This window comes from Hemitrygon akajei, chromosome 2 (genome assembly GCF_048418815.1).
Source record: "Hemitrygon akajei chromosome 2, sHemAka1.3, whole genome shotgun sequence".
Classification (NCBI taxonomy): Eukaryota; Metazoa; Chordata; class Chondrichthyes; order Myliobatiformes; family Dasyatidae; genus Hemitrygon; species Hemitrygon akajei.
The window spans coordinates 22,997,498-23,979,874 of NC_133125.1; the positions used below are offsets into that span (position 1 = coordinate 22,997,498).

A 982,377-nucleotide genomic window follows, 5' to 3' on the forward strand; every position below is an offset into this window, starting at 1 on the left:
TGGGAGATTAACCTGCCCTGCGACCGTCGCTGTCCCCACGACACCAGATGGTGAACCGCAGGGAATGTCTCTCGCCTGCCCCTGCCAACTTGCATTCTGCTGGACCTCACCTCCCACTTCTCTCAATGGCTTCAAACACCGAGGCGACCCACATCCCGCGGCGGTCCCGGAGCTCAGTCGGCGGCCGAACGACGTCTCCCCGGCGCTTTCCCCCACTCTTCACATGCTTCAGTTGTTCCGTTCCTCTCCCAGTCCCCTGCTCTCCTGCGCCCACACCGCGTCTCCGCTTGACCCCGGCGCGGCTCCAGTAACCGAGGAGACGCCGCCACCCTTCACCTTTCACCCGCAGCAACGGAGCGCGAGCCCGGCACCGGCGCGCGCGCACCCGCGCTGCTTGGCAGCTTGGCAGCTTGCAGTCTTTGTTAGACAAAGGCTACTGCTTGTCACCAGTAATCAATTACCCCTAGGTTGTTTATTGCATACAAAAGATACTGTTGGTTGATAATGACAGCAAACTTTGCAAACGTGACAACTGCACGACAGCCTTTCGCAAGGGAAAGATGATCGTGCTTCAGACCTGTAAACGTTTCTTTCAATCTTCATGGTTCTCCCACTAAACAATAATTAACCTCTGCTTGATGTGAAACGGCATTTTTTAAATATTTAAACTTTGCCACCATCATACTTTTCAATCCAGAAAAAAAAATTCGCACAACTTAGCCAACTGCGTCAAAAACATTGACAGCCGAAGGACAACTCTGATAGTAAACCATGGTCATTCAAAACACAATTCTCAGGCTTTGTGATGAACTTGCCAACTATTCGATGCCCAGATTTCCTTCATTAATATTGATGAGAATCAAACATTTGAAGGAGAAAATCTAGTCATTGGAAACAAAACAAAAATGAAGAAGCACTTATTTGCAGGTAGGAACTGAAGTGTTTACTTAGCGGCAATAGTGTTCAGCTGATAATAAACTAGCCTGATTAAGAAAACAGTGCCTGAAAAAACTCTGATGGATGTCAAGGTATTAGAGAACGAAATCACGCGGGACATGTGTAAAGTGTTTGAAATGCTGATAGCGAGGTGGAGACGACATTGTATTTGTAAACAGTTTGTTTAAACTGATGGCAATCACATCCTGTTACCTGACAGTTTTACCATTCAAAAGCAGAAGGCGGTTCACGTGAGTATTCGCGTTAAAATCAGACAGGTTAAACAAGGTTTGCTAAAGAATGGACTACAATGCCACCGGGATCTAAGTTACGTTGGATGAGAACCGGGTCCAATAGCAACGTTTTGGATGGATTTATGAAAGGGAAGAGACTGAATAAGAGAGCTTTGGGATCTTCATAACTGAAGACGAAATAATATGAATGAAAGTTTCAAAGGCATGTGGGCAATATTACTTAAGTAGAATTTAGAACAGTACAACATAGGAAAGACGCCCTTTTACCCGAGGTCGTGCTGACTACCATTCCAATCCACACTAATTCCAACCACCTACACAGTGTCTATATTCCTCCAGCCCCTGCCTATTCACGTAACTATTTAAATATCACTGACATATCTGCTTCCCTTGACAGCACACTTCAGTCACCTACTATTCCTTAAGTTTTAAAAAAACTTGCCTCATCTGTAACATTTCTTCTCCACCCCCCCCCCCCCAGCCCTCTCACCCTGCCCGACACCACCAAGAAAAATGCTAGTTGTTTACATATCCACCCTGGGGAAAAGAATCACTACCTCCCATCGCTTTGTCCACTTCTCAACCACTGACACTCCAGATAAAACAAGCCAAGACTGTCCAGCCTCTGCTTATAGTTAACCCAAGCAACTTAGTGGTGAACCTTTTCTGCCTCTCATCCTCCCCATCCTTCCTTTGGTGTGGCAACACCTCAAATAGCCCGATTCATCCAAAAGCAGGGTGATGAAATCCACAATGAGGGTATCGAGGTTGTGACTAAAAGATGATGGCTTTCATCTTCCCTGTGTTTACAGTATATGAAAGGAATTTTAGCTCCTCTGAAAGAGATTGAAAGAAGTACTGAAGAGTGTGATAATTCGTTCCACTGCCATATACTGCACAATATGTAGAATCTGAAGCCATGAATTCAGATCGAATTGTTACAGGATAGCATGTAGTTGAGAAAAAGAAAAGGGCTGAGAATAGATGTTTTGCAATAGGAAAGGAAATCTTAGTTGCAGTTTATCATGTTACGAACCCCGTAACTGGGTCACTTACCAGCAAAGATAGAGAGGTCCGTTGAAGTCTGATGGTACTATTTTTAACAGTATTTATTGATAAAAATACACAAAAATAATATCAATGCAAACATACAGATAATATATGTCGTCAATACTAAATCTAAAAGTGCGGGTATAATAATAATCAATAAGAAATAGCTCTATCGTTGTCTAGGGGATAATGTATTGTCCGATGGAAATATAAAAGTCACTCAAGTTCATTCAGGCTGCAGCTTTTGGCTGGAGAGAGAGACGGAGTTTAGAACTTGCCCGTTTTCCTTTCTATGACGTCGATCCTTCGAAATGTCATCGATGTCCTTTTCCTTTTAGCTAAGCTGTCTTCCGTGGTCAGTCCCACCAATTCCGAGGCAAATGGAAAAGGACGCACATGGGCTTTCCACCGGCTGTCGCTATTACGCTGTCACGGGACTTCTAGCGTTTCTCCTGGTGCGTCTAAGGGGGTTGGTCTCCAGACCTTCTTTTATCCTTACTCACGGGGTCTCAGATGTCAATCAGGTTGGGGAGGATGCCATCCCCCCAACCAGCCCACGTTGCTCATTCCTTGAGGGCATCGATGAATAGCACAGTGCTCAATACACAATTCCGTCTCCAAGAGACAATGGCCGGTTCCCGTGGCTTTGAAATCGCTGAGGGCCAGGACATTCCAAACCCCCTGTGGATTCTGCATCTCTCTCATTTCCTGGGTCTCCTGACCTGAATTAATAGCGATCTTGCGATTCTCAAAAAGGAGGGGGCTACTTTGGACCCTTCGGCCCCTCAGAGTTGGGGCACAGGCGTAACAATCATATTAACCCCTCCTTTCATTGTCATACCACTGGCAACCCCATATTAGCTACAAATTTTCAACCAAGTTCATTGCAAACCTTAAGAATGACCCTTAGCAGATGAACTAAATTTTGGTGTCAGAAGCTATCTGTCACTTGTATTATCATTAATTATTCATTCTTTTATTTCATCCATGCTTTATTTTGTCTTACCGTAAGACATAGGACAGAATTAGGCCATTTGGCCCATTGAGTCTGCTTCGCCATATGATTGTGGCTGATTTATTATCCCTCTCAACCCCACCTGGGACCATCTGTTGCAAGCCATTCAAGACATTTATTTCTGTGAAATTGGATTTTAAGTTAGGTAAGCTTTTCTTTCAATTTATCTAGAATGCTTGATTATCTTTGTGCTTTCAGCTCAGTTGAAAGGCAATGCTTGAAATACTGAATTGTTTTATTCTGTCTTCAGCTACTGAAAGATTTTCAGCATTTTCTATTTCTTTATTTTCAAGCTTTTTAAAAAATCAATGTTAACATTCATTTCAATATAGTCAGTAATAATCTATTTTTAATCTACTGCTATACTGCATGTACAAAATAGAGTACAGCATGTAACAAGAAGACAAATATAATATGACTTTATTACAGTTCAGGTAACTGAATGAGTACTCATCTTTAAATCATGTAGCACAATGGCAGGCCCTATCCCAATATTTGCTTTAAATAAGAAAAAATTATTGTCACATTACTTTGTGACATCCACTACTGGAATAAGATTTAAAAAAAAGAAAGTGTTTCCATTTATTCAGTTCCTCACAAGTCATGAAAAAAAACCTCAAATATTTCACCTTTAATTAAAAAGATCAAGTGTACTCACTGTTATTTTTAGAACATGGTAGCAAAATCCCAATGGCAAATGTGATTATTTCACCACTTGCCCCTTTAAGAAGGGGAATTGCTAGCCAGAATAGTGGAAGTATTCTGACTTTTCTCAACTTATGCCCTGGGATCTTTTATGTATGTCTGAATGGATAGGCAGGCCTTCTGTTTAACATCCAGGCTGATAAATGGCATCTCCAACAAATCACTGCTCTCTTAGCAATATACTTGAGTGTCCACCTAGTTTATGTGCTTGAACCTCTGAGTGGAGCTTGACCCCGGACTTTCTGTGTAAAAGTAAAAAAAATCTCCCTGGAAATAGGTTGTAAATTGATTTTTTTCACATGGATTAAAGTGGATCTCAAACCTACCATTATACTTAAAAGGCAGAAATGTCACTTTGTTGTTTTATTATATTTTTACCCTACAGTATATTAGCCATGTTGTCATGTTTAGTGTTTCAGCATGTTTTATCACTAAACTGCCTCCAGAGCAGTTTAATTAGATTTCATATGTTTCTATTTCGGAGTTAAAACAAATGCTGAAATGTCATTAATTATATTAGGAGATATTTTCAGATTTTATATACCTGAACACTCAAAAACCCTTGTCAATTAATTTTATTTTTAATTGAGTGTATTTTTAACCTTTTTCCTAATCTGCGTCTGTCTTTCAAAGTAAGAATTAGGAAATTCCCAAATTTATCATAGATTAATTTCACTGAAGATGGGATCTTCACCTGCCTTATTTCGATATGTGCCACTATTCAAAACATTGATTGTGTGCTTTGTCACATTGTTCAGGGATCAACATTGTTGTCTATGGTGTATTCAAGTGTCCTCTGAAGGAGCATTTGTTTTGGAGTTGGCTTCTGTCAGACTTAGTACAGCATCCTGTGTGCTAACAGAAAAGTCATGTTAATGTGATAACGTCAAAATAATTGGAAGTTACTTTAATCTTTTGCCTTTACATAAATTGCATTTACAGTTCAGTTCAGCATGCCCATCCTGCTAAAAGGTCGTGGTTTGTCCAAAACAGAAAAGGGGGCAGTAAGGAAAGAGGCGATTTACACTTGGAGATTCAAATCAATTCATTTCACAGCTGCCTCTCCACATCCATCAATAAAAGAGAAATTCAGTTCCCAATGGACAATTTAATTGTAGATCATCAATAAATTCTGTCCAATTGGTAATTTGCAGCTGCGGTTTGAATGAAGTATTGATGAATGGCATTCATCCAAATAAAAGTGTGATCCAGTTTCATGAACAGTTTTAAACTGCATGATCTTTTAATGTGCTCGAAAATGTGTGGGAAGTTTTACTTTCTGTGCAGTGGATGAAAAAAATCTTTAAGCATTCATTAATAATGAATGTGTAATAGAAATTGCTTGCAACAAAATTCCATGTTAGAGTTTTATTACACAGTACTTTAGTTTTACATTGACCTTTGAGACAGAATTCAATTCAACCTCTGGACCTCTCTGACCTTCCCACTGGCAACTACCCAAGCATCGTTTCTCTGTGAGCGACATATTTTGTTAAATCGCCTGGTGTCCATGGCAAGCCTTTGAGAGGTTGCATTTTACTTGTAAATGTCCCTGATCCCTAGGCACAAAATTCTGACAAAGCTGCAGCCTTAACAATCACACTGCATCATTTTGACCTGTCAAGCTGAGAGCTCTGCTTTAATGGCTCAAATGCTTTTCAAGGTGGTTATTACAACACAAACCCTGGCAACCATCTAAAAGCATTTCTCTCCCTCAATACACAGATGATATCATTGACTGTACTTAGTAACAAACCTTTCTAAATGAGGAACCACTGCGATAAATCACGAGTTCATAATTTCAACATTCCAATGTTTAAATTATATGCAGATGCACATCGAAACTTTGAATTAATTTGATGTCTGGATTTTAAAAATAGTCATTTAAAGACCTATTCATATGCATTTGAAAAGGTTATATAACATATATTCCAAATTTGGTTTTTAAAAATCTGAAAATATAGCTTGTAACGGCAGGTCATTCACATTTTTATCTGTAGGAAATATGCTTAGAATTGAAAAACATCTAGAGTTACTAATGTTCAACAATGAAAAGTCTCAGATATTGAAAACAGACACATAGACAATCAGAGAGACAGACCTATTCAGCATTCTTGGCTAATACTGTGGCATAAGTTTGTTCACTTAAAACAGTGCCTTTTGAATGATACACACCTGCTACTACTGCCACTGTATTATCAATGACTTTGAATCTAATGAGCAGAGACCCTATTCCATACTTTTCCCCAGCTGACAATTCCTCATCTATATATTTTCGCTATCCAGCTGAGGAAAGCATTGCCAAATTGTCCACAAAGGTGTTCAAGCGAACAGTTTCAGTCACTGTATAGTTTACAGGAGTGGGTCCTTGGGTGTATTACTTCTTTCCGACCGTTTTCCTGATCTTGGTAGTCTTAGAGACGGAAGTTGTAACTCTGAGTCACTGGGACTCAGACTGTTATTTTATGTAATTTGTAATTCCCTGCAAGGAAAGTTCCTTTAAGATCCAACTATCAAACCAGAAGTTTGAAATAAGAATGACCGGCTGACAGAACAACTTACAGCGCTGAGTTATTGATTCATACAAACCTGGAGAGACATGCTTAACTATTGGTTGGAAAGTCACTATAGCCCATAATTTCCACAGATCAGGAGGACTGGTGAGTGTTCCTATTTGCATGTGTATGCATGCAAAATGAGCACTTCTGTGGGGCTCCTTCTAACTCAGCTCCTTTTGGGGATAGGGTGGAGTGGTGGTGCCAAACAAAGCACATAGACAATGGACAATAGACATTAGGTGCAGAAGTAGACCATTTGGCCCTTTGAGCCTGCACCGCCATTCTGAGATCATGGCTGATCATCTACTATCAATACCCGGTTCCTGCCTTGTCCCATATCCCTCGATTCCCCTATCCATAAGATACCTATCTAGCTCCTTCTTGAAAGCATCCAGAGAATTGGCCTCCACTGCCTTCCGAGGCAGTGCATTCCAGACCCCCACAACTCTCTGGGAGAAGAAATTTTTCCTTAACTCTGTCCTAAATGATCTACCCCTTATTCTCAAACCATGCCCTCTGGTACTGGACTCTCCCAGCATCTGGAACATATTTCCTGCCTCTATCTTGTCCAATCCCTTAATAATCTTATTTGTTGCAATCAGATCCCCTCTCAATCTCCTTAATTCCAGCGTGTACAAGCCCAGTCTCTCTAACCTCTCTACATAAGACAGACCGGACATCCCAGGAATTAACCTCGTGAATCTACGCTGCACTTCCTCTACAGCCAGGATGTCCTTCCTTAACCCTGGAGACCAAAACTGTACACAGTACTCCAGGTGTGGTCTCACCAGGGCCCTGTACAAATGCAAAAGGATTTCCTTGCTCTTGTATTCAATTCCCTTTGTAATAAAGGCCAACATTCCATTAGCCTTCTTCACTGCCTGCTGCACTTGCTCATTCACCTTCAGTGACTGATGAATGAGTACTCTTAGATCTCTTTGTATTTCTCCCTTACCTAACTCTACACCGTTCAGATAATAATCTGCCTTCCTGTTCTTACTCCCAAAGTGGATAACCTCACACTTATTCACATTAAACGTCATCTGCCAAGTATCTGCCCACTCACTCAGCCTATCCAAGTCACCCTGAATTCTCCTAACATCCTCATCACATGTCACACTGCCACCCAGCTTAGTATTATCAGCAAACTTGCTGATGTTATTCTCAATGCCTTCATCTAAATCGTTGATGTAAATCGTAAACAGCTGTGGTCCCAAAACCGAGCCCTGTGGCACCCCACTAGTCACCACCTGCCATTCCGAGAAACACCCATTCACCGTTACCCTTTGCTTTCTATCTGCCAACCAGTTTTCTATCCATGTCAATATCTTCCCCCCCCCCCCCCCCCCAATGCCATGAGCTCTGATTTTACCCACCAATCTCCTATGTGGGACCTTATCAAATGCCTTCTGAAAATCGAGGTACACTACATCCACTGGATCTCCCTTGTCTAACTTCCTGGTTACATCCTCGAAAAACTCCAACAGATTAGTCAAGCATGATTTGCCCCTGGTAAATCCATGCTGGCTCAGCCCAATCCTATCACTGCTTTCCAGATATGCCACTGTTTCATCTTTAGTAATGGACTCTAGCATCTTCCCCACTGATGTTAGGCTGACAGGATGATAGTTCTCTGTTTTCTCCCTCCCTCCTTTCTTAAAAAGTGGGATAACATTAGCCATTCTCCAATCCTCAGGAATGATCCTGAATCTAAGGAACATCGGAAAATGATTACCAATGCATCCGCAATTTCCAGGGCCACCTCCTTTAGTACCCTAGGATGCAGACCATCTGGACCTGGGGATTTGTCAGCCTTCAGTCCCATCAGTCTACTCATCACCGTTTCCTTCCTAATGTCAATCTGTTTCATTTCCTCTGTTACCCTATGTCCTTGGCCCATCCATACATCTGGGAGATTGCTTGTGTCTTCCCTAGTGAAGACAGATGTAAAGTACTTAATAAATTCTTCTGCCATTTCTCTGTTTCCCATAACAATTTCACCCAATTCATTCTTCAAGGGCCCAAGATTGTTCTTAACTATCTTCTTTCTCTTCACATACCTAAAAAAAGCTTTTGCTATCCTCCTTTATATTCCTGGCTAGCTTGCGTTCTTACCTCATTTTTTCTCCCCGTATTGTCTTTTTAGTTTAGTTCTGTTGTTCCTTAAAAATTTCCCAATCATCTGTCCTCCCATTCACCTTAGTTCTGTCATACTTCCTTTTTTTTAATGCTATGCAATCTCTGACTTCCTTTGTCAACCACTGTGGCCCCTTTCCCCCCCTTTGAATCCTTCCTTCTCCGGGGGATGAACTGATTTTGCACCTTGTGCATTATTCCCAAGAATACCTGCCATTGCTGTTCCACTGTCTGTTCTGCTAGGATATCCGTCCAGTTAACTTTGGCCAGCTCCTCCCTCATGGCTCCATAGTCTCCTTTGTTCAACTGCAACACTGACACCTCCGATCTGCCCTTATCCTTCTCAAATTGCAGATAAAAACTTATCATATTATGGTCACTACCTCCTGATGGCTCCTTTACTTCAAGATCGCTTATCAAATCCTATTCATTGCATAACACTAAATCCAGAATAGCCTTGTCCCTGGTCGGCTCTCGTACAAGTTGTTCCAAGAATGCATCCCGTAGGCACTCTACAAACTCCCTATCCTCGGGTCCAGCACCAACCTGATGCTCCCAGTTCACCTGCATGTTGAAATCCCACATACGGTAACTACTGCGACATTACCTTTGCCACATGCCAATGTTAACTCCCTATTCAACTTGCACCCAATATCCATGCTACTGTTTGGTGGCCTGTAGACAACACCCATTAGGGTCTTTTTGCCCTTACTGTTCCTCAGTTCTATCCACACACACACTACTTCTCCTGATCCTATGTCCCCCCTTGCAAAGGACTGAATCTGATTCCTCACCAACAGGGCCACCCCACCCCCTCTGCCCACATTTCTGTCCCTACGATAGCATGTATACCCTTGTACATTCATTTCCCAGGTCTGATCTCCCTGCAGTCATGTCTCCATTATCCAAACAATATCATAGTTACCCATTCGCGCCTGAGCTTCAAGCTCATCCACCTTATTTCTGACCGTGCATTCAGATATAGAATTTTTAGCCCATTTCTCCTCTCTCTGTTTAAATCGCTGCCTATTGTGCTTAACCCAGCTCTCCAAACTCCCATCGGGCTATACATATTGAAAGGAAATTAGATTTGGCATCCCAAACAGAAAGATCAATTAAGAATGGAATGTTAGGAAGGATTACCTTAACTATATCAGATGCATCTGTATGAATGCCAGGAGCATTTGTAACACGATGACCAAGCTTGAGCTTGTTAAAGCAATTGGAAACTCTAAGGTAATAAAAATTTCAGCAACTTTGTTAACCCTTAATGATGGAGGTAATTACAGTATGCAAAATTTAAATTGCTCTTGAAGAGTAGAGCCAAGAAATTTATGAGGTAAGCTTCTTTCATCTTTCAGAAATAGATGGTTTGGTACAATAAGTAACTCCACTGCACAAGGTGAGCACCTAAAAGGTCTGGTAATGCAAAGTAAGCAAAGAGAAGAAATAGAAGAGGCTTTGAAAAGATTTATAGAAAATAGGAGCAGAAGTATGATCTATTATTCCATCATTCATTTAGATCATAGCTGATCTTACATCTTTTTCAACACACACAAAGTGCTGGAGGAACACAAGAAGTCAGGCAACGTATATGAAAATGAATAAACAGTTAACGTTTTGGGCTGAGGCCCTTCATCAGGCCTGAAAAGTCTTTCCCATATTTTTAATATCTTAAAATTCCATAAACCAATTGATTTCAACAGCTTTCTGAGGTAGAGAATTCAGATTTATAAACATTTTAACAGTGATATTTCTCCTTATCTTGGTCTCAAATGGCTGGCTTCTCATTCTGAATCTTTGCTCCCCCCAAACAGCATCCACTTGGTAAATCCTCTCAGAATTTGCATTTCACAGTCTTCTGAATACCAGTGAGTCCAGGAACTTATTCAACCAATCATCATCCCCTCTCCATGAATTAATCTTCTGCAACAAAAGAAGAGTTACCAGATAACTGGATGGCAGTGCTCCAGTCAAGATGGTGTCGTCTCCATTGAGGTCGTGGCTCAGACTTAGTTGATTTTTAGGGTTTGTAGGGATGGTAGTGGGGGCAGAGGGTGGAATTTGGGGTCAGGTTAGGATTCACGGATGAGGATGTGTGGGATTTGGAGGTCAGGTCAGAGACTAGGCCTTTGTTCTGTACTCGAGGGCCAACAACATGAACATGTGATGAAAGACTTTTATGGTCAGATGTCAGGCCGGCAGACCAGCAAGGTCAAGAGCTAGTGCCACACTCCCCCACCCCAACCCCCACAAGTCAGGGAGTTGTCAGTGGGATCAGAGTTCCATGCAGGCAGCAGACACAAGGGTCCCTAGATACACGAGTCAATGAGTCCAGAGTTTGAGGCCTAGTATTTGGAGACCCGTCTTTAGAGAGTCTGGAGTTTGAGGCCTTCATCTAGGGTCCTCCTTTGTTATCATTGGTAAGTTCAGACTCAGACCTTAACTGAAGGAGATCCTTTAGAATTTATTACTGGTTCCTTTTCTTTTAAAGGTTTTCATACATGCACTGATCATAACCTGCTCTAGCTCATCTCCATGTCAGGTGACATTTCTACAGAATCTGTGCTGTCATCTTGCTTTCTCAATAAATATATACTTGAAAGAACTGAAGTTTTTATTATTCTTCCGAAATCCAAAGTAAATTTATTATCAACGTACATATACATCACCATATACAACGCTGAGATTTGTTTTTTTGCGTGCGTATTCAGTAAATCCAAGAATCAATTCACCGCTGCATACAACAGGGCGACAAGCATCCAAAGTGCAAAAGACAACAAAACGTGCAAATACAAAAGAGAAAAAAATAAAAATGATAATAAATAAGTCAGCATTAAATATCAAGTACATGAGATGAAGAATCCGTTAAAGTGAGTCAATAGGTTGTGAGAACAATTCAGTGATGTGGCAGAAGTTATCCCCACTGGTTCAAGAGCCTGATGACTGAAAGGTAATAACTGTTCCTGAACCTGGTAGTGTGAGTCCTGAGGCTCCTGTACCTCCTTCCTGATGGCAGCAGTGAGAAGGGAGCATTGCTGGAAGACTGAAACAATTGCCACTGGAACGTGGCACAAACTGCAGCTTTACCGTTAATTTCATTCCTCCAGTAACAATCTCAGAATGATTGTGGCCATTTACACCTGCAACACCCTGAATAAAGGCAGGCTAATCCTCTAACTCCATATCTTCTGCATAATATAAAAACCCTTAATATTATTCAACACCAAACTTATCTCCTACACAGACAGGACCCAGGCTGTAAAGACAGGGGACAAGCTCTCCTCTACAATCACTCTGAGCACCGGTGCCCCACAAGTCTGTGTACTCAGCTCCCTGCTGTACTCACTGTACACCCATGATTGTGTTGCCAAGTTTCCATCGAACTCAATATGAGTACAGAGAGGAAATCAAGAACCTGGTGGCATGGTGCGAAGACAATAACCTATCCCTCAACGTCAGCAAGACGAAGGAATTGGTTGTTGACTTCAGAAGGAGTAGCGGTCCACATGACCCCATCTACATAGGTGGTGCACAGGTGGAACAGGTCAAAAGCTTTCAGTTCCTCAGGGTGAATATCACAATTGACCTGACTTGGTCTAACCAAGCAGAGTCCACTGCCAAAAAGGCCCACCAGCGCCTTTATTTCCTGAGAAAGCTAAAGAAATTTGGCCTGTCCCCTAAAACCCTCACTCATTTTTATAGGTGCACCATAGAAAGCATTCTTCTAGGGTGCATCACAACCTGGTATGGAAGTTGTCCTGTCCAAGACCAGAAGAAGCTGCAGAAGATCATGAACCTAGCCCAGCACATCACACAAACCAATCTTCCATCCTTGGACTCACTTTACACCACACGCTGTCGGAGCAGTGCTGCCAGGATAATCAAGGATAAGTCCCACCCAGGCAACACACTTTTTGTCCCATTTCCCTCCGGGAGAAGGTTCAGGAGCATGAAGATACGTATGGCCAGATTTGAGAACAGCTTCTTTCCAACTGTGATAAGACTGCTGAACAGATCCTGACCCAGATCTGGGCCGTAACTTCCAAATATCTGGAACTGACTTGCACTACCATACTTTCCCTTTTCGATTTTCTAATTATGATTTATAATTTAAATTCTTATTATATTTACTTTGATTTGTACCTCAGGGAGCGTGAAGCGCAGAAACAAATATCACTGTGATGATTGTACACACTAGTATCAATTGTTTGGTGACAATAAAGTATTTGTATTTGTACCCCAATCCTCCACCATTTCTCCTTTGAAATTCAGTCTCTGTGTGGTCTTCCATAATTTCTCTCTCCCTCTCTCTTTCTCTTTCTCTCTCTCTTTCTGTCATTACAAACTTCTAAATTATCTTACCAATAAGGCCCAAGTCCATTCATTTGAATCTCCTGATAATATTTTTCTTTGAGCTCCTGACCAAGAACTTTTTCTTTCTGCCCTCAGTACAAACAATAGTTCCCTTGCCCATGGTACTATCAACTTCTCTTCCAATGCTTCTTAAAAACCCATCCATTCAGGGACACCCATGGCTCTCTGCTCACACCAAACAACTGTCCATCCAGAACTTCCCTTTTTTAAGGTCCCCAAGTACATCATTAGCTCCTAAATCAGTGTTGATTTTTTTCCCTCAGAATCCTTATTTTAATCTCTTCAATCTGGTGTTAAGAAACTAACCCCTCACAGCATCAAAGTAGTTTCAACTATTGTGTCAGATATCCTCAATGCCCATAAATCATACATATCATTCAATACATCCAGTCCTTTCTCAAAGGTAGATATTTCATGCTACCTGTTTACACAGCCAGAACCTCTCTTTCTGTTCTCATATTTTCACCTCCAGTGTTCCCCAAGGGTCTGTATTTAATTTCTCCAGTCTCTGATTGACTTATTGTGTCTTTATAGCATGACGTACATGAGGATCTAGTTTGACATGAACGCCAATGAAACCAGTTCTACTTCTTTAACATCTCTGACAATCCTTTGACAGTCTCATTGATACTTGAGCACTTGTCTGACATCAAATATTGTTAACACTGAATTTCCTCCAGCTCCTGACTGGGAATACTGAGCCCATTGTACTCAGGCCTCACCTTAACTTTCTTCTGCTCTTTTTTTTGCCCAGTGGAAATCTTCAAATTTATATGCTTGGCAGAGATCCAAAATTACATATCCATTAATTTTCAATTCTGTAAGTTAACAATGGCTTCCGTCCAACAGCAAATGAAACTCGCAACCACTGACTTTGACTTTGAAATGACAGCTTGAAACTGTTTAGGGCAGAGTTGGAAGAGGCACGAAAAAGAAGACGCAAGAATTAACATGCCCAGTCATTGAAAAGTTGTGTTCGGTTTTGCAATGCTTAAAGAGAAACACTTATTGGAAAAACAAGATTTTTATCGGTATTTACAGATGTGACAATATGTTAATAAGATGCTTAAAAATGTAACCAGGGCAAATACATGCTTGATAGAGCTCTTTAGAAAAGCATATAATTCAGATCATGGTAGTTGAATCATTTCAAGCATGTATAAGGGGTTGTCAAATCTTAAAACACATTTGACTTCATACATTAAAACAAAATGGGAGAAGGAAGGAGGGATAATTATATCTGAGGAAGAATGGACAACAATATGGAGATATCAATGGAAGTGTACCAATTCATAGAAATGGAGGGAGTTTGGATGGAAAAACTTGATAAGATATTTTATTACACCCTCTCAGAAATCCCATTATGATAGTAACCTCCCTGTTTGCTGGAGAAATTGTGGAAATCAAAATGCAAATCATTATTATATTTTTTGGAACTGCCCTGTTATTAAAAACGATTGGAGGGGGATACACAATGCCCTACAAGACATACTTAAATGTGAAATACCCTTGGAGAGTAAGACCATATATTTTGGATATATACCTCAAGAATGGTTGAAAAAAGATAAATATTTAATGAATATACTGTTGGTGGCTGGTAAAAAGACTCTTACTAGGAAATGGTTATCACAGGAGAGCCCAACTTTAAATACATGGATGGAAATTACAATGGACATTTACAAAATGGAGAAGATAACTGCATCTGTTAATCATAAGCTGGAACAATTTGATTCATACTGGGAAAAATGGTTTAACTACATAATGGCTCATAGGCCTGATTTTATTCTCACAAATCAATGAATCTGTTGTAAAAAAAAGATCACTCCCTACTTGTACATAGTTCTTTCCTTTTGCTTGTTTTTTTTTCCACACTTTTCTATAAGTGTATACCCCAGATAAATACTTTGTGGAGATTTTGTGATGTATATGATTATATGATATATATGTACAATCTCTGAAATACATCTTATGGAAATGTTTGTATGATGAACTTCAATAAAAAAATAAATTACAAAAAAAAGAAAAGTTGTCATTGATATCATGAACTAGATTATGAAATTTATATTGCTACTGGAAAGAGAACTTGTAAAATAATGAAACCGTATTCTGCATTGGTTATCTATTGTTGGATCCTATACCTAAGCCATAAAGAAATCACTGAAGAACAGACAATAAAAAAAGAACAGCCATGAGCCTGTTTCATCATTCAATAGAACAGGCCTAAACTCTCCTCTCCTGCCTAATCCATATCATAATTCATTTCACCAAGTCCAAAGCACAATCTATATCATTTGAATGTGTTTAATGAATTTGCATCCATAATACTCTACCTGAAGGAGGGTATCTTTATGATTTACAATTCTCAGAAGCAAGATGAAAGGTATGGAGAGTGAAACAGGGTCCTGTTCCATGGAATACTGCTTCTGCAGAGAACACAATTCAGATTTTGATCAGACTATGAGACCATAAGATAAAGGAGCAGAATTTGTCCATTTGGTCCATCGAGTCTGCTCCACCATTTCATCAGGGCTGATCCAATTTTCCTCTCAGCCCCAGTCTCCTGTCTTCTCCATGTATCCCTGATGCACCATCAATAACTCACTCTGAGACGTAAGAAGCGAGATATCGGCTTTTATTGACTGGAAGAATGAACAACACTACATCCTGGAGAATGAGGCCGGGCTCAGGCCTCAATCGCCTTTATACAGGGGTCTGTGGGAGGAGCCACAGGAGCAGTCCAGACAGGTATATGTAGTTCACCACAATCCCTTCATGCCCCGAACAATCAAAAATGTATCAACATCTGCCTTAAATATACATAAAGACTTGGCTTCCACAGCTGTCTGTGGCAAAGAATTCCACAGATTCACCACTTGCTGGCTAAAGAAATTCTTCCTCATGTCTGTTCTGAAAGGACGCCCCTCTATTCTGAGACTGTATCCTTTGGTTTTAGACTCTCCCACATTGGAAAAGGCCCCTCCAAATCTACTCCATCAAGGCCTTTCACCATTGATAGTTTTCAATGAGGTCATCCCTCATTCAACTGAATTCTAGTGAATACAGGCCCAGAGCCATCAGATGCTTTTCATCTGACAAGCTGTTCAATCCTGGAATCATTTTCATGAACCTCCTTTGAACCCTCTCCAGTTTCAGCACATCCTTTCTAAGATAAGGCACCCAAACCTGCTCAAAATACTCCAAGTGAGTCCTCACCAGTGCTTTACAAAGTTTCAACATCACATCCTTGCAACTTGCTCTCTAGTCACACAAAATGGAGGAGGAACTCGGCAGATCAGGCAGCATCTATGAAGAGGAATAAACAGTTCACATTTCAGGCTGAGACCCTTCACCGGAACATCAACTTGACTGTTTATTCCTCTCCACAGATGCTGTCTGACTTGCTGAGTTCCTCATGCATTTTGTGTGTGTTACTCTGGATTTCCAGCATCCGCATAATCTTATATCTACGATTTGCTTTCTAGTCAGAACACACTTCTGAATATTGATAGGGGAGAGATCTCTTTTGGGATTAGCAGCCAGATTTCTGGCCACAATACCATAAAAGGTACAACTGGGCAGAGGAAAAGGGTCAAGAGAGCAATAGTTACAGTGATTTCTGAAGAGATGATGCGGGTGGAAGAGTATTAGATTCTGAGGACATTGGGATCAGTATGGAACAATACAGATCAGATAACTTGCAGGAGAACAGGGCTATTAAATCCTGTTAGATTTGCTGGTGCTGCTATGAAAGTTTAAAGAAGCTTGGCCAGGGAATTTGAAGCTTGTGGTAAACGATGTATACCTGTCTGGACACGCCCCTCTGCTGACTGCTCCTGTGGCTCCTCCCACAGACCCCTGTATAAAGGAGATTGGAGGCACTGCTCCTCCCTCAGTCTCCGAGATGCCGTGCTCCCTTTTGCTGCTAATAAAAGCCTATCGTTCACCTCCTGTCTCCAAGAGTTATTGATGGTGCATCAATTTTATTAGCAGCAATTTTAAAACATGGAGAGCATTTTACGACCTGACAGATTGGATCTTGACCCACAATCTCAGGAAGCTGGTGACACTTTCGATCTCTGGCTAGCATGCTTTGAATCGTACCTGGAGGAGATTCATGTGACCGATCCTGCCATGATGCACAGGGTTCTCCTCTCCAGGGTCAGTCCAAGGGTCTACTCCATGATCAGGGACCAAACAGACTACCAGGGTGCGATGGACGCCCTCAAAAGACAATACCTGTGGCCGGTGAACACCGTCTACGCAAGACATCGTTTAGCAACACGGCAGCAGCGGGCCGGAGAGTCAAGTGCTGAGTTTGTCTGAGCCCTACAGACACTCGTGCGGGCCTGTGATTGCAGGGGACTGACGGCGGAACAGCATGCGGAACTGCTAGTAAGAGACACCTTTGTTACGGGGATCAGGTCAGTGTATGTGTGCCAGCGGCTGCTGGAACGCGCCAATCTTACCTTACATTCAGCAATCGAGCTGGCCAACATGCTGGAGGCCGCTCTGCGCGATGCTGACGCTGTCCAGGTGCGTTATCTCCCGCCAGCCTCATGGACGCTGCAGACCCCGCAACCCGCCGGCGGATCGACCTCGGCTGCTGCCAGTCGCGAGTCCGTGAAGTCCCCGCAACCCGCCGGCGAGTTGACCACGGCTACTGCCAGTCGCAAGTCCGTGCAGTGTTACTTCTGCGGACTCGAACAGCACCCCCGAAAATGCTGCCCGGCCCGAGAAGCTACCTGCTCCAGCTGCGGAAAGAAGGGCCACCTCACCCCGTCTCTGACCCATGGGTGCTTACCGGGCACCAAGACGGCGATTCAACTCTGGCCTCCGTGACCCTCGACCAAAGCGCTCCACACCAGCTTGCAAGGTCAATGATGGACATCCTGGTGGAGGGGCACAGGACTAGCTGCCTGTTTGACACGGGCAGCACTGAGAGTTTTATTCACCCGGACACGGTGCAACACTGCAGACTCATGACACGGCCGGTAAGCCAGAGGGTCACCATGGCTTCTGGATTGCATTCCACAGACATCCGGTGGGGGGGGGAGGGGTTGTGTAGCGACATTGGTGGTGCAGGGCACAGAATATCGGGACTTTGCGTTACTGGTCATGCCTCAACTGTGTGCCCCTGTGCTATTGGGACTGGACTTCCAGAGCCACCTGAAAAGTGTGACAATGGAGTATGACGGGTCCCTCCCACCAATCACTGTCAGAAATCCTCAGTTCTGTGGGACTTCGTCACATACCCCGCTACTGACCCACACATCCCACCCAGCACCATGCCAACAGCTGCGCTACTGACACCACTTGCAGCTTCTCCACCCTCAAGATCCCTCCCCCACCGCTGTTCACCAACCTGACTCCCGACTGTAAACCGGTGGCAACTAAAAGCAGGAGGTACAGCGCGGGGGACAGGGCCTTCATTCAGTCAGAGGTGCAGCGGCTGCTCAGGGAGGGGATCATTGAGCCAAGCACAAGTCCTTGGAGGGCCCAGGTGGTCATTGTTCGGACCGGGCAAAAAAATAGGATGGTCGTGGACTATAGCCAGACCATCAATAGGTTCACGCAGCTTGACGTGTACCACCTACCCTGCATCACGGATATGGTCAATTAGATAGCTCAGTACAAGGTGTACTCGACCATAGACCTGAAATCCGCTTACCATCAGCTCCCCATCCGCCCGAAGGACCGCCCCATACCGCCTTCGAGGCGGGCGGCAGGCTCTATTTGGTGTCACGAATGGTGTCTCTGTCTTCCAGAGGGAAATGGACTGGATGGTAGACCAGTGCCAACTGAAGGCCACGTTCCTATATCTGGATAACATCACCATCTGCGGTCACGACTGGCAGGATCACGACACCAACCTCCAACAATTTTTCCAAGCAGCCAAAGCTCTTAACCTTACCTATAACAGGGACAAGTGTGTGTTCGGAACCACCCGACTTGCTATCCTTGGGTATGTTGTGGAGAACGGGGTCATTGGCCCTGACCCCGACCGTATGCGCCCCCTGTTGGAACTCCCTCTTCCCACCACCCTCAGAGCCCTCAAATGGTGCCTGGGCTACTTTTCTCATTACGCCCAATGGGTCCCTCACTATGCAGACAAGGCCCGCCCCCTGGTCAAGTCCACCGCATTTCCCCTCTCAGTCGAGGCCCGCGCGGCCTTCAGCCGCATTAAAGGGGACATTGCCAAAGCAACGATGCATGCGGTGGACGAGACCATTCCCTTCCAAGTAGAGAGTGACACCTCCAACTTTGCGCTGGCTGCTACCCTCAATCAGGCAGGAAGGACGGTAGAATTCTTCTCTTGTACCCTTCAATTCGGCACACCATGGTGGAGAAAGAAGCCCAGGCCATAGTGGAAGCTATTAGGCACTGGAGGCACTATCTCACTGGCAAAAGGTTCACCTTGCTGACCGACCAGCGCTCAGTTGCGTTCATGTTTAGCAACCAACAGTGGGGCAAAATCAAAAATGATAAAATTTTGCGGTGGAGAATAGAACTCTCCACCTACAACTATGATATCCTGTACCGGCCTGGAAGGCTCAATGAGCCCCCTGATGCCCTATCCCGGGGAGCGTGTGCAAGCACACAGCTCGACCGGCTATACGCCCTCCATGCAGATCTTTGCCACCCAGGGGTCACCTGACTTTACCATTTCGTGAAAGCCCGGAACCTGCCTTACTCCCTTGAGGAAATCAGGACAATGACCAGGGACTGCCAAGTCTGCGCTGAGTGCAAACCGCATTTCTACCGTCCTGAAAAGGCACAACTTATCAAGGCCACCCGCCCCTTTGAGTGACTGAGTGTCGACTTTAAGGGCCCCCTTCCCTCCACTGACCACAATGTCTACTTTCTCAATATAATCGACGAGTACTCGCGGTTCCCCTATGCCATCCCCTGCCCCGATACCACTGCCACGTCCGTCATAAAAGCCCTGCACCAGCTCTTCACTCTGTTCGGATATCCCTGCTATATCCACAGTGATAGAGGGTCCTCCTTTATGAGTGACGAGCTGCACCAGTACCTGCTGGCTAGGGGCATTGCTACTAGTAGGACCACAAGCTATAATCCCCGGGGGAATGGACAGGTGGAGAGGGAGAATGCCACTGTGTGGAAGGCCACACTCTTAGCCCTTAGGTCAAAGGGATTGCCGGTCTCTCACTGGCAGGAGGTCCTCCCTGAGGCACTCCACTCTATCCGCTCCCTGTTATGCACGTCCACCAATGCCACCCCTCATGAGTGACTCTTCTTTTCCCAGGAAGTCTGCCACTGGGACCACCCTACTGGCTTGGCTGACATCCCCAGGGCCAGTGCTGCTCCGGAAACATGCAAGGAGAAATAAATACTCCCCGCTGGTCGAGAGGGTTCACCTACTTCATGCGAACCCCCAGTATGCCTACGTGGTCTTACCTGATGGGCAGGAGGACACGGTCTCTGTCCGCGACCTGGTGCCCGCAGGAGCACCAGACCCCTACCCCGAACACTCCACAGTGACTATGAACCCTGTACCCACCGATGTATATACCCACGAGACACCGCGCACACAAAGCCCTACACAGATTCCTCACGACACTCCCATACTGGGCGCCACGCACATGCATGAAGGATTACTGATGCCTAACGGACTGGCACCTCAAGTCAGGCCGGAGCCAGCACAACCACCGTCACTGGTACAATCACCACCGGTGCTACGTAGATCGCAGCAACAGACTCGACCGCCTGATAGACTTAACCTGTAAATATACTTGTAAGAAACTTCACCCTGTGGGGACTCTCTTTTAAAACAAAGGGGGGATGAATGTGGTGAACTACATATACCTGTCTGGACACGCCCCCTGATGACTGCTCCTGTGGCCCCTCCCACAGACCCCTGTATAAAGGCGATTGGAGGCACTGCTCCTCCCTCAGTCTCCGAGATGCCGTGCTCCGTTTCGCTGCTAATAAAAGCCTATCGTTCACCTCCCGTCTCCGAGAGCTATTGATGGTGCATCAAAGCTGAACACTTGTCTCTAGGGGGGGAAAGCAGTTTGGTAATGCAGTTTTAAAAATGAGAGAGAAAGCCTGGGAGGCAGCGCAGGAATATTTTAAAAATTCTCAAAGAAGGTGCCTGACTGTGCTCAGTGGTATATATCTAAACGCTGGGAATTTTGTGAACAGAGCCGGTTGGCAGAGAGCACATACACACTTCAAAATGTAATATTTTAGCTGTTTTGAAACAGAAGTTCAAAAGGAGGACTGACAAGTATTGACTTAACATTCCAGTTACCCAGTTTTCGGGCAAAGGGGTTAGTAGCAACATTGGTTCATTTGCAACCATATTGGAGGTGGTCTCCTAGAAGTATCATTAAATGAGGCATTGTTGGTTGAACCAAAGAACAACAATGGGACAAGCACACTGTTGGGTGTATACTATGAGCCTCCCAACAGTCTGAGTCAACTAGTAAAACAAATTGAAAATAATTGGAAAAGGACTATGGTAGTAATTATGATGGATTTCAATTACTCTGTATTAGTTGGGATATAGTCAGTCTGAAAGATATAGAGGGCATGGGATTCCTATGCTGTATTCAGGAGCACATGTTCAGTAAATGTTTAATTTTGTTGCATCCTTGATGTTTATAACTATAGAAGTCAAATATATATTTAAGATGTAATGAAAGAACTTGATATGACCAGCATATTTGCTTTGCAAAATTTAACATCTCCTGGATTATTCCTTAAAGTATTGGCCATGCTTTTTAGCATATTTAATGATATTGTAATGAAGTCCAAGAAGATTATCCCTTGGTACTTGGCAGCCTTTGCAATATTTTCATCAAAGTACAGTTATTTTAAACAATTGTTTCCTCACCGTCAAACATTGGCAAGGTCAAGAATTTACATAATATAAAGTAGAAAAGTGACATTCTCTAAGATATAGTCAGACGAGGACCGTAATACTATAAGACATAGGAGTAGAACTTGGCCTTTTGGCTCATCAGGCAAATCTGCCTTCTATCACGACTGACTTATTATCCTTCTCAACACCATTTTCCTGCTTTCTCCCTGTAACCTTTGTGGCCCTGAATAATCAAGAACCCGTCAACCTCCACTTCAAGTATACCCAACGATTTGGCCTCCACAGCCGTCTGTGTCAAGTCAAGTCAAGTTTATTGTCATTTTGACCACAAACTGCCGGTACAGTACACAGTAAAAATGAAACAACGTTCCTCCAGGACCCTGGTGCTACATGAAACAACACAAAACTATACTAGACTATGTGAGACAGCACAGGGTTACACTAGACTATGTAAAACAACATAAAAAGTGCACTAGACTACAGACCTGCACAGGACTACATAATGTGCACAAAACAGTGCAGGGCAGTACAATAATTAATAAACAAGACAATAGGCACAGTAGAGGACAAATTACAATATAATAATAAATGATGTAGATGTCGGACTAGTATTGAGGAGTCTGATGGCTTGGGGGAAGAAACTGTTACACAGTCTGGTCGTGAGAGCCCGAATGCTTTGGTACCTTTTGCCAGATGGCAGGAGGGAAAAGAGTTTGTGTGAGGGGTGCGTGGGGTCCCTCACAATACTGTTTGCTTTGTGGGTGCCGCGTCTGGTGTAAATATCTGCAATAGCGGGAAGAGAGACCCCGATGATCTTCTCAGCTGACCTCACTATCCGCTGCAGGGTCTTGCCATCCGAGATGGTGCAATTTCTGAACCAGACAGTGATGCAGCTGCTCAGGATATTCTCAATACAACCGCTGTAGAATGTGGTGAGGATGGGGAGTGGGAGATGGACTTTCCTCAGCCTTCGCAGAAAGTAGAGACGTTGCTGGGCTTTCTTTGCTATGGAGCTGGTGTTGAGGGACCAGGTGAGATTCTCCACCAGGTGAACACCAAGAAATTTGGTGCTCTTAAGTCTATGAACAGCATTCGAACGTATGTGTCTTTTTTGTCCAGGTGGGTGAGGGCCAGGTGGAGGGTGGTGGTGATGACGTTGTCAGTTGAGCGGTTGGGACGATACACGAACTTCAGGAGGTCCAGTGAGGGGGGCAGCAGTGTCTTTATGTGCCTCATGATGAGCCTCTCGAAACACTTCATGATGATGGATGTGAGTGCAACGGGATGGTAGTCATTGAGGCAGGACGCTGAAGACTTCTTCGGCACGGGGACAATGGTGGTGGCCTTGAAGCACGTTGGAATGACGGCGCTGCTCAGGGAGATGTTGAAGATGTCAGTGAGAACATCTGCCAGCAGGTCTGCACATCCTCTGAGCACTCTGCCAGGAACATTGTCTTGTCCAGCAGCCTTCCGTGCGTTGACCCTGCATAGAGTTTTCCTCACATCGGCCATGGTAAGACACAGCATCTGACATGGTGTCTTCCTCGCCACCATGTCATTTTGCACCTCAAAACGGGCGTAGAAGTTGTTCAATGCATCTGGGAGGGAGGCATCACCAGCACAGGCAGGTGATGTTGTCCTGTAGTTGGTGATGTCCTGAATGCCCTTCCACATGTGCCGCGTGTGAAATGAATTCCACACGTTCACTGCCCTCTGAATTAAGAAATTCCTCCACATCTCTGAATGAAAGGGACTTCTCTGTTCTGAAGCCATGCCCTCTGTAACTAGACTCACCCACTGTAGGAAACATCCTTTTCACATCCCTCTATCTGGGCCTTTCAATATTCGATAGGTTTCAATGAGATACACCCTCATACTTCTAAACTCCAGTGAGTACAGGCCCAGAGGCATCAAATGCTCCTCATACATTAACCCTTTCATTCCAGGAATCATTCTTGTGAAACTCCTTGTGCCCTCTCCAACGCCAGCATATCGCTTTAGATAAGTGGCCCAAAACTGCTCACAATACTCACAAGTATTGATCAATGTCGTATAAAGCCTCAGCATTACCATATAACCATATAACAATTACAGCACGGAAACAGGCCATCTCGGCCCTTCTAGTCCGTGCCGACGCTTACACTCACCTAGTCCCACTGGCTTGCACTCAGCCCATAACCCTCCATTCCTTTCCTGTCCATATACCTATCCAATTTTACTTTAAATGACAATACCGAACCTGCCTCTACCACTTCTACTGGAAGCTCATTCCACACAGCTACCACTCTCTGAGTAAAGAAGTTCCCCCTCATGTTACCCTTTTGCCTCCTAACTCTCAAATCATGTCCTCTTGTTTGAATCTCCCCTGCTCTCAATGGAAAAAGCCTATCCACGTCAACTCAATCTATCCCCCTCATGATTTTAAATATCTCTATCAAGTCCCCCCTCAACCTTCTACGCTCCAAAGAATAAGGACCTAATTTGTTCAGCCTTTCCCTGTAACTTAGGTGCTGAAACCCAGGTAACATTCTAGTAAATCTTCTCTGTACTCTCTCTATTTTGTTGATATCTTTCCTATAATTCGGTGACCAGAATTGTACACAATACTCCAAATTTGGCCTTACCAATGCCTTGTACAATTTTAACATTACATCCCAACTCCTATACTCAATGCTCTGATTTATGAAGGCCAGCATACCAAAAGTTTTTTTCACCACCCTATCCACATGAGATTCCATCTTCAGGGAACTATGCACCATTACTCCTAGATCACTCTGTTCTACTGCATTCTTCAATGCCCTACCATTTACCATGTATGTCCTATTTGGATTATTCCTACCAAAATGTAGCACCTCACACTTATCAGCATTAAACTCCATCTGCCATCATTCAGCCCACTCTTCTAACTGGCCTAAATCTCTCTGCAAGCTTTGAAAACCTACTTCATTATCCACAACACCACCTACCTTAGTATCATCTGCATACTTACTAATCCAATTTACCACCCCATCATCCAGATCATTAATGTATATGACAAACAACATTGGACCCAATACAGATCCCTGAGGCACACCACTAGTCACCAGCCTCCAACCTGACAAACAGTTATCCACCACTACTCTCTGGCATCTCCCATCTAGCCACTGTTGAATCCATTTTACTACTTCAATATTAATACCTAACGATTGAACCTTCCTAACTAACCTTCCATGCGGAACCTTGTCAAAGGCCTTTCTGAAGTTCATATAGACAACATCCACTGCTTTACCCTCGTCAACTTTCCTCGTAACCTCTTCAAAAAATTCAATAAGATTTGTCAAACATGACCTTCCATGTTCAAATCCATGCTGACTATTCCTAATCAGACCCTGTCTATCCGGATAATTATATATACCATCTCTAAGAATATTTTTCATTAATTTACCCACCACTGACATCAAACTGACAGGCCTATAATTGCTAGGTTTACTCTTAGAACCCTTTTTAAACAATGGAACCACATGAGCAATACGCCTATCTTCTGGCACCATCCCCGTTTCTAACGACATTTGGAATATTTCTGTCAGAGCCCCTGCTATTTCTGTTTGCATCTTTCTTTTTATATTCTAGACCTTTCAAAATGAATTCTAACATTTCCTTTGCCTTCCTTACCCATGACTCAACCTGTAAGTTAACCTTTAGGGAATCCTGCACAAGGACTCCCAAGTCCTTTTGCACCTCTGATTTCTGAATTTTCTCTCCTTTTAGAAAATAGTCTATGCCTTTATTCCTTCCACCAAAGTGCATTACCCTATATATTACCCTACACTGTATTCCACTTGCCTCTTCTTTGCCCATTCTCCTAATCTGTCTGTCTTTCTGTAGCCTCTCTGATTCCTCAACACTTCCTGCCCCTCCACTCATTTTTGATTCGTCCACAAACTTTGCCACAAGGTAATTAATTCTGCCATCTAAATTATTGACATACAACATGAAAAGAAGTGATCCCAACACTGACCCCTGCAGAACACCGTTAGTCACCAGCAATTAACAAGGAAAGACCCCCTTTATTTTCACTCTTTGCCTTCTGCCATTCAGCCAATCTTCTATCCATACCAGTATTTTTCCTGTAATACCACGTGCTCTTATTTTGTTAAGCATGTGTGACACTTCTGAAAATCCAAGTAAGCAACATTCACTGACTCTCCTTTCTCTATCCTGCCTGTTATTTCCTCAAAGAATTATAGCAGATTTGTCAGGCAAGATTTCCCCTTAAGGAAACCATGTTGACTTTGGCCTATTTTATCATATGCCTCCAAGTACCGGTACTCCGAAACCTTATCCTTAATAATGGACTCCAACATCTTCCCAACCACTGAAGTCAGGCTAAGGGCCTATAATTTCCTTTCTTATGCCTTCCTCCCTTAAAGAGTGGAATGACATTTGCAATTTTCCAGTCTTCTGGAACCATTCCAGAATCTAGTGATTCTTGAAAAATCATTATTAATGCCTCCACCATCTCCTCAGCTACCTCTTTCAGAACCCCGGAGTGTAATCCATCTGGTCCAGGTGACAGATCTACTTTCAGATCTTTCAGCTTCCCAAACACCTTCTCCTTGACAATAGAAACTATGCTCACTTCTGCCCTCTGACACACTAAGTGATGGGAGGTGAGCCAGAGAAAAACGGTTAGACAAGGTGGTATGCTGTAAGGGTCACCTTACAGGACAGTGGTGAAAATTTCAGAACATCTTGTTTAGATGGCTAAATGCAAGGATAAGAATTTTTAAAATGGAGGTGTTGGGGGATTAATAGATCCTTCAGAATGATATATTTTCAGGGCAAGATGTTCTGTGATTCAGAAAAACTTTCAAACATCAGCAATCCTCTGCACATGCTGCCATTTTTCTTCTGTGTGACTCGGATCAAGATTTTGTGATGTACTCAGGAAGAGTTGTCGTATCAGTTTTGGAGGTTGTACCCTTTGAGGGTATTGCATTTAGAATCTACCACCAGAGTGTATAAATTCATCCAGGAAATGTGAATATCTATTGAGGAAAAAGTAATCTTTATCCACAAGTGGAGGTATTAATTGCTGATATTTCCAGTTCCATCCAACTCAATTGAGTAAAATATCGAAAAGTACAAATGGCGGCCAATACTTAAATATTTGTTTAGCCAGATGTTAAAGTAATAATTTTTCATTTAATATTATTGATTAATTTAGAAATATATTTTGTGCTCTGTATTTGTAAAACAAAAAATTACAAAATACGTCAAGTATAAAAAGTATTAATGAGATGAAAAAATAATCCCATTTTAGCAATGAAAACTCTGCAGCATTCATATCCTCCAAGTTCCTCCAGCAAGGTTTCTTTAGTGGCTTAAGTATAGGCAGAAATATCTTCCAAAAATCACAGTTCCAAACGTTTCTGCTGTTTATTTCCAGTTACAACTAGTTCCAGCAAAGTTTAGGATCAAATTCTGGAACATGATATTTAGATGTCTAAAAACATTTGCCGATAGTAAGCTGAAAGGAGGCAGTGATCTGCAAGATATTAAAGTCAGATGAGCAAGGAGAGTTTGGGGACTGGAAGTAATAATGGAAGGCCAATGAAGTTGCAAATGCAAAGATAGGAATTTTAAATTGGAGGTGCAGGGTGGTTGTTCCCCATGTGTATTCAAAATAGCAGGTGCAAAACATAATAATTTTAAACTCCAGCTGGAGGTTACAAGAGCATTGTTTACTTTTAAAAGATGGAGGAAATCCTGTGCTACAAATACTGAAAATCTGCAGGTTAACACATTGCAGTTTAGGGGCTCAGAGGGGCCCATTGTGTGCCTCTGGTATGACTATTTCAAGAGCCAAGAAACAATTCTGAGAGAGGTTTGAGACGACATCGGATGCATGTCAACTCTGGCAGAGTTTGCAGGTCAATACTTCCTACAAAGCCAAACCTCACATCATGAATGGCAGCAATGCTTCTCTACCAGCTCAACGCCTTTTATGTTCACTTTGAAAGGGAGAATAAAAGCACAGCCAAATGGATCCCTGCAGCAACCGGTGATCCTATAATCTCTGTCTCGGAGGAAGACATCAGGTTGTCTTTCAAGAGAGTGATCCCTTGCAAGGTGGCAGGGCAGGGCCCAATGGAGTAAGGCTCTGAAAATCTGTGCCAACCAACTGGCAGGGGTATTCAAAGACATTTTCAACCTCTCACTGCTACATTCAGAAGTCCCCACCTGCTTCAAAAGGGCAACAATTATATCAGTGCCAAGAAGAGCAGCTTGAGCTGCCTTAAGAACTACCATCCAGTGGCACTCGCATCTGTGGTGATAAAATGCTTTGAGAGGTTGGTCATGGCTAATATCAAAACCTGTCTCAGGAAGCGCCTAGACCCACTGCAATTTGCCAATTGCCACAATAGGTCTACAGCAGATACAAACTTAATGGCTCTCCACGCAGCTTTGGATCACCTGGATAATGCAAATACCTATGTCATGATGCTGTTTATTGACTATAGCTCAGCATTTAACACCATCATTCCCACAGTCCTGATTGGTAGGCTACAGAACCCAGGCCTCTGTATCTCCCTCTGCAAATAGATCCTCGGCTCCCTAACTGGAAGACCACAATTGGAAATACCATCTCCACCTCGCTGACAATCAACACTGGCACACCTCAGGGATGTGTGTTAGCCCACTGCTCTACTCTCTCTGTACCCGTGACTGTGTGACTAGCTATAGCTCAAATGCCATCCAGGAATTTGATGATGATTGTGGACTTCAGAAAGGGTAAGACGAGGGAACACAAACCAATCCTCATAGAGGGATCAGAAGTGGAGAGAGTGAGCAGTTTCAGGTTCCTGGGTATCGATATCTCTGAGGATCTAACTTGGATGCGACATATTGATGCAGCTATAAAGAAGGCAAGACAGCAGTTACATTTCATTGGGAATTTGAGGCGATTTGGTATTTCACCTAAAACACCCAAAAAACTTCTACAAATGTACTGTGAAGAGCATTCTGTCTGGCTGCAAGGCCAGAGTATGTTGCAGAAACTTGTCAAGTTCGTCAGCTCCATCATGGGTACTAGCCTCCGTAGTATTCAAGACATCTTCAAGGAGCGGTGCCTTAGGAAGGCAGCGTCCATCGTTAAGGACCCCCACCACCCAGGACATGCCCTCATTGTCACCATCGGGAAGGAGGTACAGAAGCTTGAAGGCACACACTCAGTGATTCGAGAATAGCTTCTTTCCCTCTGCCATCTGATTTCTAAATGGACCCATGAACACTACATCACTACTTTTTTATTTTTGTTTTATTGTGCTCTACTTATTTTAACTTATCTATTTGGTAGGCATATATAGGCTTAATGCAATACAGGTTTTTTTTCCCCTCTGTATTTATTTATCATGTATTTCATTGTGCTGCTGCTATAAAGTTATCAAATTTCATGACATTTGCCGGTGATGATAGACCTTTTTCTGATTCCCCTTGTGATTGATTTTGGTCAGTGGAAGTCTACAGATTTCGTGATTTCTACAGATGCATACTTTTAAGACCATAAGATATAGGAACAGAGTTAAACCATTTGGCCCATCAAGTCAGCTCCGCCATTTCATCATGACTGATCCAATTTTCCTCTCAGCCCCAATCTCCTGCCTTCTCCCTGCATCCCTTCATGCCCTGAACAATCAAGAATCTATCAACCTCTGCCTTAAATATACATAAAGACTTAGCCTCCGCAGCTGCCTGTGGCAAAGAATTCCACAGATTCGCCACTCTCTGGCTAAAGAAATTCCTCCTTAATACAAACTCTGGAAATTGTTCAGCTATGCTGCAAAGTCCTCAGTCGTGTCCACCAGAATCCAGAGATTTAAAATCATGAGAAAATCTGTAGATGCTAAAAATCTAAAGCAACACACCACAAAATGCGGGAGGAGCTCAGCAGGCCAGGAAGCATCTATGGAAAAGAGTCAACAGTTGACGTTTCATACCAACACCCTTCATTGGGTCTCAGCCCAAAACGCCAACTGTTTACTCTTTTTCATAGATGCTGCCTGGCCTGCTGAGCTCCTTTATGTACTTTTAATGACTTATTTGTGATATATCAACTTTTATCTTAACTATTTGCATATTCTATCCTTTTTAGTACTTTAATATCTTTAAAAGGTTAACTAAAATTGTACACATTCTCTTCTAGCTTTCTGGCAGTGAGAATCCTTTTTTTTAAAAAAATTTTTATTAGTTTTTCAAAACATTTTACAAAATTAAAAACCCCAAATCCCAATGAGGAGCATTAATACAGAGCAAGGTTAAGCATACAATAACAATATGCTACAGAGGAAGAGAATTTAACAAAAAAGCACTTAAATTAAAGACAAGTGGGCTTAGTGTCCTCCCCAAACCCTACAACACAAGAAAAAAAAACAACAATTCCAGACCAACCACCACACAATATAGAGTATAAGTCCGGACAGTCAAACTCCCAGACTGTGAATACACTTAGCAACAGAGGATAATACTGCCTACTACCAGAAAAAAAAGGGAGCTGAAAGCAAGGGACCGAAAAGAAAAAAAAACCCTAGTCAAGAGGAAGGTTATGAAAATACTCGATAAAAGGCCCCCAGATCTTATGGAACTTTAAATCCGAATTGAGAACTGAATAATGAATTTTTTCGAGGTCCAAGCAGGCCATAATGTCGTTAAGCCATTGCGCATGAGTGGGCGGGGCAACATCTCTCCATCTAAGGAGGATCAAGTGTCTCGCCCGGAGAGAGGCAAAGGATAGTATTCGGCATTTGGTCGGACCCAGACATAAATCTGTCTCGCCCCAAAAACCGAACAGAGCAATCAAGGGGTTAGGTTCTAGGTGCTGATTCAGAATACCCGATAGTGTAGTGAAGACATCTTTCCAGAATTTCTCCAAGCTAGGACAGAGCCAGTACATATGGATGAGAGAGGCCACGCCCCTCTTGCATTTATCACAGAGCGGACTAATGCCAGGGTAGAATCGAGATAGTTTAGATTTAGACATATGGGCTCTATGAACAATCTTAAACTGTAAGAGACAATGGCGAGCACAAAGAGAGGTTGAGTTAACCGATTTGAGAACTGAGTCCCAGCTCTCCTCGGATAAGGAGATATTTAAATCCTGCTCCCAGGCCATTTTAATTTTATCCACAGGGGTCCGTCGTAAGGCTGCTAGTTTATCTTGGATAATTGAAATTAAACCTTTACCTAGTGGATTAATGGAGAGAAATAGGTCCATAGCATTTTTCGCAGGCATTTCAGGAAAGTTAGGAATTAAAGGAGCAGTAAAGTGTAGGATTTGGAGATATCTGAAAAAGTGAGCGTTAGGCAGGTTGAACTTAACAGAGAGCTGTTGAAAAGAAGCGAAGCGGTTATCAATGAAGAGATCTTCAAAATGTCTAATGCCCTTCCTGTACCAAACATGGAATGCTGAATCGAACGTGGTAGGTAAAAAAAAGGTGATTATGTGCGACAGGGCTAGAAATGGAAAACCCCTGGAAACCATAGCATTTCCTGAACTGAGCCCATATACGCAAAGTGTGTCTAACCAGAGGATTAGCTATTGATCTGGGCAGACTGCTAGGGAGTGCAGAGCCAAGAAGTGCAGATATAGATAATTCTTTAGTGGAGCTCAACTCCATTGCCACCCAGTTAGGGCACTCAGGTTGACCGTGGAAAAAAGACCAGAAGGCAGCACAACGTATATTAACTGCCCAGTAATATAAGTGAAAGTTAGGTAAAGCCATGCCACCCTCTTTTTTAGATTTTTGGAGGTGGATTTTATTAATTCTAGAGCGCTTATTCTGCCACAGATATGACAAAATAATAGAGTCTAAGGAATCAAAAAAGATTTAGGAATAAAAATTGGGATAGATTGAAATAAGTATAAGAATTTGGGGAGAACATACATTTTGACAACATTGATACGACCTACCAAGGACATAGATAGAGGTGACCATTGTACCAGACTCTGTTTTGTGGCATATGAAAGATTGACAAAGTTTTCACGAAAGAGATCTTTAAACTTCCTTGTGACTGTAATTCCAAGATAAGTAAATTGATTATGGACTACTTTAAAAGGGAGATCACGAAATATTAGTTCTTGTGCTTCTTTATTAATTGGGAAAAGTTCACTCTTATGTAAGTTGAGTTTATAGCCAGAGATCTGGCTAAACTGGTCAAGAAGTGAAAACATTAGAGGTAAGGATGTAGACGGATATGAGAGAAAGAGTAGTAGGTCATCAGCATAGAGAGAGCCTTTATGCTCAACACCCCCTCTCCAAATCCCGGTCAGTTCAGGACATTTTCGAAATGCTATCGCCAGAGGTTCTATAGCCAAATCAAAGAGAAAGGGACTTAAGGGGCATCCCTGACGGGTGCCACGTTTGAGATTGAATACTTGGGATTTCTGAAAGTTAGTTAGAACAGAAGCAGTAGGACACAGGTACAGCAATTGGATCCAAGAGATGAAACTTTGGCCGAGGTCAAATTTTTCTAAGACTGCAAAAAGGTAGTTCCACTCTATACGATCAAATGCTTTCTCCGCATCAAGGGAGATAACACATTCAGGAGTCCCAGTTGGAACTGAGTATAAAATATTAAATAGACGCCGAATGTTAAAAAAAGGGAGACGGTTTTTAATAAAGCCCGTTTGGTCATCAGAGATAATGGAGGGAATAACGGTTTCTAATCTATGAGCCAACACTTTAGCTAAGATCTTTACATCAACATTGAGCAGCGAGATCGGCCTGTACGAGGAACACTCTGTTGGGTCTTTGCCCTTTTTTAAAAGAAGAATAATAGATGCCTCATTGAAAGAGGGTGGCAATTTGCCGTAGTTAAACGAGTCAGATAATACTGAAAGGAAGTGAGGAGAATGATTTATAAAATTCCACAGGGAACCCATCAGGTCCAGGAGATTTCCCTGAGGACAGTGCAGAAATTGCAAAAGATATTTCTTCTAGTGATATAGGCGCATTAAGTTTGGCTTTGAAATCAGATGAAAGTGAGGGGATATTCAGATTCTGTAAAAATTGATCCACAGAGGTATTGTCATTCAGGGATTCAGAGGAATAAAGCCGAGAATAAAAATTTTTAAATGCGTCATTAATTTCTAAATGATCCGATGTAAAGACTCCATTCTCCTTCCGGATCTTTGTAATATGTTGTTTGGCTTTAGAACGCCTCAGCTGATTGGCTAGGAATTTACCAGACTTATCCCCATGAATGTAAAAACGGCTCTTGCTTTCGAGAAGTTGGCGTTCGACAGGTTGAGTGGACAGAAGGTTAAATTTAGTTTGGAGTTCAACACGCTTCTTGTATAATTCAGGGTTCTTAGTTTGGGCATATAATTGATCCACATCTTTAATCTGGTTAATGAGGTCTGCTCGATCTGCACGGGATCTTCTATTGAGATTTGCTGTGTAAGAGATTATTTGACCCCTCAGATATGCTTTCATGGCATCCCAGACAATCTGGGATGGCACTTCAGGTGATGTATTAGTGTTAAAATAGAAGGTTATCTGGTCTTTAATAAATTTTACGAAATCATCGTCCAATAATAAAGTTGAGTCGAACCGCCAGTGTTTGTTCTTCTGAGGGAGACCGGGAAAGTTCAGAGAGAGGGTAATTGGGGCATGGTCAGAAATCAATATACTCTGATAATCACAAGTGTGGGCAAATGGGATAAGTTGGTTATCGAGTAGGAAATAGTCAATTCTAGTGAAGGTATGGTGAACATGTGAGAAAAAGGAATAATCTCTCTCCGTAGGATGGAGGAAACGTCATATATCAGAGATACCAAAATTAGAGAGAAACGACTGAATAGCTAAGGCAGATTTGGTAGGTGATCTGGTAACAGAGGACGATCGGTCCAGTTTAGGATCCAACCAACAGTTAAAGTCACCACCCAATATAAGAGAGTATGAGTTTAAGTCTGGTAGTGAGGAAAAAAACAGTTCAAAAAAGTTAACATCATCAAAGTTGGGGGCATACAGGTTTGCTAGTGCAACTTTAGTGTTATATAGTTTACCAGAAACAATAATAAAACGGCCATTTGTGTCTGATATTTTGTTATGGAGTTGAGAATCCTTTAATACAATTGGCTTCTCACTCAGTTCGATCACTGCACAAACAAGAAATGCTAGGAACTGTCAGCAGGTCAGACAACATTCATGGAAAATGAAACAGAGTTAATGCTTTAGGTGAAAGATCTATTGTTAGATAATAACCTACACTGATAATATAGATACTCAGCATCTGGAAACCCCTCCTGTCAGAACCGTGTAAATTCTCAGTGGTGTTTGATGTCAATATAATATCAAACAACACTGTTTTATCACATACTCTAAGTTTAGGAGCAAATTTTTTTTTAGAGAAATTACATAAATCTTTGAGGGATAAGTAATTGATTCTGTCAGGCACATTCTGCGTTCCTGACACTTGTTTATTGGCTTTCCAGATCTACTTGCTTGTCTGGTGTGACAGGTTCCAAAGAAAGTCTGGAAAATGGAAGCTGTTACATTGCACCTTTGACTTTGCAGAAAACGAATGGTGGCCTGGTCCTCCTGGAAGTTGCACTGTTGGGTTAGGAACAAGCTAAAGCTATTACAATCTAATTTCCGTGCACTTTGCCGTATTCCAGATGCTATCAGAGTGGAAGTATGTCAAGAAGTCGTGAATATTGGAGGCCCTAGTGTTGAACATGGAAGAAACATACACAGTGAAATGACTGTGAAATGAAGGTAGTCTGCTGTAACAATGCAGCACCATGGAGCAAATGAACGGAGAATAGAAGAAGCAAGCAGTATGCTCTCGATGTGGTGTGAGAACCAAAAGCCATGAGAATTGATATCCTTCTCAACAGTCGTGAGATGGAATGTGAAATGTACACCCCCTGCCTAGAATCAGACATAATCTTTTATTTTAGTTTATTTGCTCGTGGAGTGAAGTCACCATTATCACTTTCAGCTTGCCCTTGATTGCTACCAAACTGGGTTATTCAGAAGGCAGTTTGAACTCAGCTATATTATACAGAGTTACTTGTAAGCCAGACAAGGTAATGATTGTGAATTTCCTTCTGAGAAGGACTTGGGTGACCCAGGTGGGTTTTTAAACAATTTTGATGTTTACTGGTGATATTTGCTTCTTATTCATGATTTGTTTACTTACTTTAATTTCAAGTAGCTAGCTGCCTGTTGGAATTTGAACTCATGTTACAATCTGGATATGAGTCCAGTAATTTAGCCACTATACTATTTACGTAAATTTATCTTGATTCTTTCTGTTTTTCCTTCAATTCATTGTCTTCATTCTCTATAACTCATATTTCTTCAGGAAATATGGTGGATTCCTGTTAATTGGGCCATTGGTTAATTGGGACAGCTGCTTATTTGGGGCAACTCTTAAAGAACAGAAAACTGATCGAGAATATAGCTGGGATTCCCTTTGTTTATTTGAGACACTACGCCACTTAATTCAGGCTGAAGACTGTTGCCGAACAGTTTCTAACTAGAGTCAGTCATGCACACTTGTGTGGCTGTTGGACACTACATTGTGCTTAGAGTGAACAGTTTTTAAATAGCATCAGTTGTAGGTGTTTGTGTTCAAAATGCCGTGATCTTTATCACTGACAGTTGGTGGAAAAATAAGCAATAAGACAATTCCAAACTGTTTTGTTCAGTGCAGTTTCAAGCATTCAAGCTTAGAGATGCCAGAAATGGCCAAGAGTGAAAATTAAATTACAGTATTTCACTACTTCAACATGTTAGGAAATGTGAGTAATTTAAAGGCATCAACAATCATCTGGAATATTACAATGAAAATGAATATTAGGGGGAAGCATCAAAAGCATTATACGAAGGCAATCCATTACTCGCACTGGGTGTCTGTGCTAATTTTGTTCTTTTGCAGTCAATCAAAAGAACACAGAATCGTACACTGGATGAATTCCTCCATCGGTAACTATTCAGAACTAATACACAGGTTATAGTACTATCGGTAGTGTTCTAATTTGTTGTGTATTTCTTTAAATATATAATTTGTTACTCAGTTAGTTAGTCTTTTTTATATTCGTTTTAAACTATTTCCCTGAAACTTCAGCTAATTGGAGCAGCCACTGAATTGGAAAATATGCTGGTCCCGATAAGTCCCAATTAACCGGAATCCACTGTATATTGATTGTCCTAAATCACAAGACAGTAATTGCCATTGATAAATTTATTATCTATGTACATGTACTGTATGTCACCATATACAAGCCTGAGATTTGTTTACTTGTGTACAGAGTAAATCCAATAACTGTAATAGAATCAGTGAAAGGCCACACCCAACAGAACAGACAACCAGTTTATCAAAGACAACAAACTGTGCAAATGCAAAAGAAAAAAATAATCATAAATAAGCAATAAATATCAAGAACATGAACAAGATGGAGACGAGAACAATTAAATGGATTTGATCCAGGTATCAGCCATTTATATCAAGGTAAGAATTTTTTACTGTGGAGGTCACAATACATCATTGATATTATAGATTATCTATGACAAAGAATGGAGGAATAAATTGGGGTACTGTATTTTCAATTTTTTTTAAAACTGGCTTTGAATCTAGAGCTGTAATCTCCTTTTCTGTCAGCAGATGTCACTGCAGTCAGTTTTGCAACCTTGTTGAACCAAATAAAAGATATTTTCACAAGATGGCATTTTGTTTTTACAAACTGCCCTTATTTTTGATATATTTTTTAATAAGTGAAGAAGAACCTGAATGGGAGAATCAGTTAACAAACAAGTAAAAGAGCAAACTAATGTTTAAAGAAAATAACATTCTAATTTTTGTTTTTTAAAAAAAGGGCTTTGAACCCTACTGACAGTATTATTTGGAAGAAAAGCACAGCAATTACACTCAGTGGCAACTTTATTAAGTACCTCCTGTACCTAATAAAGTGGCTGCTGAGTGTATGTTTATGGTCTTGTTCTGCTGTAGACCATCCATTTCAAGGTTCAATGTGCTGTGCGTCAGAGACGCTCTTCTGCACATTACTGTTATGACACTGTCATGGTTACTTGAGTTCCTGTCAGCTTGAACCTGCCTGTCCATTCTCCTCTGACCTCTCCCATTAACAAGGCACTTTCACACTCAGAACTGACATTCACTGGATGTTTTATGTTTCTCGTATCATTCTCTGTAAACCCTAGAGACTGTTGTGCATGAAAATCCCAGGAGATCAGCAGTTTCTGAAATACCCAAACCATCCCATCTGGTACCATTCCACATTCAGATCACATTTCTTTCACCATTCTGATGTTAGGTCTGAACAACAACTGAATCTCTTGTCCATGTCTGCATGCTTTTATACATTGAGGTGATGCCACATGATTGGCTGATTAGATAATTGTATGAACGTGTTGGTGTGCTGGTGTACCTAATAAAGTGACCTCTGAATTTAAGCTGAGCATGCAAAATCTACTAAGTAACAATTAAAACAAATGGCATGAAAATGAAGTTGAAAGTACACTGAGAGAAATATTCATGGAGCATCAATTAAAAGATAGTGAAATAAAATTGACATCTTGTAAAGTTACGTATTTTTATACGAATGCATACTCTATCCAGATGAGAGTTTCCAACCCTCTCTGGGTAATTCCTGGTATTAGGATTCCTATCCTGGCAGTGCTGAGTAGACACTAATAATGGCATGGCAACAGCTGTAGAATGAGCTCAAATGCACTCATTTTAAACAGAATCATGTTCCAGCTTTTTCAACAGAGCTCTGTGCCAGCACTTGGAGAGGAATCAGAAAGGGTTTAGTGCAATGGCAAGAAAGGTTGTCAAGGTAATCTCCTGTATCGGAGGAGGGCACTAGAATTTGGGGTGGAGATGTAGAACTGGCAATGAGATATACAGCAGATGTACCACAACTTATTGTATCAGATGTTGAATAAAGGAAATTCTGATCTTACCTTAATATTTGTTACTCTTCTTTGCAACAATGCCTTGAAAAGAACTTTTGGAGATTTGGTTGACAACAAAGAGAAGATGATAGCCGAACGTGAAAAACAGAGGACACTATGCTCACAGTAGGCAGTGCAGGTGGTTGCCAGTGGACATTGTGGATATGCTGGCAAACTCAAGAAATGTGAGTTCACTGAACTCACTGACACTTCTCATGCTCTTGATCTCACTAACTTCCAATTCCCTGGCCTTGTCTGCTTAATTTTCACCACGGATCTCCAGAACCTGTACATTCCTTTCTCTTATCCAGAAGGCCTTAACGCTCTCTGCTTCTTTCTCAATAAAAGAACCAACCAGTTTCCCCACACCCACACCCTTCTCCATTTGGCAGAACTGGTCCTCACCCCTCAACAATTTTTACTTCGCCTCCTCTCACATTCTCCAGACTCGAGGGGTAGCCATGGAAAGCCACATGGGCCTCAGCTATACCTGCCTTTTTGTAGGCTACATAGAGCAGTTCATGATCCAGGCTTTCCCCGGTAATGCTCCACAACTCTTCCTCTGCTACATTGATGACTGTATTTGAGCTGCTTCATGCACCGATGCTGAGCTCGTCAATTTCATCAACTTTGCCTCCAAATTCCACTCTGCCTTTCAATTCATTTGGTCCATTTCTTTCTTTGTTTTAAACTTTATTTTTATTGTTTTGCCAATAACAGAACAAACAGGATAAAAACAAACAGACACATTTGATCCATTTCTGACACTTCCAACCTCTTCCTCGATCTCTCTGAATCCATCTCTGGAGACAAACTGTTGACCAACATCTTTTCTAAACCTACTAATTCCCACGGTTATTTTGACTATACCTCTTCTCACACTGTCTCCAGTTAAAATATTCTCTTTAATTAGTTCCTTCATCTCCATTGCATCTGTTCCCAGGATGTGGTTTTCCTTTCCAGAACATTGGAGATGTCCTCCTTCTTTAAAGGTCTGGGTTTCCCTTCCTCCACCATTGATGCTGCCTTCAGCTGCGTCTCCTCCATTTCTTGAATATCTGTCCTACCCCATCCTCCCACTTCCTTAATAGTGATAGAGTTCCACTTGTCCTCACCTACCACCCCATGAGCCTTCCATCACATCATTCTTCACAACTTCTGCCATCTCCAAAGGGATCCTACCATCAAACAATTCCCCACACCCTCTGCTTCTGTGATTCCCTTGCCCTTAGCGGCTAGAGTGCTACAGCTGCCCATTCACCTCCTCCATCACCTTTATTCTGGGCCCCCAACAGTCCTTCCAGGTGAGGCAACACTTCACCTGTGAATCTGTTGAGGTCATCTATTATGCCTGTCGCTCCCAATTGGTGAGACAATTCCTCTACATTGGTGAGACTCATCGTAAATTGGGGGGCTATTTCATTGAGCACCTCTGCTCCATCCACCAAAAGCGAACCTTCCCCGTGCTCAAACATTTTAATTCCAATTCCCATTCCCGTTCCAACATGTTGGTCCATGGCCTCTTCTCTGTAGAGGAGCAATGCCTTGTATTCCATCTGGAATCCAACCCAATCACATGAATATTAATTTCTCCTTGCAGTGAAAAAATTTTTCCGTTCCCTTCCCCTCTTTTTCTATTCCCCATTCTGGTCTCTTACCTCTTCTCACCTCCCGCTCCTCCTTCCCTTTCTCTTATGGTCCATTCTCCTCTCCTGTCAGATTCTTTCCTCTCCAGTCCTTTACCATTCCCAACCACCTGGTTTCACCTATCACCTTCTAGTTATCCTCCTTCCCCTCCCCTATCTGGCATCTTCCCTCTTCCTTTCCAGTCCTGAAGAAGGGTCTCAGCCCAAAACGTCAACTGTTCATTGATTTCCAAAGCTGCTGCCTGACCTTCTGAGTCCTTCCAATTTTTTTGTGTGTGTTGCTTTGGATTTCCAGAATCTGCAGAATCACTCATGTTAATGATTCACTTAACCTTTTATCATTTATAATTCAATAAGTGGAAATATTCTTGGGCACAAGCAATATTACCAAGGTCAAAGTGAATAATTTTCTCAGCAATATTTAGAACATTATAGCATAGTATAGGCCCTTTGGCCCACCCTGTGGTGCCAACCTTCTAACCTGCTCTAAGGAGTCGGTTACTAATACAGTACTGTAAGAAGCCTTTATGTCTCTCTGGTGGAATGTATAGGTTTTCTCTGGGTGCTCCAGTTTCCTCCCGCAGTCCAAACACATACCAGTTAGTAGATTAATTGGTCATTGTTAACTGTCCTGTGTTTAGGTTCAGGCAAATAAAAATAAGGTGGAACGGCCACTGTTGGAATGGACCAGTGTTAGAGTGGGGAGGCTTTGACTCATCAGTCTTGGGCAAGTTAAGTATCTTGTAAGCTTCTTCTTCTTCTTCATTATTCATTCTTTGTCTGTTAGTATAGAGTTAGAGCAATGAGGATAGCTCCAGGGGCTGTGTTGTATTCTTAAAAGGTTCAAAAGTTTATTTTATTATCAAAGTATGCATGCAGCTCTGAGATTTGTCTTCTCTAGATAGTTGAGATGTGGGAATTCTAGGAGACCTCAAGCCTCCCGTATAACAATACTGAGCTGCAGCTCCTCAGAGAACATGTTAAGGAACTGGAGCAGCAGCTTGATGACCTTCAGCTCATACAGGAAACTGAGGAGATGATAGATAGGAGCTATGGGAAGATGATCACACCTACGTTGCAGGAGGCAGGAAAATGGTTGGCTGTCAGGAGAGGGAAGAGAAGTATGGAGCCAATGCAAAGTACCCCTGTGGCTATTCCCCTCAATAATAAGTGTACCACTTTGAATACCATTGAAGGAGATGACCTACTGGAGGGGAGCCGCATCGACCAAGTCTCGAGCACTGAGTCTGGTGCTGTAGCTCAGAAGGGAAGTAGGGGAAAAGAGGACTGCAGCAGTGATAGAGGACTCCATAGTTAGAGGAGCAAACACAAGATTCTATGGATGCGATACAAACACCCCGATGGTATGTTGCTTCTCGGATGCCAGGGTCAGGGATATCTCAGACTGAGTCCAAGACATTGTAAAGGTGGGGGGGGGGGGCTAAGCAGTCAGAAGTCTTGGTACATATTGGCACCAGTGACATAGAAAAAGGGAGGAGGTCCTGAAGGGAGAATTCAAGGAGCTAAGTAGAAAGCAGAAAAGTAGGACCTACAGAATAGCAATCTCTGGATTGCTGCTTGTGCCACGTGCCAGTGATGGTAAGAATAGGATGACTTGGCAGATGAATGGAACGCTGAGAAACTGGTGCAGGGGATAGGGTTTCAGATTTCTGAATCATTGCGATCTCTTCTGGGGAAAATATGACCTGTACAAAAGGGATGGGTTACACTTGAACCTGTGCGGAAGAAATATTAAGCTTGAGGACTAAGGGTTAATAGAATCATGGGGATAAACATGATAAGAAGCAGAATGGGTCTATCTTACTTGTACTAACAATAGATCATGTCCTTAATGTGGAACTGTTGTCCCCTCATCTGAGAGGCAACATGATTAATGGCTTGTTTGTGCTCTGATTAATGAGGTACCATTGTGTAGATGCTAATTTTGTGTAAATTGCAGAAACCGTGTCTTGAGACCTGCTGACCTAGTGTGATTAGATTTGCTGTATAAATGTGAGCTGTAACCTTGCATTGGTGGAGTCATTGTCCACGAAGTAAAGGCAGTAACTAGTTTCAAGGTCTTTGTGTTTGATCAGTACTAAATTCTCCAACAACCTGAGAGGGACCAATATCCTTGTGGGCAGGCTTGCTGGAGATGTTCAAGAGGGTTTAAACTAACTTGGCAGGGAGATGAGAACCAGAGTGATAGGGCTATTGGTTTACAAGCAGAGGCAGTGTGTAGTGAGATTGTAAGGAAGGACAGGAAGATGATAGAGCAAAATAGCAGTCAGTGGGATGAATTGTAGTGTAAAACGGGGAACAAAACTGAAAAGGGTGTTTGATACAGGAATGAAGGTTTTGCATTTGAATGTACGCAGTGTACGAAACAAAGTAGATGATCTTGTAGCACAGTTAGAGATTTGCAGGTATGACATTGTGGGCATCACAGAGTCGTGGTTGAAAAAAAGATAGTAGTTAGGAGCGTAACATCCAAGGATACACATTGTATCAAAAGGAGAGGCAGGTAGGCAGTGGGAGTGGTGTGGATCTGTTGGTAAAACATGAAAGCATATCCTGAGAAAGAGGTGACAGAGCATCAGAAGATGTAAAATCCTTGTGGGTAGAGTTAAGAAACTACAATGATGAAAAGACCATGTTATGAATTATATACAGGCCTCTGAAAAGCAGCCAGGATATCGGCTACAAGTGACAACGGCAGATATAAAAGGCTTGTCAACATAGAACATAGAATAGTACAGCACATTAAAGGCCCTTCGGCCCACAATATTGTGCCGACCCTCAAACCCTGTCTCCCATATAACCCCCCCACCTTAAATTCCTCCATATACCTGTCTAGTAGTCTCTTAAACTTCACTAGTGTATCTGCCTCCACCACTAACTCAGGCAGTGCATTCCACGCACCAACCACTCTCTGAGTGAAAAACCTTCCTCTAATATCCCCCTTGAACTTCCCTCCCCTTACCTTAAAGCCATGTCCTCTTGTACTGAGCAGTGGTGCCCTGGGGAAGAGGCGCTGGCTGTCCACTCTGTCTTTTCCTCTTAATATCTTGTACACCTCTATCATGTCTCCTCTCATCCTCCTCCTCTCCAAAGAGTAAAGCCCTAGCTCCCTTAATCTCTGATCATAATGCCTACTCTCTAAACCAGGCAGCATCCCGGTAAATCTCCTCTATACTCTTTCCAATGCTTCCACATCCTTCCTATAGTGAGGTGACCAGAACTGGACACAGTTCTCCAAGTGTGGCCTAACTCGAGTTTTATAGAGCTGCATCATTACATCATGTCTCTTAAACTCTATCCCTCGACTTATGAAAGCTAACACCCCATAAGCTTTCTTAACTACCCTATCTACCTGTGAGGCAACTTTCAAGGATCTGTGGACATGTACCCCCAGATCCCTTTGCTCTTCCACACTACCAAGTATCCTGCCATTTACTTTGTACTCTGCCTTGGAGTTTGTCCTTCCAAAGTGTACCACCTCACACTTCTCCGGGTTGAACTCCATCTGCCACTTCTCAGCCCACTTCTGCATCCTATCAATGTCTCTCTGCAATCTTTGACAATCCTCTACACTATGTACAACACCACCAACCTTTGTGTTGTCTGCAAACTTGCCAAACCACCCTTCTAACCCCACATCCAGGTTGTTAATAAAAATCACAAAAAATAGAGGTCCCAGAACAGATCCTTGTGGGACACCACTAGTCACAACCCTCCAATCTGAATGTACTCCCTCCACCACGACCCTCTGCCTTCTGCAGGCAAGCCAACTCTGAATTCACCTGGCCAAACATCCTTGGATCCCATGCCTTCTGACTTTCTGAATAAGCCTACCATGTGGAACCTTGTCAAATGCCTTACTAAAATCCATGTAGATCACATTCACTGCACTACCCTCATCTATATGCCTGGTCACCTCCTCGAAGAACTCTATCAGGCTTGTTAGGCACGATCTGCCCTTCACAAAGCCATGCTGACTGTCCCTGATCAGACCATGATTCTCTAAATGCCCATGGATCCTGTCTCTAAGAATCTTTTCCAACAGCTTTCCCACCACAGACATAAGGCTCACTGGTCTATAATTACCTGGACTATCCCTACTACCTTTTTTGAACAAGGGGTCAACATTCGCCTCCCTCCAATCCTCCGGTACCATTCCCGTGGACAATGAGGACATAAAGATCCTAGCCAGAGGTTCAGCAATCTAAATTCAGCAAAAGGGCAATGTTGGTCATGGGGGATTTCAATATACAGGTAGATTGGGAAAATCAAGTTGGTGCTGGATCCAAAAAAAAAGAATTTGTAGAATGCCTACAAGATGACTTCTTATGGTAGCTTGTGGTTGATCCCACTAAGGGAAAGGCAATTCTGGATTGGGTGTTGTGTAATGAACTAGATTTGATTAGGGAGCTTAAGGTAAAGGAACACTTAAGAGGCAATGATCATAATATGATAGAATTTACCCTGCAAATTGGGAGAACCTAAAGTCAGATGTATCAGTACTACAGAGGCATGAGAGAGGAGCTGGCCAAAGTTGATTAGAAGGGGGCACTAGCAGGAATTACAGCAGAGCAATAAAGACTGGAGTTCTGGGGGCAATTCGGAAGGCGCAGGATAGATATTTACATCCCAAAGAAGAAATACTGTAAAGGCAGATTGATGCAACCGTGGCTGACAAGGGAAGTCAAGGCCAACATAAAAGAGAGGGTATATAGTAGAGCAAACATTAGTGGAAAAGTAGAGGATTGGGAAACTTTCAAAACCAACAAAAGGCAACTAAAAAGCCATTAGGGTGGAAAAGATGAAATATGAAGATAAGCTAGCCAACATTATCAAAGAGGAACCAGAGTTTTTTTTAGATATATGAAGAGGAAAAGAGAGATGAGAGTAGATATCTGACCGCTGGAAAACAATGCTGGAGAGTAAGTAATGGGGAATAAAGAAATGACTGACTAAGCATTTTGCATTAGTATCACAGTGGAAGATATTAGCAGTATGCTGGAAGTTCAAGTTTTGGGGGTAGAAGTGAATGCAGTTGCTATTACTAGGGAGAAGATGCTTGGGAAACAGAAAGGCCTGAAGTTAGATGAGTCACTTGGACCAGATGAGTTACACCTCAGGGGTCTGAAAGAGATAGCTGAAGAGACCGTGGAGGCATTGATAATCATCCTTCAAGAATCATTAGATTCTGGAATGGTTCTAGAGAACTGGAAGATTGCAAATGACACTCTACTCTTCAAGAAGGGAAGAAGGTAGAAGGAAGGAAATGATAGACCAGTTAGCCTGACTTCAGTGGTTGAAAAGATGTTGGAATCGATTGTTAAGGGTTGATTTCAGGATTCTTGGAGGCACATCATAAAATAGGTCAAAGTCAGCATGGTTTCCTTCAGGGAAAATTTTGCCTGACAAATTTGTTAGAATTCTTTGAAGAAATAACAAGCAACATAGAGAAAGGAGAGTTGGTAGATGTGTATTTGGATTTTCAGAAGGCCTTTGACAAGGGGCTGCACATGAGGCTGCTTAACAAGTTAAGAGCCCATGGTATTACAGAGGAGATACTAGCATGGATAGAACATTGGCTGATTGGTAGGAGACCAGAATATGAAAGCAAGGATGTAATGTTGAGGCTTGATAAAGCACTGGTGAGGCCTCACGTAGAGTATTGTGAGTGGTTTTGGGCCCCTTATGTTAGAAAGCTTGTGCTGACATTGGAGAGGGTTCAGAGGGGCTTCACAGGAATGATTCCGGGAATGAAAGGCTTATCATATAGGGAGCGTTTAATGGCTCTGAGCCTTTACTCAGTGGACTTTAGAAGAATGGGGGGGGGGGGGGGATCTCATGATCTCATTGAAACCTATTGAATGGTGAAAGGCCTGGATAGAGTGGATGTGGAGAGGATGTTTCCTATGGTACAAAAGCCTAGGACTAGAGGGCACAACCTCAGAATTGAGGGGCATCCATTTAGAACAGGTATGAGGAGGAATTTCTTTGGTTAGAGGATGGTGAATCTGCTGAAGGTGGCTGTGGAGGCCAGGTCATTGGGTGTATTTAAGGGGGAGGTTGATAGGCTCTTGATTAGTCAGGGCGTGAAATGTTATGGGGAGAAGCCAGGAAATTGGGGTTGAGAGGGAAATACATTAGCCATGATGACATGGCAGAACAAACTCAATGGGCCCCTTCTGCTCACCATACCCCAAGTGAGGCCTCACCAGTGCTTAAAAAGTCTCAACTTTACATCCTGGCTTTTAAATTCTAGTCCTCTTGAAATGAATGCCCTATCACCACGGCATGCCCCTTCTCCCCTCTTCCCTTCTGAGTCACAGAGGCAGATTCAGAGCCAGAGACCCCACCACTGTGACTTTCCTCTGTTAGGTCATCCCCACCCTGACAGTTTCCAAAATGGTATAGCTATTGTCGAGGGGGATGGCCACAGGGGTACTCTGCACTGGCTCCATAACCCCTTTCCCCTCCTGACTGTCACCCAGTTTCCTGTGTCTTGCACCTTGGCTGTAACTACCTCTCTATATGTCCTGTCTGTCACCCTCTCAGTCTCCCGAAAGATCCTCAGTTCAACCATTTCCAGCTCCAACTCGTTAGCGCGGTACATTAGAAGCTGCAGCTGCAACTTCTCGTTGGTGTAGTCATCAGGGAGACTGGAAGTCTCCCAGCCTTCCCACATCCCACAAGAGGAGCATTCCACTCTCCTGTCTGGCATCTCTACTGCCCTAGCTGAGCAGATATAAAGAAGGGAAGAGAAAAAAAACTTGAGCTTTTCTTTTCTTTTGTGTTCTCTGACTGAAGCCTCTCTTTGCTGAAGCTTGAGGAGCTAAAGCCTCAAGATCATACTCTAACTCCATCCACTCAGGCAACGTCCACTGTGCCTGCCCCTGCCTTCTTTTAATTTGCTCTTGCTAATCAATCCCAAACACCAATTGGCCGCTGGTCAACACTTTTCTTTGCCGTAGCAACCCACTGCTGCCTTTTGTACTCAGGCATTCGATCTGATTGAAAATCCTCTCCTTTTAAACTTCTGATGTCCGGATTGGCCCCCAGTCAAAGCTCATCTTTTCCTCTTCATAGTAATTTTTTTGGTCACTCGTTATTCTCAGGTATCCTGTTCTTTTACAAAGTCGAAGTAAGATAGTCAAAGTGAAATTTACTTCAAAGTACACGTATGGCATCATATACTACCTTGAGATTCAATTTTTTATGGGCATTTACAGAAAAATAAAGAAAGGACATGACAAACAACCAAAGTACAAAAGAAGACAAATTGTGCAAATGGAAAAATTAATACTGCGAATATGAGTTGTAGTGTTCTTGAAAGTGAGTGTAGGTTGTCGAATTAGTTCAGATTTCAGCAGCATGGTAAGCCATTTCCTTTGATATAATACAATCAACTTCTCTTTACCATCACAAACAAGGACAAATATAGCAAAAGTTAGTGGGAAGTTAGAAGATTGGAATGCTATTAAAAACCAATAGAAAGACACTGAACAGCACAAGGAGAGAAAAGCTGAAATATGAAGGTGAGATAGCCAATGATGTAAAGGAGCTTACCAAAAGATTTTCAGATATATAATGAGTAAAAGATAGGCAAGAGTTGATATCCTACTGCTGGAAAATAGCACTGAAGAGGTCGTAATGGGGGATAAAGAAATTATGGACGGTTTCCGGTGACGTCGTCGTCGTCGTCACTAGCTCCTCCAGAAAAACGCATGTTAAGCCCCGTTAACCCATCAAATAAAGTATTTTTCGAAAAATATTTGAACTGAAAAGAGGGGCAAGAAAGGGGAAAAAGAATGGAAATTTAAAAAGCGACACTGCGGATCCTGTGGCCGAGAGGAGTGCGGCGAGCTGCTCTCCGACCCGACCACATGCTAGCGAGGCGGACGCTGGGCCTTGTTCAGGTGAAGCAGCGAATATGTTCGAAATTCTGAAAGAGATAAGGGAGTTCCAGAAAGATATAAATCAGCAGCTACATGATATTAAGTCAGAGCTCGCCAACGTCAATCAAAAAATAGTGGTAGCAGAGACACGAATTGAGAAGGTGGAAGATCGCGTTCAAAACGTGGAATGAATACTGAGTAAGATGATAAAAATATTAAATCTCCAAGAAGGTAAACTGCTTGACCTGGAGGGAAGATCCTGGCGGAAAAATATTAGAATATACAACGTTCCCGAAGGAGCGGAGGGCTTGTCTATGATGGAGTTTGTTGGAAAGTTGCTGCCGGACGTGCTGGAGCTTCCCTTTACTATGGAGCTGGAAATCGAGGGAGCGCGTCGCGCGCTAGTCCCGAAGTCTACCTGAGATAAGCCACACTCAATAATAATTAAATTCCTTCGGTACAGTACCAAGACGGAGATTCTACGAAGGGCCTGGGGTAAGAAGAGGGTGTTTTTAGACGATAAATTAATATATCTCGACCAAGATTACCCCCCCCCCCCCCCGCGTTCCTGCAGAAACGTAAAGAATACTCTGAAGTAAAGCGAGGACTAAAGCAAAAAAGGATTAGATTTCAAACTCCGAACCCTGCTAAACTTCGAGTGTTTTATGAAGATGGGACACGGTTGTACCAGACAATGGAAGAGGTGACTACAGACATGAAGGCCAGAGGGTTGCCCGTCAGCATGATCAAACCAAGGGAAAGCCTGGCTGAGGAATTATCCTGCTCTGCTTGGGAAATAGTGCGAGAATCGAGAAGGCAGGAGACGGGAGGAGACCGAGAGAAGTATATCAGAAAGAGACCAGGAGTTTTCCAAAGACAGTCCTCACCCCCTCCAGAAGAGCCATAAGGTTTGGCTAACTTTAAAAATGTTGAGAAGCTAAACGGAAGCAAAAGTAGATGGTGATATACCTATCTCAAGAAATACTTATTATAATGTGGATTTTATATTACTTAGTTGTTACTCTTTATTCGCTTACTTACTCCTTTTTCCCCACCAAAATGAGAATATATATATATATGTGTGCATATATGTGTATGTATGTAATATATATGTGTATGTGTGTGTGTATATCTATATATATATATATATATATATATACACGAGCAGTACACAGGGAAATCTTTTCTGTGTAATGGATTTGTTCACTGACTTTTATGAATACTGCAATGGGGGCCCTCAACTCACAAGTAGGAGGGGTTATCCCCCACAGCTAGGCATTTCCTCTAGCTCAACGCAGGGTCATCTACTAGAGACCTCAGCCTTGGAATCACACGTTCGTTGCCATTTTTGTTATTATTTGCATTTCTTGGTTCTTATTTGTTCAGGGAGTAGATCGATTAAGTTTTATTCTGCTAATTTCAATGATACATTGACAGATAAATACAGATGGCTAAGGACAAAGTAAAATTCATTTCTTTTAATGTCAATGGGCTATTAAATCCCATCAAATGTAATAGAATTTTATCCAAAATGAAAAAAGAACAAGCCCATGTAGTATGTTTACAGGAAACTTATTTAAGTGATAATGAGCATAGAAAACTAAAGAGAATGGGCTTCACTAATTTGTTTTTCTCCTCATATAAATCAGGACATAGGAGAGGAGTTGCTATTCTTATCTTAAGTAAGCTAAAGTATTCAAAATGGGAGATAAAGAGGGCAAATATATTCTGGTAAGGGGGAATATAGATGGAAATTCAGTTACTCTATTGAATATATACGCACCCCTGGGAAGTGATATTGGTTTCTTTCAGGAAATTACTGATATTATGGTAGCGGAAACAGAAGGTCTCCTGATATGTGGGGGAGACTTAAATTTACAATTACAACCAAACGTAGACTCTTCCAATAGAAAAACCTATGAAACAAAATCTTTACATAAGGTCAATACACTTTTTGAGGATATTGGTTTAATTGATATATGGAGGGACATTTTCCCGACAGAAGGGATTACACTCATTATTCTGCTCCCCATTCTGTATATACAAGAATAGACTATTTCATAACATTTGGAAAAGACAAAGACAAAATAAACACCTGTGGAATTGGGACAATAGATGTAAGTAGCCGTGCACCTATATATTTATCTGTTGATTTTGACCTACAACCAAAGAATACTATTTGGAAACTAAATTCAAGTCTACTCAATGATCTGTACTTTAAGGAACAAATTAAAAAAGAAATTGGTCTCTACTTAGAATTTAATGATAATGGAGAGGTTTCACCTCCCATTTTATGGGATACTCTGAAGGCGGTCTTAAGGGGGTAAATTATAGTGATATCTTCATATAAGAAAAAAATAAGGAATAAAGCATTAGAGGAATTACAAAATAGGCTGAAAGAACTAGAGAAAAAACACAAATTTAATTTGGCACGGGATACATTAGGGGAAATTAAAAGAATTAGGAATGAAATTAATAGTTTGGCTACACAAGAAATCAGGAAAAATTTAATTTTTTCTGAAACAGAGATATTATGAAAGTGGATTGAAATCTATGAAAATACTGGTGTGGAAACTGAAAAAAAAAAGCAGAAAATACAATTCATAGAATTAGGGACCCAAGAACGAAAATGATAAAAAATAAGCTAAGTGAAATTCAAGAAGCTTTTGAAGTGTTTTACAAAACTCTATATTCCAAAGTTCTGGGGAAAGCATAACCCAAATTGACACCTTCTTGAATTCTCGAGAGTTACCCACTTTAAGCGAAGAACAAAATAGAACGATGACTGCTGACATAACTGAAGTTGAATTAAAAGCTGCAATTAGTAGGCTTAAATTAAGCAAGTCCCCAAGATCAGATCAGGTATACGGCAGAGTAAAACAAAGAATTTAAAAATGAATTAATTCCTGTTTTACTCCCCACACTGAACTGGGCTCTAAAAAAGGCACAAATGCCACCCAGTTGGAAGGAAGCGATAATCTCAGCTATACCGAAAGAAGGCAAGGATAAAATGGAATGCGGGTCATTTAGACCAATATCTGTTCTTAATGTAGATTATAGATTATTTACCTCCATCATAGCCAAACAATTAGAGGAATTTCTACCCATACTGACGCGTAACGATCAGATAGGTTTTATACGACAACGCCAGACACAAGACAATATACGAAGGACACTTCACATTATGGATCATATACAAAAAATAAAATTGAAGCAATAGTGATAAGCGTGGACGCTGAAAAGGCATTTGATTCGGTTAATTGGAATTTTCTTTACAGAGTTTTACATAGATAAAACCTACTGCTAGGATTAAAATCAATGGATATTTATCAAATAGTCTTACCCTAGAAAGGGGCACGAGATAGGGTTGTGCATGGTCACCACTACTCTTATCTGGAACCATTAGCTCAATACATCGGACAAAATGAAGATATCAGGGGAATTACTATTAAAGGAACAGAGCATATATTGGCTTGTTACGCAGATGACATTTTGATCTATCTAGGGCAACCAACATACCCTTTACCTAAAATGATGCAATCCTTTGAACAATATGGTCAATTATCAGGATACAAGATCAACATAGATAAAACTCAATTACTTTCATATTACTATAGCCCACCAAGAGAAATTGAAAGTAGATATCCCTGGGCATGGCAAACAGAGTTTTTCAAAGATTTGGCAAAATTATCAGAATGCAATTATCAGCCTTTATATAAAAAAAATTAAGGAAGATATGGCAAGATGGAACCTGATTCCTTTTTTCAGTCTCAGTTCAAGGATTGAGTCTATTAAAATGAATATACTGCCCAGACTGTTATATCTCTTTCAGACCCTACCAACAGAGATTAATCAAAATCAATTCAGTGAATGGAACAAGCTGTTATCAAGGTATATTTGGCAGGGTAAAAGGCCTAGAGTTCGTCTCAAAACTTTGTAATTAGCAAAGGAAAAGGGGGAAATGGGGCCTACCTTTTCTTAGATATTATTATTTTGCAGCACAGTTGAGAGCTGTGATATGTTGGTGCAACCCATCATATGACGCTCAATGGAAAAACATTGAGGAGCGGGTACTTCCCATCCCCATACAAGCAATTTTGGCTTATAACAACCTGCAAAGGTACATAAATACTATTGATAACCCATGGGTGAAATTGACTCTTAAAATATGGAAAACTACTATAAAAGAATATAATCTAGAGGGAGATTTTGCAATTCTTAAATGGTGTGCATATGACTTGGATTTTACACCAAATAAATTGGATGCTAGATTTAACGACTGGACAGCTAAAGGATTAACAGTTTTTTTCAACATACTGAAAGAAGAAACACTGTTCAATTTTGAAATACTTAAAGAGAAACACTTAATAGAAAATCAAGATTTTTATAGGTATTTACAGATGTGACAATATGTTAATAAGACGCTTAAAAATGTAACCAAGGCAAGTTCCTACATGATAGAGCTAGTTAGAAAAGCATATAATTCAGATAATGGTAGTAGAATCATTTCAAGCATGTATAAGGGGTTGTCAAATCTTAAAACACATTTGACTTCATACATTAAAACAAAATGGGAGAAGGAAGGAGGAATAATTATATCTGAGGAAGAATGGACAACAATATGGAGGTATCAATGGAACTGTACCAGTTCACAGAAATGGAGGGAGTTTGGATGGAAAAACTTGACAAAATATTTTATTACAACCTCTCAGAAATCCCATTATGATAGTAACCTCCCTGTTTGCTGGAGAAATTGTGGAAATCAAAATGCAAATCATTATTATATTTTTTGGGACTGCCCTGTTATCAAAAACTATTGGAGGGGGATACACAATGCCTTACAAGACATCATTAAATGTGAAATACCCTTAGAGAGTAAGACCATATATTTTGGATATATACCTCAAGAATGGTTGAAAAGAGATAAATATTTAATGAATATACCATTGGTGGCTGGTAAAAAGACTCTTACTAGGAAATGGTTATCACAGGAGAGCCCAACTTTAAATACATGGATGGAAATTACAATGGACATTTACAAAATGGAGAAGATAACTGCATCTGTTAATCATAAGCTGGAACAATTTGATTCATACTGGGAAAAATGGTTTAATTACATAATGCCTCATAGGCCTGATTTTATTCTCACAAATCAATGAATCTGTTGTAAAAAAAATCACTCCCTACTTGTACATAGTTCTTTCCTTTTGCTTGTTTTTTCTTTCCGCTCTTTTCTATAAGTGTATACCTCAGATAAATACTTTGTGGAGATTTGTGATATATATGATTAAATGATATATATGTACAATGTCTGAAATACATCTTATGGAAATATTTGTTTGATGATGAACTTCAATAAAAAAATAAATTACAAAAAAAAGAAATGATGGACAAATTTAGGTATTTTGTGTCCATTTTCATTATGGAAGACACTAGCAATATGCCGGATATTTGAGTGTCAAGGGGCAGCAGGACCAGATGACTCACACCCCCAGAGTTCTGAAAGTGGTAGTTGAAGAAATTCTGGAGGCATCAGCAATGATCTTTTAAGAATCATTAGATTCTAGAAATCCTTGCTTTTATATTATAGAATTTATCTTTTTGAATATAAAAGCAATCCTTGCTTTTATGTCAAAACACAAAATGCTGGCAGAACTCAGCAGGCCAGACAACATCTATGGGAGGAGGTAGTAAACTGTCTGGCCTGCTGAGTTCTGCCAGCATTTTGTGTTTTTATTTATTTCCAGCATCTGCAGATTCACTCGTGTTGCCTTGCTTTTATGTTCTGGTCTAATCAAACCGAATGTTAACATTGCATTTACCTTCCTTAACACCAACTCAACCTGCAAGTTAACTTTAGAAAATCCTACATGTGGACTCCCAATTCCTGTTGCACCATTCATTTTTGAATTTTCTCCATGTTTGGAATATAGTCTATGCCTTTATTCTGTCTAACCAGAGGTACGACAATACACTTCCCTATGGTATATTCCATCTACCATTTCTTTGCCCATTCTCCCAATCTATCTAAGTTCGTCTGCCGACTCCCTGCTTCCTCAACACTACCTGCCCCTCCATCTATCTTCTTATCATCCATAAACTTGGCCACAAAGCCATCAATTCCATGATCCAAATCTCTGAAATACAAAGTATAATGTGAAAAGAAGCGGTCCCAATACCAACCACTCCAGAGCACCACTAGTCACAGACAACAAATCAGAAAAGGTCCCTTTTATTCCCAATCTTTTCCTCCTGCCGATCAGCCAATCTTCAATCCATGCTAGTATCATTCCTGTTATATCATGGGCTCTTACCTTGTTAAGCAGCCTCATGTGTGGCACCTTGTCAAAGGCCATCTGAAGATCAAAGGAAACAACAGCCACTGACTTTCCTTTGTTTATCCTGCCTATTATTTCCTCAAAGAATTTTAACAGATTTGTCAGGCAAGATTTTCCCTGACTTTGGTCCATGTTATCATGTGCCTCCAAGTGTACCAAAACCCCATCCATAATAACAGACTTCAACATCTTGCCAACTACTGAAGTCAGGCTAACTAGTCTATAATTTCCTTTCTTTTGCCTCCCTTCCTTCTTAAAGAATAGAGTGACATTTGCAATTTTATAGTGCTCCAGAATGGTGGAGCAGACCTAACGGGCTGAATAGCCTAATTCTGCTTCTAGATCATAGAAACCTACAGCATATTACAGGCCATTCAGCCCACAATGTTGTGCCTACCATGTAGCCTACTCTAGAAACTGCCTAGAATTTCCCTACCACATAGCCCTCTATTTTTCTAAGCTCCATGTACCTATCTAAGAGTCTCTTGAAAGACCCTGTTGTATCTGCTTCCACCACGTACCACTCTCTGTGTGAAAACTTACCTCTGTCATCCCCCTTGTACCTATTTCCAAGCACCATAAAACTGTGCCCCTTCGTGTTAGCCATTTCACCTCAGGGAAAAAGCCTCTGGCTATCCACACAATCAATGCCTCTCATCATCTTATACACTTATGGTCCATTTGGTCTAAAACCTTGTACAATATCTCAAACAAAACATTTTGATTCAAAGCTGTCAAGAGATTTTTTTAAAGCAATGAATTCAGTAACTAGGGAGCAGAAAGAATGGTTGGTGAACATATGATCAAGCTGAAGACAGTAATAAAAAGCTGTATAGTCCAGTCATTTTATGGATGAAGGATAGGACATATTGCATGGCATGCAAGTTCCTGAAGAAAGTCATCCAAAAGCAAAATGGATGCTGAAAATCTGAAATTACCACTGGAAATAATCAGCCAGTCGAGCAGCATCTGTAGACAGAGAAACAGAGATAATGCTTTCAACAGAACTGGGAAATGTGTTTCCATTTTAATCCCTGAAGAATTTGTGGTCCTTGTTTGCCTCAGATACAAAAGAGGAAAGGTATGCAAGAATTCTGTTGGAAAACCATGTGATTAGCAGAATTGGATAATGAGGGGCTGGAAATAGGACTGTGGAATCGTATATACACATATCTCAACAAATGTAATGAGGTTCAAGAGCACTTTATTGACAGGGAAATCAACAATAATTATGTGTCAGAAATAGCTCAAATATTTTCCAGAGAAATAGAGCAATATATTTTAAGTGGACAATTTGAGTCAAGATCTTGTTTCAGGTGAGTACTGGTGAATCTCACCCAATATGTTGTCTGACTCCTTTTGGATCTACAGATGCTGTTTGATCCATTCGGCTCTTTCAACTGTTTTGTTTGATGTTCAACATTCCAGTGTCTGCGGCCTCTTTTGTCTTCAGAGCAAAATGTTGTTGGGCACACATTCAAGTGAGTGGTGGAGAGGTCACACGCTATGTGACAGATGAAAAGTTTGTTTGCCAACAAAAGCAGGAGGATTCAATTGCCTATCACAGTGAAGAGCCCTAAGCACACCTCACCCACTATGGGCATGGACTGGGCTGTTTCATTTGGATTCAAGGATTGTGTTTTTGAAAGGATCATTGCATAAATCTACAAAGAAATTCAACAGTTATTCATTCCTTCGGATGCACTGGCTCCACCTGGACCATTGCTGAACAGAATTTGGGACAGGTACAGAAGTTTCTAGTTTGGGATATGTTACAAGCTATATCAACATTTCTGATCTCTCCTGCAACCTCCTTTCTGAAGGTAGGTGATGTAGAGAGATATAGAGAGAAAGAGAGATAGAGATAGATAGATAGAGAGAGAGAGAGAGAGAGAGAAAGATAAATAGAGAGAGGGAAGGAGGGAGAGAGAAATTAAGCCTTGGTTGGAAAGCTGTAATCCTCTGATGATGCAGAGAGGATTAATATGTGTGGAACATGCTGCCATATGAAGCAGTGTAATTAGATATAATCATTATGTTTAACAGCATTTAGACAAACATTTGACTAGTCAAGGCATGCACATGTGTGGATCTAATGTGGGCAAATGGGATTAAATGGGACACACAGTGGGCCAATAAACTCATGTCTGTGCAATACATACTTATGATTCTAATGGCCCAGCTTGTGAAGTTAAACCAGGTTCTCTCAATCAAGATGTGTGCCGGCAATTTTGGAGACTAGTCACGTGGAACGTGCATCATGTGACATGATTCAATTCATTTATACTTCTCTAATTTATAAAGAGTGAAAGACAAACATAAAAAACATATTGTCAAGGGGTTACATTCAACACAACAATGCAATTTAAAAGCCTTCATGATCATTCAATGGTTAGTCCTGCAGTCTGCTACCGAGCGCACTGGAGGCAGCTGGTTAATTCGGGAGACCCACTTCTATTTATCTCAACAACTATTATTCATTATAAGGACTTCTGTGGTTCCACTGGTTTTGTTATATGTGTTGGTGCTTTAGGATAGACACAGGCAGTACAGCTGGCTTACCTGGTAATTCCTGTGATAAAGATCACAGAGATACTATACTCTGAGAGACTTCATAGACACACTCCCATCTTCAACTGTCAATATAACATTGTTTCTGGAGACTTAGGTCTTTTAGCAGCTGTCATGATGAGATCTGTAACTTCCAGAGTTAGAGTTACATACCTGTCTGGACAACTATGACCATAAAGGTCTGGCTGATTGTCAATGTTCTCTCCAAGGTGTGCTGCGTGTGTGCGGGCGCACATCTTTTGCTACTAGCGCATAAAAGGTTGTCACCCTCTACCTTGTTGGCATGTTAAATATATTTCACGATCATACACTGTCACATTTTCATTTCCAGATTCCGATGAGGATGGTGTTGACAACGTGGAGTTTGCAATGATTTAAGACCGTAAGATATAGGAGCAGAATTAGGCCATTTGGCCCATCGAGTCTGCTCTGCCATTTCATCATGGCTGATCCAATTTTCCTCTCAGCCCCAATTTCCTGCCTGCTCCCCATGCAGATTTATCTGCAGATTTTAGAACTGGATTATTTATACTATTTTTATGGAAGAAATTATTGATTCACTATGTTGAATTCCAAAGAAGCAAAGGGCCTAAAGCACTAAAGAACTGCTAGTTCATTTAAGGCAGAATGGCTTAATGAAACAGTAGAAACTGCTACACTGAAAGCTCATGAGGTCAGGAACATGCAGCAACAAGGAATACAGAACCTGGTGTTACCTGCGTGTATTGTCATGATGCAAAGGTTGTTGGAGACTTTGCAGGTGGGAAGAAATGGAGTGATATTTGGAAACTTGGCTTTTTAAGTCATCATTTAGCAAGCAAACCACATATGTATGGTGTACAAATGCTCCAGCGAGAAAATCCTTCATTACCCGCTACAGGCCTGTGACGTTTGTTTTGTGAGAGTGCAGATGAATGAGAGCAAAAACGATCAAACCCAGAGGAGATCAATGGTCTTCTTGACAGTGTTTTGCCAGCTGTTAAAATGAATACCTCTATATATGAAATTCAGTTCACACACGTTGTTGTCACTGGGCAAAGAATTGCACAGCACAGGACTTTTGCGCGCACTGGTCATTACAAATTAGAGGGAACATTGCTATAGTCATCCTGAACTTCCCAGTCTTTGGTCCATGATGGATGTCCTGGCTAACTTACTTAGAATTTCACAATTTTCTGAGCAGTTTTTGAACTGAAACTCATCCTGGAGCTTGATAACTGGAAAAATTATGACGTCTGCTGAAGGAACTCAATGGGTTGAGCAGTATCTGTATGTGGGGAGGGGGGAGGGAGAGCTGAGATATTGGGGGGGGGGATGTCTCTTATTAACTATAGTTTATACAACAAGGGTTTCTCACAAGCATCTCAAATCTAAGTGTCCTTCAGTTCCATCAAAAAAATTATTGATAGCAATAGAGGATTACAGTTAATGGGACATCAGTTAATTGGGGCAGCCACTTATTTGAGACAACTCTCAAAGAATTAAACTGATCGATAAAATTGGCAGGATTTCCTTCATTTATTTGGGATACTTAATCGCTTAATTGGGGCAGAAGTCTTGCTGAACAGCCGCATGCATTTGTGTGGCCATCAGATACTGCACCATACTTGGAATGAACAGTTTTTAAATAGCGTCAGTAGCATCTGTTTGTATTCAAAAAATCAGTGATTTTTGTCACAGTTAGTTGGTAAAAAAATTAGCAATGAGACAATACAGAATGATTTGCTCACTGTGGTTTCAAGCATTCAGGCCTGGAGATACCAGAAACGGCCTGGAGTGAAAATGAAACCATTTCACAACTTGGACAAGCTGTGAACTATGAAGAGTTGGAAGGTCTCAACAATTATGTTGATGTTACAATAAAGATAAAGATTTGGAGGATGCAATCATCGAAGGCATTGCATGAAGGCAGTCCATTATCTGCACAAGGTGTCTGCACTGATTTTATTTAATTACAGTCAATCAAAAGAATACAACAGCGTACACTGGATGAATTTCTATGTCGATAACTATTAGGAACTAATCCACAGTTTTATAGTACCGTTGTAGTATTGGTAGTGTTCTAATTAGTTCTGTATTTCATTTAAATACTTAAATTGTTACTCAATTTGTCTTTTTTTATACCTTTTTAAGATTGTGCATGAAACTTCAGCTAATGGGGGCAGTCGCTTAATTGGGCCAAAGTGTGCTGGTCCTGATGTGTCTCAATTAACAGGAATCCACTACTTCACAGAATGGCTGGAATTCTGCCTTGCATAATTATTTGGCTAAATTCAAACAACGTTCGTCATTGTTTTCTAACTTATGATTTTTGGAGTATCATATGAAGCCAGTACAACTCCTCCAAGAGTTTCTGTGAGCCACAGAGCTAGGCTCGAGGGATTTACTTTACCTTGCACTTGGCCTTCATGCCATAATCATGTTGTTTAATGTATGAAACATAGTTCACTTGTAGCTCCTTTGTGAGAAAACGATACACCATATAAAATGTCGATTTATTTCCCAAAAATGATTTCAAATAAACCTATGCCTACATAAATTACATATTTATTAAGGACCAGAATTTTAATGAGAATTCAGTGCTTACATTTACCGTGCTTTTATCATACTATATATTTCACAGTTACAATTTTTGTCCATTTGTATTTATCCTTCATTCCTTTTCTCCTTACTCGCACAAATATTTAATCAAATAGTACAGCAAAGTTCTGATGAAAACTCAGTTAAATGTGAACTCCACTTTGCTCTTCATAGATGCTGTCTGATTGCTGAATACGTCCTGCATTTTCTGCTTTGTTTTGCCTTACATTAAATAGGAAGCTGTTTCAAGGCATAAAGAATGAAGTTCACAAGGCAATGTATGGATCTCCTTTTGAATACAGCTGTCTGCTACAACTTTGAACCCGGGCCCATTTGTTCTGCTATTGATGGAGACAGATTTTCAATGGTGCATATCTTACAGTCTTTCCTGAGTGCAAGCAGGGCAGTTCATAATATTTTGTGCAGTCACACAAATTAACCACATATGGCTTTGGGAATTGTTCACATTGTGAACAAACCTGCATTCTGTGGGCTCAGGCGCTTATAAGAGCCCTGTTCAACCACAACTGCTGCTGTGTGTCAGTGGGGTGAATAGTGTGTGAGCGATGCTTTCACAAAGGAGGGCAGCCAGTGCCTGGAATTTGTCCCTCTGCAAGGAGATCAGCTGCATAGAACAGGAAGAGGAAAAAACAGAGAGAAGTGGTTCAGGAGGTATCCAGACTTCCCTGTGGTCAAAGCTGCAGCTTTGGAAGCTCACCATTTATTTCCTGCCTTTGCCAGTAAAGAAACATTATCATAAATATTTATCTTCGTTTCTCCACAAACAAAATGCTGGAGGAACTCAGCAAGTCAGGCAGCATCTATGGAGGGTAATAAACAGTGGGCATTCCAGGCTGATCAGGAATGGAAAGGAAGGGGGACAGAGCCAGAGAAAGAAGGTGGGGGAGGGGAATGAGTACAAGCTGGGAGGTGACAGGCGAGACCTGATGAGAGGGAAGGTAACTGGGTGAAGGTGGATGAAGCAAGAAACTGGAAGATGATTGGTGGAAGAGGTAAAAGGCTGAAGAAGAAATCTGATTGGAAGGACAGTGGAACATGGAAGATAAAGAAGGTAGAGGGAAACCAAAGGGAGATGATGAGCAGATGAGAAGAAGTGATGAGAGGGGAACCTTCATTGCTCATTCCTGAAACCCATTCTAAGTTGGACCCCTTAAGCTAATAACTGTTCTCAAATAAAGATTTCCAATCATCATAGTGGCTCGAAGTTGCCACTAATGGTTGGTGCCAAATGAAGGCTGCTTCATTTAAGCATTAGAAGACACCCAGCTTACTGAATTGAATGCTGCCTCCCTGGTACGTGGGTCAGAAATATCACTGAATGGCTGCACAACATCTTGAAAAGTGAGGATAAACAGTCTGAGGTTGGGGGCCTCAACAATACCAATGACAAGAGAGATAAAGAGAGAAGGCCTCCTGCAGGCAGAGTGTGAAACAGGTTAAAAAGCAGGACGTCAAGGGCTGTATTCCACATATTACTACTAGAGTCATAGAGCACTGCATGCCCTAGAGCCGGAGGAACATGCCCTTTGGCCCATCGAGTCTGCACCAGCCTGATTTTCTGCCTGGTCCTATCTATCCGCAGCTGGACCATGCTTCTCATCCATGTACTTATCCAAACTTCTCCTAAATGTTGCAATTGAATTCACATGCTCCACTTCCATGGCAACTTGTTCCACACTCGCACTAACCTCTGAGTGAAGAAGCTTAATTGTTTTATTTTGTTTTACCCTAAATCTATAAGCTCTAGTTTTAGTCTTACTCAGCCTCAGGAGAAAAAAGCTTGCATTCACTCTCCCCATTTGTACGCCTCATCATATTGTATACCTCTATAAGATCTCTCCCCATTCTGCCATGCTTTTGGGAGTAAAGTCTTAACCCTATTCAACCTTTACTTATCACTGTGTATGGTGGCAGTTTAATCATAATAAACAGAAACAGCACGCTCTCAGGATATTGTACACTTGTTTTCAATATGATGCCACCCTAAACACATCATCCCCACTCTTTCTTCAGCATTTAGAAGGAGCTATTCCCCCTGTAGGAATTTTTCACTCTTCTATTTCCATAAAGAACAACTCCTCCCTCCCCCCCGTGGCATCTTCTCATCCTTCCTGCCAAAACAGTCATTTACTTTCAGTTCAAAGTTGGGGCTTACCATGTGATTTCCTCTTCAGTGGAAAAATCAAGAAATGACTTATTTGCTGAGTTTGTAAAAGTGACAAACTTCTTTTTCTTTTGTAAAAATCTTTTTTCTTTGAATCTTTCTCATGTTTAGTTACTAAGGGATTGGGAGGCTTAGATTATACGTGTTATTCGGAGTCTGTTTCTGTATACGTTAACCGTTTTTAATGTAATCCCAATCTCTTTGTATCATTATCATGTTTATCTATTTGAAACTCAATGGAAAAAGATTGATAAAGAAAGAAAAGTGACCTTGAGCTTCCAGTTGCATGTAGCTTTGATTCCCCACCCCACTCTGACCTACCTACATTGCTTCAAAAAATCTAATAAAGAACTGGAACACCTTGGCACGTTTAGAGTCTTCAGTTGAATTGAATTTAGGAATTTCAGTTAACCAACTGTACTGTGTAAATTATAAAAAATAATGTGAAGTCTGAACTCAAAACAATAGAAAATCAAAAATACTAAAACCATACGGAATCTGTAGAAAGAAAACAAGGAACAGCTTTAGGTCAAGCAGTCTTCATCAGAACTGGGTCAAAGAGAGGAAGATAGCAATTCTATTCTTCTATCATGTATTTCCGGTGATCAGTTTTTCTTTAAATCTGTGTCCTTTTCTTGCATTTAACATTTAATTCACTTCCTCCTGTTTGCACTTCCTTCAGACACTCACTTTTAGCTTCCACCATTATTTTCAGATTTCATGTATCTTTAATTCTCCACTCTGGCCTATCTGTTTGTTGGCTCCTACACTGTTCCTGCGTGGTACCGAACAACAGTATCATTTCTTATTTCTGGGAATATTACAGCCTTTGGGACTCAATATCAAATTCAACCATTTCAGGGAACTTCTTTTTCCTGTTTGCAGCAGAACTGGCCAATTCTGCTACAAGGTTCTTCATATGCAAAATTAATTTGGTTTCTGTCCCTCCGCTGATGCTTTCTACCTTTGTGCTAGTCATTGTCTAAATTCTCCTTTTGGTTTTAGTTCTCAGCAATAGCTCTGACCTGCATTTCATAACATTTATATGCAGTTTTAGTTTTTTTTAAAAATCTATCTGACTGTCCTTGTTAAACCACAAACCATTGATCAGGCTTCACAAACTGCATACATTGCCATCTTGGCTTCACTCTCTCACAGATTTATTCTTCCTCCTATCAACCCCATCCCTACTCTCACTCAATTTTCTTGTGTTCTCAATTTTCCAATCCTGCTGAAGGATCTCTGACCTGAGGCATTTTCCATGGTGCCACCTAACTTGCAGGTGATTCAACAGTTTTGGTTTATTCTAGCAGTTGCGGTTCTTTTTGAATTTTCAATTCCCGCATCAGCCGAGTTTTCTTTTCCTTAGAATCTTTGTACATAAATTATTCATTTGGTTCTCACTCCTTTACTTCTTCGACTACCTTCATTTACAAACCAAACAGAGGGCTTCCAAACAACTTATCATCATAGATATCCTGGCCTCAAGCAGATATATTGAGTTGAGAGTTAAGGGGCAAAGGTTTAGGGTAACATGAGGGAGAACTTCTTTACTCAGAGAGTGGTAGCTGTGAGGAACGAGCTTCCAGTAGAAGTGGTAGAGGCAGGTTCGATTTTGTCATTAAAAAAATTGGATACGTATATGGACAGAAAAGGAATGGAGGGTTATGGGCTGAGTGCAGGTACGTGGGACTAGGTGAGAGTAAGCGTTCGGCACGGACTAGAAGGGCCGAGATGGCCTGTTTCCTTGCTGTAATTGTTATATGGTTATATTCTTCATCCTATCCATCCCTTCCCAATTCTCTCTGCAATTTAAAACTGATTTACTTTCTCTTTTCCTTTTCTCAATTCCCTAGTCATTTGAAGGGTCTCTGACCTGAGATACCAACTCTTTCGCTTTCCTTACCTCACCTGTCAGAGTTTCAGCCGTTTTGATGCACAGTATTTGGTGGTTTTTTTTGGATTTTCAATTCCCGCAGTAGCTCAGTTTCATTTCTGTTGAACGTTTGCACATAAATGATTCATTGTTGATCTCGTTCATATAGTATGGATCTATTTGACGACCTATATGCCTGGTTAAACTCATCGCGCTCCGGCTTTGTCAACCTTCTCAGCTGTTTCAGTGACATCCACATCCCGGCGTTCCGGGCAGCGGGGCGCCACCACGCATGCGCACCGTGCGCCCCCTGCCGGTGGCCGCGCGAAACGACCTGGACCAACATGGCGTTGGAAGGTACGGAGTGAGAGCAGCGGAGAAGAAAGGGACGGCGGGAGAGAGAGGCGGCGGGGAATGTTTTTCCGCGTGGAGGATGCATATTCGGTGCTTGAGGAACTTTTGAGCGTTGGTCGGTACCGCAGTGGAAGGTGTGTCCATGTGTGAAGGTGGGGCCCGGGCCTTGCGCGGTGGGGCTCCCGGTGAATGCAGCGGCTGGGTGATCATTGTGAGCCGCACAGGGGAGGGATTGAACTGGCAGCGGGACTGGGAGAGAGGGGAGAGTGGCTGCGAGCTCCTCCACAAGCTGCCGCCTTTGTAAACACTTACAATGGGATCCTGTCGTTGGGTTGAAATCCAGTAAAGGATTATTTGGGAATTTATTTATTCCCAAATGGCCTTTTAAATCAGATGCAGCGATTGTGTTAAACTTTTTGAAAATACACAGCCTCTTTTCCTCTCTCTTTTGACTCGAGTGTGCCATGAATTTTAAAATCGCAGAGAAAATGGGCAAGAGGTCGTAGGAATATGTAATGCGGCTCTCTTTGAGTTTAAGAAACTGGTGTCATTTGGTGAGGGTGTGTAAGGTTACACATTGGCTTCACAGGTGGCGAAGTTAATTATTTCATGATCCTTTTGTTGATGGGTGAAAGATTATTTTGAAACCATGATAACGTCGTTAATGATTTCCTATTGCCAGGTATTTTCAAATCCAACGTCAACGTAAAAACTTCATCCCTCTGACTTTTAACTACTGCCCTATCTCAAATCCTTTACCCGAACACTTGAATGTGCTGCATTTAAATTCATACTTGCCTTTCAGAAACTCCTCAAATGAATTCTGACAGTGTTTTCCCTTCCCATCACAGAATCAAAGTGGTGTTTTCCCATCACTGAGCTCTTTTTGTGCAAAACTAGCGTATCGAATTTGTCGGTGGATGGAACTGTCATCTCATTAGAGTATTACTCCCCCAGTTGTATGCAATTAGAGAATTATCTGCAGTGAAAAAATATTCTTTCTTGCATCTGCACTGATCTTTTCCAACATTTGGCCATGATTGTTTTTTTTTTGGTTTCTTGTATACCTTATGCCCCTTGATAGCAACATCAGGGAACAACACCTTTTACTTATACCCTGATCAACCTGCACCATCACCTCACAACATTGCAGGCTAAGCAGAAAATTCCTGCAGTTAAACACTGGGAAAGTTACTGCTCCTGGACTGATGATTCCAGTAATGTTTCTTAAAGGTTTGAATGCATTTCATTTCTGGCTGCTTAGTTTGCATCAGGTATGCAGCCCCATTCATTTGGAGAATTAAGTTTAGGTAAGATTTTTTTGGGTCACAGTGTAGTTGTGGTTTAAATTAACGGCTTTAATTTTGTCGCTAAATAAATTTTGCCAAATCTTTTATTTTGGGGATTTTTTTTTGACTGTTTCTCTCTATCATCAACCACATTTGGGAATAGTGAAAAGGCCTGACGGTGCATGCTAACAGAAAGCCATCGGAACAGTCCAAGATCATAGCCATAGTTACCTCTTTCTATGGCTTAGTACTGCCTAGAGCTTGCTGTGCTTCAGCCTGACATCGTTAGCAGCGATGGATTCTGAGGGATTCTGAGGGATCCAGTTAGGAGGGATTCTGAGCGATGGGATCTACTGACATTTCGATGGACAACATCTGATTAGGAAATCTCAGCCGGGCTTTCTGCGTGGAAAGTTATGCATGGTTTAGTTTTCAGAAGAGGTACTCAAAAGGGTAAATGAGGGCAGGGCACTGGATGGTGAGGAAGAAGAATGGGGTTGAGAGGGATAATAAATAAGCCATGATGGAATGGTGGAGCAGACTCAGTAGGCTGAATGGCTTACTGCTGCTCCTGGTCTTGTGGTCTTACGTTGTCTATTTGGACTTTAGAAAGACCACAGGACACAGGAACAGCATTAGGACCCTCTGGTGGGCTGATCTGGAAGTTTGTTTGATGGAATCCAGGAAGAGTTAGTTAGATGGATTCAACATTGGATTGGAGGTTGAAAGTTGTACCTTGGAATGGAGACAGGTCACTCATGTGCCTAGGTTGGTGATTTTCTTGGAAAAACACAAAACTTGATCAGCAAACTTGCAGATTTCATGAAATTAGGAGTTACTGATAATGAAGTAGGTTGTTGCGGATTAAAGGGGTATGTTGAACAGTTAGGGAAGGGGGTTGTGGAGTGGCAAATAGATTTCATTGCAAATAATTGTGAGTTGTAAAGTCAAAATGCTACGATTTATAGGACATATACTGTGGATGATCAGGCACTGGGAGTGTAATGGAATAGAGGGACCAAGGATACCAGTGCATATTTCATTGAAAGACAGAGTGATATAAAGGACATTTAGCATGGTGGCCTTCAGTCAGGACATTGAGTATTGGAGTTGGTATATTATGTTGCATTGTCTAAGTTGTTGGTGAGGTCACATTTGGAGCACCATGTATAATTGTGATCACCCTATTAGAGTCATAGACCCATGTATCTAGTTTCTGTCTGTCTGAAATTGTATTTTGTGTTGCATGTTTATTATGGGTAATTTGTCATGTGGGTTGGGGCATGGAGCAGGAGAAAGTGAGTATAGTTACATATTCATAGTTTGTCTTAGTTGGGTTTAGTTAGTTGAGAGAGGCAACTGGGGAATTTTTTTTGATGATCGATAATTATGCTCTTTTGCGATGTTCGCTAACTATGCTTAGTTATGCTAATTTGAATGCTAATACTGCTTATTTTAGCTATATCACTAATTTAGTTTCTTTAGTTTTTATCGCTATAAGATCATTTGTCTTTGCTAGCTTCATAATAAAGGGTCGAATGTACTTTTTTTGACTTGGAACTCAGTTATTTTGAAGCACATCATGCTGTGTCAAACCCCATACTCAAGGGGTTTTGGTTTGTTTGCAAATAAAAGCTATGCTGGTCTTCAGTCAGGTCATTGAGTATTGAAGTTGACATATTATGTTGCATTGTATAAATATTGGTGAGGTCACATTTGAGCCCTGACGAAGGGTCTCGGCCCGAAACGTTGACTGCTCATTTCAACGGAGGCTGCCCGACCTGCTGAGTTGATCCAGCTTGTTTGTACGTCACATTTGGAGTACTGTGTATAGTTTTGATCACCCTGTTAGAGTCACAGAGCACTACACAGGCCCTTCCACCTATCTCATCTGTGTCAAACTGTTATTCTACCTAGTCCCATCAATTCACAGCTGAACCATAGCCCTCCACATCCCTCCCATCCACATACTTATCCAAATTTCCCTTGAATGTTGAAATCAAACCTGTGTTTACCTCTTCCACTGGCAGCTCATTCTACATTCTCACCACCCTCTGAGTGAAAAAATTCACGCTCAGGTTCCCCTTAAATATTTCACCTTTCACCCTTATGACCTCTAGTTTTCAACTAACCCGACATCAGTGGAAAAAGCCTGCTTGCATTAATGCTATAGGCCTCATAATTTTGTATATCTCTATAAAATCTCCCCTCATTCTCCAACACTCCAGTCTGTGAAGTCCTAACCTATCCAACCTTTTCCTATAACTCAGGTCCTCAAATTCCTACAACATCCTTGTAAATTTTCTCTGTACTATTTCAATCTTATTGGTGTCTTTACATCAATGGCACAGCAGTAGAAACTGCTAGCAGTTTCAAACTCCTGGGAATGTACATCTCGCTCAAATTCTCATGGTCTCAGAATGCATCCTACACAATTAAGAAAGTTCACCAATACCTCTACTTTCTGCAGAAGCTGAAGAGAGCTGGACTATGCACGTTGATACCCGTGACCTTCTGCAGATGCGCAGCAGAGAACATCATAACCTGCTGCGTCACTGCAGGGTATGGAAACTGCACTGCAGTAGACAAGAAGGTGCTACAGCGGGTAGTCAGAACTGCCCTATGCATCACCAGCACCAGCCTACCTGCCATCAAAGACAACATATATAGAAAGGTGCCAGAGAAAAGCGAGCAACATCATGGAGGATTCCACCTACCCTGCTCATGGATGGTTTGTCCCACTCCCATCAGGGAGGCGACTACATAGCATTCATGCCAGGACCACCAGACTCACAAACAGTTGCTTTTCCTAAGCAGCAAAGCTGTTCAACACCTGAACCCACTAACCCCCCGCCCCACCACTACTTTATCATTTCAAAGTTCAAAGTCAATTTTATTATCGAAGTACATATACCCACCATTTCCAACCCTGAGATTTATTTCCTTATTGGCATACTCAGCAAATCTATAGAATGGTAACTATAACAGAATCAGTCAACGATCAACCAGAGTGAAGAAGGCAACCAACTGTGCAAATGCTAATATAAATAAATAGCAATAAATAACAAGAACATGAGATAAGAAGATAAAGAGTCCATAAAAGTGAGTTGCAACACACAAAGGCAGGCCAGGCAGCATCTATGGAAAAGAGTAGACAGTTGACAGTTTGGGCCGAGACCCTTCATCAGGACTGGAGAAAAAAGATGAAGTCAGATTAAGAAGTTGGGAGAGAGGGGATGTCAGGGTAAGAAGGTGTGGTGAGATCATTGGATGAAGGAACATTTCAATGATGGGTCAAGTGAGTATAGTTATCTCATTTTATTCAAGAATCTGATGGTTGAGGGGTAGTAACCGTTCTTGAACCCGGTAGAGTGAGTCCTGAGGCTCTTGAGAGTCACTTTATGTGTTTAGCCTCAATTCATGGACATACAATCAATCTATGTATATAAGCCATATATACAATTGTCTTCTTTGTCTTATAGTGTTTTTCTGTGCTGCATCAGGTTGTAGTAACCATTATTTTGTTCTGCTTTACACTTGTGTACTGGAAATTGGATGAAATAATCTTGTACATAGGTAACCAGAACTGTCCACAGTACTCCTAATTAGGCCTTAATAACATTCTATAGAAGTACAACATAACATTTTAATTCCTGTGCTCAATACTCTGATTTATGGAGGCCAATTTCCTTAAAGTTCTCTTTACGACCCCCTCTACCTGTGATGCCACTTTCAGGGAACAATGGATCTGTATTCACTGATCCCTCTGTTCTACTGCACCCTTAGTACCCTACCATTCACTGTGTAAGCCTTACCCAGTTCTCTCAAAATGTAACACCTCACATTATATTCCATCTGCCATTTTTCATCCCATTTTTCCAGCTAGTTCATATCCCTTTGCAAACTTTGAAAGCTCTTCTTGCTGTCCACGACACCCCCAATCTTGGTGTCATCTGCAAATTGAAGACGAAGGGAGGTGGTGTCTGCCTACTGATCAACATTGCGTGGTGCTCGGACACAATGGCACTCACAAGCTCCTGCAGTCTGGACCTGGAGCATCTGTCGGTGAAGTGTCGTCCCTATTATCTGCCACGGGACTTCACCTCAGTCATACTGACAGCGGTCTACATTCCCCCCCCCAGGCGGACGTGGAGTGTGCTGTGAATACACTGTATGCCAACATCAGTGAACTTGAGACCGGGTATCCAGAGGCTTTGCTCATTACAGCCGGGGACTTTAACCAGGCCAACCTCAGAAAAGCGCTGCCAAAGTTATACCAACATGTCTCCTGCTCCACTAGAGGCCTGAATATACTTGACCACTACTACACAGCAGTCAAGGATGCCTACCGTTCTGTCCCACGACCTCACTTCGGAAAATCGAACCATCAGGCCGTACTCCTCCTCCCGGCTTACAAACAGAAACTGAAGCGGGAGGTCACTGTGTCAAAAGTGGTGTCGCGTTGCTCAGAGGAAACGGATGAGGTCCTCCGTGACTGCTTTGAATCGGTGGACTGGTTAGTATTCAAGGACTCGGCAGCTAACTTCGATGAGTATGCCTCAGCTGTCACAGACTTTATCTGAAAATGCACAGAGGACTGTGTGTCTCGCAAGACGATCCGGGTATTCCCTAACCGGAAACCTTGGATGAATTATGAGGTCCAGTCCCTTCTGAAGGCTAGAGCTGTGGCTTTTAGGTCCGGGGATACCAGTTGCTACAGGGAATCCAGGCATGAACTCTGGAAAGCCATTAAGGGTGCCAGGAGGCAATATCGAACCAAGTTGGAAGCCCAGGCTAACCGGAGGATGCCAGCAGACTATGGCAGGGTCTAAATGAGATCACTGGGCACAAAGGGAAGGCTGGTAATATCAATAACTGTAGCGCTTCTCTTCCTGACGAACTTAATGTGTTCTATGCAAGATTCGAACAGAAGAGGAGCGTCCCGCCCCCTCCGGATGAACCAGACCTGGTGGCATCGAGATTCATCGTCACCAAGGAAGACGTTAGAAGAGCCTTCCTGAAGATAAATCCAAGGAAGGCGACGGGCCCAGATGGTGTCCCAGGACGGGTTCTCCGGGCCTGTGCAAGTGAGCTAGCTGGAATGTTTGCTGACATCTTCAACTGCTCCCTGCTTCAGTCTAAGATCCCCTCGTGTTTTAAGAAGGCAACGATAATCCCGGTGCCAAAGAAAAGCAAGGTGGCATGCCTGAATGACTGTCAACCTGTGGCTCTGACATCAATTGCTATGAAGTGCTTTGAGCGATTGGTTATGGCGCACATCAACCATAACCTGCCGGTCAACCTCGACGCTTTGCAATTCGCCTACCGGAGCAACAGGTCAACGGCAGATGCATCTCTCTGGCACTACATTCTTCCTTGGAACACCTGGAGAATAAAGACGCATATGTAAGTCTCCTTTTCATTGACTACAGCTCTGCCTTTTAATACCATCATTCCAAATAAACTGATTCCTAAGCTCCGGAACCTGGGTCTTAGCAGTCAGATCTGCAGCTGGATCTTCAACTTCCTCACAGACAGGACCCAGGCTGTAAAAATAGGGGACAAGCTGTCCTCTACAATCACTCTGAGCATCGGTGCCCCACAAGGCTGTGTACTCAGCCCCCTGCTGTACTCACTGTGCACCCATGATTGTGTAGCCAAGTTTCCATCGAACTCAGTATATAAGTTTGCTGATGACACCACAATTGTAGGCCGTATCTTGGGTAATGTTGAGTCTGAGTACAGAGAGGAAGTTAAGAACCTGGTGGCATGGTGCGAAGACAATAACCTATCCCTCAATGTCAGCAAGACGAAGGAATTGGTTGTTGACTTCAGAAGGAGTTGGAGACGCACAACCCCATCTACATTGGTGGTGCGCAGGTGGAACAGGTCAAAAGCTTTAAGTTCCTCGGGGTGAATATCAGAAATGACCTGACTTGGTCTAACCAAGCAGAGTCCACTGCCAAGAAGGCTCAGCAGTGCTTTTACTTCCTGAGAAAGCTGAAGGAATTTGGCCTGTTCCCTAAAACCCTCACTAATTTTTATAAATGCACCGTAGAAAGCATTCTTCAAGGGTGCATCACAACCTGGTATGGAAGTTGTCCTGTCCAAGACCGGAAGAAGCTGAAGAAGATCGTGAACCTAGCCCAGCACATCCCACAAACCAATCTTCCATCCTTGGACTCACTTTACATGCACGCTGTCGGAGCAGTGCTGCCAGGATAATCAAGGACACAACCCACCCAGCCAACACACTTTTTGTCCCTCTTCCCTCCGGGAGAAGGTTCAGGAGCTTGAAGACTCGTACGGCCAGATTTGGGAACAGCTTTTTTCCAACTATGATAAGACTGCTGAACAGATCCTGACCCGGATCTGGGCTGTACCTTCCAAATATCCGGACCTGACTTGCACTACCTTACTTCCCCTTTTCTATTTTCTAATTATGATTTATAATTTAAGTTTTTATTATATTTACTTCAATTTGTACTTCAGGGAGCGCGAAGCGCAGAATCAAATATCGCTGTGATGACTGTATGCTTTAGTATCAATTGTTTGGTGACAATAAAGTAAAATAAATTTACAGATCCATTTTACCACATTATCATTAATATAGATGACAAAGAACAATGGACCCAGCACCGGTCCCTGTGGCACACCATTGACACAGGTCACCAGTCAGAGAGCCTCTCTGGCTTCTTTCACGAAGGCAGTGTCAAATCCAATTTTCTACCTCACTCTGAATTGCAAGTGACAAAACCTTGACCAGCTTCCCATATGAGAGTTTGTCAAAGGCCTTGCTGAAGTTCATGCAGACGATGTCCATTACCTTTAGAAAAACTCTTGAGATTGGTTAGACTCAGCCTGCCATATACAAAGGCTGGCTATTTCTAACCAGGCTCAATCTCTAAATACTTACATATCCTGTCCTTTAGAGTATCTAACAATAATTTACTTAATCCTGATGTTAGGCACACTAGCCTATAATATCCTGGCTTATTCTTAACCTTTTTTGAACAATAGAACATTAGCCATCCTCCAGTCCTCTATTACCTCCCCATGGTTAAGGATGTTTTAAGTGCCTCTGCCAAGGCTCCCTGCATCTTTTACGCTATTCTTCCACAAGGTCCAAGGGGACACTTTGTCAGATCGTGAGAACAGCCCCTCCCAATTTGCCTCGACAGCAGGCACTTACCGTAGATTCCGGACTACAGAGCGCACCTGATTAAAAGCCGCTGGCTCTAATTTTAGAAATAAAATCAATTTTTTAATTGTAAAGGCCGCACCGGATTTTAGGCCGCACCGCTACTTTTAAATATACATACGTATCGGTAACACAAATTACGTTGCATATACTTTTTTACTGAACAGCACGAACAACATTCCAATATCTCCTAGCGACTGGTAAAAATATATATACTGCAGCCTACCAGGAAAAGTTATTGATCGCCTTTAACTTAAAAGCAGCGTTTTCGCTCGGGTCTGATGCGCTCGCGTAACGCGATCGGGTCTAATCGGGTCTGACGCGCTCGCGTAACGCGATCGGGTCTAATCGGGTCTGATGCGCTCGGGTCTGACGCGCTCGGGTCTTGCTTTTCTTCGAGTGTTTTCCATGTTGATGAGGGTGAGTACAAATGACTGATTTACAATAATTTAATTGTGAAAGTGCGCTTGATTTATCGTACAATTTCATTGGACCTCTGTGAACTACTCATCAATTTTATTGGTCTACTGTTACGAGGCAAAATGTTTACGAGGCGGCATGAAAAAAAACCATGTATTAGCCGCTCTGGATTAAAGGCCGCAGAGTTCAAAGCTGTTCAAAATGTGGGGAAAAAGTAGCGGCTTATAATCCGGAATCTACGGTACTATTTTGTAATCCAGATACAATCATGGATACAGCCCATGATTTGACTGTTTTACCTCAGTTCTATCTACTCCGTCCATTTCCCCGAGTAGATACTGATGCAAAAAAAACTCTGTTTCAGATCTCTTCCATCTCCTTCGGAGATGCTATGGGAGAGATGTGGCTAAACTGGAAAGAGTGCAGAGAGGTTTTGAGTTATAGGGAGAAATTAGGCTGGGTCTTTATTTCTTGAAATGTAGGAGAATGAGGGGTGACCTTATAGAGCTTTATAAAATCATAAGGACAAATAGATAAGTTGGATGGTAGCTGTATTTTCCCTGGGGTCGGGGTATCTAAATCTAGGGATGTATAGAGATTTTGGGTAAGAGGGAGTTCTTCACACAAAGTTTGGTTGAGTATCTGGAAGGAGTTGCCAGAGGAAGTGGTTCAGGCATGTACAATTGTATCATTTATGAAACCCTTGGATAGGTTTATGGAGGTTTGGAGCTAACCGTGATATAGACTTAACACAGGAAATTGGGACTAACTGGGTGGGCATGGTGGTTTGCATGGACTAATTGTGCTGAAGGCCTGTATCTATGCTATTTTGCTCCAGATATGAGCCATATAGGGAATTAAGGGTTATGGGTAAAGGCGAGTGGGTGGAGATGAGTCCGTGGTCAGATTAGCCATGACCTTACTGAATGGCGGAGAAGGCTCGACAGGTCAGATGGCCTACTCCTGCTTCTAATTCTTAGGTTCTTATATAGGTAATAAGCCCAGGGAATTCCAAGATTTTGTGCAGCTTGCCATTCATTACTAACATCCCCTCAAAACTAATCAACAAACTTCAAGGTCTTGGCCTCAATACCCCCTTGTGCAATTGAATCCTCGATTTCTTTAGTTGCAGATCCATATCACTTTGAATTGGTAACAGCATCTTCTCTACAGTTTCCATCAGCATAGGGGCACCACAAGGTTGTGTGCTTAGTCCTCTGCACTACTTGTTTTATACTTATGACTGTTTGGCTAAGTACAGGTCCAATGCTGTATTTAAGTTTGCCAGCCAAATCAAAGTTGGTGACAAATCAGTATATAGGAGGGAGATTGAAAATCTGGCTGAGCAGTGCCACAACAACCACCTGTCACTCAGTGTCAACAAGACCAAGAAGCTAGTTATTAACTTCAGGAGGAGGAAACTGGAGCTCCATGAGCCAGTCCTCATCGGGGGATCAGAGATGGAGAGGGTCCGCAGCTTTAAATTTCTCGGTATTATCATTTCAGAGGATCTGTCCGAGCCCAGCACATAAGTGCAATTATGAAGAAAGCATAGCAGCCCCTCTAATTCCTTAGAAATTTGTAAAGATTTGGCTTGACCTAATATTGGACAAACTTCTATATATGTATGGTGGAGAGTTAATTGACTGGCTGCATCACTGTCTGGCGTGGAAACACCAATGCTCTGCCCAAATTGGTAAAGCCCTCCCCTCGTTGAGCACATCTACACAGAGCGCTTTTGTAGGAGAGCGGCATCCATTATCAGTGACCCCCACCACCCAGGTTATGCTCTCTTCTTGCTGCTGCCACAGGAAGAAAATAAAGGATCCCCAGGGCTGTCATCACTAGGTTCAGGAGCAGTTATTGCCTCTCAACCTCTCAGACTCTTGGACCATTGGGGATAACTTCATTTAACTTCACTTAAACGTTCAATTTCAAAGTGAATTTATTATCAAAGTACATATATGTCATCATATACAACCCTGAAAACCATTTTTATTTTGTTGAGATACAGTGCAGACTAGGTCCTTCCAGCCCTTTGAGCCACACTGCCCAGAAAACCCCTGATTTAACCCCAGCGAATTCACAATGACTGATTAACCTACCAAACCACTGTGTTTGGACTGTGGGAGTAAACCAGAGCACCTGGAAGAAGCTCATGCAGAATGTATAATCTCTTCACAGGCAGCAACAGGAGTTGAACCCAGGTTGTTGGTATCATAAAGCATTGTGTGAGCCTGCTCAAATCCAATAACCGTAATAGAATCAATGAAAGGCTGCACCAACTGGGCAAGCAACCAGTGTGCAAAAGACAACAAAGCTGTGCAAGTACAAAAAGAAACAAAAAATAAGAAATAATAATAAATCTTGAGAACATGAGAAAGTGACTCCATAGGTTGTGGGGCAGTTCAGTGATGGGGCAAGTGAAGTTGAGTGAAGATATCACCTCTTGTTCAAGAGCCTGATGGTTGAGGGGTAATAACCATTCCTGAACCTGGAGGTGTAAGTCCTGAGTCTCCCATACCACCTTACTGATGGCAGTAGTGAGAAGTGTACATGGCCTGGGTGGTGGGGGTCCCTGATAATGGATGCTGCTTTCCCACGACAGTGCTCAATGGAGGGAAGGGTTTTACCTACGATAGGCTGGACTGTATCCATGACATCTTGTAGGATTTTCCATTTAAGGATATTGGTGTTTCCATACCAGGCTGTGATGCAGCCAGTCAATGTACTCTCCACCACACATTTATAGAAGTTGTCAAAGTTTTGGATGTCATTCTGAATCTTCGTAAACTCCTAAGGAAATAGTGGTGCTGCTGTGCTTTCTTCATAATTGCAGTTACGTGCTGGGCCCAGGGCAGGTCCTCTGATATGATGATACCAAGGAGTTTAAAGTTGCTGACCCTCTCCAACTCTGATCACCGATGATGACTGGCTCATGGACCTCTGGTTTCTTTCTCCTGAAGTTAATAATCAGCTCCTTATTCTTGCTGACATTGAGTCAGATGTGGTTGTTATGGCACCACTCAGCTAGATTTTCAGTCTCCCTCCTATATGTGGATCATTACCATCTTTGATTTGACTTAAGTGGTGTTGTCAGCAAACTTAAATATGGCATTGGAGCTGTGCTTAGCCACATAGTCAAAAGTGAGAAATGAGTAGAGCAGGGAGCTAAGCACACAGTTTTGTGGTGTACCTGTGCTGATGATGATTGTAAGGAAGAAGATGTAATTGCCAATTGAAACTGACTGGGGTCTGCAAAAGAGGAAATTGAAGCTCTAATTGCACGAGGAGGTATTGAGGCTAGGCTTTTGCAGCTTATTTATTAATTTTGAGTAGATGCTATGAAACAGAGACACCTCTTTTTTCCCCTTATTAGGGGGAGAGAGAGAGAGAGCCTGTGTTATGTTGAATTACCAGGTGAACAAGCAGTCTCTGAGGTACTGCAAGTCTCTGTCTTTATTGATACTTTGCTGCACGCTTGAGTGCTCGGTGGGGAGGTTCCAATTCTTTCTTTGCTGGGGGGGGGGAATTGTTGCTTTGTTGCTGCTGATCCGTGGGAGGAGAGAGCTGGGGGGGCACTTTGGGGTTCTAACGTTTAATTGTCATTCATTCTTTGGGGCACTCCTCCGCTTTTGTGGATGGTTGCGAAGAAAAAGAATTTCAGAATGTATATCGTCTACTTTTCTCTGACATTAAGTGTACCTTTAAAACCCATTGAATGTCGAGCTGTAGTCGATTAAAAAGCCTCTTGGTGTACGTACCTTTGCTGTCCAGATGTTCCATGTTTGAGTGAAGAGCCAATGAGGAGGCATTTGCTGTGGATCTTTTGTGCTGGTAGGCAAATTGTTGTGGATCTATGCCACTTCAGGCTGAAATCGATATGCTTTATCACCAGCCTCTCACTGTGGATGTAAGTGCTACTGGACAATAGTCACTGAGGCAGGTTACCACATTCTTCGTGGTGTGGGCACCGGTTTCGTTGAAGCTCAGACTGCCAAAGTGAGCGGTTTAAAGACTCAGTGAACACTCCAGCTGGTTGATCAGCCCAGGTCTTTAGTACTTGACCAGGCATCCCAACTGGGTCTAATGCTTTCTGTGGGTTCACCCTCCTGAAGGATACTCTCGTGTTGGCCCTAGAGTCTGAAATCACAGGGTTGTCGGGGGCTATGAGAGTCTCTGATGGTTCCTCCATGTTTTAATGGTCAGAGCAAGCATAGAAGGCTTTGTTCTCATCTGGAAGCAAAGCTCTGTTGTCACCCATGTTGTTTGATTTCACTTTACAAGAGGTGATTGCATTCAATTAATTCAAGCATACTTAATTAATTCAAGTTTAGTTCAGAATTAACACTTCGCCCATGAGATGGCTTCCAGAGATTGTACCTGGACTTCTGGTAACTTTCTTGGTTGCCAAACCTGAATGCCTATGATCTGTCCCTCAGCAGATTGCAGATCTCATAGATCATCCAGGGCTTCTGGTTGAGGAAGACTCTGAATGATTTTGTGGGGACACACTCATGTATGACTGTTTTTATGAAGTCTGTAACAACCGTGGTGTATTCGTTCAGATTCACTGATGAGTCCATGAACATGGCCCAGACCACCGACTCGAAGAAATCTCGTAACCACTCGCTGCCTCCTGCAACCAGCTCTTTGTTGCCTTAATCGCTGTCGTCTTGCTCTTTAACCTTTGCATGTATGCAGATAGAAGGTCATGAGGTCAAGTGCAAGATTTCATGATCAGATTTCCCAAAATGTGGTCTGGGCATGGAATGGTAGGCATTCCTCATCTTAGTATAGCATCGTCTAATGTATTGAGACCACTGGTGCTTCAGGTTATATGCTGACGGTAATTGGGCAGAGATTTCATCAAGCAAGCCTGATTGAAATCCCTGACTATGATATGAAATGGGTCAGGGTGACTGTTTCTTGTTTGGTGATGGCATTTTCCAAAATCTCAAGCACTTGATTACAGTTGGCTGATGGTGGTATGTAAACTGTGGTCAGGAACACAGAGGGGAACTCTGTGAATAGAATGGTCGGTATTGCAGTGTTGGGGGAACACAAGTACAACAAAATGGCCACATCATGAACTCTTTCCAAAACCTGTAAATTCACTTTCAAGGACTCTTCATCTTATGTTCTTGATACTTATTGCTTATTATTATTATTATTGGTTTGCTTTTGAATTTGCAGTTTGTTGTCTTGTGAACATTGGTTATTTGTCCACCCTGTTGGGTGTTGTCTTTCATTGATTCTATTATGGTTCTTGGATTTACTGATTATGCCTGCAGGAAAACAGATCTCAAGGTTGTATATGGTGACATATATGAGTTCTGCTAATAAATTTACTTTGAACTTTGAGTTGTGGGGCACAGTGGAGGACTGTCTTGAGAATAACTGCAAGAAGTGTGATCTGGCCCAGTGTTTTCATCACTACTTGAAGCTTTTTATCTGATTTTTTATCATCAGCAGTTTTGAAGTCCTGTACTTCACCTCATGACCTTTGAACACATTCGTAGAATCATTAGAGCAGCAGTTTTCCTCTCCTGGTCATCACTCAGTTCCACCTTGCCAGTAGAGGTGAAGGGTCTCAATGCAAAATATTGACTGCCTATTACCCTTCAGAGATATTGCCTGACTCACTTTGCTGCAGAATCGTGCTTGACATTCCAGATTCCAGCCTCTGAAGTCTCTTGTGTCTCAGTTCTTTTATGACGGAAGTTTTCATGTACAGCCATGCTACATTTGGACTTGCTTATTTGGACATGCTCCCAATGGTTCTTGTGTAAGTTTGAAACCCTCCAAGTTTTCTGTTTGTCCTAATTGCACAGACTAATTGCATTTTCCCCTTTTTTGGATTTCATGCCACTTATAATTTCCAGAAACAACAATGGCTATTCCTGTAAAACTACATATTTACTAATATAATTACACACAATCGTGCATTTGCTCTTCATATCTCAGGCCCAGATAAACAACATCTCAATTTTTTTTATGCATCTATTTTCATTTTTGTCCCTTTTATGGCTGGTTTCCTTTCATGAACTCCGCCAAATATCTGCACTCTTCATTTCCAGTTTCTTGATCATTTCCATTAGTGGCTGCCTTTAGTTACCAAAGCTCAGCTGTGAGTAACACTTTCAAATCTGGAATATTGAATGATTTTAGTCATCCCTTCTAATATCATCTTTTATGATAGTCAAATTTTATTTGATAGTGATCCTGTGAAGCATCTGGGATGCTTGGGTGAAGATGCTGTGTAGACAAGCTGTTATTTTCCGTGGTGCTAAAAAAATTAACACATTTAAACTAATTATCCTGACTGGTATTGCATGATGCATGTGTATGTATAGTCATACATAGTTATGAAGTTACACTTTGATTAAATTATTACTAAATGTACTTTATATTGTGGGGTCATGTATGGGAAAGAATTAGATGGATTTCTAAATACTGTTTCAAAAATTGGTGTTTAGTTTTTACTTCTTGCTTGCAAAGAATAAAATTACACATTGTGTTTCAATTCTGTGAAAGCCGAAGGTTATCCATGGAATTTCCTTAATAAGCTGTGCTTTAATGTACAAACCCCATTTCCAGAAAAGTTGGGATATTTTCCAAAATGCAATAAAAACAAAAATCTGTGATATGTTAATTCACGTGAACCCTTATTTAACTGACAAAAGTACAAAGAAAAGATTTTCAATAGTTTTACTGACCAACTTAATTGTATTTTATAAATATACACAAATTTAGAATTTGATGGCTGCAACACACTCAACAAAAGTTGGGACAGAGGCATGTTTACCATTGTGTTGCATCACCTTTCCTTTTAATAACACTTCTTAATCGTTTTGGAACGGAGGATACTAATTGTAGTAGATTTGCAACTGGAAATTTTGTCCATTCTTGCTTGATATAAGACTTCAGCTGCTCAACAGTCTGTGGTCTCCGTTGTCTGATTCTCCTCTTCATGATGCACCATACATTTTCAATAGGAGATAGATCTGGACTGGCAGCAGGCCAGTCAAGCACACACACTCTGTGTCTACAAAGCCACACTGCTGTAGCCCTTACAGAATGTGGTCTGGCATTGTCCTGCTGAAATAAGCATGGACGTCCCGGGAAGAGACGTTGCCTTGATGGCAACATATGTCTCTCTAAAATCCTAATATATGCCTCAGAGTCAATGGTATCTTCACATACATGCAACTCACCCATGCCGTGGGTACTGATGCACCCCCATACCATCACAGATGCTGGCTTTTGCACCTTCCGCTGATAACAATCAGGATGGTCGTTTTCATCTTTGGCACGGAGAACTTGATGCCCGTTTTTTCCGAAAACTAGCTGAAATGTGGACTCATCTGACCACAGCACATGGTTCCACAGTCTTTCGGTCCATCTGAGATGAGCTCGGGCCCAGAGAACTCGCCAGCGTTTCTGCATAGAGTTGATGTATGGCTTCCTCCTTGCGTAATACAGTTTCAAGTTGCATTTCTGGATGCAGCGACGGACTGTGTTAAGTGACAATGGTTTTCCGAAGTACTCCCAAGCCCAGGTGGCAATAATTGTCACAATAGCATGACGGTTTCTTAGGCAGTGCCGCCTGAGGGCCCGAAGATCACGCGCATTCAATAGTAGTTTCCGACCTTGCCCTTTACGCACTGAGATGTCTCTGAATTCTCTGAATCTTTTCACAGTATTATGTACTGTAGATGTTGAAAGACCTAAATTCTCTGCAATCTTGCATTGGGAAATGTTCCTTTTGAACTGACTAACAATTCTTTCACGAATTTTGGCACAAAGGGGTGAGCCACAACCCATCCTTGCTTGCAAAGACTGTGCCTTTGATGGATGCTACTTTTATACCCAGTCATGATACCTCACCTGCTACCAATTAGCCTGCTTAATGTGGAGTCTTCCAAACCGGTGTTACTTGAATATTCTGTGCACTTTTCAATCTTATTTTAACTCTGTCCCAACTTTTGTTGAGCGTGTTGCAGCCATCAAATTCTAAGTTAGTGTATATTTACAAAATACAATTAAGTTGGTCAGTAAAACTATTGAAAATCTTTTCTTTGTACTTTTGTCAGTTAAATAAAGGTTCACGTGAATTAACATATCACAGATTATTGTTTTTATTGCATTTTGGAAAATATCCCAACTTTTCTGGAAATGGGGTTTGTAGGTTAAGTGGTCTTATGAGTTAAAATTGAATATTCTTAAGTGAAAGGTTTACATCATTGTGATGCTTTAATGAGTGGAATGTAGACTGCTGCTTGAGTTTTGACAAATCCTCCAAGAGCTCATTTGTAGTTTGTTCTTTTCATTATCAGCTACTGGTTTGTCTGGTTTAAATTTGTGGGTCTGATCTTTTGGGAGGCTTATTCTTTGCACTTTTGCTTAATTGGTAGTTAAATTCTAAATATGGCCTCTTTTATTGAGATTTGAATGAACCTTGTCTAAAGCCATCAACAGAATTTAAAAAAAAGAATGGAATGTACTATATTGATTTACAAGCTGCATTCACAAGTTATTAAGGATTAGCAAGGCAATTGAGCCCATCATGATTTAACCATTCACGAGGATTCTTGTGCTTTTAAATTCTAATATCTAATTGTTTCATATATTCCAGCATTTCCAATTTATTTTGTTCCATATAAACTTAATCTTTGTGTTAGTCTCTTTGAGAAAGATTTTGGAATTGGCTTATTGTCACATATGCAGAGGTGCAGTGAAAAGTTTGTCTTGCATACTGTTCATACTGATCAATTTATTACATAGTCTGTTGAGGTAGTACAAGGTAAAACAATAACAAAACAGTATAAAGTGAAAGTAGATAATAAGCAGAAAAGTCATAATGAGATAGATTATAAAGTCAAGAGTCCATCTTATTGTATGAGGGAACCATTCTGTAGTCTATAGCAAGGTAGAAGCTGTCCTTGAGCCTGGTGGTACATGCCTTCAGGCTTTTGTATCTTCTGCCTGATAGCAGAAGGGAGTAGGGCGAATGTTTAGGGTTGGTGGGGTCTTTGATTATCCTGGCTACTTTTTATGGACAGTGAGAAATATAGACAGTCTGCAGGGAGTGGTGCGGACAGCCCAGCGCATCTTTAGATGTGAACTTTCCGCTATTCAGGACATTTACAAACACAGCTGCGTAACAAGATCCTGGAGGATAATTGGGGACCCGAGTCACCCCAAATACAAACTGTTCCAGCTACTACCATTTGGGAAATGGTACCGCAGCATTAAAGCCAGGACCAACAGGCTCCGGGACAGCTTCTTCCACCAGGCCATCAGACTGATTAATTCACGCTGATACAATTGTGTTTCTATGTTATAGTGGCAGTCCTGTTGTACGTACTATTTATTATAAATTGCACATTTAAATGGAGATGTAAAGATTTTTACTCCTCATGCATATGAAGGATGTAAGAAATAAAGTTAATTCAATTACATGGTTGCTGGGAAGGAACCTAAAAGTGGAAATAGGAGAGTCAGAAGGGGCCATGAGATGGTCTTGGTAGGGAGGATTAAGGAAAACCCAAAGACATTCTATAAGTATGTGAAGAGCAAGAGGATGAGCCGTGCGAGAATAGAACCAGCCAGGTGTGATAGTGTAAACGTGTGCATGGAGTCGGCAGAGGCACTTAATGAATACTTTCTTTCAGTACTCACCAGGGAAAAAGACCTTGGCAATTGTGGGGATGACTTGCAGCAGACTGAATTGCTTGAGCATGTAGACATAAAGAAAGAGAATGTGCTGGAACTTTTCAAAAGCATTACTTTAGCTAAGTCACCGGGACTGCATGAGAGATACCCCAGGTTACTGTGGGAAGTGAGGGAGGAGATTGCCGAACCTCTTGCGATGATCTTTGCATCATCAATAGGGATGGGAGAAGTACCGGAGGATTGGAGGGTTGCAAATATTGTTCCCGTGTTCAAGAAAGGGAGTAGAGATAACCCAGGAAATTCTAGACCAATGTGCCTGACTTCAATGGTGGGCAAGTTGTTGGAGATGATCCTGAGAGGCAGGATTTATGAGCGACTGGAAAGACATAATCTGATTAGGGAAAGTCAGCATGGCTTTGTCAAGGGCATGTCGTGCCTGACAAGCTTGATTGAATTCTTTGAGGATGTAACAACACATTGATGAAGGTAGAGCATATGGATTTCAGTAAGGCATTTGATAAGGATCCCCATGCAAGGCTCATTCAGAAAGTAAGGAGGCATGGGAACCAGGAGACCTTGCTTTGTGGATCCAGAATTGGCTTGCCCACAGAAGATTGTAGATGGTTCGTATTTACATTTAGGTCAGGCACCAGTGGTGTTCTGCAGGGATCTGTTTTGGGAACCCTACACTTTGTGATTTTTATAAATGACCTGGATGAAGTAGAAGAAGGGTGGGTGCTGATGACACAAAGGTTGGAGGTGTTGTAGATAGTCTGGAGGGTTGTCAGAGTTTATAGTGGGACATTGATAGGATGCAGAACCAGTCTGAGAAGTGGAAGATGGATTTCAACTCAGATAAGTGTGAAGTGGTTCACTTTGGTAGGTCCAATTTGAAGACAGAATATAATATAAATGGCAAGACTCTTGGCAGTGTGGAGGATCAGAGAGATCTTCGGGTCCATGTCGATAGGGCACAAAGCTGCTGCGCAGGTTGACAGTGTTGTTAAGAAGGCATATGATGTGTTGGCATTCATCAACCATGGGATTGAGTTCAAGAGCTGGGAGGTAATGTTATAGCTATATTAGACCTTAGTGAGACTCCACTTGGAGTACTGTGTTCATTTTTTGTCACCTCACTATAGGAAGGATGTGGATACTATAGACAGAGTGCAGAGGAGATTTACAAGGATTTTGCCTGGATTGGAGGGCATACCTTATGAGAATAGGTTGAGTGAACTTGGCCTTTTCTCCTTGGAGTGATGGAGGATGAAATGTGACTTGATAGAGGTGTATAAGATGATGAGGGGCATTGATCGTGTGGCTACCCAGAAGCTTTTTCCCAGGCCTAAATTGGCTAACACGAGGGGGCATAGTTTTAAGGTGCTTGGAAATAGGTACCAAGGGAATGTCAGGGATAAGGTTATCATACAGAGAGTGGTGGGTGCGTGGGATGCCCTGCCGCCGGCGGAGGTGGAGGTGGATACAATAGGCTCTTTTAAGTCTCTTAGATCTTAGAAAAAGCTTAGAAAAGTATAGGGCTATGTGCTTGGGAAATTCTGGGCAGTCTTTAGAGGAGGTTACATGGTCAGCACAACATTGTGGGCTGAAGGGCCTGTAATGTGCTGTAAATTTCTATATATGTAATTCAATTCAGAGCTTATGGAGTGGAGGGTGGTTTCCGTGATTTGCAGATAGGTGTCCATAAATCTGCAGTTTTCAGGCAAAGCAATACTAAGCCATGATGCATCTATGGTGCTTTAATAAAAGTTGGTGAGGATGAAAGGGAACATGCCCTGTTTATTTCAGCCTCCTGAGGAAGTTGATGCATTGGTGAGTTTTTAGGCAGTGGTGACTACATGGTTGGACCAGGACGTTCACTCTTGGAACTTGAGGCTCACAACCCTTTCAACCCCAGCACCATCGAGGTAGACAGAAGCATGCGCATTACTCCTCTTCGTTTGGACCAGGACAGGCTATTGGTGATGTTCACTTTTGGAACTTGAAGCTTACAATCCTTTCAACCCTATCACCATTGATGTAGACAGAAGCACGGGCATTGCCCCTCTTCCTGAAGTCAATGAGCAGCTTTTCATTATTTTGTTAACATTAAGAAAAATCTGTCGTAACATGTTACTGAGCTTATATCTCCTTTCTATAATGCAACTTATTGTTATTTGAGCTACAGGACACTACAGCGGTATCATCTAAAATTTGTAGATGGAGTTAGAACAGAATTTGGCCCTACAGTTGAGTGTATAAGTAGAGTAGGGGATTGAGGATACAGCCATATTGGAGCACCGGTGTGTGAAATGATCGAGGTGGTGTTGCTGCCTGTCCTTCCTGATTGTAGTCTGTTGGTCAAAAAATGAAGGATCCAGCTTGTGGGGTGTGAGGAGGAATAGAATTCAAAGTCCAAACCTCATTGCAAATCTAACCTACTGGTTTTAGCATATTCAGATGAAAGAACATTGCTTAATCAAATCCACGCAGTTCAAAGAAGATGCACCTGCATCTTGGGACAGGTTTAAAGAATCTTTGCTGGGAGTATTTTTATGGTTCAAACTATCCCACGCGTCGCATCTTAATCTGCAGGATGCTGTTTCAAATGGAATCCAGTTTCTGAAAGAGCCATCATTTATTGCATAGTTGAGGACTAATGACTTTCTTACAAATTGTTTACGTTGCTCTAGTGTAATTTCATATAATAGAAAAAATTTAAGAGCTAAATTTTGGCTGTTGCATCCTTTGTCAGGAAATAAAATTTCACGTGTTGATGATGGAAGAGTGTCCCAGAGGAATGATAAGACTAAAAGATATAGGAACAGAATTAGGCCATTTGGCTCATTGAGTCTGCTCCACCATTTCATCATGGCTGATCCAATTTTCCTCTCAGCCCCAATCTCCTGCCTTCTCCCCATATGCCCTGACCAATCAAGAATCCATCAACCTCTGCCTGAAATATACATAAAGACTGCCTACAGCAAAGAATTCCACAGATTCACCACTCTCTGGCTAAAGAAATTCCTCCACATCTTAGTTCTAAAAGGATACCCCTCTATTCTAAGACTGTTTCTTATGTTGGGAATGTCTAAGACCATTCTTTCCACATTCAGTCTATCAAAGTCTTTCACCATTTTATAGGTTTCAGTGAGGTCACCTTCTCATTCTTCTAAATTCTGGTGAGTACAGGCGCAGAGCCATTAAGGGCTCTTCATATGACAAGCCATTCAATTCTGGAATCATTTTTGTGACCCTCCTTTGAACCCTCTCCAGTTTCACCATATCCACTTTAAGATAATGGGCCTAAACCTGCTCACAATACTCCTAGTAAGGCCTCACTGGTGCTTTATTAAGTTTCAACATTACATCCTTGCTTTTATATTCTAGTCCTCTTGAAATGAATCCTAACATTGCATTTGCCTTCCTCACCACAGACTCAACATGCAAATTAACCTTTTGGGAATCCTGCATGAGGATTCCCAAGTTCTTTAGCACCTCAATTATTTATATTTTCTCTCCATTTAGAAAATAGTCAACCCTTTTATTTCTTCTACCGCATTGCGTGACCATACACTTCCTGACACTGTATTCCATCTGCCATTTCTTGGCCCTTTCTCCTAATCTAATTTCTTTTGTAGCTTCTCTACTTCCTCAAAACTATTTGCCCTTCCAGCTACATCTGCAAACTTTGCGACAGACATCAATTTCATTATCCAAATCATTGACATATAATGTAAGAAGAATCAGCCACAACACAAACCCCTGTGGAACACCACTAGACACCAGCAGCCAGTCAGAAAAGGCTCCCTTTATTCCCACTCTTTGCCTCCAGCCAACCAGCCACTGTTTTATCCATGTTAGAATTTTTCCTGTTAAACAGACTCGTGTGGCATCTTATCAAAGGCTTTCTGAAAATCCAAGTACACAACATCAGCCAATTCTCCTTTGTCTATTTTGCTTGTTACTTCTTCAAAGAATTCCAAAAGTTTGTCAGGCAGGATTTTCCCTTGAGGAATCCATGCTGACTGCGGTTTATTTTATCATGTGCCTCCAAGTACCCTGAGACCTCATCCTTAATAACTGACTCCCAACATCTTCCCAACCATGGAGGTCAGATTAACTAGCCTATAGTTTCCTTTCTTCTGCCTGTCTTGCTTCTTGAAGACTGGGGTGACATTGGCAGTTTTCCAGTCTTCTGGAATCATTCCAGAATCTAGTGATTCTTGAAAGATCATTGCAAATGCCTCCATGATCCCTTCAGCCATCTCTTTCAGAACTCTCGGTGTACACCATCTGGTTCAGGTGATTTATCTACACATAACAAACTTTTTGAAATGGTGAACGGTGTGTGTGGTGTCAACATCATGCTGGAGGTATTAGCAGAGGAAGAATATGACCTTTCAGATAGTGGGAACTCAATCATAGTTCTAGGAATGAGGCAAGGGAGCAGGAGCAAAAACAAAGGAAATAGAAAGAATGTGCTTTTGTAATCATTTTTTTTAAAGTCAGAGACTTCGGCCTTCACCCTGTCAAGTGCATCTGGATTCTGGACTTGCTGTCAGATTGCTGGTAGGTGGTAACAGTGGGCTCACTCACCTCTGACCCTCAAGACAGGTGCCCCTCAGGGCTGTGTCCTGAGCCCCCACCTTCACTCTGTGTATACCCATGACTGTGTCACCACCTATAGCTCCAAACTGCTCGTTAAATTTTTAGATGTTATTATATTGATTGGCCTTATCTCAAATAATAACGAGGCAGCCTATTAAGAATTAAGTTGTCACCCTGACACAATAGTGTCAAGAAAACTACCTCTCCCTCAATATTGCAAAAACAAAGGAGCTGGTTGTGGACTACTGGAAGAATGGAGACGGGCTCACCCCTATTGCCGTCAATGGATCTGGGGTTGACAGCTTCAAGTTCCTTGGTATACACATCACCGAGGACCTTGCTTGGTCTGTACGTACCGGCTATGTGGTGAAAAAAGCACAACAGCGCCTCTTTCACCTCAGATGGTTGTAGAAGTTCGGTACAAGTCCCCAAATCCTAAAGACTTTCTACAGGGGCACAATTGAGAGCATCCTGACTAGCTCTATCGCTACCTGGTATGGGAACTGTATTTCCCTCAATCACAGGCCTCTACAGAGAGTGGTGTGGACAGCCTAGCACATCTGTGGATGTGAACTTCCCACTACTCAGGACATTTACAGTGACAGGTATTTTAAAAGGGCCCAAAGGATCATTAGGAACCCCAGTCACCCCAACCACAAACTTCCAGCTGCCACCATCCAGGAGAGAGTACCACAGTATTAAAGCTAGGACCAACAGGCTCCAGGTCAGGCTTCTTCTGCCAGACCATCAGACTGATTAATTCACTCTGACACAATTGTATTTCTAAGCTATATTGACTGTTCTGTTGTATATCTTACTGTACATACTATTTGTTATAAATTACCATAATTTGCAAGTTGCACATTCGGACAGAGACGCAATGTAAAGATTTTTACTCCTCCTGTATGTGGAAGATATAAGAAATGAAGACAGTTCAATTCAATTCAACTTGTTTTATCACCATGTTAAGTTTTTTTTTCCATTTTCTGTCAGAAACATTTACGCACGCAGCTTCTCACAACACCAATGGGTTTTTACAATTGAGTAACCAACATTTTGGAGATGTGAGCTCTCAGGTGAATGCCCTGGGTAACTCTTAAATAACATGCAAATTTGATCAACCCAAGGCTAAATAATTTGATGTGCCTGATAACTGAGCTTTTGCTGTATGTTGCTTGTGTAGTAATTAACCTTCCCTATATAATTTAATATTCTATTGGCATTGTACAAGACCATAAGATATAGGAGAAGTAGGCCATTCAGCCCATCGAGTCTGCTGCACCATTCAATCACAGCTGATCCAATTCTTCCAGTCATCCCCATTCCCCTGCTTTCTCCCCATACCCTTTGATGCCCTGGCCAATCAAGAACCTATCTATCTCTGCTTTTAATACACCCAATAACTTGACCTCCACAGCCGCCTGTGGCAACAAGTTCCACAGATTTACCATCCTCTGACTAAAGTAATCTCTCTGCATCTCAATTTTAAAAGGATGTTCTTCAATCCTGAAGTTGTGCCCTCTTGTCCTAGTACAATGCTAGTTTGTGTTGATTAGACATCCTGGATTACTTGTTCTGTATTCCTTGATATTTTAGCACCTTTGAAGATGGCACTTGTCACTTGTACAATGCTAGTTTGTGTTGATTAGACATCCTGGATTACTTGTTCTGTATTCCTTGATATTTTAGCACCTTTGAAGATGGCACTTGTCACTTGTTTGCAATCCGCAAAGCATTGATTTCATATGAATGCTAAATTGTATGTAATCTGCCTTTTCTTGGCTCTTTATTGGTTAATCCTTTCTGGTTTTGTTCAAAGTGATGCCAATAACTGCTTCAAAACTGAATGTTTTAAATTCATTTTCAAAATTAACGAAGTTAAGTCTTTGAACCCTCATTACTCGCATAAATTGGATGTAATTATGATGCCAGATTTCATCTCAAGGACAAGCGTTGTGTTTGTTTACAGTGCCCATTTTGACTGAAAATTACTCTTCAGCCAATTTTCAGGTTGTTCTCTGAAGCCCTAAGATTTCTGTTTGAAAGCATATCACATCAGCGTGGCTTATCACTGCCTGAAAATACAAAATCAATCAAAAAAGATAATTGATCTTCATCACCCAAGTCGATTGTTTTTGAGCCTTTTTTAGTTTGCATAAGGCTTGGTTTGTTTCCATTAAAGTAATTGGCTTTACTTTAGATTTTTTCCACTTTAAGCACGTTGGTATTAAACTTTCTAGCTATTGTCCTTATTTTTCTGCTTTCACCATTTCAAAGGTTGAAGCCAATCCTTTGTAACTTAGTAGTAATTAGCACTGAACCCCTTATCTGCCTCATCAGCAATACCACTGACTTCCACACCCATAACATTGTTTGTTTCAGGAATTTTCTAAATGTTCCTTTCATATCTGCTTCTATCACCTTCCCTGGCAGTTCTTTCTTGGCACCTACCACTCTCTGATATTTTTTTTTAAAAGGACCTCCTTAAACCTTAAAATATTTGACGCTTTCATCCTGGCAAAATGGACTGACCATCCCAACTTTCTATTCTGTCCATGCCTCTCTTAATATTATGTAATTATACCAGGTTGTGCCTTAACTTCCCATGCTTCATATAAAACAACCTGCATTTGTCCAAACTCTCCTTGGAACTAATATCTTCCAATTCAGGCAACATCCTGGTGAACCTCTTCTGCATCCTCCAGATGTTTCCTATAATGTGGTGAACTGAACTGCATGCAGTACTGCAAATTGATTTAACCAAAGTTTAATTCAGCTGTAATATGATTTCACAACATTTATTCTCTATGCCCTGACCAATGAAAGCAATCATGCTGTATATTTTCTCTACCACCTATCCAGTTGTGTTGCCACTTTAAGGGAGCTATGGACTTGCACCCTGAAATCCCTCTGTACAGCAGTGCTCAAGGGGTCTTGCCACTTTCTGCTTACATTTGACCTCACACTTGTCCAGATTAAACTCAACATCTGCCATCCTTTGCCTAAATTTCCGTCTAAGCTATATCCTGCTGGGCCCTTTGACAACCTTTCTTAGTTAAACAACTACATCACTTTCATGTTATCACAGATTTACCAATCAGGTCATCCACAGCTTCATCCAAATTCTCAGTACATCTTGTAAAATCAGAGGTCTTAGCATTGATCCTTCTGGAACACCATTGACACTGGATTTCCAGTCAAAAAAACAGCACTCTGCCACTGTCCTGTGTCTTCATCCAATGATCCAATTTACCAAGTCACTATAGGTTCCATGCATTTTAATCTTCTGGACCAGTCTACCATGGAAGACCTTGTTAAATGCTTCACTGCAGTTCATGTTTTTTGTCCATGTTGTTGGTTGGATTCACTGTATTACAATCTATGTAATTAATATTTGTCTGTTCTCTTTCCATTTCCAAAACATCCTCTCCACCCTTGGAGATACTTCATCCTCTGGGAAGTCTTTCTATGAATACTGCTCCACCCTTTATATTTTGATACTTTTCCAATGAAACCAGTCTCAACTGCAGATAGAAGCCAGTGACAAATCTTAAGCCAATTTTACTTTGATAACTTTCTGTTGGAACTCAAAGTACCTTGTGCTCCATAATCATCTTAAAAACTAGAATTGTAGATATTTTAAAATGCAGGTCCACTATGGGTAGAGTAGAAAAGCAAGCAAAGCGAAACAAAGGAAATTCATTTATTGAAATCCATTTTAAGTAAGAGCAGTGAAGTATTGTAATACTTCCTTAATACAGTTGACCATTCATTTCTGGTTTAATGAAAATTCAGTAATTCGAAACTCAACTTTAATTGACAAAGGAGTCTCCTCTACTTAGAGCAAAAACTTTTGAACAACAAAAGCATTAGTTTATTTTTGATTAAATCTAAATTAATGCACAAAATTGTTTCCTGCATACTAGGTATTTGACAATTCACAAAATGAGTTAAAAAAAAAACCTGCATATTATTCAGATCTTAAATGGACATTCCTCTCAATCTGAATATTTCATCACATGAACCCAATATGACCACTCGTGGTTCATGCCTACTATCTCAACTGATGTTAGTGACTCTACATTGAACCATACTTTTTAAAAAAACATTCTCTTGCGCTTTATCCAAATTAGTGTACTGCATTAGAGCGCTTACAATGTGGGCTTATCTATAAGCATACATTGTACTAGATGGTATTCAGTGAGCAAGGTTAACCAAGCTCAAGTTGATTGTCACTTTAATTCCCTGACCCATACCCTTCTCTGTATCTGACCTCCCTGTGTTGCTCCAACAATTTGGGAGTTAATAGTGGGTTAAATAATAACAGATGTGTTTTCCAGTTAATAGAATGGCTGTACCTTTGTTTCAGTTTGTTTCAAATTGTTTCTGCATTATTTTACCCCAACGGCCTTTTAAGTAACAGTTACTTTGACGACTATGGTCTGCACCTAGAGAACACTGTCTTGGGTACTAGTCTACGAAGTATCCAGGACATCTTCAAGGAGAAGTGTCTCAGAAAGGCAGTGTTCATTATTAAGGACCCCCAACACCCAGGGCATGCTCTTTTCTCACTGTTACCATCAGGTAGGAGATACAGAAGCCTGAAGGTACACACTCAGCAATTCAGGAACAGCTTCTTCCCCTCTGCCATCTGATTCCTAATGGACATTCATCCCATGAACACTATCTCACTTTTAAAATATATATTATTTCTGTTTTTGCACAATTTTTAATCTATTCATTATATGTATAGTGTAATTTATTATTTTAATTTCTTTTCTTCTATTATGTATTGCACTGAACTACTGCTGCTAAGTTAACAAGTTTCACGACACATGCTGGTGATAATAAAATTGATTCTGATTCTATTCTCTCCAGCTTTCGCTTGATACAACTTAACAGACTAGTCTTTTCATTTTTCTGGCTCTGATCAAAGGTTCTTCACCGAAAATGCCATTTACATTTTATTTCCTCACTTTTGTTCAACTTTGTGTTTTTGAAAGAAATTGGTCTGCTTCTGTTTAAGTATTAAGCATTGGTCTGCTTCTGTTTAAGTATTTTCAGGAAGGACAGTTTCAGAAATCACTTGGATGACCTGGAGCAGAAAAGCTCCAATGACGAGTGATTACAGTTAAGTAAATTGGAGAAGCCAACATTGGCTTCAGGGTAGAGAGGTCAAGGGAAATTTAATGATACATTTAAATGATGTCCTAAATAAAAAGAAACTTAATAATGGTTCAGGATAATTGAAGAAAGAAAGAACGTGAGTAAATTTGAGGGAAAGCTTCGTGTGAAGCCCAGTGAGTATTGGGGACTTGGAATCCATTGCCTGATGGTAAATGGGTACAAATTTAAAAGACCCCTAAGTTTGCAAACTGCAAAGAAAGTGACCCAATAAGTTCAGCTTCAAGCGCCAACACAGGCTGGATGGAGCCAGCTGACCACTTTGAGGTCTTTCAATAATGCCTCTCACATTGTTTCTTCTTCCAGTTACAATACTGTGCAAAAGTCTTAGGCACATATATGTAGTTCAGGTTTTGAAAACTTTTGCACAGTACTGTAGTAATTTTGTGTATTGCATTGTACTGCTGTTGCAAAAATAAAAAATTTCATGATGTATGTGAGTGATGATAAACCTGATTATGATGGGCAAACACGAGGAAATCTGCAGATGCTAGAAATTCAAACAACACACACAAAATGCTGGTGGAACACAGCAGGCCAGGCAGCATCTATAAGGAGAAGCACTTTTGACGTTTCGGGCCGAGACCCTTTGTCCTGATGAAGGGTCTTGGCCCGAAACGTCGACAGTGCTTCTCCTTATAGATGCTGCCTGGCCTGCTGTGTTCCACCAGCATTTTGTGTGTATTGTCTGATTATGATGGGTCTCTGTTGTGGAATGAGAGTGAGAAGGGGGCAGGCAGAGGAGAGTCATTGTTGGGAAAAGGGGAAGGAAGAGGGGAGGGAGTGGGAAGCACCAGGGAGACTAATTGTTTGGAATCAAATGACCTTGCCTGGTGTCTCAGGGCTGGGCGTGTCTGCACCCATGCCACTCCTGCCACTGGCACTCCTTCTCTGCCACCTGTCTCACAACCACCCTCTCTTCCCGGCAGGGCTCCACCCTCATCATTCTCAACATACTTTGCTCCTGCCAGATTTACAAACTTGCTCTCTGCTTCACATTGACAAATACAGTACTGTGCAAAAGCCTTAGGCACCCTAACTATATTTATGTGCCTAAGACTTTTGCACAGTGCTGAGCATATAACTGAAATCTTCAGTTACAGTATTTGTACTTATTTGAAATTTTCTCATTGACTTGTTTCACTTTTAATAGTGTATCTGCTTTTTGGTGATCTTTAGTAAACATCCTGAGTTTAACAGATTCTGTGTAATGCTAGTAATCTTCCATAATTTAGCTGGCTTCTTCTGCCAGGAAGATAGCAAGGAAAGAGCTTAAGAATAGAATTATGAGAGCCAGAACTTGAGAAGGTCTTGGCGAGATGGATTAAAGAAAACTCCAAGATGTTCCACACATTGTTGAAGAACAGGAGGATGACTGGACTGAGGGTAGGACTGATTAGGGATTGAAGACAAAGTGTGACTGGAGTTGGAAGAGGTAGGGGAGATCCTTAATGAATACTTTATTTGGGTATTCACCAGTGAGAGGGACTTTGTTTGTGAGGACAGCGTAAAACAGGCTGTTAGGCTAAAAGATGTCAAGGTTAAGAAAGAGGATGTGCAAGAACATCTGAAAAGCATTAGGATAGATAGGTTCCCAGGTTACTATAGGAGTGAAAGAAGAGATTGCTGAACCTTTGGCAATTTCTTTGCATCCTCACATCAGAGAAGATGTCCTCTGGTATTAGCCATTGCTGTCCTCGGGAAAAGGCACCGGCTGTCCACTCTATTTATGAATTTTATAATATACCCTTCTATCAAGTTGCCTCTCTTATCCTCCTTCAAAGAAAAATAAAGCCCTAGCTTGTTCAACTTTTCCACATTAGACATGTCTCTAATCCAGGCAACATCTTGGTAAATCTTCACAACCTTCCTATAATGAGAACGGAACGTAATATTTGAAGTATGGTCTAACCAGTGTGTTATAGAGCTGCAGCAATACCTCATGGCTGTTGAACTCAAGCTCCCAATTAATGAAAGCTAACTCACAATATGCCTTGTGCAGCAACTTTGAAGGATCTATGGACTTGGAGACTAAGATAACTGTTTTCCTCCACACTGCTAACAATTCTGCCATTTTCCATGTACTCTGCCTTCAAGATCAACCTTCCAAAGTGTTCATATTTATTCCCTCAAATATGCATTCTAACTCTTTTAAATATCTTAACCTTGCTGATTGTCTATTATTAACGCACTTTTCTGAATGATTTTAAACTCTCTGAATCCCTCCATTAAAGGTGAGTGCTGGCATATGAGCCATCTCCTCATGGTCTACCAGTATACTTGTTTCTGAAATAGCTGGGGAAATGATTCTCACAATCTCCACTGTATCATCTTAAAAAAGTGCTTCATATTACCCTTTTTGAACTGTGAAGTACTTCTGTAAAGTCTCTGCTTTTGGATCTTATTGTAACTTGCAGCGACTTTTTGTTCACTGATTTCCCCCTCCTCTTCCTCCCCCCAACCCCATTTATATTTTTTGTCACAATTAATTCTGCATATCTCCTAGAACTTCAATCCCAGAGGAAGTACCTTCATTGGTATCTTCAGTGGTGCATTCTCTTGTATGGTACCCTAAAAAATTGTTTCTGGACTTCACATCCTCTTGGGTTATTTTTCCTCTTGTTACATGGCATCACGACAAATCTTGTTTGTGAGCTCTACTGCAAAGTGCATTTAGGATGCTAGGATTTTGGATGTCAGGATTTAGAATGTATGAATGCTTCACTAAATGCTGTATGAAACTCTTTCTACCCATTTCACTATCCAGTCATTCTGAAGAAATCTCATTGCTGTACACTTGATTGTTAAGTTTTGAAATGGCAAACTTTATAATACTTCTCTCTATGCCTGAGACCAGATTAATTAATGACCCAAAACTGACTAGGGAATGCACTGCAGGCCACGTTCTAGTCAGAAAAAATTCCATCCAGAATCTTTAATTGAGACAATCAATTTCAGATTTTTTCACATTTTCCCATGTAGACTTTGATGTTAGAAACATAGAAAATAGGTGCAGGAATAGGCCATTTGGCCCTTCGAGCCTTCACCGCCATTCAGTATGATCATGGCTGATCATCCAACTCAGAACCCTGTACCTGCTTTCTCTCCATATCCCCTAATCCCTTTAGCCACAAGGGCCATATCTAACCTCCTCTTAAATATAGCCAATGAACCGGCCTCAACTGTTTCCTGTGTTCTTTCTTTTTAACCAGTCTCCTTTATGATTCTTGTCAATACATTCTTAATTGCATATATACCACATATTTTGTACCATTAAATATCTCTCCTGTATCCCTGTTTCATGCACAAGTTGCCTTTTTCGCATGAAGTCCTTCCTTAAGTCACTGCAATTAGCTTCAAAGTTTTCAAAGTAAATTTATTATCAAAGTACATATTCGTCACCAAAAACAATCCTGAGTTTTTATCTAATTGAGCATATTTACCTTCACCATTTTTGATCTCTTTCCATAAACAAATTTTACGTTGTCACTTTTGGTTTTCTACTCTTAACACCCGCCACCTTATTTCATAACTGCGATGTTAATCCCTTCCTTGGAATGAAGATATAAGAAAATTAGTTGTGAACAAAAATTCTCCTTCTCTGAACATTAATGCTTTCCCTATCCTTTATTAGGATAACTTAGATGACATATCAGCTGTTTTATGTTGCATCAGCTTTTTTATGTTGCAAGCCTTTTTATCTTTGAAATTTGCCATTGAATTTGCAATTCTCTCAAGCGGACTATTACAAAAGTGCCTAATTAATGTCATTTTCATTATTTCTTAAGCCAAATAAATGGTGTTCTGTAGTCATCTTGCTTATCTATTTAGAATTGTAGTATCCTCCTTCAGTGCTTTCCCTTTTCCTTTTTCTTATTGTTACTGAAAACTTGTTATATAGAAGTACTAAGAACCCATTCCTGATCCTTTTTGAGGCATGCATTTGATGGTTATATTCATGGGTAGCACTTGTCACTGCAGAACACCAACTTTATTATTTGAACTGCAGTCAATTTGTCATCACAGGCAGTCCCTGAGTTACGAATGTCCGACTTACGAACAACTCGTACTTACAAGTGGCCTGCCATAAAGCCTATTACATTAAAAATTTGTCAGCTCAAGGAAGGAGAATGCTATCCACCATTTTAAGTTGGATTATGTTGCCGTTAATACTGTGTTGAGTGTGTAACTTTGTATTTGGCTTAAATTTTTCTTAGCAAGATTCACCCTGACCCCCCTTCTCCAGTCAGCACCACCCCGACTTGTCCCATTTAACCTGTCTCAATGCGGGTGGACTTTAGGACCCGAGGGAGCTCAGGACCCGCTGCCCGCGGCTGCTGCTGAATCTGCAGTGTTTCTGTTCCGTTGACGGAAAACGATCACGATTGAAAATAAAGTGGAAATAATAAAGCAATTGGTAAAAGGTGAAATGCCATCGGTCATTGGAAAAGCGTTAGGGTACAGTCGGTCAACGATTGGAACAATTTTAAAGGATAAAGTGAGAATAATGGAGCATGTGAAAGGCCCTGCCCTGATGAAAGCTACAATTATTACTAAGCAACACAGTGGTTTAATTATTATTATATGCATAGAAAGATAAAATATATACTATATACTAAGACAAACGTTTGACTAACTGACGCTAAATAATACCGGATATACCTGTTCTGACTTACATACAAATCCGACTTAAAGACAGACTTAGGAACAAAACTCGTTCGTAACCCGGGGACTGCCTGTAGTGCTCTTTCTCAAGTGGGAACCTGCACTCTTGACTCTTTCTAATGTTACCATTGTCTATATCTTAATCAGATTTCATTGCAGCTCCTGGTAAAGGGTCTCAGTCCTCTCCATTCCTCTCCATAGATGTTGCCTGACCTGCTGAATTCCTCCAGCATTGTGTGTATTACTCTGTATTTTCAGCATCTACACAATCTGCTGTGTTATCATTAACACTCCTTTCTGATTTCCTTTAGTTTGTTGCGTAAAGAAATTTGTTTTAACTCCTTTCTCATGGTAAATAAGTTTTAAATTGATCATCTTTTGTTATTTATTACATTATTGAACAGTATAGCAGCAATTTAATACATATTTTGGTTATGGATTTTAATTTTAGCTTGCTGTGCTTCAGCAATGGAGCCTTCACTGCTCCCTCCCTACATAAATTTTCAGATTCTTTCCATTTTTTCCCAGTTTTACATGGCTGATTAAAATTCATCAGCATTTCTTCCTTGTGCTGTATATTTTTTTCAGAGCTTATTTTTACCACTAATTGCTTGTGGGCTGTAACATCCTTTTGTCAATTGTTTTAGGAATGCTTTGGCTGTGTCAGATGGCAAAGTGCCAGTAAGCTTTAATGTTAGAATTGTCCAAAGCAAAAGTGGAAAATTTCATTATCTTGTAAGTTCAATTTTTGATGGTCTAACATGTATTGAGATTCAGGCAAGACTACTTTGCAGATATTTATTTCATCTTTTTTTTGGTTTTCATTTTTGTAAGAACCTAAAATATAGCCCTTCATTCAATCAGTTCATCAAATGTGCTGGGTTCAGTCATTTGATTTTTTGGTACAACTTATCCACTAAGAAAAGGATAACTGGTAATGTTTGTTACATTTTAAACTGTAATTGAAGCATGTATACACACTTCCCATATCTTGTCTGTTTCTTTGTGAACTTAGTCTTGTTATGCTGTGTTTTACCCTTGTTCACTCATCTAAAGCTCCCTTCATTTGGGTTTTCTTGCTTATTTTTGATTTCTGGATATCTTTCTGCTCTATCTTGACTTTAGACCACTGTTCAGTTTTATCCTTGCCAATTTCACAAGTATACATAGCTTTGATACCACCTTCCAATTGTGCTTTGTTTATCAAGGCTCTCATGGTGGTTGCTTTCAAATCAAGAGGTGGGTGTATACCTTTTGCACCATGTTGGAATTTTCAAAAAAGTGTAAAATATCACGTTCAAGTTTGCACATCCAAACAGCTCCATGAAGAGTTCTATATAGGAGTGCTGTCCAGCAGCAAAAGTCAGATTTCTCACCATATTAAATTGTTTCTCTAATAAATTCATCAATTTAACACTGTAGTTAGATAACCCTGCAGCCTTCTACATGTAGAGAATACAGAGGGTTTTCTTTTGCAGCCAACCTACTTCCAAAATTTAATATTTTCCTGCCCATTTCTCATAATCCTTGATTTCCTTAAAGTTTAAAAATCTATGTATTCTGAATCTCAGCTCAGATTTCAGCCCGTTTCAAACTTGCCTTTAACTCTCCATCCTTTAATCCAATCCCGTATTTATTCACACTGGAAAAGAAATGGCAACATGAAATGTATAGTTAATTGCCTATAATTTACTTCATATTAGAATACAATCATATTTGCAAAGGAGGTTGGTTTTCAGTTGTAAATCTTGATCTTTTTCACTTTCTCAGATATATTCGACATGTTCCTCTTGGTGAATTAAGTCTTGGATAAAAGGAACTACATCCATTTGTTGCATCTTTTGTGGCCATTTTCCTGTAAGTGCAACATTCAGATTTTTACTAATATGTTTTTTTAATAGGCACATGGTATTTTGAGAGATCTTTTGTTGTAATGTTAGATTTGATGATTGGAATCAAACAGGAAGTAATATGCTAGTTTAAAGGTGAGATAAATTATTACTGACAAGTTCTCGCTGTTTTTGTATTTCAGGCATTTTAATACATGAGCATGATAAAAATCTAAAGACAAGGGAATGTAGATGATTTGGGTGGAATACCACAGTTTGTTTAGAAAAATTCTTGGACTCATAATAAAAACAAATATATGGATAGTTATCTTTGGCACGTTGCAGCCAAAATCTGAGCTAACAATTCAAAAATAACTTGGTTTATGCCAGAAATTTTGTTAGCTTTTTCTTTTTAATAGAATCAGTAAATATGTTACTAGTTGGATTAACTATTTTTTAAAAATCAGCTTGAAGATAATACTTTATATAGTAATGCTTTGTTAAAGAATACAAATTATTCTCTACACTATTGAATGGAATTCCCACTGAAAGGAATTTATCTTTTACTCAAATGTCTGAAATGTGATATTCTAATTACTTAATTAAATGACTATTTGTAGGTTTGCTTCTAATATATTGTGCAGAAAACAATTGGTCCCAGTATTCAGTGTTGCAGACCTGCTATGAAGATTTTTGCTGCAATGTATTATAAAACAGTTTTTCCTGATGTATTTTTCTGAGGCCCTGGTAAATTGAAATTCATTAAAGTTTGCTGGTAAATTCAGGGAGGTCAAATCAGGTAAATATGTTGAAATAAAGTTCGTAATTTAAATTATGTCACTGCAATAAAATTTACAAATTAAATAGTCTTATCACCTTGTGATTTTTCAATAAACCATATGATTTTAAAGTTAATATTTTTGGATTTATTCAAATTAAATATGTAACAGATAGCAGTACAACTAGAATGTAGAATGGTGTTAAACAGGTAATAATGTTGGTTAATGAAGTGCAAAATTATATTTAACACTAGTAAATGTGATGTATAATACCCTCTTCACACTCTCAGTCCACAATATGGATCCACATTAGAATCAGGTTCATATCACTCATGTATGTCATTAATTTTTTTTGTGGCAGCTATATATAAATAGCTGTAGTATATATAAATATACTACAGTACTGTGCTGTGCAGAAGTCTTAGGCACCCTAGCTAAATATATGTAGCTAAGACTTTTGCACGGTACTGTATCTATGCAATATTCTATTCTCTATATTAAATGAATAGAATAGAATTTCAAAAGGTGATATAAAAATATTTGTTGTTGCTGAATGCTTTTGAGTCATCATCAATTCATGATGACCCTGTGGATAGTGTAGTTGTCCACAGGATTTTTGTGGCAAGATATGGAAGTAGGCCTTTGTTCCACACAGATACTGCTGCTGCCCAGGTTGGGATTCAGCTGGATTCGAACTCGGGACCAAATACCTTGAAGTCCAGTGCTGATGCCACCTCAACACCAACCGGCCAAAATATTTACAGATACATAAATAATTGAGGAATTCAAGCAAATTCAAATTCAAATTCTCTTCTCTTATCCCTATTCTATTCTCAGAAATTTTGTTAGCTTTTTCTTTTTAATAGAATCAGTAAATATATTACTAGTTGGATTAACTATTTTTAAAAAATCAGCTTGAAGATAATACTTTATATAGTAATGCTTTGTTAAAGAATACAAATTATTCTCTACACTATTGAATGGAATTCAATGGATTAAGGATAAAAACCAAGGGGCCATCTACTGGAGCTTTTTTAGATTGAAGAGCTTTGAATGTGTAGATACCATAAGATCTTTATATTTGTTAGTCATTAAAATTAGAATGAAAATGATTGTTAAAGAGTCAAGAAGATCTTTTGAGTATGTGGTAGCAGTCACAATGATAATTTCAGGAGAATAGCATGCAAATGGATACGGGGTTTTGCAATGGAGAAGTAAGATGATAGATCTTAATATAATGTGAGAGAGTTTGTTGGAATCACAAGTGCAGACTGAATAGTTTTTTTGCCACATATTTTGTGTAATTTTATGATGGTTTTCCTAAGAGGTAATGTAAAGTTGTGGACAGCATGCTTGATTAATTGTGGATGCTTTCAGAAGGGTTTTTGACAAATCTCAAATCGAACTGATCAGATACGTGAAAACCCATTGGATCCAAAATCAGCTAACAATATTGGTGACAGGTGTATTTCTGAATTAAAATGTTTCCCGTGTGGTCTCAAGGGCTCAAGTCCATTGATTCTTTCAATGTTTGTACCACTGACCAGGGAAAATGTGACAGCTTCATTTGGAAAGGATCCTGGAGTGCAAATCCACAGAGGGAGCATGGTAGAGTTCAGGAATAAGAAAGATGGGGGGGGGCGTCACGTGATGACGTAGGGTCGAGACGTTGGGAATCCAGCTCCCTCGTAAAAAGTAATGAAATAGGGTTTAAATGAAGAAGAGTTAACAAATATCTATTAGAAACTATTTATAAGCAACTCGGGATTATCTTTTGATGTGACTCCTAAATTGAAACAGAAGAAAGCTACTACTTCGAAGACTGTGCAAATCGGTGGGGAAAAAGGCCTAACCATTTCGGCGAAGCATCGGACTCAAGTTGGATCTCCTTCCGGCGAAGTGCATGGCACTTCTGATGATACGGGGAAGGAAGTTGCAGCAATGTCGGCGGTCTCTAAGAAGAAACGGCAGGAACGCATGCGCGAAAGTATGTATGAAAAGATATCAACAAAACTACAAATCCCAACTACGGCTGGAAGTGAAATTGGATCTGGATCGGAAGTAGAAACAGACTCTTTGGGAAATTCGGAGGAAGAAGAAGAGGAAAAGAAGAAAGAGATTAAAGGAGACATAAAAGGTATCCTGATATATATGACGAATGAATTAAAAGCTATAAGAAAAGATATAAAAAGGATGCAGAATACACTTGATAATGTGGTGGAAAAACAAAAGAAGATGGAGAAGGAAGTTAAAGAGATGGAAGTAAAAGTGGAAGAAAATACTGAAAAAATAGAAAATGATAATCTTGTCTGGACAGCAGAAAGAAAACGGATGTTTGAAAAAATGGATGCGCTTGAGAACTCTAGTAGACGAAATAATATTAAAATTGTTGGTCTTATGGAAGGTACAGAGGGAGAAAATCCAATAAAATTCTTTCAAGATTGGATTCCGAAAATTTTGGAAATGAAAGAAGGAAGTCAAGTAATTGAAATTGAAAGAGCACATAAAGCTTTAAGACCAAGATCTCAACAAGATCAAAATCCAAGATCAATTTTGATAAAATGCTTAAGGTATCAAGATAAAGAAATGATCTTGAAGGCAGCTACTCAGGGTGCTAAAGAGAGAAATGGGCCATTAATAATAAAAGGGAAAAGAGTTTTTTTTTATCCAGACATAAGTTACGATCTTCTGAAGAGGCAGAAAGAATTTAATCCAGTGAAAAAATCTTTATGGGAAAAGGGCTATAAATTTTTATTGAGCTACCCAGCAAAATTGATAATTTTCCTGGAAAATGGAGAAAGAAGCTTTTTTGTTGACTACCGGAAAGCGGAGAAATTTGTTCAAGAACTACCTGATGTTCATGAAGAGGACTAAAGAAATTATAGAAATGAAATGGACTAATGATGAAGATTGAAACAAGGTTGGACTTGATGGACATTCATAAGGAAAAAATAGTCGAGGAGAATTAATTGGGAGTAGAGACATTAATTATTTTCTTTTTTTTTTCTTCATTAATATATATATATTTTTTTCTTTTTGCGGGGGAGCTGGAGGAGCTCCTGATCGATGGCTGCGAGTTTCACGTGTACAATCATGGCGACTGCCATGACCCGTAAAATGGAGAGGGGTAATGTTGTGTTCTTTTTATTCGCAACATTAGTGGGGGGGGGGTATTTTGTTTTTTTTTCTTATATATTAGTTATCTTTTTTATATTTTTCTTCTTTTTTGCCTGGATGGTTGGGGAGAGACTCATAGCAACATGGAGAATTTTAAAGAGTTCCCAAGGTACTATGAATGATTAATTTGCTTAATTTATTAAGTTTTAATGTTAATGGAATTAATGGACCTGTGAAAAGAAAAAAGAGTTTTAACATATAATTAAGAAAATGAAAGGAGACATAGCTTTTTTTTACAAGAAACGCATTTAACAGAAACAGAACATAAGAAATTAAAGAGAGATTGGGTTGGAAATGTAATTGCAGCTTCATTTAATTCAAAATCGAGAGGAGTTGCAATTTTGGTTAATAAATCTTTACCAATTAAAATACAAAATGTAATAATTGATTCTGGGGGGAGATATGTAATTATACATTGTCAAATTTTTTCAGAATTATGGACTTTTATGAATATTTATGCACCAAATGAAAACGATGCAAAATTCATACAAGAAGTTTTTTTGAAATTGGCTGATGCACATGATAAAATATTAATAGGTGGAGATTTTAATTTTTGTTTGGATCCAGTTTTGGATAGGTCAACTAAAGTTGCTACAAAATGAAAAGTAACAAAATTAACTTTATCATTAATGAAAGATTTAAACCTGATTGATATATGGAGAAAAATTAATCCAAGAGAAAGAGATTATTCATTTTATTCAAATAGACATAAAACTTACTCAAGGATTGATTTTTTTTTAATATCAAAAAATATTCAAGATAGAGTGAAAAGTGTGGAATATAAAGCAAGAATACTGTCAGATCATTCTCCCTTGATAATGACAATGATAATGATGGATCAGGAGGAATCGATTTATAGATGGAGATTTAATTCAATTCTATTAAAACGTCAAGATTTTTGTGATTTTATGAAAAAACAAATTCAATTTTTTTTGGATACAAATTTACATTCAGTAGAGGATAAAATTGTATTATGGGAAGCGATGAAAGCATATTTAAGGGGTCAGATTATAAATTATACATCTAAAATTAAGAAGGAATACGCAGCAGAAATAGATCAGTTGGAAAAAGATATTATAAAGTTAGAAAAAGAATCTCAAAGACGCATGACAGAAGAAAAACGAAGACAACTTGTTAACAAAAAACTACCATATAATACACTCCAGACATATCGTACAGAAAAAGTAATTATGAGAACTAAACAGAAATATTATGAATTAGGTGAAAGATCACATAAAATTCTTGCTTGGCAGTTGAAAACAGAACAGGTTTCTAAAACAATAAATGCAATTAGAACAAGTGTAAATAAGGTTACTTATAAGCCTTTAGAAATTAATGAAACTTTAAAAATTTTTTACACTGAACTATATCAATCAGAATCAAAAAATAAGATTGCTGAGATAGATAAATTTTTATCACAAATAACCCTTCCAAAATTAAATTTGGAAGAACAGAAAGGATTAGATATGCCCTTTACATTAAAAGAGGTTGAAGAAGCTTTAGGATCACTTCAGAGTAATAAATCTCCAGGAGAAGATAGTTTTCCTCCTGAGTTTTATAAAAAATTTAAAGATTTATTAATTCCTCCTTTTATGGAATTAATATATCAAGTAGAAAGAATGCATAAACTCCCACAATCTTTTTTAACAGCGATCATAACTGTACTGCCAAAAAAAGATAGAGATCCTTTAAAACCAGCATCATATAGGCCTCTTTCTTTGTTGAATACAGATTATAAAATAATAGCAAAAATTTTATCTAATAGAATATCTAAATATTTACCAAAATTAATACATATGGACCAAACAGGTTTTATTAAAAATAGACAATCAATGGATAATATTACCCAGTTAATTAGTATAATTCATTTGGCACAAAAAAGAGAGGAAATGAGTGTGGCAGTTGCTTTGGATGCAGAAAAAGCATTTGATAGATTGGAATGGGATTTTTTATTTAAGGTGTTGGAAAAATATGAATTAGGAAAATCTTTTATACAATGGATCAAAATTTTAAGTACTAATCCTCAAGCTAAAGTAGTTACAAATGGTCAGATTTCAACATCATTTTGTTTAACGAGGTCAACTGGACAAGGCTGCCCATTATCACCTGCTTTATTTGTATTGGCAATAGAACCATTAGCTGAATTAATTAGAACAGATTCAGATATTGGGGGCTTTAGAGTTAATCAAGAAGAATATAAGATTAACTTATTTGCTGATGATGTTTTGATTTACTTAACAAACCCATTGCAATCTTTGCAAAGATTATCTTTTAGATTGGAAGAATATGGGGAAGTATCGGGTTATAAAGTAAATTGGGATAAAAGTGAAATTTTACCCCTTACCAAAGGAAATTATAATCAATGTCGATTAGCAACTCAATTTCGATGGTCAATAAATGGGATAAAATATTTAAGGTATTAGAGTTAATAATGATGTTAAAAATTTATATAAACAAAATTATTTGCCATTATTAAAAAAAATAAAAGAGGATCTTGATAAATGGATGATGTTACCAATAACATTAATAGGTAGAGTTAATGTTGTAAAAATGAATATATTTCCTAGATTGCAACATTTATTTCAAACTTTACCAATACAATTACTTCAGAAGTTTTTTCAAGAACTGAATAAATATGTAAGGAAATTTCTTTGGAAAGGAAAGATGTCAAGAATATCATTGGAAAAATTGACATGTAAATTTGATTTAGGAGGGTTACAACTTCCAAACTTTAAGAATTATTATAAAGCAAATCAACTTAGATTTATTGCGTCTTTTTTTGATGAAGAAAAACCGGCATGGATTAGAATAGAATTAGATAAGATAGGAGAAAATATACCAGAAGATTTTATATATAAATGGGAATCCAAATGGATACGGGAAAAAAAAGAATCTCCTATATTAAGACATTTGATTGATTTATGGAATAAGGTAAATATGGACGATGAGATAAAGAAATGTTTATTAGCAAAAAGGACTTTTTCAAAATAGGCTTATTCCTTTTACAATGGATAATAAATTTTTACATAATTGGTTTCAAAAGGGGATTAAATATATAGGTGACTGTTTTGAAGGAGGTATATTGATGTCGTTTGATCAATTAAAAAATAAATATAAAATATCAAATAACACTCTTTTCTGTTATTTTCAATTAAAAGCGTATTTACGAGAAAAGCTGGGACAAACAATGTTGATGCCAAAACCTAGTGAAATAGAAATATTAATTCAGAAAGAAAAAATTTAAAAATTTACATCTTGTATGTATAATTTGATTCAAAAGCAGACAATTAAATTAGGAATTCATAAATCAAGACAAAAATGGGAATCTGATCTGAATGTTAAAATTGATGGAAAAAATTGGTCAAGATTATGTTCTGATAGTATGAGAAATACAATAAATGTTTAACTTAGATTAATACAATACAATTTTTTACATCAATTATATATAACACCACAGAAAATAAATAGATTAAATTCAAAGATGTCTGACCAATGTTTTCGATGTAAACAAGAAATTGGTACTTTTTTACATTTTACTTGGTCTTGTTTTAAAATTCAAGACCAATTTAAAATTCAAGACCAATTTAAAATTCAACCATTTTAATTTAAGACTTTTATTGGAACAAATTATTGGAGTACAACTCCCACATAGTCCATTATTATTTTTATTAGGAGACATTGAAGGGACAATAACGAAATTTAAATTGAATAAGTATCAGAAAAAATTTATAAAAATTGCTTTGGCAGTAGCCAAAAAAGTTATCGCAGTTACTTGGAAATCTGATTTAAATTTAACTATGGATCGTTGGAATAATGAAATACATAGTTGTATTCCACTTGAAAAAATTACGTATAATCTAAGAAATGAATATGATATATTTTTGAAAATTTGGTCCCCATACTTACAAAAGATAGGATTAGATACATAGGTCCTTTGAAGATAAAATTATAGTAATTGGGGAAAGTGAAAATAAATATCAAAATTATTTTGAACTCCATGGAGCATGTGGGAATCCTCCGATATCCAGGCAATCTTTCTTTTCTTCCTTTTTTTTTTCTTTTTTTAGATAAGGGTTAAGGGGGGAGGGTTAATATCATTTTTCTCACTATTTTATCACCACATTTATTCTTTGTAATCTCTAAAATTTAATAAATAAATAATATTTTTTTTAAAAAAGGGAATAAGAAAGATGTACAATAGGCCTTCCAATAGCCAGCTGGAACAAATATGAAGGAAGATTGTGGAGAGAGATTAAAGCAACTGGGTTGTTGTAGTGGATGACTTTAATTTAATGATTGGGACTTCTTTAGTGTCAGAGGTCAGATGAGTCAGAATTTGTTAGGTGTATCCAAGAGGGTTTCTTGCAACAGTATGTCAGATAGCTCAACCATGAAATGTGCCATACTAGAATTTACTAGCAAATGAGCCTGGCCAGGTGATCATAATTTAACCGCATTGGGCAGAAGCTAAGGAGAGGAGATTTTGAGAGCCTATTATTGGTTAAGTTCACATCTGATGAGGGGAGTTGTTGAAATGCAATCTGGTCAGAATTATGGACCAACTTATTCCTGTGTAGAAAAGACAATGATGTACATGATTTGGGAACCATGAAAGATAAATATTGTAAATTTAGTCCAAAAGGAAGGTTGACAAAGCAGAAATTGGACAGGATCCTTGAATATAAAGGAATCTGGAAAGAATGTAAACAGAGCTTCAGGAGGTGTATAAAGGGCTGTGAAATGTCTTTGGTGAATAGCATTAATGAAAATCCCAAGGCATTTTATATATACATTAAAACAAGAGGGTAGCATGACCACACAAGGTCAAAGGAATTTAAGCCTGGAGCCAGTGAAAGCGGTGAGCTGCTAAATTAGTATTTCACGTCAGTATTCATCAAGGAGAAGATTGCAAAGCATTTTGAGATTTATGAGCCCCCTTTTGCTTCTCTTCCCCCTCCCCATCATGCTCCTGTCCCACCCCATTTTGTGACCTTTCCCAACTTACCTACCAGTTCTATCCATTGATGAACTAATCACCCAAACACATCTCACCCACTAGTTCTCCTCTCTTCTCTCCCCCCCCCCCCCCCACCCACGGTTCCATCTGCCTTTCACCTCTCCCTTAATGGTTCCCATTATCAGATTCAGCACTGGTAGCCGTTGAGTTCTTGATTATCATCCTCCCCACATCCTTCCTGGATCCATCTTTCTTTTAGTTCTGTTTCCCTCCATCGATCATGTCTCCCAGTGCCACCCCCTGTCCTCAATCTGCCCATTATCTTCATACCGCTACACCGCTCCTTGGTCTAACTATTGCCTCTGGATTCTTTATCACTGCTCCCTTATACTGGCTGTCCTCCCTCTTTATCTTCAGTCCTGATGCAAGGTTTTGATCTGAAACATTTCCACCCCTCCCTCCCCTCACACACACCACACACACACACACACACACACACACACACACACCCCCACACACACACACACACACACACACACACACACACACACACACACCCCCACCCCCCCACACACACACACACACACCCCCCTCCGACTTCTGAGTTCCTTCAGCAGATTGTTGGTTCTGCTATTGTCCTCTCCCTTCCCTTTCCAAGCCAATTTTGAATCCCATTTGCTAACTAGCTCTGCATGTTAATATGGGCTCAAATCACGTATATCGCATCTTTTGTATTGACCTGATCAGAATGTTTTATTGCCTCAATAAATTCAATAAGATTGGTCAAATGATATCTGCCCCTGAGAGAGCCATGCTGACTTACTCTGATCAGTCCCTGCCTTTCTAAGATTTAATTACAACTGTCCCTCATTTTTCGAACGTTTGTTTTACGTCAGCTCGCTGTTACAAAAGACCTACATTAGTTACAGGTGTCCCCCATTTTTCGAACGTTCGCTTTACGTCAACTCACTGTTACAAAAGACCTACATTAGTTACCTGTTTTTGCTTACAGAAGATGTTTTCACTGTTACGAAAAAAGGCAGCGCACAAAAAAGGCAGCGTGTGAAAAAAGGCAGCGTGCGCCGAGCAGACTAGCTCCTCCCTCGGAACTGCATTCTAGCTGGCATTGCTTAAACACGTGACTGTGAGCATCTGTGCTTTATGTTGATTTATTTTGTGCGTCCGTTAGCAAGATGAGTTCTAAGGTATCGGAAAAGTCTAAAAGAGCGTGTAAGGGTGTTACACTTAGCGTAAAACTAGTGTTTCGATCATGGTGAACGAAGTAAGGATATAGTGAGTTTGGCTAAGGGTTTGTGGAAGTTGACGAAGATGATGTTGAAGAGGTTTTGGCATCCCATGACCAAGAAATGACAGATGAAGAGCTGATGAAGAGGAAAGGATAACAATGGAAGCCGAACGCAGTAGCGAAGAGCCGGAAAGTGAAGACGTCCAGGAACTGAACGGGAAGCAATTGCGAGAGATTTTTGCTGCGATTGACAACGCTGCAATGATTGCAGAAAAGTATGACTTTAATTTTGAAAGGATACGTAAGTTTAGGGCAGGTTTGCAGGATGGTTTGAGTGCTTACAAAGAACTGTATGATAGAAAAATGCGCGAAGCTAAGCAGTCAAGCATACTGTTGTTTTTCAAGCCTTCCACATCAGTCACAGCAGACGACGAAGCTCAACCTTCGACATTGAGGCAGGCAGACATAGAAGAAAGTGACCTGCCTGCCCTGATGAAAACAGACGACGATGAGATGACAGCCCAGTGTCCCACCACCCCAACCTCCAAGGACTCAGCCTAGCACACCATCATCAGTGTGCTTGCTGTCTTCCCGATTCCAGTAAGTGAACTACGCTGTACATATTTGATTTCTATATTATATAGGCTGTGTATTTTTATGTGTTATTCGGTAGCTTCATAGCATAAACTTATGGTTACTAGAAAAAGTGCTTCTGTCGGGAGCGCTTGCGCCGTGTGTTTCTGCCGGGAGTGCCTTGCGCCATGTGTTTTTGCCACGAGTGCTGCTGAGAGCTCTTGCATGAAATTTTCACTGCGGCGGACAGTGCTGCAATAATTGTAGAAAAGTATTCCTATGTTATATAGGCTGTGTATTTATCAGATCATTCCTGCTTTTACTATATGTTACTGTTATTTTAGGTTTTATGTGTTATTTGGCATGATTTGATAGGTTTCTTTTTGGGTCTGCGAATGCTCATGAGTTTTTCCCATATAAATAAATGGTAATTGCTTCTTCACTTTACGATATTCCGGCTTACGAACCATTTCATAGGAACGCTCTACCTTTGAATAGCAGGGGAAACCTGTACTTGTTTTCGCTAACAGAAGGTGTTTTCACTGTTATGAAAAAGGCAGCGTGCGTCGAGCAGACTAGCTCCTCCCTCGGAACTGCATTCTAGCTGGCATTGCTTAAACACGTGCCTGTGAGCATCTGTGCTTTATGTCGATTTATTTTGTGCATCCGTTAGCAAGATGAGTTCTAAGGTATTGGAAAAGCCTAAAAGAGCACGTAAGGGTGTTACACTTAGCGTAAAACTAGACATAATTAAGCGTTTCGATTGTGGTGAACGAAGTAAGGATATAGTGAGTTTGGCTAAGGGTTTGTGGAAGTTGATGAAGATGATGTTGAAGAGGTTTTGGCATCCCATGACCAAGAACTGACAGATGAAGAGCTGATGAAGAGGAAAGGATATCAAATGAAGCTGAAAGCAGTAGCGAACAGCCCGAAAGTGAAGACGTCCAGGAACTGGACGGGAAGCAATTGCATGAGATTTTTGCTGCAATTGACAATGCTGCAATGATTGCAGAAAAATATGACTTTAATTTTGAAAGGGTATGTAGGTTTAGGGCAGGTTTGCAGGATGGTTTGAGTGCTTACAAAGAACTGTATGATAGAAAAATTTGCGAAGCTAAACAGTGAAGCATACTGTCGTTTTTCAAGCCTTCCACATCAGCCACAGCAGACAACGAAACTCGACCTTCGACATTGAGGCAGGCAGACATAGAAGAAAGTGACCTACCTGCCCTGATGAAAACAGACGATGATGAGATGACACCCCAGTGTCCCACCACCCCAACCTCCGAGGACTCAGCCTGACACACCATCATCAGTGTGTTTGCTGTCTTCCCGATTCCGGTAAGTGAAACTACACTGGGCATACATTATTTCTACTTTATATAGGCTGTATATTTTTATGTGTTATTCGGTAGCTTCATAGCTTAAAGGTTACTGGAAAAAGTGCTTCTGCCGGGAGCATTTGCACCGTGTTTCTGCCGGGAGCACTTGCACCGTGTGTTTCTGCCGTGAGCACTTGAGCTGTGTGTTTCTGCCGGGAGCACTTGAGCTGTGTGTTTCTGCCGGGAGCACTTGCACCGTGTTTCTGCCAGGAGCACTTGCACCGTGTTTCTGCCAGGAGCACTTGCACCGTGTGTTTCTGCCGGGAGCACTTGCACCGTGTGTTTCTGCCGGGAGCACTTGCACCGTGTGTCTGCCGGGAGCACTTGCACCGTGTTTCTGCCGGGAGCACTTGCACCGTGTTTCTGCCGGGAGCACTTGCACCGTGTTTCTGCCGGGAGCACTTGCACCGTGTTTCTGCCGGGAGCACTTGCGCCGTGTGTTTCTGCCGGGAGCACTTGCACCGTGTTTCTGCCGGGAGCACTTGCACCGTGTTTCTGCCGGGAGCACTTGCACCGTGTTTCTGCCGGGAGCACTTGCGCCGTGTGTTTCTGCCGGGAGCACTTGCGCCATGTGTTTCTGCCGGGAGCACTTGCGCCGTGTGTTTCTGCCGGGAGCACTTGAGCCATGTGTTTCTGCCGGGTGCACTTGCGCCGTGTGTTTCTGCCGGGAGCACTTGCACCGTGTGTTTCTGCCGGGAGCACTTGCACCGTGTGTTTCTGCCCCGAGTGCTGCTGAAATTTTCGCTGCGGTGGACAGTGCTACAATAATTGTAGAAAAGTATTCCTACGTTATATAGACTGTATATTTATCAGATCATTCCTGCTTTTACTATATGTTACTGTTATTTTAGGTTTTATGTGTTATTTGGCATGATTTGATAGGTTACTTTTTGGATCTGTGAACGCTCACAAATTTTTCCCATATGAATAAATGGTAATTGCTTCTTCACTTTACAACATTCTGGCTTACGAACCATTTCATAGGAATGCTCTACCTTCGAATAGCGGGGGAATCCTGTAATCCCTCCAATAACTTCCCTACTACTGATGTTGGGCTTGCATGTCTGAAATTGCCAGACTTGAAAAGGGGTACCAGGTTTATAATCCACTGGTTATCCAATATCTCATGTCCAGCCTCCCAGAAGCCAGAGTAAATGCTCTCCGGTCCTGGGCATTGATCCACCTTTAAGTTTGCTATGGCATTGAGTAATCCCATTTGTGGTAACTTTCCTTTTCACTGAGTTATCCAGCTATAAAGTACATTTAATTTGTAAATCACGATGAATTTAGGACTGTCTAGTCATACTGATTCTCACACAGGTTGCTCCTATTACCTCAAATGGACCCAAATTTTTCCCTGATTATTCTTTTGTCCTTAACATGCACATAAATCACCTTTGGACTTAACTTTGCCTGCAAGTAATTTTTCTTTTATTTGTCTCATTTTCTTTTTAAATGTCTCCCTACTTGTGTCCATTCTTAATGGGCCTCACTATACCGCTATATGCGGCTGCTTTTCTGTTCATTCAATCTTTGATATCTTTCAACATCCAGAGTTCTTGTACTTGTTATCTTTAGCCTTCTCTCACTGTACCTTTTTTCCTTTGAATGCTTCCCACTATGATTCATAATCATTGGAATTAATTGCAACTAGATGCTCCTGGCCTGTCTTATTTTAATGAAATTGGCCTTCCCCCTATTTAAGACCTTTTATACCTGGTATTTCCATACCTTTTTCCATTTCCTCTTTGAAACACATGGAGTTATGATTACCATCTCTAAAATGCTCCCCATTGACACTCCATCCTCCTGACAAGCTGCATTTTCTCAAGACAAGATCCAGTAAATGCTCCTTTCCCCATTGGCATATTTGCATATTATGTCAAGAAACCCTCCTGGCTATACCTCAAAGACTTAGCTCCCTCTAAGCCCGTGTAGTCCCTGCTAATATTTTGGAAAGTTTCCCTCGTACTATTATCCTATTTTTTAATGCATCTTTTGTTATTCCCTACATATCTGATCATTGATCTCCTTTGACTGTTAAGTGATTTGTAAATACATCCCTAGTAAAGTGATGCCACCCTTTTTGTACCCAGTCTCTACCAATTTGTCCTAATTTCCAGAATATTCTCCCTTCAGACTGAAGAAGTGCATTCTTTGCCAAATATCTATAAGGATTTGCTTCACATATTGATGATCATTTTCTGATAAGGGGAAAATGTCAGATAACAATGGAGAGACCTTGAGAGGTTTTCAATCTGATGGCTAAATCTGCAATAAAATAATAAAATAGTTGCAAGGAATATCAAACTTGAAAAAGTAGATTGAATTCTTTAAACTGTGATTATATTCATTTGGAACAGGAGTTAGCCATTTATAATTGTTCTTATAGCTGGCTGCACCGGAGATGGAGTTGGTTATTTGTAAAAAAGATTTGCCTCTTGCTGATTAATGTAGAACACATCTGACAATCACTTCTACTTTTTCCTTACATTAGAATAATTATATTATTTAATTAGTGTGGTTAAGTGTACTTTCCTTATGAAAAGTTAGTTGGCTTCAATAATATGGTGATAAATTAATTTTAGATATGAATACTTAGTAATGACATCAATAATAATGTTTAATATCTGTTTAAAAAAGGTACTTAAAATGGATGATTTACAATGATTAGAATTAGTGATAAATAGGTGTTCAGCATTTTTATTGTCATTGGAGATGCTTAATTAAATTTTCTTAAGGCTATGAAGGAAAAATTGTATTTGCTATACTACCAGCTGTTGTCAAGTTAATGAGGTGTTGTTTAAGCAGTTGCAAAATGGAGACAATTTAATTGTTCACGCATTAATTCCTGTGGAACGTACCTTGCGTTTTTCTGTACAATGCAGTACTTGCATGATAATGTGGGAATTTTGTTACTCTGTGTGTCTGATGAAAATTTGGTTATTGGAAGCATTCCAGAGAGTATTTCCCACCAGTTTCTGTTAAATGCATTGCAGGGCAATGCTGACAAAAATTCTACTGTTTCAACTGAAGCAATTTTAAAGAATTCCAGTTCGAAAAAGCTTCCTTGTTTTCATAAAAATGTATTTTTAATTTGAGTGCTTTTGTGCTCAACTTAGATTTTTAAATTCCATATAAGCAAAAAAAATCTTTAATTTTGAACTGTGAATTTTTACCCAGTGAATTGAAACTTGTACGTTGAATTCCCATATTCCAAGATCAGTTTTAAAAAGGATTTGGTGGACACTGTTGTAGAAAACTGTAAATATGCAGTTTACCTGGACAGCTCCAATATCAATTTTGTGAAAGCTTTCAAGGTTACTATTGAAAGTATAAAAAATAAGATAAGATTAACTTTTTTTGCATTTTTTGTAAATATTTTCTGTGTCTGAAATCCCACTTTTCAGCCACAGAATGACCAAGCAATCCCTGCTCTTGTGTCGTATGAAAAGGCCATTGTGCTCTGAGGGTCTGAGCTAATTTTTTTTTTCCACAGCACTTACCTGGCTTAATTGCTGTTCCTGCTTGTTCACTGTTGCCATTTTGTTGCTTTCAATCATCAATTTAATTAAATGCTTAAGGACTCTAGGCAAAAGTTTATGACTGTAGTACCAGTATGTAGGTTGGTACTTCTGCAGTTGTTCCTTGTTGAACATGTTGCTAGTTATTGCCGGGAATTAAATTTATGACAGATATGATTTGAAGAAACTTTTAAGGAACTAATATTAGCAACTGTGCTAGTGGGAGCTGATGGATTGTGGAGGAATACTTATATTTGCACTTCTCTATGTGATGGAGATGCTCCATATTGGTACTATAACTTGTGAGATTTCAGTTAAGTATAAATAGTGACCATTGCATATTAAAAGTAAATATTACTAAGCTTATTGTTCTTGCAACACTTTTAAACTGGCTGATGAGATGTATATGGCTGAACTGAAGTCATAACATTCCAAGGATACATGCACAATACAGTATTTCTGTACCATTGCTTTTATTTATCTAGCATGCTTAAAAAGGCTAATGTTCTAAGGTGTTTCAAAGAAACATTATAGAAATTTGTACCAGAACACCTGAAAAACAAGAATTTGGTCAAAGAGAAGTTTCAGGAGCATCTTAATGGAATAGCTAGAGAAACAGGAAGCCTTAGGAAAGGAAATCAGTCGTAGTGCTAAATTTGGGAATATTCAAGACACCAGCGTTAAGTTTTGTAAGTCTAAAACGTAAAAGTGATTAAAAGAGAAATAAAAACAGGAGCCTTTGGCTAACATGTCATAATCTTGTTATTGCTTTAGTGGACAAACACTTGACGTGGTGGCATGAAGTTGTATGCCATTCACATACTTCCACAAACTTTCACAAATAACCCATAATGAATTACTTAAATTAACAAGAATGCTTAATCAAATATATTTACAATATTACTGAAATATTAAATACACAACACTCCTCCCTGCTTTAGCTAAAAACTCAGTATACTGTGCTCAATATAGAATGCATATCAATGTGCGCGCACACACGCACAACAACATAATACAACCACTATCCACAGCGTAGTAAATTTTAAATTGTCCCATTGAGGCCTAAAGATTTAATCACTTTCAAGGCTTTCTTACTTTGGTGGAATATCTTTCCTGATGAGGGGGATCATTCTGCTTGGCAGGTGAGATTTTGGCTGCAAAACAATCTTAGGTTCTGGGGTCTGTGAAATTTGTGTCCGTGACTGATCCAGCAAAATCCTCGTGAATCCTCTGCTGGGGCAGTGCAGGCCATTGCCAGGGATGGAGAGGTGCTGCTGTTGGCATCTTCTGGTTGTAGGAGTTGATTCTGGACTGCAGGAAGTGGGTCTGACAGCTCTGGCCACCTTTCTTCTCTAACAATTGATTCTGCTCTCCTCAACTGATTGATTTGTTGTCTCCAGATGATATCAGATGCAATCTTCACTGTTTAGGAGAGTGGTCCAGTACTGCTCTCAATCATTAAGAGTACACACTTTTGGTCACCTCTGTCGTCCCTCACCAGGACTGCCTGTCCAGGAGTGAAATGTTGAACCTCCTTGTTTGATGAACCCTCAGTTTGTCTCAGCTGTTTGTCCTGCATACTCCTGTGAATGAAGAGATTCAAGCTTGAGCACAAGGGATGACCCAGGAATAGCATAACAGGTGAGTTGTTGGTTGTGGAATTTCCTGCATTGTGATATAGAAGGAGGAAATTGACAAGCTTCTGATTCAGTGTTAATGTAGTGTGTTCTGCTGACATTACTTGTAGTGCATTTTTTAGACTCTGGGCAACCCTTTCTGCCAAGCCATTTGTAGCTGGATGGTATGGTGCAGATATATGTCTTATTTCATTCACTTTCTGGAATGCCTAAACTGCTCTACAACAAACTGTGTTCCACTGTCACTGACTAAGTGTTCTGGAACACCAGTTCTTGAGTAGAGGCTTCTTAACTGTGTGCGAGGCTGTAGTGGAGGCTATTAGAAACACTTCTGGCCACTTTGCAGCTGTATCCACCACTACCAAGAAATTTGTGCCTGTGATTGATCCAGCAAAATCCACATGAATTCTCTGCCATTCCACTGCATGCCATTGCCAGGGATGGAGAGGTGCTACTCTTTGCATTCTCTGGACGTTTTGGCATCATGAACAGTGCATGGCATATTGCTTGATCTGATAATCTATTCCAGACCACTAGACAAAGCTTTGAGCCAATGCTTTCATTTTGACCACACCTAGATGACAGGCGTGTAGCTCCTCCAACACTTTAGCTCTCAGCTTGGATGGTACAACAACTCTCAATCCCCACATAAGACAACTTCCATCAAGGGCAAGTTCATCCCAGCACTGGTACAGATGGATGAAGAGGGTTTACTGTTGCATATTCCAGCCATTTTAGGTTGCCACATAGACCTGGGACAACATGGAGTCTTTTCTAGTTTCTCTTCGGATCATCTGCCATAATAGGGAGACTTTTGGTTTGCATTTGGGGAAAATATTGTCAACAGGTGTGTCCTCCTTTGTAAATTTTTTCAACTACTTCCTTTTCCAAGGGTAAACAGGACAATTCATCAGCTTTACCATGGCTAGTTGTCCTCCTGAATTTGATCTTGTAGTTGTGTCCCCAAAGAAATGGAACTTATTTCTGTATTTGTGCTGCTTCTATGGATACTAGTGTGTGTGATCAGTTATGAGGATAACTCTCTCCCATACAGGTACTGGTTGAACTGCTTTGCACCCCAAACCAGACTCAAGGCCTCTCTGTTAATCTGTGTGTAATTTTTCTCTGCAGTGTTAAAGGAATGTGACGCAAAGGCTTTAGGGTGTTCACTTCCACCACTCATAACATGTGACATGACTACACCTATACCATAAGGTGAGGTGTCACACACAAGCTTCACTAAATGATGTGGATCATAATATATGAGTACACTGTCTGCCATCATAATTTCCTTTACGTTTTTGAAAGCCACCTTACGCTGCTTTGTCCATTGACATTTCTTTCTGATCTGTAATAATGAGTTCAAGGGGTGGAGCACAGAAGTCAGGTTTGGCAGGAACCTGTTGTAGTAATTGACAAATCCTGAGAAGGACCACACCTTTGACATGTCCTTTGGTCTTGGGGAATCCACCGCTGCTTGAATTTTCTCAGCATACTTGTGCATCAATGCTGTGACCACAGTAAGTGATGCTTCATTTTAAAAAAAAACACTTGTTTCGTCATACTCTGAGTCTGTAATCTTCTGTTCTTTTTAACATTTTTGAGATTTCGGAGATGTTCCTTGTCGTCTTTACCAGTAAAAGTGATGTCACCCAGGTAACACTGCATGCCTGGACAGCCTTGTAGCACCTCGTCCATAGCTTTCTGTCAGAGTGCAGATGCAGATGTTACTCCAAAAATAAGCCTATTATGGATTCTTCTTCCATCTCCATCTGCAGGTAGGCATCATCTAAGTCTACTTTGCTGAAGTGTTTTCCTCCAGAAAAGTTTGCAATGATATGCTCTTTCCTGGGCAGTGGGTATTGATCTACTATCATTTCTTGTTTGATAGTGATCTTAAAATCACCACAGATCCTGACTGACACATTTTTCTTGCCTACTGGGACCACTGGTGTTGCCCATGGCTCTACTCAACCTTGGAAAGAGTTCCTTCAGCCTCCATGTGATCTAGCTTGACTGACTGCTTCATCATGGTTGGTATACGAAACCAGGTTGATTTTGTAAAACATGGGTGTGGCATTTTCATTTGACAATATTTTACCCTTTGTGGTATTGTCCAGTACCTTTCTTAATTCACTTTCAGTTGACTCTATTACAGCAGAGGTGGTATGCAAATGATGCTAGACCTCCAATCAAGTTGTAATTGTCTCAGCCAATCACACCCCCACAATGCTGGCCCTCCTGATTTTTTTACCATCTTCAAGCCCAATGTGACTTGTTGTACTTAACCGTTACAAACGTCAAACCCATGGGAATGATCTTTTATCCAGTCTAAGTTCTTTGGATGTCTGCAGGCTTTAGTTCAGTATTTTTGAAATACCTTTTTGAAATGGAATGACTGAAACCGCCAAGGCAGTGTCCAATCACAAACAAGAGAAAATCTACAGATGCTGGAAATCTGAGCAACACGTACAAGATGCTGGAGGAACTCAGCAGGCCAGGCAGCATCCAGGAAAAGAATACAGTCAATGTTTCAGCCTGGCCTGCTGAGTTTCTCCAGTGTTTTGTGTCTGTTGCAAGGCAGCGTCCAATTCCTTTTTAATTAATTTGCCATTCACTTCTGGCGTAAGCCATATTGCTTGTCTGTTGTTAGTTTTCACATTGTAAATCTCATGGCTACGCAATCCTCTTTCATCCTCATCATTATAAGACTTTTCATCAACAGCATGCAGATCCGTGCTCTTTTTGAAACTGCAGCTTGATTTTTAAAAATATTTTTTCTCTTCCCTGTGCAGTCCATTTATATTTGTCTGCCCAACATTCTATTTGTGTGTGTTTTACTTTGTTGCATTTTCTGAAAATATTGCCTTTAAATCTGCATTGGTCCGGTACACATGAGCCCCTGCCTCATTGATAACATAATTTGTTTGGCCAATCTGGTTTCTGTTTAGAGATGGCAATTTTGTTCATGCTCACTTTCATTCCTGACTGCAACTCAGTTGCATCCCTGCATGCCTTTTGTTTTGATAGTGATTTTTAGTACTTCATTTAGGATCCATTCTTGTGAGATTGCTTTGAATGCTTTCTTGTAAGATTCCACAAACTAATCGGTCCCTCAGTGCATTGTTAAGTCCATCACTGAACTGACAATGTTCAGACAATCTCTTCAGTTCATCCATGTATGCTGAAATAGATTCCCCTTCCTTTTGATTCCGCTTATGAAACCTAAGGCGTTCTGCAATCAATAATCGTCTGAATTCTAAATGTTTCTGAATTACTTTCACAATATCAGCAAAGCTTATGCCAGCTGTTTTTGTTGGAGCAGTCAAACTTCTAAGCAAACTGTATATTTTTTTAACTTTTGCATTAATTGACACTCTCTTTCCATTGGCTGTTATATTTGCTTTAAAATACTGCTCAATTCATTTAGTTATGCAGTCAAATGCATCTGTCTTTCCACTGTAGCCAACCATTTCTGCTTTGTTTTAATTTATGATTATCACCCAATACTCATTGTTCATGAACCTGTGAATTCACCCATTTTCTGTATTTTTATAAACTTAGTAGTCTCTGTCCCTTCCTGAAGGAGCACATGCTGCACTTTTTTGTAAACTCAATGGTTTCATGCTCTGCATTTTTAAAAAAACTCAATGGTTTCATGCTCTGCATTTTTAAAAAATTCTTAACACCAAGTTGCACTTCAACCACGGGATAGTCATCTTGGGTTAGTTTATATCTTCCTTGTCGCCACTGTTATGTCTTGTAAATCCAAAATATAAAAGTTCTTGAAAGTAAAAGTCGAGAGCCCGGGGATAACGTGTGTCAGTTTCACATTTACTTTAGCTAGATGTGCACTACTGACGTGGTGATGAGGACATGCCATTCACGTACTTTTGCATACAACATAACCCGTAATGAATTATTTAAATAACAAGAACAATCAAACAATATATTTACAATATTACTCAAATATTACTTAAATATTAAATACACAACAATCAAAATTTGAGATGTGTAAATATCAAAGAGGTTCATAGGATCTAGAACAGAACTAGAAATTGCCATTGCAATTTCCACCTTTGCTTCCCTCAAAGATAGAATTTAGGTTGCTTTCAGGTGACTTTTAGAGATACAATGAAGCTCATTTTTCTTAATCCTACTTAAATTTTCTACTGTAATCTTTTAATTAACATCAATTGGATCTTTCAGGATAGTGCAGGAAAACTATGACGTCTTGGTTTCATAAGATTGTTTTGCATTGCTTCATTGTTCATCCTGTAAAGTTAGTGCATTTTGCCTGAAATATGCTGTTTTTTACAGGTTAATGCTTGGATAAGGAGTAAATGTAGGAGAGAGGGCATAAGATTTTTGGATCATTGGGCTCCCTTCCAGGGAAAGTGGGACCTGTACAGAAGGGATGATTTGCACCTGAACTGGAGGGGAGCTAATATCCTTGTGGGAAGGTATGTTAATACTGCATTGTGGGGTTTAAACTGGAATTGCAGCGGGATGGGAACTAGAGTGCCATAACAGTTAGTGGAGAGGATGTGGAGGCAGATGTAGGTAAGATCTCAGACAAAGCCAGGAATCAAAAGGTTGAGCATGGTACGACTAGTATCTTGAACTGCCTATATTTCAATGCAAGAAGTATTGTAGGAAACGCAGAAGAGAATAGTGCTGAAGATGAGGTAGCTGGTTTATAAACAGAGGCAATGTGTAGTGAGGAAAGGCTATTGATAGGGCATAATTGCAGTCAACAGGATGAGTTGCAGTGTAAAAAGTGGACAAAAAGGGTGATGAATGCAGGACTGAAGGTGTTATATTTGAATGCACGCACTATACAGAAGAAGGTAGATGAACTTGCAGCACAGTTGTAGACTGGCAGGTATGATGTTATAGGCATCTCTGAATCATGGCGGAAAAATTATAGCTGTGAGCTTAATGTCCAATGATGCACATTGTATCAAAAAGATAAGTAGCAAGGGAGAGGGGGCAACATTGCTCTGTTGATAAAAAATGAAATCAAATCATTAGAAAGAGGTGGCTTAGGGTTGGAAGGTGTTGAATCATTGTGAATCGAGCTAAGGAACTGCAAGGGTAAAAAGACCCTGATGGGAGTTGTATACAGCCCCCATACAGTAGGAAAGATGTGGTCTACAAAATACAATGGGAGATTAAAATGCATGCCAAAAGGGCAATGTCATGAAGGACTTCAATAAGCAGGTAGATTGGGAAAATCAGGTTGTTGCTGGATTACAGGAAAGGGAATTTCTCGAGTGCCTGCGAGATAACTTTTTTAGAGCAGCTTGTGGTTGATCCCACTAGAGGATCAGCTATTCTGGATTAGGTGTTGTGCAATGAACCAGAATTGATAAGAGAGCTTAAGGTTGATGAACCTTTTGGGGAAAGTGATCTTAAAATGATCAAACTCATCCTGAAATTTGAGAAGGAGAAACTAAAGTCAGACGTATTAGTATTACAGTGGAGTAAAGGGAATTACAGATGCAGAAGAGAGGAGCTGGCCAGAATTAATTGGAAAACAGCACTGGCAGAGATGGCAGCAGTGCAGCAATAGCTGGAATTTCTGGAAGCAATTTGGAAGGCATAAGATATATACATCCCAAAGAGGAAGAAGTATTTTAAAGGAAAGATGACATTACAGTGGCTGACAAGAGAAGTCAAAGCCAACATAAGAGCCTAAGAGAGAGCAGAAAATGGAGCAAAAAGTAGTAGGAAATTTGAGGATTGGCAACCTTTTGAAAACCAACAGAAGGCAACTAAAAAAAGTAATTAAGAAGGTAAAGATGGAATGTGAAAATAAGCTAGCCAATAAAATTAAAGAGGATACCAAAAGTTTCTTCAGATACATAAAGTGTAAAAGAGAGGCAAGAATGGATATTGGACCTCTGGAGAACGATACTGGAGAGTAGTAATAGGGGACAATGAAATAGTGGACAAACAGAATTAGTATTTTTCATCAATCTTAACTGTGGAAGACTCTAGCAGTATGGTAGAAGTTCCAGGTCTCAGAGGGCAAGAAAAGTGTGTGAAGTTACCATAACTAGAGAGAAGGTTCTTGGCAACCTGAAAGGTCTGACGGTAGATAAGTCACCTGGACCAGATGGTGTACACACCAGGGTTCTGAAAGAGGTGACTGAACAGATTGCAGAGGCATTCGTTATGATCATTTAAGAATCATTAGATTCTGGAATGGTTCTAGAAGACTGGAAGATTGCAAATATTGCTCCACTCTTTTAAGAAGGGAGAGTGACAGAGTAAAGGAAACTATAAGCCTGTTAGTCCGACTTCAGTGGTTGGGAAGATGTTGGAGTTGATTATTAAGGATGAGGTCTCCGGGTCCTTGAAGGCACATGATAAAATAGGCAGTAGTCAACATGGTCTCCTCAAGGGAAAATCTTGCCTGACAATTCTGTTGGAATTCTTTGAAGAAATAACAAGCAGGATAGACAAAGGAGAATTGATTGATGTGTACTTGGATTTTCAGAAGGACTTTGACAAGGTGCCACACGTAAGACTGCTTAACAAGCTACGAGCCCATGATATTACAGGAAAGATACTAGTGGGGATCAAGCAGTGGCTGATAGGCAGGAGGCAGAGAGTGGGAATAAAGGGAGCCTTTTCTAGCTGGCTGCCGGTGACTAGTGGTGTTTCACCGGGCTCTGTGTTGGGACCGATTCTTTTTACATTATGTCAGTGATTTTAGATGGTGGAATTAATGGCTTTATTGCAACATTTGCAGATGATACGAAGATAGGTGGAGGGGCCAGTTGTTTTGAAGAAGTAGAGAGGCTACAGAAGGAGTTGAAACAGATTAGGAGAAAGGGCAAAGAAATGGCAAATGGAATACAGTGTCAGGAAGTGTATGGTTATGCACTTCGGTAGAAGAAATGAAGGTTTGACTATTTTATAAATGGAGAAAAATTATGAAAAACCTGAGGTGCAAGGGGACTTGGGAGTCCTTGTGCAGGATTCCCTGAAGGTTAATTTGGAGGTTGAGTCTGTGGTGGGGAAGGCAAATGCAATGTTAGCATTCATTTCCGGAGGACTAGAATATAAAAAGCAAGGATGTAATGTTGAGACTTTATAAAGCACTGGTGAGGCCTCGCTTGGAGTATTGTGAGCAGTTTTTGCCCTCTATCTTATAAAGGATGTGCTGAAACTGGAGAGGGTTCAAAGGAGGTTCACGAAAATGATTCCAGGATTGAATGGCTTGTCTTATGAACAGCCTTTGATAGCTCTGGGCATGTATTCACTAGAATTTAGAAAACTGAGGGGTGACCTAATCCAAGGGTTTAGATGGGGCAGAGTTTGTTAAGTGTGTCCAGGATGGATTCCTGTCACAGTATGTGACAGGGGGAATGCCATACTAGATCTAGTTTTAGGTAACGACCGGGTCAGGTCACAGATCTGTCAGTGGGTGAGCATCTGGGGGACAGTGACCACCACTCCCTGACCTTTAGCATTATCATGGAAAAGGATAGAATCAGAGAAGACAGGAAAATTTTTAATTGGGGAAAGGCAAATTATAAGGCTATAAGGCTAGAACTTGTGGGTGTAAATTGGGATGGTGTTTTTGCAGGGAAATGTACTATGGACATGTGGTCGATGTTTAAGGATCTCTTGCAGGATGTAAGGGATAAATTTCTCCCGGTGAGGAAGATAAAGAATGGTAGGGTGAAAGAACCATGAGTGACAAGTGAGGTGGAAAATCAAGTCAGGTGGAAGAAGGCAGCATACATGAGGTTTAGGAAGAAAGGATCAGATGGGTCTATTGAGGAATATAGGGTGGCAAGAAAGGAGCTTAAGAAGGGGCTGAGAAGAGCAAGAAGGGGGCATGAGAAGGCCTTGGCGAGTAGGGTAAAGGAAAACCCCAAGGCATTCTTCAATTATGTGAAGAACAAAAGGATGACAGGAGAGAAGGTAGGACCGATTAGAGATAGAAGTGGGAAGATGTGCCTGGAGGCTGTGGAAGTGAGTGAGGTCCTCAGTGAATACTTCTCTTTGGTATTCACCAATGAGAGGGAACTTGAAGATGGTGAGGACAATGTGAGTGAGGTTGATGTTCTGGAGCAAGTTGATATTAAGGGAGAGGAGGTGTTGGAGTTGTTAAAATACATTAGGATAGATAAGTCCCCGGGGCCTGATGGAATATTCCCCAGGCTGCTCCACAAGGCGAGGGAAGAGATTGCTGAGCCGCTGGCTAGGATCTTTATGTCCTCGTTGTCCATGGGAATGGTACTGGAGGATTGGAGGGAGGCGAGTGTTGTCCCCTTGTTCAAAAAAGGTAGTAGAGATAGTCCGGGTAATTATAGACCAGTGAGCCTTACATATGTGGTGTGAAAGCTGTTGGAAAAGATTCGTAGAGATAGGATCTGTGGGCATTTAGAGAATCATGGTCTGATCAGGGACAGTCAGCATGGCTTTGTGAAGGGCAGATCGTGTCTAACAAGCCTGGTAGAGTTCTTTCAGGAGGTGGCCAGGCATATAGATGAGGATAGTACAGTGGATGTGATCTACATGGATTTTAGTAAGGCATTTGACAAAGTTCCACACGGTAGACTTAGTCAGAAGGCATGGAATCCAAGGAAGTTTGGCCAGGTGGATTCAGAATCGGCTTGCCTGCAGAAGGCAGAGGGTTGTTGTGGAGGGAGTACATTCAGATTGGAGGGTTGTGACTGGTGGTGTCCCACAAGGATCTGTTCTGAGACCTCTACTTTTCGTGATTTTTATTAATGACCTGGATGTGGGGGTAGAAGAGTGGGTTGGTAAGTTTGCAGATGACACAAAGGTTGGTGGTGTTGTGGATATAGAAGATTGTCGAAGATTGTAGAGGGACATTGATAGGATGTAGAGGTGGACTGAGAAGTGGCAGATGGAGTTCAACCCGGACAAGTGTGAGGTGGTACACTGGAAGGACAAACTCCAAGGCAAAGTAAATAGCAGGATACTTGGTAGTATGGAGGAGCAGAGGGATCTGGGGGTACATGTCCACAGATCCCTGAAAGTTGCCTCACAGGTAGATAGGGTAGTTAAGAAAGCTTATGGGGTGTTAGCTTTCATAAGTCAAGGGATAGAGTTTAAGAGACGCGATGTAATGATGCAGCTCTATACAACTCTAGTTAGGCCACACTTGGAGAACTGTGTTCAGTTCTGGTCGCCTCACTATAGGAAGGATGTGGAAGCATTGGAACGGGTACAGAGGAGATTTACCAGGATGCTGCCTGGTTTAGAGTGTATGGATTATGATCAGAGATTAAGGGAGCTAGGGCTTTACTCTTTGGAGAGAAGGAGGATGAGACGAGACATGATAAAGGTGTACAAGATATTAAGAGGAATAGATAGAGTGGACAGCCAGCGCCTCTTCCCCAAGGCACCACTGCTCAGTACAAGAGGACATGGCTTTAAGGTAAGGGGAGGGAAGTTCAAGGGGGATATTAGAGGAAGGTTTTTCACTCAGAAAGTGGTTGGTGCGTGGAATGCACTGCCTGAGTCAGTGGTGGAGGCAGATACACTAGTGAAGTTGAAGAGACTACTAGACAGGTAAATGGAGGAAATTAAGGTGGGGGATTATATGGGAGGCAGGATTTGAGGGTTGGCACAACCTTGTGGGCTGAAGGGCCTGTAATGTGCTGTACTATTCTATGTTCTATGACCTCATTGAAACCTATCGAATGGTGAAAGGCTTTGATAGAGTGGATGTGGAGAGGATGTTTCCTTTGGTGGGATAGTCTAAGACCAGAGGATACAGCCTTGGAATAGAGGGGTGTCCTTTGTGAATGGAGATGAGGAGGAATTTCTTTAGCTAGAGATTGGAAAATCTGTGGAATTCTTTGCTACTGCAGCTGTGGGGGCCAAGTCTTTATGTATATTTAAGGCAGAGTTGATTGATTCCAGAAGGGTCAGGGCATTAAGGGATATGGGAAGAAGGCAAGAGATTGGGGCTGCGAGAAAATTTGGATCAACCATGATGAAATAGCAGAGCAGACTTGACGGGCCAAATGATCTAATTCTACTCCTATATATCATGGTCTTGTCTCCCAAAAATTGAAACTTGTAGATCTTGGTAACCTAAAAGGTAAATTGAATGTCCCTGCTATTTGTAACACAATGCAGAAAAAGGCTACTAGCTGTCAGATTTACTTGTTTGGTCACATCCTATCAGAGTATTCACTTTATTCTCCCTCCCTTCCCCACCATCTCTGCAATTCAGAGTAACTTAATTTCTCTTTCCTTGTTCTGAGAAAGGTTCTCGGACCTTGAACACCAACCTTATTTTTCTTTCCACAGATGGTTGCCTATCCTGCTGATTGTTCCCAGCAATTCTCCTGTGCATCTTTCTAGCATAGTAATCCCAGAATAGTATTAATGATGGATGCTGCTGTCCACAAGTAATTTTCTGGTCCCTATTTTTCCTTAATACATTGTAGCTATTAATATTGTGTTTGTTTTCTCCCTTTCTTTGATTCAAGCCCGCTCTTAAGGCATTCTGTCATCATGCCATATAGCTACTTGTGCTTGTCAATTAAGTCATGCCATGCTTTTAACTTTATATGCAACTGCTCCAAATCCATCTTCCATTGACTTATTTCTGTTTCCCTGTTTTGAACTGAACTTCAGCATTTTTGTTTCTTCAGCTGCATTGATAGGAGGGAAGAAAATGGAAATTTCTGACTGCTGATTACTTTCTTACTGAAATCTCACACTGGAAATAATCTTACTAATTATGTCCTGAATAATTTGAGTTTCCTTCCAGTGATTGAAGACTTAGGAGTATGTTGGCTATATATCCATATTGTAAATATCTGAACTAAGATCACTTAGTTTTAGATGTTGAGAAAGTCAAGGGATACAGGAGATAATTTGAGAGATTGCAGGCATAATTCTTTAGAAAGGTAGAATAGCCTGAGGGACATGTTCATCTTCCGTTTTGCTTGTATATGTTTGTTTTGTGGAGAAAATTGGGAATCTGAAATAAGAGTTCAGAGCAGCGTCAAATGTTTGTCTTCACTGCAGTCATCACTATCCTCTGACAATTTTGATTCTTTTATCAACAAATTGCATCATATCTGTTCAAAATATGAACAACTTCATAATGAGCATTAGAGAATCAAACCTGTAATAGTCTTGACCCAAAACATTACTGAAACTTTGCCTCAACAGATGCTGTGCAATTCACTGATTTCCTTAACAGTTTGATTTTTTTGACCTAATATAAATAGGTTGAAATAGACTAGTGGTGAAGGTAAAATTTGTAGGTGAATTATATTTTAAAAAATTGATAGAGCCTGGCATGAAAATAGCCCTATAAGCTATTACAGCTATAGTTGTGAAAGCTGGAGTTGCAGATGTGTTACATGCATTGTCATACATGTCACTTTCCACCAAGGTAAAAATTTTAGAAGTCACTTAGAAAAGTTAGCTGTGGGAAATGGTGTTTGAGCTGAAGGGGATTTTATTCCATCAAATGTAAGCTTTTGTACTTTTTTTCTGAGCTGCATTTATTTTGAAACTTTAAACTATAAAAGTTATTCTATCACAGCTTTGTTCAGTGAAAATTCATATCCTAGCCAGTATTCATGAGAGAAAGTATTACTGAAGTTTATCTAGATTTTAACTTGTGTTTATTATAGTGTTATTAATTTAGCTACTATGTTTTGCAATTTTTGTATTACAACTGTCTCAGGCTTTTTAACATTATGATGTTGTGAAAATTGTTAAAAGTTCCTTCCATATTCCTAATTTTTGCTACTAGTTCATCCTCAGTTCTCAGCCTAAGTATAGTTCAGAAAAGCAGCATTTTCACTGGCTATGATGTGGCTTTAGAAAAGAATTTTTGGCATCATGAAACCCAAACTTGGAAGAATGGTTTGAAGAGACAACTTGGATTTTTGTTGTGCCATTAATGTCTGACATGATGAGTTTCAGGTATTTGGTGAGACTTGATAGGCTGGGTTTATTTTGTTGGGAGGTAAAGACTGAAGGTAATGTGGGGGTTGAGGAGAAGGTTTGTTTGGACTATATAGAGTAATGAGTATAGAGCAGATAATGAGAAACTTTCTCCTTTCAGGGATATCTGTAACTGAGGCCATAGGTTCAAGATGAATGGTAGGACCGACGGAGGGGTTTTGAGAATTTTTTTTTTGCTCAAATGATGGTTGAAATTTGGTATGCACTGCCTGAGAAGTGGTGGAGTGTGTACTCTCACAACATTTAAGTATTTAGATGAGCTCTTGAAATATCGGGAAATTACAGATAGAGTGTTAGAAAATGGGATTAGTACAGATGGGTACTTGATGGCTGGCATGGGCACACTGGGCTGAGAGCAATAAACGATCCAAAGGTGTTTCATAGGAGTGTAATCAGGTATAATTTGGCACTAACCATGTAAACAAATGGAAGATCTGTGATTAGAAGTTTAGACAGAAGTAGGTTTTAAATATCATTTTATGACTGGGAGGCTATTGACAGAAAGGTCCATACATCAAAGAATATAGGCATAGATTGTGTATTGTTTATTTATGGCAATTAATGAATTCAATTCACATTTTTACTTTTTTTTTTGATTCTTGAAAATATTTGAATGTACAGTGGCATGCAAAAGTTTGGGCACCCCTGGTCAAAATTTCTGTTACCGTGAATAGCTAAGCGAGTAAAAGATGACCTGATTTCCAAAAGGCATAAAGATAAAGAGGACACATTTCTTTAATATTTTAAACAAGATTACTTTTTTTTATTTTCATCTTTTACAGTTTCAAAATAACAAAAAAGGAAAAGGGCCCGAAGCAAAATTTTGGGCACCTTGCATGGTCGGTACTTATTAACATCCCCTTTGACAAGTATCACAGCTTGTAAACGCTTTCTGTAGCCAGCTAAGAGTCTTTCAATTCTTGTTTGGGGGATTTTCACCCATTCTTACTTGCAAAAGGCTTCTAGTTCTGTGAGATTTTTGGGCTGTCTTGCATGCACTGCTCTTTTGAGGTCTATCCACAGATTTTTGATGATGTTTAGGTCGTGGGACTGTGAGGGCCATGGCAAAACCTTCAGCTTGCACCACTTGAGGTAGTCCATTGTAGATTTTGAGGTGTGTTTAGGATCATTATCCTGTTCTTTCCATCTTCAGCTTTTTTACAGATGGTGTGATGTTTGCTTCCAGAATTTGCTAGTATTTAATTGAATTCATTCTTCCTACTACCAGTGAAATGTTCCCTATGCCACTGGCTGCAACACAAGCCCAAAGCACGATCAATCCATCCCCGTGTTTAACAGTTGGAGAGGGGTTCTTTTCATGAAATTCTGCACTCTTTCTTTCTCCAAATATACCTTTGCTCATTGCGGCCAAGAAGTTCTATTTTAACTTCATCAGTCCACGGGACTTGTTTACAAAATGCATCAGGCTTGTTTAGATGTTCCTTTGCAAACTTCTGATGCTGAATTTTGTGGTGAGGATACAGGGATGACTTTCGATGACTCTTCCATAAAGGTTGTATTTGTGCAGGTGTCGCTGCACAGTAGAACAGTGCACCACTGCTCCAGAATCTACTAAATCTTCCTGAAGATGTTTTGCAGTCAAATGGGGGTTTTGATTGCCTTTCTAGCAATCCTGCGAGCAGTTCTCTCGGAAAGTTTTCTTGATCTGCCAGACCTTAACTTGACCTCCACTGTTCCTGTTAACTGCCATTTCGTAATTACATTACGAACTGAGGAAACGTCTACCTGAAAACGCTTTGCTATCTTCTTATGGCCTTCTCCTACTTTGTGGGCATCATTTATTTTAATTTTCAGAGTACTAGGCAGCTGCTTAGAGGAGTCCATGGCTGCTGATTGTTGGGACAAGGTTTGAGGAGTCAGTGTATTTATAAAGCTTTGAAATTTGCATCACCTGGCCTTTCCTAACGATGACTGTGAACAAGCCATAGCCCTAACAAGCTAATTAAGGTCTGAGACCTTGGTAAAAGTGATCTGAGAGCTCAAGTCTCTTGGGGTGCCCAAACTTTTGTATGGTGCTCCTTTCCTTTTTTCCCCCACTCTAAAATTGTACAAAACAAAAATACTACACTAATCTTGCTTAAAATTTTGAAAAGAATGTTTCATCTTTAACTTTATGACTTTTGGAGATCAGTTCATCTTCTACTCACTTAACTATTCATAGTAACAGAAATTTTGACCAGGGGTGCCAAAACTTTTGCATGCCACTGTATGAAGATGCACAAATTGTTTCTTTGTACTGTCTTTTTATCAGGAATTACAAGAATCCAATATTGCATTATTTTCTGCATTTGTGGAGAATTTGCCTTCAGAATATTAGCTCTTTGGCACTTCAATACATTAACTATAAGGTTTTCTCATTCTGACCTAACACTTTTGTCTTAAAAGATACTGATTCCTCTTGACTTGATTTATCAGAAATGTATAGATTGTTTCTAGTCTGCTTCCTGCTGTGAAATTCTAGATGTCCTGAGACATTAGCTCAAAAATCAACTGTACCTTCTACAACCTCATTGTAAAAGCAAGTTTTTATTTTGCTATATCAGATATTAAACCACATGAAATACTATCTTAGTGGTCTAACATGTGTTTTGTCATGATGAGAGAAGGTTGCTTATAGCTGATTTAAACTATGCTCACTGTGATTTTCATTTTGTAAATTGCTGCCATTTCCGAGCCTTGGTGACAGCTGGTGTGACCTTCTAGCTGACTGGACCTATTGGCTGTGTGCCAGTCATCTGCTACAGCATGCAACCTCTACAGACAGGAATTTAATTGACTATGGGAAGCAGCTGTGTAATCTTCTGGATGAAGGCCACCAAATATCCTCCAGAACTAAAGGAGGCTGTCTGCAAAACGATTGGATGACTAAGCGAGCATGTGACTGGAATGGCTGTATTGTGATTTAACACGGGGAAGGGTGGAAAAAATGGAGGTATATGCTGCTTCAGAAATGGGGTAGGTGAAATCAGTTTTTTAAAAAAAAGAGAATTATTGTGTTTTATTGTCAGTCAGCTATGTAATTGTATCATGTATTTGTACTTGCTGTTAAATGGATGTGTTGTGGCATGAGGTTAGAAAAAAGCTTTATTTTGTGCGCATCAGCCTTTCCTGCTCTGAAAGGGAGGGTTTGGAAAGAAGGAGGCATTGTAGTCCAACAGCATTGATGTTGGAGCTTAAGCAGAAGACAGTAACTGAAGAAACTAGAATGAAATAAAAAAAATTGTAAGGACACATAATAAATAAAGTCCTGGTGTATATTTTAGGAATAAAGAGGAAAGCAATTAGCTTAATTTTAGAATAAGCTTGAGAGAGTACGATGCAGATTTTCACGTTGGATCTTGATGCTGCATTTGGCTAAATTGCAAATGCCTATTCTTTCATGTTTGGCATTTCTGTTTATAATTGTTTTTAATATTTTCTGTATTCATATTGTCTTTTAATATATCTTTATAGCTGCTGAATAGTGTTTTTTTTTATTGACTGCATCCTGTACTCAGAAAGCTGCACGAGAGCTAAATTGCTGCATTGCTGACTTAAAGATATCTGGGAACCTCTGGTTCAGTATGTTATAAAGGAAAAAGTCTTTCATGCTAGGTTATTTGAAATTAAACAAAGCTTTGCTCGTCAAACTAAACTGCATCATGAGGTTTATTTTAATACAGAGAAAAGCAACTATTATAATTTCTTTATCAAAAGCACAATAGCTCAGCTGAAATCTGTGATTTCAACTACATGTTCAGAAAAATCTTGTTAAATTATTTATGAACTGTCATTTAAAACAAATGGGATTTTCCTCACCGCATGTCAGCGACAACACACAGAACACTATAATCTGGTTGCCGTGTGCACACATGCATGAATGCCATAAACCTTTTCCCCCAGACATTTTAGGATTGCAATATTTTAAAATGGAGAATGTTCATATGCACCTACAAGGGAATGTAAAGATATTGTATGTACAGTACATAATAACATTTTGCTGGTTTATACTGAAGCTGTTTTTAAATTCAAGGTTAAATTTTACTCATTTCTGACTTTTACAGTGTATATAATTTCATTTAATTTTTGTTGAAGAAGTCACCAAAATAAATTTGCAGTAATTCTATATGTTTGCTATTCTTGAGAATCCCAGTTTACCTTGGTTGGATTTGTGATATGAAAATGCAAAATAGTGACCTGTATTATTTTTAGTGGAAGGTTTACAGCAGACATTAAAGAATTGCAGATTATACCTGAATATATAGATTTGCTAGGTCAATGAAGATATTATTAAATACAGCTGTAAATTATTTGGGGATATGTCTCCTTCCCAGTATTGCAGTAGTATTTACCATGTTCCCCTGGAGCATTCATTCTTTGGTAGAACAAAACACAAAACTAGAACAGGCCCTTCAGCCCATGGCATCTGTGCTGAGTATGATGCCAAATTAAACTAATCCTTTTTGCCTGCACATCATCATTCCTTGCATATTCATGTGCCTTTCTAAATACAGCTTGAATGCCATTATCGTATCTGCTTCCTCTACCATTCCTGGTCGTGTGTTCCAGGCATCTATCCTGTCTGTAACAAAAAAAATCTTAAAATCTACTTTAATTTTCTGCCTCTCCTTAAAGTGTAATCTTTGTATTTGATATTTCCACCTTTGAAAAAAGGACTCTGCTTATCCTATCTATGTCTTTCATGTAAACCTTTTATGTAAACCTCTATCAAGTCTCCCCTCCGGTGTCCAGTGGTGCAGAGGAAACAAATCTTAAGTTTTCCAACCTTTTTTTATATAGCCAATACCCTCTATTCCAGGCTGCATTCTGGTAAAGTACTTCTGATGCCTCAACCTCAACATCCTTTCTGTAACCAGAGCTGCATTCAATACTCCCAAGTGCAGCCCAACCAAGGTTTAACTTCCTGGTTCCTATACTCTATATCTCTGGCATTGAACGTAAGTATGCTATAGATACAAGAGTGACATTGGCGCTTTAAGTCTGATCTCCCTATCTACTTGCATGGCCATTTTCAGTGTGTGAAATATGTTTTGTGGCAGCAAGACAATGGAATGCTTAAAAAAATCCTCTAAATTACAATAAGAGTATATATTAAAATGCACCAAAAGAGTAAAATAATGAAGTAGTGTCCATGGGTTCATGGACAACTCAGAAGTCTAATGGTGAAGGTGAAGAAGCTGTTCCTAAAACACAGAGTCTATGACTTCAGGCTCCTGTACCTGATTAATGATCATGAAAATAGGCATGTCCTGAATGGTGAGGGTCCTTTTTGATAGAAGCCACCTTCATGAAGGTCTCTCACCAGCCAGGACATGCAGAGTATAGTAGTGCTATTAAGCGTCCTGCTGTTAACTGTATCAATTTCTCTTGTATTTCACAAGTGCAGTGCCTCATGCCTCTTGGATTAAACTGGATCTGCCCTTTTTTCCACTCATAACTAACTGATCTATATTCTGGTGTACCCTTTGATAAACTTACTGTTCAAAGTGATAGTATAATTTTGTGAGATTTGTCCCACAGCATAAACCACAGAATAATAATTATTAGTTATTCTTCAGTGGTACATTTTTGAGAGAGAAGAATATTCACCAGAAATTATGGGAGAACTGCTCCTTTACCTCACCCCTCCATCTGAATGAACAGATTTGGCCTTATGTTAAAGTTTCACACCTTACTGACATTAGGCTTCAAACCTGTGATTCTCCACTTGATGGAACCGAGCTTTTGATGCATGATGCTGTCCAAGGGATAAGGACACTATGGAAGCCTTTTTGAATCCTTATACTTTTAAAATTTAGAATAATGCTTCACAATGTAAGTTCTTTGCCTGCTAGTGAATCTTCCATTATGTTTACATCCTTTCAATCCTTTTTATAATTTCAATGCTATTTATTATCGATAGTGTGGTTTATTGATGCCCTTGTGTATATGGTGTGATATACAAAAGAGGTGCCAATGGCTATTATAACCACATCCTGGAATGTTGACGTAGTTCAGCTGTTTATAGAGAAATAATGCCCCAACTGGACATGCTATTAGTACAATTTGCAGCCAGATTATTAAGTTCTTTTCTAACTATTTGTTATAAAGGGTTATTTTCCCCAAATTCATTGTTATTATTTTCTTTCATTTTTTGCATTTGCATATTTAGTCCTGATGAAGGTTCATGCCCAAAACATTGACTATTCATTTCCCCCCAATGTTGCTGCCTGACCCACTGAGTTCCTCCTGCATTTTGTGTTGATCCAGATTTCTACAGTCTCTCTAATGTCTGTATTTTTTCTTTTTGTATCTATTTTGATGTTGAATAATTGATATGTTTAGAAAACCCAGCCAAATCATCTGATTATGAGTTATGATGGCATCTGAATCTTTTATTTGTTATAAAGGATCTGGAGCTTTCCTGTCGTATATGATGAATAAACTCTTATCAGGCTTCCAGCCAGATATAGGTATTGATTATAACTGATGTTTCAATGACAAACTCTGCCATCTTCATCAGGAATGATGCCTAGGCATGTCTAGTCTGGTGGTATTTATACCCCTGTGGTCCATCCCTCCTGATTGGTTAGTCCTCATCAATCAGGTTTCCGCTGCCCCACCTTGTTTGCATTCAAATTCCTGTTCTTTCTTAGAGTGAGACCTTTGTTAAAATTCTTTTCCACTTTTCCTGGGCATTCACAGTGTCCATAGGATTGACTTCAGCACAAAGCTACTGTGCCGTGCCATTGGCTTTTGGGACCGCCTGATAAAGGAAGCCATTGAAATAGAACTGGAGGAATTGTTTTGCATGTAACTTTCAGTTAAGTTTCCCTCTCTATAATCGAGTATCCTTGGAGGACTACTAATTCTGAAAGTTACATGAAGATGGTGCCTTGTTAGTTTAGCATCAAAGAATTAAAACTTACTTAATTCTTAAAACCTAAACATTTGATCAAATGAACTGTTCTTCGAGACACTAGATGCTGCAATGTGGAGCAAAAAAGCAAACTATTGGAGGAACTCAGTAGGCCTGGCAGCATCTTTGGAGCAAAATGACGTTTTGACGTTTCAGGTTGAGACCATTCTTTGTCCATTTCATTGTACTAGAGAATATTGGTAACATAATCTCGTTCTAAAGAATGTGTGTCCAATTGACTATTACACCCATTCGTTTGGTATATGTGGTGTTTGACAATACATATAAGTATATCCTATTTGTGTGGATACTGCAGCTTGATTGAAGCAGGGTTTAGATTTTTAGTGCAAGAATCTTGGAAATTTTATGGATTTTATATTAATTACAAAGTGTTTTACAATGACATAAAATTTGTAGTTTGCATTTTCATATCTAATTGGCATGACCCTTTCAGATTTCTGTTTAAATTGCAACACTAAATGATTTGAGTGATTCATTTTCAGCAGTCTCATCTTGTGTATGATTCATAGTTTAGTCATATACTAAAACATAGGAGCTTTTCTAAACAGATAAGAGGCTTCGATTCAGAATTATACTTAGAATCTAAAATGTCTATGACTAATGTATGTATTGTTTCATGAAATTTTAGTAAAAATACAGTAAATCACAATTATAGTGATCGTTAGGTTTCTATTTTTAGCTAGCAATTGATTGGCAGTGTATATTGAATATTTTTTTGAATTTTGTGGATTAACTAAGACTGATTGGAAATTCTGCATATGGTACACCAGATAAGCCATATTTACAAAAGTATTTAAACATCTCTTTTGTACATTGCACTACAATTTTCCTGGATTTAAGGGGTGGAGGGATTTAATAATGAAGGGGGTTAGGTGAATAAGTTAAACTTCGATTGCATGTTATACTTAAAATTCTGTTAATCTTATTTTATGGATCCTTTTGAGAAGCAAGTGCTATTTTTTCTTGAACAATGAGTGAGTAGGAAACTACTCATCACTGATGGGCTGAAAACGGAGAAGACATGTTATGCACCTCTCATTCCTAGTAAAAAGGATGTACTGCCCCAGCACTTGGTTTAATTCAGCTCAGGAATAGCCCACTGGACCAGCAGCTTCACCTCATGAAGCTAGCTGACTACTAAAAGTCTCAGTAGGCCCTTCACAGCCACCATTCTTCTCACTTTGATGGTCTTGGATCCTTGACTTTCCAATCTATATACATGTTTTCTCCTCACACTGTTATGGCTCTTACCCTTCCAAGTACATAATAGAGAGGGAGTACTTTACTTTGATTTAGTTAGGGCCTTCTACATGAAATATTACACAGATAAGCATGAACATTTCAAAGAAAAGTAAAAATCAAAATGGGGTGAAAAAACAGAGACATCTTCATGTACAAATGAATAAATTATTGAATACAAGTTACTGCAATGTTTATTTCTGAAGTAGTAGAATTGAATGATATAAGCTTTCATTAAGCCTATGATTTTCTTTATTTCAAATGTACTGAATATTATCTTAATTATACAGCAATTAGGAATCCAGGTAGTGAATTCCCCTTGGTGAGGATTTCTTTTTTCTCATCCCTGTACTGAATGGTTAATACGTTGAGACTATTACTGCAGGTTGCAGCAACACCAGCCAACAGAAACATCAACTCTGTATATACACTGTCAAACTCCATATGAATTATCAGTATCAATGAGATGATCTCTCAGGCTTTAACTTCCTCATTTGTCTTTCCCAGGGATCAGTTTGCTATACTTTTTTGGCTGTATTTCCTGTCACCAGAATACATAATTGAAATCATTTTATAATAAAAGGTCAAATATCCTGTTGAACCTATGCAATAACTTTCATTGATACTTGTACAGATACATTTTGGTTCCTCTACCATAGCCTATGAATCCTTTATCTTTTTTAAAAAGAATCTCCCACTGTTTCCCCCCACCCCCTTCTCCTATTGTCCACTCTCCTTCCTTTCCAGATTCCTTCCTTTACAGCCCTTTAACTTTCCTACTCACCTGGATTCACCTATCACCTAGCTCTCCTCCTTTCCCTCCTTCCTTTCCAGTCCTGAAGGAGGGTCTTGGCCTGAAATGTTGACTTCTTACTCATTTCCATAGATGCTGCCTGACCTGCTGAGTTCCTCCAGCATTTAGGGTGTGTTGCTTCAGAACATTCATCTATCTGTTGTCTGTCTTTATGTAGTTTCAATGGAACAGAATCAGAATGATTGGTTTCATTAGCTGGTAACTTCTAACTATCATTTGGAAGTTAAATTATGTCCGGATTTTATTTCTTGAAGACTGGTTCTTATGTTAGTTAATCCATAATTATGTTATCCATAACTTCAGAAACCCAGAATGATCCCCAACATCCTTGAGTTTTATTTTAGAACAGCTGTCCTGTCTCCAAGATGCCTTCTGAGTCTTTTAGGAGGCAAATGCATTTCTTTGCCAGTTTCTTATCCCCCAATTTAATTTTCCTGTTAGAGTCTATAAAGGACCACATTAACGCTTGGTACCTTTTCCTTTTTACCTCCTCCCATGTTGATGGAAGTCTAATTTTTTTTTCTTTCTCTTTTCTTATCAATGCCTTGTTCTTCCTTTGCTGAAAATTGTAATTTCCACAATCCTTTGATTTATGATATTTTTGACAAGATTGAAGTTTTCTTACTTTGCCATTTCTGGAAAGGATGACCCTATCCTCTTGAAAAGAGAAAGTAGAAAGGTGATCCAACTGTTTTTTAAAAGTTGAATGAGGAGAAAATTAAAATGAAAGGCCAGTGTTTTAGGATGGTCAAGTGGGGAAAGAGATGAAAAAATGGCACACATAGTCTTTCAAAGACTTCTGTCCCTTGGAACATTGGCGTTGCCATTTCTAAGATGGACAACGAGGATACTGTAAAACAATGAATTTATTCTGTTGCAAATTAAACCTTTCTGTAAAGACATTCGTACTATCTGATGGCCAAAGTTGACTGGAAAGGGTCACTAGCAGAAAGGACAGCAGAGCAGCAATAGCTGGAGTTCCTGCGAAAAAAGAGGAAAGTACAAGACAGAGATATTCCAAATAGGAAGAAATGTTTAAATGGAAGAAGGACACTACTGTGGCTGACAAGTGAAGTCAGAGCCAAAGTAAAAGCAAAAGAGAGGTCATACAAGGAAGCCAAAGCTTGTGGCAAGATAGAGGATTGGGAAGCTTTTAAAAATTTGCAGAAGGAAAACAAAGAAGGTCATTAGGAAGGAAAAGATGAATTATGAAAGGAAGCAGGTGACTAATATCAAAGCAGGTACTAGAAGCTTTTTTAAGTACTGTATATAAAGGGTAAAAGAGAGTTGAGGGTAGATATAGGATCAATAGAAAATGATGCTGGAGATATTGTAATGAGAGACGCAGAGATGGCAGAGGAACTTAATGCGTATTTTGTATCCACAGTGGAAGACATCTGCAATATACTGGACATTCAAGAGTGTCAGAGAAGTGAAGTATGTGCAGTGAAAATTATGATTAGAAGGTGGTCAGGAAGCTTAATGGTCTAAGGGTGGACCTGATGGAATGTACCTTCAGGTTCTGAAGGAAGTAGCAGGAGAGATTGCGGAGGCATTAACAATGATCTTTCAAGAATTGATAGATTCTGGCATTGTACCCGATGACTGGAAAATTGTAAATGTTACTCCGCTATTTAAAAAGGGTGGGAGGCAGTAGAAAGGAAACTATAGACCTGTTAGCCTGACATCAGTGGTTGGGAAGTTCTTGGAATCGATTGTTAGGGATGAGATTACTGAGTACCTGGAGACACAAGACAAAATAGGCCAAAGCCAGCATGGTTTCCTGAAAGGAAAATCCAGCCTGACTAACCTACTACAATTTTTTGAGGAAGTTACAAGCAGGGCTGACAAAGGAGGTGCAGTAGATGTGATTTATTTGGATTTTCAGAAGTCGTTTGACAAGGTGCCGCACATGCGGCTGCTTAGCAGATAAGATTCCATGGAATTACAAAGGAGTTACTAGTATGGGTGAACCATTGGCTGATCGGCAGAAAACAGAGTGGGAATAAAGGGATGCTATTCTGGTTGGTTGGTTCAGTGGAGTTCCACAGGGACTGGGGTTGGGACCACTGCTTTTTATGATGTATGTCAATGATATGGATGATGGGATTAATGGATTTGTGGCTAAATTTGCCGATGATAGATAGATAGATAGATACTTTATTCATCCCCATGGGGAAATTCAACTTTTTTCCAATGTCCCATACACTTGTTGTAGCAAAACTAATTACATACAATACTTAACTCAGTAAAAAAAAAATATGATATGCATCTAAATCACCATCTCAAAAAGCATTAATAATAGCTTTAAAAAGTTCTTAAGTCCTGGCGGTAGAATTGTAAAGCCTAATGGCATTGGGGAGTATTGACCTCTTCATCCTGTCTGAGGAGCATTGCATCGATAGTAACCTGTCGCTGAAACTGCTTCTCTGTCTCTGGATGGTGCTATGTAGAGGATGTTCAGAGTTATCCATAATTGACTGTAGCCTACTCAGCGCCCTTCGCTCAGCTACCGATGTTAAACTCTCCAGTACTTTGCCCACGACAGAGCCCGCCTTCCTTACCAGCTTATTAAGACGTGAGGCGTCCCTCTTCTTAATGCAAAGATAGGTGGAAGAGCGGGTAGTGTTGAGGGAACAGAGAGCCTGCAGAGAGACTTAGATAGTATAGGGGAATGGGCAAAGAAATGGCAAATGAAGTGGGATATAGGGAAGTGTATGATCATGCACTTTAGTGGAAGAAATAAATGGGCAGACTATTATTTAGAAGGGGAGAGAATTCAAAATGCAGAGATGCAAAGGGACTTGGGAGTCCTCGTGCAAGATACTCTAAAGGTTAACCTCCAGGTTGAGTTGGTGGTGAAGAAGGTGATTGCATTGTTGGCATTCATTTCTAGAGGTATAGAATATAAGAGCAAGGATAGGATATTGAGGCTCTATAAGGCACTGGTAAGACCACACTTAGAGATTTGTGTGCAGTTTTGGGCTGCTTATTTTAGAAAGGATATACTGACATTGGAGAGGGTTCAGAGAAGAATCGCAAGAATGATTCCAGGAATGAAAGGGTTGCCATATGAGAAACGTCTGGCAGCTCTTGGGCTGTATTCCCTGGAGTTTAGGAGAATAAAACGGATTTCATTGAAACATTCTGAATGTTAAAAGGCCTGAACAGATTAGATATGGCAAAGTTATTTCCCATGGTAGGGGAGGCTAGGACAAGAGGGCACAACTTCAGGATTGAAGCACATCCATTTAGAACAGAGATGCAGAGAAATTACTTCAGTCAGAGGGCAGTAAATCTGGAATTTGTTGCCACGAGTGGCTGAGGAGGCCAAGTCATTGGGTGCGTTTAAGGCAGAGATAGATAGGTTCTTGATTAGCCAGGGCATCAAAGGGTCTGGGGTGAAGACAGGGGAGTGGGGATGACTAGAAGAATTGGACCAGCCCGTGATTGAATGGCAGAGCAGACTTGATGGGCCAAATGGCCTCCTCCTGCTCCTGTATCTTATGGGCTTATCACATATCACTTAAACTGCTCTGCTCGGATATCTCAACATAACCAGCAGTTGAAGTATATGATCATTCAGTCAGCCATGAACACAGATAAGTCTGACTGACTAGGTTGACTCTTTCCACCCCAGTGTCAGTTTTCATACTTGCTATTCTTTATTTCCATTTTATATTGTTGCAAATGAATGATCAGTTACTGACTGGCTAACTGCTGTACTCCCATTGGCATCATGTTACTTCATTACTCATTTGTCACATTGACCAAACTATAGGTTTCTTGGCCATTAGTGAATTGTAAGACATGCTTCTGCTTCGTTTTCTATAGTCTGCATGGAACAGCACAATTCAAGATCTTTGTCTAGTCGGTTACCTTGTGAGTTCCTTTTATCTTTTAACAATATTGGGATTGGATGGATAATTGTACAAAACTTTAGATAGTGATGTGAATGTTGAGCTTGCTATCAGAGGAATTGGTTGAGTTGAAAGGCATAGCTGCTTTTGAGGGAAGTCTAGATAAGCTTGTAAGTGAAAGGAATTGAAGGTCACATTGAAAGATTTAGTTGAGGAACGCATTAGTATAGCATTAACATTATCGATGGAGTGTCCACACAGTGCTTCAGTGCTACTTATGCGACTTGTGTTTCATCCTGCCAGTTTATACAGTTCATCACACTGGGGAGAAATTAGCTAGGGCAATGTATTAGGTACTGCCACCTGTCCCACTTCACACTCTTGATTCCCAGCATCCTTTGTTTCCACCAGTTTTACAAACTTGCTGTCTGCTCCATGTTGACAAATATAGTACTGTGGGAAAAGAAAGAACAATAAATAAGTAAGTAATAAATATCGAACTTGAGTTGAGTCCTTGAAAGCGAGTCCATAGGTTGTGGAAACAGTTCAGTGATGGGGTGAGTGAAGTTATCACCTCTGGTTCAAGAGCCTGATGGTTGAGGGATAATAACTGTTCTTGAACCGGATGGTGTGAGTCCTGAGTCTCCCATACGTTCTTCCTGATGGCAGCCATGAGAAGAGAACATGTCTTCCATGGTGGGAGTCCCTGATGCAACAGTGTTTCATATAGATGTGATCAGTGGTGGGGAGGGCTTTACCCATGTATATGCCCATGTATATGTTCTGGGCTATATACATTACTTTTTGTACAATTTTCTGTTCAAGGGAATTGATGTTTCCTTACCAGGCTGTGATCCAGCTAGTCAATGTACTCTCCACCACACATTTATAGAAGTTTGTTGAAGTTTTAGATGTCATATTGAATCTTCGCAAATTTCTCAGGAATTTCTTCGTAGTTGCATCTATATGCTGGGACCAGGACAAGTCCTCTGATATAACACTGAGGAATTTATAGTTGCTGACATTCTCCACTTCTGATCCCCCGATGAGGACTGGCTCATGGATCTCCAGTTTCCTCCTCCTGAAGTCAATAATTAGCTCCTTGGTCCTGCTGACATTGAGTAAGAGGTTGTTGTTGTGGTACCTCTCAATTCTACTGTGGAGAGGGATTTTGGTATTGTTATACAAAGTTAGCACGTTGATGTTGCAGCAAGCTAAGAAAATCAGTGTATTATTAGGCTTTATTGCAAATGTGATGGCGTATAAAATTAGGGAACTCTTGCTATAGCTGTAGATACTGAGATCATGCCTAGGTCACTGCACGCAGTTTTCTCTCATTTCAGGAGTGGTACTCCTTGTATTGGAGGCAGTTCAGCAAAAGTTCACTAGGTTAATTCCTGAGAATTTGGGTTGTCTTGTAGAGGAAGGGCCAGACTATATTCATTAGTGTAGAAGTATGAGATTGGAGAAATTTGAAAGATGGGTGCTGCAAAGACTATTTTTGTGGGAGAAATCTAGAATGAGTATAGTAAAATGATCTGGTGTAAGATCTGGGCAGGTTCAGAACATCCTGAAGCAAAGTGATGGGTTGAGATTTGGGGTTGAGACCCTATAGTTTATCTCCTGAAGACCCATGAAGTTGTCACAGAGACCAGTACAGTAATGACATCACTTCTGAAGGAAGTACACTGGTGAGAACAACAAAATGCTGGAGGTGTGCATTGTTCAAGATTTCCAGCATCTGCAGAATCTCATGTTTATTGAGAGAACAAGGTTAAGGTGGTCGATCTCTCATTGCTTTACAGTGGCAGCTCTGTTCTAGACATAGCTTTAGTTATTGACCTTGAAATTGCTTACAGTGCTTTCCATACCTTTGCTCGACTGTTTGTTCCAGGTTTTGTTCAATATAAATGTTTCCTGCCAATCAAAGGGAGATTATCTTATCCCTATTTCCCAGGGTCAAGAGTCAGTGTTTGGAATTTCTGCATACGACCTTTCTTCCTATGTAAATCAAGGAAGAGGAGTTACAACTTGAAGTTCTATATAGGGCAAGGTAAAGATGGGGTTAAGCAGATTTATCCCTCAGCCAGAAACCTGGTCAAATTGATGTGCCCTTCAAGATTAGGGGATTGTGCTGGAGAAGTCTGACACACAGAGTGTAAAGTGTTTTTCTTTGTTCATAATTATATCAGATGCCGGTTGGCCTGTCAAGTCTGCTCTGGCCTTCCATCATGGCTGATTTATTATCCCTCTAAGAATCATTCTCCTGCCTTTTCCCTGTAAGCTTTAACACAATGACTGATCAAGAACCTATCATTTCTTCTTTAAATATACTCAATGACTTAGCCTGTACAGTCATCTGTTGCAATGAACTCCACAAATTTACCACCTTCTGGTTTATAAAATTCCTCCTCTGTTCTAAATGGCCATCCATCGATGGAGGCTCTGCCCTAGACTCACCCACAAATCAGAAACATCCTCTGCACATCACCATGTAGACCCAGACCCTTGCTTAATGGTGTTGGTCCATGACATTAAGGTTGGGAACCCCTGCATCAAATGCTCCTCATATATCAACTCTTTCATTCCCAGAATCATTCTCGTGAACCTCCTCTGGACCCTCCCTAAGGCCATTAATACCTCTCCAGCAGTGTTTTCCAGCGATCTGACCTCAACTCCCTTTCTCTTTTACTCTTTTATCTACAGGTAGTCCCCGAGTTACGAACGTCCGACTTACGGACAACTCGTACTTACGAACCGAGGAAGGAGAACGCCGTCCGCCATTTTAAGTCGGATCGCGACGCCGTCCACCATTTTAAGTCGTTGACACTATGTTGAGTGTGTAACTTTGTATTTGGCTTAAATTTTCCTTAGCAAGATTCACCCTGACCACCCCCCCCCCCCCCCCCCCACCTCCAGAACTGGAGAACGGAGGTTTCTGTGTTCGATCCAGTGACAGACCGCTCCCGTGCCGTGTTGATGTCAAGTTCGCAACTCGACCTCGTTTAAAAAAAACCACTGCCACCTCCAGTTTAAATTCCCACATGGAATATTGTGGAGAATCAAATACCCAAACCTAGCACAGCCCCAACTTGTCCCATTTAACCTGTCTCCAGCGGACCTCAGGAGCCGGCGGAGTTCGGGACCCGCCGCCCGCAGTGTTTCTGTTCCATTGACAGGAAGCAATCGCAATTGAAAATAAAGTGGAAATAATAAAACGTTTGGAAAGAGGTGAAACGCCATCTGTCATTGGAAAAGCATTAGGTTAGGTCAACGATCAGAACAATTTTAAAGGATAAAGGATAAAGTCAGAATAATGAAGCATGTGAAAGGCCCTGCCCCAATGAAAGATACAATTATTACTAAGCAATGCAGTGGTTTAATTATTGGAATACATACATTTCTTAAGTGTTTTATATTCATAGAAAGGTAAAATGTATAGTATATACTAAGACAAACATTTGACTAACTGACGCTAAATAATACCGGATGTATTTGTTCCGACTTAACGTACAAATCTGACTTAAAGACGGACTTGGGAACAGAACTCGTTCGTAACCCGGAGACTGCCGGTATCTGAGAAAACTGTGGTACCCTCATTATTGGCAAGCTTACCTTCTTATTTCATCCTCTCTCATGGCGTATTTAGTTGCCTTCTGTTGGTTTTTAAAAACTTCCCAATCTAATTTTCCACAAATTTTTTCTGTTCCTTTCTTTTATGCTTTCTTTGACTTCCCGCGTCTGTCAAAGTTTACTCTCTCCCCCCTCCCCCCCCTTAGGATACCTCATCTTAAGGATGTACCCATCTTGCACCTTACACATTCTTCCCCCTACCCCCACCTCCACAAACTCCAGCTCTTGCTGTTCTGCTGTCATCCCTACTAGTGTCCCCTTCCATCAACTTTAGCCAGCTCCTCGTTCATGTATCAAATCCCCTTTATTCCACTGGTACATCTGACATAATCTCCCTCTCAAACTGCAGGGTGAAATTGTATCATTTATGAACACTGCCTCCGAAGGGTTTTTACCTTATGCTCCCTAATCAAATCTGGTTTATTCCTCAACAGCAATCTAGTGGGGTCAACAAGCTGCTCTAAAAGGCCATCTCAGAGGCTTTCTACAAATTCCATCTCTTGGAGTCCAACACCAACCTGATTTTCCCCAATAAGTGCCACAACTTCCTGCTGCTCACCCTCCCCCTGGAGAATGCTGTGTACCTGATTCGAGATATCCCTGATCCTGCCACCTGGGAGGCAACATACCATTTGAGTATCTCTTCTGTCTGCTCTAACTGAGGAAAATTAACTGGGCTCAGAGCAAGTTTGCTCTACGCTTATGCCACATATTTTTTAATTATTTAAAGGTGGTGATTTTGATATAACTAAATGGCTTTCAGCAATATCAAAGAATCACATTTTGTACCTCTTGGGGCCATATTGTTAAAGGATGACAGCACCAATTCTTTGGAGAGATCATAAATTATGTATCATGGTTTTTATTGCCTGATCTTCAGGGTATTGGCCCTTGGTCAAGTTGAGATAAACTTGTTATTGTATGATTGTCAAACAAATAAGAAAGACGTAATACTTCCGTTTCTAGTTCTTTCATGCAGTGGTTCCTTGCTATTTTTCAGTAATGTAAAACACTTTGCTAATGGAAAACTAGATAAGATCCAGAAAGCTATTTATGCGGTCAAGCAGAGAGTCATAAAGAATGAAGTCACTGTAAAGGAAGGGTGGAAGTAGTGACAGGGTCTGGAATACAAGGTACTGTTTCTCTTGCCTGCATTTGGGGTGAAACCAAATGCAAACCAAAGGAACTGCATCTCAGTCTGCCTGGGTCGTCTACAACATGACAGCATGAATATCAAATTCTCCAATTCTAGGTAACCTGCTCACTTTTGTCCGTCTGTCTCCTTACCAAGTTCCGGTCCACCTAGTTCTTCCTACACACTGAACCAGCACGTCATAGCCCCAGACCTACTCCATCATTCACATTGGGTCCACTTCTACTTCTATATTAAGGAACTTCTCTACACCTGCTCCTCTAGACATGTTCCTCCTCCACCCCCCCCCGCCCCTCACCATTATCCTTGCGTGGTCCTACCCTTACTCTTGTCATCTTCCTGTTCACGTACTTGTAGAACACCTGGAGTTTCCTTAATCCTACCCGACCTTCTCATTGCCCCTTCTTGCTGTCAATTCCCTTAATTTCTTACTGTCTACCTTAATTCAAGAGCCCCATGAATTTTGATTCCAAAACCTCAAGTATTCTTTGTCTTTCCTCTTGATTAAATATTCCATCTCTCATCAACCATGGTTCCTTTACCCTAACATACTTTCCCTGTCTCTATAGGACAAATCTATCAAAAAATAACTATGCAAATACTCCCTTAACAGCCTCCACTTTCTGCTGTACATTTCCCTGAGAACATTTGCTCCCAACTTAGCTCCCAAATTCCTACCTAATAACAGTATTATTAGTCCTTCCCAGTTAAGTGCTTTCCCACATCTTCTGTTCTTGTCCAATGCTATAAAGATCAAGGAGTTGTGGTCAGAGTCTCCTATATGCTCATCCAAAAGACCTGACACCTGGCCAGGTTCATTGCCTAGTACTAGAATGACTCTCCTCGAGGCAGCCTGTCTAGTGTCAGGAAGCCTTCCTGGACATTGCCTAGTACTAGAATGACTCTCCTCTAGGCAGCCTGTCTAGTGTCAGGAAGCCTTCCTGGACACACAAAAATCCTGCCCCAATGAAACCTTTTGCACTAAGGAGGTTCTAACCAATATTAGGGAACTTGGAGTCATCCATGACAACAACTAAGCTATTTTGCACCTTTCCATAAATCTACCATCTGCTTCTGGTGACTATAGAATGTTCCCAGCAGGGTGATTACTCCCTTCCTGACTTCCTTGCACATTGACTTGTTATCCCTCCATGGTCCTCCTGTTTGTGGTACTATTCCAGATTAGCAATATTACTCCTTCCCCCCCCCCCCCCTTATTTATTCTGAAATAGCTAAACTCCAAAACATAAAGCTGCCAATCCTGCCCACAAGGACATTGGTCCCTCTTGAGTTTAGATGTAACCCATCACTTTGTACAGGTAATGCCTTCCCCTGAAAAGATCTCAATGATCCACCAATCTGAAGGTTATCCTGCCCACACCTGAGCAGTATCCAAATCAGTATTTCTATTCCCTTTCTGTCTCCTAACGGTCAGCAGCTACTTGCATGGTCCAACCTAGGAATGACTACTCCCTGTAACTCCTGTCAGCCTCACAGATGATCGATATTTAATCCAGCTCTAGTTACTAACACTGTCTATAAGGAGCTGTAGCTAGATGCATTTCACACAGGTGTAGTTATCAGGAATACGGGAGGTCTTCCAGATTTACATGTTGAATGAGGAGCATACCACTGACTGCCATTCCCATTGGTCTAATTCTGCAAAAGAATAAATGAAACCTTAAGTAAACCTAACATTAGCCTCTGCCCACTATAGCTTTCGAAATCAGAGCTTTAGTACTTCCTCTTTATGCAGTACTTCTCAACACAGCCACACCCACAACCTTACCCATGCCTTGTAGTCTTTTTCCCTAAAGAGCTCCTCTCTCTCCCACACCCAAGTCCCTTACTCACCTCTTCATGTCAAAGCATCTGATATCCACTCAAAAAAAAACTGGCCAACTCTAACGTGGCTGTTTTGCTTTACCCTAACTTTTTATTGGCTGCTGCCAATTAGCCTATCGACTATTAACTAACTATTTGCAAATGTGCCTCTTTTAGGGCTCTGTTTGGTGAAAAGATTAACCTCCTTTTAAACTCGCACTCCAAGTCCTGTGCCCTGATCTCCTTGTAATTTCCATAGAACCAACTTTCCAGACCAGTCTATCAAACAGGAACTTGATGAAACCATGGCTAGTGTCCAAATAGACAATATTCACTGCCCTTCCCTCATCTTTTTTTTTTGGCTGCTTCAGAAATCTGTAAAAGCTTCAAGCATGACATCCCATAAACAAAGCCATGCTGATATTTCCTAATCAAACTGTCTTTCTAAATGTTGGTAGATCCTGTTCTTCTGCATTGCTTTCAATAACTTCCCCACAATTGATATCAGGCTGACTGTCCCTGGCTTGTCCTTGCTTTCCTCCCCAAACAATGGAATTTTAGTCACCTTCCTGTCTTTGTAAACTTGACCACTGGCTATCAATGAAACAAATATATCTGCAGGGGCTTCCACAATTCCTTCTTTAAAGGTTCAAAGGTTCAAACATCCAATTTAATGTCAGAGAAATGTATACAATATACATTATGAAATGCTTTCTCTTCACAAACATCCACGAAAACAGACAAGTGCCCCAAAGAATGAATGACAGTTAAATGTAAGAACCCCAAAGTCCCTGCCAGCACACCCCTCCTGTGCTTAAGCAGCAGCTATCAACAATCCCTCCTCCCCCTCCCCCCCAGTGGCAAAAAAAAAGCAAGCATCAGCACCAACACTGAACACAAGTGTGAGCTAGGCAATAGCAAAGACATAGACTTGCAGTTACCCCAAAGACTTAGTGTTTCACCCAGTATTCAACATACCACCCTCCCTCAAAGTCCACCAGTGCACTAGTTCAGGTCCTGGTGAAGTTATCCACCTTAAAGTGCTGTAAGGCTGCAAATACTTCCTCCTGGTAATCCAAATGTTCTCCAAAACATCTTCATTTCAGCATTCAACACTATAATTCCCTCCAGGCTTGACAGAAAGCTCAGAGACCTTGGCGTTGACCCTGCCTTGTGCAGCTGGATCCTGGACTTCCTGTCAGATCACCGGTAAGAGTGGGTTCCCTCACCTCCACCTCTCTGACTCTCAAGCCAGGAGCCCCTCAGGGCTGTGTACTAAGTCCCCTCATTTACTCCCTGTATAACCTAACTGTGTCGCCATCCACAGCTCTAATCTGCTAATTAAATTTGCTGACAATACTATGTTGATTAGCCTAACTCAAACAATAACGAGGTGGCCTACAGGGAAGGAGTTATCTCTCTGACACAGTGGTGTCAAGAAAACAACCTCAGCCTCAGTGTCCCAAAAACAAAGGAGCTGGTTGTGGATTACAGGAAGAATGGCAACAGGCTAACCCATATTGACATCAATGGATCTGGAGTTGAGAGGGTAAACAGCTTTAAGTTAGACTATAAGACATAGGAGCAGAATTAGGCCATCTAGCCCATCAAGTCTCCTCCGCCATTCAATCATGGCTGATACTTTTTTCTATCTCCTCCTTAACACCAGTTCCCAGCCTTCTCCCCGCAACCTTTGATGCCATGTCCAATTAAAAATTTATCAATCTCTGCCTTAACTGCACCCAATGACCTGGCCTCCACAACTGCATGTGTCAACAATTTCCACAGCATCCGCATCACCTAAGACCTCACGTGGTCTGTACACACCAGCTATGTGGAGAAAAAGGCACAACAGCGCCTCTTTCACCTCAGATGGTTGAGGAAGTTTGGTATGGGCCCTCAAATCCTAAGAGCTTTCTACAGAGGCACAATTGAAGCATTCTGACTGGCTGCATCACTGCCTGATATGGGAACTGTACCTCCCTTAATTGCAGGACTCTGCAGAGAGTGGTGCAGACAACCCAGCACATCTGTAGTTGTGAACTTCCCATGATTCAGGACATTTACAAAGACAGGTGTGAAAAATGGGCCCAAAGGATCACTGGGGCCCCCCGAGTCAACTGAACCACAATCTATTCCAGCTGCTACCATCTGGGAAACGGTACCACAGCATAAAGGCCAGGAGGGACAGCTCCTTCCACTAGGCCATCAGACTGATTAACTCACACTGATTTGAGTGTATTTCTATGTTACATTGACTGTTCTATTTATTATTATTATTATTATTATTATTATTATTATTATTATAAATTACCATGATTGCACATTGCACATTTAGATGGAGACGTAACGTAAAAACTTTTACTCATGTATGTGAAGGAAGTAAGAGCCCTCCCAAGTAGGGCCTGCATATATAGACTCAAGAAACTTTTTGGGATGCATTTCACAATTCCACTGTGTTGAGGCCCTTTACATTTTGCAGAGTAATACATTAAGTTTTTTCCTGGATTTTGTGAAAGTATTTTCTCATGCATCATAAATTGCTTTTTTTAATAAGTTGCATTTCACCACTTTTACTCTAGATTGTTAAGATGTTGAACTCTCAATATCTGTGATAAATCCCCTCTTCTTCCTTTTGCTTTTCTGTTTTTTGTTAACATTGTTTGGCACCTGGATTTGTTACCTCCTGTTTTTCTCTAAAAGCATAAAGATGCCTGGATTGTAAATCATATCAAGAGGGCTGGATAGGCTGGATTTTTTCCCTGTGGAGTGAAGGAGGCTCAAGGGTAACATGATAAGAGGCATTTGAAATTGAGAAAAATAGTTTGGAAAGATAGCTAGTGTCTGTTTTACATGTTAGGTTGGCTAAAACTAGAGGGGATAGGTTTTAGGGGAGAAGGAAGAGGTTTGAGCGATAAATTTTTCACATAAAGAATACTGGGTATCTGGAGTAAGCTGCCAGAGGAGATTGTGGAAACAGGAGATTGATTGTAGTGTTACGTACCCCGTAACTGGGTCACTTACCAGCAAAGATAGAGAGGTCCGTTAAAGTCTGATGGTACTATTTTTAACAGTATTTATTGATAGAAATACACAAAAATAATATCAATGCAAACACACAGATAATATATGTCGTTAATACTAAATCTAAAAGTGCGGGTATAATAATAATCAATAAGAAATAGCTCTGTCGTTGTCTAGGGGATAATGTATTGTCCGATGGAAATATAAAAGTCACTTTAGTTCAGTCAAGCTGTAGGCTGCAGCCTTTGGTTGGAGAGAAAGACGGGTTAAAACTTGCCCATTCCTTTTATGATGTCAATCCTTCGAGAGTCGTTGGGAGTTGATTTCCCCGTTGTTAGCTAAAAACCGTTCTTCTGTGGTAAAGGCCACCGATTCCGGGGCAAATGGAAAAGGTCGCACGTGGCCTTCCACTGGTTTTTGCTAGCGTTTCTTCTGGTGCGTCTGAGGGGCTGTTCCCCCAGACCCTCTTTCTATCCTGACTCACAGGGTCGCAGATGTCGATCAGGTTGAGATGATGCAATCCCTCCACCAACCTCCCCCTCGGTTCATTGCCTGGGGGTGGGGGGGCGCTTCGATGCATCGTGCAGGATGCAATACACAAGTCGTCTCCAAGAGACAATAGCCGGTATCAATGGGTCCGCCTTTCGGAGGCCAGGACACATTCCAACCCCTTTGTGGATTCTGCATGTCTTTCTCTCATTTCCTGTGTCCCCTGAACTGACTTAATAGTGATCTTGCAATTCTCACAAAGGAGGGGGCTACCCCGCTCAGAGCTGTGGCACATTCGTAATAGTAGCATGCTCAAACATAAGGTAAGTTGCTTGCTGCTTCTCAAGATTGCATTGGGCCTCATTGTAACAATGCAAGAACTGCGCACAGGTTGGAGTGAGATGAAAAGTTAAAATTGTAGGCAATAGGAAACTTGTTGTTGCCATTGCTAGCAATTATTTTTTTAATCCCACTTCTATTCGGACCAGTCTGTTTGTGGTCTCCTGTGCTATTACTGTAAGGCCTAATGCAAGCTTGAGGAATAACATGGCAACACAAACTCAAAATGCTGGAGGAACTCAGCAGTCCAGGCAGCATGTATGGAAGAGAGTCAACAGTCGATGTTTTGGGCGGGAATCCTGATGAAGAGCCCCGGCCTGACACATCGACTGTTTACTCCTTTCTATACAGGCTGCTTGGCCTGCTGTGTTCCTCCAGCATTTTGTGTGTGTTGCTTTGGAATTCCAGCATCTGCAGATTTTCTTGTGTTTGAGGAATAATATTCTTGTACAATATCTGGGCATATTGCAACCTTCAGTATCAGAACTGACCATTTCTACTGTGAGTCATTCATTTGTGATCTTAATCAATTTCTTGCTTTGAGCCCTTGGTCCACCTGAAGTTCACAACATTTCATACTTTATTTGGATTACCACTCTCCAACTAGTACCATTAACCTATCACTGCTTATTCCAGTACTCACTTCTTTGAGCCAGGTTTTGTTCGGGAAAGGTTTAACCTAATTTAGCAAGAGGATGGGCACAAAGTTTAAATATTTGTGGGAAACATTGCAACTTTGTGCCCATTCTCTTGCTAAACCAATCACTGGTTTACTTCCGTTAAAGACATTGGTTCAGGCTTTGAAGTGAAGATCATCCATCTACATTGACTCCTTTGGTCAAGAGCTCATCCAACCTCCCCCAAGAATTTGAAGCATGCACTCCGACAGTGTTCTGTAACCTTCTGTTGACCAGTTTCTTATGCTCATCCATACATGGGAATATCTGGAATACTCCCTGTACCAGACATGAAGGCCCTGCTTTATAGCTCCGTCCTCAGCTTCAGAATTGTTTAATGTTGAATCTCAGTTTTTTACATATAATATTGCTTGTCATATGATTCAGTTTGTTTGTTCCCCTCCACCAGTATTTTGCATATTTTCTGGAGGAATTTAAATCAACACAGCAAGATCTCCCATGAGATAGTGCATGTCCTGCGGCAAGGATGGGGAATGATGGCCATTCCCTTATTCATATTCATATCCATATCCTTATTCATTCTTTGGTTTGCTCCCTGAGGCTGCATAACATACACATAAAGGCACCAAATTAAATTCTAAAAGTATTGAGCAGCATTGTTACCATAGTAAATAATTATTTTGATCTTGTCTAAGTGACAGAGTAGACTCGATGGCCAGAGCAGCCTAATTCTGTGTCTTGTGTCTCATGACTATTATATTGGATGTGATTGAAATATTTGGGTAAAAATTCCCAAATGTTTGTAAGGAGGGTTCTGCAGGTTCAGCTCAGCTGGGTGATCTTTGTTGTACTGAAGTTCAAAAGACAAACAAACATACAAGTTAAAGTTTGAAAAAAAAAATGGAAGTATCATTACCCATAGTCAATATGCAGTCAGTACTGAATTTGTAAAAGTTGAAGTGTGTAGTTTATAAACAGGCATAATGCATATTGATTAAGTTTTTTAAAAATCCTGTTCCAATGCTAGAATTTCCTGTTTTCTCTCCCCTCTCCCCTCCCCAAATAGGTCACCATCTCATTCAGGATGGCTACATCATCAGCTTCATATGATCAGCTCCTGAAGCAAGTTGAGGCACTTAAAATGGAGAATTCAAATCTGCGACAAGAATTAGAAGACAACTCAAACCATTTGACACAACTCGAGACAGAGGCATCCAACATGAAGGTACATTTCAAGTTTTATTCAAGACTGGATATCACTTTGCATAACTAATCAGCTATTTTCTTGCTGTTTGGCATTTGGTACTAGAAGTTGTTAGCCAAAATATTGCGTAGTCAGTTATAGGAAGTGTAGTAGTTATTGAGAGCTACTTTCATTGCAATAAAATTGAATATGTTAGATTCTGTACATTTTCTGATATCCAAAGTATTGTAATGTTGGTAAAGGGCTTGTTGCAAGATGAATCCAGAGTTGAAATTAAGCGCAAGATAAGTGAGAGTTTGATTGAAACTATCCGGTAAAGAAACACCAGTGACTCACCTGGACTATATGCAGCTCTTGAAAACTGCACACAGCTGACTCTTACTTTTCTGCAATAGCCTATCTAGTCACCAAGTTTTATAAAGGCCACTCTGTATAAAAATACAAGATAATGTTAAAGATGAACGGTAATGGACCACTAAACTTACTTATAAGAAAATGTTCTGAATGTATCAAAGACACACCCAACCCAATTGAACTAGCAAACTCTTAAAAAACATTCTGGAATTCTTGTTCAGTTGTGTCATTTCACCTCCTTCAGCTGATGCTGGGCACCATCACTTAATCACTGAGAGTAATGAGGCCAACATGTTTATTCTGGGTCCAAGACTGTAGTATCAATCACAGTGGCTTGGTGGCACCTCTTCTAACAGCTGTCGATATTGGTTTTATGGTAGAAGATAAAATGACCAACACAAAGGATGAATCATTTCAATAACTTAATTTTGAGGTTGCATCTGTCCTTGATATTGTTAATAACAGTGAACAAAATTCTTGAGGCATTGGTAATTTCTAAAGTAAGTAAATGTTTGGCACAGCATTGTGGGCCAAAGGGCCTGTATTGTGCTGTAGGTTTTCTATGTTTCTATGTTTGAATTAGAACACTGCCAATGCTACTACAGTACTATAAAACTGTGTATTAGTTCCTAGTATTTATCAGTGGAGAATTTCATCCAGTGTATGCTGCCATGTTCTTTTGATTAACTTTCATCATCATCATTTTGTGCCGTGTTATATGACATGGGCGATCATAGTCTTTCACCATGTTTGTTCTTGGCAAATTTTTCTGTACAAGTGGTTTGCCATTGCCTTCTGGCCAGTGTCTTTACAAGACGGGAGACGCTTGCCATTATCAGTACTTTTCAGAGGATGTTTGCCTAGCATCAGTGGTCACGTAACCAGGACTTTTGTTACGCACCAGATACTCATACGACCATCCACCACCTGCTCCCATGTCTTCATGTGACCCTGAGCAGTTGGCTAAACAGGTGCCACACCTTGCTCAAGGGTGTCCTGCAGGCTAGTAGAGGGAAGGAAAGCCTTATATCTCCTTTGGTAGAGATGCATCTCCTCCCCACCACCCTTAATTGACTATAAATGAGTAAAATCAGTCCAGATAGTTGACTGCCTAATATTCCAGATGATTGTCCATACCTTCAATTCATAGTTCCTAACTTGTTGAAGTAGTGAAATTCTTTCAGTGAGCTTAACAGTTTTTGAATTATCTTACGGCTTATTTCTTGCCAACTATCAGTGACAAAAATCACTGCTTTTTGAACACAAACACATGCAACTGACACTATTTAAAAACTGTTCACTCCAAGCATGGTCACACAATTGTCACAAAAGTCCACGCAATTAATTCTAGTTAGAAAGTGTTCAGCAACAGTCTCCTGTCACAGTTGTAGCATAGTACCTCAAATAAATGAAGGAAATCATGACTATTTTCTCAATTAGTTGTTGTTCTTTAAGAGTTGTCCCAAATGAGCGGCTGCCCCAATTAACTGGAATTATGTTTGTTAGATGGCCAGATTCATCCCTCAGATTACAGTGTCTATGTGACAATCAGGTACTCGGCTTCAGTGTTCCCATTTACCAGCACTTGGTCCATGGTATTATAGAACGTAGCAGAGCACAGTACAGGACATTTGGCTCATGATGCTGTAATGACCTTTTAACCTATTCCAAGATTAATCTAACATTTCCCTCCCTCTTTCATCCATGTACTTATCTAAGTCTCTTAAAGATCCCTTATGTATCTGCATTTACCACCACCCTGGCAGCTCATTCCATGCACCTACCATTCTCTGTGTATGATAAAAATCTACCTCTGGCTTTGCCCTTATACTTCCTTCCAATCATCTTAAAATTATACCCTCTTGTATTAGTCATTTCTGCCCCGGAAAAAGGCACTGGCTGTTCACTCTATCAATGCCTCTTGTACACATCTATCAAGTCATTTCTCATCCTCCTTTGCTGCAACGAGGAAAGCCCTTACTCTGCAACCTTTCCTCATAAGACGTGCATTCCAATTCAGGCAACATCCTGATGAATCTCAGGATTTCTTCTCTGCCTTGGTGATTCAAATGCTCATCCAGTTGTTTTTAAATGTTCTGAGAGTAATTACCCCTATCACCAGTGTTTCAAATTGTAGCCTGGAATCAGATTCTAGAAGGGACAAAAAAACTTCCCTCAGAACCCCTCTAACCCTCTTACTCAAATTAAATTGATGCCTCTGGTTTTAGACATCTCCATTATCGGCAGGTTTTCCACTATCCACCCTATCTGTGGCACTAATAATTTTGTTATGTCGATCTTTTCAATCAAGTTCCACCACCCTCCCCCCTACCCAGGCCACCTGTTCTCTAAGAAAAACAAGCCCCATCTGTCTGGCTTCCAATAACTGAATCATGCAATACTAGGCAACATCCTGTTAGATCTTCACTGCATTTCTTCCAGTGCATTCACATCCTTCCAACAGTGTGGTGACCAGAAAATTACACAATACCCCAGCTATGGCTGAACCAAAGATTTATAAAGGTGCACTCTAATTCATTGCTTTTATATTTTGTGTTCAACAATAAAGGTCAACATACCCAATGCCTTTTATCTGTCTGTGTGTATCCCTCTCCTCCTGTAGGGATCTACAGATTCTGCAGCTACATGCCTCTTTTCCTCAATATTCCCAAATCCCTGCCATGTATATGTATATCTAGCTCTTAATCCCAAAGTGCATCATGTTGCACTTGACAGAGCTAACTTCCATTTTTCCATTAATCTGCTTAATTTATCAAATGATCAATATTGTTCTAAGTGGGAGGGGGGAGAGGAGGGAGGAGCCAGACCTTATTGTTTGAGAATATGTCTAAGGAAAAATTGCTACCTCAGTCTTATCACCCTCAATAACAACACTAATTTTCATTATCTGTGAATTTAATAATCATACCTTGAATTTGCATCCATATGATGAGTAGAATCTGTTGACACCACTAACCACAGACTTCCAGTCACAAAAACAACCTGTCACCATCATTTTCTGTATTCTGTTAATAATTCAATTTTGATTCACTTTGCTTTGGATAATAATAGCATTACTCTTTCACTGTCAATAGCACCACCAATTTTTGGGGTAAGCTTCTCACTGGGATCTTGTTGAAGCTTTTTATGTGCAGAACACAAGTAGTGTAAAGAATTGCACTGATAGCCGTGCAATTGTACCTTTTGTTGGGGAGAATGCAGTCTTCCTATCATCGTTTTCAGTGATCTGTGGAATTCAGGTTTACATACCTCTATTGTAGCTCATATTTTCTACAGTTGTAGGCTTTGTGTTGATGTTATAACTAATTATACAAGCTTAACGAGCCAGAAATCTGGTGCTCAGTGGCATGGTGAGTCCAAGATATCTGGAGATCCCATTTTAAGAAACACTCATCCAACATCATTATCCATCTGATCAGATATTGAGCACTTTGGAGTTGTATTGCACCTAGTCTGGAACCTTGCCACAGACCTGCTCACCATGAATGACCCTGTGTGAAACAGGACATCCAGGCAACATAGTCTTGATGGTAATCTGAACAGATGCCTCCCAGTTGCAACAAGGTCTTGATCTGAGAAGATGTAATCCTTCTAAGTATCAACCAGTTCTAGTTTTCACAACCCAACCTGTCAAATCATTCATTGTGCAAAGTGCAGATGAGCATTTTGGATTATATTTTTAATTTTTGAGCTTATATAGCTCATTGTATTTTAATCACAGTTACAGCATACATTTTATTACGGTTGTTTGGGTTGCAGAAATTTGCACTTAAAGTTTTGAAAAATCACTGTCCAAAAATTTGAGATACTACAACAGGTTTACAGCCCATACATTCACACTGGCTCTTCATTTGGCTGTGGAACATTTATATAATAGCAAAACATATATCAAACTGCTGTTAATCAATTGCACTTCAGCACTCAACACCATCATTCCCTCACTATTAACGAAGAAGCTTCAAAACATCAGCCTCTGTGCTGCCATCCTCCTTCTGCAACTGGATCCTCAACTTTATCAGGAGACCGTAGTCAGTGGGGAGCAATTAGAAACATATCATCTTCGCGGTTAATCAACACAGAGTGCACCTCAAGGATGAGTGCTTAGCCCAGTGCTATACTCTTTCTACGCTCATGACTGTAGCTAAGCACAGCTCAAACATTGTAGAAACATAGAAAACCTACAGCATAATAGAAGCCCTTCGGCCCACAAAGCTGTGCTGAACATGCCCTTACCTTAGAAATTATCTAGGGTTACCCATAGCCCTCTATTTTCTTAAGCTCCATGTACCTATCCAGGAGTCTCTTAAAAGACCCTATCATGTCCACCTCCACCAGCATCGCCGGTAGCCCATTCCACGCACTCACCACTCTCTATGTAAAGAAACTTGCCCCTGACATCTCCTCTGTACCTACTTCCAAGCACCTTAAAACTGTGCTCTCTCATACTAGCCATTTCAGCCCTGGGAAAAAGCCTCTGACTACCCACACGATCAATGCCTGTCATCATCTTACACACCTCTATCAGGTCACCTCTCATCCTCCATCACTGCAAGGAGAAAAGGCGAAGTTCACTCAACCTATTCTCAAAGGTATGCTTCCCAATCCAGGCAACATCCTTGTAAATCTTCTCTTCACCTTTTCTATGGTTTCCACATTCTTCCTGTAGTGAGGTGACCAGAACTGAGCACAGAACTCCAAGTGGGGTCTGACCAGGATCCTATATAGCTGCAACATTACTTCTTGGCTCTTAAACTGAATCCCATGATTGATGAAGGCCAATGCACTGTATGCCTTCTTAAACACAGAGTCAACCTGCGCAGCAGCTTTGAGTGTCCTATGGACTCAGACCCCAAGGTACCTCTGATCCTCCACGCTGCCAAGAGTCTGACCATTAATACTATATTCTGCCATCATATTTGACCTATCAAAATGAACCACCTCACACTTATCTGGGTTGAACTCCATCTGCCCCTTCTCAGCCCAGTTTTGCATCCTATCAGTGTCCCGCTGTAACCTCTGAGAACCCTCCACACTATCCACAACACTCCCAACCTTTGTGTTATCAGAAAGTTTACTAACCCATCCCTCCACTTCCTCATCCAGGTCATTTATAACACACGAAGAGTAGTGGTCCCAGAACAGATCCCTGAGGCACGCCACTGGTCACCAACCACCATGAAGAATATGACCTATCTACGACAACTCTTTGCCTTCTGTGGGCCAGCCAGCTCTGGATACACAAAGCAAAGTCCCCTTGTATCCCATGCCTCCTTACTTTCTCAATAAGTCTTGCATGGGGTACATCATCAAATGCCTTGCTGAAATCCATATACACCTCATCTACTGCTCTACCTTCATCAATCATCCTCAGAAAATTCAATCAGGCTTATAAGGCACGACCTGCGTTGGACAAAGCCATGCTGACTATTCCTACTCATATTATGCCTCTCCAAATGTTCATAAATCCTGCCTCTGAGGATCTTTTCCATCAATTTACCAACCACTGAAGTAAGACTCACTGGTCTATAATTTCCTGGGCTATCTTTCTTGAATAAGGGAGCAACATCTGCAACCCTCCAATCCTCCAGAACCTCTCCTGTCCCCATTGATGATGCAAAGATCATCACCAGAGGCTCAGCAGTCTCCTCCTTCATCTCCCACAGTAGCCTGGGGTACATCTCATCCAGTCCCGGTGACTTATCTAAATTGATGTTTTCCAAAAGCTCCAGCACATCCTCTTCCTTTAGATCTACATGCTCAAGCTTTTCAGTCCATTGTAAGTCATCCTTACAATCGTCAAGGTCCTTTTCCATAGTGAATACTGAAGCAAAGAATTAATTAAGTACCTCTGCAGTCTCCGCCAGTTCCATACATCATCTATAAATTTGCTGATGGCACCACTGTTGTTGGCTGAAACTGATAAGAACATTTACGGGAGTGAGATAGATCATAAACACAAGCGAATCTGCAAAAGATGGAAATCCAAAGCAGCACACACAAAATGCTGGAGGAACTCAGCAGGCCAGGCAGCATCTATGCAAATGAATAAGTAGTCGACATTTCAGGCCGAGACCCTTCTTCAAGACTGAAAAGGAAGGGAGAAGATGCCAGAATATAAAGGTGGGTGGAGGGAAAGGAGAGTAGGTAGACAGTGATAGCTGAAGCAGGTGAGACGAGATATTAGGCTAGAGTGGGGAATAGAAGAAGAGGGGTGGGGAGGAGGGAATTTTTTTTACTGGCAGGAGAAAATGATGTTCATGCCATCAGGTTGGAAGCTACCCAGAGGGACAATGAAGTGTTGCTCCTCCACCCTAAGGGTGGCCTTACCTTGGCACATGGACTGACACATTGGAATGGGATTGGAAATTGGAATTAAAACGTTTGACCACCAGGAAGTTCCTCTTATTGGCAGATGGAACGGAGTTGCTTGATCAAGTGTTTCCCCAAGTTATGATGGATCTCAACCAATGTAAAGGAGGTTGCACCGGACACAATAGACGAACCCAACAGATTCGCAGGTGAAGTGTTGCCTCACCTGGAAGGATTGTTTGGGGCCCAGAATGGAGATGAGGAAGGAGGCGTATGGGCAGGCATAGCACTTTAGCTGCTTGCAGGGATTAGTGCTGAAAGGGAGATTAGTGGGGAGGGATGAATGGACAAGTGAATCTTGAGGGAGCAGTCCCTGCAGAAAGCCAGGGGGCAGAGGGCGGGGTGCTAAAGACATGTTTGGTTGTAGGAACCAAGAGATGTCCTCGTTCATTGATGCTGCCCTCACCCACATCTCTGTCATTTCCCAAAGGGACCCTACCACTAAACGTAGCTTGACTCCCCCCTCCCCACTTTCCGCAGGGATTGTTCCCTCCACGATTCCCTTGTCCAATTACCCTCTCCACTGATCTCCCTCTAAGCACTTACCACTGCAAGTGGCCTAAGTGCTACACTTGCCCAGAGATCTCACCTCCACTCAGGGCCCCAAACAATCCTTCCAGGTGAGGCGACACTTCACCTGCAAATCTGGTGGGGTTGTCAACTGTGTCCCGTGCTCCCGATGCAACCTCCTCTACATTGGTAAGATCTGTTGTAAATTGGGAAACCACTTCATCGAGCACCTCCACACCATCTGCCACAATCGGGACTTCCCAGTGGCCACCATTTTATTCCAATCCCCATTCTAGTTCCAACCTGTCGATCCATGGCCTCCTCTTGTGCCAAGATGAGGCCACTCTCATGGTGGAGGAGCAACACCTTATATTCAGTCTGGGTACCCTCTAATATGGTGGCATGAATATTGATTTTTTCTTCTGGTGAACAAAGTACACCCCCCTTTCCTATATTCCCTACTCTGACCTTTTACTACTTCTCACCTGCCTATTACTTCCCCCTGGGTTCCCTCTCTCCTATTATCCATTCTCCTCTCCTCTTCTATCAGCTTCTAGCTAGCCTCTTCCCCCCCCCCCCCACCGCCGACCCACCTTTTAATTCTGTTATTTCTCCCTTTCCCTCTCAGTTCTAAAGAAGCATGAAATGTCAACTACTTAACTTTCTCCATCGATGCTACCAGACCTGCTGAGATCCTCCAGCAATTTTTGTGTGCTGCTTTGAGTGAGATATATCAGCTGGTTGAGTGTTGTCGCAGTAACAACCTCAGACTCAATGTCAGCAAGACCGAGAAGTTGATGGTAGACTTACAAAAGGGAAAGTCAGGAGAATACATACCAATCCTCATTAAAGGATCAGTGGGTGTCAGTATCTCAGATGATCTGTTCTGGCCCTAACATATTCATGCAGTCACAAAGAAGAAATGGCAATAGCTCTACTTCATTAGGAATCTGTGGAGACTTGGTCTGTCACTAAAGACTGTTGCAAATTTCTAAAGATGTCCGGTGGAGAGCATTCTGACTGGTTGCATCATAGTCTGATTGAATTTTTTGAGTATGTGACTAAACACATTGATGAAGGTAGAAAAGCTGATGTAGTGTATATGGATCTTAGCAAGGCATTTAACAAGGTACCCCTTGCAAGGCTTATTGAGAAAGTAAGGAGGCATGGGATACAAGGGGACATTGCTTTGTGGATCCAGAACTGGCTTGTCCACAGAAGGCAAAGGGTGGTTGTAGACGGGTCATATTCTGCATGGAGGTCAGTCACCAGTGGAGTGTCTCAGGGATCTGTTCTAGGACCCTTACTCTTCGTGATTTTTATAAATGACCTGGCTGAGGAAGTTGAGGGATGGGTTAATAAATTTTCTGATGACACAAAGGTTGGAGGTTTTGTGGGTAGTGTAGAGGGCTGTCAGAGGTTACGACGGGACATTGATAGGATGCGAAACTGGGCTGAGAAGTGGCAGACAGAGTTCAACCCAAATAAGTGTGAAGTGGTTCATTTTGGTAGGTCAAATATGATGACAGAATATAGTATTAATGGTAAGACTCTTGGCAGTGTGGAGGATCAGAGGTATCTTAGGGTCTGAGTCCATAGGACACTCAAAGCTGCTGCACAGGTTGACTCTGTGGTTAAGAAGGCGTATAGTGTATTGGCCTTCATCAATCATAGAATTGAATTTAGGAGCCAAGAGGTAATGTTGCAGCTATATAGGATCCTGGTCAGACCTCACTTGGAGTACTGTGTTCAGTTCTGGTCGCCTTACTACAGAAAGGATGTGGAAGCCATAGAAAGGGTGCAAAGGAGATTTACAAGGATGTTTTCTGGATTGGGGAGCATGCCTTATGAGAATAGGTTGAATAACTCAGCCTTTTTTTCCTGGAGCGAAGGAGGGATGAGAAGTGACCTGATAAGATGATGAGAGGCATTGATCGTGTGGATAATCAGAGGCTTTTTTCCAGGGCTGAAATGGTTGCCACAAGAGGACACAGGCTTAAGGTGCTGGGGAGCAGGTACAGAGGAGATGTCAGAGGTAAGTTTTTTACTCAGAGAATGGCAAGTGCGTGGAATTGGCTGCCGGCACGGTGGTGGAGGCGGATACAATAGGGTCTTTTAAGAGGCTTTTAGATAGGTACATGGAGCTTAGTAAAATAGAGGGTTATAGGTAAGCCTAGTAATTTCTGACGTAGGGACATGTTCTGCACAACTTTGTGGGCCGAAGGGCCTGTATTGTGCTGTAGGTTTTCTATGTTTCTATGTTTGGAAGCTCCAGTGTGTAGGATTGCAAGAGGCTGCAGAGGGTTGTAGAGTTCCATCAGAGGCACAAATTTCCCTGCCATCGACGAAGTCTTCAAGAGGCAGTGTTTCAAGAATGCAGCACTAATTTGAGACCCTCACCATCTGGGCAACCCCAATTACTACCATTGAAGTGGAAACAGGAGCCTGAAGACCCACACTCAACATTTTAAGTGAAGCTTCTTCCCCCGACATCAGATTTCTTTTTTTTATATAATTTTTTTTAAATTGAATTTTCAAATAGGTTACAGAAAGAAAAAAATTATCAACCCTTCCCCCCCAACTCCTCCCCCCTAACAATGTCTCCCCAATGTATAAATGGCATCAGATTTCTGAGCAGTTCATGGACCCCCATAAACATTTATTTATTATTCATCTTTATCACTATTTTTTGAAACTGATTGTAATCTTTATGAACTGTACTGCTGCTGCAAAACCATAAATTTTATGACACATGTCAGTGATAATAAACCTGATTCTCATTCTCACAGAATTTTTGTAGAAAAAGAAACAAAATAAATCAGCACAATTTTTTTCTTTGCATGCGCAATTGCTGCGGCTTCATGTTACAGGAATTCCATTCGCTCAGAATCCAACTCCCCTGTGATGCAGAGTTGCTTGTACATTTTATGTTTCTAGAGTGCTCCCTCTGGTGTCTCTTTACAAAACTGAATGATCTTAGACAAAATGCTGAAAACAATCAGTAGCATGTGTATAATTCAACACATTTCAAAGCTCTGCCGTGATCTTTTTGTGGTTGTTCCTGACTCTTACTACTAGGAAATAGCTCTGCACATTAGATTTTGTATTGATGCACGTGCAACGTAACTTAAACAATGGAGGCCAAGTGCTCATCAAACAGATGTGCAAACTCCACAAAAACAGATCTGAGGTCAGGGTTGAACTCTGGGGTTAAGCACCTACTCCAATGAGCTTTACAGCCAACAGGTAAATGTCTAACATGACACACTTTCTAATAATCCCGAAGTCAATGGTTGCCTCACTTTGTGAATTTTCCAGCTGTTCGGAAGCTTCTGGTGCAGCAAAAATTAAAGAATGATTGTACAGCAGGAAGCCATTCTTTTTGTGTCATTTGCAGCAATCTACCCATGCAATTCTCTATTTCCATTCACCATTTCTCTATTGTTTTAATTACTTTTTGACCATACATGTATCCATTAAGATGCAATGATACCAGCATTCCAGATTTCGACCACAATCTGCATTTAAAGTTTTGCCTCATTCTTTTTGTTCCTTTTATTTCTTTTATTTCATTGCTTTGACCTCTGATTCTCAACCCTTCTGTCAAAAGGAACAGTTTTCCACTATTCACTTTGTCCGGATCCCTCATCATTTTATATATTTCGACCAAATTTCTGTTTATTCCTCTCCATACATGCTACCTGACCTGATGAGTTCCTCCAGCATTTGTGTGGGTTACTCTGGATTTCCAGCATCTGAAGAATCTTTTGTGTGTTTTGTATTTCTCTGATCCTTTATTTGTCCTCCATCCATTTAACTGTACACTCTCATCCCAGGAATCATTCTTCTTTTTTTTTACAATGTTAAATCTTTTTTTAAAAACTTTTTTTAATTGTGTTTTCAAGTAATTACAGAATAAAAGTATAGGAAAAAAATATGTGCATTACCCATCCCCCTCCCCTTAACCCCTCCCCCCTAACATCCTTGTTGATATTTTCACCCCTCATGCCACAGGGATGTCAGAAATGAGCTGCTGGCCATGGAATATGACCTGTGATTTTAACCGCATTATTTGTTATGGAGTCATGAAAGGATCTAGCATGGAAATAGGATAAATGTCTGTAGTGACTGTCATGCCTACCATCAATTGCCCATTTACAATCATTCACATTAATGTTTTTTTTAAAAATTATTCTCCAACTTTTGTATAAACTCCCCGAGATTCTACCACTTAGCAGTGGACTGGGAGAAATTTACAGTCGCCAATTAACCTACCTCCTGCATGCTTTTGGGATATAGAAAGAAATTGTAACACCTGAAAGAAACCCATGTTTCAAAGGGAGAATGTGCAGTGGTGAATTCCATTATTGTGTATGGTGGTGCACTTGGTAGTATGTTGATAACATTCGTGATGTTTTTGCTTCAGCACTTGCCACCTGTCAGCCAGTTTTAACTTACTTAGTTCAAACTTGTTGAATTAATTGGTGTATTTGAGATTAGTCTAATCTGGCCTAAAATGATTGGAAAATCTGTGATTTTTGCTGCCTTGCAGATTTCATGAGGTACTCATTCGTGTGACATACTGGTCAAGGTTCAGAGTTTACCAGATATTTTTGGTATTTTAGTGGATGGCCAAGGGTGATAGTTTTGGAGCAAGCTTGCACTGTCTACTTTGCCAGAATAGGAAAAAATAACACTTTGCTTAAGTTTGTATAAAGTTTCATTCAACGCAGTAACAAATGCAAGAAATTCTGGTCACTGAATTATAGGAAAGATGTCAACAAAATAGAGGGCGTACAGAGTAGATTTACTAGAATGTTACCTAGGTTTCAGCACCTAAGTTACAGAAAAAGGTTGAACAAGTTAGGTCTTTATTCTTTGGAGCATAGAAGGTTGAGGGGGGACTTGATAGAGGTATTTAAAATTAAGAGGGGGATAGATAGAGTTGACATGGATAGTCTTTTTCCAATGAGAGTAGGGGAGATTCAAACAAGAGGACTTGAGTTGAGAGTTAGGGGGCAAAAGTTGAGGGGGAACTTCTTTACTCAGAGAGTGGTAGCTGTGTGGAACGAGCTTCCAGTAAAGTGGTAGAGGCAGGATCGGTAAAAAATTGGATAGGTATATGGACAGGAAAGGAATGGAGGGTTATGGGCTGAGTGCAGGTCAGAGGGACTATGTGAGAGTAAGTGTTCGGCACGGACTAGAAGAGCCGAGATGGCCTGTTTCCGTGCTGTAGTTGTTATATGGTTATAATAATAGTGTTGTGCTGATGTATTTAGCAATTATATTAGCATCCCACAAAGAAATTGTATTCCTGCCTGATTATTGATCTTGGGTAAAAATGCATGAAATTAATATTTGTGTATGGTGAATGAGGGAGTGAGCTTCCTCAAATTGAGAAACAGTGTGAGGGGATGGAGTTGTATTAATCAGCCACATTTGTACAGAGGTGCATCAAATGTTGCTTAGACTTTCCTGATATTGTCATGCAGTTCAAGTTATGGACAATTTAATTCGCTTTGAATTAAGAAGAGATTGGATATGTATGAATGAATTAAACTGAGTTTAAGTAGAATAATATGGCTTGCCTCCCTGGAACAATGCCAGCTCTGCCTTTATATCTCGTCTACAGTTCAAACAACAAATTAGGCATTTAACTACTCAAAATTTATTTCTTAATATGCTAGTGTTTTTGAATTCTCGCTAAACCTTGCATTAAATTGTATTGATTTGCATCAAGGTCTGGGGTCCTTCCCAAAGATGATGTTTACTCGTCTGTGCCTTAGTATAAGGATAAACTTTCAGTAGCAAACAATGAGGCTGGTTGAGTAATTTCTTTCTGTTATAGTTCTCACACACATAGAGGTCTTGCTGATATGAACACTTTGCCAGAGATCCAGAATGATGGGATAGCTAATCATGGTAACACATAATACTTCAACTGCCTTTTTGTTCTGCATGTGATTGGTTACTTCAAAATGAAAAAGTCCCATTTTAAATTGATTTTGCTTTTGCTAAAATTAATTTAGAAACAATTTTGGAAGATGTGAATATAATGAAATCTGTTCAACAGCAGTTTTTAAAGTAGGCTATTTGTCTACAGTATGATTTTTGTAAAATTAGTTTTTGGTATTGACTTTTGTGTGGTTTATTCTAATTAGTTTTTTGTGAAGTAATAGGGGATGACTAAGTATGAATCAGTCAGGAAGGAGCTAGTTGGTGAAATTACTTCTGGCTGATTATAAATGTGATTTGCAGAATCTCCTTTCCCAGTTATAAATTGGTGCTCCTAAGAAAATGGTTGATTACTTTCTTTGCTGCATATTATATCTTATGTTTTCAGAAAAAAATGGTGCACATTAAATCTTTAAAAGGTAATTTTTATATTGATATTATAAATGAATGTTGTTCTTTTCCTTTTTGGCGAGGAGAAGCAAATGTGCATCTTAAACCCAAATCTTAATGATGAAGACTGTATTAAATTATACCTATCAAAGATCCTAGTGATGAGTGTTATTAGAGAACTTATTCAATATTTAAAATGAATATATTTATTGGACAAATATAAATCAAGTAGGTAATATATTCTATTTATATTAAACTGAAGTTAAAACTGCAGAATTCTTATCTTCCAGTAGCTTGGCTTTAACTTAATGGGCAAGTGAAGGAGAATTGTGCCCTATTTCAACATTTCTCTTTCTACTTTTAGTTACTTACAGAAACATCTCTCTACCATATGTTTCCATTCTTTTACCTTCCAACAGTTGATCTTGTTTTTCTTTGTGAAACAGCTTCAAATGGATTACATTAAAGCACCTATGTAAATTAACATTGCCAATTTTTCTTAAGTTTTGTTTTCATGTATGAATTCCAATTTTTTTTTCATGTAAGCATTCTCCCTCTGATTTCTCTGTGCCCATTCTCCTCCTATCTGGGTTTTGCTAATAGAAATAGGAAAATTTGTTACGTGCGAGCTTTCAGAAGTGACCTAGATTTTAAAATATAACAAATCATTCGGCTTGATAGGCTTTGCTGCTAAATGGTGGAGGTGCCTACCACAAAATAGGCCAAAACTCCAAAAAGTTGTTTATAAAGGCCCTTACTGAAGGTCAGAAATGAGCGTCATCCAGTGTAGAAAAACTCACACTCAATCCTCTCAGACTAATTCTTTGTGCCTCTTGAAAATGCTGATCAACTTTGGAATCCATTGCTAATGCAGGCTTCTTTTTTTTCCTTCCGCATGGTTGTGAAAAACTAAAAAAAATCTAAAGAAGTGGTAGTTGTTTTTGCTACAAACACTATTATTGCTACCCTGTGATTATGAAGCCTGACCTGGAACCTTGCTATTTGGATTGAACCTAAAGACACCCAGGTTCAGGTTGGTTTAGATTGAGAATATATCCTACTGCAACATTCAGAATTGGATCAATCTGGCTGTAGTGTGCCAATTTGTTTTAGTATTATTTATATGTTAGGCTGATTTGCTTAATGTAAGATCATTATGAATACTATGTTAAGACTTTTATTTATGGTAAGAATCAAGTCTGGAAAAATTTATAAATGTTTAGATATTAGTTTGTGGTGGGTCATTATGTTGAGGTTACAGTTGGCATATAATTTTATAACCTTGGAAAATGTGTACTCTTCCCCACAATCTATCTAAAAATGTTTTAACCTATCTGATTGATACATTTGGCGTTTTAAAATTTGTATTTCACAGATATATCTACCAATCTGTTGTGCTTTTGTACTATGTGTACATTTTCACTGGAAGGCTACTGTCAGCTGCTTGGGCTTGGATTTGCATTTTTGGTTGAATTTTCATTGTGTCATTGTAATGCCTGTTTTTCAGAAGGATTCAATGAAAGACTGTTCTTTAGACTTTTGTGGTTTCAACTGGTGCTTAAGTTGCAAGAACCAGTTTCATTTGGAAAACAAAAGTTTAAAGACTTCAAGTGCTATAAATCTGAAATAAAACTAGAAAATTCTGGAACATGTTTCCAGTGAGATGGCATCTATGGTGCAGGATACAAAGTTGATATTCCTAGTTTTGACATAGGGTCATTAATTTGAAATGTTAATATTTTTTCTCTTGCCTCACTTGTACATTTACAACATATAAAAAAAAAATATTTTGAAAGCTTGAGATATATTTTGTACACGTCATTGGTAATTAAGCTTTAAAATTTCTATACTGGGCAGCAGTATTTTTATGATAATCATTTTCTCATTAATTATCTCAAGTGTTGTTCATTGTTTTTGAGGAATTGATGTTAAATCTTTGTGGCATCAGAGAAAAATGGCTGGGGAAAAGATTGCAGAGTTACTGGATAGAACCAGAAACAATGCTAGAAGAACTCAGTGGGATCAAACAGGATCTGCGGAGGTAGTAGTTGTAAGTAGGCATTTTGGATTGAAAAAGATTCCCAATAAACAGCCGTGTGAAGGAGGATTGGTGAGAGGCTGCTCAGCCATTGGTGGAGTTGGTGGGATTTTCTCAATTTTTCCATCTGTGCACCAGCTCTTTTCAAGATGTGGTCTTCCACCCTAAAACTTCTGAAATGTCCTCCTTCCAGAGGCATATCTTCCCCTCTGCCATAGTTGCTATATTTCCTCCACTTCCTGCTCATCTTCCCCAATCTTCCCTCCCACACCTCTCCTTGTTCTTTCTCTGCTGAGAACAGCAATAGGGACCAGAGGCGAAATCTGGTAATAAACAGCAATAAAATTCCCACTAATTTTCACATCTAATTAAGTCAATCTCTGCAACTTCTGTCAGCTTTCATCTGATCCTATCACCAGTCACATTTTCTCTTTCCCCTCCCCGCTCCTACTTTTTGCGAGAATTGTCTTCTTTGGAATTTTCTTTGGCTACTGAGATGCTGATCCCTTCCCATCCAACCCTCCCCATCTCCTGGCACTTTCCCCTCTAACCAAGGGAGGTGTAATACCTGCCCCTTCACCTGTGCATTATTCACCATTCAGAAACTTAAATAGCTCCTCCAGTTGAGGCAGAGTTTCAGGTGTACCTCTTCCACCCTGGTGGACTGCATTTAGTGTTTGCAGTGTGACTTCTTTATATTTGTGAAACCAATCCTGGATGAGGTGGCTATTTTCTTGAGCAACTTACAACTGTAATCTGTAATACAGCAGCAACTGCAATCTCAGGCTTCTAGTTGCATGTTATTTTAGCTCTCTTTCCAAAGCCCACATTGTTCTTTCTGTCCTTGGACATTGCTACAGAGAAGCTAAACTCAAGTAGGAAGAACACAATGTTGTATTCCATTTGGATAGCAAGAACACTGAATTTTCCAATTTAGGGTAACCCACACTCCTGGTGCTGTCCTCCCACACATATTTACACATATACTTAGTTTTCTTCACCCTCTGCTCATCTCTTCCATCCTGTTCCCTCATCTGGTTTCACTTGCCCATCACTCCTTCCCCATCTCCCTCCGCCTATCACCTACTAGCCTCATAACCTCCCCACCTTGTCCCACTTATCACCTTTTGCCATGCTGTTTACTGGCAATCTTTCCTGTTTCCTCATGGTCTTGATCCTGCTGACACGAAACGTCTTTTGCCTTCACAGATGCCAAGTTCTTGCAGCATTTTGTGATGGATTCCAGCATCTTCAGTCTGTTTTGTCTGAAGTTACTCGATGGATTGGGTTTGTTTTCTTGGAGTAGAGGGGGCTAAATGATGCCAGAATGATGTGCTGAAATGAAAAAAGGGCATGGATAGGGTAGATGGTCTGAAACTTCCCCATTTCAAAGGTATGAAAAGCAAGAGGGCATAGGTTTATAGTAAAGGACAGAGGATGATGAGGGGAATCAGAGGGCAAACTGGTCTTCCCAGAGGATGATTGGAATCCACTGCCTGAAGGGTTGGGCTGTAGTCACTCAAAAACGTCTATAGTTGTACTGTGGAGAGCATTCTGACAGGCTGCATCACTGTTTGGTATGGGGGTGGGTACTGTACAGGACCGAAAGAAGCTGTAAATATAGTCAGATCCATCTTGGGTACTAGCCTACAAAGTACCCAGGACATCTTTAGGGAGCGGTGTCTAGAAAGACAGTGTCCATTATTAAGGACCTCCAGCACCCAGGGCATGCCCTTTTCTCACTGTTACCATCAGGTAGGAGGTACAGAATCCTGAAGGCACACACTCAACGATTCAGGAACAGCTTCTTCCCCTCTGCCATCCGATTCCTAAATGGACAATGAATATTTGGACACTACCTCACTTTTTAAAAAAATATACAGTATTTCTGTTTTTGCACATTTTAAAAAATCTATTCAATATACATAATTGATTTATTTACTTGGTTTATTTATTTTTTTTATTTTATTTATTGTTTTCTCTGCTAGATTGTGTATTGCATTGAGCTGCTGCTGCTGCTAAGTTAACAAATTTCACGTCTCATGCCGGTGATAATAAACTTGATTCGGATTCTGGTGGAGGAAAGTCAACTCACAACTTTTCAAATGCATCTTGACGTGTACCAGAATTACTAAGACATAGATGCTACAAAATGGGATTTGCATTGGTGGCTACTCAATGGTCGACAAGGACAATTTGTCATGACCATTAGACTTCAGACCTTGTAAATAAGTCCACGTGAGAGTGTTTGTTGGCAAGAATCAGATATGAAGACAGTTCTCTCAAAATTCAGGTAGATTTAGGCAGCACAATAGTGTAGTGGTTAGCGCATGACTTTGCAGTGCCAATGACTGAGTTCAGTTTCCGCCACACTCTGTAAGGTGTTTGTACGTTCTCCCTGTGACCACATGGGTTTTCTCCATGTGGTGCAGTTTTTTCCCCACATTCCAAAGTTGAGCAAGTTTCTAGGTTAATTGGTCACATAAGTGTAATTGGACAGCATGGGCTCGTTGGGCCAGATGGTTCTGTTACCATGCTGTATCTCTAAATAAAATTGTAAATAAAATCAGGGAATGTCAAGGGGCAGAAGAAAGCTCTCAATGGTTGGAGAGGTACCTAGTGGAAGATATGATATAACACAACCATGAAACAGTCCTTCTCAAGGTCACAAATGCATGCTGTATAATAATGTAAATTATCTCTAAGGTGTGGAGTTATCCATTTTAAGAAATCAAAGTAAGTTAGGCAGTATCTTTGGACCGAGAGGTTGATGACCTTTCCACATCACTGAAGTTGAAAATCAAATGTTTGAAATTGTGATGGAGGAGGGATGAAGAGAAAAGAAATGATTGTGATAGGCTGAGGACTATCACCGTGAGGTTGAACAGCACATGTACTGGTGGTCAGGGGTTGCCAAATGCAGCTAATGTGTGCTGGTTTTGAATATGAAAGGTTAACAATTCCTTTTCCACAGTGCTGCTTGACTTGCTGTGTGTTTGCAGCTGTATCTGCTTTTTATTTTTATAATCAATATTGCTCTTACTTACTTCAGATATATTATCTTATTCACAGCCTCTAATAGTAAAACCTGGAAATAGCATGTCAGGCAATATTTGCTAGATTACCCAATTTTTTCTGCCTTACCTTTCTTGGAATATAATGGCAAAAAACGTATAGTTGCTGAAATGAAATTACTTAGTTGTGATGTCTTTGTGGACTTTCTTTAAGTGCATCTTAAAAACTTGGACTTAGTTGAGTCAAACTTCGATTAAGCCGAGTCATTGTGGAAAGATATAAAGATGGCCTTTATTCAGTGCCAAGTTATATTATGTGATTCTACATTGCATGACATCCACTGTTATTCTCTAGGTTAAAGCAGTGAAGCAGAAGGAAGCTTGCTGAAAGGATTTCTCAGCTATCTTTGATAATACACTAGCAGTGACGCACACCAAAAAAACATGATGGAGATGTATGCAAATGGCTTTCCATTCATTATCCTTTGTTTCTAGGCTGGTACCTATACTGGAAATTGAATTTCATTTAGTATTATTACATTTTTTAGCTGTTCTTGGATAAATGACTTGAATAGATGTCATTTTCTGCTTAACCTTTTATTTTCTTTTTTTTTTGTATACACATGATAAAATGTTAGCTATAATGTACCAAGTGGGAGTAATAAGTTATTATTATCTTCCTTAATTTCATCATCATAAAAATTCTTATCCTTGCCACACATTGGGAGATTTTCTGTTGACCGTGCTTGTGATAAATACAATTGAAATAAGTTTTGTAACAAGTATTTGTTTTCAAGAAATTTTCACAAAAAATTGAACTTTGCAGCAAATTCAAACTTTTACGTATTATCTGTGATGTGATAGCTATTTTCAAATTTGCTGCCAGGCATTTCATATTGTGAAGTATGGTACAGGTATGCAATATACAAAAGACATGCACATTATTCATTAGAGGTCCATTATTGTGCAATAAGCAGTATTTAAAATTAATTAAAATTGTAATGTTGAATGAAACCAGAGACTTTTTACTTCATTGTGACACAAAGCTTAATTTCATTAAAATCAATTACAGTAATTTTCTTCTGGGCAATTAGATTCATTTACAGTACAGGTACTGATATTTAAAATTTACTTGTGTGCCTCAAAATATATTTTTGCCATAATTCACTTTTGTGAGCAACATTATGGTGTTGATGTCAGTGATAATAAACCTGATTCTGATTCTGAAATTATTTCAGTTTTGTTGTAAGCAACTAAATGGTACTGATCATGTGAAATCTGGCATTTAATAAAGATTTTGCAGTTGATACAGTGAGCCAGTTAAAGCTGGACTCTGTTCATGCATCCATGGTCCTAACATGCTCTGAGTGCTCATGACAGAATTACTGGCTGTCTTATGATACACAGATCATTTCAAATCATTTTGAATAATTTGCATAGCAGAGGCCTGCAATGACACCAACCAAGGCTATCATATAGCCAGAGAAAGATTTTTTTTTTACAGGGGATAAAACAGAGATAAGATGACAGAATATTTTTGGAGAGGACTCTGAAGAGTGGAGCTCAAGAAGTTGGGCACAATGGACTGCTTGGTTGCACTAAACTGCATTTTCATCAATTACCCTTTGTCCGATTATGTGTTCTTCCCTCTTTAAAATTGTGTCTCATCTTGCTGCAGTGGAGATCCCAATTTTGTGGTCAAACTAAGAATTATACTGATGTATTACTTTGGCTCATCATTACAACATGGTTTTATGTTTTGTAATTCCCGTGATGAAGTTAAGAATTCTGTTGGCTATTATACCCCATGTTACTTCCAACTATGTACCTTATTTGTTCTTTCTCAGCATTCTGAGTCTATCAGTCTCCTTAACCTATCATATCACAGAACGTATTTAGTGTTAATCTTCAGATTTTCTTATTTTAAACTTGCTAGCTATCATACAGGGAAAGGCTGGGGAAAAGGTACCTCTGTAAAGGATTGTTTTCAATTTGCATTATGAAAGATTCTCACCACCCAGGCCATGCTCTTTTCTCACTCCTGCCATCAGGTAGAAGGTATAAGAGCCTCAGGGCTCATACCACCAGGTTCAAGAACAGTCACTACCCCTCAACCATCAGGCTCTTGAACAAAAGGAGATAACTACACTCATTCTGTTTCTGGAGTTCCCACAACCAATGTTCTTACTTTAGGGACTCTTTATCTTGTTTCATGCTCGTTATTTATTGCTTTTTATTTATATTTGCATTTGCACAGTTTGTTGTTCATTGATCCTGCTTACAGTTACTGTTATACGATTTGCTAAGTATACCTGAAGGAAAAAGAATCTCAGGGTTGTATGTGATGACATGTATGTACTCTGATAATAAATTTTATTTTGAACTTTGAGACACAAAATAACCAGTAAGTATTTTCCTGATCTCTCTGTTAATCTAGCTATTATTAGACCTATCCTTTTAAAATATTTGTTGCTATGAACTTCCTGGTTTGTGTTAAATACTCCAATTGTACATTTATTTGTCCATCTCTGTAAAAACAAAAGTGAAATCCTAAAATCATGTTCGAAACCTAAAAAGAGAAGCTCATTAAAAATATATTTGGTACATAACACTTGCAGTAAAACAATGAATAAAGTTTTTGGGGAAAAAAAGTTACAAACCATGTTTGGTCACTCGCCATTTATACTCCATTTCTCCAGTAAATCTTGGCCCCACATCAGGACTCCAAAGACACTTAAATTTCCCTCTGCATGGAGCCTCACTTGTGTGCAAATATAAATAATTACAGCTATTTTATTCAGCCAGTTGCTTTGTGTTCGGCATTTGCACTTTGCTAGCCTGTATTCTCAATCTGTCTTTCTGATTTCATATCCTACCATGAAACTGGAATAAAATTCTTGGCTTCCTGTATGATTAGTCTCTGGGTAACACTAATGTTTTTCAACACATTTACTGAGCCGAGAAATAAAACAGTTCTGCTGACTTCAAGGGGAATATAGTAAAACTAACATGACAAAAGAAGTGTCACCACCCTATAATAAACTTCAATTGGCTTTTCCCCAGCATGTGTCTCAGGTAGAATTGTGGTGGTTTGTTTATTGAAATTTTAATGATGTGGAGCTTTTATATATTAACAAAGTTGGTAAAAAATATATATATTTTATAACAAAGCTTACATTGATATTCCTTAAATAGACAAAGCTTTCAAGCATTTCTCTAGGGCTCAACGTAAAATCCTTTGGATTTTTCACCTGTATGGGGAAGGGGAACCTGGTGCATGGGCAAAAGCTTGCTGTCCATGTCCTACTACCCTGGCTTGTGCATCAGGTAGACAGCTAGAATGTAATATCCATGATCGACCCTGACCTGTGGAGAGCCTCAATGTAAAAACATGTTCAAACAGGAAAATGTTCTGGTTTGGTTTCCACCTTAGGAAATGGCTTTAAAATCAATGGAAGTTATGCTAACTCACTGTGGTAGTCTGGCATTTCACTGTTAGAGGAAGGGAATATGAAACAATTCTGGAAAACACAATTGGAAAGTCATTGGTATGATTAAAAGTTTTAAATAGTTTACTTATATTTATTGTCAGTTAATAAACTGCTTGAGTAAGTACTTTGGAACGGTTCAACCCTTATTGTGATTGTGTCATGTACCTGTTGAATGATACTTCAGATGATGTATTTTAAGATTGTACAGTTATTGGTATTTTGCAAAATCCTATGTGTGATATTATCTGATCCCACCCTTTCAAAGTGATTCTTGGGAAATTTGCAGCCCAGAAGAAATCTGTTCAATTCATCATGCCAACACTGGTTAATAATTCCATTCACAGTGCACTTTCCACCTCTTCTTTTATAGCTTGTATGAACTGTACATATAGGCAATATTTAGATGAGATGAGGTTTCTACTTCTACCCTTTTGGACAAAGATTTCCAAAGCGTCAACCACAATCTTGTTGGGGGACAAAAGTCTTTATCCTAACCCTTCTCCCTTATTCAGTCAGACATGTTATAATTTTATATACAGGTCCACCCCAGGCTGAACAGTTTGCAAGCTGGAAATGTCTCCACATGGCAAAAGATGTCTGCACACTGTTGCACCTGGCAAGTCCATTTCACTGTTCTCCTAAATGCTCACTTGTATCTATAGGCGATTTATAACATGGCCATTCATAAGCTGGTAAGGACCTTTCACTCAGTTAGAATTGGAAACTTAAGAAATTGCAGGTACTGGAATTGGAGTGAGGTCAGCGGGAGACGCTCATGGAGTGAGTACTGTTTCAGATCCGCTCCATAACCTTTACTTTTTTTAACCTTTGATCACCCTTATTCAACTTATTGTTACCTACACCAAAAGATTCTTGCTACTTTCTCGGGCTTATCGTTAAGATTTTATTGTGAATTCTTGAAGATATGCAAACAGAAATGGCTCTTAGATCCAAAGGACGAGAACCGGGGCGTAACCCGAACGGTAATGGGAAGAAGCAAGCTCAACCGCAACGCACTGAGTTAACTTATGAATTGTTTATGGAGGTTTTGGATAGAAAATTTGATGAACAACATCAAGCTTTTAATCAAGATATAAAGGCTTTTCAAGATTATATGGTTAAGACGGATTCAGTAATTAACCAGCAACAAGTTCTTATCGCGTCTCTGCAAGAAGAAGCTCGGAAACGAGATTTGACAATTGAAAAATTGCAACAGGATTTAATTTCGACCATTAAACTGGTGGAAACACTTAAAGCCAAGAGTGTCGATTTGGAGAATCGGTCCAGAAGACAGAACCTACGCATACTTGGTCTCCCAGATGGCATAGAAAAAGGCGATCCTTCGAAATATTTTGCTCAATTTTTAAAAGATGCGTTTCCGTCGGTCTTTCCAGAGAACCCCCCAGTACTTGACCGAGCACATAGAATTTGGAGTCGTTCATCGAGTGCTTCAGCCAAACCCCCGGTGGTAATTGTCCGGTTTCACTACGTACACGACAAAGAACAACTCATTCGTGAGGCTCGGAGGGCTGGGATGATTAAATTTCAAAATTACTATTTCCGTTTGGTGGAAGATTTTAGTTCTGAAATTATGAAGAAAAGGCTTCTTTTTAAACCTCTGATGTCTGAATGTTATGAGAAAAATCTAAAACCTGCGCTCTTATACCCGGCGAAGCTCAGGATCCCCCCGCCAAACGCTCCTCGCCAGGTTTTCCTTTCTACTTTTGAAGCGAAAAAGTATTTGGAGGAGAACTTCCCTACTGATATAGACACTACTCTCTAATAAATGAGTGATTCTGATCGTGAAAGATGGTTTTCGATTCCTTAAACCAGGGTTAGTCTCTGACTATTGGTGTAGGGTTATCCTATACTTCATATTTAAGTTAAAGTGTGCTTTCGTTATATTAATCGCTCTGTCTCATACACCTTAACCACTATACTATATTTTTGACTACTATTTTTGTTCCCTTGAAGGTATATTTTTAACCTTTCGAAGGGAATTTTTTTTTATTATCAAGATGGTAGTTTTTTGCAAAATATTCTTGGTTTTGTTTAAGATGGCGTTATTGTTTCTTTTTTCGTCTTCTTCCTATAATGCATCGCTTATCATAGTTTAAATACTTCTTGATTTGTTTGGGTTATAACCTGATTTATAAACTTTTAGTGATTATACTCTTTTTTTTTACAACTAAGCATATTAAGAAGCGTAGATTTTAGTATTGCGATTATAATTCTTAAAGTTGGGGTGGTTTTTTTTCATATATCCTTTAAACACGGAGTGGTCTGCCGCTGATATGGGGGTAGATTTAGTCTAATTTTTTCCTTTTTTTAGCCATATTTTGGCTTTTTTTCTTTTTCATGTGGGGGTGGGGGTTGGTCTGTTTTCCTTTTTTATTTTTCTTTTATCAATTTGTTTTAGTTTTTTCACTCGGGCTGTTCTTGAACTACAAATATGTCTACGATGTCGTCACTTCCGGGTCCGCTCTTTATTTTTGTTCCTCTTCCGGGTGCATGAGTTTATAATATGGTTAACCTTTTCTATACCAAAGGGATGACTTTAGAACCATGGCTCAAACCATTAACTTTGTGTCTTGGAATACTAATGGTTTAAACCATCCAATTAAACGAAAGAAGATTTTCAAAGTATTCCAAAGACTTATTGCTCATATCATTTTTGTACAAGAAACTCATGTGAGGAAGGAGGACATATATCGCTTTTTTAGGTCTTGGCGGGGTCAACAGTATCATTCGAATTCGAATGCCAAAGTTAAGGGAGTTTCAATTTTTATTGACTCCTCTATTGCATTTGTTCAACATGATATCCTTTCGGATCCGAATGGTAGATTTTTGTTAATTACGGGTTTACTTTGTAATAAAAAGGTTGCTATGGTTAATGTTTATGCTCCAAATGTGGATTGTGCTGACTTTTTTAAGTCCTTATTTACTTCTTTACCTAATTTAAATGAATATAAGTTAATAATGGGTGGGGGGTGACTTTAATTGTTGTCTAAATCCTTTGATGGACAAATCTACATCTATTCAGACTTTACCCAATAAGTCGGCCACGTATTAACTCCTTTTTGACTGATAATGGAGTTTTTGATATCTGGAGATTTCGTCATCCTAATGATAAGGAGTTTTCCTTTTTCTCATATGTTTATCACTCCTATTTGAGAATTGATTATTTTTTTATTGACTCTTGTTTTGTTCCATCGGTAATTGGTTGTAATTATGATATTATAGCTATTTCTGACCATGCTCCATTAAAACTTTCTATTAATTTTACGGATACAGCTTTAAGTGCTAGACAATGGTGATTTGACTCTACCTTATTGCAAGAGCCGGACTTTATTAAATTCATGAAGGAGCAGATCGATTTCTTCTTTTCAACTAATTCCACGGAAGATATTTCTTGCGGAATACTTTGGGACACCTTTAAAGCGTATATACGTGGACAGATTATCTCTTACTCTGTTGGTCTGAGAAAACGCATTAAGAAGGAAACTCTTTTATTGGTTGATAAAATTAAAGAGATTGACAAGAAATATTCGACTACTCCTAGTAGGGAGCTTTACAAACAGAGGGTTGAACTCCAAATGGAACATAGTTTATTACTTACATCTCCGATTGAAAATCAATTAATGAAAACCAGATCTGATTTCTATATACATAGTGATAAATCGGGAAAACTGTTAGCTAGTCAGCTGAAGAATGTTTGGGTTAAACGTCAAATCACTAAGGTTCGTCAGCAGAATGGGGATTTGACAGTTAACCATGATGAGATAAATAAGTCTTTTCAAGACTTTTATACCTCCCTGTATCAATCTGAATTCCCTCAGGATCATAATACCATGTGTGATTTTCTTGGGAAATTGAATTTTCCAAAATTATCATCCGATGATCTTTCAGTATTAGATACTCCGTTCACAGATGCGGAAATTAAAGGGGTTATTTCCTCAATGAATTCTGGGAAAGCACCAGGTCCAGATGGGTATACAGTAGAATTTTTTAAATGTTTTTCTGCTACTCTCTCTCCTTGGCTATGCAAGGTTTTTGAAGAAGCAATTAGATTGGGGAATTTGCCACAATCTTTTTATAGAGCTTCCATTTCCTTAATACTGAAGAAAGATAAAGATCCTACTGACTGTGCATCTTATAGACCAATATCTTTATTGAATGTGGATTCTAAGATCTTTTCCAAGTTACTGGCTTCCAGGTTGGAGAAGGTATTACCCCAAATTATTTTGGAAGACCAAACCGGTTTTATTAAAAATCGCTATTCTTTTTTCAATGTTAGGAGATTACTGAATATTGTTTATACTCCTTCACATAACACTTCAGAATGTGTTATTTCATTAGATGCGGAGAAAGCATTTGATAGAGTTGAATGGCCTTACTTATTTTATGTGCTGGAGAAGTTTAATTTCAGTCCGACCTTTATTTCTTGGATTAAACTGATTTATCAAACTCCAGTAGCCTCAGTGTTTACTAATAATCAAAGATCTCCATTTTTTCATTTATTTCGGGGCACTAGACAAGGTTGTCCTCTTAGTCCATTACTATTTAACATCGCTTTAGAACCTTTGGCAATTGCCATCAGAGAATCACAGGATATTTTGGGTATTAATCGTGGAACAGATATTCATAAGGTATCTTTGTACGCAGATGATTTATTATTATTCATCTCTAACCCTGAGAAATCTATTCCAGCAGTCTTATCATTGTTGGCTCAATTTAGTGAGTTTTCTGGGTATAAGTTAAATCTTAATAAGAGTGAATTGTTTCCTTTGAATAGACAGGTCCCAAGCTATGGTATTTTACCTTTTAAATTAGTTAATGATTCTTTTACTTACTTAGGGATTAAAATCACAAAAAACCATAAAGAATTATTTGGGTTTAATTTTCTACCCTTAATTGATCAGATTAAAGGCTTGTTTACTAAGTGGTCACCATTATCTTTATCTCTGATAGGTAGGATTAATGCTATTAAGATGGTTATTTTACCTAAGTTTTTATATATTTTTCAAGCGGTACCAATTTTTATTCCGAAATCCTTTTTTACTAATGTTGATTCAAAAATTTCCTCATATATATGGCAGAATAAAAATCCCAGGTTAGGTAAAACATACTTACAGAAGATAAAGAAGGAAGGTGGGTTGGCATTACCCAATTTCAGATTTTATTATTTGGCAGTTAATATTAGATATTTGTTATGTTGGTTGAAAGAATGGGATGGTCCTTTTGGCCCTCATTGGGTGAGTTTGGAAACTAAATTGGTATCAGGTTATGCTCTGGGTTCTATTTTAGGGACATCTCTCCCTTTTGCTCTTTCTAAATTGCCAAAACGAATTGACAACCCGATAGTTAAATATACCTTACGTATATGGTTTCAATTTCGGAAATTTTTCGGGTTGACTCAATTTGTTTTAAATAGCCCTATTGTAGCTAATTGTTTTTTCCACCCCTCAATTATAGATCAAGTTTTTTCGGCTTGGAAAACTTAAGGGTTTATTAAGATTTTCCAACTTATTTTTGGACAATTGTTTTATGTCTTTTGAGCAATTATCTAATAAATATAATTTGCCTAGATTTCATTTTTTTAGATACTTACAGGTTAGGCATTTTTTAAGTACGGTACTTCCTACATTTCCAAATGTTGTGTCTAAAGATATTTTGGAGAGTTTGTTTGAATTAAACCCTTTTCAAAAAGGGCTTATATCAAAACTTTATAATATAATTATGAAGATACGTTCAGTGCCCTTTGATAAGACCAAAAATGATTGGGAAAGAGAGCTCAATCTTATTATTCCTATTGAGAATTGGGATAGAATTCTTCAGTTAGTTAATACATCATCTATATGTGCCAAACATTCATTAATACAATTTAAGGTTGTACATAGGGCCCATATGTCCAAGGATATATTAGCTCATTTTTATTCTTATATAAACCCTATTTGTGACAGATGTCAATTAGAAATCGCGTCTTTAACTCATATGTTTTGGTCATGTCCGCTTTTGAAAAAATATTGGAAAGATATTTTTGATATTATCTCTGCGGTACTGAACATCGATTTTACAACCCCATCCTATTACCGCAATTTTTGGTTTACCGATGATGGACTCACTCCATTTATCTCCTTCCGCCTGTCGAATGATTGCTTTTCTCACTTTGATGGCTGGAAGATCTATTTTGTTGAATTGGAAGGAAATTAATCCTCCCACGGTATTTCATTGGCTTTCTCAAACTATGTTATGTCTAAATTTAGAAAAAATTAGAAGTGCTGTATTTGATACTTCTATTAAATTTGAAAAGATATGGAGACCATTTATTCAATATTTTCATATGATGTAATATGGCCCTGTGCCAAGCTTATTGGTTTTTTCAGCTTTAATTGTATGTATGTTGAGAGGATCGGAGTTGACAACATTGATGTTTATGTATTCTTGTGAGACACTATAAACAGCCCTTTTTTTTCTCTCTTTTTCTTTAGTTTTTTTTTCTTTTTATGCTTTCTTTTTTTTCCTTAGATATTAGATTAGTAGGTTAGTAACTTTGCATATATTTTTTTTCTTTTTCTGTTTTTTATATATTATATATTATGAAATATCTAGATTTACCTTGTTCATATATATACTATATGGTTCATGTTTTGGGAAAACTTATTTATACTGTATTCATTGCTTATGTATTCCTTCATGTGTAATGGGAATTTGTATGTTTGTAATCCCTTTATTAATATATTAACTGTATTTTGTTCATAATATTTTTAATACTAATAAAAAGATTGAAAAAGAAAGAAAAGGAATTGGAGTAGCAAACAGTCTGTTGGATGAACTCAACAAATCAAGCAGCATCCGTGGGAGCAAAGGAATTATCAACATTTAAGGTTGCAATTTTGCATTGGGACCAAGAACCGTGTACAGCACTTTAACTGATAATTTATTCATTCTAACATACACTCCTTGTTCATGTATTTTGTGGCTTGACTAATAATTTTGTGAATGTTGATAGTCACCATATTCTGCATTAGATTATTAGGGACCTCTAGTCATGCACTTCGAGGAGCAGGGTCGTCTTGGGATGCATTTAGCAGAGTTCTGGATGAAAGGCTGCTCAACAAAATCAAGACCATGAAATAAGAAATAAGAATCAGCATGTATAAAAGACTGGCTCAAGGACAAAACCGAGAACTTTTAGAAATGGTTGGTTGTTAGTTGAGGCAGTAGTGTTCCAATATAATGGCTTGGATTTGCAAATTGCACCAAACTTGAAAACATGGTAAACAGAGAAGATGATATTACAACTGGAGGAATTAGCTGGGAGTTTGGGTAAGTGAAATTTAATAAGGAACTGCGAAATGATGTATTTTGTCAGAAAAAACAAAGATAACATTGATTAGATAGCATGGTTTTGAATGGTGTGCTGAAAGAAAGGGAGCTGTGTGCCTTCATGCATAAATTTTTCAAATTGACTCTGCTGAGAAAATAGTTGGCAAACCAAATGAAATCCTATCCTTTAAATAAAAGTTATAGAGTATAAAAGAAGAAAGGTACATTACAAACAAACATACAATTTAGGAGCCAGTGTGGACCACTCAGTTCTTCAGGCCTATTTAATAAGGACGATAGCAGATCTGATTGTAATTTGAAATCAGCATTACGGTTTGCCTGCAGAAACTTTTCTAAAGTCTCATCAGTGAGTGATAGGTAGTTCCAAGAGAGGAAAAATGTTCACCTCATCTTAGTCTCAGATGAACCATTTAAGCATCATGCCCTGGTTCTAAGTTTTCAGACATCCTTCGGGACTTGGCATTGATTTAACAGTTTCGGACAATCGCATGTTCCAGCCTGATGAAGGGTCTCGGCCCAAAACGTTGACTGTTTACTCTTTTCCATAGACACTGCCTGGCCTGCTGAGTTCCTCCAGCAGTTTGTGTGTGTTGCACACATTCCAACCTTGTAGTTCACTCTTCCACCGTTTGGTAATAGTACTGATCAGATACAGCAGGCTCTGAGAAGGGGATAGAATATCTCAAATCAAAGCTTCACTAGTGTGCAATTCTAGCGAGGAAAATCAATGCTGCAAAACATATACGGTATATTCTGGTTGATTGGGATACATCTGGACCAGTAAATATTGGCCCAATTAAGCAAATTTTTATAGAAATAGTTAAAAGGTATATAAAAAAGACAAACTACCATTTAGCTAACATTTTAAGTATTTAAATGAAATATAAAATAAATTAGAACACTTGATACCTCTGGAATACTATAAAATAATGTAATAGTTCTTAATGGTTACTGATGGAGGAATTCACCTGCAGTGTTCATTTAATTGACTGTAAATGAGCAAAATCAACACAGACACCTAGTGTAAATAATAGACTGCCTTCATGCAATACTTATGCAATAAGACCTAGGAGCAGAATTAGGCCATTCAGCCCATTGTGTCTGTTCCACCATTCAGACATGGCTGATTCTTTTTTCCCTCTGCCTCAGTCCTAGCCTCTCCCAGCCTTCTCCCCGTAACGTTTGGTGCCATGCCAATCAAGAACTTACCACTCTCTGCGTTAAATGCACCCAAAGACCTGGACTCCACAGCTGCCTGTGGTAACAAGTTCCACAAATTCACTACCCTCTGGCTAAAGAAATTTCTCTGCATCTCTGTCTTAAATGGATGCCCCTCTATCCTGAGGCTGTGCCTTCTTGTCCTAGAGTCCCCTACCATGGGAAACATCCTTTCCACATCTACTCTGTCTAGGCTTTCAACATTTGAAAGATTTCAGTGAGATCCCCCTCATCCTTCCAAATTCCAGCGAGTACAGGCCCAGAGCCATCAAACATTCCTCGTATGATAACCCTTTCATTTCCAGAATCATCCTTGTGATCCTCCTCTGAACTGTCTCCAATGCCAGCACATCTTTTCTTAGATAAGGAGCCCAAAACTGTTCACAATACTCAAAAGTGTGGCCTCACCGGAGCTTTATAAAGCCTCAGCATCTCATCCCTGCTCTTATATTCTAGACCTCTTGAAATGAATGCTAACACTGCATTTACCTTCCTCACCATCGACTCTATCTGCAAATTAACCTTTAGGGTATTCAGCACAAGGACTCCCAAGTATCTTTGCATCTCAGATTTTTAGATTGACTCCTTGTTTAGAAAATAGTCTGCACGTTTATTCCTTCTGCCAAAGTGCATGACCTTGTTTTTCCAAACATTATATTTCATTTGCCACGTTCTTGCACTATCCTAACTTGTCTAAGTCCTTCTGCAGCCTTCCAGTTTCCTCAACAGTACCTGACCTTCCGCCAATCTTGGTATCATCTCTGTAAACTTGAAACAAAGCCATCTATTCCATCATCTAACTTATTGATATACAGCATAAGAAGTAGTCCCAACACCGGCCCCTGTGGAACACCACTAGTCACTGGCAGCCAATCAGAAAAGGGTCCTTTTATTCCCACTTGCTTTAGACTATTACATCCTCCAGATCTTCATTTTCATTGTAACATTGAAGATGATTGTTAATAACCTTCAAATTCTTCGTAATTTCTAACTTGTTGAAATCATGAAATTGTTTCATTTTTATTCCCGGCTGTTTCTGGCATCTCCAAGCCTTAATGCAAAATGCACAGTGAGCAAAACAGTTCCAAATTTTCTTATTGCTTACTTCTCATGAACTATCAGTGACAAAAATCACTGCTTTTTGAACACAAACTTACACAACTGACGCCATTTAAAAACTGATCACCCTAAGCACAGTGTAGTATCTAATGGCCACAAAAGTGCACAGAACTGATGCTCATTCGAAACTGTTTGGCAACAATCCTCCTGCCTAATTAAGTGGTATAGTCTCAAATAAATGAAGGGATTCCCATCTCTTTTCATGATTAGTTTTGGTTAAGAGTTCCAAATAAGTGGCTCCCCAATTAATTGGACTCTACTGTGTTGTGTTTGTTAGATGGTCAGGTTTGTCCCTCAAATCACTTCATCTGTCTGACAATCAGGTACTCAATCACGTGTAATTGCTGAGGCTCTATAAGGCACTTTTGAGACCACACTTGACGTATTGTGTGCAGTTTTGAGCTCCTTATTTTAGAAAGGATGTACTGACATCGGAGAAGATTCAGAGAAGATTCAGAAGAATGATTCCAGAAATGAAAGGGTGAGGAACATCCGGCAGCTCTTCGGCTGTATTCCCTGGAGTTCAGGAGAATGAGGGGGCAACTCATAGAAACATTCCAAATGTTAAAAGGCCTGAACAGATTAAATATAGCAGTTATTTCCCATGATAGGGGAGTCTAGGACAAGAGGGCACGACTTCAGGATTGAAAGACGTCCATTTAGAACAGAGATGTGGAGAAATTACTTTAGTCAGAGGGTGGTAAATCTGTGGAAATTGTTGCCATGAGCGGCTGTGGAGGCCAAGTCATTGGGTGTATTTAAGGCAGAGATAGATAGGCTCTTGATTAGCCAGAGCATCAAAAGGTATGAGGAGAAGGCAGGGGAGTTGGGATTACTTGAAGAATTGGATCAGCCCATGATTGAATGGCAGAGCAGACTTGATGGGCCGAATGGCCAGCATCTGCTCCTATATCTTATGGTCTTACAGTCTTACAACTAGAGAACAGAGAGTAGAAGTAAGTGGGTCTTGCAGTGGCAGGCAATGCCCAGTGAGGTATCATTCAATATATTATTTTTAAGTGAGCTGATGATGCAATCTGTTTGGGATGAAGAGATGAGGAAGATGCAAATATACTAATAGCAATTGATGGGTGAATATATGATAAATACAATATAACCTGGATAAGTGAAGTTTTCCACTTTGGGAGGAAAACAAAGGTGCAGTATTATAGAAATGGTGAGAAGCTGTGAGATACCCACATGCAAATGATATGGGTGACTTAAATATACCAGTTACTGAAATCATGGATGCAAATGCAGCAGCCATTGAAAAGGGCAAATGATATGTTAGCCTGTATTGTGAGTGGTTTTGAGTATGGAAGCAAAGGTGTGTCACTGTGATTATATGGGGCCTTCGTGAGACTACATCATCAATATTGTGTGCAATTTTGATCTACTTTCTAGGTAGGAATACATTTGGATAGAGAGAATACAAACAAAAGTACACCAGTATGGTTCCTTGGATGCAAGACTGTCATAAGAAAGATTGGGACATGTAGCCTGGCATTCACTAGAGTTTCGAGAAAGTAGAGGACTCTCTTGAAATGTAAATACAAATTCTGACATGACTGGAAAGGCTGGATGTCTTCCCTGGATGGGGGTTTAGCATCAGGTTTATTATTACTGACATATGTCGTGAAATTTGTTGTTTTGCAGCAGCGGTACAGCGCAATACGTTAAAAATAATATAAATTACAATAAAACATATAGTGCAAAAGGAGAACAAAGCTAGTGAGATAGTTAACACAGGTTCATGGACTGTTCTGAAATCTGATAGTGGAAGGAAGAAGCTGTTCCTACAACATTGTATCTTTAGGCTCCTGTACCTCCTCCCTGATGGTTGTAAGACTTCCTTATTACAGAACATAATAGAGGCTAAGTCATTGAATATATCAAAGAAGGAATTCATAGGTTCCTCTGCACAGAAAATTTTGTAATTTTTCTTTCCATTCAAAAATTAATTCTGATGTTGCATATTTGCCACAATAAGTCCATCTTTTATGGTAACTTGTTGAATGCCAGTGGTTATCCAATTGAAATTCATAATTCAATGGGACATCTGTAGGGAGTGAATCTTGTAGATGGGAAGCTAATCCATGGCCTTGGCTGGTCTCCCAGGGCAGGTGAGAGATACACAATATGGAGAGGAAAAACAGGAATTATCTTTTGTATTCTGTCAAAATTTAATCCTCAAATTGCTGTGTGTTTGTGCTTGTTCTGCACAAATTGGCTGTAAAGTCCTTTGGGACATCCTGAAGTCTGAAAGAAGAAAGCTTTACAATGTATGCTTCAAATATTTCATCTTCAAGCATTGGCAAAAGAGTAATGGAGAGGTTTCCTAATATCCTACAAATCAGATTAATTGCAGAAGTGCTGTTTAAGCATCACTTTCCAACAGCCCTTCTTATGTTGGTGTTTTAGAACAAATTATATTATTGTCAATCCTGTAAATGATGAGCCTTGAATCAAAGTAGCTTTTGTTGCTGAAAGTGGCTTTTGGGAAAAAGCATCTCCTTTGATTTATTAAGAAACCAACTTTCTTGAGTATTGCATGTAGTTAAGATATGAATTTAACGTAAGTATCCATAAATAAATTTTTGTTCTCCGGTGTGATACAAAGCTTGTTTTTGCTCTGTCACAAGAATGTAAGAAATGGAAATGGGTAATCTTTGCAGATCATCACACACACTCTCATCCATTAAATCATGGATGATCTTTCATCAGAGTATTGGATTGAATTGGTTTGTAGTTGTCACAAGAACCAAAGTACAGTGAAAAACTTGTCTTTCATACGTCCATAAAGATAATTTCATTGCAACAGTGCATAGAGGTAGTACTATATAAGGTAACAATGCAGAATAAAGTTACAGAAAGTGCACTGCAGGCAAAAAATTAAGGTGCAAGGTCACAAAAAGAAGATAGTAAGGTCTCCTAGTATAATAAGACCATTTTACCATACTAAGGGACTGTTCAACAGCCTGAATCAGCAAGATAGAAGCTGTCTTTGGTGAGTCTAGTGGTAGATCCCCTCAGGCTTTTGTGTCTTCTGCTGATGGAAGTGGGAGGGTGGTAGAAAAGAGAATGTCCAGGGTGGGTGGGATGTGTCATTAAGTTGGCTTCTTTCCTGGGGCAGCAAGAAGTGTAGACTGAATTCATGGAGGGGAAGCTGGCTTCCATGATGTGCTGAGCTGTGTCCACGACTCTCTGCAGTTTCTTGCAGTCTTGCTTGTTTGTTTGTTTATTTACTTATTGTGGTACGGCATGGAATAGGCCCTTCCGACCCTTTGAGCCACGGTGCCCAGCAACCCCTGATTTAACCCCAGTTTAATTTCAGGAAGGTTTACAATGATCTACAGTTCACAATGGTCTTTGGATTGTGGATGGAAACTGGAGCATCCGGAGAAAACTCGTGCATTCCACACAGAGGACGTACAGACTCCTTCCATATTATGTCAGAATTGAACTTCGACCTGAGCTGTAATAAGCTGTGTTAACTGCTACACTGCCATGTCACCTGCTTTCAGAGCAGTTGCCGTACTAAGTCATGATGGATTCAGATGAATGTGTTGTATGGTGCATTGATAAAAATTGGTGAGGGTTAAAGGGGAAATGACAAATTTCATTAGCTTCTTGAGGAGGTCAAGGTATTGGTGAATTTTTTTAGCCATGGCACGTATATGTTTGGACCAAAATGGGGAATTGGTGTTTACTCCTGGGAGCATGGAACCCTCAGCCTCAGCACTGTTGATGTAGACAGGAGCATGTGCACGACACTATTTCCTGCAATCAGTGAGTAGCTCTTTTGTTTTGCTACCATTGAGCAAAAGTTTGTTGTCATGACACTATGTCACCAGACTCTCTATATCCTTCGTGTACTCCGACTCACTGTTATTTGAGATACGGCTCACTGCCCCAATGCATGTACTTCATATCTTGTCAATCCTTTTAATATCCAAGAAGAATTCCAAACTTCTACCACTCTTTGCAAGTAGATGTGTTTCCTTATTCTTTATGCAATGACCCTGATTCTGATCTTCCTTAAAATGGAACTCATTTCTCTTAATGTCTTGAAAATTTTCATCGCATCACACTGAACCTAGATTATGGTAATGTTATACTCATTGAGGTGCTAGTCCAGTAGGAACACCCCTGTGCTCAATCCTGATTGATATGTTTCTCAGAGTTTGGTACGCAGATTTATTCACAGTACTCCGGTGTGGTCTAAGTAGGGCTTTTCACCCATTTGTATCCTCATTCTCTTGATACAAAAACAGTAATCCAACAGCCTGTTTGATTATTTTCAGCTGTAAATGAATTGTATTTCTGTCAGACAGCGACCCAAGAGACTGCAAATGCTGGAATGTGGAGCAGCAATCAATCAGCTGAAGGAGCTCAGAGGTTTCAGCAGTACCTGTGGGGATGGGGGGGAGGGGGGGTTGGTGTTAGAAGCAGGGGAAGAACCTGAAATGTTGAGAACTCCTTCTTTTCCCCTCCCCCACAGAAACTGCTTAACCTGCTGAGTTCCTTCAGTAGGTTGTTGCTTGTATTTTGGGTATGTATTTTGCCAGAAATGTATTAGGATTATTTTTTCCTTCACCTCACATAACAATTTATGGGTAATTAAGGAAAGAATCAGAACACAGTGTAGCATTATATAAAGGAACTGGAAGTATTGGTACAGTAGCAGTATGGCCAGTTCAAATTGTAACTAAATTTATAGATAAATTAGTAGCAGCCAAAGCAGTGAAGATCATCTTCAAGTGCTGATGCACTATATATGAATTGTTGGTTCTAGATTTAACCTCTGTTCCCTCTGGAAGTAGAAACATGAGGAGGCCACAAATGAGTTCTGTTGCAACTCCTCTTGCCGGTGTAGTGTGCAGTTGGAGGCTCCAGTGTATGGCTGCTGTGCAGTGTGCAGCCTATCTTGTACGTTGGGTTTTGTTATGTTTATAGCCATTCTGATTGTGCTTCACTTCGTGCTGCAGGAAGTCCTGAAGCAACTGCAGGGTAGCATTGAAGATGAAGCTCTGGCTCTGGCTTCTGCTGGACAGATTGATCTACTAGAACGACTAAAAGGTAAGTCTCGTAGCACATACACTCCCATTTTACTGCAGTTTTGGTTTCATATCACTGAAACATATGGCTTCAGTATTATAAAGAAAGCATTGGTGGTATTTTCAGATTCATTTTGAAATGCTCTGAGCAACTCATCAGGTTTTTTAATCTGGAATCATCAGTTATGTTTGGATATCTACAGGTTTTGAGGTGCCTGACAGTTTTTTTATTTTGCATTTTCAGTCGGAGTGTAGCAAATACTTTAATGAATGTAGAAGTATTCCAAGCTTGGTTTTGAGTGATTTGTTTATATTAATAATGGGGAAAGGGGAGAATTTGAGCTTTAAACAGCTGGAAGGTGCATCAAGATTTTTCAATTTTCAGAAACGTCAGCTAATTATTACTTCTTGTTGCTTGACTGTTTCTATCTGCATCATGTCCTGCAGAACTAGAATGCACTAAATAGCAAAGCTTGCAGTGCAGGTGTTGCTATAAGGCAAATTTTTATTAGCTTCTCTATCGTACCCCCTTTGCAAACTTGCTCTTGTAAAATTTATCTGTCTAGCAACTGGACCTGCTGTTACTTAGCAGCTCCTTAAATCCTTTTAACCTCTAATTTTTTTAGTCTTAGTTTGGGGGAAAATCTGGCAGTTCAGATGAGAATAGGATTCATCAAATTTGAGCCTCACATCCTTGTCCTTCCTGAGGTTGACCCTCTCCTGCCATTTTGTGCTCGAACACCACTATGGCTTCGTCTTTGTATTTCAGTGGCAGCAGAAATCCTTGGAGATCAGGCCATTTATCATGCCTTTTACAACTAGGTACAGTTGCAAGAAAAAGTTCATGAACTCTTTGCAATTACCTTTTTTTGCGTTAATTTCTCGTAAAATGTGGTCTGATCTTCATCTAAGTCACAATAATAGACAAACCAAATCTGCCTAAACTAATACCACATAAACAATTATACTTTTTTCTCATCGATACTGAGTACACCATTTAAACAGTCAGTCAAGTTCAAAAAAGTATGTGAACCTCTTAGGTAATGCCTTCTACAAAAGCTATTTGGAGTCAGGTGTTCCAATCAATGAGATGAGATTGGAGATGTGGGTTGTAGAGGTACCACGCCCTACATATAAAAAAAACATACAGTCAGGTTACTGACGAGTCTGCTCTTATCAAGAAAGATCTGTTTATATGTACCATGCCTCAATCAAAACAGCTTTTGGAGAATTGTAGAGATGCATGAAGCTGGAAAAAACTACAGAAGCATTTCTAAAGACCTGAGTGCTTGTCAGACCGCAGTAAGAGAAATTGTCTGCAAATGGAGGAAACTCAGTACTGTTGCTACTTTCCATAGGAGTGGGCATCCTGCAGAGATCACACCAAGAGCACAACATACAGTGCTGAAGAAGGTGAAAAAGAACCCAAGGATAATAACAAAAGACCCGCAGAAATCTCTAGAACTTGCTAATATCTCTGATCATGTGTCCTCTATAAGAAAAACACTTAATAAGAATGGAAGGACACCATGGATGAAACCACTGCTCTCCAAAAAAAAACATTGCTGTGCATGTAATATTTGCAAAAGACCACTTGGATGTTCCACAATGTTTCTGGGACAATGTTCTGTGAACAGATGAGACAAAAGTTAAACTTTTTGGCAGAAGATCTTTTTGGCACTGCACACCAACACCTCATACCAACTGTGAAGCATGGGGGAAGGAGCATCAGAGTTTGGGGCTGCTTTGCTGCCTTAGGGTTTGTTTAGCAATTGTTGAGGAAACAATCAATTTGAAATTGTATCAAGACATTTTACATGAGAATGTCAGGGTAGTGGTCTGTCACCTGAAGCTTAATAGAAGTTAGATGATGCAACAAGACAATGATTCGAAGCACAAGAGTTGATCAACAGAATGGTTTAAAAAGAAGAAAATTTGTGTTTTGGAATGGCCAAGTCAGAGTCTAGACCTTAACCTAATTGAGATGTTGTAGCATGACCTGAAGAGGGCTGCTCCCGCAAAGTATCACAAAAATATTGATGAACTGAAACAATTTTGTATGGAGGAATGGTCTAAAATTCCTCCTCAATATTGTGCAAGTCTGATCAGCAGCTACAGGAAATGTTTGCTGAAGGTTATTGGTACTAAGGAGGCTCTACCAGTTATTAAATTTTCCAGCCTGGACAGTGAATGATTAAACAATGTGTTCAATAAAGACATGAAAAGTACAATTAATTGTGTGATATTAGTTCAGGCCAATTGTGTTTCTCTATTATTGTGACTCAGATGAAGATCAGACCACATTTTATGAGTAATTAATGCAGAAAACAGGTAATTATAAAGGGTTCATAAACTGCTTATTAATATGCCAGATCTAATTTACTCCAGATTTATTATGTTGAAAGCATCAAGGATAGTACTGTTATTGAAAAGGAAAATAAACGTGAAATAATTTCCCTCGTATCACAAATCGTCTTTATCAGAGATTTACGTAGCACCAGTGTTATTTTCCATGTCTACACATCTTGTGGTTTGGAGCCTATTTAGGCTGCTTCATTGGTGGAGAATTGTGAATTATTGCTAGGCAGCTTTTAGTCTTTAATAAAGCAACTAAAAATTTGGTTTAGTTATGGAAGATTTACTTGACAATCTCTAGTAACTATCCCATAGGTATCATACCAATTTTATGATGACCATAGCCATTTTCCTTTATGTTCATTATGATTACAACCTTTGAAAGAATTCAGTTTTACTCCCCTTTCTCTCCCCACTCCACTGCTTGACACTGTTTTAATCTGGTATCAGCAAGATAGGTGTGGAGTGGAAAGTCTGTACAAGTTCAAGTTCAAGACTTCTGCACTCTTGTTGATCTTTCATTGATCCTGTTATAGTTTCTATTCTACGGATTTGCTTACAAGACCCACAGGAGAATAAATCTCAGGGTTGAATGTGGTGACATATATGTACTTTGTTAACAACATTTATTTGAACTTAATTGTATATTTATTATGACTGATTACTCCATGGTCATGGCCAGTAAATACTTTCTTTGAGTAACCTTTAAATTAACTTCTCAATTTTGATCAAAACCCAAAAAGCCCCAATATTTGAGGCTTGCAGTCTCATTATACCAGAAAAACTAGGTTTGGTTATAACAGAAAATTATTCTTCCATTAGCATTTCCATTTCCTTAGTAGGAGCCCAAGTTAGATGTTGTGGTTGGAGGAGAGTAAGAAGGAAGTAGACAATTATGTCCATACCATTGAAGTGGAAATGTTCTTGGCATATAACAGGAACTGTGGTTTTATGGATGGGAAAGGAAGAAATAATAAAGTATAATGTTGCAATATGGCAGAATATATGCATTTGATATGTTCCCACAACCACCAATATAGTAATCAAATCATCTATTTTTACTACTAATGTTGATTGAAAGACAACTATTCGTGAATTCTCCTATTCTTTGAAATATTGTCAAGGAACCTATTATATAAGTTGTGCATATCTTTCTTTGTATTGAAGAGCTGGTTAGCAATTGAGTCACTTTCGAGAGACATCAACCTAAACACAGAAGCCCCTGACTGGCTAAAAGACTTTCAACACTGTCCTTTAGATAGTACAGCAATATTTATTCTCATGTACTCCAGGGGCAGAACATCTTTCATTTTTCCAGTGGTAATATAGTCGACTATGAGTGCTAAACCTGTACCAGGTGGGAAAAAAAGATGTATATGTGAGAGTTATTTAAAATAATTAACACTTCTTTGAATTAATTATGAACTTAAACTGGAAAAAAATAGTTTAAGCATTTTCTAGTGAATTTCATTGATTTTATTTAAAGTAGTTTTAAAATTGAGTTATTTTACTTGTAATATTTATTTTCCATTTTTGAATACTTTAGAATCTTTATGAATGTCAGATATTAATATTCCAATTGTTTGACAATGTTGACAACTGGCAGGCTGAGGGATATGTCTTAGCTGGCTAGCAAAGTGCTTCTCAGGAAGGGCAGGGCATACTTTTCCTTGTTGGAAAACCCGTTGCTTCATAGATACTTGCTGATTAGCAGTGAGCTTCAGGATCTTCCTGCAGGTAAATGCAGGCAGGGAGTAGCATGTATTTGGCCTATTTCTCACAGAAGCAGGTCGTTAATTGAGACAGGCTATCAGATACATCTTGAGGCCCATTTGTTGTGCAGCGCACTTTTGCATTCACCCTAAAGGGCAGCTCGAACCTTGGTTTTACTTTCCTCTGTTAAAAAACCTTTTAGACAGCAGGTACCCTCAATAGTTCTACTAACAAGTTTTAATTAAAGCTTTTGTGCTTAAGTCTCTAATGTGGAAGTTAAATCTACAGTCTTTCTCAGGGAGTACTACCATCTGAGTCATGGCCGATGCTGTTAAAGTCAGCAGATGAAGCAAAGTTAACATGACATAGTTCGAACAAATTATTGATATGTAGCTCCTGTTGCTTGTAAAGAGAAAAATTTTCCACATTAACACAAGCAATTCTATGATTTTTCAATGTACTATTACTTTTTTTCATGAGATTCTTTTAAACATTTCCTTTACAAATTCTCACTGGGTGAAAATTCAAGATGGTATCTCAGACTAATTATACAGAATTTTAGAGGCAACTTGATTGGTTCATGCCACAAACAAGTGAAAGCTTGGTAATTCCTGCAGTTTGCAATATGATATTGTGGCTTACATAATGATTTTTTTGCTCAGTTCCTTGATCAATGGTTATACCAAAAAGGAAATTTAAGTCTCCTAATCTGAATGCCCAATTAGCTGAAATGGAAGTTATCAGCATTCACTAAATTCGATTCTTAAAAGGGTGACACCTTGAAATGTGACATTTTCTTGTGAGATGACTGGTGCCAAGAAGTATGTCTGCAAAAGGCAGGATTTGTAAATCTGTGTTTGATTTTTACATTCTGCTTTCACTCTGATTTTAGTGGTTTTAATGAGTGTGTTCTCAACTGAGCCAACCTGCCATAGTTTGAATGCCAAGATTCAGATGTGCAATTTGGCAGAGTGTCATGTCACAAGTATGTGATTATTTTGCGTTATTGGCTTTCGTACAATTTGCTGCATGGGATCCTAAGATGTCAGTCTTGGCTTAGTAATGACTCTTCAGTGTACGGTGGAAGAGATGCTGCATTGTCACATCTTCCAGATGTAGAGTAACATCGAAAGATCTCCTGTTTGTCTTCTCAATTGGACATAAAGTATTCCACTGCATGTTTTATAAAGTTTTCTTGTTGACTTGGACAACATATGAGAAACAGTTAAAACAGATGTTCTGCCGATTTAGAATTTGACTGATATGCCTGCCAGTATAATTTTACTAGTTACTCTTCAAAAATACCTACTTAGCTAACATAGTCCAATGTAAAAGGTTATGAATGGTTAAGTTTTAAATGGAAATATGTTCTTCAGTATTGTGTAACTTTTGCAGTACCTATGGCTATTTTGAAGAAGTTAGTTTTTAAGTGAATGTGAGAAAACACAAATGTACTAGAAAGGTGAGCATAAAATATGGAACAGATTTTTCCTGTTCTTTCATTGTACTTTAATCCATGGGAAGTCACATTATTAATTGTATATTCTATTGTGATGCTGCTTCTACACAGATGGTGTGTAGTGTTCCAGAATTCTGTCTCCAGTAACAGTAATGAAAGGGTCAGGATAGGAATACATCTGTAGAGGATGTTTTTCTGTACACTTGTTGCCTTTATTTGATTCTTGAGGGTTACAGGCTTGAGAGGTGCAGTGAAAGATGTCATGGTGAATTACTGCATTGAAAGGAGGGAATGTTTTAAGGTGGTGGATGGAGTACCAATTTTGTATTGGATGGTGTTGATGTTAGTTTATAGCGTTGTCAGAAAGTGCACATATTCAGGCAAGCAGGGAGTATTCATTCACACCATGGTTTGTCACTTGTTAAAAGTAGGAAGGGTTTGGTGAGTTAGAATGTAGAATATCCATCCTCTGGCTCTTTTTGCTAGTATATTTGTGTAGCTGGTCACATTAAGCTTTGACTTGGTGGTTATTGAATTTTTTTTTGTTTCTGATAATACCACTGAATTGGGGGTGGGGTGGGATTAGACAAGATTAATCCTTCTCCTCTTATAACTGACATCTGTAACGCACTTACTCTCCACTTTTCAGCTGAGCCTAAGATTTGTATAATTCCAGTGAATTCAGAATCTTTCAAGTGAGATTCTTGTCTACATTTTCATAAGAAACTACAAAATGTTTACATGTATTTGGGAATTACGTATAGTTTTTGAAGGAATTCATGTCTCATATCCCATATTTCCCTCAGGAATATGATGTTATTCCAGTTCATAGAGCCACTCACTTCCCTGTTGCCTTTTCTCCTCACATTCCCATTAATTCTGCCACCCACAGTATATGTGGCAATTTACAGCTGCCAGTTAACCTCCTAAATTGCACACCTTTGGGTCGCATGTAGAAAATAGCTGGCTGTAATGACATCCCAAAAGGCAGATTCCTGAAATATGCATTCCACAGTGACCTCAAACAAAGAAAGATTGTGTAAAGGACAATGGGGACATTAAATTTGTGTTCTTAAAGACTTCTTTAATAAAAAGTAACATTTTCACTGACTCACGGCTACCTTTGGGACGTGATTGCTCAAATTGGAGAAGGAGCATCCAGGATGATACTGAGTAATTCAATTATTTTTGTTGAGTTTTAGGAGGTTCAGCAAAAAAATGAGCAGAAAGAGCTCTACTCCTTTGCCAATCTAGTGTGTTTTACCTCAGCCATGGTAAATGTGTGGATCCCATATTGGGCTCATCAGCCACCTCAGAATTCAAAGCTGGAGTGGAAACAAGTCATCCTTGACCATGAGAAACTGTTGAAGAAACTTTTTCCTGGAGGTCCCTTAGCTGACTTTGTATTCAGACTCAAGGCCACAGAAATTTCTGTAAGGCATTGTTGGTGACTGGTGTTTTCTCTTTTTGGCTTTGAGGGAAATACGTTTCTCTTGGAAAGAGATCTACAGATGATAGAGTTTTTGTTAGCATTGAAATCTAAGTATTCAAACCAGTATACAAAATACAAGGTTCTGATTGATAGTAGCAGTGGTGTATATTGTCACAATTAGATGGTACTGGAAGTGGTGAGCTTACCACTTTATCTCACTGGTATTGATTAAACTGTAATGAAATTTCTTGAACAAATGATTCACTGAGATAACATGTTTTAGATGAACATTTTGAAGAACTTAAAAACTTGACATGAGTGAGGACGCCATTTGGATGAAATATAAGGTCTCCTTCACTGATTACCACCATACAGACACATCTAATCAAGTTTAATCACATTACAATGTTCTTCCAACACTTTATTGCTTCATCTATCCAATCTGAGTTTTATTAATATAGATTCTATATTACCCAATACTGGAATTAACTTCCAGGGTTCTTTATATATCACTGTACATGATATTTTTTCTCTTCTGTTTTAAATAGCTTGCATTTATTTGTGACACAATGCTGTCATTGTTGGCTTTTCATTTACTGGAAACTATCTTGTTCAATCCTTTCATAAGTTTGTGGTCATGTTATGATTTTAGTTTTGTCTCTTTGTTATAATTTGTTATTTTCTTTAAAAAATCCTGTTTTAAAGTTGATGTTGCATTTTACTGATGAGTAGCTCTTTTCTGAATCTGTCTTTTGCTTTCACTGGTCCTGTGCTCCTCTGTGCCACTATGTACATCCACAGGAGCCCATTTCTGAACTTAACAATTCCGTTCTGTATATTTTAAATCAATGATACCTATGGCATTGTGTGCAAAATGAATTGCCTTTCAAAAATCCATTTCTCTACCTTTGATGTGAATCTAACAGAGAAACTCTGGCTGTTCCCAGGGTAGAGGACAGATTGGTGAGAGTCTGCAGGTTGGAGGGTCAAGACAGTAAAATGTGGTGTTGCTGGTAAGAAGTAGGGTTTGGAGCTTCATTTGATGGAGTGTGTCATGTTGGAATATGGGGAGAGTTACCATTAGTTTAAGGGAGTGATTGAGAGATCAAGGTCAACTACTTGTTGAGAAAGGGTACGCAATTGAATACTCAGGAGATTCCAAATGTCAACAATTATGACAAAGACCAGATCAACAAATTTCCTTACAACATTGTTATGCTTAATGGTTCATGATCCACTGGTAAGACAGAAAGACATAAATTCCCCTTCCCTGTTTCAAACTTCATTTATTAGGACAGAACAAAGCAAGCATTAAAATGCTTATCTAGATGTACATGGGCTCCCTTCACTGCAGTGAACATCCCATTCTGCCAATCTGTGGCGCCATTTGCAATCCAGCCCATCGGTGAGGCCTCGGTAAAGACCCACTGAGCCCACTGACTGCTCTACTTTTATACCCACTCCATTGATATAAAATGCTCTGGTAAGTGAGCCAATACATTAGCATGAGCTCAAACCACCGAATCAATCATCACTTGTCACCACTCTTCACAAGTCCCATTCCTGTGTTCATGCGACTTTCATGTTCTTATGGTTGTGTTCTCACGGTTGTTGTATTGTATACCTGGAAAATTCCTATAACCATATAACAATTACAGCACGGAAACAGGCCATCTCGGTCTTTCTAGTCCGTGCCGAAGCTTACGTTCACCTAGTCCCACTGGCCCGCACTCAGCCCAATATAAATAATTCCTGGAATATAATGTGTAACATTTTTAAGGTGAATTAAAAGTGTTGGGATATTAATAAAATAACATTCACTGGTCGGGAAACTGCTGGTTCAGCACCACCAAAGTCCCTGGTAAACCAGATTATTGGAGTTTTTATATAACCCACAGACTGAGGGAGTTCAAATGACTTTTGGCTTCAGTTCACTTGTAAGACACACACAAGCATTTTGCAGTAGAATTTCTGTATTGGATGAATTTACATAAGGAGCTTCTGTTTTTTTTTGAGGATGTGTCTAGTAGAATAGACATGAAAGAACTAGTTGATGTAGTATATATAGATTTTTGAAAGGCTATTGTTAATGCTCCACACTGGAGGTTAATGTAATGATCTGAATCAAGTGTTTTTGCTGGCACAAAGACTGATGGGTATGCAAATTGTGACAAAACGCTAGAACACAACCTGTAAAAGGACAGAGTGGGCAAGAAATAGCAGATGAAGTCAAAATGTAAGGTTATCTACTCTGGAAAGAAAAGTAGGTAATCAAACTATTATTTAAATGTAGTGCAACTTCAAAATACAGTGGTATAAAAAGCTTTGGGACCCTAGTACATGAAACGCAAAGAAGTATTGGAACATCGGTGAAGCGTTGAGAAGTAGAGTAATACTGATGCAACTCTTTAGGGTGATAGTAAGTTCACACCTAGAGTATCCTGTATAGTTTTTGTTTTCACATTTAAAGAAGTAAGTGCTTGAAATGGAGAAAGTGGCTCATTCCCGTTCTGATATATCTATCCATGGCCTCCTTCACTGTCATGACAAGGCCACGCTCTGGTTAGAGGCACAACACCTTGTATTCCATCTGGGTAGTCTCCATCCTGATAGCATGAAAATCGATTTGTCAAACTTCCGGTAATTCCCCAGTCCCTCACCATTCCCATCCCCTCCCCCCTCCCCCATCACCTTATCTCCTTGCTGGCCCATCGCCTCCTTCTGGTGCTCCTTCCTCCTTTTCTTTCTTCCTTGGCCTTTTGTCCTCTCCCCCTTCTCCAGCCCTTTATCTCTTTGTCCAATCAACTTCCCAGCTCTTTACTTCATCCCTACCCCTCCTGGTTTCACCTAACACCTTGTGTTTCTTCCTCCCCTTCCCCACCTTTCAACTCTACTCCTCATCTTTTTCCTCCAGTCCTGCTGAAGGGTCTCAGCCCAAAACGTCGACTGTACTCTTTTCCATAGACGCTGTTGGCCTGCTGAGTTCCTCCTACATTTTGTGTGTGATGCTTAGATTTTCAGCATCTGCATATTAGCTCTTCTTTACAAAAGGTCACTGGCTGGATTCCTGGGGTAAAAGATTTGTAAGTTGTACCAATGGAGTTTTGACGAAAGATAACATTGAGACTTAAGATTTTGGAAGAGACTGATAGGGTAGATGCTTATAGATTTCTTTCCCTAATAAGAGTATCTAGAACTATTGCACATAGTTTCAGAATGAAAAAGTAACACATTTCAAGTAGAATTTTTTTTGCTGAGTAGGTTGTGAACCTTTGGAATTCACTACCTTAGAAAGCTGTGGATGCAGAGTTATTTAATATACTTAAAGAAGAGACAGAAACTCTTAAACAGAGTGTGTCAAGGAGTATGTTAATTAGTTTATTGAGACCAGGATTGCATCAACCTTGAATTATAGAGCAGTCTTGGGGGCATCTGACCTACTCCTATACCTATTTTGTTTTATTCTCATGTTTATGATCTGTGAAATATGTGGAATTGGGGAATTAAACTGGCGTGGATTGATTAAAAATAAAGACAATAAACAAAGGTAGGAATAAACAGGTCATTCTCAGGTTGGTAGGCTGTAAGTAGGGGTTTCTACTGTGATTGATATTTGGCCCACACCTATTCACAAACTATGTGCTGGACACCAAATATACAGTTAGTGCCACTTTATTAGGTACAGGATGTACCCAGTGGCCACTCAGTTACTATTGAGTGTACGTTCATGGTCCTCTGCACATCACTATTGCACCATATGGTTATTTGAGTTACATGAATTTGCCTTCCTGTCAGCTTGAACCAGTCTGGCCATTTCTCCTCTGACTTTCCTCATTAACAAGGCATTTTCACCCACAGAATTCATGCTCACTGGATGTTTTTTTTTGCTTTTTGTAAATTCTCTGTAAACTCTAGAGACTGTTGTGAGTGAAAATCCCAGGAGATCAGCAGTTTCTGAGATGCTCAGGCTATGTCCAAACTACACCGGATAAATCTGTAACCGAAGCTTTTTCTCTTTGTTTTTACCCTTCGTCCACACTAAAACGGTGTTTTCGTCCCCCAAAACCAGAGATTTTCAGAAATACTCTCCAGGGTGTGTAATTTTGAAAATGCCGCTTGGGCGGATCTGTGTGGACAGGGTAACCGGAGAAATCAGAAAACGCTGTCATGACTTGCTGGAACAGATTGTGACAGCAGCGCACCATTTCATTGTTTTCTTGAATGCAACCTAACAATTTCAGAACAGACGGCAATGAGACTGAAGCCAGAAGAGTTAGAAATGTACTCACCAAATACTTTGACCCATAACTTATTGAATAAATAAGTATATTCACTTTGCCCTGTTTTCTATCCTTGCTCGTATGCAGGTGGTTTCCCTATTTATACGAGTACTTCTCTGACAATAGATGTGTAACAGCCTAATGTAACATTGTATGGAAATGCAAGATAACACTGATGCTGACATGTTTTATACATTTAACAAGGGGCTTTATTAATGCAACAGAGTTCGTCAGTTTTTCAATGTTCATCATCAGCCGGGTCATACTGTCCATGAACTCCCTGTCGGTTGCCTCCATATGCTCCAGTATTTGTTTTTTTTTACTTTTAAGTCCTGCTGCGTGGGAGCCAAAAGCTGTCCATCTTTTAAGTTTTTCTCGTTTGTAACTGAACAAACACACGCCGTCTTTCACAGCGAGATTCGACACCAAACATGTCGCTTGTTTTCGGTAGGTGTGTCCTGTGCATGCACAGTAGGAGGAGATTCGCCGAAATATCCGTTTCAATGTGGATAGAGATTTTTTAAAATGCATAGTGTGGACGCCTATCGTTTTTACGCAAAACTGGTGTTTTCAAAATTATCCGGTCTGGTTTGGACGTAGCCTCAGACTACCCCATCTGTCAACATTAAACATTCCATGGTCAAAGTCACTTACATTACATTTCTTCCTCGTTCTGATCTGAACAACAACTGAACTACTTGACCATATCTGCATGCTTTTATATGCATTGAGTTGCTGCCACATGATTGGCTGATTAGGTATTTGTATTAATGAGCAAGTGTTCAGGTGTACCGAATAAAGTGGCTACTGAGTGTATTATTTCCAATTTTGCTGATGATATAAAACTAGCTGGAGTCATGTATAGAGAGATGGATATAAAGAGATTTGCCATGGATAAAGACAAACTCAGTGAATAAGCAAGAACATGACAGATGAATATAATAAGAAAAATATTAGGTCATCCACTTTGCAGAATATTTTATTAAACATGACAACTGGATAATATTGATGTTCAAAGGGACCTGACTCTGCTTGTAAGTGTCACAGAAAGACATTAATTTGAGTTCAGACCGCCACCTGAGCCCATCCCATTTGACTGGGTTTGACCCCTCTCTCTCTCTTCCTGCTGCTACCATAGGGTGGATGGTGCAGGAATCCTGGGTCCGCCTTGAGGCACTTGTTGCCTTTCTGCTGTCAGGCTCCTGGACTAGCCTCATTCTCCTTAGCAGTGAACGGACGCTGCAGCTAGGATCTGCAGCTAACAGGATCCGAGACCAGCTTCACTTGCCTTAGCGCTGAACTGGCTCCATGGCTGTGGACTCATTTTGGTGACACTGCAGTTTGTGGTCTGTGTATTACTTGTTTACTTTTTCTATTATTTACATGATTTGTTCCTTTATCATACATTGGATATTTGTCAGTCTTTGTCGTGTGTAGTTTATCGTGGTTTCTATTATGTTACTGTGTTTTGTGGCTGCCTGCAAGCAGATGAAGTTCAAAGATGTAAATGGTGTACATACTTTGATAATAAATTTACTTTGAACTTTGAAACCTACTGAATATTGAAAGTCCTGGATAGAATGAACATGGAGAGTACGTTTAGTGGTGGGAGATTCTGGGACCCAAAGGCACAGCTTCAGAATAGGACATTCTGTTAGAACAGGAAAGGGGAGGAATTTCTTCAGCTGAATCTATGGATTCACCTTTTCCATAGGTAGGTGGAGAATCTGTAGTATTCATTGCCATAGGTGGCTGTGGAGGCTAAGTCATTGGATATATTTAAAGTGAAGGTTGATAGGTGCTTCCTTAGTAAGAGCATCAAAAGTTACATGGAAAAGGCAGGAGAATGGGGTTTGAGATGGAAAATAAATCAGCCATTGTCGAATGACAAAGCAGACTCGATGGACCAGGTGACCTAATTCTGCTTCTATGTTTTATGATTTTATGGTGATAGGTGAGACCAGATGAGGGGGAAGACTTCAAGACCTCATTGACTTAAGGAAGGAGGGAGATGTGTGTGTTCCTGTCTGCATCAATGGCGTTGAGGTTTAGAGGCAGTTCCCAGGAGTGAACGTCAACAATATAGTCTGTTTTGGCCCAACTAGTTGATAATTACAACCAAGAAAGCTGACAAAAACCTCTACCATCTCAGGAAGAGAAAGAATTTAGTACGTCCCCATCAACCCATATAGAAGGCATTTTAGCTGGATGCAAAATGGCTTGGTGTGGCAGCTTCTTTGGACATGACTACAAGAAACTGCAGGGATTTGTGTTCACAGCTCAGGACATCACAGGAACCAGCCTCCCCCTATGGACTCTGTTTATACTTGATGCAGCAGCATAATCAAAAACCCCCACCTATTCTGGACATTCTCTCTTCTCCCCTCTCCCATTAGGCAAAAGATACCAAGGCCTGAAAGCACATCCCACCATGCTCAAGAACAACTTCTATCCCACAGTTATCCGACTCTCGAATGGTACTCTTCTACAATAAGGTGGACACTTGATCTCACAATCGACCTTGTTATGATCTTGCACTTTATTGTTTACCTGTATGATACTTTATCTGCAGCTGTTACAGTTTATTCTGTATTGTTATTGGTTACCTTGTTCTACCTCAGTGCACTGTGTGCAATGATTCGATCTGTATGAATAGTATACATACTATTTTCACTGTATCTTGGTGTGTGTGACAATAATAAACCAATACCATATTTTCAAAGTTTGTAGGAAATCACTGCTGCCTGGTGGACTGTGAACTTTCTAAGGCATTTGAGATCTCAATCTTTGAACGTGTTTTTATTCCGTCAGACAGCTACAGGATGTGGTGATTTCATCATTAATACCTCTTTGCTGAGTAGCATTTCCTGTAATGTGAAATGCTGTCTGAGTCTTCTCATGGGGTACTAATTTCATGGGGTGTAGTTGTATGGGGGAGGAAATTTAGAGAGAATCTGCTTTGCAGATGTTTAGTATAAGACCCTTATTCTATTTTCTCTGCAATAAGTGAGTCAACAATAATTTGGAGTTAAGCCTTTGAATGTTTGTATACTAAATTACTGCATGGTATTTGAAGCAGCTCTTTTTATTTTCTTTTGAGTTGTCGCACAATAGAGTTGATGTTCATTATCCCTTAAGTGAACAAAGTCTAGTTCTTTACTAGGAAGAGGTGGTCTTGAAGGACACTTCTGATAACTTTCCTGGAGACGAATGGCAAGGAGACCTGTTGTTAACAGATTTGGATTCCTTGAAGATGATCACAATTACTTAGTCTCTGAGATCCCCTGATGTGTGCTTTTCTTCTAGATTTACAAGATGCTGTTGGTGATTGACTTTCCACTGTGCCAGGTTTTAACATTTCAAAAGTTACACAGTTTGGTTTAGAGGCCTTGTTGTCACTTGGCACTGCTGTTGTTGTCCAGGTGTGGCAAGATTGAATGGAATATTGTACTGTAGGTTGGAGTCGAGGCCAGTCACATTAAGGTGTAAGTCTTGATTGAGGAGTTTTTGAATTGCATCTTCATATGGACAATTACTGTCTTTTTATATTTGGATAAACTCTTGTCTGATCTTGCTCTCAATGTGGTGGAACTTGGGTGTTTGTGCCATGGGTGTTCCTAATGCCAGCCATTTTTATCACCTTGTTAGCGTACTACCTGGACTCCTTACATAATCTGTCCTTTAGGTCACAGGTTTTATTGGACCTTATCCTTCCTCTTAATATGTGGTTTGTTGGATCCCATTATGTCATTGTTCTGCTTAATTATTTTATTTATATTTAAAATAGGCTCTTGCAGCTCAACGAGGCACTTTGTCTAGCAACCCATGATTTAACCCTAGTCTAATCACAGGACAATTTACAATGACCAGTTAACATACATTATCTTCAGGATCTTCTGGTTGTCCTGATCAAATTTATCCTGATGATTTTCAACAGATAAGTCAAGAGATTCTTCAAGGTGTTAATTGTATTTTGGGCAGTCCAGACATTATGGACATTGTTGATTAGTAGTTTTACGATTCTCCCTGAAGTATTATCTGAGAGCTGTCTTTGCAGGGTCTTTGAGTCATGTACAGCAATTTGATCAGGGTGCAAGTCATTTGTGGAATACCTTGCCTCTGATCAATTGCATCTTCAAACTTGAACCATTTTCATTTCAGTACTTGGATTAATATCATGCTGCAGATTTGTAAGTTTTTATGAAAGCTTTTTTAACCGTCAGGGTGTTGATGATAGTGAATTTGGTGGAAACCCCTTTGAATGTCTTGGAGAAGCGGGTAGGCTGTCTTGTTATAAGTGACAATTACCTTGTAACATTCATGGTAAATATTTGCTTATCAGCATAACTCTAGATGTTGTCTACATCTTGTTGCTTGTGGACATTGACTACTTTATCATCTGAAGATTTGCATAGGCTAAATATAATAATCAGGTCATCCCACCTATCATGATGGAACAAATGCTCATGGACAAAAGGTGTCTAAGCCTGTGATTCAGTATAGGGGTTGAAATTGTCATTATCAGCTCTAATACCTTTCTGCTGGGTGACATTTCACCCATTTTAGAGTTTTTCACTTTACTGTTATTGTATACCTTTCGCATTGAATTGTCATAGAACTGTAAGAGGGGATTCAGCCCATCAAACTTGTGACAGATTAATCTGCTGGTTATGTTATTCTTCAAGTACTAAATTTTTGAAAACAACAATTGAATTTACTTCTGCTCTACAAGACATTGAATTCCAAATCACTGAAACATTGCATTGCTCTTGAGGGAAACACATTCTCACCTCAAAACTGGTTTTGTGTCCACATCTGGGCCAAACCGTAACATGATATGATATGAATGCCCTTCATGATACCTAAGCTAATCATAATGGTCTTCATTTTTTCTTCACTGAACAAGTGCTGTCAGGTAGCACTAGTGATAATAGTGCACATTTTTACCTATAGATTTCTGGAATAGTTTCATCTGAGTATTCGGATTCATTCTATAGTAGGTTGTGTTATTTTAAGAATGTTTTCACAGTTGTATGGATTTTAGATGAAATTTTCTTAATTCATAATAATCTTTCTTAATTCCCAAAACATTTTTTTACAAAATGGCTGATAATATGCATAATTTTATTTTTCAGAACTGAACTTGGAGTGCGTAAATTCACCTGCAATAAAATTAAGGCCAAAGATGTCACAGCATTCATATGGAAGCCGAGAAGGATCAGTGTCTGGTCGGTCGGGAGAGTGTAGTCCAATTCCAATGGGTTCAATTCCAAGAAGAGGATTGATCAATGGAAGCAGAGAAAGCACTGGGTACTTAGAAGAATTAGAAAAAGAGAGGTATATCTTGATTTATGTCATTGCTATTATTTTAGAGTATAATTAGTTTCTTTAACTCAGAGCATAGCAGGAATTCCTGAATATATTCTGAGTTAGTCGTGCCTTTAACTCAGACTTTGTGCTGTTGACATGCTTGCTAACATGGGCTCAAAACATGTGCAGACTTATTAATTATCTTTAATATGTAACAATGCATATTTCCCATCCAACACATTTTACTATTCTCACATTTTTCGTTTTAAATATTTGTTTAAAATTTAGTGTGAAACTACAGTGTGAACTGAACTATTACAACGTTTTGCATTAAATGGTATCTGAATTCTAACTCAAATAACTTGTTTTTCTAAATTTTGCTCATTATGTGTAAATGTAGGGTGAGTGGATGAGATACTGTGCTCAGTCTTTTCCATTTACCCTTTTACAAAATCTCCACTACATTGCTCAATCTTTTTCTTAACCTTCAGTCAGTATGATTTGTTATCAATCCATTGTTAAAGGACCAACACAGTGTGGTATATCCAGAGCACTATAATCTTTTCCAACCCTACTTGGAGATATTGACTTCTCAGTGCTACAACAAAGTTCAGCAATTCTGCAATATGGAAAATTGTAAGACTTACTTGGAGAACAATACCCATTACTGTTTGTAATGTTCCTGAAGGTTTTTATCTTTAAATATATTGTACTGGTATTTGCTTATTATTGTCATATGTACCAAGATGCAGTGAAAATATTTGTCTTACATACTGCTTAAAAAGATCAAGTCATTACACAGTGCATTGAGCTAGAATAAGTACTAGTTTTGATCTACGTAACTGAGCTGCACTTGAAATTATCCAGACTTCTTTCAGAATGTCTGGAATAGCTAATGAGGAGAGTAACATGCAGAAATGCACTTCTTTTAAGTTGTTTTAAAGCCTGAGATTGTCAACACATTTGCAGATCCTTTCCAATGCTGTAGGGTAGGGATGTAGTTATAAGCAGAATCTTGAAGAGTATTGGTTACAATTTAGAAATAGATCCAATTGATGCTTTTCATTTTCAAAATGCTTATGGCATGGTCTTCAGTGATGCCTCTGATTAGCCACAATGGATACAAGGCTTCTTTAAAATTCTTTTATGTAATAGAGAGGATCTGAAGGTTTTTGCTTTGAAAGTTGCACCTTTTGAAGGGAGAATTCTGAGGAACAGCATACCACTTCTATGCGAGCATTGTATATTATGTGCTTACTTCAAGCTATCTTTATAAGTTCTGATAAATAAAGACGAATCTTTATGATTAATTAATACTTCCACATTGTTGACGTTTCCCTCTGAAGTTCACATTGCCATTGCCTTTAACAATTTCTGTTTAAAATGCACTGTCACTGAGTTAACTTCAGTACCAGGGCAGTAGATTTTCTGGATTATTGGATGTAATTAGAACCACAGCAGAGCTTTAATTAATTGTTTTTTTTAGCTGTTGTGAAGTATTATCTTAAATTCCTCAGTGATCTGTTAGGAGTGGGGGAGGGATGTGTGTACAATAGCCACCGGGTTTCCTGCATTACCTGCCTTCTATTGTACTGGTAGTCACTCATTCCCTTCCTGCTTTTGTGTACATTTTACTTGTGCTTCAACCGCAGAATTAAAAATATACGATCCTTTTAGGAAAGGACACTAATACAGTACAGAATACTGCAGATGTGATGTCACTGATGCACCATACAGTATAACTAAAGCATACCTTCCATACTTATGTGTTCAGTTCCCAACACTAAAATTTTTTTTATCTTTCTTAAATACTTGTATATAGTACACCAGCCTTTTGTGAATCAGATACTAGGGAATTTGGGTCCCTCTGTATCTTAGAGCTCTACAATCACTCAAGGTTCATTTTTTTTATTAATCACGGGACAATTTACAATGACAAATTAACCTAGTAACCGGTACATTTTTGGACAGTGGGAGGAAACCGGAGCACCTGGAGTGAAATCCACATGCTCAAGGAGAGAATGTACAAACTCCTTAGAAGCAGTGACGGGAACTGAACCCCCGGTCACCTGCACTGTAAAGCTTTGTGCTAACCACTACACTACCATGCCTCCCTAGATAATGCACATTTTAAATTTCTTCAATTTTATAGTTTTCCACATTATACTCCATTTGCCAGACCTTTTGCCCCATCTTACCTTTCCAAACCTGATGAAGGGTCTTGGACCCTAACATCTGCTGATTTATTCCCCACCTTTTATGCTGCCTGATTTGCTGAGTACCTCCAGCATTTTGTGTGTGTTACTCAAGATTTCCAATACATGCAGAATCCCTTCTGATGATCATTCTCTGCTCATCTATCTGCTTCACGCTTTCCTTTCCTCCTATCTTCACGCAGTGGCAGTAGGTTCATTCATCTAAATTGAAGAAAGTTACAGTGCCGGCACCAAGCCCAGTGCCACACCACTTTTTTGTCTTGCCAGTGTAAAAAAACAAATACATCTGCTCTATATCTCCTATTAGCTAGCATGAATATTCCATTCATACCAATATATTGTCTCTTAAACTGTGGGCTTTTATTTTTTACTATAATCTTTGGTGTCACACCTAACTTCACTTTCTGGAAATTTGAACTTGTGCATTACTTATTCATAGAGCTCCAAAGATTTGTCAAACACGATTTTCTTTTCACAAAAGACGGGGACTTTGCATGAAGACTTTGAATTTTCAAGTTCCCTATTATAACACTTCTAATAATAATTTTTAGCATTTTTGCTGTGATGTGTTAAGCTAGTTAATTCTTACTGTCTCCCATTTTTTTATATGTTACATATGCTATTTTCCAAGCTAATGGCACCTTTGCTGAACCTGGAGTAATTTGGAAAGAAAACCAGTGCCTCACTAAAAATTATCCCTAGCCACTTTAAGACTCTGCAGTGATGTCCATTATGACGCTGATAACCTTTGCAACCAAGGTTGACTCCCATCTGGATCAGAAGTCTTGCCCACTTGCATTGTGGTTAACCTTTCCTGTAGTTTATCTTTATTTTAGTCCATCCAAAGTCTCAGTGATATACTGAGTTTCCAACAGTCTCTTCCTGAGGAAAGGCTGATGATGTAAAGTGATCATTTAGCAACTCAGACATGTACTCTGTGTTCATCTGATTGCCTCTTTCTTGTGAATTTCTCCTCTCATGTGATGATGCTTTTCCTGGTTAGGTGGCTGGAAGATATTTTTGTATTTCCTTTTGTGATTGCTGTCGGTGGTGTGCTTTCTCTCTTTGCATACGTCTCTGAATGGCTTGCAATCACCCTGTTTCTTGTGTTAACAATCTGACTTCCTATTTTTGTTAAGCAATCTACTCTCCCATCCTCATTTTCTGTCAACCTTGTGTGTGGTTGAGGCAGACACAAAAAACATCAGATGCTGGAATCTGGAACAATTCTGGAGGAACTAATGCATCAAGCAGCATCTGTGAGAGGAAAAGAATTATCGATGTTTTAGGTTCTGTAGCAGGACTGAGAGTGGAGAGGCAACATGGCAAGTGAGACTTGGTCCCAAGGGGCAGGACTGGTAGCTCCATGTTCCAGGGTTCCATTATTTTAGATGTGATAGAGCAGGTGGGATTAAAGGGGGTGGCATTACTAATTGGGAAAAATGTCACAGCAGCTCTCAGACAGCACAGCCTGGGGAGCTTGTCTATTGAGACTCTATGGGTAGAACTGGGGAATAAGAAAGATACGACCATGTTAATGGGATTATATTTTAGATCTCCCAACAGTTGCAGGATTTAGAGGAACAGATTTGTAGAGAGATCGCAGACTTTTGCAGGAAACAAGGTTGTGTTTGTAGTTGTTTTTAACTTTCTATGTATTGACTGGGATTCCCATACTGTAAAAGAGCTTGGTGGGAAAGTTTGTCAAATGCGTTCATGAAAGTTTCCTTAATCAGTACATAGAAGTCCCAGCTAGGCAGAGTGCGGTACAAGATCTATTAGGGACTGAGACCGGGCAGATTGACAGAAGTTTAGGCAGAGGAACACTTTGCATTGTGTCATCATAATACCATTTCTTTCAAGGTAATTATGGAATTGGATAGGTCTGGTCCTCGAGTTGAGATTCTGAATTGGAGAAAGACCAATTTTGATGGTATCAGAAAAGATCTGACAACTGCATATTGGACAGGTTGTTTCTGGCAAAGGTGTACTTGATACACGGGAGGCCTTCAAAAGTGACATTTTGAGAGTGCAGAGTTTGTATGTTCCTGTCAGAATGAAAAGCCAAGATAACAGGTTTATGGAGCCATGGTTTTTGAGAGATTTTGAGGCCTAGCCTTGAGACACCAGGGAAGGTCATTTGATTCCAAACAATTGGTTTATTAATCATTACAGAATGTCCCTCTGGTGCTTTCTGCTTCCCCACCCCCCCCCCCCATTTCCCTTCTCCTTTTCACAACTATGACTCCCCTCTCTCTGACACCTGCCCACAATGAAGACCCATATCAGAATCAGATTTATCATCACTCATATATCATGAAATATGTTATTTGTGTCCCAGCGGTATAGTGGAACACATAAAATTCCCATTATCACCTCCATTACTTATTCCTTTGTTCAAGATTACATCCCTCCAGCTGCTGTCTCCTACCTTCACTGTCCCATCCCACCACCTACCTCTGTTTATTGCTCAATATTTTTTCTCCTTTTTCTTGCCTCAGTCTCTGATTTCCTGCTACTATCTCCCAACTCCACACCTATTCCCCTCCCCTTTCTGGTGCAATCTGCCAGTCATCATGCACCCCTCAGTCTATTAATCACCTTGGACTCCCTTTCTCTCTATGCTGGCCATCTTGCCAGTCCTGATGCAGGGTTCTGACCCAAACGTTGATAGTTCCATCTGCCGATGCCACTTGACCGACTGGTTTCCTCCACCAAATTGTTTGTTTTTGTGGCTAAAGCAGCTTCACTTGAAATATCTTTATTTGTTCAACTTCAGCTTTGCCTGCCAAGTTTTGATTCTGTTTTGCCCAGGCCAAATCTGCACTCATCACATAAACATTGAAATTGGCTTTTCTCCAATTCATTATTTTGGGCTGGTGTATCTCCTCAGCTATTCTAAACATTATGTAATTTTGATCACTGTTTCTTAGATGTTTTCCACGCACACCTATGGCATTTGTCTCAGTTAAGTTCCTGGAACAAAATCTTTGGGCCAGAAACACACTTATAAGAAAACTCTTCTAACCCCATTTCAGAAACTCCTCCTCTGCTTTGCCTTTGTTATTGTTACCCCTATCTACAGTATATTTAGGTATCCAAAGTACTACATTCTTTGACTTTCGCACATCTAACTTTCCTATAAGTTAGCTCTATAATGGCCTTCCCATTATTTGGCATCCTTTAACATAGTTCCAGTGGTATAAGACTGGATCCAAGTAGCAATTTGCATGCAACAGTGGCCATACCCTGGTAAACCACTTTGACAGGCAAGTTAAAGCAGGTGAAGGTAGCCGGCAGCCCCATACACCAGTGAGATAAGGACATGCCTGTCGCAGCATGCGAAGTCACCTCCGGCAGACTGGGCGGATGAGATCCAATGGCCAGGAAGGCAGCACTGCAATACCCCATGGAGAGCGAAGGGCATGAGAAGGCATGGTCATCCACTGCAACGAGTTTGCGTCACTTGTTCGTACTACTAGACTAATACTGCTGAGGTTGACAGAATGGAAGTGCTCCATTGTAACTGCTTTTCCGTTTTAAAAACTGTCCTCCACAGGTTTCCCGTCATCATCGTACACAACAGACAACCAGCAGTAGTATAAGTCCACCTCTGTTGTTTTTTTAAATAGAGATATGGTTATACTGTGGTGGTGCATTTAAACAGGTGTTGCAACTTGATATCATGAGCACACATGTGGAACAACCCCACATAAGAACACAATAGGTTAAAATCAAAATTGGACTTCAGAATGATATTTATATTAGACCACTGGGCTGTATATCTCTGCTGTGCATCCCCAGATAGTTTGTTGGCAAAGCCTGCATTCAATGAGCTGCTGAACTGGCCTTCAAATGTTTGTGTCAGACTCTGAGTGAGACAACATCGGCGGCAGTGGAGACAACTCAATTGACAGAAGGCTGAACCAAAATTGGCAGTCCTGTGGAGTCCCATCTGTTAAACTCTGACCTGAAGTTGTTTAATTAATTGCAAGTAGACTGTGTGTCTTTTGAAGGTGTATGTTCTCCTTGATCTGAGAATAATAAGTTGGACAGTATATGACATAAAGTTAGTTCCTTTAAAGAGCAGCATGTTATGTAAATTAACATTAAAATTGCCTTTGGCAATTGACCAGAGAAAATGAAGGCAACATGATCCCCCATTGGACAGATATTCCTGGTACTTGTTTTAAACAAGTTGTGTGTTGTAACAGTAGAGTTTCTCTTTATTTTATAGGTCTTTGTTACTTGCTGAGATTGAAAAGGAAGAGAAGGAAAAGGACTGGTATTATGCACAGCTTCAAAATCTTACAAAGAGGATTGATAATCTCCCCCTTACAGAAAATGTAAGTTCAAATCCAATTCTAATTTTTCTACAAAATAGGTAGGAACACATAATTGTGTAAAATTTCTTGGCTATATCTGTTCTTCTATTGTTTTGAACCTTTTTACTTGTTACATTGTGAATGAGGCCACTACATTAAGAAAAAATATACATTCTGAAAATGCTTCATTGAAGGCACTAAGAATTAAATAATATCAGATACCAGCAATGATGAATGAAAATGATACCTGTGTCCCATAAACCTTAGCCTAGATCATAGATAGGATTTTGAGTTTTGAAGAGGTAATAAATGAATGTATGGGAAGCTTTAGGAAATGTGTCTTTAACCTGAGCTTGTAATAACTGAAGATGACATGAAAGGTGAGAAGTCTTTAAGACTTCTTAAAGTGATAGACAGTAATACATGACTATGAAATCTTGGAGTGAATTGTAAGATGTGAAAGTAGAGCAAGCGAATAAGATGTGAAAGAATAGAACCTATCAAGTGTGACAGTGGGAAAGTGTGTATGGAACCAGAGGAAATAGCAGAGGTACTTAATGAATACTTTACTTCAGTATTCACTATGGAAAAGGATCTTGGTGATTGTACAGATGACTTGCAGCGGACTGAGTAGCTTGAGCATGTCGATACAGGTGTCCCCCGTTTTTCGAAAGTTCGCTTTACAACAACTCGCTGTTACGAAAGACCTACATTAGTACCTCTTTTCGCTAACCAAAGAGGTTTTTCGCTTTTACGATAAAAAGACGCCCACTTTATACGCGTGTTTACCCCAAGAAAGACTACAATGACCGTGAAACCTTGTGCGGGCAGTTGTTTGCGCATGCATGTAGGTGCATATGCGTGTACGTGCCGATTTCTTTCTCCAGATTGACTTTGGCTCACTGTCTTCCCGATTTTGATAAGTGAAACTACACCGTACATACAATACTTCTACTTTATATAGGGTGTATATTTGTCATATCATTCCTGCTTTTACTATATTTTGGTGTTATTTTAGGTTTTATGTGTTAATTGGTATGATTTGGTAGGTTATTTTTTTTTGAGTTTGGGAACACTCAAAGATTTTTCCCATATAAATTAATGGTAATTGCTTCTTCGCTTTACAACATTTTGGTTTACAAACAGTTTCATAGGAACGCTCTACCTTCGGATTGTGGGGGGGGGAACCTGTATTAAGAAAGAAGATATGCTGGAGATTTTGGAAAGCATAAAGTTGGATGAGTCACCAGGACCGGACAAGATGTACCCCAGGCTACTGTGGGAGGCGAGGGAGGAGACCTCTAGCGATGATCTTTGCATCATCAATGGAGTCAGGAGAGGTTCCAGAGGATTGGAGTGTTGTGGATGTTGTTCACTTATTCAAGAAAGGGAGTAGAGATAGCCCAGGAAATTATAGACCAGAGTCTTACTTCGGTGGTTGGTAAGTTGATGGAGAAGATCCTGAGAGGCAGGATTTATGAAAATTTGGAGAGGCATAATATGATAGGAATCGTCAGCATGGCTTTGTAAAGGGCAGGTCATGCCTTAGGAGCCTGATTGAATTTTTTGAGGATGTGACTAAACACATTGATGAAGGAAGAGCAGTAGATGTAGTGTATATGGATTTCAGCAAGGCATTTGATAAGGTACCCCATACAAGGCTTATTGAGAAAGTAACGAGGCATGGGGTCCAAGGGGACATTGCTTTGTGGATCCAGAACTGGCTTGACCATAGAAGGCAAAGAGTGGTTGTAGATGGGTCATATTCTGCATGGAGGTCAGTAACCAGTGGCGTGCCTCAGGGATCTGTTCTGGGACCCTTACTCTTCGTGATTTTTATAAATGACCTGGAAGAGGAAGTGGATGGATGGGTTAGAAAATTTACTGATGACACAAAGGTTGGTGGTGTTGTGGATCGTGTGGAGGGCTGTCAGAGGTTACCATGGGACATTGATAGGATGCAAATCTGGGCTGAGAAGTGGCAGATCGAGTTCAACCCAGATAAGTGTGAAGTGGTTCATTTTAGTAGGTCAAATATGATGACAGAATATAGTATTAATGGTAAGACTCTTGACAGTGTGGAAGATCAGAGAGATCTTGGGGACAGAGTCCCATCGGATGCTCAAAACAGCTGTGCAGGTTGACTCTATGGTTAAGAAGGCATACAGTGTGTTGGCCTTCATCAATCGTAGAATTGAATTTAGGAGCCGAGAGGTAATGTTGCAGCTACATAGGACCCTGGTTAAACCCCACTTGGAGTACTGTGCTCAGTTCTGGTCGCTTCACAGCAGGAAGGATGGAGAAACCATAGAAAGGGTGCAGAGGAGATTTACAAGGATTTTGCCTGGATTGGGGAGCATGCCTTATGAGAATAGGTTGAGTGAACTTGGCCTTTTCTCCTTGGACCGACGGAGGATGAGAGGTGACCTGATAGAGGTGTATAAGATGATGAGAGGCACTGATCGTGTAGATAGTCAGAGGCTTTTTCCCAGGGCTGAAATGGTTGCCACAAGAGGACACAGGTTTAAGGTTCTGGGGAGTAGGTACAGAGAAGATGTCAGGGGTAAGTTTTTTATGCAGAGAGTGGTGAGTGCATGGAATGGGCTGCTGGCAGCGGTGGTGGAGGTCTTACAATAGGGTCTTTGAAAAGACTTTTGGATAGGTACATGGAGCTTCAAAAAATAGAGGGCTATGGGTAACCCTAGTAATTTCTAAGGTAGGGAGATGTTCGGCACAGCTTTGTGGGCCGAAGGGCCTGTATTGTGCTGTAGGTTTTCTATGTAAAAGCATGAAGACATTATGTTCCCAGTAAATGAGACAAAGAATATGAAATTAGTGTTGTGAGGTATAAGGAGTTGAATATTTCTAAGGTCAGAAGTGATGCAAGAATGGGTATCATTTGGGAGAAAAATTGTGTAATGGAATTTGGATTAATATCTTGGAAAGCCTTCAAATTGACTGTTGGAATATTTGAGTCTATAGTAAGAAAAACTTATGTCAGGGTTTGAGCTGTTGTGGTACAAATGTAAGAATTGATAGACATTGCTACATCTAGACTGTATATAGGTAGTCATATTAATGTGTAGGACATAAGATTTTACTCTCAGCCCTAAAGTCAAATGAAACACTCATGTTGTGCACACAACGAAGGAGAATTTCATCATTTTGTTTGAGAACAAATGGACTTGAAATCATTTCTTCCTCATCCAGTGCTTAAATTTTGGACAGAGTTTAACTAAACATTATAAATTAGGGAATTAAGGTCATAAGGAGGTAAAGCTAAATGTTATCTACGCAAGTGAGCATTGACATTGTGACTATGAATTATGTACGAAAAAATTATGAAGACCAGCGATATAAACATGGAGCCTTCTACAGAGGGGTAGAAACATCATTAGAAGAGGCCATTAGACTGGAGCAGGAAGAAGTCATTTGTCCCTATTGAATCTGCTATTCCAGTTATGGCTAATCCAGACTCAGCCTCAACACTCACCCTCTTTCCATCATCCTTGACTCTTGCAATTGAAACGTTTGCCAGTCTCCATGTTGTATGTATTCAATGACGCGGCTTCCACAGCTCTCTGGTGTAAGAAATTTCTCCTTATCTCAGTCTTTAATTGATGATTCATATTCTGAAACTATACATATTTACAGGCAAAAGCATCCTTCTTCTCAATCTCCCTCGGATCATCTTGCCATATTAAGGTAAACAGTAGAATCAAACTAAGGCAAAGCCTTCACACAGGAAGAGAATGGAGTAATTAATTAGATCAAAACCCAGTATATAATAGGTGTAAGCGCACCATAGTTCTGGTTGCAAAGGCCATTACTGGACTAGGGTGACAATTCAGGGAGGGGAGAGATTATATATTTTTTATTTCAATACAGCATGAACAGTCCCTTCCAGCTCAACGAGCTGCGCCACTCAGCAACCCACCTACAGTTGCAAGGAAACATTTCTGCATTAATTACTCATAAAATGTAGTCTGATCTTCATCTAAGTCTCAATAATTGACAAATACAATCTGGTGAAACTAATAATACACAAACAATTGTACTTTTCATGTACTTATTGAACATATTGTTTAATCATTCATGGTCTAGGCTGGAAAAAGTATGTGAACCCTTGTATTTAATCTCTTGTAGAATCTCCTTTAGCAGCAGTAATCTTCACCAAGGAGGAATTTTAGACCATTTAAAGTTTCTGCTGCTGTTTTACTCTTGTGATTTGGATCATTGTCTTGTTTCATCATCCAACTTCTATTAAGCTTCAGGTAACAGACCGCTACCCTGACATTCTCCTATAAACTGTCTTGATACAATTTTGAATTCATTGTTCCCTCAACAATTGCAAGCTGTCCAGGCCTTGAGGCAGCAAAGCAAACCCCAACCCATGATACCCCTTCCACCATGCTTCACAGTTGGGATGAGGTTTTGGTGTTGGTGTTTAGTGCCCTTTTTCCTCCAAACACAGCAATGTGCATTTCTGCCAAAAAGTTCAACTCTTTTCTCATCTGTCTACAGAGCATTGTCCACTTCAAGTTCTAGAGATTTTTACAAGCCTTTTGCTGTTACCCTAGGATTCTTTTTCACCTCCTTCAGCATTGCACATTGTGCTCTTGTTGTGATCTCTCCAGGACTCCCACTCCTGGGGAGAGTAGCAACAGGACTGAATTTCTTCCATTTGTAGACAGTTTCCCTTACTGTGGACCGATGATCACTCCAAGTCTTTAGAAGTGCTTTTGTAGTCTTTTCCAGGTTCAAGCATCTCGACAACTCTTCTTTCAAGGTCCTCTGAAAGTTGTTTTGATGGAGGCATGGTGCACATAAACAGATCTTTCTTGGGAAGAGCAGACTCTGTCATTAACCTGATTTTGTGTGTCACCTCTACAACCCACACCTACAATCTCATCTCATTGATTGAAACACCTGACTCCAGATAGCTTTTGTAGAAGGCATTACCCCAGAGATTCACATACTTTTTTGAACCTAGGCTGTGATTGTTTGGTATTCTCAGTATTGATGAGAAAAAGTACATGTGTTTGTGTGTTAATAGTTTAGGCAGTTTGTGTTTGTCTGTTACTGTGATTTAGATGAAGATCAGACCACATTTTATGAGTAATTAATTCAGAAAATTGGGTAATTGCAAAGGGTTCACAACTTTTTCTTGCAACTATATTTAACTCTAGCCTTATCACAAGACAATTTACAATGACTAATTAATCTATTAACCGGTACGTCTTTGGATTGTGGGAAGAAACCAGGGCACCCGGAGGAAATCCTTGCATTCACAAGGAGAACGTACAAACTTATTATAGATGGCGCTGGAATTGAACTCTGAGCTCCGACACCCTGAGCTGTAATAGCATTGTGCTAACCGCTACACTACCGTGGCACCCAGATCAGTATGTATCTAAATAACAATGATATCTCCAAGGATTCACAGTAAGGGTTGGTAAGAGCTGTGGAATGCAGCAGAAGTGAGAATATGAACTCTATTTGACGCAATAAAGAAGCTAAGGTGATAAAAGCTGCCATGAGTATATGATTGGCCAGGAAGGGAAAAAAGGTAGTCAGGAGTGAAGCAAGTAGTTTGGAATCTTAATTAATTGTGCAAGGTGTTGTGATAATAGAAGTTACAATGGAAACTACAAAGGTTGGGAAAATAATTTTTCAGTGGAGTTTGGCTTTCTCTTATCCATGGTGAAACTGGAATTTTGAAATAATGTATAATTGGCAATAGAAACATTGTTTTAGGTAAACCTGAACTAAAAAATTCTGTTAGATTCAAATCTGTATTTGACCCTTAAGTTGTGAATTCAAATTTTTGTCAGTAAATTGTGAAACTGAATTCAATGTGTCTGGTAATTTGCCTTTAATGAAAATAAGTATTATTGTATTAATATGTATCAACATTTTTAGCCCAAGCATTCAGCGTTGACAGTTCCCTGTGCAATTCTAAGGAAATTTCGAACTATCATACAAGCTTGTGCTTAATCAAAAGACAAACTTCATGATGCGTCTGGTCTTTGCTGTTGTCGTTTCCAGTTGTACTCTGCTGGAATTTCATTGAGGACTGAGTGGCCACCAATTTTCTGTTCCCCAATTAAGAAAATTCTGATGGAAAAGGTTCTGAAATCTTATTAAATAATAAGTAGTATTTTCCTTATAAGCGCATGTACCATTTGGGTACTGATAGATAGATTATCGCTATATATCATTGCAGCTCACAACATTGAAAAAACAGCTAGACAACTGCGTGAATTGTCAAGGCAAAGAAGGTTATAGGTCTCCTATGACAATTAGGTGCAGCGGGTAACATGAATATGGTGGGCTGAGTGGTCTGTTTTACCATTATACAACTCTGTGATATAACTCCAAGAAAGGAAAGAGTTTAGTCATCCCAGCCCCAGGCAATCACTTCAGGGATTCCTCAGGACTATATCCTAGGCTCAATTGATAGTGATCTTTCTTCCGTCATAAGTTCAGAAGTGGGAATGCTTGTTGATGATTGCACTGTTCAATATCAGTTATCAACTTGCTAGTAAATAAAGCAACCCACACCCGCATGTACCAAGAACTAGACACCATGTAGCAATGGCCTGGTAAGTGGCAAGTAACAGTCACACTATAAAGGTACTAGCTAATGACAATCTCTAACAAGGTAGTGTCTGACCATTTATCCATGATTTTCAATGGTTTTTCGATAATTATGTCTCCCACTATACGTTTCCTGGAGTTCACTATTGACCTACACCTGTACTTAAATACTGGGGCTCTAAGGGTGGTATCCTGTTGGCAGTGAGTCACCTCCTGAAACCTAAAGCCTTGGCAGAAACACCAGTTCTGGTTTTCTATTTTCAAATTGCTTAATTTTTTTGTATTACCTTTTTGTTGTTCTAATGTAAGATTCACTGTGTTCCTTTTTAAGTGAACCTATTATTATAAGGGGAGAAAAACTAAAATCATTAGTATGTCATCTTTTGTCTTCCCAAAGCTGTGGTCAAACCTTTTACTGTGAATATGTAATGGTTATTGAAATAATACGTTTTGATGCCATTCTCTATATATTATGGAAACTATATTGAATTGGTCAACTTTGGACAGTTCTCTCTGCAGACTGATATGACTAGAAGGCAATTAGAGTATGAAGCACGGCAAATTCGATCTGCAATGGAGGAGCAACTGGGAACATGTCAGGATATGGAGAAGCGAGCTCAGGTAGTATCAAGATTGTGCAATTGGAATATATTTGAATGTTTTATATTAAAGGTCATCATGGCTTATAAGAAGGCATTTGGCCCATCAAATGAATGCAGTCTCTCTGCAAAGCAATTCAGTTAGTCCCATTTCCCCGCTATAACTCTATGACCTTTCGAGTTCACTTTGCTTAAGTGCTTACTCAATTTCCTTTAGAGATAACTGTTCATCTCTACTTCCACCGTACTCAAGTACAAAAATTTCCAGTTCATTAACATTAACAGCACAAAAATACTCTTCCTTGCATCCCTCCAGTAGCTCTGGGTCAAATCGTAAATCAATGTGTGACACTGGCAGACCTGCTGAGACTTTCAAACATCCTTTTTTATTTCAATTCATAAGCAAATAGTGTGTTTTATATCTCACAATTCCAATGTATTTTTTGGTTGCTTTCTACTATAAGCTAAACAAAATATTAAAAAAGTTACTGATATGTTTCTCATTATGAGAGCGATGAATCTGTTGACTTATTTTTCAATACACTTAGCTGTTAGAGCTTTATTTTACACTGACATTTGAAAGTAGATTTTTAGATTAAGGTTTCAGTGTACTCTGCCATTTATTAAATTCTAGGGTGATCTGTTCATCTCCAATGCAGAATCATAGGATTGTACAACATAGAAGTAGACCCTTTCAGCCCACCTTGTTTTACCAACCATGATGCCTACCTATACTAATCCCATTTGATTGCAATAAACCCATGCAGGATTGGAAAGAGCTGCAGAAAGTTTATGGAAATAAGGCAAACAAGTAGTGAGGTCATGGAACCTATACAGATTGAAGAGGAGGAGGTGCTTGCTATCTTGAGGCAAATCAGAGCAGATAAATCTCCAGGACCTGACAGGGTATTCCCTCGGACCTTGAAGGAGACTAGTGTTGAAATTGCAGGGTCCCTGGCAGATATATTTAAAATGTCAGTATCTGGGGGTGAGGTGCCAGAGGATTGGAGGATAGCTCATGTTGTTCCGTTGTTTAAAAAAGGCTTTTAAAGTAATCCGGGAAATTATAGGCTGGTAAGTTTGACGTCGGTAGTAGGTAAACTTTTGGAAGGAGTACTAAGAGATAGGATCTACAAGTATTTAGATAGACAGGGACTTATTAGGGAGAGTCAATACAGCTTTTATGTGGTAGGTCATGTTTAACAAATCTATTAGAGTTTTTCAAGGAGGTTACCAGGAAAGTGGATGAAGGGAAGGCAATGAATGTTGTCTACATGAACTTCAGTAAGGCCTTTGACAAGGTCCCACATGGGAGGTTAGTTAGGAAGACTCAGTCGCTAGGTATACATGGTGAGGTAGTAAATTGGATTAGACATTGGCTCAATGGGAGAAGTCAGAGAGTGGTAGTGGAGGATTGCTTCTCTGAGTGGAGGCCTGTGACTAGTGGTGTGCCATGGGGATCAGTGCTGGGTTCATTGTTATTTGTCATCTATATCAATGATCTGAATGATAATGTGGTAAATTGGATCAGCAAATTTGCTGATGATACAAAGACTGGAAGTGTAGTGGACAGTGAGGAAGGTTTTCAAAGCTTGCAGAGGGATCTGGACCAGCTGGAAAAATGGGCTGAAAAGTGGCAGATGGAGTTTAATACAGACAAGTGTGAGGTATTGCACTTCAGAAGGAAAAACCAAGGTAGAACATACAAGGTAAATGGTAGGGCACTGAGGAGTGCAGTAGAACAGAGAGATCTAGGAATACAGATACAAAGTTCCCTAAAAGTGGCGTCACAGGTAGATAGGGTAGTAAAGAGAGTAAAATTATGATGGGTATAGATAGAGTGAATGCAAGCAGGCTTTTTCCACTGAGGTTAGGGGAGAAAAAAAAGAGGACATGGGTTAAGGGTGAAGGGGGAAAAGTATAAAGGGAACATTGGGGGGGCTTCTTCACACAGAGTGGTGGGAGTGTGGAATGAACTGCCAGATGAAGTGGTAAATGCGGGCTCACTTTTAATGTTTAAGAAAAACTTGGACAGGTACATGGATGAGAGGTGTATGGAGGGATCTGGTCCAGGTGCAGGTCAGTGGGACTAGGCAGAAAAATGGTTCGGCCCAGCCAAGAAGGGCCAAAAGGCCTGTTTCTGTGCTGTAATGTTCTATGGTAAAGTTGCAAATTCAGCCAGCTCCATCATGGGAATGAGCCTTCCCAGCGTCAAGACGTCTTCAAAATGCAATGCCTCAGAAAGGCAGCATGCGTCATTAAGGACCCCCCATCACCTCCATCAAGGAGGCGGTTCAGGAACCTGAAGAAACATACTCAACGTTTTAGGAACAGCGTTTTCCCTACTGCCATCAGATTTCCGAATGAACAACAAGCACTATCTTGTACACTACCATGTACATTACCTTACTTTTTTACTCCCTTTTTTGTACTATTTATTTGTGTGTGTGTATGTGTATTTCTTGTGGTATAGTTTTTTCTATTATTATGCATTGAAATCTGCTGCTGCTGCTGCAAAACAGTAAATTTCATGACATGTCAGTGATATCGAACCTGGTTCTGATTCTCATTCTGCTTTGTAAACATTTAATTCTGTCTGCCTCTATGAACCTCTTCTGGTAGCTTGCTCCAGGTAACCACCACCCTCTGAAAAATGTAACCCTCAGATCTTTAGATCTACTTTAAAGTCTTCCCTTTCACCATAAACCTGTGCCTTCTCGTTATTGACTCCCGTGCCACAGGAAGATGATGTGACGATCTATTCCATCTATACCCCTTGGAATTTAAAAGCCCTCTAGAACCTCTCACCCCTCAACTTCTTGCTTTCTGTTGAGAGTAGATCATGTGTATCCAGTCTCTCCTGTAACTACAACCTTCCATTCCTTGAGAACCTTTTCTGCAGTCTCACAGATATTTTGTATAGCTGCAACATCACATTCCAGCTCCTGTACTCATTTCTTTAGCATACGATGGCAACAATGCCAAGAGGCCACTTGTGTTCCCTTTTCATTGACTTGTATATCGACGTTCTTAAGGTACCTTCCATGTATTCTATTTGTCCTTCCAAAATTCAATTTATGGAAATGCACTGCCTCAATATTGTGTGGATTAAATTCCATCTGCCACTGTTTTGTCAAACTTTCCACCTGACTAGTGTCCCACTGTGTTCTTAGAAAGGCTTCTTTGCTACAAATTTTCATGTGATATGCAAACTTACCAGTCAGACCATCTACATTCCAATCCAAGTCATTCATGAATACTACAAACAGCAAAGGTTCCAGCATCAATACACCAATACCCTTTGTTTCCTACTGCCAAACCAATTTTGGATCCAGTTGGCCAATGAAGATTGGATCCTATGTTCTTTAACTTCCATCACCCACATGGCATTGTTGATTTTTCAGCAGTTGAAAAGTCTATCTCACCCTTAAATGCATTCAACTTCCCATGATCAATGACGAAGAGAATTCCAGAGATTCATGACGGACAGAGAAATTCTTTCTCGTCACTTTACAAAGAAAAGAGTTGGTATTGATTTCATTATTCAAAATACATTTTTAAAATCTCATTTAAGTTTATCTTTGTTTCTTTTTTGTTTTGTAAAGAGTAAAAAATCAAATAGAGAAGCATTTTTTTGTGTTTTTTTGTGTGTGTTGTCTTGTTTGTTGTGTTAATACAGCAACATGTATTTTCTGAATAATATAAGAAAGTATAGGAAGGTAAAAGCTGTATTTCGTGGTATTAAAATGTAAACAAACATATTGTGGCAAAAAAAAATCAAATCTGTTAACATAGTAAAATGTTACATCCAAATGAACATAAATATCCACAAACGCTAACATTGTCATAGAATAGCTTCAATAGCCTAGAAGAGAGAATTCCCTTTTCTAACTTCAGTTCATGTTAATGCAGATGAGAGTTGTACGGATTCAGCAAATAGAGAAGGAAATGCTCCGTTTGCGCCAACACTTACACTCCCAAGCTACAGAAACTGAGGTAAGTGGGGTTTTTTTTCAATTTGGAACTTGTCAATTTATTCAAACTGCATTATTGATTTTTGATAAAATCGATAAGTTATCAGGATCATGCAGATTTTCCGTAGCCTTCTGAGGAAATAGAGGCATTAATGTGGTCTCTAGGTTGTGGTATCAAAGTGGCTGAATCAGGTCAGTCTGGTGATATTTACACTGAAGAACTCTCAACTATCTCCAGCTCAGCACCATTGATACAGACTGGCATGTAAACACCCTACTTCCTCAAGTTGATGAGTAGCTCCTGCATTTTGCTGACATTGAGGGAGAAGTTACTTTCTTGACATCATATCACAAGGCTCCCAAGCTCATCCTCTATTGTTCATCTCATTGATGCTTGAGATTCAGCCCCCTATCTACAAACTTGTAAATGGAGTTGGACACAATTTGTCCACGCAGTTGTGATTATGTAGGGAGCACAGTAAGAGGCTAAGAACACTGCCTTCCTGTGACCTCCCTTCTGTTCTTTCTGATGGAAGGATGTTCATTGATGAAGCAGCTGAAGATGGTGGGGCCTAGGAACAACTACAACCATCTGTGCAGGATGTGACACAATCATATATTGCCTAAATGCCAGAGGCAGTCAATGTCACCACAGCTCTCAAATTTATCTCTTTGATTTGTGTTTGGACTAAAACTGCGAAAAGGCCTGAAACAGAAGTGTCAACCTAAAGTGGGAATCAGTGGGATCATAAACACAAGAGATTCTGCAGAAGCTGGAAATCCAGAGTTAACACATACAAAATGATGGAGGAACTCAGCAGGTGCTTCACCCATCACTTTCCAGCTTGTACTGCTCCTCCACCCCCCCCCCCCTCCATTTTCTTATTCTGGCTTCTTCTCTCTTCATTTCCAGTTCTGGTGAAGGGTCTCTGACTGAAACATTGACTGCTTATTCCCCTCCATAGTTGCTGCCTGAGCTGCTATGTTCCTCCAGTATGCTGTCTGTGTAGCTGTGGAATCAGTGAGCATGATAGTCATGAATAAATACAGTGTAGTAGCCACGTTGACACCTTCCACTGCTTTGCTGATGAGTCAGAGTGGACTCGACAATTAGTCACGTTGGATCTGGGCAAATTTGTCACATGGTCAAAGACAGAACAGATTTTAAGTACTGTAAGCAGAATATGGTGGGATCCGATTGCCTATGTTGTCATTTATTGATGCCATGTGGTGAACTTAGTCAAAGCTTCAGGAGTGCTGAGGAAATTAGGACAAACCCAAGGTGGACTATCCATTCTATAATTGGCGGCTGAATGTGGTTGTGAATGGTTCAGCTGTCCTTTTAAGTGTTTGCATACCTGGTCCTTTCATCCTTTCTTTAATCTGCTTTATTTTTGAGATATATGTAGTTGAGGCTTTATAAGGCATTGGTCAGACGGCAGTTGGAGTATTGTGAGCAGTTTTGGGCCCCTTATCTCAGAAAAAATGTACTGGCTGGCGAGGGTCCAGAGGAGGTTCACAGGGATCATCCTGGGAATGAAAGGGTTAATGTATGAGGAGCATTTGATAGCTCTGTGCCATTACCTGCTGGAGTTTAGAAGATTGAAGGGCATTCTCATTGAAACCTATTGAATATTAAAAGGCCTTCCCTAGATAAGAGTGGATATGAAGAGGAGGTTTCCTCTAATGGGGGAGTCTAGGACCGGGGCCACAGCTTCAGAATAGGACGTCACTTTAGAACAGAGATGAGCAGGAATTTCTTTAGCCAGAGGGTGGTGAATCTGTGGAACTCTTTGCCAAGCCATTGAATGTATTTAAAGTGGAGATTGGTAGGTTATTGATTAGTAAAGGCATCAAGGGTTACAGGGAGAAGGCAGGAGAATGGGGTTGAAAGGGATAATAAATCAGCCATGATGGATTGGTGGTGAAAGCTCCGGTGGAATGGCCAAATTCTGCTCCTATGTCTTGCGGTCTTATAGTAACAGGACCTTCTGGCCCAATAAGCCGACAGTGGTCAACTTGTACATCTTTGGAATGTGGGAAATACCCTTCTGTTAGCTGTGTAATTATCTTCCACATTCATACTCAATATTTGACTTCTGGTCAAGATGGTGCCAGCAAACCACAATTCCTTAGGTGCCATCTTTCAGATAGCCAATCTCCTAAATTATTTTACCTTCTTTATGTCTTCTACTTGTTCTTTTTGTCTTGATTGTGTTACGGAAACTGTTGGAGCCTGTGACATGCATTTTGGAATTTGATCAAATGATCTAGTGCTCTGTTGTGCCTGGAGATGACCAAGAACATGAGCTGCTTGTGGAAAAGACCAGGGATGGGGCGTGGGGTCAGGAATGACTCCATTTCCAAGCATTGAGGAAGATTGAAGCATCGAGGCAAATGCAGAGGAGATTAGCGGTCACTTTCAACAGAGGCCACGGGGGCACCGGCAGTTGTGGCATTCGGACATGGCATGGCGGGCGATCTTCACGGAAGGACTGAGTTCATGTGACCGCTCCCCTTGAATGTTGATGGGAGGAAGTTTTCGATATTCTGAGATTTATGTGATCATTGTACTGTACTTAAAAGGTTCAAAGGTTCATTTTATTATCAAAGTGTGTACGCAGAATACAGCTCTGAGATTTGTCTTTTCCAGGTAGCCGTAAAATACAGAAAACCATAGAAGTAGTTGAAGGAAAACATCATCCCCCCCCCCACATGAAAAAAAAGAAACAGAAACTCGCAAACCCCAAAACACCCTCAACACCTCCCTCACACAAAAACTAACGGATCACCCAAACCCCCAGCCTGCCAATCAGCAACAAGAAAGTATGGGTAAGAACTTTAAAAAAAACAGAATTGAAAGAGGCCAATATGAACTCCAGTCCAATCCATAAATCTCAGAATTTCAAAAACATCTCTGAAAGCATAGGGACCCAGCGGCCTCTACAAGGGCAGCGACACTAACCAGCGGTTTTTCCGAGGGCAGCGACACTAACCAGCGGTTCCTCCGAGGGCAGTGACACTAACCAGCGGTTTTTCCGAGGGCAGCGACACTAACCGGCGGTTTTTCCGAGGGCAGCGACACTAACCGGCGGTTTTTCCGAGGGCAGCGACACTAACCGGCGGTTTTTCCGAGGGCAGAGACACTAACCAGCGGTTTTTCCGAGGGCAGCGACACTAACCGGCGGTTCCTCCGAGGGCAGCGACACTAACCGGCGGTTTTTCCGAGGGCAGCGACACTAACCGGCGGTTTTTCCGAGGGCAGCGACACTAACCGGCGGTTTTTCCGAGGGCAGAGACACTAACCGGCGGTTTTTTCCGAGGGCAGCGACACTAACCGGCGGTTTTTCCGAGGGCAGAGACACTAACCGGCGGTTTTTCCGAGGGCAGCGACACTAACCGGCGGTTTTTTCCGAGGGCAGAGACACTAACCGGCGGTTTTTCCGAGGGCAGCGACACTAACCGGCGGTTTTTCCGAGGGCAGCGACACTAACCGGCGGTTTTTCCGAGGGCAGAGACACTAACCGGCGGTTTTTCCGAGGGCAGCGACACTAACCAGCGGTTCCTACAAGGGCAGCGACACTAACCAGCGGTTCCTACAAGGGCAGCGACACTAACCAGCGGTTCCTCCGAGGGCAGCGACATTAACCAGCGGTTCCTACGAGGGCAGCGACACTAACCGGCGGTTCCTACAAGGGCAGCGACACTAACCGGCGGTTTTTCCGAGGGCAGCGACACTAACCAGCGGTTCCTCCGAGGGCAGCGACACTAACCAGCGGTTCCTCCGAGGGCAGAGACACTAACCGGCGGTTTTTCCGAGGGCAGCGACATTAACCAGCGGTTCCTACAAGGGCAGCGACACTAACCAGCGGTTCCTACAAGGGCAGCGACACTAACCAGCGGTTCCTGCAAGGGCAGCGACACTAACCAGCGGTTTTTCCCAGGGCAGCGACACTAACCAGCGGTTTTTCCCAGGGCAGCGACACTAACCAGCGGTTCCTCCGAGGGCAGCGACACTAACCAGCGGTTTTTCCGAGGGCAGCGACACTAACCAGCGGTTTTTCCCAGGGCAGCGACACTAACCAGCGGTTTTTCCCAGGGCAGCGACACTAACCAGCGGTTCCTCCGAGGGCAGCGACACTAACCAGCGGTTTTTCCGAGGGCAGCGACACTAACCAGCGGTTCCTCCGGGGGCAGCGACACTAACCAGCGGTTCCTCCGAGGGCAGCGACACTAACCAGCGGTTTTTCCGAGGGCAGCGACACTAACCAGCGGTTTTTCCGAGGGCAGCGACACTAACCAGCGGTTCCTCCGAGGGCAGCGACACTAACCAGCGGTTCCTCCGAGGGCAGCGACACTAACCAGCGGTTTTTCTGAGGGCAGCGACACTAACCAGCGGTTTTTCCCAGGGCAGCGACACTAACCAGCGGTTCCTCCGAGGGCAGCGACACTAACCAGCGGTTTTTCCCAGGGCAGCGACACTAACCAGCGGTTTTTCCGAGGGCAGCGACACTAACCAGCGGTTCCTCCTAGGGCAGCGACACTAACCGGCGGTTTTTCCGAGGGCAGAGACACTAACCGGCGGTTTTTCCCAGGGCAGCGACACTAACCAGCGGTTTTTCCGAGGGCAGCGACACTAACCGGCGGTTCCTCCGAGGGCAGCGACACTAACCGGCGGTTTTTCCGAGGGCAGAGACACTAACCAGCGGTTTTTCCGAGGGCAGCGACACTAACCAGCGGTTCCTCCGAGGGCAGCGACACTAACCAGCGGTTTTTTCCCAGGGCAGCGACACTAACCAGCGGTTTTTCCGAGGGCAGCGACACTAACCGGCGGTTCCTCCGAGGGCAGCGACACTAACCGGCGGTTTTTCCGAGGGCAGAGACACTAACCGGCGGTTTTTCCGAGGGCAGAGACACTAACCGGCGGTTCCTCCGAGGGCAGCGACACTAACCGGCGGTTCCTCCGAGGGCAGCGACACTAACCGGCGGTTCCTCCGAGGGCAGCGACACTAACCAGCGGTTTTTCCGAGGGCAGCGACACTAACCGGCGGTTTTTCCGAGGGCAGAGACACTAACCGGCGGTTTTTCCGAGGGCAGAGACACTAACCGGCGGTTCCTCCGAGGGCAGCGACACTAACCGGCGGTTCCTCCGAGGGCAGCGACACTAACCGGCGGTTTTTCCCAGGGCAGAGACACCAACCGGCGGTTTTTCCCAGGGCAGCGACACTAACCAGCGGTTTTTCCCAGGGCAGCGACACTAACCAGCGGTTCCTCCTAGGGCAGCGACACTAACCAGCGGTTTTTCCGAGGGCAGCGACACTAACCGGCGGTTTTTCCCAGGGCAGCGACACTAACCAGCGGTTTTTCCCAGGGCAGCGACACTAACCAGCGGTTCCTCCTAGGGCAGCGACACTAACCAGCGGTTTTTCCGAGGGCAGCGACACTAACCAGCGGTTTTTCCCAGGGCAGCGACACTAACCAGCGGTTTTTCCCAGGGCAGCGACACTAACCAGCGGTTCCTCCTAGGGCAGCGACACTAACCAGCGGTTTTTCCGAGGGCAGAGACACTAACCAGCGGTTTTTCCCAGGGCAGCGACACTAACCAGCGGTTTTTCCGAGGGCAGCGACACTAACCAGCGGTTCCTCCTAGGGCAGCGACACTAACCAGCAGTTTTTCCGAGGGCAGCGACACTAACCAGCGGTTCCTCCTAGGGCAGCGACACTAACCAGCGGTTCCTCCTAGGGCAGCGACACTAACCAGCGGTTTTTCCGAGGGCAGCGACACTAACCAGCGGTTTTTCCGAGGGCAGCTACACTAACCAGCGGTTTTTCCGAGGGCAGCGACACTAACCAGCTGTTCCTCCGAGGGAAGTGACTATTGATCTTCTTCGGTTTTTCGATGTTTTCTTTCTAGTTGCTGATTAGTCGGTGGGCGATATGTTACTTTTTGTGAGAGGGAGGAGTTGGGAATTTGGGGTCTGATGTTCTTGCTGGTGTTTTCCTGTGTGGGCAATCTGTTTTCTGTGTATGGAAGAGGAGGGGTTGGGAATTTTGATACTATTGGTGCTGTTCTTTTCTACAAGGTGGGAGTTTGATGTTATTATCACTGTCTTTTTGCCAGAGAGGAGGGTTGGGGTTTTGAGGATTTTGATGTTCCAGCTGCTGTTTTCCATGTGGGCAATCTGTTAATCTTTTGTGCGAGGGGTGGGAGGTATTGTTTCTTTTACTTTTTCGTGCCGAGGGTGGGGGTATTGATGTCTTTTCTTCAACAACACCCATCTTTTTTTTGTATTTCATGGCTATCTGGAGAAGACAAGTATTAGAGTTGTATGTGTATACTTTCACAATAAAATGAACCTTTGAACCTTTAAATATTTTACTGCTGCAGGACTCCAAACTGGGTTTTTTTTTTATTGAGTTTGGTCTGGGGGTGGTCTGTTTGTCCTTTGTGTTGGGTCATTCACTGTCTGCTAGAGATCCAGTTTGACAACTGTATTAGTTGGGACTCTGCCTGTTGAGTCAGCAGTGATCTGTCATTCTGGTACCATTGAGGGATTGTGATGGAGGTGCACTGGTAAGGAATGATTCTCTGGTTACACCTATGTCAGAATTGTTGATTGACCAGCTTGTGAGTGTGATGTCCCAAGTGAAACATCAGTCTGTAGATGTTTGCAATAACTTTGTAAGGTTAATTGGGCTGGAAGTGCTGTGTCAATGTGTAAGTTTTTGCTAGCTGGTCCATCTCATTCTATCCTTCCTCCCTTGCAGACACTAAATGTTGTAGCATTTCAAAGAATGTTTCAGTGATCAGCTACTTTTAAGTTGGAGTCTGAGATAGGCTGGACCAGGAAAGTATAGTAAACTTCTGCCATGAGGAACGTTAGTGAACCGTGTAGGTATTTACAACAATCCTGTAGTTTTGTTGTCATCACTATAAATGTGTGGATTTTAAATTCCAAATTATCAACTGAATTTGGGGTCCCACCAAGGTAGCTGTGGATGGTTAACAAATGTCCTGTTCTGAGTTGCCAGCTTTCTTCTGTGTCTCTGATTCAATGGTAGTTGAGGAATTAAAAAGAAGATTGTTCATCTGGCAGGGTAAATGATTAGCTGCACTATTGCCATATGTAGCAATTTTGAGTTAAACTTAGAACATTGCATACAAAAGTGTGTCGGGTCTCTAATCTATTCACTTTGCCGCCTTATTTTAGCCAGATCCACCAAAAATTGGATCATTTGGTTTTCTGCCCTGTTATTTCCATTCCCTTTCTGCTCTTGTTGCCACTTGTCTTCAAATGTAAAATTGATCTACTTTACAATTCTTGTAGGTGTATAATTTGCTTACAGAAATACAGCAGATCTGATGTATTTTGGAGGTTGCATTTCCAGCATGCTTTGTGCAACTGTAAAATAATGGAAAACACTGGGGATTTTAATACTAGTATCAGTTACATGAGCAGCTTTAGGACTTAGTACTCCATCTATTAAGTGTTCAAATTCATTTTCCCTCAAATTGGAAAGACGTGCATTAAAATAGCTTTTTTTTTCAGGAACGTAGCATGTACCAAGAACCACTAAACTGCTTGTATTTGCTGCTGTTGTAATTTTTGAACTCCTCTTGAGGCTTTGGTTTAATGTCAGATCAAATAAGTGACTTCTCTGACACTGGAGCACTTACTCAGCACCGAAGCTTCCGCCCTAGATTATGTGCTGTTGTCTCTGAAGTAGGACTCGAGCTACTATTCAACTGTGGCAGACTGAATAATTAGTGAATGCTTTTATTTCTGAGGTGGATTTTTTTTTCATTTTAGCTTTTTTAAAAATCTGATGCACACATGTTCCTGTTAAATGCCCTCTTCCATAAGAGTATATATTTTCAATGAAAGTCTGTTCTGAAATACATATGCTAGATAAGAGAAGTGCTTATGCCTGCCAGAGCTTTTTTTAAATATTTTTATGTCATCTAATTAATGTGGAGGAGCTTATTGGCCATAAAATTTTCAATGCCTGTCATGTGATCAAATGCTACCAGAGCTGGTTCGTACATTTTCATCCACCCCCACAGGATTTTTCCCTTGTCATTTTAACAGCACAGTCAGAATAGGTCTGTGGATTTCTGAGCACATCCTTTGTGTCTGTATTGTGATACACTGCAAGGTCTCAGTGGACGTGCTGTTCTCTGATCATGTCATGCCACTGAGGGGGATGGTGCTTGCTGCTGTTCATTAAAACTAAAGAGTAAGGAGAGGAGAGATGCAGCATGGAAGCATAGCAGACAAAAAAAATCTATCTCTTTCCTTGATGTTCTAAATTCCGATGTACTTTCAACAGAAATCATCACAAACTAAGCAAGAACAAGCAGTGCCACATGATGCAGATGGACCGAGTGATTGTCTGGAAACAACAGAAGCCAGCGTGAGCACGGCAGGGAGTGGGCAGGTGAGGACATTTTCAGTCTTGCACAGAATAAGAGAAATCAGTGGCTAATTTTTTTCAGCAAGATGAAATGTTGTAATCTTTCATTTAACTAACATTGTACACTTTTGTGTCCTATAAATGGCCTTGATGATTTGATGTAATTCTCCATTCATTAAATTGCTTGGTTGAATAAATTTTACACTATGTCATCACAAGGAATTTCAGGAAGATCTATATTTTTGTATAAATTTAAAAGATTCAGCATTGGAACTATAGACATTGATGGTGTTCTAACTCATGATTAATTGTTACCCGAGATGAAGAATGATATCCAAAGCAAAAATTTGAAGTGTATGCTGTTTTTTCTAATGTTGAATTTAACAGGAGTACCATTATTTAATCTTTGATTCTAAAAGTGCCTTCTTGTTCAATAATCCAAGGAACTTTGAACATTTTATAAAATGAAAATGCAAAGTAAACATGCAATTTGGATTGTGAAATGCAGTAAAATTCCTTGAAATAACTTTTACTTTCCAACTAAAACAAAATGTAGATGAATAAGAAAACCCATGCTTTGTTTCCTGGATACTTTGTAACTTAGATCAACAGCTGTCACAGTTCATGCGTAAGTTTATTTAAGTAAAATGTTTCCTTATGAAAAATGAACAATCTAATTGAGGTGATGAGTATGCACTTACTACTTTGTTGACCAATGTAGACATTTCATTTTGCACCATCCCTATAGAATTGGGGTCTTTCATTGTTTTCACCCTGACACAAGCAATGTTAATGAAGTAGTATGAAAGCAATGGTAAATGAAACTTCCATTGTTGGTTTGGAACATATGCTATTTTCTGCAGCATAGCGTCTAGGGCTCCATATACAGTGGATTCTGGTTAATTGGACCATCGGTAAATCAGGGCAGCTGCTTATTTGGGACTACTCATAAAAAAAACTCATCAAAAAAAAATAGTGGAGATTCCCTTTGTTTGTTAGGATACTATGCCGCTTAATTGGGACAGGAGACTTGCCAAACAGCTTCTAACTAGCATCAGTCACGTGCACTTGTGTGGCAGTTAGACACAACACCATGCTCAGAACGAACAGTGTTTAAATAGTGTCAGTTGCGTGTGCTGGTGTAATATTATCCATTTGGGCCGATGGACACTGATTCAAAAAGCAGTAATTTTTGATCATTATGTTTTTTATTGATTTTATAATATTTTGGACCCTCAACAAGATGCCACAAGAAATTTGCCACTAGCCAAATAAAAACAATTACTCTACTGGCCAAATTAAAAGCCACTATCTGTTGTTGGATTGTGACACTATTTTATGCAGGAAGGCAATCAAGGCAGTCCATTATCTGCACTAGGTGTCTGCACTGATTTTGTTTATTTATAGTCAATCAAAAGAGCACAACAGCGTACACTGAATGAATTCCTATGTCGATGACTATTAGAAACTAATACACAGTTTTATAGTACTGTAGTAGTATTGGTAGTGCTGTGGCGACCCACTTTCTGTGCAGGTGAAGTGGCTCACAAATAGCCAGCGCGCGGGGTGAGACTTTGGTAATGCACCTCTGACGTCATTTCCGCCCGGAGAGGGCGGGCGCTAGGGATTAAATGCCAGCGCCGTGAAGGTTGAATAAACTAGTCTCGAAACGACTTACCGACTCTAGCTCGTCTCTAGCTCTGTATGTAGTACATCGCTATATTGGTGACCCCGACGGTCCAAACGGGATTTGGACCAAAGATGACCGACTCTTCATCTGTTCACGCAGTTTCGCTAAAACTGCTGACTTTCTGGATGCTGCGACCACGCGTGGGTTTAGCCAAGCAGAAGCCCAGTTCCAGATTCGGCAGATATCCTCTGATTCCACGTGTTACTACCACGTGGTGAGCGCACTTGACCAGGAGATGGCCACCCATATTGCGGATTTCATACAGTCGCCCCCGGAAGAAGGCAAATATGAAGCATTCAAAGTGCTGCTCATTGGCACCTTTGGCCTCTCACGGCGTGAGCGTGGTGCCCGCCTACTTCACCTGGACAGATTGAGAGACAGACTGCCATCAGCATTAATGAATGAGATGCTGGCCCTGGCTGATGGACACAAGCCCTGCCTCATGTTTGAGCAAGCGTTCCTAGAGCAACTGCCCGAGGACATACATCTGCTGCTGGCCGACGCAGATTTCAGCGACCCCGGAAGGTGACGGCCCGGGCAGACATACTGTGGAAAGCCAAGAGGGAGAGCGTGGTGTCAGTCGGTCAGATTACCAGGCCACGCGCCCAACAGCGGACCAGACCAGACCAGGCAGGGGGGCGCACACAACACAGAGGCAAGAGTGAGGAGGACAGGGATCAGTGGTGTTTCTACCACCAGCGGTGGGGCACAAAAGTCTGCTGTTGTCACCGGCCCTGCAAGGGCCAGGGCCAGCTGGTGCTAATGACTATGGCGGCTGGCCACCAGGACAGCCTCTTGTATGTCTGGGACAAACAGTCGGGACGCTGCTTCTTGGTCGACACCGGAGCGGAAATCAGCGTCTTGCCCCCGACGGGGTATGACACCCGCAACAGGAAGCCAGGACCCACCCTGAGGGCCGCAAATGGCAGCACGATACGGACCTATGGCACCTGCACAGTGCAGCTGCAGTTCGGCGCCAGCTGGTTCACGTGGGACTTCACACTGGCCGCCGTGGCCCAACCACTCCTGGGGGCGGACTTCTTGCGAGCTCACAGCCTGCTGGTCGATTTGTAAGGGAAAAGACTGGTAGACGCCGAGACTTTCCAGACGTTCTCCCTGGGTGAAGCCAGGTTGCCAGCCCCACACCTGGACTCATCACGCTGTCGGACAACGAATTCACCAGAATCCTGGTGGACTTTCCATCGATTCTGGCACCGCAGTTCACAGCAGCCATGCCCAGACTCGGGGTTCAGCACCACATCCCGACCAAGGGACCATCCCTCCACGCCCGCGCACGAAGGCTCCCCCCAGAAAAGCTCCGCCTGGCGAAGGAGGAGTTCAAGAGGATGGAGGAAATGGGGATCGTACGGAGGTCCGACAGCCCTGCACATGGTGCCCAAAGCAGTTGGGGGTTGGAGACCATGCGGTGACTACCGCAGACTGAATGAGGCTACAACTCCAGACCGCTACCCCGTGCCGCACATACAGGACTTTGCCGCAAACCTGCACGGGGCAAAAATATTTTCCAAAGTAGACCTCGTTTGGGGATACCATCAAATCCCGGTGCACCCTAGAAGCCATCACCAAAACAGCACTCATCACCCCATTCAGCCTGTTCGAGTTCCTCCGAATGCCGTTTGGCCTGAAGAGTGCCGCACAGACGTTCCAGCGGCTAATGGGTGCAGTGGGATGCGACCCGGACTTTGCATTCATCTAATTGGACGACATCCTACTACAGCAGTAGTCGCCAGGAGCATCTGTCCCACCTCCGCCAGCTCTACTCCCACCTAAGTGATTTCGGCCTCACGATCAACCCGGCCAAATGCCAGTTCGGTTTCGATACCATCGACTTCCTGGGCCACAGGATTACCAAAGACGGGGCAACACCTCTGCCCGCCAAGGTAGACGCGATCTGCCACTTTGCCCAGCCCAACACAGTCAAAGGCCTACAGGAGTTCATTGGTATGGTGAACTTCTACCACCGTTTCCTCCCCTCAGCAGCCCGTATCATGCACCCTTTGTACACCCTGATGTCGGGTAAAGGCAAGGACATTACTTGGGACAAGGAGGCCGCGGCCGCTTTCGTTAAAGCCAAGGAAGCCTTGGAAGATGCCGCGATGCTGGTGCACCCCAGAACGGACGTTCCGACCGCACTCACGGTGGACGCATCTGACACAGCAGTCGGTGGGGTGCTGGAACAGCTCATCGAGGGGCACTGGCAACCCTTGGCGTTCTTCAGCAAGCACCTACGACCACCCAAACTCAAGTACAGTGCTTTCGACTGGGAGCTGTTGGCACGGTATCTGGCAATCCAGCATTTCAGGTACTTCTTAGAAGGCAGGCCATTCACCGCATTCACAGACCACAAACCGTTGACCTTCGCGTTCACGAAGGTGTCCGATCCCTGGTCGGCTCGCCAGCAGTGACATCTGTCCTACATCTCCGAGTACACGACGGACATCCAGCATGTCTCGGGAAAGGACAACGTTGTGGCGGACGCACTCTCCAGACCAGCTGTCCAGGCCCTGTCCCAGGGGGTGGACTATGCAGTACTGGCGGAGGCTCAGCAGGCAGACGACGAGATGCCCAGCTACAGGACCGCAGTCTCGGGTTTGCAGCTGCAGGACTTTCTCGTAGGCCCAGGTGAGAGGACCCTCCTGTGCGATGTGGCTACCGGCCAACCTCGCCCCATCGTCCCGGCAGCCTGGAGACGGCGAGTTTTCGACTCCATACACGGTTTGGCACACCCATCTATCAAGACAACCGTCCGGCTGGTCTCCAGCAAGTTCGCATGGCACGGACTTCGCAAGCAGGTCAGTGAATGGGCCAGAACGTGCGCGCGGTGCCAAACAGCCAAGGTGCAGTGGCACACTAAAGCCCCGCTGCAGCAGTTCGAACCCACCCACCGGAGGTTCGACCACATTCATGTGGATATCGTGGGCTTCCTGCCAATGTCCCGAGGAGTGCGGTACCTCCTAAGTATGGTAGACCGGTTCACGAGGTGGCCAGAGGCGGTCCCGCTCACCGACACATCTGCCGATTCCTGCGCCCGAGCACTGATTGCAACCTGGGTAGCACGCTTCAGGGTACCGGCCCACATTACCTCCGACAGAGACGCCTCCAGCCTGTGGTCGGCTGTGGCCAGCCTGTTGGGAACACAACTACACCACACTCCTGCCTACCACCCACAGTCGAACGGACTAGTGGAACGCTTCCACCGTCACTTGAAGTCGGCTCTCATGGCCCGCCTGAGAGGACCTAACTGGGTGGACGAGCTTCCCTGGGTCCTGCTTGGAATTCGTACAGCGCCCAAAGAGGATCTGCACGCCTCGTCGGCCGAGTTGGTGTGCGGTGCACCCCTGGCCGTCCCAGGAGAGTTCATACCAGCCCCAAGGGGGCAAGAGGAAGAACCCGCAGCAGCCCTGGACAGACTACGCGAGAAGCTCGGCAACCTGGCCCCCGTACCAACTTCACAGCACGGACGGGCCCTGACCCATGTACCCAAAGACCTGCAGAACTGTAAGTTTGTGTTTGTACGAAGGGGTGGACATCAGGCACCGCTACAGCGGCCGTACGAGGGGCCGTTCAAGGTGATCAACAACAACGGGTCCACGTATGTTCTGGACATTGGGGAGGAAGAGGAGGTTTTCACGGTGGACCGACTCAAACCAGCCCATGTGGACTTGGCGCAGCTGGTCGAGGTTCAGGCACCGCGGCGCAGAGGCAAACCTCCCAAACAGAGGCTGATCCAGACTGTGGACATTGGGAGGTGTATTGCCGGTTCTAGGGGTGGGGGGGTGGGTTATGTGGCGACCCACTTTCTGTGCAGGCGAACCGGCTCACAAATAGCCAGCGTGCGGGGGGAGACTTTGGTAATGCACCTCTGATGTCACTTGCGCCCGGAGAGTGCGAGCACTAGGGATTAAATGCCAGTGCCGCGAAGTTTGAATAAACTAGCCTCGAAACGACTTACTGGCTGCGTGTTGACTCTAGCTCTGTATGTAGTACATCGCTACAGTGCTTTAATTTATTCTGTATTTCATTTAAAACTAATTTGTTATTCAATTGAAGCATAATTTGTCTTTTTTTATACTTTTAACTGTTTCCATGGAACTTCAGCTTTTCCTACAGCATTTCCTGCACTTAGGCCATTTTGTTTCAATGTTGCCACTGTCCCTTTTATTCCATAATCTTTAATTTTGATGATAGACTTAATTAACACTTGATCAAAGGCCATTAGAAATCTCTATGTACAATGTGTACTGCAGCAATCTGTACCTCTTCAAAAAATATAAGCTAAATAAGCACAATTTGTTACTTGGTTTTTCTTTATTAATGTGTTTGTCCCTGATTATCATTTCCAACAGCTTTGTTGCCAGTAAGATTACATGGACTAACGTGAAGGTGCTGGGCACGTTGGGTCAGATTATACTGGTCTCTTGTTATGGTTTCCACAGGAACTGCCAATTAACTGACTGTTCAGTTGATCTCTGACATCAGAGCCTGCGTGATTCATTGCAAAAGTCAGAGATCAGATCAGTCACAATATTACTAAGTTATGGAACTGACTTGAGAAGCAACCTGATCACCTGAACTCTGGCCTCGTCAGCAATGTTCTCTCAAGGTGTGCGCGTGCGCACAAGTGAATTTAAACTGCACACCAAAGCTTGTCACTCTCTACCTCGTTGGCATGTTAAGTATATTTCACAATCATACACAATCACATTTCCTTTTCTGGTTTCTGATGCAGGTGGTATTGACGGCATGGAATTTGAAACAATTTGTCTGCAGGTTTTAGAACTGGCTTATTTATACTGATTTTATTGAAGAAATTGTTGATTCACTGTGTCGAAATTTAAAGAAGCAAATGCCGTGAACTACTAGTTCATTTAAAGAGAATGGCTTAATGAGACAGTAGAAACCGCTACACTGCAAAATTATGAGGTCAGGAAAGTGCAGCTACAAGAAATACTTATGTACAATACAGAAACTAGTGTTACCTGCATGTATTGTTGCAATGCAGAGGTTGCTGGAGAATTTGCAAGTGGGAAAAAGTGGAGTGATTTTTGGAAACTTTTAAAGCGTCATTTGGCATGCAAATCACATGTAGACGATGTGCAAAAGCTCTAGTGAGAAAATCCTTCATTACCCGCTACAGGCCTTCTACATATGTTTTGTGAGAGTGCAGTTGAACGAGAGTTAAAACAATCAAACATTGTCCTCAACTTCTTACAGTTCATAGCTGACATATGTAGCCTGATCCTGATTAAAAAGATAACTTATCTGAATTGTTCGTTGTATCTCTCTGGTTAAAAACAGTTAAAAGATCTCTTATGATAATCTGCTTAAAAGCCATCAGTATTTTGGAACTCAAGATTCACTATCTGAGACTTAGCAACAGCTTCTTGTGCTCTGCAAGTAACTTCCTTGGTACAGAAGTTGTGCTCAATTGGGGTTCCATATTAGGATAATTTTGGTGCAGGCAGGTGGCCATCCCAGATAATGAGTTTGGACAGCAGATAGATCCACTTCTAGATTCTGCCATGAATGAAAAATTCCTCCTGGCATCAACCCTGTCAAACCCTTTCAGAATCTATTTCAATTAATTCACCTCTCATTCTTCTAAACTCCAGTTATAGGCCCAATCTGTTCAGTTGTTTCTCATAAATCAATCCCTTCATCCCCACATTGACCAAATCAACCACTTTTGAACTGCCACAGTTAAAATAGATTCTTTCTAAATTCTGAAAATAAAAAAGTAAAACAAATCTTCAAATGGGTTCTCAGCAGTGCAGTGTACAAATATAACAAAACTATAGATTGTCCTATATGTTGTAAAAATCAACATTCAATTTACATTCTTGATTGCTTGCTATACTTACATTCTAACTGGTTTTCCCATTAGTCAGTCAAATCTCTCTGTAAAGCACATTCTATTGTCAGTTTCCATTTAAATAATACTTCACTCCACTGTTCTTCCTAAATAGTAAATAGTTCCATGGTTCCATGTTTCCACACTTTATATTCCATCTGCCAATGCTTTACCCACTTAAGTTTTCTTCCTTTGCAGATGATTTGGGTTCTCTCCACACCTTCCTTTCCATCAGCAGATTGGACAACCATACATGTGGTTTCTCGTCCAACTGTTAGCATGATTGTTAATACAACATTCCAATGGTTCTCTCTTGAGGGTGATAATGCTGGTCTCCCACACAATAACACTAGCCTTTATACACCTTTCTCAGTACTGCACTCCCTCATTTAAGGGTGATTAGAAGATTATGGCAAGTACCTGCATAACTATCACATTTCCTTAAACAAACAACGGGAGGAACTCAGAGGGTCAGACAGGATCTGTGGAGGGAAATAGACAACCAAAGTTTTGGGTTGAGATAGTGGTAGTTGGCCAGTATAAAGAGGTGAAGGGAAGGGGTGTAGCCAGAGCAGGCGAGTGATAAGTGGTTCCAGGTAAGGAGGGGTCATAGGCAGTTGAAGGAAGAAAGCGTGACATCTGGGAGGTGATAGGTGGAGGCAACAGAGGGATGCAGAAGTTGGAATTTGATAGGAAGGGAAGATGGATCATGGAATCGATAAAGCAAGTTTGATGGGCAGATGGACTTGGGGACCCAGTGGGGGAGGAAAGTATGGATGATGAGCAGATGGAGGGTGGAGCAGTGAAAAAAGTGGAATGAAATACAGTGATGTGTGGGACTGAGAGGTATAGGAGGAACTAGGTAGATCAGGAGGAGAGACAAAAGGAAAAGAGAGGAAGCAGATTACCTGAAATTCTGAAGGTTTGAATCTGAATATTTGAATGTTTTTTACTTATGTTGAAAGATACAATAGCAAAATTTGCTGCGAGCATGGAATGGCTCATGTTTATTATTGATATTCATTTGAACTGTGGGCACGCCTTTCTGGAACCACTCCTGAGGGTAAATTTCCCAAAGGATTCTGATGCAAAATGTTCAGTCTTGTGCAATATACTGCCATTGTATATGGATAAAAACAAAGGCTGCTCTCAAGGTGGTTTGAAAACTATGCCTCTAGAGACCTTCTTAGATGTTGCTGCTAAGGACATTGATGCTTTTGATCAGTCTTGAAAATCATTCCCAAACATCCTAAAAATTAAATTATTAAACATTTAAAACTAAATCACTTAAATCACTTTTAAAGGATGTAGAACACTGCAAACTTCAAAATATAAAGAGTGAATTCTGTTACTTGAGCTAATGTGTATTACCTTGCACCCATTCTTTACTTTTCGAATGAGAGTATAGCAATTCCTGCTCAGGTGCATAATACTTGCCACATTCCCTAGTGTAATGTTGGGCATTGCGGCAATTTTACACTCTGCCATTGGACTACATGAGGAGTCCAACACTGAAGCATGGTTCTGAAAATGTCAGCAATGAAGTTTACACTTGAGCCCAGGTTTTATGCAGAAATGGCACCATTTCCAAAGAAGCTTCAGATCACGAGGACATTGAATCTTGCAATGAGAGATGTACCTGGCTGTCCCCAGTGTTCCTGAATTTTGAAGTATGCCAGACAGGTCAGATTGCATTGCACCAGCATTAATCTGAACCAGCTGCCAAAATCTTCACACCCTTGTTCACAGGGAGGGAAGTGATTACTTTGGGTTGTTATTCTGGATCATCAAATAGACATATAGCCATTTTCAGAATTCGGCCTTTGCTAGCAAGATTCATCTACGCCTTCAGTCGTGAGGCTAACGTTGCCAGTGGTATTACGTAATCATTTGTGCACAGAGGTGTTTTTTGAGTTCACCTGCACTGTGGTTACAAAATTACTTACAAATGTTAAAAAACAACTCCTAACATTTTGGAAAGATTTTTGTTTATTTAGTAAACTTAGAATTTGTATCATCTGTATTTTAGGGTTCAGGATCACGAGTTGAACAAGATACTACTAGTGTAATGAGCTGCAGTAACTCCTACTCAGTTCCTCGAAGACTGACAAATCACCTGGGTACCAAGGTAACCGAAGATTCCAGACTCCAGGTCGCTACACTGCATTTTTTTCTAATACGTCAATTATAACAATGCTTTGGCTGCTTTACTAGTATGTTTGCTATTTTCATTAACTAATGCATGTGGTTGGTTATCCTTACTGTGTCCTTTTAAAGATATTCACAAAAAATGGTGTTTACTCATCTGATAACTGGTATCAGATACTGCAGCTGCATTCCACATATGCAGTGAAAAATAAAAGATCATAGTAAGGATTATATTTGAATCAAGCTTAGTGTCAAAAAATCAACAGATTTAGAATTATTGCATCCGGGTATAGAATCACTCGTCTAGTCTATGTTGATACTCTAATAACTTGTATATACAAAGAAAACAAAAGTTATCTGATTTCTAACAACTAAAATCTGAATGATACTAACCCAGTTTTTTAATCATCTGGCTTCGAATTACAAGCGTAGAAATGGCATTGCTTGCTTAGCTGTAACGAGTTTGCTGGCAATTAATACTTCAAATTGTTTCCCGAAAGATTTGAATTCTATTAGCATTTTAAAATAGTTACAAACTATTCGGTGGTAGCTTTGGCTAAGTGGTAGAGTGATACTGGTCACTGAACTGTAAATATTTGGCTATGTATAGTTAAGTCTTTAAATTGATTTACAGCAATGATAGTTCGAAAGGAGTGTTCACCTGTTACGAATGATTCCCATATTGGTGCATGATAGAACTTAAGACAGGAGTAGGACTGATGAACTCTCACCTAGTGGAACAGCCATATATTCAGAATGAATGCTGTGTATCAAATTATCAATGCTGTCTGACTTAAAGGAGATTTGAGGATTGTGGGAGTAGAGTGAAATTGACACACCCTAAGGCTAAAATTTCTGATTTTTAAGGAATTTATTTTGGGGTGTGTATGTGTTGGGAGAGGGGAGTTGAGGATAGTGGTAAAGTTTGAAGTGGGTGGGAATCTGCACCAATCATCTATTCTTCATAATTTTTTCCCAGTATTAGAGAGTTTTTTTAAGTAACAGCTAAGCCCCCACCCCCCCCCCCCCCCGCAAATGTGACAAAAGCCTACTTTCAGTGACCTCGTCCTGACTTTAACAACTAAATAAAATTTGTATGTTTTCTAGGCATACCTACTCACACTAAATCAGAAATAATATTTCTAAACAGCTAAATCTGATCTGGAAATACAATGCAATGCAAAAGAAGAAAATAAATCCACAATTAAATGAGGTTTTAATTTGCATGGTGTACCTGCTCTACATAATCAAATAATTAATTTTAAGTCTAGGGCTAAATAGTAAGCCTCTAGTGATTGTATTAGGTTGAAGTTACTGCTGATAAGTATTAGAAATTGCAGCACCAGCTGTGTGTCGAGACTTTGGTATGTGGGAACTTCTGTTGGGACTTCCCCGATTTCCACAACTGCCTTTTGAGTTGATCCAGCACAGAGTCAGGGAACTGACATAATCTGAGGCAAGTTCTCCTGAGATTCTTCTCAGACTAGGAAATACAGGTAAAGAAAGAAGCAGTGTGTCACTCATTTATCATTTTGTGAAGAATCAACATATTCCACATATTGGAATTTTTATTTCCATGAGTAATTTAAAACTGAAAGAACTCATCAGCATGATTGCTTCCAATTAAAGTTATTGAGAATCTTAATTGTCTTTCAATTAACAGAATTTGACACAGTGATCAAACCATAAAGGATTTAGAGAGCAGGTAGAGAAAAATCAGTCATCGAGTCACAGAGAAATGGACACAGACACTTTGGCCCATCTAGTCTGTGCCAAACTATTAATTTGCTTCATCTCATTGACCCAGACCATAGCTCTCCATATCTCTCACATCCATGATTCTATCCAAATTGGCCTTCAATGTTGAAATCAAACCTACATCCACCACTTCTGCTGATAGCTTGTTCCATACTCTCACCACCCTCTGAGGGAAGATATTCCCCCTCATGTTCCTCTTAAATATTTCACCTTTCACACCTATCCCATGACCCCTTACAGCAGGGGTTCCCAATGTGGGATTCATGGACAAGGCAGTTAATGGTGGGGGTTCATGTCATAAAAAAGGTTGGAGACCCCAGTCTTGGAGCCTTTCTTAAACAACAGAATATCATTACCTATCCTCCAAACCTATGGCATCTCACCCACGGCTAAGGATGTTTTAAATATGTCTGCCGGAGCCTTTGCAATTTCTGCACTAGCCTTTCACAGGGTCCAAGGGAATACTTATCAGGCCCTAGAGATTTATCCACTTTAATTTGCCTAATGACAGCATACACCTTCTCAGTATTCTGAATATGGTCCATGGCCTCACTGTTTCTTTGCCTTACTTCTTCTATAGACTGTGTGTCCATCTCAGGAGTAAATACAAATGCAAAAAAATCCACTTAAGATCTCCCTGCCTCATTCAGCTCCATGCATGAATTATCATTGATCTACCAGAGGACCAGTTGTGTCGCACGCTATCCTTTTACTCAATCTATCTGTAGAAGCCCATGGGATTCTCCTTCACCATGTCCGCTAGAGAACCTGATGCCTTCTTTTAGCCCTCCTGAGTTCTTTCTTGTGTTCTCCTGTATTTGTTATACTTCTTAAGTACCTCATTTGTTCCTTCCTGCCTATACTTGTGATGCACCTCCTCCTCCTCCTTAACCAGGGCCTCAATATCTCTCAAACTAAACTAAGTTCCCTAAACCTGTTATCGTTGCTTTTTTATTTTGACAAGAACATACAAACTCTGTACTCTCAAAATTTCACCTTTGAAAGCTTCCCACTTACCAAGTACACCTTTGCCAGAAAACTTGTCCCAATCCACACTTGTCAGATCCTTTCTGACACCATCAAAATTGGCCTTTCTTCAGTTTAGAATCTCAACCCAAGAATCAGACCTGTCCAGCTCCATAATTATTTTGAAGCAAATGGTATTATGATCACTAGATGCAAAGTATTTTCCTTCACAAACTTCTGTCACCTGCCCTGTCTCATTCCCTAACTGGAGATCTGGTATCACCCTTTTGCTGTCTAGTTTGGACCTCTGTTTATTGATTAAAAATTGCTCCCTTTAGCAGGAACATTGAATGAAGTTGCCGTATGGAATACTTGTAATCAAATTCAGAACTCATGAATTTCACTAGTTTTTGTTTGCAGATTTCTACTTTCTGATATTTGTATTAGAATAAAAAATGACATGGTTAGATGCAAATAAAAGAGATAGTTATTCAAACAGTTTAATTATTGTATTAATATTTTTACGATTGCTTAGGGATCTGGTGATAAAGTCAAGAGAATTGATGAGGTATTGAATTAGGAAATATTGTAGTTTGGTGTATTGATTCCAAATGAATATTTTTTGTTATTTGGATATATATTAATAATAGTAGATCCGTAATGTGAATAGAATTAACCTTTCTGGTTCACTTGGGCTATAGGTGGAAATGGTATACTCGCTGCTGTCAATGCTTGGCACACACGACAAGGATGATATGTCTCGAACTTTGCTAGCAATGTCTAGTTCTCAGGACAGCTGCATAGCTATGCGTCAGTCTGGTTGTCTTCCACTGCTCATACAGCTTTTGCACGGCAATGATAAAGACTCTGTGCTGCTCGGCAATTCACGTGGCAGTAAGGAGGCCCGTGCACGGGCTAGTGCTGCACTACACAATATCATCCATTCGCAGCCAGATGACAAGAGAGGAAGACGGGAGACCCGTGTTCTTCACCTGCTGGAACAGATCCGTGCATATTGTGAGACATGTTGGGAATGGCAGGAGGCACATGAACAAGGCGTTGATCAGGATAAAAATCCAAGTATGGCATTTTCTCAGGAGTGTTTTATGTGACTAACTTTGGATTTTTTATTATTAAAAAAGATGCAACTTTTCAAAAAACGTATTTATTATATGCATTAATATTATTAGTTTTTTTGTAAATATGAGAAATAATTCTGTGCAATAGGAGGTTTGGGTTTCTCAGGAATCACAACTTGGAGACTTTTCCAGCTAATTGGAATATATCATCCTTTCCCTTCTTGAATGTCCATTGCATCTAGACTGCTTGGATTAATGCATTCAGTTTAATTATCATTACCCGTCTGCTAGACATTTATGCGATGCTTGATTTATATCTGCTTACTCGAAAGCTATCACTCATTTTGTGCACTGTATAGTTTCCATTTAGATAAGTGTTTTCTGAATGTCCATTTAGTTTATAAGATATTTTGCAGAATGATATACTGTTATGGCACTGAGAGTGACTATGTTGGTATATCATGTTTTAATACCATTTCATCTTCATAAATAGTTCAATTAATTTTGAAATTCAGGTTCCTTAAAGTTGATTAAACAGTTTTACTATCAACAGAAAAAATGTTATAAATGTAAGCCTGTTTTTTGTGTATCTGTATTCTAACTGATTGAGAAGTTGGACAGACAAATGCAGCAGTGGAAAGCATTTCCTGAAATGTTTAATGTATATTTAGAAATTTGAATTGTTCTTATTGCATCAATCAAAAGGTTTGCTACCTTTTGCTTGGTGCGATAAGTGATAGCAAATGTAATTTGTCATTTGTTCGACAAGGAATAGTACATCAGTATTTGTAGAGGTTCATTTTATTGACCAATGATTTCTAGAATTTGTTCCTAATGTTCACTGATTATAATACTGAAATTTGAATTACACACACAAATCTCAATTCAAAGGCATTATATTTCCATAGTGCCATCTCCAGTGGATCACCAGATCTGTCCTGCGGTGTGTGTACTGATGAAGCTTTCCTTTGATGAGGAACACAGGCATGCAATGAATGAACTTGGTAAGTTATATCAAACATGTTTTCTGGATTAGATTCCATACATAGTTCAAACATAGTTTGGAGCAGAACAATAATGAGTTAATGATCCTTAGTTGGAAATCCTTAGAGGAACCCTACTCTTGGATTCCAAAACTGTGCACCATAGATTTGATTTCTAATTTTGCTTTGGAATATTTTTGGATGAGGGGTCAGAACAAAAGTGGAGTTACAGAACTGAGTTTTGCTCTATCAAAGTGCACTTTGCTATTGTAAGAAGAGCAATGATGTTGACTTCTCCCATCCACAGGTTCAATGTACAGTTCAATATAAAGTTGTTACTGTGCAAAATACTGGGATACATAGTTGTCGGTCAACTTGTTTTACTTTGTGTAGTATCTTGTAAAAAGAGGTGTTCAATTTTTATGTCAATCATTTGATTTTCTTTTGAAATCTATTATAGTATTGAAGCACACCCATAGTATTGGCCTTTTCACAAGATTACACTAAATAAAACCAGCAAGAATTACTGATTTTTTTTGCTCAGAGAGCTAAGAGAAGAAATGAGTAAGCTTTTAGATATCTAATGCGAGAACAGTTTGCACACAAATGCATGTCTGACACTGTGACCACTCAAGATTTGGTCATTGTGATCCTTAGTCCCCAAGCATATGCAGTCATCTATGTATAACAACTTTGGATGTACGTAAACCAATAAAACCATCCATTAAGGGGAAAGTGATTTTCAAATTCACATGCAAGTCTCGAGGGAGAGATAAGGCCAGCAGACTCACTGATTTTCTATGGTTTTTTGTGCAAGAAATTGTCATTGGCTAACAAAAATAGCTCTACAATCCTTAAGGGTATCCAAGATCCTTTTCAACAGTAGGTCTGTTTAATGGGTTTGTGGAATTCTTCTAAGGCATGTAATTCAAACAAGGTATTTGAATGTAACAACCTTCAGTAAGTTAACAAGTACATGAGTGCCATCTGCATTAATTGTTTGTTATGTAGCCACATCTGATGCTTTTATGCCAGCATTACATATACATTTGTATTTGTGTGTGGGCAGTGGGTAGGATATGCTCACTCTTCATTTTAGAGCAGAAGAACCCAGGCCAGAATAGTTACCATCAAATATATGTACACCTGCTTAAAAGCTTCATGCAAAATTCTATTGATTATGCAAAGTTGCTGATTAACCAACCCACACACTATGCACACTATTCCAGTGATTTATTACTGATGCTTCTCCTCCACCCATGGTAATGATCAACTCTTTCCTCCAATTAAAACAAACTTCTGGAGGAATCCAGTGGGTCTGGCAGCTTCTTTAGTGGAAAATGGACAGTTGTCATTTTGGGTTGAGGCCCTTCATCTGCACTGAGATTAAAGATCACGTGATGCCCACCCAAGAATATATTGTAATGTATATTACTGTCTGTCATCTCTTTTCATGTTGTGACCATCCCTCCAATTCAGTTCCTTAATCGTGAGGAGAGGCCGAGGAGGAAGTGAGGAAATCTTGGGTGTCAGGCATTGTAAACTATTAGAGCCTCTTCTTCTGGGGAATTTGAGGCTTGACATTACAAGACCGATCTACCAAGTTTGCAACTGATCAAAACATGGATGCATGCTAAACTGTGAGGAGGATATGTAGATGGGTAGTGTCAGCTAAGAAATCAGAAGTGTTACATTTTGTAGGAGGAATGAAAAGAGACATTGTAAACCATAGAATGCAATTCTAAAAAAGGTTACAAGTAAAGGGAGATCTGGGGGTAAATATAAATAGTTTGTTGCAAGTAGCACAGTAGATGGAGAAAGTATTTAAAAGAAAACCTTGGATCCAGGGCTTTATAAGTATAGATCATGGGAGCTTATAAGTCATTCTGAACCTTTACAAAACATTGGTTTGGCCACAACTAGAGAATTGTGTTCAAATCTGGACATGACAACTGAAAAAAACACATGAAAGATTCAGAGAGGGTACCAGAGATGAAGGACTTTATTCACATAGATAGATCAGGGAATCAGAATCATGTTTCATATCAGGAGCAGAAGTCATGAAGTTTGTCGGTTTGAGGCAGGAGTACATTGTAATACATAATAATAAAAACAATAAGTTACAATATATGCAAAAAATAAATAAGTAGTGCAAAAGGAGAGGTAAAAATACTGAATGAGTGTTCATGGGTTCATTGTCCATTCAGAAATATGTTGGAGGGTTAAAAAGCTGTTCCTGAAACGTCAAGTTTGATTCTTCAGGCTCCTGTAACTCTTCCTCGATGGTAGCAATGAGAAGAAGGTTTGTCCTGGGTGCAGTGTGTCCTTAATGGTGGATGCTGCCTTTTTGAGGCATCACATTTTTGATGATGTCCTGGATGCTTGGGAGGCTACTACACATGGTGGAGATGTCTGAGTTTACAACTTTCTGCAGCTTAATCCAATTCTGTGCAGTGGCCCCTCCATACCAGATGATGATGATGCAGCCAGTTAGAATGCTCTCCTTCTTACATATGTAGAAATTGACGAGTGTCTTTGGTGACAAACAATTTTCCTCAAGCTCCTAAAGAAATATAGCTGCTGTTGTGCCGCCTTTGTAATTACATCTGTACGTTGGGCCCAGGATAGATCCTCAGGTAGGGGAAAGATAGAGGATAGAAGCTCAGGTTGTTCTCCTCGGAACAAAAGAGAAGTTGCAGGAATATATGATTTTTGAAATCAGAATGGCACTGAGTAGATAGAGAAAAAATGTTCTTTTTGTTGGAAGATTCAAGAATGAGAAGGCACAGAATGAAGATGATTAGCAAAAGAACCAACAGTGACACCAGGGAAAGCTTTTCCTTTTCAACGAGAAGTAAGGGTCTGAATGCACCACCAGAGATGGTAACAATAGCAGATTGAGTTGTGATGTTAAAAGGGGGCTGAATTTTCGGCGTTACGGAGTGAGGGAACCAGCATTGTTCTAATGAGCCAGGACAGATATGGCAGCCCAAGTAAGATCCTTTGACCTTGTAACTGCTCCATTAATTTACTCTTTGATTAATTAAATATTTTACAGTGATACCCTTCACTGTAATTGAAGGCTGTAAGTTAATATTTAATGTATTGTTTAAAATTTAAAACAATGTTTTTGGCTTATGCTTTTAAAAACATTATGAATACTTTTAAAGTTAACATTGTTATATCATATGCAGGTGGTTTACAGGCAATAGCTGAATTATTACAAGTGGATTGTGAGATGTATGGCCTCACTGATGACCATTACAGTGTTACATTGCGAAGATATGCTGGGATGGCACTTACAAATTTAACTTTTGGGGATGTTGCAAATAAGGTGAGCAGTTTGTTGCAGATTTGTTTTGTGTTTTCATCATGACCTTGACTTTTGAAGAGATATAAATATGATTCCATTGTTTCTTTTTGGGAGGGGGAGATTGGTTGCTTCCGAATTTCAGCAACAGCAAAATTTTGTGTCATTTTTTCAAGAGAATGTGATGTATGAAATCATTGTAGATGGTCACATTATGAACAATTATATTTAAATGAGAAGATACTTTAAGATTATCGTAGAATTAATTTGTATCAAACTTATTTGTTTTACACAGTCTTGTTCTACAAAATAGTCCCCACCTTGCATTCAATTCCTAATTTTCAGCCAATTTGTGTTTAAGTAGGCTTAATAATTAACTTAATATTTTCATGTTACGTCATGCTTCTGCAATACTGCTTCCTTTACACAGGCTACGCTCTGTTCTATGAAAGGTTGTATGAGAGCAATGGTGGCTCAGCTTAAATCAGAAAGTGAAGATCTGCAACAGGTAGGAATGGATATTAAACCTGAGCTTCAGTGAAAGGTCAGTATTTAATTTACTGGGTCAGTAAGTATAAAGTTTCTCTGAATGCACTGAGTACCTAAAAAGATCATTTATGTGAAGTTACTGCCTTGCCACAGTGAGAATATACTTAAAGAATGATATAAATAAGGATTGAATTATCTCATCAAAATATCTTCTTTCATTTGCAAAGAGAGTGTATACAAATTCTTATCCAATTATTACATAATTTTTTTCCTTTTAATTGGATATGCAGGCTTGCATCTTTGAATCACATTTTACATTATTTAGCTGTTCCATCACTCTATGTTCAACCCTAATCCAAATGTATAACCATTTCCTGAAAATTTTTTTGCTGCCTCTGTAATAATTTCTTATGACAATGGTTTCTCCAGTCAGATTTTCAGAAGTGTTGTCATACATGAACATGACTTTAGGCTTGCAGTCTAATCATAAGGATCAATTCTGACTTAAGTTAGAAATGAATAGGAAATAAAATAAAATATAATAGTATATCTATAAAATCATAGTATCCCCTATTATCATTACTTTAATTGTCAAATGTTTCAGGTAATTGCCAGCGTGTTGCGAAATTTATCATGGCGAGCAGATGTAAACAGTAAAAAGATCTTGCGTGAAGTTGGTAGCGTGAGTGCTTTAATGGAATGTGCACTGGATGTTAAAAAGGTAGGAAATGATTCTTTTCACAAAGTTGAAATTTATGATGTTTCTTCCCAGAATGTTCACAAGAAAAAGTGACTTCTGAATATTATTCAGTAGTCTCTTGTTATCTTTGTTTCAAATGCTCTTTTGCATGGCTATGATGCAACAACTGCTTACCTTTCATAAAAATTAATTCTTTATGTGACAATTCAGCACTTCCTTTGGAGGAAAGAATTGTCAACCAATAGATAAGTGTCAGTTTTTATCCTACTGCAAGGCCAGCTTATGGAAACTCGTTTAACTTCAGAATAAGATTTTATTATCATAAGACCATGAGACATTGGAACAGAAATTAGTCTATTTGTCCCATTGAATCTGTTCCACATTCAATCATGGCTGAACCTTTTTTTTAACCCCTCCTCTGCCCCACTCCACAGCCTTCTCGTATCCTTTAATGCCGTGGCCAATCAAGAACCTATCAAGCACTGCCTTAAATGCACCCAATGACCTACTCTCCACAGCTGCCTGCGGTAACAAGTTCCGCAAATTAACCACCCTCGGCTAAAGAAATTTCTCTGCATCTCTGTTTTAAATGGACTCCCCTCTTTCCGGAGCCTGTGCCCTCTTGTCCTGGACTCCCCCGACATGGGAAACATCCTTTGCACAACTACTCTGTCTAGGCCTTGTAACATTCGAAAAGATTCAATGAGATCACCCCCTTCCGCCCCCCATCTTTCGAAGTTCCAGCAAGTACAGGCCAAGAGCCATCAAACGCTCCTCATCTAATAATCCTTTCATTCCCGGAATCATCCTTGTAAACCTCCTCTGAACTGTCTCCAATGCCAGTACATCTTTTCTTGGTTAAGGAGCCCAAACTGTTCACAATACTCAAAGTGAGGCCTCACCAGTGTCTTCTAAAGCCTCAGCATCACATTCCTGATTTTTTTTTCTAGACCTCTGGAAATGAATGCTAACATTGCATTTGCCTTCTTCACCATTGACTCAATCTGTAAGTTAACCTTTAGGCTGTTCTGCACAGGAACTCCCAAGTCCCTTTGCATCTCAGATTTTTGGATTTTCTCCCCATTTAGAAGATTGGACATTTATTTCGTCTACCAAATTGCATGACCATGCATTTTCCAACATTTCATTTCCCACTCTTTTGCCCATTCTCCTAATCTGTCTAAGTCCTTCTGCAGTCTATCTGTTTCCTCAACACTATCTGCCCCTCCACCAATCTACATATCATCTGCAAACTTGGCAACAAAGCCATCTATTCCATCATCTAAGTTATTCATATACATCATAAACAGAAGCAGTCCCAACACCCACCCTGCAGAACACCACTAGTCACTGGCAGCCAACTAGAAAAGGATCCTTTTATTCCCACTCACTGCTTCTACTAATCAGCCAGTGCTTTAACCATGCCAGTCACTTTCCTGTAATGCCATGGGCTCTTAACTTGGTAAGCAGTGTGTGGCACCCTTGTCAAAGGCCTTCTGAAAATCCAAATATTCAACATCCCTTTATCTATCCTACTTGTAATCTCCTCAAAGAATTCCAACAGGTTCATCAGGCAGGATTTTCCCTGAAGGAAACCATGCTGACTTTGTCTTATCTTGTCCTGTGTCACCAAGTACTCCATAACCTCATCCTTAACAATTGACTCTGACATCTTCCTAACCACTGAAGTGAGGCTAACTTGTCTGTAATTTCCTTTCTGCTGCCTCTCTCCCTTTTTAAAGAATGGAGAAACATTTGCCATTTTTTGGTACTCCGACACCATGTCAGAGTCCAATGGTTCTTGAAAGATCATTACTGATGCCTTCATAATCTCTATCACTACCTCTTTCAGAACCCTAGGTTGCAGTTCATTTGGTCCAGTTGAATTATGTACCTTTAGGTCTTTCAGCTCTTTGAGCACCTTCTCCCTTGTAATAGTAACTGCACTCACTTCTCTTCCCTCACACCCTTCAACATTTGGCACACTGCTAGTGTCTTTCACAGTGAAGACTGATGCAAAAAACCTATTTAGTTCATCTGCCATCTCCTTGTCCCCCATTATTATTTCTCCGACCTCATTTTCTAGTGGTCCTATATCTACTCTCATCTCTCTTTTACTTTTTATATACTTCAAAAAGCTTTTCTATCCACCTTGATATTGTTTGCTAGCTTGCTTTCATATTTCATCTTTTCCCTTCTCGTGATTCTTTTAGTTGCTCTTTGTAACTAAAAGAATCACTAGGTTTTTAAAAGCTTCCCAATCCTTTATCTTCCAACTTATTTTTGCTTTGTTATATGCCCTCTCTTTTGCTTTTATGTTAGTTTTGACTTCCCTTGTCAGCCATGGTTGTACTGTTTTGCCATTTAAGTAATTCTTTGTTTTTGTAATACACCTATCCTGCACCTTCCTCATTTCCCCCCCAGAAACTCAAGCCATTGTTGCTCTGCTGTCATCCTTGCCACCATCTCCTTCCAGTTTACTTTGGCCAGCTCCTCCCTCATACCACTGTAATTTCCTTTACTCCACTGAAATAGTGCTATGCCAGACTTTACCTTCTCCCTATAAAATTTCAAGTTGAACCCAATTATATTATGATCACTGCTTCCTCGGGGTTCCTTTACCTTAAGCTCCCTAATCACCTCTGGTTCATTGCATAATACCCAATCCATTATAGCCAATCCCCTAGTAGGCTCAAAGACAAACTGCTCCAAAAAGCCATCTAGCAGGCATTCAACAAATGCGGTCTCTTGAGATCCATTATCAACCTGATTTTCCCAATCGACCTGCATATTAAAATCACCCACAACTATCATAACATTGCCTTTTTCACGTGCCTTTTCTATTTCCTGTTGTAATCTGTAGTCCACATCCCAGCTACTGCTTGGAGGCCTGTATACAACTGCCATCAGTGTCCTTTTACCCTGCAGTTTCTGAACTCAACCCACAAGGATTCAACATCTTTTGATCTTATGTTGCATCTTTCTAATGATTTGATGCCATTCTTTACCAGCAGATCCACGCCACCCCCTCTACCTATCTTCCTATCCCTCCGATACAATGTGTAACCTTGGACATTCAGCTCCCAACTGCAACCCTGATGCACTGATACTCATCTAGCTGTCTGCAATTTTGTCCCATCATATGCCTGCTCTTCCTGACAGTCTGACTGCACGCTATCTTTGCTTTTTATTTTACCATCCATCCTATCCTGAGTCCTTTCACTCCGGTTCCAATCCCCCTGTCAAATTTGTTTGAACCCTCCCCATCAGCTCTAACAAAGCTGCCCACAAGAATATTGATCCCACTCAGGTTCAGGTGCAATCCATCCCTTTTGTACAGGTCAGCCCTTCCCCAGAAGAGATCCAAATGATCCAAGCCCTGTCCCCTGCACCAGCTTCTCAGCCACGCATTTATCTGCCAAATCATCCTGTTTCAACTCTCACTGGCGCATCGGCACAGATAGCAATCTAGAAATTACTACCGTGGAGGTCCTGTTTCTCAGCTTTCTGCCTAGCTCTTTAAATTCTCTCTTCAGGACCTGTTTGCTTTTCCTTCCTATGCTATTAGTACCAACATGTACCAAGACATCTGGCTGCTCCCTCTCCCTCCAAAATGCGGTGGACACGATCTGAGATGTTCCTGACCCTGGCACCTGGGAGGCAGCGTACCATCCAGGTGTCATATTCATGTCCACAGACTCTCCTGTCTGTTCCTCTGACTATTGAGTCCCCTATCACTACCACTACCACTCCCCTCCTCTCCCTCTTTCTCTTCTGCACCATGGACCATGTTCAGTGCCAGTAACCTGGTCTGTGTGGCATTCCCCTGGGTGGTCATCCCCCACAACAGTATCCAAAATGCTAATTATTGAGGGGAATGACCGCAGGGGTGCTCTGCACTAACTGCTTATTCACCTTACCCTTCCTTCTCCTGACAGTCACCCAGCTTCCTGCCGCCAATTTAGGGGTGACTACTTTCCTGTAACTCAAACTGGTGACCTCAACATTCTCCTGTACAAGCCAAATGTCATCCACGAAATTTTCTAATTAGTTACTAAAACAATTGTCTATTGATCATAATGTGAATGAGGAACTTCAATGGTATTTAAGGAGGATAAATCTAAAAATGTGCCAAGAATCTCAGATGGTGATGTGGAAGCATACAGGAGTGAGGTAAATCAGCTGGTTAAGTGCTGTCACAACAACAACCTTGCACTCAACATTGGTAAGACCAAGGAATTAATTGTGAACTTCAGGAAGGGATAATTGGAAATCAGCGGTGGAAAGGGTGAGCAGCTTCAAGTTTCGGGCTTCAGCATCTCAGATATCTATCTTGGGCCCACATATTGATGCATACATGAAGTAGGCACACAAATAGCTATACTTTCTAGGGAGTTTGAGAAGATTTGGTGGTTGCATCACCTTCTGGATTGCACAGGATCGAAAAAAGCTGCAGAGGGTTTGTAGACTCAGCCTGCTCTGACATGGACACTAACCTACTCACCATCAAGTACATCTTCAAAAGTTGATGTCATCTGTTATAAAGACACTGCCCAGAAGAAGGTAATGGCAAACCACTTCTGTAGAAAATTTTGCAAAGAACAATCATGGTCATGACCAAGATTGGCCACGTCATATGACATGGCTCATAATAAGTGAATGTGGAAATTATTACCAGTTGCCTCTTGTGATTTCAAGAGATTTTTAAAGTGCAAACTGCTATGTAATCACAGCATGGAACTGGACATAGCAGTATATATATGTTGGTTTAAAGCAGTATTGTAACTTTGAGACTCAGTTGGATTGTGGAGAAGTGAAAGATTGGTCAGCATTTTCCCAAGGTTATAGAAAGCTTATGTTTGTTGAGCAGCAGAACGTGTTTACAAGGTACAGCAAAGTGTAAATGTTGGGGATAAATCTTTGTTAAATGCTAATGGTCACTCTTGAATTATGGGAAGATTAAAAATGAATTCTCCACAAAATGAATATCAAGCCCTACCATCCCATTCATTATTAAAAAAATAAATAAAATGAAATGCCTGAAAGATGATTATTATAGTCTACAATGTATCTAACAAATACAAACTCCATTTCCAGAAAAGTTGGGATATTTTCCAAAATGCAATAAAAACAAAAATCTGTGATACGTTAATTCACGTGAACCCTTATTTAACTGACAAAAGTACAAAGAAAAGATTTTCATTAGTTTTACTGACCAACTTAATTGTATTTTGTAAATATACACAAATTTAGAATTTAATGGCTGCAACACACTCAACAAAAGTTGGGACAGAGGCATGTTTACCATTGTGTTACATCACCTTTCCTTTTAATAACACTTTTTAATCGTTTTGGAACTGAGGATACTAATTGTAGTAGATTTGCAACTGGAAATTTTGTCCATTCTTGCTTGATATAAGACTTCAGCTCCTCAACAGTCCATGGTCTCCGTTGTCTGATTCTCCTCTTCATGATGCGCCATACATTTTCAATAGGAGATAGATCTGGACTGGCAGCAGGCCAATCAAGCACAGGCACTCTGTGTCTACAAAGCCACGCTGTTGTAGCCCGTACAGAATGTGGTCTGGCATTGTCCTGCTGAAATAAGCATGGATGTCCTGGGAAGAGACATCCTTGATGGCAACATATATCTCTCTAAAATCCTAATATATGCCTCAGAGTCAATGGTACCTTCACATACATGCAACTCACCCATGCCGTGGGCACTGATGCACCCCCATACCATCACAGATGCTGGCTTTTGCACCTTTCGCTGATGACAATCAGGATGGTTGTTTTCATCTTTGGCACGGAGAACTCGACGCCTGTTTTGGCACGGAGAACTCGACGCCTGTTTTTTCCAAAAACTAGCTGAAATGTGGACTCATCTGACCACAGCACATGGTTCCACAGTCTTTCGGTCCATCTGAGATGAGCTCGGGCCCAGAGAACCCGCCGGCGTTTCTGCATAGAGTTGATGTATGGCTTCCTCCTTGCATAATACAGTTTCAAGTTGCATTTCTGGATGCAGCGACAATGTTTAAGTGACAATGGTTTTCCGAAGTACTCCCGAGCCCAGGTGGCTATAATTGTCACAGTAGCATGACGGTTTCTCAGGCAGTGCCACCTGAGGGCTCGAAGATCACACGCATTCAACAGTGGTTTCCGACCTTGCCCTTTACGCACTGAGATGTCTCTGAATTCTCTGAATCTTTTCACAATATTATGTACTGTAGATGTTGAAAGACCTAAATTCTCTGCAATCTTGCATTGGGAAATGTTCCTTTTCAACTGACTAACAATTCTCTCATGAATTTTGGCACAAAGGGGTGAGCCACGACCCATCCTTGCTTGCAAAGACTGAGCCTTTGATGGACACTACTTTTATACCCAATCATGATACCTCACCTGCTACCAATTAGCCTGCTTAATGTGGAGTCTTCCAAACCGGTGTTACTTGAATATTCTGTGCACTTTTCAATCTTATTTTAACTCTGTCCCAACTTTTGTTGAGTGTGTTGCAGCCATCAAATTCTAAATTTGTGTATATTTACAAAATACAATTAAGTTGGTCAATAAAAACTATTGCAAATCTTTTCTTTGTACTTTTGTCAGTTAAATAAAGGTTCAGTGAATTAACATACAGATTTTTGTTTTTATTGCATTTTGGAAAATATCCCAACTTTTCTGGAAATGGGGTTTGTATTTCTGGACGAAAGAGCCAACCGATTCCCCTCCACCAGCACTCTCATCGTCTGGCTGAACTGGTCCTCGCCCTCAACAATTCTTCCTTTGACTCTTCTCACTCTCTCCAAATTCAAGGGGTAGCCATGGGCACACACATGGGCCCCAACTATGCCTGCCTCTTCATTAGCTGTGTAGAACTGTCCGTGTTTTGAGCCTTTTCCAGTAATACATCCCAATTCTTCTTCTGCTACATTGACAACTGCATTGGTGCTGCTTCTTGCACCCATGCTGAGCTTGTCAATTTCATCAGCTTTGCCTCTAACCTTCCACCCTGTCCTTAAATTCAGTTGGTCCAGTTCTGAGCCGCCATCCCCTTTCTGTTTATGAACCTACTGATACCCATGGTTATCTTGACTATACCTCTTCCCACCCTGTCTCCTGTAAAAATGTTATTCCCTTTTTTCAGCTTCTTCACCTCCACTGCATCTCTTCCCAGGGTGCACCTTTCCATTCCAGGATATCAGAGATGTCCTCCTCCTTCAAAGAACAGATTTCCCTCCTTCCACTATTGATACAGCCTTCTCCAACATCTCCTTCACTTCCTGAACATCTGCGCTAACCCCATCTGTGTAGATGCCTATTGTCCTAATCTACTACCCATCACCCTCTGCATCCAACACATCATCTTCTGCAACTTCCACCATCTTCAAAGGGATCCTACCACTAAACCCCTCCCCCCCAGCTTTCCTGCATCGATTGTTCCATCTGTGATTCTCTCATCCATTTGTCCCTCTCCACTAATTTCACTCCCAGCACTTACCCCTGCAAGTGTCCTAAGTGCTACACCTTCCCAGAAACCTCTCCTCCATTCAGGGTTCTAAACAGTCCTTCCAAGTGAGGCAACATTTCACCTGCCAATCTGCTGGGGTTGTCTATTATGTCCTGTGCTCCCAGCGTGGCCTCCTCTACATTGGTGAGACCTGTTGTAAATTGAGGAATTGCTTCATCAAGCACCTCTGCACCATCTACTTAAAGCAAAACTTCCCGGTGGCCAAACATTTTAATTCTGATTCCCATTCCCACTCTGACATGTCAGTTCCTTTTGTGGGAAGATGAGGCTAATCAAGGTGGAGGAGAAACACCTTGTATTCTGTTTGGGTAGCCTCTGATGGTACAACTATTGATTTCTCTTTCTGATTTAAAAAAAACATTTTCCCTCCACCTCCCCTTTTCCTCTATTCCCCACTCAGGCCTCTTACCTCTTCTCACCTGCCTATCATTTCCCCTTGGATCTGCTCCTTCTTCCCTTTCTCCTATGATCCAACCTCCTCTCCAATCAGATTCCTTCCTCTCCATCCCTTGAGCTTTCCCACTCACCTGACTTCACTTAACACCTTTGAGCTATCCTCCTTCCCCTTCCCCCCCCATTTTTCTTTATTCTGGCATCGTCCCCCTTCCTTTCTGTCCTGATGAAGGGTCTTGGCCCAAAACGTAGATGCTGTGTGACCTGTTGAGTTCCTCCAGCATTTTGCTTGTGTTGCCTTGGATTTCCAGCTTCTGTAGACTTTCTTGTGTTTTTAGATGTTTGATCTTTTGAGGTAGACACAATAATAAAAGTGATTAATGAAATTAAAGTTTTGTGGTATTCAAATTTATTGCATATCAGAAAGCTGCATCATGTAACTACACCTGATACATTTCCAAAATGTCCTCTAGGTATGAACTGAAACAAAATTGACGTTGAATATTTTCTTTCTCTCTTGTTTTCAAAGGAATCAACTCTGAAGAGTGTTCTCAGTGCCCTTTGGAATTTATCTGCACACTGCACTGAGAATAAGGCTGACATCTGTACTGTGTGTGGAGCACTTGCCTTTTTAGTCAGCACTTTAACTTACAGAAGCCAAACCAATACTCTTGCCATTATTGAAAGTGGAGGTGGCATCCTAAGGAATGTTTCCAGTTTGATTGCTACAAATGAAGATCACAGGTACATGTAATCTTTGATTTGTTAAAAATAGGGTAATGTTCCCCAGCCTTGATTTCAAATTCTCACATTTCACTAACTTTTCTCCTTTCGTGTCCTCGGTCAGTTCATCTTGAGTCCCATTTCTCAATTTCCAAAAGCTATTACAACAACTTCTGATTGCTCAACTTCCCTTTCTGGTCTTTGTAGTAGTAACATTGTTTGTGAGTAGTAACCCTGCTCAAATCCATTTATCCTCATTCCTCTTTGCCTTTATCTCTTTCACCTTCTCTCTTCATTCGTAAATACATCCCCACTCCCACCTCCAACTACTTCTGTTACTTTTCCACCCCCTATCAATTAACAATGTGTAATGTTTAGATCTATTAAATATGTTAATGTTTATTAAAATTAATGTAGGTCTTACTTTTTTGATTTCAAGATACCCATCTAAATAAATTTTATTTTCTACCCAGGCAAATCCTGAGAGAAAACAATTGCTTACAGACGTTGCTGCAACACTTAAAATCTCACAGTCTGACGATAGTTAGCAATGCATGTGGAACCCTTTGGAATCTGTCTGCTCGAAATGCCAAGGATCAAGAGTCTTTGTGGGACATGGGAGCAGTTAGCATGCTCAAAAATCTAATACATTCTAAACACAAAATGATTGCAATGGGAAGTGCTGCAGCTTTGAGGAACCTGATGGCTAACAGACCTGCCAAGTACAAGGATGCCAACATCATGTCTCCAGGATCAAGTCTACCATCTCTGCATGTTCGAAAACAAAAAGCTCTGGAAGCAGAGTTAGATGCTCAACAGTTATCAGAAACTTTTGATAATATTGATAATTTGAGTCCCAAGGCATCTCATCGCAACAGACAAAGACACAAACAGGGCAGATATAGTGAGTATGTTTTAGACTCTAGTAGGCTTGATGATGGAGTATGCAGGTCAGAGAGTTTCAACACTGGAAACATGACTGTCTTGTCACCTTACGTGACTTCCTCAATGCTACCGAGTTCATCAAGAGACAGCAGGGGAACTGTTGATAGCTCCAGACCAGAAAAGGAGAGAAACATGGAAAGAGATCGAAGAGGACCAGATGCTGCTTCCTTTCCTCCTGAAAATGCACCAGATTCTTCCAAAAGATTAGGGAGGCAGGTGCCTGCCAATACAGCTCAAATAGCCAAGGTCATGGAAGAGGTATCAGGTATGCATTTATCATCAGAAGACAGGAATTCACCATCAGCTTCTGATTTACACTGTCTGCCAGAGGACAGGACTGGAATGAGACGAGGATCATCATCTCATCCCCATCCTAACATGTTTAACTATAGTAAATCTGAAAACCCCAACAGAACCACCTCCATGCCTTACGGGAAAACAGAGTACAGGAGGTCATCAAACGACAGTCTAAATAGTGTTAGCAGTAGTGATGGATATGGTAAAAGAGGGCAAATGAAGCCTTCGATTGAATCCTTCTCAGAGGATGATGAAAGCAAATTCTGCAACTATGAAAAATATCCAGCTGATCTCGCCAATAAAATTCACAATGCCAATCATTTGGAAGACAATGATGCAGAACTGGATACACCAATTAACTACAGCCTGAAATACTCAGATGAACAGTTAAATTCTGGCCGACAGAGCCCGTCACAAAATGAACAGTGGGCGCGCCAGAAGCATATTGTAGAAGAAGAGATGAAAAGAAATGAACATAAGCAGTCTAGAAGTCAACCCTCTGGATATTCTATTTTTTGTGAAAATACCTGCAGTGGAGAGGAAGGGCATATTAAATTCCAACCTCGATTTAGTCAGTCAGATTGTTCTTATAGTACCAGGGCACATAACAGTTCTGATCAAATTAGAGTCGACTCTGAACACAGAATGAACCAAAAGATCAATCCATCTCTTTGCCAAGTGGATGACTATGAAGATGACAAACCAACCAATTACAGTGAGCGTTACTCTGAAGAAGAACAGCCTGAGGGGGAAGAGGACAGGCCCACAAATTATAGTATGAAGTTTACAGAGGAGGAACACCATGTTGAACAGCCAATTGATTATAGTTTGAAATATGCTTCAGAAGTGCCTCCCTCTTCACAGAGTCAACCTTTTATATATTCGAAAGGTCCTTCAGTTCAAAGCAGTACAAAAGACCATGCATCATCAAGTTGTGGAAAAGCACCAAGTTCCAATATCAACACTACCAGCCAACAGAGACGACTTCATCCCAGCCCTGCACAAACAAGAACAACTGCTGCTCCTACTGTTCAAAAACCAGCCACTTGCAAGGCTCCTTCAATTAACCAAGAAACCATGCAAACTTACTGTGTGGAGGATACTCCTATTTGTTTTTCAAGGTGTAGTTCACTTTCTTCCTTGTCGTCAGAGGATGAGATGGAAGGTCGTAGCCAAGCCAAACGTGTAGCAGATGATGGCACCACTCTGCAGATCATTGACCTCAAGGAAAATGATGGACAGCTATCTGTTGAAACAACAATAGGTGAGGCTTCCTCTACTTCACATCATACCCGAATTAAACAGAATAGGTTGCAGGCCACTAATGTGTCTCAACCTGATATCGGTCGTCAAAAAGCTGTTGAGTTCTCTTCAGGTGCAAAATCACCATCAAAGAGTGGAGCTCAGACTCCGAAAAGTCCACCAGAACATTATGTGCAGGAAACTCCTTTGGTATTTAGTAGATGCAGTTCTGTCAGTTCATTGGGAAGCTTTGAAAGTCAGTCGATTGCCAGCTCCATTCAGAGTGAACCTTGCAGTGAAATGGTTAGTGGGGTTATAAGCCCAAGTGATCTGCCAGACAGTCCGGGACAGACGATGCCTCCTAGTAGAAGTAAGACTCCTCCACTGAAGAAAGATGCACATAAAATCAAAGATCAGACGAATGTTAAGAGCAGAGAGATTGGCCAACGGCAAGAGGCTGTGAATGAAGCAGTCCAAAGAGTCCAGATTCCTCAGGATGGCGATTGTCTGATGCATTTTGCCACTGAAAACACTCCAGATGGATTCTCATGTGCATCAAGTTTGAGCGCTCTTAGCCTGGATGAGCCGTTTATTCAGAAGGATCTTGAGCTCACAGTAATGCCTCCTGTTTATGAAGATGATCACAAGAATGAAGAGATTGTTAAGAAAGAAGATGTAACTGAGAAAAATAAACGTAAAGTAGAGAAATCTGCAGAACCTGAGAAAGATATACTGGACGATGACGATGATGATGATGATATTGATATCTTAGAAGAATGCATAAATTCAGCCATGCCAACTAAATCTTCAAGTAAAGCTAAGAAAGCTGCTGCTAGTACTACATCACGGATACCACCTCCTGTAGCAAGGAAACCAAGTCAATTGCCTGTGTACAAATTGCTTTCTAATCAAAATAGAGTTCATTCTCAAAAGCATGTCAGTTTTAACCATGACATATTTAGAGAAGATATGCCACGAGTTTACTGTGTTGAGGGGACTCCAATAAACTTTTCAACAGCAACATCTCTAAGTGATCTCACCATTGAGTCACCTCCAAATGAATTGGTAAGTTCAGAGGCTATTCAGCCTGCGTCTGAAACTACAGTGTTGGAGAAGAGAGATACCATACCTACTGAAGGCAGGAATATGGATGATGCAGAGACAGCAAAAGGTCTTACTACTGCTCAGCCAGGGCAAGATGACAAAATGGAGGAAGGTGATATTTTAGCTGAATGTATAAACTCTGCTATGCCGAAAGGAAAGAGCCATAAACCCTTCAGAATTAAAAAAGTGATGAACCAAGTTCAACAAGCATCAAATTCTTTGAACAATGCAAATCCACAAGAGGCAGAAAAACAAAACGCAACATCTCCAATGAAGCCATTGTCTCAGAACAATGAGTGCAAGGTGCGTTCATTACAACGTCCATCCATACCTGATCCTGAAAGTAGCTTCAATGCTGAAGATCCCTCCACAGAACACAGGAAAGACATGGAGAAAGTTGGCAAAAAGCAAGTTACAAAAAACATTGCTGGGGATTTTCAAGATAAGCCAGCTAGTAATGATAACCGTGTTCGTGGAGGCTTTGCATTTGACTCTCCACATCATTATACTCCAATTGAAGGAACTCCATATTGTTTTTCCCGAAACGATTCCCTCAGTTCACTCGACTTTGATGATGACGACACTGATCTCACAAAAGAAAAAGCAGAATTAAAAAAACAGAAGGGCAAAAAGGACAATGTCTCCAGTGATGTAAAAAGTTGTAATAGCAAACAAAATCCCATTAGTCAACAATCCACTGATAAAGTTCAACCAAGTCAAAAATCTGTGTCAGGAAGAGGGCAGTCAAAATCTGCTGTACAGAGGCAGGGCGTTTTCTCTCAAACACCAAAGGACAACAGTGTCCAGGAAACAGTGACTGATGAAAAAATGCAAAATTTTGCAATTGAAGATACTCCTGTATGCTTTTCTCGTAATTCATCATTAAGTTCGCTCAGTGACATTGACCAGGAGAATAATAATAAAAAATCAACACAGCATACTGAACAGGGAGAACACACAAGTAGCCAAGTTGCAGTGAACAGACCACCAACATCCGGCTATGCCCCTAAGTCATTTCATGTTGAAGACACACCAGTGTGTTTCTCCAGGAATAGCTCCCTTAGCTCTCTTAGCATAGATTCTGAAGATGACCTTCTCCAAGAATGCATCAGTTCAGCTATGCCGAAGAAGAAAAAGCTCCTTGCAAAAGGCAAGAGTAACTGGGAAAATACGGGAAGTGATACCTCGGCAGCATCAGCAGAGGAGATGAATGAGTCGATGAATTTAAGAGACCAAGTGCAAAGCCCTATTTCAGAGCAAGCTTTCTCTCCAGATTCTGAAAGTTTTGATTGGAAAGCTATTCAAGAGGGTGCTAATTCTATAGTCAGTAGCCTGCACCAGGCTGCTGCCTGCCTGTCAAGACAGGGCTCTTCTGATTCTGACTCCATTCTCTCCCTTAAATCTGGTATTTCCTTAGGGTCACCCTTTCATCTTACACCTGATCAGGAAGAAAAACCATTCGCTTCTAATAAGGGCCCTAAAATAGTGAAACCTAGTGATAAAATCACCAGTGACAATAAAAAGAACGAAGAAGAAAATGCTAAAGCAATTCGTGGAGGAAAAAGAGTCTATAAAAGTTTAATAACTGGGAAGGCCCGTTCTAATATTGAGACTCCTACCAACCAGCAAAAACATTCCCAACAGGCAAATATGCCAATGATCTCACGCGGAAGGACAATGATTCACATACCTGGTGTAAGGAACAGTTCACCTAGCACTAGCCCTATTCCGAAGATGCCACCTAAAAATATAACCTCTAAAAGTCCAAATTCTGGGCAGAGCTCAAGTCATTCGTCAAGAGGTATTAAAACTCCACTAAAATTAGAGTCAAGTCCAATAGGCAAGCAAACAGCTGGTCAGGGAGCATCCAGCAGCAAAGGATCTTCGAGATCAGGATCTAGAGATTCTACTCCTTCCAGACCTTCCCAACAATCGTTATCTAGACCCATGCAATCTCCTGGTAGGAATTCCATATCTCCAGGGAGAAATGGGATTAGCCCCTCCAACAAAATGTCACAGCTTCCAAGAACATCCTCTCCAAGTACTGCCTCAGCTAAACCGTCAGGATCAGGAAAAATGTCCTACACATCTCCAGGCAGGTCATTAAACCAACAGACCACACCAAAGCAAACAAGCCTAGGAAAGGGCACACCTTCTATAACAAGAAGTGAGTCTCATTCTAAAGGTCTAAGCCAGAGTAGCAGTAGCACTGTACCGGGTAAAAGAGTAGAATTGTCAAGGATGTCTTCAACAAAATCCAGTGGCAGTGAGTCTGACAGATCTGAAAGGCCTACATTAATGCGCCAGTCAACATTTATAAAAGAAGCCCCAAGTCCAACTTTGAGAAGAAAATTAGAAGAATCTACTTCTTTTGAATCTTTATCTCCACCTTCTAGGCCTACATCACCGAGATCACAAACTCAGACTCCGGTTTTAAGTCCATCCCAGCATTTGGATGTTATGCCCAGTCATTTACTAAACCAAACCAGTAGTTGGAGAAAAGTGCCTGCAAACCAGAATCTCTCTGCGGAACAGCTGGAAGGGCGACCAATGCGGAAACATGACATAGCTCGATCTCATTCTGAGAGTCCTTCAAGGCTTCCAGTCAATAGATCAGGTACATGGAAGCGTGAACATAGCAAGCACTCCTCATCTCTTCCTCGCGTTAGCACATGGCGTAGAACGGGGAGTTCTTCATCAATTCTGTCAGCTTCTTCAGAATCAAGTGAGAAGGCTAAAAGTGAAGATGAAAAACCACATCAGGGAAGTTGTGCACATGGTAGCAAACAAGGCAAGGAAAACCCTGTTCCTTTGAGAGGAACTTGGAGGAAAATTAAAGATAATGAAATTCCACAAATAAATAGCCATGTTCAGAATAATTCAACTGGACATAGCAATGAAAGCAAAAATTTAGTTTACCAGATGGCACCCCCTGTATCAAAAACTGAGGATGTCTGGGTGAGAATCGAAGACTGCCCGATAAATAACCCTCGCCCTGGAAGGTCTCCAATAGGTAATACACCACCAGTTATTGATGATTTGCCTGAAAAGATGTGTCCAAATGATGAAGAAGGTTCAGGTGATGCACAGAACAAACAATCTTCAGAACACAGAACTCTTCCTCATGGTTTAAGAATGGAAAAATGTTTAAATTCATTTACTCATCTGGATAATCCAGAAAAAAAGGCGGCAGAAACAAGATCTGCTATGAACAGTTCTGCTACCTCACCAGAAACTGAGACTACAATTGTCACTGAACGTACCCCCTTCAGTTCAAACAGCTCAAGCAAGCACAACTCCCCAAGTGGTACAGTTGCTGCAAGAGTAACTCCTTTCAACTATATACCCAGCCCTCGAAAGAGTAGCACAGATAATAGCACGACACGGCCATCACAAATTCCAACGCCTGTGAACAACAACAGCAAGAGAAAGGAGGGCTCTAAACCTGAAGCTACTGACTCTAGTGGAAATCAAAGCCCTAAACGTCACTCTGGATCCTATTTAGTAACTTCTGTTTGAAATAACATTGGTTGTATAAAATTGGTTCATTATGTATGATTTTTTTTGGAACAACTATCTGATATTTGAAGATTACTGTTTTACAAAAATTATTGATTAACTAAGATGCTCTTGTAAATATCTGTTTTTTCTTCGCAGAGGGACTTTGTTAAGGAAGCCATATTTGTTAGAAAACTATATAATTGCTGGTGGACATTTGACAGGCGCATTTGGTTGGGAAGTTTGACATTATTCCTACAGCTGTCAAAGGCAACAATGTACAGTCAGTTTTACTTGTATTATGTATGAAGAGTTCCTGCCATGATCCCTTTATGTATTGCTTGGCTTATGTAACTTAAAAAAAATACTTGGAAATAGTCTAGATAAATCCATTTAAATATATCAATCATGTTCAACATTTTAACAGCAAAAAAAGGTCAGGGAGTTTAAAAAAAAAATAGATATTTAATTACATGCAAAAAAGTGAATGAGATAAGTATTAATATTCCACGTTAGTAATTGTGAAGTTTCCTAATCCTCGAGGTAATCATGCAGCTGTGAAATTCACAGCCTTCTGATTTCTGGTGCAACAGCCTTCCCCAGCCTGCTCACGTGCATGATCCGATCGGACGGTATGTTGTCTGAAGCAATGACTCAATTTTGTGATCACATGATGTGCATAGATAGCTACAGTGTATTAATGTACACTGCCGTGTGTGTGCTGCAAAAAGAGATTGTCTGTAACCTGCAGCTTTGGACTGGAGTATTTTTTTCCTGACCTAGGTTTTACCAGAAAAGTAGATAGAGCCATTGCTATGCTGTAACTTGTTGTATATTGTTATTTGAGGTCAGATGGCTACTCTTTTACGAATGAGACAAAATGTTTCAGAAGGACTAAATGAACATTTCAAAATAAATTATTACTGTATGTATTAATTTTTGTGTCACTTGAATTCTTGTGGATAAGATGTTCCAGTGAACCAATGTACAAGGAAATTTCTCATCTGCAATTTCAATTTGACCTCCTAACAGGCTGGAGGGACTGGAGAGATATAGCTGTGACTTTCCATATGATTGCTTCATACTTCACCATAATTCGGAGGTCATTCAGCCCATCGGTTCCATGCCAGCTCTCTGGCTCTTCATATCAATTCTACTTCCCCACTCCTCCACCTGTAATCCACTTTTCTACACGCATTAGTATCCCAAATCTACCACCGGCCATCTACACTTGGGGAATTTACTGTAGCTAATTAACCTAATAATCCGCATACCTTTAGGTTAATATGTGATTGTAGATCATGATAGGAAAGACACCAAAGATTCTTAACTTAGACTGTTATCTTTCATCTATTTCATTTTTATCTATCCAGTCATGGTCAGAGATTCAACAAGACTCCTTCTTGCATCGTTCTTCCAGAGATCCATGGTCTCTTTCCAAGTTGCACATTGCCCCTTGACAACATCACCTAGAAAAACTCCATTGTTTTCTTTATGAACATTTGGTGACACTATTCATCCAGGGAAAGGAAAACAGTTAATGTTTCTGGTCAAAGATCCTCTATCAGAATTGGGAAATTGGGAAAACTGACATCATATTCCCACTCTGGATTTATTTGTCTGTGGCTTGCCCTTCACAAATATAATCTGGACGAACAACATCTTCCACCTTCATCTAGGCACATTACAGGTTTTCCTTCACAGAATTAATCAACTTGGTAATTCTGTTTGTATCAGACCTGGCTGCAATGCGATCCATTTGTAATTTTAACTTTTCATTCTCCCCATACGCTCTTTTGCTGGACATCACCAGCATTCTTTCTTTCCAAGTTTCAGCAACAGATATGACCTACACCAGCATTAATCAAAGTCAAGTAACTTTATTACCGGAGTCCATAGGTGTCACAGTATACAACCCTGAGATGCATTTTCTTGTGCACAATTACAAAGAAACACAACATAAGCGATGAAAAATGACACACAACAAAGATGGATAAACAACCAATAGGCAAATGCAACAAACTGTGCAAATGCAAAAAGAGAAAAATAAACATAATAATAAGTAAATAAGCATTAAGTATTGAGAATAATTGTAGAATCCTTAACTTATAGGAATGGTTTAGTGATGGGGGTGAGTGAAGTTATTCCCTATGGATCAGAGCCTGATGGTTGAGAGGAAACAAACCTGGTATTCTGGGACCAGAGGATCCCATGCCTCTTTCCTGATAAGACCATAGGACATTGGATCAGAATTAGGCCATTCAGTCCATCGAGTCTGCTCTGTCATTCCATGATAGCTGATCCCACTCAACCCCATACACCTGCCTTCTTGTCATATCCTTTGATGCCTTGACTGATCAGGAAACTCAACTTCAACCTTAAATATACCCATGGATTTGATCTCCACCACAGTCTGTCGCAGGGCGTTCCACAGATTTACAACTCTCTTACTAAAAAGGTTCCTCCTTACCTCTGTTCTAAAGGGTTGCCCCTCAATTTTGAGGCTGTTCCCTCTAGTTCTGGATACCCCCACCACAGAAAACATCCTCTCCACATCCACCCTATCTAGTCCTTTCAACATTTGGTAGGTTTCGATGAAATCCGCCACATTCTTCTAAATTCCAGTGAGTACAGGCCCAAAGCTGCCAAACACTCCTCATATGTTAACCCCTTCATGCCCAGAATCATCCTCATAAACTTCCTCTGGACTCTCTGCAATGACGATACATCCTTTCTGAGATACGGGGCTCAAAACTGTTGACTCAATACTCCAGGTGCGGCCTGACTAGTGTCTTATAAAGGCTCCGCATTATCTCTTTGCCTTTATATTCTATTCCCCTTGAAATAAATGCCAACCTTGTATTTGCCTTCTTTATCACAGACTAAACCTAGGAGTTTTACACAAGGACTCCTAAGTCCCTCTGCACCTCTGATGTTTGCATTTTCTCCCCATTTAGATATTAGTCTGCAACGTTGTTCCTTTTTCCAGAATACATTATCATACATTTCCCAATACTGTATTCCATCTGCCACTTTTTGCCCATTCTTCCAATTTGTATTAAGTCCTGCTGCAATGGCTTTACTTCCTCAGCACCACCTACCCCTCAACCTATCTTCATATCATCCGCAAACTTTGCCACAAAGCCATCAATTCCATTATCTAAATCACTGACAAACAATGTGAAAAGCAGTGGTCCCAATACTGACCCCTGAGGAACACCTCTAGTCACTGGCAGCCAACCAGAAAAGGCCCCTTTTATTCCCACTCACTGCCTCCTGCCTGTCAGCCATTCCGCTATCCATTCCAGTACCTTTCCTGTAACATCTTGTTAAGCAGCCGTATGTGTGGCACCTTACCAAATAACTTCTAAAAATCCAAGTAAATAACATGCACTTCCTTTCCTTTGTTCACCCTGCTTGTTACTTCCTCAAAGAACTAACAGATTTGTCAGGCAGGATTTCCCTTTACAGAGACCATGCTGACTTTGACTTATCATTAGTCTGCAAATACCTCGAAATCTCATCCTTAATACCAACATTTTACCAACCACTGAGGTTAGGCTAGCGCCTATAATTTCCTTTCTGTTGCCTTCCTGCCTTCTTAAAGAGTGGAATGAGATTTGCAATCTTCCAATCCTCCAGGACTATGCCAGAATTAAGTGATTCTTGAAAGATCAGGACCAATACATCCATTATCTCTTCAGTAACTTCTCTCAGGAATCTGGGATGTCGTCTATCTGGTCCAGGTGACTTATCCACTTTTTGAGTTTGCCTAGCACTTTTTCCTTTGTAATAGCAACAGCACTCACTCTTGCTCCCTGACACTCTCGGACCTCTGACACATTGCCAGTGTCTTCCACAGTGAAGACAGATGCAAAGTACCCATTAAGTTCATCCAGTATCAACTCTCACCTCCCTTTCACTCTATATAACTGAAAAAACTTTTGGTGTCCTGCTTTACATTATTGGCTAGTCTGTCCTCATATTTCATCTTTACCCTTCTTACAGCTTTTTTAAAGCAAACACGAGGAAATCTGCAGATGCTGGAAATTCAAACAACAACACACCCAAAATGCTGGTGGAACATAGCAGGCCAGGCAGCATCTTTAGGGAGAAGCGCTGTCGATGTTTCCTTTGTCAGGAAGGGTCTCGGCCCGAAACGTCGACAGCACTTCTCCCTATAGATGCTGCCTGGCCTGCTATGTTCCACCAGCATTTTGTGTGTGTTACAGCTTTTTTTAGTTGCCTTTTGCTGGATTTTAAAAACTTCCCAATCATGCAACTTCCCACTCGCTACCTTATATGCCCTTCCCTTGGTTTTTATGCATCCTTAACTTCCTTTGTCAGCCACAGTTGCCCACCCCTGTCATTTTGAAAACTTCTTCCTCTATGAGACAGGTTAATTCTCTGCGTTGTGGACTATTCTGAGAAACTTCAGCCATCTTGCTCTGCTGTCATCCCCACCAGTATCCTCCGCCAATCCACCGGGGCAAGCTCCTATCTCATGCCTCTGTAATTCTCTTTCTTCTATTGTGATACTGATACATGTGAGTTATGCTTCTGCCTCTCAAATTCAATCATGTTATGATCACTGCCTCCTAAGGGTTCCTTTACGTTAAGCTCCCTAATAAGATCTGGGTTATTATACAACACCTAATCTAAGATGGCCTTGCCCCTAGTAGGCTCAAGCACAAGCTGCTCTAAACAGCCATCTCGTAGGCGTTCAACAAATACCCTCTCTTGCAATCTGACACCAGCCTAATTTTCCCAATCCCCATGTATATTGAAACCCCCCATTACAATTGTGTCATTACCCTTATTGCATGCCTTTTCCAGCTCCTTTTGCAATCTCAATCCCACATCTTGGCTATTTGGAAGTCTACATATGATTCCCACAAAGTTTCAACATTCTCTGTCCCTATGTCACCTCTTTCTAAAGATGTAATTCTATCTCTTACCAACAGAGCCACACCACAGCCTAGCCTTCCTGCCTGTCCTTTCGAAACAAAGTATATTCTTTAACGTTTAGCTCCCAACTATGACCTTCTTTCAGCCACGACTCAGTGATGACCACAACATCATACTGGCCAATCTCTAATTGCCCCATGAGTTTGTCCACCCTATTCCGAATGCTACACGTATTTATATACAGCATGTTCAGTCCTGCATTCTTCACCCTTTTGAATTTTCTTTCTGTGATACAATTTAACTCTTTGTTTGCATTTCTACCCAATCACTGGTTTGTCCTTCCTTACATTCATATTACACCCATCATCTACTTGTTGACCTGCTGGCTCATCCTCAGTTCTAGATTACTGGTTACCATCCACCTACCATATTAATTTAAACCACTCTCAACAGCTCTACTAAATCTGCTATGAGATGGCAGCTACGAGAAGAGAGCACGGCCTGCATGGTGGGATTCCTTGATGATGGGAGCTGCTTTCCTGCATCAGCTCTCCTTGTAGATGTGCTCTATGTTGGGGAAGGCTTTACCTGTGATGGACTGTATCTACTGGGCTATATCCACTACCTTTTGTAGGCTTTTCCTTTCAAAAGCATTGGTGTACTGACATACCAGGCCATGATGCAACCATCAGTATATTCTCCGCACATCTGTTGAACTTTGTCAAAGTTTTAGGTGGCATGCAGAATCTTTGTAAACTTGTAAGAAAGTGCCTTCTTTGTAAAGGCCATTATATGCCAAACCCAGGACAGATCCACAGAAATGATAACATCGAAAAATTTAATATTGCTTATCTTCTGATGAGGACTGACTCATGGACCTCTGGTTTCCTCCTCCTGTAGACAATAAACTGCTCTTTGGTTTTGCTGATATTTAGTTACAAGTTATTGTGGTACTATTTAGCCAGACTTTCAATCTCTCTCCTATATACTGATTCATCACCACCTGAGATTCTGTCAAAGACAGTAGTGTCATCACCAAATTTATATGGCATTGGAGTTGTACTGAGCCTCACAGTCCTCAGTATAAAGCGAGTTGAGCAGGGGGCTAAGCACAGGGCCTTTTGGTGCACCTGTACTGACAGTGATTGTAGAGGAGATGTTGCTGCTGATCTGAACAGACTGCAGTCTGCAAGTGAAGAAATTGAGGATCCAGTTGCACAAGGAGATATTGAGGTCTAGGTCTTGAAACCTACTGCGTAGTTTTGAGAAGATGTTGATGTTGAATGGAGAGCTGTAGTAAATGAAGAGTTTGCATCTTCATTGTCCAGATGTTCCAGGGTTGATAGGCTTCTGCTGTTGACCTGTTATAACAGTAGACAAATTGGAGCAGATTCAAGTTGCTCCTCAGCCAGGAGTTCATAACTTCCATCACCAATCTCTCAAAGCACTTCATCACCATGAATATAAGTTCTACCAGATGATAGTCATTGAGGCAGAGTACCACATGCTTCGTGTGCAAGAGTATAATTGAAGCCTGCTTGAAGCAAGTGGGTACCAAAGATTACTGAAGCGAGAGGTTAAAGATATAAGTGAACACTCCAGCCAGCTGATTAGCTCAGGTCTTCAGGACATGGCCAGATACCCTGTCAGAGTCAGATACTTTCCGTGGGTTTACCCTCCTGAAGGATGCTCTCACATTGGTCTCAGAGTCTGAAATCACAGGGTTGTTGGGGGCTGTGGGACTTTGTGAAGGTGCCTTGATGTTTCCTTGGTCAAAGCAAGCATAAAAGGCATTGAGCTTATTTGGAAATGAAAGCTTGTTGTTATACACCTCACTAGCAGCTGTTAGCATTCAAGCCCTGCCAAAGCTATCAAGCATCCTTCAGAAATTCAAGTTTGGTCTGGAATTACCATGTCATATGTGAGATGGCTTTCCAGAGGTCGTACCTGGACCTCTTGTATTTCTCTTGGTCTCCAGACCTGACCATCAGCAGATTGTAGATCTCTTGATGCATCCAGGGTTTCTGGTTGGGAAAGACTCTGAAAGACTCTGTAGGGACACACTCATCCACGACTGATATAGATAGTCCGCAACTATATATTCCCTCCCACCCCCCAATTGCCCTTAGTATCCTATTAATCAGACAACTTAAGTAACGTTGGGATAAAGGATCTAGTGACGAATAAACTCTTCTTGAGCTTCCAGCTGGGAACAGGTATCAATTATAACCGATGTTTTGATGACAAACTCCACCATCTTCATCAGGGATGATGTCTGGGCAGGTCTTGTCTGGTGGTATTTATACCCCCCATAGTTCATCCCTCCTGATTAGTTAGTCGTCATCCAATCAAGATTCCAGTCTCCCACTTTGTTTACAATTGAATTGTATTTCTTACTTGGAACAAGACCTTCATCTTTGGGATCATCTGCACAAACTGGGCCTTACATTCTTATAGATAGTTGTTTTATCTGTCCCTTCCCCATCCTTAGTTTATCTGTTTCCCAGTTCTATTGAAAGATCTTTGGCCTGAACCATTCATTGTTTTTCTTTCTACAGGTGCTACCTGTCCTGTGCATTTCCAACATTTTCTACTTATCTTTTAAAATTTCCAGCACCTAGAATTTTTTTTAAGTGTTCAACTCCACCCTTCTTGACAAATGTCTGAAAACTGAACCAGACTGTTCACTTCCTTGATTCATATGCATCTCCCGTTGCATGCTTGGCAGTTAGGTAACATAATGATTAGCACAATGCTTTACAGCGTCAGCTGTAAGATGGAGTTTTGATTCCCACCACTATAAGGAGTTTGGACATTATCCCTGTGACCTAATGGATTTCCTCAGGACACTCCAGTTTCCTCCCAGATTCTGAAGATGTATGGTTAGGGTTAGTGAGTTGCTACGCTGGTGCTGGAAGCGTGACAGCACTTGAGGGCTACTCAGCACAATCCTCACTGATTAGATTTTAAGCAAACAATGTACTTCTTTGTATGTGTTTATATACATATGACAAAGTTTAATTTTGAACTGTGCTTTCACTGAGATCGGGCTGCCCGTCTGTATTAAGGCCATCTTGCAACACTTACTCTGTAGCCTTCTATGCCAAGTTAATTTAAGTGCTCACAAGTCACTTCTTAAATTCTCTCAGCAACTCTGTTTCCACAACTCTCTCCAGTGGTACATTCCAGGTCCTCACCACTCCCTGGCTGAAAAAAGTCCCCCTCAGATCCCCTTTAAATTCCTTGCCACTTCCCTAAATCTATGTCCTCTAGTTTTATTCACCTCTGAAAAGGGAGAAAAGTTTCCTACACTCTGCCCCACTATCTATACGCTTTTTAATGTTATATAACTCACTTGTGTCACCTCGTGCAGATGGTCGGCTGAATAGTCTGTTTCCATGTCATAGCACTTAAGATGACCATTTTTTAATGTTTTCATAGTCCTTGTGCGTACTTTGGTTCCTGTTTAAGCAGTGCTGTATTTTAAAATGTCTTTTTTGGTTTGAAATCAGCTTCCAGATTTTAGCCTCCCCTTGGTTTTGTGCAAAAGCTCACAGTTGAGCAGCTTAACATGTAATTTCTCTGGACAGTCACTCTCTTACTACCACTAGGGGGAGTTGAACATCATAATAAGTCTCAAAATTACTCTCTTGCACTTGCTCCAAAACTATCTAATAAAAATTTTCAATTGTTGAAAAGCCACCACTCAGCTTGTGCTAGAATCTCACCTATAGATTTTAACATCACCTTTGCCATTATCAGTTTTAGCAGCAAATGAGAAAACTTGTGCTTCTGGCAAGCCTTCTCCCCCACCTTCTAGTTCTTTTGATGTCTGACATTTTGTGTGGTATTGATGATGTTGCTTCATACAACTATATGCCAGCAAACCACAAATACATCCGATCTGCCTCAAAGAATTATGTGTTCAGATCACCAGCTTCCTCAGAACATCCAATACAAGTACAGGATTGGCTTCAGAGGGAATGAAGGAAGCAGATTTCTGCTATATCAAAGGGAACATGAAATCGGGCACTCTGCAATGTTAAAGAGGATTAAAGAACCAGGACTTCAGTATGTTAAAGGGATTCTGGTGTGTTTATGAGAGCATGGATACCAGGATCCTGGTGTGTTGATAGGACTGTGGGAATTGGGATTCTGGTGTTTTCAGGGAAATGCAGGAACCAAGGCCCTAGTGTGTTTAAAAAGGAGTATGAGGAATCAGCACTTGACCAGATGCTCAACAATCATAGAGCAGGGGTTCCCATCATGGGGCCTGTGGACCACTCAGTTAGTAGTAGGGGTCCAAAGCATAACAAAGGTTGGGAACCCTGGTTTAGAGGATTTTACAACAGACAATAGGTGCAGGAATAGGCCATTCGGCCCTTTGAGCCAGCACCGCCATTCAATGTGATCATGGCTGATCATCCACAATCAGTACCCCGTTCCTGCCTTCTCCCCATATCCCTTGACTCCGCTATCTTTAAGAGCTCTATCTAACTTTTTTTGAAAGCATCCAGAGAATTGGCCTCCACTGCCTTCTGAGGCAGAGCATTCCACAGATCCACAACTCCCTGGGTGAAAAAGTTTTTCCTCAACTCCATTCTAAATGGCCTACCCCTTATTCTTAAACTGTGGCCTCTGGTTCTGGACTCCCCCAACATCGGGAACATGTTTCCTGCCTCTAGCGTGTCCAATCCCTTAATAATCTTACATGTTTCAATCAGATCCCCTCTCATCCTTCTAAATTCCAGTGTATACAAGCCCAGTCGCTCCAATCTTTCAACATATGACAGTCCTGCCATCCCGGGAAGTAACCTCGTGAACCTACGCTGCACTCCCTCAATAGCAAGAATGTCCTTCCTCAAATTTGGAGACCAAAACTGAACAGAATACTTCAGGTGTGGTCTCACCAGGGCCCTGTACAACTGCAGAATTTCAGAGTTTTATATTGTCTCCACTGCTGATTCACCACCTTAACCATTAACCTAATTTTCCTGTGCACGCTCTGTCCTCGTTCTGCTGTGATGTTTGATTCACTAGTTTTGGATCCAAGCTGTCTGGTAAGGTAGCAGCACGCAGGGTCACAGCCTCTCCAGGTCCAAGCAAAGGTGTAATTGTTCATCCTTTATCTGATTTTTAATGATCTCAAGACACTGCTACATGTTAAGTCCATCCAGTACTGCGAGTCTACTCCATGGGTGAGTTACTAGCAGAGGAGCTGGACTCGTTGCGGACCACGTTGCCGCATGTTACGGGAAGCTATCAGAGTCAGTGCGCAGACTAACAAGTGGTGTGAATGATTGTCTTGGTCATTTTTCTTCTGGTTGCGAGACCACAAGTCTAATTCACCGGTTCATTTGCAAGACTGACAGTGGGGGAGTTGCGAGCCCTCAGATGTAGCGCAAACCAGGCCCTCTTGCCGTGGAGTCACCTGTTGCAACCAGCCGGGGTGGAGATCCTGGGGGTGTGGTGACATGGTGAGCGTCCGTGCTGGGCTGGGGGGCTGGTCCCTCGTCGATGCTGCTCTCCTGTGTGCGCTCAGTGGAAGGTGAGTTGGATTGCTTCTGTTTGTAGCTGCACGCGGGCAAGATGATCACTCTGCTGTGGCTTGTTCTTGCCAACAACAACCCATGCACCATCAATCTACAGGACTTGGGCTACATTATTATTTTTTGTGTGTGTGTTTATTTCTATCATAATTAGGGGTGCTATATTTGTCTTGTGCTGTGTTTGGCTGTTTTTGTAACTTGGGCCCGGAGGAACAGTTTTGTTTGGTGGCATTTATGTATGGTTAAATGATAATTAAACTAAAACTTAAACTTGATGGTGTTCAAGAGTTGTGAGGTAATGTTGCAGCTCTATAAAACCCTGGTTAGAACACACTTGTAGTATTGTATTCAGTTCTGGTCACCTCATTACAAGAAGGACATGCCAGCATTAGAGTGGGTGCAGAGGAGACTTACCAGGATGCTGCCGAGCTCAGAAAACATGCCTTATGAGAAAACATCGAGTGAGACGGCTTTTCTCTTTGGAACAAAGTTGGACGAGGGGGTGACTTGATAATGATGTACAAGATAATAGCCAGAGACTTTTGCCCATGAACATACTGGGGTCCATAATTTTAAGGTGATTTGGAAGAAGGTATGGGGGGGATATCAAAGGTAGGTTTTTTACAGAGTGGTGGGTGTGTGGAATGTGTTGCCAGGGGTGGTAGTAGATGCAGTACATTAGGGATATTTAAGAGATTTAAATAGGCATATTGATGAAAAAAAATGAAGGGCTATGGCATATGAAGGGTTAAATTGATCTTGGAGGAGGTTAAAAGGTAAGGCACAAAGGGTCTGCACTGTGCTGACTGTTCTATGTTTTATTATACACTATCAGCTCTAAAGTAACCTCCTTGATGTTGTGAAAACCATCCCAAATGCATGGTATAAACTTGCCTTCTCTTGCAATTTAATTTGGTCAGTCCTACTGTTGACTGAAATTGTCCATGATTGCAAACCAAGCTATTTCTTGATTAATACTCTATCCTACAGGTATATGTGCAGCTAGTGTTAGGAAACCTCTGCATACTATTAGCAACCATGACTTCTTATTGTGTTTCTTATGTCCACCCAAAGTGATTCTACATTTTGAACCTTTGAACCATGATTACTCCTCACTCTTGCATTAACGGAGCTACAAACCTTTTCCTTACAGCCTGTATTTCCCTGGAATGTCAAATCTCTTGGTCACCTAGCAGCCATAATTTTTATTAAAACATTTATTACTGTTTGGATAGTTATCTGGTTTATCTTGTTGTGAACGTTGTGTTCATTTAGATAGAGTCTTTCATTTTATCTTATCAGTTTCCTGACTCTGTTTACTGCTGCACTCTTCTGCCAGTTTCTGCAGCTTCCCAATCAAAGTCCTGTCTCAAGCCTTTGTGGCTCATCAAGCCAGTGCTTCTGCCAGTTTCTGCAGCTTGCCAATGCACACCTTTTATCGTTACCCTTGTCACTCCTCTATTGTCTGTTTCCCTTTTCCTTTGCTTTGTTACGGATCCCTTTGCCTGAATGCTATGTACAAGTATGAATAAACATTTTGATGTCAGTCAAATTTGGTGGCCAGAGATGGGTTCTTACAACTGTTCATAGTTTCCTAATTATCATTACTGATACTTCCTTTTTGTTTCAGATATATTTCATTAAGTGGATTACTAAAATAGCCCAGTGGTGAGATTTGTACTTACTGCTGCGGACAAATAGACCTCCAGACACTAGTCCTCTAGCATAACCACCAAGCTACTGCACTCGGTTTTGTCTGAGTCAAAGAATGCATTTGAGTCCCATTTCAGACATTGTGGTGAGTGGAAACTAAGATATGGTCTCTGGGTATTAGGTTGGATCTATTCAGAGTGCTGAATAGATCTGATAGAAACATAATAGATTACATTTCTGCAACCCACCATCATAAGTGACGTTTTTCTGGTGGGTATATGGTTTAGTCTTCATTATAGCCTATCTAGAATAAAGCAATAATTTTGAAAGGTTGGTAAGTGACCCTTTGACAAAAGTAATAGTAATAGAATCTGGAATACACGTTGAGAATAGGATTGAATCCACTCCAATGTTCAATTAGATTGTGGCTAATCTTGTTTGTCATCCATTTTGCCACTCGATTCCGGTAGTCTGCAAGAAATGTATGGATCTTAGTCGTCAGTGTAACAGCAAACGAGTATTCACAGCTGTCTGAAATACAACATTCCAAAGATTCACAATGCCATCTATGAAAATATTTCTCAATTCATTCTTAAATGGCCAACGCCTATCTGGCTCCAGTTCTAGATTCCCCAGTTGGAATAAATAGCATCTATACCATCCATCTCAGATGCCATCCATGTCTCAATAGCATCTTTGCAGATGCTAATCTGGGATTCACATATTTGGGATGTCAGGGTGGATTCCCTTAATGGACAGCATCTGTGTGTGACTTTGATTAATGTGTGGAGGCTGATGGACAGACAACCATCGTACAGTCCTTGACTGATCGGGGGCATGGATACAAGACGATAGGGTCCATTCACTGCTACAGCCTTCTTCCACCTTCACTGGGGTTGTGATGTGTCATCATGTGATGCGGGAAGGGCAAGACAAGAAACCATGAACCAATCCTCATAGACGGATCAGAAGTGGAGAGAGTGAGCAGCTTCAAGTTGCTGGGTGTCAAGATCGCTGAGGATCTAACCTGGTCCCAACACATCAATGCAGCTATGAAGAAGGCAAGACAGTTGCTATATTTCATTCGGAACTTGAAGAGATCTGGTTTGTCACATAAATCACTCGAAAACTTCTATAGATGTACTGTGGAGAGCATTCTGACAGGCTGCATCACTGTCTGGTATTACAGGTAAGAGGCTACTTCACAGGACCGACTGAAGCTACAGGAAGTTGTAAAGTTAGTCAGCTCCATCTTGGGTACTAGTCTCTGTAATACCCAAGATATTTTCAAGGAGCGGTGCCTCAGCTGAAAAGCAAATTCCATTATTAAGGACTCCAATCACCCAGGGCAAGCTATCTTCTCATTGTTACCATCAGGAAGGAGGTACAGAATCCTGAAGGCACACACTCAGTGATTCAGAAACAGCTTCTTCCTCTCTGCCATATGATTGCCAAATGGACATTGAACCCATGAACACTACCTTACTTCTTTTTAATATACTGTATATTATTTCTGTTTTTGCTCTATTTTTAATCTATTATATATACTGTAATTGGTTTATTTATTTTTCTTTCTAAATTATTATGTATTGCATTGTACTGCTGCTGCTAAGTTAACAAATTTCATGACACACGCCGGTGATAATAAACCTGATTTTGATGTTCCAACATCTCCAATGTTGAAGTCTAGGCTGAATCGCTGTTTGTCTGGAACCTGGAATCTCCCTGTTGACTTTTGCACCACAGATGAACCTACCAGGAGCTAAGCACCAGACGGCAACATCACAATCTTCAGAGAAGCTTACAGAAATGTGTATTAGCTAAAATAACTGGCAAGGAAATTAATGGGCCCAAAAGGCAATGAATTCCCAGGACCTGATGACTTAACTCCTCAGAAGCAATTATGGAGATAATGTTATCTTCCAATATTTCATGGATACTGGAAGGTTCCTGTGGATTACATGATGCTAAATGTAACCATAGCATTTAAAAAGGGGCTAAGAGAGAGAAACTGGTGCCTGACATCAGTAGTAGAGAAAGTACTGGAATGTATTGATAAAGAAATTGTAATTAGACACTTGAAAAATAAAGGAATAAGGTGCATAGACGCAGCATGATTTATGAAAAGGAAATCATGTTTAACAACCATTGGAATTTTTTTTGTGATTATACCTAGCAGGATACAAACTAATTGAATAACATATTACACTTTAAGAAAGTCTTCATTAGGGTCTTCAACAGATTATTTATAAATCATGTTATTTTGGGTAACACGCTGACATGGACAGAAAACAGATGAAAGGAATACATGGGCCATTTTCAGTTTGTGAAGTTATGACTAACAGGGCGTAGGAGAGGTAAGAGCTGGGACCTCACTGTTTATATTTTATATCCGTCTTGTAGATAAAAGAATCAAGTGTACAAGCCCAGCCTCAACTACCAAATCAGTCTGTTTCTAAAGTAAATCAAATTTCAAAAACTCTTTACCATGAAAAATTATTTGTTTTCAACCTAAAATTTAAAAGCATTTAATTTCACTTAAATTTCCTTAATATACAGATATTATTTACTTAATATCTAATAAAAATTCTAATCTTTTCATTTCTGATGCAAAGCTGTCGGGCTCAGGGTGCATGAGCTGCTGGGGAATTGCTGCACCTTTGGGCTCCTGCTCCTATGTATATTTGTGGTAATTTGTTCACCTGTGTGTCGGGATATCAGCGAGGAATGAACCACAAGGAGCTGTACACTACTTCTGGACTTCTGCATTTGCATGCACACAAAAGGAAATGCAGAAGTTGGGTTCAGTCACATGAAGTAATTTCACTAAACGTCATAAGTTTTAGTTGAGAAGTCCAGCACCCAGTAACTGCAGAGAGACTCATGCAAATCCAGTTTCAAAGGTAATTGTAGTAGTAAAAGCAGCAGGTTCACAGCAGATGCCATTTTATTGTCTCTTCATTCAACACTGGAACATCTAGACAGCAAAGATGGAAACACCAGGGTGCTTGTTATTGATTACATTCAAGACGATCACCCCCTCAAACTACTTAGTTAGCTGCAAGACCTCGATTGGAGGGCATACCTTGTGAAATTACGTTGAGTGAACTTTGCCTTTTCTCCTTGGAGCGACGGAGGATGAGAGGTGACCTGATAGAGGTGTATAAGATGATGAGAGGCATTGATCATGTGGATAGCCAGAGGCTTTTTCCCAGGCCTGAAATGGCTAACACAAAGGGACATAATTTTATGGTGCTTGGAAATACTCAGGGGATGTCAGGGGTAGGTTTTTCACAGAGAGAGAGTGAGAGTGGTAAGTGCGTGGAATGCACCACCACCGGTGGTGGTGGAAGCAGATATAATAGGGTCTTTTAAGAGCCTCTTAGGTAGGTACATGGAGCTTAAAAAAAATAGAGGGCTATGCACTAGGGAAATTCTAGGCAATTTCTAGAACAGGCTACATGGTGGGCTCAACATCATGGGCCGAAGGGCCTGTAATGTGCTGTAAATTTCTATGTTCTCAATACCTCCTTGTGCAATTGGATCTTTGATTTCCTCACTTGCAGACCCCAGTCAGTTTGGATTGGCAACAACATCTCCTCCACAATCTCCATCAGCACAGGTGCATGACAAGGCTGTGTGCTTAGCCCCCTGCTTCTCACACTTTATCATTCTGAATGTGAATGGCACAGCTCCAATGCCATTTGATGGGTAAAGCCCTCCCCACCACTGAGCACATCTACGCAGAGCACTGTCGCAGGAAAGCAGCAGCCATCAGCAATGGCCCCCACCATGCTGTCTTCTCGCAGCTGCCACCAGGAAGAAGGCACAGGAGTCTCAGGACCCACAGCACCAGCTTCAGGAATAGTTATTACCCCTTAACCATCAGGCTTTTGAACCAGAAGGGATAACTTTACTCAACCTCACTCACCTCATCACTGAACTGTTCCCATCAGCTCTGAACTCACTTTCAAGGACTCTTCATATCATATTCTCTATATTTATTGTTTATTTGTTTGTTTGTTTGTTTATTCTCTTCCACATTTGCAGTTTTTTGTCATTTGTAGACTAGTTGCTTCTTTGTCCTGTTGGGTATGGTCTTCCATTGATTTTATTGTGTTTCTTAGATTTACTGTCTATGCCTGCAAGAAGACAAACCTCAGGGCTGTATATCATAACATATGTATACTTTGATAATACATTTACTTTGGTCTGGACTGTGGCTTTGTAGCTGCAGGGGGAAATGACCAAGACTTCCTCATACTAACCAAGCAAGTTGAGAATCTCCACAACAGAGGTAGCAGAGTTTTAAGGGTAAAAAATACAGTTGAAGTCAGAAGTCCACATACACCTTAGCCAAATGGATTTAAACTCAGTTTTTCACAATTCCTGACATTTAATCCTAGAAAACATTCCCTGTCTTAGGTCAGTTAGGACAGTGGTTCCCAACCACCTGGCCGTGGACTGCTGGTTGGGAACCACTGAGTTAGGATCACTACTTTATTTTAAGAATTTGAAATGTCAGAATAATAGTAAAGAGAATGGTTTATTTCAGCTATTATTTCTTTCATAATTTTCCCAGTGGGTCAGAAGTTTACATACACTTAGTTAGTATTTGGTAGCCTTGCTTTTAAATTGTTTAACTTGGGTCAACCATTTTGGGTAGCCTTCCACAAGCTTCTCACAGTAAATTGCTGGAATTTTGTTCCATTCCTCCAGACAGAACTGGTGCAACTCAGTCAGGTTTGTAGGCCTCCTTGCTCGCACACGCTCTTTCAGGTCTACCCACACATTTTCTATCAGATTGAGGTCAGGACTTTGTGATGACCACTCCAATACCTTGACTTCGTTGTCCTTAAGCAATTTTTCCACAACTTTGAAGGTATGCTTGGGGTCATTGTCCATTTGGAAGACCCATTTGCGACCAAGCTTTAACTTCCTGGCTGATGTCTTGAGATGTTGCTTCAATGTATCCATATTATTTTCCTTCCTCATGATGCCATCTATTCTGTGAAGTGCACCAGTCCCTCCTGCAGCAAAGCACCCCCACAACATGATGCTGCCACCCCCATGCTTCACGGTTGGGATGGTGTTCTTTGGCTTGCAAGCCTCATTCTTTTTCCTCCAAACATAACGATGGTCATTATGGCCAAACAGTTCAATTTTTGTTTCATCAGACCAGAGGACATTTCTCCAAAAAGTAAGATCTTTGTCCCCACGTGCATTTGCAAACTGTAGTCTGGCTTTTTTATGGCGGTTCTGAAGCAGTGGCTTCTTCCTTGCTGAGCAGCCTTTCAGGTTATGGCAATATAGGACTCGTTTTACTGTGGATATAGATACTTGTCTACCTGTTTCTTCCAGCATCTTCACAAGGTCCTTCTGGGATTGACTTGCACTTTTTGCACCAAAATACGTTCATCTCTAGGAGACAGAATATATCTCCTTCCTGAGCGGTATGACAGCTACGTGGTCCCATGGTGTTTATACTTGCATACTATTGTTTGTACAGATGAATGTGATACCTTCAGGCGTTTGGAAATTGCTCCCAAGGATGAACCAGACTTGTGGAGGTCCACAATTTATTTTTTCTGAGGTCTTAGCTGATTTATTTTGATTTTGTTTGTAAACTTCTGACCCACTGGAATTGTGATATAGTCAATTAAAAGTGAAATAATCTGTCTGTAAACAATTGTTGGAAAAATTACTCGTGTCATGCACAAAGTAGATGTCCTCAACGTCTTGCCAAAACTATAGTTTGCTAATATGAAACCTGCGGAGTGGTTAAACAATGAGTTTTAATGACTTCAACCTAAGTGTATGTAAGCTTCTGACTTCAACTGTATTTGTAAAAATAAATCCGTACTTATCAGAATTGGAATTTACAATCCCTTTTGGCAAGTTCCTGCACATTGTCAGAGTTTCCCAAACATAAAACTTGCGAGAGAATGGGGTCAGAATTGGGTTCGCTCTTAAAAAAAGAGTTGGGCTTAACCCAGTTTTCAGAATTGGTTATGTTCTTTGTAGTGTCCTCATAGTCCTTGAACATTATAAAATTCAGTCAACTTTCAACCAACTGGCTGTAACATTGCATATTAAAAGTCAAACTGGATGGTTTAGTCAGTTTTTTAAGATACATTAATTTCATTCACACCATATTGTCTCCTCTTTAAAAAAATGAATTGAAACATCATCTACCAACATATATAAAACAATTCCATAGTATATATGAGAGGCTTTGGAAGCAAATGTTCTCAATCTGCATTTGTTATATTAACATAATTGTCTCCTTAACAAGCCATAACCATTTAATGCATTATCTTATGCATTCTTGTATCCTAGTTTCCATTCTGATTTTCGGTAGACATCAAACCCACACATATTTTCCTTTTGTCCATTTAGAGATCATCATCTCTGACCTTCCCTTTTAGGACTGTCCCTGAAGTTGGCAGTTCTGCCATAATCATTTTCTTTCTGTTTTGGTTGCAATCTGGAGATGCTGCATTAAACTGACATCAGTAAATCCATGCCTAATGTACTGTACATTTCACAGGATCTCCAAAGATATTGAACTGCCTTCACATTACAAAACAAGCCTTTCTTGAAGCATCCAACTCATTTTGTGCTTCATTTAAGCCATTTTATGTGAATAGTATTCATGTAGCAACTCTACCGGAATTCTAGAGATAGAAAAGGCATGTAAAAAGGGCAATGTTACAATAGTCATGATTTCAATATGCAGGTAGATCGGGAAAATTAGTTTGGTGCTGGATCCCAAGAGGTAGAATTTGTAGAATGCCTATGAGATGGCTTTTTAGAGCAGCTTGTGGTTGAGCCCACTAGGGGAAAGGCAATTCTGGATTGGGTGTTGTGTAATGAACCAGATTTGATTAGGGAGCTTAATGGAGCCCTTAGGAAGAAATGATGGAATTCGCCTTGTATTTTGAGAAGATAAAGTCAGATGCATTAGTATTACTTTGGGGTAAATGGAATTACAGAGGCATGTGTAGGGAGCTGGCCAAAGTTGATTGGAAGGCAATACTAGCAGATGATGGCAGAAAAGCAATGGCTGGAGTTTCTGGGAGCAATTCAGAAGGCACAGGATAGATCTTCCCGAAGATGAGCTAGTATTCTAAAGGGAGGATGATGCAATCGTGGCTGACAAAGGAAGTCAAAGATAGAATAAAAGCAAAAGAGAGGGCTAATAATACAGCAGGTCAATGAAACAGAGTTGTCTTTCTCAGCTGGCTGTCAGCCAAGGCTGATGAGCCCAGCCCGCCCGCCCAGTTACACCGCCCAAGTGCCATCTATAAATTTGCTGATGATACAACCATTATTGGCCGAATTTCAGAGACGAAAGGGCGTACAGGAGTGAGATATACCAGTTAGTTGAGTGATGTCGCAGCAACAACCTGGCACTCAACATCAGCAAGGCCAAAGGGCTGATTGTGGGCTTCAGAAAGGGTAAGACGAGCGAACACAAACCAATCCTCATAGTGGGATCAGAAGTGGAGAGAGTGAGCAATTCCAAGTTCCTGGGTGTCAGTATCTCTACAGGTCTAACTTGGATGCAACATATTGATGCAGCTATAAAGAAGACTATTTGGCTATTTGATATGATATTTGATATGGCTATTTTTCATTTGGAGTTTGAGGAGATTTGCTTTGTCAACTAAACCACTCGAAAACTCAACAAATGTACTGCGGGCAGCATTCTGACTGGCAGCATCACTGTCTGGTGAGGGGCGGGGGACAATAGATAATAGGTGCAGAAGTAGACCATTCGGCCCTTCGAGCCTGCACCACCATTCTGAGATCATGGCTGATCATCTACTATCAATACTCGGTTCCTGCCTTGTCCCCATATCCCTTGATTCCCCTATCCATAAGATACCTATCTAGCTCCTTCTTGAAAGCATCCAGAGAATTGGCTTCCACTGCCTTCCGAGGCAGTGCATTCCAGACACCCACAACTCTCTGGGAGAAGAAGTTTTTCCTTAACTCTGTCCTAAATGACCTACCCCTTATTCTCAAACCATGCCCTCTGGTACTGGACTCTCCCAGCATCTGGAACATATTTCCTGCCTCTATCTTGTCCAATCCCTTAATAATCTTATATGTTGCAATCAGATCCCCTCTCAATCTCCTTAATTCCAGCGTGTACAAGCCCAGTCTCTCTAACCTCTCTGCGTAAGACAGTCCGGACATTCCAGGAATTAACCTCGTGAATCTACGCTGCACTTCCTCTACAGCCAGGATGTCCTTCCTTAACCCTGGAGACCAAAACTGTACATAATACTCCAGGAATTGTCTCACCAGGGTCCTGTACAAATGCAAAAGGATTTCCTTGCTCTTGTACTCAATTCCCTTTGTAATAAAGGCCAACATTCCATTAGCCTTCTTCACTGCCTGCTGCACTTGCTCATTCACCTTCAGTGACTGATGAACAAGGACTCCTAGATCTCATTGTATTTCTCTCTTACCTAACTCTACACCATTCAGATAATAATCTGCCTTCCTGTTCTTACTCCCAAAGTGGATAACCTCACACTTATTCACATTAAACATCATCTGCCAAGTATCTGCCCACTCACCCTGCCTATCCAAGTCACCTTGAATTCTCCTAACATCCTCATCACATGTCACAATGCCACCCAGCTTAGTATCATCAGCAAACTTGCTGATGTTATTCTCAATGCCTTCATCTAAATCATTGCTGTAAATCATAAACAGCTGTGGTCCCAATACCGAGCCCTGTGGCACCCCACTAGTCACCACCTGCCATTCCGAGAAACACCCATTCACCGTTACCCATTGCTTTCTATCTGCCAATCAGTTTTCTATCCATGTCAATATCTTCCCCCCAATGCCATGAGCTCTGATTTTACCCACCAATCTCCTATGTGGGACCTTCTGAAAATCGAGGTATTGGGACACTGGATCTCCCTTCCTGGTTACATCCTCGAAAAACTCCAATAGATTAGTCAAGCATGATTTGCCCTTGGTAAATCCATGCTGGCTCGGCCCAATCCTATCACTGCTATCTAGATATGCCACTATTTCATCTTTAATAATGGACTCTAGCATCTTCCCCACTACTGATGTTAGGCTGACAGGACGATACTTCTGTTTTCTTCCTCCCTCCTTTCTTAAAAAGTGGGATAACATTAGCTATTCTCCAATCCTCAGGAACTGATCCTGAATCTAAGGAACATTGGAAAATGATTACCAATGCATCCGCAATTTCCAGAGCCACCTCCTTTAGTACCCTAGGATGCAGACCATCTGGACCTGGGGATTTGTCAGCCTTCAGTTCCATCAGTCTACTCATCACTGTTTCCTTCCTAATGTCAATCTGTTTCATTTCCTCTGTTACCCTATGTCCTTGGCCCATCCATACATCTGGGAGATTGCTTGTGTCTTCCCTAGTGAAGACAGATCTAAAGTACTTATTAAATTCTTCTGCCATTTCTCTGTTTCCCATAACAATTTCACCCAATTCATTCTTCAAGGGCCCAACATTGTTCTTAACTATCTTCTTTCTCTTCACATACCTAAAAAAGCTTTTGCTATCCTCCTTTATATTCCTGGCTAGCTTGCATTCGTACCTCATTTTTCTCCCCGTATTGCCTTTTTAGTTAAATTCTGTTGTTCCTTAAAAATTTCCCAATCATCTGTCTTCCCACTCACGTTAGCTCTGTCACACTTCTTTTTTTAATGCTATGCAATCTCTGACTTCCTTTGTCAACCACTGTGGCCCCTTTCCCCCCTTTGAATCCTTCCTTCTCCGGGGGATGAACTGATTTGCACTTTGTGCATTATTCCCAAGAATACCTGCCATTGCTGTTCCACTGTCTTTTCTGCTAGGATATCTGTCCAGTTAACTTTGGCCAGCTCCTCCCTCATGGCTCCATAGTCTCCTTTGTTCAACTGCAACACTGACACCTCCGATCTGCCCTTATCCTTCTCAAATTGCAGATAAAAACTTATATTATGGTCACTACCTCCTAATGGCTCCTTTACTGCGAGATTGCTTATCAAATCCTGTTCATTACATAACACTAAATCCAGAATAGCCTTGTCCCTGGTCGGCTCTCGTACAAGCTGTTCCAAGAATGCATCCCGTAGGCACTCTACAAACTCCCTATCCTGGGGTCCAGCACCAACCTGATTCTCCCAGTTCACCTGCATTTTGAAATCCCCCATAACTACTGTGACATTAACTTTGCCACATGCCAATGTTAATTCCCTATTCAACTTGCACCCAATATCCATGCTACTGTTTGGGGGCCTATAGACAACACCCGTTAGGGTCTTTTTGCCCTTACTGTTCCTCAGTTCTATCCACACAGACTCTACTTCTCCTGATCCTATGTCCCCCCTTGCAAAGGACTGAATCTCATTCCTCACCAACAGGGCCACCCCACCCTCTCTGCCCACATTTCTGTCCCTACGACAGCACGTATACCCTTGTACATTCATTTCCCAGGTCTGATCTCCCTGCAGCCATGTCTCTGTTATCCCAACAACATCATAGTTACCCATTCGCACCTGAGCATCAAGCTCATCCGCCTTATTTCTGACACTTTGTGCATTCAGATATAGAATTTTTAGCCCATTTCTCCTCTCTCTGTTTGAATCGCTGCCTATTGTGCTTAACCCAGCTCCCTGAACTCCCATCGGGCTATACGCCCCTTGAATTTTGTTGTCCTTCCTAAATTTACTTATTCTTTCTGCACATTTAACTCCATGTTCCGTCAGACCATCCCTCTGTACAACACAAGATCGAAGTAAGATGTAGATGGAGTTTAAGCAGATGCTGTAAAACAGAATTTTATTTTTTCATTATTGAGCATTCATTTATTAAGTGCATTAGTTTTAATTACTACTGGTCCTGCGGCCTGTATAACAGCTTTTCTCCTTCTAAAAGTGGCTGCTGAGCCTATCTCCAATCTTGCCCCCAGGCTTCAGAATGTTATTTGGCGATAGCGGAAGTTGAGTTAACCTGATGATTGACGACCACTCGGGCCAATAACAGCAGACAGAGTACCCGCAGTGTCGATGAGAGGAAACTTCCGGTTTGTCGACTGAGTCGCTGTGGACGGCGGGAGTTGGAGGACGGGAGAGTAACGGCGTGAGACAGTATGGTGTACATGGATAAAAGTCATGCCGATAAAGACAGGTAATCTGAGGGGTGCTGGCGCCCAAGTTTGGGGCGGCCTCCGGACGGACCGACGGGGCTTCCCTTTTAACTGTATCAGTGTTGGGGGAATCCGCTACGTCACCATCGGAACGCTCCGGATGGAACACTGGGATCCGGGCGTTCCAATGGTGTCGTCACGTTGCCGTGGTTGCCCGGCGCCCAGATGTTACCTTTCAAAGCGTTCCGTTCACTTTCAGTCCCAGTCCCCGTGTGTCTAAGTAACGTGGGCACTGGGACTGCAGTTTCTCCCGTCCTGCCCTGGTCACCGTGCTCTCTTCCGGGAGCTGGGATTGATAGAGAAACTGAGGCCACAGCTGTCAGCAGGCTTTTCTGACCACATTGCTGGCACTTTCCAGTGCCAAATACAAAACACCCCTGAAGAAGTCGAGAAGTCGCCCGGAAGCCAGGCTTTCTGACTTGCTGAGTATATTGTGTGTGCTGATCTCGATCAGAATGAGAATCAGAATCAGCTTTATTATCATCGACCGGTGTCGTGAAATTTGTTATCTTAGCTGCAGCAGTAAATGGGTATATTTTTGTATATTAAATAGGTGGATTAAAAATGGTGCAAAACAGAGATTTAAAAAAAGGTGAGGTAGTGTTCATGGGTTCAATGTCCATTTAGAAATCGTATGGCAGAGGGGAAGAAGCTGTTTCTGAATCACTGAGTGTGTGCCTTCAGGCTTCTGTACCTCCTACCTGATGTTAACAGTGAGAAGAGGGCATGTCCTGGTTCTGGGAGTCCTAAATAATGGATCTGAGGCATTGCTCCTTGAAAATGTCTTGGAAACTATAGAGGCTATTACCCATGATGGAGCTGACTAATTTTACAACTTTCTGTAACTTTTTTCAATCTTGTGCAGTAGCCCACTCCCCACCACACCAGACGGTGTTGCAGCCGTCAGAATGCTCTCCACTGTACATCTATAGAAGTTTTTGAGTGTTTTAGGTGACAAACCTAATCTCTTTAAACTGCTATTGAAATATAGCCTCTGTCTTGCCTTCTTTATAGCTGCATTGATATGTTGGAACCAAGTTAGATCTTCAGAGATATTGACACCCAGAAACTTGAAATTGCTCACTCGCTCCATCTCTGATCCCTCTGAGGATTGGTTCATATTCCCTCGACCTCACCTTCCTGAAGTCCACAATCAGTTCTTTTGTCTTACATGACATTGAGTGCAAGTTGTTGCTGTGGCACCACTCAACTAGCTGATATATCTCACTCCTGTATGTCCTCTCATCTCCGTCTGAGAGTCTACCAACAATGGTTGTATTATCAGCAAATCTATAGATGGTATTTGAGCCATGCCTAGCCACACAGTCATGGGTATAGAGAGAGTAGAGCAGTGGGCTAAGCACACACCCCTGAGGTGTACCAGTATTCATAGTCAGCGAGGAGGAGATATTATAACCAATCCACACAGATTGTGGTCTTCTGGTTCGGAAGTGCCCCCCGGATCCAATTGCATAGGGAGGTACAGAGGCCCAGGTTCTGTAACTTCTCAATCAGGATTGTGGGAATACTGGTGTTAAGTGCCGAGCTATAGTCGATGAATAGCATCCTGACAGTTATATGTATTGTCCAGATGATCCAAGGGCACATGGAGAGCCAGCGAGATCGCATCCACCGTAGATCGATTGTGGCGATAGGCGAGTTGCAGTGGGTCCAGGTCCTTGCTGAAGCAGGAGTTGATTCTAGCCATGACCAACCTCTCAAAGCATTTCATCACCGTCGATGTGAGTGCCAGTGGATGATAGTCGTTAAGGCAGCTCACACTACTCTTCTTGGGTACTGGTATAATTGTTGCCCTTTCGAAGCAGGTGGAAACTTTTAACCGTGGCAGTGAGAGATTGAAAATGTCTTTCAACACCCCCGCCAGTTGGTTGGCACGTGTTTTCAGAGGCTTAGCACATACTCCATCGGGGCCTATCGCCTTGCGAGGGTTCGCCCTCCTGACATCGGCCTCCGAGACAGAGATCAGAGGGTCACCGAGTGCAGCAGGGGTTCTCCCTTTCAAAGTGGGCATAGAAGGCATTGAGCTCATCTGGTAGTGAAGTATCGCTGCCGTTCTTGCTATTGGGTTTTGCTTTGTAGGGAGTAATGTTCTGCAAACCATGATAGAGTTGACATGCATCCGATGTCACCTCCAACCTCACTCGGAATTATTTCTTCACTCTTGAAATAGCCCTCCCCAAGTTATACCTAGTTCTCTTGTGCCTAGAGAAGTTACTGAGATTACCTGGGTCTTTAGGGACTTTAGTGATGTACACAGTGATGCATCTTTGAAAGAGATAGTTTAGAGGTAACTGGCCTTTTGGGCTGAATGGCCTGTTTCTATACTGTATTACTAAGTATAATTTTATCCTGCTTGCAATGTGTTCTGCAGACTGGAGCGAAGCAAATGTGACTCCACTATATAGCAAAGGGAAGAGCCGGTCTATTAACCTAATATTGGTAGTTGGGAAAATGCTGAGATCAAAAATACTGTGGTGTCCTAATACATAGAAAATTATTATGGTAAAGCTTGCATTGGAATGTGTTTTTTAGTGAATATACAAAGAGGCTCTAAGGACAAGGAGATCTTTAGCCTCCCACTGCTGCAGTCGGAGATTCCCACCTATTTCCAGGAAGCTGGCGGTGTACTTGGTCACATTGGCCTCTCCGTATCCAAACAAAGGTGTAATTGTTTGTCCTTTGTGTCTTTTGACGATTGCCAGACACTGCTGGGTATGAACACGAAGTACTGCAGGTCTGCCCCACTAGTGAGTTGCTGGATAGTGGTGGAGCTGGACTTTTAACACACTGTGTTACAGCCTGCTCCAGCCACCCGGTGCAGTACGCGGAGCGTGGTCCAACGGATGGCATGGTTGATTGTACTGGACGTTCTTATTGTGATCACAAGACCCTGTTGGACATTGCTAAGGTAGAATACTGTGAGTTCGATTCACTGGTTCTTTGGCGAGACTGAGAGCAGTGGACTGCATTGCTCGGTTGTTGCACAGACAAGGCTCTTGTGCCTCGGCCGCTGAGAAAGAAGACTGGAGTAGGCTGTATGCTGTACTGGGTTGGGGGTGGCCCCTCCTGTTGGTGCTGCTCTCCAGTGTTTGCTCAGTGGGAGACAGACTGCTTTGCAATCACCTGTGGCTACACTTGCACGAGATGAGAAACTGCTGCAGGCTGTTATTGCAGAAACATGGCTTCAGGACAACTTCCATGTACCATCAATCTACAGGCCATATTAACATAGAAACATAGAAAATAGGTGCAGGAGTAGGCCATTCGGCCCTTCGAGCCTGCACCGCCATTCAGTATGGTCATGGCTGATCATCCAACTCAGAACCCTGTACCTGCTTTCTCTCCATACCCCCTGATCCCTTTAGCCACAAGGGCCATATCTAACTTCCTCTTAAATATAGCCAATGAACCGGCCTCAACTGTTTCCTGTGGCAGAGAATTCCACAGATTCACCACTCTCTGTGTGAAGAAGTTTTTCCTCATCTCGGTCCTAAAAGGCTTCCCCTTTATCCTTAAACTGTGACCCCTCGTTCTGGACTTCCCCAACATCGGAAACAATCTTCCTGCATCTAGCCTGTCCAATCCCTTTAGAATTTTATACGTTTCAATAAGATCCCCCCTCAATCTTCTAAATTCCAGTGAGTATAAGCCTAGTCGATCCAGTCTTTCTTCATATGAAAGTCTTGCCATCCCAGGAATCAATCTGGTGAACCTTCTCTGTACTCCCTCTATGGCAAGAATGTCTTTCCTCAGATTAGGGGACCAAAACTGCACACAATATTCTAGGTGCGGTCTCACCAAGGCCTTGTACAACTGCAGTAGAACCTCCCTGCTCCTGTACTCAAATCCTTTTGCTATGAATGCCAACATACCATTTGCCTTTTTCACCGCCTGCTGTACCTGCATGCCCACCTTCAATGACTGGTGTACAATGACACCCAGGTCTCGTTGCATCTCCCCTTTTCCTAATCAGCCACCGTTCAGATAATAATCTGTTTTCCTGTTCTTGCAACCAAAGTGGATAACCTCACATTTATCCACATTAAATTGCATCTGCCATGAATTTGCCCACTCACCTAATCTATCCAAGTCACCCTGCATCCTCTTAACATCCTCCTCACAGCTAACACCGCCGCCCAGCTTCGTGTCATCCGCAAACTTGGAGATGCTGCATTTAATTCCCGGGTCTAAATCATTAATATATATTGTAAACAACTGGGGTCCCAGCACTGAGCCTTGCGGTACCCCACTAGTCACTGCCTGCCATTCTGAAAAAGTCCCGTTTACTCCCACTCTTTGTTTCCTGTCTGCCAACCAATTCTCTATCCACATCAATACCATACCCCCAATACCATGTGCTTTAAGTTTGCACACTAATCTCCTGTGTGAGACCTTGTCAAAAGCCTTTTGAAAATCTAAATATACCACATCCACTGGCTCACCCAAAATCTAAATGTACCACACCACTGGCTCTCCCGTATTACTCGGGTATATGGGTTGTTTTGTTTTTGTAATTGTATTTTTTTTCTGCTGTCATAATTTTGTGTGCAATATATACTGTGCGTGACTATTGGTACTGTATTTTGTACCTTGGCCCCAGAGGAATGCTAGTTCATTTGGTTGTATTCATGAGTATGGTTGAACGACAATTGAACTTGAACTTCAAAAGGGCATCAAGCAAACTGATGCCCAAGAAGATTAGAGTGAGCTACCTCAATGACTATTGATAGCAGTCATCTACTGTGATGAAGTGTTTTCAGAGGACAGTCATGGCTTCAACGAACTCCGATCTGAGCAAGGACCTATATCTGCTGTAATTTGCCTACCACCACAACAGGGCTACAGTAGACACAATTTCACTGGCTCTCTATTGGGCCTTGGACCACCTGGACAACTGGAATGCATATGTCAGGCTGTTGTTTACTAATTACAACTCAGTGTTCGACACCATCGTGCCCTCGGTACTAATCAACAAGCTCCAAAACCTGGGCCTCTGTACCTCCCTCTGCAACTGGATTCTTGACTTCCTCACCAGGAGACTAGTCAGTGTGAATCGGTAATAACTTCTCCTCGCTGACAGTCAATGCAGACGCACATTAAGGTGCTCTTCTGTCTGTGTGCTCGTGTCTGCGTGGCTAGGCACGGCTCAAACACCAGCTATAACTTCACTGATGATGCCAATGAGAAAGATCGGCTGTTTGATTGGTGTCAGAGCAACAACCTTGCACTCGCGTCAGGAAGACCAAGGAATTTATTGTAGACTTCAGGAAAAGGTAGTTGGGAAAACACACTCAAGTCTTCCATTGAGGGGTCAGAGAGAGCAACTTCCAAGTTCCTTGGTGTCAACATTTCAGAGGATCTATCTGGGACCCAACATACTGACACATTCGTGGAGTAAGTACGCCAGTGGATATACTTTTCTGAGAAGTTTAGCAAGATTTGGTGTGTTACCAAAGACTCACGAATCTCTTCAGATGCACCACTGCATCACCACCTGGTATGGAGGGGCCACTGCACAGGATGGAAAAGTTGCAGAGGGTTGTACACTCCACCATCAACATCATGGAGAGAACCCTTTCCACCTGTTCAAAAGGTGATGCCTCAGCAAGATACCATCCATATCCACCCAGGTCATGTTCTCTGCTCATTAGGGAGAGGAGGTACATGAACCTGAAGATTGACACTCTGTTTTGAGAATGCCTTCTTGCCCTCTGCCATCAGATTTCTGAACAGTTCATGGACACTAGCTTGTTCCTCTTTTGCAGTATTTATTTATATAAATTTCACGACATGTCGGAGATAATAAACCTGATTCTGATTCTATCTGAGTGCCTTGTCAAAGGCCTTTTGAAAATCTGAATAGTTACTGTACTAGATTTCCATTGTCTAGTCTCTGTTATTTAAATACTTGGAGATTGATCAAGCAATGTTTACTCTCTTGAAATTCATTAACATTTTGTATTAGTTGGTAGAACAGAGTTCGTCATCTGCAAACTTAAATTCTCTTCAAGCCCAGTTAAACTCTCTCAATATCTGGTTATTTCCTGAATATTTGTTTTGCTTTCCGACTTTTGGCCCCTGCATTCTTTTGGTTTTGTGCATACTAAGTATTTACTACACTGGGGAATATCTAGAATAAAATGCTTGTGAACTTTATTGGAAAATGTGACAGGAAAACTTAACCTTGCTTTAGGATATTACCAAACGGAGAACTAAATATTTAGAACATGGAACAGTACAACACAGGAACAGGCCATTCGGCCCTCAATGTTGTGTCGACCCAGCTAAAAAGTAAATCAAAAACACCTATACACCAATCCCCCCCTACCTGCACAATGTCCATATCACCCCTGAATCCTCATATTCATGTGCCTATCTGAATGACCCTTAAAAACCTCTAATGTATTTGCCCTTACCACCGTACCAGGCAGTGCTTTCCAAACACCCCCCACTCTCAGAATAAAAAACTTACCCCACACGTCCCCCTTGAGCATACCCCCTCTCACCTTCAATGCATGCCCTCTGGTATCAGACATTCCAACCTGGGAAACAAATCCTCTCCGTCCACTCTATCCATGCCTCTCTTAACCTTGTAAATCTCTATCAGATCTCCCCTCAGGCACTGACTCTCCAGAGAAAACAACCCAAGTTCATCCAGCCTCTCGTGACAGCACACGCCCTCTAATCCAGGCAGCATCCTCTTCTGCACCCTCTCCAAAGCCTCCAAAATCCTTCCGATAGTGGGGCAACCAGAACTGTACGTTACACTCCAGTGCGGCCTAACTTGAGTTTTTTGAAGTTGCAACATAATCCTTTGAACTCAATGCCTCGACTAATAAAAGAAAGCATTCCACAAACCTTGTTAACCATCTTATTGACCTGTATAGCCACTTTCAAGGAATCTGAACTTGGATCTCAAGGTCTCTCTGCTCAGCAAAACTATTAAGGGCTTTGCCTTTAGAAGTGTACTGTCTCATTGCATTTCTCCTCCCGAGGTGTAACACCTCACATTTATCTAGGTTAAACTCCATCCGTCATTTCTCCGTCCATATCTGCAGCTGATCAATGTTGCGCTGTATGCTTTGCCAGTCTTGTATACTATCCACAACTCCACCAATCTTGGTATCATTTGCAAATTTACTAACCCACCCATTCACATTTCCACCCAGATCATTTATTAACATTACAACCAGCAGAAATCCCAACACAGATCCCTGTGGAACTCCACTAATCACAGACCTCCAGCTTGAACAAGTACCTTCAACCACTAATTCCAGACTTCTATGTGCAAGCCAGTTCTGAATCCAAACAGCTAATTTGCCACGGATCCCGTGCATCTTAATCTTCTGGATTAGCCTCCCCTAAGGTACTTTAAATAAAAATCCAACAAAAACATTTTAAAAGCTAGATATTGTGTAAGATTGCAGGGTATCAATGTTAGCGGTTTGGGCCTAAAATTAGATTTATAGTGGCAATTGATAATCAACTTTGATTAACTGAAGCGGTCTATTGTTGAATGTAAAGGAACTATAAATTCATAGGATTACAGATCTGTCACAGACGATAGTATTTTCTTTATGCACTTGAAAGTATGTTATGAGGAAGATTGTGAGTTATAATTCTTTGTCTTGCAGGTTTATTTGCATTTATCCTGCATATATAAACAGCAAAAAGACCATTGCTGAAGGACGAAGAATACCAATAGAAAAGGTAAGACTTAGTTTCAAACTCATGTTTTGGAGCCTCTTCTTTACACCTCCACCTTTTCCTTCTCTGACCAATGTTTCATCTTGCGTTGCGATGAAAATTTGGTTTAGGTGTTTCTGTTGGTCTAATTAATTCTATCGAAAGGTGTCTATTGATTCTCAGTCAGGTAGCATCTCTTCTAATTAATTTCAGTGTATTTTTTATGAAATAACAATTACATTTTGGCTGGGATGGCCATTGTGCCTGCAGTTGCTTTCATCCCATGTCATTAACTATCACTTTGTTTTGTATTTCATTCTTCTTTACCTCAGCCACACCATTTTAATCACCCGTTCTGCCAAAGCCTTGGGCCGTTCTGTTTACTCATGTATATCGGCCTTCACTTTCGATGGATTTACTCCGTGAGCTACTGAAGGAAATAGTTTACAAGAGTTACATAGCATAAATGAACATTGCTGCACCAGCATTGATTTTATATTTGTGTTTTCAAAGGCTGTCGAAAATCCAACGTTTGGAGAAATTCGAGATGTTTGCATGGCAGCAGGGTTAAGTGTGGTCGTAGAGGTATAATGTTTATGTTATTCAATTTGCTGAATGCGGACTATTTCACTTGCCTGCCTGACTGTGCACGCATTAATAGCGTCCTGTGCTCTGCTTTCAGAATAAACTTTACCCACGCGAGTGGAACAGAGACGTACAGTTCCGCGGCAGAATACGCGTTCAGTTGAGAAATGAAGATGAGTCCCTCTGTTTAGAGCAGTTTCCTACACGTAAGCATCTGAATCTGTTAAATGCGGAGGAGTCTGTGAATTATTTAGGATAATATGTATTCTGGCTGTTCTTTTTTGAACCAGTGTCAATGTCTTGTACATTATACTCTTCAATGCCATCAGGTCAGACACCTGACTGAATTGAACTTTTTAAGGAGGTCACACGTAGGGTTGAAGAGGGTAGCGTACTTGATGTAGATGAATGTCAGCAAAGCCTTTGACAAGATCCCATGTGGCGAATTGATCACAAAATAAAAGTCCCTCGGATCCAAGGGAGGATGGATAGAACAGTACAGGCCCTTCGGCCCGTGATGTCGAGCCAACCTCTTAACCTACTCCAAAATCAACCTAATTCTTCCCTGCCACTTTGCCCTCCATTTTTCTTCCAACTGTCTGCCTATTTAAGAGTCTCCTAAATGCCCCTAGTATATCTGCCTCTATCACCAACCCTAGAAGTGTGTTCCACACACTGATCACTCTCTGTGCAAGGAAAAACCTACCTCTGACATTCGCCCCCCAGATACTTCCCCCAATCACATTACAATCATGCCCTCTTGTATTAGCCATTTCCTCCCTGAGAAAATGTCTTTGACTCTCCACTCTGTCTATGCCTTTTATTATTTTATATGCCTCTAAGTCACCTCTCACTCTTTCACTCCAAAGAGAAAAAGCCCTAACCCGCTCAGCCTATCCTCATAAGGCGCGCTGTCTGATCTACGCAGCATTCTGGTAAATCTCTGCACTCTCTCTCTGAAGCTTCCACATGCTCCTTAAAATGAGGAAAGCAGAACTGACTTTAATACTCCAAGTATGGACTAACCAGGTTTTTATAGAGCTGCAACATTACCTCACGGTTCTTGTGCCCTCCCTCTTGTGCAGCAACTTCGAGGGAGCTATGGACGTGGACTCCAGGATCTCTCTGTTTCTTCATACTGCTAGGAATCCTGCTGTTAACTCCTGTACTCTGCCTTCAAATTCCACCTTCCAAAGTGAATCATTCCACACTTTTCCGGGTTGAACTCCACATCTGCCACTTCTCAGCTCAGCTCCTCTCCCCGTTGGAAACTCAAACTTCCTGCACCATCCATCTTCATGTCATCTGTAAATTTACTAACCCACCCTTCCACTTCCTTATTCAAGTCGTTTATAAAAATCACAGAGACCAGAGGTCCCAGAACAGAGCCCTGCAGGACCATTGATCCCTGACCTCCAGGCAGAATATGCTCTATCAATAACCAGCTTCCGCTTCCTATGGGCAAGCCAAATCTGAATTTACACAGCCAGGTTTTCCTAGAGCCTATTCTTCCTGACTTTCTGAATGAGCCTATCATGGGGGAACCTTTTCAAATGCCTTACTAATATTCATATACACCACGCTCACTGCCTGCCTTCATCAATATGCTTTGCCACATTCTCAAAAAATTCAGTCAGGCTCGTGAGGCATGAAACAAGCCATCACAAAGCCATGCTGACTCTTCCTAATCAGTCAATGCTTGGAAATCCGGTCTCTAAGAATCCTCCACTGGTCTATATTTCCCAGGGGTATCCCTGTTCCCTTTCTTGAACAAAGAGATGACATGTGCCATCCTCTATTCTTCTGGTACCACTCCCACAGCCAGTGTAGATGCAATGATCATCGTCAATGGCACAACAATCTCTCTTCTTGCTTCACCTGGGGTATGTCCTGTCCAGTCCAGGCACTTGTCTGTCCTAATGCTTTTGAAAAGTTCCAAAGCATCATCTTTCTTAACCTTGACACGTTCACTGACCTCGCATTCATCATGGCCCTCTCACTGGTGAACACTGATACAATGTGTTCTTTAAGGACCTCCCCTACCACCTCTGACTGCAGACAGGTGGTTCCTCTTTTATCTTTGATCAGTCCTATATTTGCCAAGGCCTTCTCAAGTCCCCTTCCAGCTCTCCTAAGCCCCTAAGCTCCTCTTGGTTACCTTATAACTTTGAAAAGTCCTGTCAGATATTTGCTTTCTGAACTTTAACCCATGCTTCTTCCTTCCTCTTAACTGAATGTTCCACTTCTCTGGTCAAACAAGGTTCCTTCACTCTATCATCCTTTCCCTGCTTCAATGGGACAAACCTTTCCAGAACTCCATGCAAGTACTCCCTATAGAAGTTCCACATTTGTGTAATATGTTTCCCTGAGAATATTTGTTCCCAATTTATGCTCCCAAGTTTCTGCCTAATTGTATCGTAATTAGGCTTCTCTCAATGAAATACTCTCCCATACCATCTGCTCCTAACCTTGACCAAGGATATGCTAAAAGTCATGGAATTGTGGACACTGTCCCTGAACACTCGCTCGCCAAGAGATCTGTCACCTGACCAGGTTCATTGCCTTGTACAAGATCCAGTATGGCCTCTTCTTTAGTCAGCCTGTCCACGTAATTTGTTAAGAATCCTTCCTGGATACTCCTAACAAATTCTGGCTCACCTGACCTTGCACAGCAAATGTAATAGCTATATCTGAAATTATGGGATTATAACTTTTTAGAAAAAAGAATTAGACACATAGTTGAAAGCTAAGGCTGTACTGGGCGATGAGAAAAAGTGGGGCGATAGCTCTCTAAGCACAGGTTAAACCTGCAACCAAACACATCTCTTTATATGTTTGATTGAGTAGTAGTCTTATTGCTCTCCTATTCCCATTTTCTTCAGAATCCTCTCTACAATATTAAATGTCAATTTGGGTTTGATTTCAATCAGACTGTTTGAAAGTTGATGTTTGATTTTTTTTTATCATGACTGATTTCATTTTAAAAGTTCAGACCTGGAAAACCCCAAGCAGTGTTTGCATTTCTGTAAGTGAGGAGAGTGGGAAATGTCAGGGACCAAAATATTCTGTAGGTGTTAACTTTTAAACCAGGCCATGTTCTGAAACTATACTGAGCACAGCCAACTGGTTAAGTTTCTGGTGTAATTCTCCCTTGGAAGATGATCTCCAGTATGGGGTTTGAGTTGAAGCTGTAGCAGTGATGGTAAGTCAGGGGCAACCAATATGCAATCATAAACAAAGTTAGATTGGTGACATTATAGGAGCTTCTCGGTAGACTGTGTTTCCCAAAGAAAATGTACTTCCCGTTGATGACATAGGAAGCACACAAGAATATTGATGGAAGAAAATAGCCAAAGATGTCTCAAGTTAAGACAGGAAATTGGAACATTATTGAAATGTTCTTAAAATTAGTTTCTGAATTTAAACTAGTTTCACTCTCAACAAAGTTTTCTGGCTTTAAATAAGGTGGCCTTCATTCTGCTGGATTATTAACATCAACGTTTTAAATAAACGTTCAAGCTCATCTGTGCACTACCAGCTTGGCAAATCACACTTCGTTGTAAACTAGTGGATCTCCAGGGGCATTCCTACCATCGCTAGCCCAGGATTGAAACATGACCTCTGATGGTTCGGGATCTGTTTCTGTTCCTGAACTGTTTTAGTAAGCACTTTGTTCTTTGTCAGACTGCTGTGTTCCCACAAACAGTTATATGAAGTCTTCAGCTCCTGTTGGTCTGGAAACTATTTGACCTCCGGCATAGAATCCAGGAAGTGAAGCAATTGGGTGTGGGACAGTGACAATGAACTGAGAAAGATGACATTTGGCGTCATTTCTGGAATCACTTCTACATTGTACTAGTATAGATGAGACCCAAATTTCAGTAGTATAGTCCATAATAAAAATTTTTAAGGATAAAATTGGAAATATCAGAAAATTGTGTTGGTTCTTAGTGTTTGGTCTTTTTAAGGAAGGAAGTTGTATTTTTAACTAAGAGATTTTTGGTGGTGAAATTGTTGGTAGAGGATGAGGTGCCTTTTTAAGTAGCTTCAGAAAGAGCTTTTCACTACTAAAGCCATGTGATATTTACCGAAACTCTGAAATTATTGACTGCAGAAGTAGAACCAAGTTGGTAGTATTTTAAATTACAATAGATTTGTGAAGTTTTTTCTTCTCCCTCACCTCGTTAGGTAAATCGGTAATGTTACATGTAGCAGAAATGATTCCAAAACTGAAAACCAGGACGCAGAAGACGGGAGGAGGTGACCAGAATGCACAGCCAGGGGAAGGGGGCAAAAAGAGCAAGAAGAAGAAGAAGAAGTGATCATTTCATTGATGGTGCTGTCTTGAGTAATTTATTGTGAAATAGTTCCTGTATTTTCAGATCATTAAGCATGGTTTTCTTTTGCTCAGTGTCATACAGCAAGCCTGGCAGCATCTTTTAAATATAATTTATATATTGGGAAGACATTCAAGATACTATATATGATGTTAGGAACATTTTCTTTATGATACCCTTTCAGTAGTTAACCTTCCTGGTACTACAGGTCTGCTCTGGAGCTGATGTCTTTTGGTAGTATGAATGTAGCTCATTCTGTATTTCTTGAACAAAATTAAGTTACCTTGAACTTTTAGCCTCACTTTACTTTTTGGAAATTGCTAACTACTACTAAACATCCAAGTGATTTTCATTTTCACAATGCTTAACAGAACAGAGCTTTAACTCACAGTAACTGAGTATTTGTAGTTTAACTTTCATAGCCCATCTTTGAAAAACAGAACATTAACATTTCAAGTATGACTATATCAAAATGTGATGTTGCATGTTATATAAATTACTGGATGTAACAAATACTAAAGCTGATGTACTTTCGTTCCCCCTCATAGAAATTCTTGTTCCACTTACCTGAAAACTATATTCTTCCTCCTTTGCTATCTCAAGCTCTCCCAAGCTCTCCCCTGACCTTGGCATACTGCTTGTGAGGTGAGGCAAGTTTTAATGTACCCTAATTCCATATCAGCATTGTCCCTGTAGCAGCAAGTGATGCCGATGGGTCATGAAGCTCAATTTCAGTCCATTCAGCTCCAGATGAAAGCAGCTCTGTTTTATAAGCCTTTCTCCAAACTTCAATACCAGATCAAAATACTGCTGTTTGGATTCCACTTTGTCCCAAATTAAAATCAATCTCTCATTTGTAATGCTAATGAACAAATATGTATTCTGACAACACAGGCCTTGGAATTCGACCATTCTTTTGACATTAATATTGTAGTATATATAGTTCATCAAGTGTAGAGTTCCGCAATGGTGTTTATGCTTTGCAACCAAGGAATTTTACTTCTCTTGCTAAAGATAATACAATTAAATTGAACTGGTTTTCAGTCACCTGCTGTGAAGACCTCTGGACCCTGTAGCCTTTCCCAAGAAATTGTGCTATGTATCTTAATATGGACTTAAATACCTATATTTCTGAATAAACTGTTTAAAACACAGCTGAGTCTCATTATGAAATGTTTTTCATTGTAAGTATATACTGTAAAATACTAAAATTTCATTAAAAATTTATAGTACCCTGATGCATGAAAAATACCTTCTATGTCTTGCCTCTATTGTGTGATATTCTAGTTTAATTCACAGTACTAGCTCCCGGTAACATGGCAAAATGCTGCAGAAACCATACTTGCAATTTTAGCATATTTGGCAATTTGAATAAGTTGTTCAAAGGAAAAAACAATCACTTGATAAGTTTATTGGACATTCACCATACAATGAAAGGACAAGACAAACCAGCGAAACTTCACTCAGAATTAAACCTCTATCATTGACATAGTTCAAGAACTTCTCACAAGCAATTAAATATTGAATGTAGTATTACATTAAATTTGAGTATTACATTTTCCACTTGCTTTTGGTAAAATTGAGTACATAGATAAGAAACACATTTAAAGTGTGCATTTTTTAAAAAAACTTTCCAAAGGCAATATCTTAATACTCTGGATCCCAGGGAGCAAAGAATAAAGGCAAGCTTTCTAAAGGTATTGCTTAAGTGCTCTTCTTCTCTTCAAAGATCAGGTTTGCTGTCGCTTTCTTGGCTGGCAAAGACACAAAAATTAACAATTTTGAAATACTTATTTTACTTAATCCTAATGTTGCCAAAGAAGTCACACAGGAACCACCCCACCACCACATTACCAAATTAATTTTTTCAAACACACTTCTGAAAACATTCTACACTCGCATGTTGCCAGGTAACACTATTCTAGTACTAATCCCACTTGCATGTCTTTGGTTCATTGCCTTCTATCTGTTGGCAATTCAAGAGTTCGTATAGATATGTTGTGGGAGCATCTGCCTTAACCACCTAATCAGTTAGTATTGCTCTGACTTCTTTTCCAGCATGACATACCAAATTAACAAGCAGAAAGCTGATCATTGCAGCTAGGCTCAAGATCTGATATCTCAGCTCAGTACCTGAAGCAGAACCTCCAGAAGTAATTTGCAATGCAATCTTAAACACAGGAGAGTCTGCAAATGCTGGAAATCTTCAACATGCAAATTGCTTCGTGTCTACTCCAGGATTTGGATCCAAGGACACAATTTGGGTCGGAATGCTGTTGTTTGCTTGCTTCTATTGTTCGCATGATTTGTGCTTATTTCCTCCCCTCTTTGCCCACTGGGGGTTGCTCTTTTTATATAAATTGGGCTCTTTGCTGCTGCCTGTAAGCAGACAAATCTCAAAGTTGTATAATTTGTCCACTCATTGATAGTAAATGTACTTCAAATCTTTGTAGGGACTTCCGGTCCGATGCTCTGCTCCCCCCATACCAGACGGAGATGCAGCTTGATGAAGATGAAAAAGTATGTGGATGCTGGAAATCTGACCAATACATAGAAAATGCTGGAGGAACTCAGCAGGTCAGGCAGCATCTGTGGGAAAGAGTAAACAGTCGACGTTTTGGGCCCAGACCCTTCATCAGGACTGCAGAGGGCTGTGTGCTCAGCAGACTGACTGGGCCGCAGGATTCAGCTCATACTGTCACCAATTTTGCAGGTGACACAACAGTGGCTGGCCTCATCAATAATGATGAGGAGTCTCCATTCCTGATGAAGGGTCTCAGCCCAAAATGTTGACCGTTTACTCTTTTCCATAGACGCTGCCTGACCTGCTGAGTTCCTCCAGCTTTCTGCATGTGGAGATGCAGCTTGTCAGGACGGTCTCAATAGTGCTCCTATAAAGTTCAGTTAAGATGGGGGAGGGAGGTGAACCTTGTTTGCCTCAATCTCCTCAGGAAGTGGAGCCTCAGCTGTGCCTTCTTATTAAGGGAGGTGATATTAAGGGAACTCCCAGGAACTTGGTACACTTTAACTCTCTCTACAGAGGAGCCATGTATTTGCAGAGGGGGCTGGTTCGTCTGCACCTTCCTATGGTCCACAATAACTTCCTTGGTCTTTTCTACGTTTGGACTTGGGTGTTGTTTTCTCACTAGTCTACCAGCCACTGCACTTGCTCTCTGTACTGTGACTCACCATCATTACCAATGAGGTCAACCACTACTGTGTCATGTGCGAGCTCGGCGACAGTTTGAGCTGAATCCTGTGGAAGTTGTGTGTCAGCAGTGTGAACAGCAGTGGGCTGAGCACACAGCCCTGGGGAAGGTTGGTGTTCAACATGATGGGACGTTGCTGCCAAGTGGACTGACTGTGGCATTTCTGTTAAATCCAGGATCCAGTTATAGAGGGAGGTGTTGAGACCCAGTGCGGACAGTTTCCCCACCAGTTACTCAGCACGGCAGGCTATGGAGGGGAGTAAACAGCTCAATACAATCAGACAGTGTTTGTAACTCCAGGATAAAGACTCTAGAGTGATGAATGCTGTTTGCTTATGGCAACTCCTCATCTATCCCACTCAAAGGACCGAGCATACTGAAGGGTTCTCATAATTATCCTCCTTTTGAATGTTTGCTTTGAGAGAGCCATGTTGCAGGCTCATCAAGCACTTGTTTATAGAGGCAGTTCAACCGCTCTACTCACAAAAGCACCATAGTGAAATATGCCTTTTATTTATCTTACCATTTTCTCTAATGCCATCTGCAGCTTCCGAAGCCCTGTCACCTAGATCCTTCACGACCTTATCCAGTCGAGCCTCGTGCTTCAGAAAGAAAGTGCGGATAAAGCGCTTGTAGATCATCTGAGAGCCGTTGTTTGAATAGGGGGCCATACACCAAACCAGGAATGCGCACTAAATGTCAGAGAAAAATACATTTAATAACTGGAGATAACAGCCTATTGTGCTTTTGCATTAAATTACTGGTTATATCAACTGTCACAAAATAATTTGCATGATATCTTGATTTATGAGTTATTAGTTGGATTAAGTTAACAAACTTCTACAATTATATCCTCTTGGCATATGATTTTAACTGTCAGAAAAATATTCAGTCTATCTTTGACCTAAATGGCACTATAAATAAGGAAGGTAAGACATCCATCCTTTCATTGACGCTGGAAGGCTGATAAGACACAGGAGCATCTGAGCAAAGGGGGGGTAATATTAGCGACAAGGAGTGGGGAGAAGTGAAATAGGGCTGGAATACTTGAACACGGAGCTAGAACTTGCATTTGGTCAGCAGAGATAGAGACTTCACCTTATTAATTCTTGGACATATAAGATCAGGAAAGGTAATTCTCTCCCCAGTGGAACACAAACTGCTACTCACTGTGGGACAACTAACCACTAAGTGACTGGTTTTCATTACTGCATTATTCAATTCCTTTTGTATATTAAGTCTGTGGAGGCATAGATCCATTTAGAGCAAAGCACCAGTCTAAAGCAAATCCTTAATGATTGATTGAAAAGTTTTCTGCTGAGATTAGCACTGTGGGAAGCTAATATTTTGCCTTATGTTGACAGGTGGTCACAGAGCCCAGATGCCCTATGAAGCATCTTCAGGATCTATTGCTTACTGAATGAATTCCTGTCCCATCTAATGAGTGATTCACTCAGGAATTCACCAATTCACAGCACCATCTGTTACTGAAGTATTGAGTGGAGGTCCTGTTACAAAGCCTGCGTGGTGTTCTAGAATACCTTACTACGTAGAGATACATTTATCCCACCTCCTCCTCCCCACCATATAAATGCAACCAGCACTAGAGATATATTCTTATTTTCATAATATTTATTCTATTGCAGAACTTCACATCTAAAATATTCAATACATTTTGAAATGTAATGTTGCAATGCTTGTCTTTTTTTACAGCAACAGTTCTTCCAGTTCTCACTAGAATTTGGAACGACTCAAAAGCTGATCATCATAAGTTTTGACTACCTCAAATTAAAATCTGACATCTACCCTAGTTCTACACTGCGTAACCAATTCTGGTCTTTAAACAGCAAATGCTGCTTTATTCCACTTCTGAAAATGGCCTTTTATATTCTTTCTTTTATAAACCCATAAAGGATCTAGATAATCCTTTTCAGAATTCCTCCCTTTTTGCTTGTTCTTAAGCTAAGCCAGATCAATATTAGTCTTTAGGTTCCTTTGCTGTATCTGGTCTCCCTAAGGAGCACAACTCTAAATGCAACTAAAAGGAAATGCAGCCAGCAACCCCTTCTCCTCTACACATAAAATTACTGAAACATTGCTCAGTGTCCTTTATCTCCTCCATATACAGTAGGTCAAATCAGCAATGAATCGAAGGCCCCCAGCAACACTGCAGCCCACCCCCACCACACTAGACACACTGTGCAAGGTATGACTCTAGCCACTATAGTGCTTCCTTTTACAGCGTAATGACTTGAGTGCCTCAAAACCACACTCAGTCCACTGGCTTGAACTGACTTTATTACCTACATCCTTCATATACATGAGGCGTAAAAATCTTTACATTACATCTGTCTAAATGTGCACTGTGCCATTTATAGTAATTTATAATAAATAGCATGTACAATAGGACATTCAATATAACATAGAAATACAATTGTATCAGCGTGAATTCATCACTCTGATGGCCTGGTGGAGCTGGAACAGTTTGTGGTTGGAGTGACTTGGGGCCCCAGTGATCCTTCAGGCCCTTTTTACACACCTGTCTTTGTAAATATCCTAAATAGTGGGAAGTTCACATCTACAGATGTGCTGGGCTGTCTGCACCACTCTCCGCAGAATCCTGCGATTGAGGAAAGTACAGTTCCCATACCAGGCAGTGATGCAGCCAGTCAGGATGCTCTCAATCATACCCTGCAGAAAGCTCTTAGGATTTGGGGGCCTAGGATTTAGGTTTTATGAAGCTTCTTCAACTGTCGAGGTGAAAGAGGTGCTGTTGTACCTTCTTCACCAAATAGCCAGTACGTACAGACCACGTGAGATCTTCGGTGATGTGTATGCTGAGGAACTTAGAAGCTGTTCATCCCCTCAACCCCAGCTTCATTGATGTCAATAGGGGCTAGCCCGTCTCCATTCCTCCTGTAATCCACAACCCGCTCCTTTGTTTTTTGTGACATTGAGGGAGAGGTTGTTTTCTTGACACCACTGTGTCAGGGTGATGACTTCTCTGTAGGCAGTCTCGTTATTATTTGAGATTAAAGCAATCAGTGTAGTGTCATCAGCAAATTTAATTAATAGATTGGAGCTGTGGATAGTGACGCAGTTATGGGTATACAGAGAGTAAAGGAAGGGGCACAAGACAGGGTGAGGACCGAGCTCTTTGAGTTTCTTGTCAAGCCTGGAGGGAATTATGATGTTGAATGCTGAACTGTAGTCCAAGAACAGCATTCTCACATAAGCATCCTTCTTCTCCAGATGTGTAAGGATGGTGTGTAGAGCTGTTGCTATTGCATCATCTGTCGATCAGTTGTATAGGTAGGTGAATTACAGGGTGTCCAGTGTGGGTGGTAGCAAGCTGCAGATGTAGTTCTTGACCAGCCTTTTAAAGCATTTGCTTATGTAACATGCTGTAAGGTTTCACTGCCAATGTAATGGCCTCTCTGTGCTGTTTCACTGCTAATGTAATGGTTTCTCTGTAGCAGCAATGTTTGGGTTATAACTAGAGATAACAGGGCTTTGGAATCTGGGGGGCTATCCAATGAGAGAAATGTTGTTCTTGTGAGTCTGGAAGGGAGATTTTCACGGACTTTTGTCAGCGGGAGGAGGAAGACGAGTGTGGAGAGAGCTGGGAGACAACCAGACGGAGTGGACTGGGAGCGAGGAGGGTCCGAAGGTTGGTGACGCTCAGAGGAGGTTGATGGCTGGTGAACGGCCATATTAGCAAGCTCCAATGTGCACTTTTGACTTTTTCCTTAAAATGGGCCCTTTTAATTTTCTTTACTAACCCTATATTCAGATTAAGATTTAGAAAGTTCAATTATTTAATTGCATATGAGGTACTGTCTGATATTTTGCAGTGTGGATTTGTAACTGGGCAACACATCAAGTAGCATCCACACAAACAAGATTTCTCAGTTTGGCGGGGCCAGAGGTTGTCTTCCCCTAGACAAATGCATGCTGGCCAAGCCTGAGAGTTACACTTATTATTGAGGTGAGTGCAACAGGACGCCAGTCATTCAGACCAGCCACTCCTGTGCAACTCTTTGGTTCACATTTGAAATGGGGCCATGATGAGGTCAAGGAACAATCTAACTGAGAAATTAATTCTCACTGAGAACCTGCAGTAAAGTGGCAGCTCACATCAGATTCTTTCGGTGCAGCTTGGGGAAAACACTCCTATGGGGGGCAGACTGTGCAGAGTTCTGAACCGATTGATCAGGATCAATATCCCTGTTACAGAGACAGTGCAGTGAATATTGACCAGACTGCTTCACCATGTTGAATGGCAGAACACACTAGTAGGCCAGATGTCCTGTTCCTGAGTCCATTATCTATTCCTATTGAGAAGGGGATTAGAGTGTTCAAGGACCATCCAAAAAAAAAAAGCCCTCTCCTGAATAGCAAACAGAATTCTGGTCATCACTGATGTCTGCTCTACTTGACAATTCAATGAATAGCTCATTGAAGATGTATCCCTTTAAAAATAGAAAGTGCTAAACATAGCTTTTCCACTGGGACCTCTCCCATACATGATATAGTGTTTTTTTGTGATATACGCATAATCCAATGTGGTAAAGCAGTGTCACATGAAATGAGAAATCCAACTGTTGTGTACCTTTGTACATTCCCACCTAACATTGTGGGATCAACATTTCAATATATACTATGAAATGACATGATAGAGGTATACAAGATATTAAGACGAATAGATAGAGTGGACAGCCAGCACCTCTTCCCCAGGGCACCACTGCTCAGTACAAGAGGACATGGCTTTAAGGTAAGGGGAGGGAAGTTCAAGGGGGATATTAGAGGAAGGTTTTATACTCAGAGAGTGGTTGGTGCGTGGAATGCTCTGCCTGAGTCAGTGGTGGAGGCAGATACACTAGTGAAGTTTAAGAGACTACTAGACAGGTATATGGAGGAATTTAAGGTGGAGGAATATATGAGAGGCAGGGTTTGAGGGTCGGCACAACATTATGGGCTGAAGGGCCTGTACTGTACCGTGCTGTACTATTCTATGGTTTATGTTCTATGAACAATGTAGGTTCTGACCACATTTATCCATCTATTCAGCTCCACAGTCTGGCTCTGCAGCAAATAAAATATTGTATAAAATGACTGAATATACAGAACATGAACTCTGGGAAGTCACTGTCCTTCTCTGCAAAAGCATGTGACTTTTTAATCTGAATAATACAAAGTATTCAGTAATTAACTTTTACAAACATCTGTGCACCTTATTTGCATTCCTTCAAATTATCCCTATTCTGAACTGAACTCAAATTACTGTCACAACAGTTGGAACCCAGCTAGAATATAACAAAGGAGCTTTGAGCTTCGAATGATACATTACTGATGCCAAACTCTTTTCATGTATCCCAAGAACACGAACAACAGAATTTGCAGTTATTTCCAATGATGAAAGGTATTCGTCGCCCCTGGTACAATTGATCCCCAAGTCCCAAATGAAGGTACTAAGCGTTCAACGATGGGATGTTGTTGATGCGCTGACCAACCTCAGTGTGTGACCACAGAACAGTATGAACTAAGGTCAATCAGTAATCTTTGAACGATGGTCTAGTTTTACCAGCTGAAGTACACCAGTATGTGTACTTGCTTGTCTTCCTCATACTTTGCAAAAAATGAGGAAGGCAAAGCAAGATAGGAAGTTGGATGATGATGTAATGCCTCAGCTGGAAAGGAAATAGAAATGAGATTTTGTCTTTGGAAAGGAGTTTATATGCAACAGCAAAAAAATTACTACACCATTTCACATTATCCATTAAACCAGAATATATTTTAATTTTGTGAGCAGAATAATTAATGCTTAATGCTGGTAAACCAACTTAAATATTTGCTATTTTAGTCCTATATTGTTTACTCACACATCATGAAGACCCTAGAAAGCCTGGTCCTGGCTCACCTCCGACTGGTCTGATCAGCCGTGGATCCCTGCAGTTTGCCTACCAGGAGCACATTGGAGTCGATGATGCTGTCATCCAGCTACTCCCATTTGGATTAGCAGGGCAGCACTGTGAGGATCACGTTGTTTGATTTTTCTGGTGCCTTCTATACATCCTAATTGCTGGGGGCGGTGGTGGTGGGGCGAAAGCTCCATTCAATGCAGGCTGGCACTTCTGTTGTATCCTGCATAATGGACTACCTGACTGGCAGACCACAGTTTGGCTGGCTTGGACTCCTGTTTACCCTGTGTACCTCAGACTTTAGATACAACACTGAGTCATATCAAATGCAGAAATTCTCTGATGCCTCAGCAATAGTTGGGTGTATAATGGGAGGGAGAGTACAGGGCCCTGGTGGAGGACTTTGTCAAATGGTGCAAGCTGAATCACCTGCAGCTCAACGTCAGTAAGACAAAGGAGATGGTGATGGACTTTAGGAAGACTAAGCCTGCACTGTTCCCTGTTATTATTGATGGTGAGGATGTGGATGTGCTGAGGACCTACAAGTGTCTAGAGGTGCACCTGGACGACAGACTTGAGTGGAGCATCAACACAGCCTGTGTACAAGAAAGGCCAGAGTCGCCTCGACTTCCTGAGGAGACTGAGGTCCTTCAGAGTATTCAGGCCTCCCCTTCACATGTTCTACCAGTCTGTTGTCACCAGTACAATCTTTTATCAGTGGTGTGCTGAGGAAATGGCATCAACACCGGTGATGCCAACACGCTGAATAAACTGATTAGAAAGGCTAGCTCTGTTATAAGAGTCAAACTAGATATACTGGAGGCTGTGATAGAACAAACAACTGTGGAAAATCCTAGCAGTTCTAGACAATGTTTCTTACCCTCTGCATGCCACCTTGGCTTAACCGAGGAACACTTTCAGTAACAGACTTAAGACAACTGGACTGCTCCAAAGAGTGCTATATGAGGTCATTCTTACCCTCGGCCATCAGGCTCTATAATGAGTCAGCCTATAGTCAGGAAAGAGATCTTGTAATCTTTGATTTGTAAATCTTGTACATCTTATTTTTAACTTCCTTATTTTATTCTTTCTTTCTTCTCTTCTAATATTTGTATATTTGTACACTTGTAATATTACTGTGACACTAATTTCCTTTAGGATCAGTAAAGCATCTAAATGTACAAGTATTCATATGAAAAGTAGAAAACATTACCTTACTATTTTTTTTACCTATACTACTTGAGTAGTGGATACTAAGAAATATCAGTTGTGCTTCAGTTACTCCCAATGTACACTCTAATTTGATTGCAAAACCGATCCACTTTTACCCACCTTCAATATATAATAGAAGGGAAACCAGGAAAAAAGTATGTCAGAAAAGAACTCAGCGACACTGAAGACACCATAAACTACCCAGTACATCAGCCATATCGTGTCATCATCTTTATCAGGGCTTTCAATGGCCTTGATTCTGCAGGAATGAAAAGCAAAACAAACAAAAATTAATTCTTGCAGGCAAGTATTTCAAGAGCACAGAAAATCTGTTTTTAACATTATTTTTAAATAGGTGGTCATATTGGAAGGCCAGCTGTAGATATACTGGGATACAGGTTGAAACTCTCTAGTGCAGCACCCTGGGGACTAGCCAGTGTCAGACCACAGACGAGGACCTGATCATTTCCCTCCGAGTGGGAGAACCATTCTAACTATAGAACTACAGACACAGAACGCACCCCCTCCCCACCCTGGATTATGGAGGGTGTCCGAGAATGGCTCGGAACCCAAAATGTCAGAAATTCTGTGGACTGAGATCTCAAAAGTCAAACTGGCAGGTCAATTTGCTCCATATTAGTATAGTTACTTTTAGGTCTTTGTTAGATTTAACTAATTAATGTGAATTTGTACTACAGATTCCATCAGTTCTACTCCCCCATATTCCTCCGTAGCCTAACCTCTCATGTTCAGGAACTCCGCCACCCACCAGTTTACAGCAGTTAACTGACATACTGGTACATCTTTGGGATTTCAGCAGAAACCAGAGAACCTTGAGGAAACCCACAGAGAATTTGGTTTTGGTTTATTATTGTCACATGTACCGATACAGTCAAAAGATTCTCTTGCATTCTGTTTAAGCATCCATCTTATTGTACAAGAGATTTGTTCAAGAGACTGATAACAGTGGGATCGAAGCCGTCCTCCAGCCCGGTGATTCGTGCTTTCAGGCTTCTGTATGTTCTGCCCAATGAGAGAGGGGAGAGAGAACGTGGTTTGGTCTTTGATTACGCTGGCTGCTTTTACTGAGGCAGTGAGAAATGTAGACTATGGGGGGTGGGGGAGGGCTGGTTCCTGAGTTGCATCTACAACTCCCTGCAGTTCCCTGCAGTCACGTGCAGAGCCATTGCCATACCAAGCCACTGTGCATTCAGACAGAACTAAGACCAACTCAAATTTGCAAACGTCAAACAGTGAGCGTATGATCCTTGGCAGACATAGAGGGATATGGGTCTAACCCAGGAAACTGGGTGTAGCCGGGACAGCACTGTGGTTGGCATGAGCTCAATGGGCCAAAGGACCTGTATCTGTGCTGTATTGCCCTAATTTAGGACTTAACCTCTGTCAGTACTAGGTTTAACAATAAACTCACAAGAACAGTGAATACAATATGTTTGTTTTTGTTCTGGACGGGGAGATGAAAAGATTGAATGCAAGGCCAGTGGAGTCAGTGCAGTGAAGTGGTACTAAGGTAAAATAACAATCAGCCACGAACTCACTGACTGGCCTTATCCTGCTTCTGTTTCCATGTCCTTTGTGTTCATGAGAATAGAATAATGGCTAAAAGGGAAACAAGTCCGTGAAACAAAAATATTGCAAAATGGAGGTGGTTAAAGAAGGGTAGGTTGAGTAAAGGCAGAGGACAGTGACAGACAGAGAGCATAACTGTGTAGATCACAAGCCCACAGAAAAGAGCTGTCCAATGAGATTGCTTGGGTAACGCTTCAAAAGATCTAGTTGTAAAGATGAATTATTAAATAATGTTCCTCAATTAATCAACACTGGTCACAATGAATGATTTAAGGAGCCTCTGCGTGCTTCTACACTACAGTTAAACTCCAGGCCTATTTATAATCAACTCAAATAAAGTATTCTGTACGTCACAATCTGAAAATGTTGCTGATAAATGTTCACCATGTGACACAAGTACAATATTTTTCCTCATACTGAATGCAAACAAAAAAAAATTTAGTTTCCCCAAAGCTGTTGAACAGATATGCTTTGTATTGCTTCAGTTGGCAAACATATGACTGAGAGCAATTTTATGACCTACTTGCATTTTCCTGTATAAGCATTGTGATTGCTGCTTAGAACTGCTTCAGAAAAGTAAAATATCTACACGAGAAAACCCAAGGGCAGATATACACAGTGCAACTATATTTAATGAAATGTTTAAAAAGAATGTACTTGTATATGTAGAATTTCTGTTGAAAAATGCAAATTTGTTTTCAATTATGGTGCTTTTAGAAAATTATGAAAGAAATTATTGAAAGATAGATTTCAATGAGGCTAAGTTACAGATCACTGCACTTTTGGAACAGGAGATTTTTTCTGAAAATGGATACCGTCCATTTGGTAGACGAAAGGAGAAGTGTTATAGCTGGCACCATATTCTGGTCATATGTGAAACACAAGAAACAGAAGCAGATGGTCATTTAGTTCCTTACATCTGCTCTGCCATTCACTGAGGTCACAGCTGATCTTTTGGCAGAATGCCACTTTTCTGCAAAAGCCCTATCTACCCCCCCCCTCCCCATTCCTTTAATCTCTGAAAATTTGTCACCGTCTAGAATGTATTTGGTGACTGGGTCTCCACAGCTATTTGGGTAACGAATTCCAAAGATTCACTAACCTCCGTCTCATCTCTGTCTTGAATGGCCAAACCCTTATTTTGAGTTGGTGACCTCAGATGTAAGGCACCCCAGTTAGCAGAAGCATATTCCCTGAAGCTTTCCCATCAAGTCTGCCTTGCAGGCACCTCTGGTGAATGTTAAATTTACTGGTGATCCAAAGGGTAAGTGGGAAAGTAATGGGCAAACATCCAGCAAAGAAAGAATAAGCATATCATTGCCAGCTAGGGTTAAATCAGAGGTTGCTGGCTGGTGTGGCTTGAAGAGCCCAATACACGCTGGATCTCTAAATAAAATAAATAATAAATAAAATATAATTTTCTCATCAGAAATAATGCTGGAAGTGTGAAGTTGGCCTTCCTAGCAAGAAAAATAAAGCAGCACATTACCCGAGTGGTGAGAGTTCTAGGATGCAGAGATGGAGGTCGGGTGAACCACTGCACAAAAGGTGAGTATGCAGGTATATTACGTAATTAGGAAAAACAATGGAATGTTAAAGGATTATAGTGAAGAGAATTAAAGGACAAAGATTATGTTTCAGCTTTATAGAGGAATGTGTGTAGGCCTCCGTTAGTCTTGATGTCTCGATAGACCATGGATTTGCGAAAGTTTCTAGGGCACAAGCCTGGGCAAGGTTTTTTTTAATACATGGAAGACCTGCAGTTGCCCAAACTGCCAGTCTCCCCTCTCCATGCCACTGATGTTGTCCAAGGGAAGGGCACAAGGCTAATACAGCTTGGCACCAGTGTCGTCACAGAGCAATGTATGGTTAAGTGACTTGCTCAAGAACGCACATGCAGCCTCAGCCAAGGCTCGAACTAGCTACCTTCGGATAACTAGACGAGCGCCTTAACCACTTGGCCACATGCCAACACATAGAGGAATAGTGAAAACATATTTAATGAGTTTATACAGTATTGCTCAATGCAAAGATGGACATCAATGCATTGAAAGCATTTCAAAGGAAGTTTACTTGATTAATATCTGGAATGGTTTATTTAACAAGGAGTTGGACAGTTAGTTTTACACTCAGTGAAGTTTTGAAAAATGAGGGCTGACCTGACCAAAACGTAGCTGATACTGCAATTGAGGGATCTTGACAGAATGGATGTGGAAGGAATGTTTGCTCTTGTGGGAGAATCTAAACTAGAAGCTTTAGTTAAATAGCAATCATCTATTTAAGATTGGTGAGAATTCCAATGAGAAAAAATAGTGTAGTGAAAGAACCATCCTTGAATATTTCTTTAAGGCAAAGGTATGGCAGATAGATTTTTGATTCTCCGCTGAAAAGGCATTTGATTCGGTTAATTGGAATTTTCTTTACAGAATTTTACATAGATTTGGTTTCCATGACCCAATTAGTTAAATTATACAGACACTGTATGAAAAACCTACTGCTAGGATTAAAATCAATGGATATTTACCAAATAGTCTTACCCTAGAAAGGGGCACAAGACAGGGTTGTGCATGGTCACTGCTACTCTTCGCATTATATCTGGAACCATTAGCTCAATACTTCAGACAAAATGAAGATATTAGGGGAATTACTATTAATGGGACAGAGCATTAATTGGCTTGTTACGCAGATGACATTTTGATCTATCTAGGGCAACCAACATACTCTTTACCTAAATTGATGCAATCCTTTGAACAATATGGTCAATTATCAGGATACAAGATCAACATAGATAAAACCCAATTACTTTCATATAACTATAGCCCACCAAGAGAAATTGAAAGTAGATATCCCTGGGCATGGCAAACAGAGTCTTTCAAATATTTGGACATCATTATACCAAAAGATTTGGCAAAATTATCAGAATGCAATTATCAACCTATGTATAAAAAAAATTAAGGAAGATTTAACAAGATGGAACCTAATTCCTTTTTATAGTCTCAGTTAAAGGATTGAATCCATTAAAATGAATATACTGCCCGGACTATTATATCTCTTTCAGACCCTACCAATAGAGATTAATCAAAATCAATTCAATGAATGGAACAAAATGTTATCAAGTTATATTTGGCAAGGTAAAAGGCCTAGAGTTTGTCTCAAAACTTTGCAATTAGCCAAGGAAAAGGGAGGATGGGGCCCACCTTCCCTTAGAGATTATTATTTTGCAGCACAGTTGAGAGCTGTGATATATTGGTGTAACCCATCATATGTTGCTCAATGGAAAAACATTGAGGAGCGGGTACTTCCCATCCCCATACAAGCAATTTTGGCTGATAACAACCTACAAAGGTACATAAATACTATTGCTAACCCATGTGAAATGGACTCTTAAAATATGGAAAACTATTATAAAAGAATATAAACTAGAGGGAGATATTGCAATTCGTAAATGGTGTGCATATGACTCGGATTTTACACCAAATAAACTGGATGCTAGATTTAGGGATTGGACAGCTAAAGGAATAACAGTTCTCTGCAATATAATGAAAGGAGGAACACAGTTCAGTTTTGAAATGCTTAAAGAGAAACACTTATTAGAAAAACAAGACTTTAAAAAAAATTGGTGTTTACAGATGAGACAATATGTTGATAGGACGGTTAAAAATATAACCAAGGCAAGTACATGTTTGATACAGCTATTTAGAAAAGCAAATAACTATATAACAATTACAGCACGGAAACAGGCCATCTCAGCCCTTCTAGTCCGTGCTGAACGCTTACTCTCACCTAGTCCCACTGACCCGCACTCAGCCCATAACCCTCCATTCCTTTCCTGTCCATATACCTATCCAATTTTTTTTTAAATGATAAAATCGAACCCGCCTCTACCACTTCTACCGGAAGCTCATTCCACACAGTTATCACTCTCTGAGTAAAGAAGTTCCCCTTCGTGTTATCCCTAAACTTTTGCCCTCTCTCAACTCATGTCCTCTTGTTTGAATCTCCCCTACTCTCAATGGAAAAAGCCTATCCACATCAACTCTATCTATCCCCCTCAATTTTAAATACCTCTATCAAGTCCCCCCTCAACCTTCTACGCTCCGAAGAATAAAGGCCTAACTTGTTCAACCTTTCCCTGTAACTTAGGTGCTGAAACTCAGGTAACTTTCTAGTAAATCTTCTCTGTACTCTCTATTTTGTTGACATCTTTCCTATAATTTAGTGACCAGAACTGTACACAATACACCAAATTCGGCCTTACCAATGCCTCGTATAATTTTAACATTACATCCCAACTCCTATACTCAATGCTTTGATTTATAAAGGCCAACATACCAAAAGCCTTCTTCACCACCCTATCCACATGAGATTCCATCTTCAGGGAACTATGCACCATTATTCCTAGATCACTCTGTTCTACTGCATTCTTCAATGCCCTACCATTTACCATGTATGTCCTATTTGGATTATTCCTACCAAAATGTAGCACCTCACACTTATCAGCATTAAACTCCATCTGCCATCGTTCAGCCCACTCTTTTAACTGGTCTAAATCTCTCTGCAAGCTTTGAAAACCTACTTCATTATTCACAACGTCACCTACCTTAGTATCATCTGCATACTTACTCATCCAATTTACCACCCCATCATCCAGATCATTAATGTATATGACAAACAACATTGGACCCAGTACAGATCCCTGAGGCACACCACTAGTCACCGGCCTCCAACCTGACAAACAGTTATCCACCACTACTCTCTGGCATCTCCCATCTATTGAATCCATTTTACTACTTCATTATTAATACCTAACGATTGAACCTTCCTAACTAACGTTCCATGCGGAACCTTGTCAAAGGCCTTACTGAAGTCCATATAGACAACATCCACTGCTTTACCCGCGTCAACTTTCCTCGTAATCTCTTCAAAAAATTCAATAAGATTTGTCAAACATGACCTTCCACGCACAAATCCATGCTGACTGTTCCTAATCAGACGCTGTCTATCCAGATACTTATATGTACCATCTCTAAGAATACTTTCCATTAATTTACCCACCACTGACATCAAAATGACAGGCCTTTAATTGCTAGGTTTACTCTTAGAACCCTTTTTAAACAATGGAACCACATGAGCAGTATGTCAATCCTCCGGCACCATCCCCGTTTCTAATGACATTTGGAATATTTCTGTCAGAGCCCCTGCTATTTCTACACTAACTTCCCTCAAGGTCCTAGGGAAAATCCTGTCAGGACTCAGAGATTTATCCACTTTTATATTCCTTAAAAGCACCAGTACTTCCTCCTCTTTAATCATTATAGGTTCCATAACTTCCCTACTTGTTTCCCTTACTTTACACAATTCAATATCTTTCTCCTTAGTGAATACCGAAGAAAATAAATTGTTCAAAATCTCCCCCATTTCTTTTGGCTTCACACACAGTTGTCCAATCTGATTCTCTTAAGGGACCAATTTTATCCCTCACTATCCTTTTGCTATTAATATAACTGTAGAAACCCTGCAACCTCGTATCTTCTTTTAGCTTTTCTAATTTCTTTCTTAAGATTCTTCTTACATTCTTTATATTCCTCGAGCACCTCATTTACTCCATGCTGCCTATATTTATTGTAGATCTCTCTTTTTCCTAACCAAGTTTCCAATATCCCTTGAAAACCATGGCTCTCTCAAACTTTTAACCTTTCCTTTCAACCTAACAGGAACATAAAGATTCTGTACCCTCAAAATTTCACTTTTAAATGACCTCCATTTCTCTATTACATCCTTCCCATAAAACAAATTGTCCCAATCCACTCCTTCTAAATCCTTTTGCATCTCCTCAAAGTTAGCCTATCTCCAATCAAAAATCTCAACCCTGGGTCCAGTCCAATCCTTCTCCATAATTATATTGAAACTAATGGCATCGTGATCACTGGACCCGAAGTGCTCCCCAACACAAACCTCCATCACCTGACCTATTTCATTCCCTAACAGAAGATCCAACACTGCCCCTTCTCTAGTTGGTACCTCTATGTATTGCTGCAAAAAACTATCCTGCACACATTTTACAAACTCCAAACCATCCATCCCTTTTACAGTATGGGCTTCCCAGTCTATGTGTGGAAAATTATTCAGATAATAATTCAGATAACGGTAGTAGAATCATTTCAAGCATGTATAAGGGTTTGTCAAATCTTAAAACACATTTGACTTCATACAATCAAACAAAATGGGAGAAGGAAGGGGGGAAGGAGGAAGAATGGACAACAATATGGAGGTATCAATGGAAGTGTACCAGTTCACTGAAATGGAGGGAGTTCGGATGGAAAAACTTGGTAAGATATTTTATTACACCCTCTCAGAAATCCCATTATGATTGTGTGTGTGTGTAGGCCTCTGTTAGTCTCAATAGACCATGAATTTGCGCCTTGGAAAGTTTCCAGGGCACAAGCCTGGGCAGGGTTTTTTTTTAAATGGAAGTTGCATTATGATAGTAACCTCCTTGTTTGATGGAGAAGTTGTGGAAATCAAAATGCAAACCGTTATCATATTTTCTGGAAATGCCTTGTTATTAAAGACTATTGGAGTGGGATACACAATGCCCTACAAGACATCATTAAATGTGAAATACCCTTACAAAGTAAGACCATATATTTTGGATATATACCTCCAGAATGGTTGGAAAGAGATAAATATTTAATGAATATACTGTTGATGGCTGGTAAAAAGACTCTTACTAGGAAATGTTATCACAGGAGAGCCCAACCTTAAGTGCATGGATGGAAATTACAATGGACATTTACAAAATGGAGAAGATAACAGCATCTGTTAATCATAAGTTGGAACAATTTGATTCATACTGAGAAAATGGTTTAACTACATAACACCTCATAGGCCTGATTTTATTCTCACAACTCAATGAATATATTGTAAAAAAAACCTCCCTACTTGTACAGTTTTCTCCTTTCATTTGTTCTTTCTTTCCTCTCTTCTCTACAAGTGTATATCTCAGATAAATATTATATGACTGTGATATTTCTGTACAATATCTGAAATACATCTTATGGAAATGTTTGATGATGAACTTCAATAAAAAATAAATTACAAAAAAAAGATTTTTGATGATCAAGATTTACTTTTTATTTAGTGGAGTAGGCCCACTGAGCCACGCAGCCCCAACAACCCCCAATAAACTTGATTAATCTTAGCCTACTCTAACCTAATCATGGGACAATTTAGAAAAACCAATTTACCCACCCAGTACGTCTTTAGACTGTGCGAGGAAACTGGAGAACCCGGAAAAAAAACCACATTCCACAAGGAAGTAGTACAGGGACTCCTTACAGAATGGCACCAGAATTGAACTCCGAACTCTGGAACGCCCCGGGCTGTGAAAGTTTTGCACTAACCACTGCACAACCCTGGCACCAAATTTAGAAGTGAGGGCCCGAGGTTACAGTCAGGTTACTACAGCTCCATTAATCCCATTTTATACATTATTTTAAATCATCCTGTAGTGACCTATATGCCACATACAATACCATGGAATAGACAACTGTCCTTTAACGGCATCACCTGTAGTGTGCGACTTTCTCAAGGCTTCTTTTGCAACATTATGAAGCACGAGGCACAGTAACTTGCTACAGAACCCCCTCGTGCTGCAAGAGGATCTCAAGCTCTATAACCTCACCTCCCCCCACCCCCGCATCCCAGAGCCACCTGAGTTTATGACTATTTTTAAGTGGTTAGGCGATGAAGTTCAATGATTGTTCTGGTGGAAAATTTGGAAGAGAAAAATTAAAGAGTGTTGGAAATGCACAGTGGTTGGGTACCATCTGTGGCTTGGAAACCAATTAATGCTTCAGGTCAATTACTGGCTGGAGGGGGTGGGAAACACATGATATAGGCTTATTACATATATCACACATACACTCTACATCGGTCCCAATTCTCCCCCTCCTCCCTAATCGTATTCCCCTGCAACTTAACCTCCCACATAGTCACTAACCTCCCCTTATTTCTTGATTCCTTAACCATCTACCCAAGGTAAGGGGCAATTTACAAGCACATCTTTGGAAACTGGAGCACTCAGAGGAAAACCCACAGGGAGAACCACAAAAACTGACAGTGACATCACCCTGTATCAGGTTCATACCCAGATCCAGGAGATGTACGACTACAGAACTAACTGCTTTGCCTTTACTCACTACCAGGCTGACGCCCACCCCCAGCTTAAACCAGCATCATGGGAAAGAAAATTCCTATTCATTTTATTTAACGGTTATAAAACTGTGCTAACAGGAAATCCTCAGAGGAATCAGAAGTAGAGAGAGTGAGCAATTTCAGATTCCTTGGTGTCAATATCTCTGAGGATCTAACCTGGACCAAACATATCAATGCAGCTACAAAGAAGACACAACAGCAGCTGTACTTTATTAGGCATTTGAGGAGATTTTGTATGTCTCCAAAAATACTCAAATTTCTACAGATGTACTGTGGAGAGCATTCTAACAGGCTGCTTCACCGTCTGGTATAGGTGGGCTTCTGTACAGGATCGAAGTAAGCAGGCAGACAGTTGTAAACTTAGTCAGCTCCATCATGGGCACTAGCCTCCATTGGAACCAGGACATCTTCAAGGAGCGATGCCTCAAAAAGGTGGTGTCCATCATTAAGGACCCCCATCACCCAGGTCATGCCCTGTTCTCACTGCTACCATCAGGAAGGAGATACAGAAATGTGAAGGCATTTACTCAATGATTTAGGAAAAGATTCCTCCCATCTGATTTCTGAATGGACATTGAACCCATGAACACTACTTCACTACTTTTTAAAATTCTATTTACTACTGTAATTCACAGCTTTTTTCTTTATTATTGTATATTGCATTGTACTACTGCCACAAAGTCAAATTTCACACCATTTGGTGGAGATATTAAAACTGATTCATTGTATAAGGAAATTAGATTTATTTCTTAAAATATTTCCATGCATCGATGTCAGCAATAGTGAAAGAAGCCAGGTGATAACATGGAGAAAATCTGAAGATGCTGGAGGAGGAGGAGGACCAAAACAGCAAATATTCTCAGTACAGGAAGAGCAATGGAGTTTTCATCATTTTCATCTTTCAAAAATGGTACATGTTCATTATAAAATAATGTTCTATAAACAGTTCCTTGCACATGTTTGAGCTCATACATGTAGACATCAGGAAGCACAAAAACTGGTCATGTAATCTTCAGTACACGCTGATGAAGTCTACACTGCAGTTGCTGCACAGAACTCTATCCATCATGGTACCGCAGCAATTAGTGTAACACTGTTAGTTGCCAGCGATGCAGGTTCAATTCCACCACTGTTGGTAGGGAGTTTGTACTGGTTTCCTCTGGGTGCTCCGGTTTCCTCCCATGATGAAATGGCAAGGCAGAGCTGAAGAGCCAAATGGCCTAATGCTCTATTGTCTTATGATCTCCCACATTCCAAAAGTTGTGGGAGTTAGTAGGTTAACTGGTCCCATGGGTGTAATTGGGTGGTGCGGGCTCACTGGGCCAGAAGGGTCTGTTACTGTTCTGTATCTCCAAACAAAATAAAGTTTAGCCAGGACAGCTCAAACAATGGAATGGTACACATTGCTACTATGAATACCTCAAGAAATAACAGCCAAAGAGTTGGATAATTCAGTTTCTTGTAATTTTACAACTTTAAGCTCACCTTTTTAGCCTTGCCACCCGAATTCAATATTCTGTAGTAATAGCCGTGCCAAGTGATAAAGGAATTTCACTTATTTCAGAGGCTCACTTTAAATTATGTCCCACCTTTCTGGTGCAGCAGGAAATCATGTTTCCAAATTACTGGTGCACCTTGCTTTGAAACCTCAATGAGTTCACACCCAGGGAAGAAAAGCGATTTGGTTCACTTCCCAGAACATGCAAGAAGAAGCCACTACTTGCAACTCTAGTGTACAATATGCAAGTGCCATACAAGATTCTTTTTCTCCCAATAAGGTTGAGAGAAGTGCTTTAAGAGGTTTTCAAAAACTACTGACTGATGGACTTAAGAAGGAACTCGAAGTACCTTCAGTCAAAATGCCTCTATGACTGGAGGCTGCGACAAGCGGTGTATCATAGGGATCGGTGCTGGATCCATTGTTGTTTATCATCTATATAAATGAGTTGGATGACTATGTAGCAATCTAGATCAGCGGATTAGTGGATGACACCGAGAATGGGTGCACAGTGGACAACAAGGAAGGCTATCAAAGCTTGCAAAGTGATCTGGACTAACTGGAAAAACAGACTAAAAAAATTGGAGATGTAATTTAATGCAGGCACGTGTGAGGTGGTTGGACTCTGGGAGTCAAACCAGGATAAGATTTACACAGTGAATGATAGAGCACAAGGTATGTGGCCTGACAAAGGAACTCAGGAATACAGATCCAAAATTCTTTGGAAGTAGCGACATGGGTAGACAGGGTTGCAAAAGGAGCTTTAGAGCCAACTCATGAACATCATCACACTTTCTCTGCTCTCCTTTTTCACTGATCATCTACTTTTCTTATTTAATAACCTATTTCTTGTTGTAAGTTATAGTTATTTTTAAAATGTATTGCATGGCACTGCTGCTCCAAAACACATACTGCAACATATGACAGTGATATTAAACCAGATTCTGACATTGGCCTTCGTAAATGAGGGTACTGGGTACAGCAGTCGGGATGTTACATTGAAGGCCGAGTTTGGAGTATTGTGTGCAGTTCTGGACACCTTCCTACAAGAAAGATACCAATAGGCTTGAAAGAGAGCAGAGAAAATTTATAAGGATGTTACTGGGACTTGAGGGCCTGAGTTACAGAGAAAGGATGAAATGGTTATGACTTTATTCACTGGAGTGCAAGAGAAACAAGGGAAAATCATATAGAGGTATTTCAAAATCATGTATAGATGGGGTGAATGCTCAAGGCTTTTTTCCTCTCAGATTGGATGAGACTAGAACTAAAGGTTTAGTGTGAAAGGTGAAACATTTAAGGGGAAATCTGTGGGGGAACTTCTTCACTCAGAGGATGATGTGAGTGTGGAACAAGCTGCCAGTGGAAGTGGTGAACGTGAGTACAGTTGTAACATTTTAGAGAAGTTTGTATAGGTACATGGATGAGAATGGTATGGAGGGCTGTGGTCCAGGTGCGAGAACACGGGACTAAGCAGAAGACGAGGCCGGCATGGACTGGATGGGCCAAAGGATCCATTTATGCTCTAGGACTATAACCGAATAATATAATCATAGAGTTAGAGTCAATTGTACAGCATAGAAATGGCCCTTTGGCCTCTAGGTATATGCTGACAATTTTGTCCATCTATGTCAATGTCATTAGTCCACATTAGGACCATTACCTCTTTAAATATCTGTCAAGATGCCCCTTAAACAGTAATTGTATATGATTCTATTGGCAATGCATTCCATATATAATTTACAAAAAAAACTTTTTCCTAATGTCTCCTTTTGGGTTGGTAGATGCAGACACAATTACAACATACAAAAATTCATTTGAACATGTACTTATATGGGTCTGACGAAAGCAAATGGCATTAGCATAGGCATGAATCACAGTATGGACGAGTTGGTTCCGAAGTGTCTACTGCTGTGCTGTATGATTTGATTATTCTAAATTTTCTATTATTTATCTTAAAACTAAGCCCTTTCACTATTGCCATTAGCAGGCATTTTTGACTATCTGCCCTATTTACACCACTCTTAATTTTGTTTACTTCCACCAGGTCACTCCTTAGTCACCTTTTCTCCAAGGAAAACAAGCCCAGCTTATCCAACGTCTAAAATCCAGTTGACATTCTGGTGAACCTCATCAATCACAGCCCAACTTTGGTTAGCAACCAGAACACACAACACTCAAGTATGGCCTAAGCAGTACTTTGTAAAGTTGCAACACTACAACCCAACCCTCTGTGCCACAACCCATTAGGGCAAGCATGCCATTTGCATTCTTTATGACCATATTCACCTGCATTGTCACTTTCAAGGAATTAAGGACTTTGAATCCTAGATACTGTATCACTGCTCACCTAGATTATTTAGTGCCCTACAATTTCCCATGTCCTACTCCTACTTGAATTCTCAAGATGCTTCCTTCACCTCGGACTTTGAGAAGCTATTTGTCAATACTCTGTCCAACTTTCCTGCTGATCATTTAATGAACTGTAAACTTTCTTCTTGTATTGCTGGATTTGAAATACAAAATTAAACAGCCTTAATGAGATTTAGTTTAATTAACCTGTTGAACAAATAATACAATTTCTTTTCTTTTCCACCCCCAGAACTCAAGTTTACAAAGTCAATTTTCACAAGAAACACAACCATAAAATAATGCCAAAAACATGACTGTTCACATATAAGACTTTGAAAAAGAACTTACAATTGACCAAGACATTTCACTAAACTACAAAAGGAAAAGGAATAAAGCTTTTTTGATATACTTGATCAGTGGACACCCAGATTTTTTGAAGGTTAAATATTGTAGGCAATACTGCGAACACTGACAGTTCATTAACAAATACGTAGGGAGTTATGGCAATAGTCCAGCTGTCAATAGTTTGACAGTAGCACAAGTAATAAAACACAACATGGGTAAATTGGGGTTTCAATGCGCTTGCATTTGCAATTAAACATAATTAGTACTGTTTGATTAAATCCTCAACATCAGTTTAAGATAAATTGTTAGGGTACAATTTCCTGCAAATTATTCCTCACATTCTTTTCTCCAACAGAGTCTATCTTCGGGACTTAAACTGACATTCCAGTGCAGTAATAAGGCACTAATGCATTGCCAGAGGTGCCACATCTTTAATGAGAGATTGAACCAATACTCAGTGCATCTGTTCACGTGAATACAAAAAGTCCTTCATTCACTATTCCTTTGAAGACCAGGGAGTTCCCTTGACATCAGGCCAATATTCTTACCCCAGTCAATGCCAAGACTAACTTCCACAGTGAGAGTAGTCCATTTGGCCCCTCATGGACAGTCCATCATTCAACAAGTTCATGGTTGTCCACCTCAACTTCACATTCCTGCATCAACACCATATTCCTCGATTCCAGTAACATCCAAAACTTAACTTCTCTGCCTTGAACATATGCAATGACCCAGCATCCACAGCCAGCTGGTGGGGAAATCAAAAGATTTGCTAGCCTTTATGTAGAGACTTCTTCATAGTCATGTCCTGGATGGCCAGTCCTATATTTTAGTACAGTGTTGGCATAATGGCAACATATTGCAATCAGGAGAAACATCAAGCAGGCATCTGCGCTTGAACCCCACCAGAATTTTGTATGCTTCACTGAGATCAACTCTCACTCCTCCAAATTCAAAACAGCATAGTATGCCTAATCCAGCAGCAAATTCACAATTTCAGGAATCAATCTGGTCATCAATGCTCCTCAGACAGGATGAAGAGGTCAATACTCCCCAATGCCATTAGGCTTTACAATTCTACCGCCAGGACTTAAGAACTTTTTAAAAGCTATTATTAATGCTTTTTGAGATAGTGATTTAGATGCATATCATATTTTTTACTGAGTTAAGTATTGTATGTAATTAGTTTTGCTACAACAAGTGTATGGGACATTGGAAAAAAAGTTGAATTTCCCCATGGGGATGAATAAAGTATCTATCTATCTATCTATCATTCACTGCACTCTCTGTTGTAAGTGTATAGTCAGTGGCCACTTTATTAGTTATACCTGTATAACCCACTTGTTAATGCAAATATCTAATCAGTCAATCATGTGGCAGCAACTCAATGCATGCAGACGTGGTCAAGTGGTTCAATTGTTGTTCAAACTAAATTATCAGAATGGAGTGAGTTTGACCAGAGTTGGTGCACGATGGGGTGGTTTGAGTATCTTAGAAACTGATAACCTTTTGGGATTTTCTAGAGCTTACAGGGAAAGATGTGAGAAACTAAAAGAAAGTCCAGTGTGCGGCAGTTCTGTGGATGTAAATGCCTCATTAAAGAGAGAGGTCACAGGAGACTGGCCAGACTGGCTCAAGCTGACGGGAAGTCGACAGTAACTCCACTAACTATACCTCATAACAGTGGTGTGTAGAACAGCATCTCTGAATGCAGAACACATTAAACCTTAAAGTGGATGGGCTACAGCAGCAGAAGGCCACACTGGGTTCCACTTCCGTACCTAATAAAGTGGCCACTGAGTATATCTTTCCTTAAGTAGGGAAACTAGACAAGTATACAATATTTCAAATGTAATTTCCCCAGAGCGGTATATAACATAAAAAGGATAACTATATTTAAAGTCAAGTTTATTGTCATATGTATGCACAGGTACAATGAAGAACTTATTTGCAGTAGCATCACAAGCGCATAGCATTAGAAATACAACATTCACACACAAAAAAACCAAATTAAACTTAAATTATACAACACAACTAGAACAAAGAAAAACAACGTCCACTATAGTGCAAAGTGCTCATAGTGTTGCGAGACAGAGGTAGTGACTAAAGTTGTGAGGGTTGGCTCAAGAATGTTTGAAAGGACGTAGCTGTTCTTGAATGTGGTGGTGAGAAGCTTCAGGCTTTTGTGTTTCCTGCTTGATGGTAACTGGCATTTCTAATGGTGAGGATGTTTGATAGCAGATGTTGCCTTCTGAAGGCAGCACCTCCTGTGGACACTAACAATGGTGAAGAGTGATATGCCTGTCATGTATTATGTCGAATCCACTACCTTCTGCAGGTTCTTGTGTTCCTGCACATTTGAAATTCCGTACCAGACCATGATGCACCTGGCCAGAACACAATTAACAATAGAAGTTTGGTAAGAGTATTCAATGACAAGTCAAACCACCTAACCTTCTAAATTATTAAAGACAAACGTATGCCTATGTTGTGACTACAACCATGAGCTGGGCCCAGGACATCAGACATGTTAAAGCACAGAAATTTAAAGCTCCTGGCTCTCTCCACTGCTAATCCACCATCGTGGCCTTGCACGTGCTTGCTCTCCTTCCCCTTCCAGAAGTCAACAGTCAGATCCTTTAGTTTTGTTGACATTGAGCAAGAGGTTGTTGGTCCTGCATCACTCAACCAGGTGTCCTAGCTCACTCCTGCACACTGAGCAAAGTTCCCTCTAATTTTTTTTTTTAAACAGCTGCGCAGACCAATTATTTGCTCTGAACAGCAATTAGTTAATTAATTTTTTTTTTTTTTTTTTTAAATTTTTTTTTTACGCAGCCTGAAAATTAATTGGCATGTTAAAGCAACATTTATATAAAAAGAAAATTCCAGGTGCGTGGCCACAAAGGCAACGTGTGCGGCAACACGCCCGCACAGTGACGCTGACTCAGCACCACCTGCAATTCATCCAACAGTAGTGCTATCATGGAATTTGTATATAGCACTGGACCTGTGCTTAGCAACACAGTCACATGTATAGAGAGTAGAACAGGGGACTAAACATCCTTGTATTCAAATCCTTTTGCAATAAAGGTCAGCAAATCATTTGCCTTTCTAATTACCGTAGATTCCGGATTATAAGCCGCTACTTTTTTCCCACGCTTTGAACAGCTTTGAACACTACGGCCTTTACTACGGTGCGGCTAATGCATGGTTTTTTTTCATGCCGCCAAAAACATTTTGCCTCGTAACAGTAGACCAATAAAATTGATGAGTAGTTCACAGAGGTCCAATGAAATTGTACGATAAATCAAGCGCACTTTCACAATTAAATTATTGTAAATCAGTCATTTGTACTCACCCTCATCAACATGGAAAACACTCGAAGAAAAGCATTGTGCTGCCTTTATGGCAGTTATTAAGTTTATAATATTTTCGCTTAGTAATTCATTTGTTAGTATTTTCTAGTTAAAGTTAGAAGTGTTTTAAGTATATTTGTTTTCTGTACTACATCCCGGAATGCTATGACGTCACATCCGGTTTCGCCGCGTCTTGTGGGAAAATACCGGTTTGCGATAAACGGAAAGGAGGGGGCGAGCGCATTAGACCCGAGCGAAAACGCTGCTTTTAAGTTAAAGGCGATCAATAACTTTTCCTGGTAGGCTGCAGTATATATTTTTTTACCAGTCGGTAGGAGATATTGGAATGTTGTTTGTGCACTGTTCAGTAAAAAAGTATACGCAACGTAATTTGTGTGTTACCGATACGTATGTATATTTAAAAGCAACCGTGTTACAGGCACGGTTCGAAAAAAAGCATTTGCAACATGTATTTGTTTATGTTACCATACGGATTTAATTAAAAGTTAAAAAATCCTCACGTGTAATATCTTTCTGTGTAAATATCTCATATTACAACGTGGGACACCTGCGGCTTAAAATCCGGTGCGGCTTGTACAAGTACAAAATTGATTTTCTTTCTAAAATTAGAGCCTGCGGCTTTTAATCAGGTGCGCTCTGTAGTCCGGAATCTACGGTACTTGGTATTCTTGCAGGTCATCTTTCAGTGATTTGAGTGGAAATTGTGTCCTTCTAAAAACCATCTCTCACCATTTAAAAAGAAAAGACATCACCATTCTAATGTTTTAAAACAAAAATAGTCTTGTGTTTTCCATACATTTCCTGTGTCCACCCACTCACAGCCTATTTGACCCACTTGGGGCCCCTCACAGACCACATTCCTGCTGAGCTTTGCATATTCAGCAGCCCTGGATATATTATTGAAATTAGTTTACTGTCACATGTAGTCTTGGCTACTGTTGATAATAGACTAGATCATGACACCGTACATTGAGAGAAAACAAGGTATAATAGCAGAAAGCAGAACCGCTTTCAGAGAAAGTGCAGTACAGGTAAATAAGATGCAACATCATAATGAGGTAGGTTGTGAGGTTAAGTCAATCTCATCATACTAAGGAATCATTGAATATCACCATATCTTGTTGTTGTTCCTCTCCGCATGTTGTGGTGCTCCAATCCAGCGTGGATGGAAAGTGTGCAATGGGCCGGCCGGATTCGAACCTGGACCACTCGCCTCAAAGTCTGGTGGGGATGTCACTACACCAACGGCCAATCACCACATCTAATTAAATAATATTACCGTTGTTCCCTCAGCCACATCACTGAACTGGGGGTTCCAGCACCAATCGCTGAAACCCCTACCGGTTACAGCCTCCCAAAATGGCACCCCTTTTTCCCTACTCCAACTATTCAATTAGTGCAGAGTGTGAATGAGAGTCCAAAATGAACAAAATATCTTTGCAGTTGCTTCAGCAAAAATATTTGAGGATGACAGTTAAAAAGGCAGCTGGTGTGGTCAATAAAGTGCACAGTGGATTGTGGTTAAATTACTGGCCCAGCATTATGATCCCTGAACCGCTGTTGTAGAGAGCTGTATTTGAATTTGGTTCCAAATTATTAAATAAATCTGGAATAATCAGCAACGACCATAAACTTCTATGTTATCGTAATCAGAATGGAAGGAGGCCATTTGATCGGTCGAGTCTCTCCCAGCCTTATTCCAAGAGAAATCTGGAGTTGATATATGACAGTTAGCCCTGCTGCCTTTTAGCTCCTGAAACCAGAGTTCCCTCCTTTCCTTTAGTGTGGAGCTTGCATTCCCCCGTGACCATCCTCTATGTACTCCAGCTTCTTACCTGGCAACTGGTAAAAGCAAATTCAATGGAAGTTGACGAGAGAGAATAAATTGCCAAGACAAGGAAATTGGAGAATGGGACTGATAGGGATTCCTCCGCTGGGATCAGCAATGGATCAGATGGGTTAAGTCCAATTCTCCTACTATGCAAATAGACCAGCTGCACCTTTTCCCCATGTTCCTGAAAATTCTCCCATTTTAGATAGAAGTGAATTTTCATCTCCTCCTACCACCACAGCAATGCTTTCCAAACCCTTACCATAAATGTCCAAGGTGATTTTCCTTCATTCCCTTTGTCAATCACCTCCTCTGCTCTTACGAGAACAGCAACCTCTCTAGTATATCCACAAAGCCACATCCTGAGAGGAAATCAAAATGCTATGTTTTGAGGAAGTGAAAAATCATATGTCCTTTTGTACTAATGTATTACATTTTGAACTACTTAAAATAAGTTTTTGAGAATGCTGCCAGGACTTGAGGGCTTGATAACAGAGAGGAGTAGGGCAGGCTAGGACTTTATTCCTTGGATTATAGGAGACAAAAGGGTATAAACTTACAAGGAGTATTGATAGGGTGAATGTGCACAGTTTTTCCACCAGAGATAGGGAACCAAAAACCAACTGGTATAGGTTTAAGGGATAACTTTAAAAGGGGCCTGAAGGGAAACTTCTTCACACAGAGGGTAGGTATATTAATATTTAAAAGATATTTGGTTAAGCAAATGAATAGGAAGGGTTTAGAAGAAAAGGGGCCAAAGATAGGCAAATGATGGGCTCATTGGTCAGTATAGGTGAGTTGAGCCAAGGGGCCTGTCCTGCGCTATAACCTTATGGCTCTCAGAAAGCCATGGCATTCGTAAGAATGCCTTTCCATTCTCCTACCAAATCAGTTTGGCTGGATTGATTCTATGTCAGAGTCTCCATGACTCATTGTGAAATTCTTGTGTGACTACTGCTCTGGACATGACCACAATAAACTGCAGGAAGTTTATCACAGAAACCAGCCTCCCTTTGATGGACTCTGTCTATACTTCTCACTGCTTCAGTGAAGCAGCCAGCATAATCAAAGACCCCACCCACCGTGGACATCCTTTCTGCTCACTGCCATTGGGCAGAAAATATAAAGGCTGAAAGTACATACCATTAGGCTCAAGGTCAACTTCTATATATTTGTTATCAACTCTTAAAAGGACCTCTTGCATGATAAGATGGACTCTTGCCCTCACTGTGATCTTGCACTTTTTCCATTTACCTGCACTGCATATTTTCAGTAGCCTTTGCACATTATTCTGCATTGTTACTGTCTTACCTCATTCTAGCTCAATGCAATGCAAAATGATTTGAACTGTATAAACAGCATGCAAGACAAGCTTTTCGCTGCTTCTTGGTACATGTGGTATTAATAAAACAACATCTATAATTACTGGAAATTTTAATTAATCCGAAATACAAGAATAAACAAGGAAAACTGGTCAGGGTTCATTTTGAACCAATCCACCTTCAGCAGTCTTCCATCCCCAGTCATGATGGAAATTGCCTTTATTCTTCCTCCTCTCTCAAAACTCTTCATCACATTACCTGGAAGGATTCTCTCTCATATGGCATGCACACATAAGTAAAATGCAACAAATATCTGAAACAAAAGGATTGCAGACCCAGAAATGGAAAATTTGACAGAATTTACAAAAGTAGGCAAGGAGTTCGTAAACAATTGAATTAAATTTTAAATTTATAGACATCTTAAGGCAAATTAAGCAAGAAATTTTCAAACACATCCTGAGCAATAGTTGAGCCCACCCAATTCACTTTCAAAACTGCCCTTTGTTAGTCAAGGAAGCTTAGGAGCAAGAGGAAAGGAGCAAAGGAAGCCTTTTCCTGATGGAAAACAGTGTCTCAAAAAGCACTGAACATAGATTCCACCAAAATACTCAAAAGTGAATGGGAAACATCAGGCATGGAAAATTCCCCAAAGACAAGCAGGGTTGTAAGACCAATTGAATTATTTAATTTCTATAAAGTACTACAGCTGCCGTGTGTGATTATCATGATTCAAAAGGAGCTATTTTTGCGAAAGGAAAATGGTGCACTATCTCTGAGCATTTATTAAGTTGATCTTCCTCAAAAAGGTACAGCTGCAGCAAGGAAACAAAGGGATGATGCCTCCTGAGAGACAGCACATTTAAAATAGCTAACATGGCAATCAAGCCACATTTTCAAATTGGGTCAGCCTGAAGAAGTAAAACATGGATACACTGAGTATAATTACCTTGGGAAGAATTAAATTACAAATAACAGAATCAAAACAAAAATTATTAATGCTGAAAATACAGGGCAGGTGTCATCTGTGTAAGGCCTGGGTGCCAATTCAAAATTTAAAATTTTAAAGCAACAATGAAAGCTGACACAGAAAAGGAGGTATGAACTGCGAGTTCTGCACCTATCAAAGGAATCTGAGGATGATTGGCAGCAGATTTCATTTTACACCACCTTTTTGTTGTGCTCCTAATATTTTAAAATGGAGTCTCTCCAAATTTTTCAAACAAGAGGAAAAATGGTAAACGTTACTTCATCTATACAGTGCTCAAAAATCAATCTGTTGTCCAAAAAATTAAATGCATTTCTGGTTCAGATACAAATGAGGAAAGTTACCTGAAATTGTTGAATTCATTATCAAGTCCAGAAAGCAGCAATATTTTCTAGATTATTTGTGCGTGTGTCAGAATTTTCACCAGTATTGGGCCAACACGATTCAGTATTTAAATTTTTGTTTAGAGATAACAGCATAACTACAGGCATGTGACCAATTAACCAACTAACTTGTACATCTTAGGAATGTGGGAGGAAGCCAGAGCGCTCAGAAAAACCACACAGTCTGAGAGAATGTACAAAAAATAACATTTGTAACGATAGCACCCAAAACATATGCTGCAAACCTATCCTACCTGTCACATTCATGACTTTTACCCAATCCTTGAATTTTTTTATTAAATCTGAATCTCACCATGCCTGTGCATTGTAACTCTAAATTGCAAGCTCTAATTTAGCAAATTCCAGACTAACAACTGAACAAGTAAAAAAACCCTTCTCACATTGATAAGTGAATCATTAGCGATCACCTTATGTCTCATACATATTTCTGCTATAAGTAGCAGTTTCCTCCTTATCTTCGCGATCACTATCAAATCTTCTGTGCATCAAGAACAACATGTAATTTTCTCTTGCAACAAATATATTCATTCTCACTACCACCTTAAAAAATATTCTCCACCTATTTCTGACTAAATAGAACATTCTCATAATTTTAAAGGCATTCACACAAAAAGTTATGATTAAAAACTGAAGAATCTAACATATAAAAACAACATATCAATGTGGAATAACTGGCTGTCAGACAGAAAATATGGCTTTGAGAGTTAATGAAGATCCTTTGATTGAACTTCCACAGCACAAGAGTTATGGTTGAATAGTTTATTCAGGTTTTGAATATTATACACTCAAAATGTAAAATGCCTCAGAAATAACAAAGTTGAGATAGGTTGTAAAGTTTTTTGTTTACAGCCTATCTCAACTTTGTTATTTCTGAGGCATTTTACATTTTGAGTGTATAATATTCAAAACCTGAATAAACTATTGTGGAGAAATTCACATTCATAGGGTGTGGTTTGGAGTGTGGATTACACTTTTCCAAACAACACTGGATGGCAAAACTGACATCCAATGAGTGAGTCTCTCTCTCTCTCTCTCTCTCTCTCTCTATATATATATATATATATATATATATATATTACAATAAAGTCAATCTATTATGAAAATGGAGTCTCTTTAAACAGTGGTGGGAACAGAAACTACATCAACTACTCCCAATAGAAGCAAAGCAATTTCTCAAAAAGTCCCAATGAATGGAGGAGAGTTGCAGGTAAATTATGTGCATTATAGCAATCTTAGCCATTTTATAACAGTATTGCACCAAACTTGATTGACAGGGAAATTACCCAGTCATCTTTACTCAAGCTGACTAATACAATGTCACTATCTGCAGCTTTTAAAATATATACCACAAGTCCACTAGGTGATTAATCAGATAAGGACCATGATTAGCATATCTAAGATTAGATTCCTGTCATCAAAGATTGTTCCAAAAAAAACTACATAGAGCAAGATCTCTTCATAAGTATTATTTACCTTCTACCCTACCCATCAGCTGAGAGAGACAATTAAAATGCTAAAATTCTGGAAATAATTGAATTCCTGGGCATATATATGGGGATTCTGGCTGCCTGCAGAAATGCATGGTCTATATCCATTGGCAAAGTCACTAATGATGTTATAAAGGATGAGCTTCTCTCTCATGTTTCATTGCACTGAATATAAAATTCAAAAGTGCAGCAATTGCTCCACCCATTTTTTTTCAGCAGTAAAAGAGCACCTTAAAGTTGTCTTTGAAGTCTTAACACCAAAAAAAAACTTAATTTTCCAGGTTCACAGCATGGTGTTCCCATGTCCCTGTGTAATATTGAACAGATTGCCAGTTTTAGCACAATGTTTCCTAATAATATGTTGCAATTTCTCAGAAATCTTTACCAGCAGCTCTTAAAGGGACATTCCACAATTCAAGTAACACTTTTGTAGCTCTGTGTATCGACTGAATAATAGGAGGGAGAGGGTTCCCAACTTGGGGTGCATGGACCCCTTGCTTAATGGTATTGGTCCTTGGCATAAAAAAAGTTTGCGAGGGTCAATGGGACCTGAACAAGCTGGCGTAAAACAGTGCAGCACAAAAAAATCATCTTTGTGCAAGGGAAGCTCTTATAAAGCAGTGACATAAAGCCAACTGACATGTAGCAGAGATAAGCAGAACTGCCCAGAAAGAGCCCAAGCCTTAGATGTTGAGAGAGACCGTGAATAATCTCCATGTCAAAAAGATTCCAGACACACAAGATTGTAATGTAAAGTTGCACAAAATAGACCACACTTAAGACAAAGAACAACTTGAGCATTAACTCTTAAAGTAGCACAATTTTAACATTAGCATTAAGCCTGATTACTATGTAACAATATAAAAATTATCAAATATAATTATACAAAAATTATCATTTGCTGGCTGCAAGAAAATGAATCTCAGGGTTGTATATGCTGACATATGTACTTTGATAATAAATTTACTCCGAATATTGAAGTTGAAAATCTCATGTTTACTGATATTTTTTCCTGTCCCTTTAGTGCTACCACCATTTCATTTGGCAGGGGAAAGAGGAGAGAAAGAGAGGGAAAGAGAAAGTTTATGCTTGGCAAAAATCAGCTTTTGGAGAATAGCAATCCAAGCCAAAAATAGACAAGCACCAACAGGCCCAGAAAAATAACATATAGCAGCTCTACATAAAATTATCTGTTTTTAAACCTCACAGGTTTTTGTTTTGGAATATGAACAGATCTTTTACCACTCATTAATAGCACTAAAATCTAAAAGACAGGAACAGGTCAAGCATTGTTGATAGTGAAAACGGCGAGGCAGAATCTAGAGCAGGAGAAAACGGGTGAAGTGCTGTGTTAGGAGTAGTTGAGTAGTTTTCAGCAGTACCAAATTAGTCCAAGTGTAATTTGATACTCATTAACGCTTCACTGCCTGGCCCTCTTTCCACAGTCCAACCCTTGCATCATGCTACCTTAAACTTCCTCAATCTGCCACACCTGGTTAGTTAAATACAGGTCACCCAGTGTCCCATTCCCAGATCAAGCATCTTCCCACTGAGATTTCCCTCATTCTCCCACAATACCAGTCCTCTCGATCTCTAGCCACATTTTCTCTTCCAAGTTCTTCCAGGTTATGGGAACATGATCCTAGGACTTCTCTCACCCTGGTATTTTGGGATGTTTGTGAAATAATAATATAAAGTGAAACTCACAAATTACTACCATTAAGCAAATATCCATCCAAGATTGCCAGACCACATTCTTGAAACACTCAGTTTGTTCTCACTCTTTGAGCTTCAGTCAAGTAATTCATTTGGGCCTAGCCCGGCTCCTAACACAGCTTCCTCCTGTCTGTGCTTACCTGCTCTGGTCTCAGACCCACGATCTTGCAGACCCACTACCCGTAGTAACCAGATGCATTGGCATCGGCCTCAGGTGCATATTGTTGAGGCACTGACCCCAGAATAATTCCCTAACCATCTGGAGATAGAGCCTTGGTTTCTATGCTCATCTGGGAAGTATTCCACATTATGTCTAATGTTTCTGATATTCAACAATGGAGTTAAGGAAGAGAAATACTGGTGAATGTCACCCCTCCCCCCTCATTTGGCTGCACAAATGTAGGACTTCAAGAATTATTGAGATTTAAGTCACTAAGATTCATGTTGATTTGAATAAACAAAATTAAACAAAACTGAACACAACATTGAAACAATTCATCTGCAGCAATTACACTGCCCATATATAATTCAAACAGACAGATGTGGGCATTCTAAAACTACAACCAAGTGTGAAATATTGTGAAGAGTATATGGTTTCATCAAATGGTGCAGCCTGGGAGCACGGGGAATGTTTTGTCCTCTAAAAGCAGGTAGGATTTTTAATATTTATACTCACAAAGAAGGCTTAAAATGTAAAACTGTCCTTCTTTGAAGTCATTGTGTTGAAGTATATAGACAAGCAATTGAATCATCAAGCTATGGAAGGCTTAGAGCCAAGTGCTGGAAAATGGCATTGGTAAAGACAGGTACTAGAGAGTTGGCATGAACTGTGAGGGCTGAAGAGCTTATCTTTACACTGTGCAACTCTCCCACTCGTTTACTCTGGTAAGCAAAACATTCACTATTCAGTCATCTGGATGAATATGAAAAACATCTTCATATAAAAATGCAGATGAAGGGGAAGTGTCATTTTTAAAACTGCAAAATCTATTCATGTGTAACATTGTAGGCAATAAATAAATCTAGTTTTATAGGATTTTTAAATATAATCCTGTTTATGGAATATCAGCTCTATCAGACGACTCTTTAATCTTGGTTGCAACTCGACAGCGTTAAGTACTCTAATGACGTGAACCATGAGGAAACTGATAACAGATCACTTTAGCTACTCTTACGACCCGACACAAACTCTAATTAGAACCCATTTTACGTCCAATGAACAAACCGTACATTAAGCTCCTTTTCCCATGCCAGATATTTCAACATGCACTCATGTTTCAGGTGCTTAACTGCTGCACTATAAATATTTCTCATCACTCTGCCATAAAGAGGCATATTCCTTTTCAAAAAAAGTTGGAAAAGTTCACCTCTACGAGTAATATTTACACTTTCATGCTCCTGACAACTAAGTTAATACTTAGTTACTGCTACTATTACCAACATGCAGTAAGACCAGAAGTTTCTTATTTCCTATAGTGGTGTATATTCTATACCTCAGAAATTTTGGATTCTACCAAAATCTGCAAGACTGAATAAAAATTGCTGCAACAATTAACTTACAACTCTTAATTACTCGTATCCAATTCTGGTCACATAAATTTAGGGAAGATGTGAAGGGTTTGGAGTGGGTGTGGAAAAGATTTCATAGAATGGTTTCAAGGATTGAGGGACTTCAACTGCAAGATTAAGGTGGGATGCTTATTCCCCTTGTGTAAAAAAATGTTTATAGAGTTGTTGAAAGTAATGGTTGGTTTAGATAGAGGAAGTGACAGGAAACTATTCTTATTAATAGGTGATTCAAGGTTGTAGGGCCCAAATTTAAAGTTGTAGACAAGGCACAAAGAAAATCCTTTTTCTTAAAGAAACCCAAGAATCTATGATCTAAACATTGTTCTCAGTAAGGGAGGTGGAAACAGAATAAATTAGGACTTTTAAAAAAAATGAACTGTATGGGCACTCAAGGAAGAACAAGTTATAGTGTTGTGGAGAGATAGGTATTGGGACTGACTGAATTGCTCGGTTGTGAGCCAGAATACATACACTCAATAGGTGAAATAGGTTCCTTTCTGTACCATGGCAATTTTAATTGTGATTCTAGATACTATAATTCTGTCACTTTGCTTTATTAGATGAACAAGTCACATTAGGATATGGACTAGTGCTAAAGATATTATTTCAAATAGGCTCTTCACTCATGGCAAGACTATATATTCACTGCTGATAATAAATGTTAAGTAAAATAATACACATATAAATTGACCTAATGACTGAGTGGATAAAATATACCTACATAAATAGCCAAGACACCATTAGACCAGCGGGAAGCCAACTTTTCCTTTGGATTGTGCTGAGTTAGCCAAGGCAACAGTCTGCTAAGATTAGACTCGGTATCCTGGAAATAGGAAAGAGGATTGGTACAACTGCTGTGCCCACAACAGCAAGAAATTGCAGTGTTGTGGATACAGCTCTACACATAATGGGAACTCGCCTCCCCTCCACAGACTCCATACTTCTCAGTGCCTCAGTAAAGCAGCCAGCATAATCAAAGACCCTGCCCACCCCGGACATTCTGCCTTCTCCTTCCTCCCAATGGGCAGAAGATACAAAAGCCTGAAAGCATGTACCACCAGCCTCAAGGACAGCTTCTGCTCTGGTATTGTAAGACTTTTAAATGATTCCCTAGTACGACAAGATAAACTAACTCTTAACCTCATAATCTACATTGTATGAACTTGTCCTTCATTGTTTACCTCCAGTGTACTTTCTCTGTATCTGTTAACACTTTATTCTGCTTTATTGTTTTAACTTGTTCTACTCAATGCGTTGTGTAATTTGACCTGTATGAACAGAATGCAACAGTATGTACAGTTTCTCAGAACATGACAATAATAAACTAATTTTAATAAAAGTGTCCAATCTTGATAAGCAGCTTTTGTTGAAAAAAACTGGGTATCAGGTTAGCACCAAATAGGGGTGCTTATATGCCCACATTTAATTGCTTGCCAATACTCACAGCTAAGGATTTTTTAAAAAAATCACAAAAAAGCTAGCAGTGTAAAATACCGCAACAATGTCCACTCCCTTACTAGTGACTCTGAACCTATTTGCCTCATTGGATTACAATTGCATCCCGTATTATATGGGCTACACCCAAACAGGTTACTTCCAATTAATGATTTTTTAAAATCTAACCACAATGCAAGTAAATATCTTGTAGTACATCATTCCTACATTTCGACAAGGAGCAAAGAATAATAATATTTACTGCTAAAATAAATCTAGCTTAAAAGGAAGTCACACTGCCTGCAATGAATAGGCTATATGGCCCACAGTCTGAGAGCCACTGCCCAGAAAACCTACATCCTAATATGTTTCACTGTGATCTAGAATGGAAAACATACATTCTGAGTTCTTCATTAGTCTCTGTTTGAAATATGGAATACATCATTATGATCTCATTGAAACCTATCAAGTATTGACTCAGAATACAAGGATGCCCCTACAGATCAAAGATGAGGAGGAATTTCTTTAGCTAGAGGGAGGTGAATCTGTGCAACTCTTTGTCATAGATGGCTGTGGCGGCCAAGTCATTAGGTATACAAAGCAGAAATCAATAATTTCTTGATTAATAATGGAAAAGCCAGGAGAATAAAATTGAGAGGGATAATAAATAATCCATGATTAAATGATGGAGCTAACCCGACGGGCTGAATAGCTCAATTCTGTTCCTACGTCTTATGGTTGTTGAATGTTCAGATAACTTAGCAAGTAAACAGCTAAAAATATACAAGCAAACCTTTGCACTTCTCTGCTAGACCATGAGTGACCTTGATCAAAATCATGTGAGAGCCATGCTATCAATCATGTTCTGCTGTGAAAATGGCCTAAAGTATGGAGAGCAAAATAGCAAAAGGGAAAATTTCTATAGCAAAGGTGAATAGCAGAATAACTGAATAGCTGAAAGATCAAAATAACATTGTGTGAGTTTGCTTCAGTTATTTTAATAATAAGACAAATATTATTCCTATCTAATTTCACATACATAACAACTGAAATATATTTGAAAAACTACACTTTTTGGTAAACTAATGCACCCAAAGAATCACATATTTAGTATTTTCAAACTATTTTACTGTTTATTAATCTCACCCATAATTGTAGATACATGATTTATGCTTCAAATTGCCATTGTACGCATTATCTTAAAACAACACACACAAAATGCTGGTGGAATGCAGCAGGCCAGGCAGCATCTATTAGGAAGAAGCACTGTCGACATTTTGGGCCGAGACCCTTCATCAGGACAGTTGTTTGAATTTCCAGCATCTGCAGATTTCCTCGTGTATGCATTATCTTAATGCATTTATCTCTATTAGTAGGTCATCCAGACTACTTGCCACAAGAACATAAATGACATAGAAATAAATTCTATAAAATAATTAATTTCAGAAGGTAAAAGATTTCAGAAACATATTTGGGGGAAGGTTTTCAGATGACCTACATTAATTTTAGTTAAAAACAGATAGTGTGATGTTCCACAGATATGACAGCAGTCTGCTTCTCATCAGGGCCCATTCAATATGCCTTTTGATAAAGAGCTACCTTTAAGTACATCACATGACATAACATCATAAATTTTTAAAATGCATTATGTCATCATCTGCATGATTAAAACATTGGTTTTCCCACCTCCTGTAATCCTCTAGAATTTCAACATCTGTTTGAAGGTCACAAATCTCTTTACAGTTTTCATTTTATTCCAAAACAAAAGCACTAATCTTGCCACCCTCCTTGCAGTCTGCAACTCCCTACTTTTGAGCAATCTCCATTAGCTACACACTATGTTTGCCAGGCTGCTGTACAAAATAATAATCGCTTTCCCAGTTCTGACAAAAGGTATTGGACACAGAATGTTAATGCTGCTTCTGTTTTGAGAAATGTTACCTGACCTGAGTGTTTCTAGCATTTTGGTCTTTTTTTTTCTTTGCACGTTGGATGTTCAAAGGTTTTCTTTTGTTTTTATGGGCTCTATTGGGTTTTTTTGTTCTGTGGCTGGCTGAAAGGAGATGAATCTCAAATGTGGTATAAAGTATACATACTTTGAACTTTATGTAGATCTCCAGCATTTGCAGGGAGTCTTTGATTTTCACTTTGTATATAGTGTTTTGGGTGCTCTAGTTTATTTTGAAAATACAATGGATTCCAGTTAGTTGGGCTTCTGATTAATCAGGGTAGCCACTTATTTGGGACAACCTTTAAAGAACAAAAACCAATCAAGAAAACAGCCAGGATTACTTTTATTTATTTGGGACACTAAGCCCCTTAATTGGGCAGGAGACTGTTGCTAAACAGTTTCTAACTAGTGTCAGTCACATGCACTTGTATGGCCGTTTGACACCACACCATGCTTAGAGTGAACAGTTTTTAAAATAGTGCCAGCTGCATGCACTTGTGTTCAATATTGATTTTGTTCATTTGCTGCCAATCAAAAGAACACACAGTATACACTGAATGAATTCCTCTGTTGATAACTATTAGGAACAAATACACAGTTTTATATAATACAGTAGTAGTTTAACTACTGTACTATATAAAACTGTTCTAATTTTAATTTAAAATACATAATTTGTTATTTAATTAAATTGGTAGTTTGTCTTTTTCATAACCTTTTAACTATTTCCATGAAACTTCTAATTGGGGCAGCTGCTTTAATTGGGCCAAAATGTAATTGGAATCCACTGTATATCAAGCTCTTCAAATAGTTCAGTACTAAATGCAAATCTTTCACATTACATTGAAGCTAGAAAGATCAATTTCTACCCTGGGATGAATTTGATATAGTGGACAGTGGGACTACGATTACATTGAGTAATCCAGGTGAGGACACTTCTGAGTACCAGGAACTGCAGGATGTGAACAATCAAGTGCAGAACTGATTTAGGTTACGGCGACTGCAACAAGATCAAGGTTAGCACAGTGGAGAGGCGATCCCCCTATTACAGAAGGTTCGCTTTTCTAGAAAGCGGCCTATATCGCTATTTCACATAACGCAAAGCAGCGCCATCTGCGCATGTGTCAAGAAATACAAACTGGAAAAAAATATCGTTTGGATTTACTTACTTCCTACAGAAATATGACAATTCCGTAACGGCAAATTTCTATAACCCAGGGGCTGCCTGTATATGTTAACTAGACAAACAGGCAAGAGATCGATGGACAATTGACACTTGTGGAATGGTATACAATCATGATTTAATAACTTTAAAGAATAAAGTATAATAAGGGTACTGAATGTAACATACATTTTAGAATATAATGTGTTCATTTTAAGAAGAAATGGGGGCACGATTACCCATAAACAGAAAACTATTAAATACAAATTTAGTACAACATCCTGCCAAATTATTCCACAATTCACAAAATGTCTCGGTATTTAAATATGCGGGCCATTCCCTTTTCACAAACTATTAATTCAAACTGCAAAGAGTAACGACATAGCGTCAGTTCCACGTAGGTGAACAGGCCAGCCCTGAATCGCTAATAGAGATTAAAAACTTTACAGATTCAGATTATAATAAAGCGGATGTCACTTACGATACATAAGCGGGGTAAACGAATCCGATCAAGTTGCAAAGTAAAGATGCTGCATAGCCGATTACAAGGTAAATGGAAATCAATCCTATGAAGCCTGTGAAAATAAACCGAAACACTGTAACACGGGGCACATTAACGGCTTCTTACCTATATCAAAGGGAACCAGTTCAGCAACAGGGCGGAGGCAGGGTATTGTTTACCCGTCTGAGCCCGTTTTCCCAGCAGATGTCGGTAACAGACCCAAAGTAACAGTAGCAAATATTCTAGTTTTACATAACGAATCTTTCCACTGTAGTTTTTGACATCAGCGAGTTGGCATATAAAAATAACACTGCCAGCGACAGGATATTATGCATTAACCTGAAATGGCCACTTCGCCGTGTTAAATTACGGCAAAAAATATGAATAGACGTCACTTCGTTTATAGAAATATTCACTATTTGCACGATGCAAACTATGGTGATTCACATTCCCGATCGGGACACGTTGTACAATAAAGTACAAAATCAACTGAACTATAATCGGACACTGATTTTACAAATTATATATTTAAATAGCATATAGTTGATGTGCTGTTTCAAAGCAGAGTATCTGTTACCAGCAAAAGGGTGTTGGAAATAAACGCAGCACGGGTCGCCTCCACCCTACGCTGACTCACCCAGAGCGATGTAAGTTCTTTTAATTCCCGTCTTGCTTTCGATTTTCCCCAAAACATCTGACAACAGATTTTTCTCCTTGAGGAAATTATCCAGGCGCTGCATAATGGAAGCTGCCATGACTTTCGCTGGTTCACTCAGTGTTCGCAGGTTGCAACACTGATCTCAAACACTGCGACTGCGAATGTCTGCAGCAGTCAGGGCGGGGCGCGGGGACGCGTCGCCGATTTCTTCCTCCGCGCCGTCTGTCCGAGGACGTCAAAACCTGTACGTCACAATACCCCCGGCCCCGGCTTTCTCTCCCACAGCGGGGGCAAAGGAAACCAGAAGGCATACTTTCCAGTAGCTTCTTTCAAACATGAACATCCATATTTGTTTATATACTCGGCTTCCTAACTTCTGCGTAAATGTTTATACATTCTTAATTTTCCGTGACCATGTTTATGTAACAAAGTTGCCACACTTGTGATTTCAGGCCTGGTTCTTGACTACCATGGTAGAAAAAAAGACTCACAGCATCTTGTTTCTCTGGTCGTTAAGTCTTAATTTACAAGATTCACTTTGAAAATATTCAACAATACAGCAACGATTTGAAGAGAGGATGGTAGTAATGGATCTAATTGAAGCAAGAAAAAGACGTTGGCACAGTAATGCATGGGATTTGTGCTTGGCTATCATTTTGTAGGGAACCTGCGACGCTTAAATTCAGACCAATTAATTTACATAAAGTTACATTCCCACTCTTACCATAATCTGGAGAAGGCCACCAACTCTCAAAATTGCCTGGATTTCTTCTTTATCTTTGGGAGAAAAGGTGCATCAGCTTGGATGTGGCCAATGGGGAAGAAAGAACTGTTGTTAATTCTGTGGTACCACAGTATGTCAGCTATATGCTACTTAAAACGTTAAAATGTAAGAAAAACTCACAGTTTCAGTTTCAAGAACTATCAGATCCTCAACCATGCAGACTTGATGGGAGGTAACTTGCAAAATTTCTCTCTATTATACCAAGTTAAGAGAAATAATAATAATCCATTCAAACAATAATCGGAGCAGGCAGCCATCAGAGATTCTGCTGATGCTGGAAATCCAGAGTAACACACACAAAATGGTGGAGAAACTCAACATGTTCAGGCAGCATCTCTGGAGAGGAATAAACAGTGGATATTTTGGGCTGAGACCTTTCATCAGGACAAAATTTCTCCAGCATTTTAGCTATCAATTTCTTTTCCAACTTGACTTTCTGAGCTCAAAAGATATTCTTCACCCTTGAAAATTAAAAGCTGTAAACTGATAGTCATCTTGGATAAGGGGAACATATTCTTACTGTACATGTCATTAACTGTCCTAATAGAAGGTTGTTCATTACAGTATAGTGGCTTTTTGGCCACACTGATCTTTTAACATACTCCGGGATCATTCTAATCTTTGCCTTCTCCATTTTTCTTGTGTCTATGTGCCTTACTGAGTCTCACAAATGTCCCTAACGTATCTGCCTCCACCACCACCACTGGCAGCATATTCTATGCATCCACCTCTCTTTGTGTAAAAAACTAACCTCTGACATCTCCCTTATACTTACTAACAATCACATTAAAATTATGCCCCCTAGTACTGGCCATTTCTGCACTGAGGAAAAGTCTCTGACTGTCCACTCTATCTGTGCCTCATATTATACACCTCCTTTAAGTCTCTTCCTCCTTTGCTCCAACAAGAAAAGCCGGTGGGGGGGGGGGGGGGGGTCACTCAGTTGATCCTGATAAGGTATGCTCTCTAATCCAGGCAGCGTCCTGGTAAATCTCCTGTGCACCCTCACTAAAAATTCCTAATGAGGCGATCAGAACTGAACGTAATATTCCAAGTGTGGTCTATCTGGAGTTTTATAGAGCTGTAACATCACTTTGAACTCAATCCCTTGATTAATGAAGCCCAACGCATCATACATCTGCTTAACCGCCCCATCACCTGCACGTTAACTTTGAAGGATCTGTGGACGTGGACCCCAAGCTCCATTTGTACCTCCACATTGTTAGGAACCCTGTACTCTGTCTTCAACTTCAACCTTCCAAAATGTATCACTTTGTACTTTTCCAGATTGAACTCCATCTGCCTCTCTCAACCCAGCTCTGCATCCTCTTAATGTCCAGTTGTAACCTACACCAACCTTCTCCACTGTCTACAACACCATCAACTGTTATGGCATCAGCGGACTTAATAACCTACCCTTCCACTTCCTCATGCAAGTCTTCTATAAAAATCACAAAGACCAGGGGCTGCAGAACAGATCCCCGCAGAACACCACTGGTCGCCGATCTCCAGACAGAATACGCGCCATCTGATACAGTACTACCTGCTTCCTTCAGTGAGCACGCCAATTCTGAATTCACACAGCCAAGTTTCCCTCAATCCCATGCTTCCTGACTTTCTCAATGAGCCTGCCATGGGGAATCTTGTTGAACGTGTTACTGAAATCCAAATACACCACACCCACTGCTCTGCCTTCATTAATTTGTTTTGGCTCTTACTTGAAGAATTCAATTAGGCTCATGAAGTATGACCTGCCCCTCACAAAGCTATGCTGACTATTACTAATCAGATTGTGCAAATGCTCGTAAATCATGTCCCTAAGCATCTTCTCCAATAATTTGCCCATCACTATGTAAGACTCACTGGTCTATAATTCCCAGGGTTATCCCTACTCACTTTCTTGAACAAAGGAGTAACATTTGCCATCCTCCAACCTCTGGTACTCCTCATGTGGCCAGCGAGGACATAAAGATCATCACCAAAGGCACAGCAATATTTTCCCTTGCTTGCTGGGATGCTATGTTCTGTATAGTCCTGGGGACTTTATCTATCTTAATGTTCCTCAAAAGTTCCAACACATTCTCTTTCTTAACATTGACATGTTTCAGCATATCAACCTCTTTTACACTGTCCTTGCATTCATCAAGGTCCCTCTCCCTGGTGAATACTGAAGCAAAGTATTCATTAGGACCTCCTCTACTCCAGGCACGTGTTTTCTCTTTTATTATTGATCAGCCCTATGTTCATCCTTCTGTTCTTCACATATGTGTTCTCAGCTTAGTGGTTTCCTTAATCCTACTTGCCAAGGCCTTCTCATATCCGCTTTTACAGTAGATCTCCTACCGCTCCTTAAGCTACTTCCTGGCTATCTCATATCTCTCATGATTCCTCACTAAAGTTTAATTCTTCCTCTTGCTTAGTTGTTCCACATTTCTTGTCAACCACAGTTCCTACCATCCTTTCCCTGCCCCAAAAGGACAAACCTATCCAGAACCCCCAGTAAATGCTCCCTAAACAACTTCCACAATGCTGTTGTGCATTTCCCTGAGTACACCTGTTCCCAATTTATGCTCCAAAATTTCTGACTAATAAAATAATAATTCACCCTCTCTCAATTAAATACTTTTACATACCATCTTCTCCCATCCCTGTCCAACATTATGGTAAAGGCCTGGAAGTTGTAGTCACCGTTTCTGGAATGTAACCCACTGAGAGATCTGTCACCTGAGCTAGTTCATTGCTTGATCCAGTATGGCCTTTCCTCTAGTCAGCTTGTCCATATAGTATGTCAGGAATCTGTCCTGGGCACAGCTAACAAATTCCACCTCATCGAAAACTTTTGCATTAAGAAGGTGTCAATCAATTTTAGGGAAGTACTAAGGAGATGACAATCAGAATCAAAGTCAGGTTTATCATGAACTTAGTTGTTTTGTGGCAGTGGTACAGTGTAATACATACAAAGTTAGTATAAATAAGAATAATATATATTGTGATTGATATATATATACATACATGCTATATATATTACATAGTTGCTAGCATGCCTTCTTCATAATTGCATCAATTTGCTGAGCCTTGGATATATCTTCGGATTTGTGTATGCAGGTATATATTAAAGAGTAAAATAGTTAAACTAGTGTTCATGGGTTCATAGACCATTCAGAAATCTGATGATGGAGAGTAAGCAGCTGTTCCTGAACAATTATGTGTGTGTCTTCAGGCTCCTGTATCTCTGCCTCCTCCCTGATGGTAGTAATGAGAAGAGCGCAATTCCTGGAAGGCGAGGGTCCTTAAAGATAGATGTTGCACTCAAGTTGTCACCTATTAAAGATGTCTTTGATAGTGGTGTGGCTAGTGTCCACAGAGGAGCAGGCTGTGTTTACAATTATTCCAATCCTTTGTATTGGTGCCTCCATACCAGACAGATGGTGATGCTAATCAGTCAGAATTCTCTCCATGGAGAAATTTGCTAGAGTTTTTGATGACTTATGAAATCTCCTGAAACTCCTAATGAAATATAGCTGTTGGCTATATTTGTGTCATTTGACCTGTAGCTAGCCAAGCACGCATACCTTAGGTGCACCTGTATTGATTGTCAGTGAGGTGTAATCAATACAGTATTAGATAAGTACTAAAGAAGTGCCAATCAATTTTATGTAAGTTACAAGTAGGTGCCAATCTCTAATGGGGAAATAGAATTTTCATTGGTAACCTTCCTTTATGAGTATTCTCAAAGAATAGAATTTTACAGCACAGAAGAAAATTACAGAGAATTATACAAAACTGAATCCATCATTGTTTCCTTAAACTAAGAAAGCTATATTACATTTTAGATGCAGCATGGTTTTCTGTGTGGCAATGAATTTCATATTTATAACACAGGTCAAATGTTATAAATTTTTGTCACGCTAGAAGGTCATGTTGCAGGAAAAGAATCGGCTTACTGGTAAATGGACTGGTGGATTTTAAGGTGATGTATGTATGATGTATTAATCCCCTGTTAAAACCCCTAAGTCTCCTCTGCTCCAGAGAAAACAACAGTCTATGTAATCTCTCTTCATTGCTGAAGTTCTCCTGTGTTGTCGCATTTTCAGAAGTCTCTGTAGCCTCACTGCCACCAATTCTTTTTTCTTCACTATGATGATCAGAACTGAATACAAAACCTGAAATATAATTAAGACATGTTTCTTTTACCATTTTGGTATAAGCTTTCTCTACTTTAACTAATAAAGGAATGTATCCCATACCTGCTCTTAGCTCTCTTTTTCTGGATATGCATTCCATGATATGCATCTTTTCAGCTAATTACACAAAATCCAACCATTTATAGTGACATCTTTAAATATATTCAAAGCTGAAATAGATTATTTTTTAACTCAATAGGGGAGTCAAGTGTTATGGTAAACAGATAGGAAAATGGAGCTGAGGCCAAGATCAGATCCTCACTTATCTCACTGAATGGTGCAGAAAGCTCAAAGGACTGTAAGTCCAGTCTTATCCCTATTTTTATGTTCCTGTTATAGCCTGTATTATTCACTATTTATCCTTCCCTCTTTACTGTATAATAATAGTAATAAACATAAAGTACTATTAATGTAAACACGAGGAAATCTGCAGATGCTGGAAATTCAAGCAACACACAGAAAATGCTGGTGGAACGCAGCAGGCCAGGCAGCATCTTTAGGAAGAAGTACAGTTGACGTTTCAGGCCGAGACCCTTCGTCAGGACTAACTGAAAGAAGAGATAGTAAGAGATTTGAAAGTGGGAGGGGGAGGAGGAGATCTGAAATGATAGAAGACAGAAGGGGTAGCCTCCAACCTGATGGCATGAACATTGATTTCTCTAACTTCCATTAATGCCCCTCCTCCCGTTCTTACCCCATCCCTTATTTATCTATCTATCTATCTATTTATTTATCCATCCCTTTTTTCTTTTTCTCTCTCTGCTCCTCTCACAATCGCTCTCCATCTCCCTCTGCTGCTCCCCTCCCCCTTTCTTTCTCCCTAGGCCTCCCGTCCCATGATCCTTTCCCTGCTCCAGCTGTGTATCCCTTTTGCCAATCAACTTTCCAGCTCTTAGCTTCATCCCTCCCCCTCCTGTCTTCTCCTATCATTTTGCATTTCCCCCTCCCCCTCCCACTTTCAAATCTCTTACTATCTCTTCTTTCAGTTAGTCCTGACGAAGGGTATTAGCTCGAAACAGTGACTGTACTTCTTCCTATAGAAGCTGTCTGGCCTGCTGCGTTCCACCAGCATTTTGTGTGTGTACTATTAATGTGTTACTTTTCAGGAGTCTTGTAAGTTTCTTACAAGTTTCACCCTGACTTAACTACCAATGTGGATACCGCACTGGCTTGCTTTTCCACCTTCTTGCACACGTTTCCTAATACACACTTTGCTAAATTTATTTTATTCAGTTTGGCCTTCATCAGCCATTCTTTTGGATTACTGCCTGTTGCTGTAGTTCCTCCCAGTGTTGGGATTGGAACTGTTTTATTATTGTCACATGCACTGAGGTGTGGTGAGAAGCTTGCCTTATATGCTGTTCATGTAGATCAGTTCATTATGTAGTAAATTGAGGTAATACAAGGTAAAACAATAACAGAATGCAGAATAAAGTAACACAGGAAGCGCAGTTCAGCGAAACAATAAGGTGCAAGGTCATAACAAGGTAGATTGTGAGGTCAAGATTCCATCTTATTGTATTAGGTAACTATTCAATAGTCTTATAACAGAGGGACAGAAGCTGTTGAGCCTGGAGGTACCTGCTTTTGTACCTTCTGCCCAATGGGAGAGGAGAAAAGAGACACTGCCCAGATGGGACTTTTGATTATGCTGGCAGCACAAAATATAGGCAGAGTCCATGGAGGGGAGGTTGGTTTCCATGATGAGCTGAGCTGTGTACACAACTTGGCATTTTCTTGCAGAAGCAGGCACAGCGGTTGCCGCCAGGCTGTGATGCTTCAGAATCTGAGTCTAAGTCGAAGGAGATAAAGATATTTGATTTAGTCAAAATGGTGTTAACAATTGTGGATGTACAGTGCTGGAAATCCGACTGAAGTCAAAGTCAAGTTTAATGTTCACAAATGCATGTATGCGTCAGTGCAATGAAAAGCTTACTCACAGTAGTATCACAGGCACATGGATACACATATTTATACGAAAAAAACAAATTAAGCATACATTATACATAGCTGTTCAAGAAAAAAACACATTTAGAACAAAAAAAAAAGTAAAGTTCATTGTAGTGCAAAGTGGTGATGGTGTTGCTAAACTTCCAGTAAGATGGTGGCATGCTCGGATGCAACAGCCACTCCGGGTCCAATCAAAGGTGTATTTGTTTGTCCTGTATGCCTTTTTTTTAACAGTCACAAGTCACTGCTGGATACTTAGAACAGATATTAAAATCAGTGAGTTGCTTGATAGCGATGGAGCTGGACTTATTGCGTACCATTGTTGTGTTGTTGCCAGGACTTGTTGCTTACTGTTGTGCCACGATAGTGAGTGATTGTCCTGGATGTTTTTATTGGGATTGCAATACTCTGTTGGGCATTAATAATGTGCAATATACACTGTGAGTCCGGTTCACTGGTTCAACGGTGGGAGAGCTGCACTGCCTCAGTTGTGGCGAGGAGTAGGCCCAAGCTCTGAGCTCAGCTGTTGCAGCCGCTCTAGGGAGGAGACATTAAGGTGGTGTGTGAGAGCCTCTGTGGGTGCACTGGAATCTGTTCTGGATTGGGCCTGCCCCCCCCCCCCCCCCATTGGTGCTGCTCTCCAATGTTCACTCAGTGCTACCCACTGGTGTTCACTCAGTGCTGTCTTCCAATGTTTGCTTCGTGCTGCCCTCCAGTGTTCACTCAAATGCTAATTAAACGCGCTTGATGTAGCGATTATCATTGTGCAGGTTGGTTCAAGAAATGAAAAGTTGAAGGGAAGTAGCTGTTCTTCGTTCCATCTCCAATGGGGGGAGGGAGGATTTCTCAGTGGCCAACCATTTTAATTCTGCTCCCTATTCCAATTCTGACATTTTGGTCCAGGGTCTCCTTACTGCCATAATGAGGCCACTTTCAGATTGAAGGAGGAATACCTCATATTCTGTCTGGGTAGCCTCCAACCTGACAGCATGAATATTGACCTCCAACTTTCAGTAATTTCTCCCCCCTCTCTCTTCTTTCCTTTTCCATTCCTCATTCTGGCTCCCCTCTTACCTACCCCTTCTCTTCTCCTTGCCTGCTTATTACCTCCTTTGGTGCCCATACTCCTTCCCTTTCCACCATGGTCCAACCTCTTCTCCAATCAGATTACTTCTTTTTCAGCCCTATACCTTTTCCACCCATCAATTCCCAGCTTCTCATTTCAGCCCCCTCCACCACCCACCCAGCTCCCCTTCCCTTCCAGCTTCCCCTCCCCCCACCGTTTTTTATTCTGGCCTCTTCCCCATTCCTTTCCAGTCCTGGTGAAGGGTCTTGGCCCGAAACGTCGACTGTTTATTCCTCTCCATTAATGCTGCCTGACCTGCTGAGTTCCTCCAGCATTTTATGAGTGTTAGCTGTTCTTGAACCTGGTGCTGTGGGGCATCAGGATTCTGTCCCTCCTGCTCAGTGGTGGCTGTGAGAAGAAGGGATGGGCCAGATGGTGGGTATCTTTGATGACAGACATTGCCTCTTTGAGGCAGTGGCTCATGTACGTGTATACTACTAATGGTGAGGAAGATGTGTTGGAGATATATTATGCTGAGTCCACTACTCTATGTAGTTTATTACATTCCTGTGCATTAGAATTGCCGTACTAAATTATGATGCAGATTATTAACAGATTAAAGAATTAGTACTGATTTCTGATGTCAGGGAGTCACAACTATTACTGAAAGATGCAAATTCCAATGAAGAGTCTTCAATCAGATGCTCACAGACCTGCTGTGTGTTTCCATCATTTTCTATTTTTAATTCAATGCTTCCCCATTGGCCAGGTGGACACTATGAATGTTACCACTATTGTTATGATTGTGAGGCTGTTCTGCAAGTTCAATTTCCACCAGCAGGAAGGAGATCCAAACACTAGCCATATCGCTTCCTCCCAATTTCTTTCCACCTTCCTCAGGGTGCACACCCTCCATGTTTCTGGTCAGCTCAATCTTCCTCACCCCTGTGCCCTGGTAACAGCTTCAATACGTGTCTGCACTTCCTCCCTGACTACTATACAGGGGCATTAACAACCCTTTGAACTTCTTCTACAGGATCCGGCGCTCTAAATATGGCCTCCTCTACATTGGAGAGACTGAGTGCAGACTGGGTGACCAGTTTACAGAGAGCCCACACACCACCGGCAACAGCCATCCCAAACTTTGGGTTGTATGCTAAACCTACCTTCCCCTTCCCACACTGACCTGTCATTCCTTGGCCAAAAACTACACTGCATAATCCACTGGCTGGTCCACAATCCTGGTAGTCCACAAGTCAGAAGGGCCAGTTACCATGCTGTATGTCTAAATAAATAAATCAATCCAATGGTATGAATATTGAAGTTTACAATTTCAAGTAAACTCTACCTCCTCCCACCTTCCCCCAGCTTTCTGATCCATATCTTGTCTTACCTGCGTCCCTCTTCCCATATCAACACCTCTAGCTCTTCATCATCCAATATCATCCCTCTTCTCCTTCTGTCTCCATTCACACACCACCTCCCTATTTTACCTCCCAGAAATCCACCCTCTGCCTTCTGGTTCCATTTGTCCTGTATCTCTTCCAATGGTCACTTTCCTCACTTACCACATTCCAGCTTCTTGTGGTAGCTTTTGTATTCCTGTCTATCATTCTCCAGCAGCTACCCCCACCCAACCCCTCCATCCCCATTTTCCTCTCCCATGCCCACCCGGCTTCATCTAGCTTTGCTTTTATCTCCCTCCGTATATTTACACATTCTTCTGTCGCTCAACTCTGTCCGTGCCTCCTTCCCTATCTGACTCCATCTGGCCAGCGTTATTCATATTTCCTTGGTTTACCAATCACTCACTGGCTGGACTCACCAGTCCCCCTCTCCTCTTTACACTACTTCCATTTTCCACACAGTTCTGATGCAAGATTTCAACCAAAATATTTGCACTTCCTCCACCACCCCCACACCCGTCCTCTTCCCACAGATGCTGCTCAATGCAGTGAATCCTAACCCCCCCCCCCCCCCGCAGATTGTCTGTGCTCAGTAGCTTTATAATGAACTGGATTTAGCCCACATTAGCAGAAAGCTTGTTGGATGTGGGGTACAATATTGGGGGAGGAAAGTGAGAAAACCATTGGAATGATAAAAAAAAAATGCTTAACCCTAAGCTGCACTGGGGTCCCACCAACACCTCTACTTCCTCAGGAGGCTGAGGAAATTTGGCATGTCTCTTACCAATTTTATTGATGCGCTGTCTAAAGCATCCAATCTGGATGCTTCACAAGTTGGTATGCTCTATACATGACTGAAGGAAACTACAGAGAATTGTGGACACAACTCAGCACAACACAGAAACCAACCTTCCCTCCATGGATTCTATCAGCTAGCATAATCAAAGGCCCCAGCCACCCCCAGACATTCTCTCTGCTCCCTTCCTCCCTTGGACAGAAGAAACAAAAGACTGGAAGTTTTTACCACCAGGCTCAGAGAAAACTTCTAACCCATTGTTATAAGACTAATGAATGGTTCCCTGGTATGATACAATGGACTCTTGATTTTACAAACCTATTGATACTTTCCACTCTATTGCTTGCCTGCGTTGCACTTTCTTTGTAGCTGACCTTATTGAGGTGTAATATAATCAATAGGAGCACAAATAAGGTGAAAGCATTTGCCCTTTCTCCCCAGTGGAGACGAACTAAAAGCGAAAGGGCATAGTTTTAAGATTAGAGGGTGGTGCATACATGGAATGAATAGCCAGGGAAAGTGGTTAAGGCAGGTACTTTGAAACATGTTTAGATAAGTGCATGAATAGGAACGATTTAGAGTGATATGGGCCAAATATGGACAGATGGTAAGCAGTATGTATGAGTTGGGTGAAGCAAAGGTTTCCATGCCCCTTTTACCGGATAGCTGTCTTATGTTCTCTCTCTTAAATGTGATCAGGTTGTTGTTTTCCCCTCTATTCTTGCTGCACAGCTCTCTGCAGCCATACAATTACTCTATGGGAACACATTCAGCAGTCAACAACCATGAGGCATCAGTGCACACAAAACTGGACATAGTATTTCAGCAGAGGAGTCATCCTTGATTCCAAGTAGAGTAGTTTGGGGAAGAATACTCCAACACTTAAAACAACCACTTAGGCAAGTTGCCTGTTTACAGTGACAAGATCATTTCCAATCTAAGATGTCCTGAACAACACACAGAAAATGATGGAGGAACTCTGCACGTCAGGCAGCATCTATGGAAAGGAATAGGCAGTCGACGTTCGGAACCAAGAAGATATTTCATGTGTGTTGCTCTGGCTTTCCAGCAACTGCAGAATCTTTTGTCTACGATGGGTGGAGTTGGATCATTGATTAAAGTAAAAGTAACCCAAATACTTTGGTTCAACGTGGATGTTCCAAAAAAAAAAAATCGTGACATCCGTTGCCTTTCCTTACTGCCGGCAATTCCGCTTCTCTTTGCCGATAGGATTGTTCTGGCATGCTCCGCTCTGAGTCCCTGTCAATCAACAGTGACGTCACAAAGGCCGGGTCGAATGGAGCTGAAGATTTTTTCTGGGTTCCCGGAAGAGGAGACGCGGTCTTCGTGTAGCGGGGTAGTGGTCGCGGTATGTGTGTGGTATGGAGGGTAAGAGAGTGGAGATTCCAACCGGAGTACTGGACGACTTGTGCAGGTCAGCATACAAGAAGCGACGTGTCAACCTCCCAGCCGGGGTATTTTCCTGGCCCTGAGATGTGAGAGGAAAAGGAAGTGAGGGCCTGGGAGGAGGAAATGCACTCGGATTGAGAGCCCGCCTAATGAGGGCCAAAGTTAGAATTGAATCCAATTTAAAGATATAAGACTTTGGGATCTTTTGGATTTTATTTTACACAAATAGGAAGGGAGAGAACGCATTCTCTCTGTTATTGTAAAAAGGGAGGCTATTTTGTAATTCTTTTCGTATAAATTCACGGTATCCGTAGTTGGCGTTTTTATTTTTAAAAAGCAAACTGTAGAAAGTGTGGGATTTAATTTTTAAATACTTTAATTCTGAAACCTTATCCATTTTTTTAAAAAAAAAGCACCGCAAATGATTTTAGAGGAAATTAAGCGAATAAGTTTTATTCTTCACTGAGTGGTGTACAACTGGGTGATCACTTTTATTGCCTCTTGTATAGCTGCAGTCTTTAATGTATTGTTTCACAGTGAAGTGTGCAGTGTTAATGAAATGAAAACCTCCTTAAGCAGGAAATAACAAACTTATTTGAATGTGTCACTGTATGATCTTTTGTGTATTTATTTGATCTTAAGTCTATTTATTGTGGCCATTTCTGACATTAGGGGTTGTACTAGTAATTTAGGATACATGCAGTCAGTGTGTTTAAGTTATATTCTACACTAGTTTCTCCATCATTTCTACTCTGACGAGATTTTCCATACAGATTACTCTGAGATATTATTCTATTAAATGCAGCTTCCCTGCTACCACAGTTGATTCAGCCCTTATTTTGTACTTTATCTAATTCCCTCAGTCATCTTGACCACTCCAAGCCAGAGAAAGGAAGGTTTCCATGGTCCTCATTTTCCACCTCCACATAGATCCTCTTGCAATTCTCTTCATCTTCAGCAAGATTTCATAATCAGATGTATCAGAGGCCGATGTTAGACTGTCTTTAAAGAGCGTGTACCCTCGCAAGGCAGAAGGTACCGACGGAATCCCTGGTAAGGCTCTGAAAACCTGTGCCAACCAACTAGTGGGAGTATTCAAGGACATTTTCAAACTCTCACTGCTATGGGCAGAAGTTCCCACTTGCTTCAAAAAGGCAACAATTATACCAGTGCCTAAGAAGAATAATGTGGGCTGCCTTAATGACTATCGCCCGGTAGCATTCACATCGACAGTGATGAAATGCTTTGAGAGCTTGTTCATGATTAGATAGAACTCCTGCCTCAGGAAGGACCTGGACCCATTGTGATTTGCCTATCGCCATCATAGGTCAACAGCAGACACAATTTCAATAGCTCTCCACATGGCTTTAGACTACCTGGACGATACAACAGGATGCTGTTCATCGACTGTAGCTCAGCATTTAATGCCATCATTCCCACAATCCTGATTGAGAAGTTGCAGAACCTGGGCCTCTGTACCTCCCACTGCAATTGGATCCTCGACTTCCTAACCGGAAGACAACAATCTGTGTGGATTGGTGATAACATATCCTCCTTGCTGACAATCAACAATGGTGCATCTCGGGAGTGTGCTTAGCCCACTGCTCTACTCTCTATATACACATGACTGTGTGGCTAGGCATAGCTCAAATACCATCTATAAATTTGCTGACGATACATCCATTGTTGGTAGAATCTCAGGTGGCAACAAGAGGGCATACGGGAGTGAGATATGTCAACTAGTGGAGTGGTGCTGCAGCAACAACCTGGCACTCAACATCAATAAGATGAAAGAGGACTTCGGGAAGAGTAAGATGAAGGAACACATACCAATCCTCATAGAGGGATCAGAAGTGGAGAGGGTGAGCAGCTTCAAGGTCCTGGGTGTCAAGATCTCTGAGGATCTAACCTGATCCCAACATATCGATGCAGTTATAAAGAAGGCAAGACAGCGGCAAGACAGGGGTTTGAAGAGATTTGGCATGTCAACAAATATACTCTAAAACTTCTATAGTTGTACCGTGGAGAGCATTCTGACAGGCTGCATCACTGTCTGGTATGGTGGGGGAGGGGGGGGGGCTACTGCACAGGACCGAAAGAAGCTGCAGAAGGTCGTAAATCAAGTCACCTCCACCATGGGTACTAGCCTACAAAGTACCCAGGACATCTTCAGGGAGCGTTGCCTCTAGCATCCAGGGCATAGCCTTTTCTCTCTGTTACAATCAAGTAAGAGGTACAGAAGCCTGAAGGCACACACTCAGCAATTCAGGAACAGCTTCTTCCCCTCTGCCATCTGATTCCTAAATGGACATTGAATCTTTGGACTCCACCTCACTTTTTCTTAATATACAGTATTTCTGTTTTTAAAAATTATTCAATATACATAATTGATTCACTTGTTAATATATTATTAGTTTTTATTTTATTTATTTTTCTCTGCTAGATTATGTATTGCATCGAACTGCTACTGCTAAGTTAACAAATTTCATGTCACATGCCAGTGATAATAAACCTGATTCTGATTCATGTTTAATTGTCATCAACCATACATGTGTATACAGCCAAACAAAACAGCATTCCTGTGGGGCCAACGTGCAAAATGCAGTCACATACAGAACATAGCACTTATGGTTGCAATAGCAGAAAATCATACAGTCACAAAAAAAATTGTAGCCTCAGTTCCTGTGTGACATGACCTGAAGATTGATGGTGGTGGGATGTTGTCCTGGAGCCATGTTTCTGCAAGAAAAAGCATATAGCAGTTCCTCATCATGTGCTAGTGTAGCTACAGACAAACGCAATCCAACTTGTTTTCCACTGAGCGAATACTGAAGGGCGGCATTGACAGGAGGGGCCAGTCACCAACCCAGCATGGACTCCAGTATGTCTGTGCGCCTCTGCTGTCACCCTCACCACTTCCGGCACCCCTTCCCCTGGGCAGCTGCAGCAGATGATTGTCTACCCAGCTAGTGAGTTGCTGGAGAGTGGTGGAGGGCCTAGACTGCACAACAACTGAAGCCATGCAGTTCCCCTGCTGTTGGTGTTTCCAATGAACTAATGAATTGGACTTGCAGTATTCTACATTATCAATGTCAAACAGGGTCTTGTGATCACAAGAAAAATGTCAGACAATCATTTGCACTGTTTGTTGCCTTCTTCCCTGGATGGCTGTAGCAGGTGATGACAGTATGCAACAAGTCCAGCTCCACTGCTATCCAGCAACTCACCATCACCAGTGGGGTAGATCTGCAGTACTTGGTGTTCTTAATACCCAGCAGTACCTTGCAATCACAAAAAGACAAACATTTACACCATTGTTTGGACCAAGAGAAGCTGCTGTGCTACCATCTAACTGGAAACTATCACCAACCTATTAATTAAATAACTGTTTCAACATTTTATCCCCATGGCATCTGTCACCTATTCCTATCACGATATTAGTTTGTCCAACACTAATCCTTCTTTCCCAGTTCTGATGAAGGTCTTTGAACTGAAATGTTAACCTTTCATGAGTGTTCCTTCAGGCTCACAAGATCAGGCATTGTTTCAGGAGATGACAAATCCATATGGATGGATTCTTTTGTGGTTCTCTGCTGGCCATTTCCAGAAGGAAGTGTGGCCACTGCCCAGCTCATTGATGGACATTCTCCTGCCAGTCAGTCCAGTGCCACTTGATGCTGCATTATCGATACTGTCACAGATTCTCTTGAGATGCAGGCTATTCTTTTTGCAATCCTTTGTGTTTTTTTTGTTTATAAGGATGTAGATATTCTGCAATTAATTTTGTAGACTGTGCCTTCTTAACAGATACAATACTAATGAAGTGAATTTTGTGTAAAATCTGGTTTCATATAATCATGGTGTATACTTACCCATCCTTAAAACAGGTTTGGACAATTCACTGAGTCACTGTTGCCATTTCTTAGATCACAACTCACCAGTACTTAGAAATCACATTGTTTGCAGATGATCTTGACAATTACAAAAGATGATGTTCATGAATTTGGTGGGGATAGGCAGTGTGCAGCAAAGCTCAGATTTTTTTCTTTGGTTAAATGTTGTTTTTCTGACTGGATGCCTGTAACTAATGTTCCACTGGAAGTGGTACTGGGATTTGTGCTATTTGTAATACGTGAATGATTTAGATGTAGATGTAGGAAGCATGATCGGCAAGTTTTAAAATGATATGAAGACTCGTGAAGGCACAAGAGTCTGTGGTTGCTCTAATCTGGATTTAAAATCCCTGCCGGAGGAACTCAGCAGGTCAGGCAGCATCCCTGGAGGATTGAGATCCTTCATCAGGACCCAGGTGTAAACTAGACATGGAAGGCTATATCCAAATGCAGGGAGATCAGATTCGATGATTCTCCACTGGTTGGCATGGATGTGTTAGTCTCGATCTGAAATATCAACCATTCTGAAATATCAACCATTCGTTTATCTCCAGAGATGCTGCCTGACCTGCAGCGTTCCTCCAGCAGTTTGTTTTTTGCTGAAGGTTGGTGGGATTGTTGATAGCATGAAAGGACCTTGATATGCAGCTTCAAATATTCTTGAAGATAGCAATGTAGGCAGATATATGATTAAGAAGGCACATGGGATTGTCATTGCCATTATGGTCATTTAAGAGACTCTTAGGCACATGGATGAATTGAAAATGGAAGGCTCTGTCGGAGGGAAGGGTTGGATTGATCTTTTAAAAATTAGCTTTTTTGTCACATGTACATCGAAATATACAGTGAAATGCATTGTTGCGTTAAATCAAATCAGTGGCGATTCTGTTGGGCAGTCTGCAAGTGTTGCAAGGCTTTCGGTGTCAACATAGCATGCTCACTACACACTAACCCTAACAATCCACATGGTTATGGGGAGAACATACAAATTCCTTACAGGCAGTGATGGGAATTGAACTGGAGAGCAGAGGGCATTCACCAGGATGTTGCCTGGGATGGGGCATTTCAGTTATAAGGAGAGACCTGAGAGGCTAGGTCTGTTTCCTATAGTTCCCATTCTCTTATTGTTACCATCAGGAAGGAGGTGCGCACTCAGCGATTCAGGAACAGCTTCTTCCCTTTTGCCATCCAATTTCTAAATAGACATTGAACCCATGAATACTGCCTCGCTACTTTTAAAAATTTATTTCTGTTTTTGTACTACTTATTTTAAATTAATTATTTAATATACTGTAATTCATTTTTTTCCTACATCACGTATTGCATTGTACTGCTGCCGCAAAGTTAACAAATTTCACGACATATGCTGGTAATATTAAATCTGATTCTAAGTGGAGGTCGAAAATAGTCCTGTTGAGGTATATATAACTAGGAGTATAAACAGGCCAGAGTGCAAGAAACTATTACCAATTAGAGGTAGGTAAAACTAGAAGATACAGATTTATGGTAAGGGGTAGGAGGTGAGAGCCTTTTTTGTTCCCCATGGTAGAAATGTCAACTGCAAAAAGATATGGCTTTAAGGTGAGAGGGGGCAAGCTTTTAGAGCAGATTAATGAGGTAAATAGTTTTTTTACACAGAGTGATAGGTTCCTGGAAAGCTGGTGATGTAAGCAGATATGATTGCAATGTTTAAGAGGTGCATGTACATGGAGGGGAAGGATTAATAGACCATGTGTAGGTGTATTGAATTTGTTTTGATATGTATCATATTGTGGGCTGAAGAATGTGCTCCAATGTTGTAATGTCTGTTCCATCATAAAGGCAATCTTGAAAGTTCTTTCAAGTGATGATTGTAGATATGTTTGTGCTTTTTTTTTGTTTTATATTTGCAATGCTATAAGCAAATTTGGAATGATATTAATAGGGTCTGGGAGTCTACTGCATTGCAATTTTCACTGTATACCTTGCCTTTTGAGAGGCAGTCAGTACTAACTATATAAACCCCAGGTTCAAGGCAACAACATCTGCTAAAATTCACTTATTTTTAATATGTGCTCAGTGGCCATTTTATTAGGTACAGGAGTGGAATGCTGTGTGGCTATCTGCTGCTAAAGTCCATTCATTTCAGGGTTTGATGTGTTATGCATTCAGAGATGCTCTTCTGCACACCACTATTGTAATGTCTGGTTATAGAAACATAGAAAACCTACAGCACAATACAGGCCCTTCGGCCCACAAAGCTGTATCTTAGAACTATCTAGGTTTTACCCATAGCCCCTTATTTTTCTGAGCTCCATGTACCTGTCCAGGAGTCTCTTAAGACCCTATTATTTCTGCCTCCACCACCGCCAGCCCATTCCACGCACTCACCACTCTCTGCGTAAAAGAAACTTGCCCCTGACATCTCTGTACCTACTTCCAAGCACCTTAAAACTGCGCCTTCTCATGCTAGCCATTTCAATCCCGGAAAAAAACCTCAGACTATCCACATGATCAAAGCCTCTCATTATCTTATACACCTCTATCAGGTCACCTCTCATCCTCTGTTGTTCCAAGGAGAAAAGGCCGAGTTCACTCAACATATTGTCATAAGACATGTTCCCCAATCCATTCAACATCCTTGTAAATCTCCTCTGCACCCTTTCTATGGTTTCCACATCCTTCCTGTAGTGAGGTGACCAGAACTGAGCACAGTACTCCAAGTGGGGTCTGACCAGGGTCCTATATAGGTGCAACATTACCTCTTGGCTCTTAAACTCAATCCCACGGTTGATGAAGGCCAATGCATCATATGCCTTCTTAAACACAGAGTCAACCTGCACAGTAGCTTTGAGTGTCCTATGGACTCGGACTTCAAGATCTCTCTCATCGTCCAAACTGCCAAGAGTCTTACCATTAGTACTATAATCTGCCATCATATTTGACCTACCAAAATGAACCACCTCACATTTATCTGGGTTGAACTCCATCTGCCATTTCTCAGCCCAGTTTTGCATCCTATCGATGTCCCGCTGTAACCTCTGACAGCCCTCCACACTATCCACAACGCCCCAACCTTTGTGTTATCAGCAAATTTACTAACCCATCCCTCCACTTCCTCATCCAGGTCATTTATAAAAATCACAAAGAGTAGGGGTCCCAGAACAGATCCCTGAGGCACACCACTGGTCACTGGCCTCCATGCAGAATATGACCCATCTACAATCACTTCTTGCCTTCTGTGGGCAAGCATTTTCTGGATCCACAAAGCAATATCCCCTTTGATCCCATGCCTCCTTGCTTTCTCAATAAGCCTTGCTAAAATCCATATATGCTACATCAACGGCTCTACCTTCATCAACGTGTTTAGTCACATCCTCAAAAAATTCAGTCAGGCTCGTAAGGCATGACCTGCCTTTCAAGATCTTCTCCATCAACTTACCAACCACTGAAGTAAGACTCACTGGCCTATAATTTCATAGGCTATCCCTACTCCCTTTCTTGAATAAGGGAACAACATTTGCAACCCTCCAATCCTCTGGAACTTCTCCTGTCCTCATTGATGATGCAAAAATCATTCCCAGAGGCTCAACAATCTCCTCCCTCACTTATTAGGGTTACTGTCACCTACCTATGAACTTGAACCAGTCTGGTCATTCTGCTCTGACCTCTCTCATCAACAAGGCATTTTCATCCACAGAACGGCCACTCTCTGGATATTTTTTTGCTTTTCGCACCATTCTCTGTAAACAAGAGACTGCTGATCTGAGATTTCATACAGCAGTTTCTGAGATGCACGAAACACCCCATCCGGCCCTAACAATCATTCCACGTCATACTTAGATCATATTTTTTTTCCCAATCTGGTGTTTGGTCCTAACAACATCTGAACCTCTTGACCATGTCTGCATGCTTTTATGCATTAAGTTGCTGCCAGATGATTGACTGATCAGATATTTGTATTATATTTGTATACAAGTGTACCTAATAAAGTGGCCACTGAGTGTGTTTACATACATACAGAATGACTACCATTGCTGTTATGTTGAACCATACAAATAATATCAGATGTAAAAACATATGTATATGACTGTGAAGATCTGTTCCAATTTGCTTATATAACCTGAACATTTTCAAGGTGTTGCAGTTTAACACAATGTCCAGTGTAGTGGAAACTTTTGAGTTATTTTGTAAAGCACAGTGATGTTAGCAGTTGACAATTATAAACATGCCACTGATCTGTTGAACAGCCGATTCATTCTGCATATTCCAAGTGAAGAAAGGGACAATGCAATCAGAGTCTGCTTTCAGATTGAGCTGGCCCATTGGTTTTACTTGGACTTCTACTTGCAGAACACACCAGGATTGCCTCAGTGTGGGATAAGAGATTTTGCCAAATCTGATATCCTTTTGTCTTTAAATGAGCTATATTTGTTAATAACTGAAATATGTATCAGATGCGTAGTAAGATTTTGGAGTGTTTGATAATTATCTAGTTTGTCATTTGAACATTAATCTTTTGCACTTTTCTATCCTATTCTTCCTAATTTTTTGAGTAATGTATTTTATTCTTTGCTGCATCTCATTAAAATTTAGAGTCCAGTTAATTTTCATTGCACTTTTTTTGTTTTTGGAGCTTCAAACTTATGGAATTGCCCCTTACGTGATGCTTGTATATTAATTTCTTTTTCAGTCAGACTCTTGGAATCCTAGTTGGGAATCTTTCAAATTAGTATCTGGAGTTTTGCACTGCCTGGATTCAAATTCAACTGGGGTGGCATAACTATCTGCCAGGAGGAAAGCCATGTAACCAAATTGTTGTTTTGTACCTTAACTCCTATTGCACTCTTCAACCACTGTTCATTTTTACTTCGGAAAGGAGATGATGTGGAAAAGATTTTAGATGAATGGAAGGAATACAAGATGGGAGTTCCAACATATGGTGCAATTATACTAGATGAGACACTGGAAAATGTAAGTAGAATGACAAATGGAGTAACTAACATAAGCTTTACATAGAAATTTACAGCACATTACAGGCCCTTTGGCCCACAATGTTGTGCCAACCATGTAACCTACTCTAGAAACTGCCTAGAATTTCCCTAGTGCATAGCCCTCTATTTTTCTAAGCTCTATGTACCTATCTAAGAGGCTCTTAAAAGACCCCATTGTATCCGCTTCCACCACCGCTGGCTACAGTGCGTTCCATGCACCCTCCACTCTCTGTGTGAAAAACTTACCCCCGACAGCCCCTTGGTACCTATTTCCAAGCACTTTAAAACTGTGCCCCCCCCCCCCCCCCTCATGTTAGCCATTTCAGCCCTGGGGAAAAAATCTCTGAATATCCACACAATCAATGCCTCTCATCATTTTATACACTTCTATCAGTTCACCTCTCATCCTCCGTCGCTCCAAAGAGAAAAGGCCAAGTACACTCAACCTATTCTCATAAGGTACACCCTCCAATCCACGCAACATCCTTGTAAATCTCCTCTGCGCTCTCTCTATGGTATCCACATCCTTCCTGTAGTGAGGTGACCAGAATGGCACACAGTACTTTAATGCTTCAGAAAGAAATATGAACCTTAATTTTCGGTCAGACAAGTAGACGGCAGGGTTTCCCATGACAGATTAGGGCTGATTATCTTGGTTGCAAGTCAGGGTTCTGAAGGCAAAGGTTGGAGTTCAGTCACTGGTAAGTAGTTTGTTACGTATTCAGGCAACAATAATTATAGATGAGTTAGACGAAGGGTTTTATAACAAATAACACGTTTATTAAACACTGATAACAAACCCCCTTCAAATGTAAACAAACCCAAACAATGATCCGAGTTCAGCTGCTCAAACAGTCCTTAATAGCTTTGCAGTCCCAAACAGTCTTTAAAGCGGTATTGAAAAGAACTCAGTTCCTTAAAGCGATATGCCGAAAGAAAACAGTACTTTAAAACGATATGCCGACAGTTCAAAAGCTCACGGTACTTTTAAAAGGAGAGACTTTTTAAAGCGATGTAAATTCTCTTCCACGTCGATGTCCTTCGATTCCCAGCGTCGAACTCCCACGTCGAATTTTATTAAATATAACAACTTAAAGTGACTGACCTTCCTTCCACAATATTCTCAATCTCCCGCTTTTTCCAGCGGAGACTATCATGAGAATAGTAAACGAAATCCTTCCGAATGAGGATCACACAAGGTCGAAGTCAATCCATCGAAAATCGATTTTCCTCGATCTCCATTTTCCAAACTTCACTCTCCCTTAGCAAAGAAACCATTGGCTCTGACCTTTTAAACTTTAGGCATTATATAAAACTTCATTTTTAACTAAACTGCGTCATCACATTAAATCACACAGTAACATGAAGTCATCTTGGCAAATCTAGCCACGAACTGCCCCACCTGACAGGGTGGGTCTCCCTTTTATACCCTGTAGAAAAAACCTGTCACATGACCTCTACTGGCGGGAAAATGACATCACTCCACCATCACAAGACCATTACCTCATGTCCAGTATAACTTCAACCCCAGTCACGTGACAAGGGTACCACTGTCACGTGTCACGGGTACGTAACAAGTTATATTCCAGATGTATGAGGCCCATATGTGTAAGTTTGGGGTGAGCTGATTAACAGATATTTGTGAAGCTGGATTATACTGCCATTCCTCAGCATTTAGATTGGGTGTAGAGCAGATATACCAGGATGCTGCCTAGATTAGAGAGCATGTCTTTTGAAGATGTGTTGAAATAGGGATTTTCATTTGGAATGATGTTGGATAAGAGACTTGATACAGATTTACAAGATGGTAAGAGGCATAGACAGAGTGGACAGCCAGAGTCTTTTTACCTGGGTAAAAGTAGCCCTTTAATATATTGGAGTCCATAGTTTTAAGGTGATTGGCAGAAAGTCTAGGGGATGTCAGAAAGTTTTTTACATGGAGAGCAGTGGGTGATTGGAACATGCTGCCATGGATGATATACATTACGGATATTTAAGAAACTCTTAAATGGGCACATGGATGAAAGCAAAATGGGGGGGGGGGGGTCCTATGGGATGTGAAGGGTTAAATTGATCTTGGAGGAGGTTAAAAGTTATTGCACAACATCATGGGCTGAAGGGTCTGTACTGTGCTAAGTTCTATTATACACTATCAGTTCTAAAGTAGCATGCTTGATGCTATGAACACCATCCCAAGTGTACTGTATAAACTTGCCTTCAGCATTTTGTATACTCATTAATTTGAATGGGATTCCTGATCTGGAGTTTAGGAAGGGAAAGGCAAGATTTTAAAAGATGGCTTGGCCATGCTCCTGGCATTGTTCTTTTCAAAGATCATCAGGGCTGTCCTGGCTTGTACATTGGATGCAAATTCTGTAGCCTAATATTCTCTGAATTTGCTGTGCCCATTTCCTAGACAATTTTTTACTGACTGTTGTACATTATTCCATTCAACATTTCAAAATGCTTTTAATTCACTTTTTTTTAAGATACTAAGGAGTAAGAAGTTTTCTAATGAACCCTATGAGTTTCAAGTGAGTGTAGAATCCAGGAATCAGTGAGCCCAATACAGAACCATATGGATGCCGTCCGTTAGTCTCGTGAGACCATGGATCTGCGCCTGGAAAGTCTTGCGGGTGACCTCTCCAGGGTGCAGGCCTGGGCAAGGTTGTATGGAAGACCGGCAGTTGCCCAAGCAGCAGGTCTCCCCCCTCCATGCCACCAATATTGTCCAAGGGAAGGGCAAGGGCCGATACAGCTTGGCACCAGTGAAGTCACAGGAGTTGCCAGAGCGAGGTTGAAAGCAACGTTGGACTGTCTTAGGGACTCCAGCTTCGGATTTGTCTTCAGGGTTTACTCCCATAAGCGGGTATGGCCGCAAGGCAGCGGAAGTTTGAAATCAGAGTTTTCCCTCTCTTAGATGGACTGCCTTCCCAGGCTGACGAGCTCCATCTACCCGAAAGAACCATATAATATCCATATAATATATAGATAGATTCACAAATTCTTCAAGATTGAGTTTTATTCTCTCTCTGAAGTTTTTGGAGAGTGAGTTGTGAATGTAAATTGGTGAATTTTATTATCTGAAAGGCTGTAACATGGAGTTTGCCTGTAGTTTTACTGCATAATTCAAAAAGAGAGATCCCACTTTTTTTTTTTGGAATGTCACAATCTTAAGGCATACTAAGATGGATAGATCCCTGGGGTCTGATAAAGTGTATCCTAGGAAATTAGAAATTTAGGGAAGAGATTGTAAGGGCCTTAGCAGAGATATTTGTATCAACATTAGCCACCAATGATGTATGAGAGAAGTGGGTACTGAGGAGCAGATTGGGAGGCAGATTTTGGAAAGGTGCAAAAATAACAGGGTTGTTATCATGGGTGACTTTAACTTCCCTAATATTGATTGGCACCTGATTAGTTCCAATGGTTTAGATGGGGCAGAGTTTATTAAGTGCTTCCAGGATGGATTCCTGTCACAGTATGTTGACAGGCTGACTAGGGGGAATGCCATACTAGATCTAGTATTAGCTAACGAACCGGGTCAGGTCACAGATCTCTCAGTGGGTGAGCATCTGCGGGGACAGTGACCACCGCTCCCTGGCCTTTAAAATTATCATGGAAAAGGATAGAATCAGAGAGGAACATTTTTAATTGGGGAAGGGCAAATTATGAGGTAATAAGGCTAGAACTTGTGAGTGTGAATTGGGATGATGTTTTTGCAGGGAAATGTACTATGGACATGTGGTCGATGTTTAGGGATCTCTTGCAGGATGTTAGGGGTAAATTTGTCCCGGTGAGGAAGATAAGGAATGGTAGGGTGAAGGAACCTTGGGTGACAAGTGAGGTGGAGAATCTAGTCAGATGGAAGAAGGCAGCATACGTGAGGTTTAGGAAGGAAGGATCAGATGAGTCTATTGAGGAATATAGGGTAGCAAGAAAGGAGCTTAAGAAGGGGCTGAGGAGAGCAAGAAGGGGGCATGAGAGGGCCTTGGCAAGTAGGGTAAAGGAAAACCCCAAGGCATTCTTCAATTATGTGAAGAACAAAAGGTTGACAGGAGTGAAGAAAGGACCGATCAGAGATAAAGGTGGGAAGATGTGCCTGGAGGCTGTGGAAGTGAGTGAGGTCCTCAATGAGAGGGAACTTGATGACGGTGAGGACAATATGAGTGAGGTTGTTGTTCTGGAGCATGTTGACATTGAGGCAGAAGAGGTGTTGGAGTTGTTAAAATACATTAGGACGGATAAGTCCCCGGGGCCTGATGGAATGTTCCCCAGGCTGCTCCATGAGGCGAGGGAAGAGATTGCTGAGCCTCTGGCTAGGATCTTTATATGTCCTCGTTGTCCTCGGGAATGGTACCGGAGGATTGGAGGGAGGTGAATGTTGTCCCCTTGTTCAAAAAAGTTAGTAGGGATAGTCTGGGTAATTATAGACAGGTGAGCCTTACGTCTGTGGTGGGAAAGCTGTTGGAAAAGATTCTTAGAGACAGAATCTATGGGCGTTTAGAGAATCATGGTCTGATCAGGGACAGTCAGTGTGGCTTTGTGAAGGGCAGATCGTGTCTAACAAGCCTGATAGAGTTCTTTGAGGAGGTGACCAGGCATATAGATGAGGGTAGTGCAGTGGATGTGATCTACATGGATTTTAGTAAGGCATTTGACAAGGTTCCACACAGTAGGCTTATTCAGAAAGTCAGAAGGCATGGGATCCAGGGAAGTTTGGCCAGGTGGATTTAGAATTGGCTTGCTTGCAGAAAGCAGAGGGTGGTGGTGGAGGGGGTACATTCGGATTGGAGGGTCATGACTAGTGGTGTCCCACAAGGATTGGTTCTGGGACCTCTACTTTTTGTGATTTTTATTAATGACTTGGATGTGGGGGTGGAAGGGTGTGTTGGCAAGTTTGCAGATGACACAAAGGTTGGTAGTGTTGTGGATAGTGTAGAGGATTGTCTTAAGATTGCAGAGAGACATTGATAGGATGCAGAAGTGGCAGATGGAGTTCAACCCGGAGAAGTGTGAGATGGTACACTTTGGAAGGACAAACTCCAAGGCAGAGTACAAAGTAAATGACAGGATACTTGGTAGTGTGGAGGAGCAGAGGGATCTGGGGGGTACGTGTCCACAGATCCCTGAAAGTTGCCTCACAGGTAGACGGGGTAGTTAAGAAAGCTTATGGAGTGTTAGCTTTCATAAGTCGAGGGATAGAGTTTAAGAGTCACGGGGTAATGATGCAGCTCTATAAAACTCTGGTTAGGCCACACTTGGAGTACTGTGTCCAGATCTGGTTGCCTCACTATAGGAAGGATGTGGAAGTATTGGAAAGGGTACAGAGGAGATTTACCAGGATGCTGCCTGGTTTAGAGAGTGTACATTATGATTAGAGATTAAGGGAGCTACGGCTTTACTTTCTGGAGAGAAGGAGGATGAGAGGAGACATGACAGGGGTATACAAGATATTAAGAGGAATAGATAGAATGGACAGCCACTGCCTCTTCTGCAGGGCACCACTGCTCAATACAAGAGGACATGGCTTTAAGCTAACGGGTGGACAGTTCAAGGGGGATATTAGAGGAAGGTTTTATACTCAGAGAGTGGTTGGTGCGTGGAATGCACTGCCTGAGTCAGTGGTGGAGGCAGATACACTAATGAAATTTAAGAGACTACTAGACAGGTATATGGAGGAATTTAAGGTGGAGGGTTATATGGGAGGCAGGGTTTAACATTGTGGACTGAATGGCCTGTACTGTGCTGTATTGTTCTATGGGTGATGCTAATGTTGTCTAATTCTGAGGAACAGGATTTGCTAGCATTTGGAAAAGCAAGGACTAATAAGGGATAGTCAGCATGGCTTTGAGTGTGGAAAATGGTGCCTTAACAAATTTAATTTGAGTTTTTGAAGAGGTGACAAAGACAATGATAACAAGATGGTAGTTGTTATCTATGTGGAGTTTAGCAAGATCTTTGACAAAGTTCTACATGGCAGGCTGATCTGGAAGTTTAGATCACATAGAATACAAAACTGTATCCAAAATTGGCTTGTCTGAAGAGTGATAGTGGATGGTTGTTATTCAGATAAGGGGCCTATAAACAGTGGTGTGCCACAGGGATCCGTGTTGGGCCCATCTACATTTGCAATTTAGATGACAGTATTGTTTGCATGGGTTCTAGATTTGCAGATGAAACCAAAATAGGTGGTATAGTGGTCAGTGAAGGTTGTCTAAGATTAAATAGGATCTAGATTATCTTGGGAGTTGGGCCAAGAAATGGCAGATGGAGTTTATCTTGGACAAGTGCGAGGTGTTGCATTTAGGAAAGTTAAACTAGAGCAGTTTTTACATAGTAAATGATAAGTCTCTGGAGATTGTTGCTGAATGCAGAGACCTAGAGATATAGTACATAAATCCCTGAAAGTAGCTTCACAGGTATATAGGCTGGAGAAGGTCAGGATAATGAGTACAGGAATTGGGATGTCACATTGTAACTATACAATTCGTTGCAAAAGCACACTTGGGATTTGGTGTGCACTTCTGGTTTGCCAGCTATCGGAAAGATGTCATTAAGATGGAGAGAGTGCAGAATAGTTACTGGAACTGGAAGGCTCGGATTATAAGGAGAGGCTGGATGGGCTGGGACATTTTTCCTGGAGTATAGTGGAATGACTTTATAGAAGTACGTAAAATTATGAAGGTGGATAGTCACAGTCTATTTTTATTCAGCACTGAAGTGGCTATAGACAGGAGGTGACAGGGACAACCTCTTCACACACAGGGTTGTGGTTATATGAAATAAGCCATTGGAGGAAGCTGTAGAATTGGGTGAAATTACAATGTTAAAAGACATTTGAACAGTACATTGAGTGAAAAGCTTAATGGTACTGACTTGGCTAGATGATCTTGGTTGGCGTGGTTAAGTTGGGGTTTCTGTGTTGTATAACTTTGATTTGCAATACCTTATTAAAACCAGTGAGCAAAGCAGAATTAGTACTAGCTTATAATAAATCAGTAAATATTAGGAAAAGAGAAAGTTAAGCGGCAATAGATTGGGGGAAAGGACTAAATAGATCTAAGTAATGAACAGATTATTAGTATTAGCTAGCTCTACATTCTAGATATCTGCTTTAGCCATAAAGCTATCAATGTTTTCACCTCCCTTCACCCCCTCCATCCCTCAGTGTTGCTAACTCCATTCCTGCCGTTATACTATTCCACGGATGATGTCAGGAGATAATGAGAATTTAATGTAATTCAGTTCATATTTTATGTGTGCATATTTTAACAATGGGGGAGGGGAGAGGTTACCTTGGCCAGAAATGGCATTCCAGTCAAGATGGCAAAGGGAAAAATATCAATGAATGGCACTTGCCTGTAGATTGAGTTTTTAAATTTATTCACAGCTCAGTTCTAAAATACCAGTAACGGTCATAATTTATTGCTTGCAATTTCTCACTGAATGGTTATTAGTTTGTTTTGTGGGAATGTGTATTGCTGTGACATATTTTTGTCTCCTAGACCCCTCAATATAATAAGAAGATTCGTTGGAAAATTTATATCCAACAAATATATATGGCATAGAGGACATTCTGAATACATTAGTTTGGTTTGGTATGTGTTAAGAGCTGATATGTTAACATATTTTACGGTTTTCCTTTGTCCATCTTCTCCAACGTCAATAAAATAAGTTAATAAATGCATAAAACTTAGTTTTGATCCTGTTTCTATAAATGTAGGTCCTTCTTGTTCAGGGTTATTTGGCAAAATCTGGATGGGGCTTTCCAAAGGGTAAGGTGAACAAAGAGGAAGCTCCACATGACTGTGCTGTGAGAGAGGTAGGACATGTTTTTAAAAAACTTATTCTGGATATTGTAAAATGTAGGGCAAATATATTGTGATTATTGTTTAAAAAATTGGCAACTAATTACTTCTCCCAAGTAATATTTAAAAATGATTGTGCAGAAGAGTTATGTTAAAGTACTTCTAAAATAATTTTGGATGCCATTTGAATGAGAATTTGTTGATAAATGAATCGAGTTACTCTATCTAGAATATGGGCATTATACATTATTAACTGTCCCAAAAGATTAAGAACAGATTCAGTCTGTGACATTGCAAGTTTTTGCTCTGCATTCTGAAGTTGTTAAAAATTATATTTTGCCTTCAGTTCATTTGGCTGCAAACCTAATTTCTGATCCAGGTTTGTAGCTCCAAGGAAATAATTCTTGAAGTGTTTTTTTCATAAAGCAATACCAACTTTAAAAAGTATGAGCTAAATGTAAATCTTAACTGTTTTTCAGAGGATGGGAGATAGGGATGATTAAACAGGAAAAATATTCTAATTTGTAGCCTTATTCTGATGGATTTAATTATAACTACTAATGAAAATCTGTTATATGGCATATGATTAAATTTGTGCATTTAATTTCACATTTGACTGTCGGTATTATATGTTGCTTTTAGGTTCTGGAAGAAACAGGATTTGACATAAGAGATCGCATTTGTAAAGATGACTACATTGAACAAAGAATCAATGATCAATTAGCTCGATTATACATAATACCAGGTGTTCCAAAGGATACAAAATTTAACCCTAAAACAAGAAGAGAAATAAGGGTATTTGAAACTTGAAAATTGAAGCCTGGCTGGCAGTCTTATAAGTCAATTGCTTATTTGTTGTATAGTTTGTAAAATGTTAGCTACGTATCTATTATTGTTTACATCATTTGTAACCCAGATTAGATCATATTGTGTATGGTTGATATCCATATTGGCCCCATGTTATGAATGGGTTCTGTTTTCACAGATATTAATGACCTAATTCTGCCTATAAGTCAGAAGGTAGAAAAAAATCACACTGTGGTAAATATTCTTCTATGGTATTATAAAAATGACATATCTAAGACTTGTAAGAAAGAACAATTACTAAAAGTGGAGGGTGGGGGAAGGATTTGCTACTTGTAGGAAATTTGCTACTTGCTTATTGCCATTTGTAGGAAATAATTTTTTGTATGTGATTTGGGTTTGAATGTTATTATGTTAGGGAACTCATTCGCAACTGGACACTCACATAAGTCGGGCGTTCGTAACCTACAAAGTGTAGGTAACAGCCTACGTCATGAAAATGATTTATTCAAAAATTATGCAAGCTTTTGGAATTGCATTTCATGCCAAACTTTCTTTGCTACTTGTGCTCGATTACCAAAATCACTATTTTTTAACATTTATCCCCTGTGTATTACTTTTTCATAATTTACCCAAAATTTCCATGTTTTCAAAGACTTCTCTTTTGACTTCCCTGTATGGGCCTTTGTAGAAGTTTCAATTTATAAGTAATTTCTTCACTCTGAAATCTCATACCTATCGTAACATCCGTTGTGTGCCATTTTTAAAATGCTCATCTGTGTTTCATATTTCACCACATTTTTTACTTCATCTTGCACAGTGATTGAGCTTCCTTACTTGCATTCTTTTCTGACTGTTGCCTCATTTAAAGTGACCACCTTTGGCCAATGTGTGTTTGTGCTCCATCTGTACTCAATTCATCTGTATTGGATATCTCCAAGCATAATAAACTATACCTTTGTTTTATCTGTGCCTCTTTCTGTGCAATCCAACTAACCTGTATTATGAGGTAGTAAGGTGTTATTCTGTAGGTGAAAGTGTTTCAAGTTTTTAAAATTGTGCCTCTTTGTTTTAGAATATTGAATGGTTCTCTATTGAGAAGTTGCCATCTCATAAGAATGACATGACTCCCAAGTCAAAACTGGGTTTAGGACCCAATAAGTTTTTCATGGCTATTCCATTTATAAGGTAAGATTGAATACATAACACTCTCTTTATTCCTTCAAAAGGTAATTTATGATTTTTGTTGCAAGTTGAAGATGGATGCTGTTTGAGGTAGAGAGTGTAAATCCAGAAGTTAAAATCCCATTTTTATTATTGGATCTGAAGATTAGTCGATGATTATGCTACACCAAATTAGTGCTAATTGGTTCATTTATAATAGTATTCTGTTGATTTCCAAGTTTAATAAATCTTGTTGGTATAGGCCTTTATTTTCCTCTAGTGTAACATTTAGACATAACTTCTATTATCATCTTGTATATTTTAAGTAAGCTTGTTGTTTCTATAGGCCACTAAGAGATTGGATATCAAAAAACTATGCAGATTCTTCAGATAGTGACGGACTTGTATCGAATAGCACAACGCCATCTAAAACTTTATTTGAAAGGATAAATGCAAGGTGAGTGTCACAGTACTGAACCCTAGTCCCCATTAGTAGCAGCCTTCCTATCACAAACACTCCTATAATCTATACCCTTTACTTTCTATCACTAAGCCAATTTCATATTCAGTTCATTATTCATTTCGTAATCAGAAGCAAGTTTACTGTCACCAGCGTATGTCATGGAATTTGTTAACTTCACAGCAGCAGTACAATGAAGTACATGATAAGTACAGAGAAAAAACCTGAATTACATTAAGTATATGTATCTCTATTAAATAGTGTGAAATTCAGAAATAAAAAGTAGTAAGTTAGTGTTTCTGGGTCCTTTATAACTGCATCAATATGTTGTGTCCAGATTAGGTCCTCAGAGATATCGACACCCAAGAACTTGAAATTGCTCTTTCTTCAATTCTGATCCCTCTGAGAATTGGTTTGTGTTCCCTTGTCTTACCCTTTCTGAAGTCCACAATCAGCTCTTTGGTCTTGCTAACATTGAGTGCAAAGTTGTTGGTGCAACACCACTCAACTACCTGGTATATCTCACTCCTGTACACCCTTTCGTCACCATCTGAACTTCTGCCAACAATGGTTGTATCATCAGCAAATTTAAACTATGCCTAGCCACACAGTCATGGGTATATAGAGAGAGTAGAGCAGTGGGCTAGGTGCACGTTCTGCTTTTGGCTTTATATTTTGATCACTGCAAAGTGGGTACCTTGATCAATGTTTTGCTATGTAAACCCCTCAAACAAACTGCCTCCTTTGGTTCTCCTTGTTACCACTCCAAAATATAATCAATCCAATTCGTCAAACAGGAATTGCCCTCAATAAACCCATGATGACAGCCCCTGAGATTCAAACCGCCGTGTGGAATTGACTCCATTAATTTGCTCATTGCTGGTTAAATTAACTGTCCTGTAACTACTGTTAATTCTTTCTTCCCCTTTGATATAAAATTAGTAGTCCTTCAATCTTATAGCACTGTTCATGAAGTTAGGAGAAATGAAACATTATGGTCAGAACTTGTGCAATTTCTTCCCTTGTTACATTAATAGCCCAGATGATCTACAGCTGTGCTCGACAGTTTACCAGACCTTTTAGTAATTTTTCACTGTCTATCCTCTTAAATACTTCACATATATTATCCTTCTCAATTGCAAGGTTGGCATCATGTCCTTGTATAGACAAATGCAAACTAAGAACTTCACTCACATTCTTCACTCTACCTAGAAATATTTTAGTCTTTGATAGGCATTACAATTTCCTTAAATGGCTGTTGGATGTAAAATAAGAAGGGTGTTTATTCATTCATATTCTTTACCAACATCATTAAAACAAATAATCTTATTTGTATCTCATTGTGGAACCTGTTGTGTGCAAGTCAGCAGTTGTTCCTTGAATCGCGTGGCATGGATTCAATTTGTAGTGAACAAAGTACAGTTTGAATAGTATGGTGATCTTTTTATTGGAATTTTATATAGAAGACTTAATATTTTTGTGGTACTTCTAAGAGAGCTATTGCCAATACATAGAACTGCCTGCACTTTCAATTGTGACATGATATTGTTAATTTGCCACAAAAGGAAGGATAATATCAGTTTCACTCAATTGTAAAAGTATTTCTGACAAAACATTTGAGAAGTTGGCAGTGATTAACTGAAATGTTAGCTATGTGTTTGTGAAGGGACTCCCCATTTCAGCAGACTAATATGTTAAAATATGCTAACGTTGAACAACCATGCTATCTTTATCAAGTAGATGTTCCATAAAATCTATGTAAATTTATGTTTGCTAGATCAAGAGTTCGACAGAATCAGCAGTTAGTTGATAGATTTACAGGAGAACAATGGGCATGTTCAGTTAAACACAGACCACAGCAGAAGGCATTCAGTCAAACCAATCAGTGTGACCCTTTGGAGACAATGAAGAGTAAGGTAAGAGACTAATGTTAACTTTAGAGAATTTCTGGTAACATTAGTCCATGAGAAAAACAAAGCTTCTTAGTGATTATGTAGGAAAAAGCTGTAGTTTTACAGCCAGATAATCTTGGATAGTCTAATCTAGCATAATTCTTGCTCTCATGTCTTATGGTTTTGTATGTTATGGAGAGAAGGCAGGAGAATAGGATTAAGAGGGATAATAAAGATAATAAATCAGTCATGATGGATTGGTGGAGTAGACTCAGTGGGCTGAATGACCTAATTTTGCTTCTATGTCTTAAGGTCTTATCATGGATTCTTGTAATCACTGTCAGCTATTCTTGTAAATAGGTTTTTTTTCCCCCAAATGAATACTTGATGCATCTAGATAGGATGCTTTCTATTCTGCTTCTTTAAAAATGAGTGAGTGTTAATTGGGGATGTGCTCAATTTCCTTAGCCTTCAGAGTAAGTAAAGGAACTGGAGTGTACTTTCTTGGCCAGAGTGAAAACACAGTAGGACCAAGACAAATAGTTTACTCTTGGGAACTTGAAGCTCCCAACCTTCTCCATCTCAGCATCATTGATACAGAGAGGGTTGTGTAAAGGCACAGAGAATAATTACTTCTTTCTCATTAAGAGCATTTGAAATTCAGAGCACTAAAATGCAAATACTTTAATGATCAAAGGATTATATGTCAAATGGTGAACAATGATGACAACTGAAGCAGCTTTCAAAAATATTGCCATGATACCATCCATTGAAGTTCATTATCATTTTTATGTGCTAATTATGAGTGTAGAAACAATGCCAAATGGGAAAAGGCCCTAATGGTTTACCAGACTGTCCCATATAATTGTAATATCTTGTACTTCACAATACATGCATGTTCCACTCCACGTGATCTACTGAGTACGATTTAAAGACATGGATCAACTTGGGAAATCCCTGTACTACTTAAGGTAGCCAAAATTTATCAGGGTCCAAGTAGTATTTGTAATTCTCTGCATAATTCACCTTCTATACAATGTCTCTGCAGTTAGAGATTCAGCTCTCAAGTATTGACATTTACCTTGTTTGTTCCAAAGATACACTGATATCTAAGAAAAGAACCACTTCCTCACATCTTGGCCTTTTGTTGCCTATTCACTTGAAACAAACTGTCCATTCAAACAGCACTTAAATCTGGTTTCCTCTTATAAACTATAATCGAATCACCCCTTGTATTATGCTTTTCCAAAGTGTAATACTCCAGAATCTCAGGTCCAATTTATTACCTGTGATATATTGAATACGTCTTTTCCTAAACCCTAATAATACCACCATCATCAAAATTTACCCGATTTGTTGTTTTTGTCAGGTCAAATAGTATGATCAATTGCACTATGCATCCCACCCCTTTTATTTCCTCCAATTAGTACTTCAACTTATTTTTCATGAATCCTCTTGAAGCAAAAAGTCAGATCTCATTCTTCCTTCTTTAGTGTTTTTTCATTTGTATTCATCGTTAAATCTTGACAATGTGCAAAGTGTTATATATTATTAAATAACATCATTTGCTGGTTATAAGTTCATTTTCTTTATATATCAGATACTCCCGGAGCACATGGGCATCATCCTCTGTCTTGACTGTGGCCGAAATCTTTGTGTTAACTGAAAGTTTGCCTCCATTTGTAACATGGATATGATTAGAAAAGAGTAATTGCAATAATAACAAACACAAGAAAATCTGCAGAAGCTGGAAATCCAAAGCAACACACACAAATGCTGGAGGAACTTAGCAAGCCAGGCAGCATCTATACGAAAGAGAAAACAGTCAACTTTTTGGGCTGAGACCTTTCATCAGGACTACAAAGGAAGCAGGGAGGGAGTTAGAATAAGAAGGTTGATGTAGAGGAAGGAAAGCTTTTTTTGTTTTTGAAGAAGGTGAATGTCTCATTAGTTCTGGAATGAAAAACCTCATCCTGAGACCAGAAGGGAATGGCATTTTTACAAGTGAGAGGGTGGGAAGAGGTGTAGTCCAGATTGCTGTGAGAGTCAGTGGGTTTATGAAAAAAAATCAGTCGATAGACTGTCTCCAGAGATGGAGACAGAGAGATCTCCCCACCTTCTTAATCTGACTTCTTCTCCCCCCCCCCCCCCCCACTTCCTTTCCAGTGCCGATGAAGGGCCTCAGCTCGAAACGTGAACTGTTTATTCTTTTCCGTAGATGCTGCCTGGTCTGCTGAGTTCCTCCAGCATTTTGTGTGAATTGTCATAACAATGATTCCCATGGTTCATCACTGGTGATCAGTGATCAAACCAATCAGTGACCAATATCCTTAAACTACTTCCCACCACAGCTTCCATCTTAATATTCATCTCTCGGGGGAGGAGGGGCTTAGCTGTTTGCTGATGTTGTTCAAATTAGCCTATTGTTATTAACCTGCTTATATCTTCAAAAAATGAAGACTAGTTAACTAGCTTTCAGTTGCAGGAACCATTGCGAAATGCAGTTGGCTCCAGAAGTATTATATTTGAAACAATTTCACAGTAATTGTACAACCTCAGTAATGATTCTTGGTTATATGGCATTTATTGCTAAACCATTTTCCAGTATCTGATTTTTCCCAAAAGCAGGATATCCTTTCAACTTAATAAGAACAGCTATGTCATTAACCATACCATGAAATTTTACCTATTGAGTCTTTAAATTTGACAATTATTTGAAGCACACACTAAGTATCTCTGAGAAGTGTAAATTCTGTTTTAATACCCTATAAACGAGGAAGCAAGTGATTTTATTTATATATTTTATATAAATTTTCTTAATTTTTATATTAGTCACATAATATCAGAGGTAATGGCAGGAAGCAGCACCAAGACACTCCAAACCAGAAAAAGAAGTCCAATGGAATAAACAATCAGCAGGCCAAACAATATCAAATATTGGTGAGTTTTTTTTTGCTATATATCAAGTGAAATGTAAATACAAACCCCATTTCCAGAAAAGTTGGGATATTTTCCAAAATGCAATAAAACAAAAATCTGTGATATGTTAATTCACGTGAACCTTTATTTAACTGACAAAAGTACAAAGAAAAGATTTTCAATAGTTTTACTGACCAACTTAATTGTATTTTGTAAATATACATAAATTTAGAATTTGATGGCTGCAACACACTCAACAAAAGTTGGGACAGAGGCATGTTTACCATTGTGTTACATTCCCTTTCCTTTTAATCACACTTTTTAATCGTTTTGAACTGAGGATACTAATTGTAGTAGATTTGCAATTGGAAATGTTGTCCATTCTTGCTTGATATAAGACTTAAGCTGCTCAACAGTCCGTGGTCTCCGTTGTCTGATTCTCCTCTTCATGATGCGCCATACATTTTCAATAGTAGATAGATCTGGACTGGCAGCTGACATAAGCATGGACGTCCCGGGAAGAGACGTTGCCTTGATGGCAACATATGTCTCTCTAAAATCCTAATATACACCTCAGAGTTAATGGTACCTTCACATATATGCAACTCACCCATGCCGTGGGCACTGATGCACCCCCATACCATCACAGATGCTGGCTTTTGCACCTTTCGCTGATAATAATCAGGATGGTCCTTTTCATCTTTGGCACGGAGAACTTGACGCTCGTTTTTTCCAAAAACTAGCTGAAATGTGGACTCATCTGACCACAGCACACGGTTCCACAGTCTTTCGGTCCATCTGAGATGAGATCGGGCCCAGAGAACTCGCCGGCATTTCTGCATAGAATTGATGTATGGCTTCCTCCTTGTGTAATACAGTTTCAAGTTGCATTTCTGGATGTAGCGACAGACTGTGTTAAGTGACAATGGTTTTCCGAAGTACTCCCGAGCCCAGGTGGCTATAATTGTCACAGTAGCATGACGGTTTCTTAGGCAGTGCCGCCTGAGGGCTCGAAGATCACGCGCATTCAACAGTGGTTTCCGACCTTGCCCTTTACGCACTGAGATGTCTCTGAATTCTCTGAATCTTTTCACAATATTATGTACTGTAGATGTTGAAAGACCTAAATTCTCTGCAATTTTGGGTTGGGAAATGTTCCTTTTGAACTGACTAACAAATATCTCACGAATTTTGGCACAAAGGGATGAGCCACAACCCATCCTTGCTTGCAAAGACTGAGCCTTTGATGGATGCTACTTTTATACCCAGTCATGATACCTCACCTGCTACCAATTAGCCTGCTTAATGTGGAGTCTTCCAAACCAGTGTTACTTGAATATTCTGTGCACTTTTCAATCTTATTTTAACTCTGTTCCAACTTTTGTTAAGTGTGTTGCAGCCATCAAATTCTAAATTAGTGTATATTGACAAAATACAATTAACTTGGACAGTAAAACGATTGAAAATCTTTTCTTTGTACTTTTGTCAGTTAAATAAAGGTTCACGTGAATTAACATATCATAGATTTTCGTTTTTATTGCATTTTGGAAAATATCCCAACTTTTCTGGAAATGGGGTTTGTAATTGTGGAAGAAATTTATTCCATTTGTTTTTGAACATAAAGGTATTTATTCTTAAGAAACTCAGGGGAATAACTTTATTAATGACACTCATTTTGGGTCACTTCTAGTAAATTGGTAGAATACTGCAAAGCATTTTAAAAAATAGTTCTTGAATGTGCTATTTTGGTTTGTATACCGAATTGTTAATATTGTTTATTCTTCATTAAAAGTCCTGATTCTGACTCTTTGACCTGAAACATTAATTCTGTTTACTCTTTCCACTGATCTTGCTTGATCTGTTGAGTGCAACATATATTTCTGTTATATCAGCATCTGCAGCTCTTTAAATTTTTCATTTCATTTGTTGATAGAGCATTCTGCAAATGCAAAGACTGTAGGCAATTTGTCTCATAGATAGCTAAGATTTAGTTTCTGATATGGCAGGACATTTCTTGCAGCATACCAGTTGTTGATGTGGAAGACAAATTTGGCAGACGGATTGGTACCTACATTGGTGTATGCTTACAGGTTATTTTTTTCAGACAGATACTGTTAGTTATTGTCTAATATCCAAAACTAGTAGTTAAATGTTAATGCAATTCATTCCCAAATGTTGGAATGTTGCTTAGGTCATTCTGTGAGTGAGCCCTGACTGCTTCGTTTTTTGAAAAGCTCATGAATGAAACCAAATGCAAAAAAAAAACCTCACTGGTACTGTTGATTTTTAAAATGAAAGCCAAATAATTAAAAACATTGTTTGCTGCTTGTCCATACTGTTTTTATCTGCTGCCCTCTACCACCACCACCACCCTCCTACTCTCAGCTATTCTGTTCTGTTCTTCTTTTGGCTTTGTCTTAAAAAAGTAGACTGACCCACTATAAGTCTGCCAAATGCAGTTAAGGTAATTATTGCAACAAAAGAGATCCTGGCAGAATGCCTGATACAACTTGTAGGTGGAAAATGAAGATTTATTTGTTCCAAGATGTCCAAAGTAAAACTATCTCTGAACTAAACCCAGTGCAGGCCATTGAAGTGTGGAAACTTTCTGCAACTGCCCTTTTGGCACCATGATTGAAGAAGATTTGAAGCAAATGGGAGCCCAGTAGATTGGAAAGTTATATTACATGTTTTCTATTTGCCAAAGGTGAGACTTGATGTTCAGTGATTAAATTAAAAGGAAATGCAACTACTTACAAGAGTGGGAAGAGTGGCAAGTTCTTAGGAAAGAAAATATCCTGGAAGAGGCAGTTTCTTATGATAAAGTGTAATTGTGCTCGTTTCTCAGAAAAGAAAATATCAAAGTAAAAGTTTAGATAACAAGGTTTCAGAGGAAGCCACCTTCTTGGGATGGTGAAGGTTGTAACAATAGTTTTCTTCCAGAGTTATGTTAGAAGAGAATCTTGTGTGAGTTGGGTTCATGGGGTGGGGGAATCAACGCCTACACTAAGAGGGCATTCGTAATTTTAATGATCAAAAACTTGCTGCTGTCAGCCCACAAGCCTGGTTCTAAATATTAACTGGATTGTCATTTTCAATTTTTTCTTAAACAGACCAATTAATACCTATCTAATCATTCAGTTGCAACTGGAGGGTTTGTAGATATGGAAATTAATTAACATTACCATTCCACAAGAGGACAGGATCACCACTCCCTGATGAGTTAAATCCACTGGAAGAGTTTGCACTGAGAGCAATGAAATAAAATGAGGAGTAAAGCATCAGTGTTGATACAAGGGAGGGGAAAGAAACCAGCGAATGTACAGGTTATGGAAGTCCAGAAACCCTAAAGTGTCAGGATATGGAAAGGATTTTTTTTGAAGTACTGATCTCATTTGCTTCCTCTTGTACTGGACAATGTCATTTGCAACAGAAACATTCTAACACTTTGATGTTTGAAGGAATTACCATCATCAAACTGCTTAATTTAATTTTCCTGGAGTTTACTGTTGATGAGAAGCGATATTTGTCAGAGGCGTAAGCAGTGAGGGCAGCCCCCAGCTAAAAGAACTTGTCAGAGCCTTGATACCCTGCAACAAGCAATATTTTCTTTATGACTCCCTAATTGCCCCAACTCTAAATATTAACTCACTTCATTACTGTTATAAAACATCGAAAACCTACAGCATGTTACAGGCCCTTTGACCCACAATGCTGTGCCAAACATGAACTTACTTTAGAAATTACCTAGGGTTACACATAGCCCTCTATTTTTCTAAGTTCCATGTACTTATCCAGGAGTCTCTTAAGACCCTGTCGTATCTGCCTCCAATACCATTGCCGGCAGCCCATTCCACGCACTCACCACTCTGCATTTTCTTAAAAAAAAACTTACTCCTGACATCTTCTCTCTACCTACTTCCAAGCACCTCAAAACTGTACCCTCTCTTGTTAGCCATTTCAGCCCTGGGAAAAAGCTTCTGACAATCAACGCCTCTCATCATCTTATACGCCTCTTATCAGGTCGCCTCTCATCCTTCGCCGCTCCAAGGAGAAAAGGCTGAGTTCACTCAACCTATTCTCATAAGACATGCTCCCCAATCCAGGCAACATCCTTGTAAATCTCCTCTGCACCCTTTCTATGGTTTCCACATCCTTCCTGTAGTGAGGTGACCAGAACTGAGCACAGTACTCTAAGTGAGGTCTGATCAGGGTCCTATATAGCTGTAGCATCACCTCTCAGCTCTTAAACAATCCCATGGTTGATGAAGGCCAATGCATCGTATGCCTTCTTAACCAGAGTCAACCTGCGCAGCTGCTTTTGAGTGTCCTATGGACTTGGACCCCAAGATCCCTCTAATCCTCCACACTGCCGAGAGTCTTACCATTAAAACTATATTCTGCCTTTGTTTTTGACTTACCAAAATGAACCACCTCTCACGTATCTGGTTTGAACTCCATCGGCCACTTCTCTGCCCAGTTTTGCATCCTGTCGATCGATGTCCCACTGTAACCTTTGACAGCGCTCCACACTATCCACAACACCCCCAAACTTTGTGTCATCAGCTAATTTACTAACCAATCCCTCCACTTCCTCATCCAGGTCATTTATAAAAATCACATAGAGTAGGGGTGCCAGAACAGATCCCTGAGGCACATCACTGGTCACTGACCTCCGTGCAGAATATGACCCTTCTACAACCACTCTTTGTCTTCTGTGGGCAAACCAATTCTGGATCCACAAAGCAAGGTCCCCTTGGATCCCATGCCTCCTTACTTTCTCAATAAGCCTTGCATGGGGTACCCTATCAAATGCCTTGCTGAAATCCATATACGCTACATCTACTGTTCTACCTTCAGCAATGTGTTTAGTCACATCCTCAGAAAATTCAAACTGTCTTTGACAAAACCATGCTGATTATTCCTAATCATATTATGCCTCTCCAAATGTTCATAAATCCCGCTTCTCAGGATCTCTTCCATCAACTTACCAACTACTGAAGTAAGATTCACTGGTCTATAATTTTCTGGGCTATCTCTACTCCCTTTCTTGAATAAGGGAACAACGTCTGCAACTCTCCAATCCTCCGGAACCTCTCCTATCCCCATTGATGATGCAAAGATCATTGCCAGAGGCTAAGCAATCTCCTCCCTTGCCTCCCACAGTAGCCTGGGGTACATCTCGTCCGGTCCCGGAGACTTTTTCAACTTGATGCTTTCCAAAAGCTCTTGCACATCCTCTTTCTTAATGTCTATATGCTCAAGCTTTTCAATCCGCTTAAGTCATCCCTACAATCGCAAAGGTCCTTTTCCATAGTGAATACTGAAACAAAGTATTCATTAAGTACTTCAGCTATCTCCTCTGGTTCCATACACACTTTTCCACTGTCACACTTGATTGGTCCTATTCTCTCACATCTTATCCTCTTGCTCTTCACGTACTTGTAAAATGCCTTGGGGTTTTCCTTAATCCTGCTCGCCAAGGCCTTCTCATGGCTCTCCTAATTTCATTCTTGAGCTCCTTCCTGCAAGTTTATAGTTTAGCCTTGGCATGTAATATCTGCAAAACACACAGCAGCAACTTGGCAAGGCTGCTTTAGATGACAGTTTGTAAATCATGACATCTACCACCATGAAGGTCAAAGTGAGCTCACTATGTAAATACCATGACCTGCAAGTTCCTCTCCAAGCCATCCACAACTGCAGAGCTGCTCAGTGTAGTTAAAATGATAGCATCATGACTTCTATCAGCTGGAGAAACTAGGGCAAAAAAGAGGGAGCACCACCAGGGTGGAAGTTACCCTCCAAGCCACACGCTAACTTGATTTGTGAATGTATTGCTGTTTCTTCACTGCTGCTGGGTCAGAATCATGGAGCTCCTTCCCTAATAGCATTGTGGATATATTCACACCTGAAAGTCTGCAGTGGTTGAAGATGGCAGCTCACCACCACTTTCTATAGGGCAATTAGAGATGTTTGTGCTGCCCTGTCTGTGGCTGCTACATTTATTCAGATATCTGATGTTTAAAACAAAAAAAAAGTACACTTATCTTCTGTTTGAGTCCCTTAATGTTACTGTGGAATTAAGTTGCACAAATGACAATCTTATTTATCTAATCTATTTGAGATTCAGCATGGAGTAGGCCACACAGCAACCCCATGTTTATCCCTAGCCTAATCACAGGACAATGTACTATAACCAATTAACCTACTGACCAGTATGTCTTTTGGACTGTGGGAGGAAACCGGAGCAGCCAAAGGAAACCCATGTGGTCACAGGGAGAATGAGTTGAACTCGGGTCACTGGTGCTGTAAAGCACTGTGCTATTTTAATAGTCCGTGAGCCAGGATCCCAAATTTGGGCCACCAGTACCATCTGGGGGGAATAATTCTTACTGTGATTTTTTTGGCAAGGTATACACCCCTAGTGCTAGAAAATATATGACAGCATTGCAGCGGTGGTAGCTTCCTCAAATCATTCTTAGACCATGTGAACGACATGGCCAGTGACTTGAACCAACAGAAGTTGAACAATCTGCTGCAAAGTCCACTCTGTGCTGAGCTGATAACCCTGTGGACAGAATTTCTGGAACACCTCCATCACAACAATGGAGATCTATCCGCATTCTGGATATCATGCATTGACATGTATGATGTACATTGACACTCGTGAGGTGGACTGGGAGAGTCATTTTCGCTTTGAGGCAATCAATGAACTTGTCAGGAGTTGCACCTCCATGTTATAAGAACATGGTGCTTTGCCTATGATAAGATGAATTATGCCAGGTACCTGTCCCCTTACTTCGCTCAGATAATGAACCTCCCAGAGAAGAATCCTTCTGTGTATGAGGCCTTCAAGATGGGCCAATTCTCAGTGCAGCTGTCAATTAACAACCCTTTTGGGCAGATCCCTGTGGACCAGGCTATTGAAGCCACAGTGAACAAAGACACACAGACTCCGGGAGGGACATCACGGTTCAGCCTGAATGCTGGAGCTATCAAGCGTTACTACATTACAGCTGAGCACTGCAGTGCATTCCTGGGACAGTTAAGGGAGATGGTGCAAGGCAACAAATCAGAACTTCGTCATGCAGAGCTACAGCGGCCAAGAATCCAGAAAAATGAGGAAGCAGTTTCAGCAGTGGTTAGCCCCATACATGAATGGGTCAACCCATTTGCAGAGAAGTGGGACCTTATTAGCATCTCTACGGCAAAGGCAGCCCCCAAGGACATTGCCTCTGACCTGATGAAGGCATATGAGATTGGTGAGTAATGCTATGCAACCTTCAAGGATGAGAGACTAGAGGAAGACTCACCAGCAAAGAAATTCAATGACCCAATGAAAACCAACAAGCTGAAAACATTCAGTTATATGTGTAAGAAGAGAGAAGTGAAATCAAATGGGAGGGCGATCATCTTGAAAGCAGACAAGTCTTTGTTTGGATGCATCATAGTGATGTCACAAGGGTGCAGTCTATGTATGGAGGATATCCTTTCTCATCCCCATTGCCCTGGGCCCTGTCCACACCAGAAGGATTGCTGAGAAAGACAAATAAAGCTACTTTAGCCACAATCATGCAGAAAAATGTAGCAGTAGAAGAGCAACTCCCAGGAAATTCTGCTACAGTGGTTGATGGAATGAACTTGGTCCAAAGAGTGAAAGGTGATCAAGTTACTTTCAGAGATGTTGCCACAACAATTTTGGGTATGGCTCTGAGAGAAGGCAGTCAGGGTAGCAGAATAGATGTTGTGTTTGACACATACAAGGAGAACTCTATCAAGAATAGTGAAAGACAGTGAGGAGGTGTCAGCTCTTCAGTGTCAACAAGAAGAAGCAGATGGCTGCCTACTTCTCCATGCTGCCCATGCCACAAGAGAGGGATACCAATCTAGTGATCTGTTCAGAAGTCACAGATGTCTTTAGCATTTTGTGACAAGATTGAGGCCCCATTGTTCCAGAAGTGTGGCACTACATAGGCTTGTAGACATCAGGAGGGTTGCTGCCACTGTTGGCATAAGAGGTCTGTTGAGCTCTCATCGGGTTGCACGCATATACAGGATGTGACATTGTAAGTGCTTTTGCAGGCAAAGGGAAGACAAGTGCCCTAAAACTTCTGACCAGCAACAGGGAAACTCAGGACACTTTCTTAGAGTTGGGTCAGGAATGGGACCTCTCCCCAGAATTGCTGGACAAACTGGAGGCATTTACATGTCTCCTGTATGCCCCAAAAGCCTCGACCATCAAGGTCAATGAGCTCAGGTATCACATTTTCTGTGCCAAAAAAGGTGAAATGGAAAGTCATCAACTCCCACCATGCAAGGACTGCTTAACAAAACATGCACTGCGAGCCAACTACCAAGCTGGTATATGGAGAAGATGTTTGGAGAAGAACCCACGTGCCAAGCCCTGTTGGCAGAGGATGGAAGATGGAGAGAGAAGAGGAAGCTGAACAGTTGGTGGTGCACTGGATGTAAGGCCAGCCAGCACCTGATGCTGTCCTGGATCTATTGGCCTGTAACTGTCCACAAAAATGTTCACTCCCAGGATGTATGTGTGTTGCAAATGGCCTCAGGGGTACTGACATGTGTAGTCTGGCAGACTGTGAGAACCAGGCATCCACCTTAGAGTGTGTGGAAAGTTCAGATGAAGATGTGGAAGACTTGGAAAATTATTATGATTATTAATAGGTTATGGAAGTATGGAAAACAAAGTATGGAAAGCAGTCTTTGATTAAGTATATTCATTTTGCAACCAAATGGGGCCTAGGTTACGGCCGTGTCGGTACCTCACATTTGAATTATTGTACTGTAATTCTAAATGCTATGACAAAACCTTAAAATTGTTTTGATTTGATACAACAATATGGAAAATATCAGGACATTGATGAAACTCCAGAAGTCTCTCCAAATGAGTTTTTTTTTAACCTTTTGGTGGGTGGGGTAACATTTTCGCTGTACTGATGTTAATATGGAATATATACAAAAAGTGATTACTTATTTGAATTCCTGAATAAATTCTCTACAAATCCATGTACCGGTAATTATATGTGTCCTAGGGTTTTTATTAACTTTTCCAAATAAACAACACACAAATATTTTTCAAAAAATGAAATGTTTCACTGTACTGAAATTGGGCACTGTACTGCGAGTGCCACCAATGACATAGTTTCAATGTAGAATTTTATAACAACATTTGATGAAAAGTGCTTGAACTCAGCTATCATTGTGACAAATTTCAATGTTGAAGGTTCACTGATGACAAAATAACACTAGGTTGAACATATATATGTTGTACTGTGGCGACCCACTTTCTGCGCAGGCGAACTGGCTCACAAATAGCCAGCGCGCGGGGAGAGACTTTGGTAATGCATCTCTGATGTCATTTCCGCCGGGAGAGGGCGGGCGCTAGGGATTGAAATACCAGCACCGCAAAGTTTGAATAAACTAGTCTCGAAGCGACTTACCGACTGCGTGTCGTTACTTCAGCGCTGTGTGTAGCACATCGCTACAGTACTTTATATTGGCCACTTTTCAGAAATGCTTATTTTAGGGTAGTGTTATAAAATGAATGATGGCACACATAAAGCTACCACTGGTGCAATGCTATCACATATTTTCTAACTCTAGAGATGTATACCTTACCAAAAATCACTGATTTATTCTCCTCCAATTGTACTGACCAACCCTACTGGCTCATGGACTACAACCCATTGCAAGCTACATTTGTATGGCAATCCATACAATGAAGATTTTAAAAAGAATACAAGTTAAACATGTAGCCTAAGTACCAACTTAAGATAAATATATTCTTTGACTTCGCAATTGTTTAAATAAAACTCAACAATCGTGTTCCAGATTTTCTGTTCTGACTGCAAAAGAAGACCACTCAATAATGGTTTACATTGATTTATTTAGGCATTTAACCTTTTTTTGCTTTGTATTCCTGGAGCAGGCAAGCCACTTGTATTCCTGCCCCAATCAACTACTTCCTTGTATTACATTTTAAAGCATCTTTTGCAAAATATCTTAATGACCATCTGCTTCTTTCAACTTCTTTCAAAAATCTTTTTCAGAAATCTGATAAAAAACTTCAGCCAAGACGACTGCAGGACAATTTTGGAATGGGTAAGATTGTGTAATTCTTTTGCAGTATTACAAATATGTACTACTAGATGTAGAACTTGAATTTGAAATATTTCATATTGTAAATGTTTAATCAGTTTTAATCTTTAATTTCCTACTTAGGTGCAGTTTGTGAACTTTGCAGCTCAGATCAGCTCATGGAATATTCTGGGACATGCAGATCTGGCTCTGATCTCTCTGATTCCTGCAATGGGCACTCTGATTTTAACTTTTCATCAAATGCCTTTCTCAGCTTCAAGTTTGATCGAGATGCAATAATGAAGTGCTTTGACTTATGACTGAATGTTGGTCTTTGTGAAAGGATTAGAAGATTGGATGGAACATGGGTACAAGATCATTGAAGACTGGCTTTCATGCTTGGTGTGAAAGGGCCCTAAGGATTTTAGAGATTTTTAAAAAATATAAATTAACATATTGTCATGTTTAAAACGATTTAATGTTTTTACACTATTACCTTTTCAGTATTTGGAATTGGCCATAAATTTTCTCAGGTGGTTCTTTCAACAGTTCGGAACAGGAGAACGTATATTTAACTAGTCTTTCCTTTGTTCACATTCCTGCCCTATATTCTACCATGCTCTTTCCTTTCTCTTTCCATTTGGACTACTCTTCAATTGAAAGCACTGACGGATATCTGTTTGTTTTTCAAGTGGAGATTTTGAAAGACAGGATCGTTGTGGATAATTTTATTTATGCAGTTTAATGAGTTTCAGTTTTGGTGATATTCACACTTGGTCCAGATACTGGGTATTAGTTTTGTTCCCAGATGTACCTTTGTATAATTTCTATTGCCCTAGTCGGCAAACAGAATCATCTTTACATAGTGTTCAACAGTTTCCATTTTAAAGACTGTTCACTCCAGTTGTTCCCAGATCCAGTAGCATTGACAGATTTCTCAATTTATTCTGCAGCTTTTGGTGTTGTTTTAAGAATATTCCTCTTTTTTTTTTCATACATTAATACCACAGAAATTAGTGATGAGAATGAGACACTCACTACTGATTTTAAAATAGACCAAGAGATGAGAATGTAGCCTTTTCCTCTCTATCACTCAAAGGTCAATTGAGTAGTGAATTAAAACCTACAATTTGGAAAATATTATAAGAGGTAACTTGATTTATTAAAACCCATTGATTCAAGTGGCTATTGTTAATTTTTTTTTAAAGAAAACCATCTGTCTAGGTGTGTTTGTAAGAATATTGAAATACCTTGGTGATGTAAACTGATAATTTATGGCCAAAATTTCATCAGCCTTGATAACTAATAGGCAAGAATTTACCACAATAGTTAGCTATTCAATGTGGAAATAAGCTTAGTGAGATGAAGAACATACTTCTGAGAAATTATTTCAAGTTTTTCTAGTCAGTTCACCTATTTTATGGAGATAAAACATGCAATTGTGACTGTTGTCCTATTGCAGGAAAAAAAATCTTGAGCAGCATAACATCATGATTTTAATGACATCAGTTGTACACTGCAAAACTAGTATTTGTCATATAGTTTAATATAAAGTACTTTAATATTTCAAGTTTTAAGATTACTCAATTTGTCATACAAGTAATCTGTATGACATAGAAAGCATAGTAATCAAATAAATTATGATGGTACTCTGGTACAATATGTATCCTTTATTAGTATTTTATAATTTTTTTATTCTGTGAACACAGGATTTTAAAACTTCGATAGTATTATTGTAATAATGTATACATTTGTTTATTCCATTTTCATTCTGTGGGAGAATTTTGACAATAGATGTAGATTTTAGAATTGAGATTTTTAGCTTTAAAAAAATAAAACCTATTTACATACGAATAGGTTCCTTGGGTTGGAATTTATTTTAAAACTGACTATGTGTATTACATTCTGATAGTGTTTAGTGCTATTAATAATTATGGATGCCACTTGCACCCTGTGCTGATTTTCTCTTTCATTTGCATAGGGCAAAAGGCAAAATTTGCTGTGAATTTGTGTGGTTGAGTCTTTTATAATTTCTGTCTAGGATGGTGGTGAATATTTGTGGCTCTGGTTGAGGTGTTTGATGTTGCAGTGTCCACCAAGCTTGGCAGTTAGCTTGTGTATGTTTCATCACAAGTTGAGGTGGCATCCTCAGTGCGCAGTTCTTGGTGTTTCTCTCTGGGAGTGCTCGTGTTTATGTAGGCCTCTGTTCATTTGTCTCTGTCCTGATTGGATACCCTTTCAGTTGACCTTTAAATTCTATTGTCTTGCTTTTCTTTGGCTCTTTGGGGTTTGTATATGGCATCTATTTCGATATGTTTGTTTACGGAATTATCAGAAGAGAACTACACTTATAAAAATTATTGTGTCTGCTTCATGTTTGCTAAGCGAGAACCTCCACAGTGTCCCAGTTAAAGTGGTGTCCTTTTTGGTCTTTATGTACCAAGATCAGTGATGGTGGATCTTGTCTCCATACTGCCACTTTGTGTTCCCATAAACGAGTTGAGAGTTTATATCCTGTGTAGCCATCATAGTACTTGTTGCAGTTTCCACAGGTGATCATGTACACCACTTTGTCACACAACTAATTTAAGGGAATACAAACTGGTGGTATAGTTTTGTATACACAATCTGCTGTCGCTGATCTTGGTACACGAAGACTGAAAAAAACACTACTTTAACTAGGGACACCGCAGAGGTTCTGATGCAAGCAAATACAAAGCAGGCACGAGAATTTTTAGAAGTGTGATTCTTTTCTGATAACTCCATAAACAAACATATCGAAATAGATGTCATCCACAGGCTCTTAAGAATTGTGAACCAATGGTCAACTGAAGAGGTAGCCAATCAGGACCAAGACAAGCGAATGGAGGCCTATAAAAGTGTGAGACTCCCAGAGAGAAACACCCAACAACTGCGCACTGAGAATGTCACCTTGACTGGTGATGAAATGTCTACAAGCTAGTTGTCAAGTTTGGTGAACACTGCAACATCAAATGTAATTTTTGATTAAACAATTGAAAATAATTTAATATCTGAACTATTTGCTAGTCATACAGTTGTAGATTCTTAGAAATTAATGATACATTTTCAAAAGTATAGTGTGCCTCTTGTCTCTTACACCAAGAAGAACCATTTTAAGTTTTAAACCTTCCTTGTAAATTTAATATGGATTAACTTGACAATGGGGCATGGCCAGTTTGGTGATTAAAAACTGTATCTATTGTGACTCTGATACACTCTTGAAACTCTAATAATCTAGTATCTAAAAATCCCAATGAATGAACATCCAGCTTGCTCTTTGTATACAAAGCTCTTGTTATCCACTGAAATTTGGAAACTATAGTTGGGAGCACTAGGAATCCAAAGGGAAGATCAGATTGTAGGCTCAGCTGGGGGTTGAAGCTGGAGCTCGGATTAAGAGTAGTGGCCAAGTGCTAGGCTGCTAGTGGGACTTGGTCTGGGGACCTACAAGGTGAAACTCACCAGGTTGTTTCCTACTCCCTTTAAACTCAGTAAATTCACTGGAAAAGTTCATGTTTCCTTAAAAAATGTGTGAATAACATCTAACAATGTTATAATACCAAAATACAGAGGATGCCAGATTATTGGAATCGAATCTTAAAATATTGCAGAAATCATAAAAACTTGATTGGCTTAATGTTCTGCATTTTGTTATATTGGTTTCACTGATCTTGACAAATAGCATTGGGAAGCAAGCAGAGGGCCAGTCTAAGTTAGGGTAGGGTGTAAATATACAACCAAACCACTCTAACTTGTAGGTTCAATAAATGTGGTATCAGGAAGCCATAGGAAAACCTGATTATTGAATTATTGATTTGTTTTACACTTCAGAAAGATTTTGAAGTAAATGTCCTTCATACATCTGAAAAACTAGAAATGTGATGGGAAGGACTGAATTTCAATGTTGGAAATGTTTCCTTAAAGTGCTAACTATTTAGAAAATGAGAGAAGATGCTGATATTAAGAGAAATTATGTTACCTTTTTGTGATGGGTATGATTAGCAGTGGAACAGATTTATAATGTAGATATTTTCAACATATGATGTGTGATATAATTAACATGGATCCTTGACAGACGTGTAGTAATACTTTTTGAATGATTTAGTTAATTTCTAGTACTATGTTTGTTTATTACCTTGTTGCAACTATGAGTAAAGCTAAAATCACATAATTGACAAACAGTAACATTGGGTTTTACAGAAAGTGTAAAGTTGTTGTGACACCCTGGTGTGTTGAAAATATTCTTTGTATAATGAGATAATTTGGACGATTTTAGAAATTCTGCTCTGCAGTTTGTACCATTATATTTGTTCCTGGTGTTGTTTATGGTGGCAATTAAAATGTAAATCTAACACTGAAATGCAAATGAAATATATTGCTCCAAGCCCCACGTGATGTGGATAAGTAATCTGACCACCTAATTGGACGACCTCATTGCTTTTAAGGATTTGCTGCATCACCCAGTCTCTGAAATTGACCATTTCTGATACATCTCATTTCTCTCACATTTGTATTGGACTGGGCAGAAATTACAACAAACAAAATATTGGAAGACTAAAGCCTTCATTTTTATTCCCTGTTAAAACTCTATTCCCTAATCACTTCCTAAGATTCAGCAGATTTGTGTGAGCATAGAACAATTGAGCTATATCTGATGTCTAACTAACAAACCAAACATCAGTTTTAATGTGACACTTTGTGTGAAACAGTTTTTCATCTATCGTGGAGCCATTTCCAGTGAAAATGATAGGGGGTCATAGCTTTCCCCCATTTTGTGAAGAAAATGTATGCTAGTTTTTATTTAATTTGTTATGATAGAGTACTTTCAGTTTTAGTCACTTGTAGAGAATCCTTTTAAATATAAAGCAATTATTTTGTAGGTAATTTTGCTAAAATATTAGCTAAGAAGGACAGTTTGATATCTAATTGTCTTCATTAATGGTCAAAAGGCAAATACTATCCTAATTAAAGAGCAACTTTTTATAGGTCTTAATATTAAATGTGTAACATTTTATAAGGCTATTAAAATGCAAATATGCAGTAAAGTGTCTACTGGAAATTTACTTCTGTAAACTAACATGTTCATTAAGCATTTGTACAGCACTGCAATGTATTTCTGCATCAGTCTTCATGCAGTGAATACACTGCAGGGAATACTTCTTTTGCTCTGCTAAGATCTTGATGTAACTTCAATATAAGTACAGAAATATTCAGATTAAAAGTGTGTGATCATCTTTTTGGAAATGCCAGTGATTTGATGTGGTTTCCCACACTCTCTTTCGAACCCACAGTAGCCTTGGATCCTCTGTTCTCATTCAACTTAATGGGATCATGTTCCCTTTAAACTCATTGGATTTACAGCGAAATTTGTTATAATACTGTGTCACATCATAAATGTTTATTAAAAGTGTTAGGATATGAATAACATTCAATAGTCCAGAAAATCTGCTAGTTAAGCATGCTGAATTCTTGGTATTTTACTGGCTTTGGACACCAAGATTAAAATACTGGACGGTGGAAATCTGGAAAGATAAACTAAACTATATTGGAAAGACTCAGTAGATTGGGCAACATCTGTAGAGATGGTACCTGAATAAAGCTTCTGTATGGTAATCTTTTTCTGATGAAACTTTAATTGTGTGTCTCTTTCTTGCTGGATGCTATCTGATGATAATTCCAGCATTTTCTATTTCATTCTAGATTAGCAATATTCTCCAAATGTAAGGTAGTCTTGTACGTTTTAAAAAATGGTATTGGAATGCAGTAAAGCTCTCTTTATAAAACAAAGTGGCTTTGGTTAAATGAAATCAGTTATATTGTCTTATGGGGATGAAGTACAACTTGCTGTAAATGATACAAGGTTCACCTTATCAAGTTACAATTAAGAACCATATTTGATTAGAAGACAGGTTCTAAATTTGCTTTTTCAAGTATATGTGCTTTCATTGTAAACATAACTTAATGGGTAAAAATAATGACTGCTGTAGATTACTCTGCTTAATAGCCTATTCCAAATTGCATTCTTTTTTCAATATTACTTAAATTACAGAAGCAATCTACTATCTGAACCAGATAAATACAGTGGCTTTTCTAATTATACACTTGTTTTACATCTATTTAATTACTGCATTATTTGGGACAAAAATAAAGTTTGTTATGGCTTTAAAATATTCCATAATGGCTAATGTGCCTGTAGAGGACTGCTGTGTCCATTCAAATTGCTTTTCATGCTGCATGTTTAGTTTACATCTTCTCTCCCTTTGCTTTCTGTAGATCCAAAATGATGTTTGCAAATGTTTTGATTTTAGTTGCATTTGTAAGAAAACATGAAAAAAACTAGAATTTGATTCATAGATGGATGATACTGTAGAATTTTGTAAAGCTTTGTCAGCCAGCAGAACAATTCAAAGCTTTCGAACTTGTCTGCCTCATTTTTAAGTGTACTGATATTTGTAACATGAACCCTTACTAATTTTAATAAGATAATTTTCAAGTGATTGAAGTTTAAAACATAATTTAAAAAAAATTGATTTGCTGATAAATTAGTAGGGTATTTTTCATTGATGATGCATAAGTGTTTCTTTGCAGTCACCTTGAGTTTAGAATGCCATGCAAAATATCAACTGACAATGACATTCAATAATTTTACTTAGGAATGAACACAAAATGTATTCTGAAATGTCAAATGTCTGTCATGATAGAAATCAATAGGTATTTGCAGTGGAGAATTGTGATGCACAAATATCTTAAGTTTTCATAAGTCATTATGAAGTGGACCTTTTGAGGATAATCATACTATATTTAAATTGATTATTCTTGAGAAAATTACTTGCATTTCAGATGATTTGTGCACGAGTAAGCCACCTTCTGGCAGAAGTTTGTAAATACCTCAATCTATAGGTCAGAATTTATTTTGGGTTTAGCACAGTAAAGGGGAAAATATAATCAAAATGATTATCAGCTGGAAGTTCATTATTTATTAGATTTGGATTTAATTTTACACTAGTCCTATTGTACATCAGATAAGTAGCTGGTACTGTGAATGTGTTTTAGCTTCCCTTTTCATGTTGCATGTTTAAACTATTGAGTTGTGGTGTGTAAGATTAGTTCATGTTGTTCATTCCCCTATGATAAAATAACTTAATAGACATTAGATAGATCTTGAAATGGCATAGCGGTGTTTTCACAGTTAATGGTTGTGCTTATGAGAAATTGTACTATTGCACAATTGTATGCATCAATTTTACTTGTTCAGAGTAAATCAAATTGTCTCCTATAGTACCATTTTTCTATTTTAAAAAACTTGATGTTTTTAACAATGGATAATAACTGTTAATATTGATGGGTTTTTCCTTCAAGTTTTTGTACTTCGGATATTAATGAAAGTACTGAACTTTTAAATTATTTGTCGATTATTTGTTTTTCCTATTTTGAACTTTGAGAAATCTGAACTACAGCTGATGTGTATTTAAACAATATGGTAGATCTTGTAGAAGTTATATATAAAAATATCCATAAAGCACTAAAATTTTGTACTAACTAATGTGTATGTTTTTTTAAATAAAGTACTATTTACCAATAGACCTGTGACTACTTTTGCATTTTGGGGAATGAGAGGAAGAAATATGTCATAACTTTACAATTTCAATATTGCCCTTTCACTTGCAAGACCCAATTATTCTATTGAGATTCAGTAAGTTTAAGTGCTGGATCCGAATTTTTAAAAAAAATTACTGTACTAGATTAGCATATTGACTTTTTAGAAATATCCTAGCTAATAATTCCATTTTTGGGGAAATCTATAGAGGTGAATGGACAGTTGGTATTTGGGTCTTTATCCTTCATTAAGACTGCTGATGAACTAGTCCTGATGAAGGGTCTCAACCAGAAATGTTAACAGTCCATTTCCCTCCACAGATGCAGCTTGGCCCAGTGAATTTCTCCAGCTCCTTGGTGTGTTACTCCAGATTTCCAATATTTGCAGTATCTTGCATCCAGATATGTGAATAGCTGCTTCATTTAAATCCATGAAGGGTTGAAGGAAAAGAGCTGAAAGGACAAGTGTTGCATATCCTGCAGTTACATAACAAGATGTACTGGGAAGAGGACTGATTGCTGGAGATGGCAGAGTGAACCTGACCATTACAGCAGTGGAAATTATATGGATGATCCATTGAATGTTGAAGATGTGCTAAAGTAGGAAACTGAGCTGTTGTGATCAAGAGATCTATCAGCTATAGCAGAGAGAACATCATACTTGAAGAAAAATAGAGATTGTGGTCATGGACTTTAGTAGATGGAATAAAGGTATACACTATTTTCTAAACAAGGGCTGAATTCAGAAATCGGAGGTGCAAAGGGACTTGGGAGTACTAATGCAGGATTCCCTAGAGGTTAACTTGCAGGTTGAGTCGGTGGTAAGGAAGGCAAAGGCAATATTAACATTCACTTCAAGAGAACTGGAATATAAAAGCAAAAGAGTGTAATGCTTAGATTTTATAGGGCTATTGTGAGCATTTTGGGGCTCCATATCTAAGAAAGGATGTGCTGGCTTGGAGAGGGTGCAGTGGAGATTTACAAGAATTATCTCAGAATGAAAAGTTTTAAGTGTGAGGAACATTAGATTGTTCTTAATCCTGTACTTGCTGGAGTTGAGAAGAATGAGGGGATTCTATTGACACCTACCAAATATTGAAAGGCCTAGATAGAGTTTCTATCATCGAACAAAGGGCCTTTTATCTTTCTGCAAGCTAATACTTTCCTCCTTGCTGTCAACCTTGCCTTTGCAGCAACTTCAAGATATACATTGTTATAAGTAGTTTTGAAAGAAGCCTGGAGAAAGATTAAATGATATTTGAACATCAGGTTTCTATTAATTCATGAAGTAACAGAAGGTTGAGGACAGAAAAAAATGTGTAACAGGTGAGATCACTTGTATTATGGTGTAGGCTCCTAATTTAAGGAGGGGTGTTAATGCATTGGAAGCAGTTCAGTGAAAGTTTATTCAGCTGCTGTAATAAAATTCCAATAACTTTGGTCGTACCAGATTTTCTGGACTGTTACATGTGAGCTCAATAAATACCCAAGCACACTTAATTCATAATTTTTACATGTTAAATGACCATAAGACATAGGAGCAGAATTGGGTCATTCAGTCCATCGAGTCTGCTCTGCTATTTGATCATGGCTGATTTATTTCTCTCAACCCCATGCTCCTGTCTTCTCTCCATAACCTTTGACACCTTTACTATCAAGAAATTATCAGCCTCTGCTTTAAATATACCCAATGACTTGCCCTCCACAGCTGTCTATGGCAATGGATTCCACAAATTCACCACCCTCTGGTTAAATTAATTCCTCCTCATCTGTTTTAAAAGGACATCCTTGTAGTCTGAGGTTGTGCCCTTTGGTCCTAGACTCTCCTACTATTGGAAATTTCCTCTCCACGTCCACTCTATTTAGGTCTTACAATATTTGATTTTTCTAGTGAACCTGGTGAATTTAAAGAAAGCAGAAAACTAGACTTTAGTTCTATTGCAAATCTACCCTTTATTATGACTTTATTATTTTGGAATTAACCATAGCTGCACACCCCACTTCTACTCTGGATTCCAGCTCATATTCCGGACTAGCAAATTAGCCAGATGCCAGACTTGAAATTGGCAAGTCCTTTTGAGGAAAGGTCGAACGAGCTAGCCTTGTATCATTGGAGTTTAGAAGGGATACAGGGCTTTTGATACAAACCTACATGATCAAGGGTCTTGTTAAATTTGATATTGATATATTTCCTCAAATGAGTATCTTGAACCGTGAGTTCATAAGAAATGCCACTTAAACGGGGTATTTTTTTTCTGAGTTATATGTATTTGGAATCTTCTTCCTTAAATGTCAGTGAAATCAATTTTTGATTATTTTAAGGAAGAAATATATTGAACTTTAATAAGCAAGAGATGTGAGATTACCATAGTAGATTAGGTTGGGTAAAAGAATGCTCGATAGCTGAGTGCTGCTCTTCATTTGCTGGAAATGTCACCAACCTCTGTTTTTCTAATGTACATCATTTCTTGAAACATTAAAAAAATTCACATTGATTCACTTTGAATTATAAAATTCACACAAATGGTTTGGGGATGGGGGTGGGGGTTCACTTCAGAATGTAGAACAAAACTTGTATTTGCTAATTGTCCAAACTCAAAACAATCTGCCAAAGAAAGGTAGTGCAAAAATGAAAATAAAACAGATTCTGCAGATGCTGACCATTTTAAGCAACCACCAAAATGCTGGAGGAATTCAGGTCAGATAGACATGAACAGCTGATGTTTTGGGCCAAGACTCTCAATTAGGACTGAAAAGGAGGGGGACTGAAACAAGAATTAAAAAGATAGTGGGAGTGATGTAGCACAAGCTGGTCTGTAAGTTCAGAAGATGGAGAAGACAGGTGGAAATTTACTCCTTCCTCGATACCTCACCCCTTGATCTCTGGAGATGATTATCTATCAACATCTTTTACAAATGCATTGACTCACAGTTATCTTGACTTCTTTTCACCACAGTAATTGTAAGAATGTCATCCCCTTCTCATAGTTCCTCCACTGTGTCAGGCCTTCCAAGGTCCAAAGGGGTCACAAGGACTGCGGTCACTAGAATTGGAGATCTGTATGAGTCTAGAAGTCAAACCTGTGATCAGCCTGTCAGTGTGCATTTCAACACTAGCTTCCTCTTGAAATTAATCACTAAACTCCAAGACATGGGCTTTGATACTACCGTCTGCAACTGGATCCTCTATTTTCTCACTTACTATACCTAGTCCGTATGGATTGGCAACAACAATTCATCCACAATAGGTACACCATAAAGTTGTGTGCTTAGCTCTCTGTTCTACCTACTTTATACCTGTGATTGTGTAGTTAAGTACAGCTCCAGTGCCATATGTAAGTTTTCTGTTGACAAAAAATGGTGATGCATTAGCATATAGCAGGGAGATTGAAAATCTGGTTGAATGATGGCACAACAGACTTTCACTCAGCATCAGCAAAACCAAAGAGCCGATTACCGACTATAGGAGGAGGAAGCCGCAGGTCCATGAGCCAGTCCATATTAGAGGATTGAGGATGGAGAGGGTCAGAAACTTAAAAAAAATCTTTGGTGTTATCATATGGCAAGATCTGTCCTGGGACCAGCACTTAAGTGCCCTTACAAAGAAAGCACAGCAGCGCCTCTACTTTCTTAGAAGTTGGCATGTCATCTAAAACTTTGACATACTTCTATAGATGCACAGTGAGGAGCATCCTAACTAATTGCATTATGGCTAAACTAGAAACACCAATGCCATGAATGGAAAAACCTACAGAGAGTGGTGGATACAGCCCAGGCCATTACAGGCAAACCCTTCTCACCATCGAGAACACTTAGAAGGAGCACTGTCACAAGCATCCATCATCACAATCCAGGCCATACTGTTTGCTCTCTAATACCATTGGAAAGAGGTACAGGAGTCTTAGTTCCCACACCAAGTTCAGGAACAGTTGCTACCCTACAACCATCAGGCTCCTGAACTGGAGTGGATAATTTCACTCACCTCAATGCTGAACAAATTCCACAATTTACAGAATCTTTCAAGGATTCTGCAACTCTCAGCATTTTATATATATATCTTTGCACAATTTGTCACCTTTTGCACATTGGTTGTTAGTCTTTGTTAATGCATAGTTTTTCATAAATTCAATACTATGTCTTTATTTTCCTGTAAATGCTTACAAAAAAACATTTCAAGGTAATACAGTGGATTCTGGTTAATTAGGACAACTGGACTAAAACATTTTGCCCCAATTAGCCAGTTTCATGGAAATAGTTAAAAAGGTATGAACAAGACAATCTACTGTTTAACTGTGTAACAAACTACATATTTAAATGAAATACAGAAAAATAGAACACTAGCAATACTAGTACAGTACTATAAAAGTGTGTTAGTTCCTAAAATTTGAACAGAGGAATTCAGTACTGTAAATGAATAAAATTAGTGCAGACATCTAGTGAAGATAATCGATCCATTGCTTTCTTTGAACCTGACAGTGTTGCGTGTTTGTAGCCAAGGGAACCAATAGTTTTGGCGTAAAGAAAAAAGGCCTGACTCATCAGCATTACAGATAACATCTGCACAAAACTTTTGAAGCAAGTTTTATAGATTTCCATGTTTTTGCACTTACAGCATCAACACTATCTTTCTCTCTATGTGCTTTCTTAAATTTTTTGTGGTGCCATCATTTCCATCGAGACAAATGACCATCTGTTGCTTTAAAATCTTCTTGACCAAGCTCCTCTGATTTGTTTGCCTTTAACGTTGGTCCACTGACATGAACTCCTTGTCCAGTTACAATGAAAAAAAAACACTGAATTAAATCCTCTTCAACATCTGGATCCTTAGCTTCATGCTTTTGTTCTTTGGGATGTTCCCTGTTGTCGTTCGTGTAATGCCCGTTCTTTTCGTAGTTTATCTGGCGGACGCATCAAGCGTGCAATTGTAGATTTCGGCACTCCAGTTATCTTTGCCACGTGATGATGAATCATCGATGTTAGGCAGATAGCTTTTTAATTAGTTCAGTACGGTATTTTTTTCTGGCTAGTGTCAAATTTTTTCGTGGCATCTTGACAACGGTCTGAATTTCATCAAAAAAACCCAGAAAATGATAAAAAACACTACGTTTTGAACTGGCGTCCATCGGCCCAAACGGATAACATATCATAAGCATATTTAAAAACTTCGTTGAAAGCATGGTGTAGTGTCTAATGGTCACACAATGGACTGACGCTAGTTAGAAACTGGCAACCGTTTCATGTCCCAAATAGACGAAGGGAATCCCAACTACTTTCTCGATTTTTGTTCTTCAAAAATTGTCCAAATTAAGCGGCTGTCCAGATTAACCGATAGCCCGTATGCCCTGTATATGGTGACATACCGTAATGGGGGTGGGTTGAATGAATGGGAAAAGGGCTTGTCTTGTAGTTGTTGATCAGGTCGTTCTATGGAACATGGTGGGTTTGCTAATACTGGCGCCGGAATGTGCGCTGCCACTTGCGGGCAGCCCCCAGCACAACATTCAGAGTGCTGGCTATTAATACAAGTTACATATTTCGCTGCATGTTTTGGTTATGCATGTGACAAATCTGAATCTGAGATATCCTTTTTCCCCCACAGAAAATGGGGGTTTCCTTCCACTATTACTGATGCTGCCCTCACCTGTATCTTCATTTCTGCGTTCACCCTACCCTCTCAATGTAACAGGGATAGATTCCCCTCGTCCTCACCTATCATCCTATGAGCCTCCGCATCTAACACATCATCCTCAACGTCCGCCATTCCGACGGTACCACATCATTAGGAACATCATTCCCTTTCCCTGGCCTCCTGCTTTCCCCAGAGCTCGCTTTCTACATGACTCTCCTGTCCACTTGCTGCTACCACCACCCCCCCACCCCCCCGTCATTTAGCACAACTCTTGCCTCGCCACCATTCAGGGCCCTAAATACTTTGTTCCAGGTGAGGTAGAGCTTCGCCTGCGGGTCTGCTGGTGTCAATGATTACATCCATTGCTCCCAGTCGGTGCGACCTGATGGAGATTGGGGGAACTGCTTCATCGTGCAACAGCTACGATCTCCCATTTCAATTCCACTTCTCATTCGCACACTGACACGGCTGTTCACGACCTCCTCCAATGCCACACAGATTAGAGGAACAACCACCTCCCGTTCCATTCTGGTAGTCTTCAGGCTGACAGCATAAGCATCCGGCAATCACTCCCTTAGTTTCCTTGTTTTTACCCAGTTGGTGGCCCTTTCAACCCTTTTCTTCCCCTCCCCTGCCCTCATGATCTCTCTCCGGTTCCTCGTCCCTTCCATTTATATCCTCTCCTGTCAGGTCCTTTCTTCCTTCAGCCTTTAACTCCTCCATCTACCACCTGGCAGCTCCTCACATCATTCCCTTTCATCATCCACTCACCCACTAGCTTCTACTCTCCCCACTTCTCCCAAGTTTGTTTTAATCTGGCCTCTGCCCCCCTACCACCCCTCTTCCAGTCCTGATGACCGGTCTCAGCCCGAAACGTCAGCTGCTGTTCACCCTCCATAGATGCTGCTTAACCTGTTGAGTCCCTCCAGCATTTTGTGTGGAAGAAGAAAATAATTTTGTTCCAAGGACCTTAAGTCAATCCTTGCTTGGTTTCGGGCATGATGATAACTAAAAAAAAAACAGCAAACCTTTTTAATTGCCAAGTTTGTCTCGCGCACTGACCTTCCCCGCCGTCCCTCTGGGCAAACGGCTCGCGCGCGTGAGCACGCGCAGTCCGCCGCAGGCCCCCGGCGGCTCCGAGAGGGTGGGGGAGGGGGCGCGCGCGGCTGCCGCTCGGAGCTCCGGCCTCGCGCGGGCACGCGCTTGCCGTGACGTTGTAAGTTTAGGGGCTGGGTGAGGAGAAGATGGCGGCGGTGATGAGCGCGAGTAGCGGCAGCAGTGACACTTCGAGCACCGGGGAGGAAGAGCGGATGAAACGCCTTTTTCAGACCTGTGATGGAGATGGCGATGGCTACATCAGCAGGTAGGGAACAGATTTCCTCCATCTGCCACCGGGAGGGAGAAGGGGAGGAATGTTTTAGGTTTTAAGGGATGAAAGAGAAAGAACTGATTATACTTAGTTGCTGCAAACAATAGTTTAAAAGCTTGTTGGAGGAATCGGTGTTACTTTAGTACCTCACAGATAAAGTTTAAATCACATTTGTGACACTAGTTGGGGGAGGGGCGAAGAAACTTTTCAGAAGTCAATGTGATTTTAAGAGGTTCAGTTGCTGCACAACTTCCAACCATATCAAATCATGAACTTCCACTGCTTTATGTACAAGTGACATGAAAACAAATATGCAAGTTGTTCAAAGGCGAAAGCTGTGCATTCTTAAGAGACTACAGTTTATAAAGGCGGAGATCCATTTGCACTGTTTAAATGCACTTTTGCAGGTTTCTAAGAGAATCTCGGTGACCAAAACGGCCGCAGAGACAGCGTTGAAACTAAAGCGAATACAAGCATTTAGAGTTTTACACGGTTTTCATGTTTTTGAAGTTTTAAGACCTCTGTGATCAAGCCTTTTACAATTTATAACGTAGCTGAAAAAGTCAGTTTAGCTTTAATTTAAAGTAAAATCGTTGCGTGTTTGGAGATGCTATTCAGAATGAGTACTCTTACGTGATACTAAAATTGGAGCATTGAGACCAACTGCACAACAGGATAAAGTAAAATTTGAAGTTTGGAAAGTAATTGAATCATAAAGCGCCGCTAAAGTACGCCTGTGTACATAATAGACTTTCTAAATAATATAATTGTTTGAAGGCTTTATTGTAAAACTTTACAGGTGAATACATTCAGCACACTAGTGGTGGAAAGCAGTGTACATATTAATACTCAGCAATTCACTGACTAAAACAGAACGAATTCTCAAAGAAATGGGACATAGAAGCCCAGTTGATTGAATACTGGCAGAAAGATATGGGAAAGCAGTTTAATAACTAGCATTAATTAGTGCTTCTGCACAATCCTTTAGTTATGATATTGTTACATGGTTTACAAAAATGTTAAAACATAGGAATTGGCATTGAGTGCAGCTCTGTGGCTCAAGGGAAGGGGGAAGAGAAAAGAGCGGCGGTGATAATAGAGTTTTCAACAGTTAGTGGAATACGTAAGAGATTCAAGACTCCCAGACAATCTTACCTCCCAAGTGTCAGGGTCAGGGACATCTTGAATCGGGTCCACAACATTCTTAAAGGAGAGGGTGAGCAGCCAGAATTCATAGTACATATTCTCAACAACATAGGTAGGAAAAGGGTTGAAATCCTGAAGAGAGAATTTAGGAAGCTGAAAAGCAGGACCTCAAGGGTGGAAATCTGTGGATTGCTGCTGAACTGTTATTCTGCCTAGTCCCATAAACATGCACCTGGACCATTGCTCTTCATACCTTCCCCCATCCACTTACTTATCAGAACTTCTCTTAAATGTTGCAGTTGATCCTACATCACTGCTTCCACTGGCAGGTCTTTCTACACCTGCATCACCCTCTGAGTGAAGAAATTTCCCCTTGTGTTCCTCTTAAGTACATATGGAAGAAGTCTGTTTGCATTTCCCTATCTATATTCATCATAATTTTGTATACCTTTATCAAATCTCCCCTTTTCTCCAATGCTCACCAGAAAAAAAGCTCTAACCTGAAAAACCTGTAATTCAGGTCCTCAAGACCTGATGACATCTTCACAATTTTTCTCTGTACTCTTTCACAGTACACTTTAATATTTTATTTTACTTTGTACTCTTGTCTTTCCCATAGGTAGGTGATCTGCACACAATACTCCAAATCTGGCCTTACTGAAGTCTTAAAAATCTCTAGATAAAAAAGCTCTTATTTCTGAATTTTAAAAAATCTACAATTTCAACATAACATCCCAGCTTCTAGACTCATACTATAATTTATGAAACCCAGTGTACCAAAAGACTGTATCTGCTGTGTACTACTTTCAAGGAATAATGGATCTATATTCTTAAATCTCTCTGTTCTACTATGCTCATAAGTGTCCTATCATTCACTGATTGTCCCACCATGGTCTATGCTACTAAAGTGCAATACATCAGATTTGTCTGCATTAAATTCCATCTGCCATTTTTCAGCCAACTTTTCCATCTGACCCAGATCCCACTGCAAGCTTTGATAGCTTTTCTCACTGTACTCTTATGTACCCAATTTTGGTGTTGTCTGCAAATTTGATGGTTCAGTTTACCAGATTATCATTGAGTTGACAAAAGAGAACGGACCAATCTCAGTGCGCCACACCACCAGTCACAGGCCTCCATATAGAGAAGCAACCATCTACCACTCTGGTTTCTTCCGTGAAGCCAATGTTGAATCCAATTTACTACCTCACTATGAATGTCAACTGACTGTATCTCTTTGACCAGCCTCCCATGCGGAATTTTCTCAATATCCTGAAACTTGAAGCTGTGCACCCTTTTCACTGCTGACTCCTCATTGAAGGCTGGTTTGTGTTCTGACTCCCCATTCTCAAAGTCCACAATTACGTGATTTTGCTGACATTTTGAGGCTGTTGTGACAGAGCTCAACCAACTGATCTCACTTCTGTATGCCGTCTCCTCATCATTTGAGATTGCATCAACAACAGTGATGTCACTAGTGAATTTATAGATGCCATGTGAGCTGTGCCAAGCCACACAGTCATGAGTGTAGAGAGAGTAGAGCAGTGGGTGAAGTGCGCATCTTTGAGTTGTACCTGTAATGACTGGCAGGATTACTTATCCCCACTGACTGGTTTACCAATGAGGAAGTCAAAGATCCAGTTGCAGTTTGAGATACAGAAGTCCAGATTTTGAAGTTAGTTGATAAGTGCTGTCAATCTTGTTAGTCATTAGTTTTATTTCAAGCAACAGTACAGCATTGACAAAATTCTTCCTGTACTTAAGTGAAATTGTGGTAGAATTGCCACAATCATATCCCTTCCTTTTTAAAAAAATGTTAAACAGGTGTTTTATCTGGACTTGCCACTTACATAATTTTGAACTAAACTATTAGCCCCCACCCTTTTATTATATTTGCCTTGTCCAATATTTCACATTAATTTCAACCTCATCCATATCCCTCTCTTTTGTAAAGCCAAGCACAAAACATTCTTTAAAATTCTTACTTACATTCTCTGCGTCTTCATACAGCTTACTAACTTTAGTCACTTCTATGGTCTTCCCCAGTACATACTATATACACTTCATACTATTTGTGGATTTCATTAATTTTTTTTCCACAAGTAACTTTTTTAGTTTCCTTCCCAACTTCATTTTTAATTTCACTCTTCACTTTCTATATTCTTCTTTGCTTTCTGTAGTATTAAACTCTTGATATTGGATGTAAGCTTCCCTTTATGGCCTTATCTTCCTTGCACCTTGTTATTCACAGTCCTACAGATTTGGAGATCCACTCTATATTTGTATGAGCAACACTGGAATACTGTGTGCAGTTTTGGGCCCCCTATCTTAGAAAGGATGTGCTGATGTTGGAGAGAGTTCAGAGAAGATTCACTAGGATGATTCCTGGAATACAGGGACTAATATATGAGGTTCGTTTATCGGCTCTTGGATTGTATTCATTAGAGTATAGAAGAATGAGAGGGGATCTCATAGAAACATACCGAATGTTGAAAGGGTTGGACAGAGTAGATGTAGAAAGGCTGTTTCCCTTGGTGGGTGAGTCCAGGACAAGAGGTCACAGTCTTAGAATTAGAGGATACCCATTTAAAACAGAGATGAGGAGAAATTTTTTTAGCCAGAGGGTCATGGATTTATGGAATTCGTTGCCACATACAGCTGTGGAGGCCCAATCATTAAAGGTTTTTAAGGAGGAGATTAACAGGTATCTGATTCATCAGGGTATCAAGGGATATGGGAAAAAAGCCAGAAATTGGAACTAGACGGGAGAATAGTTTAGCTCATGGTGGAGTGGTGGAGCAGACTCGATGGGCCGAATGGCCTACTTCTGCTCCTTTGTCTTGTGAACACCCACAAAATGCTGGCGGAACTCAGCAGGCCAGGATTCATCTATTAAAAAATGTACAGTCAATGTTTTTGACTGCATTTTTTTCCATAGGTGCTTGGATTTCCAGCATCTGCAGATTTTCTCTTGTTTCTATATTTGTATGATTACAGTTAGACTAAACCCTTTAAATCTCTTCCTTCTACGTTTGGGTAGCGTTTATTGTGCATTATTGTAAAGGCAGTTTTCACTCTTCTAAAAGGCTTGCCTCAAAAATGAACTTTCTAATTTTATCTTTGTCCTTAATTGTAACAATCCTAAATCTAATTGTCACTGAGCTCCTCTCAGCTAACCTATTTCATTCCTTAAGACTAAATCCAGAATTATACCCCACCCCTCATCTCTTTTTTTGGGCTTTTTGGCTATTGGTTTATAAAATGCTTCTTTGGAGGTCGGGAATTGTGATTGGGTCTGATCTGTGAATGACGTCCTTATGTATTGTAATTTTAAGTGTGCATTTCAGGGGAATTACATTGACTATACCTAAATCACATTTAGGGCAATTGAAATCTCCCATCCCAGGATGGACTGGCATTGGGAAGGGTCTAGAGGAGGTTCATGAGAAAATGAGCATATAGTGACTCTGGGCCTGTACTCACCAGTGTTTAGAAGAATGAGGTGGAATCTCATTGAAACCTACCAAATACTGAAAGGCCTAGATAGAGTAGACAAGGAGAGGATATTTCCTGCAGTGGAGGAGTCAAGGACCAGAGAGCACAGCCCCAGAACAAAGATGATGAGGAATCTATTTAGCTCAAGGATGGTGAATCTGTGGAATTAATTGCCACAGGCAACTGTGGAGGGCAAACCGTTGAGTATAAAGCATGGGTTGATAGGTTCTTGATTAGTCAGAGTGTCAAAGGTTATGCAGAGCAGGCAGGAGAATGGGGTTGAGTGGGATAATAAATTGGCCTGTTTAAAATGGTGGAGCAGTATGGATGGGTTGAATGACTTAACTGCTCCTATGTCTTACGGCTTATTGTGTTTTTATCTTTCAAAACTGTTGTCCACATGCGTTCTTTTCTCCCTTTTACTATTTGCATATATGAGGTACTTAAAGTTGCCCTTTTTAATGATCCTTGTTTCATGCTGCCCTTGTCACGGCTGTGAATGTTTCTTAAAACATATTTCTGCCCTACTTTTGCTCATGCATAAGCATTACCTAACTGGAAGGAACATCATAGAAAATAAAACAGTACAGGCCCTTGGGCCCATGATGTGCTAACCCGTTACCTTATTCTAATATCAAGCTAACAGCATAGCCCTCCATTTTTCTTCTATCGCCTCTAAGAGTCTTTTAAATGCCCTAATTTATCAGCCTCTATTACCACCTCCAACGGGATCCCACTACCAAGCACATCTTTCCCTCCCCCCCTTTCTGCTTTCCGCAGGGATCGCTCGCTATGCTACTCCCTTGTCCATTCATCCCCCCCATCCCTTCCCACCGATCTCCCTCCTGGCACTTATCCTTGCAAGCGGGACAAGTGCTACAACTGCCCTTACACTTCCTCCCTCGCCACCATTCAGGGCCCCAGACAGTCCTTCCAGGTGAGGCAACACTTCACCTGTGAGTCGGCTGGTGTGGTATACTGCGTCTGGTGCTCCCGGTGTGGCCTTTTATATATTGGTGAGACCCGACGCAGAATGGGAGACTGTTTCGCTGAACACCTACACTCTGTCCACCAAAGAAAGCAGGATCTCCCAGTGGCCACACATTTTAATTCCATGTCCCATTCCCATTCTGCTATGTCTATCCATGGCCTCCTCTACTGTCAAGATGAAGCCACACTCAGGTTGGAGGAACAACACCTTGTATACCGGCTGGGTAGCCTCCAACCTGATGGCATGAACATTGACTTCTCTAACTTCCATTAATGCCCCTCCACTTCTTACCCATCCCTGATATATTTAGTTTTTTTTTCTCTCTCTGCCCATCACTCTGCCTGTTCTCCACCTGGTGCTCCCCTCCCCCTTTCTTTCTCCCTAGGCCTCCCATCCCATGATCCTTTCCCTTCTGTAGCTCTGTATCCCTTTTGCCAATCACCTTTCTGGCTCTCAGCTTCAGCCCACCCCCTCCGGTCTTCTCCTATTATTTTGCATTTTCCCCTCCCCCTCCTACTTTCAAATCTCTTACTATCTTTCTTTTCAGTTAGTTCTGACAAAGGGTCTCGGCCCGCAACGTCGACAGTGCTTCTCCCTATAGATGCTGCCTGGCCTGCTGCATTTCACCAGCATTTTGTGTGTGTTGCTTGAATTTCCAGCATCTGCAGATTTCTTCGTGTTAGCCTCTAACACATCCTTTAACACCTCATGTTACACATCCTTGGTAGTGTGTTCCAGACACCCCTTCTTCGTGTGTAAAAAAAAAACTACCTCTGACATCCCTCCTGTACTTTTCCTCCAAATATCTTAAAATAGGCAGAATACATACATAACATCTACTACCACTATCTGACTTCTGTGGTCAAGCCAATTTGAATCCACACAACCAAATTTCCATGGATCCCATTCCTCCTGACTTTTTGAATGAGCCTACCATAGGGAACCTTGTCGAATGCTTACTAAAATCCATATACATCACATCCACTTATCTGCCATCATCAACTTGTTTTCTCATTTCCTCAAAGAGTTCAATCATAACAGTATCATAATTTCCTCTCCCTTAATTAAATATTTTTCCATACCGTCTGGTCCTATTTCTCTCCAAGGCTATGCTAAATGTCAGGAAGATGAGGTCTCTGTCACTGAAATCTCACCCACCAAGAGAACTGACACCTGACCTGGTTCATTGCCTGGTTCCATATGCAATATAGCCTCTCCTTCATCGGCTTGTCTACATTCTGTGTCAGGAATTCTTCCTGGGCACATATAATTAATTCTGCCCCATCTAAACCTTTCATACTAAGGAGGTGCCTGGAATGTTGATGTCACCCATGACAGCAACCCTATTATTATTTTCATAACTTCCTAAAAAAATGTCTCCTGATCTGCACCTCACTGTTTCTGTTGCTATTGGGGTGCCTATGGAATACTCCCAGTAGAGTGATCGCACCCTTCCTGTTTCTGACTTCCACCCACACTGACTCAGTAGACAATCCCTTCACAACATCCTCTCTTTCTGAAGCTGTGATTCTTTCCCTGATTAGCAATGCCACTCTCCCATCTTTTACCTCCCTCCCTGCCCCTTTTGAAACGTCTACATCCCACAGCATCCAGCAGCTAGTCCTGCCCTTGTAATGGCTACGAAGTCATAGTTCTATGGACTGATTTATGCTGTAAGTTTGTCATCTTTGTTCCTGATAATTTGTGCATTAAAACAGATACATGTCAGCCTATCCAACTGACTGCAATTATGCACTTTCCACTTGTTTTCTTTCCTCACAGTTTCTTTACATGCTGCATCAACTTTTACGTAACTGCCCCATCTTCTAACCTGTCACTGTGGTTCCCGAACCCAGCCAAGCTAGTTTAAACCCTCCCCAACAACTCTTAACAAGAATTGGCCTGCAAGAATATTGACACCACTTGAGTTCAGTATGCAATGTAAAAGTCCTATAAATGACAATGAAAAATGTTCTAAAAAATTAAATGAATAGTGCAAAAAGAGGAAAAAAACTAGTGAGGTAGTGTTCATGGGTTCATTGTCCATTCGGAAATCTGATAGGAGAGGAGAAGAACCTGTTCCTGAATCATTGAGCGTGTGTCTTCAGGCTCCTGTATCTCCTTAATGATAGCAATGAGAAGTGGGCATGTGCTAGATGATGGGGGTTTTGTAATGATGGATGCCACCTTTTTGTGTCTTCGCCTTTTGAAGATGTCCTCAATGTGTGGAGGCTAGTGACCATGATGGAGCTGGCTGAGTTTACAACTTTCTGCCCCGATTTTCCTATCCTGTGCAGTGGCCCCTCCATACCAGACAGTGATGCAACCAGTTAAAATGTACTCCATGGTACATCAGAACCAGGTGTAACATCACTGGCGTATGTCATGTAATTTGTGGTATTTTTTGATTCTGTGCTGTAGCAACCCCCCCCCTCCACCATACCAGACAGTGGTGCAACCAATTGAATGCTCTCCATGGTACATCTGTAGAAATTTGTGAGTGTCTCTATTGACAACTGTATTTTCTCAAACTCCTAATGAAACATAGCCACTGTTGTGCCTTCTTTGTAGCTGCATCGATGATTCCTCTGAGGACTGGTATGTGTTCCCTTGTCCTAACCTTTCTGAAGTCCACAATCAGTTCTTTGGACATGCTGACGTTGAGTTTTTGCTGTGACATCACTCAACTAGCTAAAATATCTTGCTCATCTATGCCCTTGTCACCATCTGAAATTTTGCCAATAATTGTACTGTCAGCAAATTTATAGATGGCATTTGACCTGTGCCTTTCCACACAGTAGTGGTCTAAGCACACATCCTTGAGGTGTGCCAGTGGTGATTGTTAGTGAGGTGGAGGTATATTTCTGATCCATACATAACTCTGGTCTTCTGGTTAGGGAGTAAAAGATCCAGTTGCGGGGTGGTGGGGTGGGGACAGAGGCCCAGGTCCTGGAGCTTTTCCATCAGAACTGTGGGAATGATGTGTGTTAAATGCTGAACTATAGACAACAATCAGCACCCTGAACTAGGTTCTGAATTTGTTCAGGTGATCCAAAGCTGCATGAAGAGCTAATGAGATTATATCTGCCGTAGGCCTATTGTGGTGATAGGCAAATTGCAATGGTTCCAGGTCCTTGCTGAGACAGGAGTAAATTCTAGCCTTAACCAATCTCTTTTCTACATCTGTAGAAGTTTGTGAGAGTCTTTAATAACATACCAAGTGACCTTAAACTCAAAATGACATGTAAGCGCTGTCCTGCTTTCTTTGTAATTGCATCAATATGTTGGTCCCGGATCTTCCAAAGGTGACGCCTCAAAATGGTGACATCTATCATTAATGAACCTTCCCATCTGGGACATGCCCTTTTCTCAATACTACCACTGGGGAGGATATATATAAGTGTGAAGACCCATGTTCAACATTTTAGGAACACCATTTTTCCCTCCACCATCAGATTTCCGAACGGTCCATGAGCATTACCTCACTATTCCTCTTTTGTATTATTTACTTATTTTTGGAAACATAGTAAAATTTCTTGATGTATATCAGTGATAATCTACTGGATTCTGATTGCAATTTTAATGAGCTCTTTGTCATAATGCCTCTCAGACTGAGTCCTCAAAACTTTTTTTTTGTTAGCTGTTAGGCCTCAGTACCTACTGTTCTGTTGTGGAGTATTAAAATGTTGGTTATTCTTTTTATTTAGTTTTGCCCTCTTCAAATATTGTACTTTTTTTAAGTACTGAAAGATAATGAAAACCAGAAGGTCTTTATAAGAAACAGATTTTTTCAAGTTGCATTTAAGACCATTTTGTGGTTGATGATTTTAAATATAGTTATTTTCAATCATCAAATTTTTATCTTTTTGAATGCTTAAAGTTTCACTGGGAAATTAACATTCAGATGACATGCTTGAGCAGACAGATTTGATTCTGGGCTTGTTTCCAAAATAAGACTTGTGAAATAATGCTTCCTTTATATGTATCTACATTTTAAAATTGAGGCATCTTTGGCAGACTTTATAATATTTGCAAACAAAAAACCTTAAGTTAAATATTACTGTAACACAGGAAAAAATAGCTTAGTACCATTTATTAAACATATAGTCAATAAAACGCTTTAATTTTGCCACGTCAAGGTATCGTGTTTCTATAAATGTAGTGATCTTTGTTTAACTCTCTTCAGGAATGATTTGCTTATGGTGTGTCGACAACTAAACATGGAAGAGTCAGTTGCAGAGATTATGCATCAATTGGGAGCAGATGAGAATGGCAAGATTTCCTTTGAGGATTTTGCACGTTGTCGTATGCAGTTGGTGTCTGAAATAAGAAAAGAAGAAGGAGAACTTTCAGTTAAGTCAGATGAATGTTGCAAAAAAAGAAAATTACGTGATCGAATCGCTTCATGGCCAACCAGCAGTGATAACAGTCTTGGTAAGTAAATAGGACAACGGGAAAAACATTTTTGGTGGTGTTCTTTATTGTGACAAAACAATATTTTACAGAATTTATAATTGGAGTTTATTCATTTCTTTGGGGAGGTGGAATGTTGGGCATATTTTTTGTTAGGATTGAATGGTGAGCTAGGCCATTTTAGAAACAGCTGGGTCTTGAAATAAAATACAGCAAATGCTGGAAATGCTCATTACAGACAACAGGTGGAAAAATAAACAGCATTTCAGTTTGAGACTCTTGTTGGAACAGGGAAAGAAAGGTGAAGATCTAATTTTAATGACAGAAGGTGATTAGAGAGATAGATAAAGATAAAGCTATGGTATGTGAGTCTTGAGTAATGGGGCTGTTAGAGGATGATTATGTTTCTTTATCTAGCCCTGTAAATTTTGCTCACCAGGTAAAACAATGTTTACTCTGCATAATAATTTTCACATTTCTTTTCCATATGCATGGTTACCATATTCTTGTTTTATGGATTCTTTAATTTTCTCTGTTAATATTAGACAAATTTTCCTATAATTCTATTTCCCCCTTTTGCTTGAAAATTGAGTTTTTATTCGAACCTTTTCAGTCCATGAAGTTGATTTTAGAATTTGGGATGTTTTAGGAAATGCATCACCCTTCTGTTCTACCATTTTTTAGATCTTTGCAGTATGGACCAGAGATTAATAGTCTTATTAATTTCTCCAATGTCTTTTCTTATTAACTAATATGGACCACTTTGTTCTTTACTGTCATTGAATCCTAGGACTTCTGCTCTTTCTTTGTAATTTGCTGCTGTAGAAGCATTCAAAAATAAATTGTTTAATTCTTGTACCACTTCCAGGTCTTTGTGGTTAAGCAGTACAGTAGATCATATGTCATGAATCCTTTTTGATCACTGAGCCCCAGGATAATATTTTGTTCCAAATACTGGTATAATTAAAATGCAATAGACTATCTTGAATCAGATTTTTATGTGGAAAGACTTGTGAAACTTGAAATGTTTATCCTTTTGAATAGAAGTGTGTAGGATGACCTTGTAGCTATATGCTTTGTAAAGAAGTTCCTTTTTCATCCTGTCTTTACTGCACATGGTGCTTTGTCGAAAATAGTTCACTGTTGCTTGTTCATAAAGCATTCTTAGGAAATTTCATTCTTTCTCCACAACTTCTTCAAAATTCATACTACTCTTACAATAACTCACAACTTCAGTCTTATCCAAATGCTCCAGCATTTATACCTCACTGTGCATTATTGGTTGCTTTGTTTTACAATCTTCTAATCAGATAGCCACTTCTCCACCTAATAGATATTATGTTCTTTGCCTGATTGCTCAATGTAATAATATACAAATCCTTTCCTCAGAGACTCACCTTCCCAGCTCCTTTAAATACTCTTTCCATCCAAATTTACATTTCAATGCAGCTAGTAAGTTGGTATTTCAGAACTAAACTCAGTATCTGATAACTATAGTAAACATGCTGTTACATTGTTTAAGAACTGCTCAGGTGCATTTCTGCCTTCTAAGTCACTTCTTTGTTTCTATCCAGGTGCAATGTCAGGAGCCAGAGAAAGCTGGGAGTACGATTCTGGAGCTCGGGATCTTCAGAGCCCAGAACTAAATACTCATCCAACCGTTCAGAAACTATTAGAATATGGTGGTGTTAACCTGGATCAGCAAGTTGTTTTACAAAAACTCTTAGCACAGGCTTCAAGCTTGAGCCAGCCAATGAGTGGTGGTTACTTGGAGTTAGCCAACACAGTGAGTGCTGCTCTCCTTATGTGAATCTTTCTCATTCCATCTATAAAATAAGTTATCCAAATAAATAAGAACGTGCTTGAAGTGCATACCTGGGACTTAAGGTTTGCTCATAATAAACCTGGTGAGAGTATATAGTATTATATAAAATATTTTTAGACAACCATTTGTTCCTGATTCTTGTTGAATATTCCATTATGCAGACATTTGCAACAATTGGCATTCCTGGTGACATCTGATGTTTGCTTTGGTGTGATTTTTTTGACACTAGCCACTGAAGTTCTTGCCTGTGTTTTGTAGTTGATAGTTTTTTTTTAAGAGCATGGACGTGAAAAAGAAGAGTGCTGATGATGATTGGGAGTTGGGCCTTGAAATGATTTCCTTACTCAAAAGCTTCATGATGATGGCAAAACACAAACTCTACTTATCATTTCTCTAATTTGAATGTATCAAATACATCCTATGTGTATAACTAATTTAAGTGAAGTTTATATAAATGCAAGAGGAGGAATTGTCTAGATAATCCATCTTGTCTGCTCTGCCATTCACTAGGATTAACGCTCATTTGATTTTGGTCTCAATTCCGCTCTCTTGTAGCTTTGCATAGCTCTTGATTTTCCCAAGTCTTCAACTGCATCCTCCACAATGCTACATTTAGGGTTCATTTGCTTCCATGGTGATGTTATAAGTCATTTTCTGAGCTAGGTTGTTGTGGGGAATCTCAAGAACTGTGGACAAGCCTATACTGGGCACCTAATATGGCTAGGAGCCAGACAAGACTTGTAGGGCTGGTGGCAGTGTACTGTATTTTCTGTTGCATAGGATTGCCATCAGTGTTTTTAGTTTTCAGCTTTTATTTTTATAAAGCTGTTGATCAGTGTACGATATCTTATTCTTTATTTTCTTCAGTAATTATTTGAAGAAATGTGCCTGCAAATTTTCTGTTTTGTCCTCTTTATGCATTTTTTTTTTACTTTTTACAGCTAAGAAATGGGGAATTTGATTTGTGTTTTCAGTATCAAATATTTTTTAAAAAATCAAGCTATCCACTGGGGTATTGATCATATTTGTTTTCTTGCTCCTGATTTCAAAGTTACCCAATGACTTATGATCCTTGAATAATTGCCCTCCACTTATCTGATGTTGGTTACTCTCAGGCGCTTGTTTGAATCTGTATATTTGCCAACAACACAACTGTTGGCAGAATTTTAGATGGTGATGAGGCAGCGTACAGAAGTGAGATAGATCAAATGGTTGAGTGGTGTAGCAACAACACCTCACAATCAACATTAGTAAGAGCAAGGAATTGATTGAACTTCAGGAAGGGGAAGTCGAGGGAACACACTCTAGTTCTCATTGAAGGATCAGAAGTGTAAAGAGTGAGCAGTTCAAGTTCCTGGTGTCAACACCCCTGAGGATTTATCCTGAGCCCAACAATTTCTTTGATGCAATTTCAAAGAAGCACACCAGTGGCTATATTTCATTAGGAGTTTGAGGAGAATTGGTAAGTCACCAAAGACACTAGCAAATTTCTACAGATGTACCATGAACAGCATTCTAACTGGTCACATCACTGTCTTGTATGGAGAGGCCACTGCAAAGGATTGGAAAAAGCTGTAGAAAGTTGTAAACACAGCCAGCTCCATCATGACTTAGGAAGCGAGATATCGGCTTTTATTGACTGGAAGAATAAACAACACTACATCCTGGGGAAAATGAGGGAGAGCAGCAGCCCACAGTCGCCTTTATACAGGGGTCTGTGGGAGGAGCCACAGGAGCAGTCAGCAGGGTCTGTGGGAGGAGCCACAGGAGCAGTCAGACAGGTATATCTAGTTCACCACATTTACCCCCCCTTTGTTTAAAAAAAGTCCCCAAGTATATTTACAGGTTAAGTCTATCAGGTGGTCGAATCGTTCGCTGCGATCTACGTAGCTCCGGCTGCAATTGCACAGGTGCCGGAGGTGGTGATGGCACAGGTGCCGGAGGTGGTGTTTGCACCGGAGGCAGAGAGTGGGTTGGTTCTGTCCCAACTGGAGGTGTCAGGGATCCCTCGCGTGTGTGCGAGGTCCCCGGAATAGACGCGTACGAGATGCCCAGTACATGAGCGTCGTGAGGAGTCTGGGTGTGGCACGGTGTGTGCGGTGTCACCTCGGGTACAGGGTTCATAGTTACCGTGGAATGTTCGGGGTAGTGGTCTGCTGCTCCGGCGGGCGCCAGGTTGCGGACAGAGACCGTGTCCTCCCGCCCATCAGGCAAGACCACGTAGGCATACTGGGGATTAGCATGCAGGAGGTGAACCCTCTCGACCAGCGGGGAGTACTTATTACTCCTCGCATGTTTACGTAGCAGCACTGGCCCTGGGGACGTCAGCCAAACTGGTAGGGTGGTCCCAGTGACAGACTTCCTGGGAAAAGAGAATAGGCGTTCGTGAGGGGTGGCATTAGTGGCTCGCCATCATCCAGGACACTTTCAGAGGAAGTGGTAGATGTGAGAACAATTACAATATTTACAAACATTTGGATAGATTTCTGATTGGAAATGTTTAGAGAGCAGTAGGCCAAATACAGGAAAATGGGATTACTGTAGAAGGGTATTTTGCTTGGCATGGACAAGTTGGGCCAAAGATTCTATTTCTGTTCTGAATCAAAAGTTTCATACAGAGATGAGGAGGAATTCATTTTCAGGATTGTGAATCTTTAGCCTTCTCTACTGTGGAGGTGGGGGGGGGGGTTCATTAAGTACATTCAAATCTCTCTCTTTCATGCACACAAAACAAGGGAACTGAAGGGTATGGAGATAGAGAAGATGGGTGGTGCTGCGGCCGATGTTGGATCAGTCATACTGAATGACAGCTTTCTTAAGGACTTATTGGGTCTCTTATGTTATTTAAAAAGCAACTTTTTAAAACATTTTGGAGCACTAAATAATATTTAGAACATATTCAAATGAAGATAAAGATCATACATATTTTAAAATATAACTTTTGAATCCATTTTGAAATAATCTTGTACTTGATTACTCTCTTTTGGATAAATGGCATTTTTGGAGCCTGAATGACTGCTAAGCAATACACATGGTTTAGTATGCTATTAAAAACTGTTTTACTTTGTGTAGTAGTCTGATTGTTTTCAGGACATCAGCCTTCAAAATTAGTTTACAAGTACAGTATTTGAAATTTGTCACTTCATTGTTTTTCCTTTGCGCTGAAAAAAGCTGTGAAGCAGTACAGCCGGTAGAAGAGAGATGAATTGCCAAGAGTGGATGAGAATTTCTGCATTAGTCTATGCAGTGTGGATGTTTTGAATGTTGTCAATTCCACTGAGGGGAAATACCTTTTGCTACCTTTGCAACTGCACATTGCGGGCCAGAGAAAGTGGAGTATCACTATTGCTAAGGTAAAGAACATGCAAAAGTGCATTTTTTTTCTTACCGGTCAGAGTTGTCACCTCAAGGAGATTGGATATACACTAATATAAACTTTGATTTATTCTAAAATGAGTGCAAAGTTGACCAAAATTATCTTATTTAACTTAGAATGAAAACCAAAATTCTTTTGATGAAATTAACTAGAATTCCCATAGTCATGTTTAATTAAGCTCTCTCTCTGGCTATTCAAACTTAAGTATTTAACTGGATTTATTTGAGGGAAGGATTTAAAGGACAAAATAATTGAAGTAATTCGCAGACCGATATAAAAAAATTATCTAAGGCTTTAGAAGATTGGGTGTCAATATTAATCAACATGTTCAGTGTTGTAGAAATGTGAAATTCCTTCTTCCAAAGGGCATGAGATGTTGTAATAAATAAATAAATTGTTCATCAATATTGAAATTTTTTTGTGTTTCAGTGGTCATAGATCCATTGTGGCAAAATAGGTTTGACGTATGGATTCGCTCTGATCGAATTGAATGTGTAGTGTACTTGGACTTCCATTAGGTCTTCATGAGGTGCCATTTGAGATTATTAAACAAAATTAAAGCACATATTGATTTGAGGTGATATTCTGGAAATGACTGAAGTTTGGTTAACAGCCAAAAAAAACAAAATTGGGATTCATTGGTCATATCTGGTTGGGAGGCAATGGTTAAAGAGATGATGTAGTGATGTAATGGGACCCTCCCTGATGTGTTCGATTGATTTTAGTGGTTTGGATGAGGGGATAAAGTGTAAAAACAAATTCAGTGTTCCTTATGTTATAAAACTGGGTGATAGTGTGGCCTCTGAGGAAGTTTCAGAGATATTTCAAGGAAATAAATATGGGTTAGGTAAATAGCAAGATATAATATGTAGAAAAATATGAAGTCTGCCACTGGTAGTAAACCAAGATGGTGTTACTTTTAAATGTTGAAAGTAAGGACATGGGAGCCCTTGTACATAAATCACAAAATTAACATGCAGATACAATAGGCATTTAATATGGAAAACTGCATCATGGCCTTTATTGTAGGAGGATTTGTATACAAGAAGTTTTGCTCCATTACACAGAACCCCCAAGAAACTGCAGTCAGAAATAGTACAAGTTTGATCTCTTTACTTGTGGAATATTATGTAAGTGTAAAGAAAGAATTGTACCAGAGGTTTGCTTAATTGAATCTTAGGATAATATGTTTCTCAAAAAAGAAAGATTAGGTGAACAAGGCCTATACCTATTGAATTTAAGTTTGATTACCCTTATTGAATTGTAGTTTCATGTATGATGCTGTCCTTCATCCTAATGTCAGACTGTTTCCCATATTATTTTTATGTTCCAAAAATACAAATGGTCTTTGATTGAAAAAGTTGAACTGCTTGAGTGATATGCCTGGTTCTAATTTGTTATGAGTTAAGTTTCAGTAATAATTAAGAATATGAGGTGAACTCAGTTCACATTAGATAATCGAAAGAAGAAAATGTATTTTACAGGAGCATTATCATCAAATGGGAACCAAGGAAAACATTACAACAATTACAATGTCTAAGCATCAAGCCCTACATAATTAAACTGCCCATCTTTAAACTTAATACATACTCCTTCAAGAACCATGTACAAACAGAATTTCCAGAAATAGTTTATTCTGTAGTTGCACCTTCATGCAACGGTCCCACTACATTACATTTCCAGTCTCTTGAATTTAAACCTGATCTTAGACATTGGCTGTTTAGAGCATCTATGTTTTCCCCTCTGACCATGTAAGTTTTCCCTGTTGACTTGAGTTTTATCCCACATCCCAAAAATATGATAGTTGAGAGGTTAAATGGCTTTTGTAAATTTCCTAAAGATAGTGATGTGAAAGAGAAAAGTTATTTGGGAAATGGAAATACATGAGTGTTCACATAGACTAGTTGGGCCAATTGGCCTCCCATATTGTAGATAATATAATTATACATAGAGTTTCTGAAAAAAAAATCTTGATATTCATTATGCATAATAGTAATTTTAGTAGGATCTATTTATTTATGTGGATGGTAGAGTGTCATTGGTTCCTGCTCGATACCAAAGCTCCTGTATAAAGTATTTCTCCTCCTTTCAATTTTCAGTGTTTGTAATCAGGAACATTTCTGTTCTTAATGGTGGAAGTGATGCCTGTTTAAACTTGCATTTTCAGAGTAGTTACTGAACTGTGGGATATAATAGCTGGAGGGCAGTTGCTATTGGGTTGGATTTGAGAAGGAAATCTGAAAATGTTATGACAGGAGCCTGTTTTTGTCCGATAGATTGGGCCTGCATGGGGTAAATGCATTGTTTTACAGAAGATTTTGCTGTGGTCATTGCTGGGAAAGACATTTAAAAATCAACTGCACCGATGGATCAAAAATCACAGTTAGGCTGGGAGGCCAATTGACAGATTTTCTTCCAATCACCTAATGGTTTTGTGGTAATGCAGTACTTTCCATGTTACTGCTATGGAGACCAGCTTTATGGAGACCAGCTGGTTTTGTTTTAACTGTTTGAGTTCACCTTCCTCATTATGGGATTTCAACTCATGTCCCTGGATCATTCAAAAACCTAGCAGCTAGTCTAGTTAAATAACCAGTACTGGACATCATATTGACGCTGCTTTGTCAGTCACCTATATCCTGTAATTTTTGACTGTTTTACCAATGTGAATATTTCTCCAAATCATATTTTGAATTTTTTTGAAGAAATAACTTGTGCTTTGGATAAATGGGAACCAGTGTTTGGAAGTCCTAAAATTTCCAAAACGTATTTGATAAGCTTTTTTTATGATAATCCCTTTCATATCTTTTCTGTCTCAAGAGATCAATCACAGTTCTCTGAACGTTCCTTGCAATAAAGTATCCCAGGAACCATCAGAGCAAATATTTTCCACACCCTCTATAAAGCCTTCACACCATTCCTAAAGTGCAGTCAGCAGATCTGAGTACAACATTCCAATTGTGGTTGAACCACTTTATTTCAAATATTTATTGCAACTTGCTTTTATACTCTTCTCTATTCTGCATACGTTCAGGATTTTCAACTGCATGTTCACTATTTATTTTCTGTGATTTGTTTACTGTTGTTTGTTGTTGCCTTGCAGCTGCTTTTAATTTGTTTTACCTACATCTTTAATTTCTTTCATTCTTGTACTTCACTTAGTTATTTGCCAATATATTTTTGAATGAATTTCTGAGAAAGCTTGTTGGATCTTGGTGAAAATATTTCCTAGTTTATGTAAACCACTAGGCTGATAAGTTGAAATTGAGCAAAATGCCCATTTTATAAACGTAAAAATCTGCAGTACATTGGGTTGCTCATAATCTGTGAATTTGGGTCACTGTTAAACTTTTTCCGGATTTCTCAGCTGCAGTCTGCAATGAACACAGGTCTTATATTGATGTTGAAAGATCATTTTGTGGTTGTTTCAGGACCTGTTTGTTGTTCCTCCCTGGGTCTATGTTTGCCTCCCATTCGCTCTCCAGACTTGCCTGCAGGCTGTTGCTAGCGAGTCAGCTGGCCCGCAGTGAAGCAGAACAAAGTGGCGAGCTCACTCTTCAGACTTGATGGGCCACGACGGCCATTAAAATTAGGCTCGATGAGCACTTTCCACTGAGATTTGGGGCTCCTGGTTTTGAGCACATGCTGGCAACCTGCTGTAACAATTTAGTGGCATATTTCTTTGTTTCAAATAGTATCAACTAAACCACCCATTTCTTGACTAGATGCATTTTTCCTCTTAAATTCAGATCTTTTGTGACATTTTCTCAAGATCACAGCATGTTCTACAGATGAATCTTCTACAGCTAGTATTTTTATAACCTAATATGCTTTATTATTGTACTTTTTATCCTAATGTGTTTAAGTTTTGTTCATTAAGTATTTGTTTCCTTTCTGATTTTCTTTAATCTTTGGCTGTTTCAGTTCTTCACTGGTCATTTTATTCCATTACATTTCACAGAACAGTTTCTCAATGTACTATATCTCAGCCAGCCTAAATCTGTATAGAAATCTATGATACATTCTAATTTCTGTGAAATTTGAATTGTCTTTTGAGCACTTGAGTGTTCCACAAAATGAAATGGCCGAGATGTTATCGGTGCAAAGTTGTAGAGAACAATTAGGGGAATTAAATTTTTCCCATATCCTTACGCCTGCACCTACTTACTCCCATATAGGCTCTACCACTTCATATTTTTTGTCATTCCCATTCTGGATTTGATTACTTTCTAAACTTACTTTTTATGTTCAATTATCAGCTCCTTGTAATTTGATCTAATGTTGTCCATAAGCCTCTATCTTGCCCTTCACTTTATATTTGGCTGCCCTTCTTTACTCATAACAAGCAGTCTCATATCATTAAAGATGTTATTAACAGAATTGTTAACGATGATAAATATCAAGGCAAAGTCAGCATAGTTTTGTGTTTTGGAGTGTTTAAGAAATAATGTGCTGTGTATAAAGGAGAATGAGTGGATGAATGTACTAATGCTTTACCAAAGCATTTGATTAGATGTTACAACAAAAGTAATAGCAGAAAATAAAAACTCATGCTGTAGATAATAAATTGTTTGGTTAAAATAAAGCAAAGTTAGGCTTAAATGGGTCCTTCATTTTGATTGGCAATTGGGAAGAATGGTGTGTTGCAAAGATTCATTTTGTCACAGAATAGTGGAACCAGTCCTACAAAGTTTTTGTCAGATGGGTTTATGACCAGCAAAGGGGTAGACAGGTACTAAGGATGGATGGGAATGGTTAGGTTAGTAATGATCTTACAAAATGGCAGAGCAGGTGCTGAGTGGCCTACTGGTAATACCACATACTTGTCCTCATATGCAACATCTTAAGAATTCTAACTTGGGGAAAGACCAACTTGTATGTTCTTAGTATATGAAAAAAAATTTTTGTGACCTACTTAAGTGTTGGCATTATCAGTTTCTTGCTGCATTCAACATATGTTGGGGAATCTGCATTTGGATCCTCCACTAGGTTTCAATGGCCATTATATGACTGTAAGGAATAAAGGAAGGGGTTCTTAAAATTCCACATTTTAATCATTTGAAATTACATGCAATGTTATTTGTTTTAGTTGATATTATTTTAAATAATTATTTTAAAATATATTTCACATACCATCTTGACCATGCCAAGGCCAGTGGACTGCAGCTTTACAGACTATTAAGACTTTCAGGAGAAGACTTTGATGGGTGTTGCTTGTCTGACAGGACATCATTACTCTGCTGCTACTTTGGTACTTGATACTTCGTTTTATTCCAATCAGTCCCCTGGAATTGTTTAAGCTATATTCAGGCAAATAGTGAATATGGGTGACAGACTGCTTGCAGTAAATTTAAGACAATATTTTTTGTGGTATCAGTCGATGAAGCAATACTATGACGGTGATTCCGGTTCTATGAGGGATTGTCTTAATCCTGTCTGAAGGTCATATAGGAAGATATGAACCCATAATTTGACTTTGGGTTAGCATGATCTGCAAAGCTGGCAGCTTGTATGGGACTTCAATCATCCGGGCATATTCTCTAAATTCTTTTTTGTCCAAAATGACTAAAATTCTAGTCCAATATACTACACATAATGACAGTGTTATATAGGCAAATAATGGCAGTGTTGATTGATATATTATTGAGTGGAGACCTTTTTCTGATTGTATGCTGGTTTTGTGTTCAGATCTATGGTAAAAGTTTGTGTAGTTAGGAAGGGAAGGTAAAGAGAGATGAGGAAAAATACTCAGTCCTGAAAAAGGGTCTTGGCCTGAAATGTTGACTGTTTACTCTTTTCTGTAAATGCTGCCCGACCTGCTGAATTCCTCCAGCATTTTGTGTGTGTTACTTTGGATTTCCAGTATCTACAGATTTCCTCATATTTAGGAAAAATACTGGTAGTGTTTTGCCATTTCCTCTATTGAGTACATATCTACATCCATCAGATGTTTCTTTTTTCCCAATTTATGGTAAACGGAGGATATGGGGTATAGTATCGTTCACTACAGTTGTAATTCTACAAATGTTTTAGGCTTCTTCTCAAACTACCTTGTACTGTGTGCAATTTAGTTCTGATGTCACTATTTTAAAAAGGTATTTTAATTACTTTTAATTATTTTAAAAGATAGTCAGAACGTGAGTGTTTGATCAGCCCACATTACTAAAAAATTGCATCGTTTGCATTCTACACTTTAAAGGCACTGCAGCCATGAATGTATAAAATTATAAATTGTTGTTAAATCATTAGATTATCTTAAATAATTTTCTTTCACCTAGTGTACTTACAGATTCCATAGGCATCCTCGTCCATCTCTTCAATGTACACTTTTCAAACAAAGGAACACAAGTTGATTATTTAGCCTATCAGATTCTTTTTTGAGATTGTAGATGAGATATGGTGCAGCTCTCTATGCCTAATATTTCTTTAGCTCTAGCTATTAAATAATTCTTTGCCAAAAACCACAATTTTATATTAAAACTACTACTTGTCTGGGCTTCAAAGTTCTTTATTTATGCTATCTTCTGGATATAGATCATTTTACAAATTTCACTGTTGAATGGCCTCATCTTAAATTTAAGCCATCCACACAATTCCCCAGTTCTAGATGCTCCAGTCAGTTTTTCTACTGGCTCCATTTTATCTCAACTAATTCAACAAGATCGACAAGATGACTCCATAACGTTCACTGACTTTTCTAGCTGTGTTGTCAAGATCAGTGAAGCATGGACTTGAACCTCAAGATTTCTCTGTTCAACATTACTTAGGACTCTGTTGTTATCTTGCCCGTTTGACTTTCGAAACTGCATTCTTCACATTTGGATTGAATTCCATTTGCCAACACTCTACCCAGCTTTCCATCTATCAATCATGTTCTAAGCTCAGCTGATTTACTTGAGATGCTTCACACATTAAACTAAATGCAGTTGAGCCTGGCAGCCCTCCCATTTTCTCTAACTTGCCTGTCTGTTCTGCCCTCTAGATTCTCTGCATCAGTCTCCTTTTCATCTTGTACTACTCACACCTCTTACCTCTACTACTCCCCACCACCTCCAAGCCACCAAGTTAGTTTAAACCCTTTCAAGTAGTGTGAACAAATCTTCCTGCAAGAGTATTGATCCCCTTTCAATTTAGGTATAGTCAGTCCTCTTCATAGAGATCCCACCTACCAAAAAGTGATCCCAATGATTTCAACACACATCAGTAACTATCAGCAATTGTGGTACATTAACTACATCAGTGTAATTTTGAAATTTGGAAGAGAATTGTTACTGTGCCTGCAAGTATTGCTGAAGGTTCTAAAGTTGTGCAATATCTTTAGCAACCCTGCAGGTGGAGCACTGTGACAACACAACTGATCTGAACATGTGAATTAGTCCATGATAACTTTGCATTGGGGATTTGAAATGTTTTCTTGAATATTCTGTAATAATGTACTTGAATTTTTTGAATAAAGTATATTTTGAAATAAGTGACGGGCACCTGCAAGTACAGGATTGCCTATGTAGACTGAATAGAAATATTCTCCAAAGCAGGCAGGTGACATCAACTTGTTTTTTCTAATGTATTAAGGTGGAAGTAATACAAGTGGATTGCTTTTGTTTAACCTGGAATGATAGTTTGCGTCCTTAGGTGGTGGAAAAAGAATCAAAGTCAGGTTTATTATCAACAATATAAAAATGAGAGATTCTGAAGATGCAAGGAATCTTGAACAGTACATAAAATGCTGGAGGAACTCAGCAGGTCAGACAGCATTTATGGAGGGCAATAAACTGTCGACATTTCACCAGTCCTCATGTGAAACCATCCTTGTAATTTTCACCAGTACCAGTGGAATCATCAGATATGCCTTCCCCATCCCTTTCAACATTCAGAAGCAAATGTTTCCTCTGTAACATCCTGATTTGCTTTTCCATCTTGCTGGTGGAATGCAGCAGGCCAGGCAGCATCTATAGGGAGAGGCACTGTCGACGTTTCGGGCTGAGACCCTTCATCAGGACTAACTGAAAGGAAAGATAGTAAGAGATTTGAAAGTAGGAGGGGGAGGGGAAAATGCAAAATTATAGGAGAAGACCGGAGGGGGTGTGGTGAAGCTGAGAGCCAGAAAGGTGATTGGCAAAAGGGATACAGAGCTAGAGAAGGGAAAGGATCATGGGACGGGAGGCCTAGGGAGAAAGAAAGGGGGAGGGGAGCACCAGAGGGAGATGGAGAACAGGCAGTGTGATGGGCAGAGAGAGAAAGAAAAAAAGGGAGGGAAAAAAAGCCAAAAAAAACTAAATATGTCAGGGATGGGGTAAGAAGAGGAGGAGGGGCATTAACGGAAGTTAGAAAAGTCAGTTCAGTGTTCATGCCATCAGGTAGGAGGCTACCCAGCTGGTATATAAGGTGTTGTTCCTCCAATCTGAGTGTGGCTTCATCTTGACAGTAGAGGTGGCCATGGATAGACATATCAGAATGAGAATGGGACGTGGAATTAAAATGTGTGGCCACTGGGAGATCCTTCTTTCTCTGGCGGACAGAGGGTAGGTGTTCAGCAAAACAGTCTCCCAGTCTGTGTCGGGTCTCAGCAATATATAAAAGGCCACACCGGGAGCACCAGATGCAGTATACCACACCAGCCGACTCACAGGTGAAGTGTTGCCTCACCTGGAAGGACTGTCTGGGGCCCTGAATGGTGGTGAGGGAGGAAGTGTAAGGGCAGGTGTAGCACTTGTTTTGCTTGCAAGGATAAGTGCCAGGAGGGAGATCAGTGGGGAGGGATGAATGGACAAGGGAGTTGCATAGGGAACGATTCCTGCAGAAAGCAGAAAGTGGGGGCGGGGGGAGGGAAAGGTGTGCTTGGTAGTGGGATTCCATTGGAGGTGGCAGAAGTTATGGAGAATTATACGTTGGATCCGGAGGCTGGTGGGGTGGTAGGTGAGGACAAGAGGAACCCTATCCCTAGTGGGGTGGTGGGAGGATGGGGTGAGAGCAGATGTGCAGGAAATGGGAGAGATGCGTTTGAGAGCAGAGTTGATGGTGGAAGAAGGGAAGCCCCTTTGTTTAAAAAAGGAAGACATCTCCTTCGTCCTGGAATGAAAAGCCTCATCCTGAGAGCAGATGTGGCAGAGACGGAGGAATTGTGAGAAGGGGATAGCATTTTTGCAAAAGACAGGGTGGGAAGAGGAATAGTCCAGGTAGCTGTGAGAGTCTGTAGGCTTATAGTAGATATCAGCAGATAGGCCGTCTCCAGAGATGGAGACAGAAAGATCAAGAAAGGGGAGGGAAGTGTCAGAAATAGACCAGGTAAATTTGAGGGCAGGGTGAAAGTTGGAGGCAAAGTTAATAAAGTCAACGAGCTCAGCATGCGTGCAGGAGGCAGCGCCAGTGTAGCCGTCGATGTAGCGAAGGAAAAGAGGGGGACGGATACCTGTATAGGCTTGGAACATGGACTGTTCCACAAAGCCAACAAAAAAGCAGGCATAACTGGGACCTATGTGGGTTCCCATGGCTACACCTTTGGTTTGGAGGAAGTGGGAGGAGTCAAAGGAAAAATTATTGAGAGTAAGAACTAGTTCCGCTAGACGGAGGAGAGTGGTGGTAGAGGGGAATTGGTTAGGTCTGGAATCCAAAAAGAAGTGGAAAGCTTTGAGACCTTCCTGGTGGGGGATGGAGGTATATAGGGACTGGACGTCCATGGTGAAAATAAGGTGGTGGGGGCCAGGGAACTTAAAATCATTGAAAAAATTCAAAGCGTGAGAAGTATAGATGCTGCTTGGCCTGCCGCGTTCCACCAGCATTTTGTGTGTGTTGCTTGAACTTCCAGCATCTACAGACTTCCTCGTGTTTTCCATCATGTCTGATTAGTAACGTTAGGCAAGCTAATAGAGCTAAGCTTAACGAGTTCCTTAGTCTAGATGATTTGTATCCTGGGCTTCTAAAGGAAATGGTTACTGAGATAGTGGAAATTTGTTGTAACCTTCTAAAAGTCATTAGATTCTGGACAATAGAGGATAGTAAACTTGTGACCATAACACATCTGAAAAATCTAATAAAGCAGAGTTAATATGGCCTCATGAAGAGGAAAGTGTGCCTGACAAATTTATAGTTGTTTGAGGCAATCTTAATTAGAATTTATCACAGGGAATGTATTACAACTTCTGGAGTAATTTGCTGAGGTACCTCACTAAAGGCAAAATCACCAGCTAAGAGTCCGTGGTGTTGAAAGCAATACATTGGCATGGAAAGAAGATTATCTAACAGGAAATGGTGAGTAGGTTAAGGTGGTTTTCAGCTGGACACTCTGGGGTGCCAGAGGGATCAGCGGTGGGATTCAAATTGATTACAACATGTATTGTTGAGTTAAGGAAAGATGTGAGTATGTGGTAGCTAAATTTGTGAATGCATGAACTAGGTAAGAAGGCAACTTGTGAGGGGAATATGGCTAGTTTAGAGAGATTAATAATTGAGTAGGCAAAAAACAATTGCCAGAACCTGATGTTGGAAAATGTAGTTATTCATTTTGTCAGGATGGGCCAAAGTAAAGACTATAAGATATAGGAGCAGAATCAGGCCATTTGGCCCATCGAGTCTGCTTTGTCATTTGATCATGGCTGATCTAATTTTCCTATCAGCCCCAATCTCCTGCCTTCTTCCCATATCCCTGACCAATCAATAATTTTGATATAATATTTAAATGGAAAAATAGTGCAGAAAGCTGCATAAAAACAGATCTGGAGGTTCTGATCTATGAATTATGGAAACATGATATGTAGAAGGGCATCATTGTACAGGGAAAGTTGATCGAATTTTGGCCCTGTTTCAGGAAGGGGTGGGGGGGGGGCTGTTGAGTTGAAATACAAAGGAAGAGAAGTCTTAAAGCAATTCTGCAAGGCATATATTTGACCTCATCTAGAGTTCTGTGCACAGTTTTGGTACTCTTTTGAAAGATTGTGATTTCATTGGTGGTGGTTCAATTTCTAGCACAAAGTTCTCTGTTGTTATAGGTGCCATCTTTCTTTTGTAGTGTTAATCTTGTCAGTCATAGTGCTGAACAGAAGTACTGTAGGTCCAATGACCTACCACTGCTGTTTTTGCCATTTTACACTAATCCCATTTGCCCACATCAGACACATTTATTTCTATTCCTTACTTGTTAAGTGCCTGTCTTAATACCTCCTAAGCATAGTGACCGAATTTGATTCCACTACTTTTCCTGGAAGTGTGGAGTGGGGGGGGGGGGGGGGTAAGGGTAGGGAAAAAAAAACAAAAGCTCCAGATACCCTTCAGAACTCCTTCTTCCCTTAAATGTATGGCATCTGATTTTGATACCTCTACCATGAGAAAAAGGTTTTCACTATCTACTCTCCTTCACCACCTCTGCTCCAGGGAAAACAAACACTTGCTATCCAATCTCTTGCTATAATTAAAATCCTCTTATCCAAGCAACATCCTGGTGAATTTTCTCTCTATACTCCCCTCTGCACTCTCTTACATTTTTCCTATAGTGTAGTGACTGGAACTGCACCCAATATTCCAAGTGCTGACTAACTAGTATTTTGTAAATTTACAACAAGAAGTTGAAACTCTTGTATTCCAGGCTTCAGTCTATGAAAGCAAACAGGCAATATTCCTTCTTTACCACTCTGCATTGGACTTGAGCCCTAGTTTGTCAGCATTCCTTGGTGTCCTACTATTTACTGTTGATATTCTACCCTCAAGTGACTTCCCAAAATGCATCGCTCACCATGATTAAATTCCATCTAGCAATACTCCTCCCATCTTTCCAAAGGGAAATGGTAGGAGCTAATGTTTATCTCTCAATTTTTATCATTTCTGTTTTAAACAAAATATCTGATATCATTGCTATATATGGGTGCCTGCTCGCTGTCAACTTGTTTTACAGCAATGATTCTGAAGTGTCTTGAGGTTCTGAAAGGTGCAACAAATGGAAACTTGTCTTTCCCTTTAGATACTGTAGAAAGACTTTATTTTTAAAATTATTTGATAGAATTTGAACATGCTGCTTGGAATAACAAAGAATAACATGTTTTCACTTTTGCTTTGTGCATGTAAATTAATTTAGATTATATAATTACTTTTCAGTCAGGTTGGAAGATAGGCTGAATGACCTTTTACTGCACTGTAATATTCTGCATCCAGATGAATGCTTTGAACTACATATTTGTTCAGGTCATGTTTACATTGTCAGAATAGATTCATTTGAGTTAACAGTTGTAACTAATTGTTCTACCCTTGTGGAGAACCAGACTATAATAAATTCACACAGTTACTGAATGATTAGAATACAGATTTTAAATAGTTAACTTTTAATTTTTGAAACAATGACAGGAAAGGATTCAGACTGTTAGTGGATCCACCCAGATAAATTTCATAAACATTTACGAGTAAACTGGAAAGCCTTAAAACCAAGTGTGTTTAGTATATGTGTTAAGTATGCTAACCTCAGTGGACTTCCATTCTGTTATGAAAACCCTGATTCAGATGACTTCTATGTAGTTCGCAATTCTTATAATGTGATGCAAATTTTTATCAGGTGCAAAATATAAATGTATGCATTTTTTAAACAAATTAAGTTTAGGACTTGGTTAAAATGTCTTGTTTCAAGGGTGATAACATTACTTAGAACATAGAACAGTACAGAACAGGAACAGTCCTTTGGGCCCATCATGTCTGTGCTAACCATGATAATTAAACTAATCCCTACTGCCTGTACATAATGTATATCTGTCCATATCCTGCATATTCATGTGCATATCTAAAAGCCTCTTGAACACTATTATCATACCTGTAATCCAATTCAAGGTACCTACCACTCTGTGGGGAGGGGTGGATGTGGGAATTAAACTTGCCTTGAGCATTTCCTTTAAACTTTTTGCCTTTTGCCTTAAATACATGTCCTCCAATACTTGACATTTCTACTGGGGGGGGGGGGTAGTTGAGGAGATTGTGGCTGTCTACCCTATCTATACCTGAACTTCTGTAATGTCTCCCTGCTGTCTCTGATGCAAAGAAAACATCCAAGCTTGTCAAACCTATCTTTAGAGTTTACAAACGGTATGTACTCTGATCTAGATGAACTGGCAAACATACTGGTTTATATAGGCATTTACATACTTGTTCTTATTGACATAGACACAGCGAGCTCCTCTGCAAGTCTTGCCAGAGATTGCAGCATTTTTGTCCACCCAAAAGGAGATTAGGTCTTCTAGTTGGATGGCCAAGTCTGGAATGGTGTCTTAGAGCCAGATCTCTGTCAGGACGAGTGTGCAGCAGTCTTACATCTTGCACTGGTTCAGATACAGATACAGTTGGCCCTCCTTATCCGCGGATTCCGCATGTGTGGATTCAACCAACTGCGGATCGGGAAAACCTGGAAGTTCTCTCTCCAGCACTCATTGTTTGAGCATGTACAGACTATATTTTCTTGTCATTATTCCCTAAACAATACAGTATAACAACTATTTACATTGTATTAGGTATTATAAGTAATCTAGAAATGACTTAAAAGTACAGGCAGTCCCCGGGTTATGAATGAGTTCAGTTCCTGAGTCCGTCTTTAAGTCGGATTTGAAGTCGGAACAGGTTCATCCGGTGTTATTTAGCATCAGTTAATCAAATATTTTTCTTAGTATATAGTACATATTTTACCTTTCTATGCATATAAAACACTTAAGAAACATACATCTTCTAATAATTAAACCACTGCGTTGCTTAGTAATAATTGTAGATTTCATTGGGGCAGGGCCTTTCACATGCTCCATTAAAATTGTTCCGATCGTTGACCAACTGTAGCCTAATGCTTTTCCAATGACCGAAGGCGTTTCGCCTCTTTCCGATCGCTTTATTACTTCTACCTTATTTTCAATCGTGATCGTGATTATTTTTGTGAACAGAAACACTGCGGATTCAGAGCTTCACCGCCAGGTCTGAATGTCCACCACACTGAGACATGTTAAATAAGGGACTTGAGCATTTGCGTTTTTTTGGTATCCGTGATGTGTCCTGGAACTAATCCCCCGCGGATAAGGAGGGCCGACTGTAATCTAACTTAGTTTCTGGCAATCGTAGTTGAATCGTCGATGCCAACTGCTTATTTAGTATTTCAACATTCTCTCACTCCCTAGCATAAATCCCTCATTATACTTGAGTGGTGCTACCCTTTTCCTATTTACCCTCTTGTTTTTAATCCTATTTGTTATGGAAATTTCATTTCCCCTTTTGGCTCTCCAAATTCCTTGCTTGAGTTCTTTCTGGCTTTTTTTTCCATATTCGTCAAATGCTTGTTTCTGTGCCTTAAACCTTATACAGGTAGTCCCCGAGTTACGAACATCTGACTTACGGACAACTCGTACTTATGAACTGAGAAAGGGGAACACCGTCTGCCACTTTAAGACAGATTGCGACGCCGTCCGCCATTTTTAAGTGGTTGCCGTTGACACAGTGTTCAGTGTGTAACTTTGTATTTCGCTTAAATTTTTCTTAGCAAGAGTCACCCTGACCCTGCCCCCCCCCCCCCCCGTTCCAGTTGGCTGGTGGCGCAGTGAAATCAGCGCCAGGCTTGAGTCAGACCGCTCCCACTCAAGCGCGCCGGGTTGATTTCGATCCAGTGACTCCCGTACCATCCATGCCGGGTTGATGTTGAGCTCGCAACTCGACCTCGTAAAAAGCACTGCCACCTCCTGTTTAAATTCCCATGCAGAATACCCAAACCCAGCACAGCCCCCACTTGACCCATTTAACCTGTGTCAGAGCGATGGTCCTTAGGACCCAGAGAATTCAGTGCGGTGGTCCAGGACCCAGCAGACCTCGGGAGCTGGCGGAGGTCAGGACCTGCCGCCCGCCGTGTTTCTGTTCCATTGACGGGAAGCGATCGCGACTGAAAATGAAGTGGAAATAGTAAAGTGTTTGGAAAGAGGTGAAACGCCATCGGTCATTGGAAAAGCGTTAGGCTACAGTCGGTCGACGATTGGAACAATTTTAAAGGATAAAAGATAAAATGAGAATAATGGAGCATGTGAAAGGCCCTGCCTTGATGAAAGCTACAATTATTACTAAGCAATGCAGTGGTTTAATTATTGGAATACATATGTTTCTTAAGTGTTTTATATGCATAGAAAGGTAAAATATATACTATATACCTAAGACAAACGTTTGACTAACTGACGCTAAATAATACTGGCTGTACTTGTTCCAACGTACAATGTCAAACGTACAAATCCGACTTAAAGATGGACTCAGGAACGGAACTTGTACGTAACCCGGGGACTGCCTGTATAGCAGATTCTGGTTAATTGGGACATTAATTAAATAGTGGAGGAAGTTACAAAGTTATTAAAAAAGACAAGCTACTGTTTACTGAGTAACAATTTATGTATTTAGATGAAATACAGAACAAATCAGAACACATTAAATTTTGTAAAACATTGAATTGTCAGAGCATTCAAATGAATGAGACAATTTAACTTTTTAAATTCTTAGAATGTGGGATCTGTATGTCTGTTAGTAACATTTATATATTGTACAAATCTATAAATGACTAATGTTTGCTGATAGCAGCTGATTCTTTCTTGGTTGCAGGCACCATTAAAATGCAAATATCTGTCAAGTTGGCTTAATTGATTTTTTTGGGATTGGGACTTACTGCTTGCAAGTAATATTAGTGTTCTTTTGCAAGTCCAAAGGATTGTTGTGTCCAAAACATCGGTGGACTAATGGATGAAGATTGACAATTGCAGTGTCTAATTGATTTATGAAATCGGCATTAATGGACACAGGATGTGTTTGAAAAAAGACCGGCAGTGTTGAGACAAAAGATCAAAGAGCTTGCCTTATGGTTGCTCTTTTTTTGTGAAACTTGTATTTTTGGGTGCCTTTCCCTAGTTTCGTTGGGCTTCATCTGAGAGCTGGAAATTGCAATCGGTGCTAATTATCCAAGGGTGGTTTTACAAATGAGTCAGAGTTCGGAGTCCCCCTGACAACAGCAACAATCAAGTAGTGACTAAGAATCGTGAGCCTTGAAATCTTTGTGGAAATATTTGTGACTTGCTACCTAGTATGTTGTGAGATTTATTTGTGTTTTCCATTTTATAATAAATTAGCGAAAGTTATGTTGTTGTGCTTGTACACTTAATACCACATCTCCTGGACACTCAAATAGTTTTGGTCTGATCAACCCAGCCCATTATAATTACCAATACCTGCACAGTATTATAACACTGTGGTATTAGTTCCCAGTAGTTTTTGACAGAGGAATTCATCCAGTATAGGTTGCTGTGTTCTTTTGACAGTAAATGAACAAAATCAGCACAGTCACCTAGTGTAGATATGGGCTGCCTTCAGACAGGGCTTTTAACGATTGCATACTCCAAATATATATCCATTTTTATTGTAATATTCAAGATGATTGTTGATACCTTAATCCATATATGTCAAACTCAAGGCCCGCGGGCCAAATCTGGCCTGCGGTGGAATTATCTTTGGCCCGCGAGATAATATCTAATTACTATTAAAGCTGGCTCCAGTAATCGAAGCGCCTATGGCATATGATATGGCTAATGCTGAGTTTATTCAGGTACCAGATTTTCAGGGTTTTTAGTGTTTATTCGGCAGTCTTCTTCATAAGAAACGGAATTTGTAAAGTGAAACACTTTGTAGTTATAGCAGAGACTGAGACACATAAGAGCAGGCTGAAAAAACGGAGGCAACGAAAGTTGCGTTCGCACGCGTCCGACTGATCTGGCCCGCATGAAGCTGCATTTTGCTCAATCCGGCCCATGACCTAAAATGAGTTTGACACCCCTGCCTTAATCCATTATAGTTCCTAACTTTTTGAAGTACTGAAATTGTCTCATTTTCATACCTGGTCATTTCTGGCATGTCCAATCCTGTCCAAGCTTGAAACTGTGGTGAGCAAAGTAGTTCCAAATTGTCTTGCTGCTTATTTCTCACCAACTATCAGTGACAAAATCACGGGTTTTTGAAAAAAAAACACACGCCAACTGAAGCTATTTAAAAACAGCTTGTTTTAAGTATGGTGTTGGTAATTAATGGCTACACAGGTGTATGCAACTGATACTAGTTATAAACTGTTCAGCAAGTCTCCCGTCCCAAATAAACAGAGAATCCCAGCTACTTTCTGTATTAGTTTTTGTTCTTTAAGAGTTGTCCCAAATAAGTTAATAAATTTCACGATAGATGCTGGTTATAGTAAACCTGATTCTGATTCTACCCTGATTAACCGATGGCCCAATTAGCTGGAATCCACTCTATAAGCTTATTTTTCCTTTTAGACTGAATTTACAGCATCTTTATCCAAGGTTCCATTACTTGCCATATTTGTTCTCTCTCCTCACTGGAACGTGTCTGTTCTGAACTCCGGTCAGCTGTTGTTTAAATGACTCCCACATGTTAGATATGGACTTACCCAATAACAGCTGCTCCCAATTTACTCTTCCTAGCTAATAATACTGTAATTTTCCCTGCATCAATTTAATGCTTTCTTTTGACTTGTCCTTACAACTATCTTAAAACTTAAGGAGTCATGTTTGTTTCCAGTAAGCTCTCTCAGTGAAGCGTCAGTCACCTGGCCAGGCTTGATTTCCTGTACAATGTCCAGTATACTCAGGTGATAATTTAACAATTGGTAGGGTGATAATTAATAATTGAGAAGTGATAATTAATCCTTGATAATTGAAAGCAAGAATTCTTGTAGCAAATTAATAACGTGTACTTTCATTATTGAGTTTGTGCATTTAATAGTTGTGATGTGGAAGATAATATGTGTGCTTATTTCTAGCATAGCTTCAAATGAGAAAAAAAAATCCATTGTGAACCTCACTTTCATTTTAATTAGGACAGTGAAGAACAACAACCTGTTCACTCGCCATGCATGCCTCAGTCAGCACTGGCTTGCTGAGATGACTTAGTCATTGAAGCTACCTCCTCATCAGTGAGGCTCTATCCAGCATAAATAGCAGCCTTAACTGTTAGTTGTGCAACATACCTAGACTTGCAAGTTATCCACAGACTAAATGAGGATTTTTGTGGCATTCAAATTTAAAAATATTCACTGCTAGTAAAAATGAATTTTGTTCAAGAATTTAAAAAGTAATATATGAATGCATTTAAATTAAAGCAATTTATTCCCCCCCACCCAAACATGTAAATTGCATTCCTGTGTGTTAATATGAATGGAGTCACTGTACCAGTACCAGATCAGTGAGCAGATTTCCAGGCATAATCACTGGAACACCACGAATCCCGTGTCTGAACAATCTTGGAATGATAGTAGCAATGTCCTCTTGAAGTTTCAGATATTGTGTGAGTGGTTGTTGTGTGCTTAGTACACCGCTAGTTTAGGATCTTCCTTCATGCCACAGATGGTCCAGGCAGTTTTAGCCTAGTAAAAGATACCATCAACTATGCAAAGTTCTGAACTGAGATTTGCTGGTAACGATATTGACTTGGATATTAATGTATATGAACCTTTTCTCCATTTTTTTACAACTTTTAATTAGAAACAGAAGATTATGACTTAATCTCAGCACAGTTCAGTATAAAATTTTAGTCGCAGTTATACAGAATGGAATCAGGCTCTTCAGCGCAATGTCCACGCTGATTCAAATGACAAACCCAACTAACCCTATTTGCCTGTATTTGGCCTATATACCTATAAACTTCTTCTAACTGCACCTGTATAAATGTCTTTTAAGCATTGAGCTTGTACCTACCTCTAAGTTTCCTCTGGCAAGATGGTTCAATGTATACCCCCTTGGGGCCCTTATAAAATATTTTCCATCTCAACTTAAATCTTTGTTTTAAATCTGGACTCCACTATCCTGGGGGATGGGCAAGAAGAAGGCATCACCATCCACCTTATTCACGTGTCCCATGATTTGATATTTTTTTGTAAGGTCACCTCCCTCGACTCAGTCTCCCTGGCAAAAAGGTTCCAGTGCATCCAGTCTCTCCTTGTACACTCCAGGCCCAGTAACAGCCTTGTGAATCTTTTCTGACCCTTTTCAGATGCATTGCGTACTTTCTATACCTGTGTGACCAGAGCTGTGCTCGGTACCTCAGGTATGGTCTCACCAATAACTTGTACAGTTTGCAACATTACATCGTAATGTCTTGACTGAAGCTGAATGCCTTATTCACCCATTCAATCAGTAATTTGAGAGAAAACATTAATTTGCCCTTGCTGTGATTTCACATGAATAATCTGTACAATTTTGGTCAACCCACAGGATGCTTGTTAGAGACCTTGCAAAATGCTCAATCAAGACCATAAGATATAGGAGCAGAATTTTTAAAAAATATATTGAAGGAATTAGGCCAGATGACCCATCAAGTCTGCTCTGCTATTTCATCATGGCTAATCCAATTTTTCTCTCGGCCCCAATCTCCTGCCTTCTCCCCATATTCCTTCATGCCTTAACTAATCAAAAATCTGTCAACCTCTGCCTTATATATGCATAAAGACGGCCTCCACAGTTGCCTGTGGCAAAGAATTCCACAGATTCACCGTTCTTTGGCTAAAGAACTTCCTCCTCATTTCTAACAAGATGCCTCTCTATTCTGAGGGTGTGTCCTCTGGTCTTAGACTCTCCCACCATAGGAATCATCCTCTCCACATTCACTCTTTCAAGGCCTTTCACCATTTGATAGGTTTCAATGAGGTCACCCCCCTCATTCTTTTGGTTTCTAATGAGTACAGATCCAGAGCCGTTAAGCATTCTTCATACATATGACAAGCCATTCAATCCTGGAAGCATATTTATGAACCTCCTTTGAATGCTGTCCAGTTCCAGCACATCTTTTCTAAGATGAGGGGCCCAAATCTGCTCACGATTCTCCAAGTGAGGCCTCACCAATACTTTATAAAAGCAATGATGCAATGTTGAGACTTTATATTCTAGTCCTCCCCAAAATGAATGCTAACATTACATTTGCCTTCCTCACCAAAGACTCAACCTGCAAATTAACTCCTAGGGAATCCTGCACAGGGACTCCCAAGTTCCTTTGGCCCTCAGTTTTTTTGTATTTTCTTTCCATTTAGGAAATAGTCAGCCCTTTAATTTCTTCTACCAAAGTGCATGACCATACACTTCCTGACACCGTATTCCATCTGCCATTTCTTTGCTCTTTCTCCTAATCATCTAAGTCCCTCTGTATTCCTCAAAGCCCTCCACCTATCTTCATATTGTCTGCAAATTTTGCAACAAAGCCATCAATTCATCATTCAAATCATTGACATATAACGTAAAAAGAATTGGTCCCAACACAGACGTCTGTAGAACATCACCAGCCAGCTAGACAAGGCTCCCTTTATTCCCACTCTTTGTCTCCTGCCAATCAGCCACTGGTTTATCCATGTTAAAATCTTTCCTGTAATACCTTGGACTGATAGCTTGTTAAGCAGCCTCATGTGTAGCATCTTGTCAAAGCCCTTCTGAAAATCCAAGTACACAACATCAACTGATTCTCCTTTGTTTATTCTGCTTGTTATTTCTTCAAAGAATTCAAACAGATTTATCAGGCAAGATTTTCCCTTGAGGAAACCATGCTGACTATGGCCTATTTTATTATGTGCCTCCAAGTACCTTGAGACCTCATCCTTAACAATTGACTCCAACAACTTCCCAACCAGTGACTTCAAACTAACTGCCTAACTGCCTATAATTTTATTTTTTCTGCCTCTTTCCCTTCTTGAAGAGTGGAGTGACATTCACTCCAAATTTTCCAGTCAAGGAGTTTAAAAGGAATATAGCTAATGTCTACTTTCTGGATTTCACTTTGCTGGAAAACTTTTACAGACTATTTTCCTTAAAATGGATTATGGTCTTCTACTTGTTTGTAGGATAACCAATCTTTGTTCAGGGAAAACAGACCTAATTATTATTCCCTGTCGCATCTTAAATGGCCAAAGGACATGATTTGTTCCTGTGCCTGATTGTGCTTATAACTTGTAGTTGGTAATTTTATGGCAAATAAGTTGTTTCCATCAATTGCTGCTATTCCTTGTGTTTTGATCTGGCCCTGTGCAATAGAATTTGATTGGGATTAGAGCAATCTTAGAAATGTGAGAGGATGTCTCCAAAATAATACCCTTTCCTCCAATAATACCGAATAAGGCAGTCAAAGGGTTAGGCTTAAAATTTACTTTGAAAAGTACGGAGAAAGTTTGGGATACTTCCTTCCAGTATTTTTCAGGACTCGGGCATGTCCAAAACATATGAATTAGTGAAGCTTCTCCATTGTTACATCTATCACAATAGGGAGATACGTCTGAATAAAAACAAGATAGCTTATCCTTGGTCATGTGTGCCCTATGGACCACTTTAAATTGTAGGAGGGAGTGGGGGGCACATAATGATGAAGTGTTAACCAATTAAAAAATTTCATTCCAAGTTTCCTCAGAAATTGATGTTTGTAAATCTTGTTCCCAGAGATTATTAATTTAGATTTGGAGACATCTGATTTGCACATTTTGGCTTTTATTTCTCTTATAGCTAGGAGGGTGCTCTTGCTTAAATGGAAGGATGTTGTCCTCCTACTCACACTCAATGGTTACGTGATGTTATGTCATGCTTAAATTTAGAGAAGATCCGTTGTTCAATTTCTGAATCTAGTCAAGACTTTCAAACATTGTGAGGACAATTTTTGAGCTATTTTCATAACCTTTGATTTACTGTTGAGGTACAGATGTTAGCTAATAACATATTTCACTATATGATAAGGATTTTTCCTTTTTTCTTTCTTTACCAAACAGCTTTGATCTTGGTAGTGGGCTTAGATTTTTTTTTGTATAATAAAATGATCACATTTCAATATTATGATTTAATTTATATGAATATAGGGTAATGAGATTGCAAGTGTGATTCAAATATAATGTATTTGGTATTATTTTATCTTGTACTCTGTATTCTTCTATGTAGAAATTAATAAAAATATTGAAAAAGTAATGTGAGAGGGAATCTGAGCACCTGGAGAAAACCCACATGGGGAGAATGTACAAGCTCCTTGCAGACAGCAGTAGGAATGCAAGCTCAATCTTATAAAGTTAGTCCTTTAAAGCATTGTGGTAACTGCTACGCAGCTGTACCACCCTGTTTGGTTCTTTACAGCACTGCACTTCCATTGCAATCAATAGGGAAGTTGTTCCTGCCCCAGGATTACTTTTCCTTTGCTGGTACCAGAACAACCTCCCACAGCTCATCATGGTTAAGAACTGTGTTTGTAAGAGTGTGTACAGAAATGTGGAACTTTCTTTCATTTAAATGGTTTGATGTTAATGGATACTGGAATTTCATTGAGATTTTACTGCAAAATTCAGGTTGTATTATTTTTAGTTTGATTTGTATGGATCCAGATTAGCAGCTAAGAGCAGTGGAGCCCAGTTTATTGCATTGTTTTTACAGGGTAACAGGATGATGAAAGCTATTGGGTGAGTTTGCAGTAATTCTTGCAACCACTGGAAGTAGCTTGCAGTAGTTAGGCATAAAATACCTGTACTTAGCCCACCAGTTTTAAACAACATGGATAGTGTGGGAATACGTTTATTTTTGCAAAAATAATTCAGCTTTGAACTAAAGCTTGTAATCTGGAACCAGCTTATTGGTTTGTAGTGCTTGCTGTGAATGCCATTGGGACTTCTGATGTCAAAAGCAGTCAACCCCTCTCCACCAAAAGCCAACTGAGCCATGCTGCTGTATTTTAGATAAATGTCATTCCTCTGTCCTTAACATAGAACAACACAGCAATGTCTGTGCCAACTATGATGCCAATTTAAACTAAACGCTGTCTGTGTGCACATAGTGTATATTTCTCCTTCCTCACCCTATTCATGTTGTTATCATATCTGCTTCTACCACTTCCCCTCAGAGCTCATTCCAGACATCTGCTACTCTTGGGTAAAAGAAAACTTGCCTCACAAATTTTCTTTCAGCTTACTCCATCTTAAGTTATGCTTATGTCCTTTACTAATTGGTATTTCCATTCTGGGGGAAACGTCTCTCTCTATGCCTCCCATAATTTTGTATAGTACAGTCAGGCCATCTCTCAGCCTCTGAAACTCTGGAGAAAACAATCCAAATTTGTCCAACCTCCTCATAGCTATGCCCTCTAAACCAGATAACAAACTGTAAACTTCTCTTACATCCTCTCCAAAGCCTCTGCAACTGTAATGCAGCAATTAGATTTATCATTTTGTAAACCAATGACTACTTTTAACTGAAGAAAATTATATTGAGTTTAAATAATGATACTTAATGAATTAGCTGCTTAATGAATGTTGCTGGTCTTGTAGAAAATAATTAGAAATTATGGTATTGTTTATATAAATTAGTAACATGCATTGGTGTTATAAAACTCCATTTGATATTTCTTAAATCCAGCATAAATTAATTTATCAAAACATTTTGCAAATTTAATAGAACTTTCACCTCTGTTTAACTATGTTTTGAAGTAGAAAGAGCTTAACCAAAGCCCTCTGGTTAGTTTTCTGACCAATTTGGATGTTTTCTGCTGAATTGTGACATCAAAATACTTAAGAAGTCATTCACTGTAGAAATTTCAATAACTTAATGCTGGATAATCCTTCAAAATCAGACTTTCTAATGTATAATGCCATTTAGGGTAATAATGAAATTGATAGCTATTTTGGCAACATAATTTAAGAATTCTAGTCCCTTAGCTCAAAATGTTGACTGCTTATCATTTCAATAGATACTGTATGACCTGCTGAGTTCCTCCAGCATTTTGTGTGTGTTGCTTTGGATTTCTAGCATCTGCAGAATCTCTTGTGTTTATAATTTTAGCATCTTTGGTTTTAATAGATTACAGTTTTTGCTATGGGCTACAATTAATTTAGTTTTATGTAGCAAAGAAAAACTTGTAGACCAAATGGAGGAAGAATAGAAAATAAAAGTTACAGCAAAGGAACTGGCCCTTTGGCCCACACTATTTGCAGAGCACAACGCCAAATTAAACTAAATTTCTTCTGGCATGCACGTGATCCACATCCTTCCATTACATGCATATTCATGTGCCTCTCTAAAAGCCTCTTGAAATCCACTATTGTATCCGCTTCTACCATTACTCCTAACAGGTTGTTCCAGGCACCTAATGCTCTGTGTGTGTGTGGGAGGCGGAAAGAAATGAAGAAACGTGCCCTGCACATCTCCTTTAAACTTTTTCCCCTCTCACCTTAAGTTGTATGTCCTCTTTTTTTTTGACAGTTTTACTCTGAAGAAAAGAATTTACCCTGCTATTGCTTCCCACAATTTTATACATTTCTATCAGATCTCCCCTTACCCTCTGATGCTCAAGAGTAAACAATCCAAATTTGTCCAACTTCTGTTTGTAGCTCATACACCCTAATCCTGGCAAATCTCTTCTGTACTCTTTCTAAAGCCTCTACATCCCTCATATAATGGGGTAATTAGCATTGCACACAGTCCTAAAGAAGGGTCTCAGCTTGAAACATCAACTGTTTACTCTTTTCCATGCGGAATGCTGAATTCCTCCAGCATTTTGTGTGTGTTGCTTTGTATCTCCAGCATCTGCAGATTTCCTCATGTTAGACATTCTGTAGTGATCAATAAACCAATTGTTTAGAATCAAATAACCTTGCCTGGTGTCTCAGGACTGAGTGTGTCTGCACCTGACCATTCCCCCCCTCCCCCCTGCCTTGCCCCTCGTACTCCTCTGCCAACTGTCACACCCCAGCATCTGCAGATTTTCTCTTTTCTATAAAGTCACTGTAGATTTTATGCATTTTAATCTTCCTGGTTAACCTTCCTTGCGAGATTCTGTGAAATGCTTTAGTAAAGAATATGTGGTCAATATCTAATAACCCTCGTCACTCACCTTGGTCACTTCCCTTTCCTTTTAAAAAAAAGCTCAATCAAATTTGTAAGACATGGCCTGTCCTGCACAAAGCCATGGTGATTGTCCTTAGGCAACATGGCTAAATCCTCTTCAGTTGTTTACTTGCCATTGCTGTGATGCTCACCAACATGTAATTTCCTAGATTATCCCTATTTCTCCTCTTGAAAAAGAGGTAGAATATCAGTTCCTTTCCAGTGCCCTGGATTTATGCTGCTTTTTCCTAGGTCAATATCATTTCCACAACTGGTCCAATGGGGCACCATAGTATCACAGCAATTAGCTTGACTATTACAGTGTTGATTTGCTCTAGGGCTATGTCCACACTAGACCGAATAATTTTGAAAATGCTGGTTTTGCATAAAAACGATAGGTGTCCACACCAGGTGTTTTTGAAAATACCTCTGTCCACATTAAAACGGGTATTTGGGTGAATCTCCTCCTACTGGGCATGCGCAGGACTCATCTACAGAAAACAAGTGACATGTTTGGTGTTGAATCTCACCGTGAAAGACTTGGTGCATGTTTGTCCAGTTACAGATTAGAAAAACTTAAAAGGAAATTGCCAAACGACAGACAGCTGTTGGCTCTCGTGCTGGAGGACTTAAAACTAAAAAAAAAATGCTGGAGCGTATGGAGACAACAGACAGGGAGTTCACGGACAGTATAACCTGGCTGATGATAAACATTGGAGAAACTGACTAAATCTGTTGCAGAAGGATTTGCAATGATGAGGAATATGATGGCTCCCCCCCAGTACTTTTCACTGCCACAATACCAGCCTCACAGCCACTACAATAGCCACACATACAGACACACAGACCCCGGGTGGCCCCACCAACATCTTCCCCACTCTCACAGAGGGGTCACCCTGGAAACATTTCCTACAGCCATAGTCTCTTCACCGATGAAAGGGACGACAGCTACAACTAAATGCAATAAGGTTTTTCGCTGGGCAAAAGTGAAATTTGCTGTTACCTCATTTGTTTGCCTTTACTTTTGCCATGTCTTTCTGTATTATTTTGCTGTATTTAACATGTGCAATAAAACAAGTTACTGGGCAAAAGTGATTTTATTTTTACCTGAGTAAAAGTGAAACTTACAATTTTCCTTTTTTGGCCTTAACATTTTCACGGCTATGCCAAACATAAATTACTACTTAAAAATGACATTTTGGAAGTAGTGACAATTGCATCTGTTGAATGTTTGCACAAGCAATACATTAATAAAGCACCTTGTTAAATGTATAAAACATGTCTGCATCAGTGTTATCTTGTATTACCATAAAATATTACATTAGGCTGTTACACATCTATTGTCAGAGAAGTACTTGCATAAATAGGTAAACCACCTTCATACAAGCAAGGACAGAAAACAGGGCAAGATGAGTATACTTATTTATCCAGTAAGTTATGGGTCAAAGTATTTGGTGAGTACATTTCTAACTCTTCTGGCTTTTGTGTCGTTGCTGTCTTTCTGAAATGGTTAGGTTGTATGGGGGGTTGAAATTCTCTGTCATATTGTAAAGCTGTAGTAACATTCTGCTCAGGGATAGTCTCCTGAAGCTGTCCGCCATTGTTGTTGTGGTGTTGGAGGTTGCGTTCAAGAAAACAATGAAATGCTGTGCTGCTGCCACCATCTGTTTTGGCACGTCATAACAGCTTTTTTTAAAAAGCTTCGGTTACCCCATACTCACTGCACTGCCCAATCAGCGTTTTTAGATTTACACACTCTGGAGAGCGTTTTAGAAAAGCTCTGTTTTCAGGGGAGGAAAACACTTTTTCAGTGTGGATGGAGGGTCAAAACGAAGAGAAAAAGCTTTGATTACGGATTTATCCGGTCTAGTGTGGACGTAGCCTAGGTGCTCCAAGGACATACTGGTTGGTAGGTTAATTGGTCATTGTAAATTGTCCTGTGATTAGGGTAGTGTCAAGTTTATGGGTTGATGGGCAGTGCAGCTTGTTGGGCCAGAAGGGCCTGTTCCACGCTGTATTTCTAAATAAAATAAGGTTCATAGAATTGTGCTGAAATATCCAAAACAAAATGTACAAGACTGCTAAACCTTCTCATGCAGTTGTACTAATACATTGGAATAAAGTAGACATATCAACTAACAAAATACTCCTCTAACATAAAATAACTGTCTTCTGTATGCCTAATTGTTAGCAGTTAATTAAGAATTTACTCTTCATCTTATTGAGGCATAGTGTACTTCAACTTTGTCTAGATTGTCTAGATAATCTTGAGATAGTTTGTGTTTGCAGTATCATTATCAGCTTTTACATTAGCACATGTGTTCTTCATTTCCAAATGATTAAATTCTTAATTCATCACCTGGGATGAGATTAAGAATTAAATCAGTACTGGAAACCATATCATTTCCTGTTGTTGAGTTTATTAATGGATGTACTTGTTCATTTCAGGGAGTAGGCTTGTTACTCATTCAGTGCTATTTAATAGGGTTCATAGAATTTGGTTATGTGATGAAATACCTGAAGTATTTGCTGTGCATTACTGGTTTTTAGCTGTAAGAAAAAATGATGGTTATACTTGCAAATTGCCCTGTTTTCAAAAATTTCATGGTTGAACTAGCATTTCCCATTTCAGTGAGATAAGTTTTTAAAATAATTATCTTGGTACTATAACTATTTAATATTAGTCAAGATAAAATTTACCTTGGGAAAAATTGTGTTGGGGTGGAAAATTGTAATACAGCCCTTCAAATTGTATATCTTTGTTTATCCTAGCTCCAATTGCAAACTCCTATCTTCATCTAATCTCCTTTATACTCCTTAAGAATTGAACCACGACCTGTGAAAGCTATCTCTTGTTCCCTTGACTTGAAACTACAAACCACGCCATCTGATGAAGAAACAGTCCTGATGAAGGGTCTCAGCCCAAAAAGTCAACAGTTTACTCTTCCATTGCTGCCTGGCCTGCCGAGTCCTCCAGCATTTCGTGTGTTTTGCTTTGATTTCCATTATCTGCTGATTTTCTCATGTGAAACCACCTATCTTCCCATCTCCCCCCCCCCCCCCCACTTTCAAATCTGTTGTGGTCACCACCCAATTTACAAAAAGTTACATTTTTCCAACCTTGCAAAATGTACATTACTGTTTCAGATCACTTTTACATTCTTGAGCCAAATTTGTGATCGTCATACTTAACAATCTGAATTCTTCTGACCAGGTTTCCACTTTTATAATGGTACCAAAATAGCAGTGAGTCACCGATGATGAATGTGACTGTAATTAATGTAACCTACCTGCAACCTTCAATACAGTTGATCATAATCTTCTCCTTTTGGCTGTTTACACTCTGCCAGTTGGGCGAAAAAGCACTCATCAATTTGAACACCAGTAATGAACTCTCTTTCTGTGTCCACAGGGTTTCCTCTGGTTTTAAATGTCAATATAGTCCCAGTCCTATCTCCTAACCCTCTCCCTACTTCTCAACTGCATGATCTCTCTTTAGATGGGAAAGAATGGTGTTTGACTCCTGATGACATCCAGCTTTACCTCTCTTCCACCTGTTGTAACACCTCCTCTTATTTGAATTGGTTGTATTGCTCGACGTACAAATATAAAGGAATAGAATTTTACTCTATTCAGTCTCTAGTTCATATTCTGTCATTCTTCATGGTAGCAGACATTTTGCAGTGTTAGTGACACTTCGATCCTTCATTGAATTTGTATACACACTAGATTCATCTGACTTTAAGCTTGTCTAGATGAAGGATTTAGTGGTAGATAAACTTTTTGTTATCAGATGTACTGATCAGGAGTACCTTACAATAAAAGTAAAACAGAAAATGCTGGAAACAGTAGGTAAGGCAACAACTTTGATAGTAGAAACTGTTATTATTTCAGATTGAAGATCATCTGTCAGGGCTGGGAAAGAGAAAGCTACTTAGCTTTAAGCTGTATATTATTGGGGTTTAGCAAGAATAGGTCAAAGGAATTACAGTGTCTATAAAAATTATTCCCCCCCCCCCCCAGAAGTTCCCATTGCTTTATTTGAAAAACTCTGTTTTACTGGGCATCTCTGGAAATGCAGCTCATTAGCCCCTTGCTAACGGCCACTGGACTCTGCAGTGAGGAAATCACCCTTCTCAGGCTCCGTATGACTAGGATGTTATGACTTTGGATGTCTCGCCAACCCAAACTTCTGTGTGAATGCTGGTGTAATTTAGTGCCCCCCCTCGCAATTACCCATTGGTAAGAAATAACAGATCGTACACTGCAAACAATTATAAAGAAAGCTTATTTATGAATGTTAACTTAACCAAAGAGTTATTAAAGTAAAGAAAGAAAGAAACAGAAAGGGCCCATTATGATTAAACAGTCATATGTGCACACAAGTTAGAGTTTATCTTGTCTGTAACTCACATGCTGGACCCTTGGTCTGCGTGAAAGCACACCACTTTCTGAATGTCGCTGAAAATCCATCGCGAACAAACAGGCTCTCCCACAAGAGTATTGGTCCTTGCTCATTGAAGCCATTCATCTGCAGAAAGCACCTTGTGCAATAAGGATGGCATCCTCAGCCATCTTCCGTCCTGATTTTTTTTCAGCTCCCGCTGAAAAAGACCTTGGCTCCAACCAGTGTTCCTCACAATAGCTACCCCCACCCACCCAGCCTTCTCTGAAACCTCCTCCTAATTCCACCACCCTGATTGGCTGACACCACATTCCTAAGTTGAACAACAAAGCCCCTTAGCTCAAACAGAAACAGGCTAAAAGCAGAACAGACTGCTCTTACAGAACTACTAAAATGAAATGCCTACAGCATAACAGTAAAAATCTTAACCAGGGTGTTACGTATTGTTTTACAACTTTGAATCACAGTGGATTTAATTTGACTTTTTTTTACACTAATCAACAGAGAAAGACTCTTTCATGTCAAAGTGAAAACAGATCTCTACAAAGTGATCTAAATTAATTATAAATATAAAGCACAAAGTAATTGATTGCATAAGTATTCACCACCTTCAAGTCAGTATTTAGAGATCTATCCACACAGACTCAATTGCTGTAATTGCTGCCAAAGGTGCATCTACTATCAGCTTTGCACAATTTTTCCTCATTCTTGTTTACAAAACTGCTCAAGCTCTGTCAGATTGCATGTGGATTGTGAGTGAACAACCTTTTTCAAGTCCAACTACAAATTCTCAATTGGGTTGAAGTCTTAACTCTGACTTGGCCATTCTAGGACATTAATTTTGTCTGTAAGCTTTGACTTTATGCTTGGGGTCATTGTCTTGCTGGGAAACCAATCTTCTCCCAAGTTGCAGTTCTCTTGCAGACTGCATCAGATTTTCCTCCAGGAATTCCCTTTATTTTGCTGCATTCATTTTACCCTCTACCTTCACAAGCCTTCCAGGGCCTGCTGCAGTGAAGCATCCTCACAGCACGATGCAGCCACCACCCTGCTTCGTGGTACGAATGGTGTGTTTTTGATTATGTGCGGTGGCCAAACAGTGTTTAGTCTGATAGCCATAAAGTTCAAATTTGTTTTAATTAGATGATAGAACCTTCTTCCAGATGACTTCAGAGTTTCCTACAATCCTTCTGGCAAACTAGCTGAGATTTCATGTGAGTTTTTTTTTAAACAGTGGCTTTCTCTTTGCCACTCTCCCATAAAGCTGCGACTGGTGAAACACCTGGACAACAGTTGTTGTATGTGCAGTCTCTCCCATCTCAGCCATTAAAGTTTGTAACTCCTCCAGAGTTGCAGTGGGCCTCTTGGTCACTTGTCCCCTTCTTGCATGGTCATTCAGTTTTTGAGGACAGCCTGCTGTAGGCAGATTTACAGCTGTGCCATATTCTTTCCATTTCTTGATGATTAACTTAACTGTACTTCAGAGGATATTCAATGATTTGGAAATTTTCTTCTATCCATCTCCTGACTTGTGCTTTTCAATAACCTTTTTGTGGAGTCATTTTTGCCAGGATACTGACTCACCAGCAGTTGGACCTTCCCGCTACAGATGTGTTTTTTTACTACAATCAATTAAAACACCTTGACTGCACACAGGTGACCTTAATTTAACTAATTATGTGAATTCTAAAACCAATCGGCTGCACCAGTGATGACTTGGTGTGTTATATTAAAGTGGGTGAATACTTCCTGGAGTGGGGGGCAGGCCAGGATAGAATGTAGTAATTAGGTGATGTTAGATTTGGGATTACAGGTTTTCCCCGCTATCTGAAGGTAGAGCTTTCCTATGAAACGGTTTGTAAGCCAGAATGTTGTAAAGTGGATGAACAATTACCATTTATTTATATGGGAAAAATTTGTGAGTGTTCCCAGACCCAAAAAATAATCTAAAATCATGCCAAATAAAACATAAGACCTAAAATAACAGTAACATATAGTAAAAGCAGGAATGATATGATAAATACACAGCCTATATAAAGTAGAAATACTTCTCTGCAATCACTGCAGCACTGTTTAGCGCATTGAAAATCTCACACAAGTGCTCTCAGCGGAAGCGCTCTTAGCGGAAGCACTCTCTCCTGTAACCTTTAAGCTATGAAGGTGCCAAAATTTACCAAATAAGTGCAGATCAGTGGGACTAGGCAGAAAAATGGTTTGGCACAGCCAAGAAGGGCCAAAAGGCCGGTTTCTGTGCTGTAATACTCTATGGTTCTGTGGTTCTATAACACATAAAAATACACAGCCTATATAAAGTAGAAATAATGTATGTACAGTGCAGTTTTACTCACCAGAATTGGGAAGTCAGCGAGCACACTGATGATGGTGTGTTAGGCTGAATTGTTGCAACACTTTCATCACCATCATCCAGTGCTTTCTGTTTCAGCTTATTAATAAGACTGACTGATTTCTCCTTAACTATAAGATAGCTTAATGCAACGCCACACTTTGTATACCCATCAATCCACTCAAGCAATAGACTTTCCATTTATCCATTATTGGATGCCGACTAAAAGAGACCACTTTGCTACAAGCAGAACCAACAGTAACTTCGGCAGTTTTCAAGATTCTTTCTCTTTGCATGTAAATAGTGCGAATGGTGGATGCAGGCAAGTTCAACGTACGGACAATGTCCTTACTTCGTTCACCACAATCAAAACGCTTAATTATGTCTAGTTTTACGCTGTGTAACACCCTTATGAGCTCTCTTAGGCTTTTCCGATACCTTGGAACTCATGTCGCTAACAGATGCACAAAATACATTGAGATAAAGCACAGATGGTCACAGGCACGTGTTTACGCTATGGTGGCCAGAATGCAATTCCCAGGGAGGAGCTTGGCTGCTCGGGGCGTGCGCTGCCTTTTTTTGTAAAAGTGAAAACACTCTTTGGCTAGCGAAAACAGCTAACTAATGTAGGTCTTTCGTAACAGCGAGCTGTCATAAGGCGAATGTTCGAAAAACGGGGGCCACCTGTATTTGAACCACAACCACTTTAGAAGTGATATGTTCTGTGCTTAGTTTTACATTGAGGCAGCACGGTAGCGTAGTGGTTAGCACAAAGCTTTACAGTTCCCGCCACTGTAGCACTGTTCAATTCCTGCCACTACCTGTAAGGAGTTTTTATATGCTCCCTGTGACCATGTGGGTTTCCTCCTGCTGCTCCGGTTACCTCCCACTCTCCGAAGACGTGCCAGTTGGAAATTGTCTTGTAATAGGGGTAGGATTAAATTGGAGGATTGCTGGGCTGTGCAGCTGGAAGGGCCTACTCCGCATTGTAGGTCAAAGCAAGAAAGGACACAAATCTTATATGACAAGATTAAATAATTATAATGAATTACATCTTTAGTGTAGTGAAGCACCCCAAATTTATAAGATAAGTGTGAAACAACATTTTATAGAGCAGCAATAAAACATGTGATCAAATATCAAAGCAATGTAGTGGATTTTAAGGAATATCCAATAAAGTAGTAATCACATGAATCAGCTCAGGAAATGAATTCCAGAGATTAACATCTAGGTAGCTGAAGATATGGATGCCAATAACATAGAGATGAAAATCAAGAATGCAAAAGCGACCAAAAATGTAAGAGTGAAATTTTTCAGAAGCTGGAAAAGGTTAGAGAGAGAGCAGGGCAAAGCAAGGCATTCCAATACAGCAAGCCATTGCTGGTCAGCTAAAATAAATACAATGGATGAACATGAATTGATACACTGGAGCATATAGAATTTTTTTTTGAAATAAATCAACATTTATAGGAGTGGCAAGTTCAACCAGGAAACCACTGAACTAACTTAAAGATCAAGAGTGTATATTTGAAATAAGGGCATATGAATGTGACTCACCAGCAGTTGGATCTTCCAGATAAAAGTGTATTTGTACTACAATCAATTGAAACATCTTGAATGCACACAGTGATCTCCATTTAACTAATTATGTGACTTCTAAAACCAATATTGAATTGAATTGACTTTATTTCTTACATCCTTCACATACATGAGTAAAAATCTTTACGTTACGTCTCTGTCTAAATGTTCAATGTGCAATCATAGTAATTTATAATAAATAGAACAGTCATTGTAACATAGAAATACATTCAGATCAGCATGAGTCAATCAGTCTGATGGCCTGGTGGAAGGAATTGTCCTGGAGCCTGTTGGTCCTGGCTTTTATGCTGCGGTACGTTTCCCGGATGGTAGCAGCTGGGACAGTTTGTGGTTGGGGTAACTTGGGTCCCCAATGATCCTTTGGGCCCTTTTCTCACACCTGTCTTTGTAAATGTCCTGAATCATGGGAAGTTCACAACTACAGATGTGCTGGGCTGTCTGCACCACACTCTGCACAATCCTGCGATTAAGGGAGGTACAGTTCTTGTATCAGGCAGTGATGCAGCCAGTCAGAATGCTCTCAATTGTACCCCTGTAGAAAGTTCTTTGGATTTGGTACAATAGGCTGCACCAGTGATGATTTGGTATGCCATATTAAAGGAGGTGAATACTTATGCGATCAATTATTTTGTCTTTTATATTTGTAATTAATTTGGATCACTTTGTAGAGATCTGTTTTCATTTTGACACAAAAGAATCTTTTTCTGTTGATCAGTGTCAAAAAAAGCCAAATTAAATCCACTGTGATTCAATGCTGTAAAGCAATAAAACATGAAAACTTCCAAGGGGTGTGAATACTTTTTATAGGCACTCTATCTAAGATAGGATGAAACTAGAGTTGCTGTAGTAATAATATGTAGAGGTCATCCACTGGATGGATTAATGAGGCTGTTTAAAAGAAAGTATGCAAGCAAAAGACTGTAAAAGGTGTTGATGAGCAGGGTGTAGGGCATGCCCAGGGCATGTTCATGAGAGGTTAAAGAACCATTATCACAGGTGGATAACTTAAAATAGAAATGCGCAGTTCTGACACAGACGAAAGAAATAAATTAGCTGAAAGTTGTAGAGTTTCATATTGAGATCGGAAGGTTGCCACATGCCCAAGATGGAAAATGAGATGCTGTTCCTTGACCTGAAATTTAAACATTATAGAAGACCACAAATTGATAGATTGCAGTTTGCAACAGGAAGCTTTGGGGTTGACGCTTCAAATTGAACCCAGGGGCTCCACAAAGCAGCCACCTAATGTGTGTTTCCTTTCTGATGTAAGGGGGATTTCATCATGGGTACTGAATGCAGTACACTATATTAGAAAAAATGAGAGCAGAGCACGTTTTCTTCTGAAAGGACTGTTCAGAACTATTAATGGTAGAAAGTGAAGCAGTGAAAGAATAGATATTGCATCTTTTGCAGTTCCCTAAGTGTGGTTGATGGGGATGATGAGTAGAACAGGAAATTGTGCATGGAACAGTTGGTAGTATCTTATTGAAATTGGTGGGAATTGAGAAAGGCAGAGGCTGGTGGGTGGAAGGTAAAGCTCATGGGGTACTTGGTCTTTGCTCTGTGCTCTCTTTGAGTGGGTGGGAGCAAAGGTATGGGGAAATAGATGGGATGTGATCACGATGATGTTTCAGAGGCACCCTTTTGTAAAGTCTCATCAGAGCAATGCAATTCAAATAAAGGGACTGGGAGAATGAAATGGAGCCCTTAGAGGGGCAGTATTGGAGGTAGTATAGTCAAGATATCTATGAGAGTTTGTCAGCATAGATGTTTGTGGTGACTTCGTTCTCTGTTGGGGAGATCTGGAAAGGGATATCAAGTGAAAAATCTGAGGTGATCCTTGTGAAAGTGAAAATTGGCAGCAAAATTAATGACATTTTTGAGTTCTGTGTGAGTGTAGGAAGCAGCAGCAATGCAGTTGTCAGTATATGAATGCCTTAGAATATACCTTACAGTTCACCCTTCATAAATGTGAAATAATTGAAAAGCCTGCTGTCAGTCCCTCAACGGCTGTAAAATCTAATTCACACACCTTGTGTTTGCTGACTTACAATGTCTTGACTTGAACACTTTCATCCTTTCAAACCTCTCCCTGTTCAGCCTGTTCCTTTCTCAACTCTTGTTACTCTTCCTGACATAGACACTTCTTTATTCTCAAGTCTTCTCTGTCCCTGAATTTAATTGCCTTACCTGATGTGATTTACAGTCGGCCCTCCTTATCCGCAAAGGATTGGTTCCGAGACCCCTCGCGGATACCAAAAAATGCGGATGCTCAAGTCCCTTATTCAACCTGTCTCAATACGGTGGACCTTAGGACCCAGCAGAACCCCAGACCTTATTTAACGTGTCTCACTGCGGTGGAAATTAAGACCTGGCGGTGGAGCTCTGAATCCGCAGTGTTACTGTTCATGAAAATAATCATGATCACGATTGAAAATAAAGTGGAAATAATAAAGCGATCGGAAAGAGGTGAAACGCCGTCGGTCATTGTAAAAGCGTTAGGCTACATCGGTTAATGATCGGAACAATTTTAAGGATAAAGTGAGAAAGGCCCTGCTACAATGAAAGCTACAATTATTACTAAGCAACACAGTGGTTTAATTATTGGGTTTTGGGGTTTTAAGTTTTTGATCTTTCACATCAACCCAGCACGAATGGAGAGCGCACTCGATAGCGGTCTGTTACTGGATCGAATTCGGGAACTTCCGTTCCTGAACCTGGCGCTGAAACATACGCTCTTAAGTGTTTTATATGCACAGAAAGGTAAAATATATACTATATACTAGGACAAACATTTGACTAACTGACGCGAAATAATACCGGATGTACCTGTTCCGACTTACTTCGTAAGACAACTTCCGATTTTTTCCGATCCTGATCCACGATAACCCACATATATCCTCCCGTATACTTTAAATCATCTCTAGATTACTTATAATACTTAATACAATGTAAATGCTATGTAAAATAGTTGTTATACTGCATTGTTTAGGGAATAATGACAGGAAAAAAATGTCTGTACATGCTCGAACAGCAAGTGCTGGAAGAGCACTTCTGGATTTTCTTAATTCGCCGTTGGTTGAATTCGCGGATGCGGAATACGCGGATAAGGAGGGCCGACTGTAATGTGGCCTGATCCAAAGCTTTGGAATTCCTTACAAAAACCTTTCCATCTCTCTACCTTTCTTTTGTCCTGTAAGGCTCATCATAAAGCCTATCTCAACTACCAGGATTTAGATTTTCATACTCTTCTATCTTAGGCACTGTCAGTTTTTCTTTTGGAAGTTGTTACTCTCTAAAGCACTTTGGTACAATTTTGCAATGTATAGGGTGCTATATAAATGGAAGTCATTATAGTTTGGTTAATGCATGTGTGAGAGAATGTGCTAAGTCATTGCAGAAATGTTCAGTATTGGTACCCATGATAATATTTTTAATGTGGGAAGTATTTTTTGAGAATAAAATGAGACTTATAATGAATGATTTATAAATATTATATAAAAGGAAAATCTGAAGGTTTAGATTGGCAAAAAATTTAGAAGATTGAAATTTAAAACAAAACTGCATCCATTACTGATTAAGATTCTGCCACACAGTCTGGCTTGTATGCACCATAGCAGACAGGGAACAGCTTGATTTAATTTATAAAGCACCTTGATTTGCAGTGCTTAATAACTACAGTCCTGAATTAAATGCAGTAGAAATCTAATTTCTGTAAACAAACCTTTCTTTCGATGAAGGAGATGGATGGCTTGCTGCTTTACTGCTCTATGCATGACAACCCCACCAGAAAGGCAGTACTTTCAGTTCCTCTGGGAGGTGCCTTCAATCTAGCTGCTAAACAGCAGCATAAACTGTGGGGGAGGTACTGTAGCACTGACTTGTCTTCTAAGAGAGCATAACAGCAGGGCTGGGCAACTTCTGGGCAAAATTTTAACCGTCATATTATTAATTGTTCACCCTGTGTTATCACATGCTGACAATGTGTTACTTTACATTGAATTATTTTTTAAGTGGAAGGTGTTTGGCTTGCAGAGAATGTCAGCAGGCTTGCATCATTAATTCAGGCTGCGAGTCCGTTTTGGGCTGAAAATGGCTGGCTTTGCTGGAATGTGGCAGACAGAAGAAGCTGGAAGCATTTGCACTATATATATGACTTAAATTCTGGGAAATTGCAATTCTGCATGCCAAAAGTCAGCATTATGGACTCCGGAGTTGAAGTTAAACGTGGAACTAATTCAACGGCAGAGAAAAATGAGGTGAGAGCTGTATAACTAGGGAACAGGATTGTGGGGTAGATGAAACTTTAATGGACAGTGTACTGTGTTTTTGGACTTCTAAAGCATTTATCAGGAAATGATATGAATACTTTTGGATTTAGCAGGCTATTTGTTTAGATTTGTCAGGAATATAAATCGCTTTGAGAAATTTGTGTAGGATACATGGTATTTTGAAAGAGGCTCCTTTTGCATCGAATGGTTACACTGGTTAAAGTTCAAAATCCATTGTTCATTATACAATAATTGAAAAGCTTAAAATGAAAATCTGCAGTAAATTACAAATACTGACAGCAGCTTTAGTCTTCATTCTCTCTTCCGTTTGGCAGACAGTGATATTCCAGATGTCAGGATGGATTTGATTGTTTTCCTAACTGGGGGCAGGGTCAGGAAGTAAAGGCTGTTTGGGAGTTTAATGCTGTAATGAAAGACTAACTGGAAGTCGTTTCTTTATGTTTTATCAGCAATCCTCCTCCACGTCAAATATTTAAATTTTGCTGCGGTAAGGACATTGTCTCAGAGGTAGAATTTGATGTTATGCTGTGAATTCGGTGTTCATTTAGTGGAATTATTTCCAGCATGGAGTTTTAATTATGTCTTTGTGTGTTTGCATTTGGGGGTGATGGAGATTTAATTGACCTCATATATTAGTCTTTTTAAACAGGCTAACTTCCTGTTTTTTTGACATAAGCAGGATTCAATTTCTAATGGATTCCCAAATATAATAAGTTGATTCTTCTGACATGTTAATCTCCTCAGTTTTGGGAAAAAAGTGCAGCAGTTCTATAGGTATATATTGGTATTTCCCTGTGTAGGTGCCTCCCAGTTTGGGATTGTGGCACATGCTTGCATGAATGTTGAAGTTCTAAATGCTCTGTCAACTGGACATCAGATTACTGGTGTTTTCTCATTTGTGAATTTTAACTCCTGATGGGATGTGAAGTTGCACCAGCTCCTTCACTTCTGATTGGTTGTACACAAACAACCAGTACTGTGTTATACCAGGTGTGGTAATATTTCCTCCCTCTGTTTGATGGAGAAGAACAGACTCAAAGAATCCAGATCAGTTTTCATTTACATTTTAAAAATCGGTATGGGCAATATGCATTTTAAAACTATTTAAAGCTTTTGAAATAAAATTGTTTAAATATTTTAATAATTAAGGATTTGAATGTTTTACTCCTGGAATGCCCTGGGGGCATGGAGGCCCTCACATTTAAGGAGGGACTGATTTTGTGCAAGTTGGCCTTGGGACAGCAAAACTGAGATGAGATTAACTTTCTTCACCCAGTTGTTGGTGAATATTTGGGATTCTCCACCTAGAGAGCAGTGGAGCTTTAGTCAAAATTTTTTGTAATACCATTTTGGAAACCTTTTGCTTTAGCCATTGGTGTTGCTACATTCATTTAGCAATGATCTTGAACCATGCAATTATTTTATAGAAGGACTCCCACAATGTAGTTGTGTGGTGAGCTCCAGGATTTAGACTCATTGATGATGAATATGCTTTCATGTTAGGGTCATGTGTAACCTAAAACAGTATCAAAAGTATAGGACTGAAATTAAAAGCAAAGCTATGAAAGTAAAAAGAGCTTATATTAAAATGCTGAGAAGAAAAAAAAATAGAATCAAAGAGCCGATCTATAAGTGCATAAGACCAGGAGGTTAATCAGGGGAAAAAGTAAGGCAATTAGTGACTGAAAAAAATAACATATTCATGAAGGTAGAGGAGGTAAGTAAGTTCTTAAAGAACGCTTTGAAGCTCTCTTTACCATTTGGGTTTCCTCTGGGTGCCCTGGTTTCCTCCTACAATCCAAAGATGTACCTGTTATGCTGTTGGCATTTAGGGTAGCAACAATAGTCCTCCATCTCTCTCTGTCCTTGGCCATCTTCTCTATTGTGCCCCAGGTGTGGTTCAGGGTTGGCGGTGTTCAGGGCTTCCTTAATCATGCCAGTAGCTTTCTGTCAGGTTTCACTACTATCAGTCATGCAAATCCCAGGTGGGAACTTAGGAATACCATTGCACACAGACATAGGATTCTTCATTGCTGATCCCCAAACCTGGAGGACTGGCAGCCCACTCTTAATTTGGCCTCTACCCTTTGACCTGTTTGGCAAGGTTGACCTTACTGGGAGTCAAAGCACAAGGCCCAGACTCTTGCCAGCATAGCTCTCTGGAAACATGCAAGCCACCAAACCTTATGAAAAGGCTGCGGTACTCTTGGAGGAAAGATGTACCAGTTGGTAGGTTATTTGGTCATTGTAAATTGTCCCCTGATTAGGCTAGGGGTAAATTGGGGGATTGCTGGGTGGCATGTCTTGAAGGGTCAGAAGGGCCTATTCTGCACCGTATCTCAATAAAAGAGATAAATTATAAAAACACTGCTTGGAAGTGTTCCCTTTTACTTGCTGCCTTTGTCCTCCTTTGTGGAGGTTGTTTGTTTGGCAAATAGTGTTAGATTAGCTAGAATGAGTAACTTCAGTATACATGGTGTGCACAGCAACCTTGGTGTGCTTCTGATATGGGAAATGTTTAGGATAGTGGATAGATTAACAGTCAGGTTGTTGTTTTGTCCTGGATTCGTTTTCTGAGTGTTGGAAGTAATGTCCAAGTAACTGGATCTTATTTTGCAATACTTTTTACTTGTGCTTTGTTGATGTTTGAAAGCCTTTGAGTTGTCATGAAATGAGTCACTTACTCAGCATGGTCAGCTTCTGACTTGCTCTTGTGGGCACGGCACTCATTTTACTGGTCCAGTTGAGTTTTGTCCAAGGTATTATTTACTGGGTGACTTTGTGTTGGTACATCAGAGGTAGATGGTTAAATTCTCTCTTGTTGGAAATGGACTTTGCTTGGCACTTGTGTATTATCTTATCCACTCATACCATACTGTTGTGCCATACTTGCTGCATTCAAGTTTGGACTGTTTTATTTTCTTTTGAATTCCAAATTGATAATTAGGTTGGCAATTAATGCCGATCTTGCCAATTGCCAGATCTTTAAAAAAATGTATAATTATGAATTGGCATTATTAGGTAAATATCACTTGATGTCACTGAATAGTTCTCTAATACTTTGTATTTCATGTTTTCATTGGAATAAAGTGCTAAAATACTTCATAGTTCTCGGATTTCACCTTTGTATTTCTTCTGAGCTGTGTGAAATAAATTGATGCTGTAAAGAGGACTCTATTAAGTTAATAGAATAAATATCAGCCAAATTTTCTGAGTAAATAATGAAAGTAATCATCTGCAGCGAACATTTGGCAATGATGTTCTTTCCCTGTGCGATGCTAAAATATTTCCATCTGTTTTTGAAAAGAGGCACAACCCATTAAAGAAAGTTGGCTGCTTAAGGGGACGTGAAAGAGATTCAACCCAACTCCATATACTTTTGGGAATGGGGCTGTGTCTCATTTTCTTCCCTTTCACCCCTTGTTTCTTTCCTTGTTTGGAGTGAATTTATAGTACTGTGTATGTGTATTCAGTTTTAATATTATTATGAATACTTTTACCCTTTTCATCACAAAAGTAGTTTTTGCATGTGATTTTGAAGTGAAAAGAAAATTTAATCACAAGTTCTGGATGAGCTTTGTTTCATTACATAAATAAATTCATGTTCAGTGATTTCATTGCATCATTATTCAAATGAGGGACAATGCTACCCGATAAGAGTATTTCTAGAGTTTTTATACAGCTTTTCCAGCTTCTACTGCTTATTTTTTACAGGATGAAATGAAAATATAAAATTGCATTGAGGCTTAGATAATGACCTCAAGCAAATAAATTTCTAATCTTTTAAGTGTAATGAAATAATGTGGTAAATGGCACAGCATTTACCAAATGGTTTTGCTCGATGTTTCCCCCAGTAGCGATGGGTGTTTAATTTCAACCTAATTTAGATAACTATCATCTAATGTTGGTAGTTTGATAATTCAACTTAGAACGTATGTCAGGAGCATGTATATGCCTGAGGAATTAGACTCTGTGAACAAGCTGCCCTTGGGTGCAATGGCTCATAGTTTATGGTAATAGATTGATAAATAGATGCCCAGATTAATAATTTGATGATATGTGGTTGGGTCATAAACTAATGTTTTAAACTTAAAAGAAGTTATGGAAGTATGAAAGCAGACCTGCAAAAGTGAACTGACAAATTGGGTTATGGGATTGGTCAATTGAAAAACTGTGGGAGACATCTTAGAAGATCTTTTGAAATACACCATGTGGATACATTCCAACAAAAAAATAAAAATACAGGGGATGGACCACCATCATTGGTTGACTAAGAAACAAAATAGTATCAAACTTACAGAAAAAGGATAAAAGCATGCGCAGGTCGTAAGTCAGAAGGTTCGATAGACTATTATAAAAGCAAAGAATAACAAAGATTAATAAGGGGAAAGCCATTTAAAAAAAAATAAAGAATTAAGAAAGGGGGAAGCTGAAAGGAAAAATTACAGAATTTTAACTAGAAAACTTATTTGAAGAATTTAAAAGGAAAGATAAAGAATTAAATAAAGGATGATACAGGCAACCGCAGCAGGACTGCCTTGTATTTCCAGTAACTTCTGTTCAATCCTGACCTCTAGAGCAGTCTGTTTGGAATTTGTATGTTCACACTGTGAAGTATGGTTTTCCCCTCTCATCCCAAAGCCATGTAGGTTAATCGGTTACTGAAATTACCTCGACTGTATAGATGAATGGAAGAATGAGGGGAAGTTAATGTATTATGGGGAGAATATAACAGACTTAGTGTAGGATTAGAGTAGATGGGTGCTTGATGATCCACATAGACCTGATCAGCTAAAGGCGCTGTTTCTGTGGTGCATGAAATATGAAAACAGTTTAAGATTTCCTAATAGTATTTAAAAAGAGTTGATCTAATAGAAAGTGAGTATGGGGAATTCTTTCAATAAGAAGAAAATATGGGGATGGCAAATAAATTAAATGGGTATTTTGCATGAAACTCCATTATAGAGGATACAAGTAACAGCTCTGAAATAGCTTAAATCAGGAATTAAAAGGGAGGATCTCAGTAGAATTACTATCACCAAGGAAGTGTTATTTAGCAAGTTGTTTTATCATCATGTGGACAAATCACTGAGTACTGATGGACTTCATACTAGGGTCTTAAAATAAGTGAATGAGCTAATCTGTTAATTGTGTTTTCCAAAATTTCTGAAATTTTGGGAAGGTTTTATTAGCTTAAGATGAATGCTGCTTGCTGAATTTGCTAATGACACTAAGGGTTTAAAAAGATCTTGGGCAGAGAATGTACTGTGTTTTCAGTTTGAATCAGCACTCAGAGATTGCCATACAATGAATTAATGATCTGTGAAGTTCTCTGTGAATGCTAAGAAAATATATGGAGATCGATAACAACTTAATTGGAAAAAATAAATCTGATATTGATCTCAGAGTTATGAATTAAGAAGTCGTCATTGACTATTAAACTGTAAAATAGACATAACTAAAGACTAAACCAGACTTTCATAAGATAAAGGAGCAATGCTGCAAAGTAACGTTTTCTCATCCTCCTTGTTTTCTTTGGGGAATTGCTTTGGCTTTGCTAGTACTTGTCCTAGAGCCCTAATAAATTGAAAACAACAGGACAGTGGTCATTTGGTTGCAATAGATAAGAAGCAATGAACCATCTCTGGCATTCAAGGCCTCAACAACAGACAGAAGAGCTAATTGTTATAAGATAGAGGCATAGTTTTAAGATTATGAAATACCTGTGTGATGAAACTTAGTTACAAGCCCCATGTGAGAAAACTGTAAGAAGCAATTCCATCCTGTTCTATACAAGATTGGCTTAGTACCAATACATAGGATGCTAAACACTTGATGAAGTAGAAAATGAGGGTGGCACAGTAGCGTAACAGCATAAGTCTTTAGAGCACCAGCTTTAGGATTGGCGTTCAGTTCCTGCTGCTGTCTGAGGATTTTGTACATTCTCCCCATGACTGTGTAGGTTTCCTGTAGGTGCGCCGGTTTCCTCCCACATCCAAAGATGTGCAGGTCTGGTTAGTAAATTGTGGGTATACTATGTTGACATTGGCAGTGTGGTGACACTTACGGGGTGCTCCAACACTTCTCGGACTGTGGTTGTTGACACAAACAATGCATTTCTCTGTATGTTTTGATGTACATGTGACAAATAAAACCAATTTAATCCAAATGGAGGTTGGTAATAGCAAATTGTCCATTGCAATGGGATGAACTTGGATGAAATGCATTGGGCTGAACTGGGAACCTGTGCTACTTCCTCACTGAAGGAGAACAGAATGAACAAGAGGAAGATGAATCTTGGAAACAGGTTTTAACTTATTACTGGATTGTGGAACGTATAAGAATAGTGATAACCTAGGATTAATACTCAAAATAGGAACCCAGGGATTTCGAGAACAAAGGGAAGCTAAAAGTTTGAATGAGATTGATCGTCTTGAGCTATTATTGGTAGTATACTGTGCAAGCTGCAAGTGTTTGTCTTTGCAGTAAAGAATTTGTATAAAGCTAAGTATACATTGTTTTGTTATTGTCATATATACAGTGTACAGTTTTAAAAAACCTTGTTTTGCATGCTATCCATACAGATAATTTCATCTCATCCTACATTAAGGTAGTATAAAAGAGAAAACAATAATAGATTTCAAAATAAGTGTTACAGTTACACAATGCAGTCAGATAGTATGGTGCAAAGTCATAACCATGTAGATGATGAGGTCAAGAGGTTATTTTATCATATTCATTAATCTTGTAACAGCAAGATAGAAGCTGTCCTTGAGCTTGGTGGTACAGAAAGGGGTAGAAGAGAGAATGTCTGGGCTGAGTGATGTTGTTTGCCAAATGTATAAATAATTTGGGTGAGAATGCGAATGCCATGGTTCGTAAATTTGTTGATGATACCATGATTGATATTATAGTGGACAGTGAAGAAAACTGTCTTAAGGTTAAAGCTGGAGAAGTTGGCATTGGAATATCAGATATAATTTAGCTAGGACAAGTGCAAAGTGCTATATTTTGAAAAGTTAAGATGAGGCCGGGTAAACATTGCGACCGGCAGGGCTGAGTGGAGTGTTCTTGAACAGAGAAAACCAAGAATCAAGTACATTGTTACCTGGAAGTGGCAACAAAAGGGCAGATAGGGTGGCAATGCTCTCCTCACTACTGCCATCAGGTTCAGGAACAGTTATTACCCCTCAACCACCAGGTTCCTGAACAAGAGTGGATAACTTCACTCACCCCAACACTGAACTGTTTATACAAGCTATGGACTCACTATCAAGTACTCTACAACTTGTGTCCTCACTACTATGTATGTATGTGTTTCTTTGTTGATCTATTTATTTATCTATTGTTTATTTATTTATCTCTTTATTATTTTGTTTTTCTTTTTTGTATTTGCACAGCTTGTCTTTTGGGAATTGGTTGTTTGTCCAACTTCGTTGCAGTTTTTCATTGATTCTGTTGTTTTGACTGTGAATGCCTTCAAGAAAATGAATCTTAGGGTAGTATATGGTGACATGTATGTACATTGATAATAAATTTGCCTTGAAGAAGACGTTTAGCATGCTTGCCTTCATGTCTGTGGTATTTTGTACAAGAGTTGGGATTTCGTGTTACAATTGTATACATTGTTGGTTAGACCACACTTAGAGTATTGTGCATGGTTCTGCTGGCCATACTGTAGGAATTGTAGAGAGAGGGTGCAGACAAAAAATAATCACAAGGATGTTGTATAGATTGGAGGACTTGAGTAAAAAGGAGAGATTGAATAGGCTGGATCTGTTTTTCTTGGAACAAAGGAGGTTATGGAATGATCTTATAAAGGTTTAAAAAATACTGAATGGTGTAATTAGGGTAAATAGATGGTCTTTTTCCCAGGGTAGAGGAAGCTAATACTTTTAAAGTTTCTGTTGAAGGTGAGAGGGGAAGGATTTAAAAAAGACTTAAGGGATAAGCTTTCATAGGTTGTTGAGTATATGGAATGAGCTGCCAGGGGAATTGTTAGAGGCAGGTACAGTTATGACTTAAAAAAAAATTTGGATGAGTATATGGATAGGAACAGTTTAGAGGGAACTGGGCCTAATGAAGACAAATGGGGTTTGTTCATATGGGCATGTTGGTGGACATGTAGGAGTTGGGCCAAAGAACCTGTTTTCCTCTGTGCTGTATAGTTATGAATCAGTGAAATTGAACTCTGTTATTCAGCATTTGTGGAGGTAAATTTTTGGTTGATATTTTACATTAACACTATTCACCAGGACTGAGAATAGAAGGTATTCTATTCTAAACCAGTAGATGGAAACAAGGAAGGAGTGAGCTTCTGCTCCCATTTCCCACTCCCTATTCTCTCATTACTAAGACTCGTTACTCTCCCCCATCTGGTTCCATCTGTCCATTGCCACATACAAATCTATATGGGTTTCTTCCTTGGTTCATCTTTTTCATCCCCCTTCCCCAGTTCAATGTGCTCATCATTCTCCACATGGATCCACTCTTATCATCTGGTTCCATTCAATCATCGACCAGTCTCTGTCTCATCCCTCCCTTTCACTTACATTTACTTGCTGTCTTCCCTTTGCATTCTGAGACTTCCAGTCTGAAATGTCAACCATCCCTTGCCAACACAGATACTGTTTGATTAGATAAGTTCTTCTACCATTTTAATTTTTCCTCAATTTTTCCTGCTGTTTAACACCAATGTGAAAGTCCTTTGGTTTTTTTGAGTAGAAAAAGATCTATTATTTAATTATCGATTATGTGGCAATTGGTATATTTTAGTTACCAGTGTTTTCAATTAATTGAATTCGTATCAGAAAAAATGCATTAAAATTGAAAGCATCTGTGCACCAGGCCTTCAGAAAAGTCTTAACAAATTGTGCAGTATATGTCTGCCAGCTTTTAATTTGATGTCTGTCAAGGGCACGGTTTGATCTCAATTCCCGCATTCCTTTTCCAGATGAACATGCACAGTTGTATTCATCTTGCAGGGAAGACTGCAGGTATGCTTATTGCTATTCAGACTTTTAAAACTGGCCTCAAGAATTACAGGACAAGTAAAAATCTGTGGTTAATAATTATTGTGATCACTAGCAGAGCAGACGTTCAGAACTGCTTAGTGCATAGCTGTATTGAGATTTATTACATCACTAAGCCTGCTCTCCTGACATCAATTTATGAGCGCGTTATCTGCAAAAGGAGAAGTTGGTGAGAGCACATTGTGTAGAAGAAAGGTATGTTTATTGATATTTTTTGTCAAAATTATGTGACATTATCAATAAACTTTAGGGCTTTATAAAAAGAACATCCAATTAGCTGTAAATAGAAAGGTAGCAACTGAGGTAGTCAATGATATAAAATAATGGAGCTCTCTGTATTAAATACTAATAGTGCAATTTCATAAATGTCTGGGCTTTATCCTTCTCAACTAAGGGTATTACATTCCCAGAAATTTTCAATTTCAAGTTTGCACATTTCTGAATTTTTGGAGAAAGCTTCTTTCATTTTTTACAAGCTAATTTTAAATACATATGGAGTTATTTTGTGTTTAAAGTGCACTGAAGTATATATTTTTCCCAAGTTTTAATTCATGACCAAAATATTAGTAGAGCACAGTTCAAATTATTTATTTATTTTAAAATTCATAATTTGGTTGGCAATGATAAAGTACTAGTTATCTCTGTAGTGGTGCAGTGTGAAAGGTTTTATGTTTTCCTATCATAGACTGTGTTGTATGCAATAGCCAGTACTTAACTGGTTCATGATTGCTCAACCTGGCTATCTCTCTTAGAATGAATTGCTCTGTTTTATTTTTGTTTTATTTTCTCTACTGATATTTCAAGTGTGTCATTTCTTTTTCATAAACTCAGAAGTGTGCATGCTACAGCATTTGGACATTTACTAATGGATTATCTTCATGGATATGTCACAACTTTCTAAATTTTAACATTTGCTATTTCAGTTATTCCCAGATTCATGGTCTTGACTTGATCTTTTGCCCAGAGCTGTCTCTGAGCTGTATTTAGTTTGTGAACTTTTGAGAGACAGCATGTGCCAGGATGCACAAGTATCATTCTGTCAGTCATGTCGATAAAATACTCTGCAAGATTTTATTATTTGAAGAGCTAGGGCACTGGATGTGTTTTTTATTAAGTGGCAGTAAGAGTATACAGAGAAAAGGGGTATTAATGTGTTCTTACCAGTTCTGGTTTGTATTGAATGAACTTTAAAAAAGTACATTTTATTCAGTGTATTTTTGCCAATCTATTTTTAAGCGCATTTCAAAACAACTGTGCTTCTTGGCTATTTGTTCTTGGTTTGAAATTAAAAAAACAGTTAATTTAAATTTTGCAATCTCAGTTAAGTTGCTGATAATTATATTTTTATAGCTCGTGTGTGTGTGTGTGTGTGTGTGTGTGTGTGTGTGTGTGTGTGTGTGTGTGTGTGTGTGTGATACACAACTAACAAACAAACCAACAAATAGGTATCCACCTAATCCTAAAACATCAAATTAAGGATCTATACAGATTCCAAATACATTACAAAAGATGTTGGGCATGCGTAGTTCAATCCACAAAGATGTTACTGAGCCATGTTTTCTATTCAGCCTTTTGATTTTCTTTTCTGTCAAATCTATGGTTAACCTCATAGGGTGATAACAAATCAGATAACTTTTATTTCTATCACTACTCCTGGTCCTCTTCTCACTCTTCTCTCAGTAAACGACTGTTACCAGTGCTGCAAAAGCTAGAATCACTTCTATTTTTAGGCTGATCCAAGAGAGGCAATCCCCATTCATTCTCTCGAGAGCTGCTCAATTCCAAGGATTTGACCTCTGTGGTGGCTGTAACTTATCAATGGGGAAAATACAGATGCTGGAATTCTGAAACAAGATTAGAAAGCTGAAAATAGATCAATGTCTGTACAAGAGCAGGAGGGATTGAGATTTTAACAAGTATTGGGGTCTAATTAGCTCTATCTATCTTGCTTGTGCATTGAATTTCAAAAAATGCTTGGAAATTTAAAAATACACTATAAGCACATATGGTAACCATATAACAATTACAGCACAGAAACAGGCCATCTCGGCCCTTCTAGTCTGTGCCGAACGCTTACTTTCATCTAGTCCCACCTACCTGCACTCAGCCCATAACCCTCCATTCCTTTCCTGTCCATATGCCTATCCAATTTTTATTTTAAATGACAAAATCGAACCTGCCTCTACCACTTCTACTGGAAGCTCATTCTACACAGCTACCACTCTCTGAGTAAAGAAGTGCCCCCTCGTGTTACCCCTAAACTTTTGCCCCTTAACTCTCAACTCATGTCCCCTTGTTTGAATCTCCCCTACTCTCAATGGAAAAAGCCCATCCACGTCAACTCTATCTATCCCCTCATAATTTTAAATACCTCTATCAAGTCCCTCCTCAACCTTCTATGCTCCAAAGAATAAAGACCTAACTTGTTCAACCTTTCTCTGTAACTTATGTGCTGAAACCCAGGTAACATTCTAGTAAATCTTCTCAGTACTCTCTCTAATTTGTTAACATCTTTCCTATAATTCCGTGACCAGAACTGTACACAATACTCCACATTTGGCCTCACCAATGCCTTGTACAATTTTAACAACTCCTCTACTCATTGCTCTGATTTATAAAGGCCAGCATACCAAAAGCTGAGATTCCATCTTCAGGGAACTATGCACCATTATTCCTAGATCACTCTGTTCTGCTGCATTCCTCAATGCCCTACCATTTACCATGTATGTCCTATTTTGATTAGTCCTACCAAAATGTAGCACCTCACACTTATCAGCATTAAACTCCATCTGCCATCTTTCAGCCCACTCTTCTAACTGGCCTAAATCTCTCTGCAAGCTTTGAAAACTACCGTAGATTCCGGATTTTAAGCCGCTACTTTTTTCCCACATTTTGAACAGCTTTGAACACTGCGGCCTTTAATATGGAGCGGCTAATGCATTATTTTTTTTCATGCCGCCTCGTAAACATTTTGCCTCGTAACAGTAGACCAATAAAATTGATGAGTAGTTCACAGAGGTCCAATGAAATTGTACGATAAATCAAGCGCACTTTCACAATTAAATTATTGTAAATCAGTCATTTGTACTCACCCTTATCAACATGGAAAACACTCGAAGCATTGTGCTGCCTTATGGCAGTTATTTAGTTTATAATATTTTTGCTTAGTAATTCATTTTCTAGTTAAAGTTAGAAGAGTTTTAACTATATTTGTTTTCTGTACTACATCGCGGGATGCTATGACGTCACACCCGGTTTCGCCGCGTCTTGTGGGAAAACGCCGGTTTGCGATAAACAGGACGGCGGGGGGGAGCGGCATTACGCGAGCGGAGCGGCGGAGCCAAAACGCTGCTTTTAAGTTAAAGGCGATCAATAACTTTTCCTGGTAGGCTGCAGTATATATATTTTTTACCAGTCGTTAGGAGATATTGGAATGTTGTTCAGTAAAGAAGTATACGCAACGTATATTTAAAAGTAGCCGCGTTACGGGCACGGTTCGATAAAAAACATTTGCAATATGTATTTGTTTTTGTTACCATATGGATTTAATTAAAAGTTAAAAAATCCTCACATGTAATATCTTTCTGTGTAAATATCTCATATTACAACGTGGGACACCTGCGGCCGAAAATCCGGTGCGGCCTGTACAAGTAAAAAATTGATTTTATTTCTAAAATTAGAGCCAGCGGCTTTTAATCAGGTGCGCTCTGTAGTCCGGAATCTACGGTACTTCATTATCCACAACGCCACCTATCTTAGTATCATCTGCATACTTACTAATCCAATTTACCAGCCCATCATCCAGATTATTAACATATATGACAAACAACACTGGACCCAGTACAGATCCCTGAGGTACACCACTAGTCACTGGCCTCCATCCTGACAAACACTTATCCACCACTACTCTCTGGCATCTCCCATCCAGCCACTGTTGAATCCATTTACTACTTCAATATTAATACCTAACGATTGAACCTTCCTAACTAACCTTCCATGTGGAACCTTGTCAAAGGCCTTACTGAAGTCCATATAGACAACATCCACTGCTTTGCCCTCGTCAACTTTCCTAGTAACCTCTTCAAAAAATTCAATAAAATTTGTCAAACATGACCTTCCACAAATCCATGTTGACTGCTCCTAATCAGACCCTGTCTATCCAGATAATTATATGTACCATCTCTAAGAATACTTTCCATTAATTTACCCACCACTGATATCAAACTTACAGGCCGATAATTGCTATGTTTACTCTTAGAACCCTTTTTAAACAATGGAACCACATGAGCAATACGCCAATCCTCCAGCACCATCCCCGTTTCTAATGACATTTGAAATATCTCTGTCAGAGCCCCTGCTATTTCTACACTAACTTCCCTCAAGGTCTTAGGGAATATCCTGTCAGGACCTGGAGACTTATCCACTTTTATATTCTTTAAAAGCACCAGTACTTCCTCCTCTTTAATCATCATAGTTTCCATAACTACCCTACTTGTTTCCCTTACCTTACACAATTCAATATACTTCTCCTTAGTGAATACCGATGAAAAGAAATTGTTCAAAATCTCCCCCAACTCTTTTGGCTCCACACATAGCTGTCCACTCTGATTCTCTAAGGGACCAATTTTATACCTCACTATCCTTTTGCTGTTAATATAACTGTAGAAACCCTTTGGATTTATTTTCACCTTACTTGCCAAAGCAACCTCATCTTTTAGTTTTTCTAATTTCTTTCTTAAGATTCTTTTTACATTCTTTATTTTCCTCGAGCGCCCCATTTACTCCATGCTGCTTATATTTATTGTAGAGCTCTCTCTTTTTCCGAATCAAGTTTCCAATATCCCTTGAAAACCATGGCTCTCTCAAACTTCTAACCTTTCCTTTCAACCTAACAGGAACATAAAGATTCTGTACCCTCAAAATTTCACCTTTAAATTATTACGTACCCGTGACACGTGACAGTGGTACCCTTGTCACGTGACTGGGGTTGAAGTTATACTGGACTTGAGGTAATGGTCTTGTGATGGTGGAGTGATGTCATTTTCCCGCCAGTAGAGGTCATGTGACAGGTTTTTTTTTACAGGGTATAAGAGGAGGACCCCTCCCTGTGGGGTGGGGCAGTTCGTGGCTGGATTTGCCAAGTTGACTTCATGCCACTGCGTGATTTAATGTGATGATGCAGCTTAGTTGAAAAATGAAGTTTTATCTAATGCCTAAAGTTTAAAAGGTCATTGCCAGCAGTTTCTTTACAATACTGCTAGTGGAGAGTGAAGATTGGAGTTCGGGAGTTAAAGATCGAGGAGAATCGAATTTCGACGGTGAAACAGGTTCGACCTTGTTTGATCCTTATTCAGAAGGATTTCGTTGACTGTTCTCGTGTTAATCTCTGCGGGATAGCAGAAGATTGAGGACAGTGTGATAAAGGAAAGGTCAGTGCCTTTAAGCCGTTACGTTTCATAAAATTCTTCATGGGAAGAGTTCGACTTTGGAAACTGAAGGAAAACGACGTGGAAGAGAATTTAAATCGCCTTAAAAAGTCTCTCCTTTTAAATGGCCTGTGAGCATTTTGAACTTCTGGCAATAACGCTTTAAAGAACTGTTTTTGCAACATCGCTTTAAGAACTGTTAAGCTGCCGCACAGCAGCTGTTTTCCGGTTACGTTAGTGTTTGTTTACTTTTGGGGGGTTTGTTTTCAGTGTTTAATAAACGTGTTATTTGTTATAAAAACCCTTGCCTAACTCACATATATTTATTGTTGCCTGAATACTTAACAAAATGACCTTCATTTCTCGATTATATCCTTCCCATAAAACAAATTGTCCCAATCCACTCCTTCTAAATCCTTTTGCATCTCCTCAAAGTTAGCCTATCTCCAATCAAAAATCTCAACCCTGGGTCCAGTCCAATCCTTCTCCATAATTATATTGAAACTAATGTTATTGTGATCACTGGACTTGAAGTGCTCCCCAACACATACCTCTGTTACCTGACCTATCTCATTCCCTAACAGAAGATCCAACACTGCCCCTTCTCTAGTTGGTACCTTTATGTATTGCTGCAAAAAACTATCCTGCACACATTTTACAAACTCCAAACCATCCAGCCCTTTTACAGAATGGGCTTCCCAGTCTATGTGTGGAAAATTAAAATCTCCCACAATCACAACCTTGTGCTTACTACAAATATCTGCTATCTCCTTACAAATTTGCTCCTCCAATTCTCGCTCCCCATTAGGTGGTCTATAATATACACCTATAAGTGTTACTACACCTTTCCCATTCCTCAATTCCACCTAAATAATCTCCCTAGATGAGCCCTCTAATCTATCCTGTTAAAGCACCACTGTAATATTTTCTCTGACAAACAATGCAACACCTCCCCCTCTTGCCCCTCTGATTCTTTCACACACTGTGGAAAGAGAAACCATTTTGAGGTATGTGAAATTACATCAAAGTTGATAATCCAAAGCACCAATGGTAAGAGGGAAAATGAATTTCATTGGTTTGGATAGCAGGCATCAGTAGCTTTGTTAGTGTTTAAGTAAATTAAAGATCTTATTCCCATAACATTGCAAATCTTTGTTTATGAACAATGTATTGGGAAATCTAGTTGTGACTATATATTCTTCTAAATTTCCTGTCTGCAATTGTACATTCATGTGTACTCATTTCAAATATAAACTCTTGATCTTTAATTTCTTTCAGTGGTTTCCTGGTTGACCTTGCCACCCTTGTAAATGTTAATTCATTTCAAACTTTTTTTCTATATGCTCCAGTGTATCAATTCATGTTCATCCATTGTATTTATTTTAGCTGACCAGCAATGGCTTGCTGTATTGGAATGCCTTGCTTTGCCCTGCTCTCTCTCTAACCTTTTCCAGCTTCTGAAAAATTTCACTCTTACATTTTTGCTTTTGTATTCTTGATTTTCATCTCTATGCTACTGGCATCCATATCTTCAGCTACCAAGATATTAATCTCTGGAATTCATTTCCTGAGCTGATTCATGTGATTACTACTTTATTGGATATTTCTTAAAATCCACTACATTGCTTTGATATTTGATCACATGTTTTATTCCGCTCTATAAAATTTTGTTTCACACTTATGAACTTGGGGTGCTTCACTACACTAAAGATGTAGTTCATTATAGTTATTTAATCTTATAATATAAGATTTGTGCCCTTTCTTGCTTCAACCTACAACACAGAGTAGGCCCTTTGAGCTGCACAGCCCAGCAATCCCCCAATTTAATCCTACCCCTATTACAGGAGAATTTACAATGACCAATTAACCTACCAACTGATACGTTCTCAAAGTGTGGGAGGAAACTGGAGCAGCAGGAGGAAACCCACGTGGTCACAGGGAGCATTTAAAATCTCCTTACAGGCAGTGGCAGGAATTGAACACAGGGCGCTGGTACTGTAAAGCCTTGTGCTAACCACTACGTTACCGTGCTGCCTCAATGTAAAAGTAAGCACAGAACATATCACTCTTAAAGTGGTTGTGGTTCAAATATTACCAAATTTTAACATCACCTAATTGCTACATTTTGCCCTGGCCCGAGGTTGTAACACAATATACAGTTGGCCCTCCTTATCCGCGAGGGATTCATTCTGGGACCCCTCACGGATACCAAAAAACGCAGATGCTCAAGTCCCTTATTCAGCCCGTCTTAATGCGGTGGACCTTAGGACCCAGCTGAACCCCAGACATTATTTAACCTGTCTTGGTGCAGTGGACATTAGGACCCGGCGGTGGGGCTCTGAATTTGCAGTGTTTCTGTTCACAAAAATAATCACGATTGAAAATAAAGTGGAAATAATAAAGTGATCGGAAAGAGGTGAAATGCCATCGGTCACTGGAAAAGCATTAGGCTACAGTCGGTCAACGATTGGAACAATTTTAAAGGATAAAGTGAGAAAGGCCCTGCCCCGATGAAAGCTACAATTATTACTAAGCAACGCAGTGGTTTAATTATTGGGTTTTGGGGTTTTGGAGTTTTGATCCTCTACATCAACCTGGCACAGATGGAGAACGCACTCGATAGCGGTCTGTCACTGGATCGAACTCGGGAACTTCCCCGAGCCCGGTGCTGAAACATACGTTTCTTAAGTGTTTTATATGCATAGAAAGGTAAAATATATACTATATACTAAGACAAATGTTTGACTAACTGACGCTAAACAATACCTGATGTACCTGTTCCGACTTACTTAGTAAGAGAGCTTCCATTTTTTTCGATCCTGATCCACGTTAACCTACGCACATCCTCCCATATACTTTAAATCATCTCTAGATTACTTATAATACCTAATACAACGTAAATGCTATGTAAAATAGTTGTTATATTGTATTGTTTAGGGAATAATGACAAGACAAAAAAGTCTGTACATGATCGAACAGCAAGTGCTGGAAGAGCACTTCTGGGTTTTCTCGATTCACGGTTGGTTGAATTCGTGGTTAAGGAGGGCCGACTGTATGAATCAATTCAAGACATTGTGCTTGTCTCTAAAAACCAACAGCATTATTCAAAACTTATATCAGCATTTTTAGACAGCAGTTACAATACAGTGTGTATAGAAGTATCCCCTCCCCACCCCCCCATAAGTTTTCATGTTTTATTGTTTTAGAACATTGAATTGCAGTGGAAATTTGGCTTTTTTGACACTGATCAACAGAAAATGGCTCGTTCATGTCAAAGTGAAAAGAGATCTCTACAAAGTGATCTAAATTAATTCCAAATCGAAAACACAAAATAATTGATTGCATAAACATTGACCCACTTTAATATGACACATCAAATCATCACTGGTGCAGCCAATTGGTTTTAGAATTCACATAATTAGTTAAATTAGGGTCACCTGTGTGCAGTCAAGGTGTTTCAATTGATTGTAGTAAAGGTACACCTGTACCCGGAAGGTCCAACTGCTGGTGAGTCAGTATCCTGGCAAAAATGACACCATGAAAATGAAAGAACATCACAAAAAGGCTATTGAAAAGCACGTCAGGAGATGGCTACAAGAAAATTTCCAAGTCATTGAATATCCCTTGAAGTATAGTTAAGTTAATCATCAAGAAATGGAAAAAATATGGCACAGTTGTAAATCTGTCTACAGCTGGCCATCCTGATAAACTGAGTCGACGTGCAAGAAGGGTCATGCAAAAATTCTTTTGTGTACAGACTGAAAAGTCTAGATTTGGACAAGCTCATCATCCTCCATCATAGGTTTCCAAGGAGGGGACTAGTGTGGGAGGCCACTAAGAGACCAATGACAACTCTGGGGGAGTTACAAGCTTCAATGGATGAGAAGGGAGATACTGCACATACAATAACTGTTGCCTGGATGCTTCACCAGTCACAGCTTTATGGGAGAGTGGCAAAGAGAAAGCCACTGTTGAAAAAAAACATGAAATCTCACCTAGAGTTTGCCAGAAGGCATATGGGAGACTCTGAAGTCAGCTGGACAAAGGTTCTATGGTCTATTTAAACCAAAGTTGAGCTTTGTGGCCATCAGACTAAGTGCTATGTTTAGTGTAAGCCAAATACTGCTCATCATTAAAAACAAACAATTCCTACTGTAAAGCATAGTGGTGGCTGCATCATGTTGCGGGGATTCTTCACTGCAGCGCAGGCCCTGGAAGACTAGTGAAGGTAGAGGGTAAAATGAATGCAGCAAAATACAGGGAAATCTTGGAGGAAAACCTGATACAGTCCACAAGAGGACTGCAACTTGGGAGAAGATTTGTTTTAGAGCAAGTCACCCCAAGCAAGAAGCCAAACCTACACTGGAATAGCTTTAAAAAAACAACATAATTAATGTCCTAGAGTGGTTAAGTCAGAGTCCAGACCTCAATCCAATTGAGAATTTGTGGCTGTAATTGAAAAAGGCTGTTCACTCACAATCCCCATGCAATCTGACAGAGCTTGAGCAGTTTGTAACCATATAACAATTACAGCACGGAAACAGGCCATCTCAGCCCTTCTAGTCCATGCCGTAAAGTTTGTAAAGAAGAATGGGGGAAAATTCCAGTGTCCAGATGTGCAAAGCTGATAGAAACCTATCCACACAGGCTGAAGGCTGTAATTGCTGCCAAAGATGCATCTATTATATATTGACTTGAAAGGTGTGACTAAAAAAAAAACTACATTGGTCATAGAAGGTTTAAAAAAACAATTAGAAAATATGGGACTAGAAAGACAAAATCTCAATAAACCAAAGTATTTTCTAAATCGTAACCAGATCCTCAAAGTATGTTTAATTACCAAATTGTCAGTTAGTTTATTTAAAGATAAAGGAAGTGAGGATCCAAGAAGAGAAATAATAGAATTTTTTTTAACAGAGTTAGCTTCTAAAGAGACCCATACTGGACAGTCCTCACGGTTAATGTAATATGACCAAAACGTAAGATTTCATATATTGACTGCCCACCTAAAATTTGGTAAAGCTAAACCTCCATTCTTTTTATCTTTTTGAAAGTGAAATTTATTTAATCGAGAATGTTTGTTTTTCCATATATGTGAAGATAGAATTGTATCAAGAGAATCAAAAAAGGACTTGGGGATAAAAACGGGTAAGGCCTGAAAAGGGTATATAAATTTAGGCAGGATATTCATTTTAATAGAGTTAATTCTACCAATCAACGATAGAGAGAGGGGTGACCAGTTTGATAGTGCCCTTTTCACATAATTCAATAGGGTAAGAAAATTTTCTTTAAGTAGGTGTTTATAATTCTTAGTAATTGTTACACCCAAATAGGTAAATTGATTTTTTATAATTTTAAAAGGAAGGTTAGTATTAATTGATACCAGATTATTGAAGGGGAAAAGTTGGGTGATTGGGTATTAAATGCTTCCAGGATCTGTTTGTTGGAGGAAGTCACTTTTTGTTTGAGCAACTATCAGCTAAATATAGCTTACCAAAAACCCACTTTTTTCGATATTTACAAATTAGAGACTTTCTGCGATCTCCATTACATTCATTTCCTATGAGTCCTGATAAGAACTTCTTAGATGTAATTTCTAATTTGAAACCTTTTCATAATGGTTCAATATCCAATAATTATGGTATGTTGTTGGGAATAAAAGAGGCTCCTTTAGACAAAATTAAAAATGCCTGGGAACAAGATTTACAGATTTCAATTTCTGAGGGGACTTGGAATGAAATTTTTAAATTGGTTAACACTTCATCACTATGTGCTTGCCACTCCCTCCTACAATTTAAAGTGGTCCATAGGGCCCATATGTCCAAAGACAAGCTATCTCGTTTTTATCTGGATATATCTCCCTATTATGATAGATGTAACAGTGGAGAGGCTTCACTAATCCATATGTTTTGGACATGTCCGAGTCTTGAAAAATACTGGAAGGAAGTATTCCAAACTTTTTCTGTACTTTTTAAAGTGAATTTTAAGCCTAACCCTTTGACTGCCTTGTTTGGTATCGTTGGAAAAAAAGGTATAACTTTGCAGACATCTGATTTGCATATATTGGCTTTTATTTTTCTTATAGCTAGGAGGGTGGTGTTGCTTAAATGGAAGGATGTTGCTCCGCCTACTCACACTCAATGGTTACGTGATGTTATGTCATACTTAAATTTAGAGAAGATCCGTTGTTCAATTTCTGATTCTAACCAATGCTTTCAAACATTGTGGGGACCATTTTTGAACTACTTTCAAAACCTTTGATTTGGTGTTAAAGTACAGATGTTGGCTAATAACATAAATCACTATGTGATAAGGATTTTTTTTTCTGTCTTTCTTTCTTTACCAAACAACTTCGATCTTGGTAGTGGGTTTAGATTTTTTTTATAATAAAATTATTACAATTGAAATTACAATTTAATAAATGTACGTGTTTGATTATGAATATAGGGTACTGCGATTGCAAGTGTGATTTAAATATAATGTATTCAGTACTATTCTATCTTTTTTTGATTCATAATATATATCCTCATGTACTCTGTATTCTTCTATGTGAAAATTAATTTAAAAAATTGAAAAAGAAAGGTGTGAGTGAATAGGCAATCAATTATTTTGTTTAATAATAGTAATAAATTTAGACTAATTTGTAGAAATTTGCTTTCGCTTTGAGAAAAGAGTCTCTTCTGTTGATTAGTATCAAAAAGTCAATCCACTATATTTGAATGTTGTAAAACAAGAAAGCATGAAAACTTCCAGGGGGGAGGGGGGGGTTTGCGGTGGAGTGAATAGGCAATGAATAGGCAACTGTATTAATAATATCTTGTATGATACTGTGCACGTGCTGTCATTAGATGGCTTAGAGCTGTTCAAGGGGTTCAGTTGCTTCTCGGCAATTCAGCATGCAGTGAATGTGGTGTATAAAGTAAAGCTCTCAATTTAGATGGTAAACTATAGAGCACTAAAGATAATACACTACTGTATCAATTACATCTGATTGTCAGTTAAAATTGTTTTGTGTTCTCTTTAATAACATACGCAGTTAATAGTATGATCTGGTATTAAAAAAGTAGTAAATGCAAAATTCAAAATTTGTTTTTCTTTTTTTCTTTCTGACTTTAAATATAAAGACTAGTTAATTGTATTTGACTGGGCAAATACTGTGCTTTTTTCTTTAAGTTATTTGAGAAACATTGCTCAAATTTTCTTTTAACTTGTTTGGCTTTAAAATACTTGGAAGTAATTTAGTCATAGTGTTCCAAAATTAGGGGTTTAAGATGCAAGGTAGGAAGTTCAGAAAGTTTAAGGAAATTTTTTTTCACCCAGAGTGTAGTTTGCAATGTGGAGCACACTGCCTGAGAGGACAGTAGAGGAGAATAAGAATTATATTTATTATCACTGACATGTGACATGAAATTTGTTGTTTTGCAGCAGCAGTACATTTTGAATACATGATCTGCAGAATACAAAAATATAGTGCAAAATAAGGAATAATGAGATAGTGTGCATGGGTTCTTGGACCATTCAAAAATCAGAAGAGCTATTCTTAAATTGTTAACTATGGGTCTTCAGGTTCCAGTACCTCCTTTCTTATGGTAGTAATGAGTCGAGGACATTCCTGGATGGTGAGTGTCTTTAATGATGGATGCCACCTTCTCGATGCACTGCCTCTTGAATATGCTGTTAGTGGTGGGGAGGGTTGTAGATGTGATGGAACCCTCTGCAACTTCTTGTGATCCAGTGCATTTGAGGCTCTATAGAAATTTGCAAGAGTCTGTGCTGACATAACTCCTTAAACTCCTAACAAAGTAGAGCCACTGCTATGCCTTTTTTTTTGGAGTTGTGTTGATGTGTTGGGTCCAAGATGGATCTTCTGAGATTTTGATACCCAGGATCTTGAAGCTGCTCCCCTTTCCACCACTGAACCCTAAATGAGGACTGGTATGTGTTGTTCTGACTTTTCGCTTCTATAATCAGTTCCTTGGGTGTGATGTTGTGGTTGCAACACCACTTAACCAAGCAATCTATCTCACTCCTGTAAGGTCCCTCATCACTGTTTAAGATTCTACCACCAACAATGCTATCATTAGCGAATTTATAGATGGAATTGGAGTTGTGTTTAGCCACACCGTCATGAATGTAGAGAGAGAAAAATGGTGGGTTAAGCATGCATTATTGAGGCATATCTGTGTTGATAATCAGAGGAGGAAATGTTATTTTCCCCATTGACTTTGGTTCCCAATAAGGAAGTAAAGGATCCAGTTGTAGAGGGAGGTATAGAAGCGCAAGTTTTGGAGTTGGGTTATTGGTGCTAAGCTATAATCAATAGACAGTAGCCTGGCGTGTCTTGCAATTGTGCAGATGTCCCAAAGCAGAGCGGAGAGCCAGTGTGATTGTGTCCGCTGTAGACTTGTTTCAGTGATAGCCAAATTGCAGCGGGTCCATATCCTTGCTCAGGCAGGAGTTAATTCTAGCCATCACCAACTTCTCAAACACTTCATTATGGTAAATATGAGTGCTTCTGGGTGATAGTTATTGAGGTAGCTCACCCTGCGCTTCTAGGGCTTGAGTAGGATATTGTCCTTTAGAAGTAGGTGGGAACCTTGCCCACTGCAGTGAGAGATTAAAGATTTTCTTGAACACGCCAGCCAGTTGGTCGGTACAGACTTTCAGTACCCAGCCAGGTACACCATTGGGGTTTACCTTCTTGAAGGATGTTCTGACATTGGCCTCCAAGACAGAGATCACAGGATCACCAAATGCTATGGGGATTCAATTGGGTGTACAGTTATTCTTCCTTTCAAAATATTAAAGGCATTGAGCTCATCAGGGAATAAAACATCTCTGCTATTTATGTTGATAGAAAGTAATGGCATGGAAACCCTGCCACAGATGTAAGTCTCTGTCTCTAGCTTTACTCGGAGTTGCCTTTTCACTCTCAGATTGACCTTCTGCAGGTTGTAGCTAGACTTCCTATAGAATTCTGGATTGCTCTTGAGTGCCACAGATCCATCTCAGCAGATTGCAAATTCCCTAGTTCACCCAGGGTTTCTGGTTTGAGAAGACTCGGTAGGCTCCTGCAGGCAAACACTTAACCACACAGACCTTGATGATATCAGTGATAGCTGTGGTGTATTCTTTCCGATCTGAAGATGAATCCATGAATATGGTCAAGTCCACTGATTCAAAGCAGTCTTGTAAATGCTTCTCTGCCTCCAATGACCATAACTTTGCTGCTCTCACTACAATCCCCAGCCCCCATCTATATCCTGGGAGTAGAAGCACAGTTAAATAAATGGACTTGCTAAAGTGAGGGTGTGGGATGGTGCAGTAAGCATTTTTAATGGTGGTGTAACAGTGAGTGTGTTGGCTCTTCTAGTTCTGCAGGTGAGCTAACGTCGTTGTCCGTTAGACTTTTTCAAATTGGCCTGGGCTTCCTGCAATCACACACGATGATCAGGAAGACATAAAGATGCACTGTCTCATAACTGTTGATCTCGGTGCTCAGTTACTCCAGGGTCAGCTTGACATCTGCCAGGGTGGAATGTATACCACTACCAGCATGACTGCAAAGAACTCCCTTGGCAGGTAGAATGGAGTGCACTTGACCATTGGATGTTCCAGATTGGGGGGAACAGGATAGAGACAGAACTGCCATATTTGTATACTGTGAAGAGTTAGTTATGAAGACAGAAATTCCAGAATATGTAGATAAGCACCTGAATCCGTGAGGTATCAAAGGCAACAAATCCAGTGTTGGTAAATGAGGTTAGTATAGGTGAGTACTTTAAGATCAACATGGATGTGGTAGAAAGAAAGGCCGTTTCTCTGATGTATGACTTGATGACTCTACTATTCTCTAAAATATTGATCAATCAAAGATTAAGTGAAGTCAATAACATTTTCTGGATCTATGTGGTATTGACTTACAGCCACAAAAGATGGAAAATGTAATTTTTTAAGCCAATATTTCAAACCGTGTAGAGGCTATATAGGAAAGGATGTGTAATGGAATAGCCCATGTGCCAATAAGTAAAATTTGACAGTAAAACCCTTTCAAACAGAATTATATTCCTTTTAAATTAAGTTTGTAGGTCCAGAGGCATATGTGGAAGGAAAAAAAAACTGTTAATGTTAAGTCTTTCTGCTTTTATAGCTGTTGCCTGCCCTCAGACTGATTACAGCATTTTCTGTCTTCATTTCAGATTTTGAACCACGAGTTATTTTTGATTTTCATTTACTCTTTGGTAAAGCTGCTTTTTCTTTTACCAGTTACACTTGGCAGCTCTGGCATCATTAAAGACAGATATAGTTGATCTGAATAAAAGACTCCAGCATACAGAGCGGGAGAGAGACTTGTTAGAAAAGAAGCTGGCTAAATCTCAGGTAAGATGAGAACAAAATTATGGATTATATGCTGTAATGTTGACAATTAATAACAGCATAAATTGTTCAATAAATTACAGGGTCCATAATGCAATGATTAATGAGAAATGTGATTTTGGAAATGAAAGTAGTTTATTACAAATTACATACATTTATCTTCATGAAATAATGAGCACTCATTTTAAATTCAAGATTATTTCTATGTTATGAAGGGTGTTCAGCAAGTATCTCAGTACAATGAATAAAATTGAATCTATGGCATCATATTTTTAGGTCCTGTATGTTGTCTTATTGGTGGGAAATAGCACCTAAGACTTGAATCCAAATTTATTTGAATGGACATGTGTTGGGTACCATGCATTCTTTACATATTCTCGGCCTGGAATATGAAAAGAAAACAGATTAAGATTCAAATTAAAATGATTTCTTCATATGCCTGTTGCTATCTTTCTGCAACTGAACATATGTTAAAAATGAAGGACCTCCCACTAGTGCTGAGTATGACCATTTATATAAATTGGAAGGGATTTCCCTTCTTGTAGATGGTGTTCAATTAAAGGCTATACTGTGCATCATGTAGATGAATGTTTGTATTCTTGGCAGAATAGATAACTTAAATCTGCAGCAATTTTCTGTATCACCTGTATTTGGCCTGGAATCAAGTGCCCCTACCAAAAGGGTCTACAATGAAAAAGAAAATTAGTTATATAATATTCTGGTTTCATGGCTTCTTTATGTCTATATTTCCATTTGATATTACAGACTATTTCAGACTCTCTAGTCTATGCTGACTCATAGAACAATCTCATTTTCCCTCTAATATGTTCTCCCCATTTGTCATTAATTTCCCCCACTCATGATTGGAGGCAATTTATTGTGTCCATTGACCTATCAACTGGCATATTTTTGGGATGTGCATGGAAACCAGAGCATCCATGGGAAATCCACTTGGTCAGAGAATGAACATGTAACCTTCATACAGCATCAGAAGTCAAAGAGACAGGATCTTTACTAGCTGCAACACTGCCCTAAGTGCATGACAATTATTGATGTATGTTTGAAGTATGGACACTGTTGTATTCTGTGAAATGCTGAAACAAACTTCAGTGAAAAGCTCTTGTGATCAGCAGTGCTTTGAGCAAACTGTGTTTTAATGATAATTGGAGTATAGATAATGTTCTGGATATGGTAATATTTCCATTCTGCTTTTTGCCTCTCCTAGTACTTTCAATTTCATTTGTTATCTGCAGTTTGCATCAGCCCCAGAAATAATTTGAGAGTCTTCCTTGTGGCAAGCACCAGGACTGTGCCATTCTGTCTCCTTATCTCTACTCTTGTAAAATACCTTCTGTCCCTTCCTTTTGCTTTAATTTAAATTTAACTTCATTTCTAATTTTTGTCAATGCTGATAAAACTGTTCTCTTCAGATGCTATCTGGCTTGCCTACTGTTCCTAGGATTTTCTGTTTTTATTTCCACGACTGATAAACGTGGTACCAGGAATGCTATCACTTGACATTAAAGCAGGTTCACATTCTATGGAGGCAAAGCCATTTTCTTATGGTAGCATTTTGAGTTTGCCGATTTGTTTGGAAACTATTGATAAACTACTGTGACCTTTGAACTGATGGTGACAACCATGGTGGGAATCAGTTAAAATTCCAAAGCAGTACTGAGACCCATAGAAGTCATAGTGTATGCCATTTGTGGTTACACCATACAGAAGCTTTATTCTTTTGAATATGATTCACTCCAGAAATCTGTATGAGGACCTATGCAAGTTAATGTTAATTTCTCCAGAGTTCTTGACAAGGAAAATGGATTTTCTGTCAGATTTTGTGAAATTCATCAAGCATTTACTTAGATAAGCTCATTCAATATGTCTCTGACCCTGTCTGCTTAGACTTCAATGCGTTGGGGTAGTGTGCAACCTCAACTCATTCTTGCATCTTCTGGTGAGTTGACAGATGCTCTATCATTTCTGACTGCAACCCTCATGCTCCTCAGTTCTGGCTTTTCTTGTGTTTCTGCCTGCTGCTTAACCACCTTCCAAGTCGACTCCAGTTCTCCAAAATATAGGATAATCTGTTGACTCCCATTAAAAGCTTAACCAAAGTTTTGTTTTCCATTGCTTGGCAAAACATGAGTAATTATGTACCTAAAATATTGGAAATGAGAGGCTATTGATGATGAGAGTAGGTGCATTTGTCCTCCTGTTATTCTGTAATGTTGCCTGCCGTTGTGTACCAAAACCTCCATTGCACTCTCTGGAAAATCTTGAAGCTTGTGTGTGCAGCCAGTTCTAAAAATACATTGGCACCAATTTAGTTTTCAAATAACTTTTGCTACTTGTAGAATTTACCTTACTTTTAAGTACTGTAGGCTGATTGCATGTTTGACTTACATCTTATCAGGCCTTCTGATGTCAATTAATAGTAAAAGCAACAGTCATATAGACCGCCAGACAATGCCAATTTTACATTCTATTTGCAGATATATATGGGCATAGGTTATGTGTACTACAACTTCAAATGCCATAAGCTATTTTCTCCCCATTACAGAGAGTAAGATTTATTGCAGATTGAATATTGTTCAGTACTTTTAGTTGCTTCCATCAGTATATTGCCTTTTTAATTACTTTCATTCTCTGCCAGTGTGACTTCCAAAGATAGAAGGTGCTGAGTAGAAGACTAATTAGTTATTTTTTCTTAAATTGACTCTATCACTTCAGAATTTGCTAACTTCATTTTCCTCAATTCTTGCAAACTTATGATGGCGCCAATAACTGGTGATGCTTTGCATGCTGCTCTGATGGGAATGATCAAATATTCCCGTTTAGGACTACTTCACAGTCACAACCATACTGTCATAACAGTACTGCAGTTAGCAATATTGTTTTAAGACATTTAAAATATCTATCCATCCTTAAAATGGGTGGACTTTGGTCGACAAACTTGGGTTGTGAGTGCAGTTCCCCTTAAAGAAAACGGAAGCGTGGAAAATGGGCTGGTGGTCTGTAGATATGATTGAAATGCAGATGCCAAAGACCCAGTCTCAACTTTTTGCTATTGAATGTACAGTCTCTGCAAAATAAAATTGAGGACTGCAGAGCAAGATTGCAGAACCAGAGGGACATCAGGATCTGCTGTGGAATTTGGTTTACGGAAACTGGCTAACCCCTGCCATTTCAGATGCAGCACTGCAACCCAAAAGCTTCACTGTTCACTGAAAAGACAGGATAGCTGACTCTTTTAAAGGTAGAGGTAGGTTTCATGAATAACTCATCGTGGTGCATAGACATGGTAGTTCTCAATCCTGCTCAAACAACCTGGAGCAGCAAGCAGTCAAGTGTCAATTTTATCTGCCGACAGAGTTTTCTGCCATCTTCCTGGTTGTGTTGTACATTCTATCTCTGATGTCATGCAGGCAATGGAAGATCTGGACACCATGATCAGCAGACATGAAACAACACACCCTGTTGCTTTCTCAATCATTGCGGGGGATTTCAACCAGGCCAACTTGAAGAAGTCGCTGAATAACTACCACCAGCATATCAACTGTGGAACAAACCTGACCACTGTTATATCACCCTCTAGAATATTTATCATGCCTCCCACACCTGGTGTACACAGAACGCAGCACCAGAGGTGAGGACAAAGGAGGTATGGTCAAGGGAGACAGAGGAATACATACAGGCCTGCTTTGAGTTGGTGGACTGGACAAGAATCAAGGGATTCATCTTCAAAAATGAATGAGTACACCACAGTTGACACTGACTTCATTATGACCTGTGTGGTGTGAGTATTGTCCTTCGATACCTGAATACAATAGCTATCACTAAAGAGATAGAGCTGAGCAAACTTACGGGCCTGATGACAGGTAAGTCCCCTGGTCCTGACGGAATGCATCTTAGGGTACTGAAAGAAATGGCAGAAGTTATAGTAGAGGCTTTTACCAAAATTCTCTGGATATTAGGCAGGTCCTGGCAGATTGGAAGGTGGCGAATGTCATGCTGCTGTTCAAAATAGGATGTAGACAAAAGGCAGGTAACTATAGGTCAGTTAGTTTAACATTTGTAATGGGAAAATGCTTGAAACCATCATTAAAGAAGAAATAGTGAGGCATTTGGAAAAAAATGGATCCATCAGGCAGATGCAGCATGGATTCAGCAAAGGCAGGTCCTGTTTGACAAACTTACTGGAGTTTTTTGTGGATAGAGGGGAATAGATGGATGTTATTTACTTGGATTTCCAGAAGGCATTTGATAAGATGCCATGTAAAATGTTTATCCATAAGATAAGAATGCATAGAGTTGGGGGTGATATATTAGCATAGATAGAGGATTGATTAACTAATAGAAAGCAGAGAGTTTAGATACATGGGTGTTACTCTGATTGGCAATCAGTGGTGAGCGGTGTGCCGCAAGGGTTGATGCTGGGCCTGCAATTGTTCAAGATATGCATTAACGATCTGGAAGGGGGACCAAGTGTAGTGGATCTAAGGTTTGCTGTTGATACTAAATTGAGTGGAAAAGCAAATTATGCAGAAGATATGGAGAGTCTGCAGAGGGATATAGATAGGTTAAGTGAGTGCGCAAGGGTCTGGTAGATGGAGTACAATGTTGGTAAATGTGAAGTCATCCACTTTGGAAGTAAAAAATGAAAGAGCAGATTATTATTTAAATGGGAAAAAAATTGTAGCATGCTTCTGTGCAGAGGGACTTGGGAGTGATTATGCATGAATCACAAAAGGTTGGTTTGCAGATGCAGCAGGCAGTCAAGAAGGCAAATGGAATGTTGGCCTTCATTGCTAGAGGGATTGAATTTAAGAGCAGGGAGGTTATGCTGCAACTGTACAGGGTACTGGTGAGACCACACCTGGAGTACTGCGTGCAGTTCTGGTCTCCTTACTTGAAGAAGGATATACTAGCTTTGGAGGTGGTGCAGAGGAGGTTCACCAGGTTGATTCCGGAGATGAGGGGGTTAGACTATGAGGGGGGATTGAGCCACCTGGAACTGTACTCACTGGAATTCAGAAGAATGAGAGGAGATCTTATAGAAACATATAAAATTATGAAAAGGATAGATAAGATAGAGGCAGGAAAGTTGTTTCCACTGGTAGGTGAGACTAGAACTAGGGGATATAGTCTCAGGATCCGGGGGACTAGATGTAGGATGGAGATGAGGACTGCTTTTCCCAGAGAGTGGTGAATCTGTGGAATTCTCTGCCCAATGAAGCAGTAGAGGCTACCTCAGTAGATAAATTTAAGACAAGATTTTTGCATAGTAGGGGAATTGAGGATTATGGGGAAAAGGCAGGTAGGTGGAGATGAGTCCATGGCCAGATCAGCCATGATCTTATTGAATGGCAGAACAGGCTCGACAGGCCAGATTGCCTACTCCTGCTCCTATTTCTTATGTTCTTAAAAATATACTGCACATGCTCAAACCATAAATCGTAGATGAACAGGAGATTCCTAGCCTGCTGAGGTCTAGATCTGTGACATTCTAGACCGGTGTTCCAGAACTATACAAGAAATTCAGGTATAACTCTTCCAATTGAAGTTAGAGATAGAATTTAATGCACGTCAGTTCTGGCAGGGTTTGTAGGCCATTGCTTCCTCCAATGCAAAACCTAACATCATGAATGTCTATGAAGCTTCACTCCTAGATGAACTCCACATCTTCTATGTACACTTTGAAAGGGAGAATAAAACTACACTTGTGTGAATCCCTACAGCAGCTGGTGACCTGATGATCTCTGTCTTGGAGGCTGATGTCAGAACCCTCACAAGGCATCAGGCTCTGATAATGTACCTGGTACGGCACTGAAAACCTGTGCTCACCCACTGGCGGGGGTGTTCAAGTTCATCTTCAATCTCTCACTATGGTAACTGGAATTTTCCACCTGCTTCAACAGAGCAACAGTTATACCAGTACCCAAGCAGAGCAATGACTATCACCCAGTTGCGCTCACATCTAATATGATGAAGTGCTTTGAGAGGTTGAACGTGGCCAGAATCAACTCCTGCCTAAGCAAGGACCTGGACTTGCTGCAATTGGCTTATAACTACAATAAGTCTACAGCGGATGCAGTCTCACTGGCTCTGCACTCAGCCTTGGATCACCTGAACAATAGCAACATCTACACCAGGCTGCTGTTTGTTGATTACAGCTCAGCATTCAACATCATCATACCTTTAGTATGAATCAACAACTCCAAAACCCAGGCCTCTGTGCCTCCCTGTTCAACTGGATCCTTGACTTCTTCATTGGGAGACCTCAGTCATTGCGGATCAGAAATAACATTTTCTCTTCGCTGACTATCAACACTGGTGCACCTCAAAGATGTGTGCTTAGCCCACTGCTCTAATCTCTCTGCACCCACTATTGTGTGGCTAGGTGCAGCTCAAAGGCCATCTATAAATTTGGTGGTGACACAACTATTGTTAGCAGAATTTCAGATGGTGACGAGGTGGCGTTTCGGAGCAAGTTGGTTGAGTGGTGTAGCAATAACCTTGTACGCAATGTAATTAAGGCCAAGGAATTGTTTGTGGACATCAGGAAGGGGAACCTGAGGGAACACACACCAGTTTTCATTGAGGGTTCAGCAATGAGAAAGGGTGAACAGCTTTAAGTTTATGGATATGAACATTTTTGAAGATCTCTCCTAAGTCTAATATTGATGCAATTGCAAAGAAGGTATAGCAGCAGCTATATTTAATTAGGAGTTTGAGGAGACGTGGTATGACACCAAAGACTCGTTAATTTCTACAGACGTACTGTGGAAGGCATTCTAATGGGTTGCATCACTGTTTGATATGGAGGAGCGATTGTGCAGGAATGGAAGAAGCTCCAGAAAATTGCAAACTCAGCCAGCTCTGTCATAGGCACTAGCCCCCCCCCCCCCCCCCCCAGCATTGAGAACAGCTTCAAAAAGGCATCATCAAGGACCCCATCACCCAGGACATGCCCTCTTGTCTTTGCTGCCATCAAGGAGGAGGTGTAGGAGCTTGAAGACACACACGCAATGCTTTGGGAAGAGCTTCTTCCCCGTTGACATTTTTTTGAAATAAGTTTTTTGATAGACACTTCTCTTATTGTAATTTATAGTTTTATTATGTATTGTAATGTACTGCTGCTGCAAAACAACAAATTTTATGACATATACCAGTGATATGAAACCTGATTCTGATTTAAACAAAAGTAACAATTCATCATTTTAATTGTATGTTTTGCCATCTTTTAGCATGACATTGTGGTTTGTTTTATTTCTTTACTACTTGATAGTTCATCTATATTAAAGACACTCTAAATGAAGATGAGATAAAATATTTTAGATTTACTTGACAATCTTGTTAAGTATGACTCAGTAGCAAGTGGAGCAAAATTTCATATTTCAAATCTACCCTTTACATTCCAAAAGTACTCCATTGTATTAAATTCTTCTTGAAATATAATTATGGTTATTAATTAGGCATCTCTGGTGGCAATGTCCCATAAGTAGTTCATGATAAATGTTACTTTTAAATAGGGCTATTGGATTAATTACATATACGTAAGAGGCAAATTTAGAATAACAATGGATTTGTATAGAGGCAAATTACAAAACTGAATTGCAAACCAATGTTTACGGACCAGTATTTATCAACCAAAATCTTTTTAGATAGTTGTTTTCTGACTGCGGGTTGGAAGAGCCACGACTGAAGATTAGTCAATCGGAAAGTTGACCTCAGAAATTATTTAGTATAGCAGAAAAGGGCAATCTTTATGGAACTTCTTTCACTTTATGTATTGTCTTTTCAGTGTGAGCAATCTCATATGATGAGAGAACACGAAGATACCCAGGAAAGGACAACACTACGCTATGAAGAACGCATTACTGAACTCCATAGTATAATTGCAGAGCTAAATAAGAAGATTGACAGGCTGCAGGGAACAACAATAAGGTAAACTGTATCAGAATATCATATTAATATTGTTTTTAATTTGCTTTCAGATTTTTGTGATATAAAAAGCCTAAGTATATTGTTCTATTTTTACTGAGTCGGTGCTGTCATTCTAGTAACATTCTAGAGCTATGATGCCATGAAGATTATTGAATAACAAGTTGTGTATCTCAAATATGTGATATCCTGTTTTTGAATTTTATTAGCTAGTTGTTTGGAGGCTATACAGTTATGTTTATGAAACTTAAGTTGACAAACAAGGCATTTTTACTTGTTGGAGGCTCTGCTTCCTCTGATGGCACAGAAATATCATTGACTTGCATAGAATATTATTCTTGGTATTATTTCCTTGAGCTGTAATCACAATTCTCTGCAGTTTGTTGTGGTCATGGGCAGAGCAGTTGCCATGCAAACCCGTGATGCATCCGTGGACTTGTTTCGATGATAGGTTGAAGATGTCTGGGAGGCTGGAGTTGATGTGTGCCATCACATGTCCAACATTTGGGGGTTCAATTCTGGTGCTGTCTGTAAAGTGTTTATACATTCTGTCTGTGAGCGTGTGGGTTTTCTCCTCGTGCACTGGTTTTCTCCTTGTGCTCCAGTTTTCTCCCACAGTCCAAAGACGTAACAGTTAGTAGATTAATAGGTCATTGTAAGTTTTCCTGTGATTAGGCTGGGTTGCTAGGGGGAGTGGCTCGTTGGGCCAGAAGGGCTTGTTCTGTACTGCATTTCTAAATAAAATTAATAAATAGATTACGCAGTCACATGGTTTTATAATGACCATGTCTGAAGCAAAGAATTGCTGAAAGAACTCAGTGGGTCAAGTAGGACCTGTGGAGCAAGGGATGGTGAAGCACATGACCTTGAATCAGGACTGTGAATGGAAAAGAAAGATGGCCAGTTTTGAGCTGTATGCAATGCGATTTCTGTATTCAAATATTTGGACACCTGCTATAGACCAATGAGTTTTTAACTGATTTGATAGCAGGCTAATTCAGGCTGGACTTTGCTTTTCCAACAGGTTTGGTGACGGGGCCAATTCTCCCCAGCATCTCTTTCTCTCCTTGCCTTCACCACTCCCCAACCCCCAAGTATTAACATAAGAAGATTCATGTTGTTGAGGCTTGGGGAAGCAAGTTCTTGCATGGGGATCCACACAAGGTTCTTCTGCCAGTATGAGGGTTAGTAGGTAGTGTGGCACCTCATTTATAACCAGAGACTGTAGTGCAAATATTTTACTCTTTTAATAAATTAACATGTTAAAATTAACTTTGCATTTGTGTACATAAATGTCAATTAAATAACAACACTAAATAAAATAACCTTGTTTACTATTAAAGCATTTCAAAAATTAGTGCTCCAATTTTCAACTATTTGGGTAAATAAATCTCAGTTGGAGCCAGTTGAATGGAAAAAAAAATACTGTACATGCAAAGCAAATGGGTACTAAAATCTGTCCAAATGTATATATTTTGATTATTAGATAACATGAATAACCCTTGAGCATTTGGAATGATTAATGTAATTGCATTTATATAATAGGTTTAAGCAAAATTTCTTAATCAAGAACTAAACTTCAATGGATATCATTCTGCCAGCACAAAGTAAGGAATGACAATAATGAGCTCTAAATTTAATGGAGTCAAATTTTGTAGTTAATGTAAATATTGGAAAAACTTATCAAACTGGCTTGGCTAATTTAAGATTTTGAGCCTTTTAGCTTTTATTTCATATTTATAACCACTTCACTTTTTGCCTTAAAGCTTTGAAAAAATGAGCTGTTTTTTCAAATGGTAATTTTTTGCTTTAGTTCATTAATTGCTACATCTACTGAAATATATATGGACATTTTTATATTACTTCCTTGTTGCTGAAGTGCATGTTGAATTATTCTTTCACCACTAGCATTTTGACTTTTCACTGTAATATTTCAATTAATATTTTATGTCTAGGAACTAAATTTGGCTCTTTCCATATTAATAAGCCTAACTATTTTGTGTTTTCCCACAGAGAAGAAGATGAATGTTCAGATTTGCGATCAGATCTTAGCCATAGCCAACACGAGGCAAACGAAGATTCCAGAAGTATGGATCAGGATCAGACCTCTGTTTCGGGGCCTGAGAACCAGTCGATGATGGTCTCTGCAGATATAGGTAAGATGATTCTAACACCAAATAATGTATTGCATGGTATAACCAATCAGTGTTTTCTTAAAGAGTAGAATGCTTATTTAAACTGTAGATGTTTATAGTGCGAAATAAAAACAGAAAATACTGCAAGCGCTCAGCAAGCCTGGCCACGTCTGCTTTAATGAAAGGTTATTCATCTGACACGAGCTGTTTGCTTTTCCACAGATGTTATCTGATCTTCATGTTTGCCAAACTTCAATTTAATTTTTTATTTTGTATTGTTAGATTATATCCTTTATACCATAAAGTAATTTTAATGTCTTATTTATAATAAATGTGATGATTTTAACTCCTTGGAAAAGAGAGGATAGAACTTTGACAGATTCTGGGGGGGGGGGGGGAGAAAAAATGAAGATACATTGCAAGACATAAGAAATTCGCCTTTCAGTTAATTAAGCGATATTTACAGTCCTATATGTTGCACACTGAAGAAATTTGTTATAACATATCTGCTGTTTCATTATTTCTTGTTATTAATTAAATCACTGGCCTTCTTTAGAGGTCTCACACTTACCTAAATCACCTTCTTCCTATTTGTATATCTGCGGAAACGCCCATTGCTTCTTTTACTGTTGAGTACAACATTTCTCTCTCAAATCAATTTTTTTCCTGAGTTTTTTAGTCTTTTGCTGCTAAATCCTAAAATCTTCTCAGACCTCTTGTCTTCCACCAGTCCTTGCCACCTTGCATGCTCTAGTTTTTAATTTAACGTTGTTCCTCATTCTTATTAATTCCTTATTTCTGGTTGGGATAACATCTAATGAGTGTTGTGGATCAGCTGTTTAAATGTCTATTACTGGTCATCTGTTAAATGTCTCTAAGGTTTTTTATCCTCCCTTCTACCTACCTTCATGCTGCTATAATAGTCCTTATTTAAGCTGAGGTCCATGGTTTTGGTCTTGTGTTCACACTCAAACTTGCATCTGGAATTCTTTCATCTTGTGGAACCTGATAAGAGCAAGTGTATTCTGGGCTTACCTAAAGCACTAAGTGCTTCAGGAAGTGGAAGCAATTTATCGTGGAAAAAAGTGATCACCTTAGAATGCAGCAGCTTCAATGAAAATTTAGCTCTATGTTGAAATTCTAATGCTTACAACATCAGTAATCTATCATAATCTTATAAAATATTTAAGCTCTGATTGTGGCATTTCTAGCTTTCTGTCAGTAGTAGGTTTGCAACCATGGACAAGATGTGGTGTCCTAGAGAGGAAGGTAGGCCTGGTGGAGAAAATTGAGTAGGTGGTAGTATGTTAGTTGGTTGGTAAATGTTAACAAAATGTCATGTTTTTATATTAAAGTTGCTGAGCTCCTTGTGTATTGTTGGAGTTCAACTTATCCAGGCAAACTAGGAATGCTCCTTTGAGTTCCTCACTTGTGCTTTGATAGTCAAAAGATCAGTCATTGCATATGGTTCTGACCTGCCCTTGTGCCAGATGAGTTTCTCTAATGTCTGCCAGATCCTGGATAAAGTATAACTGAAGTTGAAAGTCTGTGCTAACACATTTGCTTGACTCATAATGTGGACAAAACTGTGACCTGAAGATATAACTTAGCATTGCACCAATGTATGAATAAAATCTCACAGATTACCAATATCCCTGTTGATTGTTGTTTTCTTTTAAAGTTGAACCCTGGAACTAGAGTTATTTGAGCATTAATGAAGAGTTGGAAAAATAAGGACAGAAATACAGTTTTAGGCAGTAGATAATATAAATGAATCAGATACAGATAAAACTGAAATTGGTCAGGCTAAATTCGGTTACTACCATTGAATGTGAATGCTAATAATAAATTGCGATCATTTGAATTAAATACTAGTGATCAGCAGGACACAAAGCATGGCATATTTGAGGTACTGAAGAGCACATTGTTGATGGTGACAATGAAGAATGACGTACAGGTCTTGGGGTATAGGTTGAGGCGTAGTTGCAAATCTGGTTTAAGATGACGCCAGTGAGGCACATCGATGACTTGCTGGCAGCAAACAAAACTGCTAACTCCTTTATTAATCACACTTTTTCCTCAAATGATCACTGCAATCAATAGACTGTAACTTCCCTTTTGGAGTTGAGCTTTTAAACCGCCTATATGACATAGCATTTTTGTGGTGTGAACTGAAGGTTCAGGACGGTTGTGGTATGGCATATACGGGTTGAATCAAGGCAATGGGACCCGTGCCTGAGAACGGGGAACAAGTCAATGTTTTGTCATTACTGATTCAAAGTGGCAGATCCAAGGCGAAGCAGAGTCAAGGTGATGGGGGCTGGGCGTGAGAGTGAGGAACAAGCTGATGTTTGACCAACTTGAGTTGATGGGCCAGATTGGAAAAGTCAGGTACAGGCCGAATTGAGGTGGTTGGGCCTGGGTCTGAGAGTGAGAAGCAACCTGCTGTTTGGCTGATTTAAGCACCGGGCCTGATTGAAAAGGTCAGGGTGTCGGGTCTAGAGGTGAGGGATGTACTGGTGTTCAGCTCACTGCGCTGAACACTGTGACCTGCAACTAACGGCTGTTGCATTGGCTGCAACTGGCTTCTTGAATCACCTTTGTGAACATCAGTTCTGAATGTTATTTCGTTACTTTTATTCTTTGGGTGTCTGACAATCTTTTTTTAATGAGTTCTATTGGGTTTCTTTGTTTTGTGGCTGAATGCAAAGAGATGAATCTCAAGGTTGTGTGTAGTATACATACTTTGATAATAAATTAACTTTCAACTGTTCTCGTCCACATAAAATTTTGATTAACATGTGTATAGTACAATGTAGCAAGACTGATGTGGATTACATCACCAAGCAAGAAGAGATCAAAGATGCTGGTCAAAAGTGAAGAGATTTTGGATAAAAATTCAGGATTATTGGGAGTGTAGACAAAGTGAGCTGTAATAGCATTGTCTTGATAGGCTGGGATAAGAGAGTGTAGGTTTGAATGGTCAAATATGGGATATAAGTGATTGCACAATTCAAAAGGAGATGGTGACTCTTGGAAAAGGAAGTACAGTGGATTCTGGTTAATTGGGACGCGTTGGGACCAGTACGTTTTGGCCCAAGTAAATGGCTGCTCCAGTTAGCTGGAGTTTCATGGAAATAGTTAAAAGGTATGAAAAAGACAAAGTACCTTTTAACTGAGTAACACTTTATGCATTTAAATAAAATATAGAACGAATTACTATCAATACCTTCACAGTACTGTAAAACTGTAAATTAGTTCCTAATAGTTATCAATGGAGGAACTCATCTGCCGTGTTCCTTTGATTGACAGTAACTGAACAAAATCAGTGCAGACACATAGAGCAGATAATGGACTGCCTTCATTCAATCCTTTGGACCAGGGATTCCCAACCTTTTTTATGCCATGGAGCCATACCATTAACTGAAGGGACTGTGGGCCCCAGGTTGGGAACTTTAGACAATTGCAGCCTCCAAATCTTCAGTTTCATTCAGGATGATGTTGATACCTTAGTATTTGCTAACTTGTCGCAGTGGTGAAATTATTTCATTTTCACTCCTGGCAATTTCTGGCATCTCTAAGCCTGAGTGCTTATAAGCGTGGTGAACAAAACAGTTCTGAATTATTTTGCTGTTTATTTCTCGCCAACTATCAGTGACAAAAATCACTGTTGTTTGAACACAAAGAAACATAACTGACACTATTTAAAAACTTATCGCTGTAAGCACAGTGCAGTGTCTAGCAGCCATACAAGTGTACACATCTGATGCTATTTAGAAACTGTTCGGCCACAGTTTCCTACCTCAATTAAGTGGTGTAGTGTCCCAAATAAATTAAGGGAATCCTGACTATTTTTTCAAATTAATTTTTGTTCTTTAAGAGTTGTCCCAAATAAACAGCTGCCCTGATTAACCAATGGCCCATTTAACTGGAATACACTGTAATTTTAAGTTTTAAAAACAACACGTCAGGAGGAAAAGGAAAACTTGGACATATTTTTATAAAAATTAAACAAAGGTGCTAGATATTACTTAGACCATTAATCAAATGAATGTAGTTAATGTTTTATTTCTCCCTTTTTTCTTGGTAGCTCAGTGGGAGGTGGGGGGCGGTTGAGGGGAAAAAAATTACATTTTAACTAAGCTGTTTGCATGTCAGACAAGAATGTGCTATGAGAATTGATTCAAGCCAAAAGATGAATAAGTTCAATAGTTTGTTGGGCTGGCAAAGAGAGAAGTGTTTCCTTAATTACAAAATCATGTTAAATTTCCAATCCAATTTCTAATTTGGATGCAAGCAAATCTGTAACAAAACCACTTAAGGAAGCAGTTGCTAAATATTTGGTAAAAGATGGCATATCTGAAGATGTTGGAGAAGAAAGAGAGATGGATATGAGTCAGCAACAGGAGTATAGGGGATCATTTTTACTTTTGTAAAGGGGCAAATTTGAAGGGAAGGTGGAGAAATTAAAAGAAGTTAGAGAAATTGATGTTCATACCATTAGGTTGGAACCTACCCAAACAGAAAATGGGGTACTGGTTCTCCAACCCAAGAGTTGCCTCATCCTGGCAGTAGAGGATGCTGTGGACCAACATGTTGGTATGGGGATTAGAATTTAAATGGTTGGCAGTTGGGAAATACTGCTTGTTGTGGATGGATCGAGTTTGCCTTTATATTAAATTATATCTTGGACTTACAGGAGTGGAACTTACGGTTGTAGTGGGAAACAGTAGTGCAGTGGTTTTAAAGAGGACCAGATATAAATTTTCACGAGAAGGGGTGGTTATTAATTGTAAGAACAAATTGGTAGTTGTGGAAATGGTGTGTAAAAGACTGCAGTTGGTATTTGAAAATGGAGAAGTGAATCAAAAGGGCAGTTCCCCTGCAATCTCCCCCTTTGGAATGGGCACAGAAGGAAATTTTAGAAAAGAACCTTATCCATAAGGGAGAAAAAGCACAGGTTATTCCATTATTTCTGCTTTTGAGTGAGTGAGTGAGACCGTGGATGTTGCATTCTAGCTGCCTAGATACTTAAGCCTGGGCAGTACGATATGGAGGGCAAGCTGTTGTCTATGTAGCAAACTCCCCCTCACTATGGATTCAATGAACCAAAAGGAATGGCAGAAAACCATACAATTTGGTACCAGCAGCATTGCAGGAGTTGCCAGTCAGTGTTGAACTCAACGTAGGACTGCTTTAGGGATTCCATCTCCTGATTTATTCCTCTGGCTTTACTCCCAAAGCCTTCCCCATGAGTGGGTATAACCACAAGGAAGCAGAGGTTTGAGATCAGAGTTTTCCTTCTTCTAGTTGAGCTGCCAACCATGGCTGATGAGCCACATCTGCCTGAAGCGACTGATTTTAAGGCACTGGTAACCTGCCTTTGCCCTTTCTCCTGTCAGTAGAAAGGCTTCCCGTGGGCTTAGGAGATAAGCCACATGTGAAGCTTATCCAGGAGCTGGACTTGTTTGTTAGAGGCCATTGGGAGCATTTAATTGGGGAGGAAGCATTAAGAAGAGGGACGCCTCACGTCTTAATAAGCTGGTAAGGAAGGCGGGCTCTGTCGTGGGCAAAGTACTGGAGAGTTTAACATCGGTAGCTGAGCGAAGGGCGCTGAGTAGGCTACGGTCAATTATGGAAAACTCTGAACATCCTCTACATAGCACCATCCAGAGACAGAGAAGCAGTTTCAGCAACAGGTTACTATCGATGCAATGCTCCTCAGACAGGATGAAGAGGTCAATACTCCCCAATGCCATTAGGCTTTACAATTCAACCGCCAGGACTTAAGAACTTTTTAAAAGCTATTATTAATGCTTTTTGAGATAGTGATTTAGTTGCATATCATATTTTTTACTGAGTTAAGTATTGTATGTAATTAGTTTTGCTACAACAAGTGTATGGGACATTGGAAAAAAGTTGAATTTCCCCATGGGGATGAATAAAGTATCTATCTATCTATCTATCTAATAGGTAGAGGGAGCTTGTCCTCATTACTATCCCTGGCTTTAACAACCTTGAAGAACCAAATTGTTCCTGCTTTTAATGTCTCCTGTATTTCCTACAGTTGGAATACCAGAAGGTATTTAATAATTTGACAGATTAGAGATTATTACAGAAATTAAAAACTCATGACATATGGTAATGTTATAGATAGAAAATCGGTTACCAATGAAACAGTAGAGATAAATTGGTTTTTATCAGCTGGAAAGATGTAGCAAGTGGTATGCCACAGGCAAAGGACCAGGGGCCTGAACATTTTGCAAATTATGTAAATGACATAAATAATGGCACCAAGATACAATTGCTAAATTTGCTGAAAGGTGGGAAAGCAAGTTGGAGCACAGCTTGTAAGATGACAATTGATCCTCCACTTTACAGTTAATGTAGCAGATGCTGAAGGAATAAAAGCTCCTTCCCCAGATTATCCTCTAAAAGTGCACTGCATGCCTCATCAGGCTTTTCATTATGACTTTCAAATGTGACATCAGTCTGACAACTAGGAATATTATCCAGAGGAAAGTGGGAGCTAGTTGCCATCTGCTCATTTATTACCTCAGAGCAATGACAGCGATCAAAGACCTTCCTGAGGAATGCAGGGGGACATAACATAACTGGATGCAGGATCACAATGTATGAATCTCAAGTTTGCAGACAACACAAAATGGGAAACAATATAAAGAAGCTCCAATATAATTTAGACAAGTTGAGCAATGGACCAAATTCATGGCAGATGGAGTATATCAAGGATAATTATGAAATTATTCACTTTGCTTCTGAAATATTATTATCCGAATAAGGATAGGTTAGCAAAGGGGGAGGTGCTACGAGACTCTAATGTCCTTGTACACTAGTTTGTGAAAGTAAATATTTAGTTGCAACAAGGAGTTTCTCCAGCAGTTGGTTCTTTACTCTAGATTACAGCATTAGCAGTCTCTTGTGTCTCCAAGTATGTTGGCTTTTGTGGCAGATGAATTTAAAGTCAATGTTGAGTTTTTGTTATATGGACAAAGTACGTGTATGCACAAGTGCGGGAAAAAAACTTATTTGCAGCATATCACAGGCACATAACATTAGGTTAGCAGCATTCACAAGTAAAACATAAACATAAATTATCTGAGTTTTTACAAAACAGAGCACTATTAGTATGAAAAATAGGAAAATTGCATCCATCATTAAGGGCTGTCATATCAAGACCACGCCTTCTACTCGCTGCTGTCATCAGGAAGGAGGTTCAGGAGCCTCAGGATCTGTGCCACCAGGTTTAGGAACAGTTATTACCCTTCAACCACCAGGCTCTTGAACTAGAGGAGATAACTTCACTCACCCTGACACCAAACTGTGCCCAAAACCTACGGACTCACTTTCAATGACTCTTCATCTCATTCTCTTGATATTTATTGCTTACTTATTGATTATTATTCACAGAGAAGTACAGCACAGAAACAGGCCTTCATCCCATCTTGTCCATGCCGAAAACATTTAAGCTGCCCACTCCCAGCAACCTGCACCTGGATCATAGCCCTCCATATCTGCACTATCCAAGCTTCTCTTAAACATTGAAATCAAGCTCACATGGACCACTTGTGCTGGCAACTCATTCCACACTGTCATGACCCTCTGAGTGAAGAAGTATCCCCTCATATTCCCCTTAAACTTTTCACCTTCCACCCTTAAGCCACTAACTCTGGTTGTAGACTCACCCAACCTCAGTGGAAAAAGCCTGCTTGTATTTACCCTATCTATACCCCTCATAATTTTGTATACCTCCATCAAATCTCCTCTCAATTTTCTTTGTTCTAAAGAATACTATTCTAAAGAATACTATTTGTTCTAAAGAATAAACTATTCAATCTTTCCTTATAACTCAGGTCCTCCAGACCCAGCAACATCCTTGTAAATTTTCTGTGCACTCTTTCAACCTTGTATATATCTTTCCTGTAGGTAGGTGACCAAAACTGCACACAATACTCCAAATTAGTCCTCACCAACGCCTTATACAACTTCAACATAACATCCCATCTTCTGTGCTCAGTACATTGATTTATGAAGGCCAATGTGCAAAAGCTTTCTTTATGACCCTGTCTACCTATAATGCCACTTCCAATGAATTATGTACCTGTATTCCCAGATCCCTACCATTCACTGTGTAATGACTATTATTATTTTTTGTTTCTTTGTATTTACTGTGAATGCCATAAGAAAGTGAATCTTAATGTTGAATATGGTGACATATATACAGTATTGTAGCGGTGTGCTACACACAGCGCTAAAATAACGACATGGAGTCGGTAAACTGCAGTCAAAGATAAAGTTTATTCCAACTTCACAGCCTTACTTTAAAGCCGCTCTCCCCCGCCGGATGCCTCGAGAGGCACGTACTGAAACCCCCTCAGGCTTTCTCCCTTTGTTGCCGACCTAGCCTTTGTGCCTGCACGCTGGCTAATTGTCAGCCGGTTCGAGTGTGCTAGTAATTGGGTCGCCACATAACCCCCCCCCCCAGAACCGGCGATACACCCCCCAATGTCCACAGTCTGGGCCGGACCCTGTTTGGGAGGTCCGCCTCTGCGCCGTGGTGCCGGAAACTCGACCGGTTGCGCCAAGTCCACATGGGCCGGTTTGAGTCGGTCCACCGTGAAAACCTCCTTGCTCCCCCCAACGTCCAGCACGAACGTGGACCTGTCATTTCTGATCACCGTAAACGGCCCCTCGTAGGGCCGTTGCAGCGGTGGCCAATGCCCGCCCCGTCGTACAAACACAAACTTACAGTTCTGCAGGTCGTTGGGTACACAGGTCAGGTTCTGCCCATGCTGCGAAGTGGGTATGGGGGCCAAGGCACCGAGCCTCTCGCGTAGTCTGCCCAGGACTGCTGCGGGTTCTTCCTCTCACCCCCTTGGGGCTGGTATGAACTCCCCGGGAATTACCAGGGGTGCGCCGTACACCAACTCGGCCAACGAAGCGTGCAGATCGTCTTTGGGCACCGTGCAGATGCCGAGTAGGACCCAGGGAAGCTCGTCCGCCCAGTTAGCTCCTCGCAGGCGGGCCATGAGAGCTGACTTCAGGTGATGGTGGAAACGCTCCACCAGTCCGTTCGACTGTGGGTGGTAGGCAGTGGTGTGGTGCAGCTGAGTCCCCAACAGGCTGGCCATTGCTGATCACAGGCTGCAGGTGAACTGGGCGCCTCTGTCGGAGGTAATGTGGGCCGGTACACCAAAGTGGGACACCCAGGTGGCGATCAGTGCCCGGGCTCAAGATTCAGAGGTGGTGTCGGTGAGCGGGACCGCCTCTGGCCATCTTGTGAACCGGTCCACGATAGTCAGGAGGTGCCGCGCTCCGTGCGACACTGGCAGGGGGCCCACGATATCCACATGAATGTGGTTGAAATGCCAGTGGGTGGGGTGGAACTGCTGCGGCAGGGCCTTGGTGTGTCACTGCACCTTGGCCGTCTGGCAGTGCATGCACGTTCTGGCCCATTCACGGACCTGCTTGCGGAGTCCGTGCCAAACAAACCTGCTGGAGACCATCCGGACGGTAGTGCGGATGGAGGGGTGCGCCAAGTTATGAATAGAGTCGAAAACACGTCGTCGCCAAGGTGGCGGGACGACGGGACGGGGCTGGCCGGTGGTGACGTCACAGAGTAGGGTCCTCTTACCTGGGCCTACGGGGAGGTCCTGGAGCTGCAAACCGGAGACTGCGGTCCTGTAACTCGGGATCTCCTCATCTGCCTGCTGTGCCTCTGCCAGCGCCTCAAAGTCTACCCCTTGGGAAAGGGCGTGAATGTTAGGGCGAGAGTGCGCATCCGCCACGACATTGTCCTTACCCGAGACGTGCCGGACGTCCGCCGTGTATTCAGAGATGTAGGACAGATGGCGCTGCTGGCAGGACGACCAGGGATCGGACACCTTTGTGAATGTAAAGGTAAGCGGTTTGTGGTCCGTGAACGCGGTGAAGGGCCTACCTTCTAAGAAGTACCTGAAATGCCGGATTGCCAGGTATAGCGCCAACAGCTCCCGGTCGAAAGCACTGTATTTGAGCTCGGGTGGCCGCAGGTGTTTGCTGAAAAACGCCAGGGGTTGCCAGCGGCCCGCGATGAGCTGCTCCAGTACCCCGCCGACTGCCGTATTAGATGCGTCCACTGTGAGGGCGGTAGGGACGTCCATTCTGGGGTGCACTAGCATCGCGGTGTTTGCCAAGGCATCCTTCGTTTGAATGAAAGCGGCGGCGGACTCCTCGTCCCAGGTAATGTCCTTGCCCGGACCGGACGGCAAGGCGAACAGGGGGTGCATGATCCGGGCAGCTGAAGGGAGGAAGCGGTGGTAGAAATTGACCATACCTACGAATTCCTGAAGGCCTTTGATCGTGGTGGGTCGGGGGAAATGGCGGACCGCATCTACCTTAGCGGGCAGAGGGGTTGCCCCTTCTGTGGTAATCCTGTGGCCCAGGAAGTCAATGGTTTCGAGCCCGAACTGGCATTTGGCCAGGTTGATTGTTAGACCGTAGTCACTCAGCCGGGCATAGAGTTGTCGGAGGTGGGACAGATGCTCCTGACAGCTGCTGCTGGCTATGAGGATGTCGTCCAAAAAGATGAATGTGAAGTCCAGGTCGTGTCCCACCGCGTCCATCAACCGCTGGAACATCTGAGCGGCATTCTTCAGGCCGAACGGCATGCGGAGGAACTCAAAAAGGCCGAACGGGGTGATGAGAGCCGTTTCGGGGACGTCCGGATGCATCGGGATTTGATGGTATCCGCGGATGAGGTCTACCTTGGAGAAGATCCGTGTGCCGTGCAGGTTTGCTGCAAAGTCCTGAATGTGTGGCACAGGGTAGCGGTCCGGTGTTGTAGCCTCGTTCAGCCTGCGGTAGTCGCCGCACCGTCTCCAGCCCCCTGTCGCTTTGGGCACCATGTGCAGGGGGGAGGCCCATGGGCTGTCGGACCGCCGGATGGTCCCCAATTCCTCCATCCTCTTGAACTCCTCCTTCGCCAGTCGGAGCTTGTCCGGGGGAAGCCGCCGAGCACGGGCGTGGAGGGGTGGTCCCTGGGTCGGGATGTGGTGCTGTACGCCGTGTCGGGGCATGGCTGCTGCGAACTGCGGTGCCAGAACCGATGGGAAATCCGCCAGGACCCTGGTGAAGTCGTCGGAAAGCGTGATGGAGCCGAGGTGAGGGGCTGGCTACTGGGCTGCACCCAGGGAGAACGTCTGAAAGGTCTCGGTGTGAACCAGTCTCTTCCTGGGCAGGTCGACCAGTAGGCTGTGAGCCCGCAAGAAATCCGCACCCAGAAGCGGTTGGGCTACGGCGGCCAGTGTGAAGTCCCACGTGAACTGGCTGGAGCCGAACCGTAGCTGCACCGGACGGATGCCATAGGTCCTTATTGTGCTGCCGTTCGCGGCCCGCAGGGGGGGACCTGGCGCCCTGCTGCGGGTGTCGTAACTTGTCGGAGGTAAGATGCTGATCTCGGCACCGGCGTCGACCAAAAACCGGCGTCCCGACCTGCTGTCCCACACATACAGGAGGCTATCCCGATGGCCAGCTGCCGTAGCCATCAGCGACGGCTGGCCCTGACGTTTCCCGGGAACTGGCAGGGTGGGCGACAACGGCGGGCTTCTGCGCCCCACCGCTGGTGGTAGAAGCACCATTGCTCGTTGGGCTCCACACCCTGGCCTCTGGATTTAGCGGGCTCTGCAGCCGGGCCTGGATTGGTTTGCTGCTGGGAGCGTGGCCCGGTGATCAGTGAGATGGACGCCCCACTCCCCTTCTTGGTGTTCCACAGCAAGTCCGCCCGGGCTGCCACCTTCCGGGGGTCGCTGAAATCCGCGACGGTCAGCAGCAGGCGTATGTCCTCGGGCAGCTGCTCCAGGAATGCCTGCTCAAACATGAGGCAGGGTGTGTGTCCGTCGGCCAGAGACAACATCTCATTCATTAAAGCAGATGGAGGCCTGTCTTCCAAGCCATCCAGGTGCAGTAAACAGGCAGCTCGCTCGTGGCAGGAGAGCCCGAAAGTCCTTATCAGCAGGGCTTTGAATTCCGTGTACTTGCCGTCCGCCGGGGAGACTGTACGAACTCCACGACCTGGGCCGCTGTGTCCTGGTCGAGGGAGCTCACCACATAGTAGTAACGGGTGTCCTCTGAGGTTATCTGCCAAACGTGGAATTGGGCTTCTGCTTGCTGAAACCATAGGTGAGGTTGTAGCGTCCAGAAGCTTGGCAGTTTCAAGGAAACCGCATGAACAGATGCGGCGTTGTTCATCTCCGGTCCAAACACGTTTGGACCGTCGGGGTCACCATTTGTAGCGGTGTGCTACACGCAGCGCTAAAATAATGACACGGAGTCGGTAAACTGCAGTCAAAGATAAAGCCTTGCTTTAAAGCCTCTCTCCCCCGCCGGATGCCTCGAGAGGCACGTACTGAAACCCCCTCAGGCTTTCTCCCTCTGTTGCCGACCTAGCCTTTGTGCCTGCACGCTGGCTAATTGTCAGCCAGTTCGAGTGTGCTAGTAATTGGGTCGCCACAGTATGTACTTTGATAATAAATTTACTTTGAACTTTGAAAAAATAATTTTGCTTTTAGTGTAAAGTGATCCAAGTGATCTTAGTGCTGTTAAACTGTAGTGATGAGGGTTTTGCCATTTGGTTCAAGAACCGAATGGTTGAAGGGAAATAGATGTGGGACCCTGGCTTCTACATGTCCTACCTGACTGAAACTGCAAGAAGCTGGCATAGCTTATCTGGTGGTGGCAGAGGCCAAGTCATGACCTGAATTCAAGAAGGAGGGAGACAGCAGCAGCAACAAGGAAGAGAAGTTTAAGATTAAGAATGATCATTTGCATTCTAGACCAGGCCGAAAGGTGTAAGTGTCAGAACAGCACAGTTGCTCTTGATTGAATGGATTAAGTGGCACCATGTTTTTTATGATTCTTTAATTTCTTTCTTTGTATCCTGAACTGCTGGTTTTGGTGGGAGGTAATCAGGTTGGCAAATTGCTGGTGCTGTGGTAATGATTGAGCACTTGCTCTGTTTTCAAGGCATCTTTGTTAAGCTATGAACACATAGACATATGCTGTTTAATTTCTGAGCATACTATTTACAAATGCCAGTTTTTGACCAAATCCATTACAGCATTTGAGGTGAAATAATCAACTATGAAAAAGAACACAAAGAAAAGACCACGTATGACCCTAATACATGATCATGTCCTAATCTTTAATTACCCACTACTTGCCTAGAGAGAAGATCATTCTTCTTTCTACACATCAATATAAATACTTTCTGCTTAAACGAAGTATTGATAAGGAGGTGGCATAAGATAATGTACAGAACTCAAGGGATAAAGAGAATTGGGAAGTTAGTAGGAAAGGGCTATCACCGTACACAATTTTAAGAATCCTTCCACACACATAAGAACCAGTGCACTCTGCTGTGTAACTTTTATAAGATTCTCTGCATCTGTAGGTCCTTGTTACTTCTGAAACAAGATAAATACAAATAGAGCTGTTAGGAACTCATGTAAAGCACCTTTCTGGCATCAAACTATATTACCATTTCCTCATGGTTGGTCAAAATCATAAAATTCACCTAATCACCATGGGAGTATGTTCACCAAATGGACTGCAGCAGATATGATGGCAATTGGGCATCTTGGGCATTTAAGTGTGAGCAGAGAATGCTGGCCTGGCCAGTGATATCCACTCTTAGACAGAATTTTAAAAAGTAGTCCAGCAGAGGCTGAAGAGAAGGCTATAATTTAAAGCATGTTCCTCTAAGAGCTTCAGTATAATTCTCCTCAATTCTTTCAGTTATACTAAAGGTCTTATGCCAGCCTCAAGGAGAATGTGGCAGCTGCTTGACTTAGTTCACAAATACCTTAATGGTAGCATCTTGAAAGTTTCTGAAACCTATAAGGGATTTGCAGGTTTATGGGCAACTGCAACAGATGTTCCTTTTAGCTGTTACTTCCACTTCCACAGACTACATCTGTGATAATCAAATAGACATTAGAGAACAATGAATAGAGTGGCTTCTGTAGAATGGCAATTGGAATAGTCTTTGGAAATCTTTGGTTGCTATCGATTAATTATCTTGTATACAGATCTGGGAGAATAAGTGTACTATATTTTATCTATTAATGAGCTTGGTGGTCTTTTAATGGTGGAAATGGCTTTGATTTTTTCTGGCTGGAAAAATAAAATCTCTCCAGATTTAACTGCTAAAATAGGCAAAGAAATTCATCTTGTATTCATCTAAAATTTCTTGTATTTTAAAAAACCATTTTAGGCGTTACATAGAAATAAAAGGTACTATATAAATTAACACTTGTTGATTAATTGGCTAAACTTACATTTGAAATTAAATTTGTCTTTTAGAAGTAAAACATTGTAGATGTCACCCTTTATTCATGGTGAGGCAGAGTTAACATTCCAGATTAATGATCATAATTGAATAGAAAAGTTAGGTGCATCTCCATCCAGCGATACCGTGTAATCACTTGAGCATTTCCAGAATTTTTTCTGTCTTTCCAGAAATATCAGACGTGCTCACATCTACCCATGTAATCATTGGGCCAAACAGAGTTGAGTACAGTGAATGACAGCTTTGTCTGTACTCTATTGCTGTGATCTGATATCAATCAGTTAAAGCAAGCTGAAAGTAAACACGAGAATCCAGACACCTTTCTTTTGGATCTCCAAAGTGACAGCCTAACTTTAGTGTTAACTTTTTGGTTGATCTTCCTAATCTTATCACAGTTGTTTCTCATTTCCAGATATTTTTGAAATGATTTTTACAGTGTTTGCCTTTTTATAAACAGCTTGATGTATTGTTGCTTCTACTTCCACTAACTGATGAAAGAATATTTATCAGTTCATAACTACTTTACAAATCTGAATCTATGCACTGAATGTCAAGGACTGCTTCATTTTGGTTCTACAAAATATCAAAATTGCGAATACTTTGCATAACATTCAAGTAATTTTATAGCTATTAGAATCAGGTGTTTTTTCACTGATTTTCAATGTTGTGAATTTTGTTTTGTGGAAGTAATATAGTGCAAAGGAGCTGCACACAAAGAGTGTCTTTTTTTATCAGCTGTTATAATGAAGTGAATGTTTTTCTTTTGTTTTAGATACCTGTAGTGACCTCAATTCAGAGCTCCAGAGGGTGCTGACTGGGCTGGAAAATGTAGTTTGTGGAAGGAAGAAGAGCAGCTGCAGTCTTTCAGTAGCAGAAGTAGACAGACATATAGAGCAACTCACTACTGCCAGTGAGCATTGTGACCTAGCTATAAAGGTATTCATTTACCTTGAGTTTATCTGCAGTGTGGCTTTTATCTATCTACATAGAAAACATATAAAACCTACAGCACATTACAGGCCCTTCGGCCCACAAAGTTGTGCCGAACATGTCCCTGCCTTAGAAATTACTAGACTTCCCTATAGCCCTCTATGTACCTATCTAAAAGTCTCTTAAAAGACCGTATCGTATCTGCCTCCACCACCGTTGCCGGCAGCCCATTCCACGCACTCACCACTCTGAGTGAAAAAACTTACCCCTGACATCACCTCTGTGCCTACTCCACAGCACCTTAAACCTGTGTCCTCTTATGGCAACCATTTCAGCCCTGGGAAAAAGCCTCTGACTACCCACATGATCAATGCTTCTCATCATCTTGTACACCTCTATCAGGTCACCTCTCATCCTCCTTTGCTCCAAGGAAAAAAGGCCGAGTTCACTCAACCTGTTTTCATAAGGCATGCTCCCCAATCCAGGCAACATCCTTGTAAATCTTCTCTGTACCCTTTCTATGGTTTTCACATCCTTCCTGTAGTGAGGCGGCCAGAACTGAGCGCAGTACGCCAAGTGGGGTCTGACCAGGTTCCTATATAGCTGCAACATTACGTCTCGGCTCCTAAATTCAATTCCACGATTAATGAAGGCCAATACACCGTATGCCTTCTTAACCACAGTGTCAACCTGTGCAGCTGCTTTGAGTGTCCTATGGACTCGGACCCCAAGATCCCTCTGATACTCCACACTGCCAACAGTCTTACCATTAATACTATATTCTGCCATTTTATTTAACCTTACCAAAATGAACCACTTCATATTTATCTGGGTTGAACTGTGTCTGCCACTTCTCAGCCCAGTTTTGCATCCTATCAATGTCCCGCTGTAACCTCTGACAGCCCTCCACACTATCCACAACACCTCCAACCTTTGTGTCATCAGCAAATTTACTAACCCATCCCTCCACTTCCTCATCCAGGTTTTTTATAAAAATCACGAAGAGTAAGGGTCCCAGAACAGATCCCTGAGGCACACCACTGGTCACCGACCTCCATGCAGAATATGACCCGTCTACAATCACACTTTGCCTTCTGTGGGCAAGCCAGTTCTGGATCCACAAAGCAATGTTCCCTAGGATCTCATGCCTCCTTACTTTCTCAATAAGCCTTGCATGGGGTACCTTATCAAATACCTTGCTGAAATCCATATACACTACATCTACTGCTCTTCCTTCATCAATGTGTTTAGTCACATCCTCAGAAAATTCAATCAGGCTTGTAAGGCATGACCTGCCCTTGATAAAGCCATGCTGACTATTCCTAATCATATTATACCTCTCCAAATGTTCATAAATCCTGCCTCTCAGGATTTTCTCCTTCAACTTACCAACTACTAAAGTAAGACTCACTGGTCTATAATTTCCTGGGCTATCTCTACTCCTTTGCTTGAATAAAGGAACAACATCTGCAACCCTCCAATCCTCCGGAACTTCTCCCATCCCCATTGATGATTCAAAGATAATCGCCAGAGGCTCATCAATCTCCTCCCTCGCCTCCCATAGTAGCCTGGGGTACATCTCATCCGGTCCCAGCGACTTATCCAACTTGATATTTTCCAAAAGCTCCAGCACATCCTCTTTCTTAATATCTACATGCTCAAGCTTTTCAGTCTGCTGCAAGTTAGCACTACAATCGCCAAGATCCTTTTCCACAGTGAATACTGAAGTAAAGTATTCATTAAGTACCCCTGCTATTTCCTCTGGTTCCATACACACTTTCCCCACTGTCACTCTTGATAGGTCCTGTTCTTTCACGTCTTATCCTCTTGCTCTTCACATACTTGTAGAATGCCGTGGGGTTTTCCTTAATCCTGCCCCTTCTCATGGCCCCTTCTGGCTCTCCCAATTTCCTTTTTAAGCTCCTTCCTGCTGGTCTTATAATCTTCTAGATCCCTAACATTACCTAGCTCTCTGTACCTTTTGTAACCTTTTCTTCTTGACTAGATTTATTACAGCCTTTGTACACCACGGTTCCTGTACCCTACCATAACTTCCCTGTCTCATTGGAACGTACCTATACAGAACTTCACACAATTATTCCCTGAACACGTGCCACATTTCTTCTGTACTTTTCCCTGAGAACATCTGTTCCCAATTTAAGCTTCTAATTTCTTGCCTCATAATTCCCCTTACTCAAATTAAACGCTTTTCTAACTTGTCTGTTCCTATCCCTCTCCAATGCTATTGTGAAGGAGATAGAATTATGATCACTATCTCCAAAATGCTCTCCCGCTGTGAGATCTGACACCTGAGCAGGTTTATTTCCCAATACCAAATCAATTACAGTCTCTCCTTTTGTAGGCTTATCTACATATCGTGTCAAGAAACTTCCTGAACACACCTAACAAACTCCACCCCATCTAAATCCCTTGCTCTAGGGAGATGCCAATCAGTATTTGGGAAATTAAAAATCTCCCATCACGATAACTCTGTTGTTATTACACCTTTCCAGGATCTGTTTCGCTATCTGCTCCTCGATATCCCTGTTGCTATTGGGCGACCTATAAAAAAAAACTCAGTAAAGTTATTGACCCCTTCCTGTTCCTAACCTCCACCCACAGAAACTCCAAAGACAATCCCTCCATGACATCCACCTTTTCTGCAGCCGTGACACTATCTCTGATCAACAGTGCCGCGCCCCCACCTCTTTTGCCTCCCTCCCTGTCCTTTCTGAAACATGTTAAACCCAGCACCTGAAGTAACCATTTCTGTCGCTAAGCCATCCAAGTCTCTGTAATGGTCACCACTCTGTAATGTAATTGCATTAATAACCACACCTCCAAAAATATACCTAAATGGTTGAGGAATTGTCTTTTGGTTGAAAGAGTTGAGAACAGTAATATATTGTTCTAGTCTCTTCCTTAATCTGCTTTTGCTCCACTCCCTTCCCTCAAGTCCCAATGACTTCCAGTAAAATATTAACATCAAGGCAAAGATATTTTGAAGACTTACTGAGCTTTAACTCATCTTTTATTTCTATTCTCCATTTTATCTTTGTCAATGGTTAACATATCACACATGAAAAATATTGGGTGATGTCTGAAATGAGGCTGTCTATTATGTTCAATTGGGAAAAAAATCAAAAGCTGTTAAAGTTTGGTAGCAGAGTAACACCCGAGGAATAATGACGAAGCAATGTTGTTACAGCAGTATCCAGTTGGCCAGTACAGGAACTGCTTTGACAATTTGGGGTCCTCGTGTATGGTCCATTTTTCCAGTGCCTATGCTTATAGCAACAATCACAGTTTAAAAAAAAAACTAGACATTGTTTGCAATTCTGACAAGCATTTCTCTTTCAACCAATACTGACAATGCTACAAATTAACTGGCATTTCATCTCATGTTTTTTTTTGTGGTTTATCTATGCATAAAATATCTCCTACCATTTAATGTTACAGTAAAAATGCATGTAGGTTTTGTGAATCTTGACATGTTGGTAGATGCATTCTTTAAAACATTTTTATTTCAAAAGTTTAGCTGAAATTTAGGATGGACTGGATTGCTAAATGAAATTATTCACCAATTTAGTACCATTTTGACTTGTTAGTGCCATACTTGAGCATTAGAGAGATTCTTGATTCACTCAGTGCTAATATGTAATCCAGTCGAATGCATCTATGTAATGAGACAATCAGAAATCTTGTCATTCAGAATAGAGTAAAACTGATATCCTAAGCATATAAGAATATTTTCCATCCACCGTATTTGTTTTGAAGGGAAACTGGGATTTTTCTTAATTTCCTTCTCATCAATCAACCCATACACATTATCACTTGACTTTTAAATACTGTAAATTAGAGATCTGTCTATTTCCAGGACCTGAAATTTGCTTAATATAACTTATTGTAATTAGTTTATTGTCATATACATCTGGATGCAATGAAATTCTTTGCTCACATGAAGTTAACAGAGTAAACAGTGTGCATGGTAATAATACATATAATAGTAACTACAGCAAAACACTTGAATGGTGCCATGTGGTCATTGCTACAACAATAATTTTATACTTTGATGAATATTTTTAATAGACCGTAGAAGAAATTGAGGGAGTACTTGGACGTGATTTCTACCCAACTCTTGCTGAAGAGAGATCTCGATGGGAAAAGGAATTAGCAACTCTTCGGGAAGAAAATGAAAGCCTCACTGCTATGCTGTGTGGCAAGGAGGAAGATCTGAATAGAACAAGAGCCACCATGAATGCTATTCGTGAGGAAAGAGATCGGTTGCGTCGGAGGGCAAGTATACATTTTACTTAAAAATCTGCAATATGGACTTAACAGGAAAGCTGTTGGCTCAGGTTTCTTAATTTTGATCATTTCAATTTTTACTTTCAAGATTGTCCTGCTCTTCTGAGTGTCATTCTCTCTTTTTGGACTTTCTTGGAATATTTTTAACAGAGCTCCCAAGACTGAGTTTCATCCTTTTTAATCCTTTGTCAGTTTCTGAATGCTCCGCGCTGAAGCTTCCAGAATTCTAGTTCTAGATGGGATGGATGCAAAGAAGGTATTTATACTGGTTGAGGAACCTAGAATACGGAGTAAGTCATTTTGGAATGAGACTAGCAGAAATTTTTTCACCCACAGCATGGGAAATCTTTGAATTATTTTTCATCCTTCTGGTCTGTAGCAGTTCAGTCATTGAATACATTCAAATCAGAGATCAATTGATCTTAGGTAATGAATAAAAGGAGGTGAGGAATTTGTAGGAAGTCATGCTGTGGTAGAAGAGTAGCTGAGATTTTGAGTGGCAGAGCAGGCTCTTTTTCCTCTTAAGTGATCCTTCTCCTATTTCTTGTGTTCCTATCTGATGCTGTTGCTTAATTTTGTTGTTAATGTTCAATTCTTTTGAATAAACAGTAAATCATTTGTGATATTTTAGTACTTTGTTATCTTCCTAACCTATTTCATATATTTCTTGCAATGTTTGACTCATATTTTCTGTTTTCTCATTTTGTAAGCACTCATGGCCATACACCCTCCCAGAATTAATCCTTATACTTGCACATCTACCTAATGGTTAAACTGTGATATTGCTTCAAATAAGAAACTTTGAGGATTGAAACCTAATTTCCCTCTCTGAATATTTAAACCACTAATCAGGATAAAGCAAATTTAAGATTTGAGGCTGGATGTTGTTCAGCAAAGGATTATAAACTATTAGTAGGACCTCTGTTTAATAGCCGAATACTACCAATAAATAATCTTGACCCTTGAGTTTGTGCAATTCTTTGCATACACAGAACAAAATCAGTAACACAAGAAATTCCGCAGATGCTGGAAATCCAGAGCAGCACGCACAAAATGCTGCAGGAACTTAGCAAAACTGGAGATTATGGAAATGAATAAACAGTTGACGTTTCAGCTGAGACCCTTGTTTAGGACTAAAATCAATACATTCTTGTGTAGATTGCAAATTTGGGTTGGGCACTTGGTCAGAAAATATGAATGTGAGCAAGATACAGAATGCAAACTGACTTTACAAAATGGTGGCACATGGAACATTATAAGGAGGTTGTGCACTTCAGCAGAATAGAAAAGTTGAATATTTGAATTGTGCAAGACCAGTAGATGGCAATGCTTTGAGAGATCTGGTTTTCTGTATTCAACAAACAAGCAGTTGCAGCATGTAATTAGGAATGGAATATTGAACTTCATTGCAATGGGAATAGAATACAAGAGTAAACAGCTCTTGCTGAAACTTTATAGGTTAGCACATATCTGAAATATAGTTGTGCCTGGAGGCTGTGGAAGTGAGCGAGGTCCTCAATGAATACTGCTCTTCAGTATTCACCAATGAGAGGGAACTTGATGACGGTGAGGACAATATGAGTGAGGTTGATGTTCTGGAGCATGTTGATATTAAGGGAGAGGAGGTGTTGGAGTTGTTAAAATACATTAGCACAGTTAAGTCCCCGGGGCCTGACAGTGTATTCCCCAGGCTGCTCCACGAAGTGAGGGAAGAGATTACTGAGCTTCTGGCTAAGATCTTTATGTACTCGTTGTCCACAGGAATGGTACCGGAGGATTGGAGGGAGGCGAATGTTGTCCCCTTGTTCAAAAAAAGTAGTAGGGATAGTCTGGTTAATTATAGACCGGTGAGCCTTATGTCTGTGGTGGGAAAGCTGTTGGAAAAGATTCTTAGAGATAGGATCTTCGGGCTTTTAGAGAATCATGGTCTGATTAGGGACAGTCCGCATGGCTTTGTGAAGGGCAGATTGTGTGTAACAAGTCTGATAGAGTTCTTTGAGGAGGTGACCAGGCATATAGATGAGGGTAGTGCAGTGGATGTGATCTACATGGATTTTAGTAAGGCATTTGACAAGGTTCCACATGGTAGGCTTATTCAGAAAGTCAGAAGGCATGGGATCCAGGGAAGTTTGGCCAGGTGAATTCAGAATTGGATTGCCTGCAGAAAGCAGAGGGTCATGGTGGAGGATCATGGTACATTCAGATTGGAGGGTTGTGACTAGTGGTGTCCCACAAGGATTCGGTTCTGGGACCTCTACTTTTCGTGATTTTTATTAACGACCTGGATGTGGGGGTAGAAGGGTGGGTTGGCAAGTTTGCAGACGACACAAAGGTTAGTGGTGTTGTGGATAGTGTAGAGGATTGTCCAAGATAGCAGAGAGACATTGATAGGATGCAGAAGTGGGCTAAGAAGTGGCAGATGGAGTTTAACCCGGAGAAGTGTGAGGTGGTACACTTTGGAAGGACAAACTCCAAGGCAGAGTACAAAGTAAATGGCAGGATACTTGGAAGTATGGAGGAGCAGAGGGATCTGGAGGTGCATGTCCATAGATCCCTGAAAGTTGCCTCACAGGTAGATAGGGTAGTTAAGAAAGCTTATGTCGTGTTAGCTTTCATAAGTCGAGGGATAGAGTTTAAGAGTTGCGAGGTAATGATGCAGCTCTATAAAACTCTGGTTAGGCCACACTTGGAGTGCTGTGTCCAGTTCTGATTGCCTCACTATAGGAAGGATGTGGAAGCATTGGAAAGGGTACAGTGGAGGTATAACAGGATGCTGCCTGGTTTAGAGAGTATACATTATGATCAGAGATTAAGAGAGCTAGGACTTTACTCTCTGGAGAGAAGGAGGATGAGAGGAGACATGATAGAGGTGTACAAGATATTAAGAGGAATAGATAGAGTGGACAGCCAGCGCCTCTTCCCCAGGACACCACTGCTCAGTACAAGAGGTCTTGGCTTTAAGGTAAGGGGAAGGAAGTTCAAGGGGGATATTAGAGGAAGGTTTTTTACTCAGAGAGTGGTTGGTGCGTGGAATGCTCTGCCTGAGTCAGTGATGGAGGCAGATACACTAGTGAAAATTAAGAGACTACTAGACAGGTATATGGAGGAATTTAAGGTGAAGGGTTATATGGGAGGCAGGGTGTAAGGGTCGGCACAGCATTATGGGCTGAAGGGCCTGTACTGTGCTGTACTATTCTATGTTCTTTGCCAGAAACATTGACCTCTATAGATGCTGCTTGACCTGCTGAGATTCTCCAGCATTTTGTGTGTGTTAATCTGGATTTCCAGCATCTGCAGAACCTCTTGTGTTTAGCATTCAGATTTGACCTCTTTCAGGACAGATATACTTGGCATTGGAGGTAGTATGGGGAAGATTCGGTAGATTAATTTCTAGGATAAAAGGATTTCTTATGAAGAGAACATTAGGTCTATACACTTAAGGATTTTAGATGAATGAGACATGAAACAAACTTGTGTAAGCTTGTGGTGAGAATGTTTACTTTGGTGTGTGAATATAGAACAGGATATGTGATCACCCATTTAGGCTTAATGTGTAATGCATTATCCTTGGAAGACAGTCTATTTTTAGAATTCTCTATTGCTGAGAGCTCTAAGTGCAATCTTTAAGAACATTCAAGACAATCATATTGAGATGTGGAATTTGTAGAGGTTAGGTTGGAAAGTATAGTTGAGGCCAGTAATCAGTCATGATCTCCAGTGGCTTGGAGGGACATATGATTATTCTTGACACTGAGTTCCTGGGGGAAAGATCCTCAAGAAATGCATATATTACTCTGAGGAATTGAAATTGAGGACCACCTTGTACTGGCTCCCTTCCTGTTTACCCTGATACCTCAGACTTTAGATACAACTCTGAGTCATGTCATCTATAGAAATTCTCTAATATCTCAGCAATATTTGGGTGTATAAAGGGAGGATGGGAGAATAAATACAAGGCCCTGGCGGACGACTTTGTCAAATGGTGCAAGCTGAGTCATCTGCAGCTCAACGTCAGTAAGTCAGAGGAGATTGTGATGGACTTTAGGAAGACTAATCCTGCTCTGCTTCCTGTTACTATTGATGGTGAGGGCATGGATGTGAGGAGGACCTACAGATACTTGGGGGTGAACCTGGATGACAGATGTGTAGAGCACCAACACAGAGGCTGTGTACAAGAAGGGTCAGAGTCTCCTCTATTTCCTGAGGAGAGTGAGATCCCTTGGAGTAGTAGGCTTCTCCTTCATATGTTCTATCATACAAAATTGTATGTGGTGGTGTGCTGGGGCAATAGCATCAATGCAGGTTAAACTGATTAGAAAGGCTGGCTCTGTTATAGGAGTCAAACTGGACACTTGGACTGTGGTAGGGCAAAGGATCCTATGGAAAATCCTGGTAATTCTGAACAATGTTTTTTACCCTCTGCACACCACCTTGGCTGAACAGAGGATCACTTTTAGTCATAGATTAAGACAGCTACACTGTTTTAAAGAGTGCTATATTTTTATCCTCGTCCATTAGGCTCTATCATGAGCAACCTATAGCTGGGGAAGTGATAGCCCCCTCCTGTTAGACAGTTTGAGGTAACTTATTTTTTATTCTTATTTTTCTTCCGATTATTTGTATATCTGTGCCACTTTGACACTACATTGTAATTTCCTTTGGGATCAATAAAGTATATATCTATCTTTATTGTTTATTGCTATTGTAAAATATTAATATTGAAAATTTACACAAGTTTTGTTTCTAATTTAGGTTAGAGAGCTCCAGACGCGTTTACAAAGCTTGCAAGCATCTGGCCCAGCTAGTCCAAGTCGGCTGGCTGCAACCAGTCGACCGGTCAACCCCAGTACTGGTGAACTCAGCACCAGTAGTAGCAGTAATGACATCCCCATTGCGAAGGTGAGTTTTTATGGCCTTGTTCTCCACCACATTATGAATCAGCTACTGTCGTTTGGTTGCTCTGCACAAACTTTGAAGTTACCTTTGAAGGATTAATTTTTTTTTTGAAGCTCAAAGTCTTAGAGTAGCCATAGAGGACATGGAGAAAGGCAGTGTTGTTGACTTGTTGACCATTATGTAGAATTAAAGAATGAAGTGTTTATCAATGGCTGATTTTGTAATATGCTGAGTTTTTACATTGTGTGAAGGGCAACTACTAATTCTGACAGTCCTTCCCTAATTGATAGGTTGCTGAACGAGTAAAGTTGTCTAAGACTAGGTCTGAATCTTCATCTTCAGATCGACCAGTTCTGGGATCAGAGATCAGTAGTATTGGAGTAAGTATTTAAAACTTCAGAAATGATGGTTCATCTAAAATGAGCTGATCACTTACTAATTTTCCATTTTACCTTTTAACCACCATCACCAATAAGATACTAATTAACTGCTTATCTTTCTGTCTACCAGGCAACAAAATAAAATCAACTTTTTACTTTCCACTGTTCATGATTACCATGATTTGCAGTTATGCAGTTTGCTAACTTCAAGATGTAATGAAGACCAGAAATTGAGTAACATCTTATGAATCTTTAATACAGGCTCTCCCCAGGTTATGAATGCCTACACGAGCTCCCATAATATTAAATTCAGTCTCCCTCCCTCTTTCCTCCTCCCACAACTTTTAGTTATTATTCCTATTGACCTTGTGTACTTTTGCTGCCGATCATTTAAATATGCTGGAGGTATGGGTACCATGTAGAGTGATTATTTTTGTGTACTTCCTAACTATGGACATCTTTCAAAAAAAAAATTAAACCCATTCGTTATTTGGTGACAGCCTGTATTAAATGTTTAAATTCTAAGCACAATGAATGTAGTCAAAACTGGTAAGTCAGTGTAATATCAGGAGAAATGTGGAAAAAAAGAGTTTAGAATAGACATCTTGGAATGCAAAGGAAATGTGTAGCAGGGTTATGAAATAGTGATTATGAATTTAAATCTTCCTAAAATTGTTTTCATAATTTTGCTATGATAAGATCATAATTCATGGAGAAATAGAAGCAGTGCAGTGGGATCACTTCCCTCTAGAATTCTTGTAAGAAAATCAAAATTTAGGGTTTAGTTATGTGGGCCTAAACATACAGCAATTTAGATTGGTTGATTACATATCCAATTTGCAATTTTATCTCTGAGCTGGACTCTGTTAAAGTAAATATATACTGTAGTTTTGATTCCTCTTATTTTCTCCCATTTTCTCCTGAAGATGCTGACCATTGTTTCACAAGGAAAATATATGAATAAATGTTATATCTCATGGTAGTGTAATGCTATTACAGCACCAGCAACCTGGGTTCAATTCCCATCACTGTCTGTAAGGAGTTGTACATTCTCTCCATGACCACTCTGATTTACTCCTACATTCCAAAGATGTACAGGCTAATAAGTTAATTGGTCACATGGTGTAATTGGGTGATGCAGGCTCATTGAGCCAGAAGGGCCTATTACTGTGCTATACCTCTAAATTTTAAAAAATTAAAATAGTTCAACATTGAGAGTCCATAGGCCATAATCCATATGAAGGAAAATTTCATGGATAAACATAATCTGATGTCAGGTATACATTTCCATATGACACCAGAGACACGTTTTAACTCAGTACCCACTCTCCACACTGAGCTGCTTTCCTCATCCTCATTCTCATTGGGATGCTTAGACAGTTAATGAGATATACTGCACAATTTGAGGTCCTATCCATGATTTATCTTCAGCCTTTAAATGCCACAAAGGAAAATGTTTATTGGTAGCACAAAGTATGATCCCCAGAACAACACTGCAGGAGTTCCTCAGAGGATGGCAGAGTAGTGCAGCTTCAGGGTCCCTCTGTGTTGAGTTTGCACATTCTCCCTCTCATCCTGTGGATACTCTGCTACCAAAAGTTGCCTCTTGTGTGGGTGTGCGGCAGGAGCATTGGAAGGAGTTAATGAGCATGTGAAAGAGAATAGGTTACAGCAAAGTAAGTGTGGGTATGGCATGGACTGGATGACCAAATGCTGCTCTTGGCCCAACTATCTTTAGCTGCTTCATCAATGAACTTCCATCATAAGATGTCTGTTTTTCTCTCCAGAATCCCTAAAGGAACAAAGCAGACCATGTCAGCCTGCAAAGAAACCTAGATGATATTCAGGCATGAGCTGATAAGTAGCAATACTTGCACTGTGCAAGGAATTCTCATTCAGATAAAGGAGCACCTAACCACTTGGCATTAGTGTTCAATAGTATTAAATTGTTGACTCTCTCAGATGCAACATTTTGTGGATAATGCTGACTAGAATTGTAGCTGGATTGGCCATAGTAATACTGTGTCTGCAAGTGCAGGTCAGAAGCTTGATGTTCCTCAGTAATTAACTCACCTCTTCACTTCCCACAGCCTTTCCTCTAACTACAAGTCACAAGCTAACAATATGTGGGAATGTACTCCAGTTTTGTCTGCTTCCAAAACTTTAAGAAGCTTTATTACTATTCAGGACAAAGCAAGCTAATAACTGCAACCCCATGAACCACATTATGTTTCCATTTGCTTGACCCTGCAATGTTCATGCTTTTCACCAGTATTGTATCTCAGCTGCAGTATACACTATCTACAAAAGTTACAACATTTACTTCTCAAGGCTACTTCAAAAACATCTCCCAAATCTACAATCCACACAAAATGCTGGAGGAACTCAGCAGACCAGGCAGCATCTATGGAAAAAAAGTACAGTCAATATTTCGGGCTGAAATCCTTCGGCAGGACTGGAGGAAATAAAGCTGGGGAGTAGATTTGAAAGGATGGGAAAAGGGGGAGAGAAACACCAGGCGATAGGTGAAACTTGGAGGGGAAGGGATAAAGCAAAGAGCTAGGAAGTTGATTGGTGAAAGAGACAGAGGCCATGGAAGAAAGAAAAAAAGGGGGAGGGGAGGAGCACCAGAGGGAGGTGATGGGCGGGCAAGGAGATAACATGAGACAGGATGGGAAATGGTGAAGGGGGAGGGGGAGGCATTCCTGAACCATGATGAAAGGCAATGGTAATGGATGGATTGAAAGGTAACCACCTGTAGGTTTCTCTTAAAACTTTCACATTAACCTGACTTGTTTTTTCCTTCAGCTGCATCCTTCTTTCCACATGCTCCAGCTTATTCCTTCTTCTTCCTCTGTCTTCACTTAATTCCTTTTTCATAGGTTCATTATTCTTCTTGCCATACTGGATCTGAAAAACTTATATTAATTTTTATTACTTTATGTATTGCCACGAGATTGACCAGCAAAACTACAAATGAATATTGATATATTGTGGACATGTTGCCCGTTGTATAAAGGTATTCACTTTCTTTTGCCTTTTGCAAAGGGGAAGAAGCCAGATTGTTAACTCAATGCATCCAACTTGCTTTTACTTTTTCAACCTTTCTCCAATTCCTTCCTGTCATATTGTGGTCATTACTATTATTAGATATTCCATTAGGAGGCAGAATGCTGTTGTGAGCAATGTTCCCTCTAATTTTTAGAAGTCAATGTGCACAAAAGTCATGTTGTGCAAATTTTTTTCCTGTGACAAAAGTACGTGCGCACTGAATGCACACGTGGCACAGTTTATGTAGGTTTACAAAATATTTGACATAAAACTGCACAGAAGAACCACAAAATAACATACATATTTAAGTCTCTCAGTTATTTTTTCTCTCTCCTGTCTTTGGCATTTACCCATTCTTTGTAAACTCTATCTAGACTAATAGAACTTCCATCCAATTGATAGCTTTTGATTTTCATTCCCAGATCTTCATGGTGTGCTACACAGTGTTGCTGAACTAAGTGTGGCCAACTAACTCTGCCCAACATTACTGATGTTCTATCAGACGTAAACATCACCATTTTATGGAGGTCAAGTTTCTTCTCTTCATAAAACTGCTTTATCGCTGAAACAATAGAAGAAGCATCACACGCCTGCTGCTGAACTATTCCGCCAAAAAACATTTTATAAACAGTACAATCTTTAGATCTGAATTTGAAGTACAGGATGAGACATTTGTTGACAGATATGTCTGTGGTTTCTTCAACTGTTAATGTGTGAAGATCTGCTGATGCTATTTCTTCAAACATGTCTTTCTGAACAATATAGTTGATAGTCTTTAGAAATTCAGACGCATAATTTTTGCTTCACCAGCTGTCTGGGAATTGAACATAATTTTTCCATATGTTCATTAATGTGTTGAACTGAATGTAGAGTTAGTCATTTTAACAGCTAACAACACACTGTCGAACTTTGATCTCCTCTGGGTTTGATCGTTTTTGCTCTTGTTCATCTGCATTCAGCCATAACATGCGTAGCACTCCTGTAACAGGTAATGATGGGTTCTGTTGCCTGAGCTTTTGTACACTGTCCAAATGCGATTTACTTGCCAAATGACGCTTCAAAAAGTCAAGTTTCAAAATACCATTCCACTTCTTTCCACTAGTAAATTCTCCAGCAACTTTCGCATCACGACAATACAAACAGATAACTCCAGTTTCCAAATCATACATAAATATTTCTCGTATCTGAATGTTCATGACCTCATGAGCTTTCAGTGTAGCAGTTTCTACTATTTTGTTAAGCCATTCAACTTTAAACAAATTTGCAGTTCTTTTGCGCTTCACGCCCTTTGCTTCTTGTGAATTCAATATAGTGAATCAATATTTTTTTCAATAAAAACTTAGTAAGCTATCTACAGGATTTGAAACAGATCTTTGTAAACTTTATGATGTGAACACTGTCTGCCAAAGATGGCAGCTGCCGTGATGAAGCTGTACAAACCGGAACAGGAAAGGTGAGGTGGCGTAAATTAGTGACGTGCATTGTGGTATTTGAAAAACTGACTATCTAGTTAACAGAAATATTTAGCTAAAAGATTATCTTCAATAAGTATTATTATTAATTACTACATTATTTTAGGTAACTAACCTTTTGCACGCACATTAATTTCCTTTGTGCGCTAGTTGAAAAACGTGTGTGCACGCACACAGGTTAGAGGGAACATAGGTTGTGAGTAATTTTTTTGCCAGTCTGTTAAACTATTCTTTTAATCAGAGCGCTCTGCCTGCAACCATAAGCGGAGGTTTCATTCACTGCCACACAATGGTACACTTCACGAGCACCATGTAAGTTTAATTTCTTTCATTTAAACAGGTGTCCAGTAGTGTGGCAGAGCATCTAGCCCATTCTTTGCAAGACTGCTCCAATATTCAAGAAATATTTCAAACACTCTATTCTCATGGATCGGCTATTTCTGAAAGCAAAATCCGTGAATTTGAGGTTGAAACAGAAAGGCTGAACAGGTAAAATGTTTGTTACAGTATTAATTTTAGGATGAACAGGGATTTAAAAATAAGAGTTGTGCCAGTGGCATACCTTAATACTACGTCACTTTGCTACAGCACAAAGAGATAGCAAGCATCCATTCCAAATGCAACTTCATATATGAAGCCCTGATAATTATTTGGGCAGAACTTTTTATTTTCTCCTAAACAAAGAGCAGGAAGGATGACAATCTTTAGCAGTTTTTGATGGCAAACTGAGACAAGTCTTGTACTTAATTACACGAGAGTCTGTAGTTGATGGAAACTGGAAGAAGAAGCAAATTGTTCGAGGAACTCAGTAAAGCCAAGCAGCATCAATAGAAGCAAAGGAAAAGTGAATACTTTGGGTCGAAACCCTGTGTCAGAGTGGAAAGCATAGAGGGGAGATGGCTAGTATAAAGATATAAAGGTAGACAATAGATTGAACCAGGTGAGGAAGGAGATCTTGAACAGATGGAGAGAAGTGTTGGGAGAGCGGAGGGTGCATAGAAACAGAGTTTGGAAGACAATGGAGGTAAGTGTCTGTAGATACTGGAATCAGATAAATAAAGATGATTATAAGTGAAATCAGATAAAGCAGGGATGGTGGGGATGAAGGAGTGCATTGGGTGAGGGATTAGGCATAGGAAATGTAGGTACCTGAACTTGAAAATTTAATGTTCATAACATTTGGTGTACATTACTGGGGCAGAATTTGTACCATTGGGTTGTAGTCTAGAATAGATTGGGTAATCTGCAACCTTGATGGTATATTTAAGTAGATACATAAAATGTTATGGGCAGAGATAGAAAATAACTAAAAAAAGATTGTTGGGATACTGCTTCTCTATGTATAATCTGAAAGACTAGAATAAAAATGGTAGAGATTTTGTAATGTTTATACACAGCCCTGGTTAGATCATACAAATTACTAAGATTTGTTCATGGCATCTCACAGGAAAAACATACTGGCCTTGTAGAGAAAGCAATCTAAATCTACCAGAACAATATTGGGACTCCATGGAGAAATAAGGAGAGTTCACTAAAGCTGTGATAATTTTTCCTGAAACTTATAAAACTGGGTGGCAAATAGAGTTAAGCCTTTCAGGAATGAAGTTAGAAAGCACTTCTGTATGCAAAAGTGGTAGGAATTTGGAAACCATTTCCACAAAAGGAATTTGATGCTTGTTCATTTATTAAATCTATCCATCTTAAGTTTAAAAAAATTGACAGCTATGATATTAAAAGATATATAGTGTAAAAGTAGGTGTATTGAGATATGAGGTCTTCCATTGGTCAGGGTCGACCATGGATATTTCATCCTACACAAGCCATTATGTGATAACCAAGCCAATGTGCAAACCAGGGGAGTAGGGTATGGAGAACAAGCTATTGGCCGTACAGCAAGCTCCCCCTTTTCATGCAGTTGATGAATCCAAAGGAATTGGAGAGATCAATACAGTTTGACACCAGTGACACCACAAGAGTTGCCAGTCAACGTTGAATTCAACTTATATATTTCCTCGAGGTTTACTCCTGAAGCCTTCCTCACAAATGGGTATAGCCGTAATGCAGCAGGGGTTTGAGATCAGAGCTTTCTTTCTCCTAGATGAGCTGCCAACCACAGCTGACGAACCCCATCTGCCTGAAACGACTGTTTTTAAGGCATCAGTAACCCACCTTTGCCCCTTCTCCCATCAGTAGAAACTGTACTACCAGGCTCAGTAGCTAAGCCACATGTGAAGGTCAGGAGCTGGACTTGGGTTGTCAGAGGCTTTTTGAGACGCATGCCATTGGGGACATTTAATAGGTAGTTGCAGCTTATCCCCACTACCTCCCTTGGTTTTGACAACTTTAAGGAATCAAGCTGTATTGATATAATTTGGCAGAAAATGGCAATCTCAATAAATTGGTGAACAGATTTGAATGATAAACCACCTACTGCTGTTCCAGTGATGGATTGGGAAGAAAGATTATGGATGGACAATTATCATTTAAATTAGTGGTGAATGCTGTTTTGTGCCTGGTGAGCCATTTAAGGTTTAATGAAAACCTAATTTGATGATTGGTTTTGTCAGAAAATATAGGGAGAAGATGCTTCCGCTGGTTGGTTTGTAAGCAGAGGTCTTTGGTTTTATTTAACAGTCAGAGTGTAAAGGTAAAATAAAATACCATTTTCCACAAATGATGCACTAGGTTCCATAGGAAATTTTTAAAAGACACTTAAACATGTATGACAAGAGCATATGCAAGGCTGCAGGATAATATTTTAGGAATAGAGCTGTTTGGGCAGTTCATTCAAATATCTTGTATGGGGGAAAACTGATTCAACGGCATGTTCAATAATTTTAAGATTTTATCTTCATGCTTTTATCCTTACCTTTTGTTATTAGGTAGGAAAATAAGCTGTTAGGAGAGAAAGAGGTGATAAAGGGACATAGATGAGGTAAATTAGTGGGCAAAGAACTACCAGAGAACCAGTGCGATAATGTGACATCACTCATTTTGGCAGGAAAAATAAAGTAAAACGTATTATAGAAATGGTGAGAGACAGTAGATTGCTAGAAGTTCTGTAGAGTGATTTCCAGAAGGCTTGTATGCAGATACAACAAGTAACTCTTAAGCTAACAGAGGTTTTTGTTTATTGCAGGATGAACTGGATAGAAAAAGATGGCAGTGCTCCAATTATGTAGGGCATTCGCACATTGACATATAGAGTATTGTGTACATTTTGAAAGCAATTCTTTGAAAAGTTGAGTGAACTTGGCTTTTTCTCCTTGGAGCTATGGAGAATGAGAGGTGACCTGTTAGAGGTGTACAAGATAATGAAAGGCATTGATCATGTGGATAGCCAGAGGCTCCCCCCCTCCCCCCCAGGATGGAAATGGCTAACAAGAGGGTGTATAGTTTTAAGGTGCTTGGAAGTAGGTACAGAGGGGATGTCAGAGTTAAGTTTTTCACATAGAGTGGTGGGTGTATGAAATGTGCTGCTGGCGATGGTAGTGGAGGCAAATACAATAGGGTCTTTTAAGAGGCTCTTAGATTGGTACATGGAGCTTAGAAAAATAGAGGGCTTTGCAGTAGAGAAACTCTAGGCAGTTTCTACAGTAGGTTACATGGTCAGCACAATATTGTGGGCCGAAGGGCCTATAATGTGCTGTAGATGTCTATGTTCTATGTTCAATTCGGAGGAGGTTTACTAAGATCACAGCTGAATTAGGCAGCTTGTCTTGTGCTGAAAGTTTGAAAAGGCTAATCTTCTAGCTATTGCAGTTTAGAAAAGCCAGGACTATCTTGATTGAAATACACAAACCTTGAGAGTTTTGACTGGGTGGAAGGAGTTGAGGATGATTTCTCTTGCAGAAGAATCCAGAGCCTGTAGTCGCTGTTTAAACGGAAGATGTCACCCATTTCTGACAGTCAATGGGAGATGTAAATAAAACTTTTTGATTTTTATGGTTCAATTTGGCAGTTTGATAAGTTTGTGTATTACCAGAGGTAGATGGAAATGTGCAGTTGAGATTATAATCCGATCAGCCATGATTTTATAAAATGGCACAACAGGGTAAAAGGTCTGTGGTCTATTCTTATTCCAAATTTGTGTTAATTGTATGTTGTAATATTTGGAACAATGACCCCATTTCTGTTATCCTTTTAATAGTTTAAATTAAACATTAATTGATACAGTTCATAATGTTTTTACCTTTCAGTCGTATTGAACATTTAAAATCACAAAATGACCTTTTAACCATTACTTTGGAAGAATGCAAGAGTAATGCTGAAAGAATGAGTATGCTGGTTGGTAAATATGAATCCAATAGTACAGCATTAAGACTTGCACTGCAATACAGGTAAGTGTAACAATTACAAATTGGGTTTTTGATGCTCCTAGCTGTAAAAATATTTTACCCAATTCTTTTTTTAAATTCTTTAAAAGCTGTTGTGACTTCCCTTTCTGGATGTTTGTACTGCACATCATGAGATAATATAAATAATCAGAAAGATACCCACCCATTACATAAGTTCACAGAGCCACTCCTAATCGACCCAGAAAACAGATTTTTTTTCAGCGTTATAACTATGAGACTTCAATCAATCACTTTAAAATAGAAAGCTACTATAATTAAAATAGATAAGTCAAGAAATCATAATGCAAACACAAGAGTGCTACAATGGTATACAAGTGGGATATCAAGACCATCCTCTTCTCTTTCCCACAACCTATCCCTTTTCACCCCAAATTTTTTTGCATCTGAGGCTCAAAGTCTTGGGCGGAACCTAACTATGCGTTACGCACTATCAAATTCTAAAGTGTGCCTTTGAATCAACAATTTGAAATCTGGGCATGAAGACTGGTGCACATATAGCTGTACTGTGGTTGGCAGTAATTGCAAATTCTAGCCATGAGACATTCACAGTCAGGCTAAGTCAGCTCCCAAGACACTGATCTCAGTGGAAGAGAAATCCCGGCATCAAATAATGTTTGGATTCTCCTGTGTAAGTTTGGAGAATCTGTTTAAAATAGAGAGGCAGATGTTTATTGCTAGAGTTTTGTCTGTACATAGGTTTAAAAAAAAATCTAAGCAGGTGGCTCAGTTTAGAATCAGAATCAGGTTTATTATCATCAGCATGTGTCGTGAAATTTGTTAATGTAGTAGCAGCAGTTCAATGCAATACATAATATAGAAGAAGAGGGGAAAAATAATGATAAATAAATCAATTAATTGCCATATACATATATTGAATAGAATAAAATCATGCAAAAAACAGAAATAATATATACTAAAAAAGTGAGGTAGTGTTCATGGGTTCAATGTCCATTTAAGAATCGGATGGCAGAGGGGAAGAAGCTGTTCTTGGATCGCTGCGTGTGTGCCTTCAGCTTCTGTACTTCCTACCTGTTGGTAACAGTGTGAAAAGGGCATGCCCTGGGTGCTGGAGGTCCTTAATAATGGATGCTTCCTTTTTGAGACACCACTCCCTGAGATGTCCTGGATACTCTGTAGGCTAGTACCCAAGATGGAGCTGACTAGATTTACAAATCTCTGAAGCTTCATTTGGTCCTGTGCAGTAGCCATACCATTACCAGAGAGTGATGTAGCCTGTCAGAATGCTCTCCATGAGCACATCTAAAGAAGTTTTTGAATGTATTTGTTGACATGCCAAATCTCTTCAAACTCCTAATGAAGTATATGAGAAATTTAGGATTTCTGCATTCAAGCATTTATGCTAAGGAACTCCCAAATTTCCTGTCACTTACTATACAAGGGAAATAGAATTAGTTGTGTTGGAAAACTGGCATTTCCTTGCAAAATTGAGCTCATTGTAACAATTACCAATGGAAGTTGAAAGCTATAAAATATAGAACCATAGAACATTACAGCACAGTACAGGCCCTTCAGCCCTCCATGTTGTGCCGACCCATATAATCCTTTTTTTAAAAAAAAGTACTAAACTCACACTACGCCATAACCCTCTATTTTTCTTTCATCCATGTGCCTGTCCAAGAGGCTCTTAAGTACCCCTAATGTTTTAGCCTCCACCACCATCCCTGGCAAATCATTTCAGACATTCTCAACCCTCTGTGTAAAAAAAAAAAACTTACCCCTGATGTTTCCCCTAAACTTCACTCCTTAATTTTGTACATATGTCCTCTGGTGTTTGCTATTGGTGCCCTGGGAAACAGGTACTGACTATCCACCCTATCTATGCCTCTCATAATCTTGTAGGCCTCTATCAAGTCCCCTCTCATTCTTCTACGCTCCAAAGAGAAAAGTTCCAGCTCTGCTAACCTTGCTTCATATGATTTGTTCTCCAAACCAGGCAACATCCTGGTAAATCTCCTCTGCAGCTTCTCCATAGCTTCCACATCCTTTCTTTAATGAGGTGACCAGAATTGAACACAATACTCTAAGTGCGGTCTCACCAGAGATTTGTAGAGTTGCAACATGACCTCTCTACTCCTGAACTCAATTCCCCTGCTAATGAAGCCTAGCATCCCATAGGCCTTCTTAACTACCCTATCAACCTGCGCAGCGACCTTGAGGAATGTATGGATTTGAACCCCAAAGTCCCTCTGTTCATCCACACTCTTAAGTAACCGACCATTAACCCTGTACTCAGCCTTCTGGTTTGTCCTTCCTAAATGCATCACCTCACACTTATCTGGATTGAACTCCATCTGCCATTTTTCTGCCCAACTCTGCAGCCTGTCTATATCCTCTTGTAATCTTCGACAACCTGCATCTCCATCCACAACTCCTCCAATCTTCGTGTCATCCGCAAACTTACTCACCCATCCTTCCGCCTCTGCATCCAGGTCATTTTATAAAAATCACAAATTCCAGGGGTCCCAGGACAGATCCCTGCAGCACTCCACTAGTCACCGACCTCCAGGCAGAATACTTTCCTTCCACAACTACCCTCTGCTTTCTTCCTTTAAGCCAATTTTTTATCCAAACAGTCTAGGTTCCACTTTTCTCATGCCTCATGACTTTCTGGATGAGTCTCTCGTGAGGGACCTTGTCAAATGCCTTGCTGAAGTCCATGTAGACCACATCCACTGCCCTCCCCTCATCAATTTCTTTTGTTACCTCTTCAAAAAACTCAAGCAGGCTCGTGAGGCATGATCTTTCCTTCACAAAGCCATGTTGACTCTCCATGAGTGGACTGTACTTCTCCAAATGCTCGTAGATCCTATCCTTAAGAATCCTTTTCAGTAATTCACAGAGCACCAATGTAAGACTCAACAGTCTATAGTTCCCAGGTTTCTCCCTATTACATTTTTTAAACAAAGGAACTACATTTGCCATTTTCTAGTCCTCCGGCACTTCCCCTGTAGCCAAAGATCATAGCTAATGCTCCAGCGATCTCTCCTCTCAATTCCCACAACAACTTGGGGTGTATCATATCCGGCACTGGGGATTTTATCAATCTTGATGTTTTTAAGAAGATCCAGCACTTCTTCCGTAATCTCCACATTGTCCAGCACACAGGCCTGTTCTATTTCGACCTTACCCTGATCAAGATCCTTTTCACTTGTGAATACTGAAGCAAAGTATTCATTTAGGACCTCCCCAACCTCCTCCGCCTCCAGGCACATGTTGCCCTCTTTATCCTTTAGCGGTCCCACCTTTGTTCTCGTCATCCTCCTGTTCTTCACATGAACATAGAACACCTTGGGGTTCTCCTTAATCCTACATACCAAGGCCTTCTCATGCCCCCTTCGAGCTCTCCTAAGTCCTTTCTTTAGCTCCTTCCTGGCTACCCTATATTTCTCATGAGCCCCTCCTACTTCCTGCTTCTTATATCTAACATATGCTTCCTTTTTCCTCTTGACGAGTTGCCTCACGTGTTTCGTCAGCCACGGTTCCCTTTTCCTACCATTTTTTCCTTGCCTCAGTGGGACAAACCTATCCTGAACCCAGCTCAAGTGGTCCCTAAACTTCTCCCACATTACTTCTGTGCTTTCCCCTTTGAACATCTGTTTCCAATTTACTCTCGCTAGTTCCTGCCTCATCCCTTCAAAGTTAGCCCTTCCCCAGTTAAGCACTTTACCATTCTGTCTGATCTTATCCCTTTCCATATACCATATATATACTACATATATTTGTTCAAGCAGTATGGCTGATCATATCTCCACCCCTCCATGCTCCTAACCTTATGTGCCTAGCATCACTTTATGGACATAAAATTAATATATAGCTATCTTACATGTTTATATTTATTATTACTATTGTGTCTTTATCTTTTTTTGTGTGTTGCATCGGATCAGAAGTAACAGTTATTTCATACTTCTGTACATGTGTACTGGAAATGATATTAAATAATCTTGAGTCATACAGTATTTATACAGTTTATTATAGCAAACTACACACAATTCAATGTTTATCAAAAATAACATCAAATACACATTTATGGATGTACTTCCTGTTTTAATTGTCCATATGTTTATGTTGCAAGTTTTTTTCAACATATAATGTTAACATAACTTCAAGTTATTAAATGTAGTTACTTATTTTCACCTAATTTGCTTGTATTCTAAGTGAACAGTGCATAGAAGCATATGAATTATTATTGGCACTAGCAGAGAGTGAACAAGGACTCATTTTGGGCCAATTCAAGGCTGCAGGTGTTGGATCAGTTGGTGAGTACAAAAATATATTCATATATTAAAGTTACACTTATAATGTATTGATTATCATTGCTTTCTTGTCACATTTTGTTATGTCCCTGCGTTGTGTGCACTCAGCAACAACTTATCCTTGAATTTGGATGTGGCCAAATCCAGCCAACTTTGCATAGTCAAATTGAACAGCCTCACTTAGTTATACAAATAGAACTAAACCTTACTCAGTTAGCTTCACTGACTCACCATAAATGGTATCTAAGAGGTGTACAAATGAGGGAGCAGCCTGGACATCTTCAACATTCACCTTGGGTAAAATGAAGTCTCCCGTATCAAGTCAAGCACAGGTAAGGAAACCATCTGATTTAAAAACATCAACTGTTCTCCTTCAGCTGTCTAAGCAATGGAAATAGTAAAAGCACAGAATGTACTTGGTGAGGCAACATTTGATTGAATGTGGCATCGAGATATTCTGTGATGAAACTGAGGCTGATGTGTATCAAGGGGAAAACATCACTGTTTGAAGTCATGTTTAAAGGAAGAGATAGTTATGGTAGTAGTTGGAGATCAAAGGTCCCAGGCACATGATATAATTTCCTGTTTTCAGCTGTTCCTTCACAGATCAAAGTTCAAAGTAAATTTATTATCAAAGTACATATATGTCACATTGTACAACCCTGAGATTCAATTTCTTGCAGGCATGCACAGTAAATCCAGAATCACAATAGAATCTGGACCGCACCCAACAAGACGGACAATCAGTGTGCAAACAGCTGTGCAAGTACAAAAAGAAAATGATAATAATAATAAATAAATAACCAATACAAATTGAGAATGTGAGGTGCAGAATCCTTGAAAGTGAATCCAAAGGCTGTGGGAACAGTTCAGTGATGGGGCGAGTGAAGTTGTCTTCTCTGGTTCAAGAACCTGATGGTTAAGGGGTAATAACTGTTCCTGAACCTGGTGGTGTGGATCCTGAGGCTCCTGTACCTTCTTCCTTATGGCAGCAGCAAGAAGAGAGCGTGCCTGGATTTTGGGGGCCTTTGACATGGATGCTGCTTTCCTGTAATGCTCAGTGGTGGGGGAGGGCTTTACACATGATAGACTGGGCTGTATCCAATAATAACTGTAGGATTTTATGTTGAAGAGCATTGGTGTTTCCATACCAGGAATTCAACCGTGATTCGTGATTCAACTAGTCAATATACTCTCCCCCACACATCTTTAGAAGTTTGTCAAAGTTTTAGATTTCATGCCAAATCTTCGCAAATTTCGAAGGAATAGAGGCACTGTTGTGCTTTTTTTGTAATGGCGTTTATGCCAAAGGTCACAAGTTGAAATTTTTACTGATGGTTGCACAATATTCAATTCCATTTGCAACTTGGCAAGTGAAGCACTCCATGCCAGCAATTAACTGGGAAATGGCTTTTTAAATGCTGGTCTAATCAGCTGACCTAATGTCTTAAAATGTGAATCACTAAGTGATGTTTGAGGTATATGGTAGTTGATGAAAGAGGAGAAAGATGAGATGGAGAGGGGCTTTTACAATTAAATGAACCAAATTTCCCTCAACTAATACCTTCAGCAAAAATATTGCTCAAATACAAAATAGAATTCACCCTCTGCACAATTTTGCTGAAATAGTTACTGGATTAATGTGTCCTAAGATCCAAAATGCTTTTGACACTTGAGATCAGTTGGAGCCAGACCAGTTAAGAAAAAATGGTATTTTTTTTGTGCTTTACTGCTTCTCAAGCATTATAACAATGCTACCAGGTTGGCTTCTGTTCAATAACTGGCCAACTTGAATTTTAACAAATTTAGTTAGAGGTGTTTTGTGCATTCAGTAGATTAATCAACAAATGTATTTACTGGAGACATAATGATAGTAAAATGTTCCATGGCTGTTCATCGTGTTGTGTTTGAAGAATATTTGACAGTTGGGAACATTAAGATTCTGTAGGTAGTTTGTTAAAACACAAGTAAGTTTAAGGGATGCCCCAAAGAGAGACAGTGAATTACTGAAGCAGATAAATTGAGGGAGAGAATTCTGGGTCTTGAGACATTTACAGCTGGAAGCCAGATGATCAATGGCAAAGCAATTAAACTTTTTCAAGTGTAAGAGTGTTTGGCAGGAAGACATTAGAAGATAGATACTTGAAGCAGTAAGAGCTTTAGGAGTTGATGAGATAAGGACCAGTGGTGGAGCTGGGTGATGTTTGGAAATGGACATTATTGATCTAAAAATCATGATCTCCATCTGGTTCAAAATTCAAAGTGGGGTCAAATATGACACCAACAATGCAAAGGTTTTGCATTGTTCCAAACAATTGCTATTGATGAAGGTGGGCATGGAGGCAAGGACCGAAAATAATAGTTTCAGTATTCTCTAGTTTTAATCCAGGATTTTACTTTTGGGTCTTGATCTTAATTGCGTGGAACTTGGATGCTTTCTCCATAATGTCATTAAAAATGTTAACATCATGTTATCACAGGTGATCAAAAAGGGGAAGAAAACAAAACAATGATGTTAAAGAGAGCACATGACTGCAGGAAAACAGCAGAAAATGCTGCAAAAGCTCTACTTATGAAACTTGATGGTAGCTGCGGTGGAGCATGCACTGTTACAGGATGTAACATACAGCCCTGGGAAAGTCTGTCGTCTCACAGTCACACCAGGTGAATAGTTCAGTTTTATAATTTTGCTTTGGTTGCATATGGACTCTTATTAATTAAAATTTGTAATTCCTCCAAAGATATGTTCAGTTATTTTTGTGTTAGAAGAGATCGATAAAATAATTACTGTGGACCACAAATGCCTGAATGCCCTGTAATAAATGCAGTCATGGCAATGTCTGGATTTTGCAATGAGCATGATGATCAAGTGGGTAGCATTTTAAATAAACACAATTTCTTATCTCTGCATTGCTTTGTTAAATTCAAAATTTGGGTAAATGCGATTTGATTCCAATCACCCTGGATAAGATTTGCTTAGCCTTATTGAAAATTTGAACATTTATACATGAAAGACAAGAAGTTATGATAATCACTCATTATATCCCTCCTAAATAAACATGCCTCAGAAGTGGAAAGTATTGCTGGAATTGTGAAAAGAATGAACATGTTAGGAGGTATAACTACATTTTTATTGTACACAAAATACAATTTAACGGAGATAAAGTTTACTGCATTGTGCAATACCGTTTGCTCTTAAAATTTAATATTTGGTAAATTGGTTTATTGTCATATGTATGGAGATACAGTGGAAAAACTTTTTGCATGCCATCCATACAAATCATTTCATGACAGTGAGGTTAGTACAAAAGAGCAATAACAGAATACAGAACGAAGTGTTACAGTTAAGAGAAAGTGCAATGTGGCAGAAATAAGGTGCAAGGTCATAACAAGGTAGATTGTGAAGTTAAAAGTCCATGTTATCATAATAGGTGACTGTTTGATAGTCTTATTGCTTTATTTAGAAAAATAGCTATTTATGAAGTGGTGTATATGAATAATTTTATTTCAAAATATTACTGATCCATTATTGTTTTTGACTCTTCAGTACTACTAGTTCAACTGCTAGTAGCTGTGATACAGAATTTACAAAAGAAGATGAACAGAGGTTGAAGGATTATGTTCAACAGTTAAAGAATGACAAAGCAGCAGTCAAGCTAACTATGTTAGAGTTAGAAAGTGTTCATATTGATCCACTTAGTTACGATGTGAAAACACGGGGAGATGGCCAACGACTTGATTTAGAGAATGCAGTTCTAATGCAAGAACTTATGGCCATGAAGGTGAGTAAGAATCACACATTTTGAGAAGTTTAGTTTTAATGACATTTAGAAGCTGTTGTTGAAATATAATTTAGGAAGCTAATGTTCCATTGAGCTAGATTTTGCTGATTGGGGTTTGCCACCTGCACTGCCTGTGGGATAACTGTTCTGTACTAAATTGACTCGGATGTATAAGGCCAAAGACATCTTGGATTTGAGTGGAAATGACCCAATATGTTACCAGGGGCTAATGTGGTGTTTATGGGTCATGTGAGTGAGTTAGAAAATCACCAAGAAGCGGCTGAGAAACTTTTAAATGAAGACAAAGGTAGTTTCTAGCTCTCTGTCTGTGGAAATTATCAAGATTTTGGAACTTTCATGAAGATCCCTGACATTCAGTGGCATTCAAATACTATAATTATTTATCTCTCTAAAATAAGAGAAAGTATAGTGATAAAAAAATCTAAATATTTAAATAATTATCAACAATCAAAATAACCAAATAAAAACAAAATAATTTGCCTAGTTCTTAAAATTTTTTCCCAACGTTGTAAAATTTCCATTGAAATGAATAGGCTGCCATGTTCTGTGCCAATTCTTCACTGTAACTGCCTGGTAATCTCAGCAATCAAGCTGTCACCATTGGAGCCCTTGGGTATTCCAAAGTGGAAAGTATTGGCAGGTTTCTCATCCAAAATCTATTAAGTTTAGGACTTTAGCATATAGAGGTTCATTGGACAGATTTCCTGACACATTTTTATAGACCCTGGCATAAGAACAGTGACTTTATTTATCAGAATGGAGATGAACAGTTAAGAGGAAGCAAGTATTAGGTAACTAAATATTTTTGAAATAATGCTTTATAATTATTCAAACTTGTTCTTGTATAATTGATTTAGTTTGTAACCCTAGGTTGGGTCGGTGGCATTAGTCTAGGAGAAGACACTCACTGGCCTGCCAGACTTATGATATCTTGTATGTGTGGATGCTGCGTAATGTTTTCCCTGTTATAAACCAGTACCACGGAATAACAAACAATACACCATATCCAATTAAATTATTTAGCTTTATAATTCTTAACTAGAGGGTTAGTAAAGAAAACAAAAAGAAAAGGACCCATTTTAATGGAACAGTCTAATGCACATGTTGGAGCTCACAGTTTTCTCGGCCGTTTGTTCTCCATCGATTTCCCCCAAGCATCGTCGACTCCCAACCCATTCCATGCCCACTCAGTCCTGCAGTCTACGACCTCTCCGTTCTGGCATCTTTTCTCTCCATCTTCCGCCAAACAAAAGCTTGCTCTCGGGCACACCAAAAAGAAGAACCTCCCCTCATTGGATGCCACACATTCCAAAGCCCCTGTTGTCTCCAGTCATAACCCAAACGCACTGCTGCTACAGAGATACCATTACATTAGCAGTGAAACCTTTCCCAGGGTGTTACACTCTCCCCCCACCAAATTAAGTCATGCCCTCATTTCTTTGAGATAATTTGCTAACCCCTCCTGCAAACCACAAAGTCCAACCCAGGTGTAAAAGGCAGTGACATAGCTCTCCAAAGTGGTAGGGGCCATACTCTGTTCCCCTGGTGCTACATGTGCCAGCCTATCCTGTGGTCTCCTGATTCAGTGAGACCTCTGTACTCCCTCATCTACCTCTTCATTTTCCGACACTACTGGGGATACTTCTGGTCTACGCGGCGTCCTCCCCCAGCCTATCACTCAGGCCCACCTGCAACTCAGACCCCTATGTCCCCTGGCTAAGCCCAGCTTCATCCCTTGTGTCCCGCTGCAACCCAGGCTGTCCACAGATAACCCCCCCCCCCCCCCCCCCCCCCGGATTTCACCTGACTCAGCGTGAGAAGGGTTGAGAGTCTCTTCCTCAATCAGTGGGGAGTTAGCAAAAGGCAACATATACCACATCTCCATGTCCAAGGGTGGGGCCCAGACTTAACCTCTCCGGCTGTTGGTCCTGCAGACACCCCGTGTTGCCACAGAGTCCTCTCACTAGGTGTAGGCTCCAGGTTGGGCTCTGGGTCAACCTGCACCTCTTGTCCCAGAGGTAGAAGGTGGTTCTGATGGAGTATCTTGACAGGCTCATTCCCACCCTCTGGTTTCACCCAAAAAACTGGTATGTTTGGCATCTGACTCCTACACATAGGGTACAGCTGCCCAGTGGTCAGCCAACTTGTGCTTCCCAGGTAGCCCCAGATTCCTTATGAGGACTCAGTCTCCCGGCAGGAGTTGGGAGAACCTCTCCTTTTGATCGTACCTCCTCTTATTTCCTTGATCCTGCTTGAAGCTGCGACCCCAGCTTTTCAGCTCCCTTCTCATATCAGACACATACTTCAGATAAGTCTTCACTGGTAGGTCGCCCTTGTCAGTCCCAAAACAAAGGTTGATGGGCAACCTCGTCTCGTGCCCAAACATTAGGTAATGTGTTGAGTACCCGGTAGCTTCATTTCAGGTACAGTTGTAACAGGGGACCAGTTGTCTAATATGTTGACTCCACCTGTTCTTCTTGCTGATCTCCAAGGTCCTGAGCACGTCTAGCAAGGTCTGATTAAACCTATTGGGCTGGGGATCACCCTGTGGATGATGGGGAGTGGGTCCTCAACTTCTTGACTCCAAGCATGCCCAGTAACTCATGGATGAGCCTACTGTTGAAATCCCATCCCTGATCACTGTGTATCCATCTGGGGAGGCCATAACAAACAAAATACTTTTCCCATAACACTTTGGCCACCGTGGATGCCGTCTGGTCCTTGATAGGGAAAGTCTGTGCATATTGGGTGTAGTGATCTGTGATGACTAAGACATTCGCCATGTTGCTGGCATCTGGCTCTATTGACAGGAAATCCATACACATCAGGTCAAGGGGCCCTTTACGCTGCAAGTGGGACAAGGGAGCTGTCCGCGTGGGCAGCGTCTTCTGCTGAATGCGTTGAATGCATGACTTGCAGTATTCCTCAACCTCCAGCTTCATTTGGGGCCAGTAGAATCAGTCTCTGAGCAATCCATAGGTCTTTTCAACCCCCAAATGTCCAGAATCATCAGGAAGTAACTTCAACACAATCCTCCGATACTTCTCAGGCAGAACCAGCTGGGAACGCCGAGGTCGGTCTGGAGGTGACATGATCCGGTATAGGATCTGGTTCCTCAATTCCAACCTGGGCCATTCTGTCAGTAATGGAGGCACTGCAGTGTGTTTTGTCTTGTCTTGTCTGTCTGAGCCATGTCTCCCCTTTCAACTGCTAACAAAATGGTACTGATGCCCGGGTCATCTCGCTGAACAGCTGCCACTTCCCCAGGACTCAATTCCAGTAACTGGTTTGTCTTCAGAGCAGTCAGGTTACAGTAAACTTGTGGAGTGGCGTCAGCAGAAGCTCCCAATTGATCTACCGTTTGATCCTGCCCTTGCCTTACGTCCACCTTCACCATGATGGCAAACTGACACGTGGCTTTTACCCCCAGGACAGGAACACTCTCCCACTCTTCATCCTTATCCAGCCCTTCATGTGCACGTCGGGACAAATCATCAGCATCCAACAAAATCAATCCCGGAATGATACCCCCACAGTTGTAACCTTAGGTTCGGTCAGCAGCTTTAGTCTAGGGGAAGACACTCTTTGGCCCACCAAACTTGTGAAGTCTCGTTTGTGTGGATGCTGCGTGATGTTTTCCCCTGTTACAAATCACTACCATGGAATAACAAACAGTACACCATATGCAATTAAACAATTTAGCTTTATAATTCTTAATTTGACTAGAGGGTTAGTAAAGAAAACAAAAAGGGCCCATTTTAATGAAACAGTCTAATGCATACGTTGGAGCTCACGGTTTTCCCAGCGTTTGTTCTCCATTGATTTACCCCGGGCATCGTCAACTCCCGACCCCATTCCACATCCTCTCAGTCCTGCAGTCTACAACCTCTCTGTTCTGGCATCTTCTCTCTCCATATTCCGCCGAACAAAAGCGCATGAATACCTCGTACTTGAGCACACAAGAAAGAAGAACCTCCCCTCATTGGACGCTGCACATTCTAAAGCCCCCTTTATCTCCAGTCATAACACAAACACACTGCTGCTACAGAGAAACCATTACATTAGCAGTGAAACCTTTTCCAGGGCGTAACAAGTTTATAATCAGTAATCTTTTTACATGTTCAACTTTTAACAGTTCAAGTGTTTCTGAATGTCAAAATGTTTAAAAACATTCCAGTTAATGTTGGGCTAAGCCTGGGAATATGGTGTAGACTGTGTTTGATTTAATTTAGTTGTCAAGGTCTAGTCTAGCAAACCTATATGACAATAGCAGAATCCTTTGAGATTGGAATATTCAAAGAAACATTTGTACTTTCCACACTGGACACAATGAACATGGGCTGCTTGTTCCTGTCAGAAAGCTTTGGTCCATAGTTTGAATAAAATGAAAACAAATGAATGGAAAGCTCTAAGATCAGGATCTTCTTTTAGAGAATAGAGATATTGGCAAAAATTGTCATACAATCCACATTTGGTTTCCTTAAATATAGTGGCGATATGATATTAATTATGATACTCGAGGGTTACAGGAGAAATTTGAAAATATAAGCTAGGGCTGTAGATACTTAATTTGAAAAAATGACTGGAATTGTTTCTTTGACAAAGTGAAGATTTATGATTGCACATTTGGGAACTTAGTGTGGAGGGAAAGGACTTATTCATTAACAAAAATCAATGACTAGGGCATTGATTTACAATTAAAAGATGAAGAGATGAGGAAAGAATATTTTAGCCAGACGGGTTGAGATTGGTGGTTGGAATTGGTATCATGTGGCAGGGAGGACATTTATCTTCAAGGTTATATGCAAGAAATGCAATTTGTTCAGATAGTTTTTCAACTGTCATTGATACTGCAGGCCAAATGGCATCATTCTACGCTGTAATTTTTTGATTCTGATCAGTCTCAAGTTAAAGCCTCAAACTAATTCAATATTTTGATGGTATTGTATTTTTATTTGTGTATGTAAAGAAAACTTGTAATACCATATTTTCTGGTATATTCAGATTTCTCTCCATACATTAAATACAAAACTCCCAAGTTTTGACTGATTTGAGGCACCAAGTACTTTGTCTATGCCATTGGAGCCACCAGTGGCAGTTCATCTTGCTAAAACTTCCCAATTGGCTAATTTTATTTAATCACTTTTGAAATGACTGCATATCAGGCATACTTAAATTATTATAACTATCTTTATAGCTGGAAAAGCTGAACAAGATCATTGGAAGGTGTCAAAGCTCTCGGCAGGTTTTTATTTCCTGTACCAATGGACACTATTTAGCCATTTAAAAGCCTCTTTTCTCTAGTGACATTAAGTATTTTATTTGATAATAATGTAGACCTGAAATTTGATAATTCGTAATGATACATTTTACAAATGCTGATATATCTTCATAATATTTAAAAATATTGAAACTTTTGAAACTGAACATTTCTGTAATCTGAAGGAGGAAATGGCAGAACTCAAAGCCCAACTTTATTTAATGGAGAAGGAGAAGAAAGCGCTTGAACTGAAGCTCAGCACACGGGAAGCCCAGGAACAAGCGTACTTGGTGCATATTGAACACCTGAAGTCAGAGGTTGAAGAGCAAAAGGAACAACGGATGCGATCTGTCAGCTCAACCAGCAGTGGAGGAAAAGACAAACAAGTAAAAATAAATTTCACCATTATCCATTAAATTCAGTGCAAAAAACATGATGTAACATATGTGGTAAATTTGTAAACTGATTTATCATAGTCTCATGTACAGGGAAAATGTTTGTTTTACATGCCATCAATGTACTGAGTTAGTACAAGGGAAAACAATAACAGAATGAAGAATAAAGTGTTATATTTTTAGAGGCAGTGCAGGCAGTCAATATAGTTACAAGTTCATAAAAAGTAGATTTTGAGGTTGAACTCCATCTTGTACTAGGGGATCATTCAATACCCACTTAAAAAACTAGAGACTGAGAGCTTAATCAGAATTGCTGATGCTCACTGTAATATTTTCCTCAATTGCCACCTCTCCTTTTCTCGTAATTATTAAGTATAATTCCAAGGTGCTTCCATTTTCTCTCTTCCATTGAAAGTTACTTTTCACATTAGGCTTCCTTTTACTTTCTGTCACATAAACACATGACAGTTATGCACAAATAATATAAGAAAAATGCATCAGCAAATGTATTATAAAAATGCAATTAATTGTTGCTGTAACACAATCTTTAATATTTTAATTAGTTTTGAGATAAATAATTATATCTCAAAGGATGTCAAACAATCTGCTCCATGCTCCCAGATTTTTCTTAAATCTTTGCTACTTAGATACATGTTTTAGTCATCCCTCATATAGACTCCTATAATCTCTTTCCATCTGTCTCAGATTTGGTTTTAAACTCTGGCAGGTTTTGTGCTTACTGAAATGCTTTGCATGATCAATTGTGCATCTCCTCTGGGAGTAAGTTGAATCATTGGTCCTGAATTCAGAGATCCTGTAAAGGTGCTTTATTTGCTTCCTGTGTATTTATAGTAACTTTGACACCATACTTTATTGCACTCCTAGTTGTGAATGAAAATGAAGCTTACATGAGACTATAGGGCTGAAAAGGAATCATCTGTGGATTGAATAGCCTACTCCTTTTTCAAACATTCTTAATTCCTAACCTTTGCTGTTCATGATCTATTTGTGGCATCTAGTTTCAAGCCCAGCTGCATTTCTGACCTTTACACAAGCAATGGTAGTGTCAGCATAAATAGAGATTTGATACAGAACAGAAACTGGAGATTTGAGATATTGCTGTTATTAGGATTTTAGGTAGATGTACATTTGCATTTCATAGGGTTCAGTTCTTGAGCCACTGCTGTTTTGTATGTACAAACCCCATTTCCAGAAAAGTTGGGTTATTTTCCAAAATGCAATAAAAACAAATATCTGTGATATGTTAATTCATGTGAACCTTTATTTAACTGACAAAAGTACAAAGAAAAGATTTGCAATAGTTTTACTGACCAACTTAATTGTATTTTGTAAATATACACAAATTTAGAATTTGATGGCTGCAACACACTTAACAAAAGTTGGGACAGAGTTAAAATAAGATTAAAAAGTGCACAGAAATTTGAAGTAACACTGGTTTGGAAGACTCCACATTAAGCAGGCTAATTGGTAATAGGTGAGGTATCATGACTGGGTATAAAAGTAGCATCCATCAAAGGCTCAGTCGTTGCAAGCAAGGATGCGTCGTGGCTCACCCCTTTGTGCCAAAATTCGTGAGAGAATTGTTAGTCAGTTCAAAAGGAACATTTCCCAACGCAAGATTGCAGAGAATTTAGGTCTTTCAACATCTACAGTACATAATACTGTGAAAAGATTCAGAGAATTCAGAGACATCTCAGTGCGTAAAGGGCAAGGTCGGAAACCACTATTGAATGCACACGATCTTCGAGCCCTCAGGCGGCACCGCCTAAGAAGCCATCATGCTACTGTGACAATTATAGCCACCTGGGCTCGGGAGTACTTCGGAAAACCATTGTCACTTAACACAGTCTGTCGCTGCATCCAGAAATGCAACTTGAAACTGTATTACGCAAGGAGGAAGCCATACATCAACTCTATGCAGAAACGCTGGCGAGTTCTCTGGGCCCGAACTCTTCTCTGGGCCCGAGCTCATCTCAGATGGACTGAAAGGCTGTGGAACCGTGTGCTGTGGTCAGATGAGTCCACATTTCAGCTATTGGAAAAAACAGGCATCGTGTTCTCCGTGCCAAAGATGAAAACGACCATCCTGATTGTTATCAGCGAAAGATGGAAAAACCAGCATCTGTGATGGTATGAGGGTGCATCAGTGCCCACGGCATGGGTGAGTTGCATGTATGTGAAGGTACCATTGACTGAGGCATATATTAGGATTTTAGAGAGACATATGTTGCCATCAAGGCGACATCTCTTCCTGGGACGTCCATGCTTATTTCAGCAGGACAATGCCAGACCACATTCTGCACGGGCTACAGCAGCGTGGCTTTGTAGACACAGAGTGTGTGTGCTTGACTGGCCTGCTGCCAGTACAGATCTATCTCCTATTGAAAATGTATGGCACATCATGAAGAGGAGAATCAGACAACGGAGACCACGGACTGTTGAGCAGCTGAGGTCTTATATCAAGCAAGAATGGACAAAATTTCCAATTGCAAATCTACTACAATTAGTATCCTCAGTTCCAAAACGATTAAGAAGTGTTATTAAAAGGAAAGGTGATGTAACACAATGGTAAACATGCCTCTGTCCCAACTTTTGTTGAGTGTGTTGCAGCCATCAAATTCTAAATTTGTGTATATTTACAAAATACAATTAAGTTGGTCAGTAAAACTATCGAAAATCTTTTCTTTGTACTTTTGTCAGTTAAATAAAGGTTCACGTGAATTAACATATCACAGATTTTTGTTTTTATTGCATTTTGGAAAATATCCCAATTTTTCTGGAAATGGGGTTTGTACATCGATCCTTGATGTACAATTTTATTCGCCATACACATTTCTATGTATTAGGAATTTCCTGTGGGGTGTTGTCACGACAATAGACAATAGGTGCAGGATTAGGCCATTCGGCCCTTCTAGCCAGCACCGCCATTCACTGTGATCATGGCTGATCATACACAGTCAGTACCCCGTTCCTGCCCTCTCCCCATATCCCTTGACCCCGCTATCTATAAGAGCTCTATCTAACTCTCTCTTGAATGCATCCAGAGACTTGGCCTCCACTGCCTTCTGGGGCAGAGCATTCCACATATCCGCCACTCTCTGGGTGAAAAAGTTTTTCCGCATCTCAGTTCTAAATGGCCTACCCCTTATTCTTAAACTGTGGCCTCTAGTTCTGGACTCACCCATCAGCGGGAACATGCTTCCTGCCTCCAGCGTGTCCAATCCCTTAATAATCTTATATGTCTCAATCAGATCCCCTCTCTTCCTTCTAAATTCCAGTGTATACAAGCCCAGTCGCTCCAATCTTTCAACATATGACAGTCCCGTCATTCTGGGAATTAACCTTGTGAACCTACGCTGCACTCACTCAATAGCAAGAATGCCCTTCCTCAAATTTGGAAACCAAAACTGCACACAATACTCCAGGTGGGGTCTCACCAGGGCCCTGTATAGCTGCAGAAGAACCTCTTTACTCCTATACTCAATTCCTCTTGTTATAAAGGCCAGCATGCCATTAGCTTTCTTCACCTCCTGCTGTACCTGCATGCTTGCTTTCATTGACTGATGTACAAGAACACCTAGATCTCGTTGTGCTTCCCCTTTTCCTAACTTGACAACATTCAGATAGTAATCTGCCTTCCTGTTTTTGCCACCAAAGTGGATAACCTCACATTTATCCACATTAAACTGCATCTGCCATACATTTGCCCACTCACCCAACCTGTCCAAGTCACCCTGCATTCTCATAACATCTTCCTGACATTTCACACTGCCACCCAACTTTGTGTCATCAGCAAATTTGCTAATGTTACTTTTAATCCCTTCATCTAAATCATTAATGTATATTGTAAACAGCTGCGGTCCCAGCACCGAACCTTGCGGTACCCCACTGGTCACAGCCTGCCATTCCGAAAGGGTCCTGTTAATCGCTACTCTTTGTTTCCTGTCAGCCAGCCAATTTTCAATCCATGTCAGTACTCTGCCCCCAATACCATGTGCCCTAATTTTGCCCACTAATCTCCTATGTGGGACTTTATCAAAAGCTTTCTGTAAGTCCAGGTACACTACATCCACTGGCTCTCCCTTGTCCATTTTCATAGTTACATCCTCAAAAAACTCCAGAAGATTAGTCAAGCATGATTTTCCCTTCATAAATCCATGCTGACTCGGACTGATCCTTCTACTGCTATCCAAATGTGTCGTAATTTCATCTTTTATAATTGACTCCAGCATCTTTTGCACCACTGACGTCAGGCTAACTGGTCTATAATTCCCTGTTTTCTCTCTCCCTCCTTTCTTGAAAAGTGGGACAACATTAGCCACCCTCCAATCAGCAGGAACTATTCCTGAATCTGTAGAACATTGGAAAATGATTACCAATGCTTCCATGATTTCTAGAGCCACCTCTTTAAGTACCCTGGGATGCAGACCATCTGGTCCCGGGGACTTATCAGCCTTCAGACTCAACAGTCTATCCAACACCGTTTCTTGCCTCATATAAATTTCCTTCAGTTCATCCTTTATCCTAGTTCCTTTGACTACTATTACATCTGAGAGATTGTTTGTGTCTTCCCTAGTGAAGACAGATCCAAAGTACTTGTTCAACTTATCTGCCATTTCCTTGTTCCCCATAATAAATTCACCCATTTCTGTCTTCAATGGTCGAATTTTGGTCTTAACTATTTTTTTTGCTATTCACATACCTAAAGAAGCTTTTACTATCCTTCTTTATATTCTTGGCTAGTTTACCTTTGTACCTCATTTTTTCTTGGCGTATTGCCTTTTTTGTTATCTTCTGTTGCTCTTTAAAAGCTTCCCAGTCCTCTGGTTTCCTGCTCATCTTTGCTATGTTATACTTCTTCTCTTTTATTTTTATACAACCCTTTACTTCCCTCGTCAACCACGGCCGCCCTTTACTCCCCTTAGGATCTTTCTTCCTCTTTGGAATGAACCGATCCTGCACCTTCTGCATTATTCCCAGAAATACCTGCCATTGTTGTTCCACTGTCTTCCCTGCTAGGGCATTGTTTGATTGAACTTTGGCCAGCTCCTCCCTCATAGCTCCATAGTTCCCTTTGTTCAACTGTAATACTGACACATCCGATTTTCCCTTCTCCTTCTCAAATTGTAGGTTAAAACATATCATATTATGGTCACTACCTCCTAATGGTTCCTTTACCTCCAGGTCCCTGATCAAATCCGGTTCATTGCACAACACTAAATCTAGAATTGTCTTCTCCCTGGTAGGCTCCAGTACAAGCTGTTCTAAGAATCCATCTCGGAGGCACTCCACAAACTCCCTTTCTTGGGTTCCAGTACCATTCTGATTCTCCCAGTCTACCTGCATGTTGAAATCCCCTATGACAACTGTATCATTACCTTTGCGACATGCCAATTTTAACTCTTCATTCAACTCACACCCTACATCCAGACTGCTGTTTGGGGGCCTGTAGATAACTCCCATTATGGTCTTTCTACCCTTAGAATTTCTCAGTTCTATCCATACTGACTCTACATCCCCTGATTCTATGTCCCCCCTCGCAAGGGACTGAATATCATTCCTCACCAACAGAGCCACCCCACCCCCTCTGCCAGTCAGTCTGAATTATATAAAAATAAACTTAAGGTTAAAGTATGGATATGGAATAAAATGGGCATAAGTACTATCATGTATTTACAATGTAAACAGCATTATAAAAAGTAGTTTAAAGTGTTTACAGTGTAGTAACTGATAGAGGGGGTGGTGGTGGCTTACTTAAATGGCTGATCAGATTAGCTGTCTAAGGGAACAAACTTTTAAGATGGTGTGAAGTTTTTGTTTTAATAGTCCTATAGTGCTTTCTAGAAGGGAGCTTTTAGAAAGGGTAGTTTGCTGGCTAGCTGGTGTCTACTATGATTTTTTTTCTGCCTGCTTCGTTGTCTTGGACACATACTAGTTCTGCAGTGATGGTAGACTGTGGCAAATGACCTTTTCAATTGACTTGACAGTACACTGTAGTTTTCATATATTGTGTGAAAGTGCTGCAGCAAACAGCAAACATCAAGAAAGCTCACCTCTGTCCCAGGATACTGACGGACTTTTACCGCTGTACCATTGAGTGCATACTCACCAACTGCATCTCAGTGTGGTATGGCAATTGTCCCGTATTGGACCGCAAAGTGCTCCAGCGTGTGGTGAAAACTGCCCAGCGGATTATCGGCACCCAATTGTGCACCATTAAGAACATCTACCATAAACGCTGCCTGGGCAGGGTGAGAAGCATTATCAAGGATACATCTCACCCTAACCATGGACTTTTTACTCTCCTCCCATCCAGCAGGCACTACAGGAGCCTCTGCTCCCGCACCAGCAGGCACAGGAAGAGCTTCTTCCCTGAGGCTGTGACCCTGCTGAACCTCACGTCACAGCGCTAAGCAGTATTGCACCCATATTGTACTGTCTCAGTACTTTTAGATTTGTGTGCTGTAGCACTTACTTTTTATTCGCAGTTATTTTGTAAATTACACTATTCTTTGCATAAAATGCTGGTGAACACAGCAGGCCAGGCAGCATCGATAGGGAGAAGTGCTGTTGACGTTTCGGGCCGAGACCCTTCGTCAGGACAAAGGGTCGAAACGTCAACAGCGCTTCTCCCTATCGATGCTGCCTGGCCTTCTGTGTTCCACCAGCATTTTGTGTGTGTTGTTGTTTGAATTTCCAGCATCTGCAGATTTCCTCGTGTTTGCTATTTTTTGCATTTCTGGTTAGATGCTAACTGCATTTCATTGGCTTTATATCTGTAATCGGCACAATGACAATAAAGTTAAATCTAATCTAATCTAATGGCTGATGTGAGGATGCTCTCTGTGATGGTAGTGTAGGATTGCACCAGTATATTCTGGGGAAGGTAGAATTTTACCAACTGCCGCAAGAAGTACATCCTCTGCCGAGCCTTTTGTTAAGGAAGGAGATGTGGTTCTCCCTGCATTGGTGATGATTTTGTTGCCCTCATTGACTGCTCACATTCTCATTGTCCTGAACTTAGCTGATATAATCCCTTATGAGTATCTCATTGCAAGATCATCCTGGATCTAAGCCATGCGGCTCATAACCCAGAACTGAGAAGCATTGGTGGCTAGAACATACTCTGGCCATAGCTGAGAGTTGCTTAATGCTATCATGCAATTACATTTTAAAAAAGGCATTAAAATGTCATTAAACTTTAGAAGGAAAAATATCATTTAAAATACATAATAACAATAACCAAATGCTGGAGGAGCTCAGCAGATCAGGCAGCGTCTACAGAGAGGAATAAAGAGCTGATATTTTGGGCCAAGACACGTCGATGAAGGGTCTCAGCTTGAAACATTGGCTGTATTCCTCTCCATATTCTTCTTCTAACCTGCTGAATTCCTCCAGCATTTTTTGTGTGTTTACCCTGGATTTCCGGAATCTGCAGAACCTCTTGTGTTTATTTAAAATTCATGAAAGTTCTTCAAATAATTAAAACATTGGAAACAGGAAGTTTAAAGGAAAAGGTATTTTTATTCTTCCAATTCTTTCTGTAGGCATCAGTTCACTATTCAAATGAATGTACTCAAAAATTCTGCACTATGTCTAGCTTGGGAATAGTTCCAGAAGCAGATTCCCATGTTGTAAATACTGAAGAATCTCACCAATTTCCTGCTACATTGTTAGATTCTAGGTGGAGGAGTGGCTCTAAGAACTTCACTGGCAGTATCAGGATTTTTGTATTCTTGCATGGAATCTATGCAGCACTGCCAGTAATCCCAGCAACATTAGCTGTCATGTCAAGGGTTACATCAGTGGCCCAACTAATATCGAGCAATCATGGCTGAGGTTTGAAATGGAATAATTCATTTGAACTGACTTAAGATTCAGTCAAATGTATAAACCTTGATTGCCATACTAATTCATAAAAAAATTGAATTGTAAAAAGTATTCAAAATATCACCACTTTTTCATGGTAAAATATTTATGAATGTGATGCAATGTAAATTGATTGAGAGCCAATGAAACATTTTGATATTCTTTTTATTGCCTGTTAATCTTTTTACGTGGAGTGTTCTCTCCCTTCTTTGTAGATTTCTTGCATGTTGAGTTAAGTATACATATTCAACATAATGAATTCTCCATTTATATCCCAGAGGATGTATAATTTCTGTGTAATTTGTTTCTTTCTAATATTTCAGGATTGTAGTGATGAAGTAACACATGCTTTATCACTAGCTGAAATCAGAACATACAATGACAGTGAGCTTGCAGTTGAGCTAACAAATGGATTGAGACGGTGAGTGGTGTTTTCATAAGAAACCTTAATTCAGAAATTCTAAACATTTCGTGCACATCTTATATTACAATGAGCCATGATTCAGTTTTGTCATGAGTTAAATATATCATTTTAAATTATTTTAGTACCAGTATTCTTTGCCATGTAGTTTGTATACAACTTAGTAAACAAGACTTCTTCTAGCCTACCATTCTGTATTGTTTAACTTCCCTTGTTAATTTGATGCAATAATTGAGTGAAAGAAATAAATGATGAAAAAGAAAAGTCAAGATTTTTGGCCAAAAATGCAATGCACATTAGATTTTTCAATAGCATGCTGAAATTTATACACAAGTAAAATCTTTGTCACATGAAGACCCTTTCTTTTGTAATCCATGTTTCTGGCTATAAAGCCACAGGATTTATGTTCTCTATATTTTGTGCCATTTTTAAAGATTGTGAGAGTTCTCCTGGGTTTCCTTGTTTTTGGATCCTCTTAAAAATAATAGACAATAGACAATAGGTGCAGAAGTAGACCATTCGGCCCTGCGAGCCTGCACCGCCATTCTGAGATCATGGCTAATCATCTACTATCAATATCCGGTTCCTGCCTTGTCCCCATATCCCTTGATTCCCCTATCCATAAGATACCTATCTAGCTCCTTCTTGAAAGCATCCAGCAAATTGGCCTCCACTACCTTCCAAGGCAGTGCATTCCAGACCCCCACAACTCTCTGGGAGAAGAAGTTTTTCCTTAACTCTGTCCTAAATGACCTACCCCTTATTCTCAAACCATGCCTTCTGGTACTGGACTCTCCCAGCATCTGGAACATATTTCCTGCCTCTATCTTGTCCAATCCCTTAATAATCTTATATGTTTCAATCAGATCCCCTCTCAATCTCCTTAATTCCAGCGTGTACAAGCCCAGTCTCTCTAACCTCTCTGCATAAGACAGTCCAGACATCCCAGGAATTAACCTTGTGAATCTACGCTGCACTTCCTCTACAGCCAGGATGTCCTTCCTTGCCCCGGAGACCAAAACTGTACACAATACTCCAGGTGTGGTCTCACCAGGGCTCTGTACAAATGCAAGAGGATTTCCTTGCTCTTGTACTCAATTCCCTTTGTAATAAAGGCCAACATTCCATTAGCCTTCTTCACTGCTTGCTGCACTTGCTCATTCACCTTCAGTGACTGATGAACAAGGACTCCTAGATCTCTTTGTATTTCTCCCTTACCTAACTCTACACCATTCAGATAATAATCTGCCTTCCTGTTTTTACTCCCAAAGTGGATAACCTCACACTTATTCACATTAAACGTCATCTGCTAAGTATCTGCCCACTCACCCAGCCTATCCAAGTCACCCTGAATTCTCCTAACATCCTCATCATATGTCACACTGCCACCCAGCTTAGTATCATCAGCAAATTTGCACCTTGTTATTGCACCTTGTTATTTTCGGGTGTCCCCATTCATTCCACCAAAGTAAATCATTATTCTCCTTCCTGGTTTCTTATTTCTGTGGTCTGCAAACTTTGAAAGTATGTGTAACTAGAAATAATCATCAATGTCAAAAGAGTAGGGATCCCAATACTCTTACAATGTGAAGAAGGCAAGATTCTGGACCACTCATTAAATCAGAGCACAAGTACACAGCAGAGAAGAAAATGTGTAAAGCAATTTATATAATCCCTGAAAGATTAAATTTGGGTAGTTTTTCTTTCTTTGCTTCAGATAAAGAACAATGTATACAGTTGAAACCAGTCTTATGTCTCCACCAAAGTTAATTAACAGATGTTAGCTGGGACTTGAAGTAGTAAAAGACCTATGATTCTGGTATTGTTTCTGCTAAAGTAAATACAAATAGCATTTAACAGATTTTAACTGAAGAACAGAAAAAATTATGACTAAAAGGAATTTATATTAAAATGATTTAGAATATGGATACACAAAGAATGTATGAAAGCTGGTTAATTATTTGAAGTAAGAAGATATGAGGGAAAAAGAGTGTGAATCACTTTGGATTAGAAAATCCGCAGATGCTGGAAATCTAAGCAACACACACAAAATCCTTCAGTTCTGATGAAGGGTCTTGGCTCGAAACATTGACTCTTTTCCATAGAGGCTGTCTGGCCTGCTGAGTTCCTCCAGCATTTTATGTGTGTTGCTTGGATTTCCAGCATCTGCAGATTTTCTCTTGTTTATCCATGTACAATTCTTGTGTTTTGTTTTCTCTTTTTTTGCCATATTAAACAAAAAAACACAATTAAAATACTCAAACTACCAGGGTTTCTAAATAAACGAATATTAGTCTTGGCCATTTTGGATTGTTGTAAATAAAAAAAAAAGGGAAATGTCCAGAAAAGATGCACAACGATGTTACTGGGACTGGAAAGCTTGAATTATAAAGAGAGGGTGGATCAGATGGAACTGTTTTCCTTGGGGAAAAATGAGTTGAAGGGGTGACCTTATCGAGGTTATAAAATCCTGGGGTATAGGTAAGGTGGGTGGTCAAAGTAGTCTTCCCTAGGGTGAGAGAGGCTAAAACTAGAGGGCCTAGGTTTAAGGTGAAAGGAGAAAGATTTATAAGGAACCTACAGGCCATGTTTACAACACAGTGTTTGGGTATATGGAATGAGCTGTCAATGGAAGTGGTAGAGGCAGATAGAATTACAACATTTAAAAGATGCTTGGTCAGGTTTATGGATAGAAGAGGTTTGGAGGGATATAGCCCAAATGCTACTTCCTGCTATGGTACTAGCTCAGCAAGGCACCTTGATCGGCATGGACAAGTTGAGCTTAAGGTTTGTTTTTGTGTTGTAGCTCTATCACATGACAGATTTAACGTCACACTGAAAATCTGCAGAATCCTTCACTATCTATTATTAAAAGTCATTTTAAGACAATTTAAGAGGAAATTAGAATAGCATTAGGAAAAGTAACACCAGAGGTCAAGGGAAGTACAAAAATAAGTAGGCTTCCTGTTGGGGGAACAAACAGTTTAAGTACGATAGATGGAATTATTTTCTACTTTACCAAATTTGCTATTATTTAATCCTGAATTATCTTTGGCAAATATAGAGAGAAAAAACTGAAATCTCGTGTGCAGGAACTGGTAACTGCTTTAGAAAGAATGACAAAAAGCAGTGAAGTGCGACATCAACAGTCTGCAGAATTCGTTAATGATCTCAAACGAGCTAACAGGTGTGTGATTTGAAATTACAATATAAAATTTGTTATTTTGAATCTACTTTAAAAAGTAGTTTAGATTGCAAAAAAGTCATCTAACTGGGTGTAATAGAGGTCACTTCCCTTTGTAGACTTTTGACTTTCGCATCAAGAAATGGAAATCATGAATAGCCTAAGAAAGATGGGGGTTGACAAATTGCATTTTTTTTTACCATATCTTTCTTCCATTTTGCAGAAATCTATTCCACACAGATTCTGCACATTTTCAGAGCTGGATCAGTTTTGACATCTTGGTGTGAGAATTATAGAGCCAATAAGCTGGAAGAGGCATGCTCCCTAAACTCATCCTGTCTACTATTCCCATGGCCCTGGGGGTCCAATCATCATCCAGGTCTCTGTCATAGCTGTCCCATGGTGTGGAGCAGACTGTGAGCACCATCTGGACCTTAGACAGTGTATCTTGAGGCTGAGACCCTGTTCTGTACCCCCTACAGCTGCCAAATGCTATTCCACTGCTTTTAAATTACCTTGACCATTTGATACATTTAAGAAAAAAGTAGTTTAAAATATTTATTATTTATTAAGTATCTGTTTGTATTGTCCTAATTGCACAATTTCCTTCTGTGACATAGCTTGAGTTCAAGATCTTTTCTAACGATTTTTCTTTAAGTACAGCATCTAGAAAAATCCATTAAGAATAATAATTTTTAAAATTAATTACTCATAACATCAAGATTTATTGCTTCTCTTTTATTGTAATGTGGCAACATAAGTAATCTGCCTTCTGGTGTGCAAGTGGAAAACAGTGATGTGAAATCTATGCAAATATCCAAATCTTAGTAGTCTAACAATGTTTTGATCATATCTTGTGTATATTGTTGACACTTACAGTAACTTAGTGGCAGCATATGAGAAAGCAAAGAAGAAACATCAAAACAAACTGAAGAAACTGGAAGCACAAATGATGGCCATGGTGGAGAGACATGAGACACAAGTGAGAATGCTAAAGCAAAGAATTGCGCTGCTTGAAGAAGAAAACTCTAGACCACAAACAAATGAGACATCACTTTAAACAAAACTGTACAGATATCGGGATGTTGTAAATGATCCACTGCATTAATTCAGAAGACACCTGAAGATAAGAGAAGTAGTATTTGGCACCTTTTTCACATCTATATTCACCCAGCTGTCACATGTGAAGCACCAGCATAATATTTATGGAGAAACTGAATTTTCCAAAAAATGTCACACATGGCATCTGACACCAATAAATCACTTCCTAGATGTGCCTGTAGAACACTTTTGCATCTTAGTAGAAACACGCATATTTTAATGTATGAATATGGCAAATGGGTGTCCAGAATTTTCTTTGAAAGCTGCTTATTTTATCAGCAGCTTGTACCAATTAGGCAAAGAACTGTATCTTGAGAGTTTGAGCATTTAGTGGATGCTGCTGATGATTTTTCAGTTCTCGGTGTTGCATTTAATTTTTTGAAAATTATCTGCTGTTTAAGAAAAAAGCCATCCTCATTATACAATATGGTTTATATTTTAAATGCAAAATTGACATCTTTTAAATAATTCTTGTGAAGACTATTACCTAACTGTTTAGTTTAATATTGATACTAAACAGCATATTTGATAAATTAACTGAAACAATTGTTCTAATCCTTATGAGACAAATTTATTTAATTCTTTGAAGGTTTGAATAGATTTTAATGCACCACACTACAGTACAATATTTAATTAGGCAAATATCAATAGATACTTACAGAATGAACTATAGCAATATCATCCCTAATCTTTACTTCAGTGACACAATTGAAATTGTTACAATCAATTGTTTATATTCAACTTTATTCAAGCAATCCTTTTGTTACAATTAATTTTGCCTTGGGCACAGATGACTTGAGGTTTGGATATTTGAATATTGAATCAAAATAACTCAAAACTTTGACAAAAATTGCCAGAATTGGCCAAATTGGCGTGATTAATACACATGCAAAATTAATGTAAATGATGTTTCAATTTGATAACTTTTTGTAAGATGAGTATATTTAACTATGCAGATGAAAAAAGCAGTGGGCTTTTTTCTTTTAGGGTACCACTTACATAACTACAAGACCCTTCTTTCCAGCTTTATAAAAGGTAATTTCTAGACTTCAAGTGGCTTTTTTTTCTCTATCCCATTGGATTAGTTGTGTCAATGTTTTCTTAAACATTAATCAATTACCTTTGATCACCTGATTAAGAAATCTTTCTTGCCAAGTAAGAAGATATGATTTGGTTCATCTGCAGGAGGCTTCTCCTCTTTATAGAATTTCAAGCTGGCAGGATATTTTTTTAACGTAGAAAACAAGCGATTTAATTATCCAATCCAAAAGAACTCTAGACTTCCTGATTGTTGCACTGGTCCAGAAGAAGATCAGTGTTTCTTTTAACTAATATTAAGTGCTGCGACCTAAACAGGCTGCATTTGAATTACTTTTGAACAAAATTGCTGATCTTTTAGAAGTATGTTCCAAGATATTAAAACTGTTTCACTACATGCCATTATTACTAATGTAAGGACCAGTTCACTCCTAGGTAAAGTTCCTTCACTGAGTAATTGACTTGCATTTATTTTATTATTTTTGACCTCTCAATATGTGTTATAGATGGTGTACTTTTGCAGTCTCTGGTATTATCCAATTAGGGCATAACCCTAGTTTGAAGATGCTGTCTTTTGGTATCAAACATCCAAGGTGAGAAAGGACTTGCATGACTTTGATAACTTTGATATTTGAGCTCCTTTACTTTGGGATAGCAATTTTTAGCATCTCGGTCTTCAAATCATACTCAGTCAAATATTACATCATTTTTAATATCAATTTGGACAAGTTAGGAAATGAATTGTCACAGTATAGTGCAGAGGTCTGTTTAAAAATATATACATACTACAAGTTTGTGTATGCATCTCTCCACCACAATACAGTCTAGTGTGCTTACCTTGTTTTGAGGTGCAGATGAGAAAAGGTTATCTTCAATAATAAGATATAAAATATAATTTTAAGTCATATTTAAGCAATAATTATTTTAAAGGTATACTTTACATGTAATTCTCTTTTTGCAAGTAATATGTGATTCCTTTTCAATGAGTTATTTGTCTTAAGAATAAACGTATATGTTCAGAAATTTAAAGCAAATTTAGTATCACTGCAAGATGAATGGGAATTTTAGAATTAAAGATTGTTGAATGGTCCAGGTTGTAAACATGGGGTCAAAAGTTATTTGTTTTAGTTGTTTTCCTTATTGACCAATCTAAATGATCAGTGTTATATGAAATACACTATTTGAAAAATCACCCCAAGGTGAGTGCATGCGACGATTTTTTTTGTTTTCACTTGTGTAATAATTATCCAGAATGATTTCTTGTGTTTGAAAATTGTTTTTTTAGAAAATATTTTAATTATTTGTATATTACAGCAAAATAAACTTCAGTTATTTATACTAAAAATAGAATGTGAGTTAACATTACAAGAAATTATTTATTCCGAGCAAAATTCATAATTCAGATTTAACTTTTCAGTTACATATAGAAAGCAATTACTGCTCTCCAGTAATATCAGATACCATAAAATGAGGCAGTTCAAAGTGAATTCCATCTTTGATTTTATCAATTGAATGTGTGCTACTGCCTTTTATCAGATTTCACTGCAGTGACATTGCATAACTAACCATCCATTCCTAGTCTACTCCTCATCAAATCTGAAACTAAATGGTATGGGGATTGAGACGTGCTAGTAAATTAATACATTCCATTCCAGGTTTTATTTATTACGCATTTTGTTATTATGCCAGTTCAGTAGGTTGGCACTTTGTTTAGAGCTGGACACGGGGCAGAATAAAAGGAATGCCATAAGTCAGGATGTCAAATATGTATAACAATTTGAATGACTTATTAATTTAATTGTTTTGTAACAAAATTATTTTAATTGCATTTACATGTAAAATGTCTAAATGCTGGCATGTACAACATATTAGTTTGTTTTGATTTTGTTTGAATTAACTTCTGAGAACTTGAGCACCTCTAGTCTTTGAAGGTGTGATGGTTGATAACTCCTGTTGTATGTTTATAATTTTTAGTTTTCCTAGTTCCTGTAAAATGTAAAACAATTTGTTTTATATAGAATTGTACAAACTCTGCATTTATTTATATGAAGAGACATTTATAATACTTGTTATTTTGCAAAAAAACTTGTATCTAGAATAAATACTTTTAATAACATTTGATTGTGTTTTGATTATTATTATCTGTTGGAAGTCATTACCAGTGGAGATGGTAACACATGCACCAGGCAAGTGATTTACAAACCTGCATAAATGAACTAGATATCAAGAGTTCAGATTCCATTGTGGAATTTTGTGAATTTGCATTCAGTTAATTAAAAACATACATATTTTTAAAATAAATAAATAATGGTGACCATGCACCCACTGAACTCTTATTCAAAATAAAAACAGGTTCACATGTTGGGAAACTTTGTGTTTTAGCGTGGTCTATTTCCAGACCCAGGGTGAAGAGGTTTGTTTACTATTTCAGAGAAAGTCACTTGTTCAGTTCAAGAAACAATCTGCTGGAGGAAGTCAGCAGGCTGAGTAGCATCTGTAAGAGGAAAAGGAATTGGCAACAATTCAGGTCAAAACTTGTTTGTTTCTGCAGGTTCCAAGATCTGCAGTCTCTCACTTAAAAAGCATCCAGACTAACCTGCCATTCTTCTTGCCAACACACACTCTGCCAAATTTTCCTTCTAGAAAATCAAATGTAGATGTAATTGGTCATTTTTTTATATGGTCACAATAATTCTTAGGGTAACTCCCACCCTAAGAATTACAGGAAATATAGACAATGAATGAATGTTGTTGAAAAATATAAAGATTGGGGGGAAAGAAGTTTTATCTGACAAATGTTTATGTTGAGACACAAATATACCAAATAAATTTTTCAGGTTTAATGGATAAAAAGGTGGCTTTTCTGAATTTTGTGAAATGCTTGTTTCAATTAAAAATGTTTTTTATTTAAATGTATTGTAATTTTTAAATAGATCACAAATCCAAAGTGGTGCATGGAAATGAAAAAGCCAGTCTTAACACTTGCTTTCTTCACTGCACAAAGGAAACTCAAATTAGCATGCTTTGCAATTTGCTTCCAGGGAAGCAACATGAGAAAAATGATCTATGGCACAATGTCTATAAATTGCATTTATTTGATCTTTAACTTGAGGCTTTGTGTTAGATTGTGTGGAATCTAATAGCACAACATCAGCACTCTATAAACTTGAGCCTTGCTGATTATAAAGAAAGCAGAGATGTTGGGGTCTTTTGATTTTGTACAGCAGATTGTATGCTTCATTATCGGGTTAGCTCTCAAACTGGCCTTAAAACAGATTGTGATGAGAATTATGAAAGACTACAGGATGACGTATATTATAACCTACAATAGGAAAATTAAATTGGAAATCATTACACAAAAAAATTAATAGCCCAGATTTTGCTCTTAAATGATGGGAGGTTACAAACTGACAGCATTTATATATTTAAATACCAGCAAGTCTAGGATTTAAATATTTGCATATCTAGGTGTGCAAGTCCCAAGGTTAGCAATGGTTAGTAACAAGTATTTTAATGTGAGGTTCAGTCTTGCTGGAATCTGGAAACAACTATGCAGAAGAGCTGACTTTCAGATCATTGGGGTGTCTGTGAGGTACTCACTAGAGCTTTGTATTTTGAATTCTCTCGTTTTCAGCAGCAGCAGTTTTGTGGCCGTTTTTGTGCTGGGGTACATCAACAGAGATGACAGGCTCTGAAGTATAGTAATGTGCCTACATGTTGTTATCACCATCATAGCCTTTGATGCAGACACCACTGAATTTTTCTTTTAAGATTTTTTTTGTAATTGTTACTTGAAAACTATTACTAATTTTTAAAAGTTACCTGTTTCATATTTATTTCATTTGCTTTACTCAAATTTAAAATGGCAGTAGAACTAAATTTTTTTTATATTAAATTCTACATCAGGATCTCTCTACCCTAAAGATTCTTTAATTGTCAGTTATTTAATTAATGTTAGCATTAATGATAGAAATACAGTAGCCTGTTTACTTGTACTGATCTGGGAAATCTTCTCATCACTGTTCTTTGAATTCATTCTCAACACTATTGCTGATAATTTGGTTCCCTGTATGTAGATTGAAGTTATGGGCATGTAGATTGGGAAAATTGGGTTGGTGCTGGTTCCCAAGAGAGGGAATTCATAGAATGTTGACAAGATGGTTTCTTAGAGTAGCTTGTAATTGAGCTAATTTGTGGAAAGGCAATTCTGGATTGGCTGTACTTGGAGGCACATGACAAATTCAGCCAAAGTCTACATGGTTTCCTTCAGGGGGAATCTTGCCTGACAAATCTTTGAGGAAAATAACAAGCAGAATAGACAAAAGAGAGTCAGTGGATGTTGTTTACTTGGATTTTCAGAAGGCCTTGGATAAGCCAATGAGGCTGCTTAAGAAGAGTACAAGTATTGCAAGAAAGATGCTAGTATGGATAGAGGATTGGCTGACTGATGGGGTGGGAATAAAGGCCTTTTCTGATTGGTTGTTGGTGACTAGTGGTATTCCTCTGGGGTCAATTTTGGGACCACTTTTTTCACATTATATATCATGATTTCAATGATGGAATTGAGGGCTTTGTGGCCAAATTTGCAGACAATACAAAAATGGGTGTAGGGGCAGGTAGCGTTAAGGAAGCAGGAATTCTGCAGAAGGACTTATGATTGGAAGAATGGGTAAAGAAGTGACAGATGGAATATAGTGTTGGGAAGTGTATGGTCATACACTTTGGTAGAAGGAGTGAAGACACTTTTCTAAATGGGAAGAATATTCAAAAATCAGAAGTGCAAGGGGACTTTGAAGTCATCTCGTAGGACCTGCAGGTTGAGTCAGTGGTAAGGAAGGCTATTGCAATTTTAGTATTCATTTTGAGAGGATTGGAATATAAGAGCAAGGATGTAATGCTGAGGCTTCACAAGGCATTGGTCAGCTCATATTTGGAGTATTGTGAGCAGTTTTGGGCCCTGTATCTAAGAAAAGATGTGTTGTCATTGGAGAGGGTCTAGAAGTTAACGAGAACGATTCTGGGAATGAAAGGGTTAACATATGAGGAGCATCTGATGGCCGTCAAGTTGTGCTCTGCCATTCCATGGCTGATTTATTATCCATCTCAACCCTATTATCCTGCCTTCTCCCCGTAATCCTTGAAACCCAGACTAATTTTGAACCTCACTTTAAATATACACTCAATGGCTTGGCCTCCACAGCTGTCTATGGCAATGACTTCCACAGATTCAATACCCTCTGGCTAAAGAAATTCCTCCTCACCTCTGTTCTAAATGGACATCCCTCTATTATGAGTCCATGTCTTCTGGTCCTAGACTCACCTACTATAGGACACATCCACTCTAGGCCTTTCATTGAAACCCCCCCCCCCCCCACCCACTCTTTCTTCTAAACTCCAGCAAGTGCTGTTATGTTTTGTAACTCCAAAACTAATTGGAAGAAAAATGCAAGTGCCCGAATAAACGTGTCTACTTCATTCTTACTTTAGTGAGGTGTGTACTGATGATATGGTGTAATGACATCTGCCATTCACATACTTTTACATTATAAGCTGTAATGAAGTTCAAAACACAAAGTAAATTTTATTATCAAAGTACAATTATGTAAAAGACAGAATGCTTAAACAATATATTTACAATATTACTGAAATATTAACCACACAATACTCCCTGCTTAGCTATAAACTCTAATTCAATATAGAATACATTTCCACTCAATTAAGTAACATTTTTCAGATATTTCCTATTGAAAGGGTAAATGGGACAATTCATAAGCATTTCCCTGATTAGTTGTCCTCTTAAATTCAATCTTGTAATTGTGTTGTCTGAAAAACAGAGGCCACTTCTGCATTTGTGCTACCATTAATGGAACACCCTTCTGTGGATTGAAAACGGACACTGGTGATTGATGCTCAGTAACAATGGTAAGCTCTCTCCCATACAAGTACTGCTTGAAAAATTGTACATCCCAAACCATATTCAAGGCCTGTCAATTTGCATAATTTTTCTCTGCAGCAGTTAGGGAACGTGATGCAAAGGCTATGGGTTGTTCACTTCCATCACTCATAAGACAGGGGCTGAATTAGGCCACTTGTCCCATCAAATCTGCTCCACCATTTCATCATGACTGATCCACTTCCCTCTAGCTCCAATCTCCTGACATCTCTCCATATCTCCATGTCCTGACTAATCAAGAATCTATCAACCCCTGCTTTAAATATACCAATGACTTAGTGTCCACAGCTGCCTGTGGCAAAGGATTCCACAAATTAACCACTCTCTGGCTAAAGAAATTCTTCCTCACCTCAGTTTTAAATGGACATTCCTCTATTCTGAGGCTGTATCTTCTGGTCTTAAACTTTCCCACCATAGGAAACATCCTGTCTACATCCACTCTGTCGAGGCCTTTCAACATTCGATAGGTTTCAATGAGATTCCTTCTCAGTCTTCTGAATTCCAGTGAGGACAGGCCCTGAGTCATTAAACTCTACTCTTTCATATTCAGAATCATTTTCATGAGTCTCGTTCAAACCCTCTGCAAAGTCAGCACGTTATTTCTTAGATAAGTGGCCCAAAACTGCTCACGATACTCAAGTGAAGCCTCATCAGTGACTTTTCAAGTCTCACCATACTTCCTTGCATTTATATTGTAGTCCTCTTGAAATGAATGCTAATATTGCATTTGCCTTCCTCATCACTGACTCAACCTGCAAAATAACCTTTAGGGAATCCTGCATGAGGACTCCCAACTCCCTTTGCACCTCTGATTTCTGAATATTCCCTCCACTTAGAAAATAGTTTACACCTTTATTCCCTCTACCAAAGTGCATGACCATACACTTCCATGTGCTAAATTCCATATTGCCCATTTTCCCAGGCTAAGACTCCTTGCTTCCTCAAAATTACCTGCCCCTCCGCCTTTGTATTGTTTGCAATAAAGGCCACAAAGCCTTCAACACTGTCATCTAAATCATTGACATACAATGAGAAAAGGAACTGTTCCAACACTGACCCCTGCAGAATGCCATTTGTCACTGGCAACCATCCAGAAAAGGCCCCTTTTATTCCCACTCTGCTTCATGCTTCCTATCTAGTATCTTTACTATTATACCATGGGCTCTTAGCTTGTTATGTGGCCTCCTGTGCAGCACCTTGTCAAAGGCCTTCTGAAAATCAAGTAAACATCCACTGACTCTCCTTTGTCTGTGTACCCGGTTATTTCCTCAAAGAATTACAACAGACTTGTCAAGCAAGATTTCCCCTTAAAGAAACCATGCTGACTTTGGCATGCACCTCCATGTACACCAAGACATCATCCTTAATAATGGTCTCTAACATCTTCCCAACACCAATAAGGCTATCAGGCCTATAATGTCCTTTCTTCTGCCCCCCTCCCATCTTAAAGTGAGGAGTGACATTTGCAATTGTCCAGTTCTCCATAAATATTCCAGAATCTAGTGACTCTAGAAAGATCATCACTAATGTCTCCACAATCTCTTCAGCTACCTCTTTCAGAACTCCTGGGTGTATTCCATTTGGTTCAGGTGACTTATCTACTTTAAGACCTTTCAGTTTCTGAAACACCTTCTCCTTAGTAATAGCAACAACACTCACTTCTGTCCCTTGACACTCCCACAAAACAAGAAGTGTCACATTCAGGTTTAGCCTATTTTTGTAAGTCATAGTGATGTGATAATTTATGTGCCCCCAAGTTGATACCCCATTTCAATGATTGAGGACTTTCCACAGCCCTGTGTGTTCATGGAAAGACCCTAGAGCATCCCATCCAGCAGCATTCCCTTAAGGACATCCCACTGCACTGGAAGACCAACAAGATTTGGGAAGATCAAAGGGTGTCTTTCAAGATGTTGATGACCTTTAAGCAGAACATGATGTCTCTGTTTGTGTCCCTGGGAAGAGTCCACACATCAGAGAACCCAATTTAGGCTAGGGTCTTTGCATCCTTCTCCACATGCTCTTAGCAAACCACTGACTAGAAAGGGTAGAGGGTAGGTAACCATCCTTCCCCATGGCAGCCACTTTGGGGGATGATACAAGAAGGATCTGACTGAGAGGGTCCCTCTCTCAAGTGAAGTCTTGGTGTTTGTTGGTGAGTTCATGTGATACCACGTCAGACATCCTTGAAGTTCCGGGAGTGTCCCGCATATTGATAGTGGCTCCCTGATGCCTGCAAATTATATACACTATCCCAGAAATCGATTTTTTTTTGAGAGCGAGCGAGAGGGGGAGAGAGAGACAGAGACAGAGAGAGCGAATGACAGAAGTAGCGAGAGAGTGACAGAGAGAGCATCCTGATTGGTCTCTCTTTGTGCTAAGTAGACCTATCAGTTTTCTCTGTGGGCGGGCTTTAGTCGACCTCTCTCTCTCTTTCATTGTCCATCAGTTCAGTTTAGTGTCCTGCAGCACCATGGCAGAGTGTTCCAAAAAAAGAAAATATAAAATGTACTTCACCCCAGACTACGCTAAAGTGTACCCCTGCCTAATAGGGGTCAGAAATAATGACAGTGTGGCTCACTGCACTGTTTGCAACAGTGACTTTTCTATTGCCCATGGTGGGTTAAATGACTGTAAAAGACATGCTGAGGTGAGTTAAACAGGTGTCATTCGTTCATTAGCATAGCTAATGTTATTTAAACTAACTAGCGTAGCTGCTAAGGAGCTGCTCTATTGATGTCCTACGTGATGAGGCCAAACTCTCTGTACACTTGCTTAAAGTTGTAATAGAATAAAAAAATGACTCCATGATATTATAAGTACATATTTTAATGTCACATTTTCTGCATAAGACAATATAATAAGGATACACCTTATGCTTTTATTTATTTTAGGGGCCACAACATGTTAGGGAGGCTGAGTACAGGGAAGGCTGCTCAAGTATTTCACAGTTCTTTTCAGCAGAAAACCAAAGTCTGACAGAGAAGGTCACTAGAGTTGAGGTGTACTTCTGAGGAGTTCTGGGGGAAGCTGTCCAAAGTAAAATCTGTGAGCACAGGGCAGTTGAGATTCAAAGAGCTCTGCCAGTTGATGAAGCTGCTTTTGGTGCTGCCAAATTCTAATTGTGATGTAGAAAGGGCATTCGGTATGGTGTGTCACATTAAGACAGAATTCAGAAGTCAGCTGTCTCACAAAACACTTGTAAATCTGATGTCTTGCAAAATTAATAAATTCAATAAAACAGACTGCTATGAGGTTGAGACTTCTGGCAAAATGCTCAAATCTGCCAAGCAAGCCACATCACAGTACAGGGAAAGTTTACAAAAGAAATAGAAAAGCTATTTCCATTAGCATTTAGCTATTAGCATTGAGACTGCCAACAAAATACTCAACTATCTATACACACACACACACGTAAATAGTTTCAATATGTGATCAAATAAATTGTTGTGTTCTTTCATAATCAAATGTCCTGTATACATACACCCTTGGAGGTGCTACCTCCCTGAAATGAGTTTTTGCAAGGTGGGATGTCTGCCATGTGCTTCAGAACCGATCTCACATAATTCCATTTAGAATGTAAATCCTGGGCGAGGTCCTGCCGAAGGGGTTCGGCCTATAGCATCGGCTGAACTTCCTTTCCGTAGATGCTGCCTAGCCCGCTGAGTTCCTCCAGCATTTCGTAGGTCTTGCGACGGGGGCGGGGCTATGGGCGGGGCTTGCCAAGCGTCCGACGTCCGTCCGTATGGAGAGAGAGCGAAGTACTCCGCTTGCGCATGACGTCACACGCCGGTCGATCGACGTCAATGAGAAGGGGAGCTAAGTGTCGGGTTACCGTAGCAGGTGAGGGCCGAATGATAACGGCGAGTGAAAGCTGGGCCGGGCTGAGCCGAGCCGAATCCAGCCAAAGCGGCTTTTCTTTTCAAGACAACCGCTGTTCCTTTTGCGGCCTCACCAACAATCGGGTCGAGCTACGTCTTGCGTTATCCCACCTGAAGGAGCTGTTGAGCGGCCCCGTCCCGCTCACTCCGGATTTATTCCGCAAATTACCTCACCACCTCGGGCCCTCCCTTCAGCCGCGGTGGGGTGGGGGCATGGTGCCAGCTCTTTCTACACCATGATTAGTTTTCTCTTGATGCGGAGGTCCGGCTTGCTTTTTATATGACAGCCAATATTGAACAATTGGATTTGAGTGCAATTTATACTCTCTTCAGATCAGGCTTGTCCTCTTCTGGTTCGTCATCAGTTTAAGAGCGCTCTTACATAGAGCTAGCACAGACCCAACGGGCCGAAACTCCTTCCAGTCGGTGATTCTGTGAAATTCTCAATAAATAATTTAGAATATAAACACAGCAAAGCAACTTCTGCAATCAAAATTAGAGTGGAATTTAAATTGGCCTGAAAGTGAAAGTCCCAGGACAGGTGCATGGATTCTCAGCAGGAATACACATTCATTTGTGTTGAGTACATCATCAGGGTTGAGATTCAATATTTTGTTTCAGTTTCTATAACTGCACTGGCTTTTACTTTAAGTTGACAATTTGTTATCTTTAGATATGATTAGTGTTTTAAATGTTCTTTTTTTCTTATCATTGATATGCTCCACAGCAGTCCCATATAATTCACTTGTACCTCCTTGATCACCCAATGCTTTCTGATTAAGCAATCTCATCCAATCTCAGAATTTTTAAAGTTCTCATTCTTGATTTCAAATCCCACAATCTCCAATTTCCAACTCTATTTCCCTTTATTTTCCCTCTCAATGTTTGTTAAAAAATAACTTTCCCTATGCTTGTTTATTTTTGCTGTACTTATTGCTTGAAATGTACTTGTACGATTATATTTTCGTTCATCTGGCCTATCAACATTTCTGTCTGCTTGATAACATAAAGGCATGACTCAGTGCAGAAGTGTCTATTTGTTTCATCACTTTCATGGAACAATGTACTTGAACTCCTAGATCTCTGTTCTGTACTACTCTCCCAAAGACCCTGTCTTTCACAGTGTCACTTCCAAAAATTCTTCACTTTGCACTGGTATGAGTTAGATTTCCTTTCATTTGTCTGCTTCCTAGTTGATCTGGATCCTAGTACAACACAGACAACTTTCTCAATTATCCATCACCCCACCAATTGGCAAATGTATTAATCATCCAGATTAATGTACATGATGAACAATGAGGATCCAGCACTGATCCTAGTGCACATAACTTGCCACATGTTTCAATCTGAAAGGCCTCTGACTCCATTTGGCCAGTTCACCCTGGATGCCATGTGATCTCACCTTCCTGATTAAAAGGATGAGATAGGATAAAATTCTATCTCTGAATCCTCTCCACTAACTTTTCCACCACTTATGCTAGGCTCATCAGTCTGTATTTCCTTGGTTTGGCCTTGCAGCCTTCTTAAATGCACATTAGCCTCCTGTCTGAATGCCTTACCTTTGGCTCTGGAATATACACATTGTTGAGGCTCTGCAGTTTCCTCGTTTGCTTCTCACCATGCCCTTGGATTCACATGTTCAGGCCCTGGGCATTTATCCACCTTAATGCCCATCATATCCGCTGATATCTTTTTCATAACAAGACTGAGGACATCATTGTTCTCTTCCCTAAATTCTCTAGTTTCCATTACCTTCAGATGTGAAATATTCATTTAGGACCTCTTCATTTTCCACATATAGATCACCACACTGATCCTTATAGGGATTTTTTTCTCTTTCTAGTTACTGTTTTGCTTTTAATATATTATCAAAATCTGTTTGTTTTTACTTTACCTTAGCTGCCAAGGATGTCTCCCCTTTTTGTCCTGATTTATTATGTAAAAAATTAATAACATGCTTAATATAGGATTAACATAAATGGGGGATTTGCAGACTTTAATATTATTGTCCTCTTGTTTAAATCTCTTTCCTCTCTTTAACTTCTCCATTCCTAAGATCAGGCCTTTGAAAGCTCCTTTTTTGGATGTAATTTCTGGGCTGTTTGAAATCATCACTTCTAAGAATGATGCCTAACTGAAGTACTTGCTGAAGCTCTTCTGTACTGAGGGCCATTGATTTCAAATGGATGTGGCTAAGGCCTCAGCTTTCTGGCAGTGAGGAGAAGCTCACAACATTCTTTATGGTTGCACAGAAAGTACAGTGGCAATTGTAGACAGGTAACAATACAGAAAGAAGCCATTCACTTGAGAAGTCTAAGTAGGTTCTATGAAAAGAGAAATTCAGTCTCTCTTCTTGTGCTTGCTCCCTACAGCTCTGCACATTCTTTCAGATACATCTCCAGCTTTATTTTGAATCTGCCTCCACTTCTGCCTTGGCAGTTCATTTTAGATCCTAAACACTTGTGGCATTGAAAATCTCCATTTTTTTTTTGCTTTTATTTCACATCAATCTATGATCTTTGGATATTGAACCTTCTAATAATGGGAAGGAACTGTTTAACTTTATCTGCCTATAGCATTGTTTCTCAACTGGGGTTCCACGGAATTCTAGATTTCTGTCAGAGTTTGCTAGGGGTTCTGCAAGAGATTGTGATTAAAGAAAACCATTGTTTTTTGAACTTCGTGCAATGTGCAATGCTGGCAATTGCCGTGGTAGTCAATGATTGAGCAGCCCTGTTAGCAATCTCATTACAGGTCTCTCAGCCCAGTAAGGCAGTGCACAATAGGACTGTGTTTATTTGGTTGAGTCCATTCTCAGTTTTTGACATGAGATACGGGAGGCCATTGATAATTGGTGAGCGCTGTATTGTATAGAGGGACGGACGGTAGGCTGAGTGCTGAATTGCATGGAGGGGAGGACAGTAGGCTAATAGCACTGTATTGCATGGAAGAGAGGATGGTAGGCTGATGGTGAGCGCTGTATTTTACAGAAGAGAGGATGGTAGGCTGATGAGGAGCACTGTATTGCATGGAAGAGAGGATGGTAGGCTGATGAGGAGCACTGTATTGCATGGAAGAGAGGATGGTAGGCTGATGGTGAGCGCTGTATTTTACGGAAGGGAGGATGGTAGTCTGATGAGGAGCGCTGTATTGCATGGAAGAGAGGATGGTAGGCTGATGGTGAGCGCTGTATTTTACAGAAGGGAGGATGGTATGCTGATGAGGAGCGCTGTATTTTACGGAAGAGAGGATGGTAGGCTGATGAGGAGCACTGTATTGCATGGAAGAGAGGATGGTAGGCTGATGGTGAGCACTGTATTTTACGGAAGGGAGGATAGTAGGCTGATGGTGAGCGCTGTATTTTACGGAAGGGAGGATGGTAGGCTGATGGTGAGCACTGTATTTTATGGAAGGGAGGATAGTAGGCTGATGGTGAGCGCTGTATTTTACGGAAGGGAGGATGGTATGCTGATGAGCACTGTATTGCATGGAAGAGAGGATGGTAGGCTGATGGTGAGCGCTGTATTTTACGGAAGAGAGGATGGTAGGCTGATGAGGAGCACTGTATTGCATGGAAGAGAGGATGGTAGGCTGATGAGGAGCACTGTAGTGCATGGAAGAGAGGATGGTAGGCTGATGGTGAGCACTGTATTTTACAGAAGGGAGGATGGTATGCTGATGAGGAGCACTGTATTGCATGGAAGAGAGGATGGTAGGCTGATGGTGAGCGCTGAATTTTACGGAAGAGAGGATGGTATGCTGATGAGGAGCACTGTATTGCATGGAAGAGAGGATGGTAGGCTGATGAGGAGCGCTGTATTTTACGGAAGGGAGGATGGTATGCTGATGAGGAGCACTGTATTGCATGGAAGAGAGGATGGTAGGCTGATGGTGAGCGCTGTATTTTACGGAAGGGAGGATGGTATGCTGATGTGGAGCACTGTATTGCATGGAAGAGAGGATGGTAGGCTGATGGTGAGCGCTGTATTTTACGGAAGGGAGGATGGTAGGCTGATGAGGAGCGCTGTATTTTACGGAAGGATGGTAGGCTGATGAGGAGCACTGTATTTTACGGAAGGATGGTAGGCTGATGAGGAGCGCTGTATTTTACGGAAGGATGGTAGGCTGATGAGGAGCACTGTATTGCATGGAAGGGAGGATGGTGGTCTGATGATGAACATGAAGTGTGTTTTCTGAGCATTGAATGGACTTTCCCAACTTGGGGTGTGAAGTCAGCCTCTCCCTCCCTAATCACCTCCCCCAACTTTCCTTTTCACGCCGCTGACCGACTTATGGGAGCGAACAAACTACCAGTGTAGTAGAAAACTGGAAGGAAATTTCCATTCCAAAGAAGGAATTTTTATGTGCCATGATTCAACTACTGGTTTGCCGCTTTGCTGCTGTTGTAAACTTTGCAAAAGGGTTGTGAAGTTTTCATATTTTTTGTGGTTTTCTCGTTTAGTTATTATTATGTTTTATAATATTTTATTAACCCGTGTTAGAACAAGATGCAGTATGAGAAATTGAAATCAAACAGTATGACAAGTCGACATTGTTGACATGTCATATGATGCTGAAGATAATTTGTGTGATAAGCTGAAAAACAACAACTTCTGTATCCAGCTTGATGGGTCAACAGATTTCACCAATAAATGTCATGTTGTAGCATTTGTAAAATTTTTTAAATGATGGTGAGATTCAAGAAAACTTTTTCTGTTGCAAAGAACTGCCCGAAACATGCAAAGGCCAAGATATATTTAATGCTTTGTCTTCATATCTGGAAACAAAAGCTTTGTCTTGGTATACGGTAACTGTGTTGGCATCCCTATTGATTGTGCCCCATTCACTTTCAGTAAGTCAAAGTTTTGTTTCTGGCAGATCATATTGGTCCAAGTTATGCTTTCTCTTTTAGGGTTTTGGAATAGTCCTTGTGACAGCCCTGCTCATGCCCCTCCCTCAACAGTTTTGTTATATTGATGATGTCATTGGTGCTGCTTCTTGAACTTGTATAGAACTTTTTTTTTGCTGATAGTTTCAGGCCTCATTTTCATTAACATCAAACCCATTAATGTAATTAACAAATGGCAATCATCTTAATGCTGTTTCCTGTGGTGCACCCACTGGTTATAGGCTTACATTGACAGAAGCGACCCTTCTTTATCATTCTTTATTGCCTATTACTAATTTGCCAATTTATCTTGGATCCCAAAAGCTCAAAGCTTCATTCCAGTCTACCAAGTGTGAACTTGTCAAATGAAATTAAATATTCAGTGTTTCTCTTTCAGATGCTGTCTGACCTGCTGAGTGTTTCCATTACTTTGTTGTTATTGTACTATGTTTGCTGTATTACTTAATCCATCTCTATGATTGCTGCTGTCAAATTAAATCAGCTCTTCTACCTTTAACAAATGCACATTGCTATTTGCTAATTAATCCACACTTATTCATATGATTGATTGCAAAGACTTCCTGATTATTATATCTAGAACTTTCTTAACCACTAAAGTTAACCTAACTGGGCTCCGGTTACTAAATTTATCCCTACACACTCTAAAATTCTGCCTTGTCAGCTTTTTTTTTCTCCCCACAGTTTACTTGGGCCAGATTTATTCACATACTATTGAAGTAGACCTTTCTCCATTGACTATATTTTTACTTTGGGCTCATCCTAATCAGCTTCATTTCTGATTAAATAAATTGTGAATTTTGGAGGAGATATTTCAGAAACTTGTCTTGGGGTCAAAGTGTGCAACTATATTGTGGGAACATTTAGTAAAATTCAAAGAGAAGTATTAACAGTCTAAAAATGTTAAAAAAATGTTGAAAGCAAGAAGTAGCAAGGTAGGCACTTGGATATGCACTAGTTGACATTATATCTATCAAGTCAAATAATATGGATAGTGTGAGCTAATGGTGATTTGCTTCTCTAGTATTATTTCTTGTCTTTTTCGTCATAATTTTTTTTTCTATCCTGTATGTTTATTTATTTTGGGTTGTATTTGGTGGATAGTATTCCTGGTGTAGTTCACAACTATTGAACACTGCACTTACCTTACAGTTTCAGGGAATATTTGGCTTCCTTCCAAAAAAATTACCCATATGTTTGATGTTGCTATACTTGGTATAGTTCAGGTCATTAACCAGAAATATTTACTTTTTTTTGAATTTGCCTGCTGTTTTTGTTTTTCCATGAATTTATGCATTTTATATTGTAGGGAGTTTGGTTAATTTTAAATCATTGCACTTGCTATTGAGGGATTTAATTTACATGAACAATAACATCAAAACTGGCAAGATTTGTGAAGCATTGTACAAATGTGAAATATTTACATTCATTTTGAACTATAAAACTCATATTACATAGTCTGATATAAGAATTGTGTTAAATAGATTACATTATTTCATATTGTGTAGAATTGATTTAAAAATTTTATGAAAATATTTTATTTTGTTTCTTCAGATCAAATATGTCAAGACCTGCAAGTGTGTCCCCACGACCTGGCAGTGCCCAGTCAAACCAAGCTGCCTCCAAAGCAAAAGGATTTAAAGATATCCGGATTGATGAAGAAGTGAAGATTGCAGTAAATATTGCACTAGAAAGATTCTGTTACAGCGATCAAAAAGGTGGACAGAGTAACAGTGCATTTGTTATAATTCTATGATAGGTGATGGCATGAAATAGTTATTGGATGTTTATTTTCATTTCATATTGTACGATGACTAAAAAAATCAACTGAAAAATAAAACTTAAATTCCATATTCCATTGGGGATATTATTGAAGGAAAGAATTTATCCCTTCCCACATCATAGGATACGGTAGCATACTAGTTAAATTGCTAGGCTAACATCCTGAGCTATTGATCCAGTCAGTTGATCACAGCACGGCAACTGGAGAAATTTAATTTCAAAAGAGGAAATACCTGTCTCACTAAAGGCACTCAGGGAAGGAAATTTGTTCTTGTAACCTCAGGGCATTCTGCACTTTGTAATCAGTTATTTCAGTATCAGACAGCTGGTTTGTGCACTCCAGGGTTTCACAATTTATGGAACTGTAATTAGTTAATCTGTTCTTATGATGATGACTTGAGCAAAACAACATCATCCAATATGAATGCTGCAGTGGATTCTTCATGTCTACTAGAATATCCATTGCTCAGTGCTGGTGTTCTTCTCTCTAGGTCAGATAATTATTGGTTAATATTCACTTCAGATTTAATTAAGTGCCTAATGCAGGTCATAAGAATGGAGGAAAGTTATAGATGAGAAGAATCAAGGATCATGGGGCAATGCACCCTTAAAACTACACCTTTCAGCTTGTACTCCTTCCCCTTCCACCTTTTTTTTATTCTGGCGTCTTCCGCTTTCCTTTCCAGTACTGAAGAAGGGTCTCAGCCAGAAAGGTTGACTCTCTATTCATCTGCATATATATGCTGGTTGACTTGCTGAGTTTTTTCAGCATTTTGTATATTTTATTGGAGGTGCAGCCCTTTCTGAAAGATGTAAAAATTCCATAACAGACATTAAGAGAATGGATGAAAAAAGGAATTAGTGTAGGAAATTGGTGCTGAGGAAAAATATCAGCCCTGATCCTGTTGAATGGTGGAGCAGGTGCCACGCATTGTCTACTGCTGCTTCTCATTCTTAAGACATTTAGTTTGGTGTATTAACTAGTATTTATCCCTCAATTGTTAACATGAAAGAACTTATCTGGCCATTTGTGTAACCTTGTTGAAGGTAAATTAGTTACAACAAACCTAAAAATGACAAAAAAGCAACCAGTGCTCCATAGTGCTAACAGATGTTAGAGGTGTATGCTTGTTTTAGTACACCTTCAATCCAGAATACAATATTAAATTACAACAGAAATTTAAGTTGGTTTATCAAATAAAAGTGATTTAACATAAACTTTTCAGTAACAATATACTTGAATCCAGATGATTGTTGTAAAAATTCATTACTGTCTTTCGAGCAAAATCTGCTTTATTTAACCATTCCAGATATGGTTGATCTAAATAGCCCAGCAAGCCACTTAGTTGAAGGGCAATAATGAGAGATAATGGAGCGCTTAAGTCCTGTAAAATAATTAACAAAGAGCCTTAAAAGGTTTGTTAATTTGTGTTCACTCATTTCAACAGTGTATCCCAGTGGTAGACATTTGTTGTGTATGCATGTATATCCTCCTTAATCCTGCACTGAAGCCCTCAGTACTTCAAAGTGTCAGTCTGGAATTATCTGCTCAAACCTTTCAGGTTTCAGCACACTATTTTCTGAGATGAGTTAGAGTTAAGTTTGAAGACAAGCTGGCCTGAGTATGCAAACTATATGCTGGTACAGCTTTGAAAGATCAAGACACTTGTTTCTGTAGCTTGATCTTTTCTGATACTTTTTAAGATTTAGCAGTACATTGATGCACCCTTATTTTTATGTTGAGTGCTATCTCTTTTGACTTGCCTCTTCCAAGTTAACATTGGCTACTCACGTTATAGTCATTTTAAAGATTATTCTGAAACAGCCTCAAGCTTCTTGCTGTCCACTGTTATGTACTTTGTTCCTGATTCTGCTTGAGTAAAGGTATTAGTGACAGTTTTCTTTGCTTCAATTTTCATGTGCGGTGATGTTTGAAAATTTGCCAAATCCTGTTTGACTTGCAGAAGGGATTTCTTCATATCTATAGAATTTTTTCATTGTTTATTTTGTATTTTTCAATATTGTGAAAACTGAGGCAAAATGTGAAATGTTCTCCAACTGAATATTAATTTTGGCATTGCTGTAACATTCCGTGATATTGGGTGCTATGCCTCATACATTATCATATTTCTCTGATGTAGAAAACTTTCCCAAGGGCAGGATTTGCATTTCATTTCCATGTAAAAATAGATAGACTTATTAAAATTATTATTATTGAGTTCTATATCTAATTATGTTTTTTGTGCTGCATTGGAGTTGGAGTAACAATTGTTTCATTCTGCTTTACATTTGTGTACTGGAAATGACATTAAACAGTTTTAAACATTGCAGACATTCAAAATCATTGTTTTGGTGATAACTACAATGAACTAATAAACATAATTAAGGAATTATTTGTTTCAGCATGATTTGCAGATTTGGGGGAGTTTTCCTGTGATACGCTAATGACACTTCAGTTATATTATTTCTCAGTAACAGATCAATTTTTCTTTTTAGAAATGGAATTTCCATCCTCCCTGACTAGTACAGAAAGAGCATTTATTCATCGTCTTGCCCAGTCCCTAGGCCTGATCTCTAAAAGTAAAGGGTAAGTTGCAAAGATTTCACATGTTTTTCGCGTGGTATTCTTGTGCAAAAACATTGAATGTTCCAGTTCACAAATAATGTACATTTTAAATGATTTTGTATTGTTTTAAGTATGTTTAAAGCTATATATCTAACCATTTTCACTTTTCTATCACTTAGACCATGGATGTGTAAATGTGAGATAAATGTGTGAAGATGAAAAATTATTGAAATTCTCTATTTTCATAATGCATAGTTCACAAAAGCTATATTGTATGTTGTAAATATAATAACATTTCTTATTTTAAACTTATCAAGAAACGTGTTTGATTTTGTTTTCCTCTTTAGAAAAGGTGCACATAGGTTTCTTACAATAAAGAAAAAAGATGGTTCGGAGATGGCTCAGGCCATCATGACCTGCACGCTGACTCATATCATGAAACATGCTATTTGCAGTCTAATTCAGAGGTTTCCTGTGACAAATAAAGAACGCACAGATCTTTTACCCAGAACTGAACGTGGGAATTTGTTGACAGTTGAAGCAGGTATGTACTACTATTTGTATTGAAGGGTGGAAATAAGCATATTTGAAAAAAATTGTTCTTCAGTTTTAATAACAATCTCAAAACTAGTTTGGCCAACTTTTGCAGTATTGAAGCTAGGGGATGGAGATGGATTTGTTTGCTATGCTTGCTTTTTTTTTGTTGATATTGAACATTTATTGAATACCATAATGTGTAATTACCTAGATTTTCTTCATATCTGCGGTTGTGAACTGTATTTCTAATTGGAAAATAATATTCTAAAAATTGAAATGCAACATTAGAAAATGTGAATATTGATCAGCATGGACCAGCTAGACCAAAGAGCCTATTTCCCTTCTTGATGAATCTATGATTTTGCTGAAAAGAGTCTTATCTATTTTGTTAATAGCATCTTTTAAGGTAACAGCAGCTGTTGCTTCGTAGTGATAACAGTTTTAATGGTGATAAGCAATGGACATTTTAACTCTTAGTTTATAAAAGCCTGACGGAAAGGTTATATGCAATGTTTCCCAATTATAGAAAAGCTCTGATAATCCCGTTTGCTTGGGACTTTGGTGATGCTGGTTTAGTAGATTCTACAGACTATTAAAGTTATTCAATCCAAACACATTTTAAATTTACTTTTTAAAGGTATTACACAGTTTTATAAAAAATTTCTCAATGAACCTGGTAAGCTTTAAGGGAGTGAAGGAACAGGAACCTGGTTGCTATAGGTTCATGAATAAAATTATTCATTATAAAATTGAGCAACCTCTTTTTTAAAAAAAACAGTGATTTTTTTAAGCATTTGGGGACAAGGAGTTCTGTTGAGTGGGACCAGGACTATGAGTGGAAGTGAACATCGTAACTAGAATCTCTGTGAATATCTGCGGAGTGTGGCAAACGACTTTGTGAAATCCAGATTCTATCTGGAGTTCAGAAAAGCAGATGTCAGAATTTTACTATAATCTCTAACTATGCTCACATAGACTTAAAAAGTACATCTGTTATTTTTAAAAATCCCTGTTACAAGTCTGTCATTTTTGTATTACATTTCTAGTTTGACTTTTTACGTTGAATTTCAAGTTATTCGTCAGTTGGCTTCATTTGCTTGTCTCTCCAGAAAACAACCGGGAAATGAATAAAACTAGTGGTAGACTCAACAATGGCATTCCTCAAGTTCCACCAAAACGTGGAGATTCTGAATTAGATGCCTTCAGACAGTCTTTGCCTGTTTTTGAAAAGCAAGATGAAATAGTGAAAGTTATAAAAGAGAACAGAGTGGTTTTAATAGTTGGAGAAACTGGGTCTGGAAAGACTACTCAGGTATGGCCTCATTAATTATTAATAAAACTCTTTAGGCTGCTTATTAAATCAAATTTCCTCCAAATAAATTTGTTATTTTTCCATTTGTATGTGAAAACAAATGCATTAAACTTGATTTTATGCCAGCCAGTTTGAAGTGAAATTTTGAAAAATCTATTTTCAGATGTTTTTAGAAAAACCTTTAATTTAAGGTCATGTGTTTACTTTTAGTGACAAAGAGCTTTTGTTAACCTTTGCTCTGTTTAATTTTAACTTGTATGTTTAATGGGTGTGACACTCCAAAGTTTAAATAATTTCTGCATGACGTGTAGACTGATGCTTCTGCCAGATGGTCAACTTTTCTGTCATTTACTGTTAATTCAAAAAAAACATCAACCCTTGTTGTTCTTACAAATACATCTGTTACCTTGGTATTTCAACAAATGCTAAAGGACTCTGAAATAAAAACATCAAATGTTGGAAACACTATGCAGCATCTTTAGAAAGAGAAGCAGTTTTAACATTTCAGTTATTCAGAACTGGAAAGGACTGGAAGCTGAATGACACGCACTAATTTTTGTCTCAAATTGAATCTATGTGATAGTCACATCAGCAATTTTTGTTTAATGGATTTAATTACACCATGAGTGTGAATACTTCATTCTCATTATTAAGGTATAAATGCCAGGCAAAGGTTGAAATGTCAGCTTAGTTATTCACCTCTCTCTTACAATGCCAGACAATATTTGAAAGTGTTCTAAAAATTTGTCTCAGTAAGGTTCTGAAAAAATACAAAATGTAATTTCCTTGTTTTGTAATTGTTAATTTATAGTAAAATGCACATAAATTCTGCCAATAATGACTCACTAAATGTTGTCATTATTAGTATTTTATAAAGATTTCTAAATGTTTAAAGTTTAATTATTTCTGTTTTTTTTTTAGCACAGTTGTGCATTTGTTCTGAATCTGCTTTTTAATTTGAGGTTAGCCAAATTCATTTTTTTATATCTCAGATTCCACAGTTCCTTCTGGATGATTGCTACAGGAATGGAATCCCTTGCCGAATATTTTGTACTCAGCCGAGGCGACTTGCAGCTATTGCTGTCGCAGAAAGAGTTGCTGCTGAGAGGGGTGAGAAGATTGGGCAGACAATTGGCTACCAAATTAGACTGGAAAGCAGGTATAATAAGGGGAAAAAAAAGTTGTTTAACACACAGCCTTACCTGACATTTAAATCTGTTAATGCTAAATCCCTTTGTTTCAGAGTATCCCCAAAGACACTATTGACATTTTGTACTAATGGAGTTCTTCTTCGAACACTAATGGCTGGAGATAGCACCTTGGCTGCTGTCACTCACGTAATAGTAGTAAGTTTATCAAAATAATGTATATTTTTCCTAACCAAAGAGAAAATTAAAGTAATGAAACAGATTTTGAAAAATGCTGGAAATAAAGGTTTTTCAACATTATAAAAGGCCTTTCAATTCACCTTTTTGAATCTTTGGGTGATTGCATTTTGAATTGTTTGCTAAATGCTTTGCATATTTTGGCTTGAATCACATTGTAAGCTATGGTGTTGACGATGTTAGTATGAGAGCAGCTAAGGTCCATGGAAGAATCAGCTAAGCAGTGTAGTCAGCTCATGATGTTCATCAGCAGGCAATGCAATACTCACTTTAGCCAATACTCACCGACAAAGTGCTGGTGGAACGCAACAGGCCAAGCAACATCTATAGGAAGAAGTACAGTCGACGTTTCGGGCTGAGACCCTTCGTCAGGACTAATTGAAAGAAGAGATAGTAAGAGATTTGAAAGTGGGAGGGGGAGATCCGAAATGATAGCAGAGGACAGGAGGGGGAGGGATGAAGCTAGGAGCTGGAAAGTTGATTGGCAAAATGGATGCAGAGCTGGAGAAGGGGGAGGATCTTGGGGTGGGAGGCCTAGGGAGAAAGAAAGGGGGAGGGGAGCACCAGAGGGAGATGGAGAGCAGGCAAGAAGTGATTGTGAGAGGGACAGAGAGAGAGAGAAGAAAAAAAGGGAAATAATTAATTAATAAACAAACAAATAAATAAGGGATGTGGTAAGAAGGGGAGGAGGGGCATTAATGGAAGTTAGAGAAATCAATGTTCATGCCATCAAGTTGGAGGCTACCCAGACAGAATATAAGGTGTTGTTCCTCCAAACTGAGTGTGGCTTCATCTTGACAGTAGAGGAGGCCATGAATTGACATATCGGAATGGGAGTGGAACGTGGAATTAAAATGTGTGGCCACTAGGAGATCCTGCTTTCCCTGGCGGACAGAGCGTAGGTGTTCAGCGAAACGGTCTCCCAGTCTGCGTCGGGTCTCACCAATGTATAGAAGGCTGCACCGGGAGCACCGGATGTAGTATGTCACAACAGCCGACTCATAGGTGAAGTGTCACCTCACCTGGAAGGATTGTCTGGGGCCTTCAGTGGTGGTGAGGGAGGAAGTGTGAGGGCAGGTGTAGCAGACTGGGAGACCGCTTCGCTGAACACCTGGTGTTTTCTTAAATAAGGATTTCCTTGTTGGCCGGTAGTGTAGAGGCATCCGCACTGGACTTTGAGGCGAGTGGTTCTGGGTTCAAATACAGGTGGCTCCTTGCATGCTTTCCATCCGTACTGTGAGCTAGGAACTCAGCCTTGTAAAAAAACAGACACAATGCTAACTTTTGATTACTGTGATACAATTTCTAAATCCAGAGATGAGTGTACTTGATAAATTATTGATCCCCCCCAAAAAAGTTATCTTATTTTAAAAAAAAAGTAGCTGATAAAATCTTGGAACAAAAATATTTGAGAAAATAATGTTATCAAAGCCCAAAAATTAGAAATAGCTATTCGGTCTGTCTGAAAATCAACAACCATCTGTGCCATAGATAGTCAATATAGCACAGAGGTCCAGTGAATTCCATTGCCTCAATTCTTTATCCTGTAGCTCTGATTATTTTTTATCTTCAAATATTTACATTTCCCTTTTAAAAGTCACAATTGAATCTTCATGCAGCATTCTTTCAAGCAACAAACTATGTATTTTAAAAAAAAAGATTTTATTAGTGCTTCCATGGATCTCATGCTGTTGCTTTAAATCTGTCCCCTCTGGTTCTTGACCTTACTCTAATGGATACTGATGCTCCTTATCTATCCTGTTTAAAAACAATTATGTTTTCACATACTTCTCTCCAACTTTCTGTGCTCTAAAGAGATGAAACTTAGATTCTGAATGTGAAATTCCTGTTCCTGCATCCTGTTCTAGAAAATCATTACTGCATCCTCTCTAGGGCCTAGTCTCCATATTGTTGCATGTCATTCCAAGAAAGTAAATGCTCACATAAGTTAAGAGCTGCCCCAGATAGTTTCTTTGAGGAAAATAAAACTATTTCAGTAGTTGCATTTTTGCAACTTTCTCCTTCAATCTAACTTCATGCGGGAAAAAAGCACTACATGAAAGCAAATTTATAATGTTTCTGAAGAAGCATATATTTCCTTAATTATCTGCCTTAATTTCTGTGGAAGTAAATTGTGAGAAATTAATAATGCTAATTTTTAGTTTTCTTTCCTGCTGGCCTCAAAAGCCTGACTGTCTTCTATTTCCTCTCATTGATTCATACTGAGATTCTGTAGTTTTTGTGAATGTTGATTTTTCTTATGAAATACTGACACACACATTGAAAAGCTGAAAATTAGCATTTTTAAATAATAACTAAATTCATGCTGAGGTTGTTCAGGAAACCTTTTAACAATTAAGCTAAAGGGATTTACTTCCTTAATGGATTTGCTTCTTCAGATTAAGAGTTGCAGAGCAGAGCATGAACATTCCTTGGTACTTTTCAGTTCAATGGCACTTGTGTTATAAGCACTTTGATTAAATTGATGGAATTAACTCTGCAAGAGGAAGAACTACTTTAAGTAGTATGGTTTGCAGCAATTATGCCACGAACTGATAAAAGGAGTAATTCCACAAATGAAAAATAGGATTCTACTAACTTTGCATAAAAATGCAGACTCATCTATTTTTTCCCCCATTTTTTTATATGACAGGATGAAGTGCATGAGCGAGATCGGTTTAGTGATTTCTTATTAACTAAACTGAGGGATTTGATGCAAAAACATCCATCTTTAAGACTCATTCTTTCTAGTGCAGCTCTGGATATTAATCTCTTTGTCAGATATTTTAATGGCTGTCCTGTAATATACAGTAAGTAAACATTGATGTGCAATACTTTGTATGTACTTGGTATCCTGTAAATGAAATTTCAAATTTTTTTTGTATTTGTTTATTGTTTGTATTGCTAAAATACGATGGATTGGATGATCTAACATTGATTTTGTGTTCTTATAAGAAAGATAACTGTTTCTAAAGTGAACAAACATAATGCATACTGAGATTTGGGACAGCATAATTCTATTCTTGTTAAATCTTTCAGTTTGCACTGCTCATTCATCTTATGTAATCCGTGAAAATTGGGGGTTGCTGGAAGATATTTTTCCTCTCCATTTATTGAGGATACCAGTATTATTTGTATATTTATCTCTGCATATGTGTTAGTCACCAAGAAAATTTGGGGCTTAATGTACTGAAAGAGGGTTACTTCATTCACTAATGTGAATGGTACTACTTGAAGCCAGCTGAGAAATAGCAGAAAACAATGTATTTCTTGCACAGCAGGCTCTTGGATACTCCATAATACCATAAGACATAGGAGCATAGAAACATCGAAAACATACAGCCTAATACAGGCCCTTCGGCCCACAAAGCTGTGCTGAACATGTCCCTACCTTAGAACTACCTAGGCTTTACCCAGAGCCCTCTATTTTTCTAAGCTCCACGTAGCCATCCAGGAGTCTCCTAAAGACCCTATCGTTTCTGCCTCCACCACTGCTGCCAGCAGCCCATTCCACGCACTCAGCACTCTCTGAGTTAAAAAAAACACACTTACCTGTGACATCTCCTCTGTACCTACATCCATGCACCTTAAAACTATGCCCTCTCATGCTGGCCATTTCAGCTCTGGGTAAAAACCTCTGACCATCCACATGATCAATGCCTCTCATCTTATCAGGTCACCTCTCATCCTCCATCGCTCCAAGGAGAAAAGGCCGAGTTCACTCAACATATTCTCATAAGGCATGCTCCCCAAACCAGGCAACATCCTTGTAAATCTCCTCTGCACCCTTTCTGTGGTTTCCACGTCCTTCCTGTAGTGTGGTGATCAGAACTGAGCACAGTACTCTTAAGTGGGGTCTGACCAGGGTCCTGTATAGCTGCAACATTACCTCTCAGCTTTTAAACACAATTCCACGATTGATGAAGGCCAGTGCACCGTATGCCTTCTTAATCACAGAGTCAACCTGCGCAGCTGCTTTGAGTGTCCTATGAACTTGGACCCCAAGATTCCTCAGATCCTCCACACTGCCAAGAGTCTTACCATTAATACTATATTCTGCTGTTACGAACCCCGTAACTGGGTGTCTTACCAGCAAAGATAGGAGTATCCGTTGGAGTCTGATGATACTATTTTTAACAGTATTTATTAGTAAAAATACACAAAAATAATATCAATGCAAATATACAGATAATATACGTCATCAATACTAAACCTAAAAGTGCGGGTATAATAATAATCAATAAGAAATAAGCTCTATCGTTGTCTAGGGGATAATGAATTGTCCGATGGAAATATAAAGTTCAGTTCAGTTCATGCAGGCTGCAGTAGTTGTTGGTCGCAGTGTTGCAATTGTTGGAGAGAGAGAGAGAGAGAGAGAAAGCAGTAACAGCTATTGACTTGCCGACTTTCCTTTTACGATCTTGATCCGTTGATGCGTTGTTGTGGCCATTCACGTATGACCCCTCCGTCCTTTAGCTAGACCGTTCTTCCGTGGTGGATTCATCACCCAGGCAAGGGTGGACACACACACAAGCCCCCACCGGTCTCGTAGCGTCTCTCCTGGTGCGTCTGAGGGGTGTTCCCCAGACCTTACTTTTATCCCCACTCACGGGGTCTCAGGTGTCAATCAGGTTGGGATGATGCAACCCATCAACCAGACCACTCTGGTTGCCCCCTGAGGGGTTTCAATGAATAGAACAGTACTCAATACACAATCCTTCTCCAAGAGACAATAGCAGTAATCAGTGGTTCCGTTCCACTTTTGTTAGGAGGAGACATTCCACTTTTGTGTATCTCTGCGTTGTCTCTCTCTCATTTCCTTGGTATCAGACCCGAAATAGTAGCGATTTTGCGTTTCTCAAGAAGGGGGGGATGACTTTGCACCCTTCTGCCCATCAGAGTTGCTCCTCATTCGTAACACTGCCATCATATTTGAACTACCAAAATGAATCACCTCACACTTATCTGTGTTGAACTCCATCTGCCACTTCTCAGCCCAGTTTTGCATCCTGTCAATGTCCCACTGTAACCTCAGACAGCTCTCCACACTATCCACAACACCCCCAACCTTTGCGCCATCAGCAAATTTACTATCCCTTCACTTCCTCATCCAGGTCATTTATAAAAATCACAAAGAGTAGGGGTCCCTAGAACAGATCCCTGAGGCACACCACTAGTCACCAGCCTCCATGCAGAATATGACCCGTCTACAACCACTCTTTGTCTTCTGTGGGCAAGCCAGTTCTGGATCCACAAGGCAATGTCCCATTGGATCCCATGCCTCCTTAACTTTCTCAATAAGCCTTACATGGGGTACCTTATCAAATGCCTTGCTGAAATCCATATACACTACATCTACGGCTCTACCTTCATCAATGTGCTTGGTCACATCCTCAAAAAATTCAAACGGGCTCATAAGGCACGACCTGCCTTTGACAAAGCCATTCTGATTATTCTTAATCATATTATGCCTCTCCAAATGTTCATAAATCTTGCCTCTCAGGATCTTCTCCATCAACTTACCAACCACTGAAGTAAGACCTACTGGCCTATAATTTCCTGGGCTATCCCTACGCCCTTTCTTGAACAAGGGAACAACATCCACAATCCTCCAATCCTCCGGAACCTCTCCCGTCCTCATTGATGATGCAAAGATCATTGCCAGAGGCTCAGCAATCTCCCCTTGCTTCCCACAGTAGCCTAGGGTACATCCTGTCTAGTGACTTATCCAACTTTAATTAGGCTATTTGGTTAATTGAGTCTGATCTGCCAATCCATCATGGCTAATTCATTATCCTTCTGAATCCCATTCTCCTGCCTTCTTCCCTTAATCCTTGACACCCTGATTATTTAAGAAACTATCAACCTCCACTTTAAATCTAGGGGAAAGGTTTAACTTGCTTCTCAGACCAGGATGACATGCCCTTTTGCTCCAGTGATGTGCCATAAATTGGCGTTAAGGTGCAAGAACATACTGATATTTGTTTTCACATTTATTTTGCCTTGAAACTTCCAGGGAAATAAATTTATCATAGTACAAGATTAACCAGCTGACATTTTCTCTAAAAAGTGACTTAAAAAAAGATTTGAAAATTAATGACATTTCATTCCTCAGAATATCATGAAATATCAGTAATGTGATAGCAATGTAGTTGCACCTAGCGGTAGTTGGTTGGTTGGTTTGCATTCACCTATCTCGAGCATCATTACAAGCCTGAGTGGAAAATATAGAGATCCTGAGATGCCCAGTCATCAAGATCCCCCACTTGGCCTCACCAATTTAGTCGAAAGGAAAGCCTATGAAGTTTGGCACTAGCTTGGCTGCAGGTGCTGCATAGGGGCTCCACTCTGGATTTGCTGTCTGGATTTACTCCCATAGTCTTAGTCTTTCCCAAGGCTGCCACAAGATAGTGGGGCTAAATACCCACAGCTGGACATCAGGTTCACGCGCCCCAGGGTGTGTCCACACACTGGTGAGCTTGTATACTATATGTGCAGGGGCCAGCTCTCCTGCTCCTCTGTAGTTCAGCCCGAGTCCAAATGGAGTTCAGTGAGGAGTTATTACATGAGGCTTAGTGTTGGAAAGGCTGTGTACTGGCAGGGAGAGACTTACACACTCGGCTTTCCCTTTCGCGAGACTTCTTGCCCATGGTGGAAGCTGAAAGTGAGAGCAACAAACACTACCCACTACACTAGATGCAATAGTCATGATGAAATAATCTGATATTAAGATCTCTAAGCAGGTTAATCAGGTATTGCTCAGGTCTTTGGAATTAATCATTACTCTGTATTGTAAGCCTTATAAAGGAGCTTGACAAGATGACAATCTTAAATGTCAAATAGGATTGCTAGACTTTGAGTAGAGGTATAAATATTTTATCAAAGATGAGCAAGGCTGATTCAACAATGGATTTTGATCTTTGGTCCCTTTCTTTCAAGTTCAAGGAAGACCATTTGAAGTAAAAGAGCTGTTTTTAGAGGACATCTTGCGTACCACTGGCTACACAAATAAAGAAATGTTGAAATATAAAAAAGAAAAACAGCGAGGTAACTGCAGTTGCATACGTTTCCTCTGTTCGCCATTAATTCCTTAAAAATATATCTATATTGAGCGCGCAGCCTGGAGTTAGCTTAAGTTTGTAAGATATTAACCCAACAATAACATTATAGTAGTTTTTTTAATGTAGTTTTCTTGCATTAGAATTAACTGTACTTAAAATTAATAAGAAATAAATTTTATCTTCTCAGAAGACAAGCAGCAAACAAACTTGAGCGAATGGTATAAAGCTAAGGAGACCAGCTGTACCAGCAGATCAGAGCATCAAAGACAAAGATTTATCCCAAGTCTTACAGCAGAAAATGATTTACTTGATGATGGTGGAGACAGTGTATTTAGTCAGTTGGTAATTTGGCTACTTTTTAAAATGACTATCTTTAATTTTTCTTCTTCTTTATGTCCTCCTGCCATGTTGTCCAAGTTGATTATATTACTAGTCACAAGGACATACAGTTCAATCCATAAGCATTTGTATGAATTGTTGGTCATCTAATAATGGCTGGCTTGCAATGGCAGATTACTGAATTAGCTCTTTTTTTCCCCAAAATTATGTATTTGAAACGAAACATCCTGTACCACATATTGAGTGCCGTTCCAATGGTGATTATGAAATAGATCTTGATTTTTTTTTGGATCTCTTATTCTTTACTGGCTCCCAAAAAATTAGTTGTTTTCTTCAATTTTATGCTTGTGATCATTTGTATTTTGAACCTATGATAAATTAATGAACCATTTGAAACTTGATAACAAAACAATTTTCAGCATTTTTCTTTATTTGTGTTATTTTCCTAATTGGACAGTAGTGATTCCAGTAGGATCCATTTGTTGTCCATTTTCTTCACTTCACAGAGTGAAAAGGATTTTAATTCCCTTGAGCCTTGGCTTATAAAGGAAATGGATGCCTGTCTCTCAGATATTTGGCTGCACAAAGATGTTGATGCTTTTGCTCAACTATTCCATCTTATTTTAAGTGAGAATATCAGTGGTAAGTTCTCTTAGGGTATATTTTTTGAGTACATAACAGTAACAAGCCATCTTGCTCTGTTGCATAATAGAAAATTGTAGGCTGCATGAATGAGAAATTTGAGTCCAGATTGAAAGGTGTGTAGTTCTGTTTACATTCAGCTTTTTGTCTTAATCTTTTTGTTCAAAGGTTATTTCTGGTATTTTACTAATTAAAGATGATACATGCTAAAATGTAAATACATTATAATTTACTTGTACAGGATATTTCTGTTTCTTGTTCTAGTTTTCCTGATCTTAACTAGGTTTGAAACAAGAAGTTATTAATGCACGGTGGAAACAGGAAGAATGTTATGCATGTGCAAACAAATATTAATAGCACACATAGTATTTAGATATATATATCTCCTGGGTGCCTAATATAAACTAAAATTTTAGGTTTAGTTGAAATTTCTGTTGATTTAATTGGTTGTAATATCAACTTTAATACAGGAGCTTAAAGTAGTTTCTCTGCATCAACCCTGATGGTAGATTTTATAATGCTAAATATTTATTTAAATAAATACCTATTTATTTTATTTATTATCTATTTTCCTATTTAGGCTTCATAAACTTTTATTTATGCAGCCTTTTAACCTTAATTCAGCCTTTGAAAGGGTAATCTGCATTGACTTTTTCCATGGTCAAAACTGTAGAAAGCAATATGGGGGAAACAGGATAGTTTCAAATCATTTGTCTGTTGTAAATGTGATTGCGAACAAAGTAGAAATATCAAGGTATTTCCTAAAAGCATTTTGACTGATTGAATTTATATAGCCCAACCTTTCATATCTTTGCTTGTGAATATGGAAGTCAGAAACATGCTGGAGGCTAGATGTGCATCTGACTTCCTGCTCTACCACTGGATTCATCCTCAGCTTTCCCTGGCCATGTCTGGCAGGCACATGAAGCGTTATTTGACTAAGTGTGCCACCTAGATTCAAATGGTTCATTTGACTTTAATTAACCATGTCATTAAGTCCATTTATTCTTCCCTTTATTTAATATTATGTAAATCCTTTTGAACTGTTTTAAAAGTTCTCATCATAAACTCCTAAAAACTTCAGTGATTGTTTACTACAGTGAGATTATAAAATGGGATTGTATGAGGCAGCAATGTCTGGAAAAGCATTGGGAGGGGCGGGATGTTGTTGTGAGTGCAATGATAGAGAACAATGCAGGCGGATATATAGCTTTCATTGCTGCATTTATAGTGCCTTTGGCTCTTTGTTCTGGGGAAGGTAATCCTGTTGTTTGCAATTACACTTACAATACTTGCTTTCACCGGTGCTTCATTATGTAAAGTAAACAACCATCACTTTTGTGGGTATAAAATCTCTGGTGGGATCTGCTGCACGTTGATAAACAAGCAGCAAATACCAGTAACAAGAACATTTCTCCGGTAACATCTGTGTACTTTTTTCATTAAAGTGCACAGACAAAATTCATACATGGTACATTGGTGTTTTATGTTGTATTATTATTACACAGTAATCTCTATCCAAATTTCAGTTGACTACAGGCATAGTGAAACCAGTGCTACTCCATTAATGATAGCTGCAGGCCGGGGCTTTCTAAGTCAAGTAGAACAGCTACTCAGCATGGGAGCAAATGTAAATGTTAAGGCTTCAAATGGCTGGTATGGATTTTTTTGTTTTTACATTGATCTTTTAAGCTAAAATGTGTGATTTATTTAATTAACTTATCAAAACATTGTCTCCATAATCAACCTAAGATCTAATAGTCTTCAATTCAAGAGCAATTTCTTTGCACACTATTTTCCCATGCCAGTGGAGATAATTATACAGCACTTGCTATTTTGTTGAACTGAAAGCTAATAGTTCAGCAACAACATGATCAGGAGCGTGTGAGGTTGGGTTTCAGGAAGCCAGAAAAATTGTCTAGTCTAATATATACAAAATGCTGGAGGATCTGCATTCAGTCCTAATGAGGGGTCTCAATCCAAAACATTGACTGATTGTTACTTTTTATAGGTTCTGCCTGACCTACTGAGCTCTTCCAGCATTTTGCATGTGTTACTCTAGATTTCCAGCATCCACAGAATCTTTTGTGTTTAAAAAATGAGTAGTCTAGTTTAGTAAGTTCATCTGTTTGTATTGGTGATGCTGTGGAGAATAGAAACTTGTTTTGCTTAATAAAATTCTTACTTAGTAAACAATTCTAGAAATAAAATGAGACTATTTTGAGAGAGTAGGATCTAGTTAGCTGAAAGCATTGACAGTGGTGAGCAAGAAGCCGGATTGGACAGATAAGGCACACTGGGAGGTTTGTAAGACTGAAGGAAAGACAAAGCAATTGAAGAACTTAAAAATGAAGGACTGAAGTGAGTTATGAAACTTGGGCATTGTCGGACTGGGGATAGTGCGATTCATTGTGCACATCTGTGCTTGATGAAGAGGATTTGATATGATTTCGGATGCAGACAAGTGTGATTTTGAATGCTCAGGTTTATAGCTTATTACAGAAGTTGTAAAATTGGTGTAGTATTGGTCTGGATTTTGCAAAAGTAATCATTATATCTTAACAGTGAGTGACTAAGCAATGTAGTGTTTCCATGAGTCATTTTAAAGCAGAAATCCCACACTTTTGTCTGTGATTTAGTTTATCTCTGTGCTGCATTGAGGGGAATTGTTTGAATGAACAGGAATTTAAACTTGTGTATCTACTAGCTCCGGCATAAGAGACCCAACAGTTTATTTGCTTGTTGGATGAGCTCTGTGACCTTGAGGCTTAGCTAGTTCTTGGACCTAAGATACTTTTGTCGATAGAAATTTTACAAATTCCTCATATAATAATCATTTTTGATTTCAAATTCTGGACTATTTTTGAACATATGCAAATATATTGAGTTTCTTTATCAATGGAGGATTTTTCTTCAGTGATTTAAATATAGTCTATATTCCAGAAAATTTAAAAAGTGAATTAAGCACCTTATGCCATTCACTTAGATCTTGGTTAATGCCCATCCTAATGAGAAACTGTCTTAGCCATAACTGATAAAAAACCCCTTGCTGAATATTTTTATTTTGCTTTCACCTTTGAATTTTTTATTGACTTTCTTCAGAAGTAGAAGGTTTCAGGTTTCCACTACCCTTTTGAGGAAGTGATTTCAGACATTTTTTCCCCATACCTACTTCACCCAATTTCCTCAGTGTAATTTTGTTATCTCTCACCTCCCCTCTTGTTCCTCAGGTTTGAGATGAAATATCATCTCTGTTGATTTTTATCAACTTTTGATAGCAAGCACATAGGGATGAAGTGGTTTATTTTGAATGGCTTCTTAACTGCGTGCATAAGATGCAAAAGTAAATTCTAGTTTAAAAATGACAGCTAATATACTCAGAAAAAGCAGATTTGAATTGGCCTCAATGCAAATTTGATGTGCTTTGTGCTGTGATTATCTTTTTGTACTGATGTTGTAGACATGATGATGGTTATTCATGTTATCATGTGCTTGATGAAATTTCATCAAGAAGCTTTCCATTTAAATATGTCAACCATCTTTGGCTAGATCACAATGATAGCTCTAGGTTAAATATAGTTACTACCTAGTTTCAGGAATTTTTTTTCAATATTTTTAGGTTGGCTTTGGACTGGGCTAAACGATTTGGTCAAACTGAGATTATAGATCTTCTGGAATCTTTCAAGTAAGGACAGAAATGTTATTTTATATTTGAAATCTATTAATCACAGTAAGGAAGAAACAAATAAAGCAAAATCATATTAAAGTTGTATTATTTGAGTTTTGGGTATTGTGTACACATCAGGGTAATGAAGGTGTTTTGTGAAATGTTATAATCATGTGCAATGATCACTGTAAAATGCACCCTAATGTTAGGATTTAAATAAGCCATTGTATTTTTATGTATTTCTGACTCTGGAATCATAATTATACTGACTTTCAAATTGCAGCAGGTGAAAAGGTATTCCTTTTAATATGCAGATTTATAATATTGAGCATCTTGCTATTTTCTTACTTTCACAAAAGTTCTTTGGTAGAATTGGGGAATTTGGATGAGAGTATTCTGGTGCAATCAGACAGCGGAGAGATAAGTCGAGAAGATAAAGAAGTTCTAGATGTCTACCACCACAGCTTTGATGACGAAAAGGTTGACCTGAATCTAATAATGCACCTTCTCTACAACATCTTTCAGAGTTCTGATGATGGTAAGATACGATTTAAGCATTTGAATTTCTTGGTAAATATTTCAATAAAGATTAATTTCAGCACAGGATGGCTACTTATTCTGTATCCTTGGTCATTGTTAAATTGAGATATTCCATTTGTCCTGAATTTTATACTGGATATGTTCAGTTATTACATTTTTTTCAATATTGAGATTTATTCACTTCATCTATTTTGATCAAAAAATTGTTGACAATGAATTTGTCAATGTGTAAGTTAGCAGAAAGAATTGTCCTGCCTCACATGTGGAAGAATCAGTTTAGGGGGACCTAAGAGGCAAGAAAACATGGGTGGGAATTTGGGATTCATTAGACAACTTCCAGGCCAAGTGTAGTGGTAATATTGGGCATTGTATAACTTGGGAAATCAGTGGTGCAATGATCATGACTTTAATCTGAATTATGACTAGACAACTCATATTTAGCAAAAATGGCATGGATGATGAATTCAAGGAGTGTTTAAGAGATGGTTTTCTGGATCAGTACTTTGAGGAAGTTACCAATAGAACAGTCTATTTTATATCTAGTATTGAAAAATAATTGATGAATAATCTTATAGATATGAGGTCTTTAGGGAAGAGTGATGATAATATTACAGAATTTTATATAAAATATGAATATGAGTGCATTCAATCTGAAGCCATGGTCTTAAATTTAAACAAAACAAACTACAAAGAGATGAGGAATGCACTGGCTATGATACATTGAGAAACTATTTTGAAAGATAATGGAAAATGGGCAAGGAGGGAATGATACGACTAACATTTGAAAAGTTAATGCATAGTTTGCAACAAACATGCCAATTTATGGAACAAAAACCTAATAGGAAATACACTGCAGCTATGACTAAGAGAAAATTGAAGATAATGTTAGATCCAAGAAGGCGGCTTACGAAGTTGTCCATGAGAGCGGTAAACCTGATGATTGGGAATACACTGAAACAGTAAAACATTTTAAAGTTATGTAAAAGAAAAGGAAGTAAAATTAATCTGAGTACATTATAGACTGAGATGCAAGAAATTTATTTTGCAGCATCTGGAGGAATCTTGATGTAATAGATATGGAAAGAAAGTTTCTCCAGTGGGAGAATGTCAAATGATTTGGATGGGATTCCTATGCCATTGGTAACATGGTCTATGAACTAGCTTAATTAATAACAAGTAGATTCAAATTTTGTTATTTTTAAGGGATGAATATTTTGTTGATTTTTGTTATTAGATTTATTGGGGATATGGAGAATACTGAAATTTAGTGTCCTCCCCATTCACCCCTGAAATGAGGAGCTATTAAGACATTGATGGATCTGGAGTCATGCACTCAATACTGGATAAGACTGACAAGCATACTAAATGACATCAGTGACCTAGATTTTTTTTACCAGCTTTCTGTAATCTTTATGATCTCTATTGCTAGCATAGGTTTTATATTTAAACTTATGATTTATTTAATTACTTGAATTTAAGTTCCCATCTGACTTCAGGGCTTTTTGCCAAAGTAGCCCTAACTAATAGCTTACTCCTTAGTAGCTTTTACACTTGCTATAATATATCAGAAGCCATTTCGGAATGAGGCATTCTGCTGAGGTGTTGCTTATCAGCTATACAAAGGATAGCAGAATTCATACCCTCAACAGTATCAGTGAAGCAGATGGGTTTTTACAATATTGTGGTAGTCCTTTTGTTTCTGTAATTGATAATGGCTTGTTATTACCATATAATTCTGTGTATTAGATAAATAAGTTCCTTAATGACAGTGATAGGATTTGAACCAGGCTTCCATTACACAACATATATTCAGGCCTCTGAATTGTTAATCCAGTAATTTGATAATGTTGTAAATATTACATAGGTTTTAAGTTTGGAGATATACTTGTGAATGATTTGTGATGGTTGGGATTGGGAAAAATCCTTGGCAAAAATGTCAATAAAGCCTATACATCGCAATTACAGGAATGTGCCATTTGTGCATCATTCAGTAGGGTTTAGTGGTACATTAAATATCCAGTGATCATAAAATTATTATTAAAGGGAAGTTTTATATAATTATTATGTTTCCAGGTGCAGTTTTGATCTTTTTACCAGGATATGATGAAATTGTAGGTCTCAGAGATCGCATTCTTTATGATGATAAAAGATTTGCAGATAATTCTCACAAGTAAGTTTTCAAAACATTTATTGCTTACAATTTCTGATTAAGAAAATTGGGTAAATCTATAAAGCATGTCAGTTTTTAGTGCAGGCCCAAATTGTCTATTTGCTTATACTCTAGATATTTAACTTATTACATATTGGTAAAGGTATTCTACAGTATGCCCTCAAACCATGAGTAATATAAGTGTACTTTATCTTATCAAAAAGCATTTTACCTAATAATATTTTCTTAATTCTTTACTTCTTCTGAAAGTAAACTTTTTGATGATGATTATGAACAGAAACCTTCCTGAGCTATGGAATGGGATTGAAAATAATTGGAACGTTTCTGCTGCCACCCTCTGGTACATTGGGCTTTCTTCCATTTGTCCTAGGTCCACATTATCTGCTGAAAATAAACGAACCAGACAATCCTTATGTCAAAATGGGTCATTACTGCTGTTGGTGATAAATCTTATACACTGAACATTCAGAGGAAATCTCATGATTTTTTTAAAAATCTGGAGACAATATAAATGTGTTAATTCATAAACACAAAAAATTTTGTAGATGCTGGAAATCCAAAGCATGCACAGAAAATGCCGGGGGTACTCAGCAGGTCAGGCAACATCCATGGAAATGAACAAACAATTGATGTTTCAGGCCAAGATCAGCACTAGAAAAGAATGGGGAGGATACCAGAATAAAAAATTGGGGCGCTGGGACGGAAGGAGGTCTAGCTAGAAGGTGATGGGTGGGTGGGAAAGGTGAGGGGCTGGAGAGGAAGGAATCTAGTATGAGAGGAGAGTGGACCATAGGAGAAGGGAAGGAGGAGGGACACTGGGGGAGGTGATAAGCTGGTGAGAAGAGGCCAGAGTGGGGAACAGAAGAAGAAGGGAGGTGAAGGGATTTTAAAAAAATCAAGAGGAGAAATAGATATTCATGCTGTCACGTTGGAGGCAACCCAGACAGAATACAAGGTGATGCTCCTCCACCCTGAGGGTGGCCTTATCATGGTACAAGAGGAGGCCATGGACTGACATGTTGGGACAGGGATGGGAACAAGATTTAAACTGTCAGGCCACTGGTAAGTTCAGCTTTGGTGGATGGAGCAGAGGTGCAGTCCCCCATTTTACTACGGTTTCACCAATGTAGAGGGTGCAGTAGATGACCCCAGCAGATACGCAGGTGAAGTGTGCCTCACTTGTAGGGACTGTTGGGGGCTATGAATGGAGATGAGGGAGGTGGACAGACCGCTTGCAAGGATATGTGCTGGGAGGGGCAAATGGACAAGGGATTCACAGAGGGAGCTATCCCTATGGAACACTGGTGGAGGGTGAGGTAAAGATGAGTTTGTTGGTAGGATCCCTTTGGAGATAGCGGAAGTTGCGGAGAATGATGTATTGGGTGCGGAGGCTCAAGGGTAATAGGTAAGGACAAGAGGAACTTTGTCATTGTTAAGATGACAGGAGGGTGGGGTGAGTGCAGTTGTTTGGGAGATTGAGTTATGGTTAAGGGCAGCATCAGTGATGGAGAAGGAGGACAACTCTGATGTTTGGAAAGGAAAGCCTCTTGGGAACATGTGGTAGAGATGAAGGAACTGAGAAAGGGAATTGCATTTTTACAGGAGCCGGGGATGGGGGTGGGGGGGAAGAGGTATAGTCATGATTGTTGTGGGAATTGGTAGGTTTATAAACGATGTTGGCCAACAGTTTGTCTCCAGAGATGGAAACAGAGAGATTCAGAAAGGGGATGGAGGTGTCAGAAATGGACCAAGTGATTTTAAGGGCAGAGTGCAAGTTGGAGGCAAAGTTGAAGAAATTGATGAGCTCAGCATGAAGCAACACCAATACATTTGTCAATGTAGCAGAAGAAGAGTTGGGGAACATTACTGGGGAAGGCTTGGAACATGCACAGTATTAGTTGATCCTCTTTTGAGTCCATTACGTGTAAAGTTTACCAACAGAGCGTGTAATGTCCAGTGCATTGTACCTAATTAATGTCTGGAGCCAGTATCTTTACTCAGTACTGCTGGACCCCCAATCTCCCCTTCCCCAGCCACCACTCTCCCAACTTCATGTCTCTCAGAACTCACTTTCACCTCTTAGGTCCTTGGAGACTCCATTTTCCTCTCACCCACTTTCCCTAAATACCCCAAACTTCCTCTTTCCTCTGGTACCATCAGCTTTATTCCCCTTTTTGATCCCAGCTCTAGTCCTTGCCATGTCCTCGCCATTCCCTCTGACCTTCCCCTCTCTGGGGCATTTTGTTCTGTCCTCAGCAAGGGCCTTGCCTTTGTCCCTCTTCACCCACACCTCACTGAGTTACCATGCTTGCCACAACATTGAGCTCTTCTTCCGTTGCCTCCATCTCTGAGCCCACTTCTTTGGCAAGAATTCTGCACCCCGCATGGATGACACTTTTCCTGTCTTCAATCTTCCTCCTCCTCTTGGACCTCCTGCTCTGGTTCTCTCTCTGCTCTGGATTTTTTCATCTAGATTTGCTGATGAGACATCAATCATCTCGACTTCAGCACTCCTCTCTTCTCAAACTTTACCCCCACAGAACACACTGCCCTCCACTCTCTTTGCATCAATCCCAACCTTACCATCTAACCTGTAGTCAAAGTGGGTGTTGTTGTAGTGTGGTGTACTGACCTCTACCTTACTGAGACCAGGCTGCAACTCTCAGACACCTCCTCATACTTACCCCTTGAAGTGAACCACACTCCGGATCATAAGAAAACTGTCACCAACACCATCACTGACCTCATCAAATCTGGAGAACTCTCATCCACTGTCACCAAACTCATAGTTCCCTTACCCCACATTGCTCGCATCTACTTCCTACCCAAGATCCTGTCCGGATAGGCCTACTGTCTCTGCCTGCTCCTGCCCCACTGAACTCGTGTTCTCATACCTCAATTCCATTCTATTTCTTTTGGTTCAGTCCCTTCCCACATACATCCCTGACACTGCTCTTGTTCTCGACCTCCTCAGTAACTTTAAATTTCCTGGCTTTGATGGCCTTATTTTCACCATGGATTTTGTGTTTGTTGTTCCCTTCCACGCCTTGTGGCACATTGGGCAACAATTTTGCCGTTTCTTTAGGATTTGATCTGGTTTTTTTTTTATGAGGCTGAGTTGCTAGCTCGATGCTCAACCCAACTCGGATGGAAAGTGTGCAAGGAAGCGCCTGGATTTGAACCCAAGATCACTCAGTTTGAAGTCTGGTGCAGATGCTACTACACCACCTGCTGGTTTATTTCACCATGGATGTTTAGTCCCTTTCCACTTCTATGCCTCATCAAGAAGGCCTCAAAGCTCTCCACTTCTTTCTGGTCAAAAGAACCAACCAGTTCCCCTCCACCACCACCCTCCTCCATCTGGCAGAACTGGTCCTCCCACTTTCTCCAAACTTGAGGTGCAGCTATGGGCACCAACCATACCTACTTCTTCGTTGGCTATGTAGAACAGTCCATGTTCAAAGCCTTCCCTGGTAATACTCCCCAAATCTTCCTCCACTTTTCTTTGCCTCTGCTGCTTCTGTTCCAAGGACTCTGTTTTCTGTTCCAGGACATCAGAGATGTCCTCCTCCTTCATAGAACGGGGTTTACCTCCCTCCGTTATAGATGCTGCTGACTTACAGTGATAGTTCCTCTTGTCCTTACCCAACACCCCATCAGCCTCCGCATCCAACACATCATTACCCCCCCCCCCCACCATCTTTCTACAGGGATTGCTTCCTCCACGATTCCCTTGTCCATTTGGCCCTCTTCACTACTCTCCCTTCTGGCAATTATACAAGGCAAAGGGGAAGTTAAGTTCAAGTAATTAAATAAATTATAGGTTTAATTATAAAACCCTACACTAGCAATAGTGATCAGTAGTGATCAATAAAGATTGCTTTTTAAGAATAAAATCTGGGTCACTAATGTCATTCAGGAAATTATGCTTGTCAGCCTTATCCAGTATGGCCTATATGAATGACTCCAGATCCAATAATGGCTCCTCCTCAGGGGTGATTGGGGGACCACTTTGTTGAGCATCTCCATTCCATTCACCACAAGCAGAACTTCCCGGTGGCAAAATGTTATAATTCAGATTACCATTCCTGTTCCATCATGTCAATCCATGGCCTCTTCGTGTGCTGAGATAAGGCCACCCACAGGATTGAGGAGCAACACCTTATATTCTGTTTGGGTCACCTCCAACCTGATGGCATGAATATTATTTTCTCCCTCCAGTAAAAAAAACTCCCGACTCCCCCCTTACTCTATTCCCCATTCTGACCTTTTACTTCTCACCTGCCTATCACTTCTCCTAGGTCCCCTCATCCTTCCCCTTCTTTAGTCCACTCTCCTCTCCCATCAGATTCCTTCTTTTCCAGCCCTTTACCTTACCCATTCACCTGGCTTCACCTATCACCTTCCAGTTAGCCTTTTTATTCTGGTGTTCTCTCCCTTCCTTCTCAGTCCTGAAGAAGGGTCTTGCTCCAAAACGTTGACTGTTTACTCCTTTCCATAGCTGCTGCCTGACTTGCTGAGTTCCTCCAGCATTTTGCACAATTTGTTTTGGATTTCCAGCATCTGTAGACTTACTTGTGTTTATTAAAATCTTATTGTGTTGCTTTGCTAAAATTAAACGTAATAGTGCAGCCAAAGTGCCACTCAGAGACATTAGTGTATATCACTCTTGAAGTCCAGCACCAAGGATCCAAATGTGGTGTTGCAAAAGTTTTCATTCCATCTAATCAGTGTTGGTAAATGCTTCTTCAAATGGTAACTGCTGTGTTAGCTTCACATTGTTCAGTCCATCACATTCCTATTCCTCCCTATCAACCTTTAACAAGCAGGACGCACTAAATGTGAGAGTATTGCAGTCAACCCTCAAGACTGTTATTGTGGTTCTTGTTACCAGTATTTAAAGGGGCTATGAGGATATTTTAACATTTCCGTAATCTGGTGTGCAACATAATGCCAGGAGCTCCATGCCACCCTGTGGGGATGTCAGTGCTTTATGTAGTAAAAATCTTCTGATTACCCTTAGATCTCTACTTCTGAGATTCCACCATAGCCAGCTAGCCCAAACTGATGCACTGCTCATCATTGAAAACTGTGTCTTTTAAGATCACAGCTGCTAGACCCATGCTAGAAGGCCATTTGTAGCTTTCACTACTACATCAGCTACGTTTCAGTAAATGCAGCAAAGGTTTATCGAAGATGAGCATTAAAACAGTACACAAGGTTAATTAGTTGATGTTAATGTGGTTCTTGTCATAGTGTTGCTTGGAATGTTGATTTAGTTTTCAGATTCATTTATCACATGTACAGTGCCTATAAAAAGTATCCACCCCCCCCCCCCCCGAAGTTTTCATGTTTTATTGTTTTACAACATTGAAATATAGAGGACTTCATTTGGCTTTTTTGACACTGATCAGCAAAAAGACTTGTTAAAGTGAAAACAAATTTCCACAAATTGGTCTAAATTTATTACAATTATTAAACACAAAGAAATTGATTGCATAATTACTCACCCCCTTCAAGTCAGTATTCAGTAGATGCACCTCTGGCAGCAATTACAGCCTTGAGTTGGTGTGGATAGGTCTCTTACCAGCTTTGCATATCTAACATTGCAATATTTCCCCATTCTTCTTTACAAAACTGATCAACCTCTGTCAGATTGCATGGGGTTTGTGAGTGAACAGCCCTTTTCAATTCCAGCCACAAAGTTTCAATTGGATTGAGGTCTGGATTCTGACTTAGCCACTCCAGGACATTAACTTTGTTGTTTTTAAGCTATTCCTATGTAGCTTTGGCTTTGTGCTTGGGATTATTGTCTTGCTGGAAAACAAATCTCCTAAGACACAGTTCTCTTGCAGACTGCATTAGGGTTTCCTCCAGTATTTCCCTGTAATTTGCTGCATTCATTTTACCCTCTACCTTTACAAGCCTTTAGAGTGTGAAGCATTCCCGTAGCATGACACAGCCACCACCATGCTTCATGGTAGAGATGGTTTGTTTTTGATGATGTGTGGTGTTCGACTTGCATCAGCATTTAGTCTGATGGCCAAAAAGCTCAATTTTGGTTTCATCAGACCATAGAACCTTCTTCCAGCTGATTTTAGAGTCTCCCATATGCCTTCTGGAAAACTCTAGCCAAGATTTCACGTCAGTGTTTTTTTCAACAGTGGCTTTCTCTTTTTCACTCTCCTATAAAGCTGCAACTGGTGAAGCACCCGGGTAACAGTTGTTGTATGTGCATTTTCTCCCATCTCAGCCACTGAAGCTTGTAACTCCTCCAGAGTTTCATAGGTGTCTCAATGGCCTCCCTCACTAGTCCCCTTCTTGCACAGTCACTCAGTTTTTGAGGATGGCCTGCTCTAGGCAGATTTACAGCTGTGCCATATTCTTTCCATTTCTTGATGTACTGTACTTCAGGGGATATGCAATGATTTGGAAATTTTCTTTTATCCATCTCCTGACTTGTGCTTTTCAATAACCTTTTTGTGGAGTTGCTTGGAGTGCTCTTTATTTTGCGTGGTGCAGCTGTTGGACCTTCCAGATGCAGGTGTCTTTTTACTACAATCAATTGAAACACCTTGACTGCACACAGGTGACCTTAATTTAACTAATTATGTGACTTCTAAAACCAATTGGCTGCACCAGATATGATTTGGTGTGTCATATTAATGGGCGTGAATACTTATGCAATCGATTATTTTGTGTTTTATACTTGTAATTAATTTAGTTCACTTTGTAGAGATCTGTTTTCACTTTGACACGAAAGAGTTTTTCTGTTGATCATGTGTAAAAAAAACCCCAATTAAATCCACTGTGATTTGATGTTGTAAAACAATAAAACATGAAAACTTCCAAAGGAGTGAATACTTTTTATAAGCACTTTAGATTGAAACATACAGTGAAATGCATCATTTGTGTTAACAACCTTTAATTCTTTTAATTCCATGTAATGATCAGTAACCTTATAAGTCAGGTTTCGTTCCTGTAAATTTTCTCAGCAGTCTTTCAATCTTATTGATATCTTTCGAGTGGGTAGGTGGCAAAAACTGTATAGAATATTCCAAATTAGGCTTTACTAATGTCTTATACAATTTCAGCATGACATCTCAACTCCTGCACTCAATACTTTGATTTATACAGGCCAATGTGCCAAAAGCTTTCTTTACAACCCTAGTTCCTGTATTAATTCATTTTTTCTTGACCATAATATCCAAATGGCAATTTATGCCTTAAAATATTCTTCAACTAGGTTTGTACATCTCTTGAGTAGAAAATAACAGTTTTTCACAACATTCTGGGTGAAGAAATTTCTTCTCATTTCAACTCAGAATGGCTGTCCTCTTACTTTAAAATTGTAGCTCTTGATTCTAGGCACATCAGCCATAGGCATCATCATCATTGCATCTATCTTATGAAAGCTGTAAGAGTTTTGTATGTTCCAGTGTGATCATTTCCCATTATGTTGTATGAGGTCAGTTTGTTGAATCACTTTTAGAATAATTCCCCCAGTCCCCAAGATCAGTCTGTTGAACCATCTTGACACTTTGTTTATTGTGTGCATCTTGTACTCCCAAGCAGGCTCACCAGGGCCCTTTACACTCTGTATTAATTTGCAGTTGGGAGAATGGCTTTTGTTATATTCACATTAGTTTATTAGTCATAGGGTTGTTTAGCACAAAAACAGACCCTTTGGCCCAACTCATGCAATGACCAAGATGCCTTCCTGAGCTAATTCAACTTGCCTGTGTTTGTTGCATATCCCTTCAAACCTTTCCTATCCATGTACCTGTTCAAGTGCCTTTTAAACATTGTATTTGTGCCCACTTCTACCACTTCTTTGGCAACCCACTCCATGTACCATATAGCCCTGTGTGGAAAACCTTGCCTCTCAGATCACCTTTAAATTTTCCCCTCTCATCTTAAACCTATGCCTTCTTGTTGTAGACTCTGCAACTCTGGTGCTTGAGTTGTGCACTGGAATCAGCATTGTTCTGTATCTTACTAGCCACCCGTTGGTCTGGTTCAGTTGCTCAAGTTTGAGAGCAGAGCAGAGTAGACTGATCCAAAACAGAATCAGGGTGATTGTAGTTTGGAAACTGGTATGATGTCGTCATGATGCCTCTGTTGTGGCTGCACACTCTATATGAAGCAGAACAGTGCAAGTTCTTTCTGTTGCTATATTCTGCTGAGGTTAAGTGCAGTATGAAGTGGTCATTGGCATCCTGCACTGTCTGCAGAACCACCTAAATGCACATGTCTGCTGAGGGAGAAGAGAGTTCTATTTTCCTGTAATCAACAGTCTCCTATAAACTCTAATGCAGCAAATCATTGCAGATCTTCTGAGAAACATTATAGATTTCCTCTGCTCTAGTCCAGAGGACTATAACACAATATTTGATGGGTCTATTAACACAGTTCTTCTCCTTATTTCCTGAAGTGAAGTATCTCAATCATACTGGAGGAGCTCCACAGGCCAGGTAGCATCTATGGAGAGGAATTTGAGCTTTGAAATGTTGACTTTTTATTCTTCTCCATAGATATTGCCTGATCTGCTGAGTTCCTCCAGCATATTTTGCATATTACAATGGATTTCCAGCATCTGCAGAATCTCTGGTGTTTTTAGTCATATCGATATACATGGAGGAAGATTGGTCACTGATCATCCTTCTTGGAAAGGACCTCTTGCTGATGGTTCTGCTGCACCTTTCTTTTCTGGCAGGTTTCCCTGCTTTGCAGTATCACTCCTCTTACCCCAGTTTATGTCATTCTCTGAGAAGGTTGCTAACCAAGCTGCCCATGCCTGGAAGAAACAGAGCAGGTACTGCAAAGTTGCACCTGAAGCCTTTAAGTGTCCAAAAGTGAAACAACCTTATTTATGTAGTTCAAGCTAATTGTTTTTGCAAATATGCAGAGTAAAATATGTATTGTCAAATCATCATGTTGTATTGGTATGATAAGGAAATTGGTATTGGTATGCATATAACATAACATAGCAGTCTACGGCGCATTACAAGCCCTTTAGCCCACAATGTTGTGCTGACCATGGAACCTACTCTAGAAACTTCTTAGAATTTCCCTAGCGCATAGCTCTCTATTTTTCTAAGCTCCACGTACCTGTCTAAAAGGCTCTTAAAAGACCCTATTGTATCTGCTTCCACCACCACCGGCGGCAGTGTATTCCATGCACTTACCACTCTCTGAGTAAAAAACGTACCCTTGATATTCCCTTGGTACCTATTTCTAAACCCTTAAAACTATGACCCCTCATGTTAGCTATTTTTAGCCCTGGGAAAAAGCCTCTGACTATCAACACCGATCAATTGCCTTCATAACCTTATATACCTCTATCAGGTGAATACTCATTCAGCATCGCTCCAAGGAGAAGAGGCCAAGTTCACTCAACCTATTCTCATAAGGTATGCCCTCCAATCCAGGCAAAATCCTTGTAAATCTCCTCTGCACTCTCTCTATAGTATCCATATCCTTCCTGTAGTGAGGTGACCAGAACTGAACACAGTACTCCAAGTGGGTCCTGACCAAGGTCTTATATAGCTTATATAAATGTAAACAAAGATATGAGTTATACAATAATGTGCCCTTTTAGATTTCAGATTTTCATGCTTCATTCCAACATGCAGACATCTGACCAAAAGAAAGTGTTAAAGAGTCTCCCTAATGGAGTTCGTAAAATAGTAAGTTTAAAGTTATTTAAAATAAAATCACTCATTTAAAATAATTTTTTCCTTCACTTGTAGACAATTGATCTATCTTATTTCAGATTCTTTCCACAAATATTGCTGAGACAAGTGTAACTGTCAATGATGTGGTATTTGTCATTGATTCTGGGAAAGTAAAAGAGGTAAGTTTTAATCAACACATGTCAGTACTTTCTACAGCATGAAGAACTCAGCAACTCTTCATTGTTTCAATTTCACTTTTGTTTCAGAAATCATTTGATGCACTAAACTCTGTCACAATGTTAAAAATGGTGTGGATTTCCAAGGCGAGTGCTATCCAGAGGAAGGGAAGGTAAAATGGTTATTCTATTTATTAAATTTAATATTAAAGCTTAAGAAAACCTCTGGGAAAACCAGTCACATTAGTATCTATACAGCAATATAACCAATTGCCTACATGTTTTGTCCTCAAAAAAGAGGCAAGCTTAAGTCTGCCAGTTAATGCCCTATTAGTTTTCTCTCATTCATGAGTAAAGTTTTGTTTTGCCATTAAACCAAACCTTTTCACCAATAAACTATTGATTCTGATTTTTTCCCTTACCGGAACTACTACTCCTTCCTAATCATCATTGTAGTCTTGATCCAGGAATGAGCATAAGACTAAATATAAGCAAAGAAGCAAGATATTGATATTTGAGCACCAGAAAGAAAACTGATCAGTGGCAGAATTTGAGATGATACAAGGGAGATTAATTGTCATCAGATGAGCTTCCTTGAGGAAATGTCCTTGGCATAACCTTCTTAAGCTTCTTCATTATTATCATTTTCTTCATCAAAGGTTAGGATAGGAACATCTCAAGCATAATTCCAGAGTTCACAGATCTATTTTCAGCTTTTCAGAAAATGAGATACGAGGAAGAGTGTTTCAGGAAGTGCCTTTAGCCCAGAAAATATCAAGCTATAACCTAAATTTATGGTATTGCAATGAAAAATCTCATGAATAATTTTTTCTTTACTCAGCCAGGTTTAAGTAATTTTCATTTTTTATGCCTTTTTGAATGATTAAATTTTGTGAAATTTTAAGTTGTTCAAAATGTAATGGATTTTACTTTTATTTAATTGTTTGATATTTCTGTGTGTTTTTGTAGGGCAGGTCGCTGCCGACCAGGAATTTGTTTTCACCTATTTAGTAGACTTCGGTTTCAAAATCTTCTGGAGTTTCAGATTCCCGAGTTGCTACGAATGCCACTGCAGGTGATAGTTTGGTTTATTGCCTGCTTATTATTTTATTCTAATGTATAATTTTTATTGTTAAACCATGGTTAATTTTGAAATAAGTGACAATCACAACTTTAATACACGGAAGTTTCCTTCAGCCAGAATAACACAATTGGGAGTAGATGACATTGAATTATACATTTGATATTCAATGATTTTGTGTACATAATAAAGTGTCAATCTGTCAAAAATTTTATAATCTGTAAAAAGACTTCTTAAAACTGACTGTTCTAAAATATAGTAATATAATTTAATTCATTTGCATCTTGTTTTTCCCTAGGAACTTTGCTTACATACCAAACTGCTAGCTCCAGTTAATTGTCCTATTGCTGACTTCCTTGCTAAAGCACCAGAACCCCCTCCATCACTTATAATTAGAAATGCAGTTCAGATGCTCAAGGTATGAAATGTTTACCATATTTAAAATAAAAATATAAAGTACAGTCCTGAAGGGTCTTGGCCTGAAACATTGACTGTTTATTAATTTCCATGGATGCTACCTGATTTGCTGAGTTCCTCCAGTATTTTTTGTGTGTTGCTTTGGATTTACAGCATCTGCATTCTTTTTCGTGTTTATAAAATACAATATTAGGAACATATTTGTTGTATTCTTTTCATTCTAGACTATAGATGCCATGGACAGCTGGGAAGATTTAACAGAGCTTGGTTACCACTTAGCTGATCTTCCCGTGGAACCTCATCTGGGAAAGATGGTTCTTTGTGCTGTAGTGCTAAAGTGTCTTGATCCTATTCTCACTATTGCCTGTACTTTGGCCTATCGCGATCCATTTGTCTTACCAATGCAACCTTCACAGAAGCGTGCTTCTATGTTATGCAGAAAGCATTTTGCTGCAGGAACATTCAGTGATCATATGGCTCTTTTAAGAGCTTTCCAGGTGAGCTTCTCCATTTAATTCTGAGGTACATCTGTCTTGTAATTATAATCTGAAGTTTAAAACCTTATAAAAATATCTTTTTTAATACTACGAAATGTATTTATTTTGTTTGATTTTGAAATTGCTGGCTGAATTAGTAAAGCTCTGATAATTCACTATTCTGTTGTTAGGAATTCTCGATTGTTTGGTACCTGGCTTTCAGGGACCCTCTTCCTGTGCTCCCCTTTAATTTCACTGGGCCCCATCACTTAGAAATACTTAGCATTCTCTTCTCATAGATGCAGCTTGACCTTCTGAGTTTGTCCAACATTTTGCCATTCTATTGGAACTTTTGCTGTAAATAGTACCTAGTCAGTATGTATAATATTAGCATTTTGTGTTATGAATAAAATGCAACTAACATGCACATAACAATGGTCGATTACCAATGACAATAAATCTTGCTCTGTGAGTGCTCAAGCACATCAATTGGAGCAGGAGTAGGCTGCTCTGCTCCGGACCTCAACCTTTCCATTCTGCCCTCTTTGTAGCAATCCTCTGAAATTTCAAAAGGCTATCTGCCTTCATTTTAAAAGCTACTGCTGAGCTCGCATTCATAGAGAATTCTAGCAGTTCACTTACCTATATAAGAAGAAATTTCTACGTATCTCTGTCTTAAATAACTAGCCCCTGATCTTGAAGCTATGGCCCCTGTTCAAGACTCTACCACAAGAAAGCATCTTGATATCCATCCTGCCATGTCTTATTAGGATCTTTTATTTTTCATTAAGGTCACCTAGCATTCTTGTAAACTTCAAAGAATGCAATCTATTCAACCTTATAGGATACCTCTCTCAAACCAGGAATTATCCTGGTGAATATCATTAGAACAATGCTGCGGTATAGTCTCTTAAGTAAGAGAACCAAGCTAAGTGCAGTTCTTTTGCCATATCATGAAAAAATTGCTGTTTGCAGATTAATTTTTGACAGGTAGATTGCTTTATTAAAGAGAGTTTACCTCTTTTCCCCAGTGATGTTTCGGTTATGAAGTATTTTCCAAACAAAATGGGTGGTTCTCAGCTTTTAATTTTTTGGGTAGATACAATCAGAGTGGACAAATACAGGTCACCGTTTCTTTCAGAATTTTATTTCCTGGATAATTGGACTAATTGATAATATAGGTAAAATGACAACCATTTGCTTTGTGCCTTTAACATAGTAAAGTATCTGTCACACGAACATTAAAAAAGACACAAAAGGAGATATTTTGACATATGATGAAAAGCGATCTCTATGAGGAGAAGGGTTATAAAGATGACTTAAAGGAAAAGAAAATTTCAGAGTTTAGGATTTGGAAAGCTACAACAGTTAGTTATAGAGCAAGTAAAATCTGTGAAGAGCAAAAGACTAGATTGCAAGAATGCAGTGATCTTAACTGAACAGGACAAGTAGAGATGTTGCCAACGCAAGGAATTGCCCAATGATTTTAAAAAATATATAAAGTTAGGCTATATTTTAATGAACAACTGTACCTCACTTATACACAGGTTTCTTTTATGATCCTTCATTCTTCCATTCACAATGCTAATTTTTCTTTAGTCCTATTTTAGGTTTGTGAAATGAAAGTATGTTACAGAACTAAATCTATTAACTCTAAACTTCTGCCTTTTTAATCTCAAGTGCAATTATGTTGTCAGACGTGTATATTACAAATCACTGCAGGTTTGATTAAATGAATTAGGATTAGTCGGGTTGGCTGCCTGAGGCAATTATTCAGAACATTGGCAGGGCTTGCGAAGTGCCTGAGGAATTTAAAAATGTTTCCTATTTGTGCGGCCTGGAGTAGATTTGAGATGATCATTAAGAATATTGTTAAAAGTTCAACGTAAATACATTATCAAAGTACATATATGTCAGCATATGCAACCCTGAGATACATTTTCTCACGACATATTCAATAAATCTATAGTAGAATAATAATAACCATAATGGAATCATTGAAAGATTGCACCAATGGGCTTTCAACCAGTGTGCAAAAGACAACAAACTGTGCAAATAGAAAAAGAAAGAAATTGTAATAATAAATAAAGAGGCAATAAATATCATGAACATGGGATGAAGAGTCCTTGTATGTGAGTCCATAGGTTGTGGGAACATTTCAATGATGGGGCAACTGAATTTAAATGAAGTTATCTCCTTTGGTTCAAAAGCATGATGATTGAAGAAGAATAACTGTTCCTAAACCTGAAGGTTTGAGTCCTGAGGTTCCTGTACCACCTTCCTGATGGTAGCAGCAAGAAAAGAGCATAACCTAGGATGATGGTTGCTGCTTTCTTGCTTTGTATAGATGTGTTCGATGGTGATGAAGGATTTACCTGGGCTGTATCCACTACTTTTTGTAGAACTTTCTATTCAACGTGATTGGGGTTTCCATACCAGGCTGTGATATAGCCAGTCAATATACTCTCCATTGCATATTTATAGAAGTTCGTCAAAGTTTTAGATGTCATGCTGAATCTTTGCAAACTCCTAAGGAAATGCATTTATATGCTGGGCTCAAGACAAGTTTTACAAAATATTAACACCGAGGAATTTGAAGTTGCTGATACTCTCCACTTCTGATCATCTGATGATCAGAAAGTGGACCTTTGAAACCAAAGGTCCATGAGAAAGCTCATGGACCTTTGGTTTCCTCATCCTGAAGTCAATAATCTGCTCCTTGAACTTGCTGACATTAGTAGGAAGTTGTTGTTACAGCAGCACTCAGCCAGATTTTCAATCTCTCTCCTATATACTGATTTGGCCCACAACAGTGATGTCATCAAATTCGAAAATGGCATTGGAGCAGTCATAAGTGTAAAGCCATAGAGCACACAGCTTGTGGTGCACTTGTGCTGATGAAAATTGTGGAGATGTTGTTGTCAATCTAAACTGACTGTTATCTTTGAGTGAGGAAATCGAGGATCTAGTTGCATAAGGAGGTATTGAGGCCAAGGTCGAAGTTTATTTATTCGTTCTAAGGGGATAATGGTATTGAATGCTGAACTGTAATTGATAAAGAGCATCCTGATGTATGCATCTTGCTGTTCAGATGTTCCAGGGTTGAGTGAAGATGCAATGGGATGGCATCTGTTATGGACCTTTTGCTCTGATAGGTAAATTGGAACAGATTCAAGTCGCTTTTCAAGTGGGAGCTGCTATGATTCATCACCAATTTCTCAAACCACTTCATCACTGTGGATGTGTTACTGACTGATAGCCATTGAGGCAGTTTGCCATGTTCTTTTTTGGGCACTGATGTAATTGAAGCCTGCTTGAAGCAGGTGGGTACCTCAGACTGCTGAAGCTTGAAGTTAAAGATCTCTGCACTCCAGCTAGATGATCAGCATCTGTCTTTAGTACTTTGCCAGGTACCCTGTCTGGACCAGATACTTTTTTGGGTTCACCCTAGCACGTCAGCCTCAGATCACCAGGTGCTGTGGGACATTGTGTTGGTTCCTCCATCTCTTAATATCAAAGCAAGCATAGAAGGCATTGAGCTTATCTGGAAGCGAAGCCCTGTTGTTGCCTCTATCACGATTTAATTTTATAAGAGGTGATAGTGTTAAAGCCATGCCACAACTGTTGAGCATCTGTCATTGATTCAAGTTTAGTCTGGAATTGTCACTTCACCCGTGAGATGCCTTTCCAGAGATTTACCTGGACGTCTTGAAACTTGAACACCTCTGATATGGCCCTCAGCTGATTGAAGATCTCATGGTTCATCCAGAACTTCTAGTTGGGGAAGACTCTGAATGATTTTTGCAGGGACTCACTAGTCTACAACCGTTTTAATAAAGTCCATGACAAACATGATTTAGATCACAGGTGAGTACTTGAACACAGCCTAGTCCACCGACTGGAATCAATCCCGTAGTCGCTTTTCTGCTTCCTACAACCACCCCTCTGTCGTTCTAATCACTGGACCTTGCTCTTCAGCCTCTGCCTGTATGCAGGTAGGAGAAGAACAGCCAAGTGATCAGATTTACTGCAACGGGTCCCACCCTGAGGGCCGCGAACGGCAGCACAGTAAGGACCTACGGCACCCATATGGTGCAGCTACAGTTCGGCTCCAGCCAGTTCACGTGGGACTTCACACTGGCCGCCGTAGCCCAACCGCTCCTGGGAGCGGATTTTTTGCGAGCTCACAGCCTACTGGTCGACCTGCAAGGGAGGAGACTGGTCCACGCCGAGACCTTTCAAACGTTCTCCCTGGGTGAAGCCCAGTTGCCGGCCCTACACCAAGACTCCATCACGCTGTCTGACAACGACTACACCGGAGTCCTGGCGGATTTCCCATCGGTTCTGGCACTGCAGTTCACAGCAGCCATGCCCAGACTTGGCGTACAGCACCACATCCTGACACAAGGACCACCCCTCCACGCCCGTGCTCGAAGGCTTCCCCTGGACAAGCTCTGACTGGTGAAGGTGGAGTTCAAGAGGATGAAGGAATTGGGGATCATACGGCGGTCTGACAGCCCATGGGCCTCCCCCCTGCACATAGTGCCCAAAGCAACTGGGGTCTGGAGACCATGCGGCGACTACCGCAGACTGAACGAGGCTACAACACCGGACTGCTACCCTGTGCCGCACATTCAGGACTTTGCAGCAAACCTGCATGACGCACGGATCTTCTCCAAGGTAGACTTCTTCCGGGGATATCATCAAATCCTGATGCATCCGGGCGACGTCCCCAAAACGGCACTCATCACCCTGTTCGGCCTTTTCAAGTTCCTCCGCATGCCGTTCGGCCTAAAGAATGCTGCACAGACGTTCCAGAGGTTAATGGCTGCGGTGGGACGCGACCTGGACTTCACTTTCATCTATTTAGACGACATCCTCATAGCCAGCAGTAGTCGTCAGGAGCATCTGTCCCACCTCCGTCAACTCTACGCCCGACTGAGTGAATATGGCCTAACAATCAACCCCGCCAAATGCCAGTTCGGGCTTGACACCATTGACTTCCTGGGCCACAGGATTACTAAAGACGGGGCAACCCCTCTGCCCGCCAAGGTAGGCGCGGTCCGCCATTTCCCCCAACCCAACACAATCAAAGGCCTTCAGGAATTCGTGGGTATGGTGAATTTCTACCACCGCTTCCTCCCCTCAGCAGCCCGAATCATGCACCCCCTGTTTGCCCTGATGTCGGGTAAGGGCAAGGACGTTACCTGGGATGAGGAGTCTGCCGCCGCTTTTGTTAAAATCAAAGAAGCTTTGGCAAATGCCGCGATGCTAGTGCACCCCAGAGCGGACGTCCCTACTGCCCTCACAGTGGATGCATCTAACACGGCAGTCGGTGGAGTGCAGGAACAACTCATCGAGGGTCGCTGGCAACCCCTGGCATTTTTCAGCAAACACCTACGACCACCCGAGGTCAAATACAGTGCTTTCGACTGGGAACTGTTGGCGCTATACCTGGCAATCCGGCGTTTCAGGTACTTCTTAGAAGGTAGGCCCTTCACCGCGTTCACGGACCACAAACCGCTTACCTTTGCGTTCACGAATGCATCCGACCCCTGGTTGTCCCGCCAGCAGCGACATCTGTCCTACATCTGTCGAATACACGACGGATGTCTGGCATGTCTCGGGAAAGGACAATGTTGTGGCGGATGCTCGCTCCAGACCTAACATCCAAGCCCTGTCCCAGGGGATAGACTATGAAGCGCTGGCGGAGGCACAACAGGCAGACGAGGAGATCCTTAGTTACAGAACTGCAGTCTCCGGTTTGCAGCTTCAGGACCTCCCCGTAGGCCCAGGTGAAAGGAACCTGACATATACACCGGCCAACCCCGCCCCATCGTCCCGGCAGACTGGCGGCGGCGTGTTTTCAACTCCATTCACAACTTAGCGCACCCCTCCATTAGGACAACCATCCGGATGGTAGCCAACAGGTTCGTTTGGCACGGACTCCGCAAGCAGATCAGTGAATGGGCCAAAACGTGCATGCACTGCCAAACAGCCAAGGTGCAGCGACACACCAAAGCCCTGCTGCAGCAGTTCCACCCCACCCGCTGGTGTTTCGACCACATTCATGTGGGTATCGTGTGCCTCCTGCCAGTGTCGCGAGGAGCACGGCACCTCCTGACTGTCGTAGACCGGTTCACAAGATGGCCAGAGGCAGTCCCGCTCACCAACACCACCTCCGAATCCTGCGCCCAGGCACTGATTGCAACCTGGGTATCTCGCTTTGGTGTACTGGCCCACATTACCTCCAACAGAGGCGCCCAGTTCACCTCCAGCCTGTGGTCAGCTATGGCCAGCCTTTTGGGAACACAGCTGCACCACACAACTGCCTACCACCCACAGTCGAACGGACTAGTGGAGCGTTTCCACCGTCACCTGAAGTCGGCTCTCATGGCCTGCCTCAAAGGGCCTAACTGGGTGGACAAGCTTCCCTGGGTCCTGCTCAGAATCCACACGGCGCCCAAAGAGGATCTGCACACCTCGTTGGCCGAGTTGGTGTACGGCTCACCCCTAGTCGTCTCAGGAGAGTTCATACCAGCCCCAAGGGGGCAAGAAGAAGAACCCGCAGCAGTCCTGGACAGACTACGTGAGAGGCTTGGTAACCTGGCCCCCATACCCACTTCACAGCATGGGCAGAACCTGACCTGCGTACCCAAAGACCTGCAGAACTGTAAGTTTGTTTTTGTACGACGGGGTGGATACCGGACACCACTATAACGGCCCTATGAAGGGCAGTTTACGGTAATCAGAAACAACGGGTCCACATTCGTGCTGGACATTGGGGGTAAAGAGGAGCTTTTCACAGTGGACCGATTCAAACCAGCCCATGTGGACTTGGCGCAGCCGGTCGAGATTCAGGCACCGCGGCGCAGAGGCAGACCTCCGAAACAGGGACCGACCCAGACTGAGGACATTGGGGGGTGTATCGCCGGTTCTGGGGGGCAGGTTATATGGTGACCCACTTTCCAGCGCACTCGAACCGGCTCACAAAGTGGCGCGCGCCGCCATTGAGGCTGGTCCCAAAAAGGGCGCCAGGCCTTCTTCACCAGCAAGGGGAAAAGCCCGCGCGCGGTACGGGACTGTGAATATGCGCCCCCTACAGCATTCCTGCCCGGGGAGGGCGGGAACAGGAAGGCTTTAAAGCGAGGCTGTGAAGTTTGAATAAACCTCTTTTGCAACTGCAGCTCACCGACTACGTGTCGTTATTTCAGCGCTGCGTGTAGCACACCGCTACAATATTTCATTTTCTGTAAGGAACATTTCTGATAACAATAAGAATGCTGATGTTTTGTTTTGCTTTTGGCTATTCCAAATGTTGCTGATTGTTGATTCAGTAATGTGAAAGTTTAGATTTTTTTGTGTGCTTAGATAATTTGTTTTGATTTCAAATATATGTTTTTCTGCTAGGCTTGGCAAAAGGCTCGCAGCGATGGCTGGGAGAGAGCATTCTGTGAAAAGAATTTCCTTTCTCAGGCTACGATGGAAATCATCATTGGCATGAGGACACAATTATTGGGACAGCTCAGAGCTTCAGGTAAATCCATTTTAGAGGTGGCATTAAAGCAAGCTCAAATTTATTAACCAGTAGCCTGCAGTAATATTCTGAAAGGTAATAATCTGTTAATCACTATTGCAGTTCACAGTTTGTTATGTGTTGGGAGATATTCTTTCTAATTTCTTATTCTGTTTTCATTCCCAAAATATGTTCTCATGATCACAGGAACAATTTTCAGAGAAATGTTCTAAAATGGTTGTAAAAGAAACAATAGGTACATATATATATATATATATATATGCTGTGTCATAAATTTATTCTTCATATTTGTAGAAATTTGTTTAAAAATGTTTTTATTTTCTATATTTATCTCAAGTTATGCTGATTTTCTTTAAAATCTTAAAACCAAAGCAATGTTTGATTTTTTTTCAGCAATTGAATACCCACAATGCAGTATATTTCTGCCTTTATTTTACAATTATTTCCCAATTTCCCTCGGGATCAATAAAGTATGTCTGTCTGTCTGTCTGTCTGTATTTGTACATATAGATCCATTGCTAAGAGCTGAAGTGACACCTTCCTCTTCTACAAAACCACTGACAACTTTCACCATTCTTAACTTTTTACATTTAAAATGTAAACAGTGTTTGCATCTAAATTATAAAAGGTGTAAACATCAACACCATTCACAGTATACCACACCCTTTAAATATTTATTTGACCATCATGTATTTAACTTCATTCTTGCATTCCACCCATCACAAAACTTGATACTGTAATTTAAATTACTGTATTTTTTATTTTGTGATCAACATTCAAAATTATTTATATAAACTATGTTCAATGTGGTGCTTGATAATGTGTATATTCAGATTAAATAATATTGAGGTAATTATTTTTTCGGAAGTATGTTTGTGTAAAGTAGACCTCATGGTGCCTTTAAATGTTAAAATATCTATCTCTTGTCCATCACACTTGACAGCACACTTTTATGGTTTAGCTCAATGGACTTTTATTGAATAATAACCAGAATCTCTAAGTATATACAGTATTAATTTTTAAACATTTAGTATAAGAGAGTTGGGAAGAGAGGGACATTGAATGTAAATGTAAAGGCTATAGAGGGCAAAGCAATGCCTTCATTCTTAGCATTATTTTCCCATTATATAGACCCATATATATAGTGGGTAATTGCCACTAGCACAGACTCCTAAAAGCTATGATGAATGTATATGTACTGTCTGTACAGTACACATTCCAAAGATGTACCAGTTTATTTATTTATTTAGAGATACAGTGTGGGATAAGCCCTTCTGGCCCAACGAGCCACACCATCCAGCACCCCACCTATTTAATCCTAGCTTAATCACAGGACAATTGACAATGACCAACTAACCTACTAATTGATATATGTTTGGCCATGGGAGAAATCCAGAGTACCCAGAACGAACACACGTGCTTACAGGAATAATGTGCAAACTTTCTTAGAGGTATTGAAATTGAACTTTGAACTTCAACACCCCAAACAGTAATAGCGTCACATATTGGGTGGCACAGGATTGTTGGGCCAGAAGGGCTTGTTATCGTGCTATATCTTTAAACTAAACAGAGCTTGGGTACCTAAATGCTATTTTCACATTTGTGGTTGGGAATCAAGTATTAAATGCCTAGATGCCAGGACATTAATCATTATTCACTTCTTGCCACACCTTGTACATGGATGTTTCTCAATAGGAATCTGAGGATGTGCTCATCATATTTGATTGCCTGGTTTGATAAAAGTTTGTGTTTCTGTAAGGAGATTGAGCTCTCTGAAGCAAGAGATACACTGTTGCGACTTTCAAATAAATAAAATAAAGATAACTTTGTATTTATTAAATTTGCCCTCAACTTCTGTTTAGCTAGATTTTAATGTAACAATCCTTTTGCTTATACTGCATTGGAGTTTGACATGATTATTATCAATCCTTATTGCTTTCCTTTAACCATTTAAATATAAATATTATTCCCCAGGTTTTGTAAGGGCACGAGGAGGAGGTGACATTCGAGATGTAAACACAAACTCTGAGAATTGGGCTGTGGTGAAAGCTGCATTAGTTGCAGGAATGTACCCAAATCTCATCCATGTTGACCGAGAAAATTTAACGTTGGCTGGGTCTAAAGAGAAAAAAGTCAGATTTCACCCTACCTCAGTTCTTAGTCAACCACAATATAAGAAGGTAGGACCTCTTTTTTTTTGCCATTATAAGGTTAGTTTGTGAAGTCTTTCAGCATCTGTCAAAACTCAGAATTAAAAAACATTCTATCTATATTTAAGGAAGTATCATTGTGATTTTATCACTGTTCTCAAATATTTATTTTTCCTTATTCCGGTGGCCCTGTCACCTCTTTTCTTCCACGGTCCACTGTACTCTCCTATCAGATTCCTTCTTCACCCCTTTAATTATTTCACATATCACCTCACAGCTTCTCACGTCAACCCCCTTCCTCACCCACCCACCTTCCCCCCCCCCCCCACCAAACCTGGCTTCACCCATTACCTGCCAGCTTTTACTCCTTCCCCTTCCCCACCTTCTTATACTAACTCCTTTCCCCTTTCTTTTCAGTCCTGATGAAGGGTCTCAGCCTGCAACGTCATCTTGTTTATTCCCCCCCCCCCCCATATATACTGCTTGGATAGATGCTACCTGACATACAGAGTTCCTCCAGCATGTTGTATGTTGCTCAAGATTCCCAGCATCTGCAGGATCTCTTGTATTCAAATATCTGTAATACTTCATTTTTATTCCTCATCTCAACAAAAAAATGAAGTTTGTATGTAAAAAGTATACGGTGGATTTTAAATTGAATTGCATAAATATCTGAGAGTAAAGATTTGACAGGACTACGTGTGAGGAGCTGGGTATAGTGGTGCAAGTGATGAATAGAGCAACTACATTGATCTGCAGAACTACATTGGCTAGCATTGTGTCTGTGGACCTCATTTTGTGCTATAATAAATCTACAATTCTAATAGTAGACTCAATTTTGTACCAGATTCCACCAGCAAATGGACAAGCTGTGGCTGTTCAAGCACTGCCCACTGATTGGCTTGTTTATGATGAAATGACGAGAGCACACAGAATTGCTAATATACGGTGTTGTTCCACTGTGACACCAATCTCCGTGGTCTTATTTGGTGGTCCAGCTAGACTGTCAAGCAGCGCATTACAAGAGCCTTCTTCCCCTCGAGGTAACATATACATAGTCATAAATTTTAGGTGTAAAGTACCTTTTAAATTTCTGGAATCTAAGTTATTTTTTAGAAGCTCCAAGTATAATTTAAAGAGCAAATAAAATTTGTTTGAAGCCAGGCATATGAGCTCTTTGCAATGTGTTTTATAGATTATAAACAATTAAATAATAATTTATTTCATTCTTTGAACTTTTCTGCTTAACTGTGGGAGTCATTGAATTCAAGAAAGCAGCAGTGATCGTAAATAGATTGAATTTGGTTTGCATGTAAGGGAGATCAAAGGCAGATAAAATCAGATGTGGATTAGTGTAGATAATGGCACATAAGGAGAATGAAGAAGCAATTAAATTACAGTAAAGCAAATTTTATGTTTTTCCTCATCGATAAACACCTTGAGATTTTCTTCTGCCCTTCTTAGTGGGATGATGTTTAGACCTACATGTGTTTGCGCAGCTGAAAGCAGAAATGTATCGGGGAAATCAACGTACAAATCTAGTTTGTGATTTAAAGGGTAAAAGCTGAGAAAAGAAAGTGTGCTTCAGTATTGTAATTCCTTCATCAGATTGAAACTATAATCAAATCAGAAGCAGAATAGTAACAAATGCACACTATGAATTTTTTGCCATTTGTTGTGAATTTTTGGTTGTCAGCTTTAGTCATTGAAGAAGACTCACTTTCCATTTTTCAACAAAAATTATCATTAAATGTTTCACCATGGAATTTTGTTTATCTATTAAAGATGATGTGCTACATATTTTATATATTTTGTACAACATCCTGCTAACACGGAAATTTTGTTTTAATGGGAGCCATGAAGAATTCTTTTGATCCTAATTTATAGGTTTTATAATTAGAAGGATAATGTGGAGTAAGACATTTGGGCCAGATCTCTCTTCTGTCCTGAGATGCAGTGCAAATCTGGATCATCCTGAAATAAAAGCAGGTGCTGGAAGAATTCAGCAAAGTATTACTTGGGGTCAGGAGTGAGGTGAAAGACAGATAGAGCTGTGTTAAGACAGAAAGGGCAATGTGAGGCGTAGATATTGATTGCTAGCAAGGCATATACTGTAATAGAAATAGAAAAAGATATAAGGATGATAATGGGAAACAATGAAAGAACAGTTAATCAGACACGGGAGAATTCAGTGTTCATTCCAGAAGGTTGCAGTGTGCTTTGACAGATAAAATGTTGTCTTTCTAGTTAACATTAAGCCTTACTATGGCATTGGAGGAGGGCACAGACAGACTGGACAGAAAGGGAATGGGATTGGGATTGAGAGTTAAAGTGTCATGCGACAGGAAGCTCAAGATCACCCCAGTGGATCGAGCAGAGTTTTCCATTACTGGACCATGCTGATATATGCCCTGCAGTTAGCTGATTGGAACCTGTGTCACTCTGACCAATCTTCTGGGTTTTTCCTTTCTTTAAAAAACAATTGAACTCAGAAACATTACCATAAACCCATTATTTTCATCAAAAATTTTAAAGTTAACTCACTTAGGCTTTTTGTAAACTTTTATTTAAAAAAACGCAATTGAAAGTTAATCAAGTTCGGTGAGAGCAATTTCTGACAACACAAGTTGTCACAAAGCAGTGTGGAAGGGCTTTTCAGAGGACATCTCAAAACACTTTACACTTGTGTATTTCAGTGCTGTAGCCTTGCTTGTAATGAGAGGGTAGGTTGAAGTCAATTTCTGCATAGGTCAGGTTCCATAAACAGCAGGGAGATAACCAAATGATTGAGAAACTAATGTTTGGATAAAACAGAGAATTCAATTTTGCCTCTTACTATAAACTGAGACAGCAGGTTGGGCATTGCTTTAATGTTAATTGGTAAATGTGATCTGTAACAGCAATCTGTCAGTATCATGCTGAGTTGTCAGTTTAGATTACGTGCTCATTTGGGATGTACCCACAAGGGTGCTTTCGCTGTATCAAGCCTGACATCTTATGATAACCTCTTCATATCAATACTTGAAATATATTAAGCTTAGTTCATACCACAGTTTCTGCAGAAGAAACCAAAAGACTCTTTATTACAAATTTTCCATCCAATATTATGTATAGTAGATGGTGTCACCAATGACAGTAGTGACAGTGAAATGGAGGACAAATCCACTTCCAAGATGGCAACTTTGAAACTGGAAGAATGGCTGAATTTTAGAATAGATCCAGAAGTAAGTAATTTAAGAAATTATGTTTTTTTGTTGATTTATTGGTGTACAAACATGCTAACCTGATTTAGGAACATGCTCTTCCACTGTAACTTCACCCTTTGAGACGTTATTCTGATTTTGCATTTTGTATATAATAATTTGCAATCTAAAAGTCCATTGTTCTGCATTTTTAAAAGTAAAATCTCAAGATTTTGGTACATTTAATTGTAAAACTATCAGGATGTCAGAGAGGTCAAGCTTGCAGTTCAGTAGTTAGTGATACAGTTGGAGTTGTGGATTGACAATTCTCAGGTTCTTGATTGATTTCATAAAGTATTAAGAACTGCTTCATGTGATGATGCAAAGTTTTTAGTTTTCAATTATCTCCTAGGTTTGGGGGATGTTCCATTAGATTGGTAAATAGCAAATGTAACTCTTTTATTTAAAAAGGGAGAGAATCAGAAAGTAGGGAACTACAGGCCAGTGAGTTTCATGTGTGAAATAGAAAAATATATTAGAAGTCATGATGAGAAGTATTGCAACTGATCAAAGTCACCATGGTCTTATGAAAGGAAATACAGGTCGACCTTCACTAATCTGACTACCTGTAATCCAGTACCTTCGATAGTCCTGCACTGATTTCAAATTTTCCACGCAACTGTAATTTCAAATTTCCTGGGCCACTGTACCAGTCTGCTGTGCTTTGTTTTGGTTGTGCTAGATCTGTTCACGTGTTGGCCTGTTCTTGTAATCACAGACAGGCGATCCCTGCTTGTTTTCCTGCATTTATTAATATCACTTGCTCTTTTTTGACCCCAATTATGGCCCCAGTGAGTAAAGGAAATGCACCTTGTGCTGTGAAGCGAAAACACTGCACATTATCCATTAAAGATAAGGTTGAACTCTTTAAAAAAAAAACTGGACAGTGGTGTATTGGTGAAAAGCTTGTGCGAGTGTTACAACATTGGCTCTTCCACAGTGTACGATATAAAGAAACGGAAAGAAAAACTGCTACATTTTTTTGCTGATAGTGGCTCAAAGAAACAGATGTGCGTAAGAAAAACAATGAAAGATGGAAGAAGTTCGGAACTAGATTAAAGTGCTGATAATGTGGTTTAATCTTCATGTAAGTGAAGGTGTTGAACTGTCTGGAGATATGGTGAAGGAACAAGCAAAAGTGTTTCATTGAAGAACTAGGACTAGATTATGAGTGTGACTATAGTGAAGGCTGAGTTCATCGGTTCAAGTAGCATCATGGCTTACGGTTTTTGTGTAGTGTGTGGTGAAAAATGTTCAGCAGACAAGGAAGCAACAGCAGAGTTTGTTGACGAGTTTGCCAGGTTAGTCTCCAATGAAAAATTAAGCCCCGAGCAGGTATACAATGCTGATGAGACTGCTTTGTATTGGAGATGTACACCAAGAAGAGCGCTAACAACAGCAAATGCAGAATCGCCAACAGGGTGTAAGGCATCGAGAGATCGCGTGACTTTGTTTGGCTGCTCTAATGCTGCAGGAATCCACAGCTGTAAGTTACTGGTCATTGGCAAAAGTTTACGGCCCAGGGCCTTCAAAGGTATGATGCAATTTCCTGTAATTTACCATGCTAACAAAAATGGATGGATTACAACTAGCATCACACTAGAATGGTTTGAAAATTATTTCGTTCCCGAAGCGCGAGCTCACTGTGACTCTTGGCTTGCACCACAACTGTAAGATAATGCTTGTTTTAGACAACTGTTCAGCACACCCAAAAGCAGAACTCCTGGTAAAAAACAATGTTTTTGGTATCTTCCTGCCACCTAACTGTATGCCATTAATTAACCCCTGGACAATGGCGTATTACATTCTCTCAAGTCGAAGTATCGTTCCCTGTTTGTGAGGTACCTTTTGAGTGCAGTTAATGCCGGCAGGCCGGTAAAGGAATTTATAAAGGATTTTAATATGAAAGAGATAATTTACTGTGTTGTTAATGTTTGGAGGTCTGTAGAGCCATCCACACTGAAAAATGGTTGGCATAGATTATGGCCAGGTTTAATATTTGAGTCTGCACCTGGTGAAGACACTGAAAATGACTTTACAGGCTTTCGAGTTTCCGAGGAAAAACACATGATACATGAATGCTTTCCTTTGCTCAAGAGCTAACTAATCCTGCTGCCAAGGATCTTGCATCAAGGTTCAGTGATGACAATGTTGAAGAATGGATGAATATAGATGAGGGTGAGCCTACTGTTCATCATTATACTGACTTGGAAATTGTGTAGATGGTTGTACATCCAGAGAAGGAAGATATTGGATGAGAAGGCAGTGATGAAGATGAGGAAGTTGTAACAGAGAGACTTTCTATTGACAGGCTAATTAAGTTGACGAGTGAATTGCTTAAAGGATTAGAGCAATGATGTTTTATAACTGAGCAAGAAATAATGAGTGTTTATATGCTGCAGGATAAGATAGAGAGAGAGAGAGAGAGAGAGAGAGAGGAGAGAGAGAGAGAGAGAGAGAGAGAGAGAGAGAGAGAGAGAGAGAGAGAGAGAGTGAGAGAGAGAGAGAGAGAGAGAGAGAGAGAGAGAGAGAGAGAGAGAGAGAGCAAAATATATGAAACACCTTACCTTGGAAGATACGTTCAAAAAATTGCTAGAAAAAGTGCAACAGGGGAGCTAACACTTCAAAATCCAGTGCCATCAACTTCTGCTCACCCAGATGTGCTGCCACCAACCAGTTTCAGCACCAGTTCCTGATGCTTCACTCATGTTTCAAGATGAAGATGTTGATGATCCTGACAACCCCACACTTGCAGACATGTAATTTTGCCTGAAGGTATATTAAACGTCTCACTTTGGAAGCGGAAGTGCTCAACATTTATGTATAAGTTAATTCCTGTGCATTTACCTGTACCCTTTATTTTATCTATGCCTGTACATTACTGTATATTTCTTTATTAAAATTTCACTTGCTACTCATTTAATTTCTGTTTCATTATTATCTAACTTGTACTGATTTACATAATATTTTAAAGGTATGTTGAGGCAGTTAGCTATTGCTTAATGTGATCCTTCTGTAATTCGACATTTTCACTAATCCAGCACTCCTCAGGTCCCAATGGTGCCGGATTAGTGAAGGTCGACCTGTATCAAGTTTAACCAATTCATTGGAGTTCCTTGAAAGAAGCAACATGTTGAGAATAAAGGTGTCAGGCCACAAACTTGTTTGATGAGGTACAGCATCAAAGCATCAAGGTTGCTGATGGAAAGTAGAAGTTTATGGTGTGGAAGATTTTTTGGTTAGCATGAAACAGAGTAGGCAGTAATGGATCTTTATCTGGTTGGCAAAATGTAAACATGATTCGGTGCTATGGTCTTGTCTTTTTACAGTTTGTATTAATGACCGGATGATGAAAGCATTGGCAGTCCCTCCCAGCAGTAGCTGCTGATTGCCATTGGTTGTCTTGATGTGCCTGGGAGATCATGTGACTGACTCATGAATTCTTAAAGGCAACACCCAACTCTAACCTCGTCTCCCTCATCAAAGAATGGGTTTTTCAGATCACTGACATGTGTTATGAAATTTGTTGTTTGGTGGCAGGAGTACAGTGCAATACATGAAAATTATTATAAATTACAATAAGAATATATAAAAGATAAATCATGCAAAGAGAGATCAAAATAGTGAGATAGTGTTCATGGGTTCATAGTCCATTCAGTAATCTGATGGCAGAGGGTAAGAAGCTGTTCCTGAAACTTTGAGTATAGGTCTTCAGGCTCCTGTACCTCCTCCATGATAGTAGTAATGAGGAGAGAGCATGTCTTGGATGGTGAGGGTCCTTCATGATGATGTTGCTTTCTTGAGGCCTTTTGAAGATGTCCTCAATGGTGGGGAGGCTAGTGCCCATGAGGGGGCTGGCTGAATTTACAAACCTCTGCAGCTTTGACTGATGCTGTGCATGGGTGCCTCTATACCGGATAGTCAGAATGTTCTCCACCGTACGTAAGTAGAATCAATCCCAGCACTTAGCCTATATAGGCAATTCACAGGCTTCTTTACATGATCGAGTACTTAATTTAATTGGCATAAATGGATAATTGTCCAAAATAGAATGTTTAAATCAAATGTTAATTGAATCAATGATCTTTGGGCTATTTTGGAATCTAATTTGATTTTCTGTGTAGAACTGTTGTGTTTTTCTTCTTTGTACTTATATGACTTCTTGCACTGAAGAAAATATATTTGCAGAACCAAAGGACATCTACTAATTTATATTTTATGATCAGTATTTTAACTTGAAACCCTAAATTTTGAAGTGGAACCCAGCTGTTGTTTATTATACTCCTCCATTTAACTGTTATTCTGAATTTTGAATTGGGCAGTTTTCAAAGGTTCAAAGGTTAAATTTATTATTGAAGTATGCATGCAGAATACAACGCTGAGATTTGTCTTCTCCAGATAGCCATTACTGCAATGATTTGCAGTCATTGTTATCAGACAGTTGCAGGAGGTGCACACAGTGTTTGGTGTGACTGCCCATAGATAAAGTTCAAAGGGCTGTGGTAGAGGATCATAACAATGGCCTTGAATCTTGCAGCTTTTATACAGAGATTGAACTGCTGCAGGTTCATATTCAATATCCTTATCCTGGGTTGATGCAACTTAAGGAGGTAAGTTCTGATAATAAGTGATGATTGCCATGTCTGCCCCATTGAAAATAAAGTATTGAATATCTGATTTGTTGTTTGCCAGCTTCTCAAAGGCAATGTCTTAAATGACTTGTGTTGCATACTGATCTATTTGATGCATTGGAATCCCATTTTTAAACTAGCAGTCTTTGAAGGGGTTAGTTTAAAAGGTACACAGCCATAAGTTTCTTTTTGTTCAACCTCTACATCATCAACTGAAACCCAAATTTCTTTTAATATATAGGCTTGTGCAAATAAAAGTAGATAGGTTTAAACAATGCATGTGATAATTTTAATTGAATAAAATGTGTTTTAGGAGCAGCAGACAAATAAAAGCTGTACCTTCAGATCCAACTGCCTAACATTTCCCATGTTCTCAAATTTCCATGAAATCTGGTAAGAGTAAGACCATAAAACATAGGAGCAGAATTAGGCCACTTAACCCTTCGAGTCTGCTCTGTCATTCCATCATAGCTGATTTGTTAAGATTGAAGTGTTATCATTATGGTGGCAACAAAGGGAGCTGGGTACATGAAAATCTTGAATAGATGGAAGTGGCTGTGAGGATCAATGTAACAATTTATTGTAGGTTATTTCTGTTCTCCCAGCATCTGATTTAGTATGTTTTTATTACAAAGTCTGGACATTCGCTTAAAGGGGATATGTTGCACACGGCTGGGCAATATTTAAACTAATTTGCAATTTAGGACATGTAAGGAAGTGTAATTTTTTTGAAGTAATCTGAGGCAGTATGAATGTAATTGGAAGTCTGAGCCAAGATATAATTGATAGGTTATGGAGTAGAAAATATTAACTGTAGCAATTTTGGCAGTTGTTAATATTATGATGTATATACCTGTCAACTTCAAAATATCTTATCCCTACAAATTGTCAAAGCTGAACAGGATAAAGAACCAATAAGGGATGTCTGTTACAGAAAGAATGCTGTTACAACCCACTTTAAGTGAAATTTCTTCTAAACCCCTTTATTTATTGTAATCAACTAATGTAGTTTACTTAATGTCCTTTCTGCAACATTTACATAATATATACAGAAATATAATCTTAAAATAGAGCTTATCTATGAAAGTATTTAAGGACAACAACTGCAGTAAATGTGCGTTACACATTTTTATTCTCCCAACCTCCAAATACCATAGAACAAAGTCCAAGATCTCTTCTCTTGTAGGGTCTCACTCAGTTAGAGGCATAGTCCTGATGCAGCTGTTACAGACATTAAATGCTGGCTTCTCCAATAATGGCCAAGTGCCCAGAATAGGATAAGTTTAAAAAAAAAAAGCAGAAGTAATCCTTAAGTTGTAAATTGCTTTGAGATCATTTGTAGAGCAAACAAGATGCACTAGTTTTCACTGCTTTCTTTCTTTACTCATTTATTTTGCTGTAGGCAGCCAGTCTTATCTTGCAGTTACGACAGAAATGGCACAGTCTGTTCCTGAGGAGAATGCGAGCTCCATCAAAACCTTGGACTCAGGTAGACGAAGCGACTATCAGGGCAATCATCGGAGTACTTAGCAGTGAGGAGCAAGCAGCGGGGCTGCATCAACCATCGGGGATCGGACAAAGACCAAGGCCAATGTCTTCAGAAGAGCTTCCAGTCTCCTCATCTTGGAGGTCAAACAGTAGGAAAAGCTCAGCAGAAGCAGAGTTTTCAGATGATTCTTCTAGTGCGGAATTTAGAGAAAGGTAGAATGTCAGCAGTCCACTAAAATCTATAATAATTGGTTTGTGAAATATATTGAATCTTAAATGTACTCTAGCAAAACTGAATTGTCTGATGGTAACTGGATCAGCTCAATGAATCCGTTTTTATTAGATTATGTGGTATGCAAGTAAAGAAATCTTAATAAAATAAATGGAGGAGCAATGTGTAAGTGAAAATCACTCGCCTATTGTGTGCAGAATTTTGAACCCCTGATAATAGTTAAGTGATTCATTTGTTATTGATCGTTCTCATTCTGTTTCCTTTCAAACTAATTCTTCACAATTGACAATGTACATTGTAAATTTTATCTGATGCATCATTGAAAATTCTTTTATTTTCCTGCATATCTAACTAGAATCCTTTGAAACAATTATGCTGGAAAAGCAGAATAAACAAAGACCAATACAAAATATGAATTAGGATGAAGTTCTTCATACCTACCTCACCATTTAATAAGATCATGATTGACCTGACTACCCCCTCACTCCTGCATTTCCATCTCCCCTCTGTAATCTTTCAATTTTGTTCATCAATGCCTTAAGAAATATTTCTACTGCCCTTTAAAGAGGAAGAAAGATTCAAAGGCTCATGAGTTCTGAGAGAAAACCACCATCTCTCTTAAACAGTGACTCCTAGTTATAGTTTCCGACATAACATGAAACATCCTTTTCAATCTAATCCAATCTCATTCCTCAGGATCCTGCTAATAATTGTTCAATTTCTTTGTCAAGGATGAATGTGCAACATTTTAACTCAGCAATTTTTAAAAACATACTGAAGGTATTCTTTATGCAAATTTAAAGCTTTAACAAGATCTGTTACTGTTAAATAATTAAACTACAGTTGTATCCTTACAAAGGAACAGCAGAATGAAAGCCATTTCTTTTGAACTATTAGTTGAGTAGGTTATTTAATCAATTATCCACCAACCTGATGATAGTGAAGTCTAACAGTTATCTGAGCCTTCCACTATTTCAAATATCTTTAAATTAGCAGTATAACATTTGTAGAAATTGTGAGTGAGATTTGATGTCTAAAACTGACAATGTTCAAGATACAGTTAAACAACATATAAATGAGTGTTTTTCCATTTTGGTGGGAAAATGGAGTACTGAATAGTACCTGAACAGCAATAGATTGGGTAAGTGGGGGGTGGGGGGTGCAATGAACCTGGGCACTAGGCATCCTTTTACAACAGTCAGAGAAAGTAAGCAAGCAGGTTCAGTATGTAGTTAAGGCAAATAGTTGGCATTCATAGCCAGAAGAATCAAGTATATATGCAGCAAAATCTTATTGCATTTGTGGTCTGAGCTGAGACCACATCTTGAGTTTTGAGTTCAGTGAAGGTCTATTAGATTGATTCCTGGTTTGGTCAGGCAGAGAATTGCGTGAAGGAGCAATTGACCAAACTATTACTCCCCTTCTTCCACATGATTCCTTGCTGCTTTGTTAACAGTATATCATGTGTGTTATCTACTCTTGTGCTGCCAGTTTTATTGGAAGACTGGAAGGTTAGTGTAACTTCGAATTCTGTAGTGAAAATTGAGGTAGTTGTAATTTTAATAGTGTCTTGATGCCTGTGAACCAAAAAGAAATTAACTATGATCAGACATTTTAAATTAATTAGTTCAATTGTTAAAACATATTAACTTCAGTAAGATGGATCTTTATCTACATATAATTTATCACAAAGCACATAATTTTCTCATACCATGCAATATTGCATCATGTAAAACCAGTAACGAACAGAACACATTTGCTGCATTCTGTTAAAATATATGATTCAGCAAAAAAGGGCTCCACTTTGTCATACTTTCTGACAAATTGATCCAAATATTTGGCGCAGAGCACTCTGCCAGATGTTTCCAAAATTCCTGTCTGATTGTCATTCTTCTGGCCTTCACTGTCAGTCGCAAGCTGGTGAAAATGCGAGTTACATCTCAAGAAAGATTTAGGGTCAATGACTATATTCTTGTTATGGACAGTCCTTGGCCTGAAATTTCTGATTTTGTTCTTGTTTATGTAGCTATTTACAGTTAGCTTCACATGGCAAGGATTGCCTGTTAACTCCAAGATTAATAGATTTATCTATTTAATGTACATGTAACATACTCTGACCTTGAGAAAAGCAAAGCCTTTCAGTTGGCATTGTCATTTCCCATGAATACTCTCCTAGAATCCCATCTGAAAGTGATACCTCACTTATAAAATATATTATTGTATAGTTAGGTAAAAACACAAACCACCATTTTACTGTATAAATGTAAATTGGGGTCACATACTGGATAATTACCCTTTAATATAGAAAGGTGTCGATTAATTTTTTGGAGATGATGCAATTAGACGATTGTAGCACAGAATTAGACTGGTCTAGTACATTACCATTGCTCCATAGTCTTTGAAGCTTTCATATTTTGTATATTTGTTGTATTTACATTTCAAATCTTGATATTGATATCTTTTGTTAAAAGATATAAACTATCAATTTACTTTTTATAGAATTCAGTTGAAGTCGCAGCAGCAGCAGCAGCAGCAGCAACGATATAAGGAAAGTGGCTTACTTCACCCAAAGAGGAGTCCTGATGACCGGTCAGATCAGTCATCTGTTAAATCAACAGACAGCAGTAACTACCCCAGCCCATGTGCCAGTCCATCTCCACCACCTTCATGCAAGGTAGGAATGTTTTAGAAATGTCCCCTTTGAATCATTAAATCTGACAATGCAGGATTTAACCCATTTGAGATGCCTTCTTCAAACCCAGTTTAATCCTGTTCGCCATCTAATAATTTCTTTCAAACAATGAGATGTTTTTGTTCCCAAGTTTCATCCCATAGCTCAGTGGTTCGCAACTATTTCCTGCTCATGGCCCATTTGTGACTTTCATTCACCTCAGTGGCCCTCATACTCCATAATCCCTGTTAGTTGCTAAAGTTTTTTCTGGTCAACTGTACTAATTACACTAATATACAGTCAATATTTATGTTTTAATAGGTTATAGATACTATGTTAAATATAATGTACAGGTGTATATTTCAAAGCACTGAATAGGATACATTATTTATAAATATATAATTTTCATCCAACCAACAAAAAAGTGCTCAATATTGTTACTTTAGGTATTTAGTGAGATCCTTGCAGCTGATGCAAATAAGCGAGTTTTTCAAAATGAAAATCAGGTTTTGAATATCTGGTTGCAACTTGGATGGAGGTAATTGGAGATAACCTCTTTTCCCAAGGCAGTACGAGCTTTTGTTAGCAGGCGAATAGCTTGACTGAAACCATGTTCAATTAGATGAGTGTTGGGAAATCCAAATAAAAAACAACTTTGCTTTCTCCCAGAACATCACTAGTAATCCAGAGATTTTGCTTGCTGTGTTTGAATTTTCCTTGAGCTGTTATTTCACTCTGCAGCTCAATAAAACACTCTTGCAAGGAAAGCAGTAATAGCCTCTTTGCATGATAAGAGATTGCAGCTTTTTCCTTGTTTGTTTAATAAATAGTTTTACAAATATATCTGACATGTCAAAGTTAGCAGTGACAATTTGTTATCCAAGCTGCTTATCACTTAGGAATGCTGTATTACTATCCCAAAGTGCAACAAATCTACAAAGGCAGTTACCTTTTGATAACCATCAATATGCATTACCGGTAATTGCAGTTTACAATCTTCTTCATTTTCTTCACAAAATTCTTGAAAAAGACTGTCTTAAAGTAGTACTTTAAAAAAAATTAATTTTTTTTAGGCAAATATATTTATAAAATGCTATTATATACGTAAATTCTGAGTGGGAATAAAGAGTATGTACTCTAACCCTAGCCCTAATTGAACTTCCTTTAAAACTATGTGTCAAGGATTTAATGGAAGTTCTAGTGGTATGTGGTGGTAGACCTCACACGTTCTTGCCTGTCATGCACGGGGCAAACAGAACCAGCCTCCTGATCGCCTTGCTGCAGGCGGCCCCACCCCATCTGCAGTTTGTTTGCATAGTCAAGCAGGAGGCGTGAGAACGACCCCCTCCCCAACACACACAGACAGGCTAAGCTGTTTTGCTGCTCCATTTGCACCACTTAGCACTTTTTCCCATTCATTTCATTCAGGGTTCTATTAAATTACCCATATTAATTTTTAAAATTTATATATTTTAGTAATATTTCATAAAAACGGTAAACTTATCAGAAACTCCTGTGGCCCCTACAAAATCTAGCATGGCCTATGCTGAGAACCACTGTCATAGCTTAATTCTCCCTTTTAATTTTTATTACAGTCATACAGTACTGTGCAAAGGTCTCTTAGGTACTCTAAAATTTTTACATATATTTTGTTTAGATGTTTATTTCTTTGTCTTCTGCATTAGTGTATCAGTAGAATAGAGCAAATTTTAGATTTCCAAACATTCATTTTTCAAAAAATAAAATGTTACAGATAAATTTTTGTATTTCATTAAAGAAAGTAGCATATTAAGTAGAAGACCATCTTCCAGATAAAAACTTGGTTATTTTCTGGGTATATAGCCCAGTGCATGATTAAAAAAGACGTGCTAATGAACAATTAAATAGAGCTGAATGAACTAAAACAGGTATGGATATAGAAGAAATCATATCCATACAACCAAATGAAAAGGTGAGGGTGCGGCAGATGTGACAGTTTACTTTCAAATCATCAATTCTTACAGCATGGCATGAGTGAGCATAGCAACAATACAAGGTAGACATCCTGAATCGGCAAGGTCTCTCCCAAGCAGAAGTTTTGCAGCGGACAGAAGTTTCAAGATGTATTGTCCAAGCTCTTCTGAAGAAGCACAAAGAAACAGGCAAGATTAAAAATCAGAAACACAGTGGTTGGCCGTGGAAACTGAGTACTGTAGATAAGAGATACACCAAACTGATGTCCCTTCTAAATCAGAAGTCACAGAACTCACAGAAACCATTGGAACCCAAGTACACACACCTCTCTGCAGTTTGGAGAAGCCTTGTCAGAAGTGGTCTTATGGAAGAGATGCTGTCAGAAAGCTTTTCTTCTGAAGTGGAAACAAAGCCAAGAGACTCACCTAACCATGAAACCACAAGGACTTGGATGCTGAACAACGGCAGCAAGTGGTGTGGACTGACATGTCAAAATTTGAAACTTTTGGCTCAAACAGAATAGCATGAACCTGATTGGATGACTAACCAATCAGGAGGGACAGACTATTGGTATAAATACCACTGGTCTGGACATGGCCAGGTATGATCCCTGAAGAAAATGGCAGAATTTGTCATCAAAATATTGGTTATAATCGATACCCTTACCCGGTTGGAGCCCAAGAAGAGCTTGTTTGTCATACATGCCTGGAAAGCACTGGATCCTTTTTCAGGAGGCTGTTTGTCCATAGAAAAGCTGGAGAGCACTACATGGACAAGTGTCTGCAGCCAACAGGGAAGCATGGCAAAGGTTCTCTGCAGCTTTGAGCTGTATTTCTGCAAATGGAGTTGTTGATCTAGTCAGAATTAATGGAATCCACAGTGCTGAAGAATACAAGTGGATACTCATCTATCATGCATTACTATCAGGGAGCCATCTGATCGGTCCGAATTTCATTCTGCAGTAGGATGATGACCTCACACACAGGGCCAAGGTTGTAAAGAACTAACTTCAGCAAAAAGAAGAACAAAGAGTTCTACAACAGATGGTACAGCCTCCACACAGCCCTGATCTCAACATCATCGCAGCTGCCTGGGATTACCTGGAAAGACAGAAGCAAGCAAATTCAGCAGAAGAACCATAGCAAATTCTGTAAGATACTTGGACCTACCTATCAGCCAATTCTTCTCATAAAACTGTACAGCAGTGTACACAAAAGAATTGATGTAGTTTCAAAAGGCAAAGGGTGCTCTCCCCAAATATTGATTTGATATAGTTTTTAATATTTTCTGTTCTTTATATTAATTTTTTGATATTTAGAAACTTCATTTCATTATTTTTGAAAGCATCTTTGCTTTACGGAGTTTTTTAACACATATCTGAGACTTTTGCATAGTACTGTGTCTTAAGTTGTGCCTGGTTACACAAAATTCCATATTTCATAATCTTCAAGACTTAATTAAGATGTGACTTGTTTTCTTTTGACAATTGAAATAATTTCTAAATATGCTATATGAAATGCACAACTGAAGATTTTTTTGCATTTATCTGAACTATTTGAAACCTAAATAAACTGAATCTAATCCGTATTTGTTGCTTTATTTAATCATGATAAAAATAAATGTATTTTTCTCTAGATTTGAGGCGGTGCAACTTTTGTGTGGCTTATTGCACTTTCAGAAGTTTAAGTAGTTGATTTGAATATATTTTGGTCTAGTGCATCTCAGCCATTGAAGTTAAAAAGAACAGCTGTTAAGAGGTACACATGCTGGTAATTGTCAGGGATGGTGGTGTTTAGAGGTACAAGGCGAACCAAGAAATATGTGGAGATTGTTCAGATTTTGTTCTTGGGCTTCCCTTGCTCTTTGGTTGCGTAGAATAATGATATATTAGTATATTTAAATATATTAATAATATTTATAATAATATTGCCAAGTTCATTGTCATGGACATACATATTTAAAGTTTAATGCCATAAAAATTAGCTTTTCGCAGCAGCAGCGCAGTTCATTACATACTTAACAAACATACATAAAATAAGTTTTACATAAATTACACAACACAATAAAAATAAAATAATACCATCAATATAAGTTGAAGGAAATATAGGCCAAACTGAAATTAAGGTTTTTTAGCTCAGTTCAAGAACCCTCTGACACTGTTGTTGAACTACAGGTCTTAAGGCTCCTGTAGCCCCTGTCTAATGGCAGCAATGAGAGGTGGGTATGGCCTTGTTGATGGGAGGGGGCCTTTAATAACAGAATCACCTTCCTTGGACATCTCTTGTAGGTGTCCTTGATGGTGCGGAGAGCTGTATCCATGATGGAACTGATTGTGCCCACCATTCTCTGTAGCCTCTTGTATTCCTGTACATTAGGGTTCCCATACCAGACTGTGATGAGACCAGTCAAATTGCTTTCCTGTGTACAACTGTAGAAGTTTGTCAGAGTCTTCAAAGAGGAAGCCACCTTAGGTGATATCATGTCTCAGGCTGCTACCTGCACTGAACATCAATCTTGGGGAATACAAGCCCCTTGAATAAGATACACCGTAGTCTCAACTGTCTAGACACAGCAAGACTCAAAATGGTACATGGGTCCTGGTTAATTTTGGGATGATTGAGGGAATAGAAAGCAGTAAGATGGCACTGGAGCATAACAAGGAAGAAATAAGTGTGCTTTGATCAGAGCACCAAATTTCTTGTTGAACCTGTAATGTAGCATTCTCCTGTTCACTCAGGTGATGGTGATAAGGAATGTAGAATTTGGTATTTTGATCAAAGCACACTTTCTGTATATATGTCTTTGATAGAGGGAGCACACTTTCTGTATATATGTCTTTGATAGAGGGTAAGCCTGTGCTGGTGATGTGTTGGGCAGTTTTGACTACCCGTTGTTGAGCCTTCGTGTCTGCCGCAGTGTGGTTCCCATACCATACACTGATACAGATTGTTGGAATGCCCAAGAGTATTCTTATTCTCAAAGACTTTGGAGCCCAGGAGATGAGTACAAAGCACAAGCTGAAACTTTTGCAGCTGTAGTCAACAATTTCTAACTTAAATCCCACACTATTGCAGGTTGTGGTTAGTTTTATTCATGCTACATGCCAAAAGCATTGAATGCAGTGCAGGATATGGGAACAGACAACATCCCAGATGCAGTTCTGAGAATTCACTCATGCTTCTAGTTACTTTACTCCAGAGCAGTTACAATGTTGGCATCTGCCTGACAATGTGGAAAATTGCTCAGTTACATCTGTTCATAATAAGCAAGACATACCTGATCCTGTATAATTATCAGCTAATAAACCTATTCCCCATCATCAGTGGTGATGGAAGACCTTGTCAACAGTACTTACTTGCCAGGAATCCACTTTCTAGTGCTCAGTTTAATTTTCACCCGGACCATTCAATTCCAGACATCATCAAAAATAGTACTCAAAGTCAAAGACCTAAGTGTCTTCAAAAAAAGTAATTTGCTGTTACAGTAAGACCAATGCTTAACTTTAGGAGCTTGAAATTGATGCCTAGAATCAATATTTGCATCAGTGATTCATTTTTATATGTAATTTGCTCAAAGTATATTCTTTACAGTTTAATTGTAAACTTCAGTATACTGTTTGCATTGCAAATCTATCTGTTAACAGACTGAGGCTAAATAGTTAAAGCTATTTAACTATTGGAAAGAAATTGTAAATTCTTGAGGTCTGGCAGCATAGTTTCCATATATGTAAGAATATTTTTTTTCATTTATAATGCCAGCTGGTGTGGTTTGGCAACGTTGAGGGAAAGTCCTAAAGTATGATTCAAATCATCCCCTGCTGCCCAGAAGAGAGCAGTCTTTCTTAGCCACCAATTTTTCTCCGTTAGACTTTTGTTCACTCTAGAAGAGGATTAAAAGTTAATAAAATATCATAATTTTGTTCTCAGGGGTCAAAGTCTCCATCACCAAGACCAAATGTACCAGTTCGTTTCTTCATTTTGAAAAGCAGCAACCTTCGTAATCTTGAAATATCGCAACAAAAGGGAATTTGGTCAACTACACCCAGCAATGAACGGAAATTAAACCGTGCATTTTGGGAAAGCAGTATTGTGTATCTGGTATTTTCTGTACAAGGATCAGGACACTTTCAGGTAAAAGTTTAAGGAACGGCTGTTCATTTTCATTTAATTGCTTGTAGAACTTACAATATCAAGGAAAGGCTCTTTTTCAAGTAACTTCTCTTTGGGCACTTAATTGGACTCCTGACCTAGGGTTTCAGCCTGAAATGTCAACAGTTTCTTTTGCTCCTGAGATGCTGCTCAACTTGCTGAGTTCCTCCAACTAGTTGTTTATTGCTTCAGATGCCAGGATCTGAAGTCTTTTGTGTCTCCACTCACTTTGCGGTTGCAGTTTTGAAGTTCTACTTTGATCATACCTGGAGTTCTTTGAGGAGATAATAACCTTGTTGGAGTGGCGATGTGGAATTTATCATAGATTCTGAGGGATAATATTGTTAACATAAGTGGATAGGAAGTGATCTGATCATCTTCATTATCTATTGAAAAATAACCGAGAAGACAATTTGAGATGAGCTGTTTCTGCTGGATGGAAAGTCGAAATCAAAGGGCCATGCACAGGAAATATTTTACAGCAGTGGTACAGCTGAAGTATAGCACAATCTCTCACACACACCAATTGCTGGTCAATCTATTATAAGTTTTAGATTTAACAAATAGACCTTTAACAAAGTGATCTATGGGAGTTCAATCACAGATCAGCCTCTAAATAAACAGTGGAAAAGGCTTGAGTTCCACGTGGTCTGCTGTTGTTCTTTCTTCTTGACTTTTCCATCCTGAAAAGTTTAGTTTATTTGGCAGCAAATTGAATTTCTTGAAGACTGTCTCAGCAATGCGCAAGATCTGAAGTTTTATTCTGAGATTTTAGTGAATTTTGATGGATTATGAAAAGCCAAGGTGTAACCATCAAAAGTCACAGTAGCATAGTTCAATAGGTACATTTAATGTCAGAGAAATGTATATAAACCCTGAAATTCTTTTTCTTCGCAAACATCCACGATAACAGAGGAGTGTGCCCCAAAGAATGAATGACAGTTTAACGTTAGAACCCCAAATCCCCCCCCCCCAGCTCCCCCTCCCACACACAGGAAGCAGCAAAGCAATGACCCCCTCCCCCACCAGCAAAAAAAATCTTCAAATGAACCTTGAAAAGGAGAAAAAAGAAATATCAAAGACAGAAATAGAGCTGTTTCTCAAGATGCAAGCCAACGAATCGCCGTTTAACACCATCATGACTTTGCTCTACCCTCGGAGTGGTTACCGCAACTCTGTTGCAGCTTGGGGTATTGAAGTTTGGAGTTTATTTGTGGCTGCAACTGTGAGGATTTTGTACATGCTCTCCATGATCATGTGTGTTTCCTCTGGGTGCTCTGGTTTCTTCCCACAGTCTTACCAGTTGGTAGGTTAATTGAAAACTTGTCCTGTGATTAGTCTAGAGTTAAATAGGTAGGTTGCTGGCAGTGCAGCTCATTGGGCTGGAAGGCCTGTTCCACGTTGTATGTCTAAATAAATAAATGGGTAGATAAAAGTTGTTCCATTATATCTTTGGTGAATATAACTGTAAAGCTTACTGCACAAGAACTGAGTGAAAAATAATGAACTGAAACTTTTTAAAGTACCACCTAATTGTTGGTTGAGTAATAGGACAGATCATCTACAGGGAGAAAATTAGATGATTTAAAAACTAATTAAAGATTGCTCTGCTTTCTTTAGGGATTTGCCAGAATGATCTCTGAGATAGGGAGAGAAAGAAGCCAGGAGTGGGGTTCGGCTGGGCTAGGAGGGATCTTCCGAGTTGAATGGATAAGAAAGGAAAGCCTTCCTTTCCAAATTGCCCACCATCTCCTCAACCCATGGAATGATAATAAGAAAGTCCAGATTAGCAGAGATGGACAGGTATGACCTAATCTTGAATATGTATTTGGTGTATATTTTTCTGTAGAAGAGCATTTATACAAAATTAAATTTACCTATTTGTATGTTTAGATGAATATTTTGTTCTGTTAGAACTTTGTTTTACTCTCCATTTTATTCTCTTCACTAATATCTGTCCGTGCAAGTAACTTGATTTGAACATGTAATTGAAGTTTGTATTTAGTTCCTTTAAGAATTATTAATCAGTTGTTCTTATTTATCTTTTTTAAGAGCATTTTAGTGCTGTAAACTGATGTAGGTGAAGTTGGCTACATTCCCACTGTCAAAGCACATTCGTGTTATGGGAAAAGCTATCGTACCCCACTATGATGTACTTTAATGTCATATAACTAAAACCATGTGTTAATTATTCCTGATCTGATCAGCTGCCCTGCAATGATATACTTACTCAGCTAACACATCTTAGATTTCCAGATGTACAATCACTAGCTAGACCTCCGAGGTTTCTTCGTACCAGCCACATTGTTCAGGTTAGCTCTGGAACATTTTCTCTGATACTTACTGCTGTATTTGCATCTTGCGATGTTCAAGTGAGAACAAGATGGTATTCATTCTAAACAACGGGATTAATACTGAAGTGTGCCCACTGGTCAGTGTGGAAGGGTTGGGGTGAATAGCCTGTTTTCATGCAGTATGATTCTATAAAACACTAAAGAAAGGTACACAGAAAATGGAAGCACCCTCATGAGTATTAATATACAAAGGGATCTCAGGGTCAAGCTCCCTTAAAGTGGCAATACAAGTAAATAGGGAGGAAAAGCTGGATAACACTCTTGTCTTTATCATTGAAAGCTCTGAGTGGAAAAGTTGAGAAGTTGTGTTACAACAGTATAAAACTGGTTAGACCACACTTGGAGTATTTTGTATAATTCTGGTTGCTACACTTTAGGAAAGATCTGGAGGCTTTAGAGAGAGTGCAGAAGAGGTTCATCAGCATAAGAGCAATTGCTATAAAGACAGACTTGGATTGTTTTCTCTTGAGCTCCAGAGGCTGTGGGGAAACCCGATAGAAGTATTTAATGTTATAAGAGGCATAAATAGATAGTCATACTATATTTCCCAGGGTGAAATGTCAAATTCTAGAGGGCAGGGGTTTAAGGTAGAATTAAGAAGGTTTAAAGGAGATATACAAGGCAAGTGTTGTGATAAGTGCCTGGATCGTCATGTGAAGGGATGTAGGAGAAGCAGATACAACAACAATATCTAATAGGCATTTAGACAGAGGCATGAACTGGTAGGGAACCGAGGAATACAAACCATGCACAGTCAGATGGGATTAGTTTAGGTTGTATCGTAGTCAGCATAGATATCAATAAATGAAGAGCCTATTCCTGTGCTGTATTGTCCTTTGTTCTATGTTCTATATTCCAATGATAACCAGAACATACACTACCTCTAAAGCTGCCTCTTTCAAATATCTGGGACATAAATCATCAGCTGTGGTGATTTATTAACTGTGAAACTCATCAGTTCCTGGTATAATTTTTCATTATTATTTTATTCCCCTGGTTTTCCTTACTTTACCTTGATCCTCTAATTTCTGACAGATTTTCCACTTCTTCTGTGAAGACAGATACAATGATTAATCCTTTTTGCTTACTCACTGTTATTATTTTTCCTGTCTTGTTCTCTTATAGACCCACACTTGCTGTCACTAATTATTGCCATTTTACATATTTATAAAATGTGTTACAGTCTGTTTTTAGTTCCCTTATTGGTCTATTCTCATATTCTACACATAGAAACATTGAAAACCTGTAGCACAAAACAGGCCCTTTAGCCCACAATGCTGCACTGAACATATACTTACTTCAGAAATTACCTAGGGTTACCCTTAGCCTTCTATTTTTCTAAGCTCCATGTACTTATCTAAAATTCTCTTAAAAGACCCTATCGTATCTGCCTCCACCACTGTCACTGGTAGCCCATTCCACCCACTCACCACTCTTTGCATAAAGGACTTACCCCTGACATCTCTTCTGTACCTACTTACAAGTGCCTTAAAACTGTGCCCTTTTGTGTTAGCCATTTCAGCCCTGGGGAAAAAGCCTCTGACTATCCACACGATCGATGCCTCTCATCATCTTATACACTTCTATCAAGTCACCTCTCATCCTCTGCTGCTCCAAGGAGAAAAGGCCAAGTTCACTCAACCCATTCTCCTAAGGCATGGGCCCTAATCCAGGCAACATCCTTATAAATCTCCTCTGCACCCTTTCTATAGTTTCCATATCGTTCCTGGAGTGAGGTAATCAGAACTGAGTACAGTACTCCAAGTGGGATCTGACCAGGGTCCTATATAGCTGTATCATTACCACTCGGCTCTTAAACTCCAATCCCATGGTTGATGAAGGCCAATGTACCATATGCCTTCTTACTACACAGTCAACCTGTGCAGCTGCTTTGAGTGTCCTATGGACTCGGACCCTAAGATCCCTCTGATCCTACACACTGCCAAGAGTCTTATCATTAATACTCTATTCTGCCATCATATTTGACCTATCAAAATGAACCACCTCAAACTTATCTGGGTTGAACTCTATCTGCCACTTCTTAGCCCAATTTTGCATCCTATTGATGTCCCACTGTAACTTCTGAAAGCAGAACACAGTATCCACAACACCCCCAACCTTTGTGTCATCAGCAAATTTACTAACCCATCCCTCCACTTCCTCATCCAGGTCATTTATAACACACGAGGAGTAGTGGTCCCAGAACAGATCCCTGAGGCACACCACTGGTCACCGACCTCCATGCAGAATATGACCTGTCTACAACCGGTCTTTACCTCCTGTGAGCAAGCCAATTCTGGATCCACAAAGGAATGTCCCTTTGGATCCCATGCCTCCTTACTTTCTCAATAAGCCTTGCATTGGGTACTTATCAAATGCCTTGCTGAAATCCATATACACTACATCAACTGATGATCAGCCATGAGCATACTGAATGGTGGTGCAGGCTCGAAGGACTGAATGGCCTACTCCTGCACCTATTTTCTATGTTTCTATGTAACTGCTCTACCTTCATCAATGTGTTTAGTCACATCCTCAAAAAATTCAATCAGGCTTGTAAGGCACGATCAGCCTTTGACAAAGCCATGCTGACTATTCCTAATCATATTACTCCTCTCCCAGTGTTCATAAATCCTGCCTCTCCTGACCTTTTCCATCAACTTGACACAATATATAGATAAGCCTACAAGAGGAGAGGCTGTACTTGATTTGGTATTGGGAAATGAACCTGGTCAGGTGTCAGATATCTCATTGGGAGAGCATTTTGGAGATTGTGATCATAATTCTGTCTCCTTTACAATAACATTGGAGAGAGATAGGAACAGACAAGTTAGAATTAAGCGTTTAATTGGAGTAAGGGTTATTATGAGGCTATCAGGCTTGAAATTGGTAAGACTCTTGACAGTGTGGAGGATCAGAGGGATCTTGAGGTCTGAGACCATAGGACACTCAAAGCAGCTGCGCAGGTTGACTCTGTGGTTAAGAAGGCGTACAGTGTATTGGCCTTCATCAATCGTGGAACTGAATTTAGGAGCCGAGAGGTAATGTTGCAGCTATATAGGACCCTGGTCAGACCCCACTTGGAGTACTGTGCTCAGTTCTGGTCGCTTCACTTCAGGAAGAATGTGGAAGCCATGGAAAGGGTGCAGAGGAGATTTACAGGGATTTTGCCTGGATTGGGGAGCATGCTTTATGAGAATAGGTTGAGTGAACTCTTGCCTTTTCTCCTTGGAATGACAGAGGATGAGAGGTGACTTGATAGAGGTGTATAAGATGATGAGAGGCATTGATTGTGTGGATAGTCAGAGGCTTTTTCCCAGGGCTGAAATGGTTGCCACAAGAGGACACGGGTTTAAGGTGCTGGGGTGTAGGTACAGAGGAGATGTCAGGGGTAAGTTTTTTACTCACAGAGTGGTGAGTGCATGGAATGGGCTGCTGGCAACGGTGGTGGAGGCAGATACGATAGGGTCTTTTAAGAGACTCTTAGATAGGTACATGGAGCTTGGTAAAATAGAGAGCCTAGTAATTTCTAAGGTAGGGACATGTTCAGCACAACTTTGTGGGCCAAAGGGCCTGTATTGTACTTTAGGTTTTCTGTATTTTTATGTAACTTACCAACCACTGAAGTAAGACTCACTGGTCTATAATTTCCTGGGCAGTTTCTACTCCCTTTCTTGAATAAAGGAACAACATCTGCAGCCCTCCAATCCTCTGGAACCTCTCCCGTCCCCACTGATGTTGCAAAGAGTATTGCCAGAGGCTCAGCAATCTCCTCCCTTGCCTCCCACAGTAGCCTGGGGCTCATCTTGTCCGGTCCCGGAGACTTATCCAACTTGATGCTTTCCAAAAGCTCCAGCAGATCCTCTTTCTTAATGTCTGTATGCTCAAGCTTTTCAGTCCGCTGTAAGTCATCCCTACAATCGCCAAGATCTTTTTCCATAGTGAATACTGAAGGAAAGTATTCATTAAGTACCTCTGCTATCTCCTCTGCTTCCATATACACTTTTCCACTGACACACTTGATTGCTCCTATTCTCTCACGTCTTATCCTCTTGCTGTCCACATACTTATAGAATGCCTTGGGGTGTTCTTTAATCCTGCTCCCCAAGGTCTTCTCATGACCCCTTCTGGCTCTCCCAATTTCATTCTTAAGCTCCTTCCTGCTAGTCTTATAATCTTCTAGATCTCTATCATTACCTAGTTTTTTGAACCTTTCGTAAGCTTTTCTTTTGTGCTTGACTAGATTTTCAACACCCTTTGTACACCACAGTTCCTATACCCTACCATCCTTTGCCTGTTTCATTGGAACAGACCTATGTAGAATGCCATGCAAGTATCCCCTGAACATTTGCTATATTTCTGCTGTACATTTCCTTGAGTACATCTGTTCCCAATTTATGCTTCCAAGTTCCTGCCTGGTAGCTTCATATCTCCTCTTACTCCAATTAAATGCTTTCCTAACTTGTCTGTTCCTATCCCTCTCCAGTGCTATGGTAAAGGAGATAGAATTGTGATCACTATCTCCAAAATGCTTTCCCACTGAGAGACCTGATACCTGATCAGGTCCATTTCCCAATACCAGATAAAATACAGCCTCTTATCTACATATTGTGTCAGGAAACCTTCCTGAACACACCTAACAAACTCCACCCCTTCTAAACCCCTTACTCTAGGAAAATGCCAATCAATATTTGGGGAATTAAAATGTCCCACCACGACAACCCTTTTATTATTACACCTTTCCAGAATCTGTCTTCCTGTCTGCTCCTAGATGTTCCTGTTACTATTGGGTATTTTAACTTTATTAATTTCTTGGTCTTCTTTTGTTGAGTTCTAAAATGCTTCCAGTCCTCAGGCCTACTAATATTCCTGGCATTTTACACACTTCTTGGATTTTTTGCTAATTTCTCGTCAGCCTCAGATGAATCACATACGCTTTTAAGTCTTTATGCCCTAAAGGATTTTGTTTTTGCTAATTGCTCATATTGCTTTAAATTATTAGAGCCTTTATATCATCATTATCTGTATGATGTCATACCATTTTCATGTATTCTTCCCATCAATCACAGCTATCTCTCTTTTCTTGCTTTCTTTGTTTCTTTATCTAGACCCTACTTTGCATTGAAGTATGTCACTTGAAAAACTCAAAGTCAAATTCAGTCATTCTATAGTCACTCTTCCCTATTGGTTCTTTGAAAATCAGAATATTAATTAACCCTCTTTCATTACGTTAAAAATATGACCTAAAATAACCCCGGTTATCAACCTGGTTGATTTGATGTGCTTCCTGAATTCTTCATCCATGTTATTGCAACATTTGGTTTGTTGAGTAGAACTGTTGGTTAAGCTCGATCTTGAGTACTATATTACCTCTGATATGTGCACATCCAATTTCCTGATTTATTCCAAACCCAATATTACCTGCACAATTTGGTGGCCCATAAATAACATTTACCACTGTTTACTGCTTTTAGCTACTTTTCTTTGCTCTTTATGAATTGATTTTGCATTACGATCTGAGAAGTCATGATAATTTCTTTCCACTGTATTGATATGCACCATCCTTTTTTCTTTTTGCCTGTTTTTTACCCCTAAAGTTGAATTATCTGGACTATTTAGTTTCTAATTTTGGTCACCTGTGTACTTTCGGATCTCACCTGTTTACTTTGATTTATATCATTGATTAATTAATTAATGTATCGTGACTATTGTGTTATTTTACAGTTTTAACATCTTAATGTATTTTGACCCTCCTTTGCAGCTTGATTGACTTTATTGTCAATTTATTTTGTTTACTCTTCTGCTTGTGAAAATTTGTTTAGAATTGATGGGTTTCTTTAAATCAATATGTTCTTTTAATTGCAATTGGAAGTTGTTGAAGCTAATTCAACTTGTCAGTAACTTTGTACATCCATTCCATGATTTTCAAAAGATATGCATTCCATGGAAAATATTTTGTTATTAAATCTAATTAAGCTTGTCAATAATTTTGTACACCTATTCCTTGAATTTCAAAAAATATGCATTTCATATAAAGTGCTTTTGAGTTGAGTTTTGTCATTCAAAGGGACTGGATCAAATGAGTAATGCATATTTTCATAGATGTGTATTCTTATGGGCTAAGAGTGGTGTGCTATTAGAAACTGTTTAAAATGGTGCTAAAAGACATCATAAAGTTAGACTTTGTCTTACTTTTTGTTCTATTTAGGAGCTAGAGCCACAGGTTGGAGAACAGTTGCTGCAGCTTTGGGAGCGCATTCCAATAGGAATGAAGCTACCACAGACAGAAAGCAGACTTGGCATCTTTGGGGAGGTAATTCTGTTCATTAATCAAATGTTAACCATGACAATGGCAGGTATTACGATCATCACCATCATAGTTAATGCTAACATATTATTACATATATTGCACATATTAACAGTATGATATACAGTATTCCTAACCCATTTACATTTCAATTCAAAAATATTCTTGTAGAAAATGGAATACTGTATTGTAATCTACAGTAATTATTTTACATGAGCCTGTGTTTAAAGAAACCATGAAAATTTGCTTGTGAAGTAACAGAAACATTGATAGTAATCTATTATTTTCCCTTCACATGCATTCTCGTTTCAGCTTTATTTAGAAAGGATTTAGCAGAAGAAATACTGTGCGAACATCTTGAAATGTTGTAGAATATTACACCACATGCAAGTTCTATATTACCACGTTCTATATACTGTAAAAATAATTTTTGTTCATATAAAGCAAAACTAAGTTATTACATAATGTAATTAGCTAATGGCACTTAAAATACAGCATACTACAACTCATTTGTGAATGAAGTATCTTCCTGAAAATATTCCAAAAGATTTTTCATCAGTGGATTCTGAAAGTCCTTTCACTGCTTTCTTCGAGTGCTCATTCTTCATTTGATGGCCCAGAGACTGAGATTCAGTTAATGTGGAATGCATCCTGACTTTGTCCAAGCTTGAATGTGCCTTTGCCCACATTTGCACCTTTATCAAGGATCAATAAATAGGAAGCATAGTGCCAACAGACGCTTGGCTCAGTAGTCTGGTTGGCTAGACCTCATTGAATGGCATTAATTCCTCATCATTACAGCTTATTCATATCATTTACGGGTATTTGTTACATTACTGATAGAAGCATTCTTTTCTATTTCTAGTAAAATTTAATCGAATATATCCAGAACCAAACCTCTATTGAATCTCTGCCGATTTCCTTGTCATTTATTATCTCCATCTTACTCTTGATGTTAGGCCTAACTTTTGATTCTGTTGACTTCCTTTGTCATAAAGTCAAGTCAAGTCAACTTTTATTGTCATTTCGACTATAACTGCTGGTACAGTACATAGTAAAAATGAGACAATGTTTTTCAGCACCATGACACAGTACAAAAAACTAGACTGAACTACGTAATAATAAAAAAACAACACAGAGGAAGCTACACTAGTCTACAGACCTACACTGGACTGCATAAAGTGCACAAAAACAGTGCAGGCATTACAATAAATAATAAACAGGACAGTAGGGCAAGATGTCAGTCCAGGCTTCGGGTATTGAGGAGTCTGATAGCTTGGGGGAAGAAACTGTTATATAGTCTGGTCGTGAGAGCCCAAATGCTTCAGAGCCTTTTCCCAGATGGCAGGAAGGAGAAGAGATTGTATGAGGGGTGCATGGGGTCCTTCATAATGCTGTTTCCTTTGCGGATGCAAATAAATGACAATGGAAAATTACATTGATTACATTTTAACATTTTTAAAGAAGAACTAACATGAGGGACATTGATCTTCAGACATTTTTGACCTTAATAAAACAATTTATTTATTCTCTTTATGCTAGATTGTCTTTAACTGGTCTAAATATGCCATTTATAAATGTAAGTTGTATTCAAAGCAGTTGATATTTCAATATTCAGTTCAGCTCCATCTACTATTTCGGCTGTTTTCAACTGACATTTGCACAAGTTTAAGGTTTCAGTACATTTTGTTTAAATCTATACTATGGTCACAATTTTAGATAAGATTGCTGTTTATATTTGATGTAAAATAATCTGTCATCTTTAATGAAAGAATTAAAGAAGTTTTTTCAATGTTTGGGCACTCAGTTCAGATCTTTTCAAGGTAGTAAAGGGATGATAACTTTGAAAAGATGATCTCTCATTGATACATTCTTTTGGGTTTTACGATTTGGTTCTTGAATGCTTTTAGCCATGCATTTAGAGTTGTGTAGGAATGCTATTGAATTATCCTTGGCAAGGTAAATAAAAATTACTAATGTACTTTATCTTCTTTCAGTCCTAGATATTCTCCCATTCTCCGCAGTACATGTTGCAGCAACTCTGGAAACTGTACTTTTGGACAAGTTTGACTTTACACCACTGAAGATGTATGGAAATACAAATTTGATTTGTCCCAATAGAACTTGGAGAAGTAGTGAAGTTCAGTAGAATAAAAGTTATTTTTAAAAAACTGACAAATGAATGGTGAGGAAGAAAGAGAGGGGAAGAAAGTGTTGTGTTTAATATTTGTCTGATGTATGTATAAAAAGGCCCTTGCATCTTGTTCCATTGTGTTCTGTGGTTTTATAAACTGTGAAGAAATAATTTCCATAGCATTATATTTAAAAGTATGTGGAAGAAACTATGTACTTTTTTTCCTAAGACTGTTTGAGCAAAAATAATAAATTTCCTGTAGCTAAGTGTAATTGGCCCAAATTGATCTTAACATTTCCTCTTAAAAGTAACTCAAAGGCTGAGAATTTTCATTATTTTAGTTTAGTTTCTGGCTTCATGTTTAAGTGGCAGTTCAATATATTTGGAAAATAATACCTGTCAAATCATACCTAATCTTAACAATTTGAAATTGGCAAAAGGTTTAATTTGTAATGTTGCATTTTGGCATATTGCAATGTGATCACCATCTTCCTAGTTACAAATTAATTTCATTGCAACTGAATATTTAATGTATAACTTATCAGAGAGAATATATTTAGTAAAAATAATATTGCTTAATCTGATAAAACATGATGCAGAGATTATAACTGTTAGTGAAAGATTCTTCCTGTTAATAAAATATTGGAAGATACATTACCAACAATACAATTTCAAAATATTATGCCAAGATTTAAAGCATTGATTTTACTGTTTCACCATGAGCCAGAGCTCTAGTAAAAATGGATGGGAAGTTCTATTATTACGCACCTGTATATGCAGATTGTTAGTTAAGATGGTGGCCAAATGGAAAACTGTTAAATTGAGCTCTTCATGCATTGAAATTACAAGTTGTTTGCAGAAAGTAGCTTGCTCTTCACTGTGTTGTTGTCGCAAAAGATTAGCTAAAATTAAAATAACTCTAAAAATTGTAGTGTTCATCTATTGTGTTGTCTGGTGTTTATTGGTGACCATAATGTGATTTAGTTTGAGTTGTTAGTCTCATTATAAACCATGCTCACAAGTGCATTGGTAGATTGTGAACGATTCAGCATTCTCAAGCAGGAAATTTAACTACAAACTAGTAATCTATTTATTAAATTGCATACAATGCAGTCTGTTCTTTGATGGGAAATAAATGAGATCATTTTTTCATAAAACATTAATGGGAGCATTCCTGTGAGAAGTGGATGTAGGCCAAATCTTTTAAAATGTTCCTCTTAATGTACTAATTTTATGATCTCGTGACATTCCAGTATAAACACTAGAAGTGCCGACATTAAAACAAAATGTAACTTTTCAGAACTCAAGTTGATATAGAACCATAGAACTCACAGCACATGACCTTGTCTCTTGAATAGTTGACCCTTCTGAGAAAGAATGAAACTTTTTGATTGTTACACTCTATAGATAATCACAATTTAGGATGAAAATCAAACACGAGGAAATCTGCAGATGCTGGAAATTCAAACAACACACACAAAATGCTGGTGGAACACAGCAGGCTAGGCAGCATCTATAGGGAGAAGCGCTGTCGACGTTTCGGGCCGAGGGGTCAGGACGAAGGGTCTCGGCCCGAAACGTCAACAGCGCTTCTCCCTATAGATGCTGCCTGGCCTGCTGTGTTCCACCAGCATTTTGTGTGTGTTGTTAGGATGAAAATGCTACATTTGGCTCTTCACACTAGAAATTTAATTGAAGCAATGCAGAAGGCAACGTGTTCATGAACTGATTTATTGAAATATTTTACCATTGCATGTAGAATGTAACTTGGCATCAAGAAATTTAAGAGCAAATTTTTAATTAGTTGTTGTATAGAAAAGAATTCTTCCACATGGGGAAGAAATGAAAATCTTAACAGTGAGAACAGTGCTTTCAAACACCTTAACAGGCCAGGTCTTCAGCTTAGCCAGAAACCCAAGAAGCATTGAAGGGGGCCATTACATAGAATTTAAACCAAGGAAATGAATGTCTTAAATGCAGAAGGAAGCAGTTACACTTATTCAAAAAGTAAAGTGCCATCTCTATGTGTGTTTTAGATAATGTGGCTGATGCTGAGATAAGCAGTTTTAATCTCGTGGACTAAAACAAAGATGTAACCACACAATTAAGTTATCGGTGGTATGGGAAATAGAAATGTTTATTGTGGCACTTTGTAAGGTGTTATTCTTGATACAACAATTGTGTTGAATGAAAATATGCAAGGTTGTTAAATTGTCTAGAAAAATTTCTCCTCATTAATCTGACAGCTGTCAGCCTAGTTTGTGTGACAGTCACCTTTTTTACAATCATAAAATGATTTATAAAAACAATGCTTAAAGTTTTCATTAGTCATCGAATGTGCTGACTGAAATGTTTTAGACAATTTATACTCAAAAACTTAGTTGTGTAGTGGGCATTATTGCTTCAGTTGATTGTCATCTTATGAAGGGAGTTGTGAAAAGTGGAAATCTTTTTCTCATAAAACATTATGGCTTTTGCTGCAATGTGCAGTTATGTTTTTGTTTCTGAAGTTTTACTATTTTAAAAAAATAAATATAATTCAAATAAACTAACTTGTTTCTATGTTACTATGTAGTGCCTGGTCTCATGAATGGATGAAGATTATATTGTAGTTACAAGCACATCTTTCTTGTACAACACCCACAAAGTACAGGATTCCTTTTGGGAACAATTTCCTCAGGAGCATCTGCATGGTCATTTATTTACAACTTCAAGTTCAAAATTATTGTCATTCAGCCATACACATAAACACTGCCAAGCAAAACAACATTCCCCAGGACTAAAGTGCATAACACAGTACATATAACTCAGACACAACACTTAAAGTAACATTACCACAAATAAACAAACGAATAATAAAATGTATTCCAGAAGATTGGCATTTAGCAGAAGGTGTATTTATGACACAAGTTAAAAAGTAAACAGTGTAATGCTATTGGCACTTCAGAAGTGATAGGACCTAGGTGGTGGTAGGGAGTTCAGTAATCTCATGACATGGAGCAAGGAACTAAATATTATCCATACTGTTAGTGATTTTTGGGTTTGGGTCATTTACATTTAGCAAATGGCTTTGGCTACCAGTCTTCTGTTCCTTGAAAATGTATTGTGGATTTAATTTGTAACAATGCATTTCCTAAAAGCTGTGAATCCCAGTCCACAGATGATGTTGGAGTCTGCGGGATGGATGTGAACCAGAAGGTGTGAAGTTTGCATGTAGCCTCGAAAGCATTGTCTATACTTTGTAAATATGGAATTGTCCTTTGTGTTCAGCAAATAAATACTGAGCCCCATGTTGGGCCAGCAGACCTTTCCACTGAAAGCATGATGCCTGCTGTACCTTGTTTTGTCAAATAAAGAAGCTGCTTTGTATCTACCAGTAACTCTGTCCGGTGATTTCATTCACGCAACAACACATACATTCTCATTTACAAATATATCAACATTATTGTTTGGATTTGTAGGTAATATTGAATGTGTATGCACTGCTTTGTCATTAGCATTGTCACTATATAATAATCTTGTGAAATTAATCAATATTCATATTGTAATGGAAAATACCTAAATCTATCTGAGAAGCTGGAAATACAGCTATCCAGGAGTCATAGTTCAGTGATTGTCCCAGCTCTTTCTTCAGATTATAGGGGGGATTTCTCCAGTAAGAGCAACAGTGAGGAAACTTCAGCATTAATGTAGATGCTCACATGCACAGCTAATTAAAAGACTGTAAACTGAAACCAAAGGAATCGACACCTCAGACCTTCTGTACTGATACCAGGTGTGAAGAGGTATAAGGAAGTTTAAGCATACAGTGCCTATATTCTCCAGAGCTCAGTTGATTCCTTTAAAATAAGTAAAATCTTTTTGGTACTTGCAGAGTAGATGTTCAAGGAATCTTTCCTCTTGTGGGGAAATCTAGAAATGAGGAACATTCTCACAATAAGTTAGTGACCAAGATGAAGGAAGAATATCTTCTGAATTATAGGTCACAGCTACACTCTACTAAGGATTTATGAAGATGCAACTCCAGAACTCATCAGTTGGAATGGTGGAGCAAACACATGGGGCTGGAGAACCTACTCTTACCCCCATAAGTGGCAAGAAGTTATTTTCCCACTATTTATTCACCAAAGGTGACATTTTCAGCCATACACACCAAGTTGTTTTGCTGCCTATACCATAACAGAAGAAATTCTTCAGTTAATTTGATTTACTTCGTGTGATATATGGGATAGGTTAAAGGCTGTAATGCAGACTACATGCCACTGTGCTCCAAAACAAGCTGTGACTTAATTCACTAGCTTTACTTCTCACATATACATTGAAACAAACAGCAAAAGGCATTTTTTGCATCAAATACAGTCTGTAGATGTTCTGGCGGCAGCCTGCAAGTGTCACTCGATTTCCAGCACCAACATAGCATGCCCGCAGATGCTGTGTAGCATGCTGCAATAAGTCTTCAATATTGCTATTTATCTAATAATGTGGGAAATTGTTCTTGCATGTCCTACCTTGTAAAAGCAGATAAAAAAAGATCAAATCCAACTACTTATTACTTCATTCATCCTTAAATTGGGAAAATGATGGAAATGTGGACAGTGTTATCAGTAGTACTTGCTCATCAATACCTTACTGTCTAGCTTAGTTTGGTCTCTGCAGAGCCACTTGGCCGTAGAGCTCATAAACACTAGAGATTCTGCAAATGCTGGAAATCCAGACTCTCACACACAAAATGCTGGAGGAACTCAGCAGGCTAGGCAGCATGTATGGAGAGGAACGAAGAGTCAGCATTTTGGGCTGAGACTTCATAAGAGTTGACGGTTTGGTTGAAACACTTCATCAGTACTGGGCGTCCTAATGAAGGGCCGCGGCCTGAAGCATCGATTGTTTATTCCTTTCCACAGATGCTGCCTGACCTGCTGACTTCTTCCAGCGTTTTGTATGTGTTGATGCAAATTTCATCATTCGAGCTAAATTCTTGAGATGAGGCGAGAGCTATTGGTACGAAGGAAGCTGGTAAATGTGGAGTCGATGGGAATCCAAAAAATACTTCCCAAAACTGGTTAGAGTTGTAATCTGCACACACTTAGTACCAGGGCACCTTTGGGTAGCGATTTAGGTGCAACTATCTTCAGTAATGATCCTGTCTGATCAGTTCAACAACATAGATCATTACTGATGATTGCTCCATGTTTACTTCCTAAGTCCTGTTTTTGTCCACATGCAGCAGGGCTTGGACAACACCCAGGTTTGCAATGAATATTGATAAGTTATACTTAAGTCACACCAATACCAATTATGATTTTTTTTTAAACCAAAAAGTGGAAGTAATTGTTTTTGTAATTGTTGGAATAACATAGTTTTCAACTGGGACTCGATGAGGGGTCGCTAGGGGTTACGTGAGAGGTCGTGATTAAAAAAAGTAAGCATCGTTTCTCCAACTTCACTCAGTCCATGATGCTCGCGCTTGCAATGGCGGGCTGCGACCGGGCAGCCCTGTTAGCAATCTCGTTAGAGGTCTCACAGCCCAGTATGGCAGTGACGTCCAGCCACCTTAGGGGCTCCACTCCAGATTTGCTCTGGGTTTACTCCTGTAGCCTTTGTCTCTCCGGAGGTGGCCCATAAGGCAGTGGGGCTATTTACCCATAGCTGGGGATCTGGTTCACAAGCACCAGGGCATGTTCTCATGCCGATGGGCCTTTGTGCTACATGTGCAGGGGCCAGACCTCCTCCCCATCCTCTGTAGCTCAGTCTGTCCAGAAGGAGTTCAGTTTCTGTGTGTCGCCAGTGAGGAGGCACTACATGAGGCTTGCTGTTGGGGAGGCTATTCCAGGAATAAAGGGGTTAACATATGAAGAGCGTTTGGCAGCTTTGGGCCTGTACTCACCGGAATTTAGAAGAATGCAGGGGGATCTCTTTGAAACCTATCGTATGTTGTAAGGACTAGACGGGGTGGATGTGGAGAGGATGGTGGGGGTATCCAGAACTAGAAGGCCTCAAAATTGAGGGGTGACCTCTTAAAATGGAGATAAGGAGGGATTTTATTAGCCAGAGGGTAGTGAATCAGTGGAATGCTCTGTCACAGACTGCAGTGGAGGCGAAGTCCATAGCTATATTTAAGGCAGAAGTTGATTGTTTCGGGATTGGTCAGGGCATCAAAGAATATGGTGAGAAGGCAGGTCTATGGGGTTGAGTGGAATCCAGGATCAGCCATAGTGGAATGGCAGAGCAGACTTGATGGGCTGAATGGCCTAATTCTGCTGTTATGTTTTATGGTCCTATGACCTACTGGCAGGGCGAAATGGGCACATTCAGCTCTTCTTATCGCACGACTGCTACCCAGCAGTGGACGCTGAAAGTGAGAGTGACAAACACTCCCCACTTCACTACCACACTAGACGCAGCACAACAACCATTTTCACACCATGATATACATAATGCTGTGAATAGAGTCATAAACAATACGCACAAATTTAAATAATTCCACCTTTGCGAGTTCAAAGTCTTTGTCTGACTCCATGTAAGTATTACAGTATTTGAAATCTTATGTAACTTTGAGTGCAATATACTCCTCATCGATGAAGAGAAATTGTATTTGGTTGTTTTATGTATGGATGAATCTTTCCAAAAGCACGTTTGCAAAATTATTAATCTTTCTACACATTCCTTATTTTCTTCTGTGAAATTCTTCTTTGTGGAACTCACGTTTCCTCCCACCCTGCTATCCTTTGAAATTCTTTAGCCTTGTCTTACAGTCGTTTTATCTGTCATTCCCAGAAATCTCTGCAGGATTTATTCTTACTTTATTAGCTATATCTATACACTTGCTTGCTAATGCAAATATTTAATCAGGCAATCAAGTGGAAGCAACTCAGTGCATACAGACGTGGTTAACAGGTTCAGTTGTTATTTTGACGAAACATCAGAATGGGGAAGAAATGAGATCTAGGTGGAATGATTGTTGGTGCCAGATGTGGTGGTTTCAGTAGCTCAGAATCTGCTGACCCCCTGGGATTTTCACACATAACAGTCTCTAGGGTTTGCAGAGAATGGGGCAGCAGTTCTGTGGGCAAAAATGCTTTGTTCATGAAAGAGGTCAGAGGCGAAAGGCCAGACTGGTTCAAGTTGACTGGAAGGCGGCACTAACTCAACTAACCACACGTTACAATAGTGGTGTGCAGTGAAGCTTGAAGTGGATGGGCTACAGTGACAGACGACACACTGGGTTCCACTCCAGTCTCCAATAAAGTGGCCACTGAGTATATGTTGCACTTGCACTGCGTCCTGATGTCTTGAAGCTGATCTTTGGTGTTTCCTGCCACAGAACAAATCTCATGCTTTTCCCTTTATGATCCGGTTGGTTACTTGAAGAAATCCTACCTTCACCCACAAGTCTACAGTCTCAAACATGGGTCAGTCTCAGAGTCTTCCTTCCAGTGTAATTGCAGCTCCCTCAGCAAGCTTTTGCAGTGCTGCTCTCTATTGATCATGAATTCACCAGCATCTTCTGCTACTAAAATAAAACCTATCAAACGACATCATCTTTCACTTTGTCAGTTTTGGAAAAATGTTCACACCCTGGGTACCGTGTTGCATTTATATTGTCTTCAGCCCAGTCCCTCCAAGTGAAAATATTTGCACAGTGATCAACCAACAGAGATGCTCCCACAGCTCCAGGAGCCCGGGTTCAATCCTGAGCCCCGGTGCTGGAACATAGAAGTCAGCTCAGGAACAGGCCCTTAGTCCTATGACATCTGGGCCAACCACAATGCCAAATTATACTAATCCCTATATGATCCATTTCCCTCCAGTCCATGTGTGTCCTCAGACCATGAGATTTAGGAACAGAAGCAAGCCAATCGACCCATCAAGTCTGCTCTGCCATTTCATCATGGATGATTCATTTTCCCTCTCAGCCCAATCTCCTGCCTTCTTCCTGTAACCTTTCATGCCCTGAGTAATCAAGAACCTATCAATCTCTGTCTTAAATGCATCTAGTGACCTGGCCTCCACAGTCACCTGTGGCAACAAATTCCACAGATTCAACACTCCCTGGCTAAAGAAATTCTTCTTCATCTCCGTGTGCTTGTCTAAATGACTCCTAGCACCTCTATCATGATTGCTTCCACCACCACACCTGGCAGTGTTCTCCAGTTTCTGTGTAAAAAAAAACTTGTCTCACGTATTGTCAAACTGCCCCACCTGCCCCACAATCCATCTCCTTAAAATTATGCCCTCTGGTGTTTATTCTGTCCATCATTGACTATCTGTTCTATCTAGGCTCCTCATAATGTTAGAGATTTCTATCAGCTCTCTCCTCGGTCTCCAGCACTCTGGAGCAAATAATGCAAGTCTATCCGATTTGTCCCTAGGCAACGTCCTTGTGAACCTGCTCAAAAGCTCCCTCATTTTTCCTTTAATGCAGTAAGCAGACAATCCCCCAACCCCAGCCTGACCAGAGTTTTATATGGCTGCAAAAGGGCTTTCTGAACCAATGCACAACTGATGAACTCCCCAACAATCTGTAGATGCTGGAAATCCAAGCAACACACAAAATGCTGGAGGAACTCAGCAGGCCAGGCAGCATGGATGGAAAAGAGTTCAGTTGATGTTTCGGGCCGAGACCCTTCGGCAGGAGTCTTTTCCATCGATGCTGCCTGACCTGCAGAGTTCCTCCAGCATTTTGTGTGTGTTGCACAACTGATGAAGACGGGTATGCCTTACACCTTCCTTGTGTTGCCACAGACCTGGACATACTGGCTATGACGTTTGCATGTCCTCCATGCTTATTTATTTAGTGATTCAGCACAGTAAAAGGCCCTTCCAGCCTAACAAGCCCAATTACAGCTAACTGACCAATTGATCTACTAACCCTTTGGGATGTGGAAGGAAATTGGAACATCCAGAGGAAACCCATTTGGTCACAGGGGAGGACAGACAAACTCCTTACAGACTGCGGCGGAATTGAAAGCCCGTGCTGGTGCGGTAATAATATTGCACCAACCACTACGCTACCGTTTCTTTAGCTTCCTGTCACAAATCAGAAGTATGCTGGCTGAGAAGCTGATTGGCCACTCTAAATTGCCATTGATGTGTGGGTATGATCAGTTTGGTCGAAGTGGAAGGAAATTTGTGGAGAGCAAAACAGGATTTTTGTATAGTTCGGAGAAATGATCATCAGTGGGAGGATAGGACCTGTTCCCAAGCTGAATGAGTTCACAGGTCACGTGCTTCCACAGTTCCAACCACCCACACCTGTTTCATCTTCTTTTTCAGCTTCACCTCCAGGGGAGAGTTTCACCAAACAATTATCCCCCAGTCTCCTGCAACACTTCCATCATCCAGAAGCTATCAACTGTGTTCCAAAAACTTCCAACGACGTGGGCAGCTTCAGGGCATTCACCAAGACCTGTGGTCGCCCTTCACCTTCAGAATGTCCAGTGACATCTCGATCTGCCATGCTGGAGTCACAGAAAGATCAGATTCAGATTCCTCTAGTTATCACACGTACATAAAAGCAGAAAGTGAAATGCGTCATTTGCGTCAACAACCAACGCAACCTAAGGATGTGCTGGGGGTAGCTCACAAGTGTTGCCCCACTTTCCGGCACCAACATAGCATACCTGCCAAGTTCGCAGAACGTACAAGTGACAACAACAGCAAATGAAGCTCCTTATCTTCTTCCCAACCAATTGCTCTCTCTCTCACACACACACGCACCTCTCTCTAATTCAGGACAAATCGCCTCAACTTCCGTTTGACTTTTGGCGTTCATTCTTTGATACCGACCCAGGAATTGCCAATGATTATGTCACCCAAACTAGCGAGTCGCCTCTCTCGCTCTGCTCTCTGTGAGCAGTGGAGCCCACACTTCTGGCTCTGGCCACATTCCCCTGAGGAACCGTCACCTCCTCCAGCAGGCAAGGGGAAGATCTGCTGGTGAACGGTGTTCAGCGGGGAACACGACTGCCATGTTCAGTGAGCTGAGGTAGTTAGGTTGCTTTCTTCCATTGTTGAGTTTAGGTGTGTCTGTGCAAAAGCAACAAAAATAACAACAGTTAAATGCTTGTCTTCCGAGCTTGATGCATATTCTCTCTATTTTACTTTGAATAAAAGTCCATTTCTCTTTTCGCACAATTCTAAACTGCTCTTGTCATCAAAGGGGAATCAATAAATGGTGGCAGCAGTAATTCTCACTTTATTTTGACAGAATTTGAATCAGCTTGAGTCGAGCTAAGAAATAGTCTCGGGCAAAAAATCGTGGTAGGAGTTATTTATAAGCCACCCAATAGTTGCTCAATACTGGGCTCAGCATAACTCAGAAGTTTAAAGGAGCTAATAATCAGTAATATAGTAATTCTGGAGATCTGGAATTTGCTGTTAAACTGAACAAGTCAAATAAGCAATAACTAGATGGAGGACTAACTCACGAAATGTATTCTAGGTGGTTTTCTAGATCAGTTCTTTAAGGAACCAACTAGAGAAAAGGCTATTTCAGATCTTGTTTTATACAGCGAGAAAGGATTAATTCATAATAAGGGGCCACTTAGGGAAGAATAACCTAAGGTGATAGAAATTTAAACAGGAAGATAGAAATTCAATCCAAAGCCATGTTCTTAAAAATAAAGGAAGGGAAGTATGAAGCTGTAAGAGGAGGGTCACTTGTGGTTAAATGGAAGAATATCTTGAAAGGTCAGTGGTTAGAGTAATGCACAATTTGGGAAAAAAGGAAATCACTTAAAACTTATAAAACACAAAAGAAAAATTTATTTCTCTGTGGTTAACTAGAAAAATTAGAGAAGCATTTTATAGCTCAGCAAAAGGGGCCAAGAAACTGACAGAAGAAAAGGCAGGTCGGAATAGGAAAGTAAACTGCCAAGAACTTTAGAAATGGATCATGAAAAAGAAGCGCTCAACAGTGCCAAATGTAGATCTCTTGACGACAGACACAAGGGGAATTTATAATGAGGAACAAATGGGGCAGCATGGTAGTGTAGCAGTTAGCGTAACACTATTATAGCGCCAGTGATCTGGGTTCAATTCCTGCCACTGTCTGTGAGGAGCTTATGCATTCTCCCTGTGATTACACAGGTTTCTTTGGGTGCTCCGGTTTCCTCCCACAGTCCAGCAAAGTACGGATTAGTAGGTTAAATAGTTACAATTGGACAGTGCAGGCTAGTGGGCCGGTTACTGTGCTGTGTCTCTGAATGAATAAAGAAAACAGGAGAGGAATCAAACAATGACGTTGTGTCTGTCATTATGGAAGAAGATGCAAGAAGCCTCAGGAAACCAATGACCTATTGAGAATGAAGAACGGAAGGAAATTAGTAAAGAAATGAATGATAATGATTGGTGATGCTAAAAACCAGAGCTGATGATCTATACTGCATAATGTTGAAAGAGCTGGCTGTAGAAGTACTCCAGCTGTTAGTTCTGAGAATGTTCTAGGTTCTGGAATTGACCTTGTGGATTGGAGGGTAGCAAATGTGACCAGAAAGTAGAAGGAAAGAAAATAGGGAACTTCCGACTTGCTGGCTTAATGCTGGTGTTGGGAAAGTAGGGATCACTGCTCCCCAGTATACCATGAGCTCTGCGCCAGATTGAGGTTTTAATCTTTACCTTAGATGCCAGAGGCTGTGTTGGTGTGCTGAAGGATATTGTGGATTTTATCACTGAAATCTGCTGTTGCTGAATGGTGCTTCTTATGCAGTGGGAAGTGACAGAATCCTGGTCAGAATCAGATTTATTATCACTGACATACGGTGGCAGCAGTGTAGTGCAAAGACGTGAAAATCTATACATTACAAATATAAACGAATAGTGTGAAAGAATGGAATAATGAGATAGTATTCATGTGTTCGTGGATCATTCAGAAATGTGATGGCAGAGGGGAAGAAGTTGTTCCTAAATTGTTGAGTGTGGTTCTCCGGGCTCCTGTACCTCCTCCCTAATGGTAGTAATGAGAAGAGGGCATGTCCTGGATGGTGAGGGTCTCTTGTGTTGCATGCTGTCTTCTTCAGGCATCACCTCATGTTCATGTTTTTCAAAGTATTGACATGGGCCTGAGAGTCTTGGTTTTGTGGTTGTTTTAAGTTAAGGCCCAACCTCTTCAGTAGATGCTTCACTGAAAGCTGATGTGACTATGAGTTCAGTCCTTGTCTGTATTTTACTGCTCAGTTACTGAGTTTGTATTATTGGTCTTGGAGTAGAGGCAATGTAGAAGGAGCCAAATGTCCTTTTCAGTACTCTGTATGACATACTCGCCAAAATACAGACTTTGATACAAATCCAATGGTTATTGTTTCTTTTATCTTTCACGCACATCATCTAGGCATGTATAGATGAAAGACAAACAAAGGGGTATGTGGGAGGGAAGGGTTAGATTGACCTTGGAATTGGCAGAAAGGTTGGCACAAAACTGTAGACTGAAGGGCCTATACAGTGCTGTACTCTTCAGTGTTGCATGTTGTAGTCACCTCATTCTCCTTTTATTTAGAAGGCAAAGGTTTGGGAAGAGCTGTAAGAAGCAAGTAGCATTGAATGGATTGAGTCCTCTGATAAAGGCTGCACCAATTGTTCCTGGAGCGGAGGCCGGGTGGCGAATTTGCTTCAACACTGATTGATGATGCACTCCTGGACAGCAGACTTTGCTGGGTCACGGACCATAACCCGTGAACTCAGCCGAAACTACTTCAACTCTCAGGTCCAACGCAATGTTGTGGTCGGCACAACATTGTGGGCTGAAGGGCCTGTGATGTGCTATAGATTTCTATGCTTTTATGTTCTAACCACTGCAAAGGTCCCGTGTGAAAGGACGGGGGTCTGGGGTCCATCTGCCACTGGACACTGAAGGCCTGAGGCCTGTGTGACCGCATCCCAAATATCTTCCAGATACAATGTTTATGGAGGAAACACATGGTGCTGACACATCGTAAGAGAATGCATTGAATTGATTGTTGAGTCATTACATATATTACGAATAAACTGTATTTCCAAGAAAAATTCTCAGAACACCGAAAAATCCAGAGGTTCTTTATTCCTCTTTCTTTAGTTTGATTTTAGAACGATGGAGTCATAGAGCAGTACAGAACAGAAACAGGCCCTTTGGCCCATCTAGTCCATGCTGAACTGTTACTTTGCTGAGTCTCATCAACCCCACCTGGATCACAGTCCTCCATACCCCTCCCATCCATGTACTTATCAAACTTCCCCTAAATGGTGCAATTGATGTTGCAATTTGATATAATATTTTTACCAAGAATCATAATGAGATATTAAATTACAGGACAACTCTTTGCAAATGTACTGTCATCTGACATATTTCAGAGATTTACTGTAATTAAGCATTCAGATCTAATTTTCTCAACAGATAAAGCACTTTGCTATGACCTTGTGATTCCTGCGATTGCTCGCTTCATTCACAGGATGTCACTGTGAGATCATTGGTTCATTTTCACACTGACAGGCTGCACAATCTTAGCTACAGTGAAATTGCACGTTACCATTAAAGTTCAAAGTAAATTTATTATTGAAGTACATAGATGTCACCATATACAACCCTGTGATATGTTTTCTTGGGGGCATTCACCATAAATAGAAAGAAACACCATAGAGTCACTGTAAAACTGCACAGGAGATGGGCAAGCAACCATCGTTGTTTGTCAACAACCAAAGGCAACATCTGTGCAAATACAAAAAAAAACTACAAAATAATAATAATAATTAAATAAGTGAAAAATATTAAGAAAATGAGATGAAGAGCCCTTGAACGTGAGTCAATAGGTTGTGGAAACAGCTCAATAATGGGCCAAGTGAAGTTGAATGAAGTTATCCCCATTGGTCCAAGAGCCTGATGATTGAGGGGTAATAACTGTTCCTGAACCTGGTGGTGTGAGTCCTGAGGCTCCTGTACCTTCTTCCTGATGGACCAGGGTTAATTCCTCTGTCCCTGAATGAGGTAATCATGGATTTAAGCCTTACGCTTGACCATATGGATTTTACTGCATAATCAACGCAGAAACGAAATCCGAGCAACACACACAAAATGCTGGAGGAACTCAGCAGGCTGGGCAGCATCTATGGAAAAGAGTACAATCAACGTTTCAGGTTGAGAGCCTTCATCAGGACTGGAAAGAAAGAGATGAGGAATCAGAGTAAAAGGTGGAGGGAGGGGGAGGAAGGAACACGAGGTGATAGGTGAAACTGGGAGGTGGGGGGGAGAGTGGTGAAGTAGAGAACTGAGAAGTTGATTGGTGAAAGAGATAAAGGGCTGGAGAAGGGGCAACTGATCGGAGAGGACAGAAGGCCATGGAAGAAAGAAAAGGGGCAGGAGCACCGGAGGGAGGTGATGGACAAGTGAGGAGATAAATTGAGAGAGAGAGAGAAATGGAAATGGGGAATGGTGGAGGAGAGGGGTACTGAAATCCAGTGTCATCCTTAGAATGTTGTGAAATTCAATTCCTTTTGCACCTTAAGATGAGTGTAAAATATTTTGTGGTACCATTCAAGTAAGACCATGTAGATCCAACCCCTTTCTGAGCCTGACATGATGTTGAACTATTTTCAGATTCAGGTTATTTATTTATCAATTGTACATTAAAACATTCAGTGAAATGTGTTGTTTCACCTAGAGATGTGCTGGTGTCACCACGTATTCTGGCACCAACATATCATGCTCCCAAGTGCTCGGCTGACCAACATAGAACACAATGAAGCAGAAGACAACAAGATGGAACACAACAGAAACAAAAATAACAACACAAACCAAACCCCTTTCCTCCCTCTCACCCAGCCACACATGCCACAGTCCTTCAACTCCAGGATCAGCTTCCAGGCCTTCAGTCTCCAAGCTTTGGCCATCGCGCTTTGACTTCTGGACCTGCAATCAACCCTCAGGCTTCAATCCTCGGTATTGACCCATTGACTAGATGATTACAGGACCTCGAACTCCAGGGTCGAACTTCTTCCATCGTCTCTGCTTCATTTCTATGTTTCTATGTACAATCCTCGATATCTACCCCCACACTAGATGATGACAGGACCCCGAACTTCTTCCACTGTCTTGGTTTCAATTCTCAATATCTATCCCCAGACTAGATGATATCAGGACCCTGCATTTCAGGCTCAAACTCCTTCCACTGTCTCTGCTTCAGTCCTTGATATTTACCTCTCAGACAGGACCCCACACTTCTTCCATTGTCTCTACCTCTGTGTCCATGATTTGACTAGGAGTCTTCACTGCACATCTTGCTCCTGTCTCTAGAATTCCTGATCCACAGCCTTTAACTCTCCCTGGAATGACTCACTGCTCACAACTGATGGGTTGTCGACCACCTTGATCTGCCCACGCCTTACTCACTGTGAATTCTCAGCAATCTCATCATCAAACCTTGGTGACAAAGCTGGTGCCATTGAGATCTGCCGGACTGATCTTCGGCTTGCAGCAGCCAAAACCTCAGACACGTCCTCATACCTGCTCTGAACTGTGACCCCACCATTGAGGCCACTGTATCCCACAGGTCACAAACCTCATTTCCTAGTGAGCTCCTCCCTTCACTCCTTCCAGCCTCGCAGTGCCTCAGCCCACCTCTGCCTCCTGCTGCAGCTGGTAAACTGGCTTGTTATTGTCACAGGTACTGAGGTAGAGTGAGAAGCTTACCTTGATACAGATCAATTCATTATAACGGGGCATTGAGTAGTACAAGAACAGGAAAACAGATTATTATCTGAACGGTGGCCGATTAGGAAAAGGGGAGATACAACGGGACCTGGCTGTCATTGTACACCAGTCATTGAAGGTTGGCATGCAGGTACAGCAGGCGGTGAAAAAGGCAAATGGTGTGTTGGCATTCATAGCAAAAGGATTTGAGTACAGGAGCAGGGAGGTTCTACTGCAGTTATACAAGGCCTTGGTGAGACCGCACCTAGAATATTGTGTGCAGTTTTGGTCCCCTAATCTGAGGAAAGACATTCTTGCCATAGAGGGAGTACAAAGAAGGTTCACCAGATTGATTCTTGGGATGGCAGGACTTTCATATGAAGAAAGACTGGATCGACTAGGGTTATACTCACTGGAACTTAGAAGATTGAGGGGGGATCTTATTGAAACGTATAAAATTCTAAAGGGATTGGACAGGCTAGATGCAGGAAGATTGTTTCCAATGTTGGGGAAATCCAGAACGAGGGGTCACAGTTTAAGGATAAAGGGGGAGCCTTTTAGGACCGAGATGAGGAAAAACTTCTTCACACAGAGAGTGGTGAATCTGTGGAATTCTCTGCCACAGGAAACAGTTGAGGCTGGTTCATTGGTTATATTTAAGAGGAAGTTAGATATGGCCCTTGTGGCTAAAGGGATCGGGGGTATGGAGAGAAAGCAGGTACAGGGTTCTGAGTTGGATGATCAGCCATGATCATACTGAATGGCGGTGCAGGCTCGAATGGCCGAATGGCCTACTCCTGCATCTATTTTCTATGTCTCTATGTAAAGCAATAGCAGAGTGCAGAATAAAGTGTTATAGTAGAGAGAAAGTGCAGTGCAGGCAAACGGCGAGGTGCAATGGGATAGACCGTGAGATCCATAAACAAGACTGTTTGGGCAGACCCATTGTTTCAACTTGCTCTTGACCCAGCAGATTCGTGTCTTCAAAATGCATCAGGCTTGTTTAGATGTTCCTTTGAGCCTTTTGAATAGAACTTTCTGGCCGCAATGAGCAAAGGTACGTTTGGAGAAAAAAGGGTGCAGAATTTCATGAAAAGAACCCCTCTCCAACTGTTAAGCACGGGGATGGATTGATCATGCTTTGGACTTGTGTTGCAGCCAGTGACACGGGGAACAGTTACTGGTAGAGGGAAGAATGAATTCAATGAAATACCAGCAAATTCTGGAAGCAGACATCACACTGTAAAAAAGCTGAAGATGAAAAGAGATGGCTTCTACAACAAGATAATGATCCTAAACACACCTCAAAATCCACAATGGACTACCTCAAGAGTCAAGGGATATGGGGAGAGGGCAGGAATGGGATACTGATTGTGGATGATCAGCCATGATCACACTGAATGGTGGTGCTGGCTCAAAGGGCCGAATGGCCTACTCCTGCACCTACTGTCTATTGTCTACCTTTGACCCATCCCTTCACACTGCCGTCATTGACTGTTCATCTTCACAATGAAATTACAATCCCTCTACTCTTGTATTCCACAGCAGGACAGTCTGAAGAATGCTTGCACCTTCTTGAAACAGAGACCCAACCAGACCCCTCCAACATGCAACCCACGCACCTATTTACCTGGGTTATAATTTGAAGGCAAAGACAAATGATGATGGAGACAGCAGCCAGAGAACTGGAAATGAATACCGATGAATTGATCCACTTGACCCGAAACAGGAGAGTCAGGGCCGTGGCAGTCAAAGCTCAAACTGGGCATGGAACCTGATGGTGATGATGAATAATTTGCTGTTAGTATTATTATCTTCAAATTGGACAGGTTGTACTTTGAGTCACCTTCCTAGGTCAGCAGTGTGAAATCACATTGAACCAATTAGCAGCAACATACAGAGCCTGCTGGATCTTTCTTGGAGTAGCCTTTCATGGTCAAATGGCAGAATGCTTAATTAAGAGAACCAAGAAGAACCAACGCCTTTCTTGTCCGGTGGTGAGAAAGGACGCTCTGTCAGATAATTCATGTACATCCCGAGTCTCAGTCCCACCGGTACACCATCCTCAAGGCGTTCATTCGCCTCCACTTAGAGTTTGTGTTTGCCAAGAAGAGCCTGAGAAAGAAGCTGTGATGTTGTGGAGGTTCAGTCAGCGCAGCCGCCTTACAAAGCTCTACACAAAGTCCCAGGAACAAACGGCAGCTTCTGTTGGAAAACCATCAGTTTGTACTTTGGTCTGCTCGAAACTTGAAACATAGAAGATGCACAGAGGAGGACACCCTGACTGGTTGTGACACAGCCCAGTATGGAAATACCAATGCCCAGGACCAGAAACGTCAACAAAAAGTGATGACGCTGCCCAGGAAAAGCATTCCCCATCACTGAGCACTGACGCAGGAAAGCAATCCCATCAGAAAGGACCTCCACCAGCCAGGCCATGCTCCCTTCTCGCTGCTGCCATCAGGGAGCAGGTACAAGAGCCTTAGGTCTTGTACCAGTAGGTTCAGGAACAGTTACTACCTCTCAACCATCAGGCTCCTGAACTAGCACGGATAACGTCAGCACTGAACAATCTTCAAAACCTTCAGACTCACTTTCAAAGACTCGACGACTCATGTTCTCACTGTTATTTATTTACTTTCTTTATCACTTGCGTGGTTTACCTTCTTTTACACATTGATTGTTTGTCTTTATTACTGCATGCACAGTTTCTTTCATAAATTCTATTCTATTTCTTTATTTTCCTGTGAATGCCTGCAAGAAAATGAATCTCAGGTCAGTACACACTTTGGTAATAAATTTACTTTGACAGCTTCACTGTGTCGATGTACAGTATGTGTGACAAATTAATGAATCTGTCTTCCAGTGTAAGCGGCCATCGGCAAAATGATTGCTGCTGTCTGGCACACGTCACAGTTGTGGATGACGCGCCGAGGGACGCACTGAAGCCTGGTCAGCCACCACAGATGGTCTGTGGAGAAAGATCACTACTTAGACCTTCCAAGCACTAGCTGCATGCTGGGGCTGGAGCCCAGAATCAGGATCAGGTTCACGATCATACGTCACGATTTTTTTGTTCTGCGGCAGTGGTACAAGGCAATACAATAAAATTGCTATCAATTTTTAAAATATAATGGAAGTACAAAAGGGAGCAAAATAGTGAGATAGTATTCATGAGTTCAAAGGCCATTCAGAAATCTGACGGCGGAGGGGAAGAAGCTGTTCCTGAAACATTGAACGAGTGTCTTCAGACTCCTGTGCCTCCTCCCTGATGGCAGTAATAAGAGGAGGGCACGTCCTGGGTGGTAAGGATGTTCCTTTTTTGAGATACCACCTTTTGAAGATGTCCACAATGGTGGGGAGCGTAGTTACTATGATGAATTTGGAGGAGAACCTGTGTAAATTCACTCAACTCCTTCACTGTTGGGACATTTGGGAAAGAGAAAAGAATGATACTGTGCTGGCATAATGTAAATCTTGTCAGCATATGAGAAGTACAGAGAAGATCGATATTATGAATAAGAGTTATTTAGTTGTGCAGTGATCATCCCCTCCCCCACACCCCTTCCCCCAGGATGTAAAATAAAATAAGGGAGTGACTAGCTACAATAACAGTTATTGCCCATCCATCTTTGCCTTTCAAGTGAGCAGTGAGCCTCCTCCCTAAACTGCTGTTCTCGGAGTGAGAGAGCAGTTACCAGCTCAGCTATAATCAACAAAGCAACCTACTTCCAAGTCGGGATACTGCGTAATTTGGGGCGAACTTGCAGTTATTGACGTGTCCTTGCCATTTTTGTCCTTGAGACCAACGATTTGTAGTAGTTTAGACAGGTAACCACAGATTATTTAATTAACTGCCTTTTAAATTTCCCAAATGTGCTGGGATTTGACCTTGTGTCTATTGATGTCCAGGTCTCTGAGTTGCTAGCTCAATAATTTAACTACTTTGTTTCTGCTCCCTTGGTATTACAATGCTAATCTTTAAGAATACCATGGGGTTGTTGACTTAGCCAGCTAAATCATGGGCACTGGCCTCCCTACCATCCTGGATGTTTTCAGAAGGTGGTGCTCAAGAAGGCAGCATCCATCATTAAGGAGCCGTTTCTCATTCCTGCCATCAGGAAGAAGGTACAGGAGCCTGAGGATGCACACTCAGTGTTGTACGAACAACTTCTTCAGCTCCGCCATTAAATTTCTGAATGGTCCATGAACACCACCACAATATTTTGCTCACTTTCTGCATTATTTATTTTATATATATATTCCTTATTGTCTTAGTGCAACGTTTAGTAATAGTTTTATAGTATAATGTCATAAAGAAGGCAAGACAGTGGCTATATTTTATTAGGAGTTTGAAGCGATTTGGCATGTCAACAAATACACTCAAAAACTTCTATAGTTGTACTGTGGAGAACATTCTGACAGGCTGCATCACTGTCTGGTATGGAGGGGCTACTGCACAGGACCAAAAGAAGCTGCAGAAGGTTGTAAATCCAGTCAGCTCCATCTTGGGTACAAGCCTACAAAGTACCCAGGGCGTCATTAGGGAGCGGTGTCTCAGAAAGGCAGCGTCCATTATTAAGGACCTCCAGCACCCAGGGAATGCCCTTTTCTCACTGTTACCATCAGGTAGGAGGTACAGAAGCCTAAGGCACACGCTCAGCGATTCAGAAACAGCTTCTGCCATCTAATTCCTGAATGGACTTTGAAGCTTTGGACACTACCTCACTTTTTTAATATACACTATTTCTGTTTTTGCACTTTTTGAAATAATCTTTTCAATATACTTAATTGATTTACTTGTTTATTTATTATTATTTTATATTTTATTTATTATTTACTCTCTGCTAGATAATGTATTGCATTGAACTGCTGCTGCTAAGTTAATAAATTTCATGTCACACGCAGGTGATAATAAATCTGATTCTGATAGTGCTGCCACAAAGCAAGAAACTTCATAACATGGGTCAGTGATAATAAACCTGATTTGGAAGTGTTAGGGGGACAGCTTGAGATGGTGAAAAGTGTCATATATTGCCACTCTTGGCTTTGAATTACCTGCATAATTTTGTGAGCTGGCCACTGGCCTTTCGTCAAGTGATCTGAGCCCAAATTACTAGGATAGAGTAGTCTTCCTCCTTATGGGTATCAAGGGGTTATTGAAGAGCAGAACAGGCACAAAGGACCGAAGGTCCTTTCCCTGCTCTCCCTATGTTGTTTTGGTTCAGAGGGCGAAACATCCCTTCTTGCATTCTATACGTGATCACCTTACTCACCACATTCAGTACAGCTTCCGTCGATGTTCCGACTACAGCACTGGAGCATATGAATGTCTGCTTCACAAGCTCAGCCAATGTCAGGCTGGTTCCCGTATTTCAGGGAGGCTCCGGGGCAGACTAGCAATGGTCAGAAGGTTGCCCAGGTAATTACCCGGGTCTTGCTCCAGGTGGCTCTGTAGATCAGGAAAGTGCAATCGGTGGACAATGTTGTGCTCACTCCGACTGATGACGGTTATGTATTGTCACTCCAAAACATGAAAACTAATCGAAATAAAAGTATTGGAGAGCCGGGATATCTCGCGTGTACGTTCTTAGTTTCTACTTTTAGCAAGACGTGCACATATGACGTGGTGGCGGAATGAAGTACTGTATACCATTGACCTATTTTTACATATAACCCATAATGAATTATTTAAACAAGGAATGCTTAATCAACAACATATTTACATTATATTTCGAATAGTGCTAAATGCACAATTACCTCTGGCAAAAGGAAATACAATGCATCTGTTTTACGTTGTCCAGAGTGCACCAGTGACCTCCCTCACACATTGGTGTAATGTGAGGTACCTTAGCATCAGTGTTCGTTAGGGCGAATGCAAGAAGGCATTGTCCCCTCAAGCTGGGTGAGACTAGGACTAGAGGTCATAGGTTTAATTTCAAAGTTCAAAGTAAATTTATTATCAAAGTAGGTATGTGTCACCAGATACGACCTTCTACAGATGTGCAGTCACGAGCGTTCTAAGATGCTGCATCATCGTGTGGAATGGAAACTGCACAATGGCGTTCAGGAGGTCTCTACAAGGGGCCGTCAAAACTGCCCAGTGCGTCACCGGCACCATCGAGGAAAGGTGCTGGAAGAAGGCCAGCAATATCACAAGGGATCCCACCCACCCTGCTTATGGACTGTTTGTCCCACTCCCACCGGGGAAGAGGCTCCGCGACATCCACACCAGGACTCAAAAGCCAGTTACTTCTCCCAAGCTGTCGAGCTGATCGATACCTCCTTCCACCACCTCTCATCACCACATCAGCCAGCCCTCTCCACAGCCCTTCAGCTCCCATCGTTCCCCGTGCACCGCAACTGTATATTGTGTTTTATTGGGTTTTTATGCGGATTATGATCTTTATGCTGCACCATATCTAGAGTACCAATCATTTCGTCCTCCCTTACACTTGTGTACTGAAGTACGACCATAAACAATATTTTATCTTGAATCTTACATACATAAAATGCATTGCAACTCATACACTAGGGGTCCTTCCAACACTGAAAATGAGTTGGACTATAACAGCAATTTTCATGTCAAATATATATATTATACATTATATATTATCGCTGATGGTTACTTTTAATGAACTTATACACTATTAATGAAAATACTATTGCCTGGAAATTTCTCAATGGCTCCAGGCTTTGGGAGCTATGAACCGGCCTTGCACCAGTGTAGAACACACACAGCTATCAGTACAGGTACGGGGCCAGGGCTGGGGCAAAGTCCAGGCCTGGATCAGTCTGATACCTGGGAGTAGGAGTGAGAGAGAGACAGTAGGGTAGTAGAGGGGGTTTTAGAGAGGATCATTGCAGAGAATTGATGGTGAAGGCATTGCAGTTGGGGTGGAGGGAAAATGATCTGTATCGGGGTGTGAGGATGGTAGGAGGGGTGTTGTTATGTTGTTAGAGACTGTGATCTGTCTTCAACGGTAAATCTAAGGTGAGGGATGGATGATGGATTGGTTAAAGAGGGGAGGTGTGGGTTGATTGATCATTATCTGGAGAGGCATGGGTTTGTGAAGAGTCACGTGATCAGTGAGAGAGGTTTCAGGTGATTGTGGGAACGGTTTCAAGAAAAAGGTGGTGTGTGTATGTGTACAGACGCATGGACCACAATTATTTATTACCGGTGAGAGGACCTTATCTGCTTGCCCACCCATCGCCTCCCTCTGATGCTTCTCCCCCATTTTCTTTCTTCCATGGCCTTCTGCCTCTTTCACCAATCTACTTCCCAGCTCTTTACTTCATCCCTCCCCCTCCAAGTTTCACCTATCACCTGATGTTTCTCTCTCCCCTCCCTCACCTTTTTAAATCTGCTCCTCAGCTTTTTTCCCTCCAGTCCTGCCGAAGGGTCTCGGCCCAGAACATTGACAATATTCTTTTCCATGGATGCTGCCAGGCCTGCTGAGTACCTCCAGCATTATGTGTGATTATGTCAAGTGACTGAGGGTGGCTTTATGATTTTCACATTCATGTAAGCTGGTGAGGAAATTGCCAGCAGGAAGAAAGATTCTGGGCCATTATCAGCTTGTTGAGGCTTTTCCATTTAATAATAAGTAAAATGGCCAGACTGTGAAAGGCCAAGTAAAGATAAAATTTAAAGGTTTAGTGTTCTACCATGCGGTGCTCTATGCCACGGAATTTTCATTAAAGATGCTAACCTACTGTGAGGTCAAATAGAGGAGTTCATCTCCAAGGACCGTGTTGAGCCAGGGTTTACAAAGGCACGTGCTAATATCTAGACTTCCGGGAGGAATGTCTGTGCAGACTGTCTGGCATGATCTGTCTGGATGTCAGACATGATAAAAGCTTTTTGCTCCACCTTGGTACATGTGACAAGGTGAATGATTAGCTTTATTTGTAACGTGTACATTGAAACATTGAAGCTTACAGTGAGGTGCATCATTTTGTGTCAACAGCCAGCACAGTCCGAGGATGCACTGGGGGCAGCCCACAAGTGTCACCATGCTTCTGACGTCAGCATAGATCAGCTTACTAGCCCTAACCCGTACATCTTTGGAAAGTGGTAAGCAACTAAAGCACCCAGATGAAACCCACATGGTTACGGGGAGAAAGTACAAACCCCTTACAGACAGCGGTGGGAATTGAACCCTGATCGTATAGCTGGCACTGTAAAGTGTAACGTTAACTGCTACATTACTGTGCGGCTCTATTAAAAACCAATATCAATAATGAATCAATTCCAATACAAGCAAGACTCTTCGACAGAACAGTCCTCGCTCAGTTCTCTCAGAGCTGCCATTACTGTCAGCCTCCTGGACTCTGATCATTCCTGGTCTCTGCCACACCATAGTTTATTGCACACTCCCTTGTAGTCAATACTTGAGGAGAAGGCTTCCTCTTGGCCTGACATTGTTGGGCTTCCTGATCTGATGATACAATCTTCAGGCTACACCAATTTATTCGTCTGCTGAAATTTCTTACAAGCTGCACATAGAACGCAAACAGCACTGTTCTGGCTATTGGAGAAAGCTGCCTCCCTCAGAAACATTCTCACAATGGTGACTCTCCAAGTCAGTGGAGAATGTTACTGCAGGAGTGGTACCCTTTGTACTTATAATCCTGATAATGTTCTTTTTAAACAGCTTTAACACGGCCCCTAACGTAAGAGTCAAGTCAAGTCAAGTTTCTTTTATTGTCATTTCAACCATAACTGCTGGTACAGTACACAGTAAAAACGAAACAACGTTCCTCCAGGACCCTGGTGCTACATGAAACAACACAGAACTACACTAGACCACTGACATACATGGGACTACATAAAGTGCAAACAACAGTGCAAGACAGTACAATAATTAATAAACAAGACAATAGGCACAATAAAGGGCAAATTACAATATAATAAATGATATAAATGTAAATGTAAACAACGTAAACAATGCTTTAGCAAGAATTGAGAAAGAAATGAGCAAAAATTGTAAAGGGAGTGGAGTGATGTTCAGGTGTGTGTGTGTGTGTGTGTGTGTGTGTGTGTGTGTGTGTGTGTGTGTGTGTGTGTGTGTGTGTGTGTGTGTGTGTGTGTGTGTGTGTGTGTGTGTGTGTGTGTGTGTGTGTGTGTGTGTGTTGGTGTCAGACTAGAATCTGAGAATTGAGGAGTCTAATGGCACCATTTCATTGAACATAGAACAGGACAGCACAGGCCCTTCAGCCCCTCTATGTTGTTTCATTTCTAGGACTAATTATTTCAATATCACATCTTGTGCTCTTTATGCATCAGAGCTCAAAATAGATGGATCTTTAAAAAAAATGTAGTAATAACACAAAAGTTAACATCAAGATTATGCCACAATTCCTTAAAAATGCAAATTAAAAACAAACACATTCATGAATAAGACATATTTCTGTGGAAATCCTATCAGTCTTTTCAAGCTTTCATTATAATTTCTTAAGAGGCTTTAATGGTATTACTTCTTCTTTGGCTGTTTCCCTCGCTGCCAATCATTATTTAAGAGTCAGTTTTCTTTAAAATGAGATAATGGTACTGTGAGCATTTCTCAAAAGGGCTCAAAATCCCCAGTGTAACTAAACCCATCAAGTCCAACCAAGTTACAAAAGGCCACTCAGCTGAATCCGAAAACAAGATGCAAGGAAAATTATGCTCATCCACTTTCTAGAACCCCAGCTTCCTTGAAAAGGGAACTAAAACATCTTAAAGTCCTCCCTTTAATATCTCTTCTTTTCCTTTTCAAGGTGGCTGGGGTTCTATCGAGGTCCCTGATCTGCAACGGCACTCAAAACTGTGGTTTTTCACGGCTGATGAGTTCCCGCTATGGGAGCTCACGTTTTCTGACATTCTCTAGGCACGGCTTGGAAGGTGACGCCTCCAGGGTGTGGCTTTGCCAGGCTGGTGTTGCATGCTAAGGTGTCGCGGGAGAAGGAACATCAGGATTTTGATGTGGTGGATGTGTGGACGGAGGTTTCTGTTATCAGGCTATCGCTCTCTCTCTTTCTCTTGGAGAGTTTGTTGCTGATTCTCCAGTCGGAGAGTCTTGGACTAAGAAGCAATGTGGCAGACTGTAGCTTCATAACAGTGACGTTAGTCTACCCTTTTGCTGCGAAATGGGTGACTTTTCTCTGTCCTTTGTTTGAGAGAGAGAGAGAGAGAGAGAGAGAGAGCCTGTGACATGTCAACCTGTCAGGTAAACAATAGTGCTTGTTAACTTCAGATCATGATCTCTCTGGGGGCTTTGCTGCTGTTTTTTGGGTGGTGTGCACTGACGCTTTTTGCTGAAATGGATGGTGGGGGGGGAGGTTGATGCTGCTTGTGTGGTGGGGAGGGGGAGCGGGGTCTTGGGGTTCTAACGTTTTTCTGTTGCTCATTCTTCTAGGGTTCTTCTGTTTTCATGGACATCAACAAAGACAAGTATTTTATGTTGCTTACTGTATACATTCTCTGATAAAAAATGAAACCGTTTGAACGATTTCAAATCTAGAACAATTCTGAAGGGTATTGGATGTCAACATACAATTGTCGTACCCTTTAGTCAAGGACAGCGTCTACCCTGCTGTTATAAGACTATTAAATAGTTCCCAAGTATGATAAGATGGACTCTTCATTTCATTTTTCAATCTTTTTATTGATTTTCAAATAAAGAATATACAAATCGGAGGAGGAGTTTAGCAAATAGATAATATAAAAGACATAAAAACAGGAAGTATATAATGTCAAAATCAAATAGGTAAAATATTATGCTGTTATATATACAATGGTCAAAAAAAACTGCAACTCCTCATAGCAATCATAAAAAAAGATTGGAAATTATATTGATAAAAGAAAAAAAAAACCCACTAACTAACCTGAAACAAAAAAACAGAGAAAGGAAAAAAAAGAAAGAAAAAGAAAGATTGGGCAGTCTAATTGAGGATAAAATAAAAAAGAGAAAAGAAACATCCTTCCAGTCATCTCCGAACCTTCATGGATAAGGATTTTCCCCAAAGAGAATAAAGAAAAATAAATAAATAAAAATAAATTAAGTCATGTGAAAATATTGAATAAAGGGTCGCCAGACTTGTTCAAAATTAAAGGATGTATCAAATGTCCGGCTTCTAATTTTCTCCAAGCTTAGACATGACATAATGGAGGAGAGCCAACAGAAAACAGTAGGTGGGTTAGATTCTTTCCAGTGTAGCAAAATAGCTCTCCTAGCCAGTAAAGTTGAAAAAGCTATCACATGTTGGGCGGAAGCAGACACTTTGCTTGCTGATGGACTCTTGATCTCACAATCTACCTTGTTATGATCTTGCACTTCATTATTTTCCTGCACTGCACCTTCCCTGTAACTGTTACACCTAATTCTGTATTGCTGTTGATTTACCTTGTTCTACCTCAGTGCACTGTGTAATGATCTGAACTGTATCAACAGTCTGCAAGACAAACTCCGTATGTCGGTATATGTGACATTAATAAACCAATTCAATTCCAATTGGTGATTGAAAATCTGGCTGAATTGTGCCACAACCACAACCTCTCACTCAGTATCAGCAAGACCAAGGAGATGAATATTGACCTCGGGAGGAGGTATCCAGAGGTCCATGAGCCAGTCCACATCAGAGGATCAGAGGTGGAGAGGGTCAGCAACTTTAAACTCCTCAGTGTTATCATTTCAGAGGATCTGTCCTGGGTTGAGCACGTGCGTGCTATTATGAAGAAAGCATGACAACGATTCTACTTCCTTAGAAGTTTATGAAGAATTGGCATGTCATCTAAAACCTTTACAAACTTCTAGATATGTGTGGTGGAGAGTGTATTGACTGGTTGCATCACTGCCTGGAATGAAAACGCTAATGCCTTTGAACAGAAATTCCTACAAAATGTAGTGGATACGGCCCAGTCTAAAATGGATGAAGCCCTCCCACTATGGAGTGCAGTCCCAGGAAAGCAGCACCCAGCATCCATCATTAAGTATTCCCACCACCCGGGCCATGTTAACTTCTCACTATTGCCATCAGGAGGAAAGTACAAGAACCTCAGGACCCACACCACCAGGTTCAGGAACAACTATCAGGCTCTTGAACCAGAGGGGATAACTTCACTCAATTTCACTCACCCCATTACTGAACTGTTCCCACAACCTATGGACTCAGTTTCAAGGACTCTTTACCTCAGGTTCTTGATATTTATTTATTTATCTACCTACCTATTTATTTATTATTTTTCATTTGTATTTGCACAGTTTGTTGTCTTTTGCACATCGGTTGTTTGTCCATCCTGTTGGGTGGGGTCTTTCATTGATTCGATTGTGTTTCTTCGATTTACTGCAAGAAATCCCAGGGTTGTATATGGTAACATATACTGTTTGTACTTTGATAAGAAAATTACTTTGAACTTTGAACTTGAAAATTCCAGTTCCATCCTAGATATACCAGCTGCTTTCTTCAGGCATTCTGAACAAAAATGGGAAAATGAATCTGCCCATTGCATGGTAGTTTTGCATGAGGTTAGCACAGTTTTTCCCAACCGTTTTTTTTAACCAAACAGCCCCCTAAAGCACTTTCATAATTGCCAATGTCCCTCTTGGGCGCAAAATACTTTGCGACACCCCCATATTGTAAAAACATGTCTACCATATACTACATGAGAAATATGATTCTGCTTTAAATTTTTATTTGTCTTTAAACCTAGCTTACACAATACCTGTGCTCTATACAGCAGCTTTGATATCAATATGATCCTTGAGCTTTATGGTTTTTAGCAAGAGTTGAAGTATCTGGTTCAAGTTGTGACAGCCAAAGCCCTAAGTCCCCATATGTCACAATGTCCAAGTGGTTTCTGTTTTTTGTGAGTGTGTGGTTCACTGCTACAAAGTCTCTTTCAACAAGGTAGGAGGATGGAGATGCAATGAAGAGCAGTTTGGCTCTTCTCCAAAGACCAGGAAACTTTGTATGACAGTGTAGCCACATACCACAAAAGCCAATGTATTTGGAAAGCATCTTTGCTTCTAAATTTCGATAATTTCTTCTTGGAAGCTCTGCTCCTGTTCTTCCACCTTGCAAATAAATGGGTTAATTACCCCATCCAGAATTTCCAGATTGTTCAAATCCTTGAATCGATACAGAAAAACCTTCTTCAGTCACTACGGCTGAAACCAGTACTCTTGCAAATCACCATCTCCGTAAGAGAGTGCCATTCTTTCCATGTAGGGAAGCTGTGAGAACATTCTTCTCCCAATGTTTTATTATATGTTTCTAATTTTCTGATAAAAGTGGACTCTGCACTTTTTGACTGGATTAAATTGAAATTCTCACCCTGCAGTTTCATTTTGTCATACAGATCAGCTAGGTGTGCTCCATATAAAAGTTCAATCTTGTTTCCCAAGGCCTTGTTGAGGTTGAGCAAAAATTCAACCACAGTGTCAAAAAGATCAAAGAAATGTTTTAAGCAGCAGCCTTTTGACAGTTAATGCACTTCAGTGTGAAGAAGCAAGTGCTTAAAGTCATCCTTTGTTTTTTGGAAGTTCCTGGTCCACTAACGATCGGTCAGGTCTCGTGCCTCAAGTTAGGTTGCCGCTTACTGCCTCCCCTCAAGAATCTTGAATGTCCCCCGACAACTTATACTTCCCTAAACACCCCCTTAGGACGTGTATCTGCCCCTGTTGGGAATCACTGGGTTAGCACAATCTGCAATGCTCATCGTCTAATATCAGGAAAAATGGACCAATACACCCGAGTCCACCTAATGTTTCAGCTTTTTAACCATAAGATGAAAACTGGGAGTACTTAAGACGTCCCATCAACTTCCTTGCTTTCAACGTGCTAAGTCAAGTGCCCAGTGAAGAATAGGTTTCCCAGAATTCATGTTCCCAAATGTAATGAGCCAGAAGTCAAGCTTTATCTGGGAATTAGCTCAGTGCATGATTTAAGAGCTCTAATTAATTAAATAGTGCCACAACTGATGGATTGTTAGAAAATGTCATCAGTTAGCTTTTAGCAGAATCCTGCCAAAATAAGAAATATTGACATTTCCGGTGGAAACTGATTGAAATGAATTCCATCTTCAGATTACCTCAGGTTCCTTCGTCAGATACAATCTTGCAGATTCATAGAGTGATTGAAACCCAGAGGAGGCCACTTGGCCCTTTATGCTCATGTCAACTCTCTGCCAGTTCATTTGTTTCATCCAGTCATTAACAAAAAGAAAAAGTTAGTCTGCCGTTGCTGGAAATCTAAAATAAAAACAGAAAGTGCTGAAAATACTCAACAGGTCAGGCTGCAACTATCGGAAGAGAAACAGAGTTAATGTTTCAGATTGAAGGCACTTCTTTAGAGAAGGAGTCTTCGATCCAAAATGTTAACTCTGTCATCATCTCATAACAAATCCTGATCACCAGAGGATCTTCAGCATTTTCTGTTCTACTATCCCTCGTTCCATTCCCCAACCCCTTCCCTCTTGTCTTATAAATATTCTAACCAGCCATTTACTTATGTAGCTTCCAGTAAGACGGTGGCGTGCCTGGTTGCGGCTGCCTCTCTGGATCCAACAACTGGTGTAATTTTGTGTCTTAAACATGTTTCCAGTGATAGCAAGACCCTATTGTTCATTGGTAGTACCAAATGCTGCAAATCTGGTTCATTGGTGAGACAGAGACCATTGGTGTGGCCTCAGCTATTGTGTGGACCAGGCCCTCATGCTGTGATGTTGCCTGTTACAGGGGAGGAGGGACTGGAGTAAGTGCAGGAGAGAACAGAGGCATGGTGGGTGCACTGGAATCCGTGCTGGGTTGGGGGCTGGCTCTCCCATCGGTGTTCCATTGTCTGCTCCCTGGAAGACAAGCTGGATTACCTTCGTCTGCATCCGACTCAGTGGAAGATGAGGAACTGCCTCGTGCTTGTTCTTGCAGAAACCTGGCTCCAGGACAACATCCCATGCACCATCAGAGGGTGGCCATGCCACCCAGAGACTTGTGCTAATATTATTTTTGTGTTTGTACGTGCAGTTGTGACTAAATGTGCTGTCTGCTGTGTGTGAGCACATGCACTGTGTTTTGTACCTTGGCCTAGGAGAAAACTCTTTCATTTAGCTGTATACATGTGTATGCTTGAATGGCAATTGAGCTTGAAATTATCCAAATCCTTCTTTGTCACACTATAATCACCCTCATTGAATCAGCAGGCTACGTTTTCCAGAATTCAATTATACACTATTTAAACATATTTTTCCTCATTTCTTTGTTAATTCCTTTCCTCTTTATTTTGTACCTGTCACTTCTAGTCCCTGATCTCTCCACTAACAGTAACAAACACCCAAAATGCAAAACACAAGAGATGCTGTAAATCCGAAGCAACCCACACAAAATGCTGGGGGAGCTTTGGAGTTGGGCAGCTTCTGTAGTGAGAAATAAACAGTCGGAGTTTCAGGCCGAGACCGATCCAGTCTATCGTTTTGTAAATATCTAACAAACCTTTCTCCTAAGTCTTCTCAGAAACAAATGGTCCCAGTCTCTCTAACTTATCCTTGAAACTGCAGTCTCTTATCCTAGCAATCAGAGTTTTATATCCTCACTAATTCCTATAAAGTGGTCACCAGAAGTGAATGCAGTGTCCCAGCTGATGCCAGGCCAGTGTTTTCTAGAGGTTCAGTATGACTTCCTGCATGTTCAGTCTGTGCCATTGTTGGTAAAGACCAGAAATGTGTATACATTATTAACTTCTTTCTCAGCCTGTCCTGCCACTTTCCATGAATTGCGTACCCAAACCTCCTGGTACTTTTGCTTTCCTTTCAGAATAACTCCTGTTGTTCTATATTGCCTCTCCTTCTTCTCACTGCAAAGTATACTTAGCATCTTTCCCACATTTAACTTCATCTGCCATCTGCTTGTCCATTACACCAGCCTGTTTGCAACGAGTGGTACAGGAGTGAAACCCAGTGTGGTCTTCTGGTGCTGTAGACCATCCACTTTAAGATTTGATGTGTTGTGCATTTAGAGGTGCTTTTCAGAGCCCTATTGTTGTAACGCATTGTTATTTGGGTTACTGATGCCTTCCTATCAGCCTGAAACAGTCTGGCCATTCTCCTCTGACCTCTCTCATTGACAAGGCATTTTTGCCCACAGAACTGCCACTCACTGGATTTTTTTTTGTTTCTGAAACATTTTCTGTCATCTTTTGAGGCAGATGCTCGTGAGAATCCCAGGAGATTGGCAGTTTCTGAGGTACTCAAACCACCCTGTCTGGCACCGACAATCATTCTACAGTCAAAGTCACATAGGTCACATTTCTTCCCCATTCTGATGTTTGGTCTGAACAGCACTGAACTTCTTGACCACGTCTGCATGCTTTTATGCATTAAGTTGCTGTCACATGATTAGCTGATTAGATATTTGCATTAACGAGTAGTTGCCTGGGTGTACCTGATAAAGTGGCCACTGAGTGTATACTCTGCTGTAGTTTCTCACTCTCTCAGCTGTAAAAGATGCATACAAGGGAGAACTTCATTTCTGGAGCAAACTATATGGTGGCCAATCCATTAAGTTTTTTATGGATTATATGCGCTCCTTATAGGAGTTGTTTTGCAGAGCTAAATATTCCCTAGATAGTTTGAATATTTTGATATTTCCCCCTCCACTCCTCACCAACCTCTAGAACTCTGGCCATAGTTCCAAACTCTTATCTCCAGGCATCTTCAATCCCTATCTGCCAGTCCAATAACTAACTGAAGCTTGGATTTCTGGTCATCTACACATGCCTCAGCCAGTCTCTGATGTCTGGGCATCCAATACCAACCCTGCCCACCTATCTCCAGCAAAGCTTGTCGCCGTACCACCCTGCCCGACTCCAGTTTTACCATCAAGGCCCATCAACAGCGTAAGTGGGTGGCAGATGGTTGGCACATATCTGAAGAATGGATGCATGGCATTATGAGAATCTGTGGTTTTCAGATCTGGAATCTCTGTTATCCATGCCACACCCTCCTCCGTCAACCATGGCTCTGTTCAGACTCTGGTCGCTAGTCCTCTCTCACACCCAACAGCCAAGTCCTAGGTCCTCCTCCAAATAACCCAGAGAGCGTGAAAGCACACGTACGATTGGCAGCCAGTGGCAACTTTGATCAATGGACCCACAACAGTTATTCATTTGCATGCTGTACACTGACGCTTTAATATTTTCAATATCACTGATCAACGTCTAAGCTGTAAAATGTATACAAGGGAGAATTTATTTAACTTTCTTTCTGAAGCAAGCTATATGGTAGCTAATCCATTAAGATTTTTTATGGATTATATGTAGTCCTTGTCAGAGTATTATTTAGCAGAGCAATATTCCCTGGATACTTTGACTAATTTTATATGATTGAGACATTGATTTCTTAGGCCATTTAATGTTATTACCACCATCCCGATGAGTCACAGACCCCGGTGTAACGTGTACAGTGTGTTAGAGTGGCATTTCCAGCCCGACTGGTGAATGTGCTACTGATATTTGTGAAAAGACAGGATTATAATTGAATTAGTAGTACACTCAAGGGCACTGAGTTATTTGCATATCTTGGCTGAATTGAAGTGTGCATTTTACATCAACAGAACAAGATGTTTGAATGTAATGACTTTTGTGAAGTTTGAGATTTTCTTCTGTTGTCCGTAGAGAGGCAGTTACTTACTGCGAGATAATTGGATCAAAGATCAAGGATCAACTTTAATAACTATTAACATTTATCTGTATTAGGAGTTTGCTGTGGTGCGTTGGCCAGGGTGTGACATGCAACAAAAATCAGCAACAATTCTAAAAAATAAAGAATTATATAAAAATATATGTAGACTTTAAAGTACAGATATGGAATAAAATATGCATAAATAAAGAAGTACCAGCATGTATTTACAATGTAAACAGCATTATAAAAAGTGGTTTTAAATGTTTACAAAGCAATGTAATAACAGGGGTAATTGATAGAGGGGCGGGAGGGGGGAATTAAATAGTATGGTTGATCAGATTCACTACCTGGGAAGAGAAATTTCTAAGACAGCGTGAATTTTTTGTTTTAATAGCTTGATAGCACTTTCCAGAAAGGAGCTTTGGAAAGAGAGTTTTTAGGGTGGGTAGTTCACAATAATTTTTCATTCCTGCTCCTTTGTCCGGGGCACAGACAAATACTGCAGCTGCCATTACTGTTTAGATTAGCATATTGCTTAAATGTACATATTCAATCTATTGCCAAATATAATAGCGTGATTTACTAAAAGGGTACTAATGTATCAGAAAGTGTACAATTGAAAACGATTGCAACCCTCAACAGGAAGCTTCTGTATTTCGGGTCAGTGTCTGTCCCTCAGAACTGGAGTGCTAACACCGTTTCTCTCTTCAGAGATGCTGGTTTACACGTTGTGCATTTCCCAACAGGTTGTGGGTTTAGTTTAGACTTTCAGCGTCTGCAGCTTCTCATTGTTGTTTAGAGTGGAGGAAGGTGAATAATAGCGAACTCCAGCGATCAGTGCTGCAGGTATGACTTTTTGTATTCTATATTAAGGACCCAGGCATAAGGGTTCTAATCAAAAATTCTAAATTTGCAGATAACACAAAACCTGGTAGTATTGTGAAATATTGTAAAACCTAGTAGCCCTTGAGTGTACTACTAATTCAATTATAATCCTGTCTTTTCACAAATATCAGCAGCACATTCACCAGTCGGGCTGGAAATGCCACTCTAACACACTGTACATGTTACACCGGGGTCTGTGACTCATCGGGATGGTGGTAATAATATTAGATGGCCTGAGAAATCAATGTCGCAATAATATAAAATTCGTCAAAGTATCCAGGGAATATTGCTCTGCTAAATAACACTCTGACAAGGACTACATATAATCCATAAAAAATCTTAATGGATTGTCTACCATATAGCTTGTTTCAGAAACAAAGTTAAATGAATTCTCCCTTGTATACATTTTACAGCTTAGACGTTGATCAGTGATATTGAAAATATTAAAGCGTCAGTGTACAGCATGCAAATGAATAACTGTTGTGGGTCCATTGATCAAAATTGCCTGAGGCGTTTGATGCCACTGGTTGTCAGTCGCACACATTCTTTTATTCTCTCCAGGTTATCTGGAGGAGTGGCCAGGACTTGGGTGTTGGGTGCATGTGAGGACATTAGTAATCAGGGTCAAAACAGAGCTTTGGCTAGGAGGATGGGGGGAAGTGTGGGGAGGAAGGATGATGGTGATACCAGATCTGTTGGGTGTCTGACAACCACACTCTTACTTGGGACGTTACCATAGCACCGTGCTGGTATGAAAACAATTCTTCAGATATGTGCCAACCAGTAACCACACATTCACATATGGGCCTTGATTATAAAATTGGAGCCTGCCAGGGTGGAAGTATTTGGGCAGTGTTGCTATTGAATGCCCAGACATCAGAGACTGGCTGAAGCATGTGTAGGTGACCAGAAATCTGAGGTTTAGTTAGTTATTGGACTGGCCAATAGTTTGGAGATTCCTGGAGATAGGAGTCTGGGTCATGAGACTGGGACTTTAGCCAGAATTCTAAAAGTTTGTGGGGAGGTGGTGGTGGGGGCAGGTTGTTGGGAGATCAGAGGGTTGGAGATTCTTGGGGAAAGCACAGGTGAGATTTTAATTTATAGAAATTGAAGAGAACTCACCTACTTATGAGATTCCAGTGCAGGGCTGGATCCTGCTGAAGATTTCCTTCAAATAATGTAATTGGAGATGGCATGTAGTGGACAGCAAGGAAGGCTATCAAAGCTTGCAGCGAGATCTGGTCCTGCTGGAAAAATGAGCTGAGAAATGGCATATGGAATTTAATGCAGTTAAGGGTGAGGTGTTGCACTTTGGGAGCTCAAATGGGGTAGGACTTTTACAGTGAGCAATAGGACACAAAGGAGTACAGTAGAACAGAGGGATCTGGGAATACAGATCCATAATTCCTTGAAAGTGGTGTCAGAGGGAGACAGGGTCGTAAAGTGAGCTTTTGGCAGACTGGCCTTCACAAATCAAAGTATTCAGATTCAGATTCAGTTTATTGTCATTTAGAAACCACAAATGCAATGCAGTTAAAAAATGAGACAACGTTCCCCCAGAATGATATCACAAAAGCATGTGACAAAACAGACTACACCAGAAAATCCACATAACGTTTGGCAATCCCCAATCCAGAGTCCGGAGAGGCTGCTGCGTATTAATATCGCGCTACCGTCTAGCGCGTTCCCCGGAAAGGAGCTCCAAATCCACCATACAAAAACAAGACCAAAAACTAAAGCTACAAGACCTGCACAAAACCACATAATTACAACATATAGTTACAACAGTGCAAACAATAGCATAATTGATAAAAAAAACAGACTATGGACACAGTAAAAATAGTCCAAGATGTTAAAGGACTGTAAGTTCAAAAGAAATCACCACAGTTTCCACAAGTCCCCAGGGTCCCGACAGACTCGCCATCCCACGCCGGCGGCAGAAGGGAATACCCCCGCTATGGACTTCCAAGGCACCGTCCGACTCAGCCTCGCAGACGCAGCACACACCGAAAGCGACCTGAATCCGTCGAATCTCCGAGCCGACGACCATCCCCTCCGGCACAACTTCTCCGAGCTCCATCCTCTGCCGAGCGTATTAAGACGGCCCCGCCAACGGCCATCGGCAACGCGACCCCAAGGCCTGGGGGCCTGTTCTTCCCAGCAGAGTCCAGGACCTCACAGCAGCAGCAGCAACGAAGAAGGTCTTCCTGGAATTTCCGGATGTTTCTCCGTGCTTCCACATCCGTTTTCAATCGATCATGAATGCGCACGGCATCCCACTTCACAAATAACAGATAATCAGTTCCGGAGTGGCCGCTGCAAGCTGCGTCGCGCCGCCATCTTGGATCCAATAAAGTATAGATAAATAAATCTATATTATATATCTATAAATCTATCCAATAAATCCAATATTGAGTATAGGAGTTGGGATTTTATGTTGAAGTTGTATAAGATGTTGGTGAGACCTAATTTGGAGTATTGGTTGCAGTTCTAGTGACCTTCCTACAAGAAAGGTACCAATAAGGTTGAAAGAGTGCAGAGAAAATTTACAAGGATGTTGCCAGAACTGGAGGACCTGAGTTATAGGGAAAGGTTGAATAGGTCAGGACTTTTTTCCCCAAGAGCAAAGGAGAATGATTGGAGATTTGATAGAGGTATATAAAATTATGAGGGGCATCGACGAGGTAAATGCAAGCAGACTTTTTCCATTGAGGTTGGATGAGTCTAGAACTCGAAGTCATGGTGGAAGGGGAACATAAGGAGGACCTTCTTCACTCAAAAATTGTTGAGAGCGTGGAATGAGCTACCAGCAAAAATATGAGTTCGATTTCAACATTTAAGAGAAATTAGGAGAGGTACATGGATGGAAGGGCTAAGGAGGACTATCGTCCTGGTGTAGATTGATGGGACTAGGCAGAATAATAGTTCAGTGTGGACTAGACAGACCAAAGGACTTACTTCTGTGTTATTGTTCAATGGCACTATGACTCCTCTGTGATGAATCGCTCCTGTAAGTGCCTGAATTTCCCATTTGGCACAAATAGTCCCAATGACATTCCTCTCTGGGAGTGTAGGATTTCCAGCTGCAAGTACAGATAAAAACAGTGTTGTACATCTATATATTTTGGAACATTGTTTACTTCCATTAATCTTTTAATATTCAACAGCTCATCTGCAATTCAAAAACAAGATGACCACTAAGCTAGAGACTTTAAAAACAGCTTTGATTGAAATATACAAAAATGAAACTAATTACTCAAGACATTGAATCAAAATCAAATACAGTAAAATAATTCACATACTTCACTGGACTTGACTTTCTCCAGGGGATTGGAGAGTCCATTCTAGCATCTGGACTAATTAGTGCAGAATCCAATCGCAGGATATTGCTTCTACGGAGTTCAGAGCTTTGGCAAATGGGGGAAGTTTAATGGTACTAGGATTGATTCCTTTCTAGAACTTTGTTAGCTTCTGTATTTGGTATTTAGCATTTAACTTTGATATTGAAGTTTCTTTCACATTGTTAGTCTGATAAAGAAACCATTGCTGGTGGCGGTAGGACAATGGATTAGGTGACTGGCTACAACAGGTACAAGGCAATTACTGTCATCAAGGGCTGACTCAGGGCTTTAGAAATGTATCCAATATAAATCGAGGAGGATTTTGCTAACATATGCAGTACACAGCATGGAATCCATTCTGTGGAGCTCTTCTACAGGCTATAAAATTTGTAATTGTGATGAGTGCAGAAACTGTAAAGGTTTCAGAGATGGATTTCTTTCTAGAAATTACAAAGAATTTCTGTACTATTTACCTTAACTTTGGCATTAACATAATTTCTTTAGATTTGTTATTCCATGCCAAACAAGCTGCTTGCCAGTGGTTGTTGCATAGTTAATTAGATGGTGAGTTAGAATTAATTACTAGATAATTACTGTCATCTGGGGTTTATGTGGGTCATTGCAACGTCATCTGGTACAAATGGGGGGTGGGGTGTGTTTACATACAGAGCAGCAGCGTAGAATGCTGCCTCTTCGCTGTAGGAAGTATGGCATTTTAATGACTGAGGAATTCAGTGAAGTGGAGGAAGCAGGCAGTAAGAAATATATTAACTTTATTTGTCACACGTACAATGAAAAGTGCCGTTTGCATCAAATCAAATCAGCCCAGATTGTGCTGAGAAGCCAGCGTGTGTTGGCCACACTTCCGCCACCAACATAGCATGCCCACAAATCGCTGACCCTCGCCCGTGTGTCTGGGACTGTGAGGGGAACCTGAAGCTCCCGGAGGAAACCCACGCGGTCACGGGGAGAACATACAAACCCCTTGCAGACAACGGTCGGTATTGGACCCCAGTCTCACAGCTGGTGCTGCGCACTAATCGCTGTGATTCTCCAACTTCTGCTTTATGGGTCAATCTTTTAAACATTGGTGTGTGGGGGGGGGGGGCTTCTGAAACAAATGGTCTGTTCCATTGTTCAAGAAGGAAACCAGGGACAATCCTGGAAGCTATAAGCTGGTGAGTCTCACATCTGTGGTAGGGAAGTTACTAAATGGAGGAGATTCTTAGGAATAGGATTTACGAGCATTACACAGAGAGTGGTAGATGCCGAGAATTCACTGCCAGGCAGCGTGGTAGAGGTGCATGCATTTGGGACTTTTAAGAGATGTTTAGATAGGCACATGAGTGTGAGGAAAATGGAAGGATATGGACATTGTGTAGGCAGAGCAGATTGATTTATGAGGCTATTTGATTACTAATTTAATCGGTTCAGCATAACATTGTGGGCTGAAGTTCCTGTTCCTGGGCTGAACTGTTCGATGCTCTGTGCAGGTCACGTATCAGCTTTGAATTCCAGAAGATCTTCCAAATTGTGGGCAGCGACAAGTGCAACGAGTGCCTTGAGCTGTAGGACCTCAAGCTCCGGGTTTTGGAGCTTGTGTAATAGTTGACATCACTGCGGTTGGTCCTGAGGTTGGGCTGTTCGTGGTTCAGTTACGTCAGCCTCATGGCATGGCCAAAGACAGTACCAGACTTGTGTGTTGGTCACGTACATTTCATCTGGATAGCCATTAGCTCGATCGATTTGGTCAGCTGATAATGATTTATCCAACTTGCATCATTTTCTCACAGCATTCTGAAAGGAGCTTGTACGTTCTCCCCGTGAACATGTGGGCTCCTCTGGGTTTTCTCCTCCATGCTAAAGGCTCATGGGTTCGTATGTCAATTGGTCACATGGGTGTAATCAGGTGGCATAGGCTTGTTGGTCCAGGAGGGCCTGTTATTCTGCTGTATCTCTAATAAATAAGTTTTTTGTGCATCAATGTATTTTTAAAATTATTAATTTCTCTGAAGTTTGGAATTGTGGAACATCCAGCAAAAGTTTTCCATCCTTAATTGGCCTTGGCAGTGGGTGACCCACCATCAAGATCTATTGTCTTTTTTAAACATATATTTTATGAACACAAGACCTTGTTGGACACTTAGAACTTAAAGTACTGAAGGTCTATCCCACCTGCGAGTTGTCAGCTGAACCTGAAGACACTGGACTTAGGGCGGACCGTGATGCTGCCTGCGGTGAGCGAAGGAGGTGTGGAGTCTAACAGCAACTGATCGTCTTAGTCGCTTTTCTTGTGATTGCAAGGCCCTGTTGGACATCGGTGGTGTGGAATGCTGCAAGTCCAATTCATTGGTTTATTGGCCAACAGTGGGGTATCTGCGTGGCTTCGGTCGTAGAGAGGACTTAGACCCCAAGCCGCAGTGCCACCTTTTGGCAGCCGGCCCGGGGAGACATCAGAGTCGGGCACTCGACTGGAGTGCCAGAGGTGGTGTGGCATGGTGTGCATGCTGGAATTGGTGCTGCTCCCCAGTGTTCGCTTGGCAGAAGACAAGCTGTATGGTATTCGACTGCAGATTGCTGCAACATTCATGGACTCAGGGACTTGGTCTATATTTTTTTGTGTGACTGTATCTTACTGATATCTTATATATGTGCTATTTGTACTTCGTGCTGTGTATGACTGATGGTACTGTTTGCTCCTTGGCCCCAGAGCAGCTCTGTTTTGTTTGGCTGTATTCAAGAATGGTGCCATCCTTCTGATGTAGATCCTCTCACGTTACTGCTCAGGAGGGATTCTAAGATTTGGAACGGGGGAACCTGAAGGAATGATGCCATACTTTCGTGTCAGGTTGATGTGTGACTCAGATGGAGCCTGCTCATCATGGTGGTGCGATGGTCTAGTTGCCTGAGACCATCCTGGTGGATTGAGGTGCTGTTGGAGTAACTGCACTGCATTTTGTAAATGGTATGAAATGGAGCTGTGGTCCAACATGGCATAGGCGATAAATGTTTGGGATAGTGGTCTTGGTAAAGCTAGCCTCTTATGATGAAAAGCAGGCCATCGATAAAGCAGTTGAAGATAGTTGGTCCTGGATTACCACCTTGGCAAACTGCTGGACTTAAAGATTAGCTTTAATTGTCACATGTACATCAAGACACACAGTGATTGCATTGTTTGTGTCCATGACCAACACGCTCTGAGGATGTACGGGGGTGCAGCCTGCAAGTGTTGACATCCTTCTGGTGACAACATCGCATGCCCACAACTTATGCTAACCCATACGTCTTTGGAATATGGGAGGAAAATGGAGCATTCAGAGGAACCGCCCCGTAGAAACATAGGAAACCTACAGCACAATACAGGCCCTTCGGCCCACAAAGTTCCCCCAGCCCAGTTTCACTCTGCCTCCTCCTCCAGCTTCCTATCACCTCCCTTATGGTTCCGCCTCCTTCTATTTCCCATAGTGCTTTCCCCTTACATTCCACCTTTCCTGCCTATCCCCTCCCTGCTCCCCCTCCCCCACCCCTTGATCTTTCCCCTTACTGGTTTTCACCTGGCACCTACCAGCCTTCTCCTTCCCACCATCCCCCCACCTTCTTTATAGGGCCCCTGCCCCCTCCCTCTTCAGTCCTGACAAAGGGTCTCTTTAGACTTAAAACATTGACTGTTTGTTTCCATGGATGCTGCCCGACCTGCTGAGTTCCTCCAGCGTGTTGTGTGTGTGACTTATCCAACTTGATGCTTTCCAAAAGCTCCAGCACATCCTCTTTCTTAATATCTACATGCTCAAACTTTTCAGTCTGCTGCAAGTCGCCACTACAATCACCAAGATCCTTTTCCATAGTGAATACTGAAGTATACATTAAGTACCTCTGCTATTCCCTCTGGTTCCATGCACACTTCTCCACTGTCATACTTGATAGGTCATATTCTTTCATGTCTTATCCTCTTGCTCTTCACATACTTGTAGAATCCCTTGGGGTTTTCCTTAATTCTGCCTGCCCAGGCCTTCTCATGGCCCCTTCTGGCTCTCCTAATTTCCTTCTTAAGCTCCTTCCTAGTAGTCTTATAATCTTCTAGATCTCTAAAATTACCTAGCTCTCTGAACCTTTTGTAGGCTTTATTTTTCTTCTTGACTAGATTTATTACAGCCTTTGTACACCACGGTTCCTGTACCTTACCATAACTTCCCAATCTCATTGGAATGTTCCTATACAGAACTCTACACAAATACCCCCTGAATATTTGCCACATTTCTTCTGTATTTTTCCCTGAGAACATCTGTTTCCAATTTAAGCTTCCAATTTCCAGCCTGATAGCCTCATAATTTCCCCTTACTCCAATTAAATGCTTTTCCTACTTGTCTGTTCCTATCTCTCTCCAATGCTATTGTAAAGGAGATAGAATTGTGATCACTATCTCCGAAATGCTCTCCCACTGAGAGATCTGACACCTGACCAGGTTCATTTCTCAATACCTAATCAAGTACAGCCTCTCCTCTTGTAGGTCATGGGAAGAACATATCTACTCCTTACAGACAACGATGGGAATTGAACCCTGATCTTCTGATGGCTGGTACTGTAAAGCGCTATGCTAACTGTAATACTGTACTACCATTCTGCCCTAAGTGGAGTGATGTCTTTTACCTGAGATGAATAATCTCTAGGACCCACATCTAGGGCATGAAAAGTCTGACTCCAACAATTGAGGTGTTTTCCTTGCGCTATCACATTGACTTCCACTGCTGACCAAATGATGCCTCAATACAGATACACTCATCTCACCTCTGGAGTTCAGTGCATTGCTCCATCTTTTGATCAAGGCTGACATCATCTCCAGAGCAGAGTGTGTGTAGAAGCAGCCACAAGTCCCCTGGAGTTAATGCCATTGCTTTTCTCCACAGAGGGCATTTAGTTCAATCCAACTCCCTGTACTTTCAATGCTCACTTCTTCAAGCATTTAGTTTCCTTGTAGAATGATTCGCCTTTTCTGTCTCAACCATGTCCCAGAAGGTCTCGCATTTTGAATTTTCTTCTTCTCAAAGAAATTAAGCAATTTACTTGTATCTATGTTGTCATAGCTCTTCATTCCCCCAGCGATCTTCAGTTCTAGTGAAGACTGAATGGGACACATCTCTCTATATCTCTAACGTTTCATTCCCACTAGCGTTTCAGATTCTGATTTATTTATCACATGTACATCAAAACATTCTGTGAAATGTGTCATTTGAGTTAGCAACCATTGGACCCACTTTCCCTTTCCTACTGATTTTAAACCTTTCCCTTTCTTCAGTTGCCCTGAACTGCATCTCAAAAATTACCTCCTTGATTGGCTTTCTGTTCACTTCAAAACAGCCCTAAGAATCTAACTTGCCACCTTATGGTCTAGCTTCTTGTAATGTCAGTCTTAATGATCTAATATTTATGCATTATAATGTTCCTGTAATTGCCAGAATCAAACTGAATGTGGCTTCCTTCCATATTGTAACAGCAAAGTCCTCGGGGGCAGGGAGGGGGGGAAAGACAATGAAACATCTCTGACACAGTTTTACGTCTTAATTCTGAAACTTATTTGCAATTATGTTTTTACTTAACGATTGGGTATCATGTTTTATTTATTGTGCTGCTAACCTTTACTTTCAAATTTATTTCCTCTGGTAAGATTCTTCTGCAAGGCCATGTGGCTTTCTGCAAATATTATTCTTTCAAGAAGTACCACACTACTCTTGATAATGTACTGCAGTTCTTAATTTCCTTCATTGAGGAAGCACAGAAGTCCACTTTGTACCCTCTCCTTCTTGGCACTGTTGAGGCTCAGAGCTTGCAGAGTCAGGAACAGTGGGCGTGAGGCTGCTGGGACCATCAATAATTCAGCTGTATGATCATCTCAAAAAGGAGCCAGGATTTTGACACCAAAGTGGAAAAGTAAACATTTATTAAAAACACAAACATCATTCATTTTTGGGCGAATGGATCTTAATATTTTAGTTTGAGTTCAGAGTCTCATTTGTTTCTTTTTAATTGAAAGGATTAATGAATAAATAAATTGTGCTGGGGATATGCTAAAATATTACTTACACATCATCACCCATCAGAGAAGGCTCATTGAATTAAAATCTCTGCTCATCAATACAGATCTTTGATAATTAGTTTTCACAGTAACCTTGAGGAAGAGAAGAATGATCCGCAGATAAGTTTATCCAAAAAACCTATGATACACAAGACAATAGCACGCAGCAATGCTATTAGTGTGGGCGTAGATGACAACATCAACAGTTTTGGTGCATTCCTCAAGACTAAACTCATTTGAAAAGTGAATGTTTTGAAAAATCTAGTCACAAAGGTTTCATTGGATGTCTTGCGTGAGAAATGAGTATTCTATCATTATTACCCTATAATAATATCCTATTGTTGTTTGCCAATTCTAGATTCTCCCATTGTCCCACCTCCACCCCGTGTGTGGGAAAAAGAAACAAACATTATAACACTCCTCTAGGTGTCCAGTCTCCTCCCACATACTGAAGATATACGAGATAAAGATAAAAATGAACTAGTTTGGCAGGGGGATGTGAATCAGAGTGATAGAGCTGAGGACAGGGATGTTGTCTTACAAGCAGTCATACTGTATAGTGACGTTGTCATGAAGGGCAGGCTAAATGATAGGGCAAAATTGCAGTCAGTGGGATGGGTTGCAGTATAAAAGAGGGACACAATTGAAAAGGGCGACAAAAGCAGGACTGAAAGTGTTATATTTGAATGCACGCAGTATACGAAATAAGAAAAATGGCCTTGAAGTGTGGTTAGAGATTGGCAGGCATGATGTTGTGGGTATCACGGAGTCATGTTTGAAAGACTATTGCAGTTGGGAGGTTAATATTCAAGGTGACTATGAGGGGACAGCACAGTTCCAAGAATACCTCCACCGTGCTGCTGAGACTAAGTGGCTTCAGTGTAAGGAGAGACTGGGAAAAGCCCAGTCAGCCACATCCACCATCTCCTCAATGACCTACACCTGCCAACACCGCAATAGGACTGGTGGATCACGGATAGACCTCTTCAGTCATATCAAGACCCACAAGTGACCATATCAACCACCAGGAGAAGAATCACACTGGACTACAAGTGATCAAATGATGAATATCCAAGGATACACAATCTATTGAAAAGACAGGTAGGGAGGCAGAGAAGGAGGAGTGGCTCTGCTGGTAAAAAATGAAATCAAATCTTTAGAAAGAAGTGACTTTGGATCGGAAGATGTAGAGTCCTTGTGGGCAAAGTTAAGAAACTGCAAGGGTAAGAAGTCCCTGATTAGGAGTTATTTACATGTCTCCAAATGTGTGGTCTACAAATTACAGGAGGAGATAGAAAAAGCATGACAATAAAGCAATGTAATGTTATTGTTGGGGATTTCAATATGCAGATAGATTGGGAAAATCAAGTTGGTGCTGGATCACAAGAGAGAGAATTTGTGAAATGCCTCTGAGATGTTTTTTTTGGAGCAGTTTATGGTTGAGCCCAATAGGGGATCAGCAATTCTGGACTGGGTGCTGTGTAATGAACCAGATTTGATCAGGGAGCTTAAGGTATTGAAACCCTTAGGAAACAGTGATCACACTATGAATAGAATTCATCCTGCAATTTTGAGAGGGAGAAGCTAAAGTCAGATGTATCAGCATTACAGTGAAGTAAAGGGAATTACAGAGGCGTGAGAGAGGAGTTGGCTAGAATTGATTGGAAGGGAACACTAGCAGGGATGACGGCAGAGCAGCAATGGCTGGAGTTTCTGGGAGTAACTCGGAAGGTGCAGGATAGATACATCCCAAAGAAGAGGAAGTATTCTAAAGGCAGGATGACACAACTGTAGCTGACAAAGGATATCAAAACAACATAAAAACAAAAGAGGGGGTATATAATAGAACAAAAATTAGTGGGAAGATAGAGGATTGAGAAATTAAAAAAAACAGCAGAGGCCAACTAAGAAAACCTTAAGGGGCGGGGAAGGGGGTAGAAAGATGAGAAGATGATAAAGTGAGAGTTGATTTTGGACCACTGGAAAATGACACTGGAGAAATGGTAACAGGGGACAAGGGAATGCGAACAAATTGAATAAATATTTTGCATCAGTCTTCACTGTGAAAGATACTAATAGTACGCTGGAAGTTTGAGAGTGTCATGGGGCATAACTGAGTGTAGTTGTGAGGGAGATAGGGCTTGGGAAATTGAAAGGTCAGAAGGTAGATAAGTCACCAGGACCTGATAGACTACAGAGCAGGGTTCTAAAAGAGATGTCTGAAGAGATTGTGGAGGCATTAGTAATGATCTTCCAAAATCAATAGATTCTGGCATCATTCTAGAGGACTGGAAAATTGCAAATGTCACTTCACTCAAGAAGGAAGGGGGTTGGAAGAAAGGAAATAATGAAATTATAGATCGGTTAGTATGACATCAGTGGTTGCGAAGATGTTGAAGTTGTTTGTTAAGGATGAATTTTTGAGGTACTTGTCGACACAAGCAAAATAGGACAAAGTCAAAAGTTTTTTTAAGGGAAAATCTTGCCTGACAGGTCTATTGGGACTACTTGAAGAAATATAAAAGCAGGATAAACAAAGGAGACTCAGTGGTTGTTGTGGACTTGGCTTTTCAGAATATCATTGACAAAGTGCCACACATGAGGCTGCTAAACATGATAAGAGCCCATGGTATTACAGGAAAAATACTAACATGGATTCAGCATTATCTGACTGGCAGGAGGCAAAGAGTGGGAATAAATGGACCCTTTTTGGATTGGTCACTGGTGACTAGTGGTGTTCCATAAGACCATAAGATAGGGGAGCAGAATAAGGCTGCTTGGCCTATTGAGTCTGCTCTGCCATATCATCATGGCTGATCCAATTTCCTCTCAGACCCAACCTCCTACCTTCTCCCCGTATCCTTTCATGTCCTGAACAATCAAGACTCTATCAACCTCTGCCTTAAATATTCATAAAGACTTGGCCTCCACAGCTCCCTGTGGCAAAGAATTCCACAGATTCACCACCTGCTGGCTAAAGAAATTCCTCCTTATTTCTGTTCTAAAAGGGCACACATCTATTTTGAGTCTGTGTTCTCTGGTCTTAGAGACTCCCACCATAGGAAACATCCTCTCCACATCCACATTATCAAGGCCTTTCACCATTCAATAGATTTCAATGAGGTCACCCCTCATTCTTCTGGATTCTAGTGAATACAGGCCCAGAACCATCAAACACACTTCATACAATAAGCCATTCAATCCTGGAATAATTTTTGTGAACCTTCTTTGAACCCTCTCCATTTTCAGCATATCCATTCTAAGATAAAAGGCCCAACACTGCCCACAATACTCCAAGTGAGGGTTGACCAGTGCTTTATAAAGCCTCAACATTATATCCTTGCTCTTATATTCTATTCCTCTTAAAATGAATGCTAGCATTGCATTTGGCTTCTTCATCACAGACTCAACCTGCACAAGTCCCTTAGCACGACTCCCAAGTCTTTGTGCCTCAGTTTTTTTTGTATTTTCTCTCCATTTAGGAAATAGTTAACCCTTTCTTTTCTTCTACAAAAGTGCATGACCATACACATCCTGACACTGTATTCCATCTGCCATATCTTTGTCCATTCTCCCAATCTGTCTTAGTTCCTCTGTCGCCTCTCTACTTCCTCAAAACTACCTGCTCTTCCACCTATCTTCAAATCATCTACAAACTTTGCAACAAAGCCAATCAGTTCTATCATCTGTACCATTGACATATAATTTAACAAGAATTGATCCCAACACTGACCCCTGTGGAACACTACTAGTCACTGGCAGCCAACCAGGAAAGGCTCCCTTTCTTTCCACTCTTTGCCATCCAACCACTGCTTCATCCATGCCAAAATCTTTCCTGTAATACCATGAGTTCATAGCTTGTTAAGCAGCCTCATGTGTGGCACCTTGTCAAAGGCCTTCTGAAAGTCCAAATACACAACATCAACTGATTCTACTCTGTCTATTCTGCTTGTTACTTCTTCAAAGAATTCCAACAGATTTGTTAGGCAAGGTTTTCCCTTCAGAAAACCATGCTGACTACAGCCTATTTTATCATGTGCCTCCAGGTACCCTGAGATCTCTTCCTTATTAATTGACTCCAACAACATCCCAACCTCTGAGGTTAGAATAAATGGCCTATAGTTTCCTCTCTCCCTTCTTGAAGAGTGGTGCAATTCTCTAGTCCTTTGAAACCATTCCAGAATCTAGTAATTCTTGAATGACCATTAATAATGTCTCCACAATCTCTTCAGCTACCTCCTTCAGAACACTGGGGTGTAGATAATCTGGTCCAGGTGATTTATCTACCTTCAGACCTTTCAGTTTCCCAAGAACCTTCTCTCTAGTTAAGGTAACTTCACACACTTCATGACCCCTGACACCTGGAATTTCCACCATACTGCTAGTGTCTTCCACAGTGAAGACTGATGCAAAATACTTATTCAGTTCATCTGCCATTTCCATGTTCCCCAATAATACCTCTCCAGCATCGTTTTCCAGCAGTTTGATATCCACTCTCACCTCTCTTTTACACTTGTTACGTACCCCGTAACTGGGTCACTTACCAGCAAAGATAGAGAGGTCCGTTGAAGTCTGATGGGACTATTTTTAACAGTATTTATTGATAAAAATACATAAAAATAATATCAATGCAAACATACAGATAGTATACGTCGTCAATACTAAATCTAAAAGCGCGGGTATAATAATAATCAATAAGAAATAGCTCTATCGTTGTCTAGGGGATAATGTATTCTCCGATGGAAATATAAAAGTCACTCAAGTTCATTTAGGCTGCAGCTTTTGGCTGGAGAGAGAGACGGAGTTTAGAACTTGCCCGTTTTCCTTTCTATGATGTCGATCCTTCGAAATGTCGTCAGTGTCCTTTTCCTTTTTAGCTAAGCTGTCTTCTGTGGTCAGTCCCACCAATTCCGAGGCAAATGGAAAAGGACGCACGTGGGCTTTCCGCCGGCTTTCGCTATTAAACGCTGTCACGGGATTTCTATTGTTCCTCCTGGTGCATCTAAAAGGGGTTGTTCCTCAGACCTTCTTTTATCCTTACTCACGGGGTCTCAGATGTCAATCAGGTTGGGATGATGCCACCCCCCCCCCCCCAACCAGCCCACGTTGCTCATTCCTTGAGGACGTCGATGAATAGCACAGTGCTCAAGACACAATTCCGTCTCCAAGAGACAATGGCCATTTCCCGTAGCTTTGTATCGTTGAGGGGCCAGGACATTCCAAACCCCCTGTGGATTCTGCGTCTCTCTCTCATTTCCTGGGTCTCCTGACCTGACTTAATAGCGATCTTGCGATTCTCAAAAAGGAGGGGTCACAGGCGTAACACACTTCATGTATCTGATGTTGTATCTGATGTTGGTTGTGTCGCCTTCCATTAGAACACCTCTTCCTGTTTGGGATGTATATATCCCGTGCCTTCCAAAGGGATTGGAGTTGCTTCCAGAAACTCCAGCCATTGCTGCTCTGCCGTCATCCCTGCCAGTGTTCTTTTCCAATCAATTCTGGCCAGCTCCTCTCTCGTGCCTCTGTAATTCTCTTTACTCCACTGTAATATGGATACATCTGACTTTAGCTTCTCTTTCTCAAACTTCAGGGTGAATTTGATCACATTATGATCACTTACCCCTAAGGGTTCTGTTACCTTAAGCTCTCTGATCAATTCTGGTTCTTTGCTCAACACCCAATCCAGAATAGCTGATCCCCTAGTGGGCTCAACCACGAGCTGCTCTAAAAAGACATCTCCTAGGCACTCTAGCAATTTCCCCTCCTGGAATTCAGTACCGACCTGATTTTCCCAATCTACCTGCAGATTGAAATTCCCCATGACTATTGTAACATTGCCCTTTTGGCGTGCATTTTCCATCTCCTGTTGTAATTTGTAGACCGTATCTTCCCTACTATTTGGGGGCTGTATACAACTCCCATCAGGGTCTTTTACCCTTGCAGTTCCTTAGCTCAACTCACAATGATTCTACACCTTCTGACCCTATGTCACCTCTTTCTAGTGATTTGATTTCAGTTTTTACCAACAGAGCAACACCGCCCCCTCTGCCATCCTGCCTGTCCTTTTGATACAATGTGTATCCATGGACATTAAACTCCCAGCTTTAACCTTCTTTCAGCCATGATTCAAACCTAACACCTTCAGACCCGTATTCACCGTTTTTGATTTTGTCCACCTTTGATGTTGCAACTCATCTTACTGACTGCAATTTTGCCCTATCAAAGCCTCTCCTCACTACCCATTCCCTCTGTTTTTAAACCAGCTACCACATCTTCAGCACTAACATCCACCTTTCCTACGATACTTCGTGCATTGAAATATACACAGCTCAGGACACTAGTCACACCATGTTCAACCTTTTGATTCCTAACTTTGTCTGAGGTCTTACCAACATCTGCCTCAACAACCTCTCCACTATCTGTTCTGACACTCTGGTTCCCACCACCCTGTAATTCTGATGTAAACTCCACGGTGCAGCATTAACAAACCTTCCCACTAGGAGTTCAGTTCCCCTCCAGTTCAGGTGCAAAATGTTTCTTCTGTACAGGTCCCACCTTTCTTGGAAGAGAGTCCATGATCCAAAAATCTGATGCCCTCCCTCCTATACCAACTCCTTAGCCCTGTATTAAACTGTATAATCTTCCCAGTCATCAGTTCTGAGGATCCACCTGATGTACCTGTGAAGACTCATTCCCCAAAGCGTACGTTTCAGGACAGACGTTACCCGGAGAAAACCCCCCCCCCCCAGAGGCTTGAGTTATAGATGGGTCTTAGTGAGACTTGGGTTATAAACAGGTCTTAGACCAAAAGTAAAAAAGAAAGGATTATTATAATTTGATATTATTAAGTTACTAAGTAAACAAATGGTAGGCATTTTATGTTAAGGGTAAACATATTTGTTTAGCATAGTGCCCCAGTAAAAAAAAGCAGTTGATACACTATTAAAATAAAAGGGGAGGAGTGTACCGTATGGCCTACAGCAGGGCTGGCCAACCTATGCGCATGAGCCAGAAGTGGCGCGTTGGATGATTAGAAGTGGCACATTGCACCCCAGTGATAATAATAAAAGTGTAAGCCTACTCATGCACAAAGTATTAACCAAAAACCGATTTATAGAAAAAAAATCTATAACAGGAATTCAAGTAGCTTAGAGCTAGAAAAGGGTTTTACTGAGAATAAATCTAAAACTTAGCAATTATTTTAGCGATTTTATTATTTCATGCACATCTTTCGGCGAATGTTATCTTCTTTCACATTAATCCGTTTTCAATTTTTAAAAAAATGTTCAATGAGTCAAACTAGGAAAGAAGGTCTTCTGTTCTGTATTCGTTCCCTAACTGTTCAATACACGTTTGATACGTGTGATCCCGAGGCGCCAGGCGTCTGCACCAGCGGTGCGTCGCAGGTTTTTGCCAGTCAGTTTACAATTGACACTCGTGCGCTACGGAGTTGTGCTTTGTTCGTCCTTTGTGAACATTTGCAGTTTTGTACTTCTTCGAAAATTAAGCCTTGTTGTTACGTTCAGTTACCCGTCACAGTGCAAAAGAAAATGAGCAAAAGAAAAGCAGAAAGTGATAGTAAGCGTGAATTCAATGAACAGTGGGAAAATGAGTTCTTATTTATAGCGGGTCCGTCAGGAAAACCGTTGTGCATTGTTTGTGAAAACACTTTCCCATCTAATAGAAGACATGATCTTAATAGACACTATAAAACACAGCATCAGACTGAACTAGAAGAAAAACTGAAGCTAGTGCTTGGGTCTGAGTTACAGAAAGAATATGTGATTAAGAAAAAGAAAGAAATCAAAAGAAGACAAAATATATTTGTTAAAAGTCTCATTAAGGTAAGTAAAGTTTATCTTGTTTTTATATTAAATCAATATAGCATGTAAAAATTCTAAAAATTTCTATATTAACATATTTTTACAAGAAGTGAATAGGGGTACAAGAGTTGTATGGCGCATCTGACTCGTGCATGAGAAAATGGACACATGGAATGTAAAAGGTTGGCCACCCCTGGCCTACAGTATAATAAGGGACCACTTTATGCTGTAGGGACACGTCATTGCATGTGCTATTAGGTACATATTGATCTGTACGTGTGTGCCGAGTTCGGATTCTGCCAGTAAAGAACCATGAATCTTAGCTCCCGTCTCCAGCATTTTTATTAATAGCATTAATGTGTAACCAGGCCACATACACAACAAATGTGTTAAACGCTCGTATTCAATAGTCTGCACTTCCCAATAAAGCTTCACCACGAGTAACTGGAACATATAGAACATGGTGTTTCCAGCAAGCATGAAGACTGTGTTAAAATCTGAAATAATTCTTTCATTCCTGTTAAAAATTCTTATCACGATAACAGCACTTAATACATGCTGAAACTAGCTGGGAAATCTCAAGGAATGACTAATGGTGAGTAAGATAGTCTCTATAATTGCATTACACATGAAGTTATCTTGCAGAGATGTGGCGGATCTGCATAGTAAATCTGTTTACAACTTGCAGTTTATCAGCTGAAAAGGAAGGATATCAGTTTACATGGAACACTTAATTGCAGCTGTTCTGAAAGGTCACACTCAGAATTCTGATCAAATGTCCCCTTTCAGAATGATGATGACTATTGTGCTTTTCAACAATATGCTGTGTTTTTGTTTCTTATTTCCACTTTGCACAGTGTAAAATGTCCTCAAAAGACTTACCTCAAATGAATCAGCTGACAGAAGTTCACTGTTTTAATGTGTTTGCTCCATCATGGTACATTGTAGGCCTCAACTGATCTTCCACTTACATCACTGGGTCTTTCAGTTATCCTGCCTGAGGATTAGGTTGCTGCCCTGTCACCAGCTCCCTCTGGGGCAAGGTGTACCAGGTCAACTTGCTGAACACAAATCCTGAATTGCTGTTTACTTTAAGTCATAGAACGCTACAGAAATGGGCCGTTCAGTCCATCTAGTCCATACTGTACTATTAAACTGCCTAGTCCATTGACCTGCACCTGGACTATAGCTTTGCATACCCCTCTCATCCATGTACCTACCCAAGTTTCTCTTAAATATTGAAATCAAACCCACATCTACCACTTCCGCCTGCAGCATATTCCACACTCGCACCACTCTCTGAGTGAAGAAGTTTCTCCTCATGTTCCTCTGAAATACATCACCTTTCACCCTTAACCCATGACCTCTACTTCTGATCTCACCCACCCTCAGTGGAAAAAGTCTGCTTAAACTTGCCCTATCTGTATCCCTTGAAACTTTGTATATCTCCATAAGTCTTCCTCATTTCTCTTTTATCTGCGGTCCACTTCTCTCTGGGCTTTGTTAATGCCAGCTGTCAATCACATAAAGTACACGATCTTTCTTTCTTTCCTTATCTCCTTGACCTCTCTATTTGCACTGTATGTATGCTGTTTCCAGTGGCCGGTGGATAAGGAGCAGGTGTAATTGGATCCTGGAACCTCGGAGGTGTCGGTGTTTCCAACGGCCCTGTTAGATTACTCAGTCACCTTCATTCAATGATCCCCTTGTACAAGCAGATGTTCAGAAGGTTTATAAAGGTTTACAAATAAGACAGTGAAACAGAATGTTGGAAAATACTATTTCTTGCCTTAGTTCAGCACATAAAATGCATAATCTCTGCACAAAAGTATGTCACCAGCCCAATGTTGGTGCTTTTGTTTATGGAGAGCTTGCAGAAAAATGTCCTCTTTTTGAGGGGCGATTTGAGTGGTTAGGGATGGTTGGAAGAGTGGGGAGGAAGATAGAAGAAAGAAAAGAGCAGGATCCCATGAACCTCCTCCCCACTCTACTTTTCTATCTTTGTTCCTGCTTCCTGCAGCACACTCTTCTGCTTATGTCAGTTCGTTCAGCCCTTGTCCCTTCTGCCCCTTCTCAGCCTAAGCCCATTGCAACCCTCATGTTTCCTCCACCCACTCCACCCTATTCGGACTCTTTTCTGGATCTTTCTATTTACATCTTAAGAGACAAACTGTTCACTGATATTTACAATAAAGCTAAGGACTGTCACCGCAAGCTCGACTGTATCTTCTACCTTGTCTCAAGTGAGAACTATTGCATTCTCTCAGTTTCTCCATCTCGAGGTATCTGTTCTGAAGATGGGGCTTTCTGTTCTAGGTCCTCTGAAATGTCTTCATTCTCCTGGAAATGTAGCTTCTCCTCTTCCATCATTGATGGAGCACCCACATACATTTCCTCCTTTTCTTGCATGTCCACTCTCAGAATCAGGTTTAATTTCACTGGCACGTATTGTGAAATTTGATGTTTTGTGGCAACAGTACAAAAGCAATACATAATAATAAAAAACCTGTTAATTATGATAAGAAATATATAAACATTAAATTAAATAAGTAGTGAAAATAGAGACCAAAAAATTGAAGGTAGTGTTCATTGTCCATTCAGAAATCTGATGGTGGAGGGCAAGAAAGTGTTCCTGAAAAGGTGAATGTGTGTCTTCAGGCTCCTGCATCTCCTCCTTGATGGTAGCAAAGAGAAGAGGGTATGTGAGAAGATGGGGGTCCTTAATGATGTATGCCGCCTTCTTGAGGCATCGCCTTTTGTAGGTGTCCTCGATGATGAGTCCCCATGATGAAGCTGGCTGAGTTTACAACTTTCTGCAGCTTTTATTGATCTTGTGCAGAGGTTCCCTCCATACCAGACAGTGATGCAACCAGTTAGAACACCCTCCACGGTACATCTGTAGAAATTTGCATGAGTCTTTGGTAAAATACCAATTCTCCTCAAGCTCCTAATGAAGTACAGCCAATGTCGTCCTTTCATTGTAATTGCATCCATATGTTGCACCCAGAATAGATCTTCAGAGGTGTTGACACCCAAGAACTTGAAATGGCTCACCCTTTTCACCGTTGATCCTTCTATGAGGGCTGGTGTGTGTTTGCTCAACTTCCCTTTACTGAAGTCCACAATCAATTGCAGAGCCCCTCCTTTCCCCAGGCAGAACAGAAATATCTCTTCTGGTCCTCGTTTTTCACCCCGTTTTACCTCAACATCCAAAATATTATCCTCTGCCACCTCTGTCAATTTCAACCTTCCCCTGTCCTCCACACAGAACCCCACTCCCTCCATGACACCCTGGTTTGCATGTCCCTTCCCAGCCAGGCTTCACCCTCCCTTGGCTTTTTCTGCTGGAACCATAGGCAATACTAGCACTTGCTCCACATGTCCTCCACCACCACCATTCAGGGACCCACCTCCAGGATCAGCAGAGCTTCACATACACCTCCTCCAAACTGGTTTACTGCATTCTTTGTTCACCCTGTGGGGTCCTCTCCATTGCCATGACCAATCGCAAACCAGCTGACCAGCTGACCACCTGCACTCTGCCCACAGCAGCCATCTTGAACTTCGACCATAAGTTACAGAAGCAGAATTAGGCTATTTAACCCGTTGAGTCTGCTCCACCATTCAATCATGGCTGATCTATTTTCCCTCTCCTCCGCAGTCTCCTGCCTTCTCTGTTTGGTAGTGTCACTAATCATTAACCTATCGACCTCTGCTTTAACTTCTAGTTGCACGTCATTTCAGCTCCCCTTCCCACACCCACACCGACCTGCCTGTCATCGGCCTTCTGCATTGCCGTGCCTTTTGTTTTGGGGAATGGGAGTTTTTGCACTCTTCAATAGCAGACATTTGAAGGGAAGTCTTCATTTGTGCGGAGAGTGTGAGAGTACAGGTTCTCCAGAGTCTTAGTACAATAGCAAACTTATGAGGATAGGCTGTGTGAGCTCGGGCTTTGGTCTTTGACGTGAAGGAGGATGAGATGTGACTTGATAGGGGCGTAACATGTTGATAAGAGGCATAGCCAGAGACTTTTTTCCCCCCAGGGTGGAAATGGCTAATATGAGGGGACATAGTTATAAAGCGTTTGGAGGAAAGTAAGGGGGTTGAAAATGTCAGAGGTCAGTTTCCTTCATGGGGAGTGGTGAGTACGTAGGATGTGCTGCTGGGATATTTCAGAGACTTTTAGATGGGCACATGGATGAAAGAAAAATGGAGGGCTATGTGGGAGGGAAGGGTTAGATTGATCTTAGAATAGGTTAAAAGGTTGGCACAACATTGTGGGCCAAGTTTTTACTGATTACTGGATTGATGAACGATCCAAATTGACTGAAAACTTGAGTTTGAATCTTTAAGATAGGACAGTGTTGCCATGTGTAGGCTCCAAAGATCTGGTGGGAGATGGCTCAGTGGGTGTGGTATTGTTGGTATACATCCAACACGCTGATGCCACTGTGTGGCAGGAAGGACTGAAAACAGTCAGGGCTGAGGCGAGAACCTTGGAAATGATTCATTAAGAGAAAACCAGATGAGGTGACCCTTGTCTGAAAATGAACAACAGGTAAAAGGAGAGAGCATTAGAGGAGTCCAGATGTCAGGCAGTGTTAACATAGAAGCAAAAAATGGAGAAAATTGAGCAGCAAACAAAGGTGAAATTATTAATTATTGAGATGAAATTCCTAATAACCAGTTATGTACCAAATCTTCATCTTCTTTGCTCTGGTCTGTCTCCTGTCACTGCGGCGGAAGGCCAGTAGAATGAGCAATACAAGACTGCAGATGCTTTGGTGCAGATCACTGCTAGCTAGTTTGGAAGGAGATATTGCAGCCTTCACCACATTTTCAAGTATTCAGGGGACACCGTCTGCTGCCTTGGTGCCATCTGCTGCTTATTGTGCAGATCAGCAAACCGACGAGCAGTGACCCGGAGGAACGCCTGGATGAAGAAACCAGTTAAAAAGGAAGAGCAGGGCAAGGGACATCAGGAGTGCCAGCAGCTGCAATCACAGTTAGAATCATTCACCATTCAGGTTCAATCTTGCCATAACGTCGTTGAGTTGCACAGCATGGAAAAAGGCCCAACTCAAACTAATAGTAGGTAATAGAACCAAAGCTCGTACTAAATGGTAACACCAGTCCTATCTCACTGACCTTTCAATGGCAGTTATGTGGTGCCTTCAAGTTCCAATTGACAACAGAATGAATGAAATTTACTTTGCTTAATGATTGGCTCTGTAGTTAAAAGCTCAACTCTGCCCCCTATTGGCCCTCTGGCCGTGCAAACTCCCAGTCAGCTGGATTTTGCTGCAATCTCTTTTCCTGAACAATTTCTTCCAAACTAACACCTTGGTCACAAGTCTATTAGGCAGTGGTCAGCAATGAACGTCCTACAGGCACTGCAGGAGAAGGGCTCGATAGATACTCTGGGGCGATTGTCGAAGATTGTGCCCTGACTGACAGTGAGAGAGGCCCTCCCAGTCAGACCTGCACTGCATGTGGGAGCGTTACTCCCACCTTCGGATTATTTTAGCTATAAAAGAAACCGTTTACTTCATAGATGCTACTTGACATGCTGAGCTTTTCCAATATTCTGTTCTTGGTTACAAGATTGATAGTGATCAGAATGTCCAATCTAATTTCATTCGGAAATGAACACAAACATGGGCTATTGTGGCAATAATCAATTTTGCATTGTGTGTTACAGGATCCTGTTACGTGCTTTTGTTTTACTTCAGGTTGAAATAACGGCAACAATTAAGAAGTAATTCTGGGTCTCCGTCTCTTAAACATTTTAGTAAGATTTGTAGAACAGTTTTAATCCTTGAAGGCTGATGATAATGCCTTTGGCACCAGTAGCACATTTCTACATTTTTGCCCTACTTATAATGGAGATTGAAAGACCTGTTAAATCCTGGAATCTCAATCAGATGATTCGAGTTCCCCACAGCACAAGCTGAGGGCACAGTGATAATATAGTTAGGTTGCTGGGCCAGCAGCCAGAAATCTGAATTGTAGATGCAAGGGCGTGAGTTCAAATCCCACCATGGCATGGAGAATTTAAATTCAGCTAACAAAATAAATCGGGAAGAGTAGAACAAAATTTGAGTCTCATCAACATTAACCATGAAACTACCCATTGCTATAAATACATTTGGTTTGCAGATGTCCTTCAGGAAGGGAAACATGCTATTCTAAACTGAGGTATGCTGTGATTTGTGACTCCAAAACATAAAACTAATTGAATGAAGAACGCAGAGCCAGGAGGTACGTGTCTCAGTTTCTGTTTTTACTTCAGCAAGGCACACGCTTATGAATTAGTGGCTTAATAATGTATGCTGTTCACATATTTTTACAATAAAGAATACTTAACCAAACAATATATTTACAATGTTACTCAAACGTTACTGAAATATTAAATACACAACACCCTTCCCTGCTTAGCTATAAACTCCAACTTCAACTTTAGCTTATATATGGACATCCACAGCATAGCTAATTTTAACTTGTACCTTTCAGGCCTAAAGATTTAATCGCTGTGGAGGATTCCTTACTCTTGTGGGATAATGCCTTTCCTGACGAGGAAGATCCCACTACTTGGCAGGAGAGACTTGTAGCTGTGGAACAATCGCAGGCCCTGGGGCCTTCTCTGTAGCAGTTGTAGGAGGTAACTCTGGGACAGTAAGAAGTTGTTCTGACACCTCTGAACACCTTTTGTCTGGATGTGTTGGCATCATGAACAGTGCATGACAAGCTGCTCAATCTGTATCTGTATGGCTGAGTGAACTTGGCCTTTTCTCCATTGATCGTGTGGATAGCTAGAGGCTTTTTTCCAGGGCTGATATGGCTAACATGAAGAGGCATAGTTTTAAGGTGCTTGGAAATAGGTACCGAGGGAATGTCAGGGGTAAGTTTTTCACACGGAGAGTGGTGGGCGGCGGTGAAAGTGGATACAATCAGGTCTGCGTGGTGCTTAGAAAAATAGAGGGCTATGCGGTAGGGAAATTCTAGGCAGCTTCTAGAGTAGGTTACATGGTCAGAACAACATTGTGGGCCGAAGGGCCTGGAATGCACTGTAGATTTCCATGTTCTATATCTATCCCATGTCACCAGACAAAGCTTTGAGCCTACACTTCCTAGGACCATGTGCAGATGATCGGTATGTAGCTCCTCCAACACTTTAGCTCTCAGCTTGGAATGGACATCTCTCAATCCCCACATAAGGCAACCTTTGTCAAGGGTGAATTTGTCCTGGTGCTGGTAAAAATGGGGCAACTGGAGTTTCTGCTGCTCATTCCAGCCATTTGGCATTGCCACGTAGACCTGAGACAATGCGGGGCCTTTTCTGACTCCCCTTTGGATCATCTCTTTTGTAATAGAGAGACTTTCGATGTGCATAAGAAGAATATGTCAAGTGGATTGTTGTCTTTTGTTCATTTTTCTGGTATTTCCTTTTCCAGGGGTAAACAGGACAATCCAACAGCATTTCCATGATTAGTTGTCCTCTTGAATTCAATCTTACAATTGTGATCTCCAAAAAACAGAGCCCATCTCTGCACTTGTGCTGCTGCTGTCAGTGGAACACTGTTCTGTGGATTGAAAATGGACACTAGTGGTTGATGATCAGTAACAAGTGAAGATGCTCTCCTGTACAAGTACAGCTTTATACCCCAAACCAGATTCAAGACCTCACTGTCAACCTGTGCATAATTTTTCTCTGCAGTGGTAAGGTAAAGGCTGTGGGGTGTTCACAACCATCACTCAATACATGTGACATTACTGTATCAATACCATAAGGCGATGCGTCACGGGCAAGCTTCCCTGGACGATTTGGATGATAACGTGTGAGTTCAGTGTTGGACGTCACCATTTCCTTCACCTTTTGGAAAGCCACTTCACACTGCTCTGTCCACTGCCAGTTCTTCTCGATCTGTAGTCATGAAATCAAGGGCTGGAGCACAGAAGCCAGGTTTGGCAAGAACCTGTTATAGTAATTGACAAGTCCTATAAAAAGACCACAGCTGTGAAGCGTCCTTTGGCTTTGGGGCATCCACCAGTGCTTGAATTTTCTCATTAACTATATTAGGCTGTACATTTTTAATATTATGGGTAAATGTTTTTAATATTATAGAACAAAGCACAGTACAGCACATCAGACCATCTGCCAATGATGTTGTGCTGGCCTTTTAACTTAGTCAAAGATTAATCAAACCCTTCCCTCCTACACAGCCGCCCATTTTTGTATTATCTATGTGCCTAAGAGTTCCTTAAATGCCCCAAATGTATCTGTCTCTATCACCATCGTTGATAGTGTGTTCCACACTTGTGTAATGCTTCTGCATCAATGGTGTGACCAGAGTAAGTGATGTGCATGTAGGCCTCAGCTAAGTCCACTTTGCTGAAGTGTTTGCAAAGATATCCTCTATCTGTGGCAGAGGGTATTGATCTACTGTCAGTACTCTGTTAATGGTGACCTTAAAATTGCCAAAGATACTGACACACTGATTTTTCTTGGCTACTGGAACCACTGGCATTGCCGATGGACTCCACTCGTCCTTGGAACGAACTCCTTCCGCCTCCATGTGATTTAGCTCATGGGCTGCTTTGGATGGCATGAGGAACCAGACAGACTTTGTAAAATTTGGGTATGGATTCCCATTTAACAACATTTTACCCTTGATATAGTTGAGTTTTCCATTGCCACCTTTGTACATCGCTGTGCCATCATCCAGTGCCTCTCTTAATTCACTTTCATTTGACTCTATTGTAGGGTATTTGGCATGCAAATGGTTGATTGATCTCCAATCAAGCTGTAGTTGTGTCTGGCTATGTCCACACTAGACCAGATAATTTTGAAAATACTGGTTTCGCTTAAAAACAACAGGCGTCGACACCAAGCATTTTTGAAAATACCTCCGTCCTCATTAAAACAGGTATTTGGGTGAATCTCCTCCTACTGGGCATGGGCGGGACACATCTACAGAAAACAAGCAACATGTTTGGGGTTGAATCTCGCTGTGAATGTGTGCGCTTGTGCAGTTACAGACTAGAAAAACTTAAACGACGGACAGCTGTTGGCTCTCGCGCAGGAGGACTTAAAACTAAAAAAAACAAATACTGGAGCGTATGGAGGCAACCGACAGGGAGTTCACGGACAGTATGACCCGGCTGACGACGAACATTGAAACACTGACTAACTCTGTTGCATTAATAAAGCACCTTGTTAAATGTATAAAACATGTCTGCATCAGTGTTATCTTGTATTTCCATACAATGTTACAGTAGGCTGTTACACATCTATTGTCAGAGAAGTACTTGCATAAATAGGTAAACCACCTTCATACAAGCAAGGACAGAAAACAGGGCCAAGTGAGTATACTTATTTATTCAGTAAGTTATAGGTCAAAGTATTTGGTGAGTACATTTCTAACTCTTCTGGCTTCAGTCTCATTGCCGTCTGTTCTGAAATTGTTAGGTTGCGTTCAAGAAAACAATGAAATGCCACACTGCTGCCACCATCTGTTCCGGCACATCATGACAGCGATTAAAAAAATCTCCAGTTACCCCGTCCATACTACTCTGCACAATCAGCGTTTTCAAATTTACACACTCTGGAGAGCGTTTTAGAAAAGCACCGTTTTCGGGGGAGCAAAATGCTGTTTCAGTGTGGACAGAGGGTCAAAATGAAGAGAAAAAGCTTTGGTTACAGATTTATCTGGTCTAGTGTGGACGTAGCCTCAGACACTCATGACCCACATTAGGTGTCCTCCTGTTTTTACCACATACAAACCCAATGTGCCTTGTTGGTTGTTGTATTTCACTGTTATGAATGTCATTCCCATAAGAGTTAATTTTTTCCCAGTATAAGTTCTTGGTTGGATATCTGTAAGCTTTGGTTCAATATCTTTGAAATGCCATGCAAACTCATTTTGTGGAATGGCAGACACTAGCTCAATTGCTCTCATATGGCTTTAGACCACCTGGACAACACAAACACTTATGTCAGGATGCTGTTCATCGACTATAACCTGGGTCTCTGTAACTCTCTCTGCAATTGGATCCTCGACTTCCTAACCAGAAGATCACAATCTATGCAGATTGGTGATAATATCTCCTCCTCGCTGACGAGCAACACTGGTGCATCTCAGGGGTGTGTGCTTAGCCCACTGCTTTACCCATGACTGTGTGGCTAGGCATAGCTCAAACACCATCTATAAATTTGCTGACAATACAACTATTGTTGGTAGAATCTCAGGTGGTAACGAGAGGGCGTACAGGAGTGAGATATGCCAACTAGTGGAGTGGTGCCACAGCAACAACCTGGCACTCAACGTCAGTAAGACGAAAGAGCTGATTGTGGACTTCAGGAAGGGTAAGATGAAGAAACACGTACCAATCCTTATAGAGGGATCAGAAGTGGAGAGAGTGAGCAGTTTCAAGTTCCTGGGTGTTAAGATCTCTGAGGATCTAACCTGGTCCCAACATATCGATGCAGTTATAAAGAAGACAAGACAGCGGCTATACAGTGGCTATACTTTATTAGGAGTTTGAAGAGATTTGGCATGTCAACAAATACACTCAAAAACTTCCATAGATGTACTGTGGAGAGCATTCTGATAGGCTGCCACACTGTCTGGTATGGGGGAGGGGGGGCTACTGCACAGGACTGAAAGAAGCTGCAGAGGGTCGTAAATTTGTCAGCTCTATCTTAGCTACTAGCATACAAAGTATCCAGGACATTTTCAGGGAGCGGTGTCTTAGAAAGGCAGCATCCGTTATTAAGGACCCCCAGCACCTCAGAGCATGCCCTTTTCTCACTGTTACCATCAGGTAGGAGGAACAGAAGTCTGAAGGCACACACTCAGCAATTCAGGAACAGCCTTTTCCCCTCTGCCATCCGATTCCTAAATGGACATTGAACCCATGGACACTACCTCACTTTTTTTAATATATAGTATTTCTGTTGTTTTGCACAATTTTAAAAGTTTATTCAATATACGTATACTGTAACAGATTTATTTATTTATTATTATTTTCTCTCTCTGCTAGATTATGTATTGCATTGAACTGCTGCTGCTAAGTTGACAAATTTCACATCACATGCCGGTGACAATAAACCTGATTCTCTTTCTGATTCTGAATGACTGAAACAGCTGAGGCAATGTCCAATTTCATTTTAATTAGTTTGGTATTCACTTCTGGTGTAAGCCATAATGCTTGTCTCCTGTTAGTTTTTACTTTGCAAATCTCAAGGCTGTGCAGTCTTGTGTCACTTGTATCAGATTTTTCAGCGACAGCATGCAGGTTAATGACCTTTCTGAAAATAGAACTTGCCAGCATCTTTTTTCTCTTCCTTCTGCAGTCTATTTATCTTTTTGTCTGACATGCTAATTGTATGAGTCCCACTTTGTTGCATTTTCTGCAAGTTTCCCCTTTAAACCTACATTGGTCTGATGTATACGAACCCCTGTCACAATGGTCAAACAATTTGTTCGGCCAGGCGGGTTTCTGTTTACAATTTTGTTCATGCTCACTCCCTATTCTGACTGCAACTTATTTGCGTCTCTGTCCGTGATTCCCATTGATACAGTAATTTCAACTGCTCTTTTAAACGTGAGTTGTGCTGTTTTTGAATGTTTTCATGTAAGATTCCACAGACTAAACAATGTCTCGGTGCATCATTAAGCACATCACTGAACTGACGATGCTCAGACAAACTCTTCAATTCAGCCGTGTATGCTGAAATAGACCCCCCCCTTCCTTTTGATTACACTTATGAAACCTATAATGTTCTGCAATTAACAACAGTTTTGGTTCTAAATGTTCCTGCATTGCTTTTTGATATCAGCAAAGCTCATTTCAGCTGGTTTAGTTGGAACACTTAAACTTCTAAGCAACTGTATGCTCTTCCACCAAGAGCACGCACAATACTGGCATTAATTTTTCATTGGCTATTCCATTTACTTTAAAATACTGCTCAATTTGCTCAGTATATACATCAGCCTGTAATCCATTTGGCAATCAAACGTATCTATCTTTCTGATGCAGTTAGTTATTCATGCTCTTTGAAAAATTTATTATGAATCAGTCAATTCGTCTGTTTTCTGACTTTTGTAACTTGAATGTGTTGCAAAGCTTCAATAGGTAGTTAGTCATCTCAAGTTTGTTTAAAGCTTCTTTGTCACCATTGTTATGTTTTGTAATTCCAAAACATAACCTAATCAAAAGGAAACCACAGAGCCTGGAGATACATGTCCTAGTTTTTGTGTTTACTTTAGTGATGAGTGCACTTATGACTTAGTGGCATAATGATGATTGCCATTCACATACTTTTACATAAAACCTGTTATGGATTATGTAAACAACAAAGAATGCTTAATCAAACAATATATTTACATTACACAAATATTATTGAATTATTAAATACACCAGGTATTGCATATATGACTCTAAACTCATTAATGGAATCTCCTCAGGCAAGGAGCAATCGGGGATTGTCAATAAATACATTTCTATCATTTTGGAAATACGATTTTATCCTAAGAATATGGAGATTTATTTTAATTGTATTTGATAAACAAATTAGTTTTCTAAAAATTATATTTAATTTTTGAAAACATGAGTAAGTTTACTTACAATTTTTGGCACTTATAGTATATTTAAATTATGTAATTATGCATTGAATGGTTATATAACGAAGAAGAAAATATTGAACTGTTGGTTATTTCCATTAAAGATTTTTATTTGATGGCTGGACTGAGGAAGACTTTGGAGATAATTAATCTATGTTAATTTTTACTACTTTTATTCTCAGTGTAATGAAGTAAATTATGAGTATCATAAAGCCCAATTTTGGTGACACCATTATTAACTCTCTTATTATCCTTTGGCTGATTCTTTAACAGTTTAGCAGTGCTTAGAGTTGGGTGTTAAATGTCAGCATTGTCAAAGACCCCTAGGCAAATAAATAGCAATAAAGTTTGAGAAGCCAAAAGTACAAAATGTTCAAAAGTTCAAAAGTGCAAAAATAAATTTATTATCAAAGTACATATGTGTCATCACATACTGCCCTGAGATTCATTTTCTTGTGGGCATTTGCAGTAATTACAATAAAAACAGTAGAATCAATGAAAAACTACACACAAAAATGGACAACCAATGTGAAAAAGACAACAACAAATTGTGCAAATATAAAATAACAATAATAATAATAATACTCATAAATTAGTAATAAATATTGAGAACATGAGTTGCAAAGTCCTTGAGAGTGAGCTGCGGAATCAGTTTATGTTGGGGTGAGTGAAGTTATCCACACTGCTTCAGGAAAGCTGATGGTTGAGGAGGTAGAGCAACTCCCGAACCTGATGGTGTGGGACCTGAGGCTCCTGTACCTTTTTCCTGATGGCAACAAAGAAAAGAGAGAATGGTCTAGGTGGTGGGAGTCCTTGATGATATATGGTGCTTTCCTGTGACAACATTCTGTAGATGTGTTCACGGTGGGGAGGGTTTTTTTTCCGTGATGAACTGGGCTGTATCCACTGCTTTTTGTAGGCCCTTCCATCAAGGGCATCAGGATTTATTAACATATTTTCTTTCCATCCTTTGAAGAATAGGGAGTAGAAAACCTATGACACTCTTCAACATAAGTCTGCATTTTTAATTAAAATAGATGTGCATACATTTGGTTTCTACCTTTAACAGGGATTAACAGTTCCATTAAATTCTCTGCCTGCGCTTTATATATTTTACTTCTAGCAGGCCTGACTGAGGGGAGACTATATTTCTTGGCAGTCCCATGGCTGCTTCTGTTCCTGTTGTAATATTCCCCTGGAATGCCAAGGTCGCTCCTTGGAGCCTCTAATGCGGCCGAGCATGGAACACAGATTGGTTTTAGTGGAATTACCATCGGAAAGCTCCTGGAACTTGTCGACTGTTGTTGAAAGAACAGATGGTGGAAACTCTGTCCACAATAATTTTGTCCCAAACTATGGAGTGGATGCTGGAGAAGAATTGGTGTAACGAAGGAGAGAGGAATAAACTTGATAAGTAAAGTTAGTCCTAAACTTTAAACATTAATCCAGGTTGTTGTCTTGATCCCTATGGGCCCTGATCCTGATCTCCTGTCAGATTTCAGCTGTCCTCCTCTCCCACACAATCCTGAACCTAACTGCAACCTGAAGCATTAGGTACCTATCAGGCCTATAACTGTTGGATGTCATAAACACAAGAGATTCTGGAGATGCTGGAAATGCAGAGCAATGCACACAAAGTTCTGGAGCAGGCCAGGCAGCATCTATGGAGAGGAATAAACAGGCGGCGTTTCAGACTGAGACCCTTCATCAGGATCTTTCCCCATTGATCTTCCATAAATGTTGAAGTTTGCAGTGGCAGACCCATGATTGAAAATCTTGCTCTAGCTCCGTGCAATGACAAGGTGATGCTCCCACATCAAAACACTACAATCTCTGTGTCAAAATCAACAAAGTAATTCTTTCCCCTGGCAATGAAGTAAGGCAGAACATTCAACTTTTTTGGCAATTAAAAGACCTGATAATTAAATCAGGATACTTTAATATGTATGAGTTTTGAGAATACTTATTGTGATTAAGGAGAAAAACAGCCAACATAGCAGCTCTTGTTCAGATAAATGAGTTTCATTTATTACTCTGAAATATTTCTTTGTTCTATTGCACAGTCATTCTGTCAAAGTCCATTTCTTTGATTTGTGTAGCTTTTGCCAAAAGTAGCCTCCATTAAGATTACGAGACATGTAAACCATAAAGATAAAATAGTAGTTTAGGTCATCAGGCTTTTGAAGGATTCTATGCCATTTAATAAGCTCATAGGTACTAAATTGGTTCCTGGGGAGAAACATTCATCTCTTGAGGAAAGGGATCAGCAGATTGAGTTGTACTCTCAGCAGTTCAGCAGAGTGAGAGGTGATCTCATTAAATCACAAGAGATCCTGAGGAGAGAAACTTGACAGGGGAGACGCTGTGAAGATGTCCCCCTTGGGGGTGGGGGAGGGGTGCAGGAAGAGACTGGACTAGAGATAAGAGATCTGCCATTTGGATTCTTGAAGACTTGTGAATCTTTGCGATTCTCCCCAGAGAGCTGTGGAGGCCAAACCATTAAGGTGTTTTTGAGGAATCGAACACTATAGGGATCAGGCATGGAAGTGGAAAGGAGGTCAACAGTCCGGTTAGTTGTGATTTTAATGAATTATACTGCCTCAAGAGACCAGAGGGCCTATGTGTACAATTGATGCAGAAGGCCTCACTGTGTCATTCAGCACATTGATTCCCGGGGGGACAATCAGTCCCATTTCCTCTCTACTGTACTCTTGCCACTTACTCTCTCGTGTGTCTATCCATTTTTGTTTTGGCATTTCTCTACACTAGAGGATAATTTACAGTGGTCAATTAGTCTACGGCATGTCTTTGTGAAGCGGGGGGAGAGAGATGAACCTAGGGGAAACCCATGCCATCCTGAAGCACCTGAGTTCAAAATGGAATCTGATGGCCTGAAGCTTGTAGCAGGCAGTAAATCATTTTGGGCTTGAACAGTTTTTCACAGCAAATGATATGGTCAAAGAGAGAGCATACAACTCATAGCACTGAGCTATGCCTGTGGTCAAAAGACCATCCCACGGGCTGAAGGTGGGGAATCCACACATCAGCTCTACTGGCCCTCATTATGTCACAGAACTTTTCTCTCTAGTCTTTATCTGATCATTTATTACCAATGCTGTTCCTGCCCAACCCTCTCAGTTATTACTTTTACTGCATTGCTCTGGGTTCCGCGTTCCAGTCTCCCGAGACCAAGGCTCTGGGTTCGGCGTTCCAGTCTCCCGAGACCAAGGCTCTGTGTTCGGCGTTCCTGTCTCCCGAGACCAAGGCTCTGTGTTCTGTGTTCCTGTCTCCCGAGACCAAGGCTCTGGGTTCGGCGTTCCAGTCTCCCGAGACCAAGGCTCTGGGTTCGGCGTTCCCGTCTCCCGAGACCAAGGCTCTGGGTTCGGCGTTCCCGTCTCCCGAGACCAAGGCTCTGGGTTCGGCGTTCCAGTCTCCCGAGACCAAGGCTCTGGGTTCGGCGTTCCCGTCTCCCGAGACCAAGGCTCTGGGTTCGGCGTTCCAGTCTCCCGAGACCAAGGCTCTGGGTTCGGCGTTCCAGTCTCCCGAGACCAAGGCTCTGTGTTCGGCGTTCCAGTCTCCCGAGACCAAGGCTCTGGGTTCGGCGTTCCAGTCTCCCGAGACCAAGGCTCTGGTTTCGGCGTTCCAGTCTCTCGAGACCAAGGCTGTGGGTTCGGCGTTCCAGTCTCCCGAGACCAAGGCTCTGGGTTCGGCGTTCCAGTCTCCCGAGACCAAGGCTCTGGGTTCGGCGTTCCAGTCTCCCGAGACCAAGGCTCTGGGTTCGGCGTTCCAGTCTCCCGAGACCAAGGCTCTGGGTTCGGCGTTCCAGTCTCCCGAGACCAAGGCTCTGGGTTCGGCGTTCCCGTCTCCCGAGACCAAGGCTCTGGGTTCGGCGTTCCCGTCTCCCGAGACCAAGGCTCTGGGTTCGGCGTTCCAGTCTCCCGAGACCAAGGCTCTGGGTTCGGCGTTCCCGTCTCCCGAGACCAAGGCTCTGGGTTCGGCGTTCCAGTCTCCCGAGACCAAGGCTCTGGGTTCGGCGTTCCAGTCTCCCGAGACCAAGGCTCTGTGTTCGGCGTTCCAGTCTCCCGAGACCAAGGCTCTGGGTTCGGCGTTCCAGTCTCCCGAGACCAAGGCTCTGGTTTCGGCGTTCCAGTCTCTCGAGACCAAGGCTGTGGGTTCGGCGTTCCAGTCTCCCGAGACCAAGGCTCTGGGTTCGGCGTTCCAGTCTCCCGAGACCAAGGCTCTGGGTTCGGCGTTCCAGTCTCCCGAGACCAAGGCTCTGGGTTCGGCGTTCCAGTCTCCCGAGACCAAGGCTCTGGGTTCGGCGTTCCCGTCTCCCGAGACCAAGGCTCTGGGTTCGGCGTTCCCGTCTCCCGAGACCAAGGCTCTGGGTTCGGCGTTCCCGTCTCCCGAGACCAAGGCTCTGGGTTCGGCGTTCCCGTCTCCCGAGACCAAGGCTCTGGGTTCGGCGTTCCCGTCTCCCGAGACCAAGGCTCTGGGTTCGGCGTTCCAGTCTCCCGAGACCAAGGCTCTGGGTTCGGCGTTCCAGTCTCCCGAGACCAAGGCTCTGTGTTCCGCGTTCCCGTCTCCCGAGACCAAGGCTCTGTGTTCGGCGTTCCAGTCTCCCGAGACCAAGGCTCTGGGTTCGGCGTTCGGCGTTCCAGTCTCCCGAGACCAAGGCTCTGTGTTCGGCGTTCCAGTCTCCCGAGACCAAGGCTCTGTGTTTGGCGTTCCAGTCTCCCGAGACCAAGGCTCTGGGTTCGGCGTTCCCGTCTCCCGAGACCAAGGCTCTGGGTTCGGCGTTCCAGTCTCCCGAGACCAAGGCTCTGTGTTCGGCGTTCCAGTCTCCCGAGACCAAGGCTCTGGGTTCGGCGTTCCTGTCTCCCGAGACCAAGGCTCTGGGTTCGGCGTTCCAGTCTCCCGAGACCAAGGCTCTGGGTTCGGCGTTCCAGTCTCCCGAGACCAAGGCTCTGGGTTCGGCGTTCCAGTCTCCCGAGACCAAGGCTCTGGTTTCGGCGTTCCTGTCTCCCGAGACCAAGGCTCTGTGTTCGGCGTTCCTGTCTCCCGAGACCAAGGCTCTGGGTTCGGCGTTCCAGTCTCCCGAGACCAAGGCTCTGTGTTCGGCGTTCCAGTCTCCCGAGACCAAGGCTCTGGGTTCGGCGTTCCAGTCTCCCGAGACCAAGGCTCTGTGTTCGGCGTTCCAGTCTCCCGAGACCAAGGCTCTGGGTTCGGCGTTCCAGTCTCCCGAGACCAAGGCTCTGGGTTCGGCGTTCCTGTCTCCCGAGACCAAGGCTCTGTGTTCGGCGTTCCTGTCTCCCGAGACCAAGGCTCTGGGTTCGGCGTTCCAGTCTCCCGAGACCAAGGCTCTGGGTTCGGCGTTCCAGTCTCCCGAGACCAAGGCTCTGGGTTCGGCGTTCCAGTCTCCCGAGACCAAGGCTCTGGGTTCGGCGTTCCAGACTCTCGAGACCAAGGCTCTGGGTTCGGCGTTCCAGACTCCCGAGACCAAGGCTCTGGGTTCGGCGTTCCAGTCTCCCGAGACCAAGGCTCTGTGTTCGGCGTTCCAGTCTCCCGAGACCAAGGCTCTGTGTTTGGCGTTCCAGTCTCCCGAGACCAGGGCTCTGGGTTCGGCGTTCCAGTCTCCCGAGACCAAGGCTCTGGGTTCGGCGTTCCAGTCTCCCGAGACCAAGGCTCTGGGTTCGGCGTTCCAGTCTCCCGAGACCAAGGCTCTGTGTTCGGCGTTCCAGTCTCCCGAGACCAAGGCTCTGGGTTCGGCGTTCCAGTCTCCCGAGACCAAGGCTCTGGGTTCGGCGTTCCAGTCTCCCGAGACCAAGGCTCTGGGTTCGGCGTTCCAGTCTCCCGAGACCAAGGCTCTGGGTTCGGCGTTCCAGTCTCCCGAGACCAAGGCTCTGGGTTCGGCGTTCCAGTCTCCCGAGACCAAGGCTCTGGGTTCGGCGTTCCAGACTCTCGAGACCAAGGCTCTGGGTTCGGCGTTCCAGACTCCCGAGACCAAGGCTCTGGGTTCGGCGTTCCAGTCTCCCGAGACCAGGGCTCTGTGTTCGGCGTTCCAGTCTCCCGAGACCAAGGCTCTGTGTTTGGCGTTCCAGTCTCCCGAGACCAGGGCTCTGGGTTCGGCGTTCCAGTCTCCCGAGACCAAGGCTCTGGGTTCGGCGTTCCAGTCTCCCGAGACCAAGGCTCTGGGTTCGGCGTTCCAGTCTCCCGAGACCAAGGCTCTGTGTTCGGCGTTCCTGTCTCCCGAGACCAAGGCTCTGGGTTCGGCGTTCCTGTCTCCCGAGACCAAGGCTCTGGGTTCGGCGTTCCAGTCTCCCGAGACCAAGGCTCTGGGTTCGGCGTTCCAGTCTCCCGAGACCATGGCTCTGGGTTCGGCGTTCCAGACTCTCGAGACCAAGGCTCTGGGTTCGGCGTTCCAGACTCCCGAGACCAAGGCTCTGGGTTCGGCGTTCCAGTCTCCCGAGACCAAGGCTCTGGGTTCGGCGTTCCAGTCTCCCGAGACCAAGGCTCTGGGTTCGGCGTTCCAGACTCCCGAGACCAAGGCTCTGGGTTCGGCGTTCCAGTCTCCCGAGACCAAGGCTCTGGGTTCGGCGTTCCAGTCTCCCGAGACCAAGGCTCTGTGTTCGGCGTTCCAGTCTCCCGAGACCAAGGCTGTGGGTTCGGCGTTCCAGTCTCCCGAGACCAAGGCTCTGTGTTTGGCGTTCCAGTCTCCCGAGACCAGGGCTCTGGGTTCGGCGTTCCAGTCTCCCGAGACCAAGGCTCTGGGTTCGGCGTTCCAGTCTCCCGAGACCAAGGCTCTGGGTTCGGCGTTCCAGTCTCCCGAGACCAAGGCTCTGGGTTCGGCGTTCCTGTCTCCCGAGACCAAGGCTCTGGGTTCGGCGTTCCTGTCTCCCGAGACCAAGGCTCTGGGTTCGGCGTTCCAGTCTCCCGAGACCAAGGCTCTGGGTTCGGCGTTCCAGTCTCCCGAGACCAAGGCTCTGGGTTCGGCGTTCCAGACTCCCGAGACCAAGGCTCTGGGTTCGGCGTTCCAGACTCCCGAGACCAAGGCTCTGGGTTCGGCGTTCCAGTCTCCCGAGACCAAGGCTCTGTGTTCGGCGTTCCAGTCTCCCGAGACCAAGGCTCTGGGTTCGGCGTTCCAGACTCCCGAGACCAAGGCTCTGGGTTCGGCGTTCCAGTCTCCCGAGACCAAGGCTCTGGGTTCGGCGTTCCAGTCTCCCGAGACCAAGGCTCTGTGTTCGGCGTTCCAGTCTCCCGAGACCAAGGCTGTGGGTTCGGCGTTCCAGTCTCCCGAGACCAAGGCTCTGGGTTCGGCGTTCCAGTCTCCCGAGACCAAGGCTCTGTGTTCGGCGTTCCAGTCTCCCGAGACCAAGGCTCTGGGTTCGGCGTTCCAGTCTCCCGAGACCAAGGCTCTGGGTTCGGCGTTCCTGTCTCCCGAGACCAAGGCTCTGGGTTCGGCGTTCCCGTCTCCCGAGACCAAGGCTCTGGGTTCGGCGTTCCTGTCTCCCGAGACCAAGGCTCTGGGTTCGGCGTTCCAGTCTCCCGAGACCAAGGCTGTGGGTTCGGCGTTCCAGTCTCCCGAGACCAAGGCTCTGTGTTCGGCGTTCCAGTCTCCCGAGACCAAGGCTGTGGGTTCGGCGTTCCAGTCTCCCGAGACCAAGGCTCTGGGTTCGGCGTTCCAGTCTCCCGAGACCAAGGCTCTGTGTTCGGCGTTCCAGTCTCCCGAGACCAAGGCTCTGGGTTCGGCGTTCCAGTCTCCCGAGACCAAGGCTCTGGGTTCGGCGTTCCTGTCTCCCGAGACCAAGGCTCTGGGTTCTGCGTTCCCGTCTCCCGAGACCAAGGCTCTGGTTTCGGCGTTCCTGTCTCCCGAGACCAAGGCTCTGGGTTCGGCGTTCCAGTCTCCCGAGACCAAGGCTCTGGGTTCGGCGTTCCAGTCTCCCGAGACCAAGGCTCTGGGTTCGGCGTTCCTGTCTCCCGAGACCAAGGCTCTGGGTTCGGCGTTCCTGTCTCCCGAGACCAAGGCTCTGGGTTCGGCGTTCCAGTCTCCCGAGACCAAGGCTCTGGGTTCGGCGTTCCAGTCTCCCGAGACCAAGGCTCTGGGTTCGGCGTTCCAGTCTCCCGAGACCAAGGCTCTGTGTTCGGCGTTCCTGTCTCCCGAGACCAAGGCTCTGGGTTCGGCGTTCCTGTCTCCCGAGACCAAGGCTCTGGGTTCGGCGTTCCAGTCTCCCGAGACCAAGGCTCTGGGTTCGGCGTTCCAGTCTCCCGAGACCAAGGCTCTGAGTTCGGCGTTCCAGACTCTCGAGACCAAGGCTCTGGGTTCGGCGTTCCAGACTCCCGAGACCAAGGCTCTGGGTTCGGCGTTCCAGTCTCCCGAGTCCAAGGCTCTGGGTTCGGCGTTCCAGTCTCCCGAGACCAAGGCTCTGGGTTCGGCGTTCCAGTCTCCCGAGACCAAGGCTCTGGGTTCGGCGTTCCTGTCTCCCGAGACCAAGGCTCTGGGTTCGGCGTTCCAGTCTCCCGAGACCAAGGCTCTGGGTTCGGCGTTCCTGTCTCCCGAGACCAAGGCTCTGGGTTCGGCGTTCCAGTCTCCCGAGACCAAGGCTCTGGTTTCGGCGTTCCAGTCTCCCGAGACCAAGGCTCTGGGTTCGGCGTTCCAGTCTCCCGAGACCAAGGCTCTGGGTTCGGCGTTCCAGTCTCCCGAGACCAAGGCTCTGGGTTCGGCGTTCCAGTCTCCCGAGACCAAGGCTCTGGGTTCGGCGTTCCTGTCTCCCGAGACCAAGGCTCTGTGTTCGGCGTTCCAGTCTCCCGAGACCAAGGCTCTGGGTTCGGCGTTCCAGTCTCCCGAGACCAAGGCTCTGGGTTCGGCGTTCCAGTCTCCCGAGACCAAGGCTCTGTGTTCGGCGTTCCTGTCTCCCGAGACCAAGGCTCTGGGTTCGGCGTTCCTGTCTCCCGAGACCAAGGCTCTGGGTTCGGCGTTCCAGTCTCCCGAGACCAAGGCTCTGGGTTCGGCGTTCCAGTCTCCCGAGACCAAGGCTCTGGGTTCGGCGTTCCAGACTCTCGAGACCAAGGCTCTGGGTTCGGCGTTCCAGACTCCCGAGACCAAGGCTCTGGGTTCGGCGTTCCAGTCTCCCGAGACCAAGGCTCTGTGTTCGGCGTTCCAGTCTCCCGAGACCAAGGCTCTGGGTTCGGCGTTCCAGACTCCCGAGACCAAGGCTCTGGGTTCGGCGTTCCAGTCTCCCGAGACCAAGGCTCTGGGTTCGGTGTTCCAGTCTCCCGAGACCAAGGCTCTGTGTTCGGCGTTCCAGTCTCTCGAGACCAAGGCTGTGGGTTCGGCGTTCCAGTCTCCCGAGACCAAGGCTCTGGGTTCGACGTTCCAGTCTCCCGAGACCAAGGCTCTGTGTTCGGCGTTCCAGTCTCCCGAGACCAAGGCTCTGGTTTCGGCGTTCCAGTCTCCCGAGACCAAGGCTCTGGGTTCGGCGTTCCAGTCTCCCGAGACCAAGGCTCTGGGTTCGGCGTTCCCGTCTCCCGAGACCAAGGCTCTGGGTTCGGCGTTCCCGTCTCCCGAGACCAAGGCTCTGGTTTCGGCGTTCCAGTCTCCCGAGACCAAGGCTCTGGGTTCGGCGTTCCAGTCTCCCGAGACCAAGGCTCTGGGTTCGGCGTTCCTGTCTCCCGAGACCAAGGCTCTGGGTTCGGCGTTCCAGTCTCCCGAGACCAAGGCTCTGGGTTCGGCGTTCCAGTCTCCCGAGACCAAGGCTCTGGGTTCGGCGTTCCTGTCTCCCGAGACCAAGGCTCTGTGTTCGGCGTTCCTGTCTCCCGAGACCAAGGCTCTGGGTTCGGCGTTCCAGTCTCCCGAGACCAAGGCTCTGGGTTCGGCGTTCCAGTCTCCCGAGACCAAGGCTCTGGGTTCGGCGTTCCAGTCTCCCGAGACCAAGGCTCTGGGTTCGGCGTTCCAGACTCTCGAGACCAAGGCTCTGGGTTCGGCGTTCCAGACTCCCGAGACCAAGGCTCTGGGTTCGGCGTTCCAGTCTCCCGAGACCAAGGCTCTGTGTTCGGCGTTCCAGTCTCCCGAGACCAAGGCTCTGGGTTCGGCGTTCCAGTCTCCCGAGACCAAGGCTCTGGGTTCGGCGTTCCAGTCTCCCGAGACCAAGGCTCTGTGTTCGGCGTTCCTGTCTCCCGAGACCAAGGCTCTGGGTTCGGCGTTCCTGTCTCCCGAGACCAAGGCTCTGGGTTCGGCGTTCCAGTCTCCCGAGACCAAGGCTCTGGGTTCGGCGTTCCAGTCTCCCGAGACCAAGGCTCTGGGTTCGGCGTTCCAGACTCTCGAGACCAAGTCTCTGGGTTCGGCGTTCCAGACTCCCGAGACCAAGGCTCTGTGTTCGGCGTTCCAGTCTCCCGAGACCAAGGCTCTGGTTTCGGCGTTCCAGACTCCCGAGACCAAGGCTCTGGGTTCGGCGTTCCAGTCTCCCGAGACCAAGGCTCTGGGTTCGGCGTTCCAGTCTCCCGAGACCAAGGCTCTGTGTTCGGCGTTCCAGTCTCCCGAGACCAAGGCTGTGGGTTCGGCGTTCCAGTCTCCCGAGACCAAGGCTCTGGGTTCGGCGTTCCAGTCTCCCGAGACCAAGGCTCTGTGTTCGGCGTTCCAGTCTCCCGAGACCAAGGCTCTGGGTTCGGCGTTCCAGTCTCCCGTGACCAAGGCTCTGTGTTCGGAGTTCCAGTCTCCCGAGACCAAGGCTCTGGGTTCGGCGTTCCAGTCTCCCGAGACCAAGGCTCTGTGTTCTGTGTTCCTGTCTCCCGAGACCAAGGCTCTGGGTTCGGCGTTCCAGTCTCCCGAGACCAAGGCTCTGTGTTCGGCGTTCCTGTCTCCCGAGACCAAGGCTCTGTGTTCGGCGTTCCTGTCTCCCGAGACCAAGGCTCTGTGTTTGTTGTTCCTGTCTCCCGAGACCAAGGCTCTGTGTTTGGCGTTCCAGTCTCCCGAGACCAAGGCTCTGTGTTTGGCGTTCCAGTCTCCCGAGACCAGGGCTCTGGGTTCGGCGTTCCAGTCTCCCGAGACCAAGGCTCTGTGTTCGGCATTCCAGTCTCCCGAGACCAAGGCTCTGTGTTCGGCGTTCCAGTCTCCCGAGACCAAGGCTCTGGGTTCGGCGTTCCAGTCTCCCGAGACCAAGGCTCTGGGTTCGGCGTTCCAGTCTCCCGAGACCAAGGCTCTGTGTTCGGCGTTCCAGTCTCCCGAGACCAAGGCTCTGGGTTCGGCGTTCCAGTCTCCCGAGACCAAGGCTCTGTGTTCGGCGTTCCAGTCTCCCGAGACCAAGGCTCTGTGTTCGGTATTCCAGTCTCCCGAGACCAAGGCTCTGGGTTCGGCGTTCCTGTCTCCCCAGACCAAGTCTGAGCTTCTTTTCTTCATCCAGCCCAGGAGTCCCGCGTCCTGCCCCCACGTGCAGTCCTGTTGCCTTGGCACGTCTGTCCTCGCCAAGATCCGGAGCCCGAGTCAAGACCCAGGTTCACGGTCCCTGTCCAGTCTCTGGCTCGGAGTCCTCGTCTAGGTTCCCAGTTCCCAGTTCCTTGCCCAGTTCCCGCTTTCCTGTCTAGCCCAGGCCCTGTATCCTAGTTTTGTCCAGAGCCTATGTCTTGTCCAGTGTCATTTCTTCCCGAATTCCCTTGCTTTCTTGACAAACCTAGTCCAGTCCCGAGTACTTCAGTGTCTGCGTCTTGCATTTGGGTCTGTTCCCAACGCCCACCTTATGACAACGAGGAGGAGGCTGTGGATTTGTGTGTGCTGTCAGAGGAGATTTGATGCATTCCATTTTGTGCATACGCTAACCGTAGAGTGCCAGTGAGGAAGTGAGTGAACATTCAGAGGAGGGGGTGCTAATTAAGCTGACTGCTTAATCCATGCTGGCGGGAAGTAGTCTATTGTACTCCTCACTTATATCATTTTGATTCCGGAATAGCATTGTAGTCAGAAAGCGACTCAGTTGTCACAGGTTCCCATCTCTGAAGTGGCCTGGCAGTCGTGTTTAGTTTCTGTTCAATAGTGCCCACTGGGATATTAATAGTGGGGTGTTCAGTGAGGATGAGGGAATTCAGGGATGTAATGTTGTTGATTGTGATGAGGCAGGATGCCACAGACATCATTCATGCGAATTCACTTCATGGTGTTCCTCACATCACTTTGCCGAGGCAACTTCAAACTCAGGACCTCTGCTGCAGTCACATGATCTCTCGTCTTTACTAGCAGTGAGCAATTCAACCTAATCTTCACTGGTGTTAGCCACTCATGACTTCTGCTGGAGCATGCAGCCAATAAATAGTATTATCTTTACTAGTGGGTTTCTTAGAGTTGGTATTATTCTTAAATGCATCATAAACCTTATGCCTGTTTTCAAAAACAGTCAAATTTAATTTAGACATTCTGGCGCCCCTCTTGTCTTCTTAACTGCCTACAAGCTCCCTCTGGTGCCCCTCCTCCTTCCCTTTGGCCCATGGTCCCCTCTCTTCTCCTAACAGATTCCTTCTTCAGCCCTCTACCTTTTCCATCTATCAGCTCCCAGTTTCTCACTTTATCCTCTCCCCCATCCACCTACCTTCCCCCACCTCATGGTTTCACCCACCCCCCTTCTAGTTTGTACTCCTTCTCCTGCCCCCACCTTCTTACTCAGTTCCTTTCCCCCTTCCTTTCTAGTTCTGATGAAGGGCCACGGCCCAAAATGTCGACTCTTAATTTCTTTCCATCGTGCTGCTGGAATCCCAGCATTGTCCTCACTGTCTGGTTTGTGCTGAGATGATTAAATCACATCTCCCACCTAAACCAATGGTGAAGTCTTTTGATAAGTTACTTAGAATGGACTCTAGATCGGGGGCTCCCAACTGTTTTTTATGCCATGGAGCCTTACCATTAACCGTGGGGTCCATGGACCCCAGGCTGGGAACGCCTGCTCTAGATTGTCTTGCATAGGGGTGGCACGTACTCATCACTGGACAGCTTAAGTGACTAGCTTGGCTCTCTCCTGTGGAAACATAAGTCAATGTACTCTCTTAAATTCCTCGTCCTTCTCTACAGGATCTTTGGGAAAGAAGCAGTTTGGTTTCCTACCCTTGTTCCAGCTCTTCCCCAGGGTGGAAGTTCAGCTTTGAGAATGGCTGGCAGCTTTTGATGGCTGCTGTCACTAAACACTCTGCCTCATCCTTCAAACCAATGTAGGAGAAGCCAAGAGTACTGTGGACTTCATACTGGTTCCAATGAATTTAGAAACATTACAGACTCTCAGTCAGGTGTACTGTACACAGTGCTTTGACCCTAGAACAAGAAAAGAAGAAAGCAAATTGATGTCTGTGGGTGAAATTCAATATAAGCATATTTCCATAGGTAACATGTACTGCTTGGATAAAAGTCAAATGAAGTTGATTTGATATTATCGTCTTGCCTGCAGTTCAAACTCAATTCAAATTGCTATTTCTGGTGGCTTGTTAGAATTCTGAATTTTGATTTTGCATCATTGATTAATTCACACTGAGCTTGAATTAAAATATTCCTGGAACAGAAATTCTATCACAATGAACACCACGGTGTCTTTCAGGCACAGCTTGACTCTCTCATGCTCCTGGGAACAGGAATAAATGGATAGAGCAGATGAATCTATGGCTGCAGAAATATCCCTTTGGGGTGTTTTTGGCTACTGCAGTTGAAGAGGTTTAAGCTAGTTTGGTAGGGGAGCCTCAGGGTGGAATGAAGGCTGGAAGTAAAAGCCTTATGTTTCAGGATATTTGGAACATTGAATATAGAACATAGAACCCAAAGAATACAACGCAAGGACAGGCCATTCGGCCCACAATGTTGTGCTGAACCAGCTAAAAAGCAAATCAAAAACACCCAAACGCTAATCCCTTCTACCTACACCATGTACATATCCCTCCATCTTCCTCGCATCCATATGCCTATCTAAATGTCTCTTAAAAGCCTTCAATGGATTTGCCTCCACCTCCAGTTCAGGCAGCGCATTCCAGGCATACACAACTTTTTGAGTAAAAAACTTGCCCCTCACATCCACCATGAAACTACCCCCTCTCACCTTCTGGTATTAGACATTTCAACCCTGAGGAAACAGATGCTCTCTGTCCACTCCATCTATGCCTCTCATAATCTTGCAAACCTTTATCAGATATTCCCTCAATCTCCGATGCTCCAGAGAAAACCCAAGTTTATCCAGCCTTTTGTGACAGCACACGCCCTCTAAACCAGGCAGCATCCTGCATCTTCTCCAAAGTCTCAACGTCCTTCCTATAGTGAGGCAACCAGAACTGTACGCAATACTCCAGACGTGGCCTGACCAGAGTTTTATAAAGTTGCAACATAACTTCCTGTCTTTTGAACTCAGTGCCTCGGCTAATAAAAGCAAGCATTCCATAAGCCTACTTAACCACTTTATTGACATTATCCACCTTCAAGGAGCTATGAACTTGGATCCCAAGATCTCTCTGCTCAGCAACACTGATGAGGACATAGAAGCATAGAAAACCTGCAGCACAACGCAGGCCCTTCGGCCTACAAAGCTGTGTCGAACATGTCCTTACCTTAGAAATGACCTAGGGTTACCCATATCCCTCTATTTTTCTAAGCTCCAAGGTCCTTGCTCTTAACAGTGTGCTGTCTCCTTGGATTTGCCCTACCGAGGTGCGACACTTCACATCTATCTGGGTTAAACTCCATCTACCATTTCTCAGCCCATATCTGCAACTGATCTATATCGTGCTGTATTCTTTGCCAGTCTTCTACACCATCCACAACTCCACCAACCTTGGCATCATCTGCAAATTTACTAACCCACATATCTATGTTTTCATCCAGATCATTTCAATACATTGCAAACAGCAACAGTCCTGGAAACTCCACTAATTACAGACTTCCAACTCAAATAAGTCCCTTCAACCATCACCCTCTGTCTTCTATGTGCGAGCCAGTTCTGAGTCCAAACCACCAATTTGCCGCAGATCCCATGCATCTTAATCTTCTGGATTAGCCTCCCATGAGGGGCTTTGTCCAACACCTTACTAAAATCCATGTACACAACATCCACTGACCTACCCTCATCAATCTCTTTCATTATCTTGTCAAAACACTCAGTCAAGTTGGTAAGACATGACTTGCCACACACAAAACTATGCTGACTTTCCGTAATTAGGCCATGGGTTTCCAAATGCTCATACATCCTATCCCTAAGAATTTTCTCCAGCAGTTTCCCTACAACTGATGTGAGACTCACTGGTCTACAGTTCCCAGGGTTTTCCCTTGTTCCCTTCTTAAACAGAGGCAAAACATTAGCCACTCGCCAGTCTCCTTGGACTTTGCCTATGGCTATAGAAGACACAAAGAAATTGGTCTAGGACCCAGCAATCTTGTCTCTTGCCTCCTTCAATAACTTGGGGTAAATCCTATTAGGCCTTGGGGTCTTATCCACTTTAATACTCACTAGGAGGACCAACCCTTCCTCCTCCGTGACCTCTAAACACCCTAGCATATTTCTACACTCAGTACTGATCTCCTGGTCCACCATCTCCATTTCCTTGGTAAATACTGAAACAAAGTACTCATTAAGTACCTCACTCACATACTCTGCATCCAAAGAAATGTTTCCCCCTTTATCCCTGAGTGGTCCCACCATCTCCCTAGTTATCTTCTTACTCTTGATGTATATAATGAATGTCTGGGGATTCATCTTGATCTTACTTGCCAAGTATGCTTCATGGCCCCTCCTGGCTTTCCTAATTCCCTCTTTAGTTCTTTTCTGGCTTCTTTATACCTCATGTGCTTTGTTTGATCTGAACTTCTGAAGCTTTACCTACTTTCCCTTTTTTTTCTTGACTAAATTCTTCACCTCTCTGGACATCCAAGGTTCACTTGTCTTTCCATCCCTGTCCTTCCTTCTAACAAGAATGTATCTTTCTTGTACTCTGTGCAATTGATCTTTAAACACCCTCCACATGTCTGAGGTGGACTTGCCAGAGAAAAGTCATTCCCCAATTAACACTTTTTTAGTTCCGGCCTAATGTCCTCATAATTTGCCTTATTCTAATTTAAAACTCTCCCACAAGAACTATATCTATCCTTATTTATAGCTATCCTGAAAGTTAAACCATGGCCTAATTAGGGAGAGCCAGCATGGAGTTGTGGTCTCTGTTCCCTGACTGTCCACCTGGCCACCTCTAGGTCCAGTACAGTCCCTCCTCTTGATGGACCATCCACATATTGATTTAATAAACCTTCCTGGATACACTCAACAAATTCTGCCCCATCTAAACCCTTACACTAGTTTACATTGAGAAAGTTGAAATCCCCCATGACAACAACCCTTTTATTTTTACACATTTCTTTAATTTGATTACGTATCTGTTCCTCAATGTCCCGGCAGCCATTGGGGGGTCCCATCAATGTGATTGCTCCCTTCCTATTCCTGAGTTCCACCCAAATGGACTCAGTGTCTGACCCCTCCATTATGTTTGCTCTGAGTGCAGAGGATATTGTCCCCGATTAGTAGTGTAAGTCCACCTCCTCTTCTACCTCTTCCTCTACCTTTTCTAAAACTTTGAAAACCTGGTACATTAATCACCCATTCCTGCTCCTCTCTCAACCAAGTTCCACTAATAGCCACAGCACCATAGTTCCATGTACTGATCTATGCACTGTAATACTCCGAACATTAAAGTATACCCACTTCAAACTATCATACCCATTGTACCTATTATTTTGATTTTGCCTTTCAGTACTTTCCCTGGCATTTACCTAGGAAAGCACGGAGAAGCAGAAAGCAATAGAGGACGACCTTGACAGATAATGAGAACTATAATGCATCTGGATGGAGCACAGTATGCAAGTGTAAAAGTGCACCAGTAAAATGTATTTATTTTTCATTTGTACGGTTTGTCTTCTTTTGCACATTGGTTGTTTTTTAAGCTTTATTTATGTATAGTTTTTCTTCCCCATTAATTCTATTGTATTTCTTCATACGCTTGTAAACGCCTGCAAAAAAAAAATCTCCAGGTAGCATGTCCATTCTTGGATGATAAATTGACTTTCACTTTGAAATGGGTCAGAGTAGGGGAAACCAGTAAGATACAATTAAAGGTGTTTTACCTGAAGACGCACTGTGCTTACTGGGTGAGATGAGATAATGATAGAGGTTGAAGTAAATGGGCAGCCATTTGATCTGATAGTCTTTACTAAGATATGGTTGCAAGGTGTCAAAGGCTGGGGACTGCATTCTTAGGGGTTCTTTACCTTCTGGAAGGATAAGAAGAAAGGGAAAGGAGGGGGAGCAGCTCTTTCTGTTAAGGGTGAGATCACTGCCATGGTCAGGAGGATATTGGCTCAGAAGTTGAAGTACGAGCGCGTGAATCACTGAGGCATAGAAGGTTATGGATGAAGTACAGATGAGTACTTGATGGGTTTTTTTTGTGTTGCATATATCTATGGCCATGAATCTATCTAGGAACAAGATAAAATCTTCAGATGCTGGAAATCCAAGCAACACGCACAAAATGAGGGAGGAACTCAGCAGGCCAGGCAGCATCTGTGGAAAAGAGTAAACCGTCGACATTTGGGGCTGAGACCCTTCATCAGGACTTGGCCTCAAATTTAAAAAGGGGGAGTCCTGATGATGTGTATTTAATATCTCAGTAATACTTGAGTAATGTTGTAAATATCTTGTTTGATTAATCATCCTTTGTTATTTAAATAATTAATCACGGGTTATATGTAAAAGTACATGCATGGCGATTGTCATCGTGACTCCCTGTCATAAGTGCGTGCTTCGTTGAAAGTAAAAATGAACACACAGGAGTTATCTCCCAGCTCTCTTTATGTTTAGGCGTTAAAAAACCTAATACTTTCCTGATGTGTACAGGCTCACATTTCTGGGATCTCCCTTGTAAATCTCCAGATTTGATTTGGGGTTACCACATCTTTTCAGTTCTCTCCTTAGAAATAAACCTTAGTTTGTTTTTTCTCTGGCCTTGCCAACCTGTAGTGCAACCTCTTGTGATAATGAAATGTAACATTTCCTCTTGCAAGCTGTGATGTTTGCAGCAAGGGCATGTGTCAGATTCCATTTATAAATATTACCAACAGAGTAACTTCATTGGGTTAGGCATCGAAAGACCCAGCATGAGAAATTTAATATTCACTTGCAAATACCATGCTGTCATAGCAACGGGAAATCACTGTTAGCTAATGAAAATTTCCCCAAGATTGTTATCATTTTTCAATGACTTTAGTAAGGCTGACTTCTGAGCCTGCATGTCTCTTCTCACAGATTTTAATAGGTAGGAGGCCTGAAGGCTTGTGGAAATCCCATATGTCTCCTGAGAAATCTATTGTGCACACGTGAATAATGCATCATCTCTACTGGTTCTACACAAAGATTTCCCAGTGCCTGTACACGTTAAAATACTGTATAAGGAGTCTCCATTAGCTGTGACTTCATAGGTGGGAGTGCATATCCAGTGTCCCATCTTTTTTCTGTCCCAATCTATAGTTCTGGATAGGGATTGGAAGTCCGACAGTAGAAGCCTGGTGGCAGGAGGTTGGAGGCCTGTCCTGGGGTTGGAGGTCTGTTCTGGGGTTGGAGGCCTGTCCTGGGGTTGGAGGCCTGTCCTGGGGTTGGAGGTCTGTCCACACATGTGGGTGGGAAGGAGAAGGGGGCTTGTTTTCCTGTTCTCATTTTTGCTGTTTGCTGTGTTCCATGTTGCCCCGCCGAGTGCTACGTTGGTGCCAGAACGTGTGGTGACACTCACGGGCTGCCCCCACCCCATCCTTAGGTTGTGTTGCTTGGTTACGCACACGACACATTTCACTGTGTGCTTTGATGTGCATGTGATAGATGAATATTAACTTGGACTCAAATCTGACAGGTGCCGAGATAGGAGGACTTTCTCGGTGAGCTTAGTTTCCACCCACATGAATACTGAGCGTTTATCAGTCTGAGCTAACTACTTCAAAAGCCACTGCTCATTTTTTTTCCTTTTGCAATTTGACAACTTTCTACAATAGAAATAACCTACAATTCTCACCATGAACTGAACCTGCCAACAGCCAGATTGTGATCATCACATCATTACTCTTGCTGGCTGCCAAGCCAGTAGGCTTTGCACCTTTCCGTGAGACAGCTTTCTGTTCCCCCTCTCAAACTAAACAGCTAAAACCAGCAGTGGAAGATTAAATGTGGTAAATCCCTGGGGCTGCCAAGCAGTGGTCTAGCATATTGTCCCAGAAACAAGGAGATATTGTTGGAGTAGTCAGCACTTGCCTGGCCTGGGCCAGTTCCAGGATGGCACAGGTGCTGTTTAGGATAAGATTTCTAGTTCATTCATCAAGGCTGAGGATAGATGCATTGTTTATGGATCAGCGCCATTGGCTGGAAATTCAAATGTCAAACTAAAAAATAACAAATGTGGCCAGTTTTAAAGAAAGAGAAATTACCTGATGACAGTTCCCACTTCCATCTCTCTCAAACTTGGACCATTGCGTTAGTGATGAAGAACAGCATGCCATAAGCCTTTTTCACTGCCTTCTCTACCCTGATTCAACATTAAGGGAACTATGCATCTGCACTCCAAGGTCCCTCTGTTCTACAACAGAACCCAGGGCCCTAAGTCCTACCCTGATTTTTCCTTCCAAAATGTAACACTTCTGTCAGGAACTGTCTGGACCAGTGTGGCGCATCGGGAGAGCATCAGTGTTGGTGCTCTGATGCACCTGAACGTTACTGATTTGTTTTAAATAGAAGTTGTGAGTGGTTTAGTTGTTAAGTTTTCCTTGAGTTTATTTTACCACTTGCTTTTTGAATGTGCATTCCTCATTCATCCTGTTTCGATTTTACTGAGTTTTGGTCTTGGTATGCCTGGGCTCCCATGCTATATGCACTATTTAAGTTCGTCACTATCAGTGTTCAGGGCCGAGTCCTGAATTGGTTCCGAGTGAACTAATGTTCTGTGTATTCTAGTCCTCTCAAGTAAATACACTCAGGGTCGTTTGTTATTTCTCTGTTATGTTCTTCAAGTAAATCTTTGTCGTTACTTTGTACCTTCGAATTTCAAATTTACTCCACACTGGGGTTTGTTTTCCTGAAGATCTCGTTACAGCTTCACAATTATCTGAATTAAATTCCACTTTCTATTCTTCAGCCCACCTATCCAGATGATCAAGATCTCTCTGTAATTTTGATTCCCTATGACATTGCCCATTTTCTTTACACACGCTCATCTAACTTTAAGTTCAAAGTTTATTTTCTTACAGCCATTCATAGTCAAACAGTCAATGTGCAAAAGACAAACTGTGCAAATAGAAAATAAATAAACAAATAAATAATCCTGAAGAGTCCTTGAAAGTGAGCTCATAGGTTGTGGAATCAGTTCAGAGTAGAGTTGAGTGAAGTTATCTGTTCTAGTTCAGGAGCCTGATAGTAGAAAGGATTCATGTTGAACTTCAGGACCTGAGCTGGGGAATGTAACATCGAGGATTGACAATGGGCCGACAGTGACTAAAACGTAAAGAGCATATGAATGATGTACAACAATTGTTCATTCTGGTCTAGCACAAAAGAAAACTGGGAAAGGCGGCTCATTTCTGGATAACAAAGGAAATTAGATATAGTATGAGATTTAATGGAGCAGTTTAGAATTCAGTAATGGTGGGCAGAGGAATTGATTAAGAAGAGGAAAATAAAATATGAGGTTGAGTTTGCAGGTAACATAATACTTACCATAAGACATAGGAGTAGGATTAGACCATTTGATCCATCGAATCTGCTCCACCATTTCAAGCATGGCTGATTTATTATCCTTCTCAACTCCTTTCTCCTGCCTTCTCCCCTTAACCTTTGACACCCACACTAATCAAGAATCTGTCGATCTCCGTTTCATATATACTCAATGACTTGGCCTCCATAGCTGCCTGTGGCAATGAATTCCAAAGATTCACCACACTGTCTGAAGAAATTCCTCCTCATCTCTATTCTAAATGGACGCTCTTCTAGTCTGATGCTGTGCCCTCTGGCCCTAGACTCCCCCACTATAAGAAACATTTTTCCTACATCAACTCTATCCAGACCTTTCAATATTTGATAGGTTTCAATGAGGTCCTCCCTCAATTTTCTAAACTCCAGTGAGTGCAGGCGCACACCTATCAAATGCTCCTCATACATTAACTGTTTTATTTCCAAAATCATTCTCTTGAACCTCCTTTGAACCATTTCCTAGATAAGGGGACGAAAACTTCAGTGGTTCAATGGTTCCATTTAATATCAGAGAATGTATACAGTATGCAACCTGACGTTCTTACTCTTCACAGAATCCACAAAACAGAAGAAAAAAATGAATGACAGGAACACATTAGAACCCCACACAAACAGCAGCTAAACATCACCCCTCCTCCTTCCCCTCCCCCACTTGTTCCAGCGGGAAGCATCAGCGCCCACCACCCGCCAATCAAGCAATAGCAAAGCTCCCAAAGACACATCATGGTCTGCAGTCCAACAGAAAACATTATTCAACATGCTACAGACACTCTCTGTCTCACTAACATGGGACAGAAAGGAAGTGCCCTTTCCACAGGGAGAGGAGAGACCAATAACAGCTCGCTGTTATGATGTTACAGTCTGCAGTGTTGCTTTTTATTCCGAGTTCCTCTGATTCGAGGATTGGCAACAAACTCCCTCTCCCCACCATGAAGGGGTGGGGGGGGGGGGAGAGAGATGGCCCTAGTGCTGAGAACTCTGACAGCCGCACCCCCCCCCTCACGATGCTCCGTTCTCCTGCGAGGCCTCAGTTGGTGACACCAGTGAGGAATCAAGTCCACAGGTCTGGAGAGCCGTACCCCGAAGGCACCCGTCTTCCGAACTGTTCCCGGAGATATTGCAATGGCCGGTCGCCGCGCTCTGGAAGTGGAACCCATTACCATGAAGAATCGCAGTTTGAGTGCAGCTGTAGATCACTGAATCTAACACACCCCCAGCCCCCTAGAAAAGGGGAAAAAGAGACTTCGGAGAGAGGAAATTCCACTGTTTTGTGGATGAGCTCGATGAAGTTGCCTTCTGGTGCCACCTTAGCCCCACCCCTCCATAATATTCCCATGAGGTCTGACCAATGCATTATAAAGCCTCAACATTACATCCTCGCTCTTATGTTCTAATGCTTTGAAAACAAATGCTGACATTACATTTGCCTTTCTTACCACTGACTCAACCTGCAAGTTAACCTTTAGGGCAAGGACTCCCAAATCCCTCTGCATCTCTGATTTTTGAATTTTCTCCCCATTTAGAAAATAGTCTGCTCTTTTATTCCTTCTACCAAAATGCATGACCATCCCTTCCCTACACTATATTCCATCTGCCACTTCTTTGCCCAATCCCCGAATCTGTCGAAGTCCTTCTACAGACGCCCTGCTTCCTCAGCGCTACTTGCCTCTCCACCTAAATTTGTATCGTCCACAAAATGGTCAGAAAGCTGTCGTCCAAATCATTCACATGCAATGTAGAAAGAAGCAGTCCCAACATCGACCCCTGTGGAACACCACTAGTCACTGGCGGCTAACTAGATAAGGGTCCTTTTATTCCCACGTTTTGCCTCCCGCCAGTCAGCCAATCTTCTATCCATGCTAGTATTTTTCCTGTACTACCCCATGGTCTCTTATCTTGTTGAACAGTTTCATGAGCGGCACCTTGTTAAAGGCCTGAAAATCCAAGTAAACAACATACACCGAATCCTTTCTCTATCCTGCCTGTTATTTCCTCAAAGAATTCTAACAAATTTGTCTGTATGGTACAGCCAGTTACTGCAGGTCTTTGTTAGACAGGGGATTGAGTTCAAGAACTGCGATGTAATGTTGCAGCTCTATCAAATTGTTGTTAGACCACACTTGGAATATTGTGTTCAGTTCTGATCACCTCATTATAGGAAAGATGAAAAAGCTTTAGTGAGGGTGCAGAGGAGATTTACCAGGATGTTGCCTGGATTAGGGAGTGTGTCTTACGAGGATAGGCTGAGTGAGCTAGGGCTTTTCTCTTTGAAGAGAGGAAGGATGAGGGAGGTGTACAAGACGATAAGAGGAATAGATTGAGTGGACAGCCAGAGACTTTTTCCCAGGGAGGAAATGGCTAACACAGGGTGCATAATTTTAAGGTGAATGGTGGAAAGTATAGGGGAAAATATCAGATGTAAGTTTTTTACAAAGAATGGTGGGTGTGTGGAATGTCCTTGTGGTAGAGGCAGATACATTAGGCACATTTAAAAACTTTTAGATAGGCACATGGATATTAAGAAAATGGAGGGCTATGTATGAGGGAGGAGTTGGGTTGATCTTAGAGTAATTATAAGATCAGTGTAACATTGTGGGTCGAGGGACGCATTCTGTGCTGTAATAATCATATTCTATAAAACCAGAGGAAGAGAGTTTATAATAGGAAACAAGAAAATGACAGAGCTATTAAATACATCTTCAGTTCTGCCTTTCCAAAGGAAGACACAAATAACCTCCTGGAACTTTTTGAAACATAAGATTTAGTTATAGGCAGGAACTGAATAAAATCAATACCAAGAGTGAAACGGTATTAAGGGAATTGATTGACTGAAGACCAATAAATCCCCACAGCTCGGTAATCTATATCCCAGAGTAGGGAAGAAGTAATAGATGCTTTGCTGGATGTTTTCCAATGGTCTATAGACTCTGGAGCAGTTCCAATGGATGAGAAGGTAGCAAATGTAACCCGACTATTTAAAGAAAGAAAGCGAGAGAAACTGGGAATTACTGACTTAGCTTGAATTTGGTAGTGGGGAAAATGTTACGGTAAAAAAGGTGGAATAGCAAAACACATAGGAAGGTTATCGACATGGTTTATGAACGACAAATCATGCTTGACAAAACTTCTGGTGGGAAGTAGATTAGGGAGAACTTGTGGCTAACTTGGTAATTACTTTATTATTGTTGCATGTACTGAAATACAAGGAAATACTTTTGTTTGTGCACCATCCATACAGATCATTTCACAACATAAATACAGTGCTGTGCAAAGGTTTTATAAAGCTAGGATGCCTAAGGTTATTGCAAAGTATTTTATTGCATTGCACTGTGAGAGTGATGATAAACCTGGTTCTGATACGGGTCTCTACTGTGGACTGAGAGTAGGAAGGGGGCAGGGAGAAAAGAATCATGGTTGGGAAAAGGGGGAGGGAGCAGGAAGCACCAGAGAGACATTCTGTAATGATCAATATACCAATTGTTTGGAATCAAATCGTTTTGCCTGGTGTCTCAGGGCTGGGTGTGTCTGCATCTGTGACACCTTCAGCCCTGGCACCCCTTCTCTGCCTCCTACCCCACACCCCTCCTGCACTCCACCCTTGCCATCCTCAAAAACCTTTGCACCCGCCAGATTTACAAACCCTCTCTCAGTGCCACGTTGACAAATACAGTACAACAGGAAAGCAATAACAGAACACAGAATATAATGTTACATTTGCAGTTACAGAGAGAGTGCAAGGTACATCACCATCCAGGACATAGAGGTACAAGAGCCTTAAGACACACACTCAGCAATTTTGGAACAGCTTCGTTCCCTCTGCTGTCAGATTTCCGAACGGTCCATGAACCCGTGAACACCAACTCACTTTTTTGCTATCTTTTTCCCCTTTTTATTTTCGTATTTCTTATTGTAACTTACAGTAATAATGTATTTCAGAACAACATACTTCATGATATATGTCAATGATAATAAACCTGATTCTGATTCTGACATGGACAATAAGGTAGAAAGGCCGTGATGAGATAGAGTTAATATTTATCATACAAGAGGTCTGTTAAGTAGTAGTTAGTCCCTGTTGATCCTCACCAATTTTTATAGATGCACCATGGAAAGCATTGGTCCTGGACACATCACAGCTGGTGTAGCAACTGCTCTGACACAGCTTAACACATCACAGAAACCAGCCGCTTTTCCATGAACTCTGCCTGCTCTTCTTGCCACCTCGAAAGAGCTGGTTGTTAACTTGAGGAAGTCGTGCAGAGCTTATGCTTCTGTATGTATCAATGATGCTGAGATGGAGGTAACTGAGAGCTTCAAGTTCCTAGATGTAAACATCACCAATAGCATATCCTGATCCAAGCACATTGACACTGTGGTCATGAACGCAGAGGATGGAGTGTATTTGAAAAGTCAGAAAACTTTTGATAAAGTCCTACAGAAGAGATTAAAGTACAAAATTAAAGCACATGTGATTGGGACTATGGTACCTAAAGGTCATAGGTTTAAAGTGAAATGTGAAATTATTAAAGGTCATGAGGGAAATCTTCTTCAGTTAGGAGGTGGTGTAATTGTGGAACAAGCTGCTAGTGGTTGGTGCAGACTGAAGTGCAAATTTAAGAAAAGTTTGGATAGGTACATGGATGAAGGGGGTCTGGAAGGTTATGTGGGTGTGGGTTGTTGGGACTAGGCAGAGAAACAGATTGGCATGGACTAGATGGGCTGAAAGGCCTGTTGCTGTTCTGACTGCTCAATGACTCTATGATGCTGCTTTGGCACTGCCACAGGATTGATGCAGATTACAGAAGGTCTTCTGCCAGAAACTTCTCCCAAAGACAATTATTTAACCTGATTGATTTGTCAGTTGTGATGCTGTCTGGTTCAAGATCTAGATTCATTGACTAGAAAAAGGCCCAGAGCCCCTTTCAGCCTCTATCAATTGAGTATTGGGAATTAATTTGAATGATTCAGCTAAATCTCGTTCCTGTAAAAGATGTTTTACATTTACGTGCAGCAAAGTAGTCAGAAGATTGTTCCATGGATTCTGGTTAAAGGATAGTAATTGACTCATCTATTGATATCTGGAGAGATGTGTTTGAATCTTCAATTTTATGACCATGTAATAGATCCTAGATTTTGCTTTGGAGATGCCTTAATTAATCTACAACCTGGTTTAATCCCATTTCACTAGCACAAGGGATGAGCAGGCAGTTAAAATGGAAGGAATGTTCTGTGCTACGTTCTGACACCAAACCATTTTAATTGCTGGAGTCCAAGCTGTGAGGAAATGTATGTGTTTCAGTGACAGAGGGAGGTAATTGAAGTGGGCAGGTTATGGCTGGACTGGTGTCAGAAGTCTGAGTTTAGCTACTAGTGTGACATTGTACACTGAGTGGTCCCGGGCCTAATAAAATGGTCCCTGAGGGTATATTTATGGTCTTCTGCTACTGTTGCCAACTACTTTCAGGGTTGATGTTTTGTGTGTTCACAAGCTGCTTTTCTGCTCACGGTTGTAATGCTTGGTCATCTGTGTTACTATCACCTCCCTGTCAGCTTGAACCAGTCTGACCGTGCTCCTCTGACCTCCTGGTCTCCTGGCCGTACTCCTCTGACCTCCTGGCCTCCTGGCCGTACTCCTCTGACCTCTCCCATTAACAAGGAGCTTTTGCTCACTGGATGTTTATTGTTTTTCACCCCATTCTCTGTAAGCTCTAGGGAGTGTTGCACATGAAAATCCCAGGAGATCAGCAGTTTCTGAGATACTCAAACCACCCCGACTGGCACCAACAGACGTTCCACGGTCAAGGTCACTTAGCTTACATTTCTTCTCCTTTCTAAAGCTTGGAAATCATTCAAATTAATTCCCAATACTCAATTGATAGAGGCTGAAAGGGGCTCTGGGCCTTTTTCTAGTCAATGAATCTAGATCTTGAACCAGACAGGAAAGTGACAGTAACACAGATGACCAAGCATTACAACCTCTTGACCATGTCCGTATGCTTTTATGCATTGAGTTGCTGCCACATGATCGGTTGAATAGATTATTTGCATAAACAATCAGTTGTACTGGTGTACCTAATAAAGTGGCCACGCAGTGTGTGTCTTTCAAGCAAAACCTGCCAGCCAGTGGAGGTCCAGTTAAATCACTCCTACACACTCTTAAGGATCTTTAAATATTCTGCCTAACTCACCTCACAGTTCAAAGTAAATTTATTATCAAAGTACATATACGTCACCATATACAACCCTGAGATTCATTTTCTTGAGTCTCCTCCTCTCTCCCACGGGCTGCTCCTTCTATCAGATTTCCTTTCCTTGTACATTGATTACTAAATCATTCCCGGCAGGTCTAGCAAAGAAATGTAAATGAAACCCCTTTTAAATCAGCCTGAAAACGTGACAGGTGTCAGTGGAAGTCTCCCCTGTTCCCAGGTAGACCCGGCCCAGGATGTCTATGTACAGTATAAGATCTGTGTGTATCTATCATGTTACTCCTAGGGCCTGGGAAAAGAGCTGTCATTCGAAGTAACCAGAGATTTGCTGTTCTCCATCTGAATATTCTTATCACTTCATTTCGCAAGATTTTGATTCAGGACTTCGCTTGATAAGATTCAAATATCAAGCTGACATGAATGATTACTTCTGCCCGGTAGCTGCATAATCTATGTCTCAGAATGCTGGAAGTACAAATGGGTGGTGAATTATCTGTGCCTGACACTGGAAAGGCAAACAATTAGCCAAGCTTCAGTGTTTGAGAAAGGTTAGGAAATTGCACTGTCAATGGGATGAGGAAGTGATACTTAACCTAGTGATCCCTTAGTTCATAAATCAAATCATACCTGTTTCTTCCGCAGTTCTTTGGGGATTCTCACTAAGTTGTCTGCTGACCGATTTGGCGTTAGATCATGCGGTGAAATAAGTAGGTGCTATTGCCATGTTGTTTCATAGGGTAAAAGAAATAACCCCAAAAACTGAGGATCATTATCCACGTCCATCTTTTCTGGTAAGTCACGGTATGAAAAACTGGATGTCAATTACTCTGTGGTACACTCTGTCATAGAATCTACGCATCTCGCTGGTCATTTTTTAACTTTGTAAACGTCGCTGGTTTGGCTCTGCGTTGTCACCAGCTTTAAACGTAGAACATAGGACATTACCGCTTAGTGCAGGTCCTTCACCCCATAATGTTGAGTCGATCTTATAACACACTCTAAGATCAACCTAACCCCTCCCTCCCTCCCTCCCACAGAGCCCTCCATTTCTCTATCATCCATGTGTCTCTTAAATGCTCCCAATGCACCTGCCTCTGCCACCAGCCCTGGAAGAGCACTCCACGTACCTGCCACTCTCCGAGTAAAAAATTCTTACACCTGATGCCTCCCCTGTATATTCCTCAGTTACCTGAAAAATATAATAATTATCTATCTTTAATAAATCTGTGGAGAAACTTTGATCCTCACAATACCACAGTGTTCAGTATGAAGCCCTTCACCTGTTTATCTTCTCAATACACTTGGCACGACCACTTAACATGATTTAGAAGATAACAAATGAAGTAAATGTCCTAATTTTGATTTTCTTTTTTATAGTTTTTTAGAAGTGTCAGATATTATGTGTGTTATTATGATAAGCTGCCAAAGGAATAGAAAAGTTCCCAGTTTTTTATATCTTTTGGTGAGGTCTCTGTCAGTCAGAGTTCACCATGGATGTTGTGTGCTAGCTGTCTAGATACACAAGCCTGGGCAGTACGATATGGAGAGCAAGCTGTTTCCCATGTAGCAAGCTCCCCCTCTCCACGCATCTGATGAACCTAAAGGAATGGCAGAGACTGATACGGTTCGGTACCAGCAGTGTCGCAGGAGTTGCCAGTCAGCATTGACTCAATGTAGGATGGCCTTAGGGACTCCAGCTCTAGATTTTTCCCTTGGAGTTTACGCCCAAAACTTTTCCCATGAATGGATATAGCCGCAAGGTAGCGGGGGTTTGAGATCAGAGTTTTCCTTCTCCTAGATGAGCTGCCAAACACGTCAGACGAGCCCCGTTTACTTGAAGGGATTGATTTTAAGGCACCTTTGCCCCTTCTCCTGTCAGTAGAAATGGTTCCACTGGGGTTAGTACCTAAGCCACATGTGAAGGCCAGGTGTTGTCACAGGCTATTTGAGGTGCACGCCATTGGGAGCATCTAATAGGTAGTGAGAGCTTATCCCCATTACCACCCCCGGCTATAACAACCTTAAATTCTCTGGGAATAATGTGGAAATAAACAAAGGTTGGTCCTTAACTTAAAGTTGCAATAGCACACACCTACTACACAATTAAGCATCTCCTATTATATAGCCAGGGACAAAGAAACTTGGTTTATAAATGACACAGACACAAAACTTTTTCTGCACACATCACCATTTGCGTTCTTAGTCAGAGGATTCTGAATGGAACATGAATCTGATGTGACATGTAAAATGTGAAAAGACTTGGGTTAATGGTAAGTCATCAATTGTACATTAATGCAATATACTTCCAGCATGGATTTCAAGAGACTGAACTACTGTCAATGTTAACCCAAGCCTAAAATTTCTTAGTGGTTACCATTTATTCACTTCACAGCATGTTCACAACACATTGATAGAAATGCATTGTACCCAATATGGTAATACTTATTTTAATGAAAGAACAGCTTCAAATATTCTAAGATCAGTCATTTAGTGCAGTAGTGCACATATTCATTTAGACAAAACCAGGCACTAGTGAATTAATTTCATCAGACAGGCTAATTCTACATTGTTGTGAGACCGTAAGACCATAAACAATGCAGTACTGTGCAAAAGTGTATATAGCTAGGGAGTTGAATACTTTTGCACAGTACTGTATTTGTCAATGTGGAGCAGAGATCGAGCAGCAAAGGATGTTGGGATTGGCGAGGAAGGAGCACTCTGGAAGGAGTGGCAGAGAAGGAGTGCTGCAGCAAGGGGAGGGTACAGACACACCCAGCCCTGAGACACCAGGCAAGGTCATTTGATTCCAAATAGTTAGTTTATTGATCATCACAGAATGTCTCTCTGGTGCTTCCTGCTCCCTCCCCTCTCCATTTCCCCTTTTCCCAAACATGATTCCCCTCTCCCTGCCCCCTTCCTTTTGCTTTTCTTGTTGCATCAGTACAGTGCGATACTAATAATTACTGCAGTATTGTGCAAAAGCCTTAGCAGCCTAGCTATACATACGTGCCTAAAACTTTTAAACAATTCTGCATGAGCAGAGTTAGACTAATTTGTTCCATGGAGTCAATTCTGCCATTCCATCATGGCTGAGTTATTATCCCTCTCAACCCCATTCTCCTGCCTTCTCCCTGTAACCTTTGATGCCCTGACTAATCAAGAACCTTCCAAATTTCACTCTAAATAAACCCAATGACTTAATCCCTAAAGCTATTTGTGACAATGAATTCTACAGATTCACCACCCGCTGGTAAATAAATCTTTTTCATCTCTGTTTTAATGAGACTTCCTTGTATTCTGAGGCTGTGCCTTCTAATCTTAGGCTCTTCCACTATTGGAACCTTCCACTCTATCTAGACCCTTCAATATTCAGCAGGATTCAATAAGAGCTTTTAAACTCCAATGATTAAGGCCCAGAGCCATCAAACACTCCTCATATATTAACCTTTTAATTCCAGGGATTACTCTCATAAAGTGTCTCCAATGCTAGCACATCTTTTCATGTAAATTGTCCCATGATTGGATTGGGGTTAAATCGGGGTTGTTGAGGATTGCTGGGGTGGTGCTATTTGAAGGCCCGGACGGGCCTACTCCAAGCTGCACCACAAAATAAATAAATAAACCGAACTTGCGGGGAATCCTACATGAGGCTCCCAAGGTCATTTGCTCCTCCAATTTCTGACTTGGCTTGCTGTCTAGAAAATAGTCTGCACCTTTACTCCTTCTACTAAAATGCATGGCCATAGAACTCCCCACACTGTAATCCATCAGCCACTGCTTTGCTTATTCTCTAATCTGTCCATCCATCTGCACACTCCCTGCTCCCTCAACCCTGCCTGCCCCTTCACCTATCTTTATTAACACATTTACACTTCCAAAATCTACCTGGAAAATGAGAGCAGTGAAGATTAATTTCAATGTACCATATTTACAAATAGAGTAGATAGGATTTTGGAGAAATGGGGAATGGAAGGATCTTTGAACAGGTACATGAGTTTAGGACAACTGTTCAACAGATTGTTTGAATATTATAACCCAGGGTATTTTAACTTGTATGTTATTCGTTAATATGTTTCAAATAACCATGAGGCAGAGAGCAGGAAAATAAAAGGTTTGGAAGTAAAGACAAATTGAAAACCACACTTTTGGTGTATTTTACATTTAAGTTATACCTCTTCTACATTTTGCCTAAACCAACGTAGTTTTGAGATTAATTAAGAATAAATTATGTTTAACAAAATTAAATATACATGAAGGTTTATGTACCTAATGCTTATGGGCTGTTACTTTATTAAAGAAATCAATGACGGAGGCCTGTTAGGATGAACGGCTTATAAAGCCATATTGATTGCTGCCTAATAGGTTGTTGTTGTTGTTACCAAAAGTTCTTAAGTGCAGCCTTGATCATTGAGTTAAAAATTTCAACAGGGGTTAAAGCTAAATCCTGCCATCAGCCTGAATCTGCTTTGCCACTCATTTTGAAAATGGAATCAATGTGAATCAATGCTAATGTCATATAAACCCCTGCTTACTTCTCCCAAAACAATGGTAAAAATATATAAACCATGTGGAGTTATTTGTGGTAACTCCGTTCAGCTTACAGAGGGGTTCTACCACAGAGATATTGGAGTCCCAATACATTTTTTCAGGCGAAGGCATGATGTTCATGCGTTCACATGTTTCCTTGTGTGTATTTCAATGGGCTGACCATGTTAACGTTTAGTTATCCTCTGTTTTAAGCCCAATTCACCCTTCTTATAACATTGCTGCAGTTCATAAGATGTTTTTCTTTTCTACCCTATTAAAGCCATGTCTTGATAGTGTACACCAGAGAGCTATTAAAACATGGCTGCCCTGACAAGTACTTGCAAATACTGAGACTACTGCAAGGGGTATGTCAGCCACAGTATTCTGCAATAGTGGGGCTGAATCAGAACCCTTCACTATGAAGACAGATTCAGACAGGACTGTATCCTTGTGCCCAACCTATTTGCCATCTTTATTGCTGTCATCTTTCACCTCATTGGCCAAGACCTGCCACAGGGAATCCAAATCATGTCCAGAATGCTGGTCCAAGGCCAATAACAAGGTCAGCGCCACCACTACCCTGGAGCTTCAGTCTGTGATAATGCCATCGCAAAACACTCTGAAGAAGTACTCAACTCCAATGTCTCCTCAATGCCTTTGTCCAGGGATGACAGGCCTTGAGTCTTGTTTTGAATAAAAAAAACACAGGTCATACATCAGCCACTGCCCAACCGCCAGCTCTCCATAAAAGTTGACGATATCACACTTGAAAATGTCAAACACTTTCCTTACCTTAGCAGCGTTCTCTCCTCAAAAGCAGACATCAACTCAGTGACCAACTAGCACCTGAGTAGTGCTGGTGGAGCCTACGCAAGATTAAGGAAAAGAGTCTTTGAAGACCATGACCTACAGCTCTAAATAGAGCAATCGTCCTTCCTATATTACTGTATGGAAATGAATCATGGACCATTTACAATATACACCTGAAAGCCTGGAACAATCCCACCAAGGGTTTATGAAAGATTTTGAGGATCATCTGGAACGACAGACACACCAACATCAGTGTACTGGAGGGAGCCAACATGAACAGCATCTCCACCCTGCTAAAGCAATGCTAACTCCTATAGAGAGATCATGTCACCTGGATGCCTGACTCACACCTCCCAAAACCGATCCTTTACTCCCAGTTGAAGGAGGGTCGGTGAGCCCCTGGCGGGCAAAGGGAACTTTTCAAAGTTAACATCAAAATCCGCCTGAAACCTGTGTTCTTTCTGAGTAATAATAATAATAATAAAAAGATTTGAAAAGACAAAATCAGCCTGAAGAAATTCAACATTACATCTAAAAACTGGGAAGACATTGCACTAAGTAGAGGATGCATGGAGGAAATCTGTTCAAAGAGGGAGCTTCACTACATGAGAGCAACCTCCACTGTGCTGCAGGGAGCAAGGAGCAACTGGAAAAAGAAATGGAACCACCAAAAGACCTGGCCACTAACCACAACCACCACTTACTCTTGCCCACACTGCATCAGAGTATGAGGATCTCCAATCAGCCTCTACACCACCAATAGACAACCCCCTAGGAGAACATCATACCCGACTTGAGTGATTGAACTTCTACTACCTGTATGTATTCTTGGCTGAACGGGTCGCTGACTATTCAGGTACCATGACTTACCCCATTTCTGGATCATCTGCTATTCAATTAATGTTGTTATTTCTCTATAGCTTTCTTAGGTTTTTAATTTCATACTACATTTGTCTCTTTTGTTAAACCCTTGAAGTTATCAGTTAAATCAACTTTACATTTTCCATCTTTTGAGCTTTAAGCCTTTAAGCTTCTTGAACTGTTTTTCTCCCATGTTGATGTCTAAATTAAATTGAAATAATGCCAAAGATGAAAGGTTTCGATGCCCAACTTGGCATTCCTGTACTACACATACCGAGTCAGCTGCCAAGTTTCAAAGCTTACTAGCATTGATCCAATTACATCATTTTCACTGTCACTACAAGCCAGTCCATCTTAGTTCTACTTTGGCAAGGATAAACTGCACAACAATGACATAGCTTTTATGTTAAATTATGAGATTAAAGTCAAAGACTTTTGACTTTCAGAATCAAATAAAAGCCATAAGGAAATACTGTTATATTCCGTGGGCTGCTATAATGCATAATCAGTTGGAATTTTCATTGGGTTTGACAATGTATATTATCAGTGAGCCTGAGTGTTCCTAACACAATTTGAATGCCAATAAGCCAGTTTTCAGGAAACTGAGAAAATATCATAGTGGAGCAATGTGGTGATCAAGTATGAAAGTAATGAAATCGGGTTTCATTACTGGGATAAGGTTATTTAAAATGTGGATGTCAGTAAGATGTTGTGAATTATGGAAAAAGCTTATTAAAGCTTTATATTTTTACATAAATGGTATGTGTTACTGCAGAGGCCAGCATGTCTGTTGCTAATCCACCTTGCTCTTTTGTTGAATGTGCTCTGACGAGAACAGGGTTCCAGGGTTTTGACCAATTGACTATTTCTTTGTTTTACAGTTAGAACACAGAACATGGAAATCCACAGCACGTTACAGGCCATTCAGCCCACAATATTGTGCTGACCATGTAACCAACTCTAGAAACTGCCTGGAATTTCCCTACCATACAGCCCTCTATTTTCTCTAAGCTCCATGTACCTATCTAAGAGTCTCTTAAAAGACCCTATTGTATCTGCTTCTGCCACTGTCACCAGCAGCGCATTCCACACACCCACCGCTTCTCATTGGATTATTAAAAAAGATTAACAAATTTTAGACAATAATTAAGAAAGAATATTCTTAAGGTTTGTTTTTAAAAAACAAATAAAACGTCTGAGAGTTTAATCATGTGACCTAGTTTTCTTGCCAGAGGAAGGAGGTAGTGGAGTCTTAGGCCTCACACCACCAGGTTCAAGAACAATTATTTTCCTTCAAGTATCAGGCTCCTGAAAGAGTATGGATAATTTCACTTACCTCAACACTGAAATGATTCCACAACCTATGGACTCTTTAACGTATGTTCTCAGTATTTTTTATTTAGTTAGTTATTTTTGTGTGTTTTCACAGCTTGTCTTACTTTGGCACATTGATTGTCAGTCTCTGTGTGTATTTTTTCATTAATTCTGTTGTATTTCTTTGCTCTACTGTGAATGCCTGTGAGAAAATGAATCTCAGGGTAGTATAATCATCAGGTGCCATGTCCAGTTTGAGCTTTGACTGCCACGGCCCCCACACTCCTGTTTCGGGTCAAGTGGATCAATTCATCGGTATTCATTTCCAGTTCTCTGGCTGCTGTCTCCATCATCTTTTGTCTTTGCCTTCCTCTTGCTTTCTTCCCTTCAATCTTTCCCATAATTACCATGCATTCTAACTCCTCTTTCCTAATCACATGTCCAATGAAGTTACGTTGCCTTTTCATGATCTCATACATTATTTCTGTTTTTGTGCTTGCTCCGTTCATGACATCCTCGTTAGATATTCGTTTCATCCATGATATTCTTTGCATCCTCCTCAAAAACCACATCTCTGCTGCTTTAATTCATTTCCTCATGGTACTAGATATTGTCCAACATTCTGAGCCATATAACATAACTGGATAAACGAAACATTTCAGTGCTCTGAGGCGGGTTGTCATGCTTAGTTTTGTGTTGGTCAGTATACTCCTCATTCTCGTAAAGGTGTCTTTGGCCATCCCTATTCTTCTTTTGATGTCCATGTTGCTCCTGCCATCTGATGTCACCCAGCTTCCTAAGTAGCAAAAGTTCTGTACTTGTTTTATGTCTTCCCCATTTATTCTCAGCCTGCAGATAGGATTCTCCTTCTTTTTGGATGTCACCATACATTCTGTCTTTTTGCAATTGATAGATAGACTCATTTTTGCACTTTCTTCAACAACTATATCAATTAAGTTTTATAGTTTTTCCTCTGTACTTGCAATTAACACTGTCATCCGCATATCTGAAATCATTGATGGTTTCATCGCCAACTTTGATTCCCAAGATGTCTCTTATTTTTTGTAATATTGTTTCACTGTACACATTAAACAAATTAGGTGAGAAAACACACCCTTGTCTAATGCCTCCCTTGATTTTCGTAAACTGACTCACTTCTCCATCTATTCTTAGAGATTTCTGATTAGGTGGAGGTCTTTCGAATTTAGATCTAGAGTTTGCTGTAATATTTCAAATAACTTATTGTGCTTCACTTTATCAAATGCTTTTGTGTAGTCGATAAAACAAACAAATCTTTTTGCACTTGAATAGCTCGTTCTGATAGTATCCTTAACATCAATATAGCATTTCTTGTATCTTTGTCTTTCACAAAACCACATTGCTCTTTACCTATTTCAGCTTGTATCTTACTTTTAGCTCTTGTCATCAAAATTCTTAGGAGTATCTTGGTGATATGACTCATTAAAGTTATAGTCCTATGTAATTCACAGTCTATTGCTCCAGGTTTCTTAGGAAGAGTGATATTGATTTTTTTCACCACTTCTGTTATTATTCCAGTCTCATAAACGTCATTGATTAAATCAGTAAGCTTTTCAATTCCATAATCTTCAAAGGCGATAATTTGTTCTATTACTAATTCATCAGGACCTGCTGCCTTTCCTTTCTTCATTTTACTTATTGCATTACAAACTTCAGATTTTAAAATACTTGGACCTTCAATGTTCTACTTTATTTCTGGTTTTTCGCCTTGATCGTCTTCAAACAACTCCTGAATATCAGTCCATCTGTTCATAATCTCATCTTTTTCCATGATAACGGTACTGTCTTTTGCTTTCAAACATCCACCTGAAGACCAGAGGAGCTTTTTACCAGTGATATTCTTGATTTGTTGATGTAACATTTTTGGATCAGTAATAGGGAATCTTTCTAGTTGCTCACATTCCTGGTTTAACCATTCTTCTTTGGCTTTTTGACATAAGCTCTTAACATTTTTACCTAAGGACTTATATTCTATAGGATTTGCTTTCTTCTGTCTCCTTTCTTCCATTAGATTTTTGATTTCATCTGTCATCCATTTATTCTTTGTGCTTTTTTCTTTTTCAGGAATCACAGACTTTGCTGATTCTACCAAGGCATCCTTCAGAGAGTTAAACTTCATTTCTACATGACTGCTATCATCTTCAACAGATTCTATTTCTAGACTTTGAAATCGATTCTTTACTTCAATTGTAAATTTTTGTCTTAAGTTTTCTTTAATTAGTTGCGAGTAGTCAAGGGATTGTTCAGGTTTTTGCTTCTTTAGTTTTTTCAGTTTTACTTTTACCTGACATATTACTGGGTTATGGTCACTATTACAGTCTGCACCTGGATACGTTTTGCATTGAGTCACTGAGTTTCTAAATCTTTGGTTTACAGTAATAATGTCAATTTGATTTCTGGTGTTATCACCTGGACTTTTCCAGGTCCACAAGTGTCTTGGATGGTTTTTAAAGCAGGTATTCATAATGACCTGATCGTTCATCTTGTACCATTCTACCCATTTCTCGCCTCTTTCATTTCTTTCCCTTAGTCCAAATTTTCCTATGCTATTTCCATCAGCACCTTGTCCTACTTTAGCATTTAGATCTCCCATGACAATAACAATATCTTGAGATTTGCATCCATTCTTTGCTTGTTCAAGCTCTTCATAGAATGTATCTATATCCTCATTTGTTCCATCTGTTGTTGGTGCATATATCTGTATAATCACTAAATTAAGTGGTTATCCTCTGAATCTAACAAGAAGCACTCTTTCTGATATTGCCCAATGTTCTAAAACACTTTTTGCCATGTTTTCTTTTGCCATAAGAATCCCTACTCCATTAGTATGGGATGTTCCTCAAGAATAAATCAGTGTTTATTTCTATTCTGACATGTTCCAGCACCTGTCCAACGAACTTTGCTGATTCCCATGATGTTAATCTTTAGCCTTTCCATTTCATTTATCACATTGTCCAATCTTCCTGCTTGATATAGGGTTCTTACATTCCAAGTGGCAATAATTTTCTTTTGTGTTACTTGAATTTTATGAGCAGTAGCTTGATGACGGTCGGGGATCCCCTGCCGCCCAGAATCAACCCGACCAAGCGAAGCATCTTCAGAATTGTCTTGAAGATCCTCTTGACACTGTTGCAATGGAACGGTTCCTGCTCAGGATATGAGTGAAGACCGACGGCAGATCCGGCAGGTTCAGTAACTGAACTTATGATGGAGAAGGCAGATGAGCAAGGACCTCAAATGATAACGGTTATAGTACAGGTGGATGAACATTTGGGAAGAGAAATGGCCATTTCTTCAATTCGCCCAACCGAAGGCAATAGCAAACCACCGTTGCTAGATACTAGGTTTCCTAGAATCTATTTGCTAAGAAAACCATGGTCAAACTCACAAAATGTATCGCACAACAACAGGGTAGTACATGGTGACATATATGTACTTTGCTAATAAATTTACTTTGAACTTTGACGGAGTGTTTGGCCAAAGAATCTTTAACTCAAGTTATCTTAATCTAACAGTTTGGAAGAATCATGAATTGCTAAGAAAGGGTTAACAATTAGAACTTTGTGCTTGTTGTTGAAGAAGTATATAAATCAGCAATTGACCATTGACCTCAATGGAGTACAGTGGATGGTAGTACAATGGGAGAATCAGAATCGGAATCATCTGTATGTGACATGAAATTTGTTAACTTAGCAGCAGCAGTTCAATGCAATACATAATATAGAAGAAAAAAAAAACACAAAATAAAATAATAGTAATAAATAAGTAAATTAATTACACTATACATATATTAAATAGATTAATGAACATGCAAAAACCAGAAATACTATATATTAAAAAAAGTGAGGTCGTGTCCAAGGGTTCAATGTCCATTTAGGAATCGGATGGCAGAGGGGAAGAAGCTGTTCCTGAATTGCTGAGTGTGTGCCTTCAGGCTTCTGTATCTCCTACCTGATGGTAACAATGAGAAAAGGACATGCCCTGGGTGCTGGGTCCCTAATAATAGACACTGTCTTTCTGAGACACCGCTCCTTGAAGATGTCCTGGGTACTTTGTAGGCTAGTACCCAAGATGGAGCTGACTAAATTTACAACCCTCTGCAGCTTCTTTGGGTCCTGTGTAGTAGACCCTCCATACCCCCCATCCCCCCTACCAGACAGTGATGCAGCCTGTCAGAATGCTCTCCACGGTACAACTATAGAAGTTTTTGAGTGTATTTGTTGACATACCAAATCTCTTCAAACTCCTAATCAAGTATAGCTGCTGTCTTGCCTTCTTTATAACTGCATTGATATTTTGGGACCAGGTTAGATCCTCGGAGATCTTGACATCCAGGAACGTGAAACTGCTCACTCTCTCACTTCTGATCCCTCTATGAGGATTAGAAACATAGAAACAGAAAACCTACAGCACAGTACAGGCCCTTCGGCCCACAAAGCTGTGCCAAACATGTCCTTACCTTAGAAATTACCTAGGCTTACCCATAGCCCTCTATTTTTCTAAGCTCCCTGTACCTATCCAGGAGTTCCTTAAAGGACTATTATTTCCGCCTCCTCCACCGCTGCCGGCAGCCCATTCCACGCACTCACCACTCTCTGCGTAAAAAAAGCTTACCCCTGACATTTCCTCTGTACCTACTTCCAAGCATCTTAAAACTATGCCCTCTTGTGCTAGCCAATTCAGCCCTGGGAAAAAGCCTCTGATTATCTACATAATCAATGCCTCTCATCATCTTATGCACCTCTATCTGGTCACCTCTCATCCTCCGTTGCTCCAAGGAGAAAAGGCTGAGTTCATTCAACCTATTTTCATAAGGCATGCTCCCCAATCCAGACAACATCCTTGTAAATCTCCCTTGCACCTTTTCTATGGTTTCCACATCCTTCTTGTAGTGAGGTGACCAGAATTGAGCACAGTACTCCAAGTGGGGACTGACCAGGGTCTTATATAACTGCGACATTACCTCTCAGCTCTTAAACTCAATCCCACGATTGATGAAGGCCAATGCATTGTATGCCTTCTTAACCACATAGTCAACCTGTGCAGCAGCTTTGAGTGTCCTATGGACTCAGACCCCAAGATCCCTCTGATCCTCCACACTGCCAACAGTCTTACCATTAATGCTATATTCTGCAGTAATATTTGACCTACCAAAATGAACCACCTCACACTTATCTGTGTTGAACTCCATCTGCCACTTCTCAACCCAGTTTTGCATCCTATCGATGTCCCGCTGTAACCTCTGACAGCCCTCCACACTATCCACAACATCCCCAACCTTTGTGTCATCAGCTAATTTACTAACCCATCCCTCCACTTCCTCATCCAGGTCATTTCTAAAAATCACAAAGAGTAGGGGTCCCAGAACAGATCCCTGAGGCACACCACTGGTCACCGACCTCCATGCAGAATATGACCCATCTACAACCACTCTTTGCCTTCTGTGGGATAGCCAGTTCTGGATCCACAAAGCAATGTCCCCTAGGATCTCATGCCTCCTTACTTTCTCAATAAGCCTTGCATGGGGTACCTTGTCAAATGCCTCGCTAAAATCCATATACACTACATCTATGGCTCTACCTTCATCAATGTGTTTAGTCACATCCTCAAAAAATTCAATCAGGCTCATAAGGCATGACCTGCCTTTGACAAAGCCATACTGATTATACCTAATCATATTATGCCTCTCCAGATGTTCATAAATCCTGTCTCTCAGGGTCTTCTCCATCAACTTACCAACCACTGAAGTAAGACTCCCTGGTCTATAATTTCTTGGGCTATCTCTACTCCCTTTCTTGAATAAAGGAACAACATCTTCAACCCTCCAATCCTCTGCAACCTCTCCCGTCCTCATTGATGATGTAAAGATCATTGCCAGAGGCTCAGCGATCTCCTCCCTCGCTTTCCATAGTAGCCTGGGGTACATCCCGTCTGGTTCCAGTGACTTATCCAACTTGATGCTTTCCAAAAGCTCCAGCACATCCTCTTTCTTAATATCTACATGCTCAAGCTTTTCAGTCTGCTGCAAATCATCCCTACAATCGCCAAGATCCTTTTCCATAGTGAATACTGAAGCAAAGTATTCATTAAGTACCTCTGCTATCTTCTCCAATTCCATACACACTTTTCCACTGTCACACTTGATTGCTCCTATTCTTTCACATCTTATCCTCTTGCTCTTCACATACTTGTAGAGTGTTTTGGGGTTTTCCTTAATCCTGTCTGCTAATGCCTGCTCATGTCCCCTTCTGGCTCTCCTAATTTCTTTCTTAAGCTCCTTCCTAGTAGCCTTATAATCTTCTAGATCTCTATCATTACCAAGTTTTTGAAGCTTTCGTAAGCTCTTCTTTTCTTCTTGACTAGATTTACAACAGCTTTTTACACCATGGTTCCTGTACCTTATCATCCTTTCCCTGTCTAATTGGAACGTACCTACGCAGAACCCCATGCAAATATTGCCTGAACATTTGCTACATTTCTTCCGTACTTTTCCCTGAGAACATCTGTTTCCAATTTATGCTTCCAAGTTCTTGCTTGATAGCTTCATATTTCCCCTTACTCCAATTAAACATTTCCCTAACTTGTCTGTTCCTATCCTTCTCCAATGCTATGGTAAAGGAGATAGAATTGTGATCACTATCTCCAAAATGCTCTCTTACTGACAGACCTGACACCTGACCAGGTTCATTTCCCAATACCAGATCAAGTACAGCCTCTCCTCTTGTAGGCTTATCTACATATTGAGTCAAGTGACCTTCCTGAACACACCTAACAAACTCTACCCCACCTGAACCCCTCACTTTAGGGAGATGCCAATCAATATTTGGGACATTAAAATCTCCCACCACAACAACCCTGTTATTATTACTCCTTTCCAAAATCTGTCTCCCTATCTGCTCCTTGATGTCCCTGTTACTATTGGGTGGTTTATAAAAATACCCAGTAGAGTTATTGACCCCTTCTTATTCCTAAATTCCACCCACAGAGACTCCGTAGACAATTCCTCCATGACTTCCTCCTTTTCTGCAGCTGTGACACTATCTCTGATCAACAATGACATGCCCCCACTTCTTTTGCCTGCCTCCCTCCCTGTCCTTTCCGAAACATCTAAAGCCTGACACTTGAAGTCACCATTCCTGCCCCTGCGTCATCCAAGTCTCTGTAAAGGCCGCAACATTATAGCTCCAAGTACTGATCCACGCTCTAAGCTCATCTGCTTTGTTCACAGTACTCCTTGTATTAAAATAGACACATCCCAAACCATTGGCCTGAGCGCGTCCCTTCTCTATCACCTGCCCATCCTCATATTGGTACGTGTTCCTTCGTCTTTCCCTTCCGGAAGTCCATAATTAGCTCTTTCGTCTTACTGATGTTGAGTGCCAGGTTGTTGCTGTGACACCACTCTAATAGTTGGCATATCTCACTCCTGTACGCCCTCTCGTCCCCACCAGAGATTCTACCAACAATGGTTGTATTGTCAGCAAACTTATAGATGGTATTTGAGCTATGCCTAGCCACACAGTCATGGGTATATAGAGAGTAGAGCAGTGAGCTAAGCACACACCCCTGAGGTGCACCGATGTTGATCGTCAGCAAAGAAGAGTTGTTATCACTAATCCGCAGACATTACAGTGACTATTAGTTCAATGGTTAAATTATTAGATTGAGAGTCTTGGGTAACCCATCCAGAATTTAAATCGAGAATTATCCAGAATTAACATGGATAATTGAGCACTCTCTTGTCTCTGTCCCTTGTTGGTTTGACTGCTCCTGCTGTAATGATGGTTATAAGACTAGGCTGGATAACAAGTTTTTACAGTAGTCTGTACCTAAAAAAACTCCATTCTTTGTAAATAGTGACTAAGAAAATACATTACTGTAAAGACACCATGTAAACATAATGCACTTCATAGTTAAAACAACAACACACACAAAATGCTGGTAGAACACAGCAGGCCAGGCAGCATCTATAGGGAGAAGCGCTGTCGACCGAGCGTAGGTGTTCAGCAAAACGGTCTCCCAGTCTGTGTCGGATCTTCAGTGAAACGGTCTCCCAGTCTGCGTCGGTCCGCCAGAAAAAGCAGGATCTCCCAGTGGCCACACATTTTAATTCCACATCCCATTCCCATTCTGATATGTCTATCCATGGCCTCCTCTATTGTCAAAATGAATCCAAACTCAGGTTGGAGGAACAACACCTTATATACCGGCTGGGTAGCCTCCAACCTGATGGCATGAACATTGACTTCTCTAACTTACGTTAATGCCCCTCCTCCCCTTCTTACCCCATCCCTGACATATTTAGTTGTTTGCCTGTTCTCCATCTCCCTCTGGTGCTCCCCCGCGTCCTTTCTTTCTCCTGAGGCCTCCCGTCCCATGATCCTTTCCCTTCTCCAGCTCTGTATCACTTTCTCCAATCACCTTTCCAGCTCTTAGCTTCATCCCACCCCCTCTGGTCTTCTCCTATCATTTCACATTTCCCCCTCCCCCCACTACTTTCAAATCTCTTACTATCTTTCCTTTCGGTTAGTCCTGACGAAGGGTCTCAGCCTGAAACGTCGACAGTGTTTCTCCGTATAGATGCTGCCTGGCCTGCTGTGTTCCACCAGCATTTTGTGTGTGTTGTTGTTTGAATTTCCAGCATCTGCAGATTTCCTCGTGTTTGCACTTCATAGTTATCTGGCTTATACCAACAGATCCAACAATTTGGTTGATTCTTAAATGGCCTAAGGAACCACTCTGCCAATTAAGGTTGGGCAATAAATGTTTAATATGTTAGTGTTGCTCAGATCCTGAAAAATGAACAGAAAACTCTGCATGTTTAGTTTCTGCTCCTGATCCCCTAGTTGGGAAAGATATTGAAAAGACTCAGGATTATCAAGGACATAATGTTGAGAAGATCCATTTGGCTACAGAAGACTTGCTAAAATCTCAGTGGCATTAAAGGCTATCAAGATTTCAACCAAGGCTGCCTGCCAAAACAGAAAAGATTTATTGAGATGTTTACAGTTCCGAAAAAAAATTACCTCCCCTTTTGATAACCAGAGTATTCTCTTTAGGGGAAAAGATCTTAGCAAGAGTTACGGAGCTGAAGAAATTTATAGGATGTCCATTTTAACTGGGTTGTTCAAAGGTTGTAACAGTGAAAAGGCAGAAAAAGGTGCTTTTATTGTCATCCAGAATAACCTCACAAAGCTTTCAAAATGCAATCATTTTCCTGCTCAGTTGAATGAAATTCTTCCTGAGCTGGCTAAAACTAAACTCTTCATGGTGATGGATGCAAAATGCTTAGACGAAGTTGCATCAGGTGAGGCACTTCCAACATGATTAATAAATCGGGATATTAATGGATGCTATTCTCAGGAGAGGAATCTCAGGGAAAACAGCAACTACAGCATTAATATAGTGCATTCGATATGATGAAGTATCCAAAAGCACAGCACTTTCAGGAGACATATGACAATCTGGAAGAAGCAGTGGGTGTTTCAATCTATGATCAATGATCAGATTTGGAAGCATTGAAATATCGGATGTGCAGAATCTAGCACAAAACATGTGGTTACTGCCCAGGTGGCTCGTGGGTGATGTTTTAGAGCAGCTCCTGATGTTCTGCTGGCATCCCTACCTCAGTCATTCTGTGAGTGACAACAACGTCACAGGTGGTGAAAATAAGGCCTCATGACCTCTTGACATTACTCTTCAAAGGAGTAGAAAAATGTTAAATAATTATAAAAACAAAACTTATTAAATTTATTTTATAACACATGAAAATATGATTAATGCATAAAACACAAATATACATTGAATTAAAATAAATTTTAAAGACTTATATAAGCTCAGCGCCCCGATTAAAAGGCTGCAGCTATATTAAGTGCACCATAAATCTAAGGAGTCAGGTCAATTTACAGAAGGCCCCTGGACTCCATGTGCTGCAGCAATGGACAATGGAATGCATTGCTTTGCTGAATTCATGTCATTGCTGGTTCTCTACATACCTTCTAGTTCACTGACAAACGGCCCAGACCATTACCAGGAAAAACTGGTCATGGTTCTAGGTTGAAATAAAATTCGGTGAAGGAGTACTACAAGATTTGAGTCAATAAGGCTTCTAACCAAAATCACATTCTGTTAAAAGTGAAGAGATTAAAAAGTTTATTAAGGTTATGAAGGTTAGCTTTGTTAGTCACATGTACATTGAAATACCAAAACATACAGTGAAGTGCGTCACTTGCGGCAAATCAAATCCGTGAGGATTGTGCTGGCAGCCTGCAAGTGTTACCATGCTTCGGGTGCCAACATAGAAAGCCCATCACTTACTAACCCTAACCCACACATCCTTGAAATGTGGGAGGGAGCCGGAGCATTTGGAGGAAACCCACACGGTCACAGGGAGAACGCACGTACTGCTCACGGTCATTGGCGGGAATTGATTCCGATCAATGGTTGCTGGTGCTCTGATGTGCTAACCACTACGCCTCCTTGCCATATTTGTTCAATTAAATGGACATTGGGCTGGATCATGCTGGGCTAGATGTGCCAATTCTCCTCAAACATAGCCACTCTCATCCCTTTTTTGTATTTGCATCAATATGTTGGACCCAGGATGGATCTTCAGAGATGTTGACACCCAGGAACTTAAAACTGCTCACCCTTTCCACTGCTGATCCCTCGATGATGGCTGGTGTGTATTCCTTCGACTTCCCCTTCCTGAAGTCCACAATCTATTCCTTGGTCTTACTGACGTTGAGTGCAAGGTTGTTGCTGTGACACCGCTCAACCAGCAGATCCACCTCGTTCCTGTACGTCTCCTCGTCACCATCTGAAATTCTGCCAACAGTTGTGTCATTGGCAAATTCATGGATGGCGTTTGAGCTACCTACTCCTTCATGGGTGTAGAGGGAGGGTAGAGCAGTGAGCTGAGCAAGCATCCTAGAGGTGCGCCACTATTGGTCGTCAGTGAGATCTGCACCGGGTGTGAGTTCCTGATGAGGAAACCAAGGATTCAATTGCAGAGGGAGGTACAGAGGCCCAGGCTTCGGAGCGTATTGGTTAGTACTGAGGGTATGATTGTGTTGTAATAAATAAACAATAAATCAATATATCTTCTGGGAAAGAAGTACATCCTCTGCTGAACCTTTTTGTTAATAAAGGAGATATGGTTTCATATAATACAACATATATTAGTGGCATGAAGCTAAGGGACTAGATATGAAGGGGATTAGTTTCTTGGCTTAGTCTAGAAGTGGAATAGGAGAGATGATACACCTACAAAAGGAGCATCCAGCTGCAGCTCCTATCAGACCGAGTTAGGGAATTCGAGCAGGAGCTGGATGAACTATGGATCATTTGGGAGGCAGAAGCAGAGATAGATAAGAGTTATTGGGAGGTAATCACACCGAAAGGACAGGAGGTAGGCAAATGGGTGACAGTCAAGAGAGGCAGGGGGAGCAGACAGAGAGAGCAGAGCACCCCTGTGGCCATTCCCATCAACAATAAGTATACTGTTTTGGATACTGTTGGTGGGGATGACCTACCAGGAACAATCTGCAGTGGTCCTGTCTCTGGCACTGAGGTTGGACCCTCGACTAGGAAGGGGAGGAGGGAAGAGAAGAGAGCGGTAGTGATTGGGGATTCTATAGTCAGGGGGGCGGATAGTGGGGAAAATCGAGAGTCTCGGATGGTATGTTGCTTCCCTGGTGCCGGGGTCCGGGACATCTCAGATCGGGTGCAGGTTATTCTCGAGAGGGAGGGCAATAATCCAGATGTTGTGGTCCATGTAGGGACCAACGACGTGGGTAGGATGAGTGAGAGGGTCCTGCGTAGTGAGTTCAGGGAGTTAGGTGCAAAGCTGAAGGGCAGGATCTCCAGGGTAACAATCTCAGGATTGCTACCTGAGCCACGTGCGAGTGAGGCAAGGAACAGAAGGATTATACAGATTAATACGTGGCTGAGAGGATGGTGCAGGAGGGAGGGCTTCAGGTTTTTAGATAATTGGGCTTTGTTTCAGGGAAGGTGGGATCTGTTCTGAAGGGACAGTTTACACCTGAACTGGAGCGGTACTAACATTCTTGCAGGAAAATTTGCTAGTGCTTCTCGGGGGGGGGGGGGGGTTTAAACTAAATTTGCAGGGGGCAGGGATCCAGAATGCAAGAGAGGATAGCAAGATGAAGAATAAAGGACAGGTGGGGACTACACGGTTCCGGAATATTAAGTGTGTAGTAGAAAAAGGTGAGGAGGAACAAGTGATAAAGGAGGACACATGTACAGAGGGATGGTCTGACGGAACATGGAGTTAAATGTGCAGAAAGAATAAGTAAATTTAGGAAGGACAACAAAATTCAAGGGGCGTATAGCCTGATGGGAGTTCAGGGAGCTGGGTTAAGCACAATAAGCAGCGATTTAAACACAGAGAGGAAAAATGGGCTAAAAATTCTATATCTGAATGCACGAAGTGTCAGAAATAAGATGGATGAGCTTGAAGCTCAGGTGCGAATGGGTAACTATGATGTTGTTGGGATAATGGAGACATGGCACCTGACCTATTGTCTATTGTCTATACATTACGTTTTGTTGCAGTACACAGACATGGAAATCTGGAGCACGTTCCTATGAGGGCTGCAAGCTTCCAGCAGTTCTCTATGGAATCACAAGCTATCAGTCAGTGTCACTCACCCAAGTTACCTGGAGAGATCTTGAAGTGCCAGCCTCCTTTGACTTGCTCCGAAGCTATCAGAATTAAGCAGTCTGCTTCATGACTTACTGAAGAAAGTTGCTTGAGATTGTCACCGTTAATTGAAGAAAAGGATATCAATCATTTACCAATATTAAAGCCGAGAAAGATCATTAAGGATGTACTTCAGTTGTGTGTCTTATCTGAAGGAGGTATGCTAATGTATCGTACAAACAGGTCAACTTGAGTGACTGCAACAGATGAAAACCTGAATTTGTTAGTTATAATTATCAAAGATTCAGTTCCCACGGGGGATTCAGCATCACACCGATGTCTCTATGATTCAACATGAAAGGTGAATCTCGCATTCGCAATAGATTAATCTTGAAAGAAGATTGATTATTTTTGCCACTTCAGGTAAGAGTTGAGGTGAAGTGTAATGCTCATTTAGGTCATTTCCAAATTCAGAGAAGTGAAATGATTTCCTGTCTTCTGATCAACAGGCTAGAGACATGTTAGAGTTTTTCTGGTAGTGTTTCTGTGAAATACCTTAATATATAGTGCTTTGTATAAGACAGTCATTTTTACACAACGATCCCTTCAAGGGCTGACAAATTGCTTTTAATATAGTTTTTTAATGACTTTTCCTCACTCTCCACGGAATATTTATTTTTGTCATGGAGTCATAGAACACTCCAGCAGAGAACAGGCCCTTTAGCCCGTTTAGTCTCTGCTGAACTATTATTCTGCCTAATCCTATTGACTTGCATCCAGACCATAGCCCTCTCATCCATGTACCTATCCAAATTTCTCTTAATTGTTGAAATTTAACCCCTATCCACTGGCAGCTCGTTTCACACTCTCATCACCCTCTGAGTGAAGAAGCTCTCCCTCATGTTCACCTTAAATATTTCACCTTTCACACTTAATCCATGACTATTTTTACTATTACAGTCCCTGAACTTGAGATGCTTAGTGGAAACCTGACGATTTCTCAGGCCTTAGGGAGAGAAATTGATGACCTTGTGCTGATTATGATTTCCAGTGTGCTTGATTGCTTACTGGCCTTGGATATGGTTTAGTAAGTCACTTGATACAAGGGCAATAATGGGCTAGCAATAAAGGGTAACCTTGCAAATAATTGCAAATATGTGAGCTGATAAGGAAGACTTTTACAATAAATAACTTTGTGAGATTGCGCGAGTGAAAGGAGGTGAATTGTCTCTCGAGAATAATTTTGCTTTGTGGATTTTCTTTTATTTATTGAGTACACAAACACATGATTTCCTTTAGCTGCTGATCATGAAGTTACATTTTCCTTCGGTGTCTAGCCACTCATTATTTCATTTGGAAGCAGTGAATATCTTTTCATTATGATATTACGCAGAAACCATCATCCTTCAATGGTTCTCAGCTGCTGCGTGACAGGTTGCAACAGTTAACTAGCTAAGGCAAACTTCAGGTTGCTCACAATTCCTTACACAGCACTTGTAGTTGTTTAGGTTTCAGCATGTGAGTTGTTTCTGTCTGTGCGTAAAAGCCTCACAGGGACAATGCAAAGGACTTCTCAAATGACCAGTCTTCCTTCCTTTACACTGGATAAGAGCCCAGGGCGAGCTGCCTGCATGACAATGCCAAGAGAAGATCTTGGGTGTCAAGATTTGATCTGCAGAATAAGATGATTGGAAATTGGTCACTAATTGTGTTCTAGTAATTTGGGAAACCACCCACCAACAGGACACAGCTGCAGGAACCCAGCAAACATGACGCTCATCCAGACACACTTCTTACCCCATCCCTGATATATTTAGTTTTCTCCCTCCTCCTCTTTTTTTTCTTTCTCTCTGCCCATCACTCTGCCTGTTCTCCATCTCCCTCTGGTGCTCCCCTCCCCCTTTCTTTCTCCCTAGGCTTCCCGAACCATGATTCTTTCTCTTCTCTAGCTTTGTATCCCTTTTGCCAATCACCTTTCTGGCTCTCAGCTTCACCACACCCCCTCCGGTCTTCTCCTATAATTTCGCATTTCCCCCTCCCCCTCCTACTTTCAAATCTCTTACTATCTTTCCTTTCAGTTCGTCCTGATGAAGGGTCTCGGCCCGAAACGTCGACAGTGCTTCTCCCTATAGATGCTGCCTGGCCTGCTGCGTTCCACCAGCATTTTGTGTGTGTTGTTTGAATTTCCAGCATCTGCAGATTTCCTCGTGTTTACTCATCCAGAAGGTTCCATTGTTTTGATTTTGATTTTGATTCACTTCTTCATTTTGTTCCTTGCTGTCTTTCAAATTCAGATTCGGATTTATTTGTTTATCATGGGTACATTGAAACCAAAGGGGACAACTTCACTCAATTACACTTGCTTCATCATTGAAATGTTCCCACATTCATGGACTCACTTTCAAGAACTCTTTATCTAATGTTCTTGATATTAATTGCTTATTAATTTATTATACCAAAATCAACAACAGCAAAGCAAGCCCTTCCTCCCTCCCACCTCCTCCCTCCCACACGTGGACACCAGGACAGGCTTCCCCTCTCGATCCTTCAACCTTTGGCTTCTGGACTTCCGATCAACCTTTGGGCTTCGATCTTCACTATTGTCCTCAGGACTAGCCCATGGCAGGACCCTGAATTCTGGGCTTGCTGACTCACCAGCTCTTGCGCCTCCTGTTTGCATGGACATCTGATCCTGGAATCGACTGAAACGGGACAGACAAACCGACAAGCCACAGACGTCCTTCATCACCTGTCCTCATCGCTGGCCTTTGAGAATGGAGCGGAGGTCTGGACTCCTGATGTCCTTTGTCATCTTTCAATTGCTGTCCAACTTCACGCCATGCTTTCACTTAAGTAGTTGCTCCATTGATCTTCACCTTGTCTCTGTAATTCCCTGGCTTCACGGCACGAAGAATTCAGCTTGGGGTGGCATTTATATCTTTCCATGTCCCAGCAATTGTAGATTAGCTGAACCAGGGATTTCTAGCAAAGTCAGAGATAGGTCAGGTGAAATCTGATTCCATCAGACCTGCAACCGTGGGACACAGAAATACGAGGCAAATTGTACCCCCATGCTACTATTACAGCATCTTTCCTAATGCTAATATCATGATACAGTGCACAGCCCTGACACTGGATATATCTTAATGGAGGATGATAAATAATAGAAGCAAGTCATCCAAGGACATATGAGGGGTGATTGTTAAGCTCGTGGCCTAAGGTAGAAGGAGCCAATTTTAGAAAACCTAGCACATTTATTTCTCAACATAGTCCCCTCCTACATTTACACACTTAGTCCAGCGGTCGTGAAGCATACAAATCTTGGACCTCCAGGAAGTGTCCACAGATGGGTAATTAATAAGTTCGTGGCCTAAGGTAGAAGGAGATGAGTTATATAGCTCTCGTTACATGCACATGCAGTTCAACTCCTTGAGTGATTATGCAGAAAGTTTGAAGTTAATAACTCATCTCCTTCTACCTTAGGCCACAAACTTATCAATCACCCCGATGAGTTATTAACTTCAAACTTCCTGCATAATCACTCAAAGAGTTGAACTGCATGTGCATGTAACGAGAGCTGTATAACTCATCTCCTTCCACCTTAGGCCATGAACTTATCAATCCCCCCCCCGTACACATTAGAAATTAATTGTAGCAGCTTTTTTGACTAGAGCAAAAATTTGTGCAAAATAATTGACACTTAAAACTACTTTAAATGTAACTGTTTTAAATACTTTGAGTAAGTTTTAAAGGTGACTAAGGAAAATCCATCCTTGTTGTTTCTGTTAATAATTATACTTTTCTTGTGCGGTGCAGATGGTTTCTCAGTGTCGGAAGGGAATCCTCTGCAATTCATTCTCCATGATTCATGTGTTGTCTCTGACTTTATGTGTGTCTTGTCTGTAATAGCTATTTGTTCTCACAATTGAGGCAGCTTCCTTGAGGAGATGTGCACAAAAGCTTCTTTTAAATCGCAGCCTTGGTTGGTGACTTTTCGAGCAATAAAGGAAATGTAGATTCACAAAGTAATTTTATAGCCTATAATAACACTGTTTGCTCTAACTGCCCAGAAATCAGACTGACTGTGACTGTATATTATGCACAAGCTATATGCATTAAATCTATTTTTCCTGAGTTAGATCATGCTGGTGATAACTTCAGAGTGAACCTGTGCCCAAGGAGCTGCCCCTTGTGATTCACATTCATGTGGCTGGTGTTTGCCCAGTGTGAGTCAGCTGACAAATAATGTCAAAGGATGCTCAGTCCATGTTTTCCAAGTGCTGGCATTTGTGTGGAACCTGTTCCCTCTCCATATTGGACAGGGTTCAGGAATGAGGGTCCCAATGAAGGGTTTTGGCCCAAAACATTGACTGTTTACTCTTTTGCATAAGTGCTGTCTGGCCTGCTGAGTTCCTCCAGCATTTTGTGTGTGTTACTCAGGAACGAGGGTCATCAGTGCTGGCACGCTGCACCGGTCAGACTCAGCTTGTACTGCCTGTCATTAGGGAGCAGAATTAAATGGTCGTCCCTTCACTGACTCACTGACTGCATACTCAAATCAGCTCTGAGCTGTGCACTGCCACCATTGGATTGACACCATAAAATGGCCAGAGGTCTTGTACAACACTGGCCTTGATCAGGCCACATCAACAGGTGGAGCCAGCCCAGGCCTTTGGAGCCTTTTGTGCAGCTTCATTGAGAGGGTTCTCTTCCCAGCAGTCAACATGGGGCATCTGTGAACTCGGGATGGAACCCAGATCCCATTTCAGTGCAGGACTTCGGATAGAAGATGTAAATTGTACAGTTTTTTTCTCTCTCCCCCAGGCATTGGTGCCATCTGCAACATGAGTTCAGCACAATTAAAGGAGTTGAAATCTAATTTCTAGGCAAATCTTTCCACTATACAGAGAGGAAAATAGTTTGTCCCCGAATTATACATCATTCATATCTATATTATCTATATATGTCATCAAGTCACATTTATTCCGTCCTTACGCTGCATAGTAATCATGCTTTCATCTGCAGTTCGCAGTAGAAATAATTAAGTGTTAAAATCCTTCCTTTGCCATTTTGAAGCCTTGCCCTTTATCTTGCTGTTGTGACCTAAAACAATAATTTTGAAGGCACTTTAGGTTTTCCCTTTGCTTCAGAATCAGAATCACAATTGGGTTTATTGTCGCTGACATTGGTCGTGAAATGTGTTGCTTTCTGGCAGTGGTACAGAGCTGGTATAACAAGTTATTATAACGTGGTGGTGATTCCTACAAAGGACCTGCAGAATTATGTTCAGCAATATGCCTCATAAACAGAGAGTCCAATAAACAGTGAACGGGATTGAAGAGTGGCTTAACCGTCGAAACTTGTTGTGATCTGAGTTGTATTTTATAGTTGCTGTCAAACATAATATTTCAAGCTTTCAGAAGTGGGACACAATTCACTTTATGAGCTGAGAAGAAGATTTATTTTACAGATTGCAGGTGATTCCTTTAATCACTCCCAGTTTGCTTCAACACTCTTCCCAGTTGATGAACGTGAGAGAAAAAAAATACTTGAGGATGAATGCAACAAACTAAGTCAGTCTTTTGGATCGCCCTGGGCCTTCCTTCAGTAGGTCTGATCCTCTCCAACCTCAAATGGATTAACCCGAAGTACTATTGTTTCTGTTTTTCATGCAGATTTCCTGTATCTGAAGATTAAAATAAAACAGGCAAACCGCTGGAGGAGCTCAGCAGGTCTGGTAGCATCTATGGAGGGAAATGAAGTCAAAATTTTGGGCCGAGATCCTTCGTCAGGACTGGAAAGGAAGTGAGAAGGAGCCAGTATAGTAAGGTAGGGAGAGAGGAAGGAGTACAGCTTAGCAGCCAGGTGAGGGGGAAGGTGAGTGGTAGGGGAGGGGTTTGAAGTGGGAAGCTGGGAGGGGATAAGTGGCAAAGGTAAAGGGCTGAAGAAGAGGGGATTTGATAGGAAGGGACAGTGGACTGTGGTAGAAAGGAAAGGAGGAGGTCTAGCTGATGACTAGGATGTGGAAGCATTGGAAAGGGTACAGAAGAGATTTACCAGGATGCTGCCTGGTTTAGAGAGTATGCATTATGATCGGAGATTAAGGGAGCTAGGGCTTTACTCTTTGGAGAGAAGGAGGATGAGAAGAGACATGATAGAGGTATACAAAATATTAAGAGGAATAGATAGAGTGGACAGCCAGCTCCTCTTTACAAGGGCACCACTGCTCAATACAAGAGGACATGGCTTTAAGTTAAGGGGTGGACAGTTCAAGGGGGATATTAGAGGAAGGTTTTTCACTTAGAGAGTGGTTGGTGCGTGGAATGCACTGCCTGAGTCAGTGGTAGAGGCAGATACACTAGTGAAATTTAAGAGACTACTAAACAGGTAAATGGAGGAATTTAAGGTGGGGGGATATATGGGAGGCAGGGTTTAAGGGTCGACACAACATTGTGGGCTGAAGGGCCTGTACTGTGCTATACTATTCTATGTTCTATGAGGTGACTGGCAAATGAGGAGAAGAGGAGGGGGTAAGAGAAGAGTCTGAATGGGAATGGAAAAAGAGAGAAAGGGAGGGGGAGAAATTACTGTAAGTTAGAGAAATTAATGTTGGGGGCTACTCAAATGGAAGAGGAGATGTTGCTCCTCCAACTCGAGTACCTCATCATGGCAGAAGAGGCCATGGATGGACATGTTGGAATGGGAATGGGAGTAGAATTCAAATGGATGCTCACCAGGAAATCCCACTTATCGTGGCGGACAGAGCGAAGCTACTAAACAAAGCACCCTTTCTTTTGCAACTTTGTTTTGTAATTCTTGCCTGAAGGGTGTGTGAAATATTTTTATTCATTATTACCTGAATTAATTTTAACATTTACCCTAATCCTTGCTGGTGGAGGTTTTCAGAACATTTCTGGACCAGGTCCAGATGATTACCAATTTCAACATAATAGATGCCAGTAGAAAGATTGTGATGTCATATTATATTAGATATTGTCAGATATAATTTCGTCAACTTAAAAAGTAATCTCCATTTCTTGACCTGTTGAGTACTGACAACATTACTCTTTTGTTTTCAAATTACCTATGGTCTCAATGTTTATAAATATAATCAAAGAAGGAAGATATGCTCTGGTGTCTGGAGTTCATCGGTTCTGTCGTGATGAGGAGTCTCAGCCCAAAGCATCAACTGTTTACTCCCCTCCATAAATACTGCTTGACTTGCTGTGCTCCTCCAGCACTTTGTGTGTTTTGCTCAAGATTTAGGGTGCCACAGTGGCATAGTGGCTAGCACAAAACTTTGCAGTATCAGCAACCCAGGGTCAATTCCTGACGCTATCTGTAAGGAATTTGTATGTTCTCCTTGAGACCGCTTGGATTTCCTCCCACAGTCCAAAGACGTACCGGCTGGTAGGTTAATTGGTCATTGTAAATTGTCCTGTGATTAGGCAAGGGTTAAATCGGGGTTTGTTGAGCAGTGTGGTTCGAAGGGCCAGAAGGGCTGTACTTCAATAATTATATAAAAATAAATACATTTCCAGCATTTGCATAATCTGTTGTGTTTAGGAAGTGCTGTTCTTAAGCCTATTGGTCCAATGAATGATTTTCTTGGAACCAGAAGACAATTCTTTCAAATCTTGGTGCTCTTTTGTCTCTACAGATGTTACTGCACTATCTTCTTGTTCTGTATGTTTAACTTAGTCTTGTATCTCACATCATCAGTGTAGTTTACAGAAAGGAATAGTTTGATGCATTTGTTGGTCATGCGAATTAGTTCAAAAGGGATCAATAATTCTGACTGTATCCTGATTTGCATTCTGCTATAGTTAACTTCGTTGGGGCTACCAGAGCAGTGGTTGGTTTAGGTCATAAAGGGAAAAAAAGGAACATTTCAGCCCAATGTTCTTTGCTTTAGATGTACTTGCTACAGATAAGACTTGGAGTTACTTACCACATTCCAAAATAGATAGATAGATAGATAGATAGATAGATAGATAGATACTTTATTCATCCCCATGGGGAAATTCAACTTTTTTCCAATGTCCCATACACTTGTTGTAGCAAAACTAATTACATACAATACTTAACTCAGTAAAAAAAAATATGATATGCATCTAAATCACTATCTCAAAAAGCATTAATAATAGCTTTTAAAAAGTTCTTAAGTCCTGGCGGTAGAATTGTAAAGCCTAATGGCATTGGGGAGTATTGACCTCTTCATCCTGTCTGAGGAGCATTGCATCGACAGTAACCTGTCGCTGAAACTGCTTCTCTGTCTCTGGATGGTGCTATGTAGAGGATGTTCAGAGTTATCCATAATTGACCGTAGCCTACTCAGCGCCCTTCGCTCAGCTACCGATGTTAAACTCTCCAGTACTTTGCCCACGACAGAGCCCGCCTTCCTTACCAGCTTATTAAGACGTGAGGCGTCCCTCTTCTTAATGCTTCCTCCCCAACACGCCACCACAAAGAAGAGGGCGCTCTCCACAACTGACCTATAGAACATGTCAGATAAAGTAAATCAATTCAATAGTTTGTTTGCTGGACAGTCTTCGTTTGTGTATAATTTTTCACAAATTCTATTGCATTTCATAATTTTCCTATGAATACTTGCAAGAAAACAAATCTCAAGGTAATAATATATGGTGATATGTATGTACTTTGATAATAATTTTACTTTGGACTTCAGTTAAAGGGCAAATTCCTCTTTTCTCCACAAAATTCTCTTCAGCTGAAGGTTTCTAATGATTTGTGGTTTGGCATAATTTCTTTTCAGTTCTTGCTTTTACAAATGAAAATGAGAAACCTAGTAGTAAGTAATGGTTGTCCAGTCCAGCTGGATCATCTTCCAGTCTCATATAGAATAACCCACAGATTGTTATTACTTCCTTATACTTTAACACTCATCCCCATTAAACACATTACCCATTGTGACAACTTTAACCTTCAAAGAATGAGTGAGATAGGATTTGTGTAACATGTAAAAATGATATAAATCTCAAACTGTTATGATAGTTATGGGGGATTTGAATATACAGGTCTATTGGGAAAACCAGGTTGGTGCTGGATCCTGAGAGAGGGTATTTGAAGAATGCCTCTGAGATGGCTTTTTTAGAGCAGCTTGTGTTTGAACCCATGAGTGAAAAGGCAATTGCAGATTAGGTGTTGCATAATGAAACAGGTTTAATTAGGTATCTTAAGGTAAAGGAACCCTCAGGAGGCAGTGATCATAATATGATAGAATACACCCTGCAGATTGAGAGGGAGAACCTAAAGTCAGATGTATTGGTATTACAGTGGAGTAATGGCATTTACTGAGGCATGAAAGAGGAGCTGGCCGAAGTTGATTGGAAAAGAACACTAGCAGGGATGACGGCAGAATAGCAATGGCTGGAGTTTCAAGGAACAATTTGGAAGGTGCAACATAGATACATTCTAGAGAATAAGTATTCTAAATGGAGGATGAGACATTGACAATGTATCACACATGAGCCATGGTAATACAGAAAAGATACTAGCATTGATATAAGATTGGCTGACTGTTCGCAGGTGAAGAGTGGGAATAAAGGGAGCTTTCTCTGTTTGGCTGCCGGTGACTAGTGGTGTTTTGCAGGGGTCAGTGCTGTGATGACTTCTATTCATGTTATATGTCAATGATTTGGATGACAGATTTGATAGTTTTGTGGCCAAGTTTGCAGATGATACAAAGATAAGTGGAGGGGCATGTGATGTTGAGGAAGCAGGGAGTTTGCAGAAGGACCTGGACAAATTGGGGAAAGTGGACAAAGAAGTGGCAGATGGAATAATGTGTAGGGAAGTGCATCATCACGAACTTTGGTAGAAAGAACAAAAGCATAGACTATTTCCTAAACGGGAAGAAAATTAAAAAATCAGAGGTGCAAAGGGACTTGGGAATCCTTGTGCAGGATTCCCTAAAGGTTAACTTGCAGATTGAATCATTTGTAAGGAAGGCAAATGCAATGTTAGCATATATTTCCAGAGGATTAGAATATAAGAGCAAGGATGTGAAGCTGATGCTTTGTAAGGGATTGGTGAGACAGTATTCGGAGTATTGTGAGTAGTTTTATGTTCCTTATCTAAGGAAAAAATGTGCTGGCATTGGAGAGGGTCCAGAGGAGATTCATGAGAATGATTCCAGGAATGAAAGGGTTAACACATGGGGAGCAGTAAACGGCTCTAGGCCTGTACTCTTTGGAGTTTAGAAGAATGAGGGGGCATCTCATTGAAACCTACTGAATATTGGAAGGCCTAGAAGAAGTGGATGTGGAGAGGATGTTCCCTGTTGTGGAATATGCTGGATTTACTCTACAGATTTATGAAGAGAGAAACAAAGTTATCCTTTCCAGTTCAAATCAAGGCCTCATGTTGAAATGACCAAGAGAACTGATGAGGTCAGGACGGTTGATGTGGTCTACATGGACTTTAACAAGGCCTTTGAACAAGTTCCCAGTCTAGAAGGTTCGATCAATGGAATTGAGGATGCGGTTGTCAATCAGATATTATATTGGTTTGGTGGAAGTAATTGGGGGTGATACTGAGGAATGTTTTTATATTGGTGGCCTGTGATTGGTGTTGTGCCATAGGACTGGAAATGGGACCCCTGTTGATTATCATATATACTAACAATTTGGATGAGAATGTAGGTGGCGTGATTAGTAAGTTTGTGGATGACACCAAAATTGGTGGTGTTGTGGGCAGTGAGGAAGGCTACCTAAGGCTGCAACAGGATTTAGATCAACTGGGAAAGTGGGTAAAGGAATAACAGATGAAATTTAACTCAGACAAGTGTAATGTAATGCACTTTGGGAAGTTAAATAAGGACAGGACGCAATGAATAGCAGGGCCCAGGGGGACAGTTGTAGAACAGAGGCCTGGGGGTACAAGTGCATTATTCCCCAAAGGGGAAGAAGGTATATGGCATAGTGCCTTCATTGGCTGAGGCGCTTAGCAGAAGAATTGGGATGTCACATTATAGAACATAGAACAGTCTCTTTGGCCCACAATGTTGTGCCAACCTTTTAATCTGCTCTACAATCAATCTAACCCTTCTCTCCCACATAAACCTCCAGTTTTACAGCTGTAAGAGATGTTGATGAGACCGCACATGGAGTACTGTGTGCAGTTCTGGTCATCATACCGTCAGTAGAAACAAAGTTCAAAGTAAATTTATTACTAAAGTACATTTATGTCACCATATACAACCCTGAGATTCATTTTCTTGTGGGCATTCACAGTAAATACAAGAAACACAATAGAATCAATGGAGGACTGCACCCAACAGGATGGACAAGCAACCAAAGTGTAAAAGACAACAAACTGCAAATACAAAAAACGATAATAAGAAATAAATGAGCAATAAATATCAAAAACATGAGATGAAGAGTCCTTGAAAGTGAGTCCATTGGATGTGTGAACTGTTTAGTGATGGGGTGAGTGAGGTTGAGTGAAGTTCTCCCCTGTGATTCAAGGAGCCGATTGTCGAGGGGGGTACTAACTGTTCCTGAACCTGGTAGTGAGAATCCTGGTGTTCCTGCACCTTTTTTCCTGATGACAACAGTGAGAAGAGAGCATGGCCCGGGTGATGGGTGCTTGTTTCCTGCAATAGCACTGCTTATAGATGAGCTAAATGCTGGGGAAGGTCTTACCCGTGATAGATTGGGCTGTATCCACTACTTTCTGTTGGACTTTCTGTCCAAGAGCACTGGTGTTTCCATACCAGGCAGCGACACGACCAGTCAACATACTCTCTAGAGCACATCTATAGAAGTTCGTCAAAGTTTTTGATGTCATGCTGAGTCCTCACAGACTTCAAAGGAAGTAGAAGCTCTGCCATGCTTTATTCGTAATTTCACTGATGTGCTGGGCCCAGGACAGGTCCTCTGAAATGATAACACTGAGCAACTTAAACCTGTTGAGCCTCTTCACCTCTGATCCCCTGATGAGGACTGGCTCGTGGACTTCCGGTTTCCTCTCCTAAAGTCAATAATCAGCTCCTTGGTTTTGCTGACGTTGAGAGAGAGGTTGTTGTTGTGCCGCCACTCAGTCAAAATTTCAATCTCCCTCCTGATTGGTCACCACCTTTGACTCAGCCAGCAACAGTGGTGTTGTCAGCAAATTTAAATATGGCACTGGAGCTGCACTTAGCCACATAGTCATAAGTGTAAATTGAGTAGAACAGGGGGCTAAGCACACAGCCTTGTGGTGCAGCTGTGCTGATGGTGACTGGGGAGGAGATGTTGTTGCCAATCCAAATTGGCTGTGGTCTACGAGTGAGGAAATTGAGGATCCAATTGCACAAGGAGTATTGAGCTAGAGGGGGTGCCGAAAAGATTTACAAGGATGATGCCAAGAGTGGAGGGAAGGTTTGAATTGTAAGGAAAGAGGGGATGGGTTAGGCTGTTTCCCCCAGAGTTAAGGAGGATGAAGGCTGACTGCACAGAGGCTTATGGTCATGAGGACCATATATAGGGTAGGTAGTCATTGTCTTTCTTTCCAGGGTAGGGGAGTTTAAAATGAGAAGGTATAGATTTAAGATGAGAGGGAAAGATTTTAAGGGAACTTGAGGGGGAAAGTTATTTTTTTCTCATGATGCGATATGTATTCAGAGCTATCTGTCATAGGAAGTGGTAGATGCTATGGTTACAATATTTAAAAGATATCTGGATGGTGACCTGGAAAGGAAAAGAATTACAGGAATATGAGGGAAGTGGGACCAGCTCAGTTAGGCACCTTGGCTGGCATGAGTGAGTTGGGCCAAAGGGTTTGTTTCCATACTGCAAAACTCTGTCTCTATAAAAACAAAATGTATTTAGAGCAGTGGCTTTTTACCAATCCATTCTGTAGAATATTGTGAGCAGAACAATCTCCACCAAGCAATTTTCCACTCAGATGCCATCCACAAATTCTGACCCATCAAATAAGATGGTGAGCTTTGAGCCAGCAGATTAATTCCTGACTAAAACCTATATTTACTAGGGCCTGGCAACTGAATGCATGCTCAGTGGGTACGGTGTGAGAGGCAGTTCTAACCCAGACAGAAGAGTGTAGGTAAATGCAATTCTGTTCGCCTTTTGTGATTTGATAAACTGATTGTGATACTGAATCCAGGAGTGGTCAGAAATATTCTAGTTGCTCATTTGTGAGAAATCTTCCATCAGGCAGGCTTTATCTGCTTCTCACTGGGGAACGTAATAGACTCACCGGCCCCCTTAACCTGCTCAGACTGATGCCTGGCAGAGGGCCATGTAATCTTAAGTTGCATAGCAATGACCCATGACAGTGGAAGAAGAGCACTGGTGTGTGTCTCATTTGTCTTGCTCAGCTCGAAGCCCGGTAATAGTAGGATTTCAGTGGCTGTGCTGAAAGAGCTCTGGCAAAATTCTCTGCAGTCCTCTGGGGTCTCTCTCCAGCCTCCATCAAAAAACTTTTCTGGTGGCTGTCCTTGCGTTGTCATATCTCTGCACTCTACATTTTTATTGACAGCAGTGCCGATATTTGCAAACATTTCCAGTCCATTCAACTCATTAACATCAGGTCAATCCTGACCTTTAAATGTCTTCCTTTGGAGCTGACCCTCTGCTGTATGCGTTTATAAATATTACCCACTATTGGCTTTTCATAACATATTTTTCATACCTCTTTACTAAGGGTCATTATTCATTTTACAGGGGTTTAATTGTCATTAGGGAACGAAAGGAAGCACTGGGCATTAGTAAAAACGCAGAAGCTCTCAAAAGTTATTTACAAATGTCTAATCTTATGATGGGTTTATTGCAACTTTATTTGATTAAAAAGAAATACATTGTCTTTCTATAAAGTAAAATCTAACTAAACTAAGCACAGTGCTCTTTTATTATCGTGGAAACCTAGCTAATGGATTTTCTGTCTTCTAAATGGACATGAGTCATCTATGCAATTTCACAATTGATTTTAAAGTGAGCAGACTGCCCAGTGTTAGAGACACGGGCAGACCATACAGCAGCACATCAGTTAAGTAAAGCACAGCTTGAAAGACAAACACATCATTAAAGGTACTTTAGATGAAAATGAAATAGTTCCAGACACTGCCGACATGTCTGGGGTAATTTGAATTTGCTCAGGCCAATTATTTTTGTGTGTTACTAGCAAAAGCAAGGTTATGTGTAAATAATACAAATAATATAGGACAGGCTATGTTACAGAGGTGGGTGTCAGCGACAGTGGTAGAGGCAGATACAATAGGGTCTTTTAAGAGACTCTTAGCTAGGTTTTCTAAGATAGGAGCTTAGAAAAATAGAGGGCTATGCGGTAGGGTAATTCTAGGCAGTCTCTAGAGTCGGTTACATGGTCAGCACAACATTGTGGGCCAAAGGGCCTGTAATGTGCTATAAATTTCTATGTTCTATGTTTCTACAAGCGAGGGCATTAGACTGTTTTGGATTGCTTGATTTTATTTTACGCAACATCGGATTCCACTATTATTGCTGAACTTGCAACTTATTTGTTGGTTTTGACCTGGGCAGTTAGCTGAGTGGGGGCAGATCAAGTGATGGTATAAGTGAGTAATCCTGAGTCAATTATCCATTATACATCTCTCTCAGTTTTCACATTCATTGATTTCAATAAAAATAAAAACAATGCAGAACGAGGGCATTTTATATTATCCAAAGTCAAAATGGCTTTCAAGGAGTGTAACTAACTTGAGTTTATTTATACGATAAAGGAATCTATATACCATAAAAATAATAAGCCTGGTGAGAATTTCAGTGAATAGTCACCCTTGAAGTAAAAATATTGATGAGGACCAGACTTGCTCTGACCTTAAGCTTTCAATGAAATCATGTCTGTTCTGTCATCTAACTCTACATTGTATTCCTTAAACCAGTGATTACCAAAGGCTTCAGATTTGATGAGAACAACTGATGTAGCATCAATTGCCATTGTAGAAGAGATTTCCAAATTTTTAACATCTTCTGCATTTAGAAATGTTTCCTATCTTTATCCTCGAAAGGACTCTCATAGTTCTTGGGCTCTTCCCTTAGTGCTACAAAAATGTTTCTCTCTCTCTTGTCAGACTCGTTTGTATCTTAACAGTTTCAGCTGTCACTGCTTAACTTCTAATGGACCCCTAAATTCTGGGGAATATTACTTAATTAGTGTGATTTTTCCTATTAGTTTAATTTCTGAGAGTCAACGCATCATTCTTGTGATCTTCGCTGTAGTTCTCCCAAAGTCAAAGCATCCTCACCAAGGGAAGATGCTCTCAGCTGTTCAGAGTATTCCAGGTATGAATGAACTCTAAGTTTATTTATTCAGCATAACTTCTAAAATCTCCAACCTGACAGCATGAATATTAATTTCTGTAACTTCTGGTAATTTCTCCCCCCTCCCCCCTTCTCTCTTTTTTCCATCCCCCATTCTGGCTCCCCTCTTACCCCTTCTCCTCACCTGCCCAATGGTGCCCTCCTCCTTCCCTTTTTCCCATGGTCCACTCTCCTCTCCTGTCAGATTCCTTTTTCAACCTCTTCAGCCTATCATCACCAGCTTCTCACTTCATTCCCCCTGCTCCACCCTCCCACCTTCCTTCTCAACTGCTTTCACCTATCACTTGCCAGCAAGTACTCCTTCCCCTCCCCCTTCCCCTCACCTTCTTGGTCTGGCTTCTGCCTCCTTCTATTCGAGCCTTGATGAAAGGATTCAGCCTGAAACATCCCCTCCAGATTTGCTGCTTGACTCGCTGAGTTCCTCCAGTATCTCCAGCACAATCCTGGCATTTCTGGACCATGTTTCTCAACCCCTGTACGCCATCTTGGCTGAACAGAGGAGCACTTTTAGTAATAGACTAAGACAAATGTGCTGCTTCGAAGAGCACTATTTGAGGTAATTCTCACCCTTAGCCATAAGGCTCTATAGTGAGTCAACCTATAGCCGGGGAAGTGATAACCCCATTGTGTTAGACCATTTGAGGTAACTTACTTTTTATTTTTTCTTTCTTCTTTTCTAATATCTGTGCATTTGTAATGCTACTGTGACAATTTCATTTGGGATCAATACCGTATCTATCTGTCTATCTATCTACAACACTCTCTTACTCAATGTCAGCACGATCAAGGAGCTGATTATCGACCAGTCAGAGGAAACCAGAGGTCCATGGCCCATTCCTCATCAGATGATCAAAGGTGAGAGGGTCAGCAACTTTAAATTCCTCGGTGTTGTTATTTCACAGGACCTCTCCTAGGCCCAGCACATAAGTGGAACTACGAAGAAAGCACGGCAGCGTCTCTATTTCCTCAGTAGTTTGTGAAGATTCGGCATGCCATCCAAACTGCCATCTGACAAACTTCTATAGAAGTGCAGCGGAAAGTGTATTGACTGGCTGCAACACAGCCCGGTATGGGAACACCAATGCCTTTGAATGGAAAATCCTTCAAAAAGTAGTGGATATGGTCCAGTCCATCACAGGTCAACCTGTCTTCTTCATTGAGCACATCTACATAAAATGTTGCTGCAGGAAAGCCGCATCCACCATCAAAGAATTTGTGCCCATGAATGTTCCGGCAAATTCCAATGATGGTGGTGTCTGAAAAGAGGATGCTGTCCAAGTTGCATGCCATCTTGGACAATGTCTCCCATCCACTCCATAATGTACTGGTTAGGCACAGGAGTACATTCAGCCAGAGGCTCATTCCACCGAGATGTAACACTGAGCGTCATAGGAAGTCATTCCTGCCTGTGGCCATCAAACTTTACAACTCCTCCCTCAGCCTGTCAGACACCCTGAGCCAATAGGCTGGTCCTGAACTTATTTCCACTTGTCATAACTAACTTATTATTATTTAATTATTTATGGTTTTATATTGCTATATTTCTTCACTGTTCTTGGTTGGTGCGGCTGTAACGAAACCCAGTTTCCCTCGGGATCAATAAAGTATGTCTGTCTGACTGTCTGAATCCTCTGCCAGAGCAATGCAGATCATTCCCAGGGATCGAGAGTTGCTGCTCTTGGCATCTTCTCGACATGATGACATCTCAAACAATACATGGTGAGCTGCTTGATCAGCTGATGATATCCCAGGCCACCAGACAAAGTTTCACACCAATGCTTTCATTTTGACCACGCCTAGATGACCAGCTTGTAGGTCCTCCAACACTTCAGCTCTCAGCTTGGATGGTACAACACCTCTCAATCCCTGCAGAAAGCAACCTCCCAATTAACGGCCAGTTCATCCCTGCGCTGGTAAAAATGGTGGAACTGGAACTTCTGCTGCACATTTCAGCCAGTTTGGGTTGCCATTGTGGGTCTAAGACAGTGTGGGGTCTTTTCTGGGTTTCCTTTGGATCATCTCTACCCTAATAGGGAGACTTTTGATTTGCATTAGGGAGAATACTTCAACAGGAGAGTTCTCCTTTGTAAATTTCTCAGGTAATTCATTTTCCAAGAGTAAACGGGACAATCATCTGCATTTCCATGATTAATTGTCCTCTTGAATTTGATCTTGTGATTGTGTCCCCCAAGATAAAGAGCCCATCTCTGCACTTGTGCAACTGCTGTTGTGGAACTCTCTTCTGTGGATTGAAAATGGACTCGAGTGGCTGATGGCCAGTAATGAAGATAAAAGTCTCTTTCACACAAGTACTGATCGAAATGTTTTACACCCTAAATCAGACTCAAGCCCTCTCTGTCAACCTATGTATAATTTTTCTCTGCAGCGGTAAGGGAACATGATGTAAAAGTACGTGGTGTTCACTTCCATCACGCATATGTGACATGAATGCACTATACCATAAGATGAGATGTTACAGGCAAACCACTGGACAATGTGGATCATAATGTGTGAGTACAATGTCTGATGCCACCATTTCCTTTGCCTTTTGGAAAGCCATCTCGCACTGATTTGTCCATTGCCATTTCTTTCTGACCTGCAGTAATGTGTTCATGCCGTGGAGCTCAGTAGCCAGGTTTGGCAGGAACCTTTTATAATAATTGACAGTCCTAAAAAGGACCACAACTGTGACATGTCCATTGGCCTTGGGTTATCCAGCACTACTCGAATTTTCTTATCAGACTTGTGCAATACTTGTGCGTCAATGTTGTGACCACAGTAAGTGATGCTTGGATTTCAAGAATTGTGTTGTGCTCTGAGCCCATAATCTCCTAATTTTTTAAACACTGTCTTTAGATTTTGGGGATGTTCCTTATTATACTTACCAGTAACTATTATGTCATCCAGGTAAAACTGAATGGCTGGGCAGCCTTGCAGCACCTAGTCCATAACTTTGTGCCAGAGTGCAGGAGCAGATGCTACTCCCAAAATAAGCCTATTATAATGATAAAGTGATTTACGAATATTTATGATGAGAAACACTTTGGACTGCTCTTCCATCTCCAACTGTAGGTAGTCCTCAGCTAAATCTGCTTTGTCAAAGTGTTTTTCTCCTGAGCAGTTTGCAAATATATCATCTATTCTGGGCAATGGATATTAATCTACTTTCAGTACTGGGTTGATGGTGACCTTAATATCATCACAGATCCTGACAGGCTCATTCTCATTGGCTATGGGGACAACTGGTGTTGTCCATGGGATCCAGTCAACCTTGGAAAGAATCCCCTCAGCTTCCTTATGATCTAGCACACTGACTTCTTTATCATGGATGGTATATAGAACTGCTCAGGCTTTGTAAAATTTGGGTGTGGCATTTTCATTTAACATTATTTTATCTTTGATTTATTTGAGTTGTCCAGTGCCATTCTTGAACATTGCTGTGGCGTCATCCAGTGGCTTTCTTAATTCACTTTCAGTTGACCCTATTGCAGGGGATGTGACATGCAAATGATGGGTGGATCTCTAATCAAGTTGCAGTGGTCTCAGCCAATGTTGGGCCTCCTGCTTGTATCACATACAAGCTTTATTTGGCTTGTTGATCATTGTATTTCACTATTACAAATGTCATTCCCACAGGAAGCTATCTTCTCTACATCATATGTTCTTCATTGGATAATGGCTGGCTGGTGGCGCAATGGCATCAGCGCCAGACTCTAGAGCGAAGGCTCCCGGGTTCGGATCCAAGTCGGGCCACCCCCAAGCTTTCCATCCGTGCTGGGTTGAGCATCGAGCTAGCCACTCGGCCTTGTAAAAAGAAAAGGGTCGAGTCAGGAACGTTCATACCGTGACCCGGTTAATCTAAAAGGAGACCAATCCTGACACCACACACCAGACAAGAATGGCTGACTGTCTGGTGCGACACGCTAAAAAAAAAAGTTGGATAATGCAGGCTTCAGTTCAGTACCTTTGAAATGTTGTTCAAACTCATTTTGTGGAATGTATGAGACAGCCGAACCAGTGTCCAATTCCATTTTAAGTAATTTTCCACTCACTTCTGGTGTAAGCATGTTGATTGTTTCCTTTTAGTTTTCACATTGTAAATCTCAAGGTTACCCGGTACTGTGTCACTGATCATTATCAGATTATTTCATCAACAGTATGCAAATTACTGCTCTTTTTGCAACTGCACCTCGACTTCTTATCTTTATCTTTTCCCTGAGCAGTTCATTTTTTTTGACTGCCTGACATGCTCCTCATACGTGTCTACTTTGTTGCATTTTCTACAAATTTCACCTTTACATTTGCGTTGGTCTGGTGTATGTGAGCCCCTGCCACAATGGTAACACAATTTGTTCAGCCAGGCAGATTTCTGTTTAGATGATTCAATTTTGTTCTCTCTCTTACGTTCCTGACTGCAACTCAGTTGCCCCTCTGACTGGTTTGATACAGCAATTTCAACGGCTCTTTTAAGTGTGAATCTTGCTTCAGTTAGGAAATATATCTGAATGCTTTATGTAAGATTCCAAAACTAAACAATTCCCCAGTACATCAGAAAGTCCATCACTGAACTGGCAATGCTTGGACAGTCACACAAGCTGAAAAGGACTCCTCTTCCCTTTGATTCTGCTTATGAAACCTAAAGTGTTCTGCACTTTATACTTGGTTCTAAATATACCTGCATCACATTCACAATATCAGCAAGGTTCATTTTTGGCTGGTTTGTTTGGAGCAGTTAATCTTCTATGTAAACTCTATGCTCTTCCACCAATTGCACTCAGCAAAGCTGGCATTCATTTCTCTTCAGCTATTCCATTTGCTTTAAAATACTGCTCAATTCATTCAGTACACGTCACTTAGTTATCTGTTATGCGATTGAACGCATCTATCTTTCCGATACAGCTACTGATTTTTTGCTTGCTTGTTTGTTTGTTTATTTGTTTATTATCACCAGGGACTCACTGGTTATGAAGCTGTGAATTTTATCCAGTTTGTGCCTTTTTTAAACCCAGCTGAATTTGTCCTTCCCTCCCCCCCCAAAAAAAAGATGGTGCATTTCTTTTAACTTGAGCATCTCTCTCTCCCCTTGCAAAGAAAAATATTGCTGTGCTTTAACAGCAAGTGGTTGTCTCAGATTTGTTTTAAAGCTACCTTGTTGCCATTGTTACATTTTGTAATTCCGTGAAAATTATCAAAAGAAAAACACAGGAGTTGTGGATTTTTTGCCTACTTTGCTTTTCTTTTAGTGAGCCCCTCACATGTGGCGTAATGACGTATGCCATTCATGTACTTTTTACAGGACATACAATCCGTAATGAATTATGTAAACAAACAAGAATGCTTAATCAAACAATACATTTACCATTTTACTCAAATATTACTGAAATGTTAAATAAACTACAGCTTGCACCTCCTGCAGGGTGTGAGAGGGTGTGAGAAATATGTCTTTTGATTTTGTGTTTTATATTCTCGTTTCCTGTTTGTGTGATTAATTTTGCGTGCAAGGGGTGGGGAGGGAGAGGGCTTGACGTTTTTCTTTGAACGGGTTGGATAATGGTTCTTTGTTTCGAGCTGCCTGTGGGGAAGACTAATTTCACAGCGTATTCTGCATATGTACTTCAATGTGTACTTCAAAATAAATTTGAGTAAATCTCTTGATGATCACAAGTATAGAAGTTCACTTAAGAAATAAGTTATGAGGGCAAAACAAAAGTGTATAAGGATGATCTGACAGACAAGGTGAAGAAAATCCCAAGATTCTATAGGTGTACTAAAAGTAAAATGGTTAGGGAGACAATAGGCCCCCTTGAAGACCAACATTGTGATCTATGTGTGGAACCAAAGGACACTGGAGAAATCTACTCCCCACCCAGCTGCATCTTAAAGACAATATTGGCAAGAATAACTCCACACAGTTCATGTAGCAATTGAATACTGAGGACATGTGAGGTGTCAATACCATACTAAATGGATTTATTAGATTTGTAAGCTCAAAACTAGACACCTTTGCAGTGTTCAGCAGATTTGATCAGCAGAATCAATTAGGTGAAATCTTATCAAGAGCAGAGTTGAGTTTTACTCGGAGAGTTGCCAAGATCTGGTGCAGGAAGTGGCAAGGAAAACTTAAATAGTTCTATTAGAATCATAGTGTCAGAGTTATACAGCATGGAAACAGGCCTTTCAGCCCATCTGGCCCATGCTAGCCAAGATGCTTCTTCCAAGCTAGTCCCATTTGCCAGCATTCGGCCCATATCCTTCCAAGTGCATCACATATCTCCTAACTTGTATACTGAATGTCCTGACTTGTAAAGGCGAACAAACCTTCTTCACCATTCTGTACCTGTGAATCCATTTTTGGTGAATCATATACCTGTACTCCAAGGCTCTTCTGTTCAACAACACTCCCCTGGGTCCTGCTGTTCATTGTGAAAATCCTTTTGAGATCTGACATATCAAAAAGCAACACCTTGCACTATCCAGATTAAACTCCATTTGCCATTCATCAGCCCACTTACCCAGCAGATTAAGATCTCCCTTCACAATTTTTGATAACCTTCTTCATTGTCCACTACATCAACTCCTTGGTATCGTGCAAACTTACTAACCATGCCTGTACATTACTATCCAAGTGATCAATACCAATACTTGTGTAGTCCTACTAAATTATTTAATCAATGGCTGTCAATTAGCTTTTGCTGATTTTTAAGTATACTTCATTCCTGTCTATCGGCTAATGCTCTGATCTATTTTTCTTTAGTCTAATATGGATGGGTTACAAAGTAGATAGCCATCTTTAATCCTATTAACAGTACTGTATGTGAAACTCCAGTTCCTTTTAGTAAAGGAATGCGAACTGATGATCTTCTGCATTACAATGTTCCCGTCTCCCAATTGCACAATATGATTTAGACAGCTAAGCTTGCTTGGACTGTTATAAAGAACATTAGAATAGCAGATTTGCTTCAGTTTAAATTTATTACTCACAGGATCTAACAGTTTGAACTGTAAGTGCACCAGGAGACTCTTACTGAAAATCAGAATTGCCAGTACATTCTCAAATAGTGACTATAACACTTTACTGCACAAAAGACCCCAATAATATCCATCTAAATAAAACTCACACTACAATCAGTTTATACTGAGATGAAGTATCCAATATTGCTTTATAATCTGGCCTCAAATTTCTTCTAAGCTTAAATTTCTAAAATATGGTTTTATTATCTGTTATAATTCCAAAATTCACAAGATGAATCATTGAAGCTACTTGCCTTTCTTCCAGGAGAGGATATTGATATTTACGATATTTGTAGGGAAACTGATTGCACAATAAGGCGATAACTATACCAGTGCCCAAGAAGAGTAGGTTGAGCTGCCTCAACGACTGACTAATGCATAGTGGTACGCACAGTGTGATGAAATGCTTTGGGAGGTTGGTCAAGGCTAAAATCAACTCCTGCCTAAGCAAGGACCTGAACTCGCTATATTTGTCTATCACGATAATTGGCCTACAATAGACGCAATCTCCACTTGGCTTTGGATCACCTGGGCAACAATAATGTCTTCATCAGGCTGCTGTTTATTGACTACAGCTCCGTGTTCAACACAGTTGTACCCTCAGTTCTAAACATGGACCTCTGTACCCGACCCTGCAACTGGAACCTTGACTTCTTCACCAGAAGACTGTGGGTCAGAAAGAACATCTCCTCCTGTCATGGTTCCGGTTGGCCACTCCCCTTTAACACTTCTTTCTCCCTGATCATGTCCCAGTTTCAGTCAATTGCTGCTAGTTACCCAATAATCGTACACCTGGCTTTCATCAGAGACTGGGAAATAAATACGAGGACGACTCTATCACAGGTTGCCAGTTTGTTGGTTAATTCTCATGTGATACTTCGTTCCCTGTTCTGAATAGAACCGGTAGTTCTAAGTTCCGCTCTAGCTTCTAGAGAGTCCCTGTGAATCCCGTCTCCTTGTCAAGATCCCTCTGGTTTCCTGCTCTACGTTCAGGTCTACGCCAGCCTCCCCAACTGAGTCGACGTGCCAGTGTCCTGCACTTGGGTTCTCCTCCATCGCCCCCGTGTAACACCTCCTTGATGATGATCAACACTGGTGCACTTCATGCTTAGCCTACTGCTCTCCTCTCTCTACACCCATGATGGTGTGGCTAGGCACAGCTCAAATGTCATCAATAAATTTGCTGATGACACATCTATTATTGGCAAAATATAAGAGAGTGATGAGGAGATGTATAGGAGAGAGATAGATTAGCTGGTTGAGTGGTTTCACAGCAACAACCTTGCACTCAACGTCAGTAAGACCAAGAAAATGAGTGTGGACACACCCCAGTCCTCATTGAGGGATCAGAAGTAGACAAGGTGGGCAGTTTCAAGTTTCTGGGTGTCAATATCTCAGAAGATCTATCCTAGGCCCAACATATTGATGCAATTACGAAGAAGGCCCCACAGTGGATATATTTCATTAGGAGTTTAAGTAGAATTAGTATTCAAAGACATTCACAAATTTCTACAGCTGAAGTTTTACTGGGGAGCACTCTAACTGGTTGCAGCACCACCTGGTATGGAGGGACCAGTGCGCAGGATTGAAAAAAGCTGCAGAAGGTAGTAAACTCAGCCAGTTGCATCATGGGCATTAGCAAAGGGTGATGCCCCAAAAAGGCGGCATCTGTCATTAAGGACCCCGTCGCCCGGTACACGCCCGCTTCTCATTGCTACCATCAAGGAGGAGGTACAGCAGCCTGAAGACACAGGCTTAACGTTTCAGGAACAAATTCTTCCTCTCAGTTATCAGATTTCTGAATGGACATTGAACCCACGAAGGCCTCCTCAGTATTTTTTTACCTCTCTTTTTGCACTTCATTTTGTGGCGACCCACTTCCTAGCGCACTCGAACCGGCACACAAATAGCCAGCGCGCCGGCACAAAGGCCAGTCCCAAAAGGGCACCAGGTCTGCTTCACCAACAAAGGGAAAAGCCCACGCGGGACTGTGAGTACGTGCCCCCTACAGCATCCACGCCTGGGGAGGGCGGGATCAGGGAGGCTTTAAAGCAAGGCTGTGAAGTTCGAATAAAATCTTCCTTAACTGCAGTTTACTGACTCCGTGTCGTTATTTCAACGCTGCGTGTAGCACACTGTTACAATTGGTGACCCCGTCGGTCCGAACGATTTTTGGACCGGAGATGACCGACGCCGCATCTGTTCATGCGGTTTCGTTAAAACTGCCAAGCTTCTGGACGCTGCGACCTCACCTATGGTTCCAGCAAGCAGAAGCCCAATTCCACATTTGGCAGATAACCACGGATGCCACACGTTACTACTACATGGTGAGCTCCCTCGACCAGGACACAACGGCCCAGGTTGAGGAGTTCGTACAGTCTCCCCCAGCGGACGGCAAGTACACGGAATTCAAAGCCCTGCTCATAAGGACTTTCGGACTCCCACGCCGCGAGCGAGCTGCCCGTTTACTGCACCTGGATGGTTTGGGGGACAGACCTCCATCGGCTTTAATGAATGAGATGTTGTCTCTGGCCGGAGGTCACAAGCCCAGCCTCATGTTTGAGCAGGCATTCCTGGAGCAGCTGCCCGAGGACATACACCTGCTGCTGTCCGACGCGGATTTCAGCAACCCCCGGAAGGTGGCAGCCCGGGCAGACTTGCTGTGGAACGCCAAGAAGGTGAGTGGGGCGTCCGTTGCACAGATCACCAGGCCACGCTCCCAGCAGCAAACCAGTCCAGGCCCGGCCGCAGAGCCCACTAAATCCAGAGGCAGGGGTGGGGAGCCCAGCGAACAATGGTGCTTCTACCACCAGCGGTGGGGCACAGAAGCCCGCCGTTGTCGCCCGTCCTGCCAGTTCCCGGGAAACACCAGGGCCAGCCGCCGCTGATGGCTATGGCGGCTGGCCATCGGGATAGCCTCCTGTATGTGTGGGACAAGAGGTCGGGACGCTGTTTTTTGGTTGACACCGGTGCCGAGATCAGCGTCTTACCTCCGACGAGTTACGACACCCGCAACAGGGCACCGGGTCCCACCCTGAGGGCCGTGAACGGCAGTACGGTAAGGACCTACGGCACCCGTATGGTGCAGCTACAGTTCGGCTCCAGCCGGTTCACGTGGGACTTCACACTGGCCGCTGTAGCCCAACCGCTTCTGGGTGCGGATTTTTTGCGGGCTCACAGCCTACTGGTCGACCTGCCGAGGCAGAGGCTGGTCCATGCCGAGACCTTTCAGACGTTCTCCCTGGGAGAAGCCCAGTTGCCAGCCCCACACCTAGACTCCATCACGCTGTCCGACAACGACTTCACCAGAGTCCTGGCGGATTTCCCATCGGTTCTGGCACCGCAGTTCGCGGCAGCCATGCCCCGACACGGCGTACAGCACCACATACCGACATAGGGACCACCCCTCTATGCCTGTGCTCAGCGGCTTCCCCCGGTCAAGCTCTGACTGGCGAAGGAGGAGTTCAAGAGGATGGAGGAATTGGGGATCATCCGGCGGTCCGACAGCCCATGGGCCTCCCCCCTGTACATGGTGCCCAAAGCGACAGGGGGTTGGAGACCATGCGGCGACTACCGCAGGCTGAACGAGGCTACAACACCGGACCGCTACCCTGTGCCGCACATTCAGGACTTTGCAGCAAACCTGCACGGCGCACAGATCTTCTCCAAGGTAGACCTCGTCCGGGGATACCATCAAATCCCGATGCATCCGGACAACGTCCCCAAAACGGCTCTCATCACCCCGTTCGGCCTTTTCGAGTTCCTCCGCATGCCGTTCGGCCTGAAGAATGCTGCACAGACGTTCCAGAGGTTAATGGACGTGGTGGGACGCGACCTGGACTTTGCATTCATCTATTTGGACGACATCCTCATAGCCAGCAGCAGTCGTCAGGAGCATCTGTCCCACCTCCGTCAACTCTACGCCCGACTGAATGAGTACGGTCTAACAATCAACCCGGCCAAATGCCAGTTTGGGCTCGACACCATCGACTTCCTGGGCCACAGGATTACTAAAGACGGGGCGACCCCTCTGCCCGCTAAGGTAGACGCGGTCTGCCATTTCCCCCGACCCATCACAATCAAAGGCCTTCAGGAATTCGTAGGTATGGTCAATTTCTACCACCGCTTCCTCCCTTCAGCTGCCCGAATCATGTGCCCCCTGTTCGCCCTGATGTTGGGTCCGGGCAAGGACATTACTTGGGACGAGGAGTCCGCCGCTGCTTTCATTAAAATGAAAGAAGCCTTGGCAAACGCCGCGATGCTAGTGCACCCCAGAACGGACGTCCCTACCGCCCTCACAGTGGATGCATCTAACACGGCAGTCGGTGGGGTACTGGAGCAACTCATCGCGGGCCGCTGGCAACCCCTGGCGTTTTTCAGCAAACACCTACAACCACCCGAGCTCAAATACAGTGCTTTCGACCGGGAACTGTTGACGCTATACCTGGCAATCCGGCATTTCAGGTACTTCTTAGAAGTAAGGCCCTTCACCGCGTTCACGGACCACCAACCGCTTACTTTAACGTTCACGAAGGTGTCCGATCCCTGGTCGTCCCGCCAGCAGCGCCATCTGTCCTACATCTCTGAATACACGACGGATGTCCGGCACATCTCGGGTAAGGACAATGTCATGGCGGACGCGCTCTCTCGTCCTAACATTCATGCCCTTTCCCAAGGGGTAGACTTTGAGGCGCTGGCAGAGGCGCAGCAGGCGGACAAGGAGATCCCGAGTTACAGAACCACAGTCTTCGGTTTGCAGCTCCAGGACCTCCCCGTAGGCCCAGGTGAGAGGACCCTACTCTGTGACGTCGCCACCGGCCAGCCCCGTCCCGTCGTCCCAGAACCTTGGCGACGACGCGTGTTCGACTCCATTCATAACTTAGCGCACCCCTCCATCAGGACAACCGTCCAGATGGTCTCCAGCAGGTTCGTTTGGCATGGACTCCGCAAGCAGGTCAGTGAATGGGCCAGAACGTGCATGCACTGCCAGACGGCCAAGGTGCAGCGACACACCAAGGCCCCGCCGCAGCAGTTCCACCCCACCTACAGGCGTTTCGACCACATTCATGTGGATATCGTGGGCCCCCTGCCAGTGTCGCGCGGGGCGTGGCACCTCCTGACTATCGTGGACCGGTTCACAAGATGGCCAGAGGCGGTCCCGGTCACCGACACCACCTCTGAATCTTGCGCCCGGGCACTGATCGCCACCTGGGTATCTCGCTTTGGTGTACCGGCCCACATTACCTCCGACAGAGGTGCCCAGTTCACCTCTAGCCAGTGGTCAGCTATGGCCAGCCTTTTGGGGACACAGCTGCACCACACCACTGCCTACCACCCACAGTCGAACGGACTAGTGGAGTGTTTCCACCGTCACCTGAAGTCGGCTCTCATGGCCCGCCTGAGAGGAGCTAACTGGGCGGACGAGCTTCCCTGGGTCCTGCTCGGAATCCGCACGGCGCCCAAAGACGATCTGCATGGCTCGTCGGCCGAGTTGGTGTATGGTGCACCCCTGGCCGTCCTTGGGGAGTTCATACCAGCCCCAAGGGGGCAAGAGGAAGAACCCACAGCAGTCCTGGGCAGACTACGCGAGAGGCTTGGTAACCTGGCCCCCATAACCACTTCGCAGCATGGGCAGAACCCGACCTGCGTACCCAAAGACCTGCAGAACTGTAAGTTTGTGTTTGTACGAAGGGGCGGGCATCGGCCACCGCTACAGCGGCCCTACGAGGGGCCGTTTACGGTGCTCAGGAACAACGGGTCCACGTTCGTGCTGGACGTTGGGGGAAGAGAGGAGGTTTTCACAGTGGACTGCCTCAAACCGGCCCATGTGGACCTGGCGCAACCAGTCGAGTTTCCGGCACCATGGCGCAGAGGCCAACCTCCCAAACAGGGTCTGGCCCAGACTGTGGACATTGGGGGGTGCATTGCCGGTTCTGGGGGGGGGGGGGTTATGTGGCGACCCACTTCCTAGCGCACTCGAACCGGCTCACAAATAGCCAGCGCGCAGGCACAAAGGCCAGTCCCAAAAGGGCACCAGGTCTGCTTCACCAACAAAGGGAAAAGCCCACGCGGGACTGTGAGTACGTGCCCCCTACAGCATCCGCGCCCGGGGAGGGTGGGATCAGGGAGGCTTTAAAGCAAGGCTGTGAAGTTTGAATAAAATCTTCTTTAACTGCAGTTTACTGACTCCGTGTCGTTATTTTAGCGCTGCGTGTAGCACACCGCTACAAAATATAGTTTTTGTTATGCAGTATTCTGCTACCGCAAACCAACAAATTTCATGATATCTGATAATGATACTAAACCAGATTCTGATTCTGAACACCTAAGAGACAATGTATCTTTAAACAATCTCCCTCAAAGGAAAATTGGCAGGTCAGCTTCTTTAAACTACGCTCCTCAACTGTGGAACTTTAAGAGATGCAGCCTCAGTTGACTCTTTTAAAGCTAATTTATTTAACCCTGCTTTCAACCAACATAATTTTGTCTTTTATTTTTATCTTTGCATTTTAATCTTTTGTAAAGCACCTCGAACTGCATCAGTTCTATGAATGTGCTCTATAAATGTTGTTATTATTATTATATTCCTTTTGTACATTGGTTGTTTGTCCATTCGTGTTTGTGTGTAGCTTCCACTAATTCCATTGTGTTTCATTGTATCTACTATAAATGCCTGCAAGAAAGTGAAACTCGGGTTAGTATATGGTGACATATAATTACTTCGATAATAGATTTACTTTGAATATCTGAGTACCCAATTTAAATGGACTTTCTTAGTATAAACCCCTGTCACTGATCGCTATCTCAGCATACTGCTCTTTTCGTACTGGCGTTAAGCTGCTGTCTTTATTCAGGAGACTGATAAGAATGTTAGATTGGTCACACAATCTTTGCACCGCTCTTGAATCACAATCAGCAGCCCGTGATGGATATGACAATCTGCTCTTCAAATGGAGATTGATTCTCCCCATTGGGTAAGGAACAAAGCGGTTTTAATTTCCCAGTTCCAATACAAATTGGCCAGGCAAGTCAGATGACCATATTCATGGCATGACACCAGGCAAAGGGAGAATCCAGGGGAAAAAAGTGAAGAATGCTCTAAGGACTGCATATCAAATAGTTACAGTTTTTGTCTTGTAGTCTAGCTCAGTGATTAGCTTTACATTGCTGTAACATACAGTCCTCTTAAGAGACAAATACAGGGTTTGATTTCTATTGTTTATTGTGTAAGGGCTGGCCGAATAGTCCTGGTGGTGTCACTAGCGTCATATGCCTTGATTCAAACGCGTATTTAAAAACTGAACCTTAATTAAATGATCCAGAATAACTGAGAAGTGTGTCCATTTGTTTAATGTTTTCTGAAATTTTGCAACTACTTAATCCTGACCACTCTGCATGAATTAAACATTAAGCATTAGTGTTACCTTTCTTTAATAGGAGCAGCACGGTTAGCACAACAGTTTACAGTATGGGCAACCTGGGTTCACCGCTGCCTATTAGGAGTTTGTACGTTCTGCATGTGACCACAAGGGTTTTCTCTGGGTGCTCTGGTTTCCTCCCATAGTCCAAAGACCTACCGGTTGGTAGGTTAATTGTAAATTGTCTTGTGATTAGGCTAGAAATAAATGGGAGTCGCTGAGCAGCGCGGCTCAAAGGACCAGACCTTCACCCCTTTCCCCACTTGCTTTACACTCATGATTGTGTGGCTAAGCAGAGCTCCACTACCATATTGGTTGTCGAATCAAAGGTGGTGGCAAATCAGCATATAGATGGAAGATTGAAAATCTGGCTGAGTGGTGCCACAACAACAACCTCTCACTCAATGTCAGCAAGACCAAGGAGCTGATTATTGTCTTCAGGAGGAGGAAACTGGAGATCCATGAGCCAGTCCTTATTGGTGGATCCGAGGCGGAGAGGGTCGGCAACTTTAAATTCCCTGGTGTTATCATTTCAGAGGACTTATCCTGGACCCAGCACCTAAGTGCAATTACGAAGAAAACATGGCAGTGTCTCTACTTCCTTCGGAGTTTGAGAAGATTCGGCATGACATCTAAAACTTTGACAAACTTCTATAGATGTGTAGTGGAGAGTGTATTGACAGGCTGCATCACAGCCTGGTATGGAAACACCATTGCCTTTGAATGGAAAATCCACTAAAAAAGTAATGGATATGGACCAGTCCATCCCCATCATTGACACATCCAGAGAAAATACTGCCACAGGAAAGCAGCATCCATCATCAGGGACCCCCAGGACATGCTCTCTTCTCATTACTTCCATCAGGAAGAAGGTATAGGAAACTCTGAATCCACACCACCAGGTTCAGGAACAGTTATTATCCTTTAACCACCAGGCCCGTGAACCAAAGAGGAAAACTTCTCTCAACTTCACTTGCCCCATCAATACATGTTCCCACAACCTATGGACTCACCTTCAAGGGCTCTTCTTCTCAGGTTCTTGATATTTATTGCTTATTTATTTATTATTCTTATTTCTTTCTTTTTGTATTTACACAATTTGTTGTCTTTTGCAGATGGTTTGAATGCCGAAGTTGGTGTGGTCTTTCATTGATTCTGCTATGGTTATTATTGTATGGATTTATTAAGTATGCCCACAAGGCAATGAATCTCAGGCTTGTATATAGTGATATATATATACTTAGATTATAAATTTACTTAGAAGTTTGAACTTTGAATGCTGGTAGGCTGATGCTGGTGACGTGTTGGACAATTTTGACTACCCGTGGTAGAGCAAGGTTGTGTCACCTTCCCTTTCCTTTCTCTTTATCTTTCTCCATGCTATTTTTCTTCAGGTATTTAAGATATACAGTCCTGCACAATGGTCCTATGCACAGGTACAGTATATATAGCCAGGGTGCCTAAGACTACTCACAGCACTGTACTTGACGAGGTGGAGCAGAGAGGAAGTTTGTAAATCTGGTGGGAATGAAGGATGTTGGGAATGGTGATGGTGGAGTGCAGTGGGAGTGGTGGTAAAAAAAATGTGTGCCAGGACAGAGTGCAGACACACCCAGTTCTGAGACACCAGGTAAGACCATTTGATTGCAGACAATTGGTTAATTGACCATTAAAGAATGTCTCTCTGATGCTTCCCACTCCCTCCCCTCCCTTCTCCTTTTACCAACCATAATTCCCCTTTCCTTGCCCCCTTCTCACTCTCAGTCCACGATAGAGACCCAGATCAGAATCAGGTTCATCATCGCTCACATATGTCATGAAATTTGTTTTTTTGCAACAGCTGTACAGTGTACTACAGTACTGCCCTAGCTCTATATTCATGGCTAAAACTTTTGCACAATGCAGTATTTCAAGCATTGATCAAGGCTCAATGTCAGTGTAGTGCCTGTAGCTTTTCACATTTATCTTCTCTTTCTACACATGACAATAGAGCCTTGTTTCTGAAAAGTTTTGCACCTGATGCTGTCATCCTGTTGGCTGGGATTGTAGCTGCTCACTTAACTTTTAAGTGTTTTCAATGTGATTAAATTGTCAAAGTTAGCAGTGAGGGAAATAACTTATGAGACTTGAGTGAACGGAGCAAACCGAAGCACCTTATATCTCTTTCACAGATCAGATTGAGGATTCAGAAGATTATTCTGAGAACAAAATTTGGATTAAGTGAAGTCAATTTAAAATCAGGTGTATATATGCCTAGAAATCATGACTGATCAATTCTGAGTGTGCTAAGCAAGTACATTAAACTAGTGTATTAGCACAAAATCGGATTGTAGCTCCTACATACAGATCTATTGCCAAAAACAACCTGCAAAAGTTGGCCTTAAATACAATAAAGTGGCACAACAATGGTTCATGTGCTAAAACGAGGCCCGGATTGTTTTTCAATGGCCCTGCCTGGAAAAATCCCAGCTACTGTATCTTTGATAGGGTCAATGGTAGGAATGGCTTCAGGGATTAAAGGAATTCCCACAGTGGAGTCATTGATTTCTGAGTCTGATTCTGAACAGTAGCATTACTGGCTGTGAGGGCGGTGAGAGAAAATGTGAGGGTGGGTGGGGGGTGGTAGAGACACAGCAATTTTAATTATGTGTGGGGTCTCCAAGATGAGCACCCATCCTAACCGAGTCTTGTGCTAGGAAAGTCTCTGTATCACTGTGAAGGTAAGGGTCATCACTGAGCAAAGGTCACAGCATGCAGCTCTGATATCCATTATACACGCAGTACCATTTCTGTGATGGAACATTTAGTGACAAGGTTTCAAATAAGCTGAGCATTGAAAATAGTGATTGGACTGTGATGCGTCTATGACCTTGCTGTCAGAATGGAAACCCTTTAACTGACATCTCCTTGACAATCTCATTGTGTTATGTTTCTATAATGTTTGTGACTTTTCAATAAAGGTTGTGGGTTCCACCTCAAGTTCCAATTTAATGTTGGTGTGGGAGGAAGTGTCTAGTGTGGAATTTGTGACTGAGTGAATGGTGCAGGTGAATTATACAAATTCTCAATTTCACCCTAAAATAAGCACCTATATAATCTGACTCAGCTAAACAACTGTTATACCTGACTTGTGCAGTTATGAAAAATGAGGGCTAATAGATTTGATTTCTAAACCAGAGAGGCTGAATTGAAACAGAAAAAGGAAAAGACAAAATAAAACTTAAAAAAGACATTTCCAACAAGTAAAATCTGGAAGACTTTTTTTTTTCATTTTTGAGGTACCGATGTCTTAGGCAGGTCCAGTATTTATTGTCCATAACTAACTGCCTGTGAGAAAGTGGTGGTCAATTGCCCATTTGAGCTGTTGTGGTCCTACTGATGGTGATACTCCCACCACAACTTTCAGAAGGAATTCCAGAATTTGGAACTATTGATGACATTGGACTAACTATATATCAGGATGGCTTGTGGCTTGGAAAGAAGCCCACAGTTGGTAGTGTTCTAATGCACCTGCTACCTTTGTCCATATGGTAGAGGTTGCAAGGCTTGGCAAGTGCTGTTGGGGCAGGCTGGGTGAGTAACTGCAGTGCATGTTGTAGACCACACCCAGTTTGAGCTGGGATTGAATGTTTAGTGAATTGTTGGAACTGCCCTCGTGCAGGCAAGTGAAAAGGATTTTTGTCCTGGCCCTGACTTTTGCCTTTGAGCTGGCCTTAAGTCTTTGGGATCTCAGGAGGCTGCTTGAGAATAGGAGTCTCAGAACTGCTTCTTGCAGCCAGGGTATTTATGTGGCTGGTCTAGCTGAGTTGGTTAATGGTGATCCCATAATATCGATGGTGAGATCCTGAGCAACATTAATGCCAGGCATATGTTGTTTTATTTTCTATTTTCATATTTCAGATTAAGTCACCTGGGTCTTGCTGCTTTATTTGCTGAGGAAATGTGAACGAAATCAAGCATCGAGTAAACATTATCCAGCATCTCCATTTCTGATCTTATGATGCAGGAAAGAGTCATGGCTGAATTAATTAAAGATGGTTAGGACATTGCCTTAAGGAACTCTTGTATGAGATTCTGGGGCTGGAATAATTGACCTTTGACAACTTTACAACCATCATCTTTTGTTTGAAATATGACTCCAGCTACTGGAGTGTTTTCCCTTTGATGTTCATTGCCTTCAGCGTCACCAGGGTATCACATTGATCAAACCGGAAAGAGTCATACCTCATTTCAGGAATTAATCCCATTGATCCAGGTTTGGGTTAAGGCTGTGATAAAGTGCAGAGGGGAGAATCCCTGCCGAAATCCCAAAGTGGGAATTGGTGAACAGGTAATTGGTGATTTAAGTCTTGCTGAAGGGTCTTGGCCCAAAAGGTCGGCTCTGTATTTCTCTCATAGATGCTGCCTGACCTGCTGACTCCAGCATTTTGAGGGTGTTGCTCTGGATTCCCAGCATCTGCAGAATCTCTTGTGTGCTGATGATTACACTATTGACGACAGTTTCCATCAGCTTGCAGAGAATTAGTGGTGGCCGGCTGAATTGGATTTGTGATTTGTACTTGCTAACTTTCAGAACCAGAAACATTGTCAAACAGTTACGACGCATGCAATACTATGAAAAGGGTACTTTGGCAGAAATGGACAACACTTCACTTTCAGTGGCAGGAATCGCTAGCACCTATTGTGTGAGTACTGTTTCACACTGCTCTGTGTTGAACAATGCTGAGGCAAACAGCAAGTTACAGTTTTAACAAAGGTAACAACAGAGCCACACAACTTGAGCTATAGTGTTTGATTACTTGCTTTTAACCACGTGTCTCTCTTGCCAGTTGTTGGGATGCTGTTTGCTCATAAATAACTGTGAGTGCTATTAGCTTCTCAGTTACTTTGACAGGGAAATCTGGGCTAAAATAAATCTTACCTGAGTAAAGCTTTTAAATTTTGTCCTCTGGGGCATTTCTGTGAATCCTTCTGGAGGCCAAGAAGGGATTTTGTTAGAGGCAGCAAGAAAAAGATTCTGTCATTAGATCAGGTTAGAAGTTGCTGAGTCTTACTAAAGAAATATTACACATACAGACTGCAGATCTAACCTTTAGTTCACATTTTTACAGTCCTGTGCAAAAATATCAATCAAGCCCTTAAGCTTTTGGGAGAGGTTATAAAAATTATGGAGATTATACTGATTTAAATATTTCTTGCAGACACAATAAAAGTTTACCGATTGAACAATGTTAGATGGAAATATTTAGGGGGGAGAAAGCAACTTCAGTGATTGTGTGTTGCTTGGATTTCCAGCATCTGCAGGTATTCTTGTGTTTGTGATTGGAACTTCAGTGATTCATTTGTTTCAGCAATAATATTGCAATCAGTGGACTAAAGGGAAACTGAAAGTATGCGATGGGGTTTGTAATGTGAAAAGCTGACACAAAATTGTGGCAAGCATGGCAGCAATGGAAAACTAGGTTCAGTTATTTATTGAGACACGGCGTGGAATAGGCCTTTCGAGCCACGCCGCCCAGCAAACCCCCACCCCCCCCCCCCATATTTAATACCAGTCTAATCGCGGGACAATTTACAGTGGCCAATTAATCTACCAAATGGGGTGTTTTTGAACTGTGGGAGGAAACCAGAGCACCTGGAGGAAACCTACATGGCCACAGGGAGAATGTAAAAACACCTTACAGGCAGTGGTGGGAACAACCAGCATGCTACCTTGCCACCAATTGTGAACACGCTATATCAGAGGAATATATATATATGAAGGGGATATGATTTCTTTTACTGAATAGTGGGTAAGCAAACTATAGAATGAATTCTCTAGGCTGTTTTTTAAAATGTATTATAAATTGTGTAATATTACAGTATGTTCATTTAAAAAACAACAACAGGGATAATAAGCTTGATACCATCACAAGAAGCAGGACAAGTCCAACCCGTCAAATTACTGTCCCATTAATCTTCTTTTGATCGTCAGCAAGGTGACAGAAGGAGCAATCAATGGTGCTGACAAGCTGCTCTGCCTTCGTGACGGCCCGGGTGACAGAAGCTCGTGATCTCTTTACAGCCAAAGTCCAAACATGAGCAGAATAGCAAACTCCAAAGGTGAAGGGAGAGTAACCACCCCCAGGAGGTCAAAGTTTATGGGGAGAAAGCGGGAGAGGGATAATAAATCAGCCATGATGGAATGACGAAGCACCCTCGATGGGCTGAGTGGCCTAATTCTGCTCCTATGTGACCAGTGACATTAGATATAGATTAGATTTGGATTCAGATTTATTTATCACATGTACGTCGAAACATACAGTGAAATGCATCATTTTCTTTAACAACCAACACACCTGAAGGTGTACTGAGGGCAGCCCGCAGGTACCGCTACACATTCTGGAACTAATAACGCATGCCCGCCACGCTTGGCAGAACAGCACAGAACCGAACACCACGAGCAACTAAACAGCAACAAAATAAGCCCCTTTCCTCCCGCCCGGTCACACGTACAGACGGGCCTCCAGCTCCGGGAAAGGCCTCTGGATCTCCATTCTCTCGCCTCCAGTCATTGAGCTATGTCTTCCAGATTTCAGCTTTAACAACTCAGGCTTCAATCTTCGGTCTTGACCCTCGGACCAGCCGACGATGGGACCCTGAACTCCAGGCTCGAACTTCGACTTCAAGGCAGCATTTAATTAAGTGTGGTATTTAGGGGCCTTAAAGTGGAATCAACAGGAACCAGGGGAAAACTGTCCACTGGCTAGAATCATCATTTAATTTATTTATCTATTTATTGATATACCATGCGGAATAGGCCCTTCTGGCCCTTGGAACCACGCCTCCCAACAATACATGATTTAAACCTAGCCCAACCTACCATTAATTAATTGGTACACCTTTGGACTGTGGGAGGAAGCTGGAGAACCCGGAGAAAACCCATGTGGTCACGGGGCGAACGTACAAACTCCTTACAGACAATATCGGTTGGATATGAACCCGGGTTGCTGGTACTGTAAAGCGGTGTGCTAACCACTATCCTACTGTGCCTCCCCAGCATGAAAACCAGCACCAAAGAAGGTGGTTCTGGCAGCTGGAAGTCAATCTTCTCATCCGCGGGACATGTCTGCAGGTGTTTCTCAGGATGGTGCCCTAGGCCCATCCACTTTCAGCTACTTCATCAGTGACCTTCTGTCATATCCGAAATAGGGATGTTCACCGAAGGTAGAACAAATTTCAGTAGCTCTTGTAAATCCTCAGAGAATGAAGCAGTTCCCAGTCAAATGCAGGAATACGTGGATAACAGCTAGGACTGGGCTGTTAGGTGTTAAGTAACTATCGTGCCACGCAGAGAGGATATTCTACAAGGGAAAATCCAGGTATCATCCCCTGACACTCAATAGAATTATCAACATTGCTTAATCCCCATTATCGACAGAAAAAAACAAACTGCTGGAGGAAGTTGGCAGGTCAAGGAGCACCTCTAGAGAAAAATAAATTGTCGCTGTTTTGGGTTGAAACCCTGTGTCAGAACTGAGACTGAAGAGGGAATATGACCATTATAAACAGGAAGGGAATCTGTGACACACAGGCTGGTAGACCGAACCGAACTCTTAAGTTGTCTTTTCATGTTCCTGCACCCCCCCCCCCCCCCACCATTCCCACAACAACCTGTCTTATCTACTTCTCGGGTGGAGCTGGATGGAAAATGGGGGCACAGTACCTCAGACTCTGCCTGGGTGGTCTACAGTCCAATGATATCAACAATTAATTTTCCACTTTCTGGTAACCCTGTGTTTGCAACTCCCTCCCTACTTCTGTTTCACCTCAGCTTTAAACGCATTGCAATGCACTGGGGGCCTCTGTTGGTCAGAGCTGACCACGGATACTGCCTCCTAGACGTCTAGATAGACAGATACTTTATTGATCCCGAAGGAAATTACAGTGTCACTGTAGCATTACAACTGCACGGATATAAATATTAGAAGAGAAGTAGAAAGAATAAAAACTAAGTTACTACAAATTGTCTAACAGGAGGGGGTTATCACGTCCCTGACTATAGGCTGACTCATTACAGAGCCTAATGGCTGAGTGTAAAAATGACCTCATATAGCACTCTTTGGAGCACTGAAGCTGTCTTAGTCTAAGACTAAAAGTGCTCCTCTCTTCAGCCAAGGTGGCATGCAGAGGGTGAGAAATATTGTCCAGAATTGCCAGGATTTTCCGTTGGGTCCTTTGTTCTACCACAGCCTCCAGCGTGTCCAGTTTGACTCCTGTGATGGGACCAGCCTTTCTAATCAGTTTGTTGAGCTAGCTAGGTACATACGCTTGGGCAGTAATGACATGGAGAGCAAGCTGTTGCCCATGTAGCAAGCTCCCCCTCTCCACGCAAATGAAGACCCAAAGAGACGGTTTGATAACAGCAGTGATGCAGGAGTTGCCGGTCAGCATTGAACTCAATGTAGGACTGCCTTAGGGACTCCGGCTCTGGACAGTTCCCTCAGGGTTTACTCCCGAAGCCTTCCCCATGAGGGGGTATAGCCGCAAGGCAGCGGAGGTTTAAATACACCATTGGAAATATTTACCAGATAGTGGGGCTTATCCCCATTACCACCCCTCGCTATATCAACCTTGAGGAACCAGCTTTAGATTACTACCCTCACATATAGTTAAAATATCCCCTTTTCAAGATTTTCCCACAAGTGGAGCTTCAAAGAGAATTATTATTTGCAATTTATTCCTTTAACTGCTAAATATTGCCAGTCTTCAATCATACCTTTCAATGTACTTGCCCAATCAACCACAGCCAAACACTCCTCTCACACACCATTATTTTGATTTAAGACCCAAATCTCATATTAAACTAGATCACTTTCAAACACAGTGCCAAATTAAGTTTCTGCTGCAGACTCACTGTTCCTTTCATCAATTACCATTCAGGGTTAGTCATGAGTAGCACTGGAATTATTTGAGTAATGGACTGTTTAAATGAATTGATACATTCCTTAGCATCTCATCAGTTCCATATGTCATTCTTGCTCATGAGAAAACAACAATCAAATTTGACCTATTCATTGTTCAAAACAATAGGTGTATTCACAAAAGAAAACAATTTCAATATAAAAAAAATCAGATGATCTAGAACTTTTACAATTGTCCTTTTAATTCAACTATCACCTATTATTACCTCAATTTCTTCCCATTTCCCATTTGGCTCCCTTCTTACCCCTTCTTTTCTCATCACCTGCCCATTTGGTACCCCTCTTCTGTCCTTTACTCCCATAGTTCACTGTCCTCTCCTATCAGGTTCCTTCTTCTTCAGTTCTTTACCTCTTCCACCTATCACCGTGAGTACTCGTTGATTATGTTGAGAAAGTAGACATTGCGGTCGGTGGAGGGAAGGGGGCCCTTAAAGTCGACACTCAGTCGCTCAAAGGGACGGGTGGCCTTGATAAGTTGTGCCTTTTCAGGACGGTAGAAATGCGGTTTGCACTCAGCGCAGACTTGGCAGTTCCTGGTCATTGTCCTGATTTCCTCAAGGGAGTAAGGCAAGTTCCGGGCTTTCATGAAATGGTAAAGTCGGGTGACCCCCGGGTGTCAAAGATCTGCATGGAGGGCGTATAGCTGGTCGAGCTGTGCGCTTGCACACGCTCCCCGAGATAGGGCATCAGGGCTTCCAGGCCGGTACAGGATATCATAGTTGTAGGTGGAGAGTTCCATTCTCCACCGCAAAATTTTATCATTTTTGATTTTGCCCCACTGTTGGTTGCTAAACATGAACGCAACTGAGCGCTGGTCGGTCAGCAAGGTGAACCTTTTGCCGGTGAGATAGTGCCTCCAGTGCCTAATAGCTTCCACTATGGCCTGGGCTTCTTTCTCCACCGCGGAGTGCCAAATTTCAGGGCCTTGAAGGGTACAAGAGAAGAATGCTACCGGCCTTCCTGCCTGATTGAGGGTAGCAGCCAGCGCAAAGTCGGAGGTGTCACTCTCTACTTGGAAGGGAATGGTCTCATCCACTGCATGCATCGTTGCTTTGGCAATGTCCCCTTTAATGCGGCTGAAGGCCGCGCGGGCCTCGGCAGAGAGGGGAAATGCAGTGGACTTGACCAGGGGGCAGGCCTTGTCTGCGTAGTGAGGGACCCATTGGGCGTAATAGGAAAAGAAGCCCAGGCACCGTTTGAGGGATCTGAGGGTGATGGGAAGAGGGAGTTCCAACAGGGGGCGCATACGGTCGGGGTCAGGGCCAATGACCCCGTTCTCCACAACATACCCAAGGTTAGCAAGTCGGGTGGTTCCGAACACACACTTGTCCCTGTTATAGGTGAGGTTAAGAGCTTTGGCCGCTTGGAAAAATCGTTGGAGGTTAGTGTCATGATCCTGCCAGTCGTGACCGCAGATGGTGATGTTATCCAGATATGAGAACGTGGCCTTCAGTTGGCACTGGTCCACCATCCGGTCCATTTCCCTCTGGAAGACAGAGACACCATTTGTGACACTGAAGGAGACGCACAGGAAGTGATAGAGCCTGCCGCCCGCCTCGAAGGCAGTGTAGGGGCGGTCCTCTGGGCGGATGGGGAGCTGATGGTAAGCGGATTTCAGGTCTATGGTCGGGTACACCTTGTACTGAGCTATCTAATTGACCATATCTGCGATGCGGGGTAGGGGGTATGCGTCAAGCTGCGTGAACCTATTGATGGTCTGGCTATAGTCCACGACCATCCTATTTTTCTGCCCTGTCCAAACAACGACCACCTGGGCCCTCCAAGGACTTGTGCTTGGCTCAATGATTCCCTCCCTGAGCAGCCGCTGCACCTCTGACTGAATGAAGGCCCTGTCCCCCGCGCTGTACCTCCTGCTTTTAGTTGCCACAGGTTTACAGTCGAGGGTCAGGTTGGCGAACAGTGGTGGGGGAGGGATCTTGAGGGTGGAGAAGCTGCAAGTGGTGTCAGTAGTGCAGCTGTCGGCATGGTGCCGGATGGGATGTGTGGGTCGGTGTGTGTGTGTGGTCAGTAGCGGGGTATATGACGAGGTCCCACAAAACTGAGGATTCCTGACAGTGATTGGTGGGAGGGACCCATCATACTCCATTGTCACACTTTTCAGGTGGCTCTGGAAGTCGAGCCCCAATAGCATGGGGCACACAGTTGAGGCATGACCAGTAACGGAAAGTCCTGATATTCTGTGCCCTGCACCACCAATGTTGCTACACAACTCCCCCCCCCCCCCCCCGGATGTCTGTGGAATGCGATCCAGAAGCCATGGTGACCCTCTGGCTTACCGGCCGTGTCACGAATCCGCAGCGTTGCACCGTGTCCAGGTGAATAAAACTCTCAGTGCTGCCCGTGTCAAACAGGCAGCTAGTCCTGTGCCCCTTACCATCATTGACCTTGCAAGCTGGTGTGGGGCGCTTTGGTCGAGGGTTACGGAGGCCAGAGTTGAATCGCCGTCTTGGTGTCCGGTAAGTACCCGTGGGTCGGAGGTGGGGCGAGGTGGCACCGACGAAGATGGCAGCCCCCATGCATCGCACGAGGCGGGCAGGCAAGATGGTGGCAACCAAAATGGCTGCCCCCATGCCTCGCACGAGGTGCTGCTGAACCCCGCTCCTGGTTTAGACTTACAGGCCTTGGCGAAGTGGCTCTTCTTTCCGCAGCTGGAGCAGGTAGCTTCTCGGGCCGGGCAGTGTTTTCGGGGGTGCTTTTCGAGTCCGCAGAAGTAACACTGTGCGGACTTGCGGCTGGCAGCAGCTGTGGTCGATTGCGGGGACTTCACGGGTTAGCGACTGGCAGCAGCCGTGGTTGATTTGCCGGAGGGTTGCGGGGAGTTCACGGACTTGCAAGTGGCAGCAGCTGTGGTCGATTTGCCGGCGGGTGGCGGGGTCTGCAGCGTCCATGGGACCGGCGGGAGATCGCGCGGCTGGACAGCGTCAGGGTTGTGCAGAGCAGCCTCCAGCATGTCGGCCGTCTCGATCGCCGAGCGTAAGGTAAGATCGGCGTTTTCCAGCAGCCGCTGGCGCACATACGCTGACCTGATCCCCGTAACGAAGGCGTCTCGTACCAGGAGCTCCGCATGCTGTTCCGCCGTCAGTCCCCTGCAGTCGTAGGCCTGCACGTGTGTCTGTAGGGCCCGGACAAACTCAGCGCTCGACTCTCCAGCCTGCTGCCGCCGCGTCGCTAAGCGATGTCTTGCGTAGACGGTGTTTACCGGCCGCAGGTACTGTCTTTTGAGGGCGTCCAGTGCCCCTTGGTAGGTCGGCAGGTCCCTGATAAGGGAGTATACCTTTGGACTGACCTTGGAGAGGAGGATTTTGTGCATGATAGCAGGCTCAGTCATGCGAATCTCTGCCAGGTACGATTGGAAGCATGCAAGCCAGAGTTCAAAGGCAATGGCTGCTTCGGGAGCTTGAGGATCAATGTCCAATTTATCCGGTCGTAAAATGCTCTCCATGTTTTAAAATTGCAGCTAATAAAGTTGATGCACCATCAATAACTCTCGGAGACGGGAGGCGAACGATAGGCTTTTATTAGCTGCAAGAGACCACGATTAGCAGCAAGAGACCATCACACAACATCCTGGAGACTGAGGGAGGAGCAGTGCCTCCAATCGCCTTTATACAGGGGTCTGTGGGAGGAGCCACAGGAGCAGTCAGCAGAGGGGTGTGTCCAGACAGGTATATGTAGTTCACCACAGACTCTGACTTCTTCCCCCTTTCTTGCCAGTCTCACTGAAGGGTCTCGGCCCGAAATGTTAATTGTTAATTCCCTTCCACAGACGTTGCCTGATCTACTGAATTCCTCCAGCATTTTACATGTGTTGCTCTAGATTTCCATCATCTCCTGTATTTATTACCTCAATCTTATCCTTACTTCTGATTTGTGACAGGGATTGATTATAGTAAATACTTAGCTTTACTGTGCAAAAGTCTTAGACCTACCCCCCCTCCCCCCCCCCCACACACACACGTACTGCTGACAGAAAAAAACTAATTTCATGACATTTGTGCATGATGATAAACCTGATTCTAATATGGGTCTCTGTTGTGGGCTGAGAGAGGGGAGGGGGCAAGGAGAGGGGAAAGATAGTTGGGAAAAGGGGAAGGGAGAGGGGGAGGAAGCATCAGAGAAATATTCTGCAATGATCAATAAACTAATTGTTTGGAATCAAATGACCTTGCCTGGTGTCTCAGGGCTGGGTGTGTCTGCACCCGCACCACTCCCCGCCCCTATCACTCCTTCTCAGGCCCTCCATCCTCGCCGTTCCCAACATGCTTTCCTCCCGCCAGATATACAAACTCCCCCTCCACTCCACGTTGACAAATACAGTACTGTGCAAACGTCTTAGACACACAGACCCACACTGACCCACACACACACGCACACGCACGCACACACACACCGACCCACACACACACACACACACACACACACACACACACACCGACACACACACACACGCACGCACACGCACACACACACCGACCCACACACACACACACACACACACACACGCGCACGCACACACGCACACACTGACACGCACGCACATGCACACACACACACACACACACACACACACACACGCACACGCACACGCACACGCACACGCACACGCACACGCACACACACACACACAGAGCTAAGACTTTTGCGTGGTACTGTATAAGGGTTGAATATGGACAATTAATGATCATGGACAGATCTGTACGAACCTACAGATTATAGTTGTATTTCTTGAGTCAGATTAATCTCTCTGAGTTTTGGTTGAGCAGTTAATTGACTGTTTATTCACGTCAGGGATATAAAATGGCGCTGACAACAGAAGACTCATTTGTTTGCAGGCGTCTGGTACTGGAAGCTAAAGGGCCCTTAGGAAGTATTTTAATTCAACAGTGAAAAGCCAAGCACAATTAAAGTGCTGACATTCAGAACACAGAGAAAACAAAAGGTAAGGTTAATATCAGTTTCTAAAGGGAGACAAAGTATTGTGGGTAATAATAGAGAACACTCTAGGTGTGTTTAGGCTGTATTTTGATTTGGTTGGTTCACTTACCTCTTGCTCTCTATAACCATTACCTCATCACGTTGAGTAGATCCTTGACACCACATTGTGAATTAGCTGTTCTAGCCTAAGATTAATCATTTAATCTGGGCCATTGGAATGCATTGAAAAGGGATGAGATGCTAATCCACGGTCTTATTTTACCTTAGAGAGCAAAGTTTGCACTCCCCTCTTGGTATAACATTGTTTGCTTCTCTGCAGTACCAGGTTTGTGAGAAGGGAGCAAATGCATTTCCTTCATCGCACTGACAGCCAGAGAGAAATAAAACCAGCAGGGTTTCTTTGCATTGTGACTTGTCCTCAGTTAGCCTGCTTCTCATTAACATGCACGCCTTTTCTCTTGATTTCCTTAAAGGCTGTGATCTCCCCAGAATACAAGTCTCATGCCAGCTGTATTTATGTGTCCAGAACCTGCTGGAAAGAGAATGTGTTCAAACTGTCTTCAGTTTGATTCTGAACATCACTTATGTCCCTGTAATCAGACTATTGAGCTTTGGAGCGTGAGGTGATTAAACTGGAGATTGGAGCTCTCTGTTAGAGTGAACAGCAAAGGACATTCTTCCAGGGCAGAAATGGCTAATGCAAAGGGGTATAACTTTAAGGTACACACAAAGTACACTGCAGATGCTGGGGTCAAAGCAACACGTACAACATGCTGGAGGAACTCAGCAGGTCGGGCAGCATCCATGGACGAAGCAGTCCTGACGAAGGGTCTTGGCCCGAAATGTTGACTGTTCATTTCTACGGATGCTGCTCGACCTGCTGAGTTCCTCCAGCTTGTTGTACATATAACTTTAAGGTGTTGGGAGGAGACTATCAGAGTTAGGCTTTTTACACAGAGGATGGTAGTTGAGAGGAACACACTGCCAGTGGTGGTGGTGATGAAGGCAGATACATTAGGGGCATTTAAGAGACTCTTAGATAGGCACATGGATGGAAGAAAAATGTAGGGCTATCGGAGGGAAGAGTTAGGGGTAGGATTCAGCAGGACTTTGGCTACAAGGCCTGTAGTGTGCAGCACTGTTCCACGTTCCATGTCCAATGTTCTCAACATCTTTGGACCAAAACTTTGCAGAGAGCTATGCTTTAAACATTCTACCCTAGAAATTGTGTCACTTGACAAATGTAAGACAATCCAATCACCAACAAGATTATGGACCTACTGTTTCAGAGCCTTGTGCATTTTCCCTCCTTTTCACAGCAGCCGGGCCTAAACATTTATCGATAAACACTTAGCACAAGTTCCTTGCTTTAGTGCTCCACAGTAAATGTTAATACTGCTCAGGAGTTGTATTTGGGAAAACCGGAGGTGCATGAAGAAGCTGTGATTAATTTAGGCTCATGGGGTTGCATGCAAACTAGCTCCCTGGAAGAGGTCGGTTGTCTCTTTCAATGAGTTCACTTTTGTGGAGACCGCACTGGTGATATCACTCCAGTGTTTTGAGGTGCAAGCTGTAGGAAGGACCAGATTTCAGAAACGTATGAGAGGGATGGGATCGCAGCTACCAGGAACATTGTTTAGGTTTGTGCGAGTCTGAAGTCTTGATCTTAGGTGCACAGGGTGATATATACATTACTGGGACTGGGCCTTTGGCCAAGTTATTCATGCTGACCTCGATGCCTTGCTGAGCTAAATCCATTAGCTGCATTAGGCACATATCTTTCTAAACCTTTCTTATCCACGTATCTGTCCAAAGGCCATTTAAATGGTATAATAATAATACTGGCCTTCCCATTTCCTCTAACAGTTCATTCCATTTACACTGTGTGTGAAAATCCGCCCTCCCCCCGACTGCTGGTCCCTTCAAATATATAACTTCTTTTCTTAAACCTATGCTCTCTAGATTTAGACTTCACTGTTGTGTATTTATTATTTCAGTAATACTTGAGTAATATTGTAAGTTGTGGATTAAGCATTCTTTGTTTGTTTAAATAATTCATTATGCGTTATATGTAAGATACATGAATTGCATGTATCATACGCTACCACATGATCTGTGCACGCCTCGTTTAAAGTAAAATTAAGTTAGACTAACATTTCGTATTCCCGTCTTCTTCCTTTTAATTTATCTTAATGTTTTGGGATTACAAAACCTTACGTTCACTACCCAGTGAGACAATCACCTTATCTATGCTGCTCATTATTTTGTCAATCTCGAAGTGGTCCTCCCCTCAGCCTCCTTCACTCCAGGGAAAGCAGTCTATCCAGTCTCTCCTTAGATCCTCCAGTACTAGCAACCTCCGTGTCAATCATATTTTTTTGCATCCTCTCTAGCTTAGTCAGCCATGACTGAATGGTGGAGCAGACATTCAGCCTAATCCTGCTCCTATATCTGAGGGAACTAGGGGCTTATTCACATCCTCTAACACCTTTTTGCTTGGTAGATTAGAGGCCGTGCTGGTGCATTGAAGATGATGGCGAATTTCGTTATCGATTTCTGTCTTCACAGAGAAGTGGTGACTGATATATGAGAATGGTTCACTTTCTGCAGGGTCTTTCTGTGAACGTTTATTGTCAGAGGCCAGGCTGGTGCGAGGCCTTTTGCGCACTTCAGTAAATTGTAAGCAATAAACAGTAAAGTGGCTGCCATAGATTGCTCAGTTTCCCATTAGTTCTGAAGATTAGATTCACTAAGGTGAGAGACACCATTTTGCTGAGTAAAGTTCAGAAGAGTACTGGGGCAATATCAGAGCCTTGTTCAACATTAGTTTTCCGTGAGATTGCTTCTGATGATGATTTGTTGGCTAGGGCCAAGGCTTGCGTACACCATGTAGCAAAGGTAAAATGGATTCAAATTTCTGTTGCAATCAAGTACGAAGATAGGATTGTGAATTCCGGTGAGGTCCGGAAGAGAATGCTGAAGTTAGTCAAGTGAATTTGGCAAGGTTAATGTGTGAATATAACAAATATTCATTCAAACAAGAACCAGGCTTCAGTTCTCATTGTAAATGTAAATAAGTTCAGGAAACTTGCAATTAGCTTTAAGTTTTTTGTAAATTGCAAGCAGTAACTTGAAATTAAAAGTACAAGCTGCTTCATGGACTAAGGAGATTACATATGCAAGAGCCAAACATTAAGACAATGTTTGAATGTTTGTGTTAATTAGTTTCTCTAAAAAGTACTTGGACCTTCAGAGATGTCATATCAATTGCAACGTGTTTCCACTATGTACCTCAAAGGAACAATTTGTTAACCCAAAGTATTCAAGTAAGCAATGTCATTGAAACTATTGAAATTGCATTAAATTACCTACTGTTACTGTAGGTAACAGGTATTAAAAGGGTATTAAAAAAATGTCATGTACCCTTGGGTTTGTGAACTTCTACCAAGAGTGTCTCCAGAATGACGTTTGCTTGTTGTGCTGAATAAAGACTTTGACATCAACAGCTTCAGTGTCTCTATGGTGACTTCCATTACACTTACAACACTCCCTATATCTGTCTCCCCTAAATCTCCTTTGGTTAGACACTCTATTCAATCTCACCTCAAAATTTTGGTAAATCTCCTCTGCATTCCTTCCAGGATTATCAGATTCCCCCATGTAGTACAGAGATCAAAACAATATACAGTAGTCTAGCAGTAGCTGAACTGATATTTCATACTGTTCCACGATGACCCCCCTGGTCTTATATTCTGTGCATATTTGCTGTTTGCTGACTAAATTACCTTAATTATCTCCTCATACTATCAGGAATTCTTGGACAAACATTTCAAGATCATTCTGTCTTTTACCCCAATTATTATCTTTGTGCATTCATTGTATGTCCCCTTGTCTTGTCCATCTTCCTCAAATTCATTTGCTCATACTTCTCTAGAATGAGTTCATTTGGCATGTTTTTACCCAATCTCCTTGTCCAGGAGATTTCCCTGAGGTATTGAACTTTCATTCTTGTTATCAACCACATTGCTGATTTTGATATTGTTGTTAAAGGTCTTAATTGTGGCCCTATGTTTATGTCTGTACATACTAGGAAAAGTAAAGGGCCTATTTCTGTCTTGTGTATCCCACAATGCCTTAGTCACTAGATTGAAGATTGGAGATTGGAGTTTCCACACGCTGGAATTAAGGAGATTGAGAGGGGATCTGATTGCAACATATAAGATTGTTAAGGGATTGGACAAGATAGAGGCAGGAAATATGTTCCAGATGCTGGGAGAGTCCAGTACCAGTGGGCATGGTTTGAAAATAAGGGGTAGGTCATTTAGGACAGAGTTGAGGAAAAACTTCTTCTCCCAGAGAGTTGTGGGGATCTGGAATGCACTGCCTCGGAAGGCAGTGGAGGCCAATTCTCTGGATGCTTTCAAAAAGGAGCTAGATAGGTATCTTATGGATAGGGGAATCAAGGGATATGGGGACAAGGCAGGAACCGGGTATTGATGATGATCAGCCATGATCTCAGAAAGGCGGTGCAGGCTCGAAGGGCCGAATGGTCTACTTCTGCACCTATTGTCTATTTCCTTCTGACCACTGCTTTCTCCCACAGAGCCGCTAAAACCCAACTTCCCTCTTTCCCTGGTAAATTACAGTGACTTCCCTGTGAATTCAGTCTCGGAGGTTGATGTGAGAGCATCCTTCAGGAGGGTGAAACCACGGAAAGCTTCCAGCCCAGATGAGGTACCTGGCCAAGTACTAAAGACCGTGCTGATCAATTGTCTGGAGTGTTCATGGATATATTTAACCTCACACTTTGGCAGTCTGAGGTACCCACTGTTACATTTTGTAGCTTCCAAATATTAAACTAATTCACAGGAAAACTAAGGAATCTGAAATAAGAATCTTAGTTCATGTATACTTTAAGTGAGGCACCATGTATGATGTGGTTATGTCATGAAGTATGCAAGTCATGTATTTTTGCATATAATCATAATGAATTATTTTATTAAACAAAGAATTCCTAATCAAACAATATATTTATAAGATTACTCAAATATTACTGAAATCTTAAATATGCAGCATTCCTTCCTGCTTAGCTATAAACTCCAACTCAATAGAGAATGTACCTCAACTGCTGGATGCAACTACTATACAGATATCCCCAGCATTGTCAGTTTTTAAATTGAGCCATTCAGGTCGAAAGATTTAATCGCTGTGGAGGCTTGGAAAATGAGACTTGTGGGTATGAAAACAACCTCAGGTTCTGAGGTGGTTGTAGGAGTTGATTCTGAGAACATAGGGGTGGTTCTGACAGCCCTTTCTTATTTCTTTTACTAGTTTTTGCATCTTGATCTTGGGAAGAAGCATTTAGTTCACTAGAGTATTCTATTATTAATCCTTCCATTGCTCCCATTACGATCTGATCTCTCCTCTTGGTTTCTGCATCCACGTCACCTGACGAATCCTCTGTTTTTGTATCTCCATTGACTCCTTCCGTTTTGGCCTTCCAATCATCCATCTGGGCTTTGGTCTTTGCATCTACTTTTATAAGCAGCTGTCTGCCACTTGAAGTTTATACAATAACCTTAATGTATGCAAAGTAGATTCTGGTTTTTTATACGCACAAAAACTGATTGCTTACAACTTTCCTGAAACTCCTTGAACTCTCTTCCAGCTTAAAACCAAACCACTTTTCACAAATAAATGCCTGATTTACATAAGCTCTCAGAATGTATCAGCAGTTCTCTCTGATACATTGCCTAGAAAAACTGTTGTAGTCAGATCACCGCTTTCTTCACTTTCATGATTCCTCTGAGCAGCATGGACCTTCCTTGCTCCAAAATGCTTTCCAACCAGAGGCACATGTTCCATTATGAAGAAAGCACAGCAGTGTCTCTCCTTCCTTAGAAGTTTGTGAAGATCTGAAACTTTGACAAACTTCTATAGATGTGTGGTGGAGAGTAGATTGACTGGTTGCTTCAGAGCACAGTATGGAAACACCCACACCCTTGAATGGAAAATCTTACAAAAAGTAGTGGATGCGGTACAGTCCATCACAGATCAAGCCTTCCTCACCATTGGGTACATCTACATCATCAAGGACCCCCATTGCCCAGGTCATGCTCTCTTTTTGTTGCTGCCATTAGGAAGAATGTACAGGAGCCTCAGGACTCACACCAGTTATTACTCCTCAACCATCAGGCTCTTGAACCAAAGAAGGTATCTTCACTCAACTTCACTATTCCTACAACCAACGGACTGGACTCACTTTCAAGCACTCTTCATCTCATGTTCTTGATATTTATTGCTTATTTATTTATTATTATTATTATTTCTTTTCTTGTGTATTTGGACAGTTTGTCTTTTGCACATGGGTTGAACACCCAAGTTCATGTGGTCTTTCATTGATTCTGTTATGGTTAGTACTGTATTATAGATTTATTGAGTATGATCACAAGAAAATGAGTCCCAGGGCTGTGTTTGGTGGTGTATATGTACTTTAATAATAAATTTACTTTGAACTTTGAACCCTCATGAACTTTAACCTGCCTTCATTGGTTGGCATACCTGAATTGATATAATGCAGTTGATGGGGTTAGAAATTGCTTGACAGGAATATACCTCTAGACATACACGTTACCCTTCCACTTTCTGTTCATTTGTCTATCTTCAGTGAATCATGAACTTAAAATTCAGGTCTACACCTCTATTTGTAAAGGCAAAAATGTCAGAAAGCTAATTTGGCACTCTGAAAATGTCTGCTTGCTTTAACCTGCTAATGCTACAATTTATGGTTGAGTTATTTTCATAATTCCCCAATTGAGACTACAGCAATTTGGACTTCAGATTGTTTCTAACAGATTTCTTTGGTCTGTTTCTTGAGCAGTCTCAAGTCCATTTATTTTCACTGGACGAACAACTGCCTTGAAAGTGGCCACAGTAGCATAGTGGTTAGCACGATGCTACTGCAGCTCGGGACATCGAAGTTCAGAGTTCAATTCCAGTGACCTCTATAAGGAGTCTATACATCCATCTCGTGGAATATGTGGATTCTCTCCAGGTGCTCTGGTTTCCTTCCACAGTCCAAAGACAAACCAATTAGTAGGTTAGTTGGTCATTGGGTTTGGGTAAATCAGGGGTTGTTGGGAGTTGCTGGGCTGTGCGGCTCAAAGGGCCAGAAGGGCCTAGTTCGTCTGCCTTATATCCTTAATAAACAAAATAAATAAGTTACACAAACGTAAAATGTTCAGACCTGAACATTTAGGTAGAATCATTGAATTATAGAATTATTATGGTACAGAAAGAGGCTCTTTGGCCTGTCAAGTCTATGCTTGGCTTTGTATAACAAGTTGTTCACTCTCAGTCTCAATCTCGTACTTGAGCCCCATAGTCTGCAAATTATTTTCTCTTAAGTGCCTATCCAATTCCATTTTAAAAAATCAGATAGCCTTTGTTTTGACTGTCTTTTCAGTGGTAAATTCTGAATTAGAACCATTCTCTGCCTAAAGATAATTTAACCTCACATTCTTTTCATGTCTTTTGCATCATTTTGAAAATGTGCCACTGATCCTCAGACTAATGGGAGAGCCTTCTCTGTCTCTCTGTCTAAGCCAGTCAGTTTGTCCTCCTTAGAGCAAGAAAGGCTGAGGAGAGATTTAGCACAGGAGTATGAGATCAGACAAGATTTCATACTTGATGCACCATCAATAACTCTTGGAGAAAGGAGGCATACGATAGGCTTTTATTAGCTGCAAGAGACCACCACACAACATCCTGGAGACTGAGGGAGGAGCAGTGCCTCCAACCGCCTTTATACAGGGGTCTGTGGGAGGAGCCACAGGAGCAGTCAGCAGAGGGGCGTGTCCAGACAGGTATATGTAGTTCACCACAATACTCTTTTGTCAAATCTCCCCCTAAGCCTTCCTTGCTCTATGGAGAATAAGCCCAGCTTTTGCTCTCTGACCTTGGTTTTGAAATTCCTTGTCCATGAAATCATTATACTGTTCCCACACTCTATAAACATTTCCTATTTAGTTGATTTGTCTTTTCTTGTTCTTTGTACCAAAATTTATTACTTTACATTTCTCTGCATTAAAATTAGTTGATCAATTTCTAGCTATTTCATTGGTTAAAGATTAGTTTTTTATTTGTCACATGTACATTGAAACATCGAAACTTGCAGTGAAATGCATCGTTTTGCATCCATCACCAACACTGTCCTGGGGGCAGCCATCTAGTATCACTGTGCTATCAGTGCCAACACAGCATGCCCACAGCTTACAAACCCTGACAAATTGATCATTGTAAATTGTCCAGTGATTAGACTCAGGTTAAATCGGTGGGTTGCTGGGCAACGTGGCTTAGTGGGCCGCAAGGGCCCGTTCCACGCTGTATCACTAAGTAAAAATAAAAAAACGATGTCTTTGAGATGTGGGGGGAAACCGGAGCACCCTGTGGAAACATACATGGTTATGAGGAGAATGTAAAACTCTTTACAGATACTGGCAGAATTTGAATTCTGATTGCCAGCTCTGTTAAAGTGTTCTGGTATCCATTACGCTACTGTGCCAACTTACATTGTCCTTCTTTTACTAACCTCCTTATTGATTGCTGTAGTTCCACCTTTGGCTCCATTTGCACATGTTGATATTTTACTTCCCCTTCCGTGTTCAACATGATTTAAATGATAAAATGCAGCGGTCCTCCTGTAGAGCCCTCGGAACACCAATGTCAACCATGTTCCAGTTTGAAAAGCAAGCATTAGACACACTCTGCCTTCTGTGTCTGAGCCAATGCTACCACTGACTGTGGGCCTTGTATCTGCTGGTCAGCCTCTATATGGGACTTCTCACTGATTGTCTCTGAGAAAATTAGGAAAAATAATTTGGGGGCTTGGGCATCAATTCTTGATTGTTCAGGAGAAACTGGTGGTGAGCTGCCTTATTGAATCACTGTAGACATTGTGGAGATGATGAATAGCAATGTATTTTTACCTTGCTATGCGACTTGGAGGAGAACATGCAAATGTTCACATGAGCATGGTGGCATTGTCCTTGGTGCTAATGACCATGAATTTGCAAGGTGCAGGCAGTTTAGCTTGCCTTAGAAATTGAGGTCCATTTCATTAACTGCAACTGTAGTCTGCCTGTGGTGAGGAAGTCAACATTTAGGATAGTGGATAGATCGACCTTTAGCTATATTGTTTTCTCCTGGATGGTATCGGGCTTTCTTAAGTGTTGCTACAACTGCACCAGTTTAAGCAATTCCATCATTTTCTGAATTTGTGCCATGTATGGAAATCAAGAGACAAGTCACATACCACAGAGTATTCTGAGCACTCACTGGACCTCCACTTTCAGTTCAGGTCCGCCTCGTCCAGTCAAGTTTCCGATCCTGAACGGAGATAGTAGATGGTAGGTGGTAACGTATGGAGTCCAAGGTTAGATGTTCTCTTGTTGGAAACAGTCATTACTTGACACTTGTGTGGCACAAATCTTATTGGCCTCTTAATAGCCTATAGCTTAATGATATCTGGGTTTTGGTGAAATAGAAACACAGGCTGCTGCATTTTCTGAGGATTTCTGATTGAAAATATTCTTTGTTCCCACTTCTAACCTTATGATGTAGGTTAGGCCAGAACACTGAGAAAACCAAACAACTATTAATGGTATTTTATTAAATTTTAAATATTGTAATGTAATTATTGTGAATACTAATTTTATGCATCTATAGAGTCTTCCAATAGATGTCCACTGGCAGATTCAGATTCAATTCATCACATATACATCAAAACATGCAGTGAACTGCATTGTTAGTGTTAACACCCAAGGATCTACTGCAAGAGTTGTTACACATTCCGGTGTCAATGTACCATGCCCACTGTGACCTGCAGAAGATCACGAGCAGCAACAACAACAGAAGAACAGGCTCCTTACCCTGTTCTCACACGGCAAGACCAGCCTCCAACCGAAGGGTTGCTCCCCCCTCGGGACACCAGTCCATGTGCCTGGATTCTCAGGCATCAGGCCTCCAGCTTCAGACTTCTCCCCAGAACGCCAATCACTGGTTTGACCTTTGGACCTTGGGCCAGGCCTCTGACCCCGGTGTCCAGGCCCTCGTGACTCAGCATGTTTAGGATAGTTTTGGCAATCGTCACGTAGAAAAGATGCTTCCACATATCTGTATTCGTTACGGTAGTCATTAATAGAGATAATAAGCAATTTAAGGGTGGTGTGACTGAAGGAAGTGAGCTGTTTGGTGCACACTTCCAGTAAGAAATTTCCATTCTATCTGTGAGTCATGCCAACACACTTTTACATAATTTGCCAATGTTTGCTGCTGCTTCTGTTGTACTTGGACAGACAACAGGATTAAAGTAATGAAAAATAGAAATAGATTACATTTTCTGCTACAAGACGTAAACTTTACAATGAATTTAATTGAGTGTAAATGTTATTTCAGAATGATTAAATACTGTGCAATGCTTTTTGTTAGTAATGCATGATTCAGTCTGAAGCATATTGTGATCAATGGATACTTTTCACCCACAATATTGTCTGAGCAATGATATATTCTCGGTGATTTGCATGCTTAATTTAATGCTGTATTATAGGGATCAATCCTTTTTGAAGAGTAAAATATATTATCAATGCATCAACTGCACAACTGATCCAGCATCTGTAGTGTCCATAGAGTCTTGACCTCAGCACATCCTGACAGAAAGGATATTTAATCATTTAAGCCTGGTGTTTCCATGCAGCAGATCATACAGGACACACTGGTCCCCACCAGGCTGTGATTTGCTGTTTTTTTTGGAGACCTAATGAAACTCTGCTTTCTTCCCTTCTATTTATTTCAAAGGCTGTACACAGCTTCCTGCCAGAGCATCCCGCTGAGGATGCTGTGAGAATAGTTTCCTTAGGCAGGCTCTGTGAAAACCCACCAGAGGACAAGATGCTTGTGAGTACTGGAATCCTATTAACACGCCCACATAGCTTATTTACAGAACCGTTAAAGCACAGGCTGTATAGCAGACCCAGAAGAGTACAGGCAAGACTGTGAGGTTAAGAAGAAGGAAACCATTACGACTCAAGAAGAGAGCACTTCATTGTGTTGTGTAAGTGCGCCAATCTGGTTGCTTAATTACTTTGTTAATGGGTTAAGAATTATTTTTATATTTGTCCCATTTTGAGTGCTAAAATGTGTTGTACAAAGGCCACAAAGCCATTTTGTGTTGATGTCGACCTCACTGCTATAAAGATGTGATGTGAAATATCTTTTGGAAATATCCTAAATGGAATCATTGTTGTTTGGTGTCCAATGCAGGCTAGGGCCTCGTCTGAAAGCTCACATGCACGACGAGTACAGCTTGACCACATGATCACACACAATTCCTTCCCTGAGAAACCCTAAGCAAGTCACAGTGTCTGATTCAAAGGTCTGGAAACCCGTATACGTGAAACTGCTAGCTTCAACAGTGGACCTCTCTGTGTACTATATCACTGTTAGTGATTTAGACATGTTGGACTTATATCAGCTTTGTGAGAACTGATCGCCTCTGCACAAAACCATACTAGCTAGTTCCTGTCTGAACATAATTCCTTTCCTTCAGAATCTTCAACTACTGATGCAAGGCTCACTGGCTTGTAGTTTCCAAGATTATCTCTACTATTCTTTTTGAATGAGGGAACAAATTTCAACATCGTCCATTCTGGTACCTCATCCTTAACTAAAGAATATGCAGAAATTTCTGTCAGAGATCCCGGTAATCTCCTCCCTCCCTTCCCAGTGCATTCTGGGATAGCTCCTGTCAGCTCTGGACAACTTTTTTCTCTAATTGCCACTGCTTTCCTCAAAAGATCAATGTGTTGTTTCCAGATGACATCAGATGCCATCTCCCCTGTGCAGGAGAGTGGTCCGGTTCTGTCCTTAATCCTTCCAAGTATCCACTTTTGATCACCTCTGTAGTTCCTCACTAGGACTACTTGTCCAGGAGTGAAACATCGAACCTCCTTGAGCCATTGAGCCTTCAGTTTGTCTCAGCTGTTTGTCCTGCATACTTCTTCTGAGATTGGTTATGAGCAGAACCAAGCAAGGGATGACCCGGGAACAGCGTACGTGGTAAATTGTTGGTCGTGGACTGTACTGCATTGCGATATGCAAGGAGGAGATTGGCTAGCTTGTGGTCCATTGTCAGTGTAATGTATTTTGCTGACATTGCTCGTAGTGTGCTCTTTATACCATGGACGAACTTTTCCGCCAATCCATTTGTAGCTGGGCGACATGGTGCAGATGTAATATGTCCTCTTCCGTTCATTTTCAGGAATGACTGAAACCGTTCTGTAACAAACTGTGGCCTGTTGTCACGGACTAAGTGTTCTTTGAGAAGAAGCTTCTCAACACATCAACAGTGTGCGAGGCTGTAGTGGAGGCTATTGGGAACACTGCTGGCCACTTTGTAGCTCTGTCCACTGCTACCAAGAAATTTTTAATGGTCCAGCAAAACCAACATGAATTTTCTGCTAGGGAAATTCCCAGCAGGAAATTCTGCTAGGCCATTCCCAGGAATAGAGGTGCTGCTCTTGGCATCTTCTGGACATATTGGCATCCTGATCAGTGCATGGCAAACAGTTCAATCTGCTGATCTACCCCAGGCCACCAGATAAGACTTCAAGCTGATGCTTTCATTTTGACCTTGCCTGGATCACTGGCATGTAGGTCTTCCAACACTTTATTTTTCAGCTTGGATTGTTGTACATCTCTGAATCCCCACATAAGGCAAATTCCATCAAGGGCAAGTTCATCCTGGTGCTGGTAAAAATGGGGGAACTGGAGTTTCTGCTCCACATTCCAGGCAGTTTGGATGGCCATATACACCTGAGACATTGTGGGGTCTTTTCTGGTTTCCTTTGGATCATCTCTACTCTAAAAGGGAGACTTCTGATTTGCATTAGGAAGAATACATCAAGAGGAGTGTCCTCCTTTGTAAGTCTTTCAGTTATTTCCTTTTCCAGGAGTAAACAGGACAAGCCATCAGCATTTCCTTGTTTAGTTGTCCTCTTGAATTTGATCTGGTAATTATTCCTTTAAGAAACAGAGCCTGTCTCTTCACTTGTGCTGCTGCTGTTGGTGGAACACTGTTCTGTGGATTGAAAGTGAACACTCTTGGTTGATGATTAGTATTCATGATAAACTCTTTCCCAAACTGGTTGAAATGTTTTACGCCTAAAACCAGACTCAAGACCTCCCAAACAAGAGAAAATCTGTAGATGCTGGAAATTCGAGCAACACACACAAAATGCTAAAATGTCGACATTTCGGGCTGAAGCCCTTTGGCAGGACTAAAATGTCCTGCCTGTTCAGCCCGAAATGTCGACTGTACTTCTTTCCATACATGCTGTCTGGCCTGCTGAGTTGCTCCAGCAATTTGTGTGTGTTGTTTCAAGTCCTTCCTGTTGAGCTATGTGTAATTTCTCTCTGCAGCAGTAAAGGAACGTGATGCAAAGGCCATAGGGTGTTCAGATGACATGACTGCACGCATAACATAAGGCGAGGCATCGCAGACAAGCTTTGCTGGACAATGTGTGAGTACGGTGTCTGGTGCCACCATTTCCTTTGAGTTTTGGAAAGCCACCTCACACTGCTGCCTGTTGCCATTCCTTCCCAATTTGTAGTAATGGATCAAAGGGGTGGAGCACAGCAGCCAGATTTGGCAGGGACCTGTTACAGTAACTAACAAGTCCTAAAAAGGTGCAGCTTTGCAGCACCTGGTCCATAGCTTTCTGCCAGAATGTAGGTGCAGATACCACTCCAAAAATAAGCCCATTATTGCGACAAAGTTCTTTGAGAGTGTTTAGGGTGAGATACACTCTGGACTATTCTTCCATCTCCATCTGTAGGTCAACCTCAGCTAAACTTACTTTGCTGAAGTGTTTCCCTTTAGAAAGGTTTGCAAAGATATCCTCTATCCCGGGCAGAGGGTGTTGATCTACTTTCAATACCGGGTTGATGGTGACCTTAAAATCACCGCAGATCCTGACAGACCCGTTCTTCATGGTTACTGAAACCACTGACATTGCCCATGGACTCCACTCAACCAAGAAAAGAATTATTGTGGATGATATAAGGAACTGGATGGGCTTTGCAAAGTTTGGGTGTGGCATTTTCATTTAACACTTGATGCATCTGTGTTTTCCAATGACCTCATTTACTTTGTACAATGGATGGATCTCCAATCAAATGGTAGTTGTCTCAGCCATTCATGACCCCACAATTCCGGCCCTCCTGTTTTTACCACATACAAGTCCAATGTGGCGTGTTGGTTGTTGTTGTTCACTCCTGTAAATATCATTCCCACAGGAATAATCTTTTCTCCATATATGTTCTTAGTTAGGCTTCAGTTCAGTATCTTTGAAATGCCATTCAGGTAATCTTGTGGAATGACTGAAACAGCTGAGCCAGTGTCCAATTTCACTGCTCTTTTAAATGTAAGTTGTACATCAGTTAGGAGCCGTTTTTGAATACTTTCTTGTAAGTTTCCACAAATAAAATTATCTCTCGGTGCACTGTTAAGCCAATCATTGAACTGACAATGCTATAACGTTTTCTTCAATTTAGCCACATAAGCTGAAATGGACTCCCCTTCCTTTTCTTTCTGCTTATGAAACCTAAAATGTTCTGCCATCAACAATTGTTTTGGTTCTAAATGTTCCTGCATTACTTTTGTGATATCGGCAAGGCTCATTTTTGCTGGTTAGTCGGAGCAGTTAAACACCAAAGAAAACTGTAGGTTTACCATCTATTACACTCTGCAAACCCGGCACTTGCTTTTCATTGGCTATTTCATTTTCTTTAGAATACTGCTCAATTTACTCAGTATACATATTCCAGTTATCCCTTGTGCAATCGAATGTGTCTATCTTTCCAATGTAGCCTGCCATTTCTGCTTCTTTAAAAAATTTAATATTATTGTCATCTGGTTCTCACTGTTTATGAACTAGTGAATTTGTCCTTTTTATTTTGCCTTTTTTAAACTTGAGTCTCTATCTCGTCCCCTTGTGAAGAAACAAATATGTTGTGCTTTTTAAAAAGTTGAATGTCTTGCTGTGATTCAACAGATAGGTAGTCAGCTTGGGTTCATTTTAAAACCTACTCATCACAACTTTTTGGTGCCAAACAGGATGGTTTGAGTATCTCAGAAACTGCTGATCTCCTGGGATTTTTATGCACACCAGTCTCTAGAGTTTACAGAGAATGGAGTGAAAAGCAAAAAAACATAAAACATCCAGTGAGCAGCATTCTGTGGGCGTAAACTCATTGTTGGTAAGAGAGGTTAGTGGAGAAAGGCCAGACTGATTCAAGCTGACAGGAAGGTGATAGTAACTCAAATGACTACAACAGTGGCGTGCATCTCTGAACCTTGAAGTGGATGGGCTACAGCAACAAAAGACCTCAAACACACATGGGGTACCTAATAAAGTGGCCACTGAGTGTTCATGTATTTTGATAATAAATTTTACTTTTACATTGATTCTTACATCAGGTATTTAAGCATCCAATTTTTAAAATTTGTTTTATTGTTCCTATTTTAATTGATTTGGGTTATTTGATAAATTATGTGCAAATACAGGTGTACACAAATCTGAGTTGATAGAATCTAGAAAAATATAGTATTCATCAGAACTTATGAAACAGAGGCTATTGAAGGTAGTTTGAAGGTAAGCACAATATTTGACGTCGAATTTCTTTGGTACTGCCATCACAGTTGGCATTTATGTATTATCTCTAATGTACTGAAATATTTATGGTGCTTTATATAAGGATCATCAAACAAAATTTAACGCAGCCACACACTGATATTAGGATATTGAAGAAGGAAAGGGAGTAAGTTAAGATCATAAGACAAAGGAGCAGAAGTTGGCCATTCGGCCATCGAGTCTGCTCCGCCATTTCATCATGAGCTGATCCAATCTCCCCTTTAGTCCCATTCCCCCGCCTTCTCACCATAACCTTTGATGCCCTGGCAACTCAGATACCTATCAATCTCTGCCTTAAATACACCCAATGACTTGGCCTCCACTGCAGCCCGTGGCAACAAATTCCACAGATTCACCACCCTCTGGCTAAAATTTTTTTTTTGCATCTCTGTTCTGAATGGGCGCCCTGCAATCCTCAAGTCATGTCCTCTCGTACTAGACTACCCCACCATGGGAAACAACTTTGCCACATCCACTCTGTCCATGCCTTTCAACATCCAAAATGTTTCTATGAGGTCCCCCCTCATTCTTCTAAACTCCAAGGAGTACAGTCCAAGAGCGGTCAAACGTTCCTCATATGTTAACCATCTCATTCCTGGAATCATTCTGGTGAATCTTCTCTGAACCCTCTCCAATGTCAGCACATCCTTTCTTAAATAAGGAGCCCAAAACTTCACACAGTACTCCAAGTGAGGTCTTACCAGTGCCTTATAGAGCCTCAACATCACATCCCTGTTCCTATACTCTATTCCTCTAGAAATGAATGCCAACATTGCATTCGCCTTCTTCACCACCGACTCAACCTGGAGGTTAACCTTAAGGGTATCCTGCACGAGGACTCCCAAGTCCCGTTGCATCTCTGAACTTTGAATTCTCTCCCTATTTAAATAATACTCTGCCTGTTTATTTCTTCTACCAAAGTGCATGACCATACACTTTCTGACATTGTTATGGAGAGATGGGCAGGATTTGAGGGTGAATTCCTGAGCTTGGTGTGGTAATTAAGTACAGGGACGATCAACAAGCCAGAACAGGAGAATAGTTGATGGCTTGCAGGGTGATGGGACCGGAGGAGATTATAAAGGAGACATTTGAAAACTGATAGCAGTAAAGTCAAAACCAGCTTAGCCAGCAGCCAATATAAGATCAGCAAGTGCAACTAGAGTGCAGATGGAAGAATTTTGGTTAACCTTAAGGAGAGCAATCCTTGTGTTGGAATGGTTAAACTAACCATAATTATAGTTCATGAGTATTGAGATTAAATCTTTGAGCTTAGATCAGTAATTATCTGTACATTAAGGAAACCGAAGGCTGTGGAAGGAGCAATATCTGCCTGTCCCGTGTTAGTGAGAAAGAGGGAGAAACCCTGTGGGATGTTAAAATGTTGGAGTAAACAGTTAGCTTTAGATGGAATGTAGACCATGGTCAATCTTTGGGGCTTTATTGTTGCTTGCATGGTGGGTGGTGTGAATGTTGATGTTTTATGGTAGAATAAATGGTGGGAGGGAGACGAGAGGGATGATGCTTTTGCTGCTGCTTGTGTATGGGAGGGGGATTCTTACGTTTTTCTGTCATTCACTCTTTGGGGGAGATTTTCTTCTGTTTCATGGATGTCTGAAGAGTAAGAATTTCAGGTTGTATATTGTATACATCCTCTGATATTAAGTGGAACTATTGAACGATTGAATCAGGGAACAACCTCAAAGGGGGAGATAGCATACTCCTGCTCCTACTTCTTCTGTTCTCATCTCGCCCTTTTGCAAAATGCCACAGGGCAATGAAGTACACATGAATCTTCAGCCAAAATATCTTCAGCTGCTTCATTAATGGCCTATCTTCCACCATAAGAAAACATAAGGATGTGAATGAATTCAAAGCAGAGAGACCCACAAGAGATAAAAACAACAGTGAAAAAAAAATTACCTGAATGTAAAAAAAATCTAATAGAAAAAGTAAAGAGCATGGTATCAAAAGGCAATAAAAAGAACAGTATAGCTGTTGGGTGCAAGGAACAGTCAAATGATGAAGTAAATATTGTGAAAAGCAATTTAGATTTATCCTCACCATAAGTAGTGCCTTCAAGCTAATGTAACACGATTGGAAACATCAATATTATTGAGATTTAAGATTTGGTTGGTAGATTTCTACAGTCCCCTTTGAATTGAATTGAATTTATTACTTGCATTCTTCATATACATAAGGAGTAAAAATCTTTACATTACGTCTCCATCTAAATGTGCAATGTGCAGTTATAGTAATTCATAATAAATATTATGTACAACAAGATAGTCAATATAACATAGAAATACAGTTGCGTCAGCATGAATTAAGCAGTCTGCTGGCCTGGTTGAAGAAGCTGTCCTGAAGCCTGTTGGTCCTGGCTTTTATGCTGAAGTACCGTTTCCCAGATAGTAGCAGCAGGAACAGTTTGTATTTGGGATGACGTGGGTCTCCAATGATCCTTCGGGCCCTTTTTACACACGTGTCTTTATAGTGTAAATATCCTGAATAGTGGGAAGTTCATATCTACAGATGCACTGAGCTGTCTGCACCATTCTCTGCCGAGTCCTACAATTGAGGGGAGTACAGTTCCCATACCAGGTAGTGATGCAGCCAGTCAGGATGCTTTCAATCGTGCCCCTATAGAAAGTACTTAGAATTTGGGGGGCCATACTAAACTTCTTCAATCATCTGATAGTATGTACAGACCATGTGAGATCCTCGGTAATGTGTTTGCCAATGAACTTAACGCTTTCACACACTCGACCCCAAATCCATTGATGTCAATAGGGGTTAGCCTGTCTCCATTCCTCCTGTAGTCCACAACCAGCTCCTTTGTATTTGCGACATTGAGGGAGAGGTTGGTTTCTAGACAACTGTGTAAGGGTGATGACTTCTTCTCTGTCAGCTGCCTCGTTATTATTTGAGATTAGAATAATCAGTGTAGTATCGTGAGCAAATTTAATTAGCAGATTGGAGCTGTGGGTAGAGACACAGTCATGGGTATACAGAGAGTAAAGGTTGGGGCTTAGTACACAGCCCTGATGGGCACTTGTGTTGAGGGTCAGGGGGCAGAGGTGAGGGAGCCCACTCTTACCACCTGCTGGTAATCTGACGGGAAGTCCGGGATCCAGCTGCACAAGGCAGGGTGAAGGCCGAGGTCTCTGAGCTTCTTGTCGAGCTTGGAGGGAATTATGGTGTTGAATGCTGAACTGTAGTCTGACAGCATTCTCGCATAAGCCTCCTTCTTCTCCAGTTGTGTAAAGGCGGTGTGTAGAGCTGTGGCTATTGCGTCATCTGTCGATCGGTTGTGTCGGTTCACTGGAATGTGAAGCCATTGTAAGAAACGACAACACCTTGAAGATGATTAAGAAGCATAAGTGTCTCAGTTGTTGTTCTGCTAAAATGTCCCTGAGGTTTTTACATCTCTAGAACCACTTAGTGAGTCTTCAATGCCTCCCTCCCCTTTATAGTAGGTATACGTTATCTTAGCTAAGGGAAGCAAACCAAGACACAATATTCTATATGCGTCTCACCAAGGTCCTAAACAATTGTAATAAGACTATCTTAATTCTCTGTTCAAATCCTCTCGTACCTACAGCAAACATCTCAGTTGGCCTCCTCATCACGTTGCATTTTCATGTTGGCTTTCAGTGAATTGTGGATCATTTTGAACATCAACACTCTGAACCATTTAAAATAAATATTTTCAGATGCTTATTGCAATCGATCTCTGACACCAAGTTCCCAAATGAAATAAAATTGCTGGAAATATCCAGCAGGTTGAGTAACATTTATGTATTGAGAAATAGAGTTAAAATTTCAGTTTGAAGACCCTCTGCCAGCACTAGGAAAGTGAGAGATCAGATTATCAGGGGTGGATTTGTGACCTGCTGGTCTCATTCAGGAGCGGTGAAACGATGGCACATGTGCCCAAGATGGCACGTGCAGTGAATAATTTTTTTTGTAACCAAGAGCAGTAAGATGTCTTCACAGGAAACGTCTCATGTTGTCTTGGCACCATCTAGATGATTGCAAGATTACATGATGTTAGATTATGTGTTTTGAAACCTTTGCAGATCTGGTGTACACATCAACATTTGGGTAGAAAACTGACAATGGAGATGCATAAGAGTTGTGAAATGCAGGTCAGAGTTCCGGCAGAGAACTGAAATCAAAGGCAGAGTAGTAGAAATGACCAGCAGGTCAGCCAGAGTCTGTAGAGAGAGAAATAGGGTATTAATATTACAGAATAATTGGCCAGTTTTGATACAAAGAAAATGAGTTATCTGACATTGTTGAGTGTGACATTGATTCCAAAATCTTCAGCGTGCCTAGAAGGAAGATGAAGTCCTATGTTACAACTTATTTTGGGACCTTCTGAAGCAATGCAGATATGATGAAGAATTAAAGTGAAAGGCAGTTGGAAGATCAAGTTTGCTCTTGTGGACTGAATGCAGATTGCTCAGTCACCCGATCTGCATTTGGTTTCTCCAGTGTAGAAGGGACTACATTGTAAATGCAGTTGGTTAGGTTGGAATTTTAAGTGAATTATATGTCTAATAGCAGAGAGTATGCATTGAAGGTGAGAGGGTATGCATTGAAGGTGAGAGGGTGTAGTTTCATGGGGACGTGAGGGGTAAGTTCTTTACTCAGAGAGTCGTGGATGCCTGGAATGCACATGGTAGTAGATACAAATGGATAAAAGGCTTTTAAGAGACATTTAGATAGCTGCATGAATGTAAGGAAGATGGAGGGATAGGGACATGGTGCATGTAGGAGGGATTAGTGTTTGGGTGTTTTAAATTTGCTTTTTGCTGGTTCAGCGCAACATTGTGGGCTGAATGGCCTGTTCCTGTGCTGTACTGTTCTATGTTCTATGATACTTCACCTGAAGGGACCATCTGGGTTCCGGGATGGTGGGAAGGGATGAATTAAAAGAGCAGTTGCTCTAAAATCCCCTTGCACTGTGTTAAAAATCACTTTATAACCCTTTTAAGAGGTGCCTTGGAATATTTTGTTGTACTAAAGATCCAACTAACTACAAGGTGTTCATATTGTACAGAAACTATCAAATTTATAAAGTTACTATGCCCTTTAACTATCTTTGTTTATTGTACTCATCTCCTCAAAATTGTTATTACAACACATTTTGATTGCTGTGTATTCAATTACCAAATAAGCCAAAGAAGGAAACTGAACAATGGGAAGAAAACAAAGAAGGATGTAAATACCAAATTTAGGAGTCTGTGTTACAATGGGAAGATCTTCCACTATCTTTCCATTGGAAAGATGGCACTGATAAGGGGTGACTCATTGTGTGCAGCTCCAATGGGAATCATCAAATATTCCCATTCAGGGCTACTATATCTGAAATCTACATGGGCACGTCAGTAAGTAACATAATTTTAATTAATTTAAAACAACCTATTGATACTCAAGATCAAGTGATCCCGGAGTGCAAACTCAGGTCATGGGGGCTGTTTCCCTTTCAGAAAAAGGAAGTGAGAAAATTGTGCTCGGTTACAAGTAAGATTGAAATACAGGGGCTTTGGACCCTCCCTCCTAACTATCCTTTTGGCAAATGTACAGTCGCTGGAAAATAAACTTGAAGACCTCTGAGCAAGATTGCTGCACTAGAGGGAGATCCGGGACTGCTGTGTACTTTGATTCACAGAAACATGGCTATCTCACACCATTTCGGATGCAGCACTGCAGCTTGATGGTTTCACCATTTATCATAAAGACAGGACAGCTCAATCTTTTAAAGGCAGGAGAGGTGGAGTATAATTAACTCATTGTAGTGCATAGATGTGGCGGTCCTGTCTCATTACTGCTCACCCAACTTGGAATGGTCAAATGTCATTCTTTTTATCTGCTAAGGGAAATTTCTGCCATTATCCTGGTAGCAGTGTACATTTCACCTCAGGCCAGCATCAGGCAGGTCCTGCAGGAGCCAAGCTCTGTAATCAACAGGCATAAAATAACACACCCGGCTACTTTCCCTATCATTGTGTGTGGTGGGGGGTGGGGGGTGGGGGGAGGATTTCAACCAGGCCAGTTTGAGGAAGTCTCTGAACAACTACCACCAACACACCACCAGAGAAACCATCACACTTGACCACTGCTACACCACCATCAAGAATGCCTACCGTTCCAACCCACACCCACACATTGGAAAGTCCAGTCACCTAGCTGTACTTCTAGTCCCAGCTTTTAGGCAGAGACTAAAGATTGCAACACCAGTGGTGAGGACCAGGAAGGTATGGTGAAAGGAGGTGGAGGAATGCCTACAGGACTGCTTTGAGTTGGTGGATTGGACAATATTCTGGAACTCATCTTTGAGCTTGAATGAATACCCCACAGTTCTCACTAACTTCATCAAAACGTGTGGATGAGTGAATACCAGATATACCCAAATCAGAAGCTGTGGATGAACTATAAGATTCCTTGTCTGCTAAGGGCATTCAAGAATGGCAATTCAGACCTATGTCCTGGTAGGACCTACAGAAAGCTACTTTAAGACCATAAGGCTATCAGGCATAAGGAGCAGAATTAGGCCATTTGGCCCATTGAGTCTGCTCTGTCATTCAATCATGGCTGATCCTTTTTTCCCCACCTCAGCCCCACTCTCCAGCCTCCTCCACGTAACCTTTGATGCCATGTCCAAACAAGAACCTATCAATCCCTGCCTTAAATACACCCAGCGACCTGGCCTCCACAGCTGCCTGTGGGAACAAATTCCACAAATTCACCACCCTCTGGCTAAAAGAATTTCTCCACATCTCTATTTTAAATGGACACCCCTCTATCCTGAAGCTGTGCACTCTTGTCCTGGACTCCCTCACCATGGGAAGCATTTTTTCCACATTTACTCTGTCTAGGCCTTTCAACATTCAAAAGGTTTCAATGACCTTCCCTCCTTATCCTTCTAAATTCCAGTGAGTACAAACCCCGAGCTATCAAACATTCCTCATATGATAACCCTTTCATTCCTGGAATCATCCTTGTGAACCTCCTCTGGACCCTCTCCAATGCCAGCACATCTTTTTCTAGATGAGGCACCCAAAACTGTTGACAATACTCAAGCTGAGGCCTCACCAGTGCCTTATAAAGCCTCAGCATCACATCCCTGCTCTTGTATTCACAACCTCTTGAAATGAATGCTAACATTGCATTTGCCTTCCTCACCACTGACTCTATATGCAAGTTAACCTTTAGGTTGTTCTGCCAAGGACTCCCAAGTCCCTTTGTATCTCAGGGTTTTTGGATTTTCTCCCAGTTTAGAAAATAGTCCGCACATTTATTTCTACTACCAAAGTGCATGACCATGCATTTTCCAACATTGTATTTCATTCTCCTAATCTGTCTAAGTTCTTCTGCAGCCTACCTGTTTCCTCAACACGACCTGCCCCTCCACCAATCTTAATATCATATGCAAATTTGGCAACAAAGCCATCTATTCCATCATCTAAATCATTGATATACAGCGTAAAAAGATGTGGAACAACACTAGTCACCGGCAGCCAACCAGACAAGGATCCTTTTATTCCCACTCGCTGCTCCTACCAATCAGCCAATGCTCTAACCATGCCAGTCACTTCGCTGTAATAGCAGGAGCTCTTAACTTAGTAAGCAGCCTCACATGTGGCACCTTGTCAAAGGCCTTCTGAATGTCCAAATATACAACATCCACTGTATCCCCTTTATCTATCATACTTGTAATTTCCTCAAAGAATTCCAACAGGTTTATCAGGGAAGACTTTCCCTTAAGGAAACCATACTGACTTTGTCCTATGTCACTAAGTATTCCATCACCTTATCCTTAATAATTGACTCCAACATCTTCCCAACCACTGAGGTCCAGCTAACTAGTCTATAAGTTCTTTTCTGCTGCCTTCCTCTTTTCTTAAAGAGTGGAGTGACATTTGCAATTTTCCAGCCCTCTGGTACCATGCCAGCATCCAATGATTTTTGAAAGATCATTGCTAAAGCCTCTACAATCTCTACTGCTACCTCTTTCAGAACCCTCGGGTGCAGTTCATCTGGTCTGGTTGACTTATGTACCTTCAGGTCTTTCAGCTTTTTGAACACCTTCTCCCTTGTAATAGTAACTGCACTCACTTCTCTTCCCTCACACCCTTCAACATCTGGCACACTGCTAGTGTCTTCCACAGTGAAACTGATGCAAAATACTCATTTAGTTCATCTGCCATCTCCTTTAAGAGTAATAAACAATTGCCTTTGCGGTTAGAGACAGAATCGGATGCACGCCTGTTACTGTAGGGTTTGCAGGCTATTACCTTCTACAAAGTGAAACCTAACGTCATGAATAGCAGTGATCAAATCCTTTTATCTTGCTTTGAAAGGGAGAATAAAGCTACATCTATGGAAATCCCTGTAGCATCTGGTATCTTTGTGATCTCTGTCTCGGAGGACAATGTCAAAACATCATTCAATAGATTGAGCCCTTGCAAGAGGTCACGGCCTGATGGTGTACCTGGTAGGGCTCTGAAGACCTGTGCCAATCTACTCGTGGAGTGTTCAAGGACATCTTCAATCTTACATGGCAGCAGTTGGAAGTTCCAACCTGTTTCAAATGGGCAACAATCATAAAAGTGCCCAGGAAGATCAAGGTGAGCTGACTTAATGACTACCAACCAGCAGCTCTCATATCTGCTGTGATGAAGTGCTTAGAGATCATGCCTAGAATCAGGCCCTGCCTAAGCAAGGACCTGGACCCACTGCATTTTGCCTATTACCACAATAGGTCTACAGTGGATGCAACCTCACTGGCTCTCCACTGGCCTTGAATCACCTGAACAATAGCAATGCCTACATCAGGCTGCTGTTTGTTGATTACAGCTCACCGTTCAACACAATCGTAACCCCAGTTCTAATCACTGAGCTCCAAAATCTGGACCTCTGTGCCTCCATCTACAACTGGATCCCTGACTTCCTCACTGGAAGGCCACTGCTTGTGTGGATCAGAAATAACATCTCCTCCTCAACAACAATCAACACTGGCACACCTTCAAGGTAGCTGCTTAGCCCACTGCTCTACTCTCACTACACCCGTAACTGTGGCTAGGCACAGCCCAAATGTCAGCTATAAATTTGCCAGTGACACAACTATTGTTGGCAGAATTTCAGATGGTGATGAGGAAGTGTACAGGAGCGTGATAGAGTGGCTGGTTGAGCGGTGTTACAACAACAACCTTGCACTCGATATCAGTAAGGCCAAGGAATTGATTGTGGAAATCAGGAAGGGGAAGTCAAGGGAACACACACCGGTCCTCATTGAGGGATGTGAAGTGGAAAGATGAGGCAGGTTCAAGTTCCTGGGTGTCAGCATCTCTGAGGATCTACCCTGGGCCTAACATATCAATGGAAATACAAGGAAGTCATGACAGCATCTATATTTCATTAGAAGTTTGAGGAATATTCACCAAAGGCACTCGCAGACTTCTACAGGTGTACATGGAGAGCATTCTCACTGGCTGCATCACCGTCTGGCACAGGAGGGACCACTGTGCAGGATCAGAAAAGGCTGAACTCATCATGGGGACTATCCTTGCCGATATTCAGGAGACCTTCAAAAGGCGAAGCCTCAAAGAAGCAGCATCCATCATTAAAGACCCCCATCACCCAGAACATGCCCTCTTCTTATTGCTACCATCAAGGAGGAAGTACTGGAGTCTGACGCCACACACTTAACGATTCAGGAATGGCTTCTTCCCCTCTGCCACCTGATTTCTGGATGGCCACTTCCTCAGTATATTTTCCCTCTCTTTTTGCACTACATATTGAATTTATATTTTTCTGTATACATCTTATTTTAATTTATAGCTTTTATGACTATATATGGCAAATTATCGCAAAATAACAAATTTCACAACATTTTTGGATGCTGGCAATACGAAACCTGATTCTGATTTTGATTCGTCAGTTGTCTGCACCCTGGACTACCCTGCTTTATGTCGATGTGTCATCTTCCACCAGTCACTCTCAGTCCTTCGATGCTTCCCAGAGCAGTACAGGCTTTTTCCCCCCGTGTAAGTGGCTGTGTGCGCTCACAGAAATGGCTGAACAACTGGCCCCAGGAGCACCAGCTTCAACGTTCATAAACTTCAAAGACATTCATGATCTGTTAACCAATAAGAATTCAAAACCAAATATTATTTAAAAATAATATTAGAATAAAATTAAAACTGCTTACTGTTTGCCCTTTCCACTTCACAGCCCGCAATGAGGACTGTTCTGTGTTCCCTTGACATAAAAGCAAGTGTGCCTATATGCAGGAACACATATTCCCGATACAAACAAGAGATGTGAGCTAACTCAAGTGAGAAACTTACCTTGTGGTAATCCCAGTGAATGGGGCACAATATCCTCCATTCACTGCAGCAGATCAACCAGATTTGCACCAGGCTGAGCAGGTCAAGAGAATGGGAAGGAGGGCAGGGGTTTGTGGCCGCCAGTGGTGTCAGCGGGAAGATCTGTCGGCCCATTTGTGGCTATTCATGTTGCCCATTTTGGTTCCATGAAGTCTCCATGAGAAGTCCCTCGGAGATACAGCCCTGAACAGAAGGTTGTGCTATTTGAGAATAGGCCGATATGCTGGCAGATCCTATTGCATTCTGTCGGTCAGGTTCAACCACTAATGATTAATTTATAATGGATCTTATCTTTATTTCCAGTGTATGAAGTGCCTCATCCACATTCAGATATCTAACGTAACCTGCCTGTTAAATTTTACCATTCTGTTTAAAATCTATCTCTTATTCTCGTGGCCTTGAATTATGTTCATAATTATTTGTTCATGTATCATCTTTTGCTGCATTTTAGACATGTTTAATTCATGATAGTTAATAAAAAATCACATTAAAGCATAGATGTTTGGCCTCTAGTTGTCATGAACTTTGCTTTTCTCTTCAAGCCATTCGAATTTTAATATTTATCAAATAGATCGGTGACTCTGGAAGTAAAACTGCCATATTAAATGGTGAATATTTTATGACTATAAAATGGACCTTTTTTAATGCGATTGGCTAAAATTAGACTGTTCCATCTGAAAGGTGCATTGTGATATCATTCGCAAGGCACTAAATATATATCGGTTTGAATCTTGCAGTGAACTGTAAGCAATTCTGTGATAAAATTATTGCTTTCATCAGTGCCAGTATATTCAAGCCTTGGGTGCTTATATATCTAGACATCAAATTCCTGAACTTAATGACAGATTGCCACTTGCTGAGATTCCTCAGCAATCATTGGCAATTCTCTTCACACACCGTTTTAGATTTGGCATCAAGTTAGTGGGCCATGCAGACTAATAGATGAAATAGTGGCAGAATTTTGCAGCTGATGGAATCATTGCCTCACATCTGCAGCAAAGGGGTTTTGTCCTGACCTTGGGTGTTTTCTGTGTGGAATTTGCAACCCTCTCCTTGTGGCGATGTGGGTTTCCTCTTGCTATGCTAGTTTCATCCCACGTCCCGGAGATCTATCAGTTGGTAGGTTAATTGACCTCTGTAAGTTGCCCCTGCTGTGTAGATGGTTGGTAGAACCTGGGAGCAGAGGCGCAGATTCTGCAGATACTGAAACCTGGAGCAACAATCTGCTGGAGGAACTCACTGAGTCAAGCAGAATCTGTGGGACAAACGGAATTGTTGACGCTTCGGGTCAGAACCCTGCATCAGGACTGAGAGTGGAGAGGCAAGACAGCCAGTGTGAAAAGTAGAAAGGAAGTGGCAAGAAAGGATTCCAAGGTGATTGGAGGACTGAGGAGGGGTATAAGATGCCGGGAAGGGAGTTCTAGGTAGGGGAGGTGTGTGGGGTAGAGTTGGAAGACAGTGGCAGGTGTATTGGATTGGTGTAGGATTAGTGCTTGATCACAAGTTGGTTAAAGTACCTGCTTCCATGATATATGACTCTGACTGTGACTTGACATTTGGCTAAGCTGGGGACAAAGCTGAAGTCCTCTCCAGCACTTTTCACTTTTCTCTTCCAAGTTACATCGAGCCTGGCTCTGGGCCTCACTAATTATGTGTAGGATGCCCTCAATAGTTTGCTTGACCCTGAATATAAAACAGGTAAGTGAGGTAAAACAGAGTTTAGAGCAATGAGCCAAGGTCACGGGTCCCTTAACGAAATTCACCCTAAGGCTTAACTTATAGAAGAACTGTACACAACATTTCAGATGTGATTTAGTCAGTCTTTGTGTTGCGATAATGAAATATGATGTTTATATTTTGCCCCTCTGGTTATAAAGGGTAATTTAATATGTTTAGAGATTTCATTCTGTTCCCATTTCACTAACTGATATTGAACTTCTAAATTCATTTCTACAGCTACAATGGAACAGAGGGTAAATTGGATGAATTCATTCACTTAAGACATTAATATTAAATATTTGAGTCAAGGTCACATTTTCCCCTGCATAATGCTGCTTATCTCATTTACTGATGCTCCAGGAATTTTATAGACATCCTGCGTAAAGTCAATTAACTAATCAGACTTGAACAATTTACTTACTTAATTGAGTGGACTAAATATTCTATTTAAAATCAGCCTTGGTTTGGTACTGTGCTCATCAATCTTCAAAATTCTTAATCTCTCTTTCCCTCTACCACCTGCAGGATAAACTACAGATGCCTCATTCATTTTCTCTTGCACGACTTAAGATATATTCTCCTCTGAAACAAAATTCAAGGTAGTATGATTAACAATGCAGTTTATCAATTTCTTTTCATGTAAGCATAATGCAAATCATAAGAGTGATGTCGGATTTTGCACAATGCATGTAATTCACTGTAGCTAAGTGACTGTTATTATTTTAGATGAGATCGAGATGCAATTCAAACGCTGTAAATTATATGCCGTGGCCTCCTGTATCTAATAAAGTGGTCACTGAGTGTATGTTCATGGGCTTCTTCTGCTGTAGTCCTTCCACTTCAAGGATTGATGTGTCGTGCATTCAGAAATGCTTTTCAGCACACCACTATTGTAACGTGTGGCTATTTAAGTTACTGTCATCTTCCTGTCAGCTTGGACCAGTCTGGCCATTCTCCTCTAAGCCTCTCTCATTAACAAGGTGTTTTTGCCCACAGGACTGCTGCCTACTGTATTTTTTTTTGTTTTTTGTACCATTCTCTGTGAATTCTAGAGAGTGTTGTGTGAAAATCCCAGGAGATTAGCAGCTTCTGAGATACCCAGATCACCTTTTCTTGCACCAAGATCATTCCACAGTCAAAGTCATTTAGATCGCATTTCTTCCCCATTCTGATGTTTGGTCTGAAAAACAATTCAACCTCCTGACCATGTCTGCATACTTTTATGCACTGAGTTGCTGCCACATGAATGGCTGATTAGGTATTTGCATTACCAAGCTGGCGTACCTAATAAAATGCCCACTGAGTGTACGCAAAGAAGGGGAAGAAAGTCAGTGCTTTACCTGGAAGGAATGTTTGGATTCCTGCACAGTGGGAAGGGAGATGGTAAAAGAACAGATATTGCATCTCTTGAATGGCTTCTGGAGGGTGTCCTTCAAAAGTGCAAAAGGGTCGAGGTCTTCTGGTAAATAGATGAATGAACCAGAGTGGGGAGCACAAACTCTATGGAGAACGTGGAGGAAGAGGGAAAGTTTGGCTAGTGGTGGCATCGTATTGAGAGCAATGGAAACTACAGAGGATGATCCTTTGAATTTGAAGGGTGATTTCATATTCTGGTTTTTGGAGGAATCAATAAGGATGAGTGGAGAAATATGGGTAATTGAATGAAAATGATGGAGAGGTCTGAAAATATCATGGTAGGGCACTTTCAATTGAAGAAAAGGGTAATATATTAGAGACATTAGTATCAGAGGTGACATTGTCAGAAGAGGGTGTTGCTGAGGCAAAGAATCTGGGAGATGGAATGGAGTCCTCAGAAGAAGCTGAGTGGAAGTAAAGTTAACGAAAGTAGTAGCAGAAGTCAATATGTGTGTCAAGTACGAGCTCCCTGTTTTAATCCTTGAAAGCTGGTCTTCTCCATTGAAATGAGTTAAAATGGTGGTTTCAGCAAAATGGCCAGTACTGGTGGTGGAGAATCTCCAGAACTTTGGTTTGTCAGATTCTAATGTTAGGGTGCAGCTGAAGTAATCCTGTAGAATGTTTGCAATTTCCATCTATAATTACTGTACCTACTTTTTAAATAACACTTCAAAATAGAATTCTAATTAAATAAATAACTTGCATTTATGTACTGTAAAGGTTTTTTTAGTTTCTGGGAATTCAGAATCAGGTTGAGAATCACTGGCATATGTCATGAAATTTGCTTTTTTGCTGCAGCGGTAGGAACATTGCAATACATAATAGTGGTTAGCGTGAAGCTATTACAACTCGGGGCGTTCCAGAGTTCAGAGTTCAATTCTAGTGCTGTCTGTTTCCTCCTGTAGTCCAAAAATGTTCTGGTCAGTCGGCAATTGGTCATTGACTGGAGTTGACTGAGTTCACACCTTTCTGCAGCTTTTTTCAATCATGTATAGTGGTCTCTCCATGCCAGATGGTGACGCAACCGGTTAGAATGCTCTCCACGGTTCGCTTGTAGAGATTTGTGAGTGCCTTTAGTGACATACCAATCCTGCTCAAATTCCTAATGAAATATAGCTGCTGTTATTGCCTTCTTTGTAATTGCATCAGTATGTTGGGTCCAGGATAAATTAGATCCTTAGGGATGTTGACAACCAGGAACTTGAAACTGCTCACCATTTTCATTTCTGATTCCTTGGTGAGGTTTGGTGTGTGTTTCCTTGACTTGCTCTTCCTGAAGTCCACAACCAATTCCTTGGTATTTACTGACATTGAGTGCAAGATTGTTGTTGCAACACCACTCAACCAGCTGATCAATCTCGTTCCTGTACACCTCCTCAGCATCATCTGAAATTCTGCCTACAATAGTTCAGTCATTGCCAAATTTATATGTGGTGCTTGAGCTGCGCCTAGAGGAGAGAGGGAGCAGAGCAGTGAGCCAAGCACGCATCCTTGAGGCCTGCCAGCAGAGTTGATTGTCAGCGAGGAGGAGATGTTATTTCCGTTCCACATTGACCTGTCTCATGGCGAGTAAGTCAGTGATCCAGTTTCAGAGGTGCAGGTTTTGGAGCTTGTTGGTTAGTACTGAGGGTATGATGGTGTTGAATGCTGAGCTGTATTCAGTAAACAGTAGTGTGGCGTACGTACTGCTATTGTCCCGGTGATCCAAGGAGAGCCAGTGAGTGTGTAAACCCACTGTGGCTACAGACAAATTGCAGCGGTCCAGGTCCTTGCTTAGGCATGAGGTGATTCTAGTCATGGCTAACCTCTCAAGGCACTTCATCACAGTCGCTGAGGCACTCGCCCTGCTTTTCTTATGCACTGGTATGTTTGTCACACTGTTGAGGCAGGTGGGGACCTCTGACTGCAGCAGTGAGAGATCGAAGGTGTCCTTGGACACTTCTGCTAGTTGAATGGCACAGGTTTTCAATGGCCTACCAGGTACACCATGAGCGTCTGATGCCTTGTGAGGGTTCACCCTCTTGAAAAATAGCACCAGTAGGTGGTGACTCGTTGCGTGCAGCTCTAATCCGAAGCATCAGATATCCCTGATTAGGTCTACTACAGCTGAAATCCACAGGCACAGCCATGGGTACCTCAGTAAGCAAGATCATTTTAAAATACTTAAAAAAATCTATCAATACTTAAAATCAGCACACCACGGACTGCAGACTCAGGTTGTGAGTGCAGTTCTCCTTTAAGAAAACAGAACTGCAGACAGTGTGCTGGGCTACAAGTACGATTGAAACACAGAGGACTTAGACACCCCACTCCCAACTATTCTGCTGGGGAATATACCAACTTTGGAAAATAAAATTGAAGACCTCAAACCGAGATTGCAGTACCAGGGACTGTTGTGTACTTTGCTTCATGGAAACATGTCTCGCTGCCACCATTTCAGACACAGCCCGGTGGCTTCACCATTCTCCACAAAGGCAGGACAGCTCAGTCTAATAAAGGTAGAGGAGATAAAGTATGCTTTTTGATTAACTCACTGTGGAGCACAGACATGAGGTTCTGTTTCAGTCCTGCTCACCCATCCTGGAACTTCAGGCGGTCAACTGGCTTCTGCTTTATCTGCCGAGGGAGTTTTCCACCATCATCCTGGTAGTGGTGTACGTTAATCGTCAGGCCAATGTCAGGCGAGGTCTGGAAGAGCTGAGCACCGTGATCGGCAGTCATGGAAAAGGGCACCCTGATACCTTCCCAGTCATTGCAAGAGATTTCAACCGGGCCAGCCTGAAGAAGCATCTGAACAACCTACTACCAAGATCTCACCTTTACCAACACACTTGACCACTGTTATACCACCACCTCGTTTCATTGCCACCACCAAGGAGCCTGAAGATACACAGTCAATGCTTTAAGAACATCTTCTTCCCTTCCACCGTCAGATTTCTGAAAGGACCATGGATTCATGTACACTACATCAATTTTTTTTGCTCTCTTTTTGCACCACTTAATTTTAACAAAAATATTTCTTACTGTAGTTTATAGATTTTTATTCTGTATTTTAATTTTAATTTAAAGATATATTTCTTATTGCAATTTATAGATTTTTATTATGTTTTGCAGGAAAGTACTGATAAATAATCTGATGTCAATTGAAAATTCTGATTGAGATAGATGTTGAGGTGTGGTGAAATCACTCCTGATGAAGGGTTTCGGCCCAAAACGTCGTCACTACCTCCTCCCGTAGATGCTGTCTGGCCTGCTGAGTTCTGCCAGCATAGTGTGTTTTTACATATTCACATATCTGGATATGGACCTTTCTGACATAGCAGTGAGTCTGAGGAAAGACTGTTACGAAAATTAGTGTTAGACTTGGGATCCAAGCTTAACTCCAAATCAGAAAAGTATAGTAGCAACCAAAAAAGGGGAATTAGTATTTTTAATTAGGATGAATTGTTACAATGCATTCTATCACAGCATTGTGACATGAAACTTCTGTGTGATATAGAATACTCACGAAAATTTCCTTTATATTTGAACCGGATTCATGCTTTGTTGGATGCTTATGTTATGATAGTTTTGACCCTGTTATCAATGCTGGGTAATGAAAATATGTTGGGATTGAGTCATATTCATTGTGGTAAGTAACTATTCATCACGGCCAGGGTTCAAACTGATGGGTCTAAAATTGAGCTTTCCTAATCACTCTGAAGACAATGAGTAATGAATTCTTTTTTCCTTCATTTATGTCATGTTCCAAAATAGCCCTCAACTGATGAACTATAGCACACAATGAAATTAGAAAGTTGAATGGGTATAAATCATATGGGCTGTTTTATATAAAGTGATATAATAAAGGACTGAATTGGAATGAACTTTTTAAAAGTGCACAAAGCAGCATTGACTTATGTTATATATTTTTGTTTTCATTTGCCAATATTTAACACATTAGTCTATTAGTCAATAATTCACCATTTACATTGAACATTAATCCTTGTAATGCTGGTATTTTTCTATGTCCACAATATAGGAATTCAATATTTAATAACATCTACAGCTATTGAATGGAATGTTTTCTGAGCTGTTGTTTCTGCCATCTGTTGAATCTCTGTCTGAATCAGTGGTAGAGAGATGTAGCCTGCTGGAAAAATCTAAATGGAGTGGAATATTTCTTGATAGCTTGCAAATTCTCAAATATCTCCACAGATTTGTATTTTTGAGAGTGGTGAACAGGATTCTCAATGCTGATTCCAGTAGAAGTGGTAGAGGCAGGTTCGATTTTGTCATCTAAAAAAAAATTGGATAGGTATATGGACAGGAAAGGAGTGGAGGGTTATGGGTTGAGTGCAGGTAGGTGGGACTAGGTGAGAGTAAGCGTTTGGCACGGACTAGAAGGGCTGAGGTGGCCTGTTTCCATGCTGTAATTGTTATATGGTTATATCTGAAATATTAACTCAGTTCTCTCCACAGATAGTCCCTGAAATGTTTCGTTTCTTTTCTGTTTCATGATTGGTAATATTGAGCATCCAATTTGTCAGTCAGTTTCTGGGTACCACAGAAAGGTAACTGACACTAATTACCATAGTTTGAATTCCAGCCAGGGAGTACTCAGTTTCCATTGATTGGTTCCTGCCTATTTGGAAGATCTGCAGTTCTTTATAGGAGAGAACTTTGTCTATAAGAGGAGAACTGTCTCATAGGAGATTCAACATGAACATTCAGAGAGCAGAAAGAAACACTGCTACTTATGCAATTCAAATAGCTTATATTGATTTAGAAATTTTTCATGGGACCGCTGGACCTTGAAGATACATTGACAGAAAATAAGATTAACATTTCAATATTCATTTATAATGTGCACATTGAAACATACAATGAAGTGCGTCATGTGCATTAACAATCAACTGAGGATGTGCTGGGGGCACCCTGTAGGTATCGCCACACATTCCAGCACAAACGTAGCATGCCCACAATTTGATGCAGCCAATCGCTATCACGAGGCTTTATATTTCAGATATCTTAAGGCAAATTCATGCCCGGTTGTGTCTCAGTTTGTGGTAGGACTGTCCCTTCTGAGGGTAAGCCAGCTTTGGTGGGATTAACACCTGAGGATATTCCAGACAAAACGGCGCTATTCAGGATTGAGGAGGTTCCACACTGCTAAGCAATTGCTTTCCAAATGACACATCAAGCTGAAGTCCCGGCTGCTCTTGCGCAAGCTGTGGCAAGGTAAGGGTTAAGATAATGTCCAGGCAAGAATAGTTTACAGACAGTGTGCAGTCGACCGAGGTGAGAGAGGACCTTGAGAGCATAGCTCCCCTATCCACCACAAGAGACTGAAGGCATTTGGTATACCAAGGCAAGATCAGCATGCAAAGCAGGAACTCTAGGGTGACATTTACTATTGTGCAGTTACTTTACTAATTCTGAAGTATTGTTGGCCTTCAACGCCGAGATTCCATGTATTGTCATCGTGTGACGGGTGATTGATTATGCAACTAAGGAATTTGACCATTGACAGGGTTCCCAATTGGTCTATATCTGTATCTAACTACCGGTAGTCACTTTCTGTAAAAAAAAAAATGCCATTTCTTTGTTTAAATTTTGTTCAGTTCAAACTTTACAACAGTTAGATGACAGGGGTCACGCTGCTCTTGTGCACAAGTAAATAATGTGGGATTGAGGAATGAGTGCAAATTTTCAGAGTCACCAGTTAATTGGTAACATAATTCTCTCAGGTGGACATAGAAGATTCAATACAATGTTTGAGAAAGAGCACAAGTATTCTCCAGTTTACTGGCCAACATTCATCCCAATTCCACAACCAACACTGCTGCAAAGCAGATTTTTCCTGATCATACAATTCGTTGCTTTTTAATGCTCAAACGGGCTGCTGGTTTCTTTACATTATGCCCACAGCTCAGGTGTAATCACAGGAACTGAAGGGCTTGAGGTAAATGCAAGTTTATTTTTTCTAAATTATGATCACCAACATTAATCAGAAACCTGTGATTATTATCGGGAATGATATACCAGTGAATGATGTTCAGGACAAAGAATAGATTCAGGCTTTGTGATTTTCTACTCAGTTGCTCTGCAGAATAGATCATGAAGGAACAGAATTAGGCCATTTGGCCCACTGAGTCTGCTCCATCATGGCTGATTTATTAACCCTTTCAGCCCCATTCTCCTGCCTTCCCTCTGGAACCTTGGACACCCTTATTATTATTCTTCATGGTGCTTTATTCTGCAAATAACACAATTATCTACAGGGAACACAATTTAGAGAACCTACCACCTGTAGTTTTACTAATTCCCAGGATCAAGTACAGCAACTAAGGGCAGTATTTAATGCTAACAATGACAAGTTATTGATCACGAGTTGTCTTGATGAACTTTTTCTCTTCATGGTGCTCCCTTTGGATCAGAGTTCCAGAGTTTTGATTCAGTGATATTGAATGAATGAAGAGTCAGGACGATGTTGGGCTGGTTTAGAGAAGTGTTCTCCAAGAAATAGAGGTTTTCAGCTATTTACCTTGTAGATGGCATATACCATATTGACAACAAGCCATCGATGGAAGGAATGGTTGTTCAAGATGGCAGCTGGGTAATCAAGGGTGCTGCTCTATCCTGAGTGGAGCTTCTTGACTGATAATGGTGCTGTATTTATTCAGATGAGTGGAGAATATGCTATCAATCCCTTGGTATGTCTTACACAAAGTGGAAAGGGTTTTGAGAAGAGAAAATGCAGTTCATTCATTGTGAAACACCTGGTCTTTAACCTTCTCTTGTAGACCCAACTGAGTTTCAGCAGTGACTTCCATGATGTTGATTAAAGAGGATTCATTGACAGAAATCATTGAATGAGAGTGAATTTATTATCTAAGTACATATATATATTACCATGTGTTACCTTGGGGTTTATATTCTTGCAGGCATTCACTGAATGACATTAGGAATGATTAGAATCTCTCCATCCAATGTTTATCCTCGACAGATACCATGAGATATTTTTGGTGTCTAGAGTCAATACTGAGGATTCACAGGGCCATCCTCCTGGCTGTATGCTACTGTAGTGCTGGCAGCAACCAATCCACACCCTATTGTTGATCATGTCACCCAACACATGGTCTGTATACACTCTCCGGATTGTACTTACCAACTCAACAGGCGCTCGTTACACTTCTTGACCTCTAGCTCAGCTACTGAGCCAGGACCAACATCTGGCAGAAAATCCTTTACTCACCTTTACACCTGCATAAGGTCCTGATCTACCAGCGTGGTTCCGTCCCTCACAATCTCATTGGTCCTAATTGCATATGAGACTTGGCTAAATTCCATTGCATGCTCTATGTTGGTGTGTAATGTACCATGGAAGGACAGACTGTATCTTAGGCCACGAGACAGTGTCTGATGTGGAGAATGAAAATAACAAAAGCCTACTCTAGTGTCAGTACTCTTACATATTGCTCTCAAATACAGGGCAGCAAAGTTCATTTCTCTCTGACTGCCATAGATATTAAGCATTTCTCTTTCAATCATTTTAAATATGATCTTCCTGCAAATACTTTAATGTACTTTTTCATTTATAATGGACATCATAGACATCTCCCATTTTTCAATTTCCCATTTTTTAATAACTGAAGTCTTTGGATTTTAAACCTATTTGTTTTCTAATCATTTTGCCAGCAGGGCTTTTACTCCCTAACTTGTCAATTGCCATTACTGATGAATATTCATTTGAATAATCACCTGCTAGTTAGGTCAGGACTATACATTACTTGTCCATATCTGTGATATTGGAGTTTTATAGAGCTCATTCAAAATTATAGAATAAGATGCAAAGGCACAAGCCAATAAACCCTTATTTGATGCCAAAAGAATTCGATGGAAAGTCATTGTTTCCTTTTGAGAAAATTATCAAAATTATTGAGGTTGCAACAACTTTTTATCATGTTATAGAAAGTATTTCTAAAGTGGATGGCAGAGTATAATTGTTTTTCTTTACAATGGAATACTTGCCGTACGTGAAGTGACTTTTTGCTTCCTTATTTTATCCCCAAAACGTTGAGGAATAAACTGAATGGCCCTTCAAATGGGCTCAGTTATTATTTTGCCCAATTAAATCAAACTTGCCCGCTTCGTTGTTCTCAGCCCATTTCATGCAGCTTGTTGATATCAATGACCACATCTTGCAGCTCATTCTAATCACTCTGTTCATTGGCTGGATGCATCCTTGAGGGGACCGACATCATAAGAAATGGTTAGAGCTGGCCTGTAACGCTGAAAGCAGCTAGCACATCTCAAAGGAGAGGTACTTGGTAAATGGAGTTGATACTGGCAGCCAGGCAGGAAGTGAACTGGAGAATGGCTCTCTGTTGTACTCAAAAGCTGCCCCTGGACGTAAGTGTGGAGAGACTTTGAGTAGAAGAGATGTCCCATAATTACAGACGGCCAGGAGGCCTCCAGTCATGTATTCAGATGGCAGTGACAGCAAACAGCCACGAAAATCACTCTGAGAAACGAAACACAAAAAACGAGGGTGGAATGCCAACAAGAAATTCAAAGACCATATGCAACAGTGTGATCTTCATTTATGTATCCCACCAAGTGTACAATCAGCCACAAAAGCTGCTTAATTCACTAACCCCATCACTCACTTCCCCAAAATCTCCATCAGTCAGGTCTTGGAACCGTCAATAACTCCTTTACACCTTTATGGGCAGCACAGTAGCAGAGGGGTTAGCGTATTGCTATTACAGTGCCAGGGACCCGCATTCAATTCTGCCGCTGTCTGTAAGGAGTTTGCACGTTCTCCCCATGACTGCCTGGGTTTCCTCCAGGTGACTCTGTTTCCTCATACATTCCAAAAACACACGGATTAGGGTTAGTAAGTTGTAGGGATGCTTTGTTGGTTCCGAAGGATTGCTATAATTGTGGGCAGCCCCAGCACATTATGAATAATGATGCATTTCACTGTATGTTTCAATGTTACGGTGTATACGTGACAAATTAAACTAATCTCAGAGGGCGCAATTACACTTAGCAATCAGGCTTTGGATAAAATTTAGCATAGTACTTTAAAAATGTGATTAATTGTGTAATTAAAAATATACTTGTGGGCTCATTGGAATTTAATCACACTGTTAAATAACTAGAGAATGCATGTTTAGAAATCATTTTGTTAAACATATTTAATTTGTTTTCAGTGTTTTTACATTTCTAGCTGTTTTATATTTTGTTTTTAAAATTCAAATACTTTAAAATATTAATTATTATTTTAAATTATTTTTAATGTGTTTAAGGCATGTCCGAGACTTTCAAGGTGTTTTTAACAAGTTTGACAGACAGCAAGGCTGGAGGAGCTTGTCAGAGGGGCAATGGGTAGCAAGAGTGGGCATAGAGAGGTTTTGTTTGATGATGTACTGAAGATGAAGAATGGAATGGGAAGGTGTGAGTTATTCCGTAAAAGCAGAGAAGTTAGCTTTAAAATGCAAGGGGAAGTGAATAAGCACTCTAAGTGGTGGAGTAGGTGACAGTGCTTGAAGACTGCGTGGGAGGGCAGAGAGAGTAGGGAACCATCATTTAAAAATCAAAGCCTACTTGCATAGCTTGCCAGCTGCCTGCATCTAATAAAGCTGTGCAGTACTACAATTTGGAGACATCATGAGGACGGTCTGCACCAGGATAATGGTAGATGTGGAAGGAGGCGGTAGCGGCTCCCACCCATCAGAATAGGTGATAGTACAGATGAATAAATGGCTGAGGGAGTGGTGCAGGGGGTGCAGTTTCAGATTACCAGATAGTTCGAAACTCTTCTGGGGGAAGGTATGAGCTGTACAAAGAGGACAGGTTAGACCTGAATCTGAGGGGGACAAATATCCATGTGAGCCAGTTTGCTAGAGCTTTTGTGGAAGGTTTAAATTAATTTGACAGGGAAATGGAACCGGAGCGAAAGGGCTGGAGTTGGGACAATTGGTATGCAAGTACGTGCAGTGTGTAGTGAGACAATGAGGAAGGACAGGCAGATGATAGGGCAAGATTGCAGTCAGTGGGATGAGTTGAAGTCTAACAGGGGGGGAAGTCAAAAAGGGTGATGAATACAGGACTGAAGATGATACATTTGAATGCACACAGTATGTGGAATAATGTCGATGATCTTGTAGTTCAGTTAGAGATTGGCAGGTATGACATTGTAAACATCACTGAGTCGTGGCTGAAGAAAGATCATAGTTGGGAGCTTAACATCCAAGGATATGTCTTGTATCAAAAGGACAGGCAGGTAGGTAGAGGCGGGTAACTCTGTCGGTAAGAAAAATGAAATCAAATCCTGAGAAGAGGCAACATGGTATTGGAAGGAGGAGAATCTTTGTGGGTAGAATTAAAAAGTACAAGAGCAAATGACCCAGATGGGAATAATATACAGGCTCCCAAACTGTAACCAGGATGTGGAATATAAATTCCAAAGGGAGATAGAAGAAGTATGTAAAAAGGGCAATGTTGCAATAATCAGGGGAGATTTTAATTTGCAGGTAAATTGGGAAAATTAGGTTGGTGCTGGATCCCAAGAGAGGGAACTTGTAGAATGCCAATGAGATGGTTTTTAATAGTAGCTTGTGACTGAGCCCACGAGGGGAAAGACAATTCTGGATTGGGTGTTATGTAATGAACAAGATTGGATTAAGGAGCTTAAGGTAAAGGAACCCTTAGGGGATAATGATCATAATATGATAGAATTCACTCTGCAGTTTGAGAGGGAGAAGATTAAGTCAGATGTATCAGTATTACAGTGGTAAAGGGAATTACAGAGGAATGAGAGAGGATCTGGCCAAAGCTGATAGTAAAGGGGCACTATTGGGGAGATGGCTAGAGTCACTGGGGGCAACTTGGAAAGCGTAGGATAGATACATCCCAAGATGAAGAAGTATTCTAAAGAGAGGATGACCCACCCATGGCTGGCAAGGGAAAGACAGCATAAAAGCAAGAGAGAAGCTATACAATATTGCAAATATTAGTGGGAAGTTAGAGGATTGGAAGCTTTTAAAAACCAAGAGAAGTCAACCAAAAAAGGTCTTAATGAGAGAAAAGATGAAATATGAAGATAAGCAAGCCAGAAATATAAAAGAGGATACCAAAAGATTTTTTCAGATATGAATATTTTCTGTCCGTTGTCACTGTGGAAAACACAAGCACTATGCCAGAAATTCTAGACTGTCAGGGGGCAGAGGTGGGTGTAGTTGCTATTACTAAGGAGAATGTGCTTGGGAAACTGAAAGGTCTGAAGGTAGGTAAGTCACCTGGACCAGTTAGACTATGCCCCAAAGCTCTGAAAGATGTAGCTGAAGAGATTATAGAAGCATTAATAATTATCTTTCAAGGATCAATAGATCTTTGGAAGTATAATGCAAGGAAAAGCAACAGTCAATTTGTACTCAGCAACATTGATGCACTATCAATAACTCCAAAAGACTGGAAGTAGAATAAATACTGAAAGGCTTTTATTAGCAGTAAAACAGAGCACGTCCATGCTGGATGACTGTGGGAGGAGCAGAGACACAATCACCTTTATCCAGGGGTCTGTGGGAGGAGCCACAGGAGCAGTCAGCAGGGTCTGTGGGAGGAGCCACAGGAGCAGTCAGCAGAGGGGCGTGTCCAGACAGATATACATGGTTTACCACAAGCATCTAGTAAAAAGTACTGATAAATAAGCTGATGTTGATTGAAAATTATGATTAAGATAGATGTTGACCAAGACAATGGAACATTTCTGAGTAGTGCCGTGGGATTTTTTATACCCACTTAAGAGTTCAAGGGACTGCTGTTTTAATATGGTTCTGGAGGAAAGGAAAATTGAAATTGTCACTCCACTCTTTACGAAAGGAGGGAGGCAGAAGAAAGGATATTATAGACCAGTTACACTGACTTCAGTGGTTGGGGAGATGTTGGAGTCCATTAATATGAATGAGATTTCAGGATTCTTGGAGGCACATGATAAAATAGGCCAAAGCCAGCATGGTTTCCTCTAAGGGGAACTCTTTCCTGACAAATCTTTTGGAATTCTTTGAAAAAATATCAGGCAGCATAGACAAAGGAGAGTCAATGAATGTTGTTTAGTTGGAGTTTCAGAAGGCTTTTGAAAAGGTACCGCACATGAGGCTGTCGAACAAGATAAGAGTGCATGGTATTACAGGAAAGAAACAATCATAGATAGAAGATTGGCTGAATGGCCGGAGGAAAAGAATGGGAATAGTGGGGACCTTTTCTCATTGGCTGCCAGTGACTAGTGGTATTCCTCAGGAATCAGTATTGGGTCTGCTTCTTTTCATGTTATATGTTAACGATTTGGATGAAGGAATTGATAGCTTTGTGGCCAAATTAATGTATGAAATGAAGATAAATGAATGGGTAGGTAGTGTTGAGGTAGCAGGGAATCTGTAAAAGGAGTTAGACAGATTGGAAGAACGGGCAAAGAGGTGGCAGATGGAATATAGTGTAAGGAAGTCTATGGTCATGCATTTTGGTAGAAAGAAGTAAGGTTAGCTTACTTGTTGAGTCTGTGGTAAGAAAAGCAAATGTAACGTAAGCATTCGTTTTGAGAGGACTAGATGTGATGCTGAGGCTTTATAAGGCATCGGTCAGACTACACTTGGAGTATTGTGAGCAGCTTTGGGCCTCCTATATTGGCACAGGAGGTGGTCCAGAGGAAGTAAACAAGAATGATTCTGTGAATGAAAGGATTAACATAAGGCTCTGGGTGGCTCTGGGCCTATACTCACTGGAGTTTAGAAGTATGTGGGGGGATCTCAACCAAACCTATTGAATATTGGAAGGACTAGATAGGGTGGATGTGGAGAGGATATTTCCTATGGTGAATACGTTTAGGTCCAGAAGGTACAGCCTCAGAATAGAGGGACATCCATTTAGAACAGAGGCGAGGAAGAACTTTAGCCAGACGTTGGTGAACCTGTGGAATTCATTGCCGTGGGCAGCCCTGGAGGCCAAGTTGTTGAGTCACTTTAAAGTGGAGTTTGATAGGTTTTTGATTAGTCAGGGCATCAAAGTTTGTGGGGAGAAGACAGGAGAATGGAATTGAGAGGGAAACTAAATCAGCCATGATGGAATGACTGAGCAGACCTGATGGGTGAGTGGCTTAATTCTGCTCCTCACCTCATCGTCTCCTGGACTGGCTTCCCTCACCTCATCATCTCCTGGACTGGCTTCCCTCACCTCATCGTCTCCTGGACTGTCTTCCCTCACCTCATCGTCTCCTGGACTGGCTTCTCTCACCTCATCATCTCCTGGACTGGCTTCCCTCACCTCATCGTCTCCTGGACTGGCTTCCCTCACCTCATCGTCTCCTGGACTGTCTTCCCTCACCTCATCGTCTCCTGGACTGTCTTCCCTCACCTCATCGTCTCCTGGACTGGCTTCCCTCACCTCATCGTCTCCTGGACTGGCTTCCCTCACCTCATCATCTCCTGGACTGAATTCCCTCACCTCATCGTCTCCTGGACTGGCTTCCCTCACCTCATCGTCTCCTGGACTGGCTTCCCTCACCTCATCGTCTCCTGGACTGTCTTCCCTCACCTCATCATCTCCTGGACTGGCTTCCCTCACCTCATCGTCTCCTGGACTGGCTTCCCTCACCTCATCATCTCCTGGACTGAATTCCCTCACCTCATCATCTCCTGGACTGAATTCCCTCACCTCATCATCTCCTGGACTGAATTCCCTCACCTCATCGTCTCCTGGACTGTCTTCCCTCACCTCATCGTCTCCTGGACTGGCTTCCCTCACCTCATCGTCTCCTGGACTGGCTTCCCTCACCTCATCATCTCCTGGACTGGCTTCCCTCACCTCATCGTCTCCTGGACTGGCTTCCCTCACCTCATCATCTCCTGGACTGGCTTCCCTCACCTCATCGTCTCCTGGACTGGCTTCCCTCACCTCATCGTCTCCTGGACTGGCTTCCCTCACCTCATCGTCTCCTGGACTGAATTCCCTCACCTCATCACCTCCTGGACTGTCTTCCCTCACCTCATCGTCTCCTGGACTGTCTTCCCTCACCTCATCGTCTCCTGGACTGTCTTCCCTCACCTCATCGTCTCCTGGACTGGCTTCCCTCACCTCATCGTCTCCTGGACTGGCTTCTCTCACCTCATCGTCTCCTGGACTGGCTTCCCTCACCTCATCATCTCCTGGACTGAATTCCCTCACCTCATCGTCTCCTGGACTGGCTTCGCTCACCTCATCGTCTCCTGGACTGAATTCCCTCACCTCATCGTCTCCTGGACTGGCTTCCCTCACCTCATCGTCTCCTGGACTGGCTTCCCTCACCTCATCGTCTCCTGGACTGGCTTCCCTCACCTCATCGTCTCCTGGACTGGCTTCCCTCACCTCATCGTCTCCTGGACTGTCTTCCCTCACCTCATCGTCTCCTGGACTGGCTTCCCTCACCTCATCGTCTCCTGGACTGGCTTCCCTCACCTCATCACCTCCTGGACTGGCTTCCCTCACCTCATCATCTCCTGGACTGAATTCCCTCACCTCATCATCTCCTGGACTGTCTTCCCTCACCTCATCGTCTCCTGGACTGAATTCCCTCACCTCATCACCTCCTGGACTGAATTCCCTCACCTCATCATCTCCTGGACTGTCTTCCCTCACCTCATCGTCTCCTGGACTGAATTCCCTCACCTCATCGTCTCCTGGACTGTCTTCCCTCACCTCATCGTCTCCTGGACTGGCTTCCCTCACCTTGATGGCTCGTAGCTGTGGACTCACTTTCTCACTTTTGAGGATTCTGAAGTTTCTTAGTCATGTGCACTTGTGTGGCTGTTAGACACCACACTGTGCTTAGAGCAAACAGTTTGTAAATAGCATCAGTTGTGTGTGCTTGTGTTATGTTATCCATTCGGGCCCACAAGCGCTGAATCAAAAAGCAGTGATTTTTGATAACTTTAAAAATTTTTGACTTAAAAACTTTCAGATCTTCGTCAAGATGCCAGGAAAAGGTTTGAAAAACAATTACCCTACTGACCAAATTAAAAGCCATCCACCTAACACCACTCATCAGTAAGTGGAGTACTGAAACCAACAATTGCACACAATGAAGGCAACCCATTATCTGCACTGGTTTTGTTCATTTACAGTCAATTAACACAGCACTGTATCCTGGAACAATTCCTCTACTGGTAAGTATTAGGAACTAATACAGTTTGTTTCGTCCTGTGGTCGTATTGGTAGTGTTGCAATGTGTTCTGAATTTTATTTAAGTCAGTGATTCCCCATGAGTCCTATGGGGGCGCTAAGGGTAATAGAAGTCATGGGGGGGAGGTTGTGATAAGCAGCACCCTAATTTGAGGCATGAGACCAGACCAACCGTGTCAACTCGCTGCTGTCATCAACATCCAATAGGCATTCTCAGATTGTGTTAATTTTAAATTTTAATTTAGCTCCGCTAATGGTGGATGAATACGTATGGTGCGGTCTCTATGAATCTAAAGGCAGTGATGCCTTGAATTCTGATCCTGTTAAGAAACAGAAACTACAGAGAGTGTGTCAATACAATGTTACATACCTGGAGTATGGTTTTATTCTGTTCCCGTCAGATCAGCGACACCCCATGTGTCTTATTACTGACACTGTACTGTCTAATGAAGCCATGAAACCATCAAGATTGCAAGAACTCTCTGTAAAAGACACCCTGAAAAGGCTACTTATGGTATTACTCAGTTCCAGAAGATGAAAGAAGCATTTGAAAAGCATTGTGCACTTGAGTCATTTTCCAAAAAAGCTAAAAATGAACTTGGTAGTGGTCTCATTACTTATAACATTTCCAAAATGATAGCAAAATGTGGAAAATCTCATACAATTGGTGAAAGATTTGTAATGCCTGTTGTATCGGAAGTGCTCACCACTGTCCTCAAAATGGATCCCAGTAGTTTAAAATCAATTCCTCGGAGTACTAACTCTGTAGCTTGTGGTATTGATAAAATGAGTGAAGACATCGAGTATCAACTATTCACAGAGCTACAAAAAACAGAATTTGGGATACACCTGGATGTGTCAACTGTGCAAGACAATGAGGCTTTGCTAACAGCATATGTACAGTTTATCAAAAATGGAAAAGTTTATGAGAGACAACACACACAAAATGCTGGTGGAACACGGCAGGCCAGGCAGCATCTATAAGGAGAAGCACTGTCAACGTTTCGGGCCGAGACCCTTCGTCAGGACTCATGTTTATGAGAGATTATGAGAGATTCTCTTTTGTAGAAAGTTAAAAACAAATATCAATGCAGAGTCAATGTACAATGAGATTAAAATGTATTTTGAGGATAAAAGTATTCTGATTAGGAACATGAGCACCTTAAATGACAACTTGCCACGCTGCTTTAGTGGCATTTATGAAAAAAGAAATTCCAAGTCTATTTGCAATCCATTGGGTAATTCATTGACAACATCTCACAGCCAAAACACTCAGCTAGCAAATTTTTTCAAGCATAGTTCTTGTAATACCTGCTACCAACAAAATTAAAGCTCATCCATTAAACAGCAGAATATTTCACCAGTTATGTCAAGATAACAATGAAGAGTTTCAATGCTTGCTTCTTCATATTGAAGCGTGTTGGCTGTCATAAAGCTGCTGCTTAAAACGTTTCTTTGATCTTTTTGACAATGTGGTTGAATTTTTCCTCAAAGTTGACAAGAGCTAGGGAAACAAGATTGAACTTCTGCATGGAAATGTGGCATACCTAACTGATCTGTATGACAAAATGAACATTCTACATATGAAACTGCAGGGTGAGAATTTCAATTTAATCCTGGCAAAACGTGCAGTGTCTACTTTTATTGAAAAATTAGAAATATATAAGCAAAATATTGGGAGAAGTATGTTCTCGCAATTCCCCTGTATGGAAAGTATAGCACTCTCTTTCACAAATGATGATTTGCAAGAGTACTGCTTATACCTGTAGTCACTGACGAAGGGTTTTCTGAAGCGATCAAGGATCTGAATGATCTAGAATTCCAGACTGTGAAATTAACCCATTTTTTTGCAAGATGGAAGAACAGGAAGAGAGCTTGCAGGAAGAAATTATCAAAATTCAGAATGATGAGGAACCAAAAGTGGTTTTAAAAAATATCGACTTTTGTGGTTTGTGGCTACACTGTCATATGAAGTTTCCTGGTCTTTGAAGAAGAGCTAAACTGCTCTTCATTGCATTTCTATCCTCCTACCTTGTTGAAAAAGGCTTCAGTCCAGTGAACCACATACTCACAAAAACAAACCACTGGGACATTGTTACACGTGGGGACTTCAGGCTTTTGCTGTCACAGCTTGAACCAAATAGTTCAACTCTTGCTAAAACCCATTAAGCTCAAGGATCACATTGATATTGAAGCTGCTGTGCAGTGCACAGGTAATGTGCAAGCTAGGTTTGTAGATAAATAAAAATTTAAAGCAGAATCAATTTCTCATGTTAGCATATGTTTTTACAATATGGGGGTGCCAGAAAGTATATTGTGCCTAAGAGGGGCATTGGCAAGTATGGAAGTGCTTTAGGGGGGCATGGGGCTAAAAAATGGTTGGGAAACATTTATTTAAATAATATATTACCTAGTTAACCAGTCGTTTGTCTTTTTTATACCTATTTAACAATTTCCATGAAACTTCGGCTTATTTGGGTAGCTGCTTTAATTGAGCAAAGTGTACTGGTCCCGAAGTGTCCCAGTTAACCAGAATCCACTATGTTTCTTATTGTCGTTTATAGAGTTTGCTTTTATATATTGCACTCTACTGCTGCTGCAAAGCATCCAATTTCAGGACCCATGTCAGTAATTCAAACCTGACTCTGGTTCTGAATTGTTGATTGTCTCTGATACGTTGGAGAGAAGTATTGAGACAATTCCCTCCTCTGAGCTCCTCAGGAAATAATTTCAAACACGCTTACTGGGGATCTCTCGACAACAGATTTTTACACAGAGATTGGTAGGTGGGAGGAACGCACTGCCAGTGGTGCTGAAGGCAGATACATTAGGGGCACTTAAGAGTCACTTGCATAGATGAGAGAAAAATAGAAGGCTAAATGGGAGGGAAAGGCCAGATTGTTCTTAGAACTGTTTAAAGATACAGCACCCATTGTGGACTGAAGGGTCTGTATTGTGCTATACTGCTCTATGTTCAAGCAGTGCCAAACTCACCTTCAAATTAATCCCAAACTTGAGGTCTAATGTCCTAATCTGGAGATTAAAAGAGACCTATGTCCTGAAACAGGGAGTTCTTTGAGCACAGTCAGGTTATCTCCTCTCAATCCCTTGTACCTTTCAAGTTGGCTGACACTGACCCTCCTCGCCACCTCCCTCCCCCTTCTCCCCTCACAAACCACTGTCCTCACCTTCATTCTGAAACATCTACCGCTCTGTCAGCGCTGAGATTTCCCCATTACCCCAATTGCATTTTATTGCAATCTTGGCACAGAATGAAAGATTTCCCTTTAACTTTCCACATCTATATCAGTGAAGTGAGCTTCCACGCATCACAAGAAGCAATTTCTGTTTGATATGCCCAATCTAGAAGGAAAAATGCCAACGTGCTGATGCAGAGAAAATGAAATGTACTTCATCAATATTGTGATGTTTTAAATAATTATCACATCTGTGAGTTGGCTCACTGCATTAAATTGTCACTTTTTTTGTTCAGCTTCAAGGACGTATGGATAACAAGTTAAAAACAACTGTGTCAGATTGCATGCTGCAGAATTACTCTCATAACCTGTGCTCCTTCAAAGCTCCTGATAAAAACTCAAGCAGGTACATCCAAGTAATATTTATGCCCCCGTGCCTGTCAATTATTAGCTGCTATATTTATCAGAACACGTGACCCCTGCCTGCCCTTTAAAAACCACTGCAGCCATACATCAAAGCTCATAGATACAGGTCACCCTGGTTTTACATTGAGGTAGGAAGGGCACCAAGATTTTCTTTCCACTGATGCGTTTATTATTGCACAGAAGGATGGTTCTGAAAGATGGAGCTCTTCCCCATAAAAGGTGGTGAACACTCCCAGGTCATCTAGAGTCCACATTAAACCCACAACAAACTTTATGTTAAGACAATGCTTCTGCAGCAGCACCACTGTGTATTTAAAAATCAATACACGCAATCCATTCAAGGTAATAAAATTGCAAAGTTAGTTGCAAACACTTGAGATCTATTTTTGAAGAGTAATTAGCCTGCTGCTCTGAAGGAGGGTAATCAGCAATATATTCTTAAAGCCAATATACAGTATAAAACTTTCTGTTGTGAAACTTATCAACTTACAGACCTTAGAAAGATACAGTTCACATAGTAGAGGCCACGAGGTAACTTATCATAGGTGACAAAAATGATGAAGTCATGGAAGTAAGAAAACGTGATGTATTCCATGATTTTCAAAACCAGTCACAAATATTCACTATGTTCAAAATTAATGGTGTTAACGCACCCTGAAACAAATGCTGTACCTGGATTGTGTGTCTATTTGATGGTGAATGAAATGAATCTCAGGGTCAAAATTTACAGATTTCCTGCAGACCTACTCAAAATTCAAAGTAAATTTATTATCAATGTTCTGTCTGTCTCCATACAGTTCAAGAACAATTTCAAGTTTAACTTTCATTCAACCATACATAATTAACAATGAACACGGTCAAACAAAGCAGTGTTCCTCCAGGGTCAAGGTGCAAAACACAGTACCAACAGTCATACACGGCACAAGGCACATATAGCACATGTAAACAGCAGTGAACATAGAGTCACACAAAAATATAATACAGTCTCAAGGCCCTGAGTCCATGGCTGTTGTCAGCAAGAACTAATCTGCAGCAGTCTGCAGAGAAAGCACAATCCAGCTTGTCTTCCACTGAGCAAACACTGGAGAGCAGTACAGATGCCAGCACGGACTACACCACCTCCCGCATCACCTGTCCTCTCTCTACTGTCCATAATGCTGCTGCCATTTAGGGCAGCAATGAAGATCCTCCATCTCTGGTGGTGTTCAGGGCTTCCTTCATCGTGTCAGTAGCTCGGTTTTCACTACCGTCAGTAACCCAAGTTCCAGGTGGAGACTCAGGAATACCCTTGCACACAGATGTAGAAGGATTCCCCATTGCTGTCTCCATAACAATTTCATTTTACCAAGCTTGTCAGCCTTGAGTTGAACCCTGAACTTGGAGGACTGGTTGACCACACTTAATCTGACATCTCCTCTTGGACCTGTTTAGCAAGGATAAACCTACCAAGAGTCAAGGCACAAAACCACGACTCCAGCCAACATAACTCTCCAGGTCATTGAGGCACACAAGCCTCCAAACCACAACAAGGTTGTGGTCCTCTTGTAGGATCACCTCTCCTGGACAGCTGGAACAGGCAACGCCGTGGAGTGAGACCTAGTCTACGTGACAACTGAGGCCACTCAGCTCCCCCAGTGATGGACCCGCCAGTGAAACAGTGAACCAGACCTATAGCATTCCCCATTACCAACGTTCAACAAGGTCTTTCAATCAGAAGAAAAAGACTAAGACAATCACTCGCTGTTAGACTGAAGACCTTGAGATTCATTTCCTTGCAAGCAATATACAGGAAAATAAAGAATTACAACAGAACTTATGAAAAATTATACATAAAAAACTGACAAGCTACCAATGTGCTGGTCAAATTGTGGAAATAACTTTAAAAAAAAGTAAATAAATAACATCACGCTAGTGTAGTGATTAGCATGACGTCACTACAGCTCGTGGTATTGGAGTTCACAGTTCATTTCTGGCATCCTCGGTAAGAAAGGTTGTATGTTCTTCCCGTGCATGTGTGAATTTCCTCTAGTTCTCTGGTTTTCTCCCACAGTCCAAAGACGTGACAATTAGTCGGTTAATCAGTCATCGTGAGTTGTCCTGTGATTAGGCTAGTGTTAAGTAGGTGGGATGCTGCACAGCGTGGCTCGTTGGGCTGAATGGGCCTGTCAACACTGCATGTCTAAATAATAAATAAATTATAATACTGAAAATATGAGTTGGAGAGTCCTTGGAAGTGAGTCTATAGACCGTGGAGTCAGTTCGGGATTGATGTGAATGAAGTCATCAGGCTGGTTCAAGAGCCTGATGACTGAAGGGTAATAACTGCTCCTGAACCTGGTGATGTGATACCTCCTGCTCAGTGGCAGTGGCCTGGATGGTGTGGGTCCTCGATGATGGAGGCTGCTTTCTCGTGTCAGCGCTCCCTGTAGATGTGCTCAATGATGGGAGGGCTTTGCCTGTGACGGACTAGGACGTATCCATCACTTTTTGTTGGCTTTTGTATTTCTGTGACATGGTTACGAACACTATTAGGGAATTTTCTCAATTAAATTATGGCTCAAAGTTTTGTAAAACATTGAGGAGTAAAATGATTTACTATGTTTTCATATCCCAACTAAATTTTCAAGAGCATTTTACTGAAATACATTTGTCACGGTTCCAATTTGGAGACAAGATGAGGAGGGAAGGGTGGGGTTGGGGGCGTTGAGGAGCAACAATTTTCTAGTTCTGAGTACTTAAATTCAAATTGCCAGAAACTATGTCCTTCATAGAATTAAATTAAATTCACAAAAAAACCACACATCAGTTTCTCACTGCTGTTAATCATATCTGATCCACTTAGTCGAGGAAAGGCCTCAGGTTTTGTTATGTCACTGGCTTTTAAATCAGGCTCAGCAGATCTGCAATTTGACTCTGCTCTACCTGAGCAGAGGCAAAGAGGCCAACTGTAATAGAAATGTATAAACTCAACATGCAGAAGGAAGCCTTTCAGCTCATTGTTCCTGAAAGTGAATTTTCCAACTCTCGTTCTGTCTTTTTCATTTTGAATATTTATTCGCTTTGTTCTGACCCAAAAGTCATTACAGTTTCATCATCCAGGACTATTTCTGGTAATGTATTCTGTGACCTAACAATCCCGTATTAAATTTTATGAGCAGCCATTGCCTGCGCTTCCTTCAGAACCCAGCCAAATTTATTGCCTACTTAGCAGCATTGGCGATTAAACAGGTTATTAACTGTGTGAGATTCTGCATGTGACCAGTGCAGAAAGCTGATTGGCTTGTTGAGTGAAACTATCGGATTTATGGGATACAAGTCTGACAAGGAAATCCAAATGAGTGAATTAATATGTTTTATCTTTGAAAGTAATGGTGTGTAAAATGAATGTCCTTTGTGTAACAGTAATGAACTAACTGTACTAAGTGTTTGAAGGACAATGTATTTCACACCAGAAATAGATCAACTAAATGGACAGTTGGCAGTATTGCCAACCTTATCACATTTTCTATTTGCAGAAACATATTACTTTTGGCCAAATCCATGTTGCAAAAAGTGTCATTTATTAGAGATGAACTCCAAAGTAAATTTTGATTCTTAAGTAAACGCACCTGCAGTGGCCACTTTATTAGACACCTCCTGTGGTCTTCTGCTGTTATAGCCCATCGACGTGTTGTACGTTCTCTTCTGCACACCAGTGTTGTAACTCGTGGTTATAAGAAGTACCATTGCCTTCTTGTCAGTTTGAAACAGCTCGGCCATTCTTCTCTGACCTTTCTTTAACAAGGTGTTTTTGCCCACAGAACTGCTGCACACTGAAGTTTTTTTTTGTTTTTGCACCATTCTCTGCAAACACTAGAGACTGTTGTGAGTGAAAATCACAGGAGATCAGCAGTTTCTGAAATACTCAAACCATCCCGTCTGGCACCAACAGCCATTCCACAGTCAAAGTCACCTACATCATATTTCTTTCCTATTCTGATGTTTAGTCTGAATTACAACTGAACCCCTTCACCACGGCTGCATGATATTATGCACTGGGTTGCTGCCACAGGATTAGCTGATTAGAAATTGCTTTAACGAGCAGGTGCGCAAAGTGGCATGTATATGGGAAATACCCTTTCACCTGGATCAGATAAGACGGATCATGTTAAGACAGAAAGAAACTGGCATTAATGCTGTAACTTCCATGACATTACAGAGCTGCACAACAAATAAGACACTACTGGAATGATAACAGTATTGTGAATGCACACCAAAAGCCCCAGCAATGTGCTTTTGACCAGATTGCGAAGTGGTGTGCTGTTGTCTGAAAGATAAATATTAAACAGAACACAAGGCATAAGCCCTCCTTTGCTCTGAAAGTGCCACAGGATCGTTTATATTCACCTGAGTGAATAGATAGTGTCTTGATTTAGCTTCTCTGTTAAAAGTGGACACTTCCAAAGTGTCACTCGAGTCGAGTATGAAGAGATTGGGTCCTCAGGTGGCTGTGGAGGCTGATCTGTGATTCACATATTCTGGTGCAGTGTGGGCAACAGGAAGTGGTGGCAGTGGCTAGTGGCCAGGTCTTTTGGTGCTTTAGTCTCTCTTTTTGCAGATGCCGCTTGTACACTGCGGCACAGTGGGTGTAGTTCTCATGTAGCGCAGCTCCCTCGTGAACAGATTTCCTCCAGGTGTATCTACCGAGTGCAATGTCTTCCCAGTCTTTAGATGTCATGTTGAATTTCTTCAGGTTGATATTGATGATGTCGTTGAAGTGTTTCCTTTGCCCACCAAGGGCTCGCTGACCTTCTTTCAGCTGGGAGTAAAGGATCTGTTTGGGGAAACGAGAGTTAGACATCTGGAAGACATGAGCAATCCATTAGAGTGGGCATTGCTTTACTGTGGCGAAGATGCGGTTAATTGTGGCCTCCTCGAGTATGCTGGCATCTGTCCTTCCAGCTGATCCACTAAATCTTTCATAAGGATCTTTGGTGGTATTGTTCCAGGGCTTTCAGGTGCCTACTCTGGTTGGTTCCAATGATGTGACACTTCCCCACTGGTACTTCCAAGACTGGAACTTCCTGGGTAGGTCTGTAGTCTAGTGTAGTTTCTTTCTGTGTTGTTTTTTACATAGTTCAGTCCAGTTCTTGTACTGTGTCATGTAACACCATGGTCCTGAAAAAACGTTGTCTCATTTTTACTATGTACTGTACCAGCAGTTATGGTCGAAATGACAATAAAAAGTGACTTGACTTGGCTTTCAAGCGGAGAGACTAGGGTGCTATCAAATGAGCCACAGCAAACTACCGATCACTGCAAGGCAAAAGTAAGCAGGTTTCGAGGATTTGGACCAATGAGGGGGAAGGAATGTTTCAAAGCTACTGCAGAGAGTCTAAGAAGTGATAAGAAAATCATATAAATATATTCAAAACACTGAAACAATGCGCAAAATAATTGATATCAGAACAAGTTCAACACTCTTCAACTAAGTGAGGCAAAGGGTTAACAGAACCACAGGTCTAAAACAGAGTACAGTATCTTTGATATAGTGGCAAGCCTCAAGCCCTTCTGCTCATTGAAGACTCTGATTTACGAGGACTGGACTGGAAACTCTTAGAGGTCCTTGGCACTGATTGTGATTCCCGTCCAACGGCAGCAGTTCGGGGAGTCTGCTCGCTGCTCGCACTCAATCAAGTTAGCCTGCGCTTCTTTTCTAATCTCTGTATTCCTGTCAGCTACAATTCTAAAATGATCCATTTCTGAATGATTGATGTATTGGGACGATTTTACATTAACCACTGAGCTCGTCTCACTTGTTTCTTGAAAACAGTTTACCTTATCATACTACATTCATTTACATTACGGCTTACATCTGCATGCTTCAAGGCCTCATGAATCAAAACATTATGTTTTACAACTTTCTAACTAACAGGCTTGCTTATTGTGAATATTGTGAGAGGACAAGTTCATTCGAGGTAAAAATGTCTGTTTCTTACCCTCTCATTACAATTAGAGGATGGTTATGATTTTCCCAGTGAGGCAATACTTTCGCCGTCTTCAGAATCAGGAATAAACAGTTTAAAGCCTAAAAGTCCCATCAGGTAACTCAATAAATTAAACGGGAAAATAAATCTCAAACTGCAATACACTAATTACTGAGCACTCCACAAATTACTTTTCCTTACTTGCTTCTCTGTGTCTGGATGATAATGCCCAGACCTTTTTGCTGCCCTGGCTATTTTATGGATGGCTTGGGCCTCTTAGGCTGAGGTGGGCCTTTGCTACACATCTGTGGCCAGTTTCAATGATACTTAGAGGACCTTACAGGAGCAGGTGCCAGGCTTTGGTCTTGGCTACTGTGACCTCATGGCAAGTTGCTAAATTAAAATTTCACCATTCGTTTCTGCTCATCCATGAACACTTCCTCCAATCTGGAAATCTGATTTGCCCATCCCAGTGATGAGAACTGCTCTCAACAGCTGGTCACCACCCCATCCAACAGTCAACCAATGCAATCCCCTCATCCCTCTGACTGACCTTGTGACCCTTCACCCTCCCCATTATCCTTAGCCTCTCTCCTTTACTCCACCCCTATTGTCTCTCCACTATGGCATTACACTTAGCCTTTCCTCTGCTAATTCTCTCTGCTACAGCTAAGGAAGGAACAAAAAAAATCCTTTGAACATGCTGGCCTAGTTCTATGCCCACAGTGACGAAGTTTAGTCCCTATAGAAAATACTGTGCAATGGTCTGCTGCTCCCTGCCTGTTTTAAGCATTTTACAGACACCAAGCAATATTTAGACCATTATGTTTGTATCTAAATGGACTCTTAAATCTTCATATCCTTCAGTCTAATCTTTTGAGCATGACATTAGTATTGTAATAGTAGACCTATTTCTGACTTTTCAATACCTCTACTACACATTATTGCAGTTTCACTATATGAGCTGAATTAAAGCTGATCGATGGATGGAGGGAAAGATATTGATTTTGTGTGGGAGGATTGCCAATTTGTAGTCTTGTTTTACTTTCGAGATGTAATTTAAATTCACTTTGGGAATATGTTTATGACGAAAGCAAACCACAATGGTACTGGTACAGGGTTATGAGCACAATAGATTCATTAAATAAGTTGCATCCTGTACAAAGAGGCAATGCTTCACAAAGATTATGATCTATAAAACCATAGGGCATAGAAACAAATTAAGCCAATCGGCCCATTGATTCTCTGCCATTCCATCGAGGCTGATTTATTGTCCCTATAACCCCATTCTCCTGCCTTTGCACTGTAACATTTGATACCCTTATTGATAATGATCAAATCAGTCTGTAAATACACCCAATGTCTTGGCCTCCACAGCTGTCTGTGGCAATGAAATCCACTGGCCAAAGGAATTGTTGCAGTCTGTTCTATGAAATCTCAGATGCGTACCTTTGAGTGACACAGTGGTGGATCTCCTGCGTCCTGTTCACTCCAGCTCCCTTCCTTCCGGTTGTGTTAGCTCTCTCTCTGTAGTCCCACACTTTTCACCCTGTTTATCTTTGGCCTTACCTGATAACTACTGATTTCCTGAGCTACCTTACTCCTATTCCTTTTAAAAATACATTATTTTCAATTAATTCTTCCTCACATCGGACCGTTCCTTATCTTTGTTGCTTACCTTCTAGCAGACAGGGCTTCCTCTTGAATGGAACCCTTACACTTGTCTAGAATCCTGTGACAAATTTTGCTTGAGTTCCCAACATGACCCCTAAGGTACTTCAATCTCTTCTTTGCTCTCTGCTTCTTAATCAGTTTTCTGGCCCATTTGTTTCAACTACCAGATCTATAAGATTGTATTTATTTGCTCAATCTCAGACTCTCCATCTGTTTCCAATGTAGCACTGGAGTTCCAGTCTAAGTTGGTGACCTGATGATCAGATTCTGCCATTTTTAAACATAATTTTACCTCAGCAGATTCTTTGTAGTTAATATAATTTTTAATTTAACAGGCTATAATGATTGTTTCTTCATCCAGAATAGACTAGATGTTTTCCCCGGAGAAAAGGAGGCTGCGGGGTGACTTTACAAAGGTATAGTATGTAAAATCTTGACGACGTAGATAAAGTGGATTATCAGCATCTTCTGTGCAGGGTGGTGAAATCTTAAACAGGAAGATACGAAATTAAAGTGAAAGGGAAAGATTTGAAATGTTTCTGAGGAGAAACTTTTTCATACAGAGTGTAGTGAGTCTATAGAACAAGCTGCCAGATGAAGATATAGAGCACATTTAAACAACATTTGAATAGGTACATGAATTGAAAAGGTTTAGAGGGACTTGGGCCATATGCAGGCAAATAGGACGTGCTTAGTTAAATATCTCAGAAAGTTTGTATGAGTTGGCCAAAGAGCCTGTTTCCACGCTCTGTGACTGTGGGAAAAAATAGGGTTGGATTCCAGTGGACGACTGAAAAGAATAGCTTTTGACATCAACGGCAAGAAACTTGGTGAAGCTGAAGTGAATGGATATCACTGGGAGCACAAGGGAGATTCAGGAGGAGAGTCACTTGTTACAGAATATCCAGCCTCAGTCTCATCGCATCTCACAGTGTTCAAAGTGACCTGGTTCAGTGAGGAACCCCCAGGATATGTTGTTGAGGGATTCTGTGAAGCTAACGTGTTGCATTTGAAGTACGAGTCTGTGTTTGTTGGAAGCCAATGCTCTCTTTGACCTGGGTCATTGTTGGTTGAGTTCGTCAGGGCAGTGTCCCAGGCTCGGTCTTCATCAGCTGCTTCTTCAACAATCTTCCCTCTACTTTGTCAAAAATGGGCATTTTTCCAGATCAGTTCCATTCACAATAACTGGACAACATTCAATTTGGATTAATGGGGCAGATACCATTTATGCATGTATTCCACCAGGCTCAAGGACAGCTTCTAGCCTGCTTTTGCATAAAATGGACTTCTGCTCTCCCAATCTACCTCTTTGAGAACTTGCACTTTATTATTTCCTTGCACTGCCATTCCTCTGTAGCTGTTACACTTTATTCTCATTGTTATTGTATTAGCTTATCCTAGTTCTGTGTAATGAACAGTATGCAAGACAAGTTTTTTACTGTACCTCGGTACATATGACAATAATAAACCAACTTCAATTTCATTTCCAATGTAGCAGGTTCACAGTTGACCAGCAACTTAATTAAACTAGTTGGTCTATCAGAGCAGCTGAGAGGCAAATTATTTTGCAACAAATGATTCTCCAAAGTCAACTACAGATCAAGTCAGGGGCATAAAAGAAATAGCAGAATATTAGAAAGCAGATAGGATTGTGATGTATTTATGGGCATTCTTTAATTGGTCTTAATAGCAGAATTTTTGCTTTTATCATTTTAGACCTGGAATTTCATATAAAAGATCATAAGACAAAACAAGGCTTAGGAGTAGAATTAGGCCATTCGGCCAATCAAGTCTGCTCTGTCATTGCATCATGGCTAATTTATTATTCCTCTCAACTCCGTTCTCCTACCTTCTCTCTTTGTCACCCTTACTAATTCCCAACCTCCATCTTAAATATAGCCAATGAGTTGGCCTCCATGAGAATGCATTAAAGGCAGTGATAATTGGCCTTCTCAATTGTAAGCTACTCTTTGAACAGTAATATACCATGGATAGGAACATCTTTAATGTGTGGTGTTTGAGGGCGCGATGGTATTGAAGTCTTGGCATAGATGCCGTGGGGTTTGGTGAAGCCACATCGAGAATGTTGTTTGTGATGCTAGGCTATCTTTGCTGATTTCTAGGGTGACAGACTTGTCTTATAAGGAGCTACTCACTGGGATGGATCTTAGAAGCTTAGAAGAATGAGTTGTGATTTTAAAGTATATGGAGGAGATCTGTTCGGCAATACTACAGTGCTGTTAAATTATAACTGTAATAATCTTCAAGATACTCTGGGAGTTTCAGACCAGGGGTGTAATGCAATAACTAATGTCACTCATGAAACAGTAATCTCAAACTAAAAATCCAGGGCTTTAAGAAGAAAGGCTCACCCTCAGGCTTCCTTTTAAAAGACATTTAAAAATTCCGTTTACCACCAACTTATCCTACTGTATGCAACTTACATGGCTTTATATTTTAATATCTTTCCTTTGTGGATGAACGGCATTGAAATCTGTGATGGCTGTACTTTTAAAGTTCAAAGTAAATTATTATCAAGGTACATATATATGTCACCATATACAACCGTGAGATTCATTTTCTTGTGGGTATACTCAATAAATTCAATAACCATAACGGGATCAATGAAAGACCACGCCAACTGGGTATTAAACCAATGCGCAAAAGACAATAAGCTGGTCAAAAAAAATAAATAAACAAAGCAATCAAGAACATGACATGAAAAGTCCTTTGAAAGTGAGTCCATAAGTTTTGAGAACAAGTAAAGTTGAGTTGTTATCTCCTCAGGTTCAAGAGCCTGATGGTTGAGGGGTAATAACTGTTCCTAAGCCTGGTGGTGTGGGTACTGAGGCTCCTGTACCTTCTCCTGATGGTAGCAGTGAGAAGAGAGCATGACCTGGGTGGTGGGGGTCCCTGATGATGGATGCTGCTTTCCTGTACCATGCTCTGTGTGGATGTTCTCAATAGTGGTGAAGGCTTTACCCGTGATAGATCTATCTATCCAGCACTGAGACGAGGTTGAATTGCCTAAGAAGGTCACCACTTGAATAATTGTTGGTTTAATCATTATTAATGATAGCATTGCTCACTAACAATTCATCACAGTAATATGCTCCAGCCATTATTTCAAGAGGAAGTGGGGATAAAGGTCACCACTCAGTTTGAGAACAATATAAAAAGACTCGTGTTGACAGGATTAACCAAAACATGCTCTGTTAACGAGAATAATTCAGTTGATTCCGCAGCTAACCGCAACAGAGTGATAAGCCCATCATAATCATTTAGGACAATCGTTGCCAAAAGTCTTTTTTTAACCCTGCAGGTGGTCTTTCTAGCCCAGAATTGACAACGTTACATTCCCTGTTAAATTCAATAGAAGTCAGAGCAATTGCTTAGTCAGCCTTTTGGCTCATTTTCTTAAAATAACTGATGCAATAGCTCAATAAATGATAGTATGTTTTCTGTAATTTATAATAGAAATTATAACCTATCAAAAGGAACAAGGACTTGAATCAGTAGAATGGCTGCCCTCGTAGCCCTAGTGACCTGGGGTTATTTTAGATCTCTGGTGCTGTTCTCCCTTAATCATCGTTAGTTTCCTCGGCACATTCCAGTTTCCCTTCACATTCCAAGACGTGCCAGTTGATAGGTTAATTGCCCCGGTACGTCAATGAACTGCAGACTCTGTGTGACGAGTAGTTGGGTACATGGGGAAAATAAAACTGGCTTGGAGCAGGTGTAAACGTAAGTTTGATGGTCAGCACGGTGTCAATGGTCTAGAGGGCATTCATCCTATATGACTCTGAGACTATAATGATGTCTTTTGTGATATGGTGGTCACTGCCGATGGTGGTGAGGAGTAATTTCAGCTGAAGGTGGAAGGAGTAGAAAGACAAAGTGCCTTTAGATAAGAATGTTTACATTGTCATATGGCTAGTGGAGGCAGAAGCTTGAAACATCACAGCGTAGGAGGCTATAGGTCAAATGTTGGATGGTGAAATTAGTATAGGTTCATGCTACATAGAAGCAGGCTTTTTAGCCAACTTGTTGGCTGGATGACTGTGCTAGACATTTATACGAACCCTATTTTGTTGTTTTTTTTAGCTCCACCCATATAGCTTCAATGAAGAACCTTCTAGCTCAGCCATTCTCAACGGGGGCCATATGGTCCCCTTGGGGGCCCTGGCACATTTGAAGGGGGCCACTGACTGAAAACTGTGAGAAAAGGAGCCCCAAGTGTTTATGGGGGGCCCTGGTAACTGAAACAATGAAATACCCAAGCAACACTGTGGGAAAAAGCCCAAAGATTTTTTACTGCCTTTCCCTCAACGTACTTGGTTGAGAGTGGATTCTGCAAGGTAGTTTCCTTGACAAAATCCAGGAATAGAATTGACATCGCAACAAGAGGTGACCCCCGACTGTCATTGTCTAACTTGGAGCCCGATATCATGAAACTTGCAGAAAAGCACCAAGCTCAAGGATCGCATTAGGCCTGATAGATGTTTAATTTCCTACAGTCTTGTTTAAAGTTTTGTCCAGTATGTTGGAATGTTCACATTTTCTTAGTGTTCAATAATAAATGATTTTCTGTCTATCTGTTCGAGTTGTATTCCTGTTTGAAAGGGGGGCCCTGGAACCTGAGAAGAGCTTCTAAGGGGACCGTGGTCAAAGAATGGTTGAGAATCACTGTTCTAGCTTACTCCTTAAGACCATAAAACAAAGGAGCAGAATTAGGCCATTCAGCCCATCGAGTATGTTCCGCCATTCCATCATGGCTGATCCCGGATTCCACTCAACCCATACACCTGCCTTCTTGTCATATCCTTTGATGCCCTGACCAATCAGGAAACTATCAACTTCCGCCCTAAGTATACCAACGGACTTGGCCTCCACCATGGTCTGTGGCAGATCATTCCACAGATTCACTACTCTCTGGCTAAAATAAAAATCCTCCCTACCTCCCTTTTAAAAGTTTGCCCCTCGATTTTGAGGCTGTGCCCTCTAGTTCTGGATACCCCCACCGTGAGAAACATCCTCTCCACACCCACCCTATCAAGTCCTTTTAACATTTGGTGGGTTTCAATGAGATCCCCCTGCATTCTTCTAAACTCCAGTGAGCACAGACCCAAAGGTGGCAAATGCTCCTCATACGTTAACCCCTTAATTCCTGGAATCATCCTTGTGAGCTTCCTCTGAACACTCTCCAATGATAACACATCTTTTCTGAGATATGGGGCCTGACTGGTGTCTTATAAAGCCTCAACATTATCTTCCTGCTTTTATATTCCATTCCCATGGAAATAGTTGCCAATATTACATTTGCCTTTTTTACCAAAGACTCAACCTGTAAATTAACCTTCTGGGAGTCCTTAGTGAAGTCTTGGACTCCTTGATTAATATTGCAAATCCTCCTCCTCAGAAGATTCCTGCTCATCTTTCGACTGTTTTCCTGTCAAACAGCATCATATTCCCAGGTGTTGCACAAAACATTAGCTCCTTTGCCTTGCTTGTCAGAATCCTTGCAGTGAAATAAATGCATTCTTCCCAAATGTCTTATAAATTCAATGTATACTTTCCCTGCTGAACTGAGTTATCCTTTTAAACGGATTATTCCTCATTGTATTCCTCCCCTGTGTCTTAGTCCATTCCACAACATCTGATGAACTCCCTCCTACTAGAAGTTGGACAATTCAGAAGACAGATCTTGCAAAAGAAACATTCATGGCTCAGTAAAAAAAACACAGAAAGCTAAAAGCAAACAGGTGGAGGAATGCTGTTCGGATGCTGTTCATAGTCTTCAGTTCAGCATTCAACACAATCATCCCTCAGAAACTGATTGGAAAGCTGACCCTACTGGGCCTGAACACCTCCCTCTGCAACTGGATCCTAGACATCCTGACTGGGAGACCTCAGTCAGTCCGGATCAGGAGCAGCATCTCCAACACCATCACACTGAGCACAGGGGCTCCCCAGGGCTGCGTGCTCAGTCCACTGCTGTTCACTCTGCTGACCCACGACTGTGCTGCAACACACAGCTCGAACCACATCATCAAGTTCACCAATGGCACGACTGCAGTGGGTCTCATCACCAGGAATGACAAGTCAGCTTACAGAAAGGAGGTGCAGCAGCTAACGGACTGGTGCAGAGCCAACAACCTGTCTCTGAATGTTAACAAAACAAAAGGGATGGTTGTTGACTTCAGGAGGGCATGGAGTGACCACTCTCCGCTAAACATCGACACTCCTCTGTAGAGATCATTAAGAGCACCAAATTTCTTGGTGTTCACCTGGCAGAGAATCTCACCTGGTCCCTCAACACCAGCTCCATAGCCAAGAAAGCCCAGCAGCATCTCTACTTTCTGTGAAGGCTGAGGAAAGTCCATCTCCTACCCCCCATCCTCATCACATTCTACGGGGGTTGTATTGAGAGCATCCTGAGCAGCTGCATCACTGCCTGTTTCGGGAATTGCACTATTTCTGGTCGCAAGACCCTGCAGTGGATAGTGAGGTCAGCTGAGAAGGTCATCGGGGTCTCTCTTCCCGCCATTACAGACATTTACACCACACGCTGCATCCGCAAAACAAACAGCATTATGAAGGACCTCACACGCCTCATACAAACTCTTCTCCCTCCTGCCGTCTGGGAAAAGGCACTGAAGCATTTGGGCTCTCACGACCAGACTATGTAACAGTTTCTTCCCCCAAGCCATCAGACTCTTCGATGGCATGAGTCTGGACTGACCCCAACTTACTGCCCCTCTACTGTGCCTATTGTCTTGTTTATTATTTATTGCAATGCCTGCACTGTTTTGTGCACTTTATGCAGTCCTGGGTAGGTCTGTAGTCCAGTGTAGTTTTTGTGTTGGTTTACATAGTTCAGTGTAGTTTTTGTATTGTTTCATGTAGCATCATGGTCCTGAAGAACATTGTCTCATCTTTACTGTGTATTGTGCCAGCAGTTATGGTCGAAATGACAATAAAAAGTGACTCGAACTTGAATCAACGTGCCAGGCGGCATGTGTGTAGCAAAGGGATCGACATGTTTCGGGCTGAGACCCTGACTATAGTCAGGCTTGTCTGCTTGCTGCAGTGAATTAATGAGTGTTGTTCAACCACTTTGTGCTGTCTTAACAAACACAAGCTTTTAAGCTTTCTCCACTTCTCCTACACCAATAGTCTAGGCTTTTAGCTTCACTTACATGTCAGCTTTATGATCCTTAATGCCAGTACACAAATTCTTGGTCATTTATGTTTATTGCTCTAGAATGTGGTTGTGAGGTTCTCACATTAAATACATCTGTTCAATTCTCTTTTAATTTTTTGATCTTTTCCTAACAGTATGCTCTATTTATATAATTACCTTCTATGAAGAGTAATTTCATTTTTTGATCATTATGAGAAATGGCACATGGCATCTGCCCAGAGGGTTTCAGAGCTTGGCCAGAATGCGTGTTCACATACAGCATGCTCCTTGTTAGTGACACTCTGTTAAGGCTCTTGATGTATGTACCCCATGTCCATCACAGAGCAGACAATATTGATATTCATATTAATAAACTGATCATTGACTTCCATTTTGATATTAAAATGGCTTAATTTTCTATTATTGTTCCTGCTGGCGTAAACTTCATTCTTCACGCTGGTCTATATTGGGCAGGCCTCTGTTTTGCTCTTTCTGCTGTAAGTTTTGTCTTTCAGTGTAAACCTACCTAGAGGACATTATTCTGGTTTACTATCCTACTGACACTATATATAATACAGTCGGGTGTGTTTCTCTGCTCTGAACGGCCATATTTGTCACAGATGAAATCTTTCTGAAGTAAACTCACAACGTGACTTGGGCTCAGTCTCAAAGTCTTACCTTTGCTATTGGCACTTGCCCATGTTTATCATCAAGACTGACGTCGTTGGCCGGCTAAAATTCTTCAGTGGTTTTGGATGCCATCTCCATCAGTGTGTCAATTCCACATGCATGTTCTATGTTAGACCCCCGATGTTGTGACGAGAGGTCAAAGTGAGGATGGTAAGGACTCAAGTGCTAGAGAATCTGAGACTAGACGAGGCACAATTTTGAGATTGAGACAAGAGCAGGCTTACATAAGTACATAAGTTATAGGAGCAGGAGTAGGACATCTGACCCATCGATCCTGCTCCGTCATTCAATAAGATCATGGCTGATCTGGCCATGGACTCATCTCCACCTACCTGCCTTTTCCCCATAACCTTTAATTCTATCCAACCTTGTCTTAAACATATTTACTAAGGTATCCTCTTTTGCCTCCTTGGGCAGAGAATTCCACAGGTTCACCACTCTCTGGGAAAAGCAGTTCCTCCTCATCTCTGTCCTAAATCTACTCCCCCAAATCTTGAGGCTATGTTGTTGACTAGATGCTAGACAAGAATCCAAACAAGACAGAAATTCAAAAGCGCAATCACAGATTGCACAAAAGTTGAGCTGACAATTGAGTAGTGAACCCAAGTTCCAGTGCTCTTTAAATATTAAAATTTTGGCGTCAAAACATAGCTGTCAAGTAGCAGAGTGGGCCTGAATCGTGAAAGGTTATCCAGAGAATCAGGGCGCCTAAACCCAGGAAGGTGGCTCTGTCAGGTGCACACCACTCAAGATGTAGAAATCTAGATTGCATTTCCTCATCTGTTCAACTGCATCCAATCTTGTCATATGGTGCTCGATTCAGCATGGTGCCAAAATTAGTTGCTGAGACAATTTCTTCGCCACAACTAATCATTAATGGCCTCGCCTGAGTTTTGCTTTCTTGTCTAAAATTTATGGCTCTCTGCAGACTCTAAAGGTGCCGGATTAAAGTAAGTCAGCAATCCCTCTGTCACTTCATTGCATGATCCATGTATTTCCAAATGTAGAACTAGAAGCTCTGCATAAATGACTCATGTATCTGAACATACCTCTGTTGGTAAGATTGCTTTCTAACTTTGATTAGAGCGGATACATTTTTCCCCGTCTGCCAATTGCAGCTATACTGTGAGCACTGAAGAACATCTCCATCCATTCCTGCACAAGAACTTACATCCTTTTACAGAAACCCCGGGGTAGTAATAGGGAGACATTGATCCCTGGCTGGCATCTGGTCATATTCCCACTTTGCTATTTGATGATTCACTTGTGCCACCCTCATGCTCACTTCTGAACTCAATTCCTACTACTTCAGGTCCATATGTTGAAGTTACTGTGCCCAATTGTGAGTTTTCTGACACATATTAAGATATGAAGTAGCAGAAGGTTATGGGCTAAATGGCTCCTCAGGTCTGCTCTGCCATCGAATAAGATTAGGTTAATCTGATCATACACTCAGCTCTGAATCACTATATCATGGCTAAAAGAAGGTTATCGCTAGGAGCTTAATGTCAAAGGATACACATTGTATCAAAAGGAAAGGCAGGATGGCAGAGGGGGCGGTGTCGCTGTGTTGGTAAAAAATGAAATCAAATCACTAGAAAGAGATGACATAGGATCAGAAGGTGGGAAATCATTGTGAATAGAGCTAAGGAACTGCAAGGAATAAAGAGTATAAAAGGAATAAAGGAATAAAATAAAAATGATGGGAATTGTATATAGACCCCCAAATAGTAGTAAGGATGTGGCCTACAAACAATGGGAGAAAGAAAATGCACGCCAAAAGGGCAATGTTACAATACTCATGAGGGATTCCAATATGCAGGTAGATTGGGAAGATCAGTTTGGTGCTGGATTCCAAGAGGTGGAATTTCTAGAGTGCCTATGATATGGCTTTTTAGAGCAGCTTGTGGTTGAGCCCACTAGAGGATCAGTTATTTTGGATTGGGTGTTGTGCAGTTAACCAGAATTGATTAGAGAGCTTAAGATAAAAGAACCCTTAGGGAAAAGTGAACCTAAAATTTGAGAAGGAGACACTGAAATCAGATAAATCAGTATTACTGTGGAGTAAAGGGAATTACAGATGCACGAGAGAGGAGTTGGCCAGAGTTGATTGGAAAAGAGCACTGGCAGGGATGACAGCAGAGCAGCAATGGCTGGAACTTCTGGAAGCAATTTGGAAGACACAGGATATATACATCCCAAAGAAAGAGGAAGAAGTATTTTAAAGGAAAGATGACACAACTGTGGCTAACAAGAAACATCAAAGCCAATATAAAAACCAAAGAGAGTGCATGAAGTAGGGCAAATATTAGTTGGAAGTAAGAGGATTGGGAAGCTTTAAAAACAGAAGGCAACTAAAAGTGTCATTAAGAAGGTGAAGATGGAATACAAAAGCAAGCTAGGCAATAATATTAAAGAGGATACAAAAAGTTTCTGCTGATACATACAGTGTAAAAGAAACCCGAGAGTAGATAATGGACTGCTGGAAAATGATGCTGGAGAGGTAGTAATTGGGAACAATGAAACTGAATAAGTATTTTGCATTAGTTTTCACTGTGGACGATGCAGCATAGTGGAAGTTCCAGGTGTCAGGGGTCATGAAGTGTGTGAAGTTACCATTACAAGAGAGAAGGGAAACTCAAAAGTCTGGAGATAGATAAATCACCTGGAACAGATGGTGTACACTCCAGGGATTTGAAAGAGATGGCTGAAGAGATTGTGGAGGCATTAGTAATGATATTTAAATTTGCAGGTTGAATCTGTGATAAGGAAGGCAATTGTGATGTTAGCATTCATTTCAAGAGGACTGGAACATAAAAACAAGGATGTAACACTGAGACTTTATAAAGCACTGGTGAGGCTGCACTTGGAGTGTTGTGAGCAGTTTAGGGCCCTTTATCTTAGAATGGATGAGCTGAAACTGGAGAGGGTTCAAAGGAGGTTCACAAAAATGATTCCAGGATTGAATGTCTTGTCATATGAAGTGCACTTGATCTCTCTGGGTCTGTATTCACTAGAATTCAGAAGAATGAGGAAAGACCTCATTGAAACCCATCAAGTGGTGAAAGGCCTTGATAGAATGGATGTGGAGAGGATATTTCCTATGGTGGGAGAGTCTAAGACCCAAGGACACAGCCTCAGAATAGAGGGATGTCCTTTTAGAATGGAGATGAGGAAGAATTTCTTTAGCCAGAAAGTGGTGAATCTGGAGAATTCTTTGCCACAAGCAGCTGTGGAGGCCAAATTTTTATGTATATTTAAGACAGAGGTTGATAGATTCTTGATTGGTCAGGGCATGAAGGGATACAGGGAAAAGTTAGGAGATTGGGGCTGAGAGGGAAAATGAATCAGCCATGATGTTGGAGCAGGCTCGATGGGCCAAATGGCCTAATTCTGCTTCCCATACCAGATGGTGATACAGCCAGTCAGAATGCCCCCCACGGTGTATTTATAGAAGTTTTTCACGTGTTTTAGTTGACAAACCAAATCTCCTCAAATTTCTAATGAAATATAGCCGCTGCCTTGCCTTCAATTATAGTTGCATCAAAATGTTGCATCCATGTTAGGAGATATTGACACCCAGGAACCTGAAAATGCTCACTCGCTCCTCTTCTGATCCCTCTATGAGGATTGGTTTGTGTTCCCTTGTCTTACCCGCCCTGAAATCCACAATCAGCTCATTGGTTTTGCTGATGTTGAGTGCCAGGTTGTTGCTGTGACACCATTCAGCTATCTGGTATATGTTGCTCCCGTACGTTCTTTCATCCCAATTTCCCTCGGGATCAATAAAGTATGTCTGTCTGTCTGTCTGTCACCTTCTGAAATTTTGCCAAAGATTTGGTTGTATCATCAGCAAATTTATAGATGGCACTTGAGCTGTGCCTAGTCACACAGCCATGGGTGTAGAGAGGGTAGAGCAGTGGGCTAAGCACACATCCATGTGCTGTACCAGTGTTGATTGTCAGCGAGGTGGAGATGTTATTTCCAATCTGCAGATTGAGGTCTTCCAGTTTGAAAGTCGAGGGTCCAGTTGCCGAGGTAGGTACAGAGGTCTTAGTTTTGTTTTATACAAAAGTGAGCGATGTCAAGTGTGCTGGTAATAACTTACTAAGTCTTCCATGTTGACCATTGCGTAGTTTATATGTTTCATTGTCATACAGTACTGTGCAAAAGTCTTAAGCACATATAGGGTGCCGAAGACTTTTGTACAATACTGCATTGGTCAATGTAGAATGGAGAGCAAGTTTCTAAATCTAGCAGGAGCAAAGGATGTTGGAAATGTTGAGTGTGGAGTGCCGTGGGGGAGGGGTGTGGGACAGGTGGCAGAGAAGGAGTGCCAGGGTGGAGGGGCTGGTGGCAGACACACCCAGATCTGAGGCACCAGGCAAAGTCATTTGATTCCAGACAATTGGTTTATTGATCATTACAGAATGTCTCTCTGGTGCTTCCTGCTCCCTCCCCTCTCCCTTCCCCTTTTCCCAACTACGATTCCCCTCTCCCTGCGCCTCTTCTCACTCGCAGTCCACAATAGAGACCGATATCAGAATCAGATTTATCATCACTCACGTATGTCATGAAATTCGTATTTTTTTGTGGCAGCAGTACCGTGCAATACATAAAAATTACCACAGTACCGTGCAAAAGTCTTAGGTTTCTGAACAGTAGTGTATATACAGTATCTTTCAGAGTAACAATGTAACAGTCAGTTTTCAACATAGTTCTTCTGCTCCATTTTGTATTATGGATCAACTGATCATGCTAGCTTTATACCAACCAACATTCAGGGATGAAAGTCACTAATTTTTTTACATTTTTACATTGAGAAAACGGTTAGCCAGTTATGGGTCAGTTGTGGAGAGGAAAGTAAAACTTTCAACTCCACCCGGGTTATCATTGAAAGACACTTTGGCTGCATCAAACAGAAACCAGCAAAGTCAAGTTCAAAGTCTCGACGTGTGTATTGTCATGTACACAAGTACACGGATGCAGAGGTGCAATGAAAAACGTAGCAGCGTCACAGGCACGTAGCATCGTATAAGCAGCATTTACAGGAAAAACGCACTGTAGTTTAAACATGAATTGTAGCCAACTTTTACAAAAGCACAATTAGAACAAAAGAAACTACGTCCATTAGAGTGCAACGCGATCAAAATGGCTGTAGTGTTGCTAAACTATAGTAATTAAGGTTGAGCCAGTTTGTTTAAAATTCAAATGGTTGAAGGGAAATAGTTGTTCTGAGCTTGGTGTGTGGACTTCATGTTTCTGTACCTCCAAACTGATGGCAGCTGCCAGAGATTGACGTGGCTCGGTTAGTGGGATCTTCAATGATGGATACTGCTTTCTTGACCCAATGCTTGCAGTAGATACTACTGATAGTAGGGAGGGATGTGACCATGATGTATTGGGCTGGCTCCACCACCCTCTGCAGCTTCTTCCGTTCTTGTGCGTTCAAATTGCCAAAACCTGTTTTTTTGCACGATGAACAATAATTTTCAGAATGCAGCTGCTAAAAAAGATAAACAGCTTATTGAAAAATTGATTATCAATTTATTTTTGTTTAGAAGGGTGAGCAACTGGTCTATCTGTTATTTACCTCATTAATTTCAGTGAAGGTTATTTAAAGATACATTCCTTTCCTCATTACCATGTGCAAATGAATTTAAAAAGCAGCTTTGGGATCAATCTTTTCATCAGCCATTAACTCTCCTTTCAGAAAATGGGGAATTATTTTGTGCATTTTGTTTATTATATCGTTATCTTTATAGCCTGGAGCTTGGAACTTAGTTTAACTATATAGTCTAAACAAGGATCACCTCAGAGTGTTTCTGAAGTTAGGTTATATATCATCCAGTTTTGGGTTCAGCTTTATTCCTGCTTCAGCGTGCCTTGAGACTGACTGTTTGCAATAATTACCATAATAGTACATTCTGTTCTTTGCCAATTCTAACCATCAGCAGTTTCTGTTAACCTTTGGGACCACAAGGTCTTATGAAGATGCTGAAAATCTGTAATAAAGAGAGAAAATGCTGAAAATATTTTGCATGTCAGCAAGAATTTGTGGAGAAACATAAGAGTTTATGTTTCAGGTCAATAACCTTGACTGGAACTCTTCAAATGCAGAGTATTGCTTATATTGTAAATGTTAAACGTGAATATATGTTCATTTAACCTTTAGAAAACTGGCAGATATTTTGACTTCTGAGCCTAGGGCCAACAATTTTTCCTCATAATACAAGATGCAGCCAGATTATGTTAATACAAAAATTTACCACAACAGGCAATGAAAATATTTTTAATTGAGGCATCATTTAACTAAAGAGCACTAAAATATCCCTCCAGATACAATGCGATACAAACATCAATTACAATGTAATGTCTCACAGATTGCAGCAAGATTACTATTCTTAGTGGGTTGCTGCAAATTATTTGTTCATTGTTCCCTCAAAGTAAAAAAAATCTTTATTAAAAAGTTCAGAAAATTGTTTTATGTAATATTCTACAGAGTATCCTTATGAATTTAATGGTTTGTTTACAATTACAGGATGTAAATAGCACTGATATAGTCTCTGTTATGAGACCATTTTATTACAGCATAATGAACACCTGAAAAATATGTGCAAAATAAACCTATTTCACCTAATTATTGTCCTCCCAAAAATCAGCCAATTGTAGGAGACTCCTTCCTGAGCCACATATAAAATTTAGATATGTTAGTTTATATAGCTCAGCTAGTTACATACATGCTTGCTGATTCACCCTCAAAGATCTCACCTCTAAACTATCGTTCAATATTTACAAAGTGCCAGGATCTGAGTTGGAAGATGCATTCATTTAATATTGATAAAGAAATGGTTGCTGCATAATGGAACCTAAATTCAGATTGACTAATCAGTATTTACAGCAATAAAAATTCAGTCTAGAGGGAGAACGTCTTCACAGAAGAAAGTATCTGCCAATCTTCTTTGACTCAAGGTGGAAGAGAGCTGGAACAACTTCATATCATTTACGTCACATCCCCGTCACAACCAAGTCGTGCTGTCATGAGCTTGTGTATGATTTATGCCAACGTCTCACAATTTTAAACAAAAGAAATGTTGGCCAAACTCTCCGGAAACTAAGCTCCTTCAATCAACCTTTAGATGGCTTTCAATGCACCAAGTCTGACAGATCTATGGGTTTTAAGTTGATTAAGGCATGAGTTAAAACTGTGCTTTAGACTACCAAAGTAAAGTACAGTGGGATGATCACAGAAAACTTTTCTGGTCAAATAATACTTCAGTGGTGTCTTTCTGCTCCCAGTGTCAAGGCAAAAGAAATGTGGCGGATATGCTCTCTGACTCATCAGCCGGATTTTGCTACTCTTCTGACCAAATTACGTTTGTAGAGTGAAAGCAGGGCAAAGGAAAAACAGAGCTTTCTACTGAATTATTTGACTGATGGAGCATAGTAACAGGATGAACCCGTGCTGCCCAATTACACCCATGTGACCAGTTAACCTACAACCCATACGCCTATGGCATGTGGGAGGAAATCAGAGTAAACCCACACGGTCTTGGGAAGTATGTACAAACTCCTTACACACACTAGCAGAATTGAACCTGGGTCACTGGCGCTTCAATAGTGTCACACTAATCACGGTGCAACCATGCAGCCCCCTTTATGTTGTATTTTATCAGAAATCATTTCTTTGTGTTTGAATCAAAAGACTGTAAAACTGTACACAAACTCATGTTTGATTAACAAAGAGGTCCGAAAGTTCAAAGATTCATTTATTATCAGCGTACGAATGCAGTATACAACGCTGAGATTCTTCTTCTCCAGACAGACACGATACAAAGAAAATCATGGAAGTCAGTTCAAAGAGAAACAGCAAACCCAACACCCCAGCACAAAAAATGGCAACACGATTATCAACCCTCCCAATCAATGTTCATAATCAATGGGAATCGGGAGGCAATGTTCATAATCAACCCTCCCAATCAATGTTCATAATCAACCCTCACAATCAATGTTCATAATCAACCCTCCCAATCAATGTTCATAATCAACCCTCCCAATCAATGTTCATAATCAATGGGAATTGGGAGGCAATGTTCATAATCAACCCTCACAATCAATGTTCATAATCAACCCTCCGAATTAATGTTCATAATCAATGGGAATCGGGAGGCTATGTTCATAATCAACCCTCACAATCAATGTTCATAATCAATGGGAATTGGGAGGCAATGTTCATAATCAACCCTCACAATCAATGTTCATAATCAACCCTCCGAATTAATGTTCATAATCAATGGGAATCGGGAGGCAATGTTCATAATCAACCCTCCCAATCAATGTTCATAATCAACCCTCACAATCAATGTTCATAATCAACCCTCCCAATCAATGTTCATAATCAACCCTCACAATCAATGTTCATAATCAATGGGAATTGGGAGGCAATGTTCATAATCAACCCTCACAATCAATGTTCATAATCAACCCTCCGAATTAATGTTCATAATCAATGGGAATCGGGAGGCTATGTTCATAATCAACCCTCACAATCAATGTTCATAATCAATGGGAATTGGGAGGCAATGTTCATAATCAACCCTCACAATCAATGTTCATAATCAACCCTCCGAATTAATGTTCATAATCAATGGGGATCGGGAGGCAATGTTCATAATCAACCCTCACAATCAATGTTTATAATCAACCCTCCGAATTAATGTTCATAATCAATGGGAATCGGGAGGCAATGTTCATAATCAACCCTCACAATCAATGTTTATAATCAATGGGAATCGGGAGTCAATGTTCATAATCAACCCTCACAATCAATGTTCATAATCAATGGGAATCGGGAGGCAATGTTCATAATCAACCCTCACAATCAATGTTCATAATCAACCCTCCCAATCAATGTTCATAATCAATGGGAATCGGGAGGCAATGTTCATAATCAACCCTCACAATCAATGTTCATAATCAATGGGAATCGGGAGGCAATGTTCATAATCAACCCTCACAATCAATGTTCATAATCAATGGGAATTGGGAGGCAATGTTCATAATCAACCCTCACAATCAATGTTCATAATCAACCCTCCGAATTAATGTTCATAATCAATGGGGATCGGGAGGCAATGTTCATAATCAACCCTCACAATCAATGTTTATAATCAACCCTCACAATCAATGTTCATAATCAACCCTCCCAATTAATGTTCATAATCAATGGGAATCGGGAGGCAATGTTCATAATCAACCCTCACAATCAATGTTTATAATCAATGGGAATCGGGAGTCAATGTTCATAATCAACCCTCACAATCAATGTTTATAATCAATGGGAATCGGGAGTCAATGTTCATAATCAACCCTCACAATCAATGTTCATAATCAATGGGAATCGGGAGGCAATGTTCATAATCAACCCTCACAATCAATGTTCATAATCAATGGGAATCGGGAGGCAATGTTCATAATCAACCCTCACAATCAATGTTCATAATCAATGGGAATCGGGAGGCAATGTTCATAATCAACCCTCACAATCAATGTTCATAATCGATTGGAATCAGGAGGGAATGCTAGACCAAGCTTTGGTCTGGAACTTTGCAGCTGATATTGTGACTCATGAGCTCCTGTACTTTTCTCTACTGCACAGAACAAACCTATTTTACTGGCCTGAAGCCTTTGGGCTGGAGTGTGACCTGAATGACGACAGAGCCTGCAGTGACAGAGTGAAGAAACCCAACCCCTGAGGGAGTTGGCCGGCAGTCAACAAGCCTCCACTCTCAGCTCTCACAGCTGCAGCAGCTGTCACAAGTTTAATGGTATTTAAATGGTTCTGATATTTTCTGGCAATCAAGGACTTTTACAAACTATAATAAATGAAGTAGGTAATTAAAAACTTAAAAATTGTTAAATTCCAGAAAGAAAATTAGCCAAACAAGCCTAAAAAACTTATTTAAAAATGGTGTTAAAACACATAGAAACACAGAAACACAGAAAACCTACAGCACAATACAGGCCCATCGGCCCACAAAGCTGTGCTGAACATGTCCCTACCTAAGAAATTACTAGGCTTACCTATAGTCCTCTATTTCACTAAGCTCCATGTACCTATCTAAAAGACTCTAAAAAGACCCTATCGTATCCGCCTCCACCACTGTTGTCAGCAGCCCATTCCACGCACTCACCACTCTCTGAGTAAAAAACTTACCCATGACATCTCCTCTGTACCTACTCCCCAGCACCTTAAACCTGTGTCCTCTTGTGGCAGCCATTTCAGCCCTGGGAAAAAACCTCTGACTATCCACACAATCAATGCCTCTCATCATCTTATACACCTCTTATCAGGTCACCTCTCCTCCTCCGTCGCTCCAAGGAGAAAAGGCCGAGTTCACTCAACCTATCCTCATAAGGCATGCTCTCCAATCAAGACAGCATCCTTGTAAATCTCTTCTGCACCCTTTCTGTGGCTTCCATATCCTTCCTGTAGTAAGGTGACCAGAACTGAGCACAGTACTTCAGTAGATAGGGGTCTGACCAGGGTCCTATATAGCTGCAACATTACCACTCAGCTCCGAAATTCAATTCCAGAATTGATGAAGGCCAACACACTATACGCCTTCTTAACCACAGAGTCAAACTGCGCAGCTGCTTTGAGTGTCCTATGGACTCTGACCCCAAGATCCCTCTGATCCTCCACACTGCCAAGAGTCTTACCATTAATACTATATTCTGCCATCACATTTGACCTACCACATTGAACCATTTCACACTTACTTGGGTTGAACTCCATCTGCCACTTCTCAGCCCAGTTTTGCATCCTATCAATGTCCCGCTGTAACCTCTGACAGCCCTCCACACAATCCACAACACCTCCAACCTTTGTGTCATCAGAAAACTTATTAACCCATCCCTCCACTTCCTCATCCAAGTTATTCATAAAAATCATGAAGAATAAGGATCCCAGAACAGATCCCTGAGGCACTCCACTGGTGACTGACCTCCATGCAGAATATGACCCATCTATAACCACTCTTTACCTTCTGTGGACAAACCAGTTCTGGATCCACAAAGCAATGTCCTCTTGGATCCCATGCCTCCTTACTTTCTCAATAAGCCTTGCATGGAGTACCTTATTATATGCCTTGCTGAAATCCATATACACTACATCTACGGCTCTACCTTCATCAATGTGTTTAGTCACATCCTCAAAAAATTCAATCAGGCTCGTAAGGCATGACCTGCCTGATCCACCATCAATAACTCTCGGAGACTGGAAGTGAACGATAGGCTTTTATTAACAGCAGAAAGGGAGCACGACATCTCGGAGACTGAGGGAGGAGCAGTGCCCCAATCGCCTTTATACAGGTGTCTGTGGGAGGAGCCATAGGAGCAGTCAGCAGAGGGGCATGTCCAGACAGGTATACATAGTTTACCACACTGCCCTTGACAAGCCATGCTGACTCCTGCTAATCATATTATACCTTTCCAAATATAGATAAATCCTGCCTCTCAGTATCTTCTCCATCAACTTAACAACCACTGAAGTAAAACTTACTGGTCTATAATTTCCTGGGCTATCTCTACTCCCTTTCTTGAATAAAGGAACAACATCCGCAACCCTCCAATCCTCCGGAACTTCTCCTGTCCCCATTGATGATGCAAAGATCATTGCCAGAGGCTCAGCAATCTCCTCCCTCGCCTCTCACAGTAGCCTGGGGTACATCCCATCTGGTCCCAGTAACTTATCCAACTTGACGCTTTCCAAAAGCTCCAGCACATCCTCTTTCTTAATATCTACATGCTCAAGCTTTTCAGTCTGCTGCAAGTCATCACTACAATCACTAAGATCCTTTTCCATAGTGAATACTGAAGCAAAGTATTCATTAAGTACCTCTGGTATTTCCTCCAGTGTACTTCCATACACACTTTCCCACTTTCACACTTGATTGGTCCTATTCTTTCACGTCTTATCCTCTTGCTCTTCATATACTTGTAGAATGCCTTGGGGTTTTCCTTAATTCTGCCTGTCAAGGTCTTCCCATGGCCCCTTCTGGCTCTCCTATTTTCCTTTTTAAGCTCCTTCCTAGTAGCCTTATAATCTTCCAGATCTCTAACATTACCTGGCTCTCTGAACCTTTTGTAAGCTTTTCTTTTCTTCTTGACTAGATTTATTACAGCTTTTGTACACCACGGTTCCTGAGCTCTACCATAACTTCCCAATCTCATTGGAATGTACCTATACAGAACTCTACACAAATATCCCCTGAATATTTGCCACATCTCTTCTGTACTTTTCCCTGAGAACATCTGTTTCCAATTTAAGCCTCCAATTTCCTGCCTGATAGCCTCATAATTCCCCTTACTTCAATTAAACACTTTTCCTACTTGCCTGTTCCTATCTCTCTCCAATGCTATTGTAAAGGAGATAGAATTATGATCACTACCTCCAAAATGCTGTCCCACTGAGAGATGTGACACCTGACCAGGTTCATTTCCCAATATCAAATCAAGTACAGCCTCTCCTCTTGAAGGCTTATTTACATACTGTGTCAAGAAACCTTCCTGAACACACCTAACGAACTCCAACCCATCTAAACCCCTTGCTCTAGGGAAATGCCTATCAATATTTGGGAAATTAAAATCTCCCATCATGACAACTCTGTTATTATTACACCTTTCCAAGATCTGTTTCCCTATCTGCTCCTTGATATCCCTGTTACTATTGACCCCTTCCTGTTCCTAACCTCCACCCACAGAAACTCTGTAGACAATCCCTCTATGGCGTCCACCTTTTCTGTAGCCGTGACACTATCTCTGATCAACAGTGCCATGCCCCCATCTCTTTTGCCTCCCTCCCTGTCTTTTCTGAAACATCTAAAACCTGACACTTGAAGTAACCATTTCTGTCCCTGAGCCATCCAAGTCTCTGTAATGGCCACCACATCATATCTCCAAGTAATGATATAAGCTATAAGCTCATCCATTTTGTTCACAACACTCCTTAGTAAAACTCCTAGTTTTAAAAATATAATTTACAGTTGTCATTAAAGGGTTAACTCAGTGATACAGCGTTCACTAAGTTGGAATAGCCAAAGGGACAGAGATATATTATTGTAGTACTTTTGGTCCTTTCTAAGACCTGCCATCCTTACTCGGAATGCAGGATTACTAAAATTATCTTCATACTTCAATCTGCATATTCTTTTTGGTATGTAGTAAAGTTGTTCTTATCTCACTTTTAACCCTCATGATCTGAGAACAAAGATGACTCCATTTTAAATTCTGCACTCATTCACATATCATTGTGATGCTTTTGGAGTATTTTTTAACCTTTCTGTTCAAAACCTGATTAAAACAGTATGCAGTTTGAATTTATAATGTTTGACAAAAATTAATTTTTTGTACAATTTGGTTAAAGCTGTGCCATAAATTTCTATTAATTGCTCAGTGCACCCATAATTCATTAGTTCTACAAAATAGGATCTGAGGCCCTTCATTGGTCAGGGTTGACCAAGGATATTGCGCCTTAGGTTTCTATGTGATATGCAAGCCAGGGCAGTACAATATGGAGAGCAAACTGTGGCCTATTCAGCAGACTCCCCCTCTCCATGCAGCTGATAAATCCAAAGGAATGGCAGAGACTGATACAGTTTGGGTGTCACAGGGGCTGTCAATCGGCGTTGAATTCAACATAGGATTGCCTTAAGGACTTCAGATTTTTCCTTGGCGTTTACTCCCGAAGCCCTTCCTATGAGTGGGTGTAGCAACAAGGCAGCGGAGGTTTGAGATCAGAGTTTTCCTTCTCCTAGATGAGCTGCCAACTATGGCTGCCCAAAGTGACTGGTTTTAAGGCACCAGTATTCTGTCTTTGCCCCTTCTGCTGTCAATAGAGACAGTTCCGCTGGGCTTAGCAGCTAAACTACATGTGAAGGCCAGGAGTTGGACTAGGTTGTCAGAAGCTATTTGAGATGCACACTATTGGGAGCATTATAAGATAGTTGGAGCTTATTCCCACTTCTTTCAGCGATGACAACCTTAAGAAACCAGAAATATAGGTAACACATACCGAGAGGTAACAAAATAAGTTCTATTGATTCCATCATTTGTGATGGCCACTCCTTTCCATTTGTTACAGTTTTAACAGTGTCTTCAGTTGGTCTCAAGATTAGTTATAGTTTGTGAAATACCCATTTACTCATAAAGGAAGGAACATACACTCAGTGAGCCAGTCAAAAATGGAATGTATGTATCAGATAAGCAATCTGTCTGCCCTCCTAAAATTTCCCCTGCATTGAAAAGAACTGGGAGAGGAAAACAGGCAGGCAGCATCTCATCTATGGAAGTTAAAATTATTCTCACATCTGTCTTTTTTGTCTTTATTGCCACCTTTTGTTTTTTTCTCTGAAGCTCTTTAATTGTGTGTTCCCGATTTCCTGTACATCTGTTCTCAACATCTTTGTCTTTCATTAACAACTGCCTTCCTCTTGCCTCCACTTTCCCTTCTATGAATCACGCCATCTGTCATTTCCAGATCCACTCTGCGATCCCAGAAACAGCAGGGGATGCCTCTTCAGATTTGCTTTGTGGAAGAATGACTGATTGAATATGTGATTTTTCTCAGTGTTTACACCTGAAACATTAAATTATCCCTTTTCCCAGTTTGCACATTTCCATTATTTTCAATTTGGATCATTTAATATTTCCTTTAATTTCTTGTGATTGTGGCTTTACATATCAGACATGCAATAAAAAAGTCTCTGTCTGAATTTTCTGAAATGAATAATTATTCCAATCCTGTTCTCTTTCCTCTAAAATTTCAGACACTAAAGATAATGTTCCACTCACAAATCATTACTCAATTCGTAAATGCTGCCAAGGGAGTGAATATGTGTTAGCATTATTCAAAACTTTCTTTAATTCTGACACTGCTGATCAGGAGTAAAAAAAATGTCATGTGAAGCACAGTAACATGCACACATTGCTGCAGGAGCTCAGCAGGTCAGGTGGCAACTATGGAAAGCAATAAGCAGTCAACATCTAGTTCTGATGAAGGGCCTCGGCCCCAAATGTTGACTCTTCATTCCTTTCCATAGATGCTGCCTGACCTGCTGAGTTCCTCTGTTATTCTGGATTTCCAGCATCTGCAGAATTCTTTGTGTTTATCACGTGAAGCATGCTTACTTTATTTGCTCTGCTAATAGAGGCTAATGGAGTTTCAGTTTCTATTAGTCTCTTATGACAGAGGTTTTTATGACGAAGGTAGATTCAATGTGTAAGGCAAACAACATCAAATGCAGCATTTCCCTGAGAGGTATCCAATAACCAAACATGATTCTCATACTGTGATTAAACCACAATCACAGCTTTACTAAATTAAGTTAAAAAGCTATTGTTTTCAGTCTAACCTGGAATCAGGCGTTATAATTGTGCAAGGTTCTCTCCAATTCATCTGTCAAATTATAGATTGCTTCTAGATTTTTCTTGTAATTTTAACAGATATAACAGTTGATAAAAGAATGTTCTGTCCGCAGAAAACACAAGGAAAAATTCTGCTAATAACCATCTTTTCCTTCCTACGCAGTTTGTCTTTTTTTCTATTGGAATTAAGATGGTGTACAGTTGAAGCAGTGAATTATATTTGCTTGAGGTATTACAGCATCAGAGTTTTGGATGACAGATTCAAGTAAATATTTAAGAATATTCAGTAGAAGGGGAATAAAAATGTAATGGTAAATTCTGAGATCTCTATTACTCCCAGTGTAGAGCCTCACTAGATGGCAGCCTAAGTCACTGAGAATTTCATCTTGCTAATTTTTCCTTAGCATCTATACACCAACAACTACTTAACTTTCATGAATCCTTGATTTTTTTTAAACTACTCTGAATGATTTAAGTCAATCGATACTGCTAAATTCTCCTGTAAGTAATGGCCTTCTCTATTGGAGCACCAACACAGAGGCTGTGTACAAGAAGGGCCAAAGTCATCCCTACATCCTGAGGAAACTGAGGGCTTTTGGAGTATGCAGGCCTCTCCTTCACATGTTCCACCAATCTGTTGTCGCCAGTACAATCTTCTATGCGGTGGTGTGCTGGGGAAATGGCATCAACACGGGTGATGCCAACAGGCTCAATAAACTGATCAGAAAGGCTGGCTCTGTTATAGGAGTCAAACTAGACACACTGGAGGCTGTGGTAGAACAAAGGACCCTATGGAAAATCCTGGAAATTCTGGACAATATTTCTCACCCTCTGCATGCCACCTTGGCTGAACAGAGGACCACTTGTAGAAATAGACTAAGACAACTGCACTGCTCCAAAGAGAGCTATATTCTTACCCTCAGCCATTAGGCTCTATAATGAGTCAGCCTATAGCCGGGGAAGTGATGACCCCGTCCTGTTAGAGAGTTTCAGGTACAGGTGTCTCCCACTTTATGAACGTTTGCTTTACGCCGCTTCGCTTTTACAAAAGCCTACATTAGTAACCTGTTTTCACATTACAAAGAGGATTTTCACTTGTACGAAAATGTTTCCCATATAAATTAATGGTTCCACGCTTTATGCCATTTCGGCTTAAGAAAGGTTTCATAGGAACGCTCTACCTTTGTAAAGGGGGGACACCTGTAATTTATTTTTTATACTTTCTTATTTCTCTTCTAATATCTGTATATCTGTGCACTTGTAATGCTACTGTGACACTGTAATTTCCTCTGGGATCAATAAAATATCTATCTATCTATTGTGAATGTCATTGAAGAAGTAAGAGAAAGCTATTTGATGTGCATATTTGGGCTACCTATTAAATTGTTTCTATTTGCTAACATAAGGTGCTGGGAGGAAATTATTTGTGTGTGTGGGGGACATGTTGGAATGTCAGAAGCAGGTTATATTTTACACAGAGAGTGGTGCGTGTGTGGTACGTCCTGCCGGGGGGTGGGGGGGGGGGGCTGCGGGCAGATACATTAGAGACATTTGAGAGACTCTAAGACGGGTACATGGATGAATGGAAAGTGGAGAGCTATGTGTGAGGAAAGTTTAGGATGAACTCGGAATAGGTTAAAGGATAAGAACAACATCATGGGCCTTCAATGGAAAGACAATTTTATGAGGGAAAAGCAGATTGCCTATCTGATATTTTCCATTTTTGACTGTCACATCAAGTTTGCATGATATTCTTTATGTGTATTTCACAAACTAGAACATATTTTGAGTCCAGCCTAAGACACCGGTAAAACTGTAATGAAATAGAAAAGGAATGAACATCACTAATAATGGAATTAATAGGACCTATTTTGTTGAATTAATGAATTATCAATGCATCAAGCAATTAATACAAACTTAAGGCACAATTTTAACCGGAATTGTTCAAAATTTTAGTATTTTTTAAGCATTAGAAATCCAAAGTACAGACTCTTTTTAATCAGGAGGCTGTGCAGGTTTATAACAGGAAGATTTAAAAAAAAAAGACCCTGAGGGCATCACAATGATACGCGAATGAGTGCTGAATTTAAAATGGAGTCATATTTGTTGTCTGATCATGAGATTTAAAGTGAGAGAACAGCTTTAACTTTACAACACGTCAACAAGAATACACAGAAGGGCTTGTACTGTGCTGTACTGTTCTGTGTTATATGCTCTATATTCTATTAAAAACCTGGTTTTAGGAAACTGTGAAGGGTGAGACCTGGTTGATGGTGCAGCGGTTATGTTACCACATTAAAACTCTGGCTAACATTCAAAATCCACCATGACATCTGTGGATTTTAACTTCCCATTTCTCCATTGATGGATTCTTCTCAAAGTTGTTACTTTAATTCTCATATTGAATCAATCTCATTCATGAAAGAAACCTCAGACATAGCAACATAACGCATTAATGGAAACTAAAATGATTATTAGCCCTGAACAATTTTTTAAAAAAACTGTTAGATTTATCAAACAAGATTTGCCATTCTGACTCAACCTGACCATATTATTATCTTCTAAATGTCCTGTAGCAAAGTTGGTGATGAGGCCTAATGAGGCTTCATACAGAATGCTGATTGAAGGTTGAACTTACTTGGTTTGACAACTCATGTCCGGTCCTTGCACTGAACCCATATTTGTGGAGCCTTGATCTCTTTTCCCACTGTTCTCTGAGCATTTGCTTCAAGCCCCACTTGCTCTTCACAGATACATGAGTGTTCTCCTTCTCAAAAGTTTCAAAGTAAATTTACTGTCAAAGTACCTATACCTCACCATCTACTGACCTGTCCTTCATTTTTTTTGCAGGTATTCACAACAGAACAAAGAAATACAATAGAATCAATAATAACACTGACAAACAACCAAAGTGCAAAAGAAGGCAAACTGCAAAAAGAGGTGAATGCTAAGAACATGAATTAGAGTTCTTGAGTGTGAGTCCATAGTGTGAGTCCATTTGGCCCATTGAGTCTGCTCCGCCATTTTATCATGGCTGATCCATTCCTCTCAGCTCCAATCACCTGCCTTCTCGCCATATTCATTCATGCCCTGAACAATCAAGAACCTATTAACCTCTGCCTTAAATATACATAAAGACTTGGCCTCCACAGTTGCCTGTGGCAATGCATTTCACAAATTCACCACTCTCTGGCTAAAGAAATTCCTCCTCATCTCCTTTTGAACTGAGTGCTCCTCTATGTCCTCTGTCCTTTCACCATTTGATATGTTTCAATTAGGTTAGCCCTCATTCTTCAGGCCCAGGGCCCTCAAACGCTCTTCTTATGACAAACCGTTCAATCTTGGAATTATTTTTGTGAACCTCCTTTGAACCCTCTCCAGTTTCAGCAGATCCTTTCTGAGAAAAGGGACTCAAAACTGCTCACAATACTCCAACTATGGTTATTATTCCATAGATTTAGTGAGTGTAAGACATAAGAGCAGAATTAGGCTATTCAGCCCATCAAGTCTGCTCTGCCATTCCATCATGGCTGATCCCGGATCCCACTCAACCCCATACACCTGCCTTCTTGCCATATCCTTTGATGCCCTGACCAATCAGGAAACTATCAATTTCTGCCTCAAACATACCCACGGACTTGGCCTTCACCACAGTCTGTGGCAAAGTATTCAACAGATTCACTACTCTCTGGCTAAAAAGATTCCTCCTTACCTCTGTTCTAAAAAGTTGCCCCTCAATTTTGAGGCTGTGCCCTCTAGTTCTGGATGCCCCCCACCAGAGGAAACATCCTCTCCACATTCACCTTATCTAGTCCTTTCAACATTCCGTAGGTTTCAATGAGATTCCTCCGCATTCTTCTAAATTCTGGTGAGTACAGGCCCAAAGCTGCCAAACACTTCTCATATGTTAAACCCTTCCTCCCCAGAAACATCCTCATGAACGTCTTCTGGAATCTCACCAACGACAATACATCCTTTCTGAAATAAGGGATGCAAAACTGTTGACAATAAGTGCGGTCTGACTAGTGTAAAATAGGAATAGAGACTAGGGCAAAATACTACAGCCATGGCTGACAAGGGAAGTCAAAGCTAATGTAAAAGCAAAAGAGAGGGCATACAACAAAGCAAAAATTAGTAGCAGGACAGAGGATTGGAAAGCTTTTAAAACCCTACAGAGAGCAACTAAAAAAATCATTAGGAGGGAAAAGATGAAATATGAAAGCAAGACAATATCAAGTGGATAGTGAAACCTTTTTCAAATATGTAAATAATAAAAGAGAGATGGCAGTGGATATAGGACTGCTAAAAAATGAGTTTCGGAGAAATAAAAAAGGGGAACAAGGAGATGGCAGATGAACTAAGTGAGTATTTGGCATCAATCTTCACTGTAGAAGGCACTAGCAGTGAGCCAGGTGTTGAAGGGTGTGAGGGAAGAGAAGTGAGTGCAGTTATTATTACAAGGGTGAAGGTGTTCAAAAAGCTGAAAGACCTGAAGGTGCATAAGTCACCCGGACCAGATGAACTGTACCCTAGGGTACTGAAAGAGGTAGCAGTACAGATTGTAGAGCATTAGTGACGTTCTTTCAAAAATCATTGTACTCTGGCATGGTGCTTGAGGACTGGAAAATGCAAATGTCACTCCACTTTTTAAGAAAGGAGGAAGGCAGAAGAAAGGAAATTATTGATCAGTTAGCTAGTCTGACTTCAGTGGTTGGGAAGATGTTGGAGTCAATTGTTAAGGATGCAGTTATGGAGTACTTGGTGACACAGGACAAGATAGGACAAAGTCAGCATGATTTCCTTAAAGGAAAATTTTGCCTGATGGACCTGTTGGAATTCTTTGAGGAGATTACACGTAGGATAACTAAAGGGAATGCTGTGGATGTTGTATATTTGGACTTTCAGAAGGCCTTTGACAAGGGTGCTTATCAGGTTAAGAGCCAATGACATTACAGGAAAGTTACGAGCATGGTTAGAGCATTGGCTGACTGGTAGGAGGCAGCAAGTGGGAATAAAAGGATCCTTTTCTGATTGGCTGCCAGTGACTAGTGTTGTTCTTCAGGGGTCAGTGTTGAGGCCGCTTCTTTTTATGCTGTATATCAATGATTTAGATGATGGAATAAATGGCTTTGTTGTCGAGTTTGCAGATGATATGAAGATTGGTGGAGGGGCAGGTAGTGTTGAGGAAACAGGTAAGCTGCAAAAGGACTTAGATAGATTAGAAGAATGAGCAAGAGAGTGGCAAATGAAATGCAATGTTGGAAAATGCCTGGTCACGCACTTTGGTAGTAAAAATAAATGTGCAGACTATTTTCTAAATGGGGAGAAAATCAGAACATCTGTGATGCAAAGGGACTTGGGAGTCCTTGTGCAGAACACCCTGAAGGTTAACTTGAAGGTAGAGTCGTAGGTGAGGAAGGTAAATGCAGTGTTAGCATTCATTTCAAGAGCTCTAGAATATAGGGATGTGATTCTGAGGCTTTATAAGGCACTGGTATTGTGAACAGTTTTGGGATGCTCATCTGAGAAAAGATGTGCTGGCATTGGAGAGGGTTCAGAGGAGGTTCACAAGGATGATTCTGGGAAAGAAAGGGTTATCATACGAGGAACGTTTGATGGCTCTGGGTCTGTACTCATTAGAATTTAGAAGGATGAGGGGGGTTCTCATTGAAACCTTTTGAATGTTGAAAGGCCTAGACAGAGTAGATGTGGAAAGGATGTTTCCCATGGTGGGGGAGTCTAGGACAAGAGGGCACAGCCTCAGTCTAGAGGAGCGTACATTTAAAACAGAGATGTGGAGAGATTTCTTTAGCCAGAGGGTGCTGACTTTATGGAATTTATTATGTGGAGGCCAGGTCCTTAGGTGTATTTAAAGCAGAGATTGATAGGTTCTTGACTGGACATGGCATCAAAGGTTATGTGGAGAAGGTCAGGAAGTGGGGCTGAGGAGGAGAACAAAGGATCAGCCATGATTGAATGGCAGAGAAGATTTGATGGGCCAAATGGCCTAATTCTGCTCCAATGTCTTATGATCTTACGGTTTTATAAAGCCTCAGCATTATCTCCATGCTTTTATATTCTGTTCCTCTTGAAATTAATGCCAACATTGCATTTGCCTTCTTTACCACAGACTCATTCTGTAAATTAACCTCCTGGGAGTCTTGGATGAGGACTCTGAAGTTCTCCAGCACTGCTGATGTTTGAACTTTCTCTCCATTTAGATAATAGTCCGCACTATTGTTTCTTTTACTAAAATGCACTATTGTACATTTCCCAACAAGCATGCCCACAAGGAAATGAATCTCAGGGCTGTATGTGGTGACATATATGTACTTTGAACTTTGAAAAGGTAAGCTTGATCGTATTGTGTGATGTGCATATCTATCATGTCTGTTTTGGATCTTATTGAATGTAATATTGAGAACACGTCCGTCAAAGGATTATGTATGTGAAAAATAAAGAAAACTTGCAGGTGAGATTATGTAAAAAATATGAGTGAACAGAATATCAATCAAGTAAGGAGTTAAGTTGTAAACAAATTAATTTCAGAATGAGAGGATCTTTGTTATTTTAATTATGTAACAGATTGCTACATGTTTGTTCCAATTTGCTCTATCAACTGAATAATTGCAAAATCAATTATCTGTGGTTTTAAAAGAACATGAATAGAGTTGGAATTAACATGACAGGGAAGCATCCTGTCTTTAGTACTATAAGGTTTATGCTTGCCCACTATTAATTTGGCAAAGCTAGCAGCAGAATCCCAGGGAAAATAGCATGCAACCATTTGGGTTTCCACATTACTCCAATGATTAAAGCAGACAAGTAGGAGGAACTAACTGCCAATTCTGCCTTTATCCTGTGAAAGGGAGAAGCTCCTGGATGATCAGGGTCTGGGTTCAACCCAAGTTAAGGTTAAAGTCCTTAAATGTGATCCGTACCTATTAGCAGTTATACCAATCCTCGTTTGGGTAGGACATTTGTGACATGTCTAAACCACATCAATCACAACTCATTGCCTCATAACTCACGTATGGGAAGTGGAGCATGTTCTAGTGAACTCAGAGATGCTGTAATTGTGGCCAACACAGGGAATAATTGCAACTTCGATAACTGCAGAGGAATCTCCTTGCCCTCTGCAGTAGACTGCTCTCCATAGTCCACCTCAACTGCCTCCTCCTAGCTAAAGAGCTGCTCCCTGAGTCACAGAGTGGATTCCATCCATTCAGACATATAATTGATGAAAGACTCCTGTTGAAGGGTCTCGGTCCAAAATGTCAGCTGTTTACTCCTTTCCATAGATACTGCTTGGCCTGCTGAGTTCCTCCAGCATTTTGTGCATGTTTCTATAGTTGATATGATCCTCACTAACAACTCCAAAAGAAAGTACGCCAAGCAACGATGGCCATAAACATGACCTTTTTCTAAAAAAGGTCTCAACTTAAGTCTTTGGTTCCTGCAACTGAGAGGGACCTTGGATCAACCTCCACAAACTTGTTTGCCCACAGAAGACTTTGGTGGAAGGAACAGGACACCTGAAAGCCAAAACCTCAGATATGACACAAGTCTCATGGTCTATTAAATACTAGTCATCCCTGAGCTCTTTTCTGCTTTTGAAACCTTGTCTAGATTTGGCCAGCATCTTAAGAAACTGTAATGGTAACACCAGGGTTGACTCCACAAGTTCCACAAATTCACTGAACGTACATGTTAACGAGGTTCAGTGTCCAATAGCAGACCAATATCCTTGGTTACAAGTCCATCACTAACATATTTTGCTATATTTGGACAGGCCTGCGCGTTTGAGAGGCCTGAAGTGGACACTCTGTTCTGAGTTCTGTCAAGGGAAAAGATTACCAGATTGACTGAGACAAAGGTTCAAGGTTATGTTCAAAATCTCCTTGATGAAATGCAGCACTCTCATTGACTGGGAATCTCCGGGCCTTGATCATTTTAAGTGGAGAAAAAATATTTGTAATGTATTGAGAAGAGAAGAGCTGGAGTTCAGGAAGGGTGAGGTGCACATGCTCTTGTCTACATCAATGGTGTTGAGGTTGATGGTTTGCAAGTTTGTTAATGTGAAAATCAGCAATGGACAGTCCTGGTCCAACCACAGTGACGTCACGGCCAAGGAAGCTCTCCAACTCCTCTACTTCCTCAGCAGACTAAAGGAATTTGGCATGTCCCTTTCTGCATGCAGAATGGCTTGGTATGGCAACTTCTCTGCCCATGACCACCAGAGACTGCAGAGTTGTGGACATGGCTCTGTCACAATGTGCACTTGCAATATTGGAACCCAAGTGCCAAAGGAAAGGCAGACTCTGATGCAGAGATGGTGATAAAAGTTTATTCATAAAAAAACCAAAAGAGCATCAGTGGCTTGGCACAGCAACACAGCAAGAAGTAACATTCTCAAAAAAAGGACCCTGTGATTAACACTAATTGGGCATCAGCTTAAATAATGCAAGTAACACAGAATCCCTGAGCCTACAGCAGAAGACCACATTAGAAAGAGCGATTTGCTCGAGGAAAATACAAGGAACTCTAAATGATTAACAACTTCCATTAAAGAACAGTTAACCAGTTCAGGTGCTCTAAAAACCTCGGATCCCAGTGCTCCCTAGTGCCCTGCACAGGCCTGAAGAACTCATTACAAGCTCAGCACATCACAGGAAACAGCCTTCCTTCTTTGGACTCTGTTTACACTTCTCGTTGCCTCAGTAAAGCTGCCAGCATAATCAAAGACCCCACACAGCTCTCCTTCCCCATCCCATCAGGCAGAAGATACAAAGGCTGAAAGCACATACCATCAAGCTTCTATTTCACTGTTGTATGATAAGATGGAGCCTTGGCCTCATAATCTACTTCGTTACGATCTTGCACTTTATTGTTTACTTGCACTGCTTTTCTCGGTGGCTTTTCCATCCGTTTTGCATTCTTATTGCTTTACCTTATTCTAGATGTGTGCTAATTTGATCTGTATAAGCAGTATGCAAGACAACCTTTTCATTGTATCTTGGTACATGTGGCCGTGGATTGGGTGAACTTTGAGCCCTGACATACTTGGTGGGAGAAGCAGATGATCTCACAAACTATCCACTCACCCATTCCAACAGGCTGCTCATCTTTGGAAGAGACTGTGGTCCCACAGAGTCCTCATCAGACATCTCAGCGATCACAAAACTGGAGTGGGAGTGAGTCCTAAGGGATGCCAAACAAGACATGCTGAAGATTCTGGATTGTATCTCCATTCAGACGTGTCTTAAAACAATGAGTTTGAGATTAAAGCTATAAAATAAGCAAGAAGCGAACTTACTGAGCAACATGTGTATCTTTTCTCTTTCCTCCAGAAGCTTGGCTTCATTTTACTTTTATGGAAGATTTGAAGCTCTTTTATTTTGAGATCAATTTCCAATGTACAATTAAAATGCCAAAGTGCTGCTATTGTTTTTGTTATTTTCATGAAGTAATGTATTTGATGCCTATAAATTGAGTTGTTCCTTTCTATCTATGCTGAGGAAATGCAAATAATTCAATTTTGAAATATGAAAATTGAGCATTTGCTATTTAACAACATTGAATAGCAAATAATCAATTTCCATATTTATATAAAATTCCACATAAATAAATAAATTGGCATTGCTAACCATAGGTCCAATAATGTTTTGGATAAAATAATAAATATGCTTCAGTGGAGAATAATGAGAATTACTATTAGAGTAAATGTCAGAAGTGGATGAAGTCAAACTTGGCTCCAAGAAAAGCACCTGCCTTCCTTGAATCATGGAGCGATAGGATTTTTACAACAGAATGTCCCATTTCCCCACTCTTTCCTCACAGTCCTATTATTTTCTCTGCCCCTTACAGGTATAGATCCAATTTCCTTTTGAAAGTGATGATTCAATCTACCTCCACCTCTCCATCCGCTACTGAATTCTAGATCCTGATGATCTGTATTGAAAGATGTTGCACGTATCATCCTTGATCTTAGTCAACTTCAATCTCTTTCCATTAGTTCTCACCTCTTTCACATTTCTAATTATACAATTTTATAAAATTTTTATTCAGATTGGAATTGGTGGACTGGACTATATTCAGGGATTCTTCTTTGGATCGGAATGAATCTGCCACGGCTGTCACTGACTTCATTGAGATCTTTGTGGATGAGTGTGTGTCTTCAAAACATACCAATTTTCCCAAATTAAAAGCCCTGGATGAACCAGAAGATTCATAGTCTGCTGAGGGATAGATCTGTGGCATTTAAAACTGGCAGTCAAAAATCCAGATACGACCGATCATGAGAGTGAAAAAGTATTTCCGTTTGAAACTAGGGAAACAATAGGAAGCATTTCAGGTGTGGCTGGGTTTGCATGCCGTTAGGTTCTATAAGGTGAAACCTAACAATATAAATGGCAGTGATGATTCACTCCCTGATGCCTTTTACACATCCTTTAAAAGGAAGAATAAAACTGTATCTGTGTGAATCCCCACATCATCCGGCAGCCTTGCGACCTCTATCTTGGAGGCTAACGTCAGGACATCCTTCAAGAGGGTGAACTCTTGAAATGTGCCGGGCCCTGATATTATAGCTTGTAGGGTACTGAAAACCTGTACCAACCAACTGACTAGAAGGTTCAAGTATAGTCTCGTCCTCTTGCTCTGTGGTCTGAGGTTCTCACTTGCTTCAGAAAGGCACCAATAATGCTGGTACCCAAAAAGAGCAGAGGGGACTTTTGCCTCGTAGCACTCAATATCTACTGAGAATTAACTCCTGTCTGAGCCAGAACCCGAATCCACGGCAATTTGCCTACTGCCACAGCAGGTTTACAGTGGATACTATCTCACTGGCTCTCCACTCTGCTTTGGAGCACCTGGACAACAGCAAAGTATTTGTCAGGCTGCTCACTTATCTATTCCAGTTAGGTCTTCAACATCATAGTCCCCTCAGTACTAATCAATAAGCTTCAACACTTAAGTATCTGTATCTCCTTCTGCAACTAGATCTTTGACTTCCTCATCAGGAGACTACAGTCCGTGCATATCGGTGATAACATCTCTTCACTGACGGTCAACATGGGAGCACCTCAAGGATGCGTGCATAGCCAACTGCTCTACTCTTTCTGCACTCATGACTGTATGGCTAAGCACAGCTCACAGAACAGCTGTAAATTTGCTGATGATGCCACTACTTTTAGCAGAATCTCAGTTGATGATGAGGCACACAGGAGTGAGACAGCAGTGCAACAAGAATCTCACACTCAGCATCAGGAACACTAAGGAACTGATGGAGGGCTTCAGGAGGGGTATCAGGAGAACACACACAAGCCCTCATTGATGGTTCAGTGATGGAAAGAGTAAGTCCTTTCAAGAACGAAGGCATGAACATCTTAGGGGATCTGTCTTGGGCCCAAAACATTGATGCAATGATGAAGAAGGTATGCCAGTGGCTCTACCCTGTTAGGGATTTGAGGAGATTTGGTCACCAAAGACCCTTGAAGATTGCTATAGGGTGCATTCTGACCAGTTACATAACAGCTTTGATGGAGTCTCCATAGGATCGTGAGGGGCCGCAGAAGATCATAGGCTCTGTTAACCCCCATCTTGGGCACAAACTTCTCCACCATCAAGGACACTTTGAAGAGGAGGTGCCTCAAGAAGGCAAAGTCTAACACTAAGGACACTCACCATCTGGGACTTGCCCTTTTCTCATTGCTACCATCAAAAGGAGGTGCAAGAGCCTGAAGACCCACACTCAACAATTCAAAAGCAGCCTTTTCCCCTCCACCATCAGAGTTTTGAATGAACCATGAACTCTACATCATAATTCCTTTTTCAATGCACTATTGATTTATTTTGTAAATTATAGTGATTTAATCTCTTTGCCGCTGCCACAAAACAACACATTTAGCATCATATAAGAGAGTGATTTTAAACCTGATTCTGATTCTCAGGACATGCAAGTCAGTGTTGTTTCAGGCCCCCTCTTAGAGTCCTTCATTGTTCTCTCTGGTTTACTGACTAGCATTGGATGCAATTCTTCCTTTGTGGCTGAACCAATGCGTAATAGATGTTCAAAATCTCCTTGCTTCTGCTTCCTATGTCTCCAATTACAAGGTCTAGAATCTGATACACACCCTATCCTGTCATCTTCACAGATATCTGTGTAACTCTCACTTCGGCTAGCTGTTTAATATAGGGGATGATACCCCCTGGCCCGGCCAGACTTAAGAAATCTCGTTTGTGTGGATGCTGCATGATGTGTCTCCTGTTACAAATCAGTACCACGAAAGAACAAACAGTACACAGCATGCGATTAAATGATTGAGTTTTATAATTCTGAATTTGACTATATGGTTAGTAAAGAAAACAAACAAAAAATGAAAAAGGGGCTATTCTCATGAAACAAGTCTATTGCGCAAGGTTGGAGCTCAGTGATAAGGTCGTTTGTCCGCCATCGACCTCCTCCAGTCGTCACTGACCTTCGGACCCTCACTCCAGATCCACTATGTCCGGCAACCTACCAACTCTCTCCATTCGCATCTTCTCTCCTCATCTCTCTCCGGCCAAAAACCCTCGAATTCCCGGCTCCCAGACACACAAGAAAGAACAACATCCTGCTCATTGGCTAGCCTGCCCCGTGATCTCCAGTCATAACCCAAACATTGCAACTACAGAGAAACCATTACCTCAGCAGTTGAACAATACAGAGAAGCCACTACATTTGCAGTGAAGCCTTACAGCGTGTTACATCTGGATTGAAACACCCATGTCTTCCATGCCTTCAACCTCTTAAGAAAAATACCTTGTTTATTATATTGCCTTTCTGCATACTGTACATCCAACTACTATGCATGTTTTCCACTTTAATTAATTTTCACCAAAATAGGTAAATTGCTTTACTACTGTCAGCTGTACTAAGGTACAGTAACAACTTTGTCCTGCATTTGCACAGGATAATTCATTACAACGATGCGCTGAGGTAGTGCGAGGTGAAACAATAACAGAGTGCAGAATAATGTGTTACAGTTACAGATAAAGTGCATTGCAGATTGGGTGGTTGGGTGGAGAATTGTCTCTACCAAAGGAGGTCTAAAGTGTGTAAGGCGTGAAGCCAATGGCCAGCTCTTTTGTTTTGGGGGCATTGAAGGAAAGGTTGTTGTCTTGACCGCATATTATTAGGCTCTTAATCTCCTTCCTGTACTTCATTAGTTGAAATAAGGGCTGACTATGGGGATGTCATCTGCAGATGGAGCAGGAGCTGAATCTGGCCATGCAGTCATGAGAATACAGGGAGTAGAGTAGAGGGGCTGAAGATGCAACTTTGTGGGTACTAGTGTGGGAAATAATTGTTCAAAGTTCAAAATCCAAAGTAAATTTATTATCATGTATAAGGAGATTGTACGTGGGAGATCGTCCCCATGAGTGCATAGGTTTCCTCTGTGTGTTCTGATTCTCCAAAAACATACCAGCTGATAAGTTCATTGCAAATTGTCCTGTGATTAGAACATAGAACATAGAATAGTACAACACAGTACAGGCCCTTCGGCCCACAATGTTGTGCCGACCCTTAAACCCTGCCTCTCATATAACCCCCCACCATAAGTTCCCCCATACACCTGTCTAGTAGTCTCTTAAATTTTACTAGTGTATCTGCCTCCACCACTGACTCAGGCAGTGCATTCCACGCACCAACCACTCTCTGAGTAAAAAACTTTCCTCTAATATCCCCCTTGAACTTCCCACCCCATACCTTAAAACCATGTCCTTTTGTATTGAGCAGTGGTGCCCTGGGGAAGAGGCACTGGCTGTCCACTCTATCTATTCCTCTTAATATCTTGTATACCTCTATCGTGTCTCCTCTCATCCTCCTTCTCTCCAAAGAGTAAAGCCCTAGCTCCCTTAATCTCTGATCAAGGCTAGGGTTAATCGGGAGTTGGTGCACAGCGTGGATCAAAGGGCTGGAAAGGCCAATTCCACTCTGTATCTCAATAACTAAATCACTATTTTTTTGCTCTCTTTCTGCACCATTTATTTATTTAAATTTATACTCTTTTATTATGATGTGTTGCAATGTACTGCTGCCACAAAACAACAAATTTCACAACATACACCAGTGATATTAAACCTGATTCTGATTCACCGTGCACAGTAGCAGAGTTCGTAGAGCTGATGTTACACTATTTCAGTGATCCAGGTTTAATCTTGGCCTTGGGTGCTCTCTATGTTGGGTTGCAGACATGGGATTTTTGAGTTATACAGCTTTGAACCCTTTGGCCCGATTCATACATGGTGACCCAGGTGCCTTCCTGATCTAGACCTAATTGCCTGCAATTGGCCCATATCCCTCCAAACATTTGCTATCCATGTACCTGTCCAAATGCCACTTAAACTTTGCACCGACCTCTACTACTTCTGCTGGCAGTGCATTCCATATACTCACATCTTCTGTTGAAAAACTTACTCGTCTGGTCCTCTTTAAATCTTTCCTCTCTCACGTTAAATCTATCTCCTCTTCTCAAGAGAAAAACTTTGATCTTATCCATAACCCTCATGATTTGATAAACCTCTTCAAGTTACAGGAGCCTCAGGATTTGTACCGCCAGGTTCAAGAACAGTTACTACCCCTCACCCATCAGGCTCTTGAACCAAAGGGGATAACTTTACTTGACCCATCATTGAAATGTTCCTACAACCAATGGACTCAGTTTCAGGAACTCTTCATCTCATGTTCTCAATATTTATTGCTTACTTATTTATTATTACGATTTCTTTCTTTATGTATTTGCACAGTTTGTTGTCTTCTACACTCTGGTTGAACATCCTAGTTGGGTGGTCTTTCATTGATCCTGTTGTGGTTATTATTCTGTAGATTTATTGATTATGCCCACAAGAAAATGAATCTCAGGGTTGTATATGGTGACATATATGTACTTTAGTAATACATTTCCTTTGAACTTCCATCTTTGAAGTTCACCCCTCAGCCTACTTGCTCCAGGGAAGACAATGCAAACCTTTCCAGTCTCTGCTTCTAACACGAGCTGTCCAATGCAGCCCCATCCTTGTGAATGTCTGTGACACCCTCCCTAGCTCAACTGCATCTTCCCTATAGTATGGTGATCAGAATTGTACACAACACTGTACGGTTGTAATATGAGATTCCAACTCGTGAACTCAGTGTCCTGTCTGATGAAGACAAGTGTGCCATTTGCCTGCTTCACCATCTTGTCTACAGCAGGGTCCATATTCTCTCTGTGTGGGATTTCCTTCAGGCGCTCTGCTTTCCTCTCACGGACCTCACAAGATGATAAATTATTTAGCCACTGTAACTTGTGTAGGTGAGTGGTGGAATCTGGGAGCAGGTGTGGGAACTGGTGGGAATGTAGGGAGATAAAATGGGATCAGTGAAGGATTAGCATCGATGTGTGCTGATAATTGGTTGTAGCCTCAGTAGACTGAAGAGCCTGCTTCTAATCTGTAGAATTCTATTACTCCGTAATGTTAAACCGAATGACCCGTACTTGCTAGGTTTGTACTTCTAGCATTCTTCTACAAATGTGTATTCTTAACAATCCTCCCGACCACAGGTCCATGGACCCCTTGCTAAATGGTTTAAAAAAATGTTTGGGAACTCCTGCTTTAGACTCTAATCTACAGATATTTGGAAATAATTGCCAATATGTCTGTAGCTTCTGCACCCCACCTGCACCAGGTGACTTACTTATTTTATATTCTGACAGTCTCCCTATTTTTTCATCTTCATGTACACCGACATTTTCCTTGTTTATCAAAGCCTTGGCAATATCCCTATGTTTGGTAACACTGATGCAACGTACTCACTTAGTTACCGAAACAAAGTACAATTTGGTCCTTAATTCTCTCCTCTCCTTCTCTGTCCATGAGGATTGTTGAGTGGCATCTCCACAGAAATTTGAAGTATTTTTGAAATATATGTGGCTCTTTCATGAATCATCACCGATGATGGGGAAAATCATGCTTTTAATTAAAATAGTATAAAGTTAATCTTTCTCTGCACATAGTTACTGAACACTTTAAAAACATCTATCTTCTTCTAATAGGTTATTTAACTTTCTGTAGATTCTAAATGCAGGAGATTCTGCAGATGCTGGAAATCTGAAGCAGCAACACAAGATGCTGAAGGAACTCAGCAGGTTGGGCACCGTCTATAGAAAGGAATAAACAGTCAACGGTTATTCCTTTTTGAGCCTTGAAAATATGTTCGTAACACTAATGCAAAGTATCATTTAGTCACCCGAAACAAAGTCCAATTTAATCTTTAATTTGCTTGTCTGGTTCTCTATCCTTTCTTTTAGAGCAGGGGTTCCCAACCTGGGGTCCACCGACCCCTGGCTTAATGGTATTGGTCCATGGCATAAATAAGGTTGGGAACTCCTGCTTTAGTGGATCGCTGACTGGCATCTCACAGAAATTTTAATGTGTGTTTGAAATGTATATCAAGGTTGGAATCATACCTGACACAAAGATGGTTGTGGTGGTTGTAGGTCAATCATCTCATCCTCAGTAGATCACTGCAGGAGTTCCTCAGGGAAGTGTCCTAGGACCAACCATCTACAGCTGCATCATCAGTGACCTTCCTTCCATCACAAGGTCAGAAGTGGGGATGTTCGCAGATGACTGCTCAACGCTCTGCACCATTCGCGACTCCTCAGATAGTGAAGCAGTTCATACCCAAATGCAGCAGGACATGGACAATATCCAGGCTCGGGCTGACAAGTGACAGGTAGAATTTGAGCCACGCAAGTGCCAGGCAATGACCATCTCCAACAAGAGAGGCTCTAACCATCGTCCCTTGACATTCAGTGGGATCACCATCACTGAATCCCCTACTATCAACATCCTGGGGGTTACCATTGACAGGAAACTGACTGGTCTAGCCATATAAACACCATGGCTACCAGGGCAGGACAAAGGCTAGGAGTCCTGTGGTGTATAACTCACCTCCTGACTCCCCAAAGCCTGTCCACCATCTACAAGGCTCAGGTCAGGAGTGAAATGGAATACTCGCCACTCACCTAGATGAGTGCAGCTCCTTCAACACTCGAGAAGCTTGACACCATCCAGTACAAGGAAGCTCACTTCCACAAGCATCCAATCCCTCTACCATCGAAAAACAGTTGCAGCAGTGTGTACTATCTACAAGATGCACTGCAGCAACTCACCAAAGTACCTAAGGTAGCTCCTTCCAGACCCATGACCACTACCATCTAGAAGGACGAGAACAGCAGATACCTGGGAACACCACCACTTGGAAATTCCCCCTCCAAGTCACTCACCATTCCGACTTGGAATCATGTCACCATTCCTTCATTGTCACTGGGTCAAAATCATGGAATTCCCTCCCTAACAGCACTGTGGGTGTACCTACACCTCAGGGACTGCAGCGGTTCAAGAAAGCAGCTCATCACCACCTTCTCAAGGGCAAACTAGGGATGGGTAATAAATGCTGGCTTAGCTAGCGACCCCCACATCTTGTAAATGAATAAATACATTTTTAAAAATGTGCTGATGAAGGGTCTTGGCCATTTATTCCTCTCCATAGGCACTGTCTGACCTGCTAAGTTCCTCCAGAATTTTGTGTTTGTTTCTATAGTTTCTTTTCATTACTTATAGAACTTATGGCACAGAAGTAAGTCACTCTGCTAATTGTATTTGTTTCTCCTCATTGAATACCTTATCTCAAATGAATATCAATTGTCATGAAGTTACCAAAAACACTATACCAACATCCTTTATTCTGGCTTCTGCCCGTTTCCTTTCTAGTCCTGATGAAGGGTCTCGGCCTGAAACATCAACTGTTTATTCCCCTCCGTAAATGCTGCCTGACCTGCTGAGTTCCTCCAGCATCTTGTGTGTGTGTTGCTTTGGATTTCCAGCATCTGCAAAATCTCTTGCGTTTCTGATGTACTGCTCCAGCTTTGTTTGCTTAAAGACCGATTGAGAAGAGCTACTTTATATCTAAAAAACACTGATCAAATCCAGTTCATTTCACTGTCATTGAATGTTGACTTATTTAAGACATGTTGTGGGTGGATGCTGGCATTAATATAGCCTAACAATCCAGAAAATTGTCTTCAACTGCTCGTGGCACAAACCCTGACACTGTCTCCTTGCCAACTAAAGGAAATCAATTTATTAATGTAAAATAGGATTTTTAATTAGTATTACATCATGAGCAGACCTGAGCGATACATAATTTTGTACGGCTAACCTTCAGGAATGATGGTGGCAGTACTTAGTAAGAGTTTTACTGCAGCAACTTAGGTCTGATTACTGCCAAAGACAAGTTCGAACAAGATCCACACAAACTGTGTTTTTTTTATGTTGTGGTTCTTACCTGATCAGATATCATCCATTTCTAATTCAGCACCCAGTACACGCTCATCTGTTATGCATTTTATTCTGTGGCTTCTTTAACATTATGCCTATTGTGTCAAGAAAATCAAGACAAAATAAGATGAATCTCTGTTAATGATGTATGGATTATGGAACAGAGCTAAGATGATTTTTTTATCGTAAGACCAACATAAAATTTTGCAGATGATACTGAGAAAAATGATTTGCCATAATTGATAGTACAAATCTTTTACACTGTGATTTTTTTTCATGTTGCACTTTTCAAGGTCTTACAGTAAAGGCACGATGGTGCAAAAGGAAACCTGGCTGATAGATTTGTCCATTGATATAGTTAATCTTTGAAGAAGTGATATTTATTAACATGAGTAATCTCTGGGCAACACACACAAAATGTGTGGCATGGAATCAGTGCTGCCCCCTGTGTTCATTCAGCAGAAGACAAGCTGTATTGTGGCTGACAGCAGATTGCTGCAATATTCATGGACTGAAGGACTTGGACTATATTTTTTTGTGTGACTGTAATTTACTGCTGTCTTGTATGTGCTTTCTATCTTATATATGATTGTCATTTTATATGTGTTATATGTATCTTGTGTTGTGTATGACTGCTGATACTATGTTGTGCACCTTGGCCGCGGAGTAACGCTGTTTCATATGGCTGTATTCATGGGTATTTGTTTATGCTTGGATGACAATTAAACTAGAACTTGAAAATGCTGGGGAACCTTAGCAAGTTAGGCGGCCTCTATGGATAGGAAAGAACAACTGACGTTTCAGGCCAAAACACTTCATCAGGATTGGACAGGAAGGGGGAAGAAGCCAAATTAAGAAGGTGGAGAGAATCAATATTTTTACCTCTTGGTCATTATTCCCCCTTTCCCTCCTCTCTTTTTCTATTCCCCATTCTCATTACGCTCTCGCTCCATCTCTTCTCACCTCCCTCTGGTTCCGCTCCTCCTTCCCTTGATCTACCATTCTCTCCTGTTAGTTTCCTTCTTTGTCAGCTTCTTGCTTCAGTTCCTTCCCCTTCCCCACCTACCCGCCTTCCCCCTCACCTGGTCTCCCCATTTAGTCGCCAGTTTGTACTTTCCCCTGCGCCATCACCTTATTCTGACATCTGCCCCCTAGTTTTCCCTGATGAAGGGACTTGGCTTGAAACATCAATTGTGTCTTCCCCTCCATAGATTCTGCCTGACTTGCTAAGTTCCTCCAGCACCTTGTGTGTATTGCTAAAGATTTACAGCATCTGCGGAATCTCTTCTGTTTATGTTGTTAATTTATATTTTACCATTCAAGCATTGTCATGGCAACAGCACAGGGTCATTTATATAATGACTCCAGTTAATGTGTGGGTGGCACTGAGGCAACAAAATGTTTTTTTTCTCAGAGGTCAGTGCAGAATAAGCATTTCATTGGTAAAAGCACAGTTACTTTTCTATTTTCTCCAAAGGGGTTTTGGTGCGTACAATTCCATTTTGAAATTAGTTTCTTTCTTGTGTTTCTCTCTCATGTTTGATATTTCGGGAAATTAAATTTCTAACCTTGGAACCACCATTATACAATTTATTATCCCACTATGCATATTACAGTAAATGCAGTATAATATGCCGATACTTCATTGGTATATGGTGTGATGGCTTCCATCGGTTGGGGAATTGAGTTTAAGAGCTGTGAGGTAATGTCGCAAGCTCTATAAAACCCAGTTTATGTCACACCTCAAACTGGCCACCAGAGGGATGCAGAGATGACAAGGCCAATTCCTTTCTGCTCACCTGCCTATCAGACTAATTATTAGTTCATTGTCATCATCTGTGCCTTGTTTGTAGCCTATCTCAGTTCCTTGTGACTGGTTTCTTTGCTTGGCCTTGGGATCATCTTTTGAAAATGGTGTCTTGCTTTTGTTTGTAGGAATCTCTAGCTCATGGAACCCTGGTTAATTTTTTTTGGATTTTGACTTTGCTTGTGACCCTCTGCCTGCTAAGAAATCCAGTAAAGCCACATTGACTTGCCTCTGCATCACTATCCAATGTCAGGGAAGTTAAAACCGAAGTTACCTAGTCAGCTGTGACAGGTTTGACCACACTTGGAATATTGTGTTCAGTTCTAATTGCCTCATTATAAGAAGGATGTGGAAACTTAAGAGGGGGTGCAGAGGATATCTACCAGATGTTGCCTGGAATAGAGTGTATCTCATGAGGATAGGTTGAGTGAGCTAGGGTTTTCCTCTTTGGAGTGAAGGAGGATGAGAGATGATTTGGTAGAGGTGTTCAAGATGTTAAGAGGCATAGAGTTGACAGTCAGACTTTTCCCAGGGTGGAAATGGCTAATATGTGGAGACATGATTTCAAGGTAACTTTTTTTTCATTTCTGTGTTTCATTTGTACTGTGTGTGTGTGTGTGTGTGTGTGTGTGTGTGTGTGTGTGTGTGTGTGTGTGTGTGTGTGTGTGTGTGTGTGTGTGTGTGTGTGTGTGTGTGTGTGTGTGTGTGTGTGTGTGTGTGTGTGTGTGTGTGTGTGTGTGTGTGTGTGTGTGTGTGTGTGTGTGTGCGCCCTTAACTCCTGGGCACGGTCATGACAAGCTTTTTGCACCGGTCTTTTGGTGATTGCTCATCGTACGGCGTGTCTTTGGCATCTGAAACCTGGTGGAGCCCATCCCTCTCCAGGTTTTTTTTATAAGGTAGATTTGCTAGCTCGACACTCAACCCAGACACGGATGGAGAGCGTGCAAGGGAGACGGCTGGATTCAAACTCGGGACCTTTCACCCCAAAGTCTAGCGCTGGGGCCACTATACCACCAGCCAGTATGCTTCGCACTAATTTTAACTTAATACTGTAGATATACTTACTGCAATTTGGGTGTTTTCTCATGTTTTTCATTGTACTGCTGTAAAGTTCAAAAATTTCATTTCATTCTGGTGATGTTAAACCTGATTCTGATCATTGGAGAGACGTCAGATACACATTTTTACAGTGTTGGGTGCTTGGAATGTGGAGGCATTTGGGCAACTCTTAGATGGGTATGTGGATGATAGAATAATGGATGGTTGCGTAGGGTTAGATTGATCTTGGAGCAGGTTAAAAGATCGGCACAGTATCATGTGCCAAGGGCCTGTAATGTGCTGTAGTAGTCTGTTATATGACCGTCACATGGGATACTGGCTCAACATCTGATGAGGCTCTGATCGCGTTGCTTGGAAATTAATAATTAATTAATTTACTGCCAGCACCTGCCAAAATGTTTATTAATCAACTCACCCTTGTGATTAATCATACACCTGAGAAAGACTATACTTGAAGAAAGTGTAATGAGAATTGATTCCTGTGAAAGTAGGAATGTCATATGAGGAGTGATTGGGTTGATGAGGCCTGTATTGACTGGAGTTTAGAGAATGAGAGGAGATCACAATGAAGTATGACAAAGCTCAACAGGTTTGATACAGAGGGTGTTTCCCATAGTTAGGGGAGCTGTATCAGCAGTCACAGATTCAGGGTATAGGGTATGATAGGACTGTGAGGAGAAATGTCTTCCTTCAAAAGCTAATACACACAAAATGCTAGAGGAACTCAGCAGGCCAGGCAGCATCTATGGAAAAGAACAAGACCGCTAATGAAGGGTCTCAGCCCGAAATGTCGACTGTTTACTCTTTTCCATAACTACTGCCTGGCTTGCTGAGTTCCTCCAGCACTTTGTGTATATTACTTTGATTTTAAGCAATTGCAGACCTTTTTTTTTCCTTTAGAAGCTGATGGGCTTGTGGAATTCTTTACCAAAGGCTGCTGTGCAGGCAAATTTGTTAAAGGAGACTGATTGCTTTTTAGATTTTAAAAAGTCATGAAGGTTTAGGAAGAAACAGGAGCATACTGTTGAGATAAAGGAGCAGCCATAATTCTGTTGCAGGATAGTGCCAGTTTGAAGGGGTGAATGCCCTATGATTACTGCCAAATACCTCCAGCATCTCCTGCAGCAAATAAAGTTCCAAATCTCTATTTACTTGTAGCAACTTTTCAACTTTTATACTTAAATGTTCTTTTCCAGTCAATACCTAACCGTTAAAGCTATCAATGCACAAATCCACTGGGATTATTTCAGTTTCCTTGTGGTCCAGGGATGGGTTATGATCTTGGGGCAGAACTGGGAATTGCCTGGCAGAGGATCAATCCACTGTCGTTGCTCCATATCCGATAAGCTCAGAAAACAGTCTGTTGTTGTCAGCCTCTGAAATTACAAAGCTGACCCTGTATCCAGCTCCATTTTCAGTTTTACACCAGACTCATCTGTTGTAATCCATATGATTTTGTTATCTCCTTCAGTAACGCTATACAGTTCTAGGCATGACAGTTCATCTTTGTCGGACACGGTCTGATCCAGTTTCACATTCAGTCACTTTATGCATTTAGTTTTGTGGTTGAAACTTTTCACTCTGGTTTTTCTGTTTGGTTATGCTTTTCTGTCTGACTTGTACACTCTGTCGCCTTGACTATGACACTTCCTGCAAATGTTTTCTTTGAACCCACAGTCATTTGCATCTTGGGAGGATTTGCCACATTTTAGGCTTTTTGCACCATTCAGGAACATTTTGTGCATTTCACACTCTAAATACTTTTTCTGTAGTTCAGATATGTTCTTTGACCATTGCAGTATCTTTAGAGATTGCAGCAATCCTCGTTCGCTGGTTGGGTCTCTTTCTGACCATGACCTGTGACAATGCATGCCACATACAAGCCTGACCCTTAATGCATCAGAAAGTCCATCTCTAACGTCACAGTGTTGGAAAGCTTGTGCAACTCTGCAATGTATTCAGAAACGTGTTCCATCCTTTGATTCTGCTGTGAAATCAAAATCTCTCCACTATTACTAGCAGTTCTGGGCTCTAGTAATTTTGCAAAATTGCAACAATTTTGTCAAACATTTTGCTGGCTTTTCAGGAGTTACTAACTTGCGTAAAAGACTATAAAGTTCTAGCACCCATTAAGCTAAGAAGTGTGGAGACTTTTTTTAACCTCATCCACATCATTAGCATTACAATACAGGTCAAACCTCTTGATGTAACAATTCAGTTCTCATTAGTACTAGCAAATTCGTAAACTTTCCCGACTAAGGCCATTGTCATGTTATTTTTACTTTAGCTTTGCTAGCTGTGCATCGTTCGCTGTGCACTGTCCCTCATGCACCCTTTTCTAGCGTCCCTGACAGCCTTCTCCGTCATCGTACTGGTTCGGTTCACTTCCCTCTTGCTGCCTCTCTCCCTTCCTCTGAATTCCGTCGTCTCATAACTGTTGGTCCAGTTGGTGATATCTGCTGACGGTCAGGTTAGTATTTGTCTTGTCTGTACAACTACATATCAATTAAATAAAGGCGCACACTCGGAGGAGAGTTAACGTGCATACTCACCTTGCAGAGGGAGCAACAAATCAATGAGCATGTGTGTTATCAGTCAATAGTCAGTGCTAAGGGGAGTCATTGCGCTAAAAGAAATAGATCCATATATTACAATCCCTGCAGAAAACAGAGAAGTGGCGGTGTTTGGTGCTTGGAGATGGTGGAAACTGTGGAGAATGGTGTGTTGGATGCAGAGGCTCATGGGATGGTAGGTGGGGACAAGAGGAACTGTGAAGGCAGCGGGAAGACAGGGTGAGTACAGAAAATGGAGGAGATGCGGGTGAAGGCAGCATCAATGTTGGGTGAAGGGGAACCCCGTTCTTTGAAGAAGGACAACATCTGTCCTGGAAAGGAAAGCTGCGGCACAGGAACAGGGGTGGCGGAGACGAAGGAACTGGGAAAAGGGTGGGACAAAGTATAGTCATGATAGCCATGGAAATCGGTAGGTTTGTACAGGATGCAGGTTGACCGTTTGTCTCCAGCGATGGAGATCTAGATAGTGGAGGGAAATAGACTGTAAATCTGAGGACAGGGTGGAAGCTGGAAGGAAATTTGATGAAATTGATGAGCTCAGCATGGGTGCATGAAGCTGCACTAATGAAGTGTCAGTGAAATGGTGGAAGAGTTGGGGGAGCATTGCCAGGGGTGGACTGTTCCGCGTAGGCAATGAAAAGGCAGGTATAGCTGGGGTCCATGCAGGTGATCATGGTTATTTCAGAGAAAGTGGGAGAAGCAAAAGGAAACATTAAGGATGTGCACCAGTTCTGCCAGACGGAGGAGAGTGGTGGTGGAGGGGGATTGGCTGGTTCTTTTATTGAAAAAGAACTGAAGAGCTTTAATGTATGTTTGGATGGAGGATATAAGTGTATCAGGGCTGGACAACTGTGGTGAAAATCAGGTGGTCAGGGCCAGGGAATTGAAAGCTACTGAGGAGATCGATAGCATGAGAAGAGCATGTAGGTGAGATGGGACTGAACAAATGGAATCGAGGTCTGAGGACACGAGTTCAGTGGGGCAGGAGGAGGCAGAGGGAAGTGGCCTACTCAGACAGTCAGGTTTGTGAATCTTTGGTAGGAGGTAGTGCGGGGTAAGGGAACTGAGTTTGGTACCCGTGGATGAGAGTTCTCCAGAATTGATGAGCTCAGTGGCATTGGCGACAGTTTTCTGATGGTCGGGAGTGGGGTTCACTTCAAGGGGTAAGTATGAGGAGGTGTCTGAGCATTGCTGACTGGCCTCAGCAAGGTAGAGGATATGATACGTATGTTGTTCAGCAAGTACTGTAGTTGTACAAAGTAAAATTCAAATGGGTTTATCCTGCATTAGCATGTATTGGAACATAACCTGGAAAAATTTTCCAAATAAGCCGAAATCTGACAGCGTTTCATCATTGCTTCTTTTCAAGTTGTGGAAATTTTTAGATGAAAGTTTTAAATTATTCGGTACCCTACTCTGATTCTCCTGATATTTCCTGGCCCTGTGGTGTTAAACTCTCTACAGGAAGAAGGAAAACTAATGACTTCAGACCTTATCTAGCGTTCAGCTTTTATTACCGGCAATTATACTGTAGGGGGTAGGCCAGCTCTTCAGCTGAAAGCAGGCAGCCAGGAATTGGAAATCCATTGCCGAGTCCCCTGACCATCTTATTAAACACAGACAACACACACAAAATGCTGTAGGAACTCAGCAGGCTGGGCAGCGTCTATGGAAATAAAACAGGCGGTGTTTCAGGCTGGGTCTCTTCATCAGGGTCTTGGCATAAAACATTGACTATTTACTGTACTTTTTTTTCCCATAGATGCTACCTGACCTGCTGAGTTCCTCCAGTATTGTGTGTGTGTGTGTGTGTGTGTGTGTGTGTGTGTGTGTGTGTGTGTGTGTGTGTGTGTGTGTGTGTGTGTGTGTGTGTGTGTGTGTGTGTGTGTGTGTGTGTGTGTGTGTGTGTGTGTGTTGGACTTCGAGCATCTGCAGATTTTCTTGTCTTTATTGATCGCAGTTTACAAGTTGAAGTTGGCCCTCTGGAGCCACTTGCCTGTTATTGGGTCTTGATCATAACTTGCAGGTGCAAACTAGTAATTGTTCACTGAAACACACAATTTGCTGGAGGAATTCATCAGGCCAAGCAGCCTTTTTGGGGGGTGGGGGGAAAGTACAGTTGACGTTTCAGGCTGAGACCCTTCGGCAGGTCCCTCCAGCATTTTGTGTGAGTTACTTGGATTTCCAGCCACTGCAGATTCTCTTGTTTGTGAATAGTTGGCTGAGCAAGTTCCACCTAATTTTACCAGGTATAGTCTAACAAAGTCCTAAGCTGAAATATAACTGTTTAAAAAATGATTGAAACACTAGAATTTTGTTGTTTATCATGTAGGAATCAACAGTATAGGACCTGCCAATTTCTGGTCATTCCGGCATAAGGGGGCTTGGTAGGTGTCTACTGGTCACTTGTGACATGAGAACTTGTCCTGCTCCTTAGAACTTCCAGAATGGCAGTGGGAGATGTTTCCCTGATATTACCGCAGGTGTTTGAATACTGCGGTGCACTTGATGTGTTAAAAATTGCTTGCGTGACGCTAACCTGGTGACTGTATTTTACATTCAGATGTGCAATTTGCTTCTATGATTAACTTGTAAAGAAGTTGTCATGACACTGCTAGTTTCTGGCTGAGCATCCCATAAATTTGTGGTAGGTCTTGCCTAGCATTGTTGAAATTTACTAATGAACCAGCTTTACCTTGATGAAAAGCTTTTTCTATATCTGAACAATTGCTGCTAAGGGCACAGTCTGCAAGAAATGTAGTGAACGTGATGGCTGGTTTACAAGTTTCTCTATTTGATTAGAATGGAGAAACTTTCCATTATTCTCACTGTTATTCTTCAGTAAACTTGCTTCAGTTCATTTCTTCATTGATTTAACCTGGAGAACTGATAGTTGCGGAATTTTTAACGGAAGGATATATTAGTTTTACCAAAGGTGAAATAAGTTATTATACTGAAGAGGTATCCACACTGCTCACTCAATTAGCAGCTAATGAATCAAAAATCTGAAGTACACTTTGGTCTCATTGAGGCAGCTGTTTCCGGTGAGCTGTGATTAAAGTGGAGAAAATGTAACCTAATTTTTTTTTTCAGAAAGGTAACTACTCAAGTGTCAGCTTTGATTTCCTTTCAGACATTGGAGTCAGACCTGAACCAATCTGGGTCAAAGATAACGTGGTCTACTTGAATTAAGTTTGCAACTTGAATTACCCACCTTGCATTGTCAAAACCGAACGTTAGTGATCAAACTTTGCTGTATGTTTGATCCTGTTTGTGATCCATGAATACTGTGGCCAGCAAGAAGCCTTTCAAATAAAAAATGCTGGAAGAACTCAGCAAGCCTGAAGCATGGAACATTTTAATTCCCCTCAAACAGATATTGCCTGACTTGCTGAGTTCCTCCAGCATTTCATGTGTTGCTCAATATTTCCAGCATATGCAGAATCTCTTGTTTAAACTATTTGAATATTGGGTGCACAACAGAATAGAAATATGTACATTTGATTAGTGTTCAAGGTTGTGTGAAGAACACCTAGTGAGATTTCAGCTTTTCTTACGTTGGCAGATGGAATACAACATTGGTAAATGCGAGATCGTCCACTTTGAAAGGAATAATAGAAGAGCAGATTATTTAAATGGTGAAAGGTTGGAGCATGCAGTTCTGCAGAGGGACTTAGGAGTGCTTATTCATGAATTGCAAAAAGTTGGCTTGCAGGTACAACAGGTTATTAAGAAGGCAAATGGAATGTTGGCCTTCATTGCTAGAGGGATTGAATTCAAGAGCAGGGAGGTCATACTGCAGCTATACAGGGTACTGGTGAGGCCACCACTGGAGTATTGCATGCAGTTCTGGTCTCCATACTTGAGGAAGGATATACTGGCTTTAGATGTAGTGCAGAGGAGGTTCACCAAGTTGATTCCAGGGATGAAGGAGTTAACCTATGAGGAGAGATTGAGTTGCCTGGGTCTATACTCTCTGGGGTTCAGAAGAATGAAAGGGATCTTATAGAAACATACAAAATTTTGAAAGGGATAGATAAGATAGAAGTAGAAAAGTTGTTTCCATTGGGAGCTGAGACTAGAACTAGGGGACATTACCTCAAGATTCAGGGAAGAAGATTTAGGATGGAGATGAGGAGAAACTGTTCTTCCCAGAGAGTGGTGAATCTGTGGAATTCTCTGCCCAGGGAGGCAGTTGAGGCTTCCTCACTGAATATATTTAAGAAACAGATGATTTTTACATAGTTGGGGAAATGAGGGTTATGGAGAAAAGGCAGGTAGTTGGAGCTGAGTTTACAGACAGATCAGCCATGGCCTTATTGAATGGTGGGACAGGCTCGATGGGCCGGATGGCCTACTCCTGCTCCCATTTCTTATGAATGTTGTTTGCATGATATCAGCTGGTCCTATGGGTGATGAGGGTTGTCTTGCTTTTCCATTTAGAATGGTTAATGATGAAAAATAATGCAGGTCTCAGAGTCCAGAGATTCTTTTGTATTTTTAAGACCATCACCCCGACTGGGGCATAGGCTGCCAACAGCAGCTTGCCAGAGTCCTCCTCTCGTTCCCGGGGATGAGGTCTTTGGAGCTTCTGTCGGTGTTTCTGCATCTCTGGGTTTTTACTGGATGGGGTGGCTAGCCCCATAATCAATCCTCCTCCTTTCACAGCCAGTCTTGGGACTGTCCATAGTGGAGTTCTTCTTATTGCAGCTCACTAAGAAAACCGACATGATTTGGAGGTACAGAGCAAACATCCGTTATTGACTAAAGCAGTGGCTATCACAGCAAAGTATCAAGTCATATCACATGGTATATACTTTTAAAGTTACAACCTCAGTCACATATACCTACTGTATATTATGATTAATAGTTCAATAAAATGGTATGTTCATATTCATTGAATTGTGATCAGAATCCACGTGTTGATCCTGCTTCCTGTCACAATTGCAGCAGAAAACAATGGAGACTTGGTTTTGCTGTATATTCCTGAAGCTACATACAGGAATTGGAATTGCTTCAGGCACATTTCCAGAGAAAGTAATTTTAATACTTGGGGTGCCTAGTTCTGTAAGTGTATAAGAATTAATAATAAAAAAAGTCTGAACCATATGAATTAACACAAGTATTTTTCAAGAGTGGGAGATCATTGAAGTAATTTATCATCACTGCTTTCCTTTAGGGGAAAAAAATGCCAAACTTGAAGTTGGCCAACAAAGCTCATCAATGCCTCTCGTTTCTCAGGAGGCTAAAGAAATTTGGCATGTTCTCATCAACTCTTCCCAATTTTTATCAATGCACTATTGAAAGCATTCTGTCTGGATGCATATTGGCTTGGTATGGTAACTACTCTGAATGTGACCACAAGATCCTGCAGAGAGATGTTTACACCGCTTAGCGCATCACAGGGTCCGGCTTCCCCTCTGTCAACTCTGTCTATTCTACTAGCAGCCTCAGTAAAGCAGCCAGTACAATCAAAGACTTGCACATTCTCTTTTCGCCTTGGGCAGAAGATACAAAAGCCTAAAAGGAAGTCCCAACAGGCTCTAGGACAGCTTCTATTCCATTGTTATCAGATCCCTGAAAAGAGCTTTTGTGCAGTAAGATGGCCTCACATTCTACCTCATTCTGATATTGCATTTCCTCACTTACTTGCACTGCATTCTTCAGTAGCTTTATTTTGCATTATTTCTTTACCTTATTTTAGCTCAATACACTGCATAATGGTTTGATCTGTATGAACAGCATGCAAGACAAGCTTTTCACTGGTGCAATAATGAAAAAAAAAAGCCAATGTCAATTTCTATTGCATTCATGCTTGTATATTACATTACAATTAAGAGTACCCCAGGGCAGTCGTGCATATGAACTTTATATTGAGTTGCCATCTTTGTATTTTAATCCAATCGATAAACTCTGATGTCTCATGGTGAAGAAAGGATGCAACCACCCGTGGATTTTATATCAATTAATCTCATAAGGTTACATTTAGTTTCAGTGTTGTAATGATGAAGCACAAACTTGGAAGCAACAGAAGCATACTGCTGTGTTCATCTGAGGGTCACAGAATATAAAGACGTATCACTTGTTTACTATGGTTCTTGTCTCTCTCCCTATCATGGAATTGGAGTACTGAAGTTGGCCAATCAAACCTTTGTGCTTGTGCCAGCTCTTTCAACAGCACATTTATTTATTAATAAATATGAGTTGGTAATATATTGACTAGTATCTGTATATTCCCCGTGGCTTTCTCTCTTTGCCAGTAATATTATATATGCTGCAGCTATATAATCATTACCACCACACAGATCTGATAATAAAACATAAAATGGAACTCGCATTTGCTTAGCACTCTTCATAATCTCCAAATGAGCAATAGGATGCTTTTTGAAGTGCACTTGCCTACTGCTCATTATGCTGCTGGCTTTTAGGGCAGTAATGAAGGTCTTCCATCTGTCAGTCCGTTCTGTTGCACACGGATAGAGAAGGATTCTTCAATGCAGTTTCTGAGCAGTCAGGGTTGTTAGCCCAGAGCTGACCCCTGAACCTGGAGGACCAGTGGACCGCTCTTAGTCTGGCCCCTACCCTTTGAACCCTGGCAAAACCCAAAGCACAAGGCCCTGTCTACAGCCAACACAGCTCTCTGGGTCATTGAGGCACGCAAGCCACCAAACCCCATAAAAAGGTTGTGGTCCTCTTGGAGGTTTTGACGTGTAGTCATTTGTAAAATGTAGGACAAATGGCAATAATTTTGCTTTTGGCAAGTGTTTGCATATATAAAGGCGTACTTCATTATGCTGAGGTGAAGCTGAGGTGGAATAATGTATTGCAGGCAGTGATATTTTCAAGCATAGGGATAACCCTCTGCCCTTCTTCAATAAAGTGACATACAATGTTCTATTTGACTTGAGAGAGAAAATGGGTCCTTGGTCTAACAGTGTAGATCTCCCCGGGCTGCTGCATTCTACAGGGTTTTGTCCATCCATAAACTTGCTGACTCAGGAGAGAAGGAGGGAGACACCAAATGAGCTGTAGTTCACATGGAACAATAATGCTTGGTCCTCTCTCGGAGCTGTTCTAACAAAATATAAAATATTTTTAAATTCTGACTTTTGCAAGACAAAGATTGTAGAAAATATGAACTGAACATTCAGAATTGGTTAATTGGAAATGAGTTAATGAATTACTAAATTTGATTAATTAATGTAGTCCATTTATAATCAACTAAAGACTTGCATATTTTATAAATTTTGTGCTTGTTTGTTAAACAGCACAAAGTAAAATGTCACTTTCAGAGCGAAGTAACCTCAAAGCTAACAGACTGGATTATTCCAACTCTGCTATAATCAGCATATCTTATGAATGATGTGAACCATCCTCAAAAGCTAAAGGCAAAGCTAGAACATTTATTATCCTCCTCAACCAAAAGGACTGAATACATACGTCATCCATTTCATCCTGTGATCTCCTCCATCACAAAAGCCAGTCTCCAGTCAGTTTAATTCATGCAACTTGATACGAAGAAGCTGCTTAGAGTACAGTATACATAGAAGCTAAGGGGGCCAGAAAATATCCCAACTACTGTACTGGAGATCTGTGCTTGAAAATATGGTTGGGGTGTGGGGGGCTATAGTCCCAGTGCAGGTTGATGGGAGTAGGCAATTCAGCACAGACTAGATGGGCTGAAGGGTCTGTTTCTGTGCTGTACTTTTAACTCTACTTAAATAACTAGCCAAGCTACTCCAGTATAGTTATAATACTGGCATTTTTCTGACATCATGAAAAATGCCATGTTCATAAACAATCTAAATCCATTCTAGCTAATTAGTGCCCAATAAATCTGGTCTCAATCAGCAAAGTAATGGAAACTGTCATTGACAGTGCCATGGTATAGCCTTCACTTATCAATAATGTTCACCAGTGGCCAGTGTTACGAAACCAGCCCCCTCCTTCCTGAGAATTGCAAGATCACTATTAATTCGGGTTTTGGACCCAGGAAATGAGAGACAATGCAACGGATTTGACCATTGTTCTTAGAGACGCCTGTGTGAATTGCAGCTCTATACTACGTGCCAGCTATCAGGGACATGGACGCCCTCGGGCAATGTGGGGTGGGGATTGTATCACCCCACCTTGATTGACATCTACAACTCTGCCAGTCACGATAAAAAGGGGACTGCAGGAGGCAGTACCCCAGCGACGCACCAGAAGGAGACACCATCGCTCATCGCTCCCGTGAGGACGGGAAGCTATTCGGGAGCCACGCGTGATTCGGTTCCCCTAGTTTGGGGAACGAGCGGCTGATAACCCCGAAAAGGACTTCGAACTGACAATGGGGAACCCACGTTCCCGATTCAACGAGTTGAGTCCAAAAGGCTGGCAAGTTTATTTTCTCACCAAAATTCCTTCTCTCTCCAACCAGTGAAAGCTCAGCGGTCCCCAAACGGCTAAAAGCCTTCATGAACTCCAGAGACTTTTATATTTCAATTGGACAATATTTTTACCCCTAGACAAAACGATAGAGCCACTTCTTATTGTTGATTATTACTATACCCGCGCTTTAGATTGAGTATTGACAATGTATATTATCTGAATGTTTGTATTAACCTTACTTTTGTGCCCCTTTATAAATAAAAACGTTTAAAAATAGTACCATCAGACTTCAGCGGACCTCTCTATCTTTGCTGGTAAGTGACCCAGTTACGGGGTTCGTAACACCAGTTTGGGTTTCAGCAGGGCCACTTGGCTCTTGACCTCATCACAACCTTTGTTCAAACATGGACCAAGAAGCTGAATGACGGAGGTGAGGTGAATGGACATCCATGGCATCAAGGCATCCTAGTAGGATTGGTTAATGGTATTAGTGAATAAATACTCTATTGCAACACACAAAAAGCTGGAGACCTGCTGAATTCCTCGAGTATTTTGTGTGTGTGTGTGTTGCTCCGATTTCCAGCGTCTGCAGATCTTCTCTTGTCTGTGATTTGAGAGACTCTACTGGTTGGACTTGGAGCACAATTACTCTCTCTTCAGGATAGCACTGCAGGAATCGTCTAGGGCAGTGTCCTAGTTACAAACATCTTCAGCTGCTTCATGAATGATATTCCTTCCAACATAAGGTCAGAAGTAAGGGTGCTCATGCAACTTCAAAATCAGGTTTAATATCACCAACAAAATGCATTGTTTGGTGGCAGCAGTACATTGAAATACATAATAAAAGCTTATACATTATAATACCTATATATGAAAAATAAATTACATAAGCAGTGTCAGAGGAGAGGTAAAATACTGAAGAAGTGTTCATGAGTTCATTGTCCATTTAGAAATCTGATGGCGGAGAGGAAGTAGGTGATTCAGGCTTCTGTACTTTCTCCTGATGGTAGCAATGAGAAAAGGGCATGATCTGGGTGATCGGATTTAACGATGGATGCCACCTTTCTGAGGCATCACCTTTTGAAGGTGTCCTGGATGCTGGGGAGGCTCAACCCATATTGGAGCTGGCTGAGTTTACAACGTTCTGCAGCTTTTTCTGATTCTATGCAGTGGCCTCCTCCATACCAGGTGGTGATGCAATCAGTTAGAATGCTCTCCATGGTACATCTGCAGAAGTTAGTGAGTGTCATTGGTGATATACCAATTCTCCTCAAACTCCTAATAAAAAAAAATACAGCTGTAGTCATGCCTTCTTTGTAACTGCATCAGTTTGTTGGGTCCAGGTTGGGTCCTCAGAGATGTTGACACCCAGGAACTTGAAACTGCTCACCCTTTCTACTTCTGATCCCTTGATGAGGACTTGTGCGTGAGTTCCTCAACTTGCCCTTGAAGTCCACAATCATTTCCTTGGCCTTACTAATGTTGAATCCAAGGCTATTGTTAAGCCTCCTCTTTACCATCTGAAGTTCTACCAGCGAATTGTCAGCAAATTTATAGATGGTGTTTGAGCTGTGCTGAGCCACACAGTTGTGGATTTGGAGAGAATAGAGCAGTGGGCCAAGCACGCATCTTTGAGGCGTGCCAGTCTTTATCATCAGCGAGGAGGAGATCCACACAGACTGTAGTTTTTGGGTGAGGAAGTCAAGGATCTAATTGCAGTGGGAGGTACAGAGTCTCAGGTTTTGGAGCTTGTATATTAGAACTGAGGGTATAACTGTGTTGAATAGTGAGCTGTAGTCAATAAAGAGCAGGCTGACATAGGTATAACTATTGTCCAGGAGATCCAAGGCTGAGTGGACAGCCAGTGAGATTGCAACCGCTGCAAACCTATTGTGGCTATAGGCAAGTTGCAGTAGGTCCGGGACCTTGTTTAGGCAGGACTTGATTCTGGCCACGACGAACCCCTCAAAGCACTTCATCACAGTAAGTATGAAGGCCACTGGGTCATATTCCTTGAGGTCACCCTGCTCTTCTTGGGCACTGGTATGATTGTGCCCTTTCGAAGCAGATGGCAACTTCCGCCCGTACCAGTGAGAGTGAAAATATCCTTAAGTACTTCTGTCAGTTAGGTGGCACAAGTTTTCAGAGCCTTACCAGGTACTCCATCCAGGCCTGATGCCTTGTGAGTGTTCAGGAGGGTGAACGTTGGCCTTCAAGACAGGGAACACAGCATCAGCAGGGATCTTCACATCTGTAGTTATACTCTCCCTTTCAAAGCATAGAAGGCATCGAACTCATCTGGTGGTGAAGCATCGCTGTCTTTCATGGTATTGGGTTTCACTTTGTAGGAAGTAATGTCCTGCAAACCCTGTCAGAGTTGACGTGCGTCTGATGTCGCCTCCAACCTTGACCGGAATTGTTTCTTCACTCTTGAAATAGCCCTGGCTGCCATACCTGGTTTTCCTGTAGAGGCCTGGATCACCAGACTTAAATGCCACGGACTGAAGCTGGTCGGTACAGGTTTTCAGAGCCCTGATAGATACACAACCAGGCCCTTATGACTTGTGAGGGTTCACCTTATTGAAAGACGTGCTGAATTTGGCCTCTGAGACAGAGATCACAAGGTCAACTGAAGGTGCAAAGATGTTTTTTCGAAGTGTGCATAGAAGTGTTGTACTCACCTGGGAGTGAAGCATCACTGCCGTTCATGGTGTTAGGTTTTGCTTTGTAGGAATTAATGGCCTGCAAACCCTGCCAGAACTGGTGAGCATCCAATTCTGTCTTTAACATCAATCAGAATTGTCTTTTCACTCTTAAGGTTACCTTCCAAAGGTCATACCAGGACATCTAGTATAGTTCTGGATCACTAGTCTTGAATGCCACAGATCTAGCCCTCAGCAGACAACAAATTTCCTGATTCATCCATGGCTTTTGATTTGGGTATGTCTAGTATGTTATTGAAGATACACACTCATTCACGTCGGTTTTAATGAAGTTGGTGACCACTGTGGTGTATTCGTTCAGACTTGAAGATGAATTCCTGAATATTGTCCAGTCCACCAACTTTGAGCTGCCCAATTAATGCTCCTCCACCTCCCTTTACCATACTCTCTTGGTCCTCACCACTGGTGCTGCAGACTTTAGTCTCTACCTGTATGCTGGGAATAGAAGTACAGCCAGGTGATCTAACCTTTCAAAGTTTGGGTGTGGAATGCCATTGGCCAGCAGGATAGTTGCGAGTGGAAGCCTAGAGCCTCTGTGTTTCTGTTGAACTTGTAGCCACGTGTGACATTCCTGCTTCTACTTTCTTAAAGGGAAATTTGCCCTCACAACCCAAATCTGTTGTCTGAGGTTTGTTGGCTTTGTGTATCGATAGATTATTTTTTTTGTTAAACATTCCAAAACGATGCTTCTCACTGAAGTATCCATGGCTGTGACTGTGGATGTCAGCTGTAGTAGCCCTAAATGGGAATATTGGATGATTCCCATTGGAGCTGCATGCGAACAGTCACCACTTAGTAGCACCATCTTTTGTGTCAACTCATTTTGTAACTCTCCTCCAAACGGTGACTCCACGCAAGTGTGCAGCAAGGCCTGGGTTGGGCTTGAGCTGATCAAAAGCAAGTAACCGTCACACCACCGATGTTCCAGGCAATGAGAGTCTCTAAGAAGAGATAGTTCGATTATCTACTCTTTCAATGTCATTAACATCATTGAACCTGCATCATCAATATCCTGGGGGTTCAACATTGATTCAAAACTCATCTGGACAGTGGCAGCTAAAGCAGATCAGATGCTGGGCACCCTGAACTGGATACTCGGTTCCTGGTATCCCAGAGGCTTGCCACTGTCTACGAGGCATAAGTCAGGAGAGCAGCTGCAACTCTTGGGGAGCTTTATATTGTCTAAGATATAGAGCAACTTGATTGGCACCCATCCAACCACCCTGTATTGATTTCTGTCACTGGTACACACTGGCTGCTGTGTGCAAAGTCAAGAAAATGCACTTCCAATACAAGATCAAGCTATTCTGACATCACCTCCTGAACTGGGAACACCAAGAAAGGCCAAGGCAACTGGTAGATGACAAATTCACCAGCTGTAGTTCCCCTCCAAATTGCACCCCTGACTTGGAATCATCACCTAGTCTTTTATCATCGCTGGCCAAATTCCATAACACCCCTTGCCCTCAATTGTGAACAGCTTTAGGCCCCTTATATAAGAAGGATGTGCTGGCACTGGAGAGGATCCAAAGGATATTTACAAGAATGAAGCCAGCACTGAAAGCTTTAACATATGTGGGGCATTTAATGGCTCTGGGTCTGTACTCTCTGGAGTTCAGAAGAATGGGGGAGCAGGTCAGATTGCAATGAAACTCACTGAATATTGAAAAGCCTGGATAGAGTGGACATGGAGAGGATGTTTCCAATCGCGAGAAAATCTGCAGAAGCTGGAAATCCAAGCAACACATACAAAATGCTGGAGGAAAACAGCAGGTCAGGCAGCAGCTATGGAAAAGAGTAAACGGTTGATGCTTCAGGCTAAGAACCTTTGTCAGGACTGGAAAAAAATGATGAGAAGTCAGAATAAGAAGGGGGGAGGGAAGGGAGGAAAAGAAATACAAGGTGATAGGTGAAACCAAGAGCAGGCGAGAGGTTTAGTTAGAAGCTGGGAAGTTGATTGGTGAAAGAGATAAAGGGCTGGAGAAGAGGGAACATGATGGGAGAGGACAGAAGAGCATGGAAAAAATGGAAGGGGGAGGAGCACCAGAGGGAGTTATGGGCAGGTGAGAGAGGGAAATGGGAATGCAGAATGGTGAAGGGAGTGGGGAATGTTTCCAAAAGTTGAAGAGTCTTGGACCAGAGAGCACAGCTCCAGAATAGAGGGATGTCCATTTAGAAGAGAGATAAGGAGGAATTTCTTTAGTCAGAGGGTGGTGAATCTGTGGAAATCATTGCCATGGATGGCTGTGAGGGCCAAATCATTCAATATATTTAAGGCAGAGGTTGATAGGTTCTTAATTAGTAAGGGCATCAAATGTTATGGGGGAGAAGGCAAGAGGATGGGATTGAGAAGGAAAATAAATTAGCCTTGAATGAATGGCAGAGCAGGCTCAAAAAGCCACATGGCCCAAATCTGCTCTAGGTATTAGTATCCCGTGGTCACCCAACACCAGGACGGGTACATACACCAGAAAACCTGCAATGATTCGTGAATGTGGTTCCCTATCTTCGGTTCCTCAAGCATAGTTTGGGATAGGCAATAAACACTGGCCTCGACCTGGAAAGTAAATGAAAAAAAGATTAATGGCCCTTAAATACATAAAACATCAGCGTTTTCAAGAAACATTTTTGTCATGTTCTACTACTTTATATAAGCTTATTTTCATACTTAATATACATATTTGGCAGCTGCTTAATAGAGCAATTTCACCACATCATATTTTGTATCTGTAAGGAAAGTAGAAAAGACTAGAACTGTTGAGAGTTCAGGAGGAGGGAGGCCATTCAGGCCACAATGTTACGCCAGACCAGCTGAAAAGTAAATCAAAAATGCCCAAAATCTAATCCCTCCTTCCCACACAATGTCCAAATCCCTCCATCTTCCTCATATCCATCTGACAATCTAAACGTCCCTTAAAAGCCTCTAATGTATTTGCCTCTACCACCATACCAGGTAGTGCATTCCTGGTATCTACCACTCTGAGTAAAAACCTTACCCATCTCATCCCCTTTGAACCTACCCCCTCTCACCTTCAATGCATGCCCTCTGTAGTTGGACATTTCAACCCTGGGAAACAGGTACTCCTCATCTGCTCCATCTAAGCCTCTTAATCTTAAAAACCTCGATCAGATCTCCCCTCATCCTCTGCTGCTCCAAAGAAAATAACCCAAGGTTTCTGCCCCTTCCAAAACCCTTGCACAAAGTTCCCAGTTTACATGAGGGAAATTGAAATCTCCCATGACAACAATCCTATTATTTTCATACATTTCCTTAATCTGATTACATATCAGTTCCTCAATGTCCCGATGGCTATTGTGGGGTCTGTAGTATAATCCCATCAGTGTGACTGCACCCTTCTCATTCCTGAGCTCCACCCAGATGGACTCAATGTCTGACCCCTCTATTATGTCTCCCCTGAGTGCGGCTGTGACATTGTCATAACTTCTCAACGCCAACTCATGAGCACAAAATTTTGTATCATCGAAAACCCTTTTTGCGTAATCCATGCCTTGCTTGCGGAAGAATTACACCCCTCCTGCACATCTCCCTAAACATCTGCATACCACTTCCATGGGATAGAAAGAGCACGTCCTCCCCCACCCCTGGGCTGAAAGTGGCGGGGCTTGGGGGAAGAGGGAATGCCAGTCGCTGTTTGGGGAGATGCTCCATGCAGACCCCAACCACCTGAAGGCCAGATGCATCAGAAAGGGTCCCTGTGATCAGGAGTACCTGACTGTCCCCTGTTAGAACTCAGTGGTTACTATCTGTGGTTACCACTATCCATTATAACAGGCCAGATGACATTTCAGTCATAATGCTTTGTTTATAAGATCTTTTGAAGAGCAAAAGGCACCATGTAACACTGAGATGTCTTGAAACAGTCAGAGACTATTGATTCATAGACGTTAACTTTGAAGATTTTCAACTTGTTATAAATATCTAGTTTATAACACAGTTGATGTTAATATCCAGGTACTAATTTAATCTCACATTGTAATAAGTATACCTGCATCTTAGGTATTGAAACTAACATAAGTATTGAAACTCGTCATTTCTTGATTGATTTTGGTTTGTGCATTTCACATTTATTTCAAATCACAGAATATGGTCTTCTATCACTTTGTTCATTTTACACATCTCTGCACCCACATAGTTTTTGCTAACACTTCAATCTTTTTGCAGTTTTATCATCAGTCTCACTTTGCTGATAGTCTTACACTAAATCTGTATTCATGTCTGGCTCCTCCAACTCATAAATGATTTATCCCTCTTTTTTGCTTTATCTTTTTCAGTGGTGTTTTTTGATATTTTGCTTCCTCATCTTATTAAAATTTCTGCTGTCCTTGTGCATGTCAATTGTTCCCCTACCTTAATTTGAGATTTCAAAGTTTCTCTCGATAAGTATTGCATCATTTCTTCCCTGCTAAATTTGCACTTCTTCAAAAACCTTTCTTTCTTTTCCTCTTTCTTTCTCTCACATTCCCTTTTTTCTCTGTCTACAGTATCTACCTATCCACCTATCCACCCATTTAGAGATACATCTCTGTAACAGGCCCTTCCTACCCAATAAGCCTGCACTTGTGACCAATTAACCTACTAACCCATAAGTCTTTGGAATGTGGGAAGAAACCAGAAAACCCAGAAGAAACCACTCTTTCTTTCTTGTTCCCAAGTTCTCAATCTGAATCAAGAGATATGAAATAATTGCCTATTATCTCATTTTCCAGCATTGTGTAACCAGATATGACTAAAGATTAGAGACTAGCCCAGGATTTCTCAGATCTCTGATCTACTCAATGAATTTATGATGGAAGTTGTGTCTAAGCAATGAACTTGTCTGGGGTGGGGTGAGTGATGGGAGGGAGGAACCATATCTAGTCTACATGTGACCTTGGAATAGCCACAATAGTTCTTGCCTAAGCATTCAGAAGTCTTGTGGAGGCATCGGCTATGAAATCCTCAAGTTCAAGTTTATTATCATTCAACTGTACACATGTATAATGCCAAACAAAACAGCATTCCTCCGGACCAAGGTGCAGAACACAGAGCTGTATAACTCACACACAATACATAAAGTAATATTACCACAAATAAATTAACAAATAATGTTTGTTTATGACTCAATTAGTGCTTTGAAGCTACACAGGCTGCTGATTAGCTTAGGATCAGCATTCAGTTGGATATGATTACTCAAACTACTGATGTTCAACTGCATGCAATACCACACCAAACTTGGAACTACATTCCTGGAAAATTATGCAACCATAGTCAGTTCTTTGAGCCATTTGTGGATTTCTGGCACCCCTGCTCCTAACCCCATTGAAAAGTGGTCTGCAGTTTGGTTGCAGCCATATTCATATGAAGAGTGTTTGATGGCTCTGGGGCTGTGTTCACTGAAATTCAGAAGAATGAGGGGTGACCTAATTGAAACCTATCGAATTGGGAAAGGCCTTGATAGAGTGGATGTAGAGAGGATTTCTCCTGTGGTGGGAATGACAAAGACCAGCGGATACAGCCTCAGAATAGAGGGGCATTCTTTTAGAATGGAGATGAGGTAATCACCTCTCACTTTGTGTTTCTCCCTCCACCCCCGCCTTTATTCATCTTTTTTTCTCCAGTCCTGCTGAGGGGTCTTGGCCTGAAACATCGACTGTACTCTTTTCCATAGCTGCTGTCTAGGGCTTGCTGAGTTCCTCCCAGTATTTTGTGTGTGTTGCTTGGATTCCCAGCATCTGCAGATTTTTTTTCTTGTTTGCGAGGAGGAATTTCTTTAGCCAGAGAGTGGTAAATCTGTGGAATTCATTGCCACAGGTAGCTGTGGAGGCCAAGTCTTTATGTATATTTAAGGCCGAGGATGATAGATTCTTGATTGGTCAGGGCATGAAAGGATACGGGGAGAAGGCAGGAGATTGGGGCCGAGAGGAAAAATGGATCAGCCATGATGAAATGGCAGCACAGACCCAATAGGCCAAATGGCCTAATTCTGCTCCAATATCTTACAGTTTTATAGCCTCATATTCATGAGATTTAAAGTTCAAAGTAAACTTATTATCAAAGTACATAAATGTCACCAATGAAAAGCTACACACAAAGACTGACAAACAACCAATATGCAAAAGACAAGCTGTGCAAGTAACAAATGGGCAGTTAGATGGATAAATAAATGATACTGAGAACATGAGTTGTATTGTCCTTGAAAGTGAGCCATGGGCTCAGAATTGAGGTGAATGGAGTTACCCCAGTCTTTGGTGCCTCTTTGGAAATGGTCACTCCACCATCAAAAGCTGTATTCTGGAAAATGTGACCCTCAGTCTCAACATCTCTCATTACTTCATCCACCTTTTGAGGCACTTCCTAACACCTGAACTTTTATCACCTCCCTCTGATCTCCTTATCCGATTCTGCTCCGATTATGCACCACAAAGCTTTCTGGGATACGCTGCTGTTGTTGAAGTTCAAGTTTGTGGTCATCTAACTGTACAAATATACAACGAAACAAAACAACGGAACACTCACAAAACATATATAACACAGTACATAAACCAAATTATTACTATGAATAAGTTAATAAAAAAGAATTCGAAATGCATGTATTGAACATCACAGGTAAACAGTAAGGTAAACTGTACAGTACAGAAAGGATGGCTCTTTACACCAGAATGCCTTTGGCATTAAGATTTAGATAATAACTTAGTCACATGTTCTCTATCATGGATTTACTGTACTGCTTGGTTCCCTGAGGATCATCACTTTGTTATGATGGAGAGGCTTGTGAGGTCCTGAGATCCTGAACACGATGTCTGGAGTTTAGCTCCTGGTAGGGTCACCCGTGGCAGTGAGGTCAAGGGCGAGGTTCCAGACAAAGAGCGATCCAACCAAGTCCTCAAGAGTGGAGCTGGAGGAAAATGGTGACACATCACAACAGCAGTGAAACAGAGGAAGTTTGCAGCAGTAAAAGTACCCCATTTGTCTTGCATTCCATGCCACTGGACCCTGACCTTGATCTGTCAAAGACTGTGGAGGCTGCCTGTGCATCAGCCTCCCGACGTTAATCAAAGTCACACACAGGCATTCTCCGTTAAGGAAATCCACCCTAACATCCCAGATGTGTGATCATGGATAATGCCTCTACAGACACCTGAAGACCCTCCAATAGACAACCCCTTAGGAGAACATCATAAGTGACTCAAGTTATCATCTACATCTACTACTACTACCACCATGTACCATGAATGATATTAAATCTTATAGGTGTCCAGCAGCTCTGTGAGTGACATATGGTAAAACAGCTAATAATTGCAGTATACACTTGGCACATCAGGTGGAGCCCTGTGCTTACGTGGTGATATTTTGAGCTCAATTCAAGTTAGTGCGCTTGCCAAACCAAATATTGTCTGGCAGTGCCAGGAAGGAAACATTCTAATAAAAATTATTAAAATGCTTTGTAATATGTTCCTGGACTAAAGCTTAATTAATCCATGTTTACAAAGCTGAACTTTAATTACTTTTCAATTTTACATCTTATGCTACTTCATTTTTGTATGGTTCACTCATGCTTGGCCTTTAAGTACAAGTTGTGATCATAAAAGTTTAAAAGAAAAATCATTTATGCACTATGGGCATAAGTTTGAGCGAAAAGTGTTTCTAAAAACTTTGGGCCAGAGAGTCCATATTAACTTTATGGCACTTAACAAAATGAATTAGAATTTACAAAGTGACCTTGCAGATACTGGAGCTGCTAAATGAATGGGTCAGTGATGATATTAGGTATTGGCATCAGTCAGAAGGATGGAAAACTTTTTTTTTAACCAGATGGAATTTTGTTGCACTAACAAAGCCCTGGGGAGTCTTTATAAAAGCAGAAAATATTGCAGATGCCTATTAGTTTTTAACATTACACAGGACAGTGCAGTGCAGTACAGGCTATTTGGCCCATGATATTGTGACAACCTTTTAACCCACTTCAAGATCAATCTCTTTCCTGCCACATAGCCCCTCATTTCTCTTTCATCCCTGTTATTATCTAAGAGGTTCCTAAATATCCCTAATGTATCTACATCTACCACCACCCTGGTGGGCGTTTCATGCACTTTTCACTCTCTTGTTAAAAAAACCTATCTCTAATATCCCCCCTACATTTTTCCACGGTCACCTTAAGATTATGCCCTCTCTTATTGGCCATTTCCATCCTGGGATAAAGGTGCTGCCTGTCCACTATATCTATGCCTCTTACCTCATACGACTCTATGAAGTCACCTCTCATCCTCCTTTGCTCCAAAGAGAGAAGCCCCAGTTAGTTCCATTAATCCTCATAAGACATGCTCTCTAATCCAGAGAGCATCCTGGTAAATCTCCTCTGCACCCTCTCTAAAGCTTCCACATCCTTCCTATAATGAGGTGACCAGAACTGAATATAAAGTGTGGTCTAACCTGAGTTTATAAGAGTTGTAACATTATCTTTTGGCTATTGAACTCAGTTCTGTGAGTAATGAAGGCCAACACACCATGTACCTTTTTAACAACCTTTGAGCTCACCTAGCAACTTGGAGACATCATTCGCGGACAAAGAAACAAGATTAATATTTCAAGTGGATCGCTGTCATCAGAACTGAAAACAAGCATGTCTTAAATTGCAGAGGAGGGGAGGGGTGGAGAAAGCAGGGATTGTCGGTGCAAGGGTGGAGGCCAAGGTCGTCCAGGTGACTCATTGTCTTGGTACTCTTTAAGAGAGGGTATTGAATGCTTGTTCCTCATTGCTGATCTGTCTGAGCAGGGTTAATGGATGAAGATAAATGGGGGATGTAGGGAGAAAAAGGGGCATGCCGGAAATGTGAGATATGGAACATAATAGTCGTTGGAAATCTAAAGTTTAAAAAAAACTGGGACTCCTCAGTCAATCAGGAATCATCTATGGAGAGAGAAAGACTGAGTTAATTTTTAAGTAAATAGACTTACGTAAGAGCTAGTCAGTTCTGAGACGAGCAGGAAAGTTTGGTTATCTGAAATTGCTTAATTCCAGATAAAACATTATGGATTGCCACGTGCCTGAGTGTAGTCGGAAGAAGTGGAATGGCTCCTGGATCTTGTAGTGGATCTTGCTTTTGAGGCTAAAAATAGAGAAATCAAAGTTGGTGTAGGATAGCCAATTAAGGTGTAAAGGCACTGAAGGTTCAGGGTCACCCTGGCTGACAGAATAGAGGCCTTCTGCAAATTGTCACCTTCTCTGCAATTGGGTGCTCCAGTGTAAAAAAAGAACACATTATAAGATCTGACTGCAATCTGCTAAAATAGAAGTGCAATTAAATTTCTGCTGTACCTGGAACATTTTTTTTTTGCCTTTGAAAATTAGAATCAACTGCCTGTGGAGCAAGTTGTTGTCAGCAACAAAGCAGAGACAAAATGATAAGGTGGCTAAAAAGCTCAACATTTAAAAGTGTGTTTCTTTTGTAAATTAATTTATTTTTCAGGCTCCACTTAATGGCAGTACTTCAAAATGTAAGATTTACACTACCCTATTGGTCATATAGATTATCTGTCAGCAGAACGTCTTCAGGGGCACATTCTAATAAATGGGTAATTTGCTCAGCCAGAACCTCCGTTGAAAGACCAGTCAATACAATTTGCTGCTAATGAAATTCAACCTCGGAGTACAGAAGAGGAAATCTCCAGACTTGCACACTCACCCCTAAAGTTAGATGAGATCCATCCAAGATCGCAAGGAAGAAGAATGCTGGGGCCCTGATGGAGATTTTTGCATCTTTGCTAGCCACAGGTGAGCTGCCAGAAGATTGGAGGATCACTGATGTGCTTTGTTTATTTAACAGGGCAGGTGACTGCAGGGCAGCGAACCTTATATCAGTGATAAAGAAATTATGGTAGGAAATCTGAAAGGATAAGGTGTATGCAGCTTAGGAAAGAAAGGTATAGATCTGCAATGGTCAATGTGGCTTTGTATGGGGGAGGTCACCAATTTGAATTGAACCTGCCGAAGGCTCTTGGCCCAAAATGTGAACAATACTCTTCTCGATGGATGCTGCCTGGCCTTCTGAGTTCCTCCAGCATTTTCTTTCACTGTAAGTAGTGATAGTTATCCTGAGAAATTCTATGGGCTGAAATTCTGGTAATACTTGCAAAGAAATAGATGCATTGGTTAAGACCATACAACATAGGAGCAGAATTAAGCCATTCACCCTGTTGAATCTACTCCACCATTCCATCATGGCTGATTTATTATCCCTCTCAACTCCATTCTTCTGCCTCCCCCCTGTAACCTTTGATACCCTTACTAATCAAAAACCTATCAACCTTTGTTTTAAACCTACTCAATGATTTGACCTCCACAGCGCAATGTGACAATGAATTCCAGAGATTCGCCACACTCTGGCTAAAGGAAGTTTGGCATAAGTCTAGCAAGAAGCTGAGGAAAAGCTGCTAGTGAATACCCTCAGAAGGCACAAAACTCATGAATGCTTTGAAATCATATTGGGAGCTCTGAACATTTATTGGGTGATAGGTGTGTAGTAGGGATAGCAATTAGTGCCAATTTACCCCAAGGCTGCACAAGTTATAGGCTTTTTAAAGTCAAAGGCACACTTATGAGAAGACTCAGATTCAATTATCTAGTAACAGGAAAGATTGGCTATCTGAAGTTGTTGAGTTCAGTATCAATCACTATGGGTTGCAATGTGCCTAGACAAGAGATGAGTAGCAGTTCCTGGGGTTCATACAAAACGTTGCTCGGCTGGTGCAGAAGGTCAAAGACAGAGAGATCAGAGCAGGATTGAGGTGGAGAATTGCAGTCAGAGTTGTACAGAAGGGGGAACACATTCTTTGGCAAAATTGGCTAAAAAGCGTCGGGGTCCTGGAACTGTTTCTGATTGAGGGTACTGTCACCCATTTGAAGATGTATTCAGGTGTGCACTTGATTACCCAAGGTATAGAAGGCTACAGACCAAGAACTGGTAAATGGGATTGGTATGCAGTAGGTGGTTACTTGATGGTCAGAATTATGAATCAGGTTTATTATCACTGACTTATATGATATGAAATTTGAGGAAATTTGGTTTGCATGTATATTATTAACTGTATGTGGTATTTCAGCATATCCCTGTGACTCTTTGTTTAAAATTTTGCCTGATTTTCAGTTTTACTGTCTCCAAAGCTGACACCAAGTTTTACTCCTATGAGTAATCATCGCCTCAGTTTAGAAATCAGAACTTCTCTCAACTACTGCATTAAAACCATGGGGTAATAATGGAATACCACACAATGGGTTGATTCAGTATGCGACTGAATCTCAAAAGCATTGCCAGATTATAGCTAATAGATCTGTTTTCATGTCGAGGATCTTTCATGGATTTTCCCGGACTTACTGTCAGCTATCCGAGAATATGCAAAAATGCATTTGTTAAGTAATAGGTGGGGAAAATAGCCAACAAGTCAAGTACCATGGACAAAATGATATGCATTTTGTATTAAATGAGTTATCTCAATTTATTGGTTCATTTAATCACATTTATCTACTTACTGTGAAAACATATTTATTGTTCTACTTGCATTTGATTGAATTTCATCAATTGATTGCCAGCTACACTATATTTTGTTGGCTGAGTGCATAACCACACTTGTTCATTCACAACATAATTCCACCAACTCCTCTCGTCCTGAATTTAAAGTATATGATCGCTGTCAAAACTAAATCACACCAGAATATAAAAATAGCTTACCATTAAGGAAACTGGCAGATGTGTATGACTTTCAAATTTATTGAGTATAAAAAAAACACAAGGATTTATGAACTGACAAAATATTGTTCATTTATTCAAACAAGATCTTTCAGCATTTTACTGTTACATATTCTAAACATTTTATTCAATCTCCTGAAAAGGGTTGTGGCTCAGCTCCCCAGGAATTCAATTTCCCCCTGATGTCGCTGAAAGCTAACTCTTAAATCCCCAGAAAATTAACCAAACTGTATATCTACTCCAGTCTTAGGTGCAATTCCAAGCCTCCAATCATAGTGTTTTTAAACAGTATTCAGTTATATTGAAAAACCTGTAATATTATGTCTGTAGTTAGTGAGGATAATTGGCTTCTTCTCTGATTTCCCACACTAATGTATTGATGAAAGTACAAAGTGGATTGGAACAAAACTATCCAAAGTGTCTCAGGCAGAAGCTGGGGCTACGTTCTTTCTCTTTTTGGAAAAAAAAATTAACATTGTAAAAACCTCCCTGAAAGTAATATGTTAATGACTATCAGCTTCTCTCAAAAGCTAGCTCTAGTCAGGTTTCCAGGTTGCCACGGAAACACAGAAGCCTAAAAGAGAGTCATCCCAGGGCACAGTTCTTAGAGTTTAAAGTTACCTCATTCAAAGTTCAAAGTAAAAATTTATTATCAAAGTACATACAGTATATGCCACCATATACTGCCTTGAAATTCATTTTCTCACAGGCACTTACAAGAAAGTAAAGGTATACAATAGGGCTTATGAAAACCTATACATAACAAACAACCAAGACAAAGGGATAGAAACATTAAAACCTGTCATTTCCACTGCCCAATGTGAAAGCCCTCCCTTTAGATTAAAAGGCACTATTTTTCCTCCTGTTAACATCATTATGTTAAAATGTGACTTCTAAAAATATTGTAGAATTAACGTAATATCAAAAGCTAAAACTTAGCTTTTGCAATCACATAAATTTAATCTTTAAGATGTCTTTAAATGCAAGGTTTCAATTGAGGACATTGACGATCCATTCCCCCTCCCAAAAGATGCTCAACTCTGAGTTTCTCCAGAAGACTGTTTGTTGCTCCAGACTCTGGCATCTTGGAATCTACAGTAACACACTTGCGCTGGTCTCTTGTGTCTCTATGTTTAATATTACTTTAGTTACCTGGTAGCTAATTTAAAAAAAAAATCTGGTCTGGTTTACCTCACCGACATCACAACCAAATCTTTTGTTGTAAGTTAAGATCCTTCATCAGACTCATGGGTGGCAGGGAGGAGATATGTCTCTACATGCTTCCTTCCTCCGCTAGCTTTCAGTTCATCTTTGGGCAAGGTGTAGCATCTGCTTAGCCCCTCTCCTCTCTCCCCCCCAGCCCTGCCCTGAATGGATCACGTGAAGCCCTGGTTGGTGGATGGTCAGCTGGTGCAGAATCTCATTTCCTGATTATGTGACCATTGACACCAGGCAGACAATCTCTGACGAGTATTGATAATGGATGGGGTCACTCGTCTTGTAAAGGCACTGTCCAAAAGAAGGCAATGGCAAGCCACTTTGGTAGAAAAACTTGCCAAGGACAATCGTGGTCAAGATCATGATCCCCTATGTCATAGAACATGGCACATAATAATGATGATGATTGAAATTCACCTGTGGGCATCTGGGTCCTTTATTGCAAAAATCCAATCATACAAACATTTGAGGTAGGACCAACCCATCAAGTAGCTGTGAAAGAGCAAACACTCCCATGGAGAACTTGAGGTCCTGGCTCCCTGAACTAAGGTTGCCTCAGTCTAAAGAACAGCTGGCCTGTTGTTCCAATGAAAGGTACCTGAATTTTTCCAGAATATAAACTGAGCTGGGGTGTCAAGACAACAATAACAACAATGCATTCACTTCTCATGAGGACAACCAAAACATGAATGGAAATTGGAGTCGGTAAGGAGAGATATTGCTGTTGTGACAATGGCTCTGTATTAGCAGGTAACCTTTGATTGAAATATTTAAGAGAAATTTAGCTTAGTACATGGACAGGAAGGGATATGGAGGGCTATGGTCCATGTGTGGATCGATGAGACTAGGCAGAATAAGAGTTTGACATTGACTAGATGGGCTGAAGGGCCTGTTTATGTGGGGTAGCATTCTATGACTCTATAATCATAATCAATGATTGCTTATACTGTAGGAGGTAAATTAAAATGAATTTATTGAGGATATAACTTGATATGTCATACGCACATTATTTCAGAGCCTTAAAGACATCAGTAATTATATCTCCCCCCTCCCCTGCCCCTTTGACAGAATGAATCAGACACAGTGAGGGATCGTAAGTTGCCCAAGACTTGTAGATTTCAGTCAGAGTTCAAAATTATTGATTTTCGTAGACTAGACTTTAAGTGTGGAGAGGAGGCTTATTTTAAGTTAAAAGCAAAATCAAAATTGCTAGAAATTTGAAATAAAAGCATAAGAGTACAGTACTCAGATGAGACATTCTGAAAAAGAGTAGCTCAGGCAATGCACACATGTGGTTAGAGAACTGCTACCTCTGGTTGGAGAGGAGTGTAGTCACAGCAGGGAGAACACTTTTTACTCTGGAAATTGTGACCTTTGTAGTTCTTTAGAGAGCATGGATGCTGGGTAATGGGTAGGAAAGGCAACAAGGTAAACGATTAACCATGAGTCGGCTGAATGGCAGAATAGACGAGAGATCTTTTGTCTAACCACGTAGAAGGAGTATAGAGACTAACAAACAGGGTTGTAGGATCATTCGGTACCAAGTAGATCCTGAGGTTCAATCGTGTACGTCCCATAAGACCATAAGATACAGAAGCAGAATTAGGCCATTTGGCCTATCGAGTCTGCTCCGCCATTTCATCATGGCTGATCCATTTTCTCTCTCAGTCCCAATCTTTTGTCCTCTCCCCATATCCTTTCATGCCCCGACTAATCAAGAATCTATCAACCACTGTCTTAAATATACCCAATGACTTAGCTTCCACAGCTGCTCATGGCAATGAATTCCACATGTTCACCACTCTTTGACTAAAAATATTCCTTCTTCTAAAAGGATGCCCCTCTATTTTCAGGCTGTGTCCTCTGGTCTTTGACTCCTCCATCGTGAGAAACATCCTCTCCACATCCACTCAGTGGAAGACTTTCAATATTTGATAGATTTCAGTGAGGTCACCCCTCATTCTTCTGAATTTCAGTGAATAGAGGCCAGAGCCATCAAGCGTACCTCATACAATAAGCAGTTCAGTCCCAGAATCATTTTTGTGAGCCTCCTTTGATTCCTCTCCAACTTCACTACATCTTTTCTTAGATAAAGTGCCCAAAACTGCTCACAGTACTCCATGTGAGTCCTAACTAGTGCTTTATAAAACTTCAACATTACATCCTTGCTTTTATGTCCTAGTCCACTTGAAATGAATGCTATCTTCACTTTTCCCTTCCTCACCACTGACTCAACCTGCAAATTAACCTTTAGGGAATCTGGCACAGGGACTCCTAAGTCCCTTTACACCTCATATATTTGAATTTTCTCTCTATTTAGAAAATAGTCTACCTTTGATTTCTTTTACTAAAATGTATGATTACACACTTCCTGGCACTATTCCATCTGCTGCTTCCTTGACCATTCCCCTAATCTGTCTGAATCCTGCTGTAGACTCTCTACTTTATCAAAACTATCTGCCCCTCCACCTATCTTTGTTTTGTCCTCAAGCTTAGCCACAAAGCCATCAATTCTGTCATTGACATATAATGTAAAAAGAAGCTGTCTCAACTCAGACTCCTATGGAACACCACTAGTCACTGGCAGCTAATCAGAAAAAGCCAATCAGCCAATGCTCTATCCATGCTAGTATCTTTCCTGTAATACCATGGGCTTGTAGCTTGTTAAGCAACCTCATGTACAGCACCTTGTCAAAAGCCTTCTGAAAATCCAAGTACACAACATCAACTGATTCTTCTTTGTTTATCCTGCTTGTTATTTCTTCAAAGAATTCCAACAGATTTTTCAGACAAGATTTTCCCTTGAGGAAATCATGCTAACTATGGCCTATTTTGTCAAGTTCCTCCAAGTACGTTGAGACCACACACTTAACAATAGGCTCCAACAACTTCCCAACCACTGAAGTCAGACTAACTGGCCTATACATTTCTTTATTCTGCCTCTCTTGCTTCTTGAGAGGAATGACATTTGGAATTTTCCATTCTTCCAGAACCATGCCAGAATCAATTGATTCTTGAAAGATCACTAATAATGCCTCCATAATCTCTTCAGGCACCTCTTTCAACACCCTGGAATGTATACTATTTGGTCCAGGTAACTTATCTGCTTTCAGTTTCCCATGAACTTTCTCCCTGGTATTGGCAACTTCACACTCTTCTGCCCCCTTATAATCTCAAACTTCCAGTATACTACTACTGTCTTCCTCAGGGAAGGATGATGCAAAATACTTATTCAGAATTAGAATCCGATTTCAAATCAGGTTTACTATCTCTGTCATATGTCGTGAAACTTGTTGACAATGCAGCAGTAGTACAATGCAATACATAAATAACATGAAATGTAATAGTAGTGAGGTAGTGTTCATAACTTCAATGCCCATTCAGAAATTGGATGGCAGAGGGGAAGAAACTATCCCTAAATTGTTGAGTGTTTGCCTTCAGGCTTCTGTACATACTTTCTGATGTTAGCAATGAGAAGAGGGCCTGGCCTGGGTGGTCGAGGTCTTTTCTGAGGCACTGTTCCTTGGAGATGTCCTGGATAATATGGAGGCTAGTGGAGCTCACTAATTTTACAACTCTCTGCAGTTCACTTCGATCCTGTACAGTCGCCCTCCTCCCCATACCACGTAGTAAAGCAGCTAGTCAAAAAGCTCTCCATTGTACATTTGTAGAAATAATTAAGTGTTTTAGGTGACAAACCAAATCTCGTCAAACTCCTTATGAAATAGAGAAACTGTCTTGCCTTCTTTATTGCTTCATCGATATGTTGGAACCAGGTTAGATCTGCAGAGATATTGATACCCAGGAGCTTGAAATCTCTCACTCTCTCCACTTCTGATCCCTCTATGAGGATTGGTTAGTGTTCCCTCATCTTGCCCTATCTGAACCCCACAATCAGCTCTTTGGTCTTGATGATGTTGAGTGCAAGGTTGTTGCTATGACGCCACTCAACTAGCTGGTGTCTCACGACCAGACTATATAACAGTTTCTGGTCTGTGACAAACACGTTCAATGTGCAAATTGATGAAAGGTCAATAGGCAGAAGCCTTAACTCTGTTTCCCTCCTATCAACTTGTTATGTGACCTGCTCACTGGTTCTGGCATTGCACATCTCCATTTCAAATTTTCACCAAGTTTTTTTCCCTTGTCAACATGTTACAAATTAAGAGAGGAAGTTGAGACTATGTGGACAATATTTGCTTCCACACAGACAATTTCTACACTGAGCAATGTTGCAACACCAAAAAACAGTAACATGACAAAGATCTTAAAATGCTGTAACTTGAAAATAGCAATGATACTTTAATAACAAAAATTGAAATGGCATGTCAATTATACCTTGATGCAGAGCTGTGAGGTCTGTTAGATAAACCACTGCTTTCAAGAGGCCTTGCATGATTGGCACAGCCAAGGAAACAGTGCACCAAAGTGCCAGGCGGCTGGATGTGCCATTGAACTGACCCTCACCTCCCCTAGACACATTGTGATACTTAGGGGTTAGTGCATGGAGTGGCCCTGCATTGCCATCTTCGCATCAACGGCCCTTACAATTGAAGTTTCAGATTACTCCGTCATTATTTGCACAGCAGATTTCCCTTTACTTCCTTGACAGTTAATTATTTGAGCTTCAGGCTTAGAAACATCTTATAGTAGGCTGAGGTGGGTGCCTCTTAAATTTTTTTTGATGGACTTCAGTATTTTTTGTACTTTGTATTTAGCTTTCTCTACTCTTTATATTTTTTGTAGATGAACGGAAACCGAATCTCCGGGTGTCCCAGTTTCCCCCCACACTCAAATAACATATGGTTAGGGTTTGGCTTGCTGAGCCGTTGTCATCACCAATAATCAAAAAAAATAACAGAAATAACCAGGCTCAGAACATGCCTGGTACAACTCAAGCATTCATTTTATTTCACTTGTGCACAAGAAGAAGGAGCCCTGTCACCATAAAAATCTGTTATTTTTATAGAGAATTGGCTTACCAATTACACATATTGACCATTTGGTAAATTGTACATGTTTGAATTCCTTACTTGCAATCACCGTTCACAATAGAGGTGTTAAAGTCAATCAAAACTTCAAAATTGACAACCGATGATATTTTGAAGATAGTAAGGCAATTATTCCTTAGTTGTTGGGTGTGAATAACATTCTTCTGTTATTCCTATCTCAACTGTCTCACCCCCTATTGTGTAAAGGGACGGTACGTTTTAGGAAGTCCTTTCTTGGAAAGTCTCACTACAGAGGCCTCACTCATCTGTAGTATGAACTGCTTCAGTAACCCCGCATATCTTGTCTGTAGTAGGCAGGGGTTTCCCAGGCAGTCTCGCTTCAAAGGTCTCACATGACTACACCTGCTCCAGCCTATTCTTGCCTGGATGTTGTCTTTAACCCTTGCCCTACTGCAACTTCCACACTCCCTCCTCCTTGTCCCGTAGAGGGCAACACAAACCTTACTGAATTTCAATAGTGCAGCGTCTCTGAAACTCCATGACAGTTTCATCAAGGACAGTTGGCTGTTGATATCAGGGACGTATGTGCAACAATCTTGGGTACTAATGTCACAAGTATCGCCTCTCCTAGAAAGTCTAGTGCTAGTCGATTTTGATGGGCCATAGTGTGGATTGCAGCAATTTAGCAGTAATGCCCTTGATTGCCTGGCTCGTGTCAAATAGTGCTAATGTAGTGGTAGTAACCAGTTTTTCCAGCAGTGCTGAGGCCATGTTATTGCCTTCACGAGCCAGACTGGCAGGTTCCCAGAAAAGGAACATAACAATCCAGAAACATTCAGGCTCTGTAGTCTTCGTCAGTGGCCCCACAGTGAGAGACTGGCTGGTGATACATCTATGGTGCTAGGTAGGTCCACAACCCCTCCATTGCTTTGGTTCAGGTCAGAGATCTCATTTTAGAAGGAGTACCCCTGGCAGCCTGTCAGTCGCATGCCCAGCAAGTACGGTTAATGGGATTCACCAGTAGTTGTACTAAGTCTAGTCCTGTCCCTTGATGGTTATAGTAACGTACTTCACCCCAGTTCCCAAGGAGCAGCTTTGGAGCATGAGGGTTGTGCAATGATTGATACTAACCATCAAAACAGTTCTATTGACAAGAGTCATTCCTATGGGCAGTGCAGTCCCATGCTCTCTTCCAGTTCTAGTTTTGTTATCACGGAATCAAACTCACTATGATTCAGGGTGTTGGTAAGCCACCTCCCAAACGTATGGACGATTTCTGGAGCACAACCCTCAACCTGACCCCTTAGGACGTGATGCATATTCATAACCACGGTGAAGAGAAGTGTTAGGGATATCAGTGTTGTGAGATACTTCTGCACTTAGACAGAAAATAGATGTCCAGTTTACCAAAACGTATAATGCATAGTGATTACTTAAGGTGGTGAATAGCAAAGATCAAGAGTTCAGTCCATCAGTTTGAAGCATCAACGTTCTTCTGGCCACCTGTTCCCTGGTCTGGTGGCACCACGGGATTAACATGCAAGACGTGCATCTACATTGGCTCTCCTTGGACGCTTAAAGTGGTACACGTGGTCAGCAGCACTTGGAATTGCAGGCAGTTCTTCCATCTGTAGGCTCTCACCAGTTCCCAGTCTCCTGGCTGGTGGGTGTGGCACTCTACAGCTAGCACGGTCTTCTGGGCAGCAAGTTCCTGCTGAAGAAAAATTTTAAGAGCTTATGATAGTGCCATACAATAATGCAACATGCTTTCACTCATAATATGGATGTCCATCTGATTAGCTAAAAAGGTAGGAATGACTAACAAGTGCATGGGATGTCCCAAAATGAACTCACATGGAGATAGGTCTGTTATGCAGTTGGAGAGCGGTGTATGAGAGCCAGTGGTGGTATCTCTGGCCATTTTAACTCCGTCTTGTTACACAGTTTAGCTAACCTGCATTTCAGGGCCACATTCTGTCTTTCAGCTGCCCCATAAGATTGGGGGCGGTAAGGGCAGTTGAAATGCCCTTATACTACAAGGCTTTTGTCAAGTCTTCGATAACTTTACCGGTAAAGTGAGGGCCACTATCACTTGAGATTTTCTCAGGAGTTCCAAACCTAGGAATAACGTGTCGTAATAAAAATGAGCAACAGTTACTTCACCATTTCTCACAGCTGGGTAAGTTTTATGCATGGACATAACAAACAATATAACAAGTGCATAATCACAACCTGTACATTTAGGTAAATGCATGAAGTCTATTTGGAGATGCTTAAATGAATTCTGGAGGGGGAGGACCCAACCATGGCAGATACCAGCAATGTCTTTCTGGATTATATCTCTGGCAAATCATGCAGTTTCTGCTCCTTTCCTTGCTCTGGTCAAGAATCTCTCATTATACCCATCCTCGTTTATAGTATTGCACATAGAGTGCTTTGGATCATAAAGTCCTTTGAGCCTCTGACGCATCCTGCTGTAATTTTACTAGTTCATCGGAGAATTTAGAAAGTATTTGCATCCTGATCACACTGGAGGGTTACGTGGCCATAAAGACTTGCTGTTGCAAAGGTCTCAGCTCAGTTGTTCCCTCGAGTTATTTCATCCTTCCTGTTACTATGAGCCGCATAGTTTATAACACCAGTTGTAGTGGGTCATTAGTTCACTGTGTTTTATCAGAGTTCCAAAGAGGTAAGAAACTCACAGGGTTTCCATAGGATTCAGGACTGATCGGCTACTGAGGCTGAATTCCTTTCTCCTGTATAACGAAGCCGAGGGTTAGCCATCTCGGTGGAACATCCAGGTAGCTGTTGTTGTGGATAATAAAGTAAAATACCTGAATTAACTGGCACAGAACCCATGCACACTCTTATGACTCAAGCGTTCTTTCTATTTTGCTTGTGCACAAAGAGAACAACACGGCCCCTGTCACACTCACTGCTCTGAAGGCAGGACAGAAAACTACCATTTTTTTACAGAATTGCCTTATCAATTACGCAACCTTGTCCATTTAGTAAATTGTATGTGTTTGACTTCCTTACTTGCAATACCAATTGGCAATAGAGGTGCAAAAACTCAATCCAAACTTTAAGCTGACAACTGATGATATTTTGAAGATAATAATGCAAGTTGTTGGGTGTGTTTCACATCCTTCCATTATTCCTATCTCATCTGTCTCTGGCATCCACTGTTGTGTAAAGGGATAGTATGTTTTAGGAAGAGCTTTCTAGAAAAGTCTCCCTGCAGGGGCCTTACGTGTCTGTCTTGAGTGCCACTGCCTCTGTCAGCCAACGTATCTCATCTGAAGGAAGCAGAGGTGTCTCTGGTGGTCTCGCTTGGCTACGACTGCCCCAGGCTATCCTGGCCTGGACATTGTCTTTAACCCTTGCCTTATCACAACTTCCATATGGGCATGCTATTTTGGTTGCAGAAGCACAGTGACACACGTGGGCTGTACCAGCTCATCTTTGGACTGTGTTGGTCATTAACACAAAACGATGTATTTCGCTGCATGTTTCGATGTATATGTGACAAATAAATAAATCTGACAGATTTAAAGCTGTGGTCAGCTCTTAACTGGGAAAGTTGTCCAAAGCAAATGCGTCAGGTTAGATCCGGTGCAGGAAACATCCTTGTTCATTCAAATGGAGGGGAACAGTGACAAACAAACAACTTTATTAGATTTATACTTCTTTTTCGTTGAGTTAATCTATTTAAATGTTTGAATTATCCTTTGTATTGTAAGTGCACTTAGATTGACACACATGAGATGCTGGAAGAACTCAGCCGGCTAGGCAGCATCTGTGGAGAAGAGTAAACAGTCGACGTTCTGAACTGAGACTCTTCATCAGGATGTTTCAGCCCAGAACATCGACAGTTTATTCATTTTCATAGATGCTACCTGACCTGCTGAGTTCTTCTATCATTTTGTCGGTGTTGCTTTGGATCTGCTGATTTTCTCATGTTTGCAAAGTGTATTTAAACACCTGCTTCTTAAAATATATTAAATATTTTTTCAAATGTTTTAGTCATTTGAATATATGTTGGTGGCTTTGCAGTGCTTTCAAAGGAATCAGAAATATTTAATTTTGGCAATTAACAGTGGGCAAGCTTGTCTTAACTAGCTATCAAAGATGCTTTAGGTGTTCAGTTGAGGGAGGAAAACAGTACACCTTAGATAACATCAGTGAATGTAAGGCTTTGGCATCCCACATGGTCTCAATGCTGAAGATCACATCGAATGAGTGAGATATGCACAAGTACAGGTTTGCTTTGTATGTTGCCATTTATTATGGCTGTTTCATTGTAAATTTAAGTCATTGATAGACACAAGCATTTTGATGTATAATTAGTCCAGTTTCTCCATCCTACTATGGAATAAAGAAATCTACAAAATAAATAATTTCTTCAGTTCATAAACTATTTAATTTTTGGTTCTGAATTGAAAGGAGAAGTTCAATCAGAAGTATGGAACTTGAATATAATGCAGGGATTTCCTTACATCGATATAGACAAAGCCTTAAAAATGACGTTATAACTCCACAAGATGTGTTCAGCATCTGCCACCATGATTAATTACATTCTTGATTGCTCTGATACAGAATCACAAGCTGCAGCAGAAGGCCCAGGGGTAGCTGTCCGGTCTTAATATATGATTAGGAAATGAAATGACCCAAACACCTGCAAAAAGCTTTGTTTCCCGATGCAATTTAATGAAATAGATTTGATCTGAGTGACTGCCAATCAACACTGCGGGCATTCGTCTTATTCTATAGATTTAATGAATAACAGAATGCATGCGTTCATGAAAGACACTGCATTTAAATTTCTCTTGTCCTTCCAGAGAATTACAATCTATTCTCTTGCTTAGTTAGCACGTAAGAAGCACTCCTATTGACTAACATCCTTGTTTGCAGAGTAATCCATGATTTCTTTCAAACAACTCTGGTAAATTTTTCTTCTATCAAGGTCACCTTCCATGTCAAATTCTGCAATACTTAATCATTTTTCTGAAAACAACACAAATGAATCAGTCAGTTATGGCTGCTATCAATCTGCTCTTTCTCAACATGACATTAGATTCCAGGTAAGGTAACTCAGAGATGTGAGTCAGCTTTTAAAGTTGGTTCATTACATGTTATCCTTTTTTACTCTTCACTTGGGGCTGTGTTTTGAAATTGCAATGATTACTTTATATTTCTGGCAAAATACATGACTTATGATTCAGCGGAAAGGAATTCAGGAACTTTTTCCAAAATAGCTGTCTTGTGCAAGACTGTCCTGAATCTGCCTGTGCATCACTGCCTCTGGATCACTGCTGTGTGCCTGCACATAGACTCAGTGGCCACTGAGGTATCTCCTGTAGTGGTCACTGTGTGTATGTTTCTGGTCTTTACTTATTGAGATAGAGCATGGAATAGGTCCTTCTGGCCCTTTGTGCCATGCTCACCGGCAATCTCTGATTTCATCCTAGTCTAATTATGGGACAATTTACAATGACCAAGTTAACCTACTACCAGTATGTCTTTGGACTGTGGGAGGAATCTGGAGCAACCAGAGGAAACCCACACAGTCACAGGGAGAACGTACATACTCCTTACAATCAGAGGAGGGATTTGAACCTGGGTTGCCGGTACTGTAAAGCGTTGTGCTGACCACTATGCTGCTGTGTCACTCTATTTCTGCTGCTGCAGCCCACCCACTTCAAGGTCCGTTGTGTTGTGTGTTCAGAGATGCTCTTCTATACAGCACTGTTGTAACATATGGTTATTGGAGCTTTCCTGTCAGCTTGAACCAATCTAGCTATTCTCCACTGACCTCTCTCAACAACAAAGCACTTTCAATCACAGAACTGCCACACACTGGATTTTATTTTGTTTTTCACACTACTCTCTGTAAACTCTAGAGACAGTTTTGCATGAAAATCCCAGGAGACCAGCAGTTTCTGAGATACTCAAACAACTTATCTGGTACCAACAATCATTCCACACTCCAAGTCAGTTAGATCACATTTCTTTCCCGTTCTGAACAACAACTGAACCTCTTGACCATGTTTACATACTTTTATGCATTGAGTTGCTGCCACATGATTGGCTGATTAGATATTTACATTAATGAGCAGGTGTGCAGGTGTACTTAATAAAGTGACCCCTGAGTGTATCTGGCCCAGATTGAGAGGTCCTGTTAACTTAATCATCTGAATCCACAAACTGCCCTTTGAATTGTTTTAAAATAAACTTACTTAATCATAGAACGATAATTAAAGAGTTAAAAAAATTATATTATTAAATTTATTGAAAACTTTAGAATCTAATAATATAAGGTAACATATTTTGTTTAACATTCTACAGCTCGATGAAATTCAACTCATACGAGAAACTGAGGAGGTAATAGGAGCTACAGGGAAGTAGTTACTGTTAAGTTGCAGGAGGCAGGTACCTGGGTGACTGTCAGGAGAGGGAAAGAACATAGGCAGCTGGTGCAGAATATCCCTGTCGCCATTCTCCTCAATAATAAATATACCACTTTGGCATTTTGGATACTGTTGTTGGGGTGGGGGGGGGGGGGGAGACCTACCAGGGAGAAGCTGCAGCAACTGGGTATTATTTGAACACATGCAGTATACAGAATAAGGTAGATAAATTTGTAGCACATTTAGAGATTGGCAGGTATGATGTTATGAGCATCACTGAGTCGTGGTTGAAAGAAGATTAGGAGCTTAACCTCCAAGGATACACACTATATTGAGGGGATAGACAGGTAGGTGGACGGGTGGTATGGCTTTGCTGGTAAAAATGAAATCAAATCCTTAGAAAGGTGACATAAGATTGGAAGATATAAAATCCTTGTGGGTAGAGTTCAGGAACTGCAAGGTTAAAAAGAACCTGTTGGGAACTTTATAGAGGCCTCCGGACAGCAGCCAGGATGTGGGCTCCAAATTATAATGGGAGATAGACAAAGTAAGTCAAAGGAGCAATGTTATGATAGTCATGGGGGATTTCAGTATTCAGGTATATTGGGAAAATCAGGTTGGTCCTAAGTTTGGATTCCAAGAGGGAGAATTTGTAGAAATGCCTATGAGATGGCTTTTTAGAGCAGCTTGCGGTTGAGCCCACTAAGGGACCGGTTATTCTGGATTGGGTGTTGTGTAATGAACCGGATTTGATTAGGGAGCTTAAGGTAAAGGAACTCTTAGAAGCAATGACCGTAATATGATATAATTCATCATACAATTTGGGAAGGAGAGGCTAAAGTCAAACATATCAGTATTACAGTGAATTACAGAGGCATGAGAGAGGAGCTAGCCAAAGTTGAGTGGAAGGGGACACTAGCAGGGATGATGGCAGAGCAGCAATGGCTGGAGTTTCTGGGAACAATTCAGAGGCAGAGGATAGATACATCGCAAAGAAGTATTCTAAAGGCAGGATGATGCAACCGTGGCTAACTTTATGAAACATTGGTTGGGCCGCAGGTAGAGAACTATGTGTAGTCCTGCTCACCACGTTATACTAAAACATGACTGCACTGGAGGGGGAACAGGATGGTGCCAGGGCAGAACGTTGCAGTTACATGGAGAAATTGGATAGGCTGGGTTTGCTTTCTCAGGAGTGGCACAATCGAGGTACATAAAATTACAAGGGGCTTAGATAGGGCAGATAGTAAGAGACTTCTCTCCCTACATCAGTTGTACCAGAGGATATTGATTTAGACTATGAGATAAGAGGCTTATAGGAGATCTGAGATGAAGAACTCCTTCATTGAGAGAGTGGTTGTGATCTGGAACACACTGCTTGAGATAGAGGTGGAGACAGATATGCTGACAAGGTTTATGAAGAACCCAGATAAGCACTTCAACCACCAGAGCAGAGAAGACTAAGAGCAAGTGCAGGTAAATGGGATTAATATAGACAGGTGCTTGATGATCAGCATGGAGATAAGCCACCTGTGCTGTATGGCCCTATGACTTCAGCATTAAAGTAATAATAATGAACACTTCAATTGTTCTGATGTAGACAGGGAAAGTAACAATGACCAGGACAAAGGAGAGGAATTCTTTAAATGTGAACAAGTGAACTTTTTTGATCTGTGTATCTCAGAAGAGTGTAAAAAGAGCGACGTTACAATGTATGTGGGGAATTTCAATATGCAGGTTGATTGGGAAAATCAGGTTGGTGCTGGATCCCAAGAGAAGGAATTAGTAGAATGCACACAAGATGGCATTTTAGAGCAGCTTGTGGTAGAGCACACTGGGGGAAAGGCAATTCTGGACTGGGTGTTGTGTAATGAATTAGATTTGATCAGGGAGTTTAAGGTAAAGGAACCCTTAGGAGGCAGTGATCATAATATGATAGAATTCACCCTGCAGTTTGAGAGGGAGAAGCTAAAGTCAGATGTATCAGTATTACAGTAGAGTAAAGAGAATTCTTTTTTTTTGTTTTTAATTTTTTTTTAATTAGTTTTTCAAAACATTTTACAAACTAAAAACCCCAAATCCCAATGAGGAGCATTAATACAGTGCAAAATGAAGCATACAATAACAATATGCTACAAAGGAAGAGAATTTCACAAAAAAAGCACCTAAATTAAAGACAAGTAAGCTTAGTGTCCTCCCCAAGCCCCACAACACAAGAAAAAAAAGCAACAACTCCAGACCGACCACAACACAATATAAAGAGTATAGGTCAGGACAGTCAAACTCCCAGACTGTGAATACACTTAGCAACAGAGGATAATAATGCCTACTACCAGAAAAAAAAGGGAGCTGAAAGCAAGGGACCGAAAAGAAGAAAAAAAAGAAAAAAAAACCCTAGTCAAGAGGAAGGTTATGAAAGTACTCGATAAAAGGTCCCCAGACCTTATGGAACTTTAGATCCGAATTAAGAACTGAATAATGAATTTTTTCGAGGTCCAAGCAGGCCATAATGTCGTTAAGCCATTGCGCATGAGTGGGCGGGGCAACATCTCTCCATCTAAGGAGGATCAAGCGTCTAGCCAGGAGAGAGGCAAAGGATAGTATTCAGCATTTGGTTGGACCCAGACATAAATCTATCTCGCCTCAAAAACCGAACAGAGCAATTAAGGGGTTTGGTTCTAGGTGCTGATTCAGAATACCCGATAATGTAGTGAAGACATCTTTCCAGAATTTCTCCAAGCTAGGACAGAGCCAGTACATATGGATGAGAGAGGCCATGCCCCTCTTGCATTTATCACAGAGCGGACTAATGCCAGGGTAAAATCGAGATAGTTTAGATTTAGACATATGTAAAAGGCAATGGCGAGCACAAAGAGAGGTTGAGTTAACCGATTTGAGAACTGAGTCCCAGCTCTCCTCGGATAAGGAGATATTTAAATCCTGCTCCCAGGCCATTTTAATTTTATCCACAGGGGCCCGTCGTAAGGCTGCTAGTTTATCTTGGATAATTGATATTAAACCTTTACCTAGTGGATTAATGGAAAGAAATAGGTCCATAGCATTTTTCGCAGGCATTTCAGGAAAGTTAGGAATTAGAGGAGCAATAAAGTGTCAGATTTAGAGATGTCTGAAAAAGTGAGCGTTAGGCAGGTTGAACTTAACAGAGAGCTGCTGAAAAGAAGCGAAGCGATTATCAATGAAGAGATCTTCAAAATGTCTAATGCCCTTCCTGTACCAAACATGGAATGCTGAATCGTATGTAGTAGGTAAAAAAAGGTGATTATGTGCAACAGGGCTAGAAACAGAAAACCCCTGGAAACCATAGCATTTCCTGAACTGAGCCCATATACGCAAAGTGTGTCTAACAAGAGGATTAGCTATTGATCTGGGCAGACTGCTAGGGAGTGCAGAGCCAAGAAGTGCAGATATAGATAATTCTTTAGTGGAGCTCAACTCCATTGCCACCCGGTTAGGGCACTCGGGTTGACCGTGGAAGAAAGACCAGAAGGCAGCACAACGTATATTAGCTGCCCAGTAATATAAGCGAAAGTTAGGTAAAGCCATGCCACCCTCTTTTTTAGATTTTTGGAGGTGGATTTTATTAATTCTAGAGCGCTTATTCTGCCACAGATATGACAAAATAATAGAGTCTAAGGAATCAAAAAAAGATTTAGGAATAAAAATTGGGATAGATTGAAATAAGTATAAAAATTTGGGGAGAACATATATTTTAACAACATTAATACGACCTACCAAAGACATAGATAGAGGTGACCATTGTACCAGACTCTGTTTTATAGCATATGAAAGATTGACAAAGTTTTCACGAAAGAGATCTTTAAACTTCCTTGTGACTGTAATTCCAAGATAAGTAAATTGATTATGGACTACTTTAAAAGGGAGATCACGAAATATTAGTTCTTGTGCTTCTTTATTAATTGGGAAAAGTTCACTCCTATGTAAATTGAGTTTATAGCCAGAGATCTGGCTAAACTGGTCAAGAAGTGAAAACATTAGAGGTAAGGATGTAGACGGATTTGAGAGAAAGAGTAATAAGTAGAGTAAAGAGAATTCTTGAGGCATAAGAGAGGAACAGACGAAAGTTGGTTGGGAGGGGACATTAGCAGGGATGACAGTAGCACAACAATGGCTGGACTTTCTGGTAGCAATTTGGAGGCACAGGATAGATACATGCCAAAGATGAAGTATTCTAAAGAGAGGATGATCCATCCATGGCTGACAAGAGAAGTCAAAGCCAAAATAAAAGCAAAGGAGTGGGCATATAATAGAGCAAAAAATATTGGAAAGTTAAAGGATTGGGAAGCTTTTAAAAACCAACAGAAGGAAACTAAAACTATAAGGAAGGAAAATATGAAATATGAAGCTGTGAATAATATCAAAGAGGATTCCACAAGTATTTTCATATATGTAATATAGTGTAAAAGAGAGGGAAGAGTAGATATCAGACCTATGGAAAATGATAGTGGGAAGATAACAATGGGGGACAAGGAAATGGACGAAGTTGATAAGTATTTTGCATCAGTCTTCACTGTGGAAGACATTAGTGGTATGCTAGAAATTCGGAAGTATTATTTTGCACAAGTGAGTGTAGTTACTATTACTAAGGAGGAGGTGCTTGGGAAGCTGTAAGATATGAAGGTAGATAAGTCATCTGGACCAGATGGATTACAACACATGGTTTTGATAGAGGTAGCTGATGGGATTGTGGAGGGATTAGTAATAATCTTTCAAGAATCACTAGATTCTGCTATAGTTTCAGAAGAGTGGAAAAATGCAAATGTCACTCCACTCTTCAAGGACGGAGGGAGACAGAAGAAAGGAAACTATAGGTCAGTTAGCCTGACCTGAGCGGTTGGGAAGATGTTGGAGTTGATTGTTAAGGATGAGGTTTCAGAGTACTTGAAGGCACATAGGCCAAAGCCAGCAAGGTTTCCTTAAGAGAAAATCTTGGCTGGCAAATGAGCCGGAATTCTTTGAGCAAGCAGGATAGACAAATGAGAGTCAGTTGATTGTGTCTACCTGGATATTCTGCAGGCCTTTGACAAGGTGCTGCACATGAAGCTGCTTGACAAGTTAAGAGTCCATTGTATTACAGGAAAGATACTAACAAAGACGGAGCATTTCCTGATTGGAAGGAGGCAAAGAATAGGAATAAAGGGAGCCTTTTCTGGTTGGCTGCTGGTGACTAGTGCTGTTCCACAGGGGTCTGTGTTGGGACATTGTATGCCAATTATTTGGATGATGGAATTGATAGCTCTGTGGCCAAGTTTGTGGACAATATGAAGATGGGTGGAGGGGAAGATAGTGTTGGGGAAGCTGGGGGGGGGGGGGATGCTGCAGAAGGACTTAGACAGATGAGGAGAATGGGCAAAGAAGTGTCAGATGAAATAGAGAGGCAAAAAGTATATGACCATGCACTTTGGCAAAAGGAATAAAAATGTAGGCTAGTTTCTAAATGGGGAGAAAATTCAAAAATCCGAGGTGCAAAGGGGTTTGAGAGTCCTCGTGCAAGATTCCCCAAAGCTTAATTTGCAAGTTGAACAGCTGGTGAGAAAGCCGAATGCAGTGTTATCATTTCAAGAGGACTAGAATATAAAAGCAAGGATGTAATGCTGAGGCCAAATGAGGCACGGGTGAGGCTGCACTTGGAATATTGTGAGCAGTTTTGGGCCCCTTATGTTAGAAAGGATGTGTTGACATTGGAGAGGGTCCAGAGGAGGTTCGTGAGAATGATTCTGGGAATGAAAGGCTTATCATATGAGGAGTATTTGATGGCTCTGGGGTGGTACTCACTGGAAGTTAGAAGAATGAGGAAAAATCTCATTGAAACCTATCAAATATTGAAAGGCCTAGATAGAGTGGATGTGGAGAGGATGTTTCCTATAGTGGGGGAGTCTAGGACCTGATGTTGCAACCCCATAGTAGAGGGATGTCCATTTAGAACGGCCAGAGAGTGGTGAATCTGTGAAATTCATTGCTACAGACAGCTTCTAGAGGCCAGGTCATTGGATGTTTTTAAGGCAGAGGTTGATAGATTCTTGGTAAGTAATCGTGTGGAAGGTTACGGGGAGAAGGTATGAAAGTGGGGTTGAGAGGGAAGCAAGATAGCCATGCTCAAATGGTGGAACAGTCTTGATGGGCCAAATGGCCTAATTCTGCTCCTATGAATTTTTGTTTAAGATTATTGCAATGTAAACTTCTCTCATTTACCTGAAGAAGACAGCACTCTATCAATGTTCAAATAAGTGTTTACAGGCAAATGGATGGTACCACTAAAGATCATTATCAATCAAGACATTGAGAGACTTACCAGTAATTCTTAAATGTATTGCTAGAGATTGCTTTAAAAAACTTAACATTTATTTGATTTATATCTTGGTGTTCATTCCCAGTCTCACACAATAAACGTCTATCTATTGCTGGGATCTAAGCATCCTTTCTTTGATTTTCTCTTTTCCACTGAAATGTTAAACAGACATTATTGCTGACGATCAACACTGGTGCACTCCCTCTATACCCATGACTGTATGGCCGGGTATAGCTCAAATGCCATCTATAAATTTGCTGATGATACAAACATTGTTGACAAAATCTCAGATGAAGGCGAGAGGGCATACAGGAGTGAGATATGCCAACTAGTTGAGTGCTGTTGCAAGAATAACCTTGCACTCAACATCAGTAAGACCAAAGGGCTGACTGTGGACTTCAGACGGGGAGGACAAGGGAACACAAACACAAACTAATCCTCATAGAGGGATCAGAAGTGGAGAGAGTGAACAATTTCAAGTTCCTCTCTGAGGATCTAACCTGGTCCCTAAATAGCAGCTATAAAGAAGACAAGATAGCAGCTATATTACATTAGTAGTTGGAGAAGATTTGGTTTGTTACCTAAAACACTTGAAAACTTCTACAGATGTACCTTGGTGAGCATTCTGACACACTACATCACTGTGTAGAGGGAGTGGGGTGCTACCACACAGGATCAAAAGAAGTTACAGAAAGTTGTAAGATTAGTCAGCTCGATCTTGGTTATTAACCTCCATACTATTCAAGACATCTTTAAGGAGTGGCGCCTTAGAAAGGTGGTGTCCATTATTAAGGACCCCCATCACCAGGTCATGCCCCTTTCTCATTGTTACCATTGGGTAGGAGGTACAGAAGCCTGAAGGCACACACTCAGCAATTCAGGAACAGCTTCTTCCCCTCTGCCAGCCGATTCCTAAATGGACATTAAACCCATGAACACCACCTCATATTTTTATTATTTCTGTTTTTGCATTATTTTTAATTTAACTATTTAATATATATTTATATTCTTACTGTAATTGATTTACTTTTTTTCCCTATATTATGATGTATTGCATTGTATTGCTGCCGCTAATTTATCAAATTTCACAATATATACTGATGATAAGAAACCTGATTCTGATTCTGGTTCTGACATTCAGTAATCTCTTGGTGAATGTTGTAAAAATACTAAATGCATGTTTGATCCTTTGAAAAATATGGCACTTTTAGTAGGACATAAGGGTGTAAAATTGGGATGGAAACTAAAGGAATTGTGTCTCTAAATTATATATTCTGCCTGCCGTAACATCCCCCAAAATAAGTATATTCCCAATATCAATGGGGAGCCCCAAATAAATCCCTTAATACATGTAAATGTATTTATAAATGATGAATAGCGGCAATTCTTGACCCGGGTACAAAATGCTGTCCTCATACTGAGCTACATAAGTAATTGTCATTACAGCAATTAATATGAACAAGAGAAATTATCGTACCGAGTGGATTTTGATGTTTGAGCTCCCAGTCAGCTGAGAATGCTGATGAGCCATCCTTTATATGGTGATTTTGAGCCCCGTATCATTTAGTTTAAACTTCAGCTTCTTCTGGAAAGAAACCAAATACAGAGGATTCTGGTTAGATGGGACATATTAGGACCACCTTTTGGCCCTATTAAGCGGCTGCCCCAATTCACCAAAGTTTCATAGAAATAGTTAAGAAGGTAAATAAAGACAATCAACCATTCAACCGAGTAACAAATTTTGTATTTAAATGAAATACGGAACAAATCGTGTTTAAAACTAATCGTTACTACTTTAAAACTGTGTGTTGATACATAATAGTTATCAATGGTGGAATTGTTCCAGTGTGCAGTGTTGTGTTCTTTTGATTGACTGTAAATGAACAAAATCAGCGCAGACACCTAGTGTAGGTAATGGACTGCCTTCATACAATGCTATCTCCAAATCTTCACTTTATTGTAACATTGAAGATGATTGTTGACACTTTCAAATTCTTCGTAGTTCCTAATTTGTTGAAGTAGAGAAATTGTTTCATTTTCACTCTCAACCATTTCTGACATCTCCAAGCCTGAACGCTTGAAATTGCAGTGACCAACGCAGTTCCGAATTGTCTTACTGCTTATATCTCATTAACTATCAGTGACAAAAATTACAGCTGTTTGAATACAAGTGCTGGTACAGATACTATTTAAAAGCTGTTTGCTTTAAGCATGGTGTAGTGTCTAACATCCACAAAAGTGCACATGTCTGATACTAGTTAGAAACTGTTCAGCAACAGTCTCCTGTTGTCATTAAGCAGCATAGTGTCCTAAATGAATGAAAGGAATTCTGGCTATTTTTTGATTATTTTGTGTTCTTTAAGAGTTTTCTCAGATAGGTGGCTGCCCGATTAACTAATGGCCCAATTAACTGGAATCCAACATATTTGAATTTGCCGAGATTGGTGGGGTTTGTTGCCAGCAAGATGTGTTAATTGAAAGTAATGTTCATTAAAAGTCGGAGGTCTGATGATATCAAAACAATAAATAAAACAAATTATCAGAGAAGTTCAAAATTTTTCTTTTAGTTGAGATATGAAAGTTACTTTGTGCAAGTCAAATTAAAAATGTCACAAAATAAAATTTGTCATCCTTGTCATAAATAGAAAGTCAGCTGGAATATATTAACTTATATGATGAGGTACTTGAAAATGAAGTAAGACATTAATAATATACTCTTTAAAACAGAACATCTATGTAGCAATGGAACAAACAAGCTGGATGAACTCAATAGGTCGGACCTGCTGAGTTCATCCAGCTTGTTTGTACGTCTTGATTTGACCACAGCATCTGCAGTGTACTTTGTGTTTATGTAGCAATGGAATACTTGTGTTCTACTATGCTTACTGAGTCACTAAACATTCAGACTGGGAAATGGGGCACTTTCTACTTTGGATAATACACTGTAATGTTAAGCACTTCATATAAGGTTTAGCTCTCATCAACATTTCCAAATTTATCATCAATTATAGACTCTGGATCCTCTTGAAGCTAACTCCAACTCAAAGAGAGCTTTCATTCTGCACCTTGACAGTCATAAACAGAAGAGATTCTGCAAATGCTGCTGAAAATCCGTAAGAGCAAACACCAAATCCAGGAGGAACTCCACAAGGCTGGCAGCATCTATAGTGAGGAATGAACAGTCAATGTTACGACCCTTTATCAGGACTAGAAAGGAAGAGGGAAGAAGTGAGAATGAGAAGGTGGGCGGTGGGCGGTGGGCAAGGAGTACAGGCTGGCAGGTGATGGGTGAAACCAGTCATATCTTGTAACGTCTTCAACTGAAAATAAAACCATGCACAGCTCAAAACAGAGAAGTGTTACTGAGGGAAGACATCGGTACTCTGAGGAGGGAATCATGGAGTTTCTGGACTGGCAGAGAGGAGAAGCTAGGAGGCAGACAGTTAGCTATAGAATGATGATGGCGATATGCCAATTACATTAATTTGCTAAACATTCTAATTTGTTACTCATTCCTTTTAGCTGTGTTCTGCTTTTTTATGAACTGAAACTAAATTGATTTCTTTGTAACTGCTGTGGGATATTGTTTTAATGCTTCTGGAGTTTTTAATGCTTTTGATTTGTGATGTTCCAATTAAAACCAGTAGGAACAGTTCTTGATTATACAAAAAGTATTTCAAAATGCACTTTCTTAAAAGCCTTCTTGGCTTCACTAATTGAATCAAAATTAGATCTATTCAATAATGCTTCTGAACACTTTTTTTACAGTCTGTCACACAAAAGAATGGAGGGAAAAGACACTTGGTAGATTGATTTCCATGGAGCGCAAGTAAATCAAAAGCTGGCTTTTGCATTAGGAGCCTCTTATCAATGCTAAGTAGACAAATCTGACAAAGCACAATTTGCCCGGCACTAAGAATTTACAGTAGTTTAACTACGAATCCTTAAAGGCACTCTTGGAGATTGCCAATCTTTTGCTGATATTATGATGCAGCCAGAACAACTTTGTGATCATCTGTCTGTTGATGTCTCCCCATTTGGATCAATGTACTCTGGACCATGTAATTTGGTCTGGTCTCTGAAAAGCACTGAGACACCAAATTGACATCTGCAGCTTGGTGGGATAATAGAGATGAGGTCTGAGCATCAGTTTAGGTCTCAACCCTCCATCTTTGGGCATGTTCCAGTGAGACTTTCAATAAAACCTTCCAGAAACATTCAGGTTAGTAGGTTAATTGATAACATGGATATAATTGGCTGGTGTGGGCTCATTGGGCTGGACGGGCCTGTTATAGAATGGTATCTCCAAATAAATAGGTAGATAGATAGACAAGAAAATCTTGTGCAAGACTGATATTACCATTAGTAAGTTTAGATACGGTTCAATGTAGAAATTATTTATCATTATTTGTAATTTTAAAAGATAAGTGTTCCCTTCTTTCTTGTGTAATTGAGTTTTATACTAAGGAAGCTTCCTGGCATTTTTTTTTGGTTTGAAGAGAATGAATACTATTGGCACTACAACTTGCTGACGGAATGGATTGGAAGGTTTCATCAGCTAACAAGTGTGCACTCACACTGGAAAAACTGAAAGCCGATCTCCCTGAAATGAAAGAGAGCTTTGGGATGTCACTAACCGAGTCTTCTCCTCTTCTACATTGCTTCAAGATTTTGAAGGTCTTGTGAGTTCAACAGACATTTGCTGCAAAAGTTCAGTCCAACAATAGAAGGGATTTGTTACCTACCCTTCAGTCTCACTGTTGTTTACATGTAGCCCATCTCATTCATGAAGCTAGTTTGAGCACCATCAATCACAATATATTGGAAAAGACAATAACCAAGTTTCACTCTTATCTCACAATTGTTGGTCCAGTGATTGAAGCTATCATTCTGAAAGGAAATAATACCCATGCAAAGGCCACTTCACCTTCCTCCTGGTGCTGGCAATAATACAAACTGAGTAACAAATTTCATTACCCTAATTGCTGGAAGCATGCCTTACTTTTCCAAATCCGTTTGGTAATTCAAACAGATATGGTTAAATCCAGTAAACCATGTACTTTTTAAATTGTTTATGATATTATTCTGCCCTTTGAACATTGACAGGTAGGACAAAGCTAATCTAAAGGTACAAATAGACACTTGTTTAAAGTTTTTTACATTTTGTATCTAGATTGCTTAAAACTGTAAGCAACTGGGTCTCAGCGGCTAAGGCTCATTCTTGTGTATGCATCAGAGAGACTCAGCACAGAACGGGGGCAATTACTTCACCGAGCCGGTTTGCTCCGTCCGCTGCGGCAGCCAGATTAAACAAGCATTCAATTCCATTTCCCACACTGACATGTCTGTCCATGGCCTCCTCTACTGCCACGGTGAAGCCAGTCAGACTGGAGGAGCAACATATGCCATCTCAGTAGTCTCCCACTTGACAGAATGGATATTGATTTCTCCAGCTTCCAGTAACTACCCCTTCTGTTCCCCACCCTCACCCCCTCATTTTCCTTTATCCCTATGGTCCTGTTACTCTTTCTCCTGAGCTTATGACCTGCCCATCACCTACCCTTTTCTCCCTCTGGTTCCCCACCTCCTTTCCTTTATTCCATAGTCTTGTAGTAGACCATGGATTTGTGCCTTGGAAAGTTTCCAGGGCGCGAGCCTGGGCAAGCCCAATCTGCAAGTCCCCCCTCTCCATGCCACTGATGTTGTCCAAGGGAAGGGCATTAGGACCCAAACAGCTTGGCACCACTGTCATCGCAGAGCAACATGTGGTTAAGTGCCTTGCCCAAGGACACCCACACAGCCTCAGCCAAGGCTCGAACTAGCGACCTTCAGATCACAAGACCGACGCCTTAACCACTTGGCCCCTTGTATCAGATTACATCTTCAATCTTCTGACTTTCCCACCTATCACCTCCAAGCTTCTCATATTATTCCTTTTTATCCCTTTCCCCACCCTCCTATCTCCCCCCTCACTTGGATTCATCTAACACTCGCCAGCTACTACTCCCCCACCCTCCCCCGTCTTTATATTCTGGCTTCTGTCCCCCTTTGTTGCCAGTCCTGATTGAAGGGTCTCAGCCTGAAACACTGACTGTTCATTTTCCTGCATAGATGCTGCCTGACCTGCTGAGTTCATTGAGTGTGTGTTGCTGCAGATTGCTAGTACCTGCAGTCTTTCTTGTGGCCTGCGTATACATATTATTTTTGTTGGATTGTAGCTCCTCTCACAGATGTCTGCTATGGTTTATAACTCCAAAACATTAAACTAATTGGAAGAGAAGCAAGGAGCTGACAGATGTGAGTCTAACCATGTTTTTACTTATGCAAGGTGCACACATATCACATGGTAACTTTGTGATGTATGCAATTCACATATTTTTACAGATAACCATAATGAATTATATAGCCAACAAAGAATATTTAATCAAATAATATATTTACAGCGTTGATCAGATATTACTGAAACAGCCCTCCTCCCTACTTAGTGTAAAAAACTCCAACTCAATAGAGAATGTATGACAACTATGTATATCATATACTATATAATACAAATATTATACAGATATCAACAGCATAATCAATTTTTAAATTGTCTCATTCAGGCCTAAAGATTTAATTTCTGTGGAGGGTTTTGTACTCTCGGGGGATAATGTCTTTCCTGACAAAGGGGATCACTCTGCTTGGCAGGTGAGGCTGTTGCTGTGAAACAATCTCAGGTTCTGAGGTCTGCTCCGTGGTTGTTGTAAGAGTTGATTCTGAGACTGCGGGACATGGTTCTGACAGCTCTGAATACCTTTCTTCTCCTTTCTGTTTTTTTCAGTTAGTCTGTGCATCTTGATCTTGGAGAGGTGCATTTAGTTCACTGAAGTTTTCTCTTATTAATCCTTCTGTTGCTGCTTTTACTATCTGATTCCTCCTCTTTGTTTCCGCATCCTCTTTGTTCTTTTATCTTCATTGCTTGGTCTTTGCATTTACTTTTACAAGCAGCCTTTTGTCTCCCACTTGAAGTTCATGCACACAGAGTAGATTCTGATTCTTTATACTCACAAAAACCAAATGCTTGTAACTTTTCTCAAGCTTCTTGAACTCTCTTCCAGGTTAAAACCAAGCCACATTTCAGAAGTAACTCCTGCTTAAAATATCAGAAGCTTTCACAGATATGTTTCCAGCAAAAACTGTTGTATTTGGACCACTGCTTTTGTTACTTCCACACTTCTCTGAACAGCATGGTCCTTCCTTGGTCCAATATGCTTTCCAACTGGAAGCACAGAAGTTGGCACTAACAGCTCTTGCCCTTTGTTGGACAATAATTCATGCTGTACAGCTTGGGGACAGTTGTGGCATCATCCACTACCTTTCTTAATTCACTTTCAGTTGGCTTCATTGTAGGGGATGTGGCGTGCAAGTGGTGGATGGATCTCCAAACACATTGTAGTTGTCTCAGCCAATCACATCGGCACAATACTGGTCCTTCTGTTTTTACCACATACAAGCTCAATGCAGCTTGCTGGTTGTTGTATTTCACTGTTACGAATGTCATTCCCACAGGAATTATCTTTTCTCCAGTATAAGTTCTTAGCTGGATATCTGCAGGCTTCAGTTCAGTATCTTTGAAATGCTGTTCAAACTCATTTTGTGGAATGACTGAAATAGCCTATTCCATTTTAATTAATTGGTTGTTTACTGCTGGTGTATACTGCTTGTCTATTGTTAGTTTTCACACTGAAATTCTCAAAGCTACACAGTCCTGTGTCACTCTCATCATTATCAGATTTTTCATCAACAGAATGCAGATTAGTGTCCTTCTTAAAACTGCAGCTCGACTTTTTCTTTAGATCTTTTTCTCTTCCCTGTGCAGTCCATTTATTTTTGTCTGCCCGGCACGCTTTTTGTATGTGTCCAACTTTATTGCATTTTCCATAATTTTCACCTTTACATCCATATTGGTCTAGTGTATGTGGGCCACTGCCAAAGTGGTAACACAATTTGTTCACCCAGGACGGTTTCTGATTAGACATTGCAATTTTGTTCACGCTCACTTTCCTTCCTGAATGCAGCTCAAGTGCGTCTGTCTGCTGTTTCCACTGATACAGCAATTTCAACTGCTCTTTTAAATGTAAGTTGTGTTTCAGTTAGGAGCCATCTTTGAAAGCATTCTTGTAAGATTCCATACCTAAATGATCATTAAGCCTTTTATTGAATTGACAATGCTCAGACAATCTCCTCAATTTAGCCACATTCATTGAAATACACTCCCTGTCCTTTGATTCTCCTTATGTAACCTAAAGTTTCCTGCAATCAACAATGGTCTTGGTTCTAAATATTCCTGCATTACAGGTATGCGTCGTTTAACACCCACGATACGTTCTGTGAAATTGCACGTTATGTGATTTGGATGTTGTGCAAACACCATATTATGTACTTTGCCTCTTGCTGCTGCTATCACTAGGAGTGGTTTTGCTGCATTTGGAAGCCATGATGCACTTTACGGTAATATTTTCAAAAGAAATTTAAACAGAGAGGTAATGCTACTACACTCAAGAGACGTGCGATACACGAGATTGGTTACGTCCACTATGTCACGTTCTCCGATCGTGACTACGGACGTATATGCGATTGGATGTTATCCGAATGGATGTTAAGCGGCACATACCTGTACTTTCACATATCAGTGAAGCTCATTTCTGTTAGGTTGGTTAGGTTAGGTTAGGTCAGAGAAGTCACACTTCAAAGCAAACTGTATACCTTTGAACCCAATGTACTCAGCAAAATTGGTACTTGTTTCTCATTGGCTGTTTCATTTGGCTCCTCAATACCCAGAGCCTGGACTGACACCTTACTGCCCTATTGTCCTGTTTATTATTTATTGTAATGCCTGCACTGTTTTGTGCACTTTATGCAGTCCTGAGTAGGTCTGTAGTCTAGTAACGCACACAAAATGCTGGTGGAACACAGCAGGTCAGGCAGCATCTATAGGGAGAAGCGCTATTGACGTTTCAGGCCAAGACCCTTCATCAGGACTGTCGACAGCGCTTCTCCCTATAGATGCTGCCTGACCTGCTGTGTTCCACCAGCATTTTGTGTGTGTTGCTTGAATTTCCAGCATCTGCAGATTTCCTCATGTCTGTAGTCTAGTGTAGTTTTTTTCTGTGTTGTTTTTTACGTAGTTCAGTTTAGTTTTTGTACTGTGTTATGTAACATCATGGTCCTGAAAAAAAACATTTTCTCATTTTTATTATGTACTGTACCAGCAGTTATGGTTGAAATGACAATAAAAAACTGACTTCACCTGACTTGACTTGACTTGATTTGCTTCAATATATTGTTCAATTAGCTCAGTATACATGAGCCAGTTACTCATTAGGCAATCAAATGCATCTGTATTTCCAGTGTAGCCAGCCATTTCTGATTTTTTTTTAATATAAGTTCCATCACCTGGTACTCGGACTTTGTGAAGAATTCTTCCGTTTTCTGTTTTTTAAAAAAACTTGATCATGTTTTTTCTTCCAAAGAACTGAAGAACTGAACACAAGCTGTGATGCTAATTTTTCTTAACTCGACTGTCTTTACACATGCTGCTCTGTTTTTTCACTCGCCATTCCTCGCTGTGCTTTTTTTTAACTCTCCGGTCCTTGCTGCACTTCAGCAGCTCGGTAGTAGTATCGGGTTTCTTTTAAAAATACCTCATTGCCACTGTTATGTTTTTTAACTTCATAACATTAAACTAATTGGAAGAAAAACAAGGAGCTAAGCAATGCGAGTTTAACTTTGTGTTTTTACTTTAAGTGAGGCATACACATATTGTGGTAGAGGTATGTTGTATGCAATTCACTTATTTATGCATGTAACCAGGATGAATTATATAAACAACAAATAATGCTCAATCAAACAATATTTTTACAAGATTACTCAAATATTACTGGGTTGTTAAATATGCAACAATGTATATCTTTGCACCTTATTTACATATCTTCAGTGAAATGCATGAAATACCACATGCAACACTAAAATGTGCCCTGGGTATTTATTTAGTTTGTTCAAGCTCAGGTTTATTGGTGTTCAACTGTACATGTATATACAGCTAAACAAAACAATATTCCTCTAGCACCAAGGTATAAAACACAGTACATATATCACATACAGCCCATAAAATAATATTAACAGATAATTGAAAATATTCTGTAGATGCAGCTTACATTTAAATATACAACAGTATAATGCTACTGGTGCTCTTGTAAAAAAGGTTGTACTTGGTACTTTATAGTATGTCCTGTACAAATTTCAGGAAACCTCATCCAATATCATTCAATAGATCCATCATTAAGGACCCCCATCGATTTTATTGATCTAATCTTGGAATTGGGTGGCCGGGTGGAGCCAAGAACAATCATGGTCATAGAAAGACCCATGATCGACTATGTAATATGACATGGCACATAACGAACAAACAAATCTTAGAATGCTCTCTGATGATACATTGATTGGTCAACATAAATGCAGGCAGCTGAGAAAATGGATCCTGAAATAATAACATATGGATAAAAGAACAAATTACAAAATAAAAATAACAATCTAAATTAAAATAAACCAATGGTTTAAATCTATGTAGATCAGTTTGTATTTAGAAGAAAAAAAGAAGATTGGCTGTATTTTTGTGAACTGCAGAATCAAATGCATTTTGTTGTCATTTCCATCTTTGGGTAACTGATTAACAAAAGATCAATTTTAAATAAAGCACCTTTGAACATCAACTTAAATAAAGTCAACTTTGGGAATGAACTTCAAAGGTGCAGACGCTGGGATTTGAATTTACATTGCCATGGAAATTGAGAAATTAAATTTTCCCTCCTTAACATCTTCATTTGCATGACTGGACTTGTCCTCACATTGAATGATTTCTCTTCCAACTCACTTACTTTCCTCAGGTTAAAGTGTTATGGAGTGCTCTTGCAAACAAACTGAACCCAGGCTCGAAGAAACAACAGTCTCCCACGTATACAAAAGATCCAACAGAATATCAATGTCTTGACCAAGCGATACTGCGAAACGAATTATTCTCAAAGCAAGGACTCTGTGATTAGCACTAATCGGGCATCTGCTTAAATTTTACAAGTAACACAGAATCCCTGAGCTTATCAAAATAAACTCAACAAGTTTAAACAGAAAGCACCAGGAGACCACATTACAAAAAGCGAGTCGCTCGAGGCAAACACAAGGAACTCTAAATGATTAACAACTGTCATTAAACAACAATTAATCAATTTTGGTGCTCTAAAATCCTCAGAGCCCAATGCTCTCTGGCGCCCCACACAGGCCTGAAGAACTCATTACATAAAGGCGTAGCTTGGCAACTCACATGGGCATAAAATACCCTTTTTTGCGGCAAATAGAACTGTTTTGGGCAACCTCCCTCAACCCTTTCTCTGGTACATTGATGGCTGCATTGGTGCTGCATGCTGCACTCATGCAGAACACAAAAATGTCATCCCTTTGGCTCCCAGTTTCTTTGGTCTCAGCCTCATGTGGGCCATCTCTCACGCTTCTCTGCTCTCCCTTTGCATGATCCAAATTCATGTCTAAGCTTTAATCAGAAGTCTAAGCTCAGGCTTTTCAGAGACCCCGAGGGCTTCCAGAATAAATTTTTAATGTAAGTGTTGAGAAACATAAGGGAATTTGTTAGCTAATTAATTCCAACTGTGAAACAGGTACTTGATTGTCAAAGCTATTCATTCAGAAATGATGATCTAATCGCCCCAAATGAAACTAAAACTACAATAAATTTGCATTACTGAGTAAAATAATTCAGAAGCATCTGGCACAGTTCAAAGGAAACACAGACAAGATGCTGAAGGAACTCAGCAGGTCAGGCAGCATCCATGGAGACGAATAAAGGGGCAATGTTTAGGGCCAAGACCCTTCCGCATTCCTCTCCATAAATGATGCCTGACCTACTCAGTTCCTCCAGCATTCTGTGTGTGTGGCACAAGTGTAGGAACCATGTATCTGCCCTCTATATGCCTTATATTTTGTGTTGCGTGTTTATTATGGTAACTGGTCCCATGAGTGGGGGTGTGGTAAAGGCAAAGGGAATAAGCTACGTATTCCTGCTTATTTCATGGCAATTTGTAGTTTGGGACCTGCGGAAGTCTTATCTATTGCTGACCTATTAACATCACTGAATGATCCTTAGCTTACATGGGTGTACTTTAGTTCATTGCTTCAAGATTGTATGTTTGCTACTTACTAATAAAGATTGCATAAAGGATTCGTCTCTTTGGAGCAATCATTGGAGCTGAGGGTGCATCATGCAAGTATAACAACTCTGTAGCAGTTGTAGTTTAGCAACAATTGTTTTGTTTTGGTTTTGATTTAGTTTTGGAACTACATTCTTGCCACAGGCTGCTACATTTCTGTCAGCAGAAGTTCTACCAAATGACCACCAGCATCAGATGTCTCCGTGCATTTAAGAGTACCACAGCTTGAAGCAGCTTGTGGCAAGAAATGACCTTTTGTTGATTCATGCTGCGTGTTTGGGTTTGAAGCACAGTTTTGAATAGTCATTGTTGCCAAGTCCAACTGGTTGGACTGAAAAGTTGTATAGTGTTGTTTTCTGGAAGAGTTTGACCACTGGGTTCCATAGAAAAGCTGAATTATTGAATAGCTTCCATTGCTGAAAGCTGAATTGAAACTGCCATTGTTTTGTCTGGTTTGCATACTTGGAAAACAACTTGAGTCCAGCTGGAAGCAGTGATCTTGAAGTTAAGCCGAAGAGAGATATTAATCAAACATGTGATGAAGGTCAGCTTCCTGGGAGAAATGAAAATATTTACAAAGTCAAAAAACAATTTAGGACTATGTATAAAAGTGATGGGTTACAGGATTATGCATGTGCGAGGACAGTGTGTCTAATATACTTGCAGTATGTTCTGCAGCCACTAGCAAAATGTCTGATGTGGCTGGTATCACATCAGCATACATTAAAATGCAGGCTGATTTAGGTGAGTTATACGCAAGATAACAGATTTTGAGGAGAAAAGCATGCCTTTAAGGGAAAGAGAGAACATCTTTGAAGAGATGAAGAACAGCTTTGGAGAAACCAGGAAGAGCTTCAAGGAAATCAGGAACAGATGGAAAAGCAACTTAGGAGGAAAATTGAGCAGCTGAAGCTGCAGGAAGAAAATGCAGCCAAAATGGCCAGAATTAAAGTGCTAAGGGCTTCAAGTGCTGTGGGTGCTAAACAATCTTCAGCAGAATAGTCCCATGGTGAGAGTTCCTTTGTTGAAATGGAACAGAGAAAATACAGCATACTCAAAATCAATGTGGATACATTTGAGGATCAAATGTCTATGAGCCATAAGTTTGAGCTCCTCCTTCAGCCTGCAGCAAGGAGGCTGTCATATCGAATAGCACGAGGTGCCTCTAAGAACATTGATTTACGGCAGTGTGACGCTTGTGTTTCAGATGACAAAGGTCTAAATGCCATGCTTGAGGCCATAAGGACATGAAAGGAAATAACAGGCATGATGATACAACAATATATTGCATCTCTGCCTAAAAGAGAGACTCAAACCTTTGCTGGTGGTCCAATGGAATATCATTCATTTATGAGGGGTTTCAAGAACAGCATTGAAGGCAAGACTGAAGAGTATGGTGACCATCTCTGTTTTCACTGGAGGTTACCCTAGAGAATTTGCTAAAAGTTGCCAGTGGGACGGCTTAGAGCAAGGATATACAGTCGGCCGTCCTTATCCGTGGATTCCGCATGCGCGGATTCAACCAACCACGGATCAGGAAAATCCCAGAAGTTCTCTCTCCAGCACTCATTGTTTGAGCATGTACAGACTATTTTTTTCTTGTCATTTTCCCTAAATAATACAGTATACCAACTATTGACATAGCATTTACATTGTATTAGGTACAGGCAGTCCCCGGGTTACATACGAGTTCCGTTCCTGAGTCCGTCTTTAAGTTGGATTTGAAGTCGGAACAGGTACATCCGGTATTATGTAACCTCAGTTAGTAAAGCGTTTGTCTTAGTATATAGTATATATTTTACCATTCTATGCATATAAAACACTTAAGAAACATATGTATTTCAATAATTAAACCACTGCCTTGCTTAGTAATAATTGTAGCTTTCATTGGGCCAGGGCCTTTCACATTATCCATTAAAATTGTTCCGATTGTTGACCGACTGTAGCCTAACACTTTTCCAATGACCGCTAGCGTTTCACCTCTTTCCAATTGCTTTATTACTGCCATCTTATTTTCAATCGTGATCGTGATTATTTTCGTGAACAGAAACACTGCGGATTCAGAGGTCCACTGCCGGGTCCTAACGTCCATCGCATTGAGACAGGTTAAATAAGGTCTTGGGTTCCACTGGGTCCTAAGGATTACTTCATTGAGACAGGTTAAATAAGGGACTTGAGTATCTGCATTTTTTGGTATCCGTGTTTATTGTCCTGGAACCAATCCCCCGCGGATAAGGAGAGCCGACTGTATAAAGACCCATGGTTTACTATTGAAACAGGTCGGTGATGGGTACTAAATTGATGCACCCTACATGGAAAAGGCTCTTTCTTAGCCACATATCAAATCAGAAGACGTGAAAGCTCTTCAAGATCACAACCATTTTCATAAGGGCTGATGCAATGCCATGGAAGATGTGTTGGACATGCTGCCACTATGAGGATTGTCGTAAATAAATTGCCCGATGAATTTTGGAAAGAATGGAGATCGGTGGTCTATGAACTGCAAGAAGGGCACAACCATAATGCTACTTTCACTGACATTATTGAATTTACTGAAAGGCATGTGAAGATTGCGACACACCCAGTGTTTGGAAAAAAAATTGTTGTTACATCGCCGGGAGTAAGCAGAGCTGTGAACAAAACTGGATCACAAACTTGCTCTCAAGGCTTTGCCATTACTGTGGAAAGTGAAGCTGAAGCTGAGCCCGGAGCTGATGAAAAGGGTGCAGATTCGAAACAAGTCAGGAACAAATCAAACACAGCAGGGGGTATTGCACTGGTATCCAATGGACTCATGGGGGCTGGTGATCATGTTTGTAAACTTCCTACAACTCCAGTTCAGGTGAAGTCAAAGAAGAGTAACAAGACAGTGGTTACTCATGCTTAGGAGATCAAGGAAGTATAGCGGTGTCTGCACCGTGAGCCTCATGAACAAGCTCAACCTGACTGGAAAATGAATACACATTCTCTTACACACCATGGGTCAAGAAAAGGTCGAGCATAGCGCTGTCGTTTCAGGATTGGCAGTGACTGCCTTAGACAGTGAAACTATTGCGAACTGCCTAACGTTGTATATGTTGGGACATATCCCTGTCCAGAAAGAGAACATTCCTTGTCATGCGATCTTTCGGAATGGTCTCACCTGAAGTATGTTTACTTGCTGGAAATTGATTCACAAATTGAGCTGTTGATTGGGATGAATGTATCTAAGGTGCTGGAGCCTTTGCAAGTACTTCGCAGTGTTAATGATGGACCCTATGCAATCAGAACACTGCTGGGTTGGACTGCTAATGGACCATTGAAAGGAGACCATGGTAGTGGAAGTGACTATGCTTGGCCGGAGCTGACAGTTAGTGGGACTTCACCTTTGTGCTTGGATGAGCTTTGGCAGCAGCATTTCAAGGAAGACTTTCCTGAATGCAGTCAGGAGGGGCAATCTGGTTTGGCAGGAGAAAGTCACAATTGGGATAGAGTGCTTACCAAAAGGGGACACTTGTATAAATGTTGCGGTTTCATGTCTCTTACATCTTAGTAACATGTATTTGTAATTAATCTAGTATAATAATTATGGGGCTGGAATGTAGGAGCCATACATCTGTCCTGTATATGTGTTGTATTCTGTGTTGGGTGTTTATTATGATAACTAGTCTCATTAATGGGTACACGGCAAAGGCAAAGGGAATAAGTTACATATTCTCGCTTACGTCGTGGCAGTTTGTAGCATGGGGCCGGCAGAGGTCTCATCTTTTGTTGACCACTAATATCGCTGAATAATGCTCAGCTTATATGTGTACGCTTAAGTTCGTCGCTTCAAGATTGTAAGTTTGCTAATTGTTGAAAAAGTTTGGAACAATCATTTCATTACAGCTGAGGGCACATCATGCAATATAACAACTCTGTAGTGGTTGCAGGCTAGCGGCAATTATTTTTGGTTTCCTTTGGCTTAGTTTCGCCGCTACACCTAGTTTGTGTAAGTACGGGGAGATATACTGATACCTTGAAATTATAGGCCTTTTTATTGCTGCCATCTCCCTTGCTGGCTGTCAGGATGTTTAGGACTTCCATGCGTGCATGAGCACCAGAATCCTGAACATTTCTTCACATTTCAGTTTCACAGTTGTGCTCTCTGGCCTGGCTTCTTCTGGAGAAGGATGCTGGAGTGAGGAGTTGAAGCAATCAGGATTTGTGCTTGAGCGACCTTGGACAGGCTGAACTTGGCCTAGGGAGTTTCCCATTGATTTCAACGAAACAGACATCCACAAGTGCTTAAGTTGTAAGTGTGTTTATATTTTTCAAAATTGCTTTGAATTTTTATGAGCGTGTATAGTCTATTTTGCCACCATCCTCTGCCAAGTACCTTGTAGCCTGAGGGATATATCTTAGTCAGTAATATGTGGCCATATTCCATCTGTGAAAGGGGACATTACCAGTAGTGGCATATAAACTGCTAGGCAAAGGTCACACAGCTCACAATGAAAATAAACACACTCCCTGACTGGGTTTCCTACAGCATCAATTCCAGCAGCTGAGATCTTCTGTTAAGTACTTTGCAGTATTTCAGTACAGAACCAACCATTCTTTAGCACTGAAAATAAAATTAAGCTCTTAGAAAGCATAGTAAGCATTCTCATGTACACTGATTGTTGTGTTACGGACTGTGATTGTTGTTCTGTGTGACTCACTGAGGGATTTTTATTGAGTCTGTGTATCCATCTAGTTTCTGCCCTGTGTTTTATTGCAATCTAGCCTTTGACATAACTGAATCTACAAGTCAGGTTTGTGCTAATCAATACCGTCCCTCAGCAACCGAGACATGCTCTCTTTGCACTTCTGCCAAGAGTGCAGGAGCCTGAAGACACATACTCAATGTTTTAGAAACAGCTTCTTCCCCTTCGTCATCATGAATGTTTCATGAATCCATGAGCACTACCTCACTATTTTTGCATTCTTCTTGCAGTCTTTAATTTTAATATATTCATAGGAACCTTTTATGTGTTGCACTGCTGTTGAAAAGTAACACATTTTGCAATATATGTCAGTGATAATAAACCTGATTCAGATTTTGATTTATTTATAGTTCTGGATGATGCAGTACATGACCCACTTCGTGGTCCTCGTTAACACGTTGCGTTTCTGGTGGCTTTTGTGACTCAGGTCAGCTTTGTGGTTGTGGATTTGTCAAGTTAGATAGTGGTGGTTTTATGTGAAAAGGGACAGAGGGAGGTATGGATTAAGAGCACTGGCAGGAAATTCTCAAAGTTTGTCTTGCATGGAGTCCTCTCCATGGGGTGTGGGGAGATGTTACAAAGCCAGCAGGGTGTTTCCAAATTCCAAAGTAAGTTGAAAGTTGGGGACAATGTCATATGCTGATGGGGGTATACTGTGCTGTTGTGTTCTGTGTTCCTTGAGTAAGTTTGTTAGAGCAGTTAGCAGAGGAGCTTAGAATGATATTGTATTATATGTGGCCAAGGTTTGTACACTTTAAAGCTCTCACTGCCTCTGTACCCTACACAGTCCTCGAGTCTGACATTGTTTCACTTGAGGCTGGTGCAGAGAGCACAATGCAGGTGGCAGGTGGTGGCGTTGTAAACCTTCCGGTGCTCATGGTGTGGGAGGATATGGCTTGTCAGGCAGCTGCTGTCTGCATTGATTGTGCTACATATGGGCAAATGGACACCTCTGTTCTGGCAATTGTATTGCATTGAGCATGTGCTCTGAGTGGAGCGTGACCATTGTGGAGAATGGGGTCTGGATGCTGGAGCCAGTCAGAAAGATGTTGTAGGGGCCAAGTGGCAACACACCAGGAGTACCACAGGAAAGTATAAAACATGGTCAGAAATGATGGGAATTGGCCAGGGCACCACGGCAAGTTTAATTGGATCTCTGTCATGTGATTACCAACCTAGCATGGAATGAAAGCTCATGCCTTGAAAATTGAGTAACTGAGGGTAACCAGGCTATCTTAAACTGTACTATTGTGCAGTACTGACTACTTCCTGTTACAGTAAGCACACTATCGATGGAAGTAAGGGTAATTACAATGTTTGGATGGCATATGACTGCCCAGGTTCCGTGGACGGGGACTTGTTCTCTCTGCCTTTGCCTGGACATCAGTCAACAGATCAAAAGCAAGGCAGGATGGGTGACTCTCTACATTGAAATGTATCACCACCTTGCTGCTCTGGTGCTGTGGAAGTCTTCTTGGGGAATCATTGGCACACTCGCCACAGGGCCTAGGTCTGTGTGAACATTGTCTATGGTAAAGGCTTAGTCTTTACCAAAGGGCCAGCTTGTGGAGCACACAGCAGCGATGACACAATGCACCATGATTGCCACAGGACTGGACCAGACAATGGAGATAGAATTCCAGGATTTCAGTCCTTCTCTCCAATAGCTGGTGTGCCAGGCAAAAGACTGTGGAGATCTGTGGAGATGCTGATATGTAACCCTGTTGTGACAGTAGGCAAATTGGAGCAGATCCAGGTCACTCCTCAGGCAGGAGTTGATATGCTTCATGACCAGTCTTTCAAAGCACTTCTTCACAGTAGATGTAAGTGCACCTGGACGATAGTCATTGAAGCAGGCTACCAGGTTCTTCTTGGGTATGAGTGAAGCCTGCTTCAAGCAGTTGGGTACCTTAGACTGCTGAAGAGAGAGGTGAGAATGACCGTAAACAGGTCTTCAATACTCAGTCATCTACGCTGCCTGGTTTAGATGCTTTCTATATGCTTATGTCTTGCTGTTGACTGTGAAATCTAGGTGACTGGTTTTTATAAATTCTCGCTCTTTAAAAGTAAGTGCCTGCACACTAATGACAAAGATAGACATTTTGTTTTGTTCTTTCAGATTGTCCTGAGTCCCTGAAAGACTGTTCCTTGAAGAATAATGGGAGCCTTTTTTGAAGAAGAAGAAGATGTCGACTGAATAGAAAGGAGTGAAAAATTGCTCATCATAGGTGAGTATATGGGATGAGGTTGTAACTAGATCTTACTGAGTGGCAGAACAGGTTTCAGGTGCAGAACGGCTCTAATTCCTGTTTGTATGAGACACCATTAACAAAATATTTAACTCAGCACCATCTGCAGACAATGCAACATGCCGCTAATCCACTACAATGGATTTATATTGTAATAACTGATTATGACATTAAGTCTTGATTATCATCAGATCCAGATGAATGGCTATGTGTGAGGTCAGCTGGATTCATGCTCCTGGCTAATCAAGCACACCATGTAAGAACAGACCTCAGATTATAAAGTAGCATTCATGAATAGGAAAGTTCAGCTATCAAGTGTATTTACAATTCCTATGCCAAACAATAAATGAAATATAGTTAAGGGTCTCCTACTTCATATAAATTTAATTGTTACCACTCAGCACTAAACATTATACATTTTCAAAAATGGATACAACACTTAAAAATAAATGTTTAAGTTCTAATAAGACAGATTTCAATGACTCGAAATGGCAAAAAGTGAAAGCTATGTATTTTTCTGCCATGTTTCACTTCTGTAGGAGTAGGAAATGTGAGTGGAAACCTTTAAAAAGGGAAGTCTCATTGATTGGTTAATTGGAGGGCATATTAACCAATAAAAGGAAGGTGAGTAGTAGAGTGGCTGGTGTAAGAGTGAGCAGCCGAGGCTTTGGTGAGGAGACATGTAAGGTTTTCTTTTAATTTTCCTGTTCGTCTTTAGCACTTGATTGGTGCTAGCAGAATAGTATTTAGGGCAGTGGAAAGCTCCTTCTGCAGTATGTGAGAAGTCAGGGAACTTCATGCTTTCCCTGATGACAACATCTATGGGAAGTGCACCCCAAATGCATCTCCTGACAAGCCGAGTCAAGGAACTGGAGTTGGATTTGGATGTACTCAAGATCGTTGATGATGCTGAGGGCTTCATAGATGAGACTTTAATTGAGGTGGTCACACTTGAGGTTCACATAGATGGGTAAACACCAGGAAAAGCAAGGGGTGTGTGCTGACTGTGCATGGCTTCCCTGTGGCCATTTCCCTCACTGACAGGCATATAGAACATAGAACATAACAGCACAGAAACAGGCCTTTTGGCCCTTCTTGGCTGTGCTGAACCATTTTTCTGCCTAGTCCCACTGACCTGCACCTGGGCCATATCCCTCCAAACCCCTCTCATCCGTATAACTGTCCAAGTTTTTCTTAACTGTCAAAAGTGAGCCCGCATTCACCACTTCATCTGGTAGCTCATTCCGCTATCTCTTTGGATACTGTTGGAGGGATGATCTTTCAGGGGCTAATAGCAGCAGTCAGGTCTCTGGCACTGTCACAGGCTTAGAGGATAAAGGTGTAGTCAGACAGGGTGATGGTGGTAGCTGATAAGAAGCAGTGACTTGAGGGTGGTAGAGTGATGCTGGGGTTGCGATCCTCTTATTCATTCATTCATTCATTATATAAATTATTTGTACGTAAATGCACAGGGTTCCATCAATGTGTTTGTTACTGACTTGAGATTAGGAAGTGCTGCTGATAAACTATGCACATGTACTCCTCTGTTCCAAGAACTTACCATTCCTAGTGCCTTACCATTCATAATATAAGTTCTACACTAGCTTGATTTTCCAAAATGCTTTGTCTCACATTTCCCTGCGTTCAACCCCATTTGCCATGCCTTGGCCTATTTTCCTAAATGGTCACAATCTCCCCCCACACCCCCCCCCCCATGATCTACATAACCATTTTCATTATCAGCAGCACTTCCTAATTTTGTGTGATTCACAAATTTATTGATTGAGCCTGCTGCTAGCCACTGAAAGAGTTCAGTCTCCCAGCAATATTGGAAAAGGTATGCCTGACAGTGAAGGAAATGGCTGCAAAGGAACTCTGCACTGGCTGCCGACTCCCAGGTAGACAAGATGGTGATAAAGACATTTAACATACTGGCCTTCACCATTCAGGGCACTGAATATAGGAACTGGGACATTTTTGCTGTTTTATAAGCTGTTGGTTAGGCTGCACTTGGAGTACTGTGTACAGTCCTGGTCACCTGGTTATAGGGTTGATGTAGTTAAATTAGAAAGTACGGAAAAGATGTTGTCAGGCCGAGAAGACCTGGGTTACGGGGAGAAGTTCACCAGGCTAGATCTTTGCTCTTTGGAATGCAGAAGACATATAGAAGGATTTGAAATTATGGGAGGCATAGATGAGGTGGATGGTAACAGTTTCTTCCCAAGGCAGGGGAGTCCAAAACAAGGAGGCATATGTTAGGGATTTAGAAGGGATCTGAGGGACAGTCCTTTAATGCAGCAGGTGTTGAGAGTCTGGAATGAGCTGGCAGAGAAAGCGGTTGAGCAAGGTACAATAGTATACTTGAGGAAACACTTGGGAAGGCAGATGGAGGGGTAGGGCTTAAAGGGATATGGGCTAAACAAAGAAAATTGGGACTAGCTGGGTGAACAACACGGTCGGCATGGACTGATTGGGCTGAAGAGCCTATGTATCGCTCCCTGACTCCACCTTTAACTACATCAAGACTTAGCGTTCAGATTGTTACACTTTTTAAAAAATTGGTTTTTTAATGCATTTTCTACATCACTACTACAGATAAAAAAAACCCAAATCAAAATGAAGAAAATTAATACATTGCAAAAATAAACATACAGTAATAGTATAATACAAAAAAGATAATTGAAAAAGCACCCAAATTGAAGTCATGTAAAGTTAGTATCCTCCCCAAGCCCCACAACAACAAAAAACTCCAGACCAACCACAACACAATATAGAGAATATAAATCAGGACATTCAAACCCCCAAAACTGTAAGTACACTTGAAAACAGAAGATGATAATGCCTACTACCAAAAAAAAGAGCTGAAAGCAAGGGACAGAAAAAAAACCTTAATTAAGAGGAAGGTTATGAAAGTACTCAATAAAAGGTCCCCAGACCTTATGGAACTTTATATCCGAATTAAGAACTGAATAATGAATTCTTTCAAGGTCTTGTTACACTTTAATCAGAATTCTAAACAAAGGCTTCTCAGGATGTAAATTTGCCTTGGTGTGTAAAATCTATGTAGCACAGACTGATTTGTGTGAACTACAGATGTTCTGTTGGCCAGCAACTGTGATTCTTTACCTGTACTGGTTTTTTTTTTCATTAAAGCCAAAGACGATAATAACATGAGATGCAGCAGCAGAGTTCGGCCAGTCAACTCACTGAGTCTGATCTGCCACTCCATCATGGCTCTTAACCCCATTCTCCCACCTGCTCCCCGTAACCTTTGACACCCTTACTCATCAGGAACCTGTCAACCTCTGCTTTCGACATAACTAATGAAAATTACCAACTACCAGATGCAAAAAAGAATTCAGTTATTTTCCCTCTGTAATTATGCATTGCACTATACTGCTGTCACAAAGACAACAAATTTCATGACATATGCTGGACCTCAAGCGTTAGCCAGGATGTGGGATAGAAGAAGCATGTAAAAATAGGAATGCTGTGATAGTCATGGGGGATTTCAATATGCAGGTTCGTAGATTGGGAAAAATCAGTTTCAACTTTGACTAATCTTCAATACCATGAAGTCAAATATATTGTAAAAGAAATGATTTCCATCAAACAAAAAACATAAATGGAGCTCTGATGACAACACTACAGATTCTAGAATCAGTCTGGTTTTGATGTGGGGCATTTTAGTTGTGGGTTCTTGGACATGTTGATTTATTTTTCAGCCTATCCATCTGAGAACTCCAGAGGAATAGTTAAAGGGAGGCAGGAACTGTTATATCCCCTTCATACTGATTTGCAAGGATGTATTAGTGATAATTTTTCAAAACTCCTTAGATTCTGGATTAGTTCCTGAGGATTGGAGGGTGGCTAATGTAACCCCACTTTTTAAAAAAGGAGGGAGAGAGAAACCGGGGAATTATAGACCGGTTAGTCTGACATCGGTGGTGGGGAAAATGCTAGTCGGTTATCAAAGATGTGATAACAGCACATTTGGAAAGAGGTGAAATCATCGGACAAAGTCAGCATGGATTTGTGAAAGGAAAATCATGTCTGACGAATCTTATAGAATTTTTTGAAGATGTAACTAGTAGAGTGGATAGGGGAGAGCCAGTGGATGAGGTATATTTAGATTTTCAAAAGGCTTTTGACAAGGTCCCACACAGGAGATTAGTGTACAAACTTAAAGCACACGGTATTGGGGGTATGGTATTGATGTGGGTAGAGAATTGGTTGGCAGACAGGAAGCAAAGAGTGGGAGTAAACGGGACTTTTTCAGAATGGCAGGCAGTGACTAGTGGGGTACCGCAAGGCTTAGTGCTGGGACCCCAGTTGTTTACAATATATATTAATGATTTAGACGAGGGAATTAAATGCAGCATCTCCAAGTTTGCGGATGACACAAAGCTGGGCAGCAGTGTTAGCAGTGAGGAGGATGCTAAGAGGATGCAGGGTGACTTGGATAGGTTAGGTGAGTGGGCAAATTCATGGCAGATGCAATTTAATGTGGATAAATGTGAGGTTATCCACTTTGGTTGCAAGAACAGGAAAACAGATTATTATCTGAACGGTGGCCGATTAGGAAAAGGGGAGATGCAACAAGACCTGGGTGTCATTGTACACCAGTCATTGAAGGTGGGCATGCAGGTACAGCAGGCGGTGAAAAAGGCAAATGGTATGTTGGCATTCATAGCAAAAGGATTTGAGTACAGGAGCAGGGAGGTTCTACTGCAGTTGTACAAGGCCTTGGTGAGACCGCACCTAGAATATTGTGTGCAGTTTTGGTCCCCTAATCTGAGGAAAGACATTCCTTCCATAGAGGGAGTACAGAGAAGGTTCACCAGATTGATTCCTGGGATGGCAGGACTTTCATATGAAGAAAGACTGGATCGACTAGGCTTATACTCACTGGAATTTAGAAGATTGAGGGGGGATCTTATTGAAACATATAAAATTCTAAAGGGATTGGACAGGCTAGATGCAGGAAGATTGTTTCTGATGTTGGGGAAGTCCAGAACGAGGGGTCACAGTTTAAGGATAAAGGGGAAGCCTTTTAGGACCGAGATGAGGAAAAACTTCTTCACACAGTGAGTGGTGAATCCGTGGAATTCTCTGCCACAGGAAACAGTTGAGGCCGGTTCATTGGCTATATTTAAGAGTACGTTAGATATGGCCCTTGTGGCTAAAGGGATCGGGGGTATGGAGAGAAAGCAGGTACAGGGTTCTGAGTTGGATGATCAGCCATGATCATACTGAATGGTGGTGCAGGCTTGAAGGGCCGAATGGCCTACTCCTGCACCTATTTTCTATGTTTCTATGCTTCTTCAATGCAGAGCATTGGGATTTTCAGTCATCTTGCAGTGGCCTGTCTCCAGCGATCCATTTTAGAAGCTGGTGTGCCCTACAAAATTGACTGCTAAAATGGAAAGGCAGTCGAAGTTAGCCTTCAGCTCTGGATTTGTAAAGCCCACCAGCGGGTTTCATGCTTTCTCTTGTTGCCACATGGTCACCAATAAAAGAGTGAAATTCTGCTTTTTAAAAAATTTTATTCGCATTACCGGGAAGGAAAGCATTTCTTGCCCCCCACCTTCTGATGGCCCTCTCCTTGCCTCTCCATTATTTCTACCCTAAATAATCGTCTCAGCAGGACTCTGCTTAACTGTAGCAAGGCATCCTGATTACTAAACTCACACAATAAACATCACTTTCTGGTTTTCCTTCCTGACTGTTTAAAGATATGACAGAACATTTGCTGCAGCAAGAGTTAACAATATCAGCTCAGATGCTTTTGATCATATTTGTCACAATATAATTCCACTTAGTCACAATTTGCCATGATTATAAATGCAAAAGAGTAAATTTAAAATGCTAAGACTATATAATTCATGGTTATTTTTCTTCAAGTATAGCCTGCAGCGTGGAACCATACAGCCCGCCTTGCATTGAAGTTATTTTGTATCTGGAGCTCAATACAAAATCAGAACAGCCTGGTGAGCAACAATAAAGTCAAAAGATTAAAAGAGGAGAGCAAGCCATTCTGAGATTAAGAAATACCTATTTACTGACACCTCATGATCTCAGGACAACTCACAGGTTTACAAACTGATGAAGTTCATTTGACGCCTCGTCACTGTGGCAGTTTCAGGAAATACATAGTGCTTAAATATAGTATTCAATTGCATCACCAGAAAATCAGATAAATCTATTATTAATGATGAGTACTCCATGAAATTTTGAAAATCCAACCATTGGGAAAAAGTGCATTTGAGAGTGTTCAGATCAAAAATTAGCTCCAGTGTTAAGAATTTAATGACAGGAATTTTTAATGATTGCTTTCTTTAGAGAAACAGATATTTCATGGTACAGCTTTTTTAAGCAGTTCTGTTGAGAACTGACATAATGATAGTGATATGTTTAATACATGGGCATACAAATGAACAATGTGGAATGTAGAAGTGATGTGAAATGTTTGGTGAAAATAATTCATTTAAGGATTGATTCTGCTAGATAAAACCAGAGGTAAAGTTATTTGGGCTGGGTGCAAGCCTGTGTAATTTGGGATGATTGGTTAGGCTTGTTGTCTGAAATTACCTTTCATCTTTCCTGAAAGTTAGAAGAGCATATTTTATATATTTATATATTTATTTTTATAAATAACACCCTTTGTACAATAGGAAGATGTATTAAAAACTTGAGCATTCACATCAGAGCAATCTGCACAATATTTCTCTTGTATTTCAATCAATGGGTAATACATTGTGCTCACTACTCTAAGCATGCCATGGTGTTTTCTAAAGTGCATTTCATTGTATGTAGTTCTGCATCAGGTGTACTGATTTGTAAAATATATATTCTCAGTTTTGAGCTTGACTGGCAGACTATTTGGATTAGATAGACTCAGAAAGCATTTGGAACGTGCAGAAATGGAAAATGCCACCCTTGGCTTCACCTACAAATTCTAGGGTTTCTGATTAGATTTTCTAACATGGACTAGCAGAGGAAGACTAAAATGGGAGATTTCCTCCCAAGATAGTTCAAATGTTCATTTCAGGGAATAGAGGTGTTGTTGTATGGAAACTAAGAATGAGGAGTTACCCATAAACTGTGGGTAGGTTAATAGTGGGACAGGCACACTTCACAGGGATACCAAAGAAACAAGGTTGAATAGAGCATTCATCCACCTACCTCTATGAATATGGAGCTTGATGCTATTTTATTTTGTTAAGGATAAACACCATAAATTGTAAACACATCCATTCAGTCCTATTAGTTAAGAAGGGACAACAATGTACAGGTTGCATTACAGGACCAGTAACCGAGAGACTTAAATTAATTATGTCAGTACATTCAAATGGTACTGCGGCAGATGGAGAATTTAAATTCAGTCATTTAAATAACTTGGAATAGGAAGACAGTTACAATTGTTACGTACCCCATAACTGGGTGTCAGACCAGAAGAAAAAGAAGAATCCGTTGGAGTCTGGTGGTACCAAACTAAAGGTGTTCATTAGTAAAACTACACAATACAATATCAAAAATACAAATATACATATAAAACAAGTTAGCAGTAATAAATCTAAAAGTGTAGGAATAATAATAAGCAATAATAAACAAGCTCTATCGATATCTAGGGGTAAATGAATTGTCATTAAAAAAAGGTATAAAGTTCATTGCAGTTCATATATGCTGAAGTAGTTATGGTTGTTGCGTTGTAATCGTTGGAGAGAGAGAGAGCGAGCAAGATGTAACAGCTACAGCAGGCAAACCTTCTGTTGCTTTCTGATTCCGAGGTGTCGTTGTGGTCATTCAGTTATGACCCCTCTGTTCTTCAGCTAGACTGTTCTTCTGTGGTGGACTCATCACTCTGGCATGAGTGGACACACACAAGTCCCCACCGGCCCTGCCGTACCACTGTGAGTTTTACTGACCGATCTCCTGGTTCAGTCCCTGAAACCCCCACCTTTCTGTGAGTTCACAACACTCAGTCAGTGTCCACTGGTGTGCCTGAAGGGTGTCCCTCCAGACCTGTCTTTTATCCCTACTCACGGGGTCTCAGCTATCCATCAACTCTGAATGACTGTGTCCATCAAATCAGGCCACTCCTGCTGTCTCATGAGGAATGTTAACGAGCAAAGTAAAGTCCTTGTAGTGAAAGGTAAATAATCCAGGAAGAGTCAAAATACAATAAATCAACAGTCTCTCTCTCCCTCTTATCTGTAGCAGATGTTCTTGCCTGTGTTTCATCTCTCTCTCTCATGAGCAGCATAGCAATAGTTCTCGGGGGTGGGGGGGGGGAGAGAATGGTTAACTCTGCACCCCATTTCCATCAGGTCTGTCCATCACTCATAACACAATAATGATACTGAAAATAATTGAAAGCAATTCAGCTGATTCACGTAAGTGTAATTTAGGGTAGGATTTCTAACCAGGCCCCCAGTGTTGTCACTGACTCTTAAATAACATCCAAAATGATCTGGCAAGATATTCAGCGCAAGGGTAATTGGGACAGGGTAAATACAAGTCTTGCCAGGGGCATCCACATCCTAAGAATGAATTAATAGGAAGAAAATTGTCAGCCGTAGCCCGTGGGCAGCACTCTGAAAGTCATGGGCTCAACTCCCATTGAGGGATTTCAAAAACAATCTGAAAGATCATTACTAACTCAGTTGTAAAGAGACAAGGTCACTTACATTGAAAGCTATTCCTGCAGAGAGATGTTAAAAGCTCCAGCGATGGTGAATGGGAAGCTTTCCAGTGTTACTTTCAGAGGGATGTCAATGAACGGATTCATGCAGAAGATAAGCGAGCAGATTTAGGAAGCCAAGGGCATTGAAGTACAAGATGAGGTTTATGGATTGTCTCATTAATGCTCAAGTACTGGGTGAATGCTTGGCCTCTGTCATAAAGGTGGGGGGGGGGGGAAATATATTTACCTTGCATGTTTGCAATGTATGTTCATTAGGTTAATTCCTGGCTTTTCTAACAGGAGAAATGGATTTAAGGTTGAGTTTGGCATGATCAGGAATGGTGCAAAACTCATGTTCCAAAGGCCCCTGCGAATGCTTCAGTAATTTCTGAGGGGCACGGCTGAGCATTGCAGTGACAGGTTGCATTATGGGACCTGTAATCAACACTGTTTCTGCAAAATCCTCCAACTTTACATGGAAGACAAGCAGATTGATGTCAGTGGCCCTTCTCGAGCCAAATTCTTAGCACTGAGGTTGATTGTTGACTGCACTGAGGCCATGTTTGCTCTCGTTCAGCTCTTGAGCAGGCCAGGTTCGCAGGCCCAACTCTTTAAGATGATGGGAAGAGATGGCCAAGTGGGCAAAGGAGAAGAGTCTCAGCTTTCATGAAGAAATTCAACATCCCCACTGATTCCTGGGAATCTCTGGCCCATTCCCACTGAGCATGGAGAAGGAGCATTTTGGAAGATGTTGAGGGATGGAGTGCACACCTTCGTATGCCGTGTCTGTGGAAGAGACCGTGTTTCCTACATTGGCCACATTGACAACTCCAACCTACAGAACCAGAAAGAAAACAAGTCAGTGTTGATCCAAATGGACTGAAAAAGAGCAAGTGGATATTGAGAGATTATCTCATTGGGACATGCAGGGGCTCCTCCTGTTTGTTCGTTCATTATGTGCCATATTGTATGACATGGGCAATCATGGTCTTTCCGTGACCATGATTGTTCTTGGCAATTTTTTTTTGGCAGAAGTGGTGTGCTATTGCCTTCTTCTGGGCAGTGTCTTTACAAGACGGGTGACTCCAACCATTATCAATACTCTTCAGAGGTTGTCGGCCTGCTGTTGGTGGTCATATAACCAGGGCTTGTGATATGTGTCAGATGCTCACGTTCATGCGCCACCTGCTCCCATGGCTTCATGTGACCCTGATGGGGGGGTGGGGTGATAAGTAGATGATGCACCTTGCCCATGGGTGACCTGCAGGCTAGCAGAGGAAAGGAGCGCATTATATCTCCTTTGGTAGAGATGTAACTCATTCCCGCCACCCAACTGTAGATACTGCCATTTGTGGGGAGCAATGTATCTGTGATGCAGTGGGTAGACCCCACTACTCATTGCAGCTTCCTGATTCCTGTGCATTTGATCAGTTGTACCAGGCCATGATTCAACCAGATTGGATATTTTCAACTGAACACCTGCAGAAATAATGAATATCATGAGTTCAGCTTTTTGCCAAAGTCCTTGATATAAAATTTTCGCTGAATATAAAAATAAGTGTTGTGGGGACTGTAATTTTACAGGGAGGATTATACAATGGCCCAGTGCACAGTGCTCTACAAAACCAGACCTACTTTTGAGATACTTTAATGATTTTGGTTTTGGGGAGGTAACCACAATTTGGAAGATTCCATGATAAAGCAGATTTGGAAGTAAGAACAACTATAATTTCAAGGGGAAATGGAGCACAAAGCAAACCAGTATAATGCAGAGAAATGGGACATGAAAGATAGGTAAACAAGCTAAATAGTATAATGTTAGAGGGAGTAAAGACCCAGGAATGATTTGCACAGAGCATCAATGAGCCAAGCAATCAATGAAGTATTTAGTATTCTAGGTTTTTCAGATAAAGGTGAAACCTGTATGAGACCCTGTCTTTAGATCAGGTAAGCAGCATAATTCTAAGCAGCACACGTTAGGAAGGACAAGACGATGTTAGTGTATGAATTATTGATGTTGTTGATGTGAATTGACTGGAGGCCTTTAAGCGAGAAGACTGATTTGATATTGGCAAAGGACAAAAAAATTATGGATATAAATTAAGGGAGAGAAGCTTCTGTTAAGTTGATGTTGGTGTATGCAGTTTAACAAGCTAAAACAAATTAATATAGGAAATTCAGCAATGGTTAGAAATGAAAATGTATCTGAATTATCTGCAATGTATGTGTTAGTTATTTTTGAAGAACATTGAATAAATATTCAACAGCATATGAAGGAACAAGATTGTGGGTTTAAATGGATTGCTCATTGAAGGAACATAAGCATTTACTGGGCAAAGTGACCACCTGTGCTCTGCTGTTCGAAGAATCAATAAGATATAAACACTATTGTCTCACAGATCCAAATTCTTTGTGACTAAAATTAAACATGGGATTTCTCCCTTTTCAGGAAATAGAAATAGTTTTGGCTACAGTGGATAAATGCATTTTCAATTTCTCTGAAGAATTGTTTTGAAGTATGAAATTTGACATTTGATTTAAATCCTATTTAATTATGGTTAAACTGAATACAAAGAGGTATCTCTCAGTGTTCTTGCATCTTTCCTCCAGTTCTGCACTCTAATCAGTACTTCCTGCTGAAAATTATGGAAAATATTTTCTTTCTCAGATTTTGTAATTCTAATTCTTTTTCAAGTGGTTTCCTCAGTTATGGAGCACTGATATGCAATTAATTGAAATTAATTACTAGAGTGACATTTTGGGTTGTTGGTAAAGGATATGGAGATTTCTTCATGTAAATTTAACATACAGAAAATACACTTAATCTTATGCTGTTTATGCATTCTGTAGCTCTTGGTGTTTCTGACTCAAATCAACAGCAAATTTCTGCTGGACTCCTACCTCACTCATTGCACAAAGTTTGCAATTCTGTTCTCTTCTGGGTCATTAAATTTGGCTCTTTAATACCTCCCACTCTCTCTCCATTCTTGTCTTTACATTGTTCTCAAATACTTGCATTGCTCCCACAAATACTGGCCTGGCAGAGTTGATAATGCTGTTATTGCAAATTCAAAAGTTTGAAGGCTTAATCTCAAATTTCAGAAATTACATTCTCATTAAGACCATAAGACATAGGAACAGAATTAGGCCATTCAGCCCATCAGGTCTGCTCCTCTATTCTGTCATGGCTGATCCCAGATCCCATGCAACCCCATACACCTACCTTCTCACCATTCCTTTGGTGCTCCGACTGACGAGGAAGGTATTAACTTCCAATTGTAAGTACGTGGCCTCCACCACAGTCTGTGGCAGAACATTCCACGGATTCACTACTCACTGGCTAAAAAAAATCCTCCTTACCCCTGTTCTAAAAGTTTGCCCCTCAATTTTGAGGCTGTGCCCATTAGTTCTGGATACCACTACCAAAGGAAACATCCTCTCCACATCTATCCCATCTAGCCCTTTCAACATTCGGTAGGTTTCACTGAGAATCCCATGCATTCTTCTAAATTCCAATGAGTACAGGCCCAAAGCTGTCAAATATTCCTCATATGTTAACCCCTTCATTCCTGGGATCATCCTCATGAACCTCCTCTGGACTGTCTTCAATGACAACATATGAGGCCCAAAACTATTGACAATACTCTAAGTGTGGCCTGACTAGTGTCTTATATAGTCTCAGTATTATCTCCTTGCTTTTATATTCTATTCCCCTTGAAATAAATGTCAATGTTGCACTAGTCTTCTTTACCACAGACTCAACCTGTAAATTAACCATCTGGGAGTCTTGCATGAGGATTTCCAAGTCCCCTCGCACCTCTAATGTTTGAACTTTCTCCTCATTTAGATAATAGTCTGTACTATTGTTCCTTTTACCACAATGCATTGTCATACATTTCCCAGCGCTATTCCATCTGCACTTTTCTGCACATTCTTCCAATTTGTATTTGTCCTGTTTCAATCGCATTGCTTCCTCAGCACTATCTATCCCTCCCCCTATATTTGTATCACCCGCAAATTTTGCTACAAATCCATCAAGTCCATTATCAAGATCATTGACAAACAATATGAAAAGTAGCGGTCCCAATACTGACCCCTGGGAAACAGCTCTAGTCACTGGCAGCCAACCAGAAAGGGCCTCTTTTATTCCCACTCACTGCCTGTTGCCTGTCAGCCATTCCTCTATTCATGCCAGTATCTATCCTGTAACGCCATAGGATTTTATCTTGTTAATCAGCCTCGTGTAGCACCTTGTCAAATGCCTTCTGAAATTCCAACTAAATAACATCCACTGCCTCTCCTTTGTCCACCCTGTTTGTTACTTCCTTGAAGAACTTCAACAGATCTGTCAGGCAAGAAATCCCTTCACAGAAACCATGCTTTGACTTATTTTATCATTAGTCTCCATGTGCCTCGAAACCTCATCCTTAATAATAGACTCCAACATTTTCCCAACCACTGAGGTAAGGCTAAAGATGAAAGGTAATTAAAGATAACCTCTATTTATCACATGTAGATTGAAACATACAGTGAAATGTGCCATTTGCTTCAAACAACCGGCAGAGTCCAAATATGTGCCGAAGGCATTCCATAAATCTCACGATCTTTCAAGTACCAACATGGCATTCCCAGAACTTTGTAACCCTAACCCATACATCTCTGAAACATAGGAGGAGACTGAAGGAAACCGGGAGAATATACAAACTCCTTACAGGCAGTAGTGGCAACTAAACCCCGATTACCGATCGCTAGCACTGTAATAGTGTTATACTAACCATTATGCCTCTGTGCTGCCCTTATCCCAGGCATGGGCAAACTACGGCCCGCGGGCCATATGCGGCCCGTTAAGCTTTTTAATCCGGCCCGCAGAACTTGATGAAATTATATTAATAAACCTTGTTAACACCTCAGATCCATCCTGAGAATCGCCACAACAAAACTAAATCCAGACTTTGATGCGCTGGCTAAAAAGGGAGACCAACAACACTGTTCCCACTGAAATTAAAAATAAGTTTCTTCATTGTGTTATGTAAAAAATGCATTTGAAAATATTTTTTTCAATAAGCCTTACATGTTACATGTCATTTCTGTTAAGTGATGGACATGAGTAGTGCGCAGGTGCACGTACGTTCTCAAAATAAAAAATGCGCTCCAGATCAAATAACGCGCTCCGCATACTGGCGCGCTGTCACTGTTCTGTCCTTCTGCTGGTCGTTGTTGAGTTTTGGCACAGGGGACAATTGAATAAGAAGGAGCAGGACAAGTAGACCTGCATCTCCTACCGTTTTTGAAATAAAGACAGTCAGGAGGAGAGTGATGATGATAATATCTTGAAGGATAACAGAATTTTCAGTGCTTTAAAATAATAACTGTTACTATTAAAAAAAGCTGTATTTTATTCATTTAATTTTCAGTGTTTTAAAAGTCATTTCAATAAATAGCTAAATACCATGGGACTTCAAAGACAGATATTTTGTTGTAATGCATTTGTTCATTTTCAATTGAAATTAAAGCACATGTTTTCTACATATCCCATGATATTTTATTTTCTCTTATGAGGTGTATTACCAAAACACTCCATCCATCTGCTCCTGGTCCGGCCCCCCTGTCAAATTTTAGAACCCTTTGTGGCCCACAAGTCAAAAAGTTTGCCCACCCCTGCCTTATCCCCATGGGGCACAGAGCATAAGAGCAGGGAGAGTATAAAATGACAATGTAAAATGTTTTACATTGTTGGAGCGCTATGTATAACTCTAGTTGTTTCACTCTAGGAAAAATGAATGTGCTGGAGTTTGCAGAAAAGACTCTAGAATATGGTTTGGGATGAGAAGAGACTGGACTGTCTAGATTATTCATCATTCTTAACATTGCCTTGTCTATGCTCCTTAATTTTTGCATACCTCAATCAGATATACAAAATGCAGTTGTGTACTCACTTCACTACAGATGAGGTGTCTAAAACCAGAGGGCAAAAGCTTGAGGTAATGTGTTAGGGATCTAAAGGAGAAAATTTTGACCCAGAGGGAGGCTGGAACCTGGAATACACTTTGAGTAGATGGTGGAGGCGAGAAACCCACGATTAAGTATCTAGACAAACACTGGAATCACGGACTAGGAACAGAATGCTGACAAATGCAATTGTTACAGTCGGGTGCTTATTGATTGTCATGGTGGCTGACTGATCATAACAGTTGAGCTGGCTGACCATAATGCTTGTGCTTCAAGATAGTTGCTACGGATTCCAAAGTTGTTGAATGCAGCCTCCATCATCCAGGACTCCCACCACCCAGGCCACACTCTCTTCTCACTGCTGCCATCAAGAAGAAGATATAGGCGGCTCAAGGCTCACACCACCAGGTTCAGGAGCAGTTATTACCCCTCAATCATCAGGTTCTTGAAACAGAGGGTATAACTTCACTCAACTTCACTTGCTCCATCATTGAAATGTTCCCATAACCAATGAACTCATTTTCCAGGATTCTTCATCTCATATTCTCTATTTATTGCTTATGTATTTATTTAGAATTATTTGCTTTTGTATTTGCAGTTTGTCATCTCTGCACTCAGGCTGAACTCTATAGTTGTGCTGTCTTTCATTGGTTGCTATGTTATTCTTCTATAGATTTATTGAATATGCCCACAAGAAAATGAATCTCAGGGTTGTATATGGTGACATATATGTACTTTGATAATATAATTTAAATTGAACTTTGAACTTAAGCAAATAGCTAGACAGTGGAGCAAATTCTCTTTGCAACAGAGATGCGGAGATATTTATTTAGCCAGTATATTGTTGTATGTGCACAACTGCAAAAACATAGTATACAATTTTCCCTTCATTGTTAAAATGAGTCAATCCTCATTATGTCCTTCAACTATTATCCAAGTATTGTTGATAAATTTACTTGACAACATTTTCAAGAAAGAATTTATTGATTATGACTTCACCGTGTGAAAGCAAGTTCATCACAATATTTGTTCTTATGCAAGTCACCATTATGCCCCATCTCCCAGCTTTTGTACTTGTTTGGAATTGTTTTTCACCTGGTTTTGTCTTGCCACATTTTCTCACCAAACTCTGACTGTACATCTCAGAATTAAACCGTCTGCCTCCTATCTGCCCCGATGATTATCTTCTCTTTTGACTCAAAGAGTATAATTCTCGTAACTACTTACGATGTGCCATCATGGCTTATGAAGTTAAATCTAACATGATCACAATGGACACTGTCCAGCATTCTTGGAGGACACTGCTGCCTTTACTTCTGCAGCACAAAATGTTGGGAGGGTGTGAGTGTGGATATGAAATTGGGGCTAAAGTCATTCTTTAGCCTAAATGTCATATTCATGTTCCCAGCATGGCTTTCATTCTCTGCTCTTTAATAACTTGGACAGGCTTTTTACATGACACTTTAGAATGTCTTTTAAAAGTTCATATTATGCAGCATTAATTGCATTGCCCTCAATACTCTTTTCTATTCCTTCATCAAAAAAAACTCAATTAGTTAAACACAATTTACACATAACAAATGTATGCTGTTTTAAAAAAATCTAATTTGTCCAAGTAGCAATTAATTTAGTCCCAGTTTATTGCTTCTAATATTTTAGATAAGTGTTTCTGGAATAGAATCTCAAATTATCTTTGTGAAACTTTATCCACCTAATTCAGTTCTTCTGAATGTATTTCCATGATGGAACTTTGAAAAGGGTGACATTTATTGTATGAGTGCAACCCCTATTGTTAGGGCATTTAACATTAAATGCGTGCCTAATTTCTTGCATTGTGATTAAAATCTCTTCAGAATGATAACTTTAACTTTAATCAGGCTGGAGTTTGTTTCCCGTCCAAAGCAAAGTAGAAAGCTCTTGGAATTGTTAATTTTGCCTAGTTTGTCTGGTGCCACTGTTGAATTTAATTTCTCTTTTCAGTTTGGTAATCAGGCATGGCATAAAAAATCAATTAATGGCAAGTTTCTTTATAATTTATTTGCACTGGCAACCATAACAAAGCTTCTGATAAAGTAATGTGCCTCGCAGGTACATTTATGCATCCTTGAACCTCTATTGGGTAAACTAACACTGGAATTTTCAAATTAATAAAAGAATGGTGTTAAATCTCAAGATTATCATTGTGCTTTTGCTCCTATTGAATCTTGGTGCCTTTGCAATCCAAACGTTCTTCAGAAGTTAAGAATAAGGCATAAAACTTGTTGGGAAGAAGCATAGAGAGAGGAATTGAAGAAAAGAGCAGGCAGGGGAAGTGAGCCATAGGCCTACTTTGCACTGGCCTCTGCGTAAGACCCACAAAGGAGAGTGCGGGCAGCAGAAGAGGTTTTTGGCAGCTCTCAAAGGGAATTGTCCAACCATGTAGGCAATCCTGACTTCATTCCTCATCTCAGTTGCTGCTATGAAGCCCTGAAATTGTTCGAGAAGCCACTTGCCTCTGTTGTCATAAATTGATTTCAGTCCTAGCTTATTATGATTCTACACTTTATTGTTTACCTACACTGCGCTTTTCAGTGGCTCATTCTGCATTGCCATTATTTTAACGCATTCTAGCTCAATGCACTGTGTGATCATTTGTTCAGTACAAAGAGTATGCAAGATTAGCTTTTTACTGTGCCTTTGTACATATGGCAATGATAAAACCAATGCCAGTTAGGAGAATCAGGCACTTCACCAGCATTGACACGGTGTAATGCACTAAAGTCTAAACGATCTCAGGTGGGTCACGATGTAGTATTCAGCTTTCAGGATACAAGGTCCTGATGTTTGGTGAGACTTCAACTGAGATATTCCTCCTTGGATGGATGTAAGAGAACAGAGGAAATGTGTTGGAGCACTACAACACTGAAGCAGGCCCTTCAGTCCATCTAGTCTGTGCCATGCTGTTTTTCTGACTAGTCCTACCTACCCAGATCATAGTCCATCATACCCCTCTCATCCATGTACCTACGCCAACTTCTCTTAAATGCTTCAACTGAACTTGCCTCCATCACTTCCGCAGGCAGCTCGTTCCACACTCACACCACTCTGAGTGAAGGAGCTTCTCCTCAAGTTCCCCTTAAATAATTCATCTTTCACCTAAACCTTGTCTCACCCATCCTCAGTTGTGCCTCCACAGAATGTGAATATCGCTGCCAGGCTCGTACTTGTCGGCCATCTCTAAATACCAGGCTCTTTCAGAGTAGGCAGGGGTGAGCTACATAGGTGGGTCTAGATTGCGTGTAGACAAGCTAAGGATGGGATTTTAATGACAATCTGGAAATTCCATGCCCATCAGTATGGGGTATTGGCTTTGTTATTGTCAAATTGATTTTAATAATTAAATTTTAATTCCCCAACTGTTATGGTGGGAATTTAATTTGTCTCCAGATTAATTGCCCAGACTTGGGATTCCATTCTAGGTGCCCAACAAATATACTATCATGCCCACTGTAACACTGTCTGGTCCATATCAGCATTGTTTACAGAGCAAACATGAGGAAATCTGCAGATGCTGGAAATTCAAACAACACACACACAATGCTGGTGGAACACAGCAGGCCAGGCAGCATCTATAGGAGGAAGCACTGTCGACGTTTTGGGCCAAGACCGAGACCCTTCGTCAGGACTAACTGATCCCACCTCCTCTGGTCTTCTCCTATCATTTTGCATTTCCCCCTCCCCCCACTACTTTCAAATCTCTTAGTATCTCTCCTTTCAGTTAGTCTTGACGAAGGGTCTCAGCCCGAAACATTGACAGTGCTTCTTCCTATAGATGCTGCCTGGCCTGCTGTGTTCCACCAGCATTTTGTGTGTATTGTTTACAGAGCTTGCTGTTTATGAATTAATTACTAAGTTTCCTACATCAAACTACACTTTAAAAATACCTCACCATCTACACTCAGTGGCTTCTTTATGAAGTACTGTTAGTGAGTATTCTGGAGTTATGTGAATATAGCAGATATTAATTCATGCAAGAACCAGCCTTCAGTTCTTATTGTAAATTCCAAGCCGTAAATAGAAGTTAAATGTGCACCTTTGCAAATAAACAATACTACCTGTGGAACACAGGTTGACCCACAGACTAAGAGATATGGTTTGCAAAGTGGTGACCTTGAGACATTCTAATATGCATCAGCTAAATGTTAAAACAACAGGGTTGTGTTAATGGGCCTGTAACAATGCAGGAAACCATGGGTTTAAGTAATTTGCACCATTGTAAACAAGTTCAAGGAGGATTGTAGACCAGATTGATACTATCACTTAGCACATCAAATAGCTGATCTATCAATAGTTGGGAGATGTGTCTACTCAGAGTCAGCTCTCACAACACTCATCTTGGACATTGGTTGTCTGACCTTAGAAGTTTTCAGAATATCTGTGTCAAATGGTTAGTCTCAGCAAAAATATATGAGCATTCTGAGATAAGAAATGCCATTGTAACTATTGAAATTGTATTGAGTCACCTACTGTTACCTTTGGTCTTAAGGGTATAAAAATATGAAATTCTTCTGAAGTTGGGAGACTCTACCAAGAAGGTCTTCAAGAGAATGTCTGTTTGTCATGCTGAATAAAGACCCAAATATCTACAACCTCTCCAGTTCCTTTAGCAACTTAGTAAAGGTCACAGCAGACACACCTGCTCTTTAATGTAAATATATAATCAGCCAATCATGTGTGGCTTCCCAATGTATAAAAGCAAGCAGATATGGTCAAGAAGTTCATTTGATGTTTAGACCAATATCAGAAGGGGAAAGAAATTTGATCTAAGTGACTTTGACCGTGGAATGATTGTTGGTGCCAAATGGGGTGGTCTGAGTATCTCAGAAACTGCTGATCTCCTGGGATGTTCATGCACAACAGTCTCTAGAATTTACAAACAATGGTGCTGAAAACAAACAAAAACAAAAACATCCAGTAAGTGGAATGGCAGTTCTGCTGGTGAAAACACCTTGTTAATGAGAGAGGTCAGAGGAGAATGGCCAGACTGGTTCAAGCTGACAGGAAAGTGACTAACTCAAATGAACAAGTGTCCATCAGTGGTGTACAGAAGAGCATTTCTGAATGCACAGCATGTCGGACTTTGAAGTAGATGGGCTGCAGAAGACCACAATTAATTCTGTTCTTGTTACTGCTTTGTCTCAGAAAACTAAAACAATTAAATGCAATAATTTCCTCCCAAAGTCTGGAGCACATCCAGTATTTTACAGATTACTGTTTGGAAATATCTGTGGCTTTTCACATATTGAGAAGTCTGGTTTGTTTCCTGGAAAACAAAAAAGGTAACGTGGCATCTGCAGAGAGGATAACTCCATCCTGATCAGGTCACTATTCAAATATAAATTCAAATTGAATTTTCCACTCCATTAAACAGCTGAATTTCACAGAACAGATTGCTTCCTTTCTTCCTTGTCCATGGAACGCTTGAGTGACGGATTTTGAAATGCTTAATGTCAGCAGAGCAGCAGAAGCCCCAAGCCAAGAATTAACATGTATGCATGTAAGTAGATCTTGCACCCAGGGGAGGTACTTCATCTGAAGTGCTTTTCTTTCTGTGAAATGCAATGACAAAAAAAATTATTAAGTCTGCCTGAACAGCTGAAAAATGTTCTTCTTGCCTATGGAACAACAGCCACTGAATGCCCAATATTGGAATGTTGAATAACCAGCAACAAATTTGAAAAGCATTTGAGAATTCTGGTGTTCATGAGGTTAGTTATCACACTTGTACTTTAACCAAAGTACAAGACCATAAGACATATAGGCCATTTGGCCCATTTGCTCCACCATTCGATCATGGCTGCTTTATTGTCCCTCTCATTGTCCTGTCTTCTCCCTGGAACCTTTGACACTTTTACTAATTAAACACCTATCGACCTCCACTTTAAACATACCCAATGACTTGGCCTCCACAGCCAACTAATGATTCTTGAATATTGCTGCTTTTTGTTGAATATTGTGCCAACAGGCTACGCAAATTCCAAATGCATGTAAATGTATATGGCAAATAACTCTGAAACTTGATCCTTTCTTAGAAAACAAAAGACAAGCTAATATTAACAGAAAAGGCCGTTAAACCCTGAATAAGTTAATGTTCAAAAGTAAGCTCAAATTGAATTTTTGTGCTCCCTTATATTTGAACTTATCTTGTGCATAACATTTGGAATTATTGAAAGTAATTTGTTATGTTTTCCACTGAGTTCTGATTGTATGTAGTGATATGAACGACATGTCATCCTGGAAAATGTGTAAGAGGTTCTTGTGTTTAGTATTTGTGTTGGAGATTCGGGAAGTACTGGTTGGATTTGCATAGCAGAATGAATGGCAAAGAACTAGTACTAATAGCCCTTGGAAACACAAATTTAGAGATGTGGGAAAAAATGTGCAAGTGTTTGGGTGGTGGAACAGGGTGAACTCGGAAAGTAAAGATGGGGACTAAACCTAGTAAGAAGAAACGGCACACTTTTTGCAAAGGTGATCTTAGCCCTTTTCACGGGGGTGGAGCATAAAATCTCCACCTCCAGCAAAAACTTCCAAAGGGAGGGAGGAAAGAGGCTCGGAAGCAGTTTAAGACATTGATATACCAGGGCTGTCATTTTTCAGTCCTGAGCCATTCTCTCCCAAGTGAAGGAACTAGAAAAGAAACTTGCTTTCAGCCCTTTACAAAATATGGAGATTGATAACGTGCCTAGAATGTATGTGAATACGAGAATTTCCTCATCCCAACATAAAAAACTACCAAATATCTGTTCATAAGGATGGCTTTCCTTGAAGTGACGGAATTCATCACCAATACATATTTACTTAATACATGACAGTTATTCATGTTTCTGGATCAGCGGCGAATAAAGAGAACATCTCTGTCGGTTTAACGGCACCGTGGATCTTAGCTGTTTAGCATCAAAGCAGCGGGTATAACTCCAATGGAAATCGCAAGCAACGTTCACCCTTTCTGTAACACAAT

The 982,377-nt window shown here is 40.8% G+C and overlaps 6 protein-coding genes and 1 long non-coding RNA gene across 24 annotated transcripts; 5 read left to right on the forward strand and 2 right to left on the reverse strand.

Annotated features, from left to right (window-relative positions):
* The first annotated feature begins 63,260 nt into the window (after positions 1-63,260).
* On the forward strand, positions 63,261-267,832 carry apc (APC regulator of WNT signaling pathway). Of its 15 annotated transcripts, none has more exons than XM_073068354.1 (19): positions 63,261-63,456; positions 98,120-98,206; positions 108,743-108,937; positions 110,057-110,251; positions 152,461-152,619; positions 189,416-189,506; positions 205,859-206,060; positions 212,487-212,595; positions 219,682-219,795; positions 223,686-223,769; positions 232,079-232,186; positions 241,754-241,876; positions 245,298-245,676; positions 246,584-246,679; positions 249,853-249,992; positions 250,399-250,476; positions 251,062-251,178; positions 259,617-259,831; positions 260,284-267,832. In XM_073068354.1, exons 5-19 carry the CDS (start codon positions 152,479-152,481, stop codon positions 266,915-266,917), a joined length of 8,631 nt encoding a protein of 2,876 aa, XP_072924455.1. In that variant the 5' UTR covers positions 63,261-63,456; positions 98,120-98,206; positions 108,743-108,937; positions 110,057-110,251; positions 152,461-152,478; the 3' UTR covers positions 266,918-267,832. The 15 variants fall into 15 exon arrangements, with proteins under 15 accessions (XP_072924455.1, XP_072924431.1, XP_072924462.1 ...); XM_073068330.1 differs by having other exon boundaries at positions 63,261-63,438; XM_073068361.1 differs by lacking the exon at positions 108,743-108,937.
* Positions 267,833-290,052: 22,220 nt separating this feature from the next.
* Positions 290,053-303,987, forward strand: srp19 (signal recognition particle 19). The gene is made up of 5 exons (XM_073068576.1): positions 290,053-290,185; positions 297,860-297,935; positions 298,425-298,496; positions 298,594-298,702; positions 302,685-303,987. The coding sequence occupies exons 1-5, from the start codon at positions 290,148-290,150 to the stop codon at positions 302,816-302,818; spliced, it is 429 nt and encodes a 142-aa protein (XP_072924677.1). The 5' UTR covers positions 290,053-290,147; the 3' UTR covers positions 302,819-303,987.
* Positions 303,988-304,224: 237 nt separating this feature from the next.
* Positions 304,225-345,763, reverse strand: reep5 (receptor accessory protein 5). Its single transcript, XM_073068564.1, has 5 exons — positions 345,552-345,763; positions 344,894-344,987; positions 313,296-313,434; positions 306,566-306,734; positions 304,225-304,587 (listed from the first exon to the last, which is right to left on the reverse strand). Exons 1-5 carry the CDS (start codon positions 345,667-345,669, stop codon positions 304,538-304,540), a joined length of 570 nt encoding a protein of 189 aa, XP_072924665.1. The 5' UTR covers positions 345,670-345,763; the 3' UTR covers positions 304,225-304,537.
* An 11,281-nt stretch (positions 345,764-357,044) lies between these two features.
* dcp2 (decapping mRNA 2) lies at positions 357,045-393,039 on the forward strand. Its single transcript, XM_073068589.1, has 11 exons — positions 357,045-357,193; positions 365,291-365,442; positions 365,887-366,014; positions 373,761-373,859; positions 374,488-374,640; positions 375,725-375,837; positions 376,160-376,270; positions 378,051-378,189; positions 380,998-381,105; positions 391,158-391,209; positions 391,330-393,039. Exons 1-11 carry the CDS (start codon positions 357,141-357,143, stop codon positions 391,503-391,505), a joined length of 1,284 nt encoding a protein of 427 aa, XP_072924690.1. The 5' UTR covers positions 357,045-357,140; the 3' UTR covers positions 391,506-393,039.
* On the reverse strand, positions 359,690-405,562 carry LOC140739921 (uncharacterized). Its single transcript, XR_012101770.1, has 3 exons — positions 405,460-405,562; positions 401,733-401,846; positions 359,690-360,449 (listed from the first exon to the last, which is right to left on the reverse strand). It is a non-coding gene; the product is annotated as an uncharacterized lncRNA (long non-coding RNA).
* A 101-nt stretch (positions 405,563-405,663) lies between these two features.
* Positions 405,664-556,687, forward strand: mcc (MCC regulator of WNT signaling pathway). Of its 3 annotated transcripts, XM_073068610.1 has the most exons (19): positions 405,664-405,794; positions 415,619-415,866; positions 417,420-417,631; positions 483,274-483,387; positions 491,192-491,334; positions 493,345-493,487; positions 508,583-508,746; positions 512,830-513,036; positions 517,801-517,947; positions 518,235-518,324; positions 523,188-523,336; positions 527,047-527,187; positions 531,382-531,482; positions 533,960-534,143; positions 535,027-535,261; positions 540,728-540,928; positions 549,151-549,248; positions 552,313-552,435; positions 553,312-556,687. In XM_073068610.1, the coding sequence occupies exons 1-19, from the start codon at positions 405,676-405,678 to the stop codon at positions 553,490-553,492; spliced, it is 3,000 nt and encodes a 999-aa protein (XP_072924711.1). In that variant the 5' UTR covers positions 405,664-405,675; the 3' UTR covers positions 553,493-556,687. The 3 variants fall into 3 exon arrangements, with proteins under 3 accessions (XP_072924711.1, XP_072924720.1, XP_072924729.1); XM_073068619.1 differs by lacking the exon at positions 518,235-518,324; XM_073068628.1 differs by lacking the exons at positions 405,664-405,794; positions 415,619-415,866; positions 417,420-417,631 and adding an exon at positions 458,133-458,516.
* A 7,587-nt stretch (positions 556,688-564,274) lies between these two features.
* Positions 564,275-644,534, forward strand: ythdc2 (YTH domain containing 2). Of its 2 annotated transcripts, none has more exons than XM_073068640.1 (31): positions 564,275-564,367; positions 570,866-571,029; positions 573,590-573,680; positions 574,007-574,203; positions 575,306-575,508; positions 576,501-576,667; positions 576,752-576,854; positions 579,547-579,703; positions 583,833-583,940; positions 584,142-584,296; positions 584,800-584,935; positions 586,465-586,591; positions 588,555-588,620; positions 588,962-589,140; positions 591,216-591,312; positions 600,914-601,001; positions 601,088-601,168; positions 601,256-601,338; positions 602,135-602,240; positions 602,545-602,664; positions 602,888-603,160; positions 610,550-610,676; positions 612,651-612,856; positions 613,674-613,869; positions 615,941-616,050; positions 622,102-622,400; positions 624,919-625,093; positions 630,970-631,173; positions 632,812-632,994; positions 639,754-639,858; positions 641,850-644,534. In XM_073068640.1, exons 2-31 carry the CDS (start codon positions 570,873-570,875, stop codon positions 641,853-641,855), a joined length of 4,305 nt encoding a protein of 1,434 aa, XP_072924741.1. In that variant the 5' UTR covers positions 564,275-564,367; positions 570,866-570,872; the 3' UTR covers positions 641,856-644,534. The 2 variants fall into 2 exon arrangements, with proteins under 2 accessions (XP_072924741.1, XP_072924749.1); XM_073068648.1 differs by having other exon boundaries at positions 615,944-616,050.
* Positions 644,535-982,377: the final 337,843 nt, after the last annotated feature.

What these genes read in the sequence shown, in the direction of transcription:
- srp19 (XM_073068576.1), top strand. Translation starts at nt 290,148, where the DNA reads ATGGTGTACATGGATAAAAGTCATGCCGATAAAGACAG. An exon ending in GAAGAATACCAATAGAAAAG is followed by an intron (nt 297,936 to 298,424) that starts GTAAGACTTAGT and finishes GTGTTTTCAAAG; the next exon opens with GCTGTCGAAAATCCAACGTT. An exon ending in TTTAGAGCAGTTTCCTACAC is followed by an intron (nt 298,703 to 302,684) that starts GTAAGCATCTGA and finishes TCACCTCGTTAG; the next exon opens with GTAAATCGGTAATGTTACAT.
- dcp2 (XM_073068589.1), top strand. Translation starts at nt 357,141, where the DNA reads ATGGAGGGTAAGAGAGTGGAGATTCCAACCGGAGTACTGGACGACTTG. An exon ending in TAGATGAGACACTGGAAAAT is followed by an intron (nt 366,015 to 373,760) that starts GTAAGTAGAATG and finishes CTATAAATGTAG; the next exon opens with GTCCTTCTTGTTCAGGGTTA. An exon ending in CCAAACAATATCAAATATTG is followed by an intron (nt 381,106 to 391,157) that starts GTGAGTTTTTTT and finishes AATCTTTTTCAG; the next exon opens with AAATCTGATAAAAAACTTCA.
- apc (XM_073068354.1), top strand. Translation starts at nt 152,479, where the DNA reads ATGGCTACATCATCAGCTTCATATGATCAGCTCCTGAAGCAAGTTGAG. An exon ending in CCCAAGCTACAGAAACTGAG is followed by an intron (nt 223,770 to 232,078) that starts GTAAGTGGGGTT and finishes TACTTTCAACAG; the next exon opens with AAATCATCACAAACTAAGCA. An exon ending in AAAGTGAAGATCTGCAACAG is followed by an intron (nt 250,477 to 251,061) that starts GTAGGAATGGAT and finishes CAAATGTTTCAG; the next exon opens with GTAATTGCCAGCGTGTTGCG.
- ythdc2 (XM_073068640.1), top strand. Translation starts at nt 570,873, where the DNA reads ATGTCAAGACCTGCAAGTGTGTCCCCACGACCTGGCAGTGCCCAGTCA. An exon ending in CAAATTAGACTGGAAAGCAG is followed by an intron (nt 576,668 to 576,751) that starts GTATAATAAGGG and finishes CCTTTGTTTCAG; the next exon opens with AGTATCCCCAAAGACACTAT. An exon ending in ACAGTGTATTTAGTCAGTTG is followed by an intron (nt 584,297 to 584,799) that starts GTAATTTGGCTA and finishes TTCACTTCACAG; the next exon opens with AGTGAAAAGGATTTTAATTC.
- reep5 (XM_073068564.1), bottom strand. Translation starts at nt 345,669, where the DNA reads ATGGCAGCTTCCATTATGCAGCGCCTGGATAATTTCCTCAAGGAGAAA. An exon ending in AAGAACTTACATCGCTCTGG is followed by an intron (nt 344,988 to 345,551) that starts GTGAGTCAGCGT and finishes TTATTTTCACAG; the next exon opens with GCTTCATAGGATTGATTTCC. An exon ending in GTTTACCCCGCTTATGTATC is followed by an intron (nt 313,435 to 344,893) that starts GTAAGTGACATC and finishes TCATTCCTGCAG; the next exon opens with AATCAAGGCCATTGAAAGCC.
- mcc (XM_073068610.1), top strand. Translation starts at nt 405,676, where the DNA reads ATGGCGGCGGTGATGAGCGCGAGTAGCGGCAGCAGTGACACTTCGAGC. An exon ending in AGACTTGCACTGCAATACAG is followed by an intron (nt 527,188 to 531,381) that starts GTAAGTGTAACA and finishes TTGTATTCTAAG; the next exon opens with TGAACAGTGCATAGAAGCAT. An exon ending in TGCAGGTGTTGGATCAGTTG is followed by an intron (nt 531,483 to 533,959) that starts GTGAGTACAAAA and finishes ATGTTATCACAG; the next exon opens with GTGATCAAAAAGGGGAAGAA.